General features: G+C 40.6%; 3 protein-coding genes, 1 long non-coding RNA gene and 1 pseudogene across 9 annotated transcripts; all 5 read right to left on the reverse strand.

Annotated features, from left to right (window-relative positions):
* Positions 1-94,780: 94,780 nt before the first annotated feature.
* On the reverse strand, positions 94,781-104,591 carry irf4a (interferon regulatory factor 4a). Its single transcript, XM_063069344.1, has 9 exons — positions 104,496-104,591; positions 103,839-104,041; positions 102,144-102,330; positions 101,846-101,931; positions 101,612-101,747; positions 100,258-100,365; positions 97,486-97,848; positions 96,998-97,113; positions 94,781-95,422 (listed from the first exon to the last, which is right to left on the reverse strand). The coding sequence occupies exons 2-9, from the start codon at positions 104,037-104,039 to the stop codon at positions 95,282-95,284; spliced, it is 1,338 nt and encodes a 445-aa protein (XP_062925414.1). The 5' UTR covers positions 104,040-104,041; positions 104,496-104,591; the 3' UTR covers positions 94,781-95,281.
* Positions 104,592-138,250: 33,659 nt separating this feature from the next.
* On the reverse strand, positions 138,251-228,344 carry LOC134357724 (uncharacterized). The gene is made up of 3 exons (XR_010020713.1): positions 228,159-228,344; positions 198,018-198,114; positions 138,251-140,389 (listed from the first exon to the last, which is right to left on the reverse strand). It is a non-coding gene; the product is annotated as an uncharacterized LOC134357724 (long non-coding RNA).
* Positions 228,345-301,382: 73,038 nt separating this feature from the next.
* On the reverse strand, positions 301,383-304,202 carry LOC134357982 (uncharacterized; annotated as a pseudogene).
* Positions 304,203-321,529: 17,327 nt separating this feature from the next.
* On the reverse strand, positions 321,530-912,698 carry fhod3b (formin homology 2 domain containing 3b). Of its 5 annotated transcripts, XM_063069711.1 has the most exons (30): positions 912,260-912,698; positions 875,435-875,541; positions 856,297-856,361; positions 627,067-627,134; positions 609,931-610,036; positions 570,776-570,870; positions 518,903-519,014; positions 507,581-507,675; positions 500,114-500,257; positions 496,765-497,009; positions 495,490-495,582; positions 464,183-464,287; positions 463,334-463,753; positions 459,219-459,290; positions 441,358-441,483; positions 434,855-434,989; positions 432,252-432,302; positions 429,626-429,834; positions 412,795-413,088; positions 410,204-411,087; positions 388,679-388,837; positions 380,520-380,702; positions 379,671-379,790; positions 368,856-369,017; positions 364,910-365,100; positions 358,141-358,333; positions 349,434-349,457; positions 342,986-343,166; positions 342,148-342,309; positions 321,530-328,514 (listed from the first exon to the last, which is right to left on the reverse strand). In XM_063069711.1, exons 1-30 carry the CDS (start codon positions 912,422-912,424, stop codon positions 328,432-328,434), a joined length of 5,049 nt encoding a protein of 1,682 aa, XP_062925781.1. In that variant the 5' UTR covers positions 912,425-912,698; the 3' UTR covers positions 321,530-328,431. The 5 variants fall into 5 exon arrangements, with proteins under 5 accessions (XP_062925781.1, XP_062925783.1, XP_062925782.1 ...); XM_063069713.1 differs by lacking the exon at positions 495,490-495,582; XM_063069712.1 differs by lacking the exon at positions 459,219-459,290.
* An 88,603-nt stretch (positions 912,699-1,001,301) lies between these two features.
* On the reverse strand, positions 1,001,302-1,014,015 carry vstm2a (V-set and transmembrane domain containing 2A). Of its 2 annotated transcripts, none has more exons than XM_063069717.1 (5): positions 1,013,400-1,014,015; positions 1,012,200-1,012,369; positions 1,007,835-1,007,885; positions 1,006,262-1,006,625; positions 1,001,302-1,004,289 (listed from the first exon to the last, which is right to left on the reverse strand). In XM_063069717.1, the coding sequence occupies exons 1-5, from the start codon at positions 1,013,470-1,013,472 to the stop codon at positions 1,004,219-1,004,221; spliced, it is 729 nt and encodes a 242-aa protein (XP_062925787.1). In that variant the 5' UTR covers positions 1,013,473-1,014,015; the 3' UTR covers positions 1,001,302-1,004,218. The 2 variants fall into 2 exon arrangements, with proteins under 2 accessions (XP_062925787.1, XP_062925786.1); XM_063069716.1 differs by having other exon boundaries at positions 1,001,302-1,004,408; positions 1,013,400-1,014,009.
* Between the last annotated feature and the right edge of the window lie 139,418 nt (positions 1,014,016-1,153,433).

The raw sequence follows: 1,153,433 nt of genomic DNA on the forward strand, positions 1-1,153,433 counted from the left end.
TGTGTCTATTTTAATGCAAGAAGCATCATGAAAAAAGTGGATGAGCTTAGAGCTTGGATCAGTACTTGGAGCTATGATGTTGTGGCCATTGCAGAGACTTGAATGACTCAGGGGCAGGAATGGTTACTTAGAGTGCCAGGCTTTAAATGTTTCAGAAAGGATTGGGAGAGAGGCAAAAGAGGTGGGGGTGGGGTACTGCTGATCAGAGATAATGTCATGGTTACAGAAGAGGAGGAAGTCATGGAGTGATTGTCTACTGAATCTTTGTGGGTGAAAGTTAGAAACTGGAAGGGGTCAATAACTCTACTGGGTATTTTTTTATAGACCACCCAATAGTAACAGGGACATCGAAGCGCAGATAGGGAGATAGATTCTGGAAAGGTGTAATAATAACAGGGTTGTCATGGTAGGAGATTTTAATTTCCCAAATATTGATTGCGATCTCCCTAGATCAAGGGGTTTAGATGGGGTGGAGCTTGTTAGGTGTGTTCAGGAAGGTTTCCTGACACAATATGTAGATAAGCCTACAAGAGGAGAGGTTGTACTTGATCTGGTATTGGGAAATTGACCTGGTCAGGTGTCAGGATTGCATTGGAGAGGGATAGGAACAGACAAGTTAGGAAAGCGGGAACAGATGTTCTCAGGGAAATGTACGGTAGAAATGTGGCAAATGTTCAGGGGATATTTGCATGGCGTTCTGCATAGGTACGTTCCAATGAAACAGGGAAAGGATGGTAGGGTACAGGACCCATGGTGTACAAAGGCTGTTGAAGATCTAGTCAAAAATAAAAGAAAAGCTTACGAAAGGATCAAATATCTAGGTCATGATAGAGATCTAGAAGATTATAAGGCTAGCAGGAAGGAACTTAAGAATGAAATTAGAAGAGCCGGTAGGGGCCATGAGAAGGCCTTGGTGAGCAGGATTAAGGAAAATCCCAAGGCATTCTACAAGTATGTGAAGAGCAAGAAGATAAGGTATGAGAGAATAGGACCGATCAAGTGTGGCAGTGGCAAAGTTTATATGGAACCGGAGTAGATAGCAGAGATACTTAATGAATACTTTGCTTCCATATTCACTATGGAAAAGGATCTTGGCAATTGTAGTGACGACTTACTGCGGATTGAAAAGTTTGAGCCTATAGACATTAAGAAAGAGGATGTTAGAAACATAGAAAATAGGTGCAGGAGTAGGCCATTCGGCCCTTCGAGCCTGCACCACCATTCAGTATGATCATGGCTGATCATCCAACTCAGAACCCTGTACCAGCCTTCCCTCCATACCCCCTGATCCCTTTAGCCACAAGGGCCATATCTAACTCCCTCTTAAATATAGCCAATGAACTGGCCTCAACTGTTTCCTGTGGCAGAGAATTCCACAGATTCACCACTCTCTGTGTGAAGAAATTTTTCCTAATCTCGGTCCTAAAAGGCTTCCCCTTTATCCTCAAACTGTGACCCTTCGTTCTGGACTTCTGAACAATCATCTTGCATCTAGCCTGCCCAATCCCTTTAGGATTTTATACGTTTCAATAAGATCCTCCCTCAATCTTCTAAATTCCAACGAGTATAAGCCTAGTCGATCCAGTCTTTCATCATATGAAAGTCTTGCCAACCCAGGAATCAATCTGGTGAACCTTCTTTGTACTCTCTCTATGGCAAGGATGTCTTTCCTCAGATTAGGGGACCAAACCTGCACACAATACTCCAGGTGTGGTCTCACCAAGGCCTTGTACAACTGCAGTAGTACCTCCCTGCTCCTGTACTCAAATCCGCTTGCCATGAACAATTGTTGTAGTTCATCCATGTGATCTTTAAATGCTTGCCATTGCATATCCACCGTCAACCCTTTAAGTGTCATTTGCCAGTCTATCTTAGCTAATTCACATCTCATACCTTCAAAGTTACCCTTCTTTAAGTTCAGAATCTTTGTTTCTGAATTAACTATGTCACTCTCCATCTTAATGAAGAATTCCACCATATTATGGTCACTCTTACCCAAGGGGCCTCTCACAACAAGATTGCTAATTAACCCTTCCTCATTGCTCAAAACCCAGTCTACTAGCCTGCTCTCTAGTTGGTTCCTCAACATGTTGGTTGAAAAAACCATCCCACATACATTTCAAGAAATCCTCTTCTTCAGCACCCTTACCAATCTGGTTCACCCAATCTATATGTAGGTTGAAGTCACCCATTTTAACTGCTGTTCCTTTATTGCACACATTTCTAATTTCCTGTTTAATACCATCCCCAACCTCACTACTACTGTTAGGTGGAATGTATGCAACTCCCACCAGCGTTTTCTGCTCCTTAGTGTTACGCAGCACCACCCATATCGATTCCACATCCTCCCGGCTTATGTCCTTCCTTTCTATTGCGTTAATCTCCTCTCTAACCAGCAATGCGACCCCACCTCCTTTTCTTTCATGTCTATCCCTCCTGAATATTGAGCTCCCATCCTTGGTCACCCTGGAGCCATGTCTCTGTGATCCCAACTATATCATATTCATTAATAACAATCTGCACTTTTAATTCATCCACCCCTTGTTACGAATGCTCCTTGCATTGACACACAAAGCCTTCAGGCTCGCTTTTACAACACTCTTAGCCCTTACACAATTATGTTGAAAAGTGGCCCTTTTTGATGCTTGCCCTGGATTTGCCGGCCTGCCACTTTTACTTCTCTCCTTACTACTTTTTGCTTTTGCTCTCACTTTACACCCCTCTGTCTCTCTGCACTGGTTCCCATCCCCCTGTTGTGAACTAACCTCCTCTCTCCTAGTCTCCTTAATTTGATTCCCACCCCCCAACCATTCTAGTTTAAAGTCATCTCAGTAGCCCTTGCAAATCTCCCCACCAGGATATTGGTCCCCCTAGGATTCAAGTGTTCTTGAGCTTTTGGAAAGCATCAAGTTGGATAAGTCTCTGGGACCAGATGAGATGTACCCCAAGCTACTGTGGGGAGGCAAGTGAGGATATGATCTTTGCATCATCAATAGGGATGGGAGAGGTTCCAGAGGATTAGAGGGCTGCAAATGTTGTTCCCTTATTCAAGAAAGGAAGTAGAGATAGCCCATGAAATTATAGACCAGTGAGTCTTACTTCAGTGGTTGGTAAGTTGATGGAAAAGATCCTGAGAGGCAGGATTTATGAACGTTTGGAGAGGCATAATATGATTAGGAATATAATTAGCAAAGGCAGGTTGTACCTTACAAGCCTGATTGAATTTTTTGAGAATGTGACTAAATACATTGAAGGTAGAGCAGTAAATGTAGTGTATATGGATTTCAGCAAGGCATTTGATAAGGTACCCCATGCAAGGCTTATTGTGAAAGTAAGGAGGCATGGGATTCAAGGGGACCTTGCTTTGTGGATCCAGAATTGGCTTGCTCACAGAAGGCAACGAGTGGTTGAGGGCGGGTCATATTCTGCATGGAGGTCGGTGTCCAGTCGTGTGCCTTAGGGATCTGTTCTGGAATCCCTTCTCTTCGTGATTTTTATAAATGACCTGGATGAGAAAGTGGAGGGATGGGTTAGTAGATTTGCTGATGACATAATGGTTTGGGGTGTTGTGGATAGTGTGGAGAGCGGTCAGATGTTAGAATGGGACATTGATAGGATGCAAAACTGGGCTAATGGAGTTCAACCCAGATAAGTGTGAGGTGGTTCATTTTGGTAGGCCAAATATGATGGCAGACTATAGTATTAATGGTAAGACTCTTGGCAGTGCGGAGAATCAGAGGGATCTTGGGGTCCGAGTCCATAGGACACTCAAAGCTACTGCGCAGGTTGACTCTGTGGTTAAGAAGGCATATGGAGCATTGGCCGTCATCAACCGTGGGGGATTGAGTTCAAGAGCTGAGAGGTAATGTTACAGCTTTATCGGACCCTGGTCAGATGCCACTTGGAGTACTGCGCCTAGTTCTGGTCACCTCACTATAGGAAGGATGCGGAAACTATAGAAAGGATGCAGAGGAGATTTACAAGGATGTTGCCTGGATTTGGGAGCATGCCTTATGAGAACAGGTTGAGTGAACTCGGCCTTTTCTCTTTGGAGTGTCGGAGGATGAGAGGTGACCTGATAGAGGTGTATAAGATGACGAGAGGCATTGATTGTGTGGATGGTCAGAGGCTTTTTCCCAGGGCTGAAATAGGTAACACGAGATGGCACAGGTTTAAGGTGCTTGGAAGCAAGAACAGAGGAGATGTGAGGGGTAAGTTTTTTACGTAGAGACTGGTGAGAGCATGGAATGGGCTGCTGGCAATGGTGGTGGAGGCAGTTATGAAAGGTCTTTTAAGAGACTCCTGGATAGGTACATGCAACTTCAAAAATAGAGGACTATGGGTAACCCTAGGTAATTTCTAAAGTAAGTACATGTTTGACACAGCATTGTGGGCTGAAGGGCTTGTATTATACTGTAGGTTTTCTATGTTCCTATGTTTCTATCTTCTATAACAACCTTATGCTTCTTGCAAGAGTCTGCAATCTCTGTAAATTTGTTCTTCTAAATCCCCTGGACTGTTGGGTGGTCTGTAATATCACCCCATTAATGTAGTCATGCCTTTCTTATTTCCCAGTTCCACCTATAACACCTCACTGAACGAGTTTTCCAGTCTGTCCTGATGGAGCACTGCTGTAATATTTTCCCTGGCTAGTAAGGCCACCTCTCTTCCTTTGATCCCTCCTGCCTGTCACATTTAAAACATTGGAAACATGCAATATACAGCTGCCAGGCTTACCGCTCCTGCAACCAAATCTCACTAATAGCTGTAGCATAATATTTCTATGTGTCGATCCATGCCCTGAGCTCATCTCCTTTCCTATGATACCTCTTAAATTGAAATATACACAGATTAGGGCACGTCACACCGTGCTCAACCTTTTGATTCCTGACTTTCTTTGAGGTCTTAACAGCATCTGTTTCCACAACCTCTCCACTAACTCTTCTGGCATTCTGGTTTCCATCCCACTTCAACTCTAATTTAAATCCCCCCCTCCCAACAGCACTAGCAAATCTTCCCGCTACAATAGTAGTCCCCTTCCAGTTCAGGTACAAACTATCCTCTGTAAAGGTCGCACCTTCTCTGAAAGAGACCCTAATCATCGAAAAATCTTATCCCTGCCTTCCTACACCAATTCCTCATCCATGTGTAAAATTATATAATCTTTCTACTTCTGGCTGCATTAGCACGTGGCATGAGTAGCAATCCTGAGATCACAACCCTGGAGGTCCTGCCCTTTAATTTAGCACATAACTCCCTGAACCTCATTTGCAGAACCTCATCACTCTTCCTATCTATGTCATTGCTACCTACATGGACCACAGCCTTAGCTGTTCACCCTTAAGAATGCTATGGATTCGAACTGGGATGTCCCGGACCCTGGCGGCAACATACCATTTGGGAATCTCATCCATAGAACCTCCTTTCTATACCCCGAGCAAACAAATCTCCTATCGCCACAGCTCACCACTTCTTCCCCCCCCACCCCCTTCTGAGTTGTAGGGTCAGACTCAGTGCCAGAGACCTGACCGCTGTAATATTCCTCTGCTCGGTGACCCCTCCCCCAACAGTATCCAAAGCGACATACCTGTTGCTGAGAGGGATGGCTACAGGGGTACTCTGTACTGGCTCTTTAACCCCTTTCCCGTTCCTGGCTGTCACCCAGTTTCCTGTGTCCTGCACCTTGGGTGTAACTACCTCTTTATATGTCCTATCTATCACCCCCTTAGCCTCCCAAATGATCCGGACTTCATCCGGTTGCAGCTCCTTTTCCGTAACGTGGACTGTTAGAAGCTGCAGCTGGACGCACAGAACTTCTCAGGGGTGTAGTCATCAGGGACACTGGAGGTCTCCCAGCCTTTCCACATCCCGCAAGAGAAGCATTCCTCTACACTGCCTGACATCTCTGCTGGTTGCAATGAGCGAATATAAAGAAGGAAGAACAATAAACTGTGTGTGGGGGGCGGTGGGGGGGGGGTAAGTTCTACGTACAGCTTTTTTTTTTACCTTCTCTGACTGAAGCCCCAAAGAGCTAAGAGCTAAAGCCTCAAATTCTCCACTCTTGCTAATCAATCCCAAGGGCTAATTGGGCACTGCTCAAAGCTCCAAACTACTGCGAGTTGCTGCCTTTCCTACTTCATAGGCAAAGTTGAGTGAACTATGTCTTCTTGGGCTTCCCATCCCTCTGACTGAGTGCTGCTCAAAGCTTTTCCTCTATCTTCTTGACTATTAGCTCCCTCGATAACCACGTTTTTCTTACTTTGCTATCTATGTCCTTTTTTTTACTGGAGCATATCAGTCCTGTACTCTGTGTAGTTGGCCTTTAAACACCCTCCACATGTCAGATGTGGATTGCCCAAAAGCAGCTGTACCCAAAGAACTCTCCCTAGTTCCTGCTTAATGCTTTCGTAATTTGCCCTGTACTGTGTGACGTGTGATTACTTGAGTTACTGTCGCCTTCCTGTCAGCTTGACCAGTCTCGCCGTTCTCCTCTGACCTCACTCATTTCAATCCATTTTCACCCACAGAACTGCTGCTGACTGGATTTGACTTTTGTGCGTGACTGCTATGTTTGAAAATCCCAGGAGATCAGAAGTTTCTGAGATACCCAAACCGATCTGTCAGGCACCAGTAGTCATTCCACAGTCAAAGTCACTTAGATCACATTTCTTCCCCATTCTGAGGTTTAGTCTGAACAACAGCTGAACCTCTCGAGCAGGTCTGTATGCTTTTATACATTGAGTTGCTGCAACATGATTGGCTAATTAGATATTTGCATTACGAGCAGATGTACCTAATATAATGGCTACTGAGTCTATATTGTATCCAATTGTATGAGAAAACAATTAAATTATTAATTATCTTAAATGAGATTCAGGACATTCCAGATTCAGGTGATTAGTCACCAGGACAAGTTCCTTGACCCAAACAATAATAACTCTCACTAAAAACAAACAGGAAATATCACAGAACAACTGTGTTGTAAGTTGTGCTTTATATGAGTAAGAACATTTTCAGGCTCACACCAAAAGTGGATCAATTCCACCTCCTATTAATATTAGTGGGAAGTGATGTTTTTTCAGAATTATTTGTATACAAGTTTTTGATGGGTGAGTCTTGTTACAGTATTTCCTAGAGATTTAAAAGGCAAATGTTATAAGGAGTAACAAGATGGTGGAACTTAAAACTATTTTTCTGCAATCTTAAACAAAGAGATTCTGATTCTTGGATACTCACTCAAATCCATTTGTTTTCTTCATTCAGCAATGAATAACATTAAATACCTTTGTCCACTCTGCAGACATTATGGGAGATTTAATAGTGGATTTCAAAATCCTGATGGGTTAGGTAGAATAAATAGACAGAAATCATTGCAGGTGTCAGAGCAATAAGCAGATAGCACAAATAAAAGTTTAAAATAGAGACCAGCAGAAGAGAATTCATTTTACACGGTGAGTTTTAATTTGGAATGGACTCTCTGAAGGGATGGTGGAAGCGGATTCAATGGTGACATTCAAAAAGGAAGTAGATAAGTACATGGTTGAGGGGAGAAAATTGTAATTCTGTGGGGAAGTAGAATTAATTGTGAAGCTCATAAATCACAGGCAAAAGGCACAAAAGGATCCTTATGAATCTATGGTCATGTGTTACATTTTTAAACAGTTTAGAAAGATGGACCATTTGGCCCAGCAATCCTATAGAGTCAAGAGGGAGGAATGAATAGGAACAAGTGCATGTCAGCAGCTTCATCTCGGAGCTAATCCTTGTGCACATGCTTAGTACTGCTGACATTTGTAAGATTTCCTCTCTATATGAAATTTAAACACAGGCCATGTGATAGTATGAGTGGTACATAAACACACTGGTGATGGGAAGATGTGGCCAGAATCTTAAACTAAATATTGCACCAAATGTTGTCTTGTGACTTCAGTGATCAGTGACATGCATTTCATAAGCAGGAGTCTCCTCACCACTATTTAATATTTCTAATAATGAAACTTGTTTGTTTATGTAAGGGGAAATCAATGGGATAATTTATTAGTCGACACAGGGCAGTTGGAGAACAGTTTGTTTTGACAAATAGCATGCAGCTTCATTTTCTGATTTTGTAATATGAATCCTGATTTTCTCTTGCATGTTCTTTTGTTTAGTTCTAAAAGAATTTATAATGTGTTCATCTGACTGTGAACCAAGCATTCTCTTTCATAATTGGGGTCATGTTGTGCTTGGTTTATATGGTCATTTGGAAACACAAGTGCTTCCTACTTTGTGCATAATCCTGTTTCAAAATGACAGCATAAATACCACTCTTGTAACAATCCAAATTTGTGTTAATACAATGCAGTTTTTTGTATCAACTTGAAAATTAAGGATTAGCTAGGGAATCAAGTCATTGATGTGATGTTGCTCTGAATTCTGATAAGTGGTGTAAAATCGGCAAGAAGTATTATTGCCATTGGTTCAGCTAAGATTAAGTCAATTTCTCCAGAACATTATGAAACATTTCTTTCAAAATTAAAAAATATCATGGACTATGGGTGGTAGGAGGCTGCTTCTGAGCCTGCCCTATGCCCAATGCATGCATGTACAGTATGTCTCAGAGTAACTTCCACTCACCCAAGGAAGACAATAGGACAGGGTTTATTCACTCAAGCATGTTCCACTATTCTATATGTCCATAACTGATTCATGTTAGCCTCACCTCTTCCTCTGTGTAAAATCCCCATAACTTTCAATCTTCTGATTCTTTATAAAAATATATCCACATCCGCTTCAAATACTACTGAAGAGTTATTTTCTTTAAATTTTCAACCCTCTGTGAGAAGGATGTTCAATGTACATTGGTTTTAAATGTCCAGTATAGCTTCTTGAAACTATGTCCCCTCATTCAAGATTCCCTTAATGGTAAAGGCATGTTAACATCTACGCTGTCATGCCCTGTCATATTGTTACATCTTTCAACAATTTTGCTCACCAGTCCTAGGCTCTAGCTAAACCTGTTTACAAAACACGGATATTAACTTTCGTGTCCTTTTGCACACTTAATATAAAAGGCTATCATGATCGCTGTTCCTTAAATGTCATCCTGTTGAACTTGTCCCAATTTACCTTCTAGGTTCTCTTGACGCAATCCTACAATATTCATTCTTACTAAGCTGAAACATACTAATGAAGAAAGTTCTCTCGGATTCTTTTTAGAAATTCAACCCTCTCTTCGTCCTTAATATTATTACTAGCCTGATCTGTAGTAGAATACTTAAAGCTGTATCTCTTCACTTTATGTATTAATTCTTTTCTTTTTGTATTTGCAAAGTCTGTTTTCTTTTTCTGTTTTCTTTTGTTGGTTGTTTGTCCATCCTATTGGGTGCGGTCTATCCTTGATTCCAGTGCTTTTCTTATATTTACAGTAAATGCCCAAAAGAAAATTAACCTCATGTTCTATTATGGTGACATGCAGTATACTGTATATACTGTGACAAGAAATTTACCCTGACCTTTGAGCACTGACAAAAAAAGAAAGAAAAATGGAATTTACAGTTGAAATCATGGACTTGACATTAGTATTAAAAGAAACTCACAGGAATCTTAAAGCAATGAATTAACAGGAATCCATTTATTGTATTTAAGTCAATTTAATCTCATTTCTCAGTTTCCGATCATTTATCAGTTACTAAATGCATTTAAAGTAAATCTCATTCAGTATACTGAAGGAAACTAGGAGTCATCACCTCTGTCAAACGTGTTGTGCAAAATAGGTGTTAGGTTTCAGAAGATCTTAAACTAAACTATCTACTTGGGGCAATATTTCCACGGAATCAGTCCACATATCCTGTAAGGTCTACTTTCTCCTTATCCAAATTTAGTCTGCACATCCATATCCTCTCTTAATTTGATATACACATCTTTAATTATTTTTAAACACTCTAAATCACTAATTAGTCTACATTCTTATCAGTATGCAGAAATAATTATTTCTACTTATTAACATGAAAACAATGTCCACATATCTAGTTTATTATTATTGTTATTATTACTTTTATTTACCCTTCACAAGCACTGCAACATTCTCAATTCTAATTTATATTTAACAAAACTTTTTATGATTCAGTCCTTGTCCCCTGGTGAATTTCCATTGTATTTCATTGCTTTAACCTCAGTACCTCAGCAGCTCCCACTGTGTTTCAACTGTCCACAAGGAAGCCTTTCATTTCCATGGTTCCTTGATCAAGCAGCATACAGTGAATCTACTGCCAAAATAATTAAAACTCCTACAGTTGGAAATCTGACCATGGAAGGAGCAGCGTTAAGCACCTGAGCCTAGACTGTGAAAGCATATACTTAGTTATTCTGAAACTTGCCTATTGCATTCCAAACACAAGTACCATCACCCTGCAATTACTGAACATTATCCACTTTTGCTCTGTGAAATCTATTTTTAAGGGAAAAGAATCTGCTGTTGTTACTACAATAGCACAGAAAGAGCAAATACATGATAAAATGCCATAAATATTCAGCAGCTCAGGGAACAAATGTGAGAAAGAGCACAGCTATGTTTTTAGAGTGGTGACCTTATATTGAACTTCAATGAATCAATGCTTCAATGGTTCCATTTAATATCGGAGAATGCATGCAGTATACAATCTGAAATTCTTACTCTTCACAGACATCCACGAAACAGATGAAAACCCCCAGAGAATGAATGACAGCAAAAAGTTAGGACCCCAGAAGCCCCCTCCCTCTCCCACACACAAGCAGAAGCAAAAGCATCAACCCTTCCCACTTCTCAGTCCCCCCACTTGCTCCAGAAAAAGCATCACTCGCACCGCCCCCCCCACCAACCACAGAAGCAGTAATGAAGCCCCCAAAGTGACCATGATCTAGAGTCCATCAAAATCCACTTTGCTGTGCCGCAGGCTGGCACACTCACTCTCTCTCTCTCTCTCTCTCTCTCTCTCTCTCTCTCTCTCTTTCTCACTAACGAGGGAGAGAGAGGTATCATTCCTGCCAAAGCAAGAGGGGAGACCAACAGCTCCCTTTCCATCAATTTGCCGAGTTATTCAACATACTCAGCTTTAATTCAGATTGCCAGCGCCCTGTTCACTGGACTGTTTTGCTTTGAGACGGTTAAAAAATTTTTAACTGCAGTGAGATCATGAGGATTGGGGTTGTGAGGTTGGGGCAAAACACTGAATGAATGACAAATTCAAAAATGCATGGGGGGTGAGAAAATATAAAGGAGAAGGGCAAGGCAATTTTGACTTTTACGCAGGGAAAGGTAGGTGCCTGGACAGACTGCCTGAGGCACTGGTGAAGGCAGATATGATAGCAACATTTAAGAGGCATTTAGACAAACACATGAATAGGAAGTAAATAGATGGATACAGACCATTTGCAGGCAGATGGGATTACCTTAATCTGGTACGATAGTCAGCACAAATACAAATGAGCTGAAAAGGCTATTCCTGTGCTGTACTCTTCCATTTTTGATTTAATAGAACAGGGTGCAAAGCTCGGGGGACCACCATGGTGCAGCTCATAAAGCCATTCTCTCACAGCACCAGAGACCCAAGTTCAGTCCATCCCTTAGCTGCTGTTTTGTATGGAGATTGTGCAATTGCCTTGTGACTTCCTGGGATCTTTTACAAGTCTCTCTTTCCTCTCATGCTCCAAAGACATGGAATATTAGGCTAATTGGTGATAGATTGCCCCTAGTGAGTTAGTAAATTAGTAATCTGGGAGGTGGGGTGCTGGGGGGTGGTGATGCAGTGGGGTGAGGTTTTTGATGAGAATGTCTGGAGAAGTGAAAAACAGGATTGGTGAAAATGAGAAGGTTGATAGTCAATGTGGATGATGTGGATTTGATGGGATGTAGGATCTGTTTCCTTGTTGTATGTCTCCATAACTCTAAGTTGACCAAGTCACTCTAGGGAAATGAAATAAAAGCAGAGAATAATGACAAGTAGCAAGTCAGGAATCTCTGTGATATATTCCTTCATTGTTAACCATTGCTATGTGTCTACCATAGCTGACGAAGCCCATGACTCCATCTCATCTGCTTCCCACACATCTGCTTTCAACTTCATAGTTTCTCTTGTCCATGCTTTTCACTCCACACTCAGCTTCCTTCTGAGTGCCCACCCACCTTCAGCGAAACTCAGCTGCATCTTCCCTTCCCCTTCTGGTTCAGCATTCCAAGGAGTCTGCTCCCTTCACAACGTGCTGGTCTTTGCTTATACATCCAACAAACTTCGCTGAGTTTCTCCATGCAACCACCAGAAATGCAACGTAAAATGAGGAACGTGCTGGAAATACTCTGCAGGCCAGGTTGTGTCTGTGGGAAGAGAAACAGAGTCTATGATCTGATAAATTTATCACTGCTTCTCCTTCCACAGACGCTGAGTGTTTCCAACAGCTTCTGTTCTTCTTTTAATTTAGAGCATCTGCATTTCTGATTTTCACAAGAGATGTGACGTATATCTTTTCACCCTTCACATTTCCACATCCAGGAGCCCAGGCAGTCCTTCCAGACAAAGTAGTGATTCACATCCACTTCTAGTGTAGGGTAGTGCATTCAGTATTCAGAGTGAGGTGTCCTCTACATTGAAGAAGCTAAGCAAGGCTGGGCAACCATATTTAGGCTGTAGGGGCCATTATGAAACTTCAACTGCCCATTGCTCTAATTGTCCATCTAATTCCCATTTTTGATTACTATTGGTGGCGGCTTACACTTTTGATACACAACAAATCATCTTCTGTCTGGGCATATTGCAGCCCTTGGGACTTGTCAAACACCCCAAGTTCAAGGACTTTCTCTGTTGATATCATAACTGGCCTATATAGCTGTAGGATTTCCATCAGTGACATCAGCTAAATAATTCCCAGTCTACTGTTGCTGCCCAATCTGCTGGCACCTCTGACCTATATTTCACAAGTTTTACATGCCGCCTTCTCTGGTACTATCCACATTAATTTACCAACCTTTGGCAACACTTATCACCATAGTAAACCTGGCCTCCGCTGACTGGAGACACTCCCTATGTCATATCCATCATCCCCCAGCTACCTCTGCAACTCAGGGCTAACTTGTTTTCTCTCTTTTCCGATTTCAACAAGAGTCTTTGACCTGATAACTGAATCTGCTTCTCCTTCTCTAGATAGAGTGGACAGCCAGCGCCTCTTCCCCAGGGCACCACTGCTCAATACAAGAGGACGTAGCTTTAAGGTAAGGGGTGGGAAGTTCAAGGGGGATATTAGAGGAAAGTTTTTTACTCAGAGAGTGGTTGGTGCGTGGAATGCACTGCCTGAGTCAGTGGTGGGGGCAGATACACTAGTGAAATTTAAGAGACTACTAGACAGGTATATGGAGGAATCTAAGGTGGGGGCTTATATGGGAGGCAGGGTTTGAGGGTCGGCACAACATTGTGGGCCGAAGGGCCTGTACTGTGCTGTACTATTCTATGTTCTATGTTCCACAGATGTTGCATGACCTGCTGAGTATTTTCAGCATTTTATATCTTTTATTTCAAATTTACAGTATCTGTAATATTCTGATTTTCATTCCCTTTTAGGGAGTTAACTGTCCATTGAAATATTTTGAAGAGTGCATCGGCTCAATTGTAATAATATTCTTATTCCCACAGGAGCCGGGATTCTCAAGTGAAATATTTCATTTGAAAGATAGAACACCCAAAAATTTAGCAACAAAACATGCAAGCTGTATCAAACTCTGCTGAGTTAATTTTATGTACATGAACTTGTGATACAAAAGCGAGAGCACTATCACTGACCTAGACCTCAGACATTTGAAAAAACAACACTTTATTTGCCAGTTTACAATTTTGTCAGTTTATTTGTGTGGAGTATTATGTGGTAACTAGATGCAGTGGTTATTTAGTTTTTCTCATTCTGATATGTGCAAAAAGTGCGTCCTAATATGTTTTGTAATCTATCTGAGTCATAATGTATAAGGAATGTTAGCTGAGGACACCTGGTGAGCCTCAAGTTGGTTTCAAATCGTAAAGTTGAAGTTAGATAAGTCATACACTATAACTAACGTGAGACTTTTACTACAGGTTGCACACGAATAGCTGAAAGCATGCTACTCTGATAACAGTTCATACAGTTATTTGTAAAATAGAAACTAAGCAGAGCTGACGTTGGTCATCTCACCAACAGTAACATCTCCACTTCCCACAGAACACAACTTATAATACTTAATCTTTTCTATTATTGTCACTAACTAAGGATTTTTTAAAAATGTGGTACCTTTTGCTACGTGGGCTTAACTGACACTCCTTGCTATCCTGAAATGGCATCAATTTTGATACAGTTTCTATACAGAGCAACTACTCCCTGTATTGCAGTGTGAATTCCATCCTTCTAGTCATAGTCACAGTCATAGTCATAGTCATACTTTATTGATCCTAGGGGAAATTGGTTTTCGTTACAGTTGCACCGTAAATAATAAATAGTAATAGAACCATAAATAGTTAAATAGTAATATGTACATTATGCCAGTAAATTATGAAATAAATCCAGGACCAGCCTATCAGCACAGGGTGTCTGACCCTCCAAGGGAGGAGTTGTAAAGTTTGATGGCCACAGGCAGGAATGGCTTCCTATGACGCTCTGTGCTGCATCTCGGAGGAATGAGTCTCTGGCTGAATGTACTCCTGTGCCCACCCAGTACATTATGTAGTGGATGGGAGACATTGTCCAAGATGGCATGCAACTTAGACAGCATCCTCTTTTCAGACACCACCGTCAGAGAGTCCAGTTCCATCCCCACAACATCACTGGCCTTACGAATAAGTTTGTTGATTCTGTTGGTATATTCTGTTGGAATATTATTACAATTCTAAAGGCACAAGGAGACATGATCTTCATTGTATAACTCCAGGAGGAGTGCAAGGAGAAGCACTGGCCATCACAACATTTTCAGGTCTTCAAATTCACTGGAGCTTTTGGGCCAATTAACCTGGAAAGGAAATGTAAAGCACTCTCATCATATTCAGCAGTCAGCTTTTCATCATTGCAGTCTGAACGATGATATTTCACCATCCAGTAAATTAACCCATTCTTCCATTTCAAAATGTAAAAGCACTATGATTAATAATTACATGCAGTGAATGTTTGCATATTCTGCATTGCACCTTTCTCAATGGACTTAAAATTTAACAACTCATGTTCATTGTGCAAAAGTTAGCAAGCAGTGTTGTTCTTGCTGTTGGGATTGAGGTTTCCAATATGGGAGGAGGAAATACTTGCACAATTGCAGTAGGGGTTGACCAACCAGAGAGGTAGTTGGTAATTTGTGATCTCTGCCATTTTGTGTAGAGCAGCAGTTAACACATCAAATTATACAGGCAGCAAAGGGTCAGGGTTTGATTCCTGCTACTGTCTGTAATGAATTTGTAAGTTCTCCCCATGACCGTGTGGGTTTCCTCTATGTGCTCCAACTTCCTCCCATATTCCAAAAGCAGACAGGTTAGGGTTAGTGTGTTGCAGGAATACTCTGTTGGCATCTGAAGCACGTTGACTCTTGCTGCCCAGCGATTTGATTTAAAGCATAACAAGGCATTTCACTGTATGTTTCGATGTACATTGGACGAATAAAGCCAATCTTTACAAACCTTACAATTTTTACTGGGCTTCTGTTTGTTTACAGTGAATGGATTTGAGGTCCCCAATACCACCCTGAATTCTTCTCTATTTTGAATGATCAAGGGCCAGGAATTCCAAGTGTCATCATGGACGCTTCAAGCACATCCTTGAGATTTTTCTATGTTACCTGGTCGTCCCTTCCCATGACAGAACTTAAAATGGAAATCTGCAGATGCTGGAATTTTAAGCAACACACATAAAAGTTGCTGGTGAACGCAGCAGGCCAGGCAGCATCTCTAGGAATAGAATGCAAACAACAGGAATTCTGCAGATGCTGGAAATTCAAGCAACACACATAAAAGTTGCTGGTGAACGCAGCAGGCCAGGCAGCATCTCTAGGAATAGGTACAGTTGATGTTTCAGGCCAAGACCTGACAAAGGGTCCCGGCGTGAAACGTCGACTGTACCTATTCCTAGAGATGCTGCCTGGCCTGCTGCGTTCACCAGCAACTTTTATGTGCGTTGCTTAAAATGGAGCATTTGTTTTGTGAGTTTGATGCTGAGACTACAAATGATCTGGCCTGCCCAGCAGAGACCTAAAGGTGCCAATGCTACAACTGTTGACCTGAAACTTATTCTTCCAGTGAACTTGGTGGATTTTGCAGAGACAACATTGGTGGAACCTTTTCAGTGCCTTGAGATATCTGCAATAGGTGGTGCAGATCACAGAAACACAAGGGAGCGTGGGGATCACTATTGCCAGGAGGAATTTGGTGACGTGTGAGGTCCTGATTTTCAAATGCCCCTTTTCTCAGTGCATGAAAGGCTGTGATGGAGCATTGAAGCCTGTGGTAAATTTCACCTTCAATGTCTGCCTTCACAACAAGTTATGAACACTGTGCCTTTGCCATTCTGCCATTCTATCTGATGCAACACAGGAAAATAACCTCAAACTGCAGGATAGAGAGAACTTGCAGGTGCTGAAACTCTTGAGACAGCAGTTATCAAAGATTGTGGGCCAGATGGAGAGGAAGAGAATTTATATTTCATGCTTTGATCTTTCTTCCAAAGTCTGTTAAAAAAAACCGGCAGTACTTACAAAGTTTCTTGTCAATTACCAATTACTATAAAAGATGCCAACAGAATTACACCTCCATGGCTGAAGTTTTCTTTTTGCTAAATGAACTGATTTCCCGATTGTGCGACTGCAATACCGGACTGTGCTCTAACAACCCCAGCAGTTGATCCTTAATGTTTTATTAGGCTATTTATTATGAAAATATTATTTGACAATTACATGAATGAAGAATGCCAAAGTTGCTGCGTTTCTGCTTCAATGATCTACTTGTTAATTTAGGTCATTTATGTTTTCAGTCAGCCAGCAAGTTCTGCCTACTCAAATTGATTCATGGTTTACGTAGTTGTAAAAGAATTCTGTTCATAAAGATGTAAGTAATTTTTGGAGGATGGAATGAATTTAATTGTACTTCAGGATGCATACTATACCTTATTATTTTATTAGTGAAATGGGCATTCCTAATATGCAAATTTTCATGAACTCGTAGTTCCATTCTTTACAACCCCTTCATTAAGAACAAGATCTGCTGTATGTAGTCCGAGTATTAACGAAATTCTGATTCAACTGTACCTGCAATATATGTATATTTATGCTTAGTCCTTTGTTGCAACTTTCTGTGCACTTCTGATGATTCTGGAACTTTATATAAGGTAAGTACCTGGTAATTCTTTGCTCCAATCATTACGCAACCAGGATAGGGGAACTACTGAGTATCATTTGCTGTCATTAACACAAGATCTTAGATAATTCTACAAATCCTTTTCAATGAAGCTGTTGAAATATAATGAAATTCCTTTTCCTTCAGTTCACTCTGTGGCTCTCTGGTTAACTTTTCTATTGGCTATGATACTTTGTACTCTTTTATTGAAGCAGCTAGAACCTTGACTTCCAAATGGCAATAAGCACAGGATTCCAGATTGCCTAATTAATCACAACTAATATTTTGAGGAGTTATTGGAAGGGAGAAAGTAATCAGAGTTTTATTTATAGAACTGTTCTCGACCAAATCTGCTGAAAATCTGCGTGTGAGAAGATCATGTGAGGATGATCATCTGGGTGATAATATCGTTAACTGGATCAGCAAACAAGCAGATGACACCAAGATTGGGTGTGTAGAGGACATCGAGGATGGCGATCATGGCTTGCAGTGGGATTTGGACCAGCTGGTAAAATGGGCTGAAAAATGGCAGATGCAATTTAATGCAGACAAACGTGAGATGATGCACTTCGGTAGGACCAACCAGGGTAGGCCTTACACAGTTAATGGTAGGGCACTGAGGAAAGTGGAAGAACAAAGTGATCTGGGAATACAAGCCTATAATTCATTGAAAGAGGCATCACAGGTAGATAGAGTCATAAAGAGAGTTTTTGGCACATTGGCTTTTATTAATCAAAATATTGAGCAAAGGAGACGGGATGTTATGTTGAAGTTGTATAAGACATTGGTGAGGCCTAATTTAAACCATAAGACAATAAGATACAGGAGTAGAATTGGGCCATTTAGCCCATCGAGTCTGCTCCACCATTTCATCATGGCTGATCTAATTTTCCTCTCAGCCCCAATCTCTTGCCTTCTCTTTCTATCCTTTCATGCCATGACCAGTTAAGAATCTACCAACCTCAGCCTTAAATATACATAAAGACTTGGCCTCCACAGCTGCCTGTGGCAAAGAACTCCTAAAATGAGGAAGTATTTGGAAGAATTTGGAGTATTGTGACCTGCTTTTGTCACCTACTTGCAGGAAAGATGTAAATATGTTTCAAAGAGTACAGAGAAAATTTTCAAGGATGTTGCCAAGTCTGGAGGACCTGAGTTATAAGGAAAGATTGAACAGGTTAGGACTTTATTCCTTGGAGCATAGAAGATTGAGAGGAGATTTGATAGAGGTATACAAAATTATGAGGGGCATAGATAGGGTAACTGCAAGCAGGTTTTTTCCTCTGAGGTTGGGTGGGACTACAACCAGAAGTCATGGGTTAAAGGTGAAAGGTGAAACAATTAAGGGGAACATGGGGGGAACTTTCTTCTCTCAGAGGACCATGAGAGTGTGGAATAAGCTAATAGCCAAGTGGTGCATGCATGCTCGATTTCAATGTTTAAGAGATGTTTGGCTGGGTACATGGATGGTAGGGGTATGGAGGGCTATGGTCCTGGTGCAGGATTAGGCAGTTTAAATGGTTCAAAGGGTCTGTTTCCATGTTGTACTATTCAATCAATCTGCGGCTCTATGATGGGATTACATACAGTTTCAGTGATTTACAAACTGACTGGCACTCAATTCTTTGTGACAAAAAACCTAGGCAAGGATGGTTGGACCCAAGTGCTGGAGCATCCGAATCTGGAATCGAGACACGATGCGAGACTGAAACGAGCACAGAATACTAGATGGTGGACGATAATCTAAGTAGAGATGACAATTGAGCACTGAACTTCCATTCAGTTGCTCCTTAAATATTGAAATCCTGGTGCCAAAACGTAGCTGCCAATTAGTGGGACAGTTCTGAATCCTTAAAAGGGCTGCACCAGCTATCCACATTCTGGAGAGTTAGAGCATCTAAACTCCAGAAGCTGGCACGGTTGGGTGTGTATTGTAACAGGAGCACCTTCCCTCTGGCCAACTCCTGACTGCCCTGGCTGCTCGGAGAGATGGTGATGGTAGTCATAGATGAGTGCCAAATGCAAGATGTCATTTTCAGGAACCCAGCACTGTTCCTTGTGTCCAAATCCTTCCCAGTACACAAGGACCTGCTGAACACCCTGAACAGTTCATGAATCCAAAATTCTTCTAACCGTGAAGACCTATTCCCCAACAAAAAACCTGGATGGTGGTGGGTCTGGAAGTTGTGGGGCTAAAGGATGTAGGACAGGCTTTCATTTGGAAATGTGGAAAGTAGGATTGAATTAGAGGGTCTTGGAGAGTTGCAAGGTGTAAGACACTGAGTTTACTTTCCTGAGAAACTTCAAGGGTCCGATGAACTTGGGCACCAACTTTCTAGACTCCACCTAGAGAGAGAAATCCTGAGTAGACAGCCAGACCTCTTGCCCAGGCTGCAAAGCAGCTTCTGGCTTCTCCATCAGTTTGTCTTCATTTTGGCCTCCTGGGTAGTAACCAACAAAATCACCCTTGCCCTAGTCCATTTCTCCTTGCAGTCGAAATCTTCAGCCATAGGAACCCCAACCTTGGAATCCTGCTCAGAGAAGAGTGGGTGAAGATTACCCAGACTGACATTTGAACATGGACATACCATGTGTCAAATGCTGTAAAGTGTTGTGAGCGAGCTCTGCCCACATCAAATGGTCGGACTATTCATAAGGTCTTTCTGAGGCCAGGCATCTAAGGGTTCATTCTAAATCTTGGTGCACCCATTCCGTCTGGCCATTGGACCATGGCTGAAACCCAAAGGAAAGACTTGCTGTTGTTCTAATTAGCTTACAGAACGCCCTCCGGAAATGTGATAAGAATTGAGAACCACGACCCCACACAATGTCCACCAGATCCATGGATCCTGAAGAACTGATGCAGTACAATTCAGCCGTGTCCGCTGCAGATGGTAGCTTGTCCGAGGCAATGAATTTGCGGGCCTTTGAAAATGATTGATAACTACCATGAAGACAATCTTCCCTTTGGAAGGAGGAAGACCTGTGACAAAGTCCATGGAGATCTGTGCCCATGGTCTGTCTGGAACAAGCAGGAGGTGAAGGAGACCTTGAGGTTGGGTGCGGGGCTCCTTGTTCCGGGCTGACATCTCGCATGCCTGTACATATTGTCAGACCTCTCTCACCATTCCAAGCCACCAGTATCTTGCCTTGATGAACTTGAAGGTCCTGGCAATCCCTGGGTGAATGGCCATTGCTGATGCTTGTCCCCATTGAAATACCTGAGACTGAATGGAACTTGGAACAAACAACCACCCCAGAGGACCATTCATAGGAATCTCCCCTTGGGCTCGGGCCTTGCAAGCAAGAGTGTTAATCCCCCAACAAGCTGGCACTTCTCTAGCTTGGCATAAAGACCATGGTCTAGAAGCCACTTTCAAATATCCCTGACATGAACAATGTGCTCCTCCATGGACTTTGAGAAGATTAAGATATCATCCACGTAGACAAAGGCATTCTTATGGAGAGCATCCCGGGGCATGGCGTTTACTAAGGCTGGGAAAACTACTGGAGAATTTGTGAGGCCAAAGAGCATGACCAGGAACTCAGTGCCCTGTCCGTGTGTTGAATGCAGTTTTCCACTCGTCGCTCTCCTTTACGCCGACCAGGTTGTACACACTCCACAAGTCTAGTTTCGAGAACACGTTTGTCCCTTAGAGAATCTCAAAGACAGTGTTCATGAGCGGATGGTTCTTGCCGTTATGTGATTCAACCCTCTGTAATCAATGCATCACCACAGGCTCCTGTTCCTTTACGGTACAAAGAGGAAACCCACAGTGGCTGGTGAGGTGGAGGGTGGAATGAATTCGATGGCAAGAGCCTCTTTAATGTACTCCTCCACAGTGCTTCTCTACAGGCCTGAGAGTGTGTGCAATTGACCCGCAGAGGACAAGTACCAGGCTGTAGATCTATAGCACAGTCGTAGGGTCGCTGCTATGGAAGATCAAGGCTTTTCCCTTGGCAAGGACCTCTTCCAAATCCTTGTAGATGGAAAGGATTTTGAATGGTTTTAATGTTGCAATTTCCCCCGAATCTTTCTTACACGACGATTCCAGTGGCAGGGGTGATTCCTCTATAGACTCACTAAACTCTTTCATTGAAACAGTGGACAAATCAGAGACCAAATCCATGTCCATATCTTCATATGACAACAATGAGGCATTACAAATGGCCCTTGCACCCCAGGGACCAGGGTCTAGGTTAGGGGTCTTTCCTTTTGTTGGGACCTGGCAGCTGGATCCCTTGGGCTTAGCTGCTAGAGTTCCAGACTGCTTGGGCACTTCCTTGGTGTTTGCTCCTGAACTAGAGATCCCCTCTCTCTCTGGGCACAGTGCACCCCTGGACAGTATCAGGACCCGCACAGCCCTGTTGGCTGGGGCTGGCCTGTCCATCATTAAGAGCAGGACTGGGTCTCCAGAATACTTCAGGTTACCCCAGATTGAAGTCTGCCCTCTCATCGGTCAGAGGTCTCGGGAGAGTCTGGGTGTCGGAACACCACACCAGGAACATACCCCCTTGAAGTGACCGGACAATGGACTGATCCTCCCTTCCTTCCAGTTCACAGAAGGGTTATTCTGGGACAGCCAAAGCACCAGAACCAGAGGGATGAGAGGCAAATCAATAATGGAGAAACTAATGTTCTCCACGTGATCCTCAGTCCTCATCCACAAAATCACGGCAGCTGCGAGATCTGAACCAAGCAGACAGCCATCCAGAACAGTTGTGGGCATGGACTGACTCAACTCCTGCAGTGGTGTGTTAGCCAACAGGCGGTCCCCAAGTCCAGGAAATGACAGGCTGCCCCAAAGTCTACAAACCTCTTTTTGGTTCTTACCCAAGGAAACCTCCGCCTTCAACGTGACACCACAAACCATGGGGAGTAGTGGCTGCTACCACCACCATCCTCCTGACACGAGTCGGCCTTAGCAGTTCTCCCGACGACTGCAGCCTTCGACGTTTGGCCCGCAGCTGGCCTGCTTCTCTGCAGTAATAGCAGCCACCGCAACTCCAGTGGCGGGACCTCTCATCAGCAAAGAGTCTTGTACAGTTGATTTGCGTGGGCTCGACAGGATCCTGAGCAGGAGACGAGCCAGATGTTGTCTGAGATTGGGGGAGCGGAACAGCAATGCGTTGAGTCCAGGCTCGGGCTTGCCCTCTTTGACTTCTTAAAGTAGTCCCACTTTAACTCTACCAGACAATTATCGAGTCAGATGGACTGGTCGATCAGAACCTGTAAGTCCTCCGCCAGCTTGCACAAGGCAAGGGCATCCTTTAGTTTGTTTCGGAGTCTATGGAGGTATAGAGTGGCCAAGGCCTCCCCGTTCTAGCCACTCCCTTAGGCCAAAGTCTGAAACTCGATAGCATAGTCGGCTGCTGACCACCTGCCCTGTCGTACATTCATCAGGTGGTACGAGGCTGGGCTTGCTCTGGCGGGATGATGGTACAGCCATGAATTCCTACAAATCCGAACAAATCTCCGACTGTTGTTCCCAATGTGTGGTGGCCCAGGTCAGGGCTCTCCCAGACAGGAGAGAGATAACGAAGCAACACACATCAAAGTTGCTGGTGAACGCAGCAGGCCAAGCAGCATCTGTAGGAAGAGGTGCAGTCGACGTTTCAGGCCGAGACCCTTCGTCAGGACTAACTGAAGGAAGAGTGAGTAAGGGATTTGAAAGTTGGAGGGGGAGGGGGAGATCCAAAATGATAGGAGAAGACAGGAGGGGGAGGGATAGAGCCCAGAGCTGGACAGGTGATAGGCAAAAGGGGATATGAGAGGATCAATGGACAGGAGGTCCGGGAGGAAAGACAGTGGGGGGGGCGGAACCCAGAGGATGGGCAAGAGGTATATTCAGAGGGGCAGAGGGAGAAAAAGGAGAGTGAGAGAAAGAATGTGTGCATAAAAATGAGTAACAGCTGGGGTACGAGGGGGAGGTGGGGCCTTAGCGGAAGTTAGAGAAGTCGATGTTCATGCCATCAGGTTGGAGGCTACCCAGACGGAATATAAGGTGTTGTTCCTCCAACCTGAGTGTGGCTTCATCTTTACAGTAGAGGAGGCCGTGGATAGACTTGTCAGAATGGGAATGGGATGTGGAATTAAAATGTGTGGCCACTGGGAGATCCTGCTTTCTCTGGCGGACAGAGCGCAGATGTTCAGCAAAGCGGTCTCCCAGTCTGCGTCGGGTCTCGCCAATATATAAAAGGCCACATCGGGAGCACCGGACGCAGTATATCACCCCAGTCGACTCACAGGTGAAGTGTTGCCTCACCTGGAAGGACTGTTTGGGGCCCTGATGTGGTGGTAAGGGAGGAAGTGTAAGGGCATGTGTAGCACTTGTTCCGCTTACACGGATAAGTGCCGGGAGGGAGATCAGTGGGGAGGGATGGGGGGGACGAATGGACAAGGGAGTTGTGTAGGGAGTGAGCCCTGCGGAATGCAGAGAGGGGGGGGAGGGAAAGATGTGCTTAGTGGTGGGATCTCGTTGGAGGTGGCGGAAGTTACGGAGAATAGTATGTTGGACCCGGAGGCTGGTGGGGTGGTAGGTGAGGACCAGGGGAACCCTATTCCTAGTGGGGTGGCGGCAGGATGGAGTGAGAACAGATGTACGTGAAATGGGGGAGATGCGTTTAAGAGCAAAGTTGATAGTGGAGGAAGGGAAGCCCCTTTCTTTAAAAAAGGAAGACATCTCCCTCGTCCTAGAATGAAAAGCCTCATCCTGAGAGCAGATGCGGCAGAGACGGAGGAATTGCAAGAAGGGGATGGTGTTTTTGCAAGAGACAGGGTGAGAAGAGGAATAGCCCAGATAGCTGTGAGAGTCAGTAGGCTTATAGTAGACATCAGTGGATAAGCTGTCTCCAGAGACAGAGACAGAAAGATCTAGAAAGGGGAGGGAGGTGTCGGAAATGTACCAGGTAAACTTGAGGGCAGGGTGAAAATTGGAGGCAAAGTTAATAAAGTCAACGAGTTCTGCATGTGTGCAGGAAACAGCGCCAATGCAGTCGTCGATGTAGCGAAGGAAAAGTGGGGGACAGATACCAGAATAGGCACGGAACATAGATTGTTCCACAAACCCAACAAAAAGGCAGGCATAGCTAGGACCCATACGGGTGCCCATAGCTACACCTTTAGTTTGGAGGAAGTGGGAGGAGCCAAAGGAGAAATTATTAAGAGTAAGGACTAATTCTGCTAGACGGAGCAGAGTGGTGGTAGAGGGGAACTGATTAGGTCTGGAATCCAAAAAGAAGCGTAGAGCTTTGAGACCTTCCTGATGGGGGATGGAAGTATATAAGGACTGGACATCCATTGTGAAAATAAAGCGGTGGGGGCCAGGGAACTTAAAATCATCGAAAAGTTTAAGAGCGTGAGAAGTGTCACGAACATAGGTCGGAAGGGATTGAACAAGGGGTGATAAAACAGTGTCGAGGTATGCAGAAATGAGTTCGGTGGGGCGGGAGCAAGCTGAGACAATAGGTCGGCCAGGACAGGCAGGTTTGTGGATCTTGGGTAGGAGGTAGAAATGGGAAGTGCGGGGTGTGGGAACTATAAGGTTGGTAGCAGTGGATGGGAGATCCCCTGAGTGGATAAAGTCGGTGATGGTGTGGGAGACAATGGCCTGGTGCTCCTTAGTGGGGTCCCCCCCATCCCTCCCCACTGATCTCCCTCCTGGCACTTATCCATGTAAGCGGAACAAGTGTTACACATGCCCTTACACTTCCTCCCTTACCACCATTCAGGGCCCCAAACAGTCCTTCCAGGTGAGGCAACACTTCACCTGTGAGTCGACTGGGGTGATATACTGCGTCCGGTGCTCCCGATGTGGCCTTTTATGTATTGGCGAGACCCGACGCAGACTGGGAGACCGCTTTGCTGAACATCTGCGCTCTGTCCGCCAGAGAAAGCAGGATCTCCCAGTGGCCACACATTTTAATTCCACATCCCATTCCCATTCTGACATGTCTATCCACGGCCTCCTCTACTGTAAAGATGAAGCCACACTCAGGTTGGAGGAACAACACCTTATATTCCGTCTGGGTAGCCTCCAACCTGATGGCATGAACATCGACTTCTCTAACTTCCGCTAAGGCCCCACCTCCCCCTCGTACCCCATCTGTTACTCATTTTTATGCACACATTCTTTCTCTCACTCTCCTTTTTCTCCCTCTGTCCCTCTGAATATACCTCTTGCCCATCCTCTGGGTCCCCCCCGCCTCCTTGTCTTTCTTCCCGGATCTCCTGTCCCATGATCCTCTCATATCCCTTTTGCCAATCACCTGTCCAGCTCTTGGCTCTATCCCTCCCCCTCCTGTCTTCTCCTATCATTTTGGATCTCCCTCTCCCCCTCCAACTTTCAAATCCCTTACTCACTCTTCCTTCAGTTAGTCCTGACGAAGGGTCTCGGCCTGAAACGTCGACTGCACCTCTTCCTACAGATGCTGCTTGGCCTGCTGCGTTCACCAGCAACTTTGATGTGTGTTGCTTGAATTTCCAGCATCTGCAGAATTCCTGTTGTTTGCGTTTTGTTTTGAGAGATAATGAAGGCCACCTTTCCACACTCTGAAGGGAACTGGACAGCTGGAGCACAAACACCAATGAGCATTGAGTGAGGAAGCCGCAGCAAGAACCCAGGTCACTGTCGAATCTCTCCGGGGTTGGAAAATGTACTGGCTCCACGGAGTAACCGGCAGCCTCACCTGAACGACTCTCACTTCCCCTCCGTGAAAGTTGGCCCTTGACGACCTGGACCTTGCATATCCCCAGGCTTTGTCTCGAAACCCTCTCACTGTGGCTGGCCACGGTGGACGAGAGACTCTGACACCCTGCTGGGTCCACGTTTGGCTCAATTGTACTGTGACAAGAGACCTAGGTGATGATGGCTGGACCCAAGTACTGGAGTATCTGAGACTGGAGTTGAGGCACTATGCGAGATTCAAACGAGTGCAGAGTACTTAACTAGACGCTAGATGGTAACCCAGTAGAACTGATTATTGAGCACTGAACCTACGTTCAGGTGCTCCTTAAATATTGAAATCCTGTTGCCAAAACATGGTTGCCAAATAGTGGGACAGTTATAAATCCTTAAAAGGGCCATACCAGCTATCCATACTCCAGAGAAAGCATCTAAACTCTGGAAGCTGATGCGGTTGGGTGCATTTTGTCACAGTATTGGCTCAAGCATGCAGAAGAACCCTTGATTTATATATCATGTAACTGTTCTGCAAGAAGGAATTCATTTAGCAAGAGGAGAAATGGGGGCTAGTGGAGGTTGACACGGGAAAGAAAATAAATCTTCTGTAAAATTTCAAAAAAAATTTATAACCATATAACAATTACAGCACGGAAACAGGCCATCTAGGCCCTTCTAGTCCATGCTGAACTCCTACTCTCACCAACCAGCACTCGGTCCATAACCCTCCATTCCCTTCCTGTCCATATATCTATCCAATTTAACTTTAAACGACAACATCAAACCTGCCTCAACCACTTCTGCTGGAAGCTCGTTCCACACAGCTACCACTCTCCGAGTAAAGAAGTTCCCCCTCATGTTACCCCTAAACTTTTGCCCTTTAACTCTCAATTCATATCCTCTTGTTTGAATCTCCCCCACTCTCAATGGAAAAAGCCTATCCACGTCAACTCTATCAATCCTCCTCATAATTTTAAACACCTCTATCAAGTCCCCTCTTAACCTTCTAAGCTCCAAAGAATAAAGACCTAACTTGTTCAACCTTTCTCTGTGACTTAGGAGATGAAACCCAGGCAACATTTTAGTAAACCTCCTCTGTACTCTCTCAATTTTATTGACATCTTTATATTGTTTAGAATGCATAATGTGTGAACTAACTTCCTTGGTTTGAGAAGATTTTGCAATGACGCAGTGTGGGAATGGATAAGTGATCAGAAGAACAAGGGGTGATCTCATTGAAACCTATTGAATATTGAAAGGCCTACGCAGGGTGGATGTGGGGAGGATATTTCCTATAGAGAGTGAGTTTTGGACCAGAGGATGCAACTTCAGAAAACAAGGACATCCCTTTAGAATAGGGGAGAAGATGATCTTTTTTTAAACCAGAGGGTGGCAAATCTGTGAAATTCATTGCCATGAATGGATGCCATCATTGGTTCATATTTCTTGATTAGTAAGGGTGTCAAAAGTTATGGGAAGATGGCTGGAGAAAGGAATTGAGGGAGATAATAAGTCAAACATGTTAGAATGGCAGAGCAGACTCGATGGGCCAAATGGCCCAATTCTGCTCCTATATCTTATAGTCTTATCATAGTAACTTTGATTAACGTGTAGGTACTTGCTTTTATGCACACCACATGCACAATTATTGTACAGTATAATGACCCTGATTTTTTGCCAGTTGGTTCCATCAAGCAAAGAATGTTTTCATGGGAAATGGTGCAATCACTATTGCTTCAAAGAATTGTTATTTTACTAACTTCCTAACTAAAAGATTTACAAATTCTGTTTTGCAAATATGCAAATCATCACAGCAGTGTGAATGAGCCATTCAGAGAAAAAGCTTTATTGAAATGATTTTTGCCAAGGCATCCTTCTTTGTTACAAGCATTTAACTGCTATTTGGTATCTTCATCCATTGTCAGGATACAGATTTTATTCTACTACTGACTGATGACCTTTAACGGAATCCTATAAACAACTGCTTAGCACTAGTTCTTTGACTAACTTCTTACACAAAGACAGCCAACATGCATACATTTTCATCTTGCTATATGACGTCCACTATCAATAGGGTCAGTTCATCTTATGCGCAAACTTTCACAACCAGCAAAGCATCAGAGATCTCAGTGACCTACCTACCCATTCTCTGGCTTCTATTTGAATTTATTTGCTGAGTTTAACTCCTAATGTTCTGAACAATACATGATTCATTAGTCTAAACTGGGATTTTTACTGGAGTAGACCCAATGTGATAGTACACTTGCTCAAAGCAGTATCACTTTTCTCTGTGCAATGACTATACACCTTCAGCCTAGAGCAATACCCAGTATATTTGAAAGCAAATCCACTGCCTTGTCACTAAACAGGAAAATTCACATTTCTCCAGTTATAAATTAATGTTCAAGATTCAAAGGCTAAACAAGATACTCTAGCCTTGAAGTTATCCACCATGCAATGTACCCTGATTGATATTAATCTTGGACAGAATATTGGTGCAGTGCTTTTCACTATTGACACACAGTTGCAGGGAACCCAGTTTAATCCTAAAGGATGCTGTTGTATGGCGTCTACACTCTCTTCCTATGGATGAGTGCTCTGAATTTGCCCATGTTGTGCCTGCAGGTGCAATTGGCTTTTGTAAATTGCCCCTAGTGGAGGTAGGTAACCAAAAAAATCAAAGGAGAGCTATTGAGCATCTGAGAAAGAATTCATTCCAGGGCTACAGCGTAATAAGGAGAAGCATGATGGGGTTGTTCAGTTGGAGACTGGCTTGGCCAAGTGACTTTCTCATAAATTCTCAGTCAACATTACTGAAACCAATGACCAGATCTTATGAATAGCAGAGATAAATGGGCAGATGTTTATGGAATCCTACAGTATGAAAATTAATTGTCACACTTCACTACACTGGTGATGACAGATTAAAACATTTATTGGCTGTGAAGTATTTTGGCAGGCATTGATATTGTGTAATAATAATAATACTTTATTGATCCCGAGTGGGAAATTCTTTCATTCCAGCAGCAACATTTAAAAGCCCACTTAGCAGCATGCTTAACTAATAATAAATACAGAATAATAATAGTGTAAAAATAGTAAAAATAGTGTACCAATGTACAATAATAATGTACAAAATAATAAAGCAGAGACTATTGTACTATGATGTGTGTTCACCTGTTGCACAGAGATGACCTGTTGTATATGCTTATTGAATTTGGTAGAAAAGATTTTCTGTCATGATCCTTGCAACAGCAGAGCTGAATGAGTCCATTTGAAAAGGTGTTTACTCAGTAGGTCATGGAGACCATGTCCCAGATTGTCCATAATGGATAATAGCTTGTTTAGTGACCTCCTCTCCACCAGTAACTCAAAAATGTCCGGGTTGTGGCCAAGGTCGGATCTAGCCTTTTTGATGAGTTTATTTAGTCACTTTGCATCACCAGCACTGGTACTGCTCCCCCAACACAGAGCAGCAGACAAGACTGCACTCACTACCAAAGACTAGTACAAGGTCTCCAACATCCTGCTGCACACATTAAAGGATCTCAGCTTCCTTAGAAAGCAGAGTTTATTTGGAAGGTATTTGGGCCTAATTAGCCATAGCACACCCAGTGCCGACAGGCTTTACTTGTTAGAGGAAAGATAAATGAATTTAGGTGCCAGTTTATATATTTTCTGATTATCTGCCTTTCTGACTGCTCCCTGGAGCTCTTCAAGTGACCACATCATAGTGATCTCTCCCAGTCATAGTGAGAGCAGATGACCACAGTATCTTTGGCTGCTGAAGCAAATGAGATGTTTATAGGCCTTTTAGCCTGGTCCAAGCTTCATTCATCTTCTACCACGGAAGGAAGCTATGTGGCCTCTCAATCTCATACCCCCTGTTACCTCATAGTAAACATATTTCTCTCACATGCCCATCACCTGGGTCTGGTGTTACCAGAAAGAAGAATTCTTTGATCAGATTGCAGAGGTGATTGGGATTGTACAAACCATCTTCCACTGTGTCTTCTTCTACCTGTACATCACTAAAGAACTTGGGCCTTCACTTACCAGTATGAGACTAGTTTCATATACCATGCAAGCAACACACCATTGTGCATATGTATAAGATGTACAAGTGAAAGACAGGAATTTTTAATGAAATGGAATTTAAATATCTTGATTCTACTATCTACTGGGGGAAATTGACAGTGGCCAATTGGCCTAACAGAAACCTCTTTTACCAGTGCAGAATGGATAATATGAGGGGGGCATAACTTTAAATTGTTTGGAAAGAAGTATGGGGTCGGATGTCAGAAGTAGGTTTTTTTTTGTTTTTTTTAAAACACAAAAGTGGGCTTGTAGACTATGCTTCCAGGATTGTGCAGAAGCTGAAATATTAGTGAAATTTAAGAAACTTTTAGGTAGGGACATGGATGAAAGAATATAGAGGATTGTATGGAAGTGAAGGATTAGATTGATCTAGGATCAGGTTTAAGGTTTGGCACAACTTCTTTGGCTGGAGTGCCTATACTTCAGTTCTAAGACAGAACAGAGTGGACATAGGAGGCAACTGGAGGACTTGTAGGCAACCCATGTGGTCACAAGGAGGAAAGAAAAATGATAAAAGAAAAAAACTGTGGTCCAGGACCAACTTTACTGCTGTGGGTTTAAAAGGGGCATCAGCCTCTGTCAATTTCTTAATGCCCAGGCTTTGGTATGAACCTCTGCTGCTTGATGATGTCCTGGTGGGAGTGATGCTGGACACACAGTGCAAGCTCTGGTGAATGTCATGATTTAGGATAATGTACCTCACATATGGTTCATTCTCATTGGACAGGGAAATCCCAGGATTTTGTCTCCATGAAAATCCTTTTTTCCCCAAGGTTTCTAATTGTGTTGTTTGTATTATATATTAATGACTTAGATTAAGATTTAAGTGGTCTGATTCATAGGTTTACAGATGGCACGAAAAAATTATAAAGTATCAGATATTTAAGAAATTGTAGAAGATTCGGATCCAGATGCAGATTTGATCCATTTTCATTTTAATTCTTCAGTTTGGAGGATGTAAGCATCACAAAATACTTGAATTTATTACTGACCCTTAACCCCTCTCAATAAAATAGAGGTAAAGTTTCTCTTTAAAATGCTGCAGCCCTCCTGGTATGATCGATATCCACTTCTTGGTTGTTTGCTAATCTTGACTTTCTAAGAACAGCATTTGCCACTTTAAAGATCAAAACCAGATGTCAGTAAACTTCCAGCTAACTGTTTAGTTTCTGATCATAAAAGGAAATCAGTCTTCACTTTTTAAGTAGAAAGCAGTAATCAGCTTGAAGTTAAAACAAACACTGTATAGAGCAGCTTTGCAAACAAGCTCTGTAGATAGAAGATGCCCTTTCGAGAGAAATAAAATGCTTGTCACTACATCTGCATTGTTGCAGCTCATGAAGCAGTATAAAATAATGGATTATTTAATTTGGGTTGCTTCAAACAGACAAGCTGACTCTTAATATGCTTTGTTCAAGGAAGGTTGCTGAACAGATAGATAATATCATTTAACTTATCAAATAACTGATGTGTTTATAGCTGAGAGTTTTATGTACTCAGAAGATAGCTTTACGGCATTAATTATGAACTGTGAACATTAGGGGAACATAGACTCAGACCACAAGAGGCCTGCGTCAGGCATCTTCATACCTTGCAAGGCGCAGATTGGAAGTCTGTGTGGTGCGCTACTCCTTGTACAGACACTAGAGCAATGTGTGGCTAAGTGCCTTGCTCAAGGACACAAACACACTGCCATAGCTGACGCTGAACTAGCGACCTTCAGATCACTAGATGAATGCTGTAACCACTTGGCCACATACCCAACACAAAGCTGAACATTAAGCTGTTCTATTAGATCTGTCACAAGGGGTGCTGGGAACGGACCCAAATGCAAGACACAGACACTGAAGTACAAGGAACAGGACTTGACTAGAGTAAGGACGTGACAGGATTCAGGCAAGGAACAGAGATAAAAGCACAGACTTGGGCTAGGGAAAGCAGGACCCGGACTAGGAACCATGGATGGAGACAAGGCTTGGACACCGAGCCTGAGAGTGGACAAGGACCCACAACCTAGGTCTTGCCTCAGGCTCGGACCCCAGAACAAGGCAAGGACCTGACGAGGCTGGAGGCTGCGGGACCGTCGAGGCTGGGGATCCTGGGGCTGGAGGCTGCGGGACCGTCGAGGCTGGGGTTCCTGGGGCTGGAGGCTGCGGGACCGTCGAGGCTGGGGTTCCTGGGGCTGGAGGCTGCGGGACCGTCGAGGGTGGGGTTCCTGGGGCTGGAGGCTGCGGGACCGTCGAGGCTAAGGTTCTTGGAGCTTGAGCTTGGCTTGGGATCCTTGAGGCTTGGCATCTTCATTTTGAAATGCAGAGGCTGATAACTTGGAGACTGGAGCTGAGAGACAGACTGGGAACCGAACATCAACATAGAGCCGGGACTTATGCTTCAACAAGCCAGGACTCATCTTTAACACAACACTAACATGAGACAGGACAGAACACATAGACATAGAGCTGGGACATATCCTACGGCAAGCTGGGACTCACCTTCATCTCCACTCCAAGATGGGACAGGTCTACCTGTTGGGTAACAGCAGGACAGCCAGTCTTACCTAACAGAGGCAAAGACAAGACATGTCCCCCTGCAGGGCAACAGCAAGACAGCCTGACTTACTCCACAGGGGCAAGTACAAGACTAGACAAGACATGACCCCCCACAGGTCAACAACAAAACAACCTGACCTACCCCAGAGGACAAGAAGAGACAAACACCAAAGAACAACAGACAGTTCCATCTCTGCTCTGGGGTAGCTCCAAGTCTCAGTTCAGCCAGCAACCTCAGCTGACTACAGAAACAGCCAGATCCCTACCTAGCTCAGAGTGGCTGGCAGCCACTCAGCTGGCCTGGGAAACAGCCAAATCCATACCGCAAAGACTACTCCAACAAGTGGCAACAATGCTCCATGAAGCAGTGGTCCTCCAACCAGGCCTAGAGATCACAAATGGTTTCACTAGCCTTCCATCAGCAGGTTGCCCCAAGGGGAACTAATAAGACAAACCAGCAGCCCACACTCAACCCCAAGGCTACTCATATTGCAAGCCCAAAGATGGGAATCAGGTGCCTATGATTAACTCAAACAAGGGTCAGCTGGAAGACCCGGAGTCCTGAATCCACAGACGGGACTGTGAACCGGAATGGGGATTTCACTGACCGGACCATGACAAGATCATTTGTGTTAAAAGACTATTTGGAGAAATATCACATGTTTGTGAACTTACTCAATGTTAGATAAAGGACATAAATGTAGTGAGCAGTTCAGGCTTATTAGGAGTGGGGTAAGGTACATCAAGGAGAAACATGGAAGTAATACGTGGTAAACTAGAATTCATTCCTCTCTCTTCATTTTCTTCTATAGAAGACTTGTTTATCTGCATCTTAGTATGTCTTTTTAGTTTATAGGAATTATACCTGTGTCCTGGAAACCTATTGTGCTTTGCATTTAATAAAAATGCTTTATGTTTATGAAATGCTTTGTGTTTTAGAAATAGTTTGTAATTTGGAAATGTTTAATGTAGAAATCTTCTGTTAGTTCTAAATATGTTTTAAGAGTGTTCTTTGGATTTAAGTGAGTATCACTGAAAATAATAAAGTGTGTTTTAAGCTACTTTGTTAGCTAGAAGTATCTTCTCCTTGGTAGGGATTGGGACCTACTGCTCGAATAGTGGGTATTGGCAGCTAAGCTCACCATCGAGAATAAACAGGGAAGTAAACTAGTCTTTGAAGATTCGGTAGTTAGAGTATAATCTCCCTTTAGTAAGAATACCTGTGGCTATTTATATCCAATAAGGCTTAAGGTCCTCATTTGAGTTTAGACCTTTGCAATCAACAAACCCAATACCATCACACTGCCGGAGATACACTCACAGTGTTGGGCTCAGTAAATGGTGATATATTTCCAGGTTAATATTACTTAGAAGGGAAGCTGGTGGTGTTTCAATGCACCTACTACCTTTATCTCCCAGCTGCTAAATCTTGCAGGTTTGGGAGGTAACTGCAATACTCTTTGTAGAAAATACATATTGTAGGCATACCTTGTGCTAGTGGTGGAGGAAATAAGTTTTACAGTGGTGGTCTGGGTGTCAATCAAGCTCCTTCATTCAAGTTCAAGTTTGCTTAACTTTATTATCATCTGATCTGCATATATATATATACACACACACAAACAAATGAAGTAATGTTCCTCCACACCACGGCACACCTACAGTACATACTATATCACACACAGCACATAAAGCAAAATATTACCACAAGTAAGTTAATAAATATCATTCAAACTCAAGTGAAGTGTGTGGCACAAGTAAACAGTAGTAAGCATAAATGTTATGGTGTCCTGCTGATGAGACCTCAGTGGTGACAGGGTATTCATTAGTCTCACAGCCAGGGGAAGAAGCTGTTACCCAGTCTACCAGTCCTAGTCTTGAGGTTTCTGAACCTTCCTGATGGTAGTGAGTCAAAGAGGTTGTGGAATGTGAGAGGTCCTCAATGATGCTTTGGTCCCTTAGTATACAATGCTTCCATTCAATGTGACAGATAATGGGGAGGGAGTCACAGATGATCCTTTGGTAGTTTTTACTGTCCTCTGTAGGGTCTTACAGTCTGATGCCTTGCGGCTTGCCTTACATGCCGGTCCCAGGACAAATCCTTCAAAATGATATCACCCAGGAATTAAAATTTATTAACCCTCTCCACCTCCCATACCCTAATAAGGACTGGCTCATGGACCTCTGGTTTCTTCCACCTGTAGTCACTAATCAGCTCTTTGGTTTTCCTGACATTGAGTGAGAAATTGTTGTTGTGGCACCATTCAACCAGATTTCCAATCTGTAATTCTTTTCTAGTTATCATTGTGGGGATCTGTTGATGAAAGACTTCAGAGGGGCACAATAGACAGCAGATGTTGAAATCTGGAGCAAAAGCAAAATGCTGGAGGAAATCGATGTGTCAGGCAACATTTGCGGTGGGGGGTAGACAGTTGATTTTGGAGAGGTCTCCGACTGAAATGTTGACTGTGCCTTTCCTTCCAGAGATTCTGCCTGACCAAAGATTTCATATGGATGCAAAGCTTTAAAGAATAGCCTTCTAAATGTGGCATGCTTTCTCCTTGAACCTAGTCACTGTAATTGTCTATCTCCTTGGTTGCAAACACCTTGTTGAGATGGTAGATGCAGTGTTGGCATCAGGAGCACACAAATGAATCATCCATAGCTCACTGGGGTTTGGGTAAGTGAGCATACATCCTGTGATCTGGTTTATTAGGATGAATGGCTTGCACTATTTATATAAACTGGACAAGAATCCAACAAAAATTCTGAAAGCAAAACTCAACTTCATTTTTAAAAACTCTCTTGAGTACTAGAGATAATTCTCAACAGCACTAAGTAAAATAAGTAAATAAGTAAAAATAAGTAAATTCACAAATTCTTCACAAAAATAATGAGTTAAAGCAGAAATGGTTTTATTCTATCCATCTGAGGATTAACCCTGTTTTCCAGCAAAACCATAAGAATAGATTGATCTATCCCTCGTAAGTCATTTTACTACAAATGTATACTCTTCCATTACTCATAAACCAGATCTATTCTGTGAAACAGCATTTTATATTTTTACACAGCTCACTGCATGAGTGCAACAGGAAATAATTGAAAGTGAAATTCACACATGTCGTAGCCCCAAGTATCTGAACTGCATCAGTGGGAATGATTGTAGCTGTAAAAAAAAATGGGAGTGAGAACTAATCTCCTGGTTCTTAAACTTGACACTGGTTCCTTCAAAAATCTGGATTTAAAATAATGCATGCCCAACATACATAGCATATTTACTGAACAAAATTTACAACATTCATTAAACATAACAGCAATGCCTGCAAAAAAAAGGTAGCATGCTTTGCATGTCCTGGTATTATTTGTTACTGCAGCAGTTATCAGGCAACCATTTGAGTCAAATAGCCTTCATTATTATGTTTGTTGACAATGAGAATGGTGGTTGTGTGGTGATGTGCTGGTAATGAAGAGGGTAGAGAGGAGCTTTACGAAAATGGTTACAGGGATGAGAGGGTTAACATATAAGGAGTGTTTGATTAATCTGGGCCTGCATTCACTTTAGAAGAATGGAAGTGGGAGATGGGGGTGAACTCACTGAGACCTCACTGAATATTGAAAGGCTTGTATAGAGCGGAGGTGGAGAGGATATTTCCAAAAGTGGGAGAGTCTAGGACTAGAGGGCACAGACTTAGGATTAAAGGACATTCCTTTAGAACTGAGATGAAGAGGAATTTCTTTAGCCAAAGGGTGATGAATCTGTGGAATTTATTGTCACAGGTAACTGTGAGGACTAAATATTGTCTATATTTACAGCAGAGATTGATATTTCATTGATTAGTAAGCGAGTCAAAGGTTATAGGGAGAAAGCAGGAGAATGGGTTTAAGAGGGAAAATTACATGAGACATGATTGGCAGACCAGACTCATGGTCTAATCTGCTCCTGTGTCTTATGGTTTTATTGTACAGCTTATTCCAATACTTCTGTGGTGATTAAACTTGTCAACTTATTGAAACCCACACTAGTGGACAGTTGCAGGACACAACCAATTACAAATCAGGACTAATTTTCCTCATATAGAAACATGCAAGTCATTTCTGTCCTATTCATCTGAAGAGTGTAATATAATAGTACTATGAGTGATCCACTAAACCAAATATTATTTATATGTATATATAAAATGATATGATTGTTATCAGAAATTTAAATTGTTTAGGGTTTTGTTGGTTTACTGAACATTGAGCATGCTAGCTTTAAGATGATTTGCAAATCTCACAAACCTTTATTTCGGGTAAATATGAGATACCTAAGTTCCATTGAAAGAAAGCTTTCAATTTCAAATGTGGGATCTTAAATATTTATATATGAGTTTAAAACTAATTTTTTTAAATGGACATTTTCTTTTGTTGAACAATTCTTGTAATTGAGACTTACTAATTCTGAGATGCTTCATTAAAATGACGATTAAAGAGCAGATATGAGGTCAGTAGCTCATTCTAGGATCAAATATGGTTCCATAGTGGCTGGGGTGAAGGTTGGACTTTGGTGCCAATGTGCTACATTTACTGTTCTACAGCACTGAGCTGAGGAACTAGCCAAGTGTTAGCCATGTGAGTGAGTTTGGACTGGAGTCACCCTGAAGGGCATTAATGAACCAAACGGGCTTTTATGAAAGACTAGTAATGTTACAATTACTATGACTGCAATTAACATTTTTGCCAAATTCTAGATTTATTTACTTTCTTGAATTTAAATTTCCCAGTGGCTTTGATGAGAATCAAACGTATCTCTGCTTCTTTGAACTACATCATTTTATATTCATCTTCTTAAAATTCTTATTCCAGTTTATTGACAATTTTTTTCTGCCTTTTAATAATCACTAGGGTCCTACAGATGATGATTATTTGGTGTACAGAAAGATCTTCCATTTGGGATTGGGAACTTCCACTTTAAGGAGTCTTACTCCTAGCTCGAGCTCTGCCTTTCAAGGAGGAGACGAAGGACACTTTTGGAGGTGCAGCGCAAGAAACACTGAGGAATCTCAGAGTCTTATCATGAGGAATTAAGAGATTTAATAACTTTGTGTCCAATTAGAATTCCAAAAATTATAAAGCTTGCTCAGCACTAAATACTGAATGCAAGTTTTAATTGGTTTCTTAACACTACAATTGCATATAATAAATCTAAAAGCTTGGTAACAACTTGTCAAAATATTCAACCTCATTTCAAAAATCAGTCGATCTAATTTGATCTTTTATTACTTGTATAATCACCATTGACCAATTCTAACTCATGCTAGCAGAAATTTACCAGTGACTTACTGTAACTTTCTAGTACTGGCAACATTAAGTCAACAATTTAGCTTTATATGGTCTACTTGTTGAGTACATGGAACAGGGATAAGATAGATTCCACAGAAATACACATCAAACAAGAACTGGGGTAGGAAACAGAACTAAAAACAAACCTCTGAATTTCCTAGTCTGAGTCTGATTTAATTACAAAGGAAAATTTCTATTACAGTGGAAGCAAATTCTTTAAGAGTTCTACTAATCTATTTCAATAAATTAGCAGCCCTCCGGTGAAAAATGATATTGTATCCGTTAAATAGGGGCCGTGGACAATTCTGATTTGATAGAGAATGGACGTGAAAGCACAGAGGAACAGCTGGAAAAATTTCTGAAACGCCAGTTTGCTGCTGTTGTTACTACGCGGTCGGGAATCTTCCGGAGGGAAGGCCTCAAAATCCCCGGCTTTGCCTGTTGTTGGCGACTGAGACTGAGGTCAAATCGTTCGGACAGAGATGGCGCACAGTACTTGGTGTCAGAGAGCTGATCGGAGGCTCGAAGTTTTCGGATGACTCAGAGTTGGACTGTGGTCGGGCATGGCAGGGAGAGTTCTTCTTCCTTCTTCCGTCGGCGTGAGATGTGGGACATTTGAGAGACTTTGAACTTTTTACTATGCTCATGGACTTCTTCATCAAGTTATGGTATTGTTGCACTGTTGTAACTATATGTTATAATTATGCTGTTTTGTTAGTTTTTTCAGTCTTGATCTGTCCCGTATTTTGTGATATCACACTGGAGGAAATATTGTATCATTTCTTAATGCATGCATTACTAAATGACAATAAAAGAGGACTGAGTGTCTTCATAATCTCAACCATTGCTGCACTCTTAAGTAAAATCAGTGTAATTTATTACTTCTTGTACAGTTGAGCCACCTTACTAATCTAAAATACCGATCTGCATTTGTATTTGCATGAAATTAAACAAGTTCAATTTAAACCTGCTTGTACTTGTACAATATTCAGCATCAACTTGCATGTATATAGCATCTTTAATTATAGTAATTGTAGGCAATTGCCCAGAGCTAGCAAAAATTGGCTTGAGATGGTTGGAAAGGTAATGAGGTTAAATTTCTGCAGAGTAGTAAAGGAGATGAGAATGATAAAGGGGCAAACGGGTTCAGGAAAGGAATTCTAGAGTTTAAGGTATTTGAGAGATAGGCTGCCAGTGAATCAGGGATGCGCAAGTGACTGGTATTGTAAAACACTAGGTCATTAGGGTTCTGGAAATAGAAGTGTTAAATAGATATGCTTGGCTGAGCCATGAATGAAGTTGAAAATGTTAGAATCAGGAATTTCAAATGTAAATCAACATGCAACAACTGAAGGACAAACTAACAGGATTTAGTGTGATTAAGAACACAATTGCAGAATTTCAGATTGGCTCAGACTATAAATTCAGAATAGCAGAAATTCAGATTAGCAAACATGGTAGATGAGATAGCAGCCATGGAACTGTTGTTTTAATGTCAACCAATGCATGTTTGTGTGTTACGGAGCAGTAGACAGGTCCATATAACAGAGCTGAAGGTAAACTGCCTGGATTAAAGAGCAGATTTGCAGGTAATTTCTAACCTCAATGTCAAATGAGGTGCCAAAGATAACAAAAACAGAAAATGCTGAAAAAATTTGACAGGTCAGCCTCCACTTATGAAAACAGAAGTAGATTTACTCTCTCAGATCTAAGACCCTGAGAATTACCAGGTGAGAGGCCTGAAACAGTACCTCTGTTTCATTGCCTGACCTGCTGAATGTTCAGAATCAGGTTTAATATCACTGTCATATGTAGTGAAATTTGTTAACTTTAAGGCAGTAGTACAATAAAATACATAATAAATAAATATAGGGGGAAAATGGAATTACACTAAGTGTATATATGTCTATTAAATAGCTGTTAAACTAAATAGTGCAAAAAAAAAAGAAATAAGAAAAATAGTGAGATAGTGTTCATGGGTTCAATGTCCATTTAGAAATCAGGTGGCAGAGGGGCAGGAGCTGTTCCTGAATCACTGGGTGTGTGCCTTCAGGCTTCTGTACCTCGTTCTCCGTGGTAACAATGAGAAGAGGGCATGTCCTGGGTGGTGGGGATCCTTAATGATGGATGCCACCTTCCTAAGACACTGCTCCTTGAGGATGTCTTGGATACTATGGAAGCTAGTACCCATGATAGGGCAGACTAATTTTACAAGTTTCTGCAACTTACTTCGAACTTGTGCAGTAGCCGCCCCCCCCCCGCCCCCACCACCTATACTAGACAGTGATGCAGCCAGTCAGAATGCTCTCCACGGTACATACATAGACGTTTCCAAGTGTTTTAGTTGACAAGTCAAATCTCCTCAAACTGGAACACAGCCGCTGCCTAGCATTGTCTATTTTTTTTTTTCAGATTTTGATTCTGATTACTATGGTGCCAAAGTTGATGGTGCAAGTGATGGAGGTGGAAACATGTCTTATGACATGAAAAATGTTTACAGTTTTACAGGAAAGTATCAGCAATTCTCTGCAAATCTGAAAACATCCCCCATTTAACTGTCTATACATTTTGAAATCCAAAAGTTGTGGTCATCCACTTGCAAGAATTTTGAATAACTGCCTTTCAATATTAGAATCTTCATGTAGGGTGGAGAGAAAAACATGAGTTGAGACAGTTCCCTGCCACTTACAGCATGAAATCCATCTGGAAACCAGTACCAGGTTGGACCTACTATAACTAGAAAAGTTCTTGGGTTTTCCTTTCAAAGAAGGTAAATATCTGACAATCTGTATGTTTTAACTGATCCTCATGATTAAAAGTAGAGTTTTTATTTTTTTAATATGTTTGAATGCCTTTTGACAGATTTGACAGCAGCTAAACCTTGGATATGATTTACTAGCTGACAATGACTTTCCATTTGTTCTGTGCGTGAGGTTGTTTTTGCTTCCCCAGTGTGATGAGACTTGTATTGCAAAAGATGCTGTCAATATGCAAGGCCTTGCCATGATGGGTGAAGTCCCGGCAAGGAATAAGGAAGGTTAAGCTTGAACTGTAATCCAGGCAAAGGGAAAAGATCAACTCGTGAAAAAAAAAATCATATAGACTCCTAAGAGAAAATCAGAGCTGTTTTAATTTTAGTGGTAAGCATTCACTTGGGATCTGGTAGCCAATACATATTATCTGTTAAGCCTCATTTACATTTTGCTTTGGAAAAACTTTCCAGAAACTTGCTCCATTTCATTTTCAATGTGAGGGGGGTGATGCTTTCCAGATGTTTTAAAGCCTGATGTAACAAATCATTCCACCCATAAATGCTTGAAAGTTTCTTTGCTTGTTTTGAAAGCTAACCACCCAAGATTCAACTCACCCTTTCAATCAGCCCATCCAGGCAAGCTTTAATGTAATGGATTTGCCAAAAGTGCATGAGTATGTTCTGGAGATGTCTCGGGACACATGTTCCCACACTCAGTACATGCAATTCCAGTGCTTCAGTAGATACACAGCTTTGACTTAAAACAACAAACATAGAGCATCATGAAGTAATGGCACCTTAAAGGAAAGAAGTGAAGGAACAAAAGCTGCCAAGACACAGGAAAGAAAATGGAGATTGAAGAAATGTTTCTCCAACACATGTAAGTGAAAAGTCTTGTTGATGATTCAAAGAAATTGCTGATCATATATGGGAGATCCAGCACCTACACAATTCTGTGCCTGCACAATAATTAGATGCAGTCCATTTGTTACTGTGTGATGCATTGATGCAACTCATTGATCTAACATGATGGGAAGTTGGCAAAAAGTGGTGGATATAGTCCATTCTATCACAGGAAAAGCTCTCCCCAACATTGAGCTCATCTATAAGGGTCAATGGCCACAAGAAAGTAGCATTCATCATCAAAGACCCCTGCATCCAGACCATACTCTCTTCTCGCTGCTGCCATCGGACAGGAGGTACAGGAGCCTTAGGCCCTACAGCACCTAGTTGAGGAACAATTAATCCCCTTTCACCATCAGGCTCCTGAACCAGCATGGCTAGCTTCACTCACCTCAATACTGAAGTGATTCCACAACTGGACTCACTTTCAAGGACCCTGCAACTCATGTTCATAGTTTTATTTGTTTATTTATTTATTTGTTTGTTTGTTTATTATATGTTGGTTTGTATTTGTCTTTAGCACATTGGTTGACTGTCAGTCTTTGTGTTGTTTTTTTTTCATTGATTCTATTTTATTTCTCTATTCTACTGTGAATACCTGCAAGGAATACCTGCTAGTATATGGTGACACTTTGATCTTTAACCTTTGAGCTTTGATCTTTGAAATACCCACAGTGAAACTAAGGCCAGTGAACCTCTAAATCACAGTGTAAACATCATTCAAATATAGATCCATCACCTAGGTGGTGAACTGGATAAGCTCATGTTTGGCTGTTTGAGAGGTTACTGACAAAACTGTGAAAGTGAGCCTTTTTCGAGATAGAACACCAGGGCCTTGGAGACATTTTAGAATAAATTGATTATGTTAATACTGGGGATGAGAAAGTTTGGTTTTGATGTGAAGAAACTGGAAGTAAAACAGAGAACTTAACAAAAGATCAAATGCAAGATAATGAAGATATGGTTTTTGATAAGGTATATAAGAAAGTATTTTCGTTGACCAATAAGGCACGAACTACAATGCATAAATTTTAGAGATCACTATAGTCATAGTCATACTTTATTGATCCCGGGGGAAATTGGTTTTCATTACAGTTGCACCATAAATAGTTAAATAGTAATATGTAAATTATGCCAGTAAATTATGAAATAAGTCCAGGACTCAGGCTCAGACTATTGGCTCAGGGTGTCTGACCCTCCAAGGGAGGAGTTGTAAAGTTTGATGGCCACAGGCAGGAATGACTTCCTATGACGCTCCGTGCTGCATCTCGGTGGAATGAGTCTCTGGCTGAATGTACTCCTGTGCCCACCCAGTACATTATGTAGTGGATGGGAGACATTGACCAAGATGGCATGCAACTTAGACAGCATCCTCTTTTCAGACACCACCATCAGAGAGCCCAGTTCCATCCCCACAACATCACTGGCCTTACGAATGAGTTTGTTGATTCTGTTGGTGTCTGCTACCCTCAGCCAGCACATAACAGCAAACATGATCGCACTGGCCACCACAGACTCGTAGGACATCCTCAGCATCGTCCGGCAGATGTTAAAGGACCTCAGTCTCCTCAGGAAATAGAGACGGCTCTGACCCTTCTTGTAGACAGCCTCAGTGTTCTCTGACCAGTCCAGTTTATTGTCAATTCGTATCCCCAGGTATTTGTAATCCTCCACCATGTCCACACTGACCCCCTGGATGGAAACAGGGGTCACCGGTACCTTAGCTCTCCTCAGGTCTACCACCAGCTACTTAGTCTTTTTCACATTAAGCTGCAGATAATTCTGCTCACACCATGTGACAAAGGAGCGGGAAGGGAAAATATAGGACAAGGAAACCCTAGCAGCACATCCATTAACAAAAGAATCAGCATAACCAGCAAACAAAATTTTTGAGAAATCAAGCATTAAATAGATTTGAGGGAATGTCAGCAGAATCTTTGTCTCAAAATAGAGATTGCTTCAGTGACTAACATGGATGGCATGGGGAAAATGTTTTCCAAATATCCAACTATGTTGCAAAGTTCTTAAGATGTCCTTCTCCTAGACATCCACCTGCAATGGAAGAGACACAAGATTATGCGATGTGAATATAAGAATGCACCTCACTAATCACCGACTTTGGTTCTGATTTTGAATCAAAGTCATTTCTGATTCAACATTCTTGTACTAGTTTAATGGTAAATTTAGTTTAATTTTAGGGTCTGAGGAGTGGAAACAAGGATCAGCCATTATTGAATGGCAGAGCAGACTCGATGGGTAAAATGGCCTAATTCTGTTCTTACGTCTTAAGGTCTTAATTTGGTGAAAAGAGCAATGTGAAAGTGGTAGGGAGTGGAATGAATCTGCACTTGATTTCAAATAAACTTGGTGCTGTTTTTGAAGAGGTATATAATCATGAGAATAAAATATTGCACATGCTGGGAATCTGAACTAATGCTGGAAACACTCAGTAGGTCAGTCAGCAGCTGTGGAGGGAAAAACAGCATTATTGTTTCAAGTCAATAATCTGTCATCAGAAGAAAGGTTATTGACCTGAGTCATTAATTCTCATTCTCATTCTCTCTCTCTCTCTCTCTCTCCCTCTCTCTCTCTCTCCCTCTCTCTCCCTCCCTCTCTCCCTCTCTCTCCCTCCCTCTCTCTCTCTCTCTCTCTCTCTCTCTCTCTCTCTCTCTCTCTCTCTCTCTCTCTCTCTCTCTCTCTCTCCCTCTCACTCTCCCTCTCCCTCTCCCTCTCCCTCTCCCTCCCGCCCTCCCTTCCCACTCAGACCTGATGAGCAATGCAGGCATTTGATCTTTATATTTCAGGTATATATTAATTGCTTAATCTACCTTCTGTATCATCAAGAATACCAGCAAACGTCAGACGACATTTGAAAGTCAGTGGGCATTTAGCAAATCATTCAAAAAATACTATTTCTAAGTAATAATGATATACAAACTGATAGAGTTCCATTTCAAATGTTAATTCAAACACACCAAATAGTATGTCTTCTGACATTTGCTAGTGTTCTTACTTTTCCTGGTGTTATCAATGACTATGATTTGATACTGAGGGGAGGGGAGGGGAGGTTTGAGTTTGGCATTGCCTGGTAACATTTGAGTAATCAATCACTCAGCTATTTACTGTAAATAAAATTTCTTACAATGGGGAAATTTTAAACTCATACCAGGTCACAATTTTTTACACATTTGTAAAGAGCCTTCTCTCTGATGTTTAATCACAGTAAACAGAAAACAGCATTATTGTAAATTTATATAATTTTGAAAACAGCTAGGTTGTTAGTAATGTAGAGAAAGCTAGATAAGTCTGGTAATTGATTTTTTCATTACAAAATATAATTTGGGAGTGGCATTGGAGCGTATTGGTTAGCACAAAGCTTTATAGTACCAGCGACTAGGGTTCAATTCTTGCCGCTGCCTGTAAGGAGTTTGTACGTTCTCCCCGTGACTGCATAAGTTTCCTCTTGGTGCGCCAGTTTCCTCCCACAGTCAGAAGACGTGCTGGTTGGTGGGTTAATTGGTCATTGTAAATTATCCTGTGATTAGGCTAGGGTTAAATTGGGGGTTACTGGGTGGCATAGCTCAAAGGGCCAGCGGGGTCTATTCTGTACTGTATTGCAACAAAAAAAATGTGTGTGTATATATATATATATATAAATTTATGATAACATAGCTTCAAGCAGCAACTAAACATCAATATCTTAACCTGTGATATACTACTAATGAATTCGAAACATGAAGGTCAAGCAACATGGGTAGTGTAACTTAGGTGGGTGTTGCAGTAAGGAACTTGAAGGTGATAGGTGGAAAACGCAAAGGGCGAGAGAAAAAGGAATCTGATAGGAGAGGAGAGTGAGTTCCCCCACCCACCTAATTTGACCTATCATCTGCTTGCTTGTCTTCCTTCTCCTCGCCCACCTTCTTATTTTGGCAGCTTCCCACTTCCTTTCTAGTCCTGATGAAGGGTTTTGACATGAATTGTCAACTGTTTATTCACTTCCGTAGATTCTGGCTGCTCTGCTGATTTTCTCCAGCATTTTTGTGGTTGCTGTCTTATTTATCCTTGTTGTCTGTTCTCTTTAGTTACTCTTGCAATCTCTTTTAATGTTCTCTGCTAGCTGTCTCTCTGATGTTGTTTTCCTTTCTTTGTCAATTTCTTGATTAGTTTTGCTGAATTCTAAAATATGCCCTAGTGGTAAGACTTAGTTTTTTGCTGACAACTCTGAAACCCTTCTTTTTAGCTATTTTGCTCTCATCAATTTCTCCTTTAATCTATATTCCAATGATTTTTTTCTTGGCTCTTAGACCATTCTACATCTACTGCTAATCATTTATTATTTCTTTAAGCACTAGCTATTGTGTGTCCACTGTCATACCTTTCCAAGTCATTTCCTAATCCACCACAGCCAGCTTGCCCTTCATATTCATGTGTTTAGATTGAAATCTTGGTTTCAGATTGAACCATGGACTTTCAGAATTCATGTACAATTCTATCATATTATGATCACTCTTTCTGACAGGGATTATTACAATGAGACTGTAAATAAATGCTTTGTCATTGCATAGTAAAAGCCCAACAATAGCCTGTCCCTAATCAATCAATTCCTCAATGTATTAATGAAATTCATCACAAAAGAATCATTCTCAGTATTGTTAATACGAATATGAATTGTCCGTTCTATATGTTGGTCACTATCCCAGGTGGATATTGTATTACCTTTGTCACATACACTTGTAAGGTGTGTTTCATGTGCTCGATCACACCTTGATTTAGTTTAATTGCCATGGTGTGGATAAAGCATGTACTTACACTCTGTTGGTCCTTTATTAAGTACACCTGTACACCTACTCGTTAATACAAATATCTAATCAGCCAATCATGTAGCAGCAACTCAGTGCATAAAAGCATGCAGAAATAGTCAAGAGTTTCAGTTGTTGTTCAGACCAAACATCAGAATGGGGAAGAAATGTGATCTGAGCGACTTTGACCATGGAATGATTGTTAGTGCCAGATGAAGTGGTTTGAGTATCTTAGAAACTGTTGATCTTCTGGGATTTTCATACATAACAGCCTCTAGAGTTTACAGAGAATGGTGCAAAAAAAGTAACATCCAACCAGTGGCAGTTCTTTGGGCGAAAACCCCTTGTTAATGAGAGAGGTCAGAGGAGAATCGCCAGACTGGTTCAAGCTGACGTGAAAATGAGAGTAACTCAAATAACCATGCGTTACAACAGTGGTGTGCAGAAGAGCATCTCTGAACACATAACACGTCGAACCTTGGAGTGGATGAACTATAGCAGCAGAAGAAGACACTGGGTTCCACTCCTGTACCTAATGAAGTATCCACTGAGTGTATATGCAATAGAATCCATTTAAATTTGACCTTTTAACATGCTTCCATACAGCAGCCCATTTTGCTGCTTACGTTTATCTCTACTGTCTATTTGGCTTACTATATTTATAATTTACACTTCTAGGTTTGTTTCTCTTCCTCTCTCTAACTTTCCACTAAGTTGCCATCTAATCTTCTTTTGCATAAAATGCATTAGTTATACAGCATGTTCCTCATTTTTTGCCAGCACAGATGATATGTAGGAGAGGTTTTTATGAAGAAGCCTTGCTGCATGGGATCAGTTGGGAATACTAATGTGCAAGGAGTAAACATCAATTCACAGAGCTATGTTAAAGGATTCTCATTTACCAGCATAAGAATAAACCATTCACAGAAAAAGTTTGAAGGTGCAAGAACTTGAACAAAGACCAAATTGCCCGATCTAAGGAGCAGCCATTGTATGAGGGGACAGTGTTAGAGTGGTCCTGCTTTGGCGAGAACAGCCTTGGGTAAGCACAGGCAGAGTTTCTAAGCAAGTTTCTAGCAAGTTTTTTTTTCTGTTAGTACATCGCTATTGCACTGAGATAGTAGCACAGTCCCTGTGTTAGATGCAGGAGCTTTGGAAGACTTCCAGTTTCCCTCATAACTATATCTGCATGAACTGCACTATGCTGCAGATCCTCAGAGACCGTGTAAGGGAACTGGTCATGCAGCTCAATGACCTTCGGTTCACACGGGAGAACGAGGAGGAGATAGATAGGAGGTACAGGGAGGTGTGAACCTTTAAGTTGCAGGAGGCAAGTGCCTGGGTGACTGTCAGGAGAAAGAAAAGGAATAGGCTGCCAGGAACTGTATTTTAATTCCCAGATCTAAGCTCCTAATGTAAATTGTGAGCAGCAAGGTCCCAGGACTGACATTTCCAGAAGTTCACTATCCAGCGACTTCTCTTGTCAACACCTACTGTCTCCTCCTATTTCTCGCTTTCCATCTTGAAAGTGACTAGTAATCTATTCTGCCTGTCTGAAATGTCGGACAGTAGTTTTTTGATGGACTCTAGATCACGGTCTCTTTGGGGGTTTTGCTATTGTTTGCATGGTGGGTGGTGGGGGTCGGTGCTGTTGCTGGAGCAATTGTGGGGAGGGTTGATGTTTTTGCTGCAGCTTTGGAGGGGGGAGCTTTGGGGGTTCTAATGTTTCTGTCATTCATTCTTTGGGTTTTTTTCTCTTTCATGGATATCTGCAAAGAGTAAGAATTTCAGGTTATGTATTGTATGCATTCTTTGATATTAAACTAATCCATTTGAGCCATTTGATTTGGCTTGCTACTTGTCTCCAATTCTAACTTTCATTAGTCTGTTAAGTAGTTCCTTCTTAAAAGATATCTGAAAATATCAGTGAAGTATATATGTTAACGTCTATGACATCAACATTGTCAATCCTTTCTGTTAACCTTTCAGCAAGATTTTCCACTTGGAAACCCCTTGGTATTTATTGTAATTCATTTTCCTCCCAGATGTTCTTTCATCCCCCTCCCCCCCCCCGTCAGACTTTCCATTATGTTCCCAAAATTGATGCAAAGGTGACAGATCTTAGACATATTTTCTATCCCTCTCTTTAATGAATGTAATATGTTAGATATTTGACAGTTGTCTGGCACTATATTTTTCTCTATTAAATATGTGTGGCATGCCTCTGCCTTTCTTTCCCTTAGTTCTCTTAAATGTCTCAATATAGTCCATCTGAACTGGGGATTATTTTTGCATCTTTGATTAGTTTAGCTTATTTAATATATCACATGTTTCTATCTTAGTTGGATGCATTTCTCGCATAAATTATCGCGTCCCATCTATGTCTCTGGTATATTCCAAAATGAAACAATGGTTTCATAATTCTGTCAACTCTCTGCCATTAATAGCGGTGTTGTCTCATCCATCTCATAATGGGCTACCCCTATCCCAAAGTGATATTTTCATTGTGAATCAAATAAACTGCAAACGCTGGAAATTTCAGATAAAACAAAAGAAAAATGTTGCAAACATCACCACCCATTGCAAACAGGTTAACAAGTGCATGTGGAAAGAGAAAGAGAGATAACGTTTCAGTTGAAGACCCTTCATCAGAATTTTTTTTATTAATACATCTAGATACTGAATTATTTTACATCCCCAGTAACATCATTTTAATTTTCTCTGTGTTGCTAATTTTTGATAATTTAGCTTTTCTCCTCATCCCTTTGTTTTCTCTAATCATGCACTCCTTGGCTGTCAATGATCTTAATTTATGCCTTTTTTTTCTATTTTTATTTCTCTTTTGTTTGTTCCAAACATAATAACCAGGCTGCTCTGAGAAGAAGGGCGTAATTTTCTGATCTACTTCATTCAAGGCCAACAAATTGACTAAAATTAATGATGACGGAGTCAAATCCTATTCTGGGGGAAATTTGAAGATATTACTGTAATACAGAGAAAAACTTTTCCGTATGTTTTGAAATACTTTCAACATAGATACAGTTTTATTTTTATATTAATTATTGTGATAATAATATGTTACAAAAGAATCTAGATTTCTTGTGATGTGACTCATTAACCTGCCTTCATTTGCTTTTTAATGTTTCTCTAAGAACAAATTACTTATAATCAGGGAATTTGTCAATCAGGACTCAGAGCTGAATTCTAACAATGGCTTTAAAATTCCTCCGTTTTCTTCTCATCTCCTGTCACAGCTTTGTGTGGAGATTGTCAGAAACCACTGAGAAAATGGTGATAATAATTTTATTTTATTACCTGGAGAATTCCCAAGAAATTTCCAAGTAAATATATTTTCAAAGAAATGTGTTACATAAAAACATAATCTTCAGGGATCCTCTCCAAAACTTAGAAAATGAACATGAAGAAAAAAAACAACAATCTAATGTGATATTTAAACCTCTTATGTTTATTATGGTTCAGTGTTAGTAGTGCTCTCCACGCCAAAATGTTATAGGTTCAAGCTTCACTCCAAGGGCTGACACTCTGAGGCATTAGTGAGTCATAAGAGACATGACCCAACACTTTGTCTGCTTTCTCACATGGATGGAAAAAATACCATGGCATTATTCAAAGAAAAGCCGTGGAGTTCCCCTAACTCTTGCAATAGTTAAGCAACAAAACAGATTTCTGGCCATCACTGTATTATTACCCCTGGGAGCTTGCTGTGCAAAGATTAGCTGCCTTATTTTCTACATTATCAGAATGGCCATGGTTCAAAGGCAATTTTGTCACTACTGGATGTCCTGAAACTCTGAAAATAGCTGGTGAAGTTCATATCATCATTTTTTTTTCCTTTCAACCCATTTTCATTTATAGTACCTACCCTATTCCCGGACAAAAAAGAGATGAATGAATAATTCCCCTGTTGATCAAGTCTGGTCACTGCTTTGTAGCAAGTAGCTGAAGGTGATTTTCATAAAATAAAATCTATATGCAACTATTGTATATATTCACTATATCTTTTTCTGAATGTTAAAAGCAATGAAATCCTCTTCTTTTATTGGGAGAAGTTTTGGCTGTAAATCTTGCTTCCTCTGCTCTTCAAATAATCTTATTCATGGTAAAATAACTTTTTTTTTGCTGTATGGTAAACTCTTTCCAATGAGCCCATGCATGTGCCCAGTTCTTTATCTCTTGTCATATTTTGGGCATTGATGCTCTTTTCTTTTACTGTGGTATTTGCATTAGCTGGGAGAACTACATTATAAAGCTTCATTTACCTCCAGGGGAATTTTAGATGAAGCAAAAGTTAGATTAAACTCCAACTTCCAAACCCAAATGTATACCACTCTCCTACCTCTACCAAACCACTATCTTTTAGGATTTTGTATTTTAGCAATGCCCTACCTTACATTTGCATCTTAATTCTGGAACAGATCTTTGATGGGTAAAGTGAAAGACACTCATAAAAGAATGACCTCTCATTCTTCATGATATAGCCAAGTATGAAGTAGCAATTGAAAGGAAACTATTTATTTTAAACTTGTTGAAATTGATGAAAATTCACCTTTCGGTACTGGTTAACATGTATGCTTGATTGCCTGTTTCTTCTAATCTTAAGTCAGTTATTTAAATTTATTCTGTATGCATATTTTGTGTGAACCTATTTATCAGCTTTGTGAAATCACTGAGATATCTGCAACGTTCAAAAATATATAGATAAGGAAAGGAACAACGTGTAAGAATATTACTCATCTTGGGTTAGCTTTAATATCCTAAAATATTTGTAATATTCTATCTTTTGAAAGGCTAAGTAAGCTTTAAGTTAACCTCAACTAACGTTTGTAATAGGTTATTGCTCCTACATATTAATTGAATCACTACATAGTTGAAGTTGTAGTTGGAGAATTTAAAGTTTGCAGATAATTACCTTGGGTCTTTGAATATATGCTGAATCACAGGATAAAAGCAATAGTTAATATAAAACCAACACTATTAGTTTTATGGTTATTTTAAGTATTAGTAAAGATGTATAAGAACACTTTTTGGGGGATATCACTTACGGTATTAGTCTAAAATACAAAAACCAGAGCAATCTAGCTTTCAATTTATAGCATAACTTTGCCATAAAATATTCTTTTATCTTTCATTGTTGATTTTTTTAGGGTAATCAGTGATTTTAATGTTCAGAAGGGAAACTCCTAAATAAATCAGCTGTTTGTAATTATTAATAAAAATAGCCCATTTATTTAGTTTCAAAAATGCACGAAGAACAATCACTGGCTACCAACAAAAGATGTAACCATTTTTGTTGAAATTCATGTCATAGCTCTCCCTTGAATCACCCTAATTCAGTCTCAAAAGTACTTGAACCTGTCTTGGTAACTTGCATGTGAATAACCAAAATCATGAATTTATGTGCAGAATTGAAGTTACTAAATCCTAAAACTGTGAATCGTTGTTATAAATGGAAGAGAAGACTGAAAATTCAGAATCAGAATCTGATTTTAAAATCACTGGTATATGTTGTGAAATCAGTACAATAAAATACATGATAAATCAATATAGAGAAAAAAACTGAATTACAGTAAGTATATTCATATGTCTATTAAATAGTTAAGTTAAAATGAGCTAGTGCAAAAACAAACAGAAATTTAAAAAAGTAGTAAGGTAGTGTTCAGGGGTTCAATGTCCATTTAAAATTCAGGTATATTATTACAACAGAGTCTCAAAATTCATCTGGAAGAGTAATGAACACTTGCTATGGGTCACTACATGTTATGTCCTATTGGAGCATCCTTGGATTGAAAATTAATATAAAATAACTGACTCTTCTCACACCAGAGAAGAAGAAGATTGCTAATTCTGACTGTAATATCCATTGCTAGCAACTTAGGATATCCACAAAGAGAGCTTGTATTGAAAAGTAATCCCCTTTAATATAGTTAAACTTCACTGTGTTTCAAAAGGTGTTAGCTGACAGAATTTGACACCAAGTCGAAGACATTGGTCAAAAAATACTTCAATGAGCATCTTAAAGAGGAAAGACATTGAGAGTTGGAAGTGTTTAGGGAGGATTTTCATAGCTTATGGGGTCAACAGTTAAAGGAAATGGGGGAGCATTTAAAACAGTAGAACTCACAATAGAATGTAATAGGAGTAAGGTACAGTGACGGTAAGGAGTAAAGCCATGGGAGAAATTTCAAATGAATGAAAAATTCAAAACTGTGTCATTGCCAACCTGGCAGCCATTGTGGTTCAGTTTGCGCAGCTATGGTGAGTAAAAATGCCTTTGTTTGAGCATATCATCAAACAAAAACTTCATCATCTCAACCATTTTCTTAGAGGTTAGCAAAACAAAAAGAAATACAACTTATAAAAGGGGAAGAAGTTAACCCCAAATGTTATGGACTGATCTGAAGGGAGTGAGATCATGATTAAGGGAAAAAAAGTACTGAGTTACTCGTAATGGGAATGAGGGGACAAATAAATGCAAAAAAAATGCTGAGAACTTTGTGGAATATATTTTATTTCCCGAGATTGAAACTAGATTAATATTAAAATCTTTCAAGGTTAGTTACACTGAAAGAAAGGGAAATTAAGAGATTAGGAAGGAAGGTACAGTAATACATTAGGGTTATAGTTGAGCTATTTCCATTAATTATTTTATAATTTGTTTAAAGAGCTTCACAGTAAATGAAGAAGATCTGAAATGTGATTGCTGCCATCATGTAGAAAACACAGCAGTCAATTTGCTCAAAGGTAGTTCCCACAAACAGCAATGTAATAATAACAAGGGGCATTATTGCTGGGGTTAAGTACTCTCATAGCTATGTGCTTCTTCCATAGATTGGTTAGCAAAGTACTCAGCTTCCATATTGCCATTTTATATAACACAGCACAACTTGTCAACGGTCTCAATCAAAAATGACAATTTGTTTTACTTCTCTTAATTCCTGTTTCCTATCTTCATAAAGCATTCTGTGTAAAAGGAAGCCATTCAGCCCTTCACACCTGTGTCAGTTCTCTGAACAAGCTGTCCACTTTAAGCCACACACCAGCTTTATCCTATAGCATTGTAAATCAGTTCTCTTTATGTACACATTTAACTGTCTTTGAAAAAAAATGTAGAAACTAACACAAGAGAATTTTCAAAGTGTGTACATGAAAAGCACAGAGTTCCATTACTTGCAGATCATAAAGAAACACTTTTTGTGAAAACCATCCTCCTCAATACTTTTCTTGTCCTTCTGTCAATCATTTTGAATCTTTGATCTTGATTACTAACAGAGGAAACAGATTATGCCTATCCATCCAGCAAATATTTCATATAATGTACCTTCATGAATTCTATCCTTTGCTCATAGGAATCCCAGTTTAACAGTAGGGAATGTCATGTCCTTAGGTTTCCCAGATGCTGAAACTGTCAAAAAATTTGGAATACTCATGAATTCCTCTCATATTCATAAACATAGAAAAGTATTGGAAACTATTCTTAACAAAATAATTTTAAAATCCTAAAAAAGCTTTGAACATTTTGAAATTTAAAAATAATTTAAATGATCAAGGCACTAAAAGCAGAAATAATTAATAATATTTAATTGCATTTAAATTAACATTTGAACATGTTAAATTAAATTAAATTAGATATGTGAATTGCTTGAAAACTAACATATCTTCCTCTTTTCTGTGTCATGTTTTTAAGTAAATAGATTTTCTGACCCAGAGTTAGGTCTAACATGTAAGAATTTCAGTAGGGCTGCCCTATCAGACTCCATGATATTTCAAAATTGGGTTGCTGTGGGAATGACAGCAATAAGGATCTCTTGAGACATTTGAGACTTCCAAATTCATGTTAACTGTTCTTAGAAATTACTATGAGTAATTTACTTTAGTCATTACTATCAGTAAATTACTGAAAAAATATGATGAAGTTGCACCATTGCTCTAATTCTAAAGAAGAGACAAAATGCATTATTTTGGAAACCTTAGGAAAATGTATTTGGAAACCATAATAGTTTGAAAGGAAAATTTACACAGAACACAAGTAGCTATGTGAATGATGCGTTTACAACCTTCTGGCATTTGCCCTTCTTCTTCTGTTGAAGACAGCTTCCAAATCTTTATTAGTTGCATAGAATCAAATGTAGCTTATTGAGTACTGCAGCTATAGTTTATATTTGTATATAATTTACACACATATTTAGTGTAGTTGGAGTATATATTTCTGTTGAGTTGACTCCTGGATGGTCAATCCCTTATTTTGAAGCTGTGATGCCTTCCTAGGCTTCTTAGTTAATGGTATTATCCTCGCTCAGTGACTGTAAAACAGTTCTACTTTCCTCTTAAGAAAGAGTTTCAGACCTTAAAATGGCATGCGTTTGTGGTTAATTAGACAATAGGTGCAGGAGTAGGGCATTCAACCCTTCGAGCCAGCACCACCGTTCACTGTGATCATGGCTGATCATCCACAATCAGTACCCTTTTCCTACCTTCTCCCCATATCCCTTCACTCCGCTATCTTTAAGAGCTCTATCTAACTCTTTTTTGAAAGAATCCAGAGAATTGGCCTCCACTGCCTCCTGAGGCAGAGCATTCCACAGAACCACAACTTAACTTCTGGATCTTCTGATCAGTCTCATGAAATGAATCATGATAGAGAAGCCAAGACTCTCTTCATCAGTGCTAATCACAGAGAATATGAAAACAGTCTGGATACCATGGGCACTCTATGGAATCCCTAAGATTTTTGACATTTATTTGAATATGGAAGATTTTCTGTTGCTATCATTGTTATAGGAACAGATTGATTGAGATGACTGAATGGGTGATATGGTGATCAGCTCAGCAGTAATGACATGGATGATAAGGGCGTTCTGGTGAATAATGATATTGTCCAATAGGTGCAGTGCCTAGATCAAGGATACTAGGTCTGGTCCTTGCCTCTCAGATGGAACTATGTATTGATCATGACCAGACCTTGTTCCACGTGTTTTGTCAAGCAGATATGCATCTCCATATTTCTTCATGCCAATCACAACTTTTCAAAGATTGCAGTGTTCACAAATGTCTCAGTTAGATTTTCACTTGTTCACTCTATTTCACTTCCTGCAGATTCTGCCTGACATTGTAGCACAAGGTTCTGGTTTGATCTAGGCAAATTCTTATTTCAAAGCCAATACCCAGCAATAATATAATGTATAAAGAATGAGAAATTGAGTTCCTCAGCCAGAAAGGGAAGGGACAGTTAGCTGTCGTCTCAGAAGAGGAATCAAAACTCCACATTAATGTTTAGTAGCTGGAGCTGATCTCTCTGGCTCCATATTACCCAACATTTTCTTCATAATCCCATAACATTTCAGATAAATTGCAGGGTTAACTCCAGTTTTTAATCTATCTTCACAGACAAATATTGGGGAATACCAAGGCTATTGACTGTAATATCTGCCTTTAGGCTCAAGAAAGTATGATGAAATCCAAGAGCAGATGCCGGGATTAAGTCTGGAATTTGGCATTACAGTAAACATTGTTAAGAAAAGGACTGCAGCCAGTAACCAGAGATTTCTCATTCAATAAAGTCTATGCCAAGATATTTGGCTTTATTTTTGGCTTTCATAAACTTATAGTAACCTAGTTATTTGCCAAGAAGAGAAGTTGCTACTGGAAAGAAGTTTCAGCACTGTTGTTAATAGTCTATGATTACCCTCATTCTCCCAGAGCCAATTTTGATGCAGTAAAAGGACTTTGAATGAATATCACCTGGGCTCATTGTGGACAAACACTGCAGGCAATCAACCAATTAATTTGTAGAATATTTAATGCCATGGTCTTCTGTTCAAATGGATTTCTGGCACATGCCAAAATTAAATATTAAATATATTGGCTGACAGACCTAATGCCATTGAATGGTAAAAAAACTTTTTGTAGGCTTAAATGGTATTGTTAAAGACAAGGGAAATGTCATAGTCATGTAAGATGGAATTTTACATTTGTTGTTGAATGAAACAACAGTTTTATTTGTTGAAAAACGCAACTGTTAATTCCAAGCCTACAACTCAATGGAAACATAATAAAACCTCCCAGTATTCTCAAATTCAAAAAACAGCAAATGAAGAGTCAAAAGTTCAATGCTTCTCTGAGGCACTAAAATTTTATTCACCTATTGTGATCTATTGTTATTTCAGTTTTGGAGATGATAAAGTATGGATGAAAAAATATCATGCAAAAATACAACCATTCTTTAACACCCCACTCTCACAACATTTGCACCCTCTTAGCTCTGTTCAATCCGGATTAAACATCTACCACAGAAGCAAGGTAATAACATGTCATTTGATTCTTCCAGTGGCAGAGGGGAAGAAGCTGTTCCTGAGTCGCTGAGTGTGTGCCTTCAGGCTTCTGTATCTCCTACCTGATGGTAACATTGAGAAAAGGGCATGCCCTTGGTGCTGGAGATCCTTAATAATGGACACTGCCTTTCAGAGACACCACTCTCTGAAGATGTCCTGGGTACTTTGTAGACTAGTACCCAAGATGAAGCTGACTAGATTTACAACCTTCTGCAGTTTCTTTCGGTTCTGTGCAGTAGCCCTTCCATACCAGACAGTGATGCAGCCTGTCAGAATGCTCTCCATGGTACAACTATAGAAGTTTTTGAGCGTATTTGTTGACATGCCAGATCTCTTCAAACTCCTAATGAAGTATAGCCACTGTCTTGCCTTCTTTATAACTACATTGATATGTTGAGACCAGGTTAGATCCTTAGAGAGCTTGACACCCAGGAACTTGAAGCTACTCACTCTCTCCACCTCTATGAGGATGGGTATGTGTTCCTTCGTCTGACCCTTCCTGAAGTCCACAATCAGCTATTTCGTCTTACTGACGTTGAGTGCCAGGTTGTTGTTGCTGCGGCACCATTCCACTAGTTGGCATATCTCACTCTTGTACGTTCTCTTGTCACTACCTAAGATTCTACCAACAATGATTGTATCATCAGCAAATTTATAGATAGTATTTGAGCTATGCCTAGCCACACAGTCATGTGTATATAGAGAGTAGAGCAGTGGGCTAAGCACACACCCCTGAGGTGCACCAGTGTTGATCGTCAGCGAGGAGGGTATGTTATCACCTATCTGCAATGACTGTGGTCTTCCAGTTAGGAAGTTGAGGATCCAATTGCAGAAAGAGGTACAGAGGCCCAGGTTCTGCAACTTCTCAGTCAGGATTGTGGGAATGATGGTATTAAATGCTGAGCTATAGTCGATGAACAGCATCCTGACGTAACTGTTTATGTTGTCCAGGTGGTCTAAAGCTGTGTGGAGAGCCATTGAGATTGCATCTGCCATTGACCTATTCTGGAAATAGGCAAATTGCAATGGGTCCAGGTCCTTGCTGAGGCAGGAATTCAGTCTAGTCATGATCAACCTCTCAAAGCATTTCATCACTGTCGATGTGAGTGCTACTGGGCGATTGTCATTAAAGGCAGCCCACATTATTCTTCCTAGGCACTGGTATAATTATTACCTTTACAAACTGGAATTAACTCTTTAAGTACTGAAATGTGTTCGCATATCTAAAAATAACATCTTCTTTCCTGAACTTTTTCAGATATTACCTTTGACTTAAAAGGAACAAATAGCCTTTACTGATCTTATTGGCAGTGTTATGACAAGAAAATTGAACACAATAAATTTATTTAGTCATCTCTTTTGCCTTTTCAGATTAATTATTGGTGAAATATTACTGTTTGTACTTCTGCAATTTCCCTCAGGACCATTATTTTAAATTTGGACAAACTTCTGGAGATTATCACCGACATGTGTCATAAAAATTGTTAACTTAGCAGCAGCAATTCAAGCAATACATGATAATATATAGAAAGAAAATCTGTTGATCAATCATTATCAATTACAGTGTGTGTATCTATATATATATATAAAATGTGTGTGTGTGTGTGTGCATATTGAATAGATTAAAAATAGTGCAAAAACAGAAATAATATATATTAAAAAAGTGAAGTAGTGTTCACAGATTCAGTGTCCATTTAGCAGTTGTATGGCAGAGGGGAAGAAGCTGTTCCTGAATCGGTGAGTGTGTGCCTTCAGGCTTCTGTATCTCCTACCTGATGATAACAGTGAGAAGAGAGCCTGCCTGGGTGCTGGAGGTCCTTAATAATGGATGTCACCTTTCCGAGGCAAGGCTCCTCGTAGATGTCTTGGGTACTATGGGCACTAGTAACCAAGATGGAGCTGACTAATTTTACAGCTTTCTGTAGCTTCTTTTGGTCTTGTACAGTAGCCAACCACCCCCGCCCCCCATTCTAGACAATGATGCAGCCTGTCAGGATGCTCTCAAAGGTACATCTATAGATGGTATTTGAGTGTTTTAGTTGACAAACCAAATCTCCTCAAACTCCTAATGAAATATAACTGCTGTCTAGCTGCCTTTATAGCTGCATTGATATGTTGAGACCAGATTAGATCCTCAGAGAACTTGACACCCAGAAACTCTCACTCTCTCCACTTCTGAACCTTCTATGAGATTCTCTCATCTCACTCTTCCTGAAGTCCACAATCAGCACTTTTTTCTTACTGGAGTTTCTGTCCTGTAATCTGTGTAGTTGGCCTTTAAGTAGCCTCAATATGTTAGATGTGGACTTGCCCATACAGATTATTGCAAAGAGAACAGTATTAACTCTGCATTAAATGTATTGTGACTTTCTACCTCATCACATTTTATGTGAAGTAGTGTTTTGTTTGCAAATGAGTACTTGGAACAGATTACTTCAACGATTTCACTATAATTAATGAACAACCGATGACATTTCTTTTGATTATCTTTTAGTTCTTTGACAACAATTAACAATATGTCATTTACAGTATTTGTCTTTCCCTTTTCTCTGTTGCACAGCGAGAAACAATCTGTGCATTCTTTAAATTAATAGGAAGTGTATTCTCTGTTTATTTTTATTCTTTATAGAAATACACCTCATATTATTGCCATAATAACTCATCAAAATGTTAAAAATAAGTTTTTATGTTAATAATAATAGAACCACATTAACTGCAATACCATCTTTCCCCACCCACTGCATTTTCCACCTTGTTCTTAAACCTTTTTTTCATGCAGGCAAAATGATTGAAATATAACTACCATTGAACATTTTAATGACTCAAAGCATTTACTTTGAGTCTGGAGTATCCATGTAAGTTCAATAAATAAAATTATTTACTTGAACTAACTGGAAAAAAATAATGGAACAACTAAAACACTGATTCTGATAAGCCATCTCAAAGTGGAGATAACAGAATCTGAAATAGGTTTAATATTACTGGCATATGTCATGAAATTTGTTGTCCTTCTGGCAGCAGTACAAGGCAATACATAATAATATAAACAAACATGAATTACTGTATGTATAATATTTAAATTAAATAATTAGTGCTAAAATAGAAATAAAAACGTAATGAGCTAGTGTTCATAGGTTCAATGTCCATTCAGGAATCGGATGGCAGAAGGGAAGAAGCTGTTCCTGAATTGTTGAGTGTGTGCCTTCAGGCTTCTGTACCTCCTTCCTGTTGGGAGCAATAAGAACAAGGCATGACCTGGGTGAAGAGATCCTTAATGATGGATGCTGCCTTTTTGAGCCGTCACTGCTTGAAGATGTCCTAGATACTACAGAGGCAAGTGATCATGATGGAAATGACTAAGCTTACAACTCCCTGTAGCTTATTTCAATCCTATGCAGGTAGGGTAGCATTATGGTTTCATTTGCCATATCCTATAGTTATAGAATCCCAGAGTGGTACAACCTACCCTGCCCATCTTTCTTGCCCATCTACACGAATTCCTTTTGCCCATGCTAAGAATGTATACTTCTATGTCAGGCCAATTCAAGTATCTGTCTAAATGACTCTTTATTGTAGTGATTATAACTGACTCCTTCAGTTCACTCCTTCACTGGCAGTGTGTTCGATATACCAACCTCACTTTGTGTAAGAAATACTTTCCTTTCAAATCCCCTTCAATACTCCTTCCTCTCAGCCAAAACCTTTGCTCCTTGATTTTGTCTTGTTTTTGGTGTCCCTATTGTAATGCATGGATTTATTTCTTTTAAATGCTATGCATGCATATTAATCTGTTTTCTGCACATACATATTGGCCTGTTGTCTGCACAGGCGCATTGCTTGCTCTCTCTCTCTCTCGCTCTCTCTCCTCTCTCTCTCTCATAGCAATGTGAATACATCAGGTGAAACCATCTCCCATGTGCAGACATTTACTTTAATTGTAAAGTATTTGCAAAGTCATAGCAAATTAGCTACAAATACAAACCTGAATGGAAGATACTATTACCAACTGCACCAACAGTTATGGGTCAAAATTGCGAGAGGAAAGAGTTAAACAGTACAAAGAAAGCCCTCATAAACGCTAACAAAGGGTCGTGTGAGTAACAGTGAATAGTACACAGTGAAAGACGCAAATAACAAAATTTATAGTGAAAATAATGTGCTGATGGCTTAAGTCAGGAAAATTCATAAAGTTGTTAGCACGAGTGAAGGCTAGGAGTCATATATCAAGAGGGTAGAATTGTATTGTAAGGTGAATGACATGGATGAGCAAAAAAATGCCCCACACTTCTAAGCTCAATGGATGCAAGAACGTGCCATCTCTTAAGCAACTTAGTAATCTCTGAAAAGTCAGCAAGCAAGACATTCAACAAAATTGTTACAGTTTTACAGAATCACTTGAGCCCTAAACCACTGCTAATAGCTGAGAGATTTAGATTTTGCATAAGGAACTAGTCAAAGGATGAAAGTGTTTCTGAATACATTGCAGAACTGGGCAAACTTTCCCAGTACTGTGACTTTAGAGATGGACTTTCTGATGCATTAAAGGACAGCCTTGTATATGGCACTCAGAGGAGGCTACTAGCAGAAAGACACCTAATGCCAGAATGAGCATTGACCATTGCAATATCTTTAGAGACCGCAACAAAAGATGCAGCAGAACTACAGAAAAAGAGGTTAGAATGTGAAATACACAAAATGTCCCTGAATGGTGCAAAAAGCCAAAAATATTATTGCTGTAGCAATTACACCCATGGTACAAATGACTGTTGGTTCAAAGAAAAGGTTTGCAGAAAGTGTCACAGACAAGGTCGCACTATGTACAAGTCAGTCAAAAAGCACAACCAAAGAGAAAAATCACATTGAGTGAAAAGTTTCACACACAAAACTACGTGTGCATTAAGTGACCAAATGTGAAACAGACAACACAGAATCTGACAAAGGTGATGCTTAGAACTGTCATAGTATTACTGAAGCAGATCACAATAAATGTGCCCGGTGTAAAACTGAAAATGGAGCTGGATACAGGTTTGTCTATAAAGCGCCTTACACACAATGTTCTAAAGTGGATGCTGAACTGCAGAGCTTGGAGGCATCTGGAATTCTCTCCAAGGCTGAATGGAGTGATTGGGCCATGCCAATTATACCAGTGATCAAGAAAGGGATGGCTGGAGCCATTGGTATTTGTGGGGATTTCAAAATGAGCATCAACCCAGAGCTGCATACTGTGCAGTATCCCCCGCCATGAATAGAAGGCATTTTTGCATCTTTGGCAGGCGGGGAGAGGTTTTCAAAGATTAACTTGTCACAAGCCAATCTGCAAATGGAGTTTGAGGAATCAAGCAGGATGTTCCTTACAATCAACATTCACAAGCTACAGCTCCAGTACAATCACCTTGTCTTTGGCATCATATCAGCTCCAGCAATTTGGCAAAGAGCAAGAGATAAAGTGCTCCAAGATATCCCAGGAACACAATGCTACCTTGATGACATAATTGTGATTGGCAAGAATGATGAAGAGCACCTCCAGAACCACAGTTAAGTCCTTACCAGTCAGAGTGAGTATAGTCTGCGCGCAAAGAGAGAGAAATGTGAGTTTTTCAAGAATGAAATCTCGTATTGTGGATATGACATTGACAAGCATGGCTTACATAAGTCACGAGAGAAGACCGAAGCAGTGCTACAGGTACCCACACCAGAAAATGTGTCACAAATTAGGTCATACCTAGGCCTTGTAAATCACTACCTCCAGTTTCTCTCAAACATTGCTACAGTGCTGCACCCATTGAATGCCCTGTGCAGACAGGAACAAGGTGGGAATGGTCAGAAAGATGTGAAAGAGCATTTAAGGAAACAAAGAGACTAATAATATCAGATGAACTGCTCCTGCACTATGACTCATCACTGCCCATCAGACTGGCTTATCACACATCCCCTTTTGGCATTCAAGCTGTTTTGCCGCACACTATAAAAGATGTAAGTGAATGCCCAATCACTGACGAGCGCAGAACGCAACTACGCGCGGATTGACTGAGAGGCAGTTAGTCTAGTATGGGGAATAAAGAAATTCCACCACTAAGTCTACGGACAAAAGTTTACGTTAGTGAAATATCACCAGCCCCTTGTGTCCATTTTCAGTCCCAGGAAGGGAATTCCAGTGATACCTGCATCCCGGGTACAACATTGGACACTATTCCTAGGAGCTCACATTGATGACAAGGGACCAAACAGCACAGCAATGCTGATGGCTTGTCACGTCTTCCACTACTGGCAACTGAAGAAGAAATGCCTTCATATTGTGACCCAGCAGAAGTGTTCCACGTTGCATTGATGGACCAGTTGTTGGTAACAAATTCTGAAATACAAAGGGAAACAAGGAATGAACCAACATTGTCACAAGTCTATGAAATCTCCATGAAAGGATAGTCAGCTCATGGTAAAGCTTATGTTGCCAAAGTTCTCAGTGAGATAAGACCAACTGTCGGTATGTCAAAGAATGCTGATGTGTGGATCTCGTGTTGTGGTTCCCTCCAAACTGTGCATCAGCATGTTAGAGAATCTACATAAAGGACTCTTGGGTACAGTCAAGAAGAAGAGCTTTGCTCAGAGCTACGTGTGGTGGCCAGATGTAGATAAACAGATTGAAGATTTGGCCCAAAGCTGTTCAGGATGCCAAGAAGTTCAAAGTGCACCCCCGCAGGCCCTGTTACACCCATGGGAGTGGCCATCTTCACCGTGGCAAATAGTATGTATTGACTTTGCTGGACCATTCATGGACTCCATGTTTCTGATTGCTGTGGATGCTCATTCGAAGTGGCCAGAGATTATACCAATGAAGTCAACCACCTCTGTAAAGACTCTATTCACCCAGAGGGCTACCTTCACCAGAAGTGGCTTACCAGAACAAATTGTGAGTGACACCGGATCACAATACATGCCAGAAGAATTCTGACTGTCCATGAAGAAAAATGGCATCAAACATTTCAAGTCAGCTCTTCACCACCCAGCAATGAATGGGTTAACTGAAAGGTTTATCCAAACCTTCAAGAAGACCATTAAAGTGATGGACAAGGAGGACATTTTTTCAATAGCACAAAGTGGACAACTTCCTTTTTGTGATTCAGAACTCTGTTCATGCGACGACAAATCAAACACCTACAATGCTATTCATGAGCAGGAATCTGATGTTTCGCATAGACCTCTTGAAACCAGCTCTGTGGGGGGAAGTGCAGAACAAACTTTTCAGCCAGTTGTCAAGTGAAGCAAGAAGGAGCCTTCCGATTGGACAGGAAGTTCTAGCGCATGATAACCGAGAAGGCAAGCGGACACCTGACAGGCTAGCATACACAGTGGATGTTGAAGATCATACATGGCGAAGTCATGTGGACCAGATATTGGACGGTCAACCGAAGATTACATTTGAGTCGCTTGCATCCAACGAGAAAGACACATTACAAACATCGGACTTACCTCTCTGTCACTGACAGCAATGTAGCACCAACAGCTGAGAACCTTGCCTTAGACAAGACACCTAACAAACCTGATGTCACTCCACTGGTCCAGAGGCACTATCCCGAAAGAAGCAGAGCGCCACCCAAAAGTATGAAGTTAGTTACGGACTGTTATTGTGAAAGCATGTTTATCTGAATACGGTTTGTAAAGGGAAATTGAATGTTTTGTACATAGACAGTTCCACGTGACATTAATCTAAAGGGGGAGTAAGTGTAATGTATGGATCTATTTCTTTTAGAGCAATACTACGCATGTGTATTGATCTGTTGTCCCTGCATCTGCATTGTTCTCTCCCTGCAATGTGAATACATCAGTTAATGTCATCTTCTGTGTGCATGCTTTTATCTTAATTGATATGTAGTTGCAAAGATGCAAAACCTATCGTGGGAAAAGAATTCTTCTTAACTACCCTAAATATGCTCTTATAATTTTATGTACATTAATCAGGTGCCCTTCAGCTTCCTTCACTCCAGTGAAAATAAATCCACCACATTCAACCTTTCTCCATAACTGAGCCCTCAGCTCATGTTGCCCAAGAGTGAGGAGTAATGTGTAACCGATTTAAGTGCTGGGCCCGATTGGAAAAGCCAGGTAAGGGCTGAATTGATGTGACAGGGCTCAGGCCCTGCATGTCGAAGCAGCAGGACCCGGGTCTGAGAGCGAGAAATGAGATGATGTTTGGCTGATTTAAACGTTAGGCTGGATTGAAAAGATCAGGATATTGGGGCAGGAGGCAAGTGATTGACAGGAGTTCAGCTCGCAGCTCGGTGAGGTTCACCCATCTCCGTGCTGAGGCTGTGGCTCACAATTAACAGGTCCTGGACTGTCTGCAGTGATGACTAGCTTCATGGCTATGACCTCACTTTTGTAAACTTTAGTTCTGAACGCTATAATGGATGCACATTTTGTTCATTGTTTTTGCCCATTGTGATTAAGAGTTTTCTTTTCTCATGAGTTCTATTGGGTTTCTTTATTTTGTGTAGCCTGTAAGCAGACGAACCTCAAGGTTGTGTATAGTGTACATACTGTGATAATACATGTCCTTTGACCTTTGAACTTTGAACATCCTAGTAAATCACCTCTTCACCCTCTCAAGCACAACCATACACAATCCTCCAAGTATGGTCCAACTAATGTTTGGTGAAGTCAGAACATAATTTAGTTGGACTAGTTGAGATTAAATTCTATCTTCCAATGTTCCAACTGACTTTACATCTGATCAATATCCTACTCTAGCCTTGGATAACTTACCTTACCCTATCTATAGATCCATAGACTAAGTAATTTTCCTCTCAGTTCCAATATATTGTTTTCTACTTGCATCCCTTCATACTGGACCAGTCAAGAGCTATCAACCTCTGCCTTAAATATACATAAACATTTGGCCCCCACAGCTACCTGTGGCAAAGAATTCCACAGATTCACCACTCTCTGGCTAAAGAAATTCCTCCTCATTTCCATTTTAAAAGGATGCCCCTCTATTCTGAGACTGTGTCCTCCAGTCTTGGACTCTCCCACCATAGGAAGCATCCTCCCCACATTAACTCAATCAAGGCCTTTCACCATTCGATAAGTTTCAATTAGGCCACGGCTCATTCTTCTGAATTCTAGTGAATACAGGCCCAGAACCATCAAGCACTCTTCATATGACAAGCAATTTAATCCTGGAATCATTTTTGTGAACCTCCTTTAAACCCTCTCCTGTTTCAGCACATTCAGCACCAACCAGCAGGTACAGAGGAGATGTCAGGGGTAAGTTTTTTACTCAGAGACTAGTGAGTGCATGGAATGGGCTGCCGGCAACCGTGGTGGAGGCAAATATGATAGGGTCTTTTAAGAGACTTTTAGATAGGTACATGGAGCTTAGTAAAATAGAGGGCTCTAGGTAAGCCTAGTAATTTCTAAGGTAAGGACATGTTCAGTACAACTCTGTGGGCTGAAGGGCCTGCATTGTGCTGCAGGTTTTCTATGTTTCTATCCTTTCTAAGATAAGGGGCCCAAAACTGCTCACAATACTCCAAGTGAAGCCTCACCAGTGCTTTATAAAGTCTCAACATTACATCCCCACACATATTATAGTACTCTTGAATTTAATGCTATCATTGCATTTGCTTTCATTACCACACCCCTGTGTTACACCACTAGCTAGCGCCAGCCAATCAGGAAAGACTCCCTCTATTCCCACTCTTTGCTTCCTGCCAATCAGCCACTGCTTTATCCATGCTAGACTTGTTCCCCTGTAATACCATGGGCTCATATCTTGTTAAGCAGCCTCAAGCCAAAGAAAATCCAAGTACACAACATCAACTGATTCCTTATACTTTATACTTTATTGTCACCAAACAATTGGTACTGGAACGTACAATCATCACAGCGATATTTGATTCTGCGCTCCCCACTCCCTGGATTACAAATATTAAATATTAAAAATAGTAAAAATTAGTAAATATTAAAAAATTAAATTATATATCATAAATAGAAAATAGAAAAATGGAAAGTAGTTAGTGCAAAAAAAACCGAGGGGCAGGTCCGATATTTGGAGGGTACGGCCCAGATCCGGGTCAGGATGCATTCAGCACTCTTATCACAGTTGGAAAGAAGCTGTTCCCAAATCTGGCCGTACGAGTCTTCAAGCTCCTGAGCCTTCTCCTGGAGGGAAGAGGGACGAAAAGTGTGTTGGCTGGGTGGGTAGTGTCTTTGATTACCCTGGCAGCACTGCTCCGACAGCGTACAATGTAAAGTGAGTCCACGTACGGAAGATTGGTTTGTGTGATGTGCTGCGCCGTGTTCACGATCTTCTGCAGCTTCTTTCGGTCTTGGACAGGACAACTTCCATACCAGGTTGTGATACACCCTAGAAGAATGCTTTCTATGGTGCATCTATAAAAATTAATGAGGGTTTTAGGGGACAGGCCAAATTTCTTTAGTTTTCTCAGGAAGTAAAGGCGCTGGTGGGCCTTCTTGGCAGTGAACTCTGCTTGGTTGGACCAAGTCAGGTCATTTGTGATATTGACCCCGAGGAACTTAAAGCTTTTGGCCTGTTCCACTTGTGCACCACCAATGTAAATGGGATTGTGCAGTCCACTGCTCCTTCTGAAGTCAACAACCAATTCCTTCGTCTTGCTGACGTTGAGGGATAGGTTATTGTCTTCACACCATGTCACCAGGTTCTTAATTTCCCCTCTGTACTCAAACTCATGATTACCAGAAATACGGCCTACAATTGTTGTGTCATCAGCAAACTTATATATTGAGTTTGATGGAAACTTGGCTACACAATCATGGGTGTACAGTGAGTACAGCAGGGGGCTGAGTACACAGCCTTGTGGGGCACCGGTGCTCGGAGTGATTGTAGAGGAGAGCTTGTCCCCCATTTTTACAGCCTGGGTCCTATCTGTGAGGAAGTTGAAGATCCAGCTGCACCTCTGAGTGCTAAGGCCCAGATTCCAGAGCTTAGGAATCAGTTTATTTAGAATGATGGTATTAAAGGCAGAGTCTCCTTTGTCTATCTTGCTCATTCTGTCTTCAAATAATTCCAACAGATTTGTCAGATAAAATTTCCCTTGAGGAAACTGTGCTGACTACAGCCTATTTTATCATGTGCCTCCAGGTACCTTAAGACCACATCCTTATTAATCGACTCCAGCATCCAGCTTCAATTGCAGCTCAACATCAATAAGACAAAGGAGAATGCGATGGACTTTAGGAAAACTAAGCCTGCACTGTTCCCTGTTACTATTGATGAGGTGGACATGGATGTGGTGAGGATCTACAAGAACCTGGGGGTGCACCTGGATGACAGAATTGAATGGAGCACAAACACAGAGGTTGTGTACAAGAAGGACTAGAATAGCCTCTACTTCCTGAGGTGACTGAGGTCCTTTGGAGTATCCAGGCCTCTCTTTCACATGTTCTATCAGTCTGTTGTCACAAGTACGCTCTTCTATGTGGTGGTGTGCTGGGGCAATGGCATCAACGCGGGTGATGCTAACAGGCTCAATAAATTGACTAGAAAGGCTGGCTCTGTTATAGGAGTCACACTGGGCACACTGGAGGCTGTGGTAGAGCAAAGAATCCTGCATAAAATCCCTGCAATTCTGGACAATGTTTCTCACCCTCTGCTTGCCACCTTGGCTGAACAGAGGAATACTTTTAGTAATAGACTAAGACAATTAAGCTGCTCCAAAGAGCACTGTTTGAGGTCATTCTTACCCTCGGCCATTAGGCTCTACAGTGAGTCAACCTATAGATGGGGGAGTGAGGACCTCTCTCTGTTAGACTGTTTGAGGTAACTTTTTTTATTCTCTCTTACTTCTCTTCTAATATTTGTATATCTGTGCACGTGTAGTGCTACTGTAACACTGTAATTTCCTTTGGAATCAATGAAGTATGTATCTATCTAATCTGCCTTCTATCACCAAGCCACTTTTGGATTGAATTAGTTCGGTCACCTTGGATCCCTTAGAACATTCTTACATTGTCAAATCCTTAACAAAATCCATTTAGACAATGTCTACTACCCTGAGTTCATTAATCTTCTTAACTATTGTCTTAAAAGTCTCAATCAAAGTTTGCAGGATTACCCCCGCATAATGCCCCATAATGCCTGATCAGACCTGCCTTCCAAAAAGTCTATAAGACTGATTCCCATAGAATTTTCTCCAATAATTTCTCTGCCATTATCGTAAGACTCACTGGTCTGAGGTCACCTGGCTCATCTATGCTATCATTCTTAAATAAAGAACCTATCCTGTAATCTTCCATTTATTTCAGCTGTGGCTTATAAAGATGCAAATAGCTCCGTCAGGGCCCTCATTCCTCACATCCCATAGCAACCTTGGATCAATCTCATCTAGCCCTGTGGATTTATTGATGCCAATGAGTCCCATAACGTCTAATGCCACCTCCTACTGCGTACTGACCTGCTCTCGATTATCCGCTAAACTTTTCTTGAACTCACTGTCTTTCATATCCTTCTCCTTGCTGAGTACAGATCAGAAGTATCACTTCAGATCTAGTTTACTTTGCTTGATACCACACAAAGATCACACAAAGCTCCTTTCTAATTTACTGGGTATTCTCAGCATTTTCCATTTTACTTTCAGCTGTCTAGCATCTGTAGTACTTTGCTGCAGCATTACCATTTAAGCCACCTGCAGCTATTCAGCAGTAAATAATACAGCAAAAATATGTTAGTTTCTTCCCCTCAAAAAAAAATGTTCAGATAGGAATTACATTGACTCTTTCAGAAGAGGATAGATTTACATGACTCTGCAAAAGAAGCAAAGAATTTTCACTAACTAGTGACTCATTTAGAGAAGATTCTTTGATTCTTCCCCCTAAATTACTCATAAGATTGCGTACAAATCTTATAGATAAATCCTAATTACCATTCTCCTCTACCTAATCCTCACCATCGAGGATTTAGTTAACAACTGTAGGGTTAAACAGTAAATAAAATACTGGATCTATTTTCTAAATAAAGACTTGCACATGTTCTGCTCCATTTAACTGCATGGTTTTAGATTCATAGAGCAATATAGCGTTATTGCAGGCTATTTTGCCGAACATGTCCATGTTGACTGTATTGTGCACCTAGATAATCCCAATTTCCTGTATTTGAACTATATTCCTCCAGATCCTTCTCCTCCATGTACCTATCCAAGTGCCTCTTAAATATTAGTATTGGACCTGCTTCAATCACTGCTGTATGCCCATATGCAGCTCATTCCATACACTCACCACCTTTTATGTGAGAAAGTTGACCCCAGGTTCCTTTTGAATCTTTGCCTTTCACCCTAAACCTGTGCCCCCTGATTTTGTACTCCTCTACCCTGAGGGAAAGGATTATTACCAAACCACTCCCCCATCTATGCCATAGAATTTTAAACATGACGACAAATTTGTCTCTCATCCTCCTGACCTGCACTTTTTGACACCTCAGTTTTTCTAAAGAATCTTTAGTTGGCTATTTGATTACTAGTGTAATCGATTTGGCCAAACATTGTGGTTCAAAGGGCCTTTTCCTGCACGGCACTGTTCTGTTCTACAGTATGTTTAATGTTAATTCTGATTACAGTACGATACTTAGAATTAGAATCAGGATCAGTTTAATATCACTGGCATATGTTATGAAATTTGATGTTTTTTGCAGCAGCGGCAGCAATACATTGCAATATATAATAATTAAAACTATAATTTACAATAAGAAATACATATAAAAAATTAAATTAGTGCAAGAAGTGAGGGGAGATCTATTGAGGTAGTGTTTGTGCGTCCAATCATTCAGAAATCTGATGACAGAGGCGAAGAAGCTGTTCATAAAACATAAACCATTTATTTTCAGGCTCCTGTACCTCTTCCTTGATGGGAGAAATGAGAAGAAGGCATGTTCAGGGTGATGTGGAGTCCTTGATGATGGATGCCGCCGTTTTGAGTCACTGCCTTTTGAAGGAGTCCTGGATGTGGGGGAAGCTAATATCCATGATGGAACTGGCAGAGTTTAAAACTTTCTGCAACTTTTTCTGATCCTGTGCTCTGGCCTCTCCATGCAAGATGATGATGCAAACAGTTAGAATGCCCTCCATGGTTCACCTGTAGAAATATGAGAGCGTCTTTGGTGACATAACAATTCTTCTCAAGCTCTTAATGAAATATAGTCTCTATCATGACTTCTTTGTAATTGCATCAATATGTTGGGCCTGGGATAGATTCTCAGATATTTTCACTCAGAAACTTGAAAATGCTCACCCTTTCCACTTTTGATTTTTTGATGAGGACTTGTGCGTGTTCCCTCGACTTCCCCTTCCAGAAGATCAATTCCTTGGTCTTACTGACATTGAGTGCAAGGTTGTTGCTGCAACACCTCTCAGCCAGCTGATCTACCTTGCTCCTGTACACCTCCTCATCACCACCTGAAATTCTGCCAACAAAAATTTATAGATGGCATTTGAGCAGTGCCCAGCCGCACATTCATCGGTGTAGGGAGAGTAGATCAGTGGGCTAAGCACATAGCCTTGTGGTGCGGCAGTGTTGACTGTCAGCAAGGAGGAGATATTATTTCCAATCCACACAGACTGTAGTCTCCTGGTGAGTCAAGGAACCTGTTGCAAAGGAAGGTACAAAGGCCTAGGTTTTGGAGATTGTTAATTAGAACTGACAGTATGATTGTGTTGAACACTGATCTGTAGTCAATATACAGCAGCCTGATGTAAGTATTATTGCCCAGGTGATCCATGGCCAAGTGGAGAGCCAGTTAGATTGCATCTGCTGTAGACCTATTGTAGCTACAGGCAAATCGCAGCAGGTCCAGGTCCTTGCTTAGGCAGGAAGTTATTATATCCATGACCAAGCTCTAAAAAGCACTTCATCACAGTAGATCTAAGTGCCACTGGACAATAGTCATTGAGGCAGCTCACCTTGCTTTGATTGGACATTGGTATGATTGTTGCCTTTTAGAAGCAGGTGGGAGCCTCCAACTGCCGCAATGAGAAATTGAAAATAGCCTTGAACACTCCCACCAGTTGATTGGCACATGTTTTCAGCGACCCACCAGGTAGACCAGCGAGCCCTGATGCCTTGTGAGAGTTTTGACTCTTGAAAGATGTTTTGACGTTGGCCTCCGAGACAGAGATCACAGAGTCACCAGATGCTGCAGACATCCGCACAGATGTAGTTTTATTCTCCCTTTCAAAGTGTGCAGGAAGGACGTTGAACTTATCTGGGAGTGAAGCATTAGAGCCATTCACGATGTTAGGTTTTACTTTACAGGAAGTGATGTTCACCAGGTTCACCTTTACAAATGTCAATCAGTTAACTGTTCATGGAAATGAGTCAGTTCAACACTTTGTGATTCAGACGAATTAAGGCAGTGCAAAAGTCAGATTGCTTAATGATTTGCAAATTACCCTTTTAATAAAGCTCTCCATTAACATTTCTGTTCTCAGAACTGGTTTTATACCAGCATTGTAAACTGAAATCAAAAAATTCCCCACTCCTGATTGCAGGGATGTCAATCTGAAATGTTAACCCTGTGTATCTCTCCACAGATGCCACCTGATCTGCAGAAAATTTACAGAATCGTCTTTGACTGCAAATGTTTTCTCTAACATTACACACAGTGCATCATGTTTAAAGAAGTAGCTTATTTATAACATTGACACGAGTGGTATTGAGCTATCTTAAGCAATTTGCCTATGAAAATTTAACTGGCCTCAGGAAGATGGTGACAATTTGAGTGAGGTTGCAAAATGTCACTTCACTCAAAATTACTTAAGCATGTGTATTATATTATCAATTGATAAGGTTCCTGAAGTGTCCTAACAACTCCTTTTATTTAGGACTACATTATAATGTTGGCCTTGCCAGTGAAGCCAATATTCAGAAAAATGAATTAAAATTAAAATGATTTTCTTAAAAACAGTGCATGCTAAAGGCACAGGTTAGATCATGGTACCAGCATTGCACAATGTCTACAGCAAATTCATAAACTATTGTGGATGATGAAAGAAAAATGTGTTAAATCTGAAATCGGCCTGCATGTTCCTGGGCTAGGGAATAGCAAAAGCCAACTAATTCTTACATCTGTCTAAACTTTTCCTTCTGAGCCTACCATCCTAACTACCTGGAAGTGTGGTTATGCAGATGTGGCTAAATATGGGTTTTAGCATCACCACTTGTGGCTATCACAATCTTCAGTTCCTTAATCATCACAAATCACATTTTGTAAACATTACTCTATGGCTATCATTAAGCTAGTTCCTTACTTACTGTAGGAGAAAATTGTGTGCATCTTGAGTCATGCCATTGAGAGACTCTTTACTAATCTAATATCTGGAATGAGTGGATTGCCTTACACCACAAGGTCAGAAAGGCTTGTTTATGCTGGATTTTAGATGGGTAAGCAGCGACTTGATTAAAGTAGATAAGATCCTGAGCTGTCTTGATAGAATGGATGTGTAGAGAGAATTTACTATCTTGTGTGAAAATCTAGTTCCAGGGGTCACTTTTAAATTATGTTACTGAAAATTTTTCATCTGAGAGAGCTTTGAGTCTTTGGCACTCTCTTCTTCAAAGGAGAGTGAACATAAAATATCCGAATATTTTAGGGTAGGTATAAATAGATTCTTGTTAAGCAAGTGGGTAAAAGATTATCATGGTATGTGGAGGTACAGTCAAATTTGCCATGATCTTATTAAATGGCAGAGCAGGCCTGAGGGGATGAGTGTCTTACACCTACTTCTAATAGTTATGTCTGTATGTGGCAATACCAGACATCAAAGAAAACACTGCACTGAATTTCTTCTCACCTTATCCTCTTTGTCCTTATTATGCACTTTATTATGTACAAGAGTGGAACCCACTGTGGTCTTCTGCTGATATAGCTCATCCATTCCAAGGTTCAATGTATTATGCATTCAGAGATGCTCTTCTGCACACCATCATTGCAACAGGTGCTAATTTGAGTTACTGTCCCTTTTCCTGTCAGCTTGATCCAGTCTGGCCATTCTCCACTGGCCTCTCTCACTAACAAGCTGCTTCTGCTCACTGGATGTTGTCTTGTTTCTTGCACCGTTCTCTGTAAACTCTAGAGACTGTTGTGCGTGAAAATCACAGTAGATCAGTAGATTCTCAGATACTCAAACCACCCTGTCTGGCACCAATGGTCTAAGTCACTTAGATCACGCCTCTTCCTCATTCTGATGCTTGGTCTGGACAACAACTCAATCTCTTGACCGTGTCTGCATGTTTTTATGCATTGAATTGTTGCTACATGATTGGTTGTTTAGATTTTTTACAATAGCAGACAGGTGTACAGGTATAGCTGATAAAAATAGCCACTGAGTATAATTGCTTTTTGAAAGATATACAGAATAGCATCAAGTCCAGGTCCACAAAATAAAGAGTATAAAACTCAGAAATTTAGTTAATGCAAAAACTTTAAGGGTTTTACAGTGACATTGGATTTAATTAGATTTGCATTTAGCATTTACCTTAAATTTCATGTGGTTTGTTTCATAGTGTCAGTCTCCAGTTGAAAAGAAGCTTTCTGCCAATAGTAGTGCACAGTTAATTATATGTATAGATAGTACTTGATAATTACTTTCTGTAGAAACACACAGAGCTTTGAAATTTTTTGCTTATATATATATACACACATACATACACACAGGTGGCTCTTTCTAATAAGCACAGTAACAAATGCAGAATCTAGTTCCTTGAAGTATAAATTAGATAGAATAGAAAACTTGTAAAACTGTAAGAGTGGAGTTTAGTGAAATGAGGGAGAAGTGCACAACAGATCTAAGGACTCAGTCTGGTTCAGAATGCTGTCATTTTGCATCTATTGTGTGCACGATGTGTGTTTTTCCCCTCTCTCTCTGCATATGTCTTTCTTTTTTTTCATTGGGTTCTTCTGGTTTCTTGCTTTGTGGCTGCTTGTTGGCAAACACATCTCAAGGTGTATAATTTATACATTCTCTGATACTAAATGTACTTTGATACTTTGAAGAAACAGGGTTCAGTTAACATGAAGCAGACATGGCAGCAGCAATTAGTCAAGTGCTTAAGAAGCAAGAATAAACAGTTTGGCTTCACCGGGAAGGAATTAAGTGGTGAGCCTTACAGTTCTTAAAAAGATTCACATTAAATTATAATCATGTGTGAGAAGAAATTTGCTAAGGAACGTAAGAAAGTTAATTTTGTGGCCAAAAATGCTTTTGTGGGAAAATGAGTGGTTATCTGCTTTGTGGGGAAAAGTAGAAAAAGCAGAATGTTCTTTACAGAACACTGAAGCAGAGAGAATCAGTGTGCCCTTGGATCTGAAACAAATATGTTCGATGTGCAAGAATCACAAGTAATAATGAGGCTTTTGGGATGTTGGATTACAAAGGATTGACCAAAGAAGTGGAGAAATTTGTCTGCAGCTGTTCAGTATATAGATGAGGCAACAGCCCGAATACTGCATTGAGTTTTATTCTCTCTACTTAACGTGGAGTATACTTGCACTGAAGGCTGTTCAACAGTCAATTGATTCCAGGTATGAAGGGGTTAAGCTAATTGGACCTATGCTGAATGAAGTTTAAAAGAATGAGAGATGACGATAATACCAGAGCCCTAAGGGGACTTCACAGTCTCGACCCCAAGGGAATATTTTGCCTCATACAGGAATGTGGAATTAAGAGGATTAGTTGCAGGAAAATGGTTTCACAAACAAGAGAAAATCTGCAGATGCTGGAAATCCGAGCAATGCACACAAAATGCTGAAGGAACTCAGTAGGCCAGGTAGCATCTATGGAAAAAAGTACAGTCAACATTTCGGGCCGAAACTCTTCGAAAATTGTTTACTTGTTTAGGATGGAGATGAGGAAAAATTCTTCTAAATAAGGCTGTGAGTTTTCAGAATTTAAATAAAGCCACAAAGTGTATACTTACATGCCAACTAAAACTTAGAAGGTTGTCAAGCAATATTTGGAGTCATAGAAAGAAGCAGCATAGCAACAGGTCCTTTAGCACATCAACCACACCAACCATCAACTGCTCATTTATACTATTCTTATCTTAATCTCATGTTTTAGTCTCTCTACAGTGTCATTAACTCTTCCCATATTCTACCAGTCAATAAGGCTAATCTACAGTGGCCAATTAACCCATCAGCAACCACATATTTGAGACGTTGGTGGAATCAAAAGCACTGGAGGAACCTCAAGTAGTCTCAGGGAGAACATGGAAATTCCACTCAGACAGCACCAGAATTAAACTTCATCATTTATGCATCTGCCTTGACTTTCCTGCCATTATCAGCATTAAAAGAATTCTGGTAAATTTTCAGATCTATTCAAATCCACGATAGGTGATTGCTTTTCTCTGTAAGGTTTATACTGCAGGTATCAGGCAAGGAAAAGAAGCTGAGCCCAATATTAAATCCACCACAATCACATGATAAAGCACACTGCTGTTCCTATTTCTTACATCCTTGTATTCTGACATGAATCTACTTGCAGTAGATCAATACGCATTACATCCCAGATCATAAATAGTGTATTTACTGCATAAAAAATATTTTATTTCTGTTGCCTTTCTTTTTTCATTCACCAATCCAGTTACTTTTCTTGTTCTCCATTCTTCTAGCACTGAAAAGAGTGGTTCTTCACTGGTAAATCATTAATACTTTTGAACATTACTAACAAATCTCTTAGCTTTCTTTTGCAAAAGGAAACAACCTCAGACAATAGATATAAGTCTTCTCTGCACTAGTCTATTAATTTTCTTCTGCATACTCTATAATTCTCTAAAACCCTACCTGAATTATGGTGCCTAAAACTGAAGACAACACTCCAACAGAGGCCTTACATAACATTTACTATAACTTTCTTGCTTGGCTATTCTATGCTTCCATCGGTTATTATTGATTATTGTTAATAGATATGATTTGATAGCGTAATTGTTATATGTAATAGTTCAGCAGCTTCTATGTCATTATCTATCAGTCAATAACCAGGCTATAAATAACTACATTTATTCCATTAAATTTCACAGAATCTCATCTTGCTATGATGTACCTTAGTGATTATATTGCAGTAATATTATAGCACTGCTTTAATAGGAATTTGCAAATCGCTGGATGGTCAGCTGCCAAGCACACCTCTATTTCATTGGTAGTAATAGTATTTCGATAGGACCATAGCTGCAATAGTATTTCCACCTCATTTATCAAAATGTTATAAATACACTAAATACACATTCATTATTCTTATTTGCTAATGCTAACGACTTCAAATGATCTGAATTCTACAAGCAGAATATAATGTGCAGATACCATAATAGTGCAAGACAGCATCCAGGGAAAAGCAGGCCATTCGATTGGCAGTCAATCCACTGCCCTTAACATCCATCAACGGCATCATCTCTGGCAGTGAGATTTATCCACAAAATGCACTGAGCATAAGACCATAAGATATAGAAGCAGAATTAGGCTATTTGGTCCATCAAGTCTGCTCCACCATTTCATCAAAGCTGATCCAATTTTCCTCTCAGCCACAATTTCCTGCCTTTTCCCTGTATCCCTTCATGCCCTGACCAATCAAGAATCTAACAACCTCTGCCTTAAGTACACAAAGACTTGGCATTCACAGCTGCCCGTGGCAAAAGAATTCCAGAGATTCATTACTCTCTGGATAAAGAAATTCCTTTGCATCTCTGATCTAAAAGGATGCCCCTTTATTCTGAGGCTGTGTTCTCTGGCCTTAGACTCTCCCACCATAGGAAACATCCTTTTTGCATCCACTCTATCAAGGCCTTTCAGCACTCCATAGGTTTCAATTAGGTCGCCCTCATTCTTCTAAATTCTAGTGAATACAGTCTCAGGGTGATCAAACACTATTCATGTTACAAGCCATTCAATCCTGGAATCATGTTTGTAAATCTCCTTTGAACCTTCTCCAGTTTCTGCACATTCTAAGGTATGGGCCCCAAACCTGCTCACAATACTCCATGAGGCCTCACCAGTGTTTCATAAAGTCTCAACATTACCTTCTTTCTTTTATATTCTAGTCCTCTTGAAATGAATGCTAACATTCTATTTGCCTTCATCACCATGGAGTCAACCAGCAAATTAACATTTAAGGAATCCTGCACAAGGCCTCCCAAGTCCCTTTGCACCTCAGTTTTTATGTATTTTCTCTCCATTTAGAAAATAGTCATCCCTTTCATTTCTTCTACCAATGTGCATGACCATACAGTTCCCAACACTGTATTCCATCTGCTATTTTTTTGCCCATTCTCCTAATCTGCCTAAGTCCTTCTGTATTTCATCAAAGCTATCTACCCCTTTATCTATCTTCATATTGTCTGCAAACTTTCTAACAAAACCATCAATTCCATCATTCAAATTATTGACATAAAACATAAAAAAGAATCAGTCCCAACTCAGACCTATGTGGAATACAACTAGTCACTGGCAGACAGTCAGAAAAGGCTCCCTTTATTTGCACACTTTACCTCCTGCCAATCAGCCACTGCTTTATCCATGCTAGAACCTTTCCTGGAATACCATGGGTTTATAGCTCGTTAAACAGCTTGATGTGTGGCACCTTGTCAAAGGCCTTCTGAAAACCCAAGTGCACAACATCAACTGATTGTACTTTGTCTATCCTGCTTGTTATTTCTTTAAAGAATTCCAACAGATTTTCAGGCAAGATTTTCTCTTGAGGAAACCATACTGACTGTAGCCTATTTTATCATGTGCCTCCAAGTACCCTGAGACCTCATCCTTATTAATCAACTCTAACATCTTCCCAATCACTGAGGTCAGACTAACTGGCCTATAGTTTCTTTTCTTCTGCCTCTCTCTCTTCTTGAAGAGTGGAGTGACATTTGCAATATTCCAGTCTTATGGAACCATTCCAGAATCTAGCGGTTCTTGAAAGATCATTACTAATGCCTGCATGATCTCCTCAGCCACCTCTTTCTGAACTCTGAGGTGTACACCATCTGGTCCAGGTGACTTACCTTCAGAACTTCCAGTTTCCCAAGAGCCTTCTCTATAGTAATGGTAACTTTTCACACTTTATGCCCCCTGACACCTGGAACTTCCACCATACTGCTAGTGTCTTCCACAGTGAAGACTGATGCAAAATACTTATTCAGTTCATCTGCCATTCCATTGTCCCCCATTACTGCCTCTTTTCTAGCAGTCTGATATCCATTCTCCCCTCTCTTTTACACTTTATGTATCTGAAGAAAATATTGCTGTCTCTCAAATTATTGGCTAGGTTACCTTCTTAGTGACTTTCTTATTTGCCTTCTGTTGGTTTTTAAAGCTTCCCAATCCTCTAATATTCCACTAATTTTTGCTCTCTTATATGCCCTCTCTTTGGCTTTTATACTGGCTTTGACTTCTCTTGTTAGCCATGGTTGTATCATGTTGCCTTTAGAATACTTTCTCCACTTTGGGATGTATATACTGTGCCTTCTGCATTGCTTCTAGAAATTACAGCCATTGCTGCTGTGCCATCATCTCTGCCATCATACTTTTCCAATCGACTCTGGTCAATTCCTCTCTCATGCCTCTGTAATTCACTTTATTCCACTGTAATACTGATACATCTGACATTAGCTTCTCCTTCTCAAATTTCTGGGTGAATTTGATTATATTGTGATCGCTTTCCCATTTGGGTTCTTTTACCTTAAGCTCTCTAATCAATTCCGGCTCATTGCACAACCCCCAATCCAGAATAGCTGATCCTCTCGTGAGCTCAGACATGAGCTGCTCTAAATAGCCATCTCATACGCACTCCAGAAATTCCCCCTCCTGGAACCCAGCACCAACCTGATTTTCCCAATCTACATGCATATTGAAGTCCCCCATGACTACTGTAACATTTCCTTTTTGGTATGCATTTTCTATCTCCCATTGAAATATGCTGTTGTTTCATAAACCTAAGATGTTCATGTTGAGTGTCAGGACTCAGATCATTTCAACCCAATCAGGATCGATACAAGTTTCTTATTTTTCCTTCCTATGTGAATATATGTCTGCACTTACTTTAGCAGTAAATGGCTGATTACATATTTTGTCCAGTATTTTGATCGTTTTCCTCTTTCACCACGCTTCTCTGAGTTTAATACCTACAAATATGACACTTGAAAAGATATTATAAATCTCTTGTGCGATCTTGGATCAACAGTGTAGCCAGAGCAGTCCTGGAGCTGAATTGTCCCTGATGTACCATGGCCTTCATGGTATTGTTTGTACAAATCTGTGCTGCTTGTGAGCAGGGCAGTGAGTCACACAGTGCAGCAAGCTCCTACTCAGTTCTGGGGCACTAGAATGCAATGGTTTTTCAAACCACCCCTTCAGGTACTTTTAACAAAACTGTTTTTTTGGAATAAGTGTGTCATGCTTTTACTGTTTGAATACTTGCCTGTGTGAGAATGAGGGATCACAGCTGGTGATGATACAGAGGGGAACTATCAGTTCAGGGAGGTAGCTAACTTTAACCTCCTTCATTTTCTCCATGCCTTTGACATCTATCAAGGAGTTTAGGGTGACTTTTTGTAGTATAGAGAAGTAAAGAATATCATAAAAATTAATGCAATATCCTGTATTTCAGTGAAATTTTTTTCAATCATCATTAAGATCTGGGTTTCAAAATAGACAGCTGCACTGAAGTACGTTTATGTGACACTTGTTACAACATTAACTTCCCTAGGCAATAATAGAAATAACTTTAAAATGGAATTTTCAGACAGGACTATTTCAGGAAATGGCCAGTCTAAACTACCCCCTTTGCAGTGGGATTGCCCTTTTTCCTAATATGCGTTTTTCTTTCCACTCTCCCATATAACCATATAACCATATAACAATTACAGCACGGAAACAGGCCATCTCGGCCCTTCTTGTCCGTGCCGAATGCTTACACTCACCTCATCCCACCGACCTGCACTCAGCCCATAACCCTCCATTCCTTTCCTGTCCATATATCTGTCCAATTTAACTTTAAAGGACAACATCGAACCTGCCTCAACCACTTCTGCTTGAAGCTCGTTCCACTCAGCTACCACTCTCTGAGTAAAGAAGTTCCCTCTTATGTTACCCCTAAACTTTTGCCCTTTAACTCTCAACTCATTTCCTTTTGTTTTAATCTCCCCCATTCTCAATGGAAAAAGCCCATCCACGTCAACTCTATCAATCCCCCTCATAATTTTAAACACCTCTATCAAGTCCCCCCTCAACTTTCTATGCTCCAAAGAATAAAGAATAAAGACCTAACTTGTTCAACGATTGATTTTGCCGAAGACAAAACGTATCATGGCCATCACCTCTATAAATCTGCAATTTTATTTATAGACATTTTGCTCATTTTCAATATCCTAAATGGACACACGGCTGAATATAGAAGTCAGTGTTACATACCAGAGGATGGTAGATGTGAGTGAAATGCTATATCTTGCGCTACCATGGATTTATCTCCTATTGTGTCTATTTTTGCCATGTATATTTTATGAACAATTTTGTTCGATGTGTTATATCAAGTACCTGTGAGGATGCTACAAGCAAGTTTTTCATGACACCTGTAGTTCACTATATTTGTGCACATACCAATAAACTTAAATTGATATTGGCGCAAGCATTCTATAACCATCCTTAGAGCCAGGGTTTGGGGGGTTCTTAATAATGTGGTCCCTCGTGAATTCTGCAGAATCCTGCTGTGTCAATAGATGGTTGTTTAAACCAAATTGCACCAACCTTTTAACATAGAACACTACAGCATAGGTACAAGACCTTTGGCCCACAATGGTGTGCTGACCTAATTAAACTGATTTGTTATGCCTACACAATGTCCACACCCTCCTTTCTAAGAGCCTCCTAAGTGCCTTTGTCATATTTGCCATCTCTGGCAGTGCATTCCAGGCACCCTCAACTCTCTTAAAAAGACACTTGCCTGCACATCTTTGAACATACCCTCTCTCACCTTAAGTGCATGCCCTCTCACCTTAGATGCATGCATGTATTACACACCTTGACAATAGGCAATAGACAATAGGTGCAGGAGTAGGCCATTCAGCCCTTCAAGCCAGCACCACCATTCACTGTGATCATGGTTGATCATCCACTATCAGTATCCAGTTCCTGCCGTCTCCTCATATCCCTTCACTCTGCTAACTTTAAGGGCTCTATCTAACTCTTTCTTGAAAGAATCCAGAGAATTGGCCTCCACTGCCTTCTGAGGCAGAGCATTCCACAGAACCACAACCCTCTGTGTGAAAAAGTTTTTCCTCAACTCCGTTTTAAATTGTCTACCCCTTATGCTTAAACTGTGGCCTCTGGTTCTTGTCTCCCTCAACATCAGAAACATGTTTCCTGCCTCTAGCCTGTCCAATCCCTTAATAATCTTATATGTTCCAATCAAATCCCCTCTCATCCTTCTAAATTCCAGTGTACACAACCCCAGTCGTTCCAATCTTTCAACATATGACAGTCCCACCATCCCGGGAATTAACCTCGTGAACCTACGCTGCACTCCCTCAATAGCTAGAATGTTCTTCCTCAAATTTGGAGACCAAAATTGTACACAATACTCCAGGTGTGGTCTCACCAGGGCCCTGTACAACTGCAGAAGGACCTCTTTGCTCCTATACTCAACTCCCCTTGTTATGAAGGCTAACATGCCATTAGCTTTCTTCACTGCCTGCTGTACCTGCATGCTTACTTTCAGTGACTGATGAACAAGGACACCTAAATCTCATTGTACTTCCCCTTTTCCTAACTTGACACCATTCAGATAGTTATCTGCCTTCCTGTTCTTGCCACCAAAGTGAATAACCTCCCATTTATCCACAATAAACTGCATCTGCCATGCATCTGCCCACTCACCCAATCTGTCCAATTCACCCTGCATTCTCATAACATCCTCCTCACATTTCACACTACCACCCAGCTTTGTGTCATCTGCAAATTTGCTAATGTTACTTTTAATCCCTTCATCTAAATCATTAATGTATATTGTAAATAGCTGCGGTCCCAGCACCGAAACTTGCAGTACCCCACTGATCACTGCCTGCCGTTCTGAAAAGGACCCATTAATCCCTACTCTTTGTTTCCTGTCTGCCAACCAATTTTCCATCCATGTCAGTACCCTACCCCCAAAACCATTTGCTCTAATTTTGCACACTAACCTCCTATGTGGGACCTTATCAAAGGCTTTCTGAAAGTCCAGGTACACTACATCCACTGGCTTTCCCATGTCCATTTTCATAGTTACATTCTCAAAAAATTCCAGAAGATTAGTCAAGCATGATTTCCCCTTTGTAAATCCATGCTGACTCGGACCTATCCTGCCACTGCTATCCAAATATGCCGCTATTTCATCTTTTATAATTGATTCCAGCATCTTCCCCACCGCTGATGTCAAACTAACTGGTCTATAATTCCCTGTTTTCTCTCTCCCTCCTTTCTTAAAAAGTGGGATAACATTAGCTACCCTCCAATCTGCAGGAACTGATCCTGAATCTATAGAACATTGGAAAATTATTACCAATGCATCCACGATTTCTAGAGCCATCTCCTTAAGTACCCTGGGATGCAGACCATCAGGCCCTGGGGATTTATCAGCCTTCAGTCCCATCAGTTTACCCAACACCATTTTCTGCCTGATGTGAATTTCCTTCATTTCCTCTGTGACCCTAGGTCCTCTGGCCATTATTACATCTAGGAGATTGTTTGTGTCTTCCCTAGTGAAGACAGATCCAAAGTACCTGTTCAGCTCATCTGCCATTTCCTTGTTCCCCATAATAATTTCACCCATTTCTGTCTTCAAGGGCCCAACTTTGGTTTTAACTAATTTTTTCCTCTTCACAAACCTAAAGAAGCTTTTACTATCCTCCTTTATATTCTTGGCTAGCTCGCCTTCGTACCTCATCCTTTCCCCCCGTATTGCCTTTTTAGTTATCTTCTGTTGCTCCTTAAAAATGTCCTAATCCTCTGGCTTTCCTTGCTATTTTATACTTCCTCTCTTTTATTTTTATACTGTCCTTGACTTCCCTTGTAATCCACAGTTGCCCCTTCCTCCCCTTAGAACCTTTCTTCCTCTTTGGAATGAACTAATCCTGCACCTTCTGTATTATTCCCAGAAATACCTGCCATTGTTTTTTCACTGTCATCCCTGCTAGGGTATCTTTCCAGTCAACTTTGGCCAGCTCCTCCCTCATGGGTCCCTCGTCCCTTTTGTTCAACTGTAATACTGACACTTCCAATCTTCCCTTCCCCCTCTCAAATTGTAGATTAAAACTTAACATATTATGGTCACTACCTCCTAATGGCTCCTTTACCTCGAGTTCCCTTGACTCTGGGAAAAGGATGTTGGCTCTCTATCTATACTTCTCAAAATATTGTAAACTACCATCTGGTCTTCCCTTGGCCTTTGCCATCTCGGAGAAAACAACCTAATTTTCAAACTGCTCCTCCTAACACACACCCTCAAATCCAGGCGGCATCCTACTAAACCTTTCTGCACCCACTCCAAGGCCTCCTTCCTATAATGGGGCCACCAGAAATGAATGCAATACTTCAGAATCAGCCTAACCAGAGTTTTATAAAGCTGTAATATAGCATTCTGACTCTTAAGCTTAATGCCTTGAATAATAAAGGCAAGCATGTCATATGCCTTCTTTACCACCTTATCAATCTGTGAAGCTGAGCTGATACTTCTGTACGTCAACATGTCAGTGTCTTGCCATTAACAGTGTATTGTCCTTTACATTAGATCTCCCTCACACCTGGATTAAACTCCATCTGCCACTTGTCCGCCCATACCTGCAATTTATCTCTATCCTTTGGCAAGCTCTTCACTATTCGCAGTGTCACTTATCTTTGTATTGTCAATGAATTTACCAACCCTTATTTTCATTCAAGTGATATTGCATGGGCGCTGTTCGCCTCCTAATTGTTTATGTTCCCCTACACCCTCACATACCTCACTAATAATTTCAACACTTGTACCGACCCACTTGCCAAGATTAGGTTCAGTGCAGCTTTACTTCTAGTCGGACTATCTATGTCAGGGGTCCCCAACCTCTTTTGCACCGCGGACTGTCTTAATATTGCCAATATTCTTGCGGACCGGCCGACGGTGGGGGGGGGGCGGGTAGTGTTCAAGTAGGGTTGCCAACTTTCTCACTCCCAAATAAGGGACAAAAGTAGCAGTCAAATACGGGACACTTGTGTTTACCCCGAGAAAGACTACCATGACCATGAAGCCTTGCGCGGGCACCTGTGTGCGCATGCATGATGTGCGCATACATGACGTGCACATGTATGTACGTGCCGATTTATTTTCTACAAATCAGTTTTGGCTTAATCTTCCCGATTCTGTTTAGTGAAACTATACTGTACATACATTATTTCTACTTTATATAGGCTATGTATTGATCATATCATTCCTGCTTTTACTATATGTTAGTGTTATTTTAGGTTTTATGTGTTATTTGGTATGATTTGGTAGGTTATTTCAAGTTCAACAGTGTGTGACGGGGAATGAGGAAAGGTGCAGCTGACTCATAGCGCCAAATCATATCGTTTCCTCGCAGCCCGGTAGCACATGCTTTGCGGCCCGGTGGTTGGGGACCACTGGTCTATGTATCAGCATAAAAAGACTCGCTCGGTGCCCTTTACAAATTGCACCCCTTCTAATCTCCTGACACTAAGGCAATCTCACTCAATATAGGGAAGTTAAAATCCCCCAGTACTGTAACCATATCATTCTTCCACCTTTCTGAGATTTGCATATATATCTGCACTTTTATTTCCCACTGACTGTTGGGGGACCTGTAGTATAACCTTAGCAAAGTAATTACCCATTTTTTATTTCTTCTTATAGTTACATGGCCTCACCTGAAGAGCCTTCCAGAGTACTGCAGTGATTATCTCCTTAACTAATAGTGCATTACTCCTTCCTCATTTTACTTCATCCTCTATCACACCTGAACCTTCTGTATCCTGGAACACTGAGCTGCAAGTTCTATCTTCTTTCATCTACATTTCTTAGATTGTGCTCCAACATGCCGATCAGGACCCAAACCTCACAAAATGCTGGAGGAACCCAGCAGACCAGGCAGTATCTATGGAAAAGAGTAAATGGTTGAAGTTTTGGGCCGAGACCCTTCATCAGGGCTGATGAAGGGTCTTGTCACGAAATGTCGACTGTCTACCCTTTTCCATAGATGTTGCCTGGCCTGCTGAGTTCCTCCAGCATTTTGCGTGTGTTGCTGTGCATTTCCAGCACCTACAGCTTTTCTTGTATTTATGCTCAAATATTATTAGTTTTGTTTGTTAGACTCTTTGCAATGAAGTACATGCAATTGGGCCTACCAATCCTCCCAAATGCGTTATCACACCCCCATCGGCTCTGCCTGCTGGACTGGCTTGTATATTTGACTCATCATCTAATGTACTACTATTCTGCATCCCATCCTTCTGCAAAATTAATTAAATCCTCTCCAGCAGCACCAGAAAGGAGATGGGTCTCCATTCAGTTCAGGTGCACCCTGTACTGCTTGCATAGGCCCACCTGACCCAGAAGTGGTCCTAATGATATCTAAAGTCCTTCCTCCTTCACCATCTCTTTAGCCACAAATTCATTTGACCTATCTTCTTATTTCTAAACAACCTAGCAAGTGGAACAAGAAGTAATCCAAAGATTTCAATCCTGGAAGTTGTGCTCTTTAACCTTCTAACCAACTCTCTAAATCCATGTTGTTGGACCTTGTTTCTCTCCGTATATAATCAGTGCAGAGGTACACTGCAATCTCTGGATGAATCACCCTCCCTTTCAGAATTCCCTGCACCTGCTCAGAGATGTCCCTGACCCTGGCTCCAGGTAGGCATAATGTGATCTGGTAGTGTTGATCCCAGCCACAGAAATGTTTTGCTATGAGTCACCTGCCACTATATCTCTCCTGGTCTATTTCATCCCCTGCTGTTGAGCAAAGCCAATTGTGGTGCCGCAGAATTGACTGTTCCTGCTTTCATCTAAGGTGCTAGGTCTCCAACAGTATCCAAAATAGAATACCTTCTTGAGAGGAAAATGGTCATGCACTACCTGCCTGACATGGATATTAGTGGAGTGATTGATAGCAAAGAAAGTTGAATAAAGATATAGTAGGGCACAGATCAAGCGAAAAGTTGGACAGAACTTCTCTATCCTCCAAATCAAGCTGGTGGGAATCACTAATAGTGAGCTTACGTTATAATATTATTTCACCAATGTCTGGCCAAATTACACTTGTTAGTTACTGTATGTAAAAGGAAAAAAGGTGAATGAGGTAGCTGAAGTAAAGGATGCACATTTATGCTATCTATACTTGTTCGCATGATGTTTGCTTTGCACACTTCAAGTGCAGATTAATCAAGCACCACATCCGATAACATGCCCCTGAGTTTAACTCTAATAATATCCTGTTTGGCCTTACAGGCAGGTGGATAAATGAATAAATGTTCTAATTTGGAAGATATCCTGTAAGTAAAACACATCAATTTTAACCAGAAAGATAGACAATAGGAGCAGAAGTAGGCTATTTGTCTCTTCCAGCCTGTTCTGCTATTCAATATTAATCAGGGCAATTGGTGATTTTTCAGTCAGGTACTATTTTCTTCCTTCTCTATCTCCTCTAAAGATTTTAGATTATAGTTGTGACACCAGACTACAGACGTTGTAGCAACACACAAAGTGCTAGAGGAACTTAGTAGGTTATGCAGCATGTATGGAGTGAAATGGACAATTGACATTTCAGGTCGAGGTCCGTCCTCTGACCATAAACCATAGGATGATAAAACATATGAACAGAACTAGACCATCAGGTCCATCGAGTCTGCTCTGTCATTCCATCATGGCTGATTTAATACCTTGCTCAAATCCATTCTTCTACCTCCACCTCATAAACTTATCAACATCTGTTTTAAATATCCCCAATGACTTGCCTTCTATCACCTTCTGTGGTAATGAATTCCACAGATTCACCATTCTCTGGCTCAAGAAATTCCTTCTCATCCTGGTTCTAAAGGAATGTCCTTGTATTCTGAGGCTGGGCCCTCTGATCTAAGACTCCCGCAATATAGGAACCATTTTCTCCACATCCACTCTATGTAGGCCTTTCAATATTTGATAGGTTTCAATGAGATCCCGCTCTCATTATTCTACATTCCAGCAGATACAGACACAGAGGTATTAAACACCCTCATAGTGTATGTTAACTCCTTCATTCCCAGGATCACTCTGGTGAACCTCCGCTGGACCTTCTCCAGTGCCAGCACATCCTTTCTTAGATAAAGGGCCCAACACCGCTCTGGACTGAAAAGAAAGAGGGAAGAGCTGTATAAATAAAAGGGGAGGAGAAAAGCTGGCAGGTGATAGGTGGAACCAGGAGAGGGGCTGATATGCAAATGAGGGAGGTGGGTGGAAATGATGTTAGAAACTGGAAGGTGATAGGTGGAAGTCTGTTGGCTTCTCTAACAAATTATGACTTCAAATGTTAAGCCTGTCGGCAAGATGATGGGCAGCGTAACAAAATACTTGGTACATTGTAAGAGTCAGAAAGCCTGCATTCAATGTCCCATAGATTGAGTGCAAGATCAGTCTGTACACAGGTCATTAAGAGCAACACACACAAAATACTGGTGGAACTTGGCAGATCGGGCAGCATCTGTGGAGAGGAATAAACAGTCAACGTTTCTCATCAAGTCCTGATGAAGGGTCTCAGGCCAAAACATTGATAGATGCTGCCTGACCTGCTGAGTTCCTCCAGCATGTACGGTGTGTTACGCTGGATTTCCAGCATCGGCAGAATCTCTTGTGATTATACAAGGCATTAAAGTTGAGTTGTTTGTCTGCATCAATTACCAGCTTTCACTGAGGACTTACCAAAGTGCAGATAATTCAGATATTGTTCCTTGCAGAAGTTCATGCTGGAGAATTGTTACCTTAGCACCCTGAGAAATGCTTATTCTATCTTATGTGGCTTCTGCTCCATGCTGCGGTCCAGAACAAAAATACACGTCTGGAAATAACTGGCTTGCACAGATGATTTGAAGTCAATAAAATATTCTGCAAACATTTGTCACCTATTCCAATTTAAGTGACGACATGTTGGGAGAATCATATTGTCAATCAGAAGGAACTGGGGATCAAGCTTTAGCATGGAAGTGGGTCCTTTCTGCACTTTTATAGGTGTTTGCCCTTTTGGCTAAGAGTTGTTGCAGATTGCAGTATTGACCCCTGATAAATCAATATTGGCATCAAATCAGTTTTGCCTGGTGCTTGAAGTTATGATCTGCATGCTCTGTATGCAGATCATAAAATAAAAGCAGATTAATTTCCTTTTAAGGAAGAAGTTTTCAATTGGCAGCCAGCAAGACACCTGGCGGAATACTGCATACAGGACATGGGCATTTCAGTGCTAATGACCCCAAATTTGGCCCATAGTTTTCTCCAGGAACCTATCAAAACTCATGTACTTGACTTGTCTTTTACATCTACTCATCAGTTTATTTTGTGAAGATTTACATGTGTCCTTCCCTTAATCTTCACTGCAGCACATGAAACAGTTTAATGTAAAGCTTAAAGCCACTTAGTATCCAGACTTCAATGGAAAACATTGGTGTAAAGTTCCCATTTGTCTAAGATAATGACTGTACGTACAGGTTGAAAAGTTTACAAAAACATTTAAGATAACAAATGTTTTGATACTCATGTTCTAAAATGCCAAGAAGGCCATTTTCAATTAACAGCAGTAATGTAATCACAAGAAAGATTTGGTATAGATGCTCCATCTCCCTTTAGATTGTTACAGACCAATTTCTCTAAACTGCAAGTGTTAATCCCAAGTCATGAGGAAATTCCATGATGTGGAGTAAGAAAAAGATAGTAAATATCTTTACAGGCCCACTTAAAAATTAAATAACAGTTTCAATGCATTTGTTTCTAAGAAACAAAAGAAGAGTTAGCTAATAATGATTAGACTTCCTAATGCAGAACTGTCTGAATGTGAAGTATTCCATCTTTGGTAAAGTAAAAAATGATATTGGTCCACTTGTTTGAAGTCTGCTCTCTTTCTAATTTTCTCCCTGCTTCCCTGCCAGTCAAGTATCTTGATCAAGTGACCATTGTTCATGTGAGTCTAAACAATGTTTAACCTAATCATTCCATAAAGTTCTATCTGATCCTGTCCACAAATGTAGCCTTTCAAAGAAAAGTCTAAAGTCAACATCTCAACTGACTTTCCCTCAAGGGAAGGAAGATGCTGAGACCTGTTAGATATTTTTCTCCCGTGACTTTGCCTGTTAAACTGCCTCCTTGTACTACTTTCAGACTGCGGTTAGACTCTTCATTAGTATTTTAGGTGGTGCAAGCAATTCAAATCTTTACCTTTTCAACATATGGGGTAACTGCTGTGTAATGATTTGAAAGAGGCCTTGAATATACAGCTGATTCTGTTACCTTCCTTCCTGTGTGCAAACCAAACACTTTTCACGCAAAATATAGAAGTCTTTGAACATTTTAGCATTACACAGTGAAGTACTGAGGCCTAATGAAATCCCTTACCGTCTTGGTTCTAAGAGAATGCGTAGTGGTTACAGCTCTGCAAAGTGAAAGAAAAAACTTAAAAGTAACCAAGTAAGTCCCTCGTTCAACAAAATATTAAAAACCACTGCTACAAAAAAAACTGGGTTGATGTCGGATGTGGAGAATAAGACCAATATAAAAGAGACGTTACTACTGTTAATTTTGTGAATGGTGGAAGCTTCCTGTTCTCTGCATTGTACGTACAGGATGTGTATGGTGTTTCCCCACCTCCACTGGCTCCTACATGTAATGATGTAAACATCGTCTCTGAGAACCAGGCCATCAAAGGGCATGAAAACCTCTATCCTGTTTTCCTCTATGTTAAAATATACCCTGCCGTGTAATAACATTTGTGGTTAGAGTTTATCGTAAATTGCAGCAGTTCAGTGTGATCAGGGAGTTGATCAAATTTCCATTTTGAAAAGGAAAAATTTGGAGAGAATAACAGAGTGTAATAACAAAGTTTGTTAATTCCCAGTGATTCCACTTGTAAAATTACACAGCACATGCAAGCACATAGTTAATTAAACCTCATTTTCCTTAAAGGGGAGGATTGTATTTTAAAAGAGCAATAGTATTATGAAATTAGTATATTTTTTCATTTCAATCATATCAAAACTATTCACCTGTAGAATTAAATATTATATGAATCACTAAAAGAACATCAGGCTCTCGAACCAGTAGGGATAACTTCATTCAACTTCACATGCCCCATCATTGAAATGTTCCCATAACCTATGAACTCATGGACTCACCTTTCAAGAACTCTTCATCTCATGTTCTTGATATTTATTGCTTATCTATTTATTTATTCGTTCATTGGTTGGTTGATTGAAAGGATTTCCACAGTTTGTTGACTTTGTACATTGGCAAATTCCCAAGTTGGAAGTTGGTAGGGAGGGAAAGGGGATTGTGGCCCGCTGCCGCTTACGCGCAGCGGGGGGAGCGGGGGTGGGGGTACTTTGGGGTTCTCACGTTTAACTGTCGTTTATTCTTTGGGGCACTTCTTTGTTTTCGTGGATGGTTTGCAAATAAAAAGCATTTCAGGATGTATATTGTATACATTTCTCTGACATTAAATTGAACCTTTGAACCTTTGGTATGGTCTTCAAATTGATTCTATTATGGATTTATCGAATAAGTCCACAAGAAGGTGAATCTCAGGGTTGTATATAGAGACATATACGTACTTTGATAATAAATTTACTTTAAACTTTGAACTTTTGAACAAAATGCAATTTGAACATTCACTTAATTCGATAAATAGAATCAAATGTAATTGTTTAATATCCTAAATGCCATTGTGGGCAGAAGGGCCTGTTCCTTTTCTATGTAACAAAATCCTATATTTATAATTCTTTACATTCTCATTATGTATTGTTCTAAAATAATAAAATCAGACTATTGTGTCACAGGTAAACAACTCATTATGTATTACAGAATGTAAATTAGTCAAATAGCTTAACTGCAAGGTAGTTCAAATAATCTCTTAATTATGGTCAAGAATGCAGTGGCTAACTGAGGATTCTGGCTTGCAATTATTGGTTGATAGTAATAGGAATCAGTGCTTCTAGGAGTCCCCATGCAAGGTGATGTTTTAAAGGTGTGCTGGAATGAAGAGTGTCCTAGTTGTAAATCAAAGCTTCTTCCCATGGAAATTGATGTAACTTGCAGCAGTACCAAAAATGCCTGCACAAAAGGAGGATAAAAGCAATGCAATGCAGTTATCTACTATGTACATTGTGCACAGTTTTACTAAGATATGGGCTTTTATTTCCTTCCAGCTTTGCTCCATATGGAAGTGGGGATTTGTCCATTCACTTTTGAATACTTCCCTGTAAAAGGAAGACGCATATTTTCTGTAACATTAAGGCAACTGAGAAGAAGCACTTGGTCAGGGGAATGGGGAGAAACTGTACTCATATTTTCTGAACAATAAGTGCTTCATGCTGACAGGAGTGGGAGGAGAATAATTGCCTTTGTGTTTCTACTACCAATTGGATACACATTTATGTGTACATTAGCAGGAATTTTCAGATGATTCATCTTCTCCAGAGAACATGTATTTCTATAGTTAACTATTAAATTTGATAACCCCTGCAACTAGTTGCAAAATTAAGTGAAAAATTTCATTTCTGCATTTCAAATGAATCCAAATTTTCAGTTTAAATAAGAGTAAATTATTTTACTTTAATATAATTCCAGTTTATCGATATATGGAAAGCATTTTATGTTCTTAGGTGACTTAATGGAAAGAAACAAAAATCTTAGACCTAAACAGTTATATAGTAGTGATGTTTCCAAAGGTCATTCCAACTTATCAATAACATCACTGCATCAATAATCTGTATACTTTCAGCAGCTTAACCTTACCTTTGATAGAACTTATGGTCCTGCCAACAGATCTCAAATGTTTCAGTACGTTTCTCCTAAGACAGACTAATTTCTTGCAAATCAGGAACCTTTGCTTTAACTTTGAATTTAAAAAGTAAGTAGCACATATGTGCAAAGAAGTCCATCTACCATATATCTTACTGCATAACCATTTACATATAGACTTGTACAATGTGACAATTAAAATTGTCTTTAATCAATGGGGCCCTTGGAGTAGGAATGCACTTTGACTGATCAAGTTGTACTTAATTAGTAATTTCAGAAAAAACTTGTTTTACCAAAGTAGAACTGAATATGAGTGGTGATATATAAAGGGCTAGTCAATCCAAAATGGTGTATTTTGTGTAGCCATTTGGTAAATTGGTCTTGATTATCAAACTGACTGAATGCCTACCTGGCTCAGCTAAATACTAAAAACAAGCTCAAAGATGATCTTGTTATTTTCTCTTGTAAAGGGCTGTCTTATCTTTCCAACTACAAATTAATAATCACTGTTAAATTATGGACAGTGTAGTATTAGCTCCAATGGCCAAAATTTTTATTTTAAAATAATGATGAGGCCAAATAGCACATGCTGTTATTTAGGCACAAACAATAAGTACCTTCAAATGAAGGTAGATGCACAATTGTGATCCATTGTGAAGCAGCCTCTTCCTAACATCAAATGAAGTAAAGTTGGTTTACTCGTATTAATATAAACTAAAGTCACAAAAGACAGCCAAATCTTGTCTATTGCAGTCCCAGTATCCAGTAATACTGGGGTTTAAAATTAAGCATTAAATGAGTGAAGTATCATTTTGCTTAATCTCACTCTAAATCTGTTTTTCATTCTCCTTCTGGGCACCTTTCACTCTCAATTAACTTTAGAGCTCTTAAATCTGATCGTGTATCAACTGCAATAGTAAGTTTGATCCCAATACAAACCAAAGGAACAATACAGTGGTTGCACTAAGATCATTTAGAAAAGGCAGCAATGTTTTTAGAACTATTATTTATTCTTGTTGGGTGGCCAGGTGGAGATATGGCTCTACCAACAGAGGTGTAAGGCACTCCTTCCCTCCACTAGCCTTCAGGTCACCCTTGGGCAAGGTGTAGCACCTGCTTAGTCCTCCCAATCAGGATCATGTGAAGCCATGGGAACAGGTAAGAGCAGCAGGCGCCTATCACAAGTCCTAGTTATGCGACCACTGACACCGGGCAGACAATCTCTGAAAAGTATTGATAATGGCTGGGGTCTTGTAAAATCACCACCCAGAAGGTGGCAATGGCAAACCACATCTGTAGAAAAATTTACCAAGAACCATCATGGTCATGAAAGGACCACGTTTGCCCATGTTATGAGACACGGTACATAACGAATGAATGAGCAAATCATTCTTAGGTGACATTATTCCAATTAAACATAAACTCTGGTAAACATTAAATTCAAGAGCAGCATGAACATATCTACACTAAACTGGTCCTGCAGTCAATTTAATTGTATTGCTTGTTCTACACTGTCCATAAAGATGAAACTACGAGTCCTGGGATACTACAACTTAAATAAATGCAATTATACTGTATACCTGTAATCTTAATACTTATATGCTTAGCACAGTATATGTAACTGTACAATGGCTATGCTGTAATAAGATCTTTAACAAAAGAACAATGTGTACCAGAAAGAAACATACTGGATCATGCTTGGAATTACCCTGTGACTAAATGACAGCTGGTAAACATGGGACTTGTAGGTCATTTGACTAACATGAAAACAGGAAGCCTTGGAATAATGGCCTGATGTTAATTTAAATCATTGTCTTAGCAGCAATTATATTCTGTTATTAACTATTATGACAGAATTCAGAACTCTGAGTAATCATGCATTTCTTTCGCCTTTTAAAAAGCTTGCCCATTATTGTGCTTAAGAGATTTGGAGTTAAAATGAATAACAAATATACCAAATGTTAAAATTTTCACCTCTGAATTTACTTCTTAAAAACTTTATTTTTATTAGAAAAAAATCTGTTTAACAGCTTAAAAAACTAAACATATATTGAAACATTTCTGAGAAATTTACATTGCATGCTAATTTGGGATATTATATCCCAGTAGTCTCTTCCACATCTCAGATGTAAAATTGAAAAAATATGAACTTCCCTGAGAATCACAACTCCAAAATAAATACATTTCCTTACAAGAATATCATTGCCCTGCACAAAGTGCTCTTATATAAAAACTAGCCAAATCATCAGGTTTCATTCCGAGACAGTAAAATGACCACAGCAATCATCTCTGGAGAGTCTCTGTCACAGTGTATCATCACTCACAATGTAATATTGACAGGCTTTCTTCAGCGGCTGGCTGAGTTACTCCTTGTATCTGTACTTTCGCAAGATGAAAGAAAACAGAAAGGACAATTCTCTTTATTGAAGCTGAAGAAGTTGCTGGACGGGGTTTTCCTGAGTATAACAATAAAATCAATGGGTCTTCAAACTTTCAGTCTTGCATCGAATGTCGAATAGATCTATGATAATCCTCCGCACTGTTCACGTGATCAGGCATTTCATACCCTCGAAGCAGATGTCCACTGTTCTGCTGAGTGAAGTAGTAAAGCTGCCTGGCAAACACTGGCTCGATCTAAAGACAAACAAAAAGTCAATTTATATTACCTATATTTGGTTTAATTTGCTTCTCAAACCAAAAACTGCACAGCATTTTCTAAAATTTTAATCACACGCTGAAACAGAAATCCCACAATCATTTAAAGCAGTTGAAAACCGCTTTTGCAGAACTGCTCTGAGTAATTTTTTAAGAAATACAGACCAAAGTCAAAGTGAGAGGAAGTTCTCACCACATAGCAGGTAAATTGACAGCATCTCATACCTGGGATGGCTTGAGGATACTGGATGAAAGGTGAACCAGGAGAATTTCAAAGAATGGAAGACAACACATTTGTGCCATTTATTAATGATTATACTCTCTTTGTTGATATTATGAAGTGTAATAATGCTCTAGGCTTCTCACAATTTTGTGTTGTATCTGATTAATCTTAAATGCAGCCAATTTAGGATTTGGCACCATAATAATAGATACAAAAGATCAGCAATAACTAGTGTCAGGCCAGATTAAGATCTCTCAAATGACTGTTTTTCAATCTCAGTCATTGTTTGGGAAAGATATCTCTAACAAGACCAAACATTTCCTTAATGACCGTGGCAAGCAAAGTGAATGCGGTGGCTTCACCTGAACACCTTACTTCCTTTAGATTAGCCAGCTGAAAGAGTGCATGGTGATCTGCATGAGATGCATAATGAGAAGGGAGAGCAAAATGGTGGAGGTGGGATGAGGAGGAGAAGGAATATGTTTTATTAAGGATACAAACTAGCCAAAAATATTGCTGTAATGAGATCTATGCAGTCTGTTAAAGATTTAATGCCCAACCATCTTGAACTGCTCTTTATAAAAGAACACCAGCTAGATTCAATTGTAGCCATACAGGTTTGTGCAATAGGTGAGAAATCAGAAATGAGAAGACATGCACTAAGGAAAATATTGAAAATACTTTACTAGAACAACAAGTAAAATGCAATTATTTTGTGGTCTCTCTAATATTTTACAAATTGTAGGAGTAAGTGTATTATTGATGCTTTTGCCCCACTACAAAATACCTCTAAGGGAAATTTGCCAATTTAATATTTGATCAAGTATCATTCATGTTTCCAGAGATTCCAGCAGCTATCAGTTGACGAGATTTGACGCATCTTTAGAATAGTCAACTGTACCACCTACAATTCACTTCCGATGCCAGGTTCAGTCAGGAAGATGGGAGAGATAGGTGAAGGTAACCGGATAGACACCGACCTTTAGCATGGTAAATGGGCATGTAAGAGTATGTTGCAACGTTATGTGGAAAAACGGAGGAGAATGGGACTGAATGGACTATTCTAGAAGCCAGCATAGCCCCCATTGGGCTGAATGCCCTTTCGGTACAAACTCATGTTTCAAATAAAAAAAGTGGAAGCAAACAAAATAATAATGATTGTAGATCTGAGTTTGAAATTAGGTACCAATTATTAACTCACACAGAGTATTGAGTGCATATTTAAATTGTTTACAAGTGCTCTACTTCTCAGTACAAACATTCTTAGGGTAAAAAAAAACATCTAAATGGATCGAGTATTTCCCCACACCATACAGTTAATATCAACTTACATGTGCAGTGATAAGTTTTCGTGATCTTTGTGGATCAGGAAATTCTTCTCCAAAACAAAATACAATTTGGTATCTTGGCATGAATGTACGCCCATGATTTGCACAGCTTTGCAGCTCTGGAGGCAACAAAACAAGTCTGTTACAATTAATCTACTTTAAACAACTTAGTTCAAACATGATAAAGAAATGGCTAGCTGTTCAAATATCTACTTTCTCCATCTGAGTATAATTAAGAATAATGTCAGTAATTCATCTCATCGGTAATCTTCAAATGGAATGTTCTAACTGTAAATTGAACACTTACAGATTTGAACTTAAATAGTCAAAAAGATTAGATGATCACATATTGTGGCATCCATTTACTAAACTTTTTCTATTCACATTCATATTCACATTAATGATCGAAAAGAGTATATTATTAGAAAATGTACATATGCTTAGGATATATAATAGAAATATATTTATAGATAAGAAACAAAAATAAGTACCTATTAGAAATTGTTGTGTGTCAAATAGTTTTGTAATTTGGTCTCTCTCCAGCTTGTTGGGCCTGTCACTGTATGGTGCCAACGGTCCTTCCCAGTAGATTCTGCTCTGACACAATCGTTTGGCATAGAGACCATCAGGTGCCATCCACAGTAAGACTCCCTTCTCCAAATGACTGAGAAGCTTGTCAATACCTTTGCGCTGTGCATTGCTGTCTGGATAAGGAAACAGCACCTGATCTATGTTGCTGGCTGCAAATGGCTTATCATCATGGACATGGGCTATTCTACAACCTTCAGGGCTTGTAGTTGTCACATCTCTCACCAGGATATCTCGATAAAACAAACAAATGTGTAGCCGACAGTCTGTAAAAGCAAATCAAATTGTCGTTTTCAGTATATCAGCAAGCTGAAAGTCATTGACATAATTTTCAGTAAATAAAGAAAACATGGAATTGTAAGACGTTTGGGCTATTCCATTGTCAGGTCCAAATATTCTTTCGACACAAACTGACAGAATCAATCAGTTAAGATAAATATGAAGCTTCTGCAGGGTCAAGTGATGGCAAGTAGATTTTCTAACTTCACAAGGTAGAACTCACAGTCTGAAATTGAGAAGATCTTGGTAACATTTAATACCATCATAGCCACACTTCGGCATGGGCAGATTAGGGCTACATTTGTAATTCAAGGAGTCCAAATTTGGACTTCCAGTTCTGTAGTTACATTTGGCAGGTTCTCTCATCACTTGTCTTCCTCATGGTCATCTTGTATTGTTTTTTTCTCTTTCTCTTAAGTTTTCTTTCTTCCCTTTTTCTTATTTGCCCTCATTCTTAAGTGGGCTGTTTACTCACAACACTTGATTTTAATAACATCTTGATGCTTTCATTCAATTTTCAATTTCTTGTCTTCATTCATGTATTAAATTATTCTTCCCTTCTTCTTTTATCTTCTATTTTTTTTCTTCAAGCCAATCATACGGCCAAGGTTGGGGAAGGGAGGGATGGTCAGGGGAATGGAGTTGGCTGAAATGCAGTCTTAGAAATACCAGGCAGGATCAGGGGTCACAGTTGTCCAATTTAGAAATCCTTCATCCCTTTTTCTGCACCCAACTGAAGAGTCTGCCATCCACTGTATGGTTGGACGCATGGCTAGATTTAACAGTGGATACAAGGTCAGTGGCTATATTCTTATTTGTCTGACTATGCTGATCCATATTAACAAAGGCCAAAATCAAATGCAATTAACTACTTGTGAAGCAATAGAAAGAATCATTGTACCAATGCAGCAAGAAAAACAACTAGGAAGCTAGTCAGATTAATTATGAGAAGTGTTCTGTTGTTGTATGGGGTTAAGCAGACTATATTTGGTTAACAAACTTAAAATTGACTAAGATGAATACCAAAGGAATATCTGCTGCTGATGAAAAAGCCACCCACCACATTCTACATTTCACAATAAATAACCCAATCCCACTTTAATAACACAAATGTGTTACTTGTGTTATGCAATGTCATGCTGAACAATCTGGAAATATATTATCTTAAAATTTGGAGTTAATCCATAAATTTGTTCCCTAACATGACATTGCAATTAGAGAAGTCCTCAATAAAGCTGAGACTTTATAAGGCATTGGTCAGACCAAATTTGAAGAATTGTGAGCTGTTCCGGACCCAAATATCTCATAAAGGATGAGCGAGCATTGTAAAGGGTCTTGAGGGGATTTATCAGAATGATCCTGGGAATGAAAGGGTTAACATACAAGAACTATTTGATGGCTCTGGTTCTTTACTCACTGGAGCTTAGAAGAATGAAAGGTTCCCATTAAAACCTTTTGAACATGGAAAGGCCTGGATAGAACGGACATTGAGAGGATGTTGCCAATAGTGGAGGACCAGAGGGCACAGCCTCAGAATAGAAGAATGGCCCTTTAGAACAGAGAAGAGGAGGAATTTCTTTAGTCAGAGGGTGAATCTGTGGAATTTATTGCCACAGACAGCTGTGGAGACCAAGCCATTGAATATATTTCAGGTTGAGGATTACAGTATAGGTTTTTGATTGGTAAGAGCATAAAGGTTACAGAGAGAAGGCAGGAGAATGGGTTTGAAAGGGAAAATAAATCAGCCGTAGTCAATTGACAGAGAAGACCTGATGGGCCAAATGGCCTGCTTTTGCTCCATGTTTTATTCTGTTATGGTCCACCAAAATATGTGACTGCCTTTAAAAAGGCAGAAAAACATTCCGATGTGCTTTATAGATTTGTTATCAAACAAAATTGAAACAGGAGCATAAACACAAATACAATAGGTTCAAAGAAATGCTCTAAAGAGGAGAAAAAGAGTTAGAGAAGTGAAGAGGTTTAAGGAATAAATTGAAAGATTAAGAGCATGCTGTTTGAAGGAATAGACACTAATTATGGACCAAGTGGCTAAAGATGCAGGACAGCAAACCTTGGAGGTTTGTCAGATTGGAGAAAATATCAGGCATGCCAGTGGGAGACTGTGAACAGATGAGGAAGATAGAAGTTGAATTTTTAAGACTGTGTCACAGCCACTTTGAAACCCGGTGTGAAACAATGTACGTTGGGATGCAAGCTAAATATATTTGGTATACCTGGGCAGCAGAGCTTTGAATGAATTATGGACAGTGGAAATTAGAAAGTAACCAGTAAAGTATTGAACAAGAGCCAAATAAGTGACAAAGCACAGTTAGGTACTTTTGTGTTGTTCATAGATCTGTTCTGATACATTGCAAATGCTAGAGCTGTAGACTTACCTGAAAGGGCCAGTGCTTCACCAGACCTCATACTAGCTTCAATGGGGATACCAGGTGCTTGTGATTCAGCAGGAGCACAAGCATAAAATGACCCTGTTACCTGATAACCTGTAAAGAGAATAAAACTGAAATGACATGCTAGTTTAAAACTAATATTAGAAATTAACCGTATAATATGATCAGCCTTAATAATCTATTCAAAAATGTCATACTCATGTTAACTAATATATTTCACCAATTTATTATACATTGACATTAGCACTTGCATGTAATTTAGACTGCAGATCATAAACACAAGCGATTCTGCAGATGCTGGAAATCCAGGAACACACACAAAATGATAGAGGAACTCAGCAGATCGAGCAGCATCTATGGAGAAGAATAAACAGTTGACATTTCAGGCTGAGACCCTTCATCAGGATTGTGTCACCAAGTGCTGATGAGGCCCGAAATTCTGACTGTTTAATCCTCTCCATAGATGCTACCTGACCTGCTGAGTTCCTCCAGCATTTTGTGTGTTAACAGACTACAATCTGTTTTGAAATGGCATTGCTTTGTTAGCAATACAATTCAATTGACATAATTATTATTTATTTTTTCACTTTAATTCACTAAATACTTTAACAAAATCCTTCTGAAAATGACCATTATATAATTTTACATATGTGGCAAAGTGCTTTTAAGTAATTTGGTCCCAATTTGACCATGTTGAGATCTGTGAATAACTTATTAAGGCTATTTATGGATCATGTCCAAACCTGTGCCTTAGTTCCTCTTTCCTTTGAACTTTCTTGTATTATTATGACTGGAATATTGCATGAAGGCAGAGTGGTAGTACTTTATACAGAATATAATTTTGAGGCACTGTTTGAAGTCAATGTGCATCAGCATGAATTTTCCTCTGTAGTTTCGAATGAATGGTATAGCTCTCAGGATGAAGCTAAACTATCTTCTGCATTTAGGATTAACAACCAAGTTACTCTATTATGAAAAAAATACAGTTTTTTTCCCTGTAACTAGCTAATATAGTTAATGCCTCATGAACTTTCACTACACAGGCTCATGTTTTTATTTATTTAGAGATATAGCACAGTAACAGGTCTTTCCAGCCCACAAGCCCATACCGCCCAATTACAACCATAAGACCAATTAACCTACTAACCTATACATCTTTGGAATTTGGGAGGAAACAGGAGCAGCAGGAAGAAATGTATGTGGTCACAGGGAGAATGTGCAAACTCCTTAGAGACTGCGGTGGGAATTGAATTCAGGTTGTTGCCATTATAATAGTGTTACGCTAAACCACTACACTACTGTGGCACCCAAATCTTATTACTCTAATGGGAAGCCTTACCATTTTCACATCCAGGGCCTTGCCAATGATGATTTCGTGGAGCAAATGGCACTGGCGAACATGGATAGGAGAGTTCTGGGTGTGGCTGTTCATATTCTCTCCAGCTGCGTTCATGTGGTACAATGTAGTTTGGTAACTAAAAGACAAAATACTAATTATTTTTCAACTTAATTGCCTAAAGAGTTGTGTTATTCATTGCCAGCTGAAATGCATCAACTCTAGGGTCTCACTTACCTGGGGTGGTAGAGACGAATATGTAGGGTAAGAATGATGGTTGACTAGTATCTGTTGATCTTCCATGCTTACTTGTTTTGATCCTCCTTAGAGTAAAAGGAAAAGATGATACTGTGAGTACAGTATTATGAATGTGTACAGATATTAAGAATAATTTAATTCCTCCTGATGACAGAAGCCTCTATATCAAAAGATATTGTGATTCAAAATCTGTTCAATTTTTTTACCCTCCCCATTCTAGACTAGTCAAGAAGGGAAAATGTTTCAAATGAAGTCGTCACATAGTCTGATTATGTACCTTTTTTGGCCCCCTCTGGTATAATTTTGTACACTTTGTATGGATCTGAAATATCAAGTTGACTGCGATCAACCAACTCGTCAAAGTCATTGCTCTTGTTTAAAGCGCATCGTAGTCTAGTCTTCCATGTTGGTGGATCTGGTTTGTCAATTCCTTCACGGAACTTTCCTTTGAAAAGTGCCCAAGCCTAGGGGAAAAAGTATTATAGTTCAGCAAAACAATTGTTACTCCATACTGCAAAATTACTGTGTAATATGTTGGGATTCGAGATGTATACCTTGAATAATGAACGTTAAACATTATACATCTTGCATGCATTCCAACCTTCAAGACTGAAATTACCTTAGAGTAGCCAAAATTATCAAGACTATGAATATCTTAAGTATTTAAAAACTGTATAATGTAAATTTTCATCAAAAATTGTTCCTTTCACTGTCCTACTTCCTCCTTCATCCTACCAGGAAATAGATAAATTTAAGCTCTACCAATCATTATCTGCTTTCAGGTTAAGTCCTTGATTATAATTTTATGTCCTCATGTGAGATTAAAAAGGATTAACTTATTCCAGAGGGGGAAAAGCTACTAATGTTCTTTGAAAACAAGCCTGAGATCACCACCCTAATAACATAATAGTGCAACCAGAACAATTAAGGGAATGTACATATTTGAATTCACTATGACTTGTCATTTAGCATTGGACAATTTATTAGCATACTTGAGCAAATTCGTGGTGAAGCATAACCATTTCACCGAAAAGAAACCTTTTCCAATAATACATCTGAGTTACTTACAGTAGATAATAGCGTTCTATTTATAGACACCATGCATGTATGAATGCACATGCTCTGCAATAATGCTTTTAGGTGGTGTACATTTTTGGAAGTTAAACTTGTTTTTCCTGTCACCCCGTTTGCAAGAAACGAGCAGTAAACTGTACCAGTAACTCATATCTCGCATGGGGATATGCAGTGAGTCACATCAGCGACATTTTTTTATTGACTGGCTAGCGCCTTGAGAAATTAAAACAATTTCTTGGCAATACATGATTCAATTTCCCTGAAACAACAGAGCCAACCCTATCGGAGTCGCTGACCAATTTTGCTAAGCTTAGACCACAATTATTCATACACACCTACACAGAAAAAGTGTTTTCCTGAAATACAGGCAGTGCCGTGCAAGACACATGTAATAGAAAGCAGCTATGTTACTCCCACCAGTGCGGGCGGCGCTCGCTTGGGGGAGACTGTCCCACAGCCCAACATCTTCATCACCTCCTACCGCTATGCAGCAGGCTATAGTACTCCATGCAACTGCCTAACACGAGAGCTTCCACACATTAAGTGCCTGAGAAACTTCATCCCCAGTCCTATTGAGTTTGTTATATGCAATGTCACATGACAGGAGTATTTTTTTAATACCATCGGGAATAGAAGGAACTGTACGGAGTCTGGGGGCGGCAGTGGAAACACCTCAGCTCTCGGTTGCTGGGAATTGGCAGTGAGCTGTCACGGCCGCATTGAAAAAAAAATTAAGAAAAAAAAGCTCAGAAGTTAAATAAAACAAGGCGATACAGAAACTAAATGAAACAAAAGAGGAAATTAAGACCTTCCCCCATGAGAGCGAATCACTTGTCAGAAGTACAGCAATCGAAGAAACACGCGATATACCAAGTGAGGTGAGAGAAAGTCTTTCTACCTTGAAAAGCGCCGCGTCCTCGTCTCGGTTATAATCCTGTTTGCCGGCATGTTTCCAAGGAATCCGAAAAATCGTTTTGTCTTCGTTCTCCCAGACCAGACCGGGATATTTACCACTGTCAATCTGGTCGATCAACCATTGGCGAAGTTTGCCGTTTCCGGAAGTCACTGGAGCCATGTTGCACTCTGAATCCATATTCATTTCTATTGAATACAACGTGAGTGTGTGAAACAGTGCATAAAGAGAAGGGGCATGCGGCTGAAACGATGGGCTAAATATTCACGACTTGTTGCTAACACTACTCGGGGAAAGGGATGCGAGCTATGGAACAAATTTGTCCCCGGTATGCAGAGCATCGGAAATCATTTGGACTCCTGGGCAGTTTCACTCCGTATTCACAAACAAAAAGCATTTCTAATTTCAATTCGAACACAAATAACACATTAAAAGTTAAATTGCAAATAAAATATGCAGCCAATACACACAAAGTCAGGCTCTGTCATCCTGGTAAAGGCACGACTTAAAAATTATCGCTTAAAATTTGTGGCAAGCTACTTTTACAGACTGAGTCATCTAATCAGTGTCCGATATGAAAGTCTATAATGATTCAAAAGAAGTTGCCAATAAAGTGAGAGGGTAAAGTACCAGTTCTCTTACCTTACGCGTGATGTCTAACTTCTATATGAATAACCTGTGTTAACTAGTTACGGTGTAACAGATCTACTGGGCACTAAACGTGAAAGTAAGGTTCCCTTATATGCAAACCCTTTTGAGAGGCGGGTCTCTCGCTGCATGTCAATCACATCCTAACCTCTGTTTTTGCAGAACTGTTCGGAAGTGGGGGAAAAACCCAGCGACGTACAACAATTCAAAGTACGAAACATTTACCAACGTGTTTGTTTACCAGAATAATTGACAGATCTGCATCGAAAGAAATTCAGACCCTTAGATCGGAGCAGGTGAAATGGCAAAATTAATCTGAACATAGAACGGAAAATAAATTGGCGAAAACACTTCCTTGGGACTCAGAACAAGTCACCCACAATTTGAATTTTTTTTGGCTCTCAGTTAAACATAATATGATTAGTTTCAAAATGAAATTTTCGCCGTACCCTCTATAAATTTGAAGGGAGCGGAGCAAAAACGACCTGACAGTGTCTTAAACATTTTTGAAATGTTGGATCTTCTCGCAGAGTAGTCATTTATCTTTTCTATTATTGGACATTAACTACCTACAGTACTAATTATTACTGTAAACACATTTCAGCGCAATAGTTGCTAAATATTTTTTTTCCAGCTAAACTCTACTTCTGATGTAGTTTTTGATTGTTTAACTGAACAACACAGATGTATACTAGGTTAGTTCCCCTAAGTCAGTCACGAAATAACACTGACACTGTTATAAGCATCAGCTCTCTACGATTTGGAGACAGAAATCAGACCAAGTCTCATTTCTGCGTCAGCGTACTCGTGGATGAAGGATCGCACTCTGCTGTAATGTTTCCCATTGCCAAGCGGCCAAGCAACATAGTAATGACTGTTGTCACTGCAATAATGTCCACTTGGCCGAAATATAACTTGACATGCAACATGTCTCAGCGGGGAAAGAAAAGGGGAGTGGGAAAGCGGATTAAAGAACATCATAAAACGAAAACACATAATTCTGTTTCAGTAAAAACGTTTATAGCAGCTCAAATTTGCCTAATGATGTACTTTTGACATATGACTGCTAATGTATAAATTGCTTCTGTTTCATCGTTGTAGACGTGTATTTACGTAAAAACGCAATGCAACCACTTGCCTATCGGTTTTCAATTGCATTATTACTAATTTTGTACCGCCATCTCCTGGGCACCTCTTTACTGGTGTCCTTCCGCAAAACGGTGAAATACACTTGCCATCCAAAAGCTAAACAAAATCCCCGGAGTAGCCGTAGTGACCATTCTTGTTCAGTCACAACCGACCTCCGTTCTTGATGAAATACAAACGCGAAATAAAAGAAAATAACATGAAGTTCTTACGTTGGCTTCTCAAATGCTTACAGGGAAGAAGATGTTTCGTGTCAGAAATTCTAAGCAAGGAATAACTATATGGTTTTTCATTTTATGTGTCCCAAACTCTACTGGTTTTAGTTAGGTGTGTAAGGTGTTTTTTTTATTTGCCAAATTTCTCCCATTTCATTGAAAAGGAACAGTATTTCCTTGTTTTAGAATGTAATGAGTGGTGGGAGGGGAATAGTAATGGGGAAGATAAAAATTCCATATATCCACGTCTGATTGTATTATCTTCCGCTTTAATTATCTGGATCTCTCAGTCACTAGATCTGTTATAATAGTCTGGGTTCCAGTGGAATGTCATTTTTATGCTCTTTTCACTTGCAAGAATTCCAGATTTGAGGACGTGTCCTGAGATGGTACACACTTGAGAAACTTCGCATATTGGTTTCAAATCGCCTGATTTTATTAAATGGAAAATTTGTACCAATAGATAATCTTCTAATCTGATAAATAGTTACAGAGTGAGAATACAAAGGGAAATGGTTTCTTAATGGTCAGTTTAATACACATGATTCTATCATATGTTTTAGAATTGAAATGTTGTACCTGCATAACAGAATGCATCCTGAAAATGCCCATTATGCATTTTATACCGAAAGGCATTCAAAGGGAATGTGGAAACGATTTGGAAACCAGCACATCTTTCTTAATTAATTTACATTGTCCTTTAATTCATATGAGTACATTAGAATTTGGTGAGATTGCCGAGCGTGACATCCACCTCCAAAATCCACACAATAGCACTGCTACAATATGAAGTGCAAAAATCTGGGAAAACCTTAATAGTTTCTGAGATGTCCAAGTTACGTAAGGAGACCAATTTGTTATCAAAAGTGGTTAGAGTGGGAGTTCTGAAAGAGCCGTCACTTTCTCATGGTTCCATTGTGTGTAACTAAGGAGTCCTCAGAACATGTTAGCATTCAATGCTGATCTTCTTGACTAACAGATAAGATAAAATGACAGGAGACAAGAAACGCAAAATATCGTGGGCTGATGTTGGTTTGGACCTAAAATGGTTACTATTGCTAGACGTCTTTCCAATAACAAACATCACTGTAAATAAGAGGCATTTGGTATTTTATACACTCTCTTTGCTTTCCAAATCTGTTTCTACGTATCATGAAAAGTACAAGCAATTTTTGCACGAGCTGATAAAATGCCTTGTGCTCATTGCTAAGGGGGACAGAAGCGTTCGATAATGAATGGCGAGAAATTTTTAAAGAAGAATTTTCTACACATTTCTTTTATTTTCCTAAAAAGTAACTCAAAAGAGAATAGCTCGCGCGCTCAAACACGCGCGCACAAACACACACATTACTTTCAGGAAATGAAAATCAAAAGAACTGCAGATGCTGAAAAAATTGAAAATACTGGAAACACACAACGGGTCAGGGAGAGCCGATGGGAAAAATCAGAGTTTAAGTTTCGGAAGATGACCCTTCGTCTGAACGGTTTTGACAAAAGGTCTTCGGCCCGAAAAGATAACTGTTTTTCTTTCCACAGTTACTGCCTGACTTGCTGAATGTTTCCAGCATTTTCTGTTTTTCTTTCATATATTTTATTTTCCATTGTTATTGAGAAGAAGAGAGAAGGTTTGGGCGCCCACCTTTGCATCGACAATTCCTGACGTGACATCACAAAAAAGTACAGACAAAAACAGGAAAAGATATAACCGTGCAAATAAACACACCTGGCATTGCTCTATAAAATAACACGGGTGGCCTATTTTAAGCAACAACCTCTTTTTTTCCAGTCCCGTAATCTCGGTTGCGTTTTGGTGTTTGGGGTTTGTCGTTTCATTCCAAGGTTATTTCTGGCCTTAGGCCAAAGGAAGGCAGGAAAATCTTCCAAAGGTTAATTTCTCAAATTGACCAGTTGGTAAATTTCAATGGAATAATTTTACCGAGTTTGAGAAGTTAACATGGAGTGCTGTGCAGTTTCATGAAAATGTGGGATAGAGTATGTTCAAGTTTGTAAGAGTTTTACTTCCAACATTTAGACAATTCTTCGCAGTTCCGTTTGTAGGATAAATCACGATTTATAAAATAGGCAACGTTTCAAAACGATCTGACAACAAGGTGAGATTATTTCCTCAGGGATTTTTCATCTTGCATCTTGTAATAATTGTCATGCATGATTTGCTGCACAAATCAAAAGAATATACCTCTACAGAAATATTTTAAAGCTACGTGCAGAAGCATTTGCTGTGGTTGACTTTGTAAATACGTATCCCATTACTATTAAAACGGGTGAGGTAGAGTTGTTTCTTTTTTACTTACCACAGGCAGCAGTATTGCTTCATCTCCTCGCAGATAACTGTACAACGACTTTTCAGTACAATTTCTTATGGCAGAATGGGGAATACAAGTAGTTTTAGGTCAGGAATATAAAAGAACTAAATCTATCTGCGTGCTAGATCTACATTTGCTGGTGGCTGTGACTGGATTTCCTATCTGTCTGCAAAATACTCATTCTTAAAGGTTATAGATGTCCCAGCTTAAAAGGGTATTTCTTTAAAAATTGCTCATCGTTTTTCTTTGAACTTATGGTCATGTTAGTCACCGTTCTCATAAATCGCCACCGTGTTTGTCCTTTTAAAAACTTATCACTACAACTTAAAACAAGTTAAGGTACTCCACCATTTATCACATATATGCAGATGTTTAACTGCTAGAACTTTTATATCCATATTCGGTCCATTGGCGTGTATTTGAATATCTACGAAAGACCACATGAACAAACTCACAGAGGTCTATCAGATTCGATTTGTATATACTCAGAAGGCCACTGTCTGATACTTGTATGAATTTCAGAATCCATAAAATACACCTAGATATATTCAGTGGCTCATCAACTAAGGCTTGCATCTACTTCAAAATCTTGTATTTGACACATATGTATAATTGGAAATCTATTACATGTATTATGATAGTCAAGGAAGATATAATGGAGACACTGTTGCCGACCTACACATACATAGGGCTATTGAGGTGAAGGACATCATATGTAATTCATATATGTAAAATGAGACATGGCCCTCAATTACCTGAACCATGGACCAGTTGACTCATTGTTGGTAATTGAAGAGACAATGGAATCAATGATTAAATAAAAAATTATTTTTCAAGTAAATTTATAATTAAGTGTAGTCCTTTGGGATATCCAAACATTCAATGTCTTATGAAAATCCAACAATATTTCTATATTCGTGGTTATTTTTCCTTTTTCATTTTTAAGGAAAATGTTTAGATTGTTGATCAAGTTCAGGACATATGGGATCAAAGGATATGTAGCAGATTAGCCAGCACAATGACTGAGAACAAAAAAAAACTGAAAAAAGGGAAAGAAATTAAATGTAGTGACTAAATTCTGACAGACAAAGTAGAAAGATCACCAATTGAGATCAGTGCTGGAACTAATGTTATTCACCATATATTCAAACTATTATATCTGAATCTATATTCAAAGTGTCAATATGGCACAGAATTGTAAAAAATAAGAGGCACTGAAAAAGGGAACATGAGAGAACAGAGAAATTATGTCTGTCAGGAAAAATTGAACAGAGTGGATATCTTTCCTCCAGGAAAAAAGAAATAATCCACTTAACCTCTTCAAAATTTAGAAGGGAATTGCCAAGTAAAAGCATTTCAAGTTGTGGGATTGACAAGAATCAGAATCAGAAACACAGGAGGTTCTGCAGAAACAGAATCAGGCTTATTATCATTGACATATGTTATGAAATGTGTTGTTTTGTGACAGCAGTACAGTGCAAGACATAAAAGAACTACTCTATGTTACAATAAAAAATAATATAGTGCAAAGGAGGAGAAGTGAGCTGGCATTCATTAATTGTTCAGCAATGTGATGGTGCAGGGGAAGAGGCTGTTTCTAAAACTTGCAATGTGCATCTTCAGTCTCCCGTACCTCATCCCTTATGGTAATAATGAGAACAGGGCATGCCCTGGACAGTGAGGGTCCTTAACTATGGACGCTGCCTTCTTTAGGCTCTGCCATTTGAGATGTCCTTGGTCATGGGCAGACTTGTGCCTGCGATAGAGCTGAGTCCATAACCCTCTGCAGCTCACTTGATCACATGCATTGGAGCCTCCATACCAGTTGATGGTGTAACCAGCCAGAATTCCACAGTACATTTGTAGAAATTTGCTAAAGACTTAGGTGACATACTAAAGTTCTTCAAACTCCTAATGATGTATTACTGTTGGCATGTCTTCTTTGGGCCGAGGATAGATCCTCTGAGCTGTCGCTGCTCACTCTTCCCACTGCTGACCCCCTCGATGAGAACTGGTGTGAAGTCTATATTCAATCCTTTGGTCTTGCTGACATTGAGTGCATGGTTGCTGTTGCAAAACCACTCATCCACCTGTTCTGTCTCCCATATTCCTTCTAATTGCCATCTGAGATTCTGCCAACAATGGTGGTGTCATCAGCGAATTTACAAATAGTGCTTGAACTGTGCCTAGTTTAACAGTTGTGCATGTATAAAGCAGTGGGCTAAGCACTCATTCTTGAGTGTTGTGTGTGTGCAGTACAGTAACGGCCATACAAATAATAGAGATCAATAGATCCAATAAAGAACTCCGGAGAACATCTATCACCCTGAGAGTTGTTGCAATGTGAAACTTATTGCCATATGAAGCAATTGAGGAGGGCATGGAAATATAGCTAGTTACAGGAAGGAGCAAACAATTGTGAGGAATAATACGTATGATTTGGTGAAGTTGGATGTCAGGAAGCTTCTATGGAATATAAATACCAGCATAGGTGCCTTGCTCTCTTTTATATGCACTTAGGAATGGATCCAATATCACATAAGTAGGACTGTTCACATCCCATTTAGGATTTTCTACAGTAAATTATAAACAGACTACCATTCAAAGGTAGTCACGCTGTAGGAAAATTATGGGATCTGTACAAAGCAAGCTCTCATAAACTGTGTTCTAATGTTCAACGATTTTGTTTGGTCATGGGAAGTGAATAATGAATATTGGCCACTACATCTGAGACAACTCTCCAGCACTACTTTGAAGGAATATTTTATTAATTCCACTCTAAGGAGCAGAGGGAGTTTCAGTTCAGGTTATTTTCATTAACCCACAGATTTCACTATTTTTCTGCATCTCTCAGTGTGGAGTTCTGAGCTTTAATCTCTAGAGCGGGATATTACTTCCAGAAGTTATACCCAAAAGTGAATAGTACTACTGCGTCAGGTCTGGCACGAAATATGTACCAGGCAGTTATCAAACCTTGGTCCAGTTATTCACTAACTGGCGGGTGCACGATAAAAAGGACACAGAGACGTTGTCAGCCATCAGAACACTCACACATGACAGCTAAAGACAAACAAATGTTTTGCATGCCAAATTTTCTCAATCAATTTTCTCTCATATGTCCACGTAATGCAGAATCATCACTGCAACGAAATGACTAAGAATTTCTTTCTAAATTATTTAACCTTGCAGTTACTCAGTATGATTCGTATGTTTTTTTATATATAACCGCACGTCGAGCTTGATTAGACAGGGACCTGAGCATTAACGCTCAACAGAGAAGCGTGAACCCAACAAAAACGTCTTCACGTTATGTGTGGAGGATAATCGGCCAACGCACGCCAGCACCCTTGATCTCGAGGTCCTCAGAGATTTGGGCGGCATATAGAGAAACCACACTAACATGAAGTGAAGCCAAATTGAGCCCAGAAGCTCCAGAGATCGGCAACCACACCTTAACGACGGCCACTTCTTTTGGAGGGAAAGCCGCAGCAAATAGCAGCTGCCACTCTCCGCCCCATCAACAGAAAAAAGAGGCGTCGGTCTCGTTCACCTGACACGGCTTCCAATAGCGAGCAGTGAAGCGAGTCAGGAGGCGCTACCTAATTATCCAATAGCAACCCACGTTTCCATCGGTACTGTACGCTCTGACATCCTTGGAAATGGTGAGTGTGTAGCCAGTGGGTCAAATGTTCCCTGGAATCAGGAGAAGTTATTGTGTGGTTTAAATAGCTCGTTCATGAGCAGCTTATGGCGTTTAATGTCACCCATTCCAATTCCCATGCTTTCCAAAAAGAAGTGAAAATAAACTTCGTTATCTGCACGAACCCCAGCTCAACTGGCAGCGGATGCCTCACTGCATTCTTCCTTATAACTATAGGGAATGGATTTTGGAAATGTTGTTTTTCATAATTGACCTTGCCAAGTTTGATTAAATTCAACGCAACTGTTAAATGGGCATGCAAATAAAATCTCCTTGAATATATTCACATTGTTCCATTACAAATCATAATGCCAATTTGAAGATTGAGTTTAATAACATATTAATCTCAAAGTGTATTTCGTCCAGCCATGCTACTTCTAAGACTGAAGTTGCTCTTGAAAAGCTGAAAGCAAATAACATGAACATGGATTAAACGTTAAATCTACCTTGGACTTTAATATTAGCTTATAAGTTTGACTTACGTATGGGAAACCTTATTTGATTGCTTGAACCAGATGTAAGTGCGTATGTCTGACCAAACTGGCTGGTTGCTATAAAAAACTGTGTCCTACATTTTAACGAAACAAGCTCATATTGATGAATTGTCATTGGTACAGATGTCCTGGCCTGAATGAGGTGTAATTTTTAAGATCTGTGCAGGATATGGTGTATATTCTGGTAACACATGAAATGCTTTAGGAATTCAGCAGGTTATGCAGCATCTATGGAAATGAATACACAGTTAATAATGGTTCGGGCCAACGAAGGCTGGCAAGCTTCCTTGTAGAAAGTAACTAAATTTCTCATTTAGCCTACATCCATCTCCAGATGGTACCATTGTAAGGCATAATAATAAATTAGTAAATCATCCTATCAGAGAAGATTTACAAGGATGATTCCTGGAATGCAGGGGCTAACATATGAGGAGCGTTTGTCAGCTCTTGGACTGTATTCATTAGAGTATAGAAGAATGAGAGGGGATCTCGTAGAAACATTTCAAATGTTGAAAGGGTTGGACAGAGTAGATGTGGAAAGGCTGTTTCCCTTGGTGGGTGAGTGCAGGACAAGAGGCCACAGTCTTACAATTAGAGGGTACCCATTTAAAACAGAGATGAGGAGAAATTTTTTTAGCTAGAGGGTCGTGGATTTATGGAATTTGTTGCTGTGGAGGCCTGATCATTGAGAGTGTTTAAGGAGGAGATTGATAGGTATCTAATTAGTCAGGGTATCAAGGGATATGGGGAAAAAGCCGGAAATTGGAACTAGATGGGAGAATAGTTTAGCTCACGGTGGAGTGGCGGAGCAGACTCGATGGGCTGAATGGCCTACTTCTGCTCCTTTGTCTTGTGATCTTGTGATCAGCAGGAAGTTGCCATGTAAAGTGAAAGCAAATATGGGAGGTGAGGAAAGAATCCTTGGAGACTTTTTTCCATATAAGTAGTAAATAATAGCACCAATATCTTCTTTCCATTGGTAATATTGAGACTAAAAAAGATATTTTTGCATTATTGTAAATGTAAATTAAATATATAAGTCTCTTAAGCGACATTTATTTAAAAATAAATTCTTCATGTTGTTCAACTGGCTAACTATTGGTCTTATTTCCATTAAGGCCTTTGACATCAGAATAGTGTAATAGCAGAACAAATTGTAATAAGTTTACACATACAGATAGTATTTTTAATCTAATCAGCAATTAGTAAATTAATATTACTACATGCATCTTTAAAAATCTTTGGAACTAGTGAAATAAAGTGGGGGAAAAATAAAAGTGTGCCATGAGTGGACAAAAGTGCTGAAAATAGAGCTAGTATTCATGGTAAAACGTGAATTTATGGTAATAGGTGAGGATTTTGTTTAACACTATTACAGTTGTTCATTAACTATGTCACAGTACACACTAATTTTGCTCCTGGGAGAGAGGTGAAGGAAAGAACAGCATGTTATGGTACATGATTCAGCACAATAAGAAGAGAGGCATGGAACGTGATGTAAAATCACGTTTTTGTAAGAAGCACCTTCAACAGTGTTCTCAGCCAATTAAAATTTTGAATGTTTAAATTTCAGTTACATGTCGGGAGATGAGAATTTTGAGAATTGCAATTTCACATAATCTGCTAGACGGGAATGGATGCAAATTCATCAGTAATTTCAAGGAATTCTCGGATGTATATTTGAAAAGGCAACCAATCTGTGTAGCCATTTTCATTGGTATATGAACCTAACTTATATTGTATAGTTTGCTTCACTCTGAGTGATTATAATTAGGAAAATACTTGTCAGTACTTAATTAAAACAAATCGCTGTGCAATTCAAACACATTTAAGCCAAGCTATTTTCAGTGTTAGAACCGGTGTTTATGGTTGATTTCATTAAGATCAAATAAAATCAATTGACTTGACTTTGACTTTGACTTCATGGCAGTTTTGAAAGGTGATGTCTACTCGCAGTTAATACTCTTTCTCGCACATTCACTTACAAATGTTTGCCACACAACCAGTGTAAACATCAGCCACCCAACCAACCCCTTCCCACAACCACCACTCACATGTTATTAAATTCAGCAAATTTTGACTGAACCTTTCTGTTCTGATATTTAATGCTATTTTCACAAAAGTCAGACAGTGTACATAAATTTCTGTATTGTTCCCAGAATCAAGTATATAAAGACATCGGATCTATCTCCTGTAAATGAGAAACAAATACTTAGTTTTTTCCAGACTGTACTCAAAGTTCAATGTCTAAAATGTAGCATAAGTGTTATATGTTCTCAGTTCTTATGAATGGTATTGGTAGAATTGAACAACTATTCTAAGAATTATGAACCGTTAACTGGCAAACAATTATCATGTGTTAGATATGAACGCAGTTGAAGACAAATTCAAAGCTCTTTCCCTGTGGTCCTATACATGTACATTGTACCAGATAGAGACAGGTCAGAGACTGGAATAAACAGCATAAACAACATTTTGTACTTTAAAATAAAGATGGTTCTAGGTGAAGTGAAACGCAAACCACATTTTATTATTTCTCTGTACCTAGCTCCATGATTTCGGTTTCAGCAGCGTCATACAGCAATGGTCATACAAAACAAATAAATACATATACTGAAATGCTACAAACTTACTTTTGCAATGTATTCACCCCAAGAGTGTATATGGCTGTGATCCAATCTCCGCATTGAAAATACTGCAGCGCACTATGGCTTTTATAGATTTTAATGCGTTCACTCAGAGCAGCTGTAGAATCTGTTGGCAGCTGATAGAATAAAAGGAACGATGTGATCTTATATTTCACATGCGTTCAGTTGGTAAAATATAGTTTATTTAATATGCATGGCTACTCTTGTCTGACATACTAACAGGAAGGATATTCTGAAGGTTGGGCCAGAATCAAGACGAAAGGCAAATGCTTTTTGTTTATAGTAGAACAGAGATCTTCAGTGTCCTCATGATGTAAATTCACTGATGCTTGATAGGGGTAAATCACAGCATGATAGAAAACACCCAGAATTTCCAACGCCTTCTCAATGACATAAAAATCGAATATTTTTGCATAAGCAGTAGCTAGAAAATTCCTCATAACGAATGTCTTAAAAAGTTCATGCATTGCCATGTTCTTTTCTCATAAATGCTCCGTTGCCAATTCTATTGTCGGAACTTAGTATAAAACACTGAGAAAAACAGTTTAATTTTTTTTAGCTGTTATTCATTTTATTATTCAGTTATGTGGTGAATATATGCATCTATAATCAGGAACGTAGCTAGGTATACAGGCAAGTTTTTAATGTACTTAAAAGAAAATCTGGGAGACGGTAGTGATGAACAACAATTGCAAAATTAAACAACAATCAGCAATTTAGATGCTACCTTTAGTAGAACATGGTGCATTCACAGTAGAATGAAACACCAAAAACCATGTCAGGGAAAGTGCATTCTACTTTCTGAATACTGTTTACTGTTTCACTACAAACATGCCTTTCATGCAAGTGCTATGATCAGCACAATGCCTTAATCTTCTCATATAGATGAAAGGTAATTTGTGGTTTCGTTAGTAGGATTGTCAAGTCAGTCTCTTAATTAGGCATCCGGAATATGAAGATTCAAGGCTTATCCATAAAAAAGAGTCTGCTTCAATTGAATATCTATGATTTGTTTCTATAATTTATTTATTTATGGCATACACTGGAGAATAGGCCCTTCCGGCCCTTCAACCTGTGCACCCAGCAACCCCCTGATTTTAATCCTAGCCTAATCACGGGACAATTTACAATAAACAGTCAACCTACCGACTGGTGTGTCTTTGAACTGTAGGAGGAAACCAGAGCACCCAGGGAAAACCCACGTAGTCACGGGGAGAATGTACAAATGCCCTACAGGCAGCAGTGGGAATTGAAAACACAAAATAATCTGCAGATGCTGGGGTCAAAGCAACACTCACAACACGCTGGAGGAACTCAGCAGGTCGGGCAGCATCCGTGGAAATGACCAGTCGACGTTTTGGGCCGGAACCCGAAACATCCACTGATCATTTCCACGGATGCTGCCCGACCTGCTGAGTTCCTCCAGCGTGTTGTGAGTGGGAATTGAACCTGGCTTGCTGCAACTGTAAAGTGTCGTGCTGAGCACTATGCTACCATGTCACCCCAACTGACCTAACTATTGCAAACGGACCACTGTAAGACCACAGTTAAACAATTGGTATTTATTGCCTTTTTGAAAGAGATAGCTTGAGACATCCCCCTTCAACGTTTCCCTCTCTCATGTTATCTCCTTGTCTTCCATTGACTCCCTCTGATGCTCCTTTCTTCTTTATTCCATTGCCTTCTGTCTCTTTCACCAATCAACTTCCTAGCTCTTTATTTCAACCTTTCCCCTCCAAGTTTCACCTATCGCCTGGCGTTTCTCTCTCCCCTCCCCCCACCTTTCAAGTCTACTGCTCAGCTTTTATTTCTCCAATCCTGCTGAAGGGTTTCGGCCTGAAATGTCGACTGTACTTTTTTCCCATCTATGCTACCTGGCCTGCTGAGTTCCTCCAGAATTTTGTGTGTGTTGTTTGAACCAGAGGGTATAACTTATCTCAACTTCACTTGCCGCATTTCTGAACTGTCCCCACAATCTGTGGCCTCACTTTCATGGACTATTCATCTCATGTTTTCAATATTTATTGCTTATTTATTTTTTTATTTTTTATTTTGTATTTGCAGTTTGTCGTATTTTACACACTGGTTGGAGGCTATCTTTCATCGACTATCATGTTTATTTGATTTATTGAGCATGCCTACAAGAAAACCAATCTCAGTGTTGTATAATATGACATACTGTATATTTACTTTGAACTTTTCTTCAGCATTTTACTTCCTCCACATATCCCTCCACGCTTCTTACTTTATTCCTCTCGCCCACCACCCCTCACCTCACCTGTCACTCACCAACTTGTACTCCTTTAACTCATCGCCCCTCCTTATTCTGGCTTCTACCCACTCCTGATGAAGGGTCTTGGCCTGAAACATTAGCTGCTTATTCCCCCTCCAGAGCTGCTGCCTGACCTGCTGAGCTCCTCCAGCATGTTGTGTGTGTTGCTCTGGATTTCCAGCATCTGCAGAATCAAGTGTTTTTATCCTTAACATGAATTGTTTTTAAAGACTTGCTGAATATCCTTTGACAAACCCTCTGTGTGGGCAATGTAGTCATGGAGTCAGACAGTTCTTGAGTATGCTGCATAGTTTCCCCTTTGCAGAATTATAAGAGACCATAAGACAAAGGAGCAGAAGTCGGCCATTTGGCCCATTGAGTCTGCTGCGCCATTTTATCATGAGCTGATCCATTCTCCCATTTAGTCCCACTCCCCCGCCTTTTCACCATAACCTTTGATGCCCTGGCTACTCAGATACCTATCAATCTCTGCCTTAAATACACCCAATGACTTGGCCTCCACTGCCGCCCGTGGCAACAAATTCCATAGATTCACCATCCTTTGGCTAAAAAAATTTCTTCGCATCTCTGTTCTGAATGGGTGTCCTTCAATCCTTAAGTCATGCCCTCTCGTACTAGACTCCCCCATCATAGGAGACAACTTTGCCACATCCACTCTGTCCATGCCTTTCAACATTCAAAATGTTTCTCTGAGGACCCCCTCATTCTTCTAACCTCTAAGGAATACAATAGACAATAGACAATAGGTGCAGGAGTAGGCCATTCGGCCCTTTGAACCAGCACCGCCATTCACTGTGTTCATGGCTGGTCATCCACTATCAGTATCCAGTTCCTGCCTTATCCCCATAACCTTTGATTCCACTATCTTTAAGAGCTCTATCCATCTCTTTTTTGAAAGCATCTAGAGACTTGGCCTCCACAGCCTTCTGGGGCAGAGCATTCCATATATCCACCACTCTCTGGGTGAAGAAGTTTTTCCTCAATTCCGTTCTAAATGGCCTACCCCTAATTCTTAAACTGTGGCCTCTGGTTCTGGACTCACCCATCAGCGGGAACATGCTTCCTGCCTGCAGCGTGTCCAATCCCTTAATAATCTTATATGTTTCAATAAGATCCCCTCTCAGCCTTCTAAATTCCAGAGTATACAAGCCCAGTCGCTCTAATCTTTCGACGTATGACAGTCCCGCCATCCTGGGAATTAACCTTGCGAACCTACACTGCACTCCCTCAATAGCAAGAATGTCCTTCCTCAAATTTGGAGACCAAAACTGCACACAGTACTCCAGGTGTGGTCTCACCAGGGCCCTGTACAGCTGCAGAAGGACCTCTTTAACAGAAGGACCTCTTTATCCAAGAGCGGACAAACGTTCCTCATGTGTTAACCCTCTCATTCCCAGAATCATTCTAGTGAATCTTCTTTGTACCCTCTCCAACGTCAGCACATCCTTTCTTAAATAAGGAGCCCAAAACTGCCCACAGTACTCCAAGTGAGGTCTTACCAGCGCCTTATAGAGCCTCAACATCACATCCCTGCTCCTATACTCTATTCCTTTAGAAATGAATGCATTCGCCTTCTTCACTACCGACTCAACCTGGAGGTTAACCTTAAGGGTATCCTGCACGAGTACTCCCAAGTCCCGTTGCATCTCAGAACTTCGAATTTCTCTCCCCATTTAAACAATAGTCTGCCCGTTTATTTCTTCTGCCAAAGTACATAACCATACACTTTCCAACATTGTATTTCATTTGCCACTTCTTTGCCCATTCTTCCAATCTATCCAAGTCTCTCTGCAGACTGTCTGTTTCCTCAGCACTACTGGCCCCTCCACCTATCTTTGTATCATCAGCAAACTCAGCCACAGAGCCATCTATTACATAATCCAAATCGTTGATGTACAATGTAAAAAGAAGCGGCCCCAACACGGACCCCCGTGGAACACCACTGGTAACCGGCAGCCAACCAGAATAGGATCCCTTTATTCCCACTCTCTGTTTCCTGCCAATCAGCCAACGCTCTATCCACCTATGTAACTTCCCCCTAATTCCATGGGATCTTATCTTCTTAAGCAGCCTCATGTGTGCTTAACAAGATAAAAATTATGTTTCCTCATCACTAAAAAATATTGGATATAAAATAGTGACAGAAGATTATTGGTTGCACAGGCAGTGGTGCCTTTGGTGTACCATCTCTATTTTTGCCAGGTTAGTCAATGCTTCCTGAATAGTATGGGACTCCGTCAGATACCAGTGATTCTATCAACTGCTTCCAGAAATATTACTGAACCACACTCATCTCTTTCCAGTGTTAGATGATTCAGAGATGATTACATTCTACCTTTCCATCCATGAGCAGTGATTATGATGTAACTAAAAAAAAATTTATATTGCCCCTTACCTTTGTAGTATGCCAAAGCACAATAAAGAGGATTATCAATGAAAATAGAATAAATACAAAGTAAGAAAATGATTTATTTTCAGTGGGGGGTGGGGAGTCGGGGGGCATGGTGGCTTACGGTGGGGAGGTGAGGGGGCGCGGTGGCTTACGGTGGGGAGTTGGGGCACAGTGGCTTATGGTGGGGAGTTGGGCACGGTGGCTTACGGTGGGGAGTTGGGGGGGCATGGTGGTGTGCGTTGGGGATTCGGGAGTGGTGGTTTTCATTGGGGATTCGGGAGTGGTGGTGGTTTACAGTGGGGAGATGGGATGGTGGTTATTCAGTGGGGAGTCAGGAGGTGATGGTTTTCAGTGGGGAGTTGGAGTTTGGTGGTCTTCAGGGGGGAGTCAGTGGTGGGGAATCGGGGTTTGGTGGATTTCAGGGGGGAGTCGGTGGTGATGGTTTTTCAGTGGGGAGTCAGGGGGTGGTGATTTCAGTGGGGAATTGGGGTTTGGTGGTTTTCCGTGGGGAGTTGGGGTTTGGTGGATTTCAGCGGGGAGTCAGTAGTGATGGTTTTTCAGTGGGAATCGGTTGATGGAGGGAAGTGGAGTCAGGAGTGTTGGTTTATTGTGGAGAGTTTGGGGATGGTGGTTGACAGTGAGTCAGGGGATGATAGAGTAAGGTGGTGGGGACTGGGGGAACAGTGGTGTACTGTAGAGAGGCAGGGGTTGGTGGTTTTCCATGTAGAACCTGCTACCATTTTGTTTGCATTAATATAGTCAAGCCACATTATAAGAAATGCATCCATGAAATTATTGAAAGTCACCTGGCTTCACATTCTTCTTCATCTCCTCAATATGGGAGAGGTCAAACACAGATACAGGTTGGATTGCTTTTTACACAGCAAGTTGATTAAATTCGAAGTTGTCACTTTGAACTTCCATTTACCTCTCACTCTAATTTTTCATCCCTCTTCCATTCTGACTTTCCTGTCCAGGACATCCTATGTTTTACCACAGAAGTTCAACATAAGCTTCAGGAACAGTACTACATCATTCAAATAGGCCTTTAGGATCCAGATAAAAGTGGAAGGGGAGAACAAAAGTACATCCTAACTGTTGTCTTCTACTCCACTTTTTGTGTGCTACTCAGGAAACATCAGTGATCTTGAGATTCCTGATATTCTGTCAGGCCAAATCTATGGTAAATTTTGCTTCATGCTGTTTTGTGTTGGCAAGTGGAGATGGCCTGAAATCCCTTGATCCCTTTCTGAGGTGGGGAGGAGCTTTGTGCCCTCCTTACCCAATTCCAAAAGAAAATACGCATCTGAGAAACTGTCAGAATTAAATTAGGATATGCTTCTGTCTCCATTTACTTGTTTGCACAAGATCCCATGAATAATTTGTCAGCTACTGTCGGCAAACAATTATATGAGCATGCTGCACAAAAAAAATTCACTGTTCCCCACGACTCCCTTATCTGACTCAGAGACTCTGATCCTTACCAGGGTCTCACCTATCCAGGAACCTTCCACTATCTGTTAATATATTCTCAACTAAAAATAGCTCCAAATGTATGGCAGGTGGGTAAGAGTGTGTGATAGAAAGCACCTGCGAAACGAAAACCCAAATCTCACATTCTGGAAAACTGAGGGACTGGCTTCAAGAGTGAGTGAAGTCACCCATTTGACCTGGCCACCTTCTGACCAGAAACGAAAGCTTTCAGCAGGTTAGGTGATTCAGACCAGTGTGTTCAACAATTTTGGACATCAAACATTTCCAACATTTTCTGTTTTCAGATTTCTCGTATTGTCAGTATCTTGCTTTTTTGTCACAGGTACTAAATCTGCTGTACTCATTTTTACCGCCCCCCCCCCCAGAAAACCCTTCATCTCACTACTGTCCGTTTTTGCTTTGCACTTGCATCCCTTCTGCCGATAATTGTCATTATATAATTTATCCCTATAACCTCTAGCATAACAGACCTTTTCCCTTCTCTTTCACTGTCTTCTTTCGCCACATTTCTCATATTTTTTTTTTAAATTTCACATTTATTAATGCTATCCCATTTGTGGAGCCGTTTATTGTCTTTGCTCAATGCCGATCAACCTCTTTCTGTTTTTACACTTTCCTCTGTGTCGCTGTTGGCATTCGAGGTTTCTGTATCAGTTGGCAGTGCGATCTGAATGTAAGAATTGATGTGGAAGAAAGACTGGGGAAGAAAAGGCCCGTTTTGGACATAGTGGTGATCAGGTAGTGTTGAATGACATTCTTGGCATCTTCTGACTTCCTGACATTCATTTCAGTTGGATAGGAGGTGGCTGGTATAATGGCTTGCATATTATCCCTGCTGACTAAGTTGTATTGAGCAACTCAAGATAATTCTCAAATACTACAGTTGCTTGTTAATTAAAATAAACCGAATTTTGTCTGATGTTGAATTACTGACTAATCAAGATTGACTGATCTTCACCAGCTTGAAAAACGGTTTCAAAAATAGCAGGTGAAACATAATGCAGTGGTTGTGAGGTTTTGCACTTTGAGAGGACAAACCAGGGTAAGACTTGCACGGTGAATCGTAAGGCTCTGAGGTGTGCTGTTGAACAAAGGGACTTGGGAATACAGATCTGTAATTCTTTAAAAGAGGCATCTTGGGTAGGTACAGTCAAAAAGAGAGCTTTTGGCACATTGGCCTTTATAAATCAGAGCATTGAGTATGGGAGTTGAGGTGATATGTTGAAGTCGTTCAAGATACTAGTGAGGCCAAATTTGGAGTATAATGTGCAGTTCTGGTTAGACATTGATGAGCTTCAGAAAGGGGGAAACCTGAGGTGAATGAGCCAGTGCTCATCAGAGGTGGTGAGCGATAGTAACTTTAAATTCCCAGGTATTACTATTTCAGAGGATCTGTCGTGGTCCCGGTATATAAGTGCAAATGCAAAGAAAGCACGGCAGCACCTCTACTTCCTTAGGACTCTGTGGAGATTCAGCATGACATCTAAAACATAGACAATCTACTATAGATGTGTAGTGGAGAGTGTTTTGACTAGTTGTATCATGACCTGCTATAGAAACACCAATGTCTTTGAACGGAAAATCCTACAAAAGGTAGTGGATTCGGCCCAGTATATCATGGTAAAGCCCTCCCAACCACTGGGCACATTTACATGGAAAAGCAGCAAGCGTCATCAGAGATCCCACTACTCAGTCCATGCTCTCTTCTCGCAGCTGCCATCAGGTAGAAGGTACAAGAGCTTCAGGACTCGCACCACCAGCTTCATGAACAGTTAACTACCCCTCAGCCATCAGGCTCTTGAATAAAAGGGGATAACTACACTCACTTGCCCCATCATTGAGATGCTTCCCACAAGCCATGTTCTCACTTTAAGGACTACTTATCTCATTATCTCCTTCTTGCTATTTATTTATATTTGCATTTGCATGGTTTGTTGTCTTCTGCATTCTGGTTGATCTTTCATTGATCCTGTTATAGTCAATATTCTATAGATTTGCTGAGTATGCCCACAGGAAAATTAAATCTCGGGGTTGTATATGGTGACATAGATGTACTTTGATAATAAAACTTATTTTGAAAGAGTGCAGAGAAAATTTAGAAGAATGTTGCCAGAATTTTAGGACCTAAGTTATAGAAAAAGGTTGAATAGGTTGGAAGATTATTCCCTGGAGCATAAAAAAAATGAAGGGAGTTCTTACAAAGGTACTGTATACTAAATAATGAGGGGTGTAGATATGGTACATGTATGCAGGGTTTTTCTAATGCAGTTTAACTGATTCTGAGACAGTCTTGTTCATGTTTTGTGCTGCTCCTCTTTGGAGGGAAAAAACAATCTAGATTCTGCTGAGGATTTTTATTTTGCTGCCCTATTATTGGATTGTGATATGGAAAACCTTAACTAACCAATCTGTCTCAGATGAAGGATAATACCCTGGTGGGAGGAGATGTGGTTGAACCTTCAAAAAAAATCAAAGCAGTAATTTACTAGAGGCTTTGAAAGATATGAAATATTATGCTGCTAATCTATACTGAAAATGTAAATGGGGGGGTGGGGGTGGTATCAGTACTCACAAAAGATGTCATTTACAATAATTGTTCATTCTAGGAAGGTATAAATAAGCTTTGAGTTTTGTTTAATGATTACTATTAACAACCACAAAGTATTTCTGTGGCAACAAGCATTGAAAAAATTTGCAGACTCACAACTCATTTTTGGTGTGTAATTTTGCAAGCATGTGCCATTAACCCTTTGAAAGCTTTAATTTGCATGAACAGAACAAATTTAAATGTTAACCCTGAACCACCAGATGTTACAGACGTGCAGAGACATGATTTTTTTTCTATTTTAAGGTAACTACAGGAGCACTTGAGTGCTGAATAGAGCACCTTACATTCAGATCAGTAGTGAATGTTAACTGCTTAAACTGTTTTACTGAGAGAAAAGGCACCAAACTGTTGTCCGTTGCTACCACAGTCCTGAATGTCTCATTTCCAAATAAATCCTTTGAATGAAATGGGTTCAAAGAGTAAACAGAAAATAGAATGTGCATTATTAATCAAGACGATGCCATTGATTATAAATGAAGGACCAGATGTAACACCTTCATTTAATGTTCCATTATATTATTAACAATGCTAATCAATTTGCTTATTCATTAACTTGGCTACTGAAGTAGTCCAAATCCATTCTGAGTCTCCCAGAGCTCTTCTATTATTTCTGCGTAACTTTTCTCCTTCAGCCATACAATAACAAATAAAAACAAATTGAGTGCTCTTTCATATTTGTCTGTTTTCTGGGTCCATCTGAGCCCACTGACAGCCGTGGTTTCTTTTAAAATAAGGCATTATACTGCAAACTAATTCATGTAAGTGAAAGAAATGATGTTACATTTGAAGGTGAGCTTTATTTGATACATGTACATCGAAATGGCCAGTGGAATGTGTCCAGGCATGTGCTGTGGGCAGCTTGTAAGTGTCTCCATGCTTCCGAACCAACGTAGCAAATGGGTAACTTACTAACCCTGACCTGTACATCTTTGGAACGCGGCAGGAAACTAGAGCACCCAGAGGAAACCCATGCAAGAAAATACAAACTCCCCATGACATTTAAATGTAATCTTCCACCACCTGTAATAAATGATTAACATTATATCACTTGGGCCTGCGCTCACTTCAAACTCTTTGAAAGAAGCGATCCTGTAGAGAATCCTGACATTAAGATGCCATTTTGCTCCAAGTTTTAAATCAAATAAATCAAATAGATACCACGTTGAAAGATTCTTTATCTCTGTGCAACTTTGCTTTGAGAGAAATTGTAGACACATAGGCCCCAGAAATAACGCGTTTAATGGAAAACATTGGAGATTCGAAGAAATGGTTCCACCATAGGCAGGCAATGAGCCAGAATTCATGTAATGAAACATACATGTTTGTGCAATTTTATTTTCTTAAACAAGTATGATCTGGGTATAGAGCTAAAAGTGTGCATGCAGATATATCAATTCGTGATCCTCAACCAAGTATCGATTCAAGCTGTTTTCATCAGTGAAGATAACCTAGATATGAACAGTTGGGACAATTTTGTACATGCACTATGTAATGACCTTTATCCAAAAGCTGCAATTTTTCTACCAGCAGAGGGATTGTTTAATCATCCGGGAGCAAAAAAAGTACTAACTTAGTTATTGTGTATTTCATAATAGCTTATGTCAGTCAGGTTAACGAGTCACTATAATTACTGAGCTCAGTGCCCCTGGAAGAGATGCTGGGTGTGGGGGATTTATTTATCCACCATCATTGCCAGCCATCGGTACGTTCTGAAAGTGAGCTTGTTCTGACCTATAACTTTGAAATAATTGTGTTCCACTTGCACAAATAATTACTTTATTTCTAATTTCTCATTGCCCTGCAGTAAAGTCAAAGAGCAGTGAAGTGAAACTTTTATTCTTGAGTGGTTTACTGTTTTTTTGGACAGCTCTAGATTCTTGCTAACGTTCTTATGTGGTTTTTCTCTTCTCCATTTGTTTCTACAAATGCTTATATAATAAAACTAATCAATTATATTGAAACCAGTTATTAACATTCTTGGCATTATAGTTGTGTTCATTGCATTAGATGTTTAAGGTTCAATTAACCTCATGACTTAATTCTTTTTCATAAACAAACATGAAAATTTTAGAAGCATGTCATAATTAAACTGCAAACTCACAGGAAAAAGCCCTACTCCACTATCAATCTATAAAGATAAAATATTAATCAGTACAATATATTTCCAGAATATTTAATTTTATTTTTCATCTAAGGTCCAGATCATTCAGGTAAATGTTGAGAATAATTATAATACTTGTTTGCAATTACATTGTGAAATTGCTGCAAAATCTCTTTTACAATAAAGCTTTAACATCTTTAACATACATCTGTCATGGTCTGCTAGGTCTAAAGACTGAAGACAAAGAGGGTGAAATATCTAATGTTCTACCAACAGATAACAATGTAGAAACTTCGTACCAATCAACAGAACTTGGAAATAAGCTTACATTAAGAACCTCAGGTAATACTTTATTACTTTTTTTGTGAGGTGTTTCGATTAAAAATTGATGGCCAATATTTCATTCTAAGTTATAAGTAGTTTTGATGTATAGAATAGGAAAGAAATCTATGAAACCTTGCTTTTCCAGCGATCTTGGGAATCCATAGTTTATGCCATCAATTTATCCCATAACCCACAATGGAGGGGATTACCACCCAGTTTAAATAATAAATAGACCGGTCTTCATTAGCTGCAGTTATGCTGTTCAGATTGTGTTTAGAGATCTGTAGAGTTTCAGAGAATTGTCATATTTCTGTAATCAGTTTTGCCTCCCGTTTCTGTCATAACGTTATCAGGCAATGAAGATCTCTTCATCTGTAAATGACTTCACACCATATCTTCCTTCAGTCTGTTCTACATAAACGAAAAACTTTGCCAGTCAAGGCTATGAACATCTGATTGATTATAAAACAATGACTGGTCTCTCTTTAGAAGGAATAAAACTCTGTAACTAAATAATATAGAGGATTTGAATAGCCTTTCCTTTGTATCTTATTTAGAATAACCACAAATAGAACTGAAAAGAATTCATGCTGGTGATCGTTGTGGTTCTAGGTAAACTGTCTATTGGACACAGTTCAGTTACTGGAAGGAATTAATTTAGAACATATTACTACGTACTGGTTATCAACTAGTTAGATATATAATGCAAATTGCTAATATTTTGTAAGTGTCCATTTAGTGTCCATTCTTGAAAATTAAATCCTAGCATTATGTTTCAACAGAAGTATTCATGTATTTATTTCAGAGTTTGGTGATATAATTGAAGTTATAAATAAGGCAAGTGCATCTAAATAGGTAATACCTTTGGTATTGATATTAAAGGTTGTCCCTGGACTATTTCAGGATTTCTTGAACAGTTTGCAAGTCGGAAATGTGGCCTTGAGCAGAGGTCCCAGGCAGCAGGAGATACCTGCAGCCTCTCAGCAGATGGTAAATCCATCCTGCCAGTCTCCCTAATGTAAATTCATACGTATGGACAGTACATAGACTGGACAAGCATAAACTTGGGAGGAGCAGTATGTGATTGCAACTCCATTGATGAACTGAGAGAAGATCTGTGGCATGCTGCAATTTGAGGTGGCAATGTTAAGTGTTTGAGATTTGTTCTTTATTTAAGGAAGATGAAACATTTTATTCTAAAGGAATATAAGTATATTTAAAATCTGCACTTGCAAATGTAGATGTGTTCAAAAAAACCTAACTGATTGCAACTTATCTACAATCCTGATTTGTTTCCAGAGCCACTTATTAAATTTAAATTTGTTTGTTATTGTCACATGTAACAAACTACAGTGAAAATCTTCTTTTCTGTTTGCCATTGATACATTTAATTTCATCATAAGAGTACTTAGAAACTGTGCAAGAAAAAGCAAAAACTGAATGCAGAATAAAGTGCTATACTTTAGAGAAAGCGCAGGCGGGATAATAAAGTGCAAAGCCTTGACAAGGAAGATTGTGAGGTCAGGAGTCTATCTTATGAACCAAGGGGACTGTTCAATATTTTCCAATAGTGAGATAGGAGCTGTAGTTGAGTGTGGTTGTAAGTACTTTCAAAACTTTTATATCTTTTGCCTGATGAGAAGGAGGAAGAAGACAGAATCTTCAGGGTGAGTGGGGTCCTTGACTGTTTTTCTAAGGCATAGAGAAGTACAGTAGAGCCCATGGAGGGCAGGCTGACTTCTGTGAAGTTCTGAGCTGTGACCATGACTCTGCACTTTCTTGTGGTCACAGGCAGAGCAGTTGCCTTTCTCGGCCATGATACACTGAGATAAGATGCTCTCTTTGGTGCAGCTATAAAAGATTATGGGGGTCAACATGGACTTGCTGACTTTGTTTAGCTTCCTGAGGAATTAAAGACATTGGTATGCTTTCTTGATAATGTGTTCTTATGTTTTACCATAACAGGCTATTGGAGATGTTCGCTCCGTGGAAACTGAATCTTTCAACCCTCCTAATCTCAGCACCATTACTTTAAGCAGGTTTGTGTGTGTGCCAATCCCCTTTCTAAAGTCAGTGACCATTTTTTTTCCTCCTGTGCTGACATTGAGGGATAGGATGCCACCACGATCTCGATCTCCTTTCTGGACTCTGACTCATTATTATCTGAGTTTCAGCCCACTACAGTGGTGTCATCTGCAAACTAGTAGATGGAGTTAGAGCAGAATCTGGCCATGCAGTCATGAGTGTACAGGGAGCAGAGCAGGGGACTAAGGATGCAGAATTGTGGAGTGCAGTGTTGATGAGCAGACATGTTGAAAAAATTGTTCATTTACCTCTGGATTAGAAAGTTTGTGAGAAAGGAATCAAATGCAAGTTGTAAAACTACATATTAAGTCCTGGAGACACTGGAAACTTTATGAAAGAAAGAGCATTAGTAGACATTTTATACTTAATGTCACTTTAACTTTAATTTACATTCACTATTTTTACACTCAAATGAGTGAAGAGGGAAATATAGTCATGGGCTTCAAAAATAGTTGTACACTAAAATCGTGATATTTTCATCAGTGGAAAACAGAACTTTCTTTGATTCGGTCTATTTTGTAGATAGTTTCAAATGGATGATGCCACCTGGATAAGTTTGGTTTCCATCCTATTGCATATTTTTGTTTTAGTTTCTCCTCTTTTCCCCCTCTTGAACCTGAAAGGACACTTACTTTCTTGTTTCTTCAGTATTGATCAACCTGAAAGTTAACTTTTCTTTATCTTTGCACATAATGTTGCCTGCCCTGCTGAGTTATATGCACTTTCAGTTTTTATTTCAACATTTCAGGATCTGTATTTTTTTATTTTAGTTGATGCTGCTCAGGGAATGGATTGCCATATTTATGCATGTTACATGTTTTAGCTCCTGTAAGAAACAAAACATAAATGAAAATCAGGTCTTAGGCCTAAGGTAGACGTCCACCATTTTCCTTCTGAACCAGTGTGCTAATGTAGTAGAAAATCCAGATCCTGCTACCTAACCTTCAGTCCCACATGTGACACACAGCCATTTCTGTAATTTTCTTTAATGCATCTTTATCCTGCAGCTTCTACAGCCTTTCAGGCTGACTTTCAGAATCAGAATTAGATTCAGAATCAGGTTTATTATCACCGGCATGTGACGTGAAACTTGTTAACTTAACAGCAACAGTTCAATGCAATACATAATCTAACAGAGAGAGAAAAAAATAAATAAATAAACAAGTAAATCAATTACGTACATTGAATATATTTAAAAAACATACAAAAACAGAAATAATGTATATTAAAAAAAGTGAGGTAGTGTCCAAAGTTTCAATGTCGATTTAGGAATCGGATGGCAGAGGGGAAGGAGCTGTTCCTGAATCACTGAGTGTGTGCCTTCAGGCTCCTGTACCTCCTACTGAATGATAACAGTGAGAAAAGGGCATGCCCTGGGTGCTGGTGGTCCTTAATAATGGCATTTCTCATTGCATCTTACCTGAACAGACTACAGTCAGTATTGGGAACCTAGCACAGTGCTAGGTGAACTGTGTGTAGATGAACTGAACACACTGCTGAGGGAGAGGGAGAAGTGGAGAGTCCGTCATCGTGCCGACGCTGGCCTCCTAGGCTTGAGTTGAAATAGTAGTAGTAGTAGTAGTAGTAGTAGAGTGCAATCTGGGTCTTCCTTGAGTTCCCCCACACACTGTCCCTAATCCTAAATAGTGAATACAGCTCCACCAATACCCGCTTTTACACAGGTACGCTAATCCAAGCTATCCCCCGGCCATAAATTAACCACTACTCCCCATCACCAAGGATTTACAAGGATGTTGCCTGGATTGGGGAGCATGCCTTATGAGAATAGGTTGAGTGAACTTGGCCTTTTCTCCTTGGAGCAGTGGTGGATGAGAGGTGACCTGATAGAGGTGTATAGGATGATGAGAGGCATTAATCATGTGGATAGCCAGAGGCTTTCTCCCAGGGCTGAAATGGCTAACACGAGAGGGCACCTTTTTAAGGTGCTTGGAAGTAGGTACAGAGGAGATATCAGGGGTAAGTTTTTTACGCAGGGAGTGGTGAGTGCCTGGAATGGGCTGCCAGTGATGGTAGTGGAGGCGGATACGATAGGGTCTTTTAAGAGATTCCTGAATAGGTACATGGAGCTTAGAAAAATAGAGGGCTATGGGTAACCCTAGGTAATTTCTAAAGTACATGTTCGGCACAGCATTGTGGGCCAAAGGGCCTGTTTTGTGCTGTAGGTTTTCTATGTTCTATGTTCTACCACTATACCTACTTCACTATAACTTTTATCTTGGCTTAAAAACTATTTCTGTCCGTCTGGATTCTGATCAAATATGTACATCCAACACCCCCTGATAATCTTCCGCTACTCCAACCTTCAGTTCCACATATCATATCTTCCACATGTTGCCAGCTAATCAGGCATAACATGCATGTCATCTAGGTGCATTGCATATCTCAAGTATCGGGAATGAGTAAATGTGGGAGAGGACCAACATGCTGCATGATTTTTTATGTTTCTCTTCCACAAAACACTACCTTGTACATTTCTACTTACAGAACTCCCAACTGAAAATCAAGATAAACAACTGTAAACATTACAAACTTACAATATAAATAGAAAAAATACTGGAACTACTCAACAGGTCAGACCTCATCTGTAGGAAGACAAATATTTAAATTCAATTATCTGTCTAATAAAAGATCTCAATCTGAAACATTGACTGTTTCTCTTCCTATAGATGCAGCCCAATCCACTGAGTATTTCCATAGGGCCATAAGATATAGAACCATTTCATCATGGCTGATCCAATTTTCCTCTCAGCACCAAACCTGCCTTCTCCCCATATCCCTTCATGCCCCGATCAGCATTTTCTGTTGTTATTTAAGAACTAAGATTCATTTAAGGTAAGAAGAGATAAGTTCAAAGGAGATATGCAGGGCAAGTTTTTTACACAAAAAGTTGTGGCTGCCCGGGGTGGTGGTGGAGGCAAGTACAACAGGAGTTTTCAAGAAGCACATGAACGTGGAGGGAATGGAAGGATATGGACATTATGTAGGCATAAGGAATTAGTTTAATCAGAGTTTGATTACTAATTCAATTAGTTCACCACAACACTGTGGGCTGAAGGCCCTGTTCCTGTGGTCAGGGTTCTTAATCAAGAAAACAGTAATGAATAAAATTTACTGTCACTCAAGCTGACATTCCCAGCTTTCAGCCCACTTACTGAAATTTTTTCTAGAGGGTAGCCTAGAAATGAAACCCAAACGTGAGAGAAAAGGCATGAGTACCTTATTGTCAGGGTGAGGGAAAAGGGTAATTCACATGGCAGTTCCCTACAGGCAAGATGATGGAAACGCTCCAAAATCAAAGGCAAGTTTTTCTTTCATTTAAACAACTTTACTTTCAATGTCAACATTCAATACAGGAGAGCTGCCACCTTTTATACAGACAATGCACTGTTAGCCCCTTGCATGCATGCAAAGGAGGTGCACATGCCTACTTAATATTTACGGAGCTCAACAGATGATGTGTGTTTGCAGCTGTAGATGATGCCTTTAGTGCAACAGGCTACAGATAAATGCTAATATTGAAAAACATTATTTTAGGATAGTTAAGTTTCAGAAGAGATTGGTATAAAAAAACACTAAGGAGAGCCCCGATAATAAAGAATGGGATAACGAAAGTTCCTCAGAAGAAGAATCAGCTTAGATGATGCTCAGAAATAAAATGGGTTATGAAACATCAGTGGGCTTTCAAACAGTAGTAATGATGTAAGACATTGTATAAGCAATGAAAATAGATGCTGTGTAAGAAGAGTATTACAATAATTATGGGGGACTTTATATATACATCGGGCAAACCAAATGAGCTGGACTGGTCTGCGGAATGAGTTTGTAGATTTTGCAAGAAATTGCTTTCTAAAGCAGTGTGGCGAAGAACCAAAAAGTACTATTATGCCATGACAGAGCAAACACATTATCTGGTAGTTAAATGACTTTTTATTTGATGTGTGATAGAAGTTTATATAAAGATTGAAAATGATTTAATTCAAACTTAAGTCAGCATCTTGAACCTACAAAAGCCAGTTAAGTAATTTTGAGTCATGAGTAGGCATGGGAAATTGGGAACCTTATAAGACTTAAGACATTGATAAAGAATGGGAAATAACAGTGTAAGGGGAAACTAATGAGAAAAATAAAAACAGACTTAAAAGTTTTTATAGCTAAGTAAAAAGATATTTAAAAAAGCAAAAAAATGTGGGATTTTAGAATTTACTAATAGGGAAGTGAATTTAGAAGAATGTGGGGGAGGGGGGTTCTCATTGAAACCTACTGAATGTTGAAAGGGCTAGATAAGGTGGATGTGGAGAGATGTTTCCTGTGGTGAGGGTATTCAGAACTAGGGGGCACAGCCTCAAAATTGAGAGGCGACCTTTTAGAACAGAGGAACTATTTAGGCCAGAGTAGTAAATTTGTGGAATGTTCTGCCACAGACTCTGGTGGGGTGCAGGCCAAGTCCACGCGTACACTTAAAGTGGAAGTTGATAGTTTCCTGATTTGTCAGGGCATCAAGGGATACTGTGAGAAGGCAGGTGTAAGGGATTCGGGAACAGTGATGGTGAAATGGTAGAGCAGACTTAATGGGCTGAAAAACCTAATTCTGTACCGATGGTCTAATGATAGTAGAGTCCCTAGGACATTCATATAGAATTGGTAAGAAAATAATATGGATTTACGGAAAGACCATTAAGATTAATCAGTCTGTGAGAGTGTTTTGAGGTTATAACTAGCAAAAATAAAGCTGGAAAGCCATGAATATAGTGTATATTGGTCTTCAATTTGCCTTTGATAAGTTGTCATTCAAGAAATCACTATACAAAAACAGAAGACACAGAATATATTGGCATGAATGGTGGACTAGTTGCAGGCGAAACATAATGAGAAGAAATGGGTAATTTTTGGGTTTTGAGGTTGTGACTAATGGGGTCCCCCCAAGGTTGGTGATGGGGCTCCAACAATAAGTATCAATGATGTGAATGAGTGCACAAATTGTAGTGCATCCAAGCTTGCTGATGTTGCTGAGTGGCACTGAGGATACAAGAGACTTCAGGAGTATATAGATAGAGGAAGTGAAGAGATGAGGACATGGCAGATGCATGAGAATATGGAAGAATGTATGATCATCCACTTTTCTAAAAAAAAATGGAAAAGTAGATATTATAAATCCTCAGCTTAGTTTGTTTCCATGTACATTAGGGTGCAATGAAATTCCATGTTTACAGAGTACAGCGGACATGGTAATTCATACAACAATAAATACAACAATGACCTCAAAACAGAATAGTGTAAGTAGTGCAAATCTGAAGCGGTGCACAAACAAATGATAAAGTGCCATCAATGGACTAACTGTGAGAAGTAGAATTAGAAGTCCGAGACTGTGGCAGCACCACCAGGTAGGAGATTTGGAAGAGGTGATTAGTCTGAGAGCAGTGGAGAAGATGCTGTTCTTGAGTTTGGCCACCTGGTCTTTTAAACTTCTGTATCTTCTCCCAAAAGGTAGAAGAGAGAAAAATGAATGGCTGAGATAACAGGCATCCTTGATGGTATTATTTCGTCTCCCTGAAGCAACGCCCCATGAAGATGGACTGGATGGAAGGAAGTGATGGGGTTGTAATGTACTGGGCAGTGATTATCCCTCCCTTCAAGTTAAGTCAGTCACGAGCAGGGCACTGCCATACGAGGCTGAGATGCAATTTATCAGATACTTTCCAAAGAATATCTGCAGAGGTTCGAGATGATCCTCATGGAGAAGCTGATTCTTGTCAGACACCTAAGAAAGATATCAAGAATGACAAGAGATTGAAAATGTATCTTTGTCCATGAATTACAGCAAAAGAGCTAAAACAGGTACATAGAACAATTAGAAAGGCAAATAATAAGTTCCCCAAAATTACAAAAGAATGTGAGTACTGATCTCTTACAGTGATTATACAGATCCCTGGTTAAACTTCTTCTGGAGTGTTGTGTACATGTCTGGTCTCACTAGGGAGTGATACACTTGCAATGGAAGGAGTGCAACAAAGGTTTACCAAGTGTATTCCTGGGACTTGTGTTTGAGGAGAGAGTTACCAGACTGGGCCTGCCTGCCAATATTAGTAGAAATGAGAGCTCATCTAATGTTAACTAAGTTTTTTTTACGAGTTTGACAGGGTTGATGGCGGGGTAATATTTCCTATGATTAGAAGGACCAGAACCCGAGGTCATCATCTTAGAATTAGCTGGTCATTCAGGACAGAGATGAGAAGTCATTTCTACACCAGGAGGACAATGAACCTTTGGAATGTCATACCGAACAGGAAAGAGGAGGCTTAGTCCCTTAGGAGGTTGATAGATTTGTAAATATTAAGGGATATAGGGTTAGAATAGGAAAGTAGTGCTGAGGTAAAAGGTCATGCATTACCTTGTTAAATAGTGGAGTAAGCATGTGGGATGAATTGCCTTCTGTTGTTTCTATTTCTGATGTCCTTACATTGATCACTTCTGTTGAAGATGTTCTCTAAATAGTTTCTCAATTCCCTTTCCCTTAAATTCAAGCTGTTTTCTGATCCTTTTCTTACTTTTGTCCAGTCACAATGTTTTTCTTCTATGCTGATAAGTTTTCGTCTCCTTTTGCATAGCGATGCAAGCTTTGATCCATTGGAACAGAAAACACAATTTTAAAATAACCCTCCTCTCAAAAGAAATCAGCTTCATTTATTTGGCCTAGCCTATGTACACACAGTCTGTCTCTACACCCCATTAACTTTTTTGTTGGGAGGGTTAGGTTGAAATCTGGGTCATAGGACTCAAACTGAATATTATTGCCAAGGAGAGGTTTGTTGAGGATGGAGGGAGGTGAGTGGTCCAGTGAACTTCTTGTATTTGGACCCACTGCTGGAAAGTGCATGCGGTCCAAAGCATTGTGTGCCACAGAGGGGAATGCACACATTGAAAGATGGTTGGTGCAGGTTAACATAGGGTTTTTGTGGGATGAGGCCTGCTTTTGGGAGGAAGAGAGGCCAGCAAAGCTGGAGAGTGCTGGGGCAGTTGGTAGCTGCAGTCCAGTATAGCTGGTCATAAGCTTGGCATATTGGTGGAACACCAATACACCAACCAAAATTCCAATCTGCGCTGCTTCCATTAACCCACAATTGGCTCATAATCCCCTACTTTATCTACACACTTACCTGCCTAAGTATCTTTTAAATGTTGTTAATGTAGCTGCCACAAACACTTTCACTGCCATCTTATTCCTAATACTGACAACTCTGGATAGAAAAAGTTGTCCCCCAGGTTCCTATTAACTTTTTCCCCTTTCATTTTAACCCTGTGCCCTCTAGTTCTTGATTCACCAACCCTGGGAAAAAGACATGCACTCAATCTATGACTCTTAAACTTTAATACACCTCTAAGATCACCCTTCATTTTGTTACACTCCAATGAAAAATAGTTTAATAATTTGATGATTGCTCTTCATTATTGGATCAACATTCATCACAAAAAAGTGAATTATCTTCTATCAGTGAAGATTAATTACATTTTATAGCTAATTCCAATATTCGAAAATGTCTTCAACTCAAAGACATTAATAGCCACGTTTAAAGATGACTTTTTTGTGATTTTGTTTTTGTATTTATGTATTCAAGGATGGAACAAGTACTTAGATAATTATAAATAGTATAAACTATGAAAGAAATTGAGGTTTTAGTTCCCCGTGTAACAGCACGTAGTAATTAAGAATAGGCAGCTGTAAGGTATGGGATTTCACCTGAAACCAAAACCAGTAGTGCAGCCCCACATGGTAATCTCCCTTTGACCTCAGGTCTTCACTTTCAGGAGTTTCTATCAGATCCAGTTGAACTAATTGCAGCAATGATCCATGAAGTTTGAGTCTATTCCTGGCATATCATTACTGACACTGAGGTTACCTAATTTTCCAGTGTTTTTTTATCCTTAAGTGTCAGCATTCCAAGATTTTTACTTCATTACTCAGGTTGGCATTTATTCATTGTACAAACTGTTCACTTATTACATGGAATTTTAGCAGTTGAAAGCAATGGAAGAAGCTATTGGCTTGTCATGGTAGGAAATAAAATAACTGACAATAAACAGCTATGTGTCCAATTTTTCAGCAGTGCTTTGATTTTCTTTCTATGAAACATTATTTCACATTCTGCTACTAAGCATTTTTAAAGTAAGTTATATGTTCCAGATCCTTTGTTTCAAAGAAATGGAAACAGTAATTGTTTCAATCTGTATTTTGAATACAGTGGATTCAAATTAATTAGGACACATCAGGACCTGTATATTTTGTCCCAATTAAGCGGCAGCCCCAATTAGCCGAAGTTTCATGGAAATAGTTAAAAGGTATAAAAAAGACAAACTACTGTCTAACTGAGTAACAATTTATGTATTTAAATGAAATGCAAAGCAAATTAGAACACTGCCAATACCTCTACAGTGCTATAAAACTGTGTATTAGTTCCTAATAATTATTGATGGAGGAATTCATCTGCTGTGTTCTTTTGATTGACAGTAAATTAACAAAATCAGCACCCAGCCATTTCTGGCATCTCCAAGCCTGATTGCTTGAAACAGTGGTGAGCAAAACAGTTCTGAATTGTCTTACTGCTTATTTCTCGCCAACTATCAGGGACAAAATTTGCTGCTGTTTGAACACAAACACACACAACTGTTGCTATTTAAAAACTGATTGCTCTAAGTATGGTGTAGTGTCGAACCATTCATGTGACTAACACTTGTTCAGAAACAGTCTCCTGCCCCAATTAAGTAGCTTAGTGTCACAAATAAATTAAGGGAATTGTAGCTATTTACTTTAGTTTTTGTTCTTCAAGAGTTGTTCAAATAAATGTCTGCACTGAACATCCAGATGGCCCAATTATCCAGAATCCACTGTATATAAACAGAAGCTCAAGTTTATCAACTAATTCTCAGTTTAAAAAGTTTAAAACAGAAAGTGCAATTTTAAAAACAAATAATGAGGACTGACAAGATAGCATTTCATAAGAATTATTTGAGAATCTAAAATATTTTTCTCAATACTAAAATGATGCACTACTTCATTAGTATATCATAGGTAATTAAATAATGTGTAATAGTCCAGTTAATTTAGATACACCTGATGAACATTCCCATCAGAGATTAATTGTCTAATTCAACACAAATACTCCCTCAGTTTATTTGTGCACATGATTCAGATGTCCCTGGCAACATTGACATTTATTGCACATCCCTCATTACACCCTTTAGGAAACAATGTGGAATCAAGCACATTGAAAGATGCACATTGACCTGACCAGGTAAGGCCAGCAGAATTCTTTCTTTGAAGGGCGTTAGTGAAGTAGATGTTCCTTTACAAAATCATCTGATAATTTTGTAGTTCCCATGACAGAAACTAGTTTAATATTTAAAACCTTCATTTTGTTTAATTAGATGTACTTAAATTCCTCTGGTGCCATGGTGGGATTTGAATTGACAGATCTTCAATTTTAACTGATTGGCTACCATGCTCCATAATTTTATTGTCATATTTCTTAAACATCTCAATTAAATAACTCATTAGCTGTTTTGATAATTCTAGCGCCAATATGAGAGTAGATAATTTATAAGGTACACTGTGCCACTGGTTCTGTGGTGGGATTTTCAAAATCCACAGCCATCACTGCCTGGAACAGTGAGGATGACACATGGATTTCAGCTCCACCATTTCTAAACTTGTCCCTAAGTCACAAACTATTCTGACTATGACATATATTGCTATTTCTTAATGTTTGCTTGATCAAAGCCTTGGAACTCCTTTCTGAATAGGATTGCATTATTGCAAAACTTCCATTCATTTGAATAGTTTTGACTCCTAATCAAACTCCATAACTCTTTCTCCATGAAAAGAAGTAAGAATCTCATATTTGGCATTGACCAGAAGTTGTGCTAAATAGCATCAAAGCTCAAATAAATTTATTATCAAAGTGCATACTGTATATGTCACCATATATATTACAACCGCGAGAATCAATTTCTTGCAGGCATACACAGCAAATCCAAGAAACACAATAGAATCAATGAAAAACCACACCCAACTGGACAGACAAACAACCAATGTGCAAAGGACAACAAACTAGGTAAATTCAAAACAGAAAAATAAGTAATAAATAAGCAATAAATATTGAGATCACGAGTCCTTGAAAGTGAGTCCATAGTTTGTGGGAACAGTTCAATGATGGGGTGAGTGAAGTTATCCCCTTTGGTTCAAGAGCCTAATGGTTGAAGGGTAATAACAGTTACTGAACCTGATGGTGTAGATCCTGAGGCTCCTGAACCTTCTTCCTGATGACAGCAGTGAGAACAGAACATGAATTGGGTGGTGGGGACCCTTGAGAGTGCTCATATCAATGTGCTCAATAGTGGGCTGGAAATGGACTGGGCTGTATCCACTACTTTTTGTGGGATACCCTGCTCAAGGGCATTGGTGTTTCCATACCAGGATGTGATGCAACCAGTCAATATATGCCACATATCTATAATGTTTGTCAGAGTTTTAGATGCCATGCTGAAATCTCTGTAAACTTCTAAGGAAGCAGAGGTGCTACCATGCTTTCTACATAATGGCACTTACGTGCTGGCATCAGCCAAACAAACTGATTTTATGAATGTAGCAGATCTAATTGGTATCTCATAACCATAAGTTTACAAACTGTGTTTTTTGTATTTCCCATGAAATAATGTTTTAAATATTTAATTATTTGATTTCAGATTTTATAAGAAAGTATTTAGGAACATTTGAAAATCTGTCTGAACCCTATGTTGATCCAGAAAACAGTTGCCTTGACCTGTGTCTCTTGTGAGTGATGTACATCATTGCCTTCAAGTTCAAAACAACTTAAAATTACAAGTTTATACTGTAATTATATATAAACAATGGACACTTTTTTAGTCTATTGAGTCAAAATCCATTCTTGTGCTTCTGATTGGCTTGATCTATGTTTTCAGTTCTCCAGCTAACTTATTGGCCAATGGCATTCGTGTCCCTTATTTCATGCAAATTGATTAGTGTGTAAGTCAAGTATTCTGAAAGAAGGAGACTGGTTCATTCCAAATGAAATCTTCTGTTGCTGGACCTTGCCAGATTTTTTTTCTTTGACTATCTTTCTACATTTGAGCGGTCTCAATGAACGTTCATCAGACTTGATGCTGCATTATGATTATTTTTATTGAACTATGCTGCAGAAATCCAGTAACATACACTAGGGGTACATTCTACACGTATCTTCTCAACAGTCATAAAACATGTCAAGACATCATGGAATTGCTTAGCGTCGTAACTCCCAATAGATTTGGAATGGAGTGAACATATTCCTAGTTTTAGTTGATAACATTAAGAACATTGTATTGGTGCTTAAAAGAAAAAGAAGTATAAGCACAAAGAAGCATTCTAAATATAACTATTCAAAACAGCCAGAAAATCTGCATGGCCTGAAAGAAAACTGGTGGTATACTTCCTTCCGTAAGTATCTCAGAACCACTTCTGTTTTTTTTTAAGAAAGTCGACAGGAAAGTTGCTTGAGGCAATGATCACCAAACCCTCTACATTGTGTATTAATTTGCAATAATCTAAAGAATGTTTTCACAGTACTGTAATGAGGTTTTCCTTCCAGATTTATTCACTGATTGACTCCTGCATAGTTCAGTCACGGCAATTGGCTTTTTATCTGTTTTGTGGAAGTTAATATCTTTTTTTTCTCTTAGCAAGAAATCTGTGCATACGTTGAAATTAAAAATCATCTCTAAAGACTGAACACTAAATTATTAATGGAAATGTATTTCATGTGTGTCTGCAAAGTCTGTAGTTACTTTGCATCAGAGAAGTAGATTTGCTTGCATCCTGCATGCATTTTTACTACAGGATAAATACTTGCAGTAATTCTATATCGCTGCTTTGAACTATTCTCTATTTTTGGTTCCGGTTCTGAATATTAAGCCACCAGATGATCACGTGATTTGGTAAACAATAGATCCTGATGAAATACTGCAAGACAGTTTCCTTCTTCATGTGAACAGTCTGAAATATAAAGAAACAAAATTAGGAAAGGCATATAAAAATCACTTTGGCAAAACTTGCGTTCTGTTTCAATCCAAAATTTTAATAACAGTAACCTATTAATAGAGAGTAAATCATTCTTTACCTATATATGCAACTGTTACAATTAAATGCAAATCTTCTCTTATTTTAAACTCTGCTAGATAAGATGAAGAAGATGCCTAAACTAGCTGGTCTAGTTCCAGAAGTTATTTCTCATTGCAGTGCATCTATTGTTAGCATTTATCTACAGTAAGATGAGCTGTGGTTACATTGCCTCCAGATCAATGCAGATTGCGCATGGTAGAGCTTTGATGCATGCCTGTATTAACCCATTGAAAACATGCATGCTGGTTCATGCATATTCATGCAAGCAAAATGGATTATAGCAGCTTGGATTGTGCAAGATAATATAAATTTCGATTATTCCTTTAATAAAAAGTAGCCTTATTTTTTCTGCCATTAATGCAAAACAAAAACCATAAGTAAACAAGAAGTGAGTACTGTTCCATACCGGTACAGAGCTACAAAATGGAAATGCCCCTTTATTCTTTTGAGAGTAAGTTAGTTATCCACCACAGAATAGGGACAGATCTTTTGATATAGCTGTCTTCAGAGGAATACTTACTCCATTCACAGGAAAGCAATAAGTAGGAAAGTGGCAAATATAAGTACAAACCGTGTGAACTCAGGATGGTTTGTTTCCTGGCCTCCTTTCTCAACTTTCTAATCACTAAATCTTTGAGACCTTTACAACTGCCAGATGCAATGGTGCAAACAAGAGAAAATCTGCAGATGCTAGAACTCCAAGCAACACACACAAAATGCTGGAGGACAGTGCTTCTATCGCAGCTAGTTAATAGACTGATAAACCAATATCTAATTTTATGATGTTATGATGAGCTCCTCTGGTTCTTTTTGCTATGTTCTACGTTTAACCAATTGAATACAATTGAAATCAGCTTAGATGAATTAATTTTACTTTATCTATTGCCTGAAAATTCTAATTTTCTTTATAAATACCAAGCCCATAGGTGTTGAGCTATATAGACTTGCTGCTATACTTAGTTTTAGAAACATACATACTAACATGTGTTGGAAGATTTCATAGCAATCAATCTACAGAAAATGTTAGAAATACGTTACAGATCAAGAAGGTCTCTGTGGAGAGAAAAACAAAATTCACATTCTAGGTCAATAATCTGCCAAGTCATGCTAATAACATAGAAGTTTCAATACAAATTGTTCTTGAACACCTTTTGCAAAATGACTAGGTTTATTAGAATTTTACTGCGTTGCTGAATTATTTGACTTTGGAAATTCATCAAAGTTTGTGGGTCAGCTCTTAGCACATAAATGACAGGTCTATGTCCTGCCAAACAATGCCATTTCCAGTAATTTGGTCATTGCAACCAATTGCAGTGACAAGTAGAATTCATTGTACACGTAAGTATTATTAAAACTCATGTATTGTTAGTTTTCAATTGTGACTACCAAATTAGCAAACTCTCAGTAGTCACTATATTGGAGGCATTTACTGTGGTTAACAATAGATTCAGTTTTGATTTGGTTGTTTTCAGTACAACCAGGGAGAAAAGTAACATGAATTTATGTTTTCTATTATATTTCTAGTTTCTACCTAATTCATGCATTTTCCTTCTGCTGGCAAAATCTGATTTTCAGAATTAATTTATGTTTATATTTTCAGTTTATGTAGTTATTCACCATTTTAAGAGGTCAAGGAGCGAACTTGTATCAGATAAGGAGAAAATTAAAAATGATGAAAGAGATCTTTTCTGTAGGATCCTCTAAGATTATAATAGCATAAAACAAACAACGTTTGCAAATCATTTTTGCATTTAAGTGCAAGTAAAATAATTTTTGAATGATGATTATTTTGCCTTCAGAGAGCCCCAGAAAAAAATATTTTATCATCATGTGATTTTCAATGCCAGTTATTATCATTTGACTAGCTTTTGAACATTAACTTATTAATCATTATGTTTTTCCAATATGCAAGTAAAAGTTATTTTATTGTTTCTCCTTAGCCCATAGTGGATATTTTTAACATTTATTAGGAGAAGCATTTTATTTTGATCACTGGCCTGTGACCTGCTTCAGCTCAGCTGTAAAGGACTGAATGAATTTGTCCAAAGAAGCCTTGCTCAAAATGTCACTGCCAAAACTTATGGAATCTAAAATCAGGAATCAATAAAATGCATCTTCAGGGTTGTATATTGGTGACATGCTTTGATAATAAATTTACTTTGAGCTTTGAACAACAGGAATTTGCATAAAATTGATCCATTCCATTGTAACAGAACAAGTAAGCAGGAATTAAAATTTGTTGAAATGTTTTGGTAATATATGACATCAGGAATTCAAGTGGCAAAGACAGGAAGTATTTGTATAATTTGTTTCTATGATATAGGTATCTGTATGAAAGATCTATATATATTTCCTGTCAACATTTTGCCGAGGCATAGAACCTGCGGAAAAATAACAGCAAAGTTCCTCCTGTTTTCAATGTTTAAGAAACCCAGCAACTTGCGGCACCTAAAAGATGCTCCACGAGTTCACAACTATCGAGATAACTGCCCCACTTCTCTCTCTCTCTCTGTTATTTGCCTCACAAAAAGAAAAACTCATCTTTCATTTCAATGAACTACAAAAATCTGATGCATTTGTGCTGTTAATACAAAGTTGAATGGTGCCCAAAGCTCAGTGTGATTCATAGGAACATATTTAGACATCTTACTATTCCAGTTAATGTTTTTGATGGGATGCATATTGGGCATCAGAATGGAATTGGGCAAGTGCCATTAAAGAATGAGAACTAATAAAATGTATGGCAAACAAATCAGTGATCAATGCTCACCAAGTCATAATCTCCCTTTTAAAAAGAGATGAGGAGGATTTTATTTTTAGCCAGAGGTGGAGAATCTACAGATAGCTTTGGAGGCCAGGTCATTTGGGTATATTTAAAGTGGAGATTAATAGGTTCTTAATTCTTAAATCCATGTCAATGGTCTGCTGTAGCCCATCCACTTCAAGGTTTGACGTGTTGTGCTTTTAGAAATATACTATTCTGTATACCACCGTTGTAACACATGGTCATTTGAGTTACTGATGTCTTCCTGTCAGCTTGAATCAGTTCGCCATTCTCCTCTGACCTCTCTCATTAACAAGGTGCTTTCACCCACAGAGCTGCCAGTCACAGGATTTTTTTTTTCTGTTTCTTTTTCACAATTCTCTGTAAACTCTAGAGATTGTTGTGCATGAAAATACGTGGAGATCCACATTTTCTTAGATACTCAAACCACTCCGTCTAGCACCAACTATCATTCCATGGTCAAAGTCCCTTAGATCACACTTCTTCCTCATTCTGATATTTGGTCTGAACAGCAACTGAACCTCTTGACCACGTCAGCATGCTATTATGCATTGAGTTTCTGCCACATGATTGACTGATTAGTTATTTGCATTCATGTGCAGGTGTACCTAATAAAGTAGCCATTGACTGTACATGCATAAACATTCACTTAACCCTTAATAACACCTAATAACCTCAAGTAGTATGATTATAATTAAATGCAATATTTCAAAAGCAAAGCAACTCTTTTGCATCCTTCATAACATAATTCACTCTAAGATAGCCAAAGGGTCACAAACACAAATGATTTATTGTCTTCAATAACATGTACCTTTGCCTGAGTGTACTTGCTGGGGAAGCCCTGATTTGCACTTACATTATATCTAGACTTGACTATTTCAATGTATTCCTGGCCAGCTTCACAAGTTTCACTGCCCACACTGCACTATCCTAAACTTTTTGCTGCCTGTGTCTGAATTCACAGCACAGATGAAAAAGGATCAGGTGTAAAATATGCTTGAGAACCATACCCAATATAGAAATCTTAGAGGACTGCTGAAAAGTTAAGGTTCAAAGTTGAAGAAAGAAACAGAATAAACTGATAGCTAAAGTAAAGCGAATTCCATAAGGCATATAAATGAATATTGAGCGCTAATTAGAAGAGTTGTGGGCTAATAAAGAGACCAAAAAGATGATCAATTCTTAGAAGGAAATTATATAAATTAAATGCAAAGTGAATACGGAGGAAGAGGATACTACCAAAATCTGATTGAATTGGAGGTAGTGGATAGCTCATCTGGACTGACTGGGATATAGCTGAGGGAACTCTCCGTGGTAATTACAGAAAGGTTGGTTAGAATTTTTGCTAGATATAGGGATACTGAATAACTAGATATTGGTTAACATTTTCCCATGTTCAAAATAAAGACAAGCCACTCAAATATAGGCAGATCAGTTTAATATCTGGATGAAGTCCATTCTACCCTCATCATTCTTTTCCCAAGGTGCTAAATTTTGACTCTTCCATGAAAACCCATTTACAACAACCAACTCAAGAGGTTACTTTCTTTTGAGGAGAAAGAGATTTTGCAACTTACACAGAAGGTTGATTTTAATCATAATACAAACTTGACATTTATTTTCTTAAGTAAATACTGAAATCGAACCTGAGCTCTTCTGCTAGATCCCTTGTTTCACCAACATAAGATTATTGTACAAGTCTATGATGTATGCCTTACTTGATTTTAAATAAAGGGAAGTTATTTCTGATATTCCTACAGATCATAGAACAACATGATGCTTTACAAATTTGAATGAGCACAGCAACAGGAAATAAATAAATCACTTTACATGCAGTGCAGAAAATCTTTGCCAGTCTTCACACTTATCAGGTTTATCTTTCTTGATGTTATACATTAGAGACATAATCTGATTAGGGATAGTCAGCATTGCTTTGTCAAGGGCAGGTCGTTCCTTACGAGCCTGATTGAATTCTTTGAGGATGTAACAAAACACATTGATGATGGTAGAGCAGTAGATGTAGTGTATATGGATTTCAGTAAGGCATTTGATAAGGTTCCCCATGCCAGGCTCATTCAGAAAGTAAGGAGGCATGGGATCCAAGCAGACCTTGCTTTGTGGATCCAGAATTAGCTTGCCCACAGAAGGCAAAGGCTGGTTGTAGATGATTCATATTCTGCATGGAGGTCAGTGACCAGTGCTGTTCTGCAGGGATCAGTTCTGGAACCCCTCCTCTTTGTGACTTTTATAAATGACCTGGATGAAGAAGTAGAAGGGTGGGTTAGTAAGTTTGTTGATGACACAAATGTTGGGGGTGTTGTGGATAGTCTGGATGGTTGCCAGAGGTTACAGCGGGACATTGATAGGATGCTGACTTGACTGAGAAGTGGCAGATGGAGATCAACCCAGGTAAATGTGAAGTGGTTCATTTTTGAAGACAGAATATAGTATTAATGGTAAGACTCTTGGCAGTGTGGAGAATCGGAGATATCTTGGGGTCCATGTCCATAGGACACTCAAAGCTGCTGTGCAGGTTGACAGTGCTGTTAATAAGACGTATGTTGTGTTGGTACTCATCAACAGTGGGATTGAGTTCAAGAGCCGTGAGGTAAGACCCCATTTGGAGTACTGTGCTCAGTTCTGGTCACCTCACTACAGGAAGGATGTGGATACTATGGAGAGAGTGCCGAGGAGATTTACAAGGATGTTGCCTGGATTGGGGAGCATGCCTTATGAGAATAGGTTGAGTGAATGACCTTTTCTCCTTGGAGCGACAGAGGATGAGCGGTGACCTGATAGAGGTGTATGAGAGGCACTGACCATGTGGATAGCCAGAGGCTTTTTCCCAGGGCTGAAATGGCTAGCACAAGGGGACATAGTTTTAAGGTGCTTGGAAGTAGGTACAGAGGAGATATCTGGGGTAAGTTTTTCACACAGGGTGGTGGGTGCATGGAACACACTACTGGCAATGGAGGTGGAGGCAGATACAATAGGGTATTTTAAGAGACTCTTAGATAGGTACATGGAGCTTAGAAAAATAGAGGGCTATGCGGTAGGGTAATTCTAAGCAGTTTCGAGAGTAGGCTACCTGGTCAGCATAACATTACAGACTGAAGGGCCTGTAATGTGTAATAGATTTCGATGTTCTACGTTCTATTATAAGACTGACAAAACTCAAAATAATAAACCATTACCTCATTCCCTTTTATTTGATAAAAATGTTTGTAGTGACTTTTTTTGACATTATCATTCCTTAAAGCTTCCCCAACACTAAGGCTGAACTGAACCACTGCAGTCTATAACAAGATACACTAAAAAAAATGAAGTTGGGAAATACGTCTTTCAAAGGAGTCTTGTGTCGGGAAACATGCCTGAGATGAACAAGATGGAATAGGGCAAGAGGAAGTTAACATTAAGGGAATCCAGAAATCTAACACTTGACTAGCATTATGAAAAACAGACTGACAATACCAGAATTAACAGGTCATGGATAATGTTAGATTGTTTTTTGGGTTTAGCACATTTACATTTAGCAGATGACTTTGGCCATCAGTCTTTGGATCTGAGTATAAATTGTGGATTTAATTTAGAGTGCAGCTCTGAATAATAGGTTTCTAAAAGCCATAAGTCGCAGACCAGTCAATACTGATTAAAATTCATTTGAATATATGTGGTGTGGGTGCAAATCGGGAGTTGTACAGTTTGTGTGTAGTTTCAAAGAAAGCATTGTAGATACATTGTAAATATGGAATTGTCCTTTGATGTCTAGCACATAAAATATTGAGCCGCACGTTGTGCCAGCCAGACTATTCGACCACAAGCGTCTCCATATGATGACTGCTGTACCTTGTTCTGTTGAATAAAGAAGCTGGTTTGTATCTGCCAGTGCTTTTCTCTGGTGACTTCTTTCACACAGCAGTAGATAAGATAAACTTTTAAAAGTTTTTTTTTGTAGAAGTGATGAACTATGAGCAAATTTATAAAGTAGAATGCTGCAAAAATTGTGTCAAGCAGCATCTGTACAAGCAAAAGATGCAAGTTGGCATTTTGGGCTGAGAGGGAAGAATGGAAGGTGGCTAAGAATGTACCATTATTTAAGAAGGGAAGCCAGGGAAGTACAGGTTGGTGCATCTGACATCAGTAGCAGCTAACTTATTGATTAAGATTCTAAGTGACAGCATCTATCAACGTTTGGATAGACAAGGTTGGTTTTGGGATCATCAACACAGCTTTGTACAGCACTCCCTTGAGAAAGAAACCAGTTTTACATTAGGCTTTTTAATGACTGTATACACCTCTGCACTAACTTTCAGTGATTTATGTACAGGGATTTATGTCTCACTCAAATACATAATATATTTAGCCCTTGCATTTGTTCTGCCACTCTTCACCTTTGCAGGCATTCTTTTGGGATCAAACATTATTTGCTGTCCCCCTTTCTTTGTGGGTTCTGAGGAGATTGTTGTGGTCAATGTGGAACCACTTACTCTTCCACAGATGGGTCAGGTCATGAGATAAGCAGGTGGATACCTTGTGAGGTGCTTCTCCTGCCACTTGCATGGTACTTCTGTCTGCTGGCAATGCACACAAAGTTTTCAGTATCACACCCAATGCTCCTGAGGCAAAGATTCTGAGGGGCCAGTGGAACATTATATTTCTTTGAGATTCTTTCAGCACCTCTTATAATCATTTCTTCTTTCCAGCTGATAATCCCTTCCTATATCAGCTGAAAGTAGCATGTCCTTTTCAAAATTATGGTGTTAGGCAAGTGAAAGATGTGGCCTATCCAAGGATCTGACTGAAGGCCTTAACACTGATGATGTTGGCCCATGGGAGAACACTAATTTTAGCCTACTAATCCTTCCGTGAATTTCTAAGGTTTTGTGGTGAACACTGTGTGGTGATTTTGCATGAAGTTGTTGCTGGCACTTTTTCAAAAGCTTTGAAGTACGGTAATTTGCTTATACAGATGGGGATCACCACAGTTTAACAGTCCAAGAGTACTGTGCCAGAGCTGAGGTCTTGATCTTCAGATACCTTTTTCCTCAATTGAGCAAAGGCCGTGCTGGTGCACTAGAGGTGACCTGATCTGTGGCATATCTGTAAAACCCCATTTTCTTTCACTCTTTCTGTTAATACAGATGGTCAAAAGTCATTAGATTTAAAATAAAACAACTATTGAAATATTGCGCAACATGCACAAAATGCTGGAAAAACTCAGCACGTCAGACAGGTCCTGATGCAAGATCTCAGCCCAAAGCATCATACTCCTCTGCATAGATGCTGCCTGACTTGCTAAATTCATCTAGCATTTTGTGTGTGATGCTCAAGAATACCAGCATCTACAGAATCTCTTGTGTTTAGTACAGTGGAAATATATTCATTCCAAAGACTTCACCCTTTAGGAACCTACCTTACTCCCACCACCTTGAGGGTATTAGAAGAATGGTCAAAAAATACGAAGCTCTATTATCAGAAAGAATCCAAAGTACTTTATCCTCACATGTTTATACTACCTAATCTCCCTTACTGAAATCCATTCCACTGTGATAACTGGATCTTTTTATTAGTCTTGCAAATTCTACAACTTTCCAGAACACTTGGGCCTTTCCAGCAATGCAAGAGAACTGAATATTCTGGATGGATCAAAAGAACTTCCTAATATGTAAGTTTCTTCCAAGAAAGTTGAAAGAGGTTTCACTCTCACAGCATGGTGGAATAACTGTTACTGGTTATCAAACAGTGTAGCATGATCAAGAGATCCAGCACAGAAGTGTGTGGTTTGAAAATGCTATTCTCTTGCTTTGAGCATCAGTCCCATATCCCTGACCTCAAGATGGAATAATCCATTGTAATTCTGAGGTTCCTGAGCCCAATTCTTCTTTGCCACCTTCTTATCATCTTTCACCCCCAGCCCTAAGCCAGCCTGTGTTCTCACTGAAGTCCTCGTTTAGTTACTCCCTTGCATTCCTGACAGGCCACTATCTACCCATTTCCCTTTGTAAAATTAAGTTCATTCTAATCTCTGTTCACCATGAACTTTTTCACTGTTGACTTATAATATTTCTTGGTAGTCGAAGACGTGGCATGTACAATGGTCATTCATCCTTTAAAATTTCTTTATGTCTTTATCTATGCTTTTGCTACGAGCTTCTCTGACATTAACATGATTTTCTCTGGACTAGAAGGGGATATTGAGCAGATGAAGATGAGAGTAAGGCCAGAGATGAACAAAATGGGGACATGTGAATTTTTTAAACTTGAAATTGTGGCAGCAGTGTCCAAAACGGATGACTTAAGGTCAACCTGAACCTGCATTAATGTTGCAAAGGTGGTCTTCTGGTGCCTGCTGCATTTTCAAACAATCTGCCATGTTAAATAGAAAATATTTTTGCACTGACGGAGATTCCATGCAGAATGCACGTGGAGCTGTGGGCTACCAATGTGCTAGGCAGGTAGCAAATAATATATTGTGGAACTGGAAAAATCCATGTTATCTTCATGGTTTCAGAAAACTATTCAACAGTTTCTCTGTTCGAGTATCCTTTTGGTGACCTCTCCTATTATAGCATACTGCTAAGTTTTATAACCCAGAGGAACCAGCTCTCACCACCACCTGGCCTAGGCAGGAAGAGGAGGGGGAGGAAGAAGAGGAAGAGCAGGAGTAGCATCGCCCACCACTTGCCTTAATATTAAAATTCTCAGAGAGAACTCATCAAGTATTTGAGTTGAAGTCATCCTCTACTTCTCAGTTCACTATCATCCTCGCTATGGATATAGCTGTGGTTGCCACAATCATCATAACATTATCCTCAGTTTGCACAATGAATCTTACCGCAACTATTCATTTATTTATAATGCTAAATAATGATTATGAGTTATGCATGATACTTGCTTGTTGAATTGTACTCCTACGAAGTGTTTTTCCAATACAGCTCAGAAGATTGAAGGTCATGTTGAGGAAACAGTGAGTCTGCAAATGGATTTACACAGATGGGGAGAATGGACAAAGAAATGACAAATAGAATATAGTGCATGGTCATGCATTTTGATAGAAGGAATTAAGGTGCAGACTATTTTCCAAACGTGAAAAAAAAATTAAAAATCATCGATGCAAAAGGACTTAGGAATCTGTGGAATTCTTTGCCACAAACAACTGTGGAGGCCAAGTAACTGAGTATATTTAAAACGGAGGTTGAGAAGTTCTTGATTAGTCAGGGCATCAAAGATTAGTTAGTTCGATTATGAAGACACGTAGTCCTCATTTATTGTCATTTAGTAATGCATGCATTAAGAAATGATACATTATTTCCTCCGGTGTGATATCACAAAACACAGGACAGACCAAGACTGAAAAAACTGACAGAACCACATAATTATAACATATAGTTACAACGGTGCACAATACCATAACTTGATGAAGAAGTCCATGAGCACAGTAAAGTTCAAAGTTTCTCAAATTTCCCACATCTCACGCAGATGGGAGAAGGAAGAAAAACTCTCCCTGCCATGCCGACCACAATCCGACTCTGAATCATCCAAAAACTTGGAGCTCTGATCAGCTCTCCGACACCGAGTACTGAGCGCCATTTCTGTCCGAACAATTTGACCTCCTTCTCAGTCACCAAAACCAGGCAAGGCCGGGAATTTTGAGGCCTACCCTCTGAAAGATTCCCGACCGCACAGCAATGACAGCAGTGAACGGGCGTTTCAGAATTTCTCCAGATATTCCTGTTGCTTTCACGTCCATTCTCCTTAAAATCAGAATTATCCACAGCCCCTATTTAACAGATATGATATCATTTTTCACCGGAGAGCTGCGCACACGCAGGTGTGCTGCCATCTTCTCCTCCTGCAACGAGGGAGAATGGGGATTAGAGGGATAATGCATCTGCCATGATGGAGTGGCAGAGTAGAACTGACAGAGCAAATGGCCTAATTCTACTCCCACGTCTAATATCTTATGTCTCATCTAAGGGCATTTCAGTTGATTTTGGTGGGAGACTTACTACTGTGCCAGACTGAATGACTAAGCAGAGATATAAAGAGTCATAATTGAATAGTCGAGCAGACTTAATGGGCCAAAGGGACGAATTCTGCTCCTGTCTTAAGATAATGGAGAGCACCATCACCTTGCATACACATCAGAAAATAGTATGTGCAAAGCACACCTCATCACCTGAGTTCCTATGATCAAGGAGGATTTCTAATCTTGAGGGCTTCACAACTGCACTGGATTCATGATGTCATGATAGATTAAGGTGGACCATAAGTTCTAAAAGTAACAGAACTGTGGGAGTTCCCATTTCTCTGCTTCACTGAAACCGGTACCCACTTCCTCCAAGAGGTTCTGGACTCGCATTTGGTGTATGTGCCCCCACCCTCACATTTGGGTTTTCCACAATAATTTGCTTATGATGGTCTTCCTACTCTGCTGCTGTGTTCTAGTCAGTTTCAACATTTCCCCAATCCCTTGGGGGATCACAGGGGATGGTCTGGGGAAACAGAGAGGCGGCGAATCTTATGTGTGAGTTTAAGATAGCTGTGGTGCAAACGTTTTTTGTTTCTTCTAAATATTAATAAAGAAAACAAGGACAAAAGCATGGTGTAAGAACTATGCTGGAATTAAATGTTAAAAAGAGACATTTTAAATGTCTTGTTTCCTGCTCACGGTGTAGTGACTGATGTGAATAATGCTGCAACCTTTTGCATGGTGTCCTGCCCAAGGGACACTGACAAACCTTTGATCTGTTTAACACAGTACCCTTTGGGAGTTTAAAAAAGAAAATAATAACCACATCCTTGGCAGCTGTACTCGTTCATCTCTGTTAAGGGACACTGTTTCCATGAAAATGTATTTGTGCAGTTTTCTTCAGAGGAAAAGATGAACTTTGTTGGTTTAATTGCTGTATTACCAAGTAAAAATGAAAAGCCACTACCTTTAACACATTCGTGCTATTTTATCAGGGGTTTGAAAATAATGTAAGCTTGCCAAACACTTTTCATGAAAATACAGCCTTTTTATGGGTTGCAAATGGCAATGAATCAACAAAATTCATTTGGAAGTTCAATTATGTGAATAATTTTATTCCCACTAAAGTCACACAAGAAGGTCAGGAAAATATTAACTGACCCAGTGAACTTGTCTGTTTCAAGCACACGTATCAACTTGTAGAGTTGAAAATAAATCTTAGAAACTCCTTTCAGAAACTAGGATTACAAGATGGTTCGAGAAGTTCACTCTGACTGGGAGCAGCAGTGATCCATCTTCACATTTTGAAATGCTTCTCATTTTCAGAATCTCTTTTTGCATGAGTTATAAGTTGGAGTCTATACATCTTTTAAACATGATTGGTATTTCAACTAATACTCTGAATTTATTTAAATAATACATCTGATTTCTTGCGTCTTTGCTCATTGAGAACAGACCCAAGAGGCTTTTTCCCAGGGCTCACAGAGGCTTTTTTCCCCCAGGGCTGAACTGACTAACACGAGGGGGCATAGTTTTAATGTGCTTGGAAGTAAATATAGGGGGGATGCCAGAGATAAGTTTTTCACACAGAGAATGGTGGGTGTGTGGAATACACTGCCAGCGATGGTGGTAGAGGCGTATACAATAGGGTCTTTTAAGAGACTCTTAGATGGGTACATTGAGCTTAGAAAAATAGAGGGCTAAGCGATAGGGAAATTCTAGGCAGTTTCTAGATTAAGTTACATGGTTGGCACATCATTGTAGGCCGCAGGGCCTGTAATGTGCTGTAGATTTCTATGCTCTATGTCCTACCATATTATTTTATCTTTCTTGTTTTTGTACTCCTTTCCACTCTGTTAAAGATTTTCTTATCTCCTGCATAAATTAAATTAAGGCCTTGAATTTCTGTGAAAGAAAATGGGATGTGAGCAGCTTCCATTCAGCCCCCCAAAAAACAGCATTTTATAAAACTTAAACATGAGAAAGGCTGCAATTGCTGGAAATCCATCATGTGTGTGTTTGTAAACTAATTTTCAATGGTCCTTGGGGCAGGGAAGTTCGTCGTTCTGTGGTTACAAGCAAAAGTCCAAAAAACAAAGGACATCTGCAGTCTTGTATAGCACTAGAACCTCCATAAAGATCAAACCTTGCTTGTAAATACAATTAAAATGCATAATGATACATTTCTGCAATGTACATATGATTCCAGAAAGAAAGAGCAGCTAGGTATCTATAAGGACCCATTTGAGCAAAGAACACACACAATGAGCTAGATGGACATGATCCCAATAACGACAATACCTATTGGGCAGATGATATTCACTTCCTGCATTTGTTTCTTTAGTTTGGTTTCTCTCATTCTTATTTTCCCTCTCTAAAAATATTGCTCCTGGAACAATGATAGCAGTTAGCATGCCAGCTTGTAGGTTTTTTTCATTTTCAGCAGGTTTCTGGGGATGCAGGCTACACACGTGACATCAAGGATGCTACACCTGAACCATCAGCTCTTCATCAACAGAGAGCAGTTTCATATTCTGGCCATGCAAGGAAAGCATATTACCAGAGAGAAAGTACAGGTATTGCCAGCCTGAGGACATTAAGGTGGATAAATCTTCAGGGCCTGGTGGCGTATGTCCTCAGACTTTGTGGGAGGCTGGGGAAGTAATTGTGCAAAGGTACTTGTTACATCATTAGCCACTGGTGAAGTAACTGGAAACTCGAAGGAGGCTAATGCATTCTGTTGTTTAAGAATGATAGCATAATCAAGCCAGGGAACTACACTACAAACTGGCCATCAAGGTTGAGGAACATATTGGAGAGAATTCCGGGGATGGGATCTATCGGCATTTGGATAGAGGAGACAGCGTGGTTTTGTGTGTGGGAAGTCATGTTTAATAAATCTTTTAGAGTTCTGTGAAGAGATAACCAAAAAGGTAGGTGAGGGAGGGCAGCGGTTGTTGTCTATTTGGACGAGTAAGGCCTCTGACAAGGTCCCACATGGTTGGGTGGTCTAGAAGGTTAGGTGTCATGGAGTCCAGGGAGAACAAGTTAGGTGGACTCAAAATAGGCTTGGAGGTAGATAGCAGAGGGTAGTGGCTGAAGCTTGTTTCTTAAAATGGAGACCTATGACTAGTGGTGGGTGTGCTGCAGTGGTCGGTTTGAGGACCATTATTATCTGTTACTTATATAAATGATTTGGATGTAAATGCACAAGGTTTGATCAACAAGTTGGCAAATGACAAAATTAGGAGGCGATATAAATGGTGAAAGAGTTGTTACAGATTACGAGGGATCTTGATCAGTTAGGGAAGTGAGCCAAGGAGTGGCAAATGGATGTCAATACAGATTAGTGTAAGGTGATACATTTTGGAAAGTCAAACTGGAGTAGGCAGTATAAGTGTGTAGTTTGTTGAAAGTGACATCACATGTAGACAAGGTGTTGAAAAAGGTGTTTAGCATATTGGCTTTTGTCAGTTAGGCCACTGAGTAGAGAAGTGGGGACGTTATATTGCAGTTGTTTAAGTCATCAGAGAAGCCATACTTTGAGTATGGTGTGCAGTTTCCATCACCCTTTTATATGAAAAATGTGATTAGAAGGCCTGAGTTATGGGGAGAGTTTGCCCAGGCTACATCTTTCTTTTTGAGAACATAGGAAAATGAGGGGTGATGTTACAGATGTGTTTAAAATGATGAGAGACAGGGATAAGTTGAATGGTAATGGTCTTATCCGCAGGGTAGGGGAGTACAAAACCATGGAGCATAGTTTTCAGGTGAGAAGAGAAAGACTTAAAAGGGGCCTGAGGGGAGCAACTTTTTTCACGTAGGGGACAGTATTTGGAATGAACTGCCAGAGAAGTGGTTGAGGTAGATACAGTAGTATCAGTACATTCAGAAAGATTGCATGATTCATTTCTAAAGACTAAATGTGCCACATCATGTTGACTGTAAGGTGAGAAAGACTGTCCCCTGTATCCAAGACTCGTCACTTCTGTGTAAGAAGTTGGAAGTGCTGGGGCATGAAATTACAAATAGAAACTTGGATTCTCCAGGAATATTATGGAGAAACCCATCTCTCTGTGGCTGTTTCAGAACAGTTCTAAAGATATTGACAGGTGTTCTCTACTTACTTCGACAAATATAGCAAAGGGAGGTACGTGATGAAATAGGCCAAAGTTAGCCTGGTTTCCTCAGGGGGAAAACTTTGCTGACAAATCTGTTGGAATTCTTTGAGGAAATTACAGGCAGAATAGACAATTGATTAACAATGGTTACTGTTTACTTGGATTTCCAGAAGGCCTTTGACAAAGTGCCACAGATGAGGCTGCTAAAAAGGATAAGAGCGTGTAGTATTACAGGAAAGATATTAGCGTGGATTGAAGATTGACTGACTGGCTGTTGTCAAAGAGTGGGAACAAAGGGGTCTGGTCTGATTGTCTGCTGGTGACTATGACATTCTACAGGGGTCAGTGTTGGGACTGCTTCTTTTCACATTATATGTCAATGACCTGGATAACGGAATTGATGTCTTTGTGGTAAGTAGAGGGGGAGGTAGTGTTGAGGTACCAGGAAGTCTCCAGAAGAATTAGGAGAATGGGAAAGAAGTGGCAGTGGAATATTATGTAAGGAAGTGTATGGTTATGCACTTTGGTAGAAGGAATAAAGGTATTGACTATTTTCTAAATGGGGAGAAAATTCTGAAATCAGAGGTGCAAAGGGACTTGAGAGTCCTTGTGCAGGATTCCCTAAAGGTTAACTCACACGTTGAGATGGTGGTAAGGAAAGAAAATGCGATAACAGCGTTCATTTCCAGAAGACTAGAATATAAAAGCTAGGGTATTATGCTGAGGCTTTATAAGGGATTGATCAGACCACGCTTGGAGTATTGTGAACAGTTGTGGACCCCTTATCTAAGGAAGCTTATGCTGGCATTGAGAAGGTTCAGAGGAGGCTCACAAGAATTATCCTGGGAATGAAAGGGTTAACATATGAGGAACGTTTGAATGCTCTGGGCCTGTCCTCGCTGGAATTCAGAAGAATAAGGGGGGGATCCTTACCTGTTAAATATTGAAAGGATTAGATAAAGTGGATGTGGAGAGGATCTTTCCTATAGAGGGCACAGCCTCAGAACAGAAAGATGTTCCTTTAGAACAGAGATGAGGAGGAATTTCTTTAGCTAGAGCATGGTGAATCTGTGGAACTTACTACCACTGACAACTGTGCAGGCCAAGCCATTAGGTATATTTAAAGCACAGGTTGATAGATTCTTGATTAGTAAGGATGTTGAAGGTTACGGGGAGAAAGCAGAAAAATAGGGTTGAGAGAGAGATCGTAAATCAGCCATGATGAAATGGCAGAACATACTCAATTAGCTGAATGGTCTAATTCTGCTCCTATGTCTTATATCTTAAATGGCACTTAAAAGGCTTGATTTAAAGCAGAGCATTCTTGAATAAGAACCCCATTCAGCACCACCAGCATTCATTGGCTGCTGTGCGCATCATCTTTCAGAGTTACTGCCCTGCTGAACTTTCCAGCAGCTTTGCAAACAACCTTAGTCTCTACTACGTTTAATGATATATTAGGGCAGGTATTTCATGGTGGCTGCTAAGTAAAATATAACATCCTGGCCTGAAAAGGTATCATCATTCCTCTGTAGTCCTATATTTGACATGTTAGACCAGCTATCCATTAGTAATGTAGGAGTTCTTTCAACACAAGCAGCTCCTCTGCATCTTCAAAGACAATGACAAACTATGGTCCCTGGCAATGCTGATGTATTACCAATGATTAAGAAATGACTTAAAACTCCATTGTTAAAAAAATACTGTGTTCTACCAACCACACTTTCTGGTCTATATTTTAATTGTGCCAGTAATCGTGGGTGTGCATATACATAATTACCTATGTAAATATTCCTTTCACACTGTAGTAAAATGTATGTGTTTTAAGAGTAAAGTTCTAATAAGCATAGAGGCTGGGAATACATTTAATACGATTGATAGTGTACTCCCAATTATTTCATCATAATTACTGTCCCTGGAAGTTGATTACAAAAGAGTTGACTATCAGCTGCAATGCAAGACTAATTTATTTATCTTTTTACCACGTATGCGGAGTATAAATGCCAGCATGGACCTGTTTGGCAAATTTCATGCTGTGATGTATTTAAAGTTCCAGACAGGACAGGGGCTAAAATTGTGGATTAGTTAACTGCTGAAGCACTGCCCACAATGTATTCTAGTGACATTCAGGAGAAAGCTGTATAATCGCACATTGCATTGTACCTTTGAGAGTGGAAAGTAACTCACAATGCAACAATGCAGTCCTGACGAAGGGTCTCGGCATGAAACGTCGACTGCGTCCTGACGAAGGGTCTCGGCCTGAAACGTCGACTGCACCTCTTCCTACAGATGCTGCCTGGCCTGCTGCGTTCACCAGCAACTTTTATGTGTGTTGCTTGAATTTCCAGCATCTGCAGAATTCCTGTTGTTCACAATGCAACTGTTTGGCCACCTGTGAAATTAATCCTTTTTTAAACATCAGCCTTAATTTTGGTGCCCATTTGGAGTTAGCAATCAACAGTTGAGTCACGATTCTGATGCTCTAGTCATGTAAAATAGTCAGTGCTTTATAAATAGTTTCTGCAATGACAGTTGCAGGTATGAGGAATTTTCAACAGAATAAAAGTAACCCAATTGCTTCACAGGAACAAAATTTTAAAACTGATCCTCAGATACAAATTATTGGCAATGAGAAACTGGATTTTTAACAGTTTTAGTGCACCAAACATCTATTGGATTTGGTACTAATATTCAATTGGCTCCGTGGCAAAATAAAATCAAAAGTTAAGAAAGCATGTGATATGTTGACCTTCATTAGTCAGGGGATCAAATTTAAGAGCTGTGAGGTAATGTTGCAACTCTATAAAACCCGGGTTAGCCCACACTTGGAATATTGAGTTCAGTTCTGCTTGCCTCATTGTAGGAAGGACTTGGAAGCTTTAGAGAGGGCACAGAGAGTTCTTCTCATGAAAGTAGGTTGACGGAGCTACGGCCTTTCTCCATGAAGAAGGATGAGAGTTAACTTGATAGAGGTGTACAAGATGATAAGAGGCATAGATTGAGTGGAGAGTCAGAGACTTTTTGACCAGAGACCAGGGTGATCAATGAGGATGTTTGCGAATTTCAGGATGTATATTGTATACACTTTCTGATGTTAAATGTAGCTATTGAAACCTATTGATGCAGAAATTAAAACACAGAGCACTAATGTCCATTGTCTAAAAAGCTATGATCAGCGACAGAACAATTGTGTTATAGTTCAAATGTCCTGTGCACTGAAAATTAAGGCTGGCATATGTTGTGTACATAGCATTGACATCAGCATGGAGTCAATTTAAATACCACAGGTTGGAGAGGTATTGCTCTTCTAAACTAAGTGTAACCTCATTGTGGCATTAGAGGAGGCTTTAAACCAACATGTCAGAATGTGAATGGGAAGTCAAATTGAAATTGGTGGCCATCAAGAAATCACACCTTTTATGGTAGATGGACAGAAGTTGCGTGACAAAGTGGTCCCCCACTCTCTGTCAGGTTTCGCACTGCACTGAGAGCACCGGTATGGTAGATAACACCAACAGACTTGCAAATGATGTGTCGTCTCATCTGCAAGGATTCTGTGGGGCCATGAATAGTGGTGAGGGAGGAGGTGTAAGGGCAGATGTGGCATCTGTCAACTTTCAGGGATAAGTGCCAAGAGGGAGATCAGTGGAGAGGGAACAACGGACAAGGGAGCCCAGTACGAGTGATTCCTACAGACAGTTTAGGTTGGGGTGGGAGATGTGTTCAGCGATAAGATCCTTTCGTAGATGGCAGAAATTACAGAGATGAGTGGCAGTGGATGGGATATATCAGACTTGGTGAGGTTAGTGGTGTTGTGGGGGACAGTGTGATTAGTTTGGTGATGAGGTTTGGAATAGTCATTATTTTACAGAATCATGCTGGCTGACTGAATGTCTCTCTAAATGTTAATACAGAAATTCAGGGCTTGCTCAATCAAAAATTGCTTGTTCTAGCAGCTGTGTCATGTTTTGTAAATGATATATATAATGATGTGATGAGTCACATACTGATTACTGATTCTGTCAGCATACAGTATGTTCAAGTAAATGGGCAAATATGTTTTTAAGTGTCCAGAGGTGTATGCTGCATTTAATACTACATAAAACACATGAAACTTTTGGATATCTACAAGGCATTGCTGGTCACAGAACTTGATACGACACAGGAAACTTCTGCCACAGTTTAAAGTAGCAAATAGAGAGAATACACACTACCAATGTGCATTAGGCTAAATGACCCATTTCTATCAGGCAATAAGATTGAAATCAGCAAAGCAAAAGATTGCTTTTCAAATGAAACTCCAGCAATTCAAAAGCTACTTTTAAATAAACTGATGCATCTAATATTCTGTTTTAAATTTGGATTGTCTACAAGTATCGTCTTAGTTTCTCGTGTTGTATCTTTTCGGGGGCTGATTCATATTGTCCTCTCCCTTTTTGTATTGTAGTTCAATCCAAACAAACCATACTTTTTGTACATCTTTACATACTCTAAAGGTTGATCAAGTAAACACTTGGTGAGGTGATGCTTTATGCAAAATCTCTTATTTCCTCATAAGCCAGCATGCATTATATTAAGAATATTAGTTCAATTAGTAAAATCTATCTTTGCGTTTTAGTACAAAAATATAGCGAGATGGTCATACATTTAAAGTACAGGCAGAAAGTAGATGGGTGACTACCAGGAAAGGAAAAGGGGTGTAAGGAGATGGTGTAAGATTCCCGTGTGCCTCTCCTCTTGAAAACAAGTATACTGTTCAGCAGAAGGCAGCAGTAGCTTGGTCAGTGACATTAGGATTGGCACTAAGCTCAACAGGGAAAAGTGAAGGCAGAAAGAGCAATAATGATAGGGAACTCAATAGTTAAGCAGGTAGAGAGGAGATTCTGTATATACATAGATAGATGCTTTATTGACCCGAAAGGAAATTACAGTGTCACAGTAGCATTACAAGTGCACTGATAGATAAATATCAGAAGAGAAGTGGGAAGATTAAAAAATAAGTTACCTCAAGCAGTCTGACAGGACAGGGTCATCACCTCCCCAGCTGTAGATTGACTCATTACAGAGTCTAGTGGCGAGGGGTAAGAATGACCTCATATAATGCTCTTTGGAGCAGCACAGTTGTCTTAGTCTATTACTAATAGTGCTCCTCTGTTCAGCCAAGGAGGCATGCAGAGGGTGAGAAACATTGTCCAGAGTTGCCAGGATTTTCCATAGGGTCCTTTATTCTATCACAGCCTCCAGTGTGTCCAGTTTGACTCCTATAACAGAGCCAGTATTTCTATAAAAATTTCTATTTTTATTGAGTTGTTTGGCATCACCTGTGTTGATGCTACTGCCCCAGCACACCACCGCACAGAAGATTGCACTGGCAACAACAGAACGGTAGAAAATGTGAAGGAGAGACCAGCATACTCCAAAGGACGGCAGTCTTCTCAGGAAGTAGAGGCAAGTCTAGCCCTTCTTGTACACAGAGTCTGTATGGGTGCTTCACTCAAGTCTGTCATTCAGGAGCAGCCCCAGGTACTTGTAGGTTCTCACCACATCCACAGCCTCACCATCAATAGTAACAGGGAGCAGTGCAGGCTTAGACTTTCTAAAGTTCATCACCATCTCCTTTGTCTTACTAATGTTGAGCTGCAGATGATTCAGCTTGCACCATTTTACAAAGTTCTCCACCAGGGTCTTGTATTCATCCTCCTTTCCTCCCTTTGTACACCCAACTATTGCTGAGTCATCACAGAATTTCTGCAGATGACATGACTCAGCGTTGTATCTATAGTCCAAGGTACACAGGGTAAACAGGAAGGAAGCCAGATCAGTCCCCTGTGGGGCCCCAGTGCTGCTTATAGCCATGTCTGACAGTAGGTGCACAGCAAGGAGGGGATGTAGACAGTGGTAGCCTGTGTTGTTCATTCACATGTTGAAGTGGAGGGGGGAGGAGGGAGGAGGAGAGGCATTGGTGCTGAGGGAGCATTGGGTGCCTCGTCACCTGGACTGGTGTGATGAAGAGCATGTAAGCAGAAGGACAACTGTCAGAGAGGCATATTGACTAATTTGTTAAACTCATTTTCCCATTCAAGGCCGCATTCTGAGGCTGAATGAAGCCAGTGATGTTCTTTAAGCCTCCACACCTCCCATGTGCTACAGTGCACAAGCTTGTTCTCCAGCTCTCTGCTGTATTCCTGTTTGGCCACCTTGATCTTCTCCTTTAGCTCCCTCTGGCTTTATTTCAATACCTCCCAGTCTCCTGATCTAAAGGCTCTCTTTTTTTGTGGTTGAGAAGAGCCCTTAGATCACTACTGCCACAAAAGGGACAATGGAACGGTCCAAAATGTCACAGAGCAGCTACAGAACACTCTCAAAGGGCAGGGCGATCAGCTCAAGTAACATAAGGAGGGGAAGAGATGAGGTCCTCTGGTATAAGCATATGGAGCTAGGAAAGTATTTTAAAAGCAGAACCTCAAGAGTAGTAATCTCTTGATACTTTCAATGCCACGTGTTAGTGAGGATAAGAGAAGGATATGGCAAATTGTTGCATGGCTGAAAGCTTGGTGTGGGGGGGGTGGTGGCAGGGATTTAGAACATTTAGACCATTGACTTCTCTTCTGGGCAGAGGTGAACTGTACAAGAGGGAAGGGTTACACCTGAACTGGAGAGGGAACAATACCCTGGCAGGCAGATTTTCCAGGGCTACTAGGGTGGGTTTCAACTAGATTGGCAGGAGGGTGAGATTCCAAAGATCAGGGAGGCAAATGAGAGAATTTGAACCATGTTTATTATCACTATTTTCTGTGATGTGAAATTTGTTTTGCAGCAACAGTACAGTGCAAAGACATAAATTATAAATTAGAAAAGGAATAAATTGTGCATTGCTGTCAAGATGGCCTTCTGTAGACGGTACCTGGATTTCTGTAGACCATACCTGGCCTTCCGTAGACCATACCTGTCCTTCTGTAGACTGTACCTGGCCTTCTGTAGGCTGTACCTGGCCTTCTGTAGACCGTACTTGCCCTCTGTAGACTGTACCTGGCCTTCTATAGGCTGTACTTGGATATCTGTAGGCCAAACCTGGCCTTTTGTAGGCCATACCTGGATTTCTGTAGGCCATACCTGGATTTCTGTCGGCTGTACCTGGATTTCTGAAGACCTTATCTGGATTTCTGTAGGAGGTACCTGGCCTTCTGTGGGCCGTACCTGGATTTCTGTAGGCCGTACTTGGTCTTTTGTAGGCCATACCTGGATTTCTGTCCGCCACACATGGATTTCTGTAGGCCAAGCCTAGATTTCTGTCGACCTTATCTGGACTTCTGTAGGAGGTACCCGGCCTTCTGTAGGCTGTAGCTGGATTTCTGTTGGCCATACCTGGCCTTCTTGTAGGGCTCTGGAATCACCAGTTTGAATGTCATATATTGAGCCCTCAGCAGACTACAAACGTTCTGGTTCAACCAGTGCTTCTGATTTGGGAAGACGATATTTTCTCAAAAGGCACACACATCTATGGAAGTTTTGAAGAAGTTGGTGATGGCCGTAGCATATTCATTCAGATCTGAAGATGAATCACTGAAAATGGTCCAGTCCACCAGTTGAAAGCAGTCCTGTAGACGCTCCTCTGATTCCCTTGACCATACCTTCATGGTCTTTACCACTGATGCAGCGGATTTCCATCTCTGCCTATATGTTGCGAATAGAAGTACAGCCAGGTGATCAGACTTTCTGAAGACAGCCATGGGATGGTATGGTAAACATTCTTGATGGTGGTATAACAGTGATCAAGTCTGTTGGCTCCTCAGGTTCTGCAGGTGACACATTGGTGGTAGTGTGCCAAAGACTAGTTGATGTTCCATCTGGAAGATGAGGATGTGAACTGTTAATCATGACGTTTTAGCTCCTCCAGTGTCATCTTGGTGTTGCTGGGACGGAATGTACACTGCTACTAAGATAATGGCAGAGAACTCCCTCAGCGGATAGAATGGACGACACTGGACTGCCACATGTTCCAGACTGGTGGAGCAGGACTGAGGCAAGATTGCTAGGTGTGAATTAATCAAGAAGCAAAAGCTGCCACCTCCATCTCTACTGATGCCACCGACTGGTCCATGCAGTGGACTGTGAAGCCCTTGGGCTGGAGTGCTCTGTCTGGAATTCTGGGATAAGATATATCTCTATGGTGCAGAGAGCACAACAGCCCCTGATGTCCCCCTGGTATTGTGGTCTTGCTCAGAGTTGTTCAATTTTATTTTCCAGAGAGGGTACATTGGCTAGTAGGGTAATAGGAAGGGGGGGGGGGTCCTTAAAGCCCTGTGTTTCAGTTTGACCTGGAGCTCATTTTCTGAGACAATGGAAATATTTCTCGAGCTTTGAGCTGTTGCTCTCTCTCCCAGGGTGGTATGGGGTTCAGAGTTTGCAGTTTCTTAAGTTCACAGTTCTTTTGAAAGCACGTTACTTACTGAAGTCTATGTGACTGGAGATTTTAGCCATAGTATTTGTAAACAGGAGTATTTTATAGTTCCCTTGTGAGCCGCAAAGAAAGTTGCACTCTCCTGCTACGTACCCACTAATCTAATCCCAAATTCCAAAATCCAAAAACTTCCGAAATCCAACATTCTTTTTGAGGGCTGATGTGACGTCACAAATGGAAAATTCCATAAGGTGCCTGAAAACTTCCCAGACTTTGCACAGGGCTCTGCACACCACAGACAGTTCTGAGAAGTGACCTCACATGAACAGAGGTTAATGAAAAATAGAAAAACACTTTAGAAATCGGAAAATGAAGATCTCAATCATGAAAGAGTGGATTCGTCAGAATTACAGTGAACATAGGCCACTTAGTGGTATGTTGGTCATGAAATAAACCCAGATCTATTGTGATGAACTGAAAATTTTAGGTAATTGTGAATATTCAGCTGGTTGCAGAAATTTCCGAAAAAGCACAGCATTAAATTTCTTAAGATTTGTGGCGTTAAAGCATCCGCTGATCACGAAGGAGCAGAGAAATTTATTGATAAGTGTGGCAAAATCGTTGCTGATGAAAATCTAACACCAGAATGGCTGCATTAGTACTCACAGTATGTGTGGTTAGCAAGTGCTTACCGGTAGCACAAAATTCAGAGTTGGGAATGACGGTGATGCCAAGCAGCCACTGACTGTCCAGCTGAGCTGCTGAGATAGTGATACCTTACCTTTCTAATCGTCCAATGGACATATTATTGTTTAATGCACAAAATTATTGTTGTTTTTCATGGCAGGTGCTTCATACTTCTAAATGGTTTTTGTCATGCCACTCCTCCAGCTCGTGGCCACATCGATGGATCTTGGTGTGGGGACAAAACTGCCTCAGGTCCTGGTGAGAGAGCCTGTTTGGACCAGGTGCAGGATGTCCTGGGTTGGGGCACCAGAGGGGCCACCTGGGGTTTGTCGGGCGCCCCATTGGTGTAATTTTAGTGCTACAAAATTATTTAATAATATGGTCTAAAACAATCCCTCCCCCATCGTAGTTGCTGTAGAATGAGCAGCTGTTTGAAATCGATGGTGGATATGAAGCCAGTTGGGGCACTGGAACCCTGTAATAGACATGGTTGTGGGGGTGGCATGGTCCTTCAACTCTGACGGTCTGTGGAGGACTCAACTCCATCATGTCAGACTGAGCTCCGACTGCATACTGTTCGCTCTGTGAACTTCGCACCAACTGTACATAAGCTGTATTTGTAATGTAAATAGATTTCATGTTCAGACTTGGGTCCCATCCCCAAGGTATCTCATTATATAGGTACAAATATTCCAAAATCCAAAGTCTGAAACACTTCCTGCCCCAAGCATTTTCGAGTACAAGGTGCTTAATCTGTACTGATACACACCCCACCACCACCCAGCCTTGCATTCCACCAATCCTTGTCGGAACTTGGCTGCAAATCTGGGTCCTAGTCCTGAGACCCTGCCTTCTGCCTTTAATCATTCATTCTACCCTTCACCCAACCTTAGTATAACGTCAACACTTATTAGCCAAAGAAAAATATGTAAGATCGATTCCTCTGGCAGGGAACGAGCGATCTGAGATCCTTACTGGCAGAATCATTGAGGAAGAGGAAGGAAAACCTTGTAGCTGAGGGTTATTATAATTCAAAGTTGTCATATTCACAGTGATTCAGAGTCCAAACAGGGATCAATGAAGAGAGCCTGTTAAAGGTGGAATCAAAGTGGAGCACTTTCCTGATGTGACTTCTAGATGAATGTTAGCAGATAATAGTTAAGAGAGTTATTGGCTTTGAACTTTAGCAACAGTAGGCAGCTCTAAAACTATGACTGATGCAAATACTTTATGCACAAACAGAATTACTGCATCAAAAGTATATAATTCAGCTCTACATAGGCAATTTGAAAGTTAGCGGTAATCATTACATTAAAGCAGTGCACAATTATATCAGTGACATACAGAATAAACTGCAGCAGGTTTTCAGTCTTGTGCCTTAGAGGAAAATGTCTGACAATGAGTCAGACGTTGTTTTACATTCCTCCTAATTTGATTTTCCATCAAGTCAATTAAAATATATAATTACAAAATGTTCCAAAACATATTTGAACACTTCTACGACAACATTTCTTTGAAAGCTGCAAGTACTGCTACTTAAGTTAGATCATATTCTTCTGTTGTTAACCACAATTCAATCCTGAAATCATTACCATGTCTACAACGTCTGTTCACCCTGAAAAATAGAATTACTTCTGAATTCATTAGTAACTACCAATCTGCAATAAAGATCTGAGGCAATAACCATGATACAAGACAGTATTTATCTTCTTTTGGGAGCCTGACCCATTTGTTCAGTTTTTTGTGCAGGAAAAGGGATTTGGGGGTCAACATGCCTGATCCATTTTGCTCAGCTTTTGTGCAGGAGGAGGGATTTGGGGGCTGCTGATCGTACAGCCTTTCTTTTCCTTCTTGGTTTTGTGGCTACTTGGAGAATTGAAGAATTTCAGAGTTTTTTACTTTCATAATAAATGAACCTTTGAATCTTGTATTTTTCAGAAACAGAGAATGACCACAAAAAAATTCTCTTCAATATGAATAGCAGCATCCTAATATGAATATGGACTTAGCAGTTAATGGAAACAGTATGCCAATGTTTTCAAACATACACATCCAGTGCAAATTCTCTGCAAGACGAATGAATGATAGCATTTCAATCTGACTGGTTATTCTTAACATTATGAACACCACTATTGATCAAAAGCAGCAGCATTTATCAACACTTAAACATCAACCACATGTCAACGACTAAACAAACAACCAACTGAGTTATTTTAGTATGTAATGAAAAACACTGGTGTTACAGATTTTTGTTTTACTATTTTTTAGGATGTGGACATCTACTTAATATAATTCACACTAGGCTATTTAGTGGGGTTGTTGACTCTACTGGGAGTGGAATTAGAATCACTTAAGAAACCAAACCAGGTAATGTTCACTTTTATTTGCAATAGTTTATTTTTCCTAAAAAAAATTAACACATACTCAATTTGCCTAGGTAGATATGAACTCATTCTCTCCAGATTAGTCGTCCAGCAATACAAACTGACCTCGTGGTTACTGCATTTGTAATGAGCACAAGAAACAACACCTATTTTGTATAATTGATTAAAATCAGATAAAGTGCAATGGTGTGAATGAAAATACAGTCTCACAACAGCAATATTACATGGTATTACATCTGTTTTATATCACAGAATCAGCCACTTAAACCAGCAGGTCCATAAATTGTTCAGCTCAGATAACCATGCCCTCAATCTTTTTATCATACCCTATCAATATTTTCTTTCTATCCTTTGTCCTTCTAGCATCTACCTTATTTTTCCTTAAAGGAATCTATGCTGGTTCTCACAGCCACTTCCTTCGGTAGTGATTTGCTTGTTCAAGATTTCTCCAGATAAGGTTATTTCTCATGAATCCCTTCTAGAATCATTAGTAATTACTAAATCTATAATGAAGATATGAGACAATAACTCTGGTGCATATATACCGTAGATACAAGTGTTCAGAAACAGAAAGAGTGACCACAAAAGAAATGAATTTTCTCTTTGATATGAAACTCCTGTTTACAATTGTTTCAACTGAAACAGACTGTGGAAGCTTGAAAAATAGTTAGACCAACTGCATCTTGTATATGGAGAAAAAGTAAGAGTTATACCATTATTTATGTGAAAGCTTCCCAGAAAATTAGGCTTTCGAATCTAATGGATAAACTTTCCCTTCTTTTTACAAGGTTTCTTTTTTTCTGTTAACAAATATCATTGCATTTAACAAATAAGATGTATGTAAATTGATGCTGAGTTAATCTTCAGATGCAGTAAAAAAATTTCTTTGCAAAATTAGTGGCAAAATGATATTGAACAACTTTTTTACAGGTAACTGAGGAATGAATATTGATAGTCTTACAGCAAAATATGCTCTCAATAAATGAGAAATATTATTGTTATGTGGCAATATATATTCGATATATTCTGTCACCTGTAGGTACTGTGGCACACCACCATTTTTATCGATCTCTCTCTGTATGTACTTTCAACATCATGTGAGCTGTCATCATCCTAACTGAATCCTACTAATTTATGTAATGATTATCACAAACGACTTTGAGGATGGAAATATTTTTAAACTTGGGGTTAACCCTCATGTCAGATTTACTGAACAGAATGCAAATAACAAATAATCGAACATCTGGCAAAATTTCACAAAAGTTTAACAGGGTTTAAACGGACCACATTTGATTTGACTGTCCTATTCAACCTTATGGTTTACAAAGTACGTTTTTAGTTCAAGGGAGTTTTCAGTAGAAATCTATTAATGGGAGCGGTTACTAGAACAGTTTTTCATTTCTTGGGTGAGTGAGGATATTCTGATGACCAATTTAGGTCAAGTCTGCATGTAACGAATGCCTAGACATCATACAAAGAAAATCCTTCCTTTTTACCTATCAACTTAACCAGCTACTGGCTGGCATTAGAACACAGTATACAGAACTGACTCATTTCATGCTTCCAGTTTACTTAGTTCTTAAACGATATTTCATGTTATTTCTGAAACAAAATCAGGCACATGTGAAACAAATTAAACGAGTTTAAAATTGCAATAAAGTAAAAGATTGAAATTTTAAGAACAACCACCAAGAAAATTATGATTTTCAATTATACCAATAACATATCCAAAAGAAATGTTGAATATTCACACTTAAATTACATCAATGATATGTAAAATTTGAGAATATATAGTTTAAGACAAATATGTTCAGTTTCAGATATTGACTGTGGATGGTTTCTCGTAGTAGAATTGTGTGTCTTTTATATCACCTGTCAGGGTGTGCTCAGTAGCCTTCAAATTTTATGCAGGTACAAAAAAATTTATTGGAGAACTTAGTTTTCTTACACACACACTATTTAAGCTATCTCTATTGCTAACCTACACAAACACCTTAAGATATATATTGTACATGTAACCTTTAAAGGGGAATATATTAGCACCTTATTTTCTCAGATTAAGCTCATTCAAGAACTTGATATCATATTTCTGATATTCTCAAGTATTAGTATTACAAAGACATTTTCTTTTTAAATATACCCAGCAAAAAAAAACAAACAAACCACTTCTAAATAATCCATGGTGTGAGTTCTGGGAATACTTGCAACTAATAGGTACATACAGTGTACTAAATAACTATTTTTGAAATATTGAAAGGTTTTTAAATTAAAGAGATGAACCTATTTATTTTGTACATGTACTTCATTAGTTACTCACACTATTGAAACTCTATCAAAAAGTTAAGGAGAGAACAATTAGAAAGGAGAATTAGCTTGGGCTTGTGAAGCTCCTTGTACTGAGTAGGGATGACAAAGTTACTAAATCTGAATAAAAATATAGAGAAAATGAAAAGGGTATCTAGAAATGGGTGGGGGGAAGGAGTGAGAGAAAACACCCTATATTGAGAACTATATAGCTAGATTGTTTCAAACACATAATGATCATAAACAAATAAGGATAATTAAAAATAACTTCACACAGATAATTCAAACATTGCCCTTTACAGCAGATCTCAATTGCTACCACTTCAGGTAAGTATAATATAAACTAAATTGATGTCCAATATTGTGATATTGGAGATATCAACAGACTGTTTCCTGTCATGTTAGCGTGTGTTTCCTGATTTGCTTTAATCACAAGAATGGAGATGGGCTTCCATTTCAAAATTAATAACACTCAGTCTCCATCTCCTGATGTGCATTTTACACTGTTAAGTGTGCAACTGAAATGATTCACGGTCTGTTTTATCTGAGGAAGAGTGTAAAATGCCAAAAAAGTACATTAGTTGACAAGTATAACTATCATTTTGAAACAATCAATTTATTTGAGCTGTTTGAATAATGAGATTCAGGATATCGTTGCCATAATTACGGTCATTACAAACTCCACTATTGTAGTTACATACAAATGTAGTTACAAACTACACTAAGCACTTTAAAATATAATTTTAATAAATTGTACTTATACCAAATAACGCTTAACCAGGAAGTTAATTTTGTTATCTTTCATCATGCAATCTGTCTATCCAGGTTTTTGCATTGCTTAGCAAACATGAAGTTAATTTGACAGGTGGTGATGTATTGTAGAACAATTCATCAAACTCTTCAGGAGTTAAAGCTGAACAACACGATTACTGGATTTGAGAATGTCTTTACAATTACAGTCAAAGTGAAGTCTCCAACAAGTTTACATGTTCTCCCATGGATTTCTGTCAGACTTTCAACACCCCTAAAATATGTTATTGAGTTAATTGGCTGCTGTAAATAATGTTTGGTGTAGAAAGGGGTAAGGCTTCAGAGGGGAGTTGATGGGCATGTAAGAAAAAAAAATAAGTTGCATGGTGACAGGGAAATAAGGAGAGTGGGATTTGTTTTTAATTTATTGAGATAGAGTGCAAAGTAGGCCCTTGTGGGCTTTCAAGCCACACCACCCTGCTGGCATGGGAGGAAACTGGAGCACCCGGAGGAAGATCACATGATCACAGGGAGTGCATAAAACTCCTTACAGACAGCGGCAGGACAGAGCTGGCATGGATCTGATGGGCCAAGTAGCCTAATTTTGAGTCACAGTATGCAAATAAATGATATTATTTTTGGTTGTTAAGGTATGGTCATGGAAAATATGCTTAGCTACTGTATTTCTTGATCAGTAAGTTGAAAGGAGATGAGAACAGTAATGTCAATGTAATTTCATCAGTTAGGTTCTATTATTATTTAGCAACCTTTCCTGCTATGATATCAGCAGTTTCTCTTCGATATTTGGTTTTACATGTATTTATTTGGCTATCACATTTATAACAAAATCTAAATGAAAAATAGATATAAAAGAGCGTTTTCTATATGAACTTATGTATATTCAATACTTGACTGAAGAGGAAGAAAATGCACATTGCAGAATATAATGAGGTAAATAGATTCAAATGCAGATTGTCATGGAAAGATGCAGACATTTAAGGAAAAGAATGACATACCACTTGTACATAGGTGTACACGTAATAAGAAAGATACACAAGTTATATTTAAATTGAATATAATCATGGTATCACAAAAATAAACATTTCCAACTGCCAATCTGTGCAAAGAGCAGTTGTTTTAGTAGCCAGTTACAGAAGTCCAACTCAGCAAAATAGGTATGCCAGAATAGATCTTGCTTCATGCAAAGGCAACTTTACTGTGTGATATTAATTATAAAAAGCAAAAGTATCAAGAAACTTTTTGCTTTGTGGGATATATTTGTCCAAAAAGAAATATAATTTGTATTCTCCAATAAAAGATGTTATTGATACCAGACATTAGATGAAGAATATTTTCTTTTATAAATTTTAATTTTCATTGGGGAGCCACTGAAATAACTGCACTGTCAAGAATAAGAATTTTAGTTTGAATTCTTTTCTTGCAAGTGAAATGGATAATATTAAATTTATCCCATCAGATTTAATTTAATTGCAAATTAAGTTTTAGAGCAGCCAGTGGGCCAAAGGAAACAGTTGTATTAGCAAAGTCTTTTTTTTCTCTCTGTGGACATAATAAATAAGAAATGGTAAAAATCAACTTTTTATGGGAAATATAATCAAAGAAATAAATATCTGGCTGCCTTAAGGTTTGTATAGCCAAGCACCTGCACAAATAACCTGAAACCTGTACTGAAAACTTCACCGGAAAAAACAACCGGATGGACTTTACTCCAAGAAACTAAATTCATGAACATAGTTACAAAGAATAATACCATTGAAACCCCATATGTTCTTACTATCCTAAAAAAGGCAACGAAATTGAACAAATTGAACAGTGTGGAGGGGAACATTCATGTATAAGATGGCTAATTGTATTGCAATCCATTTAGGGTAGTTTCAGTGGGTCTGTGACCACAGTAAGGTTCTTATGTATTTTTAAGGCTGCCTCACCCACCCCTCTCCCCTTAAGTAGCACAGCTGCTGATCATTCGATTAGCAAATATTAGTAATTTGCAAGAAGCTGCCACAATTTGTGCAAGATTAATAATTCATGCCCTGGAGTGCCCTAATCATTAGCAGCTTCAAGAGGTAAAGAGTGAATTATTATTTTTCACTAGAACTATTATCTTCTCCCTTTCAAAATAAAGTAAGGATTTTGCTTGTGGTGAATGTCTTTGAAACATGTCCTTTCTTGACATAATCATGTGTGGCATCAATGAAGTGCACAAATACATGAGTTTTAATTTTCCGCCAAATGTGCGTAGGACTCTACTGCCTTCCAAGACCAAAACAACTACTTTTTAATCAGCAAATCAAAGTAGCAGTTTCGATACTGGTTTTATAGACAACTTAGCATTCCAGAAACAGAAAACATTACTGTACTAACCAAATAGTAACAAATACTTTCCCTCATGAAAGGTGAGTTATAAATAGCACATAGTTAAATAACACCTTTTTGGATCAAAACACCTCAGAAATATGGTGATTTTGTGTACAGATCCTATTGTGAAGTTTTGTCAAGTGATGTTGCTTATTTGGACCCTTTGAATTAAAGATAAAGTTCTCTTGGTTGTATGCAGAGATGAGTAGGATGCTTTCTGGAGTTGGTTAATGTGACTCTCATTGTGGACCTGCAATATCCATTATTTGTCAACAAAGCTAATGATCTGTTTGCTCTTTTAAAAATTGGGGTTATACGACACATAAAGTCCAGCTCATCCACATACTTCCTACTCAATGCTGAATACAACCAGGAAACATTTACTGCCTACTCATTGTGAATCCAATTTCCTTTGAGATGTGGAAGAGTATATTGTAAATTATTCATAAATGGGATCACAGGCAGGAGAATCCATTTAATGCTGAAACAATAAGATAAAATACAAACAATAACTGCAGGCATGACACAAATATATCATATTTAAAGAGCAAAAAAATTGCCAAATGCCAGTTAAGAACTGCTTATCCAACTAATGCAAAAACACAACTCTCATTTACAGATTAGCATATGTTATAAAGCAAAACAAAATACGTTATAGAAAGCATATCAATTAATAGATCAAGAACACAATTTTAGTGAAGCATCTGTGTAAAAGGACTTTGAGGTCAGACGAATTTACACAGTGAAGTCTGGGTTCAGGGTACAGACAGCTAAAGGTATTATTTTCAAGAAAGTTGTGAAAAGAAATCAGATGTTCAAAAGAACAAATTTTAAAGACTGAGGAGCTAGATAAAATTACTACAATAGAGAAGATGAAAGCCATTGAAAGACTTGATATTAATCATGAGAAAGCTGAAACTAAAGCATCAACAGCCTGTGCCTTTACAAGAAGAACATCTTCATATTAACGTAAATATGGCTAAATTAATATAGTAAATCTAGTTATAATGCAGCACCAGTTTTCCCACTCCAGCTATTATGACACATTTATGAAAACACACACTATGTATTGTTTTTGAAATTATAAAAATAACATGCATTTAAGAATATTTGAAATAAAAGAGTGAGAGCAGTGATGTAAGAAAAATCAAGGAGAATCATGACTGAGACATGACATAATACAGAGAAACAATAAAACACAATACTAATCTCAGGCACAACTATTGTAGTCATCACAGATACTTTTCAATATAAGGTCAAATATCATTTAAAATCCCAGCTATTTAAACAAAGGTAGTTCTCTATCTGTCATAAAGCTGGTACCACAAAACCAATCACACAAACACAACTGATAGAAAATGAAATAAAATGAATATCACGATTAAACTATGTAAATATGAGGACATAAAGACAAACCGGAGCAGACTTATTCAGTGAAAACATTCATGCTGCTGTAACAACACACAATCTGTCCTGTTATTTCTGGAGAATCATGCAAATGCATCGTAAACCTGAATCTGAATTAGGTACAGAGATCTTATGAAGGAGCTATTGTATCTAAAAAATCAAAATGTATCAATCAACATGTGACCACACAGACACTGCTGAAACAACATAAATCACCAACCTGGTCAGTACCTCATCAGATGGAGGTTAAAGCGATTACAATTAAAAGAGCTTATCTTTGTATTGAAGCTGAATTTCATTTGCAGCTATGCGTCGCTGATTTAGAAGATTGCTGTTCAATCCAACTGAAACTTGGCAATATTTTTTCAAATATATGTTCTTATAAAGCTACAACAACAATTAGATCCTCTATTTTCTGTCACTTCATGCAGTCTACAGCAAGTAGACTGTCTGCACACTACGATTACCAACTGCCACGTGATCATCTCACAGTACAGAAGCCGTGCAGGACCAACCATTAAGCAACCTAATGAGTTAGTAAAAGCCCTCAGATTACAGCCACATCAATTATTTGGGTATTTTAAAAACTGACCAATGTAAATTAGTAAACATCACTGAACATTTTCTATTTAATTCTTTGCCAAAGCATTTACCACCAGAATCATGGTATGTTGACGTAACTTTGTCACATAAATTCTAGGAAATCTCATGGACAATTTTCTACTGCAATGTGCCTACTATTGATGTGTTAACCAGCCACAAAGCAGAAACAAAATGGACCAACAGCTCCTGACGTTAGCGTACAACCTCATTAGACTGACTGCGTCATTATGGAGGTGGAATGTTTGTGCCTAGAGATAGGAGCAGGCATGGTAATGATATGTAAATGAAGCAAGAGTGACATTACCATAACATCTGCCTCATTTTCCTGGACGTCCACTCAGTATGGATTCAAACAGTTGCAACAAGGAGGCCTCAACTCTTTCACTGAGTCTGTCTGTTTGGAAAATTATGGAAGAAGCAGCCCACAAGATCCCTGAGGCTTCAGAATATAACTAACAGCGCCTCTACTTTATTGGAAATTTGTGCAGATTTGGCACATCACCTAAAACTTTAACAAGTGTCTATAGATCCACAGTGGAGAGTAACCTGACTGGTTGTATCATGGCCTGGTATGAAAACATCAATGCCCAAGAATGAAAAAGTTGACAAAAAGAGGTGGATATAACCCAGTTCATAACAGGTAAAGCCCTCCCCACCATTGAGCACACTTATACTGTGCTCTGCCACAAGAAAGCAGCATCGATCATCAAAGACCCCTACCATCCAGGCCACGCTCTCTTCTGATTGCTGCCATCAAGAAGGAGGTACAGGAGCCTTAGGTCACACACCCCCTGGTTCAGGAACAGTTATTACTCTTCAGCAATCAGGCTGCAGAGCCAATGTAGACATCTTCTCTTACCTCAACACCGAAGTGATTCCACAATCTATGGACTCACTTTCAAGAACTCTAAAACTCATGTTCTCAGTAATATTTCTTTAGTTATTTATTTGGATTTTGCACAGATTGTCTTCTTATGTACATTAGTTATTTATTAGTCTTTGTGTGTAGCTTTTCATTGGTTCTATTGTGTTTCTTTGTTCTACTGGGAATGCCTGCAAGAAAATGAATCTCAGGGTAATATATCGTAACATATGCATACTTTGATAATAATTTCTCTTTGAACTTTGAATATTTTATCCAGCTATATAACTAACACCTTTAGGAATGAAGATTCTCTCAGCCCAAAGATCTTGAAGCTACGAGCAGGGCACCTCCTGTAAGTAAGCTGAATGAGTTTAGATCAAGTCAGCCTGAGCAATTTCTGTGAACTGCATCCAGCAAGAGGGAGAGGACTTGGCTACCAAAATTTATAAACTATATTCAGATAAAGAGTCTTCAACCTCAAGTGTTAAAAACAGTGTCTTCTTCCACAGACATTTGTATCTGATTCATTATGTTTTCTTTTCAGCAGATTCATTTTGCTTGCTGTGCTGTGATTTTGTATTTTTATTGGGTTCAGCAAGCAGAGAAAAGGCAGGATGCAGAATATTGTAGAGTGTAAAAACTAGCAACAAGCCCCATTAATTCAAGATTATTACTAATTAATCCAATAGTGAATTTTTGGAGAAACTGTATTTTACTATCATAAATAAGCAGTGGTTAAGGCTAAAGCAGGGAAATGTTAATGACAAGCAACACACATCGAAGTTGCTGGTGAACGCAGCAGGCCAGGCAGCATCTCTAGGAAGAGGTACAGTCGACGTTTCGGGCCGGGACCCTTCGTCAGGACTAACTGAAGGAAGAGTGAGTAAGAGATTTGAAAGTGGGAGGGGGAGGGGGAGGGGGGGCGATCCAAAATGATAGGAGAAAACAGGAGGGGGAGGGATGCAGCCAAGAGCTGGACAGTTGATTGGCAAAGGGATACGAGAGGATCATGGGACAGGAGGCCCAGGGAGAAAGACGGGGGGGGGGGACCCAGAGGATGGGCAAGGGGTATAGTGAGAGGGACAGAGGGAGAAAAGGAGAGAGAGAGAAAGAATGTGTGTATATAAATAAATAACGGATGGGGTACGAGGGGGAGGTGGGGCATTAGCAGAAGTTTGAGAAGTCAGTGTTCATGCCATCAGGTTGGAGGCTACCCAGATAGAATATAAGGTGTTGTTCCTCCAACCTGAGTGTGGCTTCATCTTTACAGTGGAGGAGGCCATGGATAGACATATCAGAATGGGAATGGGACGTGGAATTAAAATGTGTGGCCACTGGGAGATCCTGCTTTCTCTGGCGGACAGAGCGTAGGTGTTCAGCAAAGCGGTCTCCCAGTCTGCGTCGGGTCTCGCCAATCTATAGAAGGCCACATCGGGAGCACTGGATGCAGTATATCACCCCAGCCGACTCACAGGTAAAATGTCGCCTCACCTGGAAGGACTGTCTGGGGCCCTGAATGGTGGTAAGGGAGGAATGATGAAGCTACGTTCGGGAGGAATGAAGGAACAAAAGCATTAGATGAAACTGGGATAACTCCAGTGTAGAGCATGGGTCTGTCAGCCTGAATATCCTGTTTTTGTAAGTATTCTCTTTACTTTAACTATTGATGGCATGGGAAAAGCTATCACAACTCTTTATCACACTGTCAACGAAATTCACAGATATCTCATTTCTAAAGATCCAGGGCTCTCCCCTATTTAATCTAAGGTGCTCCCTTGGGGACATATTATTTAGCAAGATGCACAAACTGTGCCTTTCTAACCAGGGTACTGCTTGCCAATAGTCCTGTAAATAGGAAATAAGCCAGAAACTGCTGGAAACACTTAACATCTGCAGATTTATTTTTTTTTTCGTTTACTGTAAATAGAAAATAAATAATTTTCTGTATTCTATTATAAAGCAATTCTGAATAATTTACAATTAAGTGTTTGTATCACAATGACTCATACAAGAGCACATTTACTTTCAGATCATTGACCACCTAAAAGTTAATTGTTGATCTATTTAATAACTTGACTGGCTAAATATGTGTTAACATTTATCAGCATTACCTGATAATTAAATTAATATGAATTTTCTATAGCTTCAGTTTTTCCAAGGTCAGTAATAAATGTTGCTTACTGCTTTTTAGGGTTTTTGTCCAGAACAGACTGGAGGCTAGAAGTTTCATAGTTCTGTTTACTGTGCATTAAAACTGATACATAGCTTCTCAAATGCTGAATTAAAAGTTCTTACAGTATAAGATGATTATATTCAATGTTATCTGACAAAGAACAGCATCACAGCTCCCTTATGCACCAGCACATCTTTTCAGGACAGCCAGATGTTGCCGAAAAGTTCTTGTCAAATTTCGTGCTGCTGCAAATGGCTGGAGCTCATCAGGTAGTTCTTAAAGATAATGCACACAACTGCAACAGCCTTATTCCAGCTCCAAGAGATTGCTGTTTACTTCACTACGACCACTGTAGGTTTTCCTGATGGCTTGCTGACAGTAACACCCACAGAACAAGCCACAGGACCCACAGCAGAGTTGTTTTCTGTACAAAGGTGCTATCAAAACTGAGTGCCAAAAGTGTACTTCAAAAATAAGGTACAGAATAATGATTGGCAAAGAAGAAGACCGTTTTCTTTCTAATACAACACTGTTGACAAACCTGATAAAGAGTCTTCAGAAATAGGTACATAGGTTTATATAGCATAGAAACAAGCACTTAATGTGCAACACACCCATGATGACCAAGATGCTTTCTTGAACTTATCCCATTTGCCTGTATTAGCCCACATCCCCCTAACCCTTTTCTATCCATTACCCTGTCCAAATGTCTTCAAACATTATCAGCATATCTGCCTGTATCATCTCCAATCATCCGCTAATCTCTTAAAAATATTTATCCTCAGGGCTCCTTTAAATCATTGCTTCTCATCCTAAACTTCTGCCTTCTAGTTTTTGGTTCCCCTGCACTGGGGTAAAAGACTGTGGCTATCCATCTTATCTATCCCCTCTCCATGGTCACCCTTCAATCTTCTACATTTCACTGAAAGCAGTCTCAGCCTATCAGCTTCCCCTTATAACACAAGCCTTGCAATCCAGGTGACATCCTTGTAAACCCTGTGCACCATTTCTATAAATAATAATAATAATAGTAATAATAATAAATACTGTATCGATCCCAAGTGGGAAACTCTTTCGTTACAGCAGCAACATTTAAAGACACACTTAGCAGTGTGCAGACTTAACAAATAATAAAGTACAGAATAATAATATACACAAAAATAATTTACCAATGTGCAATAATTTGCAATAATAATGTGCGAAATAATAAAACAGAGACTATTGTCCTATGATGTGAGTTCTCCTGTAGCTCAGAGATGAACTGTTGTATATGCTTATTGCATTTGGTAGACTTCCTGTAACGATCCTTGTGACAGTGGAGCTGAGCGAATCTCTTTGAAAGGGTGCTCTGCTGCTTATTCAGTAGGTCATGGAGTGGATGTGCCAGATTCTCCATAATGTATAACACTTTGTTTAATGACCTCCTCTCCACTACTAACTCAAAAGAGTCCAGGTTGTAGCTGATGAAGGATCCAGCCTTTTTGATGAGCTTATTCAGTCTTTTGGCATCACCAGCACCGATGCTGCTCCCCCAACATAAAGTCGCAATGAAGACTACACTTGCTACAATAGAATGGTAAAAGATCTCCAACATCCTGCTGCACACACTGAAGGATCTCAGCTTCCTTAGAAAATAGAGCTTGCTTATCCCCTTCTTGTAAACAGCCTTGGCGTTGGTTTTCCATTCAAGTCTAACACAAGATAATCACATCACATTGCATCAGGAGGATATACTGTATTCAGGTTCCCACATCTGAGAATCCATGAATTCATCCTCCATGTAAAGCAGGGGGAATCCCAACCTTTTTTATGCAATAGAACCCTACCATTGACCAAGGAGTCTCTGGACCCCAAGTTGGGAACTCTTGATCTAAAGGTATTGAAGAATTAAACTCAGAGGTAAGCAAGGGATTAGAAACTTACTGACATCTCAGTGGTTGGCATGACTGAAGGGGAGATTGAAAAAGAGGATAAAAAAATACTTATTAAATATTAAAACCCAAGAGCTTTTGTCGATTAATGAGCATGCTGGAAGTACATGAATGGGATGTGGGGCACATGAGTATTTCTTAATAGCAAATTTATTATGGGGTGTATTATACTTTACATCAACATCCCACCCTCATATGATTTAGAAAGATCAGATGCTACCTTCAACCTTGCATTGATGCTCATTATTACAGTATAAGCCATCCCCAGCTGGTGAATGCCTCATTTTTAAGTACTCATAGATAGGAAAACACCAGTAATGCAGAACAGTCCTCACTGTCTTCACTTTTAGTAACTTTTTTTTTCTTATCAGTCCTATGTATTTTTGATGCAATTACAATACAATAATGTGGAAGTATGGTTTCCAGACTGAATAATTGTTTTGTGTATTCTCCAACTGGTGAACAAAATTAACTAAGGACATCTGTAAAACTGGGACGGAATGTTTGCTCAGGGTCGACAGAAATATGGAGGGCTATGTAGGAGGGAAGGTTTAGGTTGATTTTAGAGTAGGTTAAAAGGTTAGCACATCATTGTAGGCTGAGGGGCCTGTACTGTGCTGTAATGCTTTATGTTCTATGCTTTATAAGATAGCATTGTCAAAGTAGAGGCAGTAGAGACATAGGAGATTGTAATAAAGTACTTAAAAGGGAACAAAATGGGAGGAAGTGGTATCATGGTATGTGCTGGAATCGTTGAACTTATTGTAGATATTGAACTGGCCGGTACAGCAAGTATAGCCACTTAGGTTCCCATAGAAATTTTATTTTATTTGGAGGAAGTGAACGGAGACAAAGAAGAAGTTTTTCAAAGTAAGTACAATTTGCGCCAGCCACGGGGGATCATGACAAATGGTGATTAGATACGCACCTATTCAAGAAAGAAATGGAGGCCCGTGACTGGAAGTTTCTTTGGAGGATCGAATGCCTAATATAGAAGGCTGAAGCTTAAATGATTGGTGGTGAGTTTTACATTTTAAGTTTTTAGTACACAGATAGACTTGATGTGAATTAAATTCTCACTTAAGGGAAGTGTAGTCTGTAAGCTTTATTAGGATGGAAGGTGCAGAGGTGCCACAGCTCAGAATTAAGATGAAATACCAGTGTTCCACACTCCAGACATACCTGCATCGTGGAAACAAGACAGTAAAGGGCTCTGCTCAGTGGTTGAACAATACCATACCTCTTTCCACAGGCCCCTATATTCACTGGTTCTCTACTCCATGTTCAACAAACAATTGAAAATACAATCTGGCTTTCAATTGTGGTCTTCCATCTCCACCCACAGCCACTTATTTTCTCACTACACTTTCCCGTGCAACCACAGGAAACACAACACCAAACTTTTTATCTCCTTCCTGACCATCATCTAGTAACCTAAACACTCCTTCTATGTGAAGCTGCGATTCGCTTATACTTCCAATTCAACGTACTACATTGTAGAACAAATGCTGTTTTTCACTTTACTTCTCTGTACTGTTTCATCTTCTTACACCTCCTCCACACAGATCAGCTTTAATTAACAAGCCTTCGCTATCCTTTCTCAGCTAGTACCTCCATTGCTTACATCCGTCAGTCTCTCTTGGATTCCACCCTAACTCTCACATTCCTTTTGCTCACTCCATGCCTCTGTTTAATTTCCAACTTCTACTTATGAAACATTAATTTTGTTTACTTCTCCACAGATGCAATGTTGGTGCTTAACTAAGTTTCCGCATATTTATAAAAACTTGTTCACTCTTTCTTGGGTTCTAATGAAACTCATCGACCAGAGAGACTAACTTAATTTCTTCCTCTCAATAGATGCTGCATGATTGCTGATTATTGTTAGTAATTTTAGTTTTTATTGTATTAGTGTGTTAATACTTTGATAAACAATCTATATCCTAGACATCTAACTCATGTGCATACTTTAATGAATCTCTAACCAATTGCTCAGTTATTTATATTGATGAAGGGGAGGTTGAGTTGCTAATGGTTGAAACTGAACATTAAAATTAATTGAACCTTAAAACTGACATTATAAAACACTTTATAATGAGAATCACAGGATCCAGGTTGAATAGTTTAGAGTTAATTATCCATAGAAAAACTAATTGCTTGATATAATAGTCTGCCCAGGCAGGTAATGCATGTCAACAATAAAGGCAAATTCATGATATAGATATCCTTCCTGCAGAAAGTAGCATTTGTTGGTGGAAAAATTAATAACGTGGAAGTGTTTGAGGTTTTGGACTATTCATGTTGACCATAATGGTCACTTTTGGCTTTACTGTTATATAAAAAAATTGATTGCATTCAATCAGATTGTTCTACAGAAGACTATCTGATTGAAAGTGGAATTAATGCAGAGTCAAAAATGATGGCATCGTGCTACTCCAGAAATTTGCCTAGACACTTCCAATTGGAATGTTTTCAGTATGAGATGTCTATTTAATGGTGCAATCCTGTTTGTCAACACTTCATGCCTCCAGTATAAAACTGATGTTGCTGGTGCAAGCAAAATCCATGATTTGACAATCACAAGCCAAGCAACATCACCACAACACTCTTTGGTCAATTGTAATGTCATTTTAGGAGGCCACTCACACTCACACTCACCTGCTGGCACCAATATAGCTCTTTGCAGGCTGTTTTCACAGTCTGAAAAAATATTCCTATATGCCACTTCTGCTATCTTCAGCTACTTAATTGGCACATACAATCCACTTATAAAGGGTGCTACCTCAATACTCCCATTAAAGGTTAAAGTCTGTCAAGAGCCTTGTGACCCATCAGGCCGGTGCTTATGCTGGTTTCCATGGCGTGAAGCAACTGAGAGTACGAGACTCCCCCCGCCCCCGCCCTCCGGATAGGACGCCAGTCCATCATGAGGTTAACCCCCAGCATTTTTGCCAGTACCCATTCTCAGCTGGGTAGATTGGAGTATTGTGTGGTTAAGTGCCTTGCACAAGGACACACACGCTGCGTCGGCCAAGGCTCGAACCCATGACCTGCAGATCGCTAGTTCAACGCCCTAACCACTTGGCCACGCGCCACACTTGATACTTCCATGGAAAATGGTATTTGAATGGAAATATTGGGTAGATGCCACAGGTTCCAAAAACAAGTTAAGGCAATCTAAGGGAACAAGGACTTTCCAAACTCCTATTTATTAAGAAAGTTGCTGCAATGATATGTGATGTTTGGCAATCAAGCTTAAATCCAGACCCTGTCTATGAAGGTCAAAAATCACAGTCACACTCAGCGTCCTAGCCTCAGGGCCATTCCAACTACTGTGGCTGATCTCTGCATTTATCAAAGTTTGCTGTTTACCATGGGATTAGGAAGGTCACCAATTCTCTAGTCAGGGAGAAGTAACTTTGCTTTTTCTTTAGTTGAGCAGGATGTGGTTTCATAACCACTTGGACTTGCCAACATTGCTAACTTCCCTAAAGTTTAGGCCATGACAGACTGCACTCATGGTGTGTAATTTTCCCCTTTGAAACTCAGGGCTCTTCATGAATCACTGGAGCTTCTCTTCTCTCAGTATGCAAGTCATTGTTGACCATCAAAAATGTTTTATCACATCCTGTCCCTAACTTCCACTCACTGCGCACCAAAAACACACCTCAGTTGAATCTGGACACACTTCTAACCGCCCCTGAACCTTGGTTTCATCAACACATCCATGCATAGTTGTCCCTGACCCTGGTTCACCCCATGTGCCTAAATGTGTTCCAAGTCTTGGACCATTAGTTCCACTTGCATATCAAACCAAAATGATCCCAGATCTCCAATTCCAAGCATGCACCTAATCACATTTCTGGTCCTTGAACATCCTGCACACTGCTGGTCCGAGACCCCTCAGTTTTTGCTGCACACCTTGCCATGCTCCAAACCGCATCCCTTCTACACCCACCCCCCTCCCACAGTTGTGCCCACACGTCTAATCAGAGTGGTCTCTGTGCCACAATTTCAACCACACACATAACCACTTCCTGAACTAGTGGGCAGCCTTGGAGCTGGGTGTTTGGGACATGTGTGAGATCTAAGCGCTAGAGATGTGCCTGGGCTCAGAAGTTGGTAATGAGAATGTTGCCAGGTGTACAGATAAGCAAAGGGAATACAGGACATAGAATCGTACAACACAGTATACATGAGGAATTCTGCAGATGCTGGAAATTCAAAGTTACACACATCAAAGTTACACACATCAAAGTTGCTAGTGAACGCAGCAGGCCAAGCAGTATAGGCCCTTTGGCCCTTGATCAATTGCTAACCTATATAAACTTATGCCATGAACAATCTAACCTGTTCTTCTTAAAAAGCACATCATCCTCCATTTTTCTTCTATCCATGTACTTATCTGAGAGTCTCTTAAATGCCTCTATTGTATCTGCCTTTACCACCACTCCCAGTAGTGTGTTCCGGGCACTTAACACTCTCTGTGTAAACCACCTACCTCAAAGTTCAAAGTAAATTTATTATAAAAATATATATACACTCAGGGCCACTTTATTAGGTACACCTGTTCATTAATGCAAATATCTAATCAGCCAATCATGTGGCAGCAACTCAATGCATAGAAGTATGCAGACATGGTCAGGAGATTTAGTTGTTCAGATCAAACATCAGTATGTGATCTAAGTAACTGTGGGATGATTGTTGTTACCAGATATATCTTAGAAACTGCTGATCTCCTGGGATTTTCATGCACTACAGTCTCTAGAGTTTACAGAGAATGGTGCGAGAAGCAAAAGACATTCAGTGGGTGGTAGTTTTGTGTGTGAAAGCACCTTGCTGATGAGAGAGGCAGAGGAGAATGGCCAGACTGGTTCAAGGTGACAGTAACTCAAATAACCATGCGTTACAACAGTGGTGAGCAAAAGAGCACACAACTGTTGGTACCTCCTGCATCTAATAGAGTGACCACTGAATGTATATCAGCATATACTATCTTGAGATTTGTTTTCTTCCAGGTATTTTCAGGAAAATAAGAAATACAGTAGAATTTATGAAAAACTATAAATTACAAAGATAGACAAGCATCCAATGTGCAAAAGAATACAAATAATTAAAAATATTAACAGTAGTGTTCTTGAGACTGAATCTATAGATTGTTGAGTCAGTTCAGAGTTGAGGTGAGTTAAGTTATCCACACTTGTTCAGGAGCCTGATGATTGTAGAGTAGTAACTGTTCCTGACCCTGATGGCATGGCACCTAAGGCTCCTGCACCTCCTGCCCAATGGTAGTTGTGAGAAGAGAGCATACCTCTGACAGCTCCCAAAACATTCCAGCTTAAATGGATGTCTTCTCACGTTGGCTACTGCCACACTGGGAAAAAGTCTCTGGCTTTCCATTTGATCTGTGCCTCTCATATACCTCTATCAAGTCACCTCTCATCCTCCTTCACTCCAGAGAGAAAAGTGCCAGCTTGCTCAACCTTTCTTCATTAGGCAGCATCCTGGCAAATTTCCTCTGCATCCTCTCTAAAGCTTCAACATCCTTCCTATAGTGGAGGCAACCAGGACTAAAGAAGGCAGGAGAGAAGTGGGGGGGCAAGGGTTCCTGCGTCTGAGTCCACAGTGCATGTGCAAGAGAGTGTGCACATATTGAACTGCACTTATACAGTGCGTGCGTGTGCGTGTGTGTGTGTGTGTGTGTGTGTGTGTGTGTGCGCGCGCGCGCGCAAATCAATTTCTTTGCACCAGATCTTGGTATTACCTTGGGCCCCCTTGCCACTTGAGCTATTTCTATCTTTGATATCTCTTTTCTTTCCCCTCTCAAGTTTCTTTTGAAGACCCTGACCTGGCATTCTGATTTCGCTTCTTTGCAGGAATGGGACCCACTGTCAGGGCCTCACGAATGGCTGCTTTTTGATATCCCAAGGACACGGCCTGGAAGACCAGCGTGCCTTCAGGGTGTCAGATTTTCGTGGCTTTGGAGATGGGCTGATTCTAAGCTGGTGCCCCGACTGAGGCGTCACGGGAGAACATGGAACATCGGGAGCAGCGGCTTAGCTGCCAATGTGTGCAAATCAATTCCTTGGCAGCAGGTTGTGTCCAGAGACCTGAGCCATTCTAGGGCTGACTCTCTGGGTGCAGAGCTCAGAAAAAGTGACGCAACAGACTCTTAACACCATAAATCAGCAAGTTGTTTGTTATGTCTCCCCTCTCATTGTGATACGGGGACACCTCTTTTTCTCTTACTCGGGAGAGAGAGAGCCTGTGATACGTCAAATTACCGGGTGAACAAGTAGCTTTTGGGGTACTGCAAGTCTGTGTCTTTATTGATGCTTTGCTGCATGCTTGAGTGCTCAGTGGAGGGTGCCGATGTTTTTTTTTGCTGGTGGGTGGAGGGTTGTTCCTCTGCTGCTGCTAATGCGTGGGAGGGGGTGCTGGGGGTGGGGCTTTGGGGTTCTAACATTTAACTGTCATTCATTCTTTGGGGCACTCCTCTGTTTTTGTGGATGTTTGCAAAGAAAAATTATTTCAGGATGTATATTGTGTACATTTCTCTGACATTAAATGTACCTATTGAAACCAGTGGGCACGTGGCCAAGTGGTTAAGGCATTCGACTAGCGACCTGAAGGTCATGAGTTCGAGTCCCAGCTGAGGCAGCGTGTTGTGTCCCTGAGCAAGGCACGTAACCACACAGTGCTCTGCAACAACACTGGTGCCAAGCTGTATTGGCCCTTGCCCTTCCCTTGAACAACATCAGTGTCGTGAGAGGGGAGACTTGCAGCATGGGCAACTGCCGGTCTTCCATACAACCGTGCCCAGGACTGCGCCCTGGAGGGTGAAGACTTTCCAGGTGCAGATCCATGGTCTCACAAGACTAACGGATGCCTTATATATTGAAGCCAATTGAACAGGTCTTTTCTCTGTGAAGCTGAAGCTGAGTAAAAGGAAGCACACATGGGTGGCTCGAACTCCACAACGCCGTGTTGGGGGTCTGGACTGTCACCTTCATGAGGGTTGTACAATCACACGCCTGAATGCTGCTCTGGACTTATACCTCAGGCACTCAGATGCTTTAACATGTTGGGAAGGAGATGGCTAGTTTAAAGAATAAAATGATGGGCGCACCTTCATCTGGAAGGTTAAGTCAAAAGGATGAAATTAATTGTCAAGGATGAGATGGTGCACAATCTCAGGGGCTACCACAATGGGAACATCTTTGATCCTCTTTAGAACAGGAATTAACATTCTACAGTCAACAGTGCATACAACCAAATTCTTGAAACCAGAGACAAGACCTGAAAGGACTTTCCCTCTGAACATGGAAAATCTCCTCATTCATGTCCCAAAGAGAGACAAACTGTTTCTCCTTGGCAGCTGTAACGCCAGAGTGGATAAGAACACAAACTCTATAGAGCGAAGACCAACTCCACCAGGTCTTTCTCTTGACAAAATGTTTGGTAATGGCCTCACCAGGATGAACGGCTTGTTTCATTAGAGAGATGAGCACAATGCTTTGTGGCAAAGCACCCTGGTTCAAGCAATAGCATGCAGGCACACTGCTTCACTGTCCTAGTGGGTCTCCAGTGGAGAACGGTTTCAGTCTTGTCAAGCTAATATTGTGCCAGTTGCATTTTTCTGGGGGACACAATGCACCACTACATGGTTTTGTTGTCGTTTGCTGCATCCGGCACAGAATCACAACAACATTTGCAATCTATTCCCTTCGGAGGCGATGCTTAGAGTCGGGACATTGACTTCATGCATTTATCCTTCCACTTCTCCCTTTCCTTTTTGTTCTTGCGCTTCCTACCTGTGCTGTGAATGCAGGAAAACTGAAGGATTTGGGAACGACCGTAAACCATGCAGGAACAATTAACCTGCTTGAATGGTGCTCCTGAAGTGTACAGTATAAACACTTCAGGTAAATTGACCAGAGGCTATATAATTGGATGGCTTGATGAAGAGGGCATAAGTGACATGCTCCCCAGTGAGATTTAGAGCCTCCTTTTGCTATAATACAAACGAGGAGGACGACCCTTCCAGCTTCGAGGTGTTCACCACAAGAAAACTTGCCAATGGTTAATTTTCCTGATGAATGGAGCAAAACATTTATTGCAATGAACTAATGATATTCACAAATTAATGGCTCCATGCAGGGTTATGACTGTTTATGGGCTGTATACAGGCTATGTCACCCAACCCCCATCCCTCAGCATTGCTCCATGCTCCTTGCAATGTTAATTCTTGAGAAGAATTCCCCTGCGTTGGGGAAGTTGAAGGCCCAGTTTCTGTGAGTCCAAGTCCACTGGAGGCTGGTGACCTGGAGATGGCCTGTCCTGGGGTCAGAGGACCATTTGGGTGTGTGCACGTCAGGGACGTAAAAGACTTGTTTTGCTGTTGTAGTTGCTGTTGCTGATGTGTTCTATGTTGGTGCCAAATGTGTGATGACACTTAGTCATAGAGTCCTAACAAACTACAGCACAGAAACAGGCCCTTCAGCCATCTAGTCTGTGCTGAACTATCCTGCTACCTAGTCCCATCAACCTACACCAGGACCATATCCCTCCATACCCCTCCCATCCATGTACTTATCCAAACTTATCTTCAATTAAACACACACCTGCCACTTCTGCTGGCAATTTGTTCTACACTCTCACCAACCTTTGAGTGAAGAAGTTCTTCCTCATGTTCCTCTTAAACATTTCATCATTCGCTCTTAACATGTGACCTATAGTTCTAGTCTCACCCAACCTCAGTGGGAAAAAAGGCTGCTTACTTTTACCCTGTCTATACCTCTTATGGACTGCCTCCCCCCTGTGTTGGTTGTTAATGCAAATGACTCATTCCACTATATGTTTCAATGTACATGTGATGAATAAATGTGAACCAGTGTTTGTTCCTTTCTCCCTGCTGCGCCTTTCTCCTCCCCTTCACAGCCACTGTATCTGTTGCTGCTTCAGAAGACACTGTTGCTTGGCTCGCTGTCAGCAGCTTCTTGAACTGCACATAGAAAATACTGTACTGTTTCTCATACTGTAGAATCAAAGGTGGACAGCAATTTGCATAACTGCAGTGCAATGTCTGAACATGATCATATTCAAGCTGTCAAAATGGCTGAAACTCCAAAATGGTGTAAACATACAGTGAATTCTGATTAAGTGATCCAGCAGTTGACTGGGGCAGCCTCTTATTTGGGACAGCACTTATAGAACAAAAACTAGTCCAGAAAATAGCTGGATTCTCTTTGTTTTATTTGGGACACTATGCTGCTTTATTGGGACAGGAAACCATTGCCGAGCAGTTTCTAATTAGCATCAGTCGTGAGCTTGTACGGTCATCAGACACTACACCGTGCTTAGAGCAAACAGTTTTTAAATTGTGTCAGATGTGTGTGTGTTTTTTTTCCGAAAAGCAACAAGACAATTTAGAACTCTTTTGCTCACTGCAATTTCAAGCATTCAGGCTTGGAGATGCCGCAAACGGCAGAGAGTGAAAATGAAACAATTTTGTTACTTCAACAGGTTAGGATCTACAAAAAATTTGAAGGTATCGACAATCATCTTTAATGTTACAATGAAAATAAAGATTTGGAGGATGCAATTTTATGAAGACAGTCCATTATGTGCACTAGGTGTCTGCGCTAATTTTGTTCATTTACAGTCAATCAAAAGAGCACAGCAGCATGTTGGGTTCTTTCCGACAATGGCAGTGAAATGTGTGTGGGAGAGTTTTTAAACTGGAAAAGCCATTGCACTGGGACAGTTCCACTCTCTCGACCTCGAAAGTCCAGGTTCAGCGCTACAAGCAGTCATCACAAACTGGGGTCTCCCTTGTTTGCAATGGCGAGCCATGACTTCTCTGTGACTTATCATGCCCTTCGCTCTCCATGAAGCATTGCAGAACTGCCTTCTTGGCCGCTGGATCTCCCTGCTGATCTCATCCACCACAGCTGACTTCACCCTACTTCACCAGGGTACGAAGCCTACTGACTACCTCACCTGTTTTTGCCTGTGTGTCGAAGGTGGGTACCTGGAATGTGGCTGCTGTCACATGAAAACAGCTACTTGGAGCCACAGCTGAGAACTGAGCAAAGTTGAGAGAGTTGCGTCAGAATGGACACGGTAAGCCCCTTCATCAGACACCCCACACACAGGATGACTTCCGCCTTTGATAACTATTAGAAACCAAGACACAGTTTTATAGTATTGTAGTAGCATTGGTAGTGTTCCTATTTATTCTGCATTTCATTTAAATACATAATATGTTACTCTGCTAAATTGCAGTTTGTCTTTATTACCTATAATGGCAGAAGGACAGAGAGCAGCGCGCTGCGCGTGCGCAGCCCTCCGGTGAAAAATGATATTGTATCCATTAAATAGGGGCCGTGGACAATTCTGATTTGATGGAGATGGACGTGAAAGCACAGAGGAACATCTGGAAAAATTTCTGAAACGCCAGTTCGCTGCTGTTGTTACTGCGTGATCAGGAATCTTTCGGAGGAAAGGCCTCAAAATCCCCGGCGTTGCCTGCTGTTGGCGACCGAGATTGAGGTCAAATCATTCGGATAGATATTGCGCTCAGTACTCGGTGTCGGAGCACTGATCGGAGGCTTGAAGTTTTCGGACGACTCAGAGTCGGACCGTGGTCGGGTATGGCAGGGAGAATTTTCTTACTTCTCCCGTCTGCGTGAGATGTGGGACATTTGAGAGACTTTGAACTTTTTACTGTGCTCATGGACTTCATCAAGTTATGGTATTGTTGCACTATTGTAACCATATGTTATAAATATGTGGTTTTGTTAGTTTTTTCAGTCTTGGTCTGTCCTGTGTCCTGTGATATCACACCAGAGGCAATATTGTTTCATTTCTTAATGCATGCATTACTAAATGACAATAAAAGAGGACTGCGTGTCTTCATAATCTAAATTGAAAACAAAGCTGATGGATTTTACAATGAAGCATATATTGAATAAAAAATAATATGATATTATATTTTGATATTACTGACCTGAATGGTCTCAATCATTACTCCTCTTACATATTTCTGTTTCTGATTATATGGTATATTACATTAAAATTAGGTGATTACAGATATCAAGGTGGGTGAAAGAATAACATTTTTCCATCGTTTATCTAGACACTAAAAATTACTGCATCCATAAAGTTGACTGATGGTTAAAAAAGCCAGTTTTAGTCCTTTTCATTTTTGACTTCACTTAAAGCAATGATATGCTTTTAGAACCTCAGAGTGTGCCCCCACCCAGTATAAACATTACCAAAACCGCTCGCACTCTAACGGTACACTCTGCTCACTGGTGTTATTGAAGGGAGGTTCCTGCAATTTGCCTGAGTAAAGCTTGGCAAAGTACTAAAGGATGTGAATATAATCCTGTTTTTACTTGGTTTTGTAGATACAGAGTTCAATTTATGTTCATTCCAGAGCACATCACTCTGCACTTTCAGACAAATGAAGGAAACTACAGTACATGTATTTATTTATGCTGCATGGTTCAAAAAGAAAAGCAGGAATGACTGGTGCTGAGTGAAATGTTCATGAGTGCTTCTGGGATAGACCTTCATGAATCACTCCTTGTGATTAACAGCCAGTTGAATACTTCGTAACTACAATCCCTTTTTTAATAGCCAACAGGCCCAAATATGCCAATGTGCAAGCAATCATTTGCACCTTACCCAAGAAAGAAGCCTGGACCAGAAGCAAAACTAATTTTCTCTTGCTTCCACATCTCAAAAAAGGGCATGTAGGCTTAGAAATTCAATCACATGGTGCTGATTATTTATTGAGTTAAATGCAAAATCCATGGAGTTTCTAAAAGCATTTAACAAACAGATTATTTCTACTACCTCTTTCTAACATCAGTCATTATTTGAATAAGAACAAGCATCAGCTGTTGGTAAAGCAACAGCAAAGTAATTGTTTCATTCTCTGGGGGACATTCCTGTAAAGGCTGCCTTGTATTCATTGCCTCCCACCCTCTTGCCACAGCTTCTCTTGCTCTGAGATGCTTCCTATTCCCAAAACTGCCACTGTCAGAGCACCTGTGCCAGGCTATTTGTGAGGCCAACAGCCACTGCAGTGTTAAAGCAGTAGATCTAATTACTGTGGCTCAGAGAAACTTTAGCTATGGGCTTTGAACTTTGACACCAGCAGAAGTAAAATACTGGGCAGATGCAGAAGCATACCAAAAAAAAACTCACGTGCTTTGCAATTAAGCAATTACGTACATTTTATGTCTTTGAAGGATTCAGTTGTAAGAACAGGCAGCATAAACTTGGTTTGTACTCCTTTTCCAGTTTGAGTGGTGATCAGATTGAAATGTACAAAATTACAGTGTTTATTCAAATTAAAAGACTGATGTTATATCCCCTAGTAGGCAAATTCAGAAGGAAGTCTAACCTTCAAGTCAAAACCTGACAATGTAAACTTAAATTCAGGAGCACTTTTGCACACGCTTCAGTACTAAATAAGAATTACCTTCCTACAGAAAGCTGTGGTGCTATATGAAATGAAGGATTAGACTTGTAAGCATGATCAAAAAAAGATTTTATTAGTAAGACAAATAAATATATTGTCCCTCATGGTGTCTGATTCTCACTTGGACAGGGATGGTGTTGGCCAATGTAAAATCAGAGATATATAGCACAGAAACAGGCACATCAGCCCACTGTGTCAATGGCTACAACCAACTGTCCCTTCACATTAATCTTGCATTGAGCCCACTTTTTGTTCTCCTGACCCCTCTCAACAACCAGACCCTACCACTGAGTCTATACTCTTAAGGACAATTTAAAATGGCTAATCAAACTCGCTAATGAGAGGCACTGATCATGTGGATAGTCACAGGCTTTTTCCCAGGGCTGAAATGGCTAGCATGAGAGTGCATAGTTTTAAGGTGCTTGGAAGTAGGTACAGAGGAGATGTCAGGGGTAAGTTTTTTTACACAGAGAGTGGTGAGTGATGGTGGAGGCGGAAATGGTAGGGTCTTTTAAGAGACTCCTGGATGGGTACATGGAGCTTAGAAAAATAGAGGGCTATGGGTAAGCCTAGGTAGTTCTAAGGTAAGGATATGTTCGGCACAGCTTTGTGGGCCAAAGAGCCTGTATTGTGCTGTAGGTTTTCTGTTTCTGTTTCCGAACTTCCAAACTGCATGTCTTTGGGATGTGGGGTGAAAGTGGAGCATTCAGTGGAAAGTGACATGGTCACAGGAAGAGCATGTAAACACCATGCAGGCAGTTCCCAAGGTCTGAATTGAAGCTTTGTTCCTGTCACTGTGTGGCAGTAGTTCTCCTAGCTGGATCACTGTGCTGCATGTAACTATTCAATGCTTCAGATGCAGATCTGTCAAAGGTGTCAGATTTCATCATACTCTTCTTCCCCTGCTATGATATATACATTAACTTCAAATGCAATCTTCTGAGAAGGAATGGGGTACTATTCTGTTCTTACAGCCTAGTTAGCTTTCTGATATCACTACAGTAATTCCATGGCTATAAAGCTTTAAAAAAATTACAGAAGGTAATTGCTGTCAAGATTCCTAAAGCCATTCTAAGAACATGATGCATATCTCTATCTCTGACTTCCCCTATGTAATCCTGCTAATCTTCCCTTGTGTTTTTAATCTTTGTTTATAACTTGCAGTACATTTTCTATTAATGTATTTATCTGCCAGAGTGACACCACCTTCTCACTTTGTCTCTTCCCTGCTATGTAACATAAACTGCTAATATTTTGTCTAAAAATTGCTATCTATCTTTAAATCTATTACCTATTTACATCATGCTTCCCATTCTTATCTGTTTGGTGCTTGCCTCATACTTCTGCTTCCTGTAGCTCTTGTAGTATGTCTATGAGCTGAGCATAGGTCCTAGAAAATTCGATATATTGCATACTCAGGTATTGCTAGTAAGGTGTGATGAATATTTACTGTCCAGGGCTAGGAGGCCTTTCTTTCTTTTTTTTGCCAAGCTCAGCTTTATACCACCATAGCAACTGAAACTTCCAGAGACCAAAGAGCTGTATTTGAGTAAGATAGATTCCAACCAATATTCTTTGTTTTTCTTCTTATTGTAAATGGAAGCCAGTCTTCAGTTCTTAAGGTGAATAGCAAACAATAATCAATTTGAAGTTAAAAGGACCACTTTGCAAACAAGCACACTGTCTATAAAATACAGGATGCTGGTTCACAGCGCCTGGGTTCATTTCTCAAGAGTTGTAGTGTAAGATAACGGGGTCATTTAATTGGTCTTTGTTTCAAACTAGACAACATGGCTAAGTTATTTAGTTCACAGAAGCTTGCAGACCAGATTTAGTACATCAGATAGCTGGTCTATTGATAGTTGAAAGGCTTGTATGCTCAACAAGCTAGCTTCACGGCATTAATTGTGGGTAACTGGGAACTCTCTCTCCAGAAGCTTTTAGACTGTCTGTGTAAAAAGGTATCTGAAAAACATATACTGTAATATGTAAATGAAGTTATCCAAGTGGCAGAAAAACAGTATAAGTGTAGAGAACAGTCAGACCTATTAGGAAAGGGAAAGAACATCAAGAAGTGTGACAGAAACAGGGGGTAAACCAGAATCCATTCCTCTGCCTTCAATTTCTGCAATGGACTGTCACTCTATGGTATGTCACTTCAGCTAATAGGAATTGTACTTGCATTTTGGAAATCCTTAGTGTTTTATAAAGTAAGATAGAAAACCACTGTGAGTTTTAAATGTGTTTTTACAATTTTGTCTGTATTTAAATGTGCATCACTAAAAATAATTGAACTGTGTTTCAACTACTTTGTTAGCTGAAAGTATCTCCTCCTTGGTGGGGTGGGGTGGACGGGAGGAAACCCACTACTCAATAGTGGTCATTGGCAGCTAAACTTGCCATGAAGAATAAACAGGGAAGTAAACTTTTAAAGAGTGAAGCCACCCGTAGCTATCTGTGTCAGATAGAGCTTAAGGTCTTCACGTGAGTTTAGAACTTCACGGTCAGCAAACTCAATAAAATCCCAAAGGCAGAATTTGTTCTTCCCTAGTGGCTGAGACAAAATCGTGGATTTACACCTATTGATTTAATGCTGGGTGTCTTGCTAGGCAGTTAAAAGTTGAGCGTGTTAATATAGCATTAGAGTCACAAATAATGTGGACAAGGTGAAGACAGCAGTTCCCCCTTCCCTTAAAGTACCCTATAGAACTGCAGCCAGTCTATCTGCTACTCTCTTCTCTATTTGTTTATCCTGTTTATATTGGGGATGGGGGGGAGAGGTAAGATTATGGATAGAAGAATTGTTATTTGCATGTGTAGGTGTTACAAAATGGGAAATTGTTGGGATTACACAGCCAGCAGAGACAACATTACAGTGTGCATTACAAGTCATTACCTTTGCCTCAATTCTGAATTTTGATGCTGTTTTCTAAAATTTGACTGGAGACTCAAAAGTGAGCCAGCTGCATTGTTCTGAAAGAAGAAGATATAATGGCAAATAAAAAAAATGGTCAACTATGTTGTGTTTGAATTCATCACTGAAGACACAAAAGAAGTCAAAAGAACCAAAAACAAACAAAGAAATAATGAGAATGTGGATCTGACAGAAATAAATATAGGCAAAAAAAAGGGTTGGTAAATCAAGACCAATTAAATCCCAATGGTCAGACTTGAGTATCGGAGTTTTGAAAGCACTGGTGATAGAGATAGTGAACGCATTAATTATTTCCTTTCTAAATTCTACGGATTCAGATTCTTGAATTGTTCCTGTGGATTAGAGGAAACTGAATGTGACCTCACTACCTATAAAATGAGGGAAAGAAGAAATTGGGAACTATTAACCTGCTAGCACAACAGTGTAGATTCAAGATTGCTGTTCTCAAGTGTAAAGGAGAACAGAATAATTGGTACCCAGGTGTCCCCCGCTTTTCGAATATTCGCTTTACGAAACCATTAGTACCCTGTTTTCGCTTTCAGAAGGTGTTTTCACTGTTATGAAAAAAAATTCAGCGCGCGATAAAAGGCAGAGCACACCCCGAGCAGCCGCTCTCCCCTGGATTCGGAACGGCATTCTCACCGGCATTGCTGAAACACATGCCTGTGAGCAGCCATTTGCAAGATGAGTTCTAAGGTATCGGAAAAGCCTGAAAGAGCTCGTAAGGGTGTTACACTTACGGTAAAACTAGACATAATTAAGCGTTTTGATCGTGGTGAACTAAGTAAGGACAACGTGAGTTTGGCTTGTGGAAGCTGACGAACATGATGTTGAAGAGGTTTTGGCATCCCATCACCAAGAACTGACAGATGAAGAGCTGATACAATTGGAAGAAAAAAGGATAACAATTGAAACCGAATGAGTAATGATAAAGTACTACTTTAATTTTGAAAGGGTACGTCGGTTTAGCAGATATTTGCAGGATGGTCTGAGCCTTATTAAAGAACTGTGTGATAGAAAAATACACGGGGTCAGCAGTCAAGCAAGCCTTCCATATCAGCCACAGCAGACGACGAACCTCGACCTTCGACATCGAGGCGGGCAGAGATAGAAGAAGATGAGCTGCCTGTTCTAATGGAAACAGGCGACGAGATGACACCCCAGTGTCCCACCACTCCAACCCCCAGGCCACGGACAGATACCTATTTGTGGAAAATGCAACGGTAGCCAGGACACACACAGCATATCTTTAAGAAAAAAGCCGAAATAAACATGCTAATTAATTAGGTACCGCCGACACGTAATTGTTGGCCCAGATCAGAGACGACGCAATCAGAAATCGGCACTGATCTGGTCCTACAATTACGTGTCCTGCGGCACCTAATTAATTAGCTTGTTTATTTCGGCTTTTTTCTTAAAGATGTGCTGTGTGCCTCCCAGCTACAGCTCCCTGCATGCTTCGCAGCAAAGTATCGCTTGGCGGCCTGGAGGGTGGGGGCCACTGCACCACCCAAACTCCGACTCAGCCTAACACACCATCATCAGTGTGCTCGGTGCTGTCCCAATTCCGGTAAGTGATACTACACTGTACATACATTATTTCTACTTTATATAGGCTGTGTATTTTTATGTGTTATTTGGTATGATTTGGCAGTTTCATAGCTTAAAGGTTACTGAAGAGCGTGTTCTTGCCAACAGGGCTTGCGTGAGATTTTCTGCCGATGGCGCTTGTGTGAGCTTTTCGCTATGGAGAACAGTTCAGTAATGATTGTGGAAAAGTATTTCTACTTTATATAGGCTGTGTATTTATCATATCATTCCTGCTTTTTTATATGTTACTGTTATTTTAGGTTTTATGTGTTATTTGGCATGATTTGGTAGGTTATCTTTGGGTCTGCGAACGCTCACAAAATTTTCCAATATAAATAAATGGTAATTGTTTCTTCGCTTTACAACATTTCGGCTTACAAACTGTTTCATAGGAATGCTCTACCTTCGGATGGCGGGGGAAATCTATACAGTGAATCTGATGCAGCAAGAAAAAGTACAAAAGATAAAGAACAAAATAATAATTAAAATCACAATAAATATAAATATATGATAGCTTATATACATAGATGGATTGCACATCCACAAAGTGATATTAGGCTGACAGTAAATAATAAAGTAGTGATGTAGTTAGTGGGTGGAGGTGTTAATCAGCCTTACTGCTTGGGGAAAAGAACTGCTTTTAAGTCTGGTGGTCCTGGCATGGTTGATTCATAGCTTCCTCCCTGATGGGAATGGGGCAAACATTCCCTGAGCAGGGTGGGTGGGATCCTTCATGATGTTACTGGCTCAGATATGTTCACCCTTGATAGCGGGTAGGCTGGTGCTGGTGTATTAGGGAAAGTCCTGAAATCCAATAAGGGATCCGAAGTTTAAAAGTGGAGGACAACCTGAAAGGAAATAATATGATTGAGTAAAGTCTATGTGGATTTATAAAAGTAAGTGCATGCTAAACTAATCTACTGGAGTCTGAGTGTTGTGATTAGTAGAATAGGGAAGAGGGAAATTGATGAACGTTATAACTGGGTTTCCAGGTGTCTTTCATACGGTCCTGAAACAGGTTGAGTACACGGAGTTGGGAGTTATATGTTGATGTGATTTGGGAATTGATTGGTGAACAAAGCTGAGTGGAGTAAAAGGATCTGCTTCAACTTGGCAGATTGTGATAGGTAGAGTTGGGTTCTTAGGCCTCCAGCTGTTCAGCATTAATAGCAACTGAGCGAGAGGCCAAATGCTATATTTCCAAGTTTTCTGAAGATACAGAACCAGGTGGGTTTAGAATTGAGTAAGTGGGTGCAAAGAGGTTTTAAGGGGATATTAGATCAGCCGAGTGTCTGATCAAGAATGTCATAAATGCAATATAACATGGAAAAATATGAAGTTACCCTCTTTGCACAAAACAGAAAAGCCGAGATTCTTTAAAATGGAATTACAGAGACCTGGACGTGTGAGGGACAAGATCGGTTGCTCAGTGTTCCTGGGTTTTGCTAGTTTTGATTTGATAGACTGGGAGTAAAAGAGGCAGAAGGGTTGCACGACTGATAAGGGAAAATATCACAGCAGTATTCGAAGAAGACATACTATTGAGATCATCCATAGAGGCAATTTGGGTAGAGCTCAGGACAGGGGCAATTACACTGAAGGAATTATAAACTGATGGGCCTCCCAATACTCACCAAGAGGTGGAGGAACAGATATGTTTACAGATTATGGAAAGGTACAGAAATAATCGGTTTGTCAAAGTGAGGGTTTGTAACTTACCCAGTTTTGATTGAGAGTTCTTTAATATAAGAGACCTCGATGAAATAGGATTTCTTCAGTGCATCCAAGAAGGGATCTTGAAATGTGGAGAGTCCAACTAAAGGAGAGAGAGCATACTGAACCTAGTTTTGGGAAATTAACCATGCCAGGTGACATGTGTGCAGGTGAAAGTTTTGGGAATACAGTAGTGACCATAATTCATTATGTTTTAAGAGTAAGGATAAAATTGGATCTTGAGGGAAGGTACCAAATTGGAGAGGGCAATTTATGTCAAGATAAGGCAGCAGCTGTGAGGCTTTGATTGGGAGCAGCGACTGTCAGACAAGTCCCATCTTATAAGTGGGAATTGCTTAAAGACTAGCTGCTCAGAGTTCAGTATCAGCATATTCCAGTAAGGAGTATGGACAAAGACAGTAAGGTAAGGGAACCTTGGATGACTCGAGAGATTCTAAATTTTGTCAGGAAGAGAAAGAAAACATAACAAGGTTTAGGAAGCTATAGTCAGACTGTGCTCTTGTGGAATATAAAGATAGCAGAAAAGTGGTCAGGCAAGTGATTAAGAAGGCTAGAAATCTTGTTGGTGATCAGAGCCAAGGACAACCTCAAGCTCAATACTTGAAAAGAAAAAAGAGGACAATTATGGAAATGGTTTGGCCCGCTCCAGGATAAAGGAGGGAGTTTGTGCTTGGAGTCAGAGCAAGTGGCTAAGGTGCTAAATGGGTACTTTGTGTCAGTATTTACCAAGGAGAAGGATTTAGAGGATAGTGAAAATGTAGTGAGAAATGCTCATGTGCTGGGATATTTTGAGATCAAGGAGGAGGAAGTGCTGGGTCTTCTGAAAAGTATTAAAGTGGGTAAGTCCCCAGGGTCTGGAGGCATACACCCCAAAATACTGAAAATTACAAGTGATGGGATTGCTGGGGCTTTGACAAGGATCTCGCTTCTTACCAGTAACAGGTGAAGTCCCAGGGGACTGGAGAGTAGCAAATATTGTGCCTTTGTTCAAGATGAAAGAACGGGAATTTATGAGCTTCTGGAAAGACATTGCCAGCTTAGCTACTGTTTTTATGGCTTTGTGAAGGTATGTTATGCTTTATAAACTTGATAGACTTCCTTGAGAAAGTGACAAAGGAGCTTGATGAAGGTAAAGCAATGTATGTTATTCACATAGACTTCAGTGAAGCATTTGACAAGGTCCCTCATGGTAGGTTGATTCAGAAGATTAAGATGCATGGGGTCCAGGGTACATTGCAAATTTGAATTAAGAACTAGGTTGCCCATAGAAACCAAAGAGTTTGAGTCGAAGGCTGTTATTCTGCCTAAAGATCTTTGACCAGAGATATTTTGCAAGGATCAATGGTGGGACCTATGTTGTTATTGAAATACTGTGTATCAATAATTTGGATAAAAATGTAGATTGGTCTATTTAGCAGGATGACACCAAGACCGTCAAAGAATATAGTGAGATGTAGATCAGTTATGGGTATGTGCAGAGAAGTGGCAGATGGAATTTAATCCAGTAAATGTGAGGTGTTACACTTTGGGAGATCAAATGGAAGGAGAAAGTATAGTTAATAGTAGGCCCATTAATAGCATTTTGGAGGACCAAGTCTATAGTCACTGAAAGTGGCTACACAAATGTATAAGCTGGTAAAGAAGGCACATAGAATGCTTGCCTTCACTGGTAGGGGTGTTGGTGTTGGGTATAAGAGTAAGGAAGCCATGCTGCAACGAGTGTACATTAATCTTCAGTCAGACTACACTTGAAATATTCCTGTTGCCCCATTAGAGGAAAGATGCTAAGACACAAAGAAGACATAGACGAGGTTTACCAGGGAGTGCTGTCTGGATTGGAGAGGATAAGCTATAAGAAAACTTTGGAAAATTGGGATTGTTCTCCTGAGAGTGTTGTTTGCTAAGGGGAGGCTTTATAGTGTTTTTTAATTATGAGAGGCATAAACGGGGTAGACAGTCAAATACTTTTCACAGGGTAGACATGTCAAACAGTGAAGGACATACTTTTAAGATGGGGGGGAGACAGATTAAAGGAGACATGAAGAGCAAGTTTTTATTATTCAGAGATTGGTAGGTGCCTGGAACGGGTTATCAGGGGCGGTAGTTGAATCAAGCAGCTTAGTAGACTCTAAGAGGCTTTTAGATAGACATATGAATATAATGGGAATAGAGTGATATAGATAATAAGTAGGAGGTGGGTATTTTTCTAGGCATTAAGAGAATTTGTTTATACTGCAGGAAAATGGTGCCAAGGTAGAAAATTGGCCACTATCTTTATAAATGGCTGAATGGGCTGCAAGGGTTAAAGAGATCCACTGCCATTTCTTATTTTTCTATCTCCACACCAAGGGCTCTCAGATCTTGTGATAATTACCAACTGATTATTATTTACAAAAGCCAATGGAGGTAGGGTTTTTTTTTAAAGTGTGTCGTACCAGACATTCAGCCATTCATGTCTGGCACGTGGTGTCAGGATTAACCAGGTCACATTATGAACATTCCTGACTCGACCCTTGTATTTTTTATGAGGCCGAGTGGCTAGCTCGACACTCAACCTGGCGTGGATGGAAAGCATGCTCGAGGGTGGCCCGACCTGGTTTCGAGCTCAGGAACCATCGCTCTGGAGTCCGGCGCTGATCTCACTGCGCCACCAGCCAACCTGGAGGTAGGGTGACTGCCGTAAATAACGATTAGCTCTGGTTGTCACATGTACATTACATCGAATCATACCATGAAATGTGTTGAGGATTGTGCTGGGCAAGAGTCGCGATGCTTTCGACGCCAACATGGCATGACTACAACTTACCCACCCTAATCCATACATCTTTGGAATGAGGGAGGACACTGGAGCACCCAGAGGAAACCCACGCGGTCACAGAGAGAATGTACAAACTCCTTACAAGCAACAGCTGACTGGAGCTTTCTGATGCACTGGCTATCTGGTATTGAAGTTGCTCCAAGGTCGACTGCATAGTTCCGTGTAAAGCGCTAGAACCTTACAAATTTTGATTGCCAGTTCCCTACACCAGCTGCCATGTCATGAAAACTCTCGAAAAATTCCATGTCTTGGAACGTTTGAGTCTTCCTCTTCCTCAGGCTCTTACTTCTAATCTTGCGACCCAGACAAAAGAAACCTGCCTTTATCAATTGGTGATGGATTATTGGATGATACCTATCTGTCTCTTTCGCACGCTCCTGCAAGGTGTTTGTCAACTGTGGTCTGTATCCTGAGCTCTGACTGTCTGCGTCCTGGGTGGTTGTTTCTGTTCTGGTGCATGTTACACTGAAATCAAATGGTGTAAGGCTAAGTGTAGTGCTTGGTGTTTTCCGTACAGCTGTTCTACCATACCTGCGGACATGAAAACCAGTAAAAAAAATCTTTAATACAGCCTGTTGCTCACCACCATTTCCAATGATTGAGTTGAGGATCCTTACAAACTTTAATCTCAGTGTTTCAAAAAATTGAAGCCAGAGCGAGGAAGGATGAATACCGTGGAAGATCCTGCTGAGGTGGTCATTCCCGCTTCTTTTCCCACCCGGCTCCGGAATTGCAAGGCCACTCGATGGGTGGTTAAAGAAGGTAAAATGATTAGACTTTGGAGGTTTTCCCAAATCCTTGCGTACCAATCAATATCTAATCAATAAACCTCAAGATTTTGACCTTAATACTTCCTTGTGCAATTGGATCCTCGATTTCCTCACTTGCAGACCCCAGTCAGTGCGGACTGGCAACAACATCACCTCCACAATCTCCATCAGCACAGGTGCACCACAAGGCTGTGTGCTTAGTCCACTGCTCGGCTTGCTTTACACTTATGATGGTGTGGCCAAGCACAGCTCCAATGCCAATAACTACGTCTGCCGACGACACCACTGATATTGGCCAAATCGAAGGTGGTGACGTATCAGCATATCAGAGGGAGACTGAAAATCTGGCCAAGTGGTGCCACAACAACAACCTCTCACTCAGTGTCAGCAAGACCGAGGAGGAGGAAAACGGAGGCCCGTGAGCCAGTCCTCAGCAGGGGAAATCAGAGGTGGAGAGGGTCAGCAACTTTAAATTCCTCCATCTTATTTCAAAACAACCGTCCCATAGGTGCAATCAAGATTAGATAAAACTTTATTTATCCTAGAGGAAGTTATTGTTGCAAGGTTGTTCAGTCAGAAATATATACTTTAAGATACAAAATGTGCTTTAAAAAGTAATAGTGCAAAATTACAGATGTGTAATGAAACCATATACTTGAGGAGGAGTTGTTGTAGGGTTCTATAGCCACAGGGAGAAAGGTGCCCCTCAGTGGAATCAGTGTGTTATTCAACGTGCTCCTCTGTTTGTTCAGTATGTGATTGTCCATAATGCCTCTGCAGCATCCTCCTCTCAGACACAACTACCAGGTTCCACCCCCAGAACAGAACCAGCCTTCCTGATGAGCTTATCGATCTTGGCGTCAGCTGCTCTCACCCTGCTGCCCCAGCAGACTACAGCGTAGAACAGAATGCTGGCCACCACTGAGCCATAGGACATCTGCAGCACAGTACTGCAGACATTGAATGACCGGAGCCTCTTCAGGAAGTACAGTCAGCTCGGTCCCTTCTTGTGCAGTATTTTCAGTCCAGTCCAGTATATTGTCCAGGTGAGTTTCTAGGTATTTGTAGTCCTGGACGACTTCCACATCCGTTCCCTTGATGGAGATGGGAATGCAGGGTGTTTTCACCTTCCTGAAGTCCACCACCAACTCCTTTGTCTTAGTGATGTTGAGCTGCAGGTGATTCAGCCCACACCACTCGACAAAGTCGTCCACCTTTAAAGAAATTACAAAGAAAGCATAGCAGCACCTCTACTTCCTTAGGAGTTTATGAAGATTCGGCATGACATCTAAAGCATTGACAAAGTCCGAAGATGTGTGGTGGAGAGTATATTGAATGGCTGGGTCACAGCCTGGTATGGGAACACCAATGGCCTAAAACAGGAAATCCTTTAAAAAGAATTCTTCAGAAAGTAGTAGATATGCCCCAGCCCATCAGGGCAAAGCCCTCCTACCACTGAGCACATCTACAAAGAGTGTTGGTCCGTCCATCATCTGGAACCCCCACCACCCAGGCCATGCTCTCTTCTTGCTTTGCCATGGACGATCCAAAGCACGGCTGCAAAAGGAGGAGGGTTGGGCATGGGGCTAGCAACCTTATCTCATAAAAATCAACAGAGCTACAAAAACACCAGCAGAAGCTCCAAAGACCTCATCCCTGGGAGAGGAAGAATATTCGAAGGTGAACTATACCTGGGGATTACTTGAAAACAGTCGCCTAAGATAGAGTTCTCTGGCGAGCTGTTGTTGATGGGCTGAAGGAACTAAGCATAAAAAAGTGATGTTCTTGTGAAGCCTTTCTTAATCATGATATTAAAGACACAATGCTGTTCTGTGGCAGTGGCTTGTATTCTGTACATGGCTTGTATTACTGGAATCTACCATTGACCCATTTGATGCCTGACTTGTGTTGAGGCTTCTATAGTGGTGTAAAAGATACACTATAGGGGAATTGTGACTGGAGCCTCACAGCTGGCATGCTGATCAGATAATTCAATTGGTGATCTGAAAACTGGGACCCAAGAGATTATGCAGATGTTAGAATCTTGAGCAAAACACAAAGTGCCAAAGGAACTTAGCAGGTCTTCTGCCCTCTTCCTTTCCAGTCCTGGTGAAGTGTCTCGGCTCGAAACTTGGACTGTTCATTTCCCTCCATTGATGATGCCTGACCTGCTTCTGAAAACTGGGGTTGGGTAGAAGACCTTGGGTTCAGGTCAGGGTTTGATTGTTAGGTCATCAGTCTGGTGAGAGGTGGAGAGTCAATAAAGGTTCGGGGCCCTTGGATTGCTGTGAGGGGAGCTGACCACATGGGTGGGTACAATTAACTCGCAGACAACGATGGCAGGCAAATATGGGGAGGTGAGTTTGTGGATGTTTATGATAAAGGGATGCCTGTCTGCTGCAGCTCTGTCAGAATAATTTTATAATATTTGAGTCAGTATCACAACAATGTGGTGCAAATTACTCATCTACACTTTTAAAGGAGCGGTGTCAGAGGAATAGTCTGATTTGATGCAAATTTGATTCCTGTAGCACCAGAAGAACCAGTGTGACACCCATTGGAAATTTCTGGTCAAACTTCTGGACTGGAAGTATATCATCTAAAATTGGCTATTACTGGTTCTCCCACTCCCAAGCTTATTCTCAAACAATCCATGCAATGATTCTCCTGACCTTTGTTCATCACGTCAGAATTTGTACGGACAATTATCTAACAAAGGCTTTCATGTTTCTCCCATTTCTCTTCATTTGGCTGTATTCCTCTCACGGTCAAGGTTGAATATATTTTCCACTTCTTACTCGGCACTCAATGTGCCCTTGACAAACTGAAGCAGGTAAAATCTCGGACGAGTTCATCTTGGCTCATTGCCAAATATCATTTAATAGAAAGGAAGCTATTGTACACCAGGAAACTGGCTTGAGCAACTCTGATAGAAACACACTTCTGAGAGTGATTAACTGCTTATTAGGCACACATGCAGCAGGAAATTTTATTTGGCATTAGTTTTAAAGCCATTATGTTCTTCCATTTATGAACACTTCTCTGCACTGAAACAACATCTTCTAAGCCAAAAAAAAAACTGGCACCTTCCCATCAATCTGGCACCTTTCCTTCAGGATCTGCTGGACACAAACCCATGAAAATGTTAGAATAGGTAAAGAAGTTAAAGGGCAAACAGTAAACATGTCAGTCTCTGGACCCTTGAACCAAGATAATACGTAGATTCTTTTGGATTTTCAAAGACTTTTTCAAAAGGCTTTTGACAAGGTCTCACACAGGAGATTAGTGTGCAAACTTAAAGCACACGGTATTGGGGGTAAGGTATTGGTGTGGGTGGAGAATTGGTTAGCAGACAGGAAGCAAAGAGTGGGAATAAACGGGACCTTTTCAGAATGGCAGGCGGTGACTAGTGGGGTACCGCAAGGCTCAGTGCTGGGACCCCAGTTGTTTACAATATATATTAATGACTTGGATGAGGAAATTAAATGCAGCATCTCCAAGTTTGCGGATGACACAAAGCTGGGTGGCAGTGTTAGCAGTGAGGAGGATGCTAAGAGGATGCAGGGTGACTTGGATAGGTTGGGTGAGTGGGCAAATTCATGGCAGATGCAATTTAATGTGGATAAATGTGAAGTTATCCACTTTGGTGGCAAAAATAGGAAAACAGATTATTATCTGAATCGTGGCCGATTAGGAAAAGGGGAGGTGCAACGAGACCTGGGTGTCATTATACACCAGTCATTGAAAGTGGGCATGCAGGTACAGCAGGCGGTGAAAAAGGCGAATGGTATGCTGGCATTCATAGCAAGAGGATTCAAGTACAGGAGCAGGGAGGTACTACTGCAGTTGTACAAGGCCTTGGTGAGACCACACCTGGAGTATTGTGTGCAGTTTTGGTCCCCTAATCTGAGGAAAGACATCTTTGCCATAGAGGGAGTACTAAGAAGATTGATTCCTGGGATGGCAGGACTTTCATATGAAGAAAGACTGGATGAACTGGGCTTGTACTCATTGGAATTTAGAAGATTGAGGGGAGATCTGATTGAAACGTATAAGATCCTAAAGGGATTGGACAGGCTAGATGCAGGAAGATTGTTCCCGATGTTGGGGAAGTCCAGAACGAGGGGTCACAGTTTGAGGATAGAGGGGAAGCCTTTTAGGACCGAGATTAGGAAAAACTTCTTCACACAGAGAGTGGTGAATCTGTGGAATTCTCTGCCACAGGAAGCTGTTGAGGCCAGTTCATTGGCTATATTTAAGAGGGAGTTAGATATGGCCCTTGTGGCTACAGGGGTCAGGGGGTATGGAGGGAAGGCTGGGGCGGGGTTCTGAGTTGGATGATCAGCCATGATCATAATAAATGGCGGTGCAGGCTCGAAGGGCCGAATAGCCTACTCCTGCACCTATTTTCTATGTTTCTATGTTTCTAAACAATTTAAGGATATGTTGTGGTTAACTGGTACATTTGGTCTATTCTCTCTGTAATGAAAACATTTGGTAAAGTTATGTAGACTAACAACATTCTTGAGCAATGCCCCTGGATTTTTAATATCCAACAAAAATCCCTTTTCAGAACATGCAGGCAAATATGCATCTAGTACAGGGAGTTCACAACAACAAGTTTTGTAATCCTAAGGCTCCTCATCGGCTCTGGAATTTCCAATAAATGCTATTGCCGCTTATTCAGTTGTTAGTCACATGGCACAATCCTTAACAGCATTAGAAAATACTTAAAATTCCTGAGTGTTATCATTTCAGAGGATCTGTCCTAAGAAGAACTCCCTTTGCATTAAAGTACCAGCAGATGCTTTCACCTAAAGAGATTTTCTCTTCCTTGGGAGTTCTGCCCCATATATCCCTTTCCTTGTGTCTTCCTGTGTTTCCAAAACAGAACCTCTTTCCAAAGCAAAGTTGTGCTGCTTGTCACAGACACAGACCTGTACTGAATGCAGAATCCCTGACTTAAAACCTCCTGCTATCTGCTCTCAAAATGCTGATTCTTATGCAACTAGATTCTTATACAACTAGAGAGCATAGATTTATGAGAAGTGGCGAGTGGAGTAACAACTCTTTCACCCATTTGTTTGTTAGAACCTGGAACTGACTGCCTGAGTAACTGATGGAGGAAGACACTTCCCCAAATTTAAGAATCCAGATGAGTACTCAAATCACCCAGGTGCAGCAAGCCATGAAGCAACTTCTGGTAAATGTGATGAGTATAGATTGGTACTCGATATATATATGTATTTGGTGGGATGAAGGGCCTGTTTTTGTCTTGTACAACTCTATCTCAAAAGCTGACATGTAAGTACACACATTTTGACAGGAGCCTGTCAAGTTTTGTCCACAAGAATCTAGCCTGCAAATGGAATAACTGGATTATAGTGAACTGAGTGCAAAGTTAACTCACAAGAGCTGTCTGGGGGCCAGTTCAAATCTTATTCATTGTGTGCTTGTATTTACAGTCAATGGCAGTAAGCTTTTTTTGTACAAAAGTTCTTTTTGATTGGTATAGAGTATCTTGGGACATGGCTTGGTTAGCTTGTGTTCCAAAGGGTTGTTCACAGGGCAGAGTGCAACTGCTTGTCTCCCAGGGCCTCCTACTCTTTCAGAAGCCTTCTCAGCTCTGAACTACTTTCTTTGCTGAAGCTGCTCATTCCCTACATTTAATAGAAGTTAGGCAACTAGGGTACTTTTTCCATCTTCCGTGATTGTCTGTAGCCTATCTTAGGAAAGACTACAATTTTTAGAACCAATGACAAAAGAGTACCAGCTAAAGCAAGCTAAAAATAGTGGCCTGTATCAACCTACGAAACCAAAATAGGGAGTCTCCCATAATTGATGGAGGATCCTAAGTAAATGCAAGATGATTCTTCCTACCAGCAGACAGCAGCTTGGTATCATTGATGAAATATACTTGGCCCTGATTAAACTTTGTTCCAAAATTAACTTTTTAATGCTGCTTGTGGTCTCAACTCTATCTCCTTCAGTCCAATAATTTTCCAATGTGTCTGCATTTTAATTCTTGCATCTTCTTCATAGCTGAATTTAACTGATGCATTGGTAGTTGTACCTTCAGTTGTTTAAGGGCAAAGCTCCAATTCCTTACCCAAACCCCTCTGTCTCTCTACTTCTTATAAGGAGCTGTTTAAAGATATCTGTGGCATTATAAAGTCTCTTTTCAGGCTGCCAATAATGACACTAATATTTTCTTAAAACTCATCCAAAGTGAAGTTCTGTGCTAAGAAGGCACATGTAAGTTTGATTGTTTTTGCCTGCCTTTTAATTCTTGAAAAATTGACAAAATCTATCTTGCTTGAAAGATGCAAACACATGCTTCAGTGCTCAATTAACTTTACAATCTTATTTCATCTACTCTTAAAGTCAGAAGCTCTGTTAAATATTGTTACAGAAACAGTGGTCTTGAACTATTTTCCTGTAGTCATTAATCAGTGTAGAAAAATCAATTAAAATAATGTTCGAAGAGATAACCATCAAAACAGGTGGTGGGGAAGTGGTGATAATGGGCTCCAGGATTGAGATTAGAAAACTTGGTTTTAAAATTGTATTGGATTTGTGTTTTAAATGTGAATATTGCTGAGTCTAAGATAATCAAAATGTAATGGGGTCAGGAGATGTTAGTCCAATCGTATCAGTGTTGAGCTTTACATTAAACAATGCAGATTTGATTGTCAGGAGTATTACACTACAATGAGGAAATTACAGAAGATTTACCATATTACTAAAAGTGTTATGTATTTTTTTTTAGCTTCTAGTGGTTAAGTACTGAAAAGTCTGCAATCAAATACATTTTGGCAATCAAATAATGTTTCATACAGATATAAACAGCATCTAAATCATTATTATTATGTGTATTAGTATTACAACATCAAGAACCCTGTAACATGAAAATTTATTCATAGCAAACTTAATGCATCATGGAACTTTATATATTCTGCTTATGAACTGGGAGGCACAGCAGAAACAAATATTGTTCAAAAGAAGAAAATTAAGCATCAAAGTATCATGACCCCAACAAAGCAAATGCAAATCAATGAAAACTGTACCTTTTGATAACACTCACAACACGCTGGAGGAACTCAGCAGGTCAGGCAGCATCCGTGGAAACGATCAATCAACGTTAGAGGCCCTATAAAGAAAGTGGGGGGAGGGTGGGAAGGAGAAGGCTGGTAGGTTCTAGGTGAAAAACCAGTAAGGGGTAAGATAAAGGGGTGGGGGAGGGGAAGCAGGGAGGGGATAGGCAGGAAAGGTGAAGAAGGAATAGGGGAAAACACAATGGGTAGTAGAAGGAGGCGGAACCATGAGGGAGGTGATAGGCAGCTGGGGGAGGGGGCAGAGCGAAATAGGGATAGGGGAAAGGAGGGAGAGGGAACTATCGGAAGTTGGAGAATTCTACGTTCATACCAAGGGGCTGGAGACTACCTAGACGGTATATGAGGTGTTGCTCCTCCAACCTGAGTTTAGCCTCATCATGGCAGTAGAGGAGGCCATGTATGGACATATCTGAACGGGAGTGGGAAGCAAAGTTGAAGTGGGTGGCTACCGGGAGATCCTGTCTGTTGTGGCGGATGGAGTGGAGGTGCTTGACGAAGCGGTCCCCCAGTCTGCGTCGGGTTTCACTGATGTAGAGGAGGCTGCACCGGGAGCACCAGATGCAATAGATGACCCCAACAGACTCACAAGTGAAGTGTTCCCTCATCTGGAAGGACTGTTTGGGGCCCTGAATGGTGGCAAGAGAGGAGGTGTAGGGACAGGTGTAGCACTTACGCTTACAGGGATAAGTGCCGGGTGGGAGATCCGTGGGGAGGGACGTGTGGATCAGGGAGTCGCGGAGGGACCGATCCCTATGGAAAGCAGAGAGGGGTGAAGAGAGAAAGATGTGCTTAGTGGTAGGGTCATGTTGAAGGTGGCGGAAGTTGCGGAGGATAATGTGCTGGATCCAGAGGCTGGTGGGGTAGTAGGTGAGGACAGGGGGAACTCTGTCCGTGTTGTGGTGGCGGAAGGATGGGGTGAGGGCCAAATTGCGGGAAATGGAGGAAATGCGGGTGAGGGCATCATTGATGACGGCAGAAGGGAAACCACAATCCTTAAAGAAAGAGGACATTTGCGATGTCCTGGAATGGAAAGCCTCATCCTGGGAGCAGATGCAGCGGAGACGGAGGAACTGGGAACAGAGAATGGCATCCTTAAAGAACCTTTACTGGTTTTTCACCTGGAACCTAACAGCCTTCTCCTTCCCACCCTCCCCCCACCTTCTTTATAGGGCCTCTGCCCCTTCCCTCTTCAGTCCTGACGAGGGGTTCCGGCCCGAAACGTTGACTGATCATTTCCACGGATGCTGACCAACCTGCTGAGTTCCTCCAGCATGTTGTGAGTGTTGCATTGACCCCAGCATCTGCAGAGTATTTTGTGTGTACCTTTTGGTAATTACCTGCTCAAATACTGTCCTAATCTTGAAAAATCACCATTATTGATGGCCATTATCACCTTTGTGAAAGGCATTACAGAATTTTAAACTTTCATTCATACTTTCTAATTTGAATTATTCCATGGTTCAATTATCTTTAATGTGTTTTTCAGAATTTCATGCAGTACAGCATCTGTTCCTAACCAGAGTTACACAGTACTTCAACAAGTTTCTATTTTAGACTTGTAGACAGGCATGGATTCAAAGACAGGGATGAGAGCTCTGAATCTGAAATATCACCCAGATTCCAGCACAAATGGCCAAACCAGTGAAAAGATCACAGAGGTTAATGCCAGCAAATTTACTGTGAATTTTGAAATAGGTTCAAAATTCTCCTTGTCTAAATCAGACCTCAGCTACAAACCTGGCACCATTCCCAGATCTAACTGTATGATCTCTCCCTAGATGCCTTCAAAGGCACTCCTTTCTGTCACTGCAAAGGAATTAATCAGCAGAGCTTTAAAAAGGTCTTTTTCGTATCAACCAACATTTGCCTTGATTTTTGCAATCATCAACAAAGAAACAGCATTCTGTGCTGACCGTGTCTTGGCAGGCAGTAAGAAAGAAAATTATCCACAAAGATCCTGTGAATTCTGTGGCACGGAGATCTCCTTTATCCAAGGCCAGTTTCTAATGGACATTAACTTGGAGATAGATCCATGATATCTATCAATACAATATTGAACTGAAATATAGTAGAGTTACTTAACAAGTAAAACACATCCATCCATAATTTTGAAACAGACTGTGGAATAGTGACCATTCCATACTGTTTTTGGGATAAGCAATTAAAAACTCATTTGTACTTTGTGCAGTACGTTCTTGGCAGGTATTTTAAGACCTGAACAGTTTCTAAATATTAAGCTGGAGGAACCAAAACATCAACTGTTTATTCATTTCCATAGATGCTGCCTGATCTGCTGAGTTCCTTCAGAACTTTATGTGTGTTGTTTTGGCTTTCCAGCATCTGCAGACTTCACTGCGTTTTGTAAATATTAGTGTCAGAACCCAGATTTTTCTTAATCTATGCAGGAAAGGACTGCAAGCATTGAAGTCTGTGGAGAAAAAATCAGGAACTACTGAATTTCCATATTTAACCATGTGTACTTTTGTTTGTTTCATGATAACAATTTAAAAGTTTGCCATTATTAATTCAGCAAACTATGAACTATTTAATATTTTAAGCAACTGACTGTGTACACCATTGAAACAGTTGATTCAGCACAGGTTACTTCTAAGTCCATTTCCATTAATTTCTAAATCACAGGCATTTCAATCATAAACAAAAATGATTGTTTCTGGTGAACTAATATTTAGCTGTTAATAAAATTGCAACAGATAACTACTTGGGGATACACCACCCCACCATTTTTTTTATTAAACAGGTAACAGGTATACATTTTATTTATTATGCTGCCAGACTGAAAGAGGTAGCTGAAGAGATTGAGTAGGCATTAGTAGTGATCTTTCTAGAATCATTAGGTTCTGAAATGGTTCCACAAGACTGGAAAATCACAAATTACTCCACTCCTTAACATAGAACATAGAATAGTACAGCACAGTACAGGCCCTTCAGCCCACAATGTTGTGCCGACCCTCAAACCCTGCCTCCGATATAAACCCCCACCTTAAATTCCTCCATATACCTGTCTAGTAGTCTCTTAAACTTCACTAGTGTATCTGCCTCCACCACTGACTCAGGCAGTGCATTCCACGCACCAACCACTCTCTGAGTAAAAAACCTTCCTCTAGTATCCCCCTTGAACTTCCCATCCCTTACCTTAAAGCCATGTCCTCTTGTATTAAGCAGTGGTGCCCTGGGGAAGAGGCGCTGGCTATCCACTCTATCTATTCCTCTTATCATCTTGTACACCTCGATCATGTCTCCTCTCATCCTCCTTCGCTCCAAAGAGTAAAGCCCTAGCTCCCTTAATCTCTGATCATAATGCATACTCTCTAAACCAGGCAGCATCCTGGTAAATCTCCTCTGTACCCTTTCCAATGCTTCCACATCCTTCCTATAGTGAGGCGACCAGAACTGGACACAGTACTCCAAGTGTGGCCTAACCAGAGTTTTATAGAGCTGCATCATTACATTGCAACTCTTAAACTCTATCCCTCGTCTTATGAAAGCTAACATCCCATAAGCTTTCCTAACTACCTTATCCACCTGTGAGGCAACTTTCAGGGATCTGCGGACATGTACCCCCAGATCCCTCTGCTCCTCCGCACTACCAAGTATCCTGCCATTTACTTTGTACTCGTCCTTGGAGTTTGTCCTTCCAAAGTGTACCACCTCACACTTCTCAGGGTTGAACGCCATCTGGCACTTCTCAGCCCACTTCTGCATCCTATCAATGTCTCTCTGCAATCTTTGACAATCCTCTACACTATCTACAACACCACCAACCCTTGTGTCGTCTGCAAACTTGCCAACCCACCGTTCTACCCCCACATCCAGGTCATTAATAAAAATCACCAAAAGTGGAGGTCCCCGAACAGATCCTTGTGGGACACCACTAGTCACAATCCTTCAATCTGAATGTCCCCCCTCCACCACGACCCTCTGCCTTCTGCAGGCAAGCCAATTCTGAATCCACCTGGCCAAAATTCCCTGGATCCCATGCCTTCTGACTTTCTGAATAAGCCTACTGTGTAGAACCTTGTCAAATGCCTTACTAAAATCCATATAGATCACATCCACTGCACTACCCTCATCTATATGCCTGGTCACCTCCTCAAAGAACTCTATCAGGCTTGTGAAACATGATCTGCCCTTCACAAAACCATGCTGACTGTCCCTGATCAGACCATGATTCTCTAAATGCCCAGAGATCCTATCTCTAAGAATCTTTTCCAACAGCTTTCCCACCACAGACGTAAGGCTCACTGGTCTACAATTACCCGGACTATCCCTACTACCTTTTTTGAACAAGGGGATAACATTTGCCTCCCTCCAATCCTCCGGTACCATTCCTGTGGACAACGACGACATAAAGATCCTGGCCAGAGGCTCAGCTATCTCTTCCCTCGACTCGTGGAGCAGCCTGGGGAATATTCCGTCAGGCCCCGGGGACTTATCCGTTCTAATGTATTTTAACAACTCCAACACCTCCTCTCCCTTAATATCAACATGTTTCAGAACATCAACCTCACTCATATTGTCCTCACCATCATCAAGTTCCCTCTCATTGGTGAATACCGAAGAAAAATATTCATTGAAGACCTCGCTCACTTCCACAGCCTCCAGGCACATCTTCCCACCTTTATCTCTAATTGGTCCTACCTTCACTCCTGTCATCCTTTTTTTCTTCACATAATTGAAGAATGCCTTGGGGTTTTCCTTTACCCTACTCGCCAAGGCCTTCTCATGCCCCCTTCTTGTTCTTCTCAGCTCCTTCTTAATCTCCTTTCTTGCTTCCCTATATTCCTCAATAGACCCATCTGATTCCTGCTTCCTAAACCTCATGTATGCTGCCTTCTTCCACTTGACTAGATTTTCCACCTCACTTGTCACTCATAGTTCCTTCACCCTACCATTCTTTATGTTCCTCACCGAAACAAATTTATCCCTAACATTCTGCAAGAGATCTCTAAACATCGACCACATGTCCATAGTACATTTCCCTGCAAAAACATCATCCCAATTCACACCCGCAAGTCCTAGCCTTATAGCCTCATAACTTGCCCTTCCCCAATTAAAAATTTTCCTGTCCTCTCTGATTCTATCCTTTTCCATGATAATGCTAAAGGCCAGGGAGCGGTGGTCACTGTCCCCCAGCTGCTCACCCACTGAGAGATCTGTGACCTGACCCGGTTCATTACCTAGTACTAGATCTAGTCTGGCATTCCCCCTAGTCGGCCTGTCCACATACTGTGACAGGAATCCGTCCTGGACACACTTAACAAACTCTGCTCCATCTAAACCCTTGGAACTAATCAGGTGCCAATCAATATTAGGGCAATATTAGGGAAGTTAAAGTCACCCATGATAACAACCCGGTTATTTTTGCACCTTTCCAAAATCTGCCTCCCAATCTGCTCCTCTGTATCTGTGCTGCTACCAGGGGGCCTATAGAATACCCCCGAAAGAGTAACTGCTCCCTTCCTGTTCCTGACTTCCACCCATACTGACTCAAAAGAGGATCCTGCTACATTACCCACCCTTTCTCTAGCTGTAATAGTATCCCTGACCAGTAATATCACCCCTCCTCCCCTTTTTCCGCCCTCTCTATCTGTAGGAAGGATTAGAACAAACACTCAGGAAATTATAGGCCAGTTAGCCTGACTACAGTGTTTAGCAAGATGTTAGAGTGCATCATTAATGATGGATGTTGTTTACTTGGATTTTCAGAAGGTCTTTAACAAGATGCTGCACATGATGCTGCTAAACAAGCTAAGGGACCATGGTATTACACAGAAGATACTAGCATGGATAGAAGATTGGCTGACTGGCAAGAGACGAAGTAGGAATAAAGGCAGCCTTTACTGGTTTGCTGCGGTGACTGGTGGTATTCCACAGAGGATTGTGTTGGGTCTGCTACTTTTCACATTATACGTCAATGATTTGAATCATAGATTTGATGCCTTTGTGCCCAGGTTTGCAGGTGATACAAAGAGAGGTGGAGGGGAAGGTAGTGTTGAGGAAGCAGGGAGTCTGCAGAAGGACTTAGACAGATTAGGAGAATGGGGAAAGAACTAGCAAATGTAATATGGTGTAGGTAGGAGTATGGCCATTCATTTTGGTAGAAGGAATAAAGGCCTAGACTACTTTCAAAATGGAGCGAATTCAGAAATTCAGAGATGCAAAGGTTCTTGGGAGTCCTAGTGCAGGAATCACTAAAGATGAACTTGCAGGTAGTAAGAAAAGTAAGGAAGGCAAATGCAGTATTAGCATTTAATTCAAGAGGACTAGAATATAAAAAGTAGGGACGTAATGCTGAGGCTTCAGAAGGCATTGGTCAGACCATATTTGGAGTATTGTGAGCAGTTCTGGGTTCCATAACTAAGAAACGATGTGCTGGCATTGGAGAGGATCCAGAGGAGGTTTATGAGAGTGACCCCGGGAGTGAAAAGGCTAATATATGAAGAGCATTTGACCGCTCTTGGCCTATACTCAGTGCAGTTTAGTAGAATAAAAGGGGTGTAAAATGATACCTACTGAATATTGAAAAGACAAGATAAAGTGGAGCTGGAGAGGATGCTTCCAATAGTGAGTGAGTCTAGGACCAGAGGGTACAGCATTAGAATAGAAGGACATCTCTTCAAAAGAGAGGGCAGGAGGAACCCTTTTAGCAAGAGGGAATCTGTGGCATTCATTGTCACAGACAGCTGTGGCAGCCAAGTTATTGGATATATTTAAAGTGGAGGTTGATACGTTCTTGATTAGTAAGGGCATCATGGGGAGAAGACAGAAAAGTGGCAATTAGAGGGGAAATAAATCAGCTATGATCAAATGGTGAAGGAAGCTCAATGGGCTAACCTAATTCTGCTCCTCTGTCTGGTGGATTGCACCGGTTCATGGAAGATCAGCATTTTGGTAACAAACAGATTAATTTCAAATCTTTAACCGGAAAATTATATTTCCAAAAATTTCAAGTGTCATATATACGTACGTGCTACATCTTCAGAATAAACAGGAAATGCAGCATTTAAGTGCACTAGAATTATCGAAGCATTTATGCAATCCACTTCCCATAGCAACTTCCTCTTTCTATGCTTTGTGATCAATGGGTAATGCTGGTGACAGAAGTTCAAAAGGAAAGCAATCATAGTCACAAAAAAATCTCTCCTTTTTCCTAAATCAACCCACTTTTCCAGCTACACAACCTGACTCAATTGTTTTTTTGTATAATTAGTCATAGAAAAATACAACACAGTTACAGGCCCTTCAGCATATCTAGTCAGTGTCGAACCATTTTAAATGCCTACTCTCAGACCATATCCCTCCATACCCTCCATGTACCTATGCAAACTTCTCTTGAACTTGGAAATCAAGCTCGCACGTACCACCTGCACTAGCAGCTCATTCCACAAACTCACGAGCCTCTGAGTGAACAAGTTTCCCCTCATGTTCTCTTTTAACTTTTTCACCTTTCACCCCTATCCCATCACCTCTAGTTGTAAACACATCCAACCTCAATGGAGAAAAGCTTGCTTGCATTTACCCTATCTATACCCCAATAATTTTGTACACCTCTATCAAATCTCCCCTGAATCTTCAACATTCCAAGGAATAAAGTCCTAACCTATTCAATCTTAATATAGAAACATAGAAAACCTATAGCACAATACAGGCCCTTCAGCCCACAATGCTGTGCTGAGCATGTACTTACTTTAGAAATTACCTAGGGTTACATTGCCCTTTATTTTTCTAAGCTCTATGTACCTATCCATGAGCCTCTTATAAGACCCTATTGTATTCACAATATTGCCTTATAACTCAGGTCCTCCAGTCCCAGCAACACCCTTGTAAATTTTCTCTGTACTCTTTCAGCCTTATGTATATCTTTCCTGTAGGAAGGTGACCAAAAGTACACACAATAATCTAAATAAGGGCTCACCAACGTCTCATAAAACTTCAAGATAACACCCCATCTCCTGTACTCAATACATTGATTTATGAAGGCCAATGTGCCAAACACTTCTCTTACAATCCTATCTACCTGTGACACCACTTTTAATGAATTATGGACCAGTATACCCAGATCTTTTTGTTCTACTGTACTCCTCAGTGCCCTACCATTCACTATGTAAGATCTACCCTGGTTGATCCTACTGACGGGCAACACTGCATTAAATTCCATCTGCTATTTTTCAACCCATTTCTCCAACTTGTTCAGATCCCACTGAAAGTTCTGATAATCTTCCTCACTGTCCACTACACCCACAATCTTGGTATCACCCACAAATTTGCTGATCCAGTTAACCACATTATCATCCAGGTCATTGATATAGATGACAAACAACAATGGACCCAGCACTGAAACCTGTGGTGCTCCACTAGTCACAGGCAGCCATCTACTACCACTCTGTTGCTTCTCCCACAAAGCCAATGTCTAATCCAATTTACTACATCATCTTAACTGCTGAGCAACTGAGCCTTCTACACCAACCTCCCACGCAGGATCTTGTCAAGTCACGTCAAGTCAAGTCAAGTCACTTTTTATTGTCATTTCGACCATAACTGCTGGTACAATACACAGTAAAAACGAGACAATGTTTTTCAGGACCATGGTGCTACATGAAACAATACAAAAACTACACTAAGCTACGTAAAACAACACAAAAACTACACTAGACTACAGACCTCCCAGGACTGCATAAAGTTGCCAAAACAGTGCAGGCATTACAATAAATAATAAACAAGACAATAGGCACAGTAGAGGGCAGTAGGTTGGTGTCAGTCCAGGCTCTGAGTATTGAGGAGTCTGATGGTTTGAGGGAAGAAACTGTTACATAGTCTGGTCGTGAGAGCCCAAATACTTCAGTGCCTTTTGCCAGATGGTAGGAGGGAGAAGAGTTTGTATGAGGGGTGCGTGGGATCCATAATGCTGTTTGCTTTGCGGATGCGGTGTGTGGTGTAAACGTCTGTAATGGTGGGAAGGGAGACCCCGATGATCTTCTCAGCTGACCTCACTACCCGCTGCAGGGTCTTGCGATCCGAGACAGTGCAGTTCCCGAACCAGGCAGTGATGCAGCTGCTCAGGATGCTCTCAATACAACCTCTGTAGAATGTGGTGAGGATGGGGGGTGGGAGATGGACTTTTCTCAGCCTTCGCAGAAAGTAGAGATGCTGCTGGGCTTTCTTTGCTATGGAGCTGGTGTTGAGGGACCAGGTGAGATTCTCTGCCAGGTGAACACCAAGAAATTTGGTGCTCTTAACGATCTCTATGGAGGAGTCGTCGATGTTCAGCAGAGAGTGGTCGCTCTGTGTCCTCCTGAAGTCAACAACCATCTCCTTTGTTTTGTTCACATTCAGAGATAGGTTGTTGCCTCTGCACCAGTCTGTTAGCCGCTGCATCTCCTCTCACTATGCTGACTCAATGATCTTGCTGATGAGACCCACCACGGTCATATCATCGGTGAACTTAATGATGTTGTTCGAGCTGTGTGTTGCAGCACAGTCGTGGGTCAGCAGAGTGAACAGCAGTGGACTGAGCACACAGCCCTGCGGGGCCCCCACGCTCAGTGTGATGGTGTTGGAGATGCTGCTTCCAATCCAGACTGACTGAGGTCTCCCAGTCAGGAAGTCTAGGATCCGGTTGCAGAGGGAGGTGTTCAGGCCCAGTAGGCTCAGCTTTCCAATCAGTTTCTGAGGAATGATTTTGTTGAATGCTGAACTGAAGTCTATGAACAGCATTCGAACGTATGTGTCTTTTTTGTCCAGGTGGGTTAGGACCAGGCGGAGGGTTGTCTGTTGAACGATTGGGACGGTGTGCGAACTGCAGGGTCTTGATGTGCCTCATGACGAGCCTCTCAAAACACTTCATGATGATGGATGCGACGGGACAGTAGTCGTTGAGGCAGGACACTGAAGACTTCTTCAGCACGGGGACGAGGGTGGCGGCCTTGAAGCACCTAGGAACGATGGCGCTGCCCAGGGAGATATTGAAGATGTCAGTGAGAATATCTGCTAGCTGGTCTGCACATCCTCTAAGCACTCTGCCAGGAATATTGTCTGGTCCAGCAGCCCTCCGTGGGTTGACCGTGCACGGAGTTCTCCCCACATCGACCACGGTAAGACAAAGCACCTGGTCATTTGGAGAAGGGGTGGTCTTCCTCGCCGCCACCTCATTTTCCACCTCAAAACGAGCATAGAAGTTGTTCAGCGCATCTGGGAGGGAGGCATCACCCATACAGTCAGGTGATGTTGTCCTGTAGTTGGTGATGTCTTGAATGCCCTTCCACATGCGCCGCATGTCGCTGCTGTCCTGGAAATAGCTGTGGATTCGCTGGGCGTGTGCAGCGAATCTGATGGCCCAGGACAGTTTGGCCCTCACTGTTGTTAGGGCTGCCTTGTCGCCTGCTCTGAAGACGGAGTCACGGGTTCTTAGCCGCGCACGCACCTCCGCGGTCATCCTTGGCTTCTGGTTAGCGCGTGTAGTGATGGTCTTGGTCACAGTGACGTCATCAGTGCACTTGCTGATATAGTCAGTCACTGATGCTGTGTACTCCTCTAAGCTGGTAGGGTCGCCATCGATTGCAGCCTCCCTGAACATGTGCCAGTCAGTGTGCTCAAAGCAGTCTTGAAGAGCAGAGTTGGCTCCTGCTGGTCAGGTTTTCACCTGCTTCTCAACTGGTCTGGAGTGTCTGGCGAGCGGTCTGTATGTTGGGATTAGCATAACAGAGATGTAGGTTGTAGTCTGAGTAACCGAGGTGGGGGTGTGACTCCGCCTGGTACGCGTCGGAAATGTTTGTGAAAACAAGGTTCAACGCAATCGCCCCTCTCGTTGCAAAGTCCACATTCTGATGGAATCTGGGGAGCACTGACTTAAGGTTCACATGGTTAAAATCTCCGGCGACGATAAACAGTCCATCAGGGTGTGTGTTCTGCAGTTTGCTAATAGCCCCATACAGTTCACAGAATGCCTCCTTAGCATTAGCGCTGAGGGGAATGTACACACCGAGTATAAGGACTGTGGTGAATTCCCGTGGTAAATAAAATTGTCATGGGGGGGGGCGCTGGGAGCGGACCCAAATGCAAGACACAAACACTGAAGAACTAAGAACTGGACTGGACTAGAGTTAGGGATGGGACAGGACACAGACCAGGAGCTGGGACAGGAACACAGACTTGGGCTAGGACTTTGGCAAGGAAAGTGGAACCAGGACAAGGAACTAGGAACTAGGAGTGTGGGCTAGGACTCTGAGCCAGAGACTGGACAGGGACTGGGAACCTGGGTCTTGGCTCTGGCTTGGACCCCATATCTAGGCGGGGACAAGATGTGGCTACAGGACTGGACGTGGAACTGCTGCACAGGACGAGGCACATGAACAGGACGAGAACCCGAAGCCTTGACTTGGTCAAGGGAGACAGGAACATGGAACACAGAGCGAGGACCCCTCCTTGGGAACAAGACTTGGGGCCGGGGCTCGATACAGAACACTGAGAGACAGATCTCACTCAAGGTAGGGGTAAACAGCCGGAACTACCCAGTGGAGGCAAGGGCACAAAGAGTTGGTACCCAACACAATGTAGCGGCAAACAGCCAGACCTACCTAGTGAAGGTGTGGACACAGAGACAGTTCCGGACTCCCGGTAGCGGCAAATGGCTGGACCTACCGAGCGAAGGTGTGGACACAGAGACAGTTCCCAACTCAAGGTAGCGGCAAATGGCTGGACCTACCTAGCGGAGGCGTGGACACAAGCATGGTAGCAGGCAAGGCTTCAGGCAAAGGTTTCAGGCGAGGCTTCAGGCGAAGGTAGCAGGTGACACTTCAGGCGAAGGTAGCAGGCGAGGGCTAGCGGAGACATGGACACAAGCGAGATAGCAGGCAAGGGCGAGGGGGAGGGGGAGGGGGAGGGGGAGTCCAGCAAATGAAGCTGAACCCAGGAGCTATTTATGTAGCCAGCCCAAAATGAGAATCAGATTCCTCAATTAGAGCACCCAACAGAACAAGGGAAGACCAGAAAACCTAGAATAAGGAATGATGGACTGGACCGTGAACCGGAATGCAGACTTCACGGACTGGACCATGACAAAAAATGGTCTGCATCTAACAGTCACAAACTCCACTAGCGATGTGCAGTATCTGGAAACTAGCACAGAGTTCTTGCAACATTTGTCAAATGCTTTGCCAAAGTCCATCATCTTTTCTGTTAAATTCCTTGAAAAACTCTCTGAGATTAGGTAGGCCCGACCTACCACACACAAAGCCATGCTTAATCAGTCCATGTCTATCCAAATACTTATATATCCAGTCCCTAAGAATACCTTCTAAAAACTTTCCCACTGCTGATATTAGGCTCAGCAGCCTATAGGTATATTTTTAGAGCCTTTTTCAAACAGCAGAACAACTTTGGTTATCCTCCAAACCTCAGGTACCTCATTTGTGGCTAAGGATGATTTAAATATCTCTGCTAGGGCCCCTTAATTTCTGCACTTGCCTCCCACAGGGTCCTAGGGAACACCTTGTCGGGCACATAGAAACATAGAAAATAGGTGCAGAAGTAGGCCATTCAGCCCTTCGAGCCTGCACCACCATTCAGTATGATCATGGCTGATCATCCAACTCAGAACCCTGTACCTGCCTTCTCTCCATACTCCCTGATCCCTTTAGCCACAAGGGCCATATCTAACTCCCTCTTAAATATAGCCAATGAACTGGCCTCAACTGTTTCCTGTGGCAGAGAATTCCACAGATTCACCAGTCTGTGTGAAGTTTTTCCTCATCTAGGTCCTAAAAGGCTTCCCCTTTATCCTTAAACTGTGACCCCTTGTTCTGGATTTCCCCAACATCGGGAACAATCTTCCTGCATCTAGCCTGTCCAATCCCTTTAGAATTTTATACGTTTCAATAAGATCCCTCCTCAATCTTCTAAATTCCAGCGAGTATAAGCCTAGTCGATCCAGTCTTTCATCATATCAAAGTCCTGCCATCCCAGGAATCAATCTGGTGAACCTTCTTTGTACTCCATCTATGGCAAGAATGTCTTTCCTCAGATTAGGCGACCAAAACTGCGCACAATACTCCAGGTGTGGTCTCACCAAGGCCTTGTACAACTGCAGTAGCACCTCCCTGCTCCTGTACTTGAATCCTCTTGCTATGAATGCCAGCATACCATTCGCCTTTTTCACCGCCTGCTGTACCTGCATGCCCACTTTCAATGACTGGTGTATAATGATACCCAGGTCTTGTTGCACCTCCCCTTTTCCTAATCGGCCACCATTCAGATAATAATCTGTTTTCCTGTTCTTGCCACCAAAGTGGATAACCTCACATTTATCCACATTAAATTGCATCTGCCATGAATTTGCCCACTCACCTAACCTATCCAAGTCACCCTACATCCCCTTAGCATCCTCCTCACAGCTAACACTGCCGCCCAGCTTTGTGTCATCTGCAGACTTGGAGATGCTGCATTTAATTCCCTCATCCAAGTCATCAATATATATTGTGAACAACTGGGGTCCCAGCACTGAGCCTTGCGGTACCCCACTAGTCACTGCCGCCCAGCGCCGTGTCACCCGCAGACTTGCAGGTGCTGCATTTAATTCCCTCATCCAAGTCATTAATATATATTGTAAACAACTGGGGTCCCAGCACTGAGCCTTGCGGTACCCCACTAGTCACTGCCGCCCAGCTTCGTGTCACCCGCAGACTTGGAGACGCTGCATTTAATTCCCTCTGCACTGCAGATTTATCCTCCCTAATTTGCCTCAGGACAAAAAACACCTCCCTGTCTGTAATCTGCATAGGATCCATGAAGTTGATGCCTCTTCTATAGACTCCACGTCCATCTCCCAAATAAATACAGATGCAAAAATTCCATTTAAGATCTCCCCCATCTCTTTTGGCTCCACACATGGATTACCATTCCGATCTTCCAGAGGACCAATTTTGTCCCTTGCAATCCTTTTGCTCTTAACATATCTGTACAATCCCTTCAGATTCTCCTTCGCCTTGTCTGCAAGGGCACATCATGCCTTCTGTTACCCCTCCTGATTTCTTTTTCAAGTGTTCTCTTGCATTTCTTATACCCATCAAGCTCCTCATTTGTTCCTACCTGCCCTTACCTGCTATGCACCTTTTTTTCATAACCAGGACCTCACTATCTCTTGAAAACCAAAGTTCCTTAACCAGGCACATACAAGCTGTGTACAGGTGTCCCCCGCTTTTCAAACGTTCGCTTTACTAAACCTCGCTGTTACGAAAGACCTTCATTAGTTACCTGTTTTCGCTAACAGAAGGTGTTTTCCCTGTTACGAAAAAAGGCAGCGCGCGATAAAAGCAGTGCGCGAGAAAAGGCAGCCCGTGCCCCGAGCAGCCAAACTCCTCCCCCGAAACTGCATTCTAGCCGGCTTTGCTTAAACACCTGCCTGTGAGCAGCCGTTAGCAAGATGAGTTCTAAGGTATCGGAAAAACCTGAAAGAGTTCGTAAGGGTGTTACACTTAGCATAAAACTAGACATAATTAAGCATTTTGAGATAGAAGAAGGTGACCTGCCTGCCCTGATGGAAACAGACAATGATGAGATGACACCCCAGTGTCCCACCACCCCAACCCCCGGGTCGCGGACTGATACATTACCGCGAAGAATGCAGCCATTCAGCGGTAGCCTGAACGCACCCAGCACATCTTTAAGAAAAAAGCCGAAATAAACAAGCTAATTAATTAGGTGCCGCCCAGCACATAAATGTCGGTCCAGTTCAGAGGCGATTGCCAATTGCGTTGCCTCTGATCTGGGCCGACATTTACGTGCCGGGCAGTACCTAATTAATTAGCTTGTTTATTTTGGCTTTTTTCTTAAAGATGTGCTGGGTGCATCCCGGCTACCGCTGTACCCCTGCACGCTTCGCAGACCGGTATCTGTTCGCTGCCCGGAGGTTAGGGACCACTGCACCACCCCAACCTCCGACGACTCAGCCTAACACACCATCATCAGTGTGCTCGGCGCTGTCTTCCCAATTCCTGTAAGTGATACTACATTGTACATACATTATTTCTACTTTACTGGAGAGAGTGTTTCTGCCCAGAGCGCTTGCATGAGATTTTCGCTACAGTGGACAGTGCGGCAATGATTGTAGAAAAGTATTTCTACTTTATATAGGCTGTGTATTTATCATATCATTCCTGCTTTTACTACATGTTACTGTTATTTTAGGTTTTATGTGTTATTTGGCATGATTTGGTAGGTTATTTTTTGGGTCTGTGAACGCTCACAAATTTTTCCCATGTAAATAAATGATAATTGCTTCTTCACTTTACGACATTCCGACTTACGAACCGTTTCATAGGAACGCTCTACCTTTGGATGGCGGGGGAAACCTGTACTCTCAAAATTTCACTTTTGAAAGGCCTCCCATTTACCACGTACACCTTTGCCAGAAAGCTGCCTAACTCAATTCACACTTGCCAGATCCTTTCTGATACCACCAAGATTGGCCTTTCTCCAATTTAGAATTTCAACCTGCTGATCAGACCTATCTTTTTCCATATTTACTTTCAAACTATTTACTTTGAAATGGTATTATGATCACGAGATACAAAATGTTCCCCTACACAAACTTTTGTCACCTGATCTGTCTCATTCCCTAAAAGGAGATCAAATATCACGCATTCTCTCACTGGAACATCTATGTACTGATTAAGGAAACTTTCCTGAACACATATGACAAACTCTATCCCATCTGGTCATTTTACAGTATGGGAGTCCGAGTCAATATGTGGAAAGTTAAAATCGTCTACAATATCAACGTTATGTTTCTTGCATCAGTCCGCAAACCCTCTACAAATTTGTTCCTTTAAATCCCCTGGACTTTTGAGTTTCTATAATATAGGCCCATAAATGTGGTCATACCTTTCTTATTCCTCAGTTCCACCCATAAACTACACTAGACGAGTTCTCCAGTCTGTCCTGACTAAGCACTGCCGTGACACCCTCCTCCGTTAATTTCTCCCATACTGTTACTCGTAAAACAGCAGAAACCTGGAATATTGAGCTGCCAGTCCTGCAGACAAGTTTCACTAATAGCTGCAATCTCACCATTTCATGTGTTGATCCATACCCTGAGCTCATCTTCCTTTCCTACAATACTTCTTGTATTGAAAAATTAACAGCTCAGGACATTTGTCGCACCATGGTCAACCTTTTTAATTTATCTGCAAAGAAAATTGATCTTTTATTAAAAAAATGTAAGTATGATGGATAGCTTAAAAAATTATAGTATAAGTTAGAAGTGGATTCCCCTAAAATCAAAACTATATGAACATCCAATCATTAAACTTATTGATCTTTGGCAATACAAGTGTAAAATTTCTAATATAAAATCTTTGCCAGTTTGGGAGTGTTTCATTCTCAGAGTGGCCAAAATAGAATTCCAGTGCAGCTGTGGATTATGCATGGCCTAAAACTACCTTGAGTCAACTGCACGATGGAAATGGGAATCCAAACTCTTTCCTAGGGTAGCTGAAACCAATTTCTGGAAACCTAATATGATTTGTAGCCTCCTGAGCCCCGATCACCTGAGCACACTCATAACTATTCCTGCTAACCAGTAATTATCCACCAAAGTATCTCATTCTGTCCCTTCTATTGCTGACCTTCATTTGCCTGAGGTGCCCTCCTGTCTTAATCACTGAAGGATGGTCAACAGCTGTGACTGAGCTTGAATACTACCACCTCCTACAAAGTGAAACCATGCCACATAGGTGATAACAAAACTCTGCTCCCAGATGAACTCAGTGCCTTTTATGTTTGCTTTGACTGTCATAAACATGGAAGTACCTTGGAAGAGTATGGTAACCTGCCCTAATGACTAGTATCCACTGTGATGAAGTGTTTTGAGAGGTTGGTGAGGTACAGTTGGAGGTACAGTTTTGGGAGGTACAGTTATTACCCCTCAATTATCAGGCTCTTGAAGCAGAGGGGATATCTTCAGTCACCCCACCATGGAATTATTCCCACAACCTATGGACCCTTTCAAGAACACTTCATCTCTTATTCTTTGATATTTATTGTTTGTTTATTTATTTATTTATTATTAGTAGTAGTCATATTTCTTTTATTCTTTCTTTCTTTGTATTTGCATAGTTTGTTGTCTTTTGCACATTGATTGTTTTTTCCATCACGATAGGTGTGATCTTTCATTGATTCTATTGTGCTTCTTGTGTTTACTAAGATTGGCTGCAAGAAAATGAATCTCAGGTTTCTACTTTGATTATAAATTTACTTTGAACTCATTTGCCCTAGCCTAATGCCCTGATCCTCCAAATATTTGACACTCTTCAAACCCTTTCATCACAGGTCTTTCCCTGTGAATCCTAGGTTTGACTTTGGTTTTAGGTCTTCCTTGTTGAGTGAAAGAGAGGCTACTTTCAGTATTAGTCAGCCCCAATGAATTTCCAAACTGTGGACACATGAGAAATGTTTGTTGGCATACCACACAGCAACCACTTCATGTATTTCTGCAGTTGCACAATTATTCTAATACCATGTGAATTCGCAAATGTTGAGAAGGCTGCTGGCAGATAGATTTTTAATGTGTTCTATGTTGTTATAAAGTATGCAAGGCAAACAAATGTGTGTTGTGCAAATGGGTTCTTGCAGATTAAGAAGCACTTTACGTGAGTGTGCTAATACAAATAATGTGTAGGAAGCAAACGTTTTTAGCATTAATGGTATGTGCTATTTTGAATTGTGAAGAGGGTATTAAAGCATTATCAAATCAACGACGTCAGGCTGGAAATTTCTGATTCTGGAAAAATTTATATTGAATTAGAACAATAGCTAATAGATCAAAGTAAATATATTATCAAGGTACATATCTGTCAATATATACAACCATGGGATTCATTTTCTCGCATGCAAACACAGTATATCCAAGAAACACAATCGATTTCCTGAAAGTCCGCACCCAACTGGATGGACAAATTATGACTGTGCAAATATGAAAGAAAAAAAAATAACAATAATAAATAAATCATTAACTATCGAGAACATGAAGAGTTCTTGAAAGTGAGTCCATGGGTTGCGGGGATATTTCGGTAATAGGGCAGGTGAAATTGTGTGAAGTTAACCCCTATGGGTCAAGAGCTTGGTGGCTAAGCAAAAAAAAAGAGGGAAAAAAACCAACAAAAAATAGAATTGTATCAGCAGCGAGTCTATAATGCCCCCATCTGGGCTGCCGTTGGCTGCCCAACAACTCCACTTGCGAGGTACTTGTTACTACTGAATGTTTACTAGAGAGTAGGGAAAGAGTGGGTTGCTGAAAGTTTCCTGTTTATTACCTCGAAGATAATTTTATCTTGTTGCAGAAGTTGCTAGGAAGTAGGGTTTGCTGCACCGCCACCAGGTCTGGGTCACTACGTTCATAAATTGCTCCTTTCGAATCTGGACGATCTTACTTCGAACACAGGGCTAGGTTTCCTGTCACTGCACCACCCCACCCCCAATTTAGCTGTTTTTTAAAAAAAATATCCCTTTCGGCAACATTTCGTACCCTGCACCTCCCCAGAGAGATCGCAGTGCTGTTTAAAATCTACTCAAGCCCAAAGGAGGGTATGAAATTAATATCAGACAGGAAAAGACAATTGGAAAAGGGTTATTAAGTACAAAAATTGTTGTAAGAGCTCCCAGCAAACTAAAAATAAATTATACAATTCGCAAGCGCATGTAGCATGAAGCCTACAGCTAATAATGATTCGAGTAACGCTCGAATCGGTCCACGCGGGACCAAATCCCCGGCCGTTGACAATTTGTTTCACAAGCGTGTGGGCTAGTGTAAACTTTCTAAATGATGTGGCCGCCGAGGAAGTATTTATTGTCATCCTTCATTGCACTTGATCGAGTGCATGAGAATGATTAAACCGAGCCTAGCGCAGAGCCAGCACGCAAGGTGAAAGATCTACCTTAAAAATACATTCTGACCATTGCCGTAATACACGCGTTCACATAAAGCCACTCGCTTCGAAAGGTTTTGTTCAATCATCAGTCCCTTAGTAAATAAAACTGAGATTCAGAGGGACAGTCATTCCCAATTCCTTTATTAACAAAACAATCGATTATGTCACTTCACTTCGAGTCTGACTTTGTTAATATCGTGGATAGTAAATAACTTGCACGGCAAAAATGACTTCAAGATGATAAGGTGAACGGAACTAGAAAATATCCCCATTGCAAAAACAACCCCTTCCATGACACCTGCAGTAGCTTTACAAAACAAATAACAAACATCGGGGAGAGGGGTATACAGTACCAGGAACTGGCGCGGGGATTTATTCTAGGGCACATTTCACAAACTGGAGACATTTACATTTTTTTCCTGCGTTTGACGTCGCTACCTTCAATCCATTAAACATGCCAAAATAACAAACGTATTCCTCACCTTTGTGTCTCTCCATTTCTTTCGGTGGTAAAAATGCGTCAGTCTAGAGACAAAAGGGGATTTTTTTTTTCTTCTTGCTTGGCCTTAAAAGTTCTTCTTGTTTTGCTGTAGGATCTGCAGCGAGCAGTTTTTTTTTCCACTCGATGCCTGTGCCCCGGGGCCGTGCTGACGCGCCGGGGCTGCGCCGTTCTCCTTCCCCCGCCCCCGCCTTTGCCCCCGCCTTTGCTCCTGCCGCCACCGCCGCCTCGCTCAGTCACCTCCAGAAAACACACCACCTTTTCCCGGCAGCCAGCCCTCACTGTGAGCACCCCCACATCTCACAGTCCCACAGCTGACGCTACCAGCGAGCTGGCAGTCCACTGGGCGGTGGGATGTTAGCACAAGAGCGCGCTGAGCCACAGTTCCAAACCAACCATTCCCAAACCTTTACTGGCATGCCCGCTTCCGATATGGTTAGGTATTTTGTCTGACCTCCACAGCAGGGGGTTCCATTAAATATTTTAACCCTTTAATTGTCACGACCTCACCTGCCCCAACATCACTCGACTGTCAACCCGAACTAGATAATCTACCCCCATTTTTTTGTGTCAAGAACACAAAATGCTGAAAAATATTTCCGCAGGTCAAACAGCTGCGGCAAGAAAAACAGTTAATGTTCCTTATCTGTCGCCCTTCGTCATCTTATGCCCATCTCCTTCAATTATAAAGACTGATCAGCATTAGGTTTATCACCGGCATGTGACGTGAAATTTGTTAACTTAGCAGCAACAGTTCATTGCAATAGATAATCTAGCAGAGAAGGAAAAAATAATAAATAAAGTAAAATAATAATAATAAATAAACAAGTAAATCAATTACGTATACTCAATGGATTTTAAAGACGTGCAAAAACAGAAATACTGAATATTTTAAAAAATGTGAGGTAGTGTCCAAAGATTCAATGTTCATTTAGGAATCGATGGCAGAGGGGAAGAAGCTGTTCCTGAATCGCTGAGTGTGTGCCTTCAGGCTTCTGTACCTCCTACCTGATGGTAACAGTGAGAAAAGGGCATGCCCTGGGTCCTGGAGGTCTTAATAATGGACGCTGCCGTCCTGAGACATCCCTCCCTAAAGATGTCCTGGGTACTTTGTAGGCTCGTACCCAAGATGGAGCTGACTAGATTTACAACATTCTGCAGCTTCTTTCAGTCCTGTGCAGTAGCCCCTCCATACCAGACAGTCATACAGCCTGTCAGAATGCTCGCCACGGTACAACTATAGAAGTTTCTGAGTGTATTTGTTGACATGCCAAATCTCTTCAAACTCCTAATAAAGCATAGCTGCTGTCTTGCCTTCTTTATAACTACATCATATGTTGAGACCAGGTTAGATCCTCAGAGATCTTGACACCCAGGAACATGAAACTGCTCACTCTCTCCACTTCTGATCCCTCTATGAGGATTGGCATGTGTTCCTTCATCTTACCCTTCCTGAAGTCTACAATCAGCTCTTTCATCTTACTGACGTTGAGTGCCAGGTTGTTGCTGCGGCACCATTCCACTAGTTGGCATACCTCACTCCTGTACACCCTCTTGTCACCACCTGAGATTCTACCAACAATGGTTGTATTGTCAGCAAATTTATAGATGGTATTTGAGCTATCCCTAGCCACACAGTCATGTATATATAGAGAGTAGAACAGTGGGCTAAGCACATGCTCCTGAGGTGCGCCAGTGTTGATCATCAGCAAGGGGGATACGTTATCACCAATCCGCACAGACTGTGGTCTTCCGGTTAGGAAGTCCAGGGTCCAATTGCAGAGAAAGGTACAGAGGCCCAGGTTCTGCAACTTCTCAATCAGGATTGTGGGAATAATGGTATTTAATGCTGAGCTATAGTCAATGAACAGCATCCTGACGTAGATGTTTGTGTTGTCCAAGTGGTCTAAAGTCACGTGGAAAGCCATTGAGATTGCAACTGCCGTTGACCTATTGTGGCGATAGACAAATTGCAATGGGTCCAGGTCCTTGCTGAAGGAGAAGTTCAGTCTAGTCATGACCAACCTCTCAAAGCATTTCATCACTGTCGATATGAGTGCTACCGGGTGATAGTCATTAAGACAGCCCACATTATACTTCTTAGACACTGATATAATTGTTGCCTTTTTGAAGAAAGTGAGAACTCTCACCCTTAGCAGTGAGAGATTGAAAATGTCTTTGAATACTCCTGCTAATTGATTGGCACAGGTTTTTAGAGCCCTACCAGGTACTCCATCGGGACCTTCCACCTTTCGAGGGTTCACTCTCTTTAAAGACAGCCTAACATCGGCCTCTGAGACAGAGATCACAGAATGATCAGGTGCAGCAGGAACCTTCACAGAGTTACACCCTGAAACATCAACAATGTCTCCCCATTACCCCCCAATGCTGTTCCATTCCTCCAGTTCCTTTAGCAGATTGTTTGTGCTCCAATGTCCAGCACTTGCAATGTCTTGTGTCTCCTTGATTAACTTGCCTGATTTGTTCCTTCGTTATTTTCTGTAATCACCATCTCTTCCCATCCCTTTTACCTATCGCTCTGCCTCTGAAGCGCAGTTTCGTTGACTTTATCTGCAGACAAAAAAGTTCAGCTGCTACTGTACAGTATTTTGTACCATCAAACAAGGATGAAAATGCCTTATTGATTATTTATAACTCTGAATCTAAAGTCTGCTTACTTACCTTGATTTCCTTATAGATGTTAACATTAAATTAGCAATCAAGTTTTCATTTTTATTGTTCAATCTATGTGCATTACTGATATGTCTGCCCTCCTTGCTTAAGTTTATACAGATTTGCTTCTTCCATTCAGAGAAGTCATAGAGGTAGTGAGTACCATATTGTTTGGATGATTGGCCGACAGTAGCTTATGGAAAGTCTAAGGTCAGTGTTGGATGAACTACAGAGCTCAAAGCAAAATCATGCTCCTTAAGTGCTAAGCGCTTGTCAGTCTTGGAGGAACGATACCAAGTTATTTTTTTCATCTTGAATTGCACACTAACCTCCTTTAGCCTGATCTGGATTTATAATCACCAGGGGAATTCTTGAGAAATGAACCACTTTTAGCATTGAAGGATTTCATCCCAAAATGTCACCTGTTTGTTAATTTCCATAACGTAGTCCGATCTGCTGAGTTGCTCCAGCATTTTGTGTGTTTTAGCATTGAATATTGGTTGACAGCATTTGCTGTTGACAAGTGAGCTGGAAGTGTAGAAGCACATGTAACTTACAATATACAGTTTATTGAAGAATACATTCGTTTCACTGAAATTTTGAAGTGTGGAGAAATAACTAAAGCACCTTCTACTGATAAAAGCAGGCTAATTTCTCCCAGAGAAAATAAATAGTGTTTGCTGAATACATCCTGTATGCAAAATCAGTCTGGCACTTATCAGCCCTAGTTCTGATAAAGAATCATCAACCTGAACTGTAGACAGTCTCTTTCCACAAATAGTGCCAGGCATGCTGAGTGTTTCCAACACGTTTCTAACGTGCTTCTGGGTTTTTTTTGGCCACAAGATTTGTTTGAAAAGGAACTTATTCAATCTTTGAATTGCTATAACATTCTTATGTTGCCACCAGCTCCAATTTGAAATACAGTTTAAGACAATTCGCATTTAGGTTCCTGCTATTGGAATTACAGCTAGAATACATTTATATTATTTAAGTAGATAAAGGACAAAAGCGCCAATGAATTGGTGAAGGTAAAAGTTCACCAAAAGATTTTTGATATTGGTAGTAAAATAACAATAATACTCAAACTTATCGACCTAGCCCGAAGTTGGAGCAGTCAGATTAAAGGCATGACAATACCAAAGTTCGAAGTAAATTTATTATCAAAGTATGTAGTATGGTTAGCAGACAGGAAGCAAAGAGTGGGAATAAACGGGACCTTTTCAGAATGGCAGGCGGTGACTAGTGGGGTACCGCAAGGCTCAGTGCTGGGACCCCAGTTGTTTACAATATATATTAATGACTTGGATGAGGGAATTAAATGCAGCATCTCCAAGTTTGCGGATGACACGAAGCTGGGTGGCAGTGTTAGCAGTGAGGAGGATGCTAAGAGGATGCAGGGTGACTTAGATAGGTTGGGTGAGTGGGCAAACTCATGGCAGATGCAATTTAATGTGGATAAATGTGAAGTTATCCACTTTGGTGGCAAAAATAGGAAAACAGATTATTATCTGAATGGTGGCCGATTAGGAAAAGGGGAGGTGCAACGAGACCTGGGTGTCATTATACACCAGTCATTGAAAGTGGGCATGCAGGTACAGCAGGCGGTGAAAAAGGCAAATGGTATGCTGGCATTTATAGCAAGAGGATTCGAGTACAGGAGCAGGGAGGTACTACTGGAGTTGTACAAGGCCTTGGTGAGACCACACCTGGAGTATTGTGTGCAGTTTTGGTCCCCTAATCTGAGGAAAGACATCTTTGCCATAGAGGGAGTACAAAGAAGGTTCACCAGATTGATTCCTGGGATGGCAGGACTTTCATATGAAGAAAGACTGGATGAACTGGGCTTGTACTCGTTGGAATTTAGAAGATTGAGGGGGGATCTGATTGAAACGTATAAGATCCTAAAGGGATTGGACAGGCTGGATGCAGGAAGATTGTTCCCAATGTTGGGGAAGTCCAGAACGAGGGGTCACAGTTTGAGGATAGAGGGGAAGCCTTTTAGGACCGAGATTAGGAAAAACTTCTTCACACAGAGAGTGGTGAATCTGTGAAATTCTCTGCCACAGGAAACTGTTGAGGCCAGTTCATTGGCTATGTTTAAGAGGGAGTTAGATATGGCCCTTGTGGCTACAGGGGTCAGGGGGTATGGAGGGAAGGCTGGGGCGGGGTTCTGAGTTGGATGATCAGCCATGATCATAATAAATGGCGGTGCAGGCTCGAAGGGCCGAATGGCCTACTCCTGCACCTATTTTCTATGTTTCTATGTTTCTATGTATATGTCACCATGTACAACCCTAAGATTCATTTTCTTGCATGCATTCACTGTAGAACAAAGAAATACAATAGAATCAATGAAAACTTACACACAAAAAATAGCAAGCAACCATTGTGCAACAGAAGACAAACTGCAAATACAGATAACTACAGGTAATAATAATTATAGCTGAATGAGTTGTAGAGTCCTTGAAAGAGAGCTTAAAGGTTGTCTAATCAGTTCATTGTTCAGATAAGTGAATATATCCATGCTGATTCGGGGGCCTGATCGTTGAAGTGTAATAACTATTTTTCAGCCTGTTGGTGGGGGTCCTAAGGTTCATGTACCTCCTTCCTGATGGCAGCAGTGAGAAGAGAGCGTGGCCTGGATGGTGGGGGTCTTTGATGAGGGATGCTGCTTTCCAGGTAGTCAAGGCAAAAGAACCAGTAATAGTTAATATTTAGGTCCATCTACAAGGTAGAGATGCCAGATGATGCAGTTGTACAGCATCAAATGCAATCTTAAATTTACTAGGAAGAGGCTAGAAGTTATAAATTTGAAAAAGAAATTTAATCTAGAAACTTGATGACTTTCTTCACAAGGTAGATGTTGATAAGCTTTTTCCATGGATGAAGTGTCTACATGTGGGGTCACAGACTTAGAATAAAGGGATACCCAGACAGGAACTTAGAATAGAATGAATTTCACATAAGGAGGCGTGTGGATTTTGCATGTCCTTACTTCGGGTGGCTGCAGTCATTCAGCACATTCAAGACCACGATCATAGATTTCTAACAGTCAGATAAGCAGGTGTAATGAACTACAATTATAGTCATAATTTTATTGATGAATTTGGCTTAATCCCATTCTTATGTTCTGAAAGTGTGTTGCACTTAAAATTGTAATAATGTGATATTTATGAAACTTCAAGTAAGTGGTGATAGTTCTAGAGAATACTTTCTTGTACCCAAATAACATCTTGTTGATATCAGGAAATCTTTGCTTTTGCTTAAGCCCACAGTTATTTTTATTCCTATATTTTGCCATTTTTTGTACCCAATTCGATTTGTATAACAGCACAATTCTATGGCCTTTTGACCAAGTATTTATCTGTAAGCTTGGACAGCAGAACAATGTCCCTAGCGTTCTAGATGGGTGAAGAAGAACTTGTTAGTGGGCGATACACCTAGCAAACCCAAGTGTGTGGAGCAGTATCCCATCCTCTACGTAAGTAGGAAAAGAAAGGATGTGGATGAGAATTGGTAATGAATCCAGTGTCTTGTATTGGTGATATCTAGTTCTTGATTGGTGAAGTTGCAAAGGCAGCCAAGAGAAAAATATGAAGAAGGTTGTAAAGCTGAGTGGACGTGTTATGAAAAGATCTCAGCTCTGGAGGAAAGGGGGAAGTACCTGGAGACATTTAGGAGAGCTAAAACCTGATGCTGATTCAGAAAGCATGAAAACATTTTGATATTTTTCCTTGCTCCTCCTTGTCTTGAATTATGAATATTCATTCTTAACCTTTTCTTTGTCTCTGGCTCATGATGTATTTTCCAGAAACTTTATGAGGGTGTGCAGTGAAAATCCAGTAAAATTGTCCCAGGGGTTTCAGATTTGCCATTTTAGGAGACTGAGCAGACTAGAGCTCTGTACTTTGGAGTTCAGAAGAAAGAGAGATCAGAATCAGGTCTATTATCACTGTCTTATATACAGTAATTTGACTTTTGTTGTTTTGCTGCAGCAGTACAATGCAAAAACATAAAATTAGTATAAATTACAAAATCCATAAATAGAGCTAAATAAAGAATAATGAGGCAGTGTTCGTGGGTTAATGAACTGTTCGGAAATCTGAAGGTGGAGGAGAACAAGCTGCTTCTGAAACATTGAGTGTGTGTCATCAGGCTTCTGTACCTCCTCCCTGATGGTAGTAATGAGAAGAGGACATGACCCAGATGATGAGGGTCCTTAATGATGAATGCCACCTTCATGGTTGAATCTACACCCCTCTGCACCCTCTTGTGTTCCTATTGTGAGGAGATCCAGGATTACCCCTATTAACTGTTTGGAGAGAGACATTTATCATTGATGGTTTGTTTGAAAAGGAGAGAGAGACAGAGTTATTTACCACTGATATGTTGCTTTTGAAAAGAGAGAGAGAGAGACAAAGATTAACGTTTGGACTGTCACTTTAAGGCATTGGAAGTAACTTTGGATTTCTACTGAGTTTGGAGTTGGAGACAGCACCGAGCAGCTCGAAGGTTGCTATAGTGACCAAAGGCTGGTTGTTGATATTACTTGCAAGGACAGGTTGCCTGCTTGTGCATTTCTTTACAGACAAAGGAAGGAGGGACTCTTTGAATGACAGGTGATGCTCAGCCTGATGAAATAAATGGGAGGTCAGATGATACAGACCTCAGGACACATGATCTGGACACTGAATGAACATTGTTGTGCCCGCAAAGAAAGTGGGTTTTTTGGAGGATCTATCAGGCGGATCGATCCAAATTGCTATTCCATCGGTGAAGAAGGGGTTGACTGGTGGGCAGTTGTCTATGTGTCCACCCTCGCCGGGGTGATAGCTCCACCACAGAAGACCGGTCCCCCTGGTTAAAGTCACAGTCGGTGATTTGTAAAGGATTTCGGAGGACGACGAGAAGATCGATGGCATCAGCTCACCTGAAGACTCAACTCTCTCTCTCTCTCTCTCTCTCTCTCTCCATCACTACTCAACTAAATACCATGAACTGAACTGAACTGAACTTTACTCAACATCGTAAGACTGTATCTTTTTACCCCTAGACTTAAAGAAGCTTGGTTTTTTCATACATATATATTCCACACTTACTTTTATATATAATCATTGCTAACCTGTTTGATTTATTTACATTTATATTACTGTATTGTGTAGTTACTAATAAATATTATTAGTTTATAGCAATATGAGACTCCAAAGTGTTTTCCATCTCTGCTGGTTCTTTGTCCCCGTCACGGGGTACGTGACACTATGCATTGGAGCATCCATACCAGACTAGGATGCAACGAGTCTCCACCATACTTCTATAGAAGTTCATAAAAGTCTTTGTTGATAATCTCCTCAAACTTCTAATGAAGTACAGCACCTGCCATTCCTTCCTCAGGACTACATCAATGTGTTGGGCCCAGTATAGATACCCTGAGAGGCTGACACCCAGGAACTTGAAGCTACTTACCCTTTCCACCGTTATGTGTTTTCCTGATTTTTTTCCTTCCTGAAGTCCACAATCTATTCCTTGGTCCTGCTGATATTGAATGCAAGGTTTTTGTTGCAACATCACTCAAACCACCAATCTGTCCCACTGCTGTATGCCTTCTTGTTGCCATCTGAGATTAAACTTATCTCATTGAAACTTGCAAATTTCATACAAACCTGGACAATTAGATGCAAGGTGGATTTTTCCCGTGAGTGAAGAGTCTAGAATAAGAGTTCTCTGCCCTGGAATAAAAGGTAGACATTATAGAGCTGGGATGCAGGAAAATTCTTCATGTAGTGGGTGCTAAATCTTTGGAGTGTTTTACCCCCCAAGGGCTGTGGAGGTGTGGAAATAGAGTTTTAAGGCATCCGATAGTCTTGCGAGACCATGGATCTGCGCCTGGAAAGTCTTCACTCTGCAAGTCTCCCCTTTCCACAACACCAATGTTGTCCAAGGGAAGGACATTAGGACCCATACAGCTTGGCACCAGTGTCGTCACAGGGCAATGTGTGAGTAAGTGCCTTGCTCAAGGACACAACACGTTGCCTCGGCTGGGGCTCGAACTCACGACCTTCAGGTCGCTAGTCCAATGCCTTAACCACTTGGCCACGTGCCCACACATATAGAGTTTATTTCAAAGAGAAATGAATAGGCTTCTGGATATTAAGGGAATTGAAGCATATGGTAAACAATACCAAGTTAGGTCAACTCTAATTTCAATGAATAATGAGGAGAGGCTCAATGGTTCCAATGGTTTACTCCTGCTTCTATTTTAATGTTCCTTTACATACAAGTTCATTAAATTATTTAGAAATAATCAGAAGTTAATTATATGTTAAACAGTCATAGCCCTATTATATAAAATCTATTCCTTTAAGCATACATTTAATGTATCTCATAAGGAGCTAGTGTATAGGGGATCTAACATGTCGCAATTCAGAATTGACCATTGGCATTAACCGAAACCGTTCGAGATGACTTACATTTTAGCACTTTTTATTCCTTTCTCTTGGTCTCAGAATGCAATCTTAACCACATTTCTAAATTGCCAGGCTGTATCAAAAGACAAAAACAACTCAGTAGTAGAAGAAACATCACCAATCAAACTGCCTTCCTTACTAACGGACTCTTTTTCCATTGAACTAAAGAGATCAATGTAACTATTATATTTCAGTTATCTTGTGCACCTTAGTTTCCTGTTGTATGTAACTGAAGTTGCTCTAAGTGAAACTATCAGTTATAAGACCATCTTTTAATTCTGTGGCATTCAGAAACTGATCTTATTCTGAGCTCTTAGAAGAAATGGGAGCAGCTGACTTTGTGAGCCTGTGTGAATTTGGTGATTGTAAATAGGGTATTAGTTTTACATCTCTCCTTATCTTTTCTCTTACTTCATTTCACATTATTTTCTAATAATCCCATCCTAACAACTGGTACTCATGAGTGGGAATAGATTCAGGTTTTTTGCTCTGCCTGCACCATGGCAACGGTAGAGTCAGGGGCTCTACTATTGCCCTGCCTAAGATCAAGCTGATTCTGAAAATAGCTTTAAATCTGTAAATTAGAACAAACGAACAGAGGTTATAATCTCATGACGCATTTCGTGAATTGAGCTTTTGGAAATCAAACAGAGCCAATGAAGTGCTTTTGGAGCAGTCAAATTTATAGTGTTGGAAATAATATAGCAAAGAAACATAACTGATGGGAAACGTGATCAGGTAATGGCCTGGACTTTTGATGTCACCTTGCCATAAATCTTAACGTAAAAGTGTAGTTACCTTCAATAATTTTTCCTGCAAAAACTTGGTTTAAAGGCAGATTTTGTGTGTGTGTATGTGTGCCTTTCACCATAGTATTCACCATAGCGGGTATGAAAGTGACATCACATGGGGCTATTAAGTCAAGCCACACCCACAAAATCTGAAGAAGGGTTGCCAGTTCTTTTAAGAAACAGCCCTGGACTTGGATCGTTATGCATCAGAGTTTGTAATTTTAAGCGTTTAAAAACATACAGGAACCACATTTAATTTAAAAAGAATGTAAAGACATTTTGTTAAGACAAGTCTTGGAAAGTCTTAAAATTTAACATGTTATTACTTAGGTATTTTGCAGATCTTCTCTTCCATTTTAATGTTTATGGAAACGTGGTCCTTTCTCCTCCTCAGGCAAGGCACAGAAGCTCTGTCTGAGGTCTCTTGGTAAGTAGTGGGCAATTAACCCGTGTTCTCTCCTTGTTGAACCCCATTTGGAGTTTAACATTGAAACCCAGCTTCCATTATTGCTGAGAACTTCTGACAACAACTACTGGATTTCCATCATTGATTTTATAGATGTGAAAATATCAAATCTGGTTAGTTTTGAGAAGTACCAACCCCAGAATAGTGGGTTCATTGGCTGAGACTCACAACCGTGATGACAGTGTCTAACTGCAATTGGTTGAAGGCAAATATTTGTCAGTTTACTAGGGACAACACTGCTGCTTTTCTTCAGAGTAATGCCTTGGTATAGTTTACTATACTTGGAAAAGACAGACAAAGCTTTGGTTTAAAGTCTGAACTGAAAGACAACACCTTAAAGTGCGACACTGGAGAGCTAACCTTGATCTAGGGTTTGTAACCTGTGGGTCTTGAACCAAGTGTATTTTTTTTAAGGACTTGTGCACAGCTACTGCCGCAGATTATCACTCTGAGGTTGCTTGATGGGCACTAATGGGTCTGATGTATGGCATTAATGCAAGCAATTTACTCGGAACTTGAGGTGGTGCATAGCTTTAGGTTCTGTAACAATTTTGAAGAGCTGGGGTGCTCTGTCACGTTAAGATGATTTATAGGACTGATATGTAGTTCTGGGATTCCAGAGACACAGAAAGGTGAAGGAAAAATGTTTTTTTTTAAATATCTGAATAAAATTAAACATTCTTTGCATTATGAAGTAATATATGTGTCGCTGTTCAGTTTTTAAATTATTACACGTGTATAGAGATTATTAAGTTAATTACATTCCTGACCAAATTTGCGGGGAAAGCTAGCTCTTCTTTTAGTTTTCTGGCCCTTGATCTGGATCTTGTCGCCAAATCTAGACCTGAAACCCTCTGAGTGAGGTGGTACTGCTGAATGTTGAGAAACATCTCAAAAGGGTAGATATCGGCACCACGCATGTACAATTGCATCCAGAGCCGCAGCGGAGAAAAGCACACGAATGGTCAGGCATTGTTTATGAAGAGAGAAGTGTTAAAATTTCTAGTCAATGACCTTTCATAGAAACTGGAGAAGGTGATCAAAAATGTATATTTACTCTATGAATAGGGGTAAGGTGAAAGAGAATAGGAAACATCTCTGACAGCATGATGACCAAAACTGTCTAAAATTACTTTTCTGACCAAAGTGGAGGAAAAACTGGCACTACTTGTTTGGGTTTCTGATCCTTGATCTAAATTTTGTGCCCAAATCTCTGCAGCAGGAGCTAGGCCTGCAGTCCTCTGAGTGAGGTGAAAGCGGGGCTGCCGCTGTCTGAGAGGGAAATGAATATTATTCCTATTTGAGCTGCCTAGAAAACTGGAGAGTGATTGTTGAAAAAGGGAGGAGAAAAGCACAAAATAAAGGGGAAAAAGTAAACGTCATGCTGGGCAATGTGTGGAAAACAGCAAATTAGGGTGCTTTTGCGAATACAGGAGAATCCTAGTTAATTTTGCAAGCAGATTATCTTGCACTTGGTTCTCACCTTCAAAAGAAATGCTGGTTATTTGAAATGATTAAATACCACCTGGAGTCCTTGGGCTGTAATATACCTGCACAGAAAGTTGGTAAATTGGTTTATTATTGTCCTATGTACTGAAGCACAACGAAAAGCTTTAGTTTGCCTGCTGTCCACAAATGCATCGAGGTAGTACAAGGGAAAAACAGAGTGCAGAATGTAGTGTTATCATTGCTGAGAAAAGGCAGTGCAGGCGGACATTAAATTGCAACGCCATGGTAAGCTGGATTTTGAGCTCAAGAGTACATCTTAATATACAAGAGGTCCATTCAATAGTGGTGGGACAGAAGCTGTCTTTGAGTCTGGTAGTTCACACTTCCAGGTTTTTGTATCTTCTACCTTATTGGGGGGAGGGGGTGGCATGGAGGAGAGATAATGTCCAGCTACCTTGAACATGTTGGCTGCTTTACCGAGGGAGCAAGAAGTGTTTAAAAAAAGTCCGTGGAGGGGTAGCTGGTTGTCATGATGTACTGAGCTGCCTACAATTCCTTGCTGCCTTGGGCTGATAAGTTGTCATACCAAGCTATGATGCATCCAGGTAGGATCCTTTGTACAGTGAATGTATAAGAAGTTAGTGAGGGTCAACGGGGTCATGCTGAATTTCTTCAGCCTCCTGAGGAAGTAGATGCACTGGTGTGCTTCCTTGGCCATTAAGATGAGGTCCTTGAGCTTACGCTGAATTTTATCAGTAGCAAAGAAGCTTATATGTTTTTATAAAGGCTACAACTGAAGATGCCAAAGAATTCCAAGCAAATTTGATGTGGCTAATGTATTGCATTCCATGTATGAATGTGAAAGTTCTGGCATTTACCTCTGTAACTTTGAAAAGCAGGTTCTCGGGCCAAGTCTCATTTTACACAGCTTTCTAATTTCTAATTACACTGGTTTCTATTTCCTAATCTATAATTTCTGTTTGGACTACTCATGGGATCGAGATGAAGAGTGCCAAGTTCCACAGATTCCTCATTTATTCTGGACACCTTTCTGCTAAACCGACCTGTTAGAACTGGCATGGGTCCAGTAATCCAATTGATTTGAATAGAGAAAAATAATTACCAGAATGATGGGCAAGGTAATTTGTTTTCACATTTTTAATTTGAATTAAATTGACTCTATTTGTTTTTCAATGCTTTTATTTATATATTGAATATTTTAATACTTAATAATTCTTATATTCTTGTGCTTTTGTGACTTGAACAGTGTTTCTGTCAGTGAGTCTGTATTACCTGGCCGTCACAGTTCTTCTCCCTGTCATTGGAAAGGATTTAAATTGCCGGGACCTGCTGATCAGTTGGGAACTAAGTCTCCAGGTAGAAGCCAATGCTTGGGGACCTGCTGCCTTTAAGCTCTTCATTTAGTGAAGGTTCAAAGCACAATAATACTTGAAGTATGTGTCAATGCTTATGAAGGGAAAAGTAAATGCATTCATTAAAAAATTTAGATAATCAATATTAAGCATGTCAGGCGGTATCTGCGGAAATACACATTCACGGCTGATAATCAGTGTTTTTTTATTGCTGTACTGAAACTGTTATTCTCTCTCCACAGATTGTATTTACTTCTGATTTCCAGCATCTGCAGTATGTTTTGGTTTGCATTCATTTGGTACGTTTCATGTTTTGAAAAGTTCTGAAGCACCCCAGACTGAATGTTGGTTTTGAAATGTATCAAATGGTTACATAGTCAATTTACACGTAACATGGTCCCTCAAGCAAAAGATAACAAACCCACTGCCTCTGCCGCAGAGATGAACGTTTTGCCAACAAAGCTGAATATACCTTCAAAAATCTTTCTGCGTTTAATTAATAACTGGATGTTGCAGTGTTAAGGTTAGTGAGTAGCGTGTGAGAAATCATCTGCATTTTGCCATAGACTGAATCACAGGGAAGGTTCTGGCATGGAAGGAGGCAATCTGGCCTGGAGTGCCATGTGTTAGCTCTATATTGGAGCAACTCAGCTAACCTCTTCTCCCACCAGCCTGCAAATTTTTTTTCTTTCAACTGTATCGATTACCAATTTGAATGTCATGATTGAATTTGACTCCACTTTTTCTAAACCATTTACCCCACCAGAGCAGTCCAGGTGCATTTAGTTTCTTTATCAGGCTCCTTAATTCCATGTTGTCTTGTTCTTGATTCTTACAGCAATGAGAACACCTTCTCTCTGTTTGCTCTTTATAGATTTTAATTCAGGCTGATTTCATACCCTCTTGATCTTCCCTGTTACATTTAGAACAACCACTGTTTCTCCAATCAATCTAAAGTACATCATCCTTGGAATGATTCTAGCTAATCTCCATAGTTTTTGCATACTTCGTAACTACAGCGTCCAGATCTGTACACAAAATTCCAGCTGATGAACCGGAGCCTTATAAATTTTCATTGTGACTTGCTTTCACTTGTCCTCTATGCCATTGTGTATAAAACCAGTTTTGCCCTGATGAAGGGTCTCAGCCTGAAATGCTGTTTGTTTATTCCTCTCTACAGGTGCTGCTTGGCTTCTTCAGTCTCTCCAGCATTTTGTGCATCTTACTCCTATAATTTTGTTTTGGATTTTAAGGAAAATTTCATTGAATAGACTGTGTTTAAATAAAACATATTAAGGATAATCTATGCATTTGTTTCTTGTAGAGGAAAGCAATCAGTTATACATAGAAGGTAAGCTTCTAATAAAGGCCTGCCCTATCTATTTTAATAAACTTCATCTCCTGATTCGTTGCAGTCTCAAGGCACTAGACCAGAAGACAACGTAATCTTCGGAAGAGTTAGAAATCTCTGATTTTCCTCCTGATTTGGAAGTAGGTTAGTATATCAGTGGATATGACCCAGTCCATCACTGGTAAAACCCTTCCCACAATGAGCACATCTACATAGCATGTTCTTGAAGGAAAGTAGCATCCACCATCGGGGCCCCCACCACCCAGATCATGCTCTCTCCTCACTGCTGTCACCAGGAAGAAGGTACAAGAACCTCAGGACTCACACCACCAGGTTCAGGAACAGTTATTACCCCTCAGCCATCAGGCTCTTGAACCAAAGGGGATAACTTCCCTTGCACCATCACTGAAATGTTCCCACAACCTATGGATTCACTTTCAAGGACTCCTCATCTCATGTTCTCAATATGTATGTACTACTTATCTATTTATTTTTATTACTCCTTTCATTTTCCATTTGCATAGTTGTCTTTTGCACACTGTTTGAGCACCCAGTTGGTGGGGTCTTTCATTGATTCTATTGTGGACCTACTGAGTATGCCCACAAGAAAATAAATCTCAGGGTTGTATATGATGACAAATATGTACTTTGATAATACACTTACTTTTAACTTTGACTGCAAATGAACTGGCCAGTTATAAATCTTTACAACCTATTGAGAAACAGAAAGCAATACAGATGGGGGCATAATTATTTCTTGTAGCTTTGCTCACTCAATTTGTGATTCCGATTTGCATGTTGTTCTCTTTAGGGAAAGTAAATGTGCCTGAGAAAATTTGCTCACACTGCTTCTGAGTGATTGGTTTGGTAGGCGAGGGAAGGATTTTTCCCAGTGTCTCTTCATGTTCTCCTTTGGATGCCTGAAAAGGACTTTGAAAATTTACCCTTGGAGAGAGACAAAGTGTAAATAACAACGGTACTTAGAAATTACAGTACAATCAGATCTCCTAGCAGAGGTAGTATATTCCCATTTTAATTACACATTAATCCTAATTAATATTAATCTAGTGTAAGAGAAAATGTATCTAATAAATCAATGTTGCCAATGTGGATATAGATTCAGAATTAGGAATAGAAGGGACCAATGCATAGTTTGTAGTTTGTTACAACGGGTAGCTCATACTGGATATTATTTCACTTTGACCCAGTATGGCTTGATCTTTTAAATTTTTTTCTTGTCTATAACTTCTTGTTAGAACTCCAAACCTCATCACAAACCATGCAATCATGGGCACAATTTTTGAAACTTGTGAACTTAGACAAGCGAAGCTGGATTCCAATTTTACTTTTAGCCAACATTATGGACACCACCGTTTATGGCCTAATCTACATCAACATATCTCAAACTAATATGGTTGACCACACCATTCTCCACTATCAGCTGATTAGGGGGCACTCACCCACTTCCATTCCTAACTACCCAGCCCTAGCTACAGAATCATTCATGGCGGCTTCCTTCTGCACTCTAACTGCAGCGTCTATTAACTCAATACAGTACAAGGATTATCCCAGCTACCCTCTTTTTTTCTCTGCACAGATGTGTCTGAAACTGTATTGGATTTTGTGATGTGCAGGTCCACTTCATTGCAACAGCACTGCTGGGTTGTCAGACTGCTTTGCTGATATTTGGCTCTGGAGAGGTGGAAATTTCCTCCAACAAAACTTCAGGAGGACAAGTTTCTGGTCACAGCCTCAAATTTAATCACTCATAATTATCAATTCACTTCTTCAATATTCTTCAGACATTTGCAGATGGGTCCTTTCAAACATTTCTAGATTTATTGTAGGTGTATTCTTCCCCCAGTTTATTTATTGTTTTGCTCCTTTATATTTGCTCAGATAGGATGGTAGGGATGCCAGGCAAGAGAGTGGAATGCTCCTCTTGTGGGATGTGTGAGGTAGGGAGACCTCCAGTGTCCCTGACACCTTCACCTGCGAGAAGCATATCCAGCCGCAGCTCCTAACACTCTGTGTTCAGGTGTTGGAGCTGGAACCGGATGAACTCCAGATCATTCGGAAGGTTGAGGGGGTGGCAGATAGGACATTTCGAGAGGCAGTTACACCCAAGGTGCAGGACAAAGGAGAATGGCTGACAGTCAAGTACGGGAAAGGGATTAAACAGTTTGTGCAGAGTATCCACATGGCCATCCCTTCAATAACACATATACCACCTTGGATACTGTTAGGGGGCATGAACTAGCAGAGGAAAATCACTGTGGACAGGTCTCTGGCACTGAGTCTGGCTCTGTGACTCAGAAGGGAGGTGGGGGCGGAGAAGAAACAAGCTGTGGTGATAAGAGATTTATAAATTAGGGAGATTGCCGGATCTGGGACTTCCTGGATTGAGTCCTCAGCATTCTTAAGTGGGATGGTGAGCAGCCAGAGGCCGTGGTCCATGTAGGTACCAATGACGTAGATAGGAAAAGTGACAAGGTTCTGCAAAGTGAGTTCAGGGAGTTAAAGGGCAGGAATTCTTGGGTTGTGATCTCTGGACTGCTACCCGTGCCTCGTGCTAGTGAGGACAGAAATAAGAAGATCACACAGTTTAACACGTGTCTATGGAGTTGGTGTAAGAGGGAGGCCTTAGGATTCTTAGATCATTCAGCTCTCTTCCAGAGAAGGTGGGACCTGTACAGAAGAGACAGTTTGCACCTAAACAGGAGGGGGACAAATATCCAAGTGGGAAGGTTTGCTTATGTTGCACAGGGTGTGGGGAGGGGGTTAAACTGGAGTTACAGGGGAATGGGAACCAGAATGCCAGAACAGATAGAGGAGAGGTTGTGGAGACAGATGTTGTTAAGACCTCTGACAAAGTCAGAAATCGAAAGCTTGAGCATAGTGTGACTAATGTCCTGAGCTGCTTATACTTCAATGCCAGAAGTTTTGTCAGAAAGATATATAAGCTCAGGGCACAGAAATAGCCATTAGTGAGACTTGATTGCAGGAGGAGTAGGACTGGCAACTCAATATTCCAGGGTTCCATTGTTTTAGACTCGACAAAGCAGGGTGGATTCAAGGGGGATGGTTGGCATTACTAATCAGAGGAAGTGTTGCAGCAGTGCTCAGTCAGGACAAACTGGAGAGCTCATCTAGTGAGGCTTTATGGGTGGAACTGAGGAATAAGAATGGTATGCAACACACACAAAATGCTGGTGAATGCAGCAGGCCAGACAGCATCCATAGGAAGAGGTACAGTCGACCTTTCGGCCCAAGACCCTTCGTCAGGACTAACTGAAAGAAGAGATAGTAAGAGATTTGAAAGTGGGAGGGGGAGGGGGAGATCCGAAATGATAGGAGAAGACAGGAGGGGGAGGGATGGAGCCAAGAGCTGGAAAGTTGATTGGCAAAAGGGATATGAGGTTGGAGAAGGGAGAGGATCATGGGATGGGAGGCCTAGGGAGAAAGAAAGGGGGAAGGGAGCACCAGAGGAAGACGGAGTGCAGGCAAGGAGTTATTGTGAGAGGGACAGAGAGGGGGGGGGGGGAAATAAATAAATAAATAAATAAATAAATAAATAAATAAATAACAGAGGTTATATAAGGTGTGGCATCATCTTGACAGTAGAGGAGGCCAGCTCTCAAGATGAAGCCACACTCAGGTTGGAGGAACAACACCTTATATTCTGTCTGGGTAGCCTCCAACCTGATGGCATAAACATTGACTTCTCTAACTTCCGTTAATGCCCCTCCTCCCCTTCTTATCCTATCCCTTATTTATTTATCTATCTATCTATTTATCTATTTATTTATTATTTTTCCTTTCTCTCTCTCTCTCTCTCTCTCTCTTTTTTCTCTCTCTGTCCCTCTCACAATAACTCCTTGCCTGCTCTCCATCTTCCTCTGGGCTCCCCTCCCCCTTTCTTTCTCCCTAGGCCTCCCGTCCCATGATCCTCTCCCTTCTCCAGCCTTGTATCCCTTTTGGCAATCAACTTTCCAGCTCTTAGCTCCATCCCTCCCACTCCTGTCTTCTCCTATCATTTTGGATCTCCCACTCCCTCTCCCACTTTAATATCTCTTACTATCTCTTCTTTCAGTTAGTCCTGACGAAGGATCTCGGCCCGAAACGTCAACTGTGCTTCTTCTTATAGATGCTGCCTGGCCTGCTGCGTTCCACCAGCATTTTGTGGGTGTTGCTTGAATTTCCAGCATCCGCAGATTTCTTCGTGTTTGCTGTTTTAAAATAAGAATGGTGTGACCACTTTAATGGGACTATATTATAAACTACGCAACAGTCTGTGGGATTTAGAGGAGCACATTTGGAGAGATCGCAGACTGTTGCAAGGAACATAAGGTTGTTATAGTAAGTGATTATAACTGTCAACATGTTGACTGGGACTCCCAAACTGTTAAGAAACAAAGGTGTATAGCAGGCATATGCAGGTAGGAAAAAATGAGGTACTTCAAGAGTATAAGTAATAAAAGAGGACACTTTAAAAAAAAAGCAGGAGGACTAAAAGAAGGCATGAGGTTGCCCTAGAAGACAGGGTGAAGGAGAATCCTAAGGGATTCTATAGATATGTAAAGAGCAAAAGGATTGCGAGGGACCAAATTGGTCCCCTAGAAGATCAGAATTGTAATCTATGTGCGGAGTCAAAAGAGATGGGGAGATCTCAAATTATTTTTTTACTTCTGTATTTACTTGGGAGATGGACGCAGAGTCAATAGGAGTACAGCAAAGCAGCAGTGAGGTCATGGACAATATACAGATTACAGATGAGGAAGTGTTTGCTGTCTTGAGGCAAATTAGGGTGGATAAGTCCCCAGGGCCTGATAAGGTGTTCCCTCATACTCTGTGGGAGGCAGGTACAGAAATTGCTGGGGCCCTGCCAGAGATATTTAAATCATCCTCAGCGACAGATGAGATAAAAGTAGATTCGAAGATAGCCAATGTTGTTCCGCTGTTTAAGAAAGACTCTAAAAATAAACCAGGATATAATACACCGGTGCACCTGACATCAGCAGTCAGCATGACTTTTTGCATGGTAAGTTGTGTCTAACCAATCTTATAGCGTTTTTTGAGGAAGTTACCAGGAAAGTTGATGAAGGCAAGGCAGTGGATGTTGTCGATACAGACTTTAGGAAAGTATTTGACAAGGCCCCACAAGGGAGGTTGTTCAAGAATATTCAGTTGCTTGGCATTCAAGATGTATTAGTAAATTCCATTAGATAATGGGTTTGTGGTAGAAGCCTGAGTATGGGAGTAGATGGTTGCCTCTCTGACTGGAGGTGTGTGGCTAGTGGAGTGCCACGGGGATCCGTGCTAGGTCCATTGTTGTTTGCCATCTATATCAATGTTCTGGATGATAGTGTAGTTAACTACGTCAGCAAATTTGCGGATGATACCAAGATTGGAGATATAGTGGACAGTGAGGAAAACTATCAGAGTTTGCAGTGGGACCTGGACCAGCTGGAAAAATGGGCTGAAAAGTGGCAGATGGAATTTAATGCAGACAAGTGCAAGGTATTGCACTTCAGTAGGACCAAACATGGTAGGTCTTACACAGTGGATAGTAGAGCACTGAGGATTGCAGTAGCAACAAAGGGAACTGAGCATACAGGTCGATAATCATAAGACATAGGAGCAGAGTTAAGCCATACAGCCCATCGAGTCTGATTCACCACTCCATCATGGCTGATTCCTGAGCCCACTCAACCCCATACACCTGCTGTCTAACCATATCCTTTGATCCAATGACCAATCGAGAAACAATCAATTTCTGCCTTAAGTATACTTAAGGACTTGGCCTGCACCATAGTCTGTGGCAGAGCATTCTGCAGATTCACTAATCTCTGAGCTAAAAAAATTCCTCCTTATCTCTGTTTGAAAAGGCCACCTCTCAATATTGAGGCTGTGCCCTCTAGTTCTTATAAAGACTCAGCATTATCTCCTTCCTTTTATATTCTATTCCCATTGAAATAAATGCTAGCATTGCATTTGTTTTCCTTACCACAAACTCAACCTGTAATTTAACCTTCTGGCAGTCTTGCATGAGGACTGCATAAGTCCCTCTGCACCTCTGATGTTTGAACCTTCTCCCCATTTAGATAATAGTCCGCACTATTGTTCCTTTCACCAACATGCATTATTGTACATTTCCTAACACTGTATTCTATCTGCCACTCTTTGCCCATTCTTCCAATTTGTCAAAGTTCTGTTGCAATTGCTTTGCTTCCTCAGCACTATCTACCCTTCCACCTATCCGTGTCACCTGCAAACTTTGCCACAAAGCTATCAATTCCATTATCCAAATCACTGACGAACAAAGTGAAAAGTAGTGGTCCCAATACCGACCCCTGAGGAACACCTCTAGTCACTGGCAACCAAACAGAAAAAGCCCCTTTTATTCGCACTTGCTGCCTCCTGCCTGTTAGCCATTCCCGAATCCATACCAGTACCTTTCCTGTAACGTCTCATGTGTGGCACCTTATCAAATGCCTTGTGTAAATCCAAGTAAATGACATCCACTGCCTCTCCCTTGTCCACCCTGCTTGTTTCTTCCTCAAAGACCTCTAACAGATTTGTCAGGCAAGATTTTCCTTTACAGAAACCATGCTAACCATAATTCATTGTAAATGGCAGCACAGGTAGAAAGGGTCATAAAGTAAGCTTTTGACAAACTGGCCTTCATTGACACGTTGGCCTTCATGAGTACAGGACATTGCAAGTTACATTGAAGTTGTATAAGACATTAGTGAGGTCTAATTTGGAGTATTGTGTGCAGTTTTCATCACCTATCTACAAGAAAGATATAAATAAGGTTGAAAGAATACAGAGAAAATTCACAATCATGTTGCCGCAACCGGAGGTCCTGAGTTAAGAGGAACAATTGGATAGGTTAGAACTTTACTCCTTGGAATGTAGAAAATTGAGAGGAGATTTGATAGAGACATACAAAATTATGAAGGGTATAGATAGGGTAAATGTAAGCAGACTTCTTCCACTGAGTTTGGGTGGGACTGGAGGTCATGGGTTAAGGGTGAATGGTGAAAAGTCTAAGGGGAATATGGAGGGAAACTTCTTCACTCAGTGGGTTGTGAGAGTATGGAATGAACTGCCAGCACAAGTAGTGAATGCAAGTCTGATTTCAATGTTTAAGAGAAGTTTGGATAGGTATATGGTTGGTAGCGGTAAGGAGGGCTATGGTCCAGGTGCAGGTCGATGGGAGTAGGCAGTTCAAATGGTTTTGGCATGGACTAGAAGGGCTGAAGGGCCTGTTTCTGTGCTGTACTTTCTATTATTCTTTGACCCTATTAATTGCTTCAATGCCTTTAGTTATCTCGCCCTATACTTTGTAACTTCCTCTCTCTATTTCTTTGCAACCTCAGCTGCAGCACACCCACCCCACCTCTCTCTGCTCTTCTTAGTTTTTAAGATGCTCCTTAAAACTCAATGAAAGGTTTGGTCAAAGTGTGTCCACTTTAATTGTCCTTGGGCACATAAAAAATAGTCACCTTTTGAAGAGGGTTAAGGCATTTTGTCCTACTAATGACACTGGATAAACGTGTTTTCTTTTTGAAATTTTCTTTTGCTATTCCTGGATTTTAAGACAGTGGACATGTGCAATGAAACCTCTGAGCTAAAAGATAAAGGGTGGTGTGAGTGTTTGAGGGTGGGGAATAGTTAGAGGACAATGGCGGTATAACAGAAAATCGGGAAGCAAATGGGAAGACTAACTGTAGTAAAGTACAAAAGATGCTGGGATGGTTTGAAGTAAATCGGGAATGCAATAGGAATGGCAGGGGCAGAATAATGGTGCAGCAAAAGATAGCACACTGCTCCAGCTAATAGAGCTGCTGCCCCACTGTGCTAGAGACCTGGGTTCAATCGTGTTTTTGCCTGGTGTCTGAGTTGATTTTGCATTTTCTCTTTGACATTGAGGGGATTTCCAAAGACATTAAGGTTGGTAGGTAAATTACTGTGTAAGTGTGCGGTAGAATCCGGGGGTAGCAGGTAAAAATCTGGTGAGAATAACAACTGATTAATCTGGGGTTAGTACAATATTTTGGTATGAACTCAGTGGGCTGATAGGCTGCTGGTCTTTAAAGTTTCCAGCAGTTGCTAAAGACAACCAACTCCAAGCAGGCACAATCAGGATCCTGTTCACTGAGGTGAGTCTGGGCCTGGTTTAAATCCACAATTACACATACAATGCAAAGAAAGAATTGCAAGAATTCTACAATTGCCTTTAAAAATACTTCTTAAAACCACTTTCAATGTATTTCATTATTTAAAAATATTGGTTGGATTCTTGCCTTCAATCAAAATGAGGTTCACCTTGAAGGCATATAATAGTTTTCAGACTGAGATTCTTATAATATTTTTGAGTTTCACACTTTACTTTTGAAGTTTTCATTTATAACTTTCCCAGTTTCTATTTTAGACTTACGTACTTTTTGTTTGACCCATTTCACCCCTTCGAGTTCGATCAAGTTTTGGAAAAGTTAAAATTTGTCTCATATTTTAGCGGTCAACTTTTATTAGAAGTTTCATTTGTAGTTTCACTTAGAACCAAACATTGTAAACAGAGTGGGTGATATCAGAAACTCGAAGGAATTTCTTAATATTCAAAAGGAATAATTCTTTGAACTAGCACATAGCGACATCCTGCTTATAAAAATAGCTGTTGTTTACCAGTTTATAGGGTGTTATCCCCTTTCTTGTAATTTCCCTTTTATGACTGAGACCAAAAATAGAATGTTGCTTGTAAGTGAATAAGTCATTTTCATGTAAATGTGAATGATGAATGAAAAGAAACTCAAGGTGCAGGGTATCTGCAAAAAAACACTGCAGTTGAGCTAACCGTTCAGAGTGGGTGATTTATCATATGTTAGTGTGTTCATGTACTTAACCTACATGTTTGTTATCTGCCTTCCTTCAAACCAAACCTTCTGAATTTAAAGTTAATTAATAATAATTCTTATTTTGCAGTTGAAGAAAAATCAGTGTTAGACCATGGAAAAAAAAAACAATTCAAGGAAATTAAATAATTATAAACACGAGAAATTTTGCAGATGCTGAAAAACTTGAGCAACACACACAAAATGCTGGAGGAACTCAGCAAGTTAGACATCAAATTACGGAGCGAGTAAATGGCCAAACATTTTGAGCCAAACTCCTTCATCAGGACTCAATAAATTAATTGGAGTAAATAATAGTAGTAATTCAGTAATTGTGGCTGTTTTCAAGGGAGAAGAATCCTGATAAAGGGTTTCGGCCAAAATGTCAACTGTTTACTCTTTTCCAAAGATGCTGCCTGGCCTGCTGAGTTCCTCCAGCATTTTGTGTGTGTTCCAGTGGAATATCATCGACCGCTGTGAAAGAGAAACAGAAGAGTACTCGGATTTAGTTTTAAAACCAACAGTCTGAGGGAAATTGGCTGCTGCATCCTTGAGACCTGTGATGCAGAGTGACACTGCTAGGACAGCTTCTATCTCAAAGCTCCAGTAACATGGGTTCAACCCTGACCTCTGGCACTGTGCGCTTTGCACATTTTCTTTGTGACCGTGTGAGTTTCGTTTGGGTGCTTCATTTTCCTCCTACATTGCAAACATGTGCAAGCTTTCAGATGATTTGAATGTGGTGAATTGTCCCTAGTGAGTATTAGGGTTGAGTTAAGGAGTTGATGAGTATGTAGGGAGAATAAAAATATGAGATTAGTGTAAATTAGTTTTTACTATTCAATGCAGACCTGTTTCCTTGCTGACTGATTCTGACTCTATCAACTGTTGACTTGCATCCCAAGGCTTTGAAAGTGGTTATTATTGAGATATGAAAGGCTTTGGTTTTAATCTTTTTTGAAATTCCTTAGGTTCCTGGATAGTTTCCACAGGCTGGAACATAGCAGATATATCTGTTAATTAGAAAGGGGTAAGAAGGAGCGAACATAGGGAATTTAGCCTGACATTGCTTGCAGGGAAAATGCTGTAATTTATAATTTAAAAAGAAATAAAAGGAAACTTGCAACAACAAACTTGCATTCAACATCAGGAAGACAAAAGAGCTGATTGTGGACTTCAGGAAGGGTAAGACGAAGGAACACATACCAATCCTCATAGAGGGATCAGAAATGGAGAGAGTGAGCAGTTTCAGATTCCTGGGTGTCAAGATCTCTGAGGATCTCCCAGGCCCCAACATATCAATGCAGCTATATAGAAGGCAAAACAGCAACTATACCTCATTAGGAGTTTGAAGAGATTTGATATGTCAAAAAAACACTCTAAAACTTCTATAGACGTACCATGGAGAGCATTCTGGCAGGCTGCATCACTGTCTGGTATGGTGGAGCGGGAGGGGTACTGCATAGGACTAAAAGAGGCTGTAGAGGGTTGTAAATCTAGTCAGCTCCACCTTGGGTATGAGCCTACAAAGTACCCAGGACATCTTTAAGGAGCGGTGACTCAGAAAGGCAGCGTCCATTATTAAGGACCCCCAGCACCCAGGACATGCCCTTTTCTCAGTGTTACCATCGGGTAGGAGGTACAGAAGCCTGGATAGCTGTGGATGGACAAGCATTGAGTGTATTCAAAACAGACATTGATAGATGTTTCCAGTTTGAAGAATCAATCGATATGGGTTTACTGCAGGACAATGGCATGTAGGCAAATGATTAAGAAAGGTGGAACAGGGAAGTTGGAGGGATTAGCTTACTCTTGCTTCTGTTCCTTGTGTCCTAATGAAATGTTCAGCAAGTTGGGTAACATCTGTGGATTGGCACTCTTCTGGTCTGCCCCTCTACCCCAATGCCTCCTGACCTATTAACCATTTCCAGTACTTGTCAGTTTACACATCCTGTTTTTGCAGATTTTTGGTACTTTGTTTTCTATTTTTCTGGCTAGTTTGTCCTGCAGATGACTGGGAGGGAAGTGAGCAGGGATTTCAGATGACTATTCAATGCCTGATCATTCTCCATTCTATTTTCTTTCCTCTATTGTGAGTAGGTATCTAACAATTGCTTCATCCTTTTCCATAGAACGGCGGCTATGATTCCCAAATGTGCACATCAAGGTTCATGTTGTGTTAAAATCAAATTATCCTTTTCAATCAGAAATGTGATAAAACCTTCAACTGATGTCAATACTGATACATGTGTTTATGTAATGCCAATATGATTTGACATTTTTGTGGTATTACCAGAATGTTGACTATTTCAAAACATTAAACTCAATGAGTGTAAATGAGAGGTAAATTGCCTTGATACCAAGTCTGTGTATGTTTGAGCTGGTAGTGAATAAATGGCTTGATCCATCAGAATTCATACTTTAGTGCTTGCTATTAAGCAAGTTTATTTATATTGGACTTCAGGTACACTTGCTTGTTAATGCAAATAGCTGATAAGCCAATCACATGGCAGCAGCATAAAAGCATGCAGACATGAGGTTTATTTGTTGTTCAGAATAAACAATACAAAGCGGGAGAAATGTGATCTAAGTGACGGTGCAATGATTGTTGGTGCCAGATAGGGTGGTTTGAGTATCTCAGAAACTGCTGATCTCCTGTAGTTCTCTGTAGTTTACAGAGAATGGTGCAAAAAAAAAACATCCGGCGAGTGACAGTCCTGTGGGTGAAAACACTTTGTTAATGAGAGAGGTCAGAGGATAATGGCCAGACTGGTTCAAGCTGACAGGAAGGTGATAGAAACTCAAATAACCACATGTTACAACAGACGTGTGCAGGAGCATCTCTGAATGGACAACACATCGAACCTTGAAACGGATAGGCTATAGCAACAGAAGATAATAAACGTTCACTCAATGGCCACTTCATTAAGTATAGGAGGTAGCTAAATAAAGTGCCTACTGAATGTATATCTCACCATTTGTTCTTTTAAACAAATTGAGCAGACATTATACATATCAGTATAAAAAACCGAAAACAGTATCTGTTATTATATTAAACATTTTTTATTTTTACAGGCCACCATTCAGAACCTCAAGATATCAGTTTATAAAATCATAATTATGTGGTGACTATTGTAATATAGGAAAGATAACATCAAAATATTAATAGAATACTCGATTGATAGCAAAGTTTCAATACTAGATTATCTGCTTGAGTAATGTTGTTTGAGGGATAACAACTGCTCATTGTAACAAGGAACACTTCCTAATCTTCAAGTGGTGATGTGGGATCTTTATATCTTTCTGAAAAACTAAACAAAATTTCATCTTAATCCTTCATTCAATCATGGAGTGCTCCTTTGACATAAGGTTTTTGACCTTCTCTACAGAGTGGAGTCTGAACTCACAACCTTCTGACAGGAAGAAAAGGGGCTCTGGAAGTGGCAACCACACCACTATTAAGCACGCTAAGTTTTTTTTTAAATAACTGATCCTACAGAACTCGGCTAGTTTGTTTTTTTAAAATTCAGTTATAACTTTAAGCATGAGGAAATGTTTTGGAACCTGTAGTATTTGTGATAGTTCTTGGTGCATTAACACAGGCCTTAATCTTTCTAGGACGTGCATTGGAGGACATTTTCAAAGTCAGCCAAACAGGTTGCAGTCTTTAACTCCCTTCATTATTTCATGGATTTTTGCTTTAATGCTATGTTTTAATTCTCATCTGGGAAAATGCATGTTATTTAAATTTAGTAACAATTGCAAGCTTTTTAATTATGCAGTCTGCATTCTTTCGTGTTCTGCTACTGCAATATCTTCAATTGTGGTCTTGCACTAGGGCTGAAGGAAGCATCGAACCGGAACTGCTTTGTTGTAGCTTTGGAGGTATTTAGTCATCAGATAGTTGCAGCTCCTCCTCCGGTTAGTATTTTTAACATGTTTGTTCCCCCTCAAAATCAAAGATTGTCAGACACATTTACTGGCAGTCAAGATATCAACAAGTGAATTTGCCAGAATAACAACTGAGTGAGGGACTCGATCACAATGTTATCCACATCTGCTATTTTGCAACTCTTACAAAACAGATAAAAATGTTTATCATACTAAGAAATAACTCAGTAGATACATGGAGAATATTGATGCTGTAAGTAGGGAAACATAATTTTTAAATAAAATTTTAATTCAACACTGCCAATGAATTCCATGTCAAAGTAAGCCATGAGAAAAGATTGTATCAAAATGTGGCTATCAAATAATTACAGTGAAAACATGAAAAGGTGGCTCTTCCACCACGCATATGAGAGACTAGAATGCTGGGTTCTGCCATTTCTGCACGCAGCTTTCAATAATCCAGACAATTAGTGATGAAATATTACTTTTATAATGATAGTTAGAATTTGGCCTGTAAACTAAATGACTTGGTGCTTCAGGTTCTGCAAAAGGTTTTCTGAAACTTGCATTTATCGATGTACTTCCTCGAAATTCAATTGCATAATATCCTAAGCATGATTGCCTCTACATTTTATATTTATGCTGGATATGTTTTTCACTCTACAACACATTTGGGAGATCTTAGGAGAACCTGCACCACACTGTCCTTCTGCAGCTGTGTTACGTACGCCCAGGATAATGTGATCTCTCTCTACAGCACTGGACATTGGCTTTGCAAAGTGGAATAAATTGCTCTTCTACACCCTGCACTCCCCCGGCTCCTTCCTGTACCTCCACTCTTTTTTCCCAGTTACAAGCACATCAAATTAGGCCTGTTGCTGATTGGTTAAAGATCAGTTTGAATAAATCATAGAGTAAATGACAAAGAATGTTACAGAGTGAAGCATCGCTGATGTGGAAGAATATTCAACAGGTGACGGGATAGCTGTTAAGGTAAGTGGAGCATTTGATCTACGGTCCTGCAGTCGCCATAAAAATATGACATTTCTCTTACACAGTAAACACATTTTATTGTAACCACAGAGTCATAGAAAACTACAGCACAGAATCAGGCCCTTCAGCCCGTCTAGTTAATGCCACACCATTTAAACTGTATACTCCCATTGAACTGCACCAGGACCATAGCCCTACATACCCTAATACCCTACATCCATGTATCTATCCAAACTTCTCTTAAATTTTAAAATCAAAATCAGACCCTGGCACCCAGGAGGCAACACGGCATCCAAGAATCTCGTTCTCATCCACAAAACCACCTTTCTGTTCCCCTAACTAATGAATCCACTTTCTCCACAGCTAACCAATTCTCCCCCACCCACTTTCCCTTCTGAGTCATAGAGCCAGATTCAGTGCCAAAAACCTGACCACTATCACTTTTCTCTGCTGTCCAAAGTAGAATATCTGTTATTAAGGGGGATGGACACAGGGGTACTCTGCACTGGATGTGTAACCTCTTTTACCCTCCAGGCTGTCACCCAGTTTCCTGTATCCTGTACTATGGGTGTAACTACCTCTCTATATGTCCTATCTCCATGCCCTCAGCCTCCCAAATGATCCAGAATTCATCCTGTTCCAGCTCCAACTCCTTAACATGGTGTGTTAGAAGCTGCAGCTGGATGCACTTCTTGCAGGTGAAACCATTAGGGACACTGGAGGTCTCCCTCCCTTCCCACAACCCGCAAGCGGAGCATTCATCTACCCTGCCTGGTATCCCTACTGCTTCAACTGTGGAAATATAAAAGAAGGAAACAAGAAATGACCTTTAACAAACATCTGCCTGTGCTTCTCTCACTCAAGCCTCTCTTCGCTGAAGGCTTGAAGAGCTAAAGCCTCAAATCCCTCACCCTAACACTGTCCACTCCAACAACGGCTACACTATTTGCCCCTGCCTTATTTTTATTTCATTCCTGATGGCCGCTTTTCAAACGCTGAAACACAGGTGAAGAACTGCTTTTTAACGCACACTCGTGCGACCTGTGTGGGTTACCTCTCCTCTCGCTCCCAAACTCTTATTGGTTGTTGTTCAAAATGCCATAACTCTCACAAAGGACTGTTTCTTAACATACATTTACCGACCTGTGTGAATCACCTCTCCTCTTGCTCCGAATCTCTTATTCAAAATGCTATAACTCCTGCAAAGCACTGTCTCTTACCAATCTGTGTGAATCCCCTCTCCTATCGATCCCTATCTCTGATTGGCCTCTGTTCAAAACTATAAGTCCAGGACTATTTCTAAAGTTGAATGATCATTCGATATTTTCAGTGACGGGTACACGAGCTCCTCGAAGCATATGGTGTGTATCCATTGCCATTTATTTCATTCATCTCCCCAAAGCATGCCAATTTATCACCTGCAAGCCTAGTCTCACTATTCTTGTTTTCAGTTAAATTTGTTACTTTTTCAGGATGCTTTCAGTACTTCCATCAATACAATCTCACAGAGTATGAGGTTGAGCTGTTCATGGGATGGATCTCATTCATTGTGCTTTTGTTGTGTGATGCAATGTCCAACTGCTTTACGGCTGCATGAGTGGAAATGATTCTGTTATGTGCTAACAATACAGACCCCTACACTAACCTTCTGTGGTCATCCCTTCTCACTGATTGTGATACTTGAAATTATGAATGGCTATGTGAAGGTCGGATGTTATTCTGCTTTCTGCAGCTATATCCGCCCCCAATTGTCAATGTCAGAAGCTTTCACGTTTCTTATTAATGTTGTTTTTTTTATTTCCTTTACAGCACTGTCCTTGATGATGCAGTGATTGTCTGGCAGATTCAAAGCTTCAAAGTACATTTATTGTCAAAGTATGAATGCAGTATGCACAACCCTGAGATTAGTCTTCCCACAGACAGCTATTAAACAAAGAAAACCCTAGAACCAAAGAAAAATATCAAATCCCACCCAGCAGACTCAAAAAAAATCAAATCATGAAAATGGGAAAAGAAGGGGAAAAAAACCAAAGGGAAAATACAGAATATAAAACACAAAAGTAAAAGTGTCCAGGTATATTCAGTTCAGTTCAGTTCAGTTCAATCTAACACTGTGCTGTTCATTATCTGCAGTCTCCTCCGACCAAAATTGAGGATATATGCAGTCATCTTTACTGGTAAATTATTTATATAAGATGCAATCAAGATTATTTTACTAACTGATAACTTAGTTATAATTGATAGTCTATTCAGTTCTAGAGTATTTAAGCTAAATACTTGAGTCATTAACGAACTGTTGGAAGGGGAGAAAATAAGGAGGAGAGTTATTTTGGGCTAAGAATGAGCAAATAATAAGACTAAAAGCCAGTATTGGAGTTATCAGTCATTTTGTCAATAACTTTTTATTCTCAAACAAAGAAAATTTATCAAATTATCAAATCTGGAGCATCAAGAAAGACTGGTTTTGAATAAGAAAGCTTGGGAATTACAGCAAATAGTTACAAAATATATGAGCAATCTGATATCTGTCTTTATTGCAGAAAATTACAGGTCAGCCAGAGCTGGAAGTGAGTAATTGGTGTTCAACATGTGGAAAATATAAATTTTTTCATCTTATTGTTTCATTTGAAGTCAGATAAAATGGAGTGAGTTCATGTTCCTTCTTTAAGTGGTTTAGTTAGTGTTTTGTAATTTTATGGGAAATCATCACCAACAGCGCCAATATATAAAGTCCACCCGCAATTATCCGTGAGAAGGTGGTGTTGAGCAGCTCCCATCAGCCACTACAGTATTTCTAGTGGAGGTAATCTTTACAGTGTTGTTGGGAAAAGAACTCTGACATTTACACTGTGCACTGGATACATTTCCAAGTCAGGATGATTTTTGATGTGTCAATAACTGGCCAATGAGCAATTAAGATCTGAAGCAATGTAAATATTTTTCACATATTTGTGCATCCTAGATTTTACTACTGCAACATACAGAACTAATAACTGTAGTTATGACACAATACACATTCCCTGGGTTATCAGCATAGCTTTCGTCAGGAATAACTCACAAGTGCCCTCTAGTGTACAGATAGATACACTGCAATACTTAAATCAAAAGTGCTAATTCAGCAAGGAAGTTTTTGTTGTTAAGAGCAGAGACCTGCAGACAGAGGGTAATTCCTCACACAGATGGAAATTTTGAATGATAAAGCAAATAATGATGAACAAGATTGGCCAAGGTTTCCAATGGAGGAACTCTCATCAACATTATTTCTAGGTTACATTCCAGTAACAAATAGAAATTGTGTTTTAAATATAATTATTTTTCTTGTAAGTTTAATGATTATGAGAGAGAATTTAATTACTTGAGTTTATAGGCACTTCTTCATTAAATATGATTACAATGTGGTCTTGCAAATGCAGCAATTTAGTTTGTAATATGATCCCAGAAACAGAGATGTAATAACACAAGAACATAGGAAAACAGGAGTAAACCATTAGGCTCTTCAAACTTCCCCCTCCATTTAACATAATCATGGCTGATGTATGAGTCTCAGCTTCTCTTTTGTCTCATTTCTCCAGACCTGTCTATTCCTCGATCTATCAAACACTTAGTTCAAGTTGAAGTTCAAGTTTAACTTTTATCCATCTCCACTCTAAATACGTTAATGATCATGCTTCACCCAACTGTTAGGACAGAGAATTTCAGAGATTCAGTACTTTCTGCCAGAAGAAATTCCTATGTACCTCAGTTTTAAATGACCAGGCTCTTGCCTTGCAATTATATCTGAGTCTTCAAGATACTTCCACTAGTGAAAACATTCTCAACATCTACCCTCTCAAGCCCCATTAGGATCTTAAATGCTTGAATAAAGCCATTCCCCATTCTGCTAAAAATTAAAGAACACAGACCCAAGCTATTTAGTCTTTCTGGTTAGGACAACCCTATCACTCCAAGAAGTTGCTTGGTAAATCTCTTATGTACTGGCTCCATTGTTCCTATTTTTTTAAGGTAAAGGCACCAAGCTATACTCAGTATTCCAGGTGAGGCCTCACCAATATCCTGTACAGTTGTAATAAAACCTCCCTATTTTAAAACTCCAGGCTCTTCGCAATAAAGCCCAAGATACACCTGCTTTACTGGTTGTTGGACCTGTCTTCTAGCTTTTTGTGATTCATGAGCTGGGTCCCTCAGAACTTTACTGTTTTACAGTCCATTTAAATTTTAATCTGCCATTTCATTCCTCCTACCAAAGTGTATGCCTTGCACTTCTTTGACAGTCTTTTGTTCACTCACTCTGTCTGTCTATATGCCATTGTAGAACCACAGTATCCTTTTCACAGAATGCCCTTCCACCTATTTTTCAATCAACGGCATTTGCACAAACCTCATATACAATTCCTGACAGGTCATTAATATAAATAGTGAACAGCTGTGGGCCAAGAACTGACCCCCGTGGTACTCTATTAATTACCTCCTTCCAATCTGAAAAAGAAACTCTTCTTTTTTTATGAGACAGCAAGTGTGCATTAGGAACAGCTTCTTCCCCTCTGCCATCGGATTTCTGAATGGTCCATGAGCACAATCTCATTATTCCTCTTTTGCACTATCTAGTTTTTTGTAGCTTATAGTAATTTTTTATACCTTTGCATGGTAATGCTGCCACAAAACAAAATAATTCATAATGTGCATCAGTGATAATAAACCCAGTTCTGATGTCAATCCTTTCTAACACATTTCTTCCAATCCCAAGGGCTTTGAATTTATGCATCAGCCTCTTATGTGGCATTTTGTCAAATAACACTTTTCATAAAACCATGTTGATGACATTTAATTATCACCATCTTTTCTGAGTAACTGGATGTATCCCCCTTGATTAACGAATCTAGCCAGCAAGTAGCTGTTAAACTAACTGGCCTGTAGCTCCCTGTGTTTATCCTTTCTCCCCTTTTGAATACAGGAGTAACATTTTGAATAAAGGGATTTGTAGCAGTTCATGTAGATTAAGAGAAAAACACACAGAACATTAATTATACATAAAGAGTACAAGACAATGTAGAACATTGTGCATATCAGGATATTAATACAAAAGTAAAACAGAGATAAGCTCACGTTAGTGCAAGAGGTGGCCTGTTGTGTCCTATTGCTGAGGTAGGGGTAGGATTCTGCACATCAGTTCCAAGCATCTGATAGCTATAGGAAAGTAGCTGTTTCTGATTGTGGTGGTGTAGGACATCAGGCTTCTGTATCTTCTGCGATATGCTCGTGGTTTAGAAGAGTATATGATCCAGACTGATGATAGATGCTCCTTTCCGTCATTGCTTCAGTGGTGAAGAGGGTTGTGCCTGTGATTCACTGGGCTGTGCCCACAACTCTCTGAAGTGTTTTGCGTTGATGTGAATTGGAATTGTGTACAGGCTGTGATGCAACCAATCATGATATTTTCAACATTGCATCCATGGGAATTTGGTGAAGTATTTAATGATATGCCAAATCACCTAAAGTCTTTTATGTTAGAGGTATTGGTACACCTTCTTCCCTTCGATGTACTGGGCACAGAACAAGTCATCTGAAATATTAGCACCAGGGATTGGAAGCTGCTGCTCTCTCCACTTCTGACCCACCAAACAAAACCGGCATGTAGTCTCCTGACTTCCCGTTTCTGAAGTTGACGATTAGTTCCCATGGCAGCATACACTCCATTGATAACTATAAGGAAGTAATGCACATTACTTCCTTATACTACTGTAGTACTATTGGTAGTGTTTGAATTTGTTCTGTACTGTATTTCATTTAAGCACATCTACTGGGTATATCGTTTTTATACCTTTTAGACTATTTCCATGAAACTTTGGTTTATTGGAGCAGGTGCTTAACTAGTCCCAGGGTGTCCCAATTAAACAGAGTCCACTGGATATAGAAGGGCACCAGGAAAAGGCCAGCAATATCATTAAGGATTTTACTCATCCTGCTCAAGGACTGTTTGTCCCACTTTCATCGGGGTGGTAGGTGAAGGAAGCTATGTGGCATCCATGCCAAGACCATCAAACTCAAAGCAGTTATTTTCCCCCAGCAGTAAGGCTGATCAACACCTCCAACCACCAACTAATCCATTGCTCCACACCCCTGTCACCATTACTTTATAATTTCCTGTCACAATCACCTTAAATGCAGACACTCCTGTGCCAAGTATCACTTTATTGGCATACAATCAATCTATGTATATAAACTATCATGTGTATTTATATTTGCTGTGTTTTTAATTATTGTGTTCTTTAACTTATTGTATTTATTTTTGTGTGCTGCATCCGATCTAGATTAACAATTACTTTGTTCTCCTTTACCATTGTGTATGGGAAATGACATGAAACAATCTTGAATCTTGAAAAAAAAATCTGGACTATTCCTCTTCTCACCCTGTCTCTTGCAAAAACGCCATCCCCTTCTCGCAATTCCTCCGTCTCCGCTGCATCTGCTCTCAGGATGAGGCTTTTCATTCTAGGACGAGGGAGATGTCTTCATTTTTTAAAGAAAGGGGCTTCCCTTCCTCCACTATCAACTCTGCTCTTAAACGCATCTCCCCCATTTCACGTACATCTGCTCTCACTCCATCCTCCCACCACCCCATTAGGAATAGGGTTCCCCTGGTCCTCACCTACCACCCCACCAGCCTCCGGGTCCAACATATTATTCTCCGTAACTTCCGCCACCTCCAACGGGATCCCACCACTAAGCATATCTTTCCCTCCCCCCCTCTCTCTGCATTCCGCAGGGATCGCTCCCTACACAACTCCCTTGTCCATTCGTCCCCCCCATCCCTCCCCACTGATCTCCCTCCTGGCACTTATCCGTGTAAGTGGAACAAGTGCTACACATGCCCTTACACTTCCTCCCTTACCACCATTCAGGGCCCCAAACAGTCCTTCCAGGTGAGGCATCACTTCACCTGTGAGTCGACTGGGGTGATATACTGCGTCCGGTGCTCCCGATGTGGCCTTTTATATATTGGTGAGACCCGACGCAGACTGGGAGACCGCTTTGCTGAACATCTACGCTCTGTCCGCCAGAGAAAGCAGGATCTCCCAGTGGCCACACATTTTAATTCCACATCCCATTCCCATTCTGACATGTCTATCCACGGCCTCCTCTACTGTAAAGATGAAGCCACACTCAGGTTGGAGGAACAACACCTTATATTCCGTATGGGTAGCCTCCAACCTGATGGCATGAACATTGACTTCTCTAACTTCCGCTAGGCCCCACCTCCCCCTCGTACCCCATCTGTTACTCTTTTTTATGCACACATTCTTTCTCTCACTCTCCTTTTTCTCCCTCTGTCCCTCTGAATATACCTCTTGCCCATCCTCTGGGTCACTCCCCCCCCCCCGTCTTTCTTCCCGGACCTCCTGTCCCATGATCCTCTCGTATCCCCTTCTGCCTATCACCTGTCCAGCTCTCGGCTCCATCCCTCCCCCTCCTGTCTTCTCCTATCATTTTGGATCTCCCCCTCCACCTCCAACTTTCAAATCCCTTACTCACTCTTCCTTCAGTTAGTCCTGACGAAGGGTCTCGGCCTGAAACGTCGACTGCGCCTCTTCCTATAGATGCTGCCTGGCCTGCTGCGTTCACCAGCAACTTTGATGTATGTTGCTTGAATCTTGATTTTTTTTTTGTCTTTGTTTTGGATCTCCAGAGTTTGTAGCTTTTAATTTGTTTGCTGTTTGTGTTTCTTTGCTGCACTGTACTTGTAGCTGGATAGATGGAAATTTAAAGTTGGTATGTGGACATTGTTTTGCAGAAAATGGCTGCTTTAGTGCAGTTGGAAACTACCTGGCTTCAGCTGACCACTCTCCTATTGGGAGAAGGACCATGTAAACAGATCTGGATTTTTTATTGTTTTGATAAACTATGACAATGTTTCTCCCCCTTAATAAAATTGCATTCCCTTTTCGTCTGCTTAGAAACCTTATTCTAAATACATACTACCCAGGCTTATATGTCTCTCCAGTCCCGCAGCAATGTAATTGAATCTTATTGCCCTGTGAAATGGACTAACAAGCCTCAAAATTAAAGAGAAGAAAATCTGCAGATGCTGGAAATCCAAACACCACACACCAACTGCTGGAGGAACTAAGCATCTATGGAGATGAGTAAACAGTTGACATTTTGAGCTGAGACCTCAGGGTTTCCCAGAATTAAAGGGTGTTTTGTATTGAACAATAATTCCAAGCCTTGCCACTGCTGTCTACAGTCCACACAAAAAACAAGAACCATTACATCATTCAAGCTCACATAAATTGGGCCAAAATGTCCTGTTTCCATGCTGCTTGAATACATCACTTATCCCACCATTCCTTTGTTGTAGATACATTGATCATATCCCACATCTCATTCTCTTGCCTTCCTTCTTGATCTCATCATGCCTATTACTTACCATGACCATTGTTCTTGTTTTCTCTGTTATCGAATTTAAGAGCAGGGAGGTTATGCTGCAACTGTGCAGGTTACTAGTGAGGCTGCTTATGGAGAACTGCATGCTGTTGGTGTCTCCTTAATTGAGGAAAAATATTCTAGCTTTGGAGGCAGTGCGACAGGTTGATTCCAGAGAGGTTAAGCCGATGAGGGGAGATTGAGTCACCTGGGATTCAGTGAAATTCAGAAGAGTGCGAGTGGATCTTTCAGAAACATATAACATTATGAAAGGAATAGATAAGACAGAGGAAAGGAAGTTATTTCCACTGATAAGTGAGACTAGAACTAGGGTACACAGCTTTGAGATTCAGGGAATAGATTTAGGATGGAGATGAGGAGAAACTGTTTTTCACAGAGAATAGTAAATCTGTGGGATACTTTTCCCAGGGAAGCAGTATCTTTAAGTATATTTAAGACACAATTAGATAGATCTTTGCACTGCAGGGTAATTCAGAGTTATGGGAAAAAAGGGGGTAGAAGGAGCTGAATCCACAGCCAGATCAGCCACAATAGGAATGCTGGAGTTGGCTCACTAGACCAAATAGGCAACACCTGCTCCTTTTTCTTATGACCTTATCCCATTGAAGGTGGACAGTACCTCCCAGCAGAGAAAGGGCTGTGAATCGCAAAGATTTATAAGACATTGTCGTCCTTGCTGAAATGGCGCACAAAGCCCAGGAGGTCTGCATCTCTCTAATAGGGTTCAAAGGTTCATTTTTATTGTCAAATATAGCTCCAATATTTGTCTTTTCTTTTGTCAACACCCATGGTCCTTCTGTATTTAATGGCTATCTGGAGTAGACATCAACTCCCCCCAACCTGCATGAATTATTATGAACTTTGTGGTTCCTCGGCTTTGATTTTACTTTGATATTATACTCAGTTATTATTGTATTGAGAGTGGTGTGAATATCATAATTCACATTTAAAGGTATGTTTCTTGATCTGCAACGGGTACTTGGTTATTTTTCCAGAAAGGTCAAAATTAGAAGTGCAGTAGACAAATATATTTTGAATATAATTTAAAATGTAATTATAAGACGTTGATTTTGATATTACCAGAGCATCTCTGCCATCTTATAGTAAATGTCTATATTCGTTCCAAAACCAAGAAGATTCCAGTTTTTTCTCCTAGGTTGAGGGGGTTAGTTCATTTCTGTCGGTTTACTATGGTCGTTTTGCCCCAGGTCTGGGATGGGGAAAATGAGTCCCTTTTCCTGATCCACATGTGCTACATATCACTGGATGCAAAATTCTTTAGATGGGAGTCTCAAAGAATTAAGAGTAAAGCATTCAAATAATCTACTTACAATTAAGAGAAGATCTGCAGATGCTGGATATCCAAGCAACACGCACACAAAATGTTGTAAGAACTCAACCGGTCAGACAGGACTGACGAAGGGTCTCGGCCCGAGACATTGACGGTACTTTTTCTTCATAGGTGCTGCCTGGCTGGCTGAGTTCCTCCAGCATTTTGTATGTGTTGCCTATCTATTTATAATTAATGTCCACAATGAAGTCTAGGCCATTTTTCCTCTCATTTGATTGGCTAGAATGATCAATAAGAATTTCTAATTAAATCAGATCTAAAATAGCTTAATTTGAACTTTAATAAAATTAAGTTCCCTGAGAGGTTTGCCAAAAACTGCATTTTGAGTCAATATCCACAAAGGTCCAACATTTGTCAGGGATGCAGACTGAAAATATTCAAGCGTATTTGAATTATAACATCTTCTGTCATGGGCAATTTTAAAAGTTAACAGCTCAGGAAGTATACTCATGATGTCAGCAAATAAAAGTTTACCTTCTTTTGTAAATACCAATGCTATTCAGAGTTGTTCCTTTCCTAATAAATCTTAAGTCCGGTACTATCAATTATATTTACTGTCATAAGATTACAAATAATGCAGACCAAATGTTACTGGCTTGTGTGGCTTGTATTGACGCATCTGTGGCGTGCCCTCTTCCAGTAACATCAGGCAGCTTAAAGGTCACTTGAAGGTAACAGAGGAAATACCGTTAATTTATTACTGAAGGATAAATAGGAGAAAAAGTAGTGTCCGGTTGCAAGTTGGCTGAAACCAATGGCAGTTGTGGGCAAGGTGCAGGAAATGACGGGGTGGGAGTGGAATCACAGAACCTGCAGCTGTTCATTTGCCCACTTCAGGAAATGGTGGTGAAACGTGCAGTCTAAATTGTGTTGAATGTAAAATACACATTCTGTTTGTGAGAAAGGAGGAAGGTGTTTCGTATAAAGCTTGTTTTCCATTGGTTTTTAAGATCGCGAGTTGTGAGGTCTCTCAAAAGGCTTAAGACTGAAAGATCGCGAGTTGTGAGGTCTCTCAAAAGGCTCAAAACTGACTGTATCAGTTAAGGTCATGTATCTTGTTTAGCACACCAGTAGACAACATAGAAATTTTTTAGAGTCATATCGTAATTCGATGATACACTCAAAACTGTAGTAAGCAATTTGGCAAAGTTGAGAATGGTGCAACTTGAACAGATTAATCAAGCATTGGTTAAAATATGTGACCATTGAATGGTAGCACAGTGTTGTGAGAGTGAATGGCACCTTTAGCTCCTACTTCTTACATTCTTATGGAGTAACTTAGAAACTTGCACTGGGCTGCGCCCTAAAGTGGAGCTGGACACTGATCGCATCAGAAATATCAAGGCCATGGTTACCCTGTTTACAATACTGTGTAATTGCCTATATTGAAGAAGGAAGTTTGGGTGGTATTATGTCAGTTTCTTGGCCATTTGTCATCAAGCATCACGGGCATCTGCCACTTTCCAATTGGCAGTTAAAAGCTGGTGACTGGGCTCCTCCAGTTGCAAAATTTTGGAATATTAAAAAAGACAAACTTCTCAAGAGGCTAAGGCTGCAATATTAAAACAGTAAGTCAAAGGTACATAAGACAAAAGAGGTGGGGATGTGGCAGTGCTGATCAGAGATAGTGTCATGGCTGAAGAAAAGGATGAGGTCATGGAGGGATTGTCTGTTGAGTCTCTGTGGGTGGAAGTTAGAAACAGGAAGGGGTCAATAACTCTTCTGGGTGCTCCTGATATCTCTTATCAGGTGGGGAAGGCCCAACAGAGGCTCTACTTCCTAAGGAAGCTAAAGCACGCTCTCCTCCCTCATCACCTGCTGATCAACTTCTATCGGACAACGATAGAGAGCCTCCTGACGTATTGCTGTGCAGTGTGGTTTGCCAGCTGCACAGAACAGAACAGGAAGGACTTGCAGCAGGTGGTGAGGGTAGCAGAGCGGGTTATTGGCACAACATTACCCTCTCTCAGAGACATTTATACTGGCAGACTTCAAAGGAAGGCTGCTTGTATTTCAAAGGATCCCACTCATCCTGGACATCACTTGTTTTCCCCTCTACCTTCTGGGAAGAGATACAGAGCATTAAGGATGAAAACAAAGAGATTCCTTAACAGTTTCTACCCACAAGCAGTGAAATGTGTAACACCCCCTTCCCTTCTCCTGCCCCCCTCCTAAGATGGCAGCAGCTAAATGCATCACACTTTCTGGAATGGCAGGTGTGCAATATTCCTACCCCCCCCATCCATATATTATTAATTTTGGACTGCACTCCTGAGGTTTTAGACTTTATTTTATGTATATATTCCTTGTCATGCTGCAAAACGTTGAGCTGCTAAACTGTGTTTCATTGCTCCACAACAATGACAATAAAGATATTCTTCTTCTTCTTCTTCTTCTTCTTCTTTTTTATAGACCACCCAATAGTAACAGGGTCATCGAGGAGCTGATAGGGAGACAGATTCTGTAATGGTGCAATAATGACAGGGTTGTCGTGATGGGAGATTTTAATTTCCCCAATATTGATTGGCATCTCCCGAGAGCAAGGGGTTTAGATGGGGTGGAGTTTGTTAGGTGTGTTCAGGAAGGTTTCCTGACACAATATGTAGATAAGCCTACAAGAGGAGAGGCTGTACTTGATCTGCTATTGGGAAATTAACCTGGTCAGGTGTCAGGTCTCTCAGTGGGTGAGCATTTTGGAGACAGTGATCACAGTTCTATCTCCTTTACCATAACATTGGAGAGGGATAGGAACAGACAAGTTAGAGAAGCGTTTAATTGGAGTCAGGGGGAATATGAAGCTATCAGGCAGGAACTTGGAAGCATAAATTGGGAGCAGATGTTCTCAGGGAAATGAAAGGCAGAAATGTGGCAAATGTTCAGGGGCTATTTGCATGGCGTTCTGCATAGGTGTGTTCCAATGAGACAGGGAAAGTTTGGTAGGGTACAGGAACCATGGTGTACAAAGGCTGTTGAAAATCTAGTCAAGAAGAAAAGCTTACAAAAGGTTCAAAAGCTAGGTAATGATAGAGGTCTAGAAAATTATAAGACTAGCAGGAAGGAGCTCAACAATGAAATTAGGAGAGCCAGAAGGGGCCATGAGAAAGCCTTGGTGAGCAGGATTAGGGAAAACCCCAAGGCATTCTACAAGTATATGAAGAGCAAGAGGATAAGGCGTGAGCGAATAGGACCAATCAAGTGCGACAGTGGAAAAGTGGAGGAGGTAGCAGAGGTAGTTAATGAATACTTTGCTTCAGTATTCACTCCGGAAAAGGACCTTGACAATTGTAGGGATGACTTACAGCAGACTAAAAATCTTGAGCATATTGACATCAAAAAAGAGGATATGTTGGAGCTTTTGAAAAGCATCAAGTTGGATAAGTCTCCGGGACCAGACGATATATATCCCAGGCTACTGTGGGAGGTGAGGAAGGAGATTGCTGAGCCTCTGGCAATGACCTTTGCATCATCAATGGGGATGTGAGAGGTTTCAGAGGATTGGAGGGTTGCAGATGTTGTTCGTTTGTTCAAAAAAGGATGTAGAGATAGCCCAGGAATTTATAGACCAGTGAGTCTTACTTCAGTGGTTGGTAAGTTGATGGAGAAAATCCTGAGAGGCAGGATTTATGAACATTTGGAGAGGCATAATATGATTAGGAATAGTCAGCATAGCTTTGCCAAAGGCAGGTCATGTCTTACGAGCCTGATTGAATTTCTTGAGGATGTGACTAAACAGACTGATGAAGGTAGAGCAGTAGATGTAGTGTATATGGATTCAGCAAGGCATTTGATAAGGTACCCCATGCAAGACTTTATTGAGAAAGTAAGGGGACATGGGATCCAAGGGGACCTTGCTTTGTGGATCCAGATTTGCCTTGCCCACAGAAGGCAAAGAGTGGTTGTAGATGGGTCATATTCTGCATGGAGGTTGGTGACCAGTGGTGTGCCTCAGGGATCTGTTCTGGGACCCTTACTCTTCATAACTTTTATAAATGACCTGGATGAGGAAGTGGAGAGATGGGTTAGTAAATTTGCTGATGACACAAAGGTTGGGGGTGTTGTGGATAGTGTGGAGGGCTGTCAGTGGGACATCAATAGGATGCAAAACTGGGCTGAGAAGTGGCAGATGGAGTTCAACACAAATAAGTGTGAGATGGTTCATTTTGGTAGGTCAAATATGATGGGAGAATATAGGGTTAATGGTAGGACTCTAGCAGTGTGGAGGATCAGAGGGATCTTGGGGTCCGAGTCCATTGGACACTCAAAGCTGCTACGCAGGTTGACTCTGTGGTTAAGAAGACATACAGTGCATTGGCCTTCATCAACCATGGGACTGAGTTCAAGAGCTGAGAGGTAATGTTACAGCTATATAGGACCCTGGTTAGATCCCACTTGGAGTGCTGTGCTCAGTTCTGGTCACCTCACTACAGGAAGGATGTGGAAACTAGAGAACGGATGCAGAGGAGATTTACAAGGATGTTGCCTAGATTGGGGAGCATGCCTTATGAGAATAGGTTGAGTGAGCTTGGCCTTTTCTCCTTGGAGCAACGGAGGATGAGAGGTGACCTGAAAGAGGTGTATAAGATGATGAGAGGCATTGATCATGTGTATAGTCAGAGGCTTTTTCCCAGGGCTGCAGTAGCTAACACGAGAGGGCACAGTTTTAAGGTGCTTGGAAGAAGGTACAGCGGAGATGTCAGGGGTAAGTTTTTTTTTACGCAGAGAGTGGTGAGTGCGTGGAATGGGCTGCTTGCGACGGTGGTGGAGGCAGATACAATAGCGTCTTTTAAGAGACTCTTAGATGGATACATGGAGTTTAGGAAAATAGAGGGCTATGAATAATCCTAGATAATTTCTAAAGTAAGTATGTGTTTGGCACAGCATTGTGGGCCAAAGGGCCTGTATTGTGCTGTAGATTTTCTATGTTTCTATGCTTCTAAGATATTGGAGCAGAATTAGGCCATTTGGCCCATCGAGTCTGCTCCGCCATTTCATCATGGCTGATGCAATTTTCCTCTCAGCCCCAGTCCCCTGCCTTCCACCACCCACCCCCCCATACCTTAATGCCCTGACCAATCAAGAACCTATCAAGTTTTACCTTAAGTATACATAAAGACTTGACCTCCACAGTTGCCTGTGGCAGCGAATTCCACAGATTCACCACTGTCTGGCTAAAGATATTCCTCCTCATCTCCATTCTGAAAGGACTCCCCTTTATTTTGAGGCTGTATCCTCTGGTCTTAGACACTCCCACCACAGGAACCATCCTCTCCACATCCACTCTATCAAGGCCTTTCACCACTCGAGAGGTCTCAATTAGGTCACCCCTCCTTCTTCTGAATTCCAGTGAATACGGGCCCAGAGCCATCAAATGCTCTTCATGTGTCAAGCTGTTTAATCCTGGAATTACTTTCATGAACCTCATTGAACCCTCTCCAGTTTCAGCACATCTGCGTTCAAGGGCACCAACAAACCTGCTTTCAGGCAATTGCTCAAGCTGGTCTTTTTTGTTGGTATTTACAGTTCTGCCCCACTTAATGTATGCAGACCTGAAGACCTGTAACAGTTTACTTTCAATATTAGTGTTGTAAACTATCAGTGTTCGATATTAATATATGCAAGTACAAGGAAACCCAGATTAAACCTCTGAGTACCTACATCAGAAAATAGAAATCTATTGAATCAGAGGCTATTCAATTTGCCATGAACTCATCCCATTCTTGGCTCATAATCCCAACGATGTTCATTGAAGTGGTGAGGACTTCTGTGTCCGCCATCCCTTCAGAATGAGTTCCAGATGCCTGTCGCTCACTGTCCTTCGATCAGTTAAATTACTACATACCCACAAGTTATTGATCTCTCTGTTGAGAGAATTAGATATATTCTGTAGATACCTCCTGTGCCTAATGATGTAGCCAGTGAATGTATGTTAATGGTTTTCAGCTGCTGTAGCCCATCCACTTCAAGGTTCAACATGTTGTGTGTTCCGTAATGCTCCTCTGCACACCACTGTTGCAATGCATAGTTATTTCAGTTACTGTTGCCTTCCTGTCAGCTTGAACCAGACCAATCATTCTCCTCTGACCTCTCTCATTAACGAGGCTTTTTCTTGTACAGAACTGCCGATCACTGGATGCTAGCAAAACTCTAGAGATTATTGTGCATGAAAGTCCTAGGAGACCAGCAGTTTCTGAGATACTCAATCCATTCTGTCTGGCACCAACAATCGTCCAATAGTCAAACTCATATAGATCACAGTTCTTCCCCATTCTGATGTTTGACTTGATCAACAATTGAACCTCTGACCATGTCTCCATGCTTTTTAATACATTGAGTTGCTCCCACATGATCAGCTGATTAGATATTTGCATTAACGAGCGAGTGTACAGATGTACCTAATAAAGTGACCACTGAGTGTACATCTCCTATTCCTTTTGTTGCAGAAATAACCCCTGAAAAGGGAGCCCTGCATTGCAACTATAATTCTTGCCACTCTCCTCTCAACTTTCTCTACAGCCTCCCCATTGTTCCTGCATGGATTTCCCTAGTCCTGTATTCAAGGTCCTGGCCAATAAACAAAACTATTTCATACGCCTCCTTCATCACTGAAAAAGATTTTCATGGCCATTGGACAATAATTGTTTTTGATGAGGGTATTTTTTCATGTGTTGGCGTGTGGCCGAGTGGTTAGGGCGTCAGTCTAATGATCTGAAGGTCGCTAATTCAAGCCTCAGCTGAGGCAACGTGTTGTTCTTGAGCAAGGCACTTAACCACACATTGCTCTGCGACGACACCGGTGCCAAGCTATATCGGACTTAGTGCCCTTCCCTTGGACAACAGCGGTGGCGTGGAGAGGGGAGACTTGCAGCATGGGCCACTGCCGGTCTTCCATACAACCTTGCCCAGGCCTGCACCCTGGAAACCTTCCAAGGCGCAAATCCATGGTCTCAGGAGACTAAAGGATGCCTAAAGAAGAATTTTTTCATGGATTGTGCACATTCAGCTGGTCTTTATCCCACTACAATGGGTTTTCATTCTGGTAACAGCTGGTGAAGTGATTTCAACACCAGAAAATCTGATATAAATCTGGATTAGTATTCGATCATTTCTAAAAATGACAAATCCAGTAACAGTTTTGATTTTATGTCTGCAATAAAGGCCTCAACTTTTTCTTTTATTGAATGCACCTCACTTAATGTATTTCATTCATCCGATTGCCCCGAAACACATGATTCTGAGCTTTATACACAAAAAATGCTGGTGAACGCAGCAGGCCAGGCAGCATCTATAGGAAGAAGTACAGTCGACGTTTTGGGCCGAGTAGGCCTGATGAAGGGTCTCAGCCCGAAACATCAACTATACCTATTCCTATAGATGCTGCCTGGCCTGCTGCATTCACCCTCATTGTTTGAGTGTGTTGCTTGAATTTCCAGCATCTGCAGATTTCCTCATGTTTGTGATTCTGAGCTTTATATTGTGCTGAAGCAGCATTCTGCACACATAGCACCTGAAGATTTGCTTTTTTTATGGTACTGTTTTATCTGTTGTTGCCTGATTTATTCAAGTTATCGTTTTGCCCTATGGAATAGCTTGGTAAACATTTACGACCTCTTGTGTGTGGTGTCAAGCAGCATTTACTCTCTTCATCAATTTTAAGCTAGGCTAAGAGTGGCACAGGTTCAATTTAATGAAGACTTTTGCTGAAAATAATATATCATGGGGTGTAGGTAGTGGTATTGCTGCATTATTAACTCCACGGGGCTGAACATTACCCTTGGGTTCCTCCCTGATGAGTGTTGACTAATAACATGATGCCAGCTTTGTCAATGTTCAAGTTTCTTTTTGTTTTTCTACCTTGAGCTTTGATACAAAGAGTACAGGCTTGAATTTGCATTTGATTTTACGCACACCAACTTTGTAACATAGATTGTCACTGATTATTTGAACATCTCTACACATTGCTCCAGAAACTTACTTAAACATTATTGTGATATATTTGCACTGAGTATATTTTTCTAATCCAAGCTCAATCAGTCTGTTGGCACTAGAGGACTATACGTTCTATTTGTCCTGATATTCAAGAGTGTTAATGCACTTCTATCTAACGGCAGCTTCCTAAACTATTGATTATTTAGTATTCCTTCCTGTGATGCATTAGTATGAGGCTCTGCCAATATTCATCACTTCAACTGTTAATTTTTATCATAAGTTTGAAATTATGGGGAGTGGGGGTTCCAGTGATGTCATCGTCCAGAATGGCAGCTTAAATCAACAGCTCCTCCGGAAAAACACATATTTTGCCCCGTTAATCCATCAAATATAAGATCTTTTGAAAATATCTGAATTGATAAGGAGGTCAAGAATGGGGAGGAAGAATGGAGATAAAAAAAAACATCACTGCGGAGCCTGTGGAAGAGAGAGAGGTACAGCGCGCAGCTCTCCTACACGTGCGCATGGTGGCGAGGCTGACGCGGGGCCTTGTGCAGGTGAAGCAGCAAATATGATAAGGATTTTGGAAGATAGAAGGGAAGTCCAAAAAGATATAAAGCAGCAACTCAATGATATAAAGTCAGAGCTCACCAACGTCAATCAGAAAATAGCGGTGGCAGAGACTCGAATTGAGAAGGTGGAAGAACACGTGCAAAACATGGAATGGATACTAAGTAAGACGATAAAAATATTAAATCAACAGGAAAGTAAATTGCTTGACCAGGAGGGAAGATGGCGACGGAAAAATATCAGGATTTATAATGTTCCCGAAGGAGCAGGGGGATTGTCGATGATGGACTTTGTAGACAAGTTGCTGTGAGAAGCGCTGGAGATTCCTCAGACTACAGAGATTGAAATTGAAAGGGTGCACCATTCGCTTGTCCAACGGCCTCCCGGAGACAGAGAAGGTAAACCATGCTCCATTTTACTTAGATTCCTTCGATTCAAGAGCAAGGCGGAGATTGTACGGAGGGCCTGGGTTAAGAAGAGGGTGTTTTGGAACGGGAAGTTAATATACTTCGATCATGATTAACCTCCGGCGGTCCTACAGAACCGGAAGGAATATTCCAAAGCAAAACGAATCTAAAGCAAGAAAAGATTAAATTCCAAACCCCGTACCCTGCTAAACTGAGGGGATTTTACCAAGAACGGATACGACTATATCAGACGATGGAAGAGGCAACTACAGACATGAAGAATAGAGGACTGTTCATTAGCATGGTCAAACCAAGGGAAACTCTGGCTGAGCAGTTATCCCGAACTGTTTGGGAAATAGTAAGAGAACCTAGAAATCAGGGGACGGGAACAGGATGAGAGAAGGGTTTTAGGAAGAGACTGTCAGTCCTCTCAGGGCAGCCCTCACCTCCTCCAGAAGAGCCATAAGGTTTGGCTAACTTTAAAAGTGGCTGATAAACTAAACGGAAGCAAAAATACACGGTAATATACCTATCTCGAGAAATGCGTGTTATAATGTGGATTTTATATAACTCAATTTTTTTTAAAAATCATTTATTCGTTCCTTTATCCCCACCTAAATGAGAATATATACATGGGAAATCATTTCTGTGTAATGGACATAGTTTTTTTTTCCCTTACTTTTATAGGTACTGCAGCAGGGCCCTTAACCCATGGTAGACTTTTCTTCTAGCCCAATCCAGGGTCATCTAGAGACCCCAGCCTTGGAACCACACCTTCCTTACCTTTCTTTTTATTATTCACTTTTCTTGGTTATTTGTTCAGGGAGTAGATCAATTAAGTTATGTTCTGCAAATTTCAATGATATACTAACAGATAAATACACTTAGAGAGTAAGACCATATATTTTGGGTATATACCTCAAGAATGGTTGAAAAGAGATAAATATAAATATTTAATGAATGTGCTGCTGGTGGCTAGTAAAAAGACCCTTACCAGGAAATGGTTATCTCAGGAGAGCCCAACTTTAAGTGTATGGATGGAAATTACAATGGACATTTACAAAATGGAGAAGGTAACAACATCTGTTAATCATAAGTTGGAACAATTTTATTCATACTGGAAAAAATGGTTTAACTACATAACATCTTATAGGCCTGATTTTATTCTCACAATCAATGAATATGTTGTTTAAAAAAAATCACTCCCTACTATGTACATAGTTTTCTTCTTTCGATTGTTCTTTCTTTCCTCTTCTTTCTATAAGAGTATACTTCAGATAAATATTATGTGGAGATTTGTTATATGATATATATGTACAGTATCTGAAATACATCCTATGGAAATGTTTGTTTGGTGATGAAACTCAATAAAAAATAAATTACAAAAAAGAGAAATTACTGTATGTGCTTGTATAAAGGATATCTCACTTGACAGAAAGTCGTCTAAATCCTAATTCTCAGTTTATTGGCTGTACTGATGGTCTTTGGCTTTGTTTGTTTTCACATCCAATACAAAGTACAGCTAGTTCCTGAAATTGTATGAGGAGTGAGTGACTTCCTATAGCAACAATAGCACATATTCCTGGAAAACCCGCTTTTCACTTGCACTCCTGCAATTTGGACAATCTTGGAGCTCTTCATCATAATTCCTGTCATTACTACATACATGATGCATTTGTATTGCTACCTTGCATCCCCAACTGGATGTTAAATCTTGAGTGTTCTGTAGCTTGATTATCTGCTTCCACCACCTTCAGAGGAAGTGTGAATATTTTTAAGGCAGGTATAGAGTGTTTTTTGAAAGTGAGAAGGTGAATGGTTATCAAGGGGTTGACTGGAATATGGAGCTGAGGTTGCTGTCAGATCAGCCATGATCTTATTAAATGATGGAGCAAGATCAAATGACCTGGTCCTGATCCTAGCTTATATTTCCAAATGTAACTGAGGGGAATACACAACCACAAATATGCACTACATCGAAGTCTGCGTAGACAATGTCATCACCACCAAAAACCTCCAGGTATTCCCAAACCAGAATCCATGGATGAATAACAAGGCATGGAACCTGCTCAAATTTTGTGACACTGCTTTTGGATCTGGCGATGCCAAATCATACAGTGGGGCCAGAATTGAATCTTAAGAGAGTATCTAGACTGCCAAGTATAGACATAAAGTACAGATCGAGGCATATTTCTATAATGCCAATGATGCCCAATGTCTTGGGGAAGACATCAAATCTATCTCAGATTACAAAGGAAAGTTCTCCCGCCCTGCTCGTGGTGATGCCAAACTAGCCGAAGAGCTGTACAATTTCTTTGCTCACTTTGATAAGGACACTAAGGGACTAGTGATGAGGTCCTTAACATTGGATGGAGGAACTGCTCCAACATTGACCATACATGAGGTGAGGTGCGTACTACATAACGCATGCATGCAGAACCAGACAGCGTACTCAGGTGAGTCCTCGGGGACCATGCCGACCAGCAGGTGAAGTTCCGATGGGTGTTTACAACCTCTCGCTGCCCCCAGGCTATGGTTCCAGCACGTTTCAAAGCAGCAACCATCATACCAATCCCCCATGACGTCAGCGGTAACATGTCTTAATGACTACAGACCAGACTCACTCCCATTGTTGCCAAGTGCTTGGAAAGATAGGTCATATCCTGCAGCAAGGAGGTAATCCTGGCTACCTTGGACCAGCACCAGTTTGCCCTCAAGGCAAGTAGATCAAATGAAGATGCCATTTCTATTGCCCTTGATACTGTCTTGGAACACCTAGAGCAGAAGGGCACCTATGTCAGGATGCTTTCACTGATTGCAGATCGGCCTTTAACACCATACAACCAAATAATGCTGACTGTCAAGCTCCACCCTCTAGGTCTCGGCACATCAACCTGTAATTGGACCTTAGACTTCCTCTCTAATCGTATGCAGATGGTGATACTAGGCAAGTATGCATTAAGCTCCCTAAACCTGAACACCAGTGCCCTGTAGGGCTGTGCACCGAGCCCACTTCTCTGATCTCTCTTCACCTACGACTGCACTCCTGCTCATGGTACAAAGTCAAGCATCAAATATACAGACAACACAACTGTGATTGGCCTAATCACAAACAATAACAAATCTACATGTGGAGAGGAGGTGTTGAAACTGTCCAGTTGGCGCAGAAACCACAAACTATCACTCAACATCAAGAAGACAAAAGAAATGATAATTGGCTTCAAGAAGGCAAGGGATTCCAAACAAGCCCTACTGTTCATAAGTGGTGAGGGAGTGGAAAGGGCATCCAGTTTCAAATTTTTTGGAGATGAACATTATAGAGGAGCTCTGTTGGTCTTTTAGCACAACTTTGGTAGTAGGGAAGGCACAATAGTGACTACACCACCTGAGGTGCTTAGGGAAAACTAATCTGCCCCAATAATTGCTGGCCAACTTTTACGAGTGTGATAGAGAACATACTGATATACAGAATGACAACGCCGTACTCCAGCTGGAGCAAGACAGATCACAAAGCACTCTAACGGGGGATTAGGACAGCTCAGCACATCATTGGAACTCAACGGCTGGACATGGCAACAATCTCCAACTCTTGATGCCTATGGCATGCTCGTATCATCACTAAAGATCCATTTCATCCCACCCTGTTCAACCTTCGGGCCATCTGGTAGGAGATACAGAAACATCTTAGCTAAGACAGTAAGACCGAAAAATGACTTCTTCCGGAGGGCTATTATGCAGCTGAGTAACGCTAAACCCCGGTTTGCCAATCTCCTTTGAGTGTTATGGACTATCAAAGTCACTTGTTGCATGTAAATATGGGATTCTCTTTTTAATTAAGCCGTACCGCATGCATGCAAATATCTGTTTTGCACGGACTGGAGTGGAGTTGATGGAGTAACCTCATTGTCTTGAGTAATGACAGCAAAGTTCTATTCTATTCTATTCTATTTACATTTTTTGGTCTATATATAAACTTAACTTCAGCAGACAGTCCATTATGGAGTGAAGTTGCAATGTCATGAAGAATTTTCAAAACAACCACATGGTCATTAATTGTCTCTCCTGAACTCTTGAACTTTGCTTATTATATTTCAGACTCCTCACAATTTCTGATGCTAGGTTGAAATGATTTTGTAACACTTCCATTATTTTGTTAAATGGAGTATCAATTGCATGACAGGTTACAGATAAATTTGCTAATATTGTACAAGTATTTGGCCCTACCACTGTTGAGAAAGCTGCCTTATTTTCATATATTGCCTGCCTCTAAGCATCTTCACACTCATTCTGATTCAATAATGTTATTTGTCTAAAAAAGTGTTTCCATCTTTTTTGGTGCGTGAAATTGATGAGCTTCTGTGCCTTGCCTTAGTCAGTTTGTCATTTTATATTTTTCAGCATTTTGACAACTGTTAGGTTCAAATTTTTATTCACAGCCAGTCTTGCATGTCCTGTTTTTTCCTTAGTGAGTTTTCATCTCCGACTAGCTGCAGTTAATCACAGACTTAACCCAGCAATCCCATGATAAAAGGATAAGAAACAGGGGCATAGACAGGAAGTTAAGCCCTCGTGACTGCACCATCATTCATGGTTCAGCTTTTACTTCAACAACACTTCTCTTGTACTAGCTCCATCTCCTTTCCTTGCCTTAAATACAAAAATATCAAATGATCGTGTAGTTACTCAATGCCTTTGTCACAATTAATTGCTGTAATTCTTCATTATTCTCATTACTCATGAAGTATATGAGCGCTTTGATAGCTAAATGAATCTTTTTGTTTTCCCTTTCTGAGTTTGAAACTGGTGAGATGTAAGAAAATACAAGGGGAACCGAATGATTTCTGGCTATCCTTATCCATAATAAAGGCCTTTAGTGATTAATGCATGTCCAAATCTTCTTTCATCTCCTTTCACATAGTGGCCATGTTGATATGATGGCTGTCTTCCAAAGCTAGATCTAAAGATCAAAATCCATTTTGTTTTAAAAAGGAAGCATTAGCAAGTGACTGAAGCATGTGTATTTTGGTAATTGGAAGGTTCAGTACAAATCTCTGTTCAGTAGTTTTGACTATTTTGAGTAGTAGGGAATAAAAATAGCCAATTTCTGACATTTTCAAAAGCCTTTCTTCATGCACAACTCACTGCAGGTCTTTTTCATCTATTCTATTTTGCATTTTACATCATTCTCTGGTAAAATTAAGGAAACTACATCTTAATTTCTGCCCTCATGGTATCCTTGTAAAGTTGTCTCTATTCTCACTTGCTTTTTTTCCCCTTCTGCTCATGTTTGAGTTTGCCTCTGGCAATCACACTTGCTGTCCTATCACGGTGTAACAATGGACTACATAACAATTTAGTGTAAGTCAAGAGAACAGCCATTTTGATTTGTCAGTTTTCCCTTTGTTCATTAATTTATCAAAACTCAACATTGAAATCAACTGATTTGGAGGTGAAAACATTTAGTGTCTCTGCAGGGCATCTAGAACCTTTTGTGAAAGAAACAGGCAATTGTGTTTCTCTTTGGTCAGTCAGATTATGAATTATCCAGGGACTGAAGCAATGAATGTAAATTGGAAAGTGCCAGATTATAAATACAAAAGCTGAATAATTGGGAATGATATAATGAAGTGGAAAAAGAAAGTTAGTGATTATATAAAAATCTGCAGATGCTGGAAATCCAAAATAGAAATAGAAAATACTGGAAACTCTCAACAGATCAGGTAGCAGCTATGGAAAGAGAAACAGAGTTAGTATTTCAGGACTAACACCCTATATCTGAACTGAATTCCACTGAAGATCTGAGGAAGAGTCTTTTACCTGACACATTAACTCCATTTCTCTTTCCACAAATTAATGTGATGTGCTGAGTATTTCTACCATTTTCTGCTTTCATTGAAGAAAAATTCAGAATCAGGTTTATTATCACCAGAATGTGACATGAAATTTGTTAACTTACAAATTTGTTCTTGGAGGAATAGGAGTTAATTACTGTGCCAGGGCCAGTATTTGTCAAAAAAAAAATTTTTTTGATTAAATAGACAGAGCCGATGGTACTTAATTTGTATTCATTGTCAATATACTAAACCCAGGTCATTCAGCATGGAACACTAATTTCACGCTGCTGATAATTAAGAGACACATCTTCAACAACAGCTTCACCTGTCTCTCTCCGTATGGATAATTCTTGTCTGTACATCCAGTGTATGTGAGGGGAGAAAAGGGAGATTTTCAATTATGTAGAACCTTTCTAACATTGTTGTCCTGAAGTGTTTTGTAGTAATTGAAGTTAGACTTTTTCATACATTTTATCTACTGCCATCATCATCATTACTATGTGTCATGTTGTACGACATAGGCAATCGTGGTCTTCCCATGGCCATGACTGTTCTTGGAAAATTTTTACAGAAGTGGTTTGCCATTGCCTTCTTCTGGGCAGTATCTTACAAGATGGGTGACCCTAGCCATTATCAACACTCTTCAGAGAGTGTCTGCCTGGCGTCAGTGGCCGTATAACCAGGGCTTGTGATATGCACCAGCTGATCATACAACCATCCATCACCTGCACCCGTGACTTCATGTGAACCTGACTGGGGGGCTAAGCTGTTGTACACCTTGCCCAAGGGTGACCTGCAGGTGAGCGGAAGCAAGGAGTATTGTACCTTACACCTCTGTTGCTCGGAATGCATCTCCACCCCACCACCCAGTCTACAGTATACTCCTATAAACAGCAGTGAGATCAGGATCAGATACCTTTATCTTTAAATTATATTACTGAAAGGCAAATATTCAGCACTCAAGAGCGATACCACTAAAGAGCCAAAATTGCCAAGGAATCAGTTAAAGATCACCTGAACCAGCAGGTGAGATCTTAGATTAAGATTATTTTCTAAACGACAACATCTCTGTCCCTTTTTGTATTCTGTGGTCCACTCTCCTTTACATTTGGCTTCCTCTCTCCATTTCTCTTCCACTTGTATTCTCTACTTGTGGTGTTTCTCTATGTGTCTGGAAACACCACTGTGGTTTTATCTATTACATCACCCATGTATATCTGTGGTTCTCTCTGTTTCTGTCTCTATGTCAGTGTTGCCCTCTGTGTTCACTTTCTTGACAAGCCACTGTTTTTTTATTATTCGTTGACCGGCTGTGGGCTTTGTAGTCTGTGCCAGCATTTAATTGCCCAAGCAACACACACAAAAAATGCTGGTGAACACAGCAGGCCAGGCAGCATCTATAGGAAGAGGTACAGTCGACGTCTCGGGCCGTGACCCTTTGCCAGGACTAACTGAAAGAAGAGATAGTAAGAGATTTGAAAGTGGGAGGGGGAGGGGGAGATCCGAAATGAAAGGAGAAGACAGGAGTGGGAGGGATGGAACTAAGAGCTGGAAAGTTGATTGGCAAAAGGGATACGAGGCTGGAGAAGGGAGAGGAGCATGGGACGGGAGGCCTAGGGAGAAAGAAAGGGGGAAGGGAGCAGCAGAGGAAGATGGAGAAGGAGTTATAGTGAGAGGGACAGAGGGAGAAAAAGGGGGGGGTTATAATAATATTTATTAATAAATAAATAAATAAATAGATAGATAGATAGATAGATAAGGGATGGGGTATGAAGGGGAGATGGGGCATTAACGGAAGTTAGAGAAGTCAGTGTTCATGCCATCAGGTTGGAGGCTACTCAGATGGAATATAAGGTGTTGTTCCTCCAACCTGAGTGTGGCTTCATCTTGACAGTAGAGGAGGCCGTGGATAGACATATCAGAATGGGAATGGGACGTGGAATTAAAATATGTGGCCATTGGGAGATCCTGCTTTCTCTGGCGGACAGAGCATAGATGTTCAGCGAAATAGTCTCCCAGCCTGCGTTGGGTCTCGCCAATATATAGAAGCATCGAGAGCACCAGATGCAGTATATCACCCTGGTTGACTCACAGGTGAAGTGTCACCTCACCTGGAAGGACTGTCTGGGGCCCTGAATGGTGGTGAGGGAGGAAGTGTAAGGGCATGTGTAGCACTTGTTCCGCTTACAAGGATAAGTGCCGGGAGGGACATCGGTGGGAAGGGATGGGGGGTACAAATGGATAAGGGAGTTGCGTAGGGAGTGATTCCTGCGGAAAGCAGAAAGAGGGAGGTAGGGAAGGATGTGCTTAGTGGTGGGATCCCGTTGGAGGTGGCAGAAATTACAGAGAATTATAAGTTGGACCCGGAGGCTGGTGGGATGGTAGATGAAGAAAGGGGAACCCTATTTGTAGTGGGGTGGCAGAAGGATGGGGTGAGAGCAGATGTGCATGAAATGGAGAGATGCATTTGAGAGCAGAGTTGATGGTGGAGGAAGGGAAACCCCTTTCTTTAAAAAAGGAGGACATCTCCTTCGTCCTGGAATGAAAAGCCTCATCCTGAGAGCAGATGCAGCGGAGACAGAGGAATTGAGGGAAAGGGATGGCATTTTTTCAAGAGACAAGGTGGGAAGAGGAATAGTTCAGGTAGCTGTGAGAGTCCGTAGGCTTATAGTAGACATCAGTAGAAAAGCTGTCTCTAGAGATAGAGACAGAAAGATCAAGAAAGGGGAGGGAGGTGTCAGAAATGGACCAGATAAACTTGAGGGCAGAGTGAAAGTTGGAGGCAAAGTTAATAAAGTCAACGAGCTCAGCATGCATGCAGGAAGCAGCGCCATTGCAGTCGTCAATGTAGCGAAGGAGAAGTGGGGGACAGATACCAGTATAGGCTTGGAACATGGATTTCCCTTGATGAGCTGTAGTCCCTGAAATGTGGAATACCTATAACGTTGTTAGGGATGGAGTTTCAGGATTTTGACTCAGGAATGGATGGCAATTGTATTTTCAAGTCAGGATGGCATGTGGCTTAGAGGGTAACTTTCAAGTTGTGGTGTTCCTGTGATTTTGCTACCCCTGTTCTTTCAGCTGATAGAGGTGGTGGGTTTAAAAGATGCTGTTTAAGGAGTCTTTCTAAGTGTCTACAGTGCATCCTATAGATGGTACAAACAGCTTCAACTGCATGTCAGAGGTGGAGTGAATGAATGGTTGTGAATGGGGTACCTATCAAGTGGGCTGCTAGGTTCTGTATGCCGTTGAGCTTCCAGAGTAACACACAAAATGCTGGAGGAACATAACGGGTCAGGCAGCACCTACGGAGGAAACAGACGGTTGGCGTTTTGGGCTGAGACCCTTCGCCTGGAATGAAAGGGGAGACGGTCAGTATGAAAACCTGGCAGATGGGGTGGAGCCAGAGCTGGTGGATGATAAATTGATCCTGGTGAAGGGGGAACGATTGACTGTTGAGAGAGGGGGGAAAGTGAGAATAATGCAAGAAGCTGGGAAATGACAAAGGGCTGAAGAAGATGGAATCTGATAGGAGAGGGTGGTAGATAATGAAGGTGGGGAGAGGAACCAGAAATATTTTGGTGAGGGGCAGATCAAAAGAGTGGGGTGGGGGAAAGAGAAGGAGTGATGGGTCTAGTGGGACAAGGGGAAGGAAAAGGAAGTGACAGAGGGAGAGATTACTGGAAGTTAGAGAAATTGATGTTCATGCTATCGGGCTCATTGTCTCATTGGCAATACACATACCAACGGTGGAATGACAGTAAATTTGAACTTGAATTTGAGGTTGGAGACTGAGTATTTGAGCTTCTTGGGTGTTGTTGAAGCCTGCACTCACCCAATGTGGAAAGTATTCTATCACCCATACTTGAGACATGGTTGTCAGTCTTTAGGTAGTTAGGAGATGTATTACTCACCACAAGATTCTAAACCTCTGATTTGCTCTTTTATCGACATAGGGCATATGGCTATTCTAGTTTATTTTCTGTCAATGATAACATTCAGGATATTAATAGTGGGGGGTTCAATGATGGCAATGCCAGTGAATGTCACAGGTTGATAGCCGGATTTTTCTCGATAGATATTGTCATTTCCTGGCACTTGGCCATGAATGTTATTTGCCACATATCAGCCCAAGCATTGATATTCTCCAGATCTTGCTGTATTATCGGATGAGTTGCAAATGCTGCTGATCAGTCTATATTCATCAATGAATATCACTAATAATGAACCTGTGATTAAAGGAATGTGATTGATGAAGAAACTGAAGATATTGGGACACCATCCTGAAGAATTTCTGCAGAGATGTCTTGTGGTTGGGATCATAAGACCATAAGACGTAAGAGCAAATTAAGCCATTTAGCCCACCAAGTCTGGTCCACCATTCCATCTTGGCTGCTCTCAGATCCCAGTCAATCCCATGTACCTGCCTTCTCGCCATATATTTTGATGACCTGACTGACCAGAAATCTATCAACTTCTGCCTTAAATATACCCATGTACTTGGCCTCCACTGCAGTCTGTGGCAGAGCATTCCATATATTCAACACTCTCTGGCTAAGCTAATTCCTCTTTACCTCTGTTCTAAAAGGTCACCCCTTAATTTTGAGGCTGTGCCCCCTAGTTCTGAAGATCCCCACCATATCGACCCTATCTAGTCCTTTCAACATTCGGTAGGTTTCAATGAGATCCCACCGCATACTACTAAATTCCAGTGAGTACAGGCCCAAAGCTGCCGAATGCTCTTGATATGTTAACTCCTTCATTCCTGGATTATCCTTGTGAACCTTCTCTGAATTCTCTCCAATGACAACACATCCTTTCTGAGATATAGGGCCCAAAACTGTTGACAGCATCTTATAAAGTCTCAGCATTATCTCCTTGTTTTTAGATCCTATTTCTCTTGAAATAAATGCCAACGTTGCATTTGCTTTCTTTACCACAGAGTCAACCTGTAAATTAACCTTCTGGGAGTCTTGCATGAGGACTCCTAAGTCCCTCTGCACCTCTGATGTTTGAACCTTTTCCCACTTAAATAATGGGTCTGCACTATTGTTCCTTTTACCAACATGCATGATCATACATTTCCCAACATTGTATTGCATCTGCTACCTTTTTGCTCATTCTTCCAATCTAAGTCCTGCTGCAATTGCATTCCTTCCTCAGCACAATCTACCCCTCCACCTATCTTCGTATCATCTGCAAACTTTGCCACAAAACCATCAATTCCTTTATCCAAAATAATGTGAAAAGTAGGTTCCAATACTGACCCATGAGGAACACCACTAGTCACCGGCAGCCAACCAGAAAAGGCTCCTGCCTGTCAGCCATCCTTTATCCATGCCAGTATCCTTCCTGTAATGCTATAGGATCTTACCTTGTTAAGCAGCCTCGTGTGTGGCACCTTATCAAATGCCTTCTGAAAATCCAAATAAATGACATCCACTACCTCTCCTTTGTCTATCCTGCTTGTTACTTTCTCGAAGAACTCTAACAGATTTGTCAGGCAAAATTTCCCTTTACAGAAACTATGCTGACTTTGACTTATTTTATCATTAGTCTCCAAGAACCACATCCTTAATAATGTACTCCAACACTTTCTCAATCAGTGAGGTTAAGCTAACAGGCCTATAATTTCTTTTCTTTTGCCTTCCTGCCTTCTTAAGGAGTGGAGTGACATTTGTAACCTTCCAGTCCTCCGGGACCATGCTAGAATCAAGTGATTCTTGAAAGATCATGACCAATGCATTCTTATCTCTTCCAGCAACCTCTCTCAGGACTCTGGGACGCAGTCCATCTGGTCCAGGTGACCTCTCCACCTTAAGACCTTTGAGCTTACCTAACACTTCTTCTTTTGTAATGGCAATGGCACTCGCTCCTGCTCCCCGACACTCATGGATCTCTGGCACACTGCTAATGTTTTCCATGGTGAAGACTGATGCAAACACCCATTAAGTTCATCTGCCATTTCTTTGTTCCCCATTACTACCTCACCAGCATCATTTTCCAGTGGTCGAATATCAACTCTCACTTCCTTTTTTTTCTTTACATAACTGAAAAAAATACTTTTGGTGTCTTGCATTATAGGCTAGTTTGCCCTCAAATTTCATCTTTTCCCTTCGTAAAGCTTTTTTAGTTGCCTTTTGTTAGATTTTAAAAGCTTCCCAGTCATCCAACTTCCTACTCACTTTTGCTTCCTTATATGCCCTTTCCTTGGCTTTTACGCTGTCCTTAACTTCCCTTGTCAGCCACATTTGCCATCTGAGAAATTCTTTTCTTGTGGGACATATCTGTCCTCTGCCTTGTGAACTACTCCCAGAAACTTCAGCCATTTTATTTCTGCTGCCATTCCTGTTAGCATTCTGCTCTAATCCACCGGGGCAAGCTCCTGTCACGTGCCTCTGTAATCCCATTGTGATACTGATACATGTGACTTATGCCTTTCCATCTCAAATTGCAGTATGAATTCGATCATATTATGATCACTGCCCCTTAAGGGTTCCTTTACATTAAGTTCCCTAATAAGATCTGAGTTATTAAACAACACTCAATCTAAGATAGCCTTTCCCCGGTAGGCTCAAGTACAAGTTGCTCTAAAAAGCCATTTCATAGGCATTCAACGCATTCCCTCTCTTACAATCTGGCACCAACCTGATCTTCCCAATCCCCTTGTATATTGAAGTCCCCCATTACAACCCTTATTACATGCATTTTCCAGCTCCCTGTGGAATCTCAACCTCACATCTTTGGAGGCCTATATGCAAATCTCATAATTATTTTGTTTAGTCTTGCTCTTTCTTAACTCCACCCACAAAGATTCAACATTTTTTGACCCTCTGTCACCTCTTTCTAAAGATGCACTATAACTATTGTCCTTTAAGCTGGGTGTTGATGTTAGATTTTCCCTCTGCTTGCCAGTAACTCAGGTTTAGCCAGGGCTTCTTAATGCCATTTTCGATCAAATGCTGCTTTGATATCAAAGGCAGTTACTCTCACTTCACCTCTGGAATTTAATTATCTTGTCCATGTTTGCAACAAGGTTGTGATGAGGGCAGGAGCTGAGTGACTTTGGCAGAACTGCGAGCATGTTGTTGCTAACCAAATGTCTCTTGATAGCACTATCATTTATACCCCCCGCCCATCACTTTACTGATGATCGAGAGTACATTATTATGCTGGTAACTGGTGAGGTTCAAGTGTCACGGTCCTGTCTGTGAAGTCCGCATTCTGGTTCACGGTCCGTTCCATCGACCCTTGCTCCAGGTTTTCCTGTCTACCCTGTTTCTGTTCCTGTTTGAGCACTAATGGCGGCAGCTGATCTTCGCTGGGGCTGGCTGCATAAATACGTCCAGAAACCAGGGCATGGCTGCTGGATTGTTCTTGTCCTTACTCCTTGTATCCCTTCCCTTGCCTTCTGTCTCCTCGCCTGAAGCCCTGCCTTGTCTTGCCGGTAACTCTCGCTTCGCCTGAAGTTCTTGTCTCGCCTTGCATTGCCTGAAGCCTTGCCTTGTCTTGCTGGTAACTCTCGCTTTGTCTCGCCTGAAGTCTTGTCTTGGAGCCACCCTGAACCTAGCTCCCTTCCTGTCCCTTGCCTCCATCGGGTAAGCCAGGCCAGATTGCCGTTACCCTGCGGTGGGTCCTGTCCCTTCCTGTCCCTTGCCTCCATCAGGTAAGTCAGGCCAGATTGCTGTTACCCTGTGGTTGGTTCTGTCCCTTCTTGTCCCGCGCCTCCGTCTGGTGGAGATCCACGCCCTGCCCAGGAGGAGCTTCAAGACCCCAAGCCTCCAGCCTCGCCCCAAGCCAAGCTTCAAGACCCCAAGCCTCAAGCCTCTGGTCTTCAGCCTCGCCTCAAGCCTCTGGTCTCCAGCCTCGTCCTGCCTGCCAGCCAAGTCATGTCCTTGCCTAGTTCTGGGGTCCGAGCCAGAGGCAAGACCCAGGTTCTGGGTCCTTGTCCAGTCTCTGGCTCGGAGTCCAAGCCCGGGCTCCTAGCTCCCTTGTCCAGTCCTGTTCCAGGTTCCCGGTTTTCGTGTCCATGTCCTAGCCCTCACGCTGTATCCTAGTCCTGTCCCTAGTACTTTGGTGTCTGTGTCTTGCACTTGGGTCCGTTCCCAGACACCACTGTATGACATGAAGTTGTCCTGCTTCCAGTGGACAAAATATATTTGGGCAATTTTCTGCACTGTTGGGTAGATGCCAGTGTTGTAGCTTGGTCAAGGACACAGCAAGTTCTGGGGAACCAGTCTTTAGAATAATTGCCAGAATGTTGTCAGGGACTGGATCATATTGTATCCAATACCTTTTGGTGTTTCTTGATATCACATGCATTGAATTGAATAGGCTGAATACTGGCATCTATCATGCTGCAACTACTGGAGATGGATCATCCACTTGGAAATAAAACTAGCTCCTGCTACCATCTTAGGCAATGAATTCCCTTGATGCAAAGAAAATATTCACATTCAACCTCTGATTTGCCATTTACTTAGAATGCACACCACACACTTTAAGTATTAATCTTCCTGCTGAAAGAAATTTTTATTTCCTCCTTTTTTTCCCATCAAAATACCTCAGAATTCAGACAAGCTCAATTAATTTTCACTTGGAGCAAAACACTTTTACTCTGCGAGTAATCCTATATAAGGATGCGGCTGTATACCAGTGGACCTTCTCTTTAATTTTCAGCAACTATTATTATTCCAACTATTGAGTCAAAAAATTATTAAAGGATGAATAAAGGTCAGGAGAAGCAATTCATAAACACAAGTGATTCTGCAGATGCTGGACATCCAGACCAACACACACACAAGGTGCTGGAGGAACTCAGCAGGCCAGGCAGCATCTATGACAATGAATAAACATGGTCCTCCTTGTAGAACAACCTGATTTGTTCCATTCCATTGGGTCTTTTTGGTAGCCCGGCATCTTCTTTCAATTGCTGACTCAATTCAAGTCCTGATAGATGTTAATAAGTGGTTAGGTCATGCATCTACTTCACTGCTTACAGCACCTGGGTTCAAAATTGACTTCAGATGTTGTCCACGTGGATTTTATAAGTTTTCTCTGGGTGTTCCAGAGAAAACCCTCCCTTTACTACCCCCACCCTTTTACTCTGACTCCTCACCTTTTTTCTTCAGTCTTGCTGAAGGGTCTCAGCCCGAAACATCAACTGTACTCATTTCCATATGTGCTGCCTGGCCTGCTGAGTTCCTCCAGCATTTTGTGTGCATTCCAAGTCTCATTTGCAACCTTTATGTCAAGGAGATTTAAAAGAAATCTCTTTTCACCTCTAGGACCTTTGCATCTCAGAATCAGAATCAGGTTTAATATCATTAGCATACGTCTTAAAATTTGATGTTTTGCGGCAGGAGTACATTGCAATATATATTAATAAAAATATAAATTACAATAAATATTATAAAAAAGAAAATTAAACTAAATAAGTAGTGTAAAAAGAGAGGGGGGAAATGCTGAAGTAGTCTTCATGGGTTCATTGTCCATTCAGAAATCTGAATTGTAGACTTGCAGACCCCAGTCAGTTCACATTGGCAACAACATCTTCTCCACATTCTCCATTAGCACAGGTGCACCACAAGGTTGTGTTCTCAGCCCCCTGCACTTCTCACTTCACACTTATGACTGTAGGGCTAAACACAGCTCTAATGTCATATTCAAGTTTGCTGATGACACCACTATCATTGGCCAAATCAAAGGTGATGATAAATCAGCATACAGGAGCTAATTAACTTCAGGAGAAAGAAACCAGTGGTCTAGAAGCCAATTCTTATCAGAGGTGGAGAGGGTCAGAAACCTTAAATTCCTCAGCGTTATTATTTCAGAGGACCTCTCCTGGGCCAGCATGGCATTGCCTCTATTTCCTTAGGAGTTCAGCATGACATCTAAAGCTTTAACAAACTTCTATAGATGTGTAGTGGAGAGTATATGGACTGGTTGCACCAGAGCCTAGTATGGAAACACCAGTGCCCTAAAACAGAAAATACCACCAAAAAGTAGTGGTTATGGCCCAGTCCATTGTGATAAAGCCCTCCCAACCATTGAGCACATCTACATGAAATGCTGTAACAGGAACGCAGCATCCATCATCAGGGACTCCCGCCACCCAGGACATGCTTTCTTCTTGCTACTGCCATCAGGAAGGTGGTACAGGAGCCACAGGACTCACACCACCATGTTCAGGAAATGTTACTGCCCACCCCTCAACCGTCAGGTGCTTGAATTAAAGGGGGTAACTTCACTTGCCCCTTCATTGAAATGTTCCCACAATCAATGGACTCTCTTTCAAGGATACCTCATCTCACGTTCTTGATATTTATCGCTTATTTATTTATTTTTTTATTATTCTGTTGTTCTTTTTGTATTTGCACAGTTTGTTGTCTGCTGCACTGTAATTGATGCTGAAGTTGGGGGTTCTTTCAATTATTGTATTGTGGTTATTATTATATAGATTTATTGAGTATGCCCACAAGAAAATGTATCTCAGGGTTGTATATGGTGACATATATATACTTTGATAACAAATCCACTTTGAACTTTGAATTTTCAACCAATCCAAGACATCTTCAGGGAGCAGCTTCCATCATTAGGATCCCACCACCCAGTACATGCCCTCTTCTCATTTTTACCACCTGGAAGGAGGTTAAAAAAAAACCCTGTAAGCACACACTCAACAATTCAGAAACAACTTCTTCCCTTCTGCCATCCAATTTCTGAGTGGATATTTTCATGAACACCACTTCACTACTTTTTCAAAAATATCTGTTTTTGCACCACTTATTTTAACTATTTAATATGCATATATACTTACTGTAATTTGGTCTTGTTTCTATATTTATCATGTATTGCATTGTGCTGCTGCCGCAAAGGTAACAAATTTCATGACATATTCCGGTGATATCAAACCTGATTCTAATTCTGAAATGTGATCAGAATTGAACACACTTGGTTGGATTAAAGCAGGATAAGTGTATTTGATTTGACTGTATTGGTTTGGGTTGTATTTGATTTGAGAAGCATTGTCAGATTTCTATTGGACTTCACTGGATATGGTTTGATTTGGGTGTTCTTTTGCCTATATTCATTGGATTGTTTTAAGTTCATTTATTTTGAAGTGAATTGCTGGATTGTATTTCATTTGATTTCATTCATTTGACTTGCTAGTCCGAGTATTGTGACTGAATTGGACAAGTCTTGTGTTTGGATTAGACCTTTTAAAATTCTTTGTGGATTCTATCTAATTTGCAATGACTTGAAGAGAATGCTGAATTATATCAGATTTGATTTATGAAGGAACTGTGTTTAAGATTATTTTATTTAATCTCTGTTCCATGGTTTGATATATTTGATTGAATTTACTTGATTTGAATTGATCTATACAATTTAAACCAGTAGACTTGTTTTAATTTGACTTGATTTACTGGACTGGATAAGACTGTGTATAATATAATGCGTCTGGTTACAGAATGGACGTGTGCTTTGGCTTGGATAGCATTTGGACCAAAGTGCTGGATGTCATTTCATCTAATTCCATTCTACTAGTGTTGGATTGGATTTGGTTTTGTGGATCTGATTTGATTTAATTTGACAAGGTTGTGATGTGATTCCATTTCATTTCCACTGAGGAGACAGAATAAAGCTATAGTGGATTGATGTGAATTGGATTGGATCGACTTTAATTACTTTGGACTGCATTGGATTAGAAGAGGTTTGATGTGACATTTTTCTCTCAGGACCAGCAGATTTTCCACAATCAAGAAGATTCCCCCTCCCCCATGACGCACAGATTCCTGACGAGATATATCACAAGTCCATTTATTATCACTGGTATTGGAATGAGCTGTCAAATATGTTTGGTAAAGGTACCACCATCAACAATGTGCAGCCCTTCCAGAACTATTTTTGCATATATTTCTCCTATTTCCTTATGAGATAGAAGGAGGCTATTCAGTCCATCCAATCTATGCTAGCTTCAGGTTGCTCCATTAATTGCATTCTCCCATTAGTCCCTGGAGGCTGTTCTCCGTTGCACGCTCATCAGCTCCCTCCGTTCTTTGACCCTGAGTAACTAACCATCTTATCAGACTAGATGTTCTGGGAGTGTGGGATGAGTCCTGAGCATTGGTTTAAACAGGGGGAGGCCATGCCACACCATACAAGCAGCACCAAAGGTCAAAGTTGAACTTGAACTCTGGAGCTATGAGGAAGCAGCATTATTTCTCCTGCCACTGCACGAGCTGTTCCACCCACCTATCGTCCTTACCTGGTCTGGCTTATATGTAGCTCCATACGGTTTTCTCTTGGCTGACTCCTCTGCTCAAGATCAAATGGGGATAGACAACAAATGCTGGTATTGCCACAACCCATGAAAAAATATCTATTTATTTAAAAATAGCTCAAGTAAATATGAAACGTGAACAAGAGAAAACTCTGCAGATGCTGGAAATCTGAGCAACACACACACACAAAATGCTGGAGGAATCCGGCAGGCCAGGCAACACCTATGGAAAAGGGTACAGTCAATGTTTCGGGAGGAGATCCTTCAGCAGGACCAGAGATAAAAAGATGAGGAGTAGAGTTAAAAGGTGTGGGGGGGGGGGAGGGGAGGGAGAAACACAAGGTGATAGGTAAAACCGGGAGGGGGAGGGGTGAAGTAAAGAGCTGGGAAGTTGATTGGTGAAAGAGATACAGGGCTGGAGAAAGAGGAATCCAATAGGAGAGGACAGAAGGCCATGGAGGAAAGTAAAGGGGGAGGAACACCAGAGGGAGGCGATGGGAAGACAAGGAAATAAGGTAAGAAAGGGAAAAGGGGATGTGGAAAGCTGAAGGGGGGAGGGGCCATTACTGGAAGTTCGAAAAATTGACATTCATACCAGAATGGAGGCTACCCAGATGGAATATAAGATGTTGTTCCTCCAACCTGTGCGTGGCCTCATCGCGACAGTAGAGGAATATTTGAATGAGAATGGGAAGTGGAATTAAAATAGGTGACACTGGGAGATCCCACTTTTTTAAAAAGTAAATATGGGTTTCTTAAAAGGGACGTAAACGTAGAACAGTATAGCACAGTATAGGCTCTTTGACCACAATGTTGTGCCGACACTCTAACCGACTCCAAAATCAATCTAACACTTTCTTCTTACATAGCCCTCCATTTTCTTTCATTTGTGTGCCTAAGAGTCTCTTAAATGTCCCTCACGTATCCGCCTTCCCCACCACTCCTGACAGCGTGTTCCATTCACCAACCACACTGTGTAAAAAACACTACCTCTGACACCCCTCTTTCCTCCAAGTAGTGCCCCCTTGAAATAGCCATTTCCACTCTGTCTATGCCTTTTATCATCTTGTACACTTCTATGAAATTACCTCTCATCCTCCTTCAATCCAAAGAGAAAAGGAGTAGCTCGTGCAAGCTATCCTCATAAGAAATGCTTGGAGAAAGTGATTGTTTAACTTATGTTTTGTTTTACTTCACATTGTAAGACACAAAGAAAATTAAGGAACCAAAAATCTTTTGAGAATTTGAAAGTTAATGTAAATAACATTCATGTAGAATAAGTAATGGACAAATCATGGATGGCACCTGTCAATAAATTCCCTGGATTTTATTCTTATATCCAAGCGATGCAGCCGAGCTGACTAGAGATGTTATGAATTTGGTGGTTTTGATCTTCCAAAAATCTCATTTGTGGAAAAGAATTTAGAAATTGCAATCTTGTTGTTGGGGAAATAAACACAGGAAAAAGAAACGACAGGTTGTTTTTAGAGATACAGCACAGAGCATGCACTTCTGGCTGGACGATTTGTAACCCCCTAGCAACCCACCTATTTAACCTTAGCCTAATCACAGGACAATTTATAATGACCAAGTAACCTACTAACTGGCTTGCCTTTGGACTGTGGGAGGAAAACAAAGCACCCAAAGGGAACCCACACTTTCACAGGGAGGACATACAAACTCCTTACAGAGGAGGTTGAAATTGAAATCTGATGCCCGAAGCTGCATTAGCATTGCACTAACTGCTGTACTACCATGGTGCCAAAAAGAATTATGTCCTTATTAATTCTATTACCAAATTGAAAAAATGAAATCACTGAAGTGATATGATAAAATCTTTCAAAAACTACTACCATCTCAGGTTTAGTGATAGCAAAGGCAGCAAGGTTCTCTGTCAATATTTTATGAAATTGCTAGCAACTTTAGAGTTTTTAACTTGTGCAGAAAGCCTATAAATTGATATAAGCAATATGATATGATAGCAGGGTTTTTCCTGAGGTTGAAATTACCTTGGAAATGAATAAGGCAGTGTGCACTTGGACCCAGTTACTGTCAGCTGTAAAGTTAATGAAGAGATCTTGAAGAAACACAAGCTAAGTTTTCTTATGAGAAGAAGGGGATTTTAATGGCAGAATATGATCAAGTATAGCATTCTCTACAGAGTAAGGCATCAGAGTTTAAATGTTTTTCACAACTTCTAAAGATTTTTCCCAAGACTCTTTCAACTCTTTGTAAAATGGATGGTTAACTTGGATTTTATGAAAGATTTTTAAGACCTTCTCAATATATTTGACGGAATTTAAACACTCTGTCTGGAAATGGGCCCTATTCTAGTTTTGTACTATTTTGTGGGCCTTGTATGTTGTCTCTACTGATCAGAAAATCTAGGCCATTGTGACCGGGCAGAATCAAAACTATTTTTCAATGGCAAATTCAGCATTTTGGAAACATTTTTTAATTAGTTTTACGATGATACCAGCAGTTTTGCTGACAGGAAATCTCAGGGTGACCTATATTTGGATTTTCAGAAAGCATTCACTAACCTTTTTGAAAATTGTTAAGGTTCATGATATTGGAAAAAACATAATAACATGGATAAGAATTAGTAAAGGAAAGAAAAAAAGAGAACAAGAATAACAGCTTAATTCAGAAGGCAGGCTGCAAAATATCAACTGATATCAAACAATATATAAGTACATATCTGGAAACTATGAGACAGATCTTGTTGCCAGCAGTGAGTGGTCAGTCCCCGCTAATGACCTTCATGATGCGTGGAATTGATTTTTATAAACTGGAAATGTTGTGCTTTTGTCCTGCGTGATCAGATCAGAAAGAATGAGACCAAATCCTGTGGCAGGGTCTTGTGAATAATGCTCTCACCAAGGTGGGTCAATAGAAACTCCACCCATCAAGTTGCCAAATAAAAACTTCACAGCTAAACAATTCACCCAGGTTTACCCAAACCTGTCAAGACTTTGAATGACTATAAATATTCTTGACATCTAGAAATAACATCTGAATATCAAAAAATCGATGAAAGCTTCAAAATTTTAGAAATAAAATACTTAAGGTTTAAGCATTTAAAACACTTAAACAATGATAATGTTTGTCCCACTCCAATCAGGGAAAAAGTGACGCAACATCCGCACCAGGACTAATAGGGTCAAAAATAGTTACTTTCCCTAAGCAGTAAGTCCAATCAACACTTCCACCCACCAACCCACTCCACCAAACAACCCCAGCACCAGTACCTGACAGAGTCACCTCATGAACAGACACTCTTGTATCTAGCAGTCCTATATATACAATTAATCTATATAGAAGAACAATCTTATGTATTTATAGTTGTTGTGTTTTTTTAATTGTGTTTTTCTCTGCTGGATCTCTTCTACTGTTGCATACTGGAAATAACATTAAACAATCTTAAATCTTGAAGAAAAGTATGTTATTTTCTTAGTGTCACTGAGAGCTGCTATTCTCCATTTGTGCTGCACGGATATGCTGTCCCAATGCCAAATTGAACAAGGTGCAGCTTCAGCAAGAAGCTTCACATCTGTGGCAAGTTTGTGCTCCATCATGGGGCCATGAGGCCAAACCTGGACTGTAGCTGGAGAATTTCTGGAAAAGAGCAACCAGCTGGTTTGGGACTTCTCTGTTCACAGAATGATCATGAACTTGGTGTCACTTGCACTGAGAGACACTGACAGTTTGACATGGAACTGCTAGCATTTCCCAATAGGTTCTGGGCCCATATAGTTAAAATATGGATATAATTATGTCTGCAAATCCTTGTCAAGATAATTCCCACCCAATTAGAACTTGATTTGAATGGAAATCATAAATGATCTTGAAATTTGACAGCACTCCTGACCTGTATAGACAGTTTTCCTGGATGAAATTCATACTGAGAAAACCATATGTTGTACTTGGAATCCTGTAAGTCAGTCATACACAAGCCTCGGTTTCATTCAATCACGAGCAGCCTTTCAAAGCACTTCTTCAGCTAAGGAGTAAAAATACTTCATTTATTCAATTAATTCTTGTTGCTTGTCCATTAAAAGTAAAGATACCAAAGAGAAGTATGTTACTGGGCCAAACCTGTGTTGTATACACTAACGCTGAATTGGGTCACACAAGTGAAATTGCAGACTTGGCCAAAATGCCGAAATGGGCCAATGGGTTTTTCAGTGGAAGCTCTTTGAAAAGCTCCCATTGCCACACTGATCACAGGAAGGTGTCCAGAACTTAAAAGAGCTAACCACATGGCAGTCACAAAACATCAGTGTTAAAAGGCAGCCACTGGAGGACAAACGGGAAAGGGGAGCATGCTGCACTTCTGTATGAAGATAACCTACATGTGATTATCTGCTTTCAGAATCCTGTGTTGTTAGTAACCCAGTATCACTGTGAAATGAAGAATGGCCAATATGGCATTATTGAATGTTGATATCTAAAATATGAAAAAGGGTGCACTGGTGACGAGGTTTCAAATATCCTGAGAATTATGATTGGCAGATGATATTGATATCAGAGTGCAGACCCTTTGGTAATCACGGAATTGGTTTATTATTATCACAATGATTGAGGTACAGTTCATACAGATCAATTCATTACACAGTGCACTGAGGTAGAACAAGTTAATGCAATTACAGAATGCAGAATAATGTGTAACAGCCACAGAGAAAGTACAGTGCAGGTAGACAATAAGGTGCAAGATCATAGTGAGGTTAATACTCCATTTTATAGTATTAGAAAACCAATCAATAGTTTTATAACATTGAGGTAGAAATTGTCCTTGGACCCAACAGTAGGTGCTTTCAGACTTTTATAGCCTCTGCCCAATGGAAGAGGGAAGAAGAGAAACGGTTTGGGACAGGTGGGGTCTTTGATTATGCTGGCTGCTCTACTGAGGTATAGACAGAGTCCACTGATGGGAGGCTGTTTTCCCTGATGTGCTGAGCTGTGTCCACAATTTTCTGCAGTTTCTTGCAGTGATAAGCAGAGCATTTACCATACCAAGCTGTGATACATCCAGATAGGATGCTTTTTGTGGTACATTGATGCAAATTAGTGAGGGTCAAATGGCACAAGCCAAATTTCTTTAGCCTCTTGGGGAAGTAGAACATAGAAACATAGAAAATCTACAGTACAATACAGGCCCTTCGGCCCACGATGCAGTGTCGAACATGTACTTACTTTAGAAATTACTTAGGGTTACCCATAGCCCTCTATTTTTCTAAACTCCATGTACCTGTTCAGGAGTCTCTTAAAAGACCCTATCATATCCGCTTCCACCACCATCGTCGGCAGCCCATTCCACGCACTCACCACTCTCTGCATAAAAAACTTACCCTTGACATCCCCTCTGTACCTATTTCCAAGCACCTTAAAACTGTTTCCTCTCACGTTAGCCATTTCAGCCCTGAGTAAAAGCCTCTGACTATCCACACGATCAATGCCTCTCATCATCTTATATACCTCTGTCAGGTCACCTCTCATCCTCCGTCACTCCAAGGAGAAAAGTCCGAGATTACTCAACCTAATCTCATAAGGCATGCTCCCCAATCCAGGGAACGTCCTTGTAAATCTCCTCTGACCCTTTCTATAGTTTCCACATCCTTCCTGTAGTGAGGTGACCAGAACTGAGCATAGTACTCCAAGTGGGCTCTGAGCAGGGTCCTATATAGCTGTAACATTACCTCTTGGCTCTTAACCAATCCCAATGTTAGTGAGATGTCTTGGCCATGCACTTAGTCAGACCAGTGCAGGATATTGGTGTTGTTCACTCCTAGGAACTTGAAACTCGAAACTCTCAAACCAGTCACTTTAGCACTATTGAAGTAGACAGGATCACATACCTCAATCCACCCTCCCACCCTTCCTGAAGCCAAAGACCATCTCTTTTGTTGTCATGACACAATATTACTAAGCTCTCCATCTCCTTCCTGTACCCAAGTCATCATTATTTGAGAATACCAATGTGCTTTAGATATTTTTGTGACTATTCAACAAAGTTTTACACAAAAGCTCTAAGATGTGGGAGGAAATGTGCCATATTGGATTTGTACTTCATCATCTGTATGTCTCACAGTGTAAAGAGAAAAGATGAGCTAAGATGAAGGTTGCACTGAAGTTCCTGATGAGGAAAACTTTACCCAGAAAGGATCTCAAGCAGAATCCAAACTAGATCAAATCATTTGGTAGCAACCTACCTTAAGGAAATTCTTAAAGTAAGAATAATGATATGGAGACTTGCTTTAACCTGATCCTAATATGCAGATTTTTCAGTGAAAGCAAATAGAATTGTGAAAGCCTGGAAAAATTTTGAGCCAAAGTGAAATTATTATATGTCAAACCCTAGAAGTGAAGCCTACCAACTAGAAAGGTTTTGCCATTACGTTGCTTTCCAGAACAGAATAAAAGATTCCTGGCATGCAGCAGCTCTAATGAGGTTTTAAAATGTTTGCGGCAGCTTCTAATATTTTCCAGTGTGTATTTCAATTACTTCGTATCAAGCTTTGTGTTTGATGAAGCAGTTAGCTGGACCCATTTCAATAGTATGAGGCCTAATCTAGCTTTGTAATCATTCATTCTGATAAATGTTTCTTTCACAAAAGGGTATTAGCTTCAGGCCTAGGAATTCTTATCAGGGAGCCAACTTTTGGCAAAAATAGTTATTTGCACATATCTATTGGCATAGTTTGATAGAATGATTCACAATAATTCAAAAAACATGGTTAGTTCAACAAGGCATGCATCTTAAAGGCCACCCTTTCCATGATGAACTGTTATGACTTAACATCTGGAATTTCTGCAGGGCTTCTCCAATAGAGGATTAGGTGAATCACTCAAAATTCATTGTTTTTTAGTTCAGAGCACCTAATCAAAATGTGTGGGTTTTTTTTTTGGCCTCAGTGTTTTGCCTCAATATAATGATTTCATTGGATTTCCAGGAAGTCTCAGTGGTATATTGAAACCTATGTCCATCATGCAAGGTAACTATGGTTCCTGCATCTCATTGGGAATAACCAGTTAACTTGATTACAGCTTCCTTCAGTGTGACACTAGGATTTAGTATTAGAGCTTGTCACCTGGCCCAGTCCAAGTGGGATCGATTGTAAATAGGCAGTTTGTGCTCCCTGCCCAGATCTATACTTTAAGTAGAACAGGATAACGTGTAGAGCGTTACTGCCTGTGTCCGCTAGGTGTAGCACAGTGGTTTTCCTTCCCTGCTTTTCAGTAAATGATTTGGAATCAGTTAAAGTCAAGAACTGAAGGTGCTCATGTTGAATTAGGAATGGATTTTAACCTTAGGTACTCTGAGAGATGCTGCAAGCAGCCACTTTGAAGAAGCCAATCCCATTTCGGTCCCAGGAATGATCATGGCCCCGGATCCCCAACATGTATCATTCAGACAGCACTTCATTTTTAAAAAAGCACATATGTACATTAGCATTTGTAAGTATAGAAAGACAGAACCATTGGTCCACTGTGCCTATGCCAGCCATCATGCCTACCCATGCTTACGCCAATTGCCTGCATTAATTATACAGTCCTCACTCATCATGATCAAGATGCCTCTGAAATGTTCTTATTGTTCTTGCCTCCACCACCTCCTCGAGCAGCACATCCATGATATTGTTTTATGGATAAAAAATTTACCCCTTTTAAACTCCTCCTCTCACCTTAAACCTATACCCTCTAGTTTTAGATATTCTCACCATGGGCAAGAGACATTGGCTATCTATTCTATCTATGCTTTCCATAATTTTATATACCTTCAGCATGTCATCTCGCAGCTCTCTTTACTCCAGGGAAAACAGACTTAGCCCATCTAAGTTCTCTTGATAAATCATGTCCTCCAGTCAGGTAACACCTTTTTGAATCTTGTGAACAAATTTCAAAAGTTCAGAGTTCTTACAGAAACATCTGCATGATGCTAAGCTAGGGCACATCATCAGTGATGTTACCTGGGGTTGTTAGGTGTTTCGGGTCTTTCAACATCATACACCCTCGCCCAGGCGACCCAACTGGGGTTGATCAGACCCCGGCCTGTGCCCTAGCAGCAACCCACAGATCTGCCCTCTTTATACAGACCCATCTTGACACTTTCTCTGCTGCATCTGTGGTGATAGAAATGGCTCTCCTTCTTCTCTGTCCCGTGATTTCAAGTGCAGTGTATACTTTGCAGAGCGAGTGACCTTCAAAGCCACAACACCCGACCTCCACGGGCCAACACTTTGCTCTCCAGCCTCCTCTTTGGCAATTGTTCTTCAGATCCTCATTCTTGGCTGTTTTCCACTCGTAGGCCTCCTCCATGCATTCTTCCCACGGCATGGTAAGCTCAAACATTAGAACGTTCTTTGAAGAATCGGACCACGACACAATGTCAGACCACAATGTAGTCTCTGTGATGTGGGGAGGAAACTGCAGCTGTTTTCCCAGGACTGCTTTTAGCTTCCAGTCCTGCGCAGTGAAGAGCAACCCGGTTGCTTTCTGGTGTTCTGTTGGTCTTTCCCCCTCTTCGACAAAGCAGATGGTATTCTTGACCGGACTTGTTTTCCGGCAGATGTTAAGGGTGCTGCAGATTGTCTCAGCAGTTGTCCGGAAGACCTGGTCATGCCACCACTGATAACAGCCATCGGCAAGAGCTCTGGGACAGCAGCTCAGAATATGCTCTAGTGTACCGGTCTTCTCACAGAGGGGGCAAGCTGGTCATTCTGAAAGGCCCCAGCAGTGCAGGTTGGATGGGCTAGGAAGGACGCCATAAACAGCCTGGATAAGGAACTTGATATGGTGTGGATCCACCTTCCAGAGATCATTCCACGTGAACTTTCACTCGATCACCTGCTCCCATTTGGTCCAGGCTCCTTGCTGTTTCATTGCCAATGCTCTGCTGGTCCTCTCCTCCTCCACAGCTGCCCTTACTTCATTCTGGACCAGTTCTTGTCGATCTTTCCCTTGTACTTGGTCAAAATGGGGGACCTCAAGGCTTTCGAGTCCAACTCTTCCCTTGGCGACTGCCCCCACCAGCACTTTGTGGCGCAGTCACACCTCAGCTTCTTCCACTGCAGCTCCTGCTCTCCACTTCCTTCCAGTTCTCACTGCCACTCTTGCTCCGGCAACCTTTGGATCTGAAGATTCCCGGAACTGCAGCACCTCTCTTGCTCGCAAAACCTTGAACTCCTCCTCGATGGATTTCAGAGGAAGCCTCAGTTTGCAGTTATTCCCTTACAGAGCGATCCTGCTGATGTTCCTTGGTAAACCCAGCGATCTTCGCAGGAACCGGCTGACTGCCATCTCTAAATTCAGCAACAGTGGAAATTGGAAACCCATAGAGAAGCAGTGGCCAGAGGATTCTTGGTAGTATACTGTGCTGGTCAATCCATGCCTTAAACCGCCCTGGAAGGCCAGTCCTGTCAACCTCTTGCAACCATTGTTCAAACTCCCCACAGGTGTTTCTTATTGCCGCCTTATCTCTGAGTGTTGCATTAAACATCTTTCCAAGACTTTTAACAGGGCTGTCTGTGATGGTAGGAATTGGAATGTCCTCAATAGAGAAACAAAATTTCTCCTGTACTCTCTCCTTCTTCAGCACTACAGATCTTGATTTTGGAGGCTTAAAGGACATCCTTGCCCACCTCATCAACCTTTCCAGCCCCTTAAGAATCCACTCAGCACCAGGCACTGACTCCGTAGTGATGGTCAGATCATCCATGAAGACTCATATTGGTGGTTGGTGGATCCCAGATCTTGATATTAGGCCTCGATACTCTGGCTCTGCAGGTTTTACCAGCATATTCATTGCCAGGGCAAAAAGGATGACTGAGATAGTGCAGCCTGTGATGAAACCAATCTCCAGCCTGCACCAGAAAGATGTTATTGGCCCTGTTGAGACTCTGAGGTGGAACTCATTGTAGTAGTCCATAAGAGGCCTCTGATTCCTTCAGGGACATGGTGCCTCTTCAGAGCGTCTTCAACAACCTTGTGGGGGATTGATCCATAGGTATTGGCCAAATCCAACCACAAAACCTCTAAGTCACCCTTATTCTCTCTGGCCTCTCTCAGGAGCTGTGTGATGACTCCAGTGTGCTCCAAGCAGCCTGGTACCCTTGGAACGCCACCCTTCCGGACGCAGGTGTCGATGTAATTGTTTCTCCGGAAGTACTCTGTTAGGCGCTTTGCCACCACGCTGAAAAAGATCCTCCCTTTAACACTCAGCAAGGATATTATCCTAAACTGGCTGATGATCTCGGAGTTCTCTTCCTTTGAAATCCACATTCCGTTTGCATACTTCCATTGCTTGGGCACTTTGCCTCTCTTCCAGATGACCTTGAGGATTTTCCACAGCTGCCGGAGAGGCCGGGGGCAGCGTTTGTAGTTGTTGTAGGTGGTGTCACTCGGACCAGGAGCTGAGCCAGCTCTGGCTTTCTCGACTACCTGCTGAACCTCCTTGAAGAGAGGCTCTCGAAGGCCGAAAGCCTCTGTTGGTTCTGCGTGGGCGATGAGGGCATCGCAGTCTCCCAGTTCAGCTTCTCTGTCTGGGTTACTGAAGGTGCTTTGAAGATGGTGGTCTATCTGTTCCTTTGTGTAGGACGGCTTTCCGTTTCTCTTCTGACCCAGCAGCTGTTTGGTGAACTGAAATGGGTTGCTGATGAATGCAGATCTTTCCTGTGCTCTTTCTCTCCTGCACCTCCAAAGTTGCTCTGCTCTTCTCAGGGTTATGAGCCTTTTCCTCAGCATCACACGCCGTTATTCCAGTGGTGCCCTTTCCTCATGGTTTGTCAAATTATGTTGTGCTTGAGCGCCTTGGGTCCTTTCCGGATGTTGTGGATTTTGGTGGCTCTGTTGTTTTAACATATGGCTGTTTGGCCAGCTTCTGTTCCTCGGCACCAAATCTTTCTGCTGCCATAGTTATGATCACTATTGTCATTACCTGCAATATCCTCTCCACAACCCCTCTGGCCACTGTTTCCAGCACTATATCCACATCCTCACCAAATCTTTGCCACTCTGCTGTCTGGCAGGATTTGGGCCATCTGATCCGCAGGGTCTGAGATGTGATGTTGGGATGCACAGCTTGCACCACGCGGAGGCTGTGGGTACTGGGGGTGCTTCCTGACCCTGCTCCTCCTCTGTCTCACCAGATTGGGAATCTGCACATTGTGGTGCTCTCTGTTGCTCTTTACACTTCATCCATGACCGGTGGATTTTCAAGCCTCGCTGGTTCTTACAAATTTTGCCACAGATGCACTGTATATTCGTTGTCGTTTGTCCATTGCCCTGGGTCGGTAGCCTTGCATCCACCCAGCTGGGAAGCTCTTCCGCAGCCCCCCCCCCCCTTCTCGGGCTTCCCTGGGGATGTCTTTCCATTCTTTGATCCGTAGCCTTCTTGGGTACTCCTTTACAGGAGCGACGGTTAGGGCTGCTAACCCACCCCGCCCTGGTTTGAGGTCTTTCCAGGCTGTCAACTAGACTCTTCCTGGTGGTCACTGGTGTCCCAGGAGGTAGTTCTTACAGAACTGCATGATGCTAAGCTAGGGCACGCCATCAGTGATGTTACCTGGCGTCGTCAGGTGCTTCGGGTCTTTCAACAGGTGACCCGACCGGGGTTGATCAGACCCCGGCCTGTGCCCTAGCAGCAACCCACCGATCTTCCCTCTTTACCCAGAGCCATCAAAGTACATATATTTCAACCCTGGGAGTCATTTTATTTCAGGCATGCACAGTGAATCCAAAAAAGCATAACAGAATCAATGAAAGACCGTAACTAGCAGGACAGCAAACAACCAATGTTGGAAAGGCAACAAACTGCAAATGTAAAAAAAGCAAAAAAAAAAACAATAAATAAGTAAGCAATAAAGGTTGAGAATATGAGCTGAAGAGTCCATGAAAGTAAGCCCATAGGTTGTAGGAGCAGTTGAATGATGTGGTGAGTGAAGTTATTCCCTCTGGTTCAAGAGCTTGATGGTTGAGGGGTAATAACTGTTTGTGAAACTGGTGGTGTGGGTCCTGAGGTTCCCGTACCTTCTTCCTGTTGGCCACAGCGAGAATAGGGCATGGCCTGGTTGGTGGAGTACTTGAAGATGGATGCCGCTTTCCTGCATCAGTGCTCTGTGTAGATGTGCCCAGTGGTGGGGAGGGCTTTGCAATGCATGAATCTTTTTCTTTTAGAGCAATGACCGCCCCTCCCCAGCACAATGTAAGTACATGCGCTGTTGTCTACATGTGCGCATTGCTCACTTTCTCTCTCTTGTTGCCAGGTGAATACACCTGTTGAAGCCATCTCTCACATGTGCTTTTATTTAATTGATATGTAATTGTGCACAGACGCAACAAATTGGCAACGAGTGTGAACCTGAATGTCAGGGAATATCACGAACTGCACTGACCATTATGGGATGAAACAGCGAGAGTTAAACGGCACGAGAAGGCCGTCACAGACGCTAACAAACAGAGTAACAGTGACAGTCGTGCTGAATTTAAAGTGAAAATACCTTGGTGATGGCTTCAGTTGGGAAAGTTGATGAATCTGATAGCTCTAATGAAGGTTGGGAGTCATATATTGAGCTGGTTCAACTGTATTGTAATGCAAACAACGTGGAGGAGCAAAAGAAAATCGTTACACTGCTTAGCTTAATGGGCCCAAAAAACGTACAGTTTCTCACACAACCTAGTAAACCCTGGGAAACAGGAAGCAAGACGTTCGATGAAATGGTTACAATTTTTCAACATCACTTGAGCCCTAAATTGAATTGAACTGACTTTATTTCTTACATCGTTCACATACATGAGGAGTAAAAATCTTTACGTTACGCCTCCAACTAAATGTGCAATGTGATATCACAGCAATTTATGATAACTTATAAATAGAACAGTCAATGTACTATATAATACACTCAAATCAGCGTGAGTTCAACCGTCTGATGGCCTAGTGGGAGAAGCTGTCCCAGAGCCTGTTGGTGCTGGCAATAGCTGAGAGGTTTAGATTTTACAAAAGGAACCAATCAAAGCATTTCTGAACACATTACAGAACTGTGCAAACTTTCCCAGTACTGTGACTTTAGAGATGGACTTTCTGATGCATTAAGGTACAGGCTTGTACGTGGCATGCATAGCTACTATCCGAAAAAGGCCTAACCTATTGTCCATTGCAATATCATTTGAGACTGCAGCAGAGCCACAGAAAAGAAGGTTAGAATGTGAAATGCACAAGATCTCCCTGAATTGTGTAAAATATTATTGATGTGGCAATTCCTTCCATGATGCAAATGACAGTTGGTTCAAAGAAAAAGTCCACAGACACTTTCTGCAGACTTTTTCTTTGAACGGTCACAGAAAAGGTCACATAGAGAGGATGTGCAAGGCAGACAAAAAGCACAACTGAGTGAAAAGTCCCAAACACGAAACTAAAGAAATGCATAAAGTTACCCAATGTAAAACAGAATCAGACAACATAGAGTCTGACAAAGGGGAACTGTCATGCCTAGAATTGCATAGTGTTACTGAAGCAGATCACAAAATCGCCTGGCTCACAGTAGATCAAGTTCACAGTAAGTCATCTGGTGTAAAGGTGAAAATGGAGCTGGATACAGGGCCAGCTTTGTCCATTACTCCAGAGGTTGACTACAACACACTGTCTTCCAAGATGCCATCAGAGAAGACATCATTGACGCTAATGACTTACACAGGCAAAATACTGTCTCCCAAAGGCGAACTGAAAGTAAATTTGACATATGGAAGCTGAAAAGTTAGAGCTTTATATGTTGAAAAGTGGAGAGTCAGCACTTATCGGATGTGAATGGTTGAGAAAAATCCAACTCAACTGGCACCCAATCAAAACTCCCAGTGTCACATCACCAGGCAATGGCAGCACAAATGACAGCACTAACCAGACACTGGCACAGTTGCTTACTGCTAATAAGAAGGACAGAATTGAACTGGATGAAGCAGCAACACCAAGATCCCATAAAGCGTGTCCGGTGGCTTACGCACTACGTCCTAAAGTGGACGCTGAACTGCAGAGCTTGGAGGTGTCCAGATTCCTCTCCAAGGTAGAGTGGAGTGATTAGGCCACGCCTATTGTCCCAGAGATCAAAAAAGGTGAAGTCTGGAGCCGTTTGCATATGAGGGGACTTCAAGGTAAGCATCAACCCGGTGCTGCATACTATGTATCACCTGCCAAGAATCCTCTGAAATGATAGCACCAGGGAATCTAAAGTTGCTAACTCTCTGCACCTCTGATCCCTCAATGAGGACTGGCTCACAGATCTCCTGAAGTCAATAACCAGCTCCTTGGTCTCTCTGACATTGAGAGAGAGCATAACATAAGAAAATAAGAAATAGGAGCAGGAGTAGGCCATCCGGCCCTTCGAGCCTGCCCTGCCATTCAATAAGATCATGGCTGATCTGCTCATTAACTCAGATCCATCTACCTGCCTTTTCCCCATAACCCTTAATTCCCCTACTATGTAAAAACCTATCTAACTGTTTCTTAAATATATTTAATGAAGAAGCCTCAACTGCTTCCCTGGGCAGAGAATTCCACAGATTCATCAATCTCTGGGAAAAACAGTTTTTCCTCATCTCCATCCTAAATCTTCTCCCCTGAATCTTGAGGCAATGTCCCCAAGTTCTAGTCTCACCTACCAATGGAAACAACTTTCCTACTTCTATCTTATCTATCCCTTTCAAAATTTTGTATGTTTCCAGAAGATCCCCTCTCATTCTTCTGAATTTCAGAGAGTATAGTCCCAGGCAACTCAATCTCTCCTCATAGGTTAACCTCTTCATCCCTGGAATCAATCTAATGAACCTGCTCTGCACTGCCTCCAAAGCCAGTATATCCTTCCTCAAGTATGGAGAGCAGAACTGCACACAGTACTCCAGGTGTGGCCTCACTAGTACCCCCTGTATAGTTGCAGCATGACCTCCCTGCTCTTGAATTCAATCTCTCTAGCAATTAAGGTCAACATTCTGTTTGCCTTCTTAATAACCTGTTGTACCGGCAAGCCAACATTTTGTGATTCATGAACAAGCACTCCCAAGTCCCTCTGCACAAGAGGATGCTGCAATATTTCACCAATAATAATCTGCTCTTCTATTATTCCTTTCAAAGTGGATGATCTCACACTTACCAACGTTGTATTCCATCTGCCAGACCTTGGCCCACTCATTTAACCTATCTATATCCTTCTGCAGACTCTCCACATCCTCTGTACAATTTGCTTTTCCACACAGTTTAGTGTCATCAGCAAATTTTGCTAAGCTACAGTCAGTCCCCTCTTCCAAATCACCAATGTAAACGGTAAACAGCTACGGGCCGGCACCAACCCCTGCGGCATCTCACTCACCACCGACTGCCAACCGGAGAAACACCCATTTATACCAACTCTCTGCTTTCTATAGCAATTGTTATTGTGGTACCTCCCAGCTTCATTTGCAACCGCTTACTCAGTCTTGTTCTTTCTATTGGATGATAAATTTCAGATATTGGTAGGAGGCAGCAAGTAGGATTAAAAGGATCCTTTTCTGGTTGGCTGACAGTGACTAATGGTGTTTGCAGGGGGTTGGTGTTGGGACAGCTTCATTTTATGCTGTGTATCAATGATTTAGATGATGGAATAGTTGGCCAAGTTTGCAGCTGAGATGAAGATTGGTGGAGGGCCAGGTAGTGTCGAGGAAACAGGTAGGCTGCAGAACGTCTGAGATTATGAGAATGGGCAAGAAAGTGGCAAATTAAATACAATGTTGGAAAATGCAGTCATGCACTTTGATAGAAGAAATAAATGTGCAGATTATTTTCTAAATGGGTAGAAAATCCAAAAATCTGAGATGCAAAGGGACTTGGGAGTCATTGTGTAGAACACCCTACAGGTTAACTTGCAGGTTGAGTTGATGGTGAGGAAGGCGAATGCAATGTTAGCATTCATTTCAAGAGGTTTACAACATAAGAGGAGGAATGCGATGCTGAAACTTTATAAGACACTGGTGAGGCCTGAGCTTGAGTACTGATAACGATTTGGGCTACTTATCTAAGAAAAGCGGTGCTGGCATTGGAGAGAGTTCAGAGGAGGTTTACAAGGATGATTCCGGAATGAAATGGTTATCATATGGGGAACATCTTATGGCTCTGAGCATGCACTCGCTGGAATTTAGAAAGATGAGGAGGGGATTCCATTGAAACTTTTCGAATGTTTAACAGCCTAGACAGAGTAGATGTGGAAACGATGTTTCCCATGGTGGGGGATTCTAGGTCAAGAGGGCACAGCCTCAGGATAGAGGGGTATCCATTTAAAATAGAGCTGCAGAGAAATTTCTTTAGCCAAAGGCTGGTGAATTTGTGGAATTTGTTACCACAGGCCGCTGTGGAGGCCAGGACACTGGGTGTATTTAAGGTGGAGATTGATAGGTTCTTGATTGGTTATGGTATTATAGGTTACAGGAAGAAGGCTGGCGAGTAGGGCTGAGGAGGGGTATAAAGGATCAGCCATGATTGAATGGCAGAGCAGACTCGATGGGCCAAATGGCCTAATTCTGCTCCTGTCTTATGTTCTTATAATACTCCATGTGTGGTTGAATGCCTGTTTTATACAACTGTGAAGGCAAGTATGCTATAAAATCTTCCTTATCACCCTGTTTATCTATGTTCCCATTTTCAGGGAAATTTGTATTTGTAACTAAAGGTCTTTCTATTCAATAACACTCCTCGTGGTTCTGTTATTCACTGTGTGTGTGCTGTCCTCGTTTAACTTCGTGCTTGTCCTGGTTAAACTTTATTTGTCATCCCCTTATCCACTTTCCTAGTTGATCTAGATTGTATTGGAACCTTATACAGCCTTCTTCGCCGTCTACGATACTAATAACTTGGATGTCATTTGCAAACTTGCTGAACATGATACCTATATTCTCATTCCCAATTATTAATATTTGACACTGATGACTATGGTTCAGCACTGGTCACAGACCTCCAGTGTGATATCCCTCCACTAACGTCCTCCAAGCCAATTTTGTATCCAGTTAACCAACTTGCCTTGTATCCCACATGCTCTAACTTTCTGCACCAACCTATCATGTGGGACCTTGTCAAAAGCCATAAAGCAACATCTATGACCTTGTCCTCATCAATCCCCTCAGTAACTTCTTCAAAAACAAGCAATTAAATTTGTGAGACATAATTTCCCATGACTAAGCCATGTTAACTTTTCTTAATCAGTTCTTGATGTTCTAAATGCAAATAAATCTTATCTCTCTGAATCCCTTCCAGTAACTCACTGACACTCACAAAGGGCTTGCTGGCCTGTAGTTCCTCGGCTCATTCCTGCTGCCTTCATAAATAAGGGCACAGCAATAGTTATTATGCAGTCTTCCAGTACTTAACCTGCAGCTAGCAATGACACAGAAATCTCTACCAGGGCCCCAGCAATCACCTCCCTTGCTTCTCGTTGTATGCAAGAATACATCTCATCAGGCCTGTGAATGTTTTCGCTTCTATGGATTTTAAAACCTTAAACGTGTCCTTAACGTAATGTTGATATGCACCTGTTATTACTATTCCTACCCCTGATCTCACCAGCTAGTGGTAAGATGAAGGTGCTCAGAATTCTTGGACTCACTTAAGAGCATTTAGCCATGTAGATTTTTTGCGTGTGTTTTGGGATGTATATGACTGAATCAGTGTCAAGACTGCAGTTTTTCTATTATTAAGGCAGGGCACAGAAACTTTTTAAAATGTGAGTTCTGTTTCTGTCTCCTTTTCCTTTTGTTACAAGCTGAAGACTCTCATTCAGCTCCTCTTGTTCTGTGCAATCTCCTCAAGATATTGGTCATAATTTGTTGGCACAGTGGCTAACAAGGAACAGACAGACATGCTATGTTAGGCTAACGTAATGCAGAGTGCTGATAATTGCTCCCGTATCTATGAGAACTCTTATCTAAAGATGGAAATGTGCTTGTTTTGTGTAAGCCACAAAGCAAATAAATCAAATAACACAGCTGCATGGAAAGATTCAGGCATGATATTTGAACGTGTAGCAAAAGACTACGCAAGGAAAAACAGTGTCAACTGTACCAGCGGCACCTTCCTCCCTGACATTCTAAACAAACTTTTATGCACACTTAGAGGCAGGTAACACAATGCCAGCCATGAAAGCTACCCTCCCTGCCAAGTAAGCAGCCACTGGCTGTAACAGCAGCAGGTGTGAGGAGGACTCTGCAGAGAGTCAACCCTCATAAGGCGGTCAGGCCAGACATCCCGGTCTGAGTACTCAGGGAGTGTACACACCAGCTCATTGATGTTTTCACAGACATCCTCAACACTTCACTCATCCAGGTTGCTGCCCCCACATACTTCAAATCAGCCTCTGTCATCCCCGTACCAAAGAACTCTACACCTGCGGAACTGAGCGACTACCGTCTGGTGGCACTGACACCAATCATCATGACGTGCTTTGAGTAGCTGGTAATGGCACATATCAAAATCTCCATTCCTGCCATATTGGACTCTCACCAATATGCTTACTGACAGAACTGCTCTACAACAGATACCATAGCATCTGTCATGCACCTGGCCCTAGAAAACAAGGACAACTACTGTATGTCGGAATGCTGATTCTGGATTTTATTTCAGCATTCCATAAAATTATCCCTCAGACGTTGATGAACAAACTCCTACTCCTTGGTTTAAATACACCATTATGCAACTGGGTGTTGAACTTCCTAAGGAACAGACCTCAGATAGGATGCACATCGGCTTCTCTCTCCCCATCATCCTTGACATAGGTTGTTACCCCCACCTCCCCCCCAGGTCTGGGTGCTGAGCCCATTGCTGTACACTCAGCTGATGTATGATTGCACAACCATATACCCAAGCATCTAATTCACTGATGACATGACAGTGGTAGGACTCATCACCCACAATGATTAGACAACCCACAGAGATGAGGTGAAAGAGATCAAGGTCTGGTGATTAACCTCTTCCTTAAAGTCAACAAGGCAAAGCTGATGGTTATCAACTTCAGGAGAACTCACACCTTCCTTTTCATCAGTGGCATAGCAATGGAAACTGCAAGCAGTTTCAAGCTCTGGCGAAACTGCTCATGGTCTCAGAACAAATCTTACACAGTCAAGAAAGCTCTACTTTCTGAGGACGCTGAGAGAATTGGACTTTGCACATCCATACTCACATCATTCTACAGATGCCCAGTACAGAACATCCTGACAAGCATCGTCACTGCCTGGTACTGTGGCAGACAGGAAGGCCCTACAACGGGTAGTCAAAACTGCCCAACACATCACCGGCAGCAGCCTACCCTCTATCACAGACATGTATAGAGAAAGATGCTGGAAAAGGGCCAGTAGCAATATGAAGGATCCCACCCAACCTGCACAAGGATTAGTTCTCCCAGTCCCATCAGGAGGAGACTACGTATTATCCACGCCAGGATCACCAGACTCAAAAACAGTTACTCACCCCAAGCAGTAAGGCTAATCAACACCTCTCCCCACGATCTCCACCACTACAGGTGTCCCCTGCTTTTCGAACGTTCGCTTTACGAAACCTCGCTGTTATAAAAGACCTACATTAGTTACCTGTTTTCGCTAACAGAAGGTGTTTTCACTGTTACAAAAAAAGCAGTGCGCAATAAAAGGCAGCGCACACCCCAAGCAGCCGCTCTCCCCTGGATTTGGAACTGCATTCTAGCCAGCATTGCTTAAACATGTGCTTGTGAGCAGCTGTTTGCAAGATGAGTTCTAAGGTATCGGAAAAGCCTAAAAGAGCTCATAAGGGTGTTACACTTAGTGCAAAACTAGATATAATTAAGCATTTCGATCGTTGTGAACAGAGCAAGGACAAAGTGAATTTGGCTTGTGGAAGCTGACGAAGATGATGTTGAAGAGGTTTAGTATCCTATTACCAAGAACTGATAGACGAAGAGCTGACGCAATTGGAAGAGGAAAGGATAACAATCAAAACCGAATGCAGTAGCGAAAGTAAAGTCGTCCAGAAACTGAACGTGAAGCAACTACGTGAGATTTTCGCTGCAATGATAAAGTACGACTTTAATTTTGAAAGGGTACATCAGTTTAGGGCATATTTACAGAATGGTTTGAGTGCTTACAAAGAACTGTATGATAGAAAAATGCGAGAGGCTAGCCGTCAAGCATACTGTCGTTTCTCAAGCCTTCCACATCAGCCACAGCAGACGACGAACCTCAACCTTCGCCGTCGAGGCAGGCAGTCATAGAAGAAGATGACCTGCCTGCCCTGATCGACGATGAGATGACACCCCCGTGTCCCACCAACCCAGTGGTCTCAACCTCCGGGCCGCGGAGAGGTACCGATTTGCGGAGAATGCAGCGGTAGCCGGGAGGCATCCAGCATGTCTTTAAGAAAAAAGCCGAAATAAACAAGCTAATTAATTAGGTGCCGCCTGGCACGTAATTGTCAGCCCAGATCAGAGGCGATTGCCAATTGCGTCTGATCTGGGCCGACATTTACATGCCGGGCTGCAACTAATTAATTAGCTTGTTTATTTCGGCTTTTTTTTTAAGGATGTGCTGGGTGCCTCCCGGCTGCCGCTGGACTGCTGCATTCTTCGCGGATCGGTATCGGTTCACTGCCCCGAGGTTGGGGGCCACTGCACCACGCCAACCTCCGATGACTCAGTCTAACATACCATCATCAGTTTGGTCGGCACCGTCCCAATTTCAGTAAGTGATACTACACCGTACATACATTATTTCTACTTTATATAGGCTGTGTATTTTTATGTGTTATTTGGTATGATTTGGCAGCTTCATAGCTTAAAGGTTACTGGAGAGAGTGTTTTGCCAAGAGCGCTTGCGCCGTGTTTCTGCCAACAGTGCTTGCGTCAGATTTTCACTACAGAGAACAGTGCAGGCCATCATCATAGAGAAGTATTTCTACTTTATATAGGCTGTGTAGTTATCATATCATTCCTGCTTTTACTATATGTTACTGTTACTTTAGGTTTTATGGGTTATTTGGCATGATTTGGTAGGTTATTTTTGGGTCTGCGAACGCTCACAAATTTTTCCCATAAAAATAAATGGTAATTGCTTCTTCGCTTTACAACATTCCGGCTTATGAACCGTTTCATAGGAATGCTCTACCTTCGGATGGCAAGGAAACCTGTACTTTATTGATTCCTGTCAGTCACCTTATGTACAGTCTAGTGTCACTTTATGAACATACGTATTATATATATATATATATATATATATATATACACACACACACTACCATGTGTATTTTATTTATTTTTTATTATTATTACTGTGTTCTTTATAGTTTGTTTTGTTTTGTGCTGCAATAGATCCAGAGTAACAATTATTTCATTCTCCTTTATACTTGTGTACAGGACATTAAACAATCCTGATTCATTGCCCTCTGAATACTTCTCCTCATCTCTGTCAAATGACCCTTTCTAAAACTACACACACTCTTGCTAGATTCTGCAGTTAGGGTGAAGGTCTTTCTGAAATGTATAAATTTCGTTGAGATTACGCCCTATATTATGGTTCATTTGTACCATGTTCTGTCCACCTTGTGATCAGCAGGCCAAGATGGACCTAAGGGTACAAGAATCTGTCAAGATGGAAAAGTTGAACCCTCAAGAAAAAGGCACTGATCCAACACGAGTTGTATAATGTGTTAGGTTTTAAAGGCATTGAGAAGGTAAAAGTTGATTTCATAGCTTTTATTTCTATGCACTTTCTGAAGCTAATTGGAATTACAAATGTAGAATGAAGTTAAAAGGGGAAATACTGAGATTGGCAGGCTGAGACAACTGATGTTACCAAGGTGGCACTCTGAAGTATTAGTCCAGGGGTTCCCAATCTTGGTTATGCCATGAACCCTGACCATTAACTGAGGGGTCTGTGGATTCCAGGTTGGGAACCACTGGATTAGTATATTAATAATTATTAATAATAAATGAAGGACTAATAGGCAGATATTGAATTGACAGATGAATCTAAATAAATAAAAGGTAGTATTTATCCAGATGGAAACAGGAAATTGCAAATGTCTGTAGCCAGTTTAAGTAAGCGATAAAACTAAAACAGAAGGAACTTAAATGAGCCAAACATGAGATCATCTAGTTTCGACCCAAGGATGGATAAACCAAGAATTTATTCTAACTGATGAGAAGCTAGGACCTGAAAGAAGTTGAGCAGTTCCAGAAGGTGACTCATTTAAAGCTAATAAGCAGATGTTAGAACTGGCACAGGCACTTTTAACATCTGCACAAATGAAGGTGCTACTTTTTGATAGCTTGTTGATTTGCACTGCTGGAAGAGTAAAAAAATAAAGATTTCTCTGGGCTACATTAGACTGTGTCTGAGCTCACAGGGATTTGCACTTTGCCCCCTCCTGTTGCTTTGTCAGGAATTGAGTTCACCAACCTGCTTTGCCAAATCCAGGCTTCAAAAGAGTCCTGGAGTAAAAAAAAACTATAAATATGTAGCAGGTTAGTTAGCATTTTAGGAACAAATGAAGAATCCTTCATTGGAAGACCTTCTAATAGATTTGGAAAATTTTGGGTATGTTTTAAATTTCAGAGAAGGGGAGCGGTCAAGATCAAGAGAGACTGATGCTGCAAATATAAGACCATAAGACAAAGGAGTATAAGGAGTATTAGTCCTTTTGGCCGATCAAGTCTGCTCCACCATTCAATCGTGGCTGATCCTTTTTTCCTCTCTTCAGCCCCACCCTCCGGCATTCGCCCGATAACCTTTGATGCAGTGTCAAATCGAGAACTTATCAAGCTTTGCCTTAAATACACCGAACAACCTGGCCTCCACAGCTGCCTGTGGTAACGAATTCCGCAAATTCGCCACCCTCTGGCTAAAGAAATTTCTCCACCTCTCTGCTTTAAATGGATGCCACTCTATCCTGAGGCTATCCTAGACTCCCCCACTACAGGAAACATCCTTTCTATATCTACTCCGTCTAAGCCATTCAACGCGCTAAAGGTTTCAATGAGGTCCCCCTGTTCTTCTAAATTCCAGCGAGTACAGAACCAGAACCATCAAACATTACTCATGTGATAACCCTTTCATTCCCAGAATCATCCTTGTGAGCCTCCTCTGAACCTTCTCCAATGCCAGCACATCTTTTCTTATATGAGGAGCCCAAAACTGTTCACAATACTCAAGGTGAGGCCTCACCAATGCCTCAAAAAGCCTCAGCATCACATCCCTGTTTTTATATTCTAGACCTCTTGAAATGAATGCTAATATTGCATTTGCCTTCCTCACCTTTGACTTAACCTGCAAGTTAACCTTTAGGGTGTTCTGCATGAGGACCCCAAGTCCCTTTGCATCTCAGATTTTTGGATTTTCTCTCTATTTAGAAAATAGTCTGCACATTTATTTCTTCTACCAAGTACATGACCATGCATTTTCCAACATTGTATTTCATTTGCTACTTTCTTGCCCATTCTCCTAATCTAAATTGTTCCTCAGCCTTCCTGTGTCCTCAACTCTACCTGACCACCAATCTTCGTATCAGCTGCGAACTTGGCCATCTAGTCAATCGTCTATATCATTGTTAAACAGCATAAAAAGAAGTGGTCCCAGCATCGACCCCTTTGGAACACTACTAGTCACTGGCAGCCAACCAGAAAAGGATCCTTTTATTACCATTCGCTGCCTCCTACTAATCAGCTAGTGCCCTAACCATGCCAGTAACTTTCCTGTAATACCATGGGCTCTTAACTTGGTAAGCATCCTCATGTGCAGCACCTTGACAAAGGCCTTCTGTAAGTCCAAATATACAACATCGACTGCATTCCCTTTATCTATCCTATGTGTATTCTCCTCAAAGAATTCCAACAGGTTCATCAGGCAAGATTTTCCCTTAAGGAAACCATGCTGACTTTGTCCCATCTTGTCATGTGACACCAAGTACTCCATAACCTCATCCTTAAAAATTGACTCCAACATCTTCCCAAATACTGAGGTAAGGCTAACTGGTCCAAAATTTCCTTCCTGCTGCCTTCCTTTCCTGAAAAGTGGAATGATATTTTCCTGTCCTCAGGCACCGTACCAGAGGCCAATGATTTTTGAAAGATCATTACTAATGCATCCACAATCTCTACTGCTACCTCAGAACCCTGGGTGCAGATCCAGGTGACATATAATTTGGCAGTTTAACATTGGCTTAGGGTCCTTTTACACTTAAGTTTCTTAACTCAACCCACAATGATTCAACATATTCCAATCCTATGCCACATCTTTCTGTTGGTTTGATGCTATTCACCAATGCCTCTACTTTCTGAGGAGGCTGAGAGAGTTGGACTTTGCACATCCATACTCACATCATTCTACAGATGCCCAGTTGAGAACATCCTGACACATCACTTGCACCAGCCTACCCACTATGAAGGACATGTATAGAGAAAGATGCTGGAAAAGGGCCAGTAACAATATGAAGGATCCCACTCACCCTGCATAAGGACAGGTTCTCCCAGTCACATCAGGGAGGAGCCTGGATCCACGCCAGGACCACCAGACTCAAAAACAGTTACTCACCCCAAGCAGTAGGGCTAATCAACACCTTTCCCAAACATCTCCACCACTACTTTATTAATTCCTATCAGTTACCTTATGGCGTGGCCAAGTGGTTAAGGTGTCGATCTAGTGATCTGAAGGTCGCTAGTTCGAGCCTCAGCTGAGGCAGCGTGTTGTGTCCTTGAGCAAGGCACTTAACCATACATTGCTCTGCAACGACACCAGTGCCAAGCTGCATTGGCCCTAGTGCCCTTCCCTTGGATAACATCCGTGGCGTGGAGAGGGGAGACTTGCAGCGTGGGCAACTGCCAGTCTTCCATATAACCTTGCCCAGGCCTGCGCCCTGGAAACCTTCCAAGGTGCAAATCCATAGTCTCAGGAGACTGACGGATGCCTATACCTTATGTACAGCACAGCCACACCACCCCCTCTGCCTACCATCCTATCCCTCTGATACAATGTGTAACCTTGAACATTCAGCTCCCAACTACAACCATCGTTCAGCCACAATTCAGTGATGGCCACAACATCACACCTGACAATCTGTAATAGTGCAACAAGATCATCCACCTTATTTCTGATACTCTGTGCATTGAAATGTAACACTTTGAGTGCTGTATTTGCCACCCTTTTTGATTTGCAGTCCTAATGCACTGATACTCACCATGCTGGCTGCAATTTTGCCCTATCATCTACCTGCTCTTCCTTACAGTCTGATAGCTTTTTGACCATCTGTCCTATCCTGAGTCCCTTCACTCCAGTTCCCAACCCCTGCCAAATTTTGTTTAAACCCTCAACAACTCTAACAAACCTGGCCATGAAAATATTGGTCCCCCTCAGGTTCAGGTGCAACCCAGCACTTTTCAACAGGTCATACCTTCCCCAGAAGAGATCCTAATGATCCAAGAATCTGAAGCCCTGCTCCCTGTGCCAGCTTCTCAGCAGCACACTAAACTGCTTAATCATCCCATTTCTACCCTCACTGGCATGTGGCACAGGCAGAAATCCAGAAATTACTGCCCTGGAGGTCCTCCTTCTCAGCTGTCTGCCTTGCTCTCTAAATTCTCTCTTCAGGACCTCTTTGCTTTTCCTTCTCATGCCATTGGTACCAATATGTACCAAGACATCTGGCTGCTCTCGCTCCCCCTCCAAAATGCTGTGGATGCGATCTAAGATGTCCCTGGCCCTGGAACCTGGGAGGCTACATACCATCTGGGTGTCCTGTTCACATCCACAGAATCTCCTGTCTGTTCCCCTGATTATTGAGTCCCCTATCACTACCACTCCCCTCTTCTCCGTCTTTCCCTTCTGCACCTTGGATCCATGCTCATTGCCAGTAACCTGGTTTCTGAGGTATTCCCTAGGGTCGTCGTCCCCCACAACAGTATACTTGTTATTGAGGGGACTGACCACAGGGGTGTTGGTGTTGGTTCTGCATTCACAACGGGTCTGCCTAGAGGAGACATAAATGGAAATGAGAGAAGGGTTGGGGTGGCAGCGAGATGAGCAGTAAGCCTGGGCTTAGAGATAATGAACACCATGGTCATCACAAATCTGAAAAGATTCCTGAAAGTACCTAGCCATTCAGATAGTGTTTGCAGAAAGTCCCAAATGCTGTAAGAGGCCTGAATGGAAGATGGGATGCTGCTCCTTAAGTGTAATCGAGTCTTGTTGAAACAAATAGCCAAAGATGGTGATTGGAAGACCATAACATATAGGAACAAAATTAAGACTGTTTGGCCCATCGAGTCTGCTCTGCCATTTCATCATTTTCCCTCTCAGCCCCAATCTCCTGCCTTCTCCCCATATCCGCTCATGCTCTGACTAATCAAGAATCTATCAGCTTCTGCTTCAAATATACCCAATGACAATGAGCAATGATGTTATTGTCATGTCCCCCTCTTGTGTTTTAGAAGAGATGTCAAGATAATTCTACTAACGGAAGAATCTCAAACTCGGGGACCTGTTACAAGGGGTGGTCATTAAATCAGGCACATGGAGAATTGTCACAGAATGTAGCTATGAAGGATCAAGGGCCAGTGGCTACTCCTGTTTCTGTTCTTAATGTGAAAAACCACTGGAAGCTCAGGGCCAACCTGCATAGTATAGAGGCATTCTGCATTGGGGTCACCTAGTGCACAATTGGTTTCATTGTGAGCATTCTGATATCTTCGTGGAAAGGACAATAGATAGATTCTGGGCCAAGGAAATGAGTTGAATGATAATATCTCTGCTTCAACAAGTGTAAAAATTTTTGTTCCTATGGGGATCTGTAGATCTTCCAGATCCCCTTACGCCACTGCTTCGCTGCCCTGGCATCTGCTCCTTCCAGTGTTCTTAAGGCTCCCAGTGTGCAGGCAGGGTAGAGCGCATTGCAAGGGTAGGTAGCAGACTGCTGGCAGCAATTACAGAATGGAGTCCAGTAGCTGTAAAGCTGTCATTCCCAATGTCTTTGACTGTCAAGTGCAAATTAAAACAATAACTTCAATAAATGATTGAATTATTTTATTGTCCATCTCCTTGTAGCCAAATTCTTACCTTCATTGTATTATACTGCCATTGTGGCGCATGGCCAACTGGTTAGGGCGTTGGACTAGCAATCTGAAGGTCAGGGGTTCCAGCCTCAGCGTGTGTCCTTGAGCAAGGCACTTAACCACACAATGCTCCAGTCTACCCAGCTGAGAATGGGTACCAGCAAAAATGCTGGGAGTTAACCTCATGATAGACTGGTGTCCTATCCGGGGGTGGGTGGGGGGGGGTGGATTCTCGTACCCTCAGTCGCTTAAACCAGCATAAGCACCGGCCTGATGGGCCACAAGGCTCATGACAGACTTTAATTGTACTGCTGTAAGCTGAGTCCCCATCCTGAAGCCTGTGTAGGCTCGCACTGTAGGCAACATTGAACATTGACATGCAAAAGATACCACTACCAATACCACCCTGCAAACCAGAACTTCCACAGAAAAACGCAGCAAGGTTACTGCGTCAGCATTGGCATCACTTCAGGAGCCATGGCATATTAACATAAACACAGGAAAATCTGCAGATGCTGGAAATTCAGAGTGACACACACAAGATGCAGAAGGAACTCAACAGGTCAGGCAGCATCAATGGAAATGAGTGAACAGTTGACATTTCAGGTCGAGACCCCTTCTTCAGGACTGAGAGGGAAGAGGAGGGAAGACTGAACTAAAAGGTGGGGGAGGGGAAAGAAACTGGCTGGAAGGTGTTCAGTGAAGCCAAATGGGTGGGAAAGGTCAAGAGCTGGAAAAGAAAGAATCTGAGAGGAGAGGAGAGTGGACAATAGGAAAAGGGGAGGGAGGAGGCGATTCAGGTGAGAAAAAGGTAAAAGGTCAGAATGGGGAATAGAAGGTGGGGGGAATTTTTGTTCATCAGAAAGAGAAATTGATATTCATGTCAACAGGTTGGAGGATACCATATAATAATGGCATTTTCATTTGACCAATTCCACAATCTCACCTCAGAGTTGGGACTGGTCAGAAGTTAGATTAAGAAAATTATAAGTTATGGTGAGAAAAAATATTCTTAAAATCTTCTAGAAGTTACTAACTGGAGAAAATCAAGTGCAAAGTTGTGCCTTCGATTTGCTAAGCTTAATAAATCATGACAAAACAGGAAAAATAGGCTTAATAAAGCTTTATTGCAATATGTTTGTACACAGTACTGTTGCTGCAAACCTTGGAATTGCCAGAGTTATGGAGAGAGTTAAAATATGGGTTTTGTTGCCAGTTTCATAACATTATTTTGAACGGCACCAGAGGACATCGCAGTACTAGTTGAAAGCCGCATGTACAGAGGGTTAGGATCAAGTGGACTGACGCTTTAACCCACTGGTAATGTGGCATCAAGGCTTCCTAAAGCTGAATATACAGTATGTTATCTGTGGAGTAAAGTTCTACAACAGTAGTTTCAAGTTCTTAAAGTAAAAACACAAGACATATGCAATTTCACACACAGATGTAACATGTAAGAAACTCCCTTATCTATTATGAGCAATTCATGAAGTGAATAAATGACCATGCATGGCTTTTTTTTTAAATTACAATTCACAGAATAACACTGCAACCAGTGTGTCTGATTTATCTTACACTATACTACACAGAAACATCATGAAGAGTGACATTTACACAACTGTACAGCATTATCCTTCTTTATTTTTATTGTTCTTAGAAACTTGCCCTTTCTACTTTACAAGACTTCTTTAAAAACTCCTATTTTCTTTACAATTCCCCCCCATATTAATATAAAATGGTGTTAATATTTCTGAAGATATTTTCAAATTAAGCAAAAATTGTGTACATTTATTTCTTTCTCCTTTAACCACAAGTGGAGATGACTATTTGTGGTGTTGCTTCAGTGTTTAAAAGTTTGAGTATGTTCAGACCAGGATACCACAAGACTTTGTTCCAGCAGACCTTGGGAAGGACTGGTAAACTATATATAGCCTGATCATATGCATCGCTATATCAGTAAAAGTGCAGAGTTTGTGAGGAAGCCTGGCCTCGGGTTGAAAAGGATTACATCTTGAGAGTTTCTTTCTCAAAACACATGCTCGCTTTTTTGGGGATAAAAAGCAAATAAATTCAACTTTTTCCACACACACCAGGAAGCTTCATTACAGACTACGTAACCTTAGAAGAATCCAATGCTTGTGTTGCCAATATAATGCAGTCACCTTTTGCATTCCAAGTTAAAGAGACAGTTGCTATGTTGCAGGCCAAGACTAGGCTAATATATTAAAGGGAAATCTTTCTGTGCCTAGCCATATTTGAGGTATTATCAGGTAGTAGCTCTGTGTTCTTATTAAAGACAAATAGCACTGAGGAAGTCAATCTTAATACTGACATCTGGAAAGTACAAATTGACTTTTGAGTATTTGAAAAACAAGTTTTACCAACACCATAACTACCATAAAATAAATTGAAAAGCCTGAAGAGAAATGAGAAACTATTGGCAGTGCTGCAATAATTTCAATGTCATTTTAAACCAGGCAATACCAATTTAGCAATGTTAAAATATCAAATACTTGTGATGGCTTTTAAAAAATCAGAAAGGTAATTATTTTAGCACATGACAAAATGCAAAAAGATTAGTAATACCAAGATGAAAAGCAAATCGTTCAAAGTTCCATAGGACTGTTCAGAAAAAAATGTAACATTTAAAGGGTATGAGTTGTATTATTTTATGAAAGTTTTTGTAGCAGAAATCCAAAACATCCTTTTGATCTGTTGATGGTATTAAGAGTATTCTGCTTGAGCAGACTAGAATTTTTTTGCAGCCTAGCTATTCTAATTCTATGGGCTCAGTAGTTGTGGGGGGGGGGGTGCGAGTTTACTTTATTCAAGTTAGGAATCTTGGAAGAACAATTTTCCTGGACATTGAGCAACTTTTTTCATTTTTCTCTCTCTGGTTACTGCTTGTAAAAAGTCTGATTGACAGCAGGCCAGCTGCATAATGGGACTGAAGATGGATCAATTGCAGTTTTCCATTCTGACGGCTGGTAGGTGTTTCTTGGTGTTGTAAGAGGGAGAAGGCAGAAGCGAGAGCAGAGTGATTGGTGGAAAGCAAGATTTAAATGCTGCTTTTTTTTTTGTCGGTAAGCTTTCGTAATGCAATTAAGCTATGGATGTTTTCACCAGCTGAGTTTCCCCAGGGTCAGAGCAACTGAGCTGCCTATGACTAAAAATATAACCTCTTGAAATGTTTAAATATCCAAATATCCATTCCTTTTGGATTTCTCGGTTCTTCATCCTTGTCACATACCAAGTAAAACCGAGTTTGGTGGGACATCTGCAGATGGTGGTATTGCAAACGCCTTCAACCCTTGTTCTTTATGGTGGTAGACTTTGTATGGCGGGAGTAGTATAGCTGAGGAACTGTAGATGCATTTTATAGATGGTATACACTGCAGCTGTGATGCTTTGATGTTGAAGAAAATTATTATATAAAACGGAAGATAAAAGTTCCTGTCAAGTAGGCTGGGAGTTGTCAGCTGTGCTGAATCCCTGTTTCAGGCTTTTTCTAAATTTCTTCCCAGGTGTTGCTTTGTATCTCCAAGGCCAGGTGTCTGTTATTATGACTGATAGGTACTCTGCCATTTCACTCCATGTATTATAGCACCTATTGTAACATTGATGTGAATTTTCTCAGTAACTGTCTAAAATAGTAGCTGTAAAAATCTGTGACATAGCTGCAGATTATAATCTCATTTACCATTGAATGAGAATTCATTTCCAATAGCTTTTCACTGTAAGTATTATTATTTGTGCACTTATTTACCTTTGTAATGAGGGGCCAAATGGTTGCACTGTGGTTAGCATAACACTTTACAGCTACAGTGATTGGGGTTTAATTTTGGCCACTGTCTCTGTATGTTCTCCCTGTGACTGTGTGGCTTTCCTCAGGGTGCTCTGGTTTCCTCCCACATTCTAAAGTCACATGGGTTAGGGTTAGTAAGCTGCAGACATGCTATGTTGGTGCCAGAAGCATCGCGACACATACAGGCTGCCTCAGCACATTCTCGGACTCTGTTGGTTGCTGACCCAAATGATATATTTTGCTGTACCATATATTTTGATCTACATGTGACAAATAAGCTAATCTTCTACATTCCAGTATTATCTATATGTAGGCATCTTCTGGTGCACTACATAAATATTGATCAATTCCACTCTTCTAAACCCCTGATTTACAAGTACAAGTCAAAGATTGGGCATTCTCCAGAGACTACTATACGTTCAAGCACTACAATTGCTTTGCACCACTTACAAAACACACACCAGCTCCATTTACCTGGATGAATTCTATCTACAAATGCATTGAAGTTACTTGACTAAGGCTAATCCAACAGTTCATCTCTTACACCTAATCTCTATCATCAAGATCAGGGCTGTAGGCACATAGGAATACCACACCTATAGGTTCCCCCCCCCCCCCCCAAGTCAAACAACATCCTGACTGGGAACTTCATAGCCCATTCATATCATGGGTGTGAATTCTAGAGCTTCAACTGACTTGTTTGACATTATTTCACCAAAAGGACTGTAGTATTTCAAAGTAATGGCTTATCATCAACCTAAGGGATAGGCAATAAATACCAGCCTTGCTAGCTACACTCCTTCCTACTCCGATCCAAAACTAAACAAGTTGAAATGAATAAAAATAATCCAATTTTGACTTCTGCCTGGTTTAAATGAGGCATGGGGCTGCCAGAGGGAGTATCTGGAGAAAAAGGTTCAATTTTGGTATTATGGTAAAAGCAACTGGTAATTCTTTGGATGACACATAATAACAAGATTAAACTGGCATATTTTCTACAGATCAAGACACAACTAGCCCCATGCTTCATTTACAAAGTTAGTTCCAGAATACTCTACATAAGTTAGCTTTTTATTAACTTGTTGCTGTTTGGTCACATTTATCAATTAATATTAGAGATGATAAATGTATCTTAGGCTACCTGTTCGATTAATCCTCTATTTTTTATCTAACATATACAGACAAACAAATTAATCTCAGTTTGATTGGTTTAGCCTTCTCTCTCTCTAGAGTTTCACCAACTACCAGGAACAGCTACTTCCTAATGTTAATAGCTTCAGTGATCATGGTTTTGTTCCATCTTTGGAGTTGGTACAAGTGACAGAGCTTCAAATATACCAATGCCAAAAAGAGCAAAAGCATCCAGTCATGGTGAGTTCCCTTTCATCAAAACAATGCTGAACTTAAGTGATATTGGAGAGAACATATGCCCCTACATCTCATCATTAAGTTGCTCAGGAGGGTGAGGTGTAGAAACAACTAGTAATTTAATTCAAAGAATTACAGACTGATTTCTGAAATTTAAAAAAAGTACATTACGTAGAAACTAGCTATCATCTTCCTTCATTTACATTTAGAAACTCCATCCTTGACACAGTTTGCTGCTTGCAGTCCATGATGTTTTGAGTTAAAATCTGTCAGATCTTATGCTTTCTTCTCCCTGCCTCCCACCTCATTAAAAGCCTTGCCACATCAGCACCAACATATTCCACTGCTCCGTCAAACAAAACATATACTCACAAAGCACAAAACCATTATTCTTGCTAAAGAAATTAATAATTAAATTACCTGAATTACAGAATAGATTTCATTAACATTAAGCCAGAGTGAGAAATGGATTTCCCTCCCGAGCAGAAGAGAATTTAGGTTTTAAACTGGCACCTTCACAGCACCAAGATGAGGAATGCAATGTGCAGATTTAAATATTTCTATAATTGACAAAACTTTAAAAAAGAAACTTTATTGACTTGGTAGAACAATGTCACAGCCAGAACCAGCTCATGGCACATATATAAAAAATAAAATTCTTGGCCCAGCCACTTTTACCCTTGAATTTACTCATCGTTTCTACACTCAACACTATGACATTTTCAAAACGTTGGGTAGGGACAAGGCTATATTAAAACAAAACTACAATATTATCCAATACTGATGGAAAGATTATTGACTTGAGAAAGTAACTCTGTACCTGTCTCAACAAATGCTACTTGACCTGTTATTTTGGAGCCTCATATTGCTGCAAAATCTAATAAAATTTGCTTGCATCCATTCAATGTTTTATTGACTTTCATGTGACACCACTACCCCTCAATGATATTTATCATACTCTCTATACATTAATAAGACTCTACCACTATACCTAAACTTTTTTGTGAGAGCTTTTTGTCAACCTTTGAGTAAATATTTCTTTCTGATTGCTACTCTTTAAGCTCTAGCTTCAAAGACATTTAAAGAAAATCTCTCTTCAAACGAAGTTCTGAACTAACTGCTTAAAAATCTAACCCCTTGAAAGCTTCAAAACTAGCTTCAAATGATATTCAGTTACAACTCAAAATATTCTCAGTACTTAACTGAAAATATCCTGGGTCGACATGGTCATGAATCTTCATAACATATTAAAAAATAACACATGACATATTTTATTCAAGTGAGCATCTCTGATGCTTATTAATATGTTTAGGGACTTGTCCTAAGCCAGCACAACAGTGAGTGTTGAGGGTTCCTTTACCTGTATAGGTAGTAAATAATTTAACCAACTCGAAGCAAACTAGGCAAATAAGCAGATTTATATCTTCCATTCCTCACTGGTCATAACCAATCCAACTACTCAAGCCAAATAATCAAGTTCGAGAATCTATTTTCTGTATTAATCTAATTTGAGGAAGCAAAACTAATGCACATTATGCTAAGGAATTGAGGACTGTTTATGCATTATCAGGAATCAACTTAATGGCTTGTTTTTATGTCAAGTGATTTCATTCTCAGATGCAATACACATGCATGCTGTTACTGAAGCAGTCAAAACTTTGCAGGTTTTTATACAAGAATAGTACCTTTGCAGAATTTATGTTTTCATTAACCTTTTGAAATATCCCTTTTTGCCACAACTGCTCCCTTTATTTCAAAGTTCAAGCCAAAATGGGGTATCCAGACCAACAACTGCCATGCCATTCTGGAATCAAGGAAGTGTAAGCCATGGCTGCCCACAGCATATTGGGAACACTGCTATATCTTAAAAATTTAGCTGCCGAATGCTCTTGGAACTTTCTATATTTTGTGAATGATTAAATTTAATTTGTTCTGAGCTCTAATTAACAGCTAATTAACAAAGTCCATGTGCAAATATCCCACCATGAACATTTATTTCTTGAGGCACCAATGCATTCTGTGCCATTAGGATGCTCATAATCAATTTCCCCCCCATAGCAAATCTACTCTTACTGAAAATGGTCAAAGAAGTTTTACTACAATACTTATGTTAAAAACAGCTACGACATTTATTATTTAAAAATGGGAATTTAACCTTTACAAATATCATCCCTTTCAACCTTGAATAATTAAATCAATTGCTGAATACAGTGATGCCTATTGCCTGTATGGGTACCTTAAATCTCCTTGCTTACCCAGCATTCCATAAAACTTTAGAAGGCATTCCTAGAACATAGAATATAAAACAATGGCAATGATACTCCCAAGAAAATAATGCCATTACCAAAGAGGCCTACAAAAATAATACTATTTAGAATTGAATGTTTCCTTGTTAGGTTGTACTAAATCCCTTTTTTGGATGCAGGTCAGATTTGTGGCCAGCCAACATCAGCACACTGTCTCCTTAAGGCCTGGTTCTTACACTGAAATGGTGCATTACTGCTACACAAATAGGTCACAAGTAAAGCCAATGTAAACATAACACATACAACAGCTTACCCATTAAAGTTTTCTAATCACTTCAGTTAGATTTTTTAAAAAGCAATACTTTTACCTAGGAATAAATACTTCCAAACAATCCTGTTTTTTTTAAAAAAGCTGTCAGAACTTTAGTGCCAAATGCGCCATCTCTTTCTAGCTCATTTCTCATATGCATCATATGATGAATGGAGCTGGGTGATGACTGGATACCATGAGCAGCAAATGGTTGCCAGTTGAATGTTTTTAGCTGTGCCTTGTTCGAGAGCAAGTGATGCTATCTGTTTGATTTCATGCTTGGTACTCTTCACACTTGCATCTCAGAAGTGCTGACCAAACCAAGTGCTTTGGCTTCTTCTGGTGTCAAGCCATTCTTTAATGTTCTTCTTACTGTAAGAGGGAAATAGAGATACATTAAGATCACACTGTTATTCTAGAAATTGCAGTTTCAGAAATTCTGGTTTAAAAATCCATCTTTACAAATCCTTGTGATATTTGTAAAGCAATGCAAGCAATGAGAAAGCACACAAGGGAAAGGATAAAAAATGGTCAGGAAAACAAAGTAAATCAATCCGAATAAAAGTAAATTATATGTTAAACAGGACTGTCTATATGCTCTCTGTGACATTCAGCCACAATTTGTAGATGGACAAACAACAAAACTGGACTGATGACTAATCAGTCTTCAGTTTTATGAAATGCGTGAGTGCAACAAGTCATGAGTGATTCAATGCCACATATTAAAACTATTGAAGGCTCCTTTCAATAACTTGAGGATTGAGTAGGTTGCTGAAACAGAAATTGGCCAGATTGCCTTCATTTTGCTTTCACTGGAAAAGGAATAACTAGGCATGTTTTCATTTTCTGCATAATTTCGATTTGAACAGACTGGCTAAAACTGCATTTATTCCTTCAGTGCTACAACACAGATATTGTGAGAAAGTCAGTATTGCTATGTCAAGTGGATTCAAGCTGCAGGCCGAATCAAAGCAGTGGGGTCTAGGCCTCAGAGTGTATTGAAACGACAGAACTTGATGCTTGGACGATGATTTAAGTGCCAGGCCGAATCAGGAAGATCGGGTACAGGCTGAATTGAGGCAGCGGGGTTGAAGCAACTGAACCTGATTTTCGATGACAATTTAGGCGCCGGGCCAGATTGAAAAGATCAGTGTGTCAAGGCCCGAGGCAAAGGATCAGTTGCAGACATCCCACCCTGCAAAAACTCATTTCAGAGAGGTAGCACCATCAATTTGCAGGAGACTTCCGGGAGAGGTGGGATGTCTTCAATAGAGTAGCTCCTTAGCAGCCGGCCAGCTAGTTTAAATAACGTTAGCTATGCTAATGAACGAATGACACCTGTTAAACTCACCTCAACACGTCTTTTGCAGTCTTAACCCACCATGGGCAATAGAAAAGTCACTGTTGCAAACAGTGCAGCGAGCAACACATTTGACCCCTATTAGGCAGGGGTACACTTTAGTGTAGTCTGGGGTGACGTACTGTACGTTTTATATATTTTTTGGAACACTCTGCCATGGCGCGCTCTCTCTCTCTCTCATAGTCACTCTCTCGCGCTCTCTCTGTCACTTGCTTTCTCTCTCACTCGCTTGCTTGCTCTCTCTCTCTCTCGCTCGCTCTCTCTCGCTCTCGCCCTCTCTCGCGCTCGCTTGCTTGCTCTCGCTCTCTCGTGCTTTGTCTCACTCGCTCTCAAAAAAATTGATTTCCGTGATATTGTATATAATTTGTGGGCATCAGGGAGCCACTATTCCAATGCGGGAGACTCCTGGAACTTCCGGGGGAGGTGGGACGTCTGCAGTTGGTTCAACTCGCTGCGCTGCTCTGCTCTGAACTAAGGGTCTGTGATTGGACTGTTTGTGGACTTCAGTTCAGTAAATGCTTGCATTTATTGTTTGCTTGATTTGATTCTTTCTCTGTATGTTGGGAGTTTGACAGTCTTTGTTTTTAAAATGGGTTCTTTTGGTTTTCTTTGTTCAATGGCTGCCTGTTAGGAGACAAATCTCAAGTTTGTATAATGTATACATACTTCAATAATAAATATACCTTGGACTTTGAAGTAGCTCATTATATCTCGTGGATGTATGGAGTAAATGAACTTATCTTGAGGTAATTGATTATGCATGATGAGGATGTATGAAGTGAGCTGACCAGGATAATATTTCCAGCAGAAGAAGATAGCTGTAAAGTACAAACCTCATCTTTTAACCATATGAAGTTCTTCAGAGATGCTTGAACAGCTCAAACAGCCACAGGTACTTTGGTATAGAAGTGGGAGCAACTCTGACCTGACCCACGGAAATGCTTACCAATACACATTTAATGCTGCTTAGTATGTACACGATACCATGCTGTAGCTTCAGCAGATCAGTCTTACCTATGCCAGCTGCTGCTCCAGGTATGTTTTGACTCAAATCATGGTCAACTAGTTTGTGGATGAGTGAAAGGTGAAGGAAAACTGAGTGTGACATTTCAAAATCTGAGGGAATAAAGTATATTAGAAACTAAGGGGGGGCAAGACAAGGTAGTTGTTTTTACTAGTAGGCAAGTCTTGAATAGATTAGGGAGTCTTGAATTAATCGATTAGGGAACAATCACTTAGAGTGGAGGCACATAGAAATGTCTTCTCAAAGAGGATGGCGATCTCCGGAATTCTCTTCTCCCAAAGGTGAAGAGTAGATTCACGAGGAGATAATAAAAAGAAAAAAGACAAGATTATTGGAGGTCTTGATTACACAAGGAAGAGTTGGAACAGGCAAGATCTGCTATCTTCAGAAGTGAAAGGAGACTGAGAGGTGATATGATAGATGTATATAAAAATACCAGAGATATGGATAGGATTGTTTGTCGATGTCTGTTTATCATGGTAGAGATGCTTCCCTCTAGAAACACAGGTTTAAGGTGAGAAGAAGATTAAAGGGGAACTGAATGGTAACATTTTCCACATAAATGAAGAGTTGGGGAGGCATCTGGGCAGGTACTTGAATGAGCACAGCAGAGAAAGGTGTAGAATTAATGCAGCCAGGTGATATTAGTATAGATAAACAGAGATGCCGTCGGCCAAGGAGTTTTTTCTGTGCCATACAACTCTGTGACTGTTGTCTGTGGTGAATTGGTACAGAAGAGCAGTAGCTTGAGACAAATCAATAATGATAATATTGAATGTTAGGGGTGCTTGCCAAGCTGAGTATTCCTGCCCTACTTCCCTACATTTTAAACTGACAAAATCATTATAACAAACAATAGAAAGATTAATCCAATATTTGTTGGATTGAGGTTCATTTAGAAGGTTCTGTGATTAAGTCCTACTCTTGAAGCTTGAACGGAAAGGTCAAAGCTGTTGATCCAGTGTCATGAGATGCTGAACTGAAGTACCTATTTGGGTTCAAGTCAAAACATCACAGAAATTAGTCCATAATGACCAGTGGGCACCCTTCCAATATTAATCCCATCGTCCAGCACTTGGTCCAGAGTCTTCTATGCGTAACTGATTCAAATGTTCATCAAAGCTACTTCATAAATGCAATCAGTGACCCAACTTCACACACAAAAAGCTGGAGCAACTCAGCAGGCCAGACAGCATCTATGGAAAATCCACTTTTCCATAGATGTTTCTGGCCTGCTGAGTTCCTCCAGCATTTTGTGTGTGTTGCTTGGATTTCCAACATCTGCAGATTTTCTCCTGTTAGTGACCCGGCTTCAACCATTCTGTATTCCAGATACTTTACGCTCTGAGTGAAAAAGGTCTTTCTTTACCATAGAACCATAGAAACTACAGCACAGAAACAGGCCCTTTGGCCCTTCTTGACTGTGCCGAACCATTTTCTGCCTAGTCCCACTGACCTGCACACGGACCATATCCCTCCATACACCTCCCATCCATGTATCTGTCCAATTTATTCTTAAATGTTAAAAAAGAACCCGCATTTACCACCTCGTCTGGCAGCTCATTCCATACTCCCACCACTCTCTGTGTGAAGAAGCCCCCCCTAATGTTCCCTTTAAACTTCTTCCCCCTTACCCTTAACCCATGTCCTCTGTTTTTTTTCTCCCCTTGCCTCAGTGGAAAACGCCTGCTTGCATTCAATCTATCTATACCCATCATAATTTTATATACCTTTAAGAAATCTCCCCTCATTCTTCTACGCTCCAGGGAATAAAGTCCTAACCTATTCTATCTTTCTCTGTAACTGAGTTTCTCAAGTCCCGGCAACATCCTTGTAAACCTTCTCTGCACTCTTTCAACCTTATTTATATCCTTCCTGTAATTTGGTGACCAAAAATGAACACAATACTCCAGATTCGGCCTCACCAATGCCTTATACAACCTCATCATAACATTCCAGCTCTTATACTCAATACTTCGATTAATAAAGGCCAATGTATCAAAAGCTCTCTTTACGACCCTATCTACCTGTGACAACACTTCTAGGGAATTTTGAATCTGTATTCCCAGATCCCTCTGTTCCACTGTACTCCTCAGTGCCTTACCATTAACCTGTATGTTCTACGTTGGTTTGTCCTTCCAACGTGCAATACCTCACACTTATCAGTATTAAACTCCATCTGCCATTTTTCAGCCCATTTTTCCAGCTGGTCCAAGTCCCTCTGCAGGCTCTGAAAACCTTCCTCACTGTCTACTACACCTCCAATCTTTGTATCATCAGCAAACTTGCTGATCCAATTTACCACATTATCATCCAGATCATTGATATAGATGACAAATAACAATGGATCCAGCACTGATCCCTGTGGCACACCACTAGTCACAGGCCTCCACTCAGAGAAGCAATTCTCTACCACCACTCTCTGGCTTCTTCCATCGAGCCAATGTCTAATCCAATTTACCACCTCTCCTTGTATACCTAGCGACTGAATTTTCCTAACTAACCTCCCATGCGGGACCTTGTCAAAGGCCTTACTGAAGTCCATGTAGACAATATCCACTGCCTTCCCTTCATCCACTTTCCTGGTAACCTCCTCGAAAAACTCCAACAGATTGGTCAAACATGATCTACCACGCACAAAGCCATGTTGACTCTCCCTAATAAGCCCCTGTCTATCCAAATGCTTGTAGATTCTGTCTCTTAGTACTCCCTCCAATAACTTATCTACTACTGACGTTAAACTCACCGGCCTATAATTTCCCGGATTACTTTTTGATCCTTTTTTAAACAATGGAACAACATGAGCCACTCTCCAATCCTCCGGCACTTCACCCGTAGACAGCGACATTTTAAATATTTCTGCCAGGGCCCCCGCAATTTCAACACTAGTCTCCTTCACGGTCCGAGGGAACACTCTGTCAGGTCCCGGGGATTTATCCACTTTAATTTTCCTCAAGACAGCAAGCACCTCCTCGTTTTCAATCTGTACAGTTTCCATGGTCTCACTACTTGATTCCCTCAATTTCATAGATTTCATGCCAGCTTCCTTAGTAAATACAGACGCAAAAAACCTATTTAAGATCTCCCCCATTTCCTTTGGTTCAGCACAAAGCCGACCACTCTGATCTTCAAGAGGACCAATTTTATCCCTTACAATCCTTTTGCTCTTAATATACTTGTAAAAGTTCTTTGAATTATCCTTCACTTTGACTGCCAAGGCAACCTCATGTCTTCTTTTAGCCCTCCTGATTTCTTTCTTAAGTATTTTCTTGCACTTCTTATACTCAAGTACCTGATTTACCCCCTGTTTCCTATACATTTCATACAACTCCCTCTTCTTCTTTATCAGAGTTGCAATATCCCTTGAGAACCAAGGTTCCTTATTCCTATTCAATTTGCCTTTAAACCTGACAGGAACATACAAACTCTGCACTCTCAAAATTTCCCCTTTGAAGGCTTCCCACCTACCAATCACATCTTTGCCAGAGAACAACCTGTCCCAATCCACGCTTTTTAGATCCTTTCTCATTTCTTCAAATTTGGCCTTCTTCCAGTTCAGAACCTCAACCCTAGGACCAGATCTATCCTTGTCCATGATCAAATTGAAACTAATGGTGTTATGATCACTGGAACCAAAGTGCTCCCCTACACAGACTTCCGTCACTTGCCCTAATTCGTTTCCTAACAGGAGATCCAATATTGCATCCCCTCTAGTTGATCCCTCTATATACTGATTTAGAAAACTTTCCTGAACACATTTTACAAACTCTAAACCATCTCGACCCCTAACAGTATGGGAGTCCCAATCAATGTATGGAAAATTAAAATCCCCTACCACCACAACTTTATGTTTCTCGTTGACTATTGGGTGGTCTGTAATACAATCCCACTAATGTGGCCATACCTTTCCTGTTTCTCAGCTCCACCCATAAGGACTCAGTAGACAAGCCCTCTAATCTGTCCTGCCTGAGCACTGCTGTAATATTTTCCCTAACAAGCAATGCTACTCCCCCACCTTTCATTCCTCTGCCTTGATCACATCTGAAACATCGGAACCCTGGAATATTAAGCTGCCAGTCCTGCCCCTCCTGTAGCCAAGTTTCACTAATTGCTATAACGTCATAATTCCAAGTGTCAATCCACGCCCTCAACTCATCCGCCTTCCCCACAATACTCCTAGCATTGAAATATATACACCTCAGAAGATTTTTACCACCACTCACAACCTTTCTATCAGCGGATTTGCTTAAACTTTCAATATCATTTATTTTCACCCCAGCCACACTGTCAGCTCTGGCACTCTGGTTCCCATCCCCCTGCAAATCTAGTTTAAAGCCTCCCCAACAGCACTAACAAACCTCCCTGAAAGGATATTGGTCCCCCTGTGGTTCAAGTGTTTATCCCTCTCTAAATCTCTTTCCCCTAAATGTATGTCTTTTAGCCTCATCTCCCTCTGCCATGAGGAAGTTTCTTGCAGTCTGCTGTCATATTTCATATAAGGTAATAATGTCTACTCTTGACTTTGTCCCTATTGTTTTCTCTGTCTCCTGCTGATGGTTCGGAAGTCTGTAATACACCCCCATCAAAATAATGGCAACCTTTGTTGTTTATTTTCTGTAACCATGGTGCATGCTGAACAGCCTGCTAGGGTATCCTCCCTAAATATTGAAGGTGAATGTAAAGAAATGATATTGAAGGACACCAAGGATGTCGTCTCTGGTATTCTGGCCAATATTAATGCCTCATTCAGTGTTCCTGTAAAGGATATGATCTCACCAGTGCCCCAACTGCTGCTTGTGGTTGTGCTACATTTTCTGCATTTACATCAGTGACTGCAATTCAAAACTACTTAATTGGCTATAAACTACCAGGACACTCTAAAGCGATATAAAAGATGTGATCATTCAAGTTTTCTTATTATGTCTTGCTGAAATAGAGAGTTGTAACCCAAATGAATAGGCAGGGAAAAACTACTAAACCAGCATAGGTTTAACCAATGGAGACATAGTAAAACAAGTTAAATTAAAAGGTAGGATCACTTAACAAAATATTATGATTCAAAACAGATGTAGGAAGGCAAAAAGCTTCCACCTATCGCATTTACTCTCTTCTAGACAATACAACAAGTCTAGTTGCCTTGACTTACTACTGCATGATATACTCCAGTGTCGAAGTACCATATCTAGTCACAAATTGAACTTCTTCTCATTTGGTGATCAAAATTCCATTAATCCCAAAATTAATTAATTCACCTCAGATTTGTGAAAAGGAGTTCCATATACTGTTTTTTTTTAAAGTTCTCTGCACCTCTGAAACAACTGGCAGTATTTTTTAGTGCTAGATGCCATCCAAGACTCTTCAAGACCATCGAGATACTTCCTTCTAAATTCCAGGGAGCTTCATTTACTTTTACATTTGCTTTCTGTATTGACTGTACCTTCTGTATCTGTAAATTATTCCTCCATATATAATCTACCAACCTCCAAGAGGACCATAACCTTGTCATGGTTGGGACACTTGCATGCCTCAATGACCCGGAGGACTATGTTGGCTGGAGTCAGGGCTTTATGCTTTGGCTCCTTGTAGGGTTACCATGTCAAACAAAAGGGTAGAGGACAGATTAAGGGTGGTCCACCAGTCTTTCAGGTTCGGGGGTTCAGCTCAGGGCTAACAACTCTGACAGGTCAAACAAAATTGTTACGTAAACAGCAATGAAGAATCCTTATACATTTGAGTGCAACAGTATTCCTGAGTTTTCACTCAGGGCTTGTGAAACTGACAGTAGTGAAAACGGAGAGACTACGGGCACAATGGAGGAAGCCCTGATCCCAGATGGAGGATCTTCATTGCTGCTCTAAATGCCAGTGACATAACAGGCATTAAATATAATCTATCAAAACCATTCCTACATTGAATGTTATTAATTCTCTTCTTAAACTTCAATGTTCTGAGTATAACCCCAACTTTTAAGATATTCCAAGGTTTTCAAGTTTGAGGCGGTTGAGACCAGAGAAGTGACAGGTGAGATTTTTCTTAATATATTAACTATATTTACAACTATACTATGCATTTTACTTTGTTTAAAAACTCTCAAGTAAGCCTTCAATATATTGAGAGAAACTTTTCTTTCCTGCACTATTAAACAACACAAATATTATTCTTAGACATGAACTGCAAGATAACAAATTAGAATCACATCTAAAATTGGTCAATGACTGACATAATTTGCAAGGGAGAAATATTCACTTTTCCAAATTTTGTGTCCAAATTAACCCATGCTTAAAAATTGCTCTTGATTCTTACTGGGTCATCATGGGTTCGTAGTCTGAGCACTGACTAAACGTTTATCACCAATTTAACCATACGAGGTACGGTTTTCTTACCTCTGCAGGAAAGACTGCCATCTAATGGCTCAGCTCAAATAGACAACACTCACTGTTGGATACGGCATGCACAGGTACATAACCACTGAATGGATTCAATACCATCATTAGATTTGAATGTTAGTTGGTATGCCCAAGTGGCACACAGCACAGCAGGCATTAAAGTAGGACCAAAGGAAACCCATCTGATAAATACTTCTTGTTTCAAGCTAACAAAACAATGGATGAAATGGAAACTAGTAGATCAACAACATTTAATATGTTTATGAAAATGATTGAGGCATTATTGAATAAGAAACTATTAACCTGTGTATGTCCCATTAAAATCATAAAGCAAACGTTACTGGGTGTGTATCTAGGGCATAAAGAGGGGAAAATGAGTTTGTTTTACTAGAGAAACATCAGTCAAACAATTATTATCATATCATTAAAGTGGCTACAGAAAAGGACAAGGAAAAAAACCAACAAGAAAAATATTTTCGGTAAATTGAGAAAGGGACCATGTCTTGGTAAATAAGAATCAAAGATTTTGAGTTAAAACAGTAAATCAGAAATCTTCAGAGATAACATTGTTCAGATATAAGCTGGACACATTCAAGGGAAGTGACAAAAAGAGACTCAAAACGAGAGAAGATGAGGAGACAAAAATGAAACAGGAAATGGTGGCTTCAATCCAGTTCCACACCCTAAACCGAGAACTAAATTTGGAAAAAAAAAGTGCAGAGCAGAACAGCGAAGGGAAATAGAGGGGAAAAGAAGCTCAATAGAAAAGAGAATACAAAAAACAATTAATCAAGCTTTCCGTGAACATGAATAGGGATCAAAGAGGACATTTTTTTTTTGCAGACAGGGTATGATTGGGTATTGAGGCACCTAAAAGACTGCCAATCAAGGCACAATATAGTCTTGATGTCTGCAGGAAGAGTGGAAATAATGGAGTTGTGGACCATAAACTTTCAACTGGCCAGATGCCAAAGGACTGCGATATTAATCCTTCTTTTCAAGATGTGTGATGGTAATAAACCAAATGTCTCCAGGGAAATCAGCTTGACAAGGAAACAATTAGAGATGATTAACTGAAACAAAATTAATTGGCACTTTTCTATTAAACAGAAACAAACTTTAAACAGCAAGTCTAAATTTATTAAAGCCAAGATGGGTTAAGTATTGAAATGGACAGATGGAAGTAAAGTAGTTGACATGATATTGATTTGCATGTTGTATCTGATGAAAAACAAAATCATAGCATTAATCTTAAAACTTAAATGCAGAGGACAAATGTTTAAAACGCTGTTTCAGCAACTGGTGGGAAGTAGACTTGACATCATCCTCCAGGGGGCAGTGGTACCCCTGCCTTTCTACAAAACCTGAATAGGTGTCATGGGGAAAACACTAAGTAGCAGGACTTTATAAAAAGATGGACATATGATTGAAAACGACAGATAACATTTGACAAAGTTGAGTAAAGTCATACACCTTCAAAGCCCCCAGTGACCCTGAGGCCGAGGTGAGAAGATTCTTCAGGAGGGTGAACCATAGAAAGCATCTGGCTCAGATGGGGTACCTGTCTGAGTACTAAATACCTGTACTGATCAGCCTGCTGGAGTATCCACTGATATCACTGACCTCTCCCTTAGGCAGTCTGAGCTACCCACCCGCTTCAAGCAGGCTTCAATTATACAGGTGCCCAAGAAGAATGTGGTAGCCTCCCTCAATAATGATTGTCCAAAAGAACTGACATCAACTGTAATGACATGTTTTGTGGGATTAGTGATTAACACACATCAACTCCTGCTTGTGAAGCGACAATTATCCGCTCCAGTTTACCAACTGTCACAACAGGTCAACAGCAGATGTCATTTCATTGGCTCTGTGCTCAACACTCGAACATCCAGACAGCAAAGGTGCATACGTCAAGATGATGTTCATGGACTACAGCTTGGCATTAAATACTATCATCCCCTCAAAGCTAATTAATAAGCCTTAAGACCATAGACCTCAATACCTCCTTGTGCTACTGAACAGTAAGTTCAGATTGGCAACAGCATCTCCTTACCCGTCTCCATCAGCACAAGTGCACCACAAGGTTGTGTACTTTGATCACTACTCTACCCACTTTATACTTATAACTGTGAGGCTAAGTACAGCTCCAATGCCATATCTCGCTTTGCTGACAACACCATTGTCATTGGCCGAATCAAATGTGGTGACATAACAGCATATACGAGGGAGAGTGAAAAACTGGCCAAGTGGTGCCATAACAACAACCTCTCACTCAATGCCAACAAGACCAAAGACCTGATTATTGATTACAAGCGAAGGAAAGTGGAAGTAAATGAGCCAGTTCTCATCTGGGGGAATCACAGTTGGGGAAGGTCAGCAACTTTAAATTCCTTGGTGTTGTCATTTTAGAGGACCGGTCTTTTATCCAGCACGAAGATAGCAATGGCAGTACCTCTACTTTCTTAAAAGTTTGCAAATATTCAGCATGTCATTTAAGACTTTAATTTCTATAGATATATGGTGGAGAATATATTGACTAGTTGTATCACAGTCTGGTAGGGAAACACCAATGCACTTGAATAGAAAAGCCTACAAAAAGTAGTGGATATGCCCAGTCCATACCAGACAGCCCTTTTCACCATTGAGTACATCTACACGGTGTGCTATCACAGAATAGCAGCATCTGTCGTTAAGGATCCCTACCACCCAGGCCATGTTCTCTTCTCACTGTTGCCTTCAGGAGGGTGGTCCAGGAGCCTAAGGACTGACACTTTCAGGTTCAGGAACAGTTATTAACCCACAGCCATCAGGCTCTTGAACCAGAGGGGAATACCTCACTCAATGTCACTCACCCCATCATTGAACTGCTCCCAAAACCTATGGATTCACTTTCAAGCACACTGCGACTTATTTTCTTGATATTTATTATTATTATGTTTTTTTTCTTCTTGTGTGTTTGCACAGTATGTTGCTGTTTGCATATTGGTTATTGTCCACCCTATTGGGGGAGATCTTTCATTGGTAAATGGTGACATATACTGTTTGTACTTTGAAAATAATTTTGCTCTTAAGTTTTGAACTTTGAAAATGGCCAATCAAAAATGAAGGAAGCTAATGTTAAACTTTTAGAAAGTCATGGTTTATGCAGGCATCACACTTTGAGGCTGCCAAAACCCAAGAAAAAGTATGGAAAAAGTTAACTGGAAAGATGTCAGGGATACAGGAATGTTATTTATATGGATAGATTGGAAAAATTGGGGAAGTATTCAAAACATAGAAGTTTAAGGAGCGATTTAACAACATTCAATGTAGGAATGGTCTTGATAGATTGTATATGGAGAACTCATTTACAGATACAGTAGATAGAAAATAAATTAAGGTAATTGGCAGCAAAACCAATGGTAAGATGATGAGCACTTATGTTTTAAATGAGACTAGTTATTGTGATCTTCAAAGCAAACCTTGCATGCATAATGAAAGTAGTTCTACACTGCAAAGATATGAGATGAATATGGTTAAGAGGGAAACTAAGCAAAGGTAGTAGAAAGAGCAGAAGATCTGGACTAACTGTAAAGCTGTGAAAAAGCAAGAACAGACTCAGCACAGATAAAGAACACACATCACACTATAAGATGCTGATTCATAAAGGCATAGTATTCAGTTCCATGTAAATGCTTCAGCCTATTTTTTTCATGATTAGTGTACAATTTGTTTGCTGCTTTTTGGAGTTTAATCAAAAGCTATCTTATGTAGCTTGCTATAAGGTACCTTGCTCTTGTAGTGCAATAGTATTTTGCTGCTGGAGGCCCTTGCACACAGCATTCATTAGCATATTGTCAGCATTGTGCTTTCTGAGATGCAGTTTCTAGACCTTTGTGTTTTATTGAGTTACTCATAATTGCAATAAAATGAGTCAGAACTCAACATCCTTGATGCTGAATAAAAACTTCAGTTTCCATCTTACACATTGTTCTGTGGGGAGGGACTTCTCACTCTTCCCAGCTAGTCCAGAGGCCTCCTACAACATAGTTAAGTCAAGGGGCAAGGTAATCCAACCTTGGCCCTGGTTTTACTTCAGCGAGTGAGGGCACAACTAAGACAGCTCTGTTTCCTTTAAATAGGGCTGCTGAACAAAATTTAAAAACAATTCTTTATTCCAGTGTTTCCCCCAAATATTTCTGACACTTGGAAAGATGCTGATCCGTCACAGGGCCTTGGGGGCAGCGGGGATTGGTAGTGATGGTGAGAAGAGACAAGGGCCGTGCCTAAAAGGCATGGGCTGTTCCAGAACATTATAGCACAATTCCAGGTGAGAACAAAGCTTTGCTAAAAGTTCAAGAACGGGACTAGCCTTAGATTGTCTGATATGCCTCCTGAGGTAATGACACATTATTTGCCAGAGATGTGGATTATGAGGAAGGTAGAGCAGATCGTAGAAAAGGCAGATGGAGTTTTATTTTGACAAGTGTGAGCCGTTGCATTTTGTGAGGTCAAACGTAAGAGGGAAATATGCAGTAAGCCAAAAGAATCAGGAGGTACCAATATACGGAGGGATCTTGGGGTGCAAGTCCATAGTTCTCTGAAAGCGGACGCACAGGTAGATAAGGTGGTAAAGGTGTACAATACACTTGCCTTTATCAGTTTGGGCTTTCAGTACAACAGTTGCAAAATCATTTGTAGCTGCAGAGAACTTCAGGTTTGAAACATAGCAGGCAGTTCTGTTTGTTACGTTACAGGAAGGATAGGGACACTTTGGATAGGGTGCAAAAGACTTTCTTCGGGATGTTGCATGGACTGCAGATAGTAGCTATAAAGAGCAGTTGAACAAACTTTGATTGTTTTCTCTGGAGCATCGGAGGCTGAATGTGACCTGATAGAAGTATATAAAATTATGGAGGTACAGATATTTTAGATGGTCATTGTCTTTTTTGTATGAACAGAGGGCATACTAGAGACCACAAGTTTAAGAGGAGAGGGAGAAAGTTTAAAGGAGATTTAAGTGGCAAGTTTTTAATTACCCATAGTGGTAGGTGCCTGAAATGTGCTGCTATGAAATGATAGTGATGCTTAAGAACCATTTGGACAGCCACATGAACAGGCGGAGAATGGACAGATATAGACCATGTGTACACAATAGGAATTAATTTTATTTGGCTTCGCGGTTAGCACAGATATTGTAGGCTGACGGGCCTGTCCATCTGCTGTCCGTTCAATATTATAGCAATGGCTACTCACAAGATTTCCTGTTTGCACGGGACCGCTTCCGTTCTCTAGGCACAGCTCGCTGGTTTGGCACTTGAGTTGCAGACTTTACAATCCGATCCATGATTTCATCAGCAGCATCATCTGTGGCATTTGGAGAGTCGTCATTTCCTGGAGTCCATGACCCAACATGGCCTGGAAGAGAAAACAGAGTCAATAATGGATTTACATTTCACACAATACTAGGGGCTTGATATTGGGTGGCATCATTAACAATTCTAACAGGTTGTGGGACAGAACATGGCTGGATTGTACTAGTAGGTTGCTGGGTAGGTGGAGTGACTCCTGACTGACCAACTTGAAACCTTCTGCCTTGAAATCGTCTCCAACGGAAGGAGAATTCTTGAGCTTTTATATCAGCAGGTGGTCTCTCCACCTCCACCCACATTTTCCAGCATAACCAAACAGCTGAATGTTGAGAGCTTCTGGCTGAGAGAGACCCCAGTCTTTTCCAGGCACTCTTCCTCTGTGCTGGGTGATCAAGGTAGCTGAATAACCTGTGTGAAAGATTTACTGCAGCTGCACTGTTTATTAAACCATGAAACGTGGAGGTTGAGGTACGAACACATTTGCAGTTAGGTCAACTTAAGCTTTGGTTTAGTGTGACATAAGCAGTTTACATGTTTATACAAGAGGTTTCTTGGATTCTCCGTCACTAATATTTTCCTTTTTCATTTCTTAGGTAGTACTCAAACTTTTAATAAGATAAAGAACTCAACAAGAAGAGTAGGCATCAGTTAAGCAAGAAGTCAACAAGCCTATGTGTCTTCCATAAGCTGGATAAGGGGTTAAGATTAATGGGGACCCTTACCTCGGCTTGCTCTTGTTCGGGTTCGCATGCCCAGTACTCCAGCAGTAACTTCTCCACTCGGTACAGAGGTTTTAAGCACTGCTTTCATATTTTCATGTTCTGCTACCTCTTCTTCATACTCTAATCCCTGTGGCTGGGTCTCAGTCGAGATGGTTGCAGTATTGCTGGAGAATTTTCCTGTCTACACAACAAATCAGGTAGATGTTGTCATTACTTCAACACAGAAAGGTTATGTTAGTGTGTTGCATAGTACGAGTCTGTCAAACCAGTTGTGGAAGTAAACATGCAATGAAAACAGGACAATATGCAGTTCAACATAATTTTAAAACAATAATACAGTGGATTCCAGTTAATTGGACATATTTGACCCAGTACATTTTGGCCCAATTAAGGGGCTGCCACATTTAGTTGTAAGTTTCATGGAAATAGTTTAAAAGAAATAAGAAGTGAGACAAACTACTGCTTAACTGAGTAATAAATAATGTATTTAAATGAAATACAGAACAAATTAGAACATTACCAATACTACTAGTACGTGATGATGACAGGAAACCTGTGCGGGAGAGTTTTTAAAAAGTGGAAAAACTGTTGCTTTGGGGCATTTCCACTCTCTCGATCTTGAACTTCCAGGTCCAGTCGCATGTGTAGATGTCAGAACTGGGGACTTCCTTGATGGCCATGACTTCATCTGTGCCTTGTCATGCATGCCCTTCACTGTCTATGTAGTGTTGCAGAACCAACTTATGGTCTTAGATCTCACCTGCCCAGTCCACTGGAGCCAATTTCACGTGCTAGGACAGGCATGTCCCATCTCACTGGGGTATGACACCCGCTGACTCCCCTCACCTACTTTAGCCCACCTGTCGAAACATTTTACTGGGGTGTGGCCGCTGTTGCATGCAAACAGCTACTTGGAGCCACAGGGGGAGACTGAAGGAAACATTCAAGATTATTGTCAATCCCTTTGAATTTTTCATACTTCTGAATTTGTTGAAGTAGTGAAATATTGTTTCATTTTCACTCCTGGCCACTTCTGGCATTTCCAAGTCTGAATGTTTAGTACCATAGTGAGCAAATCAGTTCTGAATTGTCTAGTGCTTATTTCTCATCAACTAAGAGTAACAAAAATCACTGCTTTTTGAACACAAACACACGTCACTGTCTGCTCTAAGTACCGTGTCTAACAGCCACATGATGTGTACGTGACTGACACTAGGTTGAAAATGTTCGGCAAAAGTTTCCTGCCCTAATTAAGCGGCATATTATTCCAAATAAACAAAGCGAATCCCAACCATGTTGTTGATTCGTTTTTGTTCTTTTAAAAATTGTCCCAAATAAGCAATGGTCCAGACTAACTGATGGGCCAATTAACCGGAATCCACTGTATATAGTTAATAATAAATTCTCCAAAAATCTCAAATTGCCTTTTAGGTTTTGTATAAAATAAATTGTTCTGAGAAATATTAATAGAGTATTTAAAGGCAACTTGACAGGATGTTTGGTATGCAAGCTAGTTGCTTAATCTAACATTGGCATAGAACTTATATCACATAGTGAACTTTACATGTGCTATCCAACAGAATTTAGTCAGGAAACATGCTGATGATGACATTAAGTTGCTTCTGGGCCTTCTGTGCACAAAGGGCAATTAAGTAAAGAGGAACCAGCTCACATGCAGAGGCATCCAACAGGCATGCTTGGATGCCTTTGCACAAGTTGTGATTGGCAATTATGCACAACCCAATCTTCAAAAAGGGCCTCTTCAAAAAACTGAGTAACCTGTCCTACCACTATACCAATGTATCAATGAGGCCTACAGCCAGAAGTAATTTGTCATATTCAGTGGGATCTCCATGGCTCCAGCCTTCACAAATTCTTTAAGCCAATTTCACTTAACATTCCCTGCCTTCTGGCACACATGAAGCCAATTTTTTTGTGCCAGCTCTATCTTTACTACTCACTTGCCATACTATCAAATTGTATTTCAAAGATTCCAAGTAAATTTACTATAAATAAACAGATAAATACAAGAAAATCTGCAAATGCTGGAATCTTGCTAAGACTTCATCTGCAGTCCTGATGAAGGGTTTTGGCCCAAAATATTGACTGTTTACTCTTTTTCCAGAGGTGCTATCTGGCCTGCTGAGTTCCTCCAATATTTTGTGTGTACTACTTCACATAGACAAAGACTGACAAACAACTAATGTGCAAAAGACGGCAAACTGTGGAAATAAAAATAATACTGAGAATAAGGGTTGTAAAGAGACCGTGAAAGTGAGTCTGTAGGCCATATAACCAGTTCAGAGTGTTGGTGAATGAAGTTATCCACACCAGTTCAGGAGCCAGATGGTTGTAGGGTAGTAACTGTTCCTGAACCTGGTGATGTGGGACCTAAGGCTTCTCTATCTCCTGCTCAATGGTAGTAGTGAGAAGAGGGCATGACCTGGATAGCTAGGGTTTCAATGATGGCTCCTACTTTCTTGTGCCAGTGCCCCATATAAATGTACTCAATGATGGATGTACCTCGTCAGTGATGGACCGGGCTACATCCATTACATCCATCCTTTTTCATTCCTGGTCATTGGTGATTCCACTGCCGACAGGACATTAACCGTCTAAACTTCAACACTCCTCTCTCCTATTCCAACCTCACTCCTTCCCAATGCTCAGCTCCACTCCCTTCGCACTAATCCTAACCTCACCATCAAATCCTCAGATAAGGGAGGTGCTGTAGTAGTCTGGCAAGCTGAGCTCCACCTTGTTGAGGTCCAGCGCCAACTCTCAGACACCTCCTCTTACTTACCCCTCGAAAAGAACACCACTAGGAAACACCAGGCTCCCACACCATCACCAACCTTATTGACTCTGGGGATCCTCCATCCACTGTCACCAACCTCATTGTTCCTGCACCCCACATCTCCCATTTCTACCTCCTACCCAAAATCAATAAACCTGTTTGTCCAGGTAGACCGACTGTTTATCTGCATACCTCGACTCTGTTTTACTCCCCACCACCCCGGTTTAGTCTGTTCCCACCTATACCTGTGATACCTCAGACACTCTTGATCTTTTCAAGGATTTCAGGTTCCCAAGCCCCATCATCTTACTTTTACTATGGATGTCCAGTCCCTGTACACCTCCATTCCCCACCAGGAAGGCCTCAAAGCTCTCCATTTCTTTCTGGACACCAGATCCCCTCCACCACCACTCTCCTCCGCCTAGCGGAACTTGTGCTCACTCTAAATAATTTCTCATTTGGGTCCTCCCATTTCCTTCAAACAAAGGGGGTATCCATGGGCAGTCACATGGGTCCCAGCTATAGCTGCCTGTTTGTTGGCTATATGGAACAGTCTATGTTGTAAGCCTACACTGGTAACCGTCCAACACTTTTCCGAAGCTACATCCACGAGTGCATTGGTGCTGCTTCCTGCACCCAAGCTGAACTCATTGATTTCATCCACTTTGCCTCCAACTTCCACCCATCCCTTAAATTCACCTGGTCCATTTCCGACACCCCCCTTCCCTTTCTTGATCTCACTGTTTCTATTTCCATTGACAGCTTATCCACCAATGTGGATTATAAACCAACAGACTCTCACAGCTACCTGGATCATACGTCCCACCCTACTACTTGTAAATCTGCCATCCCTTTCTCTCAATTCCTCCATCACTGCTGCATCCGCTCTCAGAATGAGGCTTTTCATTCTAGAACAAAGGAGATGTCCTCCTTTTTCAAAGAAAGAGGCTTCCCTTTATCCACCATTAATGCTGCCCTCAACCACATCTCTTCCATTTCATGCACATCCACTCTTACCCCATCCTCCTGCCATGCTACCAGGGATAGGGTTCCTCTTGTCTTCACCTACCACCCCACCAGCCTCTACATCCAGCACATAATTCACCGAAACTTCTGCCAACTCCAATTGGATCCCACGACTGAACACTTTCTACAGGGATCGCTCCCTATGCGACTCCCTTATCCATGTATCCCTCCCCACTGAGCTCCCTCCTTACACTTATCCTTGCAAGCTGAACAAGTGCTTCACCCACCCTACAGCTTCTCCCTCACCACCATTCAGGGCCCCAAACAGTCCTTCCAGGCCAGGCAACACTCACCTCCAAGTCTGTTGGGGTCATATACTGTTTTTGGTGCTCCCAGTGTGGCCTCTTGTATATTGGTGAGACCCGACGTAGATTGGGAGACTGGTTCGCCGAGCACCTACGCTCTGCCTGCCAGAATAAGTAGGCTCTCCCAGTGGCCACCCATTTTAATTCTACTTCCTATTCCCATTCCGATATGTCCATCCATGGCCCCCTCCACTGCCAGAATAAGGCCACACTTAGGTTGGAGGAACAACACCTTATATTCCTTTTGGGTAGCCTCCAACCTGATGGCATGAACATTGATTACTCAAACTTCTAGTAATGCCTACCACCTCCCCCCCCCCACCTCAGCACTTCCCATGCCCTTGTTCTTCTCTTATATTATCTTCTTGCCCGCCATCACCTCCCTCTGGTGCTCCTCCCCCCATCATTTCTTCTTTCTTCCACAGCCTTCTGTCTCTTTCACCAATCAACTTCCTAGCTCTTTGCTTCATCCTTCCCCCTCCAAGTTTCACTTATCACCTGGTATTTCTCTTTTCCCTCCACCCACCTTTCAAATCTACTCCTCAGCGTTTTTTTTCCTCCAGTCCTGCTGAAGGGTTTCAGCCTGAACCATTAACTGTACTTTTTTTCCATAGATGCTGCCTGTCCTGCTGAGTTGCTCCAGCATTTTGTGTGTGTTGCTTGGATTTCCAGCATCTGCAGACTTTCTCTTGTTTGTCATTGGTGATTCCATACCAGGCTGTGATGCAACCAGTTAGATTTCGTGCAATATTTTAGAAATGATCGGTGTACTTTGTATTCTACCCAGGGCTGCCGTCTGAGCACCTTAACAATTCTGCGTTCAGTTTATTAGACTGACAAATCATTGCATTTAACTGTTTATTTATAGCCACACACATGAAAATTGTGGAGGGCCATTTCTATTTGACTTTTCTCCCTCTTCCTGACTATAGAAATGTGCCTTTAAATGTACTTTTGTAACAGTTACTTGAAGATTCAGGCAAGTCTTCTATCTGAAATGGACTGATATCTCTTTAATATATTTAAAGCACAGAACCCAAACTTGATGTTTCACTAGGTTGTACAATAGCAGAGCAATGCATCACAAAGGGTGAATGACATAATGTTGGCAGCAAGGGACATCCCAGTAAGCAGCTTATTATGGTAAAGTCAGCTCCGCTGCCACCAAAATTATCAAAACTTAATTCAAATATTATACACTTGACAAGCAAACTTATTTTCAACACAAGGCAAACTCCAAGTCATGGCAAAATAATTTAGTAGGACTAATAACTTATTCCTCAGTGAAAAACAGAATGAACTTCCTTCTGCGGGGTAACCCTTTATATTTCCAATATACTGTACATGGTATGATCATTGCATAGTATTAGATTATCCATCTATATGCTGGGGTCATCAGTAATGCTTCAACAAACATTATCAGGCAAAACATTAAAGTAATATCCAGTAATTTCTTATAGTTCACAGATTCATTGGTAAAAGGCAGGATTTTTTTAATTTAAAAAATCGTAAACTAAATGAAAGCTTCATTTATTTTCTGAAAAATAAAACATTTAGATTTAAGGCATCACCATAACCATCAGACGTCCAAGCAACCAAAATGCAATCTATTAACAATAATATATTCTGCAGAAAATGGCAGTCTGCTTATGAATAAAACTGTAGTGAATTTCTATCATCTGATTTTATAACAGATTTCTGAAATGTACATTATTTTTCCTCTGTCTGTTGAGTATTATGACCTGCCTTGCTGCATTAACAACCAGCGTAGTGAGCACAAGTTTACGAGGCACGTATGGTATTCAGAGAGAATTAGCTGGAGATTTTTATGGATAAACAAAGCTGATTAAAGGGCCAATTTCAAATGAACAATCTGCAGCTAAACAAAAATTAGAAGTAATATTAATCATGTAACCACAAATGAAAATATATTCCAAATGTAGATGTCGGTATGCACATTATCAGATTAAATAATGACAAGTAAAGTTTGATGTCTGCAGTCAGCATTAGAAGAATTTGAGGAAACTCTGTGACATCTGCATCTGGAAAGAATCAAGAACCGTCACAATCCCTAACTAACAAATTAGAGTAGCACAAATTCTCCAGATATTAGTACGCATGAAATTATGCTGTCAAAACACTCAGAAGCAAGGCCAGCAAGTTAATGTTGTTTGAAAGGGTGTAATTAAACATGAGGGTCTGGCTATCATTTGCTCATGTTGGCCATTACAATGTTAGTAGCACAGAAAGCATCAAAATGAATTTAGTGACAACGCTTCCATAAGATAAAAGTCTCCACAACCCGAGACAACAACCATACCTCACCATCATCATCTTCATCAGTCTGAAAGGAAATGGAAGGAGAAGAAAATGAAGGCGGAAACACGTGAGTTTATAGAAAGGTAAACAGAGAATTAGAAGGGTAACACAAGACATTTGAAAATTGAAGAAATAAAATAAATGAATAGCAATACACAAGGTCTGCTGTAAAGCTGTACAGACTGCTATAATATTCATTACATAGACATAATGAATAGTGGCAGGTGATACTAATTGGTACTGACCAGGTAGTATGACTAATCTTATCCTGTGCAAATCATTTGAGTCTTTGGTTTATTAACATTGACCAGTTCATTAATTTTAATACATCAAAAATGGAATTCAATAATTCAGGTCAATCAGATGGTTCTTCTGCTTGTCATCTGTGAGTAACATTAGGAAGGCCAATATTTAATGTCAATCCCAAATGTATCTTACATGTTGTTGGGGTTGCACTCATGTGACCCCTGCCTCGTGCTGTATAGGTAAAGGAAATTTTTAAAACCACACGTTAGATAATACGGTACCTAATCTGTTCTGGTAACTGTTACGTGCATGATCTTGTAACATTCTCTGGCTATATCCAGGCAGTTTGCTTTATTGCATAAAAAACTACAAACTGAGTAGAAAACTGAACAAAGAGCAGCAAACAGCTGCCTTAAAATTAATGTTGAAAAGGGGTGTGTGAGATCAAACTGGAATGATGGTTTCAGCAGCAGAAGGTTAAATTAAGGTTGCTAATTCAAAGTTCTTGAGGTGAAAGCACCACATGAGGCCTTCTTACCAAAGAACTTCAACGAGGGCTAAATAAAATATAAATGTTTTGCATTACCAGTCCCCCTGAGAAATTCGTCACGGGAGTTGACAGGCTTAAATCTTTGCACTCCTGTAAGTCAAGCAACTTTGATCCCCAAACTTTGGAATTCTTCTAAGATCCTGATTAATAATCTTTTAATTATATATAATGCAAGTTGGACTGATGCATGTGTGATGGGACTAACTCTATCACTATAATCAACAATATGTTAGCTCTGCAGCAAATGTGCTTCTTACAACCTCATAATGTCGAAAAGTGCTTTGCAATTAATTAAATACCTTGAAATGTGATCACTTCCTCAGTTAAGGCAAGTTTCAATTAAAGTTTAATTGTCATACAACCATACATGAGTACAGCCAAATGCACCATTACTGCAGTGTCAAGGTGCAAAACACAGTACCAACAGTCACACACAACACAGAGCACACATACAAGGGGTGATTGGTAAGTTCGTGGCCTAAGGTAGAAGGAGTCAATCTTAGAATACCTAGCACATTTATCTTTCAACATAGTCCCCTCCTACATTTACACACTTAGTCCAGCGGTCGTGGAGCATACGGATCCCTTCTTTGCAGAAGTCTGCGTCTTGGACCTCCAGAAAGTGGTCCACAGCAGGGGTGATTGATAAGTTTGTGGCCTAAGGCAGAAGGAGATGAGTTATACAGCTCTCATTACATGCACGTGCAGTTCAACTCTTTGAGTGATTATGCAGAAAGTTTGAAGTTAATAACTCATCTCCTTCTACCTGAGGCCACAAAATATCAATCACCCCTGCTGCGGACCACTTTCTGGAGGTCCAAGACGCCGACTTCTGCAAAGAAGGGATCCGTATGCTCCACGACCGCTGGACTAAGTGTGTAAATGTGGGAGGGGACTATGTTGAAAAATAAATGTGCTAGGTTTTCTAAAATTGACTCCTTCTACCTTAGGCCACAAACTTATTAATCACCCCTTGTAGTATGTGTATGATAGAAAGATACAGCCACTCAATAAAAGAATCCAAACAAGCCATCCAACATCACTGTAATCTGCAGATTACAATAGAGTTTGTCTTCTGCCGAGCGAACACTAGCGAGTGCAGAAACGACTCCAGCGGGGATGCTGCGTTACATCGCCCAGTGGAGAACATTAGTTCCGACACCTCTCTCCCGACTGTTGTAAAAAGGTGACACCGTGCTTAAAGCCTAGTCCTCTCATATACAAGGCAGCAAGCACATATAGGATATCAGTGATGCAAGCACGTATAGGAAATCTGTGATACAATCACGCAAAATATACATGTGTAAGGGGGTTTCGACTTTTATGTTACTGCGGAGGCTAATTAAAATGGCCTCTTTGTTATGTTAATCTGGGGAATGCGGCTTTGTTGTGTTAAACGCTGAGAAAGTTTGCGCTAGCAGCTTGTTTTGGTTTAGAGTGTGATAAGAAATATGTTATTAACCAATTGGGATAGTTGTTATGGTTTTGGTGTATTTGAAGATACTGTATGCGCGGGGTTTTGGGGCAGAAGGCGGGAGAGCAAGACAGAGGATGGACCAGGTGCTGTGATGTCCGCAAATGGGGTCAGACCCCGAGAGGGGCGTTCGGCGAGGAGAGGAGGCGGAGACGGACTCAAGTGGAGCGTCTGGTCGACCACCGTTGTTGGACCCAGGCGGCTGGTCGAGGTGGTCCGAGGGGGTCGCAGGGTGAAGAAGAAGATCCTTGAGCTCCAACTGTTTTGTGCACGAAGAGATTGAACTTTGATAAGTGTGGCGCCTTTTATTTTCCTTTCATATTTTATTCTCTCTTAATTATATAGTTCCAGTAATATCTATAAACTGTAGATCATTTAATTGCATCTGGTGTATTGCCTGTTAGTTGGGCGGGGTGGGGTACATCACACAGCATCCACACAAACGAATTATCCAGTTTGGTGGGGCTGAGGCTGTTTCCCTAGACGACAGCGAGCGGAGCAACCCTGAGGGCGGCCGGGGGGGCTGCATTGTGTGGGCTTTGTCCGGGATTGGGTCTGTTGGTATGCTGTGTGGGTGCCCTGTTTAAATCTGTAATGTGTGTCTCTCTGGGTTATTTGCTGGTGATTGCTGTATGCATGGTGGGTGAGGTCTTTGTTCCGAATTCGGGCTGGCATTGACGAGTTGGAGGTGGCACTCGGGGCGGTCCATGCAGTTGGGAGAGAGAGGAAAGAGTGGTCTGATTTGGAGGTAGGGACTGCGAATAAATGTTCTAGCTCTGGCAGGCTCCGCCTGGCACTTGGGATAGTGTCCACCCCAAGAGGGGTGGAGGTGTGCGAGACGTGGGCGGAGCGGATCTCTCAGTTGTTAGATGAGTGGCAGTGCTCGGTTGAGGGAGAGCGACAGGGATTGGTTGAACATTTAAGTAGGCAGGCTGGTGACGGTGTTAGAGCTGTCAGGTTCACTTACACCGTAGTGACAGCTGTCAGTTATTTGAAAGAGGGGGGAAATTTTTCAGTGTGTCTTCTCTGGCTAGGAGGGCGGCTAAATTGCTTACAGTGCCAGGGGGATCATTTCAGGGGATCAGCCCCTCCTTCAGTTGATCAGAGAGGTGTCGGGAAACTTAGTGGAGGCCCAATGGGGGGAACGGCTTGGGGTCTCTGGGGAAGCACGTTCCCAGCAATGCACCGATGAACTTCCAAAAGGAAAAGATCCTATTCCTGAAGGCTTAGAGGGGCCACGCCCCAGGGTGTCGCTATGGACAGAGGGAAGCGATGCCAAAGCTATCCTCGACCCTGGGGCGCAGATCAAGTTGTTGTACAGTTCGTTTTACAACCGGTGTCTGAAGCATTTACCCTTGACAACCGCAAGGGCACCGGAGACTTTGGGTACTAGTGGCAGTAGTTATCCAGAAGATGATGATTGGTTAATGACCCTGGAAGTCATGGAGGCATTTTCTGGGCACCCAGTGTGTCGAGTTGCTTCTGAGGACGTGTGTAGCAGCCTTGAGCCGGTACCGAATTTAAACGAGACCCAGCGGTGGTACGGCCTGGGGAAAGTAGCTGAGGGTGAGACCCTCTTAGTAGATGCTCCGAACTACCACGAGGGAGGAGAGTTGACCGCTGAAGACACCTCAGTGAGAGAGAGGTCGCAGCATCTGGACCCTAGCGGCGTGGGAGATGAAGGCAGCGTGTGTGTGGATGATGCGATGTGGTTTAATGTGCTGCATCTGAGGAGTGGACGTTGCCAGATCCTGAGGAGTGCGGCTGTTGAGCTGACGATGGCCTTTTCTAGTTCCCAAGGATTCTTCCGATCCGAAAAGATGCCCAAGGGCATATCCGGAGCCCCTGCATCCTTCCCGCGGGGCATGAGGAAGACCATGGGGGAAGTGAAGGTGTGTGGAGTTTTGACGTATGTGGATGACCACCTAGAGCTTGGATTCACCTGGGGGGACTATGAGGCAAGGCGAGTGGCTGAGCCCGGGCGACCGAAGTGAAGTGTCAAATGTGGAGGAGTTTTTGGCTGGAGGAGTTTGGTGCAATGTGAGAAAACTGACCCGACATACCAGTTGAACTTCCTGGTGTTGGGACAGACGGTGGTGGACCGGGGGATGGAAACCCAGGTCGTCAATCTGAATGAGACAGAGGGAAGAGAGGGGATTTGCACCGCACTACGGTCATGTACTGATGAATTAATCCAGCGAGAAGAAGCAAGGACCTACCTTCGAAGGGATCAGCAGAAACTCAAGACGTCAATTCAGAAAAGATTGGAAGACCTACAAGTTGGGGAAGATCAAGGAAGTGTTCTGACTAAGGTCAACAGAAAACCGAGAGCCCAGGGACGGGAGTTTGACTACACTCCCGAGGAGGTGAAGAAATGGAGGACAGATCTCGGAAAAGGGAGGCGGATGCTTGAAAGGAACCTGAAGGTGACTATCGCGAGTTTAAATGAAGTGGAAAAACTGAAAGTTGACCTGGAAGACGTCCTCAGGAAGAAACAACCGGAGGCTGAACATTCTTTAACTGCTGCTTTTCAGGTCAGGGTGGAAGATGCCGGTGGGGTAACTGCGTCCCAGATGGAGATGGCCAGGGATCCTGAGTCAGAGCTGCTGAGGCTGTGGCGAGAGTTGAAGGAGTCCCCGAAGAAGCTGACGTCTCGACTGCAGGAGGCTGAAGGGGTAGCCCCGGCTAAATGTTTCAGTTTGGAGAAACTCAAACAGCAGCTACCGATCGAGGGAATGAGGAAGGATACGGGTTCGAAGGATGATGTGCTACACATGTGGTACATGCTGCCTTTCGCTAACTTTCCCGTGATTGAGGAAGAGACCTTTGGCCCTTCTCCCACTGAGTCAGGTGTAGTGGGGAGGGCTAGCTGTGGGCAGTCTGAGTTACGGCAGGATCAGGAAGGAGGAGAGGCGGGGCCCCGGACACGGGACAGGGGGCTCCGAGCTGTAGTGGTGGCCTGAGTGAGAGAGGAGTTGGCAAGCACGCCCGAGGTATCCCTCGTAGTGTCTGAGCCTTTTGGGTTTAGGTGAGGGGGTACGGAGGTCTCAGAGGGTTAAGAAGCTCCCAGATAGGTTGGCCTATGTAGCGCCCGTGGGACGGGAGTAAGGTCCGCTGTTTGGGGAGCACTGTCACTGTGTGTATCTGTGTATGGGTGTGTTGTGTGTCTGCAGGACTGGTTGGCGAGTTATTTCGAAGTCATGAGGACATGACTTTATTTGGTGGGGGGAGAGTGTAAGGGGGTTTCAACTTTTATGTTACTGCGGAGGCTAATTAAAATGGCGTCTTTGTTATGTTAATCTGGGGAATGTGGCTTTGTTTTAAACACTGAGAAAGTTTGCGCTAGCAGCTTGTTTTTGTTTAGAGTGTGATAAGAACTATGTTATTAACCAATTGGGATAGTTGTTATGGTTTTGGTGTATTTGAAGATACTGTATGCGTGGGGTTCTGGGGCAGAAGGCGGGAGAGCGAGACAGAGGATGGACCAGGTGCTGTGATGTCCGCGAACAGGGTCAGACCCTAAGAGGGGCATTCGGCGAGGAGAAGAGACGGAGATGGACTCGTGTGGAGCGTCTGGTCGACCACCATTGTTGGTCCCAGGCGGCTGGTCGAGGTGGTCCGAGGGGTCGCAGGGTGAAGAAGGTCCTTGAGCTCCAACGGTTTTTGTGCATGAAGAGATTGAACTTTGATAAGTGTGGCGCCCTTTTATTTTCCTTTCATATTTTATTCTCCCTTAATTATATAGTTCCAGTAATATCTATAAACTGTATATCATTTAATTGCATCTGGTGTATTGTCTGTTATTTGGGCGGGGTGGGGTACATCACACAGCATCCACACAAACGAATTATTCAGTTTGGCGGGGCTGAGGCTGTTTCCCTAGACGACAGCGAGCCGAGCGACCCTGAGGGTGGCTGGGGGGGCTACACATGTATATAGTCCAGATCCGGAGTCCATTGTTCTGCCGAGCCAACACTGGGGGTGAGGGGCAGCACCAACTCCTGCACGGAAGCTTCGCCGTGCCATTCCTGGTGGAGCGCATCAGCTTCGATGTTTCTCTCCCAGCAGCTGTAAATAGGTGACGCTGCAGCCTGCCGCCTGGAGTCTAACTGAATGCCACAGAGATCTGTGGGCGACCACAACACAACCACACTTCCCCCAGTGGAACACACCAGCTCTGATGCCTCTCTCCCGGCAGCTTCAAACAGGCGACACCGTGGCCTGACACCTAATCCTCGCTACGTCCAAGGCCACACGCCTCCTCCGCCATCTGCCCCTGCTCTCAGCCAGTAAGTCAGTGAATCAAAGTAGTTTATCAACATTGTGGCTATCTTGGGAATATTCTTAATTAAAGCTTATTTATAAATAAATCCACCTACAAATTAGATCCTGACGTCGGAACCAAATAGTGATGGAGGTGGTCACAACACTCTCAAAATACATTACACACAGCTGTGCTCATTGTTCACTGGCTGTTTTTGGCAAGCTGGTGGGAATTTATAATAGTATCTAGGCAATAGCCACATCTTAGAGCTGGAAAGATATATGCATTGTTCTGTAGAAGAATAATGTGCCCAACTTGACAGTTCCCATTTCCTAAAGAGATTGCTCAAATGATTAGTGATGTATGTGTTTGGTAGCCAGTTACCCATGAAGAGCTAATGGCTGGATAGATTATGTGCTGAGGTTCAACTATCACATTTTTTCCCACATGTAGCATTATACATCCTTACAATGAAAGACAACAGCTAATTATCCAAAATAATTTAAAAATGCAGTTTCTTCTGAACAATCAATACTTCAGTACATCTTCAGAGAAAGTGGAACACCACTTCTGTGACTGAGTTAATCTTAGATGTCTATTGCTAGAAGAATGGCAGGTAGTTTAATTCTATAGTCGTGATTCATTGATTAAGGGAACATCTGGGTTTCAGGACTCAGGGCGCATTGAGTGACAAGTTGGGCAAAGCACCTTCATCTCAAGTATCAACAATCCTTGAGCACTGCAACAATTTTAGATTCAATTCTATTAAATGTTGACTTAAAACCTTTAAGTGAAAGTTTAATATTCTACCAAATGGATTTGGATAATACAACACCACTGGCTGTTCCCAACAGGATTAACTGTTCTTTTTGAGTGATTTATGTACTTACTATCTCTCACATTGTATCTAGGAGAATGGATACTATTGGAGCACTCAGTGACAGTAAGCAAAACAAATTAGATTTGGGATCTTTTCAAAGGCCAATGCTGAGCCAAAATAGGTCATCTTACCACTTCATCAATCATTGGCGCAACTGTGCTTAAAATGCTCTGCATGGTTAAAAAATACAGTAGAGTCTTAGAAAAGTACAGCTCAGAAACAAGCCTTCCAGCCTATCTAGTTCATGCCAAACTATTTAAACTGCCTACTCCCATCAATCTGCACCAGGATCATAGTCCATGTACCTACCATCCATGTACCTATCCAAACTTCTCTTAAATGTTGAAACCGAGCTCACATGTACCACTTGCACGGGCAGTTCACTCCACACTGTTATGACCATCTGAGTGAAGAAGTTTCCCTTCATGTTCACCTTAAACTTTTCACCTTTCACCCTTGACCCCTGACCTCTAGTTGTACTCCCACCCAACCTCAGTGGAAAAAGCCTGCTTGCATTTACCCCATCTTACACCTCATAATTTTGTATACCTATATCAAATCTTCCCTCAGTCTTCTAAGTACAATATTCTAGCTGCTAAAATAATCCAGAAGAGAGCAACTTAAAGGATGTTGGGATTTGACTGTGAAAAGCATGACTGGAAATTGAATACATTCACTTCAGTGCCACCCCACATTTACAGGCATGGGTCAAAATGAACTGCATAGCTAGCCCATCCCTATATTTATGTAGCAAATATAAAAAGCCTCGCCCTACAACAAAAATTCTAAAATATACTGTACATATTAACATTTATCTATTTTAATTTCAGGTCTGTACCCATGTCCCCACTTATCATTCTAATTGTGCTTCCATCCTGGCCGTCATACAGAATTGTTTTTTCCTCATGTTCCCCTCATGATCCCCTCAAACTTCCCCTGGCCTGCTGACTTCCTCCAGCATCTTGCGTGTGTTGATTGGATTTTCCTTATCCAGATTGAAGGTGGGTCTGCATCTGGCCGTCCAAGTGACATCTCACTCACCATGAGATATACTGAAGGACAAGGAGGTGATGACAGAAAATGTTCCTCTTTGAGATTGTCCTTGAACACATCCTGAGAGTGGCAGAACATTCTCACAAAAGTATTTTTTTTTATTCTCATGTGAGAAAGCTGAACAATCCGCTCATGGACATCAGCAGATGCACAAAACCTGGTGTTGAGAACCTGAAGCTCTGGCAAAGTGGATATTCATCCATCCTGTCTACTGGCAACAAAAAATAATGATTTTACTTACATCTGTAATCATTTTGCCTCTGGTCTTGTTTCTCTCTCTATGATTGGCTCGTTTCTGTTTTTGCTGCAATACTCGCTCCCTGGTGGTTCGATATTCAAGAGCAAATTCACTGATAATCTTACAGAATTTGTGAATGTTCACATCTCGGATTGCATGTGGGGGATGTCCCATGAACAGCAGAAAGGCATGGAATCTAGGAGACAAAAGACGAAGATCAGAATCTGTATGATATAACCTGTTCATTCCTTCCACTTTGCATTTGTGAATACGTGACCACTGGAACAAATTGTGCATGCGTGACAGTTAACATGATGAGTAGTGATAGTGTTGCAAACATTGAATGGGATGTTGTTTACAGCAGCATTCCTTACAGATTCATTTCTGCAAACAGCTTCCCCAACACACATAAAGTTATAGACGAGAGTTATACTCAGATGATCTGGGAAGATGGGATGATTTCACTTCAGTCAGGGATCTGGCAGAATAGGTTTCAGATATAACACAGCTATTCTTGCTTATTTGATAGATGGACAGATTTTAGCTCTGATTCTTTGGCCACTGATCCAGAGCTCATTTGGAAATGCATACATGGACTACTGTATGAAGTTCTGATCCAGAACTTGATACAGTGGCTACAGTGGCCCACGTATGCATTTAATTGGCATTTATACTGCTCTTAACCTTTTGGAAAATAAAGCAAAAATTACAACTGTGGGGACTTTTGTTGAAATGAACAACAGATGAAACAGGTACATACCCAATTGCTTTCACAAAGTCACTATAATACTCATTCAAAGAATAAACAAATGGAAACTTCAAACACATACAACAAAACTTAGGGGATGAGTTTTGAAAAATAAATGCTCAACTGCACCTACGATGAATGTTTTGGTCCAAGTTTGCACAGTGCTTTTTTGGCACACATCAGGAGATTCTACAACTTCTGCATCCTGCTGGATTATTCAAGATAAAACTATTAGATGATTCCACCATTCCAACTGTTACTGGGGAAACCATTTACAGGCACCTGGGGAAATTTTAGACATTGAAAATAATCATAATATCCCCTAAAGACAGGCCATAGGAAAGCACAACTGCAAAAGAGTAAAACTTAATTTTCTAGAGTGCAGAACAGCACAGCTTTCTCCGTGAAGTGGTGAATCTCTGAGAAGATCCACTGATTTTTTTATTCAATGAAAGAGTCATGCATCTTTATAGATCTTTCCAGTTCCTCAGAATATCTTCAAACGTTTCATACTAATACTGTTGCCAATATTGTAGTGTAGGAAACACGGCAGCTAATTTATGTGCAGCAAGCTCCCATAAACGTTATATAGTAATGACCAAATTGTAATAATGACAGCATTAATTAATTAATTTTATTTAGAGATGCAGCACAGTAACCAGCCCTTCTGGCCAAAGAAGCCTACACCACCTAATTACACCTATGCGACCAACTAACCCCATACCTCTGGAGCAAACCCACAGAGAAAATGAGCGAACTGTTCACAGAGAGCAACAGAATTGAACCCGGGTCATTGGCACTGTAATACTGTTATATTAAATGCTACACCTCCACGACACTGTGTATCTATAGAAACTTGCAAGAATCTTTAGTAACAACCAAATCTCCTCAAACTCCTTATGATGCATAGCTGGTGGCATACCTTCTTCATGATCGTATCAATGTATTGGGGACAGGACTGGTATGCGTTCTCCTGAATTCCCCTTCCTATAGTATAGAATCAACTACCACTTTGAACATCTTCCCTTCTCAATGTGACGTTTTACACTCAAGTGTGGTGGGTTCAGATTCAACTTCAATATTTAAGAGAAATTTTTGTTAGGTACATGGATGGGAGGAGAAAGGAGGGCTACAATCCAGGTGCAGGTCAATGGGACTAAGCAGATTAATAATTCTGTAATGGCCAAAGGACCTGTTTTGGTGCTGGAGTATTCTATGACTCCCTATGCCTAACTGTGATAGTGTGACCAGATGATTTGACATAATTCTTTCAGTCTCTTCAAAACATTCTGTTGGGAGGTGTAGACTAGTGAGAACTATTAAACCACTTAATTTCACAGGAAAATGAAAGTTAGATTCAAATAACAAATATTTTATCTTCCTATGTTTAGACAAAATAGAGCATCTTAATCCTCCTGATGAAGGGTCTCGGCCCGAAATGTTGACTGTACCTCTTCCTATAGATGTTGCCTGGCCTGCTGTGTTCACCAGCATTTTTTTGTGTGTGTTGCTTGAATTTCCAGCATCTGCAGCATACGTGCTTGCGTATCTTAATCCTCCAAAGGTTTAATGGATCTTAAAAAATGTGATGTGCGAACATACTTCAAAATTTCCAAAGCTGCCAACTTGTTTGTACCTCTCTGCTTAAATTCCTGATTGCACCCAAAACTCTCTCAAAAAGCCTGACTATGCTTCCTTCCATCTGACTCTCTTTTTCTCTTCGATAGGAATCACAGGACTTTCCAACATATTGGACAGAAAATGTTTGCCAACCATCTGGACAAACTAATGGATTCTTTTACTTAATTTGGTGAGAAAACACTTCTTCTACTTCACACATTTTTGCTCTCTTGGAGTCATGGCGTAATACAGCATAGAAACAGGCCCTTTGACTCAATTGGTCCATTCCAGCAAAGATGCCTATTCAAGTTAATGCCATTTTTCCATGTTTGGCCCATAACCTTCTAAACCTTTCCTATCCATGTCTTTTAAAAGATATTATACCTGCCTCAACAACTTCTTCTGGCAGTTTATCCCATACCACTATCATCCCCTGTATAAAAAAAATTGCACTTCAGGTTCCTATTACATCTTTCCCCTTAAACCTTTTACTTCTGAATCTGGACCACAGAAAATAGACAAGTGCATTCATCCTAACTATGACCTTCATGATTTTATACAGCTTGATAAGATCACCTCAGACTCCTACACTCAAAAGTAAAAAGTCCTTGCCTGGCAAACTCAGTCCCTTGAGACCTGTCAACATCCTTGCAAATCTTTTTTGCACGCTTTCTAGTTCAGTAGCATCTTTCCTAAAGCATGGGGACCACAACTGAACATGATACTCCATGTGCAGCCTTACCAGCATCTTCTGCAACCACAGCATAAGCTCCCAACTTCTACGACTGCTCTGATTTGAACAGGTAAACTTTAGCATTATGCTGGCCCACTCAATCTTCGGGTAGAGAGGACAGAGCAATTTTGAGTCCAGAGGAAATTTCTTTCAACCTAATGGAGTGGCGGAGAAGAAGAACTCTGATTGTAAACCTTCACTGCCTTGCGGCCATACCCACCCATGGGAAGGGCTTCGGGAGTAAACTCCAAGGAAGAAATCTGGAGCCGGGTTCACTAAGGCAGTTTGATGTTGGTTACAACTTCACTCTGGCAATTTCTGCGATGACTCTGATGCCAAGCTGTATCGACATTTGCCCTTCCCTTGGACTACATCAGTGACGTGGACAGGGGGAACCCGCTGCATGGGGAACAGCCGGTTCTTTAAACCTTCCTGCCCAGGCTGGCACCCTGGAGAGGACACAGTCCACCAGAGCGCAAACCCATGATCCCCTGGGATCGACGGCTGCCTACTACTACTACTGATGGAGTGGTAGGTGCACTGTGCCATCTTAGAAATGTGATATATTTACAACTAGGATGCCATTCAGCCTATTTTATGTGTGCCAGACGGAAAGCTGCCTAATCCTATTTTCCAGTACTAGGTTTATAGCCCTGTGGGTTACTTCTTTTCAAGAATACGTTCAAACAATTTAGATGTGATGAGGGATTCTGATTCTACCATCTTTCAGGCAGTGAGTTCCTCACCTCTGATCATAAGACCCTAAGATATAGGAGCAGTATTAGGCCATTCGGCCCATTGAGTCTGGGCTCCGCCATTCCATCATGGTGGATTTACTCTCTCTCTCTCAATCCCATTGTCAACTATTCTCCCCGTAACCTTTGATGTCCCCACTAATCAAGAACTTATCAACCTCCTCTTTAAATATGCCCAATGTCTTGGCTTCCACAACCATCTGTGGCAATGAATTCCACAGATTCACCCCTCTGGCTAAAGAAAGTCCACTTCATCCCTGTTCTAAATGGACATCCCTCTACTCGGAGGCTGTGCCCTCTGGTCTTAGAATCCCCCACCATAGGAAACCACCTCTCCACACCCACTCCATTTAGGTCTTTTAAAATTCAAATAGGTTTCATTGAGATCCCTCCCTCCTTATTCTAAACTCCAGCGAGTACAGGCCCAGAACCATAAAATGTTTTTCACGCATTAATCTTCCTCTGGATCTTCCCCATACCAGCAAGTCTTATCTTAGATGAGGGACTCAAACTACTCACAATATTCCAAGGTGATATTTTTTTTTAAATTTCTGTCCAGTCTTTCCATCAATTATTATAAACCCCCTTGGTTTTTGATTTGTCTGCTCAGGCAAATGTATCCTTCCTGTTTACTCTATCTATACCCTTCATAATTTCATATATTTCAATTAAGTTCTGAAAACAATAGCCCCATCTTATCAAATCCTACCTCATGACTACGATTTTCCATTGGTGGCAACAGCCTTGTAAATCTCCTGCACACTATCACCAGTGTAACCACATTTTTCCTGAAATATACTGGAAAGAAATGCACACAGGCTGTGGCATAACCAATGCATGAAATATATGTCATGTGATTCTAATCTGCATTATTTAACAACAGCTTGTGTGACTAGCTAATGAGAATTTAACTGTTCAGTTACTGACCCAAATAAAGCATCAGTATTTTGGCAGAAAAGCTAGTGAACCCACTGCAATGTCATTACAGCTGTAAAAATGCCGATTTACATAAATTAAAATCAAACCTCATGTCCTTTCAAAGAACGGCTGACAAAAATGCACTTTAACAAAGAATTTCTGCTTCTTCCAAATCTCTTATTTGAATATATGGCCAAACACCCTGAAAAGGGCTGCTGTTACTGACCCATTTCTGTCCCTCATCTCTCTCCAGACATTGTTACGAGAAAAACATCTTTTCTGAATAAGCACCACAGATTCAGCACTTTGCATCCTCCCAGCACACTGGGGAGTAATGCATCTGGCAGACAAGTTAATTCGCCTTTCATATCCATGCTTTTCAAATAAGTTCTGAGGCAATGAAGGTAACTAACAAAAATAAACGATGACATATCATTAGAAAGAACTTTCTAAAATGATTTTGTATTTGTCTGCCTGTTCTTTTTATTTTATTGGACTATTTATTTTACAGCGCGAGCTCCAGTAAATTTACTGGAGAAATGCTACTCAGTCTATTAAGGGAGGCAAATTCCCCAAGTGCCAGATATACTGCAAGGATTAACCACTTCATGAAATTCAGCTTAGGATAGTGCTCTTATTTCCAAGTACAAAAAGGTGTGAGTTTAAGTCTTAATCCAGAGATTTTAATAATTAATAATATTATGATTTTAATAATGAAGTTGTCTTCTGTCTGAGATGTATATCAGAGCTCACTTTTTAGCTTGCTACCAAGAAAGTAGTGGTAAAGCAAGGGGAGGCCTGCTAATTGCTCAACCTTCAAACAATAACTAAAACAGATGACAATTACAATGCTGCTTGTGGAACCTTGCTGTATGGTAAATGCCTACGTTTCCAGCATTACAACAGCAAAAAAAATGTTTAATCGGCCGCATGTTACTTTTGGATGACATACAAGATGCAGTGGAAAACATTCATAAGGAACATGTCTATAAATTAGTATATCTGGTGCACAGGAGAGATTTTCACCTCTTTTGAGGAGGCAAAACCGGAAGAACACTTTATAACCTTAGATTCCCAGAGCAAGTCACAAATCTGAACAGGAAATGCCCACAACTACATGACACAATGAATGGAAAACTGTATAATATGTGCACCTGAAATGTCAGATTTTATGGATGACTGACTAGATCTCCACTTGGAGTACATTAGTTTTGAATGATATGTTGGCACAGTAATGATATACTTATCAAATTAGGAGGTGAATACCCTGTTCCAAACCATATCCTGAAATTAATTTTCAGTCAAATGTTGGAAATTTAGTTATTAACTGATTTTTCTCCAACACCCCATGGTATATGAAATCTTAAGATGATTGGTCTTTAGGTCAGGAACTTAGCACACATTGAGGACAGGAGAGATAATAGCTTGGAATTACAATGCCTCATCAATTTTTGGCATGCTTCTTCTTATCCACAACTCATTTTGCTGCTATATTGGAGTGCATCTATAATATCTTTGTTCCCATCAAACCTTACTCTGATTTATAGCATCACCATTTTTCATCTTTTTCTCAATGCTCAGTTTCCATCATTAAAATGTTCTGAGACTGTGTTCCTTATATACAATGTCCTGTAGAACTTATTGAACTCATTGCTATTATTTTTGTCTTCAAAAAAATTGAAAGCAAACTTATTTTATATATATATATATATATTCATAATCCACTTATAAAAATGTTTTAAATTCATGACAAATTTTCCCTCACAGCTAACAACCATATTTTAATAATCTCACTCAACTGCATTTCATTGCTAACATTTGACTAAGCTTCAGTTTCTATATCTTTTTCCCTTCAATTTGAGACATAATTGCAGCAGAGAACTTGGCCACTTCCATGGCTTTTGACTAAATAAAAAAACTGAAACAGAATTATCCTGGAAACACCTTTAACTTACATCATTTATAGTATAGTATAGAGGGCTTCATTTCATCTTGTACCTGTTTATTATCCTTCTGTGAACAATTTTTAAAATGATGATCCTCTCAGCACAATCCTTCAGGGATTCGGACATTTTCTGCTTAAGGGAGGGCTTCATTTCATGTTTTGCAATTGCCTTTAGGTGATCCCATGAGGCTTTGCATCTCCGCTCTAATTGACAAAGATTTTCCTGAAGCTGGTTGAAGTCAACCTGAGAATAACAGATTTTTTAAATGTGAATCTTTCCTGCACAGCCATTTTATTAAGTATAACTTATGTTTATTTAAATTCTGGAAGTCAAAGAAAACAATGGCCAAGAAGCAAGAGTTTAAAGGACAGTGGCAGCAGAAAAGAATTCATTTAGGAATAACATGTTAGATCAGCTCAGAGACAAATAAAGCCAGATGTTATGGAGACATTTTGCTCGAGGATAGAATCATGCTTATTTTACTTTCAATGATTTTGATTGTTTACAGATAAGACTGATTTCTAATGTAAGATATATAGCACAGTAGTTTCAATTCTATCAGGAAAAGGAGAACTATTGGTGGAACAGACAGGATCATCACACTAGACCAGTGTAGCAATGGGGCTAAATATTTGCTCAGATAAATCACCATCCCATTATGGCTCAGGGAGAGCGGTACTGTACACTGCAGTGAAACGACAATGATACCAGGTCCAAGGCACACTGACAAATAAAACTGAGAACTTGATTCAATAGAAGATTAACTATAATCTTCAAGTTTGTTTATTGTTATTCAACTGTACATGTGTTTATCAAAAGAAGCTGTTTCCTATCCTAACAATTCTTGCCCTAATGCTACAGTACCTCCAGCCTGAAGGTCAAAGAGATTTTTGAATGTGTGGGAGGGATCACAGAAAATGCTAAGGGCCCTGCGTATGCAGCTCTCCTGATAAATATCTCTAATGGGTGAAGAGGGTCCTCGCAATCCTTTGAAGGGACATGTCCAGGTGCCTTGCAATTCCCATACCAGACAGTGTGAGGCAGCTGGTGACACTCTCAATGGTGCTCCTGAAAAATTAATTAAAATAGCGGGGGTGGGGGGAGATGGGAAGCCAAACTCGCCCCAATCTCCTCAGGATGTGGACACACTGCTGTACTTTTCTGACCAAAGATGTGATGTTGAGGGACCAGGTGAGATCGCCCATTACGTGTACTCCCAGAAAATCAGTGCTCCTAACCCTCTCCATTGAGCAGCCACGTTTGTGTTGTGAGGAGTGGTCAGACTGCATCCTCCTGAAGTCCACAATCATCGCTTTGGTCTTATCCACACTGAGACACAAGTTGCTGTGCTCACACCATTCTCCCAGCGGCTCTACGTCCTCTCTGCATACTGTCTCACCATTGTTGCTGTTGAGGCCAACGACTGTTGATGAACCGGTTTGAACTGGATCTATGAATGCAGTCATGCGTCAGCAGTGTGAGCAGCAGCGGGCTAAGCATGCAGCCCAGGGGAGTGTCGGTGCTCAGTGTGATGGAGCTAAAGATGTTTCTGCCAACACGGACTGAGTGCAGCCTTTCTGTCAAGAAATCCAGGATCCAGTTACAGAGAGAGGTGCTGTGACCCAACCAGGGCTGTTTACCACCAGCTTCTGAGGTAGGATTGCATTGAATGCTGAGCATGAGTTAATAAACAGCACCCTAGCATATAGGCACCATTTTCCAGGTGGGACAGGGTGGACTTGGTGGCATCATCAGTGGACCAATTTGAGCAATAAGCGAACTAGAAGGGGTCCAATATAACAGGAAGATAGGATTTACTGTGATCCTATCACTCAAAGCACTTCATTATTGTTGAAGTCAGTGCCACTGTACGGTAGGTTATTGAAAACAGTGCTCCCTAAAGGCTATCAACATGTACAAACCAGGTCCTAATGTGTGCTCGCCTCTGGTAGCAAAATCAACATGCAGGTAGAATTTAGGCAAGACTGTTTTCAAGTTAGCATGGTTGAAGCTACCAGCAGCAATGAAAAAAAACATCAGGGTGTGTGGTTTGTACGTCACTGATGGCACCGTAGAACTCATGAAGCGATTCCCCAGCATCAGCAGTGGGTGAGGGATGTACACAGCCACCATCACAACAGCAGTGAATTCCCTCAGTAAACAGAAGGTCCTTGACCAGTTTGCACTACAATGGAATTTGGATGGTCTTTGTTCCAATTATTTTCATTATTGTATAATTTGTGTTTATCTTGTGAATATTGTGAATGTCAGTATTCAATACTATAATCCCCTTCAAAACTAATCAATAAACTTCAAGACCTTGGCCTCAATACCACTTTATGCAATTGGATCCTTGATTTCCTCCTTTGCAGACCCAAGTCAGTTTGGATTGGGCACATCTCTTCCACAATCTCCACCCTCCATCAACACAGATGCACCACAAAGTCGTGGGCTTAACCCCCTGCTCTCCTCAGTTTACACTTACAGCTGTGTGGCTAAGCACAGCTCCAATGCCATATTTAAGTTTGCTGTGGACACCACTGTTGTAAACCAAATCAAAGGTGGTGAAGAATCAGCATAGAAATCAAGAGGGAGACTGAAAATCTGTCTGAGTGGTGCCACAACAACAACCATGTCTTACTGACTATTGAGTTCAGCAGGAGGAAACTACAGGTCCATGAGCCTGTCCTCATTGGGGGGATTAGAGATGGAGAGGGTCAGCCACTTTAAATTACTCAGTGTTATCATTGCAGAGGACCTGTAACACAAGCGCAATTATGAAGAAAGCATGACATCTATAACTTTGAATAACTTCTAGAGACGTGGTGGAGAGTATATTGACTGGTTGCCTAGTACGGAAACACCAATGCCATCGACAGAAAACCCTACAAAAAGAAGTGGATATGGCCTAGTCAATCATGGAAAGGCCCTCCCCACTACGGAGCACATCGACACAGAGCACTGTCGCAGGAAAGCAGCATCCATCATCAGGGATCCCCACCAACCAGGTTATACTTTCTTCTCACTGTTGTCATCAGGAAGGTGGTACAGGGACCTCAGAACACACACCACCAGGTTCAGGAACAGTTATTACCGCTCAACCAGCAGGCTCCTAAACCAGAGGGTATAACTTCACTCAACTTCATTTGCCTCATCACTGAACTGTTCCCACAACCTATGGACTTACTTTCAATGACTCTTCATCTCATGTTCTTGATATTTATCATGTATTTATTATTATTTCTTCTTTTTGTATTTGCACAGTTCGTTGCCTTTTGCACCCTGGTTGTCCATCCTGTTGCTGTGGTCTTCTGTTGATTCTATTATGTTACTGGGAGTTACTGGGTGTGCGCGCAACAAATTGAATCTCAGAGTGGGTTGCATATGGTGATGTAAATGTACTTTGATAATAAATTTACTTTGAACTTTGTGTCTCCAATGCAATATGACTGTGATGCTGCTGCAAGTAAGTTTTTCATTGCAACTCTGTCTATGACAATACACTCGGCTTTGATGTTACACATATTGAAAGGCAAAGCAGGTTCGAGAGCCCATATTACCTTGTTGCTCTGATTCCTCATGATGATAATTTGCAGGTTTAGTATACTCCGCTGCAGTGTGAGGATGGAAACAGGAGAGTGTTTATGATAACAATTCACAACCTCAAGATCTCCAGCCTGGATTCCACTAACTATTTTATAGCCTTCTCCATTTATGATTGATGCATAATGTCTTCATATTTCCCCCCATCTAAAATAAATTACATCTGAACTTTCCAGCAAGATTACAAAGTGAAAAACTGCGCAAAGCTGGCTGATTCCTGAGACACTGCTATAATGTACTAGTATGTGAAGGATTCCAAAATATCCCAAACTCCTTAATTCGAAAAGTTCTTGAGTAAACAGCTGAACAATATTTTGTTACCTTCTACTCTGGCTGGAAAATACAGCTGCACCATCTGGATAATAGACAGAGAGAATTTTTTTTCGCTGACATACCTTGGCTGACCTTGTGATGGCCCCAATCTCAGAGTACAGGTCTGAACTCTCTGGAAATTTTTCCACCACAATGGTTGCAATGTGATGCAGAAGAGACTGCTTATGCACCGTGTCTTTCACCTCCGGAACCTTCTCCAAGTACCCCAGCTCAAAGCCTTTGGCCTACAAAAAAAAAGGAGAAAAAATGTTTAATCTGGAAAAATACATTCAGAGGTTTAAGCAAGCTTTCTTTTCCTTCCAAAACCAGCTGATAACTGTGGCTGAGAACACTTGAACATTCAAAAAGCACTGTTCTAAGTGGAGAGAGAGTCTAGTCCTATTCAAGCAGATGAAGACTTGATTTGGAATCAACATTAATCTTACTCATCACATTCCAGTCAAATGTCGTAAAATAAAACTCATGCAAAATAGATATATGTACAATGATACGGGTGTTTTGCCACATAACACTATCCTCTGAATCATGAAGCAGAGACAATATATCCTCATTGTTTCCTGTTCCAGCTCACCATCAAGAGATTTCAAATAGAAGTAAAGTTGGCGGAGGTTGAGGTAACCATAGAATTACATTCAGGCTGCAATGATCCTTAACTTGAACAATCGGTCAACTCTTACTATATTTAGGTAGTGTTCTTTCAACAACTATAAATCTGTATCCATTAACATGCTTTCAGAGAAGGCAAAGAAAATGAAGTGGGTGAGGGAGGGTTACAAGGGATTGCGGTTTGTGAAATAAAGATTGGGCAAATAAATGTTCATTTCTGTGGAAAATCTCTCATTTAAGCAATGTTGATATCTCAGCAAAATATTTGCAATTGAGGAAGCCAAGTCTGAACAACAAGTTCCTAATATCTCCACATGATCTCCTGTTAGATCCTGAGCCAATGTTAAACCATCATAAAATAAGAAAGGAGTAATTACTAGCTGCTGTTGCATTAAGTTATACTTCCTGCCTATTGGGTTAGTTACATTCAAAATAATAAAACTACAAAATTGAAGTCAGTTCCACTTGCTGCCTTCTGCATCGTGTAAGATCTATAATCATGACTTTCAGACAGACCCACATTTTGTTTTGTAAGTCTCGATACAGCTGATTTTTAAGTAGAATTGGCAGACAAGCTGATATTTTGCCAGCTTTCTGACCTGCAGTTTTACATTATTAAGCTGCTCAGCCACTCAGAAATTAACCCCACAGTGTTGATAATAACTCAATCAGTATTTAACTTGATCACAATTTTTTTTTGCTTTTTTTATAATTTGTCGACAATCATGCTTTTGGCCTTTGGTTATTGGTAACATTAAGACCATCAAAATGGAGAAAATAATAACTTAAACTTCATAAACTTCGGCTTGACTTGAATTCAATTAGTGGTGGTTTACTTTCCACTATCGTGAAAATGGATATAAAGGACATTAACACTACCACCACATATCCCAGATTCCTGTTTACTTCGTTCTTTCAAGAGGTTGGTGAAGAAAATGGAAAGTAACTTAACTTTAACTGTTTTTTTATACAGTAATACTCTTTACACATTACTTTATTGTCTTTATAGGTCTGTCACTCTTTCTAACTTACATTAGCTTTGCATGAGAAGCCTTTTTTAGCATGCATTTGTCTCACTTGCAGTTTATTTTCTCAAGGAATGTAATACTTCTCCTTTAACACCCTTAATTCAGCATTCCACTCTTGTGTTTCCTTGTCCTTATCCATTTTTTCCATTAAGGTATTCACTGAAGCGTGTGTTGGGACAGCTGATTAGGATGCTTGCACCCATAGGGTCCACTACCTTTCTGTGACACTGCCCTGGGCTAATAAAGTCCTTTGTTTTACTCAATTTCCCATGATTTTCTCCAGTTCACTTATTCACCTATAATCATATGCATCTCCTCTTTTGTTTTACATGGCACCATTAGCACTCTGTATCACTTGCATCACACTTCATCTCATTTAATCCTTCCTGAACTCTTTCGTAGAACAGTACAGCACAGAAAATGGCTTCAGCCCATAATGTTGTGCCAAATTAATTAAATTTATGACTGCCAATTAATCTAATTCCTCTTTCCCACACCCAAAATATATTCTCTGCAAATTCATATATCTGAGAGGCACATGCCCTACCACCATCCCTACTAGTGCATTCCACTACCCACTACGCTTTGTGTAAAAATAACTTGCCTCAACACATCCTTTGCAGTTTATCACTTTAAATACTGTACATACTCTCTAGTACATCGTGGGGTGAAAGGTACTGGCCGTCCATTCTATCTCTGCATTCCATCATTTTATAATTTTTTTCAGTCAAATCTCCCCTTAGCCTCCACTGCTCTAATAAGAAGAGTTTTTCCAAACTCCCTTCCAAATCAGGTAGTATCCTTGTAAACCTCCTCTGTACCTTCTCCAAAGCCTCAACATCATTTCTACGGTGAGGAAACTAGAATTGAACGCAATGCTCTAAATGTGGCGTAACCAGAATTTTATGAATCTGTGATACAACTCAATGCCTCAACAATTGGAATTAAGTATGCCCTATACCATTTTAAACCCTATCAACCTGAGCTGTGCAGTCACTTTTAGGAAGCCATATATTATATGTATCTGGATCCCAACATCCCTCTATTCATCAATAATTTTAAGGAGTCTGCCATTAACTGTGTACTCTATCTTTTTGTCGGATCTTCCAAAGTACAATACCTCACATTTGTGTGGATTAAACTCCACTTGCCACTTCCTCACCCACATCTGTAACTGATTTCTATCTTGTCCTCTCTGTATATATGGTGATGCAAGTCCTGAGGCACTTGCACCTTCTACCTGATGGCAGCATTGAAAAAAGAACATGGCCTGGGTGGTGAGGTTCTCTGATGATGGATGCTGCTTCTCTATGGGAGTGTTTCATGTAGATGTGCTCAACGGTTGGGAGGGCTTTACTCGTGATGTACTAGGCCAAATCCACTACCTTTTACAGGATTTTCCATTAAAAGCCATTGGTGTTCCCAGACCAAGCCGTAATGCAGCCAGTCAATACACTTTCCACTACACATCTCCAGAAGTTTGTCAAGGTTTTAGATGCCATGCCGACTCACTGAAGACTCCTAAGGAAGTAGAGGCGTTGTTGTGCTTTCTTTGCAATTACATTTATATGATGTATCCAAGAAGGTCTTCTGAAATACTGACACCCAGGAATTTAAAGCTACTGACCCTCTCTACCTCTGACCCTCCGAAGAGGACTGGCTCTTGGACCTCTGATTTCCCTCTCCTGAAATCTATAATCCGTTCCTCGGTCTTGCTGACATTAAGTGAGAGATTGTTATTATAACACCACTCAGCCAAATTTTCGATCTCTCTCCTGTATGCTGATTCATTACCACCTTTGATACGGCTCACAATAGTGGTGTGATCCGCGAACTTGTTTATGGTGTTGCAGCTGTACTTAGCTGCACAGCCATAGGTGTAAAGCGAATCGAGCAAGAGGCCAAGCGCACATCCCTGTGGTGCACCAGTACTGATGGAGACTGCTAAGAAGATATTTTTGCTAATCCAAACTGACTGAGGCCCACAAGTGAGGAAGTCCAGGATCCAATTGCACAAGGGGGTATTGAGGCCCAGGTCTTGGAGTTTACTGATTAGTTTCAAGGGATGATGGTATTAAATGCTGAGCTGCAGTTCATAAAGAGCACCCTGATGTATGCATCTTTGCTGTCCAGCTGTTCCAGGGTTGTGTGAAGAGCCAATGAGATGGCTTCTGCTGCGGTAAGCAATTGTAATGGATCCAAGTCACCACTCAGACAGGAGCTGATATGCTTCAACACCAGCCTCTCAAAACACTTCATCAGTGTGGATGTATGGTAAGTGCCTCTGGGCGACTGGCATGGAGGCAGGTTACCTTAATGTTTTTCAAGAGACCTCTCGCTACCTCTTTCCTAATCTCTAGACGTTCCAGCATCTTACCCTGCTCCCCTTTGATCTCAAACTTCTTTGCATCATTCTCCCTGGTAAATACCAGTACTAAATACTCAGTTAGGATCTTCCCCACATGCTCTGCCTCTAAGAACAATTTCCTCCCTTTATCCTTGAGTGGCTCTATTGTCTTCCTAGTTGTCCTTTTGTTTCTGATATATGCATAGGTTGTCTTGGGATTTTCTTTAACCCTACTCACCAAGGACTTTTCATGACTCCTTCTAACTCTCCTACATCTCTTCTTGAGTCTCTTTCTGGTTCCTATATAGTCTTCAAACACACTATTAGATTCCAGCTTCCTTAGCCATAAATACACTTCCTTCTTCCTCTTGACTAAATGAACCCCCTTTCATCAGCTAAGGCTCCCATGCCTTTCCATCTTTGTCCTTCCCTTTTACTGTCCTTAACTCTGTGCAGTGGGTCTTTAAATAACTTCTGTATATCAGGTGTGGATTTGTTTGGAAACAACTCTTCCCAATTAACTTACCCCAGCTCCTGCCTGATGCTTTCCTAATTTGTCCTCACCCCCCCCCCCAAGTTTAATACTTTCCAGCATGGCCCTCTATTATTCTTATTCATAGCTATTTTAAATCTTTCCTTGTCTGTCCATTTCTTTGGCTCCATAACTAGTTAGAAATAGTTGAATCTTAAACAGATCTGAAAAGTTAACTATTTCTTCCTCCATAGATGTTGACTGCTTTGAACACTGCTTTTAAATGACATCATATTTAGAGGTTTATGATTTTCTAGAACTTTTTGTTGTCTATGTAGCATCGCTGTTTCGTTCTTTTACATTTTTAGCTTAACAAGGTACTTGTAATTGCTCTTTTAGAAACCGATTACTTCAAATCTCCATGCTAAGTAAATAATCTCTAATAAATGCTGCGAAATGTTCCTCTGGTTGTTAGTCCAACTCTATTTATCGATTTTTTTTTAAGAGAAGTTTTGCTGTTGCAGGCTTCAATCATTATAGGCAAAGATTTGGGTGCTGATTTGGGGCTGAAATGTTAACTCTGTGTCTCTTTTCACAGAGGCTGCTTGACTTGCTGAGTGTTTAACGCATTTTCTGTTGTTTTTTAGATTCCCTGAAAAGATGTGTTTGCCCTGGAAGTTTTAAAATATATATTTTTTCTATAGGCTTAGTGCTGATGGTTTTGAAGCATTTACTACCAGAACAATGCAAAGTCAACAGAAGATTCTCGCATACATACTTGGAGTTAAATAGAAAAATCCAGAAGCTGCCGACATCAATTCCCTCCTCCTCCACAGGGAATTCTGTTTTTCAAACTTCTCCAGCAAAATCATCAGCAACCAGTGACCTACAGAAGTTACAAACTAGGCCAAATGCTTAATTTCCTCACTGCGAAAAACAGCTCAATACCTGGGAACTTTGTTGGATGAGGAGGAACAGAGTTTTTGTTTATAAAAACAATTTATTTTAAAATATAATTTGTTTCTTCCTTTATTCTTCCATAAAGATGTATTTTAGTTTTTTTGATGTATTCAAGTTATTATATTGCATTCTGTAAAAATTTAAGTAGCTATTTAAAATCTTGATTTCCTGGATTACTGTCAAGACAAGCTGTTAAGGTATCCTTAACTTCACAAACAGTAGCCCAGAATACAAAATAACTGATGTTACTCCACTATAAGTGACAGACCATGCTGCAGTTAGTATACTTGTTTCAATTTTTATCATTGTATCTCTGCCAAAGTTTAAAGTCCTAATAAATAACATATGATCCAGATACACTTTGGCTGGCAATACCCACACCCATTCCTCTCATTTAAGCATTTACCTAGAACATAAAACACTGAACAGGAAAAGGCCCTTTGGCCCACAATGTTGTGCTGAGCCAATTAAATCTGCAAACGAAGCTAATCTCTTCTGTTTTTCCTAGCGTCTATCTCCGTTCATTTTCCTCACATTCATGTGCCTATGTTAACATCTCTTAAGAGTCCCTAATGTATTTGCTTCTACCACCACCTCAGACAGCGCATTCTAGGCACTCACCCTGCTGTGTGTAAAACTTGCACCTCATATCTCCTTTGAAATCACACACTCTTCCTTTAAATGCATACCCTCTGGTATTAGATATTTCAACCCTATGCGTCTCATAATCTTAAAAACCTCTTTCAGATCTCCCTTCAGCTTCTGCCGTTCCAGGGAAAACAACCCAGGTTTGTCCGTCCTCTCATGATAGCACACGTCCATCTAATCCAGGCAGCAGCCTTGAAAACCTCTTCTGCGCTCTCTCCAAAGTCTTGGTATCCTTCCTATAATGGGGTGACCAGAACCGTCTGCAACACTGCAAATGCTGCCTAACTTTAGTTTTATAAAGCTACATAATTTTCTGACTTTTGAACTCAATGCCTTGACTAATAAAGACAAGCATGCCATAAGCCTTCTTAACCACCCTATCTATCTGTGTAGCCACTTTCAGTGAATTATGAACTTGGACCCGAAGATCCCTCTACTCATCAACATTGTTAAGGGTCTTGCACTTGACAGTGTACTGCCTCTTTACATTTGACCTACAAGATGCAACATTTCACATTTGACTGGGTTAAACACTATCTGCAATTTCTCCACCCACATCTGCAACTGATCTATATCCCTTTGTATTCTTTGCCTGTCGACTATGCTCTCGACAACACTACCAATCTTTCTACCATCTGCAGACTTACTGACACACACATCTATATTTTCATCCAGGTTTTTATAAACATTACAAACAGCAGAAATCCCTGTACAGATCCCTGCAGAAGACCAATAATCACAGACCTCCAGCTATAACAAGTCCCTTCAACAAGCAGCATCTGTTACTTTACTATGGATCCCAGGTATTTTAATCTTCTGGATGAGCCTCCCACAAAGGACCTTGTCACTTGTATGCACATCACTTTCTGAATGGGTAATGTCCCACAATGGTTGACAGTGACCTTCAGAACAGATTAATTTCAACACACCAGCCAGTCTGAAGCTGGATCCTAAACAGCAAGACCCTGCCAAGTCTTGATATTCAGTTAGGTCAGGAACTATTTAAACATTTGTGAATATTACTAAAATATGCAAACATTCAAAATTGATCAAAAACTAATAAAAAATAAATAATTTAATTGGTCTTTTTTTTAAATTTTTTAAAATGTAAATATTAAATTGTAAATAATTAAAGCTCTAGAAACACGGAACTAAAATGTTCCTACACAACACTAGTCAATTAATTCAAAATGAAATATTCTAAAATCCGATTCCCTCTCTCGGTCTCTGAGTTGTTACTGAACGTTGAACACCACTGCACACATTTGGTATGTAGATTTCTCAAAGTTCTTGATACTCTGCTATTATTCTTCTCAGTGCAGCCAGAGTGACAAAATCTTTTAGGATGTTTCAAACTTCTCTGCTCATGATAGGGGTCCTCAGGAACGGTCAATTTGGCCCTTCTTACCAAACGGTTATGCACCAAATTTAATCCTTTGAAAAGGTTACAAAGGAGATTTATGAGACTGATGCAGGAATGTGGGAGTTTGGTTTGGTGGCAATAAAAGATACTGGGATTACACTCCTTTGGTATAAGAAGGTTAACAAAGAGAGTTGGTAGACGTAACCAAGATTATGGTCTGCTTTGACAGAGTAAGAAAGGAGAAACTGTTTCCATTAGCAGGAAAGTTGGTAACTAGGAAACAGATGTAGAATAATTGACACAAGATGAGACTTTCTTTTACATTGAGTGATTTATAATCTAGATTGTGCTTCCTATTAGTGGAACAGATATAACTGTAACTTTTAAGAGAACACTGAATATATACTTAAAAAGGCAAAATTTACAAGGCTATAAGCAATGAACCGCAGAGTGTGTCTAATTGGAGAGAACTTTATGAAGAGTTGCTATAAAGTTCTTTATTCTGGGATTTGTTTATTATTAGAATATTTAAAATGTTAAGATTTTCTGGTCGGATGTGGGCATTACCTACTTGGCCAGTTACATTTTGCTTTTCCTTAATTGCTGCGAGGCTGATTTGCCTGTTGAGTCTTTCAGGAAGGCAATGAAGAGTCAACTGTAAGACAGTGCAGTGCAGGGACTGCCCATTCAGCCCACAATGTCCTGCCGAATCAGCTAAAATGGGGTCCCCAACCTTTTTTGCACCGCAGACCGGTTTAATATTGACAATATTCTTGCCGACCGGGTTGGGGGGGGGGGCAGTGTTCAAGTAGGGTTAAACTCACCTCAACATGTCTTTTACAGTTAGGGTTGCCAATTTTCTCACTCCCAAATAAGGGACAAAAGTAGCAGTCAAATCCTGATGAAGGGTCCCAGCCTGAAACGTCGACTGTACCTCTTCCTATAGATGCTGTCTGGCCTGCTGCATTCACCAGCATTTTTTGTGTATGTTGACAGGACACATATGTTTACCCCAAGAAAGACTACCATGACCATGAAGCCTTGTGCGGGCACCTGTGTGCGCATGCGTGACATGCGCATATGTGACGTGTGCATGCCCATACGTGCCTATTTTTCTTCCACAAATCGGTTTTGGCTTAATCTTCCCAACTACACTGTACATACATTATTTCTACTTTATATAGGCTGTGTATTTATCATATCATTAATGCTTTTACTATATGTTAGAGTTATTTTAGGTTTTATGTGTTATTTGGTTATGATTTGGTACGTTATTTTTTGGGTCTGGGAACGCTCAAAAATTTTTCCCATATAAATTAATGATAATTGCTTCTTTGCTTTATGCCATCTTGGCATGAAAGGTTTCGTAGGAACGCTCTACCTTAGCGGGGGAAATACAGGACAAGAGCGGTCCCGTATGGGACAAACCAATTTAGCCCAATATACGGGATGTCCTGGCAAACACAGGACAGTTGGCAGCCCTATGTTCAAGTTCAACAGTGCGTGACAGGGAATGAGGAAAGGTGCAGCTGACTCATATCGTTTCCTTGTGGCACGGTAGCACATGCTTTGCAGCCCGGTACTGGTCCATGGCCCAGTGGTTGGGGACCGCTGAGCTAAAATGCAAATTAAAAACATCCAAATACTAATCCTTCCTACCTACACCATGTCCATCTTCTTTACATCCAGTCGCCTGTCCAAATGTCTCTTAAAAACCTGTAATTTATTTGCCTCCTCCACCATACCAGGCAGCCCATTCCAGGCTTCAAAGACTCTCTGACTATAAAGAAACTTAGCCCTCACCTTCTCCTTAAGCTGAATCCCTCTCATCTTCAATGCCTGCCCCTGGTATTAGACATTCTAACCCTGGGACACAGATACTCTCTGTCCACTCTACATATGCGTCTTATAATCTTGTAAACCTCTATCAGATCTCCCCTCAGCCTCCATATACAAGTGTGTTATTCTGTACAGGTCAGACCAGGAAAGGATAAAAGTCAGCTTCTCCTTAAGGCTTTAGCAGATATATTGTTTTTTTTTGGCAATAATATAGTATTAACTTTAATCTGCTATAAATTCTCATTTATAGAGAAAAAATAATGTTACCATATATCACTGGCTTCAGGAAATAGTGCATGCATTCAAAATGATGGATATTTTTTGAAAAATCTTTGAAAAAATGTATTTTGCAGCGCAGAGAAAATAGGTCCAATATCTTACTTTTGCTTAAATATTGTGACTTTATTTCACTGGCTATTTTGATAAATCTATACTAGACATTCTATTTTTATTTAGAGATACAGCATGCAGAGAAAATTGTCTCTCTTTATGATGTTTTAAAAATTACCAAGTAACCTTTCCACAAATAAAGATATGATAAGTGTTGAAATCTTTCAGATCTTAATCATCACGGAGCACATAAAAGGTTTTACAAAACCTCATCTATTTTTTTTCTTTTTCATAATCCAATCCTGGGAGGGCACAGTTTTAAGGTGCTTGGATGTAGGTACAGAGGAGATGTCCGGGATAAGTCTTTTTTTATGCAGAGAGTGGTGAGTGCATGGAATGGGCTGCCGGCGACGGTGGTGAAGACAGATACGATAGAGTCTTTTAAGAGACTCCAGAACAGGTACATGGAGCTTAGAAAAATAGAGGGCTAAGGATAACCCTAGGTAATTTCTGAAGCAAGTACATGTTCAGTACAGTATTGTGGGCTGAAGGGCCTGTATGGTGTGTGTAGGTTTTCTATGTTTTTCTATGTTTCTAATCCATCTTTGTTTTTTTATTGCACCTGTTATATCTGATTTGACATCAACTTCACTAGTCCAACTGACACTTCTCAGTGAAAACATCCACTGCCTATCAACATCCTTTTTTTCAGTCTGACTAGACACATAGAATATTTGTGGGCTTTTTGATGTTCCATTGACTGAGGTTAATAACAGAAGTGGAGTAACCAAAAGAACATTCTTTACAGAAAGCAATCAGCTTGTAATTAACACAGTGGCTGCTACAATAATGTATCAAAGATCATACCTTATGATACAACCAGTATTAAAGGTTCATTTTTACTCATATATACAACAATATAAATATCCTTTCCATGTTTGCAAATGTCCCAGATCACAGATCTCTTTCAGGGGTATGCATTGTTTGATAACAACTCACATTGGAAACTCTGTGGAAAGTCTATGGGAAAGTGCAGGTTCAATGCAATGCTGAAAGTTTGTCACTCATAGTAAAGTCCAGCCTAGTATTTTTAAATCAGAAGAGTCAGGTTTAAAGAGAGAGAATGCAGTGTTGTAGCTAAGTAAGGAATATGCCCTTCTTGTGCCATGTGACTCAATTATCTTGCATCAATTTAAGACATATCTGAAAAGAGTACTTGTAGATTGCCCAAAGCGGGTGTACTTCACATAAACAGTGAGAAATAAAGTAGACACTTCAACTCACACTTGATGAATTTAAGAAGTTCCCTATTGCCAGTAACGTAGCCAGGATATATCTTAAAGTTTTGTTATTCTCTAACTGGTCCATTCCTTCTTTCAAATCCTGTAGAGGCTCTGCAACTTCCTGTATCCAGAACAAGAACATGTTATATCTTCAAGGTTATAAATAGGATATGCATTGCACAATAGCAATGTAACATTTACTGTACAACCTGAAGTCAGTGGAGCTGTGTATATATTACACCAAGACTTTTTTAAAATGTACTTATTGAAAAAGATGGCATGGGAAATGAAATTTGATATGGAAATCCTTTGCCTTGGATTCCATAAATTTTCCTGTGCAGATTTGCTGCACATCCAAGATAAAGCAGCTGGATTGATGACCCATTTGCAAGACAGACAGCTTTACCCATGCAAATTAGTAACTTCACATTGTGACCCTCATGATTCATATCTGAACATTCACTGTACAACTTTCTGCAAATTACATTTGTATCCCCATATACATCAATTTTCAAATTATTGAGTTGCAATATTAAGACCATAAGACACAGGACCTGAATTATGCCATTCTGTCCATCAAGTCTGCTCTGATTAAATATAAACTAGTAAAGGAACAGCGCCTTCAAAATAAATGTTTCTTTCACCATTAGTAAGCATATAAACGAATACAGCATGCAAATTAAAATCCTAATCATCCCTGGTATTTTTATCCCAACATCATTTTCATAAATATTTGTTACTGATAGCAATATATCATTATTCCTCATGAGCAGAAAAAAGCCCACTGGACTCTTGTTTTGCACACTGTTAACAGATACACCACACACATCAATTTATTTCTGTCAGTTACCTTCTCCACTGTTTCATGGTCCAGTTTGAAGGCCCAGAGCTGGAGTCTAGCTGACAATTCACTAATGGAAGACAAGGTTAGAAGAAACTGCTCTGCAGAACCTAAAGGAATGTCAGGATTCAACAATTGGGCTTCTTGGATCTTCTGCTTTTCCTCTTCAGTGGGAATCATGGTCAAGATTTTCTGAAATAAAATCAGATTTAAGGTAGTCCTTTAGCTGGCAAAATTTGCAAAAAGGAGTATTTTCTTCAGGATCATTATGTGTTATCATTTCAAAGTGAATTTCCTGTCCGATGTACTTCACTAACAATACAGGTTTTGAGCAATTAAATATTTAGTCTCTCAAGCCTCCTCATGTAGGGTTGATCACTGTTTTTCTGTGCTGTTGAGTGTAACAATATTAAGATATGCCAATGTTTTGATAACTAATGATTACTACTTTTTTCCACTGAACATGCCATATCTGAGATTTCATAAGGAAAGCTTCATAACAAGACTACTTGGTAACAAATGCTTTAAATATCTAAACTTTGCCCTTTTTTGAACCTTTAAGATTGTTCTTAAAAACAGAAAAAATGGTGTCAGAATCTTTACATCTGAATAGCTCATATTGTAAACCACAATGAATACTCTTCCCACTGTAGATACAATTTTTGGAAAAATAACAGCTTGACAGGTTATCAGAGACAAAACTAAAGAGCATCCAAAATTTAACCTGTGTTACAATCAGAGGAAGGTTTCAAGGGGACCAAAGAAAAATATACCAGCAGCCTTCTCTCAGCCCTTTGACACTTCCTTTGTCAGTTATGATCCAGTGATAGAATTTTTCCCCCAGTCTGAAAGAAGGTTGTGGGTCCAGATCTGACTATTGAATCCAAATTCAAAGTGACTCTCTTTTTCAGTACTAAGAGAGGTGCCATTAGTTACTTGAAATGTTGAAACTGCCACTTAAATGCATATAAACAATCCCAAGGAGCAATGGGAAACAGCACTGATAACTTCAGCATACACAGAAGTCTAGTGTAAACATTGGAAGACCCACACCATCTTCTAAGCAACCCATCGACAATGTCAAACACCTCCTCCCCCATCTGTGGCAGAGTCTACATGTCTACAAGGGCCTCATGAAAAGAAAGTCATCTTCAATCTTGAGGAAATAATTCCATAGTATCTTTTCTTTGGAGAGGTAGCAGATTCCTAGTGCCTATTGATCAAAATAAAAAGCTCTTATAAGCTACAACATGAAAAGGTCTTACAAGCTGCATTTCCAACGTAAGGCCATGACTTCAATTGTAAAGTGCTTTGAAGCATCCAGAAGTTGTGAAAGTTAAATAGAAGTTTTGTGTATGAGTATCACTGAGGAGTAAAGTCCATAAAAATTGGGAGCATTGTTTTTAGTGCACTTGTTTTCCTATCCTTGCAAGGTTTGAGCAGAGAGTGGGTGGGAAGAGGGAGTGAATTTATGCAACAATTTATATGTGATGTCCACCTTTCAAGGCTGTTGAATGCAGAATAAAAGACTAAACTAACAACAGCAAATAGCATCTTAAGGACTAAAAAATTATTTGTAAACATGAGAAAGTTTGCAGATGCTGGAAGTCCAAAGCAACATACACACGTAAAGCTGGAGGAACTCAGCAGATCAGGTAGCATCTATAGAAATGAACAGATAGTTGATGTTTCAGGGTGATACCCTTCTTCGGGACTGAGAAAGAAAAGGGGAAGAGGCCAGAATAAAAAGGTGGGGAGAGGGGAAGGAGGCTTGCTGGTAGGTGATAGGTGAAGCCGGGTGGGTGGGAAAGGTCAAGGGCTGGAGAGGAAGGAATCTGATAGGAGAGAAGAGTGGACCAAAGGAAAAGGGAAGGAGGTGATTTCCCAGGGGAAGTAATAGACAGGTGAGAAGAGGTAAAAGGTCAGAATGGGAAGGGATGGAATTTATTAATCAAAATAGCTATATTCATGCCATCAGTTTGGAGGCTATGCAGATGGAATATAAAGGTGTTGCTCCTCAACCCTGAGGGTGGCCTCATCTTGGCACAAGAGGAAGCGGTGGAGCAACATGTTGGATTGTGAATCGGAATTAAAGTGTTTGGCCACCAGGAAGCCCAGCTTGTGCAGATAGTGCGGAGGTGCTCGACAACACCGTCCCCCAATTTATGATGGGCCTCACCAATGTAGAGAAGGCTGCATTGGGAGCACCACACACAGACAACCCTAGCAGGTTTGCAGGTGAAGTGTTGCCTCACCTGGAAGGACTGTTTGGGGCTTTGAATGAAAGTGAGCGAGGAGGTGTACGAACAGGGACAAATAGTCAAGAGAAGAATCGTGGAGGGAGAGATTCCTGAGGAAAGTGGGGGCATGTGGGGGGGGGAAGGGGGAGGAGAGTGAAAGAAGGTATGTTTAGTGGTTGGAACACTCACAATGCATTGGAGGAACTCAGCAGGTCAGTCAGCATCAGTTGAAAAGATTAGTCGACGTTTCGGGCTGAAACCCTTCGTCAGGACTGAAGGAAGAACTTTGGGGAGGGTTTGAAGAATGCTGGTAGTTGAAAAAAACAGTAATTTTTAAGACAAAGGGGTGGGGGAAGGGAAGCAGGGAGGTGATTGGCAGGAGAAAAAAGTAGGAGGTGGAACTATGAGGGAGGTGATGTAAAATAGGGATAGAGAGAGGGAGGGGGAGGGAATTACCGGAAGTTGGAGAACTCTATGTTCATACCAAGGGGCTGGAGACTACCCAGACGGTATATGAGGTGTTGCTCCTCCAACCTGAGTTTAGCCTCATCATGGCAGTACAGGAGGCCATGTATGGACATATCTGAATGGGAATGGGAAGCAGAGTTGAAGTGGGTAGCTACCAGGAGATCCTGTCTGTTGTGGCGGACGGAGAGGAGGTGCTCGATGAAGCGGTCCCCCAATCTGCGTCAGGTTTCACCGATGTAGAGGAGGCCGCACCGGGAGCACCGGATGCAATAGATGACCCCAACAGACTCAGAAGTGAAGTGTTGCCTCACCTGGAAGGACTGTTTGGGGCCCTGAATGGTGGCAAGACAGGAGGTGTAGGGACAGGTGTAGCACTTACGCTTACAGGGATAAGTGCCGGGTGGGAGATCCGTGGGGATGGATGTGCGGATAAGTGAGTCGCGGAGGGATCGATCCCTGTGGAAAGTGGAGAGCGGTGGAGAGGGAAAGATGTGCTTAGTGGTGGGGTCCTGTTGAAGGTGGCGGAAGTTGCGGAGGATAATGTGCTGGATCCGGAGGCTGGTGATGTGGTAGGTAAGGACAAGGGGAACTCTGTCCCTGTTGTGGTGGCGGGAAGATAGGATGAGGGCCGAAGTGCGGGAAATGGAGGAGATGCAGGTGAGGGCGTCATTGATCACCGTAGAAGGGAAACCACGATCCTTAAAGGAAGAGGACATTTGAGATGTCCTGGAACGGAAAGCCTCATCCTGGGAGCAGATGTGGCGGAGATGGAGGAACTGGGAATAGGGAATTGCATTTTTGCATGAGGCAGGGTGGGAAGAGGTATAGTTGAGGTAGTTATGAGTCAGTGGGCTTGTAGAAGATGTCAGTGGACAGTCTGTCTCCAGAGATGGAGACCGAGAGATCGAGAAAGGGGAGAGAAGTGTCTGAGATAGACCAAGTGAATTTGAGGGCTGGGTGGAAGTTTGAAGTAAAGTCGATGAAATTGACGAGCTCAGCATGGGTGCAGGAAGCAGCACCAATGTAGTCATCAATGTATTGAAGGAAAAGTTGGGGAGCAGTACCAGAATAGGTTTGGAGCACAGACTGTTCCACATAACCAACGAAGAGGCAGGCGTAGCTGGGTCCCATGCAAGTTCCCATAGCTACACCCGTAGTCTGAAGAAAGTGGGAAGAGCCAAAAGAGAAGTTATTAAGTGTGAGAACCAGTTCTGCCAACCGGAGGAGGATAGTGGTGGTGGGGAACTGGTGAGGTCTATTATCCAGGAAGTAGCGGAGGGCTTTGAGGTCTTCTTGATGGGGAATGGAGGTGTACAAGGATTGGACATCCATAGTAAAAATGAAGCAGTTAGGACCAGGGAACTGGAAGTTATTGAAGAGGTGGAGGGCATGGGATGTATCGCGGATGTAGGTGGGAAGGGACTGAACTATGGGTGACAAAATGGAGTCCAGGTAGGCAGATACAAGTTCGGTTGGACAGGAGCAGGCAGAAACTATGGGTCTACCGGGACAGTCAGGCTTGTGTATCTTTGGGAGGAGGTAAAACCGAGCGGGGTGTGGGAATAATGAGTTTAGCGGCTGAGGATGGAAGGTATCCGGAGTTGATAAGGGCGGTGATTGTGCGGGAGACAATGGTTTGATGTTTTTTGGTGGGGTCCTGTTCCGGGATTAAGTAAAAGGAGGTGTCAGAGAGCTGCCGTTTGGCCTCAGTGAGGTAGAGGTCTGTCTGCCAGACTACTACGGCACCACCTTTGTCAGCAGGTTTGATGGTGAGGTTTGGATTAGTGCGGAGAGAGTGGAGGGCAGTGCGTTCAGAGGGAGTGCGGTTGGAACAGGAGAGAGGAGTGGTGAAGTTGAGATGGTTGATGTCTCGGTGACAGTTGGAGATGAAGAGATCGACTGCAGGTAGAAGACCCGGGCGGGGTGTCCAGAAGGAGGAGGAGGGTTGAAGACAGGAGAAGGGGTCATCAGTAGGGAGAGGGGAATCATTGCCAAAGAAGTAGGCTTGAAGACGTAGGCGATGGAAAAAGAGTTCATGGCGGGCGTGGAACTCACTAAGGTGTGGACGGAGGGGGACAAAACTGAGGCCCTTGCTAAGGACAGAATGTTCTGCCTCAGAGAGGGGAAGGTCAGAGGGGATGGTGAAGACATGGCGATGGTTGGGGCTGGGGTTGGAGGAGGGTGAAGAGTGGGAGGTCTCAGGAGGGAGAGGAGGGGTTGGGATGTTTAGGGAGAGCAGAGTTAGGGGAGGATGAGGAATCAGAGGAATGGATGGACGATGAGGGGTAGAGGGATGTTTGGGAGTCGATGGGAGGAAAGAGGGTAGTGGGGGAATGGGATAGGCGGTGGGACCCAGTGGCAGTAAGAGCGGTTCCGGTTTGGAGTGTTTCGGGACCTCCGTAGGAGCTGGATCCTAAACTTGGCGTGGCGGAGACTGTATCCTGCAGGGCCCCAGAACTGAGGTCGGAGTTAGAAGCGAGTGAGTTCATGGCTCGCCGGGGGCTGGTTCCCCTTTTCTGGAGGCGGTGGTTCCAGTCAGGGTCAGAATCAGAGGCAGATGGGTCTTCGGCCTGCCGAAGGCCTGAGAAGTTGAGGTCTGAGGGGTTTCGGTCCTTTGTCTTAAAAATTACTGTTTTTTTCAACTACCAGCATTTTTCAAACCCTCCCCAAAGTTCTTCCTTCAGTCCTGACGAAGGGTTTCGGCCTGAAACGTCGACTAATCTTTTCAACTGATGCTGACTGACCTGCTGAGTTCCTCCAGCGCATTGTGAGTGTTCCTTTGACAACAGCATCTGCAGATTATTTTGTGTTTATGTTTAGTGGTTGGATTTTTATTTATATTACAAATTAATTCCACTACTTTTAATGCTTTTCCCATGCCCATCCACTTTAACTTGCAGTCAAGCCCATTTCAGAAGTTCTACTAATCACCAAAGCAGAGGTGAAAGTAATTTGACCTTTCTCGTACTCCTCTACAAAATATGATTAAAATCAAAAATCCTTCCTAAATTCCTTTTGAGCAGGTTTAGAAATGAAAGAGTTAACATTGAAGCGCCTCATTAATTTTCCTGCAGCCCAGATATGCCCATTAAGAGTTTGAGGATGATGTATCTTACATCTGAACTCCGTATCTCGATCCACAGAAGCTGATTCACAAGGCCCATGTTTCCACTGATCTAGCATCTGCTTCTAATTTCCAATATCTGATTTGACCTTCTTTTGGTTCTGCCCCCAACTGCTGAATACATTCCCGAAAATATTCCACATTTTTTAAAATTTAGCTTTTCTTGGATGGTATACCACAACGGTGAAGTTAGAGGTAATTGTAATAAACTGATACCTCAAAAACATGATCTGCTGTGGTGACAGCATAATGTTATATTAACTGTTGTGTTATAACCAGTTTATGCTTTGTCCTTTCCAGAAAATTCTTTACAAAGCTAGTTTGGAAAATCACAATGAAGCCTATAAGTGGAGTGAAGAAGATTACATTTGACAGAATGATAAAACTGCTATTAATTTACACATTCAACCCAGAGAAGGAAGGATAAAAGGTCAAATGGATAATGGGGAAACTGTCTTCTGTGTAACAGATTAACAAAATAATAAACCCTCTCTTTAGAAGCTGTTTTACAATATAGCCTGCACAGGAAAATTTAGCCCTTTGATTGGTCATGTTTGCAGATTTTTTAAAAAATCACAGTTAATCTTTAAATTCAAAAAATATTTTCTGAGTGAAGGTTGCAAAGTTCAACCAATTAGAACAGTAGCACACCTCATAGTGCCAGTAATCTGATTCAATCCTGGGCTCCGTGCCATCTGTGGCAAGTGTAGGTTTTAGGTTAAAAATGCCACTACAAATTGCCACAAGGATTTGGGTGGTAGTAAAATCTGAGACGCGTTAATGGGAATGTGGAGAAAATACAAATACTATTAGTGTAAATGTGTGCTTGATGGTCAGTACAAATTCAGTTGTCTGAAGGATCTGTTTCCATGTCACATGGCTCTAAGATCAGGCATGTTGGAACCAACTAGATTAGGACAGAGATATGAATAAATCCCTCATTGCTTTCTTACTATTGTTACAGAAAATGCTACAGATTTAAATAAGTTATTAGTCCATGTGAGTCACAATTATGGCTACACTTATTTAATATTTGTCTGAACCTTTTTCATAATAAAATAAGCATCTAAAAGCAATTCCTCTGAAATTTTTCCAAGCATCACAGCTGTTACACAAAGATTCAGTTTCTACTGGCAGCAAGTGCTGCTTGAGATAAGGTGATGCTCTAGGAAAGTTAATACCTTAAACCAATTAACTTGATGATTCCTCTCACCACACGTATGGAGCTCTAACTGTAAGAAGTTAAACTGATGAATTACGGTTGGAGGGAAAAGCCTTTTATTTGCTTATACTGTGATTCACACTTCAAATTGTAGCAAAGTCTTTAATGTCAAAAGAGAGCAAAAAAAAACAAGACTCCTCCCTACATTAAAAAGAATAAACACCATCCTTCAGCACTCATATCCCCACCGATAATTCTTCAACACTCACTGTGGCGATCTCAGCTTGCATATTTCAATAAAAACAATAGAATATTGGCTATAATGCTGATACTTAGTAATGAAAAGACCACAGTGTTGCACTTCCTATCTTTGCCATTCATCACAAAGTTGAACAAAAAGTAACTGTGGTCATCTCTTAAGATGCAGGTATCACTAGAAACGTCAACATCTATTGCTCATTTCTAATTGTCCTGAGAAGGTGAGGGTGAGTTACCTTTGTGAACTACTGCAATGCTTCTGGTGCAGACAATTCTACACTAGCGTTACATAGTAAAACAAACAGACATCTCCACCTGTACCTGCACTAAATAATGGGCCCAGAATACATTCTCTTCCTTGTTTGAGTTACAGTCAAACTGGAGTATCCCCGACCTGGATTAACTTGATTCCCAAATTCCACCTGGATTCCCATAACTTTGAACTTCTGCCGCAGCACGCAACAAGACTGGGACGCCAAGAATGCACCGGAAATCTAGCTTTAATTTGTCACAGGCTGATGTTATTTAGCCTTATTAAGGATCAAGGAACAACTTTATTCAACGCATACATTTAGATGTATTAGGAATTTGCCGTGCTGTCTTGGTCAAGGCGTGACATGCAACAAAGAACAATATTCAACAATTATAAAGAACTGTATAAAAAATAAAAATTAGAGATTAAAGTACGGATATGGAATGAAATGTGCGTAAATACAATATATAAATACCAGCATATATTTGCAATGTAATCAGTATTATAAAAAGTTGTTTAAAGTGCATTATTGTACCATTTAGTTTAAAAGTTTTAACTCTACTATGTAAGAAAACTAATATATATCGCTAGATTGACTGTATGTGCAAATGATCATTACCTTAATTTACTGCATGGAAATGCAAATCAAACAGGAACTCTCACCTCTATTCCTTCTTTGTTCAATGCATATTCATCAAAGTTAAGAATTGCAGTCTTGATTGTTCTTGGAGGAGGTAATACAGTCAGTCCAATGTTAATGGCATTGCTTCGCTTTGAGTCTAACACAATGATTTCTTGTCTCTTCCCATCTGCAGCAGTTTTCTGACATGAGAACACAGATACTGAAATCACACTCACACAGAACATAATCTATGTGTCAAAATAATGAAGTTTTCAGAATGCATCTGAACATGCTACATCACATCAATACTCTAACCTAGGGAAAGGTATCCTCATTCTCCTCCTTCCAAGCCAATGAAAAGAATTCAAATTAAAGGAGACATCTACTATTCTTGGGAGCTTCTCTTCAACTGAGATTTTGTGCAGATCCAGAAACAGAATGCTGAATGAATTGAAATGTGCTATTTCCCAAGTCCATATTCCCACATGGGCATTTTTTAAAGACCATAAATCATTACAAACCACATTCATAGGTAGGAACAGAGTGGGGCTAAAGAGAGAGCCAGATGTCCGATTCTGTATGTGCTCAAAATGAGTCTTCAAGAATGATAATATGCATCATCTCACCCAAGACAAATTCACTCCCACTGCAAACTCCAGGTAATATAATCTGTGCTGAGGGCATCAATGGGTATGATCCTGGAATAACTACAGACTATATAATTTTGCTTATTACCCGTTTTCATACTGACATAAATAAAATTAACAGAAATAAGATTTCTGATTTTGATTGTACTTTATATTAAAATGTTCATTGCTTGAGTGCTAAAATCAAATTATATGCTTTATACATAAAGTCAAACAAGTTTTTCATGAAATTGATTACACGAATAGTTGAGGGTGTACATTCACATCTCAACAACATAAACATCAAATTACACAAAGGTGACAATTTGACCATGTATTCAACTTCCTGCAGAAATTACAGGGAACCACCTTCAAAAGTCTTGAATTGTTTGTTGATACTTCTCTCAAAAGGGATTTTGTGTTGTTCACTCTCAACCTTTCAGCTCTACGTGTTTTAAAATTTATTCGAAGTGGCAAGCAAGCGCAATGCTCTGTAACCTAACTTTTATCAATGTCATGGTATAACCAGCCAATAAAAATGCCTTAAGTACAGCTACACGACTTCACAGCAATTTTTCTTCTCTATAAAGTAGCTTCTGGTATCAATTTAAGACTATCCCAATTACTGTTGTCTCTTAAAATAAAAGTGCTCAAGCTACAGGGATACCATGACCTTAATGAAAAGAAAACATTATTTTAATTAATATATAAAAGCCAATATTACACAGAAGACCAACCAGACTGAGAGCTTGTCATATACTACACTGAAATAGGACTAAGGCAGCAGATCTGAAATCTGAAATACTTTGCAGAGAATGGTGCGAAGAACTAAAAACTTTCAATGAGTGGCAGTTCTGTGGGTAAAAATGCCTTGCCATTGAGAGAGATCAGAAAAGAATGATGGCCAGACTGATTCAAACTGACAGGAAGGCTACAGTTAACTCAAATAACCATGCATTACAACAGTGGTGTGCAGAAGAGCATCTGCAAATGCACAACACATCAAACCTTGAAGTAGATGGGTTCCAGCAGCAGAAGACCATGAACATACACACAGTAGTTACTTTATTAGGTAGCTCCTGTACCTAATAAAATGGCCACTGAGTGCATTTCCCCTCCTTCAAAACCTATTTTCCCCATACAATTAATCTAAATCTCTGTGGACACCAAATCTCCACACTACCTACTATCTGTAAAAATTTCTACTTGTTGACATCTATAAAATAAATGCCTACCGGTGAGTGCCTTCTTTTATCTGTCAGATACCTGCACCTAATCAGGCAAGCCTGTGAGCGAAAATAAACACTATGCCACTCTCCATTAATCTGCACAGCAAGGAGCACTATCCAGTTACTGCTTTCAGCTTGCACCAAGTGACTCCAGCATTCTAAGTGCCTTGGTCTGGTGCCCTTGAGCTATATTTTAATAGTACATATCCTGCTTGGGCACCAATGTATTTGTACTTGTGCTAAATGCTTCTCACATTATGGTAAATGTGCTCCTAATGCCCATGTCTGGATCTACTTACAGAAGGTGGCTTTTATTGTACACTTATGGAAATAGGGACACCATTTTAGTGCCTAGTTATATCATACTTCATCTAGCTGCTGCCCCCGCCCCGTGTAAAAAAATCACACCATTACGATATAGTCAGGATACTACCCACGTTCAAATAAAAGCTTGGGCCAACATTTTACTGAACGTATCTTCAATGTGGTCTCCCATTGTATGTCTTCAATCGTGTATAATTCAAGCTGGGATTGATCTAAACACTTATCCAATGCAAACACCGCTGCCAGGACCGTCTAGGTGTTTAACATTTACAATGGCCAGGACAGAATCATTGTTTAGACATAACACAAACAGAATTCCTATCAGGATATACTTACCATCTTGTGATACAAGCAAGTTCAAAGCAACGCTATCATAGAAATACAGAGGGTTTGGTACAATATGTGAACATGCACAGATCGGGCACTGATGTAGCTTATGAAACACAACTCAGTAATGCATTTGAAGACAAAAGAAAAACGATGGTGAAATATGTATAATACAGATAGAAAGTACGAAGAACCCTGTATGCTCAAACACTGGCAGAGATCACTTAAATCAAACAGTGCACATAAAAAGCACTCATTAAGAACTGACTACATTTCAGAACTAAAATACTGGGAACTTTAAACAGAAACAGAAACTGCTGGAAACTCTCAATAGTTCAGGTAGTATTTATGAAGTGAGAAGAATGAACAAAGGAATAATATTAATATTTCAAGCCATTCATCAAAGCAGGGAAAAGTTAGAACTGAAACATGCTGAGATTGAATGAGACAAGCTGTGGATTGAATGACATGATGGGATTGAACCAGGCAGTTGAAAGAGAGCAAGACAGGCTGGAGAATAGCAAAAGGTGCAGGTGGACTAGGTGCAGAAGGATGCAGCAAAAATAATTAAATGCATTATATTTCTATCCTCTTGTAAGATGAGAGATTCATCTCAGAAGGTGCTGACTTTCTTGGAGTCAACGTTGAGTATTGACAATTGGTTTATTATTGTCACATGGATTGAGACTGGGGGAAGAGCTTTGTTTGCATGCCTTCCAGACAGATCATTCCAAACATAAGTATGTCAAGGTAGTACAAAAGAAAAAAGAATAACACAATGTAAAATAAATGGCTACAGTTACAAAGTGCAATGCAGTTAGTCAACAAGTTGCAAAGGCCACGAGAAAGATTATGAGATAGCATTCACCTTAAGCATACAAGATGTATATTCAAGTATCTACAGGAGCCTGAGAATAGCAAATTTTGTTTCCTGAGATTATGTTAAACTTTGTTAGAATGGTGAAAGGAGACCAAAGACCAAGATTTGAGGCAGAATGGGGTGGAGAATTAAAGTGATGCATGATTTGAGCTCATAGTGGTTACCCAGTCTACATACAGTTTTTCCCCAATGTGGATGATACAATATTGTGAGCACAGAATGCAATAAACTAAACTGGAAGCAGCACAAGTTAACTGAAAGGAGATTTGAGTTCCCGAGCATTGTCATTGACAAGATAATACAAATGCTGCAAACCCAAGAGTTAGATGGGCAGAGGCAAACTGCAACTATGATCAGAATAGAAATATTTAATTCACTATTATTCAATGATATAAATCATCAGCTTACTCTGACGGAATAGGTCTTGATACTGATTATTAATGATACATTGGTTTGGATTCAGTGAAGCAATATGCAATATCTTTAACAAAGCCAAACCCAGCTGTGCTAAATAGCTTGAAGATTTATCGGATGGAAGAAATTGGCTTGGTTGAAAAGAAACAACGGATGAATTGAAAACATGATGCTGTGCTGACCTATGTATAGCTACTCCATTAACAATCTAACCTTTCCCTCCTTCATAACCCATAACACTCCATTTTTCTTACATCCAAGTACCCATCCCTAAAGTCTTTAAATGTCCCTATTGTATTAGCAACTACTATCACTCCCGGCAGTTACGTACAACTTCAGTATAAAACCCCTTTCCTTCACTCAGCTCAAAATAATGTCCTTTGGTGTTAGCCATTGCTGCCCTGGGAAATAGACACAGGCTGTCTACTCTGTATCTCTCATAACCTTATACATCTCTATCAAGCCATCGCTCATCCTCGTTTGTTCCAAAAATAAAAGCTCTAGCATACTCAACCTTTCCTCATATAACATGCTTTCGAATCCAGACAGCACCTTAATAAACCGCCTCCAAATCCTCTCTAAATCTTCCACATCTTTCTGATAATGAGGTGACCAGAACTGAACATACACTCTTAAGTATGTTCTAACCATTTTTAATATAAAGCTGCAACATTATCTTGCAGCTCTTGAACTCAATCCTTCAACTAACAAAGGAGGACACACCGTATGCCTTCTGAATAACTTTATCAACTTGCACAGCAACTTTGAGGGATCTGTGGACCTGGACTCCAAGATCCTTCTGATCCTCCCTACTGGTTAAGAATCCTGCCATTAACCTTGTAATCTATTTTCAAGTTTGATCTTCCAAAGTGTATTATTTCACACTTTTTTGGATTGAACTCCATCTGCCACTTTTCCTCCCAGCTCTGCATCCTATCTAAATCCCACTGTAACCTACATACATCAAGGGTAATTTTGTCCTGTCACACTTCCCTCGTCTTTATTTCTACACTCTGATCTCTTACCTCTTCTCCTCACCCACCTATCAACTCCTCTTCCCCTTTCTCTCATGATCCACACTCCTTACTGATCAGATTCCTTTTTCAAGCCCTTTGCCCCTTTGCACTATCCTCATCATCATCAGCCTTCATGTCATCTGCAAACTTACTACCATCTTTCCACTTTCTCTTCCGAGTCATTTAGAAAAATTACAAACAGTAGGGTCCCCAGCATATCGCTGTGGAACGCCACTGTCATCCATTTCCAAGTAGATTACACTCCATCTACTACCATCCTCTGCTTTCCATGGGCAAACCAATTCTGAATCCATGTAGCCAAGTTCCATGGATCCCATGTCTCATGACTTTCTGGATGAGGCTACCATGTGAAATGTTGTCAAGCAACTTACTGTAATCCATATACACCACAGCCACCACACTACCTTGGTTAATTTGTCCTACCACCACCTCGGACAAAATCAATCAGCCAAGCGAGGCACGCCATGCCCTCCTCTTCTGCCATGATGAGGCACTCTCAGATTGGAGAAGCAATACCTCATATTCCAACCTGATGGCATGAACATCAATTACTCCAGCTTGTGGTAATTTTGTCCAGTCACACTTCCCTCTTCTTCATTTCTACACTCTGATCTCTAACCTCTTCTCCTCACCCATCTATCACCTCACCCGGTACCCTTCCTCTTCCCTTTTCTCTCATGATCACACTCCTTTCCTATCAGATTCCTTTTTCAAGCCCCTTGCCCTTTCCAATTATCACCTACCAGCTTCTTAATTCATCCCCCACCCAGCTTCACCTACTATCACCTTCCTCCCCCTTCCCTCACCTTCCTATTCTGAAGACTTCCCCCTTCCTCTCCTGTCCTGATAAATGGTTCAGCTCAAGAGATCGACCGTTTATTCATTTCTATCAATGCTGCCTGACCTGCTGAGTTCCTCCAGCATTTTGTGTGTGTTACCTTCACTCCAGTCAACCTCCTGTTCTTCACGTAGAACCTCTTAGGGTTTGTCCTATTCACTAAGGCCATCTTATGCCTGCCTCTAGCTCTCCTAAGTCCATTCTTCAGTTCCTTCTTGGCAACTGAGTACTCTCAACAGTAAAGTCTGATTTTTTTCTACCTAAACCTTAAGTGTGCTTCCTTCTTCCTCTTGGCTGAATGTTCCAGCTCTCTTGTTAACCATAGTCTCTTCACCCTACCATCTTTTTCCTGTCTCTGTGGGACAAACCTATCCGTAACCACTTGCAAATGGTAGCAATTCTGAGAACATTTATTCCCAATTTTGCACTCCCAAAGTCCTCCTAAAGACTATCATAATTAGCCCTCCCCCAGTTAAATACTTCTCCATGTTGTCTGCTTTTATCCTTGTCCACGACTTTGCCAAGAGTCAGGAAGCTGTGGTAACAATCTCCAAATTGCTTGCCCACTGAGAAGTCTGTCACCTGACCAAGTTCATTGCCTAGTACCTGATCCAGTATGGCCACTCCTCCATTTGGCCTGCCCACACATGGTGTCAGTAGTCCTTCTGGACACTCCTAACAAATTCTGTCCCATCTAAACCTATTATACTGAGCGGGTGCCATTCAATATTAGTAAAGTTGAAGTCACCCTTGACAACATCTCTGCTATAGAACATAACAGCACAGTACAGGCCCTTTGGCCCACGATGTTGTCCTGACCTTCTAACCAATAAAAAAATGAATCTAAACCTTCCCTCTTACATAAACCTTTTTTCTATCATCCATATGCCTATCTAAGAATTTTTTTTAAAGTCCCTTAAGTATCTACCACCTCTGGCAGAGCATACACCACATCCGGTGTAAAGAACTTACCTCTGACATACTCCCTTATAGTTTTCTCCAATCACCTAAAAATTATGTCCTTTTGTATTAGTCATTTCCACCCTGTGAAGAAAACTCACTGGCTAACCACTCTATCTATGCTTCTTATCATTTTGTACATCCGAATTAAGTCTCCTTTCATCCTTCCTCAATCCAAAGCCTTAGCTCCCTCAAGCTATCTTCATTAGACATACCCCTAGTCCAGGCAGCATCCTGATAAATCCTTTCTGCACCATCTCTAAAGCTTCCAAATCCTTCCTACAATGAAGCAAGCAGAACTGAGCACAATATTCCAAGAGTGGTCTAACTAGGGTTTTATAGAGCTGCAACAATACCTCACAGATCTTGCACTGATTCTCTTGACTAATGAAGGCCAATACAACATACGCCTTAACTACCCTATCAACTTGTACAGCAATTCTGAAGGATCTATGGGCACAGACCCCAATATCCCTCTCTTCCTCCACACCACTAAGTATCCTATCATTAAACCCATATTCTGTCTTCAAATTTGACCTTGCAAAATTAATCACTGCACACTTTTCCATGTTGAACTCCATCTGCCACTTCTCAGCCCAGCTCTGCAATCTGTCAATATCCCACTGGAACCTCCAGCACCCTCTACACTATCCACTACTCTACCAACCTTCATGTTATCTGCAAATTTACTAACCCATCATTCCATCTCCTCATCTAAGACATTTATAAAAATCATGAAGAGCAGGGGTCTCAGAACAGATCCATGGAGAACACCACTGGTCACCGACCATCAGGTAGAATACAGTCCATCTACGACCAGTTTCTACTTTCTATGGGCAAGCCAATTCTGAATTCACACAGCCAAGTTTCCCTAGATCCCGTGGCTCCTAACCTGAATGAGCCTACTGTGGGAAACCTTATCAAATGCCTTACTAAAATCCATATGTATCACATCTACTGCTCTATCTTCATCAATGTGCACTGTAACTTCCTCAAAGAATTTAATCAGGCTCGTGAGGCATGACTTGTCCTTCTCAAAGCTATACTGACTATCATTAATCAGACTATGCTTCTCCAAACACTCATATTCCATAATCCCCAGATTATCCCTACTCCCTTTTTTGAACAATGGAATAACCATTTATTATATCCAACCATTTGGCACTACTCCTTTGGCCAGTGAGAACGCAACAATCACTGCAAAGGCACAGCAATCTCTCCCCATGCTTCCCATAGTAACCTTGGGTATATTTTGTCTGTCCCTGAGGACTTAACTATCCTAATGTTTTTCAAAAGTTCTATCTTAACATCGACATATTCTAACATATTAACCTGCTTTATGCTGTACTCATATACTGTACATTAAGTTCCCTATCACTGTTGAATGCTGAAGCAAAAGTATTCATTAATGACTTTCCTCTACTATCTCTAAATGGTCCTATCCTCACTTTGCTAATCTCTAATCCTACCCACCAAGGCCTTCGCATCTCCCCTTCTAGCTCTCTACTGTCCGTTCTTCAGCTCCTTTCTGGCTACCTTGTAACTCTTTAGAGCCTTATCTGATTCTTGCTTTCTAAACCTTAAGTAAACTTCCTTCTTCCACTTGACTAGATGTTCCACATTTCTTGTCAACCACGGTTCCTTCATCCTACCATCTTTTCCCTGCCTTATTGGGACAAACCTATCCAGAACCCCCCTGGAATCTCCACACTTCTGTTGTGTATTTCCCTGAGTACATCTGTTCCCAATTTAAGTACTCCAGTTCCTGCCTAGTAGCATCACAATTCCCCCTTCCCCAATTAGGTAGGCTGCAAAAGGTCTGAGACAGATTAGGAGAATGGGCTAGAAAGTGGCAAACGAATTACAATGTTGAAAAATGTATGGTCATGCACTTTGGGAGTAGAAATAAAGGTACAGACCATTTTCTAAACAGGGAGAAAATCCAAAAATCTGAGATGCAAAGGGACTTGGGAGTCCTCGTGCAGAATACCTGAAGGCTAACTTGCAGGTTGAGTCGGTGGGGAGGAAGGAAATATTAGCATTCATTTTAAGAAGTTTAGAATACAAGAGCAGGGATGGGATGCTGAGGCTTTATAAAGCACTGGTGAGGTCTCACTTTGAGTATGGTGATCAGTTTTGGGCTCCTCATCTAAGAAAAGATGTGCTGACATTGGAGAGTGTCCAGAGGTGGTTCACAAGGATGATTCCAGGAATGAAAGGGTTATCATACGAGGAACATTTGATGGCTCTGGGTCTGTACTCGCTGGAATTCAGAAGGATGATGGAGGATCTCCATGAAACCTTTCAAATGTTGAAAGGCCTAGACAGAGTAGATGTGGAAAGGATGTTTCCCATGCTGGGGGAGACTAGGACAAGAGGGCACAGCCTCTGGATAGAGAGACGCCCAGTTAAAACAGATATTGAGAAATTTCTTCAGCCAGAGTGTGATGAATTTGCGGAATTTGCTGTCACTGGCAGCTGTGGAAACCAGGTTGTTGGGTGTATTTAAGGCAGAGATTGATAGGTTCTTCATTCAGAGAAGGCCGGGGAATGGGGTTGAGGAGGGGAAAAAAGGATCAGTCATGATTGAATGGCAGGCAGACTCGATGGGCCAATGGCCTAATTCTGCTCCTATGTCATATGGTCTTAAATACCTTCCCATACCATCTACTCCTATCCCTCTTCAAGGCTATAGTTAAGGATAGGGAGTTGTGGTCACTGTCTCCGAAATGGTCTCCCACTAAACGATCTGATATCCGACCTGGTTTATTGCCTAGCATCAGATCCAGTATTGCCTCTCCTCGAGTCAGCCTTTCTATACTTGAGTCAGAAATCCTTCCTGGACACACCTAACAAATTCTACCCCATCCAAACCTTTTGCACTAAGGGGATGACAATCAATATTAGGGAAGTTGAAGTTCCCGTTACAACAACCCTGTTATTTTGGCACCTTTCCAAAATTTGCCTACTTATCTGCTCTTCAGCGCCTCAAGAATACTTCCCATAGAGAGATGGTTCTTTCCTTTTGCTGTCTCTCACCTACACAGACTCATTAGATGATTTCTCCATGATGGTTATTAATCCTGCTCTTGCAACATCAGGTTTCTAATGGCCACAACATTGAAACTCCAAGTACTGATCCATGCTCAAAGGTCATCACTTTTGTTCTTAATACTTCTCACATTAAACACATTTCAACTCATCTAACTGACTGCATTTATTCTCTACCCACTGCCTATTCTTTCTCACAGTTCCTCTGCACATTGCATCTACCTTTTCACCAGCTACTCTATCACCTGATCTAACATCATCCTTGCCATCCAGACTCAGTCCTTGAAATGGAGCAAAGTTACCAAATAACAATAGGTGGCGAAGCTGGCATGGAATTATATTTAAGATTAGGTTAGTGACTTAATCCCGTTCTAGCGTTTTCACAATAGACATCCACAATAATATTTCTCCAAAATATTTTGCTGCAATTCTGTTACAAGGATTCAAAGTGTGCCAGGGATATATTTCAAAATTGAAGTTTTTTTTTTAAAAAGCTGTTTTTTTTGTGTATAAAACCCTATTGGATAAAATTAAGCATGACTGTATCAGACAGCAAGCTTTACATTTCAACACAGATGCCATCAACTGAAGACAGATCTTAACATTTACCAAGGATTACAAACTCTCTCTGTACTCACTGATGTTGTATCTTTAATATACAATTTGATGGAAGATATTTCACAGAAGTGATATACTTTATAGTCGCCAAATAATTGATACTAGAACGTACAATCATCATAGCGAAGTGGAGCTAAGAGACAGGTGTTTAAAAGAACAGATTAAATTAGTTAATGAAAAGGCAAATAATTAGTAGTACAACCATCAATCCCAGGAAACATTCAAACAAGATTTAATAGTCTTATTTATAGAGCAATTTTCACACAAATAATGTAATTCAAAGTGTTTTACAATGGGGGAAAAGTGCAAACATGAAAATAAAACTTTAAAAATTAAAAAAAAAAGAAAATAAAAGACAAAAAGATGTTCATTAAAAGAAAGGTTAAATAAATAGGCTATGAGGTAGCATTTAAAAGTGTCATCTGAGTCTGCATCTCTTGTAGCTTTTTTTTTAAGATATTGAATTCCACAATTTAGGTGCATGGCTCAAAAAACCTGATCTTTTGAGGGAACTTGCTTAAATTTAAGAGACTGGAGGATGAAGACCTGAGAGCTTGAGCAGGATTATAAAATAAAAATGATTCTGTGGTGTACTCCAGTCCCAGATCATTGACAGCATTAAAAACAAGGGAAGTTTGAAATAAATTTAAAAAGATAAAAGAAGCCAATGCACAGTAGCTAGGACCAGAGTGATATTTTTCCCTCATCCTGGTTTTTATTAAAAGTCTAGCAGCAGCATTCTGAATGAATTGAAGTTGGTCAATAGATTGCTTTGTATAAGAAACTAGAATTGTGGGAGATCAGAGATCCTGGAGGTTTTAAAAGCTAACTCTTAGTAAAAGGAAGGGGCAAGCGTAAAGACAAGTTTTAACATCAAAATTTTATAAACTGGATCTTGGTCATATCAGGAGACTGGGTTAACATCCAATGCAAAATTGTGGGCAGATGGAACCAGCTCACTGGGCAATTCTGTTGGCATGGACAAGATGGGCCAAAGGACATGTTTCCATGCGGTATGAAGCTATGGCAAAATAGTAATTTAAGTACTGATGAATTTGAATTTGCATTATGAGCTTGATTTGAGGTTTGTTAACTTTGTTCTGAATTGCAACTTTTTATTTTGAAGGCAGATCCCCAGTAATCTTAAAGAAGAAACAATTGAATTGTTATTTTAAAATCTTCGTTAGGTCACTTCTGTACATTCAATCCCTACCTAAACACAATAAGCCACAGGATTTTTCCCATCTGTGTTAGGTTTATTGAAGCCACCTTTGAAAATGCTGCCAGCATTTCAGTCAGTCAGATGTGCTAACAGTGGTTTAAGTTTACTAACAGCAATTCTTTGTTGCATACGGAACCAGTTTATAATTTTTCCCCCTACAACTTAGATATGCTGAAGGTAAAACTTAACGATGATCCTTCATTTTTGTTATTGGCAATGATTATGGATGTGCCTGTTCAGAGGAGTAGCAAATTCTTTCTCTCTCAGAGCACGGGAATCTCTGATGCCTATAATTAAAATGCAGATGTTGGATCATTCAAACTTGTACCAGATGAATTATGAAGAAACAAAGAACAACCCCATGTTAAGAAATCATTAGAAGTCTTTTCATTAATAGTGTTAATTTTTGTTTTATTTTAACTGACTGATGCAGTAAAGTTATCAGTAATGGACATTTTTATAACTATAATTTGTACAACTCATTGTTAAAAGGCTGTTACTGACATAAAATTGTTTCCATTTGTGCAAAGGAAACTTGACAAAACTTTGAAAATTACACCTTCAAGCAAGTTATTGGTTAATAGTTACATTTGCTTCTATGCCTTTCCACACAGTTTCTCTCTATCCTTCCCAAAAAAGGCTGCTTCCCTTTGTAATCAAGTATTTTTCAAGCTTATTTTAAAATCTGTTCGTTATTGAAGTTTATTCATGGGATGTGGCATCACTGGCAAGAGCTACAGAATTATGATTGAAGCATTCAGGTTGAGCACAGGAAAGGTTAATTATTCCCTGCTGTTTGGCTAGTGAGGAGATCAAGGTATAAATTTAAGCAACTGTATCATGCGGCTTTACAAAGATGATGGCCTAAACTGGTAAATTTTCCAAATTAAAAAGCAATGTACTATAGTTTGAATTAGAAAAGTTAAACAAAATGTTGTGCTCACTGCAACTAATAAAAAGTCCCGTAACAGCTTTTGTAAAATAGATCAAAATTTTGATCAGACCAAAACTGATTAAAGAATAAAGCAAAACTAAAATGTGATGAAAGCTCATCAACCTGAAATGTTAATATTGATTTCCAGCAACTGCCGAATCTGTGTCTATGATAATACTGCATCTCTCACTCTCCATAGTTGTTGTTTGACCTGCTGATTATTTCCAGCATTATCTGCCTTCATTTCAAAACTAAAGAGCATGATCTTGTCAGTGACAGAACAGAACACAAATGGACGAACATCAGTGCAATGGAAAGGTGAACCAAATGTGACTTAAATGCACTGTCCAAAGACAGGATGCTTCTAAAAACATATGATGACATACTTTCAAACTTACTGAAAGAGTTGTCTCCCCCCCCCCACTCCCCCATAGAGTCACATTAAGTATAAATAAATGCAGAATAGGAAGAAGAATAGATTCATCAACATCATCCTTCAATATCTAATCTCCAGAAATATAGCAGCCATTCCTTATCAGAATAGAAATTGCAACCAAGTGTCAAAATACTAATTTGTGACCAATATTCTGGATTTGTTATTTATTGTACTTCATTTTTTTAAAGTGACAAAATAATATTTCAGAATGGAAGAACTAAATAGATCAATTTTATCATTAAAATATTATTCATCAATTATTAACAAAACTGTTATATCTCAGTTTTGTTACTGGAATAAATAAACTAAATCTAAGATATGTACTATCATAGCACAGGAGCTGTGGGACAAAACAATTTGGGTCATCATCCTCTCAATATTCAGCTGCAATCAAGATCTGGGGTTCAAAATCTTGATTGCAAATGACTAGGCACAATCAAGAGGCGCAGTCAAGTCTTCTCTTCCAAGCAGGCTCAAGAAGTTGACCTCAGATCTCATCAGGCCTATGGCTGGGTCATAAGCCTTGAAGCAGTGAATTACTGGCATCAGCTGTGCAGTATTTGCAACTTGGATACTGTGGGGTACAAGGCTGGGGTTTTAAAACTACATTGTCCCGGTGGTGCTCGACAAAAGAGCTTTGCACTGGGCATTGCATCATCGTAGTGTCTCCGATATGGAAATCACATTATGGTTACAGAAGTGAGTCATGCCTGCAAATGCCTTGAATTCCCAACTGATGTAATTTGATCCAGTAATAGTCGCACATGTGATTTATTTTCATCTTCAGCACTATGCAGTCCAACTGTTGGGCAAACATTCATTTTATCGATTCATGCAAAAAAGAATGATATTAAAGAATAAAGACATTGCTGTAGATTTAATAATAAAAATTGAAAAACATTAACACAGTTAACTGCTCTTGTTGAAATGGCAGTTGATTATAAATTCCCAGGCAGGAAATCTCACAGAATGACCTTGTCGACCTTTTGTTCAAATCTTGCTAAAAAATGTAACTGTACATGAAAGTCACTAACAGTAATTAAAAAATAAAATGGTCAGCAACTTTTGATGAAGGAGAGATATCTATCAATTGTCAATAAACAAATTGCTGGCCAATTTATCCTGCTCCACTGATGGTTTCATAAAAAATACAATTCCTTATTATCTTTTTAATTTCATGGATTTGCACATTAATTGTGCACTAATCATTTGAAAGGAAGCTTCACTTATTCATTCGGGGGATGTAAGCCACCATTTAATTTCCCATCTTTAGTTGCCCTTGAGGTGATGGTGAGCTACCTTCTTGAACCACTGCACCCCTTGAGGTGTTGGTATACCACTATGCAGGTAGAGAAAGAGTTCCAGGATTTTGACCCAGTGAGATTTAATGACAACCACTATGCTAAATGATTTGAAAACTATTAATGTATGCTGATCAATCTCCTTTGCAGAACGAGAAAGCATGAGCTCATTCATGACATTTCTCCTGTTGGTTTCTTCGTATCTTCCAATTCCCTTTGCCCCTTTGAAAGTCTTTCTCTATACCTTCTTTGATCCAGAATTCACAAGCTAATTCACATTTCATCTCGGATTTTTCTGTTTATTTTTCTTTTGTTAAGGAGGTAAAACATTTGATCTTGTGGGCCGGCAAGCTCCCAACGATTTGTTGGTTGAATACTCAAAGGCCTGACTAGAGTGGATGTAAAGAAGATGATTCCATTAGGAGGAGAGTCTCAGATTTGAGGGTACAACCTTAGAGTAAAGAAACATCCCTTTAGAACTGAGATGAAGAGGAATTTCTTCAGGCAGACAATAGTAAATCTCTAACTTTTTTTGTCATATATGGCTTTGAAGGGGAAATCATTGGGTGTACTTCAAGCAGATTCTTGATTTATAAAGGGGTTAAGGGTTATGGAGAAAAGACAGGGGAATGAGGGGAATGGAATTGAGGGAAAAAAATCAGCCATGATTGAATGGCAAAGCAGACTCAATGGGCTGAGTGGTATAATTCCGCTCTTATATATTTTATAATCTTATGGATTTATTGACCATATGGGACAAACTGTTTAACAGGCACCTTCAAAGTCTGAGTATCACTCTCAGAAACCCATCTCAAAAGTTGATGATTGTCTGAAAAACCTAGTACATCCATTTGAGTGATTTTGATGGTTGCTATTGCAGGTTTGCTACTGGAAATTTCTGAGCACCAAGATCCAAAGCTTCTATGACCACAAAATGGATTTTCCATCTCTGTCTCGAGGCATTTGGTTGAGTGGTGGGGGGGGGGGGGAGGTTAGGGAAGAAAAGACAATGGGGAAGAGGGTTACCATTGGGAATAGGCTAAGAATTGGAGCTTGGGAGTTTGTCAATAAGTAAGAAGTTGAAAGTTACCTAACATAAGGATTGCAACTCGAACTGGGTGAGTGGAATGGAAGTTTCAGTGCTATGTGGCTGAGGTGCAAGCTTTTTGGAGGAAAATGGGTAGCTGAGGTAGTGACAAGCGAATGGGCTTGGCTCTAGTATGGTTGAGTAAAAGTACCAGGAGCAAAAGAAGCAAGGGACAAGGCTTATGTTATGGAAGGAGTCAAGAATAAAGGGGGAATGGGAGGAAGCTGGAAAGTGGGGACCCAAAAGACACACATGGGATGTTTTAAAGGAATTACCAGCAAACAGTGGTTTTAAACCTAGTTGTCCTGGATTGCAAAGTAAGTATCATCTCAGGGTAACTTGATCAGGACTCCACATGGTGTTTTGGAGGAAATGACCACTGAAACGATGCACCACTGATGTGGAAATTGCACATTGGAGCAGTACTTTTGCATCTAGTTTAAAAATAAATTCAACAGATACCGAGGAACTGGAGGAACGCAGTGAATCAGGCAGCATCTATGGAAGGAAGTGTACAGCTGATGTTTTGAGTTGAGATTCTATGACTTGAAATGATGAGTATCCATTTCCCTCTATAAATGCTGCCAGATCCACTGAGTTCCTTCAGCTCCTTGGTGGATCACTCCAGATTTCCAGCATCTGTAGTCTCTTGTATCTTCAACAGATATAACCTGGGATTACAAGTAGATTTACTTAAACAGGAGATGTTAAATTAATATCTTGTTTGTTCTTTCAAGTGATCATAAACAAACTCATTGCATTATTTCACAGGGGGATTATCATTTTATTCTGTTCAATTTGCATTTGCCATTTCCTGTAAAAGCAATTACTTGATCCTGTAGCTTGCAGGATCCTGCTGTGTGCAATTTGCCCACAGTATCTTTGACAATATAACAATGGTTGCCCTTCAAAAAATTTCTGCAGCTAGTGGAAAGTGCTTCTGAAAGATACTAGAGAAATCCAAACCTTGCTTAAAGATCTGCAGTGCTGGAAGGGTGTGTGCCCATGTTTCAGACACAGAGCTCCAAAAGTGCAAAGCAGCTCTCTATTTTTAAACAGACTTCTGAACAATAAATCCTTGGCAATGCAACTCCAGTCTGGTGCCTGTACATTGCATTAAAATAACTTGCCCGAGAACAGGTGCTGCAAGGCAAGTGCTGTTTTACAAGTTATTCCAGCATACAATGCAGGTGGTTCTTCAGCCCATTGTACCTGCCCTGACCCCTTTAAAGAGTTATCCAATAAATCCCAGGACCCCCCTCTAAAGTCAGATTTTAAACTTTCGTTTTGAAAATGACTCCAGAAGCCATCTCCACCCATTTTTCCCCCCACTTGTTCCAAATTATTTTGATTGACTGTCTACTGTAAAGATGGAAGCCACACTCAGGTTGGAGGAACAACACCTTATATTCCCTCTGGGTAGCCTCCAACCTGATGGCATGAACATCGACTTCTCTAACTTCCGCTAATGCCCCACCTCCCCCTCGTACCCCATCTGTTACTTATTTTTATACATACATTTTTTCTCTCACTCTCCTTTTTCTCCTTCTGTCCCTCTGAATATACCCCTTGCCCATCCTCTGGGTCCCCCCCACCTCCTTGACTTTCTTCCCGGACCTCCTGTCCCATGATCCTCTTGTATCCCTTTTGCCTATCACCTGTCCAGCTCTTGGCTCCATCCCTCCCCCTCCTGTCTTCTCCTATCATTTTGGATCTCCCCCTCTCCCTCCAACTTTCAAATCCCTTACTCACTCTTCCTTCAGTTAGTCCTGACGAAGGGTCTCGGCCTGAAACGTCGACTGCACTTCTTCCTAGAGATGCTGCCTGGCCTGCTGCGTTCACCAGCAACTTTGATGTGTGTTGTCTAAATTTTAATCTTGTTTTTACCTCCAGGATTTTTTTCTCATTAACCTTAAAATGGTTCCTCTGGTTATCTAACATTCTCCTTTGTAATATCTTCTTAATCTTAATGGTTGTAGGCTAATTAATCTCACCTTTCTCATCTCTCCTTGTCACTGAACCACCACATTCCTGGTATCATTTAAGTAACATACACAAAATGCTGGAGGAACACAACAGGTCAGTCAACAGTAAAGGAAAGATGAGACAACATAGCGGTCCAAGACCCTTCATCAGGACTCACCAGGTGTCCTGATGAAGAGTCGTGGACTGAAACACTGGCTCTTTATTCCTTTCCATAGATGCTGCCTGACCTGCCGAGTTCCTTCAGGTGTGTTTGTCTGTGTCTTTTATTCTGTACATTAGTATGGGTGGAAGTCAGGAACAGGAAGGGAGCAGTTACTCTATTGGGGGTATTCTATAGGCCCTCTGGTAGCAGCAGAGATACAGAGGAGCAGATTGGGAGACAGATTTTGGAAAGGTGCAAAAATAACAGGGTTGTTATTATGGGTGACTTTAACTTCCCTAATATTGATTGCCACCTGATTAGTTCCAATGATTTAGATGGGGCAGAGTTTGTTCACTGAGTCCAGGACAGATTCCTGTCACAGTATGTGGACAGGCCGACTAGGGGGAATGCCATACTAGATCTAGTACTAGGTAATGAACCGGGTCAGGTCACAGATCTCTCAGTGGGTGAGCATCTGGGGGACAGTGACCACCGCTCCCTGGCCTTTAGCATTATCATGGAAAAGGATAGAATCAGAGAGGACAGGAAAATTTTTAATTGGGGAAGGGCAAATTATGAGGCTATAAGGCTAGAACTTGCGGGTGTGAATTGGGATGATGTTTTTGCAGGGAAATGTACTATGGACATGTGGTCGATGTTTAGAGATCTCTTGCAGGATGTTAGGAATAAATTTGTCCTGGTGAGGAAGATAAAGAATGGTAGGGTGACAAGTGAGGTGGAAAATCTAGTCAGGTGGAAGAAGGCAGCATACATGAGGTTTAGGAAGCAGGGATCAGATGGATCTATTGAGAAATATAGTGAAGCAAGAAAGGAGCTTAAGAAGAGGCTGAGAAGAGTAAGAAGGGGGCATGAGAAGGCCTTGGCGAGTAGGGTAAAGGAAAACCCCAAGGCATTCTTCAATTATGTGAAGAAAAAAAGGATGACAGGAATGAAGGTAGGACCGATTAGAGATAAAGGTGGGAAGATGTGCCTGGAGGCTGTGGAAGTGAGTGAGGTCCTCAATGAATACTTCTCTTCAGTATTCACCAATGAGAGGGAACTTGATGATGGTGAGGACAATATGAGTGAGGTTGATGTTCTGGAGCATGTTGATATTAAGGGAGAGGAGGTGTTGGAGTTGTTAAAATACATTAGGACGGATAAGTCCCCAGGGCTTGATGGAATATTCCCCAAGCTGCTTCACGAGGTGAGGGAAGAGATTGCTGAGCCTCTGGCTAGGATCTTTATGTCCTCGTTGTCCACGGGAATGGTACCGGAGGACTGGAGGGAGGCGAATGTTATCCCCTTGTTCAAAAAAGGTAGTAGGGATAGTCCTGGTAATTATAGACCAGTGAGCCTTACGTCTGTGGTGGGAAAGCTGTTGGAAAAGATTCTTAGGGATAGGATCCCTGGGCATTTAGAGAATCATGGCCTGATCAGGGACAGTCAGCATGGCTTCTTGAAGGGCAGATCGTGTCTAACAAGCCTGATAGAGTGCTTTGAGGAGGTGACCAGGCATTTAGACGATGGTAGGGCAGTGGATGTGATCTATATGAATTTTAGTAAGGCATTTGACAAGGTTCCACATGGTAGGCTTATTCAGAAATTCAGAAGGCATGGGATCCAGGGAAGTTTGGCCAGGTGGATTCAGAATTGGCTTGCCTGCAGAAGGCAGAGGGTTGTGGTGGAGGGAGTACATTCAGATTGGAGGATTGTGACTAGTGGTGTCCCACAAGGATCTGTTCTGGAACCTGTACTTTTTGTGATTTTTATTAACGACCTGGATGTGGGGGTAGAAGGGTGGGTTGGCAAGTTTGCAGACAACACAAAGTTTGGTGGTGTTGTAGATAGTGTAGAGGATTGTCAAAGATTGCAGAGATACATTGATAGGATGCAGAAGTGGGCTGAGAAGTGGCAGATGGAGTTCAACCCGGAGAAGTGGCAGATGGAGTTCAACCCGGAGAAGTGTGAGGTGGTACACTTTGGAAGGACAAACTCCAAGGCAGAGTACAAAGTAAATGGCAGGATACTTGGTAGTGTGGAGGAGCAGTGGGATCTGGGGGTACATGTCCATAGATCCCTGAAAGTTGCCTCTCAGGTGGATAGGGTAGTTAAGAAAGCTTATGGGGTGTTAGCTTTCATAAGTCGAGGGATAGAGTTTAAGATTCGCGATGTAATGATGCAGCTCTATAAAACTCTGGTTAGGCCACACTTGGAGTACTGTGTCCAGTTCTGGTCGCCTCAGTATAGGAAGGATGTGGAAGCATTGGAAAGGGTATAGAGGAGATTCACCAGGATGCTGCCTGGTTTAGAGAGTATGCATTATGATCAGAGATTAAGGGAGCTAGGGCTTTACTCTTTGGAGAGGAGGATGAGAGGAGACATGATAGAGGTGTACAAGATGATAAGAGGAATAGATAGAGTGGATAGCCAGCGCCTCTTCCCCAGGGCACCACTGCTCAGTACAAGAGGATATGGCTTTAAGGTAAGGGGTGGGATGTTCAAGGGGGATATTAGAGGAAGGTTTTTTTACTCAGAGGTTGGTGCGTGGAATGCACTGCCTGAATCAGTGGTGGAGGCAGATACACTAGTGAAGTTTAAGAGACTACTAGACAGGTATATGGAGGAATTTAAGGTGGGGGCTTATATAGGAGGCAGGGCTTGAGGGTCAGCACAACATTGTGGGCTGAAGGGCCTGTACTGTGCTGTACTATTCTATGTTCTATGTTCTATTTCCAACATCTGAAGAACCTCTTGTGTTTATTATTTAAGTAAATCGCTTCATTTCCAGTCCTTGGACATCCTTTCCAACGTAGGATGCCCAAAGTTGGACACAACATTTCAGCTGAAACATGCTCAGTAATTTATAAATATTAGAATAACATGTCCCTGTATGAAATTACTTTGGCAAGCACAAACGAATAACAGCAGCATTCCTTCCTTGTCCAGGGAATGCAATGCCACACAAATATGTACATACCAACAATTTTATGGTGCACTTTATAAAGTAGCAATTACACATATGTGCAAAGAGTGACATCCTTATACTCTGAGAATATGATTGTATACTTGTCTGGCGACTGACTGATGCAGCAGACTGGAAAAGCTTCCTTACACAGCTGGACTCTAAATTTAAAACCAGCCCAGATATGGGATGAAGCTCTGTTGTCCAATGCCTTTTAGGGTTTAGTTTAAAAGCATCTGGATAATTTCACAACCCAGCGCTGACGAGATAGAAATCAGGAGAACATATCCTGTAGTTGAACCAGGGTGTTGGGAAATGTCCTGAAACTCTCAGGTCAGTGCATTTGTGGATGTTTTTATAAATCTGACAAAGCTGGAAATGCACTGAACTGTAAGTATTTGGGCTCGGAAGAGGTGCAGTGCAATATCAGTGAAATAACAGGACTTTAAATCTTGGATTATGAGAAGAGTTTGCTGGAGCATGGAAAGCTAGGAGGTGGTTTTTATTGAACTTTTGAAATAAATTGATTGAATAGATGCTAAAGAACTTTTACTATGGGTAGGGAAGCCTAGAACAAGTCAATGTTAAGAGGAAAGCATCTGGGAAGGATATTAGAAAATTTATAGACTTGGTACATAAGTAATCTGTAATTTTACTTAAACTTCTGGCTTTGTAACATATTCCTCTAGAAATGTATCCCAAATCAGTTCCTTGTTTACACTTCAAAGCCTTATTAAATAATCCTGTTGCATTTAGCATATTATGTCACCTTGTACCCCCAAGACTCCTTTCAAACTAACTCACATAGACCTTTAACTACGAGCATCACACAAAAAATGCAAGAGGAACTCAACAGGCCAGCCAGCATCTATTGACGAAAAGCACAGTTGACACTTCGAGCTAAAATGTCGACTTTTTTTTTCTATAGCTACTACCTGGCCTGCTGAGTTCCTCCAGCAGTTTGTGTCTGTTGCTCGGATTTCCAGCATCTGCAGGTTTTCTCCTGTTTGTGATTAGACCTTTCACTACCATTGCTTTACATTACATCCTCTCATTTCTGTACTGAAAAATGAAATATGACATATATAAACTCAATTGAAATATAAGCCTATTCTTCAAATCAGTTAATGCTATTTCTTTTTTATACCCCCTGAATCATCGTCTTCTGCGTCTTAAGAGGGTCTGTTACCTTGGTGACTGGCAGCTCTTTGGATTTAGATTCAAAAAGATGCTCCAACTTGGATACATCCACTTTCACAGGTTCCAGTTGGGTCCAAAGTGGTTCCTTGCATCGCTTCCGATTTTTAAACTGCCAGTCAATTGGTCGGACTTCATTCCAGAACAGCCTAATGGTTTTCTTTTTCTTAATGAAAGTTGGCTCACCCCTGGATGGGTGCAGTGACCCAGACGGTTGATGCAGGCCTGTAGGTAGAGGTGGGGGTACCAACATACCATGTACTGGAAGAGGAGGTGGACCATGCAGTAAAGGGGGTGGTGGAGGGGGAGGCAAGCCCATGAAAGAAGGTGGGGGTGGTGGTGGTGGAGGAAGTATTGAGTCACTAGAACTAAGCAAGTTTTCCATGTCCAACACATCCACGTCGTCCTCCTCTTCCAAATCTGTGAAGTCTATGTCTTTGATTTTTAATTCCCGAGGATTGGCCAATAATTGATCCCAGATGTAATCAGATTCCTTTTTGGGTTGTGCAGTCATTTTATCCGCAGTCTTAGTGGTTGTTTCACAGTCAGATGGCGCAGGTCCTTTGCTCAACTCCCCACTGTTAAACTTTTCAGTGAAAGCTTTCACACTGCCTTGGTTCTCCAGATGGTCAACCTCCATTTTCTTCACATTGCCCTCAGTAGCTTGCTTGTTGGCCTGCAGAATGGAGATCCGACTGGCCAGACTCGCAAGGGACTCTTGTTTCTCCTCTTGCTTCCCAGGCTGTGTTTCTTCACTATCATCATCTCCACTTTTGCTCTGTGCATACAACATGTCCAGCATGAACCGTTTGTTATTGAGAATGTTGCTGCATTGATCATTTACACTGACATCCTTAATGCTCTGCATCCATTTACCTGTTGTCCAAAAAAGAACAAACACCAGGGGTTACAATTTAGCAATGGGAGATTGGTACTGTTGACTACTATATAAAGCTGTACCAGAAACCCCACTGCTGACTATTAATGAAGATATTTAAAAAACTGATATTATTTTGCTGCATAAAAAGCTAGATAAGGCATAGCTTAACTGAAGAAATTATTGGAATACTTATCAATTTCACAGAGTGCTATTAATTTACTTAAGTAACATCTGAACTTATTTTACAAAAATAATTTGATCCTCTGTGGTACTATAATAACAGTCATGTAAGTAAGGTAGCTCAGCTATTTAGATCCTTCATTCCAAAAGATGATCCAGAAGACAGATCAGGATTATCTTCTACAAGATAATATTCCTCCTCACTGATGCACAACCTGCTGTCTGAATGACATTAGATTTCTAACTTGGATTTCAGTGTTTATCTCCGTCAAAGTCAATGTGACTTTATGCTGGTGGAAACAGTGGGTCTAATTTAAGTGGCTATGAAACTGAGTTGTACAGGAATATTCACTTCCTTAGAAATTCATCCTCCACCCAATAACTCGAAACCTGCATGGTAACTGCAGGTCCATTTATAATTAACTTCCAGAATTTAATACAATTAAGAATCTACAAATCAGAAGTGGACTGCAATGCAAAGGGTGTTACTGCACACCTTGCTGTATACCTCTCCATTCCCACAGGGCAAGACAGCCTAATGTAGCCATTCCATGATGTCATTCAGGCCTGTAAACTTCTGACAGCTTTCAGTTCATTTCTTCTCACCCTCACTGCCCTCTCCGAATAACATTGCAAAGGTTTCCACTTCAAATATTTGTATTCTCTTTTGCAACTTTTAATTGAATGCCTATCACCTTTCTAGGAGCATGTTATCTCAGGATCCTTCTACCAGTCTGAGTCCTTAGCCACTGGCGATAGTTTCTCCATTTATACATATCGCATACCATCACACCTCAACTTAACCTATGCCCCAAGAAGAACAGCCCTGATCCCTCCAGTCTTTCATTGTAACTCAAAACTCCTGAAAATAATTTCCTCTGCATTCTGTAAAGCTTTGAATGTGGTGCATACATGCAAACTATATTCCAGTTACTGCTAACTGGTTTTATTACTGTATAATGTAACTCCCAGATTTTGCAAACTGTCTCCAATGAGAAAGCCGAGGAACTCAATCATCATGCACATCCTCTTAAACAACTTTTTTAACTTGGTCTTCCACCATAAGTGATTTCAGGTCTGTGCCCTTCCCCTTGTTATTTTCTTAGTGCTTACATAGATTTGGTTGCCATGCCACTGGTACAAAGTAGTGTGGATTTTTAAAAAAAACATCAAGTGCTGTTATTTGTGGTACTTATCCTGTTCACTTGTCATAATGAACATTAATTAATATCAAACTTAATGAACATAAACAGTAAAAAAAATCGGAGATTAACAAAGCAAAAAAAAAACTCCGCATTTTGAAACAGTTCTTTCAGAAAATACTCACCAAAATCTTGCCAGTTACTCATACTAATTAAACTGAGCCAAAGAAAGCAAATATATAATTAAGCTCATGTTGTCTACATACTCCATGCACTACAGTACAGCAAAGCATTTATCTTGGGTGAGCACTGCAGCCTGCAATTACTAATTCTTAACTCGGTACAGTGTTTTGACATAGTCAATGAAATTATGATTGTTACCAGTTTCATTGTCACTGGCTACTTTGTCTTCCCTCTCTTCTCTTTCTAAAGTGCTGCTGGCTGAGGAGATGCTGGATGCCGAACAGTTATCTTTCTCGTTCAGCTCTTCATTCTGTCTCTCCTTTTCACTCAGTGTTACGTTTTCTTCTGGCTCTCGATCTGGTCTCTGCTCTCTCTCCAGCTCTGGTCTCAGTTCAGCAGGGCTTCCGTCACTGGGCACCTTGGCTTCTCCTTTAGTTTCTGCTGCAGGCTCTAACTCAGGCTCGGGCTCCTGCTCTGGCTCACTTGCAGGGACTAACAGGAACAGAGGAGGAAGCAAACTTAGATACCGTTAAAGTCACAGCACTTCACACTGTTAGCTTTGTACAGTTTCAGTATGCATTTTGTAATCTGCATTATCATTAAAAATATGTTCTTGGATTTTTTCAAACGCCTTAAATCTATTTTAAAATTAACAGCAGAACTGCCAAAATAATCATTTTAGGTTTGGGAAGATCTCAACCTAATTCAACAAGGAGATCTTCTATAGCATTTTATATAAAAATACAAGATAGATCCAAAACTTTAAGTGGGTTTGCTACCTATTCCACTCATGAATAGTAATTCTTATTTCTGTCATTGGTGTTGACAGATCTATATGTTCATTACATGACTTTTCTGTTGCTGAGTTGGGTTTTGCCCCTTTCTAGACTCTTGCTTCAAGGTTGGAGGTTTAGTTGTAGATCTCATTTGGTGTTATATAACCTCCAGTCAACAGGTACTTAAAATCTTTGATTTTTACTGAGACTGCAGATGCTGATGTGCGTTGAGCAGCAAGTTGAAGAGTTACGTAAGTATCAAGTAGCACCAAACGAACAGGATGACTATTATAAATAACTGCACTGGATGTCTTTTAATCCGTACTGTTTTGTACTCGGACCTGATGCAAGGTCACAACCCAACATGTCAACAACTCCTTTCCCCCTCAGAGGCTGTTTGACCCGTTGAGTTCCACTGGAATTTGTTTTTCGCTTCGACTTTTGGTTCCATATGAATAGCTGAGGTTGCAAGTTTATGATGGATGGATTCACAGTGCAGATTTCATCCTCTTCTCAAGTACAGGGTACAATCAGATACTTGTTACGTCTGATCTTTCGCACTTGGAGCTCTTGGAACATCAGATGCACATTGAATGTAATGGATACAAATTGTAAAACAGGCTGGCATAGTTAGAAACATAGAAAATCTACAGCCCCTTGGCCCACAAAGCTGTGCTGAATACGTCCTTACCTTAGAACTACCTAGGCTTACCCACAGCCCTCTACTTTTCTAAGATCCATGTACCCATCCAGGAATCTCTTAAAAGACCGTGTCGTTTCCGCCTCCACCACCATTGCCGGCAGCCCATTCTAAGCACGATCTGCGTAAAAAACCTACCCTTGACATCCCCTCTATACCTACTTCCAAGCACCTTAAAATTATGCTCTCTCGTGCTAGCCATTTCAGCCCTGGGAAAATGCCTCTGACTATCCACACGATCAATGCTTCTCATTACCCTGTACACCTCTGTTGGGGTGTATGGGGTGTCAGGGAGGGGTAGCATCTCTGGTGGGGGAACATGTCGCGTCCTTTTCAAGGTGGTTAGTCAACCTTTGGTCCCCACCTGGCATGCAGCTCTCACCTGTGGCTCTTCACAGCTGTTTGCATGCGACAGTGGCCACACCCCAGAGAATGGCTTTGACAAGCCAGCTAAACCAGGTGAGGGTAGCTGACGGGTCTCAAACCCTCGGTGAAATAAGGAGTTGTCTATCCCAGCATGTGAAGACAGACTCTGATGGATTGAGCGGACGAGACCAATGGAAGGTCCAACGATTAAGATGGCGGTCTCTGCAAGCATCGTGGAACATGTAGAGCATGACAAGACACAGAAGACGTCCTGGTCATCCACTGCGCCTAGTCCCATCTCCAGCCGTCTTGACTCTGTCTTGCCACTGGATCCAGATGGGAATTGGGAAGAGGGAGTGAGGCTGACGCTGCGCAACTCTCCCTGACTTAAATCCAAATCATGTGCTAGTCTTGCCACCATCAATGGTGTCGAGGTCTTCATCGACGACGACAATGGACGAACAACACCTCTATCAGGTCACCTCTCATCCTCTGTCGCTCCAAGGAGAAAAGGTTGAGTTCACTCAACCTATTCTCATAAAGCATGCTCCCCAATCCAACATCCTTGTAAATCTCCTCTGCACCCTTTCTATGGTTTCCACATTGTTCCTGTAGAGAGGCGAACAGATTTGAGCACAGTACTCCAAGTGGGGTCTGACCAGGGGCCGATATAGCTGCAACATTATCTCTCTGCTCTTAAACTCAATCCCACGATTGATGAAGGCCGATGAATCGTATGCTTTCTTAACCACAGAGTCAACCTGCGTAGCAGCTTTGAGTAACCTATGGACTTGGACCCCAAGATCCCTCTGATCCTTCACACTGCCAAGAGTCTTGCCATTAATGCTATATCCTGCCATCATATTTGACCGACCAAAATGAACCACTTCACAGTTATCCGGGTTGAACTTCATCTGCCACTTCTCAGCCCAGTTTTGCATCCTATCAATGTCCCCCTGTAATCTCTGACAGCCCTCCACACTATCCACAACACCCCCAACCTTTGTGTCATCAGCAAATTTACTAACCCATCCCTCCACTTCTCAATCCAGGTCACTTATAAAAATCACAAAGAGTAGGAGTCCCAGAACAGATCCCTGAGGCACACCACTGGTCACCAGCCTCCATGCAGAATATGGCCCGTCTACAACTACTCTTTGCTTTCTGTGGGCAAGTCAGTTTTGGATCCACAAAGCAATGTCCCCTTGGATCCCATGCCTCCTTACTTTCTCAGTAAGCCTTGTATAGGGTACCTTATCAAATGCCTTGCTAAAATCCATATACACTACATCTACGGCTTTACCTTCATCAATGTGTTTAGTCACATGCTCAAATTACTAAGGAAGATTCTCATCGAGGAAGAATTTGTTACCATGGCAAATGGAGGGAGAAGTAATTTTGTTTTGTTTCATCTGATAAATTTTCTACAAAGTTTCAAGGATTCAAGAAAACTGCACACTCACAACAGGCCAAGGTTCAGTTGCCATAATTGCTCATATAGTAAATATACATTCTCAAGTCAGAGGACCAGACTTGTTTTTTTTTTAAGAAAAAAAGTTCCTTTTAACTGGAAGCTCCAGAAATATAATGGCAAAAGTGTGGGATCGGCTGTGCTAGCCATTCTCTGGCTAGTTACTTTGCTTCTGAGTTTGTGGCCCGAGGCTTTTTGCCCTGCATCTTTCACAAATATGTAATGGAGGATCCAGAACTTGGCTCTGATTTTAATTTGAAAGATATTATGCAGAGGGGTGGGCTTATATTGTCTACTTCTTTTTATGTACAACCAGTTTAAGTAAACCATCATGTTAGAGATAGTAAATGGATTTACTAGGACGGGCTCCTATCTAGAAGTGAGTGAAGGATCTTGCCCAAATCCTTGCAATGCAGCCAAAATTCTGCATTCTAAAGTAAGTTTAAATCTACTTTGGTTTTCAAAAAACTTGATGTGAAAAAGATGCCAAAACTTTAACTGTAAAAATATTAACTGAAAATAAAATATTGGGTTACAACACAACTACAGGTAAGCATACCGCTAAGGTAGGTTAGACCATAAGACATAGGAGCAGAATTAGCCTACTTGGCCCATCGACTCTGATCCACTATCATGGCTGATTTATTATCCCTCTCAACCCCATTCTCCAGCCTTCTCCCTATAATATTTGACTAATGAGATTCTGGAACTGTTGGAGCCAGTGATTTGCAGTTTGGAGATTGTTAGGGTGTTTCAGCACTCTGCAGCCTCCAAGGGGTTTCCAGGAGGCAGAGGCAGCATGTGGGAGCCTCGTGGCGAGAAGGCTGTGAGGCATTTGGCTGATTAAAGCCTTCATTGTTTACTGATTAAAGCGACAAGGGAGACTGAAATTTTTACTCACTGAGAAGATTGGTCTGTTGTTGGAGAGGGAAGACTGCCTCTTTATCTCTGGTGAGATCGCTCTGCCTTGGAGAGGGGAAACTGCCTTTTATTGCTGGTGAGATTGCTCTGCTATGTAGAGGGAGAATGTTGCCCAAGTTTACTGCGTTTTGGATGTAGACTTGGACTGTGGACTTCCTTTCAGCCTTAAGGTTTTTTTGTATTTTGTTTGTCGCTCAATCTTTCTCGTTTTTTTGTGTGCGGAGGAGGGGGATTTGGGGTCAATGTGCCTGTTCTGTTTTTGTTTGTTTTTTGTGCAAGGAGGGGGAATTTAATGATCATGCTGATGTTCTTTTATTTCTTGCTTGTGTGGCTATCTGGAGAAGAAAAAATTCAGAACTGTATAGTTTGATCATAACCGGACCTTCAAACCTCCTTACTAATCAAAAACTTATCAACCTTCTCTTTAAATATACCCAATGATGGCCTCCACAGCAATTAATTCCAGAGTTTCATCACCCTCTGGCTAAAGAAGTTGTCCTCTTCTCTGTTCTAAAGGGGACATCCTTCTACTGTGAGGCTGTGGTCCCTGGTCCTAGACTCCCACACAATAGAAAACATCCTCTTCAGGTCCACCCTAACTAAACCTTTCAACATTTGATACACACCAGTGAGCTCCTCTCTCATTCATCTAAACTTCAGTGAGTAGAAGCCCAGAGCCATCGAATGCTCCATATATTTTACCCTTTCATTCCCGGGATAATTCTCATGAACCTAACTTTAACTTGATTATTATACTTTATGTAGTGAGAATGTCAGTTAGGGCACTGGCATGTTTTTCCTGTAGGAAATGGGAGATCAGAAAGACATGACCACTGCACCTGCGGAATTTGCACCCAGCTGCAGCCCTTGGCTGGCTGCACTAAGAGGCTGGAGCAGGAGGTGAGCAGACTGAAGATCATCTGGGATCCTGACAGCATAGAAGTTTTATGCTCTATGCTTTCAGGCGTCGAAGGTGCAGGCTGTAGGGTAGTTAGGTGACCACCAGGAAAAGCAAAAGGAGTAGGCAGATAGTACAGGGTTTGAGGGTGGTCCTCCCTTTCAGATATACCTCTTTAAAGATAAGATATAAAGATTAATTTTATTTGGTACAAGTATATTGAAACATAACTTCCGTTAATGCCCCTCTTCCCCTTCGTACCCCATCCCTTATTTATTTATTTTTATTTTCCCCCTTTTTTTCTCACTCTGTCCCTCTCACTATAACTCCTTCCCTGCTCTCCATCCTCTGATACTCCCCTTCCCCTTTCTTTCTCAGGCTTCCCGTCCCATGATCCTCTCCCTTCTCCAGCCTTGCATCCCTTTTGCCAATCAACTTCCCAGCTCTTAGCTCCATCCCTCTCCCTCCTGTCTTCTCCTATCATTTCGCATCTCCCCCTCCCCCTCAAATCTCTTACTATCTCTTCTTTCAGTTGGTCCAGACGAAGGGTCTCGGCCCCAAATGTCCACTGTACTTCTTCCGATAGATGCTGCCTGGCCTGCTGCGTTCACCAGCATTTTGTGTGTGTTACAGTCGGAGATATGCTGGGGGCAGCCTGCAAGTGTTGCCGTGCTTCTGGTGCCAACACAACCTGCCCACAACTGCAAGCAACACACACAAAACGCTGAAGGAACTCAGCAGGTCAGGCAGCATCTGTGGAAAAGAGCATAATCAATGATTATCTGCGTCTGCAGATTTTCTCTTGTTTGTGATGCTCACAACTTACCTTGTATATCTTAGGAAGGTGGGGGGAAACTGGAATACCCAGAGCAAATCTACACAGTCACGGGAATTGAACCCCAGTCTTACGGCTGGCCCTGTAAAGCAATTATACTACACTACCGCGTTTGGGAGATGGCCTTTCAGAGGGGTGCAACTGAGGCAGGCTCCAAGGGTCAGAAGGGAGGGGTGAAGTTAGGTAGAGTATCAGTGACAGGAGACTTAATTATTAGGGGCAGAGATAGGCATTACTGTGACCTTGTGAGGATCCAGGATGGTGTGTCGCTCCCTGGAGCCAGGGTCAAGTATGTTTCTGGGTGGTTATAGGACATTTTGAGAAGGAAGGGTGAGCAGCCAGAAGACAAAATCCATATTAGTACTAGTGACATAGACTGGAAGAGCAATAAGATCCTGCATGAATGATATTAGGGAATTAGGTGACAAGTTATAAAGCAGGAATTCTGAGCAAGTCATTTCAGGAGTACTACCTGTGCCATGTACTAGTGAGGTAAGAAATTGTACCTCAATACATGGGGTTTTTTCAGGTCAGGTAAAACCTGCATTAAAGGGACTGGCTGCACCTGAACCAGGGGGAATCAATATCTTCTCAGGGAAGCCTGGAGGACTGGAGAATAGCCAATGTACTTCTTTTGTTCAAACTGGGAAGTAGGGATAATCTGGGAAATTATAGGCTAGTGAGTCTCACACCAGTAGTAGAAAAGCTAATGGAGAGGATTCTTAAGTTAGAATTTAAAGACATATAGAAAAACATAGCCTAATTGAGGACAGTCAGCATGGCTGTGGTGGAAGGCAGGTCATGTCTTACAAACAATTGAATTGTTTTTTGAAGAGGTGGCAAGAGTGATTGATATGAGTAGGCCAGAGGATGTTGTCTAGAACTATTTTAGTAAGCCATTTGTCACAGTTCATTAATGGCAGGCTAATCAGGAAAGTTAAGATGCATTAGATCCATGGTGATTTGGCAGGCTGGATTCAGAATTTGTTTGTCCTCATAAGGCAGAATAAGTAGTGGAAGGGTGTTATTCTGGTTGGAGGTGCACGACCAGTGGTGTTCTACAGGGATCAGTGCTGGGAGCTCTGTTGTTGTGACGTATAAAAATAACTTGTAAAAATGTAAACAGATGCATTAGTGCTTCTCCAGACAATAGAAAGATTTGTAAATTTGTGACAGTGTGGAGGTCTGTCAAAGGATACAGCAGAAGATAGATCAGTTACAGATATAGAAAGAGAAATAAAAGATAAAATTTAATCCATGAATGAGATATTAAGCTACAGGAGGCCTAATGTAAGGGGAAGTATACAGGACTCTAAATTGCTCTGACTTATTTTGACTGGTCAAGTCCATAGCTCACTGAAAGTGGCCATGCAAATTGAAAAGGTGGTGAAGGTATGCTTACACGAGGAAATCTGCTGATGCTGGAAATTCAAGCAACACACCCAAAATGCTGGTGGAACACAGCAGGCCAGGCAGCATCTATTGGAAGAGGTACAGTCGACGTTTCGGGCCGAAACCCTTCGTCAAATCTAACTGAAAGAAGAGATAGTAGGAGATTTGAAAGTGGGAGGGGGAGGGGGAGATCCCAAATGATGGGAGAAGACAGGAGGGGGAGGGATGGAGCTAAGAGCTGGAAAGTTGATTGGCAAAAGGGATACGAGGCTGGAGAAGGGAGAGGATCATGGGATGGGAAGCCTAGGGAGAAAGAAAGGGGGAGGGGTGCCCAGAGGAAGATGGAGAGCAGGCAAGAAGTTATAGTGAGAGGGACAAAGGGAGAAAAGAGAGAGAGAGAGAAGAAAGGGGAGAGGGGTTAAAAATAAATAAAGAAATAAGGGATGGGGTAGGAAGAGGAGAAGGGGCATTAATGGAAGAGATGAGAAGTCAATGTTCATGCCATCAGGTTGGAGGCTACCCAGACAGAATATAAGGTGCTGTTCCTCCAACCTGAGTGTGGCTTCATCTTTACAGTAGAGGAGGCCGTGGATAGACATATCAGAATGGGAATGGGACGTGGAATTAAAATGTGTGGCCACTGGGAGATCCTGCTTTCTCTGGCAGGCAGAGCATAGCTGTTCAGCGAACCTGTCTCTCAGCCTGCGTTGGGTCCCGCCAATATATAGAAGGCCGCACCGGGAGCACCGGACACAGTATATCACCCCAGCCGACTCACAGGTGAAGTGTCGCCTCACCTGGAAGGACTGTCTGGGGCCCTGAATGGTAGTGAGGAAGGAAGTGTAAGGGCATGTGTAGCACTTGTTCTGCTTACAAGGATAAGTGCCGGGAGGGAGATCAGTGGGAAGGGATGGGGGGACGAATGGACAAGGGAGTCGCGTAGGGAGTGATCCCTGCGGAAAGCAGAGAGTTGGGGAGGGAAAGATGTGCTTGGTGGTGGGATCCCATTGGAGGTGGTGGAAGTTACAGAGCATTATATGTTGGACCTGGAGGCTGGTGGGGTGAGAGGTGAGGACAAGGGGAACCCTCTCCCTAGTGGGGTGGTGCAAGGATGGGGTGACAGCAGATGTGCGTGAAATGGGAGAGATGCGTTTGAGAGCAGAGTTGATGGTGGAGGAAGGGAAGCCCCTTTCTTTAAAAAAGGAAGCGATCTCCTTTGTCCTGGAATGAAAAGCCTCATCCTGAGAGCAGATGCAGTGGAGACAGAGGAATTGTAAGAAGGGGATGGCATTTTTGCAAGAGACAGGATGGGAAGAGGAATAGTCCGGGTAGCAGTGAGTCTATAAGCTTATAGTAGACATTAGTAGATAAGCTGTCTCCAGAGATAGAGATAGAAAGATCAAGAGAGGGGAGGGAGGTGTCGGAAATTGACCAGGTAAACATGAGGGCAGGGTGAAAGTTGGAGGCAAAGTTAATGAAGTCAATGAGCTCAGCATGCATGCAGGAAGCAGCGCCAATGCAGTTGTCGATGTAGTGAAGGAAAAGAGGGGGACAGATACCAGTATAGGCTTGGAACATGCTTGCCTTCATTGGATGGAGCATTGATAATAAGAGTCAGGAAATCATGTTGCAGAGATATAAAATTTTGATATTTAGAGAACTTTGTACAGTTCTATTCAATCCATTACAGGAAGGATGTGAAGACTTTGGAAATGGTGCAGAAGAGCTTTACAAGATTGCAGTTTGGATTTGAGTGCATGTGATAGAAGGACAGGTTGGACAAACTTGGCTGTTTACTCTGGAGCACTGGAGGCTGAGGGGAAATCTGTTAGAAGTATATAAGATTATGACAGATACAGATCAGGCCAAGTTAGAACTTTTGTTGCCAAGAGTAAAAGATATCAAGTACTAGAGGACATTCATTTTCAGTGAGGGGGGGCAAGTCTAAAAGCGATGGACGGGAGCCTGGAACTGGCTGCATGGGAGAGTAATGGAAGCAGATACGACAGTGGTGTTAAAGAGATTGTTAGATACACACATGAATATGTAAGGAATGAAGGGACATGGATCATGCACTGACAAAAGAAATTAGTTTAATTTAGCATTGTGTTTGGTGCAGACAATTGTGTTTCTGTGCTCTACTGTTCAGTGTGAAGCTAATGATAGAATGATAACATATTGCTTAGATTTCAAATCTGACATTTTAGCTGTTCTGTTGATAAACTTAAATTGAATTTGACAAATTTAACCCTTACAGAAAGATGATAATGGTCTGCAGCTATACACAGCATGTGCATGTTTTCCTCACACTAAAATCTCATTTTTAACAAGATTGGAGGACAAAAGACAATTAACTGCAACATGTTCCTGTAATGGTTAAAACTATCAATGGCAAATTAACTGTGATCATGCTGACAACCGTTCATTGGCTTTGCATGGGCTTTAGTGCAGCAACGCAAGCAAGTAGACAGCCATGGACAAGGTAAAGTAAGAATGTATCTTGATCCCTCCCATGCCTCCCAGTCAGGCTGATTATATTGAATTCCATGTCAAGTCAAGAAAGGAAAACAGAATATAAAAGGGGTGGAGAATAACCATTTTAACATTTTGCCACCCTCAGCTGTTTAAAAAAAAAGGTTAGGTGGGAGGAAGAAAGTAAAGTGATTTCTTAAGATTCTTAAGCTATCTGATATGATTAAGCAAATGAGTTGGGGAGGAGCGTTTGCATAGCAAAAAGTTAATAACCTTACCATACAAGCAAACGGACTTCTGAAAACCACAAGGGAAGTGAACACAGACTTGTGTTGTTTGGTACAGACTGCAATTGGAATACAAGAAATATGCCACCAGGACACCTGCCCCCAGCAGACTCCTACTATTCCTATCCTTTTGTGCATTTCCAAAATACTGGAATTTCTGGCACAAATGCCCAGCGGCGGAATTTATTCATCTCATCATCAGGTAATTATGTCTGATGGCCGGTGTTCAGCTTGATCTATTTTTTAAGCTGACCCATACACATATTAAATTGCTTGCATTAATTTCAGACATAAGTGAAAACAGATTCTTTCTTTGAGGTGGTGCAGACGTGAAGTCTGCCTCATGTACTGCTTATGCTTTCAGGAAAAAAATGCGCACCATTCCAAAATGCTACATGTAAAACGCATGCAAAGTTCAATTCTCTGGCACACTTTTAACCTGGGGAAAAGCTATGCTAAAACACGCTATTGCACCATCAATCTTCACCTCAACAATACTTAACAAGCCATCAAACTTATTTCAATTACCCACCTGGTAACTGTTGACCCCCAGCTATTGTAATCCGTTATCACAACTCCGCCGCAATGCCGTAACTGACTGTGGAGTGGGGATGCTTATTAACAGAAACTACTGAGGGCAGCTATCAGTTCTGTGACTGGAATCTGGAGTTCATTAGTGCAATCTGATTTTATACATACATCCTAAATATTAGATCATGGAGTAGAAATTGCAGTCAGGAATGCTGACTGTGTTCCACATTCATGGATCAGTCCCTCTTTAGGCTATTTTGCAGATCAACATTTACATAAACTATGCAGCACTTAAACATATAGGATTAATGATTTAGTATTGTTTGTCATTTTTATTCTAATATAGTTACAGCATATCACACAAAATTTTCTTTTGGTTTCTGGAGGGGTGGAGATAGAGGATAGGCTGAAAGCTGTAGGATCTATTTGGTATTGACAGAAAGTTGTTAATGTCCTATGCTATCCTGCACCTGTGGAGGAGTAAAGAGAATCTCTGTAATAAGGCAGAGGCACTGAGTGGCCAGCCCTGGTAAAACAAAATGAGGCACACAGGCCATTTGTAGAAAATATATCCTTAATTTCCTTGCAACTTTCTCTTATTTAATCTTTCTGTGAGCCAGAAACTCAGCATATGGTCTAAGAGTGTCTGTCATTTGCTCAGACCATGAAATTTGGCTGTTAAACTATAAGGACATGACCTCTGAGAACGACCTCATCTTCATCCACACACAAGGTCATTGGATGGTAACCAGCAGCAGCACCCAAGTGATGTTTCCCAACCCTGATTATCATCGCATTTGCTCTGTCAGAGACTTGTAACAAGGACATGTTTGACACCGAGTGATGGTATTTAAGTGGAAGGATAAACCATATAGTGGTTGCCATTAGAAATAATAATAAGTTGTAATCTGGAGTTATGGAATTATCTATGTTCAGCACCAAACCACACGACATTCAAGTTCACGTTTATTGTCATCTGACTATACAAATATACAACCAAATGAAACAATGTTCTTCTGGACCACAGTACACTCACAAAACATGATCACACACTGAACAAAAAACAAATACTACCACAAATTGTTAATAAAAAATAATTCAAAGTGCATGTAGTGTATAGCACAGGTAAGCCATAAACATCAGAGTAAACAGCTCACCGTCCTACATGAGACCTCGATGTAGGCAGGGTATTCATTCGTCCTACTGCCTGAGGGAAGAAGCAGTTACCCGGTCTGACAGTTCTAATCCTGATGCTTCTGTACCTCCTTCCTGATGGTAGTGGGTCAAAGAGATTGTAGGACGGGTGGTAGGAATCCCCAAGAATACTTATGGCCCTTCGCCCAAAGCGCTCCTGGTAACTTTCACAAATAGAGGGAGGAAGACTCTGATGATCCTCTCAACAAATGTTACTGCCTTCTGGTCTGAGGTCTTGCACTATCTGTACCACAAAATGACAGGACACTTGATGGTGTTCCTGTAGAAAGTTGTTACGAATAGGGGTGAGAGGTCGCAGACATTTTGACTTCCTCAGAAAGTGACTAGTGACTGGTGTTGTAGATCCAGGTTAGATTATGTGCACACCAAGGAACTTTGTGCTCTTCATGCCCTCTATGGCAGAGCCATTGATTTGCAATGGAGAGTGGTTGACCTGTAACCTTCCTGAAATCCACAATCATCTCTTTTGTATTTTCCACATTGAGAATCAGGTTGTTGTTCTTGCCCCATTTGACAAGCCTCTCTACCTCTTCCTCTGTATGCTGACTCACCATTGTTGCTGATGAGGTCACCCACTGTAGTATCATCACCAGATCTGACGATGCAGTTTGAACTAAATCTGGCAGTGCTCTCATGAGTCAGCAGGGTGGAAGGCAGCAGACTGAGCACACACTACTGGAGAAGCATCTGTGCTCAGTGTGACTGAGCTTGAGTTATTGCTGCCAACTTGGACTAACTGGGGTCTTTCCATCATGAAGTCCAACATCCACTTACAGAGCAGAGTATTGAGTCTTAACAAGGACAGTTTACCCACCAGCTTTTGAGGGATGGCCGTATTAAAAGGTGAACTTGATGAAGAACATCCTGGTATACGAGGCATTGTTTTCTAGGTGGGACAGGACGGAGTGGAGGGCCGAGGCTACGTCATCGATCAGTGGACCGGTTTGAGCAGTAGGTGAACAGGAAAGGGTCCAAAATAGCTGGAAGCTGGAATTTTATGAGCTCAAAACACTCCATGAATGTTGAAGTCAGTGCCACTGGGTGGTAATCACTTAGGCCAGTTGCCATTGCTCTCTTGGGAACTGGAATGGTGGCAGCCACCTTGAAACCTGCAGGGACAGTGGACTGTTTAGAGAAGTATTAAAGATGCCTATTAATACCTCTGTTAGCTTGGCTGCACAGTCCCTCAGCACCTGACCTGGTATGTTATCTGTCTTTGCAGCTTTGCATGGGCTCACCCTGTATCTTTAGATCACATATAAAACATAGAACAGTGCAGTGCAGGAACATTGCTGACCATGACGCCAATCCAAAATAAAAAAAGAATCTATCTGCCTGCACATGGACTATATCCCTCTGTTCCCTATTGCTAATGTGCCTGTTAAAATCCCTCTTAAAAACTGCTGTAGTATCTGTTTCCATCACTTTGGCAGTACATTCCAGGCACCTCTATGTAAAAATACTTGCCTTGCACATCTCCTTGCAACTTCCATCCCATACCTCACCTTATAACTATGTCCATTAGAGCTTGACATTTCCCCCCTGGAGAAAAAGAAACAGACCATCTATTCTACCTATACCACTCAGAATTATATCAAGTCGACCATCAAATTCTGACACTCCAGAAAAAAAAATTCAAAGTATGTCCAACCTCTTCTGAAAGCTAATACTCTTTAATTGAGGCATCTTCCTGATGAACCTCTTTTGCACCCTATCTAATACGTCCACATTTTATTGAAAAGCACTGACCAGGAACTTCTGTGCCACATAAAGTATAATGTTATCTGCCTCCTTCACAAAGGTTCCTTCAAGGCAATGGTTTTACTTTCCTCTGCACTTATTTCAGTGAGATTATCAATCCAGTCCCAGTTTGGTCACCTTTGTTTTGATGAATAGTTAATAACTGTGGAAGCCAAGATGAGGCAGTCCAAACCCTTTCACGTGGGATTCTGATCCAAGTCCAACAGTAAAAGCATAGCTTGCTAATAAACTGGCTGGTACATCTAGTTTTAAAAATAAGTTTCCTCACCACAAGACTCAATAATTCTAAGAGCATTTAACCCGACTAACCGTTGAAAATTTCTGGGAAAAGCCATTTGATAATGTAGAACGATTTGAAGCAGTTATGATCTTGTTAAGATTTGAAGCAGTTGCCATCTGGAAAATCTGAAGTATCTATTGCAGATAATTAGTAACTGCTAGATATAGTGAAGAACCTATTACAAATGAATCTTAACCAAAACAAGCAACAAAAGTGACATTTTGTCCTCCATACCCTAAATTAATACATTTTAGAGAAAACAGTTGATTGCATTTGGATGTGAAGAGAGTTGTTCTGTCACTCTGGATCAAAGACTAATCAATCAGCTCCCGTTATGAACCCCATCCAAATAGATGGGATGCAAGCCTCATTCTTTTGTAGGGAAGAACACATGAAGTGAACATAACAATCTTGGCCCACTTCAGAATCATATAGATCTCTGCACAGAACTACTAATAACTTAATGTGAAAGGTTTTCAATGTGTGAATCTTCTTCACCACTCATCTACAGTCAAGAACTGGGTCTAAAAATATACTGAGCTTATAGTATACAAAACATCACATTTATTGCATGCATCCAATCTCTCCCATGTCCAATGACACAAAATCTACCTCTCCTGGGGAGAACTATTCCCATCAGCCTCATTGCTCACATAAGATGTGTTGATGTTTAGTGGCTAATGAAAGCCAGCTGAGTACAAGGAGGTTAATTATTACCAATGGGGCCACTGCACGTCAGCAGGGACAAATGCATTATCAGAGAAGGAACTAAATAATATTGCTATGGGGAAAACAGCCCTATTTTTGACAAAGTACAAAGACATTGATGGATCTGAAGAGGAGTCCAGTATTCTCACCTCAAGAACTTGTGCGGCTTCCAACAGCTATAACCATCTGGCATTCCATTGAGTTATTGAAGGATGAAACAGTATTTCAGTCTGCAAGCTATCTAACTCTTCAATATATTACATTGCAATAATATTTATTTTCTGTAAGCTGATATTAATGGTGAGATATTTTTGGCAAAAACAAAATTGCCAGCCTTATTTGTTGATTGTGTTTTGTTTTCAGTCACTACGGCTTTTGAAGGCCTACAGCAATGGTCGGAGAAAAATCCCCCATATTCTTGCAGCTAAATTATCCATCACTACTCTGTAGCAACAATTTGCTGTGTGTGCCTTTGCAGCATATTACTTGCAAATAGTTTTGAAAATTTTGCTGTTTTTGGTATATTTAGGTTGCTAGGCACTATATTTCAAGCCTGTTATGTTTTTATAATTTAGATTTCACTTAACTAAAAACCCATAGTATAGATTCTGTTCCATTGACTCCAAATCCTAAAAAAAATACTTAAGAATAAAGGAGTTATACAAAAGAGGAAAGAATTTACATTCACATGATGCCTTCAAATAAATCAAAATGCCCCAGGCACATGTCAACTGCTGAAGTACTTCCGAAGTATAATTTTTGTTGTACTATATGTAAATTAGTAAGCAAGCAAACCTTGGTTATTTGTTCACTTTAAGCTTCCAGAAAATATGAAGACTCTATTTCAGTAAAAATGGATAAAAAGAGGGAAAAAACTTGACAGAAACTCCCAAGACTTTGTTTGGTTAGTATCACAGATTGCTTTACATCCATTCTGTCATCCTTGTTTACTGCCCTTTTTCATTGCAGAGGCACAGTGATGCTGCAGGATTCCCTCAGTAAGTACAATGTTCAAATCCCTGGAGTAATACTGTATTGGGACTTGAACCTGTGATTTTCTGGCTCAGAGGTAAGAGTACTATCGCAGAGCCATAGGTTTGAATTTAGTTTACCCTTTTTGAATGTAGTGTAACACATCAGGATGGGCAGAGAGTTGTGATTCCACATCTCAGTCAGATTCTCCCTTCCACCAAATACTGGGCAGCAATCCAATTTCTGATGTCATCACCCCCAGACGGCAAAAGGAAGTAAACAAAATGTATTCACTTTAACATACTTTTAAATAATCTCCCTCAATAGATAGCTGGATGCATACATTTAACCATAAAGAGTCATCAAGGAAATTCCAGACTAACTTACAGTTATACAATTGATCACACTGCTCTGATGTAGATAGAAGGAAGACAAACCATTACAAGGCAACTGGTCTCCTACTAACAAATTTAATATTTATCTGAGTCACAATGGATTGCAGCCACTGCACAAACCCTGGAGAGTACAATGATGAGGAATAAAGTCAGCTTGAACTGTGAGGCTCTTCACAATCTCCACTGAGAGCTAGTGTTTATGTGGAACTATAACCCAATAAAAATCACCTAATTTGGGAAAGGTACAGTAGGCAATTGAGGATATCCTCCCTCTCTCATTCATACACACACATTACCCGTCTTAAATTTCAGTAAATATCTTAAACTTACAAAGATACAAGGCCATTCAGCCCATTGGGTCTTGTAAGCCACATTTCCCATCTCCTCACTTCCCTCTACTCCTGCAACTGATTCTCTCTTGTATATCTTTGGGATGCACGAGCAAAGTAGAGCACCCAGAGGAAACTCAAACAGTCATAGAGAATATGTGCAAATTTGTGCAGGCAGTATCCAAATTTGGAACTGAGCCCAGGACCCTGAACTACATCCACTGTGTTACTGTGCCCCCATTTATCCATTTTAAGAGGCAAATGTGATCCTTGTTTAGAATTTAGTGAGGGAAAATTTTCTCTTTGCTTACAAGTTTATTACAGTTAATGGGCAAAATCGTATCTATTGCATGAACCATGATAGAGCCACTACATAAATCTCTACAGCTCAGGAACTAATTTATACGTTCTCTCGAATTTATATTTGCATGCTTACTGCAGTGATCTACTACTTAACAATCCATAGTGAATGAACCTGTTAAAACTTATTTGGCAATACCTAAAACACTATAAACCGGAAATTAAAGCCAGAGCTCTATCAATAAATGTACTGTTATTGTACTACGCACCTCTGCTTGCTGTAGTGATTTCCAGCTTTTTAAAGCTCTTAATCGACTTCCACACATACATTCACCTTTATCTTGGTGACCCCAAATTCCAGTAAATGCATTTGCATACACACACAGAGAGCAACGTTTCTACTTTCTTCTTAATACTCACTTTCAATAGGCTGAGACGATTCACTCTGTCTGGATGGACACTTGTGCTCTTGCCAAGGCTCTGGAGGGGGAGTCCCACAAATTGGGACGGGAGACGATGGGGCTGCAGATGAACTCAGGCTAATGGAAAGGTCACTGCGTGCCCGAGGCACCCGATTCCTGGCCTCCTTCTCATATTCCTCAGCTGCTAATTTTTCCAGGTACTTGTATCTGAAAAGAAGTCCACAAAAGCTTCAGCATGTCATATATCACATGCATTATACTGCAGACTTTTTCATACTTGAATCTGAAGCCAGCAGCACTGCCAAAGTGAACAGCTAGGAATTAAACGAAACACAAACCGGCTGCCACTTTAAGTTTACCTGCAGACGGACTGCAAGAAAGTTTAAAACGCATCAATGGTTTCCATAAGATATTTATCAATGGGGTCTTTTCCATTCCTTGCAGATTCTTGATGCAAAGTGACACAAGAGCTTTCACCACCTTCTAATTATTGCTCCTCTTGACTGAACCTGCATCTATTCCGACAGTATGGAACTTTACGTCATGTTGGGTTTAGTCATCAAAAGCTGCTTAGGGAAGAGAGAGTACATCTGTTTTGCATTTTCATAGACAGTGTTTCTAAACTGTTTATTGCTCCATGCTACCAATCATACTCTTTATACTTAAAAATCTCTGGCAGGGAAAAGAAAATAGTGCTCACCACCTTGAGCCAACATTTTCAAATTTCATTTAATCTCGCTTCTTTTTTTAAGCCAACGTTGTAAAAAGTTACCAACAAATAGATATTAATGGATGTAAATGCACACCTCGGAAACATTTCATTCTGAAAACAAATTTAAATTCAGGGGAGACAGAATAGGGCAAAATTGAGTTGCCTCTTTGGCAGATGCGAGTTATTATGGTTGAATATTTGTGGGAGGTAAAATTCCTCATCGGATAACTTCACCAAAACTGGAAAAGAGGAAATGTTGCGAAATCATGCAAAAAAACTTGAGTTAGCTTACTAATGTATGTTACATTGTACAATTCTTATTTTGCAAGGTAATAATTTGGTGGCAAAGAGAAGCGCCAGTAGGGCCCAGTGAAGATTATACAATGGGGTAAGTAGCTTTAGTCTTTTTCAGAGTGTCACAACCAATGCAAAGCCATCTAATTCTCAATCTATCTTCAAATCAGTGAGCAAACCCATATGCTCTCAAACCTGGGTACATTTTTCCCCAAAGCATTTAATTATTTCAATTTTCCCTTCATCAGATCTTAAAGTAACATTTAAAGAGGTGAAAAGAGAAGTGTGAGAAAGTAAGGCAGTGGATGCATCAGTCTGGGAGATCAGAATCAGGTTCAATATCACTGCCATATGTCGTGAATCTTGTCTTTGCAGCAGCAGTACATGTAATAATAATAGGAAAAAACTGAATTAGAGCAAAATATTTTTACACTAAATAGTTAAATAAGTAGTGCAAAAATAAAAATTAAAAAGTAGTGAGGTAGTGTTCATGGGTTCAATGTCCATTCAGAAATCAGATGGTCGAGGGGAAGAAGCTGCTCCATCCTGGGTGATGGGATCCTTAATGATGGATGCTCCTTGAAGATGCCCTGGATAATATTCCTGTTTTGCATTTACTGGTGTTAATAATATGTATGCAGCTAGTGTATATTTTATAGACTGGAAACTGGCTCAAGGAGCTGATTCACAGGTAGCTTGTTATGGTTCATTTAGTTTTGCCTCAGTCAACTTCAAAGCAGCAACAGCTTTCAAAAATAAAACCCATGCCACAAGCAATTGCAAATAATAGGGAACATTCTTACTCAGCCTAACACATCCAGCAGTTGAATTAACTTATTTGGATATTTGGCTTTCTTTTATGCAGGATAATGCAAAAGGAAATAATGATGAAGGAAAGTCTCAATCAGTGGAAAAGGGAGTAGAGGTTAGAACCATTGGAGATGTTTCTCCCTAGCATCTAAATCTATCTCTGTTTTGTTCCTGTTATGACATTTCATACCTAAAGGGACAAGATCTTTTGATATACTGGCAACAAAAATACCCACACTGCATCAACTATAAAGAGAGTAAGAAGGGACATGCAGCCACTGTTAAGTTGGGTAGATGGATGTGAGGAGGTGGGGAGTGGGCTTAGGGGCATTTGGGCTTGTTTGAGGATTGCTGCAGTCAATATATGGTTTGAAAAAGAGGACAAACTGCAGTTTTGGTTAGCAAGTCTCTGGTACTCCTTCAGTTTTAATGCACCGTTTACAGCAGACAGGAACTGGTACAGCTCCAGGTGATCTAAAGAAACAGACTAGTGGAAATTTCCTTTGAATGTTATCTGACCAGAGTTTTGACACCATTGTGGTAGAAGTTAACCCATTACTTCAGCAAAGCTCGTCATGAAGTTCTGTGAAGGATCCAAACAGAAGATGTACATATTTGTATATTCCAAGATTGATTATCTTTAATTTTGTAGTCTATCTGAGGGTAAACAAAGTGGCCCGGTTTAAAATGAAACTTTGCCTATAAAAGTTTCACAGTTAGAAATTGCTAATCATAAAATCTATGGATTAAGTTCAATAAAATACATCACTTAATTTAAATGTGCGCACATCTAGCAGGATAAGCAAACCTTTCTTCTCTTGCCAGTCTTTGCTCTTCTCGTTTTTCTACATACTCCCGACTAAAAGACAGAACAGACAAGGAGAAGTAAAAGATATCAGAAGATAGAGACATGAAATCAGCAGATACTGAGGTAGAAATTTGTCTTCAACAAAAGGAAGCAAAAATCAGACAGGGAGACTAAAGGAGCAGTTGGCACTTTATGCACCTGCTTAACACTAAAGGCCAAAGAAACATTTTTAATCCACTTCTATTATGGTCGGTGAAAGGCAACTTCCCATTAAGTTCTGCGTAGCTCTGGAAAATTACATTCACCTACGTTGATCTACACAAATGGCGATTGAATTAGAGGCCACTAATGTCCTCCAATACAACAGATCATTTCCAAAATAGTATATTTACAGCATGTGAAATGTGTTAAAATTTGTAGCGTGCACATACAGTATATTGTAGTCAACTGAAATATTTCACATTGACAAGTCAGGAGGAGAAAGTTAAACAGAAAAAAAAACACATTTAGCCTGGCTCCATTTAAGCTCTTACTGCAAGACAAGGCATCAAAAAATAATTCCATTGGCATAGTGGAAATGTTACCCGTTGATCAGAATCACAACATAGATTCTAATACCAGAGGAACGTGTGCATTGCATGTGCACAGATATACATAGCTGGAGAAAGTCACTTGCATAGGGCACAGTATGACTCCGCTTGGATTGGAAGAACAGAATTTTGAATGATTTAATCAGAGAGGACAGTTGTCAGCAGATTGCAAGCTGTGCAAGATTGGTCTGAAATTTCCTTGGTGCCGAATAGAAACAGAAAGACGACTGGAAATGTCACATAAACTTCCTAATGATGGCATGAATCTTCCTTTAAGTAGTAGTTGAAAAATGAAAAGTATGTGGAAGATGTCACAGAGATGAACGGAAGTATCCTTGGTCATGGACAAATAGGGACAAACAACTGGAATCATAATAAAAAAAAGGCTGAAATAACTGATAAAACAGGCATTATACTAATGAAATGCTCAAATCAGATTAATGACCTGGAAAGCTAATTCATCGTTTTGACCCTGATTTAATTTGTTAAACAGGTAGCCTCACTGATGCTCAAAGTCTTGATAGTCCTGCTTTAAAACTGGAAGAAAGATTCTCAATGGTACTTCCAATATGAATCAACCAGTTTTGGAACAGACAAAAAGGTACCATGAGCTCCTTCTGGAAGAGAGAATTATTTCTTTTATTTAAGTATGCAGCTACTTCAATGCCCTGTCGCATTTTATTTTACAAATATCAGTCTTCCAGAGTAGGTGACAAGGCAGTGCTATAAATGGCTTGGTACCTACCCCTGAGATGTAAATTAGAGATTTGGGATAGGGCCATTTTAAGCAGCAAACTAGTGGACAAGATGTAGGACTAACCGTTCTCAGCCATGAAAACTCCTCTTCTCTGATCTTGTTCAGTGTCTCCCGCCTGTACAGGAAATGATTTTTCCCCCTCTCCACCCTTTTGGTCCTTTACCATTGTAATCTTTGTGATTGAATTACACCACTCTCATTATTTCTGATTATCTTTACTTCCTACCCTTAAATAATGGAAACACATACCAAATTTCCAATTTGATAACGACTACTAAAATAGCGAGTTTCTTCACCTACCACTTCCAATATTTTTGCATAGAAACTATCTGGCACATCAGATCATCCATAGTCTTGTTGTTATTTTTGAAGATTAAGGATAATTTGTCACATATACATTGAATGATATGGTGAAATGTGCAGTGCATGTTGAGAACATGCTGCCAGCGTCAACATGGGATGTTCACAACTTTATAAACCCGAACTCACATGCCTTTGGCATGTGGAAGGAAACAAGCTCATGGAAGAAACTCGTGGCGTGAATGTATAGACTCCTTACAGACAGAACCCTGATCTTACAGGTGGCGCTGTAAAGCGTCAAGAGAACCACTATGCTACCGTGCCACCTTATTTTTATTACCTTTTGTGAAAATGTTAGATTTAGGATTTTTTCTACTCTTGATATATATTCTTATTCTCTCTGAAGAATCCATATGCAAGGTACTTACTTAATAAGCTTGCTGTTGTTGAAAGCTATATCTAGTTTTGAATGAACCATTTTTCTTAGCCATTTTCATTTTTTATATATTTATTAAAAAAATTTTATCATTAGATTTGATATCCCATGCAAGCTATTTTTCATTCTCCCCTTCTGTAGCTCTTAATATATTCCTTGTGTCCTTTGTTGCCTTTTATAGCTTTCCCAGTCCACTGGATTCCCACTTTGCTTTTGTCTGTGTTAAGTGCATTCTTAACATAGAATTCCAGCCAATCTTCCCATAAGTTAGTCACTTTATCTCTGTTCAAAACCTAGCTAGGATTGGAAACTCACCATCTGGAGAAAGGCCAACAAAAGCCTTGAATATAGATCGGATTTCAAATATAGAATAATGGTGCCATGACGTCAATTTAATGCAAATCAACCATAAATTTGCAAATATTGGAACTTCATAGTCTTTGAAAATTGAGGCAATGTTCGTGCTCCTTTGTTTCTCTTACTCATATCTTTTTACTGGTTCCTATGATGGGATTCTTACTTGAACCGGTTTCTCTCTTCCCGTTCTATCCTCTGTAATCGCTCTTCTCTCTCCTGGCGCCGTTTCTCTCTTTCTGCTGCCAGCGATTCCTGATGCTGTCGGTAGGATGAGGACAGAAGACCTCCCAGTACTGGCCTGTTGACCAACCAAACATAGGAAGCCATGTACAAGAAGTCTCAACCACTTTACCATTGACTATGAGATCGTCAATTATGAAGTTCTAGCCTTCATAGAAGGGAAACATCTTACTGGCTGCCTTTCTACCCTTATCTCCATGAATGTCTGCTCTATAATTATTACCAAATTTGTTGTAATAGGTTTGACTATTTCTTGTACAAAGGGTTGCTTATTTTTAAACCACCAACATATTGGCTTACACCAAATGACCATTTCTGTGTTACCTTTTTCTTCATTAGCCTGCAAGGAAGAGTTGAAGCACAAGACAGTAGGGAAAGTTACATTATAAGGATGACACATCTGATGAAAGGAACACTGTTGCTTCCATTTGCTCTGATCTATGATGGGGGCAGACTCCAGGTTCTGCTCTGTTGAGCTCACCAAGATGAACCTCTTTCATTAGTAAGGCGAAGGCTTTATTACAGGTAAACTACCTTCTTGGAAATGGGAGATTGGAGGTTCACAGTTAAAATATTCATATCCATGAGTTTTGCTGCACCTCCTGCCTACTGTCTATTACCACAAAAGGTCTGCTCTCCAGTCAGCCTTGGATCAGTTGGACAATAGCTATATCTATGTCAGGCTGCTGCTTATTAATTACAGCTCAGCATTCAACACAATCATACCCTTAATTCTGACCAACAAACTCTAAAACCTGGGATTCTGTACCTCCCTCTGCAACTGGATCCTTGATTTCCTCACTGGGAAACCACCGTTTTTACAGATTGCAAATAATATCTCTTCCTCACTGACAATCAACACTAGTGCATCTCAAGGATGTGTGCTTAGCCATTGTTTACAATAGTGTGGCTAGGCACAGTTCAAATGCCATATATAAATTTGCTGATAATGCAACTATTAATGGCAGAATTTCAGATGGAAATGAAGTGGTTTTCGGGAACGAGAGAGATCAACTTGTTGAGTGGTATTACATCAACAACCTTACACCAAACATCAGTAAGACCAACAAACTGATTGTGGATTTCAGGAAGGGGAAGTCGGGGGAACACATACTAGTCCTCATTGAGGGATCGGAAATGGGAAGGATGAGCAGTCTCAAATTCCTGGGTTTCAACATCTGACGATCTATCCTGGACCCAACATATAGACGCAACGACAAAGAAAGCACGACAATGGAAATATTTCATTAGGAGTTTGAGAAGAATTGGCAAGTCACCAAAGCCACTCACAAATTTCTGCAGATGTAACATGGAGAACATTCTAACTTGTTGCATCATTGTCTGTTTTGGAGGGGCCACTGCACGGGATTGGAAAATACTGCAGAAAGTTGTAAACCCTACCAACTCCATCACTGGCACTTCCTCCCCAACATGCAGGGCACCTTTAAAAGGTGATGCCTCAAGAAGACGGCATCCATCATTAAGGACCTCCATTACCCATGACATGCCCTTTTCTCATTGCTACTATCAGGGAGGTACAGGAGACTGAAGACACAAAGTCAATGTTTCAGAGACAGCTTCTTCTCTTCCACTGTCAGATATCTGAATGGACAATGAACCAATGAACATTACCTCAGTGTTTCTTCCTCTCTTTTTACATGATTTGTTTAATTTATTTTTTCTAATATACATTTAGTGTAATTTATAGCTTTTATTATGTTTTGCAATGTACTGTGACTGCTGCAACAGCAAAATAAATATTTTACGACATACGCCAGTGATATTAAACCTTATTCTTGTTCTAATCTGTGAAATTCACTCTAAAGAATTACACATCCCTTAAGAAATACTGTATGTTGAGTATTTAGTCCAGTGCTACAACAGAATATTAGCCTCACAGCAAAATATCTAAAACTGCTGCATGCAACACTGCAGTTCTAAGGAGAAAATATGAGGAAGAATTATCAACACCTTTGTCAAGGAAGTGAACTAAAGAAAATTCCAGAGGGAATTCCAAACTGAGGCTGAAAACACAACTACTGCTAACATTGGAATATAGGGTAGGGAGGGGAGGAAGGAAAGATTTAAGAAGCTTGTGGTACAGGAATCAGGAGTGGCGTAGTGACGCAGAAGTTAGGAAAAAAAAGTTGGGCGGGACAATATTGTGAAAGACCAGAATGAGATTCTTGCTTGAAGTGATAGTTCTATGAGGCTATAAAGGCTTTGCAGGATCTGTAGTTCGACAAAATCAAATGCAGATCATCAATTGGTAAGTGACAAAGGGAACAACTTAAATCATTATCAGACTAGTGAAGTTTACATGTCATAAAAGAAAAGGGTGAGTTTCCTCTGAGTGGATAGGACTTAGATCAATTGTGGTGGACAAAGTCACTGAGATGGTCCTTATATAGCAGAGGGAAATGTGGTTGGACTATCAGCTCAGGACCAAATATATTCAAGGTTGTGCAAAGTTTTTTTCAGCTTAAAGCAATGACTGAGGAACGGTTTATAACCAGAACAAAATAGATTATAGGGTTTGGTATGAACAATGAAAATTATAAGTTTGGTTTACCGGTGTTCCATTGGAGAATGTTTGTGCCTTGAGAATAAGTAGCATACCAATAACACAAAGGCTGTGAGCAGTAGTTAGTGAAATGGTAAGAAGTTGTAAGGAGTTGGGAAATGAAGAGCTTTGTATATTGGCACAGAATAGGAGTTGAGGCCTGTGGCACATCAACCACGATGACATTGAATGGCAGGGCAGGCTTGAGGGGCCTTTTGGCACAATCCTGCTCCTATTTTACTTGTGTTGTGAACTTTGTTGTGCGTTCTGTCATTTCAGTTTGGAGCAAGAGTGATAAAAATACATAGCACATTCTCACCATCTCCCCCATCCATCCCTTCCCCTCCACCAACTCCCGACCCTCCATCTCCCTCTCCCCCACCAAAACAATCAAGTAAAGTCTTCCCAGGAATGTATTTTACCTTCCACTGAGAAGAATGCTTGTTCTTACTGCAGTGGTCATATCTCTTGGCTGGCATGATTTCTGGAGCAAAATTGCTAAAATTGCCAAATGACGCAAATCTTATCACATCCATGCAAAGTGACTAAATATTACTATAAACATTAAATAAATAGATAAGTAAAAGGGAGGACTAGAGACCTTGGACTAAAAGTCAAGGTTACACACTTCTGCTCCAGAATCAGAGATATCTTCGAATATTGACGCATTGAGATCTATTTTTAAATGAGTAAACCTATGGAGAATTTTAGCTCCAGTAACAAACTGACAGTTTCATCTGTTTTTAATATAAGGGAAATGTGTATGGTACCAAAACCTCTACTCAAACATGTTATTTTGCTCAGTGCATCAAAGTCATGCATGATATCAGTTACAATGTTTCACCTCAAGTTTACTGAGGTAATTTTGCATACGACTGGCCAGATGGTTTGATTAGTAATTTTTCAGCCTCTTAAGAGGAGCTGCACTAGAAATCTACAAACGATTTAAAATTCCTCATAGCAAGAAATGTTGCATTTCATATGAGGGAGGAAGCTGAAAGGTTAGAAATGTGTCACTGGGCAGCATGTATTAAGGGAAACCAACATAATGTGCCATAAGGGGAGGTTGGATTGTCTTCTCTAGAGTGGCCGAGGATGAGAGGGAGAGGCACAGACAGACAGCCAGTATCTTTTCCAGGGGATTGAAATATCCAATACTAGAAGGCAGGTGTTTAAGTTGAGAGTGGCTATGTTCAAAGGGAATGTGCAGGGCAAATTTTTCCTTATAGATAGAGTGGTGAGGGTGCCTGGAATGCGCTCCCAGAGGCGATGATGGGGGCAAATGTGATAGAGGCCTTTAAGAGGCTCTTAGACAGACACACGAATGTGCAGAGAATGGAGGGATATGGACCTTGTGCAAGTAGAAAGCATTAGTTTAGTTAGGCATTCAAACACTAGTTTAATTAGTTTGACACAATTTCTTGAGCATCTTTTTTGTACTGTGCTGTTCCATGTCCTAAGTTCTCCGGTATGTTCCAAGTTTACAAGAATCTGCAGGTGAAAGCCCCATCAACACAGAGGTAAAAATTTTAATTTTTTTTGCAGGAAGTGTGCTACATAATATTGATAGAAGTTGTGGTCAAAATAGCAACATATGACTTGGATTGTAAAGTCTCCTCAAAGTAATAAGCATCTGTGGATGTCACTGTAGTCAGTTTGAGCCCAGTGTGGGATAGTTTACAGCCATGGTACTCTACCATCACTTTCTGAAATCTGTATCCAATCTGCACAGTTATAATAAAAGATCCTTTGGTCTTTCACAGACTAAGAATTATACTGGGAACAAAGCCAGTAACATCTTCAGTAGCAACTGAATTCAAAAGAATATGCAACTTACTTTGCATTGTGGGAGAGAAGGTAATATAGGAGTGGACTTATTTTGATTTTATGGCCGTGACAGCACCAATAAATATCCAACTTTTCAATCAACTGTAATCTGGAATTCCCCAATGATGGTTTTACAATGCATCAAAGTCTTGATCACAAGCATCCGTATCTTTTCCTTTTCCTTGGGGAATGGAATGCAGGATGAAGGGTGGAAATTTGCTGGAATTTGATGCAATTAATCATCATGAGATCTCCAAGTAATCCTAGTACTAACATACCCTGACATGTAATAGAACATTAGAAGAACACAGAGCCATCAAAGAAAACCTGTGCCAAAAAGGATAATCATTTCTTCAAGAGTCTCAATGTCACGACTACAGGTAAACTCAAAAATATATTTAACCAATATGAGGAAATCCTTAGCTGCTTTGAGATAATAGGTCCCAGACTCAGCTTCCAATATCCTATGCAAGTACTCCTAAGAATGCTATATTCCCCATTTATAGTTTTATGAAGCTGATGCATACAGGGGAATTAGAATCTTGAAGATGGAGTCAATCTGCTGGTATCCACAGGTATATTAACCCAGTGATCTATATTTCCTCTGTACCTACAGAACTCAAGAAGGAGCACCAAATTCAAAGTCTCCCGTCAAGTAAGCTGCAGACAATGACCTGATTGCATGCAAGAAATAATATGGGCAAATGAAAATTGATTTGGGGGAATGATATCCCTAAATATCCAGTTTAATTTCCTGTAGGTGGCAGATCCCCCACTCCCAAAGTTGCACAAACACTTTGAACCATGTGACTGTTATTAATTATGGATGGAACAGCTGCATTTGGGTGATATTTCTTGGAATTAGTTGATCAGGAAAAGCAGTTCCACCATGAGTAAAATAAATATACATGAATAAATTACACATTTAGGAATATATGATGAAATTAGGAATATTTAAACATTCTAAAAACTTAATGGGCTCTCAAAATGTCAAAATCGAGCACCTCACGGTCAAACACTACTCTAATAATTGTACTCCTTGATAAAAGTGGGCACTCCACAAAGCTCACCAACTATAAAATGTGCAAGTTCATAGCTACTGCCTGTTACTCACTCGGAAAGATTATGCAGTTAAGGTCTGTTTCAACATATTGTAAAGCTCCAAACTTGTCACAGTCATGGCCATGGCAACCCTACTGACCACCAGGCACTCATTTACATGAATCCCTTTTTCCTTCTCAAGTTCTCATCAACTCTCTCTTTGTGCCATCCATTTACACAAGAGGAAATTTACAGTTACCAATTAACCTACCAGCCAGCATATCTCTCCCATATGGGAGAAAACTGGTGTATCTGGAAGACACTCCACACAGACCAGACTCAATGGCAGGATTGAGCCTGGATCTTTGGAGGTATAAGGCAGCAACACTGATTGCTGTGCACTGCACTGTGCATATTTAGTGCGATATCTGAACATTTTAGTTGCAAAGCGTCTATTCTGATGGTGATTTATGCTTCAACTTAAGGCATATTCTGAGGAAATATGGAAATCTGTTGGAGTATGATTATGTTAAGTGTGGAATTTATGGCATTTCATGGGATAACCTTAATTACATTCAAATAGACAGGAGCAAACTGAAGACACGTCACTGCTAAGCATTTGTCTGTGAATATCTCAAGGTCAAATATTGTTTTAACTAACTCATCCCATTGTGTTACATGTTAATAGTGCTTCCAAAGCAAACATGACCTGAGTGAATTCTCAAAATAGTTCAAAGAATATATGCTTTGAAATAAAAAGGAAGTGGTGAATTCTGTAAAACTGAAACAAAAACAGATCGCGCTAAAAAAAATACACACGTGTCAGTACCCATAAGGAGAAAAGACAGGTTAACGGTTCATGCTCATTCTACAGAACTGACAAATTAAAACAGAAAAAGCAACTTTAATAGGCACCGACCAGCTGTGTATTTTCAGAAGATCTGTTTATAATGGAATTTCAAAGACCACTAAGGGGTGGGAATAATCACACAAACCTTTCAGATTTAGCCTCAGGAGCAGGCGAGATTGAGGTCTTGTAATGAAAGCTGGAGGTAGTGGGTATATTTAGCCCAGAGTACAATCGACATCCTGAGTAGGCACTGGTACCATAACTGCTGTATCTGCAGAAAGAGGCAGAGAAGGGGACGCAGGGTGAAGGGAGAGAGGCGAGGAGGGGAAACGAGAGAAGAGGGAAGGGATCGAGGAAAAGAAAGTAAGCAGAAGAGAATGGACAAAACAGGAAAAAAAAACAAAATGAGTGAAAAAAGTGAAAGAACAGTTAGCCAGCAAGCATTTGGCAGAACTCCCTCATTTAGTGCACATACAATTAAAAGCAGCCAATAACTGCTAAATCAGGCAAAACAATAATGAGTTATGCAGAGGGCAGAGTAGGAAGTGGCCACCAATGTACTTAGACAAAGTGGTTGTGCACTACATGTATCAGTTACCTTACAGTTCATCCTCTGTTGATGACATTAAACAAGCTAAATGGTGACCACAGCACATTGTCTCCCAAGTTTCAGTTCTCAAGCGAGTCCAATGCACTGCATCATTACTCAATAAGCTTACTGCTGGAAACCAGGAATAAGCTTTGAAGCAAAACAGTTTTACAACAGTATTGGCAAACCATTTTCTATCACCTGTGTGGTCATAACAGACTCTGTGGTCAATGTCAGTACATTATATTTAACATAGCAAATATATTTGATATGTCATTTTATATATATTCGTTATATTAAATGTACAAACTAGATGTGCCACATGCTACGTCTGAAGCAGAGAATATGATGGTATGATTGCCATAGATATTATAACAGTCATATTTCTACTATACATTTTCTTTCATTTTAAGGTGATGATCAACATACTGCTGATTTATATAATAACTGGTATTATGCTGTATGAGCAGGTACACAGAAAAACAGACAAAAACTCAACATGAAAATATCACAACCTATCAATAAGGATCACTGAGGGCATTGGTTTGGACAATATGAGTTCCAATAAATCATTTTACATATTCCCAATGTGTTAAACAAAATCAAATGTAGGAAAATAAGTACCACAATATGATATCGCTATCCAGAAAACATTTCAAGAGTAAAATGAGAAATTTCAGTAAGCTCAGGCAGGTTCAGAACTGAAAATGACAAACTCTAAAGGTTATGAGGGAATGATATTCTTAGGGAGCTTGACATCCAATGCAGGATCATAAGTATTAGATCTGGCAGTTTCACCTTTGATGGGTGTTATGAATCCAAAACTTTGAAAGAAAACGACACAATTTCTCCATTGATGATGTACTGCACAGTTTGTGTCAGATATAATAGCAAGGTCATGGAACCTCCAAGACTTAGGCCTCAAAACCTCCCTGTGCAACTGGATCCACATTTACCACACTTGCAGACCCCAGTTAGTTCGGATTGGCAACAACAATCACGACCAGCACAAGTGTACTACAAGACTGTGTGCTTAGCCCCCTACTCTACTCACTTTATGCATATGACTGTGAGGCCAAGTACAGCTTCAACTCCATATTTAAATTTGCTGATGACACCACTGTAGTTGGCCAAATCAAAGGTGGTGATGAATCAGCATGTAGGAGAGAGACTTGAAAATCTGGCTGAATGGTACCACAGCGACCACCTCTCACTCGATGCCAACAAACCCAAAGACTACAGGAGGAAGATACTGGATATCCATGAGCCAGTCCTCATTAGGGGATCGAAAGGGGGAGAGGGTCAGTAAATTGAAATTTCTTGGTGTTATCACTTCAGAGGATCTGTCCTGGGACCAGCAAATAAATGCCATTACAAAGAAGGTATGGGAGCACTTCTACTTTCTTAGACTTAGATACACGTGAGAGCCCATAAGTAGATCTACAGAACAAAGACCATCATCATCGACCTCGAGGGATAGCCACGACAACTTTCTTAGAAGTTTATGCAGATTCAGCATGTCATCTAAAACTCTGACAAACTTCTATATATAGGTGCCTAGAGGACAGTATCCTGACTGGTTGCACTATAGCCTGGTATGAGAATGCCTATGAAAAGTAGGGGATATGGCCCAGTCAATCACAGGTAAATCCCTCCCCACCATTAAGCACATCTGCACAGAGCGTTGTTGCAGGGAAGCAACATCCATCATCAGGGACACTCATCACCCTCTTCAGGCTGCTGGGAATGAGATACAGGACCCTTAGGTCCCACACCACCAGGTTTGGGAGCAGTTATTACTCTTGAACCAGAGTGAATAACTTTACTCACATCAGTACTGAACTGACTCCACAATACATGGGCACGCTTTTATGGAAATAGAGACTCATTTTCAAGAACTCATGTTCTCTGATAGATTTATTTATTTGATTTGCCCAGTTTGTCTTCTTTTGCAGATTGGTTGTTTGATACCCCTTGCGTGTAGTTCTTGATTGATTCTACAAACATCGTTTGTATTTTATTTCTTTGTATTACTGTAAATATTGAATATTGGAAATCTCTGTAGAGCTCAACTCTCTTCAATGGCAATTTAATGTACACTTTAGACCTTCAGATTTTTGCATACAAAAATTTAACATGTCAAATTGAAGTTTCCTTAAAATAGCAGTATACCTAACACCAATGCTTAGGCATGTTTTACATCAAGCACTTAACTAAACTAAAGGCAGGCATAATCTGATCATAAAATGAACAATTCTCTCATCTTTCCCATATGTAATGGAATGTTTGTAATGCTTCTTACATTCCTTTTGATGGACCTTGAGTGGAACAAAATTACTTAAACCTACACTGAAGAAGAAGAGCAAGATGTTAACAACCTGAATTCATCTGATCTCCAGTACCATGTGCTGAGGTCAGATGCATTTCATAATTGTTCCTTTTTTAAACACTAACGTAATAATCTTCCTGCTGGCTATTTAGTTAAGTTCCATTCCCGCACGATTTTTTGTATTTAATACAACAGCTGTCCAACCTGTGCTAATATTAAATTATATTATTAAAAGCATCTGATGAAACAAAATGTAGAAACACAGGAATACAAGATGTATTGGAATGTTCATCCAAACCATAGTGCACAGAAGTCACTTTTTATTTGAAGGTGGTGTCTGGGGAATTGTACAATGATCATCAAAATAGAAGTAGCTATTGATCAAACACAATATAAAAGAGCTAACTGAGACGAGATTTCTCAGCTTCCAGCACACGATAAAGGCCACAGGACTGTCATTTAATATAAACATAAGAGATCTCACAGATGCTCTATATCCACACACAAAATGCTAGGGGAGCTCAGCATTTAAGGCAGCATCTATGGAAATAAACAAATAGTCATTGTTTTGAGCAGAAACCTTTCATCAGCATTGGAAAGGAAGGGGGAAGATGCCAGAATAAGAAGGTGGGGTGAGGGGAAGAAGATGAGCTTGAAGATCAGAGGTGAAGCCAGGTTGATGGAGGATGAAGTAAGAAGCTGGGAGGTGATAGGTGGAAAAGGCAAAGGGCTGAAGAAAGAATCTGATAGGATAGGAGAGTGGATCATGGGAGGAAGGGAAGGAGGAGCACTGGGGGAGGAAATTGTCAGGTGAGGTGAAGAAATACATTGGAGTGGGGAATGAAGGAGAGAGAAGGGGAGAGGGGAAAAATACTGGCAGCGGGAGAAAATTGATGTTTATCCACTGGGTTGGAGGCTAACTAGACAGAATATTAGGCATTGCTCCTTTAACCAGAGAGTGGCCTCATCCTGGCAGAAGACGAGGCCATGACCGACACGTTGGAATGGGAATGGGGATGGGGATATGAATGGACATGGTTAGCCACCTGGAAATTCTGCTTTTTGTGGATGGAACTGAAGTTCTCCATCCGCAAAAAGGAACTTCCCGGCTGCCAGTTTCTGAATTGAAAACGACATATAACATATGTCGTTTTCAATTCAGAACTTTTGGACCATTCTCAAATATGTTATTCTCAAGGGCTCATTCTCCAATTGAAGAGATGTGAACAAGCAGATTCCTTCATGGTTATAAAGCTTATTTTGTATGACAACCCATGGAAGAATCTGATTTTTTTTTTGGTACTAGAAATACTGTATATTTCAAAAAGATGTATTTTGGCATTTCCATAACTGCAGTTCATTAGACTGTATCCTTGGTCCAACTAACTTCAGCTGCTTCTTCAATAACTTTGCCTGCGTGATAGAATTCTGAACTGCAAATGTTTGCTTATGTTTTCATAGAAGTTCCATTCATAACTCCTTCCTGGTGTGAGTCTGTGCTTGTATACAGAAGAGCTCGACAACATTCAAACTTGGGTTTTCGATGGTAAGGAACTCCTTTGTTCACCAAGTGCTGGATAATGAGCATCTCCATCAAAAGTGGACACACTGTCTGAGCAGTGAGTATTCAAGACAAGGATATTAATTCTCCATTCATAATTATTCCGAGTGTCACCACTGAAGTGTAATTGGACCAGTCATAAAAACTAAAGAACAGCTGTTCCACAAAATGTGATGCAAGTGGTCCATCGACAACAAGACTTCACTTCCCTTGTTAAGTACATCTCTCACAATTCTCCTAAAGCTTGACACCATTCTACCTGCTTGACTTTTACTCCATCAATAAACATTTTCTCACCTCTTGTAGCACTTTTTGGGTCAGCAAAATGATGCACTGCAAAAACACCCAACTTCATGACTTATAAAACAGAATGATAAAAGGCAGCAAGCTCATGGGAAATTCACACATCCAAATCCTGGACCATGCTGACTTGGAAATGAATATTGTTGTATGGTCAAACTCTCAGAAAATGTTACCGAATAGCATTTTGGGAGGACCTTCACCACATGCACTGCAATAAGTCAAGAAGGTTGTTTCACTCCACCTTCTTAAAACCTTTAGGGATTGACTTTAAATGTTGCCATTGTCAATGGCACCCACATCTCATTAAAAGTAAGTTTTATTGCTTTAATTGAGGGTAAATAGCTAGTCATTAGTTAAAATGATCACAAGATGTTTGGAGTAGGAAAATAAGATATAAAATATTGAAGGTGCTGTGGAGTTAAATATAACATAGAACAACATAAGAATACAACAATGTGGTATGGTGAAACTCGACAAAGGCCTCAACCTTATTAGAACAACATTTCTGTTTCCCACCAAAACAATTTGCATGGTGCTTCAGTGTAGGGTTCCTATTAATTGCTAATTAAGGATCCCAAATTCCACTAACATTGGACCCCGTTAGCAAGGAATGCTGCATTGAATTTATGCCTCCTAAGATTGATATGTCTTTCCAAACATTTTTAGGTTTTTATTTTCTAAATTCCATAATCCTGACATAAGCGAAGTATACAATAAACATACTTAACTGTTCAAGTAACAAAGCAATCCAGTCATTTGAAAGGCAGTGTGTGTGGGATAGGAGGAACATGCAGGAAGGTGTCATATTATTTCATCAGAAAGCTGCAACAGTGGAAGAGGTAGTACACTTCAAAATAAAAATGGTGATGAACATCCCCTGATCCTGCCACAACTGGATACACTAATGTGTATTATTAATCTTTTCCTCACTACCAATGCTTAATAAATTGTTGAGGCCAAAATACATAGCATTAGGCAACTGAGGTCAGAATCACTGTCTAAAACGATGACTGTGCCTCAGAAAAATAAATCTAGCTTCGATGGAATGACAGTAAAGTGTACAGTCATACAAAATTCCTGGAATAATAAGGAGAAGAGTTGTAATAGCCAAAGTATTTTCCTGCAATGTGGGAATAGCAAGGATAAGGACAATATGATTACAAAAGTACTTGTACTTTGAAAGCAGCATTTATAAACCACAAAGATTAATGCTCTACATAATATCACATTGAAAGCTATGAAATCACTAGAGGGCAGTAGACCTATTCAGCTCTCAATGAGCTGACTGGCCCAAGTATCTCATGAACTTCATAGATGTATCCTTTATTTAGTTATATGGTGTGCCAGTGAAACCAAACATTGTAAGAACTATGATAATAGGTTCCTATTTCATCTGAGTAACAGGTAGCAGCCACTTGCAAAAGATACTAGTGCAGTAAGTCAATAGGAGGACCATGGCAACATAGAACAAATGCAAATGAAGAGTAAGACACATAGACAACCAAACACACAAATATTACTACTTATAGATAGCCCATCTACAAATCAATTAGTTAAAATGTTGGCAGCAGCCCCAGGAACATTTTGACTATAGGTTTGCCACTGAAAAAATTCAGTGCTAGACCTCTACTGACAGCATTTATACACAAAAGTTTCTTTCAGAATCAGAATCAGGTTTATTATCACCGGCGTGTGACGTGAAATTTGTTAACTTAGCAGCAGCAGTTCAATGCAATACATAATCTAGCAGAGAGAAAAAGAATAATAAAATAAAACAATAATAATAAAACAAATCAATTATGTACATTGAATAGATTTAAAAGAATGTGCAAAAACAGAAACACTGTATATTTTTAAAAAGTGAGGTTATACAGTAGACAAGGGAGGCCAGTTGTATATCAGGGTCATATTCAGGAGGTTGCCAGACAGGAGAAAGATTGTAAGGATGGGGTCCGGGCTGATAGGCCTGTCAAGGTGAAAGTGAGCTATTAAGGATTGAAGATGGGCAAGGTCAGTTATCAAAAGGCAAGACTGGGGTTGAGGTAGTGGACAGCAAACATAGTAGCTAGGTGAGGAGAACGTAAACGATAGATGGTAGTTGGGAGGGTAACCAATGATTGGAGGAAGATAGATCAAGAGTCAGGGTCTTGACTTGGTAGTTGCAGCCTGGCAGAAGAGGAAGTAGATAGTCAAGTTTTGGTGGGTGGCAGTGAAGGTAAAAACCAAGTACAGTGGATATCAATCTTGAAGAACCCTCCAAGTCAGGTTCCAGCAGGGGCTATTTCAGTCACACAGGATAAACGGGCACTCTGAGAGCCTGATCCTGCACGAGTTGCCTTCAGACAACACAAAACATCCACACAGGAACTGAAAACACACAAGTACATTTTGCATGCCATTGGAGTTCAGCGCATATATCCATAATCCTTCAGCCACCATGTCAGAGATTGGAGGGCTTTAAGCAGCTCACATAAAAGCCCTATTTTCTATTTATTTTCTGTTATTCGTTGAATTTAGATCACACAGTGTACAAAAACCTGGTATTACATAATTTTGTTTCTCAGTATTACCAAGGGAATCATAAGTAAAAGTTAACAGAAGTAAACAGATTTGGAAACAATTTGCCTTTGCTTGCAGGCTAGGCATTACTAAACTGTGATATGTGTCCCTCTGGAGATGCACAAGAACTCTCTGGCAGAGAAGTTACGTGATGGTGACAATTTCATTATAGTGCTGGTCTATTAGTATTTACCTTAAGTGAAATGAGTAACACAAGCAACTCCACAGGTGAAGGCATTACATTTGTATGTGTACATTGTGAAAGAGATTAAACTTTTCACAACAGGCTCTCAGACAACTCAGAATAAGAAACCATGCTTAAATTCAGTGCTTGAAAAGACAAAGCAACAATGCTTTCACGAGTGAAAGGCGAAAACAAACGGGGCTATTTTAAGGAATGTTCAACAATAATAGTTTAAAAAGAAATCATTATTGGCATTTTGAGAGTTAAGTATGAAGAGATTGGTCAGTCACATTCTCAAGCATCTGCCAAACGTGGAAGAGGGTGTAAGAAAGAAAATTATGAATGCTTTATACTGGAAGTTTTGATAGTGACACGTGATTCAATGCAGAAACATAAAGTGAGTATATATTTGAGTAACCCAAAGAAAATTCAGGGTTTTCTGCTTCAATGCACTAATCTCTCAAATGAAATTACTCAGTCATGAATAAAATATATAGCTTAAAATAATTATGGGCATTTTTCCTTTAAAGAGACTTAATGTTATTGTTTTTCCCTGAAGTACTTCCCTTCTAAGAAAAGGAATTGACAAACTAGACTGGAAAATACTGTACTAAATACAACATCCATTTTAATTTATTAGTTTTACGGTCTGGTCGACAAGATCATCTGCACCTAACTTGTGGAGACAGCCTCTTGTGTGAGAAAACAGCATGATTCCACCACTTAGATTAATGATAATTCCTTGCACATGTCTAAATTTACACCATGCAAACCAAGGGAAAATATTATTCAGCATCTTGAGTGACAGCCAAACACCCTTGTTTAATCTAAAGATTACAGCAAGCTTGGAATAATGAGAGTATGACCTAACCTATGATTATTTTACTGGCAAATGATGGACACCTAAGTTCTTTGAACTAATTAATATTTTTTACCATTGTCACTAGCCAAAATAAACTTTTCATATTATAGTTCTAAAGTAGCACAATTTCCTTGAAGTTTCTTAGGAACTCTACCAAACACAATCTGCCAACACGTCACTTTACAAATGATTGAAACAGGTGTTAAGACTCTTGGTCATACAGCTGGATAAGGAGGAAAGGGTTAGGTTCTAGACAGCTGCAGGTACAAGCATCAATAATGGAGTCATTTAATACAGGAAGGGTCAGGAGGCTAGAATTTCACATTTTTTGAATGACTGGAGAGCTAGAGGAGATTACAGACATAGGTAGGGCAAGGCCATAGAAAGAGAAGATAACTATCGTGAAACCTTCAAAAGTAAAGCATCAGTAACTAGGTTTCCAATGAGTAAGGACAAGGAGGGAGGGAGATGATGTAAATTATACAGGCACATAATTCGTTGAAAGTGGTGTCACAGGTAGATGGGGTCATAAAGAATGCTTTTGGCATATTGGCCTACATGAGTAAATGTATTGAGTTCAGGAGATGGGATATTATGTTGAAGTTGTATAATTTGGGGTACCACATGCAGTTTTGGTCACCTATCTACAGTAAAGATGTAAACAAGGTTGAGAGTGCAGAGAAAATTTCCCCCAAGGATATTGCCGGGTCTGGAGGACCTGAGTTATAAGGAAAAATTGAATCAGTTAGGACTGTATTCCTTGGAACGCAGAAGATTGAGAGGAGACTTGATAGAGGCATACAAAATTATGAGAGCTATAGATAGGGTAAATGAAAGCAGGCTTTTTCCACTGAGGGTGGGCGGGACTACGAACAGAGGTTATGGCTTAAGGGTGAAAGTTGAAATGTTTAAGGGGAACATGAGGGGAAACTTCTTCACTCAGAAGGACGCCGGAGTGTGGAATAAGCTGCCAGCTCAAGTGGTCCAAATGAGCTCAATTTCAATGTTTAATTGAAGTTTGGATAGGTGCATGGATCATAGGGATATGGAGGGCTACAGACCCAGTGCAAGTTATTGGGAGTAGAGAGTTTAAGCGGTTTTGGAATGGACTAGATGGACCGAAGGGCCTGCTTGTGCTGTGCTTCTCTATGGCTCTATAGCATGGTAGAATTTTAGATGGTCCATGCTTTAGGTTACTACTCCATACCAAAATTACTCAAATTTCAATGGATTTACACTTTTTCCATTACATCAGTGATTTGCATTCATTGTATGTTATTGTCGTCTCAAAACCATGCAGGATTCTTTGCAGCTAAGTTTAACAAAATTTGACCCTGAGCCCACAGAGAATGTTATTAAGAAAAGTAAGTTAACGCTTGATTAAAGAAAGGGGGAAAACATGAAAAATATTAAGGAGGGGCATCCAGAGTTTATCTGGGTAATAATGTTATGAAGCAATGTGGGGAAGTGTAAAAGAAAAAAAACTAGAAGTGCACAGAAATATTGGAAGACAGCAGGGTGCAGGGATATTATAGAGGTGATTAAGGGACAAGACCAGGAGAAGCATGAAGGATAAGAATTTTTAAATTTAATATTTACTGAATTAGAACTAAATGCAAGGCAGTCAGTTGTGGCGTTAGGATAAATGAGCCTTGTATGAGATATCATCTGGTTAATAGTGCTAAATGTGCTTTAGTTTATAAAGGGTGCAGAATGGGAGACTGACAATTAGAACATATACTCATGATTTATGAACATTTCAAAAGAAACTTGGAAAATCTTGTGATAAATTTATTACAAATAACAATTCCAACATACGTGGGTGTTATAACAATTATATTCCTTTAGTTTACATTTATCCAAACTATTCTGGATAACTTAGTGGATAGCCAGTGACTATGGATAGTCTCCAAGCCAGTGACTTTTTCCCCAGGGTAGAAATTGTTAATAAGAGGGGACATAATTTTAAGAAGATTGGAAGAAAGTATGGGGTGGGGATGTCAGAAGTAAGTTTCCCTTTTAAACAGAGGATTATGCATGCATGAAACACCTTGCCAGGAATGACGGTAGAGGCAACTACATTAGGGACTTTTAAGAAACTCTTAGGTAGGCACATGGATGATAGAAACATGGAGGGCAATGCAGGAGGGAAGGATCCAAGTAGGATTGATCCAAGTAGGTTAAAAGGTCAGAACGATATTGTGGGACAAAAGGCCTGTACTGTGCTGTAATGTTCTATGTATTGAAAGAGTCATTTTGAAGGTATATCAATCTATAAAGTTTCTTAAGATCCATTAGAAAAAAAAATTCACAAATTGACTACAGAACAGAAATTTATTACAAACATCTTAAGTCCTCAATCTAATAACTGATCAGTTTTCAGTAAGTTCGTAATTTTAATCTTTGAATATGCAACCAATATAATTCTAATATACATGTCAGTGCACACACCTCTGTCCAATCAGTGCTAACAATATAATGACCATTGTTTCACTGTAATTGACACTCAAAATGATGGGTGCTTTGCTGTCTCCCATCATTTGATTTGAAAACTCCTTTCACAGACTCTCCTGAGACATATGTACTCACTCCACTACTATGTAGTTCTCAGCTGTTCATTGTTTTTCTCGCAAGTCAGTGTATTACCATTTTCCCTTCATGATTAATTTACTGCTAAGGAAGGGCAAGAGAATGGCTCTTAAACATTTGGGGCCCAAGTTTATGTATTTTTCTCCTTTGGGGTTCCCTGTCAAGTTGCAGAATGCAAATGTGTTTCCTGTTACAAACCTCTCTAGACACCGTCTACAATTACCAGAATAGCTAGAAATAATAAGGAGTAGCAAAAGAAAGGACTTGAGTTTGCCCATTAATTATCTCCCAACTGAACTGGTTTTATTGCCTTCCATTATTTAAGCAATAAAGTATTTGAGAGATTTAGATTTTAAATGTTACTATTTCAAATGTCAAGGACATTCCAAAACATTTAAAATCTTTTATAGTTGGAAAAAGCCATTCTGTGGCTTTGCAAGCTGTCAAAAGTTTTGCAACAGGATTGAATGCATCAGTTTTTGTCATTTAGAATATGGCTATTCCTCACTGTATTTCCAAGTCAGCTGAGGTGCTAGTGTCTTGGCCTGTTAGAATTTCATATATAGTGAAATCTGAAGCTAATGCATTGTTCGACAGTTTTGTCATCAAAACATTTCGGAAATATACCCAGAGGTACAACAGATTGTTTACCAAAGCATTTCAAACTGATGTTGAATGGCACAAGAGACAATTAAAGGTACTTAGATTTCCTTTATTTAGATAATTCCAACAGGCATAATATCAAGAGTGCTCTTGACAGTCTCAAGGATGATAGGGTTGCAACATAGGAGCTGAATCTGAGCTATCAGTTTCCCGTAAGTGTGAGGCTGACTGCTTCATTAAAGTTAGTCCTCCTATATTTTATAATGCAGTGGTGTGGATGAGAGTATTGGGAATGAATAATGATACTACCTGATTTTTATCCTGTGGCAGAAAATATAGATGATTCTAAATCTGAACCAAAACGGAACACAGGCTCATTCACCCCAACTCTCAAATGTTGTGCAAGGCTTTCTGCAGTAGGGTAACCAAAGCAATCCAGAGCAAACACTGCACCATTTAACATATGTTGTAAATACGTCCATGTAACTCCAGGAAAATCAATGCTGGTCTGCTAAAAATTAGATTAGTCCAAAGTTCTGCATACACATTCTGGCTGATTTACTATTTGTCAGTAGTATTTCTTGGTGAGTGCTTTGTTCTCCTGACATTTTAACAGCTTAAAGCTCCCACAAAGAACATCAAAACTGTGTGAAACACCAAAGTTCATCCGAAGAGAAGTGTCTAGCCTGAAAATACAATTTCTTATTTACTCAAAGAACCACCAAGTTTTCTAAACCTTGTTTCCCTGGAAACTCTGCTAATTAAAGAGTCAAAAACATTTTGTTGTCCTCAGTTATGCTTGACCTCCTGCAAAATCAAAAGCTATCCTATATGAGCAATAATTTGTTCCTGAAGGTCAAAGCCACAGCCACTCTCAGTTTAATTTCAAGCTGGTGCTATTGATTTCTGCTTCATCTTGCATTTTGATACTCACTGTGGGATTAGGGAGGTCATTAAATCAGTTAATTTTCATTCAATATTTAGGTGTAGGCAGAGTGAGAACAGAGGTTTTCCCTGAAGGGTGTTGCTAATATTGAGAATTGTCTCTTTAAGAACTGGTGGTACAAATCACACCTGTTGTGCTGAATACCAGGATTGTGCATCAACAAGGAATGTGGCATTGAAACCAGCAACCTGGCCTTTAGATCGATATTACAAGGGAACCCTAACAATTCTGCTCTGTGGGCCTCAAAGTTCCCACTTTTTATAAAGTTTTTATAAATGTTTTCATGCATTCTAAGTTTTCCTGAAATATGCACATGATTTTATTTGAAAGAATATTTCAGTTCACCACAAAAGTGAACAGATCCAGGAGTCGTTCCGGTTATGGCAAAACGGTTATGTTTTGTAACTTCAAAACATTAAACTAATTCAAAGGAAGACACGGGAGACTGAAATGTGAGTCTATCATGGCATTTTGCCTGCAATGTTCACGTAGCAGCAGTTAGTAATATCACTGACACTGAAGTGAGGAACAGCAATTTTCCTTCGATAGAATATCTATCTGGTTAACAAACTGTGGGGAGAGGGTAAAGGTAGAGACTTGAACATCCCTGACAGATGCTACCTAGTTACAATGGTTGAAAGGAGAAAGGTTTGAGTTAAACTCTACTATTTTTGCACTGAAAGAGATCACTTAACACATACGTGCTGATTTTCAAACAATAGTTCAATTAATCTCACTCTGTTCTCTCCCACATAGCTCGACAAGTAGTTTCTAAGCAGGAATAAATTCTGATCCCTTTCAAAATCTGTTACCAAAGCTGCTTCTATTGTCTCTTAGAAAGTGCTTTGCACTTATTAAAAATTTACTGGATACAAATTAAGTCCAATCTCTCCCAGTACTTTTGTCAAGCAAATAAAATCTATGTTCTTTGATTACCAATTCTCCTGTCACAGGAAACACTTTTAATGTTGAACACCTCTATTAAATCTCTCTTTGACTTCTCTTCTTTATGGATAACAATCTCAGTGTCTCAGTTTCTCTGCTACTCTAAAGCCAACCCACATGAGAATGACAATCATTTTAACACAATGCCACCACTTTAAAATGAATGGTATGACTCTACATTCAAAGAAAGAAGTCGTGCAAATAGAAAGTATTTTTTTTGAACTTTGAAAAATGAACATCATTTTGCATTGTTTCAATACCTGTAACCTAATCTGCATGAAATTTTCTAAGCAGCTTTCCAAATCTGTCACTAAAAACATGCATCAAACTTTTCAATCGAAGCAAGTATAGTGGTCTAAAATGTTGAGTGCTTCTCTTGGACCTTATTCCCTGCCACTGTAGCTTCCTCGTGAACTACCATTCTCGAAGATCTCTGTGGTCCTCCAATTCTTGTCACCCTCACTGTAGCTGTGCCTACAGCTGGCAGGGATCCACTCTCTGGAACTGCTGCCCTGAACACTTCTAAACAGCTCTCCCTTTCTTTTTCATAAAGCTTCTTTACACTTCTACATTTAATACATTGACCTACCTTTCTAATTTGCCTCCTAATATCCCATGCAACTCTGCATTCGTTTTTTTTGATAACAGCAGACAGGAAGCAAAGAGTGGGAATAAACGGGACCTTTTCAGAATGGCAGGCGGTGACTAGTGGGGTACCGCAAGGCTCAGTGCTGGGACCCCAGTTGTTTACAATATATATTAATGACTTGGATGAGGGAATTAAATGCAGCATCTCCAAGTTTGCGGATGACACGAAGCTGGGTGGCAGTGTTAGCAGTGAGGAGGATGCTAAGAGGATGCAGGGTGACTTGGATAGGTTGGGTGAGTGGGCAAACTCATGGCAGATGCAATTTAATGTGGATAAATGTGAAGTTATCCACTTTGGTGGCAAAAATAGGAAAACAGATTATTATCTGAATGGTGGCCGATTAGGAAAAGGGGAGGTGCAACGAGACCTGGGTGTCATTATACACCAGTCATTGAAAGTGGGCATGCAGGTACAGCAGGCGGTGAAAAAGGCGAACGGTATGCTGGCATTTATAGCGAGAGGATTCGAGTACAGGAGCAGGGAGGTACTACTGCAGTTGTACAAGGCCTTGGTGAGACCACACCTGGAGTATTGTGTGCAGTTTTGGTCCCCTAATCTGAGGAAAGACATCTTTGCCATAGAGGGAGTACAAAGAAGGTTCACCAGATTGATTCCTGGGATGGCAGGTCTTTCATATGAAGAAAGACTGGATGAACTGGGCTTGTACTCGTTGGAATTTAGAAGATTGAGGGGGGATCTGATTGAAACGTATAAGATCCTAAAGGGATTGGACAGGCTAGATGCGGGAAGATTGTTCCCGATGTTGGGGAGGTCCAGAACGAGGGGTCACAGTTTGAGGATAGAGGGGAAGCCTTTTAGGACCGAGATTGGAAAAACTTCTTCACACAGAGAGTGGTGAATCTGTGGAATTCTCTGCCACAGCAAACTGTTGAGGCCAGTTCATTAGCTATGTTTAAAAGGAAGTTAGATATGGCCCTTGTGGCTACAGGGGTCAGGGGGTATGGAGGGAAGGCTGGGTTCTGAGTTGGATGATCAGCCATGATCATAATAAATGGCGGTGCAGGCTCGAAGGGCCGAATAGCCTACTCCTGCACCTATTTTCTATGTTTCTATGTTTCTAAAACACTGTAGGATTTTTTTTATATTAAAGCCATAAAATAAATGAAAATTGTTCTTAGATTTGTCATGTTAGGTACTAAATTTAAAATATCATTCACCAAAATGGAAATCAGAGAGTTGGAATAAGTGCAAAGATGTTGCATTTATTATTGATAATTCCAACTGCAAATATTACATATTTTAAATTGAGTCTTTTATATATATTAAAATAGTTTTATTCTAACAGACTCAAGACTGTAAGGCTTTTAGTTCCTTTTGCTTGACAGCAGAAATATTGACAAATTTGTATTCCACAGATACATTCTAACATTGTGTGCTTTTTAATATTAAAAAAAACCGAGACCATTTTATACCAGGCTAACTTTAATGCTTTATTTTACATTATCTATAAGGATTAAAATTGCTGAATAGGTTTTGAGTTGCTTGTTTGTGTTTTATTTGAATACTAAACTCAGCACATTTCCTACTTCAAAGACTTGGTTTAGTAAAGATTCTGTAATACATATGCATGAATATTTAATTCTGGTCATATAATCGGAAGTTTAACTCTGAAAACATTTCCCAGCATGGATTAGGGGCCTAATGCTCAAACAGCAGTTATATTTTTTTTCTTCAATCGTTGGTGAGAAACAAGCAGTAGGACAATTCAGAACAATTTTGCTTACCCCGATTTTAAGCATTCAGGCCTAAGGGTGCCAGAAATGACCAGGAGTGAAAATGAAACAAATTCACTACTTCAACAAGTTAGGAACTATGAAGAGTTTGAAGGTGTCAAAAATCATATTAAATATTACAATGAAATGAAGACTTGGAGAATGTAAACTACAAACGTATTGCATGAAGGAAGTCCATTATCTGGTTCTTGAAGGTTATTACAACCAGGGGTGGTAATGGGGACAAGCTCCCACTACCTATTAAATGCTCTTAATGGTGTGCGCCTCAAGTAGCCTCTGACAACCAGGTTCAGCTCCTAGCCTTTACACGTGGCTTAGCATATAAGCCCAGCAAAGCCGAGTTACTGGTGTCTTACAACCAGTCACTTTGGGCAGATGGGGTTTGTCAGCTGTAGTTGGCAGCTCTTTTAGGAGAAGGAAAACTCTGAACTAATAACTTTGCAGCTATACTTACTCATGGGGAAGGCTTCAGGAGTAACCCTGGGGGAAAAATCCAAAGCTAGATTCCCTTAAGCAGTTCAACAATAACTGGCAATATATCAGGTCTCTCTACACCCTCCACTGCTCCAGAGGGAAAAAAAAGTTTGTCAAATCTCTTGCTATAGTACATGCTCTCTATTCCAGGCAGCATCCTGATAAATCTCATCTGCACCCTCTCCAAAGCCTCCACTTCCTTCCTATAAAGGGGCAAGCAGGACTGTATGCTATACACCAGATGTGGCCTAACACGAGTTTAATAAATTTGCAACATAACTCCCTGACCTTTGACCTCAGTGCCTTGACTAATAAAGGCAATCATGTCATATGCCTTCTTAGGCGCTCTTTCAAACTGAGTAGAAATTTTCAGGGAGCTCAGAACTTGTATCCCAAGATCCCTCTGCTCCTCAACACAGGTAAGGGTCTTGCACATGACAGTGTACTCTATTTACATTTGACCTACCAAGGTGCAACACTTCACATTTGGCTGGATTTAACACCATCTGCCACTTCTCTGCTCATATCAGCAACTGATCCATATCCACTGTATACTTTGCCTGTCTTCTACGTTACCCACAACATCACACATCTTCATATCATCAGCAAACTTACTAAATAACTCATCAACAATACATTTTCATCCAGGTCACTAACACACATCACAAGCCAAGAGGTTCCAATACGGATCCTTCCAGAATATCACTAATCACAGATCTCCAGCTAGAATAGGTCCCTTCAACCACTACCCTTGCCTTCTATAGGAAAACCAGTTCTGTATCCAGATGTCCAATTCACCATGGATCCCATATATTTTAATCTTCTGGATGAGCCTCCTATGACGGACCTCATCAAGCACCTTACTAAAATCCATGCAGACAACATGGTCACTATGGTTTTGGATAACTAATAAATTCAATTACTTGTTAGTAATCATTCTCCACCTACTTAAGACAAGATTCAATTGAATTTTTCAAAGTTTGCACTGGTTCCGACATTAACAGGGGATTTCCTTCTGAGTTTTGCATGGACAAATTCTCTTCCCTCTGTTGAAGACACTGAATTTTGCCAGATTACAGCTATTTCCAAGTCAAAACCACAAACTTAGTATAATTCAGTGGCAGAAGTCAAATTTGAAATGTATTTTATCAATTAGTGTTGTATTTTTATTTCTGATTAACTCTTTGCCTGATGGGATTGAAATCTACACTGTGGTAAAAGGCAGCTGGGTAACTCAACTGCTGCACAGGCACCAAATTGTTGATAGGTGATCACGCCCAATTAAAGTAGTTATTCATCCAGTTCATTGTCTTCCATCACTCAAATTCTGATCAATTTTGATGAAGTCAGGCTCTATGCTCCAATAGCTCTGGCTAGAGCTATGATAGAGAGACATTATTGTAATAAATTTAAGGCCTATTTACCCATTCCCTATCGTTCTCATTATTTCTTCACTCTTCCCATATACACTGCTAAGCAAAGTTTAATTTTAAACAGAAATAATGCAGTAATAATGGATGTATACATCTACAATGTAAAACTGGTTGATCAGTTGAACTACAAAGGTACAAAATCAAAGGTACACCACAAGCTACTTAGCTTCCAACTGAGAGCAGCATACTGTAATGATCATCGAAAGAGTTTACTTTAATAACCCACCTATTAGAAGACCTGGATGTATAAGGTTCAAAAGAGTCAGAGCATTTGTTCATGTAGGAAGATTCCGACTGACTGTAAATAGAAATACAGAAAACATGACAGTAAATAATACCAAGAGAATTTCAACAAGGAAATGAAGATTATATCAGGGGATAGATTAGTCATGAAATAATTTATTTTTAATTTCCTTAGTAATATATAGGCTTGAGTGCTGCATAAAAAAATATCATTTAAAAAGTCAATCTGATAATGTTCAGAAATATGGAAAATCAGTCAAAGATATCCGATTTTAGTATAAATTGGTGGAATAAAAGCACACAGTATAAAGAGTGGGAAGGATAGATAGAGACGAGATGCATAAATTTGCCAAAATATTCTTTTTAAATTTCAGCTTGAGGAATATTTTATCAAGTTAACAGTTAATGTAACATAATGTAACATAACTTTAGTGGAAATTAAGTAGAAATGACGATTTTAAAAACTGTGGGGAAAGGAGGAAAGGAGGAAAGGAAATTAAGATAGGCTTAAGAAGCTAGATATTCTCCTTCTGTTCTCTATGCTAATTATCTAATGTAGAAAATTTTGGAGTGAACTCTGAAAATTTGTTCTATTGACTAGAGTTGAAACATGCTTCAGAAGTGGAGTTCACAGTGCATAAATTTAAGTTACAACTTCTTTAGTAGATACAGAAGAGTAAAGTTTTTAAACACAACCGTCTTTGTGATCTTTGGGTCATCATTTTTTGACTTTTGCTTCAGCACAGCTTATTTTCAAAACTCACTGAGAAATCAGCCCTACAAAAGAGGACTCCAGCCTCCCATTAATATACAATGCATATCAAAGACAATTGGATAAAATGAACATGTTGCAAGCCAGATGCCTGTCACAGACATATTTGGATCTAAAGTGTATGATTACCTCTTCTGTGACAATAGTGATCATTTTCTATATTACTACTAACATAATAGAAACAAAAATATTCCAAGCTTTCAGCATGATAATTACACTGAGTTTTTAAGAGTTCAGTTTTAACATAAATCACATAGTCAGAAGGATTTACCAATTTTAACTTCCTATTGTCTGACCCAAATTGTTATCAGCCATCTTAAGTAAAATGTTTGGAATTCTCCAAGGCTGCTTCTCATTTGTATTGATAATATTATTGTTGAGATGGCTTACTTTATTGCCTGACATATTAACCATTTCACCGGTTTCAATAAATAGTTAGTGGTTGTTTCAAATTCAACATGATGCATATCAGAGTGGCTGAAGATTTGAACAGATTGGACAAAAATGAGCTACATTAATTTAACTAAAGGTGATTCAATACGATCACAGATTATTCACTGGCTTCACGAATAATCATGAGGGTATTTGAACTTCTCTGATGTCAATAGTGGCATAGATAAACTGCATTTAACAGGTTTATAATAAATATCAGAGCCATACTGAGCACATCAAGTGACATTTACACTGCAATTTTAATACTGTTTGGATAGGCAAGCTTCCTTTAAAACTGAGTTTCCATTTGATACAACCTGCATTGATGAGCCTGTCAAGACACAGGACATGTATACAAATGCAATAAACCCCAGGATTTAAACACCATGGCATGGCTGCACAATGTTAATATGCATCTGGAAAATGTTACATCATAGGTACCTTAAATATTTATTCAAACAGAAAAAAATAATGGCAGTTTTTTTACAGTCATAGAGACAGCTCTACTTGGATAGAGATGTGACCAAATATGCAGCCGTGGCTACTTGTCTTGTTTTCATTCCTCTCTTCAAATCACAAAACCAGAGACCGCAGAAAGTCTTTACTCAGACTCACCGACTGTATTACAGAAGCTGAAATGTTATACTCTCTCTGGTAATACCACAAGTGAAAAGTTTAATGCACAATGTTCACGCTGACATTGTGATGATCTACTTTTTGTCCAAGACTGGTTTTAAATTTGCAAACTTGAAAAACAGGCAAAGGAAAGAGAACAAGTAACAGGCATTGTCTGTGTAGTGACAGAATATAACATTTCAATTATCACACAAAGGTGGTGATGAGCTGTGTTAGTCCAAGTTATTTGTAAGAAATTTGGTTTGTAACATTGCTAACACTGATATTTAGATATACAAAATCAAAAAGAAAACTCCAAGAATTTGAAATAAAATGCTAGAAATACTTTGTGGAGACAAAAATGTTAAACATCCGGGACAATATCTGGAAAAAAAAAGAAATAGTGGGAGAACTTTTAACCTCAAGGATGGACAGTAAAGGAGGAGGAGCAATATCAATAAATCAAAACTAGGAGGCATAATGCTGATAGGAAAGGAGCAAGGTGGAATGAAAAGGAAGGAATTCTGGGTTTTCAGAAGAGAGGCCATCACTGAAATATTTTTGTGAGGCTGCTTGCCTCAGATGTAAGCGGAATTTTCATTTTTAGCAACTCTGCATAGTTTCCCAGGTATCAGAAAACCTTGGAGCGAACAGGTGGCAAGATTGTTGGAATATTTTGGTCACTATCCCTCAGCCAGTGACTCCATTTTCTTTTGCTGGCAATAGGCCAAACTGAAACAAGCTTTTCACAACACTGGTATTACATCTGAACTCGTGATGAACTTTGAAGCATATACAGGCAACTAAACCAAGAGTGCCTTTTGATGTCCAGTGCATCGCCTGTTTCCAACCTCTCTCAGCTTACCTGCTGCTGAGACCTTTATCCATGTCTGCAGTACCACTAGACTTGCCAACACTAATGCATTCCTGGATAGAAAATGTTCCCCTCAGCTTCCCCTTAAATAATACTTTTCACCCTTAACCTATGACCTCTAGTTTTTGTTTCATCCAATGCCAGTGGAAAGATCCTGCTGCATTTACCGCATCTATATCCCTCATAATTCTGTATAACTATCAAATCTCCCCTCATTCTCCTAAACTCCAGGGAATACAGTCCTAACCCATTCAACATTTCTCTTTAACTCAGACCCTTAGGTCCCAACGACATCCTTGTAAATTTTCTTCAGTACTCCTTCAATCTTATCGATATCGTTCCTGTAGGTAGGTGACCAGAACAGCAGACAATACTCTCCTTGCAGATCCATTCACCTTCCCTCTCTATGCTGTTTAACTGACAATGGCTTTTTAATGCCTTGGCATTAGAAACCTATTTGCTTTCAAACCTTTCCATTATTTCAGTCCCCATCCTCGAACAGCTCTATTTCCATGATCTCCGACAATTCTTCCACATATCTCCACTCCTCTATTTCTAGCCTTCTGAACATTCCCAAATTTATTTGCTCTATCATTGACATTTTTAACATGCTTTACATGCCCAGGTGACATGTTCTGGAACACATTCCTTAAATCTTTAAACCTTCTACCTGCCCCAATATCACCAGGTACTTTGGTGTCACAAAGCCTCTGAAGACACCCCATGACCTTTCATTATAATAAAGCGCATTAAACCATTTTTTCCTTCATTAGCTGATGACATAAATAATCAACAGTGAATGATGATAGCTACAAAGGAAACTGTAAGTAACAGAGTCTGCTTGGCAGTTTCTGAGAAATATGGTTCATCAAATTAGTCATTTCACTTTTCCTTTCAGACAACAGACAATAGATAATAGGTGCAGGAGTAGGCCATTCGGCCCTTCCAGCCAGCACACCATTCACTGTGATCATGGCTGATCATCCACAATCAGTACCCCGTTCCTGTTGAACTCCATTTGAGTCCAGGTAAAGGCCCCATACTTGTATCAGAAGTTATTTATTCCACTAGGGATGGGCAGGCTTGGACTGTCAAAGAGTTTGTCAAAGCAAGACCTTTTGAAAATCTTGAAGGCCAAGTTCATCTTGACAAATTTCTAGCATTCTAGGAAAAGACTATAACTTCAGAAGCTGTGAGCAAGTTCTACATTCATAGTGAGCTGATAAAATAAAAGAAGACAAAGCCCAGCAATACTTGAAGTCAGGCAAACATAAGCAAGACCACAACTGTGTTAGAAGGGCACAAACTATCTTAAGGTGTTAATTACCCACCAAGCCACCTAAACCACACATGTAAATTAAAAATGTTAATAAACTGGAAGATTTACACATAAACACCAAGCTACCTGTTTTGCTTCATTTCTGCTTCCTTTTCTTTTGCTCTTGAAGGAATTTCACTCAGATCATATGAGAATAGATGGAAAGGTGATTGAGGAAGATATGGCAACTTCTCAACCGTGGGAGAGAGAGCTAGGTTAATGTTTGTTGATGAACCTTGCGGGCTGTTTGGCAAACCCACTGGTGAATGAGGAATGACAATGGATGACGATGAAGATGTCAATGATGATAGCTGCAAAGAATGCTGGGAACCACCAGAAGAACTAGGTGACTGAGGAGGAGAGATAGCTGAAGGGCTCTTTGTATCAGAAGTCTGGAACTGGCTGGAAGATCCTCTCTCTTCGGGCACAGGAATGAAGCTTGCTACATACTTTGTACTCTGGGGGCTATTTTCTGCTTGTTCGATTGCTGTGTCTGGTTTCACCCCACTGGTGGGAGAAAGGGATGAAAGGGCAGGGAACATGGGAAGATTGGAGTAGGACCAAATAAAAGATTATTTAAAAATTGAATTATATTTAATTCCAAACATTAAGCAATCCTATGAAGCCGCAATACTTTTTAAAAGTATGATCTTCATTACTTCATAATTAATCTTATTTGATTTGTAATTTGAAACACTGTCAATATTAGTTTACTTCATACCAAAGTTAATGTTCTTTTACCATGAGAAAGCTTCAAATCTGTATACTTTGTTATTACAGAAGGCAATTGTAGTTAGAAATATCATCCAAATGCTGTTCAAGTGGTTGTAAAGTGAATCCATCTCTACTCCAGGTGGTTATAATTATTTATTACAAAACATATACTACATTCCACAGGTTAAATCTAATATGGATTGTCAAATGTAATCCTAATACCTTGCCTGACCCTGACAGGGGGGGTCTTCTTCCCCCTCATCCTCAGTGTTAGGTTCAGTAACTGGCTGCTCTTCTTCAGTGTATTCCTCCTCGCATTCCTCGTCTCTGGTTGTGCAATGAGATGAAGGAAAATGATGTAAAGGAACAGGTGAGAATGAATAAGCAAAGATTAATGAGACAGAATGAAAGCCACATGCTCACACCCACATACACATATACCCATTCAACATGTTTTAAATCATGACCCTGCATCGGTATTCCACTGCAGGATCTTGACCCAAACATCCATCAACCATTTGCCTCCACATTCCAGCAGATTCTGTCTCGTGACCCACACAGCAACGATTATAAATGGAACTCAGGCAACTCAGATGAAATAACCAGGTTTAGTGGAGAACAGTAAATAATGCAAAAGACTAATGACAGGTCTGACAGAGATCTAATAAAGAATGTCCAGTAACAGAGAAATTTGACAGACATTAGTGTACTTAGAATTAACATAAAGCAAATCTAATCTTTCTTCAGTCATTTTGATACCTAGTATTGTAAATAATAAATGACATAGAACAATTCCAAGAGAGAAAATTAGATTTGAAACCCTGAAATTGTGATCACACTGCAATTTTCCCATTTACCTTGCTTGTATTTGCTGTTTACAGTTTGTGATGTTTTCAGTTTAGTTACTTGTCTATAGATTTGCTATGTATGCCCGCACAAAAATAATCTCAGGGTTGTATGTGGTGACATATATGTATTCTGATAATAATTTTTACTTTGAACTTTGTTACAATTGTTAATTTTATCTGGGTATGTTTGATCAAACCATCAAATTTGTCATGATAAGGCAAACGGTTACATTCACAGGTTCTAATACTTCCTAAAAAATCTGATTGTGTGTGATGATCGGCACTTATTTGTAATAAAAAATGGTTATTATATCATCTGAGATCATTTACTTTTGTTATGCTGGTAGAAACATAATAGTTTAAAATTTTTTGTGATCTCTGCAATAAATACAACTTTGCTACTTTATCTAGGGATCATTGAAAGATTCAAACAGATTATGGAAAAACATATCCTGGTTTTAAAAATCTTTTCACTTGAACTCTCCTTCAGAGCATGATTCTCCTGGGTTATTCCAGCTAAAAGCACTTGCCTGCCTCATCCAAGTATTGTACATCTGAGTGGTGTCTCTTTAACCTGTGCCCACCCCAATGGCCAAATAGCAAAGACTACACATTAAAATGTAATGCAGTGACTCTAATATACCATGACTTAAGCCACAGGAACTTTCTACTAACTAGTCTTCTATTTTTTCCTCTGAGTCTTCCATTTATTCCTACATTGGAGGATCTGTCATATATCTGTGCCAGGGTCTGGGATGTTTCTGATCGCGTCCACGATATCCTGAAGTGGAAAGGAGAACAGCCAGAGGTCGTGGTACTTATTGGGACCAATGACATAGGCAGGAAAAGGGAGGAGGTCCTGAAAGCAGACTACAGGGAGTTAGGAAGGAAGTTGCGAAGCAGGTCCTCAAAGGTAGTCATCTCGGGATTACTGTCTGTGCCACGCGACAGTGACTATAGGAATAGAGTGAGGTGGAGGATAAATGCGTGGCTGAGGGATTGGAGCAGGGAGCAGGGATTTAGATTTCTGGATCATTGGTACCTCTTTTAGTGCAGGAGTGACCTGTTCAAAAAGGACAGGTTGCACTTGAATCCCAGGGGGAACAATATCCCGGCGGGGAGGTCTGCTAAGGCTGATGGGGAGAGTTTAAACTAGAATTGAAGAGACAGAGGAAGAGGTGGTTGCCTCATAAGTAGAAAAAGCTTGGAGGCAGTTCGAGAGGGAGGATAGGCAGGTGATAGAGAAGGGACATGCTCAGACCAATGGTTTAAGATGTATCTATTTTAATTCGAGGAGTATTATGAGCAAAGCAGATGAGCTTAGAGTGTGGATCAGTACTTGGAGCTATGATGTGGTGGCCATTACAAAGACTTGGATAGCTCAGGGGCAGAAATGGTTACTTTGAGTGCCAGGCTTTAGATGTTTCAGAAAGGACAGGGAGGGAGGAAAAAGAGGAGGGAGGAAAAAGAGGTGGGAGCATGGCACTGCTAATCAGAGATAGTGTCAGGGCTGCAGAAAAGGAGGAAGTCATGAAGGGATTGTCTACCGAGTCTCTGTGTGTGGAAGTTAGGAACAGGAAGGGGTCAATAACTCTTCTGGGTGTTTTTTTTATAGACCACCCAATAGTAACAGGGACATCAAGGATCAGACAGGGAGACAGATTCTGGAAAGGTATAATGGTAACAGGATTGTCATGGTGGGAGATTTTAATTTCTCAAATATCGATTGGCATGTCCCTAGAGTGAGGGGTTTAGATGGGGCGGAGTTTGTTAGGTTTGTTCAAGAAAGTTTCTTGATACAATATGTAGATAAGCCTACAAGAGGAGAGGCTGTACTTGATCTGGTATTGAGAAATGAACCTGGTCAGGTGTCGGATCTCTCAGTGGGAGAGCATTCTGGAGATAGTGATCACAATTCTATCTCCTTTAACATAGCATTGGAGAGGGATACGAACAGACAAGTTAGGAAAGCATTTAATTGGAGTAAGGGGAAATATGAGGCTATCAGGCAGGAACTTGGAAGCATAAATTGGAACAGATGTTCTCATGGAAATGTACGGAATAACTGTGGCAAATGTTCAGGGGATATTTGTGTGGAGTTCTGTACAGGTATGTTCCAATGAGACAGGGAAAGGATGATAGGGTACAGGAACAGTGGTGTACAAAGGCTGTTGTAAATCTAGTCAAGAAGAAGAGCTTATGAAAGGTTCAAGAAACTAGGTAATGATGGAGATCTAGAATATTTTAAAGCTAGCAGGAAGGAGCTTAAGAAGGAAATTAGGAGAGCCAGAAGGGGCCATGAGAAGGCCTTGCCAGATGGGATTAAGGAAAACCCCAAGGCATTCTACAAGTATATGAAGAGCAAGAGGATAAGTCATGAGAGAATAGGAGCAATCAAGTGTGACAGTGGAAATGTGTGTATGGAACCGGAAGAGATAGCAGAGGTACATAATGATTACTTTTTTCAGTATTCACTATGGAAAAGGATCTTGGTAATTGTAGGGGTGACTTACAGTAGACTGAAAAGCTTGAAAAGCATGAGCATGTAGATATTAAGAAAGAGAATGTGCTGGAGCTTTTGGAAAGCATCAAGTTGGATAAATCACTGGGACCGGACGAGATGTACCCCAGGCTACTGTGGGAAGCAAGGGAGAAGATTGCTGAGCCCTTGGTGATGATCTTTGCATCATCAATGGGGACGGGAGAGGTTCTGGAGGATTGGAGGGTTGCGGATGTTGTTCCCTTATTCAAGAAGGGGAGTAGAGATAGCCCAGAAAATTATAGACCAGTGAGTCTTACTTCAGTGGTTGGTAAGTTAACGGAGAAGATCCTGAGAGGCAGGATTTATGAACATTTGGAGAGGCATAATATGATTACTATGGCTGTGTGAAAGGCACATTGTGCCTTACGAGCCTGATAGAATTTTTTGAGGATGTGACTAAATGCATTGATGAAGGTCAAGTAGTGGATGTAGTGTATATGGATTTCAGCAAGGCATTTGACAAGGTACCCCATGCAAGGCTTATTAAGAAAGTAAAGAGGCATGGGATCCAAGGGGACATTGCTTTGTGGATCCAAAACTGGCTTGCCCATAGAAAGCAAAGAGTGGTTGTAGACGGGTCATATTCTGCATGGAGGTCGGTCACCAGCGGTGTGCCTCGGGGATCTGTTCGTGATTTTTATAAATGACCTGGATGAGGAAGTGGAGGGATGGGTTAGTAAATTTGCTGATGACACAAATTTTGGGGGTGTTGTGGATAATGTGGAGGGCTGTCAGAGGTTACAGCGGGACATTGATAGGATGCAAAACTGGGCTGAGAAGTGGCAGATGGAGTTCAACCCAGATAAGTATGAGGTGGCTCATTTTGGTAGGTCGAGTATGATGGCAGAATATAGTATTAATGGTAAGACTCTTGGCAGTGCGGAGGATCAGAGGGATCTTGGGGACATGGGACGCTTAAAGCTACTGCGCAGGTTGACTCTGTGGTTAAGATAGCATACGGTGCATTGAACTTCATCTATCGCGGGATTGAGTTTAGGAGCCGAGAGGTAATGTTGCAGCTATATAGGACCCTGGTCAGACCCCACTTGGAGTACTGTGCTCAGTTCTGGTCGCCTCACTGTAGGAAGGATGTGGAAACCATAGAAAGGGTGCAGAGGAGATTTACAAGGATGTTGCCTGGATTGGGGAGCATGCCTTATGAGAATAAACTGCGTGAACTTGGCCTTTTTTCCTTGGAGTGATGGAGGATGGGAGGTGACCTGATAGAGAGGTATAAGATGATGAAAGGCATTGATCATGTAGATAGTCAGAGGCTTTTTCCCGGGGCTGAAATGGCTTGCACAAGAGGGCACAGCTTTAAGGTGCTTGGAAGTAGGTACAGAGGAGACGTCAGGGGTAAGATTTTTTTTATGCAGAGAGTGGTGAGCACATGGAATGGGCTGTGGTGGTAGAGGCGGATACGATAGGGTCTTTTAAGAGACCCCTGGACAGGTACTTGGAGCTCAGAAAAATAAAGAGAGCTGTGGGTAATCCTAAGTAATGTCTAAGGTAAGAACATGTTCGGCACAGCTTTGTGGGCTGAAGGGCCTGTATTGTGCTGTAGATTTTCTATGTTTCTCCAAAATTTTTAGTGAAGGAGACTATCGAGTAGATATTGGTTTGGAAAATTAAGTAACTGCATCTTAAACAAAATGTGAGAAAAGCAGCAAGGTGATGTTTGTTTTAGGCAGCTGTGTTGAATGACTCATGATCTAGTTTGGTTATCTTTGAAAACATACCAGGTTAATGCATTGATGTGGAAGACAAGAAATAATGATAGTTGACAGGTGAAAACTTAGTGCTCATAATTTTTAGATTATCTTAATGAGCCATAGGAAGAAGAGGGACTTATTCAATAAGTTTTAAACAAACAAACTCAAGAAAAATTCAAATGCTTCTTCAACCTGATAGCATGAATATCGATTTCTCTAACTTCGGGTATTGTTTCTACCCCCTCCCTTCTCTTTTTTCCATTCTCCATTCTGGCTTCCCTCTCACCACTTATCTTCTCCTTCCCTGCCCATCACCTCCCTTTGGTACTCCTCCTGCTTCCCTTTTTCCCATGGTCCACTCTCCTCTCCTATCAGATTCTTCTTTTTCCCTTTACACTGTCTAGCCATCTTCCCAGCTTCTCACTTCAACCCCTCCACCACCCACCTACCTACCTTCCACCTCACCTGGCTTTACCTATCACCTGTCAGCTTGTACTCCTTTCCCTCCCACCTTCTTCCCCTTTACTTTTAAGTCCTGATGAAGGATCTTGGCCAGAAACATCGACTGCTTATTCCTCTCTATAGATGTCACCTGACCTGCTCAGCGTGTGTGTATTGCTCTGGATGTCCAGCATCTGCAGAATTATCAAATGTTTGTCATATTATTCAAAGTTATGTCATGAACTTGCATATTTCTAAGCATTGACATTTTCTTGTTTGCAACTAGCCAGTGCGTATGAGGAATACTTGATCCTGATAGTATTCCAAGTCCAATTATATGCTTGCTAATGAAACCACTATTTTTGGTGACTAGCAAAGATCACAATATCCAGGGGTATTTCTTAATTATTAAAATGACACAACACAGAAAACAAAAGAAGGAGCTAAGCAAAATGTGCGGGTCTGGCTGAGTCCAATGCTTTAGCATCATAGACCTCTAGTGTTTATAAATTTACATACATGCCATATGTGGAATTTGCTATTTGTAAAATAAAAACTGTGTGTGCTTTTGTGTGTGTGTGTGTGTGTGTGTGTGGGGCGGAGGGGGTGGGGGGTGGAAGAGAGCTGGTGGTCTACAGTGCCTTGCAGCTTGATGGTAGCCTGAACCCGTTGATGCTTCACTGATTTAAAAAAAAAATCCAGTTCAAAATATAACCCGCTATGTAGGTTTCTACCATGACACTGAAAACAGATTCAGGTTAAAGAACAAAGTGCTAAAATAAACTGCACAAATGTTTGTTAGGCTTGCTCGAATGAGAGCACAACTTGTGCAGGTGCAAATGCTGAACTGCCACCAGTGCACATGCCACGATGTACTGGGGCCACTTGAGGAAATGTGAATGCACAGCACATGTGAGATGGTTGAATTTTCTAGTCTCAAGTATCTAGTTACACTCATACTTCTGCACAGCTCTTTATAAAAAAAAAGTGTTGCAGCTGCAAAAAGATTTTTATTATATGACTTACTTCTATGAACATACTGGGCTGCCCCTAAAGTGCTGGCAATTTGAAAAGCAGATGGATATTCAACTTAACATAAACACAAGAGTTCCCGCAAATGCTGGAAATCCTGAGCAACACACACAAAGTTCAAGTTCAGTTTAGTGTAATTCAACCGTACACATGTATACTGCCAAATGAAACAATGTTCCTCTGGACCAAAGTGCACAACACAGTACAAATAACTCACTCACATAACACAAAGTCGTATTACTACTAGTAATTCAATAAATAATAACATGCAATTACGGCACAGGTTAAAAAGTAAACAGTATAATGCTACTGGCACTTCATGCATGATGAGACCTGAGTGGTGACAGAGGGTTCAGCAACCTTACGGGCTGGAAGAAGTAGTTGCTTCCCAACCTAACAGTCCTCATCCTAAAGCATTAGAGCAGGACACAGATAGGATGCAGAACTAGGCTGAGAAGTGGCAGGTGGAATTCAACCCAGATAAATGTGAAGTGGTTCATTTTGGTAGGTCAAATTTGAAGGTAGAATATAGTATTAAAAGTAAGACTCTCGGCAGTGTGGAGAATCAGAGAGATCTTGGGACCTGTGCCCATAGGACACTTAAAGCAGCTGCACAGGTTGACAGTGTTGTTAAGAAGTCGTACTGTGTGTTGGCATTCTTAAACCGTGGGATTGAGTTCAAGAGCCGCGAGGTAATGTTATAGCTATACACGACTTTGGTCAGATCCCGCTTGGAGTACTGTGTTCTGTTCTGGTCACCTCAGTACAGGAAGGGTGTCAATACTATAGAAAGAGTGCAGAGGAGATTTAAAAGGATATTGTCTGAATTGGAGAGTACGCCTTATGAGAATAGGTTGAGTGAACTAGGCCTTTTCTCCTTGGAGCGACAGAGGATGAGAAGTGACCTGACAGAGGTGTAGAAGATGATGAGAGGCACTGATCGTGTGGATAGCCAGGGGCTTTTTCCCAGGGATGAAATGGCTAACACAAGGGTACATAGTTTTAAGGTGCTTGGAATTAGGTACAGAGGTGATGTCAGTGGTATGTTTCTCACACAGAGTGGTGGGTGAATGGAATGCACTGCTGGTGAAGGTGGTAGAGGTGGATACAATAGGGTCTCTTAAGAGACTCTTAGATAGGTACACGGAGCTTAGGAAAATAGCAGGCTATGCGGTAAGGTAATCCTAGGCAGTTTCTAGAGAAGGTTACATGGTCAACACCACATTGTGGGCTGAAGAGCCAATACTGTGCTATAGATTTCTATCTTCTATAAAGTTATGGTACATCCTGCCTGATGGCATGGGGGTCAAAGGGATTGGAAGGGAAAATGCTGGAGGAACTCAACAGGTCAGGCACCCACCTATGGAAATGAATAAACAGCCAACGTTTCAGGCTGAGACCCTTTATCAGGACTGGAGAGGAAGGGGGAAGATCCCAGAATAAGAAGGTGAGCAAAGGGGAAGGAGGACAAACTAGAAAGTGATGGGCAAACGCAGTTGGGTGGGAGAGGAGGGAAGTGAGAAGCTGGGAGGTGATACGTGGAAAAGGCAGAGGGCTGGAGAAGGAGGAATCTGACAGAGGAGGAGAGTGGGTCATGGGAGAAAGGGAGGAGGAGTGACACCAAGGGGAGGTGATAGACAGATGAGAAGAGGTAAGAGGCGAGAGTGCAGAAATGTAGAAGAGAGATATTCCCCCTCCTCCAACCCTCTTCTTTGTTCTCCTCCAACACCTAGCTGGCTTCACCTATCACTTTCTAGCTTGTCCTCCTTCCCCTCCCTCCACCTTCTTATTCTGGCATCCTCCCTCTTCTTCCCAGTCCTGATGAAGGGTCTTGGCCTGAAATGTCGACTGTTTCCGTAGATGCTGCCTGAGCTGCTGATGTCCTCCAGCATTGTGTGTGTGTGTTGCTCTGGATTGTCAGCTTGGTTCCATTATTAGGTCTGTGTGCAATGTTTTCCCACTGCTGTTAACTATTGGCACGACTAATACGGTAGTCAAGAAAAAGTGAAAAGGCGTTATTGAAAGAGCCTCTGTGAGAAACTTGCTAAAATAATATATATTTTATATTATTTTTCATCAAGTGAAGGAATTAATACCCTGTGGTTTACTGTACAATTATGAATGATTGATTGTAATCATATAATTGAACAAATTTTATTATTATTTTCCCGATTCGAGGTTTGTCAAAGAAGAAATCTGTTGTGACAAGTGTTGTGAAGCAATAACTACGCACACATATAAGGCTTCTATGGCAACTTATGAACTAATACAACAATACAACTAGTATAACCGAACTAATATCCAGCGGACAGTGGAGTGAGAGGATAGCACAGTGATAGGGCTTTGGCTCAATGGGCTTAGGTGGTAATGGGAGGAGGCAAGGTAGGTTTACCGGTGTTAATTGTGGAAAGGAAGTATGTGTGTGAGGCCGGTGTTCTGTGCTCGGTGTCAGATGTGGAAAGTCCTGGACTCTCCCAGCATCCTGGATGGCCATATCTGCACCCAGTGTGTCGAGCTGCAGCTCCTAAGGGACCGTGTTAGGGAACTGGAGTTGCAGCTCGATGACGTTCATCTGGTCAGGGAGAGCCAGGAGCTGATAGAAAGGAGTTATAGGTAGGTGGTCACACTGGGGCCACGGGAGACAGACAAGTGGATAACAGTCAGGAGAGGGAAGGGGAAGTGTCAGGTACTAGAGAGTACTGCTGTGGCTGTCTCTCTGAACAATAAGTACTCCTGTTTGACGACTGCTGGGGGGACAGCCTACCTGGGGGAAGCAACAGTGGCCATGCCTCTGGCACAGAGTCCAGCCCTGTGGCTCAGAAGGGTAGGGAAAGGAAGAGAAAGGCAGTAATGATAGCGGACTCTATAGTTAGGGGGTCGGACAGGCGATTCTGTGGATGAAGGAAAGAAACTCGGATAGTAGTTTGCCTCCCAGGTGCCACGGTCTGGGATGTTCAGATCGCGTCCACGATATCCAGCAGTGGAAGGGAGAACAGTCAGAGGTCGTGGTACATATTGGATCTAATGACGTAAGTAGGAAGGAAGTTGAGAAGCAGGACCGCAAAGGTAGCAATCTCGGGATAACTGCCTGTGCCACGTGACAGTGAGTATAGGAATAGAATGAGGTGGAGGATAAATGCGTCGCTGAGGGATTGGAGCAGGGAGCAGGGATTCAGACTTCTGGATCTTTGGGACCGCTTTTGGGGCAGGTGTGACCTGTACAAAAAGGATGGGTTGCACTTGAATCCCAGGGGGAACAATATCCTGATGGGGAGGTTTGCTAAGGCTACTGGGAAGAACTTAAACTAGAATTATTGGAGGGGTGGGAACCGAACTGAAGAGACTGGGGAAGAGGCGGTTGGCTCACAAATAGAGAAATCTTGGAGACAGTGTGTGAGGGAGGATAGGCAGGTGATAGAGAAGCGACGCGTTCAGACCAATGGTTTGAGATGTGTCTATTTTAACGCAAGGAGTATTGTTAAAAAAGCGGATGAGCTTAGAGCGTGGATCAGTACTTGGAGCTATGATGTGGTGGCCATTAGAGACTTGGATGGCTCAGGGACAGGAATGGTTACTTCGAGTGCTGGGTTTTAGATGTTTCAGAAAGGACAGGGAGGGAGGCAAAAAAGGTGGGGGCGTGGCACTGTTGATCAGAGATAGTGTCACGGCCACAGAAAAGGTGGACGTCATGGAGGCATTGTCTACGGAGTCTCTGTGGGTGGAGGCTAGGAACAGGAAGGAGTCAATAACCTTACTGGGTATTTTTTACAGGCCGCCCAATAGCAACAGGGATATCGAGGAGCAGATAGGGAAACAGATCCTGGAAAGATGTAATAATAATAGAGTTGTCATGGTGGGAGATTTTAATTTCCCAAATATCAATTGGCATCTCCTTAGTGCCAATAGGTTTAGATGGGGTGGAGTTTGTTAGGTGTGTTCAGGAAGGTTTCTTGACACAATATGTAAATAAGCCTACAAGAGAAGAGATTGTACTTGATCTGGTATTGAGAAATGAACCTGGTCAGGTGTCAGATCTCTCAGTGAAAGAGCACTTTGGAGATAGTGATCATAATTCTATCTCCTTTACAATAGCATTGAGAAGAGCTAGGAACAGACAAGTTAGAAAAGCACTTAATTGGAGTAAGGGGAATTATGAGGCTATCAGGCAGGAACTTGGAAGCTTAAATTGGGAACAGATGTTCTCAGGGAAAGGTACAGAAGAAATGTGGCAAATGTTCAGGGGATATTTGTGTGGAGTTCTGCATAGGTATGTTGCAGTGAGACAGAGAAGTTATGGTAAGGTACAGGAACCGTGGTGTACAAAGGCTGTAGTAAATCTAGTCAAGAAGAAAAGCTTACAAAAGGTTCAGAGAGCTCGGTAATGTTAGCGATCTAGAAGATTATAAGGCTAACAGGAAGGAGTTTAAAAAGGAAACTAGGAGAGCCAGAAGGGGCCATGAGAAGGCCTTGACGGGCAGGATTAAGGAAAACTCCAAGGCATTCTACAAGTATGTGAAGAGCAAGAGGATAAGATGTGAAAGCATAGGACCCATCAAGTGCGAAAGTGGGAAAGTGTGTATGGAACTGGAGGAAATAGCAGAGGTACTTAATGAATACTATTCACTATGCAAAAGGATCTTGGTGACTGTAGTGATGACTTGCAGCGGACTGAAATGCTTGAGCATATAGATATTAAGAAAGAGGATGTGCTGGAGCTTTTGGAAAGCATCAAGTTGGAGAAGTCGCCGGGACCGGATGAGATGTACCCCAGCTACTGCGGGAGGCAATTGCTGAGCCTCTGGTGATAATCTTTGCATCATCAATGGGGACGGGATAGGTTCCGATGGATTGGCGGGTTGTGGATGTTGTTCCTTTATTCAAGAAAAGGAGCAGAGATAGCCCATAAAATTATAGACCAGTGAGTCTTACTTCAGCGGTTGGTAAGTTGATGGAGAAAATCCTGAGAGGCAGGATTTATGAACATTTGGAGAGGCATAATATGATAAGGAATAGTCAGCATGGCTTTGTCAAAGGCAGGTTGTGCCTTATGAGCCTGATTGAATTTTTTAAGGATGTGACTAAACACATTGATGAAGGAAGAGCAGTGGATGTAGTGTATATTGATTTCATCAAGACATTTGATGAGGTACCCCATGTAAGGCTTATTGAGAAAGTAAGGAGGCATGGGATCCAAGGGGACTTTGCTTTGTGGATCCAGAACTGACTTGCCCACAGAAGGCAGAGTGGTTGTAGACGGGTCATATTCTGCATGGAGGTCAGTGACCAGTGGTATGCCTCAGGGATCTATTCTGGGACCCTTACTCTTCGTGGTTTTTATAAATTACCTGGATGTGGAAGTGGAGGGATGGGTTAGTAAGTTTGCTGATGACACAAAGGTTGGGGGTGTTGTGGATAGTGTAGCGGGCTGTCAGAGTTTGCAGCGGGACATTGATAGGATGCAAAACTGAGCTGAGAAGTGGCAGATGGAGTTCAACCCAGATAGGTTTGAAGTGGTTCATTTTGGTAGGTCAAATATGATGGCAGAAAATAGTTATAATGGTAAGACTCTTGGCAGTGTGGAAGATCAGAGGGATCTTGGGGTCCGATTCCATAGGACGCTCAAAGCAGCTGTGCAAGTTGACTCTGTGGTTAAGAAGGCATACAGTGTATTGGCCTTCATCAATTGTGGAATTGAATTTAGGAGCCGAGAGGTAATAATGTTGCAGCTATATAGGACCCTGGTCAGACCCCACTTGGAGTACTGCGCTCAGTTTTGGTTGCCTCACTACAGGAAGGATGTGGAAACCACAGAAAGGGTGTAGAGGAAATTTACAAGGATGTTGCCTGGATTAGGGAGCATGCCTTATGAAAACAGGTTGAGTGAACTCGGCCTTTTCTCCTTGGAGTGACGGAGGATGAAAGGTGACTTGATAGAGATGTACAAGATGATGAGAGGCATTGATCGTGTGGATAGTCAGAGGCTTTTTCCAGGGCTGAAATGGCTGCCACAAGAGGACATGGGTTTAAGGTGCTTGGGAGTAGGTACAGAGGAGATGTCAGGGATAAGTGTTGTTTTTTTTTGTTTTTTTTTTATACACAGAGAGTGGTGAGTGTGTGGAATGAGCTGCCGGCAACAGTGGTGGAGGTGGATAGGATAGGGTCTTTTAAGAGATATTTGGATTTGTGCATGGAGTTTAGAAAAACAGAGGGCTATGGGGAAGCCTAGTAATTTCTAAGGTAGGGAAATTTTCGGCACAACTTTGTAGACTGAAGCCCCTGTATTGTGCTGTAGGTTTTCCACGTTTCATTTTCTCTGATACATTCTTCTATCCTTCTCTTTTAATCATTCTGGTATTCTTCCAACAGTAATCAGCAAACTCCAAAACATAAATCAAGCAAAAAAAAAGGTATGAATGCTTAAAGAAAGGGCATTAAGCAAGCTATTTAGCCAATGGATCAGTGCAGGCCAACTTTAGCTCATCATCCTGAAAGTCTGAATTGCTGGGACACACTGGATTTTCAGAAGTGGAATTGCAGAGCTTGGGACAGACATTGAATAATGGTAAACTTTTTCTTTTATTAATTTATTTTAACTGTTGTCAGCTCCTGGGCAGAGAAAAATTTCTTAAAATTTTCGGCCAAGGAATTCTAGGCTAAATTTAAACAAGTCCAAAGGATGGATTTCTGCAGAGGACATTGGACAATACATTATTCTTGTATGAAGCACAATGACACAGCTACTAGAGTTACTGCCTCTCAGATCTCCACTGACCTGGGTTCGATCCTCACCCTGGGTGCTGTCTGACACATTCTCCCTGTGCTTCCTTTGGCTGGTCGTGCCTCCTCTCGTGTCCCACTGGGATGTGAGCTGGCAGTTTAATTGATATTGTAGTGTGTGTGCACAGATTGTGAGTGTGTGTTTGGGGTGGAGTTTAGAATCTAGAGACAGTTGATGGCAATGTGGGGAGAGTAAAATAGAATTAATGCAAATGATGCTTGAGGGGTTTGTTTCCTTGGTATATGACTCTGTTTCCAGATGGTCCAGTTCCAAAGGACCATTAGAACACAAGGATCTGATTGTATATGTGTACAGATCTTTGAATGTAGAAGAACATGATGAGGCAGTCATTGATTAAACATGTGGGAAGTTACATTAAACACATAGCAAACATTAGTTTTGCAACAAATGGTGTATAATGTCCAAGTCTCGTTTCCAAATTTTTGGAAAGATCAGGAGATCCAAAAAAAGTTGCAAAAGAGAATTGCTGGAACGAGTGCACAGGACTGAGAGATTACAGCTTGCACATCAGGCAGGGGAAAGTGCATTTCTCCTTGGAGTATAGGTTGACCAGACTGGCTGCTTTAAACAGGGTAAATAGAGGGAAGCTGTTTTTCTTCAGAAGATGAAAACTAAAAACAAAGAGGTTACTGGAGATCTGAAACAGAAACATAATTTGCTGAAAGTACTTAGCACATCGGGTATCTTTTGGGAAATGAGAACAGAGTTAAAATTTCAGGTTGAAGCGCCTTTGTCAGAACTGGGAAAACAGCTTAAAATGAACTTGTTTTCTTTCTTTTCCAGTTCTAATAAATGGTCTTTTGACCTGAAATGCTAACTGTTTCTCTTTCTATCGATGCTGCTTGATCTCCTGAGCGCTTCCAGTATTTTTGGGTTTTATTTCCACTAGCAAAGTTTTAAAATTTGGGGCAAAATACCAAAAAAATGATGCGCAGGTTTAAAAATATCTAGTAACTAGAAGATGGAAAGTGTTGTCTGTGGAAAGGAAATCATTTAGCGCCATCAGAAGAGGACTGGATAGGATGATGTACCTCTGACTGGTAGAGATGTATGATGGTCAGGCCCTCAAGTCTTCTGTCACTAAAGAATCAATAATCCCCATAAACACCTGAAGGTATGGTTCTCACTGAGTACTGTCATTTTATAGGCTTCCAACAGACTAGGATGAACAAGCAGCAAATGCTGTACTTTTGCATTTCAAGCAAAGTTCATTTTCAATTCCCATGAGTGACGCTGATCTCCTCCACATTATAATTATTAGTGAGGAAGCTGTGGCATAGTCTTAAATGTATTTTCATTTTCAGATTTCTGTTCAGTATTTTCTATTTTCCTATTCGTTTCGTTACTTGAATTAATCATGGAAAAATACAAAAGCAATCAGTCACCTCACTAAATTGAATTGACCAATATCTGTGCTTCCACACATTATAAAGCCCCAGAATGTCAAGCAGAATAATTTTCTCTCAGAAAACGATATAAGGCACAGGTAATAAAACTTATCTGGTCCTGAATTGCAAAGAGATAATTACAAGCTCCGTCAATGGAATTGATTTTGAAAAAAGCACTTCAGGAAGACTGCTCCTCTTCTCTCTATTGTTTTGTGCTAGAAGCATAGAACCGAGAACATTAGCAAGCTTAAGTTTTGGTCATGTAGCAGAACAAGAGTCTAGAGTTAGAGGATTGCACTTGCTGCTGTTTTGTTTTACAGGACTAGGAAGGATTATGTAGAGGGGGAGTGGAAAATCATGGATGGATTTGAAGGATAGGATGAGTGTTTTATAACAAAGTGTTTGACTAGGCAAGTGTGAAAACATTTGATGTTAGGCAAGCAGTTTCACAACTGCATGCATTAAAATGGCTGGTGCATGGCAGACAGGCAAAACGGCGTTGTTAGCGTGCATGTGGAAATGGGTGCTGTGCTGAGACATGACTTTGCCAAATGGCGACACATGGATGAGAAATACGAAAAAGCCAAGGACAGAACCTTGGGGTACCCATGGGTTAATGAAAAATTATTCTGAGTGGGACTCTAAAAATAGATGAGCAGGGAAGAAATGAATCAGGTTAAAGTCGTACCACCCCACAGGATAAAAGTAAAGGGAGAATGATATGGCAAAATTCATCACAGAATGGTTGAAAAGACTGAGAAGAAGGCATAAGTGGGAGGTGCGGGTACTACTGTAACATTTAACAGGAGTTTGGATAAATACATGGATTACAAATATCTGGAGGGTTAATATCAGGGTGCATGTAGATGGCACTAGGCAGAACTGTGGGTAATTGTCTCAGATATTGCTCTTGCAATCACAGGAGTCTGTTGGAAATTGATAATGTAAGATAACACAGGCCTATTTCCTTTGTTTGGTAGTGAGACAGGTGACATGGGAGCTGCGTGGCCTTGGATGTAGTGAAGACTAGGCCTCAAGCTGCGAGCTTGCCTGCTGCTGCAGTCCAGGTAAAGAGAAGCCAGAGATGGGGTAGTGTGGCATCCGTGCTTGGTTGGGGGCTGGCCTCTCCCATTGGTGCTGGCCTCCCATGTTTGATTGGTGGAATGACCAGCTGGATTGCATTCATCTCCATACTGCTGGGAGACTGTACCATCAATCTGCAGGACACGTCACTCAGGGTCTTGGGCTAAATGTTTTTTCGGAGTGACTATGTTATCTTTGGCTCACTATTTTGAAAGTGCACTTTGACCCCACAGGAAAGCTGATTCCTCTGGCTGTATCTACATATGGCTGAATGATAATTAAACTTGATTTGATTTGATTTAAGATCAGTTCAGCATGAACTAGTTGGATCAAAGTGCCTGTTTCAGTCCCATAGTAGTCTAACTCTAAGAAGCAGATAAATTTAGTATCAATCATTCAGAGTACCGCGAGAGAATCAGATTACCGTTACTTTGGTATTACGACAGGGGTGGGATCCTTTTGCAGGTGTTCCAGATGAGATAGATATGAGTTTGGGATGTAACAAAACATTCAGAGAAATTTGGGAGAAGAAGGAGGATGCAAGATGAGGCAATACTTGTAAGTTCAAATGGGGTGAGGGTTCTCTCAGCAGATGAAAGGAGGGTTGAAGGACAGGTGGGCAGAGCATCTCAGGAGAAAACATGTTGCAAGGAAGGGGGTGGTGAATTCATGGAAAATGTGAGAAACAGTTACCATTATATTCATGGTGCCACTAACAATAAAGTAATATATTTATAACAAAGCAACATTTGTTTCTGTGGGAGAAAAATCAAAAATGAAGGATTAAGTCCTGTAGAGTGAAGAATGCCGTGGCTTAATACAATGGAATGGAAATAATTAATTCAAGACAAAAATCCAGTGATAACATACTTACTATTTTCAAAGCTTGAAATATCACAAGAGGAAAGTATTGAATAGAAATAGGGAGCCATTGCATCAGAACCCTGAAAAGACTGACAGTCTATAGACATAACTAAGAATGGAGGGAGATGGGGCAAAGACAATGTCTAATGCTCAATAACATTGCGGGAAAGCTTAAAGTAGCAATATTAGTTATGATAAACAAAGAAAGAGGGGAAGGGGCAGCACCCTGGGGAGAGCGAGGGAAGTGCAGCAAAAGGGAGGAAAAGGAAAGCAAATGGAAAAAGCAGCGAATGCACAGGCCCGAGAGGGGAGCCGGCAGGCAAGGCATAGGAAGCTGGAGGGTGAAGGAAATGAGAGGAAATTGGGCAAGGGAGAGAAAAGTAGTGGGTGAAGGAAAAAGAGGGAAACATGAAGGAGGAGAAGAAACAGTGAAGAGAAAGAAAGCGGGCATAATGTACGTAAGGAAGATGTTTTTTTTTTCTCCCTCTGTTGAAATGTGTCACTGCTTCTGTCCAAACCATATTAAAAAAGATCAAGATGTATGAGAAATACCATTCCACTCTTATTAGCTCATCCAGCCAGCATAGCAATAAACCCATTTCACAGTATTCACACATTATTGCTTTAGTCCTTTATGCTGAAAAACCTTCTAACATTTACTCTTTACAGTTTAAACCAATGTACACTTGCCCTGATGTTGAGGACTAAGGACAGTTGGGGCATCAAAAGCGTGAAAGCATAGGTCTCAGCTGAGAGGCAGGACAGTAAGTAATTAATTTCTCTATCGCATGGCCGGAGAAGGTGGTAGAATCAAATATAATTTCTATGTTTAAGAGACATTTAATTAAGGCATTTGGATAATAAGGAATAGAAGAATAGGGATCTAACACAGGCAAGTGTACTTTGATGGGCTAAAAGTCAGCAGGGATATAGTAGGCCAGAAGTTCCAATTGTGGGTACAATTCTTTGACCCTAAATAATAGTTTTTTTTAAAACACTTCCTGCTCAAACCTGCACACTGTTTTGTTATCACTTTTCCTGGACTTCTGGCATATCTTTAGCTCTGGAGATCAGCCCTGAGATTCTTCAGAGCACTACTACCAAGAATTGAATGTCTCCTTTGTGTCTGACAACATGCAATTTTGTAATCAAGTGGGCATCTAATCAGAAGATACAAGTATTAAAACAGCAACCTCAGACTTGTACTCTCCTGTTTTGGTTATATGCTTCAGCATTCCATTTGCATTGCTGACTGCTGCTCTGTGCTGTTTGCCAAACTTACTAATAACTTACTTAGTTCAATATGCAAGCTTAACGTTAATATCTTCTTCTGCTAATCCCTTCATTAAAGCACACATCTTTCACCGAGCTTTGAAAAAGTTATTCTGATATAATACTTCTTGGCTCTCCCCTGGGATTTTATGCAAAAAAAACCTTAATGTACATTAACTATGTTTACTTTAAAACACAACAGTTGATATATTTTGCAGTTTTATTCAAATTGATTTTGAAAGCTTCTTGGCGGCCCCCATAGAATTTAATCATACACAGGTTCTATCCTGCTTCTTCCTTGGGCAGACTTGCTTGATGAATTAATTTTTAAACAAGGGGTAGAAATTTGCCCGTGATCACATGTACTAAATACTACACAGTTTGCTACACGTTAAACATGGCATTCAGAGTACTGTAGATTGGAAGCCGCACCATTTCTTTTTGTTTATGCCACTGAGGTCAACTTTCTGCTCTGATGTTAGAACATAGAACAGTGCAGACAAGGAACAGGTCCTTTGCCCACAATGTCTGTGCCAATTGTGATGACAATTTAAAATGTACATCTGCCTGCATGTGGTCTATATCCCTGCTAAGTTTCTTTTTTGGTCTAACTGCCTCTTAAACATTCAGTGGAATACATCACTGGAGATGTTAATGGAAGTAGGGACCTAAAATGAGGTTGGTTTGATAATGTGTTGCTGAAGAGCATAGATTTAGTGTCATATAAAGAACTTTTGTGAAGTTGAGAATGTTCTAACTTTATTGAAAACCTGCAATTCAACAAGCTGCCCCAGGGGGGAAAAATTGCATGACCTGCTCTATCCTGAAAGTCAAATTGGTAATCATGGATTAAACTAACAAATTTAAAAGATGGTAATTTTTAAAAGTTTCCATAAGTAAGCAAAAATTCCATTGTTATTGAGTAAACAAATATAATCCTCTTGGATACGGGCTGAACCAAGCTAAAACTTGGATAGCTTGCACAAATCAGACTGGAATGATGGCATGCAAAATTATTAAGGTCATTGGTCTGTTGCAATCACAGATTCTTAAGATGACAAATATTTGTAATATGGACAACATGGAAACAAAATGTGAAAGACTTCCATCTGTCAACAAATTTAGAAAAGACGGGAAGGGCAAAGAAATGTTGACTCTCTCACCTGGGGAGCTGGAAAGCAGAAGCAATAGGATGGTTCAGAAATGGAGTCCCAGAAATTCAGAGTGATAGCTGAAGCGAAATAAAATTCAGCAAAGCAGATGCAGAAAGACATTTTCAATGATGCTATGTTTTGCAGCTGTAATGACAGATTTCCCATGTTTATATTCAGAGGCAGAGCTCTAGAATTTTGTAATTCAGTTGCAGCATTGTGTCTATGCTAGTTCTTAGCTATGTAATCAAAAAATTATTAAGTTACTAGACAGCTTCAGGATATATCCGACTGTTGGAGTTTCCAGGTGTGATATTCTATAGATGATCATCCTAAAACCTGGGCCTAAATTTGGAATTAAACATTAGCGAAGGCAACATCCAACATGAATGGGAATATACAGGCTGCCTATGACTTAGGAGTGCTCCCACATTGACCTTCCCTGCTTGTCTCCCAAGATCAGCCCATGGTGCCATATGAACAAAACCACTGAGTGAATTTTGTCACAAACAAGAGAAAATCTGTAGATGCTGGAAATCCGAGCAACACACACAAAATGCTGGAGGAACTCTACAGGCCAGACAGCATCTAGGAAAAGAGTACAGTTGATTATTCAGGCCGAAACCCTTTGGCAGGGCTGGAGAAAAAAGCCGATGAGTAAATTTGAAAAGTGGGGGAGTGGACAGATAAACACAGGTGATAGGTGTAACCTGGAGGGGGAGGGATGAAGTAAAGAGCTGGGAAGTTTGTTGGTGAAAAAGACAGAAGGCCATGGAAGAAAGAGAAGGGGGGAGGAGTATCTTAGGAAGACAATGGGCAGACAAGGACATAAACTGAGAGAGGAAAAAGGGGATGGGAAATGGTGAAGGAGGGAGGATGGGGGGGCATTACCGGAAGTTTATCGCATTGAATTTTGTCACATTGTCAGAAGACCCAAATTCCAAAGCATTGCTGCCAATGCAATGGGACCAATCCATATTTATCCAATTTATGTCTTACGTTATTGGTGGAGGTATGCAATTGAAGTAAAAAGACACATCTGCCACTGTCAACTGCATAATGACTGTTAAATCAGATTTTGAAAAGTAAACTAAACATTATGATGAGGTTTGAACAAGCTCTTTTGTTTCAATAAGATTCTAATAAATCTACTGATAAAAGTTCTTTTTCAAATATTTAAAAACTCTATATTTTGGCTTCTGGAAAGTGAGGAGAACAATTCTTTAAATGATGCCTTTGAACCAAAGTAAATTTGATAGCATTATTTACAGTAGCACTTTAGACCAACACAATGGAGAATCCAGCAGTGTGTGTCTTGTGGCATCAGAGACTTGGGTTCATTCTAACCTTGGATGCTGTCTGTTTGGTATTTGCACATGTAGGCTTCCTTCAGCTGCTCTAGTTTCCTCTTAAATACCAAAGATGTGTGAGTTCGTAGATTAATTGGCCACCGAAATTTGCCTCGACAGTGCCCATTGTGTCAGTGGATGGTAGAATCCAGGACCAGCTAAAGAGAATACGAGTGATTTTTTAAAAATGGATTAACAGAAGGTTAGAGTAAATGGACTAACCCTAAAGGGACTGGAGGTTGGAGGCCCAATGTTGCAAGTCTGAGAGTTTGGGGCTAAGGCGGCCTGTATTTCTGAGTGGACTGGTGAGAGGGTGAGAAGTGGGCTTGCTTTACTGTAGTTTTTTGGTGCCTGTGTTGTTCTGCTGAACACTATGGGTATGAGCTGTTGGGACCAGGATATGTGGGAACAGTATATCCTCAGATAGGTTGGTTGTTAATGCCAATGATGCATTTTACTGTATGCTCCAAAGCTCAAAGTAAATTTATTATCGAAGTGTGCATATGTCATCATATACCACCCTGAAATTCACTTGCTTGCAGGTATTCAATGTACATGTGATAAATAAATCTAAATCTCACTTTACACCGCACGCTGTCAGAGCAGTGCTGCCAGGATAATCAAAGACACGACCCCCCAGCCAACACACTTTTCGTCCCTCTTCCCTCCAGGAGAAGGCTCAGGAGCTTGAAGACTCGTACAGCCAGATTTGGGAACAGCTTCTTTCCAACTGTGATGAGACTGCTGAACAGATCCTGACCCAGATCTGGGCCGTACCCTCCAAATATCTGGACCTGCCTCTCAGTTTTTTTTTGCACGACCTTACTTTCCCTTTTCTATTTTCTATTTATGATTTATAATTTAAATTTTAATATTTACTATCGATTTGTACTCCAGGGAGCACGAACAGCAGAATCAAATATCGCTGTGATGATTGTACGCTCTAGTATCAATTGTTTGACGACAATAAAGTATAAGTATAAATCTGAATCTGAAATGGGGCACTCGATGATAAGCATGGACTCGGTGGGTTGAATGGCCTGTTTCCAAAGTGCATCTCTCTGTGACTCCATGAGATTTATGAGTTCTGCTTATAGAACAGGAAAGATTATACAGAAATAGACATAGATGGTTATGTATGGGCAGCCTGACATCCTTAATCCCAAAAATCAAGATGCTGATTAAAGATAAAGATATCGATTTATTTCTCTGTAGTACATGCATTACAGAAAGGAAATTGAGCCAAGAGATATGAATAATGGAAATTTCTGTATTGAAATTAAAGTGACCTTGCTAATTGAAAAGTGGAGTCATGCGACCTGATTAATAAGAGTTTCTGCATCAGAACTAAAGGACCTGAACAGTGAAAATCTCTGAATTGAACGAAGGGGACCTGAACAGTAGGAATCTCTGAATTGAATAAAAGGCCCTGTATAATGAGATGATCTGGAATGGAGGTGGAGCTGATGTTGCTGAAATTGATCCCTTTAAAGATTTCAGAAGTCTGGAAGCCTTTGAATTAAATGTGGTTCACAAAATAAGCCTTTAATTCGTATTGGAGTAATCTTGGAGGAGAGGCTGGGGAATCAAAAAGGCAGTAGAAGGTGGGGAGGGAAGGGACAGGCAATTTTGCAAAAGGTATTTAAAGTTTATGCAAGGTTTTATTTACATTTTAAGTGGAACAAATTAAGGCTGTTATCAGTTCAGATTTGTGCGAATAGATGCTTTTTAACTGAGAAGTCCACACAAGCAAACAATAGAGACAGTTATTTCTAGCAATGCTGATCAGAAAATGTGATGAAATAGATTAGGAATACTCTTTGAAGTAACTGTGAAGGATTTTGCAGTTAAGTTCCTATTCTATTTTCCATTCTCTGAACTATTTTCTATCATATTCCCTGCACAACCAAAGGAGTGAATTTTACAGAAGTCAAAGAAGAACAAAGGAGTCAACAGTCTGAACTTGTCTCTGGAACATGTTGTGATCAAAACGGAAAAACTAAATCTTACTTTGACCAGGTCTGTGCCAGAAACCTACGCAAACCAAAATGTAGTTAATTTATCCATTAGGCCACAGAAGTGTATTTGGAAGTGCTGGAAAATTGAACTCCAATAATATTTGAGCAGAGAAACTCTAAGTTAAAAATAATTTATGTGCACCTCCATCAAACAGCCTGTTTCTTATTTTAAAGCATAGTTATTTCAATGGATTGAAACATTATTTACCCCAACACATACACAAATAAGTTTCCCTGTAGTTTCCAAACTCCACTACTAAGTAAACATGCCATCATTCATTCCTCATTTCCCAATTCCTTTCTGGAGATACTTCCGTGCAATTTAAACTTTGTGGATATTAAGACTTCTAAAATATTACACATTACAAATATTACACATTGGATTGAAAAGCACTTGGACATGTTTCATTGCCATGCATTAAATGCCAATATACATATAACTCACAAGCATTTAGCAGCAAAGAAAAATATTTTTAAATTTAGTATCAGACCTAATCTAGTACAAATTTGATGCAGTGCTGAGATTCTCTAATGGAAGTGTGAGGAAATTTCTTAAAGCTCCTGCTTAAGTTGGAAGCAATACTGAATTCATCAGATGAGAAATGGGATTGGAATGCAACCACTGGATTTGGGATTCTTACATTGGCTCAGGAGTCCCCAGCTTACTGCATTTTGTATTAGTAGATGTCAGTAGTTCTGCATGGGGTGTTGCAAAGTGTAGACCAAAGTATCCATGGAGCAGTGAAGAAAAATTGTATCATAATATTAGGAGGATGACATTCTGTGTTAATTAATTAATAATATAGAAAGAAAAATGGCCAGTTGAAGCCTGATCTATGCCAGGTAAACCATCCCTCCTTCCTATCCTTCCACTCTCTCCAAATCTATATGCTGAGATAGGAGGGAATGTTACAGAGCCCAGCAAGATGAAAAGTTCTATCATCTTAAAATACAGTTGTTCCAGTTGCCTGTTAGCCTACAGTTCCTCCAAAGAAAATGAAAAGCCATAGAGAATAATATTTTTTAAATGATGATTTCTGTACTAGATTATGTCTGGTACTATATTTTAAAATATTTTTATTGCTGCTAAATGCTTGTGAATTCACACAACAACAAGATAAACTTCAAAGCCTTTATAACTTACTAAGGCATAAAAGCTGGAAGCAGGCCTTTATTGTCAGGGGATTTCAGTGAGTGAGGGTCTGGGAACGTGAGTGGAGATGACCATTCTGATACAGGAAAAGCTTGGGCTCTTGTGTTGTTAATTCTATAGCCCCAACCATTCCTCACAATATGATGACCATAAATTTCTACTAGATTCCTTTGATAATTCATGATTTACATTTCAAAATTTCGTTTGGGCTGCTTTAACTTCTGTCATTAAGGATTTTAAAAATATTATTTACCTTTGGGCATTGTCAGAGAGACGGGCACTTCTTGGTCATGCCTTTGAATAAGTAGCTTGCTCAGAGAGTACTCAAAAAAAAATCTAACACACTGATAGATCTGGAGTCACAGTTAGGTCAGTTTGGTGTTCTCCCCGATGACATTAGTGAACGAGATGGGGTTTTATGACAATCCAGTAGCTTTCTCTGGTCTGGTAACTTAACTACTGCGCTATCTTCATACACTTAACAGTTATAATGTAAACAGGGATAAAAGCACATCTTTCTCTTCATAATGGCCATTTCCCCTCACATTTCATGGATATTGTTTTAAAGATCAGTAATAATTAAGCCCCAAGAATACAAGCAAAACTCAGACGATGAATGCTAATTAACCACACCATATAGAGTTTCCAAATAATTTGGGAAGTTGCTATATATAAGTGAATCAAACATAATTGCTGCCCTTGGGATAATATTACATTGTTTTTTTTAGTGTATTCTTAATTTTAGCTGTATCAGACGTTAAAATTGATTCACTTCAAATTCTATCAACTTTTCTTAAATTGAATAATTGAATATAGACAGAAGAGATTCTGCAGATGCAGGAAATCCAGAGTAACACACACAAAAATGCTGGAGGAACTCAACAGGTCAGGCAGCATCTATGAAAATGGATAAACAGTCAAGAGTTTTGAGCCAAGGAAATTCATCAGGATTGGAAAGGAAGGGGGATGACGCCAGAATAAAAAGGTGAGGGGAGAGGAAGGAGGTCAAACTAGAAGGTGTCAGGTGAAGCCAGGAGGGAAAGGCAAAGGGCTGGATAATAAGAAATCTGATTGAAGAGGAGAGGGGACCATGGGAGAAAGAGAAAGAGGAAGGGCACCAGGGGGAGGTGATAGGCAGGTAAAGAAAAGAGGTAAGAGGCCACAGTGGGGAAAAGAAGAGGGGGTGGGAGAAGAAAGAAAAAGAGAAAAGTACCGGAAGGATTATTTGATGTTAATGCCGTCAGTTTAGAGGCTACCTAGATGGAATACGAAGTGTTGCTCCTCCACCCCGAGAATGGCAGAAGAAGACTGACATTTCAGAACAGGTTTTGGGGATATGAATTAAAACGATTGGCCATTGGGAAATTCTGCTTTTAGCAGATGGAATAGAAGTGCTTGACAAAGCAATCCCCTAATTTACGTCAAATCTCACCAATGGAGAGGAGGCTGCATCGAGAGCACTGGATGCATTAGATAACCACAACTGATTCACAGGTGAAATGTTGTCTCATCTGGAAGGACTGTTTGGGGCCCTGAATGAAGGTGAGGAAGGAGGTGAATGGGCAAGTTTCTCTTGCTTGCAGGGATACGTACCAGGAGCGAGATTAGTAGGAAGTGGGGATGAACGGAAAGCAAAAAGTGGGTGGAAGTAAAGACGTGTTTGACAGTAGGATCCTGTTGAGATGGCAGAAGCTGCAGAGAATACGTTGAATGCGGAGGCTTATGGGTGCTAGGTGAGGACAAGAGACGTTCTTTCCCTGTTAACCGGTGGGAAGATAGGGTGATTGCGGATGTCTGGGAAATGGCAGAGATGCAGGTGAGAGCAGTGTCAGTGGTGGAGGAAGGGATACCCCATTCTTTGAAGAAGGACATTTCTGATATCTTTGGGAGGAAAAAAGGCTCATCCTGGAAACAGATGTGGTGGTGATGAAGGAACTTATAAAAGGGAATAGCATTTAAACAAGAGACAGGGTGGTAAAACGTATAATCAAGATATCCATGGGAATCGCTGGACTTATCAAAGATGTCAGTAGACAGTTTATTTCCAAAGGGGAAGACAGAGAGATTGAGAATGGGGAGCGAGGTGTCAGGAATGGACCAAGTGAATTTAAGGACAGGGTGGAAGTCAGAGGCAAAGTTGACGAAATTTACAAGCTCAACATGGGTGGATGAAGCAGGGCCAATGCAATCATCATTGTAGCACAGAAAGTGTTGGGGAGCATTATCAGGAAAAGCTTGGAACATGGATTGTTCTACATAGCCAACAAAATGGCAGGCATAGCTGCAACCCATGCGGGTGCACCTTGGCTTCCCCTCGAGTTTGGAGAAAATGGGAGGAGCCAAAAGAGAAACTGTTGATGTTGAGAGCCTCTTCTGCTAGATGGAGCAGGGTGGTGGTGGAGAGAAACTGCTTGTATCTTTTGTTGAGAAAAAGAATCGAGAGCTTTAAGGCCTTCTTGATAGGGGATAGAAGTCTTTACGGACTGGACATCCATAGTGAAAATGAGGTGGTCTGGGCTAAGGAATTGAAAGTTGTTGGGAAAATTGATGAAATTAAAGCCTAATTCTGTTCTTCATTAATCAATGATTGGCATCAAACATCAGAATTGATTTTTGGTGCTTTAATTAAAAACTCACCTGTTAATTCTGAGTTCAGTTATATAACACTATTTCAATAATTAGTACAATATATTTTGTCAGCATTCATATTATTGATTTTATCTCGATTATGTCTTATATTGATTAACATCAAATACTTTGTTCTCCTTAAACAATGAAAAAAGCTCAAGATATTAGTTAAGTTCCAGATACATTAAAAATCCTCTTCATGAAGCAAGTGCTAATGAAGAACTGCCTGCTAGATTCCTGAAAACATAACAATGTTACATCTTTAACTCACCGAAGTTCAAATACTGACCTACAAGTCTACCCATGTTATTGCAGCTTGGTGACTTCACAAATCACATTCTCCCTTCAAATGCTTCTGATTAAGAATGTGCAATACACAGTTGAGAATAGTTGGGGAAAATGTCTCATTGATCCTTTCTCAGCAGCATCATATGATTCTACAATTTTAGTTCCAGCTGATCCTCTAATCCTCTCCCCAAATCATTGTCCATGCCAATACTCAGCTGACAGCAGAAAGGAAATGAGAGGTGTTGAATTCCAGTGACTGGTTAAAAGGAACTGAAAACTAAATTTACAATTATTACTATAGCCTAGATAACAGGAAAGACAGAAAAGTCAAGATATCCAATTTTCACGTTTTAATACAAGCTCAGCATCATACAACAAATTTCTGACAGTGCCGAGCATCTAAAACAATCTATCCCACGCAGTCCAGTAGACACCATGATTGCAGGTCACCAGGAAGTGTTAGTGCTCTTTACCATCCACAATTGGTGCTAAGATGGTGCTTGACTGCTCTGAGTTGTGGCCGAGATGTTTTTTTCGAGTCTCACACATTTATAATAGAGTTTGCAAGTATACATTACATTGAGGCCACGCTCTACAACATATCATTGCAACCTGCTGTTATGAGGTGAAACAAATAAAATTTGTGTCAATGCTTTATGGCTGCTGTGGGATTCACTTGGCCTTGGCTTCATGATCAAAGTAGCTGAAATTGTGAATTCCGAAATAAGCCATCCCATATCTGGAGTCAAGTTGGAAATAGCACAGCTGAAATTCCAGGATGGAAATCAATTTTTACAAGTCCCAGCAGGAAGTGACTACTGGTTGCTTAGCCATAAAGAACTTTAACCAAGAGGTTTGAGGGATCTATTGTGTATTCCAAATCAAGAATGGGTTCATCCATGCGGCTGCTTTGTTATTTCTGCCTTTCCAAGCCACTTGTGTTCTTTAATCCAATGGAACAAGAGAAGGATAAAAAATATCACTGCAAACTCTCAAGGCAAGCTTCAGTTTGATAACCCCTTATCAGACCCAATAATAAGGATAATCCTCTCTTGCTTTCCATGACTGCTCTGTGCAAGAACTCTACACCCTTCAAGGGAAGCATTGGGTCACTAGAAAAAACAATTTGTAATTGCAACAAAGGGACACAACCCATTTTCTTTCAATAGGTTTCAGAAAATAGACATGTGAGATGGGCAGCTGAAGTAACTGTTCCTTATATTTGTTTTAATGTAAACCTGCCTAGAGAAAATATAAGCTATGTTTGATGTTCTCTCTCACATCCTTATAGTTTTCCATTTGGTGGGGTAATAAAGAACTTGTCATAGTACATATCCTGGAGTAAACTGGTTAGGTTAATGGAAAGATTAAACTGTCTAAGATCAGTGGAAAGATTTCATCAGGTTACAATATTTAATTTTTATTCTCTTCAGCATTCTCCGTCCTACGCTGTACTGCCAACCAAATTTCAGCAGATAATGGAAAATTTTGCAGCAAATTAGTAATTTCTTGTAGCTTCCCGGAAAGCTGCTCATGATATAACTGCTGGAAAAACATACTGGATATAAATCAGATACTCCCAAAAACAATGCAACTTCATCAAGCATCATGATTTTTAACTTGCAATATTAAAATCAGAATCAATCTTTATTGTATAATTTGAATCTGTCACTGTAAAGCAGGTTGACCAGAGGATTAAAGCTTCGCAAAAATTACACTGCTAAACACCTAGTGGTGGAACAACAAATAACCTGCAGGGTTTTGAGTTGAAAAGGAACAATTTCTTTCCTCCCCACGGATGCTGCTCAGTATGGAGAGTTCCCCCGGCAGACTCCAGTACCAGCTGTTTCCAATCTGCTGGCAGATATCTGGGGTGATCAGGAGGATGGGAATAACAATTTGAATAATTGAACTGCATCAAAGAATCAGAGTCATACAGCACTAAAATAGGCCTTTCAGCCTGAGTCCATACTGACCATCAAACCACCCAATTATGCAAATCCTACATTTATCCCATATATATTACTCTCACCACGTTTTCAACAACATCTCTTTTCAGATTCTGCCACTCACCAATATACTAGGGACAATTTACAGTGGCCAGTCAACCTACCAATATTGATACCTTGGCATGTGGGAACCAAGTGTAGCCACCCAGAGCAAATGTGTAGTTTTCGCACAGACACTTATACTTCATACTTTCTTGTCGCCAAACAATTGGTACTAGAACATACAATCATCACAGTGATATTTGATTCTGTGCTTCCCACTCTCTGGATTACAAATATTAAATATTAAAAATGGTAAAAATTAGTAAATATTAAAAATTTAAATTATAAATCATAAATAGAGAATAGAAAAATGGAAAGTAAGGTAGTGCAAAAAAACTGAGAGGCAGGTCCGGATATTTGGAGGGTATGGCCCAGATCCGGGTCAGGATCCGTTCAGCAGTCTTATCACAGTTGGAAAGAAGCTGTTCCCAAATCTGGCCGTACGAGTCTTCAAGCTCCTGAGCCTTCTCCCAGAGGGAAGAGGGACGAAAAGTGTGTTGGCTGGGTGGGTCATGTCCTTGATTATCCTGGCAGCACTGCTCCAACAGCGTGCGGTGTAAAGTGAGTCCACGGACGGAAGATTGGTTTGTGTGATGTGCTGCACCGTGTTCACGATCTTCTGCAGCTTCTTTCGATCTAGGACAGGACAACTTACATACCAGGTTGTGACGCACCCTAGAAGAATGCTTTCTACGGTGCATCTATAAAAATTAGTGAGGGTTTTAGGGGACAGGCCAAATTTCTTTAGTTTTCTCAGGAAGTAAAGGCGCTGGTGGGCCTTCTTGGCAGTGAACTCTGCTTGGTTGGACCAAGTCAGGTCATTTGTGATATTGACCCCGAGGAACCTAAAGCTTTTGACCTGTTCCACTTGCGCACCACCAATGTAAATTGGGTCGTGCGGTCTGCTACTCCTTCTGAAGTCAACAACCAATTCCTTCGTCTTGCTGACATCAACCAAAGCTCAGGACTAAGCCAAGGTCTCTGGCATGGGGAAGCAGCAGCTCTATGAGTTGCACTATTGTTTCAGATTGAATTTATTGTCTAATGCAATGTCCACAAATGGACAATTCTGCAGGTCAAATTTAACCTCAATCTTTTGGTGTTTTTTTTTAAATTAGTAAAATAAACACCAAAGCAAACCGTTATTAAAGTGATAAAGTGTTGAACTCCTCTCAGTGGTCCTGTAATGTACCAAGTAAATACTATCGCAAAGGAGCAAAAGAATAATAACCACCAATACGAGCAATGAACTGAGGTTGTTAATATTTGGATCAAAAGCATTTCACTGGAAAGAGACCATCTCAACCAAGCAAACCGTTTGATCCATTTTCAAGATTTAAAACTTTCTGCTTATTATGATTTATTTTACATTTCTACACCATGCAAGCAACTTTTAAAAGGGGACTTCTATTCTTTCCAGACACTTCACATAATTGAATCATGGAGACTTCCTCCATAATGTAATCCATGACACTGAAGATTTTAGTGTGAGCTCCTCACACTTCTTCAAATAAATGCATATTTAGGATATTTGTGTTTCTTACAGGATCCATTTATCATCCTGCAAAGCTGAAAGTTACAAATCAAAATCTAACCTTGCACATTCCAGCAACACACATCAAAGTTGCTGGTGAACGCAGCAGGCCAGGCAGCATCTCTAGGAAGAGGTACAGTCGACGTTTCAGGCCGAGACCCTTCGTCAGGACTAACTGAAGGAAGAGTGATCTCTTCCTCACTCTTCCTTCAGTTAGTCCTGACGAAGGGTCTCGGCCTGAAATGCCTTGGTCAGGGAAGGCATAGGCCTTTAAAAGCAACCTTCACCTAGCTGAAGCCAGGAAGTACCACTTCACCAGTTCCTCAGCAGCAAACTGTGCTTGAAACGGTAGGTAGTCAACCAGCCCCCAGTTTTCATCCTGAGGCCAATAACATTTATTCTTCCTTCAAAGACCAATTGCTCACCAGAGTTCAGAAGTGGTTCAAGATCAGTAAAACTTCCAAAGGCAAATGACATTAATTGCATCCTTAAACAGCTGTTGAAAAAGCAATAGTCCAAACCTATTTATATGGCAAAAGGATTCAGATGCCTGTTTTATTGAATTATGCTGCCTAGCTGTCACTCTTCACAAATGTCTTTTTTCCTCTTTTGTTTACTTTTTAATTCATATCATAGCAGAAACATGTCAAGACCCCACACACAACAGCATAAAGTGGAAAGGGAGAAGGACAGGGAATTAGAAGCTATCTTCTGCACTGCAGGCAGGGGAAAGAAAATACATTTGAACAGAAGATGCTTCCTGCCATTCATGCGGCTTTAAAGCATTTGGAGGAAAGTCCAAAGTATATTCCCATTGCTACTTGAATGCATTAGTGAGCACATTTACACATCATTTCACCAAAGGAGTAGACAGAAGGAAAGGTTATAAAGTGGAGGGAATTAATAAAGAGTAAATAAAGTGGAAGGTATATGGAGGAAGGGACAATACAAATAAGAGTAGGTAGGCAAAGGCCAAATGAAGTGCTATAGGAAAGAGAACAACCATAGTCCCAGTAAAGGTACATCTTTGATCAGTGAGATATTTAATTGGACCTGTTTGAAAGTGAGCCATTTGCAGCATCAACCACAGGTTGCAGAGAGATGCACTATTAATAAAAGCACCTGACATGTTATGGAAATAGTAAACTGCAGAAAAAAAATCACAGTACACGTGTGTTTCTGCGAGACCTGCCTTCATTATAATCCATAAAAATTCAGACGAAAGTGGAGAAAATGTACCAAGGTATTTTGTTCACAGCATGCTCAGAAATGAAAGCTCTTCACGTCAGCCTGCCATCCCCAAAGCAGGTGAAGCACAACGAGCAGAAGAGTGACCCAGCTGCAACCATGCAATTGTATGCAGCTCCTGTACTCACTCATTAAACGGTGTGTGAGTGGCTTCAAATACATCATCAGACTGGCTTGCTTCATTGGGCTGGCTGGTCATGTTGTGCTGAACTACATCGCTGCTGCACGCAGTGGCAATGACGTTAGAAACAAGAGTAAGAGAGATGAAATCAGACATTAACATGATACCAAGGGTTGGGTTTTGCATTTGGGTTGTCAGAATTTAGCAAGTATTTCCTACAGAATACAACTAAATTCCTTCTGAATTGTAACCACAGAACTTTAAGGTGTTAAAGATTTTGAAACATAACGGACATGACTTTCCATTCAGTCCCCTGTGTGGAGCAAGGAGAAATGGTTGCAGATGTAATCCAAGTATTTTCAATACTGAGCATGGTCATAATCTAGCCACTTTTAAAATGATATCTGAGTGAAATGAGAGGCTTCATTTTGACAGCCACATGATCTCATTAGCCATTATCATATCAGCCTAAATCGAAAAACTTCACATTGCTAAAAGATGGTTGTGGCTATCCAAAACATTTTGCAGTTTAATCTACTGTTTCCGTAATGGTGATCTTCATCACCATTATGGTGAGTGGAAATCAGAAAAATTACCCCAAGTCAGTGATTCCCAACCTTTTTTATGCCATGAACCCCTGCCATTAACCAAAGGATCTGTATTCCCCAGATTGGGAACCCCTGCCTAGACATAACTTCTATGTTTTCCTTTCCAGAAGTCAAATCAAAGAGATGACATTGTTCAAGACTTCATTCACAGCTTCAACAATTTCTTCCATGAATGATCATTTTCCAATTGCCCAAAACAAACTATTTGCAAACAAACTACCAGATTAATGCAAGCAAATCCATTAGTCTATTTCAGCACCTTGCACATCATATCACATTTCATAATTGGTAAAATTCCCAGGCTTTTTGAATGGATGATATTTTAAATTGTGCTTTTTCTTGTGAAGCAGATTCCTCAGCACCATTCAACAGAAGAGAATAATTAAACTGGATAGAATTCATGCAAATTCGGCAACAGAATAGGTCTGTGATCTTCTACAGTATCATTTAAAAGCTGAATGCTTTTCTCAAAACTCACTAAAAATAAACCCGTTTACCCTAAGTTACCTGTAATACAGTAAATAATAACAAGGTGAAACCCATTGCTCAATAATATAAATGAGAATTAATGTTGCAGGAAAGCATACTGCAAAGACCACTTCACGATTAAACCCAGAGTCACAAGGGCACACCTCAACGAAGTTTCAACACTTTAGTTTTTGAAGAAAACTTACTTTTCATTGAGTTCTTCAAGTCTCTGACCATTGGATGACATGAAGTGTGGACTTAAATGTCCAGGCAATGGACTGCTTGGACTGGCAGGGGCAGACAATGAACTTTTGATATTCTGGATAGAATGCCTCCGACTTCTCCGTCGTTCTAAGCCACGCCGTTCATTCGAACCAAGGCTTGACCTTCGCCTATCTTTCCGACCATTCATACTAACATCATCATCTCCATCTTCATGTTTCAGGCTCAACTGCAATACATCCATTCAGAAAAATGGTTATGTTAGATTGCAAATACTGTATTTGCATTCATTTTATGTGCTTGTAAAAATTTCATTATTTTTGTGTTTTTTTTTTAACTGATAATTACTTGCCACCCCAAATTCCAGAAGCGATTGGTAGTAGCACCTGAAAGTTGCCTTCCCAGCCTTTGAACAAGGTTTGGCCAAACTACTCCCACTTTGCTACATCACCCTAACTTACTAGGGCACTTCAGAGAGCAACAAGGTTTAATGTTGGTATGGGACTGGTTGTGAATGAGTTGATTCCCCTCCAAACCTGCCATTGTGCCATCCTGTCAGCCGTGACAGTAGGTTGGGGCTGAGAGGAAAAATAGATCAGCCATGTTGAAATGGATCAGCTTTTGACACGAAAATGTCTTTTTCTGTTGATCAGTGTGAAAAAAAAAGTCAAATTAAATCCACTGTGATTCAATATTGTAAAACAATCAAACATGAAAACTTCTGGGGGTGGGGAGTGAATACTTTTTATAGGCACTGTATATCTTTTTTTTTGGGTGACTGATGTTACAATTGCCAAACAAATACAGTTTGCATTTTACTGCCACTGGGATCCTAGTAATGGGGAGAGATGGGATAGGCTGGGCTTATTTACCCTGGAATAAAGCAGGCTGAGCCATAGGTAAGTGGGATTGTTCAAATCTTTTTGAACTTTTTGGAACTACATCTGATTCTGGAACATCGTTTTACTATTAAACACAAAAGCACATCAATTAAACAATAACTGTCATGTTTAAAAAGGGAAAATAATTCAAATGCATAACAACTGATTGGCAGAGGTAAAGAAAACAAAAATGAATGAAAACCCTTTTCACCACAACCCAATTTTTCTTTCTTTAAAAAGAATGTCAACTAAACTACTGTGCATTTCTAGAATCTGTATTTTTTTAAAATTATTTTTTCCCCACTTTCAATTGAAATTATATTCTCTTCATTTCCTATTCTGGTTTACTTTGTGACAAGAAGATACGTTTGCTTCATAACTCCTCCATAAGGTTAGCTGCAAACATCACCTGTCACCTTCCTTGTAGATAGAAAGATTAAAGTCTTTAGGATAACTTGCACTTCAATGGCTGCTTTATTAGGTAAACTGGATCACTAATGCCAATATCTAATCAGCCAATCATCTGGCAGCAGCTCAATGCATAAAAGCACGATGACATGGTCAAGAGGTTCAGTCATTGTTCAGACCAAACGTCCAAACTAGGAAGAAATGATGGCGGCGCGACACAGCGCGCAGCGGCCCCTCCGGAATGAATATCTGCTATCTGTCAAGTAGGATCTGTCACGATTTGATGGAGGCAGATGTGAGAGCACGGAGGAACATCTGGTGAAACTTCTGAAACTTCGCTGCCACTGCTACTATGTGATCCGGAATCTCCAGAAGGGAAGGCCCCGAGTCCTCGGCTTTGCCTGTTGCCTGGCGGCCGGGGCCAGGGACGAACCGCTCGGCAGAGATGGTGCTCAGTGTCGGAGGCTCGAAGTTTTCGGACGGACTCAGAGTCAGCTGTGGTCGGGTGCTTTCAGGGTGCTGCATCAGCAAGTTTGTGGCGCTGGAGGTTCATGGCAGGGAGAGTTTCTCTTCCTTCTACCGGCTGCGTGAGATGTTGGGGCTATCGGGACTTTGAGACTTTTTTTTCCACCGTGCTCATGGTCTGCTCTTCATCAAATTACAGTATTGCTTTGCACTGTTGTAACTATATGTTATAATTATGTGTTTTTTGTCAGTTTTAGTCTTGGTCTGTCTTGTGTTTCTGTGATATCACACTGGAAGAACATTGTATCATTTCTTAATGCATGCATTAAAAAATGACAATAAACGAGGACTCAGTGTCCTCATAATCTAATCTAAAAAAAAATGCGATCTAAGTGACTTTGACTGAGGAATGATATTTCGTACCAGATGTAGTGGTTTGAGCAACTCAAACTGCAGATCTTTTGGGATTTTCACACACAACAGTCTCTACAGGTTAGAGAATGATGCAAAAAAAACCAAGAAAAACATTCACTAAATAGCAGTCTGTGGGCAAAAACACCTCATTAATGAGAGTGCTCAGAGGAGAATGGCCAGACTTGTTCAAGCTGACTAGAAGGTGACAGTATCTCAAATAACCATGTGTAACAACAGTGGTGTGCAGAAGAGCATCTCAAAATGCGCAGCATGGTGAACCGTGAAATGGATGAGCTACAGCAGCTGAAGACCACACAGGGTTCCACTCCTGTACCGAATAAAGTGGCCACTGGGTGTATATCTATCAGCCACATGCCAAATGCACTTTCATAGTTGCAAAAATCTTGCTGTAACTTCATGTTACATTACATTAGAGCACCAAGTGACAAAGATGAAGGTTCTGAGCTATCAGTTTCCAGGGAAGTGAGGAAACCACCCAATATCCTTGTACTTGATTGCTGTTGAGTGGCACCTCCAGGCTATAACTATTTCTGGCTTCTTGCCTTCAACTATGGTTCTTTACTTTTTATTTTGACATTCTTAAGCTCATACTTCAGGAAAGATTCCTCGGGTGAGTGGTTGCCAACCTGGGTTATTCCAGTGCATAACAGTTTTTCTTCCCCCACATCTTTGGCACTGTTTATTTTCATGCCTCTGATCTGCCTGCATTTAGGCCTTGTGGAAAACACAATATCCCTATCCAGTGTTGCATTTCCCAGTTGGGATAATGAAATTTACCAACATATCAGCATTGAACAGGAAGGTCTGTCTGTCTGTATCTTGTTTTATGGCGGTTGGCATCCAGAACAGGAAGGTCTGTAAATTGTTCCATTTAAATAAGAATGATTAATCAACTAAATTGCTTAACGGAGACTGCAGCTCAATCATTCTACAATTCACCAATTTTGTTCTGAAGCAAGTGCTTTGTTTTAGCATCTGCAGGTTTCTGCTGGTTTAGCCACGAGTAACAGGCTGGCATGGGCCATACCTCAGGCTTCCTTTCATAATGACACACAGGCGCAAAGCTTTTCCTCTTGATCAGCTTTTTTTAAATTTAAAAACAATGTCAACGTGTTCACATTAATGTGGGAGTGTGAAATATTACCTCATAAATATTGAATTGTTCCACTAAGTCCAAGTCAGTTCCTTTTTTGTTCAAGTGTCTCTGTGAAATAGCTTCCATCCCTTGTTCTTCCAGACAGTCCACTACATCATAGAAGGAATCTTGATCAGGCAATCCTGCCAATGTCTGGGAATTCCAACAAAGCACATGAACACAATCATTCCATTAGGAGGGAGAGAATCTGTTATTTAAAAGAAACACTAAAAAATGCATCTGCAAAATTGCTTGTAAAAAGAACTAAACTGCCAACATCTTTCTTTGCCAGAAGTCACTGATTCAACCAAATTTAGACAATGAAAGGTTGTCACTTCTGTGGGCATTGCAATGAAAAAGACTGAACAGTTTACTTTAAATTTCATGCATATTTTAAACACATTAGTTGAGAAATTCAAATCCAAATTTCAATGTACATACACTGCAGTTAACTACTATTTCTTGTCAGATATTTGACAAGACACCATTCCCCACATTCTCAACGTGTTTGTGTGCACACTTAAAATAAAGAAAATTCAATTCAAGGAATGAAGTAGATTTAAAATTATATATGCATGCATATATACACATCTGCAAAAATTGTGAGATTCCACTTTTCTTAGTATTGACAGGGCCACCCACAGTTTAAACAGCCTGGATGGGGTGGAATTTGTGTGGTGTATCATAGACAGTTCCCTCAAGCAATTCAGAAAAGAGCAATACCAGATCTCTTCTTAGGGAGCAAGGCAGGCCAAGTAACCGAAGTGGAAGTTAGAGAGCATCTTGGGTCCAATTACTGCAATTCTACTAGTTTTAAAGTAGTTAGAACAGTCCACAGATTGAAGTCTTGAAGTGGTGCACAGTCATTAGGCAGGATCTAGCTGGGGTCAACAAGGTGACTATTTCAAGGCAAAGGAACTGTTGGCAGTTGGAAGGCTTTTAAAAGGGTCATATCATGAATCCTGGGGCAGCATGTTCCTGCTAGGGTGAAAGATAGACATAACAAGTTCAGTGAACCCTGGCGGGCGAGAAATATCGAGGCTCTGGTAAGGGAAAAGGAAACTTAGACAGCTGGGTACAAGTGACTCCCTTGACAAATATATAAAGTTTAAGATCAGAAGGGTGAAAGAAAGAGGTTCTTCAGTTATATTAAGAATAAACTGGGTCCCCTCAAAGACCATCAGGGTTGGCTATGGTATGTATGGAGCCACAGGAGATGGCGAAAATTTTTAATACCCATTTTTCCACTGTGTTTCCTCCAGCAAATGTAAGTAGTGAGTCTTGGATCATATGAATATTACAAGGAAGTAAGTATTTGTAGCCTTGAAGCCCATTAAGACAGGCAAATCCTCAAGCTTGACCAAGTGAACTCCTGGGACTTATGGGAGGCCAAGGAAGAAATCGGGGAGACCCTTCCAGAAATAGATATTTGCTTTGTTGTTAGCCACTGGTGAAGTTCCAAAAGACTAGAACGTGACTAATGTTCCATTGTTCAAGAAGGGTAGCAAGGACACTGCAGGGAACTATTGGCCAGTGAGCTGGATTTCAGTTGCGGGGATGTTACAGGAATGAATTCTGAGGAACAAGATCTATCATCACCTGGATAGTCAAGGACTGAGCAGGAATAGACATTGTGTGGGATGTCACACGACAGTGGCTATACTTTATTAGGAGTATGAAGAGATTTGGCATGTCAACAAATGCACTCAAAAACTTCTATAGTTGTACTGTACCATGGAGAGCATTCTGACAGGCTGTATCACTGTCCGGTATGGAGGGGCTACTGCACAGGACCAAAAGAAGCTGCAGAAGGTTGTAAATCTAGTCAGCACTATCTTGGGTTCTAGCCTACAATGTACCCAAAACATCTTTAGGGAGCATCCATTATTAAAGACCTCCAGCACCCAGGGCATGCCCTTTACTCATTGCTACCATCAGGTAGGAGGTACAGAAGCCTGAAGGCACACACTCAGCGATTCATGAACAGTTTTGTTCCCCTCTGCCATCCGATTCCTAAATGAACATTGAATCTTTGGACACTACCTCACTTTAAAAAAAAAATACAGTATTTCTGTTTTTGCACGTTTTTAAAATCTGTTCAAAATACATAATTGATTTACTTGTTTATTTTTTATATTATTTATTATTTTTTTTCTCTTCCCTGCTAGATTATATATTGCATTGAATTGCTGCTGCTAAGTTAATAAATTTCACGTCACGTGCCGTTGATAATAAACCTGATTCTGATTCTGACATCTGACAAATCTTTTGGAGTTTTTCCAAAGATGTGATGAGGGCTAGGAGTTAGAAGCAGGGACTTCATTTTGCAGTCACTGATGTGATCACACTTAGGGTATTTTGTACAGTTTTGATCAACCTGATACAAGAAAGAAATTGTCCAGCTGGAGAGGGTGCAGTAGAGATTTACAAGGCTGTGGCCTAGACTAGAGGGCCTGAGTTAAGTGGAGACATTGGCCTTACTGGGTCTTTATTCCCTTGAGCATAGGGGTGATCTCTATATAAATTTATAAAATCATGTGGGGTATAGATAAGTTGGTCACTATTTTTCTCAGGGTTAGTGTGCCCGATACTAGAGGCCGCAGACACAAAAGGGGAGAGATTTAAAGGAGATCTGATAGGTAACTTTTTTTGCACAAAGGGCGGTAAATATTTGGAACGAGCTACCTGAAAAAGTGGTTGAGGCAGATACAGTTGCAACACGAAAGAGGCATTTGGATAGGTATGTTGAGGGGAGGGGCTTAAAAGGTAATGGCCGAATGTGGGCAATTGGGACTAGAGGTTGGCATGGACCAGTTAGGTTAAAGACCTGTTTCTGTGCTGTATTGCTCTATGACTCATTAAACATGCTTATTCATCAAAATGGCAAACCAACAGCACTTCACCTGTTCTGCTTTTATACATCACAGTACTAGTATGACTCGATATATCTACCCACCAAACTCCTCCACATGTGAGCCATCAGCACCACTTCCTCCACCCCCATCCACTCAGCTTCCCCTTGATACCACTAATTGTTTCAAGAATAAAGTATGAATGGCAAATGATCCAGACAGGATGCCTTGATAAAGGAGAATAATTCACTGTTGACATTTAGATCACTCAGACATATGGTGTACTTCAGTATGAATAAAACATAGACTGCACTTTTAATTATATATAATAAAGACTTGCAAACAGAAAAGGTTTAAGCTTGCCAGTTTAGTATTATAACAGAATACCTTAATGAGCTAGACATGGGGTAGAGCAGACAGGCTCCACACCAATCATACTTTTGGTGGCAGGGAGCTCTGCAGCACAGAATAGGTTGATAGGTCAGTGTTAACTAGACAAGTAATGAGACCCAATGCAATCTTGCAATAATGATATGCTTACAGCCAGATGCTCAAGTGCTGTGGACACAGGTGTGAAGACTAGAAGGATCCAAGAATGTTTCTTGCAAATATTGTGTTGATTAAAGACCTTCAATGCTTTCAGCAGGATTTATGGTTATTTGTAAAGGCCATTCAAGATTCAAGATTGTTTAATGTCATTTCCAGTACATAAGTGTAGAGCAAAATAATTGTTACTCTGGATCTGATGTGATATAATAATATGAAGGACACAATAATAAAAAGCACAATAAATAAAAATACTTGAGATATCTTGCATACAAATTATATGTATTATATGTGATTGTATGTCCATAAAGTGATGCTAGTCACAGGAGTATCTGTACAAAAGGTGACTCTGACAGGAAACAATAAAGTAATGGTGATGGAGGCAGGGGAGGGGAGGGGTGGGTTAGTGGGTTGAGGTATTGATCAGCATTACCAATTGGGCAAGTAACTGCTATATGTTTTTGATGGTGTGTAGGCTGGTGCTGGTGATGCATTGGGCAGTTTTGACTACCCGTTGTACAGCCTTCTTCTCTGCTGCAGTGCTGTATAGTTCAGATGTTCTCTACTGTGCATCTGTAGAAGGACACGGGCATAGCACAGAAGTGTTGGTGATCTTTCCTGATTATGTAGGACACGTTCTGTGGCCATGAGAGCTTGTGCAAGATGGGCACTTGAGGAGTTTGAAACTGCTCACACTTTCCATTGCAATGATGTCCTGTAAAGAAGGGTGTGAGTTCTCCTGAAAGAACTGAACAACTGGTTACATTTCAGCAACAACTGCCAGAATCTGGGTTCAATCCTGAAATTGTGTGCAGTCTCTACAGTGTCTGCATCGTTTCCCTGAGACGACAATTGGATAGAGGGAAATCAGGATGGTAGGAAAGAGATTGGGCCATAGGAAAACAATATGGGAATAGGACTGATGGGATTTCTCTGAGGCTCACTTTCTATTATGTGATGAGAAAAATATAAAAGTATGAAATGCAAATGGAAGTATAAAGTTAAAAATAATACTGCGGAGTTTAATAAAAGCAAACTACTTGATCCAATGGGCACTGATTCAACCCAAACAAATTTATTTTGTTACCATTCTAAGATGTCATTATCCATTTGGTGAAGTATTGCATAATATTAGTACTCACTAAAGCACAATGATAAAGATATTAGAACCAAGGGGCTGTCAGTTATTTTTACTTGGCTATCAGACGGCTTGTGATATTTTGTTCATAATTCATTCTGGCTTCTCTGAAACTTTTAACCCAGTTGCCCACTAGCAGATGATTATTCTTGTGCCTCTGTTGGAAGTTCTTTGGCCACCAACTCATACACTGTTGCTACCTCCTGCTCACCACATACCCCTCCTTCCATCCCAAAGCTTTGTGAAGAGTTGTTCAAGTTACCATCTCGCCACTGGATGGCGCACCTATCAATGATCAATCGCCTTGTTGAATTTTGTGTTCCATTTTCAGGGTACAATTTTTCAGGATCAGTTTTAATATTACTGGCATATGTTGTGAAATTTGTTGTTTGTGGCAGGAGTATATTGCAATACAAAATAATACAGAAAACTAAATTACAATAAGAACTATAAATACACATATACATACTGTATGCATAATTAAATTAAATAAGCAGAGAAAGAGAGCAAATTAAGAAAGAAAGAAGAAAATTGTGAGGTAGTGTACATGGATACATCACCCATTCAGAAAGTTGATAGTGGAGGGGAAGACGCTTCTCCTAAAACATTGAGTATGCATCTTCAGGCTCCTATACCTATTCCTTGATTGTAGCTATGAGAAGAGGGCATTTACTGGGTGATGGGAGTCCTTCATGACAGATGCTACCTTTTTGAGGCATCGTCATCTGAAGATATCTTCAATACAGGGGAGACTAGTGCCCATGATGCAGCTGGTTTGGTTGCAACATTCTGCAGCTTTTTCTAATCCTGTGAGATGGCACTTCCATACCAGTTGGTGATGCAACCAGCTAGAATGCTCTCCACCGTACGGTTGTAGAAATTTGCTAAAGTCTTTGGTCACATAGCTAGTCTCCTCAAACACTTAATGAAATATAGCTGCTGTTATGCCTTCTTTGTAGTTGCATTAATATGTTGGGTCCAGAATGTTTTCAGAGATGTTGACATCCAGGAAATTGAAACTGCTTACCCTTTCCACTGCAGATCTCTTGAACAGGACTGGTGTGTGTTCCCTCGACCTACCCTTCCTGAAGTCAACAATCAATTCCTTCGTCTTACTGATATTGAGTGCAAGGTTGTTATTATGAGACACCAGTCAAACAGCTGATCTCTCTCATTCCGATACGCCTCTTCTTCACCATCTGACATTCTGCAAACAATAGTATCATTGGCAAAGTTGTAGATGACATATGAGTGGTGCTTAGCCACACAGTCATGGATGCAGAGAGAGTAGAGCAGTAGGCTAAGCACACACCCTTGAGATGCACCAGTGTTGATGGCCAGCGAGAAGTTATTTTTGCAATGACCATGGCCTTCTGATGGGAAGTCAAGGATCCAATTTCAGAGGGAGGTAGAAGCCTAGGTTTGGAGCCTGATGATTAGTACTGAGTGTATGACAGTGCCGAACACTTAGCTGTAATCAATACACACCTGCTACTGTCCATGGGATCCAAGGCCGAGTAGGGAGCTGGTAAGATTGCACCTGCTGTAGACCTACTGTAGCAATAGGCAAATTGCAGTGGGTCCAGGTCATTGCTTCGGCAGGAGTTGATTGTGACAATAACCAACCTCTCAAAGCACTTCATCACAGTAGATGTGAGTGCAACTGGGTGATAGTCAATGAGGCAGTTCACCCTGCTTTTCATGGGCACTGGTATTATTGTCACCCTTTTGAAACAGGTGGGAACCTTAGACTGTAGCAGTGAGAGATTGAAGGCACTCCTGCCCATTGCTTTGCACAGGTTTTCTGTGTCCTACCAGGTACGTTATTAGGTCCCGATGTCTTGCAAGGGTTCTCCCTCATGAAAGATGTTCTGACATTAGGCCTCGAGACGGAAATCACAGGGTCACTAGATACTGCATGGATTCATGCAGGTGTTGTTTTATTCTCCTTTTCAAAGCATGCATAAAAGGCATTGAGCTCAGTTGTGAGTGAACCATCACAGCCATTCATTTTGTCTTGTAGTGTGTTGGCTCCTCTAGTCCCACAAGTGATATGTTGGTGGTAATTGTTCAGAAACTTCAAGCTGGCCTGGTTGAAATCTCCTGCAATAATAGGGAAGGCATCATGGTGTGCTATTTTATGACTGCTAATCATGGTGCTCAGCTCCTTCAGTCCTGCATGACTTTGACCAGAGATGGAAAGTACACTGCAACCAGGATTACGGTGAAAAACTCCCTTGGCAGATAGAATCAGTGACATGACCACAAGATATTCCAGGTCGGGTGAGCAGGACTAGGACAGAACTACCACGTCGATGTACCAGGCTGAATTAATAATGAAGCATACTCCACTTTCTTTACCTTTAAAAGACACAACTGACCTATCTTTGCAGTGAATGATGAAGCCATTGGGCTGCAGCACTGCATCTGAAATGGCACAGGTGAGCCATGCTTCCGTGAGGCAAAGTACACAGCAGTTTTTAACAATAACCCTTCATTAAAATGGTAGCAGGAAATTGAAAGAGTAAATGGCTGTCACAAATCATGATGTTAAACTCATTATTGCAAATAGAGAAATGTGTACGGCAATTGCATTAATATGTTAAACCGCAACTCTTAAATTACATTAATCCTTATAAAATTGCAGTTATGGATCTCAGAGGCAAATTGCTGATTCAATAGCATCAGAACTAACCAATATCTATTGTGATGACAAACACAATGAATAATGGCAGACCCAATATCTGTCTAATTCACAACAGGCCAAAGGCTGTTTTGTTAGATATGCCCTACATGCTGACAATTAAATGGCCATCTAAATGAAACTAATACTGAGAAAGCATCCATTTAGAAACTACTCAACCGAGCACCAAGTTGTAACAGTTGGCAGAAACTTCACACAGTCTGACAGGCACAAGTTTAACTGGATGTCATACTGACCTTATTTATTAAAGTCATTGTGTAAACAAGAAGTTCCGTGTCAATACCATCCTTCTCATCCAGTACTTCCATGACATTTGACCATGGCCTCGCACCTAAGAAAAAGTTAGAACACTAATTAATGTCTGACCTCAGAATTTCACACAAGACAATTAAACAGCTAACAGCAGGAAGCAGTTTTAAGAAAACATCTGTATCTTCCATAACTGCAAAATCCAAGTTGAAACATTTGCCATCATATTCAGCTTGAAGTGCCAAGTGGCTTCCTCCTGAGATGCCAGAGCTGTTCGTTTCATTTTGTTTTATATCTGGAAACCACCGTGAGTATTGGATACTGCAAAGGCTTTGAGATCAGACAATATCCCAGGTGCAATACTGAAGACCTGCTCCTGAGAACATGCCACATATCTAGTCAAGCAATTCCTGTACAATTACAACACTGGCATTTTTCTGATGATGTGGAAAACTGCCCAGGAATACCTTGCACACATAGAGCAGTACAAATCCAGTTGGGCTAATTACTACACAACAAGTTCAGCCACAATCATCCGTAAAGTGATGGAAGGTGTTATCAGTAGTACAATAGTGTGAAACTTAGCAATAACTCATCCAACACTACTTAGTTTTGGGTTTCACCAAAGACTTGATCTAAAATTGAGACAAGAGCTGAATTCCTGATTCAACAGAGAGCAAAATCCCTCAATATATCAGCAGTATTTCACCATCTGCAGTAGCAAGGAGCTTTGATAAAAATGAAGTCAATGGCATTAAGGAGAATGCCAATAATTTCAGTCATATGTCATGAATATTAGTCATGTTACCGGACATCAAGGCGGGAGGAGAAGATGGCAGCGCGATGCAGCTCTCCGGTGAAAGGATATCGATTCTGTTAAATAGGGGCGTGGACAATTCTGATTTGATGGAGACCGACGTGAAAGCACAGAGGAACGTCTGGAGAAATTTCTGAAAGGCCTGGTTCGCTGCCGCTGTTACTGCGTGATCGAGAATCTCCAGAGGGAAGGCCCCAAAATCCCCAGCTATAGCCTGCTGCTAGCGACCGAGGCTGAGGTCGAAACATTTGGCAGAGATGGCGCTTGGTACTCGGTGTCAGAGGGCTGATCGGAGCTCCAAGTTTTCAGACGACTCAGAGTCAGACTGTGGTCGGGCATGGCAGGAAGAATTTTCTTCCTTCTCCCGTCTGCGTGAGATGTGGGACTTTTGAGAAACTTTGAACTTTTTTACTGTGCCATGGACTGTTCTTCATCAAGTTATGGTATTGTTGCACTGTTGTAACTATATGTTATAATTATATGGTTTTGTTAGTTTTTCAGTCTTGGTCTGTCCTGTGTTTTGTGATATCACACCGGAGGAATATTGTATCATTTCTTAATGCATGCATTACTAAATGACAATAAAAGAGGACTATGTGTCCTCATAATCTAATCTAATCTAATTTAATCTTACTCCCAGGTAGGGTTTCTCACTCCGAAGGACAAAAGTAGCAGTCAAATACGGGACACTTGTGCTTACCCCGAGAAAGACTAGCATGACCATGAAGCCTTGCGCGGGCACCTGTGTGGGCATGCGTGCCATGCACATGCGTGTACATGCCGATTTTTTTCCTACAAATCAGTTTTGCCTTAATCTTCCCGATTCTGCTTTTACTATATGTTAGTGTTATTTTAGGTTTTGTGTGTTATTTGGTATGATTTTGGTAGGTTACTTTTTGCCTGAAAACGCTCAAAAATTTTTCCCATATAAATTAATGGTAATTGCTTCTTTGCTTTACGCCATTTCGGTTTATGAACGGTTTCATAGGAACGCTCTACATTAGTGGGGGAAGTACGGGACAAGGGCGGTCCCATATGGGACAAACCAATTTAGCCCAATATACGGGATGTCCCGGCTAATACGGGACAGTTGGCAATCCTACCCCCAGGACACTACTGCACGTCAATATTGAAGATGCAACCATTTTCATCAACCACTTTCTTTCCTTCCCAAGATTGGAAATGAGAATGCATACTGCTGATTGCATAAAGTCCAATCCCATTCCCAATACCTTACTCAATGATGGAAGCCATGCTTGCATGCAGCAAGATCTGGAAAGCATTCGTGGACGAGCAGTCTAGTCTCAGTCATCGGCAAAGTGATGGGAGATGTTCTCCAAAATGGCTCCTACTCACCAATGGACAATGTTCATCCATGGACTGATAAATGGTAGGTAATATTTGTGCCATATTATTTCCAGAGAATGACCCTGTCAAACTTGATGTTTATATTGACATAACCTTGACTTTTAGAACCATCACCATTACAAACTTCCCCCATTACCCTTTGGAGGTACCATTGACTTAAAACTCAAAAGGAATAGCTATATGCACAATCTAAGCAAGTTTAGGGCTCGGGATCCTGTGGCAAGTGACACCCCTCCTGACGTCCCACTACTTATAAAACACAAGCTAGTAGCATGAAGGAACACGCTCAGCTTGATGAATCAGCGTAGCTCCAACTATTCTCAAGGGTCTTCCAGAACAACGTATTTCATTTGACTGCTTCTGCATCACTGCATGAACAATCCACTTTTCCATCTGGGGATCATACTGCCTGCTGTGTGAATATTCTACAAAGTTCTCTGCAATTACTTGCTTTCTCTAATTGCCTCAAGATGGACAATAATGCTGGCTTTACCAACAATGCTCAGAAATAAAAAAAAACACAATTAAAAAAGCATCAATTGAAAAGATGCTCAAAAAAATCCTATACAATTACCGGTATTTAGATCATCATATTCATTGGTTTGGTTGTTTCGTATATATTTTGGGAAAAAAAATCAATGCTGGAAATGCCAGAAGGCAAAAGTTAATTATTACAGACAAAAGCCATATCCTTGGATTGAGCTCCATACAATATTCTGCAGAATTAAGAGCTAGGTCATCAGTGACCTCTTACCAATTTGCAACAACCACAAATCGTTATTAAAGCTTGAGGAGAAATAGTGAAAACATTTAGAAAGCCGAATTTACATCTCAGTATCAAAGACATCAAAAGTTTCCAATCTAGAATTCTCATTCTACATTCCTTTGAAATGAATAGCAATTGAAGTTAATTACAGAAGGTGTTGGGAATATTTCCAAATTTCTTGTGTCTCCACATTAAAAAAGATATTCAAGCACTCAATTACAGATCACAAGTAGGGGATGTATTGAACAGGAATGTGGAACAGATTCTTCAGGTCCAAAGCAGGAGTTATAGAATGAGCTGAAACCATACATTGTATCTGTTTTCTTCTTGAAATTAGTCTGCAATAAACATATATATTAAACTGTGAGCAAAAGATTGCCTGATACAAAGCTAAGGATTGGATATAGATGAGGAGTGCTGTTTTGTGGTGAAGTATTCAGAAGTTAGTTCTGCAGTGCAACCTCCCTATGGTATTCAAGAAGGATCCTGTATCAGCTTTGGAATATGCAGTAGCCACTGTTGTTTTCCCATTGCAATGATAATACTCCATTATACAGCCAAGAAACAGACCATAAAAGACATCTTTAGTTTCTTCACACAGAAGAGATGAATCTGTTATTTAAAGATGCCCTTTAAAGCACTTTACAGAGCCATTAAAACAAAATAGATCACAAGCCAAAGGTGCTGAAATGATGATTTTACCACAAACTTTGTCAAACTGAAGGTTTGAGGAAACTTTTAAAATGAAGAGAGCAAATTAGAGTGATTTTGGAAGATCACTGTATTTATAAGATGTTTAGTGTAAATGGAGTTTCACAGACAAAAGCTTGAAACTGCCACTGTGTATGGTAGTTTATGATACACAGAGGGCTGAACGAGGATTTTCTGAGGATACAACGTGTTTATACATACCACTGGAGAGCTATTTAAAATGTGGCAGAAGGAGTAATTACTCTGACAGTTGTGAACTACCACTGGGAAGGATTCAAGTAGCTGAAATAATGCTGGGTGAGCAAGAGGTTCTGAGCAGGCCGCACTGCTGGTGGTGTCAAGGATACCTGCCGCTGTGGCCATTCCATTTTCCTTCTTCGACCTTCTGGGAGAATATCCAGCAGCCTGTAATCCAGACCGCCAACCTTAAGAAAGGCTTCTTCCCCACCAGTTACAGAGTACTGAACCAAATCACCTCTTTTACGTCTCTTCTTGCAGCTGCTGCCACTACTTTGGATTGTTTTTACCTTTCTCAGTTATTCCATTATTACCATTTTAAAAATAACCATGCATACAGTTTACTCTGTGAGCTTCAAGATTGCTCAATGTCATTTCCAGTACAAAAGTGTGAAGGAAACAAAACAACTATTAGTCTGGAACCAATGCAGCACACAAAAAAAACATAGTAAGATAAAGAACACAACAATAAGAGGAAAGTACAGAATAAATATGAATTAAAAATTATTGAATGCAAAATACTACAAAAAGTAGTGGATACAGCCCATATCATCACGGGCAGAACCCTCCCCACCATTGAACACATCAATACAGAGCACTATTGCAGGAAAGCAACATCCATCATCAAAGACCCCACCACACAGACAATGCTTTCCTTTCACTGCTGCCATCAGGAGGAAGGTAAAGGAGCCTCAGGACTCACACCACCAGGTTCAGGAACAGTTATTACCCCTCAAACATCAGGCTCTTGAACCAGTGGGGATAACTTACTCAACTTCATTTGCCACATCACTGAACTGTTCCCACAACCTATGGACTTCCTTTCAAGGACTCTTCATTCCTGTTCTCAGTGCTTATTGCTTATTTACTTATGCTTTTTTTAAAACTTACTGTACACAGTTTGTTGTCTTTTGCACACAGGTTGGTGCGGTATTTCATTAATTCTATTGTGTTTCTTCTATTTACTGAGTATGCCTGCAGCAAAATGAATCTTAGGGTTATATTTTCTAACATGTATTTACTTTGATAATAAATTTACCTTGAAACTTTGAAGTCTATGTATATAAACTATCCTATGAATGTACATAAGATAGCTTAAATACATGGACTGATTTTATGTCCATAAAATTATGTTAGGCACAGAAGTGTCCGTACGCAAGGTAACTGTCAGGAAATGATAAAGTAGAGGAGTTTGGGGGGTGGGGGGGTTACATGATGGAAGTGTTCATGAGCCTTGCTGCTTGGTGAAAGTAACTGTTTTTGAGTTCTGCTGTGGATACTTCAAGGCCTCCTCCTTTTGGGAGTGGGTCAAAGAGTCCATAAGCACTATGGGTGGGATCCTTCATGATGTTCTGGCCCATTACCAGCACTTTTCTGTATTATGTCCTTGATGTAGGAGTGTTAGCTGGTGCCAGTGGTGCATTGAGCAGCTCTGAATGTCCAAGAGCCTTCCTGCCTGCCTCAGTGCAGTTTCCGCAGTGCACATAAACAAGGATTTTCTTTGCATACTGCTGTGTGCAACAATAAACTTCAGGCATCTAAGAGCCATCCAAAATATCCAATTCTTTAGATAAACTTGAGATCTGAAAGCGTAGAAAACGCATTCCTACATAATGCCTTTAATTAATTTTCAACCTGACCCAAAACAATTTAATGCAATCAAATGCATTGAGTTGTACTCATTAATGAATGCATGAAGCAGAGCATCCAGTTTGGAAACAACAGCTACACATGGCAAAATGATACTGAATGGAAAACCTGTAATAAGACCATAAGATATAGGAGCAGAATTAGGCCATTTGGCCCATCGAGTCTGCTCTGCCATTTCATCATGGCTGATCCAATTTGCCTCTCAGCCCCAATCTCCTTACTTCTCCCCATATCCCTTCATGCCATGACCAATGAAGAATGTATCAACCTCTGCCTTAAATATACGTAAAGACTTGGCCTCCACAGCTGCCTGTGGCAGCAAGCTCCACAGATTCACCACTCTCTGGCTACAGAAATTCCTCCTTATCTCCGTGCTGAGGCAGTGTCCTCTGATCTTAAGACATTCCCACTACAGAAAACATTCATATCTACTCTATCAAGGCCTTTTACCATTCAATTGGTTTCAATGAGGCCACCACTCATTCTTCTGAATTCTGGTGAATACAGGCCTTCAAATGCCAAGCCATTCAATCCTTGAATAATTTTCATCATCCTCCTTTGAACCTTCTCCAATTTCAGCACATCCTTTCTACAAGGGGTCAAAAACTGCTCATAATACTCCAAATGAGGCCTCACCAGTGCTTTATGAAGTGTCAGTATACATTCTTACTCTTATAATCTAAACCTCTTGAAATGAATGCTAACATAGCATTTGGTTTACTCACCACAGACCCAATCTGCACATTAACCTTAAGGGCAACCTACGCAATGACTTCCAAGTCCCTTTGCACCTCAGTTTTTTGTATTATCTCTCCTTTTAGAAAAGTCTAGCCTTTCATTTCTTCTACTAAAGTGCATGACCAATAATTTCCAGACACTGTATTCCATCTGCCACTTCTTTGCCCATTCTCCTAATATGTCTAAGCCCTTATGTAGCCTCTCTACTTCCTCAAATCTATCTGCCCCTCCACCTATCTTGATATAATTTGCAAAGTTCACAATAAAGCCATCAATTCCATCATCCAAATCACTCACATATAATGCAAAAAGAATCGGTCTCAACACAGACCACTGTGGAACACCACTACTTGCCAACAGCCAACCGGAAAGGGCTCCTTTTATTCCCACTCTTTGCCTCCTGCCACTCAGCCACTACTTTATCCATGCTAGAATCTTTCCTGTAATACCATAGGCTTGTAGATTGTTAAGCAGCCTCATGTGTGGCATCTTGTCAAAGGCCTTCTAAAAATCCAAATGCATATCAACTTTGTCTATCCTGTTTGTTATTTCTTCAAAGAATACCAACAGATTTGTCAGGCAAGATTTTTCCCTGAAGAAACTATGCTGAACACAGCATAATTTATCACGTGCCTCCAAGTACCCTGAGACCTCATCCTTAATATTCGACTCCAACTTCTTCCCAACCACCAAGATCAGACTAACTGGCCAAGAGCTTCTTTTCTTCTGCCTCTCTCCCTTCTTGAAGAATGGAGTGGCATTTGTAATGTTCCAGTCTTCTAGAACCAATCCAGAATCTCTTTTAAACTTTATGTATGTGAAGAAACTTCTTACTTTATACTTTATTGTCGCCAAACAATTGATACTAGAACGTACAATCATCACAGTGATATTTGATTCTGTGCTTCCCACTCCCTAGATTACAAATCGATAGTAAATATTAAAAACTTAAATTATAAATCATAAATAGAAAATAGAAAAATGGAAAGAAAGGTAGTGCAAAAAAACCGAGAGGCAGGTCCGGATATTTGGAAGGTACGGCCCTCATCTTTACATTCTTAATTACTTTTTTTAGTTGGTTTTTAAAAGTTTCCCAATCCTCTAACTTCCCACTAATTTTTCATCTATTATATGCCTTCTCGTACGCTTTTATGTTGGCTTTGACCTCTCTCGTTAGTCACAGTTGTGTCATCTTGCCTTTAGAATATTTCTTCCTCTTGGAGATGCACATATCCTGTGCCTTCCAATTTGCTTCCACAAATTGCAGCCATTGCTGCTTTGCTGTCATCCTTGCCAGCGTTCTTTTCCAATCAACTCTGGCCAACTCCTCTCTCATGCCTCTGTAATTCACTTTACTTTACTGCAATACTGAAACATCTGACTTTTGCTTGTCCTTCCCAAATCTTCATGTGATCACTTTCCCCTCAAAGTTCTTTTTCATTAAGCTCTCTAATCATTTTTGGTTTATTACACAACGCCCAGTCCAGAATAGCTGATCCTCTAGTGTGCTCAACTATGAGCTGCTCTAAAAATCCATCTCATATGCATTCCGGAAATCCTCCCTCTTGGAATCCAGAACCAACTTGATTTCCCCCATCTCATTTTTTACCAACAGAGAAAAACGCTGCCCCCCTCTGCCTTCCTGCCTATCCTTTCAATACAATGTGTATCCTTGGACATTAAGCTATCGGCTATAATCTTTTTTCATCCATGATTCAGTGATGCCTACAACAAACGTGCCAATCTGCAATTGTGCTGGAAGTTCATCGACCTTATTCCGTATACTGTGCATTCAAATATAGCACCTTCATTCCAGTATTCACCCTTTCTGATTTTGCACCCCTTTAATATTGTAACTCATCCTGTTGACTGCAATTTTGCCCTATCAACAGCCTCTCCTCACTACACATAGCCTCTGTTTGTAAACCAGCTACCTCATCTTCAGCACTCTTCAGCCTTTCCTACAATACTTCTTGCATTGAAATATATACAGCTCAGGACACTAGTTTCGCCATTCTCAACCTTTTGACTTCTAACTTTGTCTGAGGTCTTACCATCAACTGCCTCCAAAACCACTCCACTAACTGTTCTGGATGGTTCCCATCCATTTGAACTCCAGTTTAAACACCACCGTGCAATATTAACAAACCTTCCTGCGAGGATATTAGTTCCCCTTTGTTCAGGTGCAAACTGGCCCATCCCTGCAGGTCTCACCTTCCCTGGTATTGTTAATAGTAATGGTACTGTCAAAATAAGCAATATTTTTAAGGATTACAGGTACAAATCTCATACTCTTTTTCAAAGTAACACTATTTTTATACCCACTTGGCAGAGGAAATAGATTCTTCTTTGAAGGCTTCATTTCAACAGTAAGGACTCCCTCAATAGAGTCTGAACCTTTAAGCAGAAGGCTTTGGGATCCTAGAAGGATCAGGTTCAGAGGCTTGCTTGCTACCAATTGATCTGCTGCTGTTAACAATGGCAAAGAGCTGCAGGGCTTAAATAAGACTCTGTTTTAACAAAAAAAAATTAGGCAGATGGTCCCTTTAGCAGAGGAAAATATTCCATTATGCTCCACAGGAGAATTAACAAACAAAATTGCCATGCCCACATTAGAATGGGAAAAAAAAACAGACTAGTGATATTTTTTGATTGTTCAGAGACAGGTTCGGGGGGGGGGGGCGTGGTGGGGGTTGGATTTCTAGATGAGAGACAATTGGACATAAAGCCCTGACTATTGAAGGAATTAAAACTGGTCAGAATTGGATGCTTTCAAATAACTTGGGAATATGTAATGCATAAAATTTCAACATATATGGTGTGCAAAGGATAAAATATATGTGAAAACTAAAGGTGAGAATTTTACAGCTGAAGCTCAAGATCATCCAGAACAAAGTAGCCCACTTAGCTGGTAACCATTCACCAACTTAAAGAAATCATTCTCTTCAACACTGGTACACAGTCCCCATCCATTTACAGAAGGAGTTTTAGTAACTTGTTAAAAAAGACGACACTATTTGGAAGGGATAGTCTGATCTGTAAATTAGTTTGTCAGCCTTTGCTGCCATCTTTGTTTACACCCAGTAGCCACTTCATTAGGTACAGTGGTAGAACCCGGTGTGGTCTTCTACGGCTGTAACCTGTCCACTTCAAGGATCAACGTGCTGTGCATTGAGATGCTCTTCTGCACATTATTGTTGTAACACATGGTTATTTGCGTTTTTGCTGCCTTTCTGTCAGCTTGATCTAGTCTGTCCATTCTCCTCTGACCTCTCATTTTGCCCACAGAGCTGCAGCTCACTGGTTGCTCTCTGTTTTTAAAACTGACTGTTACGTATGGAGATCAGCAGTTACAGAGATATTCAAACCACTCTGCCTCGCACCAGTCTTCTTTCCACAATCAGTCACTTCGATCACCATTCGTCCTCATTCAACTGTTTGGTCTGAACAACAAGTGAACCTCTTGACTATGCCTGCATGGTTGCATGCATTGACTTGCTGCCATATGATTGGTTGATAAGATATTTGCATTTAAAGGTGTACAGGTGTGCCTAAAAATGGTCATTCAATGTATATGCTGCTGCTATCCTGCATGTAATGCAGCTGTTTGAAATAAGAATCCATCGACTTCTTGACAAAGGCAGCTACATATGGCTGTACCATAGTGTTGCGAGAGTGAAGATAGCTGTTTCATTATTCCAACCATCCAGGTTAGGATGCAGGTACAGTATATAGTCCTTGAAAGTGGTGATACAGGTAGACGGGATAGTGAAGAAAGTGTTTGACATGCTTTGCCTTCAGTGATCAGAATGTTGTGCACACAAATCGTTTTATAGCTGTACAAGACAATGTACACATTTGAAGTGCTGCACATAGTTCTGGTCACCTTGCTAGAGAGCGGATATCATTGAACTGGACAGGGTGCCAGAACAATTTGCGGGTATTACTGGGACTGGAGAGTGTGGGTTATAGGGAGAGACTGGATGGGCTAGGACTTACTTCCCTGATGTTAAGAGGATGACAGGTGATCTTATCAAGACATAGAATCATAAGGGGCATTCAAAACTACAGGGAGAAGATTGAAAGTGAGAGGGGAAAGTTTAAAAAGGGACTTGAGAGACCACATTTTATACACAGAAGGCAGTGAGTATATGGATTGCCAGTGGTAGATTCAGGTGTATAAGATAATGAGAGGCATTAATTATGTGGAGAGTCAGAGGCTTTTTTCCCCAGGGTTGAAATGGATAACACGAGAGGGCACAGTTTATAGGTGCTTGTAAGAACATACAGAGGGGATGTCAGGGGTGTGTGCGTGGAATGGGCTGCCGGTGACTGTGGTGGAGGCAGAAACAATAGGGTCTTTTAAGAGACTCCTGGATAGGTACATGGAACTTAGAAAAATAGAGGGCTATGGGTAACCTTAGGTAATTCCTAAAGTAAGTACATGTTAGGCACAGCATTTTGGGCCAAAGGGCCTGTATCGTGCTGTAGGTTTTCTATGTTTCTAGGTACAGTAATGATATTTAAAAAGCATTTGGACAATTATAAAGATCAGAAAGGTAGAGATAGATACGGGGTAAGCATGGGGAAGTGAGACGAGCTCAGTAGGGCACCTTGGTCACCAGAAATGAATTGGGCTGAATGGCCTGTATCCTTATTGTTTAGCTCCATGACTAACATTTATACTGCTGATATGATTGCTTAATTCATAAGATATAGGAGCAGAGTTAGGCCATTTGGCCCATCAAGTCTGCTCTGCCATTTCATCATGGCTGATCCAATTTTGATAGTAATAAATTCTGTTATTTGTAGAATTTCTAAAGGGAGTTTGTGAACCATTTCCTATAGTGCAATGCTTAAATGGATGGAGCTTGCTGAGTAAAAAAGACTTTTCCATTTTGGCTCTTGCACAGGTTCCAAAGGCAATCTACTGAACATATATGACAAAGAATGGAACACTCCTCTGAATACTTCCTATGGCTTTGGGGCATGGAGGGAAGCTTTGAGCACAACAAGACTCACCTCTTTTCTGGTCAACTGTGAGGACTGCCTGGATGAATAGTGGTGCATTCGACTCTGTGTACTCCACAAAAACCAGCAGCAACTTCAGGGCTGTCTTCACCACCAGGCGGAACTGCTCAACAAACCAACAACACGTTACGTTAATGCAACTTGACGGGAAAAATATTAACAGTGTATACAAGAAACATCTTGGGAAATCAGCCTCATTAAGGATAGGCTGGTTTCCCAAAAGAAATTGGCAGCATCAAATAAGTGATATTATACAGGAAGTCCAAACTCTACATGAAGTCAGGGTCTCTACTTCATTAGGAGTTTGAGGAGATTTGGGTATGTCCTGAAATACTTTTGCAAATTTCTACAGATATTCAGCGAAGAGCATTCTGACTGGCTGCATCACCTGGCATGGACACTCTAATATACAAGATTGTAGAGGATTGTAGACTCAACTTGCTCCATCGTGGACATAACCCTCCCTGCTATTGAGAACATCTTCGAGAGGAGTTGCCTCAAGCAGCAACATCTATCGTTAAGGACCCACACCATCCAGGACATACCCTCTTCTCATTACTGCCATTGGGGAGGAGGTAAAGGAGCTTGAAGACCTATACTCAACATCTTAAAAACAGTTTCCTCCCTTCCACTATCAAATTTCTGAACTGTTGATAAACCCTTGAACACTACCTTGTCATTTGTCTTTGGCACTATTTTGTAACATAGTCATTTTTATGTCTTGCACTGTGCTGCTGCCACAAAACAATAAATTTCATGACATAATTCAGTGATAATAAACCTGATTGTGACAGGGCCAGGCAGAAATAAAGGATGATCTTATTCTAAAACTTAAGTACAATTTCACATCGAAAAATTGAGATCCCAACATCCCTTCCCTTTTCTCCTTCATTAGCAGTGTTCCCTCCCATGGATATTAAAGCTTTTGAGACTCTTTCATTACCAACAGGGCAGAAGGGCCATCACTGATGTTGTGTTGGCCTTATGGGAGTGAGATGGATAGGAATGAAATTCAGAGTGGAGGCTTTACAATGAATGTGCTTCGCTTCCAGGTGAGGGGAAAATTCTCTGATCAGGTGAATTTGAAATCAGTTCTGCTATCTTAAGGAGAATAACAATCTACCTAAAACTCCAATAATTGGCTATCCAATCATTTGAAATTTATCTGGTTCACTAGAAATATTGGCTATGCTCCCTTGTATGTCAGGGGTACTCCAGTTGCTGCACTCCTCTTGCTGTCCCTGGTTTATACTCTCCCTTTCAGATTCACTGGGACTCATAATTGAATGTTCCCCTTTTAACTCTATAGGGCTCTGCATCCCACAATCTGTCAATTGTCAAGAGTCCCAGTTCCCCTACTCTCTTTAAACATATCTAGTTCACTGGGAAGTTTATTTCACTGTATAACCTTTTTTTTTAAAAAAGAGAGCATTGCAAATGTGTTGAGGATATTAATAGGGGATAACATTCACTTGCCTGGAGAATGCAGCACCACCAAGTGAGTGATAGTGGTGGATTATCAGCTATATTGGTGCTCCCTATCAATTCCAAATTCACACTGAATTAGACTTCTAGGCCCAAACATCACCTGAGATTATTTATACACATTATTAGCCTCCTCAGGAACGGTGGTGTCAGTTTGACATGAGTATTCAACAACAGCTGCATTTTGCTTTTGGAATACAAAACCACATCACACCATTTGCTCTGTGTTTTCATCAGCAGCATGTCCCTTTAGAATGTTAGTCAGACTTTCATTTGTGAATTGCTTAATATCCGATATAATTCTTTCTCTTTTTAACAAAAGGAAATAACAACTTCTCCTTAATTTCCAACAGGACAACTACAAAGAAAGTCATCATGGAATTGGTTTTGATTTTGCATCAAAGGACATCACAACTCACAAATTATGGCAGTGTATCTGGTAAAAATCCTATGACATTGGGAGGGTCAAGCTCCTCAGCTCCCACTGCCAAAGTATTTTGTCAAGGTTTGTCACAATCTCTGCTGTAAGTGTTTTTTAAAAAATTGTCATTAGCTAGAGGCAAAGTTGGACCTTGTTGATAAACACACAAGGCCCCAGTACAACTTTCAGTTCAAAAAAGGTTTCTTTGTTGACCTCCATTCCATTTTCATCAAGCTCCACATCTTTACCACTATTCACTGCCCATACTGATAAAGGACAGGGAAGCACTATATTTACTCAAAGTATAAATAATGGTGCATGCAAGAATGCAAATTGCATACCTCAACTGGAGAATTGTTCAACAATGACAAGCCCAGTGCACACGTTAACGGGCTTGGAAAATGTGCTCCCCATTCATCAGGAGTCACTTGCTGACAGGAGCTTTTAAAAAAGAATGGCACTTGTAGGAAAAACAAACATTCCTTTGTCCCACTGATCTCATCAAGAGGGGAAACGATGGCTAGGAGGCGCAACTGTGTCTGTATTACCCCAAGTAATCAAAACTAGTGAAGTATCTGGAGTTACACACATTCTTACCATCAAGTTTCCTTGGAGACATCGTCAACTGAATGTTAAATGGGCCTAGTTGACACAGGCCTAGTAAATCTAACTGCAGTGCATTTGTGTTCAAGGGGATGAATGAAGCCACAAAAGAATATAACAATGTTTTTCTTTATGCCGCACATAATGCAAAATGTGCCCGAGTTACTGAAAATATAGGCTCTGAAGTCAGTGACTTGGATTATTTTAACATTACATGATCTTCAGCTCATTGCCTGTGATGAGTCCCTTGCAACAGCAGATGGCAATCACTTATACAGAATTGTGTCCGAGTAATATAGACTTGTAGAGTAAGTGTGGAATTCTTTGATCCTTCCCAGTTGCTCACCTTCTGTCTTAATATCCTTTTCCTCACACATTATTTTAATTACAAATGTGTGTGCACATGTTGGTCATTAAGAGTGTGAAAGAGTGAAAAGGAGTAGGTCAACAAAATGAGTTGCTTTATTAAGTTTGATGTTGCAGAGAGGAGGAACATAATAACTGATCATGGCCTGTGCTCCCTAGAACTAAGAAACCGAAGAACAAGACAATAAAGTTTGAAGCATAAAATAAATAATGCAGGAGTATTATTTTGAGAAAAGATTGGACTAAAGCTCAGTGAGCTCTTACTTCAAAGTGCATCTTTCAGCACAGCATCAGGAAGTGAAAAGGTAGGCGTGTTCCTTTGCTCTCAGGTCATTATATCTGAGGTAGTGTAGTTCAATAAATCAAACTAAAAATGAGCATTCATGGGCCTATAAACAGAGGAAATTCAAAAGGAAACTGATATAGGGAGCAATAGTTAGCACCCTATCAGCACCCTAGTTATTAAGAACAGTACAATGTTTGTTTCAAGGGGTATTTGAGTTTCTCACATAACCTCCCTGCTAGTAAGTGCCATTTCCTCCCTCCACCACTCTCCCTGTGGCTCAATGGACACCAGGGTTCAACAACAATTAGGCTCTCCCTCCCCACTTTTATCCTCCAATCTTTTGAAATAAAAGAAACACTTGAATAGCTTTTTTTTTAATAGTGTGCTAGGTTTCTGTGTTTCATAGATGAAGAACCCAAATCCTTCAAATTTTCTCCATTTAAGTAATAATCTATTTTTTTAAATCATTTTTCCTTCCAAAGTGAACTGTTTCCTATCTTTTCATATTATTCTCCATTTATCATTAGCCCATTCATTTCATCCCCCAATATCTCTCAACAAACTGCTATCCTCCTCACAGCTTACTGTCCCCCCATTAAATAATTTGCTTATTTAATTAAAGTACATCAACCATTTGGCTACAGTAGTTTTTCCCCATCTCCTGTCTCCCACAGATTGGGCTGCCCCTCTCTCACACTCCACCCTGACAGCACAGTGGCTGTGCTCTCCTGCATGTCACCTTTCCACATCAGTGAATCCATGATGACTGGTCTGCCTTGCCCAACCTTGGATCTAACTTTTCTGGTCTCCCCCTCCTCACATGGATCCACAGAGGACCGAGTATGAGCCAACCTGAATGTATAATGTTTGGAATGGGCTGAATCTGGGCCAGAATTACTTTATAAAGAGTGAAAGAAATAAATGTGTGCCAGGTCAAGTTTATAATGTGCAAGTATAGGTTTCAAAGGGAGCATTAATATTTTCAAGCTGATTCTGCTCGTTGTGAAGTTAGAATTTTGTTGGTCTCAACTGAAATGATGCATGTAACTAAAATATAAATATATGTAATAGAGTTCAATAGTTCAGTTTCTTACTTGCTCTTTTTCCATATTTCTTTACCTTTGCTTACAAATTTCAAGGCTTTGCTATTTAGATTCTAGGATTAATAATGATAATAGTCTAGCTTTACACATTGAGAGTAATTACTGCTTCCAGTATGAATGAAGTGGCATTTTAAAAGAAATGTTGGTTTCATTTGGTTTGTTATATGTGAGTTTGAACTGATCTCAAACTTACAGTAAGTTTACAGCAAGAATTGTCAGGAGTTATCCTGAACAATATTGGGAAGGGGGGAGATTTGACTCCGACCCCAAGGAACTACTACATGGAGTACACCAATAGAATTCTCCCCTGGACACACAGCACTAAATGCATATATACCCAAGCATAGCTCGCAAACACATGGGTCAATTTGAAACAAAATTTCCATAAAGGATTTTCATGTTTTGAGCATCAATTTGTAAGTGTATTAAATAAAATCTACATGTTTTGTAAATTAAAACTAAACTATTTGAGATTGAATAGTTGGAAGATAATCTGAAGCAAATATTCAATGTTGTTGTGCCTTCTTTTACAAAGGGGTAATGTCCTTCAAATCATGCCACAAGGGTATCTAATATACACTCAATTGCCACTTAATTAGGCATCTCTTGTATCAAATAAAGTGACCACAGAGTGTAAATTACTGTTCTACCCAGTCACCTCAACGATCGACATGTGCATTCAATGGCGCGCTTCTGCACACCACTGTGGTAACACATGGTTACTTGAGTTACTAACGCCTTCCTTGAACGAGTCTGTCCATTCTCCTCTGAACTCTCACGTTAACAAGGCTTTTTTGCCCACAGCATTGACACTTGTTGGATGTTTTGTTTTTCACAGCATTCTCTGTAAATTCTAGAGATTGTTGTGCATGAAAATCCCGGATAATCGGCAGTTTCTGAGATACTCCGGTCACCCTGTCTGGCACCAACATTTATTCCATGGTCAAAGTCACTTAGAACACATTTTTTCCCCATTCTAAGTTTGGTCTGACCTTACAGCTGAACTGCTTGATCAAGTCTGCATGCTTTTACGCATTGGGTTGCTGCCATGTGAACGGCTGATTGGACATTTGCATTAACAAGCAGGTGTACTGAATAAAGTGGTCAGTGAGTATATGCCAATTCTTGTTTTTATTGGGGATAATATCCAGGCATCCCTGTGGCTGGCTAAATCAAACATTAGAACCTGAACCATAGGGCTCATTTTGGGAGCTTTGTTCTTGAAAATGATGCCTCTGAAAAGAGCAAACATAATTACCAGTGAGCAAGGAGAAATCCTGTGGTGATTTTTTTCCATCTACAGCTTCTGGGATGTTTGATTGGAGTATCGATAATGTTTGGTAAATCTATAAAGATTTTCCAAACATTATAAAGAGCATCTTCACTCTGTCTGCACAAGCACCATTTCCCGGTGGTCAACCATTTCAATTCCAATCCCTATTCCCATTCACAACCTCTCTATTGCCATGATGAGGTCACTCTGAGGTTTGAGGAGCAGTATCTCATATTCTGTCTGGGCAGCTCCTACCTGATGGGATGAACATCAAAGTCTCTAACTTCTGTTAATTTCTCCCACCTCCCCCTCCTCTCTTTTTCCATTCCCTATTCTAACTCCCCTTTTACCCCATCACTTCTTTTCACCTATCACTACTTTCTCAGCCCCTCCTCCTTTCCTTTCTCCCATGGTCCATTCTCCTCTCCTATCAGATGCCTCGTTCTTCCGCCCTTTTACACCTATCACCTGCTAGGTTCTCTCTTCAAATGCCTCCTCCAACCACCTATCTTCCCCCTCTAAACTTGACCTTCTAAACTTGTACTCCTATCCCTTCACCCACCTTCTTATTCTGGCTTCACCTTCTAAACTTGTACTCCTATCCCTTCACCCACCTTCTTATTCTGGCTTGTTCCTCCTTCCTTTCCAGTCCTGATGAAGGGTCTTGACCAAAACGTCGACACTTTATTCCTTTCCATTGACGCTGCCTGACATGCTGAGCTCTTCCAGCATTTTGTGTGTGTTACTGTGGCTTTCCAGCATCCATAGAATTTCTTATGTTTATTATTAAATGATCTGTACTGTGTTAGCAGGATGGCCAACAAAAATTGAATCTGTTTATCATGGGACTGTGGGTTACCAGCTTGTTTTCATAATCCACCTTTTTTTTATATAGGTTAGATGAAGACAGACATGAATGAGGCTGATGTCACCAACTCTTTCAGATTTTGGCCGTTAATATCACCAAGTTCACACATCACTCTTAGATGAGGTTTACAATATAAATCCTCATCAGCTGATAGAGCCTCTGCCATCAGCACTGGGAAAAACATTCGATTTGATAGTTCTTAAAGTGCAAGAAGAAATTAAGTGTTGCTCCACAATGGATACCACATTGATTCAGTACTCCCATGGACTGATAAATGCCAGTAAATATGAAAGTTCTGGGATTAGTTAAGCACAAAGCAACAGAGTGAGGATTTTTAAAAAAGTCAAGATATGAATTGTGCGTGTCAAGGTTCAAGTAGCTGAGCAAAATCTTTCAAGTCTCGGATAACGATCACACACGTTTTGTGTAACATATATTAAGGCCAAAAGGCTGCAGCCCTCCAGCACTGTGTCATGCCTCTAGCAATGATATATGAACAAGACCTGCTTTCATTCTGAATTTTCTAATCTGCTATGCGTGAATTCTCCCCACCTCCAGTCAATCCCCCACTTCACTGCTTGAAAACACCTGGGTCAACACAAGAGATAGCCCTTGGCAGACTACTGCATCAAATGTATTACACGGATATACTGTCATCGAGACATGCAGGTCACTCAGAAATACAACCATCAAAATAAATCTCACTGAGCAATCAGTTAGAACGTTGCAGCAAGGGCTAATCGTGGATTTGCTTCCTACAATTAACATAACCTTCTCTTAATGACAGCTCACAGGATAGCATTGAACATACTCTGTCTAATGAGCCTTGGGCAGTGTAACAAATGCAGAAAATATGTCTAGCTAGTCCCTTTCATTCTAAAAAGTTAACCAGGGCTGACCATAACCAGCAAAACAAGGGGACTGTTCTTCTGTCTCATTTCCTTAGGGTTAATTTGGAACAAGGCGAGTCAAGTTGAATTGGCCCAAAGGATTTGCAAACATTTGGGACAGTTACCCCAGCATGCACAGGTTTTGTCTGGTTTGAATTTAAGAATGGGAAATATTTAATGCATATGATAATGTGGAATGTGAAATCAGAGATTTTATTAATGTCAGATTAATATCGCAAGCTGCTTTGTGAATATAAAATAAGGCGTAAAAGCATTGGAACTGATGCTGAGCAGTTTTAGTCCAGTGACAAATAAACAGCACAAAATTGGGTTTATTCCATATGGAATGCCCACTTTTCAGCCAAGCTCTAACTTCTGCCCAATTCAGTTACAAGTTTATTGATGCCTGGAAATGGAGCTGGGAAGCTGCTTGGAACTGAAATTATTTATTGCTGAACCTCATCTGAAAGCAGAGATTCTACAAAATGTGCACCAGTATTTTCTTGTTGCTTTGTACTCACTAAGATGAGGCAAGTCATCAGATGGTCCTTAAAGTTTCCATGTCATCTGTTATTGTTTCTGTCTAGAAGTTTCACTGTCAAAATTGGGCTGCTTAGGATGGTACCAGTAATTAAAATGTGCAAAGTCTTTAACAATGGTCAAGCACATCTTGAACCTGTCAACCTTGGCTTTTAACAGTCAGAAAAAACAAAAGAAGGAACCAAGCTAAAAGTTTAAAGGAGCCCTGCACCCATATGTTGCAGGATATATTGAAGAATATCCATTTCTCCACGTTTTTTGACCTTCAGCACAACACACCTGCCTATGCTTGTCTAAAATCCTGGCCAATGTTCAGGAGAGAATAAAACTTGCATTGTATTTGGCTACTACCCAATGTCAAAATCATGCCAATGGTGAACTGCTCTTCATCGTGCCATCCACAGAACATTGGCAATTTCAGCAACATTCCTGCCTTGTATTTTGGCTGGTCTGTCAAACGACAATGCATCCTCATACCAAAAAAACAGAACTACTAATACTAAGTTCTTTTCCCTTTGAAGAAAGGTATTTTTTCTTGGAACTCTTGAAGCTGGCACATGTTGGAACATTAGCTTAACTCACTGATGTAAAGATTTCCTCACTTCCACTCCCCCCCCCCCAAAACTGTTTAAAATTAACTTCAAAAAGACTCATGTTTTCATCAGCTCAGGAGGCACATGCCACAAGTTTAGTGATATACAGCATGGGAGCACGGTTATCAAGCAACTAAAAATTAAATGTTAATTTTTGTTTTAATTACACTGTGAAAAAGTTCAATGGCAATGTTGGAGTGTATTAGGCTCCAGAAAATCACCAGGCAACAACGCGGGGCTTCTGTACCACAGAACTATGGCAGCCAAAACTTATTCTACAGGAAGCATAAATTTAATTTCTTTGAAGCCTCATTTACTCTCCCATTAGATGCCCACTCCATGAGTATCTGATACGAAATATTAAAAGATTAAGTGGGGGTTGGTGGTACTCGGGGGGGAGTCAGTGTCAAAATAGCAGGCTAGTGTGTGAGTCTCACATTAAGTGGGGCTTTGAAGAAATGTCACCTCCTGGATTTGACTGGTGGAAGATCTTATTCAAATTCTTCACTTTTTTAACCTGCATTTTTCTTGAGATGAGCAACTATTATACCACTATTTTGAAACTGCATTAAATTGCGTGGATTATCAGTCATTAACGTACAATCCTCACTTGTGACATATTTTCCACTTTTTTTTGCTCTTGAAACATCAGGTCACCCACAACATTTATTCCTCACTACAGAGGAGAGCAGTAAAGTGTGTAGATTTATTGGTTAGTGTAGGAAGTGTTATTAACTCCATGTCCCAGCTGAATCACAAGGCAGAGACACTTCACACCAACCCATTCCCACTGTTACGGTGTCTGGCAGCGAGGAGCTAAGGGACCCAAGGAAGGAAGCAGTAGAACCTTACGTGGAGACACAGTATAGCAGTGTCGAGCTAAGCTGCGAGACACGTGTATTATCTGTTCTGCACGAGATGTTACAGCTTTCCACACTTTTTTTTAAAAAAAGAACTCTGCTGCATGAATGACATTTAGGACCCTGTGGAAAAATGATAAAACCAGAACAGCATGGGACCACCAAGAGGAAGCTGGTTATTGCAACACAATATGAAAGATTTTCCAAATCGAATTAATCATAATTTCAGCAGCAACTTTTTTTTTTAAAGATAAATATGTTTTACAAGAGATCCTTTAAATGTAATTCTAGCATTAAAGTGGGCATGCACTGGGTTGATGACGGAGGTCTCAGTCAAGCTTAGAAACCACTTCTGAGACAAATAATGTCAATTTATCTCAGGATGCATATATAAACTGAGATTCCACTCTTCATATTATTTGACCCATTCCAGACCTGTACAGTATTATGTTTTGACTTAACTCACCGGTGAGGTACATCAGTAATGGAAACTGAAACTGCTTTCACTGCAGACATTCAATGTCAAACCCTCCCTAGTCAAGAACAGAACTATTAGACCACTCTCTGCATTATGCTGGTGTTCGATGACTATAGCAAAATTATGAGTGGTGGATTGAGATCATTTAAGCTGAATTCACGTAGGATTCTTCCAGCAAAAAGCCAAACCTTTACTCCAAATTATTGTACTTCGAAGTTCAAGGGGAAAAAAAAATATTGGAATATGGGGCAACAAATGCTCTACTGTAGGAATCAGTAGGTCAAGCATATACAAGGACAGAATTGTTCAGGTCGAAACCTCGCATCAGCACTGAGAGTGGAGGGGGAGTAGTGAGATGGGAGCCATAAGATAATTGGTGGACCAAAGAGCAGTAACAAGATCTCAGGCAGATGGTGCCAGGTAAAGGAGGGATAGGGTAGAGTCAAGTGGATGATTGTGGCCACAAAGAAATCTGCAGATGCTGGAATTTCAAGCAACACACATAAAAGTTGCTGGTGAACACAGCAGGACAGGCAGCATCTCTAGGAAGAGGTACAGTCGACATTTTGGGCTGAGACCTCAACTGTACCTCTTCCTAGCAACTTTTTTGTGTGTTGGATGATAGTGGAGGCAGGCTTAGAACCTTAACTCTTAACCAAATTTGGTTGGATTTTTCCACCTTCCCTCCAACCTCACGTTTTTTTGCTAATAATCTATTACATGGTATTTTATTAAATGCTCTGATGCACATCAGTTGTGTTCATCATCAATCCTCCCTACTCTCCTGCAATGAAGATTAAATTATTCCAGTATGATTTTCCTTTAACAGTTACAGAAAACAAGCTACAGATACTGGGCAGATGTGCTTGGGATCACCATGCTTAGCTATCCCCTTACTCACTAAAAGAATTTCAACATTTGTAACTTTCCTCTTATCTGGCATTATTTCCTTATCAAAGGATTGGATGCACTGCAGCTAAAGCTATTGTGATTTTCACTATGGTTCATTCCGAAGTCGCTAATGAACTCCAGCTGGATCTGGTTATTTCAATCGTTTAATTTCATCTGATCTCTGAAGTGCCACCTCTTTCTCCATTTACATTTGACACTATTTCTGAAATACCTCCTTCTCTAACGAGACATTGCCAAGTACTCAATGTGTACATATCTTGCATTTATTTCTGTTTCATTGCTCCTTCCTACTCAACCTTTCCTCCATTACAATAATTCTCAAAAGAAAAAGACAGGCCATACTAGTTTCATGACACGAACTAAAATAATTTTCTACACCTCGCCCCTCATGAGCTATGCTGTATCATTAGCTGCAATGTAAGAAACAAAGGTAACATTTCAAACCACAATGACATTTCCAATTATTTCTGCAATAAATCTAATATGTACTCTTGATCCAGAAGAAGAAAGTGTAACAAGCCTAACTTCTTTCTAAAAAGTAGAATTTTTGCTTGACGGTTCACTCTTGGGTAGCATAGTGGTAAATCGAGAAAGGCTTCTGGTAGATGGTGCCAAAGACTCAAGTTCATCTTTGAATTTGGTTGCCATCTATGTGAAGTTTGCATGTTCTCCGTGAAGTCTGCATGTTCTCCGTGAAGTCTGCATGTTCTTTGTGAAGTCTGCGTGTTCTCTGTGAAGTCTGCGTGTTCTCTGTGAAGTCTGCGTGTTCTCTGTGATCCTCCAGCTGCTCTGATTCCCTCCCATGTCACAAAGATGTATGAATTGATAGTTTAATTGGCCACTATAAATTATCCTTAGTGCATGGGTGAGTTGATTAAAATTTGGGAATAATAAAACAAAAATAGAATTAGTGTAGGATCAAGTGTAAGTATGGATAAACCGATAAAACAACAAATGGTGGAACCTGAAACAAAAACAAATAGTGAAAGAACTCGGCCAGTCAGGCAGTACCCATGGAAAGAAAAAATATCAATCAAATTTTTGTGTCAGGGCCCTTTCTCAGAATCAGGGGGTGGAGGTGTGGAAGAGGGTAGGGTTTAGAATTTTCAAAACAGACTTTAGGGAGATGTAAGTTAAAAGACTGTAGAGATGAGCTGAGACAGATCAGGTGAGAAGCAGCTTCAGCGTTAACTATTATCAAGACAGTTTAAAGAAACAGGGTATGAAAGTATGATAATGCGTGTTTGATGCTTGGTGCAGACCCGGTGGGATGAAAGACCTGTTTCCATGTTCTAGGTCTCTGAATTATGGTAATACTAGATTTATCTCTGGAAGAATTATTATTCTGTATTCTATATCCAAAACTCATGCTGGTCAGTTCATTGTTATATAGAACATAGAACAGTACAGCACTGGACAGGCAACCTGGCGTACGATCTTGTACCAAACTTGTTGTCAATTTATACTAAATGTCCTGTTTTGCTGTATCATCCATACCTCTGCAATCCATTCATACTCATGTGCCTATCTAAAAACTTCTTAAACTCCACCAAACTACCTGATTCCACTACTACAACTGATAATCTATTCCAGGCACCTACCTTTCGGCATATGCTGAATGGTAGAAAAAACCTTGTGCCTCACGTTGACTTTAAACATCTCCACTCCAACCTTAAAAGCATGTCTTCTTTTAAGGTTGGAGTGGAGATGTTTAAAGTCAATGTGAGGCACAAGTTGATGTTTCCACCCTGAGGAAAAGATTGTGACTGTCTGCTCATCCATGACTCTCATCATCTTAAAACCCTCTTTCAGATCTCCTGTCAGTCTCAAGCACTCAAAGGAAAACCACCCAAATTTATCCAGCCTTTCCTTACAGCCTTCAGGGATGAATTTTCTAGGTATATATTAGTGTTCAGAACTAAACTCGGATGATAAGATGAAGATTTGCATACGTGAGGTTACTGGTGTATAACAAATACATATTCCTCAGGAATGTGAATTCAGATGGTCACTTACTGACATTCAGTGGGTGAACTAACTGAAACATAAGTACTTCTCCATTTAATAAATTGAATGCCAAACATGTGCTTCTCGGTGGAAAATTAAGGTGGCATTATGGACAGCATACCAAGCTAGACTACTGTTTAAAAGCTCATTAAAAACCCTGTATAACATGACTCATTACTCCATCCCCAAGGCACCACAGGAACCACTACAAAGGGTTTCTGGAAACAATTTCCAATGAATGATTTCCTTAGTTAATTTTTTTTAATCCAAGAATATCATTCATAACTGGATTACTGCCTTGATGTCTACACCCATGTACGTTTCTAGTATGCCACATAGCGCCAGCTGGTTACTAAATAAAGCTCAAAGAGCACTCTGAAGGAGAAAAATGCTTTGCATGGAAGCAATCTTAGAACAGTGGAACAGTGCTAAGTACTGTAAGTGAATGAAATAGCAATAAAATTGCATGCATTGTTGGAGTGAGTTCACTGAATAAAAAAGCAAAGATGATCAAGATAGGGAGGTCGGTCCAATTTCCAAGCCTCCCCAAACCATTTCTCGCAAGATACAGAAGTCTATTCTTGCTCATACCTGAAATGCTGCCTCTTCTGGTCTCGTGACAAATGTTACCTGATATGCCCAGAGCTTCTGGGAGCTGTGTTAAGGAATTTAGGAGAGAGGGGAGGATATCACCCAACTTTTAGTTTTCCTCCTTGATCTAAAAGCATTCAAATAAATAACTGTGCCAAGCACTTCCAAATAATTGTTGGGGACAGCATATTACTTCTTTATTCTGCAAAGCACCAATGTCAGAATTGGGTTTAATATCACTGGCAGAGGTCATGAAATCTGTTGTTTTGTGGCTGCAGAACACTGCAATACATAATAGTAAAAAACAATGAATTTCAGTAAGAAATATCCAAAAATAATTTAAAAAGTAGTGTAAAAAGAGAGGAAGAAAAAAGAAAAAATAGTGAGGTCACATACTTGAGTGCATTGTCTATTCATAAGTCTGATTGTGGAGGAGGAGAAGCTGTTTATGAAATGTGTCTTCGGGCTCCTCTATCCCCTCCTTGATGGTAGCAATGAAAAAAGGGCATGTCCTATATAAATGAGGTCCTTAATGATGGATGCTGCCTTTCTGAGTCATCGCCTTTTGAAAGTGTCCTGGACGCTGGGGAGATTAGGACCCACGATGAAGTTGGCTGAGCTGGCAACTTTCTGCTGCCTTTTCTGAGTGTAAGCAGTCACCCCTCCATATCAGACACTGCTGCAACCACTTTGAATGTTCTTTGCAGTACATCTGTAGACATTTGCGAATCTTTGGTGGCGTAGCAAATCTCCTCAAACTCACAATGGTCACGCCTTCTTTGTAATTGTATCAATATGTTGGGCCCAGGGCAGATCCTCAGAGGTGTTAACACCCAGGAACTTGAAACTGCTCACCCTTTTCACTGTTGATCCCTCTGATCCCTCAATGAGGACTGGTGTGTTTTCCCTTGACTTCCCCTCACTGAAGTCCACAATATTTTTTTAAGATTATGAAGACACGCAGTCCTCTTTTATTGTCATTTAGTAATGCATGCATTAAGAAATGATACAATATTTCCTCTGGTGTGATATCACAAAACACAGGACAGACCAAGACTGAAAAAACTAACAAAACCACATAATTATAACATATAGTTACAACAGTACAACAATACCATAACTTGATGAAGAACAGTCCATGGCACAGTAAGAAGTTCAAAGTCTCTCAAATGTCTCACATCTCACACAGATGGGAGAAGGAGGAAAAACCCTCCCTGCCATGCCCAACCACAGTCCGATTCTGAGTCGTCCGCAGACTTCGAGCCTCCGATCAGCTCTCCGACACCGAGTACTGAGCACCATCTCTATCCGAACGATTCGACCTCAATCTTGGTCACCAACAGCAGGCAAAGCCGGAGATTTTGAGGCCTTCCCTCCTGAAGATTCTCGATCGTGCAGTAACAAGAGCTGTGTTTCAGAAATTTCTCCAGATGTTCCTCTGTGCTTTCACGTCTGTCTCCATCAAATCAGAATTGTCCATGGCCCCTATTTAACAGATATGATACCATTTTCCCCGGAGGGCTGCGCATGCACAGCGCGCTGCTATCTCTCCCCCCCGCCTGTACTTGATTGCAAGATCATTATTGTGACACCATTCAACCTGCTAATCTATCTTACTCTATATGCCTCCTCATCACTACCTGAAATTCCATCAACAATCGTTGTGTCATCAGCAAATTCATAGATGCTGTTTGAGCTGTACCTAACCACAAAGTTGTGGTGTAGAGAGAGTAAAGCAGTAGGATAAGCGCACATTCTTGAGGTGCACCGGTGTTTAGTGTCAGCGAGGAGATGATGTTATTTCCTAGCCACATTGACTGTGGTCTTTTGGTAGGGAAGTCAGGGATCCAGGTACAGAGGCCCAGGTGTCAGAGCTTGTTGATTAGAATTGAGGGTATGATTGTGTTGAACTCTGAACTGTAATAAACAAACAGCAGCTGACGTAGGTATTATCCAGGTGATCCAAGGCCGATTAGAGAGCCAGTGAGACTGCATCCTCATTGTGGCGAAAGGCTGCAGGTACTTGCTTAGCCAGAAGTTGATTCTGGCTGTGACCAACTTCTCAAAGCACTTTATCACAGTAGATACGAGTGTAACTGGATGACAGTCCTTGAGGCATCACCTTGCTCCTCTTGGGTACTAGCGTGATTGTTGGCTTTTTCAAGCAGGTGGGAACCACTGACTGCAGCAGTGAGAGATTAAGCATTTTCTTGAACACGCCCACCTGCTGCTTGGCACAGGTTTTCATTGTCCTACCAGGTGCACCATCAGGACCTGATGCCTTGCAAGGGTTCACCCTCTTAAAAGATGTTCTGACATCGGCCTCCAGGACAAAGATTACAGGATCACCAGATCCTGCGGGGATTTGCACAGGTGTAGTTTTATTCTCCCTTTCAAAGCATGCATAAAAGACGATGAGCTCACCCGGGAGTGAACTATCACAGCCACTAATGATGTTAGGTTTTGCCTTGTAGGACGCAATGGCTTGCAAACCCTGCCAGAGCTGACGTGCATCTGATTCAGTCTCTAACTTCAATTGGAACTGTTTTTTCACTTTTAAAATAGCCTTCCATAGCTTGTAACTGGACTTCTTGTATAGTTCTGAATCACAGGTCTGGCCCTCAGCAGACTATGAATCCAGGTTCGTCCACGGCTTTTGGTTTGAGTATGTATGTTATGTCCTCAAAGGCTCACATTCACCCCCACAGACATCCTGATATGATTAAAAATTATCATGTCATGGGGATCAAAGAAAAAAGTCACAATATAGAAGGAGAGCATTCAGTATATGAAGCCCCCGATTCTTCTCTGCAAGAGAAAACACAACTCATCCTATTTTCTCAGACTGTCTTCATTACTCTTCCTTTTTTAGTCTTTCAAGCATTTCTTCAGCTCCCTTTTTTAATGCCAAATTTAAATCTTCCTCAACAGCTCCTCCTGGAACTGTATGCCAGGTAGTTACAACCCCCTTGGCCAAAACTTTCTTCCTGTCACTTATTGCTCATATACAGTATAAATCATGTTCATTTCATGTCTTTGTGGAAGCAGTCTATCTATACTCTTTCCAGGTTCTTAAAAGCTGTTTAAAAAATATCATTATTGGATGCTCTCTCAACTTTCATTGAACCAAACCTGCAACCTTAGATTCTCCAACCTATCCACATAACTCAAGTTGCTAATACCCAGGAATGTTCTAACAATCTCTTCTACTCTCCCTATAGAACATCATAACACAAAAAAAACTGAGTTGGAGTTGGTCACCAGGCATCTCAAGCTTACCCCAACATTCATGGCAGTTCTACCCCAGGTCTCACTTTCTCTTCTATACCAATTCTCTGCAGCCCTCAATTTCTTCACCTTTGAAGAAGTATTTATATCTTTTTAAAATAGCTGTAATGAACTAGCTTTCACAAACCTCCAGGCTAAAGAATTCCAGATATTCATTGCCCTCTGTGAAAAGTTCTTAAGCACATCAGTTTTAAATGATCACCCCTAGTTTTGTAACTGTGTCTCCTTGTTTGAGATTCACTACCCTTTGGAAATATCTTAACATCAACCATGTCCTTATCCTTTTAGGGTACTTTGTGTTCGAATCAGATCACCCCACATACTTTTAAACTTCAAAGGACACATATTTAATTTATTTGGCTGCCAGACATGAATGGACAATCCTTTTATCTCAGAAATTAGCCTAGTGAATACCACTTGGACCGTCTTTAAAGTCTGCACATTCTTTCTTAAAGGAGGTGACCAAAACTGAATAATTCTCCACATCTGCTCTCATCAATACCCTGCACAATTATAAAAATAATTCCAAATTTCTAAACTCCATACCACTTGCAATAAAGACCAAATGTGCCTTTTGATTTCTTCACCATTTGAAGCATGTTTGCCAACTTTTTTTTTCCATTTGTGCACAGAAAACCTATGTCTCTCTACTTGGCTTATCTCTCTAACGTCTTTACATCTGTTCCAGTGCCTAGTATCTTGTGCATTTTTGGAAATAAAGATACAGCGTCATTGTAAGAGAGCTGTGCAGCACAGAATGGGGGCCTTCAGCCAAAAGTTATGCCCAATCTACGCTAATCCCATCTATCTGCATTAGACCTGGAACCCTCTATGCTGTTCTTAGCAAAGTACCTATCCAAATGTCTTTTAAACATTGTATATGTATCTGCCTCTACCACCTCCTCTGGCACTTCATTCTATATAACAACACCCTCTGCGGAAAATTGAATTGACTGTATTACTTACATCCCTCACATACAATTGGAAGCAAATATTTGAGGTCCTATCGAAGGTACTGAAGGTTCAGATAATACCAGACCCCATTTTAATAATTTTTGGAACTTCTGCGAGGTCAAATAAATTCCAGGCTACCCAGCAACAACTCCTGACCTATGGCATACTTAATTGAAAGAAACTCATACTGATGTTCTGGAAAAAGGAGGAAACTCCATCACTCAGACAATGGCTGGCTGCATTAATGGATACTCTGCATCTAGAGAGGATAAGATACGTTATCAAGGACAGACTCAAGGAATTTGAAAAAATCTGGTAACCATCACTGTTGTATTTAGAAGAGACCGGCAGCTGACCTAAGGGGGGCAGTAGCACCTAAACAGCACATACAGGAGGGGCGAGGGGAGGGGAGGGCTGGAAAAGGGAAAGGAGATGGGGTGGTAGGGTTTCCTTTGCTTTTTGCTTGTTTACTATACATACAGTCATTTGACTTTCATTATGTTGTTATAAGAAAGAAAAGAAAAAAGAAACATTGTACTTTAGGTTCATCCTCCGTCGGATCCACGCCTGCAATCGCCGTTTTTTTGACTTTGTCATGTTAGGCAAAGATCGCAAGATCTTACATCTACGGACTCCAGAGCCTGCCGGCCCCGACGCTAGCAGGCATGAACTTTCAATTGCGGCCCCTGCTATTGATCTTGGCGGCTCCAACACCTCAGGATATATTCAAAACCCGGACTCCAGCAACGACCATGGACACATTCACAGCGATTACGCAACCACCAACTGCGACTCCAGCCTTGAACTCCGGGCCGGGTCTTTATGTGCTGCTGTTGTGACTCCCGTCTCCCCTTCCCCAACCACCACTCCGCAGCCCCGTCTTCCTCAGATCCCACCGTCAGCTCCTGGGCCCTCAGAGGCTCCATCTTCCTCTCACCCCAACCCTCCCCTCTCCATTGACAACCCCAGCCTCCCCCCTCCCTCCTCTGATCCCAGCTCTCATCCGTGCCGGGTCTTTACCATCCCCTCCAACCTTCAACTGTCGGAGGCAGAACGCTCTGTTCTCAGTAAGGGCCTCACGTTTGTCCCCCTTCGCCCACACCTCAGCGAGTTCCGTGTTCGCCATGATGCGGAACTTTTCTTCCGCCGTCTCCGTCTCCGAGCCTACTTCTTCGGCAAGGACTCTTCCACCCCCACCGATGACCCCTTCTCCCGTCTTCAACCCTCATCTTCTTCATGGACACCCCGCTCTGGTCTTCTGCCTGCTCTGGATCTCTTTATTGCCAACTGCCGACGGGACATCAACTGTCTCGACTTCACCGCACCTTGTCCCCATTCCAACCTCACTCCTTCGGAACGCTCTGCTCTCCACTCCCTCCGCACTAATCCTAACATTATTATTAAACCCGCCGATAAGGGGGGTGCTGTTGTAGTCTGGCGTACTGACCTCTACCTTGCCGAGGCACAGCGACAACTCGCGGATACCTCCTCTTATTTACCCCTCGATCGTGACCCCACTAAGGAGCACCAGGCCATTGTCTCCCACACCATCACCGACTTTATCCGCTCGGGGATCTCCCATCCACTGCTACCAACCTTATAGTTCCCACACCCCGCACTTCCCGTTTCTACCTCCTACCCAAGATCCAAAAACCTGCCTGTCCTGGCCGACCTATTGTCTCAGCTTGCTCCTGCCCCACCGAACTCGTTTCTGCATACCTCGACACTGTTTTATCACCCTTTGTTCAATCCCTTCCGACCTATGTTCGTGACACTTCTCACGCTCTTAAACTTTTCGATGATTTTAAGTTCCCTGGCCCCCACCGCTTTATTTTCACCATGGATGTCCAGTCCCTATATACTTCCATCCCCCATCAGGAAGGTCTCAAAGCTCTACGCTTCTTTTTGGATTCCAGACCTAATCAGTTCCCCTCTACCACCACTCTGCTCCGTCTAGCAGAATTAGTCCTTACTCTTAATAATTTCTCCTTTTGCTCCTCCCATTTCCTCCAAACTAAAGGTGTAGCTATGGGCACCCGTATGGGTCCTAGCTATGCCTGCCTTTTTGTTGGGTTTGTGGAACAATCTATGTTCCGTGCCTATTCTGGTATCTGTCCCCCACTTTTCCTTCGCTACATCGACGACTGCATTGGCGCTGCTTCCTGCACGCATGCAGAACTCGTTGACTTTATTAACTTTGCCTCCAACTTTCACCCTGCCCTCAAGTTTACCTGGTCCATTTCCGACACCTCCCTCCCCTTTCTAGATCTTTCTGTCTCTGTCTCTGGAGACAGCTTATCCACTGATGTCTACTATAAGCCTACTGACTCTCACAGCTATCTGGACTATTCCTCTTCTCACCCTGTCTCTTGCAAAAACGCCATCCCCTTCTCGCAATTCCTCCGTCTCCGTCGCATCTGCTCTCAGGATGAGGCTTTTCATTCTAGGACGAGGGAGATGTCTTCATTTTTTAAAGAAAGGGGCTTCCCTTCCTCCACTATCAACTCTGCTCTTAAACGCATCTCCCCCATTTCACGTACATCTGCTCTCACTCCATCCTCCCACCACCCAACTAGGAATAGGGTTCCCCTGGTCCTCACCTACCACCCCACCAGCCTCCGGGTCCAACATATTATTGTCCGTAACTTCCGCCACCTCCAACGGGACCCCACCACTAAGCGCATCTTTCCCTTTCCCCCTCTCTCTGCATTCCGCAGGGATCGCTCCCTGCACAACTCCCTTGTCCATTCGTCCCCCCCATCCCTCCCCACTGATCTCCCTCCTGGCACTTATCCGTGTAAGCGGAACAAGTGCTACACATGCCCTTACACTTCCTCCCTTACCACCATTCAGGGCCCCAAACAGTCCTTCCAGGTGAGGCATCACTTCACCTGTGAGTCGACTGGGGTGATATACTGCGTCCGGTGCTCCCGATGTGGCCTTTTATATATTGGTGAGACCCGACGCAGACTGGGAGACCGCTTTGCTGAACATCTACGCTCTGTCCGCCAGAAAAAGCAGGATCTCCCAGTGGCCACACATTTTAATTCCACATCCCATTCCCATTCTGACATGTCTATCCACGGCCTCCTCTACTGTAAAGATGAAGCCACACTCAGGTTGGAGGAACAACACCTTATATTCCGTCTGGGTAGCCTCCAACCTGATGGCATGAACATTGACTTCTCTAACTTCCGCTAGGCCCCACCTCCCCCTCGTACCCCATCTGTTACTCATTTTTATGCACACATTCTTTCTCTCACTCTCCTTTTTCTCCCTCTGTCCCTCTGAATATACCTCTTGCCCATCCTCTGGGTCACCCCCCCCCCGTCTTTCTTCCCGGACCTCCTGTCCCATGATCCTCTCGTATCCCCTTTTGCCTATCACCTGTCCAGCTCTCGGCTCTATCCCTCCCCCTCCTGTCTTCTCCTATCATTTTGCATTTCCCCCTCCCCCTCCAGCTTTCAAATCCCTTACTCACTCTTCCTTCAGTTAGTCCTGACGAAGGGTCTCGGCCTGAAACGGCGACTGCGCCTCTTCCTATAGATGCTGCTTGGCCTGCTGCGTTCACCAGCAACTTTGTTGTGTGTTGCTTGAATTTCCAGCATCTGCAGAATTCCTGTTGTTTGTACTTTAGGACATTGTCGGTTGTGGTTAAGCTGCTGTTGCTTCACAATAAGAACATTTGAAGACATCCTTCACATACATGAGGAGTAAAAATCTTTACGTTATGTCTCCGTCTAAATGTGTAATGTGCAATTTATAGCAATTTATAATAAATAGTATGTACAACAGGACAGTCAATATAATATAGAAATACAGTTGTGTCAGCATGAATTAATCAGTCTGATGGCCTGGTGGAAGAATCTATCCTGGAGCCTGTAGGATCTGGCTTTTATGCTGCGGTACCGTTTCCCGGATGGTAGCAGCTGGAACAGTTTGTGACTGGGGTGACTTGGGTCCCCAATGAATCTTCGGGCCCTTTTTACACACCTGCCTTTGTAGGTGTCCTGAATAGTGGGAAGTTCACATTGACAGAGGCACTGGGCCTCCCATATCTCTCTTAAGCAGCCCTTCTTTCAGTTTAAACCTATGTCTCTTGAATTTAACATTTCCATTCAGAAGGAAGACAACTACTTCCTCCATCCCATAATTTTTGCATATTTCTATCAGGTCACCCTCCTCCTCTGATACCTGAGAGAAAACAGTCCAAGTTTGGTCAACCTTTCCTCATAGTCAAGACATTCCTTAATCAATTCAATATCCTGGTGAACCTTTTTTGATGCCTTTCCAAACTCTCCACATCCTTCCTGTAGTGTGGCAACCAGAAATAACAGTTTTATACAGCTGCAGTATGATTTCCTCAACTTTTATAATCAAATGAAGACAAGAAAGCGATTCACCACCCTAACCACTTGCATTGCAATTTTCAGGGAGCTATGAATTTGTGCCCCAAGATTCCTCTGTATATCAAGTTCCTAAGAGTTCTGCCATTTACTTTCCTCTTATATTTGACCTTCCAAAATGCATTTCTTCACACTTATCTGGATAAAACACCATCTGCCATTTCTCTATCCAAATTTCCAATTGATCTATACCCTGCTGAATCCTTTAAACACTTTCCTTACTACCGACAATTCCACCAGTCTTTGTTACATCTGCAAAATAATAAGTCTATTGACATTTTCATCCAGATGATTAACATATTACGAACAACTGGGGATCTAGCAGTGGTCCACGAAGAACTGGTGAGGGAATTCCAATTCTCTGTCTTCTATGGCAAAGCCAATTTTGGATCCAGTTTACCAATTCACCATGGCTTCAATATGCCTTAACCGTCAAGACCAGCCTTATGAGGGACCTTATCAAATGCTTTACTACAGTCCATACAAACAACGTCTACTGCTTTTCCCCTCATGTTCATGTTCCCCTCATCTTCAGCATCTCCTCAACTGTTTTTTCAATTTGCCCTCTGGCCTCAATGTAACCACATGGATTTATTTGTCCCTTTTGCATCAGCACCCCTAATTGATATACCTTTCTTATCCTTCCTACCAAAATTGGACACTACTCAGTAACATGTCATCCTTTCACACGTTGACCAGTCTAATGAGATGAAGTCATGCATATCCCAAGCCATAAACTAGCACTCTGCTTGGCACGAGAGTAGTTTGGAAAATGTGTTAATAGTATTGTGATCTTCAAAGACAGTCTTTACTAAGTGGTGTTACCTGGTGCTGTAGTATAATTTCAGTTTAAATTTTGTTTCGTGTAAAGTGCCTCAATATCACAGGGCTGCAGACAATTAGCTAACAGCTGCAATCTGGGAAGCCTTTAAAAGGGGCACCATAATACCTATACAGATGGAGAATGTTAAGAATGACTGCAGCGGAGCTGGGAGGGGAGTGTGTACTCCAAGGTTCAATGGAATGAACGTAGAGACACTGGTGGACAAGACAACATGACCTTGATATATAACCTGTGTAAAAATGCCTCGGAGACTCAGGTAAAGATTGCACCAGAGCCTGAGTGAAATTCCTACCTTTGCGTTGTCTGTAAGAGACTGTACTTTGGGCAAGCCTGCAGCGTTGGCAAATCCTCAACCCTAAGTTGCTTGATCATATGGGATGAAGGAAAAGTTTATAAAGTTTTGATTCCTTGAGTGCAGAGCTTATGTAAACTCCCTAATGGAACAGCAAACTGTGAGGTCTGGCATAAATCAACGCCAGTTGCCTGGAACGCTGCTGAAACTTGGCAGTTCAGAGTGAGGGTCACTGACTTCTTTTGTGAACTTAGTCTAGGGCATATCTGAGCTTTTGCTTGAGGTGTACGCAGCTCCCAGTCTCAGTGATGACTATTGTGATGGATGTAAAGCTCTTCCAAGAGGTTTACATTTAAGGGTGACTCCCTGTGATGTTTCTGGGTGGTTGAGCTCTTGGGTGACGAGTCCTTCCTGGCTCTTTTCCACTTATTTCCTGTGCCTGTCTAGAATGCCTCTTGATGAGTGTACCACGTTTCCAGGTCACCTTGCAAGAGGAGAGTTAGGTGCAGACAACTATTCATTGATATTAAATCTGGAGTGCAGAAACATCACTGAGAGTGCAGGGAAGTCTCTGTGCCAAGTGTGAGCAGAGAGGATGCGGAATGCTGTGGAGCATCCTGGCAAAGCAGGCAGTTTGAATTTGACCAGTCCTTTAAACAGCATGGTTCCAGGTACAATAGCACTGTCAAAATCTGAATGTTCTGCAAATGTCAAGAGTTGATTTTTAGGTCAGGAGGATTGAAAAATCAAAATGAAGAGCGTCTTTTACAGGATTGAACTTCACAATAGGATTATATCTCTCTGACAAATGAAAATCTCAAAGTCAGGAGTCTCCTCTGGAAGCTAGGAGGCCTGGAAATCATGCTTTCTATTGGGTTAAATGTAGCGTCAATTGTATAACACTTTATTTTTAAACCCTTGTGTTATGAGAACAAACTTCTCGGTCCCTCACTCGCCAGAAGTTAACTTCAACGTGAAGACCAAAGAATCGGAATAGACGAAGTTAAAAACAAATAGTAAATCCTTTGCCAAATCCCCTATCCCAACAGCAGTGTATGCCCAAGAGATAAACTTAATTGCTTGGCCAGATAGGTAGCAGTCCCAATGGTGGAAATCCATCCATAATCTTTGGAAGGCAGTTGCAAAGCACTGAGATCTGGAAAAGCGGAACATTTTCCAGATTTACACAAGCTGTTTTAGACACAGTAATGTCAAAGAGGTAAAACTTTCTGTATGTTGCTTTGTCAAGGACAGTATCACAGTCGTGGCAATTAACTCATATATCATAATTAAGTAACTTGACTGTAAGCAGCGCATCACATATTATCCCAAATCACAAAGTTAATGTCAAAATTACCAGCCGGTTAATGTGCATTAATGAGGTGGGAGCAAACTGGACCACACCACACTATATGGAGCTAAGCTTTTTGAATATCTGAGCAGGAATAGCACTGATGCATTTGAACAGAAACCAGAGGAACAAGGGAATAGAGACAACAGAGTCAACCAGGCAGAATTTATTTAAAGGAACATCGAAGATGATTCATATGCAGTATTAGATAGTATGCATCAGTTGGGCCAAATAGCCCACTTCTGTGCAATAAGTTCTATGTTTTCAACCGAAACTTCTAAACATTTGCCCAACTGTCTTCACTTAATCACTCACAACTATGAAAGCTTGAAGCATTGGGAACACTATTCACTTGTTGTATACTCTGGTGCCAGATTAGGGTCACACTTTCTTGGAAATGGATTGAACAGACAGATGAGACTTCATGGTCTTGTCAGCTTTGGCCGAATCTGGTTCTAGAAGAGTAAAGGTCCGAATGCACTGCTCCACCCAATGGGTTCAGTAACAATAACAGAGGTGCAACACTCAATATGGTTGAAACAAACATGATGTGCACCTCTATATGTTGAAATGATACGTACTAACCTGGATTTACATTCACCCAATTCTTTTATTAAAGGTTAAGAGCTTATACATATCTTAAGACCTACCTTAAATAACTGCATCACAATAATGGTGAAATGGTAATCAAGGATATTCAGGAAACTGAACTCTGCTTGATCATCTGGTTAGATTGCCACACTTGAAATTATGATCAAGAAAAACATTACCTGCTCAGCGACAGCAGTAATGAAGTGTGGCGTTGATTAACAACAAATATCCTCACTGGAATCTTAGCAGTTACAAGGGAAAATACTACTTGCCTATAAAAATCAAGCACTGGAATGAACATGCATCAGTAACAAGAAAAAACACCTGCTTTTCTTGAGGGCATTTGACAAGCTCACGACATCTTAAAGTCTGTCGGGTACTATGAAGTAATACTTTTGAGGTGCAGGCATACACCAATGGACACGAGCTTGCACAAGCACATGTGAAGATAACTACAATTTTAGTGGTGTTAGCCAAGAGAGAAACTGAGCTCCTTCTGTGTTATAAGTTTTTCAGATACTTTGGGAATTTTCTCATTCAAAATTGCAAGTTTCAGTATCCTTCCAGGCCAGAGGAAGCACCAGAGGCTGCTGTTTACTGTCTGAAATGAAAGCTGCATTACTCCCTCCTTATTGTGTCTAGACTGACAGTCTTGATTTTGTAGTTAAGTCACTAAATTGGAGCTAAATTCATCACCTTTTAGCAAAGATGAGAATTTGACCAAATGATCCACAGCATGCTAACAACTTGGTAGGATGAAAGAAGTGTTTAAGAACAAGTTCTAATTGATTTTTTGCATAAATAACACAGAAAATACACTCAGTGGAGCCTTATTATAGAGTCAGAGAGAAACACATCAAAAATACATGATATTTGGCTCAACAAGTCCATGCCAGTCATGGTGCCCACCCATCTAGCTCCAATTTCCTGTGATTGGCCCACATCCATCTGACCCCACCCCTGCATGTACCTATCCAAGGATTTCTTAAATGATGCTATTGTAACTGACTCAACTACCTCCTCAGGCAGCTTGTTCCATATACTTGTTGTGTCTGTGAACAACTACATGTCAATTAAATAAAAGCACACATGTGGGAGATGGCTTTAACTGGTGTATTCACATTGCAATGAGAGAGGGAGAAACAACAGTGCATGCGTAGACAACAGATCAATATGTAGTGCTGGGGGGGGTGGGTCATTGCTGTAAAAGAAATGGATCCATACATTACACTTTCCCCCCCTTTAGATTAATGCACCATAAAACTACGTGTACAAAACATTCAATTTCCCTTTCAAAAATCCATATTCCAAATAAACATGCTTTCTCAGTAACAGTCCATAAATAACTTCACAGTTCTAAAGGTTCAGTCTTTTGGGTGGCACTCTGTTTCTTTCAGGATAGCATCTCAGGACCTGTACAGTGGCATCGGGTTTGGCAGGTATCTTGTTCTCAGTTTCCGCTGTCACATTGCTGTCAGTAACATGATCATCACTGAGAGGCAAGTCTGGTGACCATCATGTGCCCGTCTTGTTGGATGCAATTGACTCAGGTGTGCTTTTCAGTTGAGCATTCAGTATCTGGTCTACATGACATCTCCATGTTTGATCTTCAACACCCACTGTGTGTATCAGTAGTCCAGTTCTTGTAGCTATCTTACCGGGTGTCCACTTATCTTCTTGGTAATCATGCGCTACAACTTCCTGTTCAACTCAAAGCTCCTGCTGCTTCACTTGACGACTAGCTGAACTATTAGTTCCTCGCTTCCCTACATAGATCTGGTTTCAGGAGGTCAATGCGAGATCTCAGATTCCTGTTCATGAACAGCATTGCAGGTGTTTGATTGATTTGTTGTAGCATGAACAGAGGTCTGATATACAATAAGGAAATTGTCCACCTTGTGCTGTAGAGAAACGTCCTCCTTGTCCATCGCTTTAATGGATTTCTTGAATGTTTGGATAAACCTTTCAGCTAACACATTCATTGCTGGGTGGTGCGGAGTTGACTTGAGACATCTGATGCCATTTTTCTTCATGAATAGTCGGATTTCTTCTGGTGTATTGTGGTCTGTTGTCACTCACAATTTGTTTGGGTAAGCCATTTCTGATGAAGATTGTCCTCAAGGCGGAGACAGTCTTTGCTGAGGTGGTTGACTTTATTGATATAACCTTCGGCTACTTTGAATGAGTTGTCACAGCAATCAGAAACATGGAGTCCATGAATGGCCCAGCCAAGTCAATATGTACTCTTCGCCATGGTGAAAACGGCCACTCTCACGGGTGTAATGCTGCCTGTGGGGGGTGTATTTTGAACTTTATGACATCCCGAACAGCTTTTGGTCAAATATTCGATTTGTTTATCCATACCCTTCTCATGCATCTTCTCATTAGCATTAAGCAGCTGCCCCAGTCTCTGGTTATTGCTGTCATTTGGGCTGCTGTTGCCTGTTGATGTCACACTGAGAGCTCTGATTGAATGCCAGTCTAGTTGGATTTTTCTCAACCATCCACGTCTGAAAAGTATTGGCCCTCTACTTTTCAAGGCGTAAAGCTCTAACTGTTGTGTTTGGTCTCCATGTCACATTTACTTTCAGTCTGCCTTTGGGAGACACTTTCTCGCTTGTGTAAGTCTTCAATATCATTGAGATCTTCTCTAATGGTGGCTTAGAAAACAGTCTGTTGTAGATAACCTCTGGAATAATGAATAATGTATCCAGCACCATTTTCAGTTTTACACCGGAAGCATCCAGATGATTTTGTGATCCGTTTCAGTTATACTATGCGGTTCTAGGCATGACAGCTCATCTTTGTCAGACTCTTATGTTGTTTGATTCTGTTCGAGATTTGGTAACTTTACGCATTTGTTTAGTTTTTGTGTTTCACTCAGATGTGCTTTTTGTTTGCCTTGCCCATTCTCTCTCTGTAACCTTGACTGTGACACTTAATGCAGACATTTTCGTTGAACCAACAGCCATTTGCATCATAGGAGGATTTGCCACATTGATAACATCTACGGCTTTTTGCACCATTCAGGGACATTTTGTGCATTTCACATTCTAATCTCATTTTCTGTGGTTTTGCTGTCTCCTTTGCTACAGTCTCTAACAATATTACAATGGTCAATATCCGTTCTAAGGTTAGGTCTCTTTCAGACAGTAGCCTCTTTTGAGTGCTTTGCCTATGCATGCCACATACAAGCCTGTTCTTTAATGCATCAGGAAATCCATCTCTAAAGTCACACTACTGGGAAAGTTTGCATAGTTCTGCACTGTATTCAGAAAGGCAGAAATCTTTTGACTGGTTCCTTTTGTAAAATCTAAATCCCTCAGCTATTACCAATGGTTTAGAGCACAAGTGATTTTGTAAAATTTTAATAATTTCATCAAATGTCTTCCTTGCTGACTTTGCAGGGATTACTAAGTTGCATAAGAGATTGTACGTTCTTGAACCCATTAAGCTAAGAAGTGTAGGGGCTTTCTGCTGCTCCTCCACGTTGTTCACTTTACAAAACAGTTCAGCCTTCTTGATACATGTCTGAAGATGTGGACAATTTGTCTACCAATGGTGCTTGGCAGTGCTGTAGGAGACGTAGCCTAAGCATGAGCAGCAATCTCTCCCAGAATGGCAACAGGTCCGCACGCCAGATGGCACCTGCAGGCATATTCTCCATTCTGGGCCACATTCCTGAAATGCACGTCCATTAAAAAAAAACAAACACTTGGATAAAAAGATCTTGCAAAATATTGTTGAACCAGTTGTTTTTGATCTGCAGCAGATTGCACTGCCCCCTCCACAATCTGCTCTCCCCGAAAAGATGACAGAGACTGCACTGGTAAACCGTATCAATTCATTCTGATAGTTAGTTCCAAACAAACTGCTGGTTAATGTGTAGTGGTGAGGTGAAGGCCAGTGGGAGAGAGAAACAGACGTTCCGGTTGGGACGCCTCTTGCCGATCTCTTTGAGAGCTAGCTGAACCAAAATGAACTACTGTATAAAGAGTTGAGCTCTGAATACTTGAGGGGAAATGGCTTTGATGCATTAAAGCAGAAGCAAGATAAAGGAAAAGGTAAGGGAGCTAAACTGCCAGAATTATTGGCAGGAGTGTTGAAGATGACTCACACAAAATATTAGATAGTATAGTTGGGCTGAATGGCCTACTTCTGCTCAATAATTCTCAGCATTGAACCCAAACGTTTGCAAATTTGCTCAACTACTTGAATATATTGGGAACCCTATTCACTTGCTGAATATGTCACGTTGGTGCTTAATTGGGGTCCTATTCCCTTGGAAATGGATTGAAGCTCCTTTCATTTGCACACACATTCAATAAGCAGATCATATATAGCAATCTGGATTTTATAGTACTCTATTTGTTCCATTGCAAATTATAAGCTCAAATAAATCTTAACAACTGCCTCAAATAAATACATCACTAAGACAGTAAGATGGCAATCAGAGATATTCATGAGACCCAAAATAGCTCAGGATTGATCTTCCAACTCACAGTCACTTCCCTGTATAAGCCACCTTGTCCAAACCTCATTAGCCTTAGAATCCAAGAATCCAGCAATCTCTGTACAGAATGTATAGGAATTTAAAGATCTATCAAGAATGTAGACATTATTCAAAATTGAACAATATATTTAAAAACTCCATAGAAAATGAAGGGCATGGGGTTAACAATTGGGAAGTTACAGTCCAGGTCATTTAAGGCATCATCTACACAAATATTTATATATTGTAGAAATTAAAATCATCTGTGCATGCTACATTTCTCTGAAATAAAAATTCTTTTGATGTGTTCAGCATCAGTAGCAGGGAGTCATCTTATGGGCAGTTAACTAAGCTTAGTTAAGTACACATTCCATTTTAGCATATTTTGCAGAAGTCTGCCCTTGTACATATGCAATCATTTACCACAACCTAATCAGAAGCCTAGTTAACCTATTGAGTTGTTGCTAGCTCTTTGTGTGATCAATTTGGAGTAATAAAATTTACTCCAATCTTTTCTTTTATAAAAAGAATTTATCAACTCTTTTCCCATAACTCTGCAATTTTTTTTCCTGATCCTTTACGTACTTATCTAATTTAATTTTGAAGGCAGTTATTGAGATAGCACCAACAAACTCATTTCTAATGAGTGCACTCAGTGCAGTATAAACAGAAACAAGAAATGTTAGGAAAACTTTTGTAGAAGGCTTGTAAATATTTCATTTTTACATATCTTACAGCAGATGCCATCTGATCTGTACTTTCCTATCATTTTCTGTTTTTATTTCAGATTTCCATCATTTTCATTGTTTTAATGTATTTTTCATTGTAGAATACAAGTTCATCATTGGCTTTTTATCAGTAGCATTAACATTGCTCCTTCCAGTTACATACAGATCAAGCACAGCAAACATGAGAAGGTGCATTGTTTTAGTCCTTATTAGCAGTTGTCCATTTATTTGCTCAAACTTCTATGCTGATTAGGCAGATAAACACTTTCAATGTGTACTTTTAGTTTGCATCTCCAGATTCTTTGGTATGGCATACAGGTCTCCATTTTAGTACATTAACAGCAGAAAGCTCACCAGGATTTACATACTGGACCCCATCTAGTGTTTAACTGACCGAGCAAGCTAACAGCGTTATGAGCAGCAGACTAGTCAAAACATACAGCCCTTAAACCACAAGTTCAAAGGAAGGAATTCTCCGTAAATATCTGATTAAAGACCAGGCATGACATTTTATCCATAATCAGTAGCAGAATAAAGCCTCCAGGTGCACTTTATTTCAGTCAGATGGAATTCCAATGTAATGACGACACAGGGCTTGAAACACTCTGAGCTGCATTCTAAGGCACGCAGAGCCACTGCCCTTTGTCACGTTACAGGCCTGAAATTGGAGACAGTGCCATAGCAACAGGCCACAACCAACCTGACACAAGGTATCACCACAACATCTTTCATATCTGATTAGTTCAACTTTAACAGAGTAACAGAGCAACATCAGCAGATGCGATAGTGGAAAATGTACAGAGGAAGATAAGGAAGGGGAAGTACAAGGTTAATGTGAGGAGTGGTTTTCGAACGTGGGAAAAAATACAGCTATGTGGAGAGTGCTGAGGAGTGCTAAGGATCTCGGTGCTGGGAGGGGAGATGAACTGAAAGAACATTGGAATCACTATCTTAAAGATTCAGGTGGAGAGAATGATAAAATTTACTCCAATTATCACGGTGAGGTTTAACACCACACAAATCAGACCACTTGACAGGCACCTGTGCCTCTAGTTTTACAGGCTACCCCATTCACCTGCAATGAACTGTGGCTCTAGTATACACTAGCAAAAAATGCATTGCAGCAACTTGCCAAAACTTTTTCCAAAGCCTTCCCGACACATCTGACTTCCACCACCAAGGAGGGAAAGGGCAGCAGGCTCACGGGAACACAAATTTCCTCTGAGTCACAGATCACCGATTTCAGTTTTTGCTATTTTAAATAACAGAACTCCCTATTGTAACCCTCTGTTCGGCTAGTGGCTTAATCTAGGGGATGATAGCCCCCAGCCCGGCCAAACTTAAGAAATCTCGTTTGGGTGGATGTTGCACGATGTGTCCCTTGTTACAAATCAGTACCACGAAATAACAAATAGTACACGATATGCAATTAAACGATTGAGCTTTATAATTCTTAATTTGATAAGATGGTTAGTAAAGAAACAAAAAGGGCCCATTCTCATGAAACAGTCTAATGCGCAAATGTTGGAGCTCATGGTTTCATCCATTTGTTCCTGTCGTCCTCCTTCAAGCGTAGCTGACCCTTGAACCCTCGCTCCTCAGTCCACTCCATCCGGTGGTCTACCAACTCTCTCCATTCGCATCCTCTCTCATCATCTCTCCCTGACAAAAGACCGCAAAAATCCCTCTTCCAGATCCACAAGAAAGAACAACACCCCTCTCATTGGCTAACATACATTCCAAAAACCCCGTTATCGCTTGTCATAACCCAAACATTGCTGCCACAGAGAAACCATTACCTTAGCCTTAGCAGTGAAACATTACAGAGAGGCCATTACATTAGCAGTGAAAACTTATAGCATGTTACACTATTTTTTAAAAACGTTATTTATTTATTGAGATACAGTGTAGAAAAGGCCTTTCTAGCCCTTCGAACTGTGCCATCAAGCATTCCCCGATTTAACCCTAGCCTAATCACAGGACAATTTACAATGACTAATTAATCTACCAACTGGTACACCTTTGGACTGTGGAAGGAAACAGCAGCACCCGGAGGAAACCCATTTGGTCACGTGGAGAACGTACAAATTCGTTACAGACAGCAGTGGGAATCAAATCCAGGTTGCCGGTACTGTAAAGTGTTGTGCTAACCACTATGTTACTGTGCCATCCTGTGTAACAATATGACGGGACTCTGATCATCTCATGGACAGCAGCAGTTCTATGAGGGAGCTCACTATCTCATATTCAAGAACTATTTGGTTTAATATTGTCACGTGCAATGAGGTACAGTGAAAAAAATTGTTTACATGCTATCCATACAGATTATTTCATTACAACTGTGAATTACGATAGTACAAGGAGAAAACAATAAAGTACAAGATCATAACAAGATGATAGTGAGCTTAAGAACCCATCTTATCACACGAGAGGACTACTCAAAAGTCTTACAATAACAAGATAGAACCTGTCCTTGCGCCAGTTAGCATGGGCAATAAATAATGGTGTTATCTGTCGAAAAAAAACAGTCGAGGGCAGAGATAACCAGAAACAGGCAAGTGGAAGAGGGAGTTGCTGTTAAGAATAGATTTTAAATTATTCTTTCACAAGCCAAATTTTAACATTGATTTTGTTGAACAACTTGGCATTAAATTCCTTTCTGTGCTATTTTAACTCCTGCGTACTACCTTCCATCTATTATTTGACTGGGGCAATGTGCAGCGACCAGTTTTTTCTCTATTAGCCGGTTCCGGACATTTGAAGGTGGTAATAAACCTGAAATATTATTGTTTACTGGCTGAACAATCAGGTGTCATTTCCTTATTGAAGTCTGAAGTAATCAGATCAATTGCAGAAGTCAAAATGAGTGTTAAATGAATAAAAATACTCACAGCACTGGTTGCAACAAGAAAGAGAGTGAACTAGATGACGGCAGCATCTTAGACATTTTCTCCTTCGGGCTGCCACTGTATATAAATTCCATTTATGTACAAAAATCTGCTATTTGTGTGGGTGAGGATGGAGGGGGAGCCAGGCTTGTCAGAAATTGAATTACTGTTCCAGGTGACTGACTCTAGCAGTAAAAGGAACATCTAAGTTTAAAAGACTAGAGGGCAGCTTTTACAAATCCATACTATTTGCTCTGATTTCCAATTCCTGTGTCACTAGGCTGCCAATTCATGTTTAAAGGTCATGGGCCCTGCAGGATCTCCCTTCTCTCTACTTTATGGATGAGTAATGGAGCAGGACTTGCTATCCTCTACACCGACATTTGCAGACATCTGTGTACCTCCCAGCTGTGGAGTGCACATTCATTAAAATCTACTCTCAATAGGACATCCCTCTTGGGGAAAGCAGCCATTTTTGCGTTGAACCCAGAAGGTGAAAAAAAAATCTATGCAGCATCTTTGTCTACAGCAAGGTGGTGTAAGGGGAGCTATGCTACAACGTTTACATCTGAACACTTAATAGCTTATTAATGCTAAGAACAGTTTAAGCAGGGGGACTTGGCCAGATCAAGCACTACTGAACAACTGCACTAGTGAAGTTCATTACAGTAAAACCTTGATAACCCGGCATGCTTAGAACTTAAATTGTGCTGGACTACTGTATACAACTACTTCTAATAACCAAATAGTTATTTCATTTCACTTTTTTTCAATTTTACACTTGTAAAATCAATTGCCCTGGAAAGCAACACTCTGGACTGCAGCTCTGGCCAGAGACCTACTCATGTTCCATATCCCAACCATGAGCTCTAGCTACACACCCTGCTTACATCCAGCTAGTTCATATTCAGGAGTAATTCTTGAGTCAGGAGTCAAAATTATCAGGATCTCTGAAACAGTGGACCCCTGGGTTTTACTGCATCTAGTCAAACTTCTAAATGGGGAGGAATTTACAGACCATATGTTGGGCTGAGACCCTTCATCGGTACTAAAGGAGTGTTCCGGCCCAAAATGTCGACTGTTTATTCCTCCCTGTAGATGCTGCCTGACCTGGTGAGTTCCTCCAGTATTTTGTGTGGTTACTCTAAATTTCCAGCATCTGCAGAATTTTGTGTATTTAAAATTTAAACATGTCACTTTTTAAACCTCATCCATCTGCAAAATCATGATGTGTATCGAAAGCCAAACAACAAGAATGACATCTATTTCTCTGTAAAATAGAAACAGGACTTTAATAATCTTAATGAATATCTTAGGGAAGATTAGATGAAAAGACAGTATTTGAATAATCATCTGGAAGTTTGAAAATTTGAGTGCTGGAGCTCGTCCACCCACAGTTCAATCCTCTCCATATTCCTCCAGTGCTGGGCATGTCTGCCTGGCATGGGAATGTTCTGCCCACACAAACATCATCAATTTAGTGCTGAATAACAGCTGCAGAACAACACTGGTGCCCTTGATCATCAGACATATAAAGGGCAGTAGACAGCTGAGGAACCAGCTATCCCCGCCAATGGCCTAGCTGTTGCAGAACAATGCTCTCTTTAATGTTTTCATTATAACAACCAGCTGTGAGGAGGTGAGAATGGATACAATTCTCAAACCTCTACCAAGAGGTTAATGTGGGCATTACAGTGAGTGAACAGGTTCTGTGGGAGCAGACTAGAAATGAATCACCAAGATGACCCCAATCAGCCCCGGTATAAATATCGGCTAGTCATGACCTGACATAGCTAACGCGAACAATGGAACAATATCCAGGAGTTGAGAGGCAGACATGTGACATATTTTAGTGTGCCCTTTACTCAAGGACAGCCTATGGGCAGGTTGAAGTCTTGCCAAGGCAAACTTTCAAGCTTTGTATTGCTGGATGGACATGAGAAAACAAAAGCATATCTGCTAATTCATGAGATCATCACTTTTAATAACAATGCTGACCTTGTGTGCTGTCTGTGTAGAGTTCAATCCTGACCTTGGGTACAGTCTGTGTGGAGCTTGTGTATTCTCCCACATCAAAGACAGGCAGATTGATAGTTTAGTTGATCACAAAAATTGTCCTGAAGTAATTGTTAGAATCTGGTGGTATGGTTAAGAACTCGGTGAGGATATAAAAATGAGATTAATGTAGGATTAGTGTAAATGGATGCCTGACAGCTGGTGCTGTCTTGGGGGTGGAGGGGAGCTTTGAACGTTGTGCTTCTGAGCTGTAATCCCTCTGCTTTTGAGTGCACAGAGTGGCCAAGGTAGCTGGGATCAAGTCATTGGATACTCATTGATTAGGAGACGGGATACAAATCCCAACATTTTCAATTGAGGGGGCTATAATTCAAGTAATGAAACCAATCTGAGATTAGAAATGCCAATCTTTGTAATTCTTATGATGTAATCAATCAATCTGCTGTCATTGAATTTGGTGACATTCTTCATTGATGGAGATCTGCCACACTTATCCGGTATGGGTTTTTATCCAGCTCAAAACTGATCCTGAAATGGCCCAACAATCCACTAAATTAAGGGATGAACCATAAATGTGAACTAGCCAGTAGGAGCATCCTTCCTTGAAGGGATAAAGGAGTACTAAGCTCTGCGAATATGATCACCAGCATAACATAGTCAAGGTCAAGAGCAAGTGATTCCAATGTTTCCAAGCTGACTATTAGGCAGGAATTTGGAAACCAGAGAGATATTACATATTGTCACCCAAACTGAGAAATAAGTGACATAATGGAGGAGATACAAGAGCCTGAAGACAAAGATTCAACATTTTAGGGGCAGTGTCTACTCCTCTGCCGTTGGATTTCTGAACAGTTCATGGACACTACCTCACTCTTCTGTTCTCATTTTACGTTACTTATTTTTTATGTTTCTTCTTTTAACTTAAAATAATTTGTACATATTGCACTGCATGGCTGCCACAAATCAACAAATTTCATAACAAATGTCAGTGAAAATAAACCTGATTCTGATAAGAAACCAAAGGAGCCCAATGTTTACAAAATGTGGTGGTGGAAAGGATGGGCTATAAGGACCGATTAAGATACCAAAGTAATAAAAGTACTTCTATAAAATTCTTCTTTCCCTATACACACCAGTGTTGCCAGTAACATGTTAATCTGAGAGAGGCGCCAAAAAACTATTGTCAGGAAAATGAAATACAGATTATCTACACTATATTTGAGATTTCTGTGGAGCTTGTTTATAAACCCCAAGGCAGTGTAATAAAAAGAAATAAAACTTTTAGCAAATGTTACCAGGCATAGTTAAAGACTTTGGGCTAGACATTTTCTTGTGCAAAATAACATTAAAATATGTTGACTGAACTTTATCTTCTACCACAATAATTTAAATGTACAGTTTCTCTATGTGATTGTAGAAAGCTTCTGGAAATTAGTTTCAGTCCTTCATGGACATGCACAGAGGTCTTGGGATATATGACTTATTATTGATGTCATTTGCTCAAAATTTTGAAAGTCTCCAGCTGAAATTCATAAAAACTGTGGTCATTGATACTGGAAAAGGTCCTAATCTGAGGGTAGACATCTGTTTTTGGGGGGAGGGTCCATTGTCACTGAAGCCACTGATCGGGAATCACCAGATACCGATGATCACCCTTTTCTTTAACATTCTCATCTGTAGTGATCACCTCAACTTTGATGCTCTTGAGGCCAAATAAAATCAGATTCAGATTCACTTATTTATCACATATACATCAAAACATACAGTGGAGTGTATCATTTGCATTAACAACCAACACACCCTTAGGCTGTGCTGGGGGCAGTCCAGAAGTGTCGCCACACATTCTAGCATCAATGCAGCATGTCTACAATGCTTAGCAGAACAACACAAACAACAACAACAGAAACACAAACAACAGCAAAACCAGCCAATTTCCACTCTCCAACGCACTCACCCAAACACACAAACAGTGCTCCAACCCCAGAACAAGCTGACTTGGAGCTCCAGCAGATTTACGAGCTCACAGACATCGAGCCTCCGACTTCCCCATTTTCTTTAATGCTCACAACAGATTTCCTCATATTGTCTCTTCCAATTATTTACTCCATCTTTCCTATTTCATCCACTTTCTGGCTACCTTCCCAGCCTTCTCCATTGACTTTTCCATGAAGCCACCATCTTGCCATCTGTCACTTTACTACACTGCACAACCTTGCACACCCCAACCAAAATCTGCTCAGTATCACCCTCTCCAAGAATGTTATGCTACATAATGATAGGTAAAGTATTTTATAGCTCCTGTAGGTTTAAGACTCATCTTAAAACTTCTGTTGCCTTGGGCCTCCTGCACATGCAAATCAAATGAGCCTCAGTACCTTTGCCCCCATCATATAATACCTCTACAGATCTTGTGAACACAGGTGTCAAGAGTTTCTCATTCAAATGTTTATTAAAAATCAGCTCAAACTGAGTCCTATAATTCTAATATTATTTGGGAATTTAACCACCAGTTTCTCCAAATACTCTTATTTCATTAACACAGGTGGAGATGACCTAAATCTTGCAAGGTTTCTTAAGCAAATTCTAAAAGTACAATACTGTGATTCCTCCCCCATGGTAAAGTAGTTAAATTCATTTCCAACCACCTCCAATTACTGTTTTCTGCTTTGCAGTGTTAGATTTTAATGCACAACTCGTCACCATGGTGTACAGAAGATGCATTTGAACTTCTTAAACGTAGATTCTGCAATCCTCTCTGTGGTTATGCTATCTTTTTACAAAAGACTACAGAGTACCAAAGAAACCTGATAATTTTCCCCATTCAAATCAAACTCTGAGCTGATTTTAAACTGCACAAATGCAGTATATAGAGCCACTCTGCACATGAAGATTTCTCAGTGGCATATAGCTTAGGGCAGAAAGAAGACCCAAAATACTAAGACTTTGCTATTTATGTTATTATACAAAATTATTTAATGGGCATTTAAAAAATTCAATTCGATCTTAAACATATAATTGATATGGTGTTTACAATGCATAAAGTGTTGGATAAAAAGTACATTGCATAAACCTATTCCCATATTTTCCTCTAACTTTCAGGGACCTTAAATGATGTGGATTAAACTGATTAGTTGTCATTCTTTGGTTTAATTATGAGATGCACCTCCACGGATTCAACACCATTAACAGATTTCAGCTTTTTGCTTGATCTCCGGCTTTCACTTCAATGATGTTGTGCAACAGCTTCCAGCAAGATGTGAACCTGGAGCCTGCAAGTACAGGAGGTCAGGAGGGCAGGCTCCATGCTTATCCCTGTAGTGCTAGACTCAGACAGGGGCTAAGAAATTGAAATTAAAACAATATGTGCGATATAAATCTTTAATCAACCTTGTTGTATCAACCTCATCCTGACATTCCACTCAGTCTTTGGAGATTAGTCAACAGTACTTTGAAAATGGATTACTTTCCCCTAAAAGTGCTGCCTTTTGGGAACCAAACACAGGTTGAGGTCTCAGAGGAGAAAGTTTTACAGTTAGCAAAAGATTATAGACATGGAAATACAGGGACCTTGGTCTTTCTACTTTATAGTTTTTGGCCAAACTTATATTGACTCTGTGTATTTTAATCGCAGTTACTAATCCCATTAGAAAACAAGCAGCAGCAATGAAAAAGGCATACTGACAGATACTTGTCACTGAAGCTGTGCAGACTAACTTAAGAATGACTCCTCCTCCACAAAGGTCTCCAGTTTACTGAGTGCAGGAGGAGGACTGTCTAAACTCTGGCCGCTGAGCAGTTGCTGAAAAGCATTTTAAGTTTCTCAGGTAATTTGCTGCATGATGACTGACTAACTGCAGGCAGGCAGCTCAAAGCAAAGGCTGGCATGTGTAAAAACAAGAGCAAATTAGAATCATATAGTACAGAAACAGGCCCTTCAGCCCAAAAAGTTCATGCTGACTGTCCAACAATGCATCACCATCCACCTCAATATAATCTTGCACTTTATCATTATCCTGTACTGCTCTTTTTCCAGTAGGTTTTACACTTTATTCTGCATTATTACTGTTTTACCTTATTCTAGCTCAATGCACTATGTAATGATTTGGTCTGTATTAACAGTATGCATGGTAAACTTCTCACTGTATCTTGGTCCATGTGACAATAATGAATCAAAACCAAATGACTGTTGCATAGCGAGCTAGTCTGATATGCCTAGAGTTGCCCAATACACCTCCCTTGTTCAATTATTTATCAAAATATCTTTTAAATATTACTAAAGTGCCTGTCTCATACATTGTTACTGGCATCTCATTCCAAATACGCACCACCCTTTTCATGAAGTTGCCCCGATGCCCTTTTTAAATCTCTTGTCTCCTATCATAAACCTATGCGATCTTGTTTTTAGCACCATCCCCTACCTGGGATAAAGACTACATAGTCTATGCTCCTAATACATCTTATATACCTCTATCAGATCACCCCTCAATCTTCTGTTCCAGGGAATAATGTCCAAATTTATGCAACCTCTTCTTGTAATTCAGGGAACATACTGATAAATCTTATCTGTAAGCTTTCTAGTTTAGTAACATCTTTCTTCTAATTGGGGGGGGGGGGTGACTAAATCTGTACACAATACTCCAAGTGCAACTTCAACCATTTCTTGTACAACTGCAACATAACATCCTGACTCCTATACTCATTGCCCTGACTGATGACGGCCAATGTGACAAACACCTTCCTCACTACTTGACCTACTTGTGACGTTACTTTCAGCAAACAATGCACCTGCATCCTTAGATTGGTCTGTTCCATAGTTCTCCCCAGGGTCCCATTATTGACAGTATAAGTCCTACCCTGGTTTGATTTTCCATACATCATATTCAAAAATCGGTAACCATTTGCCAATCATCTTCCCACATGCCCAGTTGATCAAAACACCCCTAATATTTTTCATAAACTTTTGCACTATCTACACCACCATCTATTTTAGTATCATCTGCAGACTTACTAACTACGCCTTATACATTCAAATTGTTTTTTTTTAAGTAAACTACAAATAAGATCCCAACACACCAACAGTCACAAGTTTCCAGTCTGAGAAATATTCCTCAATCATCTCTCTCTGCTTTCTACCACTCAGCTAATTATAAATCCAATCTGTTATCTCCCCTGGACCTCATGCACTCAAACCTTTCAAAGTAGCTTACCATGATGGACCTTGTCAAAGGTCTTGCTAAAGGCAAAATGGATAACATCCACTGCCCTATCCTCATCTATCCTCTTAGCTATCTTTTCAAAGACCTCCAAGAGACTTGTCTGGCATGATTTCTCATGACTGCTCCAGATGAGAACCTAACTTTCCAAATGGTGATTGATCCTGCCCCTCAGATGCCCTATAGCAATACAAGACTCACTGGCCTGTAGTCTCCCGGCTTATTTTTGCTATTCTTTTTAAACAATGATACCACATTGTATTGTAAGAGCATTGTATTGCTCTTTCGAGTTCTCCAGAACCTCACCTGTGGCCAGAGATGAAAGTATTGCAAAGGCCTCTGCAGTTTCTTCTCTTGCTTCCCACTAGGACTGAGAATACACTAGGTCAGGCCCTGGGGATTTATCCATCTTAATTCTTGGATTGTCTCCCATTGTGGCAAATGCTTATTCATTCCACCACAGGCGAACAGTAGCTACAGAAGGCACTGAATTTACTCGCTGGGACTCTAACAGCACCTACCAAAATTATGCCTTGACCACTAAGGAAGGCAAAGGCAGCAAAACATCAGAGCACCACCAACTGCATATTCCCCACAAAGATGCACAACATCATGACTGGGAAAAATCATATGTAATTAAGGTATATAGTTTAATTAGTGCTATATTTTTTAAATAGTGAGGTAGTGTTCATGTGTTCAATGTCCATTCAGAAATCAGATGACAGAGGGAAGAAACTGTTCCTGAATCGCTAAGTGTGCACCTTCAGACTCATGTACCACCTCCTTGATGAGAACATCTGGATGAGAACACCTCCAATGAGAACAGGGTAATAGGGATCTTTACTGACAGATGCTGCCTTTTCGAGGCATCGTTCTCTGAGGATGTCCTGAATACCATGGAGAGTATGATGCCCATGATGGAGCTGTCTAAGCTTACATCTTTCTGCCGCTTACTTCAATCCTGTGCGGTAGCTCCCCTGCTCCCGCAATACCAGATGGTGATGCAGCAAGTTAGAATGGTCTCCATGGTACATCTATTTGGAATCATACAAAATCTCTCAAACTCAAAGAAATAGAGCAAATGTCATGCCTTCTTTATCGCTGCATCAAGATGTTTGGCTCAGGATAGATCATCAGAAGTACTGACACACAGGAACTTCAAATTGCTCACTCTTTCCACTTCTGATCCTACTATGAGGACTGGTGCGCGTTCCCTCGCCATACCCTTTCCTAAGTCCACAATCCGTTCTTTGGTCTTACTGATGTTGAGTGCAAGGTTGGTGCTGTAACACCACTCAACTATCTGATTCATCTTGCACCGGCACCTCATCATCATCGGAAGTTCTACCAACAATAGTTGTGTCATCAGTAAATTTAAAGACGGCATTTGAGCTGTGCTGAGCCACACAGTCATGGGCATCGAGAGAGTACAGCAGCGGGCTAAGCACACATCCCTAAGATGCACCAGTGTTCATTGTCAGCAAGGTAAACTGTTACTTCTGATCTGCACAGATTGAAAATACTTCAGTTCACTTTTTGGTGTTTCAAACTAGTTGGACTTCATGCATGGTAACTGTGTGAACTGGTTTCAACTTGTGTCAATATGCAACTGCAGATCAAATGGAAAAACAAAGTCTATGTCTGCACTGAACAGCAAAGTCACAGAAGAACAATGAAACACTAATTTACCAAGCTCCAGCTTCACAAATCTGTAGCACTATTGCAATTTCAGAAAACTGGGCAAAGGGGATCAGAGATATTTCTGAATTTAAGAAAAGTTTAGCTTATATTGTTGCACCTTTGCCAACAGTGAGCCTGTAGCTGTCATTGAACAGAAGTCAGTGGATCTAGTGGTAAGAGCTTGGCATATTTAGAAAGTGCGCAGAATAGACCATTTTACAGCATTAAGCTTGGGCTAAGAGTATAACAGTTTTCCGTTATTAACTTTCCACTCAAACAAAGGGCATGCAACTGATTTACATGTTATGTTGTATCAATTTTTAAAGGAAAGTGCAAATAACCTGACTAATTAAGCACTTTTTTTTCCATTGAATCAAGGGAAGAAATTTACTGCTTAGCTCTTTCTACCAAAACAGTTTGTTCTGGGATTAATTTATGCTATTATAAATGTACATAAAACAGAATGCAATGATGTATAGTGAGCAGTGAAATTCCCCCACTGTTAGGAAACAGTAAGGGTAAATGCACATCCTATGTACCATTAGTATAACACCACGGAGTAACAGCACTCCACTATTTGGGGAAATGATTTATCATTCAGATTGCTAACAATTTGACATTTTCACCACCTCAAGGGATTCTACTTTACATAAAACTACAGCATTCCAGCAGAGAAATAAGGCTATAAGTAACACAAGTAAAATACATACCATATCCTGCCAAACACTTGCCCGGAATGTATTAACTTGGATGGTAGAATGTGCACATATAATACTGTTTTATGTACATCTATATAACATAAATTAAATCTTGAACAAACTTTCATCCCTAGTTACCAACCATATCCTTCTCTCCCAGGCCACTCAACTTAAATCAGATCATTTATGGCCTCCCTTTGTTATTTGGCCTAGGGTTGAGTTAAAACCTCGAGCAAACAAATTCAGTCTCGATAAAATATAAAATTCTTGGAAGAACTGAAAACTATGATCATCATTTGCAAAACTCTTTGATTAGAACTCATTTGGTGCTGTGTTCAGTTTTGGGCATTGTACATTGAAAGGAATATACATATAGAATAAAATGACTTGACTTAGGTGTTCCAGACAATTGAATAATTTGATATTGGAGGGTAACAAACAATTTCCTCTGATAGACATGAATCCACAAGATGTAAGATTTAGACCAGGGGTCAGCAACCTTTTTGCCTCTGTGGGCCGGATCGCGTATTAATGAGTGGACGGTGGGCCAGATAAATGCCATATAAAACTTGAAATATGGGAATATTTAAATACATGTAGTTCTGTTTTGCCTCAGATTAATGAATAACACAAGCTAGAAAACCATTCGTGCTTAAGGTTGCCTAACCCTGATTTAGATCTTTGTCATGTAAGGGAACATAGAGGGTAGGGAAAATAAGGACCATCTATCGCCTCAAAAATCCTGTACAGTCTAGGACTAAAAAAATGATAACTAAGATAAGTGAATGTTGGCTAGATACAAGGAGTAAGTATTACAAACTAAGGCAAGTAAATGGTTCAAGACACAGATCAGCCATGACCAGTGGTGTGCAACACATAACCTACAAGTTACATCTGAACCATCCAATGCGCCGAGAGTGAATAGTACAAAATGGGTTCTAAACAGAGTTTTGCATTTGACTAACACAAGTTCCATACTTTCAGCTTGTGAAGATTCTACTTGCATTCATCATCCCCTAGCAACATTTAACAGGCACACCTACAAGTTATTCTGAGAAGAGTGCTCCTGATTGGCAAGACCCTTCTAACCAAAACAATGAAATCCCCGCTTCCAGAAATACTTTGACTCAAATCAATTAAATACATTTTGTCTGTAGATGCAATTAAGCTGGAAGAGTGCTGAGGAAATTCATAGGAATGGTGCCAAGGGCATGAGGGCCTGAGGCATTGAAAGAGCTTGAATAGGTTGGATGCAGTCTGACCCGCGGAGTTCCTCCAGCATTTTGCGTGTGTTCCTTTGGACCTTTTAACACTGGAGTGTAAGTGATCAAATGATGACTTTCTGTATAAAATTATGAAGCGCATAGATAGGGTGAATGCACACAGTCTTTGGGGAATCAAAAACTGGGAGACATAGTTCTAAGGTGAGAGCAGAGAGTTTTGAAAAGAATCAGAGATGCAACTTTATCATCTGGAGAGTGGGTCAGTATATGCAATGAGTTGCCAGAGAAAGAGGTTGAAGTAGGTACATAACCCACATTTAAAAAGTACTTCGACAGGCTGAAGGATAGGAAAAATTTAGTGTGATATGGGCGAGCTGCAGTCAAATTGGACCAACTTAGATTGGAATTTTCAACAGCATGAATCAGTTGGGCCGAAGGGTTTGTTTCTGTTCTGTATGACTTCAAGACTCCATGACACTTCAGTCAACCTATGTCAGTCAAAGTATTTTCATCATCTGAAATATGCTCAATGCCTTCATCACACTGTGTTCTCTACTCAGAAAGCACACTTGACAAATGCGTCAGACAAATGATTTATCATAGCTGGTTAGAAACATAGAAAACCTACAGCACAATACAGGCCCTTCGGCCCACAAAGTTGTGCTGAACATGTCCTTACCTTAGAACTACCGAGGCTAACCCCTAGCCCTCTATTTTTCTAAGTTCCTTGTAGCCATCCAGGAGCCTCTTAAAAGACCCTATCATTTCTGCCTCCACCACCGCCGCCGGCAGCCCATTCCACGCACTCATCACTCTCTGTGTAAAAAACTTACCCCTGCTATCTCCTCTGTACCTACTTCCAGGCACCTTAAAACTATGTCCTCTCGTGCTAGCCATTTCAGACCTGGGAAAAAGCCTCTGACTATTCGTATGATCGATGCCTCTCATCAGCTTGTACACCTCTATCAGGTCACCTCTCATCCTCCGTCGCTCCAAGGAAAAATGGCTGAGTTCACTCAATCTATTCTCATAAGGCATGCTCCCCAATCCAGGCAACATTCTTGTAAATCTTCTCTGCACCGTTTCTATGGTTTCCACGTCCTTCCTGTAGTGAGGCGACCAGAATTGAGCACAGTACTCCAAGTGGGGTCTGACCAGGGTCCTATATAGCTGCAACATTACTTCTCGGCTCTTAAACTCAATCCCACGGTTGATCAAGGCCAATGCACCGTATGCCATCTTAACCACAGAGTCAACCTGTGTAGCAGCTTTGAGTGTCCTATGGACTCGGACCCCAAGATCCCTCTGATCTTCCACACTGCCAAGAGTCTTACCATTAATGCTATGTTCTGCCATCATATTTAACCTACCAAAATGAACCTCCTCACACTTATCTGCCACTTCTCAGCCCAGTTTTGCATCCTATCAATGTCCCGCTGTAACCTCTGACGGTCCTCCACACTATCCACTACACCCCCAACCTTTGTGCCATCAGCAAATTTACTAACCCATCCCTCTACTTCTTCATCCCGGTCATTTATAAAAATCATGAAGAGTAGGGGTCCCAAAATAGATCACTGAAACACACCACTGGTCACCGACCTCAATGCAGAATTTGACCCATCTACAACCACTCTTTGCCTTCTGTGGGCAAACCAGTTCTGGATCCACAAAGCAGTGTCTCCTTGGATCCCATGCCTCCTTACTTTCTCAATAAGCCTTGCATGGGGTAACTTATCATGCCTTGCTTAAATCTATATACACTACATCTACGGCTCTACTTTCATCAATCTGTTTAGTCACATCCTCAAAAAATTCAATCAGGCTCGTAAAGCATGACCTATCTTTGATAAAGCCATGCTGACTATTCCTAATCATATTATGTCTTTCCAAATGTTCATAGATCCTGCCTCTCAGGATCTTCTCCATCAACTTACCAACCACTGAAGTAAGACTCAATGGCGTATAATTTCCTGGACCATCTCTACTTCCGTTCTTGAATAAGGGAACAACATCTGCAATCTGCCAATCCTGCGGAACCTCTCCCGTCCTCATTGATGATGCAAAGATCATCACCAGAGACTCAGCAATCTCCTCCCTCGCTTCCCACAGTAGCCTGGAATACATCCTGCCGGCCCCAGTGACTTATCCAACTTGCTTTACAAAAGTTTTAGCACATCCTCTTCCTTGATATCTACATGCTCAAGCTTTTCAGTCCACTACAAGTCGTCCCTACAATCCCCAAGATCCTCTTCTGTAGTGAATACTGAAACGGAGTATTCGTTAAGTACCTCTGCTATCTCCTCTGGTTCCATACACACTTTTCCACTGTCACACTTGATTGGTCCTATTCTCTGGTTGTTGACTACGGGAGGAATGCAGACAGGTTAACCCCAAGAGGTTCGGGACTTCTGTGTGTGTGAGGGCCTTCATAACTGATTCTGATTGCCAAAGTGACACCCTGTATGAAAACACGAAGCAGAATAGTGGAACAGCTCCAAGAAACTGAATACTCCATTGCTACCGCCACTTGGAAGAGTAGATTCTGAACAAAATCCAGGATGTGAAAGAAAGGTTCTAGTTAAAAAGAAAAGAACTAGGCAGAAAGAATTTACTAACCCTTGGAATGAGAATCCTGTTTCAAATATCCCCATTCAGTACTAATGAAGCTGAGGATCACTGCTGGAACACAAATCTCCTCATTAATAAGGCACTTGTGCTGTCAAGTAGATGCCATGACCTGTTAAAGTGAAGTTTAATTGGCAGAGCAAGCAATGCCATTATTTACCTTTCTGGGGGACATGCAATACAGCTGGCCAGAGTAGAAATTGGTTCAAAGTGATATTAGATTGATATCCAATCACATTTATTCTATCTATCTATGTAAGCCAACTTGAAGCTATTATTTCAGAAAATTCACTAACCATATCATTGTTGATTAAAATTGGTGTGTTAGTGAGAGCTCGCGTCTGCTAATTGCTTATTAGATACAACATATTAGCAAAGTAAATGTCTGAAATGAAACATTTCAGACATTTACTGAGGGAAGCAGGGACTAAACGTGCAAGAATTGGAGATTAACTGAAGTTGTGTCTGTAGGCCAGATTCCAATGTTTTACTTGTCCTTTAATTACTCTACACTTTTCAGCAGTCAAGCTTGTGCCTTTAAGGTTCTACATCCCTTTTTGATTAGTTTTACCACCAAAACAATTCAGATCACAGGAAAAGTGACCGCCTTAGGCAATGACATCAGTAAGCAGAGTATTTTTTTTTATTTTACCAATGCTGAAAAATCAAAAAATAGCAGGCTTATTTGTACACAGCACAAATGAATGCTTAATTAAACTCAAACAACAGGAATTCTGCAGATGCTGGAAATTCAAGCAACACACATAAAAGTTGCTGGGTCAGGCAGCATCTCTAGGAAGAGGTGCTGCCTGGCCTGCTGCGTTCACCAGCAACTTTTATGTGTGTTGCTTAATTAAACTGTTACCTGACCTCCTAAATGAGAACAACCTTTTCTTTTCCCCTTACCCTAAATGTCCCTTTCCCATTTAATTTGATGTAAGGACATGTTTTGTAATATCAGAAAATACCAGGGATCATATAAGCTTCTTTCTAGATTATCTCCTGTCTGTATCATTGCAGTTATTTTCAAACATTTTCTAAATTTATCCTGTTTGTTAAATACCTTTTTAAGCCTGGACAAGCTTTCAATTTCAAAGCTTTGTTGGGAATTTAATGTCTATTTTCTTAAATATATATATATATATATATATATATATATATATATATATATATACACTTGTTAATAAATACCAGGCTGTAAATTCTTTCACAGATCTTCATAGCGTATGAAATTCAGATTGAACAAGGGTAGCCCATTTGGCTCCATGAGTGTGTTTACAATTCAATGATAATAATTACTGATCCATTCTAACAGATCAAGCTCTCAGTCCTGAAATACACGCAACTCGAATACTCTCAAAGTACATGGCCTGAGAATATAGAACATGAATGTGCCCTTTAGTCTACAATGTCTGTATTGACAACAATGGCAATCTACACTGCATGTCTGCCTTAAGTGGTTCATACCCATCAATCCTCTGCCTGAGTATCTCTTAAACTTTGCTATCATATCTGCTTGCACAATTTCTGCTAAAATATTCAGGGCAACCACCACTCTCTGTGGATAAAAACTTGCCTCAAACATCCTTTCAACTTTCTCACTTTCATCTTAAAGCTATTGTCCCTAATAATTGATAATTCCTCTCTGAGAACAAGGATGGTCTATCTACCCTATCTGCGCCCCTCATGACTTTATATAGTCCACTTATTAAATATCCCTTCAGCATTTGAAACTCCAGAGGAAAAAAAATGCAAGTTTGTCAAATACCCTTGAATCCAGGTAACATCCTAGTGAAACTCTTTTGCACCCTCTCCAAGCTCTCCACGTTTTCCTGCAATGTGGTGACTGGAGCTGCACCCGATATTCCAAGTACGATCTAACTGAAGTATTGTACAGCTGCAACATGACTTCCTGACTTTTAAACTCATTGCCTGAGCCAATGAAGACAAACATACCAAACACCTTTTTTTAATACCCTCTACACTTGGGTTGCAACTTTAGTGGTGCTATGGATTTGCACCCCAAAAAATCTCTCTGTATGTTACTGTTCCCACAGTTCCTGCCCGTTACCCCATACTTTCATCTTATAATTGACCTTCCAACAAGTAACACATTATACATCCAGATTAAATTGTGCCATTCCTTGAGTTCTCTGCAAACTTGCTAATCAGGCTATTTACATTTTTGGTAAAATAGGTTGAACACGTGAATGTTGCCTGTTTGGGGCCTTGAACAGTGGTGAGGGAGGAAATGCAGAATATTGCTTTCCTTTCTTTTACTGGTCACAGATGGAGTAGGGGTAGAAGAAAACCAAAGATCTTGTGAACCAAACATAGAACTAGTGATACCTTCCACTCAATTGGCTTCACCTTTCACCGTCCAGTTTGTACTCCTTCTCCTCCACCCTCCCCCCCTTCTTATTCCAGCTTCTTCTCCCTTCCTTTCCAGTCCTGAAGAAGGGTTTTGGCCCAAAACAGAGAGTGTTTTTCATGAACGCTGCCTGACTTGCTGAGTTCTTCCAGCATTGCGTGCGTGTGTGTGGTGCTCTGGATTTTCAGCATCTGTAGAATTCCTCGTGTTTTTATTTTCTATTGTTGTGTTGCTTTTTGTGTGCTGTGTTGTTCTGCTGAACGTCTTCGGCATACTACATTGGCAGAGGAATGTGCAACGACACTTGCAGACTTCCCCCAGCACATCCTTGGGTGTGTTGGTTGTTGTATTTGTTTCACATTAAAAATGGCATATTTGGGTGTAGATGAGGCCGTGATAGTTGACAATTTCTCCATTGCTGAAACATTAATTGTAAAATCGTATGTGATAAAAAAATTTAAATGTGTGTCAAGGCTCCAGAAATCTCTTCTCATCTCACACAATAATCTCAGAGATCAATCCTCTCAGACTCTGAGGATTTATCCAAGACCTCCTACAGCTTGATATCAATATACCTTAAAGTACCACCTAACCACTGCCTGATCTTGCTGTCATCAGTGCCCTTCCCCTTGGTGAATACCAATGTTAAGTACTTATTTAGTATATTGTCCGTATCTTGCCTCCTTAGTACTGAAGTAGTCCTATCTTCTCTCTAGTTATCCTTTTGCTTTTGGTTTCTCTTTCCTATTTTCCTATTTAGCCCTCCCAAATCCCTGCTTATTTTTCCCTTTTCCTATATATTTCTGAAGGACCCTCGTTGAGTTCAGCTTCCTAAACCTTGTATTGGGTGGCGGAGTGAGATGTGTCTCTACCAAAGGAGGTGTAAGGCGTTCCTTCCCATCTGCTAGCCTGTAGATTACCCTTGAGCAAGGTGTAATACCTGCTTAGCCACACTATCAATGTCACGTGAAGCCATAGGAGCAGGTGATGGACAGTTGTATGAGCAGCTGGTGCATAACACTAGTCCTGGTTACTTGACCACTGATGCCAGGCAGACAATCACTGAAGAGAATTGATAACAGCTGGCGTAACTCACCTTGTAAAGACACTGCCCAGAAGGTGGCAATGGCAAGCCACTTCTGTACAAATATTTTCCAAGAACACGCATGGTCAAAGGCCATGATGGCACATATCATATGACAAGGCACACAATGATGATGCTGCTGAAACCTCATATCTGGTTCTTTCTACTGTGTGACTAAATTGCAACCTCTCTCATGAATCCAGCCAACCTTTTTTTTTTAAAAAGACATTTTGCTGCCTCTAAGATCAAAATGGAGAAGAAGGCTCTTGAAGTGCTCAAAGATAGAATTGATATAGATGGGTACTTAGCAGGCAGTATAGATGTAATGGTCCAAAGGGCTTATCTTTGTATTATCTAATGGTTCTGTCACCTCTTAATCTTCTAAACACTAGTAAATGCAGACCAAGTTGATACAATCTTTCCATATAGGTCTGTTTTAAGGCACACATTCATCCAAGCTTATCAGCCAAGCTTATAACTGAATACCGTGGTCTTAATTTTGTCAAACTTGTTGTGTACCTTGAACACACACTCAACATTTACACTGTCAATTTAGTATTTTTGTTGATCCGGTTTCTGACGGTAAACATGTACTAAACAAATATTCCAAGTTGTCTGCTGTGCAATCTAGCAGCTGATATCCAAGTATCCTGTCATTGTGCTACTACCACTGAATAAGAGATGCAAGTTGACATTTAATGCTGTTTAATACAAGTGATCTAATCTAACCTGTGATTTTTGACTGGTACTTACCTGGCACAGATTTCTGCAGACCACTATTTACTTAGTTAAACAGCTTTCACTTATCCTAATGGAAGATTGGTTGCTTTAGTTCTTGTTTGGAGTTAGGGAAAGGGAACTGGATTTTCCAGTATAAACACAAGGTACCAACTCACACACCCACATCTCCTGGAATTTAAGTTTGGTAAACATCAGCATGGTCTTAAGACACTTTCCGAAATCACCTCAGTTTCAACTATAAAAGACCCAACTGTTCACTGTTCTGAGAAAGTATCATATTGGCTGAAGAGTTCTGGATATTTAACCACAATAGATATGGTCGTTTGATCCCATTTTTAACCACAGTATTCCGGTATTTATTTATGTGGGAGAGCTTCTTTAGAAAGTTAATAGAATTATCACCATTTCATAGAGAAATATCAAAGCTCAATGTCTAAATATCAAGGATGGGAACAAGAAGCAACATCTTGTGAAGAATGAGTTCTCACAGAAGACTTCTGGGCTTAAGGGAAGAAAATCTTTCACACAGTGTTACAGGTCTGGAGGCGTTCCACACAGTTGAAGCTTGCATTAATTTTATCTATTTTTTTCTGGTTTATGTGCCTGCTTGTTGATCCTAGGATTGTGGTCTGGCCAAAGCGTTTTATCCCACAATAAATCTTACTCTATTTAAAAGCCGTCTTGCTAGATTTGACCCCAGGCCCTAATACACAAGAACCTTTCATTATACAATCTTTGTTCAAATCTGGCTGCATCAAATGGAAGCTCTAAGGCAACATCCACACCAGAGTAGTTCCTCAGAGAGGGAAGGTTAAGATGGCTATTTTTAGGTGTTGCTTTAATTGCAGTTGGATGTGCAAGATAATTCCTGCAGCTTTATAATTCAATGTCTTCCATCTATAAGAACCAGTTAAGATTGCTGACACTATATAAAAATCTTCTTCAGCAAATAACATGTTCCCTTACCACGGGTGGAACTAATACACTGATATCCAGGTATCCTGCAAAAGATGTTATGTTCATAGTAGCAGTTTCGGCGCAAGTATGCAATATGTTGGTAGATTTCTGATATTTATATTTCTCACTGCTTTGTTTCTTACCTTTGAGCCAATGAGTGTGTACAGCCATTGGATACTCTCATTGTGGCCTATCACCCCATTCATTCCATCCACATAGAGCATAATCTGGCCAAGGGCTGCAGAAACAAAATGCATCACACTTATTTAAAACTCTAGGGAAATCATAGTGGGGCACAAAGAAATAATTTGAAAAAGAAACAGCCTTTTTAAAATCAACTATTTAAACAAAACAAGCACTATTGATTCTCATAAAGTCAGTAATTCCATGCAATTTAGACCAGTATTATGATATATCTTCCAATAATAATTAACAAATGGCATTAACAAGTATTAAGATTGCATAAGCCTCACAAACATATCAGTTTAACATACAGAAGTCCTTTGTCCTAGTTTGATTGATCTATGGTTTTAACCACTCTTATACAGACCATAAATATTTCAACTACGACCCATGGGCTTTGCTGCAAAAGATGAAGTCAATAGCCTCAGTTCATTAGCCAGCAGCAGAATTATGGTTTATTCTAAGAATTGAACTAAACTGAAGGCCACCAAGTGCCTGTTGGTGCAGTTCAGTTTCTGGACCGAGCTTTAGGAGTTGCGCGAAATCAAGCAGCCTCCAAAATGAGCTGTAGATCTAGCATCCAGATGATACACTTTATCACGGGGGGATGGGGGGAATCCTCACAACATTCTTTCTACTTCTTTCCAACAATATATCTTGATTACCTTGTAACTATGGGTACTGGTTACGGGTGAAAGTAAGGTGACATCATGCATTGGTATTAAAGTGCCAAAAGCAATTGACAAAGATGGGCTAATAGGTTGTCTTTACCATTACTTTCGCCCTGATTTTTTTTCAAAAGTTCCCCTTTTTGGAAGAAGTATAGTAAAAGGTTGTGGGGATGTGGGAGGAGATAGAAAGAGTGAAGAGAGTAAAAGCTAACTAATGCAATCATAAAAGTGGCAATGTCTATCCTCATTAGGTGAAGAACAGTGATCGTTGGTAAGGAACTTCTGACAAAAAGGCATAAAATACAGTGTTGCTCTTTCATTCTCTCCTCCCATTCACTGCAGTCAGGCAAAGAGAAATCTAGTTCTGATAAAGATCAGCCTACGTGTGAAAAATCACCCAGAGAGCGGTGGATATATGGAATGCTCTGCCCCAGAAGGCTGTGGAGGCCAAGTCTCTGAATACTTTCAAGAAAGAGATGGATAGAGCTCTTAAAGGTAGCGGAATCAAAGGTTATGGGGATAAGGTAGGAACTGGATACTGATTGTGGATGATCAGCCATGATCACAGTGAATGGCGGTGCTGGCTCGAAGGGCCGAATGGCCTACTCCTGCACCTATTGTCTATTGTGTAGGTGTGTCTTTAAATTGAGATCAAAGCATGCTAATTTGTTTTGTGATAATCATGAAAATAAACAAAGCCATGAACAGTTGTGGAGAAAAATCTGCAAAAATAATTTTTTGGAAAAAGCTTTATAAAGTTAGAGTAGAGCTAAGCTGTTTGCTGTAATAAGGTTAAGAATCAACTTTCATTTTATAATTTCCTTATTATCCTTGAGGAACACAGTGCCTAGAAAGCATATCAGGAACTTCAATGGAATAAGTGAAAAAAATTGGGAAAAAAATGACCTTTTCTGTTTCAAGGACTAGTTTTAGACAAGGAAATTTTATTTCCTATAGCCAAGACCCCAATTGCTAGAGGAGAAAACGTGGCCATCAGTTTAGGATCCAGTGATCCTTCACAGAAATCTTCAGTTGACCATAAACTTCAGAATATGAGCACTTGGGAATGAAAGCTTGATAATTTAATTTTGTCATGTGCTACAGAACACTGGAGGAAAAAAAGTCTGAAATGAAACCTTTCTTTCTTATTTTTTTTCTGTTTTTTTTAGGTAGGGGTATGTTACGGGGGAAGGGTTAAGGGGAGGGGAGAGTAGATATTATTCTATGTAATTAAATTTGAAAATTGAATAACATTTTTAAATTAATAAAATAATTCAAAAGGTTGATAAAATTTTCTAAAACACATTAGAAATTGGTTTTAGGTGCAACAAGAGGCATCTTTAAATTCACTCCTGTTCACCAAACCACGCGTAAATTATAGTCACATTGGAGTGATTAAAATAAATAAAGGTGTTTAATTAAATACTGTTTTATTAGTTCAAGTAGTTTCTGCCTAATTCAGTGGGTGTTTATGTCAATCCTTTATGGGTAAATGTTTGATTCTAATCATTTCAGTGTGGCATTAATTTCAAACATTCCCTTCCCCATTTTCAGTTTATCACCTTGTCATATACTTAGCATCTACTTCGTCATTATGTTCCCCTTTGGCGCAAGTTCACACATTTTCTGTCTTTAAAGCCCTCCTCTTCTTAAATATCTTTCTATTCAACACCATTCATGCATAAGTATCTATCAGTTAAATTCATGTTCCCACATGGTACACTTTGCATTGACCACCTATGGCACTCATGGCTGTAACAAAGAAATAATTTGATAATTATACAAAGCCTGGTGACAAAAAGCAGTTGTTATTTACTGGTACACTGCCTTTCAAACTATCCTCCACACTTGTGTAGTATTGACAATAGATGCTCATTCTCTAGGCAAATACAAGACTGGAGTTGCTCTGAAGGAAGCAGGATTTAGTTATGCATCTTCACAGTTTTGTTCCTTCTATTCCACATCTTTTCTTGCTCAGATTAGATAAGAAATGTGTATCACAAGGTAAGACTTTGGTGTACGTTTATACTTTTCTGGCCCTGCTCTCAATAGCACCGCTATAGAAACTGTGTGAGATCTAACAGGCCCCACTAAGAAACGTTGACAGCTCATAAAATAATGATGAATATATACAGAATGTGCCTCAGTGGTTGGTCATATTAAGGCTTCATTTCTTTGTTTGTACAAATCCTCCCAGTATGAACTGGCCTTGTATCCTTAATCTAAATATTAAATCTACTGTGATTAGTATGTGCCTGGCAAACAATTGTCATCTTTCAGCTGTTGTCATGTCAGTACTCATGACAGCTATGAGCTGAAGATAACAAATAGGTTAAAGTACAGTATGTATTCCACTATTGAAGAAAATCAGGGTAACAAGCATTGGCAGATTTCAGCCTTCTAACAGGCTTCAAGACAAACCACTTCAAGCAAAGTTACACAATAACTCAGAGATACAAATTCCTCTAATTCCAAGGTTTCTTAAATTTGTCAAACCCCAATTACATATTTGTATCTTTTGCCAGCTTTATTCCCATATCCTCTGGCACTATGCAAAATAATCTTATTAGTGCAACCGAAGTACATCTGGTGCCCAACCAATAAATCTTTTTAGTCTATGCATTAACCATGAATGTGATATCTAGTACATTATGAAATATCTCTGAATCTACATGGATGGCTGGATATTTTAATAATAATAATAATAATAAGTACCTTATTGATCCTGAGTGGGAAATTATTTTAGTGGGGTATTTGTCACTCAAGTGCACAGAGATCCCAAATGTCAACCATGAACCCTGTAATCCACATGGCATTGTTCATGATTTACTTATTTATTGCGATACAGTGTGGAATAGGCCTTTCCAGCTCTTAGAGTCTCTCTGCCCAGCAATCTCCAGATTTAATCTTAGCCTAATTATAGGATAATTCACAATGACCAAATAACTTGCCAACCAGTATGTCTGTGGGAAGAAACCGGAGCACCTGGAGGAAACCCATGCGGTCACAGGGAGAATGTACAAACTCCTCACATGCAGCAGCAGGAATTGAACCTGAGTTGCTGGAACTGTAAAGCATTGTGCTAACCACTATGCTGCCCTGCCGCCATATTAATTTCTTTCATTAAATTGTAGTCACTGACATTAAGTTGTGTAATGCATATTAAACAACTGAATTTCAGTGACTAGGCACGGCACTAGTTAATCTAAGACTTTACAGCGCCTGCGTTCACGGTTCAAATAACGCCACTGTAATGTCTGTACGTTCTCCCTGTGACCTTGTGGGTTTCTCCTGGTCCTATGGTTTCCTTCCACATTTGAAAGACATAAGGATGAAGTAAGATGTGGGCATGCTATATTGGCATTTGAAACATGATGACACTTGCTTCTTCTTCATGATGCACATCTTCAGACTGTAACGGTCACCGACTCAAATGACCTATTTCACTGTGTTTTGATGACTTGATGTACATTTTGACAAATAATGCTAATCTTTTACATAAACATGCAGCACAACAGAATTTCTATACTACTAATTTTATTTTTATTTAGAGATACAGCACGGTAACAGGTCTTTTCGGCTCAACAAGCCCGCATGGACCAATTACACACATGCGACCAATTAACCTACTAATCCATGTGTCTTAGACACAAGAAATTCTGCAGACTCTGGAAATCCATATTAACATACAAAACATACTTGAGGAACTCAGCAGACCAAGCAGCATCTATCGAAAGGAATAAGGAGTCGATGTTTCAGGCTGAGACTTTTCATCAGGACTAAAAAGGTAGGGGGGAGAAAGCTAGAGCAGGTATGTGGGGGGAGGGGGGGTGATAAACCAATACATCTTTGGAAATTGGGAGCATGACACTAACCACTACGTTACTGAGCTGCCCCAATCTTGCAGGCCTTGAGTTAAGATTAATGGGCATCGTCCAACAATTTGAGAGACACCTTTCTAGAGTGAGCTTACGAACTATTCCAAACAGTGTGGAAGAAATTCTGTAATTCTCTTCTACAAACACCTTTTTAGGTCAGTTATTAGTTTCAAACCTGAGAACTTGCAAGTGTTGTATACTCTTTCCAGCAAATATTAATTAAAAAAAGACATTTTAAACTATTGAATGAACATTTGCAACTTTAGGAGTAAGCTGGGGTGGGGGAACTTGTGCACAATTTTGATAAGTGATTAAGAACTTGAGATGTTCCATCCTTCTTGAAGTCTGCAGTTTAACCACAAGATCTATTTTAGGCAACACCCTCCCAATTGCCATCCACTATAATAGCTTGAATGCACATATCTACAATTTTAAAGCATAGACAAACTATGTATAGGTGCCAATGAGCATAATGAACACCTGGGCACCATTATTGTCATTTGGAGCCTCCCAGATATTGTAGAGCATTGTGCACAGATATGTTGAGCAGACATATACAGCATGTGAAGTAGACCTTACCGTGATAGACATTAAAGATCACTTAAATCACAGAAACCTCAGTAAGGTGAGTGATAGGATTTAACCCTCTTAAGGATTGCTCCCTACAAATCACAAGGCCATGGCTCAACGCAGTCTCCAAAGACAACTGCCAAGACAATACTGACTAGGAACTTGCTTTAGCGAACATCTATCTCTTGAATAGTTAGCACTTGTACTAAAGACATAATGCATGAACTGTTGCCCAAAATCTGATGGTAAAAATTGACTGGGTTTCTGCCTACATTTTCATGGCTTTGCACCTTTCTCTCTAGTCATCCAGATCTACTTCCATTTATTCCAATCTACCGATGGCTCAATAAAGAATCAGCAAAACAGTCCAATGAACCTCCCTTTAAACATGATAATAATTAACAAATAAACATTGAACATAAAACTATAACCTATAATAACCAATAAGCAAAGTTTAAAATAAAAGATAGAACATTAGGAAATACTCAGCAAATAAGGCAATGTTTGTGGAAAGAGAAACCAAGTTAATCATCAGGTTGTTGAGCTCCATCGCATTTGGCAATATTTGAGTGTTACCACACTTTGATTGGGCACTGAAAATCAATGCATTAACAAAAGAGATTCAGAAAGGATTAAATGCCACTATGTTTGAGATCAAAGCTGCAATGCGAGAAATTAGGTGGTCTCATAAACCATTTGAGAAACTCTCCCATAACTTTAATTTGTCCAAATCAGATAGTTGTCCTGGAAACACTCCCAGTCTTCAATTCTTTCTACATTACGAAGGAAGTTTTAACATTCAATGCTATTTCTTCAACTTACAATAAAAACAAGATTTGGAATCTACCTATTTATCTCCAGATGTCCTTGTCCACTGATCATCACCAGACTGAAGGACATTAAGGGCCAAGTAAAGTAAAGTAAGAATTACTTTTCTTCACTTCTCACTTGTCCGTAAGCAGAACTTTTAAGAACTTTGAAGTAGAGTCAGGGCACACCTCAGATAACTCTGCTACTGCCTCAACACGTGTTCATACTTTAACATAGCACTGGCAGAATATTGCTTTTGATCAGCCCATGCAAATTAAAACTAGGTGCAAGTAGAATGTCAAATGTCTTTTAAGCTTTAAAAATAAGTCAAAATTATCAAATATATTTTGTGTATATTAATTCTTATTAGATATTTTATGGTCTTGTGTTTCTTGCTTGTAAAAGCTGTTTTTAAAAAAAATTGACATTTGAAGCCAGAGGCTATTCTTCAAAAGGGATAATATGTAATAAAATACAAACACATTATTTTTAGCAGGTTGGTTTATTACTCAATGGTGCCTGAAGACAAATTGTGTTCTATAACATGCATACCGATATACAGGAGGCTACACCGGGAGCACCGAACACAATATATGACTCCAACAGACTCACAGGTGAAGTGTCGCCTCACCTGGAAGGACTGTTTGGGGCCCTGAATGGTAGTACAGGAGGAAATGTAGGGCCTCCTGTATATCAGTGAGACTCGACATAGAATAGGATACCGCTTCGCTGAGCACCTACGCTCCGTCCGCCAAAACAAGCGGGATCTCCCAGTGGCCACCCATTTTAATTCCACTTCCCATCCATGGCCTCCTTCATTGTCGTGATAAGGCCACACTTACGTTGGGCGAACAACACCTTATATTCCATTTGGGTAGCTTCCAACCTAATGGCATAGATTTCTCAATCTTCCAGTAATGCCTCCCCTCCGCCTTTACCATTTCCTATCCCCTTTTCCCTCTCTCACGTTATCTCCTTGTCTGTCCATCGCCTCCCTCGTTGCTTCATCCCTCCCCCTCTAAGTTTCACCTATCACCTGGCGTTTCTCTCTCCCCTCCCCACACCTTTCAAATCTGCTCAACTTTTTTGCTCCAGTCCTGCCGAAGGGTTTCAGCTTGGTGCGTCGACTGTACTTGTCTTCCTTATAGATGCTGCCTGGCCTGCTGAGTTCCTCCAGCATTTTATGTGTTGCTCATATTTCCAGCATCTGCAGATTTTCTCTTGTTTGTGATTTTTTTTTCTTTGTTTTATGTGCCACAGGGATCAGTGCAGGGTCCATTGTTATTTGTCATCTATATCAATGATCTGGATGATAATGTGGTAAATTGGATCAGCAAGTTTGCTGATGATACAAAGATTGGAGGTGTAGTAGACAGTGAGGAAGGTTTTCAGAGCCTGCAGAGAGACTTGGACCAGCTGGAAAAATGGGCTAAAAAATGGCAGATGGAGTTTAATACTGACAAGTGTGAGGTATTACACGTTGGAAGGACAAACCAACGTAGAACATACAGGGTTAATGGTAAGGCACTGAGGAGTGCAGTGGAACAGAGGGATCTGGGAATACAGATACAAAATTCCCTAAAAGTGGCGTCACAGGTAGATAGGGTCGTAAAGAGAGCTTTTGGTACATTGGCCTTTATTAATCAAAGTATTGAGTATAAGAGCTGGAATGTTATGATGAGGTTGTATAAGGCATTGGTGAGGCCGAATCTGGAGTATTGTGTTCAGTTTTGGTCACCAAATTACAGGAAGGATATAAATAAGGTTGAAAGAGTGCAGAGAAGGTTTACAAGGATGTTGCTGGGACTTGAGAAACTCAGTTACAGAGGAAGGTTGAATAGGTTGGGACTTTATTCCCTGGAGCGTAGAAGAATGAGGGGAGATTTGATAGAGGTATATAAAATTATGATGGGTATAGATAGAATGAATGCAAGCAGGCTTTTTCCACTGAGGCAAGGGGAGAAAAAAACCAGAGGACATGGATTCAGGGTGAGGGGGGAAAAGTTTAAAGGGAACATTAGGGGAGGCTCCTTCACACAGAGAGTGGTGGGAGTATGGAATGAGCTGCCAGACGAGGTGGTAAATGCGGGTTCTTTTTTAACATTTAAGAATAAATTGGACAGATACATGGATGGGAGGTGTATGGAGGGATATGGTCCGTGTGCAGGTCAGTGGGACTAGGCAGAAAATAGTTCGGCCCAGCCAAGAAGGGCCAAAAGGCCTGTTTCTGTGCTGTAGTTTCTATGGTTTCTATTGTCTCTGATCCAGTGTTCAGTATTTCTCACAAAAATAATTAAGCAAATAATCTGATTTATGCTGTGTAAGGCTATGTAAAGAACTATTCCTTATCATCTTTAAATGCCCCATAATGCTTTGTAATCAAGTACTTTTAAATCACAGTCACCAAGGCACAGCAAGGAATCTATTAGCCATTTGAGCACAAATTCCTGTAACTAATAATAGTGAGCGAACAATTTACTTTTAGATTTTGCCTCTAGACAGTGGACATAACTCTCCTTCTCTTTTCCACAATTTCGCAAGATATATCCAACTAAAAGCTTAATAGATTATGATACAGAAAAGTGTTTCGAGGGATATCTGCTAGACAGCTGGATGCTGAGAACTGTGAAGCAAAGCATTTGGTGAGAGCAAATAATACAGAAATTACACAGCACTAAAAAAAAAAGAACAACAAAGAGACTTTAGAATGCTTGTCCACAGTTCCATAAAGTTAGCAAGGGTATGTCAAAAAGATGATTAAGATGTTTGTGATATTTGTCTTATCTGGACAAGATATGGAACAAATGCAGGAAAGTCATGCTAGAAATGTATAAAAGCATTAACTAAGCCACTATGTAAAGGGATCTCACAAGAAGGATAAGATATTCATTATTTTCACCTCATCAGGAGAAAGGCTGTACCAATCTGGTCAATAAAGTGAAATTGATTATAATTGGCACCTTATTTATTTATTGAGATACAGCATGGAGTAATCCCTTCCGGCCCTTTGAGTCACACCGCCCACCAAACCCTTGATTTAATCCTAGCCGTCACAGCCATTATAATGACCAACTAAACTACCAACCGATAGCTCTTTGGACTGTGGGAGGAAACCGGATCATCCGGAGGAAACCCATGTGGTCACGGGGAGAACATACAAACTCCTTACAGGCAGTGGCAGAAATTGAATCTGGGTCTCCTGTATTGTAAAGCATCATGCTAACCACTAGGCCATTGTGCTGCCCTATATACTCATCACTATTGAATGAGACAACTTAATGATTTAAATGAAACCCACTCATGCCTATTATTTATTTGAACTTGGCTTCAGAGAAAAATAAAGGAGAAGAAACACATGTCCAAAATATGTTTCACAGATGTGGAAGTTGAGGAGAAGCAGCGAGGAAAAATGCAATGTAACAATAATGATAAACGTGCTTTTCTTTTGCAAGGGACCAGTGTATGATGCCCCTAAATCAGAGTAGTTGTACAGCAACGTTCCAATATGTGAACTCCACAGAGATATTTTCTTATTTTAGGAAGCTTCCCCATCCTGTATTGAATGGTCTTTGATTGGCATCTACCCACAACAGTACCATGCTGACCTGAAAAACCTCAACACTACCTCAAAGTATATTTCCTTTTTTTTTTGTAGAACTTGAACTTTTTATGATTATTTAGTTTAGTTTTTGTGCACACACATGTATGCAATTTATGTTAATTTACAATTGTCATGTTTGTTATGTACTGTGCTGATGCAAAAATCTAATTTTCTTTGCCCATGCATGCCTATTACAATAGAGTTGAATGACACATCACCCCACTTCAGCACTAGTCTAGCTCTATAGAACTCGGATATGCTGTGTTGAGTTGGGATAGTAACTGGGAATTGTTTTAAAATTAATATTTAGTGTTAACTGCTGAGTTAAGTGAAAGAACATAATGGGAAACAATTACGCGCAGGCAACTTCATCTCGAAGATACAGAAAATTTCAGAATCTGCCTTAGATACGGAATGTACAGTAATTTCTGCCAGCTTCTGGCAATTGCACAGAACACGCAGATAGCGCTTCTCACTCACACACAAAAAAACAAGTCTGGAAAATCAATCCATCCCACCCCTACTTCACACCCCACCCCATGTACAGAATTATCAATACTGAACAAATATCAGAAGTGTTTGAGATAAGGAAAAAAGGAAGCCATGCATGCCCACTTAAACAAATGAAGTGGTGTTTACTTAATCTTAGAGAGATAAGTTAAATAGGCTGACTCATGGCCAAAATGGTTAACAGGTAACTGAGCCCCTCGCATTAATATACAGCCAGGAATTCTGAACGATCACAAATTTGCAGCAATTATTTATCCATCAATGGAAAACGTTCAGAGCAGAAATAAGTAATGGAAAAACTCAGAAAAAAAATAATTTATCATTGCAAGCAAGGAAACATGATAATTCTCCAACTACCCACTTTAGAATCTTAAAAAAATACTTGTAGTATTACAATGGACATCAATACAAGTAACATATGGATGGCACAAATTGTTCAAGTTCAGTACAGCATGTATTTTCTTCAATGCATTATTAACCTGCTTCTAAAGACTGATTGCCACAGCTACCTTAACTATACGTCTTCACACCTGTCTCAAAGTTCAAGTTTAATTGTCATTCAATCATACACGAAAACCCATGAATATAGCCCATCACAGCAGCATTATTCCTGTAAAAATCCTATTCCCTTTTCTCAGTTCCTTCATCTCTGTGCCCAGGATGAGGCTTTCTTTTCCAGGGACAGTGCTTCCCTTCCTCCACCATTGATGCAGCCTTCACCTGAATCGCCTCCATCCCCAACTTCTGCATTCACCCCATATTCCCGCCACCTTAGAGCTCTTCTTGTCCTAACCTACCACCCCATGAGCCTTTGCATCCAACACATCACTCTCCGCATCTTTCGTCACCTCCAAAGGGATCCTACCACCAAACACATCTTTACTTCCCCCCACTCTCTGCTTTCCACAAAGATTCCCTCCGTGACTCCTTTTGCCCATTTGTCCCGCTGTGCTAACCTCCCTCCTGGCACTTAACCCTGCAAGTGGCCAAAGTGCACCACCTGCCCATTCACCTCCTCCCTCTCCTCCATTCAGGGCCCCAAACTGTCCTTCCAGGTGTGGAAACACTTCATCTGTGAATCTTTTGGGGTCATCTATTAAATCTGGTGTTCCCAATACTGGTGAGACCTACTGTAAGTTGGGGGATCACTTTGTTGTGCACCTCCACTCCATTCTCCAAAAGTGGAATTTCCCGGTGGCCAACCGCTTTAATTCCAATTCCCATTGCTGTCCTGACATATCAGCCCGTGGCCTCCTCTTGAACCACTCTCAGGGTGGAGAGGCAATACCTCATATTCGATCTGGATAGCCTCTAACATGATGGAATGAACATTCATTTCTCCTTCTGGAATGTTTTTCCCCCCTCTTCCTCTAATCCCCACACCTGCCTCTTACCTCTTCTCACCTGCTTTTCCCCTCCCCATAGAGGCCATCCTTCTTCCCCTTCTCCCATGGTCCAGTCTCCTTTCCTATCAGATTCCTTCCTCTCCAGCCCTTTAACTTTTACCTTTTGCACCAACATGGCTTCACTTGTTACCTTCCCCTCTCCCCTCATTTTTATTCTGGCGTGCTCGCCATTCCTCTCCCGTCCAGAAGAAGAGTCGCAGCCCAAAATGTCGACTGTTTATTCATTTCCATGTATGCTGCATGACCTGCTGAGTTCCTCCAGCATTCCATGCGTGTTGCTATGGACTTCCAGCATCTGAAGAATTCCAGTGTCTAAACATATTTTCAATCTTTAATGGCAAGTAGCAGATCAATATCCTAAAAACAGATCTGTTTTCTGTGTGATTGTTGAGAGAATGATCCTGATTTGGAACCACGCCACACCCAGTATCCTTACATCTTGCAATCTTGTATATCCACTTCAAAAGGCAAATTTAGTGCCAAAGAGTAGGAATATTCTGACATCAGCACCTTCCAAATACTGCTAAAAATGCCAGCTCTCTTCAATTGGAACTTAACCCAGAACTGGTTGCATACTCAGAGTCTGGAAAGAATTGTACACAATAGGTAAAAGCTGTTTTAGTATCATCTTTCAAGGGGGAATTTGAGAAAATATTAAAAATGAAAAAGTAGAACAATCATGGCCAAGATAGGTTTTGCATGGCCCTAAGACCAATACGTATTGCCCTTAGCAGCCATGTTCTGGTACTCTCTTTGACAACAAATTTGGATAGAGTGTACAAGGACTCAGAACTAGCAATATGGCAAAGTTAGGAAGGTGTGCAACATGAAAAGTACTCTCATGTACCTGATACCAGAGTCCATCCTGATGGGAGAGGTTGTGGGTTTGTGAGGAGCTGTCAGGTGACTCTGCACATGTATTGCAGATGGCATACACTGCTACCGCTGTGCATTAATGGTGGAAGGTGCACTCCCAGGGAGTTTGAAACTGTTCAGTTTCCACCACTGTGGCTTCGCTGTAAAGAAGGGTTCCAGTGCTGCAATTTCTTCTTTCATTGGTAACCATCTCCTTTGTCTTGTTGACATGGAGGAAGAAGTTATTTGCCTAGCACCAGACCTCGCGCTCTTCCACTTCCTCTCAGTAGGCCGTCTCATCATTGTTGGTGATGAGCCCCACCTCTGTTGTGTCATCGTCAAACTTGACAATGTGATGACTTGGCTGTTCGGCCGTGCCGTCGTGTCTGGGCAGAGTGTACAGCAGGAGATGGAGGAGCTGTTGTGCATCTTAACTATCCGAAGTCTGTTCAATTTGAAATCCAAGTTGCATAGTGGTGTAGTTAGACTGAAGAGGAGGAGTTTGTTCACCAAAGTCTGTGGGACAGTGGTGTTGAATGCTGAACTGAACCAACTAAACTCCCTACATGCAACATTCAAACAACTGAACTCACTACTACAGTCGATACATCGTAGATCGTAAGAGTGTATGAACAATGCTCACCAGGATGCTGTCTAAAAAGGGAAAGTACAATGAAAAACTTAATAAACTGCAAATAACAAAGCAATGTAACGCATTACCAAACCAGAGCAAAAGAGATGAAACACCTTGTTTCCAGTGGTTCATGACAAGTGGCAAAAGGCACAAAAGTAAATGTAAAAAATCTTCACAAGGGCAGAAGGAATTCCTCACTGCGCAGGTCAAGCAGCATTGGGGGGTTGGAATGGGATGGGGGGGGTGGTTAGAATTATTGACATTTCAGGTTAAAACCCCACAGGGCACAAGTACAAATGCCACTCAATATGAACAAAATATAATTTGACAAAACAATGGCAACCCAGGAATTGTAGTAACAATTATTTGTAAAAAGGAAAAGTTAAAAAATGATTCCCTGCCAAGTGTAAGCACCTTAGACCTCAGTAACTTCAATGCAGTTACCAAAACTTCACTGTCTGTGGTAAATGGCATCCAGGTTGATTTGCACTCCATGAGAGAAAAATAGCAAAATAAACATTTCAGCACCGTGTTTTTGTATGAAACCTACAAACTTTACAGCAGGAACAGAAAGTAAGGCTGCATCATACTTCCCCTTAAAAATGTGACATCTTCTGGAATTTGCAAAAAAATAGTTGATCAAACGCATTATACAAGCATAATACATCCTCTCTCACTTAGTGTCGTGAATTCACAGATCACTTTCACACCTAATCCCATCTCTATGGTGAGAACAAATAATTTACAAACCATAAAATAAAACCAGGAATACCAGAGGATCATACTTTCCAACCTTTCCTTGTTTGTCCAAAGAGAACCTGTTCATATCTGAGGTGTTAGTCCAGTTACAATCAGACAGACGTTAAACGGGAACCTTGGCCATAACTAAACATCTAAGCTTTGTGACGAATAACATTCTAGTATCTCAGTACTTTAATCCACCAGAATGGCATTCTCATCTCTCAGTCAAGCAATCAGCCTGCAATTTGTAACGGGAGCACAGCACAGATATCTGCCAGGTCAGTCTTCAAAAGAATCAGTCAATGAAAAGAAATACAGATCCTTTCAGTGATTTTGAAAGGCATATTTGTGCACACTGGGATTAATACCCAAATGGTTTTATTGACTATTTTATCAAAAAAGTACCAGTAATCTGCCCAAGCTGTGCAAGAGGATTAAAATTATTGACCAGGTCATGCATGAGTGCATTTGATCACAAGTTGCTTAACTGTCTACTGCCTCACATCAAACAACCTCTTTATCATCAGTACTGGGCAAGTTGAGACAACTTCTCACTGCCTTGCCTTGATTTTGTTGTATGCATCTTTGATCTCTCACAGGTGATCTGTTCCATACTCCCCAGACAAATCACCCATACTATGCGGAGCTAAAGCATTTTCATTCAACACTGTTGCCCAACTGATTGTCTGGAGTGGCAAAAGAAAGTGACAATATTATGGGCAAAGCCTACTTATTTGTCCCAGTAACAGCATACAACTTGCAACATAAATCAAGTAGCTCTTCAGAAGATACAATGAAACTGGAAATTAAACATTGTTCAAGGTTTAAGAAACTGGTACATTTTCTTTAACACAGTGCTGTTAAGAATATTTCCTTTAACTTGTGTTCAAGAAAAAGAACCGAATTATGTTACGGACAAAATGCTGGTGACAGAATTTATTTTCTGCTTCTCAAATGTGAGGAATCAGAATCACCTGCTGATGTCATGAAATTAGTTGACCCTGCGGTAGCAGTACAATGCGTTACATAATAGAGAAAAGGCTGAATTACAGTGTGTATGTGTGTGTGCGTGCGCGCGCACACATACACACACACACACACACGCACACGCACACACACACACACGTAAAAAGATTAAATTAAATAGGTATAGCAAAAACAGAAATAAAAAAGTAGGGAGGTAGTGTTCATGGGTTCAATGTCCGTTCAGGAATTGGATGGCAGAAGGAAAGAAGCTGTTCCTGAATCATCGAGTGCATGCCTTCACACTTCTGTACCTCCCTCCTGATGGTAGCAATGAGAACAAGAAATGACCTGGGAGTCTGGGGTCCTCAATGATGGACACCACCTTTTTGCGGCATTGATCCTTGATGATGTCCTGGATACTACGGAGGCTGATGCTCATGATGGAGCTCTGTAAGTTTACAACTCTCTGCAGCTTATTTCAATCCTATACAGTAGCTCCCCCACCACCCCTGCCCCCGATACCAGATGGTGATGCAGCCAGTTAGAATGCTCTCACAGAATATCAGTAGAAATTTTTGAGCGTTTTTGTTGCGATACCAAACCCTCTCAAGCTCCTAATGAAATATCACAGCCTTCTTTGTAACTGCATCGATATGTTGGATGCTGGTTTGATCCTCAGAGATATTGACACCCAGAAATTTGAAATAGCTCACTTTCTCCACTTCTGATCCCTCTATGAGATTGGTGTGTGTTCCCTCATCTCACCCTTTCTAAGATCCACAATCAGTTCTTTGGTCTTACTGACACTGGGTGCAAGGTTGCTGCTACGACACCACTCAACCAGCTGATACACCTCACTACTATACGCCCCCTTGCCACCATCTGAAATTCTACCAAGGATGGTTGTATCACCAGCAAATGTATAGACAGCATTTGAGCTACGCCTAGTCACAAAGTCATGGGTGTAGAGAGTAGAGCAGTGGGCTGAGCACATATGCCCGAGGTGCGTCACTGTTGATTGTCAGTGAGGTGGAGATGCTGTTTCCGATCTATACAGATTGTGGTCTATTAGTTAAGATGTTGAGAATGCAGTTGCAGAGCGAGGTACAGAGGCCCAGGTTTTGGAGCTTTTCGATCAGAACTATAGGAATGGTTGTGTTAAGTGTTGAGCTGTGGTCAATAAACAGCATCCTGGTATAGGTATAGGTATAGGTATAGGTATTTGTATTGTGCAGGATATTGTCCAATTTATCACCCTTGAAGATTATGGAATTGAAAAACTTACTGATTTAATCAATGACATTTATGAGACTGGAATAATACCAGAAGAGATGAAAAAAAAAATCAGTATTTATCACTCTTTCTAAGAAACCTGAAGCAATAGAATGTGAATTACATAGGACCAAAAGTTTAATGAGTCATATCACTAAGATACCTCTAAGAATTTTGATGACAAGAGCTAAAAGTAAGATACAAGCTGAAATAGGTAAAGAACAATGTGGTTTTGTGAAAGACAAAGGTACAAGAAACGCAATATTGATGTTAAGGATACTATCAGAACGAGCTATTCAAGTGCAAAAAGATTTGTTTGTTTGTTTTATCGACTAACACAAAAGCATTTGATAAAGTGAAGCACAATAAGTTATTCAAAATATTACAGGAGACTCTAGATCTAGATTCGAAAGACCTCCGCCTAATCAGAAATCTGTACCGGGAACAAAATGCCACTGTAAAAATAGATGGAGAAGTGAGTCAGTTTATCAAAATCAAGAGAGGCGTTAGACATGGGTGTGTTTTCTCCCCTGATTTATTTAATGTGTACAGTCAAACAATATTACAAAAAATAAGAGGCATCTTGGGAATCAAAGTTGGCAGTGAAAATATCAATAATTTTAGATATGCAGCTGACAGTGTTAATTGCAAGTACGGAGGAAGAACTACAAAACTTAATTGATATAGTTGTTGAAGAAAGTGCAAAAATGGATCTATCTATCAATTGCAAAAAAAAAACAGAATGTATGGTGATATCTAAAAAGAAGGAGAATCCTATCTGCAGTTTGAGAATAAATGGGGTAGAGATAAAACAGGTACAGAACTTTTGCTACTTAGGAAGCTGGGAGACATCAGATGGCAGGTGCGACATCGACATCAATAGAAGAATAGGGACGGCAAAAGACACCTTTACGAGAATGAAGAGTATACAGACCAACACTAAACTAGGCCTGCCTCAGAGTACTGAAGTGTTACGTTTATCCAGTTATGTTATATGACTCAGAATGTTGGACAATATTTAGTAACATGAGGAAACGAATTGAAGCAACAGAGATGTGGTTTTTGAGGAGGGTGCAAAGAATATCATCATGGACAAAACGACTATCTAATGAGGATGTCATGAACAGAGCAAGCACGAAAAGAGAAATAATGTACGAGATCATGAAAAGGCAATGTGACTTCATTGGACATGTGATTAGTAAAGAGGAGTTAGAATGCACGGTAATTATGGTAAAGATTGAAGGGAAGAAAGTAAGAGGAAGGCAAAGATGATGGAGACAGCAGCCAGAGAACTGGAAATGAATACCAATGATTGATCCACTTGACATGAAACAGGAGTGTGTGGGCCATGGCAGTCAAAGCTCAAACTGGGCATGGTACCCGATGATGATGATTGTCCAGGTGATCCAAGGCGAAGATGTAATTGATGATGTGATCATATTGGAACTGATAGAAACAGTTAAATATAATATTTTAAAAGCAAAATCTGGAGGGATGGAAGGTAAGTACCATGTGAACTCTAGCTTTGTTCTGTATCAATATTGGGCTGGTGGGGATACTAGTGGCAGATGAGAGCAGACATGCAGGACAACGAAACAGCTGTTTGGAACTCCACGCACTGTGGTGGAGATGTCATGTTTTAGGATGGAGGGAGTTATTTCAGAAGGACCAGAGTGGAAGACAGACTAAATGAATGTAAGTATATACATTCCACGAAATCAAATGCAGTCAGAATCAGAATCAGGTTTATTGGCACATGAAATGTGTTGCTTTGGGGCAGTACTGCAGTGTAGGCATAACAAATTATTATAAGTTACAATAAAGTATAAACCTGCAAAAGAAGAATATCAATGTAATATTCGTGGACCATTCAGAAATCGGATGGTAGGGGGAAAAAGTTGTTCCTAACATGTTAATTGGGTCTTCAGGTTCATGTATCTCCTCCCTGATGGCAGCTGTGAGAAGAGGGGTACGTCCTGTTTAATGGTTTTATTCAAGTATCATCGATTTGCAGTGCGGGTTGTTTAGGAGTTTGACAGCACAGGTTGGACATGTTTACTTCTCTGCATCTCTTGCATCACCATAACAAACAAATGCAAGACTGAAAGTGTTCAGATTTAGAATTATTTATCACATATGCATAGAAACATGTGTTGTCTGAATGAGTAGTCAACACACGCAAGGATATGCTGGGACCAATGCATAAGTCACAACACATTCCAGCACCAATGTAGCATGCCCACAATGTTCAGCAGAACAACAACAAAACAAGCCATTTTCCCACCCTCCCCCTCACATAGACACAGACCAGGCCTCCAACACCAGGACAGACTGCCTCCAGGCCACCAGCACTTGTAATGAAAGTGTTCATTATAGAAGCACCTGCAGAAGCCTATGCAGGAAAGAGAAGCAGATGTTCAAAGTAAAGTTACAAACTGTGTTTACATCATGATTGGGGTGAGGTGTAGCAGAAGGAAAGATGTTTGGAGCCTGGAGCGATTGAAAGATGGCCCAAAATAAGCAGTCAAAGTCCAAGGTGAACAATGGGACTATTTATAAACTTTGAAGGCAAACAGTGCACAGAAAAAGTCTGTACTCTCTTAAATATTAACTGAGAATGTATCATATTACCTATTCTAAAAAACTTAACACTAACAACAGTAATTACAATTATACAAAATTGTTGAAGTGAGATAGTTCACAAGATTTCAAGCCCAGGGAACCATATACAAAATGAGAAGCAATAAATTCCATAAAAGTGGCTGCAGTGAAGTAACATCATCAGAGGCTGGAAGAAATAATAGAAGAGTCCACACAGGCTTTGGAAAAGAACTCAATACCTACAAGCTATTTGCCCTTACAGAATTCCTAAATTGGATACCTTGAGAGGACTGTATCAGAGTGGTTCAAAACATCTGAAGGACTGATGACAGATATTACAGCTGGTATGGACTTCCTAATGTCAGCTCAGTACAGCAGAGTCAGGATGAAACAAAAACTGAAAACTTTCAGGGCACTACTGAAAGCCCTGAAGATCCAACAGAGAAACAGAATGATATTGTACCTTCAAAATGGGCAGCTGGTATGAAGAAAGGCCAGGTATCCACTCAAAAGTCAAAGTGACAGTCAAGAAGCAAGACAATTTGAAAGTAGAGGTATGATGTTGGATACTGTTGTTTGTGGCATCAATTAATATACCAAGAACTTTGCATAATTGTAATTACTATCGTGATTAATAAGAGCAAATAGTCCTGTGTTAAGTTTTGTCTAAGTACTTGGCATTTATAATTTGTAAAATGATCCATTCGCAGTTTAGATGATAATTTTGTTGAAACAACAAATGCAGAACATGATGCAAGACAGGATGATATGAAACCTATCTGGATAAGTGAGCCAATTAAATTATTGGTACTTAAAGCAGATACTTCAGAGTTATTTAGTACAGCTAATAGTGACGTGTTCTACAGGGGGAAATACTAAGGAATACTAATACAGGGAAAGTTCTACAGGGAAATGTCCTGACAGACATTTTCAACATCTCCCTTAGTCAAGCTATTGTCTCCAGGTGCTTCAAAACCTCGACAATCATCCCTGTAGCAAAGAAATTAGTTGTAGCCTGTCTGAATGATTACCGTCCCGTTGCCCTGACCCCCATAGTGATGAAATGTTTTGAACGGCTTGTCAAGCCTCATATCACAGCCAGCCTCCCCTCATCACTGGATCCTCTACAGTTTGCTTATCGTCCGAATCGCTCTACAGAGGACGCAATATCCACCACACTGCACAGCGTTCTCTCTCACTTGGACAACAAAGACACTTATGCCAGAATCCTGTACATTGATTTCAGTTCAACGTTCAATACCATTATCCCGCAGAGACTGGTGGAGAAATTGTTGCTGCTTGGCCTTAGCACTGCCATGTACCACTGGATTCTGGATTTCTTGACAGAGAGACCACAGTCAGTCCGTGTTGGCAGGAACATCTGTGACTCCATCACACTGACCACTGGATCCCCACAAGGCTGTGTGCTTAGCCCATTGCTGTTTACACTGCTAACACATGACTGTGCAGCCAGATTCAAGGAGAACCTGATCATTAAATTTGCAAACGATACCATAGTGGTGGGGCTCATCAGCAAAAATGATGAAACTACGTATAGGTAGGAGGTCAAACACCTAGAGAGCTGGTGCAGGGATAACAACTTGATGCTTAATGTCACCAAAACCAAGGAGATGATCGTCGATTTCAGACGGTCTCAGCCTGAGCACACACCCCTCTGCATCAGCGGCTCCACAGTGGAGAGAGTGGAAAACATCAAGTTCCTTGGGGTGCAGACCTCAGACAATCTCACCTGGTCCAGGAACACCACTGGGATTGTGAAACAGGCCCAGCAGAGATTGCACTTTCTGAGGAAACTTAAACAAGCATCACTCCTCACTAACATCTTAACTACATTCTACAGAGTGTGGTTGAGAGTGTGCTGACCTCTTGCATCACAACCTGGTACTCCAGCTGCAGTGCTGTCGACAAAAAGCCTGGCAGAGGGTGGTTAGGGGAGCAGAGAAGGTTACTGGGGTCTCCCTACCCTCTGTCCAAGACCTCTTTCAGAGTCGATACCTCCAGAAGACACGGTACATCATTAACGACCCCTCACACCCTCTCCATGAACTGTTTGTTCTTCTGCCATCAGGCGAACGTTACAGGAGCATCAAAACTACGAAAGGCTACGAATGGCTTCCTCCCACAGGCAGTCAGACTGCTAAATAGCTGCTCCACCTGATTCTGCTTTGGACCACTTTTAACTTGCACTGGACACTTATAACTGATTTAACTGACATGTGGCTGTTGTGTTTTACTATTTATTGTTATGTTTATTATTTAGTGTTGCATTTGTTATGTTATGATTGCACTGCCCCTGAGAAACGCTGTCTATTCTGCCCTGCAGAGCTGATGTATGGTTAGAATGACAATGAAGTTTTTTGAATCTTTTGAATTTTGAATCTTTGAATCTAAGATCAGGTGAATTTACAACTGATCAAATTTTATTTATATATATTCATGTATGTATATCTCAACTATAAAAAAATTTTAAAAATCTGTCAAACATTTGACAGATATCCTTTCCTGATAAACATTCTTTCTTGGGCTAAGAGCTATATGCATCAACTAGTCTGATCTGTTGAGAATATGACAGCAGGTTGCACCCAATCAGATAACTGGAGTTACAGATGTTAAAGTAGTACACCTGGTCTCAGAGGTTAGATACTATCAAAATGTAGCTGAACAAATTCAAAGTTCCAAACAGATTGAGATTTCATGATAGAGATATCATCTTATGTTATGACTTATTTTTTAGATCATTTGGCAACAAGGACTTCTGAAAATTCTGATGGCCACGACTACAACTTCCAGAGGTGTGGGATTTTAAAAAAAGAAAGAGGGCCTGGAATGCAGGCCTGCTAACAAAGCGCTCACAAAAATGCAATAAGACCAGAGTTAGCATTCACCCGATATTAATCCTTGACAGTAACTTCCAGCTTCATGAGCTTAGATTTTAAAATTATTTGAAGCGCACAGCAGGACAAATGGTATTCATAAGAGAAAAGTCAACAGGTAAATGCCTGGTTCTTTGGTGTTATTCCAACAAAGGGCTTCATTCCTCTTGATGTCAGAAGATTCTGAGTGTGTAATTCTGTCATCATCCCCCCCGCTCCCCCCCCCCACCCTGTCAGGGTAACTTGAAGACAGTCTGCCATAGGACAGTAACAATTAGAATAGCATGTTGAGCTTTGCCTTATTAATGTGGAATGTTTGCCTGGCTGAGGTTATTGCAGGTGCATGCTGTGAAAGAAGTCAGTTCATAAATTAGTAATATGTTCCTGGAGTTATATTCCCAATGAAAGGAATTGACCCTGCACACTTGTTATGAAGTTCCTAACATTCAACCATATTAAAATGATTTGTAACTCCTCAAGGTGAAATTTTGAAATGCAGAATTGCAGTCGTTGACAATATATTGGAAAATGCAGCAGGACTGTGTTCTCCGAGTCCCTGAGTTAGTCAATCTTCTCCATTAACTCTCATGATCACTCCAGAAATTCTCCAGTCCCCATCCTTTGTCAATCCTAAATGACTAAAGACGCTGCAATACAAGCACAAGGTTGGTAGATGGGAGGACCTCCAGATCCACACTGAAGTTCAGAGTGTGCTGTTCATTAGGACAATGGTTCAGAGCGATCCCATTCAGCATTGTTTACCAAATCCAGAACGCAAGCTGCAATGAACATTTAAGCCTTATGACTCTATTGCTATCAAAAAGGTAAATCCTCAGTGATGAAATGCCACAGCAAGTTATTTCCAGAAACTCGCCTTCCAGGAATCAGCTGATGAGTGATACAGAAGGAATATCACACATCAAAGAAGATTACTCAGTGGCAATTGCCCAAGTGCTACACCTGCCCATACACCTCCTCCCTCACCTCCAATCAGTCCCCCATGTGGGGCAACACTTCACCTTCAAAACTGCTGAGGTCACCAGCTGGGTCCAGTGCTCCCGCTGCAGCCTCCTCTACATTGATGAGACACGTTGTAAACTGGAGGGCTGCTTTATTAAGTGCATCTGCTCCGGAACTGCCTGGTGGCCAAACATTTTAATTCCATTTCCCATTCTGACAAGTTGGTCCATGGCTTCCTCTTGTGCCAATATGAGGCCGCCCTCAGGGTGGAGGAGCATCACCTTATATTCTGTCTGGGTAGCTTCCAACCTGATGGCATGAATTCACCTTCCAGTTTAAAAAAACCCTTTCCCTATTCCCCACTCTACCTTTTACCTCTTCTCACCCACCTATTATTTCCCCCTGGAACTCCTCCTCATTCCCTTTCTCCTCAGGTCCACACTCCACTCCTGTCAGACTCTTTCTTCTCTGGCCCTTGACCTTTCCCACCCACCTGGCTTCACCTATCACCTTCCAGTTAAGTCTCCTTCCCCTCCGCTCACGTTTCATTCTGGCATCATCCCCCTTCCTTCTCAGTCCTGAAGGAGGGTCTCGGCCTGAAACGTCGACTGTTTATTCATTTCCATAGTTGCAGCCTGACCTGCTGAGTTCCTCCAGCATTTTATGTGTGTATTGCTTTGGATTTCCAGCATCAGCAGACGTTCTCGTGTTTAAAAAAGAAAGGCTTCAATGTTTTAGTGATAACACAAGGGATTTTGCAGATGCTAGAAATCTTGAGCAACGCCCAGAAAATGCTGGAGGAAACTCAGCCAGTCAGATAGCATCCTTGGAGTGGGGTCGACATTTCAGGCTTAGTCCCTTCATCAGAATTGGGAAGGAATGGGCATAAGACAGAACGTCACAGTGAGCTATGTTTGATCAGGGTTACTGATTTATCACATAATTCACAACCTTTCAATCGGGTAGATGGAGCTCGTCAGCCTGGGAAGGCAGTCCATCTAAGAGAGGGAAAACTCTGATTTCAAACCTCCGCTGCCTTACGGCCATACCCACTCATGAGAAAGGCTTTGGGAGTAAACCCTGAGGACAAATCCAGAGCTGGAGTCCCTACGGCAGTCCAACATTGCCTTCAACCTCGTTGGCATCTCCTGCGACGACACTGGTACCAAGCTGCATCAGCCCTTGCCCTTCCCTTGGACAACATCGGTGGCATGGAGAGGGGAGACTTGCTGCCTGAGCAACTGCCGGTCTTCCATACAACCTTGCTCAGGCCTGCGCCCTGGAGAGACTGAAGCAAGACTTTCCAGGCACAGATCCATAGTCTCGCAAGACTAATGGATGCCATCCACAACCTTTGAAAGACTTAAAAATAAAATCCAATGTGCTGACAATACTCAGGTCAGGTAGCATCTAAACAGGGGAAGGAGTGAGGGGGAAGGGGGAGGTAAATGGATGAAGCAACCATTTCATATAAATCCATTGGAAGAATTATTAATTCTACCAAAGATTGTCATTTATATTGCATTCAGTAACTGAAGAATGTATTCAGCAATTAAGCAACATTATTCCTTCAAAAAAATGTCAAGGCAGATGATCGGAGAAGGGGATGAGTATACAATTGTTACAGAGAGGATACTCTGAAGAAATCTCTGCAGCATCAATGAAATGTAGCTCCTTAGAATGTCAGAGAAATGGATGAAGAATAATTAATGTAAGCACCCTCTACTGTTGGTAATAAGACTACACCAAGACCTTTTGAAGTATGAACATTTCAAGATGGAGGTGGTGATACAGAGTGACATTTTATGGGCAGGTATTTTGCACATGAGTTGTTTGTCAGTCTTTGGATTGGAGGAAGCTGAGAGGAGACATGATTAAAGGTATACAAAATGAATGGCATCAATAGGGTAAATAGTGAGAAATGTCCCCATTCCCCCCACCCACCCATAACAGAGGAATTACAAACCAGAGGACAAAGACTTCTAACAAATATTAGGACTTCTATCTGAAGAATTGTATTTTCACCCAGGGGTTGGTTAGAATCAGGAATACACAAGCTAACAAGGTACAGAAGGCAGGTACTGTTAGATTTAAAATGAATCTGGATGAGTATTTGCAATGTCAAGACCTGGAAAGACTTGTTAATAGGATTAGCATAGATGAATGTTGGCACTGACATAGCATGGACAAGGCCTATTTTCTGTGCTGTATGACTCTATGAGTACAAGTTCATACTACCCTTCTCAGAACATATGCTGTATTCTCAATTAGTGTCCTTAAAAAAAAACAGCTTCCTTTTTAAATACCACCAATAATTGAACATCCACAACCCTACATGAAAGAGGATTCCAGAGATCCAGCATGGTCTGCAACAAAATTTCTACAACCTTAACTGGAGGAAGAACGATTCAGCAAGATGGCCGGCATGTACAAACAAGGCGGCTGGACAAGATGCGAGCATGCAGAACCTTGCAAGTTCACCTGGACAGAGCTCTGGAGAGTTGAACCATTGCGCGTCAAGTTTCTCATCCAATCAGTCTATGACGTTCTCCCAAGCTCGGCCAACCGGACAGGTGGGGCATGGCAAATATGCTGACTGTGCCAGAGGAGGGGCACCTTGGAGCATATCCTAAGTTGCTGCTTGAAGGCATTGGGGGAAGGGTGATACCACTGGCACCATGACCAAGTCCTAAGGTCTATGGCAGAAGCAATCAGCACAGCGATTCAAGACAGCAAAAATCAACACGCTCCCAAGCAGTCCATGACCTTTATTAGAGCAGGGGAACTAGGCTTAACATTGGCCTAGCTCCTCAGGATGGCTTCTTGCCACTGCTCGAGACTGGCAGCTCCAAGTCCACGTAGGGAGGCAGCTCAGGTTCCCAGAGAACATCACAGCCACTCCGCTCTGCCCGGACATGGTGTTACTATCGGAGTCTACAAAGCAAGTGGTCCTGCTGGAACTTACTGTCCCCTGGGAAGACCAGATTGAAGAGGCCAAAGAGCGCAAGAGGGCTAGATACACAGATCTTATTGCAGAATGCTGGAGCAATGGCTGGAGAGCTCGCTGTGAGCCAGTCGAAGTTGTGTGCTGGGCCTTCGCTGGCCATTCATTACAGCGGACTCTAAAACTCCTTGGAGTTGAAGGACTGCAGTGCAGAAGAGCCACCAAGAACATTCTGGAGACTGCTGAGAAGGCCTCGCGGTGGCTGTGGATCCGGAGGTGGGATCCATGGATTAGTGCGCCACTTGGACACAATTCGGGGGCAGATCACCCCCTGCTGGGTCAACTGAATGAGGGTGTCTGCTGATTAAAGACCCAACCCACCCTAAGACCCCGGGTTCATCACTAAAGATGCGTCCAAGTAGGCCCAGAAGGTGTATTCTACAATTAAATGACCACTCCCTAAACTTGTCACTATGTCCCCTTTTTTGAGTGCATCCAACTTGCCGAAAATTTTTGATATCTGTCCTTATGTCCCTTAAGGATCGTATAGTTTTAAGTAAGATTACTCCTCATTCTTGTAAACTGTAAAGAATATACGTCTAATTTCTTTAACTATGCAAGTAAAACTACAACAGGCAAATGGGTTGCTCCAACATAAAATTGGCAGTTGAAAAGATAATCACAAAACAGGCAACAAAATAACAGCTCTGAAAATTGATTTTCTTTTTAACTACGATCAGCCAAACATTTGCCTATCTCCAGGCAAAATAAGATTTCATAGAATTGAAACCATAAGCATTTATTCTACTTGGTACAAGCAGCAATTCAAACCAACTTAAATGAGGTGACAATCAATCTTTAGCTGGATCTAAAGATGCAAAACAGATTTAATATACATCTGGAGACTCTGTTGGCAGAAACTTTCCTTCTACCAGCTGTAATTTTACTTTCCTGTAGAAATGATTTATCTCATGAGAAGCTAAATCAACTCTAACTGACAGCCCTCCAGTACGCTGTATCATTTCTCAATCACTCAAAGCAGAGTCCATAAAAAATATTTTGTTTCAATTATCAAATCAGTCACTGAACCAAGAAACTTCAATGCCTAAATACTTATTTACTAAGAACTACGTCACCAAAATGCTTGATAGTAAACAATTAGATGTACAACAAAAATGTGACAGATAAAAAAGTCAAATAGTTCAGGAATAATTCGTATTTGGATCAGAAATACAAAACGATGTGAATGAATGAGAAATCACTTGGTACTTCTGAATTCTTTATTCAGAGGAATCATGTGCATGTTTATCCAGAGTCAATGGTGTCTCCAACAAATGTAAGTAAATCTTTGAGGGATATCGGATGGAAATTATACTCTCCATTCCACAAACAAGCTACAGTAGTACTTCCATTGTGCAACCATCATATTGATGCCAAGATTTAATTTCCCCAAGCATCTCAGCAGGTTAAAATGCAGGCACTCCACTTTTTCATGCTAACGGACTAAAACATTATTTCAGCTGAACTGTATTCAAGATAACTTCACTATCATTCCTATTATTATTATTATAACTGAAGATTTTTTCCACTGAATCATTTTACTTCTTTTGCTTTATCTTTTTGCTCAGCCTTCCAAGCCCATGCAAAGTTGAAAGTGTCTAGAATGTAAAATATTCTCTCTCTGCTTCCTCACACTCCATTCTGCAGCTTTCAAAAGTACATCAGGACCTTACCAACAAACCTTAAGTATCTGCTCAATCTGAAAGCTATACGATTAGCAGTGACCAGAAATATTTTATCCCCAATATGTGTTGTGTTAGTTGGTATTACTGGAAGATAAAAGGACCAACCTTCAGATCTCTGTTATGGACAGAGGAAAGAACTACTACATAATATGACCACTGTTTATATCCATATTTATTCATCTTTACTGGGCTGTAGGTGCGAAAATGAGCTGGCTTTGGGAGATCAAACTGGGTAGGATGTACTTGCACATTAACAAGCCATTTGTGTTAAAGATCCTCCCATTTCAATTGGTTCTTCTCTCATTTCCTCCATTGGCCAACACTCACCTCTTGGTCATCCAAATAGCAACCTTACTCTGAAAGTATGAATGCTATAATCTTAAGTCAATTAGTGTGGGAGCAAAATACAACTTCTCAAAAGCCTTGAGTAAAGAAGATGCTTCAAACTCCCATCTGATGTCCAGCTGACCATCATATCTACTCCTCTTCCAAGAATCACTCTCAAGTGACAAATATTTCTCCATATTCTGTTCAACATTTCACAATTATATAAAACAAACTTCTTTTTATTTCTAATCATTTAGCAATTCTTTTTCCAGAAAATATCTTTAAGTTTTCTTAAACCTTTCTTGATGGCTTGATTTTCCCCAATTTTGGGAAACTTTTTCTGCACACCTTCAATGCTTCAGTACCCTAAATGTAATATAGAGACCAGAAGTTCACATAGCTTCCAGGGTCATCACAACCAAAGTCAGCATTAAAGCCTGCATATGCATTTTGCAGTGAAGCACAACACTTTCTTGGCCTTGTCAGATTGCTATGCTGCAGAAATTTTTTGATTAATATTTGCAGATCACATTTCACCCTATTCCACTTAGTTACTTGCCTTCCAAGGATTATGTACCCACTGATTGCCTACTACCAAAATAAGCACTTCAAGCTAACACTTTATTCAGTGGCTTAGCTTTTGTCCAGTGCTACTGGCCTTTTATCACCCTAACCTGTCAGCCTGTTTACATTTTCCTGTATTTTATGGTCCTCCACTTTATTAGCTCAGTCATTCCAATTGTCAACCTACAGATCACAGTATCACACCTCAAACGTCCCAAATTTCTTCTGTACCAATTAATGATTCCAGCAGAGTAGATGTCGACAACCTGTTTCCACTTAGTGGGAAGCCCAGAGTTGGAGACTTTTCCTTGGGATAAAAGAGCTGTGTACTTAGGACAATTTAATTTCAAAATCTCTGCTACAGGGGATGCTTCAGTCACCGTGAGGCGGAGTCAAGAGACAGCTGAATAGAAGTTTTGGATGCAAGGGAGATGATGAGAAAAAGATATCAATCAGGAGAATGGACAAGGCACAAAATCAGTTATGACATTATTGATAGCAATTATATTTACTTTCTTATGCCCTGGTTTCTATTACACTGCAACCCTTGCTCCAGCTGCTATCATCTGGGAAACGGTACCACAGCATAAAAGCCAGGACCAATAGGCTCCGGAACAACTGCTTCCATCAGGCCATCAGACTGAATAATTCATGCTGACACAACTGTATTTCTATGTTATATTGACTGTCCTGTTGTACATACTATTTATTATAAATGACTATAAATTGCACATTGCACAATTAGACAGAGATGTAACGTAAAGATTTTTAGACGTTTGTGAAAGACAGAAGTAATAAAGTCAATTCAATTCAATTTCTCCTAATCCTACAATTAGCTCATCCATTCTACTTAGCAACTCATTGGTAATTGATCTAGTACTTGTGAGCCTGACACACTAGTGCTTGTTGACTATGAGCAATAAACTCATCAATTGATGCAGTAATTATACCGGCCTCAGGGTAGAAGTGAATAGTGATTTTCCCTTGGCCCTCTTGGGCATGGAGTGCTGGAGGCTGAACATGTCAAAAACATGTATGCAACATCTGAGGTATTTGGAAGCTTGGGGTGGCGGGGGGGAAATGCCCACTTATACAACACAGTTAATATGTCATATCCACCACTCCCATCCAAAGCGGAGAGCAAAAGATGGTGGCGCGACGCAACATGCGCGGCCACTCCAGTGATGAATATCTGCTATCTGTCAAGTAGGGTACCATGCACAATCCTGATTTGATGGAGGCAGACGTGCGAGCATGGAGGAACATGTGGTGAAACCTCTGAAATGCCTATTTCGCTGCCGCTGCTACTGTGTGATCCGAAATCTCCGGAGGGGAAGGCCCCGAGTCCTCGGCTTTGCCTGTTCCTCGGCGGCCGGGGTGGGGTTGAAGCACTCAGCAGAGATGGTGCTCGGTGTCAGAGGGCTGGTCAGAGGCTCAAAGTTTTCGGACGAACTCAGAGTCGGCTGTGGTCGGGTGCTTCCAGGGTACTGCATCGGCAAGTTTGCAGCGCTGGAGGCTCATGGCAGGGATAGTTTCTCCCTTCTATCTACCGTCTGCGTGAGATGTTGGGGCTATCGGGACTTTGAGACTTTTTTTTTTACCGTGCCCATGGTCTGCTCTTATCAAATTACGGTATTGCTTTGCACTGTTTTAACTATATGTTATAATCATGTGGTTTTGTCAGTTTTAGTCTTGGTCTGTCCTGTGTTTCTGTGATATCATACTAGAGGAACATTTTATCATTTCTTAATGCATGCATTTCAAAATGACAATAAACGAGGACTGAGTGTCCTCATAATCTAATCTAAAAAAAGCACGCCCCACCACCACCACCACCACCCAGTTGTTTCTGGAAGCTTCCTTTCCTTGCATTTCAAATGGATAATAAGACAAAGCAGCCTGAAATCTATTGTTGTAAACAATCATTGAAACAGTTCTGGGTCAAATCTGGAAACTCGTGCACAAAATGGGAAAAAGTGTTGCAGGATAAAACCTGATAGAACCTTTGATCAGAAGGAAATATTATAGGTCGTGGCTGTGATTTCCTTAATGCAAGCTCTGTTGAATAAATCCTTAACCCAACCAAACTAGTTAAACAAATAAGCCCACTAAACTTTGCCTTAATAATTTATATGTTCCTTAAATATACATTAACCTAGTGCTGCAACAAAATAAACATTCACAATTAAAGCACTACAATTGTGAGACAAACTCTGGCCAACAGGCAACATTAGCATTCAGTCACTCTCTTAGAGCACAAGCCCTGACCAACTTCACTGGTACTAGAAATAACTGATTGAGAAACTAGATCTTATTAACCCAAATGTTAACAACTTGCCACCCTTACACTCGGGTGATGCCTTGCTCAGGAAAGGCTGCAGTCTATTTGTTATGGCTAGTCTGGTATATGTAGCTCAATTTCACTCCTTTGAGAAAATAACCACAGCTAGCAGACACTGTCTACTGGAGATGAGCGACACTTAGAATCCAAAGGCAAATAAACCAGTGTTACACAAGGTTGTTTTAATTTCCTAAAATTCACATCTTTACAAGGCAAATACCTCTGGGCTCTCATGAGATATGCTCCAAAGCATAACCTTTCCAGTTATTTCTAGATCTAAAGTGATAGTCCTACAAAACTATTAACTGTAGATCGCCTTCAATTAATACAAAGCAGCAGCAAAATAAAAGTCTACCACAGCCTGAAGCTTTAGGGAAATGTCTGTTGCTCTAAGCACAAGTTTAACCGATGACTCTAAAAGCCTGCACATCCTCTCATCCACCGTATTATTTTGAAGACCTTCTGAATCCATTTGTTTCTTTGTGCCTTTTAAAATGTCCAAACCCCTCTTAAAAACCCCATTTTAAAGTACAACTGCTTGAACTGTTTCGTATAGTAATCCTTCTCTTCCTGTTGGAAGCCCAAAATGTCATAAGGAACTTATCTATGCAATCCTCCAGCCTTCCCCAAAAGATACCCATTCTTGTTGAGCACCAGGCTACAAATGGCAAATGATGAATATCACAAAATTTAACCACTAGTGTTTTGCGATTGGCTTCACCTTGCCTGTATAATCTTTCCCAAGTAATTACATTTACCAGCTGGAGTCACTGACTGGGTGTGATTAAGACCAGGAGACCAGGCAGATACTTTCCTTTCCCAAAGGCAGTTATATCATACTTTGTTTCCCTATTTTGCCTGCTCTATAGACTACTGGAGTAGGTGCTGAGTGATGCACTGAAGCTCAGTGCAGAAAATGCTAAGATGCTGTGGAGGATCATAATCTAGGGTCCTTTCACTACTGGACATGGAGGGGTAGCATTTGTTACAGAAGCACCCTGAACAATATAAATCACCTCAGGGGCCACAAAGTGGCATTGTGATATTGTTGTTTTTCTCTTTACAAGTAGTTTATACCTCAATGTGTTGACTACAAACGTAAAAGTTGCTTTGCACTGTTTTTGTCCTGTGTATACTTTTTATTTGAAATGGGGTCAATTTTGAAATAAAAAGTTCTAATGAATAGTTTTTGACACAAAACATTAAGTGTTTCTCTTCCTACAGATGTTGCCTGATCTACTGAGCATTCAAAGTCTTATAGGTTTATTTTTCCATTTTAGATTTCCAAAATCCACTGTCTTTTTGCCATCTTCTTCCAGGACAATGGTTACCCCTACTGAAACCCAGCTGACAGGAGTTACCTTTGCCCAGACTGGCGATTAATGTGGACCTCACTTTCCTCATGCCCAACCCAAAGCTAATTATATATTTTCTCAGTGAAGATGGCGACTCAGGCCTAGGGGGCCAGCGTCGGGCACGATGATGGACTCTCCACTTCTCCCTCTCCCTCTTTAGTATATTCAGTTCATATACATTAGTCACGCTACTGTCTTCTAGGAGCATGTTGACCATAGTCTTGGGAAGGGCGCCCAGGGTTCATTCTCCCATGCTTGGGCTCCCATATGATGACTAGGCTGGCAGGTAGCTCGAAGTGGCGTACACAGTGCCCCACTAGTTGCAGTCTTCTCGCCTCGATTTTAGTGGTGAGCATCGGTAGGTCATCAGAGAGTTCGATGTTTGCCATGTGCTGTTGCCAACTCACAGCCAGAGCCATCCGCAGCATTCGTGTATAGCAACCATCTGGAGACTTTCGCATCCGTACGTGAGAATGGACTCTATGGCTGCTATGAAGATCCTCTTTTTAAGCCCTCTGGTCAGATTCGACTTCCAGATTTCTTTCATGTCGTTCATAGCCTTCCACGCCAACGCCTTCCATATCTTCATGTCCTTCTCCGAACTCATCATTCTTGACCCGAGGTACTTGAAGTCAAAGACTTTCTTAATGGTATCATTTTTTACGGTCTTGAGACTACCTTCTCAGTGAAACATCAGAATAACTAATTTTTTTAAAACCAAAAATAGAATTGTAAAAACGAACAAGCGTGGAGGGATATCACAAAATAATTCTACAAACAGAATTTAAATGCTTCTCGCCTAGTAAATTGACCCTAAGGGACTCTATAGTAGCGTTCATGATTTTATTTCCCATTTATTAATAATAAATTCAGCATTGATAGATTATCTTACTAAATGGAATTTTTTTCTGCGAAGGATATAATTGGTTGTATCTTATTTCTCTATAAAAGAATAAAATGAGTTTTGAGCCCTTACTCCCTAAGCAGCAAGGTATAGAAATTGCTGTGTAGCTTACACAGGTGTACTGAAGGTTTACTGCTCCTTGTGGCAATGATTACATTAGTCATGGACTTGTCACTCCAAGTTTCAGTAACAGCCAAGGCATCTATTGACGTTCAAGTTCATTAACACTTTATGGCACAATGCCTCACTTTGGGAGGTGGTTCTAAGGACTGAGAGTTGGGAGAGCAGGAAGAGAAAGGACTTTATTTTGTGCAATTAACTATTTAAGTGCTAGAGACACCTTCTCTTTGTGTGCTGCATACCAGGTGGGGGAAAAATGTTTGGGTCCAAAGCCCATTGCCATTATTCAAGTATATGGGGACCATGTTCGTTGCCTATAATGGGGCTAGATTCTGACTGTAAACTTGATATGGGTGCTGAAGGTCACTACCCTTTTTGTGGTAGCGGAGGTGTTGGGAGTTTAAGAAAATAAAATTGGGTCCGTGTTGGGAGAGGTACAAGGATGGGAAGAGTAAATATAATTCAAGTAGTAATGAGACTCACACAAGTGATGTCCAAGACGTACATGAGCAAATATTAAAACCTGCTGATATGGCAGTACCAGTAATTCATTTTGCCAGAAATCCTCCAAAAGAAATGCTGCATCAGAAATTGTTATCTGCAATGGTCGACACTTCTTTGGAAATTGTTGGTCCTTGCCCAACATTCTAGTATATAAACCATAGACATAAATCGAAGACATCCTATCAATGCGACCAAAAACAGGTATGTATGCCACAAACACACAAAAAAAAATCTGCAGATGCCAGAAATCCAAAGCAACACACATAATGCTGGATATTTTTAGCAAGCCAGGTAGCATCTATAGAAAAGAGTAAACGGCCATTTTGGGCTGACACCCTTCATGAGGTCATAAATTTGTCAAACTTCCAGTCATTGCACCCTCCCCTTCACCATTCCTCTTTCCTTCTCTTCTTACCTGACCATTACCTCCTTCTGGAGCTCCTCCGCTTCCCGTTCTTCCATGTGTTCTGTCCTCTCCTCTCAGATTTCTCCTTCTCCAGCCTTTTATCTCTTTCACCAACTTTCCAGCTCTTTACCTCACCCCCTCCCCTTGTTTCACCTATCACCTGCCACCTTGTACTTTTTCCTCCCCTACCCCCACCTACTTAGCCTGACTCCTTCCCCCTTCCTTTCCAGTGCCGGCGAAGGGTCTCGGCCTGAACGTTGGCTGTTTACTCTTTTCCAGAGATGCCTGCTGAATTCTTCCAGCATTTTGTGTGTATTGCTGAAGCTAAGTATCCACTTCTTTAGTTTCCATGTACTTATAACTATTAAATATTGCTACATAGACATGGCTTTTTGATTCAAGACTGAACATGTTTTGCGTGAGGTTGACTTTATCAGATGTGCCCCATCACTGCTGAAATTTTCTTTACGATTGGGTCCAAAACCAGCTGCCACTGTTCAACAGGTCAGAGCCAGCTACTTGAAGCTCCATGGCCAACCTCTCAATTGCACTATTTTTAAAAGTAGCCCCACAAAGATAACAATGAAGTGAGATGTCAGGAATTGTTGAGAACATGCAGGGAAAGGGGTTTATGCTCACAGCTGCCCCTCACACAGAGTCGACAGGTAAGGAGTCTCTAATCAGCTGCCACATGCTGACTCCAAGCAAAGTGCCTCGCACCACAGCAGATAGCCACTGATGCATTACCACTAGTTCATCACAATATGGCCTTAAAAAAAGAGTCACTGTTCTCTCCATGCTTCGTCATCTCTGGGACACAAGTTACACACAGGAGCCAGCACACAGCTATGAAATATGGACAAGACAGGACCTAAAAGGGATTGATATATTGCTTTGAGATGGAGGCAGCATGGAAATCAATAAATAAAAGTCTGCTTGATTAGTGACCAAACTATAAATAACTGCAGTTACATTAATCTAGCTGTTCAAATTATGACCTGTGAGCCAGAGATAGCTCAATGGTTCTGTCTGCCTGGCCACCTGTTGATATTTCTTGCTGCACCGTTTGCCTGTTCGAGTTTCACTTATCTGGCAGTTCTATTTTGAAGTGTATTCTCAGTGCTGCAAGCTGACTGAAGAACACATTCCAAATTCACCAATGACTTAATCTTTTTGGGGAATATTTTTTAAAGTAAACAAAATACCAAAGATTATACATATTAAACTACAATTAGGAGACCTATATTTTGCCATTAGGAGACCTACATTTGCTTATAATATCTTATTAAGTACTTCAAAAAGTGGAAAACTATTCACACACTGATACTAAAATGAGAGGCAATGTTTATCAGGATCTTTTTTTTCCTATGATTGTTAGCCAGAGGGAATAGTATTTGTAGAAGGAAAGATGATCAAGTGATAGGTTCTGCAACCGCACAAGATTGTTGCAGGAGTAAGGAACTTATTTCACAAGTAAATTTTGATGGCAGATTTTCGTAATAATCAAATAGTCACCAAGTCATCTTAATTTAACTTAATTTGTCACAATACAAATCAATACAGACAATAATGACTTGTCATTAAGAAGGGTCCTGAAGTAGGGTCTCAGCCCAAAGCAGAGATTGTTTACTCATTTCCATAGATACCGATCTGTTGAGTTCCTCCAGCACTTTATGTACATTGCATTACACACAATAAAACTGGTTGTTACCTTATTATATTTAGCTTTAAAAACAAGAAACTTTCAATAACCCCATTCTGGCAAATCACTCCATTAACAGTTTTCCAAAGCTTTACTTTCCAAAGCACAGTCTCACTTCCTTCCTTCCGCTATTCTGATGAAATATAGGTTTGAGACTCCCTTTTTTGCCAATTCTAAATCTCTTCAGAAATTGTACTAGATGAATTATAAACAACATCTTTAATCATAAGTTAATAATACTGGACAACTAACTTAATGAAGGTCTTCCTCCAGATGCACTCAAAGCCTGACCCAGTTTACAGGACACACTGCAAGTTGCCATGGAGACTGATTACTGCTTGCTATTTCACCTGAAACTTTACATAAATTCTTTTGGCATTTCGAGATGAACGGATTAGTTTTTTTTTCTCCCCGATCATGCCAGATGCTGGCCTACATAACTGTAATCAGTGATACATAAACCATGATCTAGAACCCACATAGTAGCAAGCTGTCACACTTTTCCAAAGCACCAGCACATTTAACGTTCGACATGCCATCGTATAATCAGATGTTTGATAAGGATGTCTGATCCAAAGCAGTACTCTGGCAAACACAGCATCCTTGTCATTTCTGACATTCCTGTTGCTGATGCCATAAAACCATAGCTAAACATAATCAGAGGCGCATGAAATATAAAACCTGAATATTAAGCGATGAGAAATCAACAGACTCTGATAAAACTGCACCTGATCTCCAAGGAAGTCGTAGTTGTAAAGTTACTATCTCTCTACTATGTCTGGAATTTAAGAACACTTATTTGAAGTGTTTTTTTTAATTTATTGAGATACAACGTGGAGTAGCCCCTTTCGGCCTCACTGCCCAGCAACCACTGTTCTAACCTTAACCTAATCACGGGCCAATTTATAATGACCAATTAACCTACCAACCGGTAGTCTCTGGACTGCTGGAGGAAACCCATGCGGTCACAGGGAGAATGTGCAAACTGCTCACAGCAGCAGGAAGTCTTAGAACACTTTGCTATGATAAAAACTAGCTAGAAATACAAATTACTGTAATTTAATGCCTAGGTGGCATAATGATGAATGCTGTGGGGTAGGTGGCATATTATTTGAGATAAAATGTCCACTCCAATTAAGGTGTGACTAAAACATCTATTTAAAATAACTTTTTGTTGATTAGAATTCTCAGGGAGAATTGTGATATTAAATATTCTTTCATTAACAATATTGAAAGATTGCATGCATCTCTGAGCTTTAACAGGTAGATTAGGAAAAAATATAAAGTAGGTATGCAACAATAACATAGTTACAAGGTTCTCTGAGATCATTCAACAGTTGGATAAAAGTGTGCTGAATGTTTCCAAAACCTGTCTCCAGCTTGTAAACATTTGGTTGGAGGGAAGAATCAACTGACAAGCAACAGCTTGCACCATTAATGGGAGAATAGTGGAAAGTTAGTCATTTTAAAATTTAGGCACTGTTTCACAGGGAGCCATCAAATATCAGACTGAGATGTGAAATGGATGATGATAGCTAGGACAGAAGCTGACCACATTTAGATGACTTCAAGCTTAAATGGAATAGAACTAGGAACACTAGCAGGAGTGTAATGGAATAGTCAACTCTAAAGGTAACAAAGGCACAAGGATGGTTACTTTATCAAATACACTGAAGCAGGAGGAGTGTCATATGATGGTGCATTAAAGTGAAGATAAGATTGTCTTGGTGCTCAAAATTTGTGGTCCCAAAAGGAAACCAGGGCTGTAAACAACCTGGCTCATTTTCTAAAAGACACCAAAGATGGATGGAATTTAAATTAAGGAGAAGATTTCACTAAAACACGAGTTTACTTTGCCCGCCAGAGAAAGCGGGATCTCCCAGTGGCCACACATTCCACGTCCCATTCCCATTCTGATATGTCAATCCATGGCCTCCTCTACCATAAAGATGAAGCCACATTCAGGTTGGAGGAACAACACCATATATTCCGTCTGGGTAGCCTCCAACCTGATGGCATGAACATTGATTTCTCTAACTTCTGTTAATGTCCCTCCTCCCCTTCTTACTCCGTCCTTTATTTATTATTTTTCCCCTTTCTTTTTTCTCTCTCTGTCCCTCTCACAATAACTCCTTGCCTGCTCTCCATCTTCCTCTGGTTCTCCCCTCCCCCTTTCTTTCTCCCTAGGCCTCCCATCCCATGATCCTCTCCCTTATCCAGCCTTGTATCCCTTTTGCCAATCAACTTTCCAGCTCTTAGCTTTATCCCTGCCCCTCCTGTCTTCTCCTATCATTTCGGATCTCCCCCTCCCACTTTCAAATCTCTTACTATCTCTTCTTTCTGTTAGTCCTGACAAAGGGTCTCGGCCCGAAACGTCGACGGTACTTCTTCCTATAGTTGCTGCCTGGGCTGCTGCGTTCCACCAGTATTCTGTGTGTGTTGTTTTACTTTTATAGGTTGAGTTGACCAAAATTCCTACTCACTGGAGATGTTCATAAAAGAAAATCTACAACTCAGAAAACAGATGTTATTTGGCTGATCTGCTCAAATCTATACAAGACAACAAAGGGAAACACAAAAAATGGAGGAACTCAGCACCTATGGAGGGAAATAAACAATCCACATTTCAGTCCGAGACCATCCACGAGGAGTCCCAAACTATTCCCCCCCAAGAAAAAAGAACAAATCTTGAGCATATAAATAGCTACACAGTTATATTTCTACTGATCTCAGTAGTCCAAGCGCACACAGTTTGCAATAACATCAGAACCAGAGACATCCTCTCCAGACAAACTCATTGCCCTCCTGAGTACTGAAATGCTGAACAAAACATTGATTATAAATCCAATGACATGTTGTTAATGAAAATTTAAACTAGTGTGTTCTCTCCCAGGGCTGAAAGCCTGTTTCTGTGTTGTCATGCCCCATGGCTCTATGATGAACGTTCTTTCATCTGAAATGTTAATATTTCACTTTCTAGAAATGCTGCCTAACTTGCTGTGCACTTCCAACATTTTCATTTGAACTAAAGAACTTGTTTTTTTATTTGGAAAGGTATCCTTTCTGCTCTTAAAAACAGTCATTTTTTTTAAACAAAGACTACAAGAAATCACTACTTGATGACTGTCATTTTGGATGCGCATGCGAGATAGTGTGGTAGAGAGAAAGCAAAGAGGGGAATGACGCGAAAAAGAAAACGAGACCTATGTAAGATAACTTCAATTGACAGCATCTGCAGTGTCTGAGAATGTTATGGCTTTGTTTTACAAACCTCATAGCGGAACCAAATGATCATTATTTGTACTGTTGGAATTTCAATGGAAAAGGCAACAGCCCCTTGGGAATTGATAATAAGACAGGTAGAAGGCAACTTAATGTAGGGGATTACTTCACATTTCCTAACTGTGCCATTAACTGGATCTCAATATTACAGAGTTGATGATCAAACTACTACAATAGCTTCAAAGGTTGATATTGAAATCATGTTATGGAACCTTTTCACCAAATTTGACAATTTTTTCCTTATAAACAAAGATGAAGATGTGGTTAAAATATTTAAAATGATATCAGCAGATGCTGAAATGTTTTTCCTGCAAGACATTCTAAGAGGTAAGAGAGATTATAGTAGCGAAGCTCACGAGTATAGCTCTTTCATGGTGTGTGAAACACAATGACAAAGGTCTCTTGCCAAAGCTATCAGGCCAGATGGATAACTTAAGCTACCACTCAGTGAGAGCTGCAAAACTTCCAATATAGGATGTGTTTAGAAATAAACTGTGTATTTCCTTTGAAGAGCACTAAGATAGTGGGAATACATTGCATTGCTATGCTTACCTCTCAAGATGTAATTCTGGTAGTTCTGGTCTGCTTCTGCCCCAACTTTTATCAAACATGTCAGACCCTCAGCAACGACAAACTCGTGAACCAAATCTTTGTCGTCCTAATGGAATTAGAAGGCAACGAGATTAAAATGGTAGCTAAACACATTATTTGTGTAAACACAATCAGAAATAAGTGTATTTTTTCCTTCTGCCAAATAATGAAACTACTTTCTCCAGCAGAACCAATGAGAATTACTCCCTATATTGCCACAATATTTTTTCCTTAGACACTCGCTCTGGACTCAGTCTCTCAATCGTATTTTAAACTCACTCGGCTTTTAAATTAGATGATAAGAACTCATTACTTTTTCTCTCTGTCACTCTGTGTATGTCGGGGGAAAGAGGGTGAAGATCTGTGTACAAGATCAGCCCAGGGAAGCTCAGTGTGAAAAATTCTTCCCTCGTCTGGATTGACTCTAAGCATCCAAACCTGGGACTGTAGAAACATCAAATATATTTTGCCATAAGAATTCGGGGAAAAGTTTTCTACCTCATTGAATCAAGTTACTCATAATGTGAAATTTCACTGGTCTATATCCAATCTAATACGTATGCACCTTCAAGAAAATACCAAAAGCAAAGAATCAAAATTAGAGATTAAAAAGAAAACAGCTATTGTGGGCATAAGAGCCATGTGTACCTAAATTCAGGTGTTAATGGTTGAATTTGTAATTAGTAGTAATTAGTGCTGATCTGTAATGTTTTCCCAATGAAAGTTCAAAATAAACTTCTGATCAAAGTACATACATTTCATTATATACTACCCCGAGGTCTGTTTTCTTGCAGACATTCACAGTAAATACAAAGAAATACAATACAATCAATGAAAAAAAATGCACACAGCAAAGACAGGTAAACAACCCATGCACAAAAGACAGCAAATTGTGCATATACAAAAAAGAGGGAATAATAATAAATTATAATTATTAAATAGATAAAAAAAATACTGGGTACGCGAGTTGTAGAGTTCTTGAAAGTAAGTCCGTAGGTTGTGGAATCAGCTCAGTGTTGGGGGGGGTGGGGGGTCTGACGTTATCCACTCTGGTCCGAGAGCCTGGTGGCTGAGGGGTAGTAACTGCTCCTGAACCTGCTGATACAGGACCCAAGGCTCCTGTATCTCCTTCCTGGTGCCAGCAGTGAGAAGAGAGCATGGTGGGGGTCCTTGATGATGAATTAACTCCAATTTCAACAATTTCCCATTAAAGGAGCATCCAAGGCAATCAATTGTGTCCTACTGTCAAGTGAAATTAGCATTCACATTCTATATTATTCCTCTCGTATTTGGGAAACTTTTCTATTCCTTTTAATTTTTTTAATCTGACGCCCTTCATTTTCTTCTCTTGGAGATATCTTTCTGGTCTTTTCAGTACTATGGCATGGAACATCAGACGGAATGTTACACACGTATTACATTTACGTCACGCAGACTATCCATCACATCCCACTCTAAATATAGATAATCATACAGCCTACACAACAGAGTTGAAACAAAATTCTGTTCTTAACTCGTACCTCACTGCAAAATTTTTTAACTTGCCCAGAATTGATTAGAGTGGCAATTTTATGCCAAAGGATTATTAAAATATCAACTAGCAACCAACTCGAAGGGGTCCAGAATGTAAGCAATGCAGGCTTTCAGCATTCAATCCTATTCTCAGATTGAACTGATACACCCTAATAAGCTTTTATTTACATGAGCTTTTCCAAGTGTGGTAACTCAGCTCTGCTTAACGACTCAGCTCAAACTCCATTCAATCACCTGTGCCATAATACTCATAAATAATTGAGCAGTTAAACTGTTGCAAAATACATCCTTGTAATTTTGATTTTGAAATGATCAGAACATTAATATTCTAGGAAAGTATTGACCTATTTTTAAACTGCATATAGGTTGATAACAAGCGTACAAATATCTAATCCATTCCTGGACATTAGGAATAGTAAGATATATAATGACAAATTGCACCAACTTATGAAGCAAATTTGAAAATCTTAATTTTTTGATTTCTTTTTACTTCATTAGCAAGACTCTTGCATTGCTCATGTTGGATAAACCACAGAGATGGGCAACTGATATACGCTCAGCTATGTACCCTGAGGCAGCTGGACAAGCAGGCCAGAGACAAACTCAATGCATGCTTCCTTTCCCTCTCAGATCAAGGCATTGGCCTCCAAAGTCACAAAATGTGTACAAGTTATAAGACTTCCAAATTAGTTTGCTGTTTATTTGAAGATAAATAGGAGGGCAGGTAGTGTTGAGGAAACAGGGAGGCTGTATAAAGACAGACAGATAGGCAAAGTGGCAGATGGAATACAGAGTTGGGAAGTACATGATGTTGCACTTTGGAAGAAGGGACAAAAGCATAGACCATTTTCTAAATGGGCATAAAATTCAAATATCAGAGGTGCAAAGGGACTTGGGAGTCCTTATGCAATGTCCCATAAAGGTTAGTGGGATCCAGCCAAGAACCACCTTCCTGATAATATTTGTACATCTTTGTGTTAAGTAATTAATAGCTTGACATAAATGAATACCATTTCAGTCTTTAACCCTAAATATTATAGTTTATTTAATGTTTTAGTTCAAATGCAAGTTCTCCAATTCAAAGAATTGATAAGGGAGAACGCAGTTGCACTGGAAAATTACCATCATCAATGTTCATGGACAAATGCACACAACTTTCTTCAATAGGAAAGAGTCCTGATGAAGCGTCTCCGCCCTAAACATTGACTACAAATTTTTCTTCATAAATCCTGCCTGACCTGCTGAGTGTCTCTAGCATTTTGCTCTAGATTTCCAGCATATGCATACTATAATCTCATGTTTACTGCTTTCTTCAATTTGGTTTAGAATAAACTTTCAGAAGGAAATACATCTTCGAGGGATTATAAACTATGTACTCAACCACTGCGTCATAAACCACATGATAAATAAGTGAGACGTACTGATTTTTATTACTATTTGGATGCATCTAGGGGGAAAAAAGTGCTGTCAGAACCCCAGCAAGCTGAAACATTAATCTTGCTGTGCTGGGGATCTCCAGGCATTCACTCATATATTAATGGCTCCCAGTAGTTACATTAAAAAAAAATTATGTAGCACTGGTCTCACCTAAACTCTGAAAATAATTGCATGTAGCTTCAAAGATCCCAGGTAGTCAAAAAGAAAACTGCACTACCACCAAAAGCTATTCTCTACCTGGAATAGGGACACATTTTAGTTCAACACCAAATATCAAGCCTCATGCTGGTCTTTGCTGGTGAAGGCATCAGTTATTGCCCGTCATTAGTTGTGTACAAAACGGCATTAATAAATCTGCTTGAATTGTTCACTCCCTCAAACCCTTCACTGTCACTGATTCTAACACAGCTTGACCAACTACCAGAACTAAATAAATATAAATAGAAAAATAAATGTACTCTAGCTACATTTTTAAGAGGCACAAAATTATCTTCCCTTCCTATCACAAAATTTATTCCCCAACCACTGATGGCGGAGATTGATCCAAACTACTCATAACCTCACCATCCCACCTGAACAAAAGATGTGCCTTTCACTACACATCCACGCCATCACCAAAATCTACAAGTTATTTCCATCCCCCAACCCAAATTCTGCTCATCTGCAGTTTTATTCAGGCCCCTACGCTTTCCTGCTCAACATCTCACCCACCAATTGACAAAAAAGTTAGACACATCCAAAATCCTGCTGCCCATATCCCAAGTTGAATCATCCTGTTCAACCTTTTAAAAAGTTAAAGTCATATTTACTATCAAAGCACACATTACCACCTACTACATTAAGATTCATTTTCTTGCAAGCATTTATAGGAAAAGAAACAAATACATCAGAATTTATTAAAATCCATGTGCCAAATTCAAACTGACTAAAGTTAACAGTTTCCATGAGAAAATGCATAAAAATAATTTGGCATCCTCTCAATTTCTTTACTAAGTTTTTCTTTTATATGTGGTATTTCAAAAAAACTCTTACAAAATTTATCTGAAACTTTAGAAGAATTTAGAACCTTATTTGGAGAGAGAGTTATATAGGTTAAGAAAAGTAATTAGTACAACTTGATATTTATTGAATGTCCCTGTGCTGGCGGTTTGAATAAAGGGGAAAATACTGTAGGTAAATAAAACTGGCAGATATCAATGTTAATTTTCACTTGGGGATAATTAAAAAACCCAGCTGGAAATGCCGTCGCTAGATAGTTAAAACAGATAATGACATCAAACTTCTCCAGACCTGTGGTATCTCAAGTTGTGGAAAGGCAGGTAGTTTATTGTCTTCTTTGACCTTTGACTGTATTGGTCTCTTAGAGCATTGAAAAAAAATCAGCTCTTTAAATCTGATTTTAAGCTTTTAAACATCTGTCAGACATGTTTGGATTAATCAAACTCCCTTAAGATCTTTTTTAAAACAAGCCTAGAATTATTGATTAATCCCTGATGAGAAAAATAATATGGTTTTGTATTGCATTATTAGCAATAGAGGCTCTGAGTATTTGCCCATTAACATTGCCAATCATTTCCAGGTTTTATTCCATAAATAAATACTGATTTGATGGATGGATGGATCCCAGCACCCATTTGTCTGATGGAATGAAGAGGAACTGAGTAAATTTTCATGGATTCTACAGGTCCCAATAAATCTTTTGACATGGTTACATAATACAAATTTGTTCAAAATTTTTTAATTATCTGGAGTACATATATGTCACCACATACATCCCTGAAATTCAGTTTCCTGCAGGCATACTCAGAATAGTAACTATGAATCAATGAAAGCTCAAGTAGAACGCAGAAGACAACCAAACTGAGCAAATGCAAGTACAAGTTAATAGCAATAAATAATGAGAACATGAAATAAACAAGATAGAGAGTCCTTAAAGTCAGATCATTGGTTGTGGAAACTTCTCAATGGATGGGCAAGTGATTGTAATTATCCCCTTTTGTTCAACAGCCTGATGGATGAGGGGTAGTAACTGTTCTTGAACCTGGTGGTGTGAGTCTTGCGGCCATTGTACCTTCTACCTGATGGCAGCAGCAAGAAAAGTGCATGGCCAGGGTGGTGGGGATCTCTGATGACGGATGCTGCTTTCCTATGACAGCATTTCATGAAAATGTGCTCAATGGTTGGGAGAGCTTTACCCATGATGTACTGGCTTGAATCCACCACCTTTTGTCAGATTTTCCATTCAAAGGCATTTGCGTTTCTATACCAAGCTGTGATGCAGTTAGTCAATACACACATCTATAGAAGTTTCTCAAGAGCTTTTGACGTCATGTTGAATATCTGCAGACACCAAAGTAGAGATGCTGTTGTGCTTTCTTCGCAATTACATTTACATTCCGGGTCCAGGGCAGGTCCTCTGAAATTTCAAGTTGCTGACCATTTCCACCTCTGGTCCTCTGATAAGAACTGGCTCATAGAACTTTGGTTTAGAGGATTAAATGCAGTTGAGGGTAAAAACTGGACCTGGTCCCCTGCAGTTACATAACAAGTTTCCAGAGGGCAGTAACATCTGTTATTTAAGCCCATCTGCCACATGGAACTGAGACCCCAGCAACCTAACTTCAATTATTTAATGTTTGCTTATTACAACAGAGCTGGAGGCCATACTAGGTCTGAGCAGAGGAATTCCATTAATTCCATTCCCCTTTGCTTTTTTTGCCACTCGCGTCAAGGGGTACTTTACAATGGTCAATTACCCAACCAGAATTTCTTTGGGATGTGACAGGAAAATGAAGCAGCTGACAGAATAGCCATAACAGAGTCTGGGTTCTGGGAGTTGTGAATGAAGCAGCAACAATGACTGCTGTGTCACTATGCTACCCATTTCATTACCAACAGCATACAAAGTTCAATGCAAAATGAGGGAACCTACCATGACACAAATAATTTATTTTGAGCAACGTATGATTTGCAATTCGAGACATGGGGCCATTGGCCCATCAAGCCTGCACTGGCCACCAGTCACCCATTTACTTACCCAATTCCAACTCACTCCCCATATTCTATGACCTCACCTGTCACTGAAAATTTCACCCTTGCCTTTGTCCTCGAGCTTACCATTGCACCGCATCCATCTAACTGACCTCCCTCTATTCTGTGTAAATTTACCAGTTTCCAAAATTCTGTTGCCCGTGAACTGCCTAACACGAAGTTCTATCTAGTCTGTGTCTGCATGTCTCTGTGCCCGCCTGCATCTGCCTGCATGTCTGTGTCTGTCTGTCTCACCGTCTTCCTGTTTGTGTATGAAGCTGCACTCTAGCAATATACATACTGTAGCAAACTGCAAGTTGCTGAAAGCTGCAAAAATCGTGTTTGTATTTCCGTGAAATTGTCATGAATGGGAGATATACATTATATACCCCCCCCCCACCTTCATCGACCACCAAGACAATGAATATACAAATTTCTACTGTATTCACAGCTCTTCTTCACTTAGATAAGACTGTTCATCAGAAGGGAAAGGAAGAGGTCAGGAATTCTAGTTCTGATAAAGGGTCCCAGCCTGAAATGTTAACTGTTAATTTTCCTCCCTGGATGCTCCCTGAACTGCTGAGTTCCTCCAGCATTTTTGCAGAATCTTCTTTGAAGATCCTTCATGCAACTCAGTAGTTTGCTCCATCTTCACCCCAAAAACTCTCAACTCTGTGTTTGCTTTCCCAACACCTCTGAAGTAGGTTTGGCAATGGTGCTACATAAAAAATGCATGTTAATATTACTCAAATCTGACCTGAGTGATTTAGTTTTACTAATAATATATTGCTCCTGTTTCATAGCTTTGTGAGAAACTCTCAGAATATTTGTTGGCATCATTACATGGAACATGTTTACATCACACAAATCATTTTGATAGAAGTTGATAACCTCTGTTAACAATTTCAATTCTATCCAACAAAAGGAATATACACTTTATCTTAATCACAGCATTGGCTTATCTTTCATTCAGCCCTCGGCCCAACTTGTCTGGACAAGAGTACCCTGTGTTTCCAGGGAACTTATAACATGCTATTCTGTGGGTAGGGCTTGAAACAAAAAATGAGCAGCTAACCTCAAGGGGAACGAATTGTTCAACAGTTGCAAACTCAAAGCATAGTTGTATGAAGTAAATCCAGCCAACTCTTGACAAGTTAATTTGACTGAATAATAAATAACTCAAATCCTGTTATGGTGTGTGATCAAATTAGGCCAGTTTTCCTTTCTGGACGTTGCAGTAATCACATAACCAGACTGAATGATGACATCACACAGTATTTAGATACGCTGTGAATTTTGTTGTTTTGCAGCAGCAGTACATGCAGAACATTAACTTTACTAAAAATTACAAAACTAACTAAAATAATGCATAGAGGAATAACAAGATAATGCTCATGAGATAATGCTCATAACCTCATGGGGAAAGGAAGAAGCTGGTTCTAAAATGTTCAGTGCAAGTCTTCAGACTCCTTTACCTCTTCCCTGATGGCAGTACCAAGAAGAGGGTACATCTCAGATGGCGAGAGTCATAAATGAAGGTGTTGGAGACACCATCTCTTGACGATGTCCTCAATTTTCTGCAAGTGTATGGAGCATCTGCATGAAAGTCGGTGTGATGCTGGCTATACACTACAAAACTGGTACATTTCAAGATGTCTGACCTCTAGATTATACATCACACATGCAGAGCCTCACCAAGACTCCTTAGACAACACCTTCCAAATCCACACCTCTACCAGCTAGACTTCCAATTTTTTTTTAATACACTGGACCGATATCATTAATAACGGTTGTGTGGACGCCAGGTTGGGAACCCCTGAGCCAGAGTGTAGGGACAGCAAAAGCATCAAAACATCACCACTTGGTAGTTGCCTTCCAAGCCACACACCACCCTGATGTAGGAATATATTGCTGATCCTCCACTGTTGCTGGATCAAAATCCTGGAGGGTTTTTCCTTAACAGCAGAATGGGTATACTGACACCTCACGTATGAGAACAATTGAAAGGGTATGCTCATCAGCACTTTTTCAAGGGCATCCAGCGAAGGGTAATTAAATGCTGGCTCAGCATGTGAATCCCACATCCCTTAAATGATTTTTCTTTAAATAAGCATTGTTGGACTGAGATGCAGGAACATGGAGGTTGTAAAGCTTGGCTGCCATTAAACATGTTATTCAATGCTGGTCTTTGACATCAACAGTAATGTTATTGATTGTGGAAGAAACACTCATATACACATAGGTACCATTCATTTTAACATCAGATTAACCTAATTAAGGCTTGCCTTAAGCAACTTAATCGTTTTGATTTTAAACACAAAGTTTGATAAGCTAATAAAAAAATCCTTATTTCAAAAAAAAGCTACAGCAAGAAAGCAGCATCCATCATCAAGGACCCCCGCCAGCCAGGGCAAGCTCTCTTCTCAGTGCTGCCATCAGGAAGGAGCTACAGAAATCTCAAGACTTGCACCACCATGTTCAGGAACAGTTATTAACCCTCAACCATAAGGCTCTTGAACCAGATGGGACAACTTCACTCGCTCCATCATTGAAAAGTTCCCACAACCAATGGATTCACTTTCAAGGTCTATTCCTTTTATGTTCTCAATATTTGCTTTTTTTTTCTTTCAGTATTTGCAAAGGACAAATTATTTTATTTTATTTTGCATATTGGTTGTCCATCTTATTGTATGATATTTTTATCTGATTTACGAATTTCTTTGTATTTACTGTGAATGCCCTCAAGAAAATAAATCTCATGGGTGTATAATGTGACATACAGTATATGTACTTCAATAATAAATTTACTTTGAACTTTTAACTTTAAAAAAAAATCTACTGAGGTCTATCAAGCACACCTTAAACCTGTGAATGAAAATCTTGGGCTGAGGTACATATATTACACCTGGGATAGTTTTTCCTGGAAGAGATCAACATGTACAAATGTACATTGGAACACTGGAAATTTGCAGGCTTTCTGTTCACCCTATTCTTTTGTGGACTTGAATGGATCAAAACGTTCTGAGCTCAGAAATTCTATTACAAACTGTTCCTCTGTAGATTCAATTTCATCAAGTTATGAGATCCAATTTCCAATAAGTTTCAAACATTGTGACCATCCACTTCTGACTCATGTTCAAAAAAGATCATTGATGAAGGAGCTGTCCCATCATGAAGTGACTGTTCTCCAACACCCGCAACCATCAGCCTTTGTTCTAGAAAAGCTCCGGTCAGAAGAACTCTCCCTCCCCACCTCCACTCCCATCCTGTTTTCAGTTGCCTTCAAGTTTACTAGAGCACCTCAGTCCCACATTGTCAAAAGGTTCAATAATGTGATTCTTGACTTTGTTCTTTCATTCCTTGTTAATGAAGAGATGAAGCAAAGAGCCTTGATCCATTCAAACAAAATCTCTTTTGAGCCGATTAATTACTTCTACCCACTCAGTTTTGGGAACATTTGTTTATGTTTCCTTGCTCTGTTTGTTACAGCACTGAATCCACTCTAGATCTGTGACTGTCACAAATGCATCAATTCCTTCCCCAGGGGACAGTAATTGTCTCTAGCAGTAACCTCATCAGGACATCTTTGCACTCCATTATTTGATAGAAATTGCTATTTTAACTTAACATTATTTCTCTCAAACATGGACTCCAACTGCACTACCATCCATATTCTCTCCAAACTATAAGCTTTTATCCATTTCATATCACTACTTAAAGTACACAAGCCAAAATATTAATTATCCAGTTCTGTCTAAGGTCATGTCACCATCACATATGTTGGACAGTATCCTTTCATTGACAATCAATGCCATGTCTTCTCTATTTTTATGAGATTGATTACAAACAAAAATCAATCCTGACTATCATTTTTTTTCCAAATATTATGTTTCATTCGATTGCAGCAATATTTTTCTCTTTTGGGTCTCTTTAACTTGATTTTTCTTCTACTTTAAATTCAACTTTTATTAATATTGTTCTTCAAATAAAGATATACTCCTTTAATATTGTCAAAATGCTCCACCATATTCCCCTACAAAAGGCATCGTATTTAGTCCAAGTGCATAACAGGTCTCCTGCACATCCTTTGTTCCAGCTCCCAGTCCAGCTTAAGAACATTATTCTATTATTTTTGCACTAGACCTGCAACCCAATCCAAGACCCTTCTTCCTTCTGCTGTTTCTGGGAACACCAACAAAGACTTTTATCTCAGTTTCACGTCTACCGTCATTATGATAACCACAGAGAAATAAGAGGCAATGAGTGACAAAGTGGTTGTGGGGACTACTGAATTTGAAAATGGAACAGCTTCTACAGGCAAAGCACTCTGCAGTATGTGGATCTGCGCAAAATTGATGGGATGTATACAAGGAGTTGTGCCTGACTACTGATTACGTCTAAATGGGTAAGACAAGCAGAGCCAGTCTGGGGGCATTCAACCTAGAACGTGACTCATTTTGAAAACCAGACTTGGAACAGCTTTAATGTAACAAACTGTCATCAAATAAGATATTACAGAAAGTACCCCTTCCAGATAAATAGTTCAACAGCAGCTGAATGTCAGAACTTCGAGATATCAGGCAATAATTTCTGCTTGTTCTTTATTCTGAGCTCTGCTGGGTTAACAGTTCATTGTACTACTTACAACTACAATTGCCTTCATTATCTGCAAACCTGCATTATAATTTAAATTCTACAAAGAAAATTCAGGTTCCTGTAATCTTCATCTTGGTTTCTTTTGTTATTGTTGGATGCAAAGGAAAAATACACTAGAAAATTACATGAATAAGCATAGAGGATAGCTGCTCAAATGATTTATCACTATTAAGTGAGTGAAGACCATTCAAAGGGCCAAGGAAAACTTGCATAATTTAAAGCTCCTATAGGTAATACCTGAATGAAGACACTACGGTTAAATATTTATGCCAGGAATATTCTACTGACACAAACACACGTCAGCAAGTTTGCAGCACAGGCAGTAAAAGGTTATTCAAGATATTTTAACAATTCTTGTAATGCAAAAACAAATGAACTGATACCAGCAATTAATAGATTTTTAAAAAAATATTAAGGGAATCAAGATGTGAGTGCACCACAAAATGTAATGCTGAGGGAAAATAAAAGCCATGAGGTTACTGAATGATAAAATAGGCCACAAATGGGTTATTGCAGATGAGGTTCTTCAACAAACACAGCATTATATTCCAATTACTATAGTTGATGGGGTAGGAAAGAAGTGAATAAAGTATGATGGGCTGACTGGACTTTCTAATCTCTAAGTATCATAATCTTATGTCTGTGAGAGATGCCGAGCTGTGCATCATAGATCAGGAACTCCCTTCCTGATAATAAAACTCATAAAATAGACATTGAAAAGTATCTCACTGCATAGAATACCACACGACTGCCAGCATCCATTAAATACAGTATTTACTGGGGAAAAGTCATCACATTCTAAATTAGGAGGTAAACTGCCCTGGTTTGGAGCAGAAATCAAACACTAATCTCTGGTATAATAGCTTTTCTTTCAAGACCATCTCTCATTTGTCTGTACAGGCTCCTTTACTAGTTAATCACAAGTCTCACTCAACCACTAATTACATGACACTGATACTTCCTGGATATTAGCTACGTTCATCTTAAGAATCAGCTTTCCTTTCACTGCCATGCGGCTGTCATTACTGCTCCCAGAAGTAAATTAGGAAGGAATTTTTCTGTTAGTCAGATTTTGGTGTCTTATCTACATTGCAGATGCTCATGATCTTCCCCAAATAAATTCCCTCCTGTTCTGAAAGCACCAGTCCTCTCCAGGGAACAGCACTAGTCACCAATAATTTTTCAGTGTTTCTTCTAAGGAGCCACCTGCAACCATAAACATTGAGCAGCAATACAATATTCAACACAGAAAACAGCACAACTTAGACTGAAGTTCACAAATGCTGGAAATACTGGAGGTTCTATGGTAGTAAAAGTAAACATTTCAGGCTGATGACTTAATTACAGTAGCAGTGATGAAAAGTCATCAATCTGAGACATTACTGTCTCTCCTCAGCTGCTGCCTAACCTGCTAAGTAGTTTGCTTTTCAATTTAACCTAAACTTACTCTTGTCCACCATGAGTTTGTGTGCATTTTTGAGTGGCTTCTCTGACTTTCTGCAAACCAAATGTATGGTCATGGTCACTTGCATGGGCCCCAGCTGTACCTGCCTTTCAGTCAGCTATTTGAAACAGTCTGTGTTTCAAGCCGCTCTGGTAATGCTACCTAACTCTCTTCACTGCGACATTGACAACTGCATTGGTACTGCTTCCTTCACCAAAGTTGAGCTCATCAATTTCATTGATCCTGCAGCCAATTTTCAGCCTGCCCTCAAATTTACTTGGTCCATCTCAGACACCTCTTTCCTCTTTCTTGATCTGACTCCATCTCCAAAAGCAAATCACCTACGGCAGTGGTCCCCAAGCTCCGGGCCACGAAGCATGCAGGGGTGCAGCGGTAAATGTCGGCCACATTTACGTGTCGGGCAGCATCTAATTAATTAGCTTGTTTATTTCGGCTTTTTTCTTAAAGATGTGCTGGGTGTGTTCCAGCTACTGCTGCACCCCTGCATGCTTCGCAGCCCGGTATCGGTCCGCAGCCCGGAGGTTGGGGACCACTGACTGCGGATATATTTCACAAACCCACTGACAGCTTTCTTGACTATAACTCTTCCCACCATGTCACTTGCAAAAATGCCATTCCTTTCTCTCACTTCTTCCACCTCTGCTGCATTTGTTATCAGAATGAGGCTTTTCATTTGAGGACATCTGAGATGGTTTCTTTATTCAAAAAAAATGGTTTCCTTTCAACGATTAACAATTCTGCCCTCACCTGCACCTTCACACTGACCATTTCCACAGACCCTCCCACCTCCCCTTGTCCTCACCTACCACCTCATGAGACTCAATATCCAGCACATCATTCAGCGCAACTTCCACCCTCATCTACAGGATACTTTTACCAGGCATCACATCCCTGCTCATATACTCTATTCCTCTAGAAATGAATGCCAACATTGCATTCGCCTTCTTCACTACTGACTCAACCTGGAGGTTAACTTTAAGGGTATCCTGTACGAGGACTCCTAAGTCCCGTTGCATCTCAGAACTTTGAATTCTTTCTCCATTTAAATAATAGTCTGCCTGTTTATTTTTTCTGCCAAAGTGCATAACCATACACTTTCCAACATTGTACTTCATTTGCCACTTCTCTGCTCATTTTTCCAATCTACCCAAATCTCTTTGCAGACTCTGTTTCCTCAGCACTACCAGCCCCTCCACCTATCTTCGTATCGTCAGAAAACTTAGCCACAAAGCCATCTATTCCATAATCCAAATCGTTGATGTACAATGTAAAAAGAAGTGGCCCCAACACGGACCCCTGTGGAACACCACTGGTAACCAGCAGCCAACCAGAATAGGATCCCTTTATTCCCACTCTCTGTTTCCTGCCAATCAGCCAACGCTCTATCTACGTATGTAACTTTCCCGTAATTCCATGGGCTCTCATCTTGTTAAGTAGCCTCATGTGTGGCACCTTGTCAAAGGCCTTCTGAAAATCCAAATATACAACATCCACTGCATCTCCCTTGTCTAGCCTACTGGTAATTTCCTCAAAAAATTGTAATAGGTTTGTCAGGCAGGATTTTCCTTTAAGGAGTCCATGCTGAGTTCTGTCTATCTTGTCATATGCCTCCAGGTACTCTGTAACCTCATCCTTGACAATCGACTCCAACAACTTCCCAACTACCGATGTCAAGCTAACAGGTCTTTAATTTCCTTTTTGCTTCCTTGCCCCCTTCTTAAATAGCGGAGTGACGTTTGCAATCTTCCAGTCCTCCGGAACCATGCCGGAATCTATCGACTTTTGAAAGATCATCGTTAATGCCTCCGCAATCTCCACAGCTTCTTCCTTCAGAACACGAGGGTGCATTTCATCTGGTCCGGGAGATTTATCTACCTTTAGACTATTCAGCTTCCTGAGTACTTTCTCTGTCGTAATTGTGACTGCGCACACTTCTCCTCCCTGCCACCCGTGAGTGTCCGGTATACTGCTGATGTCTTCCTCAGTGAAGACTGATGCAAAATACTTATTCAGTTCCTCTGCCATCTCCTTATCTTCCATTACAATTTCTCCAGCATCATTTTCAATCGGTCCTATATCTACTCTCACCTGTCTTTTACTCTTTATATACTTGAAAAGGCTTTTAGTAGTCCTCCTCCCCCTCCCCCCACCATCTTCTTGCACTGGATCACCTCCCTTCCTTTCCAGTCCTGATGAAGGGTCTCAGGCTGAAATATCAACTGTTATTTCCCTCCATAGATGCTGCCTGACCTGCTGAGTTACTCCAGCAGTTTGTGTGTGCTGCTTTAAATTTCTAGCACATGCAGAATCTCATGTCAATGAGGAGCAGTAACCTTGAACTTTTTAGCTTTCGTTAATCTAGAGATACAATAGTCTGATTACTGCCCAGATTGAGATCAGCTCACCCTACACAGGCTAGTAAGGATAGGATACCTCAGATACACAACACACTATTGCAAAACACAAATGACGACCAACCTAGACTACTTTCCTTTCTTAGTCAGTCCGATTCTTCTCCAGTTTAGTGTGGACAGATGTGACTGCTGAGACCATTGCAGGACTTGCAGGTGAGAGCAGGGGACTGCAATGAGGAAAGCAGGCTAGCTGTTTGGGATATAGTTGTTCTCTTTTCCCCCATTTGTTCTGGTAAAGAAACTGGAGGTTCTCAATGCCGTTCCAAAATCTCCATTTCCATTTTGAACAGTTGGTGGCTAGGATTTCCCAAGAATTGGCAAGGACATTACACTTTATTCAGCTGGCTTTGGGGACATAAATTCATTTTCCTGCCCACCAGACAATCTCTTCTTGTAGCATAGAGACCATGAGCTTTATGCCGCATTTGAGGTAGTGACGTTAATATTTTTCCTCAAACAATCAAGGGCTGAGCTGACATACTGAATGAAGTTAAAAATTTCAACAATAATATCTGCTTTCAATGACATGAGGGAGAAGAAACCAAACATGCATTTCAGGATTTTGTTATGGAAGTTCATTCTCAGAGAATAAGCATATGTTTTTTTTCCCCAAGACCATTTTCTTAAGCACTTCAATAGATGAACCCACAAGTTTCTAACCTTGCACAATCATGATCTCAATGGCTAACATTCGGGTGATCTCTACTCTACCACAGGGTTATGTAAGTTTAAATGTTTCCATTTAAATTAGCTCCAGTCCAGCAGAAAGCTTGTTGAAAGGGAGGTGTGCGACTGTGGTGAGAATGTCTGAGGAAACTGTTAGGATGATAATGCAGCTTGCTTGACACAACTTTGCACTGAGAACGGGTCCATACTGAATCTTTTCCTCAATAATACGAGTTGTGTACCATCACATTAGAGTAAAACAATTTGAACTTTTGGAAGCAGCTAAATACCAGGGTGGGTGGTCCACAATTCCTCTCAATTGAGTCAACAACTTTATACAAGCAGTGAATGAAGACCATGATGATGTTGTCACCTGTATTTCTCTTGACACCAACATGAACATCACAGTCATTGTGCCTCTGGATGGATGGGATTATGCCACGACTTGGGGAAAGAGTCCTTCAGACCCTGGGAGGAAGCAGTTGAGGAGGACCAATGTGATGACTTTCCTATTGCAGGCAGCGGGGAGATCCTTCTGTATTTCTTACATTACAATCTCTTAATTCTTGAATTATAAAAAAAAAAGCATCTCAGAAGTTGCCTGGCATATTGTCCTCTTTCCTTTTGTCCAGTGCAGGAGACGAATTTGTGAAATTCCCCTCTACCAAGTTTCTAAATTTTAGTAGGGGGAACCATCTGCCTCTGAGCCCTTCTTATTTTTCAGTTGGCTGGTGAACTTTTTATCTTTGTTGATCCAAGGAAATGATAAGGCTCAATGCAACTGCTTGCCATGGGATAGACTCAAGCGTGCTCACAGGAAGGAAACAGTCACAACTGATGAGCTCTTTAAAATGATCCTTACAGGGGTCTCTGCCTGTCTTTTTAATCCTTGATAGGTTTGCTCCCGTTCTTGGATCCTGGTGATGTCCACAGATGGTTTGGGTGATATAAAAAATCTGTGAATGTGAGCACATATCTGTATCTCCTACATTTTTTTCACCTATCTGTTTTTTTGGTCAAGATTTTACCACTGGACCTCAGCCTTCAAGTTTCTTATCCATTGAGGCGTAGATTTTCTCACCAGTGAGTTTTTAAATTAGATGCTCGTTAGCTCTTGCATCTCTTGGTGATTTTAATCAAACTAATTCTGATATTTTTATTTTGGTAAAAAAAAGGCAAGAATCTCTTCACAGGTGCCAACAGTGGAGGATTCTAGAAGCTGTAAACAATTTTTAGCTCTCAATGTTTGGTGGTTTCTTAGCCACTAAAAACTGTCTTTTTAAGGTCCAGTGGGGACCCCTTGAGACCTCCAACATTGATTTCATCACATCACCGATATAAAGCAAGAGGCAGGACATAATGATGTATTTAGTTGGTATTCTTTTGACACGTGTCTTTTAGTGTATAACATACTTGTGGTCTTCTGGTCAGATGATAACCATATCATAGATGCCAGGGCTTGGATTTGTTCATTTGTGGTTTTAATCCATTGATTACATGTCTGAATATATGCATTTATCATCAAAACATGATAATTTTACATCATAGTGAACCATTTGATCCCAAGGTGTTCTCATATCGAGGGAAAAACCCACCTATGAAGACACTTCTCCTTACTTGGCTTGCAGTTGTTTATTCACCCCCATGCTCCTTTCAGCTGCTCACATAAAACACCAAATGTCAACATCAAATTGACAACATTTCTGAACTTCTCAGGCAATACAAGCCATGACTGCGCATCAACGTCAGCTCTGAGTTACTGATCAGCACCAAACTGGATTATCTGCCTCAGCGGGATTTGTCAGAACTAGCCAGTCCACTCTGCCTTTGAGCGTGACATCAATTAGTACAAAACTGTACTATATGCATCTCAGTGAAGTGTCAATCAGCACTAACCTGGAATATCTGCTTGAGAGAAAAAAGGGCTCTTCTGAGTTCCCGGCCACACGAATTGTAGAGTTTTTCTGCAAAACAGGAAAGAAAAGCAATTTTTTTTATTGCTGGAAAGTAAACAAGGAGATTAATATCATAGTCTGAGAAAGTGAGTTGTGGTGACAAACAGAAGGGCAGAACAGTTGAGTTTAACTGATTGACATTTTCCCAGATGCATGGTCCTCAAGGACTGCATTCCTCACAAAGGCATCAACACAAAGCTTGGCACAGTATACCGCCGTCCTCATACACAAAAATATTTGTCTTAGTCTGTGCCTGGCTAGATGGCTACATACTAACTGAAAGCTAATATCCCTTATCTTTGGAATTTGTCAGCTGTCATTTGTTTTATAAATCTATCACACATGTGAGGCATTTTTTCCTTCCACTGATCTTAGTCCATAAACACAATACTATAATTAGCCTCAACAAAGAGAAGCCAAAAATACTTCATCTGAGGTTGAAAGCCTTAAATGTTTAATTGGAAAATGCTCATAAAGATCCAAGAGATCGCAACAAGCTAAGATGCACCTACACACAACAGCAGTCACTCTATGCCTTTTTACAAGGCCTCAGCCACTTCATATTATTTAAGCTGTGGCAAAAGTTAAATACTGAAGATGCTAGAAATTAGAAAATGGTGGAATTTGTCAATGGGTCAGGCAGCCTTTGCAGAGAGACACATATCCCACTTTTAAAGAAAGATCCTGAAAGGTTAGCACCCTCTTTTCTTAGAGGCTAACTGATCAGCTAAGCTTGCAACAGGATCTGTTTTCATTTTTAACTAAATAAATGGGAATGCTTCAAGTAACTAACCACGTAGCAATTCTTTCCAAACAGGGAAGAAAGCCAAATTTCCAAAAAGAAATGCGATTTCCTCCATTAATGTCATAATATGTCTCCACAAAATCAACTGCTTCTATTTAGAGATAATTTGGGAAAGAATCCCCCAATTTAGTCTGACAGACTTTTGTTACCTCTCAGTGAAAATGAGTTGGTCATATTTTCTTTAAATAAAGGATCCTAAATCACTTGTTTTAGCCTCCATGTAAAATTATGTAATTTACTGTTGAATTAAATCTGATTTCAGGCAGTTAATGTGATGTACTCACTGTAAAAACCTCATCTCAAGTTACCTTAGATTCTGTAACATTAAATGCACTGCCTAAAGGTATTTGCAATCTTGTAGTAATCGTATTAGCGTCGCGAGACTCCAAGTCATAAAAGCCAGTGATGCTAATTGAAGCAAGCAGTTGTAACTTTCAATTGAACCCAGTCCTGTCTGGCACCCCATTATTTACTTCATAAGATGAGGCAGATGACCTCATTGTTGAAAATCTTTTCTAGAGTTAGTTTCACTGTTAAGCTGAAAAAAATGTGAACAGATACTTATAGTTACACCGAAGGGAACCTGTCACAAGCACCAAACCCTCCAAAATTAAAAAAAAATCAGCTGATCTATGACATAGTAATGAATGTATATTCTGCCACTGGACCACCAAAGACGGACCTCCTTTCAAGCAGAAAAGTTATGACTGGATTTTACCAAAAGATCATACTACAGCTAGCAACCAGTCATCTACAGTCCATTACAGCACTCAGAAACTACAAGCTGCATGTGCACAAGGGGAACCACAGAACTTGATGTTTGACTCTCTAAAAACATTCCAGTTTATTAAGACCTTTCCATACAAACAAAATAGGTAACAATCAATAGAAAAGAGTAAACAATTGACGTTTGCGGACAAGACCTTGAACAGGACTGGGAAAAAGAGATGAGAAGTCAGAGGAAGAATGTGGGAAGGAGGACGTAGTACAAGGTAGTAGGTGATAGGTGAAACCGGGAGAGGGGTAGGGTGAAGTAAAGAGTCAGAAAGTCGATTGGTGAAAGAGATAAAGGGCTGGAGAAGGGGGAAATCTGATAAAGACAGAAGGCCATGGGAGAAAGGGAAGGAGGAGGAGCACCAGAGGGAGGTGATGGGCAGGAAAGGGGATAAGTTGAGGGAGGGAAATGGGAATGGGGAATGGGGAATGGTGAAGGAGAGGGGGCAGGCATTTCTGGAAGTTTGAGAAATCGATGTTCATGTCATCAGGTTTGAAGCTACAGAAGGACAGAATACAAGGTGTTGCTCCTCCAACCGGGGTGTGGCCTCATCGTGGCATTTATGACCTTCTCGTAATTCTTTTGCACACTACTTCAGTGAACTCCACTGAACCCTGAGAGGCAGTAAAATCAGGGCCAACTAAAATGACAGGTTGCAATGAACCTGGCATGAATTACAAACCCAGAGTGTACTTAAGTTTACAATGCATTCTTTTCGTATAGAATTAAAAGAAATATGGCAGAATAATCAACTATCATCTTGAAGGAAAATTAGGAATGATGAATACACAGATCATTGAAAGTGAACAAAAACAAGGACCATTCCAAAGAATCATATCTGAGGTGCACTTAGTTGCTCTAAATTAGATGCAACTTCAGCACCTTCATAAAAAATGCCGAGTGTATGCGTTAATATATAAGCAACGCCAGCATTTCTTGTGGAACTTTTAAAGACTTTAAACAAATTATATATTTTTGAAGTATAACCAGACTGCTGTAATGCATGTAAGTATTCTGCAGGGACACCAACAATGAAAAGCTTTAAAAGTGAGATTCTACACTAATTGCTGACAATAGATTTCAATCGACAAAGTCTACATAAAAGTTGAATGGTCAGGAAAGTGAGATCTTAACCTTAGGTTTTCAACAATCAAAAGGGGAAACTTCAAAACTTATAAAAATGTGACATTCTGGGAAACATTTAGAACCACAGACCTCAAGATCTGTTTATAACCAGGATTGTAAATGTAGCATTGCTCTGCAATTACATGAAGAACTTTGAATTCATTGTATTGTGCACTAAAAATAGCAGACATCTAGAAATAGAAATGTCAAATCTGTCCCAATGCAATGTCCTTTCACGAGGTACTGAATTAACACAATCCATTCATTTCACTGTAATGGTCTTGGAAATATATGGAGATTTTGGAAACGGTTACAGTTTACATCTTTCTGGAAAGCAGGATTATGAAGCAATGTGAACTGACCTTGACCTATCAGTAATTTCCATAGCGCATCTCATGACACTGAACACATCACAGCCAGAGTAATCGCATCCCTTTCTGCCTCTTTTTTTAAATTCACATACCTTGAGGTGAATTTTAACCTACACATGTCTAGGCTGGGGGTAGGAGGAAGCAAGGTTTTACAGGTGCAGGTGAGGGCTGAAATTCAGTAAGAGCATAATTTAAATTATATGAAATTTGAGCTCACCACGTTGAAAAAGTACCATAAAGTTATAGAACACTACAACACAGCCCTTTGGTACATCTAGTCCATGCCAAATTATTAATCTGCCATTGACTTATCCAGACCATAGATATCACATCCAAGTACCTATCCAAATTTCTCTTAAATCTTGAAATCAAACATGAATCCACTACTTCCACTGGCAGCTCATTCCACACACCTACCACATTGAGTGAAGAAATTTCCCCTCATTTCCCCTTAAACAGCTCACCATTCACTCGTAACCCATGAACTCTAGTTCTAGTCTCACTCAACCTCATTGAAAAAAGCCTGCTTGTATTTTACCCATTTGTACCCCTCATAATTTTGTATACCTCTATCAAATATCTCATCTTTCTCCTATGCTCTGGGGAATAAAGTATGAACCTATTAAACTCTTCCCTATAACTCAGGTCCTCAAGTCCTGGCAACATCCTCATAAATTTTATCTGCTATCTTTCAATCTTACTGCTAACGTTTCTATGGCTAGGTGACCAGAACTATATACAATATTCTAAATTAGGCCTCACCAACACCTTATACAACTTCAAAATAACATCCCATCTCTGCCTTCAGTATTTTCATTTATGAAGGCCAATATGCCAGAAGTCTTTTTTTGCGATCTTATCTATTTGTGATGCCACTTTCACTTTGTAGAAGCCAACTTGCTCTAGGTCCCAGAAGGTAGGTTAACCACTTAAAACCTAATAACGTTCCTCATGACCAAGGTGCACAACATGACATATAACTCACACATAGCAAAGTTCAAAGTTACTATCAAAGTATGTATGAGTCACCATATACAACCCAGAGATTAATTTTCTTTAGGCATACTCAATAAATCTAGAGAATAATAACCACAACAGAATCACTGAAAGACTACTCAATTTAGGTGCTCAGACCTGCAGAAGACAACAAACTATGCAAGTACAAAAAGGAAGAAAGAATATATAAGAAATAAAAAAATAATGATAAATGTCAGTTAAAGAGCCATTAAGAATGAGCCCATTGGTTGTGGGAAATTTCAATGATGGGGTGAGTGAAGTTTAGTGAACTTATCCCTTTTGATTCATGTGTGTGATGGTTGATGGGTAGTAACTGTTCCTCAACCTGGTGCTGCAAGTACTGAGGCTCTTGTAACTTATTCCTGATAGAAGCAATTAGAACAGAGCATGTCCTGAGTGGTGGGGGGTCCCTGATGAAGGATGCTGTTTTCCTGCAGCAGCATTTTATGTAGATGTGCTCAATGGTTAGCAGGGTTTTACCCATGGTGCACTGGCCACATCCGCTACTTTTTGTATCATTTTACATTCAAGGGTGTTGGTGTTTCCATTTCAGGATATGATGCAGCCACTTAATATCATCTCTACTACACACCTATAGAGGTTTGTCCAAGTTTTAGATGTCATTCCAAATCTCTGCACTCCTAAGGAAATAGAGTCACTGCTGTGCTTTCTTCGTAATTGCACTTGCTTGCTGGGCCCAGGACTGGATCGACAAAATATTAACATCAAAAGGAACTTAAATTTACTGACCCTCCTCACCTCTGATGTGAACTAGCTCATGGATCTCTGGCTTTCTTTGCCTGAAGTCAATAATCTGCTTCTTGGTTTTGCTAACATTGAGTAAGAGGTTGTTGTTATCGCACCACTCAGCCAGATTTTCAATCTCTCTCGTAAATGCTGATTCATCACCACCTTTGATTCAGCCTAAGGCACTGGCTTTGTTAACAAACTTGAATATGGTATTGGAGCTGTGCGTAGCCAGACAGTCATAAGTATAAAGCAATCAGAGCAGGGGCTTTAGGCTTACAGCTGTGTGGTGCACCTATGCTAATGGGAATCATGGGGGAGATATTGTTGCCAATCCGATCTTACTGGGGTCTGCAAGTGAGGAAATCAAAGACCAAATTGCACAAGGAGGTATTGAGGTCAAGATTTTGGAGCTGATTGATTAGTTCTGAGGGGATGCTGGTCAATAAAGATCACCCTGATGTATGCATCTTTGCTGTCCAGATATTCCAGGGTTGAGTGAAGAGTTGGTGAGATATGCCAAAGTAATATTACTACAAATAAATTAACAAATAATGTGTATTTATGATGTAAGTTTAAAAAGTAATAGAGTTTAAGGCTACTGGCAAAGGAGTCATTGTCCAACCAAGTTTGGATGGTGTTTTAAATTATACTTGATCAAACCTCTCCTTCACATGTCCCAAATTCTATGCCCAGGGTCATTTTTTTTTAAGACATCAGATGCACCAAATTGTTAGCTTCCTTGAATGAAACACATGGATCTGGTGTGCAGGACTACATTGCATCATTACATTAAATTCCCCTGTGTAACTTCTTCTAATTATGTCACATTTGCAGGAATGATGTGCTGCCTATTAGCTGAAAAGTGGTGTGTTGCCTTAAGGAATAGAAGCTCAGAAACCTTTTCCATTAATGATAAGACGAGAACCAGCAACGTGCAGGTTGTTATTCAAATGGTTAATATATTTTTCTCAGTTGTTGCCAGTTGGCAAGTAAAATAAAGCCTCAAGGTAATATTAATGCTTCCTTTTTGCAATTAGATCTTTTTGCAGCACTTTCCACATTAACTGCACCTGATGCAGATGGAAACCTTTAAAGCAATTGCAATCAAATAAGGAACAGTCAAAGTGAAACAAGACCACAAACATCTGGAAGAAAATTTAGTCTTCGCACAAGAATGTCAGGTCAATAACTAGCATCATAAAGTTTTGTGTTACAGAACATGAATATGTGTTAGCAGATCTACTGTGTCTCAAAACTCCAAATTAATAGATGGAATTCCACTTCCACTTATTTCTCTTTTAAAAAAATCAAAATTAATTTTATCTACAGTTAATTATGTTCCCACTGCCATTGCCCAAATGTATAAATAGGGTTACACCAGGCTTGTCTTCTGACTTTGAATAAAGTCAGACATAGGAGAACACATGAAGAGAAGTTATCAGAGTGTTGGTTCAGCCCAAAAGCTTTGCTATTTACCGAAAAAAATACAAATAAGTGTTTTATCACGAGACTCTAAAACCAATGGAGTATATGCCATTACTCACCGCCACACACAAAAAAATTGAATTTTCATTTCAAATATTGTGCCATGCTTTACAGAAAACTGGATTATCAGCAAAATGGTGACAAAGGACTAACAGGAGAAACATTCACCTTCATTGTGAAAACAAAATCTTTCCAACAGAACCATTTAGATTTTGTATAGCTCAGGTATAGAGGTTTTACTTGAACATAAAGCAGATGGAAAAGAAACTAGTGCTTCCCTTTTTTCCTGATGTATATGACGAATAAACTCTCCTCGCTTCTCATCGATTTTAATTGATGTCTCGATGAGAAACTCTAACATCTTCATCAGGGATGATACCGAGGCATGTCGGGTCCAGTGGTATTTATATATGGAGGGACAGATGACAGGGGTATATATACCACTGTACTAGGCATACCCAGGCATCATCCCTGATGAAGATGGCAGTTTATCATTGCAACACTGGTTAAAATCAATACCTGTACCCAGCTGGAAGCCCAAGAACAGCTTATTCATAAAGTAGGTGGTCTTATCGGAAGACAGGAAGAGTGCAAGACTGAAAATTATATTGTTTTATTTTATTATACTACTCTTGCTTATACAGTATTACAAGTCAGATCTTGATTCATGGAAGCACTCATTAAATGATACAATGGCACAGATGGATTTGCTTGCTACAATAAGTGTTGCAGGAATGACAAAGTAGGACTGCTACTTCAAAAAAGCAAAGCACTGAGTTATTGCTTACACACATAGCATTGAGATAACCTAATGAAAAAAAATATCAGCCAGTTTCAATTGTGTTGCTCTTAAAACCCTGCAGGGACTTTTGTTCTCAGAACAGAAGGAACCTTGCTAGCCTTATTTAAAAATGAACAGAATGGAAAATATTTCTGGGCAACAGTGTTCTAACTTGTGTAACTCGCTCAGTTCAACTTCTGGTTAAATGTGATCTCCCAAATGCAGCTGAATATCAAGGAAGTTACACAACTTTACTCATAAATAATGCAAGAATAAACAGTCCTATTACCAAACAACAGGAATTCTGCAGATGCTGGAAATTCAAGCAACATACATCAAAGTTGCTGGTGAACGCAGCAGGCCAAGCAGCATCTATAGGAAGAGGCGCAGTCGACGTTTCAGGCCGAGACCCTTCGTCAGGACTAACTGAAGGAAGAGTGAGTAAGGGATTTGAAAGCTGGAGGGGGAGGGGGAGATGCAAAATGATAGGAGAAGACAGGAGGGGGAGGGATAGAGCCGAGAGCTGGACAGGTGATAGGCAAAAGGGGATACGAGAGGATCATGGGACAGGAGGTCCGGGAAGAAAGACGGAGGGGGGGGTGACCCAGAGGATGGGCAAGAGGTATATTCAGAGGGACAGAGGGAGAAAAAGGAGAGTGAGAGAAAGAATGTGTGCATAAAAATGAGTAACAGCTGGGGTACGAGGGGGAGGTGGGGCCTAGCGGAAGTTAGAGAAGTCAATGTTCATGCCATCAGGTTGGAGGCTACCCAGACGGAATATAAGGTGTTGTTCCTCCAACCTGAGTGTGGCTTCATCTTTACAGTAGAGGAGGCAGTGGATAGACATGTCAGAATGGGAATGGGATGTGGAATTAAAATGTGTGGCCACTGGGAGATCCTGCTTTCTCTGGCGGACAGAGCGTAGATGTTCAGCAAAGCGGTCTCCCAGTCTGCGTCGGGTCTCACCAATATATAAAAGGCCACATCGGGAGCACCGGACGCAGTATATTACCCCAGTCGACTCACAGGTGAAGTGATGCCTCACCTGGAAGGACTGTTTGGGGCCCTGAATAGTGGTAAGGGAGGAAGTGTAAGGGCATGTGTAGCACTTGTTCCGCTTACACGGATAAGTGCCAGGAGGGAGATCAGTGGGGAGGGATGGGGGGGGACGAATGGACAAGGGAGTTGTGTAGGGAGCGATCCCTGCGGAATGCAGAGAGAGGGGGGGAGGGAAAGATGTGCTTAGTGGTGGGATCCCGTTGGAGGTGGCGGAAGTTACGGAGAATAATATGTTGGACCCGGAGGCTGGTGGGGTGGTAGGTGAGGACCAGGGGAACCCTATTCCTAGTGGGGTGGTGGGAGGATGGAGTGAGAGCAGATGTACGTGAAATGGAGGAGATGCGTTTAAGAGCAGAGTTGATAGTGGAGGAAGGGAAGCCCCTTTCTTTAAAAAATGAAGACATCTCCCTCGTCCTAGAATGAAAAGCCTCATCCTGAGAGCAGATGCGACGGAGACGGAGGAATTGCGAGAAGGGGATGGTGTTTTTGCAAGAGACAGGGTGAGAAGAGGAATAGTCCAGATAGCTGTGAGAGTCAGTAGGCTTATAGTAGACATCAGTGGATAAGCTGTCTCCAGAGACAGAGACAGAAAGATCTAGAAAGGGGAGGGAGGTGTCGGAAATGGACCAGGTAAACTTGAGGGCAGGGTGAAAGTTGGAGGCAAAGTTAATAAAGTCAACGAGTTCTGCATGCGTGCAGGAAGCAGCGCCAATGCAGTCGTCGATATAGCGAAGGAAAAGTGGGGGACAGATGGATGGCACACTACTGTAGTAATTGAGTGGCTTCATCACCTAACCCAGCTCTCTTTCCAGTAGCGTAAGAACTCTACACAGTGGTCCATCTTCACTGAGCCCTTGCAGTCACTGCACTAAGCTTCAGTACGTCTCTCAGCACATAAGCAGTCGGAGCAGGAGTAGGCCATCTGGCCCATCGAGCCTGATCCACCATTCAATAAGATTGTGGCTGATCTAATCATGGACTCATCTCTCCTTACCTAGCTTTTCCCCATAATCCTCAATTCCCCTACTATGCAAACATCTATCCAACCTTGTCTTAAATATATTTACTGAGATAGCCTCCACTGGTTCATTGGGCAAAGAATTCCAGATTCCTTGGGAAAAGCAGTTTCTCCTCATATCCATCCTAAATTTACTCCCTGAATCTTGAGGCTATGTCCCCTAGTTCTAGTCTCACCTACCAGTAGAAACAACTTTCCTGTCTCTATCTCATCTATCCCTTTCATAATTTTATGTTTCTGTAAGATCTCCTCTCATCCTTCTGAATTCCAGCAAGTAACAGGCGACTCAATCTCTCCTCGTAGTCTAACACCCTCATCTCCGGAATTAACCTGGCGAACCTCCTCTGCACCACCTCCAAAGCCAGTATATCCTCCTTCAAGGAGACCGGAACCGCACACAGTATTCCAGACGCAGCAGCACAAGTAACGGAGAGCATTCCTCTGTGGACATCTTGCTGCACTGACAGACCAACAAATTTTCAGGTAGACAAAAAGGCGGAAAATGGCCATTGCATGACACTTGATCTGCATGAATTTTCACAATATATCATGCTTTTAAACTGAAACTTGTGAAGAAACAGCTTCATCTCTAATTTAAGATGTCCAACAAAATAAATGGAAACTTGTCAAAACCTTCCTTTTATCACTTAAGGATACTCAATATAATTAAATGATATAAAATTCCACATTCAAATTTCAGCCCATGACTTATTCCTTTGCCTTAAATTTATACCTATATCTAGATGGCTTTGCTACTTGTGGTGCAGAGTGAGGCAGCCTCTTATGTTGTTAAAACCATCTTTTGATGGAGCTTTATTCCAAGCTTGCTGGAAATAATCCAGCTGAGAAGTATTGTGCACACAGGATTAGAGGTTTCAAACAAGCAGACTGGTTGAAAGCAGCCATCATAATCTACTAACACTGATAAAAAAAAATACTTGAGCATTGCAGAGAGAGTTTCTGTCAGAAATGCAGCAAGCCACGTTTGTGCTTTAAATTACTGCAGTTAAGTAAGTGGACAAAATAAAAAAAAAATCCTAAATTTTGCTAAGCAGCATCATCTAAAATGCAATTATTCAAATTAAAATTCAGTCAGGTTAACGATTTAACTATCTGACCATCAAGAACCAACTTCTTTAAAGAGTGCTGAAGTTCCTTATTGCTGCTGGGAAGCTGACATAATCAATTCTGAAAACACATCTCGGTACTCCTTCCCTATTCCAAGGATACAGCATTACACAAAAAAAAATTTTGTTTGAATAAGCACTCTTGCAACACCGCACGCTGAAAAGTATTTTGCTAAAATGCTACTGTGGTCAAGATCTTCAACTTCTCAGCAGGAGTGAGGGTGAAATGACACACCTCTGAAGAAAAAGGCTGAAGCTTTCATGCAGGATGAGGGGTCAAACACTGTTGTCAAATACTGACCTTTTGCAAAACAACATAGCCAACATTCTTCGAGATTTCATCCATTCTGATTCAAGACTATCCAATTCTGCCAGATGCCCTAGAATTTCATGACTACTCGGTCATGGAAAATTAAATTCTTGAACTTACTTTCTGTTAGAGAGGCAGAGTAAAAACTATATTTTGCTGCAATTGCCATTGAGGATTCGAAACACCAGATTTGCTGGCAGTGAGGCAATTTCTTTTCATCTTATTCATAGCTGCTAATTTTCCTTCGGGTTGCTTTTTGAATTGTGTATGTCAATCAACTGGGCGTATTTCCTTTAATTTGGCATTGAGGTTCCGCCTAGTGACTGTAACTTGGATGTGAACAGAAAACTGATGTTAAGAATAAAGAAAATATGTCTCAAACATTTCTCCTAAATTATGCTTAGATTTCATTGGGTGGAAATATTGCCAAAGCATTTCTCAATCTAAAGCAATTACGAAACACCTAACTGAGCAATGTGGTCAAAAATTTAATCATACCTACACTTCATCATGAGTCAAGACAAATACTGTTTGTTGTTATCAATTCTGTATTGTCATTTGTTTTATTCACCAGATATAAGTTTCAGTCAAATTCATACAAAATGCCTTTTTGTTTTTATACAATTACTATATGAAGAAGAGAAATATAGTAGTTTTGATAACATTATCTATTTGGAAACATAGAAAGCCTACAGCACAACACAGTCCCTGCGGCCCACAAAGCTGTGCCGAACAGGTCCATTTATCCTGCCTCAGCTCAGACTTAAAAGCTGGAATATTGTAAAAGGCAATGGAGGTAGAAAATATACCTGACAATTACAATAATAATTGGACATTCACTGGACATTAACTGGCTAAAAGTTCCTGCTTCACAAACCCCTTTATAAAGTGGGCATTTTTCTGGGATATTTTTACTTTATTTTTACCAACACCACACACATCCTGAGCTTCATCTTAAATGGATCAACAGAACACAATTTTTGCAACACTTGCCAGAGATCGATCACATCTCTGAGCCTTGGCTTATCCACAATAATAGGTGTAACAAAGGAACATCAAAGTTCATTAGTTGTTTATATGGCTACTCTAGGTGTTTCTTGGCCCCTTGGTCTCTACCAGCAAGCATAAGGTAGTTAGCACATGCTTGGAAACACTACACACCTGCAGGTTGCCCTTCAAGTTACATAACCATTCTGACTTGGAAGCATTTTCTCTGGGTCTACATCCTGGAGATCCCCAAGCAATAACACAGCACAAGTTCCTGCACAAAAGTACAAAAATTCAAGGTGGCAGTGCATCACCATCTCAAGAGAAATTAGAGATGACAATACATCCAAAGCAATCCCCAAAACTAACACCAGATCAATGAGCTGGGCTTTGCTAAATGTAGCAATATTCTAAAATGCTGTCATTCCTATTTCTAGAACTATATATCAACAATAAAATTATCCGCTCTGGAGGACAAGAACTTAGACCTTTATTGAGATTTTAGATCTTGTTGTGGAAATACTATAATAGACATCAAGGTCGGGAAATTCAACCACCTGGCACTTCACAGTTGCAAACTAGCTTTTTCCAAAATGCAGGTATAATAAACTACCATTTTTGGAAGCAGTTTGGAAATACAATTTACACTTATTGACATGAGTCACAGCTCTTTTGTTGGCATGGTCAAGTTAGAATGCAGGGTCTGCTTAGCATGCAGTTTACCTCAATGATAGTACACGTATATATATATACACACACACACACACACACACACGTTAATTAACCACCACTTCTGCAATAGGTGAATGTCAAATAACATCACGCTTGCTGTTAGGGAAATTGGACTAAGGTTTTAATGGCTGAAATTAGTCTTTAGTAAGATTGTACTGCATTGGAGCATCACTAAGTGTTTATTAACTTTTAATTATTGGGTTCCCTTTTGTAAGTCCACCTCTTCCACTCAAATCCCTCCCCAAATCACTGACAGAACTGAAGTCATATTTCACAAATTTATGCACTACCTGATAGCTAGTCCTTTACGACAGTGGTCCCCAACCACCGGGCCGCAAAGCACGTGCTACCGGGCCGCGAGGAAACGATATGATTTGGCGATATGAGTCAGATGCACCTTTCCTCATTCTCTGTCACGCCCACTGTTGAGCTTGAACGCACGCGATGTCATTATCCACGCGTCATCCATGTCAGTGCGGGAAGAAGATCAACTCCTTGAGCTTGCAAATGACAATGGGCTGAAAAGTATGTTTGACATAACATCTCTGCCGGCATTCCGGATAAAAGTCAAGGCTGAATATCCTGAGATAGCCACGGAAGCACTGAAAACGTTGCTTCCATTTCCAACATAGGAATAGACTGGACATAAGGAACCCTCTTCCGAGTATCGCTGTCTCCCATCACCCCTCGATAGGACCGTGTTGTTGCAGGGAAACAAGCCCAGGGCTCCCATTGATTCAGCGATATTGGTGTGTTGCAATGATTTTATATGTTCATACGGGGAAAATATGTGCTGTGTGTTTAATATCCAAACATTACTTAAAATGTTATGATGCTATTGACTTATAAGTGACTCATATAACCATATAACAATTACAGCATTGAAACGGGTTATCTCTGCCCTTCTGGTCTGTGCCGAACTCTTACTCTCACCTAGTCCCACCGACCTGTACTCAGCCCATAACCCTCCATTCCTTTCCTGTCCATATAACTATACAATTTTTTCTTTAAATGATAATATTGAACCTGCCTCTACCACTTCTACTGGAAGTTTGTTCAACACTTACTTCAAGCTCCCCTGATAATTGACTTATCACTATATCCATGCGAGGAAAATATGAGCTGTGTGTTTAATATTAAATTCATTAGATAAGCCCTTTTAGAAACGAAATTGAATGTATTAGCCACCTATCACCTATATTCCGGTCGTGATTAACATCCACCCCACCCCATGAACAGAGTCGCCAAAAACGATTTGTAGAAAAAAATCGGCACGTACACGCGTGCGCAAGTCACACATGGACACTGGTGCCCACACAAGGCTTCATGGTCATTGTAGTCTTTCTAGGGGTAAACACAACGTACTTGACTGCTACTCTTGTCCGTTGTTATTATGTGTTAATTTGTTTGTGGTAATATAGCTTATATGTTGTGTGTGAATTACAGTACATGCATTGTGTCGTGCACCTTGGTCCAGAGGAACGTTGCTTCATTCGGTGGTGTACATGTATATGGCTGAATGACAGTAAGCTTGAACTTTATATGACATGGACCATCGCTGTGGAAATAGCTAAAATGACCTTCAGGTAGACAAAGGTTTCAGGAAAATGAAGAGACACTAGCTCGCATTAACAAGTACAATTTCAGATGATTGAATTAGAGTTATAAAACAGCATGAAGCAAGTGAAACTGAAATGGGCAGCTCCACAGATTGTTGGTAGACTGACTCAAAATAGTTCACCAGCATGGTAGCAGGATTGAGACTGGAGGCAAAGTAATCATTTCCATTTGGACAGACAACTGAAGAATGCTGTGTTCTTGGCAAATCCTTCATTAAATAAAATAAGAATACTGTTAAACTACACTGCAAAAGCCTCCAGGCATGAGGAGACTGAAGGAACTGAAAAAATTATATTGCAAATTAACAAAAATCTGAAATGTCTGCCAAATAGAATATCTATGTTTCTAAATGCGTGGTGGTTAACAATATTCTGATCACTCATGGCAAACTGTTTGGTATAGCAATGTTATAGAAGGAGAAATGTCCCATTTTATGCCAATTCAGAATACTGTTAACCCAAAGTGTTTATTGTTTCAAGGAAAACAATAAAAACTGCACATTTAGATTCACAATTAATATTAATTTCAGGAATTCAGAAGAAACGCCTTGAACCCATATTTAGTGAAGGGAGAGCTGTACGGAGCTAGCAATCTTCTGCAGACTTCAGTGTAATGGAATCAGATGATGTCATCTGGATTTCTGCGCATCTAGAATATAGCATTTGATAGGGCAATTGTCCACAATACAGAAGAACATCTGAATTTCTTTTCCCTGTTCTCATCATGAAAATATAAGGTTTGCCAATACTGGAAACAGTGAAATAAACAATATGGAAGAAGCTGTTTCAGTGCTGCATCCGGAAGGAAAAATAAAGGCAAGCTGAAAGTTGGATTAGGAAGGTTGCACATCACCAGAAGTAGGCCATAAACAGTTTTGGACTGGTCAGGGTAAGTGGCTCATTCTACGTTCTATATCTTGTGAAAAATCAATGAACTCACTAAAAGGGCTTGAAAAAGATAATCTTCCACTGCCCTTTACAATGTGAGTCAGTGGTACGGAAGGCAAATGCAATGTTAACATTCATCTTGAGATGACTAGAATATAAAGGCAAGAATGTAATGCTGAAGCTTTAAAAGGAGTTTGTCAGCCCACACTTGGGAGAATTGTGAGCAGTTTTGGGTCACTTATCTAAGAAAAGATGTGCTGGCATTGGAGAGGGTCCTGAGGAGGTTCACGCGATTGATCCCAGGAACTAAAGGGTCAACCTACGAGGAGAATTTGATGGTTCTGGGTCGCTGGAGTTTAGAAGTATGAAGGGGGATCTGATTGAAACCTTGATTATTAAAAAGTAGAGATAGAATGAATGCGAAGAGAACGTTTCCTTTTGTGGGGGAGTCGACGAACACAAGGCACAGCCTCAGAATATAGGCACATCCATTTAGAACAGATTGCTGGCCGGTGGTGTAATGGCATTGGCACTGGACTTCATGGGGAGTGGTCCCAGGTTCGAATGCAGCCGGCTCCTTGCACGCTTTCCATCCATGCTGAGTTCAGCATTGAGCTGGCGACTTGGCCTCATCAAAAAAAAACAGACACACATGCTAAAGAAATGGCAAAGTTACTGCCCAAAGCACCACAAGATGCAGAAAGGGACAAAATCTAATATTCAGAACAGAGGTGAAAACCTTACATTGCCAGAGAGTGGTGAATCTGTAGAATTCATTGACACAGACAGTTGTGTGGGCTAAGTTTTTGGATATATTTAAAGTGTAGGTTGCTAAGTTCTTGATTAATCAGGGCACCAAAGGTTACTGGGAGAAAGCAGAAGATTGGGGTTGAGGGGGATAATAAATCAGCCATGATGGAATAGCGATGTAGACTTGGGCTGAATCACTCAATTCTATTCCTATGTATTAAGGTCTTATGGCCTATTCCAATGTGGGTTACTTATCTCTTGAGGGGATGTGACTCTGTGCTCCCATTCCAGAGTCAAGTAAATAAATGCAGTTTAAAATAATCATTGCAGCATTGAAGGAGTGGTGCACAACCTTGTTCCAAATGTTCCTGGTTTCCAAAAGTGAAGAGAGGGCAATTGCCCTCACCATCATATGATTTTGTGTGACATCAGGAGTTCTGGTAGTCAATGGGTATCAAGCAGGAAGCAGCCCACTTGTTGGACTCAGACCCTGAAATAAAGAGAGATAGAGCACTGGTCTTCACAACTAGGATACTGTTTAGTGATCCTTCCATTAATTGTCTAGTGGGAGCACTTCTCATGAGCAAATTTTGTGGTATTGAAAATCTTCAGGTTCTTCTGTAGCCCGAGACTTGCACTAAATCTTTCTCTGTGCATGATGCAAGTCCAACAATTGTGTTGTTCCCTGCTTGAAGTGTTAAAGAAATTAACCCTAGTTAACTGTTGAGTACTTGAAGACATACTGGAACAGCAGCACACTTACGTGAAGTTGCAATATCAGGCTAGATACACCTTAAACACAGCAAAACTCACACACCCAATTTTTCTTCTTCCTCAGTTATCACTTCAACCAGTTCTTTCTGCATGATCCAGCTTGTCAGAACCTTATTTCTAGCCCTTTCAGGTAGTCATTCTTGATAGAGAAAGAATCTTAATCGTCAGGTCAGTTGTCAAAGAATATTCTGTGATTAATTTTGGCATCTACATCCAGTTCAAACAGTCACAAAGAAGAAGAAGAATAGCCCTTAACTCGACAGTGGAGTTATCAGGGCACTGTCAAGACGGTGTTTCGTAGCAAGCTATTCTTGTTCTTACGAGGCCGAGTTGCTAGCTCGACGCTCAACCCGACTTGGATTCGAACTCGGGAACCTTCACTCCGGAATCCGGCTCTAATATTATTGCGCCACCAAGTGAGACTTCAAACAGTCACAAATGATGATTAATTTGTAGACTGACTTTAGATAAAAGCAGAAGACAGCATCCATAAACAGAGAGGCTTTGATCTGTGCTCCAACTATCTGACATTGATCTTTTTATTGTCTGTGTTCCTTCTGCTGGATTTGGCAAAAGGTTCACAAATAAGACAGAAAAGAGTGGGCAACTTGGCTCACTCAAGATTTGATGGGGAAGATATCTGTTTCCCATTCAATTGCACTACTGGCATCTGTGGAGAGCAGTTGTATCCAGTTGCTGATATCCTCCCAAAACCCTGCTTTGGCAAATATTCCATCACGTGTGTGATATTGCATCAAAGGCCACATCCTGGTTCAAGCTGATAAGGCCAAGTACCTGTCCCTGCCCCACACATAGGCAATGGCATTTCTCACCAACACAATGCTGTAAGAGAGTTTTCCGTTGGGATTGGAGCAAGTGAATCATCTGTCCAGGAACAGACTTGGCTCAACTGTTGACAATGCTGCATTACGATCATGTAAGCCACATTCAACAGCAGAGAATTTAACTGATGAGTTTGCCAAGATGAAAATCTAACATCAGTACTTATATGTGATGAACAAGTGTAAGAGTGCTTACCAGTCACATAATTTAAATTCAGAGTCAGAAATTATGTCAATCTCTAATTATCACATTATATATTCCAAAGTCCAAAAATATCCAAAATCTGAAACACTTCTAGTCCCAAGCATTTCGGATAAGGGGTATTCACACTTGTGTACAGAATTCTACAATGAAATAAGTATTGCAAATCCACTTTAATCAGGATTATTGAGATGGTCCAATTCATTTAACATGTACGACAACAGGAATTCTGCAGATGCTGGAAATTCAAGCAACACACATCAAAGTTGCTGGTGAATGCAGCAGGCCAGGCAGCGTCTGTAGGAAGAGGTGCAGTCGACGTTTCAGGCCGAGACCCTTCGTCAGGACTAACTGAAGGAAGGTGAGTAAGGGATTTGAAAGTTGGAGGGGGAGGGGGAGATCCAAAATGATAGGAGAAGACAGGAGCGGGAGGGATAGAGCCAAGAGCTGGACAGGTGATAGGCAAAAGGGGATACGAGAGGATCATGGGACAGAAGGTCCGGAAAGAAAGACGGGGGGGGGGAGGGTGAATATACCTCTTGCCCATCCTCTGGGTACCCCCCCACCTTGTCTTTCTTCCCAGACCTCCTGTCCCATGATCCTCTCGTATCCCCTTTTACCTATCACCTGTCCAGCTCTTGGCTCCATCCCTCCCCCTCCTGTCTTCTCCTATCATTTTGGATCTCCCCCTCCCCCTCCAACTTTCAAATCCCTTACTCACTCTTCCTTCAGTTAGTCCTGACGAAGGGTCTCGGCCTGAAACGTCGACTGCACCTCTTCCTACAGACGCTGCCTGGCCTGCTGCGTTCACCAGCAACTTTGATGTGTGTCATTTAACATGTAGTTGACTGTATTGCTCCTTAAACAATAATTAAATTTACTTGAAACAGGAAGTAATGCCTTTGATTTTTTTTTAAATTTTTCAGGCTAGGAATTTTTTCACCAATGTGTTGCTTCCAATTACAAGGATTTCAAATTGATTATTCAAATTGCATACTGACTAATTCTATTGGACTTTACAAAGGTCTACAACTGAAAATACTCACTTTCTGCATTATCATCATCTTAGTAAGCACATACCATTTATGAAAAAGGAAAAAATTAAAGCTAAGAAAGATTTTTTAAATCTACCTTTAATTAGAAGCAATTTCTGAATTACTTCTAAACAAGATAATGGTTTGCTGTAATTTAATGCAACGGAATCTAGCCTCTACCATGATCAGCTGGGTCCCAATGCAACCAGCTATTTTTAAAATAAAGCTTGCAGCAAACATGGTCAACTACTACAACAAATTTACTTTGAATTATTAAAATACCTCACAAGAGAGTTAATTATATTATGGAAACAGGCACTACAAATTATTTTCAAACATTTATTCTGGCTGAGTGGTTCCATGCTTTCATTCACAAGGCAAAATGTCCTGAGGTGGAGTAATGTTTTTCTTCATCTTGCGCATTACAATTGATGAAATGTGCTTAGAAAAATCTTGGAAATCATCCCCAGGATTCTGTTGGGAATCTTTACAGAAATTCCCCTATCTGGATAAATGCCTAAGGCCATAGCACATTAGCTAGCAAATTAATGACTTAAAACTCAAGGCCATGAGTTTTCAGAGAACCCTGGAGCAATGTAACTTATTAAAACAGGGCCTAGACTCAAAAAAAGGCTTCATTAGCCATTAAGTGTTCGATCAGTAAAGCCTAGAGACTGAAAATTTCTGAAAAATTCAAGGCATCTTCCTGCAAAAATTTTTAAAAATCTAGATAAAGTTGAAAACCACACATCATATTAACAGAAAATTAGCTTCAAGATTAAACTACCAAAATTCTTACATACTCCATACAGAGGCCAAAATGTAATGCTGCTATTCCCTATAGGATTACACTTTTTAACTGAACTCTGATGGGCTGAAAGCCAACCAAGTCTGGTAGCTACAAGGCAAAAACAAGAAAGTTACCTTGAAGGTTTCACTCATCTTCTTCCAAACTCAGACCCAAAGTAAAATATTACTCCAGCTATCAGAAGCCACAAAGGGTACAGAAGTATGCAGAAGAACATGAATTTAGAAGCTTTGAGGGGGTAGGGAATGGTTGGATTTTCTCAATCCTTCATGCTATGGGGGAAGAGTGTTCATTTCCAGCCATAAACTTCGGTTACACATTTTGCTTTGGCTGAATGCGCAGGGCTTGCCTCTGCTTTTCTTTCCCCATCTTCTCACAGGCACCCCCCTGCAATGGGGGAAACTGCCAATATACTGACGACCATATAATGCTTTAATTGAAGAACAGAAAAAAGTTGATTCTCTACACAATTTGAACACAAAATTGCTGGCGCCAAAATGAAATACATCTTATTTTCCTTTGACATCTATTTTAATACACTCTCCTCCAACAGCTATTAAAAATTGCTAAAGTCAGGGTTTTATAGACCATTGTTCAAAGGTAGGTTTCTCTAACTTTTTTGCCGGATTTCGAATTACTGCAATCTTAATATTACCTGCACCTGACTAAACAATTGGGAGAGGAGAAAGGTTATTTTCAGTGTAGAAATGAGACATGATGTGATGCATAACATGGTAATTTGGGCTGCAAGCCGTTTGAACACGTCATGCAATCAGAGTTTTTAAATAAAGAATTGGGTTCACTTAAAAGGAATTTATAGATTTGCCCATACAGTTTCATGAATGATGAGAATATACCCCCTTATAGAAAATTCTCCTCTTTCAGTTCATACAACTTGTATTCAATTAACAAAATAGTCATGGTACTCATTTATGTTAAGAGTATCCTTTTATCGCCTGGGGCACTTATATTGGAAGTTTATTCAGAGGGCAAACAATGAGAAACATTGGATTGACAGTTACAAAATGAGCTTGGAAAGCCCTGAAGCTTTGAAAAGGAAATGTTCGGGATTTAAGGTATACTGGGCTAATGGGTAAATTAGGAAAAGGTCTCATTGTTCCAACAGGTATTGGAGAAAGGAAATATCTCAAAGAACCATACCCTTCCCTATACACTTGTGCAAGGTGAAATAAATAGAATATCTTACTGGGCCCCTCCATAGGTAAAACAAAAACAAGTACATTTGAACAGCCCACCCCCGCACACCACTGTAGCAAATATAATGGCCCAGCATCTTCCAGCAACAGCAAATTGCATTAAGTGCCCCACTAATACTTCACAGATTAATAAACACATCTGAGTACTAACTTCGTTTTCCACTGCATGGGTAACAGAAGGGTACATGTCATTCCAGGGATATGGATGCCAAACATATAGACACCTCTACATATGACTGAACTCCTATATAATACTCCTATATTTAGAAGTCTTGGGACAGAAGATGACATCCATCATTAAAAATCCTTACTATCTGGTACATGCCCTCTTCTCATTACTACTGTCAAGAAGGCGGCATAGGACCCTTAAGACCCACACTCAAAGTTTTAGGAAAGCTTTCTAAATGGTCCATGAATAATATATTGTTCATATACCGTCATATACCTCATAACACCTCATATACCGTCTAGGTGGTCTCTAGCCCCTTGGTATGAACATTGAATTCTCCAAATTCCGGTAATTCCCTCCCCCTGTCCCTATTTCACTCAGCCTCCTCCCCCAGCTGCCTATCACCTCCCTCATGGTTCTGCCTCCTTAATCCCTTTTCCCTGATCCTTCTTCACCTTTCCTGCCTATCACCTCCCTGCCTCCCCTCCCCCACCCCTTTACCTTTCCCCTTACTGGTTTTTTACCTGGAGCCTACCTACCATCTCCTTCCCACCCTCCCCCCGCCTTCTTTATAGGGCTTCTGCCCCTTCCCTCTTCAGCCCTGACAAAGGGTTCCGGCCCGAAACGTTGACTGATCGTTTCCACGGATGCTGCCCGACCTGCTGATTTCCTCCAGTGTGTTGTGAGTGTTGATTTGACCCCAGCATCTGCAGAGTATTTTGTGTTAATAATATATTGTTATTTTTTGCATGATTTATTGTACTGTATAGTAATTTTTATGCCTTGTATTGTACTTCTGCTGCAAAATAACAAATTTCATGCCATGTCAGTAATAAAACCTGATTCTGCAGAGTCCAAGGAATTTATATGCATTCATTCCTACGTACAGAAGAACTGTATCCTCTCTCTCCAATTTTAGTAATTGCTCTTTTCATGTTTATGTACCTTGGATGCTATCCATTACTATACTGTGGAGGGATGGTTACTACATAGTGATTTTTTGACTTGCAGACAAAGATCAACTTAAGAGCATCTTAAGGACAAACTGAACCAGCTCATTGTCCAGGGATGACTTTTAATGTCTCACTACATTGTCATATTGGAAGAGCAAAAGAAACTTCATCTGTCACCCAGCCTCTAAAAGCACAAGATAGAGAGAATATCTTACTGGACGCATGTCATTTATTCAAACTTACAATTGTGTACTTATTTACCACTCACTATTGTACACTCAATGTGTAGGGCTAAATCCTGGTTAAAACTTTTATCAGCGTTTTAAACAATAATGCAATGTGTGTGAATACTTATTAATCAGAACTCAAGTGGTTAAACACAAAATGCTGGAGGAGGGTCTCAACGTGAAAAGGCAAGGGTTTAATTCATGTCCATAGATGCTGCCTGACCTGCAGAGTTCTTGCAGCATTTTGCATGTGTTGCTTTGCAATTCCAGCATTTGCAGAATTTCTCCTGTTTATCAAGTGGTTAAGGGGCTAGCTGTCACTGTACGAGGGGACATTGATGCTTTGTGAGGTATTTCCTTTATATTATATATGGCTTGGGCTCAGCAAGGCCACTTCTCAACAATCTTACTCAAAGGAAGGAATGCATACTACCACCAACTTATACTGTTAGCATGGCTCTAGTATTATGGCTGGAAACATTTAACCCAGAAGGAACTATTTTTGGTAGATTCGAATTCTGAGTGGGAGCCTCTCAAAATATTTGTATCTTATATGCATCATGTAAGTGACATTTAAAATAAACCATTAGTAGTCTAAACAAGCTTTCTGACTTTGTTTCTTGTCATGTAATCAGTCATAGAGCTAGTATTTACTCATTCCTCTCTCCAGTAAATAGAGTAATCAAATTTTGGATAATTTGTGCCTTTATTATTCAAACAATTTGCTTCATTTGTCTCCAACATTTCTGTGCAATGTATTGTCTCCCTTCAATTGTCCATTGATAGTGCTATCACAATGAACAGTTTAGAGTTTAAGTTATCGATTTCAGTTTGTACAAGTTTGAATATTGCTGCCGATTACACCTGGACCAGGATTCTGCCTTTCGGGCCTCTAAATAAATCTGGACAAGTGGTCTTCAGTCTGCAAACAAGTGTCTGGCAAGGAGATTTTGTTTCACTTGCTGACGCAAATGAAACGGTCTGCCAAGTAGAAAATAACAGTTCCAAATTAAATGCCTGTTGGCAGCTTGGCTAAACTGCACCAGGTTGTGCTTTGAGACTTGGCGAACAAGTATTCCTATTCTACTAAAAGATCAAGGGTGATGGAGCAAGATTGTGGCTCTCAAAATGAATATTCATCAATAACTTTATAGATCATCAATAGTACTGCAAGGACAACGTTGCGATAATCATAGGGGATTTCCATATACAGGTAGATTGGGAAAATCATGTTGGTGCTGGATCCCAAGAGAGGGAATTTGTAGAATGCCTCGAGATCGCTTTTTAGAGCAGCTTGTGGTTGAGTCCACTACGCGAACAGCAATTCTGGATTGGGTGGTGTAATGAACCAGATTTGATTAAAGAGCTTAAGGTACAGGAACCATTAGGAGACAATGATCATATGATTAAAATTCACCCTGCAATTTGAGAGAGAGAAGCTAAAATTGAATGTATCAGTATTACAGTGAAATAAAGGGAATTACACAGGCACAGGAGAGGATCTGGCAAAAGTTGATTGGAAGGGGACACTAGCAGGAATGCCAGAAGAACAGCAATGGCTGGTATTTCTGGGGTCACAGGAGAGATGTGTCCCAAAAGTGAAGTATTCCAAAGGGAGGATGAGGCAATCATGGCTGACAAGGGAAGTCAAAGACAGCATAAAAGAAAAAGAGGGGGCATATAACACAGCAAAATTTAGCAGGAAGGTAGAAGATTGGGAAGCTTTTTAAAAAAATAACAGAAACCAACTGAAAAAAGCCATAAGGAGACAAAAGATGCAATATGAGGGTAATCTAATCAATAATATTAAAGAGGATACAATTATTTTTCAGAAATATAAAGAGTAAAAGAGGGACTAGAGTAGATATCGGATGCTAGAAAATGATGCTGGAGAGGTAGTAATAGGGGACAACAAAATGAAGGGTCTTGGCCCAAAACGTTGACTGTACCTCTTCCTAGAGATGCTGCCTGCGTTCACCAGCAACTTTGATGTGTGTAGACAAATTAATAAGTATTTTGCATCAGTCTTCATTGTAGAAGACATTAGTAGAATACCAGAAATGAGAGTGTGTCAGGGGTAGAAGTGTGCCTTTGTTATTACTAAGGAGAAAGTGCCTGAGAAGCTTAAAAGTCTGAAGGTTGATAAATTACCTGGACCAGATTGACTACACCCCATGTTTCTGAAAGAAGTAGCTGAAGAAGTTATATATCTTTCAAGAATCACTGGATTCTTGAGTGGTTCCTGAGGACTGGAAAATTGCAAATGTCACTCCACTCTTTAAGAAGGGAGATTATAAGCTACTTAGTCTGATTTCAATGTTTGGAAAGATGCTGGAATCTTATTGAAGATGAGGTTTTGGGGCACTTGGAGGCACAGAATAAAGTAGGCCAAAGTCCCTTTTCTAAAAGGAAAATCTTGCCTGACGAATCTGTTGGAATTCTTTGAGGAAATAATAGGCATGATAGGCAAAGAAATGTCTGTGGATATTGTTAATTTGGATTTTCAGAAGTCATCTGACAAGGTAAACACAAAATAATCTGCAGATGCTGGGATCAAAGCAACACTCACAACATGCTGGAGGAACTCAACAGGTTGGGCAGCATCAGTGGAAATGATGAGTCAACGTTTCGGGCCAGAACCCTTCGTCAGGACTGAAGAAAGAAGGTGGGGAAGGGTTGCAAGAAGGCTTGTAGTTTCAGCTGAAAAACCAGTAATTTGAAAGACAAAGGGGTAGGGGAGGGGAAGCAGGGACATCATAGGCAGGAAAACAATGGGTAGTACAAGGAGGAGGCGGAACCATGAGGGAGGTGATAGGCAGCTGGGGGAGGGGGCAGAGTGAAATAGGGATAGAGGAAGGGAGGGGGAGGGAATTGCCAGAAGTTGGAGAATTCTATGTTCATACCAAGGGTCTGGAGACTACCTAGACGGTATATGAGGTGTTGCTCCTTCAACCTGAGTTTAGCCTCATCATGGCAGTACAGGAGGCCACGTATGGACATCTGAATGGGAATGGGAAGCAGAGTCGAAGAGGGTGGCTACCGGGAGATCCTGTCTGTTGTGGCAGACGGAGCGGAGGAGCAGACAAGGTGCCTGCTGTACATGAGGCTGCTTTATAAGGTAAGAGCCCATGGTACTACAGAAAAGATACCGCTATGGACAGAAGATTGGTTGATTGGCAGGAGGCAAAGAGTGGGAATAAGGGGGACCTGATCTTGTTGACAGTAACTAGTGTTATGTCACAGGGGTTGGTGTTAGGACGCTTCTTTTCATGGTATATGTCAATGATTTGGATGAAGGAATTCATGACTTTGTGGCCAGGTTTGCAGATGATACGAAGGTAGGTGGAGAACAGGCAATGTTGATGACGCAGGGTGTCTGCAGAAGCATTTAAGACAGATTGGGAGAATGAGCAATGAAGTGGCAGATGGAAAATAGTGTGGGGAAGTGTACAGTCACGCTTTTTGGCAGAAGAAATGAAGGTGTAGATTATTTTGTAAATGAGGAGAAAATTCAAAAATCAGGAGGTGCAAAGGGACTGGGCAGTCCTTGTGCAGGATTCTCTACAGGTTAACTTGCAGATTAAGTCAGTGGTAAGGAAGGCAAATACAATGTTGCATTCATTTTGAGGGAACTGTAATACAAAAGGATGTAATGCTGAGGCTACACAAGGCATGGTTCAGACTTCACTTGAAGAATTGCAAATAGTTTTGGGCCCCTTATCTAAGAAAAATATTCTGGCATTGGACAGGATTCAAGGGAGGTTCATGAGAATTATCCCAGGAATGAAAAGGTTAACCTGAGGAGCGTTTGATGGCTCGGGCCTATACTCCAAGCTTAGAATGAGGGGTGATCTTATTGAAATTAAAATCTATCAAATATTGAAAGGTTGCGACAGAGTGGATGTGGAAAGGATGTTCCTATATTGGGGGAGTCTAAGACCAGAGGATACAGCCTCAGAATTGAGGGATGTCCATTTAGAACAGAGATGAGGAAAATTTTCTTTAGTCACAGGATGGTGAATCTGTGGAATTCATTGGCATGGATGGATGTGCAGGCCAAGTCATTGGATATATTTAAGGCAAACGTTGATCAGAGCAAATATTACAGGGAGAAGGCAGGAGAATGTGGGCTGACAAGGAAAATAAATCAGCCGTGATGGAATAGCAGAGCAGACTCAATGGACCGAATGACCTAATTCAGCTCCCATGTCTCATGGTCTTATTTTCACTTTGAAAGTAAATTTCATATTAACAGGTGAGGAAAATTACACAAATGCAAGCAAGTGTATTTTTTTGGTATAAATTGTACAAGTGTGATATTGAAAACAGAGTGGTAGGGAATGAGAAAACATAACTGATACCTACAGATGCATCTTGGTTCATTGCAACTGAATTTCCTTCTGCTTTCAGAAGGGGGTAGGTGTGTAAGAGGGATTAGTTTTTGGGGGTTTTTGGTTTACTTTTTAGCTGGTTCAGCACAACACCGTGGGCCGACTGGCCTGTTCTCGGTCTGCACTGTTCTACACTGGGTTCCAGTTAATCAGGATACATCGAGATCTGTACATTTTGGCCCAATTGAGTGGCTGTCCCAAACAGCTGAAATTTCATGGAAATAGTTTAAAAGGTATATAAAAGACAAATTACCATTTAAAAGAATAACAAATTATGTATTTAAATGAGATATCTGGACCAATTAACACCACCAATACTACTACAGTACCATAAAACTGTATTAGTTTGCAATATTTATTGATGGAGGAATTCATCCAATGTGCACTGCTGTGTTCATTTGATTGTCTGTAAATGAACAAAATCAGCGCAGACACCTAGTGTAATCTTTTCAGATCTTTTCATGGCATCTTGGGAAAAGTCCAAAATTTTTCAAAGTCAAAATAAAAAACAAAATTATCAAAAATCACTGCTTCTGTCAGCTGTCGGTCAGCCCAAATGGATAACAACACAAGCACACGCAAGTGATGCTATTTAAAATCTGTTCACTTTAAGCACGGAGTAGCATCTATCAGCCACATAAGATCACACAACTGATGCTAGTTAGAAACTGTCAACAGCTTCCTGTCCCATTAAGCAACATAGTGACCCAAATAAACAAAGGAATCTCAGCTATTTTCTCATTCACTTTTTGCACTTTAAGAGTTGCCCCAAATAAGTGGCTGCCCCAATTAACCAATGGTCCAATTAATCGTAATCTACTGTATTCTTTAGCTCTTCCCCTATTACATTCCAGCTCCATTCAGAAATGGCAAATGGCCCAGAAAATTCTGCAGTTCCAAACATCCTCACTAGCAGAATGCAAAGATCTTACATTGTGTCATCAGTAACAAAAATTTGTGAAAATCAATAACTAGGTTTTTAATTCACTGGTATTTAGATTGATTCATTAATAGTCAGGCACTTCATAACTTCTCATCCAAACATGTTTATTTGTTCCCCTTTTAACCAAACTAAACCTGGTTCAATTATGCAAGATACATTGGGCAGAAAAAAAATCACCACAGTTGTTGCTGGCAAAGCCAAATACTAACCACCTCTACCTGTATTCAAATCACAAAGGAAAGCCTACAAAGTTACATACCGTAAGGTCGTGCCTTACGAGCCTGATTGAATTTTTCGAGGAGGTGACTAAACACATTGATGAAGGTTGAACAGTAGATGCAGTGTATATGGATTTCAGCAAAGCATATGACAAGGTAGGCTGTGTGAGGCTTATTGAGAAAGTAAGGAGGCATGTGATCCAAGGCGACATTGCTTTGTGGATTCAGAACTGACTTGCCCACAGAAGGCAAAGAGTGGTTGTACAAACGTTTGTAGAAGGGTCATATTCTGCAAGGAGGTTGGTGACCAGTGGTGTGCCTCAGGGATCGGTTCTGGGACCCCTTCTGGGTGTGATGTTTATAAATGACCTGGATGAGCAAGTGGAGGGATGGCCTAGTAAATTTGATGATTACACAAAAAGCTGGTGGCGTGTTGTGGATAGTGAGGAGGGCTGTCAGAGGTTACAGCGAGACATCGATAGGATACAAAACTGGGCTGAGAAGTGCTAGATGGAGTTCAACTCAGATAAGTGTGAGAAGGTTCATTTTGGTAGGTCAAATATGATGGCAGAATATTATATTAATGGTAAGACTCTTGGCAGAGTGGAGGATCAGAGGGATCTTGCGATCCAAGTCCACAGGACATTCAAAGCTGTTGTGCAGGTTGACTCTGTGGTTAAAAAGGCATACAGTGAACTGGCCGTCATCGACCGTGGGATTGATTTCAAGAGCCGAGAGGTAATGTTACAGCTATATAGGCCCCTGGTCAGACCCCACTTGGAGTACTGTGCTCAGTTCTGTTCGCCTCACTACAGGAAGGATGTGGAGATGATAGAAAGGGTGCAGAGGAGATTTACAAGGATGTTGCCTGGATTGGGGAGCATGCTTTAGGAGAATAGGTTGAGTGAACTTGGCCTTTTCTCCTTGGAGCGACAGAGAATGAGAGGTGACCTGATAGAGGTGTATAAGATGATGAGAGGCATTGATGTGTGGATAGTCAGAGGCTTTTTCCCCAGGGCTGAAATGGCTTGCACGAGAGGGGACAGTTTTAAGGTGCTTGGAAGTTGGTACAGGAGATGCCATGGATAAGTTGTTGCTGTTGTTGTTGTGTGTTTTTTTTTAAAACACAGAGAGTGGTGAGTGCATGGAATGGGCTGCCGGTGACGGTGGTGGAGGCAGATACAATAGGGTCTTTTAAGAAACTTCTGGACAGGTACATGGAGCTTAGAAAAATAGAGAGCTATGGGTAACCCAAAGTAATTTCTAAGGTAAGTACATGTTTGGCACAGCATTGTGGGCCGAAGGGCCTGTATTGTGCTGTAGGTTTTCTATGTTTTCTATATTGAAACCACTAACTGAACTGAATATTGGTCGATTAAACAAAAAAAAATTGTTCACTTCAGAATGAAGATATTACAAATGGATTAAAATTGAGGCATTTTGATTTGATAAATCTTGAAAAGCTGTTTGCAGACAATAAGATGTGATTTTACAAAGAGATTCAGTTTGAAAATGTGGATTTTCTTTAACTGCATCAAGTTATGATAATATGAAATTCATTTCCTAATCGGGATACAGAAGCAATCTCAGCAATACCACACAGTAAGAATAAAGTTGTAGGACAGGACTATAGGGGAAAAGCAACTAGATTATAATGCATCGTCAATGACCCAGTGGTTTCCTTTTGTGCACCAAGATTCTATGATCTGAATATCCAACAATGCAACCACAAATAAGCTGAAGCAAGAAGATGAAAGAATCTCCAGCTTCTGAAAGTTAACTGCTTTCATCAGAGAATGGTTTTCACAATAACGGTCATTAAACCATGGCTGCACACTTACAGACACACACACACGAATGATCTCTTGAGAATATGTATTCACTGCACCTCCGGAAATTCCCTGCAGATATTGTGCAAGTACTTGTCAGTTGATGCAGTGCTTGATTAACTAAAAAAAAAACAAGGGCCCAGCCTGACAGATCGCCCGTCACGGATACATTCCATATTTCACGAACAGCGTGAGCAACATCTTGTTGAAATGGTCTTCATCCTCATCCACCAGTGGCAATTGACATCTTTTGGTCTGATAATATTTTCATTGTATATGTGACAAAAGGGTCATCAAATTCCAGTATATTTAAAACATGAGCTGTGAATTTTATTCTACATGCAACATGGCATGCTGGGATCACATGAGAAGATTGTATGAGCAAGTCTAACACATTGACTGCCCTGGATATTCTGTTCGCCAAAATTCATAACATCTACCTTCATCCTTTAAGAGGAGCAAGCAATGCCAAAACGTGTCACACTGATTACTTATTTACTGCAAAGTATCTATTGATAGGCTAGCAGCTGGAAAAGTTCAACTGGCACACCATTCAAGTTGAAGTAACACTTCATCTCTTAGTTATGCGGTTGAGTAATCTATGAATTGCACATCAGCAGTCTAAAAATGCATTAAATGTAAAGAAAAGGTTTGACTTAGATCAGGGGATTAGGTCTGAAATCTATGGGACCTCTATTCTAATACCATATCACCAGGAAGGCGGGCAGCAAGATCACCTGGAACAGTTCAGCAACTTTGGCATGAAGGATGGAAGCAGCCCATATGACTCAATTTTTGTTGATGTAACAGAAATGACGCTCATAATCTTGTAACATTTTCATCAAAAACAACCTTCAGGATTTTCTCTTTTCCAATACATGACTTTTTTTTTAAGTTTGGCTCCCACCAAGGATTTGCCTATTAGTTAAAGGTGTATCTGCAGCCAGATCAGGGGTGGATGAACCACCAAGCATTTTGCATTTTCCAGAATATCTGACTGTAATATTTTAATTTCTGGTAGCAGGGGAGGGCATCTTTCACAAACCTATTCTGTAGCACATCCATTGCAAGGTTCAACTTGTGTGTTCAGAGATGCTCTTCAGCACACCACTGTTGTAACGCGTGCTTACCTGAGTTGCCGCTGCCTTCCTGTCAGCTCGAACCAGTCGGCCCATTCTTCTTTGAAATCTCTTATTAACAAGGCATTTTCACCTACAGAACTGCCGCTTTGTTTTTGTTTTCCACATCATTCTCTGTAAACTCCAGAGATTGTTGTGTGTGAAAATCTCAGATCAGTCATTTTTGAGATGCTCAAACCACCACCTGGCATCAACGTCATTCCACGGTCAAAGTTAGATAGAACATGTTTCTTCCCCATTCTGATGCTCGGTCGGAACAACAACCGACCCTCTCAACCATGTCTGCTTGCTTTTATGCATTGAGTTGCTGCCACATGATTGGCTGATTAGATATTTGCATTCATGAGGAGCATAAGTTTATTTAATAAAGTGGTCACTGAGTATACATTGGTGAAGGAAAAATGCCTCTTATGTAAAGGGCCAGTGACTTGCTCATTACCCAAGAACAAATTTTCACCTTAAAATTGCAATGCCTCCTCCTATGCATCAGATGAAATCGACTTTAAATAATTATAGAACAGCTTCATCCTTTCAGTCCTGTTGTGATTGGGGATGATTTGCTTTCATTCTGATTTTATGAGTTATGTCCACTGAGGTCAATGCAGGTAATTCCACAAGTGAGGGAAGATGGGGCCTGAAGTTGGTGTATAAGGTGGCAGCAGTCACTACTCAAAAGGGGTTTCACAGAACTGAAGGCAATGCAGTGTGAACCCTTACATAACCCTTTTTGATAAATATGAGATTGATCCATAAACATGCAAGTTAAGGTTTCTGAAGCACACAGAATAGAATTAGGTGAAAAATGTTTTTCTCTACTGTACCTGCATATTTTACATCAGACATTGTGAATGTAAAACAATATAGTGATTAGTCCTTACTGGAGTTGAGAAGAATTACCTTATTCAACCATTTAAAGATTGACATGATAGATGCCATTAGGTCATTCCATCAGCTGGGTGGTCTGGACCTGGTGCATTGTCTCCGGTCAGGCATTTAGAACACATGAGAAATTTATTTTGGCAGACATCTGCAAGTATTTGGCACTTTCTCCATCAGAAAACTTGTTATCCTTGGGCACTGAGGTTTTGATTTTTGCTCACACTGGAAATCGGAAGATGGGGATCCAGCTAAAATGTGGAGATGCAAGATCCATTGTGATCTTGCTCATTGAAACAGTCTACAGAAGCCATTTATTCTAATCTTGCTTCTCTTTCTTTAGATCCTGTAACGATAGGGAGCAAATATGCCCAAATGCGAGAAACGACGATACTCAACCACTTGGCCCATTCTGTGATGCATCTTCAATTATTTATGACCAACAAAATATTTTAAATAACAATATGCACAACAAATTTCTGGGAAGTGCAAGTGTGGAACCAAAATGTTTACAAAATTCCCAGAGAAATTTACGATTATATTCTTGTGCAATGATTTGGCTCACAGCCAATATCATGGCTAAATGTCTGTTAACCACAAATTTGTCAACTGCTGTGAGTAGTCAGCAGCTCTACAATTACTAAGGCAACAGATAGAATATCTCAACACTAATTAGAAGATTCATGCCTATTGACTGCCAGCCATAAAGCACTGAAGAACAGAAATCTCAAAGCAAAAAGATTATTGGCTCAAAAACTCCACATCCTTAAGTCCAAGAATTCCATTGTTACCCAAGCTTTCTGAAACATACTTCACAGAACACACATTTCCCAATCTGAAATTTGCAAACTGCAGACTTTGCTAGAAATATTTCAATGTTTCAAAAGATTCCAATACTCCGTAAGTAATCGTCTGTAGCGAGAAGAAATTGTGTGCACAAATCACGAAAAATCTAGTTGTGATTTGATAAATTATGAAATATTTGCACTTTTATTTAACATTTGCAAATTCACTTTATAACAGTATGAAGTAGAATTCCTGATTGTCATTAGGTTTCTTAGAGCACTGGTTTAAATATTTAAAACAGGAATTGATGAACAAAAAGAATCAAAAACTTAACCCGACTCTAAGAATTTAATATGACAACAAAAATTTGCAAATATCAGGCTTTGACTGGTTAGAAATCCAGGCACCACATATTTGCATGTATGGCCAGAAATCCTGATGGAACAGAAAAAATGTCTTTTTTTTTTACACCTTACTATTTCTCCACACCTCCTTTCTGTAGAACAGTTCAGATGTCGCACATCTAAAATTAAAATGAGAATAGGAAGCATTGTTAGATCAACAGGCAAGACGTGATGCAATGTTGGTATTTTCATTTCCTAACCTATTGAAGTAGTTAACCTCACCTAATCTTCCGTGAGGAATACTCATTGATCATGTTTAATCTATAATGGACTGGAACTATGCAGGTTCAGGGAAGTGGACAGAAAGCTAACAAAACATTCAAGAGAAGTGGGAAATGTGATGCCCTAAACTTGAATCACAACAGCTCACCTCAAATACCTTAAAATATCATACCCCTAAAAGATGAAAAAATCCACTATGTGTGTTACTGATGTAACATACTGATTCTTTATTAGAAACCCAAGATTCCTATCTTGGAATAGACTGACTGATGAATTGACTGACTGCTGCTTTAGTAAATAAATAAATAAAAATTACAACTCACAACTAAAGGAAAATGGAAAGATTTTTCACTTTCTGTCCGGATTAATTTGAGATTCATTTATAAGATTTTGTTGGGAATCATCTTTATACCCATGCCATTGTAATAATTCCCAGTGACATGGATAACATCTGAGCCAAGCTGTTTTATCTTTCATTTATATATTTTTTCCTTTTGGAGAGCGTATTATCCCAGTGACAAAGACATTTGTGACTGTACAACTTTTCCTCAAACTCATTGACAGATGACACTTGTAACTATCAGGGGGCACTGGCAGCAAGCTTATGCGAAGAGGTTTTCTGATCACTTCTCTGTTTGCATCTGGGAGAGACAATTACTGATGCCCTCATCACACATGACTGATGCTTTTCCATCTACTCAGTGTGTCAGCATTCTGGAGCTGCAGCAACACTGTTGTGACTTTCACAAGATCAGTTACACCTCAAAGCAAGATTACTGAACCACAGAGCCCTCGTGGGAACCACAGAAGTAAGATAGCTTTGGAACTAGCTGATGTGTGAAAAAGGGGCAGATTTCAACAACTTCAATTCATGCCCACGGGTCAAAAGCAATTACAAGAGTTATTCCAGGACTGAATTAAAAAGGCAACTATAGACAGCAAACTGCTTCGGGGAAAAAAGAGCTTCTTCAGAATACTTTTTCAGTCTCCAACTGGTCTTGCAAAAATAGTGTCTGGCAAGACAGAACTGGGTAAAATATTCCAAAACATAAATACTTAAAATTGCACTTGAAACATGCTCAGGCTTTCACACTTCAGCACAAACCCAACATAAACTTCACCTAGTGATTAGGGAACTGCAGCATTGCTTTGTAAGGTGGTTGGGACATAGCTTCAAGATGTAGGAATTCAAGGTAATTTTAACTGAAGTTGTGTTAAACTTAAATTGCTGCAATTAAACAAGCAGCCCAACCACTCAATTTGACTGACGGCTGCTCAAAAATCAAGTGCGCCCAGGGTAAATCAATTGACTGGATTTTAACTAATTTAAACCAAATTCAAAACAAAGTCAGATAATTGGAACAGAAATACTAAAACAGACATAGGTGAGAATTCAATTGACCTTCTCAGAGCAGCTCCAAATTCTGTCAATGGACTCATGTAATCTCAAGTGCTTATACATCCGAGCTTCTGGGCAGAATAAAACAAACTCCATGACAGGTGCACTTAGCAAAAATACATTATAATTGAGGACATGGCTTGTGGACTTTTGAATCAGGTCCAAGAGATTGCAAAATCCTTTCAGCCCAGCCATATCTCACTTGGAAAAAACACTGACATTGTTAACAGTCTGGAAAATTGATGTAATTTTCCCTCTCAAGCCCTCCCAACCAGCTTGCAGAACTTCCAAGGCAAAGAAAGGCATGACTCAAATTTTAAGCACAAGCTGATGTATAAGCTCCCTCTAGCACTCTATAAACTACAGGTGTTCAATCACACAAGGGCTTCCTTCCAACGTTAAGACCATGAGTGCTGAATTCAACAGATTACTAAAAGTGCAAAAAACATAGAAGCAGAGCAAATCAAGCACAGAAATAGCCCCTTCATCCCCTCGATGTCTTTGCTGACCATGATGTCAAATTAAACTAATCTTAACTGCCTACATGTAGTCTATATCCCTCTATTTCCTGTCTTGGTATGTGTCCATCTAAATACCTCTTAAATATTGCTATCTACTTCTACCACCTCACCTGGCAACATGTTTCAGGCACATGCCTGTGTGTTTTAAAAAAACTCACTGCACTAATCTCCTTTAAATATTCCTATAAACCTATGCCCTCTTGCATTTGACACTTCCACCCAGGGAAAAGACCATCTACCCATCTCTCATAATTTTATAAATCTCCATCAGATCATCCCTCAGCCTCCAGCACTCCACAGAAAACAATCCAAGTTTGTCCCATCTTTCTTTATAACGAATGCTCTTCGACTCAGGCAACATACCAGTGATAGTCTCCTGTGCTTTCCACATCCAACCAGAAATGCACATAAGACCTCAGATGTGGTCTAACCACATTTTTATACAGATGCCACATGACTTACTAACTTTACTACTCAGTGACCCACCCTAACCTATCCACATGTTGCCACCTTCAGGTAGCCATGGACTTGCATCCCAAGATCCATCCATACATTACTGCTCTTCAGGGTCTTGTCATTTACTGTGTCCAATGTCTTGCACTTATCCAAATTAAATTCCACCAGTCATCTCTACACCAAAATTTCTAAATGATCTATATCCTGCTTATCCTCACTATCCACAACTCTACCAAATTTCATGTCATCTGCAAACTTACTAATCAGCCATTCTACATTTTCATCTATAATATATACTACCAACAATGGGGTGCCAGCACTGATACAGATGGCCAAAGATATCCAGTCAGCAAAAAAAAAATGCTCCTCTACCACTTCTGTCATCTATGACCAAGTCAATTTTGCCTCCAATTTGCCATAGATCCCATGTGCCTACAATGAGGGACCATCCCAAATGCATGAAGAAAGGCAATTCTATCAAGGAGCCTGAATTTCACCTGAAGTATGTTGCGGCACTTGGGGGCTGCCCCCCAGTACATCCTTGGGTATGTTGGTTATTAGTGCAAATGACACGTTTCACTCTATGTTTCGATGTACATGTGATAAATAGATCTGAATCTGAAATAAATCCATTTGCTTAAATTCAGTTAAGCTGGTTACTCCACACAGGTACTGCTAAGCCTGATATGGATTTCTAAATTACTTTGTCAGATCTACCAGCATAGTCAGATAGGTGGACGCTACTGGCATGCTCATTCTGTCAGCTCAAATTATAACAAATGTAGGCTATTGACAGGAGCACCCACAGACAATGGTAACAAATCCATGGAAGATGAGAAATCTTCATAGGAAACAAATGAAATAACAGAGTATATGAAGACCAAGTTTTAAAGTTGAGAATCTTCAAGATGCATAGACAAAATTGCATTTAGTGGTATTTCAGCTAGAAAGTCCAGTTTTGATTCTCCTATCATCATGTCAGCCAGACTCATTGTGGGGTGGAGTAAGAAAGGCAGGCAAAAGTTTCTGGAAGAATGCTCCTGAGATGAGCAACATCTCCCTCTGTTTACCTATTTGGTATTGAGCCACACTTCTTGAAAAGGAAGAAAAATAGTTTTCTTTGCCAATAATTATATGAGGGACAGAATGTGCTCAAACATCAATATACGTGGGGTGATGAGGAATTCACAAAGTTCTTAAAACAAAATGTTTCTACTCAGTTTCAGACTTGTAACTCAACCCATTGCATTTAGTCAATTTTTTTTTAAAAATGCAAAAGCATGAATATTGAGTGAATTCATAGTATCAATTACATAACTTAGGAGAAACAGATTATATTAGAAAGCAAAGTAATCAAAGCTACAACATAAACAGCACAAATCACTGAGAGCAACACACATCAAAGTTGCTGGTGAACGCAGCAGGCCAGGCAGCATCTGTAGGAAGAGGTGCAGTCGATGTTTCAGGCCGAGACCCTTCGTCAGGACTAACGAAATGTCGACTGCACCTCTTCCTACAGATGCTGCCTGGCCTGCTGCATTCACCAGCAACTTTGATGTGTGTTGCTTGAATTTCCAGGATCTGCAGAATTCCTGTTGTTTGCGTTCAAATCACTGAGACAGTGGCAGATATGGAAAAGGTAATCCTGTTGCTGCATTCAAGGAATTGATCATCTGGGAAAGAACTTCATCTTGGTAGAAGATGCAATGTAAACACTGGCTACTTTTATATACTTTCACAATGAAGATCAGTTTTGTAATCACCCTGCTTATTGAGGTCAAAGGTCAGTAGTATTTTCAGAAGAAACAGTCAACAATTAGGAATCGTGGTGGTCATATTTCTTAAGATTTCTTCACTGAAAAATACCTACGAAGTTACCAGGATCAACTCTCAGCTTGTCAGATGGTGACTTCAGAGTTAATAACATCACAGTATATAAAAGGTGAAAAAATGTCATTATTGCAAAACAAACCACATTTTCATGTGTATCCCTGCTTTGGGAGTCATCACAAATATGCAGACTATTTGATAACAAATATTATCTAAAGCTTCATCGTCATAAGGAATAGATATTACCGATTGAAAAAATATAGAGTACTTGAGGGAAAACATCCGTGCCCTTCAAAACAATTAAACTGGAATCAGTTAAAGATGCAACCGGAGTAGCTTCCTTCTGCACAGCACTTTGTTCTCAGTCGGCACACGAGCTGGAAGTAGCTTCAGCACCGTGAGTGTTGAAAATCTCCTTAATTCTCCCCTGTTGTGGGAATCCAATCTGTAGCCAGTGGCTGACTACACTGACTAAGTACTTAAACCTGACAGTAGATTCTGACTAATTTTCACTTTCTCAGAAGTAACACTTGCTGTGCCTTCCACAAACACTGGGGAAAAACTGGATGGATATGGCACAAGAACAAAGAGAAGTACATAGGAACAAGCTTTATAACCCATTGATTCACACTGACCATCAACAGCCATTTACACTAGTACTATTCTAACCCATTTTATTCCTCCACCTTTTCCATCAACTCTTCTCAGATTTTATTACTTGGGGGTAATCTACTGTGGGCAATAACGAAACCAAATTTCCCTCGGGATTAATAAAGTATATCTATCTATCTACCACATAGCACATTTTAGGAATGTGGGAGGATTGTACTTTTTTCTATTAATGCTGGCTGGCTTACTGAGTTCTTCCAGCTTTTTGTGTGTGTTGCTCAGATTTCCAGCATCTGCAGATTTTCTCCTGTTTGTGATCTCAAGTGTGAGGTAATGCACTTTGGGAGGTCAAATTCTGTTAGGACACATAGAGCAAATGGCAGGGATCTTACAAATGTTATACTGTACTGATGGACATCGGGATGCAAGTCCATAGCTCCCTGCAGGTGGTGAAAGAGATAAAGGGTTGGAGAAGGAGGAATCTGAGAGGAGAGGACAGAAATCCGGTTACTAGTGGTGTTCCACAGGGGTCGGTGTTGGTGGCCGCTTCTTTTTACAATGTATATCGATGATTTGGATTATGGATTAAATGGTTTTGTGGCTAAGTTTGCAGATGACACCAAGATAGGTGGAGGAAAAGGAAATGTTGAAGAAACGGAAAGGTTGCAGAGAGACTTGGTCAGTTTAAGAGAGTGGGCTAAGAAATGGCAGATGAGATACAACGTTGACAAATGTACGGTTGTACACTTTGGAAGAAGAAATAATCAGGCAGATTATTATTTAGATGGGGAGAAAATTCAAAAATCAGAAGTGCAAAGGGACTTGGGGGTCCTCGTGCAGGATACCCTAAAGGTTAACCACCAGGTTGGATTGGCGGTAAGGAAAGCAAATGCTATGTTGGCATTCATTTCAAGAGGAATAATGTATAAGTGTAAGGAGGTGTTGATGAGGCTCTATGGGGCATTAGTGAGACCTCATTTGGAATACTGTGTGCAGTTTTGGGCCCCCTATCTTAGAAAGGATATACTGATGTTGGAGAGAGTTCAGAGAAGATTTACGAGGATGATTCCTGTAATGCAGGGGTTAACATATGAGGAGCGTTTGTCGGCTCTTGGACTGTATTCATTAGAGTATAGAAGAATGAGAGGGGATCTCAGAAACATTTCGAATGTTGAAAGGGTTGGACAGAGTAGATGTGGAAAGGTTGTTTCCCTTGGTGGGTGAGTCCAGGACAAGAGGCCATAGTCTTAGAATTAGAGGGTACCCACTGAAAACAGAGATGAGGAGAAATTTTTTTAGCCAGAGGGTCGTGGATTTGTGGAATTCATTGCCACATACAGCTGTGGAGGCCCGATCATTGAGAGTGTTTAAGGAGGAGATTGACAGGTATCTAATTAGTTAGGGTATCAAGGGATATGGGGAAAAAAGCCAGAAATTGGAACTAGATGGGTGAATAGTTTAGCTCATGGGGGAGCTTCGGAGCAGACTCGATGGGCCGAATGGCCTACTTCTGCTCCTTTGTCTTGTGATCTTGTGAAATCCGTGCATTCAGAGAGAGAACATGCAAGCTCTGCACAGACAACACCAGAGATCAGGAATGCACTCAGGGTTGTACAATACTCACAACACGCTGGAGGAACTCAGCAGGTCGGGCAGCATCCGTGGAAACGATCAGTCAACGTTTCGAGCCAGAACCCTTCATCAGGACTGAAGAGGGAAGGGGTAGGGGCCCTATAAAGAAGGTGGGGGGGAGGGTGGGAAGGAGAAGGCTGGTAGGTTCCAGGTGAAAAACCAGTAAGGGGAAAGATAAAAGGAGTGGGGAAGGGGAAGCAGAGAGGGGATAGGCAGGAAAGGTGAAGAAAGAATAGGGGAAAGCACAATGGGTAGTAGAAGGAGGTGGAACCATGAGGGAGATAGTATGCAGCTGGGGGAGGGGGCAGAGTGAAACTAGGATAGGGGAAGGGAGGGGAGGGAATTACCGGAAGTTGGAGAATTCAATGTTCATACCAAGGGGCTGGAGACTACCTAGATGGTATATGAGGTGTTGCTCCTCCAACCTGAGTTTAGCGTCATCATGGCAGTAGAGGAGGCCAAGTATGGACATATCCGAATAGGAATATGTTGTACGATAGCACCACTGTGCCGTTCTAATGCTGTTTAAAACTACTTAAAAAGAAAAATGACAGATGACACAAGACAATCATTTCTACCTCTCTTTTCCAAATCCAAATTTTAGTACTTCATCTAATATATCCTCATGTTACTTAATATCAACATTTCAATTTGACTATCTTCATGAGAATTATCAACATTAAAAGCTGTTATGTAAAAAGAATTCTAAACATAGAGAAAATAACGCTTGTGAACACAACGCGTGCCTGTTGACATATAAAATAGATGCATCCCAGCAATGTGTGATGAGAGTTGCAATGGGGAGAAAAGTGACTAGAAAAAGATTGAGTCTTCATCTTTACTTGATTGCCTATTTGTGCACCAGCCTAAAAGTCAGATTCTCAAGTTTGGCGATATTTAAACCACAAACTGAGACGACTTTAAAAACTGAGGCAAATGTTAAAACATGTCACTATTTGGTGGACAGCCTTTCCGATCCAACGTCAGAAAACCCATTACTTCTGGCAATGATGAGCAATTGTAACTGACACCTGATAATCCTTGATGCTCAGAAAGCTAAAGACACTGGAGGACCTCATCGTCCAAAGGAAGCCAGCTCAAAGCTCAAAATACAGTAAATTGTAATACCTCAGATTTGGTTGGGTTAACTAAGCCAACCATTCAAAAGTTCTGTGATTTTTATGGAAGTATTTAACCGTGAGATTAATACTCAAGGAAATTTTCCATGAGAAAATTTGAATTTACCTCCACATGTTTTCAAGATTATATGAAGTGATCGTAAATACAAAGATTTACTTAAGACTAATTTTTTACCCTTAATTGATCATATTACTCAACTTTCATCTAAATGGTTTCCATTATATTTAACTTTGATTGGTCATATTAATGCAGTTAAGATGTTTATTCTGCCAAAATTTTTATATATATTTCAGGCATTACCGATTTTTGTTCCAAAATCTTTTTTTGATAAAGTTGACTCTAAAATTTCTTCATTTATTTGGCAAAATAAAAACCCGAGATTGGGTAAAATACATTTACAAAAAGCCAAGAGAGATGGAGGTCTAGCATTACCTAACCTAAATTCTATTATTGGGCAATTAATATTCGACATATGAAATTTTGGTTACTTGACCAAGATACACTATCCATTCCTAAATGGGTAGTATTGGAATTACAATCTGCTCAGGGCTATGCACTTGGCTCTATTTTAGGTTCCTCTCTTCCTTTTGATTTGAAATGCCTCAAACTGGTCTCTAACCTGATAGTTAAATATACCTTGCGTATTTGGTTTCAATTCAGAAAATTTTTTGATCTCAACCAATTTGGGCTAGCGATCCCGATCTTAGGTAACATTTTTTCCTCCCTCTTTCACGGATCGTGCGTTTCAAATTTGGAAGACTAAGGGTATTTCACAGTTTTTGGATTTATTTTTAGATGGTTCCCTTATGTCTTTTGAACAATTATCTAATAAATATAATTTACCAAGAATACATTTTTTTAGATATCTCCAAGTTAGAAATTTCCTAAGTACTATACTCTCTTCCTTTCCGACGCTACCTCCTACATATATTTTAGATACTATAATTCACCTTAATCCATGTCAGAAAGGTGTAACGGCTATTATTTATAATATTATTATGAAACTTAGGAAAGCTCCATTTGATAAGATTAGGTCAGATTGGGAACAAGAATTGGGTTCTATTATTTCCGTGGACGACTGGGGGCAGATTTTACAATTAGTCAATACTTCCTCTATCTGTGCTAAATATTCCCTAATTCAATTTAAAGTTGTTCATAGAGCACATATGTCCAAAGATAAATTAGCTCATTTCTATTCTCATATTAATCCTTTTTGTGATAGATGTCCGGAGCAGATAGCCTCTTTAACTCATATGTTTTGGTCTTGTTCTACTCTGGAAATTTTTTGGAGAGACATTTTTAATATTATCTCAAAGGTGTTGAATATAGATATTTCTCCTCATCCTATTACTGCTATCTTTGGATTACCTAAAATTTCCAGTAATCTTTCCCCTTCAGCCCATAGAATGATTGCATTTCTTACTTTAATGGCGAAAAGATGTATTTTACAACATTGGAAAGAGCCTAATGCTCCAACTACCTTTTTTTGGTTTTCCCAGATGATATTATGCTTAAATTTGGAGAAAATTAGAAATAATCTTCATGATTCCTCACTTAAATTTGAACAGACCTGGAGATCTTTTATTCAATATTTTCATTTAATGTAATTTTTTTTCTCTTTTGTTCCATATTTATTTTCCCTTCTTGCCTTTTTTTTAAAACTGTTTTTAATGGAGGTCGGGTTTGAGGACGTGATCTTAAGGTCTTTAACTCCACCTGTTTCCAAGTTAGCCCATTGCTTTGCTTTGCTTTTAGTTTAGTTGCACTGTGGGTTTTTTTGGGGGGTCTTTTTTTGGTTTTTTTTTTCCTTTTCTCTATTGATATATATATATAAAAATCAGTATACTATTATTTTACCATATTATTTTATGTTTAAATTGCACTGTTTGTATCAATTTTTTCTTCTGTATTAATATCTCCTGTAATTTCTAACAGTGTATTAGTGCCTTTATGGTTTACCCTTTGTATACTTAATTCAATAAAAAGATTTAAAAAGAAAGAAAGAAGTGATGTTCATCAGAATATAAACAAAGATAAAGGCATTAAAAGGACAAGCTACTACCTGAGCAATGTTATCCTATGACTAAAATCGGTGTTCTTATTAAGCTACACAAAATATTCGTGGAATGTGATTTCTATTATCGTCAATACAAACGTTCATGACACAGTAAACATATCAAATTACCACAATGAAACACAATTACCCAGAATATAGTACACATTCCTAAAGGGACAGGGAGCTCACACAAACCATTTGATGGGATAAGAACTCAGAATTTAGGTGTAGCTGCTAACATTGGTGTGTTCATGATGGATGGGAGAAAGAAACAGCTTGAGGTTTAGAGGAGGGGTATGAAACCCTGTACCTAGCTTGACATGAATGAAACTTATCTGTTACTGCTGGGCACATGATTGACCAGAATGTCACGACATGCATGAGCTCTAATTCAATATTAAATTTGTTCAGCAAATTAACAACTATACTGCCGTTTTCTTCCCAATCTTAAGATATGGCATTTGAGGCACTGCTATCGACAGACCTATCACTCATCTGGACCAGGGCAAAGCAAAGGACTTGGAGCAAACAGCCACACATGAAACCAAGTCAATCTACTCTTGGGAGAGTGAAGGAAATAGAAACGGCAACAGTGTCTCAGTCTTGTTGAACTATCCAACATGTTGATTGACAAACTGTCCTCTGTGCTCTCAAGTCATTCTGCCCTGTCTGAACCTCTTGCACTAAGGAGGTCCCAGTCTATATTAAGGAAGTTGAAGTCACCCATTGCAACAGTCCAGTTGTTTTTACACCTTTTTTTTTATATCAGTTCCTCACTGACCTGGTAGCTATTGGAGAATCTGTAGTATAATCCCTTCAGAGTGGTTAAACATTTCAGTGGAAGAACCCTGCATTATATCCCCCTCTGAGTGTAGCTGTAAAACTGTCCTTCATTAATAGCAGTACACTTCGTCCCAACCCCTTTAACCTTCTTTGACCTCTATCTTTTCTAAAACATTAAACCTTGGAACATTAAGCATCCTATTCTGTCTCTCTCTGAACCAAATATCTGTTATGGCCATAATATCATAGTTCCATGTACTGATCCATGCTCCAACTTTTGTTGGTTTGTGTTTCGTTTTGTTTCATTCTTTGTTGCTCTGCCGAGCATTATGGGCATGCAATGTTGGCGTTGGAATATGTAGCAACAGTTGTGGGCTGCACCCCTCAACACATCCTTAGGGTGTGTTGGTTGTTAATGCAAATGACACGCGTATCGATGTACGTGTGAAAAATAAATGAATCTGAATATAAAGTTAACATGCAGGAAATTAATCTTTGACCCATCTGACTTAACTCTGATACAATAGACTTCTTTTTTATTCAAATATAAACCTCTAGCAAGATCAGCATTTCTTGTCCATGCCTGATCATACTTAGCTTGCAAAATCAGTTGAGGGGAAGTATGAATCAACCATGCTACTGACTGAATGAGCACTTAACAGGTCATTAGTGTTAATATTGATCATCTCATCACCCCACCCCCCAAAATCAACTCCACCTCCATTTTATTCCAGTATACTTAATTAAATGAATTTAAAGACCAATGGATCAATACCCTTTCTCGAGGGGAAGGAGTACTCAGCAATGTGCAAGTGTGGTTATATGAACTCAGGCACTGCCTGCTCTCACAAAATCAGGAAATCCCATGACACTGTTCTTGTGAAACAGAATTGCCCTGGCCAAAATTCTAACCCTGAACAATAAACACCTGCTCAATGATCTGTGTCACATTATTGCATTTGGGACCTTGTTGTACACAAATTAGCAGCCCCACACACTGCAACGACTCTCGAAAAGAATTTCATTACTTGTAAATGCCTTTTGGTAGTGAAGGCGCTGTACAATAATATTCATTCCACTGCATTCCCTCATCTCATGACCCTCTAATTCTCTTACATTATTTCCCTTCATTTTAGACATGCTTACAATAATCATTAACTTAAGACCAAGTGATTCAATAAAAATTACAATAAAGCATTTTGAAAGCAATTATAGGGACATGGCAAAGCTGTTTTTCTCCATGTATGCTGCCTATTTCCAAAACCTCATTTTTATTTCAGTTCATCAGCGTCTGCAACTTCATAATTTTCAAAGAATTGTTTCATAAAATGAACAAGGATTTGTTCAAAGGGGCTAAACCTTAAACACAGCCTTACAGGAGAAATGAGAAAAGATTGAGAAAAGATGAAGAAAACATTGGAACTTTCAACCTGCTGCATAGACATTTGAAGATGCAAACACCACTGTGAAAGTACAGAACAACTAAGAGATAGAAAGTCTGATACACTGATTTCTCTAGTTCAAGATGTAATAGAACGCACAGAACATGCTTATTTAATCACCGTCCAAGCAAGTGCACTGCAGGTTGTGACAAAGTGCTACAAATTTCATGGTATCAGTTTGGACCAGGCAACAGCATAAATGCCTGCTTGTTCTATTGGTTCTATTGGTACCATTCGTACCTTGATTCATTTTTCACCACACACAAGAATAGAAGAAAACAGCAGTAGTAGGCCAAACGCTCCCTCAGATTGTCCTGCTATTTAATATGATCATGGCCGTCGCCCCAGCCTGAAGTTCATCCTATCATTTGAGAATCTCCCACTAGACTTAAATTTGTTTAAACTCTCTCATTCCTCTCATCTGTGAAATTAGCATGACAAATCTCTTTGTGACTGCCTTGAAATTCAACAGATTAGTTGGCAGGCAAGAGGAAATGTGCAGACGCTGGAAATCCAAGCAACACACACAAAATGCTGGAGGAACTCAACAACCCTAACCTATGGAAAATAGTGCAGTTGACATTTCGGGCCGAGACCCTTCAGCAGGACACAGAGTGAGACTAAAAGGCATTCTCATCTATTCTAAATGGTTGGGGGGGGGGGAGTGGGACATTATTTTAATCTTGAAGTAAATGGGAAGATTGATCAATAGTTAATAAGCATACCTAATACAAGGCACCTCTATATCACCTGAAGTGCATGAGTTAGTCTATGGTGGGGCAGAAAAGTAATTCACTCCAGAGCCCCCTCTCCCATACTAATTTCTCCTTTCTAAATCCTCAGGTGATATTAAAGATCAGAACTCATCACTGTCATTAGTTCCCATGTAGATGGAGAGAATGATCCCACATTACTCTGCTTGGTTCTGCAGCCTACATAAACCGAACATCAAAAGAATTTCCTGTGCATTGTGCTGATCCAGGTGTCAGAACATCTGGGAGGAGGGTGTTACAACCCCTGCAAGGCTGGCATCTATTGTTGAAAAGGTAACAGTGATCCTCCTTTTTGAATCAGTCCATTCTATTTATGAAGCTGATCCTGTGCTGCACTGAACTTTCTCTGTGACAGTAACACAATATCTGATTTCTGTTACTGCTTTTCCCTTGTACAGTTCTACGCACTGATGTGATGAAATAATCTGTATGGATGGCATGCAAAACAAAGTTTTTCACTGTATCTCTGTACATGTGAGAACAATAAACCAATTTAACATCTTTCAATTAGACAGATCTTTCCAAGAGTTGGACCCCGTTCAAAGGATTAATGCCATATTTTCAAGTTAGGATATTATGCAGTTGAAGGGAAAGATGACCTCTGTGCATCATGACTTTTGAGTACAAAAGCTGGTTGGGAGGTCCTATCAAAGGAGGCCTACAGAGTTGCTAGAGTGCCTCCTGCAGTCAGTACAGAGCACAACCTCTGAAGGCCAGTGGGAAAGAATCTTGCTCTGCTGGGTTGCCAATCGTGCAAAATGATTTGCCTTCATCGTGCCAAGCCTCTTCAACTCTGGTGCAACTATATTCATTTAAACAAGTGAATATAGTACATTCCTGCCTTGTAGCTAATGATGAGTGACAACATGCTGAGAGTGGATGGCAAACCATTCGTGGCAGAAGTTTCATTTTCTTTTTTTTTTGTTTATGTTTTTCAGAATCTTTGGCAAGGCTAGCATTCATTATACGTCCTAGCTACCCTCAAACTGTGGCAGTCCACAAGATGAAGCTGCTCCCACATGGATGTAGGATAAGCATTTCATGATTTAGCCAACAGCGATAAATGAAAAGGTTAAATTTTCCAGGTGAGAATGAACAGTCCAATGCGACACACCATTCGACTTGTGAAAAATCCACACCCACCTGGGATCTCTGGGTGTGGGGAAGAGGGAGAGTGGTCCATTGAAAGGAATGGCTTTGAATCTCAAGGGGAAGGGGTGGTATGGGTAGCATTTAAATCTTTCTGATGGAAATGAAAATAAAGAACTGATAATAAATCTTAATACTCACTTCAAAAGACCTGCTTCTTTGTTGATCCACTTACTTGGAAAGAAAACAAATCCATAAATAATGCTTAAGCCTGAAGAAAATACACTTTGGCTTCACATCAATAATAAAATTAATCTAGATGACAAATATGATTGCTTTGAACAGCAAAGAGTACAAGGTGTACCTAGATAAATATTAATATATTTCACCAAAGACAAAGCATTAATATTCATAAAAAGTACAAAATCATTAGTTGTCTGTCTCTATTGAACCTTTAAATGCCACAACCTTAAATATGAAACAAAAATTAAAACACTGAAGGCAGTGATCACCTCTCATGACCTTGAATGCATATAATGACAATGTGCCCTCCGCAGTTTTTTCTTCCTCTTTATCTTTTCCCTCTCCTCCTCTGATAGTTCCAACAGATGCCAAGGTCATCCACTCAAGGTAACAATTAGTCATTGAAAGCATTATGTGCTAGCTGATTTTCACTCCTCTCAGGACATAATGGAAATTAAATCTGTCTTCTTTCTTCAAAGCTCAACAGTGCTGCTACTAACCACAACCAAGTCAACAAGAACCTGTTGCTCCCAACAGCATTACAAAGTACCAAATCCTTGTCCTGGAGGGAGTGCAGAGAATTTCTGCTAGATTGATTTTTGAGATAAAGGGTTTGTCTAACAAGTCCTGATGAAGGGTCTTGGCCCAAGACATCGACTGTTTACCTGGCCTGCTGAGTTCCTCCAGCATTTTCTATGTGTTGCTTGCATAATGAAGACTGGCCCTATACCTATCCAAGTTTAGAAAAGTGAGTGATAATCTTGGCTGAGCACAAGATCCTGAGGAGCCATAACAGAGTATGTGTTAATGATGACATTTCCCTAGGCAATTCATTCTAAAGCTAGAGAATACACCAAATGGATGTCTATTTAAGACCACAATGAGGAGAATAATCGGTTTTCTTGTTAAAGAATTTTCTACTTCCGAATGGTGGTTGCTGTGTTGGCCCCATTTAAAGCAGTTTTCTCTTTAGAAAAAAAGACATTAAAGGAATGAAGGGTGACAAGCAGGAAAGTAGAGGCAAAGTGTCAATCAAACTGACTTCAGTCTTATTTAGTGATGAAACAATCACAGAGATCAAATTTCCAGCGTCTGCAGAATCTCATGCTTAGACATTTCAAAAGTTAGGATAGCCTATTCCTGCTGGTATTTCTACTGTTCTCGTGTTACCTCTGCCACCTTGGAGTTATTTTTGTCCACTTTAAAAAGAATGTGATCAACAAAATCAACCTTTAAGCACTGAATCATGTAAAATACCAGAATTATTTACTATTACTTGACCTACCCCATGCTGTGACGGAGGCCAGTTAAACATTAACACAACACTTAACAGCAGTCCAGCCTATATTAACATGATACACAGAGTAAAAAAACACTACAAAGGATGCACTCTTCATTCTTCAGCAAGTTAGACTCTTTGAAATACACAAGGAGCATCATTATCCCTTTCTTTCTTATGTTTCATTCTGATCTAACTTAGTTATAGATACCAATAATTTCTCAGAAGTACTCCACATTAAATTAGAAGAAAAGTAAAGGAACAGATTTATGGTGAGACACTTTTCCAACTTCTTGGCAGTTATTCATTAATGTCATTGAGCGGTTCCTGTATCAGAGTGGAGAGAATTCTATCCCGAGTCAAAGCCTACAAACGATACCTCCCAGTGTGGATCGATTGATGATTGGTGCCTAAACCGGAAATGTCAATGGTTTTCATTTGCGCCGACACATCAAGACCAATCTGGTATAATCATCTCTTTAACATCACATTAAAAACTATCAAAATCAAGAAAAAGACTTTTATCTAACAATGTACTAATCATCTTAAATGCATAATTTGGCAAATATTGGAAAAATCCTTGGAGAGATCGACCTACAGATTGCAATAAGCACAAAGGCAGCTAATAGTAGGCAGGGGAGCTTAGGAAGAAAGTAGGGAACGCAAATCTTAAACAGTTAGACACTTTCACATAATGGGCAAAAATAAAGTGAAAGGAACAAAGAGGGCTCGAGAGGATTGCAATGAGAGAATTTTAAACTGATGGTATTGGGAAAACTTGGCATAAACTGCAAGCAAAAACCAGAATAAAGTGCTTGCGGAGCAGAGGTGGAAAGAAATGAGAACAATTTCAGTACACTAAAGACCAGAGATTGAAGAATGCAAGGCTGGCAAAACAGTTGAAATCTGTAGCTTATAAAAAGGCAGAGATAGAAGATTCAGCAACTATTGCAAAGCAATTGCCGAGACAGAAGTTACACAGATTTATCTAGATGACAAATGTGATGGAATTAATATGGGTTTGGAACCTGTCCTGCCAGGCTCAGAAGTGAGATGGTGGAAGATGCTGGAAGTTGTGGAGAAAGGTGTGTTGCATGTGGAGACTCACTGGCTAGTTCAACCCGGGAGACTGGACAGGATAAAGAGAAGAGATCCTGCAGATGCTGGAAATCCGAAGCAAAATACACAGAGTGCTGGAGGAGCTCAGCAGGTCAGACAGCATCTATGAAAATGAGTAAACACTCAATGTTTCTGGCTGATACACTGTTGGGGGGGGGGAGGGAAAGCAGGACAGCCGAGAAGGTGATAGGTGAAGTAAGGTGGGTGAGAAAGGGAATGAAATAAGAAGCTGGGAGGTGATATGTGACAAAGGCGAAGAGCTGGAGAAGAATTAATTTGATAGGAGAGGAGAGTGGATTACAGGAGAAGAGGAAGGAGGAGGGGAACCAGGGGGAGATGATAAACAGATTAGGAGAAGTAGTAAGAGGACAGAATCGCAGTAAAGGGAAGAAGGGAAAAGTAACTACCAGAAGTTATCTGCCGGAGGCTACCTAGGCTGAATACGAGGTGCTGCTCCTCCAACCTGCGCATGGCCTCATCATGTAGAAGAGAAGGCCACGGACCAACATGTGAGAATGGTAACGAGAGGGAATAAAAATGGTTGGCCACTGGGAAGCTTTGCATTTTGTGGATAGAGCTGAGTTGCACAACAAAGAGGTCCCCCAATCTATATTGAGTCCAACCAATTCAGAGGAGGCCACACTTGAAGCACTGGATACAGAAGATAGCCCCAACAGATTCTGCCTCACCTGGATGGACTGTTTAGGGTCCTGAATAGAGGTGAGAGAGGAGGTGAATGGGCAGGAGTAGGACTTCTGCCGCATGCATAGTTAAAAGCCAATAGGGAGAATAGTGGAGAGGAACAAATGGACAAGGAAATCATGGAGGGAGCAATCACTGCAGAAGATGGAGGTGAGGGGGGTGGGAGGGGATGGTAAATATGTGTTTGGTATCGGGTCCCGTTGAATATGATGGAAGTTGTGGAGAAAGGCGTGTTGCATGTGGAGACTCACGGGGCTGTACGTAAGGACAAAAGGAACTCTCTCTCTCTGTTAAGGCAGCAGGAAGATAGGTCTCGGCCCAAAATGTCAACTGTACTTTTTTTTTTCCCATCGATGCTGCCTGGCCTGCTGAGTTCCTCCAGCATTTTGGGTCTGTTGCCTGGATGTCCACTTTAATTTTGTTTGTCAAAAAATGTTTCCAGTCCTCAGGTACAGACATCCTTTTTTAGCACTCTGATGTCCATCCCTCCACTTCCTGCCCCCAAATTTCAAACTGCCAAAATCTAACATGAACTCCCGATGAAACCTTTCGCCCCAATCTTTCAACTGAGGTCTAAAATATCTCACTTGTGCTCAGACCAGCTACAACCTAAAGAGTAACCTTAAACCTTCTGCATTGGCCACTGTGTGGATTTTTATTTCATTTTTGTCATAATAGATTTATTGGCTCTCTCACGTAATGAAAGCAGCAGCCTTCCACATGAACATTCAGTGCCACAGAGAAGGTATTATCATCTACATCAGGGGTTCATCACTCTTTATGCTGAGGATCAATACCACTAAGCAAGGCGTCCGCAGATCCCAGGTTGGGAACTCCTGACCTACTCACAAGATGATAAACATCCTCGTCCCTCAGCAATGAGCCATTCAGTACAGGGAAAAAAAAATATTTTGCATCCTTGCAGCCTTTCAGACTGAATATTACAGGAATTCAGCTTCTTTTCATCAATCAGATGGTTGTTGGCTGTTTAGATGGAACAAAATAAAGTTAAAATGCTACTCATATGATCACTTTGGCTTTTGCAACAAACATCTGAAGGTTTATATTTAATTCTAAAATAATTAAAGATATTGTAACTGATTATTTAAATATCCAGGCAAGGCACTTACACTTAGAAATTGCATAGAAAAAGGCTATCAGACAAATAATCAATGTTTCTTTAGAGCATTCCTTTCTCTATTACTCTTTACGGTCACTCTTTACAAACGGACTGAGTATGAGCAGCTGTGCTACTCATATGCAGACGAAAAGGCGTTTCCCATATTCTGAGATTTATGTGATTATAGGACTGTACCTTATATTGGATTCCTTCAGTTTTTGGTGTTTTCTTTCTTACGGACAATTGGCAGGTGGATGACCTGTTAATTTTTTTTGTGTGTAAAGTTGGTGGTTGTGGGCTTGGTGCTACTGTCACTGTTCTGTTCTGTGAGTGAAGGGGTTGGGGATAGTTATTGGTAGGGGATCATTCATTCTTATTGTGGATGTTTTTTTGCTGTGGACAAGGGGGGTTTTGGGGATCAGTGAGCTTTGCTTCTTTTCTTTTTCATGCTGGTTGGGGCAGAGTTGATGTATTTTCTTTTATCAATATCCATGGTCTTTCTGTATTTAATGGGTACCTGGAGCAGACAAATATCAGAGTTGTATCGTACATGCATACCTTGACAATAAAATGAACCTTGGAACATTTTTTTATTATTCAACAGCAGCATTAATCAATTTATTTTAAAAGAATGAAATGAAATAACATTATATAACAGCAGACAACATATTAACCTTCTGTATGGTAACATTTCAGGTGGCGAATTGGCGATACATCTCCACCAAAGGAGGTGTAATGTGCTCCTTCCCTCTGCTGGCCTGCAGTTCACCCTTAGGCAAGGTGTAGCACCTGCTAAGCTCCACCCTCACCTGATCAGGGTCATGGGAAGCCACGGGTGCAGGTGGTGACGGTCGTATGAGCAGCTGGTGCACATCACAAGTCCTGGTTATGCAAGCACTGAAGTCAGACAGATAATCTCTAAAGAGTATTGATAATGGCTGGAGTCACCTGTCTTGTAAAGATACTGCCTAGAAGGCAGCAATGGCAAACCACTACTGTAGAAAAATTTGCCAAGAATAATCACTATCATTGAAAGACCATGATCAGCCACATCATGACATGGCACATATTGACCGAACAACATAAAACTGTTTAGCATTTATAAAGTCGAATTTTCTTGCAAAATACAAACTTTATGACTGAATTTAACTTCATATAAAGATAAAAACTGAAAGACTAGAACAATGTAAGCCATTTCATTCCAGCAAGAAAACAAATATTTCTCAAGAATTACCATCACCTCAATAATAATAACCTTTTCACCTACAGGCTTCTCTGCGTGGGTGGGGTGACGATGGGATAAAGGGATGTGGTGGGGGGGGGGGAAATTCTATTAAGTATTAATGAAATGAAGCAATTTACAGAATTTGTAATTTTAAAAAAGTGAAATAGAAGGATACAGCAAATTTGCAAAGAACATTTCTGTGATGCCATTGGGTTCTACCAGAGGCATGGGTGGACATATTTTGCTAAGAATGAATCAGTGGACCTTTCATTCAAAAGTGTTGGGAACCATGACCTTTTACAGATAAAACTGATTTTATTTTAATAATAATGACTACACGATGATTCATAATCACACTTGTCGGCACATTAATGCAAGCACTACAAAGAATTAGGAGTGCTGGCAAAACCTTATATTTGGTGCACGTTTGCTTTTAGAATTGGTATAACTATTGTGCTCAGTCGCATAAGTACAGTCAGCCCTCCGTATCCGTGGATTCAACCAACCGCAGATCGGGATCAGAAGAAAAAAACGGAAGTTCTTTCTCCAGCACTCGTTGTTTGAGCATTGCTCGCCTCGTGTCTCGATCATTCGCCACTTGTGTTGTGAGCGAGAGGAAGGAGTTTAAGGCTAGTAAGGGGCGGCTGGCTAACTACGTAAAGCGCTACAGCCTCAGGAACTTAAAGATCACGGGAGAATCGGCATTGGCTGCTGCTGAGGCAGCATCAGCGTTCCCAGAAGAGCTACGATGGTTGCGTCTGTACTGATCATGTACAGACTTCTTTTTCTTGTCATTATTCCCTAAACAATACAGTATAACAACTATTTACACAGCATTTACATTGTATTAGGTATTATAAGTAATCTAAAGATGATTTAAAGTATACAGGTGGATGTGCGTAGGTTATATGCAAATACTACGCCATTTTATACGGAGGAGAAGATGGTGGCGCGACACAGCGCGTGCAGCCACTCCGAAATGATATCGTATTTGTAAGTAGGATGCTGTGCACAATCCTGATTTAATGGAGGCAGAAGTGAGAAGCACAGAGGAACAACTGGAGAAACTTCTGAAGTGCCCATTTCGCTGCCGCTGCTACTGTGCGATCGAGAATCTCCAGAGGGGAAGGCCCCAAATCCTCGGCTTTGCCTATTGCCTGTTGCTGGGGCCGGGGTCGAAGCGCTCAGCAGAGATAGTGCTCGGTGTCGGAGGGCTGGTCGGAGGCTCGAAGTTTTTGGACGGACTCAAGAGTCGGCTGTGGTTGGGTGCTTCCAGGGTGCTGCGTCGGCAAGTTTGCGGTGCTGGAGGTTCATGGCAGGGAGAGTTTTTTTTTCTTCCTTCTACCGTCTGCGTGAGATGATGGGGCTTTCGAGAGACTTTGAGACATTTTTTTTTACCATGCCCATGATCTGTTCTCATCAATTATGGTATTGCTTTGCACTATTGTAACTATATGTTATAATTATGTGGTCTTTGTCAATTTCTCAGTCTTGTTTGTCTTGTATTTCTGTGATATCATTCTGAAGGAACATTGTATCATTTCTTAATGCATGCATTACTAAATGATAATAAAAGGCGACTGCGTGTCCTCATAATCTAAATCTAAACTTGAGCATCCGCGGAATTTGGTATCCGGGGGGGGTCCCAGAACCAAACCCCCGCAGATACAGAGGGCCGACTGTATAATATATACGGACATCCACAAATGCAAAGTATGTCTGCAATGTTACACGGGTTCAATAACCTTGGTTCCTCCAACACTCAGCATCTGCTGCCCGTGAATTCCACAATAAAAAAAAAATTCCAGAGGAATGCAGATTTGTATGTTTAATCAATAACTTACTACTAGTAATTATATTTTGTCAGGAATGTTGAGTTTAAAGCTCAAACCCACACCAGATTTGCTCTCCTGAAATTACTGGCAGTGCCAAATGTCATGTAATAAAAATGATGCTGTTTACATGATTCCAAGAAGCAGTGGGTGAACAAAGAGTTTTTCAAATAGCCAAGTCTGCGCTGAGTTTCAAATCACAGAACTGAATGTCCTTGAAAGAATTATCATGAGTAGACTGTCAGAGATAGATATGAAACAAGCTCAAAGCCTATTTCTACTTTTATGACTTTTGATTATGTTATTTAGAATAAATTGTACGCATGTCATTACACAAATGATTCGCTGCTGTGCTCTGCTGCAAAAGCACTCAAGCCCAAGCTAACTTATAGTTTAAAAGGAAGCTGTAATACCAGTTCATCAGGGACAGCAATGCAGGCATTAAATTTTATGACCAATATTCCAAAGGAAAGTAGCAGCAGTGTACATGAACCAATGCAAACAGAAACGGGCCAGATACTAGAGACAGGGAATATTATTATCCTGTGCCATATTTCTTTGCATGTCAAGGGTATGATTACACAGGTTTCCTTCCAAAATTGATTGGATGGAGTGCCAATGATAGATTCTGTAAATGCAAAGTGAGGAGGATTAGTAGGTGGTGTATTGGGAATACAGACACACCATAAGATCACTGTTTATACAAATGTTATAGCTATCACTCAACAGCAGGAGTGATTTCACAGTAGCAAATCATTTGCTATTCCATTATTTGAAATAATGTTACAACACACATTCTTCACAATTGGGTGTTAAACCCACATCTACACACGACCAACTCTGCAATCAAAAGATGAATTGCTTGTTTTAATAGTTACCCACAGATTTGGAAAAGAATTAGTGTGGGAGAAGTTTAACAAAGAAATCTATTAAGCGGTGCTGAGCTTCAACTGCTGAAATATATTGAAGATAACGCTAACGTAAACTCAGCAATCAGTATGCACACAATAATAACAAACAAGGCATTCACAATTTTTTAAAATCTTTCATTTGATATTGATCCCAGAGAAGTTAAACTAAGGCTAAGCCACAAAGAGGTTTCCACACTACTGTACCCGATCACAATGAACTCGCTGCCATTGTTTGGGCAACTAGCTACAATAACACTGTCAATATTGACTACATGGCCTTGCTACTCCTATTTCATAAGCAAATCACAATCCAATCCGATTCTTGCATTCCACTTTTTCTACACCATCTTCCTTATTCTAAATTTGTTTATCTTATTGTTGGCTAATGGATAACATCCTTCCCCCATGTACTTCCGAACTTTTAAAACTGTAACTCACTGACCTTATTTGCTTTATCAGTAGCTAATGATCCACTCAACCACATTCTTACCTTAATCTGATTCTCAGAGCAACTGTTTTTCAGTCTTCCCTTGCTGCTTCCCTTCGTATACAAAGTTCTCACCTTTACTTCCTCAGGTCCAAGTGACAGAAATGAACAGCTACGGTGGGTGCTCATTTGAAAACTAAGGTCTCATGTCTTGAAAGTAAACTATTACCAAGACTGCTCACAATTCCAAGACTAATTTAGAGTACAAAAACATCATGCACCCCATTCCTCCACCCCTTGCTCATCTCTCCCATGCAACAGTTACAGATACTCAGATGCTCCTAGCCAAACATACATTATCATCTCTCTACAGAAAATTCATAAAAATTACTTAAACATCCAAGCTATTTTTTCCTCATCTCTAACCTTGCACTGATATTAGTTTGAAATACTCTGCCAGGGGTCACCAGTCATGATTTAGTCTAGTAAATTTAGGTTTCTATCAATTTTGCTAAATGGATGTTAAACAGCTCTACTTAGTGCACAACAGGGCAACATCAAGTGTCCAGTGTAATTTGGCAAGTCTGAAGGAAGTGACAAGATTCGTACAAGGAAATGAATCAGAAGTAGTATTCAGAATATAACCGAGGTGTTATTTATGATAGATGACAGTACAATGCACAACTTGTTTGGAAGTAGGAGTCAATATTTGCAAACAAATTTAATCAAATTTGAACTCTTGAGATTTGCTAACTTTAGTTCTATTGGCATGCTCCTGCTTACTAGTTATTATGCAAAAACAAAAATCTGTAAAGTTTGTGCTTAATGACCATAAGTCAGAATACCTCTTATACATGTTTGCAGGGAGGGAAAAAAAGGCAGGCAATTTATTACTAGGATGAGTCTCTCAGGCTGATTACTGATTGCCAAAAGGAATTATGCAAGCTGCTAAACGTATTACAGTGGTATGTTAGGGCAGGAGTGCCACAGAATCAATTTTATTCACTGTCTATTTATTTGATTTCAGATCAGTTAGATTTTGATTACAACGCCAGATATGAGAGGAAAAAAATACCACTAACTCCATTCCACTGGAAAGTCCATGTGGTTAGATAAAGAACTGTCTTGATTCACGGCCATCAAAAGTTAAGCAACTTGCCACGTTTGCAAAATGAAAATTCTCGAGTTGACCATCTCTTCCCCTTCAGGAATACCACTTCTGTTTACAGTTCTTCGCAACAGCCCTGACCCACATTTCACAAATTTTACAAGCCTTCATTTTCTCCTATCACGTTCCACAATAATCCAACAACCAGATAATATTCCAAAAGTACCACAGCAACCTTGTTTTCATCTGAATGACTACACCAGGGTTGTAACAGGTTTATTAAAACACCTGTATATGAGCGTGTCCCCATGAAATCATTCAGTATTTACCCCAATCAGAAGCCCTGGATGAACCATGAAATCCAGAATTTGTTGAAGGCCAAATCAGAGGCACTGAAATCTGGAGATCAAGAATGCCACAAGAGGTGCAAGTAAGATCTCCAGAAAGCCGTTTCACGGGTGATTCCAGACTAGTCTGGAATCAACGAGGAATGCTCGACAGCTGTGGAAGGGTCTGAATACCATAACCTCCTACAAAATTAAATCCAGTGACATGGGGGACAGCAGAGCCTTGCTTCCACTCAAGCTCAATGCCTTCTACGCTTGCTTTGACCATCAGAATATTAACGAATCATTGTGAACGGCCACATCTCCCGATGTTCCTTTCTCTCAGTATCTGAAGCTGACGTGCAGGCTACCTTCAGGAGGGTGGATCCAAGGAAAGCATCCAGACCGGACAGGGTACCTGGCCAGATCTAAAGATCTTTGCTGATCAACTGGCTGGTGTGTTCACTGATACCTTTAACCTTTCCACTTTGGTAATGTGTGATACATACCTGCTTCAAGTGGGCTTCAATCATACTGGTGCCCTGGAAAAGCCTCAATGATCCTCACCCAGAGGCACTTACATCCACAGTGATGAAGTGTTTTCAGAGGTTGGTGTTGAAACAAATCAGTTTCTGCCTGAGTGGTGACTTGGATCCATTCCAATTTGCCTACCAAAGCAAAAGGCCCACAGCAGATGCCATCTCATTGGCTCTTCACATAACCCCGTAACATCTGGACAGAAAGATGCATACAACTGTATGCTCTTTATCGGTTACAGCTCAGCATTTAATACCATCATCCCCTCAAAACTAGTCAGTAAACTCTAAGACCTGGGCCTCAATACCCATTTTTGCAATTGGATCCTCAATTTCCTCACTTGCAAAGCCCAGTCAGTTCAGATTGGCAAAACATTTCCTTCACAATCTCCATCTGCACAGATGCACCACAGGGACGTGTTCTTAGACTCCTGGTCTGCTTGCTTTACACCTATGACTGTGAGGCTAAGCAGAGCTCCAACGCATATTCCATTTCACTGATGGCACCACTGTTGTGGACCATGTCAAGAGTGGTGATGTCAGCATAGAGGAGGGAGATTGAGGATTTGACTGAGTGGTGTCATAACAACAGCCTCTCACTCATTGTCAGTAAGGCCAAGGAACTGATTGTAGACTTTAGGAGAGGGAAACCAGATGACCACGAGGCGTACTCATCGGAGGATCAGAGGTGGAAAGGGTCAGTAACTTTAAATTCCTGGGTGCCACCATCTCAGTGGAACTGTCCTGGATCAATCATATAATTGCAATTGCAAAGAAAGTACGACAACCCCTCTACTTTTTTCAGGGTCTGTGGAGATTCAGCACGTCATCAAAAACCTTGATAAACATCTACAGATATGTGGTGGAAAGTATACTAACTGGCTGCATTGTGGCCTGGTATGGGAACACCAATGCCTTTGAGCGGAAAATCATACAAAAGGTAGTGGAACTGGCCCAGTACATCATGGGTAAAGCCCTCCCAACCATTGAGCATATCTACATAAAACATTGCTGCAGAAAAGCAGCATCCAAAGATCCTCATCAGCCAGGCCATGCCCTCTTCCTACTGCTGCCATCAGGTAGAAGGTACAAGTGCCTCAGGATTGTCACCACCAGGTTCAAGAACAGTTACTACCCTTCATCCACCAGGCTCTTGAAAAGAGGATAACTATACTCCATATATTTCTGGTGTTCCCACAAGCAATGATCTTACTTCAAGGACTCCTTAATTTGTTATTTCCTGCTCTCATTATTTATTGCTATTTACTTATTTTTGCATTTGCACAGTTTGTTGTTCACTGATCCTGTTTACAGTTACTGTTCTATCAATTTGCTAAGTACGCCCACAGGAAAAATAAGCTCAGAGTTGTATATGGTGACATGTATGTACTCTGATTATATAATTTTGACCTTTGTTCTTTTCCGGAGACAAATATACACATAGTATCTATTGTTATTGCATTTTCTCTACAGTTTAAAAATAACATGTTTTGTCACTAAATCAGTTCTGCTGAGAGGTCTGACCTCTAATATTAACTTTATTTCTCTTGCTACACACACTATTTGACCTGCCAAATATTCCCAGTATTCTTTTGGTTGCTATTGAGGTTTGAAGAAGTCATCAATGATTATACAATATAATCCAGTCAACTATTATCACATTCAGGTAAAGAAAAATAAAAACCAAGGTTCTTGGCAACAGATACATCCACAAGTTCTTACGCTGAGAAAAGTTACCACCACCTCCTCTCAGTTTGTTTTCATTCTAATAGATCAGATTTTCCCAAATTCATGATTCACAAACTTGGAAAACAAATTATTAATGACTGCTTTGATATAAATAATACACAAGACATATTTGCAATTCCTTGAAGAGTTGAAGTCCATCTGCTGGGAAAATGACAAAGGCCACTTCTGTCATGTTGTATCTTAGTGTTATATTTCATGCATAAGGTAATATCAGAATCTGAATAAGAAGATTGTGACTTGTAAAACTTACATATTTCACAATTCATTATAGAATAACAGCATACAAAAAATAGGGACATGGGCAACATTTAAAGCGCACCTTCAAGATACTATTTATGTACATCACAAATCAGTGTCTAAAAACTTTTTATGATAAAGGTGGTGGTTTCTGTGAATTGACAATGGTCGTCAACAGATTTCTTGACCTGTGACCCCAATTCTGTTGCTGGTCATGATGAACTCTTTCTAAACTCAGTGGGGTGGGGGGGTGCAGGAAGTAAGGAAGGCGTAACCGGGTAACCCAGGTATTGGTTGTTCTTCCCTTTCTTCTATCCCACAAATGGATCAGTGCGCAACTGCCAACATGGTTGCCCATCTTACAGAGGTAATGTGGGTGAAATGCACTTCTTGGGATTTAACAGGAGTAAACTACAATTATTTCTTTAGCAAGAATACCCAGATTTCATAATTTGTTGTTAAGTGCAAATCAGAAGATCAATTAAAAGGAACCAATAACAGACATTACCAAATTTTGATCGCTCATTTTCAAGGATAATCTTTGAAACCTACTTTACACAACCAGACACGTTCTTTGCTCAAGCAAAATCCAAAGTAAGTGGAAAGGAACGTGCAGCAATGCTAATCAAATGTACCTCAGAGAAAAGCACCAAAAGAGGACCTCAGCACTGTAATACTGATACTTCCTTTGCAGGCCAAGATTAATGGGTCAATTACAGCCGATTCCCTGTACGCCTTTGTGCATAAAGCCTTTAGCAGACGTGCAAGTTTAAATTACTTGACTTCTGTTCAGAACTTTTCAATAGCTCAACAAATTTCAGAATACATTAGAACCAGCTGACAATAGCCTACAATATACATGTGTATGATCAAAAAGTCTTTCCTCTCCCCTCCCCACCCCAAAAAACTGGCAGCAAATCTTCTGCAATTCTGAGGGACAGAGGGACAGCTGACAGCACAGAAGGGGGTGGAGTAAATAGAGGAGAAGATTTAAATCCACCAAGACAACTGAGTTGAAGGCAAGGAAAAAGAGCATTAGGAGACCTAGGGAGGGAGGAGTGAATTATGGGCAGGTGAGTTGGTCATTAGAGAAATTACAAGGTAAACATGCTGTGGAAGTAAGCCAGCACTTTCATTTTCCTGTGTTGACTGGGTCTTTGTAAAACAGGACGCAAAGATGGCAGCTAAAATTTATTTTTTTCTGTCATTCTCAGCATGGCCATATCAAGAAAAATAGAGAGAGATGGGAGGGTGGGCAAGAGGGAGAGACAGTTGTGAGGGCAAGGGAAGGAGAGGGAGAAAGGGAGATGCGAGGGTGAGGGAGGGAGAGGGAGAAAGAGAGGGATGCGATGGTGAAGGCGGGAGAGGGAATTAGAAGGGAGAGACAGATGTGAGGGCAAGAGAAGCCGAGGGGGTCGGTGAGACAGATGTGAGGGCAACGGAGGGAGAGGGGGCAAAAGGGAGAGACAGATACAAGGGTGAGGGCCCTCGTTTCTTCCTGACCCACTTAGAAAATGACGCCTTGTACACCAGGTTGACGTTCATTGACTTTGGTTTGCCATTTAACACGTTGTCCCTTAGTGGCTGGTGGGCAAACTGTCCGTAATGAGACACAACACCCTTCTCTGTAACTGGATCTTCAAGTTCTTGATGGACAGATCTTAGTCATCCCTGGTTGGCAACAACACCTCAAGCTCCATCATGCAGAACATTATTGTCCCCCCACAAACCCCCAGGATTGTGTGCCAGCCCACAGCTGTTCACCCTGTGCTATCTCATAACTACACTGCAGACCCACATCAAACCCTAGCATCAAGTCCACTGATTTTATAGCAGTGATTGGCCTCATCAGCAACAATGATGAGTTGGTTTACAGGCAGGAGGTCACATGGTGCAAGATCAACAACCCGAGTCGCAATGTGGATAAGACCACAAAAAAGAGTGACTGTAGACCTCAGGAAGGCACAATTCAACCACCCTCGCTGCACATCAATGGCTCTGCCATGCCAGGAGTGAAGAGCACGAAGTTCCTTGGCATGCACAAAATCTAACCTGGATTCACAATATCTCATCGGTAAAGAAAGCAAAACAGCACCAATACTTTGAGGAGACTGGCAGGAAAGGCTCCCTGTCCCTATTATAACAACTTTCTACAAGAGCACCATTGAGAGTGTCCTGTCTGGCTGCATCATCGAATGGTACAGAAGCTACAGGGCATCAGACCGCAAGACCCTACAGAGGATAGTAATGCTGGAGGGGATCACTGGGGTCTCCCCCAATTATTTGTGATATTTACCAAGAATGTTGTCCATAAAGGCTCCAAAGCATTGTTGAGGATCCCTACCACTCATCCCACAATCTTTTTGGCCCACTGCCATCAGGAAAGAGGTACTGGCACATCAGGACTAGAGCTGGCATACTGGAAAACAGCTTCTTCCCATAATCGGACAGACTAACGAATACCCTGCCACCACTGAGGTCTTATCGCTTGGGCAGCGAGCTGTTTACCGGCTCTACACACTATATGTACTTTGAATTACATTTTATTAACTCTTTGTTGGTAGTATTTTGTTTTACATGCTGTGTGTGATACAAGTTTTGTGTATGCACCTTGGTCTGGAAGTTTCAATTGGCTATTTATATGTACAGTCGGATGATGATAAACTTGAACTTTACTTAAATCTCTTTATGTGCTTAAAAGCAATAACCAGGTGGAGTTTTATTTCTGAAGCTCAATTTGGAACTATCAAACAAAAAAAAACTTTTGGTAAGTTTCTGTTCCACCACATGTCTAATGCAATTTTGGATAGCTAAAAATACAACTGACAAAACTGGTTGCCAATTCTGTTTGTGTATAGTAATCTCTGTACAAATTAGTATTTCAAATCTTCTCAAAAATGAACCACTTAGTACCCTTGCACCCAAAATAAACAAATTAAACAAACTCATGTCGCATCACCAATGGGAACAGATTTGCAAAAACACACCCTGAAGATCAATTCATTCTGGAGCCATGTTTAGTTTTGTGGGCAGAAACAAATGCCACCATTCCACTAGTAAACCTCTCTCTTCTCCAGCCCCTCCCCACACCTCATACATGCCTGTTCTCCAGTAGTGGTTTACTGGGATGGTATTATCAGGCATTTTTACTGTTTTAATCAAAAAATGAAGAGATGAAGAACCATTAAAACTTTGAGATAAAGAGTTAATTACTACATACCACCCAAGTAATCAGTTGAGAAAAAAATGGCAACTTGAAACTCCCCCTTTTAAACATTGTCCAAGAGACTAGTATTATTCTATATTCCAAAATTATCAAGCGAGCATAAAATCACAAAAGATAAGTTACCTTTTTCATTTCCAGCTTTCTTTGGCCCTCGTACATCTGCTATCACATGACTAAGTCTACAACATTCTTATATCCACTTATTGGAAAAATCTAACAAATCCTGATTCACGGCTCTTTTTTCCTCAAAAGTACTAGTAAACCAATCTACATAATTTAAACTAGATTACACTGCAGCATCCTGGCCTTGAATACTAACAACGTTTGAAGGTTGCATTCTGCTGTTTTATGTAGAGTTCTCACGTTGATCTACCGCAGACCGCAGGCATTTGCATCCAGAACTAATCAACTGTCAGGATTTCTCAGTACAGACAAATCCTTTAAGAAAAGGAGATTACAACAAGAATATGATCCAGGTGTTATCAAAACAGGATCTGTATACTCAAACAACAAGAATTCTGCAGATGCTGGAAATTCAAGCAACACACATCAAAGTTGCTGGTGAACGCAGCAGGCCAGGCAGCATCTGTAGGAAGAGGTGCAGTCGATGTTTCAGGCCGAGACCCTTCGTCAGGACCTGTATACTGTATATTAGAAGTATTTTTGTAAAATATCAGCACTTGAATGCCAGCAGTACCATTACTTAACCATCAGTGTAGAAAAATTGAGATTACAGTTCTTGTTCCATTTTTCCTTGCCTTCTCTATTCTTCTTTTAGTTAAATCTTATGGGAATAGACATTTGCAGTAGACAGAAGCAGCATGGCCTTTTGTTCATGATCTGAAACAACCCCCCTCAGTGTATGCTCACACCATTTTATATCTTCCCATGCTTCAAATTTTTTAATCTAGATTCGAAAATAAAGGGTTTTAAGCATTCTTGGCTTCAGTGAAATAAAGTATTTGAGGACTCCCCAAATAATTCTAGCATCTCTTCTTAAGTTTAAACCTAGTGGATTGATGCTGGGTGCTGCGTGACAAGAATGGACTTTCTACAAGAGGCTTCTGAAAAATACACACCCCATTTAAATTACAAGCAATTATTTCATAACTTCACTTTCGTACTTCATGACCTAATTTTTAAAATTGGTCTTTATGAATCAGTAGTTCAATTATCAGATAATTATTTTTCTGAACTTTTGGGACTCTGATGATCCATACCTTTAACATTTATTCAACTGAGAACAAAAAAATACTTTCATTTCTATTCATTTAAAAATGAGCTCATACTTAACCATTCCACAACACAAAATGCTGGAGGAACTCAACACGCCAGGTAGCATCTATGGAAAAGAGTAAAGTCAACGTTTTGGGCTGAGTCTTTTCCTTAGATGCTGACTAGCCTGCTGATTTCCTCTAGCATTTTGTGTGTTGCTTGGATTTCCAACATCTGCAAATTTTTTCTTGCTTGTAACTATTCCACAAACTTGCCAACATTTTTCCTCAATATATGCCAGGCTTTTCACATCAAACCAGTTAAAAATCATCCCCATCTGCTACTTCAATCTGATTTCATGTATTAATTTTATGACTAACATCACTAAAACTAGCCCAGTACAATTTTATTGATATACAAGTCATTTTACACCAGGAATGGTTACAAATTAATCTCTGCTATTTGGTTCTCCAAAACTGTGCACTTTTCCTTCTCTGCTTACACTTTATAACACTGCTACCAGAAGTTTTGTGCTGAGAGAAAAAAAGGGTTTTACAGTCTCTGAAGGAGGAGTATACATAATGCCCAAGACACTAGAAGCCTGTTCAGCATTGTGACATTTATAATCTTCTAGCAATCAATTTCAAACAGAAGCACAAATCACTTACTGCAATTTGTCTCCTGCTGATCAGTACCCAGAAAGTGAACAACTATTTTGGGAATTGTCTCTTGTCCTTTGGGCTAGGTCTGTTTTCCATGGGTGGTGACCAGAGAGGTTTAAAAAAATTATGAGGGGTATAGAAAGTGAGTTTTTCCAAAGGAGATAGGTTTTAGGTGAGAATGTGAAGATTCGAAAGTTTTCCCATACAGAGGATGCCAGGTGTATGGAAGCTACAAGAAAGAGGTAGACACATTTACGGTATATAAAAGACAATGGGACAGGTACATGAACAGGAAAGCTTTAGAGGGACACGTGCCAAACATAGGCTTGGATGAGATGGGCTGTTGGCCAGTCGGTTCTGTGTAACTCTGAATTTGTATGTAATATTTATATAGATTGTAAAGGCAAAATCCTTGAGCTAAAACACTGCACTCACAAAATGTATCACTGTACCTATTATCCCAAACCTCACTCACCAACGCCCCAAGATGTGCAATAGCAAAATTTAAAGCTCTGTAATAATTTAATACTCAGGATGTCTGCACATTGGCCAAATCTTTTATTTTCTCCAACATTCACCGACTGCCTGGCTCTGAGCTACACTTAGGAGGGGTGATTGATAAGTTCGTGGCCTAAGGTAGAAGGAGTCAATTTTAGAAAATCTAGGCATATGTATTTTTTCCTACATTTACACACTTAGTCCAGCGGTCGTGGAGCATAAGGATCCCTTCTGTGTAGAAGTCGACGTCTTGGACCTCCAGAAAGTGGCCATAGCAGGGGTTATTGATAAGTTTGTGGCCTAAGGTAGAAGGAGATGAGTTATTAACTTCAAACTTTCTGCATTTTCACTCAAAGAGTTGAACTGCATGTGCATCTAACAAGAGCTGTATAACTCATCTCCTTCTACCTTAGGCCACAAACTTATCAATCACCGCTGCTGTGTGGAGGTCCAAGATGCTGTTGTTTCATGCACGTGCAGTTCAACTCTTTGAGTGATAATGCAGAAATTTTGAAGTTAATAACTCATCTCCTTCTACCTTAGGCCACGAACTTATCAATTGCCCCTGCCGTGGACCACTTCTGCAAAGAAGGGATTCGTATGCTCCACGACCGCTGGACTAAGTGTGTACATGTAGGAGGGGACTATGTTGAAAAATAAATGTGCTAGGGTTTCTAAAATTGACGCCGTCTACCTTAGGCCACAAATTTATCAATCACTCCTCGTATTTGGACCAAACTTCAAGCACCTTGCTATGGCTCAATTCAACGTAAGGCAGAAAAGTTTTTCTGCCTGAACTGAGTGTGCCACTCAGAACAACTCTAACAGGCAGTGGTGTCCTGATACTAAGCTCACCAGCTGTCAAATCTGTTATAATCACTCAATATCTGCAAATATATTTGACATTCAAGTATTCAATAATATTAGAGAATTTTAATTTGTAATATTAATGTTTCCCCAGAGTTTACTAGCAAAATTAAATCTCTTGCGCTTACAAACTCACACTTAGTGTAAGCAAAAACATTGATACTGACTTAACTAAACCCCCACTTAACCCTTCTCCCTGTGCCAGCTTTTCTAACTCTTTGAAATGGGGATGAGAGGTGTTGGACGGGGCAGCAGCACAACCAGCAGGGCAGCAGATCCACTGATGGCTGGGGCCCAAACTAGAAACCTGAGAGGTTTCCAAAGGAAACACACCAAGTGCAGGCATTAAAATTGGCATCAAAATCTGAAACTATGAGCCTATAGGATTTCAAAAGGAAAGAAATTTCACTGTTCTTCAGAGCTATCTTTAAAATGTTAGATCTAAGGAATCAGCCCACTTTACAATTTACTCTGCTTTAATAACTTCAGACCAATTAAGCATTACCTGTCTATTCAACTCTTGCAACTGGCCAGTCATGAACTGGGACTGTAAAGCATCTACTTAAAACTTGTGTTTTGGAAAACTTGGATTCCTTTATTTAATTAGTGATAGCCTGCTCAGATCAATGTTGCAATTACATTACATTCTTCATCTGCTGTAGACATTTCTGAGCAATTAAACAGCGTGGGTGGCAACTGCATTGGGCACGGAAGTAGAAAAGTGGTAGGAGACAAGCCAATATTTCCAAAATTTCATTTGGGCAATATCAGATACCAACTCCAACATAAACATTAGCCAGGCTGATTGAAAACAATACAAAGTTATATTGTTTCACTGCTGATTCTGGAATACACCTCATTAATGGAGCATGGACTTTACCAAAACCAGTTTATACAGAAATTCTTAAAGCATTTACCTCCTTCCTTATTCAGTATGACCTATAGCCCACAAAATATCAATTATAAATACCTTAGTTAAAATTTTGCACTGCAAAACCTTCCAAGAGACATATTTCACGCTAAGACGAATCACAAAGTGTTTCAATTATTCATTTACCTTGTCAGAGACTTATACTGGTGACGCTCAGTCGCCAAGTATTATGAACACTGAGATACAAACAGAGTAACAGCTTATTGAACAGGGCTCACAGTTAGCTGGGTGCCAGCCACTACGTATTTACAAATAATTCAAATGCAGTATAATTGTAATGGTTGACCACTCATTAGTAAGCAGAAGTTGGGTGATCAGACTCACTCAGAATCTATGGCTGAAACTTACTTAGACCTTACTCACAGGAGATCACCTAATGGCAATATGGTCATCAAGGGGTAAACTGGCACACTAAATGTGGCCAAAATTAAAAGGCAAAGAGAAGGATAGCACTTTTAACTTAAAAACCCACCTAGGTACTGTAATATAAAACCGTTGGCAAGTCCACTGTTATTTTAAGTTCACTGCCAAAAATATTTAAGATCATATTTGTCCAAGGATGATGAACACACACATACACACACTCCCGTCCACTTCCTAAGCCGTCTTCCCTTCACCCCCACCACTCAAAACTTTACATTTAATGAATATTAAGCATTTCTGTAAGTAGACTTGGAGCCAGGTATGTGTTGAGCATTGGCAACGTTCTGCACAATGGAATTTTTCCTAGCCAGCAGTTTTGTCTGTGGAAACCAGAATGCTGAGCCCAACATAAAATGTGATATGCTGTTTTAAAAAAGTAAATGCTCCTCAAATCTGCAGCCAGTACAGTTGAAGCCACATCTGTATTGCAAAGTGTTCAAAAGGATTGCACTCCACTTCAAAGGAACTGCATTCAGTATCCAAATAAGTAAATAGCTCTACGTCCAACACAAAAAGACAAGATGATTTGTTTGGATGAAGTACAAGAGTGAAAAGTAAAAGAACTGGAACAAAGGAATGCATCTTAGCAGTCTACCATTGTTGAGGATCTGGAGCATCTAGAAAGTATTGCTTGTCATGTTACCTCAATGCAAATCACGGCTTACTGTGACAACAAACATTAACTTGCATGCAGTTGCACAGAAGCTCTGTATCACTTCCCATTTCACCCTTTACCAACATAATTCTGGAGATCAAGATCCAAAGGAATAATCCTGCTCACTCTGTGCCAGTATGAGCCATGGCTACTGAACCCAAGAATTGCCATTTGATAAATAGCAACAGGATCCACAACACCTTGTTACCTGAAAGCATATCATCCAGACAAAGCTACAGCTCAGAAGGGATATATGAAGCCCAGCCCTCCAAGGAATGCGAAATGAGTCCCATAAAATCAACCAAGAGTTAGTACAGAATATTCACGGCAATATTTCACCCATAACCAATACAATCATTCATCTCATTACAAATTGTGAGCTCTTGTTTATTATAAAGTAAGTTGCTAGATTTATTCATGGAAGTACATTTACACTTTAAAACAATTTAATTTATACATTAAATGACTTTAATTCTGTTAGAATTACACAATTTCACTTTCTTTGAACCTAAAAATTTACTACATTTTCTAAGTCAAATAGGTCAGTGGACACATCTTTTGGAGTTTCCACTTCATGAACTCCATTCTTTTCCTGAATTTCTCCAAGTTGTCATTGCTTATTAAGGCTCAACAGCACAATGACATTTGGTCATTAAAAACGTGCAACCAATGCAAACCTCTGTTCCACCTACCATTTGTTTACATCCATGACTAAACAATAACTGAATGGTGTGCAATAGCAGTATTCCTCACCAGAAACCCAAAGTTCTAGCCCTGCCTTTCCAAAGATCAGCTAGCTCAGTTCAAACACAAATTTAAACACTGCATCCTTGGATTGAATGACCCAGTTACACATTGGATGAGACATACTCATGCAGACCCAATCTTCAGTAATACTTCAAAATCATCTGGCACCCTTAGGACATTGGTAGTGCCAGACTAGCATAGCTTCTGGACAATTAGAGGCTATTCTTATTAACACCCATGCACACTTGCCATTCTACATTCCATAGACAATAGAATATCTCTCAAAATCTCTATCCTGCAAAAGATATCTAAGTATTTTGTGTTTTCACTCTTCAAGTATAGCAGGTAGAGGCCCAGCTTACTCAATTGCTCCTCATATGACAAACCTAACTTCTCTGAAACAGGTCTGATGAACCTTTAATGCACTCCTTCGTAAGCAGATGTGTCCTTCTTTAGACAAGAGGAAAACTGCACTCAATATTCAAGGTGGGATCTCTTGAAGAAGAATCGTTAAGAGGCAACTGTTAGGACAAAGAGGTAATTTCAGACCAAACTGGAATCACAGATGGATGTTCGATACCTGAAGGCAGGGCTTGCACAATACAACTTCCTACAAGGCGAGATTAGGAAGTGGAAATGACCCTTCACTCCCAGATGAGCTCAATGCTTTTTATACATGTTTTGATAGAGCTATGGCACGGCTACATGAGCCCCCACAACTGCAGATGCACCTATAATTTCTGTCTCTGGGGCAGAGGGCGAATCCATGAAAGGTGTCTGGTCTGGACAGTGTACCAAGCTGAGAACCTTAAATGTTGTGTGCTAAGCCCCTTGCTCCACTCTCTATAAACAGGTGACCATGTGACTAAACTCAACTCTAATGCCATCTTCAAATTTGCTGATGACACTACTGTTGAGTGATTCATGGGCAAGTTAGGACACCTGTTTCAGTGGTACTATAGTAATAACCTTTCAGTCAGCTTCAGCAAAACTAAAGAGTTGATTGTTGACTTCAGGAATTGGAGAGGGGACTTTGAAGGATTGGTGAGGGAGAGAGTCAGGATTTTTATATTCTTGGGGGTTAACACATCAGTCGACCTGTCCTGGGCCCAGTACATAGATGTAATAAGGAAAGCATGACGGTGTATTTACTTTCTTTGGAGATTCCGATTGTCACTGAACACTCGAACACTCTCCTACTGATGTACTGTTGTATAAGTGCTGATAAGCAGTACCAGGCCATGATGCAAAGGAATTCGAACAACTGCAGAGAGCAGTGATCCTTGGCTAATACCTAACTGGCACATTCCTTCCCACCATCGGTGGTATCTACAGGATGCACTGCCTCAAGAAGGCAACAATCCTCATCAAATATTTCACCATCTTTTTACAGTTGCCATTGGACAGGAGCTACAGAAGGCTGAAGTGCCAAGTCACCACGTTCAAGAACAGCTACTTCCGTTCTACCATTTGGTTCTCGAATCAACTGGTAAAACCAGAATCACTAGAGTTTAGCAATGCTTATGACCAGCTTGCACTAAATAGACATTTTTGTTGTAATTGTGTTCTTTCTTGTAAAAATGGTGTATAATTTATGTTTATATTTTTCTTGTGAATGACAATTATATGATGCTATGATACTGCTATAAGTCTTTCATACATGTACTTGTGAATATAACAATAAACTCGACTTTCATTTTGACCTATCATCCCCCCGATTCTCTTTCAAGTCTTATTGCATTCCTATTGCTACTTACATTCTAACTTAGTACATGAGTGAGACAAATCAGCTAGTTGAATGGTATCATGTCATCAACCATGCACTTAAACTCCAAATCTATTTCCATGTATTCTAATTTTATTCCTAGTGAGGAGCCTATTAAATGCCTTCAGAAAATTAGTAAGAGATTACCACGTCTATTCATTTCTGTTATCTGGTCTCTTAGATATTTTGTCAAAGAATTCCAACAGATCCATCAAACATGAATTTCTGAAAGGGAAATTATGTTGATTCATGGCAATTATATTATTTTTGTAAGAACCTTGACATTAGTCTGATTGGTATTAGTTTGAAGATTCAGGTAAAATTTTATCACTATGGTCACTATTTTCTTGGGCCATCGTTACAGGTTTATTAATGTAAATCCCTTATCATTGCCCTTAAAATAATTTCTTCCCCAGTAATTTCTCAACATACTAACCTAGAAATCTATTCTGTACCTATTGAGATTCATCCCTCATACTGCTGATACTAATCTGATTATTCCTGTCTACAATCCTCACATTTACCACACTCCCAGCTAGATGCATCTCCAATTAATACTCTGCCTTCCAAGCGTCTATGAATAGCTCTCATTAATATTTTTGCCCCTGTTGTTACATAGTTTCACTCAAATGAATTCTTACTCTACACCCAACAGGCTGTGCCAAGACCTTTTTTTAAACTATGGATGTAATTCCTTATTAACAGCATTAAACTGCCTTCTCTTAAATTTTGCCCAACCTTTTCAAACGTTAAATATAACTCTGTATACTTGGTGTGCAGCAGCTCATGCTCCTGTTATGTCTATCAGAATGAACATTGTTAGCTTGAATTTGCACAGAATGCCGTTGAATATGATTTCAAATTTTACTTCAAATGACACTGGTAATTTTTGGAACAGATGATTTTTTATCTTGTTCTACCTTAACACTGACCTTTGAATGTAAACTGAAGGAATACAAATTCGTATAATTTGCACTGCATTTGAGTTTTTACTCTTCACTAATGATTTCAGATTTTCATCACTTGCTCCTTTCACAGATAATGCCTTTTGTTATTCATTAGACTTCTCCAAATCCTTTTACAGGCACCATGGTTTCTTCTGCCTTCATTCTCTCCAGACCTTTTCTATTGTTCTCGCCACTTCTCCCTTCTTGTGATGCAATTTGTTTCTAACTTTCCCCACTGTTGATAAAGATCAACCATCTGAAGTATTATTTTTCTCTTCACAGATGTTACTGACTTGCAGAGTATCTATAATATTTTCTGTTGTCTACAGTATTTTTGGACTGCGTACGTAATCCAGCAAAACCATTAGTCCACAATTACTATTTAAAGAAAGTGTCCTCAATCAATATCCTGAGACTTTTACAGATGGTATTGCATTTACGCATCTCAAACAGAAATAACCATGGTGTCATTGCTCAAGGCAGGAGAGAAAAAATTGTATTGTAGAAGCCAAATTTGTCCTCAATTAGGTCAATGACAAGGCCATACTTGGAGTACTGTGCACAGTTCTAACTGCCGAGCTATAGGAAGGATATCCTTCAGCTGGTAAGGGAGCAGGAATGATTCACAAGGTTGTTACTGTGACCAGATGGCTTGAGTTAGAAGGACAGACTGAATAAGCTGGGACTCATTACCCACTCCCACCCCCTCACCCCGAGTATCGGAAACCAAGCGCTGACCTTACATATAAAATCATGAGAGGCATAGATGAATGGTTATAGTGTTTTCCTCAGGGTGTGGGAGCACAAACCAGAGGGAACAGATTTAAGGTGAGAGGGGAAGAATTAAACAGAATTTGAGGAAGAGCCTTTTCCATACAGAGATGGTGAGTGTGTGGAACAAGTTGCTAGAGGAAGTGGAAGATGCAAGCACAATTACAATATTTAAATGGATTTAAAAGTTCTGATTAACTTTTCTATATATCGTAAGGTTGGCTTGGAGTTGGGTATTGGGAGGGTGGGATGGTAACCAACTTTATACGATTCTACTATGGGTGCTTTTCCTTAACTGTTATGAACTGTACATATGATACGTTTGTTTTGCACTGTATAAACCTCTTTTTTACTGTGTTTTTGTTGTTGCGTTGTAGAAACATACAAACATACATACATACATAAATAAATAAATAAATAAATGGATTTTTGGAACATTTTAGACAGATATATGAATAATAAAGTTTTAGAACAGGAACGTTCAACCTTTTATTATGGCAACCACTGGTTTAGAGAGATATGGGCCAAACATAGGGAAATGGACACACATGAGACTGCAATTGTTGGAATCCTGACCAACAATCTACTGGAGGAACTCGTAGGTTGAACAGTGTCTGTGAGGAAAAAGAATTGTCAACAATTTTGTCATCAACAATTCCCTCCACTTTCACTGCCCCCCCCCCCCACACCAAAGCTGTTCTACTCACTGAATTCCTCCGGCAGATTGTTTGGTGCAGGCAAATGGGACTGGGTCAAATAGGCACTTTGGTCAGCATGGACGAGCTGAGCCAAAGGGCATATTTTCAAGCTGGGTAGTTCTGTAACTTCAGGACTCCCTCAAAACAGTATTGACAAAAACATTAGGAAATTGGGGGCTGCAGTAGTTTCATCTGTTCTTTTAACTGATTATTTTCTGAGATGGCTATCTCACATTTCTTCCAATTCACTGGCTAAAGTAAAGACATTTCTTTAAATAATTAGACCATTATTTCCTGCATACAATTTAAATTCAAATTCAATATGTTTAAAAATAAATAAAAAGGAAGAAGGAGGTCTAATTCTTTTGATAAAGGGATTTGTTTTTACAATTATGCATTGTAGTGTTAATCAGTTTTGATTCCTGGACTTTGCCAAATAAATTAAACTCATCTGGAATCATGGTGGGGACAATAGCCATCTTCTCCTGTGGTTAAGAAAATGAAAATCAACCATGTTCTCCAACGACCTTCCCTTGATACAACTGAGTATATCTGGGAGTATTCACGTCTGTGTCTATGTGCCTCTTTGCCAAATGACACAATTGGAATGCCGTAGCATAAAGTTTCTGGCTGAATTTGTTTGCTAGTCAGACTTGAAACACAAAGGTCTGTTTGTATATGTAATGATTTCACAATGAAAATGATAATTGCTCTGACGCCTCCTCCTTAAGGGTTCTTGGCATGCACTTACTTGGGGAAAGCATTATTGGCCTAGAATCTCATTTTCAATTTAAACTGAGTGATTACTGTCATTAATTTGAGTGCTTTGGTAGCAAAATAGCTATCTGGACAGGGATTCAAATCTAACCTTGGGTGTTACCTGTTTTCCACGTTTTGCCCTGCTATTCATCTATTTCCTCTTGGTGTTTTAGTTATTTCTCACATGTGAAAAGTGTTGATTGATATGTTAATTGACTACTATAAATTACCTACTGTAAATTAACCTGATCATAGGAGTTACAGTAAGGTTGGCAGGGAGGGTCTATAAAGGAAAGAGAGAAGATGATGGGTTTATGGGAGATGTGTTACTGGGAAATAATTGAGGGAATGGAATGGGTAAGGTTACACTGAAAAGTTAATACAGGTTCAATAGGATGATTAGCTTTCTCTATTGTGAAGCTCAGCGTCTAACTGGCGGCAAAAAAACCTTTAAACTGTTTCCGTGCTGTAATTGTTATATGGTTATATGTTATAAATACCTTAATAATTATACTTTTTTCTGGTACTTGACCATTGCAAACAATAACCTGTAACTTCTCTTTCGGAAATGAGCTTTTGAACCACAATAATCTGGTATTTTCATGTTGTGAACTGAAGACCTGAAGCTGCAGTATGGTTGCAGCATGGTGAGCCGAATCAAGGCAGTGGAATTGAGGGGCAAAACCGAGGCAAGGAAGAATCAAGGCAGAGCTTGGGCCCAGGTCCGTCAGCGAGGATTGGGCGATTTAAATGCTGGGCCAGATTGAAAAGATTAGGGTGTAGGGGCTAGAGACTGCTCGCAACGTTTACTCGGCTCTGAGCTGAACTGTGTGTCCTGTTCTTGAATTGGCTACAGTGATGCCTGGTCTTGTGTCTGTGGATAGACTCACTTTCGTAAACTTCAGTTCTGAATACCATTTACTTACTTTTATTGTGTGTATGATTTGGTTTTTTCCCCTCATCTACACATTGGGTGTTTGATAGTTTTCTGGGTTCTACTGGGTTTCTTTGTTTTGTGGCTGCTTGTTAGGAGGCAAATCTCAAGATTGTATAAAGTATACATTCATGAATAAATGTACATTGAACTTTGATACATGAAGTTTAAAATATGAAAATAATTTTGTTCCTCCTTTTACTCCAAATACCTTATTTTCAACTTTAATTATGAATGAATTGCACACAGGCAATTTGCTTTGAAATCCTTCAAGAGAATAGGAATACCGCAAATGCACAGCACCTAAAATAGGCAGCCCTGTTCCATGCAATTCACAGCTAGCTTAAGGTCAAAGGGCCTGGTGCTTAAAAGGAGCAAAGCTTTTGTTCACATTTTCTCTGCATTCAGTCAGATTTGCAGCAGACTTTGCTCTGGATTAGAGTAACAGATAGTGTTCAGTTCTGTACTTATAAGGTTTAAACTTTCGGTGCCAGCTCACGGCACATTTTCTCTTAATCAGTGTTCTGTTACTGGGGTAAGCGTTCCAGGAAGCAAGTTTTTTTTTAATATATACAGATCTGATTTGTCAAAGGCTGCTCATTGCCATTACACTCCAGCCAGCTGGCAATACATGCTGCAAGTTCCCATCTTGGCTAAAAGTCAGACATTACAGCGAAAATTAGACAGGACAGTTACTTCTCTCTGCCAGTGTTACCTTGCATGCAATACACTCAATCCTTAAAATAGCAAACCAGGTTGAGTATTTTGTTTTGATTGTTTTATACTGAATTTCTTTTCATGGATTCAAAGAGGAAGAAAAGCTAGCATTGAAGACAGAAAACAATTTCTACAATCAGTCCCACTATCAATGCTTTACAGGTTCATTGCATATCAGTCATTCACTCTCACTCCCCAATTCTACCTTAAATGCCCAAGTTCAAAATATTTTTGCCAGAACTATCAACCTTAACCTTTCTCTTAATGTCTGTCTTTTCCCCTCTGGAGAGGAATCTAAAAATTGCAATCAACTCATCCAATATCTAATATGTCAAGTCTTTTAAAGCTATTGTTGAACTCTGGAATTTGAATGACCTTATTCTCCTATGAATGTCTCAAACCAGGTCATTTTAATGAGTGAATATTTGGAGTAAGAAAGGGTGCACAAAGGAATTTCTAAAATCTTCCCATTTATACAGAGATTGAAAACAAATACAGTATATAGCTACTTAATTCAAATTAATCTCAATACACTCACAGCCTGACCAAGGTCCAGCAGCCAATGCTTCGGTGTATACAATTTAATTTGCCTAATGAATTTTTTTAAGGTTCCTCCACATACATGTCACAATGCACATCTTTGATTAAGCACCTTTTGTTACATTTCAGTCACTTATGCCAGGTAGGTTAATCAGTTGGAACCAATCATGCAAATTCAAATGAGATTTTTTAAAATTCAATTTATCAGCGCTGGAGTAAATTTGGCACTGTCCCAAGAATCTTGTTTCTCCGTCCATAACCGGAATTCTCAGAGCTTCTGGCTTGCCCTGAGATCATGCATCTTCCCACTTCCCCCAGTACAACACTATACTCGCCCCCAAAATATTGTACTTAATACAGAATTCAAAAACTGACCTAAAGAACAATGTGTGAATTTTCTTCCCACGGTCTAAACTGCAATATTGCATTTATTAGCTACATTGTGCTTACTGCAAAAGTATTGCATCTGATGAAAATCTATAATAGAAGAACACCAAGATCATACAATGCTTTAAATATTTTTTGTATTCCAATTAATAGGAAGTAAAGCAATTCATTTTTAACATTTTTTGGATGCTCAAAGATAAATTCCACAAATAATCTTGACTGTCCTTCACTCTTGGTCCTGTTACAGGTCAGATATTGTGGCAATTCCTTAAAGATCACACTCCGTAAGCAGATGCCATGGTTGATTTTTAAGAAAGAAGATCCTTCACTATATTTAAATTGAGTTACATATTAAATAGGTAGACTCATTAGGAATAATAGCTACAGCAATTTAGATCAGGCTTGTGCAAATTATTATTTTATTACAGTTAATTTCATAACATTAACTATACTATTGACCTAGCCTCCACAGCCATCTGTGGCAATGTATTCCACAAATTCACCACCCTCTGGCTAAAGAAATTTCTCATCTTTGTTCTAAAGGGACATCTTTTATTCTAAGGCTATGCCCTCTGGTCCTAGACCATTCCATTACTAGAAACATCCTCACCACATCCACTCTATTTTGGCCTTCTAATTTTCTGTAGGTCTCAAAAAGTTCCTTCCTCATTCTTTTAAACTCCTGCGCGTACAGGCCCAGTCATCAAACGCTCCTCATACAATAACCCTTTAATTCCTGGGAATATTTTTGCAAATCTCCTCTGGACCCTCTCCAATGGCAGCCCAAAACTGGTCACAACACTCCTCGACTGCTTGACTCCTTGAATAGAAAACGAGCATCCAGAATCCCACTGATCCCCTCCTATCTCCATTAATAGGAGCAAAGAGAGGGCCAGTAACAAAAAACTGTACAACAGTCCATTCAGCCAACCCATCCACCCTGTCAAGCTGACCAACCTTCAGCACAGTCTGCAGATCCCACAAACAATTAGCCACATTACACGGAACTGCCCTTGATCTTCCCTGCAGAATAACCTAATAATAGTCCATGCAAGGGCTTCCAAACCAAAACTGTGGAGACTGTATCTCATCAGCTTTACTTGGGATGAGCAACAGCCCAGCGATTTATCGCTTTGGAAAATATGCCAAGCTGTTCCACTAACGGTCAAGTAATGATGCTGGAACAGTAACACAAAACATCAAAGAAAATTACTCTGACCCAGACCTTAGACAAAAGACACTGGAGATACTGAAATCTGGATCAACTAACTTTAGACAAACAAGCTAAATCATAAAAACATTTGCTGAATAATTGAAATTGGTCCCAATTCACAACAAAATATTTTACGGGAATGGGAGACAAAAAGTCAGGTGAACAGACAGTGCTTGGAATCAGACAGGAAAGTCAGCACAGTCTCATTGACCCCTGTTAAGTCTGGTGTTTGATGCTCAATTTTAAGAGATAAGAAAGTCCTTTCCCTTGATGAATCCAAGATGCAGAAACATCCAGAAGGCAACCAGAACAAAATATTGAGACAAAGTCAGACAGACACATTAATATTTTATGCTTTAGAATTAGCACGACATAATGAAATTCAGCAGACGCTAAAATCTTGGAAATTAAAAACAGAATAGGTCAAGCAAAAGCAGTGGGAAAATGGGAGCAAAATCGGAATCAGAATCGCTTTATTGTCAGTATGTGAAACATACCAAATTTGACTATGCTTCAGTGCCAGAATAAAACACATGTGGCAAAAAAGTCCACAGATGGGAACAAGTCCACATTTAAAACCTTTCGCGAAGCCTGTTGGATAGTTCCAGTTTGTTAAATCAGCATGAACTGTGCAGGTTCATGACAAGTTCTGGCATGAACTGATGGGAGAAGGTTAAAGAAAAGAGAATATAAAGGCCACTGAGTAGAACTGCTAGGTGGCAGTGGTGATGGCCCTGGGAGAAAACGGAGTAATTACAGAGATAAAAATTGTTTAATTACGAAACAAAACAGTAAACGGTTGCCGACGCTGTAACTAGTGTGGTGTCAAAGGGAACAGTGCTGTTGTCACCTCCTTTCACAATTAATCACTGATTTGGATAAGGAGCCCTCTTGTAATAAATTCAAGTTTTCTCAGAAATTAGTTAGTGGTGGGCAGTTTGTGTCGTGAGGTTAGCAATTCCCTGAAGCTCATGTGATGTGTCAAATGGACTAAAATATGGTAAATATGATGTAAAGTAAAAATAGTTTTGTTTTAAAATGGTGACTGATTATTAATGCCGACTTAAGTTTGTCAAGTTTGTATTGTAGTATAGAGCTGTGAATAATGCTAATTTTCATGGCATCTATATTCTGGGTAAACATGTAAAGATGAACATGAACTTTACTCAAAAGGTATTGGAATCTCTTGGGTGACCACATACTGACAGCTAATCTGCAAGAACTGCAATAATTAGGAAGTTACGCTATCTTTTATTGCAAGAGGATTTTGATACAAGGATAAAGATACCTTATTGGAAACATGTGGGCCTGGTGAAACTACACCTTGATTACTGGGTGCACATCATATTTCCCAACTTGGGAACTGTGGGAATACAATTCAAGTTCATGAGATTGGTTCACGGAAGGCACTTGTTTTCTCCAAATGATGAGATAATTCAACAAACTTAACTTATATTCTTCCTTTTTCCCCCCAAAAATAGTAACATAAAACTCTTACAATATTTCACAAGGCAAATGAAATTTCACCTTACGAATAGAGAACCTCTGCACAAGGTTTGGTGGCACTGCTGGGATTATTCATTATGAGAAATTTGTAGACATTAGTGAATCAAGAAATACTGATTTTTCATGGGAAGGTGCTGCTGAGGTTAAATATCTGATTGAATGGGAGGCAGCTACAAGGGGCTAAATGGTCTAGTCCTGCTTCCATTCTCATTTGGGGAAGCAAAATGAAAGGAATGAATTTGTTTTGTGTTCAGTTTCCATGTCTACATTCTGATATTTGTCTGGTAATCCTTATAAGCATCTTTGATACTTTTGAATTGCAGATGAATGGCAACCGGGGAGCTGCTATTTAGCAGAGAGAATCTCATTCATGGTGAAGTTATAAATCATTCAGTTTGGTGGCACAATAACTACAGCATCACTTTCTTGCATCAATGCCAAATTAGTGGATTCCCTTATTATCCAATTTCCTATCTTGAGTAATTTCAGTAATGGTGCTTCCCCAAGCATGTTTGTGCAAAGAATTTCCATCTCATTATGGGAACCTTCAGGAGCTCTTGACATGACCACTTCATGTGCAGCTCTGTAAGGGAGAATGGAAATATTTGTTCCATTTCAGTCACTCTCTTCCTTCTACAACTTGCTCTCCCACTAACTGGAAATTCAGATCATCAAACATTCACACTTCAACAATATGATACGGAGACTGAGTCTAGCTGCCCTACACAGCACATTTTTTGGCAGTCGTCAATTTCAAAGATCGGGAATGGAAACAGAATATTTTCTGCCCGCTGCAAAGACATGTGCCTGGCCTGATTTAGACTAAGGATTGAACAGTGAAATAGTTGTCATCTTTGGATCATAAGAAAGCTTGCATATTTTAAACTACTTGGTGATATTGTCTTTAGCCCATTGCCAGCTAAGTTCAACCAAGCAAAATCCTTTGCAGAAAATAATCCAACGGGACATAGATCAGCACAGCAATGTAGAGGGCTTTTCGCCCATGATGTGCAGCTCTTGAAAGCAGTTTATATGAAATGCCTACTTCTCCTGTGTATCATCCGCAACCTTCCACTCCCTTCGCACAAGAGATGCTGCAGATGCTGGGAATTATGAACAACATACATAAAGTGTTGGAGGAACTCTGCAAGTCAAGTAGCATCTATGGAGGGGAATAAACAGATGACATTTTAGACCCAGACCATTCATTAAGACATTCCCTTCACATTCGTGTGTTTAACCAAACCTCAAATTCCACCAAACTATCTGCTTCCACTACTACCACCAGTAACCTATTGCAGGCATCTACCACTCTCTGTGTAAAAAATAAAACTTACTCCTCATATGCCTTTAAACTTCTCTCCCAACCATAAAGGAATGTCCTCTGGTACCTGAAATTTCTACCCTAGGGAAAAGATTCTGACTGCCTACCCTATACATGTTCCTCATAATCTTAAAATCCTCCATCAGGTCTCCGTTCAGCCTCCAATGTACGAGGGAGACACACCCAAGTTGGTCCAACCTTTCCTTATAGCTCATACCCTCTAAATCCAGGAAGTATCCCTGCAAACTTCTTTTGCATTCTCTCCACATCATTCCTATAATGGGGCAGCCAGAAACTGCACGCAATATTCCACATGCAACCTGGCCTGCTAAGTTCCTCCAGCATTTTGTGTATATTACTCAGATTTCCAGCATCTGCAGATTTTCCCTTGTTTGTGAGGCCATAAGCTTTGATCATTTATTATCAAAGTATACAATTCTGAAATTCTTCTCCAGATAGCCACAAAAACAAGAAACAAAAGAATGGTAGCACGATCATCAACTCCCCGAATATCCCTCCCCCACACACAAAAAAAAGACGAGAAAGATCAGGCGAAAAACACAGAAAATTAAAAAACATAAGACTGAACAAGTCTCCATTGTACAAGTCCATCTCCAAAACACAGAAAACATTCTCATGACACAGCGGCAGCCTCCCCCACTCTGATAGCAGAGTGATCCCACCAATCAACAGGCCATCTCCCCTCTCTGGCAGCAGGTGCAATCCCACCAGCGATCAATTGGCAGGCAGTCAGCACTCACCTCTGCATTCACCTCAAACTTTCAATCTCCCTCGTCGCTTTAATCGACCAACAATGGAATTCAGCGGAATGCTGAACATTGCCTCGCGCCTCATCCTTGCCATAAGGATCGCACACGCTGCCCATCTCCCAGAATCCTCTCTGAGACTGCAGAGCACTGAAACACCCAATTGATCTCCAAATTGCAAATCACAGGCTTCAACTATTCCAGAATCACATTCAAGACAAAAAAAAATGTAACATACATAAATGTAAAATGTATGGTTTCATGGTCTAGAAGGTGTCGACTGTGGGTGCATTATGCCCAGGCACCATCTTGACCTATACCTTGTTTACTACCTTATCCAATGGCATAGCTATTTTCAGTGACGTATAGGCCTGAACCCCAAGATCTCTCTAATTCCATGCTATAAGGGGCCTAATATTAACTGCATACTTTCCCCTTTCATTTAACCTCCCAAAGTGCCATACATCACACTTGCCCTGATTAAACTGCATCTGCCACTTCTCTGCCCATATCCATAACTAATCTATATCCTGCTGCATTCTTTGATAGTCCTCCACATTGATTACAACTCTATAAATCTTAAGGTCATCCAGGCATTTGCAAATCCACTTATCAACATTTTCAACCAAATCATTGATGATATATCACAAACAGCAGAGGACCCAGCATTGATTCTTGCAGAACAGCACGGGTCACAGATCTCCAACCAAAATAATGGCCTATTCTCCATCTTCCACAGGCATGCCAGTTGTGAATCCAAATTTGCAAATTCACTTTGGATCCAATCAAATACATATCTAATATGAATAAATCTAATATGGGGAACCTTATCAAATATCTTATTAAAGTCTGTGTAGATAATGTCTACTGTCTTACCCTCATCGAGTTCATTTATCACCTCAAAAAAAAACTCAGTTTTTTAAGGCATGACCTGCCATGTACAAAGCCATACAGTCTCTCCCTAAGCAGGTCATGTTTTCACAAATGCACATAAAGCATATCCCTTATGAGACTCATAGGCCTATAATTACCAGGATTATCCCCATTTCTCTTCTTGAACAGGGCATAACATTTGGTACTCTCCAGCTTGCTAGGACCTCACCCACTTCTAGTGAGCACACACGGATCTATGTCAAAGCCAAAGCACTGATGGGTTTGGTCTGCAATACAAAACCCATCAGTGTAATTTCACCTTTCTTATTTCTGAGTTCCACTCATACGGCCTCTGTTAATGAGCACTCCATTGTGTCCTCCCTTGAGTACTGCTGTGATATTTTCCCTTATACGTAGCGCAACCCGTCCATCTCATTTTGAACAACCCCCATCACGTCCATATGATTTAAAAAATGAGAAAAGTTAAACTGCCAGTCCTGTCCCTCACACATCACTGTCTTCAATGTACAGGTAAAATAACTCCAATGCCAATGACAGAACTTCAAATGTCAATTTATCTTTGTGTTTGAGAAAACATCTATTTAGTTACAAACTTATATTTATATATATTTAACTTTAATTATGACTATGGTTATAGGTTTGCTTTTATGTACGGTTTGCTCCAAAATGGTACAGGGTTTAAATGATATGCACTCAGTGACTGTCCAAGACAAATGATGAACTCTTCTGCCCTAGCTGAATATTGCTTGCACTGGTCACGAGTATTAACCCTATATTCTGAGGGTGCAAAAACAACATGCATTGTGACACTGGTAATTCAAAGATATACATTTACAGGGCAAATTAAAAGGTGAAGTACTAAAGACTATATAAAGTCCTCAATATTTCTTTTGGGAATACATGTAGCTTTGTATTTTACCACTGATAACACTAACTATTAGCATCACGAAACACCTATGTTAGATTAGATTAGATTCAACTTTATTGTCATTGTGCCGAGTACAGATACAAAGTTAATGAAATTCAGTTAGCATCTAACCAGAAACGCAAAGAATAGTGTTAGTTACAAAATAACTCTGAATAAAAAGTAAGTGCTACAGCACACAAATATAAAAGTATTGAGACAGTACAATATGGGTGCAATACGGCTTAGCGCTGTGATGTGAGGTTCAGCAGAGTCACAGCCTCAGGGAAGAAGTTCTTCCTGTGCCTGCTGGTGCGGGAGCGGAGGCTCCCGAGTGCCTACCGGATGGGAGGAGAGTGAAAAGTCCATGGTTAGGGTGAGATGCATCCTTGATAATGCTTTTCGCCCTGCCCAGGCAGCATTTATGGTAGATGTTCTCAATGGTGGGCAATTGGGTGCCAATAATCTGTTGGGCAGTTTTCACCACACGCTGGAGTGCTTTGCGGTCCGATACGGGACAATTGCCATACCACATTGAGATGCAGTTGGTGAGTATGCTCTCAATGGTACAGCAGTAAAAGTCCGTCAGTATCCTGGGACAGAGGTGAGCTTTCTTGATGCTCCGCAGGAAATAAAGGTGCTGTTGCACCTTTTTGATCAGGATGGAGGAGTTCAGGGACCAGGTGAGATCCTTGGAAATGTGGACACCAAGGAATCTGAAGCTTGATACACGCTCCACTACTTCTCTGTTGATGTAGATGGGGACATGAGTATGGCTCCTAGCATGCCTGAAGTCCACAATGATCTTATGGCACCATGACATGAGTGTTTCATATTAACATGCACTAGGATATAAAAGGGCCTGCTGGCATATGGGGGAAAATATTCTGAAACAGCATCAAGTGGTCTATGAACTTTGCCATTTATTTTGTGCGATTATGTAGAAATGGTCCTGTCTCTTAAGTCAGTAGGTAACACAAGATAGGATATAAAGTTAGATAACAAACAGCTCTAAAATCATTATGTTCACATCAGGAATTACCCTTTCCAGCACAATATCTCCCAAGAGGGGGGAGTCAAGCAAACAATGAAATGTTTCGCAACACCAGAAAAACCACCGACGACTTTGCAATGACTTTAAGAAGCGCTGAATTATAAACATCACAAAAATTCAGTGAGGATAAATGCTTCTTTTATACAATGCATTCTGATTTTCAGTTAAGTATGCAATGGGTACTGTGCTAAGTATACAATGGGTACAGTCACCATTAACAATACAGACATTTATAGTTTGAAGACAATTGCAGTATTAACAGCAGTGTTTGAAATACTGAAATGTTTGCTAAAAGTTGAATAGATAAACTGCCAAGTGGATTCTATTTAAGCAAATATTCTGCCAAAGAAATAGCTGGACAAGCAAGCATTTGACCTACCCATAAAAATATCAAGCAGATCACAGAAGGGAAACATGGAAAAATATTGCTTTATAAAGAAAGGAAGGAACAAAGTCAATTCTTATTTTTATCTCACAAACATGTCCTTGGGCATAACAGAAACACATCTGGGCACTGCAGAGCAAAAAGAATGACACACTCATAACAATGACAAGGAAGTCAGCAACTCAGTGATTCTACTAATACTAACCCAGCACAACTAATTTCCAAAGATTAGTCTGCATGAGTAACAGAAATGAATTTAGAAATGCCACAAATGTTACTGATGAAAAAGTGACCACTCAGTAAATTTACATTTACCCCTCACTATTCATGAGTGCAAACATTCTCCAAGAATTCAAAATGGCAGTTAGACAATTTCGGTACTGGCTCAAATATCACTGTGCAACAAGTCGAATTTCTGGCTCTTCGTCACTGGGATCTTCCTGAAGCTCATTCCAACTGCATTTGTGAGATGGAGAATTAACAAACCAATTTCACTTGAACTGAAATCAACCTTAAACGATCTGGCCTCTTCTAGATTACTGGTGTACTGGATTATGGCCCTCTAGGTGGGTTGCGGCCACTGGTGTAAACGCACCTCTTCACAAATGCTCAAGAGCACAGAGCATGTCAGCGTTTGAATGTTGATGGCGAGAAAGTACATCATGTTTTTCAGACCAAATGCTGGAATACATTTTGGCTCTTGTGAGGAGAGCGGGGGAGGAGCAGAATGGGCAGGAGTGCAGTGCTGATTTTTTTAGATGCCGGAGCTAACAAAATGCTTACCATTTCCTATATCCTCTCTATATATATGTCACACCCAATTTATGTACCTGCTCATTTCATGTACTGGGCAACTTCCTTGCCCCATTCATGTAATGAGCAGGTACACAAAATGGGTGTGACATATATATATGAATAGGGCTTCTTATAATGTCAAGCACTAAACCAAGATGAAAGAAATATATAAATTCCAGAGCTCCACAGAAATATAGTGATAGTTAGGACATTAACAAGATTATAGCCTATCACTACATTTCAGTGTATAATTGGTACAATAAAACATATAATACTTAATTTAATAATATGACAAAGTATTGCACAGTTGCACTCACTAATTATCATAAATATAATTATCAAGCAAGTAAAGAAAAAGACGGTAATCATGTATTTTGCCAATTTAAAAGTAATTACTTACTTAGCAAATGCCACCAATGAGAAGTTTAACAATAATTTCTACAAAAGGGTCAGGCATAATATGTGTTCGGGGGCCTGAAGCATCGCTTGTCCTGGTGTCATCTGCTGATCTGTGGTACCGCAGCCATGATATGGCATATAGCTCAGGATTCCACTGAACTAGAGGAGGTCCATGTAGTTTACCAAACATAAATGCTGATACATGATCTATGAGAATTCTTGAGCGTGTTGTTGTTATTATCAAGTTCATGTGACTGAATCCTCTCTCACACTCAGCAGTACTAATAGGAATAACTTGTGAACAGCTCAGTAATGGGCATAAATCTTGGGGGATGCGGCATCCATGGTCCTCCAATAATCTCTGAAGGCATTTATTACACAGGAAGAAGAAAGCTTAAACTTCATACAAAGAGATGATATTCCAGCTTCTCCATAATTAGGCTGTATTACAGCAGGCCAGTTATCTTCATCAAGGGCACACATTTCATTTAGCAGGGATTTACACATACTTTGAAGTTTAGAAGTTTGAGAACCTTTCAAGGATGCTGCTGTGAACATACGGTGCTACAAATTGTTTACAAGACTAGTAAGAAACTGTAGATAATTAATGGAGACAATTTTGTTGTTGCTTGTTAAGGTAATTTCTCCAAACTTCCCCTTTTCAACTGCCTCTTGAGCTTCTAGAGTTTTTGTACCAGGTTGCTCTTTCAGTCCATGCAGTGATCTTAGGCTCCATTGGATCAGTTTGTCTGCATAAACAATCATAGTAGTGCGTTTCTGTAAACACTCTGACAGTAAACCAAGTTCATACAACGTGTCATACATTAGAGCTAAGTCCAATAGAAACTGTTCTGAAGAGAGCCTTTTCAACAGACCTTCATAGGTTTTTCTGTCACTCCCAGATCTTGTTTCATCCTTCATTGCTTTTTCAAAATGAAAACACAGTGCTTCATAATTTTGCTACACTGCTGAAACTGTTCAAAGCGGGCTAGCTACCCACCTGGTGCCCAGAACACAGCCTATTTTGCAAATTTGTTGTTCTAGTTGAGAGGCACATTCAGACAGTTCCTTTTGATTTAAAGGTGATCTACTGTAAACAGAGTACAATTTGTCCATAAATGATTAAAAATGATTTATTCCAGGTACTTCTCTCACCAAATCACCTACTGCAAGTTCTAATGTGATTAAGACAGTGCCAAATTATCACATCAGGTTAATGTTCCTTGAGAATTGTAGCAACACCAGATTTGACACCAAGCATTACGCTCGCCCCATCACTAGCAAATGCTACAAGGTTCTGTTTCAAGTAAGAGTCATCAAACCCATGGTTATTGAGACAGCTCAATAGATGCTTAACAATAGTTGCGGCTTTCTGATCAGGCAGTTCAATTAGATCTAAAAACATAAAATGGGGATCACCTTCCTTATCACTTTCACGTTTCAAATACTGTAAACTATTAGAGCGGCCTTAATGTTCAGGTTTGTTGATTCATCAATGAGAACAGAAAATCTGCCATTTATCTGTTTGATATGCTGCCAAATTTTCTTTTTCATATTAATGGCTATTTGATTAATTATCTCTATAGCACTCGTGCGGGAGTGCAGTACAATTCCAATGTCAGTACCATTTTTTTTTGTTGAAGTTTCAATAAGCCAAAGTGATCAGCGTATGGTCTGTCATTTTGAGTTAAATAATATGCAGAATGAAAAACTGAACAACTTGCCTTTAGACACGAAGCATTCATGGTGTCACATAATTTTCCAACAGCACCTTCACTAGCTATATTTTCAACACTTAGAGCAGCAGTGTGTGCTTTTGATAGTTTGTGATCAACAATTTTTTTCTGAGAGACTTCAAGCGTGTACTTCGATCGGCTCCATAATAGGATACTTGGTACATCTGCCATGCTGATTCTCCTGTGATCTTTAAGCCCTTGAGCACTTTACGTAGCTAGCCAGCCATCCCTTACGAGCCTTAAAACTCCTTCCTCTCGCTCTCCTCAACCCCCTCACAGTAGTGCTCATAGAGGCTAAGTGCTTTTTCACGCATAATTTTGCCATCAACAGGGATATGCTTCTGTGACATGTCCTCTAGCCACACGCTTAATGCTTTCGCAGTCTTTGCAACTTTGCATTTTTGCCATTGTAGGGGTAGCACTAACACCTCCACGAATTTCAGCTTCTTTCGGATTTATTGTGTGAATGCTCGATTCATTCTTACCGACCTTATGGCCCACTTCGGCATGCGACATGCCACTTTTCAAAAGATCTAAGATTGTTATTTTCTCGGCAAACAATGCTCAAACAACGAGTGCTGGAGGGAGACTGAGGATCTGTGAAATGGCAGGAGGCTACAGCGGGGTATGCTAGGACAACGGGTCGAGCGAGGAGGAATTTCACAAAACAGTCACAGCTCCAGGATTTCACCAAAAACGATCCATTATCCTAATGTTATTAGTGGTATTTTCCCCACCAGCCACCACCCCTTCTCCCCAACCCCCACTTCCGTAAAATTCCCTCTATTTAATATGCGGCCGCTGTTAAATTTCCTGCTTGTTTATTTTGACTTTTTTTTAAAAAAGAGGTGCTGGAGCAGCGCTCCGGTGAGCTCTGGCAGCACTGTACCCCTGAGAATGGGGCAGTCATATTTATGGTGGAATGCTTTCATGATTACAGAAACATGATTTGACATGGCAGATGAAAAACATAAGAATGTTTCAACACAAATTTGAACTTTGAGATAGCCATTACAAGTGAGAAAATCTGTAACACAGCATTCCAATGTAGCAGAATGGCTGAAAGACTTATTCCCAGTTGGTAGTACTGAACATTGTGCAATGCATCGTAGCTGCTTTCTCACTAACTGTATGTATCAGATGGTGGGCCAGACTCAAGTACCAATTTTACTCCACATGACTATGAAAGTTAGTTCTACATTAATTGATATTTTCCTAGAGCCAAAATATTGATGATCACAAGACCACAGAACTTTGAAGAAAATTTGAGGTCATATGGTCAGGGAAAATGCATTCCAATAAGCGTACTGAATGCACTGAAAGACATGGTTTAGGAAACAGCTCAGCTGATGTGTCAAAAAAATTGCATTGTGATGAAAATGTGGTAAAACTTAAAAGACTTGGCTATCTTTGGTTATTAACAATAATTGAGAGCTGTGATGAAGTAGAGAACAAGAAATTATGAGTATATATGATTAGATGTACTGTTAGTGAAAAATAGTTACTGTCATTGAATGCCTTAGCGAAATGATCACTTCCAAATGCAATAATACAATATAATTCATGCATCGTATGAATCACTTAATCCATTGTTACTTGGGAAACAAGAAAAGTCAGTGGAACAATGTTAATTTAAAAAAACCTCAAGACAGCCATAAACATTGCTTCAGTGATTCACTCTAAAACTGAAAAAAAGTCTTGAAAACCTTCTTGAAGACTTTAGCGCTTGTGAGGCCTTATTGGAGTACGAGGATATCAGATGTATGTATCTGACTGGGTCTGAATTGTGCCTCACTTTTCACTATTGGGTACTGCTCAGTTTTCCTCCAAAGGCTCTTTGACTTAGTAACCTGCCATAATCCAGGAGGGCAGTTTAGTTTCAATATGTTTCAACTTGCCTTTGAAAAGGTTATCCTCAGCAAGCCAAATGCTCTCAGACAAAATTATTAACATGGAGGATTGCCATCTGGCTTACTTCCCAAACCTTTAGACTTGGTTCTTAATATTCACAGAGGATAATGTTTTCAAGGCAGACTTCAAAATTTTAACAGTTGCATACAACAGTTATTTTCACTGTCATGGTTAGATACAGGAAGAAGGGAAACTGATGCAGGATTCCACAAAATCTGCTCAGTACCACCACTAGCATGTCAGATGAATAGAAGAACAAATGCTCTGAGAAACTTGTTTTCATACCATCTTTGTGCAATGTAAACAGATATGCAGGAGCACCTGGCCCAATATAAAGGCACGGATTTATCAGACTTAGGAAAGATTGATGCTGATCCTGAGCACCATGAAAAGAAACCCCATATTTTAGATTTTATCTCACTGTTAAAAGTCCAAAATATATTCATGTTAATACCTTCTTGATAGTTCCACAATTTAACAATTTTGAGCATCGTACACAAGCCAAGATATTAAAGGTTTAAAAAATGAGCTATTTTACATAAGTGGTTACACAGACTTTGGAAATTTCTTGATGGTATACTATTATAGTTATGACAGAGCTGTGTGCTTCATGTAAGTAATAACTTTGGGTGGTCTCTTAGCTTCCCAGTGTGTTTTGTGCTAGGTAATAAGTTTGAACTTGTCTATACTGAATTTGGTTATTCTAATCTACAAGAATGGCAAGAGAACATTATAATATATAGCACTCAGTATAGATAGATATATATGTAGCCCACCCCCCCCCCCCGCCCACCCCAGCCACCCTCAGGGTCGCTTGGCTCGCTGTTGTCTAGGGAAACAACCCTCAGCCCTGCCAAACTGGGTAATTAGTTGGTGTGGATGCTGTGTGATGTACCCCACCCCGCCCAAATAACAGACAATACACCAGATACGATTAAATGATTTACAGTTTATAGATATTACTGGAACTATATAATTAATAGTGAATAAAATATAAAAGGAAAATAAAAAGGCGCCACACTTATCAAAGTTCAATCTCTTCGTGCACAAAACAGTTGGAGCTCAAGAACCTTCTTCTTCACCCTGCGACCCCTAGGACCACCTCAACAATGGTGGTCGACCAGACGCTCCACACGAGTCCGTCTCCTCGCCAAACGCCCTCCTCGGGGTCCAACCTCGTTCGCGGACATCACAGCACCTGGTCCATCCTCTGTCTCGCTCTCCCGCCTTCTGCCCCAAAACCCCGCGCATACAGTATCTTCAAATACACCAAAAACATAACAACTATCCCAATTGGTTAATAACATATTTCTTATCACACTCTTAAACCAAAACAAGCTGCTAGCGCAAACTTTCTCAGCGTTTCGCATAACAAAGAAGCATTCTCGATTATAACATAACAAAGAAGCCATTTTAATTAGCCTCCGCAGTAACATAAAAGACGAAACCCCCCTACTTATATATATATACACACACACACATACATATACACCCACACACATATATATATATATATATATATATATATATATATATATACACACACACACACACACACACACACATACACATACATACAATGAACCACTTGGCCTCTCATAGGTCCTCTGCTATTTAAAAAGAAAATGACTGATCTTTTACCTTAATACTTTCATATCGCCATATTTCTCAGTGCCTTTAATATTCAAATTTGATTGATTTGTCTTACTCAGTTATTAACTCAGCCTTCACATTCTCTTGGATAGAGTCATAGAACACTACCTTCAGCCCATCCAGACTGTGCTAAACCATTAATCTGCCTACTCCTATTGGCCCGCACCCGGACCACTGTCATCCATGCCTTTTTCATCCATGTACCTATCCAAATTTCTGGCAGCTCATTCCAACTTCACCACTGAGTAAAATTTCCCTCATGTTCCCTTAAACATTCCACCTTTCACCCTTAACCCATGACTACTAGGTGTAACTCACCCAACCTCAATGGAAAAAGCCTGCTTGCATTTACCCCATCTGTACCCCTCATAATTTTGTACACCTCTATCAAATTTCCCCTCAGTCTTCTATGTTCAAGGGAATAAAGTCCCAACTATTCAACGTTTCCCTACTACTCAAGTCCTCACATGACGGCAATATCCTTGTAATTTTTCTCTGCACTCTTCTAACCTTATTTACATCTTCCCTGAACTAGGAGTCAAGATTAGGCATCACCAAGTTTTATAGAATAGCTTCTGGCCAATGCGCCAGAAGTTTTCTTTATGACCCTATCTACCTCTGATGCCACTTTCAAGGAATTACGGATCTGTATTCCCAGATCCCTCTGTTCTACTGCATTCCTCGGTGCCCTGCCATTCACTATGCAAGTCCTACCTTGGTTTAGCTTCCCAAATTGCAACAGTTTACTTGTCTGCATTAAATTCCATCTGCCATTTTCCAGCTCATTTTTGCAGCTGGTCCAGAACCCGCTACAATTCTGATGGTCTCCTCGCTATCCACTAAACCCTCAACCTTGCATCAGGGTCTCAACCCAAAACACAACCATCCCTTTGCACTCGTGGGTGAATCCTGACTTGCTGAGTCCCCCCAGCAGTTTGTTTTCATTTTCTTAGAATACATCAACTCTTACTCCTAATATTTTCTCCATTTTTAAAAAATTTCCTTCAGCTCTCTTCCCCTGATTTGTTGCTCTTCACTATTTCTAGGAATTATGTTGTTTCTTCCTTTGCAGAAAGAGGCAGCAGAAATTGCATTGAATGAGGAATGAGGAAACTGATGAAAACTTAAACACAGATTTTGGATTTGTCTTTGAAGGAATGGCCTGAATGTTTGCCGATCCTTTTATTTTTACCTGTCTACAGAAAACACAGCATAATTTTTAAAAAGTATTTCATGCTAAATTCTGCGTACATTGCTGTCCTTAATGTCTTAACCAACTTCCATGAATTAATGGCATTTTGCCAATCCTAGAAATTAAACTTTGTTTTCCATTCTAGTCACATTACTAACTATTTTAAGTGTGCTATTATTTTGAATACCACATTTTCTAATGGCCAGTTGTTACTTATGTGTTGTGAAATGTGTTAATTATTTAAATGTAACGTATTACTTGCTTACTGTTCTTTCTTCTTAATGTGGTTTCCCAAAACTGTCATGGGCATCTTGCACCTCATATTCTGTTTAAATTTAAGCCACTGGTTTTGGATTGTAATCAAATCAGATTCAATTTTAACATAAAGTACTGTATGATCACTTATCCTTAAAACTTCACTAATCTACACGGGTATTAATTAACCTTTCAGTTCTTGTTTGGTTTGTAATCAAAATGTTCAAGAAATGGTTTACAGGAAAAACGGGATAACGTTTTGCTGCCTCCATCACCTTCAATCCCAGAGCACTAACTCTTCCTTTAACTTCATTCCCAAAGCACCCCTAATCACCTGATGTAACCAGTGTGACCATCATGTACAGGGTCTGGCAAGTTTGATGTGGTGTTGATAATGCTTGATGATTACAAACTCATCACTGTCAACACTGGCATGCTTCAAAGAAAATGAGTGAAAGAAAACCAGCAACATAATATGTTTACCAAGAACCGCCTTAAGTACTCAGTTAACACGGACACACAGTAACAATGGTCTGCCTTGTCTTTTCATTCAGCACTAAATATTCCTACACCTGATTGTGTGCCAGAGAGAAACAAATATAATGCTTATAGGTTAAACAATGAACGATTTTTCCTTGGCATTTTATCCAACTCAGCACAGATTAAAACTTGGCCCAGTAAAGTCATATTTCAAACTAATAATTTAAACTGACATATCAAAAGGTTAGCATGACAGTATGATTTATGGAGATGAAAGACTGAACAACTTCTGGAATAGATTATCACTTCATCAGTTCAGCAATAATAAACAAAGAATTTACCCCACACATTTATTTGCAGTTTATGTTATCATGACATCCAGCAGGAAATAACCAAGGAAATAATGTTGATCATTCATATAAGGAGCTAACAGATTTAGATAATCAGTGCATTACAGAATTCATACAGTACACAGTCATAAAGCATGGGAGCAGGCTCCACCATCCACAACATTCAACCAAGAAGCCACTTACCCTATCAATCTCATTTTATTCTTCCTACACTCCCAGCAAGTCCATACAAATTCTGCCACTAGCCTAATCAGCATGGGCAAATTTTAATGACTAATTAACCTACCTATCCACATCTTTGAGACGTGAGAGGAAACCACAGGACTGAAGAAAACATAATTCCTATTCTGCCTTGGACGTCAAGATTGAATGCAGGTAGCTGGAATTTCAAGGCAGTAAAATTTACTGGCTACACAACTGTATTGCCCGAATGTATTATTTCATTATTTCTATCCGGTATGGTCATACGATTTGCTGGAAGGATGGCACCCCAAAATTTGTGTATAGTGCTAAATGTTAAACTATTTTCTAACAAAGAACCAAGAGCATTGGTCATAGTATAGACTGGGTCTTGCATTGATGTGCTACCATATTGAACAAACACTCAAGAAAAATACTCAAGATGTAAACAGTCATAATACTAGAGTAGTACCAGCCTTTCAAAACTGGCGGTTCAGTCTATAACATGTTGGCCAGTGCAAGGGAATTCAGTAGAATTCTGTTAATTGCAACACATCAGGGCCAGTATATATTGACCCAGTTAAGCAGCTGCCCCAAATAGTCACAGTTTCATGAAAATAGCTTAAAAAAGACAAAGTACGTTTAATGGAGTAACAATTTATGTATGTAAATGAAATACAGAATGAATGCTAACACTAGTGTCAAAAATGTCACTGCTTTTTAATTTGGTATCAGTCTGCTCAAATGAATAAATAACACAAGTATATATGACTGATGCTATTTAAAAATTGTTCATTCCAAGCATGGCATAGTGTCTAAAGGCCAGACAAGTACACATGACTAATGCTAGTCAGAACCTGTTCAGCAACAGTCTCTTGTTCCAATTAGATGATATAGTGTCCCAAATTGACGAAGGCAATGTCGGCTACTTCCTCAATTAGTTTCTGTTCTTTAAGAAGTGACACAAATATATGGCTAGCACAATTAACCAGAATCTATTGTACTAACAAAGTCTAGATGGGCAAATCAGTGAACACATTGTAGAAACACCAGATCTTTCTACACAATTATATGAACTAACAAAATTAATTTGTGATATGACACAGCGTGAAAAGTAAACAGATCAAGACAAACCAGAGAATGTGTTTAAGGCAACAAATCCAGATTGCCAGAGAGTCAGACAACAATTTTTGAGATTGAATGAGAGTAGTGATGACACTCGCAGTTTGTATAAGGAACATGGATGGTCACATTTGCAGATATGCCGGGGTCAAACTGAATGAGGTGTGGAGTCCTTGTAAGTGAGTCTGTAGTTTGTGGAATTAGTTGAGAGTTGAGGTGAGAAAAGTTGTTGGTTCAGAAGCCTGATAGTTGTAGGGTAATAACTATTCTTGAACTTGGTGATATGGGACCCAAGTCTCTTGTATTACTCACCTGATGGTAGAAGTGAGAAGACAGCATGGTCTGGATGGTGGGGGTCCTTGCTGACGGATGCTGCTTTTTTTGTGGCAGTGTTCCTTGCAAATATGCTCACTGGGGCAATTTAGTCCTCCATACAGCTTGTCCATATTGTTGATGGCAGCTATGAGGAGATCCTTGGAGAGCACTTAAACTACCCAGTGCTCAGGTCCAGCATGGCCAGATGTCTGCTTTGTTTTTGGTGAAAACTCCTAAGTGCTTCCAAACATAAAGCTAGACAGGGAAACACTTAAGAATTGCAGTATCACCAAACTGACTGATTCATATTCACAGTATATGCAATAATGTCCATGCATTCCAACAGTAATGCACACTCTTGGGTGCTTCCAAACACAATTAAATTCCCATACAAAGTTATAAACTGCCTCTAGCAGATCAGTGTATGAAAGATAGAAATCATTCACTAATCTTTATGGCATCCACCTTCCAGCTATTGACATTGCTGCATATGTGTACTCAACACTAAAATTTACCATGACTTTTACAAAGACACTTGTACATATCCATTAAGAATTAAGACCATTACCATTTGATTATTGGTACACTTAGGAACAGACATTGATTCTTTTACTAATTGAAGACCTCACACAAGTTAATACTCAAATACAGTGGACTCTGGTTAATTGGGCCATTGGTTAATTGGGGGAGTCACTTATTTGGGATAATGCTTAAAGAACAAAAACTAATCCAGAAAATTCCAGGATTCCCTTTGTTTACTTGGGACATTATGCCACTTAATAGGAACAGGAGACTGTTGCTGTTAGTTTCTCGCATTTGTGTGGCTGTTAGATACTACACCGTGCTTAGGGCAAACAGCTTTTAAAAAGCATTAGTTATGTGAGTTTGTATTCAAAAACCAGTGACCTTTGTCACTGATTGTTGGGCAGAAATAAGCAGTGAGACAATTCCAATCTGTTTTGTTCACTGCTGTTTCAAGCATTCAGGCTGAGTGATGCCAGAAACAGATGGGGGTGAAAATTAAATGATTTCACTACTTCAAGTTAGGAACTATGAGGTATCTGAAGGCATTAGCAATTATCTTCAATGTTACAATGAAAATATAGATTTGGGCAATAGCATTATGTGAATGCAGTCCATCATCTCCATTGACTGTCTGCGCTGATTTTGTTTATTGCACATACTGGATAAATTCCTCTGTCGATAACTATTAGGAACTAATACAATTTTATAGTAATGTAGTACTATTGGTGGTGTTTCAATTTGTTCTGTATTTTATTTAAATACATAGTTTGTTTGTCCTTCAATAGATTTTTAAAAAAAAAACTATTTCCATGAAACCTTGCCTAATTTTGGCATCTGCTTAACTGGGCCAAAATGTACTGGTCCCGATGTGTCCCAATTAACTAGAATCCACTGTACATTAAAAAGGCTGAAGCCAAGTCAACATCTGCACCAAGAGCTATGTTCCTTGTGGGTGGTGCATTAACAATACATAGCGTCATTATCTTGTTCAGTTGGATCATACTCAGTTTGCTGAACTGCATTATGATACTGTTTAAGAGGTTTTTGCATACTTTAAAGTGGTTCAAAATGCATTTTTTGTGACAAAGTAAATCCTAAAAGCAATTAGGAATTGATTTCTAAATTGTATTTGCAAATTCCACAATCATCTCTAATAAATCAGAATTAACTTTGTTATTGGATAAACCATGACAAGTGTAACTAAGCAACCAACCCACAAGATGATATCCTATTCCCTGGCTGAATGGGTTTTGTAAATGCTAATGCACTGCAGAGTTTAAGTGATGCATAATCTAGGAAATAATTAACTGCACTATAACATGCAGCAGTCCCAGGCCATGGACCACCTTTGCCCGATAATGAACTCTCACAAATTACTAACGGATCTCCAGGGATGTGCTCATGTTCCATTGAAATATTTGTTGTTTTGTAACAACCAATGTGTTATCAATGATTTGTTTCAGAAACAAACACGCAAGGGAAGACTTCATGTTTCAGACTGACCACTCAAACTCTATTGTCAGAAGACCTGGTCTGGCATTATTCACAGAGATTAGGAGGACATCAAGAGAGATGTGCTCATGCATTACATAATAGATTGATGATTCCTAAATTTTTACTGCTTGAACTACAGATTACAGTTATGATGTGACCAGAATGATTCACGTATGCAACTATGTATCATTTCCTCGAGTACATGTTCTACAAATGGACCGAATCTTCAGCCATCCATTCCATTACTGCAAAGCTTACAGCTCCTACTATTTACCTTTGCATTACATTCAAAAGTTAAGTAAAAGAGTATCAGATAGTTAAAATGCTTCCCAGTACAAACATACACATTTTATTCATGCATTTTGCAATCTTTCTTATTCCACCCATCACTTTCCAGCAACATATTTAACCTGGGTGTTAGGAGAAAGCAAAATTAAAACCATGGTGCTGAGAAAAATAATATAATGGAAAACATAAAGCCATCTTGTATCCTTCCAAAGGCAAATACTGTGATCTATCTCTAATCCAACTGCACTTGGACAAACTTAAGATGCGATGACATTTTGTGGCTGAATTAGCAAATCACTGGAGCATTACATCCCTAAATTATCCCTTGCTTCAAACAAGACAGATGGCTTCAAAGCTTGATTAAACTCATGCCTGAGAAATGATTCAATACCTGAAGAATGTAGTAGGACATTGCAAGATTAATGAAATCATCCGGGCTATTTTCTGCAAGAGTCTGAAAAGGCAGCAGTGTACACTATTTGCTGAGGGACACCAAACGACTCCAGAGACAACATTCCTGTGATGAGACTTGACTTTTCAGCCAATAGACTTCAACAACTAAATTCTTGCTTGTGCAATGATTTTCTTATGCACTAATACAATCTATCGAACTACACTGTCTTTTTTTTAATCTTGTAATGGACATCTTCCTCACAAATGTTCCAGGCCAAGAGCTAAGCAAGTTCTACCAAGCCTTCTGATAGGGAACAAGAGGCTTAAGAGCTGAAGACCAACAGGGGAAGGTGAAATAAAACATTTAGGTAATAACTAAGGCGCTCAAACATGGAACGGACTCAAATCAATATTTTGGTTCAACATAATTATCTAAGTTAAATGGAAGATTCAAATTAAATCTCACTATTGATACCGAAAGAGCATGTCTACAAGGAGTGCTCTGCAGGAAAGCAGCATCCATCAAGGACACTCGCCATCTAGGTCATGCTCTCTTCTCACTGCTGCCATCAAGAAGGAGATACAGGAGCTTCAGGACCCACACCATCAGACTCAGGAACAGATAATCCCCCTCAACCATCAGGCTCTTGAACCAGACAGGATAACTTCACTCACCCCAATACTGAACTGTTCCCATTAACATCTGGACTTACTTTCATGGACTCTTCATCTCATGTTCTCAATATTTATTGCTTATTTATTTTTACTATTTTGTTTTATTTTCTTTTTGATTTTGCACTGCTTGTTGTCTTTGCACAAATGAATAATGTGAGCTGCCTTAATGACTATCACTCAGTAGCACTCACATCGACAGTGATGAAATGCTTTGAGAGGTTGGTCATCACTAGGCTGAACTCCTGCCTCAGCAAGGACCTGGACACTTTGCAATTTGCCTATTGCCACAACAGGTCAACGGTAGACGCAATCTCACTGGCTCTCCACATGGCTTTAGACCACCTGGACAACACAAACATCTACGTCAGGATGCTGTTCATCGACTACAGCTCAGCATTTAATACCATCATTCCCACAGTCCTGATTGAGAAGTTAAAGAACCTCAGCCTCTGTACCTCTCTCTGCAATTGAATCCTGGATTTCCTAACCAGAAGACCACAACCTGTGCGGATTGGTGATAACATATCCTCCTCGCTGATGATCAACACTGGCTCACCTCGGGAGTGTGTGCTTAGCCCACTGCTCTACTCTCTATATACACATGACTGTGTGACTAGGCATAGCTCAAATACCTTCTATAAATTTGCTGACAATACAACCATTGCTGGTAGAATCTCAGGTGACGACGAGAGGGCATACAGGAGTGAGATATGCCAACTAGTGAAGTGGTGTCACAGCGAAAACCTGGCACTCAATGTCAGTAAGACAAAAGAGCTGATTGTGGACTTCAGGAAGGGCAAGACAAAGGAACACGTACCAATCCTCAGAGGGATCAGAAGTGGTGAGACTGAGCAGCTTCAAGTTCCTGGGTGCCAAGATCACTGAGGACCTACCCTGCTCCCAACATATCGATGTAGTTATAAAAGAGGCAAGACAGCGGCTATTCTTTATTATGAGTTTGAAGAGATTTGGCATGTCAACAAATACACTCAAAAACTTCTATAGTTGTACCATCGAGAGCATTCTGACAGGCTACATCACTGTCTGGTATGGAGAGGTTACTGCATAGGACCGAAAGAAGCTGCAGAAAGTTGTAAATCTAGTCAGCTCCATCTTGGGTACTAGCCTACAAAGTACCTAGGACATTTTCAGGGAGCAGTGTCTCAGAAAGGCAGTGTCTATGATAAAGGACCTCCAGCACCCAGGGCATGCCCTTTTCTCACTGTTAGCATCAGGTAGGTGGTACAGAAGCCTGAAGGCATACACTCAGCGATTCAAGAACAGCTTCTTCCTCTCTGCCATCCGATTCTTAAATGGACCTTGAATCTTTGGACACTACCTCACTTTAAAAACAAACAGTATTTCTGTTTTTGCATGTTTTTTAATCTATTCAATATATGTAATTGATCTACTTGTTCATTATTATTATATTTATTTTTTTCTCCGCTAGATTACATATTGTATTGAACTGCTGCTGCTAAGTTAACAAATTTTACATCACATGCCAGTGACAATAAACCTGATTCTGATTCTGACAACAGACTGTCCATTTCATGTGCAGTTTTTCAATGATTCTATTGTGTTTCTTTGTATTTACTATGAATGCCTGCAAGAAAATCAATTTCAGGATAGTATATGATGACATATATGTAGATTGATAATAACTTTACTTAGAAGTTTGAATGTTTACTCATTTTTGTAATTGAGACAAGTACAATTATGACAATTAAAAGACAAATCCATGGTTAGGAAAGATTCAGAAAAATATGGATGAGAGGCAAATGGGACAGACTACAGTCAGTGTGGATTGGAAATAACATCTCTTCACTGACAAGCAACCTCAAGATTGCATGCTTCGCCCACTGCTCCACTCTCTCTACACCCACGGCTGTGTAGCTAAGCACAGCTGAAATGTCATCTATAAATTTGCCAATGACACATCTATTGTTGGCAGAATTTCAGATGGTGACAAGGAGGCATGCAGGAGTAAGATAGATCAGCTGGTTGAGTTGTGTTGCAGCAACAGCCTTGTACTCAATGTCAGTAAGACCAAGGAATTGATTGTGGACTATAGACCAAGGAAGTCAAGAGAATACACAAGTCTTCATAGAGGGATCAGCAGTGGAAAGGGTGAGCAGCTTCAAGTTCCTCGCTGTTTTGGATTGGGTGCTGTGTAATGAACCTGAGGCGATTAGGGAGCGGATGGTAATGGAACTCCTTGGAAGTAGTGATCATAATATGATTGAGTTCAGTTTCAAATTTGAAAAGGAGAAGCTGGTATCAGGTGTATCGATATTTCAGTGGAACAAAGGAAATTACAGTGGTATGAGAGAGGAAATGGCCCAAGTAGATTGAAAAAGTAAGCTAGATGGAGGGACAGTAGAGCAGAATTGGATGAAATTCCTACAAGAAATAAGGAAAGTGCAGGAAAAATATATTCCAAGAAAAAAGAAAATCATGAATGGAAAAATGGCACAAATGAGGCTAACGAGAGAGGTTAAGGCTAAAATAAAAGCAAAAGAGACGGCGTACAAGGAAGCAAAAATTAGTGGGAAAACTCAGGACAGGACGACTTTTAAAAACTTGAAGAAGGAAACTAAGAAAGTCATTAGGAAAGAAAAGATGAATTATGAAAGGAAGTTGACAATTAACATAAAAAAGGATACTAAGAGTTTTTTTTAAATACATGAAGAGTAAAAGAATGGCACGGGTAGATATAGGACTGATTGAAAATGATGCTGGAGAAATTATGTGCAACAAAGAGATGGCAGAGGAATTAAATGAGTATTTTGCATCAGTCTTCACAGTGGAAGACATTAGCAACATACCTGATAGCCAGAGGTCTCAGGGAATAGAATTAGCTACAGTCAAGATTACTAGAGAGAAAGTGTTTGGGAAGTTAAATGGACTAAGAATAGATAAGTCTCCCGGACCGAATGAATTGCACCCATGGGATCTGAAGGAGGTAGCTTTGGTGATTGTGGAGGCATTGGAAATGATCTTCCAGAAATCAATAGACTGTGGCATGGTTCCGGAGGACTGCAAGGTCGCAAATGTAGTTCTGCTGTTTAAGAAAGGAGGGAGGCAGCCAAAAGAAAATTATAGACTATTAGTCTGACATTGGTAGTTGGAAAGTTATTGGAGTTGATCCTCAAGGACGAGGCTATGAAATACCACGAGTTGCATGACAAGATAGGCCCAAGCCAGCATGGTTTCATGAAGGGAAGATCCTGCCTCACCAACCTATTGGAATTTTTTGAGGTAACCTCAAATAAGATTGATAAGGGAGAGGCTGTGGATGCTGTGTATTTGGATTTTCAAAAGGCCTTCGATAAGGTGCCGCATAAAAGGCTGCTTAATAAGGTGAAAGCCCATGGAATTATAGGAAAGATATTGAAATGGGTGGAGCACTGGCTGATAGACAGAAAGCAAAGGGTGGGAATAAAGGGATCCTATTCTGATTGGTTGCCAGTTACTAGTGGTGTTCCGCAGAGGTTGGTGTTGGGGCCGCTTCTTTTTACAATGTACATTGATGATTTAGATTATGGATTAAATGGTTTTGTGGCTAAATTTGCAGATGACACCAAGATAGGTGGAGGAGCAGGAAGTGTTGAAGAAACAGAAAGGTTGCAGAGAGACTTGGTCAGTTTAGGAGAGTGGGCTAAGAAATGGCAGATTTGATACGATGTTAAGAAATGTATGGTTGTACATTTTGGAAGAAGAAATAATCGGGCAGATCATTATTTAGATGGGGAGAGAATTCAAAAATCGGAAGTGCTAAGGGACTTGGAGGTCCTCGTGCAGGATACCCTAAAGGTTAACCACCAAGTTGGATCGGCAGTAAGGAAAGCAAATGCTATGTTGGCATTCATTTCAAGAGGAATAGTGTATCAGAGTAAGAAGGTGTTGATGAGGCTCTATGGGGCACTGGTGAGACCTCATTTGGAATACTGTGTGCAGTTTTGGGCCCCCTATCTTAGAAGGGATGTTCTAATGTTGGAGAGAGTTCAGAGAAGATTTACGAGGATGATTCCTGGAATGCAGGGGCTAACATATGACGAGCATTTGTGAGCTCTTGGACTGTATTCATTAGAGTGAGTAAGAATGAGAGGGGATCTCATAGAAACATTTTGAATGTTGAAAGGGTTGGATGTACAGAGACTCCTTACGGAGGACACCGCGATTGAATTCCGAACCCCGGACAGAGTAGATGTGGAAAGGCTGTATCCCTTGGTGGGTGAGTCCAGGAAAGAGGCCACAGTCTTAGAATTAGAGGGTACCCATTGAAAATAGAGATGAGGAGAAATTTTTTTAGCCAGAGGGTCGTGGATTTATGGAATTCGTTGCCACATACAGCTGTGGTGGCCTGATCATTGAGGGTGTTTAAGGAGGAGATTGATAGGTATCTAATTAGTCAGGATATCGAGGGATATGGGGAAAAAGCCGGAAACTGGAACTAGATGGGAGAATAGTTTAGCTCATGGTGGAGTGGCGGAGTAGACTCGATGGGCTGAATGGCCTACTTCTGCTCCTTTGTCTTGTGATCTTGTGTCAATATCTCTGAAGATCTATCCTGACTCCAATATATTGATGTAATTACAAAGAGGGCACGATAGCAGCTACATTTCATTCAGAGTTTGAGGAGATTTGGTATGTCATTAAAGACTCTAGCAAACTTCTATAGCTATATAGATATACTAGGGACAGCGTTTTCACTGGTTGTATCACTGTCCTGCATGGAGCGGCCACTGCGCAGGGTGGGAAAAAGCTGCAACCTCAGCCAGGTCCATCATGGGCGCAACAGACATGAGAGAGAAACAGAGACAATTGTAGTTTAGTGTTTTTAAAATGAATTGCACTGCACTGCTCTGCCAAACAACAAACTTCATGACATTTGCCAGTGATACAGTATTAAACCTGATTTTAATTCCGAGTCTGATTCTGGCTAGCTCAATTAAACAACTTCGTTGGAAAGGAGGAGTTGGGCTGGGTGGCCTGTTTCTGTGGTCTAAGCTGTTATGCCTATTTAAATCCTCATTCTCCCTCACATACCCCCAACTCTGCCCATCTTGCAATGAAACTTCCAGCCTTTAACATATTGAACAACATCAGAAAATACAATTTGAGCAGTGTTGCATTGGATTGCTTTAAAGTAGCATCTCTTCAGAATCTTTAGCTGATAATTAATTCCGCTGAAAGCAGTGAAACACAATTATCAGGTAGGGTATAGTCGCAATAGATTCGGTATCTCCCTGGACAACTTATACTCCATTAGCATTCCAATTTTAGAAGTGACTGCAGGTTGCCATGGCAATTTTATTAAGAGACAAATTACTAATGATAGTGAACAACAGCTTAACACTCAAAGCCTTTGATGGTTTTCATGATTTCTTATCAATACAGTGCACGACCAGCAATCAACACTTCTAAAACTACTTTGACATTTTAATAACAAGTATATTCTATCAGAAGTCCACAAGCAAATTTAGGTATTATAAAAACCTGTAGGTTTTAAGACTACATCCTGAAATAAAAAACTTACACAATGCAAAATATGTTAAAAAATAACAACTTAAGTAGATCTTTGGATTTCTAGTGGCAGCAATGGTAATCACAAATAAAGAAAAAAATCCAACTAATTACAATTTAATAAATTCCAGATGTACCAAATGTCCTTGCTTTCAAAAAAAAAATCTTTAATGATTCCTGATCTTTGTGGGAGATTCAGGAGTAAGGCATTCATATGTAGAGGGGCAATATTGTGAAGCCATGAAGGGTAGCCAGTTTAGAATAAGGAAACCTTTGTAAATCGGATACAATCTAAAATATCAGAAAAGCTGTGGCAAACATGGCCCAATAAGCCACAAGATGAGATTTATAGAAGCTGGCCAGATAGAAGTTCCCAAAGTTCATTTTCCTGCTCAACACTAGAGAATTGGAACAAATTCAGTCTTAAAACCAACTAATCTCTCCCAGCTAACAGAATTATGAAAGTAAATAGAACACTAGACAACTTAGATCTGATGGCAATTTTGCCAACTTCCTGCATGCTCACCACATTCACATATTTGAAAAGTGTTGATACAACTTGTAATTCGTTCATAATAGTGACATTTGAGAATGTCAAGAACCTTTCTAAATTGGCGTCTTGATAATTGCACAGCACAATAAAATTCTAGCTTAATTACAGTTGGAGCCAGTGGAAATGTATGTCACAATTGTCACAATTGACTCAAAAGACAAAGAGACAAAGTACTACAGAGCAAATACCGATTTGCTTCCTCCAAAGGAACCCATGCTGAACTTTGCTCTAGTACTCTCAGTTTTATGGAAAAAGATTTGTATTTATTCAGTTGGTTTGGTGGTTATGATCAGTCATGGTACATATCAGATTTGGCATCCTCAATTGCCTCTTAACTTCCTAGGCTCAAAGCAACCAAAGCCACATTGTTGTAGGCCCAAATTTCCTTCCCTGAAGGACACCAGTGAGCACTTTGGGTTCACAATTTAAAGTCTCCATTAATGACAACAGTTTTTCACTGCAGATTTTGTTAACATTACCTCCAACTTTGGGTGGTCTGCAAATCATTAGTCCAAGCCTATGATTTTGACCTCAGCAATATAATCATTTTGTACACAAGGACCAATATTTAGGCATTTTCCGCACCTGCACTACTATTAAACCACTGTGTTGATTTTTAGAATCTACTGTTTTTTGTAATCATTGCATGTATCCAAAGATAACTTTTTTAAATATGTGTTGTTGCCACAAGCTATTATTTAGACACCCAGGTGGTCCCCTTAAAGACACACCTGTTCCAGTTGCTTCTAACAGCTATAGTGCTAAACTGGTAAGTTAAGAGTTCACACTAGTATATGGGGGAAAAAATCTAAACCCAGCTCGTAAACTTGGTAATGTAATAAATCTCTAACAATTATTAAATGTTGCCACAATATACTCATTAGCTCATGAAAGTCTTTTAATATCACAGCCACTGAAGTTTATCTTTAATCTTGTTGGTAATTCTCATTTTGATCTGTGAAGTAACCATGTGCAAGAATCAATATCATCCTGCCAATCTCACATCCAAGGAAAACCAAAATAGTAGATGTAGAGCTACTAGGACTTGATGTTTCAATCCCTATGGAAAGTTGGCACTCTCAATGTTGGCAGTGGGTTTGGAGTGGTGACAAGGAGGGAGGGTAGGTACGTCATCAGGGTCATCAGGTGGGCACCCTCCTTCTTTGACGTTTCGTTGATAAGCCCACAACGTCTCCACGGGGCTCAACGGTGCTACCTGGCGTCCCAGATACACCCCCCCCCCTCAGTTCCATACCCTCCTGTCTTCATCTTACAGCCCAGTTGTTGTCTTTCCTTTTAATCCAAATCCAATTGCTGCTTTCTTCTGCTGCATTTGACAAGGACTTGATTGCTTGTTGGAGGGAGTGACCCCTCACCCCCATCTTCTTCAATAGACTGGTCGTAGATATAGCAATGAATCCCCTGCATCCCACTTCTACAGGGAAAACCTTGGTCTTCCAGCCATTCTGGGCAGCTTCAGTTCCCAGTTCAGAGTACTTGGTCTGTTTCCTCCCATAAGCTTCTTCGACACCATCTTCCCATGGTACCGTCAATTCCACAACATATGCCAGCTTGGCTGTTGTGGACCACAGGACCACGTCTGGCTGGAGTGTTGTAGCCGCAATGTCTGGGGGAAACACAAGCGTTTTTCCCCCCCAAGTCCACACCCATTTTCCAATCCCAAGCAACCTGCAGAATGCTTACATCTTTTGATGTTATATGGTGCTCTGGAGGTTGGCCTGCTGGTACAAATCGTGTGATGTGGACATTTCCTGCCGATGTTTGTGGGAGAGCATTTGTGGGGATTCTCCTCTGTTCCAAGATTGATGCCAGCTGTCTGAGAACCTGGTTATGCCGCCAAGTGTACCGCCCCTGGGTGAGGCTCGTGGTGCATCCTGTTAAAATGTGCCTTAGTGATGCAGGTGCTTGACAAAGAGAGCAAGCGGGGTCTTCTCCCCACCACTGGTTCAGGTTCTGGGGTGTGGGTAGGAGGTCATAAGTGGCTCTGATGACAAAACTTAGCTGAGATCCCTCCATCTCCCAGATGTCACGCCAGCTAAGTTTCCTCTTTTCCAGGCTCTGCCAATTAGTCCAGTGGCCCTGCTTGGTCATTGAGACGGCCCTGGCATGTCGCTCTGCCTCCTCCTGTCTTCTCAGCTCCTTCACCACGAGTCGTCTCTTCTGAACTGATGTTGCCTTGTGCAATTGAGGAGCCTTTGGGACAATCCCGAGCCCGGCTCTCCCATGTTGGACTTGGCCAACCACATCCCTGAAGCGAAGAGCAGACTTAGCACTCTGAATAGCTTCAGATGGGGTCCACCTCCTCCCTGTTACCACATGGGGGGGGGCCACTGTTCGAATAACAGTATCTTCAGATTCAGTGAGGGTCATGACCAACCTTTCTTTGGCGTATTTGAATTCTTCCACAAGACTTGCAATTGGTAATTCCAATTTGCCATCCCCGTACAGTCCAACAGGACTTAAGCATCGTGGAAGTCCAAGCCACTGTTTTACACGTGTGCTGATCATTCTCTCGAGCTTTTCAATCGTGCTGATGGGGATTTCACACACTGTTAAAGGCCACATGAGTCTTGGGGGTATGCCGAACTGGAAGCACCACAGCTTGAGTTTTCCTGGCAGCAAGGTCTTGTTGATGCGAGCTATGTGCATGATGATATCCTTTTTGAATTGTTTAAACTGCTCGGTGTCCTTGAGCTTAGCATCATACCATTGGCCCAAGCTCTTCACTGGCATTTCTGAAACAGTCGGGACAGGTGTCCTGTCAATCTGAAATCTTTTATCCGTGACTTGACCTTTGACAATGGAGATGCTTCTGCACTTGCTGGCTTGATCTTCATGCTCGCCCATGTGATGTTTTGATAAAGCTTTTCCAGAAGTCTCTTGGTGCAGTTGTCGTCAGTATCGTTATATCGTCCATATAGGCTCGTATCGGTGGTAACCGTTGACCAAACTGTAGCCCTTTTCCACCCACAACCCATTTTGAGACTCTGATAATGAGCTCCATTGCCATAGTGAAGGCCAATGGGGAGATGGTGCACCCCGCCATGATGCCTACTTCCAGTGGTTGCCACACTGTGGTGAAGTCTGATGTTGTGAGACAAACTTGCAGATCCTGGAAATAGTGTTTTACCAGATTTGTTGTTGTTGCAGGTACCTGAAAGAATTCAAATGCAGTCCAGTAGGGAATGAGGAACTGATCCATAGGCATTGGCCAGGTGGAGGAACAAGACATGCAGAACTTTTCTTTCTTTCTTAGCCATCTGGATTTGATTCCATATGACACTGGTATGTTGTACACTATGTAAAGTAAATCAGGTATCTGAGTGCTCACATAGGATTGAACTCTGTGCTTTGAGGTCATCGCCATTTAGAAAGGCAAGTTAGTTAATCAATATTAACCCATTGAATTATAATTCATAAATGGAATGCAGACAAATAGAACAAAACACCTGTTCTTAATACAAGAGTGGGAGTAGGTGATAAACATCCCCAATCTACCACATCACCCAGTAAGTTCATAAATTACTCTCAAAGCATTGCTACTCTGTTTTAGTAACTCACATTCTAAATACCAATGCACTGTCTTATAGAATCAACAGAATGTAGGAGTGCCAAATGAATTCAACAATCTCTTGACTACCATTTATCTTACAATGACAGTGAGATTCTACTCTTTAAATCAGGGGTCCCCAACATTTTTTGCACTGCGGACCGGTTTAATATTGACAATATTCTTGCAGACCGGCCGACCGGGGGTGGGGGAGGGGTAGGGAGTGTTCAAGTAGGGTTAAACTCACGTCAACATGTCTTTTACAGTTAGGGTTGCCAACTTTCTCACTACCAAATAAAGGACAAAAGTAGCAGTCAAATCCTGGGACACTTTACCCCAGGAAAAACTACCATGACCATGAAGCCTTGCGTGGGCACCTGTGTACGCATGTGCGTACGTGCCGATTTTCCCCCCAAAAAATCGGTTTTGTCTTCATCTTCCCGACTATACTGTACATACACTATTTCTACTTTATATAGGCTGTGTATTTATCATATCATTCCTGCTTTTACTATATGTTAGTGTGATTTATTTTCGGTTTTATGTGTTACTTGGTATGATTTGTTAGTTTATTTTTTGGGTCTGGGAACACTCAAAAATGCCATGCAGCATCTATGGAAAAAAGTACAGTCGACATTTCGGGCCGAAACCCTTCGGCAGGACTGCAGAAAAAAAGCTGAAGAGTAGATTTGAAAGGTGGGGGGACGGGAGACAGAAATGCCAGGCGATAGGTGAAACTTGGAGGGGGAGGAATGAAGCAAAGAGCTAGGAAGTTGATTGGCAAAAAAGACAGAAGGCCATGGAAGGAAAACAAGGTGGGGGTGCGGAGGAGCACCAGAGGGAGGTGATGGGCGGCAAGGAGATAACAAGAGAGAGAGGCAAGGGGTTGGGAAATGGTGAAGGGGTGGGGGGGGGGGAGGCATTACTGAAAGTTGGAGAAATCAATGTTCATGCCATCAGATTGGAGGCTACCCAAACAAATACAAGGTGTTTTTCCTCCAACCTAAGTGTGGCCTTATTCCCACAGTGGAGCAGGCCATGGATGGACATACCGGAATGGGAAAGGGAAATGGAATTAAAATGGGTGGCCACTGGGAGATCCCACTTGTTCTGACAGATGGTGCGTAGATGCTTGCTGAAGTGGTCTCCCAATCTATGTTCGGTCTCACCGATATACAAAAGGCCACACCGGGAGCACCAAACACAATATATGACCCCAACTGACTCACAGGTGAAGTGTTGCCTCACCTGGAAGGACTGCTTGGGGCCCTGAAATGGTAGTGAGGGAGGTGGTGTAGGGGCAGGTGTAGCACTTGTTCTGCTTGCAAGGGTAAGTGCCAGGAGGGAGATCAGTGGGTAGGGATGAATGGACAAGGGAGCTGGCTCGAAACGTCAACCCGAAACATTGACCTGCTTTTTTCCATAGATGCTGCATGGCCTGCTGAGTTCCTCTAGCATTTTGTGTGTGTTGCTCGGATTTCCAGCATCTGCAAATTTTCTCTTGTTTGTGAGATGGAACTCTTCTTCAACTTTTCCTATCAACAGCTGATCTTTACTCTATTTAATAGGAGTACCTAACTCTTTTGGCAATCTCCATCTTGAATTTAAATTCTCTAGAAACTAACTTCTACAATTAGCTCATTAAAAATTACTAATGAAATACTTAAGTGTTGGTCAATGAAGTATAACTCAAGTACAGTATATAATAGTCAACATAAATTTATGAATTGAAATAGTTCTTGAATTATAATTATTTGCATGGCATATAATTGCCAGTTAATAACTCAACTGAAAAATACTCTGGCATCATATCATATATCATGATATACTGACAAATTTCATGTGATTGAAGACAAGGCTATAGTAAGAAGTAACTTCAATACATACTCATGACAACAGGCATTTTGTGACAGTATGTGGAGCTGATAACTTTGACACTCAAGTTTCAGTAGTACAGTGGATTGGAATTTGAGTATCAGACTGGAAAATTTCCCAGCCAGTCATTAGATAAGCCAGAAGGGTTGTCTAGCTCTGAACACTGCCAATGAATATCCCCGGGCTTACCACAGCCCAAAGGATACCATGGCAATGAACACAGTCAACAAATACCTTGGCAGTAAATGCATCCAGCCAATATGTTTTACGTGACTAAACTAGCCCTATACCTTTTATCTTTACAGGTTAATCTGCTCTTCATCACGTCAAACCCAAAGGTACTAGAAAACTGTTACATACTCCAAGCCAGATTAGGCCAAGTGCAAAATGACAACCAATCAATAAAGAGGAAATCTGCAGATGCTGGAAATCCAAGCACCACACACATAAACTGCTGGAGGAAGACAGCAGGTCAGGCAGCATCTATGGAAAAGGGTACAGTTGATGTTTCAGGCTAAGACCCAATCGGTCATCAGGACTCTAGTCCTGATGAAGAATCTCAGCCCGAAACTTTAATTATACTCTTTTCCATAACTGCTGCCTGGCCTGCTGAGTTCCTCCAGCATTTTGTGTGTGTTGTGACAAGAAAGCTACTTGATTACTCATTTTACCCTTTGGATGACAAACAAGGTAGATATTATCCCCGTTAAAAAAGTGTTTTTATCATGATAAAAATCAAAACGTTGAGAAACATAGGAATGAAAGGTTATTCAGCTCAGGATCCTCCATCACCAGTTGGTTTATGAGTCTTCTGCACCCTTTTCATTTGTTAGCCCTATCTGCTTCATATCCACAAGTGTATCCATCTCACACCTACAGCTGCAGATGTTTTAGTATCCACACCCCTTCAGAGGAAAAAAAATTCTAAATTTCTGTCACAACCAATATGAAAAAATGTGCTTTAATTTGTTACTTGGGATTATATTCCCTTCTTCTTAATTGCCTACCAGAAGGAGGAGTTGTTCTTCTGTGACCATCTACTGCAGCCTAAAAACATTTTCCCTCTAAAACATTAACGGCTTTGCTCCACTAAGTCTGATCTATGTATATGCACATGACACTATTACAATTATTATATGAACTGACAGTTCATATTATATGAACTTGGTCCATAGCAAGTGATTGTAATGGGTCATAAGTGACTACTGGGCCAAATCCATCACCTATATCTACTAATAAATGACAAACTGAAACCTGCTACAAATGTCTTTTCAGGGGAAGTCGAACAACAGGTTCACATTGGCCCTTTATTCTGTGTGTGGGGGAGGCAGGCATTTGATACAGGAATCAGTCTGTACATTTTAAATGGAGCAAGGCAGGAACTATAATGTGGAACACACTGAAAAGCTGCAGGAGCCAGGTACTCTAAATAAGCACTTGGATCAAAGCACAGCATACTATGGACCAAATGGAGGTAAACACGATTGGTTCTGTTAAGTAGAAAGTTCAGCATCAATATGTTGGACTGAAGGATCGGTTTCTGTGCTGTACATCTCAATAACACCTATGAAAGTAACAAAAGACTTGAAATCTGTTGGCACCAATCGTGGCAAAAAATATTCAGATTGAGTTCTGAAAATTCTTGTCCAGTCATTATTCAGTTGCTTAGGAACAAAAAAAAACTTGGATGCATAATGGAGTTTTTGATGAGTACAGAAATACTATAAATATATTGTTCCAATTCTATGCACAAGATTTCATTCCAGTTATGTCCTTTTAATTCAGTAGACAACCAAGAGTGTCCATAATGCTTCTGACTGGGTTAATTAGGCATTGCAGAGAATACTCAAAGCAACTCAAGAAAGTCTTTCAAGGCCGCTTAGAAACAAGGATGGAGGGAGAATAGCATGAAATATGAAAATGTCAAGATGAAGACAAAATCATTTACATTGCATTTTTTTTTCCTAACATCAAAGCACTTCACAACCCATGAATTATTTTCACTTAGAATTGACTCCACAGAAACTGCTACATGTGTCATGACAACGTTTATGCTTCATTAAATTTTGGCATCATTACAGTACATCAGACGTGGTATAATTGGGTATAAAATAATACTGATGGCAGCAGTGATGAAGAAAAATAGATTAGATTCAGTGCACTGTGGAGTCCACAGTCCATGATATGTTTTTAGGTTTTGCTCTCTCATGATTAACTCTCTCACGAAATCCAGGACAATGAATTTTTAGCCTCTTGTGCATTGATCTTGATTTCCCTTTTGAAGGTATCAGGTGTTGTCACTTCTCTACTCTGTGGTGACACAAATGAGCAATTCTCCAGCCAAATAAATTCCTCCTAAATTCTTTATTGGATTGATTAGTGCAATAATCATTCGTCACTTAAACTCCAAACCCTATCTATTGGCAAGGCATTCAGGAACATAATGGAACTGACAATGGACAATGATGGGCTCAAGTTTATAAAGAGGGATTGAATAGACTAGAACTGTTTACCCTGGAATGAAGGAAGCTGAGTGGGTGACTTTACAGAAGTTGTTAATCAAATTAAGAGAGACAGAGATAAAGTTTTAAATCACAGTTTTCCTCCCCCCCCCCACCCCCCACAACCAAGGATATGGGAGTCTAAAATTATAAACTAGTTTTACGGTAAGAAGAGACAGATTCAATGGGATCTGAGGGACAAATTTTCCCACAGAGGGTGAAGACAGCATGAATAAGTTGGGTGAAGTAGCCCGTATCCATGTTGCAGTACTCCAAGGGACTGGCAATTTAACTCTTTCAAAGATTTGAATCTGCTTAATAGATCCATTCTTATGTAACCCAGTACTCCTTATATCCTGTGTATCAAAATTATCCCCAATTTGCAAAATCTGAAGTGTCATTATTAAGAATTTTACCCACACCGTCCCTCTACATACACAAGTTACTTTATCTGGTCCCTAACAGGCCCTACACTTTCCTTCAATATTTATAAAATTCTTCCCATTTTCTCCAATTTTATGCACTGCTTTAAAAATTGGAATAAATCTATTTTATGCTGTTACACTACACAAACCTGCTGCACTAAGCTTTGCACTGTTTACTGCTGAGTGCATAAATCATCAGATCCGAACACAGCTTGATACCAGAAAAAGAGCACATGTGCCAACTACATCTGTATTTGCCACTTCTCTAAGGAAACTAAGATGGCAACTTTTATAGGGGGAGGGCAGGAGGTGGAAGGGTTTAGGGCAGGAGGTAGGGGACAGTGGACTGCAGGATGTTAGGGAAGGAGAGAGAGGGAATTAAGGAAGGGGGAGAGAGAGGGTAGATTTAGAGAGTGAGGATTGGGGTTCTCTGTTGAACTGAAATTTTGAGTTGATGTGAATAGGTGAAGAACTGAGTGATTCTGGTGCAGGTTTGTTAATTGGTGTTTTGATATTTGATTGGAAGCAAAAGGTGTAGAGCATTAGTGGATGGGATGGAGAGAGGGGATGTACCTCAAAGTCTGAGCAAGAACGGAAATCTGAAGAATACCAGCTGATATCGCTACGTTGTCTGGGACAACTGATTCAAACCTAGACCACCAGCAGCTAAAGCAATGCACCAACATTCCCTGACAAACCAGGCACATGTCTCTGATCACATTCTCAGCATTGCCTCTGACAAATTAAAAGCTGACAGTGGAGAGAAAAGAAAAATCAAATTGTATTCTTGCAAGAAATCTGTTTAAATTCATTTTGAACCAGAAATTTTATATAGCAGTTTTCTTTTAAACCCACAATGTTCTTTTTTACCTCAAGCCTACACTTTCCCCACCCTCCCTTAGTTTCAAGTGATCAGTTTAAACACAGTACAGCACCTCTAAATGAATTCCAAGCACTTGATGCTACAAATCAGACTCCACCTTTAAAGTATTATAAGAGAGCTTTTGTGAGAGGAAAACAATTGCTTTAAAGATTTTTGTCTGATGGGGTCATTATCCTTGGATATCCAGCTTCCTGTAATGAGATATAGGTGTAGTGCAGGGCTAATTTGTGAAATTATTCTTTCACAATGCTGCCGCTGCTCTACGACCCTGTGGGAATTCTTCAGTGCCTCTTCTATTCAGCAGAAACGCCCCAATCAGCCCTGATGTTAGGATGGGAATCAGTTTTTTTTTTGTCCCACTTGCGCATTCATGAGATGCACTGAGTTCTTCACCAACAGAAATACTTTCCCACACTAAAACTGGACTTACTGCACCAGCGATACTCAAGCTTAGTATCACCACAGTTTATGCTTTAGATATGCTGCGAGGGAAACCAACACGAGGATAATTGTTAATGGACTCTTAATCCAGAGGCAGAAGGTCAAACCTCACCCATGGAAACCAGCGAAGTAAATAAATCAGGAATTAAAGACGTGTCAGTTTGTAGCAGCCATAAAACCGCCACACTGCTGTAATATCCAAGCTGGATAATTAATACCAACTTGAGGAGAAAATTTGCTGACCTCAGCCTGGGTATACCACTTGTGAATCGAGATTTACAACAACACAGTTAAGACTCAACTGACCTCAAGCAAGCTACTCAGATCATGCACAATAAACAATGGCCTAATGTCACGTAAATGAGTTATAAATGCATTGCTGATGCTACCGTCAGCTAATGATTTCAATTCAAGTTCATTTAGCCAATCCTTAACCAGGAGCTTCAATGATTTGAATCATTTTGGTCTTTTTATTCAGACCAGAGGGGAAATAATTATAGAGCAGTTTCTCCCCTCTTGTGAATCAAGTATAAATGTTGTTGAGCAAATTTCAGATCAGAAGAGAATTTTAACAAGTCTTCATTCTGGAGGTCTACACACAAGGCATTTCATGGAAAACTGAAAATATGTCACGTTGCTAGTATGGGGACATGACTTAACCCAGTTGCCAAAGCAACCCTATGGAAAGATCTCTCATGCCCTGATGCCATTTATTTATTTAGAGGTATATCATAGTAACAGGCCCCTCCAAGTCCAATAAGCTTGCACCACTCAATTAATCCCGTACAACCAATTAACCTACTAACCTGTACATCTTTGGAAATGTAGGAGGAACCTGGAGCACCCAGATGAAGCCTACATGGTCTCGGGGAGAATGTACGAACTCCTTACAGATAATGGTGGGAATTGAACCCTGGTTGCTGATACTGTAATAGCGTTGCACTAACAGCTACATGACCGTACCACCCTAAACAAAGGTCCAATTTGACCATGGCACAGGCGGCTTGATTACTGTTGGGAGATCTGTTCAATAAGGCAAGGAATGAGCAAATACAAGTGGCTCCACACTCCAGTGAATTCCAAACAGTGAATCAATCCCGTCACCATTACATGACCAGCTAGAGTGGTGGACAGCTGCAACACGTGGGAGATCTAACTCTTTTACTCGACTTTAATAGACTGAAGGAGTGAAGCTTCATGTTGAGGAAGCTGTATTGCAGGAGAAGAACTTGTATTCGCAGTAGATTATCATTAACAATTCAGCTAATTAACTGGATACAATTTGGCATTCACAAGATAATTGCAATTGTCCTTAGCATGCAAATTGTATATAAATATCATGTCAATGCTGGACAGAATCACAGACAATACATTAATTTTTAGATTAGATGAGGATTTTAATCCAAATTTCCAAAGCAATAACTATAATTAATGATTTTAATGAATGTGATTATATATATAGCATTTTCCACATGTAATAATTTCCTTTTCTAAATTTTGCAAATGACTGATTTTGTTTTATGAAACAATTGGCTTGCTTTTGGGATGGTTCCACAGTTGTACACACATTCACATCATCAGTGCACAACTCGCTCTCCATGCTTTTATCTTTAACACAAGTTAATCCATGTTCGCACAGCACATCCCCAGTAAGAACAAATAGTTCGAAACTCTTAAAAATTCCAGCTAATCTTTCTGAACTTTACAATATTGTGCCATTTGCATAATTTCCCCTCATTAAATAATCAGCTTAGATTAATCCAAAAGTATCCTATACATTACAGAATATACATCTAGATGTAATAATTGCATTATTCTTTTTATCTACGCTTTGCTGCTAAAAATTAAACACCAATTCTATTTATAGCATTTAGTTAGCTCATTAGAGCTTTTATTGTCATTGCTGAGGACAATGATATTACAGTGCTACTCCATTTAGTGCAAATTTGCATACTGGAAATTCAATTACTCAAAACACAATGGCCAAATTTAAAATGACATCCAAGTTATTTAGAATTATATTTAAGTTACGAAGAACTTAACTCCTCCTGAATGATAATGAACTCCCAAGAGATTTGTTACCAAATCAAAGTCCTAGAACACTTTACCCTATTCTGGGGGAGTCCCCTTAACCTTAAGACCTGAAGCACATGAAGACAGTGACAAACCATTCGAGAGAAATAAATGCTGCCTTGGCCTCATTCAGGACCATAACCTTGTCGTAGGTTTTGGAGGCTTGCGTGCCTCAATGACCCAGACAGCTATGTTGGCTGGAGTGAGGGCTTTATGCTTTGGCTCTTGGTCAGGTCACCCATGCAAAACAGTTCAAAAGGTAGAGGCAAGACTAATATTGCTCGCCGGTCCACTAGGTTCAGGGGTTCAGCTTAGTGCTAACAACCCTGACTGGTAAAACAAAAATTGTTATGGAAATAGCAATGAAGATTCCTTCCATATCTTAGTGCAATGGTATTCCTGAGTCTCCACCCAGGGCTTGCATGGCTGACGGTGGTGAAAACCAAAAGGAAGCTACAGACATGATGAAGGAAGCAGAGATGGAGGACATTCATCACACCGCTGGCACTTTCCTGGGTGTTTCTTCCAAATCAGCCTGCAGATATGCAATTTGAAATACTTTAATAAAACAAAAGTTGAATGGAATTTTATTTAAAATTCTTCTACTATAACTGGTACTCTTACAAATTTCAACTTTTCATAATATGTGTTTCTTTTAAAAATTAACACCATCCAATCTTAAATGGTGATGGTCCTTGTAACAGCTTGCTCTCCAACTAGACAAAAACAGCATAAATCTTGTAACTGGTACCTGTAGCTTCAGCGAAAAAAAATATCTGACGCTGTCTGGCCACAGTTCTACACCTTTCATTTCTGATTCATAGCTAATTCTTTCAAAGTTACTGCCTTCCAAAATGTGGCTTTTGTGTACTGGTTGCCAACTGTATCCGATGCTGATTTTCAGGCTTCGACAGATAACCCAGTGCAACAGGAATCTGCAAGTGAAAACCATGGCTGAACCATAAGAATCAGCCTTCCCTGAGGCTGCTAGTCATAAATAAAGGGCTTGGGCTATACTGAAAAATATGACTTCATCCACAAGGTTTAAAAGTTGAAAACATACAAGCTTTTGCATCTTATTTCTAATGTTTAGTTTTCCACAAAATTCTAGCTTCCATCCAAAACTAATTGCTGATCTACTTCCACTAAGAGATACATGACACCAGCTAATGAGTGAATAACCAACTCATGGGAAAACCTACTGGCATGCCAGTTTTGCCTAAGTAGGAACAATTGCACCCAAGAGTCTGAACATTCCCTAATCAAGCCCCAATTCAGATGCTGCAGCATGGAACACTGATCGTCATTAGAATTCAACATTTCACTGAGATTTATCTGACCTTTTAGTTAGTAAAAGAGATCTGAGGACTCATTTCCAAGAGCAACAAAATTCTCCAAATGGCTTGGTCCCCTTGGTTTTGCCTCCATCACTAGCTACTCAATGCATTCATTCATTTCTCGAATAATCAGCTACAATGTGATGATGATCTCCAGAAGATTTAAGGCACTTCAAAAATTAATTGTTATTTCACTGTCTATTAACTGGAAAATCACAGGTGGCATTAGTCTGTCAATAATGTCAGAACATCACTGCTAAAATGGGTTGCAAGATAATGTAACCGATGCTATATCTCAAAACTAAAATACAAAAGTGATGGAAATCTTAAATAAAATGCTATAAATATTCAGCATGTCAGACAGCATTTGTGGAGAAAGAAATGGAGAATCTTTATGAAGAAAGGCTTTTCCACTGAGATATTAACTGCTTCTATCTGCACCGAATCTGCCTGATTGAAAAACTTTAATAGAGAAACTCAAAGCTTCAAAAGATAAAATTCAGATAGGTGGTGTTAGGGGGTACTTTATAATTAAATAAAGGTTATATAGCAAAATATTATCTTCAGCAACCAATGTTTAGACCTGAATGTGGACTGTAGATTAAATTTTAAATGTAGTTCTGGATAATAGTTTCCTGGAGCTGTGGACACCAGTTAATTGAAAAGCAGACAATGCTGATTAACCTTCATTTTGGGTGTCTGGAGTGTAGGTGCTAAGGAGGAGGTATCAAAATTAGATGCAAATCAAAGGAAGCATTGTAGATTTATTTTAACTATGGTATTGTCCAGCCACTGCCTTTGATCTTTACCATATAAAATGTCATGTAATATTGGGTCAAACAGATTTCTTCTTCCAAGAGTCTCTCTTTTTGTTGAATAAAACACTTTGTATCCACTAGCTTTAGTGTCTCTCTGGGGACTTTGTTCATATTATAACAGTAAGTTTTCCAACACTGCTACAAGGTATAAAACATGTGCCTATTATTAGATATAAAGGATACAAGAACAACTTCTATCCATCATCATATTTCTGAATGGTTCCATGAACTCTACCTTTTCTTTGCACAATCTATTTTGTAATTTATAGTAATTTTGTGTCTTAGCACTGTACTGCTGCCACAAACAGCAAATTTCACATTATTTAAGACAGTGGTTATAAACTTAATCCTGATTCTAACATGTTGGCTCAGATTTTCTGGATGCAGGTTCAAGACTGTTTATTGTCATTCTTCGGCACACAATTGTAAAGGAGATTGAAATGATTGTTACTCCACATCTATTACAGCATTAAAAATAAGCATAAAAACACAATAAACATAAACAATAAATAATAGAAGCAATCCTATGAGCACAATATACAAGAAACTGTTATACAGATAAAACTGATTGTATGTACATAAACCAGCGTTAGGTGAGGTGTATGTAGTGGTGGTACTACTGCTGCTGTCCTGAACCAGCCAAGCTTCTAGCAGCATGAAGACGATGATGACAGAGCCTCCAGCAAAGCAACAATGAGACCCTGGTTTGAAACACCCCTGAACTACTGAGAACAGAACAATAGCAAAATTCTGCTGCTGCATAGCTCCAGCGATCAGGGTACTGCCTGTGTAGAGTCTGCACTTCCTTCTGTGATTTTGCAGGATTCCTCCAGATGCGCTGATTCCTCCATCCCACCCCCCCCCCGCCCAAATCCAAAAGTTGCACTGTTAGCTTAAATGGCCACAGTAAATTGTTCCCAACAGATGACAGAAGAATCAGTAGGGAGTTGATGGGCAGACAAGAGAGAATAAGTTAATGAGACAATGTGGGAAAATGATATTGATGGATATGCTCTAAAAATTAGTATAGGTATGGCGCAAGTTGCCTCCTGTGTGATAGGAAATAAAATAAATCAAGGTTTCAACAGATGGCAAAGCCCACCCTAGCATTGCCAGCTACAAATACATTGAGGGATCTTAACATAAAATTGAACTAAAATTTAATTAGCACTTGAATTTTTCAATACAGCTTGTATTATAGTAACTTGCCTGGTTCTTTGTCTCCCAATCTGAAACCTGAGAATCCCCCGTGAACTTAATGGGGTCTCGGTTCTAGTGCCAATTCTACACTCGTGCAAGTTCCAAGAGGTGATTCCCAGCATATTGCCAAGTAATTTCAGAAGACTGACAAAAACTATTTTGGCATTAGCGAGCAAAATCTGGTCCACTCCAGCAATTTTGTGCCAATGTGCTTGTTTTATTTAAGATTTTTATGAATTAATGAAAATGGCTTAAGAAAATAGCATACATAATTCAATTCCAACATTCAGGTAACACGCTGAACTCTCAGATTTTAAAAAAGGCAAATTCTTGAAGAATACAGCAAACCTACTAGATGTTGGATCCTTCCCTATAAACATGGGATTTACAAACTCTTGCTTTAAAGAAAGGCTTGTCCTGATCAGAAACAGCATTCCAAATACAATGCAAAGAAACCAGAAATATTTGACAAGACACATCAGGAACTTTTGACAAACCATGCCAAGACTGCTGTGCCCAGAGCAACAATTGTGAATGGGTGAAATTTACTCACAGCCTCAGCAGGACTTTAGATGGGATCAGAGTGTTTTTTTGTGCGTAAAGAAGAAGCATTCCCCTTTTTGTCTGGAAGCATTTCCAAGACACTTGCACATTCTGAGGAGAATCACTCTTCTCACATTGTGCTATTGTGTGACAGCACAGAGATCCACTTTCACCAGCTGTGTATTAATGCAGACAGACTCTCAGGGCAAAGTGTGAGCAAGCTTGGATCATCTGTTCCAATCAAGTGAAAGATTTAAGGAAAATCTGGAGCCAAAGGCTTAAACTTTTTTTTAAAAAAGGAGAAAGTGCACACGTGCAAGCCTGGATATCCACAGCTTTCCGCCAAGACTGATCAGAACTAAAGGGCTTCCAGAGCAGTGACAATTTTAAAGCACTAAATCAGGCAGTGCTTTAAAGAGCAGCAATAAAAATTGAAGAGTAAAGATAAAACCAGATTATCCTGGACACTTTATACTCCACGTCGTTTCTCAACACCAGTAACATCATGAACAAAACTTCACAGGAGAACAAAAATATGGACTATGCAAGATAGAAGCACAAGAGTAAACTATTCAAACAAAAGAAAACTCCAAAGGAATTTCAATCCTCAGATGGAAAATAACTCTTTTAGGGCCAGAGATGCTGTCAAACAGTTAATACTGATTTATGTCACTGAAAATGACATTTACTTCCAGCAACAATGCAAAGCATTTTTAGGTGACTTCAGTGAGGGAAGATGGGAAATACCTCAAAATCTTGACAGGTCGCTGATTTATGAAGATTATTTTGTAGAAGGCTGCTGGACAGCACACCCAGTGGGGAAGAGAAGAGAAACACCCAGAGCAAGTTCAGGGTTGTTACTAAAATGCAGTGAACATACTCCAGAAGTTGCTATCACTGTCACTCTATAGTGATGATTTACCAGCCCCTTCTGTGACAGCCACAAAGTTCCACATGATCACAACACAAAGTCTAACAAACTAACCTAATAAGTTAAGGAAGGAAATGGTTACATGTTAGAATTTCCCCCTTTCTGCTATTTTCCCAGTTTAACACCAGTAGCAGACAACAGCTGCGCACTCCGTCCATATTATCCACCCTCTGACTGTCTGCCAGGCTGTGACAAGTTGAGGCAGGCTTGACTCCGAACTTGGATGAGAAATGGAACAAATATTAACCATAAACTGAAAAAAGAAACATCCAGAGTACTTTGTTGATGCACATCTTTCAACCACTTCACTTCAATGAAAAAAATTGAGGAAACTTAGAGATCAATTTCCAATAAATGTACATAACTTAACCACAAGTCTGAGTTCCTGTGTGTATCATGCTAAACTGTAATTGGAAAATGATGCCGAAAGATATGCATGATCAGGATGGTTTGAATAATCTTACAACTGCTGCTTAAAGTTAATTGCTACATGAAGACCTTGATGAGACATAGCAGCCAGTACCTCCAATCTCGTTATCAACACTCTCCATTTTCCAGGAATCTCTTCTGGACACTGTGAAGAGCATTTTAAAATAAGTAACACGTTTACTTATCATATTCTCTTTTGATGGTTTTGTACATTAGCTGGAGATAAAAAGGAGTTAAAAATAAAAGCCATTTGCCTGGAAGCTTAAATTAAGAGGTCACATGGCAATAGCTCTAGACTGATGCCCAGCCAGTGTTGGTATTTTGCCAAGGAGATAAAGCCAATAGGAATAAAGGAAAGAAATAGATCTAATTGTTTGAAATAGCAAGTGAGAGAGCAACATCTTGCAGGTTGGGAGTCATTTGAAAGCAGCAAGCCTCATCAGGATGATTCATTGTCTGAAGTAGTGGGTGAGAGAGCAACATCTTTCAAGCCAGAAGCTATTTGAAAAACTGCAAGTCTCATTGGGAGTGAGTCTTATTTGAGTGAATAAACAGAAAGGAGCTGCAAGAGGAGCGGCCATTGTGGAAGCAGGCCAGTTCTAGAGTGGTCAGGGTTTGGTGAAAACAGGCAGAGGCTAAGAGTGCCAAGTCACTTAGAGTCATTTAGTTGACTGTGGAACTTAAGTTTAAGAAGTGTTATGTACCCCATAACTGGGTTGCCAAACCAGCAGAAATGGACCACTAGTTGGTGTCTGGATTACTAGAAACTAATAAAGTTTTATTAAAGAAATAAGTAACACAGTACTCTAACCGTAAGGATATAAATGCAACAGGTTAGCAATGATAAAACAGACATGTACACAGAACTAGGGTAATAGGAATCAACCAAGCTCTATCGCAGTCTAGGGGTAAAATGATTCAGTCTTAAGTGAAGCAGAGTTCAGTTCAGCTTAGTGCAGTTCGCAGTAATTGCTGTTGTGCCGGTGGTGGTGGTGGTGGTGGTGGGGGGGGAGAAGAGAGGAAGAGAGAGAGGAAGAGAGAGAGAGAGAGGAAGAGAGAGAGAGGAAGAGAGAGAGGAAGAGAGAGAGAGAGAGAGAGAGAGGCAGAGAGAGAGAGAGAGAGAGAGAGAGAGAGAGAGAGAGAGAGAGAGAGAGAGAAAGAAATGCAAATTTGATTCAAGCAGACCTTTGATCCTTTGATGTTCTTCGCAGTTGGCTTTTGGGCGGACCCTTTTATGTCTTCTATCCCGCTGTGGTCACCGACTGTGACCCCTCCGTTCCGGATACGACCGTTCTTCCGTGGTGAACCCGGCACCCAGGCAAGGGCGGACACACACACCAGATTCCCACCAGTCGTACCTTTTCACCCTGTGAGTCTATGGTCGGTTCCCGCGAACCAGACCTCCACACTATCACCAACTTGTGGGGGCACACCGCTCTTCCAGGGTCTCGTTATCTCGTGATCTCATGGTGTGTCCTGCCTTAGCAAACCTGTTCTTTTTATCCCCCTGCTTCAAATTTCAAACAGTTCAGGTTCAAAGCAACCGGTCTGTCAATATTCTGAATTGTTTCTTTTCCGTTATCCCTCTCTCCTCTCTCATTAATATTTTGAATGTTTCTCCATTGTCTCCCTTATCTCTCTCATCAGCATCAATCGTCTGATAACGTGGTTTGTCGTCACAGAAGTTAGAGCTGAAGGGATAACAAGGGTAGGCAGGATTGTAGTTAAAATGTTGGATTGCAGGCTACCCCAGTGGCCTTCCTCATGACAACATCTGAGGGAAATGGACCCAACTTCAGCTCCTGACTGACAAGGTCAAGGAGCTAGAGCTGGATATTCTTAGGGCCAACCTCGAGCCTGAAAACCTCAGATGAAACTTTTACTGAGGTGGTCACTGTGGTCAATAATATTTGAGTAATTGTGTATTTATTAAGCATTCTTGTCCATTCAAATAATTCATTACGGGTCATATGGACAAATACGTGAATTGCACACATCATGCTACCACATGATACATGTACGCATCGTTTGAAGTAAACATGAAGTTAGACTCACATTTCAGACTCCTGTGTCTTCCTTTGAATTAGTTTAATGTTTTGAAGTTAAAAAACATAACAATCACACTCTGAATACAGGCTTCAGACAGTAGATGGGTAAGGACCAGGAGAAGTAAAGGGAGTAAGCAGTCAGAACCGGGTTCGTTCCCCTGTGGCCATTCCCTCAGCAATAAGTAAACCCATTTGGAAACTGCTGGGGCGGCGGCGGGAGGATGACCTGTCAAGGCACAGTAACTGCAGCTGGGCCAGTAGCATTGTGGCCAGCCGTGAGGCTCAGCCGGAAATGGTAAAGTTAGTTATTGCAATAATGATAGGAGACTCACAAGTTAGGGGGACAACGGGTCATTCTGTGGCAATGGGGAAAAAAAAAAGTCAGGACAATGTGTTGCATCCCAGGTGGTAGGGTCAAGGATGTCTCAGAGCAGCTGCAAAATATTCTTCAGAGTGAGGGTGAGCAGCCAGAGGTCGTGGTTCACGTTGGCACCTATGATATAGGTAGAAAAGGGGAAAGAGGTCCTGCACAGTAAGTACAGGGAGTTAGGGATGACACTGAAAAGCAGAACCTCCAAGGTAGAAATCGTTGAATTACTCCCAGTACCACGTGCTAGTCAGGGCAGGAATAGGATGATAGTACTGATGAACAAGTGGGTGACGATCTGCTGGACAGGACAGGGTTTCACATTTCTGGATCATTAGGATCTCTTCTGGGGAAGTTAGGAGCTGTATACAAGGATGGGTCACACCTGAACCTGAGGGGGCCAATACCTACTTGAGCTGGTTTGCTGGAGCTGTTGGGGAGGATTTACACAAATTTGGAAGCTGGATGGGAACTGGAGTGATTGGGATGAAGATGGGGTAGTTGGTATACAAGTAGATGCAGATTGTAGTGAGACTGTGAGGAAGGACCGCCAGATGAGAGGGTAAAATTGCAGTCAGTGGGATGAGTTGAAGTGTAACATGAGGGCAAAATTGAAAAGGGCAATGAATACCGACCTGAAGAGTTTATATTTGAATGCGTGCAGTGTGCAAAATAAGGTGGTTGATCATGTATTGTAGTTAAGAGATGGTCAGGAATAATGTGGGCATCACTGAGTTTTGCCAGAAAGAAGATCATACTTGGGAGGTTACATCCAAGGATTACATAATGTATTGAAAGGACAGGCATACAGACAGAGGGGATGGAATGGCTCTGATGGCAAAAAAAAATAAATCAAATCTTTAGAAAGTGGTGACACAGGATTGGAAGATGTAGAATCCTTGTGGGTAGAGTTAGGAAACTACAAAGGTAAAAAGACTGATGGGAAATATAGACAAGTCTCAGAACGATGTGGGATACAAATTACAATGGGAGTTAGAAAAGCAATGTCAAAAGGGCAATGTTATGGTAGTCATGGGGGATTTTAATATGCATCAAGATTAGAGAAAATTAGGTTGATGCTGGATCCCAAGAGAGGGAATCTGTAGGATACTGTGAGATAGCTTTTTAAGAGCAGCTTGTGGTTGAGCCTAGTAGGGGATAGGCAGTTCTGGATTGGATGTTTATATAATGAACGACATTGACTAGAGAGCTTAAGGTAAAGGAACCCTAAGCAGTCAGTTATAATATGATAGAATTCATCTTGCATTTTGAGAGGCAGAAGGCAAAGCAAGATGTATCAGTATTACAGTGGATTAAAAGTAATTTCAGCGGCATGAGAGACCAGATGGCCAAAGTTGAATGGATGGAAACACAACCTGGGACGATGGTTGAACAGCAATGGCTGGAGTTTTTGGTGAAAATTTGAAAAGGTGTAAGATATACGAGGACATGTTCTAAAGGGAGGATGGAGCAAACCATGTCTGACAAGGGAAGTCAAAAACAGCATAAAAACAAAAGAGAAGGAATATAACATAGCAAAATATAGCAGTCTCTCATTAATAAAAATCGATGATCTCAGAGCTAGGGTGCTGAATCAGAGGGACATTAGGACCGCGTGTGTCCTTTGTTTCACAGAATCCTGGTTAACACTTTCTGTACCAGATGCATTGATTCAGATTTACTATAGACAGGTTTACTACACATTGTCAGGACAGATCTATTGAATCTCTCATAAGCAGAGGTGAAGGGGTATGCCTCATGACCAACTCTTCTAGATGCATAAATATATCAGTGCTGTCCCAATTGTGTTCACCAGACCTGGAAATTCTAGCAGTTAAGTGCCATATCTATTTTACCTACCACGGGAGATTTCTGGGATCATTTTGGTAGCAGTTTACATTCCACCTCAGGCCAATGTCAATCAGGCTCTAGATGACCTGAGCAATGGGACCAATGTGCATGAAACAGCACACCCTAATGCCTTTACCATCGTGTTTGGGGATTTAAACTAGGCCATTCTCAAAATAAAAATCACTAAGCAATTACCATCAGCAGATCACTTGCAATACCAGAGGAAACACAACACACTGGACCACTGTTACACCACCAAGAATACCTACCGTGCTATCCCACGCCCTCACTTCGGGAAGTCTGATGACCTGGAAGTACTTCTACTTCCTGAGTATAGGAAGGTGAAGATTATAGCACCAGTAGTGAGGACCAAGAAGACATAGACAAGAGAAGCACAGGAGTGCTTACAGGACTGCTTTGAATCAGTGGACTCAACTGTATTCAGGGATTCATCTTTGAATCTGGATAAGTGTGCTGCAGTTGTTAGCACTTCATTAAAACCTGTGTGGATGAGTGTGTGCCTACAAAGACTTACTGTAATTCCCAAACCAAAAGCTGTGGATGAACCAGGAGGTACATTGTCTGCTGCAGGCTATGTTTGTGGCATTCAAGTCTGGTGACCCAGGTCTGTACCAGAAAACCAGGTATGATTTGCGGAGGGCTATTTCAAGGGTGAAGAGACAATTTCAAGCAAGGTTGGAGGCGACATTGGATGTATGACAACTCTGGCAGGGTTTGCAAGACATTACTTCCTACAAAGCGAAACCCAATAACATGAATGGCAGTGATGAGTCACTACCAGATGAACTCAACACCTTCTATGCCTGCATTGAAAGGGAGAATATAACTACAGCTGTGAAGATCTCTGCTGCACCCGGTGACCCTGTGATCTCTATCTCAGAGGCCGATGTTAGGCTGTCTTTAAACAGAGTGAACCCTCGCAAGGCGGAAGGTTCGATCGAGTACCTGGTAAGGCTCTGAAGACTTGTGCCAACCAACTGGTGGACATTTTCAACCTCTCACTGCTATGGGCAGAAGTTCCCACTTGTTTCAAAAAGGCAACAATTATACCAGTGCCTAAGAAGAACAATGTGAGCTGCCTTAATGACTATCGCCCGGTAGCACTCACATCTACAGTGATGAATTGCTTTGAGAAGTTGGTCATGACTTGACTGAACTCCTGCCTCAGTAAGGACCTGGACCCATTGCAATTTGCCTATCGCCACAATAGGTCAATGGCAGACGCAATCTCAATGGCTCTTCACACAGCCTTAGATCACCTGGACAATACAAACACTTATGTCAGGATGCTGTTCATCAAATATAGCTCAGCATTCAACACAAGCACCTACGTCAGGATGCTGTTCATCGACTATAACTCAGCATTTAAAACCATCATTCCCGCAATCCTGATTAAGAAGTTACAGAACCTGGTCCTCTGTACCCGCCTCTGCAATTGGATCTTCAACTTCCTAACTGGAAGACGACAGTCTGTGCGGATTGGTGATAACATGTCCTGTTCGCTGACGATCAACACTGGTGCAACGCAGGGGTGTGTGCTTAGCCCACTGCTCTACTCTCCCTTTACCCATGACTGTGTGGCTAGGCATAGCTTAAATATGCTGATGATACAACCATGCTGGTAGAATCTCAGATGGAGACAAGAGGGCGTACAGGAGCAAGATATGCCAACTAGTGAATTGGTGTTGCAGCAACAACCTGGCACTCAACGCAAGTAACATTTAAGAGCTGACTGTGCGCTTCCAGAGGGGTAAGACGAAGAAACACATACCAATCCTCAGAGGGATCAGAAATGCAGAGAGTGAGCAGTTTCAAGTTCCTGGGTGTCAAGATCTCTGAGGACCTAACCTGGTCCAAACACAACAATGCAGTTATAAAGAAGGCAAGACAGCAACTATACTTATTAGGCATTTGAAGAGATTTGGCATGTCAACAAATACACTCAAAAACTTCTATAGTTGTACCATCGAGAGGATTCTGACAGGCTACATCACAGTTGGGTATGGGGGCGCTACTGCACAGGACCGAAAGAAACTGCAGAGGGTTGTAAATTTAGTCAGCTACATCTTGGGTACTAGCCTTCAAAGTATCCAGGCCATCTTCAAGGAGCAGTGTCTCAGAAAGGCAGTGTCCATTATTAAGGACCTTCAGCACCCAGGGCATGCCCTTTTCTCACTGCTGCCAGCAGGTAGGAGGTACAGAAGCCTGAAGGCACACATTCAGTGATTCAGGCAACACACATCAAAGTTGCTGGTGAACGCAGCAAGCCAGGCAGCATCTCTAGGAAGAGGTACAGTCAACGTTTCAGGCCGAGACCCTTCGTCAGGACTAACTGAAGGAAGAGTGAGTAAGGGATTTGAAAGTTGGAGGGGGAGGGGGAGATCCAAAATGATAGAAGACAGGAGGGGGAGGGATAGAGCCAAGAGCTGGACAGGTGATAGGCAAAAGGGGATACGAGAGGATCATGGGACAGGAGGTCCGAGAAGAAAAACAGGGGGGGGGGGACCCAGAGGATGGGCAAGAGGTATATTCAGAGGGACAGAGGGAGAAAAAGGAGAGTGAGAGAAAGAATGTGTGCATAAAAATAAGTAACAGATGGGGTACGAGTGGGAGGTGGGGCCTTAGCGGAAGTTAGAGAAGTCGATGTTCATGCCATCAGGTTGGAGGCTACCCAGACGGAATATAAGGTGTTGTTCCTCCAACCTGAGTGTGGCTTCATCTTTACAGTAGAGGAGGCCGTGGATAGACATGTCAGAATGGGAATGGGATGTGGAATTAAAATATGTGGCCACTGGGAGATCCTGCTTTCTCTGGCGGACAGAGCGCAGATGTTCAGCAAAGCGGTCTCCCAGTCTGCGTCGGGTCTCGCAATATATAAAAGGCCACATCGGGAGCACCGGATGCAGTATATCACCCCAGTCGACTCACAGGTGAAGTGTTGCCTCACCTGGAAGGACTGTTTGGGGCCCTGAATGGTGGTAAGGGAGGAAGTGTAAGGGCATGTGTAGCACTTGTTCCACTTACACGGATAAGTGCCAGGAGGGAGATCAGTGGGGAGGGATGGGGGGGACGAATGGACAAGGGAGTTGCGTAGGGAGCGATCCCTGCAGAATGCAGAGGGGTGGGGGAGGGAAAGATGTGCTTAGTGGTGGGATCCCGTTGGAAGTGACGACGGAAGTTACGGAGAATAATATGTTGGACCCGGAGGCTGGTGGGGTGGTAAGTGAGGACCAGGGGAACCCTATTCCTAGTGGAGTGGCGGGAGGATGGAGTGAGAGCAGATGTACGTGAAATGGGGGAGATGCGTTTAAGAGCAGAGTTGATAGTGGAGGAAGGGAAGCCCCTTTCTTTAAAAAAGGAAGACATCTCCCTCGTCCTAGAATGAAAAGCCTCATCCTGAGAGCAGATGCGGCGGAGACGGAGGAATTGCGAGAAGGGGATGGCGTTTTTGCAAGAGACAGGGTGAGAAGAGGAATAGTCCAGATAGCTGTGAAAGTCAGTAGGCTTATAGTAGACATCAGTGGATAAGCTGTCTCCAGAGACAGAGACAGAAAGATCTAGAAAGGGGAGGGGGGTGTCGGAAATGGACCAGGTAAACTTGAGGGCAGGGTGAAAGTTGGAGGCAAAGTTAATAAAGTCAACGAGTTCTGCATGCATGCAGGAAGCAGCGCCAATGCAGTAGTCGATGTAGCGAAGGAAAAGTGGGGGACAGATACCAGAATAGGCACAGAACATAGATTGTTCCACAAACCCAACAAAAAGGCAGGCATAGCTAGGACCCATACGGGTGCCCATAGCTACACCTTTAGTTTGGAGGAAGTGGGAGGAGACAAAGGAGAAATTATTAAGAGTAAGGACTAATTCCGCTAGACGGAGCAGAGTGGTGGTAGAGGGGAACTGATTAGGTCTGGAATCCAAAAAGAAGCGTAGAGCTTTGAGACCATCCTGATGGGGGATGGAAGTATATAAGGACTGGACATCCATGGTGAAAATAAAGTGGTGGGGGCCAGGGAACTTAAAATCATCGAAAAGTTTAAGAGCGTGAGAAGTGTCACAAACATAGGTCAGAAGGGATTGAACAAGCGGGGGATAAAACCGTGTTGAGGTATACAGAAACGAGTTCGGTGGGGCAGGAGCAAGCTGAGACAATAGGTCGGCCAGGACAGGCAGGTTTGTGGATCTTGGGTAGGAGGTAGAAACGGGAAGTGCGAGGTGTGGGAACTATAAGGTTGGTAGCAGTGGATGGGAGATCCCCTGAGCAGATAAAGTCGGTGATTCAGTGATTCAGGAACAACTTCTTCCCCTCTGCCATCAGATTCTAATTTTGTGCATGATTTTTAATATATTCAATATACGTACATTGTAAAATGACACTGAAGAGACAGTAATGTGGAACAAAGAAACTTAATGTGGACAGACTTAATGTTTTGCCTATGTCTTCACTGTGGAAGCCGCTGGCGTTATATCAGAAATTCAATAGTGTAAAGGGGAAGAATAGTGCAGTTGCTATTACTAAGGAGGAGCAGCTTAGGAAGCTGAAAGGTCTGTATGTAGATACTAAATAGCCTATACCCCATTCTGGAAGAGGTAGCTCAGTAGTAATGAGCTTTCAAGAATCACTAACTTCTGGAATGGTTCTGGAGGGCTGGGAAATTGCAGATGTCACTTCACTTTTAAAGAAGGGAGAGAGGCAGAAGAAAGGAAATTATATGGTAGTTAGTGGTTGGGAAGATGTTGGGAGTCCATTATTAAGCATGTTGTTTTGGGGTCTTGAAGTCACATGAAAAAAATGGGCCAAAGTCAGCATGGTTTCCTCCAGGGGAAATCTTGCCTGACAAATCTGTTGGAATTCTTAGAGGAAATAAGAGGCAGGATAGACAAGGGGGAGTCAGTGGATCATAAACAAGTCAGTGGATGTTGGACGACAAGGTGCCACACATGAGGCTGCTTACAAGATAAGAGCCCATGGTATTACAGGAAAGATACTAGCATGGATGGAAGATTGGCTGACTGGCAGGCGGCAAACAGTGGGAATAAGGGGGATCGTTTCTGGTTGGTTACCAGGGACTAGTTGTGTTCTGCAGCTGTCAGTATTGGGACCACTTCTTTTCACATTATACATCAATTATTTGGATGACAGAATTGATGGCTTTGTGGCCAAATCTGCAATGACGTGAAGGTAGGTGGAGGGGGAGATTGCATTGAGGAAGCAAGGAGTCTGCAGAGGACTTAGATTAGGAGAATGGGCAAAGTGGTGGCAGATGGAACATAGTGCAGGGATGTACATTGTCATGCCCTGTGGTGGAAGGAATAAAGGTGCAGACTATTTTCCAAATAAAGCAAGTTTTAAAACCTGAGGTGCAAAGGGACTTGTCAGTCCTCATGCAGGATTCCATTAGGGTCAACTTACAGGTTAATTCAGTGGTAAGGACGGAAAATGCAATGTTAGCATTTATTTTGAGAAGACTAGAATACAAGAGCAAGTATGTAATGCAGAGGCTTTGTAAGGCATTGATCAGACCACACTTGGGAGCATTGTGAGCAATTCTGGGTCCCTTATCTACAGAAGGATGTGCGAGCATTGAAGAGGGTCCACAGGGGGTTCACAAGAATGAATCTGGGAATGAAAATGCTGTTGAATATTGAAAAGCCTGGACAGAGTTGATGTGGAGAGGATGTTTCCTCTAGTGTGAGAGTCTAGGACAAGAGGTCATAGCCTCAGAATAGAGGAGTGTCCATTTAGGATGGAGATGAGGAAGAATTTCTTCAGGCAGAGAGTGGTAAATCCATGGAATTCATTGCCAGGGATGACACTGGAGGCCAAGTCATTGGGTATATTTAAAGTGGAGGTTGATAGGTTTTTGATTTGTCAGAGTGTCAAAGGTTATGGAGAAAAGACAGGAGAGGGCTAATAAATTAGCCATGATGGAATGGCAGAGCAAACCAATGGGATGAGTGGCTTGATTCTGCTGCTATATTTATGGTCTAAAATACTAGAGAAGATAGAAACAACACTGGGGATAATCACTACCAAATAAATTATCCCCCATGCTAATGGAAGGGATTTTCTTTATACAAGTCAGGCAGTAATAGGATGAGGACAAACAAGTTTCCACATTATGAACAGATTAAACATATTAAAATGCCACAACTGGTGTGGGTCAGTGCCATTATAACTAGGATATAGAGGTTAGGATCTAATTCAATTTCTGCATGTAATTATTTCAGAGAACTATGAAGTAATAAGATCTTTTACATCAGAACATGCAGTAGGGTGTTACTCCCGGATTTAAATGAAAGGACCAGAATGTAAATTCATCAAGTTAACTTTTCTCCCAATTTTCAGTTAAATTCCCTATAATCTTGACCCTTGTTTATCAAATCTGAAGTAAGATTCTCATAGACCAAAATGTGACTAAAACCTAGATTGTGTGCCAGCATAACCACAGGAAGTTCAAAATCCCCAGAACTAGTTAAAATCCTGCTAGTGTTTGTAGTATGTATGTTTGGAATTAGAACCAGAACACTTCGGCAGCCAGATAACTGAATCCTGGCATTAAAATATGGAGAGCAGGTTCTGCCCTTAAGTGTATCCAGACTGGAGGATATGTTCAGTGTCCGAGCCTCCATAACAACAAGCTCAATCCTGCTTATGCTGTTAAATTTAATCGCGCGTCTCAGAAATGCCAGTTTAATGTCCTTGAGACACTAAACATCTCTAATATTCCAGGCCACTTAACATTGATGCCAGTTGATGGCAAATCTGGAAATATTATCAATTGATGATTTTTCAAAGCTGGCACAGCTGCAGGGGATTTGATTACAGGAGAGAAAAAGGGAAAGAGAACAATGGCCAAAATACTAATTTGATTTTTCATCATTTGGAAATAAAAGTGTTAATATTTCAGATGCTAGGTTTGATGCTAATGTAGCGCAATTATTCTCCTGCAGCAGTTCCAGATAATAAGCATTTATATGGTTATCTTTTCCTCTCTGTGCGATTGCACACAGAAGAGTGCACATCTTGGAAAATTCCTCATCTCAGCCCTAAAGGAAGAGCAATATACCAGGAGGCAGGACATGGGAGGGAGAGATTGATGTGACAGAAAGGAAGAATGTGGGGGGAGGGGGAAGGGGTTAAAACACCAGAATTAGTTGGGATGGGGAAGAGCCGGAAGTTGATTTGACATGTGAGGACATCTGTAAATTGCAAAGCAGGAACAGAAGCTATATATTGTGCTGTCAGGATGGGGAAATTCCACATGAGACAGAGACAAAGCCTTGCTACATTACTGAACATGACTGATTGCAGCATGTAGGCACTTCGTTCAATTCACGGAGAGATTTGAATTATAACAGGACAATTACATCACAGGATTTACACATGATGTTTTTAGAGAGTTGAGATTTGACCTCACAGATTAACTATGGCACTGGCAGGAAGTTGACCATGCATGCTAGAAAAGCACAATGGTAGGCACAGATTTATCTCCCACTTTTCCACACTTTCCTGCCCAAATTAATTTATCACACATTTACATGGTTCAATGAGAGGCAAGACATTGCAACCAGAGATGCACACTGTTGCCTGGATAAGAATTTTTGCTCTAATGTACAAGAGCCCCCTGAAACCAGTCAGAATGCTTCAAAATGAGAATGGTTATAGTGAAACAATGCTTTTCCTTCCTCATTGAGCCCACCTTGCATCATTAAGTTTACAACCTGGATAACACAAGAATCAATCAATATTTCAATGAAGTACAAGTCATTCAACTATCCAACAATACACTCAAAGTCAGCTATAAATCCAGCAGTCCAATTGCTGTGATGCATCAGGTATGAAGCTTGCAGTGGACACAATGCCTCCAATGTTTACTAAGACAGCACTGTTGACACCAATTGCTTATCTGCTGTGGAAACAACTGCTAAATTATTGTAAAAAACTACTAAATAAGTAAACAATTAAATGACAGGAACTGGAACACAGGCCCAGGCTTCCAAAATCAGGCACATGATTCAAGCGCTTCCAGGTGTCATGACTATGGCAGAGAACAAAGGAAGATTTTTAATGCTCGAAGTTCAAAGTACATTCATTATCGAAGTATGTGTACTACATTCAACCTTGAGAGTCATTTTCTAATAAGCAGCCACAAAACAAAGAAACCCAATTGAACTTATTTTTAAAAAATCAAACACCCAATGTACAGAAAGAAAATCAGGAAAACAATAAAAGTAAGCAAATTACATTCAGAACTGAAGTTCATGAAAGTGAGCCCACAGCCACAAAGCCAATCAACACTGCAACCAGTCCAGCTGCCCATTAGTTGCAGGCCACAGCTTCAGTTCAGCAAGAGATGAACAAACATCATGGAACAGAATGTATTCCATTCCTTTGCTGAAAATTTCCACATTCTGCTACCTCACTGAGGGGCCATCTTCATAAAAACTCCAATAGTTCAGTCACTTAGCCAAGATGAAGTGCACTGAGCTACATGGCACCAGCACGCAAAGTCATGGAGTAATACAGCACAGAAGTAGGCCCTACAACCCAATGTACCCATGTTGACCATGGTGCCCACCAAACTTGTCCAGTTTGCCTGCATTTAATCCAAACCCCTCTAAACCAGTGATTCCCAAACTTTCTGGCCTCTTGGCTCCCAGAACATTCTCTGTACACCCGTCTCTCTTTTGGACATTACATAAATACTATAAAGAAGTTTGATTAATAATGCACAGTGAAAGAAATTAATTGCAAATTCAAAGCAGTGAAAAATAATTGCAAAAATTGCACACAGCTATCTGGACTATTCCTCTTCTCACCCTGTCTCTTGCATCTACTATAAGCCTACTGACTCTCACAGCTATCTGGACTATTCCTCTTCTCACCCTGTCTCTTGCAAAAACGCCATCCCCTTCTCGCAATTCCTCCGTCTCCGCCGCATCTGCTCTCAGGATGAGGCTTTTCATTCTAGGACGAGGGAGATGTCTTCCTTTTTTTAAAGAAAGGGGCTTCCCTTCCTCCACTATCAACTCTGCTCTTAAACGCATCTCCCCCATTTCACGTACATCTGCTCTCACTCCATCCTCCCGCCACCCCACTAGGAATAGGGTCCCCCTGGTCCTCACCTACCACCCCACCAGCCTCCGGGTCCAACATATTATTCTCCGTAACTTCCGCCACCTCCAACGAGATCCCACCACTAAGCACATCTTTCCCTCCCCCACCTTTCTGCATTCTGCAGGGATCGCTTCCTACGCAACTCCCTTGTCCATTCGTCCCCCCCATCCCTCCCCACTGATCTCCCTCCTGGCACTTATCCGTGTAAGCGGAACAAGTGCTACACATGCCCTTACACTTCCTCCCTTACCACCATTCAGGGCCCCAAACAGTCCTTCCACATGAGGCAACACTTCACCTGTGAGTCGACTGGGGTGATATACTGCGTCCGGTGCTCCCGATGTGGCCTTTTATATATTGGCGAGACCTGACGCAGACTGGGAGACCGCCTTGCTGAACATCTACGCTCTGTCCGCCAGAGAAAGCAGGATCTCCCAGTGGCCACACATTTTAATTCCACATCCCATTCCCATTCTGACATGTCTATCCACTGCCTCCTCTACTGTAAAGATGAAGCCACACTCAGGTTGGAGGAACAACACCTTATATTCCGTCTGGGTAGCCTCCAAACTGATGGCATGCACATTGACTTCTCTAACTTCCGCTAATGCCCCACCTCCCCCTCGTACCCCATCTGTTACTTATTTTTATACACACATTCTTTCTCTCACTCTCCTTTTTCTCCCTCTGTCCCTCTGAATATAGCCCTTGCCCATCCTCTGGATCCGCCCCCCCCCGACTTTCTCCCTGTGCCTCCTGTCCCATGATCCTCTCATATCCCTTTTGCCAATCACCTGGCCAGCTCTTGGCTCCATCCCTCCCCCTCCTGTCTTCTCCTATCATTTTGGATTTCCCCCTCCCCCTCCAACTTTCAAATCCTTTACTCACTCTTCCTTCAGTTAGTCCTGACGAAGGGTCTCGGCCTGAAACGTCGATTGCACCTCTTCCTAGAGATGCTGCCTGGCCTGCTGCGTTCACCAGCAACTTTTATGTGTGTTGCAAAAATTATTAAATCTATTTAAAGCTACAAATAATTACACTAAAAACTAGGGCTATGGGTAACCCTAGGTAATTTCTCAGGTAACGACATGTTCGGCACAGCTTTGTGGGCCGAAGGGCCTGTATTGTGCTGTAGGTTTTCTAAGTTTCTAAAAACAATTTCCATTACAAATTTAGAGCATACATTAGTAGTTCATTATAGTTTTTTTTTCACCTTTTAATGAGATGGTGCAATGATACCAGCTTCTGAACAACAGGCTGAATGTCACTCAGAAGTCTCAGATCTCCACATTCAGTAATCTGTCATCTGTTTCATTGCTTTGAAAGAAGTTGAGCGAAAGCACTGAAACTATGCTACAGTAAAAATGATGCTGGAAAGGCAATAAAGAACTTCTTGAACTTTTCTCCCCCCACCCCCTACGGTGCAGGATACTGTTCAAAGATTTCTTTCTGCAACCAGAAGTCATCATATGATTTTTTGAACTTCTGCTCAAAGTAATTTTGTAGCGAAATCAGTTCTTCCTTTTTCCTTACTGTTAATTCCTCATTACAAGTGATCAGGAATGGATTTATTACCCAATCTGGAATTTGGATCAAGAATAGACCCTGAAGTCCCTCTGAATTCTTTATGCAGCTCATCCAGGTGGGCCCAGTATATTTGAAGATCACCTGGTATTCTTTCTTCCTCTTCCAACTCAGAGGGTCAGAAATTGAAAAAGCTCACCATGGTCAATGTTGCACTTAATTACGGTTAATTTGGACAGAAATGTGGAGACTGATTTGACTTTCATAAGATTCACATAATTTTCTTGCAATTGAAGATCGATTTCATTAAAATTTGTGAATAATTCTGACAAATAATCAATGCCCTGCCTAATATTCTTGAATTGATTACTGAATGAAGTATTTGAGTCTGCAAATTTTATCATTTTTTAAAAAATGTATAAATGCATTTCAGGCAGTTTCATTTTGAGAGCCATTTGCCTTCTGTGTGCAACAGCAAGTGCTCAAATTGTTCATCATTCTCAATACAAAGTTCTCAAAATAGTCAAGAATTGAGAGCATTTTATTTACCGCTGAGATATCAGAAATGATTTGTGTAGCTGATCACGGTTTTTTTTGCAACGAGATGCTGTCTGTGAATTAGACAGTGAATGATAAATACGTTAGGTACAGCTTTTTCAATAAGTAACAACCCCACAATGGCAACCTGTCGATAATGGCACCCTATCTGTTGCACAAGCAAGAATGCCAAGAGTAGAATGTCCTTTTCTTTCAAAAATTACTCAACAACCCAAAATATTGACTCCCCCTTCATATCTGTTTCTCGTCCCCTTGCAAATAACAATACATGCTTTCATCTTTTATGATGCAAACATAACTGAGAAGCAAAGATTCATTGCCTGGCAAAGTTGACTCAACCAAGTGCAGAGCAAATTCTGTTATCCTAAGTATGCCGCACAATGTGTCTTCCACATTCTCATATATTTCATTTATTCATCTTCGAACAGTTGACTCTTAGAAGAATCACTTTAATTATATGGTCTGGTGACTTATGCAAAACTGCACTCAGAGCCTCTCATACTACTGGCAGAATGAGTTCTTCTCTAATTGCATGGGGCTTTCCAAATTTAGTAGTGAGCAATGAAATGTTACACGAAGCAAACAAACCATCACTGTTTCATTGTGAAATGCTGGAAAACATGTTTTGAAGTGTTTTCATTTCCGAAAATGTTTTACAATGTGAATGAAAATAAGACAAATTCTTGTTTGCTTTATCAGGATTTATTCTCCTCAAATGTTCAAGGAGTCTGGAAGGTTTCATTGCCTCATTTGAAAAACTTTCATATATCAGATACACCAGCTGTTGTTGGTTGCTTGGTGTTGGCATAAAACCATATTCCAGATACTCCCACTATATGGTTTACATTTCTTTTTTGTTTGGTCTGCTTCCATTTTCATTATGGATTAACCACCACAGTCAATCACCTGTTGTTTAAGTCTGACCTCAAGCACTGAGTTTTGCCTCAACTCGGGGAAAATCTGAATCTGTCTGAACGTACATAAAATGGGGCGACAATATCTCATTTGAGCCCAAGGCGAGAGAAATGGAGTCAAGACCTTTCAAAAGGACAGATTCTGAACTTAACCCCTTTCAATGCCATACCCTAACTGATATCAATTGCATCACTGTGTGATAAGAGTATGGGAATCGTATTAGCTAATACTACTACAGCAGTGAATGGCAACAATGTGCAGGCCCTGCAATTTCTTCAGTCCAGATTTCTCAAGATATGCCAAATACAGATGTGTCACGTTGCTTTTCAACAGCTATAGCACACTTCAAGCTAAGTCTATGAGAATGGTGGGTTCGCAAGAGATGTGGTGATTATGTGATCATTGTAATCAATTTTGAGGCACAAAGGACCAAATGTTGGAAATTCAAGCAACACACATCAAAGTTGCTGGTGAACGCAGCAGGCCAGGCAGCATCTCTAGGAAGAGGTACAGTCGACGTTTCAAGCAGAGACCCTTCGTCAGGACTAACTGAAAGAAGAGCTAGTAAGAGATTTGGAAGTGGGAGGGGGAGGGGGAGGGGGAGATCCAAAATGATAGGAGAAGACAGGAAGGGGAGGTATGAGTAATTCATTTCTTAAGACGAGCCTGTCATCCCTCAGCTGCCCACTTGCTAACAAGTGCTCCCACCCAACCGCCACCCTTACCATTATAACTGTTGTGTCTGTGCACGGTGCTGGTGGGGTGGGGGTGAGGGAGAGGCAACAGATTAATACTTAGTGCTAAATGGGTGGGGGAGAAGGGGTCATTGCTCTAAAATAAATAGGTCCATACATGACACTTCCTCCCCCTTTAGATTAATGCAACATAAAACTGTACATGTACAAAACATTCAGTGTCCCTTTCATAAACCCATATTCCAAATAAACATGCTTTCACAATAACAGTCCACAACAACTTCACAGTTTTAAAGGTTCAGTCTTTTGGGTGGCGCTCTGCTTCTTTCAGGATAGTGCCCCTGGACCTCATCAGGTTTGGCAGGTGTCTGCCAATGATAACGTTCTCGTACCACCTCTGGACCTGTGGAGTGGCATCCAGTTTGGTAGGTATCTTGTCTAAGACAATGTTCTCAGCTTCCGGTGTCACACTGCTGTCAGTAACATGATCATCACTCAGAGGTAAATCTGTTGACTGTGATGTATCCGTCTTTTTGGATGCAATCATCACAGATATGATATTCAGTTGACCATCCAGTATCTGGTCCACATGATGACTCCATGTCTGATCTCCAATATCCACTGTGGTCCAGTGGATATTGGAGATCAGTGGTCCAGTTCTTGTAGCTAGCCTGCTGTGTGTCCGCTCACCTTCTCAGTAATAATGTGCTAAGACACCCTGTCCAATTACGAAGCTCCTTGCTGCTTCACTTGGCAAATGGCTGAACTGTTTATTCTGTACTTCAGCTCCGTAGATATGATCTTAGGAGGTCTATGCAAAATCTCAAATTCCTCTTCATGGACAGCATTGCAGGTGTTTCATTTGTCATCGCATGAACAGAATTCCGGTACACTAAAAGGAAGTTTCTGTGCTGCAGAGAAATGTCCTTCCTTCTGATCATTTTAATGGACTTCTTGAAGGTTTGGATAAACCTTTCAGCTAACCATTCATTGCTGGGTAGTGAGCAGCTGACTTAAACTCGCTGATGCCATTTTTCTTCAGGAGCAGTCAGGATTCCTCTAAAATTTATTGCGGTCCGTTCTCACTCACTATTTGTTCTGGTAAGCTATTTCTGGTGAACATAATCCTCAGGGCAGAGGTAGTCTTTGCTGAGGTGCTTGACTTCATCGATACAACCTCTGACCGCCTCAAATGAGCATCCACATAGAGTCCATGAAAAGCCCAGCAAAGCCAATATGTACTCTTTGCCATAGTGAAGACAGCAACTCCCATGGGTGGAACAATGCCTATGGTGGTGCATTTTGAACTTCCTGGCATCCCAAACAGCTTTGGGCCAGGCTGTCAAATCTGTTTATCCACTCCTTGCCACCACACATAGCTCTGGGCGAGACCTTTCATTTTGACTGTGCCCAAGTGTCCTTCATGCAGATTCTCTAATACTCTGGGCTGCAGTTTAAAGGAAGCCACAACACAAGATCCACACATCAGTGTTCATTGACATACTAACAGATGGTCTAGTTTCTAGCCCTGGAAACACAAGGCTACTGTGAGCTGGCCATTCTTGCATGGTGACTTCATAGACCTTTGACAATGTCGGGTCATTCCTTGTTTTCCTTTGTATTGTGGAATTGGTTACCGGCAACTGGTCCACCAATGTGGCGTGGAACACCTCTGCTGGGTCACAAGTATGAAGACTTTTCTTCAGTTGCCAATAGTGGAAGATGTGACAAACGATCAGTGTTGCTATGTTTAAAAACGCAAACAACAGTTAGTCCTGACGAAGGGTCTCGGCCTGAAACGTCGACTGCACCTCTTCCTAGAGATGCTGCCTGGCCTGCTGCGTTCACCAGCAACTTTGATGTGTGTTGAGTGTTGCTATGTTGTTTGGTACCCTTGAACTCTGTGTGATAAGAGTGGGCTCCTAGAAATAGTGCCCAGCATTGTAACCAGGTAGCAGTGATCACTAGAATTTTCTTCCTGGGACTGAAAAAAAAAGGGTTGCATGGAAACTATTATTACCATTTTTCTTAACAACTAATTTCATTACTTAGCCTAATAGATTAGATTTACCACAGTACATAATTATCTATTTAAATGTTTATTTTCCTTTTATATCATCTCAATGTGTACTTAAGAATGTATAAATAATTGTAGTTTTATACATATAAAAAATGGAAAAGGTTATGTGTGTGAAAAAAGTACATGATAATTGTGAATTCCTTATCCAAATAAAAATTTAAAAATTAAAAAAAAAGAAAGAAAAAAAAAAGAAAATGGACGCAAGAAGCTGGTGATCTGTCACTACCATAAACTTTTGTCTGTAGGGGTAGTGGTGGAACTTCTTCTCACAACATGTGATAAATCAACTCCAATGCCATAAGGGGATGCATCGTATGCCAATCTGATAGGCAGGGATAGGTTATAATGGGTGAACAATTCATCGGTTGTTATTAATCTCTTTGTATCCTTGAATGTCCTTTCACATCTTTCTGACCATTTCCACTTTGTTCCTGTCTGTAACAGTCCGTTCTATGGATGTAGCACAGTAGCAATGTTTGGGACAAACTGGTTGTGGTCGTTTAGTATGACCTGAGTTGCGACATATTTTTCCATTTGGGTGTCTGTAGCAGACTTCTCTCCTGACTTATTTATGCCATGCTTGTCAATGACATGTTCACAATTAGATTTCATTCTTGAAAACTCACGTTTCTCTCTTTGTGCGCAAACCATACTAATTCAGCCTGGTGAGCACTTTACCAAGGTTCTGGAGGAGCTTTTCATTATTCTTGCCAATCACTGTTATGTCATCAAGGTAACATTGAGTTCCAGGGATACCTTGGAGCACTTGGTATACTGCTCTTTGCCAAATTCCTGAGCTGATGCAATGCCAAAGACGAGACAATTATATAGGAACCATCGCTTGTGAGCAACTTCCTGCTTGATTCCTCAATCTCCATTTGCAGATAAGCTTGTGACAAGTTAATCTTTGAAAACCTCTCAACCTGCTAAAGATGCAAAAATGTCTTCTATTCTTGGTAGGGGATACTGCACAGTACGCAATACCCAGTTGATGCTCATCTTGAAATCCCCACATTTGCAAACGACTCTGGCCTTCCCTTTCTTGATCATCGGGACTATGGGTGCGGCCCAAATGCTCCGCTCAACCTTGGAGAGAATTCCAGACATTTCCAAGCTCTGCAGTTCAGTATCCACTTAGCACATAGTGCATAAGGCACTGGGCACACTTCATGGTATCCTGGTGCTGCTGTTTCATCCATTTCAATTCTGGCCTTCATGCGTTTGAGTTTACCAATCCCCCTTCTCAAGCACCTTCTCATTAGCATTAAGCACCTGTGCCAGTCTCTGGTTAGTGCTACCATTTGGGCTGCAGAGGTTTTCGATGTCACACTGAGAGCTTTGATTGAGTACCAGTCTAGTTGAATTCTTCTCAACTATTCATGTCTGAAAAGTGCTGGCCCTCCACTTTTCAATACATAAAGCTCTTGTGTTTGGCCTCCATACATCACATTTACTTTCAGTTTGCCTTTGGGAGACACCTTTTCACCTGCCTAAGTCTGTAGCATCACTGAGATCTTCTCTAGTGGCATCTTAGAAAACGGTCTGTTGTCATCAACCTCTGAAAGAAATCATGGACAACCCTGACCCTGTATCCAGCTCCATTTTCAGTTTTCACACCAGACATTTGTGATCCATACTATATTGCGATCTGCTTCAGTTATACTATGCAGTTCTAGGCATGACAGTTCACCTTTGTCAGACTCTATGGTGTCTGATTCTGTTTTACATCTTTATGTATTTGCTCAGTTTTGTGTTTAAGACTTCTCACTTGGTTGTGCTTTTTGTCTGCCTTGCACATTCTCTCTATGTGACTTTGTGACACTTTCTGCAGACTTTTTCTTTGAACCATCAGTTATTTGCATCATGGGAGGATTTGCCACATCAATGACACTTTGGTTTTCTGCACCATTCAAGGACATTTTGTGTATTTCACATTCTAACCTTTCCTGTCATTCTGCTGCAGTCTTATATTGCAATGGTCAATGCCCATTCTAAGGTTTGGTCTCTTTCTGACAGAAGCCTCTTTTGAGTGTTTTAATTATGCATGCCACATACAAACTTGTCCCTTAATGCATCAGAAAATCCATCTCTAAAGTTATAGTACTGAGAAAGTTTGTGCAGTCCTGCAATGTATTCAGAAACACGTCCTTTGACTGGCTCCTTGGTAAAATCTAAATCTCTCAGCCATTAACAGCGGTTTGGGAGCCATGTGATCTTGTAAAATTGTAACAATTTCATCAACCGTCTTGCTGGCTTTGAGGGTTTAGTTGGGTAAGAGACTGTGCGTCCTTGCACCCATTAAGTGGGGGGGGGGTGCTTTCACCAGATTGTTCATGTTACAGTACAATTCAACCCTCTCGATACATGACTCCCAGCTTCATTAGCACTATCAAATTCATCAACTTTTCCAACTGAAGCTATCGCCACATTATATTCACTTTAATTTCAGTGCATCTTTCACTGTTACTGATGGGTCAGTTGGTGTTCTCATGCTGTTTAACTCTTGCTGCTTCATCCTGCAACTGTTGGTGCAGTTCATGATATTTTTTGATAGTTCAGCTTGGTACTCATTGCCAATTTGTTGTGACTGTGCACAACTACATTTCAATTCAATAAAAGCACATATGTGGAAGATGGCTTTAACTGGTGCATTCATGTTGCAGTGCGAGAGAGCGCAGTGCGCGTGGAGACAACGGCGCTGCCACAAAACAAGCTTCATGACATATGTTAATAATGATAAACCTGATTCTGAGCAGTTGCAATTTGCAGATAGCAAGGAATAATCAACACACATAAAAGTTGCTGGTGAACGCAGCGGGCCAGGCAGCATCTCTAGGAAGAGGTGCAGTCGATGTTTCAGGCCGAGACCCTTCGTCAGGACTCGGCCTGAAACGTCGACTGCACCTCTTCCTAGAGATGCTGCCTGGCACTTTTATGTGTGTTGCTTGAATTTCCAGCATCTGCAGAATTCCTGTTGTAAGGAATAACCAACTTCCTTTCTCACCTCCACCCCCACTCCTGCCCCCGAAAGCAGTTTCGGTGAAAGAAAGAATATTGCTAAGGACACTGGACAATTAATTTCCCTCAATTTCAAACAGGGTCACGAGATTTCCTCCATTCATCCAAAAGATAGAAAATGCCTTAGCTTTACAAATCTTGCTAGATATAGTTCAGAGAGGATTTAGATGAAAATGATCAGACTGCATCATGTACTCAGGTCCTCCAAAAGGGATTTTAATCCATAGCCATGTAAATGAGAGGCACATGTTCCACTATTGTGACAAGACTAAATTGGGACAAGCTAGTGACCTACAGCATTAATCCTCTCAAAGTTAATGGTATCAAGGCAGAAGATAGTAGAAATATGGAAAGGAAGAAACTGAGTTTGGGCTGCTTATAGTTGGAAATGAAGAATGATGTTGGTCAGAGTCAAATGTGCATGGAAATAGCTGGAGCTTATTTATAGAAAGTTTTGTCAAATGGCTTACTAGAGAGCAGCAAGTTCCATTGATACTTCAAAGATTCATTCTTGCATTCACTCATACTTAGTATCATTTTATTTTAAATGGGCAAAAATATTCTCATACCTCCGTGACTCAAGGTTCAAAACCTATACTTAAAGTTTCCCACCATTTGTTTTTCTCTTTCTGGAAAGGTCAGAATAACAGCAGATTTAAAATTCAAAATGTGAAAATCGTCCCTTGTCACTGCAGCAAGGGACAAGGGACAATCCTTTCAAAGGATCAAGTACCCTTTGTAGTTATCGGCAGATCAGTTGCCTATACAAGACTACAAACTAATTGAGGACAGTCTTTACAACCAAATTAAACCAATATTTAAAATAATTCATCAGAGAGATTACTCTCACAATTGAGCACAATGCTGAAAAAGTATGCAGCACAGAAAATAAAAACATTCAGCTCAAGGGTTCAGTACCCATCATTATTCACCGCACAAGTATTCATCCATTACATCTACTTGAACTCTGCCCATCAGCAGCACCACTGCCTTGGTTCTTTAGTACTCATTTCAAACATATGTTGGCTGCAGTGTTTAGAACCTGCAACTCTATTCAGACATATCCATGAAGCTGCTGTACTTCTTGCACCACCTACCATACCCGGGGAATTTTTAAAGATGCCTTGTGTGTATCGTTTCACGTTCTGATCACTTAAAAGCAAAAGGAGCTTCCCAGCAGTTTTCCTACTAATGATTTGAAATGGGTCTTGTCTTCAATCTGTGGTTGGCACTTTTTTCTAAAATGTCCTCTTCTGATGCCACTAATTCACATCCTTCCTTCCAAACTGGGCAAATTACCCCATAAAGGAACACAGAGTTTATTATAATTATAACTATTCTATATAAAATCTATACAAAACCATATTCAACAGAACAAATGTACATGTTAAAATGAAATGAAGCTTTTGTTTACAATTCTTTTCTTGGTAGATATTAATGAAATCACAACAAAACGTAACTGTAAAATGAATAACCTTTGCCTAACATTTCTGGATAGTTCAGTTTAAAAGCAATTATCAGCTTAAGTAGTTTCACTTTTTAAATAAAACTGTATGGACTTTGATTATAAAATAAAACTCTAAAACAAATACAGCAGTCAAAGGCATTTCAAAATTAACAACACTGTTCCTTTAAATGTAACTTGCTTTGTCATAAAGGTACTTAAAATGTTAAAAATTAAGACTTTTATTTACAACTTGCTTTTCCACTAGTTCCAATGTATTTCATGGCCAAAGTAAGATTTTATGTGCAGGGAGACTGCCTAACTTTAGGCTCTTTACAGCCAACACATCAATCCACTTAAATTATTTTTGCAAAAAGAATCAAAAGCTTTCACAGATGCTTTGTTTTTGGTAAACCATCATCCTACCTTATTGCAGATTTGTTATCAGATCATTTTAAACTGTTAACTATTAAACTTCAGAAACAATAATTTATTTGTGAATAGTCCTAAGATATTGAAGGGTTATGAGACTTTATCAAGTGACTTTCCTACCTTTCATGTTACAAGCTTAAAACTGGCATTTTTTAAAAGCTATCACCTTCTCAGTGGAGTTCAGTAGATTTATCTCCACAGTCAGGTGAGGGAGGGTGAATGTCAGAGTTTGACTCATGAGTCAGTCCAGAGAATTCTCTGGTGGGATGGTCAGCAAACACCTGTCATCTGACAGAATTTCATTTTTTTTAAAAATGGAAGGAGATTGAAGAGAGCTGTAGATTAAGTGTCTATAATCCATGATTTTCATCCTTATCATCAGAAGTAGATTTTTAACTAACCTTGGATAGGTCAGTGGGAGTTTAAGGACACACGATTATTTTGTCCTTGGAGCTCCGTGATTTCTCTCTCCAAAGGTTATGAGTCCTGGCACCGGCTTTCTCACTCAGGTCCAAGATGGTGCAACCAATTGGTATTCACCTTGATGGAAAGCAGTCAACATTCCAGTGCAGAGAGACAGAGGGGTGTAAAGTGAGGGTAGAAGCAAAAAGTAGTAAGGAGAAAAGTAAAAGTGGCAGGCCGACAAATCCAGGGCAAGCATCAAAAAGGGCCACTTTTCAACCTAATTGTATAAGGGCTAAGAGAGTTGTAAAAGAGCGCCTGAAGGCTTTGTGTGTCAATGCAAGGAGCATTCGTAACAAGGTGGATGAATTGAAAGTGCAGATTGTTATTAATGATTATGATATAGTTGGGATCACAGAGACATGGCTCCAGGGTGACCAAGGATGGGAGCTCAACGTTCAGGGATATTCAATATTCAGGAGGGATAGACATGAAAGAAAAGGAGGTGGGGTGGCGTTGCTGGTTTAAGATGAGATTAGTGCAATAGAAAGGAAGGACATAAGCCGGGAAGATGTGGAATCGATATGGGTAGAGCTGCATAACACTAAGGGGCAGAAATCGCTGGTGGGAGTTGTGTACAGGCCACCTAACAGTAGTAGTGAGGTCGAGGATGGTATTAAACAGGAAATTAGAGATGTGTGCAATAAAGGAACAGCAGTTATAATGGGTGACTTCAATCTACATGTAGATTGGGTGAACCAAATTGGTAAAGGTGCTGAGGAAGAGGATTTCTTGGAGTGTATGCGGGATGGTTTTTTGAACCAACATGTCGAGGAACCAACTAGAGAGCAGGCTATTCTAAACTGGGTTTTGAGCAATGAGGAAGGGTTAATTAGCAATCTTGTCGTGAGAGGCCCTTTGGGTAAGAGTGACCATAATATGGTGGAATTCTTCATTAAGATGGAGAGTGACATAGTTAATTCAGAAACAAAGGTTCTGAACTTAAAGAGGGGTAACTTTGAAGGTATGAGATGTGAATTAGCTAAGATAGACTGGCAAATGACACAAAGGATTGACAGTGGATATGCAATGGCGAGCATTTAAAGATTGCATGGATGAACTACAACAATTGTTCATCCCAGTTTGGCAAAAGAATAAATCAAGGAAGGTAGTGCACCCATGGCTGACAAGAGAAATTAGGGATAGTATCAATTCCAAAGAAGAAGCATACAAATTAGCCAGAAAAAGTGGCTCACCTGAGGACTGGGAGAAATTCAGAGTTCAGCACAGGACGACAAAGGGCTTAATTAGGAAGGGGAAAAAAGATTATGAGAGAAAACTGGCAGGGAACATAAAAACTGACTGTAAAAGCTTTTATAGACATGTAAAAAGGAAAAGACTGGTAAAGACAAATGTAGGTCCCCTACAGACAGAAACAGGTGAATTGATTATGGGGAGCAATGACATGGCAGACCAATTGAATAATTACTTTGGTTCTGTCTTCACTAAGGAGGACATAAATAATCTTCCAGAAATAATAGGGGACAGAGGGTCCAGTGAGATGGAGGAACTGAGCGAAATACATGTTAGTAGGGAAGTGGTGTTAGGTAAATTGAAGGGATTAAAGGCAGATAAATCCTCAGGGCCAGATGGTCTGCATCCCAGAGTGCTTAAGGAAGTAGCCCAAGAAATAGTGGATGCATTAGTCATAATTTTTTAAAACTCATTAGATTCTGGACTAGTTCCTGAGGATTGGAGGATGGCTAATGTAACCCCACTTTTTAAAAAAGGAGGGAGAGAGAAACCAGGGAATTATAGACCGGTTAGCCTAACGTCGGTGGTGGGGAAACTGCTGGAATCAGTTATCAAAGATGTGATAACAGCACATTTGGAAAGCGGTGAAATCATCGGACAAAGTCAGCATGGATTTGTGAAAGGAAAATCATGTCTGACGAATCTCAGAATTTTTTGAGGATGTAACTAGTAGAGTGGATAGGGGAGAACCAGTGGATGTGGTATATTTGGATTTTCAAAAGGCTTTTGACAAGGGCCCACACAGGAGATTAGTGTGCAAACTTAAAGCACACGGTATTGGGGGTAAGGTATTGATGTGGATGGAGAATTGGTTAGCAGACAGGAAGCAAAGAGTGGGAATAAACGGGACCTTCTCAGAATGGCAGGCAGTGACTAGTGGGGTACCGCAAGGCTCAGTGCCGGGACCCCAGTTGTTTACAATATATATTAATGACTTGGATGAGGGAATTAAATGCAGCATCTCCAAGTTTGCGGATGACACGAAGCTGGGTGGCAGTGTTAGCAGTGAGGAGGATGCTAAGAGGATGCAGGGTGACTTGGATAGGTTGGGTGAGTGGGCAAATTCATGGCAGATGCAATTTAATGTGGATAAATGTGAAGTTATCCACTTTGGTGGCAAAAATAGGAAAACAGATTATTATCTGAATGGTGGCCGATTAGGAAAAGAGGAGGTGCAACGAGACCTGGGTGTCATTATACACCAGTCATTGAAAGTAGGCATGCAGGTACAACAGGCGGTGAAAAAGGCAAATGGTATGCTGGCATTCATAGCAAGAGGATTCGAGTACAGGAGCAGGGATGTACTACTGCAGTTGTACAAGGCCTTGGTGAGACCTCACCTGGAGTATTGTGTGCAGTTTTGGTCCCCTAATCTGAGGAAAGACATCCTTGCCATAGAGGGAGTACAAAGAAGGTTCACCAGATTGATTCCTGGGATGGCAGGACTTTCATATGAAGAAAGACTGGATGAACTAAGCTTGTACTCGTTGGAATTTAGAAGATTGAGGGGGGATCTGATTGAAACGTATAAAATCCTAAAGGGATTGGACAGGCTAGATGCAGGAAGATTGTTCCCGATGTTGGGGAAGTCCAGAACGAGGGGTCACAGTTTGAGGATAAAGGGGAAGCCTTTTAGAACTGAGATTAGGAAAAACTTCTTCACACAGAGAGTGGTGAATCTGTGGAATTCTCTGCCACAGGAAACAGTTGAGGCCAGTTCATTGGCTATATTTAAGAGGGAGTTAGATATGGCCCTTGTGGGTAGGGGGATCAGGGGGTATGGAGGGAAGGCTGGTGCAGGGTTCTGAGTTGGGTGATCAGCCATGATCATAATAAATGGTGGTGCAGGCTTGAAGGGCCAAATGGCCTACTCCTGCACCTATTTTCTATGTTTCTATGTTTTTCTATTACTCTTTCCTTTCATAAATCAGAACATAGGACTTGAGACTAAAGCATACTTGCATCAATGGGGTAAGGTTAGAAAATCTCAGCAGTGCATAGGCAAGATGGAACATACTTCAAGAGGATTTCACAGCTCTGCTTTCATCCTACAGTTCAGGAATATTCTTGCCTCAGTTTGGATGAGGGGAACATGATCTGGAAGAATATTTAATTTGCTCTGTGGTTTTTTTCCCCCTACTAGGAAAATAAGCAAACTTTAATCAGTTTCAGTCATGGTCTCACCAGGAATAGCATCACCATCCCCAGATAAGGTCAACATTAAACAGAAGAAATAAGTATGTGGATGAAAGTCTCTTTAGAGCCATTGGTGCATCTGCACACACTCCTGATTAAAGGGTGCCCTCTGGATCATAATAGATCTTCTTAATCTGCACTACCCCCAATACTGTTCTTGAAAACTTAATGATCGCTCAAAGTGGTGTCAAGAAAACAACATCTTCCTCAATGTCACAAAAACAAAGGAGCTAGTTGTGGACTACAGGAGGAATGGAGACAGGCTAGACCCTATTCACATCAATGGATCTGGAGTTGAGAGGGTGAACAGATTTAAGTTCCTTGGCATAAACATCACTGAGGATCTCATGTGGTCTGTACATACTGGCTGTGTGGTTAAAAAGACACAACAGCACATCTTTCACCTCAGACAGTTGAAGAAGTTTGGTATGGTCCCCCAAATTCTAAGAACTTTCTATAGGGGCACAATTAAGATCATCCTGACTGGCTGCATCACTGTCTGGTATGGGAACTATACTTCCCTCAAATCAATCTGATAACTGTCCATTTCTTGTACTGCTCTTTACACATCCAAGTCTTCATGAATATTTATTTTCTTCATACTTGCTCAGATGATCTTGCTTTGCTTATGAACAACCCACAATAAGGTTCTTTTCTGCTCAATCAGAGCAAACCAGAGAGCAGGATGCAATCGAAGTGTCAGCAAGGCAAATCTAATGGCGTCTGGACTTCCTCTACTTAACCTACACAGGTCAGCCCAAGAATTTTATTCAGAAGTTGTGTGTCAGAGTGATACATTTTTAAAAAGCAGAAACAGAACTAAAATCATGTGACTGCCCAAAAACTTCCAATTTAAAAAAAACTTGTCAGTTAATGGGAGAATTATAACTGTCTGACTGATATGATCTGGAATTCTTAGCCACGGTTGGATTCAAATTGCAGCACTGTGACAATACAAGCTTGGCTTTAAAGCCAGATTCTCTCTAGAACACAGCAGCAATTATTTTTAAGTGTATAAATAACCCCATTATAACAGAAGTGCAGAACTACTGGATTAAAAATCAATTAACGATAATTATATTGGCATTTGTCAAACTGCTTTTGCAACCTCAGGAACGTGACACTTCATTCTCATTTCAGCTATGATTTTATATATGTTTTGGAATTTTACCTTTAAGACTGTGCAAGATATATTGGAACTATAAAAACTACAAACAGGAAAGAGAACAAATAAGCTGGCAGTATCAGGAGACACAGCGGAATTATTCTGTGAGCACCTGTCATTTCAAAGAAGATTTTAATTCCATGTGCTGTTGCCTATTGATAGCCAGGTCCTAGAAATTTAAAGTCCTGTTTTCACCACTGATGGCTCTAAAGATTGCCTTGCAATTAATGAAGGGAAACCTTCACGCCCCAATGTTACACATGCCAATTTTGTAAAGCAGACAAACTTTATGAAGCTGAAGTTTAGCTCATGCCAGAGTTACTCCCAGTAGACCAAACTGAAACAAAATTAAATGAGTACTCTGATAGTCCACAGGAGCAAGCTACTTGATATGTTTACTTATTCTGAATGCACTTTCTAATATTAGTCCCAGCCTTACTGTTGACCAATGACTCACAGGTTATCCCAGTAGAATCAACTTCATATCTTTAGATCCCAGTAATCTAAAACAAAGTTCAGTATAGTACTTTAAATACTGAAAAACTAGCTGTAGGTCCATTGAACTACCATTTCTTGAGCTTGCTCGGCCGTGCATTGGAAGCCAAGCAGTGAGTTCACAAAGTAAATATCTCCTCATATAAAAATGCTGCTACAGCAGTTGGTGCATCTGGCTCAAAGTCCAGTGACCTGGGTTTGTCCTGATTTTAGATGTTGTGTGATCATGTGGGTTTCCTCCTGGTGCCTAGTTTCCTCCCACAGGTCAAAGACATGCCATGCACTGTAAACTATCCTTAGTATAAAATCAAAAGAAAAAATATTGTGACATACTGTAATAAATTTACTTGGAACATTTTTTTAAAGTTTTGAAGCATATGCAGGGATGAAGTTATAGAGCTACAGGAAGATAAAGGGCTGGAGGGTAATGGGGCAAATGGGATTGCATTCCAGGGACTGACAAGGACTCCAAACGACAAATGACCTCTCTTCAAAGTCATTATTTCTTTATTTATTTATTGAGATACAGTGCTGAATAGGCCTTTCCTGCCATTCGAGCCATGCTGATTTAACCCGAGCCTAATCACAGGACAATTTACAATGATGAACCAACCTACCAAATGGGAAACCAAAGATAAAACCAGTACAATCACACCAACAAAATGTTGTCAGTGCATATCAGGTACTCGGGTGTGCATTTGAGATTGCTGTAGAGCTTCAGTTCAGTGATCAAAGTCAACAGCAAAGAAACCAAAATGGGATACAAATTTAGCAAACAGTATTTTGAATCAGCAAATATAAAATACAGAAATTCAATTGATAGGTGATGGTATTGTTGGCAAGCCCATTAACTGCACATCCTGATGAGAAAGGCAATTATTGACACATTGCTGCTTGAGTCACTTGATAGATCATATCACAGCACTTTTGCGTGTTGGAATAAAGCAAGGGGGTTCTTTCCCCAGCTGATTCACTTTAATGACAATTCATTGTCAGTATTTTGTTTTGAAGTACCATGGAAGGAATTTAACTCCCATTCTCTTAATTATCTATCAAGACTTTGAATTATCATGAAATATTCATAATTATACATATAATCACAACTGCCTTGGACTACCCTGGGAGCCTGAAGCATTTGTTGGTTACAGAGAGGTAAGAGAGACACTGAGGCCCTGCAGATAGATCAGGAAGAGTTCTTGACTGATTCTGTGTCAATGAACTGCACAAGTGGGAAAAAAAGACAAACAAGTTGCTCTACAAGGCAGCTGCCCAAGTGGTAAACATTTTCACATTCCGCCAGCAATGCCATCACCAGCTCTCACGACCAGAATATGTAACAGTTTCTTCCCCCAAGGCATCAGACTCCTCAATACCCAGAGCCTGGCTTGACACCAACCTTCTATACCCTCTACTGTGCCTACTGTCCTGTTTATTATTTATTATTATTTATTGTAGTGCCTGCACTATTTTGTGCACTTTATGCAGTCCTGGATAGGTCTGTAGTCTAGTGTAGTTTTTGTGTTTTTTCTTATGTAGTTCAGTGTAGTTTTTGTATTGTTTCATGTAGCACCATGGTCCTGGAAAACATTGTCTCATTTTTACTATGTTCTGTTCCAGCAGATATGGTTGAAATGACAATCAAAAGTGACTTGACTTGACTTGATCATCTAGCTTCAATATTGTAGTGCTGCTTGTGAGGGCAATGTAAGCACCAAATTTACTTCACGTGTCTTTGCAGTAAAGGCAAAAACATTCTAATGGTATATCTTCATGGCAATATCATGGAGATGATGCGAGCAGCTCTGCTTTACGTTTGATAGATGGATTAATTCACAACAAAGTACCAATTAATAACAAATGCTCAACACCATATATAAACATCTATACATACCGTACATTGAATATCGCAAGACTGCAATTTGTCCAGCTACCTTAAAAACACTGGTATACATCTCTTTTCAAGTTTGTATAGGGAAAGAAAGCAAAAGTAATAGAAATTTGCTTTGTTCTGCTAGTGCTATAGAGGTCACAAATTGTAACAGTGACAGGGAGAAGATCAACAGTAATGACAATGTGCGGCTGGCATTTCACAGTGCGTGCCATTACTTTAAGTATTTAAGTCAGGCATGCTGTGATTACATATACTGAAAATGAAAATGAGGACTGCACTGTCAAAAGTCTTATTCTGGCATTAAACAATTGATAAATAATTACAGTCAATGTTCAATATACAAGATAATCTATCAATATAACAAAAGGTGACAAGCTTCAGGTCAAAGCCTGGTTAAAACAGAATTGATTGCAAAGCCCAAGGTTTAGAACCTGCAAATACAAAACTAAATCAGCTGATGACACACAGAACTCAGGTAGTGTAGTGGTTAGCACAACACTTTGCAGTACAGGCGACCCAGGTTCAATTCCCGCCACTGCCTGTACACTCTCACTGTGACCGCCTGGGTTCCTCCAGGTACTGCGCTTTCCTCCCACAGTTCAAAGACGCATCGGATGATAGGTTAATTGATCATTGTGAACTGTCCTGTGATCAGGACAGGATTAAACTGAGGGGTTGCTGGGCAGAGTGGCTCAAAGGACCAGAAAGACGTATTCCACACCGGATCTCAATAAATAAAATAAATAAACTACTGCCACACTCATTTCAAGCCACAACACAAATATACAAAATGCATCCAAGTTAGAGGAATGGTACTGGAAAACCACCAGAAATTAAACCTATGTCGGATGGTCATTACACATTTGTTACGCCACAGAGACACTGCAATGCAATATTTGTCCAGAGCAAGGGATAGAAGCACTGGGAAGGGCACATTGACTTATGAGGTTGACTTTCAGGCCAAGAGAGTTTATTTACCAGAGCAAAAAACAAAACTGTTTGGGACTCTTCAGAGGTTCACCAGTGACAGTAAAGCAGTGGCTCATTCCTGACACAAACACTGCTTATGTGAAGCGTATCTATTCTTTCTTGACTGTGTGGGTTTCTCCTGAGTGCCCTAGTTTTGCTCAACGTCCCAAAGACATTTTGGCTGTAGCATCCCTAATAAAAGTGGGTGGCAGGAAACGAATGACAGGTATGCAAGATAAATTGGTCTGGTATATACTGAGGTACGGTGAAACACTTCAATTTGTACTGTATGCTATTTATCTAAATAATTTTATTACAATAGTGCACTAAGGTGGCACATGGGAGAACAATAACAAAATAACAAAATGCAGAAAAGAACAGGAAGGCAGATTATTATCTAAATGGAGTCAAGTTAGGAAAAGGGGAAGCACAACGAGATCTAGGTATTCTTGTACATTAATCACTGAAAGCAAGCATGCAAGTACAGCAGGCAGTGAAGAAAGCTGATGGCATGCTGGCCTTCATAACAAGGGGAATTGAGTATAAGAGCAAAGAGGTCCTTCTGCAGCTGTACAGGGCCCTGGTGAGACCACACCTGGAGTACTGTGTGCAGTTTTGGTCTCCAAATTTGAGGAAGGACATTCTTGCTATTGAGGGAGTGCAGCGTAGGTTCACAAGGTTAATTCCCGGGATGGCGGGACTGTCATATGTTGAAGGATTGGAGCAACTGGGCTTGTATACTCTGGAATTTAGAAGGCTGAGAGGGGATCTTATTGAAACATATAAGATTATCAAGGGATTAAACACACTGGAGGCAGGAAGCATGTTCCCACTGATGGGTGAGTCGAGAACCAGAGGCCACAGTTTAAGAATAAGGGGTAGGCCATTTAGAACAGAGTTGAGGAAAAACTTTTTCACCCAGAGTGGTGGATATATGGAATGCTCTGCCCCAGAAGGCTGTGGAGGCCAAGACTCTAGATACTTTCAAGAAAGAGATGGATAGAGTTCTTAAAGATAGCGGAATCAAAGGTTGTGGGGATAAGGCAGGAACTGGATACCGATTGTGGATGATCAGCCATGATCACAGTGAATGGCGGTGCTGGGTCGAAGGGCCAAATGGCCTACTCCTGCATCTATTGTCTATAGTTCTACAGTTAATGAAAGTGCAGTGCAGACAGACAGACAATGAAAGGTGCAGGCCAGATTGTGAAGTCAAGAGTCCATCTTCCCGTGGAAGCAACATCAATAGGTATACAACCCCTTCGCTCACTCTGTGGTTACACTCTTACTTGGCCGGAGGTTCCAATGTCACAAATACGTAATCAGCAATGATCAACAGGACTCTCATCCCTACTACAGAACACAGCAATGACCATCTGACAGCACATGCCTCTAAATACCAAGGATCAGAGACACTGGGAGACAATAAAATATTGTAAAAAAAACATTAAAACTAAAAAGCTAAAATTTAATATTAACTTGCAATTAAAATCATTTAAAAAACCAACTATTTTAAAAAAATAAACCAGCAGGCCCATTCAAATTAAAAGCACTATTCAAAGCTGAGGGGCCACATACAAATCAGTTTCAGTCTCTTTGGTCAAAGTGATCCAGATCCATTGTATGGTGGCAAGCTGACGATCACAGATGGAAGTTAGATATATCTCAGCTCTTGTGTGTTGCCGTTCACAGAGGAGGTAAGCTGGAACATTCTGACATTCATTTGCAACTGATCAGCAGTTCCCAACCATCAGTTACCAATAAGCACAATCTGGCTCAATGTAGGATCCAAGGAAAAATCTTATTTATTTAGCATGGCTAGCATAACAGACACATAATCACATGGGCTAGCCGAGAGAAATAGCCAGGATAAATTTGATGGAAAGCTAGGCAAATACACTAGACAACTCTATGTTAACAAAATAGGCTAAATAAAGGTTAAAGGAGGTCTCGTGAAACATTCACTTCAGGGGGCTGAAGTGAATATTTCAATACAACTTTTGCTTTGTTGTACAAGGATGGGGATGCGGGGGTGAACAAACAGATGTTCGCTTAGTACCTTCTGAACAATTTGCAAAGCTGAGAGGGCTCTCCTCACGCATATAATTAAAAAGTCTTTTTTTAATGAATAAGCTGGACAGGAATATCTCAATTGTCTCCGAGGCCATTTTCATCAAAAAATCTATGATTCTTCCAGAACTTTGGAAAATAAGTGAACTGATGAACAAAATCTTTGGGAATCTGAAAATGATCTTCACAAAAATAAGCTATCTTGAATGCAAAAGAAATGCAAGGTATGGAGGTCACTCACTTCTGCAATCTATGAAGAGCATAAAAATTTATACTTAAAACTAACTGCTGGAATGTCCCAACAACTGGGATCAGTTTATGGTAGCATGATTCGTCGTGTTTATTGTGGAATCTGCTGTGGAAGATGCACAATTCGTTCATTTAAGGTACAGTATTCTAGTCTGCATGAACAAAGTACTTGCATTGTTCATCTTTTTTTTTAAACAGATGTTTAACAGATGCAAATGTTCTAAAGTAGTTTCTGAAAAATAATTTAAATAGCCATTGTCCAGTCATAAACCTCAACTATCAAGTTAATTTAGTTACCCGATTTAAAAGTAATGTAACAACACAAATGGTCTCAGCAGTCGAAAGCAAGCCATTTCAGACAAATACTAGATTCTTGCAAATAGAATAGTTTGTAAACTTGTTCTGTTAAAGCCTAGGTCGACATCTTTGGTGGCTAAGCCCTTGCCCATATTACCACACCATTATACCCCAGCTGGTGTTACAGCAGAAAAATTGGATGACAGGTTATTCAACAACAGATTGTCTGCAAGTTGATAGCTTCATGTAAGTAGGGCCAATGACGGAAATGTGATGCTTCAGGCTTCATGTGATTGAAATTCTATATTTGCAATGGACGTGCAAAAAGTTTTAACTGTTTTTAATTAGTAGAAGATCATCATGACATGCCGATGTCCATCACGCATTGACCAAACCTGGCTCAACACCAGCAGTAATCCAGAAAGTTTTCTATTAGCCCACTCTCTTACACTACATTGCCTCCTACAATAAGGTTCACAGTGACACCCCAGAAAACTTGGATCACTTCCCATAGCTTGGGAGCCACCTCACAGCAAGGCAGATATTGGAGATAAGATTCATCATTTTCAACACGTTAGCACTGCCTTCGGTGATTTGAGAAAGTGCTTGAAATCAAGGCCTTAGACCTGGTACAGAACTTGTTATACTTGAGCAGCAGTGATCCCTGTGCTCCTTTTACAATACCAAGACCTGGACAACCCACAGGAAGAAACTCAAGGCATCAGAAATATACCATGCACACCTTCTCTACGAATGCCTCCAAACTCACTGTTAGGATAAGTGAACCAAGGTCAATGTCACTCCCATCTTCAAGATTAAACCCAGGTAACGCTCATCCAACAATATTGGGCAGGCTACGTCACTCACATGTCTGCACTATATTCCAACTCCTGCCACAGGAAGAGGTAACCAAAAGAGAAAAGGATACAAGAATGTGCTCTAAGCTTCTTTAAATAGCAAAACATCCCTGCTGATTCCTGCTCATCCGAGACCCATGAATGCTTGAGAATGAGGAGCAGCATTTAGGATGGTATTGAGAACCTTGAGACCATGCATCAGCAGCTCATGAAAGCCCTGCAAAACAGGGCACCATTTCACCAACTATCCACCTGTGTAGAAATGTCTCTAGTTCCCATACAGGCCTCCTTGGTGTTAAAGGATCAAAGAAGGTTTTTAAAGAGTGAAGGCAAGTCAGTTTATCCCATAAGAATGAGGCAAAGGAACAATGTATTAAAAATAGTGCAAATCCATTTTTGCCAAAGGTGGCTCCCAATAGAATATTGGTAGTACAAGTTTACCAGTGTGAAACAGTAAACCTTCATTGTCTGCAGCCAGCAAAACCAGATACCTCAAGAGGACATGCACAGTAAAAGTAGAAGGAAGATGAGGCACCTACTACTGTGGAACAACAATGATCCAAGTCAAAAATGACCAAAAGTTGCCATATCAGAAAAACATGTGGGGGAGGGGACTATTCTGTTCTCTTGAAATATTAAATTAAAACTTATTAGCAAAGGTGACGCAGTACACCAGAACTATCCAAAGTCAAAATAAGCACACTGACACATCAGCAGACTCCAAAAACAAATGTTAAGTGTGGAGTAAAATTGGTTAATTATGGGATACATGATCCACTGTAAAACTGGTTTATTGCCAATCCAAAGATTCAACTGTGAACAGCTTACAGCTGTTTTAACAATTAGAGTCTAATTACGATTAAAATATGTTCTTTTCTAATTCCATACAAAGGATGCTTCATGTTATGTATGGGTCGGTTGACATTTAACATCGATGCAGTTTATAGACCATCTTCACTATGAATTGTACATACAAGAGTAAGCCTTTACTCAAAACCAAACTTTAACTAATCAATCCTACATGATGCAATATATACAAATGAAAACTACCAATATGAATCTCTTCGTCTGAGGATGTGCATTTGCCAGATTTGGCACTATCACACTATCACTTTGTCCTGATCTGCTTCTTTGCAGGGGAAAGCCTATATTATGCAACTATAGTACAAAATTAAAATTACACAAGAGTAAAGACAACTTTAAATAGGCACTGCACAACATCACACATCTTCCCCTGAAGTCTATACTTCAGAAATGCTATGGGTAGGATATTACATGTCTTTGAAGTAGCAACGTTAAATTTTGTTCTTGCTATTTGACAGAATTTCAACCCTCACCATATGTTGCTGCCTTGTAACACACTCCACTCCATGTCTTTTCTTATATACAGTGGAGCAGCTTGATCAGGCTGCCTGTGGCATGTGGCCAACACCCTCATGGGACTTCACTGCCTAAGGTAATAACAGAACTCAGAGTTCAACATGAACACAGCATTTAAAGTTAGATAAAAGTGAGAATTAAAGACTGTGCAGATTGGATTGACAGTGGATTGATTTCAAATGACTTAAGTCGCTATAGAAACTGACCTTCAGAAAAGGGATTCCTTCAGTTTTCATTTGCCTGAGGAATCTTGAAAGCTCTCTTCTCAAGAAATCCAGAAAGCCTTTATTCTTTTAGAATGACTATTCAACTTTGGAAGAGTTGGTAACGGATATCAAAAGCTACAAATAGCAAAATATTGTGAAAAATGTTAAACTATCAAGTATACCTTTAACGGAGTAATCTTTGGAGAACCACCTACATTCCAAAAAAGAATAAAATCCTGCCCTTTCCTTGCTAATTGTGTCTTCCCATTCCTGCAAAACTACTGATTCTTTATCACAAATATGTCTACACCATTAGTCCTGTTCTTGAATTCCTGCTACTCTTGTTGAGGGCTTAACAGGGTCAGCAAGCTACTCAACCTCTGAGGGCACGGCCATAAAGTCCAATGTTATTTCCTCCTATGACCTTGAACAGTTTCAGCAATGGACTCTGCAGAGCAGTCAGAAGTGCTACCTGAAAGTCATGAACAAAAAGTGAATATCCAACAAAGGAATTACATTTCTCAGCAGTATGATCAATGACTATAGGACAAAATGAGGTACCGGAGGATTGGAGGATAGATAATGTTGTTCTGTTGTTTAAGAAACGCTTTAAAAATAAACCAGGAAACTTTCGGCTGGTGGGCCTGACATCAGTAGTGGGGAAATTATTGGAAGGCAGGTGCATGTGTGTGAATGGGATCCGGATCAGCCATCAGGAAATGGCAGAGCAGACTCGATGGGCTGAATGGCCCAATTCTGCTCCCATGTCTTATTGCCTTAAGGAATCGGACAGGGTCCTGCATAAGGAAGTTGGTCAACAAGTTTCATTGGCTCAGTATTCAAGATAAGGTAGTAAATTGTATTAGAGTATTGCTTTGTGAGAGAAGCCTGAAAGTGGTAATAGAGGGTGCCTCTCCTACTGGAAACCAGTTACAACTGGAGTGTCGCATGGAACGGTACTGGTTCTATTGTTGTTTGTCAACTATATCAATGACCTGGATGACAATATGGTTAACTGGATCAGCAAGTCTGCAGATGATACCAAGATTGGGGTTCAGTGGACAGCAAGGAAGACAATCAGAGCTTACAGCAGGATTTGGAAGAGCAGATGGAATTTAACGCAGACAAGTGTGACCAACTAGGCTAGGTATTACACAGTGAAGGGTAGAGCACTGAGGAGTGCAGGAAAACAAAGGAATCTGAAAATACAGGTCCATAATTCATTGTAAGTGGTGGCACAGGTGAGCAATGAGATATCATATGGGAGATCGAGTCCCTTTGCCTCGTTGTTTACTGTAAGAGGACACATGCCAGTTAGACACTTTCAGCGCCACAGATTTCCCTCCTACCTACAGAGCTATATGGAACTTGATTTGCAATGTACCAAAAGTCCTAAACTTACAAGTTACAAGTGATTTGGCAAAGTTTAGAACTTCAAAATCAGAATCAGGTTTAATATCACTGGCACATGTCATAAAATATGTTGTTTTGTGGTAGCAGTATATTGTAATATACAATTAAAACTATAAATTACAAAAGTAAATATTAAAAAAAATTAAATTAGTAGTGCAAAAAGAAAGGGAGAAAAAATAAAGTTGTGCTTATGGTTTATTGTCCATTCAGAAATCTGATGGTAGAGGGCAAGGAGCTGTTCCTGAAATGTTGAGCGTGTGCCTTCAGACTCTTGTAACTTCCCCCTTGATGGTAGCAGTACAAAGAGGGCACGTTCTTGGAGATGGATGCCACCTTTTTGAGGCATTGTCTTTTGAAGATGTCCTGGATGCTGGGCAGGCTAGTGCCAATGATAGAACTGGCTGAGATTATATTTTTCTGTACCTGTTTTCAATCCAGTGTGATCCCCCTACATACCAGACAGGAATGCAACCAGTTAGAACGCCTCCACGATACATTAGTAGAAACTTACGAGTGTCTCTGTTGACATACCAATTCTCCTCAATCTCATGAAATGTACTTCAAGATTCCACCACATTACTGACAGCCAAACCAGTTCTTCATACTTCAGAGGAATCAAACCAAGGAGAACTTCCAGGAACAATCAAAGAACATCAGAGGACCTTTAAAATTTACACCAGCTCTGGGATTTGTAATTAGGTTCTGCTAACACTCACCACATGCTCTCCCCCATCTTCAGCAGAGAAGATGGCAAGTGCATGCACTGGTCTGCAAGGACGGCATCAAGCTCAGATCAATCCTCCTCCCACAACCACCAAACAGACTAGAACCACCACTTTCTGTCCCCCTCCATATTACTGAATTGCAACACAACTTTCATCACTACACATTAACATTCAACCAAAGTATGAGGGCTTGTGGCACTATAGCTCAACCCACAGTCCTGGCTTCAGGAAGAGAGGAAAACCACAGCGTAGTGCCAGCAAACCTCTGAATTAGATCACTAACTCCATTAAGCAGCTCTTTCCTTCAGAAAGATTGCCATACAAAATTTGACATTGTATTTGATCAGGAGCCCAGACCAACCAGCTTGCCTTGATTCTCTGGAAAAAAAACAGAAAAATATGTAGCTGTCATTATAAAATCTGCAGACAATTAAAACCAAAAGCCTGTCAATAATTAATTTGGAATAACTTTCATCCGTCAGAGCATGAAGGAAGAAAAAAAACCCATGAGTAATAGTTACCAGAGATCAAACAAAAGTTTAGAGAACTGCCTTATTCAGTTATTTCGTGCCAGACTCACCAAGGATGACAGAGGGGAAACGGGGAATGAGAGACAAAATAAAACAGTAACTTTCCTATGGATTTCCAGGAATTCAGAAACTTAGAATAAATAGTGAAGAATTTACATTTTGCATTACATGGAGTTCAGCCAAAACTGTGTGAAAACTTCATAAGAGTCCTCATTAACTGTGGCCTAAACATAGGCGACAGGGTAAGTTCTCCCACTGTGACATTCAGGAGATAAAAAAAAGCTCTCGCTTTTGCAGTCTAAAAGCAGTATCTTAAACATGAGGAAGCAGCACTTTGAGGGAAGAAAGATACACACATACCAAGAAATAATACACTCAGAACACAAATGTTTTACTTTTGCTATCACTTCCTGAAAAGGGAACAAAACTTGTGAAAACCACACAGTGGACTAAAAAAAATGACAAACCCTTTCTGCACTAAAGGATAAAGGAATCAGCTAATATTTTTCACATGAACAAATTGAATGCAACGACTGCATCACACCAATGCACCGTGATGCCATTGTAATGAAAATAAGGGGCCCATTTCTAACCCATTTCTCCCCTTCCCTCAATAAGTATAGCAAACGTTTTTCTCCATGAACAGTAGCTCTTCAAATTGTGGCTGAGGATTTAGTACGATTGGCAAGTTTAGTCTGTCCTCATGTTGACTGATTTAAATATTGAATAGCTGAGAATGATCAGCTCAGGCTGTTTATCAAGGTGAGGCAACCTCTTTTACAAACTTGGATATAATGGGCCATGATTAACAAGTGTGGTCAACTGGCAAATTACAAATAGAAGCTTCAGAAATCTATCCAAGTGCTCCAAAGAATACGAACATCTAGCCTGATGCTCAAGCAATGCTTAAAATTCATACTTAACTGACTTCTATTTTTACAAATTTCAAATACTTCAAATAAAACTTGTCCTAAAAGCTTGCAAGATATCCATGGCTAATGATACTGAGCTTGTCTAACATTCTTTTGAAGCTGATTTCAGTGAAGATTCCATATGCACCACACAAAAAAATGCAGTGAATATTAAACGTGGAACTCAATGATGTGAAATTCTGCACAGACATCTCACCTCTCTCGGTAGTTCCGGGAGTCTCCCGCATATTAATAGTGGCTCCCCGATGCCAGCAAATTATATACAATATCCCAGAAATCAAATTTTTTGAGAGGGAGCGAGAGAGCGTCTGTGCCATGGGAGAGAATTCCAAAAAAAGAAAATATAAAACGTACGTCACCCCAGACTACACTAAAGTGTACCCCTGCCTAATAGGGGTCAAAATAATGACAGTGTTTCTCATTGCACTGTTTGCAACAGTGACTTTTCTATTGCCCATGGTGGGTTAAGACTGTAAAAGACATGTTGAGGTGAGTTTAACAGGTGTCATTCATTCATTAGCATAGCTAACGTTATCTCGTGTTTGCGTTATTTAAACTAGCTGGCTAGCTGCTAAGAAGCTACTCTATTGCAGACATCCCACCTCTCCTGGAAGTTCCGGGAGTCTCCCAGAAATTGATGGTGAAATGGGTTTTTGCAGGGTGGGATGCCTGTCTGCATAAAACACCGTTCTGTTCTCAGTCCTGACATTACAAAGTAGGTTGATGTAGTCTAATGAAAAAAAGTGAATAATGTCCTGAATACTCACTCACCTCCTTGCAAGAGTGAGTTTATGCACAGCCCACAAAGATTCAGCAGATTCTTCGGCAATAAATTAATTGGAAGTAATCTTTACCAAAAATTGCAGTGCTGATCATGTAAGCACCATTCAAAACTTCTAGCCACTGCATCTCAAATCAAAGCATAACTAATGATCTGACCAATTCTCATCTTTAAAATACCTAATTGTCATTATCTCAAGTCAACCAGTATTTGGTGAAGATTCCCTCGTCACTTTAAATCAAGTTTCCCCTCCCCCACCCCTTTAACACTTAGTGTCCTGCTCTCACCCTCAAAATGCAGCAACACTGCAGCTTTTGAGATCAAGCTATGCAGGTTGATTATAGCCATGCATCAACACATTTATGTTCTATACTGATTGCAATCAGGTGGAATCTCTATCGTTTGATAAATGTTTCAAAAGAACTAAGTACATCTTTAAAAAATTAGATTGCACAGTAATTCATCAAAGGTGGTCCATTAAATATTCCAATAGTCTGTTATGAGTTTGAATCACACAAGATTCCTCCCATGTTGTTTCATTTGACTATCTGTACATTCTCCACAGCATTTTGTAGAGAACTAAATTTGCAAACAGAAATAAGCCACAGACAGCGGATCATTCACAACAATATGCTCCCATATAGTGTCTAGGACAGCCAACTTGAAGAAAGATAATCATTCTGCCATGGACCCTGACCCCAATCGAACAGATTTTGCCATCTACCCAATAGATAATTAACAATGAGAGAGCTGATTTTATGCAATGCCTTTTGTATCCCTTTTAGGAAACTTCCAAGGCACCCTGTAGCCACTTAAGTAGTTTTGAAAATATACTCACTGCTGTAATATGACAATCAATCTAAATATAGCAATCTTCCACAAACAGCAGCAATGTGATAATGATCTGATGATCAATTTTTAGTGATGTTGGTGAAAGATGCATGTAGGTCATGAAGTCTAATAATAACCCCTCCTGATTTGCCCAAATTATGGCAGGGTTTTCAAATTCTACAAATCATTCCGTGGCAAGGAGATTAGCATTAACATCTCCAACAGTTCAATACTGCTTGGGATTACTGGCCAAAGTTTATGCCCATCGAGTGAGACCCAAGCCAGGAACCTTCTGACCAAATGAGTAATAGTAGTAGGTAAACATCCTTTGAGCATAATATTGGTAATGCACACACATACCAACCAATAATAAGGACACAGATGCCCTATGGGACTTTGGTGACAGGACTTCAGTAATATCGAAGATACTTTTCATGTCTTCAAGTGGAAGGACAAACCCATTATCAGATCAAAGGGAACAGTTGTGATTGAGGCTTGGTAGAACCAAGGCAGATCTGAAAGACTGGGTCATGTTGTGAATGGCAATTTAGAATGGAAGGTGGGAGAAGAACTGTGGGCTGCAGATAAAGCACTCTTGGCTCCACAGGAATGTCAGTGTAAAACATGCTGGCATCTCCCATCTTATCACTGGGAAATTTTCAGTATCAGAAGATTATCTTACCCCTTTCTCCACGTATCTCATTATCAAGTTCGTTATCAGGCAATAGCTTTTCCTGTGCCTCTTTTCCAATACTAGGGCTCAAGGATGGAGTTTCTCTATAATTTCTCTCTGAATCATAAGAATCTGGATTTGAGTATGGCTTGAGGTGTTCACGTACAAAAATATAGGCAAGTAAACCTGCTACACTATTGAGAATGACGAGCCATTGGAGATGCCAAACACTGATGTGTTTAACCCAGCAGTCCCCAACCACCGGGCCGTGGACCAGTACCGGGCCGCAAAGCATGTGCTACCGGGCCACGAGGAAACGATATGAGTCAGCTGCACCTTTCCTCATTCCCTGTCACGCACTGTTGAACTTGAACATAGGGTTGCCAACTGTCCCGTATTTGCCAGGACATCCCGTATATTGGGCTAAATTGGTTTGTCCCATACGGGACCACCCTTGTCCCGTACTTCCCCCGCTAAGGTACAGCGTTCCTATGAAACCTTTTGTGCCGAGATGGCGTGAAGCGAAGAAGCAATTACCATTAACTTATATGGGGAAAATTTTTGAGCGTTCCCAGACCCAGAAAATAACCTACCAAATAACACATAAAACCTAAAATAACTCAAACATAGGGCATAAGCAGGAATAATATGATAAGTACACAGCCTATATAAATTAGAAATAATTTATGTACAGTGTAGTCGGGAAGATTAAGCCAAAACCGATTTGTGGTGAAAAAAAATCGGCACGTACGCGCATGCGCACATCACATGTGCGCACGTCACGCATGCCCACACAGGTGTCCGCGCAAGGCTTCATGGTCATCTTTCTCAGGGTAAACGCAAGTGTCTTGTCAACAGACACAAAAAATGCTGGTGAACGCAGCAGGCCAGGCAGCATCTATAGGAAGACGTACAGTCGACATTTCGGGGCGGGACCCTTCATCAGGATTTGACTGCTACTTTTGTCCCTTATCTGGGAGTGAGAAAGTTGTAAAAGAAACTGTAAAAGGCATGTTGAGGTGAGTTTAACCCTACTTGAACACCTCCTCCCCCCCCCCCCCCACCGGTTGGCCGGTCCGCAATAATATTGTCGATATTAAACCGCTCTGCCATGCAAAAAAGGTTAGGGACCCTGGTTCAACCAGATGCCCAATCTCCACTCAGTAGATGCTGTTTTTAAATTAAAACAAAAATACCCCGTCACTATTTCAAAGCAGAGATTTATTATTGGTGTCCTAACCCATTTATACATCAACATCACTAAGAATTGATTATTAGGGCACTATCATGTTGCTTTTTACTGAAGTTCCCCACTGTACCAAAGCTATGCAACATCAGCTAATTCATCTGGGTTTCTAGAAGTTCAAAAAAACCCAATCTAGTCAAGTCTCACCTACAGCTCACTTGGATTCATCAATAGTCAGCAGTATGGAAAAAGTGTTGGATTTTTGGCAACTATTGCAAGCTCAGGGTATGGTGTAAATAGAGGCTGATGCACATTTAAAAGTGTACAGTCAGTTGTGTAGCTTAGAATAGCCACTAGTGCTAGATAGCTCAGTTGGCCCACAGCTGACATCCTCTGTGTAAGCAGTTTATATTGCAAACTCAGTGGAGATCTCACTCTGTCATACTTGCCACCTTCTGAAAGCTTACACTGACAATTATCTGGAGCCAGTGAGTTGGTTGCTATCACATTACCACATGTACAGACTTTCCCACAGAAGGCTGCCAAGAAGATTTGAAGCAGCATTGTCAATATTATCAGGCCTAACTTGAATCTTGTGACTCAGAAGCCTTGAGCCACCTAAAGTTGTTCTTAACTACATCATCGATGTCCAAAAGAAAATTAAAAACAAGGGAACTTTGCTCATTTCATGCCCTGCTTGGCAACACTTTTAAAATGGATGCACATTTCCATTGAACTTGGCAACATGACTCTTCTTTGTATTGATAGAAAGAGGTAATAGCCCATTCAGTTGTGGAGATTCCCAAAGTGGAAGTCAGTCCTGATGAAGGGTCTCGAGCTGAAACGTCGACTGTACTTCTTCTTCTTGATGCTACCTGGCCTGCTGCGTTCCACCAGCATTTTGTGTGTTAAAAATCCTTATGTTATTTTTCACCTCCTCACTAGTTTTATGGATTTAATTTTATTTAGAGATTTAGTGCAGAATGGGCCCTCCTGGCCCTTTGAGCCATGCCACCCCGATTTAACCCTAGTCTAATTACGGGACAATTTACCATGACCAACTAACCAGTGTGTCTTTGGACTGTGGAAAGAAACCGACAAAGAAAACCCACACATTCCATGGGGAGGACATACAAACTCCTTATGGAGGATGCTGGTAATGACTCCAACACCCTGAGTAATAATAGCACTGTGCTATCTGCTATGCTACTGTGGCTTTATCTTCTCTTAGGCAATCCCTCGAGGATGACTGCTTCCACTCCAATTCTGTGGGCCACATGAGGGACTCACCGACTTTGTCAAAGATGTGGCAAACAGAGCTCAAAGGGGCAGGTGGATTACTTGCATTGTTGTACATTCATTTTGATTTGGCTGGGTGCAAGGACACAGATCCAGGGGAAATACACATACCCAAATCATTAAAAGCACCAAGGCGAAACACTGTTAAAAACAAAGATCCTGAGCTTTACAAAAAGAACAGAATACAAGAGCAAAGAAATTGACAAACCTATATTAAAACACAAAATTAGCCACAATGCAAGTATTGTGCCCTGTTCCGAGCACCAGACTTAAGTTGCAAAAAGCTTCAGTGAGCACGCAAAAGAGATTTAGTGAAATGAAGGGAGAGAGGGGGATTGGGATTCGATAGATTCCTTACACAGAGCCAATTCAGACTGAAAGGCATCAAATAGCCTCCTTTTCACAGCAAAGTTCCAGGTACTTCTGGGAAATTCAGGTTTGGTTACAGAAAATGAAGGAGAGTGTAGAATTCACAAGTACTGCGGATATATTTCTAATCACGTATTGAAGGTATATTGCCTCAAATTAGTCAACTTTAGCAAGAATCTAAAATAACCTAAATACTTCCTCAGATATTTGGGATCTGGCAATGGTGCATGTGCTCAATAAACTAATCTTGACTTTGAAATAAAAACTAAGAACTTTGGAGATAGTGGAGCTTATTGTCACAATAAGACTGAGACAGTGGGATTCTACAAAGCATTTGTTATGGTGTACCACTGCAAGTTGTAAGCAGGCAGCTCATTCAAAACAATTATCTTATATTATTTAATACATCTCAAGCAATTGTTCTGGGTCTTTGGCAAATCATCCAAATCATTATCATAGTGTTCACTTCAAAACGCACCTCATCACCTTGATTTGATTATGGACCATACTCTCTCACAAAAACTCGAGTTACACTGTCCATTTACAGTGATTTCTGATTTGTTTTCGAACTGATGACATTCTCAAACGTTACTGGTTCCACCGAGATCTCCTGAATGTGATCTCTTTCTGCCTTACACTTGAATGATTTCAAATGTTCATTCCTCACAATTACTCACCACCGCATTAACAATTTTTGACATTTATACTGATTAACAGATTTATTAACTACTTGGGAAGCATTAAAGAATTATGTCACAGGTACGTCATGTTTAGCTAGATTGCCTTTGTATCCTCAAATCCAACTCGCATTCCCACTGTTCTACATTCCTACAATATTGAAGGTGGGACAAAAAGTGAATTAACATCATTTTAACCCATCCCCAAAAAATAAAAAAAAATGCATGAATGGGCAAATATCACTTATATACAGAGAGCTAATGCGTGGAGATGGGGGATGCCTCTTTTTGCTCAAGAGCAACAACTCTTGAAAATCGCTGCATTTTATATACAAATAACAGTCAACTAGCAGTAAATTCAATTCAAAGCTTCTCAATATTACCAAAACCCAGGTCAATTCTCTCTCCGCCTGCTTTAATTGGTCAATTGGTAAGCAGTGGAGCTGTCTGAATACAGCTGAGGCGGTGCTGGTAACATGTAATAGAGCTTTCACAAACTTACACTGTGGGAAACAATCCCTCTACTATTGGCTCCCTAATGGTCCAGATTTTTTTTCTTAAGAATGACAAAAAAAGGAATAAAAACTGGCAGGCTTGAATGTGGGAGTTAAAACACATGTACACTGAGAATTGGTGGCTCATGGTCAAGAAATCAAGATTACAGCTCCTGTTTCTGCTATCCAGTCACGCACAAGCTGTGTTGTGACACTCAGTTGCAAGTTGGGTTGGGTCCAGCGCAAATTTCCAAAATGAAGGGAGTATTTGCAAGCACCTTTATTTCAGAAGACGCAGCCAAAATGAAATCAGGTACTAAATTCCCAACCATAAACTATTGATTGCAGGATTTTTTTTTCCAAACTGCCATTGACAATGAACTTCAATTCATGAGGAGCAGCAGTACCAGTTGAGAACGCAGACAGGTACCTATACTTTAAGGACACAACAGTACAGCACAGGAACAGGCCCTTCGATCCACGGTGTTGTACCTTAGTACTCAAATGCCCAACTAAACTTGTCACTTCTGCTTTCACAATGTCCATACCCTTCCATTTCCTGAGTGGAAGTAATGTGACATTCATGTGCCTATCCAAATGCCTCTATTATATTTGCCTCCACCACTTCTTCAAAGCAAAACATGCCACTAATGATATATATTATTAAAATCTACACTACTAGAAGTCAAAGCATAGCCATCTGTTTTTCAGCTTAAAAAAATAATTCATAGATATGGACATTATTGAGTAGATCATTGCTTATTGCTCCAACCCCAATTTCACCCAGAATGTGGAGGGAGTTCAGTGTCAAGCAGAGAGGTAGAACTGGAGTCACCTATAAACCAGACCAGCTAAGAGCAACAGATAGCCCTCCCAGAAGAACACCTAGTGAACCAGGTGGATTTTAATGAAAACCAATTTTGTTTTCATTACAAGTTTACTTTGTTACACAAATTTAAAGTTCCTCATTTGCCATGGGGGTGTTTGAAATGATGCCTCCAAATCCACGGCCCAGAACTCTGATTACTCATCCAGCAACTTTATCACTGTACCCACTTCAATTCCTGGTATAAACTTTCAAACTGCCCACGTCCATTACAGGATAACCGTTTCATAATGCTTCCCAGTCTAACAGCAGTCTGCCCTTACAAAACACAGGCACAAACATACCAAAAATACACACTACTACAGGTCCCAACATCGCTGATATGGTTTCCGCCCCAGCTCCCATTACAGAATTCTGAAGATAACCATCAAAACTGATGTTTTCCTGCCCCAACTACCTGTGTCACTGTCTTTCTTATTCTTAGAAATTTGCAGCTTTTTAAAAAAACTGATCACTTTTAAGTTTCCATTTAGTATGTTACTCAATCTGTGCAGCGTGTATTTAAACCACCAGAAGGCCCTCATTCAAGGTCACAAAAGGTATCTCAGAACAATGAGTTGCCTTTAGTGCTAGGCAGCTACATTGCCAGTCAATAAATCCACCCTCTACATCCATCAAAGCTCCCCAGGAATGCAACCTCTTAGCAATGCAGATCAAGTCTCCTGGTTAAATATTAAGGGAAATAAAAACACAATGGGCACTGGGTGTAACCAATAAGTCATTGCACTACCAACTCAAGTTTACAGTGTTTGCATGGTTAGATACAGCGACACAAGTTGCAGAAAAAAAATCACATCTGCATGGCGAAGGACAGGGAAGTTAACGAGTAGATGGGAGGGAAAAGTAATATCCTAAAGCAGAATGACAATACAGAGAAGGTGGTGTTGGAGCACTTGAAACAACGTGGATGAATCCCCAGGGCTTAACCAGGTGTGTTCTACTATGTTACAGAAATTAATCAAAGAAATTGCAGGAACCTTGGTAGAGGGTTTTGTATCTCCATTGGAGCAAGTAAGGTAATAGAAGACTGAGAGATATTTGATGTTGTGCAGCAGGGATAAGCCAGTGGGATAAGTAGGCTGGTCAATCTTAACTCAATGGTAGGAATGTTTCTGTGAGGGATATTGAGGAACAGAATTTATTTGAATTTGGAAATGCAAGGAATAATTTGGTAGAGTCAACATTGGTTTGTACATGGGAAATCACGCATCACAAATTTGATTTAGTTTTTTTAAAAAAGGTGACCAAGGGGATTGATGAGCCAGGGTGGTAGATGTTGCCTATGTGGAGTTAAGCAAGGATTTGGAAGGTCTCTCATGGTTGGCTGGTTTGGACTGTTAAAACACATGGGGTCTAGAGTGAGTTTAGCAAACCAGATACAGAATTGGTTGGTGGGAGGCACCTGAGGGTGGTAGTGGAGGGTTTTCTCCCCCCCAGATTGGGTGTCTATTGGACGCCACAGGCATTAGTGCTGGGTCATAAGATACTCATCATATATACAGCACATTAGTGGCTTGGGTGAAAATGTAGAAGTTATGTGAGTAAGCTTACATATGACACCTAAATTGGTATATAGTGAGCAGTAAAGAAGCTTGTCTGAGATTACAACAGGATATACAATAGATCGTTTGGGAAAGTGGATAAGGAAATGGCAGATGGGACTTATCACAGACAAGTGTAGAGTAATGCATTTTGGGAAGTTAAACCAGCAGCACAGTGAATGGTTGGGCTCTGGGAAGTGTTGTTGAACAGAAAGACCTATGGGTACAAACACATTGTTTGTTTATTATGCCAACACCAGTAGACAGAGTGACAAAGAAGGCACTTATGACATGCTTGTCCTCATTGTCTGAGAAAGCATAAGATATAGAATGCCATGTTACAGTTGTACAGAATGTTGGTTAGGTGTGCTTGGGAGTGTTGTTTGCAGTTCTGGTCATCACACTAAAAGGACTAATGCAACTAAGATTCATTGTCATAGTCATACTTTATTGATCCCGGGGGAAATTGGTTTTCATTACAGTTGCACCATAAATAATAAATAGTAATAGAACCATAAATAGTTAAATAGTAATATGTAAATTATGCCAGTAAATTATGAAGTAAGTCCAGGACCAGCCTATCGGCTCAGGGTGTCTGACCCTCCAAGGGAGGAGTTGTAAAGTTTGATGGCCACAGGCAGGAATGACTTCCTATGACGCTCTGTGCTGCATCTCGGAGGAATGAGTCTCTGGCTGAATGTACTCCTGTGCCCACCCAGTACATTATGTAGTGGATTGGAGACATTGACTAAGACGGCATGCAACTTAGACACCACCCTCTTTTCAGACACCACCGTGAGAGAGTCCAGTTCCATCCCTACAACATCTACTGGCCTTACGAATGAGTTTGTTGATTCGGTTGGTGTCTGCTACCCTCAGCCTGCTGCCCCAGCACACAACAGCAAAAATGATAGCACTGGCCACAACAGACTCGTAGAACATCCTCAGCATCATCCGGCAGATGTTGAAGGACCTCAGTCTCCTCAGGAAATAGAGACGGCTCTGACCCTTCTTGTAGACAGCCTCAGTGTTCTTAGACCAGTCCAGTTTATTGTCAATTCGTATCCCCAGGTATTTGTAATCCTCCACCATGTCCACACTGACCCCCTGGATGGAAACAGGGGTCACCGGTACCTTACTCTCCTCAGGTCTACCACCAGCTCCTTAGTCTTTTTCACATTAAACTGCAGATAATTCTGCTCACACCATGTGACAAAGTTTCCTACCGTAGCCCTGTACACAACCTCATCTCCCTTGCTGATGCATCCAACTATGGCAGAGTCATCCGAAAACTTCTGAAGATGACAAGACTCTGTGCAGTAGTTGAAGTCCGAGGTGTAAATGGTGAAGAGAAAGGGAGACAAGACAATCCCCTGTGGAGCCCCAGTGCTGCTGATCACTCTGTCGGACACACAGTGTTGCAAGCACACGTACTGTGGTCTGCAAACTGTTTAATGTCATTTTCAGTATACAAGTGTAAAGTAGAACAAAATAATTGATACTCCGGACCCACTGGAGCACATACAAAAAAAAACTCAATAGGATAAGGAATGCAACAATAATAATAAAAAACACAATACGTATTATTACATAAGACAGCTTGTACACGTAGATTAATTGATCGGGTGCAGGAAAGATTCTCAAAGATGTTGCCTGAATTAGAGGGCTAGAGTCATCAGGACAGACTGGATAAATTAGGTCTGTTTATCCTGACATAAGGTAGGTCGAGAGGTAATATCACAGAGGCATAAAAAATTATGCGAGGCAGAGGGAAGGTAGATGGCCAGAGTCTGTTTCAAATGGTAGGGGGTGCCTAAAATTAGAATGCGCAGGTTAAAAGGGGAGAGGGAGGAGGTTTAAAGGGGATTCTGATTCTGAAAGGCGTGTTAAATTTCTCTACACAGTAGTCAGAATCTGGAATGAGCTGCCAGAGGTGGTGAAGGTCGGAACAGTTACAACAATTAATTGGCATTTAGACAGGTACCTGAATGAGGAAGGCATACAGAGATAGGAAATTAATGCAGGTAAATGGAATTAGTATGGGTAGGCATATGGTCAGCATAACACAGTGGGCCAAAAGAACATTTTTAGGCTGTACATTTGATGCTAGAGGCAGATAGGAGTTATACTAGTCAGCTGATTTTGATGTCTACTTTTCATGACCACTAGTCTAACATTCATCTGCAAGATATGTTCAAAAGTTTGCATACAGTAAATATATGTAAAGTATAATCCTCAAAAGAAAACAAAACAATTTATAGCAACTAAATCTATTCCAAATTAGCAGCTTGCTTACAACAAACTGAATTACTATATCCATCTTTCATACTTCATTTTTCTACTAACTAGAATATCTTCCCTCTGTTCCTGACACAATCTATTAAAATGCTTTATGACAAAGAAACATAATCTCAAAGTTATAAAAGCCACATTTTGACAGGATGAAAAATAGGAATTTTTGTGAAATACATAGGCTTCTCAGATCGCTCAAGAACCAAAGTGCCTACCAAAAGCATTAGTACTGCAGTATTTGCAAACTAGGTTCAGACTGCAATAGTCCTTCAGCTGACTGACAAGATTTCATTTTCCATTCTCACATAAAAAAGGAATGGACCTTCCAGGTGACTTCACAAAGTTGATATTGTAAGGACTGGTTTGAACGTATTACAATAATTCAAACAGTGACTAAGCAGCTTCTGGAGTTTCCGAAACCATACGTGGATATGAATGCAAAAGAGCTGACAGATTAAGTTGTCAAACATCCATCAGTGCCAATTCCAGCACCCACTTGCAGGCAGAAATCTATGGCCAGGTCAATGAATTCCTTGATTTTGCTGTTTGGATTCTGAACTGAACAGACTGTTTCAGTTTTAACTGCATTAACCAACAAACCTTTGAATGCAGACTGGGTCAGCAATTTTCCATTACAAAGAAATAGTTTGTTCTGGTGATAGACCAGTGTTATAAATTATCAAGTGTTTTCTTTGTAAAGTAGGGTTGCTTCACCATCATTGTTCTTTGAAGTACATCTCATGATCACATGCATTCCTGGGATGTAAGTGATCATGTTAATAGCACCTATACCAAGTTATCCATGTCAAGGGAGCACTGGCATTTAAACTTGCTACAGTCCAAAGAAGAGTTGCTATGCTTTCCTTCCTCAATTTTTTTTCAAATTATTTTCTTTAAAGAGTAATTAGATTGTGAGATTCTAAGTCACAAACTTTGTTAAACCAGGGTCTGAATTAGGTCAACAACAGGAATTCTGCAGATGCTGGAAATTCAAGCAACATACATCAAAGTTGCTGGTGAACGCAGCAGGCCAAGCAGCATCTATAGGAAGAGGTGCAGTCGACGTTTCAGGCCGAGACCCTTCGTCAGGACTAACTGAAGGAAGAGTGAGTAAGGGATTTGAAAGCTGGAGGGGGAGGGGGAGATGCAAAATGATAGGAGAAGACAGGAGGGGGAGGGATAGAGCCGAGAGCTGGACAGGTGATAGGCAAAAGGGGATACGAGAGGATCATGGGACAGGAGGTCCGGGAAGAAAGACAAGGGGGGGGGTGACCCAGAGGATGGGCAAGAGGTATATTCAGAGGGACAGAGGGAGAAAAAGGAGAGTGAGAGAAAGAATGTGTGCATAAAAATGAGTAACAGATGGGGTACGAGGGGGAGGTGGGGCCTTAGCGGAAGTTAGAGAAGTCGATGTTCATGCCATCAGGTTGGAGGCTACCCAGACGGAATATAAGGTGTTGTTCCTCCAACCTGAGTGTGGCTTCATCTTTACAGTAGAGGAGGCCGTGGATAGACATGTCAGAATGGGAATGGGATGTGGAATTAAAATGTGTGGCCACTGGGAGATCCTGCTTTCTCTGGCGGACAGAGCGTAGATGTTCAGCAAAGCGGTCTCCCAGTCTGCGTCGGGTCTCACCAATATATAAAAGGCCACATCGGGAGCACCGGACGCTGTATATCACCCCAGTTGACTCACAGGTGAAGTGATGCCTCACCTGGAAGGACTGTTTGGGACCCTGAATTAGGTCAATCCTTGAAGTAATGGTAACAGGAATTGTAAACAAGCAGGAAACAGGAATTAAATTAGTTGCCTTTTGTAGACTTGTTGGGCTGATTCTTGATGTGTTGTTCCAACTTGCAATGAAAGAATAGCTGGAAGTTTAAAATTCAAGATTTTGAGTACTGTAATTTTAGGTTCATTGCTCCACTGTTCCAAGAAAATCATTTTATAATGATAGCCAGTCTCACAACTGTCACTATTACATTGGAATGAAATCAATACAATAACAAAGAGGGAAGGTGGCTGATGGTGTAAGGAAATTTGTTTAGAAATCCTCTCCTGATTTTTACCCAGTAACTTATTTCAAAAGCGCAGCCATGTGCATCTCCCATGGTGGACCACAAGCCCTGCATCATCAATGGTAACTTTGATTAAGACTGGAATGCAGCTTGTAGCTGTGAAACTAAAAACAGAGCTACAGGACTTCCAGCATGGAAAAGAAAATATTTGAACTCTGAACGTGGGGAGGGAGAGGGCAATTAGAAGGTTCCAAAACCACTCCAAATCAACAATTGCCTTTTACAGCCAGAAAAATATGAACTTCCCATAGATGTACTTCAGATCTCTGTCCCAGGTCAAAAGCTCCCAAAGAATTTGAAATCTGTTGACCCTATAGCTTCCACTTAGAGATGACAACTGTCTCCCTATATAGCTATGTCTGATGGAACAAGACAGCCACTGCCCAGAGAGTGCTGGGGTATACTGACTTTCAGGCATTGCCAATGCAACTGACAGTGTCAATCTAAGAATAAAATGCAAGCCCATATGTTCCTGTCAAGTCAACACTTCTGAAAGATAACAGCTCTTTGGTGTCATGCCTGGTATAACTGAGCTGGATGATAAGATTGCTAAAACTAAATTGGGAATAGGCATATTAGAAGCTGCAGTAATTTAACCACAGCCTCAGTAACCAAAGGAAAACATCTTTTTCTTCTGAAGAAATGTGCAATTTGTCAGAACTTTTGTTTTGAAAGTATCAACCAGCTTCACAGGACTATAAAAAAAGAGGCAATACACACACAAGATGCAGAGGTACTCAGCAGACCAGGCAGCATCTACGGAAAAGAATAAACAGTCAACATTTCAGGCCGAGACCCCTCCTCGGGACTGGAATGAAAGATGTAAGAAGTTGGTTCAGTAAGAAGTTGGTGGAGGGGAAGTAGTAGTACAAGATGGTAGATGATAGGTAAAACCAGGAGTGGGGGAGAGGATAAAGTAAAGATTTGGGGAGTTGATTGGTGAAAGAGGTAAAAGGCTAGAGAAGGGGGAATCTGATAGGAGAGGATAGAAGATTATGGAAGAAAGGGAAGGAAGAGGAGCACCAGAAGGAGGTGATGGTTAGGTTAGGAGAGAAGGTGAGAGAGGGAAACAGAAATGGGGGTTGGGGGGGTGGAATTATCAGAAATTCGAGAAATCGATGTTCATGCCATCAGGTTGCCGTTTACCCAAACAAGGTGTTGCTCCTCCAACCTGAGTGTGGTCTCATTGTGCCAGTAAAGGACATGGACCGACATGTCAGAATGGGAATGAGAAGCAGAATTGAATTGGGCGGCCACCAGGAGATCCTGGTTTTCCTGGCAAACGGAGCTTAGGTGCTCAGTGAAATGGACCCCAAACTACACTGGTTCTCACTGATACACAGGAGGCCACACCAGAAGCACCAGATACGGTGCATGACCCCAAGAGACTCACAGGTGACGCATCACTTCACCTGGAAGGACTGTTTGGGGTCCTGACTGGTAATAAGGGACAAGGTGCAGGTGTGGCACTTGCTTTACTTGCAAGGGCAAGTTCCAGGAGGGAATCTATAGACAGCTATTCCTGCAGAAAGCAGACAGCGGGAGGAAGGTGGGAGGGAAAGATGTGCCTGGTGGTGGGATCCCATTGAAATCACAGAGAATTATGTGCCGGACATGGAGGCTAATGGGGTGGAAGGAGAGGGCAAGGGGAACCCTATCCCAGTGTGGCAGCCGAACAATCACGTGAGGGTAGACTTACGCAAAATGGAAGAGATGTGGGTGAAGGCAGAGTTGATGATGGAGGAAGGGAAGCCCTTTTCTTTGAAGGAGAACATCTCAGTAGTTCTGGGATGAAAAGCCCCATCCTGAGAGCAGATGCGGCTGAGGCAGAGGAACTGAGAAAAGGGAATGACATATTTACAATTGACAGGGTGGAAAGAGGTATAAAGTAGTTCAGGTTGCTGTGAGAATCAATGGGTTTATGAAAGGTATCAGTAGATAGACTCACTCCGATGTTAGAGAGAGAGAGAAAGGGAAGTGAGGTATCAGAAATGGATCAAGTCAATTTGGCGTGGTGGATGTTGGAATGCAGTCATAGTTGTAGCGTAAGAAGAGCTGGGGAGTAATACCAGTGTAGGCTTGGAACATACAGTGTTCCACAAAGCCAACATCATGCCGCACAACTAAGACCTGGTAGATTTTAATGACTAGAGGAAGACGTACTTAAGCAAGGAATCCAAACACAGGTGCCAGTTGTTTGGAAAGGCAAGGTCCACCAATGGTGAAACAATGAATATAAAATCAAGGTGTGCCAAATAACAAAATGGTAGCATGCAAAATTGTAGGGGCAAGGCCACAAAGAGAAAAAATAGAGTCCAAGAATTTGGTAAACAAAACAAACTCTTACTAACAACACACATAAAAGCTGCTGGTGAACGCTGCAGGCCAGGCAGCATCTCTAGGAAGAGGTACAGTTGACGTTTCAGGCCAAGACCCTTCGTCAGGACAAACTGAAAGAAGAGCTAGTAAGAGATTTGAAAGTGGGAGGGGGAGGGTCTCGGCCCGAAACGTCGACTGTACCTCTTCGTAGAGATGCTGTCTGGCCTGCTGCGTTCACTAGCAACTTTTATGTGTGTTGCTTGAAATTCCAACATCTGCAGATTTCCTCGTGTTTGCGTTTTTAAACTCTTACTAACCCAGGAGCCTATGCCTGTCAGTGAACAATGGGGCAATGGATAAATAGGATTAGCCAAATCAGGATATGGACAGAATTTTGGATAACCTAAGATTTACAGAAGGTCACGGGAGACTACCTAACAGAGATAGAGCAGAATTGCCCAGTGATATTAAAAACAAAGATAATTGTTTCAGTCAGTGGAAGGATGACCAGGTAGGCTAGTTGGAAAAGAAAATGGCAAGAATAGTTCCTATTTTAAAAAAAACTGTCAAGAAAATGGAGTCACCCTTCCTCCCCCAACTCTATTTTCTCCTCAAATGCTCCAGAATTTTTCAAAAGAATTAATACAAGGATATTTGCAACCCAAACAGAATGTCTAAGTGTTTAATTAGCAACACTGAAGTAAGCTGGCTGTGATCTAATTCAATGATAGAAAAGGCTCAAAGAATCAATGGCTTGCTCCTAGTCCTGTGACCACATGCATTACCCACCCATAATAATGTGAAACCAAATACTGCAATTGCTGGAAATTTGAAACAACAGAAAATGCTGGAAATAATCAGCAGATTAAACAGCACCTGTTAAGAAAGATGAGTTAATATTTCAGGTTGGTAACCTTTTACAACTGATGAAAACCCATCAATGTGAAACAATTGTGTCTTAACCCTAATTCATGTACAGGAGCTGTATTCAAAACCTCGAGTGAGAAAATGAATTTCTTCTGGCTGCCATGTCCCTTTAATTAAGTTATTTTAAAATTATAGAAACAAATATCAGCCTGATTAAATGAAAGCCACTTCTTTAATTCACAAGCACCTCTCATAAGATAGCATTCAAGCTTTAAGTTCTGAATTTGGTCCTAAATCAGGGGTTCCCAATAGTTATTTTACGTCATGCACCCCTACCGTTAACCCGGGGGAGGGAGGGGGGGGAGAGAGAGAGAGAGCAGTCTCCAGGTTGGGAATCACTGGACCCAAATTAAATGTAATAGATTGACCAATATTTGAGCCTATTTTCAAGTCTTTGACTACCTTCCTTATGGTGTTGACTTTTCTGAAAAACAGAGATGGCAGAATCAAGCAATTTAAATTATCAAGCACCCTTCTGCTGTTACATTTACTTAAACGCATTCATTAATGCTGCAGTAATCACTGATTATGGTACCCAGTGAAGGTGACACATTAGAAGACTCTGCTCTCTGTCATCATTAGACCTTCTCCCAGAGACCACTGCAAGGAGGTCATCACAGGGTAATAAATGCCAGCTCTGTAACAACTTGTATCTTTCCATCTATGTAATAGGCAGTTTCACATGAACAGAGACTGTCAGAAGCATAAAAGTACTAAAACAGCTTGAGGGTAACACTATTTCCTGACCCGTCCTATTCCAAAATCTCAACATATGTAGTGGAGGATTTCTACAGCATCCCAGACCAGGACTTCAATCAAATGTAAAAGATGAAGTTGATCACGAATGGATTCTGATGAACAGAAATTAGACAAAACTAAAACAAAAACAAAACAGAAATAGTCCTGAGTTCTGTACCTTCCCCCGATGGTAAAGACGGGAAGAATCAGAATCAGATTTAACATCACTGGCAGATGTCGTGAAATTTGGTAACTTTCGCTAAGTGCGTGCCTTCAGGCTTCTGTACCTCCTTCCTGATGGCAACAACGAGAAAGGGGCATGTCCTGGGTGGTGGGGATCTCTAATGGTGGAAGCCATTTTCCTAAGGCACCGCTCCTTGAAGATGTCTTGGGTACTACGGAGGCTAGTACGCATAATGGACCTAATTAATTTTACATGTTTCTGCAATTTACTTCAATCTTGTGCAGTATCCTTCTCAACACCACCACCCCCCCCCCCGCCTCACCAACCATACCAGACAGTGGGATAACAATCGAAATATCACTTAGGTGAGAGGGCATATCAAAGATGTTCAAGAGGAAATATAAAAGAAAGGATTCCAAAAGCAACATAAACTTGCCAGACCCAAGCAACTAATGTTTTTATTATGGCACTGGGATAAGAGATTGAAGAGGGCAGTGTTATGCGCACTGATTTCCAGCTGTATAGTAAAATATGTTTAAGATAGTTATTGTCCAGCTAAAGACTTTGATAGGTTTATATATAGGAATAAAGTCATTAATATAAAAATATGATTGATCAAGAGTATGAATTCACCTGGAACTCCTGAAGTAGATAAAATATTTGTAGCAGGAGCCTATATTGCCTAGTAAGATCACTTTGCAAAGTACCGCATAAGCTTCAAGAATATAGTGAAGTTTGCATATGATGCTGCAATGCAGTTAAATCTTTTGAAGCATAATTGATATTACAAAAGAATTGTAAAATTGTAAGGTAATGGTTTAAAATGAAAGTTTAGTGTTTACCAAGGAACAGAGGGATTTAGAATTATGGTTCACATCTTAAAGGTGGCATATCAGGAAAATCTACAGAAAAACTAATGGAGTTTTTAAGTTTCTTAGAAGCTATGGATTACAGGAGGAAAATTGTAATTATAATCGTCATTAATCATATCACAATGTGTTCCATCAGCAAATAATCTGAACAGAAGCATTTAGGGCATATGTACAACATTTTATTTGAAGGGGACATTTCAATTCTCCATCTCACTTTAGTCATTCCATCTTTCAAATTCCTACACCTGTTCCAATAAAGCTCAACATTAACTGGGAAGATACCTTGTCACATTATTACCTTCCTGACTTGCAAAATCCAACAATTTCTGCTGCTCCCATTGACATCTCCTCTTGCCCCACCTTTTGTTTCTTTACTTGACCCATTTTACACTCTTATTTTAGTTTTACAATACTTTTTGACCTTTAACCCATTTGCAATCCATCCCATCCAAAGTATTCCTTTTACTCTTTCTCTCATCTTGTTCCTTTGTCTGGATCTTAAAACTCATTGCAGGAGTTTCCAGTTCTGAAGAGGGGTCATTAAACTTAAGTGTTAATATTTCCTCCTTCTCAGATGCTGTCCAACTCTTGAATATTATTTGTTTTTGTTTCAGATTTCCAACATGGATTCATGTTTTTATTTTGCTGTCTTACTATGCCATGCAAAATGCTAGGAATTAAATTAATTTAAACATGGTGTTAATCACCTTCAGGATTTACAGAGCATACAAAGGATGGTGACTCTTCCAAGTTGCTTGTGTCTAGAGAAATGAAAAACATCTTGTGCACTGCTGCAAGTGATCTGACGGATGTGTGGATTTTTCACATCTTGACTCACACTTCTCAGTTCAGCAGATCCAACACAGAAGGATAGTGAACATTTTCAAAGTGAAGTTTTATATCATGACGTTTTCAACTAGATGTAACAAGTCTTTAAAAGGGTGAAAAATCTCAAACACAGTGATTTATTGATATGAAGCAGGACATGAAGTCTTCAGGAGACAATAGAAAAGGGGGACACAGCTGAAAGAAACCCATAAGTTTCACTACTCCAGGTGGAAAAAAAAACTTGTTTTTTTTTAAATTTTGTGCCTGGGGAAATGTAAAACGCAGCATGTCAAAGTTCAGCATTCAATGTAACCTTGCTTCTCTGAGCTGGGTATCTTTGGTCTTGCTAGGTTAGATTTGGATGTGACTCCCACTTTCAGCTGCATAGTGATACAAAGCTGATCCTTTTTCCCACAGCCTGCCGTGACTCTGATGACAATTCCTTTTACACCAGCTTTAGAACTTCAATCCTTACTTTACATTTAAATACAATCAAAGAGTTGTCAGTCAAAAAGGCTGGGGAAAACAAGAGACCGGCCTCAAAGGACAGAAAAAAAATGAGATTTTTGTTCTTCGACTACATTCTTCTTGACTTCATCCAGTCTGATGACATACTTTGCAGAAGATTGTAAATATAATAAGTATAGATTTCAAACCATCGCCATCATGCTCAAAACACCCACAAATCTGCAATGGACACAGCAGTGCTACATTACATCAGGCAATGAGGCCATCAAGTCTTCTCTGGCTCTGTACAAAAGCAATTCAGTTAGTCTTTCAAATCCTTTCATCTCTGATATTTACCTAGCTTTGAATTCTAATTTCCTCCCATTACTACTTTTGGTAATGCATTCCAGATGATGACCAATGGTTTTGATTTGATTTTCTTTTGTACATTGAGCCTTACTCAAGATTTAGTTTTAAAATTTGAAATTAATACACATTTAAGATCAGCATACTTCATGAACAGGTACCTTTAAACATGTATGTATTTTGTGTGACAGTTTTGAAATAAGCATAATGCTGGTCTAGGTGATACTTCAGTTTTAGTACATACCGTTTTCTGGTACCTGCATTTAAATATCCTTGGTAGGCTGCTTCGGGCTTGTCCTGATTCAAACTCATTGTAGCTGATGTGCACTGATCCAAACTGGACTCTGATTAAGCAACAGCTTCATATTATAAGTGTCAACTTCGTTTTCTGTTCCCTCAAAGGCATCGTTCCCCTCTATCCATAATGTCCTCCATTCTTACAACACATAACCATGATCTTCCATATTTTGGCCTCAAATGCACTCGATTTTAAAATCATACAAACATTAGACATTGAATATTCAACAATTAAGTTCCTAACTTAGCCCTAACTCCTCAATATTACTCAAAAATCTGCAATATCCCCCAATATCTCTTTGCATTATTCATGGTAAATTTCCTTTTACCACACTCAAGTGGAAAAAAAGCATTAGTGTCATCAGGCACTATACTGGACAATTTTATTTCAATGTTAACTTACTGTGAACTTAAATTTGAACATGCACAACCCGAATATACCTATATGGTTGAAGTATGTTCAATGTATCATTTGAATACAGAAAATAGATCACCATTTTGTCTTTGAACATCTTGATTCCATGCAAGGTCATACAAAAGTCTAATATCAATTGGACCTTAAAAACAGGCAAGAAATATTATGCTGTTGAAGTCAGACTCATTGAGTTCTAACAAAGTAATCAGACTGCATCCTCCGACCCTGTTTAAAAGCAAAATAGGCTTTACGGTACATTACCATGAGTTAATGCATGGAAAATGAACCGGTTTTTACTTTCATTGTTTTAATGATATACTGTGGAAAGACTCTTTCAATCCCTTCATGAAAATCACCTTGACCAACGTGGAATGCAAAAATATAGTAAGCCTTCTGAATCACAGGCTTTCAAACTGTGAACTCAGACCTTCCAAACGATTAGTGAAGAGGAGGAAATAGGTAATCAGTAGAATAGGCATTCATCTGCAATATTAACACTTCCTGTCAGAGGGATCAAATATCATTGACAGGAAACAAAATATATATTGTTTAATTGTCCATGCTCTGGTATGTTTGTGCCTTAGGCCTTGTACATTTTACTGAGAGTTAATACCAAGGTGTGCAGTTACACCTCTACAATCAGGACAGAGGAAGAAGAAATTAAATATAAACTCAAATATAGACTGACATTTTAAATTAGAACCTGAAAGCCAGCAATTCACATCTAACCCACAACAAGGAAAAAGTTCTTCTTGAGAAGTTATGAAACATTTGATTAATTTTATGTTAATAATGAGTTAATAATAATAAACCAACTCCTTCCCTACACTTTACATCAAGTTGCATCCAATTCTAAATCAACATTTATTAGCCCTAAAACTTATCAACACATTTTGCTGGGTCAATTTAATATATTCCACAGCTGTTAATATTTATATTAAAAATTAGTTAAGGTGTTGGGCACAGAAAGCTGAAGTTTTTTAAAAACCTGAGCAAGATTAAAAGCAGACTAGTAAAAATCACAACCTAGGCAAAACTTCTACCCTCTACCAAATGTGGTCATGCTCTGAGCTGCCAAGGTCCAATTTTTTCACTGAATACTCCCACTTTCTCCACTTCCCCATTACACAGTAGTGTTTGGTCATCTGTCATACTTCATGTGAGTCAGTAACTATCTGGTTTAATAGCTATCCTATATTACTGAAGTATTGTGCATTACTTTAAGAAGTTGTCCACATTGAACGTGCAACATTAATTCAGTGGAGACAATGATACCAATGTCACATGCTCTCAAAAAACAATTCACAGACAGAGGTGTTTTTTCAACCATTTTGCATGACTGAAATAGGCCTCAAGCATCTCAAGTGATTGTCAGAATGTATTCTCTTTAACATGATCACCCATAGAGCTACGCGGCCAGTATTATTATATTTTGAACATTCTTTTAACAGAGTCGCTTTTCTCTCTTCTTCACAATATTCCCCCAAATCTATTACAAGCAAACAGTAAAAAATTGTATCAATAATAAAAAGAAGTCTTATCAGAAAGTACAATACATCAATGGATTTGATCCCATTGTTCACTTTCAGGCTAAATTTTATATGTAAGTGGAGATTGGCAGAAGGGAAGGGATGACATACATAACCCATGGCTCTGAGTACATGTATTTGTTCACCCAATCTGTTACCAGACTAATTCCAGATGGATAGATTCAACAAGATTTCAATGCCGGCACTTATCTCTGCCTGGTCACATACCTGCAAATTCCTGATAAATATTCACCTTCAGCAAGTGCTTTTCTAATGTGTTTTTTTTTAAATGCTTGGGTTACTTCCTGCTGTCCCTCTGACCTGTACCTTTAAAGCGTGGAGAATGTCAGACAGTCTTGTAAGGTTGATTAGAAAGAAGTGATGAATGTAAAAGTTTGTGCAAGTTTTACTATGCACAAAAAAACCTTTAATTTTCACTTTTCAGCAGATAAAAGGAGAGTCAGTATTCTTGTTCACAACTACTGGCAGAGTAACTGACTTCAAAGGATTCAAAGTACATTTATTATCAAAGTATGTATGCAGTATACAACTCTGAGATTCATCTTCTCACAGATAGCCACGAAACAAAACCCATTCAAAGAAAAACCATCAACCTCCCACCCTGAGCAAAAAAATAGTGGAACCGGAAAAAATATCAACCCCCCACATGCAAAAATAACAAATCACGCAAACAGCAACAAGAACATTAAACCCTATACAGGCAAAATAGCAAATTGAGCAAATGGCAACAAGAACATTAAACCACACCTTGAGGTGGCCAGCAGTGTTCCAATTAATGTCGTTGGTCATCAGCAACAAACAAATCTGGATGATCCAGAAGTTGGGAGTGCCAACACTGAAGCATTCAAGTAACATGGCTTCGATAGGAAGGGAGCACATTGTTTAAAATGTTGACAAGTGAAATTCAAGTGCTCCAGTTATGTTGGAATTCATGAGACTTAAAACAGGCAGCCCATAGGCAGACTAGGTGGTACTGCCATCTCCGTTTCAGTGACCCAGTTTTGATCCTCACTTAGCAAATTGTACTTTCCCTGTGACTGCTGGTGGGTTAATTATCCCTAGTACAGTATAGGTAAATATCAGAGCAACTGGAGAAAGACCAGGGGAAATTGGTGGCATGAGACAGAAAAAGTGCAGATTGGGCACTGACATAAATTTCTGCTGGCAGTATAAAATCTGAGCTGAATTGCCACCTGCGAATCATAGTTAATGATTCAACCTACATTTGGTTGCCAGCGTCACAGCTTTTATCCTGAAACGAAACCCTCTGGATTTGCATGGTCCTGCAGTTAAAAAATTGATAAGGTAGTGTTTAGAGAAAGCATTAATATTGTATCAGTAGGCATGTCCTGTTTATGTATAAATTTTAATTCAAATCCAAAGGTGGGGGGGGGGGGGGAAGAACCAGAATATTTTCCCAACCTTAAAATAACACTAGATCCAATCTTTACAATGAGGCCAAGGAAGCCTGCAAGTGCTAAAGTGGCATCTCCTCTGTTTTACTTATTTTGCCTGAACAGGGAGCAAATGTTTACAAGCAAGGAAGACCGCACTTAGAATACAGGCAGAATCATGTGACTATAATAATTACATTCACTGATTAAATTCCATTAAAACATCATATCTGGCAATCTTTATGAATTAATTCAACACTCTTTTGAAAATGAAAATGGGACACTGTTACCACCCACCCCTTCTGTTACCCTATTCACTGGAGGGGCCAAATAGCTGAAAGGTCTTTCTGTTGACAAGGTAGATTTTGGAAGGCGGTGGATTCTGCTGAGACATCAGGTCCGGAGAAAATGAAGTAATTTTCTACTTGATCAAGTACAGAGGAATAGAAGGCTCCTCTCATGAAAGAAACTCAAACCCACAAACTGCAGTCAAAACTGTCAGCTGAGGGGTTAAAGCTGGCTACTCCATTTTGTGAAGGGTGCTTGAAACAATAGCAAATTAATGGATTGGTCTTGACAGCCATGATGGATCCATAAGCAAAGAGAAAACCCAGCACCAGCTAAAATAACCAATTCCACAATCAAGTCATTCTTATTCCGTTTCTCAAACTGTAGTCCTTTAAAGAAAGGGGAAAGAAAGAAAGATTTATTTAGCACCCATCACTAGCTCTGGATATCCCAAAGGACTCCCAAAGGCAATGGGCTATTGTTGAAGTGTAGTCACCGTTGTAATGTGGGAAAGTGCATGAAGGTCTGCTCGTGTTCGACTGGTATAAGGGTTTGCGAATGCTCAGTTATTATTCATTATGTTAATGAAGTCCACATGTGCCCAGGTGGCAGCAGACGTGAATAATGACCTTTCAATGCACTCGGCCAACAGCAATTTTGAACTTCAGCTGAGCTGAGTTTTGGCAAAAAGATGCAATACCGGTGTACCATAGCAGCTCTTCCTAGGGAAGATGGGTGGGCTAGAGTAGGAAAAGCCAGCAAGACAAGCATGGCAACTTGATTCTAATAACAGATTTCCACCCCCTACCCCCCATCTTGAACTCCACGTCAGTGATTATTCTAATTTATAAGAATAAAACAAATTGTGTAGATATGAAACATAATCTTTATTCTTTGCTCTTCATTGCTAGTCAAATGCTTGCTTTATGTGAACCTCATGAGGGTCATCTTCACCATAATACGTTTAACAGAAGGGCATCGCCAAACGCCAAGCCAGGAAGATTCAAGCATCAGCACAAAACTTTGGTAACAAAAACATCAAATAGGTTGCGTAAATTTGAAAACTTTCAAGTCAGGCAGAACCCATGGACTAAATATACCAGTTGGATATAATGAATCAGATCAAGTGACATAGCCTGTGTCACAAGTAGCTTTGCGCCTTGAGCAATGGTATATCGCTCTCCACCATTCTAGTATGGCAGACAGAATTGTTAGATTAAAAACCCGATCCCTTTCATCACACTCGGTGAAAAAAGAACCTTACCTCAATACCAATTGAACAGACTGAATGCTAAATTTAAACTTAAAGGGCTCTTTTACGTGTTAAATTATGAAGGACAGAACAAATTCTTCCATCTTTTTCTATTTAAGTATCCAGCTTACACTGCAATTATGGTCACTCATTATGATTATATAGCAACTATATTCAAACCCAACAGAAACACCCATATCAAGTTCACAGAGTCCAGACAGAATGCAAAATTATACAACAGTTCAAAAACAATGCACATTTCTCTTATGCCCCCCCCCCGCCGTTCAAGTAGATACTGATTTATCACATGCTAGACAGAGGTAAAAGTACTCCCTCTGCAAACTGTGAAATTGAATTAAAACTTCAGTAACTTAAACACTTTCTTCTTGTTAGTCCATATCATTAAATTTCAAAACTCAATCAAGGTCAATTTAAACTGATTTTGACTTGGGCCAGTACCAATAAATCAATGTAATCATAACCACAGTAAAGATACAGGAAAGGTTTCACATAATTATGATAGTACCTAGATGAAATGTCCAAAACCCTCTTTATAGACTTCTGTATTACATAAATGAAGTTTCTCCTACATTTCTGTGAATGAATCTTCTTTCCTTGTTCCACTTAACAATTTCTGATGCATAGTCACCTTGGAAACAGAAAGCATGAAAAGAATGCTTTCAAGTTCTACCAGAGACACTTACACACAAAATCTAGGCTGGCATTCAAAAGTGATGAAAAGGCAGTTCTGCATGGTTGGGGTCCTGCAGATATGATGTTAAACAGAGGTCCAATCTGCTTTCTCAATCGGACAAAAGATCCCTTAATATTATCTCAAAAAAAAATACAGTAGGGAAATATCCATTCTGAACCCACAAACATTTCAAGTCATTATTTACTCAGTCCTGATAAAGGGTTTTGTCCAGAAATGTCAACTGTTTTTTCCTCTCCATAAGCATTGCCCAACCTGCTCAGTTCTTTCTGCATTTTGTTTGTGTTACTCTGGATTTCCAACATACGTTGAATCTCATGTTTACGTCATTATCTAATTGCTGTTGCAGGATCTTGTAGACTACAGTTATGTAGATTTATTGAGGATACAGTGCAGAATAGACCCTTCTGGTCTTTCGAGCCACAGTGCCCAGCAATCCCCCGATTTAATTTGAACCTAATCATGGGACAATTTACAATAACCAATTAATCTACCAATTAATACATCTTTGGACTGTGGGAAGAAACCAAAGCACCTAGAGGTAACCCACGTGGTCACGGGGAGAACGTACAAACTGCTTAAGACAGCGGCAGGAACTGAACCTGGGTCACCTGTACGGTAAAGCTTTGTGCTAACCACTATGCCACTGTGCCACCGAAATTACAGTTACTATATTCTGATTATACAATTTGAAGGCTGCTAGGTGCGTTAGAAGAAAATAGTATAACAGTGAAGAATGCACTGCTCTGCTCAACCGGACTATTTTGTACATACCAAGGCAGCAAAGGTCTGCAAAGCCAGGTTGAGAACTGCCAAGGATTTTTGGGCACTGGTTTGTTGAATTCTTTACAGAACATACAATATACTCTACCTTCAATTATCCAGTTTACTTATTGAGACATTGTCCAATAAAAGACACATACTGCTTGCTCAGTTCTATAATAAGAGTTTGTCCATTAAGTACAACTTGAAACAGTACATAAGAAAATTAGCAGAAACCACCCAACCACTTAAAGATCTTTTCCCTCACTGCCGTACCCCTACACTAATCCCGGAAACTATTGATTTTTTAAAAATATAATCTGAGAATTATTTTGCTCCATCTTGAATATACTCAGAAGCTTAGTTTCTGCAGCTCTCTGGGACAGAGAATTCCAAACATTTATTACTCTTTCCTGTACTGGTTGGCCAACCATTTTTTTTTTGAGTGCAACCCCCTAGTTCTAGCCAACACAGCTGGGGAAATACCTTCCATGCACTGACTCGGTAATACCCCAAAGAATTTTGTATTGTTAATGTTTCAAATAGAAAACTACAAATCAATAATATAAATGGTCTGCACTTGCCAATACTTCCTTGGCACTCCGCTACAAACATATGAATTTGACTATCAAGGGACAGCAAGTGCACAAAGGTCCGTCATGAAGATACCAACATCATCCTGATGAACGTATTCTCTCGATGTCAAAATTATGGAAGTCCTGACCGATCGGTAATGTGGAGGTATTCCATGGTAAAATACATGACTCAAGTATTTTCCTCCAGCTATAAGGCTGCCCAGGAATAATCAACATAGACAAGCCATTTATAAAACATCAGATACATGAAAAAAAGACTTGGTTTAAAAACTTCCAAATGGAGGGGAGGGAGGGAAAAAATAACTTTATTTGAGATATTCAGTTTGATTGATTTTCAATCTCAGTCTGAATGGAGCCTCCACTTTCAGAAACTTCTTCTGGATTGGAGAGATGCACTAACAAATATGTACTGTAAATAAAGAAAATTTTATGACTGCTCTACCATCTTGTTTTTAATGCAGTTATGCTTTAAGAATAACACAGTTTCTCCCAATTCTTAGGTGCAAATAACAACAAAGATTCAAGTGGAAAGCAGCTAGACAACTCAAGACACACATTAAGCTACCATCTATCGATTACAGCTTGTTGATCAATACCATCAATCCCTCCATACTAATAACGAAGCTTAAAAATTTGTGCTTTTGTACCTCCCTCTACAACCAGATGGATCCTCGACTTCCTGATTGGGAGATCACAGCCAGTACAGATACATAGTAACATCTTCTCCTCACTGATAATCAACACAGGTACACCTCAAGGAGAGGTCTAGCCCATTGCTCTCCACCCTTTACACTCATGACTCTAAAGCCAAAAACAGCTCAAATGCCATTTATAAAAACAGTTGTATGATTAATGATGCACTTATGGGGAACTATGTGATGCCTTCTGGCACATTATCCTGGGAATGAGCATCACTATTCACTTTCATATCAACAATATCTTCATAGCATAAACAAAAACCAGAAATGCTGGAAGAACTCAGACACTTAAGCACAGAGAAGTACACCAATTATCATGCTTAGATCCCTTCTGGACCTTTCAAATGTATTTTACTGTATCACTTTACTAAATGCCTCAGTACTCATGCTCATCATGACCCAATTTATCTTAATCAATCACCATACGGATTTTTAGAAATGTGCCGTGCTTTAGCTATTTCTGAGGAAGGGTCATTGACCCAAAATGCTGACTGGTTTCCCTTTCACGGATGTTGCTTGACTCAAATTCTTCTGGCATTTCTGTATTTACCCCCCAGATTCTGGCATCTGCAGTTCCATAACAGAGTACAGCACAATACAGACCCAAAAGCCAATAGTGTTGTGCCAACCTATATAAACCTACGCTCTGATCAATCTAACCCCTCCCTCCTGCATGGCCCATAATCATCCATTTTTCTTTCATTCATGTGGCCATCTAAGAGTCTTTTCCATGTCTCGAGAGTACAGTATTTGCCCCTATGACTATTTATAGCAGTGTATTCCAGGCATTTAGCACCATTAATAACCTACCTCTGACAAAACTCTATGCATTCCTCCAATCACTTTAAAAGCCAATGCTGACTTGGGGAGAAAAAGGCAATGGTTGTCTGTTCTATCTTTGCCTCTCATCTTGTACACCTCTATCAATTCACTGCTCATCCTCCATTGCTCTACACTGCCAAGAAATCTGCCTTTAACCTTGTACTCCACCTTCAAGTTCAACCCTTCAGCATACCACTTCATACTCCTCCAGACTGAACTCCATCTGCCATTTCTCAGCCCAGCTCTGCACTCTATGTCTCGTTGCAACCTATAAAAATCTTCTACACTCTTTATAGCCTTCTACACCGTCTCATGTCATCTGCAAACTTATTAAATCACCCTTTCACTTCCTCGTCCAAGTCATTTACAAACATTATAAACAGCAGGATTCCTAGAACTGCTCCCTGCAGAACATTAGTTATCAACCTCTAGGCGGAATACACCATCTACTACTATTTCTTCCTTCTATGGCTGACAAATAGAGGAGGAAAAGATGGCGGCACGACACAGCATGCACGGCCTCTCCGGTGAATGATATCTGTAATCTGTCAAGTAGGGGACCGTGCACAATTCTGATTTGAAGGAGACAGATGTGAAAGTACGGAGGAACATCTGGAGAAACTTCTGAAATGCCCGCTTTGCTGACACTGCTACAGTGTGGTAACCGGAATCTCCGGAGCAGAAGGCCCTGAATCCTTGGCTTTGCTTGTTTTGGCGGCCGGGACGAGGTCGAAGGCGCTCGGTAGAGGATGGCGCTCGGGAGGCTGTATTGGAAGGGCTGGTCGGAGGCTCGAATTTTTTGGATGGACGGACTCGGTGTCGGCTGTGGTCAGCTGCTTCCAAGGCATCAGCAGTTGTCGGTGCCTTGGAGGTTTATGGCAGGGAGTTTCTCCCTTTTGCTGCCTGCTATCGGAGACTCAGGAGTCGACTGGGACTTGAGACTTTTTTTTACTGTGCCCATGGTCTGTTCTTTATCAAATTATGGCATTGTTTTGCACTGCTGTAACTATATGTTATAATTATATGGTTCTGTCAGTGTTAGTCTTTGGTTTGTCCTGTTTTCTGTGATATCACTCCGGAGAAACATTGTATTATTTCTTAATGCATGTATGCATTTCTAAATGACAATAAAAGAGGACTGAGTGTTCTCATAATCTAAAATTGTGAATGGTATTTGCTGGAGTACTTAATATTTCAGTAATATGTGAGTAATATTATAAATATATTACTTGATTAAGCATTCTTTGCTGCTAATATAATTCAGTATGGGCTAAATGCAAGAAGGAGGTGAATGCCATACGTCATTACATCACCACGTCATATGTGAATACCTTACTAAAGCTTTAACTAACTACACATGCTTCCCAAGCTCCCATGTTTTTCTTTGTTAATTTCTGGAGTTACAAAAAAAAAACAGTGGTGATGAGGCAGGATCATGGAGTCATGGAAATAGTGATGGATTCTCCCATTTACCCTTGGAAAAGGAAGTACCTGAAAGATGTACAAAAGAATACAGTCTTCTTGTTGTAATCTCCCACATGCAAACTGAAAGTTAGAATCAGACTTAATATCACTAGCATATGTTGTGAAAGTGTCCCTGGTACTGCAGAGATGATGCAAAGTGAAATCAGAAAAGACTATCTCAGGTCTATATGACCATCCAAAATGGCTGGAATGTATAGCAGAAATTCCAGCTCTCCTACTTTTACCAGCACCAGGATGAACTTGCCCTTGACGGAGTTGCTTCATGTGGGGATTGAGAGTGGTTGTACCATACAAGCCGAGAGCTAACATTTTGGAGGAGCTACATGCCAGACATCTATCTGGACATCTGGTAGATCAGCAGGTCAAGCAGCTTGCCCTGCACTGCTTGGGATGCCAACACATCCAGAAAAAGCTGTTCAGAGCTTTCAGAACCACTTCCTGCAGTCCCAGAGTCAACTTCGATAACCACCATGGAGGAGGCCCCAGAACCTGAGATTGTTTCAGAGCAACAAGTCTCACATGTCAGGCAGACTGACCACCCCTTCCACCCCACCCCACCCCCACCTTGTCAGGAAAGATGTTATTCCACAAGAGTAAGAAATCCTCCACAGTCACTAAATCTTTAGGCCTGATGGGAAAATTTAAAATTTACTATGCTGTGGATGTCTGGATAGCAATTGTATTATATACTGGCATATAGTTAAGATGCATTCTATACTGGATTGGAGTTTATATAAAATAGAAGTATGTGAATGTTATACGTCATTATTCCACCACACTGTGTGAACGCCTCACTAAAGAAGAAGCTAACCTCACGCTCATCCCCCCGGTTCACGTGTTTTTCTTTCAATTTCTGGAGTTATAAAACATAACATAACATTTGCTTTCAAACCATAGCACTTATTTGATATCTAATTGTTCTTTTGCTTGTCATAAAGTCCATTCCACTGAATACCGTGCCAACCCTTCCTCGATCTCCAAGTATCCAATTTTATTGCATTGCAGAATGATGGGATGCTTCATTCTTCAGTACCACAGTATTTCCTATAGATCCTTATCCAAAATCCAAGTTCTTTATCACGATCAGCACTGAAAGGATTCCTCATTACTGGTGAGGTCTTCAAAATATTTTTGTTTGCAACTATTCGTACTTCCCTTAATGTAACATGTTATTTTTATATGTTTACATTTTCATAGTTCAAACAGGCAACCTTTAAGAGAGACTTCCGGCTTAAAGGTGGAGTTTAGTCAAACTGAAAAATATTGAAGAATCCCACAATATCTAATCTTATTATAGTACCAACACCAATTTCAACCCTCAAGCCACTGAACATATTCAGTCAGGAGCTTTAGTTTTATCTTAATCACAACTGCTCTTCCAAATAGATGTATCCCTTACTGGGAATTTGAAACCCAATTCTCTCTGACTACTGCCAGGGTTATATAAAAGCTGATGGGTTTGAGCCAGACAAAAAGAAAAGGAACAACAGAAAAAAGCATGGGGTTTGTACACAACTGGATAATTTACCATACCTTTAGATAATGTGTCAGGTTTGACCCTTAATGGTTTTATCTTCTTCAAGTTGATGCTTTGCACCCCAATATCTCCTTTCCACAGCCTCCCACAACCCCTCTCCCTACCAGCTCAGATCTGAAGATTTTGTGACATATAATCAGACATCATCTCACTTTAATTCCAGTACGTACATCAGCACACAGTACAAGTATGTTCAGGATTATTTATTAATGGTCATTTTTCAAGTTGCTGAGCAACTCCCTCTCACTTCTTATTGGAATGTTAGACTTGACAGAAATAGTTCTGCAGCTGATAGTTTGCTACCTCAGAACATTTGCACCAGACCATTTGGAACTTTTAGGCAAACTTAAAAGACATTTCTCCTTGTTCTCTGACAGGAAGACTGAAGACCAATGGAGTGAGTCCGTGTGTATTATTGCAGGAGGTCCTTCACTGTGATTACCCAACGTCAAAAGAAAAGATCTGCTTGTTTCTTGTTATGCACATTTGCTTTACAATTCTACTTCATCGATGTAGTAAAATGACCAATGATCTATCTTCCATGACCAAGTACAGGCAAAGTGACTGAAATGAGCTACGGTATGTTGCAGCATGGCAAAAGAGCAGCATATCCCACAAGACAAGTTTGAGATTTGTGCTGCTGACAGGAGGTATACAAACTACTCCAGAAATACCGAATAGAAGAGGAAGGGAGGGATCAGTGGAATCATTCCACAACTTGTCATCCGTGGTTTGGTCCATGACCAGAGACCTCACTACATGAGTTCAAAAACCATCTCTCAAAACACACATTTCTAACTGTGGTCCATATGTTTAAAAAAAAGGCCAGCTGGTGGCACAGTGACATCAGCGCCAGACCCTGGAATGAAGGTTGCCGAGTTCGAATCCAGTCGGGTTGCTCCCGGACACACGTTCCATCCGTGCCAGGTTGAGTATCGAGCTCACAACTCAGCCTCGTAAAAAAAAACTGCGCTGTGAGAAGGATTTGGGGGACCACTCACAGAATCTTTCTTCCAAGACAACCACTTGAAAAAGTGGTCGCGGAGGCTCTGGCAGAGTAAGAAAAAAATGTTTGAAAAATTGTCACAAAATTCCAAGAAAACTTACAGAAGAACTTTTCAAGAATGCGGCATGTTGTGCAGAAAAATTAAAATAACACTAGCGATTTGCCCATGCATTAAATGTAACTTAATGAAGCATATATTATATACTTCCAGAGCCTTCAGTATATAATAAATGCTTCATTAAGTGGAGAAAGTGAGCAGCTTCAAGTTCCTCGGTAGCAACATCTCTGAGGAACTAACCTGGTCCCAACATATCAATTAGTCATAAATAAGGCAAGACAGCGGCTATACTTTATTAGGAGTTTGAAGAGATTTTGGATGTCTACAAATACACTCAAAAACTTCTATAGTTGTACCGTGGAGAGCATTCTGACAGGCTGCATCACTGTCTGGTATGGAGGGGCTACTGCACAGGACCGAAAAAAGCTGCAGAAGGTTGTAAATATAGTCAGCTCCATCTTGGGCACTAGACTACAAAGTATCCAGGACATCTTTAGGGAGCGGTGTCTCAGAAAGGCAATGTCTGTTATTAAGGACCTCCAGCACCTAGGGCCTGCCCTTTTCTCACTGTTACCATCAGGTAGGAGGTACAGAAGCCTGAAGGCACACGCTCAGTGATTCAGAAACAGCTTCTTCCCTCTGCCATCCGATTCCTAAATGGACATTGAATCTTTGGACACTACCTTACTTTTAAAAAAAATACAGTATTTCTGTTTTTTCACATTTTTAAAAATCTATTCAATATATGTAATTGACTTACTTATTTATTTGTTAGTATGTTTAATTTTTCCTCTCTCTCTGCTAGATTATGTATTGTATTGAACTGCTGCTGCTAAATTAACAAATTTCACGTCACATGCTGGTGATAATAAACCTGATTCTGATTACACATCCTTTTATTCAATATATAGCAATGACAGATTTAACAAAAGTGCTGGTACCTTTACTTTTCACCTCTTCCTCAAGACCGTGGGGTGTGAGATACAATTCTTCATGGAATACTCCTTTTTGAGCAGTGGAACTCAGACTTGGGTGCCCCCAAGAGAAGACTCTTGATTAATACCAACCTGGGATGCTTGTTGGCAAAGTGTTTGGCCATGCCCTCGCCACATATGGAACAGCATCTGATCTCCCACTAATCTCATCTCCTGAACTGTAGCTCCAACTTCAACTTCGGGATCTTTTGTGTATCCCTCTTCTATCTATTTGCTATGACTTCTCAAGCTCCTCCGTTGTCCTTGTCTGCATCCCAAACTCACTCCCAACTCCTTACCAGAACAAAATAACTTCCTCCATCTCATTCCCAGACAAAGACTTGACTAATCTCTGCACTCTGCCTAATTTATCAGTGCAAGCTCCCATACTCTCTTTCACGGATGGGCTTCTCTGCCGAGTCCCAGGCCAACTTTCTTCCCTCTTTTGTCCACCAACTACCGCACTAAAAAAACTGTGTCCAAAGTACTCTACCTAAATCCTTTCCAAATTCCTATCACCCACCCACCGCCCATTTGAAAGCCAAGCTTCACAATCATGGTAATACAATACAATGGAATGTTGTCAAAACAACGTTCAAAATGACCAAGCCAGCTCATCCACAACACTCCAGCCCATCCTTCTAGAATTACCACTCAGACCGTTACGAATCTAGATTACACCACCGCAATCCTATCTCTCGTAAGAATGCCATCCATTTCTCCCAGTTTCTGTGTCTCCAACACATCCTTTATCAAAATGAGGCCTTCCACTCCAGAACATCCAAGGTGTTCTCCTTTGCCATGAAATTTCATTTTCCCCCCCCATCCCTGTACAGTGGTTGACCTGGATCCACCTATTGCAGCAATATTCCATTTCAGCTCTTTATAATGGCCATTTCCTCTCAATTCCATCAGCCTGGATGAAGGGTCTCAAGTCAAAACATTAACTGTTTCATTTCCCTCCACTGATGCTGCCTGACCTGCTGAGTTCCTTCAGCAGTTTACTCTTCCGTTAGGATTATCAACAATAGAATAGAAGATAAATAAATCAATCTAGATTTTAGAGCACATTTTAACGAGTGGGCTTTGAGCGCTACAAACATGGTAACACTTACCATTGCCAGTTTCCAACACCCACCAAAACTCCAAGAGAACCACGGGTGGTTAACAATGGAGTATCGGGATCAACACACGCTTTCACGTTCTATCACACCAGAGGAATTTAGTGGAACTGAATTAATTTTCACAGATTCCTACATTATCCATGGGCTTTGCACAGCCTCCTTTACAGGAGGGACAGTTAATCCCAGTAACAGCCAAGCCATTACATTTCTGCACAACCAAGCCAAAAAGTTATTTTAATTAATCCTCTTTAAGATCAACAATTGAGGAGTTTAAAAATAAATTCTAAGTATTGGTCTGGTTTATTCTGTTCATGCAAGCTGCTGTAGTTCCAAACAATTAAGCTAATCCTCTTGTATGTTTACTAATGCCAATGTACTTAATGAGACTCCCTCTCCAGTTAATGCCATCTGCTCTCCCCTCCCCCACACCAAAACAGCTCCAAAAAGCTGCCACTAATTGCTCCAATTCTGTTATCCCAACATGCTTTGTGGAGTTTATTAGAGGTCATTCACTGAATTCATTCATACCATTTTTTTTAGACAAGGTAAGTATACATTAACCAGCCAGAGTCACATAATTAACCAATTAGAGCCAATTTTGGAATAAAGCTGCAAGGTATTTTTTTCATACTTTAAATTATACCAGTTCAAGGGATTTGACCTTGCTCAGTGACAAATGCACTGGGTAACAAGGCAAATAAGCAGAAGAAAATGAAGGCAAATTGATCATTTCGTGGAAAGCCAAATTGAAATTTCATTTTTGTTGGAGTTTCAAGGAGTTCTTCCCCCACAATAGAAGAGCACAATATATGCAAAACACAAATATCATTCCACATAAGGGACTAGTGGAAGAACAGCACATTTTCCCTCACACCCCATTGCCCTTATTTTGTATGAAGGAAAAGCAGCCCAGTTGCCCACAGATTTCATTTATCAGATCCAGGGTCAGAAGAGAATTGCAGACAGAACAAAGGGGGCTCCATACCAGCTGGGAGAGGACAGGCAAAAACAAAATGCGGATGGATGGAGGGTTCCTGTCAGCTATTGATCAGTACTGCTGCACAATAGGTCTTTGTTTGTGGGAAGGGGTCATTCATCTTTGGCATTATTCCAAGAAGATTGATCCTCATTCCGAGGCAGAGTTGAAAACTAGGTTTAGTTGTTTTTAAAACAAATAAGTTAATGGGAATTTAAAAGAAAACATGATACATTGATGAATCCAGAACTGGGATTTTGTTAAATGTGTAGAATTCACTTGATGCTGCTCATTGGAGTTTTTTTCCCTCAAAAACAAAATTTCCTGTTCCCCCACTCCCTTCAATGGTTTAAAATTGGTTTGGCTCACTGTGTAGAGATTAATGGTGCAGTTATTCACAACAAACACTGATGAAATGCCATGAATACACACCACGCTAGTAAAATGATGCATAGAAAATGAACAAATTTTCATGGCCCTTGTAGAACAAGGCAACGCACAGCCACTGAAGGACATTTAAAGTGTCATTACTAATCATGTTGGAGTCACAGCAGCCAACTTACTCATAGCAAAGTTATCAAGATCCAACAGATAGTATGTTCGATTGATATCGAGTATTGACAACACCAGGAATCACCCCCAGTTTTAGAACAGAACAGACTCTTCGGCCCACAACGTTCTGCTGAAGGAAACTAAAACTGTCTAATTAAACTAAAATCTATCATATAAACGTAATTGCAAAGAAAGCACAATAGCATCTCTACTTCCTTAGAAGGCTGCGAAGATTCAGCATGACATCAAAAGCCTTGACAAACTTCAAAAGATGCGTAGTAGAAGGTGTATTGACTGCCTGCATTGTGGCCTGGTATGGGAACACCAATGCCTTTGAACGAAAAATCCTACACAAGGTAGTGGATCTGGCCCAGTGCATAACAGGCAAAGCTCTCTCAATCATTTAGCACATCTACATGAAACAGTGTCAGAGGAAAGATGCACCCATCAAAGATCCTCACTACCCTGATCATGCTTTTATCTCACTGCTGCCATCAGGTAGAAGGTACAAGTACCTCAGAATTCACCACCAGGTTCAAGAACAGTTACTACCCCTCAACCATCAGGCTCTAGAACAAAAGAGGATAATTACACTCGTCCATTGAAATGTTCCTGCAATGATCTCATTTGAAGACTCGATTTTATTTCATGCTCTTGCTGTATATTGCTATTTTATTTACAGTTTCATTTCAACAGTTTGTTGTCTTCTGTGCTCTCGCTCTTTTATTGACCCTGTTTGTGGTTATTATTCCGTAGATTTGCTGAGTATGCTCACAGGAAAGAGAATCTCAGGGTTGTATGTGGTGACAAGTACATACTCTGAAAATAAAATCAACTTTGAACTTTATCCCTTCTGGCTGCACATTGTCCATATCCCTCCACATATTTTCATTTACTTAATGAGCCTCAAGTACCTCTATTGCAGGGATTCCCTTGCTTAAAGGGATTGGTCCAGGACATAAAAATAAAGCTGGGAACCCCTGCTCTATTGCATCTGCCACAACAGTCACCCCTTGCACCCACCAAATTCTGGACTGTGCACACGTGGAATAGGACTGTAAACCAGACCTTCTGTTTTACTGCTGATGCATGCATATTTAAATGTCACATCAAATCCCTGAGAACCTATGAAACTGCAGACATTGGGGATGATAAATACTTATGATCCCTAATGTTAGTTTAGTAATAAGGAATTCATGATGCTAAATTAAAATAAAAAAAACAAGTGATTTATTTAAATGGAGACAGACAGATCACCTATATTTAGCCAACAGCTGACAAGAGGCTTCAATTAACAGTGGAAACAGCTAAGAACTACAGGAGGTGTTTAGAAAGTGGAGTCATTGAGCAACTAGAATCAGTCATTTCTGAGATGCTAAAACCAGTTAACTGGGTGTAAAGTTGTGTACCCCAGATTAATAGCTGGAAGCAAGTAACTGGTTTTAGCAAGATGCTAAGAGATTACTGGATTACTAGAAATAGCTGCCCTGTACATGTTCATAGCACCTTTGTAGCTGAATGGCAGGTGGCAATTCCCAATTAAGGCACAACCCAGAATAACCATAAATGGTACAAGTGGCAAGACTCTGCACTATTGTGCACATGGGTAGTCCGTGTTTGACATCTCTTGGGATGACGGTCGGAAAAGATCATTTCAGAAGGCAGTCATTCAATCTATCACGCCTGCTCCATGAAAGAGGTGCCAAATTAGTTGCATTCCTTGGCTCTCTCAACTTCTAGCCATCTTCATGTGTATATGCAAGCCCAGTTTATTTCCTGTACACCTATTAAAAGTGTATCAGTGAATTGCAATACCTTTCCTCATCCTTCCCACCAAGATGGATTACTTCATAATTCTCTCTAATTTAAACTGTCTCTGCCTCAATCATCTGTCCTTCAAAATACGCAGTCTCATTCCAACACAAGATATTTACCATTTATAATACACAGGCAGCCATTTCCCCATCTGGTCCACATCAGTTCCCAACAGAACAATCCCCTCTTTTTCATTGCCTTCTACCCCCTCCCCCTCACCAACCCCCTTTCCCCATAAACCTTATTTTCATGTTTTTCAATTCCCCTTTGATTCTTCTGCCTTTTACAGAGACTAAGGGGTAATTTACAATCAACATTACACCCACCAACAAATCTGTAGGTTGTAGCAGGACACTAAAGCACAAGGTAGAAACACTCACAGTAATGGGAAGAATATGTTAACTGAACACAGAGGTCATACCCAGCTCCTTGGAAGGCAGAAATATTGACTGCTGAATGTCACAAACTTTGAAATCACATCCTATATACTGAGGTCATTAATATACAACTTGAAGGAACAGTGACCCGCACGTTGCCATGGTGTTCAGAGTCCTGACCCACAAAAAGCTTTGTTATTAAGTCACCTTCACTAAAACAGACCAGTTTCAAGATGTGCCTATTCATACTGAGCTGAAGGACAAAATTGAACTCACTCTGTGAACAAGTTGAGATCAGTACTACAAGGTTGTCCCACAATTCAATTTGTTCAGTTGACTTGAAGAGTGTGGTGGGGAAGGAGTGGAGGGAGCTGGGAAGAGGCAATTTTTGAGACATTTCAGAGAACTATGTTTGCTCTGTGCTGGAATTCTGGTATTAGCATATGTGAAGAACAACATGCTAAACTCTAGTGATTACTGTTGTTGCTATGGAGCTCATCAGGAGCACAAACAATAGGGCTGCACATTCAATAGGAATGAGCTATTCTGCAACTGATCTTTAAATTGATTGGTTGACAACTCTTGAGAGTGTCACAAGTCCAACTCACGAAACCCTGCATCCCTGAAAAACATAGTAATTTCAAAGTGCGTGCATCAAACATACAAAATCCTTTTTATCTAATGAATACAATTCAAAATCCATTCAAAATTTCCCATTAAAATACAAAGTAATGATTTAAACATTAACTAAGCTGTACAGGATCATGCATTTTTAAAAGCTATAAAGGTTAATATGAACATAAAGAGAAATTATGGAGATTAAAGTGATTCCAACACAATCTTAAATAAAAATTGTGCACCAGCCACAAAAATCACAACTTGGCTATTATAGACTTGTAAAATAGTACTTCAGCCTTCATAAGTCACATTCTGATTAATATTTTTTTTCTGATCACATTTGGTGAAAATCCAACAGTTACCAATGACAAATAACAAAAATGCATTTTTCTAATAGATGCCTCTATTAACTAAACCTTGACTAAGAAAACTGGACAAGTATCCTTGTTTCATTAACTGAAGCTGATATCTATTTGCAAATCATGGTGTTTTCCTCCAGTAGCTTCCTAAAAAGACAGAAGGCCATTCTGCCCCTCAGGGCCATCCTTAATTCTAGCACAGCAATACCATTCCCCTCTTACCTCTCAGTATCCCTCCAGCTTATTCTCTCTCATATGCTCCCATATTGCTTAGCTACTTGCGGGGGGGGGGGGGGCGGGGCTGCAGTGGGACTTGTACTGACCAAGCACCCTACAGAAACTTACCTGGGCATAGGGGGAATGTGCAAAATGGTTACAGCCAGCACTTGGTCAGGTTTCCATAGCTGAGAGACAGCAACACAAACTTCTGCAGCACACTGCTGCTCTTTTAGCAAAAAAAAACCCATAATGGATTTGCCTTATGTTAATCAAATAAACTTTCAAATTCACACTGCTGGTGCATACTGCCATTTCACATAAAGATGATACTCAGAGCCATAACGTCATTATTCCTGGGCTCAGCCGATGGTGTTTCTAATAGTTGGAAGAATGTTGAGAAGGTTTGTGTAGAGAATATTGAGAATCCCTTGAAAGTTCAAAGCCACTAGGTGCTCGAGCTAATTGCACAGACAGAAATTAAGAAAACAGTCTTTTAAGTAAATTTGAGCTTTGTGACTTGAAATCTCTATCTTTCTGATTGCACTTTTTTGTCAAAGACCTCTCACTCAGTTAGTTTGCCTTCCAACGAGATAAGGCACTGGGCAACCCGCAAATGTCACATTCCAAATGGCTTCCACTGACAACCTGACTTAATGAGATGTAACAGCAGCCTACAACAAACCCAGAACTTGAAGGATACCATAGCCTTAAAAAAAAGTGTGCTCAATTATTTAGACCATGTAGTCAAGCTAGTTTTAAAAAAAAGTCACCCATTAATCCATTTATAAAAAAAAACCTTTTTGTGATATAAATGAACAAGTCAAAGCTTCACCAGAGCAAAAATACCCCATCAAGTTTGACAAATAGGTCTCTTGCACCTCAAGCTAAATAAATAGTTTAGCACTTATTTCTGGGCTTGCATTTTAAAGGTCAACATCACATTCCCTGTCATCTTCCACTGTTGCTACTTCAAATTGGAAAGCTGATCCATTTGCACATAATTTATCTGGTTAATCTCAGAAATACCAAGAATTATGAGGCATTTAGTATATTTCCTCAATTTTCATACAGTCACCAAGAGTTCCTTTTGTTGATCGACATTTTAAAAGCAGCAGCCAAGGTGTGGTTAACCTCCATTACAGTTTGATCAATTTGCCCAATGTAAATATATTGCTTTGAAAATTAATTTTAAACCATTTGTAGAATCTTTTCCACTCATATCATTTCCAACCAGGTGTTTCTTAGAACTTAAAAGGTTCTAATTAGTCAAGTGCAATGGCAGCAAGGCTCAGAAACACACACACACACACACTCTCACTCACTCACTGCTTGCCATCATTCACCCCAATCAGGATCATTAAGATTTTGATGTAACAGTATTGAGGAATTAGAAGCAAAGGTATGAATTGCATCAGGGTATTGACTGATGTGAGCTAACTGGATGGAACAACAGACTCAAGGACTGAATTCCACATTCACTCCCCTTTGTTCTGGGTTAGAATTGCCTTGTCTTGTTTCTGGATCACTTACACTGTCACTGTAGTGAACCGCGAGGCTGATATGCAGTCAAACTAATATTGACTAATCTTATCATTCACTTGATGACACATTATAAATCCAGCTTTCTTTTCATGACAGGTCTGTAAGTGAGTCAAACCTCAAACCTAATAGCCAGCTTGAGTTGATCTCAGTGACTCCAGACAGTCATCCAGAGTGTTTACTTAAAAAAAATACCGTTTATCACTTTATATACACATACATGTGTGGTTTAAACTTGAACTAAAGTTATAATTGGATCAGCTCTTTGGGTGGGTTTTCGATGATGCTTGAAAGACTGCTCCTTCATTCCCAACACAACAAAATCAACCATGCATTGTCCTGGCATTCTTCAGACTTCATGGAGCAGTTTTCTTTGATAACTTGTAGACACTTTCAACGTCATCTCCTGACAACCAGCTTTAAACAATGTCTCTGAATATGCAGAACTCTTGCATTCCACCACGAACAACGTTACTTAGCTCAGCGGCGACCTCAGCACCAGCACAATCACACCATCAAGCTATCAACTTGATTCTACTTTTCTTAAAAAAAAATCTTCGTGTTAATAAAATATAACACTCATACAGAATATAATAACACTATAAATTCTGTTTTCTCACTGGATAAATTGAAATTGTCTCAAATAAAAGAAAGTAGCAGATCCATGCTACTGAGCCAAACAAAATGACCATAAATAGGGTTAGGTGATGAACTGATACTTCATCATCTCTTCCCACAATTTTTTTATGCCCCTTTTATTTAGTATCTGCACTGAATATGTTCAAAAGAGTGAGAGCCTACAACATTAAATAGACCAATTACTGATCATGAAGTTCAGAACAAAAAGCAGTCAAGTCCTCTCAAGACCAGTAGTGATCTTTGCTGGGTTATCATGCGAAGTGTCAGTCACTCCCATTCAAGCTGCTGTTTTACAACAAGCCTGTGGAAGATTTCACCAGGTGGGAATGCAAAGGGGATGAATGTGCAACGGAGGTACATAGCTTTCACTCTTCCACACAACCACACTCACTCCGAAAAGAAACTGATACCACTAAATGGTCAACATGTACACATGCATGCTGTGCATTCTAGATTGGACTTGTGTGTTGTCCCAGTGCTCAGGAACTCCAGAAACTGTCAAATTGGAGTTCCTGAGCACTAGGACATCACACAAATCTAACTGGGCTCCCATCAGTTTAATCTCAAATACAAGAGCATGTGTAAAAAAAATAACATCCTCAAACTGGAACTGGGGCTGATTCACACCTCAGCCCATACAACTCAGCAACTCCACTCCTAAACTGGCCAATACTTGCAAATTCTGCATTAAAGATCAGATTACACAACCTCCTGTGCTTTCCTCTCTCCCCTTCAGCTGTTGACCTGCCAAGTCATCAGGGTACTCAAAACACCCAGCCTTAAAACAAAAAAAAAAGGGGGGGTTAGTTACCTTAATAGGAAGTTTTCAACCAGACTTGTCTTGAAACCACTGCAATAACTCAGCTCAAACTTCAATAGGTTAATGTAATATTGGACCCTTAAATTTGTGAAAAAAAACACTTGGCAGTCTTCATATTCACTTAAACTCATTTCAAAGTTGACTTGGGGAATGCAAGATGAAAACAGAGTTAGCTTTCAGATAAACTCTGAAACTTTAATAAACATCAGAACAGACTGCTTGTACTAAGTGTCTAATTCCTTTTACAATTTCATTTCAAAATTGAAAATTCCAGATGATAGCCAGAACTGTTATTAAATGTAATTAAACATTACTCCTAGTATTCTAGCTTTTCCACCTCTGCCTCAAAGGGTGTGTTGCTCTGAATAACTGGATAGAGCAAACAATGTCAGGGAATTGAGAGCGCTCCCCAAAGATCTGAGGAACCTGGATAAGATGATGCAGAACAGGTCCCGATCGAGACATACCCTTTGTACCCAGAGATCCTCGACTGAAGTCGCATGTTTCTAGCAGGAAGTCACCAAGTTTTTCATCCTTTCTGTATGAGGGTCACCTGGATGACCTCTCTAACACAGCAATGAGAACACCACAAAGTTGTGGAAAATAATGGAATCAGACACGTAATCGCCTTGAGAGAGAATTTAATCTTGACTTCCATGGCAAAATATTCTGACACACATGGCATTCAGGATTATAGGAGGGCACATGAACAAGGAAATAATTCAGGATGAGGGTTATCCTTCAAGAAGCAGTTTTAAGGGAAAACATGTAAAACTTAGCTGCTCTGAGTGCAAGTATGAGCCGTCATTTTCAGATCAATGAGGCTGAAAATCTCAGTGAAGATTAATTTTGAATGTTGCATGATTGCTTATGCCATTTGGTAGAAGGAACAAAAATTAGGTTATTTATTCCATTAAAATAGAATTGGGGCAAACAAAAATTCTAAGTCAGAAGTCATACATACTTTGCAATGACACAGGGGATGAGTACAGTGCTCTTCAGCATAGGGTTAAGCCTAATTTCAACCATCCAGCATGAGTTTTTTCTTTGGAGTTTTTGCTTTTGCCATGAAGCATTGGTCCTTAAGCAGTTATTTAGAAGCATCTTTGAGAATAGACCCTCCACAATGATATTTCTATCCAGCACCATGAAGTTGCTTGGTTAAAAAGCTGTGGGACATTAATATTATTTCTTCCACAATTAACCACCCCCACACCCATTTTTTGCAACTCAACCACCTCATACTAGGAAAAACTGAGCTGGGAGTTGCCCCACACTACACAAAACCATTGTGTGGGTTAACTAACTGTGGCAGTGACACAAAAAACAAGGACTTGAAGTGAAAGTTTCACCCTGAAACAATCTCAAATTCCACCATATACTGAAAGTGACATTGTTAATTGCAACATATCCTCTGTTATTTATATGTTGCAAGTTTTTCCAGTTCTCAGCACACAACCCAGGAAGTTGTGACCCCTCTGTAGCCAAATCAAGATGAATGCATCACAAGATACACTTTCAGCCACATGGGTGTTTCTCCTGGCATGGTTGGATGTTCAAAGTGATGGGATGGGGTGGATACAAGTTTCCTTGCTGATACTAGTCTTTGTCTTCATCTCCACGGCATTTTGTTTCTTGGTTTTCAAAAGCTGCACGACTTTGCTTCACACCATATCACACACCCTTCTATAATTAGCCCATGCAGGCACGTGCATGGTAGGTTGGAACTTGCAGGAATTCAAAGGTTTCAAAAGTACATTTATTGTCAGAGAAATGTATACAATATACATCCTGAAATACTTTTTCTGCGCAACCATCCACAAAAACAGAGGAATGCCCCCAAAGAATGAATGATAGTTAAATGTTAGAACACTAAAGCCCCCTCAGCTCCCCCCTCCCACGCGCAAGCACCAGCAAAGCAACAATCCCCCCCTCCTACCAGCAAAAAAATGCAACAGCACCCACCACCGAGCACTCAAGCATGCAACAAAGCATCAGCAAAGACAGACTTGCAGTACCCCAAAGACTACTCGTTCACCCGGTATTTGACATACCACAGGCTCTCTCTCTCCCTAAGGGAGAAAGAGATGTCTCTGTTTCACAGTGAGAAGGGAGACACAACAAACAACTTGCTGGTTTACAGTGTTAAAAGTGATCTAGATCATCAATTAAAATTGAACCGCTTCTTCCACTTAACCCCATCATATTCACCCTAGTTTGTATTGTGTTATTTTCATGTAGTTTGATTCATCTGGTAAAAAAAATTTTTAATTTACAGTAACAAAATCTGATGGAGGAAACTCAGGAAGCCGATCAGCACCTGTGGGAGATACTGCACAACCCACCAATTTCCTCTAGCAGACTCTTTGTTGCAGATGCTAGAATCTGAAGCAGTCTTGTATTCAGGTTGTAAATTTAGTTTAGAAACAAACAAAATTCTCTTTATCCACAACTCCAAATCCTATTAAATTTAATCCAATATTCAGAGGGACCTAACTTCATTCTATTGTGCCTATTCATGTTACAAATTTAAGCATACCATTATATCAGCCAGATATCTGCTCTGACCTCAAATAATCAAGACCATTTCCCCAACTCTCTCTGTAATTAGTAGGCAATTGGAAGATGACGTTATTGGCAATAAAAGATGTGTTATTCACCTACTCACTCTAGGCCTGATGTGAATGATTGATGTTGTAAATGTTTTGCCTTTATGATGCTTCATCTAATTAAATATCAAGTACGTATTGGGCAACACCAGCTATATTCCGCTACAATGAGCAGAAATAAGTCACCAGCCCACGTTTGCCACCAGCAGTTTAACAGCTTACTGAGGAAGGAAATTTATGAGGTATTGTACATGCTTCAATTGATGTGATAACCTGTAAATCAACATGTATTGTTTCAAAACACAAGAGCTAAGCAAGAAAAAAAAGAAATCAAGAGGGAAGGGAATTATACTGGCCAATGTTTACTCGGGGATAGTTCATCTCAGGTCGGTTAAATAGAACTAAACTCAAACTGGCAGCCATCTCCCTGTTATAATTTCCTCAAAACCAAATGTTGATTGCAAGCACTTAAAACAGCCAAAGGTTGTGAAAGACATTGCAATTTTTTTCCTTCCCCCACAAGACTGTTCTCTAATCAAATGTAGAACCTATCATTAATTCACAGGTTAGCAAATTGAAAGAATTCCAGCTTTTTCTGAGTGGGAGCTTCTTCACTCAGAAGGTGGACCAAGCTGCTAATGGAAGTGGTGGATGCAGGTTCAATTGTCACATTTAAGATAAGATTGGATAGGTACATCGATGAGAGGAGCATGGATGACTATGGTCAGAGTGTGGGTCAATAGAACTAAATCAGCCAATGGGCCTGTTTCTGTGCTTACAGTATTCTATCATTTAAGCGTCATGTATGACAAATCTGCAAACAAACAAGTGGTTAAGCATCCTTCTCACACTCCACTGTGCAAGAGCATTACTACTTCATCTTATCTGAAGAACAACCAAAGTCAACTTTAAAATATCATCTGTGAAACACACACTTGGCATTGAAACTCTTGTGCTCAATAGACCCCTTCCAAAATGATCACATCCAGACCAATAAGAACAAAACTAAAAAAATTCCCTATATTACAACAAATCATATGGGCTTCCCTTTCTTGAAAGGTAGAACAATAGCTGATTTGTTCAAGGCCTAAGATAAGAAAATGAGTTGCAGCAATGACGTCAGAAGACAGAAAATTTGCATCCTGGATTTATTGGCCAAAGATTTTCAAATTTTGGCAAAGCTGTTGAACAGAAGTTCAAAGCAGTGGCTGGCACTTTTCTTGATAGGGACAAGCCAAAGTGAATTCTTCCACTTAATTATCATACACCTCATAAAAGACACAACACTGCAGGCAAGCACAGGGTATCAAAAATTAATTTAAGTTTGAATTTGTTAACGCAAAAAGCTGGAGGAATTCAGCAGTTCAGGCAGTGAATAAACAGTTGACATTTCGGGCCAAGACCCTTCATCAGGACAGGAAAGGAAGGAGGAAAGTGCTAGAATAAGAAATAAATGGTGGGGGGGGGGAATGGGAAGGGGAAGACAATTTAGAAGGCGATTGGTGAAGCCAGATGAAAGAGGGAGGTGGTATGAAGAAAGATGCTGGGGAGGTGATAGGTGGAAGATAGGTGTATTTATGATTTGCTGCTCCACTGTGAAGTCTCTTCGAGGTATGCCTACCTAAGGAAGTTTACTTCTTACATCATCTTCCCACCCCCACCCAAATGGTTTTACCATCACCTTCTAGTTTGTCCTCCTTCCTGTCCACTCACCTTCTTACTCTGGCATAATTCCCTCTTCCTTTCCAGTTCTGATAAAGAATTTCGGCCCGATACGTTAACAGCTTGTTCATTTCCATAGATGCTGCCTAATCTGCTGAGTTTCTCCAGCATTTTGTGCGTATTGCATTGCTCTGGATTTTCAGCAACTGTAGAATCTCTTATGTTTATGATACAAACACATGTCTGCTTCTCCAATTTGCTCTCTTATAGATCCTACCCAACCAAATGAGTTTTTGCTAAATTTTCAGGATAGCATTTTGAATTTCATCAACAATGCAACATGCATCATTTATTAGTGTTTCAGTATTGTTAACAGCTTTATGATCCAAACCAAATGTAATCTTTGTAACTAAAACACTTTTGTGCAAAAAGCTAGGTAATCATGTAGAAGTTCATATCTCAATCAAAACACCTGATAAAAAGGAAAATATGTTAAAGAAAGCACTCAGATCTCTCAAATGAATCCACATTCAAGTCAGCTGAGCATACCAGTACAAAAAAACTGCGGCGATGTGTTTGGTCTATTAGTACCCAATGCTAGAGGAGTGAATCAACTAATCAACACTGTACGTCCAAGCAAGCAGTTCTGCAAGGTCCCAACTCAAACACGGCTCAGTTCAAAAAATCTTTTCAGCCCCACCAGCTCCAAAAATTAAATCAGGACACCCCACATGGTTGAAATCCCCACATGAACCTGCCTTAGAGGAAGACCTGAGATACGGCAATTTGCAACAGGTACTAATTTTTCCTCAACGTGGAACCTTTATTTGACTTACCATATCATCAGTGCAAAAATTTTTAAATAATTCCAGATGGAAAAGACTGTGTAGTGAAACTGGACCAATGGGATATGCATGAAGTTGCCAAGCAGAATGAGCCACATCCTACAATCAAAACACTAAATAATAAGGTACCTGTATTGAAAAAGCAGAAACGTAATTTAGTCTGTGGCCATGTGTTATGTACAAAAATATAAACCTGGCCATCATATCATCATTTATAGGAATACAGACCATTGCGGAAGTGGAACATACTGACTCCAGTGGTACCAAATGCCAAGCAGTTGTTTATTAGGCTCAATTAGTATTTTAGTATTGTTAACAACTTTATGGTCCAATGTTCTCCAGTGATATTCATTGCAAGTGCATTTGCGATGTTGTACAAGTCATTTTGATAACAGCATCAGAGATCAATACTGCAAACAACATTACTACCTTAGTATTGATTACAAACCAATTGCTAGTACAGCAAAATTTGGAGGTTCGCCATTCAACACTGACATACACTGAAACACAGTCTTGAAAGCTAGGATAAATAACGTATCTGATTTAGCAGTATTTTGAAAGCTGCTATATCTTCCACAGAGAATCGAAATCTTGGCACAGAATCGTGGAGTACATGTTGGTAACTCCATTGGGGAAAAATTGTGGGGGGTGGTGGGAGAAGAGGAAAAAATGAGGAGAGAGGAAAAGGAGCAAATAAAATGTGAAGCTCCTGTTATTCATAATCTGGAAAATATCATAAAGCTGCAACTATTAGAGCACCAGAAAGCTCAGTTAAAACATTTTTATGGGAAGTTCCTTCCATTGAGAGTACCCGCAGCCATAGAAGGGTGATAATTTAATAACTTAAAGATTGTTGCAAGAGCAGAATCCATCTAAAAGAATAACAGCACATTCAAGATCAGAGACAACACTCCTTTGTATAGACTATCTGGAGGCTGAGTCACTATTTATCAATCTTTACAAGATCTTAGCATTGAAATTAGATTTAAAATGCTGTAGATTCCATTCTCAAATGGATCACTGAAGAAACAAAATCTTCATGGCACAAATAAAGCAAGCAATTGTAATGATTGATATTCTTTATAGTACAAGAATCATTTTATTGTTTTAACATTCCACAAAATCATTTCCTGCTTACCTTGTCAGATCCCATATGAAAGGAGTTTGAATACATTTTCCCCATTTACTGCATATTCATATCGGATTGTAGAGGAGCCAAGTTATTATATTTCCCTTAAGATCTCAGGACCCAATATTGCAACATTTCTTGGAGATGAGAACCATTTTAAGATGGAAGTCGGGATCATGAAAAAGGTGATATGAATGTAAACCTTTTATTTTTGATGGACAGTTTATAAATTTGCCATCAATTGATAATTCTGAAAGACTTTTTCTGACAGATCAAGACAAAGTACTGAAGAACACAATTATCTTTCCAAACAAATTAATATTTCTATTTAATTAAAAAATGTCCTTCGCTGCATTTATTTTACCAGTCATATCGTCCTCTCTTTACACCCTGCCATTCTACTTAGATTAGATTCAACTTTATTGTCATTAGCTTTGTATCTGTACTCGGCATAATAGAATGCAGTTAACTCTAACCAGAAATGCAAAGAATAGTGTTATTTACAAAATAACTGCGAATAAAAAGTGTGCTACAGCACACAAATATAAAAGTACTGAGACAGTTAAATATGGGTGCAATACTGTTTAGCACTGTGATGTGAGGTTCAGCAGGCCTGTGCCTGCTGGTGCAGGAGCGGAGGCTCCTGTAGCGCCTACCGGATGGGAGGAGAGTTAAAAAGTCCATGGCTAGCATAATGCTTTTCGCCCTGCCCAGGCAGCATTTATGGAAGATGTTCTCAATGGTGGGCAATTGGGTGCTAATAATCCACTGGGCAGTTTTCATCACACGCTGGAGTGCTTTGCAGTCTGATACGGGACAACTGCCGTATCACACTGAGATGCAGTTGGTGAGTATGCTCTCAATGGTACTGCGGTAAAAGTCCGTCAGTATCCTGGGACAGAGGTGAGCTTTCTTGATGCTCCGCAGGAAATAGAGACGCTGTTGCGCCTTTTTGATCAGGATGGTGGAGTTCAGGGACCAGGTGAGATCCTCGGAAATATGGACACCAGGGAATTTGAAGCTTGATACACGCTCCACTACAGCCCCGTTGATGTGGTTGGGGATGTGAGTGTGGCTCCTAGCATGCCTGAAGTCCGCAATGATCTCCTTGGTCTTCTGGGTGTTAAGAGCCAGGTTGTTGTCGGCACACCACGCGGCCAGCTGTTGGACCTCGTCCCTGTAGGCCGTCTCATCATTTCCTCTGACGTGGTGTCGTCTGCGAACTTGATTATGGAGCTAGAACCATGTAGAGGGACGCAGACATAGGTGAAAAGGGAGTACAGAAGAGGGCTCAGCACACAGCCTTGAGGCACGCTGGTGTTCAGGGTGAGAGTGGAGGAGGAGAGGTTGTCTAACTGAATGCTGAACTAAAGTCAATGAACAGCATTCTGACGTAAGAGCTGGGGCTGTCCAGGTGGGTCAGGGCAGAGTGAAGTGCTGTGGAGATGGCATCCTCTGTTGACCTGTTGGTGCGATAGACAAATCGATGGGGGTCCAGGGTAGTGGGCAGACAGGATTTCAGATGTGATAGAACCAGTCTTTCAAAGCACTTTGCAATGATGGGGCTGAGTGCAACTGGACGGAAGTCATCCGGGCCCGTGGCAGTGGAATGCTTCGGCACTGGCACGATAGTGGCAATCTTGAAGCTTGTGGGGACAACTGCCTGGGCCAGAGACAGATTAAAAATGTCTGGAAAGACCCCAGCCAACTGCCCTGCACAGACTCTGAGCACATGGCCAGGTATTCCATCCGGACCAGCTGCCTTCTGTACATTCACCCTGCTCAGGGTGACGCAAACATCGGAGGTGGAAAGTGAGAGGCGGTTCACCAGGTGGGAGATCCGCTTTGAGGGTGACCTCCTTGTTCTCTCGGTCAAAGTGAACGTAGAAGTAATTGAGCTCATCAGGGAGGGAAGCAGAGCTGGAAGGGGGCACAGTACTAGGTGGATTGAAGTCTGTAATGACCTGTATGCCATGTCACATGTGCCAGAGGTCCGAGGAGTTGAAATGCTCCTCAATTCTCTGTTTGTATATGTGTTTAGCCTGAGAGATTCCCCTCCTCAGGTTGGTCCTGGCTGAGTTGTAAGCCTCCCGGTCTCCAGAACTGAAAGCTGAATCTCTGGCTTTGAGCAGGAGGCAAACCTCTCTGTTCATCCATGGTTTCTGTTACTACAGAGACCCCTCAGTTTGTGACTTCCTGATCCTTTCCCATCCCTTGCAACTATACGAAGGATAGTAGCTATCCTACACTTCCTCTCTCACCACCATCCAGGGACCTAAACAGGTCTTCCAGGTGAGGCAGATATTCACCTGCGCGTGATGTGGCCCTCTCTACAATGATACCAAGCATAGATTAGGCAATCATTTTGCAGATCACTTACACTTCATCAGTAACTGCCATTAATCAATTCCACTGTATATCATTTTAACACTCCTTTCTGCTCCGACTCAAATTCTCAAGATTCTTCATTGCTAGAGACCAAGTGCAAATGAGAAGAACAACATCTTGTATTCTTAGATAACTGGTATGACAGTGAATCTTCCAATTTCCTCCCATGCAGCCTCACTTTTCCACCTAGTTTCTTTTTACCTTGTTCACCTCAGAATCAGATTTGTTATCACTGGCATGTGTCGTGAAATTTGTTAACTTAGCAGCAGCAGTTCAATGCAAAAGATAATATAGAAGAAAAAATAAATAAGTAAATCAATTACAGTATCTGTATATTGAATAGATTAAAATATCATGCAAAAACAGAAATAATATGTATTTTTAAAAAGTGAGGTAGCGTCCAAGGGTTCAATGTTAATTTAGGAATTGGATGGCAGAGGGGAAGAAGCTGTTCCTGAATTGCTGAGTGTGTGCCTTCAGGCTTCTGTACCTCCCTACCTGATGGTAACAGTGAGAAAAGGGCTTGCCCTGGTTACTGGGGATCCTTAATAATGGACGCTGCCTTTCTGAGACACTACTCCTTGAAAATGTCCTGGGTACTTTGTAGGCTAGTACCCAAGATGGAGCTGAATAAATTTACAACCCTCTGCAGTTTCTTTCGGTCCTGTGCAGTAGCGCCCCCATACCAGACAGTGATGCAGCCTATCAGAATGCTCTCCACAGTACAGCTATACAAGTTTTCGAGTGTATTTGTTGACATACCAAATCCCTCCAAACTCCTAATGAAGTAGAGCTACTGTCTTGCCTTCTTTATAACTACATCGATATGATGGGACCACGTTCGGTCTTCAGAGATCTTAACACCCAGGAACTTGAAACTGCTCACTCTTTCCACTTCTGATCCCTCTGAGGATGGGTATGTGTTCCTTCATCTTACCTTTCCTGAAGTCCACAATCAGTCCTTTCATCTTACTGACACTGAGTGCCAGGTTGTTTCTGCGGCACCACTCCACTAGCTGGTATATCTCGCTCCTGTAAGCCCTCTCATCTCCATCTGAGATTCTACCAACAATGGTTGTATTGTTAGCAAAGTTACAGATGGTATTTAAGCCACACCTAGGCACAAAGTCATGGGTATAGAGAGAGTAGAGCAGAGGGCTAAGCACAAACCCCACCCCCGAGGGGCACTACTGTTGATCGTCAGCGAGGAGATATTATCACCAATCCGCACAGATTGTGGTCTTCCAGTTAGGAAGTTGAGGATCCAATTGCAGGGGGAGGTACAGAGGTCCAGGTTCTGCAACTTCTCAATCAGGACAGTGGGAAAGATGGTGTTAAATGCTGAGCTATAGTTGATGACATAGGTTTTTCGTATTGTCCAGGAGGTCTAAGGCAGCGTGAAGAGCCATTGAGATCTGCCTATGTGTGTGGTGGCAATAGGTAAATTGCAATGGGTCCAGGTCCTTGCTGAGGCAGGAGTTCAGTCTAGTCATGAGCAACCTATCAAAAGTATTACATCACTGTAGATGTGAGTGCTACTGGGCAATAGTCAATAAGGCAGCTCACTTTATTCTTCTTAAGCACTGGTCCAACTGTTGCCTTTTTGAAACAAGTGGGAACTTCCGCCTGCAGCAGTGAGAGGTTGAAAATGTCCTTGAATACTCCTGCTAGTTGGTTGAAAAATTTTTAGAGCCTTACCAGGTACTCAGTCAGGGCTTTCCACCTTGCGAGTATTCACCCTCTTTAGAGAGCCTAACATTTGCCTCTGAGACAGAGATCACAGGGTCACCGGGTGCAGCAGGGATCTTCACGGCTGCAGTTATATTCTCCCTTTCAAAGCAGGCAGAGGAGGCATTGAGTTCATCTGGTAGTAAAGCATCACTGCCATTCATGCTATTGGGTTTCATTTTGTAGGAACTAATGTCTTTCAAACCCTGCCAGAGTTGTCGTACATCTGATGTCACCTCCAACCTCATTCGAAATTGTCTCTTCACCCTTGAAATAGTCCTCCGCAAGTCATACCTGGTTTTCTGGTATAGACCTGGGTTGCCAGACTTGAATGCTACAGATCTGGCCTTCAGCAGACGACGTACCTCCTGGTTCATCCATAGCTTTTGGTTTGGAAATGTACAGCAAGTCTTTGTAACTACACACTCATCCACACAGGTTTTAATGAAGTCAGTAACAAATGCAGCATACTCATCCAGATTCGAAGATGAATCCCTGAATACAGTCCACACCACCGATTCAAAGCAGTCCTGTGCTTCCCTTGTCCAAACCTTCTTGGTCCTCACTACTGGTGCTGCAGTCTTCAGTCTCTGCCTATACTCAGTGAGTAGAAGCACAGCCAGATGATCAGACTTCCCGGAGTGAGGGTGTGGAATAACACACAAATCCTCCTGGTTCCATTTTGCCCATCATCCCATACCCATTGGTTCCACCCATGACCATTCTCTTTTCCAACCCTCTAATCCTTCAAATCTTTCCTCTATCCTCCATTCTGATGCAGGACCTCAACCCAAAACATAAATACACACCTTTTGTCTCTACAGATGCAGCTTGACCCACTGAGTTCTTCCAACATTCTGTTATTACTCCAGATTCCAACATTCACATACTCTTTGTTTTCAAGGTTCACGAGCATGCTAGGCTCTAATGTTAATAAAATATAAATGACCTGAAATGCTAGCTTTCTTTTTCTGGTTGTCAGAAATAAGGTCAGCACCAAACAATTCCACAAGAAATTCAGGGACATTTTTGCTCACTCAAAAATATTGGCAAGAATATCAAAGTTGCTTTTGCAAAAATTAGGTAAAATGAAAAACAAATACATTGAAGAAACAGCAAGACAAGCCTGCAGGGGGAAGGAAGAAGAACATTTTTCTTACATTTGGACAAGATACCAGTTGCTCTGCATCAAGTATCTGATAAGACTAGCTGCACTTAGAGTCCCCTGGAACTTGAACTAGGATGCACAAGTTCTGAAGTAGCCAACACGCAAAGGGGAAAGCGTGATGAAAAGGTCAAAAGTGCAAAAGATCACTTCAAAAAGTAATTCCTAAGACTGTCAAATGGCATCGCATCAGTTTTAATGGGTTGTAAGCTCAATAAATAAGTGATTCTTCAGAATATACATGGTATTTAGCAATCATCTGTTGATATGGCAGGTAGTTTGGTCTCAGTATTATAGGTTTATTGATTGCAATAATACAACTTAAAAATCAGACTCTCTCAAGTAATTGGAGCAAATATAACCAATGCAGTTTGAGGAAACATAAACCAGTATCTTTCCTGCAAGCCCATTCCTATCTGTTGTTCTTTGAAACCATATGAGCTTCAACTTCAAAAACTGGGCTGCCAGCACATTATTAAAACAAGAGGGTTCATATGGAAATACTCAACACTACAGTCAATTCCCTGAGGGAAGGTAAAGCCATGCTACACCATACTTGAAACCATAATAAAACTTGCTATTTTCTTTGTTACGTCGAATCCTGCAGCTTCAAGCCTTCTCCCTACAGTAGCTGTCTTTCACAACAGAGCCAGGTTTCCAACTCTGAAAATTTAACAACATTGGTAAATTTCTAAAGTATGGATCTGCCTTGAAACTCTTTAATCAGGCTTTTGAGAGGCAAAAGTGAATTGATTCATTTGCTGCTTTGCTCCAATTTCAGTCTCACGATCAGCCTGCCATATGATATGTATAAGGTTTAGGAGTCTCATCAACAGTATAGGCAAATATATCCCCAGTCAAAGTTTGATGACAGCTGGCCATCATTTTACTGAGAACCCTCTTCTGATTATAAGTGCTCCATTATCTTACATTACCATGAGTTATAACCCTCTCTTTTGGATGAACCAAGCAGGAGGAAATCCAGGGGAACAGGAAGTTTACCTAGAAAAAGTACTTTGTTGCTTATACTTCAACTTGAGCCAGAAACAAAAAGCACATCTTTTAAGATGTAGCACGAGCCCTTTACTACATTGGTCCCCAACCTCCGGATCTGATCAGGGACGACATGTACGTGCCGGGCGGCACCCAATTAATTAGCTTGCTTATTTCGGCTTTTTTCTTAAAGATGTGCTGAGTACGTTCTGGCTACCGCTGCATCCTTTGTGGCAAAGTATCAGTTCGTGGCCTGGAGGTTGAGGACCACTGCTTTACTACTACCAGGCCAATGCTTTAGAACTACTTAACTTCCACTCAGAGAGCCTATAACCAAATCTGTAGGCTATTTAATACAATGCTATCCTAACTCCAAACACCATAAGCAGCACCAATGAATTTCTAGATATTAATATTAGGGCAACTAATAACATTAGCATTTTAGAAACTAAATTTGAAAGTAAAGGTATCCAAATTTAACAAAACTATCTTAAAAGATCAAAAATATTGTTACATTCAGTGTATCAGTGTTTTGGTAACTGGCTACCTAAACACATCACTTTGCAAATTAAAAACACAAGATGCTAATCAACGATTGCCGATGCAATAAATCTTAAAAATCCTAAAATAATGTCAGTAACTCTACTTTCTTAAAGTGTAAGGAGATTCGGCAAGTCAAACACTAACAAACTTCGACAGACATACAGCAGAAAGCATCGACTGGTTATATTGTGGCCTGACATCCAAACCCCAATGCGCAGGGAAACAAGCTATGGAGGGTGGCGGACTCAGTTCGTTCAGCCACAGATATAGCTCTTTCCACCAGAGGACAACTAAAAGAACTGATGTCTCACTAAGGTGGTATCCATCATCCATGATTCAGTCCATATCTTGTTCTCATTTCCACAATCAGTCAGGAGGTACAGTAGTCTGACGCTCCACACTTCAAAGTTCAATAACATTATAACCATATGACAATTACAGAACGGAAACAAGCCATCTCAGCCCTTCTAGTCCATGCCGAACGCTTACTCTCACCTAGTCCCACCTACCTGCACTCAGCCCATAACCCTATCCAATTTTTTTTTAAATGACAAAATCAAACCTGCCTCTACCACTTCTGCTGGAAGCTCATTGCACACAGCTACCACTCTGAGTAAAGAAGTTCTCCCTCATGCTACCTCTAAACTTTTGCCCCTTAGCTCACAAATACAAATAAAAGAACTTTTAGAAAAGTTCACAAATATATGAAAAATAATGAGATGGGCTTTATGGGAGTGAAAGGATAGTTTAATCATGGAGTACTGTACATTTACTTTGGTCAGCAAAACATTGTGGGGAGAAAGACCCTGACTTACTGTGCTGTACTCAGAAATTCTATGTTTTATATCATAAATTCACTTTAATCCATTCTCTAATTATTAGTTTACTTTCCTACATCCCACCCGCAAGTTCCCCATTAACCATCTTCATCTCTTCCCCCCTCCAGTTCTATTCACACACTACACACATACAGTGGTGCCATCTGGTTCTTAAACTGACCTGAAAAGCCCAAACATTACCTCAGACTGTACTTCAAAGTGTAGGTAATAAAGCTAAAGATTAGCTTTATTTGTCACAAGTACATTGAAACATACAGTTAAATTCATCCTTTGTATCAAATCAAATCACCGAGAATCGTGCTGGGCAGCCTGCAATTGTCATTGTGCTTCCAGCACCAAAATAGCATGCTGACAACTCACTAGCCCAAGCTATGCATCTTTGGAATGTGGGAGGAAACCAGAGCACCTGGAGGAAACCCACTCAGCCACAGAACATACAAACTCTTTACAGACAGAGGCTGGAATCGAACCCCTGTCGTACAGCTGGAGCTGTGATAGTGCTGGATTACATTAATGCTCTTCGATCTAAAATGCTAATGCAATTTCTTTTCATAGACAGGGTGCAGCTTGACGAGTGCTTGCAATATTTTATTTCACATACCTGCCATTTGTTAATTTATCTTACATTGGGAGAATCGGAGTCAAAGTCTGCAGCCAGAAACATGGCGTAAGTAACGATGTGCTCCAGGAGGTAGGCAGCCAAGCAAAATTACTTTCTTCAACAGCAAAATCAAATTTGCACATAGACCTGGCTTTAAACACAACTGAAAATCGTTGTCTACTATGATATTTTTAGTCTAGATATGCATCTTTTTATTACCACTGTGGTTGTTCATGAGAGCTTGCGCATCAAGCCATTGCATTTTGACATGCGTGTGTGCAAATGCATAAACAGACTGAATAAAATCCAAGATTCACATTCATTGCAGGGGAGATTTATAGTGAATAAATGTATAAATAGGCTTACAGTGAATAAATTTTCTTGATCATTGGTTTGATTACTTATTCAAACAATTTTGAATTATGACACTTCAATATTTTGAACCAAATAAATTGGAAATGATATAAACACTATTTGAACATTCTTTGGGGGTATTCATTGTTGATCACAAACTTTGTTTATTGCAAATTACATCAATTATAAAGGTCATGCTTTGAAAAGTAGCAATTGCTGACCATTTAATGTAAACATTAAAGCAAGAATCCAAAGCTTGGAGCCAGTCATTGATGGCAATCTAGTGATGAGACTACACTTCACGCAAGGGTTTGGGGTTGGAAGTTCAGCATGGACCAACACATGCATCTTTTTAAAATAAAACTTCAGAACCCTTCAAAAGATAATCCAATCCTTGAATCAGACCCACAATAATTAAATGCATACAGCAATTTTTCATCTTCTGGGTTCAATAAATTAACTGATGCAAATGCAGATATATTTTTTTCTGCAAACTTGTTAATCAGGCAAATGCATAATATTTGAAAAAAAATCATCACAATAATTCCTCAAAGCTTGCAACAAAAATTGGATACAGTGACCCAGATACCAGGCTGAAGAGCAAATATTGTGCCAGTCATTCTGCTAATCTTGAATGGTGCAGAGCCCTGGCTGAATTACTGAATTAACAATCAAAACCACTACTGCCATGCAAGATCATTGGTCAACAGCAGGTCTTTATATCCTAGTTTAATCAGAGCACCAGCTGAGACTTCACAAGGACATGAATAGAAAACAGAACATAGAAACCTACAGCACAATACAGGCCCTTCAGCCCACAATGCTGTGCCGAACATGTACTTGCTTGAGAAATTACCTAGGGTTACCCATAGCCCTCTATTTTTCTAGGCTCCATGTACCTATCCAGGAATCTCTGAAAAGCCCCTATCGTATCCACCTCTACCACCGCCACTGGTAGCCTATTCCACGCACTCACCACTCTCTGCGTAAAAAATACTTACTCCTGACATCTCCTCTGTACCTACTTCCAAGCACCTTAAAACTGTGCCCTCTCAAGTTAGCCATTTCAACCCTGGGAAAAAGCCTCTGACTATCCATACGATCAATGCCCCTCACCACCTTATACACCTCTATCAGGTCACCTCTCATCCTCCGTCGCTCCAAGGAGAAAAGACCAAGCTCACTCAACCTATCCTCAAAAGGCATGCTCCCCAATCCAGGCAACATCCTTGTAAATCTCCTCTGCACCCTTTCCATAGTTTCCACATCGTTCCTGTAGTGAGGTGACCAGGACTGTGCACAGTACTCCAAGTGGGGTCTGACCAGAGTCCTATATAGCTGTAACATTACAGCACTGATGGAGAATGGACATGAAAGCACAGAGGAACATCTGGAGAAATTTCTGAAATGCCCATTCGCTGCTGTCGTTACTGTGTGGTCGTGAATCTTTCAGAGGGTAGGCCTCAAAATCCCCGGCCTTGCCTGCTTTTGGCCACCGAGAGGGAGGTCGAATCATTCGGACAGAGATGGCGCTCAGTACTCGGTGTCAGAGAGCTGATCAGAGCTCAAAGATTTCGGATGACCAAGAATTGGATTGTGGTCGCCACGGCAGGGAGAGTTTTTCTTCCTTCTCCCGTCTGCGTGAGATGTGGGACATTTGAGAAACTTTGAACTTTACTGTGCTCATGGACTTCTTCATCAAGCTATGGTATTGTTACACTGTTTGTAACTATATGTTATAATTATGTAGTTCTGTCAGTTTTTTCAGTCTTGGTTTGTCCTGTGTTTTGTGATATCACACCGGAGGAAATAATGTATCATTTCTTAATGCATGCATTACTAAATGACAATAAAAGAGGACTACGTGCCTTCATAATCATATCATTACCTCTCGGCTCCTAAGCTCAATCCCACAGTTGATGACAGCCAATGCACTGTATGCCTTCTTAACCACAGAGTTAACCTGCGCAACAGCTTTGCATGTCCTATGGACTCGGACCCCAAGATCCTTCTGATCCTCCACACTGCCAAGAGTCTTACCATTAATACTATATTCTGCCATCATATTTGACCTCCCAAAATGAACCACTCCCACTTATCTGGGTTAACTGCATCTGCCACTTCTCAGCCCAGTTTTGCATCCTGTCGATGTCCCACTGAACCCTCTGACAGCCCTCCACACTATCCACAACACCCCAACCTTTGTGTCATCAGAAAACTTACTAAGCCATACCTCCACTTCCTCATCCATGTCATTTATAAAAATCACAAAGAGTAGGGGTTCCAGAACAGATCCCTGAGGCACACCACTGGTCACCGACCTCCATGCAGAATATGACCCATCTACAATCACTCTTTGCCGTCTGTGGGCAAGCCAGTTCTGGATCCTCAAAGCAAAATCCCCTTGAATCCCATGCCTGCTTACTTTCTCAATAAAGTCTTGCATGGGGTACCTTATCAAATGCCTTGCTGAATCCATATACATTGCTTCTACTGCTCTACCTTCATCAGTCTGTTTAGTCACATCCTCAAAAAATTCAATCAGGCTCGTAAGACACAACCTGCCTTTGAAAAAGCCATGCTGACTATTCCTAATCATATTATGCCTCTCCAAATGTTCATATATCCAGCCTCTCAAGATATTTTCCATCAATTTACCAACCATTGAAGCAAGACTCACAGGTCTATAATCTCCTGGGCTATGTCTACTCCCTTTCTTGAATAAGGGAAAAACATCTACAACCCTCCAATCCTCTGGAACCTCTTCCAACTCCTTTGATGATGCAAAGATCATTGCCAGAAGCTCAGCAATCTCCTCCCTCGCCTCCCACAGTAGCCTGGGGTACATCCCGTCCGGTCCCAGTGACTTATCCAACTTGATGCTTTCCAAGAACTCCAGCACATCCTCTTTCTTAATGCCTATATGCTCAAACTTTCCAATCCATTGTAAGTCACCCCTACAATTGCCAAGATCCTTTTCCATAGTACAGCCTCCCCTCTTGTAGGCTTATCTACATGTTGTGTCAGGAAGCCTTGCTGAACACACCTAACAAACTCCACCCCATCTAAACCCCCTGCCCTAGGAAGATGCCAATCAATTTTTGGGAAATTAAAATCTCCCACTATGACAACCCTGTTAGTATTACACCTTCCCAGAATCTGTCTTCCTATCTGCTCCTCGATGTCTCTGTTAGTATTGGGTGGTCTATAAAAAACACGCAGTAGAGTTATTGACTTCTTCTTGTTTCTAACTTCCACCCACAGAGACTCAGTAGACAATCCCTCCATTACTTCCTCCTGTTCTGCAGCCATTTCATGAATAGGCTAGGTGTTCTTTACTCCCCAGTGAGTTGAGTCCCTGGTTGGAATGGACACAATCTGCATGCTGGTCAATCTGTGTATGTTTCTCTGAGTAGATTGTACAACTGAGCAGAAAAGCTTGGCAAGGTGGTTAACTTTGAGTTATAATGCCAGAGCCTGATGGGTTTTTTTTAAAAACACTGGAGATTTATGGTTCATTATCTTCTTCAATGAACCCTCTCCCCTCAAATGAAAATAATTCTTTAAATACAATGAATTTTACTTCAGATTCCGCAGGACTTCATGCAAATTTTAAAATAAACACCAATACATCGACCTTCCTATCACAAACTAGCTCTTTGTGCATTTTCCAATTTCAGTATCACATTCACTACCCCAAAAATATACATGTTCCATGTTGCTTTCTTCGCCAAAATATTCTTCTAACCCTTAGACTTTTGCTATGGCACACTGATCAGTAGGGGAAGGTTACCCAAATCCCCAAGACATATTGTGAATTTAACAGAATGCCAGTTCTCACCCCCCTTCCACATCTCCCAATTTTTCATCCATTAGGATTAATCACTTTGATTGCAGCTAATGCTAACCTGTTTATGTCTACACAAAACTATAAACAAAAGATTGAAAAACAAACAATAGACAGTGAATTCCCACCAGCGCTAGTCACAAACAGATTAAAATTACTCAAAAAAGCCAAGGACAAATAAACACATGTAGTGTCGAGAACCACACTTACATTGCTACTGGTCCCAAGAGGGAAAAAAAAATCCAATTTGGTGCTGAAAGTCCTTGAGGGAGACACAGACACACACACACACACACAGACACACACACACACACACACACACACAGTGTTATCGTCCTTCTCTTCCTCTGGGCAGCTTGACCACTTCATGATCAATAAATCAGATCTGCCACATCTGTTTTTATAAGCTTTATTTTGTAAAAAGAACAAAAGGATTTACAATTCCTTGGACATAAGCAGCTGCTACAACGCAAATGAGGCACATCATCTCTCACCAGCTTCCTGCAGCAATGCTTCACAGTGGGCTATTTCAAGCAATCAAAGCAATTTCAAAAATCTCAAATAGGGCAATGCTGGTTGCCATTATCCCCCCCCCCCCCCCAATGGTCCAACCTCTGCCATTTCTGTTAAGTCATTTACTGCATGTTAAACAGTCACCTTTCTGATCTCTAATACCTAATTCTTCCAGGAGATGTAGGTTTGCATCTGGCTCTTCAAAGGAGCCCTAAAGGCAAAGGCCATTGAAGAACAATGGATTGCATTTAAGAGACTTGATATTGATGTTGTGTGAAGTGAAAACAGGAAGTGTTTTGATCATACAATGTCTTTCTAACCAATCATTTTTGCCAGACATCAGAAGCTGTACAATAATCCATGGTGCCCCCTCGCATTTTACCAGCATAGGTTTAAAAGCAGCAGCCGTCATCCTCAAATCCTCCAGGTACTTGCAAAAAAAAATTTAAAGTCAGATGTTGTTGAACTAGAACGCTAACCACATCCACATGTTCCCACTTGAACGCTAAAGCGATTTTCCATTCAAAATTCATTATTTCTGATGCAAAATGTGTAAAGTATTGGTCGCAACTCGATTTAAACCCTTCAGCCCAACACCATCAACAACTGAGAAATATGGTGCACTCAGGGTCCTCGTAGAGCTAGAGTTTAATGTGCGACCAAGACCCTAATTTTAAACGCCTGGTTTAAAAAGATCATCCCAAATTCTTTTCACAGGACATTTCGTGACTCTTGAACTGGAAATGGATTTAGTGGTGATAGCCCTTTCCATCATTCCACAGACATGCCACTGTGAAACTGTTACTTTGTGATGACTATATTCAATTTCTGCCAGTGCTTACTGACAGTTTATGACTCAAGAATTGAGCAAGTCACAGTGTTAGCTGAGATGTAATTCCTTATCCTTGCCTTAGGTTTAATGAAAGACTAGCTGCATGCCAATTATACAGCCAAAAAGTGAAAAGATAATTTGGAAAACTATTTTTGTTAAATGGTCATTATAAAAGATCAGATTTCATAAAATCAAGCATTTTGAAAAACTCAAAATAGTCTATTATGCATTAAAAGATTAGCTTAAATAACTCATAGCCAGTTGCCTGCATTTTATATTTTATTAAAATTTGCAGATAAGCACCATGTGAGCAGTATTGTGGACTCGTATAGATATTTGGAAGAGCAATGTCCGACAGAAGGAATCACAATTACCAGTACACGAGATTCCAAGTAATTAGCTTGGGTTTAGATATGCATTTCAAAACAAACTCTGATTTCCAGCATCATTTCATTCTGCTAATTGATATATTGGAATGCAAATGTTTCCACACCCCTTGCGTTCCAAATAAATAGCAATCCTTTAAAGTCACACACTATAAAGTCTTAACTTCATGTTGGGGGAGATGCACAAGAAAGCAGATCTAGAACAACACACAAAATGAAAGCCCAGATGAAGGTTCTCAACCTGAAATATTGGCTGTCCATTTCACTCCAAGGATGATACTTGACATGCTGAGTTCCTTCGGCATCTAGTGTTGCTTAATTTCAAATTAAATTAATTTAGTTACTCAGTTTGAGGCTCTGTTGCGTATATCCTGTGATTTAAATATTATTTGACTGTAAAAATATTGCTTGAATTTTCACAATGAAACACTTATCTGGAAACTTGGCATATCATTTCACCTGGCATCCAAGGCAGTCTGCTGGCTAGAACTGTAATGGATACACCAAATCAAGGAACAGAAAAGTCAGTTATAGTGAGAACCACTTAACATCCGTAACTCAACTCAAGCCCAATATATTTTATGCCACCTGCAACTTGGAGGGAATATTTATTTCTTGAATATCATTTACTTAACTTTTCTGAGTGACTGCATCTCCCTCTCACTTTCTCTTGAGATATCAAACTTATCCTTCCAGGGAAGTCCAAATTTTCTATTATAGATAGCACTGTCCTCGAGTCACCTTCCCAATAAATCCAGTGAAGATATTTCTGAAGAACAGTCTTGAAACTTTTTATTTCAGTTCTGCTCTGGAACCACAATCCTGATCAGACTTCATAAAATTAATTACTACCTCTTCAATGCCCAGACATCAACACAAGGTTTTGTCCATTCAACATTTATCCTTAGCTACTAAATATTGAAGAGTTTCACCCACTTCTAATGCCTCTGTGACAGGCCATGTAACAGTTAGATGGGGAATTCATTCATATTAAAATCCATAATTCTTCAATAGATTCTCTCACTTCAAATCACAAAAACCAATGACAAGTTTTTTTTTACACACTTTTCTCCAACATAATTCTTTCCTTCATTTAGAGGAAGAACAGCAAAATGCTCATCTGCCTAAACAACTCTTTATTCCATCAGATTAGCATTTTCTAATAGGTGCAAATTGCTCAGGGCAACTGCACACAGCTCTGCTGATCATACAATATGAAAAATCTGATTGGCAGAATTAGAAATTACAACCTGGGAGTACAAGCAAAAGTGAAGCCAATCTTTATAATTCCTGTGTTTAGGTTCAGTGACATGCCGGTGCCTGTTCTGGTGGGAACCCTTTCATAAACTGTGTCATTAAACCTGATTGCATTGAGAGTGAAAGGGCAGCTGTTTATAACAGCACGTGTTCAGCATTGGAAAATGTCGCTAGAGAGCAGGTTATACTTTTAACTTTTTGACTCTGGAATTAAACAAATATAATCTAAGGGATTGAGGAGAAAAAGGAAAATGTGCAGTTTCAAATTTAGCACAATATTATTTCCAACTTCCTAATCAAATTTTAGGATAGAACAGGATCTGGTGTATATGATGAGTAAGTTCTTCTTCAGCTTCCAGCCAGGTACAGGTATCAATTTTAACTCATGTTTCAATGACAATCTCTGCCATCTTCATGATGAAAGTGGTACAATTTGTCATCCAAACGTCAATTAAAATTCATACCTGTACTGGGCTGGAAGCCTAAGAAAACTGTTTATTCGTCAAATATTAGGATATTTCGTTATACAAAATTCATCTATCGCTTTGCTTATCACAAGTAGGCTTGAAAGGGCAATTCATAAAAGGCATTAGCTCAAACAATATCTATGACTTTCAAATGAGAACTTAACCTCTTCAATCACTATCATTTATTTTGTTAAAAAGACCTGAAGCAGTTAACCATCCCCAAAACAATCTATCCATATTGTACATCATGATTTGGCAGCTCTATGCACTGATGCCTGTTAGGTGTCACCTTTAATTTGTCCAAAAGGAACTGGAGTTATTAGTTACCTGGTCCCAAACTCCACACCCCAGTCAGTTGCAGTTTCTCACTACTCAAGGTTCCTTGCATTGCAAAGTTGAATGCATATATTATAAATGGAAAAGTAATAAAAAAATAATCAGGGAATTGAAGCTCAAAAACCTGGACAGATGTTAATCAAGCTCACTGATGCAAAATTCTGTTCCATCAGCAAGTCTGAAAAAGAAAGTATTATTTATAACTTTGCAATTCAAATTAGCCTGCAGTTCAGCCAATTGTTAAAACATTTTTAAGCCAAAACAGGGACCTTGAACAAAAATTTATAGGTATAACTCCTCTGAAATTTTCCCACATGATAATGAGGTGCATCAGGAGGTTTCCCTTTGGCAAGGCACAAAATAGAGAAATTCCCAATGAGTACATGAAATTCAAACAAAATTTCTGCTCTACAGAATGAGGCACCTTTCCCTCAAAGGCACAGTCTTTCAAGTTCATGTCTGCAAATTCCCAAAATGTACATTATGTAAATTACACCTGTGTTTTAAAAATAGTCTCAATGCATTAATAAGCCACAAAGCTTTGCAGGTTTACGCACTCAAGTAAATACCAAGCTGGTGCTGTGCAAATATGCACTGGGAATTATATCTCAAAAAGTCAAACTGCTAAAACGTTTAACTTGAAAAAATTAAAATTTCTAGGCAATGTAGAGAGAAAATAGTAAAATGAAATCATCAAGTCACGTAACTGCAATATAAAAATGAAAACTCAGAAATAGCCTGGGGCAATGGGTAGCTGGTTATCTTCATTGAAGCAAAAAATAACCTAGGCTCAAGGCTAAGCAGCAAGGCCAATTACTCCCTTGTAGAGTGAGCAACAAATACAAGCTGTGGGGATAGTAAATGAACATTTCATACTCTCACAATTGCTATAATAGTCCTATAAAATGTATTAACTATGCTACATCTTGAAGTTTTCTTTCCTTCCAGACCACTTACAATTTTTCCCCATTCCAAGACAAGCTGACAAAGTTACACTTTCCAGCATCAAATACAAATATCATCCACTTACTATAAGAAACAACACCCCTCCCTGAAACTGGTCAGTCATCCAACACTTAATCTTTCATGAAACTACAGTAGAAATCACTTTTAATTGAACTAGCACCAACCCTTACTCTGAATTTGATCCAAAGTTTGTTTCTACAGATCGTACAGCATGTCAAATTTACCTAAATTTTATCGTATATTTCCACATATACATCAAGGAGGTTCTCATTCAATCTTCTTCTGGAGAGATTATGGTTTTACAATCTCTTCTCACTTAGCGTTTCCTTTAATATTATTTTTCTATCCATTAGTTACATCTGATATCAAAACTAATATTAAAGATACCTGCTCCCAAGTCGAGAAAGTAGAGCAGAACTGCAGCTGCATTAACATATTCCCATTTACACTATTTCACGCAAACATTTCAAAACAAAACTCTTGAAGTCTATGGTACATCAAAAACATTGCCAAAAGACCTACAGTTGGTTCTACATGACTGGTGGAGCAGTCAAATGCAATGAACAGAGAAAGTGACCAACCTGAAAACAGAAGGGTGCAGTGATGAGATGGACAGTAGTGATAATGGCATTTTAATGTGTCACCAGACCAAGGCATATTATTGCATTTGCTCAATGCCCTCAGCACTAATAACAGACTAGTCTTGGCAATATTGCTTATTCTCAGTGTTGTAGATCAGAAGACTTTGTGCCATGCCAGGCAAGCATTCAGTTAATGACAAGTAGAAAATTTACCCCAAAATAGTTATTCATGCACTGTGTTTGTCCTTTGACTAGAACATCAACACAAATAATGCAATTCCTCTTAAATACACAGTGAGAATGATGGCTATACATACCAGTAAATCTTCACCAGTATTAGACCAAAATCAACTCCACTTGATGCATTCCACTGACCACGGAATGGAAACTGACTGAAGTGATAACATTCTCGACAGAAATCCACTCACATTACCAAAAAAAAAAGAGACTGACTTACCAATACAGGCATGGACTCTAACTGAGAGCTGTGTGCGCAGGATCATGCTGTGTTTCTTTCCCCTCCTGCAAATAAAAAATAATTAGGATGAAAATAGCTGGAAAAGTAAACTACTACTGTACATTGAAACACAGAAAACACAGTTGTGCCAAACATGTCCCTACCTTAGAAATTACTAGGCTTACCTACAGCCCTCTATTTTACTAAGCTCCATGAACCTATCTAAAAGTCTCTTAAAAGACCCTATCATATCCGTCTCCACCACCGTTGCCGGCAGCCCATTCCACGCACTCACCACTCTCTGAGTAAAAAACTTACCCCCGACATCTCCTCTGTACCTACTCCCCAGCACCTTAAACCTGTGTCCTCTTGTGGCCACCATTTCAGTCCTGGGAAAAAGCCTCTGCCTATCCACACAATCAATGCCTGTCATCATCTTATACACCTCTATCAGGTCACCTCTCATCCTCCGTTGCTCCAAGGAGAAAAGGCAGAGTTCATTCAACCTATTCTCATAAGGCATGCTCCCCAATCCAGGTAACATCCTTGTAAATCACCTCTGCACGCTTTCTATGGTTTCCACATCCTTCCTGTAGTGAGGCGACCAGAACCGAGCACAGTCCTCCAAGTGGGGTCTGACCAGGGTCCCATATTACAGGCAATGGTAAAAGTATAATCATAAATAACCTGCTATTTAGGCCCAGAACAAACAAAACAACAGTGTGATGATAACAGTAAAAACTGCAGAGGAGTGTAGACTTCGCTAGCTCCATCAAAGACACTAGCCTCCACACCAGAGGCCTTCTTTAAAAGGTGGCAGCTATCACCAAGGATCTGCACCATCATTTAGGACTCTGTCCATCCAGGGCATACCCTCTTCTCACTATTACCACCAAGGAGGAGCCTGAAGACACATACTTCATGTTTTAGGAACAGTTTCTTCCCCTTTGCCATCAGATTTCTGAATGGTCCATGAACCCTGACTCACTGTTTTTGGAAGGGACAAAGAGACAGAGACGGGAGGGTGGAGGGTGAAGAGCGACAGACAGACAGACGGGCAGAGAGATGGAGAGGGTGAGGAGGGGGACAGAGAGACAGAGAGAAAGACAGATAGGGGCAAGCACACACGCATAGAGGCAGACACGTGTCCCTGAATAATAATTTGCTCAACTGTGCACGACAATTCAAGGATGGAATTAAGTCCATTTACCTGTTAGAGTGCAAACACATTAAACACAGTGTCTTGAATGTTCGTATCTTAAAACAGCAGTCATAATGACAGATGAGTTGACTCCATGTCCTGATTCACTGAATTGGCTGAGTGGCCCACCTGACCATCTTCCGATTTGTAGAGAAATAGTTACACCTGCTCTACTATTGGCAAAAGGAATCTTCCAAGCCTTCAAAAGATCCAAGTCAGCCAAGATTTTGGCACAACTGTTTGAGCCGGGAGAAACTCTTACTTCTCTCCGGTTGAGACTAGTGAGCTGAGGGTTATGGTAGGTGAAATTACTTAACATTGTTCATGTAATTGTTTGCCTGAAGTAACAGTACCTTCTTGGCTGATGTTTTGAGCATACAAATGAAAGGTGAAATAGTCCAGAAGATATATTAAATTTCTTAATTAAAATTATTCACACTCCTTCCTCAAACATGATTAAAATGGAGAACAAGGTGATGCCTCGCAGCTCTTTTTTGGGACATGGTTAAAAGGTCAACCCCCCCCCCCCTCCAATCCAAGAAATTGCACAAGTGAGAAATGCTACCCATGGTTTCCATGTCAAATCACCTTTGAAATAAATTGCTGTCATCGGTGCATGCAAGCACAGAGTCAGTTATACAAACACCTACTCACATCTGATCAACACCAACTGGGCCTTGGGGTCAGTCCTGCAAAATTTAACAGGCTGGAGGGCCATGGAGTGGTACATAATGCAGCTGCAAATAACTGGCTAGCGGTGATTGGATCAGGTGCGGAGCCTAAAGATCGATGGGTGTAATCCGATCTCAAGAGTTCAGAGATAAATTGGTTCCACTCCAGTAGTTTATCTCAAAACCTCTCAATCACGTCTCTGGTCTACAATCACTTCCAGCTATCTATACTTCTCAATTTCACCTGTGAAGGAACAATGTGCTTCTGTTTTTATACTACCAAGCTTATAATTACACTAAGATCCCAGATTTGCAAGTATTCCTTGTACACTGGGCAGTATTACATATCATCCATCATTGCAAAAGGGAGCTAAGAATGTTTACACAACTTTGCCATTAACTAAAGCTTTTGCTATGGCAACACGTTTACACAAAAATGTAAAAGGAACATGCCATCTAAGTGCAACTTTTACATGGATGGCTTCAAGGAACAAAGGAGTTGAGAAAGGATAGAGTACAAGCACAAAGGTGTCAAATATGTACTTTAATAAAACTACTTGTCATGTTTAGATTTGCACTCAAGCATATCCTTCTCTCCACATCTTCAAGAGATAGCACCTAGGGCGACACTGGAAATCGTGGAATTAAACTACATTTATACCCAATCCCTCAACTTAAAAGACATGGCATTACCTTTTTCTTGTATCCATGTACCACGGACACATTTATCCTAAAATCCACTTCTTGGAGGGCTACACAAATTAGTTTCTGTACTATTCTTCCCAATTCCACACCATAGGTCCATCACTCTTCAGGACATTTTAATCACGCCCCCCCCCCCCTTCTCAGCTGGTATGCTTTACCCATTAGTTCTGCTCTATGATCTCAAGTACAGCTTAGTCACCTGAAGCATGTAGATTAACTACTAACATCTCTGCAGTTGCACAACCTCAGGCCAAGGTTTTGTTATTCCTTGCCAATATCCCTCTTGCACATGAGACAGAGGGATGGCAGACAGTAAGGAAATGACTTACTAGCACCAGTCCTCGAATGGCAACATGGCCTAGCCATGCAAATCTGTTTTAAAACCTGTATATTGTTCACTGGTTATTTGCATCCTACCACAGATTAAGCCTTGTGGAAATTGATGAACAAGGGAAAGAATGCCCACTTATTCTCTGTTCTTATTATTGGCATATTGGGCACTAGCTTACGCAAAACATTTACGTTAAAAGGGTTCACAGTGTAAAAAATTATTTTAAAACTGGAAGCCCATCTCCTCCAGGCAGGCTATGATGCTCACTTAACTGTCATCCCATTTGCTTACATCTGGCCTGCACTTTTCCACTCTTTTCCTAGCCATCTACTTGTCCTAATATCCTTTAAACAATATAATCTCCACACCCGTGACTGTGTGGCTAAGTACAGCTCAAATACCACCTATAAATTTGCTGATGGCACAACTACTGTTGGCAGAGTTTCAGTCGGTAACGAGAAGGTGTACAGGACGTGAGATATATCAGCTGGTTGAGTGGTGTCGCAGCAACAGCCTTGCACTGAACGTCAGTAAGACCAAAGAATTGATTGTGGACTTCAGAGAGGGCAAGATAAGGGAACACACACCAGTCCTCATCGAGGCATCAGAAGTGTAAAAGGTGAGCAATTTCAAGTTCTTAGGTGTCAACATCTCTGAGGATCAATCCTGGGCCCAACACATTGATGCAGTGACAAGGAAGGCACAGTAGAGGTTATATTTCATGAGGAGTTCTTTATATCAAAGATATTCGCAACTTTCTGCAGATGTACCATGGAGAGCATTCTAATTGGCTGCATCACCGTCTGGTACGGGGGAGGGGCGGAGGGAAAACACTGCACAGGATGAAAATAAGCTGCAGAAATTTGTGAACTCAGGTCAGCTCCATCATGGGCACTAGCCTTCCCAGCATCCAGTCCAGGGTATCTTCAGAAAGCAATGTCTCAAAAAGACATATCCATCATCAAGGACCCCGTCACCGAGGACATGACCTCTTCTAACAGGGAGGTGATACAGGAGCCTACAGACAGACAGACAGACAAACAGACACACACACACACACACAAAATTTAGGAATAGCTCCTTCCCTCTGACATCAGATTTCTGAATGAACGTTGAACCCATGAACACTAACTCACTACTTTCCCCCTTTTTTTGCAGTACTAATTTAACTTTCTAAATATACAAATGTATATATAGCTCATACTGTAATTTACAGCTTTTATTATGTACTACTGCTGCATACCAACAAATTTCACGACATATGCCAGTGATATTAAATCTGATTCTGATTCTAATTGTGTCTGCCTCCATCAGTTCTTCTGGCACCAGCCTCTATGTGGAAAAACAATCTACAAATATCTCCTCTCCTATTTTAAATCTGTTCCTTCTAGTTCTGGACTACCCTGCTCTAGGTGAAACCATATCCCTCAATGTTATAAACTTTGATAAATTAACCCCCCCCCCCAAGCCTCCTGCATTTTATCAAGAATAAATCCACCATATCCAATCTCCTTACAGCTATATCCCTTCATTCTAGCTAACAGCCTGTTAAATCTCTGCATTCTCTCAATTGTTACCACATCCTTTTACAGTTATAAATTGGACCACAAATACAGGCACAGACATTTGCCTGTGGAGGGCCAGCAGGAAGTTAGTTTTTAAAATACTGACAAGTACATAGGCTAATTAGAATTAAAGATTATTTCTTGTGGCACAGCACTGACTGCACTTCTATAACACAAGGAATGCTTTGGATTCTAGCAATCCAGCAAGATAGTCAAGAACACGATTCACTACAACTAACCCAAACCAGAGAGATGAAAACAATACTTTCTACGGCTAAAGAAAAGGTTGGTGGTGTTGTAGATAGTGTAGAGGATTGTCAAAGATTGCAGAGAGAAATTGATAGGATGCAGAAGTGGGCTGAGAAGTGGCAGATAGAGTTCAACCCGGAGAAGTGTGAGGTGGTACACTTTGGAAGGACAAACTCCAATGCAGAGTACTTGGTAGTGTGGAGGAGCAGAGGGATCTCAGGGTACATGTCCACAGATCCCTGAAAGTTGCCTCACAGGTGGATAGGGTAGTTAAGAAAGCTTATGGGGTGTTAACTCTCATAAGTCGAGGGATAGAGTTTAAGAGTCGCGATGTAATGATGCAGCTCTATAAAACTCTGGTTAGGCCACACTTGGAGTACTGTGTCCAGTTCTGGTCGCCTCACTATAGAAAGGATGTGGAAGCATTGGGAAGGGTACAGAAGAGATTTACCAGGATGCTACCTGGTTTAGAAAGTATGCATTATGATCAGAGATTAAGGGAGCTAGGGCATTACTCTTTGGAGAGAAGAAGGATGAGAGGAGACATGATAGAGGTGTACAAGATAATAAGAGGAATAGATAGAGCGTTAGCCAGCGCCTCTTCCCCAGGGCACCACTGCTCAATACAAGAGGAAATGGCTTTAAGGTAAGTGGTGGGAAGTTCAAGAGGGATATTAGAGGAAGGTTTTTCACTCAGAGAGTGGCTGGTGCGTGGAATGCACTGCCCGAGTCAGTGGTGGAGGCAGATACACTAGTGAAGTTTAAGAGACTACTAGACAGGTATATGGAGGAATCTAAGGTGGGGGCTTATATGGGAGGCAGGGTTTGAGGGTCGGCACAACACTGTGGGCCGAAGGGCCTGTACTGTGCTGTACTATTCTATGTAAATATAATAGCAGGATATATTAACACAAAGTAGCAGTCTTTGTATAAATTGGTTTCCCATCAATGCTCAACACAAAATGAAATCAAAGTTGCTGTCTGAACTTCACAGTATATTGGAACCCTTTAGATCTGATAAGTTCCTCTATTTGAACTTGTTTCTCTTGTTCTTGATCTTCAATTAATCAAACATTGTTTATCTTAATCCCATCTCTGCAATTTTACCTGTTTTATTCAATTATCACATTATCACCTATGTTTCAACTGGGGCTCTTTTCACTTCTTCCTATTTATATTCATGTACAAGTCATTGCCTTAATATCCTTCTTACAACATTATGTCCAAAAGCTGCAAAGTGCACAGATTTGGGTCTGAACAAGCATTTGCTTCAATATATTCTTTCCATATCGCATTTGCTTTCTCAAACGTTCATCTAAACACCCCGATTCGCTGTGGTTCCACGTTATTTCCACAATAACAAAATAAAAATCAACATTTCATGGAAATGTTCCTTGGCAGTTTGACAGTCCTGAAGGAGGTCTGAAATGTTGACTGTTTATTCACTTCCATGGATGCTGCCTGACCTTGAGTTCCCCTAACATTCTGTGTATGTTGCTTTGGATTTCCAGGATCGGAATACTTTCTCATGTTTATTATTTTTTTGGAAATAATGCATCGCCACATTTCACTGACACAAAAGTACCCAACTTCCTGGGGTTCTGCCCAGCTTCATCAATATATCTTTGCAGCTTTCTCTGACAGAATTATATATTAATTCTCCAAGAGTGGAATTATTTATACACTACTCCTTTAGATTTAGACCCAGATCATCGGTACATTCAGAATGGATTCCTGTGACATAATGCCAAGGAACAAAAGAAAGTACTATTAAAAATCCTTCCTTGAATAGATGTTTTATTAAAATTTACTCCAGTCTTCCACTTCCCCTCAATTCCACTTCTAGATTGTTCTGTGATTCTGGCATGGATGCTTCATATTTTCTTTAAATTTTCTCTGTATCCAATCTTTTGCAATATTAGTATATACTAGTCAGATTACGATATAGGTAAGTAGTATATACCTTATGATAGAAAGATAAACTGCAAATGCTGAGAATCTGCTGTGCTCGGTGCCCAACTAACATGATGGACTGATACAAAGGCTTTAGGCCTAGCCCAGGCTGCACCAGGGTTTGTATCAAGAACTCATTTTGGTTAGGAATGTTGTTGCTTGCTTCTAATGTTTGCATGGTTTTTTAAAAATTTTTCCCCCATTCTCTGCACATCAGATGTTAGTCTTTATGTTTTTAAAATTGTGTTATTTTGGGTTTCTTGCTTTGTGGCTGACCGTAAGCAAACAAATCTTAAGGTTGTATAATTTATACATTCCTTGATAATAAATGTACTTCGAAATCCTTTAACATGTAGCTTGAATCTGAAATAAATAACTAGGCAATGCTGGAAATGTTCAGAACAGGCAGCATCTATCTAAAGAGAGAGTCATGCTTAAGGATTGTGGACATGAAACTTCAACTATTTCTCTTAAAAAAAAGTGCTGCCCGACATACTGAGTCTGTTAGTAGTTTATCCAGATATTTGTAAAAGAGTTAAAACTAGAATATGATCTCAAAAGATAGATTTTTCTTTGTTTCTATTTCAAGTAGCAACCACAGGCTGAGAAACAGACCACAGCACTTCTTAAGGACCCCATGAAAAGCCTGGAGGATAAAAAACGTTCCTGATTACAACAGATGAAGATTTTCAAATGGACTCAAACAATATCCTTGTAATTATCAAATCAACGCCACTGTTAAATAAACTATTGGGATCATTCAGGAACCAATACATTTTAACCTTTGCTGAAGTCAGTTGTCAGTTAATGAAGCAGTGTTGGTAATATATATGAAGTCAGGTGTTAAATGGCTTCCAGCATTGATGTATAACCTTTAACAGGAAAGGATTTTTCTACACTCAGTACTGTTTGAGTAATTCTGTAACACCTTCAGTCTACCCCAATAGAAATCTGATCTTAGATTGCTAAATGACACCAGTTCTGTTATTGCCTCAGAGGGAGCGTTGATGTGGAGATGCTGATACCTGGCAAAAGAGCCATGAGATGTTCATTTCCCAGTGGTTTATACAGCAGATTCAGCAAAATTATTTTGTGTGTGAGCCACAAGGATTGCAGTATTATGGTAAATTCAACAAACTCTAGTCATGCAGAACAGAGGGAATCTTCCTTAATACATTTGCAGGTAATGGAAAAACTGCAGAAAATTCGTCAATTTGCAGGTCACCTCATCCTTCAATTACAAAGTCTACAGTCCACCAAGTCATTCTATCCTCATCTCACAAATCAAATAGGTAAAAACTGTACCACAAAGCACAGTATTCATGAGGAAATCCTTGATTAATGGAACACCCGGCATGCTTTGATTTGAAATTTTACAAGGAAATGGTTAAAAAAATGGATTTTAAAGATAATTATGTTCCAACTTTGGTACAGAGACCAACAATACAGTCCAAGTCCAGGTCTAACAATTGCAGTGAGACTCCATTATTCTACACAGTCCCCAAAAGACGGCTAGAGTACAAAGGGCCAGCATTCTCCGACTTCCCATCAGTGAATAAAGATCTGGCATTTTATCCATTTACACCTCCAAATCTCTCTGTACTTACAGCCACTAGCACGCCAGAAAAAAAGTTTAATTCTCCCATTTTGCTGCTCTTCCCAAAGTTAATAAATCACAGGCATTGTAATCCATTGTGGAATAAATTATGCTTTCATTTCATAAGTGCCCAGTAGCACCACAAGATTAGGATGTTGCATAGGGTTAAAAAGCAAACAAGGAACACAGGCATTACTGGCGGTCTTCACCATGGCAATGACCCTTGCCCTCCCTCTCCAACAACGCAGGGATGAATTCCAGTGCAGCCAATGTATGTATCCTACACGTTAATAGGAGATTACTGAAAATGCTTAACTAATCAGCTCTTAGAGGCACTGACAGACAGCAGCTTATGTCTGGCATGAAAACAAAAATAAACTTGAGTATTCATACCCTCTAACACCAATTCCAGAGAGCAAAAGAAAAAGCAACCCAACCAGTCCTTAAGAAAATAGATCCTATTTCTCATGAACTAGAAAGGAACTCATCTTCCAAATGAAATGCGAACCACAGAATAACAGAACCAAATGCTTATTAGGGACCTGGATATATGAATTGAAGATCCTATTCCAGCTTTGGCAAAAATTGGATATGCAACTGGCCAGGAGGCATTTTAACTGTGGGTGTTCATCCACCCTTTGTCTGCACAGTCAATGGATTGTCTTCCCTTTCAAATGATTGGACATCTTGAACCAGCGATGTTACATAGTTCTTAGATCTCATGTTCTCTACCACTGTCCCCTTTTCTCTATGCTTCGTTGCCTCCAGACCAACATTTTCAAGCTCTTGCCATAAGAAAATAAAGTCAATGCACATCTGGATGTTCTAAATGACCAAGAGCTTTAAAATATTACTTAACAAATCATTTAAAGATCACCAGTAACACACATAAAAGTTGCTGGTGAACACAGCAGGCCAGACAACATCTATTGGAAGAGGTACAGTTGACGTTTCGGGCCGAGACCCTTTGTCAGGATGAACTGAAAGAAGAGCTAGTAAGAGATTTGAAAGTGGGAGGGGGAGGGGGAGATCCAAAATGATAGGAGAAGACGGGAGGGGGAGGGATGGAGCCAAGAGCTGGACAGTTGATTGGCAAAAGGGATATGAGAGGATCATGGGACAGGAGGCCAAGGGAGAAAGGGGGGGAGGGAGCCCAGAGGATGGGCAAGGGGTATAGTGAGAGGGACAGAGGGAGAAAAAGGAGAGAGAGAAAAAGAATGTGTGTATATAAATAAATAAATAACGGATGGGGTACCGGGGGGGGGGTGGCATTAGTGGAGCTAGAGAAGTCAATGTTCACGCCATCAGGTTGGAGGCTACCCAGACGGAATATAAGGTGTTGTTCCTCTAACCTGAGTGTGGCTTCATCTTTACAGTAGAGGAGGCCGTGGATAGATATATCAGAATGGGGATGGGACGTGGAATTAAAATGTGTGGCCACTGGGAGATGGTCCCATTCCCATTCTGACATGTCTATCCACGGCCTCCTCTACTGTAAAGGTGAAGCCACACTCAGGTTGGAGGAACAACACCTTATATTCCGTCTGGGTAGCCTCCAACTTGATGGCATGAACATTGACTTCTCTAACTTCTGCTAATGCCCCACATCCCCCTCGTACCCCATCCAATATTTATTTATATACACACACACACATTCTTTTTCTCTCTCTCTCTCCTTTTTCTCCCTCTGTCCCTCTCACTATACCCCTTACCCATCCTCTGGGCTCCCCCCCACCTTTTCTTTCTCCCTAGGCCTCCTGTCCCATGATCCTCTTATATCCCTTTTGCCAATCAACTGTCCAGCTCTTGGCTCCATCCTTCCCCCTCCTGTCTTCTCCTATCATTTCGGATCTCCCCCTCCCCCTCCCACTTTCAAATCTCTTACTAGCTCTTCTTTCAGTTAGTCCTGACCAAGGGTCTCGGCCCAAAACGTCGACTGTACCACTTCCAATAAGTGCTGCCTGGCCTGCTGTGTTCACCAGCAACTTTTATGTGTTGCTTGAAATTCCAGCATCTGGAGATTTCCTCATGTTTGCGTTTTTAAAGATCACCAGTGCTACTTTTGAACCTTGAAGCTGACACTGTCTCTTCCTGCCACATGTAACAGAACTAACACGATGGATGGGAGATAATAATTTACAATGGATAGTGAACTATCATAGTTAATATGTACAGTTTCAAGCGTCTGGTTCTGACATAAACATTGAATAAAAGAAATTGTCATGAATACTCTTAAATAATTACCAGATAGCTCTCTGCTAGTTTGTCCTATTTGACCAATTTTCACTTAATTTGCAAAAAATCACTTTAAAATACCCGAATACTCAAAATCAGGAGATTTAATCAGATGGCTGGCAGCAAGATACAATCAATATGCAAATTGCATATGCAAAATCAACAATTTCCTAACACCTCCCTGTTACCTATCACTTCCAATCCACATTCCACACTAGGATAAGCAGTGGAATGGTACCACACACAAATGATCGTGAAGGCTAGAGAGCTGTGGGTCAGGAATGAAGCTAAAACCTACTCCGGAGGAATCCAGGACAGCAGCTCAGTAAAATAAAGGTCTTAAAAATTTCAGAAGGAACACATGTAAAACACTGGAGGAACACTGTAGGTCAGACAGCATCTATGGAATGAATAAAGAGTTAACATTTCGAGCCAAGATCCTTCATCAGGACTTCAAAGGAAGGGGAAAGATGCCAGAATAAAAAGGTGCTGGAGGGGAAGGAGGACGAGCTAGAAGGTGATAGGTGAAGACAGGTAGGTGGGGATGAAGTAATAAACTGGAAGGTGATAGGTGGAAAACAAATAGCTGGAGAATAAGTAATCTGATAGGAGAAGAGAATGGACCATAGGAGAAAGGGAGGAAGGAGGGGCTCTGGGGAGGTGATAGGCATGTGAGGAGAAGAGGTAAAAGGCCAGAATGGGGAATAGAGGAAAATGGAAGGGGGAGGGAAAAAACTTACAGGAAGCAGAAATCGATGTTCCTGCCATCGAGTTGGAGGCTATCTAGATGGAATACGAGGTGTTGTTCCTCCAAGCTGAGAGTAGCCTCATTGTGGCAGAAGAGGCGGCCATGGACTGACATGTCGTAATGGGAAAAGGAAGTGGAATTAAAATGTTGGCCTCTAGGAAATTATGATTTTTGCAAATGGAGAGGAGATGATCGACAAAATAGTCCAGCAATTTACGCCAGGTCTCACCAACACAGAGCAGACTGCATCAGAAACACCAGATGCAGTAGATAACCTCAACAGATTCATTTGTGAAGTTTTGCTTCTGCTGTTAGGACTGTTTAAGGCCCTTAACAGAGGTGGATGGTCAGGTATAGTATATCTGCCTCTTGCAGAATTGCATGCCAGAAGGGAGACTAGTAAAGACAGATGAACAGACAAGGAGATCACTGAGAGTTATCCCTGTGGAAAGCAGAATGTGTCTCTCTGTGGGATTCTGTTGAAGATGGCAGAGATTGCAGAAAAAGCCGTTGGATGTGGAGGCTTAAGGGGTGGTGGGCGAGGGGTGCATGAAGCAGCACCAATGCAAACATCAATGTAGCGCAGAAAGAGTTGGTGAGTCTGCATGAGTACATTACAGACTCCAATACATTTAAAACATACAGCTTCCTAAAGTGAAGTACGCATAACCAATTGATGCACTTGCTTGAAATGTGCATTTTGTAGAGTTTAAAAGTATTTTGAAATCCTGGCAGATGGCTGTAAAGAAGACAGAAGGGCAACCACATTTCCACTGTGTCGCTCAGTGTCAAGAATGCATGTGTTGGTCTATCGATCAGAAGTGACCGGACAGTGTAGGTTAACAAATGGGAATTACCCCGCTTCAGTTACTCTCTTTTTCATTTTTGTCCCTACTGCTGTTATGAGTTTCAGTGTACCCAAAATTGGAGGATAAACACCCACGTCTCAAAGTTGAAAATGAATTTATTATCAATATATGTATATGTCACTTTACTCTGCTACCCTGAGATTCATTTTCTTCGGGGCATTCAGCTTAGTACACAAATAAAATAGAATCAATGGAAAAAAAACTACACACAAAGACTGACCAACAACCAATGTGTGAAAGACAACGAAAACAAATAATAATAACACATGAATACTGAGAACAGGAGTTGTGGAGTCCTTGATAGTGAGTCCAGGGCTTGTGGAATCAATTCAGTAGAGAACTGAGTGAAATTATTCACTCTGGTTCAGGAGCCTGATGGTTGAAGGGTAATAATTTCCTGAACCTGGTGGTGTGGGACCCAAAGCTCCTGTCCCTCCTTCCCAATGGCAGCAATGAGACGAGAGAATGGCCTCGATAGTGGGGGTCCTTGATGATGGATGCTGCTTTCTTGTGGTAGCTGGTGTAGATGTGCTCAACGGTGGGGCAGGCTCGGCCTGCGATGGATTGTGCTGTTTCCACACCAGGCCTTAATGCAACCAGTCTCAGGATATTCTCCACTGAGCATCTCTAGAAGTATGTCAAAGTTTTAAATGACATGCTGAATCCGCGAAAATTTTAAGTAGAGGTTCTGCCATGCCTTCTTTAATGGTAGTTACCGGCTGGTCCCAGGACAGGCCCTCTGAAATAATAGCACCAAGCAATTTACATCTATTGACCCTCTCCTCCTCCAATCCCCTGATGAGGACTGACTCACAGACCTCCATTTTTTCTTCCTCCTGCGGTTAATGATTAGCTCTTCTGTTTCGCTGACATCGAGAAAGAGGTTGTGGTGGCACCGTTCAACCAGATTTTCATCCCCATCCTACATACCGAATCATCACCACCTTTGATCCTGCCAACAAACAGTGGTGTCGTCAGCAAACTGGAATATAGCATTGGAGCTGTACTTAGCCTCAGTCATAAGTATAAAGTGAGTAGAGGGCTAAGCACACAGCTTTGTGGTGCAGCTGTGCTGATAGTGATTGTGCAGGTGTTGTCTCAAGATACAAGTGGAGAGAAATTTCAGGGATAGCTTCAAGAATAGCTTTATTCCATGACAGAAGTCAGAGTTACAATATCAGCACCACCAGTAATACTACTACTGGTCTCATCAACAACAATAAAGTGTTAATTAAAAATAAAGCAATCTAGGGATGTATTTCGCAGTGCTCCACATATGTTATGATTCCTGAAGAGATCAAGACCCAGAGAATCTACTCCCACTCTTTACATTTTTCTACTCACCTCTGCCCAAATAAAGCCTGTCAAATACCTGCTCCCACCTTAATGGCTTCAAAGCACAAGAGTGCTAGCTCGAAGCAATCATTTAAGATCTGATCTTTACCACAGCTAACTATCCATCAGCAATCAAACATCTACAGCAGAATATCAACATAAATGATTTCACGTCAAAAAGAAAGTGTTACTCATCCCCAGTACTCACATTGTACGGATTTCAGCGAATTTTTTCATCAGTTAGCTCAGACAATTAATCAGTCACCTTAACTTTCTCTCCTATCACATTAGGCGAACATTCACAGCTCTAAAGTATGTTTATTTTAGTATTTTCTCTGCATGGGAGAGACTACAATTGGAGTTTTTCTGGGCTAGATATAAAAGGGGCACACAAGTAATCCTACACAGTCTCACTTTCCTACTCTTCTACTTTAGCAATGGGTTTTCAGACAAATGCTGTGTTTCGCCTTTGTTTAATAGAGTCTATGTATCAGTGAAAGAGGTCTGGCAGACAGCTGGGGTTGAGACAATCATTTACAGGATGAACATTTCCATGTGAATAATTTGGTAAAGGAAGAGTTGACTTTTAATTGTCTGCTTAAATATTAGTCAGTTTTCCCCCTGCTCCCACTGCTCTCAAAGATATTCAAATGGCATGAAGAGAATGGATAGAATTCCCATCTGAATATGCTCTATGTCACCCGAAGCCCTTACGTCAGACTGGAGATCAGTCTGGGCAGATGTGACTAGAATACTACTTTTCTAGTCGACACGAGGACCAACTGGTCCGGACTCTTCTCCACAAGGTGGAGGTGGAGATTAGGGTTAATGGCACCTAACAGCAACTCCTTTACTTGCATCTTTGTAAACAGCTCTATTTCCATCTTTAATATCTCTATTTTTCCCTTTCAGGGTTCTTTTGAAGATCCTGACCTGGAGTTACACGCTGACTACAGTTCTTTGCGGGAATGGGACCCGTTCTTGGGTTTCACAACTGGCCGTTGTTCAACACGCCAAGGGCTTGGCCTAAGACCCAAAATCTTTAGGCACGGAAAAGGCGACGCAACGGAATTTTAACCAGCGAGTTGCTTGTTATGTATCCACCCTCACTGTTGAACAGAGGCAACTCTTTCTCCTTTATTAGGGAGAGAGAGAGAGAGCCTGTGGTACGTCAAATGCCGGGTGAACAATGTAGTCTTTGGAGTACTGCAAGTCTGTGTCTTTGCTGTTGCCTTGCTCACACTTGAGTGCTCGGTGGTGGGTGCCAATGCTTTTATTTTGCCGGTGGGTGGGGGGAATTGTTGTTTGCTGCCACTTAACGTGCAGAAAGGGGACTTTGGGGTTCTAACTTAACTGCCCTTCATTCCTAAGTGCACTCCTCTATTTTTGTGGATGGTCGCGAAGAAAAAGCATTTCAGGATGTATATTGTACACATTTTTCTGACATTAAATGTACCTTTGACACAAAGACCTCTCTCATTAATAGGTGTTTTCATCCACAAGACTGCTGCTCGCTGCTTTTCTGCACCATTCTCTAAACTATAGAGACTCTTGCGCATGAAAATCCCAAGAGATCAAGCAGTTTTGCTGAGGTACTCAAACCAATTGCACCAATTATCCTTCCACAGTCAAAGTCATTTAGAAACATTTCTTCTCCATTCTGATGTTTGGCCTGAACAACTGAATCTCTTAACCATGATCTGATGTTTTATATGCATTGAGTTGGTGCAACATGATTGGCTGGTTAGACATTTGCATCAGCAAGGTGTACAGGTGGCCACTGAATGTGTTTAGTGATGATGGATATGTACAAAAAATGCACTTGAACAGAGGGCAAAGATCTTACATGGTAACTGTCCACATAATCAACAGGACTTTATCTCGGCTATGATCTTTAAATCTCAATCCATCCTTCCAGTAAAAAGTCATCTCCTCCAATATCCCTCAATTGGAAGGGAACAGAAATTAATTGTGTAGTCAGTTGTTAATTACCGCTTTTGACACTATTTATAGATTGACAGCCATTTGGATACTCTCCTCATTATCTCAACAACTATTCCAGGTCAAATTTATAAGCAAAAACAAAAGCAGAAAGCTGACTTTTTTTAAATAAATTTAAATTGAATTAATCTGAAATGCAACAGATGTTTAAAGCACACACACACAAAGATCAGATGTGTGGAACACAAATAATGAAAGAATTAAAACCTTGCGATGATGTTGCATTTTCAAAACTTTTCATAGGTTGGCACTGCAGATGCAAGGTACTGTTACAATTATCTAATCTGAAGTGTATTCCACATCATATTTACATATTCAGCAGTTAGTGCCTTCACAAAACAAACTGAAAGCCAGAACCCACAGAGCACTGCGTGTCCAACCTCTTCAACAAAATTGTCCAAACTGTCAAAGTGCAATATTTGAACACTACTTCAAATACATTTTTAAAATTTAAATAGGTCAATTAATTATAGTTAAAGGTTTGGAGGTTCAACTCTGGAACATACTCAAGGCACACATCCTGGTAAACAGCAAGGGCTTTTCAGACCATCAGGCCTATGCCAGTGGCTAAAAGAGCCACATAGCTTACTTCTATTCCTAGATGTTGTAGGCAAATTTCTCCTGCGAATTATATACAAATGGATGAAATGTGGTCATTGGAAAGGGTTCGGTCCCAAAGCAGTTCCATTCTTAGACAATTATTAACTAGACTTGGCAGAGAGCAAGCTTCAGCCCATAAAGCTGGATCACCAATAGGACTGTAACTAATCCACTTCCCAGATTCCCAAAACACAGATGCAAGTACCTTGCCTTCTTGTTAACTCAGTCTTTGTAGTGTACCCTGTACAAAGGTAATACGGAATAGAGGTAGAGGAGTTATTAAAAATAAAAGGTATATGGGTCAAAGCAATAGTTTTCATTAAAAGCGTGAAAGCTGAGATTTCTGTAATTTGCAATGTCACTGGGCTCCCTCATCAACTATAAAATATTACAACAAGGAAGTCGGTACAAACTCACACCTGAATTACAACTTCCTAGATTTTTTTTTAAACATTTGATTGAAAAAGCATTTAACCACCAATTTCAAAGTTACATGTTTCCATTTTACATATTCCCACAGGAGGTGGTGCAGGCAGTGGGCATACTGCCAACAGGCTTCTGGAGTAACACAACACCCAGTTACTTCATGCCTAGTGCCCTTAAATAATCTACACCAAATTTTACTGTATACCATGGATCTCTTGCTCTCATGGTCTTAAAAAGTTAATTGGAAAAAGATTCACTGCCTCAAATTTGGGAACCTTATAAATTCAATACCTGCAGCTAATTTTAGACTCCATCCCATTCCTGTGGATCCAGATGGCAGACCATCTTTAAAACATTAGGAGACTGGAACAAAAGAGGGTAATCCAACATTCTTGAGAAAAAAAAATCAATAGTCATTTGTAACTACCTCGAATCCTCATGGCCAATTTCACCATTCTCTCAGGAGGAGCTAACACCACTAAGCTAAATTTGTCTCTGCACCAAATCGTATGTGGTATGGTGAATAGATACAAATGATAAATTAATCTCAATGCCCAGTGACCTTGACAGGAAGTATCGTGAATGGAGGACTCAATGGGCTTTATTGCAAATCGCACCCCCCCCCCCCCCCCCGGTCACTTAACCTGGCAAAGCTCCTGGCACAGCTTCAAGCATAAAGTGTGGGGGGAAAAAAACTGAGCAGAATAACAGATGGCAAGTGGAACTCAGGAAGCCCTTGGAGAAGTCAATAATTTTAGGGCATAAAATTACTGTACATAATCATGCCCAAGATATTTTTTTCTTAGGTTGTTAGGTTGAGCCCATAAAACATATGACTCAAAGAGGTAGCTACAATTATTTTCTGCACAATTCCCCTGATCTCTTTTTAGGCTTTTCCCACTTATTGCAGTCTTCCCTAGCCAGAGGGGTGCAAAATTGGCTTATTCCATGAAAGTTAACAATTCCAAAGCATTTGCAGCACTGATCACTTCTGGCTCGCCTTCTGAGAGAGAATTTTTCATCCTATCGCTAGGGCTAAGTGTGGCAATTACCAGCATTGTGAAGTCAATAGAGTCAAAAAGATTACAGCAAGCTGCTGATGCCAAGTCCTTCTCCATTATTTATTTAGGAAATAACTAGGCATAAGATGACTACTTCCTAGTGGAATCCTGTTAACTAAGGTTACACCTTGTGAGAAAGTGAAAATCCACAATTAAAGTCAGCCTGACAGGAACACTCTCGTGTGGTAGCAATGATGGAAAAACATTTAAGATGTTTATCAAGCCACAACCATGCATCTGCCACCTGGGCACCTCTGAGTAGAGAAACAATAGAGCTTGATTTAAATTTATTCTGGTCCTACCTCTAATAATTTGAGCTATTCCCCAAAGATCCCAGTGTTAAGCAAAACTGGGAAAGCTACTGACTCATACAACCTTTCTTGACAGAGACACATGATAGGCTGAATGGATTTAATTGCATCGCAAGTTTTCTATCATTCAATCATTAGCAGGTTTAAGACATACACATCTTACAGTGGAAACATTAACGTGAGAGGTTTCCACACACATTCTGCAGTACTGTACTTATATCAAATCGTATTCATTTCTGGGCTGAAAAGATTGAATGAAGGCAATAAATTATATTTCAGACACGCAAGAGTTTATTCACATATTTTGACTTGGCATGATGTAGTGACAAATATAATTTTATATTCAAGTTTTTTTAACCATCAACATGAATAGCAATAAAAAATAGATTTTCAACAGATGCCAAAAAGGGGAGACACCCAGGTACACTTGGTAAACATGAAGCAGATCAATTGCTTTCATAAACTAAAAACACATGCTTATGCTGAAGTGGAAGCAATACTCAGTTAAGACAGGATGGCAAAAAAAAGAGTAGGAGAGCAAGGACAGAAAGAACAGAACAATTTTGAGCAGATTAGATACTTGGGCAAGGCATACATCTATTAGAAGAAGGTGAGATACTGGAAGCTTTTTTTTTAAATTAGGCTACATTTGGAAGCATTTAGATGATGGGATCTACATTATGGTCAAGCATCAAACTGTCAATTTTTGGAAACTGTTCATGTACGAACATTTATTCAAGCAGCTAAGCACAAACAATAGAGTATGCCACCATTACACTGAAACACCCTAAAAAAAATTACCCTTGTATAAAAGGCAGCCTCGCTCTTACAAGAAACAAAGTGCTTATGCGATCAAGCTAAAAACAACTGCACGCCAAGTTCACACAAAGGAAAACACACACAAAAGAAAAATCTTGGTAGAACTCAAATGAAATTAATTAAGAACAGAGCAGCGTGCAATCATGAATAATTTGTGTACTTAGAAAACCCCACATATTTTGACTGCAGAAATTCACTGGATACATCTCTATGTCATCTTTATTGTTACTATTTTTGACAAGTAGGCCCAAATTCTTTTAGTTTTAAAAAAAAGCTTACTGGCGGTTAAATTTCCATCTTTAAATTAGCCTTCTCACTGTGTTCAAGATCACTACATAAATAGGTAAGTGAAGTGTTAATGGAGTACGTCACATTGCATTCAAGTTACTAAGTCTCATTAAAACTCACTGCATCGTTCAAATGATCTTATTACTGGACAAAAGGAAAATCTGTTTTCTTACCCAGAATCCTCCAGGAATCCTTCCAATTCATCTTTCTGTTCAGCCAAGTTAGACTCCAGATCCAGGTAGGTACCATTGTGAGATAACTGCAGAGCACAGTCATCAAGCTGCAATAAATTTTTTAAAAAGTTGATTTATCAATTATTAGAACAGTGTGTGGAAATTAGCCCAAACATCCTCCCTGCAACTTGAAAAGGGACTTGCCAATATCCACTCTACACTCAGTGACCAGTTTATCAGGTAGCTGTATACTTGCTTGTTAGTGCAAATATCTAATCAGTCAATCATTCAGCAACCAGTCAATGCATAAAAGCATGCAGACATTGTCAAGGTTCATTTGCTCAGACTGGAGAAGAAATATGATCTAAGTGACTGACTGTGAAATGATTGTTGGTGCCAGACAGGGTGGTTTGATTATCTCAGAAACTGCTGATCTCCTGGGATTTTCACTCAGAGCAGTTTCTAGAGTTTACACAGAATGGTTCTTAAAAAAAATCATTAAGTTTTAGTTCTGTGGGCAAAAGAGCCTTTCTAATAAGAGAGGTCAGAGGAGAATGGCCAGACTGGTTCAAGCTGACAGGAAAGCAACAGTGTAGGGTCATGTAATTGGAGAAACACGCATAATTCACAACCACCAACATTGAGTTGCAGTTTTGCTTCAACAGGCTGCTCTGATGTGATGACATTGTTACGTAAACACTTTTACCGCTCGTTTTTATTTAGGTTTTGGAGTTCAATAAAATCTGTTACGGGTTTCATTAAACATAAAATGTCTCACTTTGCTTTATTTGTGAAAAACTACATTTTACATTTCACTCTGTTTTAATGTTTCAATGTACATATGATAAACAAAAAGGCAATCTTCAGCTTGACAGAACTTTACTTAATCCCGTATTTATTTTCTAATCTAATAGTAATTCTCTGTACACAACTAATTTATTTGCTCATACATTTTTTTTGGTAAAAACTAATGTTAACCTTTAAGCAAAGTGCAGTCGTCTTGGAGGATTTAGAGTATAATTTGGGGAGAAGGAATAAAGAAGAGGTTCTGTAACTATTTCTGATCAATTTTTTTCAAATAAGAAAGACAACTAAGTAGTCTAAAATCAAGAATTCACTTAATTGCATTAGAATTATGTCATCTTTTCACATTGATTACATAGAACAGTAAACATTACATCACATTCTCTTGAACGCAGTCAAGAATGAAAGAAAATTGACCGAACAATATTACTAAAGGATAAATTCCATCAGATGTTGGTCAAACTGCAACAGTGAAACAAAATCCATGGTTAAATTAAGCAACTGTGATACTATAATAACAGGAGAAAGGAAGCTTAGTTTTAGCCTGGAGCACCAAAGCTCGATACCACAAAGCATAGTCGTGTCTGTGTTTACAATGGAATACTAAATTAAGAAATTTGAAGTTCAAGAGGGCAGGAGGTGAACTTGGATATGCAAGTCAGATACTCAAAGTTTCTACAAAATGCTCACAAAACAGTCCATATACGGTATCTCACTATTAAGGATTTTGAGACAATGGCTGAATTAAGGGACAACAAGGAGTGAAGAAAAATGTAACGGTAGTTGAATAAGAAATAAATCAAGATTAAAAAGTCAACGGTGGCAGTTACAAATGCAATAGCACCTTGTACTGTGGTTTCAGTAAAATTTCATTTCAGGTCACTTTGGGCATATCCTGGTGCATGTAAAACTATGGAAGCCTCAATAGTCCAGAGATGTGAGCAGAGCAGCATGCAAATGTGCTCTGGACACGCCTTCTGTAGAGGACACAGGACAATTGCAAGAAGTGGGAAAGCAATGCTGTTTATGTTGTGGAGATTGAAGGACAGAGTCCTTTGGGATAAGTGTTTGAATAGAAATAAGCAATGTGAAGAAAAAATAATAAACACTGTACAATGTCCACAAAAAGGTTCCTGCTGAGCTCTTAAAACTATTTCTGTAAATAACAGGGTTTATGGACTGTGGCCACATGGGTCCTGTCACTAACTCCAGAGGTTTGGAACGCTCTCCTAACATGGAAAGCAAAAATGAGAGGAAGGTGCAACAAGCCACAATTTATCACAAGATACTCAACGCATCTATACGAGGCGGGTAGCAAGAGAAAGCAAGTCTCAAGGTGGGACCAAGGAGGATCCCCTAGACCTACGGAATCTGTCTGTGGGTATATGTCTAGTAATGCGGAATAGAGCAGCTTTGACATGGATCATGCAGAGTCCAAACAACATTTCCAAGCAGAAATGCTAAAGTCTATATTCTAGATGAAGATGCATCTTTTACGGGATTTTCCTGCAAAACCAAAAAAAAATACATACGCTTACTTTACAGTGTGAGGGGATCCAGGAGTGCCCCTATTAACTGTTTGGAGAGAGACAGTTATCATTGATGGTTTGTTTGGAAAGGAGAGAGAGACAGAGTTACTTACCACCGATGTGTTGCTTTTGAAAAGAGAGAAAGAGAGAGAGAGAGAGAGACAAAGATTGACAGTTGGATTGTCACTTTAAGGCATTGGAAGTAACTTTGGATTTTTACTGAGTTTGGAGTTGGAGACAGCACCGAACAGCTCGAAGGTTGCTATGGTGACCAAAGGCAGATTGTTGATGTTACTTTCAAGGACTTGTTGCCTGCTTGTACTCCTTTACAGACAAAGGAAGGAGGGGCTCTTTGAATGATAGGTGACGCTCAGCCTGGTGAAATAAATGAGGACACATGATCTGGACACTGAATGAGCATTGTTGTGCCCGCAGAAAAAGTGGGTTTTTGGAGGATCGATCAGGCGGATCGATCCAAATTGCTATTCCATTGGTGAAGAAGGGGTTGACTGGTGGGGAGTTGTCTATGTGTCCACCCTCGCCTGGGTGATAGCTCCACCACAGAAGACCGGTCCCCCTGGTTAAAGTCACAGTCGGTGACTTGTAAAGGATTTCGGAGGACGACGAGAAGATCGACGGCATCAGCTCACCTGAGGACTCGACTCGACTCATATCTCTCTCTCTCTCTCTCTCCCCCCCCATCACTACTCAACTAAATACCACGAACTGAACTGAACTTTACTCAACATCGTAAGACTGTATCTTTTTACCCCTAGACTTAAAGAAGCTTGGTTTTTCCATACATATATATTCCACACTTACTTTTATATATAATCATTGCTAACCTGTTTGATTTATCTACATTTATATTACTGTATTGCGTAGTTACTAATAAATATTATTAGTTGTTAGTAATACGAGACTCCAAAGTGGTTTCTAATCCTGCTGGTTTCTTAACCCCTGTCACGGGGTATAGGACAACAGTCAAATGTCAGCTACCTGTATAAACACCTAAAATATCAAATCCAACATTGTTAAATTACTTTTTCAATTATGTATTCAAATAAAGACAATTTCTTGCAAGCTGCTGACATAGTATCTTCTGTGCCTCATTTTATGATCAAACAATTTATCTCTTCAGAAACAAGTGTTACTTAATTTGTAATATATCCAATAATGTTAATAACTAAACGAAGTGTCACTCATTTAAAGCAGACAAAAATATGCAAAGCCCTGTGATAAAATGCCTATATCCATATTCAGGTTACTTTCACCTAACTTTACACTGTTATAATGTCTGCAATTTCATTTGAACAAGAACAAATGACTTCAAAATTACTTTCAGGTTATTAAAAACAGGATGGTAACAGTAACAAGATGCTGGAAGAACTCAGCAAGTCAGGCAGCATCTGTGAAAGGGAATGAAGGGTTGGTGTTTCACGCCAGATGGCAACATTCATCTTTTAGGGTCATCTGTATTGTGCGGCAGCCACACACGAAGCCTGGGGCACAAAAATCTGCATATTTTGTTAGATTTCCAACCTTACAGTACCCGTTGAAGAACATGAAAATTTCCCAACAGTTTCAATCTTCATTAAATAGTGGAAATAATGAAAACAAAACCTCTCCTTTTAGCCAGTTTTATGAAACGTCATATTTTGTAGTTTTCTTTCTCCTATCTACCTTATCGGCCCAAGGAGAGCATACAAAATATTATGAAGAGAAATCACTCACACACTTAGTCAAGATTTATGCATAAATTATTGACTTTATAAAGATGTCACACAAGCAATGCTTGAACTCTAGAACTTGCATCAATCACATTCAGAGTTCAAATAGAAGGTTGCAGTCCTATCAAAACAAAAAGGCCATTTTTAAAAAAATATAAGAATGCTTCCCAAACTTGATGTTATATTTTGGATTGAATAATCTTGCAAATAATTTCAAATGGCCAAAACTGGTAGTGATTAATTTAATTAGTTGATTTTGCAAAGTTATTTTTCTGATAGCTACATTTAGAAAGCACAAATCAACTCCAGACCAATCTCTGACATTCCCAAGGAGTTTTTTTTTTAGTTTATAATATGATTGATACACTTGGGTAGCTTGAAAACTTCAGTGGCTTCAAGAGTTGGAATCAAACGTTGAAATTGCCCATCTGAAACTAAATGCCACTTGAAGGTAAAGATTCTCACTGAAATTTGCACCATCTGTTCCTGCTCCCAGTTGCTTTACACCACGCAGCATTTCCAGCCAAAACAATGACAGAAATCCTACTCCAATGCATCTCCTGATATTGTTCAGAACCTCCTATTGGAAAGAGGTTGGTGTCCAATTGCATGCTTCCCCACCTTACCCAATTATTGTTCTCATATTAGGTTGGTATGAAAAATTCAGCACTCCCATCCTCCTTTAGGAGAGTCAAACTTCAGTTAGCATTTCCTCCGCATCACTACTATATGAGACTTATTTGGATGCTGTGTCTGGAGATTGGAAGCACTCAAGAGTCGCAAACCTAGGTCACAATAATTTGAAAAGTTAATCTCATTTCTCTCATCTGGAGGTTAATTCATTTTGATATTGTGACTAGTTAGCAAACAGAGATGAATCCACCCAAGGTTACAAAAGATTAGGCAAGAGCTTAAATGCCTTAACATTTGTTTACTGGATATTGCTTGGGCTTCCATAATTATAAGGATGAAGTTTCTCTGGTACACCCAACTCAGATGTAGACACGTCTGAATTTTTTGCTTAGCGAACTACCTTTCCCAACACCAGCATCCAAACTTTGTTTAAACCATATCCAAATACTTCAAATTCCCAAAACCCTTGCCAACATTGGTTACAAAATATAGGCCATTTGACCCATTAAGACTGCTCTGTCAATTTTTCATGGCTGATCCTATTTTGCTCTCACCCCTAATCTCCAGCCTTCCACCACCCCATATCCCTTCATGCCGTGACCAATAAAGAATCTATCAACCTCTGCCTTAAATATACTTAAAGACTGGGCCTCCACAGCTACCTAGGGCGAAGAATTCCAGATTCACCACACTCTAGCTAAAAAAATTTCTCCTCATCTCCATTCTAAAAGGACACCCCTCTAGTCTTAGACTCTCATACCATAGGAAACATCCTAGCCACATCAAGGCCTTTCACCATTTAAAAGGTTTCAATGAGGTCACCCCTCATTCTTCTGCATTCTAGTGAATACAGGCCCAGAGCTCATCATATGTCATCATATGACATTCCTGGGATCATTTTTGTGAAACTCCTTTGAATCCTCTGCAGTTTCAGCACATTCTTTTTAAGGGGTCCAAACTGTTATCAATACCCCAAGCGAGGCATCACCAGAGCTTCATAAAGTCTCAACGTTACATCCTTGCGTTTATATTCTAGTCCTCTTGAAATTAATGCTAACATCACATTTTCCTTCCTCACAACAGACTCAACCTGTAAGTTTTAGGGAATCCTTTACAAGGATTTACCCTCTGTGCCTCAGTTTTTTGTATTTTCTCTCCATTTAGAAAATAGTCAACCCTTCAATTTCTTCTACCTAACTGCATGACTATACATTTCCCAACACCGTATTCCGTCTCCCATTTCTTTGCCCATTCTCCAAATCTGTTCAAGTCCTTCTGTAGCCTCCCTACTTCCTCAAAAATACATGCACCTCCAACCTCCTTATCATCTGCAAACTTGGCCAAAGAGCCATCAATTCCAACATCCAAATTATTGACATACAACATAAAAAGAACCGGTCCCAACCAAGACCCCTGTGGAACACCACTAGTCACTGGCTGCCAAGCAGAAAAAGCACTCTTTATTCCCTCTTTTTGCCATCTGCCAATCAGCCACTGCTTTATCCATGCTAGATTCTTTTCTGTTATACCATGCATTCATAGCTTTTTAAGCAGTCTCATGTGTGGCGCCTTATCAAACGCCTTTTGAAAATCCAAGTACACATCAACTGATTCTCCTTTGTCTATCCTGCTTGTTATTTCTTCAAAGAATTCCAACAGATTTATCAGGCAAGATTTTCCCTTGAGGAAACCATACTGACTATGGCCTATTTTATCCTGTGTCTCCAAGTACCCTGAGACCTCATCCTTAATGATCAACTCCAACAGCTTCCCAATTACTGAGGTCAGACTAACTGGCCTATAATTTCCTTTCTTCTGCCCCTCTCCCTTCTTGGAGTGACATTTGCGATTTTCCAGCCTTCCGGAGCCATTTCAGAATCTAGTGATTCTTGAAAGATCGTTACTAATGGCTCCACGATCCCTTCAGCCTTCTCTTTCAGAACTCTGGTGCATACACCATCTGGCCCAGGTAACCTATCTACCTTCAGACCTTTCAGTTTCCCCAAGAACTTTCTAGTTATGGTAACTTCACACACTCTGTGATCCCTTGATACATGGTACTTCCACCATACTGCTAGTGATGCAAAATACTTATTCAGTTTACTTGCCATTACTACCTCTCCACAATAGCTTTCCAGTGATCTGATATCCACTCTCACCTTGTATGTGAAGAAACTTTTGGTATCCTCTTTAACATTACTGGTTTGTTTACTTTCATATTTTATCTTTACTTTCTTAATGACTTTGTCTTAGTTGCCACTAGATAAATGCAAGACTAAATAAATAGATAGCAGGTACACTAGATAAATATATAGGTGCATATTGGTGCAATTTAACAATGGACTTCAGCCACCAATGAGACCAACATAAAAAGGCTTAAAGAAAATAACCTCATACATTGGAGTTTAGAGGCAGGAGATGGAGGGGGGAGGGGCGCACTGGTAATAAATAAATAATTTATTATTTATATTACCAATTCCGTCTTAGTGGACAGCGAAATATTGAAGCCTATTGAAAACACAAGTTGTGTGATTGAGGAAATAGATGAGAGCCATGAGGCATTGACAAATTGGATGGTGAGAAATGGTGGCAGAGATCAAAGGTGGAGGAAATGCAAAGACTTCCACTGCAGATCAAATAAACAGGTGTTTTTTTTAAAATGATAGGAGGTCAGCAAATGCAGAGGGTAGAGAATTCGAGTGGGATCTCAAAGGCCAATTATAAATTATTTTGTACAAATGCTTTTGAAGTCATAGTGGAATATGACTCCCTTCTCAGGAATCAGAATCAAAATTATCACCACTGGCATGAGATGTGAAATTTGTTAACTTAGCAGCAGCAGCAGTACAATGCAATATATAATATAGGAAAAAACACAACATAAAATAAAAATAATAAAAACTAATCAGTTACAGTATACATATATTGAATAGATTAAAAATTGTGCAAAAAACAGAAGTACTATATATTAAAAAAGTGAGGTAGTGTTTAAGGGTTCACTGTCCATTTAGGAATCGGATGACAGAGGGGAAGAAGCTGTTCCTGAATCGCTGAGTGTGTGCCTTCAGGCTTCTGTACCTCCTACCTGATGGCAACAGTGAGAAAGGGGCATGCCCTGGATTCTGGAGGTCCTCAATAATGGACGTTGCCTTTCTGAAATACCACTCCTTGAAGATGTCCTGGGTACTTTGAAGGCTAGTACCCAAGATGTAGCTGACTAAATTTACAACCCTCTGCAGTTTCTTTCGGTCCTGTGCAGTAGCGCCTCCATACCAGACAGTGATGCGGCCTATCAGAATGCTCTCCACAGTACAGCTATAGAAGTTTTTGAGTGTATTTGTTGACATGCCAAATCTCTTCAAACTCCTAATGAAGTATAGCTGCCGTATTGCCTTCTTTTTAACTGCATTGATATGTTGGGACCAGGTTAAATCCTCAGAGATCTTGACACCCAGGAACTTGAAACTACTCACTCTCTCCACTTCTGATCCGTCCATGAGGATTGATATGTGTTCCTTCATCTTGCCCTTCCAGAAGTCCACAATCAGCTCTTTCATCTTACTGACGTTGAGTGCCAGGTTGTTGCTGCGGCACCATTCCACTAGTTGGCATACCTCACTCCTGTACACCCTCTTGTCACCACCTGAGATTCTACCAACAATGGTTATATCGTCAGCAAATTTATAGATGGTATTTGAGCAATGATGAGCCTCACAATGACTGGTCATTGGTAAATAGAGAGCAGTGTAGTAGACTAAGCACACATCCCTGAGGTGCACCAGTGTTGATCATCAGCGAGGAGGAGATGTTATCACCAATCCACACAGATTGTAGTCTTCTGGTTAGGAAGTTGAGGATCCAATTGCAGAGGGAGGTACAAAGGCCCAGGTTCTGCAACTTCTCAAATCAGGATTGTGAGAATGATGGTATTAAATGCTAAGCTATAGTCGATGAACACCATCCTAACATAGGTGCTTGTGTTGTCCAGGTGGTCTAAGGGCGCGTGAAGAGCCACTGAGATTGCATCTGCCATTGACCTATTGTGGCAATAGGCAAATTGCAATAGGTCCAGGTTCTTGCTGAGGTAGGAGTTCATTCCAGTCATGTCCAACCTCTCAAAGCATTTCATCACTGTCGATGAGAGTGCTACCTGGTGACAGTCATTAAGGCAGCTCACGTTATTCTTCTTTGGCACTGGTATAATTGTTACCTTTTTGAAGCAAGTGGGAACTTCTGCCCGTAACAGTGAGAGGTTGAGAATATCCTTGGATACTCCCACCAGTTGGTTGGCACAGGTTTTCAGAGCCTTACCGGGTACTCCATCAGGACCTTCTGCCTTGCGAGGTTCACTCTCTTTAAAGACAGCCTAATATTGGTCTCTGAGACAAAAGTCACAGGGTCATCAGGTGAAGCAGAGATCTTCAAGCTGTAGTTCTACTCTCCCTTTCAAAGTGGGCATAGAAAATGTTGAGTGTATCTGGTAGTACAGTATCGCGGCTGTTCATGCTATTGGGTCTCGCTTTGTAGGAAGTAATGTCTTGCAAACCCTGCCAGAGTTGTCGTGCATCTGATGTCACCTCCAACCTCTTTCGAAACTGTTTCTTCATCCTCGAAATAGCCCTCCACAAATCATAACTGGTTTTCTGATACAGGCCTGGATTGCCAGACTTGAATGCCACAGATCTAGCCTTCAGCAGATGACGTACCTCCTGGTTCATCCACAACTTTTGGTTTGGGAATGTTCAGTAAGCCTTTGTAGGCACACACAAATCCACACAAGTTTTAATGAGGTCGCTAACAACTGCAGCACACTCATCCAGGTTCGAAGATGAATCCCTAAATACAGTCCAGTCCACCGATTCAAAGCAGTCCTGTAGGCACTCTCACTACTGGTGCTGCAGTCTTCAGTCTCTGCCTATACTCAGGGAGTAGAAGTACAGCCAGGTGATCAGACTTCCTGAAGTGAGGGCGTGGAATAGCACAGTAGGCATTCTTGATGGCGGTGAAGCAATGGTCCAGTGTGTTGTTACCTCTGATCTGTTGATGGTAATTGCTTACTGATTTTTTTTTTCCAGACTGGACTGATTAAAGTCTCCCAGAATGATGGTGAAGGCATTAGATAGATTACAAAGGAATGCCAGTTCTATTATGGTGCTCCAGAGCCCCAGTTTTAATTGTAACACCTCCAGAAAGATAACTATCCTGAAAAACATACAGCATTAATTCACCGGGAATGATGCCAGTGCTAAAATGCTAGAAGAGTCGCTGAGACCAGATATCACGTGAGTAGGGGAGATCAAGAACCAATTTAACTGCAGCATCTTAAGCCAAATGAGAAATAGAAACTAACTCTCGATTCAAGGTCGAGAAGGGGCAGCATAACCTCAAAAGTAGAGCTGTACCATTTCAGGGAGCAGCTTAGAGTAGGAGTTCCCAACTTTTATGCCATGCACCAAAAGCATTAAACAAGGGGTCCGTGGAGCTCGTATTGGGAACCCCTGGCTTTGAGTAATGGGGTAATGGGGAGGGTGTACACAAGAAACAAAAAACTGCTGATGCTTGTAATCTAATTGAGTTCAAATTCCATTTATATGTTATGTTAAGCAAAAACCAAGACAAAGAAGGACCAAGTATCATCGTCAATAGATAAAGAGACCAGACATAAGCGACTGAATGGAATTCTCCTATCCCCAGTAATTACCTTGCGTGTGAATTTACTTACCTTGAATTCTTCCTGGTCTACAGACACAAGAACTGAAATCAACTAATCAGTGATGCCTATGGCACAAAAACTGGGTAGCACCATCCAGCACAGCCCTTTGGGGTTGGGTCAATTTTTTTGGGCACTTTCTCTCACAAATAAACTATGATGCATTTTGATGGCAGATACAGTTAAGTAGTAAAATGCTTAAATAAATGTTTCATAGAGTTCACTTGGTGCCACATGATACTGGATTTGAATTACAAGATAATCTCAATTCATTTCCAGCTATTAAGATTTAAAGACCAGGCTTAGAAAAGTGATGCTGTACAATTGCTGCTTGCTGCCCCAAGGAATCAAGCAACAGCTTACATAGGAAAGTTTGCTCTTCAGGACAGAATCCCCTCAAAGTTCAAAGTAAGTTTATTATCAAAGTACATTTCTGTCACCAGATACAAACCTGAAATTCATTTGTCTTGCATGCATAGTCAATAAATCCAATAACCATAATATAATCAAAAAAATTGACTCAAATTGCAACTATATCCCATTACACTGAATTTCACCTTAACCCATGATCTATACAGCAATTTCAAAGTTATACTTAGAATTGTAATTTCTGCTTTATATAGGGTACCTAATACAGCTCCAAAACTCCTTGTGCATACACTGATACAGAGACTGCTGCAAAGTACCATGTTTCCCTTCCACCATCATTGCTGCAGTCCGTACCTGCATCTCCTCCATTCTCCATACATCTGCTCTCAGCCCGTCCTCCCGCAAGGGTTCCCCTCGCCCTTACCTACCACCCTACGAGCTTCCACATCCAACACATCATTCTGAATAATTTCTGTCACCTACAACAGGATCCTGCCACTTTACCAGCAAATCTGACAGGGCCATCTACTGTATCTGGCGTGGCCTCCCGTACAGCAGTGAGAAACATAGATCGGGGTACCATTTTTTCAAACATGGTTGTTCCATCCACCACCAAAGTCAAGATTTCTTGGTACCCACCCATTTCATTTCAACTTCCCATTTTGACTATTCGATCCTTTGCTTCCTCTGTCACAATGAAGCCCCTCGCTGGTTAGCAGAACCTCATCCTGTCTTGGTAGCCCTCAGTCCGATAGCATGAACACCAATTTCTTTAAATTCCAGTAATTTCTTTCCCCGTCCTTCTCTCTTTCCCCTCCCCATCATTCTCTTCTCCTGGTGCACCTCCTGCTTCCCTGGTTCATTGCACTCTCACATCAGATTCCTTTGTCTTCAGCCTGTTAACCTCTTCCACCCATCATCTGCCAGCTTCTTATTTCATTCCCCCTCTTTCACTCACCTTCCCCCTCATCCGAGTTCACCTATCATCTGCCAATTTATACTCCTTCCCCTCCCCCTTTTATTCTGGCTTCTTCCCCCTTCCTTTCCAGTTGTGATTTAGAGCTACAGCACGGTAATAGACCCTTCCAAACTAAAGAATCCGTGCCACCCAATTACAACCACATGATGAATTAACCCACTAACCAGTAGATGTTCGGAATGCAAGAGGAAATCGGGAGTACCTGGAGAAAACCCACCTGGTGAGAGTGAGCAGCTTCAAGTTCCTGGATGTCAAGATCTCTGAGGATCTAACCTGGTCCCAACATATTGATGTAGTTATAAACAAGGCAAGACAGCGGCTATACTTTACTGGGAGTTTGAAGAGATTTGGCATGTCAACAAATACACTCAAAAACTTCTATAGTTGTACCATGGAGAGCATTTTGACAGGCTGCATCACTGTCTGGTATGGGGGGGGGGCTACTGCACAGGACCGAAAGAAGCTGCAGAAGGTTGTAAATCTAGTCAGCTCCATCTTGGGCACTAGCCTACAAAGTACCCAGGACATCTTTAGGGAGCGATGTCTCAGAAAGGCAGCGTCCATTATTGAGGACCTCCAGCACCCAGGGCATGCACTTTTCTCACTGTTACCATCAGGTAGGAGATACAGAAGCCTGAAGGCACACACTCAGCGATTCAGAAACAGCTCATTCCCCTCTGCCATCTGATTCCTAAATGGATATTGAACCCTTGTACACTACCTCACTTTTTAAAAAATATACAGTATTTCTGTTTTTGCATGTTTTTTTTTAATCTATTCAATATATGTAATTGATTTACTTTTCATTTATTATGTTTTATTTTATTTATTATTATATTTTCCTCTCTCTGCTAGGTTATGTATTGCATCAAACTGCTAAGTTAACAAATTTCACGTCACATGGCCGGTGACAGTAAACCCGATTCTGATTATGGAGAGAATGTACAAACTCCTTACAGACAACAGCGGAACTGAACTGTGTTGCTGGTCCTATAACAGCCTTACACCAACTACTACATATGACACTGTGCTGCCATGTTGAAAAATCTCAGCACAAAACATCAACTGTTTACTCCCCTCCATTGATATTGCCTGACTTGCTGAATTCCTCCTGCAATTGCGTCTGTTGCTGAAGAATTCCAGCATCTGCAGAATCTTTTGCGTCTGTGATGTTATAAGGTTGCAGTACCCATTTCATATGTTGAAGCCTACAACTACAAAGCAAAGATAAAAACAAAAGAAAAAAAATTGCTGATCCTGAAAATCCAAAGTGAAGACAGAAGACGGCAATACTCAAATCAGACAGCACCTGCAAGTAAACATTTAGCATTTCAGGTCAATGAGTGCATCAGCACTCAAATGGCCTTCGCGCCATGAGGCGAATGCTGAGCAGGATTATGAGATTAGCTGCAAAAGAGGGAAGTACTACTTAACCTCAGCTATTCCCCCCTCAGGCCACATAGTCCGACAACGCATGGTTTAAATACAGACAGACCAAGAGTAATTTCTTAGGATATTTATTGTGAACATTCTGATGCTCACCTGTAGCAGATCCCTGGTTTCTCTTCTATGATTTGCCCAGATATCAGAGGTAACACAGAAATAACTTATACAGTACACTTCAATCTTTCCATAGTACTGATATATCATAACCTTTACTTTGAATAGTTAAACAAATTCTAGAAGCCTTTTTCCATGCCTTCAACTAGAGGTTTTTGGAAGTTTATGTTGCAAAACCAAAGACCCAAACAAATGAGCGGACAAAATTTCTGCTCCCTTGGTTTGGACGCATATGCTTCAGTTTATTTTTGATACAAAATGTTTAAATGGATGTCAATCCCAGTAGTCCTTAAAATTTTCAGAGGAATTAAAAAATCCACACAGATTGCACTGAAAGCAGATAAGATTTACCTGCTCTCAAAAATGGCTGCCATGACCAGCATTGGTTAATTTTTTTTAGTAAGTACAGCATAATGAATTACTTCCCACAAACTGCAACAAGGGCATCATGCACATGCACAAACCCTAATCCTATATAATTTTCAATCTGCTCCTCCCCAGTTCTTGCTACAGCAATGATATACTCACAAACAGCTGTTCACCTGCAAGGACTGAATGGTATGTCAATAGCCTTGTCTCATGTACAAGGATTTGCCATGTATTTTTGGATGAAAGCTGGAATGGTAAACGCAACATCATTGTCCAGCACACCGCCATGTGGGGTACACCTGTTCAAGAATCCAGTCCTCATCTGCAACAGGTCATAAATGTCAGACAACACCCCTAAGATTTTATAACTCACAACGTAAAATATCTCCCCATTTGAAATAAGATTTAAGCAGAAAGCCTTTTTTTCCTGCCCAATAAAAGGAAATATTTAACCCAAGAGCCAGCTGTTGCTACAAGTCAAATTCTTACTTCTGCAACATCTTTTAGAGTTTCAAGAAAACCTAAAGCACACTCCTGTAAGCCACTAAAGGACTTCTGAGCATTAGTCATTGTTGCACTGTATCAAAGGCAACAGTCAATCTGTACACAAGCTCCCGTCAGTAATACCCAACTTTGATTAGTAACACTGATCAACAGATTGACATTGTCTAAAACAGATTGCTTCAGTGTGGAATCCTCTCAATGAATTTCAAGTTCTTGCAGTTGTCAGCGTTTACGCTCTTACAGTTTCTGCGGACTCCTCTCAAAAGGTTGTGCGATAACATAAGCAACACATTAACAGCTACTGAGTTCTGTGGTTAAAGAATGAAATGGAAGCCCCAGGGATGCAGGGATAGAATGGGGATTGAGTCGGGAGTCAGTGTGTGTACTGTCCGGTTGGTGGGGGAAGAGGGGAGATGGTGGGCAAAGTGTGTCGAGTCCCTGCAAAAGGCAAATTTTATACAAATGGGCTAAGAGACATTCAATGGCTACATCCAGGTTGCCAGGAATACCTCTCCAAGTTCACTTGTGGACCTTCTTCTGTCCACAAATCTTCTGTCCTGGGCCAGTCTTTCCAGGTGTCCCTAGGTGTAGCCCATTTTCTAACATCCTTCCTCTCCCAGGCACAAGGTCTTTGGAGCTTCCGTAGCTCTGTTTATTTATTTACTTTAAAGGATAGGGATATCAACCCCATGCCCACCATCCCCTTTTTTTTCCAAAGCCAGGCTTAGTCCATGGTGGAGGTCATATACCTGCAATTCAAACAAATCCTCGTGGCCACTCTGTTTAGTTTGGGGGGGGAGGGAGTTTAAAAAGGAAATTTCTTTCCTAGTTCAACTGCTTCCCCAGTGCAGCAGTGCGCAACCTCAAACAATCAGAGACTATGAAGCACAAAGCAATGATCAAGGGGACAGAAGTGGACAAAAATGAGGGGATGCATCAGGAGGCTGCAGGAGGAGGAAACCAATTTCAACAAAGAATGTAGCTTGAGAGTTGGCCCATTCACATAACAGCCCTGAAATTATGTTAACAGTTTTACTCTCAAGGAAGAACACAGCATTTTCAGGTCAGCAAGATTTACAATCCTATTATTTGCAAATATTGTATGATATGTTATCATTGTTGGGAATGTGAGTGGAAGATTGTTGGGAGTACGTATGCTATTATAAATCAGAAGCTAAAATACAAGGGTGGGTGGGGGGAGGGAAGAAATGAAAATTAAAAATCAAAGTTCCAACTGTGCACAACTCCTGTTCAAACTATCGACTGTATAATAACATTTACGATTATGAAGAAATATTTCGGCTGTCAAAGTGCATAGGTGTTGTGCATATTTACTGAACAATGACGGATACATGACTTGCCTTAATAGGTGCCATGTCAATTGTTTAAGTGAATAATGGGAAAGCTTATGGCAACAAGTCCTGATCAAATGGCCTTTTGCAGTGGTTATTTCCATTTTTAATATTTTATAGTCACTGTGCTGCAGTGAGAAAAGTATAACATACAAACATGACAATAATTTAACAAGCTTAATTCCATCTCTAGGCTGGTAGAAGAGTTTAAAATGGAAAAATCATGCATGATACTGTATCCTGAACATGGTTTATTCTAATTTTAAAAGTGTACAGAATTAAATTAGGTGATCCCACAGCAATACAAAATAACTGTATCTGCACATTGTTACTCACTGAACGTCCAGTTTTTAAAAACTTCAGCTGGCTCAGCCAGTGATAATTTCTATTCCAATTGGGGTAAAGATTAAAACAAGACCAGTTCCCACTTGGCGAGGACGCCTAACGTTAAAAATCAAGGAAATTAGAACTGGGTGATCTAGCAGACAATAACTCTAGCTGGTTTCTTGTTTTTAGTTCATAAGAGTGCATGTCCGTCTGCCTTGAACACACCAAATCTGATCCCACAGTTCTCAGTTTACATTGTGACTCACCATTTTTTTGGCTCTAATCTGGTTTTGGCTTGAAAACTAAAGATCCCTGGCTCCACTTAGACTTGACCGTCTAAAACTATGGCCTGGCCAATAGTAAGCACAACCCAATCAGAAGAGAGAAGTCAATCTTCTAGAGAGTTTAGGTCAGCATATGTATGTGAAACCTACCCAAATTAAATTCCTGCCACCTCCACATTTCTCTTACACATTGAAATAGTAATTCTGTCGAGCCCCTCAAGATGAAACACTAAGAATTTGTTTTTCACAACTAAACTCTCATATTGGACTTGCAATTCAAAACAGAAAAGCATGGGTGGGGGGGGGGGGTGTTGAACTGCTGGTGTTGATTTGAGTCTTGCTTTCCCAGTGAGAGCAAGAATTTAACTTTCTTCATTCAAGCCACAATGCTGCACTGAATGATTGTTGCAGGGTGTACTTTTAGTTAAGACACAATTACCAATTGTTCACATGAGACAACAATTCTTCAAGGCCAACCTTTATCAACTATAATCATAACCAAGTACAATCCAACAAATAAGAATATATATTATTTTCAAATGGCTATGAGGCTAGGTCAGTGACAAGCACGAGGAACCATAAAGCTGTTAGCAACAACCCGAGAATAATGTCCAGGCAGCTGGAGAAAAATAAGTTGGAGAAAGTGCAGTGGGAATATCCAAAAAGGACGCAAGTAGGATACTGCACTGTGCATCAAAGGCTAGTAACTTGTTGAACAATTTACAATTTTTGGATTAGGAGAAAGAAGACGGAGTGCAAAGTGCTAATAATATCAAAAGACCATAGACCCATTCTGAGATATGTGCAGTAGATAACTGATCAAGTACAATGCAAGATGAAGACAGTCAAAAGACAACCTGCTGGGTGCAGTCAACCAGAGATCCCAGAGTGAGGAAAGAGGGGACTTAAAACAGTTTAACATTAAGACATCCTGCAAGCTCAAGACTCTAAAAGGGAGAGGAGATATGTGAGATTCTTGCAGTAGATTAGAGCAAGTGACATTCACCCATACCAGGTTACTCGGTGCGACATTAGTCTATATTACAGGAAACATTAAGTGAGAAATTGCTGATGTACAGAATTTTGACAGTTACTTAGTGCTTCCACTTTTAAAAAATGATCACAACAGCAATCGTCACAAAACAAAAAAAGACACTTTTCTCCTCTATTCCATCACTACCTCTGCCACCAAGAATTAAATAATCTAGAGGAGTTTAGCACCATTTAAAACTAATTCTAGAAAGATGACATAGAGTAATAAGAAGTGGTATTCCCAGACATTTATCTGTTGATATTACACTTAAAAAGGAACTAAGTGAAGATGCTACATATCATAATAAATTATTCTTGGATCAGTTAGGAAATGCAATATTGGAAGTTCCCTTCATTTGGAAACATGCAATTTTTATTTTGAAAAACTATCTTCATTCCTGGTACCTTTACAAAGCACCCATGTTTTTAAAAATATCACATGCACACATCAGGTGCAAGGGAATTGTCAAAACCTTGGTTGAAATATGGCATATTCTGATCCAGTTGATCAAACACACACAAATAAGTTTTAAAATTCTGATTTGCACATCACCAGGGACAGTACTGAGAACGTCCAACAGAAACTTTACAAGTTGCAGAAACACGTAACAAGACTGTCAACATTCTAACTCTCTGAGACTTCGTAATATAAAAAAAAACTGTGTACCGGATCTAACAGTGTCTCGGCCGTGTACTGTACTCCTTTCCACAGATGCTGCCTGGCCTGCTGAGTGTCTCCAGCATTTTGTGTCTGTTACAAGGACATCAACTTTCTTTAGTTTGTGAACAGATTCCTCATGATATATGACACCATACAGTAGGTTGAAGTGGTAAACATGTGGACATCTATTGCGTGAATTGCAAGAAAAAGTTTTAGGAGATTGCATAAATTCCTATCATTCAATTCAGTTTTCCCTCATATAGTGCAACTCCAGAAATTAACCTTCCAACAAACAGCGAACAGGCCTTTCTGACCAACCAGCTTACAGTCCCCTGTTCCATTAATTTTAACATGTTTCAATTTTGTGTGGCTGTCAAACTTCTCCATGTCATTCGTCCCAGATATTTTTACGATTTTGCCATATATACCCTATTCTAGCAGAGCACCATTGTGCATCCTGAACTGCTGTAACAATGCCTGGTATGGGGATTTCAAGGCAACTGACAAGACCCTGCAATGAATTGAGAGAACTGCTGAGAGTCATCAGGGTCTTCCTCCCCACCTTCCCCCTACCCCCAGATCTGAACATATACATTTGAAGATTCCTCAGCAGTGTCACGGACCCCCTTATCCATCCCATAATCTCTTTGACCTTCCAGTCAGGCAGAAGGCACTGCAGTACAGCACAAGGAGTGTTGGGCTGGCTAACAGCTTCCTCTCCCAGAGACTTCTGAACACCATGCTACCACCCAGTACACGTTATTTACGATGGAGCCAGCAGCTGTACACTGTTCTATATTTAACTATGTCATATATATGTCATTGTCAACTTGCACATTTACAGAATATTTTTATCTATTAATATTATGGCATTAACATTTTATGCGCAGTACGTGATGTACACGTACACACAAACACAATGTTCTCCACCCTTGGCCGCAGAGGAATGTTGCTTCGCCTAGCTGTATGGTTGAATGACGATAAAACTTGAACTTGACGTTTGTGAGACACTTAAACAAACCAGTTAACTTTCTGCCTTGCATTTCTGGTCAGCAGTTTTGGATTCTCCCACCAGTGGGAACTTTCACATCACATTTAGCCTGTAATGACTTCTATCAAATCTCAAATTTATCCTCTTAAAAGTCTAATCTTTACCAAGCAGCTGTCACTCTCAGTTCTAATATTCTCCTGGAGAGTATGTTTGTACAGTATCAAAGCCAGCGCTGTGTCCAATATTCCCAAGTGCATTATAGTGGCATACAGCACACAAACAGGTCCTTTAGTTCACATCAACCACAAAACCCGCATTTATACCAATTCCAATTTATCGTCTCCCACATTCTCAACTCCTATTAGATCCTACCACTCATGTACAGCAAGTAGCAATTCACTGTGACCAATTAACCTACTGCCCCACATGTTGCTGGGGTGATACGGGAAACCAGGGCACCAAGAAGAAACCCATACATTAAGAGGAAGAATATTCATACTACATACAAACAACAAAAGGTCAGGGATGAACACAGGTCAACTGAGCTGGCGGGGGAGGGAGGGGAAAACAATTCTACTCACTGCAGCTGTGTGCTCCTAGCTTAGGCCAGCCATGTCCAACTTAAGAAATATTGCAGTTATGGAATGTAATACCCTTGGAAACCAAAAGTCCTTCATTTGCATTCACAGCTTCCTTTGCAACACTTTGCTTTCTTCAGTTGCTTTCATATTTAATTCTAGGAGACACATTCCTACTTTTCAGACTCATTAACATCCACACTTTTCTTAAAACTGGAATAATGTAAGACTGGGCTCGTACAGATATTAGGAATCCTCAACACTTGCATGTTTCTTTTTCCATTACTTAATCTTAGTCAAGACTGACTAGTTATTAAGCTGGAAGGTCTCATCTGAGGATTTATTACTTGTGAACTGGAGATCTTAATGACTCGAGGCAGTGCTAAATGGTAGCTGACAAACAAAAATGCCAGTATCCTACAGGAATAGATTTTTAAGAGGGCTGGCAACTAAGCATAAGCAAAGATATGCAAAGAGTTTGACTGTATTTAACATGCAACACCTCATTCTTCCCTCATTTTGGTCACTGACTCCACATTACCACACTAGATTCAGAATGCGCAAGATATAAACAGATACATGAAGTGTGTGGCAAAAACTACCATTAGGGGCCTCCAGTTTTTAACAAAATGATACTGATATGTACCAGTAGAATACATACTCCACTGTGCAACTAGATGTGCTAAATATAGAAAAATGCTAAAATCTTGCATTAAAAAATGTTGAAACTACAAAACTTAATCTGGGAGAGGTCATTTGTGGGCCGGATCTTGTACTTACTTGTACATTTATCTGCAGTCAGAAAAATGCAGATAAATTTAGTTTTCTGTCTCCACTAGACCACTTCCCAAATTTTCTGCTTTTATTTCAAGTTTCCAGTATCTGCCATATTTCATTTCTGTTCTGAAGAGGATTTCAATGTCTGCTACTGGTTCTCTAGATACCCAACATCTCTCAGCTCAAGCCGCCGCACTGTTGACCCAATGTCTTGGCTGAGGCTCAATTTGGATTGGGGGGGGGGGTTGGAAATCAAATAACGGCAGGAAACATTGTTTAACGATTCACACTGGGAGCAAATTCCACAGTTTAGAATCCAAGACTTCTTTTGATCACAACTCCAAATCCAAGTATTTCATATAAAATCCAGGGCTGCTAGAGTCAATTCCTAACCACCATTATTAGAAACATCCTGCTACTGTTATCACATTTCACAATTTAAAAATATTTGAATTCTCTTACCCAGATGTGTTGAAATAAAGGGCAAGCCTTAGCAGAGTAAATTCAAACATTACAAATGCATTTCACGTTGCTTGAATTCATACTTCCAAACTAGAATGCTGGTTTTTTTGTTAACCATGCACACATCTCTTGTGTGAATCCAAGAGGGCACACAACTAGGATTTTTTTGATAGACAGGCATATTCAGTACAGAGCTATCAGGTTCTATAACTTGCTGCATGAATCCACCACTAAATCTCCAATCATTACCAGCTCTTTCATCTTCATTAAACCTCGATTCACCACACACAGAGACTAATTCCATTTTGTATGATGTGTACCGTATATGGCCCTTGGATTTTGTGCCGATACATAAACAGAGCAGATTAGGGCTAAAACTACAATCACAAATTAGTTCACTGGAACAGGGTTTTTCATCTTTTCCTTCCCCTCTGAGTTTTTTTTTCCCCCCAGAGTCACAATTTAATGCAGGAAGTACAGGAGCCTTGGGTCCCACACCACCAGGAGCAGTAACAGTAACAGTCACAGTCATTATCCTACAACCACCAGGCTCTTGGTCCAGCCTGGATAACTCCACTCACGTCAACACTGACCTGACTCCAAAACCTACAGATTCACTTTTAAGGACTATAACTCATGTTCTCAGTATTATTTATTTACATTTTTATTATTTGCACGGTATCAGTTTTTGCACATTAGTTGCTTGTCAGTCACTATGCATAGCTTTTCATAAATTCTTTTTTTTCCTGCAAATGCCTGCAAAAAATTAATCTCAAGGTAGTATATGGTGAGTGGGCACGTGGCCAAGTGGTTAAGGCATTGGACTAGTGACCTGAAGGTCGTGAGTTCGAGCCCCAGCCAAGGCAACATGTTGTGTCCTTGAGCAAGGCACTTAATCACACATTGCTCTGCGATGACACTGGTGCCAAGCTGTATGGGTCCTAATGCCCTTGGACAACATTGGTGGCGTGGAGAGGGGAGACTTGCAGCATGGGAAACTGCTGGTCTTCCATACAACCTTGCCCAGGCCTGCGCCCTGGAGAGTGAAGACTTTCCAGGCACCGATCCATGGTCTCGCAGGACTAACGGATGCCTTATTATTATATATGGTGACATCTGTACTTTGATAATAAATTTAATTTGACTCCGAATTGTTTTGCTTTTCCATTCCCCTGCATCTCTAATTGCCATTCAGGCAGGTTGGGCTCGTCAGCCTTGGAGAAGGAAAAGTGATTTTAAACCTCTGCGGCCTTGCGGCCATACCCATCCAAAGAAAAGGCTTTGGGAGTAAGGCCAGAGGAAGAAATCCGGAGCTAGAGTCCCTAAGGCAGTTTGATGTTGTTTATAACTTCACTCTGGCAACCTCTGCAACGACACTGGTGCCAAGCTGTATTGGCGCTTGCCGTTCCCTTGGACGACATCACTGACGTGGAGAACGGGAACCTGCTACATAGGCAACAGCCTGTTCTTCAAATCTTCCCGCTCAGGCTTGAGCCCTGGAGAAGACACAGTCCACCTGAAGAGCAAACCCATGGACCCCTCAATCGACGGCTGCCTGCATTTGCCATCCGAATGCATTAAAATTACAAACCATTTGCAAAGGATTCCAGTTAATTGACCCACCAGTTAATCAAGACAGTCATTTATTTGGGACAACTCTTAAAGATCAAAAACTAAGTCAAGAAAATAATTGATTCTCTTTGCTTATTTGGGACAATCTGCCACTTAATAGGGACAGGAGACTGCTGCCCAACAGCTTCGAACTAGCGGCAGTCACATACACCTGTGTGGCTATTAGACACTACGCCGTGCTTAGAGCAATCAGTTTTTAAACTAGCGTCAGTCACATGTGCTCGAGTTCAAAAAGCAGTGATTTTCGTCACTGATAGTTGGCGAGAAATAAGCAGACAGTTCAGAACAGTTTTGCTCGCTACTGTTTGAAGCATTCAGGCTTGGAGATGCCAGAAATGGCAGGGAGAGGAAATGACAAATTTCACGACACAAACCTGATTCTGAAACAATTTCACTACATTAGGAACCATGAAGAATCTGAAGATATCAACAATCATCTTGAATGTTACAAATAAAATGAAGATTTGGAGGACGCAATCATTTATTTGCGCTAAGTGTCTGAGCTGATTTTGTTCACTTAGTCTATCAAAAGAGCAGAGCAGAGGAATAGGAACTCATACATAGTTGGTTATGTATTGCTAGTGTTCTAATTTGTTCTGAGTTTTATTTAAATACATAAACTGTAACTCTATTGTTAAAGGGTAGTTTGTCTTTTTTCTTTAAAAAAATACCTTTTAAATAGTTCCATGAAAGTTCAGCTAATTGAGACAACCGCATAATTGGGACAAAATATACTGGTCCCAATTAACCATAATCCACTGTAATTATATAAGAAAAAGTACACCAAACTTTATAAAAGGAAAGCAGACAGCTGAATGACTAGAACAAAGTGTAATGGAAAAAGAGCAATTGGCCAGTAAAGATACAGGGCTTAGATACACAGTTTTGGAACACAAATAATTTTGAAAGGAAAAGAGTCATATACTTGGGGTGCAATGACCAAAATTTGAGCCACAGCTCATATTAGCAATAACAGCAATATTCTCAGATTATCTGATTCTAAAAATTCCTGAAGCTATAAAAAGGGTGTGGAACAAATGGGGAAAAAAAGTGACAAGATCCAAGATTTAAAAAGCAACTTCATTAATCCACTGGGATCAAACTTGTCAAAAAAGTGTAGTAAGTGCAAATAGTAGTTTCACTGAGAGATACATTGGATCATGTACTGCTTACATACTAAATGATGCACAAGAACCTACTGGAATAAACCAGCTATTTTCCCAAGTTACTTGCCTTCCCACACATTATTCCATGAGCATACATTTAATGTGCTGATGACAAGAATGGAATGAAAAAGTGATGCTGCCAAAAGACATTTGAATGATCAGATACTGCCAATGGCACAGGAAACTGCACAATTAGACACTTCCACTTGACATAAAAAAATCTTAATCAAGTACAGAAGAGCAGTCAATGCTGACCATCAAATACGAGGCATATAATTATTAAAAGTTGGGACAGAATTTCTAACAAAAACCAGTTATGTCAGAAACTTTGTTAGTTATGATAAAACTTCAAAAGGAAACATATTCAATACAAAGCTATGAGAGCATATTGCAATTATGCTAATTAGGCAGAATTTCAACAGTACATAATACACATAATTAGATGCATTGATGCAGGGTCTTCAAAGAATGTAGAAATCAAATTCAAAACAGGGAACTTTAAAAAAAAAAGTCAGTCTGAACCACTGGTGATTATGTAGTTCCATTGACAAAACCTAACCCAAGAGTAATTTTAAAACTTTCCTTAAGAGTTGCAGGATGTTGGTGTGGATATTTGTGGGGTTTAAACAGATCGGTAAATTCCAACCAAATTTTGACCAGAATGTAAAAAGTCACCTAAAAGGGGTGTATGGACAAACAGCAGTAACAGATCTGGAGTTCTGATACCAAGCCCACATTATTCCAGCAAGTTCAACACTAAAAAAGTGCCAGAAAACGCTGCCTGCTTGCTGATATTTTGGGGATCAGAATCCATTTCAACTCCTGAAAGTGCCTCTTGCCGCAGTGTTTTAGATTACATGATGGAATAAAAATCAATTATGCCAGTTCTCCCGGCAAAGGCAACACCAATCAGGAGTGAAATCCGAAGGTAACTGGTAGAAACATACATAATTCGCAACCACCAACATTGAGTTTGGGTTCACTTAAAGAGGATGGTTTGATGGGATGACTTATTACATGAAGTTGTTACCGCATTTTTTGTGTTTAGTTTAATTGGCGGTTTATTTGTGAAAACCTATGAAATCATGTACATAAAGACACATTGGTCAAGTGATTAAGGCATTGGACTAGTGACCTGAAGGTCGTGAGTTCGAGCCCCAGCCAAGGCACTGTGTTGTATCCTTGAGCAAGGCACTTAATCACACATTGCTCTTACACGACACTGGTGCCAAGCTGTATCGGTCCTAATGCCCTTCCCTTGGACAACATTGGTGTCGTGGAGAGGGGAGATTTACAGCACGGGCAACTGCTGGTCTTCCATACAACCTTGTCCAGGCCTGGGCCCTGGAGAGTGAAGACTTTCCAGGCGCAGATCCATGGTCTTGCAAGACTAACGGATGTCTTTATTTTAAAGGCACATTGACTAGATTCAAAAATCTCACAGATTTAAGATGTCATTTCTCATGATGAACAAAAGACATGCTGTTAACTATCACAGCCAATAAAATATGGCCAATTTGATTAAAATGTTCCTTAAATATTAAAGTGAATTGTAAGAATGTACTTATTGAATTGAATTTATTACTTACATATTTCACATACATGAGTAAAAATCTTTACGTTACATATCTGCCCAAAGTGTTTAATTTATAGCCATTTGTAATAAACAGTATGTACAACAGGACAGTCAATATAACACAGAAATGCAATTGTACAAGTGTGAATTAAGCAGTCTGATGGCCTGGTGGAAGAAGCTGTTCTGGAACCTGTTGGTCCTGGCTTTTATGCTGTGGTTCCATTTGCCGGGTGGTAGCAGCTGGAACCGCTTGCAGTTGGGGTGACTTGGGTCCCCAATGATCCTTCAGGTTCTTTTTACACAGCTGTCTTTGTAAGTGTCTTGAATAGTGGGAAGTTCACACCTACAGATGCTCTGGGCTGTCCGTACCACTCTCTGCAGAGTTCTGCAATTGAGAGAAGTACAGTTCCCATACCAGGCAGTGATTCAGCCAGTCAGGATGCTCTCAATTGTGCCCCTGTAGAAAATCCTTAGGATTTGGGGGCCCATACCAAACTTCTTCAACCGTCTGAGGTGAAGGAGGTGCTGTTGTGCCTTTTTCAGCCAGAATGTTCAGATCATGTGAGATCCTTGGTGATGTTTATGCTGAGGAATTTAAAACTGTTCACCCTTTCATCCCCAGATTGATTGATGTCAATAGGGGTTAGCCGGTCTCCATTCCTCCTGTAGTCCACAACCAGCTCCTTTGTTTTTGTGACATTGAGTGAGAGGTTGTTTTCTTGACACCACTGACAGGTTGACGACTTCTCTGTAGGCTGCCTCGTTATTATTTGAGACTAGACCAATAAATGTAGTATCGTCAGCAAATTTAACTAGCAGACTGGAGCTGTGAGTCGCAACACAGTCATGGGTATACAGAGAGTAAAGGAGGGGGCTTAGGACACAGCCCTGAGGAGCATCTGTGTTGAGGGTCAGAGGGGTAGAGGTGAGGGAGCTCACTCTTACCACCTGCCGGCAATCTGACAGGAAGTCCAGGATCCAGCCACACAAGCCAGAGTAAAGGCTGAGGTCTCTGAGCTTCTTGTCAAGTCTGGAGGGAATTATGGTGTTGAATGCTGAACTGTAGTCCAAGAACAGCATTCTCAGGTAAGCAACCTTCTTCTCCGAATGTGCAAGGATGGTGTGTAGAGCTGTGGCTATTGCGTTATCTTTTGATCGGTTATGCCGGTAGGCGAATTGTAGGGGGTCCAGATTGGGTGGTAGCATGCTGCAGATGTAGTCCTCCACCAGCCTCTCAAAGCACTTGCTTAGTATTGAAGTGAGTGCAACAGGACGCCAGTCGTTCAGACAAGTTACCTTAGTTTTTTTAGGTACAGGGACAATGGTGGACATTTTGAAACAGGAGGGCACTCTACACTGGGAGAGGGAGAGATTAAAAATGTCTGTAAATACACCTGCTAGTTGCACACATCCTGACTACCCACCCTGGGATGCTGCCCGGTCCTGCAACCTTGCGACTGTCCATTCATTGGAAACACCTGTGTACTTCAACCTCAGAGATGACCAAGGTGCAGGTCACTTTGGTGGCTCTCTTCGGGGACTCAGTGTTGGCGATATCGAACCAAGCGTAAAAATGATCTGGGAGAGAGGCAGCGACATTGGTAGCACTGCTGCTCTTTGCTTTGAAGTCTGCGATGGTGTGTAGGCCTCGACATAAGCTGCATGTGTTACTGGTGGAGAGTTGCGGCTGGATCTTGTCCCTGTATTGTCGTTTCACTGCCTTGATGACTTTGCGCAGATGGTAGCTGCATTTACTGTGCAACTAATGTGAATATTTCTGAATTCTGTCTTGACACATCCATATTTCAGTAAAAAATGTTCAAATAATTAAAAGCCCACCTAAGCTTTAAGCTAGACCTCAAACTAGTTTACTGCAAGCCTAAACTGGTACTATATACCGATGACTCAGAAGGAGTCGAGCTAAAATCTCAGAGTCAAAAATAAAGTGATTAAGCCTCTAATACAAAAGGCCCAAAAGCAGAGAAACTTGTTACTCTATGCAGGAACCAAAAGAAGCAAGGTTCCAATAGCGAACAAAGCCCAACGCCCTCATTAAAAGGTTTTGCACCCTGAAAAAGAAGTAGCCTATGACATTACCAAATTTGGATAGAGTCCCATGTAAAACAGACCTATTTAAAGGTCAACAATTTTTAGCAATTATGCAGACTAAGCTACTTGCAGTGCCAGAACTTTACTCAAGAAGTAGTTAATTTAAGTTAGAGGATGGAGACAAAGTAATCTACCACTTGAGAAGGATAAATCTATTGACAAGGCTAGAAATCCCACGAATGCCACAGAACTGTTGTTCAATCTTTTACTACGTTTCTACCAGACTTCACCATGCTGCAACAACTTCTGAACGAGACTGGTATGGCAGCAGGGAGAAGAGCAGAATATCTGCAGGGCAAGTGACAATGACACTGAAGCACGTCAACAAGGATTTCAGTTATGGATCTGAGCTACGCCGAGCCAAATGTTGAGCAGTCCTCAAGGAAGGAAGCAGACTGAACCAGAAGTGCTTCTATGGACAAAGTGCAGACACAAGACAGAAAAAACAAAACGAGGAGAAAATAGAGAAAAATAGTGTCAGAAAAATCACAGGGTATATGCAAGGCCGGAGAGACCGGAAAAATAAAAAGGACTGCACAAAGACATTCAAAAACACTATTACAAGAATCGACAGAAGTCCCATTATTGGTGCAAGTTATTGCAAGGAATCAGTCACAATCTAATTATCCACAGGCTCCATGAGACCCTCACTGGTAAATGTCCCTTCTTTAAAAGTCTCCAGAAATCATCCCTTTAGTGACATCTTATTAAAATGGGTGCAAGACTGTCACAGACTTAAAATAAAATACAGACATCCCACCCTGCAAAAACTCATTTCAGGGAGGTAGCACCATCAATTTGTGGGAGACTCCAGGAACTTCCGGGAGAGGTGGGATGTCTGCAATAGAGCAGCTCCTTAGCAGCTAGTCAGCTAACTTAAATAACATTAGCTATGCTAATGAATGAATGACACCTGTTAAACTCACCTCAACATGTCTTTTACAGTCTTAACCCGCCATGGGCAATAGAAAAGTCACTGTTGCAAACAGTGCAGCCAGCAACACTGTCATTATTTTTGACCCCTATTAGGCAGGGGTACACTTTAAGGTAGTCTGGGGTGATGTACCTTTTATATTTTTTTGGAACACTCTGCCATGGCGCGCTCTCGCTCCCTCTCGCTCACGCTCTCTCTCTCGTTCTCAAAAAAATTGATTTCCGTAATATTGTATATAATTTGAGGGTATCAGGGAACCACTATTAATATGCAGGAGACTCCTGGAACTTCCGGGAGAGGTGGGATGTCTGAAAATATATCCTGTTACCGCAGCCCCTAAATTAAACTGCTACCACTCAACATTGCTGCTCTTGGTAAGATAGGCTACATAAGCTTCAGTGGAGGAAGGACATAAATGAAGACAAGTGGGGCAGGGTCATTCTAAAAGGAAAGCCCATTAAAAATGCAATCAAAGTCAATCACAGCAGGTATTGCATTCCAGTTCTTGACTTATCAATCAATTGCAGTTGTGCTATTGAAAGCATGTTCTGCAGTGCAAGGACAGAATATAAAGTGCAATGCTTTAATTACCAACAAATTATAAAAATGCAATAAAATATGGTCAAGTATACAAAAACATTTACCATTAATCTCGCAAGTCATTCTCTCAGATCTTTTTTAACCAAACAACTGTCTTTCTGCTCCCTTTTCAAGCAGGTTCTTTGATTCAAGTATCTTAAGCTGCTTCACAGAACAAAGGAAAAGTTTGAAAAGAACCTCCTTCTTACTACAGAAAGAATCCTATTGCAGTGAGTTCATTTACAAGATTCCACCACCTTTCCCCAAACCCAATTCCTTCCATAATGCAAGGTGGCTTTCCTCCTCTAGAACTGCTGTGTTTCATAGTTTTTGTAAATGCCTTTAAAGGAGGGCCTGTTGCCAAGTGTACTTCATACAATTGCATCATCACAACTGACGTCAAATACTTCAAAATTCGTTTGTTGCTCCCTATAGATTTCAGCTAAAGCTAAAAAAACTGCTTCCTACTTTTCATCCGGCATCCATTATCCTCATCCATGTTCAACCACCAATACAATGCTCATCTCCAACCCATCAGTAAGAGACAACATAGGTAGTTTCCACATACTGCTTGGACAAATGATGGTGTTAAGTTCAAAATGTTTGTACTAACTACATTTGTCCCAACATATTAACTCCCATTAATGAAAGGAGAGATGATGAAAATCATGTGACCCAAACAGTAACAAAGTCAAAAATGAGGAGTCAAAAATGGAAATGCAAGTTTTTTTTTTGAAGAGCCTGATTACAATGACTGAAACACCTACAACGTAGTATTTTGACACAGAAATCAGAGTCAAACTAGACAGATAGAGATCTGGATGAAGTTATTTTTGAGTAATACGTCATTAAATGAATAGCTCTTAAAGCCCACAAATATGTCATACACCAAACAACACAGCATTGAATTGAAAACCAGATTCTTAACAGATGCCCATATCAATACACAGGAGGCACTATATCAATGCACTGTCAACAGTCAAAGTAGCAGATTTTGAATATGATGCAAAACTCAAAATCTATCATGCCCTTGCTCATTACCCACATTTCTCAATTTCCCCATGTCTCAAATTTAAAATTCACATCTACTTTAAAACAATGTCCTCATTTAGATCCTCAAGATCAGGGGTCCCCAACCTTTTTCGCACTGTGGACCAGTTTCATATTGACAATATTCTTGCGGACCGGCTGACGGGGGGGGGGGGCGGGGTAGGGTTGCCAACAGACAACAGTAGCAGTCAAATACGTTGGGTTTACCCCAAGAAAGACTACAATGACCATGAAGCCTTGCGCGGGCACCAGTGCGCATGCATGACTTTATGTGCCGATTTTTTTCCCCTACAAATCGTTTTTTGGGGATTCTGTTCCGGGGGGGGCGGTGTTAATCATGACCGGAATATAGGTGATGTGGCTAATATACTCAATTTCGTTTCTAAACGGGTTTATCTAACGAATTTAATATTAAACACACAGCGCATATTTTCCTCGCATAAATATAGTGATAAGTCAATTATCAGGGGAGCTTGAAGTAAGTGTTGAACGAACTTCCAGTAGAAGTGGTTGAGGCAGGTTCGATATTATCATTTAAAGAAAAATTGGATAGGTATATGGACAGGAAAGGAATGGAGGGTTATGGGCTGAGTGCAGGTCGGTGGGACTAGGTGAGAGTAGCATTGGGCACAGACTAGAAGGGCAGAGATCGCCTATTTCCGTGCTGTAATTGTTATATGGTTATGTAAGTCAATAGCATCATAACATTTTAAGTAACGTTTGGATATTAAACATGCAGCACATATTTTCCCCGTATGAACATATAAAATCATTGCAACACACCAATATCGCTGAATCAGTGGGAGCCCTGGGCTTGTTTCCCTGCAACAAGACGGCCCTATCGAGGGGTGATGGGAGACAGCGATCCTCGAAGGGGGTTCCTTATGTCCAGTCTATTCTGCAGTTTAGTTTTTGTTGCATTCATTGCAGAGAAATGTCGGAAATGGAAGCAACGTCTTCAGTGCTTTCGTGGCTATCTCAGGATATTTAGCCTTGACTTTGGTCCAGAATGCCGGCAGAGATGTTATGTCAAACATACTTTTCAGCCCGCAGTCATTTGCAAGCTCGATCTCCTTCTCGCGCTGACATGGATGACACGCGGGTAATGACCTCGCATGCGTAATGGCTCAACAGTGGGCATGACAGGGAATGAGGAAAGGTGCAGCTGACCCATATCGCTAAATTATATCATTTCCTCGCGGCCCCGTAGTGTATGCTTTGCGGCCCGATACCAGTCCGCGGCCCGGTGATTGGGGACCGCTGCTCAAGATAAAGACAGCACCAATTTTCCTCAACTCTCCTTCATTCCACCAAAGCATCCCAGATTTCAGAAATCTAGGCATACAGTCAATCTGCCTCTCAATCTTCATGACTTTTTCTTCTTCAGCTTTCTGAAGTTTTAGTCACCAAAATAACTAATTTGCCAAGTCTTCTTTTCTTCCCCATTCCCGTAACCCTCTTCAACCAGATACATTTTTGCCTTTGACTAATAAAGAATCTACAGTTATCAATTATCTCACTTGGACCAGATATTTAAGCATTGCTAGCCAGACTGATAAACTGAAGGTTAGTTAACAGAGAGCCTTTACTATTGAAAGCTTTTCAGTGAGAGTGAACTCAGCCTACAGGTAGAGCAGGATAAATGTTGGGTCATCATGTTCTGTCACTTGCCAAAAAAATCACAGTTTCTAGTTAGTCAGTCACGAGAGAATCACATTAACAATGCCATAGCCTAAAATTCAAACTATTCCACCAATTCTCTATTATTGAATATAATCATGGGCCACAAGATTGCCAACTTTTTTCCCCCACTATTTCACAATTACATCTGGCTCTATTGCATCTATAAACCAAATACAAAAGTCAGCAATGACACTGAAAGCAATTCAAATAAGAACAGAGCTCACAGTGATTCAAATGCTTAAGAGAAGAAGAAAAACACCTCAGATTTGCACACGAGCACAGTGTACACATTATGCTACATTTCTGGAGCATTTATTGTTTTTTTTGGGCGGGGAGGGAGTGAAGGGAGTTGGTTACTAATTTCCTTAGAACAGAGTCAGGATACTAGGAGGTGGCAGGTGGAACTTCTTTAATAAATTTGTTATCCAATGACTCCTGTTGTAGGAAAAAATAAGATATGGGCTGCCTATTTTCTTTGCTTTTGTTCACTAGGGTTAGGACCATAAAGGAATAGGCACTTTGGGCTGGATATTCTCGGCAGATTACAGATTCAGGAAATCAGAAGTCTGTAAACCTTCAGAAAAAGATATCAAGTCTTTCATTTTAAGGATTTTTGGCAAATCTGTTTGGGATAGTCCTACCTCCACAGAAGTGTGAACCTGCTTATTTATGCAAAACAACATATTGACCAGCTCGGGCCAGGCCAGCTCCCAGTAGTTCAATCTTAGATCTCCTCTCCTCATTTTCCTGTACCCCTTCAATTTGCTGCCATTCACATGTCCTTTTGATGCTTCAGGAACTTAACTACACCAAGGGCTAATTTACAGTGGCCAATTAATCTACAAACACATCTTTCAGATGTGGAAGGAAATCAGACCACCTAAGGGAAACCCACACTGTCACAGGGAGAACATTCAAACTGCAGACCGTCATCAAAAATCAAACTTATCCTTTGGACCCAAGGTATTAGCATCAAATGCTTTGCTACAATACACTTCTCTCACTTTATAACAAACTGACAATTATTTGAGCTGACTGAAATAAAAATATACAAGTATAACTACTTAAAAAAACTACAGCCAAAAAGGTGAAGGCAAGTGCATTGCAACATTAATGTCAGTTTTATATTGCAATAGTAAGGAATATTAGCAACAATGGTAGGAGCTATTGAGACTGGGAATGGGAGTGGGTGTGCTAGCAGGAGAGAGAAAAGGAAAAGGTGCAGGATTCATGTAACTATCATATAAATATTTCAAAGCAGACATTAAAGACTTTAAAGTTTTCAGTTGTGGTCATTCAGAAATTGCTGGGAGGAAGGTTAAAATATTAATGTTGACATAGGTCAATATTTGCTTTAACTAAAAGGAAACAGCCGAAAATACTTTAATTTTGCTGCCAAAACGGCATTTATTGTCTGACCCTGGTGGTACAGACAGTCGCCAATTGTGATGTCTAGCACTAAGCAGTCATGATGCTCCCAAGGTGGTGTTGGACAGCAAGATCAAGGATCTTGGCCCCACCCTTAAATGTCCCAACACTCATTCTTTCCAAAGCCAAGCAACAATGATGTCACAAAACTTCAATGCACATTGTGTAATACCTTTCATATGGTTAGGAACTTGTAATTAGATATCTTATGTCTGTTAATTACATTTAAATATTATTTAAAAATGCTCTAAGATTCTTCAAGGTAGTGGAAAAGTAGTGTGGGTCAAAACAATGGAGATACAAGGAGGAATAACAACATTTCTGATGATAGGCTATTGACCCAAAATATTAACTGCTTCTCACCACAGATCAAAGTAAGTTCAAAATAAATTTATCAAAGTACGTACATGTCACTATATACAACCCTGAGATTCATTTTCCTGCAGACATAGTCAATAAATCTACAGAATAATAACTAATAAAAGAATAAATGAAAGTCTGCCCCAGTTGGTTGTTCAGAGTGCAGAAGACAACAAACGGTACAAATATGAAAAGAAAGAAATCATAACAAGTAAAGCAACAAATAGAGAACATGAGATGAAGAGTGTTTGAAAAGTGAGTCTATTGGTTGTGAGAACATTTCAGTGATGGGCCAAGTGAATCCTCTTTTGATCAAGAGCCTGATGGTTGAAGGGTAGCAACTGCTCCTGAACCTGATGGTGTGAGTTCTGAGGCTCCTGTACCTTCTCCCTGATGGCAGGAGCAAGAAGAATGCATGGCCTGGATGGTGGGGGTCTCTGATAATGGATCTTGCTTTTATGTGACAGCATTGCATGTAGATGTGCTCAGTAGTGGAGAGGGTTTTATCCACTGTTTTTTGTAGGATTTTCTGTTCAAGGCATTGATGTTTCCATACCAGTCTGTGATGCAGCCAGTCAAGATAGCCTCCACTACACATCTATAGAAGTTGGTCACAGTTTTAGATATCATGCCGAATCTTCACAAACTCCTAAGAGAGGCGCTACTTTCTTCATAATTGTCCTTGCGTGTTGGGCCCAGAATAGGTCATCCGAAATAATACCAAGGTATTTAATGCTGCTGACCGTCTCCATCTCTGATCCTCCAGTGAGGACTGGCTCATGAACCTCTGGTATCCTCATCCAGAAGTCAATAATCGGCTCCTTAGTCTTGCTGACAATGAGTAAGATGTTATGTCACCACTGTCAGATTTTCAATTTCCTTCTTACATACTGTTTCATCTGTCTTAATTGCAAATTATTTCCAACATCCTCTGCTGTTATTTCAGCCTGGTCAAGGTTTGTTTTGTGGTGGATCAATGAACAACAGGAACAAAGGAAGGGAGTAGAACATCATTACAATAATTTAACGATACTTACTGTTACACATTGCTGTTAACCTAAGGTTGAACCTTCATAATCTGAAGCTCAGGATGACGTACAAGGATAAAGATAGCTCTTCATACAAGTGAACAGATTGGACTGCATCCAATGTTAAAAGGGCACCAGTCTAGCCCTGTACAACAAGACTAACAAAAAATGCTTAATACCATGGTAAAATATATATAATCTATTTCCATCTTGAATCTGGAAAACAGTTTGCTATAAAAGTTCATCAATATCAGGTGAAAAGAGTTTAAATGCAAGACTGCCATCAGCATACACCAAAGTGGGAAAACCTGAACTTCACAATTCATTCAGCATGACAAAAAGCAAAAGCCTTTTAAAAATATTTATTCCACTTGCTTTAGCTGTGAATCAGCACTGACAGCAGGCATTATTTTCTTCATTTGGAGCATGCAGCACCTGGTGGAAACTCAAGTGCCTGTTTTAACACACTATTCCTAACACACGCTAATTGTGCGCACAACTCAAAACCGTTCTGTCACCCAAATCCCACCAAAGGCTGGACACTCTGAAAAGTAATCCCACTACGAACCAGTAATTGGCTAAACTGCAAGCATTTAAGTGAACATCAGCTGACCTTCCCACTTTTAATAAAGTTCTCGTCCAACTTCCTAATATTTGAATATTTCAATATTCAAAAAATATTGGTTTCACAGGCTAGTAAGACAAAGCTGATTGATTCCCACTTTATCATTGAGACACATTTGCATGGAGCGATGTCACAGAAAAAGCAGCATCCATCATCAAGGACTCCCACCATCCAGACCATGCTCTCTTCTCACTTTGCCATCAGGAAGAAGATACAGTACAGGAGCCTCAGGGCCCACACTATCAGGTTCAGGAATGGTTATTACCCCACAACCTTCAGGCTCTTGAACCAGAGGGGACAACTTCAGTCACCACAACACAGAACTGCTCCCACAACTTGTGGGCTCATTTTCAAGGACTCTTCATCATATATTCTTGATATTTATTGCTTTTATCCCTTTCTCTTTTTTTTTGCTTTTGCATTTGCTCATTGGTTGGTTGTCCATCCTGCTGGCTGCAGAATTTCATTGATTATGTTGCGTTTCTTGTATTTACTGTGAATGGCCGCAAGAAAATGGACCTCAGACATACGGTGATACATGTACTTTGCTAATAAATTCACTTTGAAATGTCTCTCCGGCCTGAGAAGCTTGCTGAAGAGCCCTGTATCTGAAAATCTGCCAACTCACACCAAGAATCCTAAGTTTTCTTGACCAGGGCGAGTGACTGTTCTACCTGGCGACATATCACTGCCAAATATGATTATGCATCAGCCGATCCAAAAGGCAACTACAAATGTGTTTCTTTCAGTTTGCGCTCACACAAATGACAGCGCGAGCGTAACTAGCAGTTTTTGGCTGGTCTGCAAAATAAATGCCGGGTGCAATTTAATAAATCCAGTCCTCTTTCGTGTTTCCGACAGAAGATAAGCTTGGTCGTATCAAAGAAGCTTTCAGTTCTGGATTGAATGCGAGGCTCCAGTCTGAGGGACAGGTGCCGACACGAGAGACTGGAGATATACAGGTGGTGCTTGGGGCAGAACGAGATGGCTGCTGAGCCAGTTACTCAAGTACTTTATAGTGCATGCACGTCCTTCTGATAAAACATCAGGCAGAGTGAAAAGTACTGGCAAAGTGCTTAATTGCAAAGAGAAACTGAACACTTCCCTGTCTCAAGGGTCCAGGAATCGGGGAAGGGGCAGCCTTCCAAACTCGTTACAACACGCCCCCCCCAACCCCCCGCCGTCTTTGCAAGTGAAAGATCAGGAGCGGCATTCACCCAGAATAGGTGCAGGTTTTATTAGCCTAACGTTACAAGAGGTGATCCGGATGCGGCGGGTGTAAAGCAAGGGTCAGAGGAGGAGGGAGATGAAGTACTCAGGAATACAGAAGGCATTTGGAACCTGTCACTGGATTGCCAAAGAACTGGAGAGCTTGATAGGAAAATTGATGGGAAGGGAACGAGTCCTTCTGATGGGATCTGTAACGGCTTGCTCAGAGGAGCCCCGCTCGGGCAGCAGGCACCTTGGTGCCCATTGCCGCCAACCAGCTCCGAGGAGCTCAGTGTCGCTTTGAGTCGGCGGACCAGTCTAGCTCAGCACCGCAGACCCAATCCGCACTGCGGTGGTCCCCACTCGGAGCTCTGCATCAACCCCGCAGTCTAAAACCATATCCCCGGACTTCAGCGGGGAGCCATCAGCACTACCGGCCGCTGACTGACCGTTCATTGAAGGTCTCACATCAGCTCCGCTGCCATGGACAACCTCCCAACAATAGATTAGTTTATTATGTACAAGAGAATGCAATTAAATTGCTCGCGTGAAGCTCAGAAGAGTAAACGGTATACAGTGCATTCGTAAATACAAAACACAATGCACATTCCGGTAAAGTCCCCGCATTAGTTTTCCCAGTGCTGGGTAGTGGATCAGCCCACCAAGTTATCAGCCACACTGCTAATCGATACCACATTCCACCAGCGCAGCCGAGTCACCCCCGACCACCAGACAAGGGCCGCCGCCGCCGCCAGCTTTCCCCCCACCGGGAGCCTGCCTCCTCCGATGTCTCACCTTGTGCGGAGCCTGCAACAGTCGGTGCACTCCCGCGATCTGATTGATAAGAGAGATGTCCTGCCGGAAAGTGTAGAGCGGGGGGCGGGTGGGCTCTGGAAAGTTGGTGCTGTTGAACGGATCGGTGTCATCGAGGAACTGGACTCTGCACACCAAGGTGGCCATGGCCTGTCCATAAACAGAGAGAGAGAGAAAGAGGGGTAGAGAAATGAATCTGTTTCCGAGCCAGCCAGCTAGCCCAGCAAGGGCTTTTTGCAGTACGGGCACCGGCTCCTGCCTCAGCCGCTCGTAACTCAGCTAATCCAAAGTCTGGAGAGAGAAGGGTGAAGAGCTCCCCCTCCTTCCTTCCATCAATCCATCCATCAGCCCTTCTCCGCAGGAGCAGACAGCGAGCGGCTTCCGCACCTCCAGACCGAGCAATAAGCGCCGGTCACTCAGCGCCCCCCAGCTGTTAAACTCGGCGAGCTCAGGCGGCTGCAGCCGAGAGGTCACCAACCATGCTCGGACCGATGCACGGGGCTTTTGCGATAAACAAGCATGTGTCTCCATCCCCCATTTACTGTTACTACGTTTTTCGACGCTGCTGCTTCGCCAATCGGATTTTTAAAAATAATTATTCAATTCTGCCAAAAAAAACCTCATTCAAGGTTTTCGATTCAGCACCATATATTTCGTTGTAAGGGTTGGTTTCTGCACATCAACAGGTGCAATTGGACTAATAAATTAGTTCCAATGTAATTGCTATTCAAGTTAAATTTTGAAAGTTTCATATGCGTTTTGAATTTATTAGTTTCCACTACGTTCCGAGCACTAGGAAATCAGATTTTTAAAGCTGCAAATACATTATTTTAATAAGCACACTTCGAGTAAGTGTGGGCGACAGTTAACAATGGCGTGCCAATAGATCCCAGTATAGGAAACTGTTGAGGTTGGACGAAAGGAGCAGGACTGCTCTTGCATTCTTCAAACTATTGCAGCCCAATAACCGAGCAGAAATGCAAGGCAAAGGAAAGCGACCAGCGATTATATCGCTTGCACCACCTAGTGGTAGTAGAATTTCTTTCGTTTAATCTTTCCCTCTCCCCTTGAATACTGCTCCCCTTCTTTGCTTTGATCAACTCAATTTTGAACCCAGAATTTCAGCACATATAGGAGCCAATTGCTCCTTTCATCTGACCGTTGCCTGTCAGAAAAGCAGATTTATCCCATTAATACACAAACAAGTCCATCACAACTTCACATCTATTTGAAGCTCAGCCCTGTTTTTGTTAACATAGCCAGCTACTTTCCCCAAAGGGGATTAGCTAGTTTTTTTATTTATTGCATCCACATCATTTCACAATGACAGCTTTATATATTCTGCTATAAATTTCCCAGAGATCTACATGGCTCTACTCAGATACACCATCCTGGAAAACCTTCGAAAACTGGCCATTTCAGGGTCAACACTTGGGTTCCAGAGGTTCACATTACTCCCCTTAGGTCCGAGGAAGGTGTGGTGTACAGCTGCTATGAAAGAGTGGAATCAGGCAGAAAGTAGCATGTCTAATCACATGATCAAGGTGAAACTTTCTCCCAGGAGAAAGTTGATCCTGCTAACCTGTTATTAAACCCCAAGGTGATAAATAGTACCAACAGATACACACATTTCATCTGTCCCATTGCCTTACTGAGCAGTACAGAAGGCAGGTGTGTGAAATGTGCTACTGTTTTGCAGATGATATTACTAATAGTTGCAGAGCAGGAAATAAGGTACAAAGGGAATATATCTTATGGGACACAAGAGATTCTGCAGATGCTGAAAATCCAGAGTAACACATACAAAATGCTGGAGGAACTCAGCAGGTCAATACCTTAACTGCTGTGTCTCTTGTGGAGCAAGTTTTGGTCAATACCTTATAGAAGAAATCAGTCCTTTGTTCAGTCCATCCTCCCCTAACCACTCTGCAACTTAAAACCTTCCCCTGATCCCCATATTTCCCAGTTCTGACCATTTAACCATTACTCTTTCTACAGATATTATCAGCACGTCTTATTTCAAACAACATTACTGCCTGGAAAAGAGCACATTTTTAAAATTTGCCCCACAGCTGCAGTAGGATAAGTGTCAAAACCACTGTAACCAAACTTAAATCTCCTTCAAATTACCACTTATGAATTACTTCTCCTGCCATATACTGAACTTCTTGATCAGACTGCAACTTGATTTAATGCTTCCTCTGGTATTAGCGCCAGGAGCTACTCACTTTTCCAATCTATGGAAGTTTCTTCCCTTTCACATTCTGTGAAAGTGTCCCATGGAAGGGTCTTCCATTAAAATAAGATAGCTAGTGATATACACGATAAATTTATTGTCCCCTCTTTCAGAAATTTTACCTTTTTTCCTTTCACTTAGTGCTCTGCCTCAGAGTTTGGGAAAATAAATGATTCTTGAGAGAATGATCAAATATGTGTGGTATAAAGCTGTCCAAGTACAAGACTGATGAATTATAAACAAAATATTATAGGGTGGAACACCTCAATTTGGAAATTTCTACATTTATCTGACCCTTGTAGACTCCAGTTCTAACTCACTCGCTTGCTTTAGCTGTGCATGTATCAATTTAGCTATGCTAAAACAATTCTGTCTCCTTTACCAGTGATCACAATTCTATCTCCTTTACCATAGCATTGGAGAGGGTTAGGAACAGACAAGTTAGGAGAGCAACACACTTAAAAGTTGCTGGTGAACGCAGCAGGCCAGGCAGCATCTATAGGAAGAGGTACAGTCGACGTTTCCGGCCGAGACCCTTCGTCAGGACTAACTGAAAGCAGAGCTCGTAAGAGATTTGAAAGTGGGAGGGGGAGGGGAAGATCCAAAATGATAGGAGAAGATAGGAGGGGGAGGGATGGAGCCAAGAGCTGGACAGTAGATTGGCAAAGGGGATATGAGAGGATCATGGGACAGGAGGCCTAGGGAGAAAGAAAAGGGGGAGGGGGAACCAGAGGAGGGGCAAGGGGTATAGTGAGAGAGACAGTGGGAGAAAAAGGAGAGAGAGAGAAAAAGAATGTGTATATAAATAAATAACGGATGGGGTACGAGGGGGAGGTGGGGCATTAGCGCAAGTTTGAGAAGTCAATGTTCATGCCATCAGGTTGGAGCTACCCAGACAGAATATAAGGTGTTGTTCCTCCAACCTGAGTGTGGCTTCATCTTTACAGTAGAGGAGGCCATGGATAGACATATCAGAATGGGACTAGGACGTGGAATTAAAATGTGTGGCCACTGGGAGATCCTGCCTTCTCTGGCGAACAGAGCGTAGGTGTTCAGAGAAATAGTCTCCCAGTCTGCGTTGGGTCTCGCCAATATATAGAAGGCCACATCAGGAGCACCAGACTCAGTATATCACCCCAGCCGACTCACAGGTGAAGTGTCGCCTCACCTGGAAGGACTGTCTGGGGCTCTGAACGGTAGTGAGGGAGGAAGTGTAAGGGTACGTGTAGCACTTGTTCTGCTTACAAGGATAAGCACCAGGAGGGAGATCGGTGGGGAGGCATGGGAGGTGGGGGAACGAATGGACAAGGGAGTTGCGTAGGGAGTGATCCCTGTGGAAAGCAGAGAGTGGGGGAGGGAAAGATGTGCTTAGTGGTGGGATCCCGTTGGAGGTGGCAGAAATTACGGAGAATTATATGTTGGACCCGGAGGCTGGTGGGGTGGTAGGTGAGGACCAGGGGAACCCTATTCCTAGTGGGGTGGCAGGAGGATGGAGTGAGAGCAGATGTGCGTGAAATGGGGGAGATGCGTTTGAGAGCAGAGTTGATGGTGGAGGAGGGGAAGCCCCTTTCTTTAAAAAAGGAGGACATCTCCCTCGTCCTAGAATGAAAAGCCTCATCCTGAGAGCAGATGCGGCGGAGACGGAGGAATTGCGAGAAGGGGATGGCGTTTTTGCGAGAGATAGGGTGAGAAGAGGAATAGTCCAGATAGTTGCGAGAGTCAGTAGGCTTATAGTAGACATCAGTAGATAAGCTGTCTCCAGAGACAGAGATGGAAAGATCAAGAAAGGGGAGGTAGGTGTCAGAAATGGACCAGGTAAACTTGAGGGCAGGGTGAAAGTTGGAGGCAAAATTAATGAAGTCAATGAGCTCAGCATGTGTGCAGGAAGCAGCGCCAATGCAGTCGTCAATGTAGCAAAGGAAAAGTGGGGGACAGATACCAGAATAGGTTTGGAACATAGATTGCTTCCTCTGTTCTTCAATTTACACACACACTTTTATTGATTTTTTAAATTTGCTGTTACCACACCAAATTGCCAATTTTTGGTTGATTGCTGGGAATGATAGACACCCAAGTGGAATGGATCATTGAAGGCACAGGGACCAGAACACCTCGTGCAACAAGATGGTGTACAGAAGCAAGGATGTTGGCTGGTTGATTGGTGTTGCAACAGGTTCTCACTCGATGTCACCAAGACCAAGGAATGGATTGTAGACCAGGAAGGAGAAGTGGGGAAAACAGACACTGGTCCTCATTGAGGGTCAGTGGTAGAAAAAGCTGCTCATCCCAAGTTTATTTATTGTTTATTTATTGAGATACAGTGAAAATTAGGCCCTTCCAGCCCTTCCACATTGCCCAGCAATCCCTGTTTAATCCTAGCCCAGTCATGGGACAATCTACAATGACCAACTACACTGTGGGAGAAAACCGGAGCATCCGGAGGAAACAAATGCGGTCATGGAGAGAACATACAAACTCCTTACAGGCAGTGGCAGAATTGAACCTGGGTCACCTGGACTGTAAAGCGTTGTGCTAACCGCAATGTCACTGTGCTGCCCAATTTCTATGCATCAACGTTCAGGAGGATCTATCCTGGGCCAACAATCACAAAGGCGGCATGCTAGCGGCCATCTTTCATAGAGAGCTTGAGGACATCTCGTACGTCACCAAAGACTCGAGAACATTTCTGCAGATAGACTGTGGAGAACATTCTGCCTGGTTGCATCGCCATCTGGTATGGAAGCTCCAGTGCACAAGCTGGAAAGAGGCTTCAGAGGATTGTAGACTGAGCCAGATTCATCAAGGGCACAGGGCTCCCTTACTGTCAAGTTCACCTTCAAAAGACCATGCCTGAAGAAGTGACATCCTTAAGGACACTCAACATTTAATTAATTTGAAAACAGGAATTCTGCAGATGCTGGAAATTCAAGCAACACACGTCAAAGTTGCTGGTGAACACAGCAGGCCAGGCAGCATCTCTAGGAAGAGGTACAGTCGACGTTACAGGCCGAGACCCTTCGTCAGAAGTTCTGACGAAGGGTCTCGGCCTGTAACGTCGACTGTACCTCTTCCTAGAGATGCTGCCTGGCCTGCTGCGTTCACCAGTAACTTTGATGTGTGTTGATTTAATTAATTAATTTAGTTTATTTGGAGAGATCCCTCCAGCCGTGCCACCCAGCAACCCACCTTTTTAACCCTACCTAGTCACAGGTCAATAAACAATTAACTGGACTGTGGGAGGAATCCGGAGGAAACCTACACACACACACAGGAAGAACATACAAACTAACTTACAGAGGACGCTGGAACTGAACTCTAAACTCCGACACACTGAGCTGTAAGCGTGTCACACTAACCGCTTTGCTTCTGTGGCGCCCCATCCTGGAAATGTCTTCTTTTCATTACTACCATCAAAAAGGCGGTACATGAGCCGGATGACACACACTTAACATTTTAGGAATAACTACTTCCCCTCTGCCATCAGATTTCTGAATAGCCCAAGAACACGACTTCACTATTCCTCTTTTGCGCTATTTATTTATTCTATTTTTAATGTAGCTTCAAAATTTTTTTTGTGACTTGCTCAGTACCACTGTCACAAAGTAACAAATTTCAGGACATACGAGTGATAATAAAGCTGATTCTGGATACCTAGCCACACCCCTCAGCCCAAAGTGAACATGGGGTGAAGCAGCACATCCACTGTGGATACTCAATAGACAATAGGTGCAGGAGTAGGCCATTCAGCCCTTCGATCCAGCACCACCATTCACTGTGATCATGGCTGATCATCCACAATCAGTATTCCTTTCCTGCCTTCTCCCCATATCCCTTGACTCCGCTATCTTTAAGAGCTCTATCTAACTCTGCACATTCTTTTAAGTCTAAAGTTTTGTATAGACCCCACTGCAAGAGTAGGCTTAGAGGCAATATTGTTGGCATGCTTTAAGAGATAGTATGCTAGATACATTTCTGGGTTCCAACTCAATTTGGTTTTCAATTTGCCCTCAAATTTTTACAATAGTCTTGTTCATTTCTTTCCATGGCTGGAGCCCGTCCCATTTATTTCCACCAGCTATGTTTTACTTAGAGCTTCCCTCGGATTTTGTCTCTTGTCCTATTTTTTGACATAACTATTGCCAGCCATCCAGATATGAAGCTCTGGGGAATGAATTCAAAATCTCTTGATTATATATATATTTTTTAAAATAGCATACTATCACTTACATGTGCTAGGACACACACTCACTCACTCTTTACCAACTTAAGTTCTGAGAGCCCTTTTCACTACTCTAGGATCCAAGAGCTCCATAACCAACAATTACTGTCAATTAACTTTAACACAGATTGTAACAGTTTAGAAGTGACTGCTCATCATCTCCACTCTACACTCCTCCCTGCCATTTTGAGAGCAATCAGGGTAGACAGTTAGCTTTGCCAATACTCTTCTACGCTACAATTGAATTGGGGGCAGGAGTGTGGCACCTCAATCTTAAGAAACATTTTATTCTCAGTCTTAACTGCATTTGGTGAAACAAAGCATCAATTAGTAAATGACATGAGCCTGGTAAATTGTTCTCCATTGGGTCTCAGTAAAAAATATACCATTAGATCAAAATTGCTGGAAGGATAAGTAACTGCTCAAAATGTTACACTGGATTGTATTAGATGGTCAAAAAAATTGAAGAATTGGAATTGGTGACCACATTGTCTAATCTGAAGGTGATGCTGAACTCTTACTGAAGCATATTCTTCCAGCTTGATTAGTTGGGCTGCTTGCCTTTGTCCACATAGACCTGAGTTCAGCTGTTATCAGCACTGCACTCAGTTAACCAAGACCACACTCGGATCAAAGGCGCTGGTTACTTCAAGTCAGCTGCACTGCTCACAGGCTATTTTGTCAGCATATCTGACACTAGACTCTCAGAATAGTGGCTCTACTCCAAGAGAAACATCATCAGGCAGATAGAGGAAAGGATTTCAAGATAGGCTCAAAGCCCCATGAAGAAATACAACATGTCCACTGACTCCTGGGAATATTTAGTCTGTGATCTCAGAGTGGAGAAGGAGAATTTAAAAATGGTATTGGAGAACGGAAGTATTATATTGGGTTATGGTGGCCACAAGAAAAACAGCAGACCATCTCAAACTACCTACCTGACTGTCCGTGGTCCCCCCAGTCGCCAATGAACTCTCAAAGCCAGAGTGAAAACAATTCTGGCAGATTACCCAGAAATTGAGTTAACTATACTCCTGATCTGATCCTCCAGGGAAAAGTTTTGGAAAGACTTATGAAATATTGTTTGATGTCAAAACCCATAGTACAATATCAAATTACAATTTTGGTAAATAGTGGCTAGGAAATGTTGATATTTGGGGAGGATATCAATAGCGATACCTCTGAAGCAAGTTTTAATATTTTCTTTCTTCAGGCATAAATCATGCAAGTTGCTGAAACACAAAATCTAAAAGGTGGAAGAACACAGTGGGTCAAGCAGCATCTGTGGTGATAAGAATTGTAAAATGCTGCACTTTGTGCCTGGTTGTGAGATTAACCACACACACTGCTCATTTCCGACATATTTGCAACTGAAGTGCTCAATTTTTTAAAATCTACTTTGTTCTTCAATGTACACACACACACTTTTACTGAATTTTTAATTTGCTGTTAACACACCAAATTGCCAATTTTTGGTTAATTGCTGGGAATGATAGACGCCCAAGTGGACTGGATCATTGAAGGCACAGGGACCAGAACACCTAGTTTATATAAAAGGAATACACCAATGTGAAGACAAGATTGAAAGCAAAGGTGGGTTTCCCAGTAGAACATCTCGATAACGATGCGCAAAATGAAGAAACAGGATGAATAGAAATGAACAATTTAGTGATCCTAACATCTAAAACAATGAAACATGTTAAATGATGAGGCTGAGGAAAAAGCAGAAAATACATGGCCAGCTTGCTACGGCCTGGTATGCATAGACATCGCAACTTCAGTCAATGTACAAGTGGTAGCTGATTGAAAGAAGTATTATTATCTTGGCTACATGGATGATAAATTCCTCAATAGGATGTGACTAGATACTGCATAATGGAAGAGCTTTTGCAAAAATTATCATTTTTAGTACTGCAGTTCTCCTAACTAAATTGCTTCAATAGACTAGCTTCAAAATAAAAGCTCAAATCTGGATTTGCTTGGGGGTGGGGGGGGGGGTTCACTGCATTTTTTATATAAACCAACAAAAATAAAAATGAACTATTGAGTTATGGCTAAATGGAGCAGAAAAAAATAGTGTAGACATCTTTGGCCTCATTTAGTTAAAACATACATTTAAAGTTGAGTTGGGTCACACTAGCAGGCTTTTTCATTGAGTACTATCAGCTATTTACCTTCTGATTCTGCCCTCTGAAACAGTAGTGCATCTGTTTTCTGACTTGTTGCTGGACTCACCACCAAATGCAGAATCAGAACATCGATCTTCTGATCAGAGAGTCCAACATTAGAACAATCTCACTCATTTGAATTCTGGTGACTACCCCGTTAATATAGAAAGACTGACATATTATAATAGCATTAATTTCTACTATGTTTAAGATTTCAATGGTCAAATTAATTCTACAGGGACAGTTCAAATGTTTTTAAGAGGCAGTACATCAAGATACTTAAAGACTCTTCAACATAGCATCACTGTGAGAAAACTCAAACAGGGTATCTGCCCCTCTGTACTTAACAGGTGGAAATAATTGGGGGCAAAATTGACAGCAGATGGATCTGAAGTGATCTTGCCCAGGACATAAAGTCCTAAAAGCGCGGTGGTTAGCCAAAAATAGACACTAGTTCATAAAAAATCACAATTAGTAATCCATATCCCATCTGCAACTCAGGTGTCTTCCTTGAAGACAGTGTCCAAAACTGTTCACATCAAAGCATGTAACTTTTAAAATATTGTGAATACTGGGGGCAGAATTGGCAAAGATATGCAATCATTTTGGTATCAAGTTTACAACCATTTCAAGTGAGTTACCTTCGAAATCAGAAATTTGCGGTTCAGAAGCAATTCAGCCCTTCATGCTCAAGATCTGTAGTTTACTCAATCTTTCACATCTGATTTGTCAATAACCTCGCAAATTCTCCAAATGCAAGTCTAAATCCACTTAAAGAAAATCTTTATGTATCAACTATTATCTTCAGATAGTGTGCTCTAGGTCTTAGTATGAAATATATTTTTCTTGCCATTACTGTTGGATTTCTGTCTATAGCCTGGATTTTCCTGAGGAAAAAAGAGGAGAGTTCAGATTGGATTTATTGCTGCTTCTGCACAAAAATTGCTAAGATGCTGCTAGTAATACATGTGCTCGACCCAAGTCATTTCAATTGTCCTTTAGCGTTCTGCGGGGTCACTGCACTTCATCAAACCTCAAACTCTGATATATGTCTATGTAGTCTCAGTTTAGTAGATAGCTGGAGCCAGTATGAATATATCATGTCTTATGCATCATCAGGTTACGTTGATACCAACCAGCAGGTAATTTGGACACTACAAGACTCATTCCTTAAGGTTCTTCATGGCTTTTCACTTAGCAAGCTAACTTAACATCAACTAGCAATATCTATTAAAAATATACATTTTGATCAGCAGATGTAATTAGATTATTTGAGCCAGGCATGTTCATATCAAAGCCCAAGTTTCTATATCTTGGGAAAAAATTAGCAGCTTGAGAGAGGCAGTCAAAAATTATCAACTGCCTTGATGATAGGTTCTACAAATGCATCTTACTATATGTCAGATACCCCAAAATGACACCTACACTCTGTCCGCCAGAGAAAGCAGGATCTCCCAGTGGCCACACATTTTAATTCCACGTCCCATTCCCATTCTGAATGTCTATCCACGGCCTCCTCTACTGTAAAGATGAAGCCACACTCAGATTGGAGGAACAACACCTTATATTCCGTTTGGGTAGCCTCCAAGCTGATGGAATGAATATTGACTTCTCTAACTTCCGTTAATGCCCCACCTCCCCCTCGTACCCCATCCGTTATTGCCCATCCTCTGGGCTTCCTCCCCTCCCCCTTTCTTTCTCCCTAGACCTCCCATCCCATGAACCTTTCATATTCCTTTTGCCAATCAACTGTCCAGCTCTTGGCTCCATCTCTCCCCTTCCTGTCTTCTCCTATCATTTTGGATCTCCCCCTCCCCCTCTCAAATCTCTTACTAGCTCATCTTTCAGTTAGTCCTGATGAAGGGTCACAGCTGAAATTTCGACTGTACCTATTCCTAGAGATGCTGCCTGGCCTGCTGCATTCACCAGCAACTTTTATGTGTGTTGCTTAAAATTCCAGCATCTGCAGATTTCCTCCTGTTTGGTTTAAATTTTTTTGGTTTGCTAGTGTAAAAGTTGTTCAGTTTGTCGATGCTATAGAACCTGTGGATCTCTTTTCCAAGGCCTAGATTTTTACCACAGGTGTCCCCCACTTTTCGAACGTTCGCTTTACAAAACCTCACTGTTATGAAAGACCTACATTAGTACCCTGTTTTCGCTACAGAAGGTGTTTTCACTGTTACGAAAAAAGCAGCGCGTGAAAAAAATCAGTGCGCGATTAAAAAAAATCAGCGTGCGCCCCGAGCAGCCGCTCTCCCTCGGATTGGGAACTGCATTCTCGCCGGCATTGCTTAATCACGTGCCTGTGAGCAGCCATTTGCAAGATGAGTTCTGTGGTATCAGAAAAGCCTGAAAGAGCTCGTAAGGGTGTTACACTTAGCGTAAAACTGGATATAATTAAACGTTTTAATCATGGTGAACGAAGTAAGCACTACGTGAGTTTGGCTTGTGGAAGCTGACGAAGATGATGTTGAAGAGGTTTTGGCAACCCATGACCAAGAACTGATAGATGAAGAGCTGATGCAATTGGAAGAGGAAAGGATAACAATTGAAACCGAATGAGTAATGATAAAGTACGAATTTAATTTTGAAAGGGTACGTCGGTTTAGGGGATATTTGCAGGATGGTTTGAGTGCTTACAAAGAACTGTATGATAGAAAAATGCGCGAGGCTAAGCAGTCAAGCAAGCCTTCCACATCAGCCACAGCAGGTGATGAACCTCGACATCTAGGCGGGCAGTCATAGGAGAAGATGAGCTGCCTGCTCTAATGGAAACAGACGACGACGAGATGACACCCCAGTGTCCCACCACCCCAACAACCAGGCTGCGGACAGATACTGATTCGCAGAGAATGCAGCAGTAGCCGGGAGACACACAGCACATCTTTAAGAAAAAAACCAAAATAAACATGCTAATTAATTAGGGCCGCCCGGCACGTAATTGTCGGCCCAGATCAGTGCCAATTGCATCGGCTCTGATCTGGGCCGACAATTATGTGTCAGGCGGCACCGAATTAATTAGCATGTTTATTTCGGCTTTTTTCTTAAAGATGTGCTGTGTGCCTCCCGGCTACCGCTGTACCCCTGCATGCTTCGCAGATCAGTATTGGTCGCTGCCCGGAGGGTGGGGGCCACTGCACCACCCCAACTCCGACGACTCAGTCTAACACACCACCATCAGTGTGCTCCGCGCTTTCCCAATCCCGGTAAGTGATACTACACTGTACATACATTATTTCTACTTTATATTGGCTGTGTATTTTTATGTGTTATTTGGTATGATTTGGCAGCTTCATAGCTTAAAGGTTACTGGAGAGCGCTTGCGCCGTGTTTTTGCCGACGGCACTTGCGTGAGATTTTCACTACGGAGAACAGTTCAGGCAATGATTGTGGAAAAGTATTTCTACTTTATATAAGCTGTGTATTTGTCATATAATTCCTGCTTTTACTATATGTTACTGTTATTTTAGGTTTTATGTGTTATTTGGCATGATTTGGTAGGTTATTTTTGGGTCTGTGAATGCTCACAAATTTTTCCCATATAAATAAATGGTAATTGCTTCTTTGCTTTACGACATTCCGGCTTACGAACCGTTTCATAGGAACGCTCTACCTTCGGATGGCGGGGGAAACCTGTATACTCGTTGTCTGCAAAAACTTCCAACATTGCATGCATCTGCAGGCCACAGTATGTTACGTACCCCGTAACTGGGTTGCCAAACCAGCAGAAATGGATCACTCAGTTGGAGTCTGGAGTACTAGAACTAAGAAAGTTTTATTAAAGGAACAAGCAACACAGTAATCGAAAGGATAATAAATGCAACAGTTCAGCGATGCTAAACACACATGTGCACAGAATTAAGATAACAGCATCAATCAAGCTCTATCGTGTTCTAGGGGTAAATGACCAAATTTCAAAGTGACTCAAAGTTCAGTCCAGTTTAGTAGTTCAGTTCGCAGTAATCGTTGCCATGGCGATGGACAACGTGGGGGAAGAGAGAGAGAGAGAAAACAGGAACAACTGATCATTCAGACACTGCTTCACTCACAGACCGGCGAGATGGCTCACAAGCAGCTTTTGGGCGGGTCCTTGGTGATGTCACCTGAGGTCACCGACTGTGACCCCTCCTCCAGATGCAGTCGATCCTCTGCAGTGAACCCGGCACCCAGGCAAGGGCGGACACACACCGGGTTCCCGCTGATCGTACCTTTCCACCCTGTGCGTTGTCCGATACTTCTCACCAACTCGTGAGAGGCGTACCGCTTCCAGGGTCTCGTTACCTCGGGTGGCGTGTGTGTTGCCTTAGCGAACCTGTCCCTTTTTATCCCCCTGCTGGGGTATCGCCTGTCCATCACTTCAAACAGTTCAAGGTTCAAAGGGGGGAGCCGCTCCAGACAGCTCTCTCTCCCCCGTCCCTTCATTACACATCTCCAGACGCTGCTCCATTGTTCCTTATCTCTCCTTCCCCTGAGGACAGGTGGCAGACCACTTGCTGATGTCACTGATGCTAACCCAGGCCAGCAAACATCTTAATTTTATGTGTATTCTAGTCACAAGTACTACAGATAGCTGTTTAATGATCAACTAGAGAAAGAGGTTTTAATGGTTTGAATACAAAAGTATCTTGGCTACTCTGTAGCCAACTACAACTTAAAGATGATTTTTTTCCCCCTTCTTCTGCCATCATTATTTAGAAGTTCACCAACTAATTTCAAGCTACAGAACAACGAATTGCTACTTGCACACTAATTGATTGGAAATGCACTGTAAACATTTGGAATAGAACACTAAGATACTCAGTGAGAAGCCTACTCCACAAATGTGACATAATGCTTGTTTCTCCATATTTGAATAAGAACATAGTAGCAGTTTCCATTGGCTGAATGTATCCACCTGCGTAACAACATACATTTTCACTTCCTTGTTGCCAGTCAAATAAAACTCTGAAGTGTGCTTTTGGTAAGATCAGTATTTATTGTTTGCTTACCTTGGAAAAGAGTTCAACTCTTCACAAGCTGCTACAGTCAGGTTTGATTCAATAATCTATAGACCACGCCACTTCAGAGAGCTGGGCAAGACTCAGTCATGGTATGGGACAGGAGTTATTGGACAGGTGTGCAAAGAGGACATTGTGGAATCAGATGGTGTTAGTTGTTTTCCCCTTATTACTAGAGAGAGCTCCATTGTCTAGATTTAACTTGAAGATTAGGATTCAAATTTAGATTAATGGAACAACGCTACAATACTGTGCCATAAGTGGTAATGCAACTTCAGAATTTTTTTTAATATTAATTGTACCATTTCAACAATTTGTTATTATTGCATTCAGTTTAGATAATGAAACTGCCAGAAAGCCAATTATGAAGTGTGAGACTTTCATTTTAAGTTCAACCCCAGACAGTCTGTTTCAGTAGTAATACTAGTCCAGGAAACCTTTAAATAGTAAACATTAGATCAAGTTGCCAAATCTCAAAGGAGGTCACTGGAGGGTGAGTCCTCTCAAACACAAGGGTTTGGAATGTTGAGGATCGACTTGCAGTCAAGAATAATGTCAGTAGAGGTCACTATCTCCCACTATGCAAAAATCTAGTTATTCAATAGAGGAACAAAGATCATCATGCTTTTCTTGCTAAATGAATGGTCATGCTGAAGAACCAAGTATACTGGCAATCTCTGGCAGGACTCTTGGTTGATCTGTCCCCAATCAGAAATGCCAGTTTTATTTATCCCTCTGTAATCTTTACCGCTTTAGGTAGAATTGCCAATTTCGTTAAAAAATCGATTGTTTATAAATGTAATTAGATTTACAATGAACTCAAGTTTATGTTGACTTTTGTAATAAACCATTTTGCTTTTGAAAGAAAGCTTTTTTTTTGTGTTATTTATACCTATAACAATAAACAAACTATACCTCAGAAAAAGACATTTTAGTAGCAAATGGTTAAAGTCATTGTAACATCAAGAAGACCTTTCCAATAAAACATAAGCAGGTTTATTGCATTCACTAATACATGGTATCAACTTAATCCATCACAATCATTTCACATAATATCCACTGAGCCTTTGCTGAAACAGCACAGAATCAATCTGACTCCTCATCTTAGAGGATAAGACATGGAGCGGAATTAAGCCATTCAGCCCATCGAGTCAGCTCCACCATTCTTTCGTGGCTGATCCCAGATCCCACTCAACCCCATACACCTGCCTTCTCACTGTATCCTTTGATGCCGTGACCGATCAGGAAATGATCAACTTCCACCTTAAATATACCCATGGACTGGGCCTCCACCACAGTCTGCGGCAGAGCATCACAGATTCACTACTCTCTGGCTAAACAAAAGTTCATCCTTACCTCTGTTTAAAAGGGTCGCTCCTCAATTTTGAGGCTGTGCCCCCTAGTTCTGGATACCCCCACGATAGGAAACATCCTCTCCACATCCACCCTATCTAGTCCTTTCAACATTTGGTAGATTTCAATGAGATCCCTCCACGTTCTTCTAAATTCTAGTGAGTACAGGCCCAAAGCTGCCAAATGTTCCTCACATGTTAACCCCTTCATTCCCAGAATCATCCCCGTGAACCTCCTCTGGACTCTCTCCAATGGCCACACATTCTTTCTGAGATAAGGAACCCAAAACTGTTGTCAATACTCCAAGTGCAGCCCGACTAGAGTCTTATACAGCCTCAGCATTATCTCCTTCCTTTCATATTCAATTCCCCTTGAAATAAATGCCAACACTGCATTTACCTTCTTTACCTCAGAGTCAACCTGTAAGTTAATCTTCTGGGCGTCTTGCACAAGGACTCCCAAGTCCCTCTGCATCTCTGATGATTGAACATTCTCCCTTTTTAGATAATAGTCTGCACTATTGTTCCTTTTACCAAAATGCATCATCATACATTTCCCAACACCGCCACTTTTTTACCCATTCTTCCAAGTTGTCCAAGTCCTGCTGCAATTACATTGCTTCCTCAGCACTACCTACACCTCCTCCTATCTTCATATCATCCGCAAACTTCGCCACAAAGCCATCAATTCCATTATCTAAATCATTGACAAACAATGTGAAAAGCAGCCGCCCCAATACTGACCCCCGAGGAACACCACTAGTCACTGGCAGCCAACCACTTTTTATTCATTCACTCCCTCCTGCCTGTCAGCCATTCCACTATCCATCTTCCCTGTAGTACCATGGGATTTTATCTTGTTAAGCAGCCTCATGTGTGGCGCCTTATCAAATGCCTTCTGAAAATCCAAGTAAATGATATCCACCTCCTCTCCTTTGTCCACCCTGCTTGTTACTTCCTTGAAGAACTCCAAAAGATTTGTCAGGCAAGATTGCCCTTTACAGAAACCATGCTGACTTCCGCCAATAATTGCTACATCAGGACAAAATGGTGGAGCAGCTTGTCAGTGTTGCTGTCTCAGTTTCAGGTTTCATCCTGATTTTGGGAACTCTGCAAAGATCACTGGGTCCTCTCTCTGATCCAGTGGGTTCTCCCCAACAGGTGACAGTATCTCCGGAAAGGTCACATTGAACATTTAAATACAGGAACAGGCCCTTCAACCTATAATGTTGTGTCAATTAAAGCTAGTAATTAAATGTTTAATTCATTAATTCCTTCTGGATAAATAATGCCAATATCCTTTCATTTTCTACGTATGCGATTATTGAAAATCCCTGAAACACATCCAATGCATTTGCCTCCACTACTTTGCAGAGCACTCCAGTCACCCACCATTATGTAAAAATACTTGGCCCACACATCATCTTTGAGCTGCCAGCCTCTCATCTTAAGTGCACGCCCTTTGGAATTAGAGATTTCAACCCTGTAAAAAGCTGTTGGATGTTTACTGTATCTATGCTGCTCACAGTTTTATAAATCTTTATTGGTCGCTTCTCAGCCTTCAGTGCTCCAGAGCAAACAACCCAAGGTTACCCAGCTTCTCCTAATAGCACATGCCCTGTAATTCAGGCAGCATCCTGGTAAACCTCTTGTGTATGCTGTCCAAACCCTGCACACCCTTCCTGTAATGGGGCAACCAGAATTGAGCACAATACTCCAGAAGCAGACCAACTAGAGTTTCATAAACCTGTAACATAAACTCCTGAATCTTGAACTTCATACCTCAGCCAATAACCTGTATGCTTTTACCACTATCAACTTGTGTAGCCACTTTCAACTATGGACTTGGACCCCAAGTTCCCTCTGCATAACACTGCTATTAAAAGCCCTGCCATTAATGTTGTATTGTCCGTTTACATTTGAGCTCCCAAGTGCTACACCTCCGTCTTGTGTGAAGTAAATTCCCTCTGCCATTTCTACACCCACATCTGCCACTGAATGACATCAACAATCGTCCACACTATCCACAATGCCATAAGTCTTTGTGTTGTCTGTGAACTTACTAACCCAGTCATCCATCTTTCACCCAAGTTACTTGTATACATCACAAACACCGGAGGTCCGAGTATAGATTCCTGCTGAATGCAAACCAGAATAAGGCCCATAGATCATGACCCTGTCTTCTGTAGGCATGCCAGTTCCAAAAGCAAATCACAAAGCCACCATGGATCCCATGCATTTCAATCTCCTGGATGACCAACTATGAAGGCCCTTGTGAAACATCTAACCAAAATTCAACATAGGCAACATTCTCGCATTTATTAGCTAATCAGTCACTTTTGCGACCTCCATGTGGTTTGTCCAAGGAATTTCCTCTTGCTGGGAATATACAATATAATTTGATGACATCATTTTGGTCAAAACTTAAAATTCCTAGTAACTAAAACCACTGTCAAACTTTAAGCACTTTTTATGGTGTTAACATTGCTGACCAATAATGCTCAAGTGACAGTGGGCAAGTTACCGTAGTCAGTGTGGTGAAGGTAGGAAGTCTCAAGATTTTGTCTCAATCATCCTGGAGGGACCACAACTTTCTAAATTAGGAATACAGGAGATATAGAAGGGGATTAGGTGGTAAAACCAAGTCCAATCTCAGTATCATAGCAGCCATAACATAACATTTTGAATAACGTTTAGAAACAAGGTTCACAGGTGAACACCCCCATCCAAGTCTATGAGACTAAATTACTTTGCCCCACTAAGGACAGAGCTGAAGTTTACTCAAATGTAATTTCCCCCGGAGTGCTCTGTCAACTGGAGGATAATATCTACCTCCCTCACCCATTCCTCATCCAAATTCTAGGTACAGTATTGTAAGCCAGTTACAGAAATTAGTTGTATTAGAGATTGCACCAACTTAATAAGAATGGGAAAAAACACTTTCTAATACACAATTCTCTCCCGTTTAATAGATTTTGTCCAACCGGTTAGGATTCACACACTATTCAAGTTATTAAATTTTTAGCCTTTCTAATTGGCACAGTATCCAAATAAATTCAGCACCATCCAGAATTACCTTAGCCTCTTGGAACATATATTACTGATGGAAACAAACAGGAAGCCAAACAATAATAGAAAAATTCAATCATGTGAGCTTTGAATTAAGAGTTAATTATTACCAACCATTTAGTTAAAAAATTCAAATGATTCAATATCACTCAACTTACCATCACATACATCAAATCTTGCAGAATATGCCTTGCACCTAATCCTGTGCAGCTATACTTGAATTAAGCAGCTAATAATAATTGTCTAGGATAATTACCTCATATAGATTTTATAAATGTTCCCTGCTGCTCATCATGAAACCTTAATTGCACACTTATTAAATCAGATAACCCTTTAAAAAGCCATGAGGTGGCTACCCAGTTATTCATGTTGTACATGTATATAAAAAATGGCCTGGCTTGTATTTTTATTGTTATGGTAGTTCCATAAGAGTAGTCTGTTCTGTTTTCATGGTTGTTTGTGTTATTTGGATTATTGTTGAAAATAAGAGCTAAGGACCAATTAGGATGGTCAGATTAAGGGGAGATATCTCTGGTGAGGGGCACTAAGGTTGGATTTGGGGCTTTTGTTCAAGAGGAGATCCTGGGGAGAACCAATCATAGCATACTGATCCGATGGGAGATCTGTTGTTCGATATGGATTGTGAGTGATGTTTGGAAAGTGGTGTGTGCTTTCATGTTGACTGAGGGTCCAGTGTGTAAGTGACAGAGAAGTGTAAGATAAGCTCTAACTTGTGCATACTTGACTGTTTTTGTTATTCTTTACTAACCCTTTAGTTAAGATTCATAAATATAATTCCTTGATTGTATGCAGTGTACTGTCTGTTTTTTTGTGGCATTAATTTGTAACAGGGTAGCAAATGACACAGCATCCACACAAACCAGGGTCTGGGGTGGGATCAAACATGCCTCAGTCTCACGAGTTTGGTGTGGCCAGAAGTTGTCCTCCCTAGACTTACGTAGCCAAAGAAACCAGGGTGTTTCATTGTGGAGGTATCGTCTGGGATCAATTTTGTTCGATGCTGTGTGATTACCCTGAGCACTGATCCAGTGGGTTGTGTGTTTAAGTCTGTGCTAAACTATTGTCCGTTAAAGTGATCATGATATGTGGTTATGGATGTTGCAGGGGTTGAATAGCTTTGTGAATCCATGGGGTTACTAATAACGAATGCATGTGGATTAAGTGGAGTAGACATTTGTATTCCTGAAGAATTGTTAGTTCAGACTTTAAGTACTATTAAAGCTGTAGGGGCAGTTACGATTGTGGAGCGGAAGTTTAATAAAATGGCTGGCAAAGACTTTGTTCTAGTTCAGACTACGCTGACATAACAGCAGTGGAACTGCCTGGTACTAGGGCCCTGGGAGAGGGGGCGTGGGCTGTATGTACTTTCTGGAATTGGAAGCAGAGTTTCCCATAGCTGGGGGTGGAGACTTTAAAGATAAGTTGTTCTTGTTTTTGCAGAGTGAGGGAAAGGAGTGGTCTGATGTAGAAGGTCTAATGAGTCCTTCAGCAAGGGGTGAGCATTCTGAGTTGGTAGCGGTCCTTACCTCCCTGGTGAATACATGGCAAAATGCTCAGGTCCAAAGTCCCAGCTAGTGTAGGCCCAGCCTGTTCTCAGGAATGAAGCCCACCCCAAAAGGGGAAGAGGAGTGTGAGACTTGGGCAGAGCAGACCTCTTAGTTGCTAGATTTGTGACAGTGATCTGATGATGAAAGAACGGCAACAATTGGTTGAAAGTTTCAAGGGGCCGGCTGCTGATTTAGTGAGATCCGTAAACACACAGAATCCCTTTGCTACCTCTGCGGGCTACGTGCAAACGCTAGAAAATTTGTTTGGCGTGATGGGAAGCCCAATGGAGCTTATGATGGCGTTTCAGGAGAAGTGGGGGAGAGACTTTCCACCCACATTTTCCAGCTAGAGAGCCAGTTGAGTTGCTTGCGGCATAGGGAGGCCATTCAAACAGCTGAGGTGAATCAGTTAAAAATGGACCAAGTGGGAAAAGGTGCCCAGGCACCGGACCTGATCGCTTGGGGTCTTCGATTGTTTCATAAGACGAGCCACCCTCCCTCGTTTATCGAGTTGATCAGAAAAGTAAGAGAGGAGGAGAATGCAATGGAGGCACGGGAGGCGACTTGTCAGCAGGGCACAGTCCTTGACAGTGGTCCACTTGGTTGAGGTAATTACTGAAAACCCACCCCAGAGAGTGGTAAAGGAGCTTGGGGCACAGTTTGGGTTGGTATTGGCAGGTGTCGCACCGCCCAAAGCCGACAGGGAGTCAGACCCCCTAAGGTGACAGACTAAGAAGAGGGGTGCAAGTGAATGGGATCTTGCGAGAAGGGGAGCAACCGGTATTGTCTGTTATAACTTTGGTGAAGAGGGACATGTCAGGCGGGAGTATGAAGGATGGGAATACCCTCGGAGAGTGAGCCTCCGGGTACCTAAGTGGAGAGGCCAAGTGAGGGCATGGTCTGGCATCTTGGTGGGAACATGTTTCCGGCAATATATCAAGGAACACCCTAAAGCAAAATACCCTATTCCTGAAGGCTTAGCGGGGCCAAATTCCAGTGTATCACTATGGATTGAGGGTATTTGTGCTCGAGCCATACTTGACACCGGCTCTCGGGTTGCTCTGCTGTACCGTTAGTTTTCCTACCGGTATTTGATGTATTTACCATTGACGCCACTCAGTGCGTTAGAGATCTGGGGTCTTAGTACGGATGACTATCTGAACGATGGTTACTTGTCATTGAAGCTGGAGTTTTCGGAGGCAGATGTGTGAGTAGTTGAGGACCTTGATACATTAGTGCTGGTTTGTCTAGACCTGGTCAAGGAAGATGAAGCGTCACTTCTTGTGGGATGGACACTCCTATTGTGAAGAGACTAGGGGGAGCCTGCAAGGAGAAGGTTGGAGAGAACTTCCTGAAAACGTCCATTCACCCTGTGTTTTGAGCTGCTTTTGAGGAAGTGTGTGGCCGCACTGGGCTGGATGCTGGGCTTAGACGAGGGACTGTGTGGTTCACCCAGTCCAGAACATTCGTGTTATGGCCTGGGGAAGTAGCGAGAGTGATTGGGGAAACCCCAAATTTCCCAGAATGCCTGGGGCCAAGGGTCCTCTTGGTGGATGCCCTGCAAGACCACAAAGAGGAGTCAGGCTTGCCTACTGGGGTACTGCAAGGCCCAAACTGCAGAAGCCGTGGTTGTACAGGTGAACAGGATGACAGTGAGTGTCTATGATTCAAGTACTCAGCTTTCTGCAGCTTGTTCTAATCCTGTGCGGTGTCCCCCTCCCATACAAGATAGTGATGCAATCAGTGAGCATGCTCCCTATGGTCCATCTGTAGAAATTTGCAAGCCTCTTTGGTGACATACCAAGTGCCCTCAAACTCCGAATGAAATATATCTGCTGTCATGCCTTCTTTGTAATTACATCAATATGTTGGGCATAGGATAGACCTTCAGAGATGTTGGCACCCAGAAACTTGAAGCTGAACACCCTTTCTACTGCAGATCTCTCAATGAGGACTGGTGTGCTCCCTCGATGTCCCTTTCCTAAAATTCACAATCAGTTCCTTGGTCTTACTGACATTGAGTTCAAGGTTGTTGTTGCAACACTACTCAACCAAGCTGATCTATCTCATTCCTATATGCCACCTCATCACCATCTGAAATTCTGTCAACAATAGTTGTGTAATCAGCAAATTTATAGATGGCATCTGAGCTATTCCTAGCTGCACAGTAATGGGTGTAGAGAGAGTAGAGCAGTGGGCTAAGCACACAAACTTGGAAGTGTGCTAGTATTGATTGTCAGCAAGGAGATAATATTTCCAATCTGCACTGATTGTGGTCTCCCAGTCATGTCAAGGATGCAGTTGCAGAGGGGGAGGTACAGAAGTCTATGTTTGGGAGCTTGTTAATTAGAAGTGATAGATTGTAATCAATCTATCTCCCAAGAGTGCTGTCAATATTTTTGTCCAAGGTTCTTGAAGTCATGTTTTGCATTACACCATTCATTAATATTATCTATTTGGCTATCTAATATTATCTAAAAATATATACTTGAATATATTTTAACCTATTCAGTTCCATCCTACTGTTTTTCTTTTTGGTTATACTCAACCTATAAATCTGCTTAGTGATAGTCCAAACATCTACTTGACTTCTTGTCTTTGATATTATTATTTAACCCCCTGAGGTCATCTGGTGAGAAGTTCCACTTTCTATCAGTTCCATTCCAGTTTTTCCAAATTTACATGTTCCCCTGCTCCATCTTGGGCTCATATTCTGTGAATTTTGCTTGGTTCCCTTTAAGCTGAGATAATTGGCTTAGAATACTTAGAGTTTGATCCTTCTTTCAACAATTCTTTTGACGTTTTTACTATCATGTTGAGATTGATTTGCAGTACTTGTTTCACCTTCAGTTTCCTCCTGTGTATTTTTTTATCCTTGTACTGTCACTCCATCTGTTATTCTGCACAAATATATCTTTTTCATAGTCTTAAGTTCTGTTACTTCATGCTCCATTTAGTTTAGCTTCTTTTGCTTCATGACCACAGAATCTCTGACTTTAGCACTCCTGTGCTTAAAAACTACATCCTTAAAAATGCCCTGAAGATTACTTGGCTGGACGATGACTACTTTCCTCTGAGCCTATTGGAGAAGAGTTCAGCATTGCCAGAGGCCCAGATTCTGTTGATTGCTTGTTATAACTTACTTCATGCATTGCAGGAGGATACAGGAGATCCAGAACTGAGTTGAGGTTGGTGTGGGTGTTTGGGGGTATTAGAGGCAGATGAGTTGTATAATTGAAGTACTAATAGAGGCCAAAGCTAGGTGGGGTAAACATAGGAAAACAAGTAGGCCACTTGACCCCTCAAGCTTACCCCATTATTCAATATGTTCTCAGCTGATCATCCCAGACTTCATTTCCTCCTTAGTTTCAACTCCCCGATCTTTCAAAAACTTGTCTGCTTCCCCTTTGAATACTTCTACTGATCTGGCCTCCAAAATCATTTGCAGTTTAAAATTTGAGATTTGCTGCTCTCTGCAAGAAGTTCCTGTACACTTTAAATATAAACTGCTGCCCCACCTAATCTTGTAACTGTCTCCCTTCATTTCAGCTTCTTCCAGTGGTGGGATTAACCCAGCATTGAAAATGGCTAGAGATTACAGCTCTGGGGCAAAGAGGGAAAGTGGGTGTAGATCTGAGGAGAAGGGTGCATGTGATTGGGAGCTTTGGAGGACTGGGTCCGAGTGGTCAGTGATTGAAGCTTGGTGGGAGCTGGTAAGAGACCAGGACAGGATTAGGGAAGTTCAAGATCAGTGCCTAAGAGACGAAGCCAGAGTCAGGAAGATTCCCTAGGGACTGAGGGGTGATTAGGGGCTGAGCTATATGCTTGGGAGACTGAGGAGAAAGTGTTCTGTTAAAAGGAAAATTAATTAGGTAAAGTACATAACAGTCTTGGAGGCCTCTTTAAATAGTGTTGATGCAGCGGGTAGCTTTACAGCAGAAACATAGACGTTCTAAGAGCTCTAATGAAGGATGCTGCTTGGAACAGTACTCCAAGTTGCATAGTAAACAGCATTATGTGCACAACTGAGATGGGAACTATAGCACTAATACATGGGTGTCTGTGATTGTGAGAACTCCACTAAATTTATTGAAGAGTGATTCAATATGAAAACAGTTGCAATGTCATCCTACTTCGAAATATGTGGGTTGCAGAATATTTGTTCTAAAAATTGTTCTGTGCATCCACATTTCTAAACTGTGATTCCTTTTTTTGGCGTGTGCGTGCAAGTCTGTGTGTGCGTCCATGATGATGTCTTTTTCATGGCTTTTTACAAGGTGCGGAGGGAGGGAGAGACTGTGTGGCTCGCCACTCCTCACACAGACATTTTCTCCCTTTATTTTTACGAGGTCAGGTTGCGACTTTGACACTCAACCCGGCACGGATGGAAGGCGTACTTAGCAGCGGACCCGACTGGTTTCGAACCCGGGAACCTCCGCTCCCGGGTCCGGCGCTGATGTCATTGCGCCACCAGTCAGCCCGATTCCTTATTTCTATAGAGGAAGAATATCTTTCTCTGGAATGGCGAAGGCTGAGGGGAGACCTGTTAAAAATTTATAGGGGACATGGATGGAGAGAGAATTGGTATCTTTATACCTGGGTCAAAGTGTTTAAAACTCAATGGTATGCAGGTAAGGTGCGAGATGTTAAGTACAAAGGAGATGTACAGAATAAGTTTTGTACACAGCGCGGCAGTTGCCTGGGATGTTTTTATTTGCCAGGGCTAACAGTGGACGGAAATACAAATCGAGGTGATTAAGAGCCTCTTGGGTAGGCACATGAATATGCAGAGAATGGAGGGATATAGATTTGTGGGGACAGAAGGGATGAGTTTAGATCTTTTTTGTCTTAATTACCAGTTTAATTTGTCTGGCACAGTGTTATAGACTGGAAGGCCTGATCTGCTGCTATACTGTTTTATGTTCTATTCGTCCAATCAACCATGGTAAACACTGGTGAGCTCCAGCAGGATCAGAACAGGATATTGTCACGTTGCCATTTAGCTCCTTTCCAGTTTTACTCTCTGTTGAAACTCAGGTTAGATTAAGGTTAGCTGTGTTGTTGTATCAGCCTTAGCGGTGAGTCAGAAAATAGGTGTTCATATCCCACTGCGGAGACATGAGGACATAATCAAAACTGGCAGGTCCTGAGGGAAGACAGCATTGTAAGATGTGGTGCTTTTTCAGATGGAATGCTAAATCAAAGTTCCTTTAGATCTTTCAGGTGAAGATAAAAAACACGATTTTGAAAACTATTAGGAATGGGGAGAGAAGATTTATCTGCTCTTCATGCTAATACTTATCCTTTATTCAATCCCTGCCTGTTTTTTTAAAATTTGCTGATAACAACCTGGGTGCTGTATTTCTTGACACAATGGCAGTAATTTGCCACTGGTTCCAAAAGATTTAATTGGGTGTAAAGAGTTTTGCAATTATGAGCTAATGAAATATGGCATGTAAATGTAAAGTTTCCTATTAAATGTAAAAATGTTCTCCTGCAGTTACTTTTTCATTCAGTTTTGTCAGAGCTAATCTGTTTAGTCACTTCCAATGTTCATGTTCAAGCTTCAAAACTCCCACACCCTCTTCTGCAAATATGGAATTCTTTTTTCTATATTCCTTTAACATCTCAGAGGGTGATTTCCACTCAGCCCAGATCAAAAAGTTCTTTTGTTCGCAAGTTCAAAGCAAGGTGCTTCCATCAGTATTGAATGGAAAATAATTAAGGCTTCTTGGCACCTCCACAAACACCTTTATATTATAAGCTCACTTTCATATTTATTTATTCAAATTTCCTCATCTGATTACTTAACTTCATTTGATTCAAAGAAGATGCAGAAAAAGGGAATTGCTGCTATAAATTGGAGGTCAGTAGGGCACATTCTCACCGACTGAACACACTGTTATTCTTAACAATGTACACAAACATTAAGGGAAAAATAAATTTATCTCTTTATCAGTTCCCTGGGCTTTATATGATAATTCATGTCATATCATATAATTAATGGGATGACTATACTTTTGTCTTAAATGTTCATGTGATTTTAAATTGTGTTTTCATTTAACTGCCTATATAATAATTTTCCTTTCGGTATTATGTTTTTACTGACAGCCATTGTGCTGTGGGATTTGGGATTTGCATGCGAATCTGGGGCTAATGCTATGCAGAAAGGGTCATTCATGATACTATGGGAGACATGGCAATCAATGCAGATTATGGAAAAATGTCCTCCGTAAGTCAGAGGATTGAATTCATTTGCCAATGATGAAATGCTCTCAAAATTATTAAAGATATATAGCTGAAAATCTAATATTAACTCCTTATTGCTAAGCCGTGTTCAGTAACTTTCACATAGTTATAATTATATTTCTTCATGTGTAGGAAGCCTAAAGGTGTGGGGAATGCCACTCTTTCTCACTTCACATATTTGCTACTACCAAACAATTAGAGTTAAAGGCCAGAGATAGCTAGATAGCTTACTTCATACACCTGATCTCTCCCTTAGTCACTTAATGTTCAACAACTAATGCCAATGCTCCACTTTCCTCTGCAGCTCACTATCAGTCCTGTCTTTTCTCCTTAAAATCAAACTACTATTCGCCGTTTTCTCCACATAACCTGGAACTAATCTGACTGCTATGTTCTCGCCTCATAAACCCAACTCAAACTCACTGCTCCTCTCCCCATAAATTGAAACTAATCCCGCCATCTCTTTCTCCTCATCGATCAAAATTAATCCCACCTCTTCTCTCACCCATAAATTAAAACTAGTGCTGCTGTCTTTATCTCCCAATAAACCAAACCCTGCCCCAATGTTCCATGCTCCCCTCATAAACCAAAGCTAATTATCTCCTAATACAACAAATATAATTTCACAGCCCTGTTCTCATTTCAAAAATCAAGACTTCAGTGTTGGGTGCAGAACCAGGAAGTAAACAAAACTTTAATCTCATTTGTCCAGGCTGACTTTAAAGTGTGTAAAAGAAGTTAAAACACTATCACCCAGTCCCCACCTGCTACAAACACTAACAGAGGCTGAAACCAATCTTTGGCAGGATGGAACTCAGTTATCAGGCACTTTCTGAAACAATATGTATCCTTTCAGGCGTTTTTGCCTGTAAAGAAGAGTCAGTGTTGTGCTCTACTGTTCTGTATTTTGAAAATGAATGCCTTTGTCCTGAGCGTGTTTGCTGGACCTAATGACTTTGGTTAAAAAGAAAAAAATGAAATAAAGCCGTTGATGTAATTCTGGTGATGTTATTTTATAGTGAAAATTTCAATTACTTATCCTGTAATTAAATAACATCAGCAGTATCCAATGCACATTCAATAATCTAGAACATTTCAGTCTTCAGATAACAAAATATATAATGCTGTAGTTAATTTATTTTAGTAAGATACTTAACTTTGTAAAAACCAGAACTTAAGAATACAAGATTTGTTTTTGAATGATTAAATTAACTTAAAAGAGCTGCAACAGTGAGTCAATACACTGGAGGGACTCAGCAGGTCAGGCAGTATCTATGGAAGTGAATAAATAGTTGAAGTTTTGGATTGAAAAGGAAGGGAGAAAGATGCCAGAATAAGAGATGGGGGTGGGGGGAGGGGAAGGAGGACAATCTATAAGGTGATAGGTGAAGCCAGCTGGGCAGGGGAGGGTGGATAAAGTAAGAATCTGTGAGGAGTAAAGTGAAAAAGGCAAAGGGGTGGAGAAGAAGGAATCTGATAGGAGAGGAGAGTGGATTATGGGAGAAAGAGAAGGAGGAGGGGTACCGGGGGTGGGGTAATAGGTAGGTGAGGAGAAGAGGTCAGAGTAGGGAAATGAAGAGAGAAGGAGCAGGGGGCAAAAATCACCAGCGGCTGGAGAAATCGATGCTCATGCCATCAGTTTGGAGGCTACTTCAATGGAATTTGAAGTGTTGCTCCTCCAACCTGAGAGTGGCTTCATCATAGCAGCAGAGGAGGCCATGGACTGACATGTCGGAATGGGGATAGGAATGAAAGTGGTTGGACACCAGGAAACTTCATGTTTTGCAGGTGGAGCCAAGATGCTCGAACATGTGGTCCCCCAAAATACATCAGGTCTCACCAATATAGAGGAGTTGCAGAAGTTGAGGCTTTCCTTTCCAGGACATCAGATATATCCTCCTTCATCAAAGAACTGGGTTTCTCTTGCTCCCACCACCCACATTTCCTACATTTCCCAGACATCTGCGCTCACCTCATCTTTGCATCTCTTTAACAGGAAGAGTTCTTCTTGTCCTCACCTGTCACCTCATGAGCCTTCACATCTGACATGTCATTGTCTGCAACTTCCACCACCTTCAATGTGGCCTTGCCACCAAACACATCTTTATTCCCCCCACCTCACCACTTTACGCAGGGATTGGTCCCTCCATAATTCCCTTGTGCATTTGTCACTCCCCACTAATCTCCCTCTTGGCACTTAACCCTGCAAGTGAAAGAAGTGCTACACCTGCCCATTCACCTCCTCCGTCACCTCCATTCAAGACCCCAAACAGTCTTTCCAGGTGAGGTAACACTTCATCTGCGAATCTGTTGGGCTTAGCTACTGTATCTGGTGCTCCCAATACAGCCACTTCAACATCAGTGAGACCAGACATAGATTGGGATATCACTTTGTCACGCACCTCCGCTCCATCTGCAAAAAGTGGGATTTCCATGACTAACCATGTCAGTTCCTATCCCTATTCCTATTCTGACATGTCAGTCCATCGTCTTCTCTTCTGCCACAATGAGATCATTCTCAGGTTGGAGGAGCAACACCTCATATTCCATCCAGTTAGCCTCCAACTTGATGGCATGAACATTGATTTCTCCTTCTGGTAATTTTGTCCCCCTTCTTCATTTTTGCAACTCTAGCCTCTTACCTCTTCTTCTCACCTGCCTATCACCTCTCCCTGGAGCCCCTCCTCATTCTCTTTCTCCCATGATACATTCTCCTCGCTTATTTCTTCGTCTCAAGCCCTTTGCCTTTTCCAGTTATCACCTCCCAACTTCATCCCTCCTCTCGCACCCATTTAGCTTCACCTATTGCCCTCTAGTTTCTCTTCCTTCCCCTCCCTCTCCTCCTCATTCTTGCATCTTCCCCTTCCCCTTCCCTTTTGAGTTCTGACGAAAAGTCTTGGCCTGAAAATTTGGCAGTTCATTGCTTTCCATAGATACCGCATGACCTGCTGAGTTCCTCCTGCATTTTGTGTGTGCTGCTGCAGGATCTCTTATGTTTACAATGTAATTTACATTTTCCTTAAGAAGTGATGGGGAACAGTCTTAATTGGCAACATTGCCACTTGGATATGAGGGAGTCTCAGGATTTTCATCAAACAGCTTGCCATTCCATCAAAGCCCAGTGATTATATTATTTCTACAACATTACTCCTTTTGCCTTTCTCATGAGTGTAGGATGTAGAGGTTGCTGGAGAGTTGCTAATGTACATCTAATGGAGTGCATACGTTGAATTCAGAGTGTACACATGTTGAAACTCCCCCATTAATATACTTATTGAAGCTGATGATTGTTTCACCAGGTCAGGGCACTTTTTGCTTTTTTTTTCACTTTTTTTTTCTTTTCTGATTTTGGATTTCTTCAGATCTGCCAATGTTGCTTTGGATGGAACTATAAATAATTGTGTAACAGCAATTTCTCTTTCATGCCTGGAAATTTTCACAGCTTTGCTCCTTGTAAATTGGTGGCTATTTTAAAAATAATTTCATTAATTTCACAGTGGAGGTACAGAATGCCCAGTAGGTGTACCTAAATTTTGTTTTGCATATTTTCATCAGGTGACCTGCATTAAACCTCTGTGGGCAGGTTGTGCATTATGATGGGTTAGGCTAATATTCATATCTGCAGACTTTTGTCCTGGACTTGGGAATGGGATTATTATCTATGTCTGCAAGTGATGCAAAGCTAAGAAATTGATAAACAGTAATCAGAAAGGCAGCAGTCTTCAGATTGTTAAAATGCCATAGTTAACCCAGATCAGATTTGTAAAGCACTTCATTTCAGTAACGAGAATTGGAAGAGGATCTACATGCCTGAATTATAAGCATTACAGATCTTGGGATGTATGTAACTAATTGGAACTGGTTTATTATTGTCACTTATACCAAGATACAATGAAAAACTTAGATTTACAAGCCATCTATACGGATGATTCTAAAACAAATACATTGAGGTACTACAAAGGAAACGCAATGCAGAATATAGTTTTACAGTTACAGAGAAAGTGCAGTACATGTAGAAAAATGGTAGAAGGACCATGACAAGATAAATATAAGGTCAAGAGTTCATTTTTAATGTACAAGCCATCCATTCAATAGTGTTATAACAGCAAGATGGAAGCTGTCCTTGTGCCTTGTGATACATGTTTTCAAGTGTTTGTATCTTCAGCCCAGTGGAAGGGAAGAAGAGAAAATGTCTGGGGCGGGAGGGGTCTTTGATTATGCTGCTTGCTTTTTCAAGAAGTGTGGACTGAGTCTGAGTTTTCCAGTCAAGATGGCACCGGTGAACAACGATTTCTCGGGCACCATCTTCCAAGTAAGATGAAGGAATTGGTTGTTGACTTCAGAAGGAGTAGCGGACCGCATGACCCAATTTACATCGGTGGTGCGCAAGTGGAACAGGTCAAATGCTTTAAGTTCCTCAGGGTCAATATCACAAAGGACCTGACTTGGTCCAACCAAGCAGAGTTCACTGCCAAGAAGGCCCACCAGCGCCTTTACTTCCAGAGAAAGCTAAAGAAATTTGGCCTGTCCCCTAAAACCCTCACTAATTTTTATAGATGCACCGTAGAAAGCATTCTTCTAGGGTGCATCACAACTTGGTATGGAAGTTGTCCTGTCCAAGACTGAAAGAAGCTGCAGAAGATCGTGAACACGGCGCACGCATCACACAAACCAATCTTCCGTCTGTGGACTCACTTTACACTGCACACTGTCAAAGCAGTGCTGCCAGGATAATCAAGGACACGACCCACCCAGCCAACACACTTTTCATCCCTTTTCCCTCCGGGAGAAAGCTTAGCAGCTTGAAGATTCTTACGGCCAGATTTGGGAACAGCTTCTTTCCAACTGTGATAAGACTGCTGAATGGATCCTAACCCGGATCTGGGCCGTACCCTCCAAATATCAGGACCTGCCTCTTGGTTTTTTTGCACTACCTTACTTTCCATTTTTCTATTTTCTATTTATGATCTATAATTTAAATTTTTAATATTTACTAATTTTTACTATTTTTAATATTTAATTTTTTTAATCCAGCGAGCGGGAAGCGCAGAATCAAATATCGTTGTGATGATTATACGTTCTAGTATCAATTGTTTGGCGACAATAAAGTATAAAGTAGGCAATCTCTTAAATTTGTTCACTTTTCCTGTGCCTTCTGCTTGTTCTTTGCACTCAAAGTTAGTAAGATGAACTGGTTGTGGACTTCAGAAAGGGTAGGACGAGGGAACACAAACAAATCCCCATAGAGGGATCAGAAGTGGAGAGAGTGAGCAATTTCAGGTTCCTCTGTGTCAAGATCTCTGAGGATCTAACGTGCTCCCAACATATCGATGCAGTTAAATAGAAGGCAAGACAGTGGCTATATTTCATTAGGAGTTTGAGGAGGTTGGGTTTGTCACGTAAGACACTCAAAAACTTCTGCAGCTGTACTGCGGAGAGCATGCTGACAGGCTGCATCACTGTCTGGTGAGATGGGGAACTACTGCACAGGACTGATAAAAGCTACAGAAAGTTTAAAAATTAGTCATCTCCATCCTAGGTACTAGCCTCCACGGTATCCAAGACATCTTCATGGAGCGGTACCTCAGAAAGGAAGCGTCCATTATTAAGGAACCCCATCGCCCAGAACATGACCTCTTCTCATTATTACCATCAGGAAGGAGACACAGAAGCTTTAAGACACACATTCAGGGATTTGGGAACAGCCTTTTCTCCTCTGCACCGATTTCTAAATGGACGTTGAATCCATGAACACTACCTCATTTTTATTAATTCTGTTTTTGCACTATTTTTAATCTATTCAATATACATACATATACTGTAATTGGTAATTTTCTTTCTATATTATGTATTGCATTGTACTGCTGCCATTAAGTTAATAAATTTCACAACATATGGTGCTGATAATAATTCGGATTCTTTTTATCTTGATTGCGTTTCGGAAACTGTTGGAGCCTATGATGTGCGGTACGGAGTTTGATCGGATGATCTACCACTCTGCTGTCCCCGGAGAGGACCGCAAGCACGAGCTGCCTCAAGCAGAAGACCAGAGACGAGGTGATTGACTCCACTTTGAAGTGTCAAGGACAATTGAAGCATCGAGACAAATGTGGAGGAGGTCAGCCGTTGCTCTCCGCAGAGGCCACGGGAAAACGACGGTTGGTAACTGAGTCGGCGCTGTTTGGAAGGCCGCAGTCTGGCGGCAGAAGGCAGGTTTTTGTGATGTACAGAGCCATGTGTAAAAATCTCTGAAATTTCTTAAGCCTTGGTGCAGAATAGTTGCCATACAAGCTGTGATGCCTCGAGATAAGGTGCATCTATAAACATCGGTGAGAGTCAACAGATACATGCCAAATATATGGCAGGGAGAGTTTCTCCCTTTTGCCACCTGCTATCGGGACTATCGGGAGCCGATCGGAACCTTGAGACTTTTTTTATCGTGCCCATGGTCTGCTCGTTATCAAATTATGGTATTGCTTTGCACTGCTGTAACTATATGTTATAATTATGTGGTCTTGTCAGTGTTAGTCTTTGGTTTGTACTGTTCTTTTTGTGATATCACTCTGGAGGAACATCGTATCATTTCCTAATGCATGCATTTCTAAATGACAATAAACAAGGACTGAGTGTCCTCATAACCTAATCTAATCTAATTTCCTTAACCTTCTGATGATGTAGAGAAGCTGGTGTGCTTTTTTCCCCATAAGCTAATATTAGGAATGATGCCAAGATAAATCATTATTGTGTTTTATTTCCTTGTAAGATAGAGGGAAGCCATTTGGCCTCTTGAATCTATGTTGCATGTCAGGGCAATCCCATAAATCTGAATCACCCACTTAATGTTCTGTATCTAATCCCTTTTCACATTTCCGTCAATTTCCTACTCGGGTGATTTACAGCAGCCATTAACTTACTCTTAAACATTTGGTAGTTTAAAATTAATAAGGAGGCATTTCTAGTTGTAAAGCATGGTCCTGTGCCTACCGAGTGAAAACTCAGAGCGTGGAAGGAAACCAAAGCACCAGAGAAAACTGACGGGGTCATGCAGAGAATATGCACACTCCCCACAGCATCGACTTGAGGTCAACGTTGAGCCTGGGTTACTGGAACTTTGAGGCGGCAGCATTACCTGCTGGACCACTTCTAGTGCTCCAAATAGGCTCCAGGGGATACTTATTTGAGTAGTACCAAAAATGAAAGTCCACTTTATTTCATTTTTTATTTAGAGATACAGCATGGTAACAGGCCCAATTGTTGCAACAAACCCACGCTGCCTTATGACACCCACGTAACCAATTGGCCTACTAACCCGTACGTCTTTGGAATGTGGGCGGAAACCATGACACCTAGAGGAAACCTACACAGTTACAGGGAGATCATACAAATGCCTTAAAACAGCGGCAGGAATTGACCTTGGGCCACTGGCTCTGTAATAACATTATGCTAACTGCTATGTAGAAAGACTGGCGACGCTGGCATTATCCCCCACAGAGCTGACTATTTTGGGGGAAGATTTACACAGACAGTTCAAACTGCATATACAAGGTAGCTTAGAGAAACTAGTTCCACTGGCAGAAGGATTTTAAAATATAACTCAGACTTGAGATAATGGGTACAAACTCCATGTTACATATAAGGAGACTTCTTGTACGTGATGAATTGTTATGATCTTGTATATACTGTCTGAAAATGTGAGGGAAGCAATCTGCAGTAACCTTAACAGAACATTGGTTATAAACTTGAAAAGAAGAAATGTGTCAAACCAGGCAGGGAAAGGGGATTAATTGACTAACCCTTTTAAAGTGTTGCTCAAGACACAGTGCACCAAATGACTCCCTTTTCTGTCATATGGTTCCAGGATTCTCTTGTATTGTAAACCTGCACAGTGCAGGTTATGAATTGTGGTTTATACAGTGCTGAAGAATATAATCAGCAGCATAGAACAAAAGAGTTACATTAAGCAGATAGGCACACTGCTCTCTTCAATAAACAGACCACACATTGCACTGCCAAAATGAAGTTTATATGCAGCTGGTGGATGAAACATTTATGGAAAAACTGATATTCAAAAAATGAATTAAAGTAAATAATTCAAATATTCTTTATCCATGACCAATTCAAATATTACTTATCCTTGTCCAACGCAAGTTGATACTTAAAAATATATGTCCCTGTTTACATGGAATAATCAAGCTATATACAATAAGTAATTTATTTCATCATTATAAATATAAGGAATTAAGCTTTTACTTGAATTGAAATATTAAATGCTGGAAGATCATTCTTGTGGAATGTCTGCAGTTGCAAACATCAAATATATGACCTGTAAAGCCATAATTAAAGTGGCAAACAGTGCATGAAGGTATCAACTTTCATGAAGTGCTTTCACTCATGCAGAAATACACAACTCTCTTGTAACAAAGAGGGCAGGAAAAAAAGGTCAATTTTAAATTTCTACTGTCTTCCAATTGATTAAGTCAACCTTAACAGAATTCTGAAATTAATTTCAACTTTAAAACCTTGGTAGTTGAAAGTGGATAACGAGCAATTCTCTAGTTGGAAACTATGTTCCTCTGCCCACAACGTGTGATCCTAGGTCGAAAGTTATTCCAGTAAAATAGGAGCAAAGATGTAACTATGCATTTAAACAAATAAATTAATTAAGACAATCATAGTACCATAGATGATGTTTTGCATCTGCAGAATATGGAGCGGATAGAATCTACATCTTCTGTTGTGTATTTTGGCTCAGAACTGATGAGCTGGAATCCTAGGTTTAGTCACAGAGATGCAGACCTGGACATATTGTCCCAAATGGTATCACTCCCCTTTGAGTAGATATTGCAGGACTTATCAGTCAAGAGGGAAAGGGTAGTGAGATTATGAAAGAACAGGCATGCTTCAACAGATATGTGGAATGGAAAAGATTGCAAAGATTCATGTAAATTCCCTAAAGACTCGGATGAAGGTTCTTCACTTAACAGTGGTGAATTATTGAAGGCTCTTTCCCCAACTATATTCCAGGCAGAGGATGGCCAATTTTAAGATATCTATGGAAATGTGCATGTGGGGTGGAGTAAGAAAGTGACACTGAGCTAAAAGACGAGCCATGATCTTATTAAATTGTAGAATAGAAACAAGGGGCTGAATGGTCTACCTCTGCTTTTATATGGAATTTCCTGCCCGATGTAAGTCTTTATTGAAAATATGTATGGACTTAGTAACAATCAGCAGAAAATAAAATATAACTGTGTTTAAAGTTGTAAACTTCAAAATAGATCAGAATTAGAATCAGGTTTAATACCGTCGGCATATGTCATGAAATTTGTTGTCTTTGTGGCAGCAGTACATTGAAATATGTTATATTATACTTATATATAGTTAAATGAGTAGTGCAAAAATAAAAATAAAAAGGTAGTGACTTAGTGTTCATGTGTTTATGCCTGTTTGGAAATTAGATGTCAGAGGGGAAGTGTCTCCTCCTGATTCACTGACTGTGTGCCTGCAGGCTTCTGTCCCTCCTTTCTGATGGTAGCAATAGGAACAAGGCATGTCCTGGGTAATGGGGGTCCTTAATGATGGATGCTGCTTTTTCGAGGCATCGCTCCTTGAAGATGTTCTGGATACTACAGAGGTTTGTGCTCATGGAGCTGAGTGGGTTTACAACTCTTGGAGCTTATTTTGATCCAGTGCAGTAGCCGCTGCCCACCCCCCCCCACCTCCACCAATACCAGAGGGTGATGCAGCCTGCTTGGTCATATCCTGATCATAGTGCAGTTATCACTCAGTTTGAGTTACTCCAGGAGGTATCATGTATTGGCTAAATTAGGGGATACAACAAATGTGCAGGTCATCACAGATCCTGCTTGTAGTGTTTAAGATCTATGCTTCAATACTAACTAATTTCCCAGCCGTACTGTCCCTGTCCATCCGCAATGCAGGCATCTAATCAGACAACGATAATTTCCCAAGATATGTCCAGTCAAGAAACATCCAGTGTAGTTTATTGTCCTCTAATTTCCTTTCTGTAACTCGTTGATAATTCATGGAAGAAGGTGTTGACAGTTTTGTCAAACACCATTTAATCACCAATAACCAGCTCTCCACTGCTTAATTCACATTTTGTAAATCTCATCATAGCCTTTGTTGCCAAACTGAAATCTGCTATGACCTTGAAAGATCAATGCTGGTTGAAGTCATGGCAGGATTAAAAGAATGAGTTTGTGGTTTTAGGATGCCTTTCATCTTAGTGTAAGAGGGCTCATGTAATACTTCCTTATACCTGCAGCTTCCTTATATCAACAGTCTTCCCTCCAATCTCAAGGTCAGCAATGGGGCTATTAACTAATACTCAATTTTGTTTATGGTTCCTCTCATAATGAAATAACTTATACTCTCATGCACTAAGACTGAGAGAATGCCCATACCTGGGCAGATAAATGCACAAACAAAATTCAAAACACAAACATCAGAAAAAAAACTACTTCCATTAAGATAGAGTCTAATCAATTTCCCTTCGCATTCAATTGCACTTAATTTTCCACTATCAACATTTAGGCAACTTGTTTTGACCAGAAATTATTGAACGAACCACACAAATGATGTGACTGATTGAGCAGAGTATTATATGTTAGGTAACACACTACCTGACTACTTTAATGCCTTTTTTTTTCAACTATAAAGCACAAGGGGAGCAAGAGTTAGAACATCTTTCACCTAGATAGCTGAGGTTGTAATATTCAAAAAAACCTAATACATATCTGCATGATTTACATCCTATACAGTGCCAAAAGCAACCTACTCTACAGCACTAGTGCGCACCGCTATGGGTTTCGTTATCTACAGCTTGCAATGCAACAGCACATCAAACAAAAGGTTTATCAGCAGCACCTTACAAACATTGTTACTGTTATCACCTAAAAGGGTTGCAGGTGCATGGGAACATCACCACCTCTGAGTTCCCCTTGAATTTGTAGATAATCCGAAGTTGGACATGTATCACTGGTCTTTCAAATCACCAGTTAAGCCCCGAGAATTTTTTGTTCAAACATTTTCGTGTCATGAACTATTGTAGTTTAAGGGGATGCCCCATCACCATCTTTGTAAGTACAATTTAGGAAGGGCAAATTGGCTGGCCTTGCTAGAAACACCTATTTCCTGTGAATTAATGAAACATAATAACAGTGATACACAAAAGGATTGCAAAAATAATGGAAGCAGATCTAAAAGGAAATGAAACTAAGCAGGTCCCTTTAAATATGCAGAATGAGGAAACATAATTAGAAGTTTACATTTAGGTCAAAGACAAAATGAAATATTTAGTACAAGAACCATTGTGATCCAATAGAAAACATCAAATAGAATTAATGTCGAAGCATGGACTATATCAATATTGAGGAATGGATTAGTAATCTATTTGAAGGAAAGGGTGTGTATCTCTTCAGCACATTTATGTGGTGACCACTTAACAGAGCGCAATATCCTAAGAAATACCTTAAAACAAAATTACCAAAACTACCAAACCACCGAAGGAGACCGATGTAACCAAAATCATTTTCTAGGTGGCTGGCTTCAAGAATTATCTTAAAGGAGGAAAGAAAAAGGAAGATATTACAGGAGAAAACCATAAAACTGAAGTCCAAAGCTGCTGAAGGCATAAAGCAATGGGGTTTCTAAACAGATATGAACACAAAACATGGAATGTGGAATCCAACTATTAAAGAATGAACAGCGACAGTGGCCGGTCAAACAATCTTATAATGTCATTATAATTGTACTTATTTGCATCAGAGAAGCACTCTTAAATGTTTGAGTGAACATTATGATCAGCCATTCAATGCTGTGTTGTGACTATAAAACAATATTAACACACTTAACGATTCATTTTCAATAAGACAGATTTATTCAGACATTGCAATGTGAAAGCTCTCATGTTTAGCCCTCTGTTTGTTGTCTGTAACCTGTATTAACCTTGAATCAGAATCAGGTTTAGTATCACCGGTATATGTCGTGAAATTAGTTGTCTTTGCAGCAGTAGTACAGTACAATACGTAATAATCGAATAAAAATGAATTACAGTAAGTATTAAATGGCTCAAATGTTTCAGATTGTTCCGCTCACAGAGAATGTAAACAGTATACAACCTGAAATTTTTGCTCTTCGCAGGCATCCATGGAAAAACAGAGCCCCAAAAGAATGAACGGCAGAAAAACATTATAACCCAAAGGTTCCCTCTGCCCTACACACACAAGCAGCAGCAAAGCATCAACCTTCCCCCTCTCCCTCACCCATTTCAGCAGAAAGCGTCAGTGCCCACACCCGCCAAGTAACAGCAAAGCCCCAGAGAAAGACTATGATCTTCAGTCAACAAAAGCTACTGTTTACCTGACAGTTTGACATGTCACAGGTTCTCTCTCTCAATAACAAGGGAAAGAGAGAGATCACTCATTTCACAGCAAAAGGGGAGACTGATGGTCACTGTTACAGTCTGCTGCGACACTCTTTATCCTGAAATTCTTCGACTTGAGAATTGGCAGCAAACTCTCCCCACCATCGAGAGAAAGAGAGCGTGGTCGCTCGACTACAGAGACATGCATCCGGACAACCACCACCGTGAAATCCTGATGTTCCTTCTCCCACAACACCTCAGTCAGTGGCACTGGCCTAGAATCAGTTGCCACCGGGCCTGGCAGAGCCACACCCCGGCATCTTCCATACCACGCTTGGAGAATGACGGAAAACCGCTGGATTGTTGACTGTATGCCATCAGCCTTCTGCACCTCCTTCCTCATGGTGGCAATGATAACAGGGCATGTCCTGGTGTCCGGGGCGATGAGGGTCTTTGATGACTGATGCCACCTTTGTGAAGCATCACTCCTTGAAGATGTCCTGGATACTATGGAGGCTAGTGCCCATGTTAGAGCTGATTAAGTTTACAACTCTCTGCAGCTTATTTTGATCTTGTGCAGTTGTGCCCCACCCCATATTAGGCTGTGATGCAGCCAGTCAGAATGCTCTCGAGATATTGACTGCATGCCAGGAACTTGAAATTACTCACTCTTTCCACTTCTAATCCTTCTATGATGACTGGTGTGTGTCTCCTTTCTGAAGTCCACAATCAGTTCTTCGGGTCTTACTGAGATTGAGTGTCGCAGCAACAACCTTCCACTACACACCTAGCTGATTATCACGCTCATGAACACCTTCTCATCACCATCTGAGATTCTGCCAACAGTAGCTGTATGATCAGCAACAGTATTTGGATGGCATTTGAGCTGTGTTCAGCCATACAGTCATAGGTGCAGAGAGAGTAAAGTGCTGGTCTAAGCACACATCTCTGAGGAGCACCAGTGTCGATCATCAGCGAGACTGCCATCTAGAATTTTATAGACTACTTTTATGTCATGTGGTAAACCATGTATATATGTTGTAACTCGGTTGCCTGTCTGGACACACCCCTCTGCTGACTGCCTCTGTGGCTCCTCCCACAGAGTCCTGTATAAAGGTGTTTGCCTTGCCCCTCCCCCTCAGTCCAGGGGCAGACACTCACCGTGGAGGTCGTATTGTACAGCGAATAAAAGCCTTTCAGTATTTTTACCAAACCTCAGCCTTTTGGAGTAATTGAAGGTGCTTCATGTCATCTGCATTGTACAGATCAAATGCTGGTTAATCTTTTCTTCTTGTTTAGTCTTTAGTTTTTTTTTCCAGTGGTAAATCCCAATTGCATTATTAGATAGGCCAGATTAGTGCTATATCTGATTCCCAGAAGGCATGCAGACACAGACAGACATACTGCACATACACAGACACACAAATATTATTGCGCAGCCCTCCGGTGAAAAATGATATCGTATCTGTTAAATAGCAGCCGTGGACAATTCTGATTTGATGGAGAATGGACGTGAAAGCACAAAGGAACATCTGGAGAAATTTCTGAAACGCCTGTTCGCTGCTGTCGTTACTGTGTGGTTGGGAATCTTTCGGAGGGTAGGCCTCAAAATCCCCGGCCTTGCCTGATTTTGGCGACCGAGAAGGAGGTTGAATCGTTCGGTGTCGGAGAGCTGATCAGAGCTCGAAGTTTTCGGATGACTCAGAGTCGGATTGTGGTTGGCACGGCAGGGAGAGTTTTTCTTCCTTCTCCCGTCTGCGTGAGATGTGGGACATTGAGAGACTTTGAACTTTACTGTGCTCACGGACTTCTTCATCAAGTTATGGTATTGTTACACTGTTTGTAACTATATGTTATAATTATGTGGTTTTGTCAGTTTTTTCAGTCTTGGTTTGTCCCGTGTTTTGTGATATCACACTGGAGGAAATAATGTATCATTTCTTAATGCATGCATAACGAAATGACAATAAAAAGAGGACTACGTGTCTTCATAATCATCATTAGTTGAAACAACAAAATTATTATTGAGGGTTAATTTTTTTTCTGTTACTAATTCACTCTCTTTAAGCATAACACAACTCATGTATTCACATGTTTTACTGTCTGATGTCTATCAAAAACATAAAGAGCACAACCAATACAGATTTCATAACCAATACAGATTTTGTGTTTAAAAACAAGAAGCTTTAGAAGATATATTCGATATCATCATAACGATGATGCAACAACCTACAGAGAGAAGGTAGAGTAGCTCGTAGATTGGTGTGAGCACATCAACTTCAGTCTCAACATGGGTAAGACTAAAGAGACGGTTGTCAGCTTCAGGAAGCTGTAGTCCGACCATTCCTCACTGCATGTGAATGGCTCCTCCGTGGAGAGCTAGGAGCACCATATTTCTGGCAGTGCAAATAAATGGATGATCTCACCTGGTCCCTCAACACCACCTCTTTAGACAAGAAGGTACAGCCGCATCTCCCCTCCCTAATCTAACCAATTTTTACAGGAGTATTGTGAGTGTGCTGATCAGCTGAATCACTGTATTGTATAGGAATTATCACAAATAAAATAGCAGAGGCATTTTATGTTTCAGAAAAGCTATAGCGACTCATTTACTGAACACTAAAAACTGAACTCAAAGTGCACTAAAAATCCTTTACGCAATTACATCATCATGTCAGACCAGCCTCTCAAAGTGAAACCCCAACTCAACGTTGGTGGTTGTGAATTATACACGTTTCCACCATACGTACCCTACATTATAAAGACATCTGACCGAAAAACCCTACAAAGTGTCAGGAAGATTGCTGAGAGGATTATCAGGGTCTCTCTTGCACCCATCTGAGATATTCATCAGGAGCACCGTGTACACAGGGACCTTAGCATTGTCAAGGATGCTTCCTATCCAAGACACTATCTTTGTGAGCACCCTATCATCAGGCAAGTGGTATTTTAGCATTAGGACAAGGACTGCTAGGATGGGAGACAGCTTCTTCCCCAGGCCCCGAGACTCCTGAGCTCCCTGCCACCACCCAGGTGTCTTCTCTTATGAAGTGCCATTAGTATTATACTGTCTACTTTTTAACTTATGTAATGTACGCTCCTTATGCTAAATATCAATCTTACATGTAGCCCCCCCGGCCACCCTCAGGGTCACTCGGCTCGCTGTTGTCTAGGGAGACAACCTCGGCCCTGGCAAACTGGGCAATTAGTTTGTGTGATGTACCCCACCCTGCCCAAATAACAGACAATACACCAGATGCAATTAAATGATTTACAGTTTATAGATATTACTGGAACTATATAATTAAGCGAGAATAAAATATAAAAGGAAAATAAAAGACGCCACACTTATCAAAGTTCAATGTCTTCGTGCACAAAACAGTTGGAGCTCAAAGACCTTCTTCTTCACCCTGCGACCCCTCGGACCACCTCGACCGGCTGCCTGGGACCACCAACGGTGGTCGACCAGACACTCCACATGAGTCCGTCTCCGTCTCCTCGCCGAACGCCCTCCTCGGGTTCCGACCCTGTTAGCGGACCTCACAGCATCTCATCCATCCTCTGTCTCGCTCTCCCGCCTTCTGCCCCAAAACCCCGCGCATATAGTACCTTCAAATACACCAAAACCATAACAACTATCCCAATTGGTTAATAGCACCCTCTTATCACACTCTAAGCAAAACAAGCTGCTAGCGCAAACTTTCTCAGCGTTTAACAAAACAAAGCCACATTCCCCAGATTAACATAACAAAGACGCCATTTTAATTAGCCTCCACAGTAACATAAAAGTCGAAACCCCCTTACACTCAGAATGTCTCTTATTATTTGCTGAATTATTTGTGGTGATATTGTTTTATGTTTTGTGCTTGAGTTACATGTACTGTGTTGTGCACCTTGGTCTGGAGGAACATTGTTCCTCTTGGCAGTATTCAGGTATACTGTTCAATGATAATCAACCTGAACATTGATAAGCTATTCTTTGAGAAGATAAGGTGGAAGACAATGGCAAAAATAATGGCAGAGTTGAAAACCAGTCAAGAGCATTAAAGAGCAACAACAATAAGATGTAAGTACTTGTTCCTATGGATAAAGCCTACAGTTTTCAACAGAAATATTGATGAAATTTTAATGCATCTTTGTCTACACTTCTGGTCTTAACTCTAGACTTCAAGGAAGGATGAGGGCAAGTTTAACTTCCTAATGATGGAGGAACTGTCGTTGGAGGTGGGTGGGTGGCAATTGTACTGTTTTTGATGAGGCAAATATAATATACTTGATCTCTTACTTGATAGTCGGTGTCTAAAGCAACTGGGAAAAGTTAGTATGACAGTGGCATTTCAGCTATTTTCAACTGGTTTACTTAGAGGACGGTCTGACCATAACATATGATTTTGTGGAGTTGTCTAAGCTGCTTTCAAGGTGATGGAATGGGCAGTGAAAGCACAAGGCAGTTCCCGGTTTCAGTAATGCTTCACTGTAGATCATGCTAAGGGGAATAATGGTGGGCAGGACAAGCATTCACATCTTCCTGTGAAGCAGTGAGTGTGTGTGTGTGTGTATAGAAGTTGCTGCTGAGGCAGCAATAGGAATATTGTATCTTTCTCACAGATTCAGTGCCTTAAGTATTAAATTATCTCATCAGATCAGAAAGGTGACCTTTGTTGCACATTCACCAATACCATGCAGTTGTACAGTATATTATCTCAACGGTCCCAATCCTTCCTATATACTTCAATATATCACTTCACTTTTAAAAGTTACTTTGAGGTGTGCATATCCTTCTTTAACTATGACCTTCTATACATCACAGTTCTTCAACTTCACCTTTATGTCATTTCAAAGCCATCGTTCAAGTGCTCTGCTTCCAATCACCCACTTAACACATGCTTTTATTGTCCATCACTGGAGAGGAATATCCAAAGCACTGAGGAGAAACAGGTTACCTGAGATGGCCTTTCAGTGACCTCCACATTAATATCTCATGACAGTGCTGGAAAATTCATGCCATAGTGTTGCCAGAATTACCAAGGACAGAATTTTCTTTTTCTGATATCCAACACTTGTCTGGACTAGAGAAGGAGGCAAGTAAAATATGATGCTGTGGTCCTAGGACACTATAGAAATTTGCTATGGCAGACCCATGACTGAAACAGACTTTAGAATGCAGTATACTGACACGTCAGTGCGGTTGTCTCGATGCCAAAGGTTACCTAGGTAAAACTTTTGAATGATAAATGTCATTTTAAGTTGTGTGGAATGGAGGATTGCTCTGAGCAACTGGGAGTGGACAAACCACCGGTGACTGGTTGCAGGGCTGGTGTATGTTGGTGGGATGAAGTGAGAAGCCTCTCATCTATCAGAAAAGTATTGATCCTTTAACCCACAGTATCTTTCTCTTGCTCCTTGTTTGTATTAATCCTCAATGATGTGCTGTGCTGTAGAGTGTACAACAGAATAACCACCTAACCTGCCTGATAACCTGCCAGATGCATTTTGAAGCACTCCGCCAGAACAGTTGAGGAAACCAACATACATCTGCAATGCCTCAGTGGCAACTTCTACAGGATTTTGAGTGGTTCGATGGCTTTGGTTCTTGGTTAGTATTCTTTCTGAGCCTAATTTTCAACAAGTAGACTGTTTCTGAACAAGTCTGTCAAGAGGATTGAATAGATCAGCATGGTAGAGGTGTAGGCTGAAGAAATCATAACAACAGCTGGGTATCTGGTCCACACCTGGAGAAATGCAGGCTATTAAAATGGAGCATCTTCCTATTTACATAATCCTTGGGGTGCACCTATGGAAATTCAGGAAGCACTGCAAATTTAAACACTGTCTCATTCAGGTACGGTATTATGTGTGCAGAAGGTTGATGTCCGAGGCAGTTCTTGCAAGTGAAGCATCTGTAATCTGCCTTGTATTTTTGTGAGCAGTGGAATTGTGAAGATTAGAATTCTTCTAATTCTAGCAGAAACCAGAATTAACGTTGAAGAAGCTGAAGTCACTTTGATAATCACAGGCAACAGTCAATAAATCTTACTTAAAATGCTGCTCTGGCTTGCCACCAGCCAATGTGATGTCCTGAAGCATCTCTGCATGGATACATCCAATTCTATGGGGTACAGAGTTTTGCCTCATCCCTGATGAGCCCTCCATCTTGAAAAGCTGTAGGTGGGTCAACAGCAGGTCACTGCTGTTGCCGAGCACCCTGTCATTCCCTAGCATGTTGCTCTGCCACGTCAGGCAGAATTGCTGCATGAAAAGAATTACTTCTTGCCAACGGCAGGTTGTAGATGGGTCAAAAACTACAGCTACTGAACGATCCAGCACCAATCCCTCTCAAAACTTTCTATGACATTTGCAAAGAAAATAATTAACACAATTCACGTGGAGAAAGCCTTTCACAAACTAACGGTGGACAGAGACCACGAGCTTACATCATCAGTCCCCAGTGCTCTGTTCACTCTGTGGTTTTACTGATTAGTTTCAGGACGCACAAAAATGTGCAATGTGCAAATTCTAGCAAATGTGCAGTAAAATTTGTTTCTAATGAGCAATTAACAAATATAAATATTCAACCCTCCTGTTCTGCGGGATTTCTTGAATGCTGTAATGTGCATTCCAATTGAATCCAGTAGTTGGCAGATTCCCAACCCACTGACTGCACTTGCAATCATAACCCCCACACCATTCTCCAGATCCTCTCTAAGCCTCTTTCCTTTTACCTCAAGCCTTCTAATTTGCAATCACTCTGCTACGTGGAGAAGTTTTTCCACTGATAATTTTGAAAATCCATTATTTCCCACTCTCTCTCTGCTTCTGGGAAATCATCAACTCTAAGGCATCAAATCCCACCTCTTTTTCAATGCTACTTTCTTAGCATCCCCTTCATAGAACATAGAACATAGAATAGTACAGCACAGTACAGGCCCTTCGGCCCACAATGTTGTGCCGACCCTCAAACCCTGCCTCCCATATAAGCCCCCACCTTAGATTCCTCCATATACCTGTCTAGTAGTCTCTTAAACTTCACTAGTGTATCTGCCCCCACCACTGACACAGGCAGTGCATTCCATGCACCAACCACTCTCTGAGTAAAAAACCTTCCCCTAATATCCCCCTTGAACTTCCCACCCCTTACCTTAAAGCCATGTCCTCTTGTATTGACCAGTGGTGCCCTGGGGAAGAGGCACTGGCTATCCACTCTATCTATTCCTCTCATTATCTTGTACACCTCTATCATGTCTCCTCTCATCCTCCTTCTCTCCAAAGAGTAAAGCCCTGGCTTCCCTGAACTTTCCAACAATGTCCTTTATCCCAGTGAATACAGATGATCAAGATTCATTTCATATTGGACATCATTTAGCTCTTCACAAAAAATGCTCCTTTGGTCCCTAATTTCCACTTTTATTTCCCTGATAACCTTCTGCCCTTAATATGTTTAAAGACTTCTGTTCAGTGAAGTAACTAAATACCATGCAACCTAGAAAATATTTTTTATATCCATAATTATTGTTTCTGCTGAAGCCATTATTACCTTTTTTCAGTTAGAGACATACAGTATATACTCTTGGTTACAGATTTCTAACGTTTTGTCCTTAATCAGCATTTTCCTGTAAACCCAAGCAATAAATGTCTCTGCTCATTGTCAGAGGAAGCACTAAGCACATGAACTTTCTCTGTCCTCCGACAACACAAATGTTTCTAGGTTAACCGTCTTGTCATTATTCAGTATCCAATTTCCAAAATGTTATTTTCTGTGACAGTGCTGGAACATCAGGCTAATTGATATCGAGCTCCTCTATTGTGTCCTTTTCTCTTTCCCTTGTACTTACCTTGGCGCCTGCTTCATTCCTGCACTTAACTCTTTTAACTGGGCAAGTAGACTGAAATGGCTTTGCAGCTCTGTATTCATTATTTTTATATGCATTTGTTGACAGCCATGCCACACCAATGTGATATCAAATTCACATTCATTGGATTCTCACCATCTGGGACATGCCCTCTTCTGATACTGCCATCAGGGAAAAGGTTTAGGAGCCTGAAGACCCACATTCCACAATTCAGGAACAGCCTTTTCCCTCTGTCATCCGAGTTCTGAATAGTCTATGAACCCCATGAATACTGCCTGATTATTTCTTTTGCTTAGCACTATTTATTTATTTTGGAATTTATAGTAATCTTACGTCTTTGCAGAGTAATTCTGCCACAATAATAAATTAAATCACATATAACAGTGATAACAAACCTGATTTTGATTCTAATTCTGATCAGAGGGCTTTGCGATATGAATGCTCTGTTGTCGCCAATTCTGCTCCATCTACTGGTACAACAGAGAATCACACCTGACAGCTGGAATGAAGCCTACTGCCTTCCTGTGCTCTGGTGTTATACATTCAGCACAGATACTCCTGGCTTTACACATCAGCAAATCCCAAGCTCATGAGTTCTCCTGGCTCACTACTACTGGAAAATTGTTTTTATAAATTGAGCTGTGTTTTGTGAAAGCCACTGGCTTTGGAGATGAGTAAGGAAAACATGTTTCAATAGTTTAATTCATGCTGTTCCCTTGATAACAAATAGAATGAATTGTGCACTGATACATCACTCTTGGGTTATAATTAGTTGTCAAGACCTACATTCTAAACAACTACAGTTTGTGTGCAGGCACTAGACTTGATCTGGTTTTATATTTAAATGCTTGTTGATTTTCAGAATGATAAGACATGGAGTACCTAACCTGTCATAGCCTTCTGAGGAACATATGGAAACACACAGGATCACAAGTGGGCATTGGCAGTTAGCTGCTGAGGCATTCACACTTGAGGGAGAGGTTAGAATGAGGGAAGATGTTAGAATACAAGCAGACAATCATTTACAATTGAGATGCGTATGAATTACTACTTGCAGAGGCTGATGAATCTCTGGACACAAGAGATTCTGCAGCCACTGAACATCCAGAACAACACACATGCAATGATGGTGGAACCCAGCAGGTCAGGCAGCATCTATGGGGAGGAATAAACGTTTGAGGTTTCAGGCCTAGACCCACCATCCAGAGTGGAGCCTTCATCAACTTCTCCACTTGAAACATTGACTGTTTTTTTCCCCTCCATAGATGCTGCCTGGCCTGCTGAGTTTCTCCAGCACTTTGGGCCTGTTGCGATTAATTTCTGGGGTTCTCACCCTGGCAGATTGTGAAGCGTGGATCATTGGAGCAATTTTGAAAGAGATGGATTATGGAACAGGAAACAATACAGCACAGGAACATGTTCTTCAGACCAAGATATCTCTGCTAACCACAATGCCAATTTAACTGATTCTATTTACTTGCATGTAGTCTGTACTCTTGTCCTTGTTAATGGGCCTGACTAAATGCCTCTTAAGTAGGTAGATAATTTTGTCATAATGTGAGCTCTGCAGAAATAAAGGAGTTTGGCACCTGAGGAAGATCAGCCATGATCATATTGGGACAGAGATGAAGGCCTGGGTGGCCCCGCTCATAATCTTGCATCCCTGGGTTTTTGTATTCTTATTCTCAGTAAGAATCTTGTGCATGAGCATGTAATCCAGATACCATCAATGCAGAACTGTGTGAGACCCAGAGGTAACGTCGTTCAGATGAGGAGACAAATTGTCAGCTCTCAGTGGAAGATCTTAGAAAAGTCAATTAACATTCTTCCTGAAGTTCTTGTCATTGTTAGTGGAGAGACAGACATCGACAAGACACGGGATCTGACCATTTTGTTATGTGGGATCATTCTGTGCATATATTGGCTTGTGCTTCCTTAATTTCTGCTGCAGCAAACTGCACTTCAAAAGTAATTCGCTGGTTGTAACCTGCTTTGTGGCATCCTAAAAAATGTTAAAGTTGCTTTTTAAATGCAAGTTACATGTTGCTTTTGATTAAGTATACAATGTCCCTCTACTGACTTCCTCCTGAACAACCCTTTCAATCATTCTGTTCTATGTTCCCCCTGAATAGGATAAAGATTCTTTGTTTTGCTTTCATTCAGGAGGAAGCAGATTTTCTTTCTCATTACTTTCTATCAACAGGAATGATTGAAAATGACCTTGATATTTTATTTGATTTAGATTTGTGACTTTAATAAATTTGTTTCAATTGGGAGTTGAAGGTACACAGAGACCTCATAAAATAATGTCTTTGTTCTTAATGTTGACAATTTCTTTTTGAATTTAAATAATTTTTCAAAGAGAATTTCTTTGTCATTCGATCATTTCCTGTTTCATCCACCTTAAGGAGACTTGTGTTTCAGCTCGTTCTTTTCACTATACCACTGAGCATGTGTACAAACAGCATCCATCATCAGGGACCTCACCTCCAGGCCATGCTCCTTTCTCACTGCTGCCATCAGGAAGGAAGTGCAGGGGCCTTAGGTTCCACACCACCTGGTTCAGGAACAGTTATTACCCCTCATCCATCAGGTTCCTGAACCAGTGTGGATAACTTCATGCACCCCGACACTGAACTAATTCCACAACCTATGGACTTACTTTCCCCTGTACTCAATATTCAAGTCAAGTCACTTTTTATTGTCATTTCGACCATAACTGCTGGTACAGTACACAGTAAAAACAAGACAACGTTTTCCAGGACCATGGTGCTACATGAAACAATACAAAAACTACACTGAACTACGTAAAACAACACAAAAACTACACTCGACTACAGACCTACCTAGGACTCCATAAAGTGCACAAAACAGTGCAGGCATTACAATAAATAATAAACAAGACAATAGGCACAGTAGAGGGCAGTAGGTTGGTGTCAGTCCAGGCTCTGGGTATTGAGGAGTCTGATGGCTGGGGGGAAGAAACAATTGCACAGTCTGGTCATGACAGCCCAAATGCTTAGGTGCCTTTTGCCAGATAGCAGGAGGGAGAAGAGTTTGTATGAGGGGTGCATGGGGTTCATAATGCTGTTTGCTTTGCGGATGCAGCGTGTGGTGTAAATGTCTGTGATGGTGGGAGGAGAGACCCCGATGATCTTCTCAGCTGACCTCATTATCCGCTGCAGGGTCTTGCGATCTCAGATGATGCAATTTCCGAAGCAGGCAGTGATGCAGCTGCTCAGGATGCTCTCGATACAACCTCTGTAGAACATGGTGAGGATGGGGGGGGGCGGGGTGTGAGATGGACTTCTTTTGCCTTCGCAGAAAGTAGAGACGCTGCTGGGCTTTCTTTGCTATGGAACTGGTGTTGAGGGACCAGGTGAGATTCTCCACTAGGTGAACACCAATAAATTTGGTGCTCTTAACGATCTCTACAGAGGAGTCATCGATGTTCAGCGGAGAGTGGTTGCTCCATGTCTTCCTGAAGTCAACAACCATCTCTTTTGTTTTGTTTACATTCAGAGACAAGTTGTTGGCTCTGCACCAGTCCGTTAGCCGCTGCACCTCCTCTCTGTATGCTGACTCATTGTTCTTGCTGATGAGACCCACCACCGTCGTGCCATTGGTGAACTTGATGATGTGGTTCGAGCTGTGTATTGCAGCACAGTTGTGGGTCAGCAGAGTGAACAGCAGTGGACTGAGCACACAGCCCTGGGGGGCCCCCGTTCTCAATATGATGGTGTTGGAGATGCTGCTCCTGATCCAGACTGACTGAGGTCTCTCAGTCAGGAAGTCTAGGATCCAGTTGCAGAGGGAGGTATTCAGGCCCAGTAGGCTCAGCTTTCCAATCAGTTTCTGAGGAATGATTGTGTTGAATGCTACTATTTATTACTTATTATTATTCTGTATTTGTACAATTTGTAACCTTCTGCACATTGGTTGTTCATCCATCTTTGTTGTGTGTATTTTTTCACTGATTCTATTGTGTTTCTTTATATCTACTGTGAATGCCTGCAAGAAAATGAATCTCAGGGTAGTATATGGTGACATTTATGTGCTTTGATAATAAATTTATTTTGAACTTTGAAATATACACTGGTGTGCAGGGTGCATATACATGGAAAACTATGGATGAGCAAGTGTATCCAAATGTATATATGTGTAAGTGGAAAATAAGCATGAAGACAAATATGGGCAAAGTGGCAAGGCAAAGAAATGCAGGAGCGTGCATCAATACTTTGAAAAACATACAGTGCCTATAAAAAATATTCACCCCATTAGAAGTTTTCTTGTTTTATTGTTTTACAATATTGAATCATAGTGGATTTAATTTGGCTTTTTTTGACACTGATCAATAGAAAAAGTCTTTCATGTCAAAGTGAAAGCAGATCTCTACAAAGTGATCTAAATAATTACAAATATAAAGCACAAAATAATTGATTGCATAATTACTCACCCCCTTCAAGTCAGTATTTAGTCGATGCATCTTTGGCTGTAACTACAACCTTGAGTCTGTGTGGATAGGTCTCTATCAACTTTTCACATTAATTTTTGTCCATTCTTCTGTACAAAACTGCTCAATCTGTCAGATTGCGTGGGGATCATGAGTGAACAGCCCTTTTCAGGTCCAGCCACAAATTCTCAATCAGATTGATGTCTGGAGTCTGACTTGGCCACTTCAGGACATTAACTTTGTTTATAAGCCATTCTTCTGTAGCTTTGGCTTTATTCTAGGGGTCATTGTCTTGCTGGAAAACAAATCTTCTCCCAAGCCATAGTTCTCCTGCAGACTGCATCAGGCTTTCCTCTAGGATTTCACTGTACTTTGCTACCTACAATTTACCCTCTACCTTCACAATCTTTCCAGGACTTTTTTCAGTGAAGTATCGCCACAACATGGTGCAGCCACCACCATGCTTCACGGTAGGGATGGTGTGTTTTTGATGATGTTTGGTGTTTGGCCAAAAAGCTGAATTTTGGTTTCATCCGTCCATTGAACCTTCTTCCAGCTGACTTCAGAGTCTCCCACATGCCTTTTGGCAAACTCTAGCTGAGATTTCATGTGAGTTGTTTTTCAACAGTGGCTTTCTCTTTGCCACTCTCCCATAAAGGTGTGACTGGTGAAGCACCCAGTCAACAGTTGTTGTATGCACTGTCTCTCCCATCTCAGTTACTGAGGCTTGTAACTCCACCAGAGCTGTCATAGGTCTCTTCGTGGCCTCCCTCACTAGTCACCTTCTTACACAGTCACTCAGTTTTTGAGGACGACCTGCTCTAGGCAGATTTACAGCTGTGCCATATTATTTCCATTTCTTAATATTTCACTTAACTGTACTCCAAGGGATATCAGTGACTTGGAAATTTTCTGATATCCATCCCCTGAGTTGTGCTTTTCCATGCAAAGTTGCTTGGAGTGTTCTTCTGTCTTCGTGGTGTAGTTTTTGCCAGGATACTGACTCACCAGCAGTCAGACCTTCCAGATACTGCAATCAATTGGAACACCTTGACTGCACACCAGTCTCCATTTAACTAATTATTTGATTTCTAAAACCATTCAGCTACACCAGTGATGATTTGGTGTATCATATTAAAGGGGGTGAGTACTTATGCAATCAATTATTTTGTGCTTTATATTTGTAATTAATTCAGATCACTTTGTAGAAGTCTGTTTTCACTTACACTCAAAGGAATCTTTTTCTGTTGATCAGTGTCCAAAAAAAAAGCCAAATTAAATCCACTCTGATTCAAGGTTGTAAAACAGCAAGACATGAACTTTCAAGGGGTGGGGGAGGGTGATTACTTTTCCTGGGCACTGTAAGTGATCCACAGAGGCACCATGACAAAAGAAGCTAGAAGATAAATTGTGGAAGCTTATTAAAGGAGACAATTCAGTTTCAGGTTTTCAGTGACATTCAGTCGATCAAATAGTCAGACAGCAGTTCCCGTATTATGTAAATACCTCCAGTGCAAAGAACTACACCATTATTAAATATAATGTGCTTTTTAAAGAAAGTAGCATACAAATTATTCTTTGTGAGCTATGCGCAGGCTACTGCACACCATTATTACACATGATAGAACTAATGACACATACTGTATGATAAAAGGAGTAGCTGCACATTGTGACAGTGTTGTTAAACTATAAATGTTGGGGTTAGATGTGGCAGTATGTGCACCGTTGGTCCCTTGTGCAGTTTTCTGCAGGGTACTCCATGGGCATCTGAATGCTTCATGTCCATGCCCCAGATGCTAGATTGTTAGGTTTGACGTGAGAATGCTTTCCTTGTAGGTGAATGTATCAGAAGTTTGGATGTGGGCTTTGCATCGTTTCATGGCACTTCAAACAAGTGTAGCCCACCTGGAGTGCAAATTCAGCAAATAACCTCTGATGTAGCGTCATGAAGAAGTACAGCACAGAAACAGGCCCTTTGGCCCATCTAGTCCGTATCAAAACCCATTTAAACTGCCTACTTCCATCGACCTGCACTGGGACCATAGCCCTCCATACCTCTACTATACATATACCTATCCAAACTTCTCTTAAATGTTGAAATTGAGCTCACATGCACAACTTACGCTGGCAGCTCATTCCACACTCTCTCAACCCTCTGAGTGAAGAAGTTTCCCCTCATCTTCCCCTTAAACTTCTCACCTTTCACCCTTAACCCATGACCTCTGGTTGTGGTCCCACAACCTCAGTGGAAAAAGCCCACCTGCATTTTCCCTACCTATTCCCCTCATAATTTTCTATACCTCTATCAAATCTCCTCTAAATCTTTTATATTCTAACAAATACAGTCCTAACCTATTCAATCTTTTCATACAACTCATGTCCTCCAGGCCTGCCAGCATCCTTGTAAACTTTCTTTGTACTCTTTCAACTTTGTACATCTTTCTTGTAGGTAGTGACCAAAACTGCACACAATACAAATTAGGCCTCACCAATGTTTTAAACATTTCAACATAACATCCCATCTTCTGTACTCATTACTTAGATTTATAAAGGCTCATGTGCCAAAAGCTTTCTTTTCCACCCTATCTACCTGTGAAGCCACTTTCAGTGAATTATGGACCTGTATTCCCACGTCAATTTTGTTCTACCATGCTCCTCAGTGCACTACCATTCATTGTGTAAGACCTACCCTGCTTGATCTTACCAAAGTGCAAAATCTCACACTTGTCTGCACTAAGTTGCATCTGCCATTTTTCAGCCCAGGTCTCCTGCTCATGCAGATCCCTCTGTAAGCCGTGATGACCTTCCTCACTCTCCACTACACACACAATCTTGATATCATCCACATATTTGCCAATCCAGTTAACCACATTATCATCCAGATCATTAATATAGATAACAAACAACAAAGGACCCAGCACTGATCCCTGCAGCACACGAGACACAGGCCTCCACTCAGAGAAGCAACCTTCTACTACCACTCTCTGCATTCTCCCACCAAGCCAATGTCTAATCCAATTTACTTCCTCATCCTGAGAGCTGAGCGACTGAACCTTCTTGACCAGCCTCTCATGCGGGACCTTGTCAATTGCATTACGGAAGTCCATGAAGACAACATCCACTGTCTTGCCTTTATCCATTTTCCTCGTAACTTCCTCGAAAAACTCTATACGATTGGTTAGAAATAATCTACCATTTACGAAGTCATGCTGACGATCCTTAATCAGTTCATGTTTATCCAAATACTTATATATTCTTAGAATACCTTCCAATAACTTTCCCACAGCTTATGTCACTCATCGGCTGATAATTTCCTGGTTTATGTGTGAGCCTTTATTAAACAACAGAACAGCATTGGCTACCCTCCGTTCCTCTGGCACCTCCCCTGTCATGATTTAAATATCTCTGCTAGGGCACCGGCAATTTCTGCACTTGCCTCATGTAGGGTCCCGGGGAACACCTTGTCAGGCACTAGGGATTTAGAATCAGGTTTATTACCGGCATGTGTCGTGAAATTTGTTAACTTAGCAGCAGCAGTTCATTGCAATCCATGATAATAATGAAAGGAAAAAATAAGTAAATTGTGGCCTAAGGTAGAAGGAGATGAGTTATTAACTTCAAACTTTCTACATTTTCACTCAAAGAGTTGAACTGCACGTGCATGTAATGAGAGTTGTATAACTTATCTCCTCCTACATAAGGCCATGAACTTATCAATCACCCCTGCTGTGGACCACTTCTGGAGGTCCAAGATGCCGACTTCTACAAAGAAGGGATCCGTATGCTCCACGACCGCTGGACTAAGTGTGTAAATGTAGGCGTGGACTATGTTGAAAGATAAATGTGTTAGGTTTTCTAAAATTGACTCCCTCTACCTTAGGCCACAAATTTATCAATCACCCCTTGTATTTAGATTTGTTTTCATTTAGATACTTCTATCTTTCATTGAAGGATCAATGTTACAAAAATGGACAAGCAGAATATTGATTTTAGGAGGGAGAGCACAGACATGCTGACGATAACCTCATACATGAAGCAGAGGAAGTGGGAATTTAGATCAGGCCTGCCATTGTGATGGGAAATGCAATGCTGAGCTTTATTACAAAGGAGGTGCAGTTTAAAAGCAGCAGAGCCTTGTACAACAGGACAGAATTTTGGTGAGAGGCATCTGGAGCACTGAACAGAGTGATCAAAGGGGGAGTATTGTGTCGGAGAGCACTCTGCGCGCGCGCACACACACACACACACACACACACACACACACACACACACACACCCTTTTCCATTCTGCTGTTGTGCTGAGTATGTTCTCTTCAATGCTTTCCTTGGTATATTCTCATAATAGCTGATGCACTTGGGTTGGCTTCATGGTGCCTTTCCAGCCATACATGGCAGAATATGATTGTAACTACATTACGGAGTGCATCATATTCTAATTCATGTGTAGTCTTAACAAAAGAGTATGGAGCTATTATTGTATTTTCTGACAGATGTATTTCTGTAAATATTAGCAATTTTCTCTTCACTATTTTCGCTAATTTTTGTAAGTTTGATTTTTGACACACCTAATAAGCACTCCTGCACTATGGTGCTAAGTGACTCCAGCCATATTCTTTTCTTTGATCATAACCCACATATCTAACATGGTGGTAGTGGTGCAATGGCCAGTCGCAAAGGGCTGTATTCAACTTGGAGAAGAGTGGGTGGGATTGTGGTCCCAAGTCAGAAAACCCCCCGAGGTTAAAAATGAAGCAGATGTCTGGGTGGAAATGGTGGAGAACTCAGAGAAGGAAGAACTTCAACCCAGGGCCAGAACTTCAGGCCTGAAAGCAGAAAGGCCTTCAAGTGGCACCAGCTCTGATCCCTCCCTGGAAAATTTGTTCAGAGACTTTTCCTCTGCCCAGCAGAGGGGAGATGTTGCTTTAAGACAGGAACACCAAAGCCTCAGGACGGGTCCCAAGATGCCCTCTTATCAACAAAATGACGATATTGTGAACTATCTCCTCAGGTTCGAGAGGATGGCCTGGATGTGGCAATGGTCAGAGGAGGAGTGGGCCTACCAGCTAGTACCATTACTGATGGATAAAGCTCTCAAAGCCTACATTGTAATGGATGAAGAGAGTCCCAACAATTATCCTTACCTGAAGAAGGTGCTGCTGGCTAAATTTGATTACTTGGCAGAAACCTATCGCCAATGATTTTGCTCCAGTGCTCTACCACTAGGGGAGTCACCAACTGAAATGTACCATTGCCCAAGGGATCTCTACTACTGATGATTCAGCCAGAAGCAGAAGTCCGAGGAGGAGATTGGTGAAGCCATTATTCTGGAGTAGCTGCTGCAGGATCTGCCTCCAGACACCAGAACATGGGTCCAGAAGCACGAGCCAGCAGATGGACTCGCTGTGGCCTGACTTGCCCTGCAGTACCTCAGTGCCCACAAAGGGGCACCGTCACAGCCATCATTCTGAAAGAACAGAGACTCTAACACTCTAAGAGACTCTCAGGGTAACCCTGTGGAATTGGAGTGTGGGAGAAATGAGCAGGTTCCATCAGAGACCAGGACTAATGAAGGTCATAAAACATTCCATCAGGAACAGACCTGATCAGGGTTTGGTACACCAACACTACTACAGAGCACCAGAGTGATTGTCCGAAGGATGAGATTCGGAACATGCTGAAGCTGAGAAACATTCAGCCTTCAAATAGTGAGTAGAACAGTCCTATCATTATTGTCTCCAAGAAGGATGGCTCCCGAGGGTAAGCATTGATTTCCAGAAGCTGAATGACATTTCCTTTTTTTGATGCTTATCCTATGCCTTGCATTCAGAGACCTGCTGTGAAAGGATTCAATGGGCAAACTATAGTACTACACTAGCCCTTTGTAAAGGCTACTGGCAGGTTCCCCTGGACGACCAATCAAAACCCCTCACTACCTTTCACACTCCCCTGGGTCTGTTTCAAATTACCATGATGCCCTTTGGTCTTCATGGTTTACTAACAACCTTCTAGCAGCAGATGGACAGGGTGTTACAAGGCTGCAAGGAATGCAATGCAGCCTATCTAGATGACGGGGTTGTCTACAGCTAGACATGGTCAGGGCAGCTGGACTATCTGCTCAGGGTCCTCGGGAATATTCATGCTGCTGGTCTCAACCTCAATCTACAAAAATGTGAGTGGGCAAAAAGGGCATCCAGATACCTTGGCCACCAGCTGGGACATGGAGGGGTTCGAGCACAAGTGCATAAAGTAGAAATGATCCACAACAGTCCTCAACCACACACTAAGAAGGGAGTGAAGTCCTCCCTGGGTCTGGTAGGATGGTATCGCAAGTTCATTCCCCAAATCGCCACTCTGCCTGCATGCACCTTTGATTCATCTTACTGGGAAACTTGCAAGTAACCCAGTCAAGTGGACAAGTGAGTGTGAAAATGCTTTTCAAGCCCTAAATGTGTTCTTCACTGGAGCTTCAGAACCCAGACTTTGACAAATGGTTCCTTGTCCAGGTGGATACCTCAGGAGTCGGCATTGGAGCAGTGCTGGCCCAAGGAGAACCTGGAGAAGAGCAATCTATTCCTTACTTGAGCTGAAAACTCCCCCCCAAGGGAAACCAAATATTGCACCAGCAAAAAGGAGTGTTTAGCCATTAAGTGGGTCCTTGACAGCCTCTGGCAGGAATTTTGACCTTTACACAGACCACACAGCATTGACATGGATTCAGACAATGAAGAACCGTAATGCCAGAATGACACGATGGTACCTGGAGCTCCAACTCTTTAAATTCTGTGTCTGTCATGAAGCAGGGAAAGAAAATTTTGCTACAGACTACCTGTCTCAGCTGCCAAACATCGGCGCCGCAAGACAGGAAGGTGGTAATGTGCTGGAATGCAATCAATAAACACACTTCCTACACACTCGCACTCCTCCAAGTCCTCTCTAGAAAAATTGGTCATAACCCATGAGTCTAACAAATACATCTTTGAGGCAGTTGAGAGATGAGGAAGTATGTTGATGCCTTGTAAGGAAAGGCTGAACAGTTTGAGCCAATAGTCAATGGAGATTAGAAGATTGGGCGAACTCAATGAAATGTTAAAAATTCTAAGAATGTGTTACGATGGAAGAACCTGAGAAGAATTTTGCCCCAATGGGGCATGGTTTCAGAATAAGTGGGTTTTCTCAGAGAGTTGTGGAGTCTGAACAATTAATGAATTCAAGGCTGAGATGGAAAGATTTTGAGACTATAGGGAAATAAAGAGCAATAAGGAATTGGCAGGGAAGTGGAGTGGCAATGAAAATCAGATCAGCCATGATCATGCGTGATTTTGGGGACCGATGGAATATTCCTGCATTTAGAAACATAGAAACATAGAAAATAGGTGCAGGAGTAGGCCATTCGGCCCTTCGAGCCTGCACCGCCATTTATTATGATCATGGCTGATCATCCAACTCAGAACCCAGCCTTCCCTCCATACCCCCTGACCCCTGTAGCCACAAGGGCCATATCTAACTTCCTTTTAAACATAGCTAATGAACTGGCCTCAACAGTTTGCTGTGGCAGAGAATTCCACAGATTCACCACTCTCTGTGTGAAGAAGTTTTTCCTAACCTCGGTCCTAAAAGGCTTCCCCTCTATCCTCAAACTGTGACCCCTCGTTCTAGACCTCCACAACATCGGGAACAATCTTCCTGCACCTAGCCTGTCCAATCCCTTTAGGATCTTATACGTTTCAATCAGATCCCCCCTCAATCTTCTAAATTCCAACGAGTACAAGCCCAGTTCATCCAGTCTTTCTTCATATGAAAGACCTGCCATCCCAGGAATCAATCTGGTGAACCTTCTTTGTACTCCCTCTATGGCAAAGATGTCTTTCCTCAGATTAGGGGACCAAAACTGCACACAATACTCCAGGTGTGGTCTCACCAAGGCCTTGTACAACTGCAGTAGTACCTCCCTGCTCCTGTACTCGAATCCTCTCGCTATAAATGCCAGCATACCGTTCGCCTTTTTCACCGCCTGCTGTACCTGCATGCCCACTTTCAATGACTGGTGTATAATGACACCCAGGTCTCGTTGCACCTCCCCTTTTCCTAATCGGCCACCATTCAGATAATAATCTGTTTTCCTATTTTTGCCACCAAAGTGGATAACTTCACATTTATCCACATTAAATTGCATCTGCCATGAGTTTGCCCACTCACCCAACCTATCCAAGTCACCCTGCATCCTCTTAGCATCCTCCTCACTGCTAACACTGCCACCCAGCTTCGTGTCATCCGCAAACTTGGAGATGCTGCATTTAATTCCCTCATCCAAGTCATTAATATATATTGTAAACAACTGGGGTCCCAGCACTGAGCCTTGCGGTACCCCACTAGTCACAATTTACTTATTGTATTCTAACTCCTATCTGAACAGTCAAGAGGTCACTTTATACAAAACATGTAAGCTTTCCACTTTTGATGTACTTAATGAACTTGTTGCATTTGCTACCTAATCTGCACCAGTTTAGGGGAAAAGTTTTATGGACTACCAATTAAACTTACTAGCAAACCATCAACTGTAAATCCTGCCCTAAACTAGATCAATGCATATTTTAAATTCTTTTTGCTTCAAAAATAAATCTTAAATGCATTACCAAATAACATTTTAGAGCAGCTTTATTCATCACAGTGTAAGTAGTTTATAGCATAAAAACAAGCATTTTAATTAGATTGCTTTGTCTATCACCTGTGGCTAACCCCATATTAAATAAATGAAAATTACTTTAAAATTCTACATAACACCAGTTGTTGATTGATGTATAGTAGTCAGCTTCTTGGTAAATTGCAAAATAATGCTTTTAACATGTGCCCAATGATTTCCTTTAGCCAAAAGCAAATGTAATTTGTGTAACTTCTTCAAAGGTCCTCAAATGAGTGCAGTTAGTAGGTACTTTCCCTAGTGAATTGAAATGAAAAAAGAAATGGAAATCTAAAATAAAAACAGAAAATTATAGAAATATTCATCAGGTCAGGAAGCATCTGTGGAAGGAAAAGCAGAGTTAGAATATCAGAGGGTGGAATTTTCAATGGAACTTGGAAAATGAGAAAACAAGATAGTCTTAAATTGTGGAGAGGATGGAGAGGGATGCATAGGATAATAACAAATTCTTTGATGTGTTGAGAGCATGGGTGACATGCTCATCCATTGTTCACACAGCCAACTGGTTAATAGATCACTGATGGAAGTCGGAGAATGAAGGAACATGCATTAAAGATGTGAAATGCAGGTCAGACCTATTGCAGAAACTGAAACAAAATGAAGAGTGCTGGAAATACCCAGTAGATCAAGCCGTACAGAGAGAGAACACTCAAAAGGTCGGATTGTAACACTGATGCTACCTCATTAGAGGTGACTGCTTCACAGCAATTCAGTGATACGAAACATTCTAGTGATTTGCATACCTTCAAGCTCTTCTTTGTCAGAAACTAATATTTTCTGGAGATATGAACCAAGCTTTGAGGAGCCTTGCATGATCTGTGATGTATCAGATTAACTGAGTTGGGTCGGTGGAGGACAGCACATTTAAGTCATTAAAACTGAGATAATTGTAAGAGGTTTGGGCCTCCAAAGGAAAAATACTTCTGCATCTTCTTTTCCATTGTTAAATATATTCTTTCTTTAATCAGGATATCATTGTCATGTCTTAATTAAAGTTTACTCAGCTGCAGAAAGTGTTATGGATCCAAATATTTATGCTTGTTACAACCTACCTTGTTTATTGTAGGATTCTGCACTGATACTAATATTATTCTGGGGAAAGATTTTAATTATTCCCCTGTCCCTGAGATTGACAAGTTTCCAAGCTTTTCAGTAAATATTTCACAGATGGTAGTACTGCTGAACAGGCAGTTTTAATAGGGAACTACAGCTGAAGGACAAACAAGTTCTAATACAGAGACTGTTCATTCCATTCTTTTGGGATTCACTACCTTACATTTTTCCTGGAGAGGGAAGGGCTCCGCCAGGTTTCAGATGGCCAGGACATGCCGTACGATCAGCAAACCAAAAGCTTGTCATGACGGTGTCCCGAAGACTCCACCAGGAGTTAAGGGCGCACACAGACACCTTATAACTTATTATTCTTGTGTGCATCTATATTTCACTCTTCCAAAAGAAAACAAAGATGCAGAGCAAGCTTCCCTTTGTTGATGACACAGTAGTGCATTATAGAGCTTCTGACTTACAGGTCAACCCTCATCTCCAGTGTTCTGTGTGTGAAGTTTCCATGTTCTCCCTGAATCCGCTTGAGTTTTCTCTGGGTGTTCTGCCTACTCCCGTATCAAAAAAAGTGGAACAGGTCAAAAGCTTTAAGTTCCTCGGGGTCAATATCACAAATGACCTGACTTTGTCCAACCAAGCAGAGTTCACAGCCAAGAAGGCCCACCAGCACCTTCACTTCCTGAGAAAGCTAAAGGAATTTGGCCTGTCCCCTAAAACCCTCACTAATTTTTATAGATGCACCGTAGAAAGCATTCTCCTAGGGTGCATCACAACCTGGTATGGAAGTTATCCTGTCCAAAACCGGAAGAAGCTGCAGAAGATCGTGAACACGGCGCACACATCACACAAACCAATCTTCCGTCCTTGGACTCACTTCACACTGCACGCTGTCGAAGCAGTGCTGCCAGGATAATCAAGGACACGACCCAACCAGCCAACACACTTCTCATCCCTCTTCCCTCTGGGAGAAGGCTCAGGAGCTTGAAGACTCGTACGGCCAGATCTGGGAACAGCTTCTTTCCAACTGTGATAAGACTGCTGAACGGATCCTGACCCAGATCGGGGCCGTACCCTCCAAATATCCAGACCTGTCTCTTGGGTTTTTTTGCACTACCTTACTTTCCATTTTTCTATTTTCTACTTATAATTTACAATTTAAATTTTTAATATTTACTATCGATTTGTAATCCAGGGAGTGGGAAGCACAGAATCAAATATCGCTGTGATGATTGTACGTTCTAGTATCAATTGTTTGGTGACAATAAAGTATAAAGTATAAAGTATACTTGTGTGGATTTGAAGGCCACTTGGCCATTGCAAATTGTTCCTGGCTTGTCAATTAGTGGTAGAATCTGGGGGCAGTTAAATGAAATGTGGTAAGGTTAATGTAAAGATAGCTGCTTGATGATTGAGGTGAATGGTGAGCCAAAGGACCTGCTTCTGTGCTATATCTCTCTATGACTGTATGACAAGATCAAAGTTACATCTCATCAATGATAATAGCAATCACTTTTACTGGTTAGTGATGAGAATTGGAGACAACATCCCACCAATCCAGCTGAGATTAGTTTGCTTTGTTCATCTGAAGCACCTCTCTTGTTGGTATGGGTCAATTCAGTTTACCATTTTCTAAGTCCTTCTCATCCACAGCCCCTGGGCCTGCCCACCTGCATGGCCTCCTGGCCCAATAATACTAGCAGTTTAAAATTCTCATCTTTTTCTTCAAATTCCTCTACAGGCCTGAACAGATTAGATATGGCAAAGTTATTTCCCATGGTAGAGGAGTCTAGGACAAGAGGGATCAACTTCAGGATTGAAGTACGTCCACTCACAACAGAGATGTGGAGAAATTACTTTAGTCAGAGGGTGGTAAATCTGTGGAATTTGTTGCCACGAGTGGCTGTGGAGGCCAAGTCATTGGGTGCATTTAAGGCAGAGATAGGGGAGTGGGGATGACTGAAAGATTTGGATCAGTCCATGATTGAATGGTGGAGCAGACTCAATGGGCCAAATGGCCCACTTCTGCTCCTATATCTTATGGTCTTATAGTCTTACAGATTTACGTCCCCACCCCTTCATCCTTCAAATTATCTCCTAGATCTTTGGAACCAATCTACTGCTCTAATTCTGGCTCTCTCATCATCCCTGTTCATTTACATCAACGTGAGTGGCTGTATATTTAGCTGCTAATGTCATACGTTCCGTCAATCTTACTTGAAACTTTTTTGCCTTTCAGTCTCTCTCCCCCTTTAAGATGACCTTTAAAATCTACCTCTCGAGTTACCTGTTGTGACATCTTCTCTCTCGGCAGATTATCACATTTTATTGCATTTAGTTCCCATTAGGTGCTTCCATTACAATTACTTTATGTCTCAGAAACAACACAGTTGGCAGTACTCCTGGCACTGAGTCAAATTTGTTGGTTCAATTCCCACTCCTAGGTTTTAAAGAGACCAAAAACTACAGGCTATTTTTCAAGGCTCTGTGGGGAGTACACTACAAACGATGGAGATACTTCCATTCAGATGACATATTAAACAAAGTGTCATTTATTCTATCAGATGGATATAAAAGACACCATTTCAGAGATCTAGAGATATTTTTCCCTAGTGACTTGGCTGATATTCAAAAGTAACAACTCAGTATTCAATAGTTGGTCCATTGACATTTATGGGAGAATACTCTGCATGCCCTACTCTGTGACAGTGATAATATTTCAGAAGTATACGAATGGATGTAAAAGCACCTTTGGGTGAGCTGGGATTTTAGAACGGTATATTGCAAGTCATTCCTTACTGAGGTAGAGATGCAGCTTGTTGCTGTCTGACATCGAACTGGCCCACGCTTGACCTATCCTTCCAAAACATTCTTTCCTTATGCATTTTCCTGTATGTTCCCAGATGCCTGGAGTAAAGTGGGCCTTGAGCAGCCACTATACCTGAGGTGATGGATCATAAGGCCCTACTTCCCGATACCTTGATGATCCTTTGACTGCATCCACCCCCCTCAATTCCATTGCCACAATTGCACTGTTTGTAATTACTTCTGATTGACCCTAAATGTTTACATAGAACATAGAATAGTACAGCACAGTACAGGCCCTTCGGCCCACAATGTTGTGTCGACCCTCAAACCCTGCCTCCCATATAAGCCCCCATCTTAGATTCCTCCAACATTTAAGAACATTACAAATCAATGTAAATAATATTAAAAGGGTTAAAGTTATTTATGAAATTAAAACAGAACACCTTCACTTAAAGAAAATCTTACACCAGAAATTAGCTGAAGCATTAAAAGAAATAAAAATAAAAGAAACAGACAAACCATTTAACTCCTCTTAATACTTTCATGAACAAATTGAAACAACTTGGGCCAAACACCTTGATATAAAATTATCAACTGCTTATGACTGTATGTGTTTGTATTTTACTAGTGGAATCTGTAGAAAGCAAGATCAGATATTAGAAAACCTGACTGCCGGCTTGTCTCTGATTCTATGTTACAGTGCAAAGATTCTGACACGGGTACTGTAGTTAGTCAATAGTTCTCTGTGAAACCATCCAATCAATCTGATTGTGGAGGTGCCCTACCATCCCAGTCCTGATAGTCTGCTGCTCACAGCTTCTGAGAAATATCAAATCCAAACCACCAATCATATCTGACATGACTCATTGAAAAAAATGACTAATGAAGACCAGAAATTAGGAAATGAACGTCTCAATCACCTAGAAATAAATGCGTGTACCTGAAAATCAGAGGTTTCAGACTGCAGATGAATTGGGCATTGAAGTGTAAATGTAACTATAAACATCTTAATTCTGTTCCTATCATCAGCAATGCTAAAATCCACAGACAAATCAAATAGCTATCAGTGTTATTTGAATGATCAAGTGAATGTGTTAATGCATCAGACTGTGGCTAATTTTTAATCAACCTTCTATTCCTATAATCCAGAATAAAATATGTTAGGACAGCCATTATAACTATTAATAGCACATGTCTTACAGCTATATAATTAAAATTCCATATGTGTAGTTTAATATATTATAAATTGCTTATTATGGTGTTGTCATTGGATTAATAATTAGCAATATGGTTGTAATGCATTGAAGATCCATTCATTTCATGGTTACAGGTTGATGAAAATTTATTGCTCATTTACTGTAACAGCCACAATTTTCATGTACATAGCACATTTAACACACAGAAAAATCTCAAAGCATTTCACAGGAGTGTTAGAAAAATTTGTTACTTTACAGAGAGAGGTACTTGGTTTATCAAAACTTGGGACAAGGACTTACATTTTTATGAGCACAATAAGAGTACAGAGAGATAGTAAGGTAGAAATGTTGAAGGACAGAATTCAATGCTTAGGTATAACTGTGATGGTTATGCAAGATGCAAAAATTGAGGAAATAGAAAATTTATAGAGACAATAAATAAAAGACTCAACCTTCTCAAAAGCTTTCAATTCTCTGGTTCTGAGCACCGTATTTTCATCATGGATGTCCAGTCCCTATACACTTCTATCCCCCAATAAGAAGGCCTTAAAGCTCTCCACTTCCTAACAAAAGACCCAACCAGTTCACCTCCACCACCACACTCCTCCATCTGGCAGAACTGGTTCTCATCCTCAACAATTTCTCCTTTGGCTCCTTTCATGTTCTCCAAACTCATGGGCACTTGCATGGGCATCTACTATGCCCGCCTTTTCTTGGCTACATGGAACAGTCCATGTTCCAAGCCTTTTCTGGTAATGCTCCCCAACTCTTCCTGTGTTACATTGACAATTGCGTTGGTGCTGCTTCATGCACCCATGCTGAGCTCATCAATTTCATCAACTTTGTCTCCAACTTCCATCTTGCCCTTAAATTCACTTCGTCCATTTCTAACACCTCACTCTATTCTCTCAATCTCTCTGTCTCCATCTCTGGAGACAAGCTGTCTAAAAACATCTTTTATAAGCCTACCAGTTCCCACGTCTATCTTGACAAAGACTCTTCCCACCCGGTCTCCTGTAAAAAATGCTATTCCCTTTTCTCAGTTCATTTGTCTCCACCACATCTGTTCCAAGGACCAGGCTTTCCTTTCCAGGACATCAGACACATCTTCCTCCTTCAAAGAATGGGGTTTTCCCTTCCTCCACCATTGATACGTCCTCACCTCATCTCCACCATTTCCTGGACATCTGCATTCACCCCAGCTTCCCGTTGCCTTAACAGGAACAGTTTTACCAGCCACCCTATGAGCCTCTGCATCGAACACATCATTCTTGACAACTTCCATCATATTCAACAGGATCTTAACACCAAACATATTTTGCCTCCTCCCCCACTCTCCACTCTTTGCAGGGATTTTTCCCTCAGTGATCCCTTTGTCAATTCGTCCCTCGCCACTAATCTCCCTCTTGGCACATATCCCTGCAAGTGACAGAAACTGGATCAGCCATGACAACATGGTAGAGCAGACTAATTGAGCCAAATGGCCTATTTCTGCTCCTATCTTTTATGGTCTTATGGTGTAAATGCTACACCTGCCCACTCATCTCCTTCCTTGTTTTTATTTATGGCCTCAAACAGTCCTTCCAGGTGAGGCAATACTTCACCTGTGAATCTCTTGGGGTTGTCTACTGTATCCGGTGGCCCTGATGGAGCCTCCTCTATGTTGGTGAGATCTGACATAAACTGGGGGACTGCTTTGTTGACTACTTCTGTTCCATCTGCCAAAAGCAAAATTTCCTGGTGGCCAACTATTTAAATTCCTATCCCCATTCCCATTCCAACATGTCAGCCCATGGCCTCCACTTTTGCCATGATGAGGCCATTCTCGGGGTGGAGGAGCAACACCTCATATTCTGTCTATGTAGCCTCCAACCTGATGGCATGAACATTGATTTTTCCTTCCCCTTCCCTCTTTTCTATTCCCTACTGTGGCCTGTTACCTCTTCTCCTCATCTGCCTATCATCTCCCCCTCGATGCCATTCCTTCTTCCCTTTCTCTCCTGGTCCTCTCTCCTCTCCAGTCAGATTCCTTCTTCTCCAGCTCTTTACCTTTCCCATCCACTTGGCTTCACCTATTATCTTCTAGCTGGTCCTCCTTCCCCTCTTTTAACTCTGGCATCTTCCGCCTTCCTTTCCAGTCCTGAAAAAGTGTCTCGGCCCGACATGTCAATTATTTATTCATGTCCACAGATGCTGCCTGACCTGCTGAGTTCCTGCAGCATTTTGTGTTTGCTGCATCTGCAGAATCTCTTGTGTTAATAAGTGAAAGTTTACCTATAAACTGCACCAACATACAAATACTAGGGGAACTCAGTGGGTCAGGCAGCATCAAGGAAGTGTAATGAACAGGTGAGGTTCGGGGTGAGACCCTTCCTCTAGTCCATATCCCTTCACAGATGCTGCTGACCTGCAGAGCTCTCTCAGCATTTATGTATTGCCCCAGATGCCCCTGTGTCTGCTTAATCTGCACTCCTGGATGTTACAGCTGAATCCGAAACCATTGATTATATTTTTTCAGGTTGTAAGCAGTATTAACAGTAACTCTTACCTCAATCCAGAGGAACAAATTGGATTCAAAGCTTAAAGTTTCTCTGCAGGGAAAGAGCAGAGATCAGCTTCTTTCCTCTGTGCCTTGTAGTTTAGCAATTCCATCATAGGAGTGAGTGGCTTATAGGACAAGGTTGAGAACCTGCATGGACCGTGTGCTCCAGATCTGGGCAGGAACGTGGCATACGGACACCAACTGCCCTGAGACCTCTCATGCTATGCATCCCTGAAGACTCTGATAGGCTTAACACATTGCTGAGTACCCAAGATCCTTTTGCTGTTGAATTAACAGTTAGAATAGAACATTGTAATCTGACAGACTAAGAGATCAATCACCTTGGCACCTTGCCCTCATTATTAACGTGGGTCAGAATTAAGTGCTTCCAGGTTCCTTCTGGTTATTTCAGGATTTAGGCTCTAAAACAGAAATCTCTTGATACTCAAACTGGACAGTATCAAAGAGGCATTACCGTCTACTGATGAAGGCACGTAGAAAATATATACTTGACTGTGTTGTCTATATGGTGATGTAAAATCTCTACTATCTAACATCTCAGCAAGCACAACACAAGATAGGATTAAAAAACATGTACCCAGTAAAACAAGCTACTCTTCCTGAATTGTTAATGGATCAATATTGCAGGGAATTTAAAGTAGATTTGTAAAGTCTTTTAAATGATTCTGTTCATGGCTTGCTGGGCATATGCAGTTCATATAAATGTAAACAGAAATACAACAGAAAGTAATGGCTCATCTGGATAAAGAGATCTGGTGAGCTGCAGATTTGAAAGGCATTAATTAAAACAGGCAATCATTAAAATGAATTGACAAGATGAACTAATAACTAAATCATCTTAGATAATTGCTCCATGGTAATCCTTACCATTACAAGATTTATCATTGTTGTCTGAAGGAAGGACAAATCAGAAGTCTGAAACTCAAGGCCCACTGCTCAGAGCCGAGACTGTGAATCTCTGTGAGTCTGCTGGGAAAATTGAAGGCTTACGACTGCAGGCCCGAGCCGGTGTCTGCTAGAGGCTGGGGCTGAAGACCTGTCCTTTGCGTGGGTGGGAGGGAGGAACGTGGCCTTGGTTTGTGCTTGTTGTGCTCCGTGTTGATCTGCCAGGCATACTATGCTAGTGCAGGAATGTGTGGCAGCAGGTGCAGGCTGCCCCAGCACACTTTTGGGTGTGCTGGTTGTTAACACAAATAATGCATTTCACTGTAGGTCTTGATGTACGTGTGATAAATGAATCTTGAATCTTGATATTCTTATCACAGAGCATCAGAATCAATAAATTGGGATGTTCCTCAGCTGAATGTTCAACACAATAATATGCCTTGCGGCTATTGTGGATGCCCTGTTAAACATGATTATTAAGTCCCTCAAATGATGCAAATCGTTATCAGTGACTTCATATGAAAAGCATCAATTACAGTGTTAACACAGAACAAGATATTACAGGAAAGACTCTAGCATGGATAAAGCAGTGGCCGAATGGCAGGAAGCACAGAGTGGGAATAAAGGGAGCCTTTTTTGGTTGGCTGCCGGTGACTAGTAATGTTCCACAGGGGTCTGTTTTGGGACTGTTTCTTTTCACATTATATGTCAGGTCATGTGACCAGCAACAACGAATATCAATTGAGTCAGGTTTTATAAAAACAAACAAACATTAAACCACAACAGACAGGATCTCTCGGTAGCCACCCACTTCAACTCTGCTTCCCATTCCCATTCAGATATGTCCATACATGGCCTCCTCTACTGCCATGATGAGACTAAACTCAGGTTGGAGGAGCAACACCTCATATACCGTCTAGGTAGTCTCCAGCCCCTTGGTATGAACATAGAATTCTCCAACTTCCGGTAATTCCCTCCCCCTCCCTTCCTCTATCCCTATTTCACTCAGCCCCCTCCCCCAGCTGCCTATCACCTCCCTCATGGTTCCGCCTCCTTCTACTACCCATTGTTTTCTTGCCTATCACCTCCCTGCTCCCCCTCCCCCCCTTTGTCTTTCAAATTACTGGTTTTCCAACTGAACCTACCAGCCTTCTCCTTCCAACCCTCCCCCACCTTCTTTATAGGGCCTCTGCCCCTTCCCTCTTCAGTCCTGATGAAGGGTTCCGGCCCGAAATGTTGACTCATCATTTCCACGGATGCTGCCCGACCTGCTGAGTTCCTCCAGCGTGTTGTGAGTGTTGCATTTATTAAACTCTGCTCAACAATAGTGAAAAATATTCAAACGACTAATTTAACCGGAAGTTAACTGCTATACAGCAACTCTGGAACAGTTCTTAAAAGGGTAAATGCGAAAACAGTCCTTAAAGTGGTAAATTCAAACACAGTTCTTAGAATGGTAAATTCGAAAGTCCAAGAGATTTATACAGTCAATTAGGAGAGACTTTCCTGAAGTAAAGAATTCCTCCAAGACTTGACGTTACTGCTGATCCCAGCCGGAACCTGCCTTGTCCGCCGGATTCACGACGACGGAAGTAAAACAGTTTAGAGGAACTGACCTTTTCCTCTGGAGAATAGACATTGCACAATCTTTCCTGCTTTAGCAGAGGATATCTCAAAATACAGGTCACTATTTCTTGAACGAAGATTCAATAAAGTTTGATCCTCTCCAAAACCGCCGAACGATATCAGCTTTACTTGACTCGGTAAATTCCTGTACTTTGGTAAGGTCTTCACTCTCCAATACTACTTACAATAGAAAGTAGAACACTTTAAAATGAAACTGCATCATAAGAAGAAAACGCAGCATAACAGTGTATCTGATGAATTAAATAACGAACTAAACTTAAAACTCAACTGGAAAAACTAACTGCGTCACATGAGGGGTCTCCCCTTATATACCTGGTGAGAACATGTCATCACATGACCTCACATCGGCAGGAAAATTACATCATGTGACCTCCACAAGACCATTACATCATACTTATCAGATACTCAATTACATCATGGTCATAAGACAGTCACAAGATACCCATGAGGTATATAACAGTCAACTGTTCGATGATGGAATTGATGGCATTGTTGCAAAGTTTGCAGACATTATGAAGAAAGGTGGAGGAGCAGGTAGGTCTGAGGAAGTAGACAGGCTACAGAAGGACTTAGACAGATTAAGAGAATGGGAAAAAGAGTGGCAGATGGAATACAGTGTCAGAAAGTGTATGGTCATGCACTTTGGTAGAAGAAACGAAAGGTTGACTATTTTCTAAATGGAGACAAAATATGAAAAAACTGATGTGCCAAGAGACTTGGGAATCCTTGTGCAGAGTTCACTAAAGGTTAATTTGCAGATTGAGTCTGTGACAAGGAAAGCAAATACAAAGTTAACATTCATTTCAAGAGGACCAGAATATAAAAACAAGGAAGTAATGTTGAAGCTTTATAAAGCATTGGTGAGGCATCATTTGGAGTATTGTGAGCAGTTTTGGGACCCTTATCTTGAAAGGATGTGCTGAAACTGGAGAGGGTTCAAAGGAGGTTCACAGAAATGATTCATATGAAGAGCATTTTCTAGCTCTGGGCCTGTATTCACTAGAATGCAGAAGAATGAGGGGTGACCTCATTGAAACCAATCGAATGGTGAAAGGCCTTGATAGAGTGGATGTGGAGAGAACGTTTCCTACGGCGGGAGAGTCTAAGACCAGAGGACACAGGCTTAGAATAGAGGGGCATCCTTTTGGAACGGAGATGAGGATGAATTTCTTTAGCCAAAGAGTGGTGGATCCATGGAATTTGTTGCCACAGGCAGCTGTAGAGGCCAAGTCATTATGTATATTTAAGGCAGAGGTTGATAGATTCTTGATTGGTCAGGACGTGAAGCGATATGTTGGGGGGGGTGGATTGGGTAAGGCAGGAGATTGGGACAGTAGAAAATTGAAGCAGCCATGATCAAATGGTGGAGCAGACTCGATGGGCCAAATGGCCTAACTCTCTCCTATATCTAATGGTCTTAATAGTCTTATGCATTGAGCCAGTCTCTGAGGTCCCTTTCAAGGAGAGACTTGAAAGGAAGAAAGTGAATCTGAGAGTTTTAGAAGAGAATTTCAGAGCTTAGCACCCTGGAAATCGAAGACACAAATGTTAAATGGGATGGAAGATTCTGCAGAGCTAGAGAAGTTCTATGCTACAAAGTAATCTGAAAACAAGGATTTCTTAACCTAGCTCAGAGGTTATTGGTAAATGTCACGTGGAGCATTTAGGACACAAATAACTCATTTATGGTTGTCCTGAAACTTTGAGTATAATCTGTCCAGGATTGCTTTAGAATAGTGTAGTCTAAATCTAAAGGCACAGTTGAAGGTTTTGGCAGCAGATGAGCTGAAGCAGGAGTGGGATCAAACAATCGTAAGGAGATAGAAGAAAGGCAATCTTGATTAAGAGTTTCATCCAAAGCTCAACTTAGATCGAGAATAACATCATTTTCAGACATGTACCATCAAAAGAGATGGAGATGATGACTAGGGCACAGAATTTGTGGATAATGACTTCAAAGAAGATGAAAATTTATGCCTAAGTATCCCTCACCTCATTAAAACATTCTCAAGCTTAAAATGAGCGTAAATTACCTTAAACACTTAAGGTATGCTGAGGACTGTGCCAAAGCCCATCAGGATATAAATTTAAATATCAACTCATTTAACTATCATTCATGCACATCAAGCACAGCATGCTTAAGACCCTGCAATTGAGAAAACTTTTCAGTTTTTAATGTGATCTACATATGTACTATGAAAATGCATTCAAAGAAAAACTGAGCTTTTTAAAATATGATAGTTATAACAATAGAATTTTTAAAGAATTGATTTTGTATCTAAAGAAAAACACCCAAGTACGGGAAAAAGCATGATGGATCAGGTGATCGTCTGTGTGTGTGTATATATATATAGAGAAAGAGAGAGAGAGAGAGAGAGAGAGAGAGAGAGAGAAATAATTGTTGGCATTTTAGGTTAATGTTTTATTTCCTGTTACTTCTAAAAATGTGATTACAATGGTTGTAATTGAGAATCAGATTCATGATAAATTCTTTGATCGGGTGAGTTTTGTTGGTGGGTCAAGTTTGGTGAGATTACAGGCAAGATCATTATGGGAAAATTCCAGCAAGAACCTTTCAATGTCTTTATCATATTGTACATTTTAAGAGGCTGACATTAGTAAATCTTGGTATTATTCAGTAAAAAAAGGTTAATAACTAATCACAAGATTTAGATTCAAACATTCAAAGAAACCTCTAAATAAGAAAGCAAAGGCACAGATAAAACTGAATTGCCTGTGGTATTAAACTATTCTAGCGTCACTTAAGCATGTGATCCAAGGGCCATGTGTGATCCAGCTTTCTTCCTGAGAGACAGATTGCTGTGTTTACTTAACAGCTGAAATTTGGAGAGCACAGTGCAAGCCAGCAATGTTCCTCGAGTTTGCAAGGCACTTCATATTTGAAACATATCCTGACTTTTCCCTAAAGGATTGACAGAACCAATTAAGCAAGGGAAGCAAGTATAACATGGGCTGTAAGAATCCTTCTGACATCCATCTCTTTACAGATTACCTGGGTGTGGTTACTTACAGTAGCCACAAGATGACAGTGTTGAAAAGCTCAAATAATGTCTGCAATTATCAGTTTAAAATCAGGACTGTAGTTTTACTGATTAGTAGCAAGTGAGGGGAAAATTTAGTTAGGAATTATAACTCCATGGTAAAATGCATGTAATTAATCAAACCATTTGCAGAACATTGCAGAATGAAGGCCTTTTAACAAACACATTCTAATGGCGAGTGAAGCATTCCTTTTATCCAATTATCTAAAGGGCAAACACGATGAAGAAGGATTGGAGTAATCTCCTGGGCACTGTTTTCTTTAAGCACATGTTCTTATTTACAGGTTATTTCAATTTATTGGAATTCCTTTAACAATAATATCAATCACTCAACTCTTAAGTACATGTTTGTACAGGGACTTGCTCAGTAATAATCAGTCATCCTTGTTTCAAATCTTATTCATATTAAATCGCGGGAGTCAAACTTCCAATCACACATTCGTGACCTCAAGAAAAATATACTGTTGTTGAAGAGAAGTTTCCTTCTCTTCCTGAATCTGTTCTCATGAATGAACATCTTTAGTTCCTCTTCCATATTCATTTTGCACTTGTTATGCCTCCCTTGCTGGTGAAAAGCTTTCAAGGTGATCTACCTTGACTTTCTTTGGGCAACTAACTCTTAACAAAAAATGTCTTGAAATGACTGGAGTATCAGTAAGGTGCAATCTAAGGTCAGTAGCTATCCCAATCTACGTCGGACAAGTCAAGAGTAGGATTGAGTAGGAGTGTCCCACCCTGTTACTTGTAAAAATGTCATCCCTTTCTCTCAATTCTTCTGTCTCCACCGCATCTGCTCTTAGGATGAGGCTTTTCATCCCAGAACGAAAGAGATGTCCTCCTTCAAAGAAAGGGGCTTCCCTTCCTCCACTACCTATGCTGACCTCAACCACATCTGCCCTCACCCCATCCTCCCTCCACCCCACCAGGGATAAGGTTCCTCTTGTGCTCTTCTACCGCTCCACCAGTCTTTGTGTCCAGCACTTAATTCTCTGCAACTTCTGCCATCACCAACGGGATCCCACCACCAAGCAAATCTTTTCTTTCTCCCCCCCACCCCGCCAATTTCGGCTTTCCACAGGGATCGCTCCCTATGCGACTCCCTTGTCCATTCGTCCCTCCCCATCCCTTCCCACCGATCTCCCTCCCGGCACTTATCCTTGCAAGTGGAACAAATGCTTCACCTGTTCCTACACCTCTTCCCTCACAACCATTCAGGGCCCTGAACAGCCCTTCCAGGTGAGGTGACACTTCACTTATGAGTCTGTTGGGGTCATCTACTGTATCCGGTGCTCCTGGTGTGGCCTTCTGTATATTGGTGAGACCCGATGTAGTTTGGGAGACCACCTCACCAAGCACCTATGCTCTGTCTGCCAGAAAAAGTGGGATCTCCCAGTGGCCACCCTTTAATTCCATTTCTCATTCCCATTGTGACATGTCAGTCTATGGCCTCTCCTACTATCGCAATGAGGCCACACTCGGGTTGATGGAGCAGCACCTTATGTTCTGTCTGGGTAGGCTCCAACCTGATGACATGAACAGCAATTTCTTAAACTTCCGGTAATGCCCCACCCCCCACCCCACTCACCATTCGCCATCCTCTTTTCCCTCTTACCTTATCTCCTTGCCTGTCCAACACCTCCCCTCTGGTGCTCCTCCGATTTTTTTTCTTCCATGGCCTTCTGTCCTCGCCTTTCTGATTCTCCCTTCTCAGCCCTGTATTTCCCTCATCAATCAACTTCCCAGCTCCTTACTTCATCCCTCCGTCCCTTCCTGGTTTCACCTATCACCCTGTGTTTCTTCCTCCCCTTCCCCAACCTTCTAACTCAGACTCCACATCTTTTTCTCTCCAGTCCCGATAAGCTTCTCTGCCCGAAACATTGACCATACTCTTTTCCATAGATGCTGCCTGGCCTGCTGAGTTTGTGTGTGTTGCTTGCATTTTCTACATCTGCGATTTTCTTTTGCTTGTGATTGAAGCTAGTACCTTTCCAGTTTGGGAAGCCACTTTATTAATACTTAAACTTTGGGATTTAGGATACAAGAAAACAATCTCTTCTATCAAACCAGTACTAACCCATCATCTTTTCTCTTTCATTCCCTTGATAAAGGGTCACACCTGAAACATTAATTCTTTTTCTATCACCACTGATGCTGACTGAATTGTTGTGTATTGCAGCACATTCTGCTTTTGTTTTGTTTCACATTTCCAGTATCTTCAGTTTATCAATCTTTTACCACTACTCAGTCACAGATTGTCCAGCTGTCTCTAACCCTGTTCTTTAAATCCCATAAAACTTTGTCAGATCTGGTGTCAAACTAGAAAAGCCATGCTAACCTTGAGCTAATGTTGACTTGTATAATAAACTCCAGTACACTAAAATTCTCTTCTGCTGAAAATGTTGAAATCAATACAGGAGATTCCAGACACAACAGAACTAGTACATTTTGGCCCAAATATGTGGCTGCCCCAATTAGCTGAAGTTTCATGGAAATAGTTAAAAAAGTATAAAAAAAGACAAACTGCATAACAAATTATGTATTTAAATGAAATACAGAACAAGTGTGATAACCTCAATACAACTACAGTACTATAAATTTGTGTATTAGTTCCTAATAGTTATCAATAGGGAATTCACTTCAGTGCAGTCTACCATGTTCTTTTGATTGACTGAAAGTGAACAAAATCAGCGCAGACACTTCCTGTAGATAACGGACAGCCTTCAGACAATGCTTTCTATGATTGTATTCTCCAAATCTTCATTTCATTATAACATTCAAGACAGTTGTTGATACCTTCAAATTCTTCATAGTTTCTAACTTGTTGAAGCAGCAAAATTGTCTCATTTTCATCCACAGCTGTTTCTGGCATCACTAAGCCTCAAAATGCAGAGAGCAAAACAGTTCTGAATTGTCTTACTGCTTATTTCTCATCAGTTATCAGTGACAAAAAAAATCACTGATTTTTAAACCAAAACATGCGCACAGTTGATACTATTTAAAAATGGTTTGCTCAAAGCATGATGTAGTGTCTAACAGCTGTGCAAGTGCACGCGACTGATGTTAGTTAGAAACCGTTGTGCGACAGTCTCCTGTCCCAAATAAATAAAGGGAATCCTGGCTGTTCTCTCAATTGGTTTTTGTCCTTTAAAAGTTGTCCCAACTAAGTGGCTGACCCATTAAACAGATGGCTCAATTAGCAGGAAAGCTTGAAGTTTGTGAAACTTGAATGAAGCAGCTAGGAACTGTGAAGCTGTGGATCACTCCAGTCCCTTAGAAGTTTCCTTGGTGACATGGTTACCCTTCACCCATTGCATTCCACAGAGAGCAAGAATAATAATGCAGCAATGTTGAATGAGTGTAGATGTGACTTGTGCATGTTGTGCCTCATTCACACAGAACCGTACTGCAGTAAAACCTGTACGACTGACATGGAAGTGGTATGAATATAGTCAAACAGCATTTATTACTTGATTTTGCTCATTAATACCTGCCACAAAAGACAGTTCACCCAGTGAGAGAGTTGTTGATCTATGACCACATTTTTCGAATTCTCCTCTGAACATTCCGTCAAACTGCATTTCTTCATTTTAATTTCTTGTACCTAAATGTTTATCTGAAATTTTATATCTGTAATAGGGGTTTTATTAAGACACAGGAAATATCAGCAGGCCAAGTGTTATGAAAATGTCTTCCTATGAAACACTCGTAACTTTAGGTTTGGCTAGCAGCCTAACCCAGGGGAAGACAGCCAAACTTAAGAAATCTTGTTTGGTTGGCCATTGCATGATGTGTTCCCCTGTTGCAAATCAGTACCATGTACAAACAGTACATAATATGCAATTAAATAATTGAATTTTATAATTCTTAATTTGACTATAAGGTTAGTAAAGAAAACAAAAAAGAAAAAGGGCCCATTCTCATGAAATAGTCAAATGTGCAATGTTGGAGCTCACGGTTTTCCTGTCTGTTCGTTCTCCATCAATTTTTCCCCGGGTGTCGACTCCAGACCCCACTCCAAGTCCACTCCGTCCTGCAGACTACGACTTCCCCATTCTGGCATCTTCTCCCTCCATCTTCCGCCAGACAGAAGACCACAAAACCTTCACTGGGGCACACAAGAAAGAAAAACATCTCCCCTCATTGGCCAGTGCACATTTCAAAGCCCCCGATATCTCTAGTCATTACCCAAACACTGCGTTACAGAGAAACTATTAGGTTAGCAGGGAAACCTTTCCCAGGTCATTACACATTCTATACCCAGAGATTACAGTGTGGCTATACCACAGCAGAGCAATTACACCAAAATACACCATTATGTTAGTAAAGATGATGCACAAGATGATTCCCTTGGAGATCTCACAGGCTCTAAATTAACAAAACAGTAGGGCTTTCTGGTATAATCTCTCAGCACTAGTGTTTGATGTGTTTTATCTCTCTCTCTCTCTCTGCAGTATCTATTGAAAGGCCACTGGCAGTTAACCTTTCGGATTAGACACTCAAATACATTCTTCTCTAATCCTCATTGTTTGTAGCCAGCATCTGCAGGAAAGCAAAGTATGGAACTCCTTCAACAGTTTTATCTTACCTTTGATCAAATTGCAGAAATACACATAGAATGTACATGATACAATGGTGGATCAAAGAAATGATGGAACAAGGCTATTAACCCCATCCTGTCCACTGAACCTATTCAACATCCCATCTCATTGTTTTCAAACAGTATTTTATCCCTGAACTGCACCAAGTATTGCACGTTTGCAGTTACAGTACTGCTCTGCAGGTGTTGTACTAAATAAATGTCTTCAGTAGGGGAGGGAGAAAATGTCCATGGTCATTGATAATATCAAATGGACTGCTTTGTCCTTTTATGGTGTCAAACTTTCTGAGCATTGTTAAAGCTACATTCATCTGGTTGGAGTTGAAGAGTATCCCATTGTACTCCTGGCTTGTATCTCGTATTTAATGGAAAGGCTTTGGGAAGTTAAAAGGCGCTTGTCACAGAATACTTAATCACTGACTTACTTTGATAGCCACAGAATTTGAGTGGCTGACACAGTTAACCCTTTCACTCCCTCAGATGTTCATAGGGTGGGATTTCTTTGATAATATTGCATCACGAGAAGATTGTTAGACAACCTCTTGTTACATTTGGTCTGGGCAACTCAAGGATCAGGGACTTCTCATATCTTAGCCAGTAATGCTCCATAAAGCCAAATCACACAGATTGACATGATATGCTGCTATCAGGATCTTTTGTTTATTTTATTTTCATTCATGTGATCTGGCAATTTATTCCCATCTATAACTGCCCTCTTGAAGTTGTTAGGAGTTTCTCTATGTGATAAAGGCATGCCTCCTACTCTGGAAGACTGAAAATACACAAATTTCAAACTAAGATTAAAGTACAAACAGTGACATATTACCAAGCCAGATGGTGTGTGGCTTGTAGGGGGAATTGGAATTGAATGTACCCCTTTACCTGCTGCCATGGTGGTCTTGATCATAACATCCGTAAGATGGTATGAAAGTGGACTGGCTGCAATGTGGCACTGCAATTCACACGGTAGTGATGGTGTGTTTGAATTGGGTGGAATCAAGTGAGGTTTATTGATAAGGCCAATTGGATTGCTTTGTCTTTAATGAGTCCACTCCTGAATGTTGTCAGAGCTGCAGCCACCCACACATGTGATTTGAACTACTTACTTTAGTCTTGAAGATGTTGGCAAGATTAGGGGAAATTGGGCAGTGTGTGGATGGGCCACTGTCAAGAAATATCAGTTAGTGATATGCTTCATTTTAGTGATCTTGATTGTTATCCAGTGTCCCTGCATATAGGTGTTGGCTACCTCATTACTTGAAGAATTATGAATAAAAATGAACACAGTAATCATCAAAACCTCAGAAATGAAGATAGGTCTTAAATGAATTCCTTCCTGAGAAGTCTAAAGTTTTGACCGATTACTCTAAACAGTTCATTCATCTCAGTCACAAACAAAATGTTCATATCTCACTCATAAACCCCTCACTCTTGAACCAAGCAACCATCATCTGTCTTCAGGAGTTTATATTTGCTCAATATATGCTGTCTTCTTGTTGTCACTATTTTACATTAGCCTCATCCATCACACCTGGTATTCAACAATTCACTTCACTTCATTCAAACTTACCTACTGATATAAGATAACATCAACATGTGGGAGAGATATATTCTGAAGCTCCAAACAACTGGTACTAATGCAGCAAAAGAACTCTGGCATATTTACTTTAACAGATGCCATTAAAGTGATTAGGCTACTTTGTAATTGGCTTATTGCAACATCAGGAATGGTAATGGGTAAGACACAAGGCCTTTGGCATATTTGAAACTATTTGCATTAAAAAGCATACATTGGAAACTGAAAAATGTTTCTGTAAAATTACAGCAGTCAATTCAAGAAAATGTTTGGCCTGTGAATTATTTTAATGGATAACATTTACCTCTCTCTGCTTTCAACTTACTTTAAATTCACAGTTGTGTATGACATCTTGAGCAGGTCAAAATGAAGTCCTTCTTCAGAAAAAGAAATAGAAGTGTTTAGAAGGGAGTAGAATAAGTGAAAAGAATAGAAGTGAATAGAAATGTGTAGGTCTATTGTCTCTGACTGCTCCTGCCCCACTGAACTCATGTCCTCATATGTTGGCTCCATTCAATTCCCCTTGGTTCAGTCCCTTCCCAACTACATCCACAACACTTCTCATGCTCTCGATCTCCTCAGGGAACTTTCAATTCCCTGGCAGTGAGCACCTCATTTTCACCATGCATTTCCAGTCCCTATAAAGTTCTATTCCCATCAAGAAGGCCTTAAAGCTCTCTGCTTCTTTCTCAGTAAAATAACTAACCAATTCCCTTACACAACCATCATCCTCTGTCTGGCAGAATTGGTTCTCACCCTCAACAATTTTTCATTCCACTCCTCCCACTTTCACCAGATTCAAGGGGTAGCCATTGCCATCTGCATGGGCTCCAGCTAGGCCTACCTCTTTGTTGGCTATGTTGAAGAGTATATGTTCCAAATCTTCCATGGTAATGCTCCCCAACTCTACTTCAGTTACATTGATAACTGCATTGGTGCTGCTTCATGCACCCATGCTAAGCTCAACAATTTCATCAAGTTTGCCTCTAACTTCCACCCTGCCCTTAAATTCACTTGGACCATCTCTGACACTGCCATCTACTCTCTCAATCACTCTGTCTTCATCTATGGAGAGTAAATTGCAAGTAATGCAAGTAAATTGTCAACAGACATCTTTTATAAACCTACTGATTCCCACTGTTATCTTTTCTATACCTCTTCCCAACATCTCCTGTAAAAATTGCTATTGCATTTTCTGAGTTCCTTCATCTCAGCTGCATCTGTTCCCAGGGTTTCCTTTCCAGGACATCAGAGATGTTCACCTTTTCAAGGAACAGGGTTTCCCTTCCTTCACTATTGATGCTGCCCTTATCCACATCTTCTTCATTTTCCAAACATCCAAGCTCACCCATCTTCTCACCATCTTAACAGTGATAGAGTTCCTCTTATCCTTACTTACCAAGTCATAAGCCTCTGCATCCAACACATCATCCCCCACAACCGCCATCTCCAAAGAGATCCTACCACCAAAATATCTTTACCTCCCCACACCCCTCTCTTTGCTTTTTGCAGGGATCGTTGCCCCCATGATTCCCTTGTTCATTCATCCCTCTCCACTCACCACCCTCTTGGCAAGTGACAGAAATGCTGCACCCACCTTTTCACCTTCTCCCTTACCTTTATTTAGGGCCGCAAACAGTCCTTCCAGGTGAGGGAACACTTCACCTGCGAATCCGCTGCTGTGTTCAGTGCTCTCAATGCAGCCTTCACTACATCGGTGAGATGTGTCGTAAATTGGGGGGGACAGATGTGTCGAGCACTTCCACTCCATCCACCAAAAGTAGAACTTCTCGGTGGCCAAACATTTCAAATCTCATTCCCATTCCTGTTCTGACATGTAGTTCCATGGCCTCCTCTTGTGCCAAAATGAGACCACCCTCGGGGTGGAAGAGTACCACCTTGTATTTTGTCTGGTTGGACTCCAGTCTGCTGGCATCAATATCGATTTCTCCTTCCGGTAAAATAAATGTTTGCTAACCCCTCCCCACTTCTTCTATTCCCCACTCTGGCCTCTTACCCCTGCTCACTTGCCTATCAGCTCCCCCTGGTTCCTCTCCTCCTTCCCCTTCTCCTATGGTCCACTCTCCTCTCTTATCAAATTCCTTCCTCTTCAGCCCTTAGCTTCACTATCCACCTGGCTTCACGTATCAGCTTCTAGCTGTCCTCCTTCCCCCTCCCCCCCCCACCACCTGTTTATTCTGGCCTCTTCCCACTTCATTTCCAGTCCTGAAGAAGAGTCTCAGCCCAAAATATCAAATGTTTATTCAGTTCCATTGATGCTGCCTGACCTGCTGAGCTCCCCCAGCATTTTGTGTGTTGCTATAGAAGTTCTTAAGCTTTTGAGGTTAGAAAAGTTGAAAAGAACTGTCTCTTTACAGAGTCAGGATGCTTCAAATTCATGGTTTGATTTATAAAACTAATAGATGCTAGATTTTAATTTGCTTGCATCCATTCAAAGACATTGTGTGGTAGGTAGTATACCTCTCTGCTTTTGTTTCTACTGTAATAATTATTCTCAATATCATCCTATTCATTTTTGGAAAGCACAAGTATGTTTCATATCTCTTTGAAAATAAATGAACAGGTGACATCAGATTCTTTCGTGTGTCATTCTATTTCCACAAGGACAAGTTTATTTTAGTTAAAGCACATTTCAACACATGAGAGAGAGACAAAGGAGAGCTACAAACTTATTCATAGCCGTCATATTGAGTCTTTCATGAAAGAATTAGCTTCAGAACTCTAGTACAGATATTAGTTGAACTATCTGGTGGCAAAACTGACAGCTCCTCAGTGCAAATACACATCCAATGAGTAGTTGAGAGCATATTTACTGGGTGGGTCTACGACTGCTTCCAGGAGAAGCCAGGACAATGGGGTTGAGAAGGATTATAAATCTGCTATGACTGAATGGCAGAGCAGACTCAATGGAGCAAAAGGCCAAATTCTGCCTCTTGCCATGCGGGTGTGGCACAGATGGTGATGGGGAGGGATTGGAGGAGGACATGGAATTTTTTTGCATGATTCTTGAAATGCTGAGCACTTCATCTGTTCACATGCATCATGTGACATGTGTGGTGCATACATGTATGCAGTATTTATGTTATTGTTTGTTTTTATAATTACATAAGTTTTGGTTGCTACTGTCAAAGCCAGCTTATATTTTGCATCTCTAATTGCCTTTGAATGGAGTGTTTCACTGCATTATTTCAGAGTGAATTTAAGAGTCAACCACACATTTTGGGGGTCTTTCCTTCTCTAAAGAGCATTAGTGAACCAGATGGGCTTTTATGACAGTTCAGCAGCTTCATTATCAACTTTATTGAAATGAGCTTTCTAGTTATTTATTTAATTAACTTAATTTAAATATCCCAGCTGCTGCAGTGGGGAAGTGCAAACTTTATTTTTCTCTGGGTGACCAGTCCAATATTTGAATTACTGAACCCTACAACAGCCACTGTGCCACTGGATGTATGGAAGTATAAGACTGGTATGAGCATATGCATGTGAAGTTCTTGTTTCTTTCTCTTATGGATTAGGAAACCAAGATGGATAAATGAAATTAAAATGCACACCTTCCAAGGTGTAAAAGAATGGCAGTTTGTGCTCAGATGTCTGACAGCCATCCTCCTAAATATGTATAAAACTATCCAAGTGATTTATTGTGTTTGAACTTTTGTATTAACCTAATGGCACCGTGAATGAACATAAGGCTCTAGATTTGGAAATGGGCTGCTCTGCCCCATGAGAATGGACGAGGGCTCAAGGTTTATATCAGCAGCAGATGAGACCCAAACTCTGCTTGTAACATTTGGAGGAGGAGGAGCATGAATGATGTTATGCTACATCACGCTGTTGTTTATTGACTATAGCTCAGTGTTTAATGCTATCATCCCTACAGTTCTGATTGAAAAGCTACAGAGCCTGGGCTTCTGTACCTCCCTCTGCATTGGGATCCTTGACTTCCTAATTGGAAGACTACAATCAGTGCAGATTGAAAATAACAGCTCCACCTCACTGACAATCAACACTGGTGCATCACAGGGATGTGTGCTTAGCCCACTGCTCTAGTCTATCTACCTCCACGACTGTGTAGCTAGGCTTTGCTCAATTGCCACCTATAAATTTGCTGATGATATAACTATTGTTGGCAGGACTTCAGATGGTGCCGGGAGGGTGTACAGGAGTGAGATACACAGCTAGTTGAGTGATGTCATTACAACAACTTTGCAGCCAATGTCAGTAAGACCAAAGAGCTAATTGTGGAATTCAGGAAGTGTAAAATGGGGGAACACTAACCAAGCAACACACACAAGATGCTGGAAGAACTCAACAGGCCAAGCAGCATCTATGGATAAGAGTAAACAGTCGATGTTTTGGGCCAGGACCCTTAATCAGGACTGGAGAAAAAAGTTGAGGATTCAGAGAGGTGTCATCTTTTCCCCCTAGTCCTGCTGGAGCATCTCAAACTGAAACTTTGGCTGTTTACTCTTTTCCATAGATGCTGCCTGGCCTGCTGAATTCCTCCAGCACTTTGTGTGTGTTGCTTGGATTTCCAGCATCTGCACATTTTCTCTTGTTTCTGAATGGAACACTAACAGATTGGAAGTGGAGAGAGTGAGCATTTTCAAGTTCCTGGGTGTCAATATCTCTGAGGACCTAACGTGGTCGCAACATATTGATGCAACTATAAAGAAAGCAAGACAGTTGCTGTATTCATTAGGAGTTTAAGGAGATTTGGTTTGTCACCAAAAACACTCAAAAACTTCTACAGACGGATTATGTCAGGCTGCATCACCATCTGGTATGGGAAAAGGGCTACTGCACAGGATTGAAGTAGGTTGCAAAAAATTGTAAAATTAGCCAGCTCCATCATGGGTTCTAGCTTCTGTAGGATCCAAGACATACATAATTACTGTAATGCACTTTTTTTCTGTATCTATCATGTATTGTACTGCTGCCGCAAAGTTAATGCATTTCACAACATATGCCAATGATATTTAAATGCAAACAACAGGAATTCTGCAGATGCTGGAAATTCAAGCAACACACGTCAAAGTTGCTGGTGAACGCAGCAGGCCAGGCAGCATCTGTAGGAAGAGGTGCAGTCGACGTTTCAGGCCGAGTTGTGTGTTGCCAATGATATTAACCTGATTCTGATTCTGAAGTACTTGCCTCTTTGGCTCTCCGATAGCCTTCATTCTCTTCTGCTTAGTGCAAAAAAAAACAGTTAAGTCGCAGTCAGCGTCTGATCTGCATACTTGAGATAAGACCCTATGAGATTTGAGAGGATGGACTAGTTGTAAATACCAGCAAGATCCCATCAACTTTCTGAATGGGGAAGTGAGTCCAGGAATACCGTATGTGGTAGGTGGGGAGGGTCAAATTAGCCCACAGTTTTACCTCACTACTTGTTACAGGTTTCCAAATAAAAGGCATAGGCTGTAATTCAAAATAGGGATGAGTAATCTATAAAAAAAGTGATAAACAACACCATCACAAAAAATGCTGGTGAACGCAGCAGGCAACACCATGTCGTCTGGTCACCCTGTTCTGAGAAGCCACGTCGGAAAAGCAAAAGGCCAGGCAATCATGGGTTCTTAGCGTCATATCAGGTGTGTGTGTTTGTGAGAGACACTGCGTATTCCTGCCATTTGGAATAGACATCCGAATCTTCCACTGAGTTCATACGGGAACATACTTTGTAAAAAAATCACAAAATGTCAACTAAGATCATACATAGCTCTGGGTCTCGAACATGAACCGCCTGGACATGACCTGTCAATCAGATAATCAAATTTTGGATGACCGCTGCCGGACTGATATCTCTTGCTTTTTTTTTGCCTGGGATTTTGCTGACGAAGAGCGGGAAGAGATCGAGGGAGAGGCTCAGTGGTCATTGATATACACTAATTAAAATCTGCGGACGGTGCCCGCAATTTGCCACGTGTTCCCAATCATTAGCAATTTGAAAATCAGGCCTACCCCCCCCCCCCCCCCGGCATGCATGTACCTGTACACGACTCTTCTGTGCACGTTATTCAGTTCCGAATACATGTTTCAGTAAGTTAATGGAAATGACTTGCTGAGAGTGACACGATTTAATAGGCGCTATTTAAATGACCCGCTCACTCCCTGACATAGGCAAGTGTCATTTATATAAATTCATCGTTCTCGTAGGGTCATAATTTGTGAAAGCCATCCATTGTCACTACAGACTCAATATCTCACCAAGCACGTGCAAAATCCGAAAGTGGTATGGAGAATTTGGTAGTAAATGCGAAAGGACTTACGATATTTTACGAGTTGCTCGGGATGATCTCTGAAACTGCCTTAATGATCTGAATATATAACAGACATTGGCGGACTCGTTCAAAGGCATATGTGCCAATTTTATGTTCACATCACAGGAATAAATAGCTAAGTATTAACTGCGTCTTTCCTTTCACCATTGGAGTAGATGGAACATACTTTTTATTAGCTACCCCCTATACCTCATGAAGCGGCCACTGAGTGTTTGTTGGGGTACAGTATTTTGCCGCTGCAGTCCATTCGCTTGAGCAATCCAAGTGCCGTGCGTTCCCGGATGCTCTTCCGCACACAGCTGTTGTAGCTCGTGGTTATCTGAGTTACTGTCGTCTCCCTGTTACCCTGGACCAGTCCGACCATTGTCCTCTGCCCTCTCTCATGTGGCTCAATGGATTTTTTTCCCGTTGTTTTTCGCGCCCTTCTTTGTAAACTCTGGGCACTGGAGGGGCAAACCACCCCGTCTGGCACCAATAAACATACCACAGTCAGTCACTCATCTCTATCCCGTTCTGATGTTTGGTCTGAACGACCACTGAACCTCCAACATGTCTGCATGCTTTCATGCTTTGAGTTTCTGCCATGTGATTGACTGATTAGGTATTTGCATTAACGAGCAGGTGTATAGGTGTACCTAATAAAGTGGCCACTGAGTGTATATTGTAAGACTAGCATAGACATCCACCCCGCAACCTCGACCCTTATTCAATGTCGATATTCTGTTTCCAATTGCAACCGATAGTACGTCCAGTTTTACACTGAACGTAATACAACCAAGATCTCTGATGGATTGATGCTTTACTTATGCCGATTTGTTTTAAAACACTCTCATTATGTACGTACAATCACCTACATACATTTGTTTATAGTGCTAAGAGTGGTGTTATTGTCAGCGGACGCAACAGGGTAGTAATTCGTGAAACCAGGACTCGTTGAGTTGTACCAATAACACTAGGAGGTCTCTCCATCCTGCCGCCGATGCCTTTCACAGTGGATAGTCGCATAATTATCAATTTATGATAAATTCCAAATGAACAGTCTTCATGAGTATGAGGTGTCCGCGTGTTTACTTAAACGCATTCATTTTAGAATCCATCTTAATATTATGATTTTTAAAAAAATACATAATACCGTGCCTGAGCAATATTTCTAGATACGGTGTTCCAACAAGTTTTAATCGACAATGTGATTAACTTTTATTTTTGAGAATAAATGTGAAGATGTTATTTTCAGCTTCAGAATCTTGGCTTGGTCGGATTTAAAGGACTGCATTCAGGTTTGGGCATTGCGCCCAAGGGCAGAGCTATAGATAGCCGTCACTTCTGAAGGAGACTAGTTACACGGTCAGAAACAGGGAACAACGGGGAGGAGAGAGGCTGTAGCATTGTACGTAAATCAATAAAGGGCGATTGGGGAAGCAGAACTAAAATAACCAGAAAGGCTAAAGTCTTCACCAGGCGGTTGAAGCACAAAAAAAATGCGTCATGTCTTCCCGCCACATATGATGAAGTGTAAGATCGCGCAGTGTGTTCACCAGCATGATATACGACCGAAGGGTTAAAAAACGGGGACAAGAGACATAAAAAGACCGTAAAACCTTCTGTAGATAGGCAAAAAGTAAAAGGTTTGGAAAAGTTAACGTGGATTCCTTGTGGACAAAGAGAGGTGAAATTATAGCGGCAGCGAAAAACTGAGGAAATGGGAGAGAAACTGAACTATAATCTTCAGGAAGAGATAATAAACTTCCCGAGGAAGAGTGGGAATAATAGTTCCAGCGAGAATGAGGAATTGAAAGAAGTTCATATTTACGGAGACATTTTAGTACAGAGCTACATGGCTGGAGGAGGAAAAAGCACAGAGAACACAACATGAAAGAACGTGTGGTCATCCACTTCGGTAGGAAAATTTGAAAAGCCAATTTAGACTTAAATGGTGAAAGATTAAAAGTTTTGATGAAGGGACGACCCGTGTGGCCTTGCAAGTGAATCACTAAGTTAGCATGCAGTTAAAATGTTCTTCTGCAATTATACAGGAAAGTGATGAATACTCATGATCTACGTGTAGGTTAGGTCATTCCATCTAATGAAGAATATTCTTGCAATAAAGGGTCAGCAGATTGAATCCTGTGATTGGTGATTTGTTCTGTGTGGAAAGATTGAGATTACACATACACTTCTGGAGTTCAGAAGAATTAACAGTGAGCTCAGTTAAACATATTGAAATGGGTGGATGCAGGCGTTGTTTTATTAGATGCAAAGGCAAGAAGCAGGGTCATTATCTCAAATGCACAAGAAATTTTGCAGATGCTAGCGTAACTCAGCAGGTCAGCCAGCATCAATGGAAAGGAATAGGGTCGACGTTTCAGGGACAGTCCGTTCATCAGGACTTCTCAGTACTGTACTTCAGTGTAGTTGGTTGCCCGTTCAATTTCCTCAACCAGTGGGTGATAAACATTTGAGATTTGTCCTCAAGTGAAATGTTGAGTCTCAACCTCTTAGAATATTCAACACTGCAATAAATAGGTTCTCGGATATAAAGGGAATCAACGGATAACTTCACTCACCTCAACTCCGAACTGATTTTCCATAAACTACGGCTCATTTTCACAGTCTCAACAACTCTACAATTCAATATCTTTTTTTCACTTGCAAAGTTTGTCTTCTTCTGAACATTGCTTGTCAGCCTTCAAGTAACAGAAAATATGCAGATGCTGTAAATCCAAGCAAGACACACAAAATGCTGGAGGAACTCAGCACGTCAGGCAGCATCCATGGAAAAAGAGTACAGTCGACGTTTTGGGCCGAGGCCCTTCAGCAGGACTGGAGAAGGGTCTCGGCCCGAAACGTCGACTGTACTATTTTCCATAAATGCTGCATGGCCCGCTGAGCTCCTCCAGAATGTTGTGTGTGTTGGTTGTCAGTCTTTGTAGTTTTCCATTCATTATACTGTATTTCTCAGTTTTACTCTGAATGACTTTATGAAAATGGATCTGAAGGTGGAATATGGTGACATTTAGTACTTCGGTAATACATTTACTTTGAACTTTGAATATGATGTTAGTGCAGGATAGTGGTGCTGCGGTAAAAGGTCGGCAATGGTATTATTAAGTGGCAGACTAGGCACAAGGGACCAAATAGTCGATACACACTTTAATTTCTGTCGATTAAGCGATCATCCTGTTGAAATGCTTCGATCGCTTAAATACAGATATTTGGTAAGGATTATACGGAGACGGGGACAATATTCCCTCTAGTGGTAGAATCTAGTAAATACTATTCGAACTTTTGAAGTGAGAGCCCGATCAACAGAAAATTTAAAAAGACTGAAAATTGTAATCTTTTTGTTACTTGCAATCTCATAGTTATGTTAAGTATATTGTACATATCAACACTAATCTAATGGAAAGGCGAACCTGATTTGTCGGAAAGAGGAATATCCGTCAAATATAATCTTAAAAGATTCTGAAGTGAATGGCAAACCATATAATAAAATTTAAGAAATATAGGGAAATTTTAAGATTTTGAAGTGAATTACGTTGAGTCTATTAAAATAAGAAATACATCATTTTCTTTGCATTAAATGATTTTCTTCAAATGCCATTTTAGAAACACTTGTTAGTCTTAGATATGCCAATAACTACCATTGAATTCCAGCAGCATTTTTATTTCAAAATTGCTAATGTTTAGAGTATGTGCTTTAAGTGCACTGCTGTAATGTTGGTGGAATTCATATCAACAGCATCTTTCAAAAGGGAACTGGATACCTGCTTAGGAGAGAAAGCATGATAAAGCTGTGGGATAAGAGAACTTGTGATAAGGTTTATGAATTCTTCAAGGTTAATAGATCATACTTTGTATTCTAAGCTTCACATTTAACTTTTCAACCAGTTCATTTCATTTCAACCAAGGTCTGGTTTGGAAAGGAATGTTGTCAAACAAAGTTGCACTAAGATTAAACTTGCAGTGTAAAAGCATATTGAAGCATATAAAAAAAACATATTGTTAGAGAGTGACTTCCACATCCCTTTCAGATTTTCCCAGATCAATTAAATAAAAACATAACATATTCTATTTTCAATTTTAATTTGAGATATTCAGCATTCACATTTGCATTTCAAATGCAAACAAAGAAGTGATTTTGAAGTGTTATCAGTATAAAACACACAACTGCACATTTCTTCACAGGATAATTGCAGAAACTTTAACAACAGCCAAATCTACATTTTAATCAATCATTTTGAGTGGAACATGAGGGAAAACTCAACATACCTTTCAAAATAGTCAAAGGTTCTTTTGCATCCATTTGTGAGAGTAGTCAATTTACTACCCAAGGAGAGGACTTCAAACAGTCCTCAGAGTATCAGGCCAAAGCTCGGCCCAGAAGTTTCAATAGTGGAAGTTAAAAACCGAATCAGTATTATTGTTACCAGATGAAACACAGATGACATCATAATTCAAAATATTGACTGAGAGCTTGTCCAATTGGCATAAATGACTTCTGGTTAACATATTTAAAACATATTAAGAATGTTTTTCCCTGAAACCAAACAAATGGAGAGGACCAATTAAAAATTGAATAAAGCTCTGGCTCTTCTATTTGATGTGATAGGCTCATGAGAAATCTTGGGTGAGTGGTGAGAAGTTTATCCCCTCTTAAGCTTAACACAACTCCATTCCATCAGCATTAGAAGAATACAGAATACATGATGACAAAAACAAACTTCAATTGTGCAATGAGCTGGATGATTGGAAATATCAGCTCTGCTATCAGCATTGCAATCAGATCTTGTATATTTTCAAGTTGATGCCTTTCATTTAGTGAATTACCTTGTTACCCCGTTATTTTATTTTTCTTCTACTTTTACAAATATTGAACCAATTCCAGCTGCAGACATTATTCAAAGCTTCCGTAAAACAGCTGACTGTAGACCATGTTGAATTTTCAGCACTTCTGAAAATCACTCATCTGTTTAAATTGATTATTCATAGCCAAAATGTCAGAGATCAAACCAATTAATGGAGTGCTGTCTTCATGAAGTTTTCTGAGAGCTTCAGATAACTGTACCGTACTAGATACAGCAAATATCTGTTCGCTAGCATCAGGTTGATTAACACATGAAGAAAACAATCTGCCATTTTCACTTTCATAAAGATAGTGCTGATTTGATTACAAATTGGGTGATCACATATTTTATCTTGAAAGATAAAAGGGCCATTGCATAATTCTGCATAGAACCATACCAATTTAGTAACATCCATTTGTATTGTTCTGGGCTGTGTTAAGAGTAATGCTTCCATATATAAAGTGACCTTCAATCCTCACCTACTTTGTAGGCAGTTAAAGTTTCAGGGAGGGCCGTCAATATTGTTCTTTAAAGGAGGTGTCCATTTTATGCACAGTAAAATCCCACATTAATAATCAGAAAACCTGTTTTAGTTATATTGATCTAGGAGCATTTGGTTAACTCCCATGCACCACTTCTGAAGTTGTTCTTTTGCATCTTTTAACTCCGCCTGCGAAAGAGGACTTGATTTATGTCTCTTCCGAATGGTGATACTACCCCTGACAGTGCAGCATTCCCTCAGCAACCGCCTGTGTTACCGATGTATACAATCCCATGCAAATAAGACACGATGCAAACAGACACCTTGAGGCCAGAAACCGTATACACTTTGCTGTGACTCACTCGAGCAATAAATTCAGTCCTCACCTTTTGTATGAAGCTCGGCTCCCGTTGTGAGAATTCCTGGCTGCATTGAAAATATTCCCTACACTGTACACGGTTGATAAACAAATTACTTTGAGAAACTGATGATCCATCGCTAATTTCATCATAACCGCTAGCACAACATAAAAAAACGGTGAGGGGATTATATTTACACAGGCGACTGGGGGCGGGGCTTAAAACTTGCACGTTCAATTTTGATGTTTAAACCCACCAGGAGTTTCTCTTTGCGAATGGAAACAAAGGCAAATGAAATGAAAAATAATAGAACATTGTCCTTGATTTTTTTGTTTAATTTCAAGTGATTTAGTCTCTACATAATATATTCGGTTGGCATCTCTGCAGTCTAATTTTCACCGTGTTGGGATTAGGCGAGGGCGGGTTACACGAAGATGACATTTTATTACAGAGAAATTAAACATAACCCAGTCAACGTCAACGCGATTTATAATTATCAATTATTTTCTCATTTTCATTTTTTAAAAAATAAAACACTCACAATATACCATAAGCTTCTGTTTGTGTGTCGTTCACTCACAGACCGTACCAAAATTGTTTTAGATACACAACTTGCATTTCGGTAAAGGGAGATTGTCCAGAGCTCTGATTGATTATGTTAATAGAAGTGAAAAAATAACGGATCACACAGTGTCGCATTATTAAAATTAGATTTAACCAGTTGTAAAAATAAAGTAGTACTGGTGTTACAACTGCATCGGAATGACATCGAGAGCTTCGGGCCCTCTGTGGGGAAGGATAATAATGACAGCACACTGAGAAGCAGCAAATTATCTGTGTTAGGTCGCATCTGCACATACAGGAGATTCCAATGGATTGTTATATCAAACTAGTACAGGAAGAGAATGCAATACTGTATCCAGATGTTGAGCATGGTCGCACTGTCCTGAAGGTGTCTCTATTGCGATGAGAATCCTGCACACATTTACAGTGAAAACTTAGGATGGCTTTAAGACTTCTTAAATCATCGAAGGTCGATTAAGATGGAGGGGTGCAGTTAAAACCTTGAACGTACGTTGAGTTGCCTCGCACCGTGGCGATTCATTAGTTGTACCGGAGTTCTCCTAGTGCGTAATTGCGTCAGGGGACGCCCCTACGCTTGAAATCTTGCACACGGATTGCCCATCTGTTGTTCATTATCGTCATCAAATCCATTTGCTGTAAATCTCCTGAGCAATGCCGTCATGTAGTGCTTTATTTCTCTGCTTTGCTCTTCTCTAGGGGGCTCTCGTTTCTAGAGAATTACAGTGCATTAGGTGCAGAAGGGTTTAAAGTCGATTGTGCAGTCCAGTCCGTGGATTTTTACCATCCATTCGCTCTTTGCTTTAAGAGAAAGTGATAGTGGAAAAGTCAGCACTAAGACTATAGCAAAGCATCCTTCACAAAGCCACAAAATAGAAGCAGGACACCTAGTCCATCGCTTGCAGCTACGATCGTCGTCCCTGCGGAAGAAGTTAAAATATTCGCTCATCCTGGAAGATTTTGTTTCCGATATTTCTTAGCAACGCTTATACATTCAACACATGTATTTCAAATTAACGCTGGCATTTTCTGCCAATGCCCATCGCTCGGCTTGCCATGTATTCCAAATAACAACATGACATTTCGCCCGAACCTGATTAAAACAAAGGGGCAGCACTGGTCTTAAGGCGCAGGATTCTCAGAAGAAACCTCTAATTAATGAAAGAAGAAAACAGAATGAACACAGTGTACTTTGTGCATCAACAATACCCGGACCCACTGCAGAAGGCTGCAGTTTAAAAATCAGCCTGTGCTAACACTTTGCCTTAGGGGACTCAATCCGATTTATCAGTTCTTTTCTGCTTTGTGAAGCTATTCCTTGTACATTAGCCAAGCGCATGTAACAATATACAAAAAAAAACATACGGTGCTACAGATATGCTATAACAATACTACAGTGGAATAAAAACACCATTCTGGCTGATCAGTATTACGTTTACACAAGTCGCCCAAATATATAATACACACAGCCGGAAGAAGTTGAACATCGAACCTTCACATAAAAATGGGATAGTTCAAATACATAAAAATGATCAGACTGCTGAAGTACTAAATGAGTAGCATTTAATATCGGAGTGTATCGGTATTTTCAGTACGTTTACCTACTTCATCTCTCAGCGACCCGTTAAGGCAAAGATCCTCCCAGCACTGGAGCTCACGTGACCCAGTCCAAGAGCCGACAGGGCTGGCATCATGAGGTCCTCTATTCTGTTTACAATATACTTAAAATAATCCCAAATAACGGCTTTCATTTTACAAATAGATTTTCATTGCGTTCAAAATCTCAATGGAACACAGAGATTTTCCTAAGAACCCTGCGCACGCTTGACTCTTGTGGCCTGTGGTGGCATTGCCGTTCACTTTGAGCAGATTTTTTTTGTGGCATACTTAAAAAAATCGTATGCACATTGCATATATTACTTATTAATAAACATGAGATCGAAGGGGCCTTTTAGCTCATCGCTTCAAAGTCGTCCCTTTGCAGAGCAATCTAAATGGCCTCTTTCTCCTGCTTTCCCCAACCCCTTTCCCATTTGAAAGTTCTACTTCCATCAGACAGTGAATTCCAGATCATAGCGATCCACTGTAAAACAAATCCGCGTATCTCCCCTTCATGATATAAAATTATTTACTCCCAGTCCTTGAACCATCCACTGATGGAAAAAAAAACCTCGCTCCGTCTATTATGATGCTATAAACCACTTCTTATCTATTGCTCCAATGTGCACAGGCCGACCTTTCCGGTCTAGCTTTGCAATTAGATCCCTTATAGCAAAAAAAAAGCATTTCAAACAATATTTCCTGCACACTTTCCTAGAATCTGGTCGCTGCAATATCACTGTGTGGGCACAGTAACCATCGCAGGCCCCATTTTCGGCTTACGTACTCTCCAGGAATTAAATACATACTTTAGTATCCTGACCAACATCTTTCCCTTGAGCTGCGTTAACAATAACAACAGGCCATTCACAACATAGGGCCTCATCTGGTTTTTGCTAAGCGCAGATTTAACAGATGCATTGCCCATGACTGATATCTAAAGCAATGATTGGTCAGGATGCAGTTTGGAATGGCCGGTGACTCTGGTAAAGGGCCCCCATATGGAGTGATAATGCTTTTCTGCTGTTAATAATGAATACGTGATGTAACTTTCAACTTGCTGATAGACGGGCAAGTAAGCAATAACATTTCATGGTTTTTAGATCAGCGAGGACATTAGACAGTCGAGAAAGCGAGCCCTGCCTGATGCTGTTGAAGGCCGTGCCTTGCCTACCTGATGTGGATGTGGCGCTCTGCCTGAGGTTTGTGGCTGCCGGCCTTGACGTTGCCCCCGCCTGCCCTTCATTCGTTTCTCTGCTGCTCGGGGACCGGCGGCCCGGACGCTCGCTGGGAAGGCCTGCCGCAGCGGGGGGACTCCGCAAACCTTTGCCGTCGTGCAGGGACAACGGCGGAGGTTCGAGAGCTTGTAGGGCCCGGGCATAGCTCGTGTTCACGTAGAGTCGCCCCCGAGCCTTGTACTCGTGTAGCTCTCCATTGTTGGCGTCGGTCACCCGGCACTCGTAGAGGCCTTCGTCATCCTTCCGCACTTTGGAGATCTGAAGTTTATGGGAGATGTCACTGCCCATCACTTTCACTGTCTACAAAAGTGGGGGGAGGAGGAGGAGGGATGAAATAAATACCAGATAAATGGACCATTATCACCAGACCAATATTTTCATCGCACTACCATCCATCTTCAGTATCCCCGCGGCACCAAAGCAACGTCATCAAAGACCCACAAGAGCATTGGCATAGGCGGATTTCTTCAAAGTGCTGGTGTTTCCCTGCAGAAACTATTCCATCCCCACCCCCCAGCATGTCGAGCTTTGTGGAAGCACATCACAAATGATCAAGGATTTTCCAACTGTCAGGCCATATCCTGCAATTATCCGAAGTGTTAGTGGCACGAACTCATCTGCGGCTTCCTCTGGAAGAGTTTAAGGTGTTGGAGGTGACTGAGTCAATGCTGGAAGGCCTAGAGCCAATGAGGCCGCTGCCGGGGCATTGCAAACAAGATGGCAGCACTGGCATTGAAGAGTGGGAACGGCCGCGCATCAGTCCTGATTTCAGATGACATGTGGTAGATCAAACTGAGTAAAGACACAAAGAGTAATAACTTGAAAGGAAGCGTTGGGGGCGGGGGGGGGGGGAGCGGCGTAGTGTGGAATCTGTTCGAACTTGTTGATAACTCCAGTTTGGGGTACTCTGGCCTCTGGCTATCTGAGATTCAGTTTGGATTCAAGGGCACAAGCCGCCGACTAAACAGATACTAAGAAAATGGTTGGAATGGATATTTAAAGTAAATCTCTGTAGTATGTTTCATTGTACAATGCGTTAATGAATTTTCCATCAGTGAATGAGATTGTCAATTAGAAACATCAGCCATGGTTCCAAATCCAGTACATTAAAAGAATGACTTGAGCTTAAATTTATGCCTCTTTGTTTTCATAAAAATACCAGCTTCATTTAGCTTTGTCGAGTCGTGTTGCAGAACGAGACGCTCACAGAAGAGCAGTGTGATCAGTTTTGCAATCTGCAAGCACCCTGTATCTACCCATGTTTTCCCTAGAAGGCGTCGCTTTGCATTCTGCCTCCTGCTTTTCTAAACATCTCCGAGAAAATGACCACAGCTCATTCCCAAATTGTCCCTTAGAGCTGAATGTACCTCAGAAACTGATTGTGACGGGAACGCACTAAATCCCCGGCCACGCCCTGCACGCGGATTTCAGCGTTACACCTCCGCTTTAATAGAGCGCGACTGTACCGTCATCTGCCCCGCCTCTCCCTTGATCGAGGCCTTTACTCACACTTATTTTCGTCTCGTCGTTGATCATTTCGCTTTGTGGCAAAGTGTCCAACTGCGTGAAAGAGAAAACGGTTGGAACGCATCATGAGATAAAGGCATCACCCAGATCAAACTATCAATATCGAGGATAGCGACAAATGAGAGATTTTCACTTGAATTTCGGTGCAAGATACAAACAATAGAAAATCTCCCTGGCTGTGACTGAATCGCTATGTTTATTTTTGTTATTCTAACTCTTGTTTACTATTGCGACATTATATTGGGCATAATTAAAGTACCATATGCACCCGGGGGAGTACAGCTCCATATATGATGGCTGATGTATTCCTGCCAACTGCTTGGGAAGTTTCTGTGTATAAATATTTAGAGCTGTTTCTCCATTACTCATGGGGTAATAACCGTCCAGCCTTGACCAAATACTGCGCTTCCTTCACTCTTCAAATGATGAGATGCGAGCGGGGTCAGTAATCGCTGCCTGTGTCGGAGTATATTGCAAGTAGGATGTCTGCATGTGAAGTGCCCCATAATCTGATCCCTTAAATGGTCTGCACGTCATACAAATCATGGTTTGGATTCGCCTCGACCCCCCAACATGTGCCATTGCTCCCCGCATTTCATAATTTCACGGATATAGATCCTAATCCCCTGGTATGGATCGCATCTCCTTTCTATCGCATGCCCCTTTAATTAAAGTCACCGAGACAGATACACAATATTTACCATCTCGAACAGGTTGGTGAAACGGACAAGAGCTGCAAGCTGAAACGAGGTGCCAAAATACAAACACGGATTCCAGTTTGTACCCAGTGAATGAAAGCAATCCCCAATTATTAACCATAGATTCTCAAAGTAAACGGTACAGCGCGCAAATCACAGTATTACTCGTATTACATCTCATTTTTGTTACATTCATCATTTAGAGACTCTTATCGAAAAACATCAAACAACCACGGAGTGTCAGCTACAAGTTCTGATCTATACCCAACCATGTTTTCATTATGCCTGTGAAGAGCTCGCCTGACTGCAGCGCGTTTGATTTGCATCGAAGGATGGCGGAGAGGAGACGGCGCTGAGTAGATAAATGCTCTCCAAATCCAGCTAACTGCACGGAATCATTGCGCAGGATTAAATAAATAGGTCAATTCATCGAAGTATTGGGCGAAAAATGGTAAAATAATACAAGCAGGAAAATTCTGTCAAGGTACTTGGTAACCGGTGAAACTGAGTGTAAGGAGATAGATGACGGAATGCAAGGGTGTGTGAGGGTTATGAAAAGAGTATGAGGAGGCATGAGGGATCCTATGAGTGAGTGTGAGGACGTATAAAGGAATGTGTGAGTGACAGGGTAAATGAGGGAAGAGTGTAATGGAACGTGTCAAGGAGGAAGAGAGGAAATATGAAAGAGAATATCCTCATCTGTATTTGGTTGTGATAATGAGGTATTAAAATGTGAAGTAGTGTGGGGATGCACGAGAGAGTGTGAGGATGTGTGAGGGAGTTTGGGAGTGTGAGGATGTGTGAGGGAGAGTGTGAGTGTGAGGAAGTGAGAGTATGAGGAAGTATGTGGATGTCTGTGATGGTGTGTGAGTGTGAGGGAGAGTGTGTGAGTGTGAAGAGAGAAGGTGTGAGTGTGAGGGAGTGAGTGAGTGTGAGTGTGAGGAAGAGGGTGTGTGAGTGTGAGGGAGAGGGTGTGTAAATGTGAGGGAGAGAGCAAGTGTGAGTAAGAGAAACTGAGTGTGAAGAATAGTGCATGTGTGTGTGAGGAGAGAGACTGCGAGTGTGAGGGAGTGAGGTATTGTGACTGAGAGAATGAATGTGAGGGAGTTTTTGAGTGTAAGGGAGTGTGTGAATGTAACGGAATGAGAGAGTGAGTGTGAGGGAGGATGTGTGAGTGAGGGAATGAGTGAGTGTGAGTGAATGAGAGAGGGTGTGGGAGTGACAGAAGGTGTATGAGTGTGAGGAAGAGGGGTTCTGAGTGAGGTAGAGGGTGTGTGAGTGAGGGAGTATGAAAAAAGGTGTGTGAGTGTGAGGGAGTGTGTGAGTGTGACAGAGTGTGTGAGTGTGAAGGAGAGGGGGTGTTTGTGAGGGAATGTGAGTGAGAGAATGTGAGTGTGATTGGGTGTGTGAGTGTGAGGATGAGAGTGAAAGATCATGAGTGTGAGGGAGTGCGTGAAGAAAGAACAGAAGCATGAGTTTCAGAAGGGAGAGAGAGTGTGTGAGTGACAGAGGGTGTGGGGGAAAGAGAGAGTGTGCCAGAGAGAGAGAATGTGTGTGGGGTGAATGATGGAGTGTGAGTGTGAGGGAGTGAGTGTGAGAGTGTGTGTGAGTCTAAGTGTGAGGGAGAGAGGGTATGTGTGAGACAGAGTGTGTGAGTGAGGGAGGGAGAGAAGGTGTGAGAGTGTGTGAGTGTGAGGGAGTGTGAGTGTGTGAGGGAGGGAGGAAGTGTGAGGAAGCTTCTGTCTGTGAGATATGAAACCATGAGGGAGTTCATGAATATGAGGAGGTATGAGAGAATGTGTGAGTGAGTGTGAGGATGTATTAGGGGTTGTAAGAGGTAGTGCGTGCAAGAGAGAGTGTGTAGGAGTGTGAGTGAGTGTGTGAGGGAGTATGTGAGGGTTTGAGGATGTATGAGGGAGTGCAGATGTAAGAGGATGTGAGAGACTATGTCATTATGTGAGGATGTGTGGGGCTTTGTGTGAGAGAGTGTGTGAGTGTGACAATGTATGAAACAGTGTGCCAACAGTGTATGAAAGAATGAGAAGGTGAAGGAAGGGATGTGAGGAGGTGTATGAGAGTGTGGGCAGGGAACGAGGGTGTCTTATGATGAGAGTAGGAGGGACAAAGTAGAGAGTGAACACGAGGGTGGGGGCTGTACAGAGCACGAGTGAGGTATACACAAATGTATAAAGCAGAATAAGGGCATGTAAGGATGTGGGAAAGTGTGCAAAAGAGGGAAGCTTCATGAATGTGTGTGAATGAGTGCAAAGAATTGTTAAAAGACTGAGAATATTGAATTGGATTGACTTTATTTCTTACATTCTTAACATGAGGAGTAAAACTCTTTACCTTACGTCTTATAAGGTTTATAGGTGAACATGTGTCAAGGTGTGTGCAGATGTAAGAAAATGAATGGGGGGGCATGTTGAGGCTGTGAGGGGAGTGCAAGGGAACTGGTGTTGGATGGGAATGCATGAAGGATTGTGTGAAGGGGTGTGAGTGTGCAGAGAAATTGGAAAGGAACTGAGATGTGGAACACTTTGAGGACGCATGAGGGAGTGTGTGTATCAGAGAATGGAAGTGTCAGTGTGTACCAGGGTGTGTCAGTGTGAGTGAGAGTGTGTAAAGAGTTGATTTCTGGTTGTGAATGCTTATGGTAGTTTCTGTAGGTACGCGGCAGCACAAATAGGTGAGGTGTGTGAGAGTGTACTAGAAGGGTATGTGAGGATGTATACAGTAAGTGGTATATTGTGGAATGTGTGTCAATGTATGTGGACCTGTGTAGTAGTGTGAGGGAATATGGATCAAGTGTGAAGGAGTGCTAGCATGTGTAAGGGAGTGTGTGTGTGAGCAGAATACACAGGAATACCGGAATGTCCGTGTATGAGTGCATGGGGGTGTGAGGGGATATTCGAACAGTGTATGTTGGATATTTAAGAGAGTATGTGAAGGTCTGTGAGGAAGTGTGTATGTTGGGGCTATGAAATACTGTGTGAAAACGTATTGAGGCTGTATGTGATGGGGTTATCAAGAAATGTGCATGAGGATGTGGGAGTGAGGGCACATAATGATGAGTAATGGCCCAATGATGGTGTCTGACAGGTGAACTGATTATAATAGAGTACATGGATGTCTTTGTGAGACCATCTAATTGTGAATAAGGGGCTGGTTTGTGTATGTGGACGAGGCAGGGCACTGAGTGAATTGTGTGTGATCCTATTTATGGTGGGTGTGTAACGTATGAGAGAGATAATGCATGTGTGTGGTCGTGTGTTAGCGTTTATATGTGGGTGGGGGAGGTAAGTCAAAATACAGGGGTCTGTGATGTGTCTAATGAAACGCTTGCCAATGAGAGTGTGAAAATGTGTCATGGAAGTGATTGAATGCGTGAAGATGTGTGCTAGTTTGAGAGGAAGTGGGTGTACACCAGTTTGAGGGATGGCGCAATAGACTGCGTGTATGTGCATGTGGTTATGGGTATGTATGTGTACAAGGATGCGTGGAAGTGGGTCTATATGCGTGTATGTGTGGTGCACACGGGTGTGCATAAGGCCGAAAGGCAGAGATAAGGGCGAAGGATGGAATCGATAGCACTTCCCTACGTAATCGATAGTATTGTGGTCCCTTTGAGCTGTCGATTAGTCTGTACCTGGATTTGGCTGTTTTCTGGGCTGTATTCCGGCTCCAGGGGAACGCGAATGAACCACCACTGGATCTCCAGATAATAGGACGGGGAGCCGCTGCCTCTGAATGCGCAAGCCATTTCCACATTGTCGCCTTCTCTAGCCGTTACACTTCCGGGGAATTCAGTGAATTGCGCTGAAATCAACAAGCGTTCACATTTTTGTTACCCTAATACGGGCTGAAGCGCGACTCTCCGCCTCAAACATTTACTGGAAACATTATCAACACAGAAAGCTCTCTGATTCCATTCTCTCCACATGCAGCGCTCTGGCGCGCAACAGCTGGACCCGCTGTTGTTTTTAAGACCCTGGGTTGATTCAGTTATTAAATCAGTCCGCATTCTCCATCCGTTTCCACCATTCATACATTAATAATAATAAAGATTATTAATAATAATACATTCTATTGCATACCAATGAGATTTGGCATCCTAAGATAATGCCACCTTCTTACGCGGGAACTTGAAGTAAGTGACGGGAGATTATTTATTCATCCTCAATATCTTTTCTCTAGTGGTTCATCGTCTAAGTCCCTCGATTCTTTTTTACTTTCTATTTAACCTGTCATTCATGGTTTCATTTATTATTTTCTTTTATCTTCCCGACTCTCTCCCCCATTCCAGCATCTCAACTCTACTCCCGCCCCCCATCTTCTCGGTTCTACTTCTTCCCTTTTCCCGGTTTACATTTAATCCCTCTCCTATCTGCCTTCAATTCATCATTTCCGCTGAATTTACAGTCGAACAAAATCCTTTATATAAGTAAAAGGCAGATGAAACAGTCAAACGTGCCTTGTTTATTTTGCATAACGTTAATTGTCGTTTAACCTCGAGCTGCCGTCGCAGACAGCGGATGTGCGAGATAGACAGGAGCTCACTGATAGTCCGTGTGTCTATCGGCAAGTCTCTTACCAAACAGACTCTTCGCTCTATCCAAATAACTACCCAACCGACTCTATCCTCAAGTAACAGCCCAGAACATTATCGGACTCTCCCGCTCCCAACTCCTCAGGGCGTTTTCTAACGAATTCCACGCTTCAAGCCTCGACCCGTAAATACAATTCATCAATCAGCTAATAGTTTTTTTTTCCCCACGCCACTCTCCGTTCTTATTTCTCTCGTTGTAATTTCCATCACTGGAACGTTGAAATCTTATTTAACACTTACCTTGGGATGAAATCCCCAGTTGAGCGCAGAAGACAAAAAGGCAACCCAGAGAAAGAGGAAAGGAGCCCATCATCCCAAACACACATTAGAAGCGAAGAATCTTGCAGTCCCGGCAATTTATAAAGGCGAACCAGTATTTCTTCTCGGCAGCCACTGCGATATTTGCTGCATTCCGCTCACAGTGTGGCTGACTCTCTCTCTCTCTCTCTCTCTCGCTCGCTCTCTCTCTCTCTCTGTGCGTGTGTGTTTGTGTGTGCGCGCGCGTTTATGGGTGATCAGTGTTTCTGGAGGTGAGCAATATTGCGGCTGGTTAACCCAAAGCCCAGCTCCAGAGTGAGAGTCACTGGTAGAGAAAAATGCGAGAGCTGCCGCTTGTTCTCGGGTACCTGTCTCCAGTGCGTCAGTCACTTCTGCACACTGCGTCTTCACCCTCATCACATTCTGTAAGCAGCCCCAGGAAATATCCGCCCATCAGACCAATCAACCTTACACGCTGCAACTTCCAGAGGCTCTCGGTCCCTGCTCTGAATGGTTAGCACCCGGTAGTCTGCGTTCTGCAAAACAACACATTCACCCACTTTGGAGCACAAGGCGGGCCGAACGAGAACTATTATATGCATCGCGACACAAGTGTTATTAACAAAAGGTCTCAATCCATTTCAGGCGCAAAATGCAAACTGCCAGTTTTACTGCGTTGTATTCGAAGTACTTTTCTCCCAGCAGCGTTTACCGCTGGTTATCGCCGCAGAGCGTATGGCTTGCACTGGGGCGGAGGTTGAATGCGGTCCATGTCTATGTTTTAGCACTGCAATTTGTAAAGCCTCTGCCCTGAACAACCCCGCACCGAGCGGGCTCATGATTAACACTTTCTTTTTTAATCCAGTTCTATTTTGTGAAGTTACCTCAGTGGAAAGGCTTCATTTAACACTGGATGCAGGCGGGAGCATAACAAACTTAATACATAGACTATGAACATCGAATAAAGTGGCTTTTTAATCCATCGATTGGCACTCATTTGATTCGTTATTTATTATTATGTCGCTGCAATTTGACCAGAATATTAAGTAATCCAACACGTGGATACTATAGTCTTTTGCTCGACCCCGTGTTGTGCACACCCATTTAAGGTTATGAAATTTGGAAAAAAAAATCAAAGGAGGAAATAGAGTGCCAAGCAGAAACGTGGAACACACCGAAACTCCATTTTCAAATAGGCTTGAACAACAACAGGATCAAACTGGGGGTGGGAGGGGAAGTCCTCATTACTTTTGCTATGAGATGATACTTCGGTCTGCTTGTACCTCTATCAAAACTGCATGTCTTATATATGGAATAGAAAAAGGCGGCGTTTTGTTGGGCTATGTAAACATAACGTAAATTTTACTTTCTGTCGTCAGGAATTAGTAACAAGGCATTCTAGAGAGAGGTTTCCATTATAGTGGTTGTAGTTTTGATATCGAACAGCAACTAAATGCCGTTCTCGCGTTATAAAAACCGAATCATGTGGTGGATATCAGTTTGGTAGACTCCCAGTCCTCTGCCCCATGTTATTCACAAATGAGGGTTCTCGACCTTCAGGTACCATTCCTATTATCAGCAGGTCAAACTTGTGGACAAGATGCTCATAGTTTCGGGGAGTCTCCCGCGTGCCGCGTGTCCCATCTCGTACATGTTCTACTGCACCACGGGTTACTGGCTTTGCTTTCAGAAACAGCGATACACTTGTGGAAATCCTTGCAGTTCCCACTTTGACCTCACTGGACAACTCTGAATCCAAAAAACCGAACTGAAAGCAAATTGTTCTCGATCCCAAGGAACTGCCTGTGAAGAGAAGACCTGTCTGCAGCATTATGAAAGATTATTGGCCAGTTGCATGACTTATACTACACTGGGAACAGACCCATTTTTACTCCTTCCTTAAGAAGATGCCTATTGGAGGTTAAGAAGCCAAGTAGAATCAGTTAAAATACAGATAAAATACAAATACAAATATAAGTTTCCATCAATGTTGTTACCGCAAACCTCCAAAAATGAAATGCAAAAAAGATAATCAGCAATGAAATATTTCATGCCCATAGTGTTTTCATTCTTAGCCAAAGTAGATGGCATTATGGCTCACTCTGCCATGGCAGAACAATCCCTCATCACAGGGCAACCTGGCAATTGACAGATATGAATAAATTCCTGGATAAGGAGACCCTTTCCCCATCTTTGCGCCAATGGCCTTGCTTCCTCATTGTTTTTCAGATTCCCTCTTTTTTATTATCTTATATTTTTCAGCCTGTCTCCTTTACAGTGACATTGTCCTGAAGTTTCTTATCTCCACTGGTATCATTTTTCACTTCTGTACAATTCTCTTTTCTTTTCTTGGTACCTTTTTTCTAAGAACTATGAGTTTCTACAGGGTTTATTTCTCTCCACTGTCTGCACTCTGTCTCAAAAAGCCTCATTTTCTCTTCTGCCACTTAGTTTCCTTGCCCTTGTGGCAGTTATAATTTCTCAGCTCATATCAATACCTATTCAATATTTCTATTTTACTTCTTTTTCAGATTCTTTTCCTTGTTTTTGACCTCAGAACTCATTCAATACGGCTTGCAATGTTAAAGTACACTGATCAAAGAATGCACATATATTTATGCAATATTTCCCTAGTGATATGTCTACCTAATTAATGGAGAGTGTTATGGGTGTGAGATAAAAGCAATGTCTGTATTCATAGTGATTATAATATTCACTTTATAGGGATTCACTCTACATTCAGTTTCATGGTTCAGATATTAGCTGTCAGTAAGCATTATGGAGATTAAAATTAGGACTCACTGAGTAACATTGAAATGCATGTTGTTCAACTTAGATCAACCCAGTTAACCTGGTTGCCTAACAATATGACTTCAAGTACATTTGTACTGCTACTGTCACAGTGAAAAAAACATTTTAGGTTCCTTTCATTTTGACATTTTTTCACAATGCTGCTTCTGAGTCATTACAACATTTGACTCACCATGCTGTAATATTTTCCTTTACATATGGAATTCAAAAATTTGCCACAAATACAGCTGCCTTTTCAATGTCTTTGGTGTTTGACCAGAGCAGTGAAAGTGAGGCACTGGCCTTCACAGATACATCCTCTATGACTATTTTCTGAAAGCTCAAGCTGTACTTTGTTCCAGATATTACTTCAAATGCAACAAAGTTACACAAGGACTTTTTATCATTATCATTGTTGTGAATGACTTTTGTATTTTTGCAAAGGCATTAAAACAAAGTTCTAAGAATTGATGTGCATTATAGTCACCAATTGCAGGCAATATATATTTAGTTAGAAATGTATTTCCAAATTAAGAATTTGCTTTGTGCCAGATGTTCCATTAAATTTATATTTTTATATAATTGACATTGAATTGTGCAATGCACCAAATGTGGCTCTGCAGAAACCTTTTTCTAGGTAATACTTTCCTCTATCCCCTGGATCTCTCAAAACACTTCCCGCAAATAAATTGATTCATAGCTATTATTAACAAGTACAACACTGATTTACGTAGAGTAAGATTCCACAGTTAAAATGGAATGAATGATCAGATAATCTCTGTTGGTGATGCTTCTTATAGATAAGTACTGACTGCAGAAGAACTATGTAGTTTTTCTTTGAATAACATCACACCATCTTTTATGACGACCTGAACAGGGAGTTGACACCTTAGTTTAATATCTCATCTGAAGAACATCTGCTCTGACAGTGGATCATTACACCAAATATCTACCTAGATTTTATGCTCACTCTCTGGAGTGGGGCTTGAACTAGCAACCAAGTGACTCAGAAAAGTGAATCTACTGTTGCAAAATTGAGTGGAAATTTTCAAGGTTATTTTAATGTATAAAGTAACTTGATATCTTTGATACCATTAAATATTTGTCATTGCAACAATGTTGAACTATATGATATTGTATTCTTATTACTTTGCTGTATCACTGTCAAATTCGAATATATTTTTAAAATTGACATTGATGCCTACTGTATTTGCTGGGCCAGAACTGCTTTAAGTGTAGAAAATATGTTTTTATGAAAGTCATGAGACCTTATGCCAACTTATGGTTTTCCTTGAACTTTGAACAACTTCTCAACTTTGAGAATTTTAATTTTTCATCCCTTTGTTCAAATCCCGGTGAGGGCTCACCCACTCCAATCAGTGTATCATCCTCCAGTTTATTCATTGCTGAACCGCTCTGATTTTAAATGGCTCCTTAAGAGCTAGCAGTCTGATAACATTTCAGATCATATGCTTTGATGCTGTTTTGTGTGGCTTGAATCAAAATTTTGTCTGATAAACCTTCTCTGAAGTGCTTGGATATTTTAATGATGGAATGTTATTTTGGCTGTTGCCAACAGACTTGTGCTTTTTGTGCTCATCTAATCTTTTACTTTCAGTTTTTATTCTTACAAAGAATGCCTTACATGAGTTGATATGGGACCCTGGTGTTTGCCTTTAATTAGCAATATGGAAAATGTTCATATGTTTGTTGGAGGGAGTAGATATGCACATTTTTCAAGCAAGAAAACAAAACTAAATCACCTGACATGGCTACAGTTAGTTTCTCCTTAAGTAAGCCAGGGTAGTTACCTATTCAAGCTAAACCACAAGTGACAGCCACGACAGAGGATAAGAAGTAAGTGGAAAAAAACTGACACACTATTACTCATAATGTTGCAGCATTTGGTTCTCACAATGTCATGTACCTATTATTGATGGGATTAACACATTCAATATGCTTATTGAGCTCCATGAACTGAAGTCACATTGCCTTTCTCCCCACACTGCCACTGAGCCAACACAAGTTCCTTTATATAGGTTCTCAGCAGCATCTCACCTTTGGGCATCAAGAATAGTTTGGATGACAGTTGAGGAACATTGTTCTCTTCTTAAATTACATCATGATCTACAGAACAGAACTGTTAAACATTTTATAGCATCATAAGGTGCTGTCAGGGAGCTGGCATTGTGGAATGGAAGTTGCTAAATGACTGGGGCCAGAATCGATTTATAACATAGGTACTGCTGTTAATAAGCATAAGTGCGCACAAAGCAATGATAACTCTTAATTCTTTTATTTTCATTATGGATCAATTGCTATCACTCCCTATTCTTTGGGTTGAAGTCTCCCTCCTGGAGTTGTGGACTTTACCAAGGTCACTACTTCATTAATTAGGAAGTGCATTCCAGGGGAATTTATCTGAGGCTTCAAACATAAAAGATGGATTGAAAAGATCCCATGGCACTATTCAAATAAGGGCAGCAGAGTTTCTTCAATCTTCAATCTCCTGAACCTTGCTACTATTGTTTCATTAAAAAAAGTATCAACTGGCTGTATTTCAGGTTTGCACCATCCTGCTCTTTTGTTCTCATTGTTGTATTCGTTATGAACATGTATATGGTTTACTTCATGTGCTTCACGCAAACAAGGGATTTCATTTCACTGCTGTATATGACAATCACTCTCAGCACTAGGAAGACTTCCCAAAGTGCTTCCCAGCTTTCCTACGTATCCAGCTGTATTGACTTAGGTCGGCCTTGTCTAGAATGCTGTTGCGGACCTACTGCTAGGAAGGCAGGAAAATTAAGCTGGGTTTTAGAGGTCAACAAAAAGAGGAGCATCACAGTGGATAACCCTGATGGATTGACAAGGACTGACAAGAGGATGTTATAGAGGTAGCTACTAGAAGGCTATAGGATGATTTACCCCTCAAATTTTTCCACTGAGTTGGGTGGAACTACAACCAGAGGTCATGGGTTAAGAGGAAAAGGTGAAAAGTTTAAAGGGAACTTGAAGGGAAACTTCTCCACTTAGAGGGTCATGAGAATATGGAATGAGCTGCCAGCACAAGTGGTGCACGTGGGTTCAATTTCAATGATTAATAGAAGTTTGGATAGGTACATGGATGTTAGGGCTATGGAGGGCTATGGTCCTGGTGCATGTTGATGGGAGTAAGCAGTTTAAATGGTTTGGCATGGACTAGATGGGCTGAAGGGCCTGTTTCTGTACCATACTTTTCTATGCCTCTATGACTCAATATGTCCTCTCTGATCATAAATCTTCATATATGATGTAAAATAGAAAGTGACACAAACAAAATTATTTGCACTGTGACTAATGATAGATGAACTTTAAAGAGATAGAGCTTTTGTGCCTTCAGTGGGGCAGTAATTTGAAAATCATCAGAATCAGGATCAGGCTTATTATCACCGGCATGTGACGTGAAATTTGTTAAATAATGTTCAATTTGTTCAGAGTTGCTTCCTACTTTATCCTTGGAAGAATGCTTCGCATTTACTTTGCATGAAAATAGTGGTGAAGTCTCCAAAAGACAAAACAGATGCAGTAGAAGTAAAAGATAACCAAACCAGGTCAATTGAACCAAGGCTGACTTCATCCATTCTCTTGTAATTTCAACTATCTCTCTGCTGGAAGGAAACGGTCTTCATAAACAACATCAACATCAATTAAGATTCATTGTCTTGGAGTCCAATTCTTCAACTACTTTTCACAACACTAAAAGGGGAGAATTTTTCAAACAAGAATAATGAGCTGTCACATTCTAATTATGTGTTAACTTTGCTTCCAAGATTATTTTGAAAAAAAATCCCAAACTCGTCAGTTCTGATATTACATATAAACTTCCTGTCATGGTCCTGTCCGTGAAATCCGCATTCCAGTTCACTGTCCGGTCCATGTTCCTTATTCCAGGTTTTCCGGTTTTCCCCAGTTTCGGTTGAGGCAGCTGATTCACATTTGGGCTGAATTCATAAATACCTTTAGGATTCAGCCTCTGGTTGCTGGATTGTTCCTGTCCATACCTGCTGTTTGTATCCCTTCTCTGCCTTTGGTTTCCTTGCCTCCAGCCTTGCCTGTAACCCTTGCCTACACTGCTGTCAAGTTCCATCACTGGAGCAAAATAAGGAGCAGTCTATTGTTGTTTTGAACTGTCTGTGTCCATGCCTTCACTAGGTAGGTCTTGCTGTTTGCTGCTACCTAGTGTTGGTGACCTGTCTTTGTGTCCTTGCCTTTGCTAGGTAGGTCTGGCTGTTTGCTGCTACCTTGTGTTGGGAACTGTCTCTTCATTCTGTGTATGAGTCCTGGCCCTATGTCCTGTTCCCAAGGAGGGGTCCTGGCTTGGTGTTCCATGTTCCTGCTCTCCCAAGACCGAGGCTCTGTGTTCCTGTTCTCCCAAGACCATGTCGTGTCCTCGCCTAGTTCTGGAGTCTGAGCCCAAGTCAAGTCCCAGGTTTTGGGTCCTTGCCCAGACTCTGGCTCGGAGTCCATACCCAAGGCTCAAAGTACCCTAACGATGTGGAGAATTTTTTTTAGCCAGAGGGTGGTAAATTTGTGGAATTTGTTACCACAGGCAACAGTGGAGGCCAGGTCATGAGGTGTATTTAAGGCAGAGCTTGATAGGTTCTTGATTGGACACAGCATCAAAGGAGAAGGCCGAGAAGTGGGGCTGAGGAGGGAAAAAAGGATCAGACATGATTGAATGGTGGAGCAGGCTCGATGGGCCAAATGGCCTAATTCTGCCCCTATGTCTTATGGTCTAACCTCGAAGAACCCAAGCCTCGTTATGTCTTGCCTAGTTCCGGGGTCTGTGCCCGAGTCAAGACCCAGGTTTCGGGTCCTTGTCCAGTCTCTGGCTCGGAGTCCAAGCCCAGGCTCCTAGTTCCAAGTTCCATGCCCTGGTTCTACTATCTTAGTCAAGTTCTAGCCCAGGCCCTGTATCCTTGTCTTGTCCAGGGCCTGTGTCATGTCCAGCGTCCTTTCTCCCCCTCTCCCCTTGCTTTCTTGACTAATCTAGTCCTGTTCCTTGTACTTCAGTGTCTGTGTCTTGCATTTGGATCCACCTCATCAGTGCCCCCATTATGACACTTTCCCCACATACTTCAGTCATAAAATATGTAAATTTAATGTTGTTTTTAATGCAATTAAGAGTGCTAAAACTCAATTAAAAATGTCCTGCGGAAAAAATGTGTCTCAAATTTCATGTTAGTGGTCAACATTCTCTAAATTTTTTACAGCTTTGTGGAATAATGAGCAGGGAATATTTGCATGGCCTGAAAACTGTACAGCACTTTAAATATTTTATTTTTATAATGTACATACTATGAATATTTAGAATGAAAATCAAAAAATCACATGGTTTTAATTTTATTTATTAATTGAAGGGTATAATGAAATAGAGTATAACAAACAAAATCTTCCACCTTTTGTAAACCTTTTTTTTAATCTCTTTATTACAAATCCATTGTCTATAGACACTGTCCAGAATAATTTTGCATTCAGATGAATGATACATCTTAATCCTCATTTGATCATCCAAATGTTCCACTTCTAGTCTGTTTCTGGATTTGAATTTGATTGAATACATAAGACTGAATCCATGTTCTCAGTCAGCATTAGAAGCTTGAAATGTTCCAACGATGCCAATAAAAACTGACATTTCTTCAAATTCTTTGTTTCTAAGCACGTAATTCAACATGTCAGTGAAAATCTTAATTGAACCAGTCTTAACTTTGTCAGCAATGACAAATTTGGAATCACAGTATTGCTGTGCTATTTTTGAGGCAATGCTTTCATCATAGTTCATAATAGTAGCAGAGTATTTATTTGTCAGTTGTGCACATTCTCTTTTCCAAATTCAAAATTATTTGCATTTGCAATAGCAACAGGGTCAAAAGCTTGACATTCTTTTACCTCACCGTCAGGAAATCTATTATCAAAGTTCAAAGTACTTTTTTTTATCAAACTATGTATAAGTTATACAACCTTGAGATTTGTCTGCTTACAGGCAGCCACAAAACAAAGTACCCAAAAGAACCCTATTAGAAAAAAGACCGACACCCAATGCGCAGAGAGGGAAAAAACAACAAATCTGCAAACAATAAAGCAAGCATCAGCATTCAAAATGAAATTGAGACCTTAAACCCAAAGCCCAGGTCAGCAGGAGTCAGTCTATAGCCTCAGTTTCAGTTAATCAAACTATTGGGCAACTCGCCGCCAAGCACACAGACACAAAGCCAGGAGCAGCCAGAGCAGTCTTAAAGCCTGAGAATGGATTAAAACATCATGGAGCAGAACCAGTCCTGACACCCTGTCCATCTGGCCCAACATTTAAATAGTCCAAGCACTAGGTTGTCTCCTGCTCTAGGACCAGGGTTCCGCCACATCGATACGCTCTGGGGTGGCATGTACTTGACGTTCATAAATTGGCCCAGCGCTTTGATGGATCCAGCAACTCAGCTCCAAATTTTCTCTGCTCTGCTCTCTTCCTCTCCATCTCTGACTCTGACTTTGTTTTAGACATGCCTCAACCACACTCCAGCCACTCGAACATGCTCTGCCTCCATCTCGCACCCTCGCGCCTTGACCCTCGGATCAACCTCCCATTTCCTTGCTCCCTTATTGAGTGGAGTAATAGTTTACCACAATGTTCCACATAAAAATGTTACTAATAATTTAGTCATATTTTTTGCTTTGAAAAATGCCCGTAAGCTGTCACCCACTTTCAGTAGTGCCATTTTAAACCAGAATTCAAATGATTATATATACAAAATGCTGGAGGAACTCAGCAAGTCAGGCAGCATCAATGGAAATGAGCAAACACTCAATGTTTCAGGCCAAGTCCCTTCTTCAGGGGAGAATAAAAAGGTGGAAAGGTGGTGGTGGGGTGGTGGGGGGGGGGGAAGGAAGATAGCTAGAAGGTGATAAGTGAAGCCAGGTGGGTGGGAATGGTCAAGTGCTGGAGATGAAGGAATATGATAGGAAAGGAGAGTGGATAATAGGGGCAAGGGAAGGAGGAGGGGTATCGGGGGAGATGATAGGCAGGTGAAAACAGGTAAGAGGCTTGAATGGAGAATTGAAGAAGAGGGGAGGAGGAAAGAATTTTTTTTACCAATAAGAGAAATTCGATATTCATGCCATCAGGTTGGAGGCCACCCAGATGGAATATAAAGTGTTGCTCCTCCACCTTGAGTGTGGCCTTGTCGTGGCAGTAGCGGAGGCCATGGACCGACATGTTGGAATGAAAATGGGACCGGGAATTAAAATATTGGGCCATTGGGAATTTCTGCTTTTGGTGGATGGAACGGAGGTGCTTGGCAAAGCAGTCCCCCAATTTACGATGGGTCTCACCAATGTAGAGGAGGCCGCATTAGGAGGAATAGGTGACCCAGCAGATTCGCAGGTGCCTCACCAGGACAGTTTGGAGCCCTGAGTGGAGGAGTAGAGGAGGTGAGTGGGCAGTTGTAGCACTATGGCTATGTGTGGGATTAAGTTTTGGGAGGGAAATTAGTGGGGAGGGAAGAGTGGTCAAGGGAATCACAGAGGGAGTGATTTCTGCTGAAAGCAGAGAGTTGGGGAAGGGGAAGGTAAAGATGTGTTTGGTGGTAGGATCCCTTTGGAGATGGTGGAAGTCCCAGATGATGATGTGTTGAATGTGGAGGCTCATGGGGTGGTAAGTAAGGACAAGAGGAACTCTATCACTGTTAGGGCAGCAGGAAGATGGTTGAGTGTGGATGTCCAGGAGGTGGACGAGATGTGGGTGAGGGCAGGGTCAATGGTGGATGTCTTGTGTTTATGACTACACACATGTTAAATGAATTGAATAATAGGTGCAGTATCACCATCGGAATTTATGGATGTAAGTGGATCTTTCATTTTGTCACTCCAATAAGTGGTATCGCCAAGATACCGTGACCACAACTTGGTAATTTTCGCTTTTGCATACTGCAGTACTTCAATTGTATTCAAACCGTTTTTCTGCAGGAATTTATAAAGAGATGCCCGATCATCTAAAACACCGTTAAGAACAATTAATGCTACTTGATATTGTGGATTAGTCACAATCTCTCAGGCAGTAGTTACTGATTGGATCATTATGTTCATTAACTTGCTCTTTGCAATACTGGATCAAAACTTCGTAATTCCTCATTAAAGCAGTAACGGCAAAATGCCTTGACAGCCATCTTACTTTGTTCGGTGGTCTAAATGACACAACATCACATTCTGTGACATTAGCTAATTCTTCTAGCTTTCCTTTTTTAAATGACTACCTGCTGAACATTGTATTCACTGTTCGTAGCAGTATTTCTATATCCTGCATAATTGATACATTTTTCTATGCACTGTCTAATTCCAGGCCTTCTCTGTGTGCAGCACAACGTTGCTCAGACAGATGCTTTATTTCTTGTTGAGAAATTGCTGTCACACAACATGGATTAAAAATTCTATCAGCATAACTTCAAAATTATAGTAACATTGTATGAAAGAAAATGCCAGCTGCTTGGCACCAAATGCAATGTGCACGGGAGCATTTCAGCTTCCGTGTGGCCGCGCACCCATGCAGCTTAGAGGAACAGTGGTGTTGACATTTGACAAATGCTCCATTAAGATGCATTACTTTATTCAAAATGTTTATTATTGACAAAGAAGACTTTTCAAAAAGTACTCTACTAAAAAAAAATTAGAAAGCTTTACAACTAAACCCACGAACTTACATTCCATGGAAGTCAATTGAATGAATGGTATGGCAGTTAAAGTTCGTAGAATGTGGGCAAATTTGCACTGAAGACAATAGAACCAAATTTTGGTTGAGCAGTGGCCTGTGGATACCCTGCCTCCCCTGGAGCACTAACAAGGAGAGAAAGAAAATCTCGTGATCTTTGTTTTACAATGAGCTGTAAACTGTGAAGGGAAAAGAAAAAACATGAAACAACAAGCAGGTTTCTGGTATTCTGTCATGGTCTGTTGCATAATTTCTGTTTAATTCCCAATTCCCAATGATAACAGCTTCAACTGCATGGTAATTCCAGCATTTTCTGTTTCATTTCTTATATTCTAATCTGAGGAAGCATCTCTCATTTGAAACAATAACTCTGTTTCTTCTTCCACGGATGTTGCCTGACCTGCCAAGTGTTTCCAGTATTTTCTGATTTTATTTCAGATTTGCTGCATCTGCAAGTGTATTCTTTGATTTTCTTATATTACCTCATTGTGCCATTGTTTCCTTTCTATTGTTTGGAGGAATCAGGCAGGATAAACATGTTTTATTCTATTACAGAGCTGGAGTAATGATAGAGGAGGATGAGAATAAGGGAAGAGTCTGAAGGATTGGTCTTAATCAGAACAGAGGCCATAAGATTGTATTTTGTTGTGGTAACAGAAAGTTTACTGTTTGCATCTAAATTTCAGAAAACAACCAATTCTCTGGAGTATATTTTGAAGTTAAGTGGCTGAGGGCTGGAATTGTACATTTCTGAAACCGAATGTGAAAGCAAGTGTAGAAATATTACAGCTTTCCAGATTGCTAACAAGGGAGCCATCACCCAGTCGAATTTGAATTCTGCAGACATTTTAATCCAGAAACACTAAGCTGTCAAGTGCTTTACAGGTAGTTCTCTCAAGCATAATTCAAGATACCAGGCAGGGCTTAGAAGATGTCACCAGTATTTTTTTTTACTATTTGCTATTTCAGATTTATATAAACAAAATAAATAATAGACAACGTGGAACTTGTTAGACTTTTGTGAGCAAGGGTGACCATCTGACTTCTGGGTTAGAAATATTGATATAGTACTGGGAAACATTTGCTTGGCACTGTTATTAGTTTGCTCAGTATTTCCTCTTTCTGTCATGGATTCTCTTTCTCGATTTCCTCCAGAAGCATATTGTCATCAATGTCATTGTGCATTCAGCCACTAGGGGGCTCTTGGGTGCCATTTTGCCTCACCCAAATAGTTGTAAGTATGAACAACCAAGAACACACACTCCCAGAGGGAAATGGCTCCCCAGGGAAAGGGTCTCAATCTAGTAACAAGTGGAAATGTTTCCTCAGGTCAAAATCCTGCATCAAGACTTCTACTACTTCTAATTTCTTCAGGGCTTTAGTCAGTGATAGGGTATGCTATATCTCTTCCATTTCATCAGCATTCTGGTGGAGGCAAATGCCTTCTTGATGGCATGATCTACTACCCAATTCATTAAAATAATTCAGTCCTCTTGATCTGAGATGAGAGCCTCCATTCTAAATTTGGGGCTGCGAAAATTCCTTTCCAATTATCCCAGTGAAATAGATTCCAGTGGAATTTCAAGGCTGAGGAACTTAACCATCATCCAAGGCAAAACCTTATGCTCAGCACACTCAATACAAAACTGCAAGTTTCATCACCGTTATTGGTTCATGACAGAAATACGATGTTGCTCTAAAAGAAACCTTGCAAACACTCAGCCTGTCAGATATGATGTGTAGTAAGAGAAAAAGATATAACGTTTCAGATGAAAAACCTTTCATCAGAACTGGGAAAGTAAGAAATAAAAGATTTTTTTTCACATAAGATTCCCATCAATCCAAAAGCCGGTTTGGAATCAATCCAATTCACCCAACTTGATGTCAAGAGGGTACTGGATAGAGAAAGCAATTGTACTGACAATCTGAACTCCAGCGCTTGTTACCGGCCAAAGTGATTCCATTGAACTGTGTACATCATTGGCATTTATCAAATATTGTGCAAAATTGCCCACCTGCATCTTGTTCACATAAAGAGCTAGTCAAAGCCAGATGATTACGATACAAGTAGTTTACTGTTTATCATCAACAAAGTAATAGAAGCAGTTATCAGTAGTGCATTCTCCAATAACCTGCCCAGGTTAGGTTTCACCATGATTACCCATCTCTGGATCTCATCACTATCTTGGTACAATCACTGACTGAGACTGAATTCCAGAGCTGATATGAGAACGACTGTACAATACATAATGGCAGTATTTGCAGCATCAAGTAGCCCTGGTAAAACCGAAGTTATTGTGCATCAAATTAAAAGCACTCCAATGACTGGAGTTATTTCTCATACAAAGAAAGATGGTTTAGTTGGTGGAAACTAACAATTTCAGTCCCAGGCATCAAATCAGCAGTTCCTGAGGGCAAAGTTTTGGAATCAACCATCATCTTGCTTCATCCTTCCTTGTTAAGGTCAGAAATGTGGAAACTTGGTGATGTTAGCACAAATAACAATCTCATTCATAACTTCTGAGTAATTGAAGCATAGCAAGGATTAGACAACACTGAGATTGCTAAGTGGAAGGTCACATTTGTGCCATAAAAATAGCATGTCCAACAAGAGAAAACTTGACCAGCTACCCTTTAAAATCAGCAGCTCTGCCATAGAATAATAATACCTCACTGAGAACTCAAAGGGGTCGGGGGGGGGGGGTCAACACTGACCAGAAAATGCAACTGGATTAGCCAATTACATACAGTGGCTATGTGAAGACCAGATATTACATATCCTGCAGTGGGTGATTCATAGCCTGACATGTCTAAGCCTTTCAACCATCTACAAATTAGGAAAGTGATGGAATATTATCCACTCACTCAGCTCTAGCAACTCACAGGAAGTTTGATCTATTTAACTGGATCCTCATCCACACCTTAATCATTTATTCCTCTCACCACCAGTATATAGTGACAGCAGTATATGCCAGATGTAAAATGCACTGCAGTTACTAACCAGACTACAGCATTTCGACAGCACCTACCAAACTATGATCACTAGCACAAGAAGGATATCGAATAAGAATCAGGTTTAATATCATCAGCATTTGTCGTGAAATGTGTTGTGTTTATGGACGCAGTCCAATGCAATACATAATAATAGGAAAAAATGTGAATTACAGTAAGTGTAACAATATTAAATAGTTAAATTAATTAAGTGGTGCAAAAATAGAAATTAAAAAAAAAGTAGTGAGGTGGTACTCATGGGTTCAATGTATATTCAGAAATCAGGTGGCGGAGGGGAAGAAGCTGTTCCTGAATCACTGAGTGTGTGTCTTCATGCCTCTGTACCTCCTTCCTGATGGTAGCAATGAGAGCAAGGCATGTCCTGGGTGATGGGTGTCCTTAAAGATGGATGTTGCCTTTTTGAGGCATTGCTCCTTGACGATTTCTTGGATACTCTGGAGGCTAGTGCCCCTGATGGAGCTGACTAAGTTTCCAACTCTCTCCAGTTTATTCAGATTCTGTGCAGTAGAAAACCCCAACCCTCGCCCCGACACCAGTTTGTGTGAGACTTCCAAAATAGCTGGCTCTCTTCCAGATCTTCAACAACCTGACTTGGAAATGTATCATTATCACTTGATCAAAAATCTGGAGCTCCTTACCAGCATCCTTCTGCTGGAATATCTTCATTAGAAGGATCACAGTGATGTGAAAAGTTGCCTCTATACTAACCTCATAAGGAAATTAGGGATGGACAATAAATGCTCACTTCACCTATGGCATCTCCCACCCTCCAAAAAAAGCATAAATGCAAAATAAATGCATCTGTGATGTAATAACCTTATCTTACTTGTGAATTTTAATTATCGCAAGTCCACAATGAAACTGACACCATGTTCTGCAGCTCCTGGTGACTCTTGCAAGTTATTTTATGTAGTACTCACTCAATCTACAAGACTGCTTCATTTCCCTGGTTTATTATATCTGCTGACAGGGAAATCCAATAACAAAAGAATTAAAAACTCAGAACAATTGAATATATGAAGAAGAGTCCTGAGTGCTATAATTTCATTGTTTGGGCAGGGAACAGGAAAGCAAAGATAAGATATTAAGCTCGTGTTTAGAGTGTATGACTGAGCAAATTAATTCTTCCCTTCTCAGTGGGAGTGAATTGATTTTTGTTTTATCATTATTAATGTTATAGAAATGAAGATCACGTTGAAAATATTCAGGAGCGGAATATGACTAGGAGACAATACTAAGATCGATTATTTCTGAACCACATTAGCAATTTGTTACAGCAAAACTTTCTAAATCCAGCACACTTGGGGCATTGCTGATGCCAGATAGGCAGATTTTATGGACTATGGAATATTATTCCAATTAATACTTTGTTGTACCAAATAAGTTGGGACAGTAATGAGTTTTATGGGACAGTGCAAACTAGGGCCCCAGTACATTACAGGGAGCCTGGAATCCAGGGCCTGGTATGCTTGAGAAAGCATTTGAGTATTTGAGTACTAGCTCCAGTTGGTCACAGGGAACGTAAAATATCCGCATTCTGGTACGTTAAAGGAGCACAGTGAACGAGCTGAGAATCAGTGTGATTTCTGAACAATTGTATAATAGATTATTGGAGTTTTACTAATAAATAGTTGACATTTCAGACTGTCGCTCTCATTTTAAGTTGAAGTTGATATCAAGTTTAATTGTCATTAAACTATACACATGTGTAACACGCTGGGAAATGTTTCACTGCTAATGTAATGGTTCCTCTGTAGCAGCAGCGTTTGGGTTATGACTAGAGATAATGCGGCTTTGGAATGTGCACTGTCCAGTGAGGGGAATGTTTTTCTTTCTTGTGTTCCCGAGAGCGAGGTATTCATGGTCCTTTTGTTCGGCGGAAGATGGAGAGAGAAGATGCCGGAATGGAGAAGTCGTAGACTGCAGGATGGAGTGGATTTGGAATGGGGCCATGATTTGACAACGCCTTGGGGAAATCGATGGAAAACTAATGGACGGGAAAACCGTGAGCTCCAATGTGCACAATAGACTGTTTAATTAAAAAGGGCCCTTTTTCTTTTTGTTTTCTTTACTAACCCTATAGTCAAATTAAGAATTTTAAACCTCAGTCATTTAATTACATCTGGCATTCCGTGGTATGGTTTTGTGTAACAGGGAAACACATCACGCAGTATCCACACAAACGAGATTTCACAAGTTTGGCGGGGCTGGAGACTGTCTTCCCCTAGACTAATGCCGCTGGCTGAACCTGGGGGTTACAATTGTGGGGGTATTGTTCCGTGATTGATTTTGTTAGATGCTGTGCGATTGCCCTGAGTATTGAACCAGTGGGTTGTGTGTTTAAGTCTGTGCTGGTATGGATGCTGCCGGGTGGAGTGGTGGTGTTAATCCACGGGGTTACTGGTAACTAATGCGTGCATGTTGAGTGAGGTAGATATTCATACTTCAGATGAATTGTTAATTCGCCTGTTAAGTACTGTTAAAGCTGTTGGAAAAGTTACGATTGTGGGACAGAGGTTTGATAAAATGGCAGGCACAGACTATGTTTCAGTTCAGACTAGTACTGGTGTAATGGCAGTGGGACTGGCTGGTACTACTGGTGCCCCAGGAGAGTGGGTGCCGTGGACTGTCCGTACCTTCAGAGCGGGCAACATCACAAGGTAGTTTCCCGTAGCTGGGGACGGAGACAGGGTTCTATTGTTTCTGAGGAGCGAGGGGAAGGAGTGGTCTGATATGGAATATCCAATTAGTCCCCGTCCCTCAGGGAAGAGCGAGAATTCTGAGTTAGTATCCGCCCTTACTTCTCTGGTGAATAAATGGAAAAATGCCTAGGACCAAAGTCCCAGCTATGGTAGGCTCTGCTAATTCTCTAGAATAATGCCCACCCCTAAAGGGGAAGAGGAGTATGAGGCTTGAGTGGAGCAGACTTCTCAGTTGTTAGATGAGTGCCAGTGCTCTGATGACAGAGATTGGTTGAAATTTTGAGTGGGCAGGCTGCTGACGTAGTGAGAGCCGTGAAGTCCCAGGACCCTCTAGCCAATGCTGCCGATTACAGGGGAGCACTGGAAAATGTGTTTGGCATGACAGGAAGCCCAATGGAGAGCATGACGGGGTTTCAGAACACGCATCAGGAAAAGAAGGAGAAGCTTTCTGCCTAAATCTTTCAGCTAGGGAGGCAGATAAATTGCTTGCGGTGCAGAGGGACCATTCAGGTGTCTGAGCTGAGGCGGATCAGCTAAGAACGGACCAGATGGCAAAGGGCACCCAGTCCCAGGCCTTGATCATTTGGGGTCTCCGACTGTCTCATTATATGCACCTCCCCCTCGTTTGTTGAGCTGATCAGAGAAGTACAAGAGGAGGAGAATGCGTCGGAGGTATGGGAGGCCTCTGTCAGTAGGGTACAGTCCTCGGTAGTGGTCCTCTGTGGTGAAGTGACTACGGATAGCCTGCCCTGGGGAGCGGTAGAGGAGATTGTGGCAGAGTTGAGAACTGAGATGTCCCGGTTATCATCAGCGGGTGTGATCCCCCATATGATGGAGCTGATAGGGAGGTGAATCCTCTAAGTGAATGGGCTACGCGGAGGACTGCTAACAGATGGTGTCACGTGAGAAGGGAAGTGACCGGTGTTGTTCGTTATAACTGTGGTGAAGAGGGACACTTCAGGTGGAAGTGTGAACGAGGAGAAACCCCAGATTTCCTGGCATGCCAGAAGGTGAAGCCCTCTTGTTGGACGCTCCAGAAGACCACGAGGAGGAATCGGGATTACCTGCTGGGGTACTGGTGAGGCCCGAACTGCAGAAGCCCTCGGTTGTACAGGCGAACAGATGGCCGTGATTGTCAGGAGCACTAAGAAGGGGGAGGTCACCTTCAAGCGGGAGATGCCCGAGGTGCATCTTTTCCTGGTGATGGTAATGTCTAGTGTCCCTGTGAGACAAGCCAGGGAGAAACTATTGGAAAAAGGGGGAAAGTTGACCACTGAGTCATTCAACTTTGGAGACTCCCCAGTACCTGGGGGTTGGAAGAGGAGGTTGATAGAGAAGATCTTGAAGCTGGAAGGTGTCTTTTCCACTGACAAGTTTGATGTGGGTTGTTCCAAGAGTACTCACCACACTATCCGAGTGAACAAGGACAACCCGTTCAGAGAGAGGTCGCAGCAACTGGCCCCTGCAGAGGTGGAAGATGTTCAGCAGCATTTGTGTAAGATGAAGGAAGATGGGGTCATCACAGAGTGCCAAAGCTGCTCTGTGTCCCCAATAGTAGTGGCCAGAAAGAAGAATGGGAAGGTATGGATGTGTGTGGACTATAGGACTCTGAACATGCATACAGTCCCTAACCAATATATGGTTCGAAGAATTGAAGATACGCTGGCCTGTCTGAGTGGTGTGAAGTGGTTCAGTGTGCTGGACTTGAGGAGCAGATATTACCAGATCCCCAAGAGTGAGGCTGACAAAGAGAAAATGGCATTTATATGTCCACTGGGATTCTTCCAGTTCGAAAGGATGCCCCAGGACAGATTGGGAGCCCCTGCAACCTTCCAGCGTGTCATGCTGGAATATAGTGGGGGATATGAACTTGCTTGAGGTATTGGTGTATCTGGATGACCTCATAGTGTTTGGGTCCACCTTGGAAGAACATGAAGAGAGGCTACTGAAGGCGCTGGGCTGCCTGAAAGCTGAAGGGTTAAAACTTTCCCTGGACAAGTGCCAGTTCAGTTCTGCAAGACGCTTGTCAGCTACGTTGGGCACATAGTCTCATGGAATGGAGTAGTTACAGATCCAGCTAAGATAGAGGCCAAGGGCCCAGACTGTGAGAACTTTGCACTTGTTCCTTGGGTTTTGTGGTTTCTAACGGAGGTTTGTGAAGGGCTATATGAAAGTGAGTCGCCCTTTAAATCCACTTCTGTGTGGTTGCCCTCCCTTGGGAAAGAAAGGGAGGAGGATAAAAGGAGAGGAGGGTAAAGAGTACCTTAGCTCTTTGGAGCCTTTTGGATCAAGGTGGGATGCAAAATGTGAAGAGGCCTTTCAGTAGCTAAAGGAGATACTGACCCAGACGCCTGTGCTGGCCTTTGCAGACCCCCGATTGCCGTATGTACTGCATACTGATGCCAGCAGAGAGGGCTTAGGGTGTGTCCTGTATCAGGATCAGGATCAGGGTACCGGGTTGAGAGCTGTTGTGTTTGTCAGCCGGAGTCTGTCGCCCTCTGAGAAAAGCTATCCCATGCACAAGTTGGAGTTTCTGCCATTGAAATGGGCTGTGGTGGATAAGTTGAGTGACTACCCTTTTGGTACCAAGTTTGAGGTGAGGACGGAAAACAATTTTCTAACTTATATCGTGAAAAGGCAGCTGCTCAGTGAGATGACCCGGGCATCGGTACCATTTGGTCAGCGGTCTAAAAGGGAGACCTGGCCCAAGCAGTGCTTCCCTTACTGGGAGGATGGCCCAGACTGGAGTTGAGGAACCAGATCCTATACCAGGTCATGTCACCCCTGGACTGACCTCAGCGTTCCCAGCTGGTGCTGCCTGAGAAGTATCGGAGGACTGTGTTGAAGTCACTTCATGATGATTCTGGAAATTTGGGGGTTGTAAAGACCTATGGATTGCTGAGAGATCGGTCTTACTGGTCCCGAATGAAGCCAAAGGTCGAGAATACTGCAAGTAGTGCATTCGATGCATACAGAGGAAGACGCTGCCTACAAGGGCAGCTCCCTTGTCCCACTTGCAGAGTGCAAGCCCCTTGACCTGGTATGTATGGATTTCCTGTCAATAGAACCAGATGCCAGCAACACGGCAAATGTCTTAGTCATCACGGATCACTACACCAGATATGTGCATACTTTCCCTACCAAGGACCAGAGGGCATCTACTGTGGCCAAAGTGTTATGGGAGAAATATTTCATTTACCCAGGCGGATACATAGTGATCAGGGACAGGATTTTGAGAGTAGGCTCATCCATGAGTTACTGAGCATGCTCAGAGTCGAGAAGTCGAGGACTACGGTGATCCCCAGCCTGAGAGGTTTAATCGGACCTTGCTAGACATGCTCAGAACCTTGGAGATGAGCAAGAAGAGCAGGTGGAGTAAACATATTGGACAACTGGTCCACTGCTACAAGTGTACCCAAAATGAAGCCAGCGGGTACTCACCAGATTACCTGATGTTTGGGCGCGAGGCAAGGTTGCCCATTGACCCTTGTTTTGGGACTGACGAGGATGACCTACCACCAAAGACTCATCTGAAGTATGTGTCTGATATGAGAACGGAGCTGAAAAAGACTTGTGAATTAGCTGAGGTCGTGGCAGCCAAGCAGAATCAAGGAAATAAGAGGAGGAATGATTAAAAGATGAGGTTCTTCCAACTCATGCCAGGAGAATGAGTCCTCATAAGGAATTTGGGGCTACCTGGGAAGCATAAATTGGCTGACTGCTGGGCAGCTGCGCCCTATGTGGTGGAGAGTCAGATGCCAAATGTACCAGTTTTATGGGTGAAACCAGAGGATGGGAATGGGCCTGTCAAGATTCTCCACCGGAACCACCCTCTGCCTCTGGGATAAAAGGTGCAGGTTGACCCAGAGCCTGACCTGGATCCTACACCAAGTAAAAAGACTCCATGGCAATGGAGGTGTGTTGGGGGGGGGGCGACTGCAGGACCAACAGCAGGAGAGATTAGACCGGCCCCCGCCTCTCAGTGGAATACTGATTTAGAGGATGAGGAAATAGGAGTGTGGTCTTTTACTAACTCCCGACTGACTGAAGAAGAGATTCCCAACCCTTCTCCAGTTGAGTCAGGTGAAATCCGGGGGGCGGGGGGGGGGCGTGAAGCTATCTGTGGACAGCCAGGGGTTCAGTGGGACCCTGCAAGGGATGAAGTGCGGCTTGACCAAGGGACAGAGGTGTCTGAGTTTCAGGAGGGCACGAGTGATAGACCGGGGGAGGCCTCGCCAGGTGGACCAAAAGTATCCCCAGTAGTGTCAGAACATGAAGAGGTAGATGAGGGGGTACGAAGGTCTCAGAGAATCAGGACACCACCAGATTGGCTGGCCTATGTAGCACCGGGGGAACAGATTGTGGCCCCTACTGTTTTGGGGAGCTCTGTCACTGCCTTTTACACCCGGGTTGGACTTTGTATTTTGCAGGAAGCGTTGGCAAATTATCTCAAAGTCATGAGGGCATGACTAAATTTGGTGGGGTGGGGGGCAAATGTAACGTCCTGGGAAAGGTTTCACTGCTAATGTAATGGTTTCTCTGTAGCAGCAATGTTTCGGTTATGACTAGAGATAACGGGGGGGTTTGAAATGTGTGCCATCCAAAGAGGAGAATGTTTTTCTTTCTTGTGCACCAGAGAGCGAGGTTTTTGCGGTCTTTTGTTCAGTGGAAGATGGAGAGAGAAGATGCCGGAACGGAGAGGTCATAGACTGCAGGACAGAGTGGACTTGGAATGGATTGGGAGTCACCGACGCCCGAAGTGAAAATCGATGGAGAATGAACGGACAGGAAAACCATGAGCTCCAACATGCACAGTAGGTTGTTTCATTAAAATGGGCCCTTTTTTTTTGTTCTCTTTACTAACTCTATAGTCAAATTAAGAATTATAAAGCTCAATCATTTAATTGCATCTGATCATTCGTGGTACTGATTTGTAACAGGGAAACACATTAGGCAGCCGGAGACTGTCTTCCCCTAGGCTAATGTTTCCGGCCGAACCTGAGGGTTACACCTGAATACAACTAAATGAAACAGTATTTCTCCAGAGCCAAGGTACAAAACAGTCACACACAGCACACAGCACAAATAATTACAATAGCACGTTCAGTTGTGTTTGTTGCTCTGGAGCTTTACTGTACTTCGAAGGGTTTAGAGCATCTAAGTGCAGAAATTGGAAGATTATTTAAATATGTGCCATTTGAAGAAATAGGAAATTAGTCTGTTAGAACAAGTTGTCAAATAATTGGAGGCACAGTCAGTTACTGTATGGTTGCATGAAAGAACTTATCAAGCATTGCAAATTTGAAGAATGTCAATATCTGGATAACTCTGCAGCAGGATAGATTTGTTTGTAGCTTTAATGAAAAATTGGTTTAATCCAAAGTGTTAAGATTTGGCTTATCTTAACAGTCGCACCACAGGGCTGTGTGCTTAGCCCCCTGCTCTACTCACTTTACACTTATGACTCTGTGGCTAAGTCATGGGTCATATCAGAGGTGGTGATGAACCAGCATACAGGGGAATGATCGAAAATCTGGCTGAGTGGTGTCATAACAATAACCTCTCACTCAATGTCAGCAAGACCAAGGAGAGGGAAACCAGAGGTCCATGAGTGAGTCCTCATTGGAGGATCAGAGGTGGATAGGGAGGGCAGCTTTAAATACGTGGGTGTTACTATTTGGGAGGGCCTGTCCTGGGCCCAGTATGTAGAACGATTATGAAGAAAGCGCGGGAACACCTCTACTTTCTTAGAAGTTTGCGGAGATTCAGCATGACATCTAAGACTTGGACAAACTTCTGTAGATGCATAGTGGAAAGTATATTGACTGGCTGCAACACTGCCTGGTATGGAAACACCAATGCCTTTGAATGGAAACTTGTACAAAAAACAGTGGATTCAGCCCAATCCATTGCGGGTAAAGCCCTCCCAACCATTGAGCACATTTACATGAAATGCTGTGGTGGGAAAATAGCATCCATCTTCAGGGATCCCCATCACCCAGGTCATGCTCTCTTTTCACTGCTGCCATCAGATCAAAGGTACAAGAGCCTCAGGACTTACACCACCAGGTTCAAGAACTGTTACTACCCCTCAACCATCAGGCTCCTAAACAAAAGGGGATAAGTTCATTCAACTTCACTTATCCCATCATTGAAATGCTCCCACAACCAATGATCTCGCTTTCAAAGACCCTTTATTTCATTATCTTTATGTCTTTGTTATTTATTGTTATTTATATATATCTGCATTTGCACAGGTGCTTTCTGCATTTTGACTGATATTTCATTAATCATGTTATAGTTACTATTCTACAGATTTTCTGAGTATGCCCACAAGAATATGAATCTTAGCGTTGTACAGTATATGGTGACATACATGTACTTTGATAATACAATTCATTTTGAACTTTGATCTTAAGAAATTGCAATCCCTATTTAAATGATAGTGAGAAATGTCAAAGGGTTTTGTCCATCACATGCATCACGACATTAAGCATGCACCACTGAAAGCTCTGTTTCTGAAACAAGATCAGCATCATGCAAGTATAATGATGCTATTCACACAATGGCAGTCACTCACTGGAGGTCTGTTCCATTAGGGAGACAAAATGTCAGGGGGATGACTCACCCTGTCTCTATGAGCCATCAAAAGCTATGTATGATTTCATGCAGAAGTTTTGAAGCAACAGGACGGATAGAACAGTAGTGTAGTAGAAGTCTTGACGCAGGGTCTCGACCTGAAAGATTATCCATCCCTATATCTCCACAGTCGCTGCACGACCTGATGAGTTTTTCCAGTTAGCATTATTCTGTTTCTTGCTCCTTGAAGGAACAAGTTTTCCAAAGTTAAGTCAAATCATGAACCATCATTTAACTGATCTCTTATTCACAAACCACACAACACCACATTCTACAAATGATTTATTTCAAAGCCAAGATCAAGTTTATTGTCACGTGTGCACATGTGCAATGAAAAACTTACTTGCAGCTGCATCATAGGCACATGGCATCATATAAGCAGCTTTCACAAGAAAGACATACATTTACCTCAACTTTTATAGCAAAGAATACGATTAGCATAAATACGAAGCAAAGTCCATTTTACTGCATTGTGATCAAAGTGATTATAGCACTGATAAACAGTAGGGAATAGGGTTGTGCGGGATGGTTAAAGGGAAGTAGCTGTTCTTGAACTTGACAGCAGGGTCAGCAGAGCTGTTGATCGAACAGGCTCAAATTAGCTTCAGTACAGCTTGGAGGAAAGAGAGACGAGACAGAAACCGAAGTGAAAGCAAAATCATTAGATCAATCCCGACAAATCATCAGGAAGAGTGAAAGAAAAACTGTTCAGACAACATGAGAAAGGAAGAGTCTTGAGACTGATGAACGAATACAGAGCATAGAAGTGAGAGATGAGTCAGAAAGCAAAACCTGCACTGTTGATAATCTCTTGTTCAATGGAGGAAAAGCCAGAAAATTCTTTGCTGACTGAATGATTACAGTAAAATATATCAGAATATCGTACAGAAGCATGATGAAAGATTTGCTCCAGAAGTGGAAGTAGGACCAACTCGGATCACTGAAGAAGTGACTTAGATCAACAATGAATTGAGTTGGATGTCACATGTTTTTCAGATCGAGACGCACTGACAATGATACAGACCAAGCATTACTAAAAACCAGTTAATATACTGAACCTATAATTGCTGCAAATACGGAAATCACCTCTTTATAGAAGGAAAGCAGTGGAGTATATTTGTTTGTGAATATGTCATTAATAAGTCTGGTGTAATGGCATCTTCTGAGTGAGACGAAAGCACCCATGTTGGTTCCCAGAAGTTTGCAATAAAGTGTCCATATTCGGAAACTTATAGAGTCTGCTAGAGCAACACACATCAAAGTTGCTGGTGAACGCAGCAGGCCAGGCAGCATCTCTAGGAAGAGGTGCAGTTGACGTTTCAGGCCGAGACCCTTCATCAGGACTAACTGCAGGAAGAGTGAGTAAGGGATTTGAAAGTTGGAGGGGGAGGGGGAGATCCAAAATGATGTCTGCTGGAGACTGTTATAAAGAGTATGTACAAGTTCTGCAAGAATGCTTTGCAAATCACCTCCAAAAATAATATAATAATCATTTCACTTTCTTTTAAACTCCAGAGAGTGTAGGTGTAATCTGCATAATTTCTCTTCATAAGATAACCACATCATACTTCAATTAATTCAGCAACTTCTCCTACACAGCCTCCGTGTTTTGTGTATGACTATCAATTGTGTTCTAATTTCAGGAACTGAAGTTCCAAAGAACTGGATAATTCTGCTGTTGGTTGGAAAGAAAAGAGCACCTTTGTTTAAAAAAAACACATAGTGGATCTGTTTTCACTCTCACTGAGAAGGATGTTTAGAAAATAGAGAAACGGAGTAACTCTAAACAGAATAACATCAACTAGATTTAATTAGCTTTTCTCATTTAATATAAATATACAGTTTTCCTCTTCCACTGTAGCATGCTCCTTCTCCAGCATGACGTGAATAGTAATGCTTTTAACATTTTACATCCTTCTTGTATTCAAACTTAGTTATTTATAGCTGATTTGCTGCAGCAGTTGAAAATCAGTCCGTGCCATCCAGTTCTTGTCTAAATTATTTTTTTGGTGGATCTCAGACCTTTTTCTTAGACAGCTAGACCTCCGCCTTCAAAATCTGCAACATTCAACAATCCCTACTTTCTTTCCCAATAAACCACCGCAGAAGAAAACATTTGTCAACAGAATGATTTTGCAAATGAGCATCACATTTCATTGTTTTCACTTAGACTCAGAGGATATTGCTTCTCCATGACTGAGATTCTGCACAGGCTGGTGCCAGGGTACCTTTAGTTTGCACTTAAGTATAGGTCTCTGCAAACCTTGTTTGTTTTTTGAAATATATAATAAGTAAAATGCCTGTCCCATACTTCACAGTTGAAGACCATGCAGTGACTGGTTAAACTGTAGAAAGTCTGCAAAGATGGTTTGCAGACCCCGCTGTTACTTGTTTGTGTTTAGCAGACTCAAGGACTCAAAGATCATGTTGTTGCTTTTTTATTATTACATGTGTAGTGTCACTGTATTATAAATAATGTCTAGCTAGGAGTCTGTAATAGGCAAAGTGTAGAAGACACAGAGGTTCTACCAGTTCTGACTAATCCCTGTATAACATTTGTGGCTGTGAGACAACTCAGTGGAATACACAAGCACTTTAACGAAACCAGACAAGTGTTAAACTGAGGCCACGTTCTAACCAGAGATAAATAGCATCTAGCAGACTCTGCAACACCAAATCTTCTTCAGTGATTGCAATGTTAATAAATGTGAGAAGATGGAAGCAATAATGGTTAACGTAAAAGATGTTAGTCCTTTCTACCTACTAATGATAAACAAATGAGTAATTTGCTTCAATTCTCCTCAATCCATTGTGTCAGTTTTGGAAGAAAATGTATTTTTTTCAAATATGAATATATTTGGGAACACCCTCAGGAATCATACAGAACAAATCTAAATAACCATCACTTGTAATTGTAGAGATTAAATGGGCTACATTAGATCACACTGGAAAGTATGTGTTGGAATCACAGTGTCTAAATGAATGGTGCAGGGAGAATACCTTACTCTTCCTCAATTTCATGATTTTGGTACAGAGTCAGAGTCGTAGAGCACTACAGCACAGAAACAGGCCCTTCAGCCCTTCTAGTTTATTTTTGTTTGGCCCCAACTACCTGCATTTGGTCCTAGCCCTCCATAGATCATACCTCTCTCATCCATGTACCTAGGCAAACTTCTCCTAAATGCTACAATTGAACCCATATATACTGTACCAGTTCCATCAACTGCTCATTCCACACTCACAGTACACTCTGAGTGAAGAGGTGCCTCCTCAGATTCCTTTAAATATTTCCACTTTCACCCTAAACGTATGGCCTCTAGTTCTAGTCCTACCCAACCTGCGGGGATAAAGCCAGTGTACAATATACACCCCTCATAATTTTGTATAGCTCTATAAGATCTCCCGTTGTTGTCCTATGCTCCAGGGAAGGAAGTCCTAACATATTCAAACTTTCCTTTTATGTCAGGTCCTCAAGTCCTAGCAACATCTGTGTAAAGTTTGTACACTTTTAAGCTTATTGATATCTGATAGGTGACCAGAGCTGCGGACATTATTTCAAATTCACATTCCAACTCCTGTACTCAATGCCCTGATTTAAGGAAAATGTGTGTAAAGCTCTCTTTATGATCCTTCTGCTTTTACCACATACAAACTCTATCTGGTTTGGTGGTTGTTGTATTTCAGTATTATGAACGTTATCCCACAGGAGTTATCTTTTCTCCTGTGTTCTTAGTTGGATATCAGTAGACTTCAATTTAGTATCTTTAAAACACCCCTCAAACTCATTTTGTGGAATGACTGAAACAGTTGAACCAGTGTTCAATTACGTTTTAATTAATTTGCCGATTACTTCTAGTATAAGCCATATTGCGTATCTATGACTAATTTTCACATTGCAAATCTCAAGGCTACACAATCCTGTGTCGCTCTCATCATTATCAGATTTTTCATTGACCGCGTGCAAATTAATACTCCTTTTGAAATGGCAACTTGAACTTTTATCTTTTTCTCTTCTCGGTGCAGTCCATTTATTTTTGACTACGTGACATGCTCTTTGTATATGTCCTACTTTGTGGTATTTTTTGCAAGTTTTGCCTTTAAACCTGCATTTGTTTGGTGAATGATAGCCCCTCCCACAGTGGTAATACAATTTGTTTGGCTAGGCTGGTTTCAGTTTAGACTTTACAATTTTATTCACACTCAATTTTATTCCTGACTGCGACACAATCGTGTCCTTCTTTGCTGTTTCCATTGATACAGTGATTTCGACTGCTCTTTTGAATGTAAGTTGTGCTTCAGTTAGGAGCCATTTTTAAATGCTTTCTTTTAAGATTCCACAAACAAAATAATCTCTTAGTATATCATTAAGCCCATTACTGATGCCTTTAAACTGAATACAATTTTGATCAAAAATTGGCACTCACTTTTCATTATTTCAAAATACTATTCCAACAGTTCAGTATACATGAGACAATTACTCAATTACCTGATGTGTGATCAAACTCGTCAATCTTTACAATGTAGCCAACCATTTCTGATTTTTTTCTAATAATTATTATTACCCAGTACTCACTCTTTATGAACCCATGAATTCTTCTATTTACAGCCTTTTACAAGTCTTCCCTTGTGAAGAACATTCCTGCACGTGTTAGGCTGGTATTGTTTTAAACACAACCGTCTCTCCACATGCTGCTCTGCCTCACCATTGCTCACAGCGTTTCTTTAGTTCAAACACTTCGCTGCAGACTAACAGATCGGTGGCCGTGTGGGGTTCACGTTGAAAATACCTTGTTGCCAACGTTAGGTTTTGTAACTTCAAAACATTAAACTAGTTCAAAGAAATTCACGGGAGTCTGAAGTCATACGGATGTCGTTCGAACTTACTTTAAACGAGCTGCACATATTATGTGGTAATGTGATGATATGTACAATTAATGTATTTTACATGTAGCCTGTAATTAATTATTTAAATGAACAAGCATGCTTAATCAACCTATACTATCTATATATATAGATAAAAGATTACTCAAATATTATTGAAATATCAAATACACAATGGTCTTGGTGACACAGAGGTAGATGGAGTTTACTGATGGTGTTGTCGGTTATGTTTCATGTGACTGAATGTCTCATTGTCAGGGCACTCTCCTTTGGTGCATGAATTGGTAGTAGAGACAGGTTGATAGAGGCTAGCCCATTCCTGGAGTAGCCAGCTTTCGTTCTGAGATGGCAAACAAAATATAAAGGCACCACAAGAATGACACATGGTGAAGGAGTTGTGAGGGCTCCTTGCATGTAGTCTCAGAGCAACAGAAGAGATTTCAAGCCATTATGCATTTGATACATATCTACATATTATACTCGACTTATCTTCTGCTTTACTTACTATTGGCTTCACTGCAATTTTGGTTAAATGGCTTAGTTAGTGTTTTGGAGCCTCACACTAATAATCCACAAAATGTGAGTTTAAATTCCATAATCACAGTTTAAACACAAGTCGAAAATTTAGTTTAAACTAAAAATCAATTGTTAGTTTTTGATTAGAGTCCTTCAGTAAAAGTTGTGTTAGAGATCCAAAAAATTCAATAATGTCCTTTAGAGAATAAGGACCTACCATCCTTATTTTATCTGATTATATGTAACCACAGTCCTGTGCCAATACGGTTGATACTTTCTCGTCTCTCCAATATACCTCAGCAAGTCCTTAAACTGAATGAAAGTAATGGCACTTATCATGTCTTGCCAAGCTCTACCACTGGTTTCTGTGATCACTTTGAGCTGGTAACAAATGCTGGCCTTATCAGTGATGTACATATCAATAGAATTAATGCAAATCTGTTACAGGGTGGCATAACATATTACAACGCATTTTCTATTGAATAACCTAAAAATTTGCTTCACTATATTTACAAAACTGTGGATTCTGGTAAATTGGGAGACATTGGGAACAATATATTTTGGCCTAATTAAGCGGTTGTCCCAATTAGCCAAATGTTTCATGGAAATAGTTAAAAATGTATAAAAAAGATAAAGTGCCATTTACCTGAGTAACAATTGATGTATTTAAATGAAATACAGAACAAATTAGAACACTAACAATACCACTACAGTACCAAAAAATTGTAGTTCTTAATAGTTATCAACAGAGGAATTCATCTGGTGTATACTGTTGTGTTCTTTTGATTGACCGTAAATGACACCTAGTGCCAATAATGGACTGCCTTTGTACCATGTTTTTGACAATTGCATCCTCCAGATCTTCATTTTGATTGTAACATTCAAGATTATTGCTGACACATTCACATTCCTATTCGGATATGTCCATACGTGGCCTCCTCTACTGCCATGATGAGGCTAAACTCAGGTTGGAGGAGCAATACCTCATATACCGTCTAGGTAGTCTCCAGCCCCTTGGTATGAACATAGAATTCTCCAGCTTCCGGTAATGCCCTCCCCCTCCCTTCCCCTATCCCTATGTCACTCTGCCCCTTCCTCCAGCTGCCTATCACCTCCCTCATGGTTCCGCCTCGTTCTACTACCCATTGTGTTTTCCCTTATTCCTTCTTCACCTTTCCTGCCTATCCCCTCCCTGCCTCCCCTCCTCCACCCCCACCCCTTTATCTTTCCCCTTACTGGTTTTTCACCTGGCACCTACCAACCTTCTCCTTCCCACCCTCCCCACCAGCTTCTTTATAGGGCCTCTGCCCCTTCCCTCTTCAGTCCTGATGAAGGGTTCTGGCCCGAAACGTTGACTGATTGTTTCCACGGATGCTGCCCAACCTGCTGAGTTCCTCCAGCATGTTGTGAGTGTTGCCTCAATTTCGTTGTGGTTTCTAACTTGTTGAAGTAGCGAAATCATTTCATTTTCATTCTGGCTGCTTCTAGCATCTCCAAGCCTGAATGCTTGAAACCGCAGTGAGGAAAGCAGTTCTCAATTGTCTCACTGGTTATTTCTTGCCAACTATTAATGACAAAAGTCACTGATTTTTGAACACAAACACATTTACTGTAACTGACGCTATTTAAAAACTGTGGTGTAGTGTTTATCAGCCACACATTTCCACACAATTGATGCTAGTTACAAACTTCAGCAACAATCTCCTGTTCCAATAAAGCAGCATAGTGTCCTTAATAAACAAAGAGACTTCTGGCTATTTTTTCGATTAATTTTTGTTCTTTTAAGAGTTGTCTCAAATAAGTGGCTGCAGCGATTAACTGATGGCCCAATTAACTGGAATCCACTGTATTTATTTTAATGAACAACATAATAAAAAAGAAAGAAATAAAGAAAACTATAGTCTTCGTTAATTTAAATCTCCTCCTTTTTTGTTTCTTTATTTTCTGTTTTTTAGCAGAAAGATGTAAAGCTGCCTTTATCAGAATTTTAAAGGCTGTTTTAAGGATTTGAAATTCTTCAGGCAACAGACATGCCGACATACTATCAAAGATTTTCAGTCTGCTATTTTTGAACATAATCCCAAACCATTTTCTATTTATGTTGAACCAGTATCATTTCTCCGGTTTTCAGATAGAAATAGCCAGCTCAATGTGACATTTAAAAAAAACAATAAAATCTCATCACAGTTTGCAGCAACTGAAGGAAGAGGAAGAAAGCCTGGTTATTTCCACCCCTTGTTCATGTACACACGACTTTGATTGTTCTATGAATGTACCAAAGGCTAAATAACTATATATGGAATTAATTCTTTAATCCCTTTCAGATTACACGTCTTCTATTTGTAGGTACTTTTGCTTCCTTTCTTCATAATAATTTTTCTTCAATTGGTTTTACCTCTTGAAACTCTTTACTCTTGCTCTGTCAAACTATGTTAAGTTTTGCTCATTGTGGGATATGGAAATATAGTATTTGGTGAACAAATACTTGTGCGTTGCCTTGCCTTTATGGGCCTGAATGATTTGAAATCTTTCAAGTGTTATTCTCCCCACATTTCCATCAATTTCCCCAAGACTGCCAACTTTGCAATCCTGAGTGGTAAATGCATTCCCACTATGACATTATTCTAATTTAACAATAGTGAAGAGATGATACAGTAGCACACACTAAATGCTGCAGGAACTCAGCAGACGAGGCAGCATCTATGCAAAAAAAGTACAGTGGACATTTCAGGCAGAGACCCTTTGGCAGGCCTGGAACGTCAACTGTACTTTATTCCTTTGATGCTGCCTGGCCTGCTGAGTTCCTCCAGCATTTTGTGTGTGTTGCTTAGACTTCCAGCATCTGCAGATTCTGTCTTTGTGAGATGATACAGTAGGATGGCATGTGACCGAAAGCAGAATTTCAGAGTGATTGCATCTTTGTGTCACCTGCATTCCCTATTCCTTTAGGTAGGAGAGTTTGTAAGGTAGGGTGTTGTTGTGGTAAAAGTCTTGGCAGTTGTGGCAATGTCCTTGTAGGCAACACATTTACCAGTCATAAAGAGCTGATGGTGGGAGGTAACGAATGAGAGCGTTCTGTAGAAATTCTCTCATCTGTCTGAAGTATCGAATAAAGATTCAATTAACAAAAAGTTGCACTTCTAATAGTGTTGCCTGTCCTAAGTATTGCATCATCAGAATGTGATCAGGCGCAGTGGTGTCATCATTGCATGACGTGGATTATGCTTGACAACACCTTTAAACAAATATTAAGGTCTCTTGTGCAATGGTAGACATTTTCAGCAGGTCATTGCAGCATCTGTGATGCAAGGATCCAAACATCACTTCAAGCCTGAGTCATCCAGTTCCGTTTGTCTCTCACTCAGCAGAGTGACACAGTTAAATAGGCATTCTGCCTCATAGATGCAGCAAACCGGATTTGATTGTGACCTTTGCTGTTTCTGTGTGGACTTTGCATATTCTCCTCATGACTGCAGGGGTTTCCCACGTATCATCGTCATGCCAGTTGGTAGGTTAATGGGCAGTTGTAAATTGCCCCTAGTTTCAAGGTAAGTGGCAGACTCTCGGGGGAATTGATGTGAACGATTGGAGAATACAGTAGGAATAGTGTGTATGAGGGTAATGGTCGGCATGACTCTAAAGTAGCACTTGGTCAGTGGGCTGGTCCAACAAGCATTAAACTGGGGCAGCATCACAGAGGTATCACGGAAAGCTTTGGTTTAGGCAGTGGCATCAGGGTGGCAAATCTACCTATTGATTTAGCTATTTTATTTTACACTTTTCAATCTGTCTTTTGTTTCTTCACTAATCCCATTGCTGCCTTCTTTCACCTGATGCCATTATGCTTCTTGTTGCTTAGTTTTCCCTGCATTCAACGTTGTTACAGATCTTGGATTCAACACCTCCCTTTGCAGCAGGATCGCTGGCCTCCTAACCAACAGACCACAAGCAGTAAGGACAGGCAGGAGTACCTCTGCCATGATTATACTCAATGCTGGTGCCCCACAGGGCTGCATCCCCACTCCCTATACACTTACAATGATGTCCCCCGATTCTGCTCCATCTCCATCTACCAGTTAGCAGACGATACTATTATAGTGGGCTGTATCTCAAATAATGATGAGTCAGAATACAGAACGGGGATAGAGGCCTTGGTGTCATGGCAACAATCTTTCTCTCAGTGTCAGCAAAGCAAAAGAGCTGGTTATTGATTTAAAACTCCTATTTACATCAAATGTGCTGAGGTTGAGACAACTGAGAGAGTCATGCTCCTTTGACTGAACTTCACCAGAAGCCTGTCTTGGTCCAATCTGTATTTGCCACAGTTGAGAAAGCTCACCAGTGCCTCTGCTTTCTCAGGAGGTGAAAGAAATTTGGCAAGTCTGCTTTGAGAATCGGCAATATTTATTGGAGCACCATAGAATGTATCCTATCCAGATGTATCATGGCTTGGTATGGCAACTGCTGTGCTCGTGACTGCAAAAGACTGCAGTTAAGTTGTGGACACAGCTCAGCGCATCATGGAAACCAGTCTCCTCTTTATGGACTCTGCACTTTGTTTCTGTGATAAAGCAGCCAACATAATCAAAGACTTCAACAACCCCAGACAATCTCTCTTCTCCCTCTCCCAAAAGGCAGAAGATGTAGAAGTCTGAAATCACACACCATCAGGCTCAAGGACAGCTTCTATCAAGCTGTTACGAGATTATTGAACAGTTTCGTAGTACGATAAGATAGGCGCTTGACCTCATAATTTACCTTGTTCTGACTTTGTATCTTATTGCCTACCTGCACTGTACTTCTCTGTAACGAACACTTCATTCTGCACTCTGTTATTGATTTTTCCTTGCACTACACCAGGGCACTGTTGTAATGTATTGATCTGTATGGATGGTATGCAATTCAATTTTTCACTGTACCTTGGTAGACATGATAATAATAAACCAATTTACCAATTCATCCTTTTATATTCTCCTTCATTTCCCCTTTCTCTGCATGTTAAAACTTGTTTCTTTCTTTCTGGATGTTGTGAACACGTACAGCATTTACTGTTTCTGTTCCAGTTTTCCAAGATCTGTGACATTTACCTTTGCAATAACGTTTTGAATGATTTTGATGCTGTAAGTGAAATTTAAATGGAAGCCATTACGATATCTGAATTGGTAATGCAGCTACAATGAAACAAATCTTTCCATTAAACAGTGAGAGTGGTGTATCTGCAACAGAGAAACTCTCCACCATTTGATGCACATACTGTTGAATCTAAACTCTGCTAGAATTCCCTTTCTGTAATTTATTTACTTTGTAATTACATTTCTTAAAACTAAATACTTTCTTAATATGATCTGGAATATATTAAATTACTGAATTATGAAAATTCAGAGTATTAATGAGTGACAGACATAATTGGATCAATTTGTTTTACACACAATAGTTTATTAACAATAATTACGTAAGAAAAATTTGGTGGCATTGAAAGATTATGGTGGCTCAGTTGAAATAAGGAACAAACTCAGCAAGCCATGGAATAGAGTAATTAGCTTGGTGACCAGCAATTTGGTTTTGCAAAAAAGCAAGTCATGACCACACACACACGTATACCAGACTGGACCGACACTATGCATGCTTAGAAGAAGAAGTTGGGGTTTGCAGCATGGTTGAAATGTTTAGCTACTGACTGATTAAACCCCAATCGACTGAGGAAGAGATGTTCATTTTTTGTATGTGGACATTGAATCACTCAGCCAGACTCTGGATTGCATTGACTTGAAACTAACTCTAAAAGTGTTAGATACAATACAAATAAGATCTGTTTTCAGCAATCATCATGGCTGTTAAAACTCCAGTTATACATCTTTCAACATTTATAAATCACGTCAATTGACTGATTAAGCTTTGGCAGCATTGATAAAGTGTATGAGGTTGCATCCTAGAAAGGAGGAGTGTGTTGCTAATTTCAATGCTAAATCTTATGGTTATTTATTCCACACATTACCATCAGATTTATCCATTACAGTGGACATATCCCGCTTCACTAGGCAGATTTAAGCAAAGACTTTGTGTGTCACCACTGCTCATTTCCGATTTGGTGCTTCACAGAAAGCTACCTTAACTATGCTGAAGATCAAGACAAGAAGCTGAAACATGCAGCACATAAGATTGAAAAGGGAACCCTGAACGTGGCTTATCTGTCACTAATTATTTTTATTATGATTACAGCCCTGTCGGAATGTGAGTAGGTGAATCAGTGATTCATCAATATCCTCTGCATATTTTAATTATTGTAATGGATATAGCTTAGCATTTCAAAGGACAAATCATTTAAACTTACTCAGTCCAGATACTTCTAATTCAGTTTCAAAGACATGATTTTATGAATATTAACAGTTTGGGATGAAGCATACAATATATTTTCTATTCATGATTTAATTAAATACAGAACAATTTATTTGAAGAATTAAATTAACATTTGTTAAATTATGCACCTTCTAATTGATCACCTGAATTATCTTAAAACAAAAGTTTGGTTAAAATTTGCACATTTTCCTTAAAATAGTTTTTTTCTAAAACCAGTTCAATTAACCAAAAGGCATGTCAATGCTTTTTAATTACCTTAGTTTGATATTTATTCAGTTTGATAATCCGATCCAATCACTTTACATACAGTAATTATTTAAAACTATTATTTTAACCTCATGACATTTTTTCCATCTGATTTTAATCAATTAAATTCTATAAAACAAATCAAACCATATTCTTCTGAGAATAATGCTGTGTTTGGCAGAGAGACAGAAAAAACACTTCTGCAAAGAAGGTTTCACAATCAACAGTAATAAAAAATAGAAAATGCCAGAAATACTTAGCAGGTCCAGTAGCATCTATGGAAAGAGAAACTGAGTTAACATTTAAGGTGATGATCCTTCATCAAAACTTGGTAAAGTTAGAAATCCAACCATTTTTAATTTGGAAAGAGATTGGAAGGCTAAGAAGACAGTGAATATATCAGTGAGAGAGTGGTGACCAAGAGAGTCAGATTGATAGTGCCTGCTGAGAGAAGAAGGATAACCACAGCTCAGCTTAATGAAGATGTAAAAAGGAGATGGAGGGCTTGAGTTAGAAAACACTGTAAAACTTCGGAATTGACAAAAGGAGAAGGCTGGTAAAGCTTGATAGATCTGTGAAAAGAGGAAAACACAGTTAACATTTTAGTTTGATGACCTTTCATCAGAATTTGCCAGAACTGATGAAGGTTTGAAAGGCTAATTATTTGCGATTGTCAATTAGTCTGGAGACCTGACAAAGATGATATGTTGTTCCTCAGGCTAATATTGGGCTTTGTTGAAACAGTATAAGATCCCAATGGCAAAAAAGTTCCAGTAACAATCCGATGGACAATTAAAATGACAGACAAGTGGAAGCATGGGGTCATCCTTGTGGACTGAACAGAGATGTTCTGTGTAGAGTTTGGCCATTCTGAATTTGGTTTCTCCAACTCATTGTAGACCATAATGGGAAAAGAAATCACTGTTATAAATATGGTAGATATCTCAGCGCTGTTGTGGAAGGCATCACTATTAGAGCAGCTTCAATGATGTACTGTATCTTTTCTTAACCTTGCTATCTCATCTACTATTAGAGGCATTGATTTATTACTCCCATTTCTGTTCTTTTCCACCTCAATCAAAGATCTGGTTCTCCTTGGCTAATCTTTCACTGTTCTAATCTTCACGTTCAATTTGTCACATCAGCCCTCCTTTTCTTTCACAATTCTGAAAGGGCCATTATTTCTGTGACTCAGTGGTTCACTCTGATCCCTCCATTAACCTCCATTCCTCCTTCCCATCGTTTCAAATGGACATGGATATGCAGCTCCTGCCTTTTAACCATTTTCTTTCTCCACCATCTGTGGACTTCCAGCCTTTTCCCATTTTAGTGTACTCCATTCAGTACTCACCATGTAGTCGCCCGTGCATTGGAAAAAACAAGCCCAGTTCAGATGACCACGTTGCAGTACGAAAAACAAACTGCTGGAGGAAATCAGCAGGCCAAGCAGCATTAGTGTAGGCAAAGGGATGGTCAAACTTATAGGTTAACACCCAGCATGAATCCCAAGATCCTGAAGCATTTTGTTTTCTGCTTCAGATTTTAGTATTTGTATTGACTGTGTCTCCACTGTAGAGAACACCTTTGTTAAGTCTGCAAAGATGACCCTGAGATTCCAGCAATTTTCCACTTTAATTCTCCATCTTTCTCTCTGACCTCTGTGTTTTTCATCTCTTATACTGATCTTTTTCATCTTTTATTTACAATCCCCTGGATGAATCTAGTATAGATAACCAACCATGGCTCTGTGCTAGTCAATCTCTCTTGACTCCACGCTGTCACAAACATTCCCTCTGATCCTCTCAACCCCTCTAACTCCCCTGCATAGTCAAAGTCAAGGTATCAAATTACATGTACGTCACCATATACAACTATGAGACTTGTTTTCCTGCGGGCATACACAGTAAATTCAACAGTCATCATAGAATCAGTGAAAGACCACACCCAAAAGGACAGCCAAATACAAAAGAGAAAAAAAAGCAATAAATATTGAGAGGTGAAGAGTCCTTTAATGTGAGCTCATAGGTTGTGGAAATGGTTCAGTGATTGTCTGTAAACGGAGTAGCAGCAGTTTTTGTGCTGCTCTTAGTTTTGTTCCTTTCCTCCTAGTTTAAACTTCAAATTAAACATTTTTATTCGCTCATTCTTGAGGGGGAACAATGTGTCTATGTCTACAAGGAGTGGGAAGAACTTGTCTGAACCTAGTGATAAAGGTAATGGGAGAGGAAAGATGCAAAAGGAAAGATCTGATGGAATGCCACCATGGGCTGAAGATATGGTTCGGACACTGAATTCAATTAAAGATCAGAATGGGTCAATTAAAGACCAACTGGAAAAGAATAGTAATGAAATTAAGTCATTTCTGGGAAACTTAAAGACCTGGAAACTCAAGTTATTACACATGAAGAGGAATTAAAGATAACTAAGCAAAAATTGTTTGAAGCTACAACTCGTTTGGAAAGATATCAAAATAAGATGACAGACCTGGAAACTAGGTCTCGCCAAAGGAATATACGAATAGTTGGGCTGCAAGAAGGAGCTGAAGATGGAGATTTAACTGCTTACCTTGGTAAGCTTTTTCATACCTTATTTCCTACCATATTATCACAGTCGCCTACTATAGAAAGAGCACACAGAGCTTTTACTCCGAAATTTAAGGATCCAAATAAACCAAGGTCTGTTTTGGTTGGTTTTCATCACTTTAAAATTAAAGATCAAGTAATACAACAGGCAAGAAAACAGAGAGTTTTTAGATTTAAGGAATCTGAGCTCTGGTTTTAAGAGGATTATTCAAAGGAGGTAATGGAACAAAGATCAAGATTTGCTCTGGTAATGAAAGTGGCATTTGATAAGAAATGCATTACCCGACAGGAATTAAAGTTTTTCCTCCTAATTTTCCACCTCATACATTTTTTGATCCAGAAGCTGCACTGGAGTTTGTTCAAACTATACCCGCTGCCGCTGCCGAGTGAACTGTCTGGAAGGTTGTTCGGTTATCTGTATATTATTGGCATTTCGGAAAGAAGATTTATCTTTCTTTTCAAATCTTGTTATTGTTATATTATACAAGAAAAAAACATGAGCACATTGAAGTAACAACACTTACAATATCTCAAAAAATACATTATCTTAAAGATTGAAAAAAGTTTTGTGATAACAAAAAAAACCTACTTAAGCAGAAAAGTGAGAAAAAAAAGAACCCATTAGGTGTACAGCCCCGGAGTCATGCATCATACACAAAGCTTCTAAAAATAAACATCAAACCGCCAGCAAGAAAAGAAAATATACTAAAAAATTTACAATTAGATTGTGGAAAAATTCTATCAATTAGCTGAAATGATAATAATGAGCAAACGAGCCCCATCTTTACTCAAAATCACATAGAGGTTCAAAGGTTCGACTTCTAATTTTCTCCAAACTAAGACATTTCATCACTTGAGAGAACCATTGTGACAAAGTGGGAGCTGATGTATCCTTCCACTTCAACAAAATGGAAAGAAGACTTATGAATGTTACTTAGATATTTCATTGAGAGAGAAGTAAAAGAAGATAAGGAGATTTGTTCATTATTGCATAACATTGTTTTTTTGGGAAAGAAGATCTATAGTTCTAGTATGACTGTTTAAATGGTTATTTGGACATTCGACTGAGAAAACGAAGATAAAGGGACTTGTTCCTTTAACCTAATATCGGGTTTGATTTTTTTTTGTTTCTTTCTCAATTAATTAATTGGTAGTTATTCCTACTAATGGAGCTTCTTTGTATATATATATTTAGGGGAGGGTTCAATTACTTATAATATTATTAGTTGGTATTTTTGAAAATTTAGTTGGGTTAAATATGCTATTAACTTATTTTCTGCTTTATTACAACATTTTATAACCGAATTTAAAGCTTTTTTTTAGGGATTTAATGTTAAATTTAAATATGGTGCTGGATTTTCTTTTTAAGAGATGACATTATTTTGTTTCTTGTTTAAGAAAAGATTAAATATAAACATGGGATAGTTTGTAGTTGCTGGAATATAAACACTTTCCTTTGTTTGCCTTTGTTTTTTGTTTGTTTTCCTTTGTTTTTCCTTTGGTCAGTGGGTTTTGTTTTTTTTAACTAAGTGGAAGGGGAAAGAATCTTTAATTTTTTTTTGTACAGACAGAGCAGTCCCTGGCTTCATATTCTATCATAGGGTGCCTGCTTTTTTTGGGGGCTATGGGGGGAAGGGGATGGGGTTAGAGTTAGGGGTTTTTTCCCATTGGGTGGTTCTGGAGCATGTATGTTTTCTATGTGGTTCTATTCTTCATCACCGCCATTTTTGATCATCCCGTATTGGTATGTGCTCTGCGCATGTGTAATGTAGAATAAACTTATAATATGGTATTTAAATGGATTAATGTAATAAGTTGGAACGTACGTGGTTGGGATCATCCTATCAAACAAAAAAAGACTTTTAAAATCATTAACCAGTTCCAACCTGATATAATTTTTGCCCAGCCCAAGAGACACATATCAGGTTGGGAGATCAAAATAGATTTTTTAGATGGTGGAGGGGTTTGCAGTTTCACTCCACTTCTCAGAGTAAAACTAAGGACGTGTCCAGCTTTATTAAATCCAATATATTTACTCAAGAGGATACTGAGTTAGATTTTAACAGTAGATTTTTAATTGTTAAAGGAGTAATCTGTAACAGAAAAGTTGTTTTGGTCAATTTGTATGGTCCTAACTTAGATGATCCTTCTTTTTTTAAAAAGGTATTTGCTTTACTGCCTGATTTAAATGAATATATGTTGATAATGGGTGGGGATTTTAACTGCTGTTTAAATCCTTTGATTGACAAGAGCTCAACCAATCAGCGACTACCAAATCGGTCCGTGTCACTTATTAACACCTTTTTGACTGATTTTGGATTGATTGAATTATGGAACTGTCTACACCCTGATAACAGAGAATATTCTTTCTTTTCACATGTTTATAAAAAATATTCGAGGATCAATTATATTATAATTGATCCTCGCTTCTTGCCTAGTGTTAAAAATTGTGAATATGACGCTATTGCTATATCTGATCAAGCACCTCTGAGTTTGTCTTTTGAATTTGATGATGTCATTCTTGCCGGCCTGCCAAGGCGCATGTCTCAGATATTATTGCAAAACTCTGACTTTGTCAGCTTCATTGAAACCCAGATAAAAGATTTTTTACTTTTTAATGATATAGGGGGTACATCTAAATTAATCATATGGGATTACTCCCTGAGAACTCAAAAAGAAACATTTTATCAAATCTGGAATAAATGGATTGAATATATAACCCCAATGCGAGCAGACTTTAGATGACTCTCCTAATGATTTATATTGCTCTTCTCATCAACACAGTAATATTGCTAACGTAAGTACCCCTAGTCTAAATGTTTGTTTTTTTTTTGGAAAATAGAGAATTAACACAAGTAAAGGGAAAGATTTGGGAAAGGGATAAAAAAAATGAAAAAATTAAGTAAATAAGTACATAGGGATTGGATAATTATGTCTGCGGGCAGGAACAAGCACGAACAAATTGGGATATAAACACCTACAATGGTTGGTATATAGGCTTGTATGCAACATTTTGGACCAGTGGAAATGGTCCAGAAGGGTTGTATGGAAACTATTATTACCATTTTTCTTAACAACTAATTTCATTACTTAGCTTAATAGGTTAGATTTACCACAGTACATAATTATCTATTTAAATGTTTATTTTCCTTTTATATCATCTCAATGTGTACTTAAGAATGTATAAATAATTGTAGTTTTATACATATAAAAAAATGGAAAAGGTTATATGTGTGAAAAAAGTACATGATATTTGTGAATTCCTTATCCAAATAAAAATAAACTTTAAAAAAAACAGACTAAAGTAGAATTAGATAAGGTTTCAAAACAAATTAAAGACTTAGATAATATTTGTGCAATTTCCCCTAATATTGATTTATTCAAGCAAAGGGTGGAACTCCAATCACAATATAATCTATTATTAACTCATCCTATTGAAGGCTATTTGCTTAAGTTAAAGAGCCAATCTTATATGTTTGGAGATAAAAATAATAAACTGCTTGCATCTCAATTAAAAACGGCTAGAGCCAAAAGACAAATTTTGAAAATCAGTAAGAAAGATGGTACCCTGGCTTGGGAATATGAATAAATTAATAAGATTTTTCAAGATTTTTATACTGAACTTCATAAATCTCAATGTCGAGTAGATTCTTCTAAAATAAATGCTTTCTTATGAAAGATTGCTTTTCCTAAACTTGCTGTTGAGGATCAAAAAACTCTTGATGCCCAAATTACTGAAGCTGAAATTCATAAAGCTATTTTTTCAATGCAATCTGGTAAGGCCCTTGGGCCTGATGGCTATCCTGTAGAATTTTATAAAAATTTGGAAAATTGCTTTCTCCGTATATGTTGGAAATGTTTAAGAATTCTTTTGTGACAGGTGATTTATCCTCTACTTTCTATGAGGCTTCTATTTCTTTAATTCTTAAAAAGGATAACGATCCTACTGACTGTGCCTCATATAGACCTACTTCATTGTTGAATGTCGATGCTAAGATTCTGTCAAAGATAATGGCCAATTGGTTGGAGAATACCTAGGTAAAATTATTTTTAAAGATCAAACAGGCTTTATAAAGGGTCGTTATTCTTTTTCAAATGTTTGGAGATTATTTAACATTATATATTTGTCCTCTTTTAAAATTCCACAATGCGTCGTCTCTTTGGATGCTGAAAAAACATTCGATCCAGTCGAATGGAAACATTTATTTAATGTTTCAGAGAAATTTGGCTTTGGTGTTAATTTTAATAATTGGATTAAAATGATATATAAAACTCCTATTGCTACTGTTATTACTAATAACTGTAGGACTCCTTTTTTTCAGCTTTCACGGGCGACAAGACAAGGTTGTCCATTAAGTCCCTTGTTATTTAATTTAATATTAGAACCCCTTTCTATTGCTCTTCGTGAAGCTAAAGATATTTATGGGATTTTTGTAAATGAGACCATTCATAAGATTTCTCTTTACGCTGGTGATTTACTGGTTTATATATCCAATCCCGAGGAATCTATTCCTGCCTTATTAAAATTATTTAATGAATTTGGAGATTTTTCAGAATATAAAATAAATTTTAGTACAAGCGAACTGTTTCCTTTAAATGAATCTGTTTCTGTATATGATAATACTCCTTTCAAAGTCACGAATTCTTTTAGGTATTTAGGTGTTATAATCACTAAAAAATATAAGGATCTTTATAAAGCTAATTTTATTCCCTTGGTAGATTCTATGAAGTATTTATTTAGTAGATGGAGTCCACTTACATTTTCACTTGTTGGTGGCATCCATATAGTCAAAATGATGACTTTACCAAAATTTTTATATTTATTTCAGAATATCCATTTTTTGACGAAGAAGTTTTTTGATTGGGTTGAATCTATTATTTTATCTTTTATTTGGAATAATAAAAGACCAGGAATTAGTAAATGTCACTTACAAAAGTTGAAAAAGGATGGAGGTCTCACTTTGCCTAATTTAAGAATGTATTACTGGGCTGTTAATGTGCAATACATGTCCTTTTGTTTACATTGGGTTGATAAGAACGATTGGCCATTTTGGGTAGACTTGGAATTGAAAGCTGTGAAACAATTTTATTTAACCTCGTTATTGGGAGCTGCTTTACCTATGCAATTAGCTAAAGGTGCTAATTTAAATTTATACCCTGTGATTAGGAATTCTTTACAAACTTGGCTCCAGTTCCGCAATTTTTTTAATCTTAAAAAATTTAAACTTTGTAGTTTAATTTATCAAAATTACTTTTTTAAGCCTTCTTTGAGTGATCCAATTTTTTTACTTTGGAAAAATAAAGCTATTAATTCTTTTTTGGATTTATTTAAAGAAGATAGACTGATGTCTTCTGAACAATTAGTTGATAAATATTCTCTTTCATACATTTTTTACAATACCTTCAAATTAGACAGTTCTTACAAAACTATTTAAGTAATTTTCCTTACGTATTGGATGCTGACCTGTTAGATACTATTATGAGTATGAACCCTTCAATGAAGGGTTCCATTGGAAGAATTTATAATCTACTATTACAATGGGATAAGCGTCATTTATTTAAGAATAAACAGGATTGGGAAAAAAAACTTCATTTGAATTTTATGACGGAGGATAGGACATGGATTCTGAAGTTGGTTAACTCTTCTTCGATCTGTGCTAGTCATTCACTAATTCAATTTCAAATTGTACATCGTTACCATTTGACGAAAGAGAGATTGTCTAAAATATTCCCTAATGTTGATGGTTATTGTCATAGATGTAAAACGGAGACAGCTATACTGACACACATGTTTTGGTCTTATTCTATACTGGAACAGTTCTTGAAGTCAGTTTTTTCGACAATTTCTAAAGCACTTAAAATTAGGTTACAACCTAACAAATTAACTGTGCTTTTTGGAATAATTCCTAAAAATATCCATGGTATCTCTTTGTCCGACCAACATGTTATTGAATTTGTTACATTGATAGCTAGGAGGGCCATTTTGTTGAAGTGGAAGGATACATCAGCTCCCACTTTGTCACAATGGTTCTCTCAAGTGATGCTATGTCTTAGTTTGGAGAAAATTAGAAGTCGAACCTTTGAACCTATGTTTGATTTTGAGAAAAGATGGGGTTCATTTACTCGTTGTTATCATTTGAGTTAATTGCTAGATTTCCTCCACAATCTAATTGTAAATTTTTGGTACTTTTTTTCTCTTGCTAGCGGTTTGATGTTTATCTTTAGAAGCTTTTTGTATGACGCATGGCTCCGGGGTTGAACACCTATTGAGGTATTTTTTTTTACTTTTCTTACTTAGTCGGGGTTTTTTCTCTTTTTTCTCATTACCAAAATTTCTTCAATCTTTAAAATAATGTTTTTTTTCTTGAGACATTGTAAGTGTTGCTTACTTCGATGTACTCTTGTTAATTTTCGATAATAGTAATAAAAAGATTTGAAAAGAAAAGGAATGGTTCAGTGATGGGGTGTGTGAAATTCGGTTCAAAAGTCTGATATTTGAGGGGTAATAACTGTTCCTGAACCGGATTTTTCATTCAAAAGCTTTGGTGATTCCTTACCAGGCCGTGATGCAACCAGACAATATACTCTCCACCACACATCGACAGAAGTCTGTCAAAGTTTTAGATGCCATGCTGAATATTTGCAGACTTCTAAGGAAGTAGAGGCTCTGCCATGCTTTCTTTGTAATTGCACATGAGTTGGATCCAGGACAGATCCTCTGAAATGATAAAATTGATAAATTTAAAGTTGCTGACCCTCTCCACCTCTGAATCCCCAATGAGAACTGGCTCATTGATCTCCAGTTTCCTCCTTCTGAACTCAGTAATCATCTCCTTGGTCCTGCTGACATTGAGTAAGAGGTTGTTGTTGTGTCACCACTCAGCCAAAATTTCAATCTCCTCCTTTATGCTGATATGTCATGACCTTTTGATTTGCCCAACAATAGCGGTGTTGTCAGCAAATCTATATATGGCATTGGAGATGTGCAAGGTCTCACAGTCATAAGTGTAAAGTGAGTAGAGCAGGGGGCTAATCACACCATCTTTTTAAAATTTGTTCATTTGAATAATGTCTGGTTTCTAGCCTTTTCTCACCCCAATGAAAGATCATTGACTTAAAAAGTTTATATTGGTATTTCTGCCTATTGTTGCGACCAACCTGACAAGTACTGTGCATTTTGTGAGCTTAGTTCAGATTTCCATCATATATAATTTTTTAGGTATTAATTTCAAAATGAACACATTTAAGTGAATTCCATTTAATTTGGCCTTTGGTTAATTGGGGCAGGTGTTTGTCTGGACACAACTCTTAAAGAGCAAAAACTAATTGAGAAAGTGGCTGAGATTCCCTTTATTTGGGACAACATGCCACTTAATTGGGACTGGAAACTGTTGCTGAGCAGTTTCTAACTAGTGTTAGTTGTGTGTCTACTAGACACCACACTGTACTTAGAATGAACCGTTTTTAAATAGCATCAGTTGTGTGTGCTTGTGTTATGTTATCCATCTGGGTTGACTGACACTGATTCAAAAGGCAGTGATTTTTGATAATTTTGTTTTTTATTTTGACTTAAACAAAAATTCTGACCCTTGCCAAGATGCCCTGAAAAGATTTGACATTAGCCAAAAAAAATTTGTTCATTTGCAGTTGATGAAAAGAACACAGCAGCGTGCAGTAGATGAATTCTTCCATTAGGAACATTTGTAAAGTAGTGTAGTAGTATGCTGGTGTTCTAATTTGTTCCTGCATTTCATTTAAATGCATAACTTGTTACTCAGTTAAACAGTAGATTATTCTTTTTATATGTTTTTAACAATTTCCATAAAATATCAGCCAATTGGGGCAGTTGCTTAATTGGACCAAAATGTGCTGGTCCTGATGTGTCCCAATTAACTGGAATCCACTGCATTTTTCATTCTATTAATGATGTTGCAATGAATTCTATGTAGAGTTACGGTGTAAATGTGGTGGTTTCTTGGTATGGCAATTATAGCCACTCTAGTACAAAGGGGAATCAAATATAGGTTCCCAAGTTCACTGGCAACATTCCTTTTAAGGATGACTTAAGATTGTCTGAATTTACTTACATGGCCTTGTACAAAGTTCAAAAGTTCAAAGCTCAAAATAAGAGTTATTATCAGAGTATATAAATGTCACCATATACAATACTGTGATTCTTTTTTCTGTGGGCATACTTAGCAAATCTATAGAACAGTAACTATAAATAATGGACATCAACTGTGCAAGTGTAGACATAAATAAATAGCAACAAATAACGAGCATGAAATAACAAAATACAAGTCCTTAAATGAGTGTGGTTATCTCCTTTTGTTCAGGAGCCTGATGGTTGAGGGGTAATAGCTGTTCTTGAACCTGGTGGTGTGAGTTCTATGGCTCCTGTACCTTCCACCTGATGGCAGAAGTGAGAAAAGAGCATGGCCTGGGTGGTGAGGATCTTTGATGATGGATGCTGCTTTTCTACGGCAACGTTTCATGTACATGTAGATGTGCTCGATGGTTGGGAGGGTTTTATCTGTGATGTACTGGGCCGCATCCACTACCTTTTGTAGGATTTTCTGCTCAAAGGCATTGGTGTTCCCATACCAGGCTGTAATGCAGCCAGTTAGCACACCTGCCATCACACATCTATAGAAGTTTGCTAAGGTTTTTGATGACATTGTTTGTAGCTACACAAGCAATAACAATACCCAGAGTGGAACAGATCTGAAGTGGATACTCATGTCTTTTGCATCTGGACCATGCTACCTTCTTACAGCTACCATCAAGCCAGAGGTACAGTAGCCTGAAATCCAATACCACCAGGTTCAAGAACAGTTATTTCTTTTCAACAACTTGGTTCTTGAACCATCTGGTACAACTATAATCACTGCAGTTTATAACAATATGATCACTTTAATCACTTGGTACTAAAATGGAATTTGTTTTTTGTTGTTCTATTTGTGTTCTTTCTTGTAAAAGTGTGCGTAATTTACATTTAATTTATATCATTCTTGTGAATGTTGCTTATCTGATGCTATCTGCCAGTAATGTTGCTACAAGTAAGTTTTTCATTACATCTGTGCTTGTGCATGAGAATAAACTCGACTTTGACTTTATTCCTTCATCAATCTACCGGCAAACAAGGTGAGGCAACCCCTTGTATGAGCTATTAATTTACTTTATTTCACAGCACACGCAAGAATTTAAGAGCACACACATAGACTGGTAATGCAGAAGCACACTTATTCAAATTGAAATCAGAGATGTGTGAAAAATGTGACCTTGAAAATGTTGCAACAAAATAAAACAGAACTTTTATGGCTTGAAAATATTAGACAGAGGAATGAACGTTTTTCCTGCAGTGCCAGGAGTTTGATATAATTTGAAACTGGAGCTAAGAAGCTATAATAAATGCTATTTTGTCTAACCCTTTTCATTAAAATTTCACATTTTTGAATTAATAAACAATTGTTCTTGCTGCATACAGAGCAATATTTTACAAAATACGATTCTTTAATAGTGATGGGCCAGTTTTTGAAAAATGATTTGGTTTTTTTGGACTTGCAATTGGTAGTAAAAATATATTGTGGTTATCTGAAGCTCGATATTCTGGCATTGAGGCAATTAACAGTGCATCAGAATCTGTTCAAACAGGACAATGCTATTGCCAAATATTACATTTAAACTGCAAAGTTAACACTAATTGTTTGCAGAAGCAACATATGCCACAATGATGCCAAACAACAAACGCAGACTGAGCAGTTGGATGCAGTATTCATAGTATCAAACCATTAACTCGCAATAGCATCAAAACATTCTCTGATTGGGATTCCGGATAGAGGACAATGAACATCCAGGCTTATAAGATGAATACACCATGCATTTTGTCCTTTCATTATGAATAAAATTATTTGAAATTTGCTCCCTCTTGCTGGTCTTTAAGACAGGTGCACCTCAAGGTTTCTTTCTAGAGGAATAGAGTATAGGAGCAGGGATGTGATGTTGAGGCTCTATAAGGCGCTGGTGAGATCTCACTTGGAGTACTGTGGGCAGTTTTGGTCTCCTTATTTAAGAAAGGATGTGCTGACGTTGGAGAGGGTACAGAGAAGATTCACTAGAATGATTCCAGGAATGAGAGGGTTAACATATGAGGAACGTTTGTCCGCTCTTGGACTGTATTCCTTGGAGTTTAGAAGAATGAGGGGAGACCTCATAGAAACGTTTCGAATGTTGAAAGGCATGGACAGAGTGGATGTGGCAAAGTTGTTTCCCATGATGGGGGAGTCTAGTACGACAGGGCATGACTTAAGGATTGAAGGGCGCCCATTCAGAACAGAAATGCGAAGAAATTTTTTTAGTCAGAGGGTGGTGAATCTATGGAATTTGTTGCCACGGGCAGCAGTGGAGGCCAAACCATTGGATGTATTTAAGGCAGAGATTGATAGGTATTTGAGTAGCCAGGGCATCAAGGGTTATGGTGAGAAGGCAGGGGAGTGGGACTAAATGGGAGAATGGATCAGCTCATGATAAAATGGCGGAGCAGACTCGATGGGCCGAATGGCCGACTTCTGCTCCATTGTCTTATGGTCTTATGGTCCTAAGGCTGCATGCTTAGATTCCAGCTCTACAGTTTGGCAGCTAAGCACAGCTCCAATGTCAAGTTCAAATGTGTCCATGTTATCGAATGAATTTGAGGTTCTGGTGAATCAGCTTACCAGAGCAAGATAAGTCATGCAATATGCTGGAGGAACTCAGCAGGCCAGGAGGCGTCCATGGAAAAAGTACAGTCGATGTTTCAGGCCACAACCCTTCGGCAGGACTGAAAAATAGATTTGAAAGGTGGGTGGAGGGAGGGGAGAGAGAAACACCAGGTGATATATGGCTGTATTAGCAGGTCTGGGTAAGCACATTGTCAAAGAGTTGGAGAGCAGCAGGGATCACAGTGGGAGAGCAGTGAGAGAGAGTTTCAGTGGACTCCTGCTGAAGGGAAGATTTAAACTTCTTCAGGGTAGGCATCCCTGGAAGAGACTTCGCAGTGTAGTGATCAATTTGCAGATGCTGGAAATCCGAGCCAAACATGCAGACCAGGCAGCATCTGTGGAAAAAAGTTGTGTTGATGTTTCGGGCCGAGACTTTGGGAGGACTGGAGAAAAAAAGATGAGGAGTCAGTGTTAAAAGGTGGGGAGGGGAGGAAGAAACACAAAGTGATGGGTGAAACCAGGAAGGGGGTAAGGGGTGAAGTAAAGAGCTGGGAAGTTGTTTGGTGAAAGAGGTACAGGGCTGGAGAAGGGAGAATCAAATAGGAGAGGACAGAAGGCCATGGAAAAAAGGAAAGGGGGGGAGCACCAGAGGGAAGAAATGGGCAGGCAAGAAGATAAGATAAGAGAGAGAAAAGGGAACGGGGAATGGTGAAGGGGGGGGCATTACTGGAAGTTTGAGAAATCGATGTTTCTGCCATCAGGTTGGAGGCAGCCCACATGGAGTACAAGATGTTGCTCTTCCAACCTGAGTGTGGCCTCATCGCGACTGTAGAGAAGGCCATAGACTGACTTGTCAGAATGGGAATGGGAAGTGGAACTAAAATGGGTGGCCACAGGGAGATCCCGCTTTTCCTGGCAGATAGAGCATAGGTACTCGGCGAAGCGGTCTCCCAATCTACATTGGGTCTCAGTCATACACAGGAGGCCACACTGGGAGCACTGGATACAGGAGATGACCCCATCAGACTCACAGGGCCTCCTCTCACACTACCATTCAGGGCCCTAAACAGTCCTCCCAGGTAAGCTGACACTTCACCTGCGAGTCTGTTGGAGTCACCTACGGTATCTGGTGCTCCTGGTGTGGCCAATAAAGAACATCCTGATGCACGTATATTTGCGGTCCAGATGTTCCAGGGTGGTGCGGGGGAGCTAACGAAATAGCATCTGCTGTAGATCCTGTTGCTTTGGTCGGTGAATTGGAGCTGATCCAAGTCGTCATTCAGACAGGAGCTGATACACTTCAACACCAGCCTCTTAAAACACTTTTTCACTGTTTAGACACACTGCCAGGTTCATAAACAGCTGCTTTCCTTCAGCCACTCGGTTCTTGAATCAAGTTGAAAAAAGCTAATCACTACAGTTTAACAACACTATGACCCCTTTGGTCACATTGCACTAAAATGGACTTCGGCCACGAGCTCACCCAGACTCACTATCACGGCCATGTATCCTTCCTGGGTACTCGTTTGCAATGACATCTTGTGCCATGAGGCTTCCAGCTCCATTTCCAGGTTTCCCAGTTTGGCCTCAGCTAGGGCATCAGGTATTTATGTTCTGTGGATTGCATCTCCCTTTATATTCTATGTGCTACCCTAACTGCTACGCACAGCCACCTGCTAGCCCTCTCACTTATTCTTCCACAGCTCCAGGCCTGAATCTCCAGTATCAGCCACACCATCTTTTTCAATACTTTCTGACCTCCTCCAGCTCCTTTCTGTTTTTCACTCATTCTCATCATGCAGCCCATCTTATTCTCTGTATCTCCATTCTTTCATCCACCACACAAATCCACTTTTAGATGCTGTTTTGGCTTTTGCCTCCTCCATGGAAATGAATTTCACAGCTTCACTGAAATTATCCCCTTTAGTCTCTTCTGCTTAAATGTCTTGAATTTAATTTTGTATCAAAACCTCCTCATATGAGCCTCTCAGCTGTTGAACTTAGTCTATTTCTATCTGCATATTTCTATTCTTTACATCTTCTAATAACCAAAAATGTTACGATTATTACTGTGTCTGAACTTATAGTAATATAATATAACAAACAACATGACTTATCAAGATATTTTCTGTACGAGTACAGTATAATATCATGGTTGTGATTTGTGCTCTTTATTAAATTCTGATGTCTTTCCTATTTTGTGGAACCCAGTACTGTTCACAGCAATCATATCAAGTCTCGTTAAAGATTCATAGAGGCTCATCATCTCTTCATGGTTTTAACCTTCATTACCAATTGAGATAAAACCTAGAATTCTATTAGAATTTCTTTTTTTATATAATTTTTACAGCCTCATCAACCTGAAATACCTTCTTGAATGCCTGGAGTCCTTAGCTCCCTTAGACAACCTGACCATGTTTAAATCAGGACCATAATTATGAACATAAGTCTTGACAATTTCCTCACTCATCTTCCTTAGTGTCCCAAAATGTTTCTTACCAATCATTGGTGCATTATTTTCCTTTATCATAACTAATTTATTTAAATATTGTTTTTAATTCAATAATTTTTGCTGAATTCTCATTACCAACCACTTTAGCATATACCATTCTCCAAGGTCTTTCTTTTGTGTACAAACAATGAAATTCAGCAACACTTTTGATTTCCTCTCAATTGAAAATCCACTCCCACTGTCTATAATAATAATTCTAATAATATACTCACAAATATACTTTTTGCTTAATGTTACCATTTTCCTCCCCCAAGCTCTCTCATAGACTTTGTTCCTAGGTTTAATTCTTCTTAATTATTTTTATAATAGAGATCATATCATCCTGACTCTATGATCCCCCCCCCCCTTTGAATAGCATAATTACGCAGAAGGCCTTGTGTGAGGGATAAGTTTGGTTTAGGAAGGAGTAGAGGGACCTGCTGAACTCACTGCATGGCTTATTTCTGAACACTGAGAATTTAGGCATTATATCAAAGTTAGACTATTGAAGGGGAGTTCATTTGAAAGAAAATACTTAAAATAAAAATAAACAAACAATAGATCTGAGTTTGGGAATGGGGTTTATTGTTATATAGTTTCCATATATGTCTAGCTATCTAAAATATTAGAATTATTCATTTGTTTGTCCTGCTGGGACAGTTTTTGGAGGAAGCTTGGACTTCTCTGCAATGAAAAGGCATGTGGAGTGGAAAGTAGGTGGTCATTCCTCCAAGTCAGCACTTATGAAGTTGCTTAAATGGAATTTCTGCTACTGAATGCTTCTAGTACTCCATAATTTATAATCCAGGGTTGGTTTAGATTACTGCATTAAAGGTAAAGGTAAACCCCTAAATGTGGGTGGGATGGCAATTGTGTTTCAATATTATCTGTACCAGTCAAATAAGATACAAAGCCAGTACTAAATTTTAGTCATTGTTCACTGAGTCAGCTTAAACCTGTGGGAGGCTTAAAGTGAATGTCTCATAACCACCATTAGCTCTCTTTTTCTCTTTGACATCCATCAAATTGCTGAAGACTGCAAGATATGATTTAATTGGGAAACACCTTCCTGCTTCCTGCACTTCACAGTGAGGGTGTGACATTGACATACATAATTTAAAATATTTATATTATGCAACAATATATTTAAATAAGAATTGGAGTCTTTTGCATTTGCAAGGCCTGTGGGAATCAGATGGAAATTAGTTCAAAACCCTACTGCATAATAACCTCTATAAACGAGTGAATGTACCACAGGAGAAATGCATTCATCAATTGTTCTGCCGTGTTTGTGGCACAAGCAGATCACTGTGTTATCTCCAGCATTTGTTGTTCAGTTGTTGCAGTCTTCTGGCAGCAAAGCTACAAGAGCTTGATGATACAGTTTCTTTACCTTTGATTATGAGTTGCATATGCTGCAGTGTGAAGGAATTATGCTCAAATCCAAGGGCAGTAAAATATAGTAGCAACTAATATTAAAAAAAAACAAAAATGTTAACAAAGAAGTACTTAGAAACAAGTAGTTTTTCTTCATCTGATCATACTGGAATTAATCCAACCAAATAAATGTCATAATCTTTAATGCTGCCTTACAAGAACCAGTACAGATGGCCTTCTCACCAGAACAGAAGCAATATGTACCTTGGCAGCACGATCAAGTAAGCTGATTCTGTTCATCCAGAACAGAATCAGAGCTGTGAATGTCTTCAGGAGTTGAAATAGAGTTTGGGAATCATCCAAGTACAATATTTAAAGCAAGGTCAAGATTTATCAGAGCTTTTAACAGTTGCCTGCAGTGCAGAACGCTGAGAATGACAGAAGATGATAGCCCAAACTGTTTTCATTTCCTAGAAAGTGCTTTAGAAACATCTTCCATATCTTTTAGTCCTGCATAATCTCAAATTCAGACCTATTTACATAGGGCAGAAGGGAAGAGTACCATCATGATTAAGAGACACCAGAAATGGGTTGGTCATATGCTTCAATGAAAGCTAATTCCATCATTTGAATAGCAATAAGTGGTTAAATCCACAGTAATTGAGGCTTCAGGATAATGCTTCTTTTCTTTGCTTTTTGAATGAAAGAAAGCATGAGATATGAAAAGTAACTGGTGTTCAAAATGGAATTATCCTGAGTAAAATGGAATATTTAATGCATTGATTTTTCTCTTGCCATTGGTTTGGTTTCTCAAAAATGAAAGAGGTGCCAATTTAATCAGGTCAAAGTACGAATCATTTTGACAGGCAACATGAATTACCCATGACCATTATGTCTTTATTTTATGCAAATCCTTGCCAAAAGCAAAGTGATTTCTATGCTTTGAATGTTTGTGTTCATACTGAAGAGAAAATCTTCTAAAATTGCAGCTTGCCCCTGAAGGAGACCAGAAGTATTTGCATTGAGCAGGCTACAATCTGAATAAAAATTCAAGCTGTGTTGAAACAAAATAAGAAACTCTAAGAAATCTAGTGAATCCTACATTTATTTTGCAGTAGTGCCTCTGACTCACCATCAGGTAGTGTGTATAAATGGACTACTGAATCCCAAGGACTGTTGCTATTGAATTAAATTCACACATTATTTAAAACATGCTAGCCTTGGCTTGGATAAAGGAAAATCGACAATGGCCAGCTGCATATGATCAGCATATGAGCAAACTCTATTGGAAGTTTGTATTTGTTTTATAGTGTGCCAATATAGGAGCACACTCTCTCTCACCCTCGCTTGCACGTTTTCTCAAAAAAAAAACACATTTCGACAAAAACAATTGCTTGAGTACTGATGCAAGCATATGTATGTTTACAGAAAAACACACACAAGTATGCACAAGATTTGCATCCAACTTCATATTGAGATGCTCTGTATGCACCAAGCCTCTGCTTGCTTAGATTATGCCCTCTTAGCACTTAACATCATTTTAGCAGTTTGGGTCTGTTATTGGAAGAAGATATTACAACTGAGAACAAACTCATTTCTGCCCTATTATTACAGGTTATCCATGGTAGTTAACATTACATTTGACAGGCTCTCTTTTCCTGCCTTGATCCACTTATCCTTTGTTCCTTATCACATTTATTTGAATGCCGCTAACCAGATAATTTTGGTTCCCATGGATACACATAACCCACGACCTGCTCGCTTTCTGTCCTCTTGATGACAGAGAGATTTTAACTTTACAGATGCATTTACTTTCCGCTAAGTGCTCACATTTGCTTCAAACTTTTCTGTTTGATGCAATCTCAATTTCAGAGAACAACTACGACCAACAGTTTGAATCATGCAGATGTAAGTGAAAAAAAAACAATTGAATGTAGAAATCTTGTCTTGGCTCCAATATATGGATATACGGATGCATTTACAAAATCAAGTAACTCAATAAAGCCTGATTTAAAATGTGATTAAGCAAAATAAAGAGGGTTGTTAGCATTTGAGCATCTGGGTTTCTACCTCATACCCACTCAGGGAGTCCAGATCTAATGCAATGCTCAGGTAAGCTGAGTTAAGAGTGGGATGTGTTTGGATCTAACACTTGGGTGCATTCATTCCCTTCATGAATAATGTTATTTCCTCTCATATATATTCTTTTAGTTCCATTACAAACTTCTGTGTCTATTTCTGATGAGTTGCATTTTGTTGGCTTTTCGGTTGTAAATATTGTCAGTTCCACTGCTGCTGCACTTCCACCACTGGGAGAAAAGTATAAACACAATGTGACAAACTTATATCGACAGTTTTCATTACAAACATGAACAAAGGGATTTGGAATGGAGAAAATTGCCAGGTGAAAGACTTTGATAGATGATTCATTAGTGTTGGGTAAAAGAAATTACTTAATTTAAGAGATCTGATAAAATTCTATCTTGTTGGAAATATTGCCCTGCGATCACTGTCAGATATCAGAGTCATAAATAAACACATATTAAAAGATCTATTCATTGTTGGGGAATACTATCAATCCTACTGATAGCTAACCGTAAGGCAACAACTTATCCTTGAGTTCGGTATCTGATTGAGCATTGCCAAGTTCTTGCTTCATATGTAAATTAAATTCTCTATACTCCATAGAATTTGGTTGCTACACAACTGCAGGAAAAATTGCGAACAAACATGGTTTAAATTATTCACTACATCTATTATAATGAATAACAAGCAGCTTGCAGTGAATTTTTTAAGGGAGTAATTCAATCTTGGGATTTTGTTGTGGCCCACGTACTGTGCAGTCTTCAATCTTGTGGTGTAAGATGACAGTAGGACTGCTCATTTGAGGGTCACCCTGCCAGTCGCTTATCCTGTGCTTATTTTCCTTACAGTATCAGTGGTTCCACAGATTGATGTAGTGATGTGTAAAGTTATGGAGAATCCAAAATCTGAGTTATTGTTTAAAGCACAGCTAAAGCTCTAACTCAGAATGCAGTAAGCAATGGAAACTGGTATCTTACTATGGTTGCTGCTTGTGAGATCTTAGCTCAGGAGATGAGGTTGAAAAACCTATCAATGGAAATACAATCTAGCACTGACAGTTTGCATTATAAAGATAATATTAAACAACAAATAACTGGATAAATATGTAATAGATACTACTGGAATTTTAATCTCCTCTTGAAACTCCTCCCGTTCCTGCTCATTTTTCCTCAACTATGAAATAATTGCTTGTTCGTTGTTGAATGTTTTCTCTTGATGCATGTTCGCACTGACCAACACACCACAGCAAATTCGTAATGTACATAAACATATACGGTGAGTAAAGCTGATAATTGATCCTTGATTCTTGATTCTGGATATAGTCTTCTATCACACTCCCCCTCTTGTTCCTATCCAGCTTCTCATTAGGTATAATAGCAACATTTGCCACAGCTGCTTCCAGTGCTAATGAGTTCCCCATTCCTGTTGTCCTCCGGGTAAAAGTGTTGTGACCTCCTTAAAAGATGACTTATTGACTATGTTGTATTCCTGTAACAATAACCTCATTTGTTTTGGTCTTTCGTCCATTACTGGAAACATTATCCCTGTGTCTAAACATCATAAGATAGTCATACACGCGCAGCCAAGTGTGCAACATACACATGCAACCAGATTTACACCAAAGGAATAAACCAGTGAATTGCAAATGAGAAACAAGCACCTGAAGCAAGCGCTCTGCCACTAGGCTACATTACTGAAATGAACTGGTGTAAACTCACATTGCAGCAAAGTGAATGTCTTTGGAAGCCTACACCACTGTTAACTCACAATAACAATTTCTTAAAGGATTCTTCTCATATTATCAGATGTTTCTTTTTATTCCCAACATCTTCAATTTAATTCACTGTATTTACATTTTATCAAAACATTTTCTTTTAAAAAAAGATTAAAATTGGTCAGAAGTGCTTTGTTGGGAAAGCTGTTGATATTACTGAGCATGCAGACAATAAGAGTTCTTTCCTCGACAGAAGATGAATAAGTGGTCACTCCCAGTCAGGGAACCAAAATCAAAGAAGAGAAGAAACTGAACATCAGCAATAGGGGCAAGTGTAGACCAAGTAGTCCCGAAGATGACCTGACAGAAATACACTTGTCATGACTTCCTTGTTCTTTCACTCTGTGCCTCTATTTAGAAAGATCCCATATGCTACTTCATCCACTTTTTCAAATTGTCCTGCCACTTTCAATGAATTATATGCCTATACCTTTCTGTTATGTATATTTTAGAATCGTAATCTCTAGTTTATATTATCTCTTCTAATTCTTCCTTTCAAAATAAAATGTCTCAGCATTATATTTTATTTACAGGCCTGATCTTAGGCCTCAGCTTTATTTTCCTGACTAATCCTCACAACCATTGAGCTCCCCAAAGTTCGAAAACTTGCCTCAGCTTGATTGTACATAATGACTTTATGACCTTTCAAAGATTCAGGATCCCCAGAGAGAGAGAAAAAATTCTCCTCTCTTTAGTTTTAAGTGACTGATTGCTTAGTATAAACAGGTGGCCTGTTCCAGTGTCCCAACAGGGGTAAAAGTTCATGGCATATCCCTTGTCAAGGCCTCTCAGAACTTTACACATTTCAACGGGATCACTTCTCACGCTTCTAAACTTGAGAGTGCATGAGCTCACTCTGCTCTATCCTTCCTCACGGAACAACACCTTCATCCCAGGAGTCAATATAATAAATACTTACTGCACCATTTAAGAGAAGCTTAACATTCCTTAAGTATTAGAATCGTCTGCAGTACTGCTGTGGCTGTGTCATGAAAGCTCTGCTTTTCTATAGCAGCATCTGGTGTGGAGTCCCTATTCTGTCCATGAGGTGATCTAAGCTTGTGCCTAGTACCAGTGGGCAGGGAAGTCTGGTTATAGACATGGTGTCTCCACAGAGACAGGGCAGATAGAATCGGTGCCATTATTTGATGAATCCTGCACTATAACTTTGAATGCACCTTTTCATTTTTGCAGACGTGATTTAGAATGTAGAACATCGAACATAGGACATTAGAGCAAAGTTCAGGCCCTTTGACCTATGATGTTGTGAAGATCTTTTAACTTACTCTAACATCAATCTAACCCTTCCCTCTTACAGAACTCACCATTTTTTTACATCATCCATGTGCCTGTCTAAGGATATCCTAAATGCCCTCAATGTAGCTGCTTTTATCATCACCTCTGGCAGGGTGTTCTTTGCAGGCTTCAGTCTCTGTGTTAAAAAACCTGATATCCCTCTGTGGCCTCCATCTGTGCTCTACTGAAGGACATTGCCTGACTTATCACCAGGTCTGAAATGAGACTTCAAAATATCCTAGAATAATTGCAATCCTTGTAACAGGATTCATGAACCAGCAAGACTGGAGTTCGAGGCCTGGTGTTCAGAGTCCCGTCATCAGCGAGTGCAGAGTTCAAGGCCTAGCGTTTGGTTATCAGGCTGACCTCAGATTAATGCCGAGGACTGAGGACTGAGGCTTGAATCAGAAGTCTAGAATCGGAACTGTGTTGGCTGGAGATGAGGTTGTAAAGCTTTGCTAGTTTGCTGGGGAAGTCAAGCCCAACAAAAACCCAGTCTGCAAGTCTGAATCTGCTGGTGCCTCGAGGCCTGTCCTGGGGTTAAAGGAATGGGGCTTGTTTTTCTGTTGTTTTGTTGCTTGTTGTGTTCTCTGTTGTCCTGCATTGTGTTGGCTGTTAACACAAACGATGCATTTCACTGTATGTTTTGATGTACATGTGATAATTAAACTTGAATCTTAAATCTTACTTAAGGCCCAATTGAAAGCAAGCAGGAAGGCAAAGCGTATGTTAGCCTCAATGCAAAATGATCTGAATACAAGATTCTTGCTCTATTTATCTGGAATTCTGGTGAACCTACATTAAGAATGTTGTGTGCTTGCCTGTTCTACCCAACAAAGGAAATAGGTATTTGTGATAGAAGGAGTGATCCTATTGCCATGAATGTAGTTATCATTTGGGCCAAGTTTGGTGAAGAATATAGGGGAGATGGATTGATTGATGAAGAATGGAGATTCAAAGAGTTTAAATACTTTTTGAGTCAGTAGGCTTAAAGAGAAGATTTGCAGACTTTGTCCCAAATTTACTCTGGAATATGTGATAAATATAAACGCAAATCCAGCTGTTTGCCTGAAAAACAGCTGTAGCAAAACTTGAAGGAAATAAATGTTCATGTTAAACAACAGCTGGGCATGCCCAAGAAGCTTTAATAAATATAGAAAGGCATGAGTCAGATGTATTTTAGCAATTTATTTAAGTAAAACATCTTGCAGAACAAACAGTAAATAAATATGCTCCTTGATGGGTCTCTCCAAATTGATGTGCCAGCCATTGGAAGTGTATGAGCATCATTTCTACATTAAGGTGCCAGTTTTGATGCTCAAACCCAGGTTGAAGGTCTTGTGCCAATTGGATTTGTGGCTTGATAAAATCTGAGCAATTTATCTGAATGGTGACTACTGTCTTCAGCCTATTCTCAGTATACAGAGTTGTCTATGGTTGGAAATGTACTCTGCCCCCACCACCCCCGACTACTAATCCTCAAACTGCCAACCCTCCACACTACATTTGTCTTATCACTATGGCCTGGAAATAGATAATTTAAAATCTGGTGGATTGGTTATCCTGCAGGAAACAAGCGGGGAATGATTGTCAGCTGTATGTCCATGCCAAAGTACAATCCTCTCTCACTTCTATCACTGCATTACAATACAAATGGAGTGTTTATCTTAAAATAATGAGTTGCCAGATTTGATTTAGTATCACAAGTGAAGTGTTTGTTTATTGTTTATGTAGCGGAGGAGGAAGTTATGGTTAATTGCTCTATAAAATGTTGTAATGTGTCACATGATTTTTTTTGCTATTGCATAGCTGCATTTTGTAGCTTACTTATTGAGAAGATATTTCTTTTTCTCAGGGGAGGCATGAAGCTAGCTTTTTGCATTTTAATAATAGGTGGTACTTGAGGGAGTTAAGCATCTGAATTCTTGAGTGATATTCTCAACTGGAATGCATATAGGGCAAGAATTTACCGATTGAAAATAATTATTTCAAAACTTGAGGTGACTACGTTTAAAATACAATCATTCAGACCACAGAAGTATTCCAAAATCAGATACTAAAGCTGTTTTTTTTTAAAAATCTGTTTAGATTCCTCCTTATTTATTTCTCAGTTGAAAATGAGATAACTGCGTTATGGCTACAATTTAATATTATAGCTTAAATCACGTTAGAAGTTTGGAGAATGATGAAAGGGGATAATTTTGTAAAGAAATAATTGGACTTAACAGAATGAAACAGAACAAAAGGAGTCACTACTACCAGAGGAAAAAAAAATCCATATAGATTATTCATTGTGTTGGAGCATTCAGAGTGAAAATGAATCTCTATGTATTAACCACATATTAGTTTTCGATTTTTAACTTGGAAGTACATATTTGACACCATGCCTCATATTGGTTTTGAATAATTTAGAATGGTTGTGAAAAACACAGATGATATGGAAAAATAAAGCCAGATATCTATGGTTTTGAAGGTAATCTGTCCAGTAAATAGCACAACAGAAGTACATATTGATACCCAAAGTGAACATTTGACAGTCTTACTGTTTCGTTGATCATTTTGAAGGGTTTCTCGAGAAGTGTAAGGCTTCTCCACGAGCACATTGTACTATTTACCATGGAACAAAGTTTTCCTTTGAAAATGTGTTGGCACGAGCATGTAATTCTTTCGTCAATTGATCGTTAGCTTTTACCCTCATTTGAGGAATATATCTTGTATACCTTGTAAGAGGCTTCCTTTAAGATATCTACTAACTGGTCCCACCTAAGCAAAGGATGGATTACACCAGGATGGCTGACAAAATTAGGTGCTCAGTTAACTACAGGACACACTGAATTTATTTGAACTTACGCTCAGTGGCCACTTTATTAGGTATCTCCTGTCCCTAGCAAAGTGGCTGCTGAGTGTAAGGTCATGGTCTTCTGCTGCTGTAACTACCCCACTTCAATGTTTGATGGGCTGTGCATCTAGAGTTGCTCTTCTGCACACCGTGTTGTAACACATGGCTGTTGGAGTTACTGTCACCATCCTGAGCCAGTTTGGCCATTTTCCTCTGACTTCTCTCATTAGCAAGGCACTTTCACCCACTGAACTGCCACTCACTAGATTTTTTTTTTGTTTTTTGCACCATTTGCCATAAATTCTGTTGTGCATGAAAATCCCAGGAGATCAACAGTTTCTGAGATACTCAGACCATCCTGTCTGGCACCAAATCATTCCACAGTCAAAGTCTCTTGGCATTCTGGCCTCTAGAGGTATTGTTCATTTTGTATGAGCATCACTTCCTATATGTAAGCTGTTTTCTCATATCATTTCCTACATGAGTTAGATTTTATTCTGATTTGAAGCACACAGTTGAAAGGCATACATTTCCATTCATTCTTTATTTGCCCTTGAAACAGCAAGATCTGTGAGTCCTAAGTTTTTGGTAATATTGGTAAACATTTAGTAGATATATTTTGAAGAAAGTATTATGTTTAAGTTTATCTTTGCGGCACGTGTTTACTCTTAATTACACTGTCTTGTTATGGAATGTTGTGTATGCATCCTACCTTAGTTAAAACCTGTGGGAATAATCAACAGTATTTGTACATTTGTTTGTGTGATGATTCTGTATTGCATTTAATACATATTTTTCTTAACTCTCTGCAGTTTCTTAAAGAAAAATAAACTCATCTTAATCCCTGAAAGAAAACTTCCATCTTGGGTGACTTTTGAGAAGTTGTTTAGCTTGTTGCATAGTTGTGTCCATACACAAATTTTCGCCATTTTGATAATTGCTGTGAACAACAACTGAACCTCTTGGCCATGTCTGCATGCTTTTATGCATTGAGTTGTTGCCACACGATTGGCTAATTAGATATTTGCATTGATGAGCAGGCGTACCTAATGCAATGGCCACTGAGTGCATATCTTGTTCAAGGTGGAAGGCAATGCTGGGCTGGGACTTTATGAGAGAAATCACCAAAATTTCCTGGCAGTTCTTCAGCGCACCAAGGTTAAGTTCCTCAGCAGATAAGCTCCAGAGGGCAAACTTCCTGTAATTCTGCTGCAATTACAGTAAAACATCTGCTTCTTAAAACTGTACAAGGTTTCACCCACTACAAGAGCAGAAAATCTATTCAATAGAACAGAATAGCTACATGAGGTAAATAGTGTTATTTACATCTTCTGATCTTAAGTGACATCAACTCGTTTTAAACATATTTAATTATTTTATCCTTTTGAATACTAAATAATTTAACATATTTAAACGAGAGATGCAGTGGGTGGGAACTAAAGTGCCAGGACAGACAGTGGAAAGCCTGTAGAGAAAGATGCTGTTAAGACCTCAGACAAAGTCAGGATCAAAAGATTAAGCACAGTGCAACTAATATCCTGAGCTGTGTATACTTCAATGCAAGATGTACAGTATCTATCGTAGGAAAGGCAGATGAGCTCAGGGCCCACAGGAAAATTAATCTCTGCATTGAATATGGTGACATATATGCACTTTGATAATAAAATTTAGTTTGAACCTTGAGCATGGTGCAACTAATTTCCTGAGCTGTATATATTTCATGCAAGAAGCATTGTAGGAAGGGCAGATGAGCTCAGGGCATGGATCAACACATGGAATAATGACTGTAGCCATTGTTAATACTTGGTTGCAGCTCACTATTCTGGGGATCCTTTGCTTTAGATGTAACAGAACAGGAGGGACTAAAGTGGGAGGGAGGACATTACTAGTCAGTGAAAATGTCACAGCAGTGTTCAGTCAGGACAAACTGGAGAATTGATCTAGTGAGGCTTATCGGCGTAACTGAGGAATAAGAAAGGTATCACCTCATTAATGGGGCTATATTGCAGACCACCCATCTGTCTTCAGAATCTAGAGGAGCAAATTTGTAGAGAGATTACGGACTGCTTCAAGAAACATAATGTTGTCAGAATAGGTGATTGTAACTTTCTACGTATTGTCTGGGACTCCCATGTTGTATAAGGGCTAGATGGGATAGAAGCAAAGCAACACAAAATGCTGGAGAAACTCAGTAGATCACGCAGCATCTATGGTAAAGAGCAAACAGTCCACATTTCGGGTCGAGACCCTTCATCAGGTCCGAGAAGGAAGGAGGAAGATATCTGAATAAAAAGGTGGGGGGAGGGGAAAGAGGCTAGAAGGAAAGTGATAGGTGGAGCCAGGTGGGTGAGAAAGGCCAAGGGCTGGAGAATAAATAACCTGCTAGGTGACGAATGTGGACAATAGGAGAAAGGGAAGGAGGAGGGGATCCAGGGGGAAGTAAATGGCAGGTGAGTCGAAGTAAAAGGTCAAAGAGGAGAGTGGAGGAAGTGGGGGGGGAGGGATGAAATTTATTCATTGGAAAGAGAAATTGATATTCATTCCATCAGGTTTGGGGATATCCAAATGGAATATAAAGTGTTGCTCCTCCACTCTGAGGGTGGCCTAATCAGGGCACAAAAGGAGACCCCATGGATTGACATGTCAGAGCAGGAATGGGAATAGGAAATAAAATGTTTGGCCCCAAGGAAATCCTGCTTGTGGCGGGTGGTGCGGAGATGCTCGACAAAGTGGTCCCTCAATTCATGATGGATGTCTCCAATGTAGAGGAGTACTCACTGGGAGCACTAAACACAATAGATGACCCGAGATGATTTGCAGCTGAAGTGTTGACTAACCTGCAGAGAGTGTCTGGGGCCCTGAATGGAGGTGAGTGAGGAGGTGAATGGGTAGGTTAAGGGTGAAAGGTGAAAAGCGTAAGGCGAACATGTGGGGAAACCTCTTCACTCAGAGGGAGGTGAGAGTGTGGAATGAACTGCCAGCACAAGTGGTGGATGAGAGCTCGATTTCAATGTTTAAGAAAAGTTTGGATAGGTATAAGTTTGATGGAAGGGGTATGGAGCACTCTGCTCACCGTGCAGATCGATGGGAGTAAGCAGCTTAATTGGTTCGGCACAAACTAAGTGGGCTGAATGGCCTGTTTCGGTGCCGTACTTTGAGCCTAGGAGTTTATTTAATTATTTTGTTTGAAAGTAGTATTCAAATGCTTCGTAATGTGTTAGGATACTGACAATATTCAAAGTTCAACATTCAAGTAAATATATTATTTAAGTACGTATCTCATCATATACTACTTTGAGATTCAGTTTATTAGAAGCATTCACAGTAAAGCAGAGAAATGCAATAGAATCAGTGAACGATTAAACACAAAGACTGACAACAACCAATGTGCAAAAGAAGACAAACTGTGCAAATAGAAAATACAATCAGAGATATTCAAAGTAAGTTTCGAGGCCAGGTAAGATGTTGTGAATGGCTTAGCTGGTTACCAAAGTTCCGTCAAATATTTTTTGATTGGAATTATTTTTGTTCTCCTATGTAGCAGAATTATGGTGCACAGTCCATTTGCTGTACTGGGCCAGGCCATTTGAAATCAGTTCTACTTATACCAGCAAGTTAAACCAGTGGATTTGCAAGAGTTAAACATGTTCTTCTCACTAGCAGAGTCAGGGAAAGGTTAATCATGGCCAGTAAATTTTAACCTATATTTTTGTGATTCTGATAAATTAAGGTTCAGAAAATTATGAATTCAGTTAAAGCACATTTTCATTTAACTTAACATTCAATTTTTAAATTTAAATTAAATTAGCTGATAGAGTACATACATGGCCGAGTTCTTATTTTTGCTATGAATAAAATATTCAAGACTTAAGATCTATTTGATACCTTTTATAACCTCTGGTGATCTCTAAGCACATTACACCCAATAATGTTATTTTGAAGTACAATCTTGTTGGAATACAAAGGAGGTATTTTAAAAAAAGTCTTCATTACACTTGCAAAACACATCTTAAACTCCAAAGAACTTACTCTGTAAGTATGAAAAGCAACCCGTCATTCTGGACATTTCAAGTGAAATGGGAATGTGGGGATAAATTCAATATGAATGATGATAATCCCAATCATTCCCAAGTTCTTGATGACTGCTATTATTTCCCAGCAGATTTTAAAAAAGATTAGCCAATTTCTTTTTAAGGTGAGACCTGTAAATCTTACTTGTTATGCTGTGTGCTCAAAAAGAATACACATGCAGAACTTAAAATAGGGTGTAGTCTTGAAAATCTACTTCCAGCACCAATAGAATTGTAAAGTACATTAAAGCTGTTGACAGGGGAGAGCTCAAAGGAGATGTTCAGGGCATTTTTTTCTATACAAGTGTACAAAGGTGGTGTTAAGAAGCTGTTATCAGACACATGGATATGCAGGAATGGAGGGATATGGATCATGCACAGGCAGAAGAGAATTAGTTAGATTTGACATCACAGACATTGTGGGACAAAGGGCTTGTTCTCTTGCTGTACTGTTCGAAGTTCTTTAATATTGGAGTCTTCATCTATTGTAACAACCGATAGTTTCTAAATTTATGACAAGGTGCATTAACAGCTGAGCTCTTTTCATTGTTGATTTTACATTAGGTATTAGTATGATTTCTTAAAAAGTCCGAACCTATTCTTTCATGTCTTTGTTTTTTTGAAACGGAAAATGTATCTGTGAATATAAAAATGCAAACACGAGGAATTCTGCAGATGCTGGAAATTCAAGCAGCACACATCAAAGTTGCTGCCTGGCCTGCTGTGTTCATCAGCAACTTTGATGTGTGTTATCTGTGAATATGTAACTTTTTGATTACAATCTGCTTATTCACTAAGTATGCAAATAGATTGTATATTTCTCTTGAATAATAGATAAACTTGGCGCTGCTGATTTTCAATGGAAGGTTTTCAAGGGACTATCGGTCTATATAATTGCAACTTTTGTACCTTGTTTCTGTACCCAAGGTCACCTTGTCATACATTAGAAATCTGTAAAGACGTAAGAGCTTTTCCACCTATAACTGAACTTTAAATTCAAAACCAGTCCATCAAAACCACATTTTTCCATCACTATGGTGTCGCTCCAATCTGCTGCCCCTCCGATCCATGCCATGACTTCAATGGAAAGGAAGTAAACATGGAGTAAAACAAGCAGCTATTTTCATCTGGCATCAACACAAATTCCAATTTATATCCTCATGTTCTCCGGTTCTCTGATTGCACTCTTACCCGAAATCTTTTGTGCATTTGACATCATCTCACCTGTCAGGCCCCATTCAGCTGCTGACCTATCACCTTATGTTTTATAGCCTTCTGTAAGTATCCCACCAATAGCTTCTTTGCTCTGATTTGCATTTTCTTCCTACTCAACTTGGACTCAGTGTTCCCTTTCTCACCCTTCCAATATCAAAAAGGAGCCTTTACTTTCTAAAATCAAATGTCCCACTGCACTTAGCCCCCTTGCACTTAAAGTAACTTTCCCTCAACTCATGCTTGGTAAAATTAATTTTGGATATCTATGCCAATCCTGATGCTATGGGCCTTAATCAGGATGCTGAAGCCTTTACATTGTGCAGAGATCTTCATTTCTTATATAATGATTCTCATATTCTGTAGCATTGTTAATTTTGAGCTGTATATCTTTAATCCAACTTAGAGAGTCTCTAGAATCTTTATCACTAACAAATAAGAATTTTCTATGTCAGTGCCATAAAGTTGGGTGGTCAGCAATCTCAGCTAATTTATTAGGCTGGATTTCTCACTGTTGAGGTCAGTGTAGCCCACTGTCTTATTCTATTCAGATCTGCCTTAACTATTATCTGGCTCCTTAATCTTAAGAAAGGGGTATGATTTGTGGAGAGTTACGAAATAGTGTACATTGAAACATTATGCTGGAAGTCACATAGCTGCCTTCTGCATTATTCCAGGGTTTTGATAGCCTTCGGTGACTGTAGCATCAATGTCTTGATCACTCTGACACACAAGAGATGACAATTTGTCCCAGTAGCATTCTGATGGGATGAACTATCAGAACTTCACATCACGTACATGATTATTAGAGACATTTCAGAGACATGATAGATACATTCTGTCTGATGAACAAAGGACTTTGGAAAGAGTCAAAAATATAGTTTTAAAAAAGTTTTAAAAGATGTTAATTTAAAGGCAGGTCAAACTGTGGTTATGTAATTAAAACAAAAGTATATAATGAAATAAACGAAAAAAAAGCATAATTCAAATGAAGGCTGATGCTTTATTCAAATAAAATAAATGTGGGCTCAACAAATGCACCAGCCCTAGGCAGTGTAAGATTGAGGGGCCAGGTGTAAACTGTATCCATCCTAAGGGCTCAGGAACTTAGGAAAACCTCTAGATTCAATAGTGACTTCAGTACTTGAGTGAGAAATAATAATTATATACATCTGACCTATACCACTTTCTCAATTTGTATTCTTCATCTTACAGGTGTGAGAGTCCACAGGCCCTACTTTTAACTAACAATACAATACAGAAACACTAGCTAGCCAGTAGAGTTTTCCGGTCCATTAAATTGCTGAGAGACATTGTCATACTTTGCTACACAGGGAATTTGCAATAACATTTTGGGAAATCCAGTTTATTCTAAACAATCTCTTTCCTCTGGAGGAGCTGCAGCAATTTTTCATGTCAATTTTGTTTGTTTTGGGATTGATGTAGATTAAGTGTGGAAGGACCTGTTGTTTTGAATAATCATATTTCCACTTTGCAATTTCCTACACCTGACTGCTCCAGAGCTCTGCATGTTACGTTAATCAATCGGCAAATTTACATCCAGTAGGAGAAGCCAGCAGGACAATCATGAGGACTTTCAGCCAGTATTTTATATTTGATCAATCAGCAGATACAATAGAAAGCTTGTGCATATAACTTAAACCTGAAGGATGAAGGCATCATGATAAGAACAGGTGACATAATGCATTGATGCTCAAAGGCTCAAAGGTTCAAAGGTTCATTTATTATCAAGGTATACACCTCTGAAATTCTTCTTCTCTGGATAGCCATGAAACCAAGAAAGAAAAAGAATGGCAGCACAATCATCAGCCCTCAAATCCTTCCCACCTTCCCACACAAAAAAAAGAACAAAAATGGAACATGCTTTATCCTTTAAATATTTTCCAAGAGAGCATGGCACAGTTGAGATACCTGTCATCTCCTTAGACATTCTTTATTGCCTTTCAAAAACTCTTTTTTTGATGGCTTCTGTGGTGCAATATCTACATCGAGCTCAATGGATCTTGGCAGATCCCACACGTTATGATATAGACCCCACTAGTGTCCCTCTCTCTCTTTTCTTCCCATGCTTCTGACCCCTTATTGTTGCCCGTCTTCTACTTTGAACATCAATTGGTTGATTTCTTGAAAATCGAAAGCATTTTGCTTTCTACCTTTAAGTCAATTCTTTGCTGCTACTGACTCGTTAATTCCATGAAACTCAGTTTTGCCAACAGTCTTTCATTTGTGACTTTATCAATATCTTTTGATAAACCATGCAGACAACATTGCCCAGATCCCCTTTATCAGCCTTCTGTCACTCATCATAGCACTTGTTCTTGGAAATTCTTCTTGATCTGTAGTTACATAATCTACCCAATGTTCAGATACTAAACACTTATAAATAAATGCAGTAAAGCTGCTGTCAGCTTTAATGTGTGCGTCCAATATTACTAAAATTGATTGCTCATCTATTATCATATTCCGGTCTTTGGCACATTGTGGACAGTTAATTGGTTGCATGCTTTCTGCAAAGTGGCTATGTTACAAAGTGCTTAACATGCTCTGAAGTGCTTTGGTATATCCTAACGTCATGAAAAGGTACTATATAAATTCAAATCTTTATCTTAACAAGACATAGGACAAAGTGTTGACTCCACATGGTTAATGTTATCTGTGACCCATGTAAAAAGAACTTGCCTAACTTTCCTTGACAAAGATATCTTGCTACTTGTTGACCTTTAGCACAGTCAGTGGTTTGCTCACATGGCCAATCTGAATTACCAAGCCTGTAAATGATGTGATGCTCTGGGAGTTGAATCTTTTCCAGGAATATCTCAAGTAACCTGCAGATAAAGATTTATATTTAGGACTGAAAAAAGATAAGAATGCAAACACAACTGGAACAAACTGCAACAATGAAGAAATAAAACTAATAAGAAGGGATTAAATGGGAAAATATAAAGAGAATCAGTGACAATTATTGCCTAAATCCTATCAGTTTGATTACATTCAATACTTTAGTATTCTTGTCTGCTTCTCAGCAACATTTGAGCTGTCCAATCTTTTGACTTCCAAAGTATAAAGGTTTTAAGTAGATTACAGATTACTTAATAATGAATGTAAACTGGAGAAGTGAGGCTATAAACAGACTGGTTCAAGGGCAAAGCCCTCAAAACACAATGGAATATAAAGGACATGGCAAAGTCAAGCCAACAACTGCAACACAAGTTTTCTCAGCAGTTGATGTGAGGGAGTGCAACAATTTAAAATCGGGGTCAGAGCCTTGGGAGAGATTCAGAGAGGATTTCACAACGCTGAGAGCTAATGTGTAAGTGAAGTAACAGAACAGAATTAGAGTGCACAATTAGAAAGTAGCTGGTGACAAAATGGTAACATCTCAGAAACATAGTGCATGGTCTGTTAAAACACAGCTTCCCATCGTCACTCAGCAGTGGAAATTTTATTTTAATCAGAAACAATCTTACAAGAAGCATCTAAATGAATATTATTTAAACAGCTGTTATCACTGCATTCCTGACTTAATTTGGGGTAGGAAATGCTTCAAAACATTTTATATATGGTACCATATAAATGTATTAGTTATTTCTTAATGGCTCAAAGCTGCGCGATATCTGAAACATCAGAAGGACTAAATAGATGATAATTTTGAGGCACATAAGAAGGGTAAGGACAAAGTCCAGTTATGTAGTTGGAATCATAAGTAGCACGGAAGGAAAATAGATGTGGTATTGAAAACCAATTATTGTAGCTGCAGCATCAATGCAGAAATTCCCCAGGGCCTGCGGTCAACCACCTGCAGGTACTTCATCAATCGGCTTTCTTCTATCTTGGACAGTGATAAAAGTATTATCACTTTGGTGTAAACAACAGGAATTCTGCAGATGCTGGAAATTCAAGCAACGAAGGGTTGCTTGAAGGGTCTCGGCCTGAAATGTCGACTGTACCTCTTCCTAGAGATGCTGCCTGGCCTGCTGCGTTCACCAGCAATTCTGATGTGTGTTGCATCACTTTGGTGTAGTGGTTAGCATAGCACTTTGCAGCGCCAGCAATCAACGAATACAGTCTGTAATGAGTTTGTACGCTCTCCCTGTGACTATGTGGGTTATCTCCAGGTGCTTCAGTTTCCTCCCATATTCCAAAGACATATGGGTTAGGGTCAGTAATTTGTGGTCATGCTATGTTTGCACTGGAAGCATGGCGACACTTTTGCGCTGTCCCCACGCGTATTCGGACTGTGTTGGTTGTTGATGCAACTGATGCATTTCACTGTATGTTTTGATGTGCGTGTGACAAACAAAGCTAATCCAATCTAAAAAGACAATTATTGCTCTTTCTTTTTATATTTTCCCATTTAATCCCTTCTTGTTAGATTTGGTCAGAAGTGGTATTGTTTGCCAATGGTAGCAAATGCTTGGTCCTGTTGGATTGGGGAGTAGAATTATATTTTTCTCTTGTGTTTTTCTTGCAGTTTAACTTTTTTATGGTTGCTTGTATGAACAAAGTTCATGGAATAGTTCAGTTAATTTTTCAGTAATTATGGTACGTCTGTATTCTTCAAACTTCTTAGTTTCAGTAGCAGGCATCACATAACTTGAATCCAGCTATTTTATTGTTTAACTGTTATCACTGGAATTTCTGTTATCTCTAGTTGGGTATGAGAAGACCATGACTACTTTTTAGTCTGCCCTTCTCTTGTTCTTTGTACTCTTGACACGTCTTTTTCTTTGCTCTGTTTAATACTTAGTAAAATGGCTGCAAACAACAAGTTTTATGATTCAATCTTGACTTCCGAAGAACCTTTGAATTATAAAAAATTCAGGACCCAACAGTTCCATTCAGTTTCTTTAAAAATTAAACATTCATTGAGAAAATCTTCATCAATATCGCGTTCTGGTAATATAACCAGCAAATAACATTTACATCACATGTGTTAGGCATCAACCATTTCCACCAAAAGAATTGAATCAGTTCCTCTTGACACACGTTGCAATTATTGAGTCCCACATCACTATCAGGCAGAATTACTACTTGATCAGATACCATTTCTGAATGTAAATGTATGCCTGCTTAGAACAAGAGTGGAGGACACAACAGAATCAGTCTCTCTTACTGTTTCCTTCTGTTGAACCACATGTTAAAGTACAGTAATTCATTTCAGCACGGAGGAAATAGTCAAACTTTCCCTGCATTAAAATATGAAACCAGTTCTTGCAGTGATGTGATGCCTTACAGTGACAACACTTTAGAAGTGAGGGTTGATATCTATGATTTGTTATCTGAGATATGCCAAGTCAATAACTCAGTGAGATGAAACAGCAAGGCTGCTTTCAACTACTTTTATAGCAAAAGAATGAAGATAGTTGCTGGAACATTGAACACAGAGCATAGAAAAGTACAGCACAGGAAGAAGACATTTGGCGCATGATGTTATGCCAAACTAATTAAGCTAATGACACCAACTTTTGAATGATGCACAGAGATCATATTTTTCCATTTGATGCATATTCATGTGCCCATTTAAGAGCCTCTTAAATGCCTCTGTGGCATTTGCCTTCACCACCACTCCTGGTTGTGCATTCCAGGCACCCACCACTCTGTATAACAAACAAATCACACATCTCCTTTGAATCTCCATCTGCCTCTCACCTTAAATGCATGCCTTCCAGAATTAGATATTTCTAAAAATAAATTGGCTGTCTAGTCTTATCAATGCCTCTCATAATTTCATAAACCTCCCCTCAGCCGTCGCATCTCCACAGAATCAAACCAAACTTTGTCCAACCTCTTCTTAAAGCTCTCCTTCACAAGGGCAACTAGGGATGGGCAATAAATGCTCGTGTAGTTGGCAACGCTCACACCCCATAAATGAATAAATTAAAAAATATGTCCTCTAATCCAGGTAGCATTCTGATAAACCTCTCCTCTCCACAGTCTCCACATCCTTCTGATAATGTGATGACCAGAACTCGGGATGTGGCCTAACCAGAATTTTATAAAGCTGCAACATAACTTCCTGACTCTTGAACTCAGTGCCTCAATTAATCAACACAAGCATATAATACACTTTTTTAAACTACTCTACCGACTTTTGTGGCCACTTTCAGGAAGCTATGGGCTTGGATCCCAAGATCTCTATGTACATCAACTCTGTTAAGGGTCCTGCCATTAACTGTGTGCTTTCCCTTTACATTTTCTCTCCCAAAATGCACTACCTCACATTTGCCCATACTAAGCTCCATCAGTCATTTCTCTGTCACATCTGCAACTGATCCATACCCAGTTGCATCCTTTGATAGTCTTGAACTCCATTCACAATGCTACCAATCTTTGTGTCAGGGAGATGGGAGAGGTATTGGTGGTATGGGATGGAAATAGAAGTATTGGTGGAGGATGAAATCTGGGACCTGGAATGATGGGAGATGATGCAGGAATGGAATGGTTTGCATACACTGAGTAGCGTTAAAGGTAAAATATTTGCATTTTGTAGATTTTGGGGAAGTAGGCGTAGACATTCGTTTATATGAAAGTCTCTCCACCAGGAGCTGAGGAAAGACATTCTAAAAATACGTGTAAGAGGAGAGCACCATTAATAAAATTGAACTCTATAGCTACTAGTGCTTGTATTTTTTCTTATTTGAAGACATGTTAATTCTATACACAGAAGATAGTAAATCCTATGTAATTATATGAAGAAGAAACAGAAACTAGAAATGCTAATCTATGTAGACCTGCTGTGCATCTCCATTTACACAATGCTATTTGCCCTTGTTTGACAGGTTCATCTTGATCTGAATTACCACACACTGGTTTATGTGCAAAAAGAAACTCAATTATGTGCAATTTGATTATGCCGGAGCTCATCTCATGGGAGTGACGAAGAGAGACATTTCACTGCCTATACGAATGGCACTTCATTAGAAAACCTTTCACAGAAGTGGAAATAAATCCAACTTGTGCAAAAGTTGTTGATGAGCTTAATGATCCCCACACAAATATTTACTTGAATAGTGAAAAAGGATCTAGTGCTTCTTGGGCTTCTCGATCTTCTCGGGCTTCCAGCCGGGTACAGTTATCAATTATAACTGATGTTTCAATGACAAACTCTGGCACCTTTTTCAGGGATGATGCCTGGGTATGTCTAGTCCAGTGGTATTTAGATGGATACCACTGGACTAGACATGTTCAGGTGTCATCTCTGAAGAAGATGGCAGAGTTTGTCATCAAAGCATCAGTCATAATTAATAACTGCACCCGGCTGGATGCCTGAGAGCAGTTTATTTACTTGAATACTTAAGAAACTCTAAACATTTGGGTAAGCACACATTGCTTATTTTTTTCCCATGCTATTTTGTTTTTTTGTTTTTTTTGTGTGTGCCATACTCTACCAGAGCCTCAGCAACCACTTTTTTTTTTCAAGTGGTTGTCTTGGAGGAAAGATTCTGCGAGTGGTCCCCCACGTCCTTCTCACACCGCAGTTGTTTCTTTTGACGAGGCCGAGTTGCAAGCTCGACACTCAACCCGGCACGGATGGAAAGCGTGCCCGGGATTGGCCCGACTGGGTTCAAACTTGGGAACCTTCGCTCCGGAGTCCGGCGCTGATGTCACTGCGTCACCAGCTGGGATTTTGTTTTAGGGTACCAAATATTATAATGCATATTCTATACAGACTAAAAGAATAAATACAGTAAAATATGCCTCTGAAAAGCTTGTGCAGCAAGCTGTTATTTTTGACCATCAGTTGATTTGAAGGAAGCAGAGGCTCAATAGTTAAGGCAGACTCCTTGGCAAAAAATAACTGGTTAATGTTTCGGGCTGGGATCCTTCATCAGGACTAGAACACAAGGGGAAAGAATAAGAAGGTAGGGGGAAAGGGAAGGAGCACAAGGTGGAAGGTGATAGGCAATGCCAGGTTAGGGGAAGGTGAGTGGAAGGGGGAATGGGGATGAAGTAAGTCACTGGGAGGTGGACAAGGTAAAGGGCCAAAGAAGGAGAAGAGAATGGACCATGGGAGAAAGAGAAGGAATAGGGGCATCTGAGGGAAGTGATAGGCAGGTGGGTAGAAGAGAAGGGCTAAGAGGGAAGATAGAATAGGGAATAGAAAAGGAGAGAAGGGGGGAGGGGGATTAATTTTACTGAAAGTCGGAGAACTCAATATTCATGCTTGGAGGTCCCCAAACAGAATATGAGATGTTGCTCCTCCAACTTGAGTTTGATCTCATTGTAGCATTAGAAGAAGTCATGGCCAGACATGTTAGAATGGGAATGGGGAGTGGAATCAAAATATATGGCCACTGGGAAATCCTGCCTCCCCCAGCCCGCCCCCCCCCCCCCGGCTTTGCAGATGGATTGGAGATTCTTGACAAAGTTGTCTCCCAATCCACATTGAGTTTCACCAATGTAGGGGAGGCTGCACCTGGAACACCACATACAGTAGATTTCCCCAACAGACTTACAGCTGCAGTGTGGCCTTACTTAGAAGGAAGAAATATCAAGTGAGTTCAGAGGTATTGAGTGGGAGAATATCGTGCAGAAGGAAAATACACGTGTACTGTATCGGATTGATTGTGAGAATATAGCAAGTCACATTGCCCAGAGTGTACCATTACTAATGTGACTCAGTAAAAACATTTAATCATACAACTTCATTGTAGTTCTTGCTTCATGCATACATAACAACAAGGGAATGGGCTGTAGAGAGGTGGGGAGAAGTAAAAGAGCAGGTGATAATATCATGAAGGAGAAAAATTGGGTTGAAAAATAATAGATGTGCAGAAATGCTGGGAAATGGGAAACGATGGTGGGGTTTAGGAATATAGAATGGGAATACTAGGAAGTTAGGAGAGTCCTGGTGGAGAGTGAAAAAATACAGGGCAGGAATAAGTACCAGTGGTGGATGAAATACAGGGGGTGGGGTGGGGTGGGGAGAAATCAAAGGCAGAACAAGCAAGCAAGGGAGAAGAAGACATTGATCTAACATTGCTTTTAACTAACATAATTTTGTCTTTTATTTTCATGTTTGTACTTATCCTATTCTAAAGCATTTTGAAGTCCATCGTTTGTATATAAAGTGCTCTATAAATCAGTTATTATTACAGACATCCCACCACTCCTGGAAGTTCTGGGAGTCTCCCGCATATTGATAGTGGCCCCCTGATGCCCAGAAATTATATACAATATCCCGGAAATTGATTTTTTTGAGAAAGAGAGGGAGAGGGAGAGCGAGCATCCTGATTGGTCTCTCTTCATGCTAGAAGTGGCCCGTAACCACTGGGCCACGAGGAAACAATATGATTTGGTGATATGAAGTGATATGAGTCAGCTGCACCTTTCCTCATTCCCTGTCACGCCTACTGTTGAATTTGAACGCACGCGAGGTCATTACGCACGTGTCATCCATGTCAGCGCGGGAAGAAGATCAACTCCTCGAGCTTGCAAATGACAGTGGGCTGAAAAGTACGTTTGACATAACATTTCTGCCGGCATTCTGCATCAAAGTCAAGGTTAAATATCCTGAGATAGCCATGGAGGCACTGAAAACGTTGCTTCCATTTCCAACATACCTCTGCGAAGCAGAGTTTTCCACAATGAATGCAACGAAAACTAAATTGCGGAATAGACTGGACATAAGGAACCCCCTTTGAGTATTGCTGTCTCCTATCACCCCTCGATGGCACCGTCTTGTTGCAGGAAAACAAGCCCAGGGCTCCCATTGATTCAGCGATATTGGTGTGTTGCAATGATTTTATACGTTCATACGACAAAAATAAGTGCTGTGTGTTTAATATCCAAACGTTACTTAAAATGTTATGATGCTATTGACTTATAATTGACGTATCACTGTATACATGCGAGGAAAATATGCGCTGTGTGTTTAATATTAAATTTGTTGGATAAACCCTTTTAGAAACGAAATTGAGTGTATTAGCCACTTATAAGTGACTTATAGTTGACTTATCACCTATATTCTGGTAGTGATTAACACCCCCCCCTACCCGGTTGGCTGGTCCACAAGAATATTGTCAATATTAAACCGGTCCGCAGTGCAAAAAAGGTTGGGGACCCCTGCTAAGTAGATCTATCAGTTTTCTCTGTGAGCGGGCTTTACAGTCGACCTCAAAAATAATGACAGTGTTGCTCGCTATGCTGTTTGCAACAGTGACTTTTCTATTGCCCATGGTGGGTTAAAATGTAAAAGACATGTTGAGGTGAGTTTAACAGGTGTCATTCGTTCATTAGCATAGCTAATGTTATTTAAACTAGCTGGCCGGCTGCTAAGGAGCTGTGCTATTGATGTCCTACGTGATGAGGCCAAACTCCCTGTAGACTTCCTTAAAGTTGTAATAGAATAAACATGATAATATAATATAATATAAGTACATATTTTAATGTCACATTTTCTGCATATACCCAACTTGGTTTACAGATTAGACAAAATCACTAAACGAAGTATTACATACACACTTGGAGGTCGACCATGGGGGGGGGGGTGGAATATGGGGTTGCGGAGGGGGTGGGGGTGCTACCTCCCTGAAATGGTTGTGCTACCTCCCTGAAATGAGTTTTTGCAGGGTGGGATGTCTGTTATTATTTTTAATTTTCTCAGATCAAGTTGATAAAAGCTGACGCACAGGCACAGCCAAACACGCTCATTTGTCAATTGCTAGGAACTTTTGGACTATTCTAGTGGTGTTTAGTATTGTGTCTTTCTGGAGATTTACATAAATATTTCTATGTAGCTTAATTGTTTAATGCCATTTTGTAGTGACTTTGGGATGATACTAATTGTAGATATTACTATTAGAACAATGTATACCCTGTTCATGTTTCATTTCCTTTTTTAAATTCAGCATATTTCTGATGTTTTTCACTTATTGATTTCGGTATGTTGTGTGTGTTTGGAATGGCTATATCTATTAAGTAAGTTGTTCTTGCTTGTTTATCCTGTAATATTATATCCAGATAGTTATTATGGATTGTCCTGTCTGTAATAATGGATAGGCCGCAATATAATTTGTAGGAGTTTAACTCTAAAACTGGATCAGGCTTGTATTTATAGTAAGGCATGGTTTCTTTTATGAGCTTGTATTTTAAAGCAAGATTTTGGTGTGTTTTTTGGTACTTGATTATTTCCGTGTGAGTAATCAAATTGAGCTGAAGTGCTGCACTTCCTGTAATATGTTGGATTGCTTCTGGTTTATCTTGGTATATTGTACATTTATTGTCTTCAATTTGTTGGTCTTTTATTATGCATTTTTGATATTTTTGTTGTGTTAACCACCTGATCCTGTGTTGCCACAAGGAACTCATCTGTTTCTGGGAAGAGGTCTCCAACAACATTTCCTAGACTGTTCAGATCGTGGGAATGGCTTCCATGGAGGGTTGTGCTCTTCCCTTGGTGAACTTTCTCTTCTATAGTGATAATTTCTTCATTTTTCTGGGTCATGCTTTCATTTAAGCTAAGTGGTACATACGAGGGGTGATTGATAAGTTCGTGGCCTAAGGTAGAAGGCGATGAGTTATACAGCTCTCATTACATGCACATGCAGTTCAACTCTTTGAGTGATTATGCAGGAAGTTTGAGGTTAATAACTCATCTCCTTCTACCTTAGGCCACAGACTTATCAATCACTCCTCGTACTTCTTATCAGAATTGCATATGCTCACATGGAGTGCTGTAACCTGTTTTCATAGATGAAAGTATATCCTTACAAGTTTTATCTGACTATTGTGTAAATTATTTATGTCTTATTCCTCTTCATCCTTCCGTCCCAGGTAGTGTTAATCTAAGTTGATTCAAGTGTACACAATGTTTTCTAAAATTTGTCATTTCAGTACATATTTTTCTTTGCAAATTTTCCAGATAAGGTTTTGACCAAAATATTATGCCAAAAGAATATGTTAATATGCATTTAGCAATATTGTTGATTACCTTTGTTATATTTTTACTATTGAGCTCTGTTTGGCTGATTTTCTTCTTCTTATTATTACAATTTTTATTTTTTTTCAGCTCTATCTGGTAAAACTTGAGGTACAGGCATAGCCAAGTACACTCATTTCTCAATGGCTAGGAACTTTTGGACTATTCTAGTGGTATTTAGTATTGTGGCTTTCTGGAAGTTTACATAAATATTGCTGTGTAGGCCTAATTGTTTAATTCTATTGTTCAGTGACTTTGAATACCAGTTGTAGATATTAGTATTGGGACAATGTATATCATGTTCATGTTTCATAGTCTTTCAATTTCCTCTTTTAACTCAGCATTATTATTATTATTATTATTATGTAAGGGAGACATTTACTGTAGGAGGAGATGTACTTAACTGGGATTATTGATATGGAAGAGGAAATACTATCGTTAACAATTCATCTGCACTTTCAGTTTTGAAGAGCTATTTTTAGATTACTATTACAACATTCACATCCTGGGAATCAAGTTGGGGAGCAAAGCCTGGTGGAACTGTCATTTTTCAGTGCTGAGATGCTGCTCATATATTGTTTCATTTAACATATGAACAAACATCTAGGAACAGGAGTTGGTCCCTTTTGCTTCAAACTTGCAATAAAGATGCTGGGTAATTTATCTTTCAATGCAGATAAAACAAAATGCTGAGCTCAAGTTATTTCTGGAGTTGATAATACAGAATGAATGATAAAGAACATTTTGACTAAAGAAATTTGAGACACAGAATGAAGAACTCAGAAAAGTTGACAGTGCACAGATCATTGGTTTCATGAAAATGCTGACAAGTGTATGCACAACCTGAATATTGATCCTTCAAGGTACATTAGGGACAATTTGTGCAAGAAGATCTCATAAGCATACAAATCAAATCAGATGAAGAGGAACTCTATTATGTTTTTTCCATCTCAATCCATTTGTTAAAGGAGATAAAAATAAAAGAAGCAGCAAAAAGTCAAAATCTTTTGGTCAACAATACGATGGCATGATGAATATTTCTTCCTACCCTGAGAACAGCAGGAAGTTACATTTATGCAATACCTTTAATGGGGTAAATATTCCAATAATCATTATCAATGAAAACTTGATACTAGAGCACCAGGAGTGGTAACACAACAGTTGACCAGAAAGCTTGGTCAAAAAGACCTAGAAATTCATCCTTGTCAGTAATGCTAAACACGTGTAATGGAACTGGCAACCAGACTCTGAAATTTGTTTTGCACGGTGAGTTGAATGGAAAGCCAACTACTATATAGCATATTTAGAATTATCCCCTGAGGATTGAGACAAAGTCTTTTTTAAGAAGCAAGGAAGAAAGAGAAGAAGAGAGCCTGAGGGGATGATCTCCAATGCTTCAGAGTACCCATTTGAACCAGCTGATTCATTAATGGTTCGTAGGTTGCTTAATGAGCTCCTTTCTTCTGCAATTCCTTAAACATCCTTGACCACCTCATTTTCCTTCACCATCTCCCCCACCCCCAGTCTCTTTTCTTCCTCTTAAAATCCTTGGTTTTGATATTGTCTTCATTTTAGCATAATTGTCAATTCAGTATCTTTCTCCATTCTTCACACCCTCCCTCTACTTTCTTACCCATCTCAAGTCCAATGTCATTAATCCTGTTTATAATCTAATTTTCTGTCACACTGTTCAAAAAATAACACTGTTTAAATCCCAGATCCTATCTCTGCCATTGCGCAGACCCAAGCCTGGCTGTGAAAGGAAGAAGGTTGGGCAACCTAGCAACCCCATCCCATAAAAAAACCCAGAGCTACAGAAGTGCCAACAGAATCTCCAAATACTCCATCCCTGGAAGAGGAAGGATATGTTGCTGGCAATGCCCCAGTAAGGGTAATGAGCTTAAGAAGAGAAGGAAAAAAATCAAGACGCTGAATTCCTCTGCCATTTCAACTGAACGCTCGCACACTTGCTTAGTTTATTGCTTTGAAGATGCTGATTGGGTTCTGGAACTGATCAGGTCTGCACATTCTTTCCTAGAACTAGGAAGAACAAAGGAAACCTACAGGCAATCAGCACACTTGATATTCTCTACTCATCAACAGGTAATTCTAGGCATTACCTCATGGTTGAGCTGTGTTAAAATTGGCTGCAGTATTTCTCACCTCGTGTTATAATAATTACATTTCAGTTGATATAGACTGGTAGCTCCCAAGATATGAGCAATGCTGTTAAAATGGTAGTTCTTCCCTTTCCTTTTACCATTTAGAGATGAAGGAGCTGCAAATGACTCCAATGCTTACAACATTCATCTTCCATAATCAAAAGTGGCAATGTGTAAAAAGTTCAAACTTTTCCTGCAGTTGGCTTAATTGAGATCATTTAGAGGACGGACAGGGAGAACACCATCTTCAGTTGTCAGCCCTAAGCATTTGCAAATATTGGAAGATGGCTTACACATTTTGCTTCATTGCTTACAATATGGTGGAATATAAGGGGTGCCACTCAAAGTTAGCACTTGAACACACTCTAAGCAGTGTTCACCAGATGAGAGTTTCTCATCAAAATGTTTGACACACATAATTATCAGAATATTTTTGTTTGTTGGAAGGTAAAAGCTTTGAGTTGCTGCCACAAAGCACACAGATAAAATCAGCAAAGTTCTGTAGACTTTACCAGGAGGTAATTACACTTCGAGTAATTATACTTTAGCAATTGGTAGAATAGAATTACTGGAGACTGCGGATGCTGGAGTCCGGAGCGATAGGTACTTCCATTCATCCAGACAGTAGCTCAAGAATAGGATCCAATGCATGTTAATATTTTAGAGAGACTCTTGTCAAATAGAACCACGGTTAACTCCACTAATCGATGTTAGCGTAGTTTTCGAGAGATCAATGGAGGATTAATTGCTCAGTACTTTTGTGGAGAATGCTTGGTGACCATACTTGATACAAGGCCCTATATTCATTCATGTAGTAGCATCATTCTATTATCAAAAATAGCCTAAATTACCTGTAATTTCACATTTCTTTTCTGGAATTTTGATATCTTTTACTGTCTGGGACTGAAAGAGTGTCGAAGGCAAATACAGAAAAATGTCAAGCTTCAGTCCCTGAAGGGCATTGATGAATCAGCTGGGTTTTAATTACAAACTTGTCATGGTTATAAATTCTGAACTCAGTCCATAAATTATAAGATTGATTGAATTTAATCTCCCTAGGTTGATGTGGTTGGATTTCAAACAAGCATTTTCTGGGATTACTGGGTCAGTACCATAGGAATCAGCCTTCTCTCAATTTTCTATGGCAGGTGTAAAAGGTGACAAAGTGCAGCCTGCTGGGTCGGGGCCATCTTAGTGTTTAGTATGGGTGCTTTCCATTTGTGGAGGTGCCAAGAGATCTTTGCTTTCATAAGTCTAGCAGATATTGTGATGTGCAAGTCCCAGTTTGATTAGAATTTAAAGCATGACAAACCCTGTCACCACTGGGCCTCATTCTGAGGTAACTAATCCCTGGATGTCTTCATAAGTCATGCTAAGTCATACTTTGGGACATTCAGGAGACTGGGGGTTGCATGGAATTCCTGGGATGGTGTAGGGGATGCTCCTAGATATGCTACAATACACTCTAATTAGACCCCTTACCCTCGTCCAGAAAAGCAAAAATTCTGCAAGATTTTGTTCCCTTCTTTTGACCCACTTGAATTACCATTCTTCTCATTTTGTCCCAGAAACAATAATTTAGTGTAGATAAGTGAATAGCATTGTATTTGACTCCTGATTTATCCATCAATTCAATCTCTTAATTGTTCTTAAAATGACTATGAAATAAATTTCTACATTAAGTAAAAGTAGTTGCTGAAAATCTCAGACAACATCAGTGATGACAAAAACCGCATTGTCATTTCAGGTCAGTGCCTTTGCTTCTAGATTATTGTTGCTATTCCCTGATGAATGGGCTGTGCTAATCATGAACACAACTCCTTACAATATAATTAGCAAGTCTTCAAAACTGGAGGGAGACACTGACACCACTATGTTGAGTTTATGTCTGAATATTACAATAGCAGGTAACAAACCTATTGTAAATTAACTTAACTTCACGACTAACCTTGTTTTACCCTATTGATGGCGTCCCTCCCTTATCCACCCCACAGCTTTAAAAGCTTTGTTTGTCTCCTTTTAAATTCTGATGAAAGGACTCCAACCAGAAATGATGACTCTGCTTCTCTTTTTACAGATGTGGTTTGACCTGCTGAGTATTTCCAGAATTTTCTGTATTTGTTTAATTTTCTGCTGGTATTAGAATGCATATGGTAAGACATTTTCTTCATAATGATATGCATCCACCTAGTCTACTCTCTTAAGGCTAATCCAGTTTCTGTTCTTCACATGTTCTTCTAGTAGAACATCTCTAAGTAGCCTTGCTGAAATCAAGAGATGGTCATGTTGTCCTGCTCAACTTTTCTGTGAATTGATGTTTGCAAGCTATCTTTAACTATCAAACACAAAACAATCAATGACAATGGGGGAATAGCATTGATAATGTTGCTTGGGGAGCCAGCATAGGGCTGAATGGTCTCCTTCCGTGTTGTAAGAAAACATGAAGTATGAAATAGAATTTTAAAAAATAGCAGAATAGCTTTCAGAGAAACAGTAAGTGGACACTGAGTGTATGTTCATGGTCTTCTGCTGCTGTAGCCCATCTACTTCAAGGTTCGACGTGTTGTGCATTCAGAGATGCTCCTGCACACCACTGTTGTAATGTGTAGTTATTTGAGCCACTGTCACCTTCCTGTCAGCTTGAACTAGTCTGGCTATTCTCCTCTGACCTCTCTCATTAACGAGCTGTACTGCTGCTCACTGGATGTTTTTTGCTTTATGCATCATTCTCTGTATACTCAAGAGCAGGTGTTCCCAACCTTTATTATGCCATGGACCTCTACCATTAACTGAGAGGGCTGTGGATCCCTGGTTGGGAACCTCTGCTCGAGAGACTGTTGCACATGAAAATCCCAGGAGATCAGGAGTTTCTGAGATTCTCAAACCACCTGTTCTGGCACCAACAATCATCTCGCAGTCAAAGTCACTTAGGTCATATTTCTTCCCCATTCTGATGTTTGGTATGAACAACAACTGAACCTCTTGACCATGTCTGTATGCTCTTATATATTGAGTTGCTGTCACATCATTGGCTGGTTAGATATTTGCATTAACAAGCAGGTGTAAAGGTGTACCTAAAACAGTGGCCATCGAGTGTATTTCTCTACTCGTGAATAGATGTGCCACCCTATATCTGAGTAACTACAGGGCCGTGTGAATTCTGCCACCATTGCCGGGTGTAGGTCCTTTGTGTTGGTTTCCACCTCATCAGCAATGACCCTTCTTCCTGCAAAGCAGTGTAGCATCAACTCTGCACTGCTTACCTGGAAAAGCATGCAATGTTACTGAACAATAAATGTTCCTCTGACTAAACCACATGTGAGTTAAGAGCAATGTCACCAATAAATTATTCATCATGGCTAGAGATTAAGCTTACTTCATATTTCAAGGCAGTGTTATTTTTACGTGGATAGCCACATAGTTCAAAATGTGAAGTTTCCAACTGATCAGATCTTCACGTTTTATATCGCCTGTGATCTGACCTGCTGCCTCTGGCTTTTGTACCCCTCCATTTCCCCGTATTAACCCCAGGAATGCAATCTCCTTCTGCGGCTGTGTGTCTCCAGTGAGCATGAGGACTCAATGATGTGGCCATACCATAGGCAAATCAGGTCTTGGGTAGTGATCAAGCCTCCAGACATTGCAAGCTGCTCCCAGCTCTTCTTCTTTGCAAATGAACCTGACAATCAGAAACATTTAAAAACATTTGAAGTAGATTCAAATAATTAACAATACTTAAAAATATAAACTGTGGATTGGATGACTGGCTTACTTACAACAGTGTTCAACTCACATCGATGATCCTGAGCTTCCAGTTGTCTTTTTAATTCTCCAAAAGAAGGTGATCAATTAAAATTGAGGTGCGCAGGAACTTCTTCTCGCACAGTGTGGTGAGTCTCTGGACATCTCTTACTCAGAGGGTTGTGGAGGCAAGATTATTAGGAGCATTTAAAGAGGAGGTGGATAAAGATCAGGGAATTCAGGGCTCTGTGGAACTGGCACTGAAGAAGAGGTGAGGCCAGGGGCATGTCAGTCATGAATGACAGGGGAGCTTTGAAGCTTTGAGAATCCAGGTGCTCTTGTGTTCTCCAGAACCTACAGAACTTCCATGCTGCTGTTGGGTACAGAAGTCCCAAGGGGATAATTGTGTACTATAAATTGCTGATTTTTGACATTCTCACATTATAAACACACTCAACACAATAGGTATGCAGTTATCACCGCATGTTATCAAATTCCACAGTAACCACCTCCAACACACTTAACATTTCTCTGATACTAAAATTGTGGAAATTGGCCGTTGAACTTTCTACTTTAAAATATAAAGGCAGTAATATGATTCTAATCCAATAGACATCAGCACATTATGAAATCACAGTATTCGCTACGTTATGGAGAGGTTGTGTTTCGAGGAGACTATGACTTTCTGTAAAGAAAGGAAAAAAAAACTGAAAAAATGCTGTTTCTTTCACATTTTGCATTTATGTAGTTATATTTTCTCACATAAATTTCATATTTTTATATTATAATTTTTAATCTGAATCTCAAAATCTTTGGTTGCCATTCATCAATTCTGGAAAGGCGAACTCCCATTATCCAGGCTGCTGTACTGCAGGGCTCACAGTGTTTTTGTTTGTTAGTTGACCTCTACTGACAAATAAGTAGCCAAGGATCTGCAGTTCTAGCCATCTGGATTCTGGTCAGCGTGATTTTGATACCTGCTGATCAACCCAACATGACTTGCTTTAGCTCAGGCATGAAATCATGCAACAGAAACAATGGCCAACATAATTTATTTTGATCCAGCTAGCTATCCGTGTGTAATTATGTAATTTGCACTCATGTTACCTTCCTCTTTGAAGTAATGTGCATTCAAGTAAAATTGTAAATACCCAATTTACTTGATGGTCTTTTCGTAATTGCAGGAGACTTCGATCTCGATAAGCTGCAGGGCATTTTACCCAAATTCCACCAACACATCACCATGGCCTCAGGGGAACAAACAGATTGGACAATGTTTATACAAGCAGATGTGATACTTATAAATCCATGCCACATTCTCATCTTGGCATCCCTAACCACATCTCCGCACTGACTGCGGTTGAAAATGGAGAAACTAGTCAAGGTGAGAATGCCTGTTAGGCCCAATGAGGCAATCTCTATACTTCCAGACTGCTTTGAATGGAACAACTGGCAGATGTTCAAGGAGGCTGCCACAAATGGAGAGCACACAGACCCAGAGGAATATGTCTCATCTGTCACAGGCCTCATCACTAAGTGTGTAGATGACACTGGCTGAATGCAGGGGTGCATACGTTACTAAAAACCTGTGGCATTGCAGTAACCAGGAGAAACCTCATCTTAGGCATCAAAAGCGGGTGGAGCTTAGGAGAGACGATGGCTCCTAACAGCAACTCCTTTGCTTGCATCTTCGGAAACAACTCTATTTCTATCATTAATATTTTTATTTTTTCCCTTTCATGGTTCTTCTGAAGATCCTGACCTGGAGTTACATGCTGACTTTGGTTCTTCCGGGGAATGGGACCCGCTCTCGGGGTTTCACGACTGGCTGTTATTCGATATACCAAGGACGCAGCCTAGAAGATTTGCTCACAGTCGGAGTTTCAGGATTTTGTGGCTCTGGAGGTGGGTGGACTCGAGGTTGGTGCCTCTACAGAAAATTGGTGCATTGTGGGAGACCAAAGATCTCTGGCTGTGTGCCCAGAGATCCGAGTTCTTTCGGCACAGAGCTTGGAAAAAGCGACACAATGGACTTTTAACATTGTAAATCAGTGAGTTGTTTGTTATGTCTCCCCTCTCGCTGTGAAACAGCGACACCTCTTTTTCCCTTATCATGGAGAGAGAGAGCCTGTGGTATGTTGAATACCGGGTGAATGAGTAGTCTTTGGGGTACTGCAAGTCTGTGTCTTTATTGCTGCTTTGCTGCACGCTTGAGTGCTCAGTGGAGGGTGCTGATGTTTTTTTTTGCTGGTGGGGAGGGGAGATTGTTGCTTTGCTGCTGCTTACGCGTGGGAGGAGGGAGTTGGGCGGTTTGGGGTCCTAACAGTCATTCGTTCTTTGGGGCACTCCTCTGTTTTTTTGGATGATTGCGAAGAAAAATAATTTCAGGATGTATATTGTATACATTTCTCTGATATTAAATGTACCTTTGAAACCTTTGAAAAGGACAAAGACAGCCTCTGCATATTTGATTGTGCTTCAAGGGCATTATTGACTATGCAAAGAAAAACAGCATCAACCGTACCAGTGAGGTCTCCCTCCCTGATACTCAAAGCAACTTCAGTGCACATCTTGAGGCATACAACAAAATACTGGCCATGGAAGCTACCCCTCTCCCAAGTGAACAGTCACTGCAACAGCAGCAGACATGAGATGGTCTCAGCACAGAGTCAACCTCCGTAAGGCATCTGGACCAGACAACATCCCAGGCCGAGCATTCAGGAATTTGTACACACCAGCGCACTGACATCTTCACGGACCTCTTCAAAGCTTCACTCATCCAGGCTGCTGTCCCCATATACTTCAAGTAACATCATCCCCGTACCAAAGGACTCTGCATCTTCAGAACTAAATGACTTCCGCTTGTGGGCACTTATGCCAGTCATCATGATGTTCCTTGAACGGCTGGCAATGACGCATATCAAAAACGCCACTCCTGCCACATTGGACACTCAGCAATATGCTCAGCCCCACGTACCACCTCCACCTTCCGTCTACCAAAGTTCAATGTTCAAGGTATACGTCACTGTATACATCTCCGAGATTCATTTTCTTGTGGGCATACTCAATAAATCCATAATAGAATCACAACTATAACAGAACCTATGAAAGGCTGCATCAACATAAGCATTGAACAATGTGCAAAAGACAACAAACTGCAAATGCAAGATGAAATAAATAATATAAATAAATAAACAAACAATAAATATCAAAAACATGAAATGAAGAGTCCTTGAAAATGAGTGCATTGGTTGTGGGAACATTTCAATGATGGGGCAAATGAAGTTGAGTGAAGTTATCCACCTTAGGTTACTATACTTTCCTCCTGACGGCAGCAGCGAGAAGAGAGCATGTCCTGGGTGATGGGGGTCCCTGATGATGGATGCTGCTTTCCTGTGACAACACTTTGTATAGATGTGCTCAGTGGTGGAGGAGGCTTTACCTATGAAGGACTGGGTCATATCCACTATTGTCCATCCAAGGGCATTGGTGTTTCCATACCATGTTGTGATGCAGCCAGTCAATATATTCTCCACTGCACATCTATGGAAGTCTGTCAAAGGGCTAGATGTCATTCCAAATCTTCGCAAACTCGTAAGGAAGTAGAGGCACTGCTTTCTTTGTATTTGCACATAGATTAGATTATGAGGACATGCAGTCCTCTTTTATTGTCATTTGGTAATGCATGCATTAAGAAATGATACAATGTTCCTCCAGAATGATATCACAGAAACACAAGACAAACTAAGACTAAAAAAAACTGACAAAAACCACATAATTATAACATATAGTTACAACAGTGCAAAGCAATACCGTAATTTGATGAAGAACAGACCATGGGCGCGGTAAAAAAAGTCTCAAAGTCTCTCGAAAGTCCCATCATCTCATGCAGATGGTAGAAGGAAGAAAAACTCCCTCCCTGCCATGAACCTCCAGCGCCGCAAACTTGCCGATGCAGCAACCTGGAAGCACCCGACCACAGCTGACTCTTGAGTCCGTCCAAAAACTTCAAGCTGCCGACCAGCCCTCCGACACCACTGACTACCATCTCTGCCGAGTGCTTCAACCCTGGCTCCGGCAACAGGCAATAGGCAAAGCTGAGGATTTGGGGCCTTCCCCACCAGAGATTCTCGATCGCACAGTAGCAGCGGCAGTGAAGCGGGCATTTCAGAAGTTTCTCCAGATGTTCTGCCATGCTTCTCACGTCTGTCTCCATCAAATCAGGATTGTGCATGGTACCTACTTGCAAATACTATATCATTTCGGAGTGGCCGCACGCGCTGTGTCGCGCCGCCATCTTCTCCTCCCCTCCCTGGGTCCAGGACAGGTCCTCTGAAATAATAACACCGAGGAACTTAAAATTGCTGACCCTCACCACCTCTGATCCTCTGATAAGGATTGGTTAATGGACCTCTCGTCTCCTTCTCCTGAATTTAATAATCAGCTCCTTGGTTTTGCTGACATGGAATGAGAAACTGTTGTTGTGGCACCACTCAGCCAGATATTCAATCTCCCTCCTATGTGCTGATTTGTCACCTCCTTTCATTCAGCCTCTGACAGAGGTTTTGTCAGCAAACTTGAATATGGCATTGCAGCTGTGCTTAGCCATACAGTCATAAGGTGTAAAGTGAGTAGAGCAGAGATCACAGCCATGTGGTATACCTGTGCTGATGGATATTGTGGAGATTTTGTTGCCAATCCGAACTGACTAGTGTCTGTATAGCACCCCTGAAAAGGGGAGACAAAATAAGCATAAATACTGTAATGTTCATGCATCGGTCACTTTATGGTGAATCAAAATAAAGTTACAGTGCATCCCGTTAGCTGTATAACAATAGACAATGAGAGATGTGCATTAAATCAAGATCAAAGCTTTTCCTGCTTATATTCTTACTCATTTAACATCCAGGGCTTTCGTTTAGCTATCATTTCTGTTATTCCATGGGAATACATTCATTACTTTAATTTTATGTGATCAAAAATATAACACAAAATATGAAAATACACCAATAAACCATCATCTTCTGTAATCGGCAATACTATGCACCCGTACAGTTACATTGTGTGCTTACGGCACTGTCTCCATGCAGCTGTAATCCTTCAATCATACAAGCCACATGGGTGAAAACAGCCTTTTTTCCACACGGTTTCAAACAAAATTAAATGAATTATACAAAACTTCAGCAAAAAAAACTTAATGTTTTTTTGAGAACATGAATGTGCCATTTCACTTAAAATTCCAATGATTTTCTGCATTTCTTTCTCTACCTGAAAATGGGAGACAACTAAAACATAAATGCTGTAATATTCATGCATCGCTCGCTTTATGGTGAATGGCATTCTGGCAGGCATGAGCAATCTATCTCAGGCTGGAGATGGATTGCAAGCCCTTACAAGTTAATGGCAAATTCAACGCTCGATACTGTAAGAGAATACCTTACACACAGATTCTCAGAATTTTTGCATGTTTTTTCAAGTAATATCCCTTTTCTTTTCTCAACATGAAATGATATACACATTAAATAAATTATTTTAACTCTTTTTAAAAATTATTTGAACAATTGCTTATAACTAAATTGAACAGGTTTCAACCTTGTCACATCTTCAAATGAGGAAATTGAGAATCCAGTTGCACAAGGAGATATTGATGCCAAGGTCTTGAAGCTTATTGATTAGTTTTGAGCAGATGATTCTAATGAATGCTGAGCTATAGTCGATAAAGAGCATAGTGATGTATGCAATTTTGCTGTCCAGGTGTTCCAAGGTTGAGTGACGAGCCAATGAGACGGCATCTGCTCTGGACCTGTTGCTCTGGGTGGCAAATCGGAGTGGATCCAAGTCGCTTCTCAGGCAGGAGTTGGTATGTTTCATCACCAATCTCTCAAAACACTTCATCCCTCTCCTCCACAACACCCCCCCCCACCACTACTTTACCATTTCCTATCAGTCCCTTAAGTCCTTAAGTTCAGGCACTCATGGGCCTCGTGTCACTCTATGTACATTGTAGGAGCTGTCTATTCTGTGCTACATATGTATTATGGTAACTGGTCTCACCAGTGGGGGTGTGGTGAATGCAGAGGGGATAGGTTACACATTCATGCTTATTTCATGGCAGTTTCTTGCTGGGGACCGCGGAGGCCATATGTTTGCTGACCATAGAGATAATGCTCAATAATACTTCATTGTATGTTTACTAATTGCCAATAAAGAATCAAAATAAGGAATTCAACTCTTTGGAGCAATCACTGGAATTGTGGGCAAGTATAGCAGCTACGTCTGGGATGCAGGCTGGTGGCAGTTGTTTTGTATTGATTCTGGATCAATTTGGATAAGTTTTGCCGCTACAGACATATAATCTATCTATGTATATAAGCTACCTTCTGTATTTATATTTATTGTGCATTTTATTATTATTGTGTTCTTGATCTTATTGTGCTTTTTTTTTTGTACAGCATCCGACCCAGAGTAACAATTATTTTTTTTCACCTTTACCCCTCTGCACTGGAAATGACATTAAACAATTTTGAATCATTTTGATCAAGTGTATGATTTAGTGTCTCTATCCTCCTGCTCTCTGTAATCTCCTTCTCCCTTAATACTGGTTCGTTCAGCTGCATAGTCCTAAGCTTTGGAGACACAAGAAACTGCTGTTGGTGGAATCTGCAGCAACATAAAAAGACCTGGAGGAGCTCAGTGGGTCAGGCAGCGTATCTGGAGTGGAACGGAGAGTTGTTGTTCCAAGTGGAGATCAGGGGTCAGTCCAGATGAAGGGTCTTGATCGGAAATGTCAAGTGCCTATATCACTCCATAGGTGCCGTATGACCTGCTGAATTCCTATTTCTTAAACTCCGCAACTCCTTTAGAGCTAGGGCTAAAGGAATCAGCACAGAAGAGGAGATAAAACCTATGGAAGGTCAGCTATATTCACAATAAGCAGAGGGCAAGTTTGAGAGGCCAGGTGGCTTATTCTACATTCTACTTTTTGTGTTATTGTATTTTTTAACTAGCTGTTGCAGATCAGAAATACCATCATGGTGACGCAAGCACTCCAGGTTGCTTTCTTCTGCACATGGAACCATTGGCCAGCACCTTGAGTCATTTGTTCTGTTATTGCAGTGTAGTAACACTTCTCCTGATGCAGAATAATTCTGAGATGTTTTGCATGGCAATACTGGAACAAAAATCACACACATAGTGATGAAATTGTGTGGGCACGTGGCCAAGTGGTTAAGGCATTGGACGAGCGACCTGAAGGTCGTGAGTTTGAGCCCCAGCCGAGGCCACATGTGTTGTGACCTTGAGCAAGGCACTTAATCACACATTGCTCTGTGACGACACTGGTGCCAAGCTGTATGGGTCCTAATGCCCTTCCCTTGGACAACATTGGTGTCGTGGAGAGGGGAGACTTGCAGCATGGGCAACTGCTGGTCTTCCATACAACCTTGTCCAGGCCTGCGCCCTGGAGAGTGAAAACTTTCCAGGCACAGATCCATGGTCTCACAAGACTAATGGATGCCTTATAGTGATGAAATTGATCCTTTCATTGGGAGTACAATATGCATGACTTGGTTGCGCCTATGTATTGCATTCTGCTTCTAACATTTGGTCCCATTTTAAGACCATAGACCATAAGACATAGGAGCAGAATTAGGCCATTTGGCCCATTGAGTCTGCTCTGCCATTCAATCATGGCTGATCTTTTTTTACTATCTCCTTCTCAACCCCAGTTCCTGGCCTTCTCCCCATAACCTTTAATGTCATATCCAATCAAGAACCTATCAATCTCTGCCTTAAATACACCCAACGACCTGGCCTCCACAGCTGCATGTGGCAACAAATTCCACAAATTCACCACTCTTTGGCTAAAGAAATTTCTCAGGATCTCTCTTTTGAAAGGGCGCCCCTTTATCCTGAGGCTGTGCCCTCTTGTCCTAGACCCTCCCACCATGGGAAACATCCTTTCCACATCTACTCTGTCTAGGCCTCTGCATCTCAGATTTTTGGATTTTCTCCCTGTTTAGAAAATAGTCCGCACATTTATTTCTACTACCAAAGTGCATGACCATGCATTTTCCAACATTGTATTTCATTTGCCAATTTCTTGCCCATTCTCCTAATTGTAAGCACGTATTGGAAACAAAATGAATGCACTGATCACTTAGGCCTGCTGATCAGAGAATGAATTTCTGGATCATTTCTTTGCAAGTCAATTGTTTGCCTGAGATTTAAATTGATTAAATTCATTGTATATGGGAGGTGAATGCAACTCATGATGCCTTATTGCACATATACGGGAACACAGTATGTGTGAGAGGCTTTCTTATCAGGGGGTAGAGAGAAAGGTTGGTTGTAGGATATAGAAAATGTGTATCTGTCCATAAAGATCGTAGGATGCAAACAATCAGAGTTGAATATTTCATACTACTCTTCCTGGCTATCAAGCTTCAACACTTTATACATAATGGATTTGAATCTTTGGTCCTATTTTTGAAGTGCTAAACTTTCTTTAACACCAACGAAGCTGCAGCCAACCCAGACTGACTTCTTGAGAAACAAAGTGATGATATAAGCTGAAAGGCACAATTAAAGTCAGAGGTGTTAACTTTAAAAATATTTTGGTAAGTAAGGAATTGATAGCAGAAAGAACCACTCTGCCCTTGCATCAGTAGAGAGCAGCGTTCCAGTGCACTGGAATTGAGCTTTTGGTCACAGCTACCGGTAATAGCAGTGGAAATAGTCTTTACAGAGATCCATTAATGGGTTATATCGCACAAGGTTATACCCATAGTAAATTCAAAGTTAGTTCCTGGCTTTCAGAAAGAGAAAGAAATCTGTAAATCGAAGCTTTTGATTGTGTTCAGTGGAGTTCAGAGAAGAACTTACCAACCACTGCGGCAGTTTGAAGAAGCACAATGGAGCAGTATGAGGAATTAATCACAAGTTGGAAAGTAAAATATCAATAAAACATGAAAGAAGATTGCAGATAATGCCTTCAAGGTGTTCCCCAGACACTGGGCTTACTGCACTACAAAGAAGGATGGAACTACTTCAACACAAAACTAAACTACCTGCTGATCATACAGGTTGTAGATTTTTACACTGAGATTATACAGGGTTTACATTTAACAAGAATTATTTCCTGTGACATTATTATATCTGAAAAACAGTGTCATGTACTGGAATTCCCAAAACTGTATATTCATTTGTTGGAAGGTGCCCTGTTACATTTAACTTCAAAACAGTCTCACTTTTGTGTCAAATTCCCCATGGAAGCTACTCATATTTTCATACCATAGATAGAGATATTCAGAGATTGGCTGTAACAGTTGGGTGGAAAAGGGTTGAGGGGTCTGTTGCCAGATTGGTAGGGTTGTTCAGCAGAATGGTGGTTGCATCTCATAGAATTTAAGTCAGTCAGTCAGCATGCTGAAATGGGCCAGATTTTTCTTCTATTCCTTGTAATATGTCAGTGTGTTAACCTTGTTAAAGTCTAGGGGTTTGGTAAAGAAAACTCATTTCATTGCCCATTTGGAGTATTGGCATTGCTCTTTCATCTCCTAAAACTAGATTAGCTTTAATTGTCACAAGTATATCGAAACATCGAAACATACAGTGAAAGCACATTGTTTGCATCAAAGACCACCATTGTCTGAGGATGTGCTTGGGGCAGTCTGCAAGTGTTGCCAAGCTTATGACATCAACATAGTTGCCTATGGCTTAGTAAGCAAATAAGCCCACAACCAGAACACCCAGAGGAAACCCAAATGGTTGCATGCAGAAAGTACAAACTCCTTGTAGACAGCAGTGAGAAATAAACCCTGAACTTTTAATTGCCGCTGCTGTAAAATATTATGCTAACTGCAATGCAGCCATGACACCCATGTTCATGTGCCCCTCTTAAATGCCACTATTGTGTCTGCTTGTACTTGCAGATGTGTTCCAGGCACTTACCATTCCCTGTACAGTACTAAAGAAACCTAATCTGCACATTTCTTTTTTCAGATCTCCCTCTCTCATTTTAAAGCTAAGTCCTCTAGTACATTTCCAACCCCTGGGTCAAAGACTCCGACTACCTTCTTTATCTGCGCTTCTCATAATTTTATAAATCTCTATAAGATCTCCCCTCAGCCTTCAACAATCCAAAGAAAACAAATTGACAGAGGAGGTGGCAAAGGCAGGAATAATCCTAGCACTTGAAAAAGCATTAGGGAAAATACATGAATAGAAAATGAATAGAGGGTTGGCAGTTGAATGCAGGACAATGGGATTGGGGGAGATTGGCACCTGGTTGAGAAGGATGGGTCAGACTGAAGGGCTTGTTTCTATGATGTATTACTCTGTGTCTCTAATTAGTACACTGCACAATTCCTGCAACATCTGGCACTCATGCAGAAAGTTCAGCCGTTCGAGAAACGAGGTAAAATCAATCTTTATTTTTTCAGAGACATTTCATAAACAGATTCTAAAGTATGAGTTTTTGTTTGCAAAGCAAGAATGAATCACTTGATTCCATTTTAGAAGATAGGAAGTGATCCCTAAAAATGAAAAATGATTGTGAAGATACCAAATATTTCTTCTGAACATTTTTAACAGCAACACCTTGATTGATCTGGTTATACCAAAATCAGCTGGTATTTTTATTGATCAAGTAAACACTGTGTGATTTAGTGTAGGATTAAATGGAAAAAAGAATCCTTGCATGTCGGATGTTCTTGACAAATCACGATTTAATACCTTCTGAATCAAGCAACTTAGGATAACCTATTAAAAGTATATTTTCCAGTGCTGTGTTGATATAATACTATTTCTCTGAACACATACTCTATGTTGAAGTTCTGTGCATCTTATGCCCTCTGACATGTTAATTAATGTGACGAAATTTTTGATGATACTTTGGCTCTATGAACCCAAGCTATTTCTGTTTTGAATGATATATTGAAGTGCTACTGATTGTGACATCATATATACTTACTACATACTGTATACATTACCTTTCTAAGCTCAAGGGAATGTAAATTAGAGAGTAAAATTTTAAAAAAGCTACAAAAACACAAAGATCTCGGCACTGTTCTTTGAAGGAGACAAGTCAGTCTGAGAAAATAGTTGAAGTACAAATGGGATCCTTGACTTTATCAAGAAGATACAATAAATTTTGATATGTCTTTATAAAAGCCTGGATTGAGTACCATCGGAGGATTGTGTTGCAATTTAGGAAGATCAAAGGTTTCAGAGAGGGTGAGGGACTTGAGTCATGCGAAGAAACTGTTTTATTCTCCTTGGACCAAAGGAGATCTGATTGCGGTACTTAAAATCGTACAGGGTATGGGCAAAGTAATTGGAAAGAAGATTGTTCCCATTGCCAGAGAGATAAAGAATCAAGTGTCAAAGAAAGAAGTAAAACTGATTTGAGGATTAAATTTTTTTACAACATAATTGGTTAGCAACCACAATGTATTAGAAGGGATAGTGGTAGGGGCAGGTTTCATTCTAATGTTAGAAGGGGAGATGGATAAGCATCTGAAGGCAATGAATTCCCACGTCGACTTTGAGAGGACCATGGATTGGAACACAGAGCCAGCACAGACCTAATGGTCCAAATGTTCTCTCCTCATACTGTAACATTCTGTCATCCTATGATTAATTTATTTTTCAAATATATTTGCCCTCTATCTTTTAAGTACCCTTTTCTTCTGCTACCTCAAAATATTTTTACTTATTCCAACGAAGTTACAAATGCGTTTTCTAGCACAAGAGATTTTGCAGATGCTGGAAATCTTGAGTAGCACACACAAAACACCTGGGGAACTCACCAAGTCAAGCTGCATCTACAGAGTGGAATAAAACATCTATGTTTTGGGCTGAGTCCTGATGAAGGGACTTGGCCTGAAATGTTGACTGTTTATTGCCCTCTATACAAGCTGCCTGACTTGCCTAGCTCTTCTAGCATTTTGTGTGTGTTCTTCATCTTGGGCCCAGTGGGGCATAGGCCACTGATGATCTCCCATCTCTGTCATCCTCTGAGCCAGTTTCTCGAGGGTGGATCAGGAGTAGCCTCTTCTCGCAAAATCAGTGGTATGGTTGGAGTTCATCATTGTTTCTGTAATCCATTGTACAGGGAATTGGGCTGTACAGCTTCAGCCCTGTTGGCTGGCGTTAACCATTTCCACCTCTTACCATAGGGATGTAAGGTTGATCTTTGAGAAGTATTTTATGTATATTACTCTGAGCTCTTCAGTAGATAGCTAGGAAGCCAGCAGAACAAATGAAGTGGGATTCTATTGAGCCCTATCAAAGTTATTTTTGCTAATATCTATTTGTCTGCCAACTTGTACCCACACTTGCAACTTTCTCCTGGCCCCTTTGGATATTCTTTTCAAAAATAACAATGTAAAAGTTAGTAAGAGTGGTCTGTTCAATTAGCTTTTCCTTTTATCCATGTTCAGTCGAAAGAAACACTCCTCCAAATGTCCACTCTAACAATTGGTCAACCTAAAATTACTCAGTTATTTTTCCTGGATAGTTCAACCAGCTTTAAATTCAAGTATAGAGCAGTTACTGTTTAGGAGCTGTGTCACTGTTGGAAAAAGTTCTCTTGCACTGTAAGAGTATGTAATGTATTTGCAGTACCTTCTCTCTGAAACCCGCAGTTGGGTAAATCCAAAAAGAAGTCATGTCAGCATTCCTCAGCTGGGAAAGGACAGGCGTGAAGACTTCAATTCTAACAAGCTGTTGGTTTTAGCTGTCAGCTATTGGGGCTGGCATATTTCCCAGACCTCTTTATTGATCCCACTGCAATAACACTTGCCAGTGGTCAAGAATGTTGTCGGCAGCTGATGATGGCTTGCTATCTAGCTATTTTCAGCGAGTTAGTGCTGAGAAGCTGCGTAACCTCAAGAAAACAATAACATTTTTAAAGAACATATTTTACACATATAAAGATACACTACTTAACATGAGTAAAAGTTCCCTTTAAAAGATAATTTAAATTGAACATTTAATATAAATAATTATATTTATGAATCATATTTCCAGATATTGTTATGGTTTCTCTCAACTTTAAAAGTTTATGTGGTGATCCTTGGAATTCTATCCTACTTCTCTTCCCACATAGAGGTATTAGTTTAATGAGGTTAAGCCTTTTTGTCCATTGATCCCATTCCAGGATACTCATTTCCTTTAAAGGCCCTGCACAAAACTGAAAATGATTCACCAGCACCTCTTTCCTGAATCAGATTATTATCCGATATTTTTGTCTTGACATTATCTGCTTTAAAGTTGGGATGATTAATAATATGAACTAATATTTACATTTTGTAGAATAGAAATGTTTTTCTGGGCAGTCTTCATGGTCTTAGAAATTAGTATTTCCTCAGTTATTTCCCATAAATTTAACCTAGATGTCAACTAAAATTTTTGCAGTTAAATACTGATATAATTCACAGAATTTTTTTGTCTGGAATTTCATTTCTTTTCAATGGCATTAAATGCAATTGCTGGGCACAGCCTCAAAAATACAGCTATATTTGTAGCACTGACCAGGGATGAGATTTGATATAGTACCTTGGCTGGTGACTGCAGAGGGAAGTGCTATATTTCATTAGGAGTTTGAGAGGATTTCGGTTGTTCACCTAATACACTCGAAAACTTCTACAGATGTACTGTGGAGAGCATTCTGACAGGCTACATTACTGTCAGGTATGGGGTGGGGGGATCTGCTGCACAGAATCGAAAGAAGCTACAGAAAGTTGTAAAATTAGTCAGCTCCATGATGGGTGCTAGTCTCCGTAGTATCCAAGACATCTTCAAGGAGCAGTGCCTCAGAAAGACGGCGTCCATTATTATGGACCCCCCATCACCTTGGACATGAGCTCTTCACACTGTTACCATCAGGAAGGAGGAACAGAAGCCGGAAGGCACACTGTCAGTGATTCAGGAAAGAAGCCCTCTGCCAACTAATTCCTAAATGGACATTGAATCCATGAACACTACCTCAATTTTTTTTATTATTTCACTTTTTAAACTATCTTTAATTTAACTATTTAATATACATACACCGTATATACTTTCTGTAATTGATTTACTTATTTTTTTCTATATTATCATGCATTGCATTGTACTGCTGCCTCTAAATTAACAAATTTCATGATATATGCCAGAGATATTAAACCTGATTTTGGTTCTGAAAAACAAAGTAGCACAGTAGATCATAGAGAACAGTGCAGATACTCCTTTCAGGAAACCATCAACAGAACAACATACCTCCACAATCGTACAGCAGTTGGCACTGGTACCTATATGTCCAGGCATCTGGGTTTGATTCTGAACTGTGACTGTGTGGGTTTCTCCTAGCATGGACTCAGTGGCCGAAAAGCTTCATTCCATGTTGTAGTGTATCGTCCATTATTTTATCAGCCTGGGTAAATACACCACATAAACAGTAAAAATGATATTTTGGCTGTAGCATTTTATTGGAAGGGAGTAGTTAGAAATAGAACCCACATCTACTTGGATTCTGAACAACTCAGTCTATGTACGGTATAGCAAGTCACTGAAACCCACAAGTCTAATACAAATAATCATTTGTGATCTCGACAATATAGTTTCACTTGAATGCAAGGATATGCCACGTCATGGACTACAGCCCTCAAAGTTCACTGCACCTGGTACATTATTTGCTATGCTGTCATTATTCACCAGGGAACCAACAAACCATCTCAAGTGAAGGATGAATATCAACCCTAAAGCCAGAAGCAATAACTAAGTCTTGAGGAAATCCAGTGTTTGTTGCCCCCAATAAGAATAGATGAGTTGATTTGCCTTTCCAAACATTATGAACAATTTACCATTCATGTTCTCTTTTGGTAAATGAGTTTTGCTCTCTTTAATCATTAAACATCTGCTTTCCACTCATATACACTCAATGGCCACTTTATTAGGTATTCCCTTGCACCTGCTCATTAATGTAAATATCTAATCAGCCAATCATGCGGCTGCAATTCAATGCATAAAAGCATACAGACATGGTCAAGAGGTTCACGTGTTATTTGGACCAAACTTCAGAATGGGGAAGAAATGTATCTAACTGACCTTGATCGTGGAATGAGTGTTAGTGCTAGAGGTTCGAGTACCTCAGAAACTGTTAATCCACTGGGATTTTCATGAACAATAGTTTCTAGAATTTTCAGAGAGTAGTGTGAAAACAAAAAAAAATGTCCAGTGAGCAGCAGTTCTGTGAGTGAAAACACTTAGTTAATGAGAAAGGTCAGAGGAGAATAGCCAGGCCAGACTGGTTTAAGTTGACAGGAAGGCAACAGTAACTCAAAAAACCATGTGCTACAACAGTGGTGTGCAGAAGAACACCTCTGAATGCACAACACATTGAACTATGAAATGAATGGGCTACAGCAGAAGACCATGAACATGCACTCAGTGGCCACGTTATGAGGTACAGGAGAAACCCAATGAAATGGCAACTGACTGTATATATAATTATGGACGTGATGTACAGTAGCTTGCACACTGATCATTCTTTTGCAAAAAAAGGCTTTTGTCAATTTAATTGGTACCTCATAAATTCATGTTGGATTACATACTTTACATAGTTTATCAAAAAATTTTTCCATTGTAACAGAACATTACGTTTTTACTTGTATGTCATACAGTCACTTCAAAATCTGAATTATTCAAACTCTGACCTATGTTTATTTTGATACCCTTTTGCCAGCAGTTATAAAGTGTTTCTATATCACTAATGCAATTCCTATGTATGGTTATTTGCATATTCTGAAATGCATTAAACTTGGTTCAGAGGACTTCAAAGTATTTAAAGATTTATCTTTTAATGATCTATTTCATTCCCTGCTCATTTTTTACTCCAAGAAGTCAGATGTACTCAGCTGCAGAATTGGAAAATCTAGTATTCCATCTAATATAAATCAGAGTAATCTTTCACAAATCCACAATACTCTCATGTCACCCTTTATGTCATCGTCCTAAGGAGAATCCAGCTGACCTTATAAATCTTTTCTGTATGCCCCAGGGTCTTTTTATTACATTTCAGCCTCTCATCCAGCACTACAAAGGAAACGTTGCTGCAAGTTGAACAATCAGCTGGAATCTTTCCCATGGGCATGATGTGAACATAATAACAATGCTTTCAACGTAGGAGTACTCTTGGGAAGCTAGGCCAGTTCGTTTCACACCCGTATTATTCTGCTGACTTGGAAAGGTGGCAGATATTAGTTCCTGCTGCACTGTAACTCTGAGGGAAAATACTAATGAACAGATGTATGCACCTGCTACACCGTGACAGTAAAGACTAAAATTAATGATCAGATTTATTTATTCGTCACATGTACAGTACTGTGCAAAAGTCTAAGACACATATACAGTATATAGCCAGGGTGTCTAAGACTTTTGCACAGTACTGTGTATTGATTGAAACAGGAAGGTGATTGGTAATAAGAGTACTTAGCATTGTATTAATATTAATGTTATTTGGTAACTGGAAAGACATACTATACAGTACAGTGCAAAAATCTTAGGCACCTGAGCTATATATATATGTGCATAAGACTTTTGCACCATACTGTAATTAAGAGTAATGATGCTGAAGTCTGATAATTAGTACTAGATTTACATAATACATTAAATGTGCCAAAATTATGCAAACTTTTAGAATTTTTCAGTGCTTTTTTCCTGAGTCATTAAAGATTTTACGTGTAATAATTGAATGTAAAAACGAACAGTATAATTAAATTGTTAAAGCCAGCTTTTACAGAATTTTCTGAAATTCCAAATGCAGATTCCATTGGTACAAATCAAAGACAGTGAACACTACAGCATTCCTAATTATTTCTAATGTATAAATAGATATGCTCCCTTTGAGTTATGGAGCTTGACCTGCTATTGATATGCAACCTCCAAGGTAAGTATTCCAGTTATCTAATAGGATTAATAGGATTTTGCATAAAAGTTGTGTATTGCCTTTACTAGGAAAATTAATTGAACCTTCTCTTTCAAACAAAAGTCTTAAGTTTTGATGGATCTATTGAATGAAGTTACTGCCTATATTCTAACCTATTCATCTTCAATCATACTTAAAAAGGATAGGGTTTGGCTTTCTTCATGTGAAAGAACTATGAATAGTCCAGTGCACGATCTGAGATCCCTGGATGTGACACATAAATTTGACTGCTTCTTTCACAGTCTCTGTAGGAGGTGCATTTACATATTTAAAAAAAATTTCTACACAAGAGGGTAATAGAACAATATATTTACAGATACCCTAAGCTATACTTTAATTTGAAATCTGGAGCCGCATTGTTATGGTATCATGGACATAACACTTCGAGATGATAGGAATGAAACATAATTTATGCAAATTGGTTTAATTAAAGTAGAAACTTTCTGAGAAAAATCAATCTTTCCTTTGTCAAATTAGAAAATTGTAATTATTTTCTAATAGTCCCATGTATTTGTGAATTATACAAATTAACATTGGTAAATTATGTTAATTGAAAAATAAACATCTGCATAACTCAGGCAAGACTAAAAAACGGAAACTGTTGTGCCAGTGAGGATACATTATCTCAGGCAGATAAATTTCTTGCAATGGGACAATTAACATCAGAATATCACAATAAAATCTCTACTGGAATTTCCATTCTGGCTTCTTTGTGATCATTGGCCATACATATATACTGCTGAAAATTGTAGTTTTCTCTCATGGAAAAGGAGCAACCAGGGTGAGTGCCAAATTATTAAATATAATTTCAACTGAATCTATTTAAGATGCATAGTGGGTAAACAAGTCTATTAATATGATAACAAAACCTTCCGTGTATTAAGTGGATTCATTATACAAGCTGGCAACATTTTGAAAATACTACTCGACTCTCTGCAAAAGGTAGAAACATAGCTCCATTGCACCTTGTTTGTGCTTGTGCAGACAGCATCGATAAGGTGGCCATTTTCTCTATATATTAATAACTACACCACTTTTAACATTATTACTTAGTTCTGTTCCACCACCAAGGAGCGTTTTGCTGATCATAACAGCTCAATAGATGAAACTAAATTTCTTCTCATTTCTCGTTTGCCAATTAACCTTAAATACTCGTCTTCTGCTTGTCAGTGGAATTAATTTCTCCTTTTACATCCTGTCAAAAATGTTCTGATTTTCAATACCTCAGGAAGTCTCCACTCAGGTAAATAAAACCCTGTTCTTTGGGTTCTCTTCTCATGCCCAAAATCCTTTATTCCTGGTGTTACTTACAGTAAGAAAATTTCCTTTACTGTTGGTAGCTGATTTTTCTCAAGTTCTCTTATAACTAAATCAATTAGATGTGTTTTTTAAAATTGCCTGCTGCTCAGTAATACAGTAATGCACCAGGTAATGGCCCACAGTGTATGACTTATGGAAAATATAAATAATTTTGAAAGGACGCTTATTGACTAGCAACCTGAAATACAGAGAGAAATTTGATTAAGGGTTTTACAATCTTTGAATGGAATTAAAAGGGAAGCTAGATGGAAGAATGTTCTAATGATATGAAAAACTGTGTCAAAGGACATAACAATAAATTAGGTTTAAACCACCTGGTACTACGAGCAACACGCACAAAATGCAAGAGGATCTCAGTAGGCCAGGCAGTATTGATGGAAAGAGTAAACTGCTGACATTTCAGGCTGAGACTCTTCCTCAGGACTGCAAAGGAAGAAGGGAACTTAGAATAAGAAGTTGGAGGTAGGGGAGGAAGAAGTACAAGGTGGTAGTTGAAATGGGGGGGGTGGTAAATAAAGAGCTGGAAGTTGATTGGTGAAAAAGATAATGAGCTGGAGAAGGGAGAATCTGATAGAAGGGGACACAAGACTATGGAAGAATGAAAAGCAGGAAGAACACTAGAGGGAAGTGATGGGCAGTTAGATGAGATTATGAGAACACTCAGTCCTCTTTTATTGTCATTTAGAAATGCATACATGCATTGCGAAATGATACAATGTTTCTCCAGAGTGATATCACAGAAAACAGGACAAACCAAAGACTAGCGCTGACAGAACCACATAATTATAACACATAGTTACAGCAGTGCAAAGCAATACCATAATTTGATGAAGAACAAACCATGGGCATGGTAAATAAAGTCTCAAAAATCCCTGAGTCGATTGACTCCCGAGTCCCCGATAGCAGGCGGCAAAAGGGAGAAACTCCCTGCCATAAACCTCCAGGCACCATCAACTTGCTGATGCCTTGGAAGCAGCCGACCACAGCCAACACTGAGTCCATCCAACCGAAAAGTTCGAGCTTCCGACCAACCTCTCCGCTACAGCCTCCCGAGTGCCATCCTCTGCTAAGCGCCTTTGACCTCGCCCCGGCAGCTGAAACAAGCAAAGCCGAGGATTTTGGGACCTTCTGCTTGGGAGATTCCGGTTACCACACAGTAGCAGCAGCAGCGAAGCAGGCATTTCATAAGTTTTCCAGATGTTCCTCCGTACTCTCATGTCCGTCTCCATCAAATCATAATTGTGCACGGTCCTCTACTTGACAGATAACAGACATCACCACCGAAGTGGCCGCGCGTGCTGCCGTCGCGCCGCCATCTTCTTCTCCTCCTTATAGAGATAAAGTGAGGAGTGGGGAATGGTGAAGGAGAGGAAGGCGGAGTCATTTACCAGAAGTTCAAGAAATTGTTGTTTATGCCATCAGGTTGGAGGCTACCCAGACAGAATGTGAGGTATTGCTCTTCCAACTTGAGTGTGGCTTCATCATGGCAGTAGAGGAGGCCATGGATTGACATGTTGGAATGGGAATGAGAAGTAGAATTGAAATGGGTGGCCACTGAAAGATGCACTTTTTGTGGCAGATGGAGTGAAGGTGAAGGTGTTCGGTGAAGTGGTCTCACCGATATACTGGAGGCCACACCAGGAGCACCAGACACAGTAGATGTCTCCAACAGACTCGCAGGTGAAGTGTCACGCACATCTTCCCTCACCCCATCCTCCCGCTGCCACGCCAGGGATAGGATTCCTCTTGTTTTCACCTACCACCCCACCACTCTACAAAGTTTCTCCAGCGGGGGGGGGGGAACGTCACGTGATGACGTGGGATTGAGACATGTAAATCCAGCTCTCCCGTAAAAAATCAGCAAAGTACCATTTGAACAAAGAAAAGTTAATAAACAGTTTTTGAAACCTACTTATAAACTAGTCAGGACTATTTTACGATATGCCTCGTAAACAGCAACAAAAGAAGACTGCCGTTTTGAAGTCACTGTGAGATGGGAAGCAAAAAGAGCCTACCACAGCGATGGAACCTTGGGCTCAGGTTGGTTCTCCTTCGGAGGAGACACATTTTATCTCTGGCGTTGAAGAACAGGGGACAATGGCGGCGGCAGCGGTCCCTGGGAAGAAGAAACGGTAATTGCGCATGCGTAAAGAAGTAGGCATGCGCAAATCGCTACAAGTCAAACTACAGGAACCAACTGCCACTGGAAGTGAAGGTGACCTAGTTTCAGAATTGGATTCCCCGGAGAATACAGATGAAGAAGAGGAGGAAGAAGAACTAGAAGAGATTAAAAGTAGAGGATATAGTGGAAACATAAGAGAGGCTTTAGTCCAAATAATCTTTGAATTAAAAGGAATAAAAATACAGGTTAAAAACATGCAGATTAGCTATGATAAAGCTATGAAAAGGCAGGAGAAAACGGATAAGAAACTTCAAAAGTTGGAAAGAACAATGGTGGATATCAATGATAGAGTGGAAAAAACAGAAAATGATATTCTCGCCTGGAAAACGGAAAGAGATCGGTTGTTGGAAAAAGTGGATGTGCTGGAAAATTTTAGTGGGCAAAATAATATTAAGATTGTTGGTCTTAAAGAAGGTACAGAGTTCCTCCAGCATTTTATGTATGTTGCTTTGGATTGCCAGCATCTGCAGATTTTCTCATATTTGTTGTACTACTGGGAGACTGCTCCATATTTTTTATGATGTAAATAGTGGACTGTTTTGCCCATTAAGTCTGTGCTGGCTAATAGAGCAATTCTGTATTCCCCACTGTTCATGTGAAGAGTGGTCCAAATGTGAAACTCTCCAACAAAAACTTTGCTTAGCCAGACTTGGAGTACTGTTCTGGTCACTGCATTATAGAAAAGATTTGGAGAGGGTGCAGAAAAGGGTGCCTAGATTAAAGAGCATTAACAACAAGGACAGCAATAATCTTTTTAGTATTATGCTTGTGGGGAGGAAGAAATTGTCAACATTTTGGGTCGAAACCCACATTAGGACGAGATGGATACAACGAGAACTTGGTGAGATTTTAATTGTTTTCCCTGGCTCATCAGAGGCTGATGAAATACATAAAATTATGGGAAGAGCATCAGAGTCTTTTTTCCAGGATGGAGATATCAACTAGAAAGGGGAGGTTCACACCATCTCGGACCCTGCAGCAGATTATCATTGAGTATTCCTTGGCTGGTTGCCCCCTCCGCACAGTTCACTCCTGCTCTTGGTTCACCCTACATGGTCTGCTTGAATTCCACGCTGCTCTTACCCTTTCATGTGTGCTTCAGTTCCACTGTGCCCTCTATCTTTCGCATCCACATTAATGCTATATTCTGTCTTCGAATTTAACCTACCAAAATGAACAACTTCACACTTATCTGGGTTGAACTCCATCTGCCACTTCTCAGCCCAGTTCTGCATCCTATCAATGTCCCACTGTAACCTCTGGCAACCATCCAGACTATCCACAACACCCCCAACCTTTGTGTCATCAGCAAAGTTACTAACCCACCTTCATCCAGGTAATTTATAAAAATCACAAAAGAGGAGGGGTCCCAGAACAGATTCCTGCGGAACACCACTGGTCACTGACCTCCATGCGGAATATGAACCATTTACAACCACCATTTGCCTTCTGTGAGCAAGCCAAATCTGGATCCACAAAGCAAGGTCTCCTTGGATCCCATCTCTCCTTACTTTCCGAATAAGCCTTCCATAGGGAAGCTTATCAACTGCCTTATAGAAATCCATATACACTACATCCACTGCTCTACCTTCAGATATGTTTCCAGGAAACTTGGCAATCACTACCAAGGAATTATTCCACGATTAATACTCATTATTTCATGGTCATCCCAAGAAAATAACTATAGAAGACAGAACATGACAGCACAATATGAGCTCTTCAGCCCAAACTGGAGTTGCAATTATTTGCTGAAATAAAAATTGAAGGTTTTTTGGCAAATCCAGGTGGTCAAATTGCAAGCTTTCCTCAAATTAATATAGGTGAATTGATTCCACTGAGAGGAGAGATTCTGCGATGACTTCTCTGATGCTGAGGTGAGCAGAAAATTGAAAGGTTTGGCCACGAATCTTCAATACTATCTCTAATGATCCAGTGAGGAAAGCAAAGAACATCGTATAGTGTTCCTGATAATAATGAAACTTTTCTAACAAGATATTCTGTTAAGTTTTGAACTCTGGTTTATATCTGTACGGACAGATATCTGTATTATTCAAATACAGGCAATATTAGATGTATGCCTGACCCTGGAAAATCAAAATCAAACATGCTGACATGGACCATGACTAGAATCCACTCATCCTGATTCACGACTGGCATGATTTCACCTAGAAGTTATCAACTGATACTATCCCTATGGTTTGAATTCAGTTTTTTAATGTGTTGCATGTGAAAAAGCTAGCATAACTGTTTCCAATTTCTGGGATCAAACAAATTCTCCCAATTAAAATAAGGTATAAAAAATACACTGAGTGAGGACACGTAAGTAAAACCTCTGTTCATAAAGTGAAACAGAGGTACTTATAGGAATGTGATCATAAGGGTTGATCTCAGCAATGTGATCACAAATTTCTGAGCACCACTGAGGAAGTAGAGCATCGAATTTATTCCAATTAGTCTAAACCAGGGGTTCCCAAACCTTTTTTGTCCCGTGGACCAATGCCATTAAGCAAGGAGTCCACTAACCCCAAGTTGGGAACCCCTGGTCTGAACAAAGGAAGGGAATATTTTTGGTAATTCTAGCTGATTAAACAGATATTTCTCATCTTGAGGCTTAATTTGCAGAGGAATTATTCAATTTTTCCCAGTCCTGAATAGGAAAAGTGCCTCTTTCTGCAGACTGCAAAGATTCTTTTGTAGGCCCGGGTATCAGGGAATTGTTGGATTGAGATAAATTACTGCTTAGCCATCGTATCATGGAATATTGAAAAATATGTAATGTGCTAAACGGCCTACTACTTCTGCTATGATCCTGTGATTGATGAGCATCCTTATATTTAATAAAGGACAGTACTTTCTGTTGAGCAAAGCATTTATCTTGTTCATGGGAGCTCTTACAGGCACACACGTGAAGTCAGTTCTCACTAACATCCACTACCCAACACTTCAGACTCTGCCAGACAGCAGAGAGAGTAGACGCTCGAATCCAAAGCAAAAACAGTAAATAAAACACTGGAAATACTCACCAAACTAGGTAGCATCTGTGTAGAGAAATAAAGAGTGAATGTTTCAGTGGATGCAACATTGATAAATTATAAAACAGGCATGTTTTAAATAATAGGAAAGAGGAGGTGTGTGACAAGAATAAAGGGAAAGAGGATGGGGAAGATTCGCTTATTGCACATGAGCAGTTGGAGGAGATTTTAAAAAAAGAGCAATTCATTTGTTTATGTAAGACTGTATTAGCTAAATGCACTTTCATGAATTGAAAAAGTTGGACAAAACGCACTGTGGGAAATTTGGTGCAATGTATTCCTCTGAGAGCGATGTGTAATTTGTTAGAAAGAAAAATAGTTTGAAGTTGCATGTCCCAAAGAATCTATTACGTTAAGGCAAACATTTGTACAGGGGGAACATTTGTAGAAGGACGATGGAGGATGAAGACAAAAATAAAATTGCTGGAAGAGTGAAAATATAGAATACTGTAGTTGCTGGAAGTATCCAACAATTACAGCATCTATGGCGAGAGAAAAACAGTCAACATTGTAAGTTAGTAACTTCAGAACTAATACAAACTGGAAAAGCTGGTTATCTGAACTAGGCCGACTGCCATCCAGAGGGCTGAAATTTGTCTAGTCAGATCACGAGAAATTTTTTGGAGACTACTTCATTGGAGCAGAGTAGGAGGCCAAAGGTACAGTATCAGATCCCAGATGGTGGAATGGAGGACTGGGTGACAGGCAATTCAAGTGTAAGCTTGTCCTTTCAGGTTTGAACTGGGATGATCTGTAGAACTGTTACCCAACCTTCATTTGGCTTTTCCAAATTAGAGCATAGCATAGTGTTAGGATGGATATAATACACTAATTTGAAAGAACTATATGCTCTTTCTACTTCACCTTTTGGATCCCTGGATAATGGAAAAGGAAGCAGTACAAGATCAGGTGTTACATCTCCTGAGGTTGTGTGGAAAATGTCATCAGAAGGTTATGGTAAAGATGGAAAAATGAATTATGGAGACAGGGAATGATGTAGTCCCTTTGGAATGCCAAAAAGTGAGTGGTGGTGGCATCTTGTTGAAGTTGGCAGAAATTCCAGTGAATGATTTACTGAATGTGGAGTTTAGCGAAGGGGAAGGTGAGGTCAAGGGGAACTCAACCTTTGCTCTGGGTGGGAGGAAAGGGTAGGAGAAAAAAAGTGCAAGATATGGAATAGATGGATTGAAGAGCCCATTTGGCTATGGGGAGAGTAGGCCATGGTTAAATATAAGGAAAGAGATATTTAAAATATTGTTGTGGAGAGTTTCAGCATACTGCTGCTATACTGTGCAAACAAAGCTGGAAGCTGATTACCTCCAGGTAGCAGAATTCTAACCACCTTTGAGGCAAGTGAAGTTTACTCTACCTAGGCTGAGCTGAAGAAGAGGATAAGTGCAAGTTATTACCATACTCAAGAAATTTTCTCAGCACTGCTAATTGATAAAAAAAATAGTCTTTTCCACTCATGAAGTATTAATTTAACAGAAGGCAGGAGGCTGCTGAGTCAAATGATAAATATAAAATAACATTTCAAATATCGCTCAATTGTTGTGTGTTTCAAAGGAGAAAGACTACAAAGGGACAGATGTGTGTTTTGAACTGGAGGCTTGAGTATGTGAGAAAGATTGCTTTGGGAAACTAACTGACCTTAGAGAAAACAAATGAGATTTGTCATGTAGCAGAAAGAATGAAGGATTAACATCAAGTCATCGATAAGTCAACAACACAGACTATGAGTAAAGTATGCAAGTCCATAGAGATCTCTAGGGCTGAGATAAATAAAGCTAAGATGAAAGAAAGGACACAGAATTTTGGAACGATGAAAAGAAACACAAGATCCACAAGAAAGCATTTTGTTCTAATTCCGATATAAAAAGAATTGTATCAAGTGTGCATAAGAGAAATCCTTTGCTTTGGAACTGAATCACTTGCACATGAATAGACAAACTGAGCAATTGGAGAGAACAGGAGCAACACTTTTAGTTGTCCATAAGGGAAGTGCTTTTGGTTTGAATAATGAGGCATGCCATTTATATTAGAGTCAAGCAATCATAGAAATTTCAAATAGACATGAGAATCCAATATAATGTAATAAAGGCATCCGTTAGTCTTGCGAGACCATGGATCTGGGCCTGGAAAGTCTTCACTCTCCAGGGCGCAGGCCTGGGCAAGGTTGTATGGAAGACCAGCAGTTGCCCATGCTGCAAGTCTCCCCTCTCCATGACACCAATGTTGTCCAAGGGAAGGGCATTAGGACCCATACAGCTTGACCCATACAGCTTGGCACCAGTGTCGTCGCAGAGCAATGTGTGATTAAGTGCCTTGCTCAAGGACACAATACATTGCCTTGGCCGGGGCTCAAACTCACAACCTTTAGGTCGCTAGTCCAATGCCTTAACCACTTGGTCACGTGCCCACACATACAGTTTCATTTGTCACATCAGCAACCAAAGTTTTTAAATTTACAGAAGTGTAGTTACGTAAATGTGCCTTTATACTTTACACCTGGTTTTCCATTAGAAGGAAGCTACATGTTTAGTTCAGTACAAGGAATATAATTTGATCTATAAACAAAACTATAAGACTTATACTGGGCAAAAGGCATGCTTATCATGGTTTATTATATAATAATTATTATATAATATTGTATTGAAAATCCGCAGTCACAATGCAGGCAATAAATAACTATTGATTGGTAATGAAGAAATGCTTAATGCAGAGGTTACCACTGTTTACTAATAGAATTGGATGATGTAATTTAATAGGTTTAGCAAAACACTTGATTCAGTGCAAAATGTCCCTTTTCAGGTGCCTGTGAAGATTCTAAGAGATAAACTGAAGAAAACAATATCTGCTCTGTTTAGACAAGATAATCTGGCTCTGATAATAACATTAACTGGATCAGTTCAGTTGTTACAGTATCAAAGAAGAAAGGGTCATTGTGAATATGTGAATAACAGTATTAAAAGAGAGCATTATCCTTTGCTGGTGATAGACAATATAGAAAACTGCTTATGTGGTAAATTTCTACATCTGAAATGGATTTTGGCACTCTGTTAAATGAACAGTTTATATTGAGCCACTTATTATGCCCTTCTGCTTAGTAATAAAGAAGTATATGTGTATTCTTCATGATCAGCTCTATGCCATAAATTTTCCATGAAAAAAACACAGGAGATTTCAGGGGATAAAGGTGATTAGAAAAATGGACAATAAAATACATTTGATTATGATGTACATTGTTCAGTGATGCATTGAGTGGTACATAATAACGATGAAGTAGAACCTTTATGTCACAGAGACAGACCAAATAGAAACAAATCCTTTGGCCCATTGACCCCATGTTGAAAATAATCGCCTATGTACAGTAGTCATACACTCATTCCATTTGGACATATTCCTCTTGGCCAAAAATTTCTGTAAGTGCATTTGAAGTTAAAGCAGTTTTGGAGATGGCAATCAACAGAAATGGGAGGGATCTGGCTTAATGGGACTTCCTCTACATGTGAGTATGTTTCTCTCACAATTATTTGACATGATGAATCTATATAACATAAAAGATTCAGAATGGTTCTAGGGGAGAATCACAAGCAAGAAAACATTACTTCTTAAATATTGTATGAAGAAAAGGCAACGTGGTGCATCTTGATGTAATGTGATTTACAATGTATTGCTTCTCAGTGTGGATTTGGAGCAACAGTGGTGTATAATAGATAATCAGTTGAATCTAATTATAAATGATAACAGAAAAAAGGTAGGCACAATTGATAAGGTGTTCCTTCTAATTGATCTTGTTTGTGATAGGTTTGAATGTTCATTTATGGCCAGTGTGGTAATTTCTACTTTGAAAAAGGCACACTCAACAACTTCACGCCCAAGGAAACAACTTTATCTTGAACGTGAAAACGACATGTATATACAGAGGCTTTCACAACCTGTACGGCATGGCAGGAACACCATATACACAGCACACCAGAAGTAAAAAGAACTGAAGTAATCCCCTCCACCATTATCCTAATTAGTACTAACTTACTTTTAATAATGCTCACATTACAACACTTCTCCCCCTTTAAAATCCAACATTCCCCAAATGTAAAAACTAGGAAATAAAAACAGTGGTGTTATTAACTTGAGTACCCCTGAAAACTTATACTAGTATCTCAGCAACAGCTTATCAATACAAAACACCTGGAAAACATGACAGATTCAACATTCAATCTAACAACAACAAAAAAAACTGTTCCATCAAAGATTCAGTCTGTCAGGAGGTTTACGAGTGGGCTGTGATCTGCGCACTGCCCCCGGTGACCCAGCAGGCACCGCTGGTGAGGGTGTTTTGGGTGGATCTGGTTTTGGGGGCATGAGAGGGGTCTGTGTATCTACGTGAGAATGTCCATCCTCCTTGGGACCCCGACCCCTCTGCCAGTGTCACTCTCTCTGGCAAAGTCACTGGTGGACATGCTTCCACCGTAGTCTGTCTCTCAAATGGAAACTCCATGGAACTGTCTGCCTCTGAGCCGGTATCATGACGCAGGTGCACATGGTCCTGATGTCTGCAGAAAACACGCCCATCAGTCAGCTTAACAACATAGGAGATGGGACCACCCTGCTTAAGAATAACCCCAGGCAGCCATTGCTGATTGTTTCTCACATAGACATTGTCATCCGGTTTTAACTGTCTCTCTCGCGTATGTTGGTCATGTCCCTCCTTCTACTTTTCCTGCTTTCTCTCCACTTTTGGCTTCATGTCCGGGCGCAGCAGGTCCAATCTTGACTTGGGCCTACGCCCCATCAGCATCTCTGCTGGAATGCAGGTAGTAGTAGTCTGTGGCGTGAGGCGGTATTTAAATAGGAAACGTGAAAGCCACATGCTAAGAGAGTCCCCTGTCATCCACTTTAGGCCTTCCTTCACTGTCTGAACAGCCCGCTCAGACAAACCATTGGAGGCCAGGTGGAAAGGGGCCGTCGGAATGTGATGAATGCCATTCTGCTGCATGAACTCACTGAACAGTTCACTGGTGAACGTCGGGCTATTATCGGTGACCAGAGTGTCAGGCGACCCGTGGACTGCAAACACCTGCCTGAGTTTGTCTTTGGTTGAGAGGGCTGTGATGTTGCTCATGATGTAAGTTTCAATCTTTTTAGAATGCACATCTACCCTTACAAGAAACATCTGCCCCATAAAAGGGCAAGAAAAGTCCAAATGTAGCCAAGACCAGGGGTGGTCTGGCCACTCCCATGGATGCAAAGGAGCTGGTGGTGGCATATTCTGATTAGTCTGACATTGCGTGCATGATTTTACCTTGTTCTCCAGATCCTGATCCATTCTTGGCCACCAGATGTAGGATCTTGCAAGGCTTTTCATTTGAGACACTCCTGGGAGAGCCTCTTGAATTTCCTCCACAATCTGTGAATGGCCATGGGGAGGCACGATGACCCTCACCCCCCCAGAAAATGCAGCCATCCTGCAGACTGCGTTCTGTCTTGCGTTTGGCATAAGGCCTCAGTTCCTCTCCTTCCATGACTCTGGGCCAACCTTGTAAAAGAAAAGTCTTGACTTGAGACAGGACTAGGTCCCTCTCTGTCTGCTGCTTGATCTGGGTCGCCTTTACAGGTGTCTCTGACAGCCTCTCCAATGAAAACACAGTCTCTGGAGGCACATATGTAGTAACAGGTGTCTCAGGTAAAGGTAGTCGACTCTGTGTATCGGCATTTGCATTATCCCCACCCACTCTGTATACTATAGTGTACTGGTAGGCTGACAATGTAAGAGCCCAATGCTGTATCCTGGCTAAGGCTAGCGGTGGGATGCATCTAGTCTCACTGAACAGGCTCATCAGTGGTTTATGGTCCGTATAAATTGTAAATGCGCATCCATAAAGGTACTGATGAAAGCGTTTGACCGCAAAAACAATGGCCAGACCTTCTTTATCTAGCTGTGAATATGCCTTCTCAGGAGCTGTCAGAGTACATGAAGCAAAACCAATAGGCTTCTCTGAACGGTCCTCCATTACATGTGAGAGAACTGCCCCGACTCCATAGGGCGAGGCATCGCATGCAAGCGTGATCTCCTTGCCTGGGTCATAGTGAACAAGCAGCTTCACTGAGTGGAGGAGTTCTTTCACTTCCTTGAAAGCTTTCTGCTGTTCTTCACCCCACTGCCACTTAGTGTCATTGTGAAACAGCTTATACAGTGGGGTCAAAACCCTTGAGAGGTCAGGAAGAAACTTGCCACAATAATTCACCATGCCCAAAAATGATCTGAATTCTGTGATGGCAATAGGGCTTGGGGCCTCCTTAATAGCTCTCACTTTGTCCTCCACAGGGCAAAGCCCCTCATCTGTGATCTTATGTCCCAGTTAAGTCACACTCGATGCCAGGAACACACGTTTTCCGCGTTTCAACTGCAGCCCTGAGTTCGAGAGCCTCTTCAGCACCCGTTCTAAATTAGCAAGATGTTCCACCTCCGTAGCCCCTGTGATCAAAATATCATTAAGGTACACTGCTACGTGTGGAATCCCCTGCAGTAAAGTGTCCGTTGTCCTTTGGAAAATGGCAGGGCTGGACGCCACTCCAAACACCAGGCGATTGTACTTGAATAATCCCTTTGCGTGTTAACTGTGACCTACTCCTTTGAATCCTCGTCGAGCAGCAGCTGTTGGTAAGTGAGGCTCATGACCAGCTTTGTGAACAGTTTACCCCCTGACAGGGTCGCAAACAGGTCATCCACCCGTGGCAATGGGTATTCCTCCAGCCTAGAGACCTGATTCACCATAAACTTATAATCCCCACATATCCTCACTGTTTTGTCTGCCTTCAAAACTGGAACAATGGGAGCCGCCCACCTTGAAAACAGGACGGGCTCAATAATGCCCAGCCTCTGTAAACGTTCCAGCTCCTCCTCGACTCTGCCTTTCATGGCATAGGGCACCGACCTGGGCTTAAAAAAACGTGGTGTAGCCTCAGGGTCGACATGGAGTTTCACTGTCACGCCCTTCAGTGTTCCCAGCTCGTCCCTGAAAACGTCACTGTACCACTGCAGAATGTCCTCTGTCGTGTGCGCATACTTAATTTCATGCCAGTTTAGCCGGATTTTGCAAAGCCAATCGCGACCCAAAAGACTGGGCCCCCTGCCCTTAGCTATCACTAGCCTGGCTTCAGCCTTCTGACTCCCGGCTGAAATGTCCACATATAACACCCCTAAATGAGGTATGGGCTGCCCCGTATAGGTCCTAAGTTTGAGCTTTGACGGTCTAATGGGAGGCAGGTTGGACCCCCATGTCCTCCTGTAGGTCTCCTCACTATTGACCGATGCAGTAGCCCATCAATCAATCTCAAACTTAATGTCCTTTCCCCTGACAGTGACTGTGGCATAATATGGTTCAGGTGGTTCTTCATCTGTTTCCACTGCAAACGTGTTGTAGGCACACGCTGCCTCTTCATCTGCATCTTGTAGATGGTGTGTGGCTGCCTGAGCCTGTCGAGCTTTCCCCTGCCCAGGCTTAATCTTACCCTTTGAACTCCTGCACTTTTTAGCTAAATGTCCCTTTTTGCTACAAGCATGGCAGACAGTGTCTTTGAATTTGCAATCATTTGCACAGTGCGTCCCTCCACACCAGAAACATTCCACCCGCTTTGCCTGTTTACCAGTCTCCCTCCTGGCTTGGTGCACTGCCACCGACTGCGACCCCCCCCATGTCCTTCCTGGATATCCTTGACATTATTAGCAGCCATCTCCATGCCTTGGGCAATCTCTGAGACTTTCTTGAAAGTCAACGGTGGGGTTTCCCCTAACAGGTGGCGTATTATTAATGCCGCATACCAATCGATCACGGAGCATGTCTGCCAACACCGCTCCGAAATCATAATGCTCCGACAGCTGCCGAAGCTTGGCCACAAAATTGGCCACAGACTGACCTGGCTTCCTGAAGCGGCTGTGAAGCTTACACCGTTGGACTATCACAGAAGGTTTCGGATTGTAGTGGTTCCCCACGAGCTTGACCAGTTCGTCATATGGAATGTCCCCCGGTTTCTGCGGTGTGGCTAAATTCCTTATTCGCTTGTAAGTCTTTGCCCCACACACACTCAGGAGAATAGAGCGCTTCTTAGTCTCCTCAGTAATTCCATTAGCACAGAAAAAGTGTCCCAACCTTTCCCCATACTCTGGCCAGTCCTCTGTAACCTCCTCAAATTCAACGATAGTCGCAAATGTAGCCATCTGAATGTGAGGCCCTTATCGGTGCTGCTGCTCCCGCTCGAAACGTGCCGACACGTCCACAAAACCTCGTCGCCCAAAATATTTGGTAACTTCTACTTTGAAAAAAGCACACTCGACAACTTCATGCCCAAAGAAACAACTTTATCTCGAACGTCAAAATGATATGTATATACAGAGGCTTTCACAACCCGTACGGCATGGCAGCAACACTATATACAGTGCACACTGGAAGTAAAAAGAACTGAAGTAACCCCCCCCCCGCCATTATCCTAATTAGTACTAACTTACCTTTAATAATGCTCACATTACAATAGCCAGGATGTAGTGAATGTTGAAATTGGACATTTCATCCTCAAACCACACATTTAGAGAATATGATTGATATTTACTTATTTATTGAGATACAGCAAGGAACAGGCTCTTCCAGGCCTTCGAGCCACACTACTCAGAAATCCCCCGATTTAATTTTATCCTAATCACGGGATAATTTACAATGATCAATTAACCTACCAACCGGTACGTCTTTGGACTGTGGGAGGAAACCGGAGCACCCGGAGGAAACCCATGTGGCCACAGGTAGAACGTAGAAACTCCTTACAGGCAGCAGTGGGAATTGAACCGGGGTTGCCTGTCCTGCAAAGCGTTGTGCTAACCATAATGCTACTGTGCCACCCTTTTCTTTGAAAACATTGTATAAAAAGGGAAGAGATGACATCAGTAGTATCACTAAGCATAGTGTACCTGCCAGAAATCAATAACTTTACCATCTTGTAAAAGTTAAGTGTTGTGAAGCACTTCTGGATAGAGATGTGTTGTGAATGATGTTCGCTGGTGATCTACTTCAAAAGCAACTTTGAGTAGTTATTTGGCAAGAATGGCTGAGGGGAACTTCATAATTACTTTGATTTATCTTTCTTTACTTTCATTGAACATTTTGGTATGTTGATGGAAATTTAATGTTCAAATGTCAACAATTTGTGATACCAGCTTTGTTGCATAAGGATCTAATGTCGGTGGTTCATAAAACACATCTGCAGAGATAGTTGCTTTGGAGAGTTCTAGCTTTGCTCTAATGGATCAGGATGATTTCTAAGCTTTAATTAAAACATTCTGGAATTTGATATTTTATTCATTTGCTCAATGTTCACTGTGAGGATTCTTTGCTTCAAGAGGACTTTGTGGCTAAACCACAGACAAAAATTGGTGCTGATCTTTGAGGGTTACAAGTTGGGTTTGATATTTCTTTGGCAAAAATCTTTACAATAACTATATTGAAATGGCTAAACTTACCTCATCCACATTGAGCTTCAAGTATCATTTTCCAGACATAGAATATTGTTTACCCTTGGACCACTGTTTGGATCGATGGTGATCTTTTTCACATGCGGCAACATCATCAAAGAGTAAAGTTTAAAGAGTAAAGTAAAGAGTAAAATTCTATCAAAGTTCTTCAGAGACTTTTTACAAAATGAAAAGAGGCCATTAAATCTGAACACTAACTCTGTTAGAAGCACTTAGTAGAGATACCACACCTACACAATGGTTCATAGATGCCAAATACTAATTCCTGCTGCGATACACCATTATAACCCCAATATAATTTGTGCACTGATTGGCAAAAAGAACTGCTGAGAACATACTATTTGTGTGGATGTTAAACCCTCACCAGAAATGCATTGAAACTACAGATATGCTTATCTCCTCTATGTTATGCTCATATTTTATTTTAGTTGATTTGCCTTAGCTACAAACCATGGATATGCTCATTGAAGAAAAAGGAAATGGCTTATTTTCAGTGTTTGCTCTGATATTTGTGCTCAAAGGTCTTTAGTGTTCACAGGGATTTGGCAGATTTGATAACTCATCTGAAGACTGACAGCTCCAACATTGCTCTATCCCCTGACCATTTCACACAAATGGCTGTGTCAGAAATAAACTCACCTGTCCAAAGCAAACCTTTAAGTAACAGACTTCTGGGCTCATATCGAAGAAACCATCTCACTGAGCCAGCTGGAAGGAAATAAAATGTTTAGAGATTTATTTTTCATTCTGATAGTGTACTTTCCAAATATAACTGTTGGCATCTGGCAGATAATTTTATATTGGCAATCCCAGGCTTTGAAATCACAGCCTCCACACATCATATCTGAAAACTTTGGCACCAATTCCCTTTCTACTCCTCCAGATTGCTCACCAATCCAGCACACGAGCAAATACAGTATAACCCCAAGTCCCAGCTGGAATTCTGTCAATGGCCTGAATTCTGATCAATTTTGCAATGCTGAATAATTATGCCCATACACACTGTTCGTAACTTTGTATAAGGTACAAAGAATGTGGGTCCAACATCCTCTAGCTGGCTTTTACCTCCTGGAACTATTCAGTTGTCATCAAGCTCCAGTATCACAATGAGTGGCTTTCATGAGACTGCCATGTCAGGGTAGACAAGAAGTAGCACTCAAATTTATCTTTTAGTTACTCGTCACAACTTCATGCAGTATTACTACCTCTTGCTAGCTACATAGTCAATCCCTGTTTTGGAAGCAATGCCATCCCCAGTTTCAGGCTGTTGTATCAGTCTTTATTGCTATAACAGCCTGAGTTGTGTAGATAAAACAGAAATGAAACACAGGTTGACAGGGTAGTAAAGAAGGCATATGGCATGCTTGCTTTCACTGAGTTTACAAGCTGGGATGTCATGGTGCAGCTGTATTAAATTTTGTTTAGACCACATTGGAATATCGTATGCATTTCTGGTTGCTGCATTACAGGAAGGATGTGGAAGCTTTGTGGAGGGCGCAGAGGAGACAGAGAGCATTAACTATAAAGGCAGGTTGGACAAACTTGGATTTTTTTCTCTGGAGCTTTGCAGGCTGAGGAGAGACCAGATAGAAGTTTATATAGTCATCAGAGCCATAGAGAAGATAGATAGAGCCTTTTTCCCAGGTGGAAATGTCAAATAAAGGGGACATACTGCAGCTTTAAAGTAAGGGAAAGGTTCAAAGAAGATGTGTGATGCAAGTTTTTTACACAAGAGTATGGAGGATACCTGGAACATGTTGCCAAGGGAAGTGCTGGAAGCAGATATGATAATGATGTCCAAGATGCATTTAGACAGGCAGGGAATGAAGGGATATGGATCATGAGCAAGCAGTTGGGATTAGTTTAATTTGGCATCATGCTTGGCACACATGTTTTGGGCTGAAGGGCCAATTCTTGTACTGTACATTTCTCTATTCTATGGTCTATCACTGATCACAGTTCTTAAAAAGTAAATTGAAAATAACTTTGTACATGCAGAATAAATATGGTAATTAGAAAAATGCCACACTAACTGCTCTCATCTTTCAAGAGCTTTAAAATGCCGGTACCTCATGGAGAGAATCAACATTTAAACAGTTGAAGATGGAGTTTTGTTGTACTTACTCACCAATGACTCATCAGGCAATGTCCATTTAGTGAGCTGATTTTAAATAGTATGCTTTGTTACTGTCTTTAAGCTCATGAGTGCAGCGATTTTTTACTTTAATTGTGGAATCGATTTATTATTTTGTTGTGCATTTAATAGACTTTGCATATTTAATAGAATCTGCATATTTTGTAGACTGCATATTTCATTAACCGTTTTCCCCTCTGATGTTACCTTGCTTCTCAGTTTTACAGCTCACTGGAGGTTCCAGTAGAAAAGTCCTGTGAATTCTAGGATATTGAAATACGAAGAAAGATTTGTATTGATTGGGGTTGAATGCACAATCTGCACCAATCTTCAAAGCAGTTTGAGCACATCTTTTGACTTGTTCAAGCATTTGAGCTCTTTACATGGAACTCATTGCTATTCTTGCTTGATTGTCTACTTTCTATTCTAATGCCAGTGTGTGAATTCTTGCAGAAAGGAGAGGATTCACTGAATGCCTTAAGGGACTCATTCTTACCAACAGAGAGCCTAGAGTTGGGGGAATGAGGTGTGGAAGGTAAAAAGCAAACCCACTGCCATTGTATAGAGGAAGATGTTCACACCAGAGTTGATGTGTCCCAAGTGATGACATTGAAAAGATTCCTCCTTGGAAATTTCCTGTCTTAATACCATCTTTTAATGTATGTGAATGATTAATGAGTACATCAATAATGAATGGAATTCTGATTTAACAGTTTAACAGCAAGCATCTTCTTTGAAGATAAAGGTACATGCCATGAGTTTAGCAATTTAATTGATTGTGAACTGATAAGACATTCAGAATGTGATAATGCTTTTATTACAATAACCAAAGAGATTTTTTTTTGTTCTATGAAGGGTTTAAAGTGATAAGTATCATGTTATAGGTCAGAAACAGCTGACTGGGATACAAGTGCTGTGATGCCAACTTTCAGACCATTGAATCAGTGCAGCTACTGTTGGCTAATAAATCAAAATGTTGCAGTTCAGAATTAATAAGTATGTTAAATAAATAGGAATAGAGAAAGAAATCAATAAAAATATTTCTGCCTGACAGAAGCATTCCCATATACAAAAATGTGGAGACCATTTTCTGCAGCATGTTTTCATTCCATAACGATCTTCTCCGAGGATCGTCATCTTGTCATGGTGGAGAGGTTTATGAGCTCTTGAGATTCTGTGAGCAAAGCTGCCTGGAGCTTAGCCATCTGGTGCTTAGCCCTGGATAGGGTCACCCATGGCGGTAAGGACAAGGGAGAGGTTCCAGACAAAGAAAGATCCAACCAAGGCCTCAACCATGGAGCTGGTGGAAGATGATGACACATCACAATGCCAGTGAAGGCAGAGGAAGGCTGCAGCAGTGAAGGCTCCGCAGTTGTCTTGCACTCCATGCCACTGGGCACTGACCCCAATCTGTTAAAGACTATGTAATGGCTGCCCGTTCATCAGCCTACCCAACAATAAACAAAGTCACACACAGGCAATCTCCATAAGGGAATCCACCCGAATATCCCGGATTAAGTCCCGTGGTGATCAGCAAGTAGTGAAGGGGGCAGGATTGTGAGGTCTGGAAGCCCTTCGGAAACATGTGGATCTCGGATCAGCCTCTGTAGCCACCAGAAGACCCATTATTAGATAACCCCTTTAGACAACTTCAGACTTGACTTGAGTGATCACAATACTCATCCCAGATAACTTTCCAGCCAAATATCTCATCAATAATAGTAGTAGATGTATTCAAAAGTCTGATTATGTAATTTCAATGATTATGAATGAAGTGTACTGTGTCTAGGTCAGGATTTCATTGTACTCAGGGTAAGCGTCACCTAATGTTAATTCTCTCCATTTGTACATGTGGAAAGCTGAATGTGGACCAGCTATCTAAGGTATGGAGGATCTTCACCCACTGAATAACTGCCACATATCTATGCAATGCTCCATTCCACAAAGGTGTCACATATTTTTATGGACTCTGTGCATTATATCATGATTCAGAAGTTCTATGATTACTGAAGTTAGTGTTACTCCTTACTTGTGAAGGAAAAGCATTTCAGGATGTATATTGCATACACTTCTCTGACATTAAATGTACCTTTGAAACCTTTAAAACTTGCATTAATTCTTCTAAAGGAGCCAACTATGCAATTTTCTTCAAAAGTGAAAACATCCCTGAGATCAAAATTACCCAAGTTAAGTTACCTCAGTCAAATTGTAGACTGAAGCACAAATGTAACATCAGCTATTCAATTCACAGACTCATCATTGAGTGCAGTTGGAATTGATCTGTGAAAGTCAAAAGTGATAATTGCTTATTCTTATTTTTTTCTTCACCAGCCCCTGACCCTTGCCCTTGAAACTCCATTCCCATCTGATCAAGAATGAAGGGAATGCAGACTAGAAATAGAGCTACAATATTAATGCTGGTTCTCTAGTCTTCTTCCTCCTGAATATGGCTCCCCTTCAGAACGCTAGACAATTGTCTCTACCCTCTGTGACAAGCTAAGAGTTAACTGCGTAACAGGCAAGCTGGATCTACATTCTTTTCAATAGCTGAATCACACAAAACAGTATTAAATGTAAATTATAAATTCTGTAACGTTGTCACGGGTAATATTCCAAATCTTCCCCTTCTAGAAAAGGCAGTTTGCTTTTGTTCTCTTAGCCCTTCAGACTGTTCAGACATAGTGAAGGAAGCTGCCACCAATACAGAGCATTCCCTGTAACACTGAGAGCCAACAACAGCTGTTTAATTTCTTCCTGAATTGCTACTGGATCACATGGCTGCTTTGTATATTGATTTCTATGCAGCATCTATGAACTATTTGTATAGAATATATATTACATATACTGTATTGTGCATATTAATTATCTACATGCACATTTATTACATGTAAAAGGAATGCAGTCCTCTAATAGTGAGAATGGGTTTGCCGAAATCTTAATGAACCCATTTAGAAAGGAACAGAAATTCCTTGTTTGAAGCCTTTGCTGAGAAAGATTAAAATGTTGTGGTTTTGTGTTCATCAATAGTTTTCTCATCTCAAAGAAGCAGTCTGTTCACTGAGGTGCAGTCTGCAAATGCCATCCATGCTCACGTCTTTTGTGTGGATATCCGTGATTTATGCACGAGATGCAAGATTTTCTGAATGGACTCAATCTTGACCAGAAGTGGTGATGCGTGAAGGATCTATTTATCAGAGGGACTCTGGTTTATACCACACAGATCTTCTGTTTAGTTGCAGGGTTAGCAGTATTTGCATAAAGGAAGTGAACTAAGAATAAGTGAAAAATATGTTTGTTGCTTGTCTATTGAAGGAAGAAGAATTATATGCTGAAACTCTACTTAAAATCTGCAATGTCTTAAAGGGACAGCCCTATTGATTTCTGAGCCCTCACTGCAAGAATATTTTCTGTTTTGCACCATGGCTAGAAGGTATTCTATGGTGCAATCAAGGGTTATATCTTTGAAAAGTCATGAATGGTCTGGTTAGTGGTTCAGGATGTCAAGTATTTAAGATGGACCTTACAAGGTGACCTTATGAATTCTCTGAGTGGCCACTATGTTCTGCATCTGAAATTATGTCAAAAATGTTTGGTGAGCTTGCGAGCATCAAGGTATAAGTAAACATCTCTTCCTTCATTTCATCTAAGGTGTTATTTCATGCACTTATTATTACTTCTACCAACAGATTTTCAAAGTACAGTTTATGTCCACCGGCCCTCTTTTCCTCTTGACCTCATGCATCCGTTCAACTCAGAATAATTCACCGTGTTAACAGAATTATTCACAATGAAGTATCAATGCACATCACCATAACACTGTCATACATTTCATACACATGAGATTCTGCAGATGTTGGAATTCCAAAAAACACACACAAAATGCTGGAGAATGTCATGGAAGTGAAAAGATATTTTTGGCTAAGTTTTGGTCCTAAAGAAGGGCCTCAGCCTGAAACATCAACTGTTCGTTCATTTCCATGGACGCTGCCTGACCTGCTGAGCTCCTTCATAATTTTGTGTATGACACCATCTAGCATTTACTGACTTTGGATATACAGTGAGAAAAAGAAATTCCTAATAAAGATCGGAACATATGTAGAGTTAGAAACCCTCTTGTTTATTCACTTGTCTCCCTCTTATCTTCAATCTGAGGATGAGCAAGAAAAGCCTATTCCACCATTCAATGACACAAACACACAAGTAAACAGGAATACCAAAATAAAAACAGGAATAGAAGTCGACACCCCGGCCCATCTCATCATTCAGTTTATATCATGGCTGATCTTCATCTCAACTCCATTGAGCTCTGAAGCACCATAATCACTAATTGCTTTACCTCAAAACAATCCAGTGAAGTGAAAAACTCATTTGATTCCTAGGACTTTGAGGCTGCTTTCAGAATGGCAAATAGGCAGGCTGGCCAGAGTTCCAGGTTCATTGAAAGCTGGTCATATTCTTCAGTATCTCAAAGGTTACAAGACATAAATTAAGTTGTTTTTATTGCAAAATATATGATCAAAAAGACCATTATAACCTCTGGGACTTTCCTCTTTCTTCAAATACATATATTAAAGCAATCTTCTTCCCACAAAATGCCATCACTCTCTTAGTCCCTCCCTGCTGCATGCTCAGATATACTCACTTCAAGGAGTTTAGAAAAAATTGGAGGAGCCTGTGCTGTGGGAATAATAGAACAGATTACTGATCAAGTTGTAGTTCCTGGGAGTGTCATAGAAGTATTTCCTGCCTTGAACTCATAAGCGTTAATATAACCAGCTATCTAGATATCACACAAGATATGTTTAAGCAATCCTTTCTGAATAAATGGCCTAATGCTGCTCTTCTGCCTTATGGTCTTATAAAGTGTTGTAGAGGACAGTAAGAAGAGTTCCAGTCAACATATTGCATATGGTTGGTGAAGTTTAGGGTGTTGTTGGAGGTGTCAATGGAGTTTGTAGCTATTTTAGAGTTAAATGATATAAGGCCCTCATTTCAGAGGTTCCAGATCAGTCAGCGCTTCATCCTTATTGACTTAGCTTTGTCAAATTAGGAAGGCTAGGATATTAATGTTAAATGGCCTACTTTTTGTAATTAGATTAAGTTTTTGTCGATAGAACAAAACTAGGAATCACGACCTTATTATTGCTATTGGGCATGTGCTCAAATTAATCACTGACCAATGTGAAGGAATACAGATGATGATGCTGCTCTTCTGAATGGTCTTCATCTGTCAACTCTTCCAGGAAGTCCAGCAGTCAAAAGCTTGAAAGTCACATGATTTAATAAAGCAATCCTGCCAGTTACCTAATGTAGAAATCAGACAGAAAACAAGATTAGGTTCAAGGCAACAAATACGAAATTCTGTTACCTCATAAAGTCAGCAAAATAAATAAACACATCAAACTTGGTGAACTCAAAAAGTTGAGCACAACGTAGTTGGATCCGATGTAGACATTGGTCTTTGCAGAGCTTTGGTTTACATTTCAGATAGATAGACATGGATCCCAAAGGAAATTACAGCAGTGTTCACCGTTCAGAGTCAGACTCCTATTCCCAGAGCCAATAATTTGTTCTGCTTTGGGAGGCCATTTCAGGTTCTTCCTGTTTTTTCTTGGCCTGCTTAATGCGGGAGGGATATTTCTCCTTTGGGTTCTTAGTCACAATGTCTTTTGCTAGGACATAGTTAGACAATATGAAACACACAACAATGAATTAGGCTCCACAGCAAGGGAAAAAATTCTCTAAAACAAAAACAATATAAAAATGGCTGGAAAAGTCCTTAATGATGTGCAAGAAATCTCATTTTTCTTTTTATTTCTTGTAGAATATATTCATTTGAAAAAGCAAACACTACAGTCCTTCTAGTGATGATACTCCTAGAATATTGAAAGGTAGGAATTTCTAGAAATTAGATTGAACAACAATGAATGAATATTGACATTTTGTCAATGCAAGTTAACATGTGACCTGGACAGGAACCCGCAAATGGTGCTACTTACATGTTTTAGTTACCCTTGTTCTCAGTGGTTGAGGATTTGGAAGGTGTAGACAACTGGAGGAGGAATTGACTTTTAATGTTGGTGGATGGGTCACTTTAAGTAAACTTTTCCTCTGCATACCTAAACATACGGGAGCTGTGCAAGTGTACAAGAGATGAATTACAGACAACGTTGGCATCTTGAAATGAGATTTTCTATTGTGTCCAGACAGATGGTAACCAGCATAATTAATTTCCTGGAACAGGGCAAAATTATTGATTAAAGGGGAAAAAAAACAAAAGCACAAGGATACTTAAGCAATCTGAAGTTTGTGATTAGGAGTCTGTTGGAAATGAGATCTGAAATGGCAGATTAGATATAAGTGTAAGGGACATAAACTTCTTTAATGTGATTGCTTCTTTGGTGTCTCTACAATTCAAAGGCTATTAAGCATAGGTATTAAATGCTGGCATTGCCAGTGATGTCCATGTGTAGTGTATGAAACTAATCAGTAAACTCTAATACCTGGGCTTCAATACCCACTTGTGCAAATGGATCCTTGATTTCCTCACTTGAAGATTCCAATCAGTTTTGATTGGCAAAAACATCTCCTGCACAATCTCCATCAGCACAGAAGCACCACTGGGGTATTTCCTTAGCCCCCTGCTCTAACTCGCTTTACATCTATGATTGTGTGGCTCCAATACCATACACAAGTTTGCTGATCACACCACTGTTGTGGGCTGTATCAAAGGAGGTGATGAAACAGGATACAGAAGGGAGATAGAAAACTTGGCAGAGTGCTGTAGTAACAACAAACTCTTGCACAATGTCAATAAGACCAAGGAACTGATTGTAGACTTCAGGAGAGGGAAACCAATGGTCCATGAGCCAATAATCATTGGAGGATCAGAGGTGGAGATGGTTGGTAACTTTAAAATCCTGGGTGTCCCTATATCAGAGGTCATGTCCTGGACCCATCACATAAATATAATTGTAAAGAAAGCAGACAGTGCCTCTACTCTACTGTGTCATCAAAAACCTTGGAAAACTTGTATAGATGCTTGGTAGAAAGTGTACCGACTGGCTGCATTAAAGCCTAATATAGGAACACCAATGCCTTTGAGCAGAAAATCCTATAAGTATGATGGATTTGGCCCAGTACATCACAGGTAAAGGCCTCCAATCCATTGAGTTTATCTACATGAAATGGTGCTGTAGAAAATCAGCATCCATCATCAAAGATCGTCACCACCTAGGCCATGTTGCCATCAGGTAGAAGGTACAAGTGGCTCAGGGCACGCATACCAAGTTCAAGAACAGTTATTACCCCTCAGCCATCAGGCTTCTGAACAAAAAAGGAAAAATACACTCATTTAAGGGCTCTTTTATCTTGTTATTTCATGCTCATTATTTATTGCTATTTACTTATTATCTGCACTTGTACAATTTATTTACAGTTTACAGTTCCTGATGTCTACAGTTTACAGATTCTGTTTACAGTTACTAGTCTGTAGATTTGCAAAATATTCAGATGATTTTTACAGATCATAAACAGATACAGATGATAAAAGATTATTCGCAGAAAAAATAATCTTGGGGTTGTATGTGGTGACATGTATGTACTCTGATAATAAATTTTACTTTGAACTTTGGACTTTTGAACTTTGAGTGAAAATACATGATTCCTCCACTGCCATTAGCTGTGGTCTCTGTAGTGGTAACACTACTCATGAACACACTCTTACCTCTAGGTCCCTGATGCCTTGTCCCCTTAGGGTTTGCCACTCTTGATAAAGATTGACTATGTTAATATCTACAGTGAAAAATAACTTTGTGATATGCCTTCCATAGTTGAATGGCTGACAGCGCTCAGCCTGTATGTTATCTTGTGCAAATTGGCACATAAATAGACATGGGGATAGGACCAGAGTTGAGCGGTGGAGAACTGTTTTTCTGACTGAAGGTCTGCAATTAGTGGTGTAACACACAGATCAGAGTTGGGACTTTTGTCGTTTGCTTTATAAATAACTTACTTCGGAACATAAGTGATCTGATAATGAAGGGGGACCCTATGGAGGTTTATAAGTTTATTAGGGCATAGATATGGTGGACAGTTAGAGTCTCTGTTTTGGCTCCAATGGTAAGGGAATCTAAAACTAGAGCACATAGGGTTAATCTGAGAAGAGAGTAACTCAAAGGAAATGTGAGGGCAATACTTTTCACACAGAGGGTAGTGATTTATTGAATAAATTGCCAGAGGAAATGTTAGAGAACATTCATAATTACAATATTTAAAAGACATTTGGACAAGTGCTTGGATAGGAATAGAGTTGAGGGATGACCTAATGCAGGCAAGTGGGAGACATAGTGGCTAGAACGGAAATTGTCTTTGCTGCTAGATTAGCTGTGAATTTGTGCATGGTGCTGTTGGCATAGATGCTCAGAGATGAGATTTGATGAAGTCTTTACAGATTTTGAGGTTTGGCCATATTCAAGAAGTAACGAAACAAGTTCTTGTATTGCATTGCAGTAATATGCTTAAAGCTGCACTGACTGCAGTTGTGACTGGAATTTGATCTCCTTCTACTGCCAATGTTTCTGTGCGTGGAGGATTGCTGTCCTCTTCTCCACGTTAGTCATTCTAGTCCTCCATAGAACACTGGGGTGTCTTCCCCTTTCCGATGCTCTGACAAGGTTTCAGCAGGCTTCCCAAAACAGGAGCGTATTTCTAACCAACACACATCAAAGTTGCTGGTGAACGCAGCAGGCCAGGCAGCATCTGTAGGAAGAGGTGCAGTCGACGTTTCAGGCCGAGACCCTTCGTCAGGATTAACTGAAGGAAGAGTGAGTAAGGGATTTGAAAGTTGGAGGGGGAGGAGAAGACAGGAGGGGGAGGGATAGAGCCAAGAGCTGGACAGGTGATAGGCAAAAGGGGATACGGGAGGATCATGGGACAGGAGGTCCGGGAAGAAAGACAAGGGGGGGGGACCCAGAGGATGGGCAAGAGGTATATTCAGAGGGACAGAGGGAGAAAAAGGAGATTGAGAGAAAGAATGTGTGCATAAAAATAAGTAACAGATGGGGTACGAGTGGGAGGTGGGGCCTTAGCGGAAGTTAGAGAAGTCGATGTTCATGCCATCAGGTTGGAGGCTACCCAGACGGAATATAAGGTGTTGTTCCTCCAACCTGAGTGTGGCTTCATCTTTACAGTAGAGGAGGCCGTGGATAGACATGTCAGAATGGGAATGGGATGTGGAATTAAAATGTGTGGCCACTGGGAGATCCTGCTTTCTCTGGCGGACAGAGCGTAGATGTTCAGCAAAGCGGTCTCCCAGTCTGCGTTGGGTCTCGCCAATATATAAAAGGCCACATCGGGAGCACCGGACGCTGTATATCACCCCAGTCGACTCACAGGTGAAGTGTTGCCTCACCTGGAAGGACTGTTTGGGGCCCTGAATGGTGGTAAGGGAGGAAGTGTAAGGGCATGTGTAGCACTTGTTCCGCTTACACGGATAAGTGCCAGGAGGGAGATCAGTGGGGAGGGATGGGGGGGACGAATGGACAAGGGAGTTGCATAGGGAGCGATCCCTGCGGAATGCGGGGGGGGGAGGGAAAGATGTGCTTAGTGGTGGGATCCCGTTGGAGGTGGCGGAAGTTACGGAGAATAATATGTTGGACCCGGAGGCTGGTGGGGTGGTAGGTGAGGACCAGGGGAACCCTAATCCTAGTGGGGTGGCGGGAGGATGGAGTGAGAGCAGATGTACATGAAATGGGGGAGATGCGTTTAAGAGCAGAGTTGATAGTGGAGGAAGGGAAGCCCCTTTCTTTAAAAAAGGAAGACATCTCCCTCGTCCTAGAGTGAAAAGCCTCATCCTGAGAGCAGATGCGGCGGAGACGGAGGAATTGCGAGAAGGGGATGGCGTCTTTGCAAGAGACAGGGTGAGAAGAGGAATAGTCCAGATAGCTGTGAGAGTCAGTAGGCTTATAGTAGACATCAGTGGATAAGCCGTCTCCAGAGACAGAGACAGAAAGATCTAGAAAGGGGAGGGAGGTGTCGGAAATGGACCAGGTAAACTTGAGGGCAGGGTGAAAGTTGGAGGCAAAGTTAATAAAGTCAATGAGTTCTGCATGCGTGCAGGAAGCAGTGCCAATGCAGTCGTCGATGTAGCGAAGGAAAAGTGGGGGACAGATACCAGAATAGGCACGGAACATAGATTGTTCCACAAACCCAACAAAAAGGTAGGCATAGCTCGGACCCATACGGGTGCCCATAGCTACACTTTTAGTTTGGAGGAAGTGGGAGGAGCCAAAGGAGAAATTATTAAGAGTAAGGACTAATTCCGCTAGACGGAGCAGAGTGGTCGTAGAGGACAACTGATTAGGTCTGGAATCCAAAAAGAAGCGTAGAGCTTTGAGACCATCCTGATGGGAGATGGAAGTATATAAGGACTGGACATCCATGTTGAAAATAAAGCGGTGGGGGCCAGGGAACTTAAAATCATCGAAAAGTTTAAGAGCGTGAGAAGTGTCATGAACATAGGTCAGAAGGGATTGAACAAGGGGTGATAAAACCGTGTCGAGGTATGCAGAAACGAGTTCGGTGGGGCAGGAGCAAGCTGGGACAATAGGTCAGCCAGGACAGGCAGGTTTGTGGATCTTGGGTAGGAGGTAGAAACGGGAAGTGCGGGGTGTGGGAACTATAAGGTTGGTAGCAGTGGATGGGAGATCCCCTGAGCAGATAAAGTCGGTGATGGTGTGGGAGACAATGGCCTGGTGCTCCTTAGTGGGGTCACGATCGAGGGGTAAATAAGAGGAGGTATCCGCGAGTTGTCGCTGTGCCTCGGCAAGGTAGAAGTCAGTACGCCAGACTACAACAGCACCCCTCTTATCGGCGGGTTTAATAATAAGGTTAGGATTAGTGCGGAGGGAGTGGAGAGCAGAGCGTTCCGAAGGAGTGAGGTTGGAATGGGGACAAGGTGCGGTGAAGTCGAGACGGTTGATGTCCCGTCGGCAATTAGCGATAAAGAGATTCAGAGCAGGCAGAAGACCAGAGCGGGGTGTCCATGAAGAAGAGGAGGGTTGAAGACGGAGAAGGGGTCATCGGTAGGGGTGGAAGAGTCTTTGCCGAAGAAGTAGGCTCAGAGACGGAGACGGCGGAAGAAAAGTTCTGTATCATGGCGAACACGGAACTCGCTGAGGTGTGGGCGAAGGGGGACAAATGTGAGGCCCTTACTGAGAACAGAGCGTTCTGCCTCTGACAGTTGAAGGTCGGAGGGGATGGTAAAGACCCGGCACGGATGAGAGCTGGGATCAGAGGGGGGAGGGGGGAAGCTGGGGGTGTCAATGGAGAGGGGAGGGTTGGGGTGAGAGGAAGTCTTCTCCTACCATTTTGGATCCTGTCTTCTCCTATCATTTTGGACCTGTCCCATGATCCTCTCGTATCCCCTTTTGCCTGTCACCTGTCCAGCTCTTGGCTCTATCCCTCCCCCTCCTGTCTTCTCCTATCATTTTGGAACCTGTCCCATGATCCTCTCGTATCCCCTTTTGCCTATCACCTGTCCAGCTCTTGGCTCTATCCCTCCCCCTCCTGTCTTCTCCTATCATTTTGGAAGCATGCAGAACTCGTTGACTTTATTAACTTTGCCTCCAACTTTCACCCTGCCCTCAAGTTTACCTGGTCCATTTCCGAAACCTCCCTCCCCTTTCTAGATCTTTCTGTCTCTGTCTCTGGAGACAGCTTATCCACTGATGTCTACTATAAGCCTACTGACTCTCACAGCTATCTGGACTATTCCTCTTCTCACCCTGTCTCTTGCAAAGACGCCATCCCCTTCTCGCAATTCCTCCGTCTCCGCCGCATCTGCTCTCAGGATGAGGCTTTTCACTCTAGGACGAGGGAGATGTCTTCCTTTTTTAAAGAAAGGGGCTTCCCTTCCTCCACTATCAACTCTGCTCTTAAACGCATCTCCCCCATTTCATGTACATCTGCTCTCACTCCATCCTCCCGCCACCCCACTAGGATTAGGGTTCCCCTGGTCCTCACCTACCACCCCACCAGCCTCCGGGTCCAACATATTATTCTCCGTAACTTCCGCCACCTCCAACGGGATCCCACCACTAAGCACATCTTTCCCTCCGCCCCCCCGCATTCCGCAGGGATCGCTCCCTATGCAACTCCCTTGTCCATTCGTCCCCCCCATCCCTCCCCACTGATCTCCCTCCTGGCACTTATCCGTGTAAGCGGAACAAGTGCTACACATGCCCTTACACTTCCTCCCTTACCACCATTCAGGGCCCCAAACAGTCCTTCCAGGTGAGGCAACACTTCACCTGTGAGTCGACTGGGGTGATATACAGCGTCCGGTGCTCCCGATGTGGCCTTTTATATATTGGCGAGACCCAACGCAGACTGGGAGACCGCTTTGCTGAACATCTACGCTCTGTCCGCCAGAGAAAGCAGGATCTCCCAGTGGCCACACATTTTAATTCCACATCCCATTCCCATTCTGACATGTCTATCCACGGCTTCCTCTACTGTAAAGATGAAGCCACACTCAGGTTGGAGGAACAACAGCTTATATTCCGTCTGGGTAGCCTCCAACCTGATGGCATGAACATCGACTTCTCTAAATTCCGCTAAGGCCCCACCTCCCACTCGTACCCCATCTGTTACTTATTTTTATGCACACATTCTTTCTCTCACTCTCCTTTTTCTCCCTCTGTCTCTCTGAATATACCTCTTGCCCATCCTCTGGGTCCCCCCCCCTTGTCTTTCTTCCCGGACCTCCTGTCCCATGATCCTCTCGTATCCCCTTTTGCCTATCACCTGTCCAGCTCTTGGCTCCATCCCTCCCCCTCCTGTCTTCTCCTATCATTTTGGATCTCCCCTTCCCCCTCCAACTTTCAAATCCCTTACTCACTCTTCCTTCAGTTAGTCCTGACGAAGGGTCTTGGCCTGAAACGTCGACTGCACCTCTTCCTACAGATGCTGCCTGGCCTGCTGCGTTCACCAGCAACTTTGATGTGTGTTGCTTGAATTTCCAGCATCTGCAGAATTCCTGTTGTTTGCGTATTTCTAACCAGTTGTTTCTGGCAATAATCACCAGTTGGATAATTGGAAAAAGTCTTTTGATTGAAATTCCACTTTCTGAAAATGTACTGAACATTACAGCAACAGATTGCACTCATTGAATCTTACAATCATTCCAGAGCTATCCATTTGCTCCACTTGGGTGTTTTGGGGATTCTGTTGTCAGTCACTCTTTAACTCTCAGGTGACATGACTGAGCTCGCTCTCCTCCCATCCAACATCCAATTCTGCATTTTAGTAAATATCCCTCCGTGCTGACTGGGATAAATAGACTCATTTCTCACAGGGTTCTGCTTGTGCTGGCCCCAGTAAAACCAGCGTACTCAGTACAGAATGTACAATTCACTGACTCGGTGATCAATCACTGAAACAGTTTTCAGCAGGTACAATAAAATGTGTAATAGTGGAATTTGTGGCATTGACAGGTCTGGAATAAGTCATAGTTGTACCTTTACTGTCTGAATTTGCTGATTGGCTATTGCAAGCACCTTTTCCTTTCATTATACATGAATACTCAAAATGGATTTATAGCAGCAGCAATCATGGGCTGAATGGGTCGGTCTGAATGAATAAAGAACTCAGACAGTTGATTATTATGGAGATGTGTTGTTCGGTTACAATAATGCTTTTCTGATTTGATAGATTGCTCTCGGCTGTGATAACAACGAAACAGCTCAGCTAGATATAAGAAAAGTAAAGAAGAGTTCAGTTGCCCATATCATTTGATAAGCACCATTGCACACTTCAATTAGGACATGTTAATCATTGACTAGGCCAGAAAGTACAGACACAATTTTTTTGTTGATATCTTGCTGACAGATGTTCCAGTGTATCAACATCAGGGAAACATTACTCTTTTCTTTGTTACCCGTGTCTCACCACTGGGGTCAGCATTCAATTATGAGTTCTGCTGAATCATTTATGGCCTTCTTGGGTTTAACTTATCTAAGCAAAGCATTTTTTTTTATCAACATTTGATGAAAAATTTAGAATGCCCCGTCTTTTCTAGAAAATGTAGATGCCTTCCCAGTCTTCCAAAAGGATTCCTAGTGAGGATAATCCCAGATTAGAGGAAAGACCATGATTACTGCCTAGGTTATTTAGTTTATTGAAACACCAAAGCACAACAGAACCACCAGCTATTCATATGTAAACTAGCAATGAGTAAAAACTTAATATTTCTGAGTTTGTGTGAATTCTCTGCCTTTGTAATTTCAGATTTAAAAACCTTCCTCCTAATTGGAGCTCCAAGTATCAAAAATGATCTCTGTGGCCAGGAAGAAATTCTACACTGTAGGAACATTCCACATTTTAATATAAGCTTTGTACCTTCAAGGATGTTCAGCAGCTTAATTAGTTGTCTTTTAATGTAGCTCGGTACTCTTGCAGATTCTGACCATGCTTTTCATTTCAAAGCCTTAATATGGAAAGGCCTTTTTAGTTCCTGGGCCTTAATCTGTGACTAGCGGCTATAAATCATTGTAGCTGCATGCTCAGTTGTTTTGGTTTGTCCAGGAACAAAAAAGGCTATAGAAAGTGGTAGATACAGCCTACTCCACCATAAGTGAAGACCTCTCCAACCTTCAGTGAACTTACATGGGGTGCTGACATAGGAAAGCAGCATCCATCATCAAAGACCCGCAGATTCCAGGCCATACATTCTTCTTGTAACTACCACTGGGTAGGAGATACAGAGTGTTAGGATCCTTACCACCAGCTATAGGAGCAGTTATTGCTTCACGACCATTAGACTTCTGCATGGGCATGGATATCACCGCTACTCAGAAATGATTTTATAATCTACAGACTCATTATCAAGTACTCTTTACAAATCATATTGCTATAATTTTTATTTGCACACTTTGTCTTCTTTTGCACATTGGCATTTGCCAGTGATGTTGTGGGGATGGAACTGGACTCTCTCACGGTGGTGTCTGAAAAGAGGATGCTGTCTAAGTTGCATGCCATCTTGGTCAATGTCTCCCATCCACTACATAATGTACTGGCTGGGCACAGGAGTACATTCAGCCAGAGACTCATTCCACTGAGATGCAGCACAGAGCGTCATAGGAAGTCATTCCTGCCTGTGGCCATCAAACTTTACAACTCCTCCCTTGGAGGGTCAGACACCCTGAGCCAATAGGCTGGTCCTGGACTTATTTCATAATTTACTGGCATAATTTACATATTACTATTTAACTATTTATGGTTTTATTACTGTTTATTATTTCTGGTGCAACTGTAACGAAAACCAATTTCCCCCGTGATCAATAAAGTATGACTATGACTATGACTATGACTACTATGTATAGTTGTCTTTATATAAAATTCTATTGTACTTTTTTCTCCCCTAAATGCCTGAAAGAAAATGTATCTCAAAGTAGTATATGGTAACATATATGTACTTTGTTAGTTATTTACTTAGAACTTTTTGAAGAAGAATTACATCAGAAACATGATACAGAATAGCAGAGAAAATTAGATTATTATAATTCATTTAGTTTCTGTGATCTATTGGTTAGACAATTTATTCCAAAAGCCCATTTTTCAGAACCTCACTTTGCAAGCTGGGAATGAAGTTTATTAAACAGTTAACATTTAGTTGGCTGATTTGGCATCATTGTTCCTGCTATCACCTTCAGGGACTCCCCTTTGTCAATTACTCTGTGTGAGCTTGCAGAGCAAGAGAGAGCTCCCCTCTCCTGATCTAACACTGCATATCTCAGTGGAAGCTTTTGGTGCACAAATTGGAGCTAGGGTTGTTCTACCAAACTATTGTAAATACTTATCATATGTGTGGTGGTTTGAGATGTCAAGAGGATAAGGCAGAAATTTTATAAATGCAACTTAGTTCCTTATAAATTTTGGACATTTGCACAATACAGCATAGGAGAAAATTCCAGTTTAATTTTGCATGCAGTATCTTTTATTGGCTCTGAGTTTTCTGACAAAGATATGCTTTTTCTGTTACCACCACCATTGTATGAAACCTTGTTTTCTGTAGATCTCTAGGTCAGTTTTATGGCAGCTTTTACCCTATTTGCAAAGGGAACTCATGCTAGGGAGAATGCATTTTCTCTCAATCTATTGTCTACTGCCTGCTGCTTGTATGAACTACTCAGACAATTTTCAAGTTCCACAATTACTTACCATGCGAGGCTATACAAGCGTAAGCGATACAGACCAACTATAACTTTTATCAGACAGAGTTTTATGATGATGCCCTAAGAAAATTTCACTGGGAAAAAAAAAGTCATCATAGAATCAAGTAGTGTTAAGTCAGAAGATTCCCCAGGCTGAGCAGACGTACTGTTTTTCTGTCTATTCTTCTTGTACTCATTCAGCCAAGCACAAAGTGATGCCATCAAGGCAACACATGAATAGGTTTCCTGCAGCCAACATTTCTTAAAGGAGCTGTCTAGTTTTGTAGACATTGCACAGTAATCAGTTTGACCCTGTGAAAGCCAGAAACATAGGTCATTTGCTATTGAGGGAAGAGGACCTGGATGAGGATGAAAAAATTAGGTAACTAAAAGAATCCTCAGGATATGGGTTTAAAAATCATGCTGAAGATCAAAAGGAAGGGGAGCTATAGAACATAGAACAGTGCAGCACCATACAGGCCCTTTGGCCCATCATGTTCTGCCAACTTTATAATGTACTCCAAGATCAAACCTTCCCTCCCACATAACCCTCTGTTTTTCTTTATCCATGTGTCTAAGAGTGTCCTCAATGTATATACCTTAACCACCACCTCTAAGACTATTAGCCTTTTTGAAACGTTTATTGTACGCAAATGTAGACAGATCTGCAGTTGTAGCTGATTAAATATTGAACAAATCATTAAGGGTTCTGAAGAGAGTTTTCTTATCCATTCTGGCCTTTCTGTGGCTCCGTGTACTTGCAGTGTAGTTAATTGGTCCTCGTAAATTATTCAGAGGTGTCAAACTATAACACCAAAGTTCTATCCACTCCGTGTAGGAAAAGAAACTGCCTCTGACTTACCACCTATGTTTTCCTCCAAACACCTTAAGACTACACCTTCTCCTTTCAAACTTTGCTGTTCTGAGAAAAAGATGCTGTCTATCAACTATATCTATGCCTTTTAACATCTTGTGCACCTCTATCAAGTCGTCTTTCACCTTCCTTCATCCAAAGAGAAAGGCTCTAGCTCACTCAACCTGTCTTCCTAAGACATGCTCTCTAGTCCAGGCAGCAGCCTGGTAAACCTCTGCACCATTGCTAAAGCTTCCACATCCTTTCCATAATGAGGCAACCAGAACTGAACACAATACTGATGTAGACGGGTTGTGCAGTGTTGGGCTGTCAAGTTTCTTGAAAATACCAAGGGTCCTCAGGTCATTGAAATGTGCCTTACAACATGAGCAGGGTAAACTCTGTCCTTTCTCGTTGCTTTGGATTGTTGCCGCTGGCTGGTAAAGGAGCAGCACAAATACCAGTACGTATACTTATCAGTACAGGGTGCCCAAGGCAATATCTCCGGGCTGTTTCTGGTCATGAAGACAGTCTTCCACAGCCAAGAATTCTCTCATGTCTGTGAAATCCTGGAAGATGATTCAGATTCAAATTGAAATTCAGTTTAGTTTTTTTTCACCAGGGTACAATGAAATACTTGCTTGTGTGTCTACAGTATATAAGGCACTAAATAAATACACCAATAAATAAAGTGATGAGCATCAAACAAAATACCGATGCAAAGATAATAGTGCCAAAAGGAATGAAAATGCACAGGAACTAGATAACAAAGGGAGGTGGAATTATAAGTCCAAGAATATGGTGGCACCAGCGGGGAGGGATGTTAAAGAAGGATCAGAACAGAAGTTCGGAATAGGAATGGGGAAGAACCTGGTATTGTGTCTGTTTATCTGAGGTTTCAGTCTCCTGTACCTTCTAAGGTAGAAGAGAGAAAAGAAAATGCCCAGGGCGACAGGTATCCTTCAAAATTCAATTAGACTTCCTGGAGCAACGCAAAATGTAAACAGATCTGCAGTTGTACCTGATTAATTACTGAACACGTCTTTGACCATAGAAATAGTGCTTAAGGGTTCTAAGGAGAGTTTTCTTATCCATTCTGGCCTTTCTCTGGTTTGTGCACCTGCTGTGTGATTAATTGGTCTTTAGAACAGCCTAGTAAGTTACTTGGTGGTATCAAACTGTAACACCAAAGTATACTTAGTGACCACTTTATTAAGTACAGGAGGTATCTAACAAAGTGTATTTCTGTACGTTCATGGTTTTCTGCTACTGTCGCCCATCTACTTCAAGGCTTGATGTGTTGTGAATTCAGAGATGCACACCACTGTTGTAATACATGATTTTTTTGAATTACTGTCGCCTTCCTGTCAGCTTGAAACAGCCTGGCCATTCTCCTCCGGCCTCTGTTATTAACAAGGGGCTTTTGCCCACACAACGGCCACTCACTGGATGTTTTTAGTTTTCGCACCATTCTCTGTAAACTCCAGAGACTGTTGTGTGTGAAAATCCCAGGAAATTAGTAGACTCTGAGGTACTCAAACCACTCCAATCATTCCATGGGCAATCTCACTGAGATCACATTCCTTTCCCCTAGCTAATGTCTGGTCTAAATAGCAACTGAACCTCTTAACCACGTCTCTATGCTTTTATGCACTGAGGCTGATTAGATATTTGCATTAACAAGCAGGTGTGCAGGTCTAACTAATAAAATGGTCACTGAGTGCAGAATCACAAGAGTAGCTTAATGGCATGCATGGGTGCAGTTCAAGAAGCATTTCCTTTCCCTTTAAGGGACAATAGATCCTATGGAAAGATGGAAATTTTTGCCTAATAGTACATGCACTCCAACCACTCATATTGTTGATTACCAAGGACAGCTACAAGGTGAAGCAAAATTAACCTTTTGTTGGAAGAGGTACAGTCGACGTTTCAGGCTGAGACCCTTACGAAGGGTCTTGGCCTGAAACGTCGACTGTACCTCTTCCTAGAGATGCTGCCTGGCCTGCTGCGTTCACCAGCAACTTTGATGTGTGTTGCTTGAATTTCCAGCATCTGCAGAATTCCTGTTGTTAACCTTTTGTTGTCTGGCTGTTATTCCTTGCATCTGCTTTGGTACAATTGGAATATCTGTTCCATAACAGAATCAAAGATTCAAAGTACTTTTATTATCAAAGTATATATGCAGTGGTTCCTTAAGGTTGTTACAGCCTGGGTTGGTAATGGGGATAAACTCCCACCGCCTATTAAAGGTTCAAAATGGCATGCACCTCAAATAGCCTCTGATAACGAAGTCCATCTCTTGGACTTCACGTGTGGACTTAGCTAACAAGCCTGGTGGAACCATTTCTACCAACAGGAGAAGGGACAAAAGTGGGTTACTAGCACCTTAACACCAGTCGCTTCGGGCAGATGGGGCTCATCAGCTGTGGTTGTGAGCTCATCTAGGAGAAGGTTAACTCTGATCTGAAATCTCCACTGCCTCGTGGCTATACCCACTCATGGGGAAAGCTTCGAGAGTAAACCCCCAGGGAAAAATCTAGAGCTGGAGTCCCTAGGCAGTCCTACGTTACATTCAATTCTGACTGGCAGCTCCTGCGATGCTGCTGGTACCAAACTACATTGGTCTCTGCCATGCCTTTGGGTTCATCAAATGCATGGTGAGGGAGACATGGGTTACAGCTTGTTCGCCACACTGTACTGCTAAGGCTTGCGTATCTAGACAACTGGGACACAACTTTCATGGTCAACCCTGACTGACAGAGGCCTCACATGTATGCAGCGTACAACCCTGAGATTCATCTGCCTGCAGACAGCCACAAAACAAAGAAACACCATGGAACTCCTTCAAAGAAAACATCAAACACCCAACGTGGAAAAAAAAGAACAAATCATGCAAACGGCAACAATAAAACAGGCAAAAAGCACAGAATATAAAACATCAAACTATTGAAACAGTCTGGGAATGTTCATAAAGTTCAGTTCAGTTCAGTTCCAATTAGTGCTGTGTCATTCACTGACTGCAGAGCGAAAGTCCACACTGATTAAAACAAAATAGCAAGAGAAAAACAAAGCAGCCAGAAACCAGAAACACATCATAACATGAACTTCAGAGTCCAATCCACAAGCTGCACCAATTAAGACTTGCCGAGTCTCTGGCACCTTCCTCTGGGAACAGCAAGTGAGAGGGAGACTGGTCAGACACTGGCACCTTCTTCCAGCAACAGCATGCGAGCGGGAGAAAGAGAGATCCGTCAAACACAGGCAGGCGGGTCTGAATACCTGCTCGCCTTCTGTTCTTGTCCTTGATGATTTCAATCTTGTTCTCCACTTAATTTGGCGAGATTGGCAAGTAATGGAATCAATCATGGGCTCGACCCCTGGCCCCTGGCTTCTTTGCCTGCAGCTGGCACACTCCACTCCGAGCCTCACTGAACTCACCAAATTTACTGAACAGAGATAGCATACAGGGGATAAAAGTATAGTCCGGAAATATGTGTTGTTCTAAACGTTCTTACTACAAAATATTTTAAGTTAAATTACGGGATAATTAAAGGCTAGGTTGTTAATGCAACTGCACCACCTTCTTCAATTGTGGCTAACAGTAGTATTAAAGAGGTCAGAATGCCTGAACTAAAATTA

Source organism: Mobula hypostoma, chromosome 17, assembly GCF_963921235.1.
Source record: "Mobula hypostoma chromosome 17, sMobHyp1.1, whole genome shotgun sequence".
NCBI classification, from domain to species: domain Eukaryota; kingdom Metazoa; phylum Chordata; class Chondrichthyes; order Myliobatiformes; family Myliobatidae; genus Mobula; species Mobula hypostoma.

What these genes read in the sequence shown, in the direction of transcription:
- irf4a (XM_063069344.1), bottom strand. Translation starts at nt 104,039, where the DNA reads ATGAATATGGATTCAGAGTGCAACATGGCTCCAGTGACTTCCGGAAAC. An exon ending in TGAAGCACTGGCCCTTTCAG is followed by an intron (nt 97,849 to 100,257) that starts GTAAGTCTACAG and finishes TTGCTTTTACAG; the next exon opens with ACTGTCGGCTACACATTTGT. An exon ending in CACACAACAATTTCTAATAG is followed by an intron (nt 97,114 to 97,485) that starts GTACTTATTTTT and finishes TGTTGCCTCCAG; the next exon opens with AGCTGCAAAGCTGTGCAAAT.
- fhod3b (XM_063069711.1), bottom strand. Translation starts at nt 912,424, where the DNA reads ATGGCCACCTTGGTGTGCAGAGTCCAGTTCCTCGATGACACCGATCCG. An exon ending in AGCCAGTGACAATGAAACTG is followed by an intron (nt 411,088 to 412,794) that starts GTAACAATCATA and finishes TTTGGACAACAG; the next exon opens with GTAAATGGATGCAGAGCATT. An exon ending in AAGAGCTGCCAGTCACCAAG is followed by an intron (nt 388,838 to 410,203) that starts GTAACAGACCCT and finishes TTCTCATGTCAG; the next exon opens with AAAACTGCTGCAGATGGGAA.
- vstm2a (XM_063069716.1), bottom strand. Translation starts at nt 1,013,472, where the DNA reads ATGATGGGCTCCTTTCCTCTTTCTCTGGGTTGCCTTTTTGTCTTCTGC. An exon ending in ACGACGAGACGAAAATAAGT is followed by an intron (nt 1,006,626 to 1,007,834) that starts GTGAGTAAAGGC and finishes CCACTTTTGTAG; the next exon opens with ACAGTGAAAGTGATGGGCAG. An exon ending in GAGCGCCACATCCACATCAG is followed by an intron (nt 1,004,409 to 1,006,261) that starts GTAGGCAAGGCA and finishes CTTCTTCCGCAG; the next exon opens with GGACGACGATCGTAGCTGCA.